The sequence below is a fragment of the Malaya genurostris genome, chromosome 3, assembly GCF_030247185.1.
Source record: "Malaya genurostris strain Urasoe2022 chromosome 3, Malgen_1.1, whole genome shotgun sequence".
Classification (NCBI taxonomy): Eukaryota; Metazoa; Arthropoda; class Insecta; order Diptera; family Culicidae; genus Malaya; species Malaya genurostris.
The window spans coordinates 66,510,322-67,471,286 of record NC_080572.1 but is presented as its reverse complement, the minus strand read 5'-3'; the positions used below and the strand labels follow the sequence as shown (position 1 = coordinate 67,471,286).

General features: G+C 37.4%; 17 protein-coding genes and 1 pseudogene across 29 annotated transcripts; 7 read left to right on the top strand and 11 right to left on the bottom strand.

Annotated features, from left to right (window-relative positions):
* Positions 1-97,955: 97,955 nt before the first annotated feature.
* On the top strand, positions 97,956-702,490 carry LOC131438639 (matrix metalloproteinase-2). 7 transcript variants are annotated; one of them, XM_058608783.1, is made up of 8 exons: positions 98,918-99,053; positions 194,819-195,039; positions 277,026-277,059; positions 352,665-352,767; positions 699,800-700,089; positions 700,151-700,954; positions 701,026-701,185; positions 701,254-702,489. In XM_058608783.1, the coding sequence occupies exons 2-8, from the start codon at positions 195,025-195,027 to the stop codon at positions 701,615-701,617; spliced, it is 1,770 nt and encodes a 589-aa protein (XP_058464766.1). In that variant the 5' UTR covers positions 98,918-99,053; positions 194,819-195,024; the 3' UTR covers positions 701,618-702,489. The 7 variants fall into 7 exon arrangements, with proteins under 7 accessions (XP_058464765.1, XP_058464766.1, XP_058464767.1 ...); XM_058608782.1 differs by lacking the exon at positions 194,819-195,039 and having other exon boundaries at positions 97,956-99,053; positions 701,254-702,490; XM_058608784.1 differs by lacking the exon at positions 277,026-277,059 and having other exon boundaries at positions 701,254-702,488.
* On the bottom strand, positions 438,845-439,009 carry LOC131439705 (U4 spliceosomal RNA; annotated as a pseudogene).
* An 11,580-nt stretch (positions 702,491-714,070) lies between the features above and the next one.
* LOC131438642 (E3 ubiquitin-protein ligase sina-like) lies at positions 714,071-761,583 on the bottom strand. 3 transcript variants are annotated; one of them, XM_058608793.1, is made up of 6 exons: positions 761,155-761,581; positions 753,005-753,106; positions 752,510-752,891; positions 735,584-735,771; positions 734,726-735,530; positions 714,074-714,773 (listed from the first exon to the last, which is right to left on the bottom strand). In XM_058608793.1, exons 3-6 carry the CDS (start codon positions 752,633-752,635, stop codon positions 714,582-714,584), a joined length of 1,311 nt encoding a protein of 436 aa, XP_058464776.1. In that variant the 5' UTR covers positions 752,636-752,891; positions 753,005-753,106; positions 761,155-761,581; the 3' UTR covers positions 714,074-714,581. The 3 variants fall into 3 exon arrangements, with proteins under 3 accessions (XP_058464777.1, XP_058464776.1, XP_058464775.1); XM_058608792.1 differs by lacking the exon at positions 761,155-761,581 and having other exon boundaries at positions 752,510-752,920; positions 753,005-753,507; XM_058608794.1 differs by lacking the exons at positions 752,510-752,891; positions 753,005-753,106 and having other exon boundaries at positions 714,071-714,773; positions 761,155-761,583.
* A 5,760-nt stretch (positions 761,584-767,343) lies between these two features.
* Positions 767,344-769,509, bottom strand: LOC131438641 (E3 ubiquitin-protein ligase TRIM37-like). Its single transcript, XM_058608791.1, has 3 exons — positions 768,559-769,509; positions 768,404-768,505; positions 767,344-768,314 (listed from the first exon to the last, which is right to left on the bottom strand). Exons 1-3 carry the CDS (start codon positions 769,344-769,346, stop codon positions 767,867-767,869), a joined length of 1,338 nt encoding a protein of 445 aa, XP_058464774.1. The 5' UTR covers positions 769,347-769,509; the 3' UTR covers positions 767,344-767,866.
* Positions 769,510-775,245: 5,736 nt separating this feature from the next.
* LOC131438638 (ubiquitin-like modifier-activating enzyme 1) lies at positions 775,246-789,130 on the bottom strand. The gene is made up of 6 exons (XM_058608781.1): positions 788,041-789,130; positions 786,311-787,360; positions 785,838-786,089; positions 785,463-785,771; positions 777,113-777,483; positions 775,246-777,043 (listed from the first exon to the last, which is right to left on the bottom strand). Exons 1-6 carry the CDS (start codon positions 788,896-788,898, stop codon positions 776,629-776,631), a joined length of 3,255 nt encoding a protein of 1,084 aa, XP_058464764.1. The 5' UTR covers positions 788,899-789,130; the 3' UTR covers positions 775,246-776,628.
* Positions 789,131-793,891: 4,761 nt separating this feature from the next.
* LOC131438643 (putative zinc finger protein 840) lies at positions 793,892-795,578 on the top strand. Its single transcript, XM_058608795.1, has 4 exons — positions 793,892-794,121; positions 794,245-794,834; positions 794,904-795,194; positions 795,305-795,578. Exons 1-4 carry the CDS (start codon positions 793,984-793,986, stop codon positions 795,483-795,485), a joined length of 1,200 nt encoding a protein of 399 aa, XP_058464778.1. The 5' UTR covers positions 793,892-793,983; the 3' UTR covers positions 795,486-795,578.
* An 11,433-nt stretch (positions 795,579-807,011) lies between these two features.
* LOC131438645 (sphingolipid delta(4)-desaturase DES1) lies at positions 807,012-811,877 on the bottom strand. The gene is made up of 2 exons (XM_058608798.1): positions 810,664-811,877; positions 807,012-807,733 (listed from the first exon to the last, which is right to left on the bottom strand). The coding sequence occupies exon 1, from the start codon at positions 811,643-811,645 to the stop codon at positions 810,680-810,682; it is 966 nt and encodes a 321-aa protein (XP_058464781.1). The 5' UTR covers positions 811,646-811,877; the 3' UTR covers positions 807,012-807,733; positions 810,664-810,679.
* Positions 811,878-822,056: 10,179 nt separating this feature from the next.
* On the top strand, positions 822,057-823,817 carry LOC131438640 (glucose dehydrogenase [FAD, quinone]-like). Its single transcript, XM_058608790.1, has 2 exons — positions 822,057-823,625; positions 823,684-823,817. The coding sequence occupies exons 1-2, from the start codon at positions 822,234-822,236 to the stop codon at positions 823,732-823,734; spliced, it is 1,443 nt and encodes a 480-aa protein (XP_058464773.1). The 5' UTR covers positions 822,057-822,233; the 3' UTR covers positions 823,735-823,817.
* Positions 823,818-831,552: 7,735 nt separating this feature from the next.
* Positions 831,553-832,857, bottom strand: LOC131438647 (sphingolipid delta(4)-desaturase DES1-like). Its single transcript, XM_058608800.1, has one exon. The coding sequence runs from the start codon at positions 832,855-832,857 to the stop codon at positions 831,892-831,894; it is 966 nt and encodes a 321-aa protein (XP_058464783.1). The 3' UTR covers positions 831,553-831,891.
* A 5,477-nt stretch (positions 832,858-838,334) lies between these two features.
* On the bottom strand, positions 838,335-845,653 carry LOC131438646 (sphingolipid delta(4)-desaturase DES1-like). Its single transcript, XM_058608799.1, has 2 exons — positions 844,622-845,653; positions 838,335-838,459 (listed from the first exon to the last, which is right to left on the bottom strand). The coding sequence occupies exon 1, from the start codon at positions 845,596-845,598 to the stop codon at positions 844,633-844,635; it is 966 nt and encodes a 321-aa protein (XP_058464782.1). The 5' UTR covers positions 845,599-845,653; the 3' UTR covers positions 838,335-838,459; positions 844,622-844,632.
* Positions 845,654-850,775: 5,122 nt separating this feature from the next.
* On the top strand, positions 850,776-852,194 carry LOC131438649 (uncharacterized). Its single transcript, XM_058608802.1, has 2 exons — positions 850,776-851,018; positions 851,755-852,194. The coding sequence occupies exons 1-2, from the start codon at positions 850,991-850,993 to the stop codon at positions 852,171-852,173; spliced, it is 447 nt and encodes a 148-aa protein (XP_058464785.1). The 5' UTR covers positions 850,776-850,990; the 3' UTR covers positions 852,174-852,194.
* Positions 852,195-853,691: 1,497 nt separating this feature from the next.
* On the top strand, positions 853,692-854,761 carry LOC131438648 (ubiquitin carboxyl-terminal hydrolase). The gene is made up of 3 exons (XM_058608801.1): positions 853,692-853,842; positions 853,895-854,035; positions 854,087-854,761. The coding sequence occupies exons 1-3, from the start codon at positions 853,807-853,809 to the stop codon at positions 854,594-854,596; spliced, it is 687 nt and encodes a 228-aa protein (XP_058464784.1). The 5' UTR covers positions 853,692-853,806; the 3' UTR covers positions 854,597-854,761.
* A 13,753-nt stretch (positions 854,762-868,514) lies between these two features.
* On the top strand, positions 868,515-895,023 carry LOC131438644 (CCR4-NOT transcription complex subunit 7). The gene is made up of 4 exons (XM_058608797.1): positions 868,515-868,881; positions 869,460-869,791; positions 890,048-890,857; positions 893,627-895,023. The coding sequence occupies exons 3-4, from the start codon at positions 890,051-890,053 to the stop codon at positions 893,936-893,938; spliced, it is 1,119 nt and encodes a 372-aa protein (XP_058464780.1). The 5' UTR covers positions 868,515-868,881; positions 869,460-869,791; positions 890,048-890,050; the 3' UTR covers positions 893,939-895,023.
* A 6,451-nt stretch (positions 895,024-901,474) lies between these two features.
* LOC131433822 (uncharacterized) lies at positions 901,475-904,398 on the bottom strand. The gene is made up of 2 exons (XM_058600428.1): positions 901,544-904,398; positions 901,475-901,478 (listed from the first exon to the last, which is right to left on the bottom strand). Exons 1-2 carry the CDS (start codon positions 904,396-904,398, stop codon positions 901,475-901,477), a joined length of 2,859 nt encoding a protein of 952 aa, XP_058456411.1.
* Positions 904,399-907,399: 3,001 nt separating this feature from the next.
* On the bottom strand, positions 907,400-912,078 carry LOC131437385 (uncharacterized). Its single transcript, XM_058606688.1, has 4 exons — positions 910,262-912,078; positions 909,890-910,191; positions 909,183-909,769; positions 907,400-909,119 (listed from the first exon to the last, which is right to left on the bottom strand). The coding sequence occupies exons 1-4, from the start codon at positions 910,263-910,265 to the stop codon at positions 907,745-907,747; spliced, it is 2,268 nt and encodes a 755-aa protein (XP_058462671.1). The 5' UTR covers positions 910,266-912,078; the 3' UTR covers positions 907,400-907,744.
* A 3,106-nt stretch (positions 912,079-915,184) lies between these two features.
* Positions 915,185-939,788, bottom strand: LOC131433818 (uncharacterized). Of its 4 annotated transcripts, none has more exons than XM_058600422.1 (5): positions 939,056-939,788; positions 938,873-938,990; positions 932,800-933,693; positions 924,575-927,282; positions 915,185-920,496 (listed from the first exon to the last, which is right to left on the bottom strand). In XM_058600422.1, the coding sequence occupies exons 3-5, from the start codon at positions 933,680-933,682 to the stop codon at positions 916,513-916,515; spliced, it is 7,575 nt and encodes a 2,524-aa protein (XP_058456405.1). In that variant the 5' UTR covers positions 933,683-933,693; positions 938,873-938,990; positions 939,056-939,788; the 3' UTR covers positions 915,185-916,512. The 4 variants fall into 4 exon arrangements, with proteins under 4 accessions (XP_058456405.1, XP_058456406.1, XP_058456407.1 ...); XM_058600423.1 differs by having other exon boundaries at positions 939,347-939,788; XM_058600424.1 differs by having other exon boundaries at positions 939,684-939,783.
* A 14,626-nt stretch (positions 939,789-954,414) lies between these two features.
* On the top strand, positions 954,415-955,049 carry LOC131437710 (GSK3-beta interaction protein). Of its 2 annotated transcripts, none has more exons than XM_058607228.1 (2): positions 954,415-954,459; positions 954,519-955,049. In XM_058607228.1, exon 2 carries the CDS (start codon positions 954,542-954,544, stop codon positions 954,974-954,976), a length of 435 nt encoding a protein of 144 aa, XP_058463211.1. In that variant the 5' UTR covers positions 954,415-954,459; positions 954,519-954,541; the 3' UTR covers positions 954,977-955,049. The 2 variants fall into 2 exon arrangements, with proteins under 2 accessions (XP_058463211.1, XP_058463212.1); XM_058607229.1 differs by having other exon boundaries at positions 954,421-954,459; positions 954,530-955,049.
* On the bottom strand, positions 955,031-956,602 carry LOC131437709 (zinc finger protein 277). The gene has a single exon (XM_058607227.1). The coding sequence runs from the start codon at positions 956,496-956,498 to the stop codon at positions 955,149-955,151; it is 1,350 nt and encodes a 449-aa protein (XP_058463210.1). The 5' UTR covers positions 956,499-956,602; the 3' UTR covers positions 955,031-955,148.
* Positions 956,603-960,965: the final 4,363 nt, after the last annotated feature.

Here is a 960,965-nt window from a genome sequence, read left to right as displayed (position 1 = left end):
GTTGCAGGTAGTTAAAACTGCTGGTGCTAATAGCCAAGGCAATATTCGGGGCGTTTCCCGACTGGAAAGCTAGCAACGGAGGCCATCCCTGAAAGCATACACACTTAGTTTCCTTTACCGACTTCAGCAATATTTTACCGACTTTTACACAGCTGAACGTACGGTAATCTGTTCAGTAATTTATTAATTGACGAACGTTCAGTAAAACTGAAAATGGTTCGAATTGTCATTTTTAACTGTAGGTCAGCACATGTTGATGAGGATTCAGTAAATATTGCAGTTTAGTCAGCATTTGTTTTACGTTGAAAAGTTACCGAACCAGCGGTTAAACAAACTGATTGAATCAGTAATTTTTACAGTTCAGTGCAGCAGAAAATTAATTATTAAATTATTTCATTTGAAATTTCGGAAAAAATTATCTTGAACAACTGATTGCTCTACGTTCGTTTTATTTTTGATTCAAAAAACATTAATTTTCTTACATTTCATAGCTTCGGCGAAAGTTTTCACCCGTTGTAGTAAGAGTTCCAATGCCATATAAAGTGTTCATAATGAACAAATGAAACAGTTTATCTGCAGGATGGCTTTTACAGTTGAATACTTCAACCTGGAATAACACATATAAATTGCACAGACTAAATCTAATTCTAAATTAACTCTACTCCTATTCGTCTTTTGAAAGTGTCCTTACTAATATTAAAATCAAAGTGGTTGTAAACGCTATTGAAATGACGACAGCAAACATCTATCGGATTGTTTTGTCCATACTGCGTTCGATGAGCCACAGGTCGGAAAAATTCAGTTCTCCTCAGTGATCTACCAGGAACGTTGATATCTAATTCGGCCAACAGCACAGGGCAGTCCATGTTGTGCGATATCAAATCGAATATAAACAGTCGCTGCAAGTATATTCGCCTATTTCGTAGAGTGGGAAGATTGATGAGAGCGCAGCAATGATCATAGGGAGGAAATTGTGAACGATTTTGCCAAGGAAGTTGCCGAAGGGCAAATCTGATGAAGCTCTTTTGTACTCGTTCGATACGATTTATGTGGATAGCGTGGTACGGCGACCACACAGTAACTCCATATTCGAGAATGCTACGAACCAGAGAGATGTACAGTGACTTCAGACAATAGATATCCGTAAAGTTGCGAGTATTGCGTTTGATGAGCCCTAATACTGCATATGCCTTTGCTGTCATGGTTGAGTATTGTTCTGTGAATCGAAGTTTACTGTCGAGAATAATACCAAGATCCTTGACCGATGTTACTCTTTTTATAGGGACAGCGTTCATAATATATTCGAACACAATTGGTGATCGTACTCGTGCAAAAGTAATGATGCTAGATTTTTCAATATTCACTCTCATACCGTTTTGATGGCACCATGTTAGAATTCTCTCGATATCCATCTGCAGAGCACAACAGTCCACCAGAGTTGTTATGATGCGATAAACCTTTAAATCATCCGCATATACGACTTTACACGATGTAAGTCTGTCACAGAGGTCGTTGATGAAAAGTACAAACAGTAGAGGCCCGAGATGACTTCCTTGAGGAACTCGCGTAATTAATTAATACTAATATTATATTCGTTCTTTGTGATGGTATTAAGACAAGACGGAATATAAAACACAAAAATACAGTTATTTACCTTTAACCACTGAATTATACCGTTTAACGGGTTTATTTTTTCTGTATCTGCATCCTTTGTTCTTTTAGCGCCACGAGAATTTTTAATTTCATCCGTTTCGGTATGTTTAGTGTCTTCGTTAATTGAATCTACTGACTCATTATCCGCTAGTTCCGCATATTCAAATGCAGATTGAAATGACGGAGAATTCACGAGAAATTGCGGTTCTCGGGGATGTTTATCCAAAAATATGTCTTTTTAATGACCAGAACCGACTATAACGTATATTACATTTCGAAAATATACAGTCGTAATGTACAGCGTCAGGAAGAAAATCGCGATTTCGGATATGTAAAGAGACATGGCGTCCAAGGTCTTCTACATAACCGGAAACTGCCGTTCGACAGAAAAAAACAAGTGATTGCATCCATTCATTGTAAAACTGAAATGTTAGAAGGTAAATCATATTACTTACTGAATAGTTCGAATAACGATACATCCACAGATTGGATTTATATATATATTTCATTATTTCATGTTAACTCACTTCGAACACAGTATACAAAAAGCAATATGACGTGCTATGTGCTTGCGTTTTACAAATTGATTCGGTACTCTTTACCGAACAATTCGCTAAAAATCGATAAATTACTGATCGATCAGCACTATTTCTATCAAATTTACCGAAAAATTTCAAAGTGAAGACAGTTCGGTAGATAATTGCCAAATTTTCAGTACATGTTTTTGAAGAGCTGAATCTCGGTAACAAAATATGCTGAATACGTAAATTTTTATAAGAACAGCAGACTAATCGGTAATTTTGATAAAAATAACGAATTTTCCAGTGAAAATATTACCGAACTGAAAATCCGAAAATAAGTGTGTATACACGGAAATATCTCTCAACGAGAACTTGAAATTTCGAATATATCTGTAACTTGTTTTAGCTGTAACTTCTTCATTTCGGGGTTAGCCAAACTTTGTGCTAGGGCACATAACCGTTTTCATTATTTTTACGTTTCGTCAGAAAAGACATTGCACTTCGTTGCAAAACAAAAAGTGTTCTGTAAGTAGCAGAAACTTTACGTCTGCTTAACGGTTCAAATTGAACTGCCGAGTTTAGCACTAAGCAGTTCAATTTGAACTGCTCTGCACTGATGAGTCAAAGACGAAACGTAAAAATAATGTAACTTCTTCATTTTTCAAAAGGCACGGATAGGTTTTAATAAGAGCTTTAAAATAAAAATTATCAAAAAAATCGAAACCCTGATTTTTTTTAATTTAATTTTTTTGGTTCATTTTGAAATTATTGAGAAAAAATATCAATTTTTTTCAGTGTATATTTTTTTGCCTTTCTCATATAGAAAGGTTATTCAATCACTGTGAAAACCGACCTTTGAACCAAGGCCCGGAGGGCCGAGTGTCATATACAATTCAACTCAGTTCGTCGAGTACGCAAAATGTCTGTGCGTGTGTGTATGTGTGTATGTAACGTTTTTTGCACTAACTTTTCTCTGGGATGGCTGGACCAATTTTCACAAACTTAGATTCAAATGAAAGGTATTGTGGTCCCATACAAAATTCCTGCATATTATTCGGATCCGACTTCCGGTTCCGGAGCTATGGGGTAAAATGTGCAAAAAAATGAAAATATGTGTTCTAACTTTTCTCATAGATGGCGCAACCGATTTTCACAAACTTAGGTTCAAATGAATGGTCTTGTGGTCCTATGCGTTATTCCTGAATTTCATCCGGATCCGACTTCCGGATCCGGAAATATATGGTAAAGTGTGTTAAAAATTTTATACCATCACTGAGAAGAGCGAAAAACCGTAAAAAGTTTTCTAAATCGACCTCAAATTATTTCCAATTGATAGTTTTTATCAGTAGACGGTCAAACAAATCTATTTCGGTTATTCTTTCAAGAATCGAAGAAAAATAATTTTGAAGAATAGCACAGTATTATATATGATAGTATGATTGATATGAGAAAGGCATCATTACACCACTAGGTGGATTAAAACAGGTTTTTAGAGTGCCCTATTGATTCCCTACAACTTCTTTCTGGACGTCATTTTTGTACGATTAACGGTTCCCGAATTACAACGAGAAGAAGTTGATAATTTGCATGCACCCGTAAACTGTTTTAGCTGTAACTTCTTTATTTTTCAAAAGACACGGATGGGATAGCCATCAATCTGTAGATTTTAATAACAGCTTTAAAATAAAAAATATCAAAAAACAAATTAGAACCCTGATTTTTTTATTTAATTTTTTTCAGTGTATATTTTTTTAGAATGCCCAATCGTTCCCTATAACTTCTTCCTGAACGCCATTTTTGTACAATTTACGGTTTCCGAGTTACAACGATTTGAAAAAGGCAATTTTTGTGAAATGTAAAAATACATACGCCCTTTTTAAAAATCAGTCGTGAGTCGGATTGACCTCTCCATCGGTTCAAAACTTATGGTTTGCCACACTGAAACCATGTGCAAAGTTTCATCCAAATCGGAGAAGGTCGATTCTGATTTTGTCACTTTTTCGTTTACTCATTCCTGGATTTGCTCTTATAACAGTTCAGCTGAAAAGTTCGTATCGTTTAATAGAAACACACATTTTTTGCCAAAATTCGTTTTTATTATTCAACATAATTGCCATTAGAGGCGATACAGCGATTATAGCGATCTTCCAACTTTTCGATACAATTTTGGTAGTACGATTTGTCCTTTGCCTCAAAATAGGCCTCAGTTTCAGCAATTACCTCTTCATTGCTTCTAAATTTTTTACCAGCGAGCATTCTCTAGAGGTCTGAGAACAGGAAAAAGTCACTAGGGGCCAAATCTGGAGAATACGGTGGATGAGGGAGCAATTCGAAGCCCAATTCGTTCAATTTCAGCATGGTTTTCATCGACTTGTGACACGGTGCATTATCTTGATGAAACAAAACTTTGTCTTCTTCAAATGAGGCCGTTTATTTGAAATTTCGTCCTTCAAACGCTCTAATAACGCTATATAATAGTCACTGTTGATGGTTTTTCCCTTTTCAAGGTAGTCGATGAAAATTATACCATGCGAATCCCAAAATACAGACGCCATAACCTTACCGGCCGATTGTTGAGTCTTTCCACGCTTTGGGTTCGGTTCATCGCGTGCAGTCCACTCAGCTGACTGTCGATTGGACTCCGGAGTGAAGTGATGGAGCCATGTTTCGTCCATTGTTATATATCGACGAAAAAAATCGGTTTTATTTCGATATAACAGCTCAAAACACTGCTCAGAATCATTAATTTCGTTATTGTTTTTGATCGATTGTGAGCTCACGCGGCACCCATTTTGCACAAAGCTTTCTCATATCCAAATATTCGTGAATAATATGTCCAACACGTTCTTTTTGTTTCATCAACACACGAAATTCCTTTTTTTCCATTTTTTCACAATAACAAAAGTAGCTTCACTCTAAATGCAATATCTCACAAACTAATAATCAGACAGCTGTCAAATTTATACACGTATCTTTTGAAGGTTGGTACTAACTGAAAATGGTATGGATTTAATTCTAGTGGCGGCCTCTCATAGAAACGATATTTCAGCCGATCTGTTATAAGTTCAACAAACTCTAATTCATTCCTGAATCCTTCAAACTAAAAGTATATGATGAATGCTTACACTTATCACTCAAAAACCTTCTCGCATCCGGGGAAAGGAACTTCATGGCGTTTTCGACAGTTTCTTTCAGTTAATTACTACGGAATCAGTAGACAAAAGAAGTCGCAATTTTTCAAACCTTGGAAATTCGCTGAATTTATTAAATGCACATAAATATTTCAATTTTTTTCACATGATTATATATAAATAAAAATAAAATCATTGACATGTACATTTTTCTGGTCCAAAATATTACCAGAAAAAAATGTATTGATGAACAAAATTATATAATTTTTGAGACTTGAGATTTGGAGTGTTAATTGGTTTGTTAATAAATTAATATCGAATTTGAGGTAGAACCCGTGACATTATCTAGGAAGCCTTTCAAAACGGGTTTCAGTTTTTTTAAAGAACTCCAATCATCCCAAGAGCCGGTACAGCTTTCGGTAATGGAGTCTTGTTACGGCTCTGTCTTTTGAACGAAGATCCATTGTCTGAGGGAGTAAGAAAAATAGACAGAATGAAAATGAGGTCGCCCAGCTTCAAACCATCCCCAATAACAGCAGCACTTCATCAATTAAGATAGAATAACATCGCCCGGTGTTCGGCATTGCTGTATTTCTGTGTGAGTTTGCCCATCCCCATCCAAAAGCCGATGCCTTCGAATTACCATCATGGCATTGTTCTTGCTTTGTTTTCCTGGGTCTCTTTGTTTCGTTCCTGGTACACCGGAAGCCGTTTGGCGGACTACGATTTGGGTTTATTTTTATGGGCCGCCTGTCTCTTGAGAGAATGCAATTAGCAGAAGTGCCTGGCAAATTGACTGCCGGTCCGTTCGGTCTGCTGGTCAGCCGTTGGATCTACAGGAGCAAGAGGAATGACAAACAATTTCGTTAATCTTTGATTTACCCATAAACGAGTACCGTTCAATTTACAATCGAATGCTCGCAGGTTCAACTTTTGCTCAGCGTTGAATACAAATAAACTAGAGTCACAACTCACATATGGCAAATGTTGCCAACAGAACTCCCAGGTCACACAGAAGGTCAGACAAAAAACTTCCTGCTGGTAACTTTTTCTTTGACTTTCGTAACCAGTCGTGAAAACCACTTGTAGAAACAATTTTTGTTGTTCCGTTTTTCTTCCCACATCCTGATGATTTGGAACGGGAAGAAATAAACCCACTCCCCCCATCCCAGGGCAGCAGCAGGGCTCACGTTCCCCGGTCACGTTGCCAGGATGCGAGTTGCCATCGGCAGGTCCTTGTAATTGACGGAATGGGTGCCACTCCGCTTTTTTGTCCAAAGGGGTTTTCCCAATGCACTGCTTCTGTTCGCTGTATTTACTTTTAAATGCTGCCGAGTGCAGTACGGAAAAACCTCCTGTTGCTTCCAGCGGTGACCGGTTTTAAGGCTTAATTTGCATATCAGTTGGTTTGATACGGTCTGAAAGGGGAAACTTTTCCGAAACCGACAGCCCATTGCAATGGTTGCACTCGAGCCAGGAACGTGTTTGGATTGTGTTTCTGCAAAACAGGTTTTTTGTTGTTGTTGTTTTGAAACTTCCCATCACGTTGGATAATCCCTCCGTTGTGTCAATCCTCTGGATTAGTTCTGCCGGAGAACTATCAGGTAGAGTCTAATAAACTAGAACATTCGCCTATTTCAAGTTCACAAATATTATGATTTTTATCCTGATAGTTAGTTAGGATTTCCACTGCACTCACCACGCGTGATCTTTCGCAGTCTGAACCAGCAAGTTCGACGTTATGTCACAACAATTTTCCCAGCATAAAGACCGATTGGAACATCCCATTGAAAATGGGGGGTGCCTCTCATCATCGCAATTTCATAGCACTGAAGCTGTTTCGTAATATTTTTTCCCCTCACGCTGTACGATCCGTGTTACATTCGGATGGGCAGAACTGAAAGATGTTCATCATCATTATCATTATCATTATCATTACCATCCGGGCGGGATGGCGTCAGCGGTGCCGATAGGAACTGCAGAATCACCGACAGAACTGAAAGCAACGTCACTGTGGTGAAGATCCCTACCCAGTCTACTACTACTACTACTACTACAACCAATCTACTCGGGAGAGGTTGGTTCGGTCATCCAGGCATCAGCCTTATCTCGTGGCGATTGTCGCCGGAGTTTTCCACCATATTCCACTGGACCCTTCACGTTGCAAAGAGCATAGTGAATAAGGTTTCGTTCAAACTCGTTAAAGCAGTTGAAATTTACATAAAAATATCATTCTATGGAGCGTTTTTTTCTTCTTCTCGGATGGATCCATTTCTTTTTTGCTTGGCGCCACCCGCTCTAGGCTCATTTAACGCATTAGTTGCAATACGTTTCAAGCGAACAAATGCAAATTTTGTCGGGCGCTCGAAGCTCCGTGACCGTGTGGAACAAGTTCAATGGTGAGTAAGTTATGGACGTGAAAATTCAAATTGTTGCAAATAGATCGTCTTATAAGCAGGGGCGGCAAGTTCCATGAAATATTGGGGGGGCACAAAAAATTATTACTGCAGATCATTGAACTTTGCAATATATAAAGCATTTTTATAAAAGGAAACGGAGTGGTTAGAGCAAATAAAAGGCAATCAAGTAAAAATCCCAAACATTTTCCCTACTATTCCTGTAATAACCAATATTCGAAAGTGGTAAAATATATAACATTTCACATTTTGGCATTCTTTTATTAACTTAGTTAAGAAATATAAAGGATTACGGATATGAACTACGGGAATAATAGAAAAAAGTGTTATATCATAAGTAATTTTAGAAACTTTTCTAATATTTATTTAAAGTTGCCAAAATATGGGGAGGGGCATGGTCACTCCAACAAATCTTTTAGGGGGCAAAAAGTAAAGCCGCCGAGGCGACGCCGGCTGAGTTGGCCGCCGACCCGCCGTCGGAAGCGGCGGCCTCTTGCATACAAACCTGTAACCGCCTCGTTTGCCCGGTCTACTCAAAGCTAGGTTTCTTTGCTTTAGTTAGGTCCGAACGAGCGGTAGCGAGGTCGGACAGCACACGAATCAAATCGATGTGGCGAAGCCGCATTAGATATTTTTTTATTTAGTAAACGGAAAATACCACATACATTTGCTTGGTAGATACCTAAGGAATTGCTTTGATGATTAGTAGTCAACAAGTTTCTTTGGGAACTCCTTTCTGAGGTTCATGAATCAATCTTTATGCAAGAAGTACAATTGTAGGTCAATAAAACGGGCGTTAACGTTATCATCTTTAATTTGTTTTTATTTTAAATCGATTCCCATTACGATTTTAAGACATTTGCAGGAATCGGCGAAATGACCCTTTCGGCGAAATGACATTCGGCGAAGTGGCCCATTTGGCGAAATGATATTCGGCGAAATGACCCTTTCGGCGAAATGACTTTCGGCGAAACGGCTTTCGGCGACATGACCCTGATCCCCGTTTACGAACACTTTTTATACGTTACCTCTATTTATGTAACTCTTTTTACGAACCAAATCCCAAATAACGTTAACTTTTTTTACGAACCTACTTCGTAAAAAGAGGTTTTGAATACATCGAAAGCGATTTCCGACTCCATGGGAACTACTATCAGGTGCACAACTTTGCTTCCGTCGTTTTCCGATTGGTGGCTGTACCGGCTGAGGCTGGCCAAAATACATAGATGATAATGCCTTTAAAGTGAATGTGTACAGTGCCTAACGAATTGTCATCGCCGTTTCAGTAACAGTTGTTCTTGTTTTCGTATTATTCACGCTCGAAAATGTCTGTTTATGTGCCCAATTCTTGCAATTTGCGGGAAGTTTTACTTTTCTGTTACAATTCGACAAAAATACAGCTGAAGCGCTTCGAATGCTCTCAGAAACTTACGGTGATGCAGCTCTGAGTAAAAGAACGTGACGGGAGTGGTTTCAACGTTTTAAAAATGATGATTTCGATGTCCAAGACAAACATGGTGGTGGAAGAGAAAAAACCTTCAAAGATGAACAACTAGAAGCATTGTTTGATTAGAGATTCGTGCCAAACCCAAGAAGAGTTTGCCGAATCGTTGGGAGTGAGTCAGCAAGCCATTTCAAAACGTCTCAAGGCCCTGGGCATGATTCAGAAAGAAGGAAACTGGGTGCCGTACGAGTTGAAACCGAGGGACATCGAGCGCCGTCTATTTGTATGTGAGCAACTGCTTCAATGACAAAATCGTAAGGGGTTTTTACATCGAATCGCAACCAGTGATGAAAAGTGGGTTCGATACGATAATCCTAAACGCAGAAAATCATGGAGAAAGCCCGTGCATGCTACTTCGTCGAAGGCAAAACCGAGTATTCACGGCGCCAAGGTTATGATTTGTATTTGGTGGGATCAGATCGGTGTGATTTACTACGAGCTCTTAAAACCGGGTGAAACCATCACAGGAGATCGCTACCGAACGCAACTGGTGCGCCTTAATCGCGCACTAAAAGAAAAGCGGGAACAATATCAAGAGGGACATGACAAAGTCATCCTCCAACACGACAATGCTCGGCCTCACGTCGCAAAAGTGGTCAAAAAGTACCTGGAAACGCTGAAATGGGAAGTCTTGCCCCACCCGCTGTATTCCCCAGATGTCGCCCCTTCTGACTTCCGCTTATTCCGTTCGATGGCACACGGCCTGACAGATCAACATTTTCAATCCTTCGAAGAGTTGGAAAAATGGATTGCTTCATGGATAGCGTCAAAAGAGGAATCCTTTTTTTTTCGAGCCGGGATCCGAAAATTTCCGGAAAGATGGGAGAAAGTTTTCGCTAGCGACGGACAATACTTTGAATAATACATCTGTAAGCACTTTTTCGCGATAAAGCTTTTAATTTTGGAAAAAAAGTTGTACACCTGATACAATATGGGTATTTTTCGAACGGGTTTAAAGAGTAGATTCCGGAAAATGATGTTTGAGGTATTTTGGAAATCCAAGATGGCGACTTCCGGATGATTGATATTCCTCGAAAACCCTTACAATATGGATATTTTCGAAACGGAATTGATGAGTAGATATCGGAAAATGATGTTTGAGGTGATTCTAAAATACAAGATGGCGACTTCCGGTTTATCGATATTCCTTGAAAACCTTAACAATATGGATATTTTTGGAAAGTATTTAATAAACAGATGCCATAAAACTATCTTTGGTTTCGTCTCGAATTCCAATATAACATCCTCCGGTTTATCGATATGCCTTATAAATCCTTGAACCAAAAAATTTTCCGAAACATATTGGATATCAATAAACGATGTTTGAGCTCGTTTCAAAATTCAATGAGGTGACTTCCGGTATAGTGTTTCAAAGAAAAATGGCAAAAACTTTCAAAAATTGCTAATAAACCGGAAGTCAATGTTTTTCATTTCAAAACCACCTCAAATATCATTTTCCGACGTCTACTTTTCAATCTCTTTCCGAAAGTACCCATATTGTAAGAGGTTTCAAGGATTATAAACAAACCGAAAGTCGCCATCTTGGATTTAAGAACCACTTCAAACATCGTTTTCTGACATCTACTCATCAATTCCGTTTCGAAGATATCCGTATTGTTAGGGGTTTTAGGCAATCTCAATAAACAGGAAGCCGCCATCTTGGATTTTGAAACGAGCCCAATCATCATTTTCTTGCACTTACTCTCCACATCCGTTCCGAAAATAACTATCTGATGCGCGGTTTCCACATTATTTACACAGAACTTTTTTTACGAAGTAAATTTCAAATAACGTAAACTTTTTTTACGAGCCAAATCCCAAATAACGTAAACTTTTTTTACGAAGGTTTCGGTGTGTAGGTATATTTTTGGCATTAAAAATGCCTTACACGCTTCGAAAAAGTTACTCAGAGTTTGAGTACTAGTTACTCATTTTCAAATGATACATGGAAACGTCAAAAATTGAGTAGTTATCATCAATGATATTGATTAAACTCTAAATTTGAGTTTAACGCAAGAACTCGTTTTTTTGTTACTATTCGCAAGATCAGTCTAAAAGTTGTAATAACCATTTGTAGCAACAGGTTTTATTTTTTGTTAGTGAGATCGCGGTGTTGTGTCTGCAAAAACCGGAATAATAAACTCCGTGTTGTGCTTTAGAATGGAAACGAATATGCTTAAATGTCATTTATAAGAAATAAATGTATGATTGGTGCCTGAGCATAACTGACATGTATGTTAATTTGCGATTGACACACTACTCCAAGGGACCACCACTTGATATAGTATTGAGTTCAATTACTTAATATTTTAATACAATACACTCAGAAAAGGAGCAATTTTTTTGCAAATTTGGTATATGTGAAATAAAATTTCACTCAAAATTTGAGTGATAGTACTTTATTTTTGGTACATGTACAAATAAAATATTACTTAGTAGAGAGTAGAGTAGATTTTACCCAAATATCGTTTCCAGTGGAAGAACTCAAATTTGAGTAACTTCGGAGTTACTCTAAATTAGAGTTGTTCCACTTTTTCTGTAGATCTTACTCATTTTTGAGTAACTATTTTTAAGCGTGTACTCTTCACTATAAGGGGCCGGGGGTCAATTAAAAGTTTCAAAAATAGCCGCGTAACCTTTTTGCGTCATAATTTTAAAGGTTAATAACTCAGTCATTTGTTGATGGATTGATATAATTCCACAACCAATCGATTCGGACACATGTATAGAAACGACACATGTATAGAAAAGACTTAAACATGTATAGAAACGTCGTTTCAGTATTTCAATAGCATACTATTACTTAGAATTGACCTATGTTTTCATCCACCAATCCCAGATGACCAAATTGACGTCATTTTCTTGTTCGGCATAGAAGGCTTTGCGTCATGCATAAAAACACCGCATCCCCGCTCGGCCTTTTGGCTGCCTGAGCAGCCATGGCCACCAGACGGCCACCAAAATTGATTCAGTGACGGCAGTGCAGTACAACTTCATACAATTCAATTGAAGCCGAATGTGAAACACACTGACGATCTCTCTACTGCAGTAAACTTCATACTCTGACACACACAACGTTTGCTGACGGTCCGAACCGGCAGCATTCAGTTCTTCAATCGATTCTCTTCAAATCAAAGCTCAGTTTAACCACCGTCAGTTGATCTCTTGAAGTAACAAAATATCTCTTCCAATAGTGTGAGAGCGGCCTTCAAATGAGGTTTATGTAAACATTCGAATTGGCTCAAGATAATAAATGAAAGACAAACCAGATAGCTGAAATATCAATTACAGAATGTATGTATGTATGTATGTATGTATGTGTGAAGCCACCATCAGTTCAAGGCATTACCAGTGGATGCAGGTAGACTTACAGTAGATCCGAATTTGATTATCAGATATCTTTCATATTACTGCTGTTAAGAAGGCCAAAATGGGCTTTGAGGACCCGGCGCCTTCCAGCAATAACATCCGGCCATATAATAAAAGAATTCGCTGTACCAGCTTAAACCTGCCTGATGGTTTGTTTGTTAGAAGGGTGCGTCTTACTCATTTCAGACCTTCTGGGGAAAACACGCAGCTTTCCCCTGTGAATCGGGTTGACATTTCACTCCTTCATCCAGTCATTCACTTGTAAGATACCCTGATGCACTCCCTGCCCCTTCCCGTTGGATTTGTTGAGAAGGTATCAAAATTTCGGTCCTCTGGAAAGAGCTATCCATAATTGTTATCGACTGACTAATAATTGGTATCTTCTGTTCATGGTTTCAAGGATTAGAATTTATTGTAATTGTATATGTTAAGGTTTATAAGTTTGCTTTCTAGATTATGGAACGCTAATGACAATAAATTTCTTGCATTAAAGAATATTGCATTGGGTCGGGCCTTGTACTTCTTCGTTTCTGTTGTTACCTAGAATAAAACTTTTCAAAACATTTAATAAACTAATATTCATAAATGTCTCATGAATAAAGTTTTTTTGCATCTAGTATCCGTAATATTGTCAGTGTCACAAAAATAATAATAATAGTGATTATCACATAAATTATGATGAAAATGATGTAATTATAAATGCTAGCAATAATGCAAATAGTGTAAATAATAATAATAATAATAATAATAATAATAATAATAATAATAATAATAATAATAATAATAATAATAATAATAATAATAATAATAATAATAATAATAATAATAATAATAATAATATTAATACTAATAATATTTATCCTAATTATGTAAAAATGAGAGTAACAATTAAAATATTAATACATTGTCACTACCTCTACCACCATTACCACTAAAACATTCATTATAATATAAAAATTCACGAGATAATGCCGAGCCGTACAATTTCTTTTTTACCGGTCCACTGGAGAGCCCCACGATTCTATTTGATAGACCAAATTAATGATGTTATGTTATGTGAATGTTTATATGAATACCGCACTTTCACTTTCATTACGCGTAACTCGAACCTCGCATTCAAATATTTCTGCTAAAACCCATAAGATTTCTGTTCCATATTCTGGCTCCCCGATTTCATCCGTAGAATATACTCGTCTACCGCTTTAATCTCTGCTTGATGGCTCAATTCAGTTCTCTTCATAATTTCGATTCTATGACTGTCAACAAAATCTTATCTGATCTAGTGCCATTCTGCTTAGGATGAAGTCACTGATCATATTTGGTAATTTTATAGTTATTGCTCCGTTCCGTAATAAAATTTCACAACCTCTCCAACCTGCTTGGTTGTATTTATTTTCCATGTTTCAATTAGTATTTGTTTTCAGACCAAGAGGAGTAACTAAAGTCACTTACCAATACTCGGACGAGCAGCCTAACCTCTTGAGCATCAAACGATTATATCGTTGTCGCTCTCTGTTCCTATGACACTCACCTGTTGCCTATTCACTTCACTGTTGGGCTTTCCAGTGATTCACTTTTGATTTATTTAGCTGAAATATCAATTACAGAATACACATAAATTAATCGTTTCCTCCTTCAGCTTTCATTTTTAATACTTTACTCCATTATAATTCTATTCATTCGAACTTGCTCGCTACCAAGAGCGAAGACAATGAAGGAGATAGACTACTTGGCACTTGAAACTGAGCAAGCAAAACTTCAAATGACTATGTACGACTATTCAACTGACGATGAATTCTGGGAGCTTCACTTGAAAATGGCAGCAAATTCATATGAATTTGTATCGATATGCTGACGGTTAGTGGCCAAAAAATTTCATTTTCATCTGATATCATTAGATTGAAAATGAAATTTTTCCGCACTGAGAGATGGTTGTCAAATGTCAAATCTTAGTTAGCCGAGCGTTTCCATCAATTCACCTTCGCTGAAAAAATTTCGATGTGGAAAAATCGAGGCTGGGTGTCAGTTTAAAAAATACAAAAATCACCGCGTAACCTTTTTCTATCATAATTTTGAACGCTTAGAACTCAGTCATTTGTTGATGAATTTATATAATTCAACTACCAATCGATTCGGAAACATTTAACTTATACTTATGCGGTATCGTGATTTAATTATTTCAATTGCATACCGTTGAAAGATTGGATTGAATTGACTTATGTTTTCACGAGCCAATGACAGTCTCAGTGAATGATGTCAAACTCTCGTCCGATTTGCGTAGTATGAACTATAGCACAAAAGAGAATCTATAAATATATGTCCGAATACATTTCTGCTTTAGTTTACGCATGGCTTATCTTGATTCTCCGGTAACTATCAGGCCAACGTAGAATTATCGACGATAGATTTTTCGAATCTAATTTGAAGCGCTTGTATCTCTGTGATTTATTGATAAATTTTCCTCATTTAACTTGATTCGAAACAGTTTAAAAATGTTTTAATTTGTCAACGGGTAGTTTGCATACTGAAATCTCCATTTATTACATATGAACAACGCGGTGGCGCGCAAATAAATTCAGTATAAAGTTGTGTTATGATGATAATCATAGATAATTCTTTTTCATTAAATGTGGCTAAATACAAAGAACTATCTCTCAGCATAATCCCTCAGACCCTATTATTAAACCATTTAATCGCGTAGCCTAATTGAATAGTTAGAAATTGATTTAGTCGTATAAAGCATAATATTTTGGTCTAATCTACCTTTCAAGAATCTTATAGAAGGGATCCAGACTAAGTGTAGCAAAAATAATGCAATGCAAACCGTTATGCAGTATCGATTTGAACAAGCTGTTGTCCCACCAAGAATAAAACGCTTCAAAAGATTCGGAACTTAGTACTAATAAGTTGCACAGACTCACATATATAGAATTATCAGATGCAATAAAATACAGTATTAGAGATAAACTCAAGACAAGCTGATCTGCGATTTTACATGTATCATTTAAATCCTTACTAAACTCGGGTTACCGCCAGTTGCAGTTAAATTATCATTTACATCAAAACAACAAGTGTCTTATCACTACATGCGTTGTAACAATAATAATGTTCGTTCATGTATTAATAAAATGAAGTTGCAATTTGAACAAAATAGAAGAATTAGATTGCGTATGCATTGGTTCCTTAATATGCAAAAGTGAGAATCAATTAAAGTAACAAATTATGTATTGCGGACTGTGTCACATTTTTTCTTCCTTGTATTGCTGCCATTCTATTTTCAGACACTTTCCGAAGATTATCGACGCTTTTTAACGAAGGATCATTAAAATTACACTATTACTGAGTTTATTGGTTTACGGTTATACAAATTTTTCTCTTTTTCTTCTCTAATCGCTGTTTATAAAATGATTAAGTTTGTGCGTTCTCTGTCTTGAAAATTATTATGATATAAAATGGTTTCATTTGTCTAGATTTATATCTTGAGGTTGTTCGTATCCAAAATTGATCTTTTAAGTAACTTTGAAATCATCATAATTGACTTTCATTTAAGGGATATTTTCCAAAAATTTTCAAATGTAAAAATTTGTTGAAAGCATTAAAATAGAGTAGAATCAATTGTTATGAAAGAATCTAATTGTCATTTTGATCATTCGCCAAAAATGTGAACACTAAAAGTAGAGCAAGTTTGTAATTTGTGACTTTTAGTGCATCCACCGTCATCTTTATTTATGTATTTATTATGGGTACCTTAGAAATATTTCATTTTTAATGTAATCGTGATCGGTCGTGTCTTGCATACAACCTTCTATTTTTTTTTTCTCACGAAAGCTTTCAACTTTTGCTACACTCGCAAATGTGGATGCTTCTAATTTTTTGACACTCATCCACTCGACCGTCTAATCATGATTTCCGCGAGTGCCGGAGTCGAAATAGTCGAGCGAAGTGTTTTTCCTTCGTTCCACTTAACAGTCCCCTACCACAGTGCTTTGTCAAGAGCTAGCCAGCGCAAAGCACAAAGTAATGGGAAAAGAATCACTTGTTCACATATGGTGCCACTCTAAAATGGGATATCCGTTTCTCGACGATGCTTCTTTCGATTGACTCCTGGCATCTTCCTTTCTCCACCCCGCCTCGTAGCGACATTCGTCCATCCGTCGATTGCATTCGACGTCGTGTTTTTCTTCTGTTCTTGAGGGACCACCGTCCGACGCCCTCTTCGCGTCCTGGTTCCTATTTACCCTCCGCAGGACCTGTTGGATGTTGCTTTATTTTTATTAATCTGACAAACGTGATGCCATTATTCGTCCTGCACTCATTTTCCGTTCCATTATCGTCAGAGCCGCCATCGTGCGTCGGTCGTCGGCGTCGACGTGATGTCAGTTTGAAACACAGCAGGATGTCCTACCTTACAGTGGACACGGTGCTCCTCCTTTCGCTTTCGGGCTCGGGCTATTGAGACATAATATTGGCAGTATATCGTGCTGTCCGACGGAATACTATTACTCATGTTATGGCACTTTTACTGTGACAATTTTTGCCATCGTGTATTTTATTTGAAACAACACGATATCATGTTTTGTTGACTGCTTACTCAGCGGTTCGAGTACACTGGTTAAGTTGATGGTGTTTGATGAGTTGTTAGTTTTACATTTTTTTCTTCGATACTGTTTAACACGCATAGATACGAGGACTTGCTATTGTAAATATATAAAGGATGGCTGATGAAAACAGTAAAACTGTAAAACTGTAAAACTGTAAAACTGTAAAACTGTAAAACTGTAAAACTGTAAAACTGTAAAACTGTAAAACTGTAAAACTGTAAAACTGTAAAACTGTAAAACTGTAAAACTGTAAAACTGTAAAACTGTAAAACTGTAAAACTGTAAAACTGTAAAACTGTAAAACTGTAAAACTGTAAAACTGTAAAACTGTAAAACTGTAAAACTGTAAAACTGTAAAACTGTAAAACTGTAAAACTGTAAAACTGTAAAACTGTAAAACTGTAAAACTGTAAAACTGTAAAACTGTAAAACTGTAAAACTGTAAAACTGTAAAACTGTAAAACTGTAAAACTGTAAAACTGTAAAACTGTAAAACTGTAAAACTGTAAAACTGTAAAACTGTAAAACTGTAAAACTGTAAAACTGTAAAACTGTAAAACTGTAAAACTGTAAAACTGTAAAACTGTAAAACTGTAAAACTGTAAAACTGTAAAACTGTAAAACTGTAAAACTGTAAAACTGTAAAACTGTAAAACTGTAAAACTGTAAAACTGTAAAACTGTAAAACTGTAAAACTGTAAAACTGTAAAACTGTAAAACTGTAAAACTGTAAAACTGTAAAACTGTAAAACTGTAAAACTGTAAAACTGTAAAACTGTAAAACTGTAAAACTATAAAACTGTAAAACTGTAAAACTGTAAAACTGTAAAACTGTTAAACTGTAAAACTGTAAAACTGTAAAAAAGGGGTAAAAGGATTTTGCCTTTTTTCAAGTAGTTTAACGTTTCAAAAATATTGTACTTTATGGACCTGGGATAAAAATTCGCACTTCGTTTCGCCATCACTTTTGAAAAAATACTCGTGAATATGACATTTTTTCACTTATTGTGTTGTAATACAGATAAACTTTTCGAGGATTTTTAAAAGAATTTCGAGACCTTTTAAGTGCATCTTAGTTTGTAATAATCAGTTAGGAAATGTCCGAGAAAATTGAGTACGCATTTTTTAATAGATTTGCATATATCACCCCGTAGTTCCGGATCCGGTAGTCAGAATAAAATTCAATATCAGTCTATGGGACTATAAGACCATTCGTTTAAATCTAAGTTTGTGAAAATCGGTTCAGCAATCTCTAACTCTAACTCCAGGAAAATTGAAACCAAATCGTGGAAATAATAAATAGTAGATAAGTACACATTGTAATTTTTCGTCTGTAATCTACATTTGTTTGACGAAAAAATAAATAAATGGAATCAAGTTCGAAGATCTGTTGGCTGTCACTTTCGGTCACATAACCGTCAAAACGCATTTTTTTTCCTTCCGTTAAATTTTTCGGAGATGGCTGATTCGATTTCAACAATCCTAGGCTCGTTTGGACGCTGCTACTGAAACATTAATCAAGTTCAAAGATATGATCGCATAAGTGACGTAACCGTTATCGTGGTCTTTTTCGGCGAATTGCTTCACGCAAACTTCTCATAACGCCCAAATAATACTCCTTGTTAACGGTCTGGAAGGATTTCAACACCCTTGTAATCAATGAAAACTGTCAGCATTACCTACCGATTCTCTCATCATCATTCATAGACTCACGGCCACTTCTGAAACGTTAGTGACACTGATAAACGGTTGTTTTCTTCAGAGTATCGTTGCCGAAACATTCTTCTAATATTTGAAATTTCGTCGCACCATTAAAACCGTTTTAAATGTACAATTTAATGCAAACTCGTTGTTGCAAAGTCAACTCCAATTTGAAAATTGTACAAAATCGACAATACGCACAATCGCAGATGAACTCAATACAGCGTAACTTTTACAAATGTCCAGGTATCAAGCTGAAAAGGTATGATAGAATATCAATGATAGATGTGGCACACGGTGGTGATTCCGGGAACTCAACGGATATCGATATTTAATGGCGTTTTCGTTTTTATTTTGCACTACACCGGTGCAGTGCTACACTGAGGCATAAATAAACGAACAAAAATGACGAAAACATAAACAGTAACCATTGACTACCCTAAACGATTCCATTGCACAGTGCTACACCAAACTTTTGATGAGTGCTACACCAGTGGTATCGGTGCAGAAAAAGTGTAGCACTGGTGTAGTGCAATTGGCAAAAACGAACGGTTTCAGTGCAGCTTTCGCTACACCGGTGTAGTGCAATTTAAAAGCGAAAATGACATAAGCTTCTCCTCGCCAAGCTTGCGTTCAAGTTTTGTATGCAAGCATTTATTTTTATAGCATTTCTCTACCATTACTTTCCTTCTGCGATTTCGGTTGAAGGGATAAACTTTATCTCATCATCATTCGAGTTCATCTTATAAACAATAGAAATCAATCTCAGGCACTCAAAATTTTCAAATCCCAAGAAAACTTGTTGACTATTGGTTACTAAGCATCAAAGCAATTGCATAGGTTAAGTGAAAATGAAAAAAATATCTAATGTGGCTACGCCACATCGTTTTGGTTCATGTGCTGTCCGATCTCGCTACCGCTCGTTCGGACCTAACTAAAGCAAAGAAAACTTGCTTTGAGTAGACCGGGCAAACGAGACGGTTACAGGTTTGTATGCAAGAGGCCGCCGCTTCCGGCGGCCGACTCAGCTGGCGTACACATAACCTGCGCCACATCAGAACATAACATGCATGAGATATGACCCTTTCGGCGAAATGACCCTTTCGGCGAAATGACCCTTTCGGCGAAATGACCTATTCGGCGAAATGACCTATTCGGCGAAACGACTTTCGGCGAAATGGCATTCGGCGAAACGACTTTCGGCGAAATGACCCTTTCGGCGAAATGACCTATTCGGCGAAACGACTTTCGGCGAAATGGCATTCGGCGAAACGACTTACGGCGATATGACCCGCTCCCGGTAGCAACATCAAAATCAGCCAATCAGAATTTGGAACAAAAGCAGTCCCCCAGTTGTCAGGTCTTGTCTTAGGTTTTGCTGTTGGTTAAAATGACAAGTTTATTTTTGTTTTATTCCGATCGAATTCTCGTGTGATTTATGCGACATATCACTTAGGGAAATCGTGTGATAAGTGTTAAAATGGTTGTAGTTGGAATATTTCTATATCAGATAGGAGGATTTTGCTATCGTTCCGGAACGAAGTGGAACGTTTTGAAAGATCGCGGTGAACGGTCGAGTAGGTGGCAGTAGTGTGTCCAACGTATAGCATATTTGCAATTTACAAAGGATTTTGAAAAATTTTGTTCGAGCCTGTATATCTGTTATCTGTGGTTTATGAATCCAGCCCATAATTGGCATAACTAAATACACGATTTCGAAATTCATGTTACCACAGTGTGAAAAAAAGTGTTGTCAGGATCACCGGCATTGGTTTGTTTTGTTCTTAATGTAAGAGAAGATGAATTTTTTCAGTTGATTACTGTTTGCCATAATCTGTAGATGAAGTAAATATAAAGTGCAAAGCCTTTTTTTTTTGCAAGCGAAGCAGCTCGAAGAATGCACAACCAAAGTTCTTCAGTTAGTACTTTCATATGGATTGAAATTCATCTTTTTTCTTCTGTTCTGGTATCATTGGTCGAGAGCCTTTTCAAATTTACATCAGGGATCCACAAAAATAAGAAGATGCTTTTCATATTGGAAAAAGCGGATGGAATCATTTACGAATAAAACTGATATGCCCTTAGGGGCTGTCCATAAAAGACGTCACGCTTTTTTTTTGACGATTTTTGACTCCCCATCCCCCCTTTGTCACAAATTGTCACAGAAGCAAAGACCCCCCACCCCCCTATGTCACATGTCACGAATTTAAAAAAATAGTAAAATTAATCTCAATACATTCTCAATATGTATGACAAACCATACAAATATGAGGGAAAAATCGATTTATTACATGCTGTCATTAGATTAAAAAATATCCCTAAAACTGATTCGATAAGCTTTGATGTTGGTGGAGGAAAATCACATATGATCAAGATAAGACATGACATGATCTACATCTGAAATCGTTGATCTCCCGCCCATTTTCAAATGGAGTACAATTGAATAAACTGCATCAGAATTAGATAAGAGAAATTATTATGATATACTATTATCAATGCTAGAAAATCAAGTTACTGAAAAAATTGTCAGTGCATAACTTAAGTTAAACTGTTTGAAGGCATCTTTTTCTTTTTTACTCATATTAGGCAAAATTTATTAATTTCGCTAATTTACTAGCTGCTCCGTCCACTTTTGCTGATCATAACAGAAATGATTTCCTGCATCATTCATTTCCGAATTTACAAGAAGAAGCTTTTACATCAACAAATACACGTTTTTCTATAGAACGTAAACGTTTATTTTGCAGATTTTTTCAGGAAATAGGGCAAAGCAGTAATATAATCAGGTATTTCAAAAATGCGCTCATTGAAAATATTGGACGTCACATTCCAAAAACCTCCCCCCCTTCCCCCTGTCACAAAAGGTCACGTTTTATGAAACACCCCCCTCCCCCTTGCGGCGTGACGTCTTTTATGGACAGCCCCTTATTACACTTCCGAAAAGCGATAATCGATCGATAATTCGGGAATTGGACTATAGAACTAGAATTCTAGAATTCAGTACATGATTTTAGTTCGAGAATTATGGAACTGAACTGAACCGAAGTTTCTGAATTTTAACTCCGAACCTGAATAAAGGAAATGAATTCAGTTACAATATCTAGTTCCAGAATCCAAGTTCGGAATATGTATAGTTCCGGAAAATGGATTTACCAGAATGATAGAGGTGAAATCCTAAACCAGAATTCTGGACTCAAATTTCAAAATATATTTAGTTCCCAGATTTAGTCAAAAACTCAGTTCCAGATTCCGGAATTATAATTGAAATCCAGAGTCATTTCACGGTTAATTTTAATTTTTATTCAACTCAGATTTTCATATGGCAACTCTGATTCCTAGTATAATTTGATCGATTAATTACATTAATCGATTAGTGCTTAATAGTATGTATTCGATTACACTAATCGACTACTCTTTTATTAATCGAAAACTTAATAATCGATTAATGCGAAAAATCAAACCTCACTAGCCACTAGAGATGGGCAATTCGTTTGCGAACGGTTCAAAAGAACTAGGTACCAAAATAAAAAAGTTTCGTCATGGAACCTTGGTTCTACTTCGAGGGACCTTTTTTCCTCGCTTACGCTTACAAAAGTAAGTTTTTGATTAGTCTTTGAATAAACAAACCAACTATGAATAGAACGAACGGATGGCTCTGGAGAACTAGTTCTTCCAACAGAACTCTGCAAGGGGCAAATCACTCTAAACTCTAGACAATCTCATACTAATAAACTCATTTCATTCCAAAATAATCTTCTCTAATCTCATTTAATCCCAACTAGCCTAGATAAGTTTGGGTAATTTTAAACTAATCCATCCTAGTTCTGCCTAATCTTGATTGAAGTGTATCTGTCATTCGAGCTCGCAAAAAAAAGTGTATGACAAATAAATAAAGAGTTGACCTGTGTCCAGAGATGCCAGATATTTTCATATAAAATCTGTATTACTCTGAATAAAAAATCTGTATTTATCTGTATTCACCAGCTCCCTGCTAGGAAGTCATGTAACTTTGGTCAGCATCCTCTGCAAAGATCAAAACAATGATGTAGAATGACTAACAAAAAAATGGATATTACTACTTTTTCTCAGTACCCTTCATCATACTTCCTCACAAATTATCGATCAGAATATCATCGCTACGATAAGGAAATTAAGACTACTCGATTTGAAATGCTCTATTGTTTGTTTACCATACTCTGAGCGCTCTGATTGCCCACCAATTGCCCCAGATGTCGGCTACGATAGCACTTGCTGGAGCGCCTCAGCCTTATAACCGGGCTGGTATTCACAATCAAATCGAAATCCATCAACAATCGGAATTAACATAACATAATTTCTATTGCATATACTTTCAAAATGTTGACTTCGTAAGCTCACGTGCGATTTCTGCGCTTAACGTTCAACCTTAAGTTATGTCATCCAACTCTTAGTCTAGCAATTATGTTCCGTGATGCTCAATTTAAATTTGTCTAAGTTTAATTGATTTAGCTCCAAGCTGACAGGGTCTGACACAGGCGGAGATGCCATTTATACAGATTTATCTGTATTATACATTTATATTTATATTTTTACATGCGCATGCAGATTTCATACAACATACAGATTTATACAAATTTCACAAAAAATAGTAAAAAATAAATTTTTTTGACTGAGTTCTCTTTGGTAGCAGTGGCGAGATAGAAGTGTCATAGTCAATGGGCAAATCCTAAAGATGATGATCAGATAATATTAAAATTAAATTGGTATTTGATTATCAGCCCTGAAATATGACGATAATAATAATTAATTAATTATTATCGTCATATTTCAGGGCTGATAATCAAATACCAATTTAATTTTAATATTTTCTGATCATCATCTTTAGGATTTGCCCATTATTATCGTCATATTTCAGGGCTGATAATCAAATCCAAATTTAATTTTAATATTTTCTGATCATCATCTTTAGGATTTGCCCATTGACTATGACACTTCTATCTCGCCACTGCTACCAAAGAGAACTCAGTCAAAAAAGTTTAATTTATTTTTTACTATTTTTGGGAAATCTGTATAAATCTGTATTTTGTATGAAATCTGTATGCGCATGTAAAAATCTGTATAATACAGATAAATCTGTATAAATGGCATCTCTGCCTGTGTCAGACCCTGTCAGCTTGGAGCTAAATCAATCTTGAGTGCAGCAACGCCATCGCATGGTATCACATTCAACATATCATGTCAATTGTATGGGTGCGCAGTGCTGCTATTTTGGCGCGAACGACTTTGACATTTCTTCTATGTACGAGATTGGATGCGAACTCGCTTGAGGGCGCCATGCTCGCCAAAAATGATGTTGTCAATGATTTGTTCGGGAAATGTGAGAGCTGGATATCTTGTTAATATGATATTTTTGCTTGCGTTGAGCAGTTGCAAAAAGAGAAAAATAACATAAAAGAAATAAATACTACGTTGACAGCTTCTTATGCCAAATAATGCTTTTCCAGATCTCGGCTTAACTTTTCTTATCCCATTCTAATCCAGCGAGATCCCTGCTAAACTTTTTTACTCCCGGTAAAACTTGTTTGAGTTCAGACAAAGTTTAGAGTGATTTGCCCCCTGGAACTCTGCATCACTGAACGGTTCTTTGAAATGATTTGTTTTGCCCATCTCTACTAGCTACACGCAGGACTGAAACGTTAGCTATAATTTCGCTTCTATTTATAGATTCGCGTGCTTCGAACAGCTTTGCTTTTGCAGCGATTGACCAATCAGAGCGATGCTTTCACTTTGATATATCGCTTACTGCTTCAAAACCGTCGTCTATGGCAGGGAAAGCCGATATGCCGGAGATGTTTAGCAGACAAAATAGGACACTGCTAGCTATTACATTTCAATGATATACAATTAAAAATACGTGGCTTGATACAATCAAATTATGTTTGCCTACTTTATTTTTTCTAAATTAGGATTACAAGAGTGATAAGCTTTTACAAAAAAAAAACGTGGTAATGATGGAGTGTTTGTTAAGGTCTGAGGACAGAGGGTCACGTGTTGAGTTTTAAATCGACCACGTGGTTCGCTCAATTCCCTTAGCGCATCGTATTTCTCTTGTACTCTCTCGTATATGAGCAAACTGTACCGGGTTGCCAGCATACATTTTATTATTTTGATGAGAAGTTTTATCACAGACTAACAGACATGGCAGTATGAGTAATTTCTTTTAAAAATAATTTTTCGTGATGCACTAGTTCCACCTATATTGTACTGCGCGAACTATTTACTATCTGTACACTCCTTGTGTTATGTAAAAGTTTTTTTTACTAGTTAGTTTCCCCTCGTTTGTCAGCTGCTTGCAGGGATGCCTGATTTCATCAAAATATTTGAAAATGAATCGTCACCATAAATTATTGGATTACGTTGATAATATACTTAACTATTTCGCGATGTTGGAAGGTAACCATTTATTTGACTCAACGTTGTTCATCTAGACTATTTTTTATTGTGTTGGTAGTATTCACTTGAATAGTTTTGGCAATATGTATTAAGTCTGTATCCTGCATGAAATTCGCATGACCGTATACAAATCAATACATTACAGGTAATTCTGTATGAATGGCAACTCTGTTGGTAAATGAAAAAAATAAACACAATCTAGATGACAGACAGGATGTTTTTGATAGGGTAACGTGGCGCCATCATGTACATGTGAGTACTGTCCCAAATAAAGGAATATTCGAAATGACCGTTAAAATTGTTGCCGATCAAATCTAATTTGAGTGTCCTGTCTGTTAGTCTGTGGTTTTATCACATTAATCTATCGTATGGGTTGGACATTACATGGATTCCAATGAACAATGAAAAAATATTCAACTTTCACAAAGATTGAATGTCTGTGTGTTTGGCAGCCTTGTCGAGCCAATTTTATTTCTCTCTCCTTTTTCAGAAAGCAACGGAAACCAAAGCGAAAAAAAATGGCGGATGCATTGAAACTGACTTTGTTTCACAAAAAAAGGCAAGACTTTTTTTTTTATCGCGATAACATATATGTTTTTATGTACTAATCGCATCTAAACTAAATTATCTAGACTTTGTCACGGTAGATTTTTGATACAAGCCTTCATAGCCGAGATATTCGATGAACAAGTAGAGGTATGCATTTCCGAGCGTTTCATTTTTCAGCAGTTCTTCGGTCAGAAAAAAATACAACACGACCGCTAAACTCAATGAATAATTCTGAAAATTTCACAGAATATTCTCAACTAAATTTCGAAGACATTGTCAGGTGGGTTTTTCTACATTCTGCACCGTTTCCAAGAAAATTTAATTTGAAACGGGAAAATAGCAAAAAACCTACCACTTTACGCTACTGTCCTCAGCCCTTAAGGTGAAATGTAGCGGAATGCGAAAATCGCGTTTTTGATCAATTATTCAAAAACTAGACCGATTTTAGAAAAACCAAAAACACTTAAGTTTTCGAAATCAAATTTATCATAACTAAGTATTCTTAGAATTTTGAAATTTTGCTTTGCCGATCCGTAATTGGTTTTTGAAATGTATAAACTTTCACTGTTCTGTCCCACGGGGATGATTTTAGAACTGAAAAGTAGTGTTTGTAGCAGAATTTCACATAGAATCTGAAAATGAAAGGTAAAATTAAAAAATTTTAGCCAAAACAACCGAAATTTGAAAAAGTTTCCATAAGCTTTCCCGCAATTTTTTATTGCTTGCGCGGTGCTGCTTCGTATTGAGGTGGTGTGAGAAATACACGGTGGGCACGGTGGCATTATATCGTGAGCAAAAATTACATATCAAATAATGACGCGAATTTATGCAGTATTGGGATTTGTGTTGAAATAAAAACGAGTTGAATACAATAAAATGAGTATTGTAAGAAATCGTTTATTTTCTAAGTAGCTGTCTTTTATAATGCTAATAATGTCCAACTCTGTTGAATTCAATGCATTGATGTTGCTGAAGCAATAATGCTTGGCTGTGTAATATCGTAAAACAGGTATTATTTTAGATTGTAGCAATTTTTATAGAAAAACTAAAACTTCAACATTGATAAACTACTGAATGAAATGAATACAAGCCAAGTATTATCGACCTCTTCTCATCATTCTCATCATCTTCTTCTAATGTCAGTTATGCTGGTATATTGAGTAGAAATCTACCACCTATTTCTTCTAATGTAAATAATCAAAACACAGGACCGCCTTGCAGTTCATCTTCTAACGAAATCATCATCGGATGGAAATTTGCAAACAATATTATAATGAATTTAAAATTTAACAGTGATGTTAAATAATTATTTGAATATTTTAAATTGGAATGCTCGATCTTTGAAATCGAGTGAAGATGAATTTTATAATTTTCTCAAAGTTCACAAAATCCATATTGCCATTGTGACAGAAACTTTTCTTAAACCAAATGTCAAATTGAAAAGTAATCCACATTATGTGGTTCATCGATTTGACAGGTTTACTGGAATGGGTGGTGGAGTTGCCATTTTTGTCCAACGGCAAATTAAACATCGAATTTTACCTTCTTTCAATACTGAAGTTATTGAAAGCTTGGGAATCGAAGTTGAAACTATTCATGGAATTTATTTCATCGCTGGAGCATATTTGCCATTCCAATGCACCGGCGAACAATTAAATTTCTTTAAAGGCGATTTGCAAAAACTCACAAGATATCGACCGAAATTTTTCGCAATAGGGTATTTAAATGCTAAGCATGTCCAGTGGAATTGTAGGCAAAATAACATTAATGGTAAAATACTTCATAATCAACTCTCAGCTGGTTACTTCACAGTTCTTCATCCCAGTAATCCTACTTGTTTCTCTTCCGTGAAAAACCCGTCTACAATTGATCTGGTTCTAACAGATCAAAGTCACATTTGTAGTGAATCGATTACCCATGCTGACTTTGACTCAGATCATCTTCCTGTGACATTCAGACTTTCCAACGAAGCTATAATTAATCCAATTAGTTCTATATTCAACTATCATAGAGCTAATTGGTTGTATTACAGATCTCACATTGAAAATTAAGTGGATCATGAAACTATTTTAGAAAATTCATTATATTATCGAAGCTAGAAATCTTCCAGTTCCCAAAGCTTAAACTATATTAAATTCTCCTATCATCGATGACAATCTTCAACTGCTCATTCGGTTGAAGAATGTTCGTCGACGACAATATCAACGTTCTCGTGATCCTGCTATGAAAAACATAGTTAAGGATTTACAAAAAGAAATTAAACATAGATTTACTCTTTTGCGAAATGAAAATTTCGCTAAAGAAGTTGAACAAATTAAACCATATTCTAAAGCTTTCTGGAAACTTTCTAAGGTTCTTAAGAAACCTCAGAAACCAATTCCTGCTCTCAAGGAAGGAAATCAAATACTTCTTACAAATGGCGAAAAAGCTCAAAAACTTACTCAGCAGTTCGAGAGTGTCCACAATTTTAATTTGAACGTTGTGAGCCCTATTAAAAATGAAGTCTCACTGAAATATGAGCATATTTCAACCCAAGTGTTATCACACGATGACATTATTGACGAAATTAAATCAATTATTAGGAAACTCAAAAACATGAAGGCTCCTGGTAATGATGGAATTTTTAATATTCTTATTAAAAATCTTCCCGATGTTGCCTTGAGACTCCTGGTTAAAATTTTCAACAAGTGTTTTTCGTTAGCTTACTTCCCAAAAAGATGGAAAAACACTAAAGTAATTCCTATCCTCAAATCTGATAAAATCCTAGCAGAAACATCAAGTTATAGACCAATTAGCTTACTTTCTTCTATCAGTAAACTTTTTGAAAAAATTATCTTGTTGAGAATGATGTCTCATATAAATGAGAATTCAATTTTTTTACCAGAACAGTTTGGATTTCGTCATGAACATTCAACTACTCATCAACTTGTCAGAGTAACGAACATGATAAAAGCAAATAAATCTTCTGGGTTATCAGCTGGAGTTGCTCTTCTAGACATAGAAAAAGCATTCGACAGTGTTTGGCACAAAGGATTAATAGCAAAAATGTCTGATTTCCAGTTTCCTATTTATTTGATCGAAATGATTCAAAATTATTTAACTGATCGCACTCTTCAGGTTAGCTATCAGAATTGTAAATCTGAATTGCTACCCGTACGAGCAGGTGTTCCGCAGGGTTCGAGCGTAGCTCCAATCTTGTATAATTTATTCACTTCTGATCTTCCAAATCTACCCGTTGGTTGTCAGAAATCGCTATTCTGTGACGACACAAGTCTGTTAGCCACAGGTAGAAATCTAAGAGTGATCTGCAGTCGCCTACAAAGAAGTTTAAATATTTTCAGTGATTATCTGTCAAAATGGAAAATTAAACCAAATGCAGCAAAAACGCAGTTAATTGTCTTTCCTCATAAGCCAAGAGCTTCTTTTCTTAAACCAAACAATAATCACATTCTCAAATTGAATGGCTTGGAATTGACATGGTCTGATCAAGCTAAATACTTAGGTTTAACGTATGACAAAAAACTCACTTTCAAGGACCACATTGAAGGAATCCAGGCAAAGTGTAATAAATATATTAAATGTTTATATCCTCTTATAAACAGAAATTCTAAGCTCTGTCTAAAAAAAAATTGTTAATTTATAAACACATTTTCAGACCAGCCATGCTTTATGAAGTACCAATTTGGTCAAGTTGTTGTTCCACCAGGAAGAAAACGCTTCAAAGGATTCAGAATAAAATTCTGAAAATGATTTTGAAGCGTCCTCCCTGGTTTAGTACAAATGAGTTACACAGACTCACAAATATAGAACCATTAGATGTAATGTCACATAATATTATAAGCAAATTCCGACAAAAATCGATGCAATCTTCAATTGAATCGGTTCGCTCTCTGTATTAGTTAGTAAGTTAGTATATAAGTTCCCTTTCCCCATTACACAATACAAGTAGGTTTAGAATTTTCCCTACACAAAAATCTCAGAATTGCGGAAGCAAATGATGTCTTCATGGTAATAACCAAATCATATATATATATATATATATATATATATATATATATATATATATATATATATATATATATATATATATATATATATATATATATATATATATATATATATATATATAACAGGGCTGAAAAGTCACCACTTGTGGCTGAACACCCAATTTAAATCTTAATAATTTAATTTTAACTCATATTCCAATAAATAGTTATTTAAAAAAAATCCTATTTTAATCCACCTAGTGGTGTAATGATGCCTTTCTCATATTACGCATTACATCATAAATATAACCGTGAAATTCGCAAAAACAACTGTTTATTGAATAGAAATAGGAAAGTTTGTTCGAACCTAATCTAACAAACTCTATAAAATCTGTTTACCCTGTAGTTCTGGAACCGAAAGTAGTATCCACAACAAATTAAGGAATTCTGTATGAAACTGTAAGACTTTTCTTTTGAACCTATAAGTTTGTGAAAATCGATTTGTCCATCTGCAAAGAAAAGTAAGTGAGATCCTTTTTGCAGGTTTTGATCACTATTTCCAATTCTTCCGAGACCGGATTCAGATAAACGAAATTGCCAAAGTTGGTTCGTTTACTACCAACAAATATGACCTACAAATTGGAACAGTTTTGAACCTATACTTACTATCTCATGCTCTATTTCGATTAAACCAATTAAACGAAATCTAACAAACGAAACGAACCTGTGTTTTTGTTACTTCTGCATATGTAAGTCAAGCTAAACAGCATAAAACATGTAATAGGATTATTATTTTTATTATTATTATTTTATTATTATTATTATTATTATTATTATTATTATTATTATTGTTATTATTATTATTATTATTATTATTATTATTATTATTATTATTATTATTATTATTATTATTATTATTATTATTATTATTATTATTATTATTATTATTATTATTATTATTATTATTATTATTATTATTATTGACATCACTACACAACGTGTACGAAATAGAACAAAGCACGCCTTGTTCGTCTTGTGTTTTCTTCTTCTTTCGGTGTTGTACATATTGTCACTCTATATGGCGATTTGAAAACTTTGACACTCATCGCCCTGTAACTGCGGAACCGGAAGTCGGATCCGGATGAAATTTCACAGTAGGTTTAAAAACAGTATGAACTTTAATTCAAATCAAGATTTGTCCAAATCGTTTTAAGCATAGCAGAGAAATCGAAGTGAATTTAGTTTAAGGAGTTTATCTTCTCCACTTTCGGTGCTCTCGGAACAGGAAAAGAGGAGACCAGTAGTGCCGAATTAAGTTTTCAAGCCCACAAACTAACAAGCTCTGCAAATTAGAAGAATTTATCAGACAGTTTTAAGGGATTTGTACCTGTTTTTAACCATCGTTCGTGGAAAAATACTAATAAAAATGGTAATTTCCCACTTATCACGCTTTAGTTCCGAAACCGGAAGTCGGATCCTGATAAAATGTTCTACTAATTTTTAGGATATTATAAGACCTTTGAATCTTAGTTTGCAAAAATCGGTTAAGTTGTTCCAGAGATAATTGAGTGTAAACTTTTTTTCAAATTGTCACATATTACCATATAACTCCGGAGCCGGAAGTCATATTCAAATGAAATTCAATAGCAAGCTATGGGACCATAATACCTCATATTTGAATCTCAGTTTGTGAAAATCGGTTCAGCCATCTCTGAAAAAAGTGAGTGCATATTTTTTTCACTTTTTTGGTGCATATCATCCTATATCTCCGGAACCGGAAGTCGGATCGGAATGAAATTCAATAGCAGGCTATGGGACTATGAGACCTTTCATTTGAATCTTTGTTTGTGAAAATCGGTTCAGCCATCTCTGAGAAAAGTGAGTGCATATTTTTGTTACATACACACACACACACATTTGCTCAGTTCGTCGATCTGATTCGTATGGTATATAACACTATGGGTCTCCAAGGCTCCGTTCGAAAGTCGATTTTCACAGTGATTGCATAGCCTTTCTATATGAGAAAGGCAAAACCTAATATACAAACAAAGTGATAAACATTGAGGGTCAGTTTCGAGCCAGTCAGCAAGGAAAACTTATTGGAATTCATTGGTTTTTCAATTATTATGGATACAATGAATCAACGCTTGATTTTGCTTTCAAAATCGATTGAATAATAAGGAACTCCGAAATAACTTTATATTCAATTTCGTGCTCCTAATATGTGCTTGAGAAAAGATTCACTAAATAATTTTAACTGCATGGTATGATGAACTATTAGTTATAATTGGAATGTTTTCCAATAATGTAATCTAAGACATTATTAAACTATTGATGATTTCCGGCACCGGAGGCCAGAGGCTGTTTGGTCTTCCGTTCGTAATCGTTGAAACAGACATTTCTAGACTCATCATGCTATATAATTCCGAAAGTCGCTTCCGAAAAAAGGTTATGGTGAATACTTTTACGTAAATTCTATCTCATCGGCGGGAAGGACCTGGTGAACGACTGGCAGAGATATCGAAAATACTTGAATGTTCTCTTGTCTTCAATCGTTCTTTTGAAGAAGAATCCATGCTTGCTACTAAGCTCAGGCATATACATGCCCGGGTAGAAGTGATTTGCAAACCAATACCAAATTCTGTCATTAAAATCAAACATCTCAATGGTATAAATTAACATTATTTTGTTTGAAATAAGAGTTAAAATATCAAAAATCATATCTAAGCTTGCATGAGAAAATAGCAACAAAAGAAAAAATTCTGTCATTGTGATATCAAACCAAGAACAAAATATTTATGGAAGATGAATTTGTTAATTATTTTATAATCTAGCATTTAGAATAGAGTAATATCTTAAGTATTTCTCTTATCTGATTCTGATGCAGTTTATTCAATGGTATTTTATTTGAAGATAAAACTTTTGGATCAATTTACTTGATGAAATTGAAATAGCTCATCAATAACGAAATAAGATATTATAACTAATTTTGATGTTGAACAGATATTGTACAATGTCTTGATCCCTTGATGAAATATCACGAAAATATCAAGTATCGCTCTGACAACACAGAAACATCAAGCCAAGATATGATGGTAAAATTTATTATTATTTTGACCTTTGTTTGCTATTTACACCTACCCGGGTGGTTAGCAAGTTATTCAATACATATACATATAACCTCATGTTAGTCATTCATAATTACTCATGATTTATAGCTCTAGTGTAAGAGTAATCACTAACAATAACGATTGAATTAGCATATATTCAAAGTGTGAAGGATTCAAAAATCCATTACGTCCAGTCTTTTTTACAAGCCAATATAACGAGAGGTAAGCCCACTGCGCTCAATCATTGAAAAAAGTTCTTGTTTCTATGTGTCCGTTTTTCTTGGTATGCTTTGTGCGACGGTTCGTTCAACTGAAGCGGATAAAATTTTGCGCGCATTTTATGACGCTACATTTCACATAAATACATACATTATTTAGGGTAAATTCGCCACTTTCTAAGACCGCAGTGGTGTTTGATTTATTTGATAGTCCTGATTATGACTGGAGATTTTCAACAGATCTATCATATAAAAGAAAAACTCTCCAACAACAAGATGCATTAGTTCGTGAAAAGCGCTTTTGAGGCGTTTAAATGTTTCACTTTTAATTGTGGCCCAAAAGCACTCGAAATATACCAACTTCAGGAAACAGAAATGAATAATATTATTAAGTTGGCACTAAATTTGACTTCTACAGAAACTCAGAGGTTGTTTGGGTCGAATGTCGTTCTAACATTGAAAGATGTCGGTCTTACTTCCTGTGGATGACGGTTTCACCCGCACTGGTTGAAACTTTAAATAAGTTTCATTGAACCACGTTGGTTGATAAAATAACAAACCATTTTGCGTGCTCTTAAAGATGTTGTTGAAATACACTTACATTAGAATACCGGAATCGTAACTCCCAATCTCTGACTTAAAATAAACAACCCAAATGCCTGGTGTGGCGGGCCCCAGACTCCCACTTCCCCTACAAACATATCGCATACAACATGAAACAAACAAAGTCTCATGATTTGTCAAGCAGCAGTCAAGCATGCATGTTACGGAGATATTTATGATTTCCGGTTGTTGGCGTAGCTTCATAGCGGAAATAACTGATGATATGAAAAGAGTGCTCGAGAACTGCTTTCTCGATCACGCATATTCGAGCGATGACTTGTTGCTCCCCCCTCCTGGTATCGAAGTTTTCCGCTCAATTTACAGAGGTAAGCAGCGCGAAAAGCTCTCCGTAACCGTGCAATGAATTTGATAACCATTCCGTGATTGCCCTCATCGGTACTTCTACCGTTCGTGGATGATTGTTTATGAATTTGACTTCTACAGATTCGTAGATCACTGCACTCTCAACGCCGGAACTTAGTTTGGCTTTGGAAACTGCAGTAAAAGTTTTGCTCCTTTCGAAACGAAACAACCCGCAAACCATGATTAAACAAATAAAACATGTTATGCAAAAACGAAAAAAAATTGCACACATAACAACTTTCCTCTGCTCGCACCGTTCAGCACAACTTTGAAAAACTGAAGAAAAACATGGAAAGCTGTTGGTCGGAATAAACTCGTTTTCGATTTGGCTCAGAGGGGGCGGCACGCGCGCCATGACTACAACGTAGTTGGTGAGGGAAATCGAAATAAAATGTTTATGCAATCGATTCTGTTCCTCCTTCATCGGGGGTTCCATTTCATTATTATCCGGATTCACGTTGCTCGTAGAAATCATGTGGATGTGAAATCGATGGACGGACGGACGGGGGAGCATGGGGATCTCTTGGAATGACCTCAACCGGAATCGGTGTCGCTCGTGGCAGAACCGGTGGAAATATTTTGCATACATGGCAATTTCGAACAATCGCTTGGTTGACGAGCGAGGATTCCGAGTGTTACAATGGGAAGAATGCAGGAGGACCACCGAGAGAGGTAGGAGACAGGATGGAAGGCAGCTACCGGTATGCTGATTATGACAATTCAAGTAGAGATATCCGATTGAAATAAATGTCACTGCAAGTGGCTTCCTTCGGTAGTTCGGTGTGCTCGGGTGCGTTGGGGTGTTGGGTGAGGATTAGAGACGGGCACCCGGGAACTATTGTGGCAGTGAGACAAATCTGACCGATCGATTGGTTTGGGAGACCGAGCGAACGGAACCCATTTGAGGCGAACCATCATTCAGAGGTTTGAATGCTTATGGAAATGACAGGTGAATTGACTTCCAATCTTCTCGGGGTTGGCCACTATCATATTTAATGAATACAAAACTTGATCATAGTTTTGTCCCATGTGTAAGAGAACGCGTCAAAGGCTATAGCAGGATAAGCATGCGAAATATGCTCCTAAAGGGAATTCATATTGTTATACCACATTCGAAAGGTCATAGACTGGAAACAATTTTCTCAAAGTTTCAACCCTTTAACTGCCATATTGACGGAACTAGGGTGGTTCTATTGATTTTTATTTTATTTGATTTTTGAAGAAACTGCTTCTCCGAAAAATTTGAAAAAAATCAGGCATGTTTAAGGCATTATGGAGATGCTTTACAATTTTTTTCAAAATTTTTGAATATGTATTTCTTTTATTAAAAAATACTAGAAAATTTTGAAACATATTTTTTCCCTCTTCCAATTTTTGCACCACCCTAGATTTTTTAGTGATAAATAAAGAATTTTTGGACATGTTAAAATGGTATGTTTTCATATTTTTTAAAAATGTGGACGACCAAAATATTAAATTTTTTCTAAAAAATCAATAACAGTCGACCATGCGTCCCCATCGAATTCTGAGAGAAGGAAACGCATGGTGCTTTATCTTAGCAGTTTCTAGTAGTAGTCGACCATGCGTTCCCATAAAGTTCTCTTAAAAGGGAAACGCATGGTGCTTTGTTCTAGTAGTTTATGATGCAACTCAAGCGCAGGGCTTAGATATCAAAGTAACGAAAAGAAGGAAATGAGTATCAACCTTTGCATAATACACACACGATCATACTTCGGGTACAACCTAGAAAGCTACAAAGCGAGAACTTACTGGTATGTGGTTCATATATGAATGGTAGTAATATATGAACGTTGCGAGTATCACACATATGCAGTTCGGTTACGGCAGTCAAGAACTAGAGCGAGTGACTGTATATAATTCGATGATTCGATAGTGTTTCATGAAATGGTCAAATCGTTTTGCACTGTTGGGTCTCGTACAACGCGGTTTTCTTTTTGCCAGCTCTGTACATTTCACTAAATACATAGCGAGTTGAAACAGCAGTGAATTTAATTTTTTCTTTTTTATATTGGTGTCAAACAAAAGTGGCCACTGATGAAGATTGGAATCGATTTCTTAGAATTGTTTTTCCATAAATACGTTTATTTCTTAAGGCAATTTACATAAGTTGTTCTTCGCCGTAGCATCACTTTTACATAGAATTCTTATCCTAATATAATACTAATATAGTCACATCAATTTGTGTTTAATAAAGCATATTCCTTTTTAAATATCATATTATTTAAACCAAACGATGAACTGCTATAAATTTTAAAATAAGCTGAAATTTTTATACATTTTGTGGTTGATTTCATAACCCACTTGGAGTTTTTTTTATCAGCACATCATTTTTAATAAAATTTTGCTATTGGATGAACTAATGGACGCAGTAGGAGTCAGAACTAAGACTCAAAAGGGTCAATTATTAAATTGAAACTTCAATTGTCTTTATGAAATGATTAAGAAGTTTCATGTAAGAAAGGTCACGAAAAAATTTCTGAAAATTATTGACTGTATTTTTCATTTAAATAGGAAATGGGATAAAAATGTTATAAAAATACATTGCTGTTTCAATGCACACATTTTCTCTCTGATTCTTTTCGTTTATTCTATAGAATTATCATCGTCACTTGGTAGCTGTTCTGATTTAAGCATTTCTGACAATATTTTCGCCGGTCTCACAATTCTGGATAAAAACCGAGCATAAGGAAAGGTAGTGAATAATGGCGGCTTCGTGTAAACAGCAACCAACAGTTCTATTGCCAATAACGCATTCACAGCAACGGCGCTGGATTCCCAAATATCCAGTCGAATTTGTAGTGTACTCGATATAGTACTTGTAAGCTTTTAAAAATGAGGCTTATTACCGGCCCGAATAGCTTTTTTGTGATCTGTGTGTCTCAATTGGGTCATCTCGTGATAAAGCTTTAAATCCAAAATTACTTGGCAGAACATCCTTTTCAAAAGCTTCTGTTCCAGAGCTACTATATTCCGATACTTGTTGCACTCGTTCTAATCCAAGGATTGATAATATTATCTTATTAGAACTTCCCGTTCGCAATTTGAACAAAAATACGAATAAATCTTTCTCATTTACACCAGCATATCACGAAGCTCAATGATATTTGACCATAAAAAACCTGTAAAATCCTGGAAGCGTTCCTCTGAGAGTGAAAATCACTTACTGAGTTAATTATGTATTCTCAGATGTTTTCTGGAAAATATGGAGCTTTCTACACAATATACCCAAAAATTAAAGAGATCGATTCAGCGAATCAAGTTTTTTAATAGACATGGTCGATAAATGCTTGATTTGAAATTATGCAAAGGTTATAACTCAAAAATGAAAAATAACGCATCACTATTTTTTTTATATCTGTTGTTGTTTCAAATTTTAGAATAAATAAAAAAAAATTTACAGCGCTCTCAGTCTACAAACCATGAAAACCATCATAAAGATATTCGATTGAAGTTTTCAAACACAAAACTCCAACTTTATCTTTATTATACATTTTTCCAGAAAACTGTACACATCCCTCGATAACATATCTTTATGATAACTTTTGACACTGTAATGAAATTTTCATTCTTTCTTTCATTATTCTTTCTTTACATCCATCAGCAACACGTAAAAAACTGACACTCGCTCTAGTTCTTGACTGCCATAACCAAATTTCATATGTGTGATACTTGCGACGTTCATGTATTACTACCATTCATATATGAACCACATACCAGTAAGTTCTCGCTTTGTAGCTTTCTAGGTTGTACCCGAAGTATGATCGTGTATGTATTATGCAAAGGTTGATACTCATTTCCTTCTTTTCGTTACTTTGATTTCTAAGCCTTGCGCTTGAGTTGCATCATAAACTACTAGAACAAAGCACCATGCGTTTCCCTTTTAAGAGAACTTTATGGGAACGCATGGTCGACTACTACTAGAAACTGCTAAGATAAAGCACCATGCGTTTCCTTCTCTCAGAATTCATGGGGACGCATGGTCGACTGTTATTAATTTTTTAGAAAAAATCAAATATTTTGGTCGTCCACATTTTTAAAAAATATGAAAACATACCACTTTAACATGTCCAAAAATTCTTTATTTATCTCTAAAAAATCCAGGGTGGTGCAAAAATTGGAAGAGGGAAAAAATATGTTTCAAAATTTTCAAGTATTTTTTAATAAAAGAAATACATCTTCAAAAATTTTGAAAAAAATTTTAAAGCATCCCCATAATGCCTTAAACATGCCTGATTTTTTTCAAATTTTTCGGAGAAGCAGTTTCTTCAAAAATCAAATAAAATAAAAATTAATAGAACCACCCTAGTTCCGTCAATATGGCAGTTAAAGGGTTGAAACTTTGAGAAAATAGTTTACAGTCTATGATCTTTCGAATGTGGTATAACAATATGAATTCCCTTTGGGGGCAGATTTTACATGCTTATCCTGCTATAGCCTTTAAATGTGATATTTCTCAGTAACGAAGGATTTTGCTTTTCTTCACAAAATCCACAACTCAACTTGAACTTGTGCGCAGATCAAGCCTCTACCGGTACGTAATTTATCACGTAACACCAAACTGTCGAGCCAAGTTCAACCTCCGCATCCGGTTTACGAGCACAAGTATTTTCGCGCCACGTTGAAGTCATAAACGAGTTGATGATAGTCGAAAGTGTTGATTAAAAAAAATGACAAACATTTCGTAATATGCCGTCGCTTACTTTTCCGACCGACGACTCCGACAAAGATGAACAGCAGCTCCGAAAGGCTGTGTCCCGTTTTTTTTATCTGGGCTGGAGCGCGGTCCTCCCACTGGAAATGTTCGCGCCGCGATGGAAATGCACCGTTTGGTGATGATGTGCTCACCCGCGCTTTTTTACGAGCAGATTATGGTATGATGTTTGCTCCTTTATCATAATCTCTTTCGCGTGTCGTGCGGGTGCAAGCCAATGGGACAAAATAAAAACCGATTCGTCAACATGATGACTTGAACCGAGTGCCACCCTGCCTGGATGAATGTGTTAATTTTCCGTCTTTCTCGATCGAAAAAAAACAAACAATCGCGCGTCTCCGTTGCTGTGAACGATGTCGGATCGTGCATGCAGCCTACTTTAAGGCGATTACCGTTTACTTTTCGGCGTTTGTCTTTCAACCTATCTGATTGTTCGATTTTAAAGCTCTGGACTTTTTCGTGATAAAAAACCCGCTCGTATTTCTACGGTGGCTCATGCAACAAAAGTCATTCCGGACATCAATTTGCTAAATTTAGTAACCATATCTATCGCCGCAATTGGGTGACTGAATCGTATCATGAAGCACAGCTCCTGTCCCTGACTGGACGTTTTCCGCACGGATTCAATTATTTTTATACCAACTCTCGGTTCGTTCTGTTCCATATTGGGACATGTATGATTGGAACTACATACTACCATTCTTTGTCGATAAGTGCCGTGTGTTTTCCCGGTTCACTTCTGAGATGCCATCGCACGCCAACCATCATCAGACAGCCTATCAGTCGCAGCACAAATTTCTCCGATTCTCCGGAAGTCTGATCCTGTGCCGGATGCTTTTTTTCGGATAACCGCATATGATGGCTTTCGAATGTCTTTTTTGTTGTTGTTGTTGATGGTTGTTTCTTTTTGCTCTGTCATTTCACCCAGCTCGGTACGGCTGAAGCAACGGCTGAAAATGTGCCTTGAAAATTTCGTCCAAAGATATAAGCCTCCAGCAGATCGATATACCTGTGCTCGTTCCTACAGCATCTGTAGAGAAAGCGAAATGTTTGTGACATTAGATCTCTTATTTTTTTGCGGACAGTAAAAAAATTTGTTCGATGCAAAGGCTTTTCATGTTGAGGTTGACGTTTGCTAGTTTTGGAATCCGGAAAAAATGTCGCAACCATGATTTGTTAGATCTGTGTTATTTTGAAATATTCGAAGCGGAGTTAAAATACAATTATGAACGATCCAGACAACTATTTTAGACATATTAGAGTGCTTCAAATGTGTCCTACGAGGCTTGTTACTTATGTATTTAGCCTGAACAATGAAAGCAGTATTATAATTGATAGGAAATTTTGTTGTTTTTCAGAATTTTCCCCTAGATGATCAATACACTTTTGCATACCCTTGAATAAATTCTTATAATATGGTTTCCACTCCTCTTGATGTACCTCCAAATCATGGTTTTTAAATGCTTTAACATCTTCTTCAGGAGTATTGAATCGATATTCATTTTTTCACGAAAGGGAACAAATAGAAGTCGTTAGGTGCCAAGTCAGGACTTGTTTTCCTTATTTCACGAAAAACTTCTGGCAAACAAATGGTGGCATACCAATCAGAATTGAATGGTCTTACGATCCTCTGAAGTAACGGTAGCGATATGTCCGTTTATACCGAAAAACGTGCTTAAAGACTGTCCCAGAAAGTATGGACGCACTTTGATTTCGCTGTAAATAATTCACAAGTGTTAGATGTTCAAATTTTTTTCGATATACTGATAATATTAGACTACAACAACAGAATATTATTCTCAACATTTGCTACATCTGTACTTCCATACAGACTTCTTGGCGACAAGTTTTGACACTTTTTTCCAATCTTTTTCGAACTGTTGAATGGTTTCGGCTGCCGAGACATATTTCCTAAGATGTGCCTTCGGTAATGCCAAAATTCCACAATTGGTCGAAGTTGTGGGCACTTTGGTGGATTTATGTATTTTGGGACGAAAGTGACATTTTTGGTAGTATTCTACCGTTGACTTCGAGTAGTGGCAAGAAGCAAGATCTAGCCAGAAGACAACAGGATCCTTGTGGCTTCGAATCATGGGTAGAAGTCGTTTTTGTAAACATTCCTTGATGTATATTTCGCTGTTCATTGAAGCAGTGGTGATGAAGGGTTTCGAAATCTTACCGCACCTATAAATTGCTTGCCAGACCATAGCTTTCTTACCAATTTTTTCGACTTCAATCGATGTCTCGGACTGGTTGAACACTTGTCCTTCTCGCACCGTATAATATTGTGGTCCCGGCAAGGATTTGTAATCGAGTTTCACGTAGGTTTCGTCGTCCATGACTATGCAGTTCAAGGACCTTTTTTTCGACCCGTTTTCGGTCTATCCTCAAAGGTGTTATCCTCACCGAACTTTCTGATTGCATTTTGCGCGGCTTTTCCACTTACTTCTTCAATTTTTGCTATCTTTCTCAGTGACAGTCCACGTTCTGTGCACCATCTGTACACAATTTTTCGACGTTGTTCTGCTGAAAGTCCACGCATTTCGAAACAAACTAATGAAAACGAATAAACAACTGCACAAGTGGTTAGAGAAGAGTGTAAACAACAGGACGCAGCCACAAAAATTGACAGATTCTGAACCATTGCGAAATGGTAGCGGTTTTTGGTTGCGTCCATACTTTCTGGGACAGTCTTTAATCCACCTAGCAGTGAGATTATACCTTTTCTTTTTATCAATCCGCATGTGTTTTTTGCATGAATATTCTTCGGTGTTTTAGTTCCCATGACATTAATTTAATCTGCATAGCGGCAATTTGAGATTTTAATCACTCATTGCTCTGTAATGTCGAAACTGCAAATCGGATCGAATTTGAATCAAAAAGTGTGACAATCGATTGAACATTCCATGAGATGTCGAAGTAAGTTCCACTTTAAAGTTTACGGTAATTTAAGGTACTTCCAGAGCCGGTATTCAGGAACCAGCAAAACCAAACCGATTCGTATGGCCATATGACGAATAAATTACAATAGTTTTGAGTCCAACTTTAAAGCTTTTCGGGATTGTCATCTTCTATATCGGTTTGAATTTTAAAAATTCATTATTCTGCAATTGTGGAGAAGGGAAAAGCCCAGTAGAGCTAGTTTAGTGAAACCTTTCTCTCCAGCAGGCATAAAACCTCCTTATCTTTTGCATCAACAGATTACAATGATCCAAATTATACATAAGACATAATAACTTAAAACTAAAACTTAGAAATTATACAATGATGAGAGAAAACTAATACTAAATATAGTATTCTAGTTACCGGAACCTAACGAGACAGATAACTGATCTGTTTTTTAAAACACTACGAGAATGATGAAGGTCAAATACATTTTAGCAATTATTAAACAGGCGATACATACTAGTCAAAGGTTCGTAATAGAGATGGTACTCGGAAGGCAAAGTATCGATACCTAGGGTATCGGGATACCAAAATTTTGGGTATCGAAACAAGATATCAAAAGGCAATAAAGTATCGATACCTGTAAGTATCAATTGATACTTGCGCAGCAATCATTTTCTAAATAAAATAAAATTGTCGACTGCGGCGTTATTTCATGATGTACAGAAAGGTTCTTCCATAAATTTGTTATGCCAACAGAATACGCATATTTCTTGCCACATAGATTGCACTTCGCCTTTCGCGACTCTTGGTCCACGTTAAAGAATTTACACTTATTTTGCCATGTCAAAGAACCACGTCAAAAACCACTTTGTGTTAGAGCTATCATGATTTCACATTTCACTTTTTTTTTCAAAAATTTTCATGTCATAAGCTTTATGTCGATACACGAATACTACACTAAAAGCCAATACCTATTGAACATTTAGGGGTTCTGTTGGTTTGTGCAGCGAGATGGTAGTTAAATTTGAACTGCTTTAAGCACTGATGAGCCGCAGGCGAAACGCGAAGAAACAGAAACAATTCCTGTTGCTATTACTATTGGACCAGGGACGGACGGAACATTGCACTCTCTTTCAGTGCACTTGTGGGACGAAGCGAGATTGTCGAGAACGAACTTCATCAACGGCTAGTCCACGTCATACCAATTCATGCACGAGCCTGAGACTTCGACGAAGCCAAAAAATAAAGTTCTACTGGGGACTGCTATAACGTGATGGGTTAGCCGATGCCTTTCACGCAACCCACCTGGGTTCGATTCGCAGTGCTTTTGTCGTGAATACGACTTACTTTACTACGGGGTGCCTTTTCAAAATTTACCCTCTGTGAGAGTGATGAGTTTTTGATCGTGAATATCTTTTGTTGTATCTAACGAATCAACATAATTTTTGCTACATGCCATCAGAAATATGATCACAATTTTATGATAATATTTTCAGTTGTGTGACATAATCTCAAATAGTTCAAAATTAAACTTTTCTGAAATGTTTGGTATAAACGAGTATCAAAGAGGATAATTCATAAGGCGCGTTTGCCTTTCTCGTATTTTGAGAGCTCATAGCTCAGTGATCTGTGGAAGGATTTATATAATCTAACTACCAATAGAAACAAAATTTTTCAACTTAAACGTGTATAGCAACAGCATTGAAGTATTTCAATAGTACACTATTGAAAATCCTATCTCATTTGACCCATGTCAATACCAGCCAATCAGAACGCGTTCTGAGGAAGAGAAGAAAATATCTGCTGCTGTACAACAAATCGTTCGAGAAAAATGTTCCGAAAAGTGGTGAATGTCGTAGTGAGTTCCTTAATTTGGTCCTTCTGAATACTAGAAACGAATCCCTACAGCATATTGATAGTATCTTTCAATAAATTATGCAAATCCGAAATGAAATAATCGAAATTAAAATTCTACATGCTGCTATTTTTATAGCCGTTAGGACCGCCCATTAGTGAAAAAGCTACAAACGAAATCACGTAAAAAGAAAGCTCCTAACAAAAATTAAATCAGTTTGGATTCTATCGCCAATGCGAGCAGATGTATTTTGTGCCGTTTGCAAAGCTAGTTTCGCTTCCGACAAGAGCGATTACGTCACAGCTGCCAATCATTTGTATTGGTGAAAAAGCAACGGTGGAGAGCATTACACGAAATCAGCCGTTCTAATGGCTCTAAAAGTTTTCTAAAGAACTATTAGGATTTCTTGCTCGCAAATCGAAGGAAAATATCCTCAGTTTAGTGCAAATCTAGAACTGTTTGATTTGATTTTTGCACTTTTCGCTGTGTGAAATTCACAGTAATCTAGATCAAGTGAACCTTCTTCGTTTTTGCGAAAAATGTGGTAAAGGGGAATGCTTGCATAATTCATACAATTGATCAACTAATTGATATTCGGAAGTGTTAAGGAACATGTCAGTTGTTTTCGTATTCACGACATCCAGTTATGTCTCTGACATTACCCACCCGCCTTTTTTGTGAGTGACGATGAAACACCGAGCATCAGAGCTTAAAATTGTCACGCATTCTCAATGAAAAAAGCCATTCCAACAACCTTATTTCCAATATATTACTGCCCCATGCGTAAATGACCGACAAACGAAAAAAGACGAAGAATTTTCGTTTCTTATTGAAAAAATGAGAGAGTATAATTGTCAATGTCACTCTTTCCTCTATGACAAGACGAATCCAAAATAGCGTCTGCAGGGAGCATCAGAAGAATTTCGATTCTTATTCTTTCATCGATGTATTGAAAATCTGTGACGCTTGGCTATAAAGAATGACTAAAATATGACAAATCGAAGTAATTACATCCCAGAACCTTTTCGGAAACCAAAACTACTACAAATTCGAGCGCCAACAAGTAAAAGTCATTGTGAAACCTTTTTCTGTCGTTTTCGGTTCTCGCAGCTTTGGTTGAATACCGACACTGCCGAAATTCTCACCGAAACGAATGTTGACGATTGGCACTGGGTACCGACAAGGATGAATATCGCCGACGAAGCTACAAAGTGGAATAGTGGTCCTAGCTTCGATCCACTGAGCTGCTGGTATCGCGGTCCCGAGTTCTTGTACTCGCCCGAGCACCTTTGGCCATCAGCTGAGCCCTCATTGAAAGATCCTACTGAAGAACTGCGGACCGCCCTTAGTTATTCATCGAGAAATTCCGTTTGATTTCGCGAAGTGTTCCCGCTTCGATGATCTAATAAAACGGCTCTCGTACCTCCAACATTTTCGCAATCAGTGCTGTTCCAAAAACAGGGTTCTAACAAAGTCCCGTACCGCGTATCTGAATTATGAAGACTACGTTTCGGTGGAAAAGAGTCTGTGGCGAATGGTACAGGCCGGTCCTTACGTGAATGAAATCTCATTATTGAAAGCAAACTCAGAACGACCCATAGCTCAGCGTCAGCGTCTGAGAAAAGCAAGTACTTTGAGAGGTCTATCGCCCTTTCTAGATGAAGATGGTATTATCCTTTCAGAAAGTAGAATCGACCCCAAAGCGGCTTACTATTGTTTCGATTTTCGCAATCCAGTGATTCTACCAAGGGAGAACCACGTGACAGATTTGTTCATACTTCGATTCCATCAGCGGTTTGCACACGCAAATGCAGAAACAGTAATAAATGAGATGCACCAGAAATTTTACATCCCAAAGATGCGTTCAGTAGTGAAAAAGGCGATTAAAAACTGTATGTGGTGTCGCGTGTACCGAGCCAAACCAGGCGAACCAAGAATGGCATCATTACCGCAGGCACGAGTGCAACCATACGTGCGTCCATTTACATTCACAGGTCTTGACTATTTCGGACCGCTGCACAGTGGTCCAAAACTGGAAAAAGACGGTCAAAAGTCTGTACTGACTTTCCCTGATTTTTAAGAGCTAACGCGTCTTCGAAGAAGTTTTACAAGATCATATTACGCTTCTGTTAAAAGTGGCAGCTTAACAGCTTAATAGCTTAATTCGTTGCAATCCAATGACGGCACCGTTGATTCCGTAGTTAGTACGACGTAGAGGCAATCTGAGGAGGTTGTTGTTGCGGAGAGCTCTGGAACGAACGTTGAGGTTGATTTGACTAAGAAGTGCTGGGCAATCGATATTGTTCATCAAGACATCGGCAATCAGCATTGCACGGAACAGGTCACGACGCACTTGCAAAGTATCGAGCCCGATAAGCATTCCACGGCTTTCGTAGCTCGGCAGCTGATGAGGGTTGGTCCACGGCAATTTTCGAAGAGCGAAACTAACGAAATGTCGTTGGATTGACTCAATTCTGAGAACACCATTAACATAGTGAGGGTTCCATATCACCGAGCAGTATTCGAGTGTTGAGCGAACAAGTGAGCAGTAGAGCGACTTTAAACAGTATATATCTGTGAAGCGCTTAGCAATTCTCATAACAGATCCCAAACAACGAGAAGCCTTCGTAACTATGTAACCAATATGCTGCTTGTAATTCATTTGTTCGTCTAGATAAACTCCAAGATCCTTGACACAAGTAACTCTTTCAATCGCAGCATCATGGAGGCAATAATCAAACCGCAATGGGTCTTTCTTACGAGTGAACGTGATAATGTAGCATTTGCTAATGTTCAAAGCCATTCGGTTGATCTCGCACCACCTTGAAAAAATGGTCAGTTGACGCTGAAGGTATGAAGCATCCTCTGCACTCTTGATTATTTGGTATAACTTTAAGTCATCAGCAAAAGATAGTCGTGGGCCTTCTAGTGAGTAATTTACATCGTTGAAATAAAGGAGGAAAATCAGTGGACCGAGATGGCTTCCTTGAGGTATTCCGGAAAAAGCAAAGAACTCCTGCGATAGGCTGTCATTGATTTTGACCGCCAGCCGTCGATTGCAGAGATACGATTGCATCCATCGAAGAATACTGGAACCGAAACCCAGCCTATCCAGTTTGGCGATCGTGATAGCGTGATTGATTTTATCAAAAGCTGCGGAGAGATCCGTGTAAATAGCATCCGTTTGGAAGCCATTAGACATAGCATCCATTATGTACGTCGTAAAAGATAAGAGATTAGTAGCAGTGGAGCGTTTCGGCATGAATCCGTGTTGAGTTTCCGCGATGTATTGTTTACAGTGGTCGAAAATTGGTTTAAGAACTACTAATTCGAACAATTTAGGTATGGCGCTTAGGGTAGTAATTCCACGATAATTGTCAATGTTCTTTTTGTCTCCTTTTTTGTGAGCTGGAAACACGTAGGAAGATTTCCACATAACGGGAAAGACTCCGGTCGTGAGTGATAGTTGAAACAGTTGGCATAAAGGAGTTACTATTGCACTTGAACATCTTTTCAAGACAACTGCCGGAATACCGTCGGGTCCAGGCGAGTGTGAAGGTTTAAGTTTTACGATTGCCGTTAGTACAGTGTCGATGTCGATATTGATTAAATTCAAAGACTGGCTCGATATGGGAACATTAAGAGCCGCCTGAGAGATTTGGTACGGGCTTAAGGTCTCTCTAGAAAAAACGCTGGAAAAAATTTTTTCCTAAACATATCGCTTATCTCTTGCGTGCAGGAACCAGTTTGTTGTTCGTAAAACATTGTCGAGGGTAGATCCGATTCCTTTCTTAGCTCATTTACATGTTTCCAAAATGATTTTGGATCAGACTTTAGCCTCCTTTGCACATTGCGCAAATAGTTAGAGTAGCAACGCTTGGCTGTCTTTTTGTATACTTTATTTATTTGCATGTAATTTTGTCGAAACACTAAGCCGCCATTCTTCGAGTATTCACTTTATTATAAAAACAGTTTTTTTGGATTTATCTACGTAGATCCTACCTCTATTACCTAAGTATCTACTACAAAGTGCGCGTAAACAGACATAAACAAGTAAGCTCATGCTTGCACGCGCAACTTAAGCAAATTGTTGTGATTTTTGTTTTGTTTACTTTTTGACAATAAACAATATTAGATAAAATCTAAGTGGAATTCGATGCAATCTTTTTAGGACTTTTCAAAGTTAGTTTTAAATATTGAAAATCCGAAAAATTATCTTAAGTTCAATAGGGTAAAGTGTTATAATATGCCCCCCTTAAGAAAACATTGAGATATTTCCAAGTGTATTGATATATTTTCCTCGAGAATGTAAGTATTTCATTGCAATACTGATGAGGAACATAATTTTCAATGATTCCAATAGAAAAGATGAGAATTGATTGATATAAACACATTTTCCAAAACGGCCACATTCTTGGTTATTTTCGCTCGCCTCAGACATAATGCCCCAGCAACCGTAAAATATGTCTCACAACAAATCAGTGGCATGACACACAACAAAAGACATTTTATCCCGCAACAACGATGCATTGTGCTTCTTGAAATGTCCATAAAGTTACTGTTTTGAGATAATCAGTATGTCAAAGAAATGGTGGATAAAACATCTATTTAGTCGAAGCAAAACTTTACATCGAAAAGCTGCCAAATGAAATTTTTAGTTTTTTCATACTTTCCTGCAAACGACAACCACCAAACTTGCATAGCAGAAAGATCCTACTAAAAGATAGTGTTAGTGATAAAACTTTGGTTCAGAAAAGTCTTCAATGATTAAGAAAGGGAAGGGGGCATTTTGGCTAGCAGGGGCGCTTTATAAGACTTTCCCCTACATATAAAAAAAGGAAAAATGTTTTCCAAACAAAATATGAAAAAGTATTGTAAAAGTACAAACTTTTACGAAGAGATTTTATTTTTAAAGTGTAAATAAGTTGAGTTATCGCGAAGCAACACGTTTTTTAAGAGGATATGTTGATCGTGCGACGCTTTCTTAGAGATGTGCGAAACAGCTCATACCGGTGAGCAACTCCGAACCGATCAGCTCACTAAAGGGAATCGATTCAATGTATCAGCTCATCAGCTCATTTAGATTGAACTGAAGGTTTGTTTTGAGCGCCGTTTTTTGCGCCGTTTTTTTTTTGCACCGTTTTTCTCACTCTGTTTTTCTTTCATATGCATGATCGAAATCATTGATGCACAAAGAACAATGCTATGCGAACTAACTTGTCTACGAATTATTATTATGTCACATTTGAGAATATCTGCAAAAGTGGCATCCCTTAGCCTACCGAAGAGAGAGGTAAGATTTCTGATTGACAATGGCTCATTCAATCCGTTAAAGAAGGATACATTTTGAAGAACTGACAAGAGCTCATGCACACATTTCTTCTCATTTATAAATCTATCTTCAAGAGCCAAAGATCCGGTCAGCTCGTAGCTTGTTTCCACCTTACCAGCAGAGATGCCAGGTCATTTTTCAAAAATCTGTGATCAAGCCGTTTCCCCGTTTCCATAATAGCTGATCGGAATCATTTCGATAAGCAAAAAAAGGTCTCAATATTTCCTACCGCTCTGTGATTTTTGGTGCTAAACTGTGATCAATTTTCCAGAAATCTGTGAAAATCTGTGCCATTTTTTAAATCTGTGCATAAGGTGTGAAACACAAATTAATCTGTGAACCTGGCATCCCTGCTTACCAGTGCGGTGAACTGATGAGCTGCGGTTCTTTTAAAAATAGCTATGAGCTATCAGTTCACTTTTAAGATTCGATTCACTGGAATAGCTCAGGAGCGAATTGAACATCTCTACGCTCACTGCAAAAGTGAGTTACAGAAATAGCAGACGCGTGACGCCCTCCGTTTCTTAACCATTCATGGTTTCAGCATGGCCATAGTGAAAATGAGTCACACGAATAGTACACAGGATATTTTCATTCGAAAATAAATTGTATTAGGAATATATTTTCCTAAAAGTACTGTAAAAGTTTGCTGCACTAAGTTGCATATTTCGCTTCGGTACAAGGTTTCCTAGGTAAAAATAGGTAAAATGATGTATAACTTTTCCAGAAAAGAATAAACCTATAATTTTGTAGAAGGTAATGCTTTCTACAAAATTATGGGATTTTATATTTTCTACAACTATTCCAAACAAAGTAAGGATTAAAAAATAACTTGAAACATGTTATGATTAGAAAACTTGTTTTAAGGGGGTTGTCATAATTCAATAACTAGAACTAACTTTGAAAAGGCCTAAACAAAATGTTCCATCGAGTTCCACTTAGATTTTTTTTATAGTATTGAGCATATATTTTCCTATAAATTTTGTAAAAATCAGCTGCATAAAGTTGCATATTTCGCTTCGGTGTAAGGTTTTATCATAGGTAAAAAAAGGTAAAATGTTGTATAACTTTGCCAGGAAACAACAAACCTATGCACTACCTTCAACAAAAACATGGGATTTTTCATTTTCTTCAATTATTCCAAAGAAAGTATGCATAAAAAACTAACTCGAAACAAGTTATGAATAAAAAACTGATTTTAAGGGGGTTGTCACAAAAACACTTTGTATATCCGAAACGGTGCGACCTAGACTTTTGATATATTTGACAAATGAAATTATTTTCAATAGTTCTAAAACTTTGTAGAAGAAAAAAAATTTCTATCTCTTCCGAAAAAAAGTTATGGTTACATTTTTTGTCAAAGTAGGCCATGAACAATTAGGGATAGAATCAAATTACGCGGTATATATTTGTAAATAATTTCTTAAAAGCAACTATATGCATTAAAAGAACGGTTTGGCAGCTACTGCTTTTTGTCCACGTTTTTATTGATTCGAACCACTGTGCGCTGGTCGTTTAGCGGGGTCGAAGCAACGTCAAACGCTGGGTGGCACTTTTCACGTGCCTTACAATATGCGCTGTTCGCTATCAAAAGAATCCTGTAGAATGGCCATACGACGCACAGTGATGCCAAGGTGGCAGAAATCCAAAAAAATAAATTTATTTTTTTCCTGCACTGTATTAATTTTTTTGAATTCTCAGATAAGTGAAGGATTACAGTTTAAAGTATAAAAATTTTTGAATAAGAAATAATCTCTCCCTCTCCTCTCAAAGATAGGGTACTGTAAACTTTCTTTTCATCCTTCCATACAAAATATATGGCGCAATGACGATGTTTTGCGATTAGAGTTCTATATAGGTAGGAAAGGGCTGCCACTGTTCTATAGTATTTGATTTTATAGTATTTGTTCTCTACTTTTCAGAAACCACTATACGATCTTGCACATTTCAGCACTTTTGTAGCTGAAGTCGGTGTCAGTAAAATTTAAATAAACGGCTTTATGATAAATAAAATCAGAATATTTATAACATACATAACATAAAATACCTATATAATTGTCGTTATATAAATCTATTTATAATATATCAGGCGATTTAATAAATTATTGAAGTTTCATGATTTTTAGTGAGAGTATCATTGCAGTACCGCTTTTCAATCTATGGTACATCGTTATATACCACCACTAAGACTCGGATACCACATTTGAAAAGTTTCTTTTCCTCAGATTTGACAAATGAATCGATCCAAATTTTGGTGGTGTTGTAGTTTTTGAAACTGACCTGACAAGTTATGCGCCATGGATTGGAGCAAATGACAACCGTATGAAACAATGTCAGGTAAAAATGGCGACTGGGGCAGAACTTTTCATTGCAGCGATTATAAAAAAACTTCTACAACTTTCAAAGCATGGAGTCTTGCATTGTCATGAAGCAAAAATACTATGCCATGAAGATCTTCATATTACGTCCGCTTTTCATGCAATGCTCTGTCCAAACGCATTTGTGTACCTCATAATAAATAGCGCTCAATTGATCCCACCACATGCACTTTTTTCTTGTAGTCCATATAAAAATTCCCAAATTCGAACCACTAAAACCACTTTATGCATCTTTGCTCAGCGTCATTTTTCATTTAACATAATTTAATAAGATACTGTAACATAATAAAAATCCACTATTATTAGTAAAGCGTTAGTATCAACCAAATTTTATTTTGTACTTGTGTTTGTGTTCTTTCATAAAGTCGAAAAACTGGGGGTGGTGATAGGGTCTATACAATGGAAAAAATCGTCATTTTTGCGATTTTTTTTTTCCAGAATTATCGTTCAACAAAATAAATTCAAATGTTTTGCATGATAAAAAGCATCATTCGAACAACATTTTGTCATTTTTTCGTGGAAAAATATTGAAAAATAAGTCGGTGAAGAGGTATTTTCGAGAACGCCTCTTAAAAATCATGATTTGCGGTGTCCACTGTATCTTAGCGCAGACTAATCAGAAGTGAACAAATCAAAGCAGCATAGTTAGAGTAGAAGTTTTTCTAGACTCCAAAGTTTTTGTTTGATTTATTTTAAATTTTTTGACCTTTTGGTGGTTGTTTAAAGTGAAAACTACGATTTTTCACGAAAAAATCCGTTAAACCTACCCAAAGTAACAAAAAGAAAAACGTTGGGGTCTGGTTTTTTATATGTAGAAAGTGTGTGCAAAATTTGAATAAAAAAAATGGTGCAGTAGTTTTTGAATGACGATGGACACGGACTTCCAAAACCTGCTTTAGAGGAAAATGCGTTTAAAGGTTTTTTGTCTATAAAATTAATGAAAACAATTTATGACTCCAGGGAGCCCGTAGGGTCTAACAATTGCAAAAAAATCATATTTTTTCTTTTAAAATTTATCATAACGAAACCAATTTCGCTGAGAACAAACTGGAAACTTATGCAGCATCTTCTGAACCAGTTCTGGAAAAGGTGGATCCAGGCGTATCTTCCGACAATCGCTCGGCGAACCAAATGGTTCTCAGAGTTGCGTCCACTAAAAGAATGCGGTTTAGTTATTGTGGTTGACGAATCTGTGAGAAACAGGTGGCTACGAGGCCGCATCGTCAAGACGTATACAGCTGTGGACGGACAGGTACGCAAAGTTGACGTTCAAACCAATTCGGGAGTACTGCAGAGACCAGCGATCAAGGTAGCCCTTCTGGACGTTCAGGGGGTCGGTAAAACCCAGAAATAATGGGTATTACGGGTCGGGGTGTTATATTATGTATGGAGTAAGTCCCTCGATCGCCGTACGCAGTGATGTCGGAGTAATCGTGTCGGAGAAATCGTGTCACTAGTGGACTGACAGCAGGACGTCCAACGTCATAACCGGAGATAAATTCACGTGCGAATATCGGAGAAGTTAACCTTATTGGATAAGTTAACTCGATTTATCACCGTTGAGATTAATTACCGTTATCATCGTACACAATTCATTTTTCTATTTACAAATTATCGCCACGTTTTCCGTAAAAGTAGGCCTGAGCTAAGTGAACAAACAGGTATGAAGAGAATTGTCATTAGCAATAAACTTAACTTATACAGGTAACCTGAACTATAGCTCGATAGGTATACCAGTAAACGTACAAATTGCCAAGTTGAGAACTCAGTAACCAACGAGCACTCGGTTAGATACTAATTGTAGGTAAGCGAAAATTATGTGAAATCCCGAAATAACATTCCAATAAATTGTAGTTCGAGTTCTGCGAAATTTCTAACACCGATTTTAACCCGTACAGAACGGTTTGTCAGATACGATCTAAACCACTCCACGCTCATCGTTGAGGCACCCAGTAGTTGAAGCTTGGACAGAAGTATTTTGTGATCTAAGGAGTGTATCGAAAATAAGCTATCCACATACATTTGTGTTGTACGCATGTATTTGTGATGGTTTTTTATGCTTAGATCACAGCATGTTGTGCGTTTGGCTGTCAGCTTTCGTTTGTTTACTTGTTTGTGCGGTTGAAATTCTGCGTTTTCAAAATGTCGCGTATTGAAAAGGAAGTGAAAATTTAGGTTCTGGACAATTGGCGAAGCGGTTTAGAATTCACCATGCCAGTGTTAAAACCATCATTAATAAGTTTGGGGAACACTATTCTTAAGATGAGCTACTAGGAAGAGGCAGAAAATCCGGTTCTTCCAACCCGAAACTGGACCAGAAAGTGGTATATCTAATCATGAAGAACAAATCAATGTCAATACGTGATTTGACAAAAAAAACAGGAACGAGTGTCGGAATGATCCAGCGTATCAACAGGTGAAATCACCTGAAGACCTACAAGAAGCTGAAAATCTCGAAACAAAGTGTAGAACAGTAGAAGCGAACAGCAACAAGGGCCCGGAAATTGAATTCGCGTCTTTTGCAGTGTCCAGATGCATGCGTTTTGATGGACGATGAGACTTATGTAAAGGAGGACTCAAAAATCCTTTCAGGTCCACAATACTTTACTGTCGTCGTTGGGGAGGATGTGAGCGATGCGGACAGGTCGATTCAAGTGGAGAAACTCGGTCGAAAGGTACTGGTATGGCAAGCAATATGTTCCTGTGGTTTGAAGTCAACCATTTTTTACACTACCGGAACTATAAATGCAGAAATCTATCGATCTGAGTGTCTCCAGAAGAGATTGCTGCCTTTATATAAGAAGCATAGTACACCTCCACTATTTTGGCCGGATTTAGCGTCGGCTCACTATGGCAAAACCACTCTCAATTGGCTTGCGAAAAGGGTATACATTACGTTGAGAAAAATATCAATCCACCAAATTGCCCTCAACTTCGACCGAAACTTGATGAAGAGCGTTCAATCAAAAGTTCGAAAATTCGTGACTTTAATTTCATCCGGTTTTCATTGTGCTCAAGTTTACCCTCGTACAATAAAGGATTAATTTTTAGTTTGAATAAAATATCGTTTTTTATCATAATTTGAAAGAGAAATTTGTGGATTGCTTATTTTCGATACACTCCTTATATACCGCGTGTTTTGATTCTATCATTAATTGTTCATGGCCTACTTTGACAAAAAATATAACCATAACTTTTTTTTCTGAAGAGTAGAAAATCGCTATTTTCTGCAAAGTTTTAGAACTATTGAAAATAATTTACTTTGTCAAATATACCAAAAATCTAGGTCGCACCGTTTCGGATATACAAAGCGTTTTTTTGGCAAGCCTCTTAAAATCAGTTTTCAACTTGTTTCGAGTTATTTTTTATTTTTTTATGCATACATAATTGAAGAAAATAAAAAATTACATATTTTTGTTGAAGCTAGTGTATAGGTTTTTTGTTTCCAGGCAAAGTTATACAACGTTTTACCTTTTTCTTACCTATGATAAAACCTTACACCGAAGCGAAATATTCAACCTTATGCAGTCGATTTTTGTAAAATTTATAGGAAAAGATATGCCCAACACTATAAAAAAGATCTGAGTGGAACTCGATGGAACATTTTTTTAGGCATTTTCAAAGTTAGTTTTAGTTATTGAATTATGACAACCCCCTTAAAATTAGTTTTCCAATCATAACTTGTTTCAAGTTAGTTTTTTATACATACTTTGTTTGGAATAATTGTAGAAAATATAAAATAAACTTCAAACCGTCTTAGAAAGTGCACCGGTAAGTAAACGCGGTGATACAGAAGAAGAAAACACAAAACCGCCTCTACGAACGAAACACGCTGTGTGTGGTGTTCGATTGCGTACGCGCGATGAGAAAAACGAAATGCAACTTCGATGCTCGACACAAACAAGTCCATCGGCAGAAAACAGAATCACAGCACAGGCACGTATGTCTGTTACCGGTGTGTGATTTTTGTTGAATACGGTGCTAAGATAAAGACAGAATAATGCAAGATAAAAATGTCATCTACAGGTTCCGAATTTAGTTCTTTAGGTTCTGGTGTAGACAAATAGATGGTGGCAAAAAGTACTCATCACTTGTTATTGACATGACTATTGACTATGTTTCGCGTGTTTAGCATCTGAGCACTCTTTGTCCCACCAAGGGTTTGGAGGCCTTCTGTTAGACGATGGACCAAGAAATCGTTTGGTTTGGGCTTGTTCTGCGGCCTCCAGAATCGAACAAACGAGGAAGTCATATTCTTCAAGTGGGGGGATTTCATCAAATTATTATCGTTTGTTTTATAAAAGTCAATTTCAACTTTAAAATTGTATGCTAAATTCTATAAATGGATATGCAATCAGCAGATTTCGGCATACATCTATATGACATCGTTTGGGCATTTACGGAGCTTTGTTTGTCGTCCAATTTGTGACTCATATCGTAGCTATAAAAATTTGCCGACTACTTCTTCTCCTGTTTGATTAGAAATCACGTATCATGTTTCATTCTCTAACGAAAGAACGACTGCATGTTTAACTTCGAACAGGGAACAGAGAATGTTTGGCTTGCAAAAAGTAACCATCCACTTTCTGCCTGTCCTGGAAAAGATCTGTGACAATTCATGTGTCAACATGGAGAATTTGCTGATTTTGATTATACTTGTAACATAAGTGACTGTTTGGCTCTGCGAGGTTAGAAACAACATCGGTGACAATTGCTTTCCATACTGTTGACAATAAAGCAGATAACTCGTTGTACAACTCCAGATGGTTTCGGAAAATGAAATTGAATCAGGTAGAGTATTCTTTCTTAAAATGTCTCATTTTATCACATCACAATTCTTTCACCTCCAGAAAACTCGCTTTCAAGGAAGGTCGATTACGGTTGAAAATCCTTTCGTCATGGCGCATTACCTTAATGATCTTATAACAGGATGTCACTTCAAACCAATTAAAACCTTCAGGAGTTGAGTGTCGCCCAGTTTCCGAAACTAACCGTGCCCAAAAACATCCATATATCTTCATAACACCAAAGAACCGAACGATCCTATTTCTTCTGTGTGGATATTCACGGTTCGAAAAATTATTGGATTTGCAGCCAAACCCCTAACATTAAACATTTACGCCGCGGCCGTCCTGTTTCCCTTCATCCATTCAATCCATTGTGCGTGGAAAATATTACACTCGACATTCGAACCTTGCTGTCACCTTACCAAAATAGTGCAAAAGCCTTTCACTGGAACAATCGCCATTGAGGATGCGGAGGAAACAGAGGAAAGTGGAAAACCAGACACGTGCCCTCACTTCACGCGCATCTGGGGGCGTTTAGTTTGGTTAACCCTCGTCAACCGTTAATACCGCTATCAATGTTCATAATCGTGTTTCCGCAAACGCCTCAAACTATATCTTTGGAAGCACACATATGTACGCACTGACACAGAGCTTGCCTGAGTCAAATTGTCCCAACTAAGACGTGGGCTTACGGAGAAGGCTTTTCATTTCTCTCAAGACTTTCCTCCAACGGCACACGCACGCAAACAAAAACGCACGGCGGTGGTTCCACGGTGGGCTTTTCGGTCGCCATCGTCGTCGTCACACGACGATTTACGACGGAACTCCAGCCACTGCCGTCCGATTGAATAGAGGCAAAAATTTATTGAAAATGAGATACGCTCGCAACCGGAGAAGAAAAGGTTTGCCTGCTGTGGTAGGCAGCTTTTTGAAAATCGGATGTCAACTTTTTTTGCGGGTGGCATTCGAAATTGATGATTATGAGATTGAAATGGGCCCCAAGAGGTGTCAATCCAACCGGATTTATTGCTTCCGTTCACAAGCATTCAATCAAGATGGGTGCTATTTTGGGTTCCTAACGAGTCTAAAATGTAAATGAAAGCTGGACAGGATTTTTGTGGTATTATTGGACGGTCCTTAAGAGTCATCTTTGTGGTTTGGTTGGTTTATTTATAACAATCTTCTGAATAATTTGACATTTACAAAAGCAAAAACTAAAGCCCAAAAATCTAAAACCATAAACATGAAACCTTAAGGGGCGGGTTAGTCTAACACTTTTGAAAAATCATTATTTTTTTTTTCATTTCGATTATAGAGGTTTTAACCGTAAGGTCATTCGCCTCTTCGGACCAGAAAAATTTTCTGACCCTATGTGCGGGGTTGGGAATCGAATCCAGGTGGGCTGAGTGAAAGGCATCGACTAACCCATCACGCTGTACCCGTCCCCTAGTCATTTATTATTTTCTTTGTATTTTCTTATAGTATGTTAAAACATTTCAAGAATATTCTGTGAAATTTTCAAGTTTATCGGAACAAAACTCTGAAAATCATGGGCCTTTACTTCTGCTTATTTCATTCTGCGAGGAAGTAAGAACTCGGCATACAGGACGAAAAATTCCTGTTTCATTTGACTTATAAACTTGACAAAGCATTATTGAAAAGTTTCATTATAACAAAATGCAAAAAACAAAATATGATTTTTTGAAAAAATTAGATCCTACGGGCTCCCTAGAGTAATAAATTGTTTCCATTGATTTTCTAGACAAACAAATTTCAAACGCGTTTTTCTCGAAAGCAAGTTTTGAAAGTCCGTGTCCATCGTCATTCAAAAACTACTGCACCAATTTTTTTCAAACTTTGCACACACTTTCTACATGAAAAAAACCAGACCACAACGATTTTCTTTTCGATGATTGTTACTTTGGGGAGGTTTTACAGCTACAAAATGGCGGATTTTTTCGTGAAAAATCGTAGTTTTCACTTTAAACAACCACCAAAAGGTCAAAAAATTTAAAATAAATCAAACAAAAACTTTGGAGTCTAGAAAAACTTCTACTCTAACTATGCTGCTTTGATTTGTTCACTTCTGATTAGTCTGCGCTAAGATACAGTGGACACCGCAAATCATGATTTTTAAGAAGCGTCAGTCGGTGTTGAACAGTCGTTCGCACCGCACGCGTATAGCTCTTGGCTCCTGGAATTTTTTTCTGGCTACCTAGAGTTTCATTGATTCAAGGCTTCAGTCTTTTTCAAGGCTACCTGAATCACTAACTAAGTGACTAAGTGATACAAAGAGTGATATTAGAGTGACTAAGTGATACAAAGAGTGATATTAGAGTGACTAAGAAATTAATCAGCCTTTTTTAAGGCTAGCTAGGAGTCTAATCGAAGACTAATTTAGCCTAGTTAATTTAATTTAAAATTTCATTAATTTCAAAAATGCCTGCGTCCAACCGGAAAGGCAACAAGCCTAAGGCTAAAAATAATTCAATACGGAATAAATCACAATCCGTTATTCAACATTTTTCTAATAACATTCACGATCTTATAGAATCTGAATGTAAAAATAAAAGACAACGGATGGATTTCCCTTCCGTTGATCCTATGCCGTCTAACAATATTTACGAGATTCTTCCTGAATCCGATTGTAGCGACATAGAAGAAAATTCTTCAAAAATTCCCAAAATGGACGCTTGTCGTTCTGGGAAGAAACAACAATCTATGCCACCAGTGACGGTGATGATTTCCGACTTCAAAGCATTCCGTACTGAGCTTTCTACTTTTCTCCCGGAAGTAAAAGTCTCATTTCAAATCGGACGAAGAGGAGAATGTCGAGTCTTGGTGGATGGATTGGAAGATTACGAACGTCTTATTCGATATTTGTCCGAAAAACTTCATAAATTTTATTCATATGATATAAAATCAGACAGACCCTTCAAGGCTGTCTTGAAAGGATTATCAAATGATCAAAGTATTGATGAAATTAAAAATGAACTAAAAGAATTGCTTGGTTTTGCCCCTTCCCAAGTAATACTCATGAAAAAAAGAGCGAATGGTACTTCTAAACCACGCTCTGGAATTTCCCATGAACTTTACCTAATACACTTCAATCGAAGTGATGTAAACAATTTGAAAACTTTAGAAAAAGTACGTTTCATTTCCCACATTAAAATTCATTGGGAACATTATAAACGGCATAATCGTATTGCTAACTTAACGCAATGTCGTCGTTGCCAAGGCTTCGGTCATGGAACCAAAAATTGTCATATGGATATACGGTGTTTGAATTGTGGTAAATCGCATTCGAAAGACGTTTGTCCAATGAATGAAACCACTGATAAATTTTCATGTTCAAATTGCAATGGAAATCATAAATCCAATTATTTGAAATGTCCTGTCAGGGAAAAAATTTTAAACGCTCGTTCGCTTAGACAACAAGTCAAATCAACGACCTTAAATTTACAGAATATACCTGAAAATTCTTCTAAGGCACCTGCCAATTCGTATTCTAACGAAAACAATTTATTGACAGGTAGATCGACCTCGTCATCATCTTCTTCTAATGTCAGTTATGCTGGTATATTAGGTAGAAATCTATCTCCTATTTCTTCTAATGTAAATAATCAAAACATAGGACCGCCTTGCAGTTCTTCTTCTAACGAAAACAATTTATTAATAGGTAGACCGGCCAAATCATCTTCTTCTAATGGCAGTCTACCTACAAATATTCCTTCAATGCCATTCGCTTCTTTAAATGAAGTCGATTTAGGCGATATAACTGAAAATAAAATGATCTACCTACAAGATCAACTTTTTCAAATGATCATCCAAATGAATTCGACTTCATCACTTTTTGAAGCATTTCAAATCGGATGGAAATTTGCAAATAATATTATAATGAATTTAAAATTTAACAGTGATGTTAAATAATTATTTGAATATTTTAAATTGGAATGCTCGATCTTTGAAATCGAGTGAAGATGAATTTTATAATTTTCTCAAAGTTCACAAAATTCATATTGCCATTGTGACAGAAACTTTTCTTAAACCAAATGTAAAATTGAAAAGTAATCCACATTATGTGGTTCATCGATTTGACAGGTTTACTGGAATTGGTGGTGGAGTTGCCATTTTTGTCCAACGGCAAATTAAACATCGAATTTTACCTTCTTTCAATACTAAAGTTATTGAAAGCTTGGGAATCGAAGTTGAAACCATTCATGGAATTTATTTCATCGCTGGAGCATATTTGCCATTCCAATGCACCGGCGAACAATTAAATTTCTTTAAAGGCGATTTGCAAAAACTTACAAGATATCGATCGAAATTTTTCGTAATAGGGGACTTAAATGCTAAGCATGTCCAGTGGAATTGTAGGCAAAATAACAGTAATGGTAAAATACTTCATAATCAACTCTCAGCTGGTTACTTTACAGTTCTTCATCCCAGTAATCCTACTTGTTTCTCTTCCGTGAAAAACCCGTCTACAATTGATCTGGTTCTAACAGATCAAAGTCACATTTGTAGTGAACCGATTACTCATGCTGATTTTGACTCAGATCATCTTCCTGTAACATTCAGACTTTCCAACGAAGCTATAATTAATCCAATTAGTTCTATTTTCAACTATCATAGAGCTAATTGGTTGGATTACAGATCTCACATTGAAAATCATGTGGATCATGAAACTATTTTAGAAAATTCTGCGGACATCGACACAGCAATTGATAATTTGAATCATTATATTATCGAAGCTAGAAATCTTTCAGTTCCCAAAGCTCAAACTAAATTAAATTCTCCTATCATCGATGACAATCTTCAACTGCTCATTCGGTTGAAGAATGTTCGTCGACGACAATATCAACGTTCTCGTGATCCTGCTATGAAAAACATAGTTAAGGATTTACAAAAAGAAATTAAACATAGATTTACTCTTTTGCGAAATGAAAATTTCGCTAAAGAAGTTGAACAAATTAAACCATATTCTAAACCTTTCTGGAAACTTTCTAAGGTTCTTAAGAAACCTCAGAAACCAATTCCTGCTCTCAAGGAAGGAAATCAAATACTTCTTACAAATGGTGAAAAAGCTCAAAAACTTGCTCAGCAGTTCGAGAGTGTCCACAATTTTAATTTAAACGTTGTGAGTCCTATTGAAAATGAAGTCTCACTGAAGTATGATCATATTTCAACCCAAGTGTTATCACACGATGACATTATTGAGACGAATTTTGATGAAATTAAATCAATTATTAGGAAACTCAAAAACATGAAGGCTCCTGGTAATGATGGAATTTTTAATATTCTTATTAAAAATCTTCCCGATGTTGCCTTGAGACTCCTGGTTAAAATTTTCAACAAGTGTTTTTCATTAGCTTACTTCCCAAAAAGATGGAAAAACGCTAAAGTAATTCCTATCCTAAAACCTGATAAAAACCCAGCAGAAACATCAAGTTATCGCCCAATTAGCTTACTTTCTTCTATCAGTAAACTTTTTGAAAAAATTATCTTGTTAAGAATGATGACTCATATAAATGAGAATTCAATTTTTTTACCAGAGCAGTTTGGATTTCGTCATGAACATTCAACTACTCATCAACTTGTCAGAGTAACGAACATGATAAAATCAAATAAATCTTCTGGGTTATCCACTGGAGTTGCTTTTCTAGACATAGAAAAAGCATTCGACAGTGTTTGGCACAAAGGTTTAATAGCAAAAATGTCTGATTTCCAGTTTCCTATTTATTTGATCAAAATGATTCAAAATTATTTAACTGATCGTACTCTTCAGGTTAGCTATCAGAATTGTAAATCTGAATTGCTACCCGTACGAGCCGGTGTTCCGCAGGGTTCGAGTGTAGCTCCAATCTTGTATAATATTTTCACTTCTGATCTTCCAAATCTACCCGTTGGTTGTCAGAAATCGCTATTCTGTGACGACACAAGTCTGTTAGCCACAGGTAGAAATCTAAGAGTGATCTGCAGTCGCCTACAAAGAAGTTTAAATATTTTCAGTGATTATCTGTCAAAATGGAAAATTAAACCAAATGCAGCAAAAACGCAATTAATTATCTTTCCTCACAAGCCAAGAGCTTCTTTTCTAAAACCAAACAATAATCACATTCTCAAATTGAATGGCTTGGAATTGACATGGTCTGATCAAGCTAAATACTTAGGTTTAACGTATGACAAAAAACTCACTTTCAAGGATCACATTGAAGGAATCCAGGCAAAGTGTAATAAATATATTAAATGTTTATATCCTCTTATAAACAGAAATTCTAAGCTCTGTCTAAAAAACAAATTGTTAATTTATAAACAAATTTTCAGACCAGCCATGCTTTATGCGGTACCAATTTGGTCAAGCTGTTGTTCCACCAGGAAGAAAACGCTTCAAAGGATTCAGAATAAAATTCTGAAAATGATTCTGAAGCGTCCTCCCTGGTTTAGTACAAATGAGTTACACAGATTCACAAATATAGAACCATTAGATGTAATGTCACATAATATTATAAGCAAATTCCGACAAAAATCGATGCAATCTTCAATTGAATCGATTCGCTCTCTGTATTAGTTAGTAAGTTAGTATATAAGTTCCTTTTCCCCATTACACAATACAAGTAGGTTTAGAATTTTCCCTACACAAAAATCTCAGAATTGCGGAAGCAAATGATGTCTTCATGGTAATAACCAAATCATATATATATAACAGGGCTGAAAAGTCACCACTTGTGGCTGAACACCCAATTTAAATCTTAATAATTTAATTTTAACTCATATTCCAATTTTATCTTATATAAAAAAAAAAAAAAAAAAAAAAAAAAAAAGAAGCGTCCATAAAAATACTTCTTCGTCGACTTATTTCTCAATATTTTTCCACGAAAAAATTACAAAATGTTGTTCCAATGATGCTTTTTATCTTGCAAAACATGTGAATTTATTTTGTTGAACGATATACCATTTACCATTTACCATTCACCATTTACTATTTACTATTTACTATTTACTATTTACTATTTACTATTTACTATTTACTATTTACTATTTACTATTTACTATTTACTATTTACTATTTACTATTTACTATTTACTATTTACTATTTACTATTTACTATTTACTATTTACTATTTACTATTTACTATTTACTATTTACTATTTACTATTTACTATTTACTATTTACTATTTACTATTTACTATTTACTATTTACTATTTACTATTTACTATTTACTATTTACTATTTACTATTTACTATTTACTATTTACTATTTACTATTTACTATTTACTATTTACTATTTACTATTTACTATTTACTATTTACTATTTACTATTTACTATTTACTATTTACTATTTACTATTTACTATTTACTATTTACTATTTACTATTTACTATTTACTATTTACTATTTACTATTTACTATTTACTATTTACTATTTACTATTTACTATTTACTATTTACTATTTACTATTTACTATTTACTATTTACTATTTACTATTTACTATTTACTATTTACTATTTACTATTTACTATTTACTATTTACTATTTACTATTTACTATTTACTATTTACTATTTACTATTTACTATTTACTATTTACTATTTACTATTTACTATTTACTATTTACTATTTACTATTTACTATTTACTATTTACTATTTACTATTTACTATTTACTATTTACTATTTACTATTTACTATTTACTATTTACTATTTACTATTTACTATTTACTATTTACTATTTACTATTTACTATTTACTATTTACTATTTACTATTTACTATTTACTATTTACTATTTACTATTTACTATTTACTATTTACTATTTACTATTTACTATTTACTATTTACTATTTACTATTTACTATTTACTATTTACTATTTACTATTTACTATTTACTATTTACTATTTACTATTTACTATTTACTATTTACTATTTACTATTTACTATTTACTATTTACTATTTACTATTTACTATTTACTATTTACTATTTACTATTTACTATTTACTATTTACTATTTACTATTTACTATTTACTATTTACTATTTACTATTTACTATTTACTATTTACTATTTACTATTTACTATTTACTATTTACTATTTACTATTTACTATTTACTATTTACTATTTACTATTTACTATTTACTATTTACTATTTACTATTTACTATTTACTATTTACTATTTACTATTTACTATTTACTATTTACTATTTACTATTTACTATTTACTATTTACTATTTACTATTTACTATTTACTATTTACTATTTACTATTTACTATTTACTATTTACTATTTACTATTTACTATTTACTATTTACTATTTACTATTTACTATTTACTATTTACTATTTACTATTTACTATTTACTATTTACTATTTACTATTTACTATTTACTATTTACTATTTACTATTTACTATTTACTATTTACTATTTACTATTTACTATTTACTATTTACTATTTACTATTTACTATTTACTATTTACTATTTACTATTTACTATTTACTATTTACTATTTACTATTTACTATTTACTATTTACTATTTACTATTTACTATTTACTATTTACTATTTACTATTTACTATTTACTATTTACTATTTACTATTTACTATTTACTATTTACTATTTACTATTTACTATTTACTATTTACTATTTACTATTTACTATTTACTATTTACTATTTACTATTTACTATTTACTATTTACTATTTACTATTTACTATTTACTATTTACTATTTACTATTTACTATTTACTATTTACTATTTACTATTTACTATTTACTATTTACTATTTACTATTTACTATTTACTATTTACTATTTACTATTTACTATTTACTATTTACTATTTACTATTTACTATTTACTATTTACTATTTACTATTTACTATTTACTATTTACTATTTACTATTTACTATTTACTATTTACTATTTACTATTTACTATTTACTATTTACTATTTACTATTTACTATTTACTATTTACTATTTACTATTTACTATTTACTATTTACTATTTACTATTTACTATTTACTATTTACTATTTACTATTTACTATTTACTATTTACTATTTACTATTTACTATTTACTATTTACTATTTACTATTTACTATTTACTATTTACTATTTACTATTTACTATTTACTATTTACTATTTACTATTTACTATTTACTATTTACTATTTACTATTTACTATTTACTATTTACTATTTACTATTTACTATTTACTATTTACTATTTACTATTTACTATTTACTATTTACTATTTACTATTTACTATTTACTATTTACTATTTACTATTTACTCCTTACTGTTACGATTCCTTATTCATAATTTCCAAGCCTCGCTTTTATAGTTTTGCCGGTTTGATGACAGTCCAATGCCAATTTTAAATCCGATTTTGGGATTCCTTGTCTATCTCAACTATCATCCCATTTTACTTCGAAATTTCATTCTTTCGTAGAATCGACATTCAATTATCAGAATGGAATTTTCAACTTTTCTTACTCTCTGCAGTCTAGTGGTCATATTACAATAGATTTATTATTTATAAACTCCTCCCCACCTCCCCTCGGTGAGGCGAGTATCCGAGTAGTTTGCGTCATATCTGCCAAATGCGAACGGAAAACGCTACTGAACGGAATGATTTACGCTGTGACATTTATGCACGCACCAATCAACCCCTTCATGGCCGGATCGCATCATCTCTTCTGCCGAAGTAATTCAGAGCCATTTTTACAACAACCGGTACAACTGCCAACAGTCGCCACAGTAATTGCAACAACAACAAAACCAACCATAACAAAGACAAAGCAGCAAATCGACGGTCCCCGGAACAAACTGATCCGATGGCAAACCGAAAGGATCAACCGATGCAGTGTGTTTGTATGTGTGTGTGTGCCCCGTACCAGCCAACCGACAAGAGTAATAAAATGCGTAACAAGTATTTTGGCGCCGCAATGTCCGGATGTGTTCCTCGGCTGTGCGGCCTGATGCTTCTTTTCCTTTCCCCTCCCCGGCATACTGTCTTTGTGCAGAAAATCAGCATCCGCCGCATGTCATCATCAAATGGCTTCAGTTCATGGCGAACGTCCGAGAATTCCAGCATGACTACGAGCGCTGCAGGACCATCTTAGCGGCACATGCACCCGTGAGCCGTTGCAATTGCCGGTTGCGGTTTCGTATGGGTTTTCGTACTTTAAAGTGTCGCAGCGCAACAGCTTCGGGTCGAACCGTTGCACCGTTGAAGGGAAGGGAACGGTTGATTAGAGACCATGCTTGTAGAAATTGTTAGCTTTCTGATTGAAAGAGATAGCGTTTCAAACAAACGAGTGAGCAATCGGCAATAATTTTGTCGTAAATACTTTACTATGGGGCGCCTTTTGAAAATTTACCCTCTGAGAGAGTGATAAGTTTTTGATCGTGAATATCTTTTGTTGTATCTAACGAATCAACATAATTTTTGCTACATGCCATCGGAAATATGAGCACGATTTTATGGTAAATTTTTCAGTTGTGTGACATAATCTCAAATAATTCGAAATTTAACTTTTCTGAAATGTTTGGTATAAACGAGTATCAAAGAGGATAATTCATAAGGCGCGTTGGCTTTTCTCGTATTTTTAAAGCTCATAGCTCAGTGATCTGTGAAAGGACTTATATAATCTAACTACCAATAGAATCGAAATTTTTCAACTTAAACGCGTATAGCAACAGCATTGAAGTATTTCAATAGTACTCTATTAAAAACCTGTCCCATTTGACCCATGTCAACACCAGCCAATCGGAACGCGTTCTGAGGAAGAGGACAAAATATCTGCTGCTGTACAACAAATCGATCGAGGAAAATGCTCCGAAGAGTGCTTAATATCGTAGTGAGTTCCTTCTGAAAGGCAGGAATGAATCCCGTACAGCATCCTGATAGTTTGCTCCAATGAAATGGAAATCCGAAATGAAATAATCGAAATTAAAATTCTGTATGCGGCTATTTTTATAGCCGTTAGGACCGCCCATTAGTGAAAAAGCTACAAACGAAATCACGTAAAAAGAAACCTCTTAACAAAAATTGGATCAGTTTGGATTCTATCGCCACAGCGAGCGTGGTGAAAAAACAACGAAAAGAGGACAACGGTGGAGAGCATCACGCAAAATCAGCCATTCTAATGGCTCTAAAATGTTTCTAAAGAACTATAAGGATTTCTTGCTCGCATATCGAAGGTAAATATCCTTAGTTTAGTGCAAATCTAGAACAGTTTGATTAGATTTGTGCGCTTTTCGCTGTGTGAAATTCACAGTAATCGAGATCAAGTGAAGCCTTCTCTGTTTTTGCGAAAAATGTGAAAAAGGGGAATGCTTGCATAATTCATACAATTGACCTACCAGCTGATATTCGGAAGTGTTAAGGAACATGTCAGTTGTTTTCGTATTCATGACATCCAGTTAGGGGAAAGTCTTATAAAGCGCCCCTGCTAGCCAAAATGCCCCCTTTCATTTCTTAAGCATTGAAGACTTTTCCGAACCAAAGTTTTATCACTAACACTATCTTTTCGTAGGATCTTTCTGCTATGCAAGTTTGGTGGTTGTCGTTTGCAGGAAAGTATGAAAAAACTAAAAATTTCATTTGGCAGCTTTTCGATGTAAGGTTTTGCTTCGACTAAATAGATGTTTTATCAGCCATTTATTTGACATACTGATTATCTCAAAACAGTAACTTTATGGACATTTCAAGAAGCATAATGCATCATTGTTGTGGGATAAAATGTCTTTTGTTGTGTGTCATACCACTGATTTGTTGTGAGACATATTTTACGGCTGCTGGGGCATTATGTCTGAGGCGAGCGAAAAAAACTAAGAATGTGGCCGCTTTGGAAAATGTGTTTATATCAATCAATTCTCATCTTTTCTATTGGAGTTATTGAAAATTATGTTCCTCAACCGTATTGCAATGAAATACTTACATTCTCGAGGAAAATATATCAATACACTTAGAAATATATCAATGTTTTCTTAAGGGGGGCATATTATAACACTTTACCCTATGTCTCTGACATTACCCACCCGCCTATTTTTCTGTCTAACTCATTTGATAGCTTCGCATGTGGCTGTGTGTGTGTGGCTGTGTATAAAACTGTATGTGCGTGCAGAACAAAGAGGCGTATATCTCAGAGATGGCTGGGTCAATTTGGTCAAAACTAGTTGCAAATGAAAGATCTTCTCGTCAGCCAGAAAGTTATTGTTTTTAATTTGGTCAAAACTTCCATACCTCGTGGTAATACAAATCCAAAAACCAAAGGATTACCAATTATTAATAACGGATGTTGATACTGATGTATTATTTTTGCAAAATCAAGAAGAGATTTAATGCTGTTGTTTGTAATCGTTTCTGAGCACACAAAAGTCGGTGTACAGCACTCTTTTTCGTGTCATTTGTTATGTTTTGATTTCAGCAAAGTGGTACGTTTTTGGTAACTCAATCGTTCGATTGATGAAATTGTAAAGATGACAGTATTTAGAATTAAAAAAAGCCGGCCAAATCGCGTCCAAAGATGACTTTGCCTCTATGTTTGCGGATGAAAGGCTTTTTCAGCACATTACTACTAAAGAACACAACAGATGGAGAGGTCAGAGATATCATGGTACAGGTGGCGTAACCGACAAAACATCACTCATTTTTGTCGTGAATACGATTTACTTTACTATGGGGCGCCTTTTCAAAATTTACCCTCTGGGAGAGTGATAAGTTTTTGATCGTGAATATATCTTGTTATACTTAACGCAACAACATAATTTTTTTCTCCATGCTATCAGAAATATAATCAGGAATTCGTGAATAAATTTTCAACAGTGTAAAATAACCATAAATAATTCAAAAACTATGTTTTCTCAAACTTTTGGAAACAATGAGGAAAACTCACCACGTTTGCTTGCCTTTTTCGCACCAGGACGACGGTTTTGAGGCAGTCAGGCACATATCAGTTCCGACGTTCTACTGGCCGAGTGTAATAGATAAATCGAGAATTGCTATTTTTTTCTAGTAAGTCAGACGGAACTGAATATCGTGCTGAAATTTTTTCACCAACATCAGTAATAATGGGGTGGTAAACCTAGATTCTGGTCCACCTGAATTCTGAAGTTAATTTTAAGTTCAAAATTTAGTTCCAGATTACAGGTTCAGAATTTTAACTATGAATCCTATTTCTGGATTTTGAAATTGGTTTCAAATTTAGTTCCTTATTCAGGGATTCTAAATGTTAGGTCTGAACACCGAACCTTCATTCAAAGAATGAATTCAAAGCCAGAGTTTGATTCCTAAACTAAGTTTCAGAATTTAATTAATCAATTCAGTTTCAGCATTCATTTCCAGAATTCAGAACCTACATGTTGGAATAGTGAATTGTGAACAAGATTTCTAGAACTAGATGCTGGAACGGAATTCAGTTGACTTGGAATTCAAGTTTAGAATTTAGTTCTATAACGCAATTCAGAAAATTCTAAAAATAACTTCAGTTCCTTACTTCTAGAACTAGATTTATGACCTGAGTTTTTGATCTAGATTTGCAGCTGAATTCGGAGCGTGCCCCAGATGTCTATATTAGTTCTTGAATTTTAACAGTTCTAAACATTGGACAAATTACGCAAAGCGGTTTTTTAGAATCACTAAAGTATTTCCAAAAGAATTTGAAGAAGTTTATTTCTACTGAGTATCTAAATCTACAAAACTGTATTTGTTCCGTGTTATTTAATTGTATGGTAGAAAATGTTTGTCGTCAATTAGTCGTACTGTAGTATAGATGCATCGTTAAAATTCTGGAAGTGAAGCAATGAAAGTTGCAAAATATACACAATCTAATACGAATGATTATCTTTATCCGAAAGTGAGGAAGAAACATGTCAGTTTTATTCGTATTCACGTCCTCCAGTTATGTCTGTGACATTACCCACCCGCCTTTTTACCACTCAATTTTCTCGGGAATGGTTCAACCGATGTCCACAAACTTTGGCTTGTTCGAAAATTACTATTGTATTGTTGAGCAAGTTCGAAGATCAAATGGGTATCATTTCTGGCTCCAGAGAAAAGTGGCGTAAACGACAAAACGCGCTGTATTTTTACCACTCAATTTTCTCAGAGATCACTGAATACGATTTTAGGAAGGTTAGGTTCGTTTAGAAGCTACTATTGAGCCATTGAGTTCGATGTTCAATCGATGGCTGCCATTTTTGGTTCCGGAGATAGAATGGTATAAACGACGTAACCGACAAAATGCGTTTTTTCTGCTTTTTCAGAAGATTGCAGAATCGTTTTAATAAGTCTAGTCTCGTTTGAAAGCAACTAATGGACCAAGTTAGAAGATTTAACGGTTTTTTTTCCATAAATACGTTAATTTCTTAAGACAGTTTACATAAGTTTTTCTTCGCCGTAGCATCACTTTTACATAAAATTCTTATCCTAATATAATTCTAAAATAGTCACAACGATTTAAATTTATTAAAACATATTCCTCTTATTACTTAAATATCACCTTAGGTAATTCGCCATTAATTATGAATTCTACTCGGAAATATTATTTGAACCAAACGATTAACTTCTATAAATTATAAAATAAGCTGTTATTTTCAGACATTTTGTTGATAATTTCATAAACTATTTCGAGTTTGTTTGTATCATTACATAATTTCTATTCTAATTTAGCTATTGGTTGAACTCATGGTCGCAGCTGGAATCAGAACTAAGTCTTAAAAGGGTCCTTTATTAAATTGAAACTTCAATTTTCTTTATGAAATGATAAAGAAGTTTCACGTATGGAAGGTCACAACAAGTAAGAATGTCTCGAACTGGGACATTGGATAGTCTACCTTGGATACGCAAAGAATTTATTAGTTGAGATCTGACATCACGATACTCCACGCATGTCCAAGCGACATGATCAATATCCCGATAACCTTCTCCGCAAGCACAATGATTAGTATCGGAGAGCCCAATTCGAAGGAGATGTGCGTCTAACGTGTAGTGATTGGACATGAGTCTGAGCATCACGCGAATGAAATCCCTACTCACATCCAGTCCCCTGAACCATGCCTTTGTCGATATTTTCGGAATAATTGAGTGCATCCACCGACCCAGATCATCTTTATCCCAAGAAGATTGCCAGCTGGCAAGCGTTCTTTGGCGAGTCGCGCTATAGAATTCGTCGAAAGTAATCGGTCTCTCATAAATTTCTCCCTCAATAGCACCACGTTTGGCTAAACTATTGGCTTTTTCATTGCCTGGAATGGAGCAATGAGCCGGGACCCAGATTATAATGATTAGATAATTATTGTTCAATATGTCGTTCAGGCACTGTTTTATTTTGCCCAAGAAAAACGGTCCATTATTGCCAAAAGATTTAACGGTTGTCCGTACCGGTTCCGTAAATATAATATAATAATATATAAGTGACGTAATCGACCAACCGCACATTTTTCATAGACCTAACGTTCTGATGGTGACTCAGCGAGTTTCGTTAAACTTAGGCTTATTCAAAAACTACAGTGTGAACATTGATTTAGTTTGGAAACGGAATGGCGAACAATTCCGGCTCGGCAGATGTAATCTTTTATGTGACTGACTGATCCAATTTTTGTTAAGAGGTTTCTTTTTACGTGATTTCGTTTGTATCTTTTTCACTAATAAGCGGTCCTGACGGCTATAAAAATAGCCGCATACAGAATTTAAATTTCGATTATTTCATTTCGGATTTCCATTTCATTGGAGCAAACTATCAGGATGCTGTACGGGATTCATTCCTGCCTTTCAGAAGGAACTCACTACGATATTAAGCACTCTTCGGAGCATTTTCCTCGATCGATTTGTTGTACAGCAGCAGATATTTTGTCCTCTTCCAGAACGCGTTCCGATTGGCTGGTGTTGACATGGGTCAAATGGGACAGGTTTTTAATAGAGTACTATTGAAATACTTCAATGCTGTTGCTATACGCGTTTAAGTTGAAAAATTTCGTTTCTATTGGTAGTTAGATTATATAAGTCCTTTCACAGATCACTGAGCTATGAGCTTTAAAAATACGAGAAAAGCAAACGCGCCTTATGAATTATCCTCTTTGATACTCGTTTATACCAAACATTTCAGAAAAGTTAAATTTCGAATTATTTGAGATTATGTCACACAACTGAAAAATTTACCATAAAATCGTGATCATATTTCCGATGGCATGTAGCAAAAATTATGTTGATTCGTTAGATACAACAAGAGATATTCACGATCAAAAACTTATCACTCTCTCAGAGGGTAAATTTTCAAAAGGCGCCCCATAGTAAAGTAAGTCGTATTCACGACAAAAAGTTTTCCTTATGTATATGTATTATTGGATATGTATAATATATTGGATAGTTATGAAACGAAAATTATCAGTATTTGCAGGAAAAGGATGTTCTAATCAGCATCAATTTTCAAAATGGCGACTTCCGGTTTATTGATATTCCTTGAAATCCTTTACAATATGGGTATTTTCGGAGCTGGTTTGATGAGTAGATGCCGGAAAACGATGTTTAAGGCGGTTCTGAATCCAAGATGGCGACTTCCGGTTTATCGATTTTCCTTGAAAACCCTTACAATATGGGTATTTTCGGAGCGGGTTTGATGAGTAGATGTCGGAAAACGATGTTTAAGGCGGTTCTGAATCCAAGATGGCGACTTCCGGTTTATCGATTTTCCTTGAAAACCCTTACAATATGGGTATTTTCGGAGCGGGTTTGATGAGTAGACGTCGGAAAACGATGTTTAAGGCGGTTCTGAATCCAAGATGGCGACTTCCGGTTTATCGATATTCCTTGAAAACCCTTACAATATGGGTATTTTCGGAGCGGGTTTGATGAGTAGATGTCGGAAAACGATGTTTAAGGCGGTTCTGAATCCAAGATGGCGACTTCCGGTTTATCGATTTTCCTTGAAAACCCTTACAATATGGGTATTTTCGGAGCGGGTTTGATGAGTAGACGTCGGAAAACGATGTTTAAGGCGGTTCTGAATCCAAGATGGCGACTTCCGGTTTATCGATATTCCTTGAAAACCCTTACAATATGGGTATTTTCGGAGCGGGTTTGATGAGTAGATGTCGGAAAACGATGTTTAAGGTGGTTCTGAATTCAAGATGGTGACTTCCGGTTTATTGATATTTCTTGAAAACCATTAAAATATCGGTATTTTCGGAACGGGTTTGATGAGTAGACGTCGGAAAATGATGGTTAAAGTGGTTCTGAATCCAAGATGGCAACTTCCGGTTTGTTGATATTCCTTGAATACCCATATAATATGGGTATTTTTGGAACGGGTTTGATAAGTAGATGTCGGAAAACGTTGTTTGAGGTGGCTCTGAACTCCAAGATGGTGACTTATAATGGTATAAGTGACGTAACCGACAAAATGGTTTTTTACCACTCAATTTTTTCAGAGACGACCAAGCCGATTTTGACTTCGGTTGAAAGCTTTTATTAGATTTTTGAACATGTTCAATGACCAGACTGGGGTCACTTCTAATTCCAGATATGGAATAGTATAAGTGACATAATCAACAAAACGCTTTGTTTCTCTCCGTTCATTCGTAGTTCGCTGAATGTGTTACTTCAAGAAGGTTAGACTCGTTTGGAAGCTACTATTGGTTCATTAAACAAGTTTGATGTTCAAATGACTATCACTTGTGATTCAGGTGATATAATGATGGTATAAGTGACGTAAACGACAAATGATTTTTTTTCGATTCGCATAATTATTTCAGACAGAATTACCTATGATCACGTTCAAATGTAGTTGGTTTCAGAGATGTTGCCGAATATGTGACGTAAGCGTTGAAGCATGCTTTTGTGAACTACCATTAATCCATCTGAATGAGTTGGTACCAAAAATGAGCCCACATTAGTGTCAGTTATAATAAAAATATGTATATCCTGGAATTGTATCATATTTGATCAATTTTGACCGCTTCATCGTCTTCGGCCGTTCCATACCATATAAAAAGGTACAACAATCTTTTCTGTGTATTAAAAGTTTTGAATAAAGATAACCAAACGTTATTTTAATTGCATCAAACCCATGGCAACAAGCACGCTACCAACTAGGATGACAATCGGTCACCTTCGTCGATAGTAACCAGACTTTGCCCTGCTGACAATTGTCAGCTGAACTCGAAAACTTATTCTATCTAACACATGTTCAGACGCAGTCTTTCGAATGGGACCGCTGTCATTTGTTCGTCGTTAACATGCAAATCCCAAAAGGTAAATAACCCAAACCCTTTCCGCATATTCCTCAGTTAGGGTATGAAAAGCGGTAAACTACTTTCCGGTGTACTTGTTGCACGTTCTGTCAAACCAGCTGCTACCAAACATGAACCTCTGGTAACTTCAGGTTGCTCCCAAAACACAGTCACCTGCGCTGCGATAGTTCCGACTTTGGTGTGTGATAGTCCAAAAGGGGGGGCGGGTGCCCGAAAACTATTCCACGTCACGAAAAGCCATCCCGACTGGTGTGCTGTCCTGGTCTATTCTAAATCAGGCGAGAAATTGTAGTTCCATTTACAGGAACTAATTAATAATTTTGGTTTCTAATCGGAAACCTTCCCGTCGAGTCCTTCTAACCTGGCCAAAAGTTACTGTTTTCTCTCACTGGAAAAGAACAAGAAATACTGTACTCTCACCCAAAATTAGATCGCTCGAACAGGTGCGACTAGTTTCATGATAGTGTGAAAACCGTTATCGCCCAAGGAAAACTGTTGTTCAGGTGCCAACGGAATCACATCTCTAAACGTACTCAGGGCATCAGCATTTCGGAAGAGGTTATCGGCTCGACGGTTGACCTACTTAGAAAAGCGGATCTTTAATACACATCTACAAACAACGATCCGCCTGATTAGAAAATTGAATGTGATAGCTTTATGTGTGAAGATTTTCACCAGGAGGCCAGGTTTTCCCGCAGGTGCCATCCGTCGGTTGCGTAGGGCGACAGTTGACTTTGGCCAGTTGTCTAATGCGAGACTTGTGAAAACTTTGGCGCATGGCTGCTGCGATCTAAACAGCTGATTAGAATCGATGGCAGTCGCTTCGGAAAAGGTGTCGGCATTTCATTTATTTACGAGTTTCTTTATGTGCTAGTGGGAGGAAGCCCAGTGTAGTTTGCCTGGCGAATCCGAGTCTCGGCTTAGCTAATGGATTTATTAAAGTTCTGTTCCGAAACTATACATACACGATACCAACTGAGTTGTGTATGCTGAATTCGTTGCGGGCGGGTAATTGTATTGAAACCGTACAAACGGGCAATTCTATCCGAAAACTATTTCCCTACATCAGATTAGAATTAGTTTCCCACCGGGCAATAGTTACCGATACCAGAGAACCATGATCGCAAGGAGACTAACTGCTTCGTAACATTGTCTCAAGAAAGACTGAGAATGGTTGTAATTGCTGTGAAACCCTCTCTTTTTTCCCTAGACTGAAGCACAGGGGCATAACGATATCATGTTTTGATACAAAGGATTAGAGCATGTGTGTTGAAGTGGAAATGGAAATTATCATGCTTGTTGTGCCGTTTGTCAGTAGAATATTAATGAAGATAGTAAACTCCAACAGCAGTTGTTTTTCGAGCGTCAATATTGACTTGACCGAAATATAACTACCGATAACAGATACTTTCTAGTTAGGTTGTAGTTTGTGAAAGTAAAAACTTAATTTATTGGCTCGATTTTCACGTTCTTCCATTCGTACGAGGGCGGTTCCCCAGATCGTCGACTATCATCTCTAGTGTCTGCGGTTATTATCATCTACGGTTTCAACAATTGCAGGAAAAACCAATCGATCAAACTTCCACAAACAACATGTGAAATCTAATTCCTTTCAATGCGCTCATTTTCAGCACTAATGATAACACAATGGCAATCGCAGACAGCTCCTGGGGCGACTGGAGTAAAACGAAAATGCTTAGTTCTCACCCCGAACCTTGCCCTTCAGGAAAACAGACAGCAAAATGACTGCAAAACTATGACCTTCGGGGGACAACTTGGTGTCCACGTCTGCCACGCGGTGGCAATGTCAGACACGTCAAAAAAAGGGGCCGCTCGGTACGCGACATCCACCGTCACGAGCAAGCAGGAAATCCGATATCAAACCCGAACGGTGCCGGCAGATGTTTGCCACCTACAGATGCCCTGCAGAATTCGTGTACAAATCGGCCCCGTTTGGGGCATCGTCTCGCGTTACAGCATTTAAACAGCAGCAGCGTCCGCAGGAACAAAACCACTTTGTACATTTTTATTGTTAACCACAGATTGGAGCTTATGGTAGCCACATTCACAAACACGCACACGCCCGGACGGTGCGTTTTCCAGATGGCGCTAACCGATGTTTTTTTTTGGGGGGCGTTCGGTGGTGTGTTTTCTCCGATGAAATCTAGACGAACTGTTGTTTGGGTTTCGCTTTGTTGAATGAACTCAGCTGCGCATTTGCTAGCGAATTCGATATGAGTAATCAGCTCTATTCGATTTTTAATCAATTTGTGAAGTATATTTTTACTACTACGGTCCAACTGATGATAAGACTGTTGACTGTGAAATTTGACATTTTGGTGTTCTGTGTGGTGCACTTCGCTAGCGAAACTAGCTTTTTCAGAAAGAAAATTTGAAAGAAAAATTCGTCATTCCACAATGTTGACACTATAAAACAAATTCTGAGAACGAAGTTTTTCGTCGTGAATACGACTTACTTTACTATGGGGCGCCTTTACAAAATTTACCCTCTGAGAGAGTGATAAGTTTTTGATCGTGAATATCTCTGGTTGTATCTAACGAATCAACATAATTTTTGCTGCATGCCATCGGCAATTTGATCACAATTTTATGATAAAATTTTCAGTTGTGCGACATAATCTCAAATAATTCAAAAAGCTCATAGCTCAGTGATCTGTGAAAAGATTTATATAATCTACACAGATAAAAATATTTTGTAAATTTACATTTATTTTCATGCACATATTTGGAGCAGACAATTGAATGGAAAATTACATTACAATACTAAGCGGTTTGTAAATATACAGTCTTGTTAAATGAAAAACTAAATGAATATTAATGTAATTTTACATCAATCATGATTTTAAATCAGATTTTCGTTTCAACTGACGTCTATTTCATAGTACTATCGATTTACATGCCATGTAAGTTTCATCATTTCTTTCTGTGTAATCGAAATTTTTCAACTCAAACGTGTATAGCAACAGCATTGAAGTATTTCAATAGTACAAAAAACCTGTCTCATTTGGCCCATGTCAACACCAGCCAATCGGAACGCGTTCTGAGGAAGAGAACTAAATATCTGCTGCTGTACAACAAATCGTTCAAGGAAAATGTTCCGAACAGCGCTTAATATCGTAGTGAGTTCCACAATATGGTCCTTCTGAAAGGCAGGAATGAATCCCGTACACCATCCTGATAGTTTCTTTCAGTGAAATGCAAATCCGAAATGAAATAATCGAAATTTAAATTCTATATGCTGCTATTTTCATAGACGTTAGGACCGCCCACTAGTGAACAAGCTACAGACGAAATCACGTAAAAAGAAACCTCTTAACAAAAATTTGATCAGTTTGGAATCTATCGCCACTGCGAGCAGATGTATTGTGTGTCGTTTGCAAAGCTAGTTTCGCTTCCGACAAGAGCGATTACGTCACAGCTGCCAGTCGTATGCATTGGTGAAAAAACAACGAAAAGAGGACAACGGTGGAGAGCATCACACAAAATCAGCCGTGCTAATGGCTCTAAAAGTTTTCTAAAGAACTATTAGGATTTCTTGCTCGCATATCGAAGGTAAATATCCTCAGTTTAGTGCAAATCTAGAACAGTTTGATTAGATTTGTGCACTTTTCGCTGTGTGAAATTCACAGTAATCGAGATCAAGTGAAGTCTTCTTTGTTTTTGCGAAAAATGTGAAAAAGGGGAATGCTTGCATAATTCATACAATTGACCTACTAGCTGATATTCGGAAGTGTGAACCCGATCAACCAGGGAGAACAAAATTGTATCTGGGGTTGTTTCGTTTTTTCTATCTAAATTAGTCATAATCTTGGCCTCGTTAAAAGTTAAAATAACAAAAATTATAACTCAATTCAACCTAAGTGATAACAAATAAAAATAAAATAAATGTAAATGATAATTTAACTGAAACTGGCGGTAACCCGAGTTTAGTAAGGATTTAAATGTTACATGTAAAATCGCAGATCAGCTTGTCTTGAGTTTATCTCTAATACTGTATTTTATTGCATCTGATAATTCTATATATGTGAGTCGGTGAAACTTATTTGTACTAAGTTCCGAATCTTTTGAAGCGTTTTATTTCTGGTGGGACAACAGCTTTTTCAAAGCGATACTGCATAACGATTTGCATTGCATTATTTTTGCTACACGTAGTCTGGATCCCTTCTATAAGATTATTGGAAGCAAGATTAGACCAAAAAATTATGCTTTATACGACTAAATCAATTTCTAACTATTCAATTAGGTTACATGATTATTGTTTGGTTTAATAATAGGATCTGAGGGATTATGCTGAGAGATAGTTCTTTGTATTTGGCCACATTCAATGAAAAATAATTATCTATGATTATCATCATAACAGAACTTTATACTGAATTTATTTGCGCGCATTATTCGTATGTAAATGGAGATTTCAGTATGCAAACTACCCGTTGACAAATTAAAACATTTTAAACTTTTTCGAATCAAGTTAAATGAGGAAAATTTATCAATAAATCCCAAGATATAAGCGCTTCAAATTAGGTTCGAAAAATCTATCGCCAATAGTTCTAAGTTGGCCTGCTAGTTACCGGAGAATCAAGATAAGCCATGGGGAAACTAAAGCAGAAATATGTTCGGGCATATATATTTATAGATTCCCTTTTGTGCTATAGTTCATACTGCGCAAATCGGACGAGAGATTGACATCATTCACTGCGACTGTCATTGGCTCGTGAAAACATAGGTCAATTCAATCCAATCTTTCAATGGTATGCAATTGAAATAATTAAATCACGATACCGCATAAGTATAAGTTAAATGTTTTCGAATCGATTGGTAGTTAAATTATATAAATTCATCAACAAATGACTTCTAAGCGTTCATAATAATGATAGAAAAAGGTTACGCGGCTAGTTTTGCATTTTTTTTCAAAATGATACCCAGCCTTGTACAGTGAAGAGTTAGCAAAAGCGTCAATCCAACGAGTGAACGCATATACAATCTAGATCAACTGAAATCAATAAATGATTTTCAGCATATATATATATATATATATATATATATATATATATATATATATATATATATATATATATATATATATATATATATATATATATATATATATATATATATATATATATATATATATATATATATATATATATATATATATATATATATATATATATATATATATATATATATAGATTCCGCTTCGAAATACGCATAATGATACGGTGTTTTTATGCATGACGCAAAGCCTCCTACGCCGAACAATAAAATGACGTCAATTTGGTCAGCTGGAATTGGTGGATGAAAACATAGGTCAATTCTAATCATTTTTTCAATAGTATGCTATTGAAATACTAAAACGACATTGCCATACATGTTTAAGTAAAAAGTTTCCGAATCGATTGGTTGTTAAATTATGTCAATCCATCAACTAATGACTGAGTTATTAACGTTCAAAATTATGACGCAAAAAGGTTACGCGGTTATTTTTGAAGCTTTTATTTGACCCCCGGCCCCGTACAGTGAAGAGTAAGGCATTTTTAATGCCAAACGTAGGGAAGTTTTTATTCGTTACGTTACGATAGTATGTCAAATTTTGCTTCAAGAATAAGAACTGTCAATCTAGACTTTCCGGGACTTCAGTATCGGATATTGTTGAAACGTTCACTCGGGAAGTCAGTGAGTTTAGTGGTGCATCCGAGCATCTTGAAACCGGACAATGCTAGGCAGTGGCGTACCGAGGAAATTTGATGCCCGAGGCAAAATACGAGATTTGCCGCTCCCATCGTGTGTTTAGTAAGCTAAACAAAAATCGGTTGAACTTCATCTCCGGAAAGTACCCCTTTCGCCCCACCTCCCCCCCTCCCCCTGAATTGAACAAGATCGCACGCTAATACTACCATTACTGAAATATATACTAACAAATATCCTTCTCCCGTGACACTTGTGGAGTGCGCAGTAGTATATACGGCCTCTAGTAACAACAAGTGTTGGACTAACATCCCTTCCCATTCCTTAGACGATCTACATTCGGGCCTGGCCGGCGCCGGTACTGGTCAATGAATTCTGGGATTACCAGAAGATGTACATTGAAGGATGGTTTACCAGTCCCAGGTCGAATCATCTAGAAATTCCCTGTACAATTTCAGCTAATCCCGATCAGTAACGGAGTGGCAACGAGGGGTGGTCGCTCAAGCTCAAACGATCGAACAACGCTATATAGTATTCGCTGCTGATTGTTTTTTCTTTCTCAAAATAGTCGATGAAGATTATTCTATGTGCATTCCAAAAAAAAAATCAGGAGCCATAACCTCCCGATTGTGTCTTAGAACGCTTCGGAAGTGATTCAACGATTGATTCCGGAATGAAGTGATGGATCCATGTTTCATCCATTGTCACATATTATCGTAAATAAAATTTGATTTACTGCTTGTAAACTTGGTCAAACACTACTCTGAGCCATCAATACGTTGTTGATTTTAATCGACTGTGAGTGACCACTTTGAAAAGAGCGTTGTCGTTGTTAAATGTTCATGCATAATTGTATGCATACTGCCTGCTGATATCTTTACGGCCACAGGTATCTCTTGCAATTTCAATCAAATATATCCTATTTTTAAAGAATTCTACAAGAAAGGGCGATGACCTTTCTTATTTCGACCGGAAACACTGAGGGCACTACTTGTTTTTAATCATTTTTTTAGCGAAGTGAAATTTTTCGTTTTTGAGTTATACTTTTCTGAAAATTTCATTTCAAGCCTTTCATTTATCGACCAAAACTCGATGTCACTTCTGGTTCCGGAGATATAATGATAGAAGTGACGTAACCGACAAAACTCACTGTTTTCCTGCCACTCATCTTTCTCGATGATGGCTGAGCCGATAATGTTCGGAAAGACTGTAACTTCTGGTGGAGAAGTAATGGTAAAAGTGACAGGTAAACGCACTTGCTTAACAGATATAATTCTTGGACATGACTCATCGAATTTCGATAAACTTTACTTCTAGATAAAGAAGCTACTATTAGGTCGCTGATCAAGTTTGGATGGGTTATGGAGGATATTTTCATTTCGGGAGATATAATGCAACAGGCGATGTAACCGTCAATTCGCAGAATTTCCAATGCACAAAAATTCCTCTGGCACAAATTATGCCAGAATCGATATCAAATTTTGTTAATGCATGTGAATGCGAATAATAGGTGATTTGATAAGCCAACAATACAAATTGGTACAGGGTATTCTTTCAAAGTCTACGTAATCTCATTTTTCATATGTAGCTATGAATCTCAATCAGTTTATCTTGTTAAATATTATGTATCCCGGAGATAAAGCTCGAATGGATAAACATTCTCTAATTAACGAAATAATTCTTCTAAAACTTGACGCTTTTGCTTGACGAAGAGCTTCCAACATTTCAGTTCAGCAATTTGCCAGTGCTCAACGAATGACACACTGGTAAACGACTGATGGGTGAATACGATATCTTGCTGAATCAAATCCCTTGAGGCTAAAACCGCATTCTTTTTCAAACTCGGGAAACCGTGCTACCCCAATTTCAATCTTATAAATGATCTGTTGATGAAAGTAAATGGTTGACCAATTGTCAGTTTGCTTAACGGATATGGTAGCAAACAACTATGAGATCATGTAAACTTCAATATCTATGAGTAGCGCACGTGTTAACGATCGTTCCTAGGATGCTACAAGACGAACAAATCTATGCAGTAGTAGTTGATGTATTAATTATTATTTTCAGCTTCGATCATTTCATGTTAAGCGGCATTAATGTTCATTGACTTCTGGACCTTTTTCGTGTTGTCTTTTGTGACAATTGAGTTTTGATAGTTTAAATTCAGACTTTATTCATTAATGTCGTTTTCGCTTGATTCGAACCTAGTTTCAACGTCATTGAACTGGAGTTCGAGTCATTTTCGAACCTTCATCACATCTCCGTTGCTAACTGCGAACACCGGTAAAACCTGCCAACACCAGTCCAATTGCAAATGGTTTGGCTAGCAGAGCAACTAGGCAGGCAGCCTATGAACTTGGTAATCCCGAGCACAAACCTAGTTCAACGTATTAGCTACTGAACGCTGTATCATCGTTGGAGTGGTGTCCTCTGCATGTCACCTGAAGTTAGCTTCGAACAGAAGTGAATATAATTTATACTTTAACTTCATTTCGCTCCGCTTGGTCGCACCCAAAGTTCACAGGTTCAGAAATTACAAAGAGATTCTTTAATGTGTTAATTTCAGAATGAAACCACAAAATATAGCACAGTTTGCCAACTTTACTACTCATATCGTGAGGGAGCAGTCGGTGTGTAGTTTTCGCTTTAAGCAGAAATAGAATTGGTCCGTACGAGGCGGGATTAAAATTGCTAATTTATTTAGTGAAGGGGGATTTCGAGCTAGAAAATTGATGTATGCTTTCCGGAGCGGATAATTGTAACAGTGAAACATGACGTGCTAACAAGCGAGCTCTGATAATTCAAATTGGTAAGAGCTATGGCTTTCACTGACCCTAAAAAAAAGAACTGTACGACTTTGTTGATTTGTAAATTTGCTCTCCGTCGTGTCGTGAAATCTCTGTTATTTGCATTGACTCAAAGGATAAGATGACAAGTGATGCATTCGTTTTGAGCTTTGGCGTTTCAACAACAGAAACATCACCCGTTTTATACACTTGTAGAGCTATCCACAAAATAATGTAGAAGATTAATATGACTCTTGGTACTGTTTGATTGTTTTTAATTCAATAATTTGTGATGGTTTTAATTTAATAATTTATAATGCCAAGGATCAAGCATTTATAGCACACTGGCTGAATTACCCGGCGTTGCTCGAAAATGATTCGTGAAATTATCCTACACTTTGAATTACTCTAAATGTATAGTGAAACCAAATATACTATATATCAATATGGATCACTCTTGCGATTCACGAGGGACATTACGGTTCCAGTGATATAAATACACAATGTCAGGTAGTTTAATAAATAAACAAATGCTTCAAAACAAAATAATTTAGTATATAAATGAAACGTAACTTGTAATTCGCCTCAACGAGAGCTATCAATTGAAGTAAAAGTGGGAGCGGGTCATTGCGCCGAAAGCCATTTCGCCGAAAGTCGTTTCGCCGAATGCCATTTCGCCGAAAGTCGTTTCGCCGAATAGGTCATTTCGCCGAAAGTCGTTTGGCCGAAAAGGTCATTTCGCCGAAAGGGAAATTTAGAATACATCAAATTATTTTTTATGCCCCCGCAGCCACATAACCGAAGCCAAGAGACGACGCCGGCTGAGTTGGCCGCCGACCCGCCGTCGGAAGCGGCGGCCTCTTGCATACAAACCTGTAACCGCCTCGTTTGCCCGGTCTACTCAAAGCTAGGTTTCTTTGCTTTAGTTAGGTCCGAACGAGCGGTAGCGAGGTCGGACAGCACACGAATCAAATCGATGTGGCGAAGCCGCATTAAATATTTTTTTATTTAGTAAACGGAAAATATCACATATATTTGCTTGGTAGATACCTATGGAATTGATTTGATGATTAGTAGTCAACAAGTTTCTTTGGGAACTCCGTTCTGAGGTTCATGAATCAATCTTTATTCAAGAAATACAATTGTAGGTCAACAAAACGGGCATTAACGTTATTATCTTTAATTTGTCTTTATTTCAAATCGATTCCCATTACGATTTTAAGGTATTTGTAGGAATCGGCGAAATGACCCTTTCGGCGAAATGGCTTTCGGCGAAATGACATTCGGCGAAGTGGCCCATTCGGCGAAATGACTTTCGGGGAAATTACCCTTTCGGCGAAATGGCTTTCGGCGACATGACCCTGATCCGTAAAAGTAATAAGTATAACTTTTTACCTTTTTTTATATATATAAAAAATAGGTATAGAATTCGCTCAAATCGATTCAGCTCGACGAACTGAGCAAATGTCCGTGTGTGTCTGTATGTGTGTTGTCAACTAAGAGGTCGAGATCTCAGAGATGGCTGGACCGATTTTGATCAAACTAGTCGCAAATGAAAGACTTTCCCTTCACCCAGAGCGCTATTGAATGCTTTTGAGATCGGATGTTTACTTTTAGAGTTATACAAAATGTTATGTCAAAATTTTTAGTTTTTTGAAAGTATCTGTCACACTTGACCTTGAGAACAGAATATGTTTCTATATTTAGATTCCACACGGTAATAGCTATCCAACAAGCCATAGATTGTTAAAATCCGTCCATTTTCAACGGAAATATCGACATATCTGTATAAGCGACTTTTCCCCCTACTCCAGCATCAGGAGTTTTGAACGCTGTATGACAAAGCAATAATTGGGAGCAACGTGAAACACGATTTTTTATACTGTTACATACAATTGTTACTAAGTACCAAAAAGACTGTGAACAGCATCCTTTTCTATGTAAATTTGCCTCGGAACGATTTCAGCACGGTTCTTTTTGGCAACATAATCGTTCGAATATGGCATATGCAAACCAGATGATATCAGTATTTTCGAGTTGAAAGTAATTCCATAATTATATTGATTTAAACTACTTACAGGAATAAATGCTGGAAGAACATAACACCCACATACCATTCGACTCAGTTCGTCGAGATCAGCAAATGTGCGAGTGACAAATAATTTCATTCAATTTTATCGGATAAACTATTTCTACAAATATTCATATTCAGATTCATGTGAAAAGTAGTATACTCCCAAACAAGGTTCCTGAATTACGTTTAGATCCAACTTCTGGTTCCGGAACTACAGGATGATATGTGTAACGAAATGAAAATAATGCAACTCATTTCTCTCGTAGATGGCTGAACCGATCTATGATTCAAAAAAAAAGTCTTAAAATCCTATAAAACATCTTACTTTTTAATCAGATCCGACCTCTGGTTTAAGAGATACAGGGTGATTATTATAAAAAAACTCCATTTCACATAAATTATCAGGTTTATCGGGTTTGCAAATTTGGATAGTCGATTACCAAATAAATTTATTTCAGTTTGAGCGGTATTCGTTTTTGGATTCGGAATGTACCCCCAAATTTCAATTCGCAGTAAAATTTCTCAACGATGTCTACACACTCCTCAGGTGAATTTAACTGATTTCGGCTACACCGATTTTCGAATTCCGGTTCCAATATCGAATCGTTTCTCAAAGCTCAATTATTTTCTTAAAAAGCCAAATCGAACTTTAAAAATAAAAATTCAAATTAAAGGACTTGAGGTCCCATACAAAATTGGTGAATTTTATCCGATTCTGGAATTACAGATGATGAGTTTTTAAAATTCATACCGATATAGAAGATGTGAATTGTTTGGCGTATTAATTTATGGCCATTCAAATCATTTTGGGTTATGCTAGTTCCTGAATACCGGCTCTGGAAGTACCATAAATAATGACGAAAAACTCTAAAGTGGAACTTACTTCGACATCTCATGGAACGTTCAATCGATTGTCACACGTTAATATTGAAATTCGATTCGATTTGCAGTTTTGACCGTACACGGTAATGAGTGATTAAAATTTCAATTTGCCGTTTAAAACGACGATAGTTAAAATAATGTCATGAGAACTAAAACACCTAAGAATATCATTTGAGGTTATACTTGATTTCGACTGGGGTGATAATCGTGGAGAACTGTAAAACGGCTGTCTCAGTCTTATAATACAAACGAATGTTGTTTACTGTCCGACGTTTCGGCCTTCGATGTAGGTCTTTTTCAAGGAAAACTGGAAAATTTATAGTCAAAATATGTCGATGTCTGACGCTACGTTGTCTGGTCAATTTTAGAACATGCTTTAAAAAACTACGAGAAAATGGTCATTTACATAAATACTGAATCAAAAACTATTCAATTCAATTATACAATTCTTACTATTGACTGCATAACAAATATTTTGTTTGCATAAATCACGTACAGTGTCACAACTACTTAGTTTAACGACTATTCTGAAGCTTTCATCATGGTGATCAAAAACAATGGGCTTATCAACGTTATTAAATAACGTTATCGTTGAAAAGCTCAGCAAAGTGCTGTGTAGAGGACGGTAGTATTGGTGTTGATCGGAGAGTTGTCGCAGGAGGGAGAGGAAATGGAAGTTGAGAGAGCTTCCATTTCCTCTCCCTCCTGCGAGGATTGAGGGGCACTTGGTTCGTGGCTCGTCTCGTCATCCATTGACGCATCGGTGGTATTGTTGATTTCCGTCTTCTTTTCGTTTTCCTTGTTATTCGCAGTCTTGATCTCGTTGCTTGTTACTTGCTGGTTGGTTAAGGTGTTTTTGAAACAGGAGCACTGCATTCACTAGTTTCCGTTGTTGAGCGGTTGTCCTTGTTTGTTTTCGCAGTTTCAGTGCAAGGTTTGCCGTAGTGTGCAGGTTGTTCACAAAACTGACATGTAACCCGTTGATTTTCATACGTAATCAGCGTTTAACACGGATTTATTCCGTCTTGATCATAAATGATGTAAGATGAAATTGCTTTACGTAGTTGCATACGTACCACTCGCACGCCATTCCGGATACTTGGAAAAAAATTCCGCCATACTTCTCTTTCGATGGAAAGAACTTCGCCGTACTGCGACATACTTTCCCGAACGAACCCATCGCTGGTCTGCGGGGGAAGGTTATGCACGCGTACTTCTATGGCATTGTCCACCATGTACACAGGGATTTTATATTTAACATTGTCATGATCAACACTGTGCACCCCGTTATTAACCGAAACAAATGCAATTGAATCTGTTTCACGTTTGAACATAATGTACACACAGTTAGACGCCTTGTTGAATTGAATCTCATTTACATCATTAACGTTTAGATGCATTCGTTCCTTGAGCAAGATTTGAATTTCGGTTGCTGCTGGTCTAACTTTGCAGCGCTTGAAATTAATACAAATTGAATTTGGTCTTTTTTTTCATAAATACGTTTATTTCTTAAGGCAGTAGCATCACTTTTACATAAAATTCTTATCCTAATTTAATTCTAACATAGTCACAACGATTTGAATTTATTAAAACATATTTCTCTTATTACTGATTGAAATCTACTCGGAAATATTATTTGAACCCAACGATTAACTTCTATAAATTATAAAATAAGCTGTTATTTTCAGACATTTTGTTGATAATTTCATAAACTGTTTCGAGTTTGTTTGTATCATTACATAATTTTTATTCTAATTTAGCTATTGGTTGAACTCATGGACGCAGCTGGGATCAGAACTAAGTCTTGAAAGGGGCCTTTATTAAATTGAAACTCCAGTTTTCTTTATGAAATGATAAATAAGTTTCATGTATGAAAGGTCACGACAAGCAAGAATGTCTCGAACTGGGATATTGGATAGTCTACCTTGGGTACGCAAAGAATTTATTAGTTGAGATCTGACATCACGATACTCCACGCATGTCCAAACGACATGATCAATATCTCGATAACTTTCGCCACAAGCACAATGATTAGTCTCGGAGAGCCCAATTCGAAGGAGATGTGCATCTAACGTGTAGTGATTGGACATGAGTCTGGACATCACACGAATGAAATCCCTACTCACATCCAGTCCCCTGAACCATGCCTTTGTCGATATTTTCGGAATAATTGAGTGCATCCACCGACCCAGATCATCTTTATCCCAAGAAGATTGCCAGCTGGCAAGTGTTCTTTGGCGAGACGAGCTATAGAATTCGTTAAAAGCAATCGGTCTCTCATAAATTTCACCCTCAATAGCACCACGTTTGGTTAAAATATCGGCTCTTTCATTGCCAGGAATGGAGCAATGAGCCGGGACCCAGATTATAGTGATTAGATAATTATTGTTCAATATGTCGTTCAGGCACTGTTTTATTTTGCCGTAGAAAAACGGTTCATTTTTGCCCGCAGCGTTTGAACGAATGGTTTCAATTGCACTCAGACTATCTGTGAAGAGGAAATAATGTGACGATTACACTCAAACTATAATGAACTGCTGCTAGCTCTGCTATATAAACAGATGCAGGTTCTTGAAGCCTAAATGAGGCCGAAACATTATTGTTGAACATACCAAACCCTGTCGCTTCTTCAATTCGCGATCCGTCCTGAATTTGGTCTTGTAGGCCAATTTTCAGTTTTTTTTTAAATCGTATTTGCCCATTTTATACACTCTATTGTTCACTACACTGTATTGTCTTTGTTTCTGTTGTCTCGACCGTAAACGATTTGCGACTGTATCGGATGAGATGCGAGCCCTAACTGAATAAGTATAACTTGTTCTTATGCTTACTGTATTGCACTTATCATACTAAGATATATAACAATTAATATTTTTTTAAAGCTAAACAAACTTTCTATTTGCCGAATTTTTGAATGGTTCGTCTGTTGAGTGAAATTCAACTACTAGTTTGGCTAAAAGTTTAAACTGTTCACAAAACAGTTCACAGCAAGGGGCAGATCGCTTAGTATATGAACTTTTAATTCATAGACAAGTTATAAAAATGACAAATTTCTTTTAAATTTTAACTTTCCCTGAGAAAAAAGGTTAGTGTGCAGTTAATTTGCATTTGCAGTTAATGTCATGAACGCAATAAAAAAATAAATATCGCCATCAAGGAAAATTGCAATACACCGTTCATTTTATCTTCTATCTAATCTATTTCGATTCCGATGAACTTCCTATTCCTGCAATTCGTCATCTTTTTTTTTAATGTCATCCTGACCGACACGGAAACCATAATTGAGTCATAAATCATTATTACTATTTTATGAATATGTATATTGTACACGGTGACAGTGTTGGGCTCGGAACCATCCCCGCCTTTCCTCTAAAATTCACCCGTGCAAAAACAGTATCGATGTGCGGAGTCAATCGCAATAAAATCCAAAGACACTGCAATGTTCGTAAAATATCCGTGACGAGGAAAGTTTGCAGAAAAATAGATATAGATAAACCAAAATAACCAGGCCTGGGGGTAAGGCTTCGAGGGACGTTTCAATGTATGTGTGGCGTGCGTGTGTTTGTCGGAAAAAAAAATGATTGACTCGACTATGGAACAGTAGATGAAAGATAGGACACTGGAAATTGCCGTCGATGGGCGCATATCTGCGAAGGACACACACTCACACAAACTCATGCGTATTTCGGATTCAGTCGTCATAGTTGAAATATGATGATAAATGAGACCTTGGAAGCCGCCGGACAATTGCGATCTAGGCTTGCGATGGCATGTGGGTGAATTGAGTGACAGGCGATGGTTGGGTGGCGGGGAAAAAAAAGGTTGTTCCATCCGAATGACCTAGCTTTGTTTTCGTCCAGCGAGTCTGCTGGAATCATTTAGGCATCATTTATGAAAATTTCTTCGAAATTATGAATTTTGTTTGGATGTAATGTTACTTCTTTCATTGTAGTAAACATCCTAGCCTATCAAACATTTCCTCGTGACGAGGCCAACTGTTTCCACCCTGACCGGGCGATGCACAATTGTTCCGGGACACGGAGCGACCACTCTCCAAAGTTACAACAGAGTGCAAATCGTCCGCTGCCCGCTGAATTGTTGTGAATATTTCAATCGTCGCTCCCGGAGCTTCTCAGTAGCCCACAAGCGCGCTTGACCGTGACAAATCGTGACCACACCGTCAAAAAACCGGACGCATATTGGCCCATTATCCGATTTTCGAACTGGGGATCAAATCCCGTTCAAATTGCTGTGGCCCCCGCGGAGTCATTTTAATGTACGATGAACACCGTCACTGTTGACTTGAGGGAGATTTTCCTGATCCGCTCATCGAGGGCTCGGAAATGTTTTTTTTTTGCACCCTACAAACGGGATGATGGCAAAAATTGCTGGTTTGCATCAGCCATCGGCTGTCCAAATGCAATCGACCGGTCTCGGATTTCATGTACGTTGCTTTTTCCCGACACCGATACGCAAAGTTTACGCTAATATACTTTGTCCGTGGAGCCAATTGACTTACCTGAACGGGTACAGTTTCGATGTTCCGCAGCGAACAAACCACTGTCGGAACTCTCGTCGACAGTAGTGTGTGTGAGCTGTTTATTGTCCGCCGGGGTGTTGAACGGAAAAGTTTTTTTTTTGCTCCTAGTCCTAGAAACAACACCGGGGGTCGTAGCAAGGATTAACGATTGCTAGTGCTTAAAGGTATGCCTACATAAATTGGTGTGGTCTTTGGTGCAGGGAATTTGCGCGGTTCAGAGTGATCCAATTGAATTAGCCTAATATAAGAACTTGTTGAGTGCGACCTGAAAGGGGTGGTCACGATTTTTTTTGCAGAAAAAGAAATACATTTCAAGTTTTGTTGCTAGCAAGTAGTTTTAAATTGTTTTTTTTCTCGCTTTATTTTCGTTTCAGGTAAGTTTCTAATGCTGGATAGCTCTATTTTGGAAGAATAGGTGACACGACTAACAAGAGTTTCGAGCTCAAGGATTAAGTTTCAGGATACCTGAAATATGGAAAATGATTCATTCGTAATCAACTGAGGATAAGACTTTCATGTCAAGAGAAAATGGTGTTCATTTCGAGTCATCAAAGCAGAAAAAAATGCGTGATTGTTTTGGTACTGTTTTATTCTGTTCGTTGTTCCATCAGTAGAAATAATTGATAGGCATTGATTCCATATATCAGCGCCATGTTGATAATAGTACTGTTGTTGTACCGTTTAATTCCACTATGTTACGTCATTACACTCTCACAAAGCCACTATTTCAACAGTCACTATTTTCAGTGTATACTGATACGTATTTCGGAATGTTATTTACATCCTTCTTCAGTGTATCGGTATATAACACCAATACACTAAAGAAGGATGTAAATAACATTCCGAAAAACGTATCTGTATTATAACGTTCGATACACTTTTGTGAAAATAGTGACTGTGAAAATAGTGACTTTGTGAGAGTGTAATGACGTGACATAGTGAAATTAAACGGTACAACAACAGTACTATTAGTGAGAATATTCTACTAACAGCTCAAACAGAAATTTAGTGGCTATGTTGATGATTCGTGTGCTTAATTCAAAGTCGTATTATTTAATAAAGGTCAAAAATCGAGAGAATACTTAATAAATTTTACTACTCTTTACCATACTTCACCTTAGCTTATTATACCTTACCTAATCTTATCTGAACTTATCATATTTTATCCCACCGTACCTTATCTTCTCTTACCTTACTTCACCTTACCATACCTTATCTTATATTATCTTACTTTACTTATTTCCTTATTTTACTCTACCTTACCTTACCTCAACTTATTTCATGTTACTTTATCTTACATACCCATATCTTATCTTACTCACCTCACTTATCTTACCATACCTCATCTTACATTACCATACCTTACCATACCTTACCAACCCTAACCATACCTTACCATACCTTACCATATCTTACCAACCCCAACCATACCTTACCATACCTTACCATATCTTACCAACCCCAACCATACCTTACCATACCTTACCATACCTTACCATACCTTACCATACCTTACCATACCTTACCATACCTTACCATACCTTACCATACCTTACCATACCTTACCATACCTTACCATACCTTACCATACCTTACCATACCTTACCATACCTTACCATACCTTACCATACCTTACCATACCTTACCATACCTTACCATACCTTACCATACCTTACCATACCTTACCATACCTTACCATACCTTACCATACCTTACCATACCTTACCATACCTTACCATACCTTACCATACCTTACCATACCTTACCATACCTTACCATACCTTACCATACCTTACCATACCTTACCATACCTTACCATACCTTACCATACCTTACCATACCTTACCATACCTTACTATACCTTACTATATTTTAACCTAACATACTTCATCGTATCTTACTTTACCTTACTTTCCTTATCTTATTTTAGCATACCTTGCCTCAATTTATTTTACCCTATTTTATCGTATCTTACTTTACCTTACTTCACCTTACTTCACTTTACCTTACCATATCTTATCTTACCTTATCTTATCTTACCTTATTTTATTTTACCTTACTTTATCTTACCTACCTTTATCTAACCTTATCTTACCGTATGTTATCTTACTTTAACTTATCTTAGCTTACTTTATTTTACTTTTCTTTGCCTTACATTAAGGGGCGGGTAGGGTCTAACACTTTTGAAAAATCATTTATTATTTTCTTTATCTTTTCTTATAGTAAAACATTTCAAGAATATTCTGTGAAATTTTCAAGCCTATTGGAACGAAACTCGGGAAGTTATGGACATTTATCTATGGCCATCTCATTTTGCGAAGAAGCACGAGCTCGGCGCATAGGCCCAAGATTTCTACTTCGATTGTCTTCAAAACTTGACAAAACATTCTTGAAGAATTTCATTATAATAAATTGTAAAACAAAAATATGATTTTTTGAAAATGTTAGACCCTACGGGCTCCTTTGAGTAATAAATTGTTTCCATTGATTTTATAGACAAAAAAACTGTAAACGCGTTTTCCTCGAAAGCAGGTTTTGAAAGTCCGTGTCCATCGTCATTCAAAAACTACTGCACCAATTTTTATAAAATTTTGCACACACCTTCTACATATAAAAAACCAGACCTCAACGTTTTCTTTTTTGTTGTTTGTTTCTTTGAGATGGTTTTACCGCTACAAAATGGCAAATTTTTTCGTGAATAATCGTAGTTTTCACTTAGAACAACCACCAAAAATTCAATAAAATAAAAATAAATCAAATAGAAACGTTGGGGTCTCGAAAAATTTCTACTCTAACTATGCTGCGTTCATTTGTTCACTTCTGATTAGTCTGCGCTGGGATACAGGGGACACCGCAAATCACGATTCTTAAGAAGCGTCCTCAAAAATACTTATTCGCCGACTTATTTCTCAATATTTTCCAACGAAAAAATTACAAAATGTTGTTCGAATGTTACCTTTTTTTATGAAAAACATTGGCATTTATTCAAGGGTTAACCTTATTTTGTGCTAGGGCACATAACCAATTTCACTATCTTAACGTTTCGTCTAAGACTCGTCAGTGCAGAGCAGTTCAAATTGAACTGCTTACTGTAAACTTAAACAGTTCAAGTTGAACCGCTAAGCAGACGTAAAGTTATTGCTATTTGCAAAACATTTTTTTCAATTTCAAGTGTTTTGCAAATAGCAATAACTTTACGCCTGCTTAGCGGTTCAAATTGAACTGTTTAATACCGTTTTCGTTTTTGAAGCTACACGCGGGCTACTCTGACTCCGAGTAAAACGAACACGTGGTACGCGCCCTAAACAACAACTCATAAAAATAAGAAAAAATAAACAAACTCACATGGATGCGAGGTGCGACCCGAGAAAATTTTCAGAGCGAAACTACGCGATTGTAGTCCGATCTAGAGCGACCCCAGGTTGCTCAAACAAACATATCACAAGTTGCTTGGGCGACTCTGGGTCAACTCTCGGGTTGCTCTGATCAATAAACGAAAACGGTATAAGTTTGCAGTAAGCAGTTCAATTTGAACTGCTCTGCACTGACGAGTCTAAGACGAAACGTCAATATAGTGATTGGAATTTAATTTGGTGAACGATAATTCTGGAAAAAATTAGCGAAACTTTTTTTTTTCATCGTTTTGACCCTACCCCCCCTTAACTTATCATATTTAACCATACCTTAGTTAACCTTAACTTGTTTTATCTTACCTTTGCGTTTGTAATTGCTCATACGATGACTTCACACAAAGGCCTGTTATTCTTTGAAAACATTCCATGGATGAACTTGGGATCAACCCATATGGGTTGCAAGAAAAATACTATCAAACATGGATCTTCAATTTATTCTGGATGAACATTCGTGTGTTGAATAAGCTAATAAAACGAACAGAGGTATTAGCAAATTACATCTCGAATTAGTTAAGTTGCTAGACGAATACCCTGATCAAGATTATGCTTCATTACTGAATATTAGCAAAGCAAAGCAAAGTCTTGACATTACTTTCCTTTTGTGGAATTCGGCCTTTCTGTTTCAACAGAGTTTGCAGCCGATTCTTAGTGTACAGAATCATTCCATGGCTAATACTTAGAATTCTTCCAGGTCGGGGCTCAAACATGCGACAAATGGCTTTAAGACTAGCGTCCTATGCGTTGAACCGCCAACCCAGGATAAAGTACTGAATATTAATTATACTTAAATTCAGTAGAAATGTGTACCCGAGAAGCTGCTTGGTATTTACTTCATCCAATGCCAGCAGCCAACCGGAAAGTCCAATTTAAAGACTGTCCCAAAAAATATGGACGCACTTTGATTTCGCTGTAAATACTTCACAAGTGTAAGATATTCAAATTTTATTCGATATACTGATAATATTAGACTACAACAACAGAATATTATTCTCAACATTTGCTATTTAGCCATTGTAGACTAGCTGGCGCACCTTCCTGCGCACGTTCCTCGTTAAATTCCGCACAGACTTCTTGGCGACAAGTTTTGACACTTTTTTACAATCTTTTTCGAACTGTTGAATGGTTTCGACTGCCGAGACATGTTTCCTAAGATGTACCTTCGTTAATACCGAAAATTCCTCAATTGGTCGAAGTTGTGGGCAATTTGATGGATTCATATCTTTTGGGACGAAAGTGACATTTTTGATGGTATACCATTCTACCGTTGATTTCGAGTAGTGGCAAGAAGCAAGATCTGGCCAGAAGACAACAGGATCCGTGTGGCTTCGAATCATGGGTAGAAGTCGTTTTTGTAAACATTCCTTGAGGTATATTTCGCTATTCATTGAAGCAGTGGTGATGAAGGGTTTCGAAATCTTACCGCAGCTATAAATTGCTTGCCAGACCATAGCTTTCTTACCAAATTTTTCGACATCAATCGATGTTTCGGACTGGTTTAACACTTGCCCTTCTCGTACCGTATAATATTGTGGTCCCGGCAAGGATTATGCAGTTCAAATTTCCAGCAAGAATCGTATTGTACAGCTTTCGAACCCTTGGGCTGATCGATGCTTCTTGTTTCGGACTACGTTTTGGTTGTTTCTGCTTCTTATAGGTTCGAAGATTCAAACGTTCTTTAGCACGAAGAACATTTGACTTCGAAGTGCCCACTTTTTTGGCCACATCCCGAACTGAAACCTCCTTGTTTTGCTCGAACGCCTTCAGTATACGTTTATCCAACTGAGGATTAGCAGGACCTTTTTTTCGACCCGTTTTCGGTTTATCCTCAAAGGTGTTATCCTCACCGAACTTCCTGATTGCATTTCGCACGGCTTTTTCACTTACTTCTTCCATTTTTGCTATCTTTCTCAGTGAGAGTTCGCGTTCTGTGCACCATTTGTACACAATTTTTCGACGTTGTTCTGCTGAAAGTCCACGCATTTCGAAACAAACTAATGGAAACGAATAAACAACTGCAGAAGTGGTTAGAGAAGAGTGTAAACAACAGGACGCAGCCATGAAAATTGACAGATTCTGAACCATTGCGAAATGGCAGCGGTTTTTGGTTGCGGTGTGGCCACATGAACGCATAAAGTCTAGGAAGCATACTAACCATATGGACGAGGAAGGTATTGATGATGATTCTACCGATGTTTGGACGCTAAACATAGTACAGAACTACGAAAAGCGTGCAGATCCTGATGACATTTGTTTAGCTGACTTCGTAGCTGACTGGCAATCGCCTAATTTCTTTCCATTAGTTCATGTTATGCGACAAGCTGATATGGATTTTTTTTTCCATACTTACTAAAATTGGTAATGCCACTTGGCCACTTACTGATTCTGAAAATGAGCGTATTGAAAGCCGCTTTCAAACCGCTGAGTGGTGTAAACAAAATGGTGTAAATCCGAATGCTATACGTCTGTTCCATCGCAATATGGATGTTGAAAGACATAATACGGAAGCATTGCGTGAACGAACGAGAGGGCTATGATTTTATTGTCAACGATTTTTGTCACAGGTTATCGAAATGCGGAACTACTATCTAGTGCTAGATTAAAGATGCATAAGATGAGCGTAGTGGAAACAGGAGGTCTACCTTATTTATTACGGTTGACGGTTGGAATGCCCTACATAATCTCAACTAACGTCGATGTCGAAGATGGGCTAGTTAACGGTGACATATGAGAGCTCAAATTTATCGATCATGATGATGATAATCCCGATGGACGCATTCTTCGGTTATGGTTAAAATTTGAGAGTAATATTATCGGTACCAGCTTAAAGATCAAATCTAGACCTTTAGTTTTGTTCTAATCCAGGTCAGATGCAATTTGATTGGGTACCTATTTTAAAACGATCGGCCAATACTAAGCTTGGCAACATCAACTGCAAAAGAATTCAATTTCCGATAGTTAGTGCATGTGCACTCACGGTCCGTAAATCGCAGGGAGGTACATTTCCTGAAATTGTACTTGACTACGACAAATCTTTGGAACAAAAACTAATTTATGTTGGATTGTCACGGGTGATAACAATGGATGGACTTTACTTTACTAACCAAAAGAACATCTTCAAATTTTGGCACTCCATAAGGGCAGTGATTCGATATCCACAATCAGTGATGTACTGTTGGATTTTGTCGATATGACGAATCATGGTTTTAGCTTAGTCAGTTTCAATGTTGAAAGCTTAACTGATATTTCTACTGACAATATACTAATCAAATATGTTAATATTTTAGCATTTAGCGAAACTTGGATAGACAATTGTTCTGCAGTCAATATAACAGGTTACAATTGCATCGCCGAATCCAAACGTTCTAATTGTAGAGCTGGTGGTGTTGCAATTTACCTAAAGGAAACTGCGTTTTTGATTGCTACTGTTCATAAACTCGAACAGCTTAGTGAGCAATATGACGGAAATTTGTTGTTGGCTGACAATTTCGGTGACATAAGTGCAATTGATATTACGCTAAATGGCGTAAAAATAATTTCACCAGATACAACCTGACCAGGGCGGAGATGCCGTATCATAATTTGTTACTTGGGCATGCTAACACGCGTATGCTACCATATTAAGAGGTCGTACTGTTTTAATTTAGCCCCCTTTGAACATTTTAAATTGAATTTCGAACCAATATCTAATCTTTCTCGTGAAACTTGATACTCAATTGATTTTGTTTGTACTTTGGACGGGGAACATAGAAAAATTTTCGACAACGCGTACGAAACCTAACAGCAACTTGCCTTTTCGGGACAAATCAGCTGATAAATAGCTACCTACGCCACCAGTCCAGTCCATATTTTGCAGTCTTAGTTTTAGTCACAAAAGCACAATTCACCACATTCCAGTAAACCACCCCTCTCAGTCACTCAGAGCGGCTTTGAAATATATCACGAGTGAACATCCGCTGGAGAAAAGGTGAGAGTGTATCAACGAGAGAGAAAGAGAGAGAGAGAGAGAGAGTGAGTTCTGCGCACATGCCGATTCCTTCCCCTGTCGGGATAAATTTGCCCATTCACTTGTTTTGCTCCATCTGCCCAGTGACCGTACATTGTTCGCCTCCAGGGGGGTGCATTCACTTACCAGGAACCTCCGGCCGATTCAGATCGTTCTGGAGCGTTGAAGCGTGCGGTTGCTTCATTTTCCAGGTTTCGCCAAACAGCGACGAGCGGCGACGATAGAACGGTTCGGATCGGAAGCAGCTGGAAGGAGGAACGTAGGAAGATAGTGCATCACCGGGATGAGAGCAGTCGTTTTTGCCGAGCGTTGTTTCCGGGCTACGGTTATCAACAGCTGTGAGAGTGTCGCACGGCGTCTTCGGCGTCGAGTGGAGAAACACACATCCTCGTGGAGAAGAGCTCCCGTGCGGTGGCTTTGTGCAGGGGCAAGGCAATCATCGTGGCGTGGGAGAGATCAAGTGAGTGAGTGAATCAGAGAGTCGCGATATATTGCATTGTGGACACGGATTTCGCTTCGAAACTGTGCCAGAATGGGTTCGGCAGCAACACCACATTTGTCCGGGACGTTTTCGCTAGAGGGCGTCCGGGTAGTTGCTGCTTTGCGGAGGCAAGGCCGAGTCCAGAAGTTGATTATAAATTTAGTCATCGGCCAGGCCTTGCCAGGACTGGACGCTTCTGGTGGTAAGCTATTTGAGCCCCTTTTCGTTTCCAGTTTTTGGTGGGTTTGTTGGTTGACCAGAGGAACTTCGGCTACAAGTGTTGCATTTGTGCATCCAAGCGCTGCTGGCGATTTGTGTGATCCGTCCGGAAGTATTGAGCTTCGAACAAGTTGTTTCGGAATGGCACAGCGGAGCAACTAACGAAAGAAAAAAAAACATTCGAACTATGTGCGGTAGAGTGAGGTTGGTTGGCTGCATCAATCCACGCCAGCGGTCGGTAGAAGGAAAAAAAAACGAGTGTCGCACAGTGTGCCAGTGAAAATGTTTTTGATGATGACGATGATAGGTACAATAGTAATCCGGGACATGAGCGTTTATCGTTGGAAGCTGAAATTTATGGTCCACCACAGGCCTCCGTAGTCAGAGTCTGGATCTCGGTAGTCCCTGGGCATGGAAGGAGACCCGCACTCTCTCTGCGATACCTCTCGCACTTTTCCGTACGCCGCAATGAAAACGGTTCGCATTCGGATCGGTGTAGGACACTGGCAAGGCTCGAACGTAACGACAGCACAAGTGAGTGGAATGCTTTATTTTTTATTATTAAATTTATTCCAAGAAAATTTACTACTTATTTCATTAGACCGTGGAAGCAATTTCGTTTAAAACTAAAACATTCATTGCAATGCCGCGCGTCGCTCCGGGAAGCAGGAAGGAATGGGAAGTTGGGAACATGTTTAAAGTTTGGAACTTATAATGGGCAGCCGCCGTACGTCGGTGGAATGGAAAAGTCACGCAGAAAGTTTTCGCGGCAAGCGATTCCACGTTCCGTTTGTGCTTTGCCGCAGAAAACCGCGCGGCAAAGTTCTGTCCTTGGTGGCGATCCACCCAGCCATTCATCCCAGATCTGGTGGGCATTGGAAAATGCCTAGCTAGACCATTTATGAACAGCCGACGTCGACTCCCCTCTTCTTCGGTAATCGTCCGCTAGTCTGTCCGCTGGTATGGATGAGCTCCCACATTTATTTGTTGTGATGTGCTTAAGCGGCCCCAACTGGCTGGCTGGCTGGCTGGCTGGCAGTGACGATGTGTGTGTGTTTGTATTTGAGCTGTGGTCGGTGAATAGTTGTGTCAGCGGGTTCTAATTCTGTGTTTTTTTTTGTCTGTTTTCGCAATGTTGAACTATTTGGGTGATTAGGAAACCGAGCACGGAAAATGAATGAACTGCAGAAAATGACACCGTTTTGAGTGGTTGCTTTTTCGTAAACTACCATGCTGCTCCATTAAACAATCTTCTTTTCTTTTCAGAAAACTTAAACGTGCTTTATTTAATTACGCAACGTTTTAGTTTCGTTTTTATGCGCTATTTGATTGGGTAAACTTTATGAAAAAGGATTCGTTTCTGCGGTGTTCTCACCAACCGGAAAGTTTTCATTTTAATAGAAATTTGTTTGAAAACAAATAATGATAGCTTTCAATGATTTCAACGAACTGGTGAAGTGTGCGAATGACGCAGTTTTTAGATTGCCAAATTGCATAACAATCAATTTAGTGTTCCTGTCCGACTACCCCCCATTGTAGAATGAAACACTTATTTCTGCATTTCAACATAGCTCAAAGTAGCGTGAGCTAATTGGGAACAATGTCACTTTTCAGTGAAGCACTTATTTCTTAACCTAACCTATTAAATGTTATATTTTCATACTCTAGTAAGATCGCGATTTTAAATTGAAATCGCGAGCCCTTTCGAAAAAAAAACTACAAGGATCAGCTCCATGGGGTTGTTCGAGCCATTGATGTGGAACAAGGCAACCAAAATTTCTAATGATCTACAATCAAACAGTTCAATCAATCGTCTCACTTTTGATCTTAATTAGGAACCAACACCGAACATTGTTTGTTTTATAGCCGACGAAATTACACCAATATCCCAAATGTGTGCAATTATATCTTTGACCATACTTGCGATATGATTTTGATACTTCTTTTCGTCAACTTGTGTTCAAGTTTTGTATGCAAGCAGTTATTTTTATAGCGTTAAGTTTCTCTACCATTCTGCGATTTCGGTTGAAGCGATAAACTTTTTCTAATTGTCAATCGAGTTCAGCTTATATAAATAAGAAATTAATCTTAAGCACTCAAAATTTACCGTGGGGTAGTTGTCAATTTCTCAGGCGAAACGACATAATATGGAATTTCATCCGAGCTTGCATGACACAAGATCAGAGCATACCAATTAAAGCTTCAAATCGTTTTATAGCACATTTTGTCTTGCTGTCTAGCAACAACCTACCTCTACCATGCTACACGTAGGACTGAAACGTTAGCTATAATTTTGCTTATATTTATAGATTCGCATGCTTCCAACAGCTTCGCTTTTGCATCGATTGACCAATGAGAGCGATGCTTTCACTTTGATATATCGCTTACTGCTTCAAAACCGTCGTCTATGACAGGGAAATCCGATATGCCGGAGATGTTTAGCAGACAAAATACGACACTACTCGCTATTAATCAAAATTTCAATCATTTATAATTGAAAATACGTGGCTTGATACATTCGATTCGAATCTTAGAAATATTTCCAGTCAAATAATGAAATGATATTAATAATTGATACAAAATATACTGAGCTGTAAGTGTTTAAAACCTGACCATATTTCTACGTGTATTTTTCTTTCAGTTTCTGATTTGACCCATCCCCCCCCCCCCCCCAAAATTTGGAAACTAAAAATGTGTTCCACATCAAAAATAGCTGAAAAAAACATATTAACTCATGCTGTGTTTTTTCAAAACGAAATCTATCTCCGAAAACATAAAATATGTTTGAATATAGTATCCAAGACAATGTTATGCTTGGCGTCTAAATAGAAGTTCACTCAGTTTGAGTTTTCATTACTATTTTCGGATAAGACTGTGCTGACACATTTGAACATGAACAAACAATAAATACAGATTGTCTCTATGTTTCTCCAGTATAATGGAATGAGAAGTACAAAAACACTCGAATACTCGCATGTTAGTGTGAAAAGAACACAGCAATGGTAGAATAATAGCGATGAAGTATTATTCTCACTTTGGTTGAAGATTTTGTATCTAACAAACGATATTCACTGATAATTTCAAGTTTGTACGGTTAACAAACAACTTTGGGTACATCAGCCGCAACGAATAAATTCAGCCTAATGTGTTGGCCGGGACATCTCTGAAGAATAACTGAAACTGAGTAAGTTTAATGATCTCCAGTTTGGCATCCTAATGTAATGCTATATTTCGTTCGGTGTTATTTCAACTTGCAGGTGAGAGATTCTAGAAATCGATTTGATAACAATCTCGCACACGTTTTTCATTTGACTCAAAACACCGGATGGCATTCGATAGAGTTTTAAGAACCATAACTTGTGAAAATTGGTCCATCGGTCTCTGTGAAAATCGAGTGCACTTTTATTCATCTTTTGACCCATTTTATCTCGTTACTCCCCAACCAGAAGCTCGATCCGGATAAAATTCAATAGCAGACTATGCGACAAAAAGTTTTTTCATTGGAATTTAAGTTTATGAAAATCGGCCCTACGAGACTCAGTTCAAAAGTCGGTTTTCACGGCTTTTCTGTATGAGAAATCAAATTTCAGTATGTATGTAACATTTTTGTGCACTCAATTTTATCAAAGATGACTTATCCGATTTTAACAAACTCAGCTACAAATGTGATCCCATACAAAAAATCCGAAATTTTATTTGGATCCGACTTCCGGTCCCTGAAATATAGGGTAAAATATGCAAAAAAATGTGAAACGAAATGCGCCAATTTCTCTCGGAGATGACTGGGCCGATTTTCACAAGCATAGATTCAAATAAAAGGTCTTGTGGTCCCATAGAAAAATCCGGTTCCGGAATTATGGGGTGAAATATAGAAAAAAAATGAAAATATGAGTACTAACTTTTCTCGGGAATGGTTGGACCGATTTTTACAAAATCAGATTGAAATGGAAGGTCTTATAGTCTCATAAAAAAAACCCTAATTTCATCTTGGCCCGATTTCCGGTTCCGGAATTACAGGGTGATTAGTGTAAAAATTCCTATTTCAAATCACTTACTCGCTTTTCTCAGAGATGGCGTAACCGATTTGTATAAACGAGGGGTGGAAATAAGAAATTTTTTTGATTCACAGTTAATAACAATAATCAGAATTATCTTTTCATATCACATATTTATTGTACATATTATAATGAATTTCGAAACGAATGATTTTTGATAAGATAAATTTTGATTTAACTTAGAATTTAAAAATGTCTTCATCGTTATCAGTATCACTGTCTGATTCGAAATCATCATTTCAACAAAGTTACGCTCGTTTTAATGCTACTCTGTGTTAATTAAAAAGGTATGAAGTTCAAATGGCTCTCACTTACGGTTCCGGTGATATAATGGTAGAAGGGACGCAAACGTTAAAACTGATTACCGATCAGTTTTTTCAATTGTTGGTATAATATCATCAATAAAAACAACTAATAATATTGATATTAGTTATAGTGATAAGAAAAACATGTCCAATCACAAAGCGTGCTACGCTGCGGATTAATACTAACCCTATTTAGCTTGAATATAATACACAGAAGTAACAGGAGTGCAGGATTTCATCAGCATGTCGAGTCTTTGTCGCTATAATCACTATTTGGTGTGGAATTTTTTTTACTAATTTTGCATTGTGTGTTGGTATTGCGCAGTGAAATCTGTAAAATTTACATTATCAATCTGAAACCCTTTATCTAGCATTCATTTCCCTTCATTTAGTGTTCATTTTATTGCGAATAAAACAACAGGTTGCGAAATCGAACACGGTTTGTATCAAACGAGAACATGTGTTGAAATTTCGTAAACCGGTCCATAACGAAACCGGTATTTTTACCAACTCTGGTGATAAAGAATGTTAAAGGAGCATTCCTGAGAGTTACAAATTGACAATTTTCTCCAATTTGAGCACCCTCATGCAGAGATGTCTATCTCCTCTGTGTGACGAAGAGCAAGCAAAATTTCTCCCCTCGCACTGACAACTTCAACGAGAGCTCTTCTCTTTCACATTTATACACCACTGTTGTGTAAAGTGTACACGCATCATGAGTGCGTTTGTTTATTTCTTTTTACCTCTTCCACTGAATCGCACCAAAGTGCTAGAGCATTAGCTAATAAATTCTCTGAGGTGGATGCAGATACTTTCACAGAGGTGTACACGCCGGTGAGCACTCTGCTGTATGGTTTTCGTGGATGAAGCGTGGACACGCAAAATCAGCAAAATAAAACAATTTATCGTAAAATTTTCGGTTTTCCTTGCAAATTTTTCATAGCAAGGCCAGATCTACTCTCTATTAATTGAAGTTCACATAAGTGTTCGCTCAACATCACGCGCCAGTGGTCACTTGGGTGTATTTAGACGAGAGCGCGTGTGAGCGATTCATGCGAAGAGAATGTGTTTCACTCGCGCCAGCTGCTTTAACCACAAGCTCAAATGCTGTCTATTCGACACTGAGAAGAAGTGCGCTTCCCGCTTTGTGCGGTGCTTCGTTTTTTTCATCCTCGGTGTGGCAAAAATCTGACTCTAGCGTGTATCTCTCTGGTGAAATGCCATCTCTGCCCTCATGCATATAAATTGATGTACATGCTCCTTTTACATTCCATAATCACCCAAAACTAAACTTCTCAAAATTATAAAATTGGCAATTTTCCACGATTTTAAAAGACATATTGATATGCGTTGTCCTTAGTTAAAAATTCCTGTAGGATTACTGTTGTCACTAATTTTTACACCACTCATCGGGATCAACGATTTTAGATGTAAATCAATCGGTACTCATCCTGCTCATATGTGATTTTCTTCCACAATGCTCAAAGCTGATCGAATCGTCCAGTGATTTGATCTTGCAGGAATCGGTAATAATAGTAGCTCAAAATCACTACCAATTTTGCGTGACGGAAGATCAGTATTGATTTTGATCAATGTGATTCAAAAATCACTGATCAACTGATCAAGCGATTATCTTCGCTAGTGATTATGATTGGGTAATTTTTGTGATCATGATTCTTCTAAATCTGATTCACTGATTAACAGTTTCACTGCCTATAAAGTTCGAGAATTCAACTGCAAGATCTTTTACATACAGTTATCGTTTTCTAATTAGATGCGAAAATTTGAAAAAAAATGCTGCCTGAACTCAGTAAAACGTTCTATCAAATGACTATGAAAATCTAACTCGTAATATTTTTTGAATACATTCCTGATTCTGTTTATGTATTCGACATATAAGGTAATTTTAAATGTATGTGTGAGCTCAGTTTTGAAGATTTGTAACCTTTTTGTGTTCATTTATATGCCAGTTTTATTTTTTTTGCTGAAGTTGGAGTTTTATTTTTTTGCGGAAGTTGGATCTGAATACATAGTTCCCACAAATTAAAAATAATCGCAGTTTTGTTTCCCAATTTTTTGCTTCACGGTGTTCGGTTTTTTTTATTCACAATCGGAAATCTTGATTCACATTTTCATGCGCAAAATGGGCTTATTTCCACCTCTCGAAGAAAATTATTGTGAAGAATACCACAGTATTATATATGATAGAATGATTGAAATGAGAAAGGTATCATTACACCACTAGGTGGATTAAAACAGGTTTTTCAAACTGTCATTGAAACCAACACTCGGATGTTAAAATTACAGCTGTATTTTTTATTAGTTGCTTGAAGAATTCAAGTTATTTATGCCAAATAGTCATTTCGGAACAAAAACAATAATATTACTGGTTAAAAGCAATAAATTTGCTCTTGGTAATCTCTCTATTAGAAACAGTTGTTGTTGAGATATGTAGACATGAATTCCAAAACCTAAATTTTGTTTACGTTTCGTCTTAGACTCATCAGTGCAGAGCAGTTCAAGCCGAACAAACAATTTTGTTTTAGCACCAAAATGCCATGTCCAAACTGACGTGCCGAACGAGCTTCATCATTAGCTCCTATATATTACATCAAAACTTATCAAAATATCACAAATTAAACAAGTTTAGACGATATTTCACGTTGCAGCTGAACGCGTGTGAAAATAAAAATGAGCCAGGGAAATTTTAACCAAGTATTGATATACATTTCGCGAACACTCCGAAATAATTTCGCTATAAAACCAAATCGGTCAGTTGTGTAAACTCTTCGTGAACATCTTCGAAACTAATGTCATTTAGCTTTAGAAACAATATGTCGTTTAGCTTAGAATTTTTGGTCAACTGTTAGGTCGCAACCAAAAGTCAGTCAGAATGCTGTCCACGAAACAATCAGCAAGCAGGACCCAGACCTCGTGTTTTCGTTGTCTTGTGCCGCCCGGATGTTCCGGAGAAGTTTCGAAAGAAGGTCGAGTAATTCACAAAATTTTCAGTTTTGGGTGGATCTGGCATCGTGCCATTACACGAAACGGGTGATGGACACCAACGCCAAGGATGGTGTTATTGTACCACAAGAGGCAAATCCGCCAAACTCGACAGAATTTTGAGAAATTATGAAGGGAAAACCTCGGAAAACAGGGAAGGTCTTCAAAACGATTTTAGATTCGATGAAACATTATCTGAAAGTTCGAAAGAAAGATGACGCAAGTATTGCATAGAATTTAAAGGGCTGCGAACTCTGTTGGAATAAAAGGACAAATTCCACGAAATGAATGTAATACATTGCTAAGTCCAAAGTGCGGGAATTCATCCTAGGAGAGAAGGTTGAATAAAATTTATTCGAGGAGGTTGAATACACTTTTTACGAGCTAGACTTCATCGGCAGTGGAGTTGCGGCTCACACAAATCTCCTGAAACCCTATATTTTATGGTGTGATTTGAAGGTGGATCAGCTTAGGATAAAGTTAGCTTTTCCATTTCTCCTGTCCAGTATTATTTTTATCATCTTTTCCATCAGATTTTTTTATTTAGCATCCTATTAAAATGCTTTATGAAAAGAAATTCAAAAAAGTTTTTAGTTTAGTTTATCAAAATTTTGCTTAGTTCTTTACAAGAACGATTCTTGTCTTCTCTTTGTAGACTAATTCGCAGTGAACAGTATGTCATAAATTAAAAGCAAACGGGGATAGAGAGTGTTTCCAAACTACATAGTGTCCAATGCAATCGAATTCTTCAAGAATTAAAAAAATTATCGAATAAACCGAATAAAAAAATATCACTTTGTTTTTTATTATATTGAATTTAAAACTTAAACATCAAAGTGAATTTGATTTGATTTGTGCCGTTCTAACAGAGAAATATATATAGCTTTTTTATATTTATTAGGCATTTTCCCAGTGTTAAGTTTCTGACAGAAAAAAATCATGCACGTAATAGCATATCATTCTACCCATTGAAAACCAATCAATTTAAAGTTCAAAGTAACAGAGGTATTTTGGCCACTTCATATATTTTGGCCCACCTAACAAACTATATGGATTCAATCGATCTTAGGTAACCCATGTTGCATCAGTTTGAAGCTAATCACATTAAATTACCTATTGCGGAAGGATTTTTCAAAGATAATAAAACATTTGGTGGATATTTTTACAAAGTGGGCCAAAATAAAATCGATCCTAAAGCGGGCCAAAATACCTCTGTTACCCTAGCGGCTTTCGAGATGGGTAGACATGAAATCAAAGTACACAAAGGTCTCTTTTTACACGTTTTTTTTCGCACGGTTTTTTTATACACGGCTTTTTTACACGGATTCCGGAATTAACACGGTTTTTATTTACATGGTTTTCGCAGTTAACACGGTTTCTGATGAGAGTTTAAAAAGAACTGTCATTTGTTTTTTTTTTTTGAGAAAAATTTAAAAAAAAGGGAACAGGTTGTCTGTAAGAAAACGATTATGAGAGTTATTTTAAAGTTTGAAAGTTAACTTAAATTATTCATTCAACAAATCACGGGAGTATTGACTGTCGTTCCATAAAATGATTAATCAGTCTTCAGATCTTCAATCACTTGTAAATAACACGACAACGTATCTTCCGTTCAGTTGTGATGTATGATGTCAGCATCGTCATTGATATCATCGAGAATTTCGGAACGTTGAAGAACTAGTCAAATTTACTTCAACTCTTCATCATACCGAGCAGTACAGTATTTCATACCCATTTGAATGATATAGCTCTAGTAGTATTATGATTTACGCCGATGAAATGAGTTGCTTCGCTCGTAACCGTACTGTATTTTACAGTATTGTACTGTATTTTCGACTCAAATACGGTGTACTGTTTTTTGCCCTCAAATATACTGTATTTTAATTTGTACTGTATTTTTGCACTGAAATGTACTGTATTTTTCACACTAAAATTTAATACAGAATTTTAAATCTTCAACGCATCGAATTTCGATCTGTGGCAGTACAAGAACAGTAACAACACGTAGAGAATGTGAATGAGAACACAACAACAACACACACAATTTTTTTCATTAATAATTCTTGTTCAGAGCGCATCACAACAATCAAACGAAACTTGGATGATTAAAAAAAAGGAAAAATGTCTCAACCAAAAAGAAAATATACTCTAAATCAAAATCATTATCAAAAACATCCGCTTCTCAAAAAATGTTATTATTATTTTCGCACATTTTTCAGTTTTTGACGAATTTTAAAATGCCCAAAAAAGGAAATAAAATATAATTGAGGTTATGAACTTGCTTTGAACGATTTGTTTAGTCTTGTTAAGACGTAGAGCCGAATTGAGTAAGTTTTACATGATGTGCGAATACAACTGTGTGATGAAAACCGCGAAAAAGCTACCGCAGAGACGGTACTCGAACCCGAAAATAGTTCGTATCCTCTCAAATCGTTTTGCCAATTAAGCTATCCTGCATGTGAAACATACAAAAAAACGGACTAAATGAGGGCTGAAACACCTTGCGGAGGGATTATTGAGAAATGACTACAAATGAACGCTGTAGGGCCGACCACAGCTGAACTTGCTCGGTTCTTATGGTCAGTTGGTGCTGTTTGTATGTGTGTCTCACGTGCAGTTTAATAGGCAAAACGATTTACCCGTATTTGGCTTGCTACGGGTTCGAGTCCCATCTCTGCGGTGGCTTTTTCACGGTTTTCATTACATAGTTGTATTCGCATGTTATTTTTTCAATCTGTTTTCCTCGTAAGATGCTGATCAAATTTATTTGCTTTTGTTTTTTATTCACTATTATTAGAAAAAAGTGTACTGTAAAATGTACTGTATTTTCAAAGTTGATGTACCATATTTCCTCGATTTTTACGCAAAATGTACTGTTTTTCGTGAAAAAATATACGAGCATTACACATAGTTATACCTTTCCTAATTTGATTTATATTCATCTCTATGAATTCTTCCCCTTTAATTCTGTCTCGGCGTGCATAGATCTTCATCCAATGCCCATGTCTTCCCACTAGTTTAAAATGACTGTTAAGATCGCACCTTCAGAATTGAAAAGAACTGATTCTCAAACTTGATTTGTAGTGAAAGTGTTTATTGGTGGTATTACTAGTACTTCTTTAGTCGAACGTTCTAATTTGAAAGTATTATCGTTTTTTTTTGAAAACTGAATGCATTATACAGAAGGCATGAGCCATTTAGATTAATTTGCTTGTCGTACAGCGCTTTTTCTAAGTGTTCTAATTTTAATTTATGTGTTTTATCAAGTATGACTGGACCCTTCTCGTAACCTCTGGCTGTTTTTTAGATTTCCGTTTTTATTGTGAAACAAAAGTTACATTTTAACAGTTATGTGCACCTTGTATAAATTTGGAAGTTAAAAAATAAGCTTTTTTCCCCTTCAAATTATCAAAAGTTACATTTTATCCAAAACAAAACAAACAAATAATTAAATCTACGGTTTTTGGAATTATTACGTCAAACTTTCCAGGCGGTTTTATTTTGCACGGTTTCCGCAATTAACACGGTTTTCTTTTACACGGATTTTTTCAACATTAACCAACAAATTTGGTTGGCAAAGTAGAAATGAAGATACACAGAAAAAAATGTTAATTTTACAGGTGACATAATTCTACAAACGAGACGATTCATAACAACTTAACTTGTCAAATGACGCAATATTCCATTCGTGCAAAATTTTACTGGTTCATAGTGTAATTTGCACTTCGCTATCAAGTGACGCTCAGTCGATTGACGAAGTGCTTTGCGATCGGATGGTTCTTTGTTCAAGTCGCGCAGTTGCTATCGATCTTTTGTTTTATTTCTTTTCATACCATGTAATTTTCAAATCACACAATTTTACATGTTCTTGCACATAAATTTGTGTGAAACACGACGCTCCATTTATGTGCATCACAGTTCGAAAAATTCTTGTGATTTTACATTTTATCAGATGCGCCACATATAACTGGAGCGTCATATTTTCCACAAATTTATATTCAAGAACATGAAAATTGTGTGATTTGAAAATTACATGGCTTCAGGACGAATGGAATAAAAATCAAAAGATCGACAGCAACAACGCGACTTGAACCGTAAAACATTAGATCACAAAACACACCAGTTAGTTGGCTGAGCCACAGAAGCACATATCTGCTTGGCTGGTAAATCGTGCATATAAATTCATACAGTCTCACTTGCTAGCCGAGTGCAAATTACCTGTAAATATCTGTTCGAATGGAATATTGCGTCATTTGAGAAGTTAAGTAGTTATGAATTGTATCGTTTGTAGAATTATGTCACCTGTAAATTCATAATTTCTTTCTGTGATCTTATAAGATGTAAAATCACAACGCGTAATGCAGATATGCTACATTCTGACGGTGTTTCATTGCGATTTCTGCTCGAAAGTGCAAAACCACACACTAAGAAAAATTTACATCTTTATAGATGCACATAAATGGAGCGTCGCGATTCACTTACATTCACGATTCAAAGCATGTAAAATAAGTCATATCAGTAACTTCACAGTTAATGTAGCTTAAGCTTACATCGATATAGACGCGAAGTTTATCCGTTGTGCACTCGAAAAAAAAAACACCTTTAACCACCCGAATGGGTACCCGGGTACCCATTTTTTTAAATCGCTGTAAGTTGAGCATTTTTCAACCGATTGAAGTAATTTTAGCACTGTTGGATTCAGGAACTTAAGCTCTTTGGGATTGGTACCCATAAAGATGGACATGGTGCTCCTGGTTCCCAGGAACCCGGATATCCTAAATGAGTTCCGACATCGAGGCATTTATACACGGATTTCACGTATTTTTGTAATCTTATCTAAGAATTGCTATATGAAATCAAGTGCTATGCTGAGTTGTTATGTTTATATATTTCAGGGGGCATCCGTTATGTACGTAACATAAAATTTTGAATTTTTCTACCACTCCTTTCCCCCTTTGTCGAGCATTTCTCAATCTTTTCACCATGTATTGTCACGTATTTTTGAAACCTCTCCCCCCTAAACGCGTGACGTACTTTATGTATGTTCCCTTATATACTTCACTTTCTTATCTTCAGTTTGAAAATTATTATGTACTTCAGGCCTATTGCGAGGAGCACGCAATACAATTTTTAATTCTGGCAACAAACATTTCGAAACATCACGAAGTTACTTCCCAAACAGTTTCGTTCTCATTTATATTTCCTTTTTTTCGTTCTATGAGAGTAAGTCCAGAATAGGCCAACTACCCTTTAGATGACGTCATTTTTCTACAAAAGGTTCATTTTGGTACGGCCTTTCTCAAATAGCTGGTTTGGAAAAGTTTCAAATTAGTAAATGACATTTATGGTGGAAAACACAAGTGTCGGAACATTCTACGGAAATCCGGATTAACGGGAACCAGAAGAACCTACTACAGCAATATACACGGCCATCGAAAAGTGGATAAATTTTTGAATTTACCCGTACTGAAAAAAATCAAATCGGATGGAATTTGCCTTAGTTACAAGCATTTTTATTTGTGGGTACCCGGGTACCCATTCGGGTGTTTACGTAATAAAAAAAATTTGAGCCCCCCCATTCGACCCCCCTTACTGTAAAATGAAAAGTCAAAGCATGAGAAGTTATGGTCCAACTAGTTCTTGGAATTGACCGAATTGCAGAATCTTAGTTTAAACCTAACTCAGAAATTTCTTATTTTGAAATTCGAAAAGGTACCCGGGTACCCATTCGAGTGCATAAGGGTTATATTTACATGTTAGTAGATGTAATATTGTGTCATCACCGAAGAAATTATGGGATGCTTATATTTACGTCTAGCGTAAATTTCATTTTTTCTAAGAGTGCAGAGCAATCCACGCCACCAGTGCTTTTCAATGAAAAACGCCAATAGATGTAGGACTAGAATTAAATGCCAAGTAAAGCGAAGCATGCTTGGTTCTTCTAGTCGATTGGGCTGTCTCTTTGTATGTTTTGCATATGTATGGTAGTTTGATTGGTAAAACAATTTCCCCGGTTAGGAGTTAGCTACGGGTTCGAGTCCCGTCTCTGCGGAAACATTTTCGCGCTTTTCATAACATAATTGCATTCGCATGTCATTTTTCCAATTTATTTTCTCCGTTAGGAACTGATCAAATTTAACAAAATTTGGATTTAATGTTGAAATTTAAAACAAATGTTGAAATTTTTTCCATAAATACTTTTCTTTTCACCGTAGCATCCATATTTGAAATAATTATACAACATAATCATTCCTACCATTTTTTTAAATTTGATTTTTTCGCTTTTGAACAATAAAAAAATTATATAATTACAAATAACACTCTGAGTACAATTTCATGTCTGAATATCTCGTAAACGGTACTATCACGGTCTGTGGAAATTGAAACGCGGGGCTGCGGGGGGAATGAAGAACGCTTTAAAAATCTGTCACACGTACCGCCAATTAATAATGAACGGAATTAATTTCGGAATTCGTGCAATCGGAAATTGATTTCATGAACTGCTACCCTTTTGCTGTTGAAATTTCTCACCCCGGGTCCGGTTCATTGCTCTACCGTTGTCAGCTTCCACCGCCGCCGTCAGTTGCACTCAATTCTATTTGCTGCCGAATTTGTTTTTCGCAACGGTTCCCCGATCGGGACGGTATTTTTTTTTTGTTTAATGTGTTTCCCTAGGAAAATCGAATCGAATGCTCCATCGGCACCATGTTGAAGTCATTCCTGTTTTGGGCTTTTAATTAATCTGTTATTTCGACATTTATATGCCAAACCTGCTGTGCACCACACGCATACACAGACACACACGCATCCACACAAACAAATCTCCTTGCAGTTCATTTAACCATTTTCCAGCAGCAGCAGCAGCAGTACCGATGATGGCAGGGATTCGATCAGGCATAAGGCGAAACAGGGAGCATTATTTATGTTTACAGTTTTTTTGCTGTTTTGAGTGTAACCGGTTGCTACGATGTGTGTGTGTGTGCGCCCGCTTGTTTTGGACGAACTTACAGAACCGAGTGAACCGTAGCTCAAATTACTTGCTCGAATATGTAAATTTAATTTCCAATATTGAGTGGCACAAATTTGTACAACCGGACAAAAAAAACTGGAATACTCTCTGCAGTAATGTTCCACAAATCGCAATAATATGAGCGGAAGTAATAGAGTAGCGCAGGGTTACTGCGAAAAAAACTGTGATATTTCATTTGAAATGTGCCCCTTTTTTACCGTCCAACGATTGAGTGTTTTCGCGTTCTATCAAAACTTAATGACTCCGGTAACAGTACTATTGGAAAAAACAGCCTCGCATCGAAAGCATAATTCGCAGCCTACGTGTGTTTCAAAATTTTACAATTTCTATTTCTTTTCCTGTATTTGTTTCTTTACTTTCTGCACTTGTTCATGTAACTCCTGCATTTGTCTCTGTACTTAATGAACCTGTACTGTATGTACTTGTTTCTGTTCCTGTCATAAAATGACAACAGGTTGACGAAAGTGAAAAAGTATCACCAACCGAAAAGTAAAGCTTGCTTCAGATAGAATTGGAACAAAGACAATTGCCTGTATTTCAGTTATTTATTATTGAATCCAAGAACTTTTTTTATACAAATGTAGCGTTTTCTTCATACTTTTAAAAATAAATACGGATAAAATTATTTGTCACGGTTTCGAAGGAATTCTCGAATTTTTCCTGTAACACGGCTCAATCGGCGGCGCACGCCTTCTTCGTCCATCGTTTCAGCTATCTTATTCCACCAGGTCGTCATCTGATTGATGTCTTTGACAACCTTTCCCTTTGCCTTGAGTCTCCTCTTCATGATTGGCCAGTATTTCTCAAGGGGGCGAACTGGGGGCAGTTGGGTGGGTTAAAGTTTTCCGGAACAAACTGGACCTCTTTCTCTGCATACCATTCTTGAACGACTTTGCTGTAATGACAGCTTGCCAAATCTGGCCAAAACATTACGGGGTGGTCGTGAGATCGAATGAACGGCAAAATTCGTTTTTGGAGACACTCGTTTTGGTGTAGTTCCGATGTCATTGTCTTATTTGTAACGAAAACTTTCGTTTTTTTTGCCACAGCTGCAAATTCCCTGCCAAATCATAAATTTCCTTACCGTTGCCAAGTAAAATTTTTGACCTGGGATTTGCCCGATGTCAGCCTTGACGTCCATCAGAACACACCCGTCGAACTTGGTCAGCACCTGGTCATATAGTTTCCGAGCACGAATTTCGGCTACGCTATTCTGTTTTATGGTCCGATCTGACTGCTTGCTAGCTCGATACGACTTGATTCCTTCCCGGAGTCGAGTTCTCCTCACGGTACTATGCGCAGCACCTAATTTTCTGGCCAAACCACGGTCCGACAGATTAGGATTCCTCTTAATCGTCATCAAAATCTTACCACGCAGTTTCCGGTCGACAGTTCCACTCCGACGATTGTCAGGAGGCTTCCGAATCGTCGTCAATCTTTCCTTATACCGTTTGATACCTCGCCATACGGTATTTCTGGGCAATTTCAGCTGTTTAGCTAGCCTAGATACAGACCACAATGGATTTTCCAAATAACTGTGCACAATGAAATAGTTATTCGAAATGTCCTATATGAAATTTGCATCGATTTCTCGTGAAATGTTAATGAGAAAGGTGGAAATAAAATAAATTTTTATCGTAACGACACAGATGAATTCCGGTCCATTCATCATCACAGTTTAGTACGACTGTTTACATAGACTTTGTCTTAACTTTGGCTTATTAGAGTTTTTACCGTTCCGTTAAAAATGAATAAGTGTTCATCCTTGACAGCTCAGCAGTACTGCCCTCATGGATTTTGACCCATGAGTCAAACCAAATTACCTTGCGATCATGTAAACAGTACTGCTGAATTGTCGAACAAGTTGTGGTTAGCAATAACGGTAAAAAACTTATTGTTGAACCGTTTTAGAAAAGAAAAATGAATGTTCTCCTAAATTCCACTATGAAAGTTTTTAACTATTTCGTTATAATACTAACGTAATCGTAACAGACAGATAGCAATATTTCGAATGCTATTAGGTTTTTTACCGTCACTGCTAACCTCAATCGGAAGAACACAGTTTGACAGTTCAGCAGTACTGTTTGCAGAGATGCCAGATCTGCAGATTTGTTTGTAAATCTGCAGATTTTGGGTATAGTGCTGCAGACAGTTTTTGTTGTGCAGACTTTTGAAAATCGAGTTTTTCGCAGACTTTCGTCCAAATTTACAGACTTTTGAAATTGCCGCGACCTTTTTTTTTGCTTCGCCAAGTCAGTTTTGCTTGCTTACTGCAGATTTTTTTTCACATCTACAGACTTTTGAAACCCTGTCTGCAGATATTTGAATTTTTTACCTGGCATCTCTGACTATTTGTAAATAGAGTTTTTTCTGTTTGTTTGTTGACAGACGGATGAGGCCGTTAACGGTTCATCTGGCTTAAATAGAGTTCCAAAACATTTGTTGCTAAAGATTTCTTAAATAAAATTGGATGACTATGAAGTTTAAAGATGATTGTTTGAGATGTGCTCCTCGATTTCTTTAAGCTTGTCTGAAAACAGTACCGCTGAACTGTCAATGATGAATGCTTGTTCATTTGTGACGTCACGATAAAAAAAATAATTTGCATTCATCCTCAGTGTATCAGCTTAGAGGTCAGACTTTCATTTCTCTTTCCCAAAACAGTTTAGTTGCATTCCACTAACCGCTCAAAGCACAAATATTGAACCTAATGTTGAATCAAGTTGCCTCAAGAAGATGTAAACAGACCTACTTAAATGTCAAAAACCTATTTTAATCCACCTAGTGGTGTAATGATGCCTTTCTCATATTACTCATTACATCATAAAATTAACCGTGAAATTCGCAAAAACAACTGTTTATTGAATAGAAATAGGATAATTTGTTCGGATCTAATCTCACAAACTCTATAAAACCTGTTTACCCTGTCGTTCCGGAACCGAAAGTAGTATCCACAACAAATTAAGGAATTCCGTATGAAACTGTAAGACTTTTCTTTTGAACCTATAAGTTTGTGAAAATCGATTTGGCCATCTCCAAGAAAAGTAAATGAGTTTTTGATCACTATTTCCAATTCTTCCGAAACCGGATTCAGATAAACGGAATAGCCGAAGTTGGTTCGTTTGCTACCAACAAATATGACCTACAAATTGAAACAGTTTTGAACGTAGTTAAACCTATACTTACTATCTCATGCTCTATTTCGATTAAACCAATTAAACTAAATCTAACAAACGAAACGAACCTGCGTTTCTGTTACCTCTGCATATGTAAGTCAAGCTAAACGGCATAAAACATGTAATTTCAGAGCCGAAAGTCGGATCCGGATGAAATTTCACAGTAGCTTTAAAGACAGTATGAACTTTAATTTAAATCTAGATTTGTGAAAATCGATTCAAGCATCGCAGAGAAATCGAAGTGAATTTAGTTTTAGGAGTTTTTCTTCTCCACTTTCGGTGCTCTCGGAACAGGAAAAGAGGGGACCAGTAGTGCCGAATTAAGGTTTTATGCCCACAAACTAACAAGCTCTGCAAACTAGAAGAATTTATCGGACAGTTTTATGGGATTTGTACCTGTTTTTAACCATCGTTCGTGGAAAAATACTAATAAAATTGGTAATTTTCCACTTATCACGCTTTAGTTTCGAAACCGGAAGTCGGAAAGAAAAAACAATCAGCAGCGAATACTATATAGCGTTGTTCGATCGTTTGAGCTTGAGCGACCACCCCTCGTTGCCACTCCGTTACTGATCGGGATTAGCTGAAATTGTACAGGGAATTTCTAGATGATCCAACCTGGGACTGGTAAATCATCCTTCAATGTACATCTTATGGTAACCCCAGAATTCATTGATCAGTACCGGCGCCAGCCAAGCCCGAACGTAGATCGTCTAAGGAATGGAAAGGGATGTTAGTCCAACACTTGTTGTTACTAGAGGTCGTATATAGGTACTACTGCGCACTCCACAAGTGTCACGGGAGAAGGATATTTGTTAGTAAAAATTTCAGTACACCGAAACCTCCATTTACGAACTAAACGGGGGTTTGTAAAAAGAGGTAGTTCGTAAAAAAAGTTTCCGTTATTTGGGATTTGGTTCGTAAAAAAATTTACGATATTTAGAATTTACTCAAAAAAAAGTAAAAAAGTTTTGTATAATAAATGTGGAAACCGCCCATCATATTGCTATTTTTGAAACGTATGTGAAGAGTAAGTGCAAGAAAATGAAGTTTGCGCTCGTTTCAAAATCCAAGATGTCGACTTCCGGTTTTTTTGATATTCCTTGAAAACCCTTACAATGTGAGTAATTTCAGAACGGGATTGATGAGTAAATGTCGGAAAACGATGTTTGAGGTGGTTCTGAAATTCATGATGGCGTCTTCCGATTTATTGATATTCCTTGAAAACCCTTACAATATGGGTATTTTCGGAACGAGATTGATGAGCAGATGTTGGAAAACGATGTTTGAGGTGGTTTTGAAATTGAAGATGGCGACTTCCGGTCTTTTGATATTCCTTGAAAACCCAATACGGCAATTCAAACACGTCTTTCAAACGCAGCGCCTGCTGTGTGCAAAAACCCTGGGCTCCTGTTACTTCCATAAGTTAAATTCATGTCAAGAAGCGTTTTATTGAGTTTAAACAAAATAGTGCATCATCATAAACATTATCATCAGCATCAACCAGCTGGAAGTAAAACAAAGTCTTTTGTCGCTCTAATCACTATGTGGTGTGAAATTTTTTTTAAACTAATTTTGCACGGAGCATTACTATAGCGTAGAGAATAATGTCAAATTAACAATATCAATGTGATTTCGATCCAAACTTATTATTTTTATGAAACTTTCATCTAGCACTTATTTCTCTTAATCTAGTATTCATTTTATTGCGAATGAAACAACGGTTGCGAAATCGAACACAGGATGCATCAAACGAGAATATATCATATGTGATTTTCCTTCACCATCAAAGCTGATTGAATCATCCAATGATTGAACTCACATGAATCAAGAATCATTTTAGCTCGAAATCACTACCGATTTTGTGTGACGGAAGATCAGTACCGATTTTGATCGATGTGATCAACTGATCTTCAAAAGATCTGAAGTGATCTTTACTGGTAAAGATCACAAGCGATCTTCTTCGGCAGTAATCTCGAATTGAAGAGGTTTTGCCTTTCTCATATAGAAAGGCTATGCAATCACTGTGAAAATCGACTTTTTAACCGAGACCCGGATGGCCGAATGTCATATACCATTCGACTCAGCTCGACGAACTGAGCAAATTTCTGTGTGTGCATGTGTACGTGTGTGTGTATGTAACAAAAATATACACTCACTTTTCTCATAGATGGCTAAAACGATTTTAACAAACAAAGATTCAAATGAAAGGTCTCATAGTCCCATAGCTTGCTATTGAATTTCATTCCGATCCGACTTCCGGTTCCGGAGTTATAGGATGATATGTACCAAAAAAGTGAAAAAAATATGCATTCACTTTTAATGTGGAACACATTTTTGTTTTCTATATAGCGGTGCAAACTAGAAACTCAAGAAAAATACACGTAGAAATGTGGTCAGGCTTTGAACAATTACAGCTCAGTCAATTTTGTATCAATGATTAATATTATGTCACCATTTGATTGGGAATATTTCTACGTATTGATTTGAATGTTCATAGCCATGTATTTTTAATTTTATATCATTGAAATGTTGATTAATAGCTAGCAGTGTCCTATTTTGGCTGCAAAAAATCTCCGGCATACTGGATTTCTCTGCCATAGTCGTCGGTTTTGAAGGAGTAAGCGATATATCAAAGTGAAAGCATCGCTCTGATTGGTCAATCGATGCAAAAGCGAAGCTGTTGGAAGCACGCGAATCTACAAATAGAAGCGAAATTATAGCTAACGTTTCAGTCTTATGCGTAGCTTGCTAGAGGTAGGTTGTTGCTACACAGCAAGATAAAAAGTGCCATAAACGATTTGAAGCTTTTATTGGTATGCTCTGATCTTGTGTCATGCAAGATTGGATGAAATCCCATGTTATGTCGTTTCGCCTGAGAAATTGACAACTACTCCAGGGTAAATTTTGAGTGCATAAGACCAATTTCTAATTTATATAAGATGAACTCGATTGATAATAAGAAATATTTTATCGCTTCAACCGAAATCGCAAAATGGTAGTAATGGTAGAGAAACGCTATAAAAATAACTGCTTGCATACAAAACTTGAACACAAACTTGGTGAAGAGAAGCTTAAATATCGATATCCGTATCGCAAGCATATACAAACATTTAATTGTATACATTTGGGCTATTGATGTAATTTCGTCGGCTACGAAACAAATACAAATCACGATAAATAGAGTCTATATTCTGGGTTCGTGTGTTCGGTGTTGATTCCTAATAAGGATCTAAGCAGACTCTTGTGCATTTGCGGATTCAAAAGTGTGACGATTAATTGAAAATGTCAATCATTGGAAATTTTGGTTGCCTTGTTCCACATCAACGGCTCGAACAACCCCATGGGGCTGATCCTTGTAGTTTTTTCAGAGATGGCTGAACCGATTTTCACAAACTAAGATTCAAATTAAAGGGTATGTGGTCCCATAGCTTGCTATTGAATTTCATGTGAATGTGACTTCCGGTTCCGGAGTTATATGGTAATATGTGAAAGTTTGAGAAAAAGTTTACACTCAATTATCTCTGGAACAACTCAACCAATTTTTGCAAACTAAGATTCAAAGGAAAGGTCTTTTACTATTCTAAAAAATTGTGGAACATTTTATCAGGATCCGACTTCCGGTTTCGGAACTAAAGCGTGATAAGTGGAAAATTATCAATTTTATTAGTATTTTTCCACGAACGATGGTTAAAAATAGGTACAAATCCCATAAAACTGTCTGATAAATTCTTCTACTTTGCAGAGCTTGTTAGTTTGTGGGCATGAAAACTCAATTCGGCACTACTGGTCCCCTCTTTTCCTGTTCCGAGAGCACCGAAAGTGGAAAAGAAAAACTCCTAAAACTAAATTTACTCCGATTTCTCTGCGATGCTTGAATCGATTTTCACACCTCCTATCGGAATGCGAAAGAAGGTTCACCCAAAAGTACAACTTATAAAATAAGTTCGGGGAAAGTGGGCTAAACGGGCTAGTAACACATGGATCAATGAGTCCCGAGACTAACAATGGAAACAACATTTTTTTTGCAAATTTTTTTTTTGTTCATCAACATAATCACCTTTTAGGGTAATACAATGGTTCCAACGTTTTTCCAATTTTTCAATACCATGTTTATAAAAAAATTATGTTTCGCTTCAAAATAAGCTTCAGTTTCAGCGATGACCTCCTCATTTGAACCAAATCTTTTTCCCTGGAGCATTTTTTTAAGATCAGCAAAGAGCCCGTAGTCACTGAGGGCTAAATCTGGAGAATATGGGGGGTGGGGAAGCAGATCAAAGCCCAATTCGTTCAATTTCGCCATTGTTTTCATTTTTTTTTTGCTGTTTTTGTTCCATCGAAAGCAATCGCAGCACCCACTTGGAAAAAACCGTTTTCATGCTCAATTTTTCATGAAGGATAGTAAATACACTTCCATATGATATCTGTGTCATCTCAGCAATCTCACGGAGCTTCACTTTACGATCTTTCATTAGAATTTTTGTCACTTCACTCACATTTTTCGGTGTAACGGCTTCCACAGGTCTACCCGAGCGTTCCGCGTCATTTGTGTCGGTACGACCACGTTTAAACTTGGCGAACCACCGACAAATCGTTGCTTTTGATGGACAAGAGTCCGGATAACATTTTTCAATCCATTGTTTCGCTTGCACGGTGTTTTTACTCATTAAAAAACAATGTTTTATCAAAACACGAAACTCGGTTTTTCTATTTTGTAAACAAACTACAAAACGACTTTACTTCAACCTCGATAACTCAGCTGTTTCTGGTCGGATCGACTAAAAATTTTGACCCGTTTCAAGCAAAGGTTAGTACTCTAGAAAGACGTGGTTACCGGTTTATTACGAGCGCCATCTCTGCTTCAGTCTCGGGACTTATTGATCCATGTGTTACTATCATTCCAATTATGTGTATTTGAATCACTGAAGTGTTCTACGTAATATGGACCAATATTGATAGGTCATATTGGATCTGTTTCAGGATATTAATCTGAATTCAACAAAAAATTCAACGTTCGTGGAAAACTGGGGTAAAACGATGTGGCACGATTCATTCGATCATGGAAACTATCTGTTAACCAAAAAACGCTCACTGGCAACTCTTCACACGATTGAATCAGTACCATCAAAGAGAGACGGATATCATCGCAACAACAAAAACCCGACATGGCTCATTTAACATAGAATCGACACCAGTGCGAGAGCTAATTTCTCCCGATGACATTTCTGAGAATCAAAGGTTAGCACGCTGCTATGAGGATCCTCTCTGAAGCAAAAAACGGTCGCTTATTCTCGTTTCGCAATCCGATTCTATACAGGCAGTTGATAATTGTGATAGAATCATTTTACTATTGCCGCTTATTCTAACTATGTGCATATAACCTTTGTATAAGTTGTGTCTATGAAAATGTCTGTGAATGCTCCACACAAGGGTTTCGAAATATTGCTACCTAGTATGAGAATCATCAAGTCGAATCATCGATTCGATTTTCTGCGATAATTGTCAACTTGCGATTCTCTCTTGGGAAATTCCACACAGCAATGATCATTATCAGACTGTAATTTTTTTTAAGAGCGTGAAATACTCAGAGTATGAAGTGGAGCGAAGAAATGTAGCAAAATTCTCTCACGGTGCATGCTTGAGAAACTCGAGTTCTGGTAGCATCTTCTACCGGATTGAAAATGTTGTATACGATTTGCCGAGGCCTTCAAAATAGGCTTCCGTTTTTGCAATGACCTCAGTATTCGACTAAAATTTCTTTCCCTGAAGAAACCTTTTCAGGTTTGAAAATAGATAATAGTCGCTTGGGGCTAGCTCTGGAGAAAACGGGGGATGGTGGACCAGCCCGTACTGCAAATCATTCAATTCCACCGGTGCTTCTATGCATGAATGCGCTGGTGCGTCTTTTTCTATAGCTTGATGAAATCTAGAACTCGTATGACATGATTAGCTGTTATTCAAACACTAGTGGATAGATCGTCATGAAATTTGTATACAAAAATTGCATGGTTCAAAACTTTTCACATCTTTTCTGTGAGCGAGCCCACTCCGGAAGCGTGTTTGATCATGTTGATACGGAATCGGGTGAACTTTTGGTGTTATTCAAAATTCTAGCACAGTTACAGATGCATGAAAAGTTGTATGTCAAAACGGTGCAATTCGATTAGAATTTTGTCATTTTTTCTGTTGTTAATTTCTGGAATATCTTATATGCTATCATAACTTACATCTCGAAAACATCGGCCACTCTGTCACGTTAACTACTGTTAAAATTGCAACTACCGATCAGTCTAGTCAATCAACAGAAAAACGTTTGTAGTATATTTCCCTTCAATATGGTAGTAATCTGATGTAAAAAAAAAACGCAAAACTAAATTTACGAACACGATAATCCACGTATCACGAGAATAATCTACAGACTCCGTTTGAATGAAACGAATCCCCGAAAAGCCCGGCTAGTGGCTACACGATTAGATAAATTGGTTCCCAGATAAACACTCAGTTTTCGCCCCGCCTCGCTGTCCCCGAACTAGTAGATAGACAGTCGGTAGAAAATCAAAACAAAAACGATTTACATTTGTATCGAATAAATTTGCGCCTTCGGGCTCTGGGGGTCCGAGTGAGCCATTAATCTTCCCAGTTCGGTTTGCAACTCGCTAGCTTTTCCCCTTGCACACCTCACACCAGTCAACACTCGAATTGGAGTGTTTTTTTTTTCGCAAGCCGCAAAACGAAAAACAAAATAAAAAAGAGGAACAAACAAGAAAAGCTCCTCTCGAACACGTCCAGCACTCTCACGAGATAAATTTACTTTTCCCTGTCAGCTTTACCAGTCGGAATGCCACAAGTGCTGAACCATTTTTCAAAATACGCACTTTATCAACATTATCTGGCACCGGCGACCCACGCACCCCATGTCAAACGAACCAACCAACCCTCAATGGGCTAGGAAAATATATATTCACCAGTGTTCCGCTCGTCACGCTTGGAAATTCGTTCCGATCGTCCGGTGTTCGCCCATCCGTCCCGCCACCTAATCGTAATTTGTTATATTGCCCACCAACGGGCCCCCGGTCCTCGGAATATCGACTTGACCGCCTTCTCGAACCACAAAATACTCTGCCCAATCATGATGGCGATGGGCACAAACACGAATAAAGCAATTCAGCCTTCTTTCAATCATGGTGCTGACGCTTTTCTTTCTCTTCCTTCCCCCGAGAACGGCCATCCTCACCCCTTACCGGTTAAGGATCGGGTAATTTCAGAATTGAAATCCGGCCACCCCGAAGAACACACCAGTGTTCTGTCCGTAAACCCCCAACACTTCCCCCCTCGGACGGAATGCGGTCGCCGGTAAAACCGATGAGATTTATCGGAATCCAGCTAATGATTCGGGGGCTTCTTGAAAGAATTGGCCCCAGTTGCCGGATGGAATGATCGATGAGATTAGGGAGCATTGTTTCGGTTTCCTCGAAGGGTCGAACCGCAGTAGGCTATGATTGTTTGGCTCGATTGTTGGCTTAGATTTGACAGTATTGGGGTAATTCATCAAGTGAGCCAAGGTTTTAGGCAAATTGAATTATTGTTCGGAAGGATTTCGGGCGGTTAAATAGATCGACTAAAGCAAGTCACGCGCGGTGGGGCCTGGGGCCCAAATGTTTTAAATGCTATTGGAAACGTCCTCAGAATCAAAGTTATCATTCCAAGGTACCAAATTTTATTCCAACTGCGAGGAGCGGAATGCACTACAGTGCCACGAAATTATTTTGCAAAACATACCTGCTATCCCGATTTGCACTATGATTTGCGATAAAAATTTACATTGTATCGTTGTTTCGATAATAATAATTATTATTGTTCTGTGAAGCTTGTTCGGCTATCAAATGTAAAAAAACATGCATTCTGTGTACCTTTATAATTTGCAACTATCGCACAATGTATCTGCAATTGAAAATCATATGCAGCAAGCTGCATCGGAAATATTTTTCCTGAATTGATAATTATTATTATCTGTTCAACAAGGCCTGCTCATAATCATGGTCAGTGAATAAACATTACAAACATGCACTGGCTCTTCGGGGAAACTGACCGAACACACCGAACTGTCATTGTACTGCTATTTTGTTTGTTAATTTAATCAAAACAGTTTCCAAATTCTTTGTGGTATTTATTTATGTAAAATTGTGTTACGTCACTCGATTTTCGTGGTCAACTCCAAGGGTATTTCTCTCTATTCCAGTTGTCCTATTTTGGTGATCACTACCAAAAAATTAAAATTACGAAATAAATTTTATATTTACTCCGAAATAACTTGTAGTAGGTAATGTTAGAGACATAACCGACCGAATTTTACAAATCTTGATTTGAATTGAAGCTCATATTGTCGCAAAAGCTACTGCGAAATTTCATCCGGATCCGACTTGCGGTTCCGCAATAACAGGACGATAAGTTTCAAAGCTTGCAAACTGCCATATAAAATGACGATACAAAGTCGGTACGAGCTGGCACGGAAGAAAAACTCACAACTCGCCTTTAGCGTGCTTTGTTCAATTTCGTAGACGCTATAAAGAAAACGAAAACCAAACTCAGATATAGCGTGACCGATTTTCACAAACATAGGTTCAAATTGAAGGTATTATGGTTCCATAGAAAGCTTTAGCTTTGGCGAGGCCAAAAATGGGGAGAAAAATTCTAATCCGAGCTCGAAACTATTCCAACCGTGGACGGCCTATCAAACTAATTTCGGAAGTCCTGGTTCCCGATACCCGATTCTGGAAGCATCGAAAATAGTGTTTAAATACTCCAAAATAAAACTCGGGTTTTTTCCGATTTTCATGAAATTAGGTTTAAGTTGTTGATCATATAGTGCCACATAAAATTCCGGAATTTCATCTGGATGCGACTTCCGGTTCCGGAATTATTGGATTGAGCGTTAAAATTGTTTATAGCTACCTTAAACGACGACGGGAAAAAGTAGTTCTCGAGCAGTTTTCCCGAGCAGTCATTGAAGCAGTTTTCGAGCAATTATTCAAACTGTTTTTAGAGTATTTTTCGTGCAATTTTTCGAACATTTTTAGCAGTTTTTGACACAGTTTTCAAGTCGTTTTTTCGGACAATCTTTAGAGTAGTTTTTGAGTGTTATTTAAACAGTTTTTAGAGCAGTGGAACAGTTTGTGGAGCAATTTTCGAAGCAGTTTGTCGAGCAGATTTCGAGCAGTTATTAAAACAGTTTCTAGAGTAGTTTTCGAGCAGTTTTTTCGAACAGTTTTTGGAGCAGTTATTTTTTTGTTTCAATTATAGAGGTTTTAACATTAATGTCATTCGCCTCTTCGGGCCAGAAAAACTTTCTGACCCTATGTGCGGGGTTGGGAATCGAACCCAGGCGAGCTGCGTGAAAGGCATCGACTTACCCATCACGCTATACCCGTCCCCTGGAGCAGTTATTGAAACAGTTTCTAGAGTAGTTTTTAAACAGTTTTTAAAATAGTTTTCGAGTAGTTTTTTTAACAGTTTTCGAGTAGTTCGTGAAGCAGTCTTACAGTAATTTTTGAGCAGTTCGTCGAGCAGTTTTCGAGTAGTAGAAGTAGTTTTTTCAGCAGTTATTGATACAGTTGCTAGAGTAGTTTTTGAGCAGTTTTTAGCGATTTATGTAGCAGTTTCTGAATAGTTTTTCGAGCAGTTTTCAGCAGTTTATGGAGGTTAACAGTTTTTTGAGAGCTTTTCGAACATATTTTAAACAGCAGTTTTCAAGTAATTTTCGAGCAATCTTTCGACCAATTTTTTATTAGTTTTCAGAAAACCGAGCAGTTTTCGAGTAGTTTTAGAATAGTGTTTTTCTAGCAGTTATTTAAACAGCTTCTTGAGTAGTTTTGAAGCAATAGTTTTTGTAGAAGTTTTCGAGTAGCTACTTAAACAATTTTCTAGAGTAGTTTTAAAGCATTGTTTTGAGCAATTTTTTCTAGCAGATGTTGGAGAAGTTTTCAAGCAGTTATTTATACAGCTTCCAGATTAATTTTCGAGCAATTTTCAAGTCCTTTGTTGGAGTAGTTGTTTTTAGAGAAGTTTTCGAGCAGGTTTTTCGGGCAGCTTTCGGACGAAGAAATTCGAGCAGTTTGTGGAGCAACTTTCGAGGCAGTTTGTCGAGCAGATTTCGAGCAGTTATTAAAACAGTTTCTAGAGTAGTTCTCGAACAGTTTTTGGAGTAGTTATTGAAACAGTTTCTAGAGTAGTTTTTAAACAGCTTTTAAAATATTTTTCGAGTTTTTTTTAACAGTTTTCGAGTAGCTCGTGAAGCAGTTTTACAACAATTGGTTGAGCAGTTCGTCGAGCAGTTTTCGAGTAGTAGAAGTAGTTTTTTGAGCAGTTATTCAAATTGTTCCTAGAGTAGTTTTCGAGAAGTTATCTAACAATGTTCTTAGAGTAGTTTTGGAGCAGTGTTTTTCGAGCAGTTATCTAAACAGATTCTATAGTAGTTTTCGAACAGTTTTCAGCAGTTTATGGAGCAGTTTTTAAACAGTTATAGAGCAGTTAATTTAACAGTTTGTTGAGAGGTTTTCGACCAGTTTTTTAAATAGTTTTCGGAAAACCGAGCAGTTTTTGGAACAGTTTGCGGGCAGTTTTCTGAGCAGTTTTTGAAGCAATTTTAGAACAGTGTTTTTCTAGCAGTTATTTTAACAGTTTCTAGAGTACGTTTCGAGCAGTATTTTCGAATATTTTTTGTAGAAGTTTTAGAGTAATTACTTAAACAGTTTCTAGAGTAGTTTTAAAGCAGTTTTTGAGCAGTTTTTTCGAGCGGATGATGGAGCAGTTTTCAAGCAGTTATTTGTACAGCTTACAGATAAATTTTCGAGCAATTTTCAAGTCCTTTGTTGGAGTAGTTTTAGATCACTATTTCGGGTAGTTTTATCGAATAGTTATGTGAACATTTGCTAGAGAAGTTTTCGAGCTGGTTTTACGGGCAGCTCTTGAGACGAAGAAATTCGAGCAGTTTGTGGAGCAATTTTCGAAGTAGTTTATCAAGCAGATTTCGAGCAGTTATTAAAACAGTCTCTAGAGTAGTTTCTAGAGCAGTTTTTAAACAGCTTTTAAAATAGTTTTCGAGTTCTTTAAACAGTTTTTGAGTAGCTCGTGAAGCAGTTTTACAATAATTGGTTGAGCAGTTCGTCGAGCAGTTTTCGAGTAGTAGAAGTAGTTTTTTGAACAGTTTTATCGAGCAGTTAACGATACAGTTTCTAGAGTAGCTTTCGAGCAGTTTTTATCAATTTATGGAGCAGTTTTTGAACAGTTTTTCGAAATTTTTTTCCTTAGGTTCAAGAAAATCGAGTAGTTTTTCGAGCAGTTATCTAAACATATTCTATAGTAGTTTTCGAACTGTTCTCAGCAGTTTATGGAGCAGTTTTTAAACAGTTATAGAGCAGTTATTTTAACAGTTTGTTGGGAGGTTTTCGAGCATATTTAAAGCAGTTTTCAAGTAATTTTCGAGCAAGTTTTCGACCAGTTTTTTTTTAAATAGTTTTCGGAAAACCGAGCAGTTTTTGGAACACTTTTCGGGCAGTTTTCTGAGCAGTTTTTTGAAGAAATTTTAGAACAGTGTTTTTCTAGCAGTTATTTAAACAGTTTCTAGAGTACTTTTCGAGCAGTATTTTCGAATGGATTTTGTAGAAGTTTTAGAGTAATTACTTAAACAGTTTCTAGAGTAGATTTAAAGCAGTTTTTGAGCAGTTTTTTCGAGCAGATGATGGAGCAGTTTTCAAGCAGTTATTTGTACAGCTTACAGATAAATTTTCGAGAAATTTTCAAGTCGTTTGTTGGAGTAGTTTTAGAACAGTATTTCGAGTAGTTTTATCGAACAGTTATGTGAACAGTTTCTAGGTTCTTAGCCTCTTGTCCAGTAACTCCTATCCCTACCTCCCCGCGGTGCCGGCTGGGGTACGAGCAACCATAGGAAAGATCGGGTAACCAACCCCGGTGGGACCTTGGTCGTATGCTGACAGGGAAGGGGGTCCTCTTTAGAGGATGTCGGAGCGTCTGTACTCCATGTTAGGAGCGGCTTCAAACAGCGTCTGTTCTGGTATCCAGCGGCTGAGTATGAAATGCTGCATCCCGTCCAGCTAAATCCAAGGTGGCAACCCCACCAACGGGATCGTCCTAGTGCTAGTTGGGACGTTAAACAGAGCAAGCACGATGATCCTCCGGCGAGACAGGGGGTTGGCGTAGGCCTAATAAGCCGCCCATAAAACTTTAATTACAAACAATACAGGAGATAATACGACCCGGAACAATCGGCATAGACCCACGCGACGAAATAAGGACTACGATTGGAAACTTGGAACATGGAACTGCAAGTCGCTAGGTTTCGCAGGCTGCGACAGGATAATATACGACGAACTAAATCCTCGCAGCTTCGACGTCGTAGCGCTGCAGGAGCTTTGTTGGATGGGACAGAAGGTGTGGAAAAGCGGACATCGAGCGGCTACCTTCTACCAAAGCTGTGGCACAACAAACGAGCTGGGAACTGGCTTTATAGTGCTGGGCAAGATGCGTCAGCGAGTGATTGGGTGGCAGCCGATCAACGCTAGGATGTGTAAGTTGAGAATTAAAGGCCGTTTTTTTCAATTACAGCATCATCAACGTGCACTGCCCACATGAAGGGAGACCCGATGACGAGAAAGAAGCGTTCTACGTGCAGCTGGAACAAGTCTATGACGGCTGCCCACGCAGAGACGTAAAAATTGTCATCGGTGACATGAATGCCCAGGTAGGAAGGGAGGCAATGTACCGACCGGTAATCGGGCCGAACAGCCTGCATGCCGCATCGAATAACAAAGGCCAACGGTGTGTCAACTTTGCGGCCTCCCGAGGAATGGTAGTCAGAAGCACCTTCTTTCCCCGCAAGGATATCCACAAAGCTACCTGGAGATCACCTGACCAACAGACCGAAAACCAAATCGACCACGTTTTGATCGACGGAAAATTCTTCTCGGACATCAACAATGTTCGCACCTACCGCAGTGCGAATATAGATTCGGACCACTACTTGGTTGCTGTATGCATGCGCTCAAAACTTTCGACGGTGGCTACCCGACGTCGAAACCGATCGTCGCGGTTTAACATTGCGCGGCTCCGGGATGCAGGAGTAGCCCAAGATTACGCGCAGCAGTTGGCAGTGGCACTACCAACGGAAGAGCAGCTTGGTGCAGCTACTCTTGAAGATGGCTGGAGACACATCCGATCTGCCATAGGTAGCACTGCTTCAGCAACGCTAGGTACGGCGGCACCGAACGTAAGGAACGACTGGTTCGACGACGAATGTGAACAGTTAGTGGCCGAGAAGAATGCAGCTTGGGCGAGTAAGCTGCAACACCGGACGAGAGCAAACGAGGAGAGATACAGACAGGCGCGGAACAGACTAAACTCGGTATCCCGTAGAAAAAAGCGCCAACAGGAAGACCGAGATCGCGAATCGATGGAACAGCTGTTCCGTGCTAATGACACAAGGAAGTTCTACGAGAAGGTGAACCGTTCGCGCAGAGGCCATGTGCCACAGGCCGATATGTGCAAGGACACCAACGGGGATCTTCTCACGAACCACTGTGAGGTGATCGAGAGGTGGCGGCAGTATTTCGACGAGCACCTCAATGGCGATGTGGCGGAATACGAAAGTGGCGGCGCGGTAACGAACTTGGGAACGCGTGCGGAGGACGATAGACTGCCGGTCCCAGACCTCCAAGAAGTGGAGGAGGTGGTAAGCCGGTTGAAAAATAATAAGGCTGCTGGTGTTGATCAACTACCAAGCGAGCTACTAAAACACGGTGGTAATGCACTAGTGAAAGCACTGCACTGGGTCGTTACCAAGATCTGGGAGGACGAGATTTTACCGGAGGAATGGATGGAAGGAATCGTGTGTTACATCTACAAAAAGGGCGATAAGCTGGAGTGCTGCAATTACCGCGCGATAACTCTGCTGAACGCCGCCTACAAGGTACTCTCCCAAATCTTATGCCGTCGACTTTCACCGATTGCAAACGAATTCGTGGGACAATATCAGGCAGGATTTATGGGCAAACGCGCTACCACGGACCAAGTGTTCGCCATCCGCCAGGTGTTGCAAAAGTGCCGCGAATACAATGTGCCCACACATCACTTATTCATCGATTTCAAATCAGCCTACGACACAATCGATCGAGAACAGCTATGGAAAATCATGCACGACTACGGATTCCCGGACAAACTGATACGATTGGTCAAGGCTACGATGGATCGAGTGATGTGCGTTGTTCGAGTATCGGGGATAAACTCGAGTCCCTTCGAAACTCGCAGAGGGCTACGGCAAGGTGATGGCCTTTCGTGTCTGCTATTCAACATTGCTTTGGAGGGTGTGATAAGAAGAGCGAGGATAGACACGAGTGGCACGATTTTCAGAAAGTCCGTCCAGCTACTTGGTTTTGCTGATGATATTGATATTATAGCACGCAACTTTGGGAAGATGGAAGATACGTACATCGGACTAAAAGCTGAGGCCAAGCGGATCGGACTAGACATCAATGTGTCAAAGACAAAGTACATGAAATGCAGGGGCTCGAGAGAAGATAACGTCAGCCACCCATTACGAGTTCTGATTGGTGGTGATGAAATCGAAATGGTCGACGAGTTCGTGTACTTGGGCTCACTGGTGACTGCCGATAATGACACCAGCAGAGAAATTCAGAGACGCATATTGTCAGGAAATCGTGCTTACTTTGGACTGCGCAGGACGCTTCGATCGAGCAAAATTCGCCGTCGTACGAAGTTAACTATCTACAAAACGCTGATTAGACCGGTTATCCTCTACAGCATGAGTCCTGGACAATGCTTGCGGAGGACCAACGCGCACTAGCTGTTTTTGAACGGAAGGTGTTGCGAACCATCTTCGGTGGAGTGCGGATAGAAGACGGTACGTGGAGAAGGCGAATGAACCATGAACTGCACCCTCGTCCAAACGACCAAGGTCGGGCGGTTACGGTGGGCCGGGCATGTTGTTAGAATGTCGGAGAACAACCCGGTTAAAATGATTCTCGATAATGATCCGACCGGTATAAGAAGAAGAGGCGCGTAGCGGGCAAGATGGATCGATCAAATTGAGGACGACCTGCGGACCCTTCGCAGCTACCGAGGCTGGCGGCGAACAGCCATGAACCGAGTTGAATGGAGACGCCTCCTGTATACAGCAGAGACCCGCGTGGTCTACGACTGATAGAGTAAGAGTAAGTTCTAGAGAAACTTTAGAGCAGGTTTTTCGGGCAGCTTTTGAGAACAGTTTTAAGAGTAGTTTTCGAGCAGTTATTTAACCAGTTTCTAGAGCAGTTTTGGAGTAGTTTTTCAAGTAGTTTTAGAGTAATTTTTTCTAGCAGTTATTTGAACAGTTTTGAAGTTGTTATAGTTCCACCAGTTTTTTAGCTATTTGTGTAGCGATTTTCGAGCTGTTATTTGAACAGTTTTTGGAGTGGTTTTCGAGTAGATTTAGAGTAGTTTTCAAGCACTTTTTAGCAGTTTAGGGACCAGTTTGTAAAGTAGTCGAGCAGTTTTCTAACTGCTTCCGAGTCGTTATATTAACAGTTTTCTAGAGCAGTTTTCGAGCAATGATTTAAACAGTTTGTAAAGTAGTTTTCGAGCAGTGTTCGAGTAGCACATTTTATAGTAATTTTCAAGCAGTTTTTTGAGCAGATTTTTAACAGTTTTCGAGCAGTTTTTCGATCGGTAAAATATGTTCACGTGTTGACTTGAACACGAACTGAATTGATTCAGCGTCATCCAGCTAAATGAAGTCTGTCACATGAAAGCGCTCTTACAAAACCAATCCATTATTCAAAATATTCAGTTGCGCGTGACATGCTTTGTATTCGAGAATTATTACTGTCTTGTTCACAAACAAACTTCTGAAAACGTGGGCGCTGTTGCCGCGGTTTATTTTACACGTCGTCTTCGATGTATCTTTATACCTGACAGCACTGCCTACGATACCCAGCAGGAGTTATTATTATCCTTGTTGTCCGGACAGTGTTAGAAAAATCTGTCAATCAGCCAATGAGCCCCCCCCCCCCCCACTTTGTTGAGTTTATATATACAACACCAGCCATCTGCCAAAAATGATTTAGGTTAGAAATGCACCCGCTTCCTGTTCGCCTACTCCGACTGTCATTCCAATTTCCAACATATCAATGAAAACATATCGCCGGTAACAAACAAGTAAAATCAAATTTATGTTATTCTTTCAATGTGAAAAATTAAATAATGATACCTGCAGTTCCGAAATTCAATTCCAAAGTACATATCCAATGCAACACTTGCAAAACTTTGCTCGACAACCTTAACTTTATCCACTGCATCTCGGAACTTACTGGCAGTCCACGTTGACTCCGCAGCAGCCCAGTTAACTATTCTGGGAAGCAAAAGTTTTCTCATCTTTCATTACAAGTTTCGTTTCGTCCCGACCCGAAGGCGAAGGGGTTTCCCGGAAGCCGTACCTGTCGGACCGCCACGGCACGAGTCACTTTTCGACCTTCTCTCCGTTTTCACTGTCACCGTATTTTTCTATCCATGTGCTCGCTCACTACAACAGTTAACCCGAGAGATGCTGTGGAAATCCAGACACGCCCGACTTCTTGTCTCTAATTACTTTGGCTGACGGGTGGCGACGGCGAGTTGAAGCTGTCTAGTTCAATTTTTAATTCGATTTCTTCAAATTCTTCTCGCTGTTACTAAAGTTAGAATTTTCGATCGCTCGCCTGTTCCCGCCACAACCCGATAGTGCTGGCTATGAATCTGGTCATCGAACCTTCGGCCTTCGGCCACTCGATTGATGGTAGTAGCAGACACGACAGGCCGAAGGGGACGCACGATCAGTGGTAATTGATTTTCGCGTCCCCGTAAGCCACATCAATTATCCTTTCATTCTTCCATACCCCCCCCCCCCTCTCCGAGGGGTAAAAAGTTTATCCCGATCGAATTGGCAATTATGCCGGTGTTCCGGTGGGGAGTCAGGCAAGCCTCAAATGTGATTAAAGCCCAGGTCAAATGTCGAGCGCATATCAAATCATCGCAGCTGCTGGAATAATTCAGCCCGGTCGGAGTGCTTAATTTGAGTGAGTAACATGTTTTCGAATCCGATCGGGACACAATTTGATTTCAAATTCACTAATTTGAAACCAAATAACTGTGATCGTATCGCAGTCACTCAAAAACATAGGAGGTGCGTTGTAGCCAAAAACTAAAAAAAACTGTACGGCTCGGAAACGAAAAGTTTCATTTTCATGCTTATTTTTATATGTTACATAGAAACACTTAATTTTCCTAATTATTTTTGAACAAAATAGGGTAACTGCTCCAGTAGTTATCTTAGAAAGTCGAGTAATCGGCAAAATAAAGTTTGCCACTCTACTAATGCGAAATCATTATCGGCACAACAGCTCTTGTGCCCCCTATCTTCAACCTTAAACATACACAATGGTAGATAAACGTAGTACTTGAAGTTTTCAAAAATTATAACCTATTATTTCACTTCGCTTATGTTTTGATATTTTATATGAAAAGTATTAAATTTTCAAAAAAATGTAGCGTTTTCCAAAAAGTTATGAAGTTATGCAACTTATTATGGTAAATTTTCTTATTTTTCCTGGCAAGTAAAGTAACACTCAATACTAAAAAATCCCAGAATCGGTCTAGAAGTTAGAAAGTTATGAATTAAAAATTTGGAGTAGGCAGTACCAGAGACCTAACCGCGGGATTGACGTAGGACTGCACTTGAGATGTGTATAGATATTAATTGATTTGATACCGTTTGACCGTTCTAGATTATGTCGTGCAGCAAAGGATCACTTAGTTCCAAAAAATTGCGTTTGTATTCTAGAAAGTAGTTGAAGACAGTTTTCCAAATAAGTTCCTTACGTTACTTTTGGGGAAGGGACCGTTCCAAACCGAACATCTCAATGGTAGAAATTAAAATTATTTCGTTCGAAACAAGAGTTAAAATATCAAACATCATAACAAAGTCTGCATGAGAAAATAGCAATAAAATATAAAATCCTATCATTGTAATATCAAAGCAAGAACAAACTAGCATTCGAAATATAATAATATCATGAACATATGTCTTATCTGATTCTAATGAAGTTTATTCAATAGCATTTTATTCGAAGAAAGAACTACTGGATCAATTCAACCTAATGAAATTGGAATAACTCATCAAAAACGATAGGAGATAAAAAAAATTGGTGCTAAACAGATACAATCAAACCTCCGTTTACGAACACTTTTTATACGTTACCTCTTTTTACGTAACTCTTTTTACGAACCAAATCCCACATAACGTAATCTTTTTTTTCGAACCAAATCTCAAAGAACGTAAACTTTTTTTACGAACCTACTTCGTAAAAAGAGGTTTTGGCATACATCGAAAGCGATTTCCGGCTCATTTATATTCAATGGAAACTACTACAATATGGGTATAATTGGAACTACTCTTTAAGTAGATTCCGGAAAATGATGTTTGAGGTGGTTCTGAAATTCAAGATGGCGACTTCCGGTATCTTGATATTCCTTGAAAACCCTTACAATGTGGTTATTTTTGTAAAGAATTAGATTTCAAAACGATCACAAACATCTTTCTTTTTTGGTACCTATACACCAAATCTATACTAAAAAAATATCCATATTGTGAGTATTTTCAAAGAGTATCAATAGACCGGAAGTGATCATATTGGATTCAGAATGATCACAAACATCAGCATTATGGCACCACATCAAATCCTTTTCGAAAATACCCCAACTGTAGGGCTTTTCAAGGAATATAAAAAAACCGGAAGTCGTCATCTTGAATTTCAGAACCACCTCAAACATCGTTTTTCGACATCTGCTCATCAATCCCGTTCCGAAAATACCCACATTGTGAGGGTTTTCAAGGAATATCAAGAAACCGGAAGTAGCCATCTTGAATTTCAGAACCACCTCAAACATCGTTTTTCGACATCTGCTCATCAATCCCGTTCCGAAAATACCCATATTGTAAGGGTTTTCAACGGATATCAATAAACCGGAAGCCGTCATCTTGGATTTTGAAACGAGCGCAAACTTCAATTTCTTGCACCTACTCTTCACATCCGTTTCAAAAATAGCCATATGATGGGCGGTTTCCACATTCATTACACAAAACTTTTTTTACGAAGTAAATTCCAAATAACGTAAATTTTTTTTGCGAACCAAATCCCAAGTAACGTAAACTTTTTTTACGAACTACCACTTTTTACGAACCCCTGTTTGTTCGTAAATGGAGGTTTCGGTGTATTGTATAATTTCCTATTTCTTATATATTATTATTTCGAACATTGTTTGTTATTTCCATCTACCCGGGTTAGTAGCTTTGGAGTCTTGGAAATGACTATTTGGTAACATCTCAACATTTGAGTGAAAGAAACTATCAAAATTCTATACGGGACTCAATTCTGTCTTTATAGCTCTTCAGATAACATTCAGCCATTAGAACGACTGATTTTGTATAATATTCCCCATCGTTGTCCACTTTTCGTTTTCGCTTTTCTCCAATGCGTTTGCAGTTGGATGACGCAATCGTTCTTGTTTGAAGCGAAACTCACACTGTGAACACCCCACTGCAGATATGCTCACAGGAGAACTAGTTGTAGTGTTTCTATGTTTAGAATTGAGGAACGAAGCCGCAAATTCACCATTGACTATCAGTTGAATAATGCGGGGTGTGGTTACACTTTCTTGACATAGATGGCGGTCTTTGCGCTCGATGTATCATGAATCGTTCATGGATTATCAGAGCCTGAAGCTAGCAAACGTGCAACAGGGTCTATTTATAGATTCGGTGGAATTTGATGTTTCGAGTGTGGACCTATTTTGTCACTGTTCAAACAATGTTTACGTAATGAACTGCTGTTAGCAACAATCTTACAACTTCTTCCATACGTTTCGAAAAAGAACTAAAAACCTATTTTAATCCACCTAGTGGTGTAATGATGCCTTTCTCATATTACTCATTACATCATGTTAAATATAACCGTGAAATTATCAAAAACAACTGTTTATTGAATAGAAATAGGAATGTTTGCTCGGACCTAATCTCACAAACTCTATAAAACCTGTTTACCCTGTCGTTCCGGAACCGAAAGTAGTATCTACAACAAATTAAGGAATTCCGTATGAAACTGTAAGACTTTTCTTTTGAACCTATAAGTTTGTGAAAATCGATCCAAAAAAGTGAGCGAGATCCTTTTTGCAGTTTTTAATCACTATTTCCAATTCTTCCGAAACCGGATTCAGATAAACGGAATAGCCGAAGTTGGTTCGCTTGCTACCAACAAATATGACCTACAAATTGAAACAGTTTTGAACGTAGTTAAACCTATACTTACTATCTCATGCTCTATTTCAATTAAACCAATTAAACGAAATCTAACAAACGAAACGAACCTGCGTTTTTGTTACTTCTGCATGTGTAAGTCAAGCTAAACAGCGTGAATCAGCAGCATAAAACATGTAGTAGGATTATTATTATTATTATTATTATGGATATTATAATTATTATTATTATTATTATTATTATTATTATAATTATTATTATTATTATTATTATTATTATTATTATTATTATTATTATTATTATTATTATTATTATTATTATTGACATCACTACACAACGTGTACGAAATAGAACAAAGCACGCCTTGTTCGTTTTGTGTTTTCTTCTTCTTTCGGTGTTGTACATATTGTCACTCTATATGGCGATTTGAAAACTTTGAAACTCATCGCCCTGTAACTGCGGATTCGGAAGTCGGATCCGGATGAAATTTCACAGTAGGTTTAAAGACAGTATGAACTTTAATTCAAATCAAGATTTGTGAAAATCGGTTCAAGCATCGCAGAGAAATAAAAGTGAATTTAGTTTTAGGAGTTTTTCTTCTCTACTTTCGGTGCTTTCGGGACAGGAAAAAAGGGGACTAGTAGTGCCGAATTAAGTTTTCATGCCTACGAACTAACAAGTTCTGCAAACTAGAAGAATGTATCAGACAATTTTATGGGATTTGTACCTGTTTTTAACCATCGTTCGTGGAAAAATACTAATAAAATTGGTAATTTTCCAGTGAGTGCATATTTTTTTCATTTTTTTGGTACATATCAGCCTATATCTCCGGAACCGGAAGTCAGACAGGAATGAAATTCAATAGCAGGCTATGGAACTATATGACCTTTCATTTGAATCGTTGTTTGTGAAAATCGTTTCAGCCATCTCTGAGAAAAGTGAGTGCATATATTTGTTACATACACACACACACACACACACACACACACACACACACACACACACACACACACACACACACACACACACACACACACACACACACACACACACACACGGACGGACGGACGGACGGCCACACACACACAGACATTTGCTCAGTTCGTCGAGCTGAGTCGAATGGTATATGACATTCGGCCCTCCGGGCCTCGGTTAAAAAGTCGATTTTCACAGTGATTGCATAGCCTTTCTATATGAGAAAGGCAATAAAACACTCAAATAGGAAAAAAGTTATTAAGAAATTTTGAAAATGCACCTAGGTGAGTAAAGTAATAAAGAAAGAATTAGTCCTGCGTCAAAAATACATAGTCAGTTGAGAAAACATCAACTTTAACATGAAAATGGTAATCCCAACAGCCGAATGAGAAATTACGGGTCCTATATATTTCATTGGAACGGATGCCATTTATATAGATTTATCTATATTATAGGAGAGACCGGGGCGACAATGGTCACGGAGCAAAAATGGCCACTCACAATAATTCTAACCCTAAATGTCATTTCCTATCGGCTAAGCCCTCTATACGTGGGCTCGAGCATTAGCTACAATTTACTTATGTTTATTGGCATGCCACTCTACTCAGTAGTAGTCGATGAGTGCAAAGTGTCGATGTCTAAGAAATGCACGAAACGTCGAGATCTGGTGTTATTTCGCATTTTAGAAAAATTTTAGATTTTTTTCAATTTTCTTAGACACCTAGAAAATTTTCGTTTTTCTTTTTAAAAAAAATTTTTTAGGTTGCACCAAATCTCGACGTTTCATGCATTTCTAAGACATACTGTATCGAAAAAAAAATCTTCAGTTTGGTGGTATTTTTCTGTTCGGATTTCCGAAGTAACGCGGTCTCAAGTTCTTCAAGCCTTTAGTACTTTTGTAAAAAAAAAATTGTGATTGCACCATATCTAAAAATTTCACTCATTTCGCATAAAAAATCGATTTCGGAAATCTAAAAAAATTTTCCAAAGTCGATTTATTTCAAAAATTATTTTTTTGAGATTACACAAGATCTGGACGTTTCATGCATTTCTAAGATATTTGGCATCAACAGAAATTTGTTTTGTTGTTGTTTTTTATACGCGGATTTTTACGCGAATTTTCGAAGTTACACATATTTTTTCGCGCGTTTTTTACGCAGTACGTATCCCCTACGTAAAACGAGAACTCAGTGCATGTATAAAAAATGTATTTTTGCATGTATGCATCACTCCGGAATAGCTTAACGGATTGCTATCAAACTTGGTACAGGCACTTTCTGCTCTCCATAGGTGATCATAAGAATATTCAAATAGGGTGCGGATGTAGATACACAGTTCGAAAAATTCTTGTGATTTTACATCTTATCAGATGCACACAAATGGGGCGTCATATTTCACACAATAACATGTAAAATTGTGTGATTTAAAAATTACATCGCTTTAAAACGAATGGAATAAAAATCAAAAGATCGACAGCAACAACGCGACTTGAACCGAAAAAACATTAGATCACAAAGCACACCAGTTAGCCGACTGAGCCACAGAAGCGCATATCTGCTTGGCTGGTAAATCGTGCATATAAGTTCATACAGTCTCACCTGCTAGCCGAGTGCAAATTACACTCGGAGCCAGTAAATTTCTGTACGAATGGAATATTGCATCATTTAAGAAGTTAAGTAGTTATGAATTGTATCGTTTGTAGAATTATGTCAGCTGTAAAACTCATAATTTCTTTCTGTGTAGTGTCCCAAAAAGGGAGATAAACAAAAAAGGTCACTTTGTTCTATTAATCCAATTTAACACAGAAATAACGCAAAAGATTGCCTCCAAACTAGGTAAAAATTTTACTTGCTGTTCATGTGTGTTCCAAATAGCTGTGCAACATAAACTGCAGATGCACTGATGAGTCCAAGACTTCAATGCTAAGAATACGCTTAACATTTCAGTTTAAAATTTTGTTCGAACAAAGCATAAGTAATTTTACCTAGATTAATCGAATATTCGATTGTGAGTATAAGTGGGAATACAAACAACCTAAAGCTTAAGTCAAACGAGTGCAGTTCCCGTGTAGAACGCACTCCGGCTAAATAATGCGTATTTCTTCTGTATAAGGAGCTTCCTTCTGAACAAGCCTGTAGTCGGTCATGCAAAAACACTAAGCATTCGCCCCTTCGGGCCAGAAAAACTTTCTGACCCCATGTGCGGGGTTGGGAATCGAACCCAGGCGGGCTGCATGAAAGGCATCGACTTACCCGTCCCCAAACAAGGTGATTGAGTTTCGAAGTAAAAAACATTTAGCAAAACGGTTTCCGTCGAAATGACTCGACACAGTAAAGAAAGCGATTTTCGATTATCTTTCGGCTGTGAAGGATTACCACCATGTGTTGGAAAATTTTTTGTGGAAGTTTATTATCGTTAGTATGAGGTTAATGCTATACCTTCAAAGCATGTTACGCCTCTTTTGATATGGGATATGGTAAACAACTACATCGCCATGTGTTGCTGTTGGTCTGCCCGATTGAAAAAGTTCCAGATTTTCCCTCGCCATTCGAGAATAATCTCAGCGAAATCAGGAATAATGGTCTGATCCGGGAGGGGAGCCGAGTGCAATCAGCTTACATTCCACAGGAAGTCGTTATCATCGCCGGTGTCTCCGGGCAACCAACAACCAAAAAAAAAAAAACGGTATAAAACGCCACGCACATTGCTCGTCCCCATTTTCGTAGTGCCTTGAGCGAATACCTAATGGAGGCTAGTACCGTGACAAAACACACTCTGCACGAACACCCCTCCTTCCGGTCAGGTCGACTGTATCTAGTCTGCTCGTAAATATGTGCCGTGCGAATTTCGATTCGGTAGGAAGCAATTCACCACTAGAGTCAGAGCGAACAAAAAAAAATTCGGACATAAATATTAGAGAAACATGATCTAATTTTTCACTCAATTTTTCACCGTCAGGTACTGGAAACGTTTTTGGACATAACGCAACTCAAAGATAGATAAAGATTATCGGGTGGGGAAATTACCGGCGCAGACAGTCGCTTCTGAGGGCAGTTTTAATTTAGTGATGGAGGTGAACTCGGAAGCAAATCACGATCGTCCCATCGGAACGAAAAAAAAAAACGAGTGGGAAAAAGTGCATAAATTCAGCAGTGATGGGGGATAGATGGAAGGAAACGAAAACAAACCTTGGGATGGATAACGAAAAGTAAATTATGTTTAAAAATTTATGCAAATTGTAATTTCCCCTTCCAATTCTGGAGCGGATCGGACGGTCCTTCGTGAGTCCTAGAAGCCAAAACGTAGTTGAATCCACGGAAAACAGAAAAAAATTTGGGGGAAATTTTGTGTTTTTGTTTACCCGTGGTGGACTTGTTTCTTGACAGTAATATTGTACTGGAAAAAAGATATTTCAAACGAATGTTTCTCGTTGACTAACTTCTCGTTTCTGTTCAAGAATCAGTTGCTCTGATTATGAATGTTCAGAAATAGTTATCACAAAGGAGGTCTTAGGTCGCTGTTCTCAAGCTCAAAATGTTCATGTAAAAATAACTGATTTTACGGAACTGGACTGAATAGATTTCGACATTTAATTAATAAGCAGTTCAGGCTTGTTTGATGTACACCAGTAACGAGGTTTTCAGCGAGACTTTCTGGAACATGACACCAAGTAAAGCACTTTTTGACCCTACAAAAGATTTATTGAAGCGGCTATTCTCTTCCAATATTTTAGCAACCGGAATAAATATTTGAAAATTTGCCTGAAATCTCTTATGATAGAACACTTTTTTCTGTTATCCCCGTAATTCGTCTCCGTAGTCGTTCATATTTCTTTACTAAGTTACAAAAAATTTTCAAACTTATTCACTGCAATGTGAAATGTGCTATACTTTACCACTTTCGAATATTGGTTATTGGTTTTTTCGGACGAGACACTGAACTTGCTTACTTGGTTGCTTTTTATTTGCTCTAACTCATCCGTTTCCCTTCATGAAAATGTTTAATATATTGCAAAGTTTAATATGATCTGTAGTAATATTTTTTTATGCCCCTCTATATTTCATGAATCTGTTTCCAAACCAGACACGCTTCACTCGATCTCACGTACAAAAAGTTTTTTCATCTTAGGAAATCTCGTACTTATGTTCGTATCGCAGATGATTTTGTATGTTTTACCTATTTTTATATATATAAAAAATAGGTATAGAATTCGCTCAAACTTTCGAAAATTTTTCCGAGGCCCGGAGGGCCGAATGACATATACCAATCGATTCAGCTCGACGAACTGAGCAAATGTCTGTGTGTGTGTGTGTGTATGTGTGTGTGTCCGTATGTGTGTTGTCAACTAAGAGGTCGAGATCTCAGAGATGGCTGGACCGATTTTCATCAAACTAGTCGCAAATGAAAGGACTCCCCGTCACCCAAAACGCTATTGAATGGTTTTGAGATCGGATGTTTACTTTTTGAGTTATACAAAGTTTTATGTCAAAATTTTCAGTTTTTTGACAGTATCTGTCACAATTGACCTTGAAAACTGAATATGTTTTCAGACTTAGATTCCGCACGGTAATACCTATCCAACAAGTTATAGATTGTTAAAATCCTTCCATTTTTAACGGAGATATCGAAATTTTTCTGTAAGCGACTTTTCCCCCTGTTCCAACAGTGGGAATTTTGAGCGCTGTATGACAAAGAAATGCTTGGGAGCAACGGAAAACACGATTTTTATACTGTTACATACAATTGTTTCTAAGAACCAAAAGGATTGTGTACAGCATTCTTTTTCATGACATTTAGCCTCGGACCGATTTTGGCACGGCTCGTTTTTGGCAACATAATCGTTCGAATATGACATATATAAACCAGATGATGGAAGAATTTTTTTTAATTATTTTGTTTTAAACTACTTACAGCAATAAATGCTGGAACAACATAACATCCATATACCATTCGAATCAGTTCGTCGAGATCAGCAAATGCGTGTGTGACAAATAACTTCAATTAATTTTCTCGGAAAATTTCTTTTCTACAAATTCAGATTCATACGAAAAGTCGTATGCTCCCAAACAAAGTTCCTGCATTATGTTTGGTTCCGACCTCTGGTTTCGGAACTACAGGATGATATGTGAAACGAAATCAAAATTGTGTAACTCATTTTTCTTGAAGATGGCTGAACCGATCTAAGATGCAAATGAAATCTAAGAATCATCTAAGATTCAAATGAAAAGTTTCAAAGTTCTATAAAACATCTTGCTTTTCAGTCAGATCCAACTTCCGGTTTCGGGGATTGTATAAAAATGTCTATTCCACATAATTTAATCAGGTTTATCGGGTTAGCAGATTTGGATAGTCGATAAAAAAATTAACTTTTTTCAGTTTTAGTGGTATTCAGTTGTCGATCAGAAGGCACCTAAAAATTTAATTCGTGCTATGATCTCTCAAAGATGTCTTAACTGATTTTCAAATGTTTTGAAACAAATGTAAAGTGTACAGCTACTCAGGTGAATTTATCTGACTTCGGCCATACCGCTTTTAGAATTCCGGTTCCAGTATAAAATCGTTTCTCAAAGCTCAATCGTTTTCTCAAAAAAAGCCTAATCAAATTTCAGAAACAAAAATTTTAATTAAAACAAACTTATATACAAAAATTAATTATTTTATCCAATTATGACTTCCGGTTCTCGAATTACATGATGATGAATTTTTAAAATTCAAACCGATATAGAAGATGACAATTCCGAAAAGCTTCAAAGTTGAACTCAAAACTGTTGTAATTTATTCGTCATATGGCCATACGAATCGGTTTGGGTTATGCTGGTTCCTGAATACCGGCTCTGGAAGTACCTTAAATTACCGTAAACTCTAAAGTGGAACTTACATATCATGGCATGTTTAATCGATTATCACACTTCTAGATTCAAATTCGATCCGATTTGCAGTTTCGACATTACAGAGTAATGAGTGATTAAAATCTCAAATTGTCGCTTAAAACGAGGGTCATTAAAATAATGTCATGAAAACTTAAACACCGAAGAATATTCATGCAAAAAACACATGCGGATTGATAAAAATAGGTATCATCTCACTGCTAGGTGGATTAAACACGTTTTTCAAGAACTTATCACTTAGTAATTCCGAAACCGAAAAATTGGATCCGGACAAAATTTAAATACTTCCGGTGTTTACGAAATTGGAAATTGAGGACCAGTACAGTCTAATGGCATTTTTCATTGAGAAACACTGGTGGCGTGGATTGCTCTGGTTTTGCACTTTCGAGCAGAAATGGCAATGAAACACCGTCAAAATATTGCATTTCTGCTCGAAAGTGCAAAATCAGAGCAATCCACGCCACCAGTGTTTTTCAATGAAAAACGGCATAAGTGAAATTGTTTAGCCATCAATCTACAAGTTCAGCAGAACAGATATAAATACTATTCTGTTTCAAAGGCATTAGCTTCATTTGTACATTGTCAATTTACTGGACCCCCATCATGGAAATGCAGTTTTCACACTCATCAAACTGTAATTCCTTCCCTTCCACGATTGATTCTGGGAGATTTCAATTCGCACGGAATGATGTGGGGTTCCGTTTACAATGATAGCAGATCATATTTAATATATAATATTTGCGGCAATTTTGGCATGACGGTATTAAATATGGGTAGCATGACACGGATTCCAAGACCTGCTGCACGTCCAAGTGCATTATATTTATATCTTTGCTCGACTTCAATTCGACTAGATTGCACCTGGAAAGTATTTCCTGATTTACACGGTAGCGATCATTTACCAATCATCATCTCAATTAGCAGTAACAAAGTTCAGTTAATTTTCCATATGATTCAACAAAAAATGTTCACTTGATTAAAAACCAAAGTAGTATCTCAAGTACCTTGAACTCAATGGAAGAGCTTCCCCCACTTGAAGAATATGACTTCCTCGTTTGTTCGATTCTGGAGGCCGCAGAACAAGCCCAAACCAAACGATTTCTTGGTCCATCGTCTAACAGAAGGCCTCCAAACCCTTGGTGGGACAAAGAGTGCTCAGATGCTAAATACGCGAAACTAAATGCTTTCAAGACATTTTTAAAACGAAGAGGAAGAACTCCTCAGAATTTTAAAAAAATCTTGATTCTAGCAGCATACTTTGGGCCAAGAAATGTAGCTATTGGAGACATTTTGTCGAAGGCTTGTCAAGAGAAACCTCATTGAGCACTCTTTGGAATACGGCCAGACGAATGAGGAATCGTAAAGTAGGAAATGAGAGTGAGGAATACTCGAATCGATGGATACTTGATATTGCGAGGAAAGTTTGTCCAGATTCTGTTCCTACGCATAGCATTATTAGCGAGTCTTCTCCAAATGATGGTTCCATTGATAGCCCCTTTTCAATGTCGGAATTTTCCATAGCACTCATGTCTTGTAACAATAACGCTCCTGGATTGGACAGAATTAAAATCAACTTGGTGAAGAATCTGCCCGACCTTGCAAAAAGATGTTTGTTGGAATTTTTCAACAAGTTTCTTGAGCAAAATATTGTTCCACCTGACTGGAGGCAAGTGAAAGTTATCGTAATTCAAAAGCCTGGGAAACCAGCTTCCATCACAACTCATATAAACCCATTGCAATGTTGTCTTGCATCAGAAAATTGTTCGAAAATATTATTCTACGAGATCTCGACACTTGGGTCGTGACGAACGGTTTGTTGTCAGATACTCAGTTTGGTTTCCGTAGAATTATTGCCTTGCATTACTTTCGTCTGACATCCAAATTGCCTTCGCTCAAAAACAACAAATGGCATCTGTATTTTTAGACATTAAAGGAGCATTTGATTCAGTTTCCATTGATGTTCTTTCAGACGAGCTTCATCTCCAAATATCAAGGGAAACGTGTCATTTGAGCCAATTTGTTGTGATTCCTGACACTAAGACAATCGGCAGATGATGGCGTGGTTTCAGTTACTGGACCCAAAACTATTGATCTGCGAAAACCATTGCAAGATACCTTAGATAACTTATCCGTTTGGGCTGCTCATCTGGGTATCGAATTCTCTGCGGAGAAAACAGAGCTGGTCGTCTTTTCAAGAAAGCATGATCCCGCGCAACTTCAGCTGCATATGATGTGAAGAATAATCCAACAGGTTTTGACTTTCAAATACCTCGGGGTGTGGTTTGATTCCAAATGCACGTGGGGAGGACACATTAGGTATCTGATAACAAAATGCCAACAAAGAGTAAATTTTCTTCGAACGATAACAGGATCATGGTGGGGTGCTCCTCCGGAAGATCTAATAAAATTGTATCAGACAACGATACTTTCAGTGATGGAATATGGATGCGTTTGCTTTCGTTCCGCTGCAAACTCTCATATTATCAAACTGGAGCGAATTCAGTATCGTTGTTTGCGAATTGCTTTAGGCTGTATGCATTCGACACATACAATGAGTCTTGAAGTTCTGGCGGGAGTTCTTTCATTGAAAGATCGTTTTTGGAAGTTTTCATCGCGACTGCTAATAAGATGTGAGGTACTGAATCCCCTGGTTATTGATAACTTCGAAAGGCTAGTTGAGCTTCAATCTCAAAAAAGATTCATGACAGTATATTTTAACCATATGTCACTGGAAATCAACCGTTCAAGATATGTTCCTATCCGTGACAGCCTCCTAAATGTCCCTGACTCAACTTTATTTTTCGACACATCCATGCAGTGCGAAGTGCGTGGAATCCCGAAACACCTACGCTCGAAATATTTACAAGTAAGTTCAGACATATTAACTCTGAGAAAATATTTTACACGGACGGATCACGAATTGAAGAGGCTACTGGGTTTGGTATGTTCAACAATAATGTTTCGGCTTCATTTAGCCTTCAAGAATCTGCATCTGTTTATATAGCAGAGTTAGCAGCAGTTCATTATAGTTTGAATGTAATCGTCACATTATCTCCAAACCATTATTTTCTCTTCACAGATAGTTTGAGTGCAATTGAAACCATTCGCTCATACGCTGCTGACAAAAATGAACCGTTTTTCTTGGGCAAAATAAAACAGTGCCTGAACGACATATTGAATAATAATTATTAAATCACAATAGTTTGGGTCCCGGCTCATTGCTCCATTCCAGGCAATGAAAGAGCCGATATTTTAGCCAAACGGGGTGTTATTGAGGGGGAAATTTATGAGAGACCGATTGCTTTCAACGAATTCTGTAGCTCGTCTCGCCAAAGAACACTTGTAAGCTGGTAAGCTTTTTGGGATAAAGATGATCTGGGTCGGTGGATGTCCAGGCTCACGTCCAATCACTACACGTTAGATGCACATCTCCTTTGAATTGGACTTTCCGAGACTAATCATTGTGCTTGTGGCGAAGGTTATCGCGATACTCATCATGTCGTTTGGACATGCGTGGAGTATCGTGATGTCAGATCTCAACTAATAAATTCCTTGCGTACCCAAGGTAGACTATCCAATGTCCCAGTTCGCGACATTCTTGCTTGTCGTGACCTTCCTTACATGAAACATCTTTATCATATCATTAAGTCCATTGGAGTTCCAATTTAAGTCTTATTTTATGTTAGACTGTTTTCTCTTCCATAAGTTCAACCAATAACCAACTACATGATATTGAATAAAAGTGATGAACTAATACAAACAAACCTGAAATAGTTATAAGGTCATGTACAAAATAAATGTATTTTATTTAATGTAATTTAAAATAGCAACTCGCTTGATAAAACAGTGTTTAGATTAACTAATGAACTAACTATTGCTTATGAAATAAACGTATTTATAAAAAAAACTATAATTTCGATGCTGGAAGTCACATACTTTCATGAATCCTTTCATTTGAATATAGATTTATTGGAGAACAGATTCCCGTTGGCCAATTGTGAGGAAATTATGTGCACGTTTTTTAGTTTTGTTTTTTTATTTTAGTTCTAGACGTTATTCATTTGAATAATTTGCACTTTTCCCACGCAGTTTTGCTCATCATATTTCGTTACACCGGAACCGGGAGTCAGATTTGGATGCTCGGAAATTCCGAAAAAAGGGGTTATAAACCTCAAAATGGGAACCAGCTTCGATTTCTCAGAGGTGATCGAGACAAATCAATAACATTCTATGGTGGTTATCCCATAGAATGTTATTGATTTTTTCAACATCCGACTTCCCGTTCCAGAATCATATTGTAAAATCTCCTAAAAATGGCGATATGAAACACATAATAAATCTTTAAACTGGGATCTAATATGTTACACGGAGCCTCGGAGACCCATAATTTTATACACCATTCGACCAAACTCAACGAGATTGGAAAATGTCTGTGTGTGTATGTATGTGCACTATTCAAACATATTTTTACCGCTCAATTTTCTCAGAGATGGCAGAACCGATTCCATGTTAGGGTGGATAAAAAAATCGACATTTTTCAAAAAACCATAACTTTTGAACCACTTGACCGATCCCGCTAATTTTTGGATATGTTGTCAATAAATGACTGAAGTTTTTATGAAAAATATGCGAATTTTGTAAAGTTGAAGTTTTGTGTTTGAAAAAATCAATTGTATGATTTTTTAACGGTGCTCATGGTTTGCGATCAATGGGCATTCTGTCATTCTTTTTTTTTCCTGAAAGCTTAAATAGTTTTACATAACATCAAATTTCAAAAAAAAAATCAAGTTTTTGTAGTTTCCGTGTTTCTCCAATTTTCTTTAAAAAATACATTTTTGGTAAATTTTTTAACTTCTAAACCCTTTGACCGATTCCGATAATTTAGTTTCTTTATTGTCTTCGATTAGAGTTAACCTTCCGCACAGACTATGGCTATATAACTAAACACTAATGTTAACTTAATAATATTTTGGATTTAAACATGTCTTTGTTAATATTAAAATCAAATAGATGATACACTCTGTTGAAACGATGGCAACAAACATCCATTGGATTATTCTGACCATACTGTGTGCGATGGAATGAGCGTCCGAGAAAATCCGTTCTTCGCAATGATCTTCCTGGAACGTTAGAGTGAATACTTTCGAGTAGCATGGGGCAATCGATGTTATCAGTCAGTAGATCAAAAACGAAGATCCTTTGTAGGTTCATGAGAGCACAGCGATTCTCGTAACGTGGCAATTGAAGATGATTCTGCCAAGGTAGTCGTCGAAGAGCCAATCGGACGAAACACTTTTGGACCCTTTCGATCCGGTCGATGTGAACATTATGATGCGGAGCCCAAATTGTAACTCCATATTCCAAAATACTTCGTACTATGGCGACGTAAATTTTTTTTAGACAATACACATCGTTGAAATCTTGCGTGTTGCGTTTAATGAGTCCCAAAACTGCAAAGGCTTTCGCAGTAACAAAGTCAGACTGTTCGATGAAGCGGAGCTTGCGATCGAGAATGATGCCTAAGTCTTAAGCAGATGAAACTCGCTTAATTGTAGCCGCCATTATTGAGTAATCGAATAAAATCGGTGAATGTGCTCGTGAAGAGGTTATTGAATTACATTTCTTGATGTTCACTGTCATGCCGTTTCTATCACACCAGTCTAAAACCCTCTTAATGCCCATTTGTAGAGCACAACAATCTAAAAGACTTGTGATGATGCGATAGAGTTTGAGATCATCAGCATACATTACTGTAAATGACGACAATACACTACAAAGATCGTTAACGAATAGAACGAAGATGAGTGGGTCGAGATGACTCCCTTGTGGAACATCCGATGTAACATTGAAGGATTCAGAGAGTATAGTTCCGACTCGTACGGTAGCACTTCGATCAGTGAGATACGACATAAACCAATTAGTTATCCAATCAGGGAATCCGTTTCGTCTCAATTTTTCCACTGCGAGCTGATGAGGAAAACGATCGAAAGTATTTGAAAAATCAAAGTAAACCGCGTCGACTTGTTGCCGTTTTTCAAGTTTTTCAATCAATATAGAAACGTAGCTCATTAGGTTTGTAGTAGTAGACCGCTTTCTGACAAACCCGTGCTGATCAGTGGATATGATATGTTTTATGCACTCGAATACTTTAGGTAAGCAGCTCAGAATTGAGATGACTCTGTAGTTTGTGATAGTAATAGTATTTGTGAGTAGAGAGAAATGAAATAATAATATTTGTGTGGTGAAAGGAATACAGGTGCAAGAAAAAATGTAAACATTGAAACTATTCAAACCACCTAGTAGAACAGAGTGGACTTATCTCATCTTCATGTTCATTCTGGAGTTAACAAATTGCAATCATACGACCAAAAGAATTGTGCCAAAGAAGATAGATTACTCTTTGCCCTCGCTTGGTTCTTGGCATTTTTCTTACATTACAAAGTAAAAAGCAAGCTGTTACATTGATGGATTAAGTATAGTAACACGAAACTCTGTTGCAAGCTGAAGCTGAAGCTCCCAAATTCAAAAAATACAAACCAACAAATTCTACATTTTCCATTTTATCGAAAACATCATCGTTTTCGAATAGGATAGAAACCTCAATTAGTCAATTAGTACTTGGCGAGAGGGCTTGATGACAAATCGGCTATTTGCTCTGCAAAGATTTGTCATGCAAATTTGACGATATAATTTCACATATTGACGAAAATATTTTAGAACTTTACCTATTGATACCAAATTATTGGATCCAGCACATTTTCTAAATTCCGTGGTATTGTTTTGAGCCGGCACATCTGGCAGTTCTTCCACTGTTTGAACTGATGAGTCCCGCACATACTCACTACCCAAAACATACTCTATCAACGTATTTTATCTATTTTTCTATTTATTTTTGCGAATGAGCGCTGCTTTCCTCTTCTTAGATGGACGAGGCATGTTGACAAGATTGCAATACTTGAACTATTTGTTTATTTTTTGCATTCCATAGGTAAATAATACAACAGGGTTGCGGATAACTTGGAGGGGAAGCAATGTTTGAAATAGAAATAAGGGAAATGTTATAGTTAAAAAAAAATATTGAAATTTTAGATGGTGACGTACGAAAGTAGTTTTGATTATGTCTGGCATCACTGCCAATATAAAAGGGTGGTATTACCAATACTAAAGCAGGCCGGCAAACAAATTATCGTGGATTTTTGGAAAATTTTCAAAACCAAAACTGTGAGTTATTCAAAGGTTTTATAATAAAATGTTTAGATCAGAGGATAAGTTTACTGGTGAATAACAACTCAAAAGTGTTTCATAAAGCCTACTTATGTCACAGAGCTATAAACAGCAGTTGAAATCTTGAGGTGAGTGAAAAATAATAACATTCTAAAAAGAAACCTTCTAATGAAGGTCCGAAAAAGTTTTGCACAAATCATTCTTCAGAGTTGATAGTTTATCGTAAACATATATCAATACGATGAGTGATTATGTCACCAAATTGCAGTAGCAATTCTACGCAACATATTTACTCCTACGCGTAGAGAAAAAAATGTGTTTCATGGTTTGTTTACATCAAGACCAGGGCAAAATAGCGGAAGGTGGAGTGGGAGGGTAGGTGGTTTCTTGGTTGCCATATGTGGATCGCTTCCATGGTCACCTTAACATACCTTACACTGATAATTTGTGGATATTTTGTCAAGAAATGTTTGCAGTTTTTGGGAAAAATATGTGAAAATGCCAAAGTCAGAGTTATGCTGGCTCTTTTTTAGCAAATAAGATCTAGAGTCGTGTCACTTAATATCAATATTATGTTACACGGCTCTAGATCTTATTTGCTAAAAAGGTGCCGGCTTAACTCTTACTTTGTCGTATTCACATATTTACGAATATTTTTGAATTTTTTTTCTAATAATTTGAACTGATTTGGGGTGGCTTCGAAGCCTCGTGGTCAAAATGATAACCCAGCGGGTGTGATAATTCACATTCACAGTTTTCCATGTAAAATGTAAATTCCCGCCTCGGCAAGGCCCTGTGAGGTGTGCTTCTGCTCTACCTGCGCTGTCGATCTGATTAATGGCGCCGGTCATGAACCTGACAGTTCCGGAGGTCGGAGTGTGAAAAAAATAATACAAAATTAACGAAAACGTTATGTTGTCCAATTAAAATGTAAATCGTCCAATTAATATTTTCATTTGATATATTAAAAATCACTTATCTGTTTGTAAATGCAAATTGATCACATGTGGTCCGTGTTTGTTCAGCAAGCTGAACGCGTGACGCCCACCGCCATTCGGTTTTCCAGTGACTGCCACTGCTGTCAACGGATCCGGTAAGGAAGTGGAGTTGGGGCGGAAATTCAAATTTTATTCCACTTTAGGGAACTTTTAATTAAATCTTTTACAGAGTGGCATCGCAATTTTTGCTGCGATGGAAGAGTACCTATCTAGTGTTTGATAGTTGGCTTGGTTTTTATTAATTTAAAATTCATCAAATTTCCGGGGAGTGGACCAACAAGGATTTAGCAATTCGTCCAAAAAACATTTGCAAATCATAGCTTCCAATTACACAGGATCAAAACGGAAACAATGAGAATATAAGTGACAGATCTAAAAAAAAAGGTAACGCCGAAGGCAGAAGGAATTTAATTAGATGCTTGGCCTGACCGGGACTCTTGACCTCTTTTTGCGATGCAAACAACCACAAACTGTTCCGGCCCGGCCCGCAATGAATGCACTTTCAATTATCACCAATGTAACATTTATTAATTCATTCAATTCATAAAATTAGACTGAATTGGCCTTTCGGTCTGAGCCGAGGGACTCTAATTTGGGGATGGCAATATGAGACAAAATCGGCTGGTGCGGCATCATTGAATGAGGTGCGGTTTTCATTTCCCATTGGCGGATGGGTGCTGTCAAAATTATGCGGTTTTTCTGCAATGTGCAATTGATGTGCCTAAAATTTATTTCACCAAATTATGCTTTTGTTTGTTATGCGAGTCCGTCGCTACTGACCATACGCGGGTTGTTTGTGTGTGTGTGTGTTTGTAATCCAATTTAGATAGTGCTTTTCGGTCGTCCTTGTTTCGACGGCTGATAATTACAGCTGCTGATTGTAATAATTAGAACTGATTACTATTGGGATTGGTTTTTGTTTGATGCTGATTAGATAAAAGCGTTGCAGTGAGATTGATCCTCACCTAAATATACTTTATTGAATTATATTTAATTTATGTTGTAGTTGAGGTATATTATTATAGTAGCCACATATGAGTGATTTTATCCTATTAAGTTCTACGTCTTGTTTACTGGTTCGAATTAATCACTATTGTTTCTTTTCTATTTCAGGTAAGTGCCGGGTTCAAACAGAACGTACATGCGTGAGTTTTTCTTTTTTTCATCATTAATCATCAGCGGAATGCCCTTTCTTAGCGATAGTAAACACTATATCCTTGATATGTGTGACAATTCAGACAACAAGGTACAGCAAAGAATCGTTGGCTGGAAACAAAATGAGTACAATGATTTAAAGAAAACTTTATCTGACAGAACAACTATCACCGCTGCCGGGATGGATGTTGTTACATTCCGTCTTTTACACGGCATCCCTTACAAAACAAAACCCTTATCCTTCCGATCCCAGTGTCGTTCGCAACCGCTGGCGGCATCTTCACCGGCGGGGCAGAAGTGATTTTACCCCGGTTAGTGGTGAAAATCCATTCACAAAGTAACAAATTGTCGACCCGGTGCTGCTTCACCACCATAAACACTTTTGTTCTTTTCCTTTTAAATAGCTCACTGTTTTTTTTTCTTTCTCGCAGTGAGCGAGTCGAGCTTCATTCGAGTTGCGTTTAGTTCTGAACCGCCGTTTCGACTGGGTCGCAAATGGTGTCGTTCGGGGCCGTAGGATTGGCCGGCCGGTGCGAGCCGAGGAAACACGAACACTTGAGAAGTTCAGTTACACATCGGCACGGCCAAGTGAGCAAAGAGTGAAATTATCTCGCTAATTAGATTTATGCCACCAGAGCTTAATTACTGGCTGTGCCGGAGCCGAAGTACTCCGACTGACCCGGAAGAGCCGAAAAGGGTGCGGGAGCGGGGAGATCTCTTTTGTTTTGCTGTTACACCCGTTGGCTGGCCGCACGAATTGAAAGAATACCAACCAGTTTTTGCGGTTTTATCCATTGATTTTCTTCGTGAAAATGGAATTCGTTTGTTTTGTTTTTATCTTCTGTTCATCCTGTGGTTGTAAGGATTCGAAAAGAAACGAATTTAGGTGCGGTTTGGGCTGGCGAAGTTTGGACTTGGCTCTACATTTCAATGCCAAAATTTACCCTGTTTTTCGACAGACTTCGTTGGGGCTACACGGTTCCAAATATAAAAACTGCCCTCAAACAGAACAAAAATTGATATACGCTGTTTGATAGGGTTTATATTGGAGATGATTTTCCCAAAATTCTAACCCTTTAACTGCCATATCTGTGGAGTTAGGGTGGTTCTTCTGATTTTCATTTTATTTAAATTTTTCAAAAGTCTCTTTAGCAAAAAATTTAAACAAAATCAGGAATATTTTAGGAACTATGGGAAACCTTTATGATTTTTTTTCAGAATTTTTAAAAATGCATTTCATGTAAAAATAAATGTTCAAAATGTTCGAATTTTTTTAATCGCACTTACAATTTTGGTACCACTCTAGATTTCACATCAAAAATAAATCATTTATGAGTACATTACGCTGTATTTTGTCAGATTTTTAAAAAGTTCGGACGGGTATAATATCAGACTTTTAAAAAATAAATCATTCGGAAAGGCATGCGTCTCCATCAAATTGTCATCATCCGATGGAGACGCATGGTATTTAGTTCTGAAATCATATATCACATGCCCTCAGAACTAAATACCACGCGTTTCCATCTACAACTTGAGTTCAGGGCTTAAGAAAGAATTTTCATGAGGAAGGATCGGTGAGAGAAATATGAATCAGAACTAATGAATTGACAAATATTTAGGTTTTAATAAACGGTTTAAAGTTTTTATTCATGTACTGATAAGACATTTTACATTTATTTTACTATTATTGTATTCAAATCAAACAATAACTATATTTAGTAAAAATTCAAAAGGACAATTAAATTGTAGTTCTTTTGCAGAAAAAAGTATTCCTATATACCAAGAGGAAAATCAAGGAAATTTCGAAACCAAACGAAATCTATAAAAATCTATCTAGTTTTGAAGGTAAAATGTTCGTCGACGTTCTGTATCACATGGTAAGAATAGCCAAGTTGCCTGAAATTGCTCAACAAGTCGGATCTGCATGAAATTGCGCAGTATCTTCTATAACAATGAGAGCTCTAATTTGAATCAAAATTTGTGAAAATTGGTGCAACCGTTGCAGTGAAAGCGAAGTGAGTTCCGTTTCTTGGATTTTTTCTTTTTTAATATAGGTGCTTTCGAGACCGGAAACCGGTAACTAGTAGCTCAAAAGTAAGATTACATATCCACCAACTAACAAGATCTGTACACTAGAAATATTTACTAGGTGGTTTTATAATTATTTGCACTTCGTTCCGTCATCTCTTCGAGCCCCGACCTGGAAGGATTCTTAGTGTCAGTAGGATCCATAGTACTAGCCATGCAATTATTCTGTACACTAAGAATCGGCTGCGAAGTCTGTTGAAACAGAAAGGCCAAATTCCACAAAAGGAATGTAATGCCAGGACTTTGCTTTTTCCGTCATCTCTTGTGAAAAAATACTCATAAAATTGAAAATTTTCCACCTATCGCGTTGTAATACCGGAACCGGTAGCCGGATCCGAATCAACTTTTCGGGGACCTTTTTAAAAAATTTCAAGACCTCTTATTGTGAAAAACGGTTAAGAAATTTCCGAGAAAATTGAGTGCGAATTTCGGTTTAGCTATTTTGAAAGTGAATGACAATTTTTTCCAGGTTCTTGGTGCATATGCATAATTCACTGTAACATAACCGTTCTATGTAGTAACATCCTAATTTACTTTGTCCCAGTATCTTCAATTCTCTTAATTACAAATGATTTGTGTTCAGTAGTATCAGGTTATTAGTTATTCACTATGTATTCGCTATTTTCATCAGAATCAAATTCCTCTGGCTCTAGAATTGAATAAACATTTTCTGTTTCGAGAGCGAACAGCAATGACAGTTCAGCATTTCTGCATACAGTCTGTTACATAAGAGCATGATCACTGTTGTGAGAAAATGAAAAGACTCAACACGAAAATCTTTTTGAATAGTGTATTATTAGATTAAAAACCTACATGCAAATACTATCCATGGACCGGAAGTACCCTCTGGATAATGCTTTGTTCTGGGAGTACTAAAGCTCTTGTTATTATCCGGAATCGGATTCGGATGATTCCACGCGGCCATTCATTGTTTTAGTTATTGTAAAAAAATTAAAAAAAAATAAATTAAATCTACCTTGCTACTGTTGTCTCTGTTTCTCTGCCGTGATGAAAACCGACTAACTGAGAGTATGCTCCGGATGTACCTGTTATTTCCAATTTACCGTTTTGCGAATGGCACCAACAGGTTTTTTACTTATAGCTAGAGCTGTTTTCGTCTCGATAGCAGCCCGTTAACTCACGAGCCAGTAATTACGGAGCACTACATCTACTTGAACGCTTTTTACTGAACGAGTAATTGGAACACATATTTTGCGTCAAGTAGGTAGTAAATTAACATAAATATTTGCAGTTTGCCCTGAAAATAAAGGAATAAACCATCATAACGTTTGCCGTAAACGTGAAATAAATATTTAAAGGCAATAAATGACCAAAAAAGCCATCTTTTAAAATAATCCAGAAAAGTGGTCGTTCCCGTTCTCAGTAAAGTCGAAAATAATTGAAGAGAGCTACAGTTGTAACTACTTATTTTTTCAAAATACACGAATTGCATCGGGAGCGGGTCATTTCGCCGAAAGTCGCTTCGCCGAATAGGTCATTTCGCCGAAAGGGTCATTTCGCCGAAAGGGTTATTTCGCCGAAACAGTCATTTAGTCGAAATGGTCATTTTTTTGAAAGGGTCATGTCTCCTGTAAGTTATGTCTCCTGTATAACTGACGTGGCGCTGCCACATAACCGAAGCCAAGAGCCGAGCCGGTCGCCGACCCACCGTCGGAAGCGGCGGCCTTTTGTATACAAACCTGTAACCGCCTCGTTTGCCCGGTCTACTCAAAGCTAGGTTTCTTTGCATTAGTTAGGTCCGAACGAGCGGTAGCACACGAATCAAATCGATGTGTCGAAGCCGCATTCGATATTTTTTTAAATTTTCACTTAATAAACGGAAAATACCACATACATTTGCCTGGTAGATACAACTATGCAATTGCTTTGCTGCTTAGTAGCTAATAGTCAACAAGTTTTCTAGGGAACTCCGTTCTGACGTTCATGAATCAATATTTATTCAAAAGTACAAGAATCAATCTTTATTCAAGAAGCACAATTGTAGGTCAACAAAACGGGCGTTAACGCTATCATCTTTCATGTGTCTTTATTTTAACTCAATTCTAATTACGATTTTAAGACGATTTCAGGACTCGGCGAAATGGCTTTCGGCGAAATGGCTTCCGGCGTAATGGCATTTAGCGAATTGGCATTCGGCGAAATGGCATTCGGCGAAATGGCATTCGGCGAAATGGCATTCGGCGAAATGTCATTCGGCGAAATGTCATTCGGCGAAATGGCATTCGGCGAAATATCATTCGGCGAAATAACCCTTTCGGCGAAATGGCTTTCGGCGAAACGGCTTTCGGCGAAATGGGTTTCGGCGAAATTACTCTGATCCAATTGCATCAACGTCAACGTGTTCTTTTAATAACAAGTTCAAAAAGCCTTCTTAATCCACCTAGCGGTGAGATAATGCACCATTTGTAAGATACTATCTTCGGCCATTAGTATTTCGAGGTTATCAAATAACCTAAAAGTAGCTTTCAAACGAGTCTAAGACTTTCGAAATCGATTCCTTTATTTTCGACAGAAATGTCCGTCCTCGCTGTGTGACAAAGAGCAAGCGCAATTTCTTCCCTCGCACTGACAACTTCAACGAGAGCTTTTCTCTTTTACATATATACACCACTGTTGTAGAAAATGTGGACGCATCATGAGTGCGCGTGTTTATTTTCTAGTACCTCTAGCACTGAATCGCACCAAAGTGCTAGAGCAAAGCTCTCAAATTCTCTAAGGTGGACGCAGATATTTTCACAGAGGTGTACGCACTGGTGAGTACTCTGGTGTATGGTTTGCATAAAACAAGCGTGGAAAACGCAACATGATGATGATGGTCCCACCTCATACCTCTACAAAGGTGTGAGCAGAACGATCTGATAATTCTAGCAGGTATAGATTCTGCTTCAAAAGAACGACTGACCACAAAATAACATTCAAATATTTCGGATTTATTATCCAGGGTTATTCAAGAAAATTTCCAACCCGGGAAGATCCTTGATCACATCAGGAATCGAACCCGATATCTTTACCAGTATGAGACAGTAATTGACCTGGCATCAGCAATAAAAAATCATTGCAAGGCCAGATCTACTCTCCATTAATTGAAGTTCACAGAAGTGTTGGCTCACCATTACGCGCCAGTGATCACTTGGGTCTGCTTAGGCGAGAGCACATGAGAGCGATTCATGCGAAGAGAATGTGGCTCTCTCGCACCAGTTTCTTTCAACACAAAGTCTTTCTAATGAGCACTGTTCCGGAAGCACCGAAAGCGGTGCAGAAAAACTTAAAAAATAGTAAACTTCGATTTCTCTGCGATGCTTGAACCTATTTTCACATATCGGTGTGTTTTGATTCGAATATGATTTTTATACTTATAATATGATGAAAAGTCTGAGAAATTATCTTCATTGGCGTTCCAGTTAGGCGATAAGTGCTTCTGCTTTCAATGATACTCGAACGAAATTTTGAAACGCAAAGCTTTTTTGTCAACTCAGGTTGAAAATCCTTTATAAACCATTTTCCTCGTCCACACTCGGTAAGCCCTACTGTGTGAGTGTGTAATCTACAAAATTTATACAGTATAATATTCGTAGCCTGTTTCAACCTGTATAAACAACTGCTGTCAGGCACCCGGAAAAACCGAATGAACCACTGGGGGGAGGTGTCAAATGCACTAAAAACACCCAATAATGAAATACTAAATAACTTGACAAACTTCCCGGTGCTGTTATGTGCATAACCAACCCCCTTTTTCACCCGGTTCTCGATGCACTTCCCGATCGATTGCTGTTTGGTCGGCGTGCCACCGTTTGCACCAGCATTCACACCTTCCCGGGCCACATGCAACCAAACATGGAACATCAATTTCCCGTGTCTCGTTGATGAGCGGGGAAAAAGTCGTCCCAGTACCATCGTGTTTTTCCGAAACCCAACCATCGCCGTCCCTCCCGAACCGCTGCTCTGCCAAAGTCGGACATAGCCAAGTGGCAATCGAACAATTTGCTCTATTTTGTTTCAATTCCCACTCCGTTTCCCCCGGCCCGTGACACTGAGAACCGGATTCGGCCGAACACCACTGACTGGGGTACTGATCGGCTGACAATAATTCGCAAACTCCAAGGCCAATCAAGCCGTAGTTTGCGGGCTGAATATTTCATTTCCTTCTCTGCTTTGGCCATTTCCTGCGAATGTATTTTTTTTGTCATGTTTTACTGGACCCAGCTGGATTCAGCGCAAAACTGGAATATCACGTACTTTAATTGAAGCATAAGTCTACCGAGAAGAGTGGACTTTCTTGACTGGCCGTTTCGAAATTAAGTTTTTTTTATCGAAACACAGGCGATGATTAAAATTTTACAATTTCTGCTGTTGCCGAGATTGCTGAAGCACGGAAACGTGGAAAACTTTTGGTAAACAATTGAAAAACTTTACCAATTTATTTTAGTGCATTGACGTACTCAACCCGGTTTGCATACCAAACTCAACATTTCTTGATAATTGAAAGTAACAGAATCGATAGGATGATCGGAATGGGACTTGCAGGGCATAGCCGAGTATTGGTATTGATTTTCCCAAGCCTGGCACAACTGAGCAAACGATAGCGTACGAGTATTATTGTGATCTAGTTGAGCAGATTGACTAACTAGGTTTCCGCACCTAGTCCAAGCATCTGGCGGATGGTTTTTTAATAGAACAAAAAATGACTTTTTCATGTTCATATTAAATTGAAATCCGTTGAAATAATTCGTTCACCGAGCTGATCTTCTGACGTGACCATTCAGCCCCGCCTTAATGTTATGTTCATATCCAATGGATTCGAACAGAAATTGCATGCCGATGGGAAGTAAAATAAAAGGCGGATTCATTTTTCCATGTTTTTTTCGTTTTTGGCCTAGGTTATGCCTAGAAATACATAAATGGTCTGGATTGGAAAATCATAAGTGACGTAAATCCACGTGTAACTCTATTAACTAGAATGTAATTCGTTAAATGTCTGGATTTTACAAAAATGATTTAAATAGGTATTACTCATACACAGCGTTTCACTCAGGAATTTTACGTTACATATTTCAAAACGTGAAAATAGATAAAACCACGTATAAATAAAACCACATAACTCTCAATCTTCGTATTAAAAAACCGTATGAAATGACTTGATTTCATCTCGGTATCAATTACTCCTAGGAAAAATGGCACTAAGAACCAATGTATTGTTCTTAAGCTAGGGTAACGGCTCCCTATTTCATCTGAGCTCCATTTTCAACGTATTATAACTAAAGTGGGAAACATTTTAAAATGTTTATTTAAGTTTTTGTCACCATTTCCCAAAAAAAAATGGTTTAAAATCCTTCAGTGATTGTTTATTCCATTGAAAAATAAATTCACTTTTCAATTTAGGAAAAATTTTCGTCTCAATTTTTACGGTTCGTCATGTTTCTGAATGTTAACTAATTGAATAATCATCGTTTTGAATTTCGAGATATTTACGATCATTGTAAAAAGTCTCATCTTTTCTTAAGTCATCTATCTACAGTTTTCATTATAACTTTGGGTAGACAACTCTATTTTTCGTTTTTTTTCCAATGCGTTTTGTTTCTGGAAGTAGTATCTTTCCAATGGTGAACAAATTTCGAAAATCGGTTGACTAATAACAGAGTTATGACTCGATAAAGTTGAAGTTCTCAATATCCTATTCACGGTGCAGGTGCCGCAGATAGGGCATATTTCGAACTTGAAAAAAAAAACTTGGAACGGGAAAAATCAGATTTTCATTAGCTTTTCCTAAACGATCGTCAATAATGATATACCTTAAATAATCTACAAACTTTACAAAATTCGAGGGTGTAAAATTTATCGAAACTGGTCAAGCATTAACTGAGCGTTAATAGCTCAAAATTACCGTTCCAACTTTTTTTCAGGCTTGGTGCTCCGCGTAATTTTTTTAGGCTTGGTAGTAGGAGTGTTAACTAGTATAACCTACAGAATGAAACAGTACTTTGTTTGCGTAGGTCATCCTTAAGAAAACGAAGTGGGCTCACTATTATATGTAATTCCAGCACCGGAACTCGAGAACCGTTATAATCTTAGTGGGTTGGTACGGCCACCAACTAACATGACGTACACACTTTACGTTTTTATACGATTTTGCCATCGTACTCTAAACGACGCACAGTGGTTCGAATCAATAAAAAAGTGGACATAAATCAGTAGCTGCCAAACCGTTCTTTTAATGCATATAGTTGCTTTGAAGAAATTATTTACAAATATATACCGCGTAATTTGATCCTATCATTAATTGTTCATGGCCTACTTTGACAAAAAATGTAACCATAACTTTTTTTTCTGAAGAGATAGAAATTTGTTTTCTTCTACAAAGTTTTAGAACTATTAAAAATAATTTACTTTGTCAAATATACCAAAAGTCTAGGTCGCACCGTTTCGGATATACAAAGCGTTTTTATGGCAACCCCCTTAAAATCAGTTTTTTATTAATAAATTGTTTCGAGTTATTTTGTTTTGCATACTTTGTTTGGAATAATTGTATAATTTATAAAATCGCATATTTTTGTTGAAGATAGCGCATAGGTTTGTTCTTTCCTGGCAAAGTTATGCAACATTTTACCTTTTTTTTACCTAGGATAAAACCTTGCACCGAAGCGAAATATGCAACTTTCTGCAGCTGATTTTTACAAAATTTGTAGGCAAAGATGTGCCCAATATCATGAAAAAATATCTAAGTGGAACTCGGTGGAACTTTTTTTTTAGGTCTTTTCAAAGTTAGTTTTAATTACTGAATTATGGCAACCCCCTTAAAACTAGTTTTCTAGTCATAACTTGTTTCGTGTTATTTTTTTATGCATACTTCGTTAGGAATAATTGTAGAAAATATAGAATTTCATAATTTTGTAGAAGCTAATGCATAAGTTTATTCTTTTCTGGAAAATTTATGCATAATTTCACCTTTTTTTACTTAGGAAACCTCGTATCGAAGCGAAATATGCAACTTAATGCAGCAAACTTTAATAATACTTATAGGAGAACATGTAGCTTATCCAATTTATTTTCCAATGAGTATATCTTGAGTACTCTTCGTGTGACTCATTTTCACTATGGCCATGCTGAAACCATGAATGGTTAAGAAACAGAGGGCGTCACGCGTCTGCTATTTCTGTACCTCTTAAAAATCGTGTTGCTTCGCGATAAGTCAATTTATTTACACGTTTAAACATGAAATCTCTTCGTAAAGGTTTGTACTTTAACAATACTTTATCATATTTTGTCTAGAAAACAGTTTTCCATTTTTGAAATATGTGTTGAAGTTTTGATATTTTTCGGATTTTCAATAATTAAAACTAAATTTGAAAAGGCCTAAAATTGCATCTAGTTCCACTTAGATTTATTCTAATATTGTCATTTGTAAAAAGTAACAAAATAAAAATCGCAACAATTTGCTTAAGTTGCGCGTGCAAGCATGAACTTGTTTATGCGTGTTTACGCGCGTCCAGACTGGTAGTCGGAAATAGGATAGAAATATCTTTCATATATTTGCATACGTGCGTAGCATATATAGTAAAAATCCATGGGGTATTTCTCACAAAGCCTTTTTTCAACAGCCTGTAATATATAACAAAGATACAAAAATTCGTCCAAGGCATGAATGTACGGTTTTTTCTTAGGTTTCAAATAAGCGATTTCATAAAACAACCTTTATAGTTTATTGAATGAAAAAAGTTAAAAATTAATAAACAAATAAAAAAAATCCAAACTTGGGCACGAGGAAAAACAGCCGTGAAAAAACGATGACAGATGTTTTTTGTAGACTCCTAGTGCCGTCTGACCCACTGATTTCGAATATTTGTTACAAACCTATCAAAACTGGAAAGAAATTGTCACTGGAAGCAATTGATATGCTAGAACTTACAGCAGAACAAGAAATTAGCGATACGGAAAACTCGGACGATAGCGTGACTGATACTGATTGATCGAATGCAATGCGACTAAGTGACATATTGTAATGATTTATTAGGTAACATTAACTACCTAGTTAATTGATTAGGTTGTGGAATAATTTTGTAAAACTTCTTCGAAGACACGTTAGCTCTTAAAAATCAGTGAAAGTCTGTACAGACTTGTGACCGTCTTTTTCCAGTTTTGGACTATTGTGCGCCCTCTGTTTCTTAACCATTCATGGTTAAGGTGAAAATGAGTCACACGAATATTACTCAAGATATTCTCATTGGAAAATAAATTTGATAAGGTACATGTTCTCCTATAAGTATTGTAAAAGTTTGCTGCATTAAGTTGCATATTTCGCTTTGGTACAAGGTTTCCTAGGTAAAAAAGGTGAAATTATGCATAAATTTTCCAGAAAAGAATAAACTTATGCATTAGCTTCTACAAAATTATGAAATTCTATATTTTATACAATTATTCCAAACGAAGTATGCATAAAAAAATAACACGAAACAAGTTATGACTAGAAAACTAGTTTTAAGGGGGTTGCCATAATTCAGTAATTAAAACTAACTTTGAAAAGACCTAAAAAAAAAGTTCCACCGAGTTCCACTTAGATTTTTTTTCATGATATTGGGCACAACTTTGCCTACAAATTTTGTAAAAATCAGCTGCATAAAGTTGCATATTTCGCTTCGGTGCAAGGTTTTATCCTAGGTAAAAAAAAAAGGTAAAATGTTGCATAACTTTGCCAGGAAAGAACAAACCTATGCACTATCTTCAACAAAAATATGCGATTTTATAAATTCTACAATTATTCCAAACAAAGTATGCATAACAAAATAACTCGAAACAATTTATGAATAAAAAACTGATTTTAAGGGGGTTGCCATAAAAACGCTCTGTATATCCGAAACGGTGCGACCTAGACTTTTGGTATATTTGACAAAGTAAATTATTTTTAATAGTTCTAAAACTTTGTAGAAGAAAACAAATTTCTATCTCTTCAGAAAAAAAAGTTATGGTTACATTTTTTGTCAAAGTAGGCCATGAACAATTAATGATAGGATCAAATTACGCGGTATATATTTGCAAATAATTTCTTCAAAGCAACTATATGCATTAAAAGAACGGTTTGGCAGCTACTGATTTATGTCCACGTTTTTATTGATTCGAACCACTGTGCGACGGTTTAAATTTCTGTTGAATCCGAAAATATGCAGTAATTTTTGGTAGGACCATAAGACCTTTCATTTGATCATAAGATTGGAAATATCGGTTCTGCAGAACTCTGAGAAAAGTGAGTGAGAATCACTTTCGAGCATATGACAATTATCTCTCGTCTTTAATCGAAAACCGAGAACCAGGATAGTCGGAATCGGTTTGTTTAGTTGCCTATTGATAATGGCTATCGGTTTGTGGAGTTTTGAGTCCAATTTAGAAGAACTTTTTACGGTTTTTGTTTCGCCGGTTTGAGTGAAGGTGTACAATATTTACCACAATTTATCCTATAACTCCGGAACCGGAAGTCACATCCGGATGAAATTACGGAATTCCGCGGTCGGAAGAGTGGTCGCAGAGAAAATCGATCGCACGTTTTTAGTTCATTTTGTACATTTGAATACATTCGATATGAAATTCAATAGCAACCTATGAGACTACAAGGCCTTCAATTTAGGTCTTAGAAAATCGAGTGCACTTTTTCTTCATTTTTATGTACATTTTACCCGACATTTTTTTTATGTTACTCCCGAACCGAAAGTCCGATCCGGGTAAAATTCAATAGCACTCTATGGGACCAAGAGACCTTTCATTTGAATCTAAGTTTGTGAAAATCGGTCCTGCCTTCTCCGAAAAAATCGAGTGCACATTTTTTGTTACATCCACGCATATACACACACCACATTTGCTCAGTTCGTCGAGCTAAGTCGAATGGTTTATGACATTCGGTTCTCCGGGACTCGGTTAAAAAGTCTGTTGTCACAGTGATTGCATAACCTTTCTATATGAGAAATGCAAAAACCATGTTGCATATCAGTGATTCTATTTTTAACTTTATAAACCATTTTTTCATTAACGACCACGATTTTCAGTTTTTGTAATGACAAATAATTTGCAAATAGTGTACAATTATCTTCCGAGTTGTCAGCAGGCTTACCCTTGAACAACATTTTTGAGGGAAAATTATTAGATTTCAGTTTATGTTAAACGTAATTGAAGAAATTCTTCGGGCAAGATTTGATTTCACTCTCCGTTTTTTGAATAGTACTCCTCAGAAGCAATTTCAATTGCCAGATTCAATTGATTGCAAGTTTGTAAGAGAGTTTCTAAGTTGACGCTACGCCTGTCTCTTTTCTATTTTTTATGGGCCTTTTGTTTTCGATTTTTCAGGTTTTTAATGTTAGTATACTAAATTGGATATTCAGAGTTACGTCGTTATTTGATCCTCTTAAACGATACCTGATCATTAATAGTATCAAATAAAATCTAATAAAACATTTCAACATTAGACTCCCTCAAAATGGTTTGCCAATCAAAGTTTGAAAAGGCACAGTGATTGCATAGCCTTTCTGGAAAAGGTAAGCAAACAGCAAAGAAATGATTTTGATCGATTTAATTTATTCTAGTAATATTAAGCGTGTAATCGTTTGGGAAATCCAACATTTTTTCCCTCCTCGTCTAGATACGGACTGCTCTGCTCTGGGACCTGTCACAGTACTAGTTAGGTTAGTGAATTCTTTGCCATACTAGCACTACCGAAGTTCGTTTAAACATTAATCTGCAGTCATCAACGATCTATTTTTTCTCTTAGCTGTTCTCGTTTTGCGCCATTCTTGTTGTTATCGACCTGTACTCAGTTCTGATGTTTTCCAGCACGACCGACGGCTTTAGTCAAGTCTAATAGCCTAAAACAGCCTACCAAAAACTCAATCAATTCGGAATGGTTCCGCACCCAAACAAATTCCCACCCGAGATCCGTTCGTTCCACCCAGTTAGAAGTACGGATTTTCTCGAACTGACAAATTGTCCGTAATTTATTCATCCGCTGAATTCGGAATGCATAATAAAGAATACTTTGTTCTCGGATGGATCCCCTCTAGAAGAGCAGTCACTTTCGTGCCGACTGCGGGTCCTGTTGCCACCGTCGCAGCGAGCTTCTGCTTCCGAACGCTTTTTCTCCGGCTATTCCCACCTCGGCGACCCGTGGCTGTGCACGAAATTGAATAGCAAAACGATTCGGCTTTGCTACCAGTCTTTGTTCCACCCACCACGTCCTCCGCCGCTACCTTCCATAGGCTGATCAATTTCCAAATCAGCAGCGGAGCCGTCATCGTCGTCGTCGTCAGCGTCGTTGTCTGTGAGGAAAGAAAAAGCAAATTTTGGATTGGCAATTTAAGTGAAAGTAGAGAAAAAAAACTTACAACAATAAAACTCAAACTCCTGCCGAAAATTCTACATTCGGAATGGAGATGGGTTTTCTTTTGTTTTTTTTTTGAGGTTATGCTACCGTGCTGTAAAAGACGAAAGCCAAGCAAAGCGGCAGGCCAATCCGGGTTTAGTGCTCTGTCGGGTCGCGGAGGCTAGGTTACTCAAGGTAGCTCGGAAAAAAAATGTGAAAATAGAAATTTCAACCGAATCGAATCTATTTCCAACGATTTCCATCGTTTGAATGAAGTGAAAACCGGATTCTCCGGGGTTCATTCCGAGCCGAGCTAGACTAACTTTGTGATGAATGTGCTTAAATATTTAGCAGGGTTTTTCGGTGCTTGGCTGCGTCATGAATGGGGAATAAATAATACACACTGCAAAGGATGGAATCCATTCCGGTATGATATATTCGGAAACCGATTGAAAAAAGATTTAGAAGTAATTCTGCACACAAGTTTGCAGTGCCATAAGAAAACAACAATATAATCGAGAGAACAGAAGTTTTCAATGAGTTCGAATTTTCCGTTTTATTGCTTTGTTTATGTGTTTTTTATGACGATCGGATTGTGGACATGTACTCCATAAAGCATTTTACGACATGGGTTTGAACTCAAAGTGAAGCACTTTGAAAAAATTCTGGAATAAAACTAAGGTTATCATGAGTGCTATCGAATGAAATAGCTTCGAGTCTTTGCAAGTGCTTCTAAATGCACTTTATACGGTAATATCAATAACCGTTCCGTGTCGTGTCATGTGATGATCACCAGAGCCTCAAATTGTCACACAATTTCAATGAAAGAATTCAATATAACAGCCTCATATTCATTTTTTTACTATCTCATTTGTGAATGATCGCATCCAAAACAAACGAAGGAAGGTACACACACTTTCGTCTCGTCTCGAATCGGTCGAATTTCAATTCGTATTGTTTTATCGATTTAATGAAAATCTGTAACGTTTGGCTATGAAAAGTGACTAAAATATGATAAAACGAAATAATCACACCCCAGAAAGTCTTTTGTAACCAAAACTACTATAAATTCTAGCACCAACAGAAAAAAATCATTGTGAATCGTTTTCTGTCATTATCGATTCTCGAGGGTTCGATTAAGTATCGATGCTGCACAGTATACGATTTTCATTGAAAACTAGAAAATAACTGAAAGGGTAAGTGAAAGAAAGAACACAACTCTAAAACTGCTGTTCCGCTTGTGTCGTTCAATGGACATGGATCTCGTTCCCATAATTTGCAAACGAAGCTGAGAGTGACATTTATTTCTCATCATTTGCGTCTAATTTGTGTCTAATGAAAATGACTTTTTCATATTATCTCTGCTAAACACGCAAGCCAAATTTTGAGAAGAAAACTATGAAACTATGGACCAGAAGCACGAACACGAGCGCACTTCGGAAGCGTGTTTGGTCATGTAGTGGCGGAATCGTGTGGAGAATTTATTCAAAATAGCTCACAATGCATTCAGTAATGCTTCTGTATCTGATGGCAAAGAAACTGAAGGGATTGTTCAATGTACATATACTGCGTGTCGCTTACAAAATCGTCTATATACTATTTTCGCATTTTCATTAGTTTCCATTTGGAAACCGTCGTAGTGTGATGGGGGTCAGGACTATTTCGTCGAAGAGATCATTTCGCTCAAAGAGCCATTTCGCCGAATGACATTTCACCGAATCATACAATCGTCTTAGTATCGTAATTGGAATCGATTTGAAATAAACTCGATCAATAAACTACAAATTCAAAAAAAAGTTTGGAACCAAGTCTTGAAGGCTTCTTTTGCATATTACTTAAACATTTAAATACTACATTTGAATTTAAGTTAGTAAAAATCGATTCAACTTGATTTGCGAAAATGAAGTGAGATCCATTCTAAAGATTTTCACCAATCCGGAATTTCCGATACCGATATCGGATCTATTAAAACCGAAATCGGTTTGTCCGGCCTGACAAAAACTATCAATTGAAGAAGATTTGAGGTCGATTTAGATAATTATTTACATTTTTTTGCCCTTTTTAATGATGGTATAAAATTTTTAACAGACTTTACCCTATATTTCCGGATCTTGGGTTCAGATCCGGATAAAATTCAGGAATTCAGTATGGGACCTAAAGACCTTTCATTTGAATCTAAGTTGTGAATCTATGAGAAAAGTTAGAACACATATTTTAATTTTTTTGCTCATTTCACCCCATGACTCTGAAACCGGAAGTTAAATCCAAATGAAATTCAGGAATTTAGTAGGGGACTTAAAGAGCTTTCGTTTGAATCTAAGTTTATAAAAATCGGTTTAGCTATCTGCAAAATAAGTTGGTGCACTTATTTTCACAATTTTTGCACATTTTACCAAATAATATTCAGGAATTTTGTATGAGATCACAAGACCGTTTTATTTGAAGCTAAGTTTGTAAAAATCGGTTCAGCCATCTCTGAAAAAATTTTGTGTACTTATTTTCATAATGTTTGGTGTACTTATTTTCATAATTCCGGAACCGGAATTCGGATCCAAATAATATTCAGGAATTTTGTGTGGGACCATAAGACCTTTCATTTGTGAAAATTGGTTCAGCCTCCGAGAAAAGTCAGTGCAAAAAAACGTTACATACACACATACGCACATACACACACATACACACACTGTGGTAAATGACACTTGGCCCTCCCGGCCACGGTTCAAAAGTCGCAGTGATTGTATAACCATTCTATATGAGAAAGGCAGAAAACTCCCAAGATTGACATGTTTATTCTAAGCACTCCATCTCCGAAGCCGGAAGTTGGATCTGAATAATAATCGAGATCTGAAGGCGTCTCAGTTGAATCTAAGATGGTGAAAATCGGTTGAGCCCTATTCGAAAAAAGTTGCTGACATTATTTTCACCTTTCGGTGAAGATAAAACCCTGTCATTCCGGAACCAGAAGTCGGATCTAAATGAAATTCAGGAACTTTCTTTTGAATCTAACCTCTGACCCTCCGGGCCTCGGTTAAAAGGTCGATTTTCACAGTGATTGCATTTGCCGACCATACTTTCACTCGTTCGGACCTATCGAAAGCAAAGAAACCTAGTTTTGAGTAGACCGGGCAACCGATGCGGCTACAAGTTTGTATGCGATAGACCGTCGCTTCCACTGTGATGTGCTCGAAATTATCGTTTCGGCGAAATGGCTTTCAGAGAAATGACCCGTTTCCGTGTGATAGGTTAGCCGATTGCCTAACACGCAATCTTCCTGGGTTTGATTGGTTAACCCGGATTTTCTGAACCGAAGTACCATACGATCAAGTTTTCTTAATCCATATAACACATGGATCAATAAGTCCCGAGACTAAAGCAGAGATGGCGCTCGTAGTAAACCAGTAACCACGTTTTTCTAGAGTACTAACCTTTGCTTGAAACGGGTCAAAATTTTAAGTCGATCCGACCAGAAACAGCTGAGTTATCGAGGTTTGAGTAAAGTCGTTTTGTAGTTTGTTTAAAAAATGGAAAAAAAACCGAGTTTCGTGTTTTGATAAATCATTGCTTTTTAATGGGTAAAAACACCGTGCAAGCGAAACAATGGATTGAAAAATGTTATCCGGACTCTTGTCCATCAAAAGCAACGATTTGTCGGTGGTTCGCCGAATTTAAACGTGGTCATACCGACACAAATGACGCGGAACGCTCGGGTAGACCTGTGGAAGCCATTACACCGGAAAATGTGAGTGAAGTGACAAAAATTATAATGAAAGATCGTTAAGTGAAGCTCCGTGAGATTGCTGAGATGACACAGATATCATATGGAAGTGTATTTACTATCCTTCATGAAAAATTGAGCATGAAAAAGGTTTTTTCCAAGTGGGTGCCGCGATTGCTTTCGATGGAACAAAAACAGCTTGCCACAAGTCGATGAAAACAATAGCGAAATTGAACGAATTGGGCTTTGATCTGCTTTCCCACCCCCATACTCGCCAGATTTAGCCCCCAGTGACTACTGGCTTTTTGCTGATCTTAAAAAAATGCTCCAGGGAAAAAGATTTGGTTCAAATGAGGAGGTCATCGCTGAAACTGAAGCTTATTTTGAAGCGAAAGATAATTTTTTTTATAAACATGGTATTGAAAAATTGGAAAAACGTTGGAAACATTGTATCATCCTAAAAGGTGATTATGTTGATGAATAAAAAAAATTGCAAAAAAAATGTTGTTTCCATTGTTAGTCTCGAGACTTATTGATCCATGTGTTAAGAGACAAGTTTCCTTGCACCCGGCGAAAGATCACGATTAGGTTAAAACCGGGTGTAAATAAACGTTCATAAAAAAAGGTTTCCTTTCCCCAGTGCAGAGGTTTATATTGCGTGATGAAAACAATATTTAACAAACTCGAGGTTTGATGCGGATAAATATTCAAATTAGCAAAGTGGTATTAATTTTTTTTGTTCAAATTTCCAGGCAAAATATTAAAAAAACGTTTAAATTTGTAACGCATTCAGGTAGTATATAGTTGAACAAATTGTATTTTACCCAATTCTAGTAAATAAATAGAAGATCATTAAATACATCAGCTTTACTGAACACAACCAAACCTCCACACGGAAAGACCGAAATCAGCATTTTGGCGAAAAAAATAAATGATTTTCTGATTTTGGTTAGTTGTTTTCTGTGACAACTAAAATATCTTACTTTTGCTAATATAGATTTTTTAATTCTCATTCCCTTAATAATGATAAAATATTAGTTGAAATGGGTATTTTTTTAGTTGAATTCACCAAATTAACGTACTGTCATTTCTTAGCTAAAGCACACTCCATTTCCCTTCAACTAATTTTTCCGTTGAATTAGAAATATAAAATGTTATTTTCAACCAACATGAATGGTTAAATTGGCTTCTGTAATCTGCAGCTGTATGGTGCACTGAAAAAAAAACAACAATCAGTAGCAATATAGGTTGAAAGATACAACGAACTTTGCTGACATACAATTAGAGTGCAACATTCGAAACTCACTTCACTGTTCCACGTAAAAACATTATTACGCACAATCGCATCAAATGCGCACAAATTCTCAATAAATACACTTTCCACTAAGAGTTTACGACATTTTTACATATCGGTATAGAAATTTAAATATGGATATATCGCAACACATGCGAAAAACATCAAAACAATTTTGCAAGCAGTTTCAACAAGACTATACTTTTTAGCTCTTTAATGGATTTGACACTTCTCATGAGTTTCTGGCTAATAAACTTGTTAATAAACCCAATTGCATTTTTGTTTTCTTTGTGCTGTTTTTCAGCAGTAATGGTGACAAATAGATAGAGTCAAATTTTCTGATTTTAATTGATTTTAATTAGTTGTCAATGAGAATTTCTTGTCGGATTGAAATTTTGTTGGATTGTGTCCAGGATATTTGCCAACGAAACACAATAGTTTTTTTTTCAGCAAAGTATGTTCTGAATTTGAACTAATTTAATAGTTAACAGTTCGGCTGAAAAGTTCGTATCGTTTAATAGAAACACACATTTTTTTGTCAAAATTCGTTTTAATTATTCAACATAATTGCCATCAGAGGCGATACAGCGATTATAGCGATCTTCCAACTTTTCGATACCATTTTTGTAGTACGATTTGTCCTTTGCCTCAAAATAGGCCTCAGTTTCAGCGATTACCTATTCGTTGCTTCTAAATTTTTTACCAGCGAGCATTCTCTTGAGGTCTGAGAACAGGAAAAAGTCACTGGGGGCCAAATCTGGAGAATACGGTGGATGAGGGAGCAATTCGAAGCCCAATTCGTTCAATTTCAGCATGGTTTTCATCGACTTGTGACACGGTGCATTGTCTTGATGAAACAAAACTTTTTTCTTCTTCAAATGAGGCCGTTTTTTTTAAATTTCGTCCTTCAAACGCTCTAATAACGCTATATAATAGTCACTGTTGATGGTTTTTCCCTTTTCAAGGTAGTCGATGAAAATTATACCATGCGAATCCCAAAATACAGACGCCATAACCTTACCGGCCGATTGTTGAGTCTTTCCACGCTTTGGGTTCGGTTCATCGCGTGCAGTCCACTCAGCTGACTGTCGATTGGACTCCGGAGTGAAGTGATGGAGCCATGTTTCGTCCATTGTTATATATCGACGAAGAAAATCGGTTTTATTTCGATATAACAGCTCCGAACACTGCTCAGAATCATCAATTCGTTGTTGTTTTTGATCGATTGTGAGCTCACGCGGCACCCATTTTGCACAAAGCTTTCTCATATCCAAATATTCGTGAATAATATGTCCAACACGTTCCTTTGATATCTTTAGGGTGTCAGCTATCTTTATCAACTTCACTTTACGGTCATTGAAAATCATTTTGTGGATTTTTTTCACGTTTTTATCGGTAACAGCCTCTTTTGGACGTCCACTGCGTTCATCGTCTTCGGTGCTCATATGACCAGTACGAAATTTTGCAAACCACTTACGAATTGTTGCTTCGCCCGATGCAGAGTCTGGATAACACTCATCAAGCCATTTTTTGGTATCGGCGGCACTTTTTTTCATCAAAAAGTAGTGTTTCATCAACACACGAAAGTCCTTTTTTTCCATTTTTTTCACAATAACAAAAGTAGCTTCACTCAAAATGCAATATCTCACAAACTAATAATCAGACAGCTGTCTAATTTATACACGTATCTTTCGAAGTTTGGTACTAACTGAAAATGGTATGGATTCAATTCTAGTGGCGCCCTCTCATAGAAGCGATACGAACTTTTCAGCCGATATGTTATGTTGGAAATTTTGTTGTTAACAACGACTAATTCAAAAACAATAATACGAATTAGGCGCAGAGCTAATTTCGGTCGTTCAGTGCATTTACGTAATAATCGGGGGTTCGTGAATCGAATCATGACGTAAAAATAGTTTACGTTATTTGGAATTTGCAACGTAAAAAAAGTTTCCCTTATGTTCATGTATTATTGGATATGTATAATGCTATGGATAATTTTGGAACAAAACTTATCAGTATTCGCAGGAAAATGAAGTTCTAAGTCGTTTCAATCTCCAAGATGGCGACTTCCGGTTCATCGATATTCGTTACAAATCATCAGAATATGTCTATTTTCGGAACGGATTTGATGAATAGACGTCGGAAAGCGATGTTTGAAGTGACTCTGAATGCCAAGATGGTGATTTCCGGTTTATTTATAATTCTTGAAATCCATTACAATATGGGTATTTTCGGAACATCAACGATTTGTTTTAGTCTTTGTTAAGACGTAGAGCCGTCTTGCGCTAGTTTTAATATGATCAGTTTGTTTCCGTAGATACGGGGCTGTGAGTGAATACCGTGGTGGCTAAGAACAGCGTGATGTAAAAGCTTCTTCTTGTAAATTCGGAAATGAATGATGCAGGAAATCATTTTTGTTGTGATCAGCAAAAGTGCACGGAGGTGTGAGTAAATTAGCGAAATTAATAAATGTTGCCTAATATGAGTAAAAAAAAAGATGCCTTTGAACGGTTTAACCGACGACACGACCAGGCACTCTGAAGAAAAGTCGTAATAAAAAGTGATCGCGTGCGATTTACTTCCAGTTACCATACATTAAGTGACCCCTTGTTAATTTTAAAAATAATTTTTGTGAACAACACTGTTCTGGTTGCTACAGACTATAAAACCACAGTGACATAAACAAACAAAGTGTTTTTCGTTCAAAGTTTGCCAAAAAAAAAAATAAAACCTATTTTAATGGTATTATTTTTAGATATTCACGAGAGCGAACGATATTATAGTGAAATTAGCGTTATTAGATGATGCCCAATCCATGAATTAAACGCACATTATCTACGTTGGACTTGAAATAAACTTGGCTTTTGCAGTAGTGGAGCTTGCTTTATATTTTGATTTGTTCCAGCAGAGGAGAAAACAAAGCCATATATTTGACCGAGGCGCTCTTTTCGTCTTTTAAAGTAGCAAATATTTGCACATCTGGGATATTTTTTGTACGTGATATATATCCAAAATAATCACCTCGATTCGACAAAATCCGATTCAATCAAAATACAGAACAGGGGTAAATAATTTGGTTCAATAGGATTCGTCGTTAGAATCTAGTTTTAACAGTGGGAATAGCAGTTTATTATTACATGTTATTTATTTTTTGCAAATAAAAAATATTAATGTCCCAATAGGAAATTTCAATAGCACGATTTTTTATTTGCCGTATAATTCGAAAGAAGTAAGCGTACTCTCCGCTGTTGGTCTATTTTTTCCTAATTTGTTTATTACAGATTGTTTATTATTTGCAACACGGTATCGACAATACATCAGATTCCGACACCTCCCAGCGCCAGTAGATTCCCTACGGCTGCTCCGCCTTGAAGCCCAACAGAATGCTTTACAACAGCTTCATCACTAAGTGATGATCTGTGTACTTAACATCCGTTCCCTAGTTTCTTTTTGTTACCTATGCGATTGGCGGATTCATCGCACTCCATAAACTCGAGCGGCAGGGAGAAATACTTAACGAGCGATTCCATTTGTTTGGAATTTGACTGATAAATCGATGGATTATCCCAAACGATTTGAGTGGTCTCTACTCTGCTCGTGATCTAAAACAGAAAAATGCAGTTTTTAGTATTTAAATATAATTTTCCAGTACAAGAAGCATTTTTTCGCAGAGAATAGAAAATCGTTTGGTTCGATTATTTATAGTTATCAACTGACCGAAAACGTAACCAAGGTTACTGATAACTGTTGTTCTAAGAACAACAATTTACCAATCTGTGTTGCTAGTTTCAACATTTTTCAAAGGATTTCGTTTTGACATTATCAGTAACTGAGGGGTAGTTAAATTTGCGGAACAGTTTTGATAGTCGAGTGGCAGGTCGTGTCGTCGGTTTAACTTAAGTTATGCACTGACAATTTTTTCAGTAATTTGATTTTCTAGCATTGATAGTATATCATAAGAATTTCTCTTATCTGATTCTGATGCCGTTTATTCAATTGTACTCCATTTGAAAAGGGAACGTGTGACGGAAGATCTGTACCGATAATGATCGATGTGATTTAAAATTCACTAACCAACTGATCATGAAAAGATTCTCCGGCAGTGATCTCGTTTTGATGAGGTTTTGGTCTCTATTTTCTCAGCCCTGTATGCTACACTAAGAAAATATTATTCTTTACCTAAAACAATAATATATCTGTGTACCCCTAGGAGGAATGAAACATATGATTTAAATGTTTCATCAATTCTAACCAAATACTTTTGTTAATTTATATAATTGATATTAATAAAATAATTCCGATGATTTTGTGTTTTAGGGATATTTTTTAATCTAATGACAGCATGTAATAAATCGATTTTCCCCTCATATTTGTATGATTTGTCATACATATTGAGAATGTATTGTAGATGAATTTTATTTATTTTAAATTCGTGACATGTGACATAAGGGGGGTGGGGGGTCTTTGCTTCTGTGACAATTTGTTACAAAGGGGGGATGGGGAGTCAAAAATCGTCAAAAAAGCGTGACGTCTTTTATGGACAGCCCCTTAGTCGAATTGCTCGAATCACAATATGGATATTTCCGGAACGGTTTTCATGAGTAGGCGCTTATATTCAGTTTCAAATTACCAAATCGTTACAATCAGATACAAATTACCAAAATATACTAAACTAGACAAAGGGTGAGGGCCAATTGTCAAAACTCGTCATTATTTTGCAAATTTGAAACATTGATCAGCGCCCTAAATAAAGCGAAATTCAGAATATAAAGAACTGATGCAAATGTTGAGCAAGTTTGGATCGCTCTCGCTCTGTGAGCTCAGCATGTGACAAGTTAAAACTCCTTACGTTCAGGAACTTTTCCTGAAATATGGAAGAAATCCTATGTGTTTCCTGTTTATAAAAAAAGAAAACAAGTGTACAGTATCCAACTACCGCGGAATAGCAGCTTTGTGCGCCGTATCTAAGCTGTTTGAAATTATAGCTCTGGATTTTATAACACATAATTGCTCTAACTACATATCGTTACAATCACGACTACAGATAGATTCTATCTAAACCGATTTCAACGCTGCGTTCGACAAGAATAATCATCAAATAACAATCTCAAGGTTAAATAGACTAGGATTTAACGGGTCATTTCTGAATTGGCTTCACTCACCTCTGGAGTTTCTCAAGGAAGTCACCTTGGACCGTTTATGTTTTTACTTTATCTCAACGATCTAAATTTTTCGATCAAGTGCATGAAACTATCGTTCGCCGATGACTTCAAATTATTGCACGCCATCAAATCCACAGCTGACGCAGAGTTCCTACAAGAGCAGTTGAATAATTTGACTAACTGGTGTAATATCAACAGAATGGTTTTGAACGCCTCCAAATGCTCCGTCATCTCTCTTAGTCGCAAACAGTCTATAGTCAGTTTCGACTATAATATTTCACAAATTGTTCTGGAACGTACATCGTCTGCGAAGGACCTTGGTGTCCTCCAAAGCCTCCAAGCTGCTAGGATTCATTTTCCGCGTTACTAAAGAATTCGATGATGTATATTGCTTGAAAGCATTATATTGTGCCTTAGTTCGCTCTACGCTCGAATACGCCTCGGTTGTCTGGTCACCGTACTACCAAAACGATATCCAATGCATTGAAGCAATTCAACGTAAATTTGTTCGATTTGCTTTGAGTCGTCTTCCTTGAAGAAACCCTTGGAACCTCCCAAATTACCATGCCAGATGCAAACTGATTGACCTCGATTTGTTATCTGTCCGTCGCGACGTCAGCAAGGCTACTTTTGTGGCTGAAATCCTCCAATCAAGAATAGACTGCTTCGAGCTCTTACAGCTTTTACAAATAGATATCCATCGCCGTAATCTTAGAAACTATTCTTTTTTTTTAGGATTCTCTATGCTAGAACTAATTATGGGTATAACGAGCCTTTTACCAGCATGTGCCGAATATTCAACCACTGTTCCGATTCATTCGACTTTAATCTATCACGAAACGTTATCAAGAAATTGTTCCTAGGGTTACTATCTAATTAGTTTTAGTTAGTTTGCAAATGTATGTTTAAGTGAAATGTATCATTTGGATGATTGTAACTTGTTGATGCTAAAGATGAGGAGGTTTTATGCCTGTTGGAGAGCAAGTTTGATAGAAACTAACTCCACCGGGCTTTTCCCTGCTCCAAATAAACAAATAAACTGTAACAGAGGACTATGTCATCTTGGAATTCAGAACCACCTAAAACTTCGTTTTTCTACATCTACTTATCTAATCTGTTCCGAAAATTCTAATGTTGTAAGGGTTTGTAAAGAATATTAAAAAACCGTAAGCCGCCATCTTGGAATTCAGAATAACCACAAACATCGTCTGCCGACATCTACTCACTAAACCCGTTCCAAAAATAGCCATATTGTAGTAGTTTACATGGAATATAAATGAATCGGAAGTGTAAAAACGGATCTCGTCCTCCTTTACACAAACAACGTCTCTCTCTTCTTCTCTTTTTCTTTTATTATAGTCATGCAATTAGTATCTTTTCAAAAATAAAAAAAAAGTTACAGCTAAACAAACTGCAAGCCCTCAAGTTCGTGAAGAATATGCATATAGTAGAACAGTTATTCTGATTGTAAATCATAATTACCTACAGCTTTACTTTACCAATTAAAAATGTTTTTTATAGATTGCGAGAAATTGGAATCAAATTCTTAGAATAAATTGAATTGTGTTCTTTTAACAATAAGCATTTATCTCACTTTTGCCAAGAAACAGAGTATCGAGAGCATGCATAAATTACACGTGACCGTCTGTATGATTTTGAATAATTAACTCTAAAAGTCTCAACTCACCGTCGTAACATCGCAATTCGTCTGTTCGTTTACTCAATCAACTTTTCCTAGAAGTATCTAAAACCATTAAAAATTCATTGTGTAGGAACAAAACCGATCTATCAACCAGTTCGCTTCCCCGGTAATTAAGCTCGGTGATGCATCCGTGAATAATTCCGGCTAGTCTACCCTTTAAACCTTAAACCCGGGCATCGGAGCCGGTTTCCCCAGTGGCCGCTCTGCTTTTGGGTTTTCGGCTTCCGATGCAGCGCCATCCGGATTTCGGTTCGACGTTGAAAACTGCCGACTATCAGTCAGTGTCAACGGCTGACGTAAGTCGAAAATCGTGCCATAAACTCCGACGGGGCTGAATGAATAATGCATGAGAGGACCTGGCACTACAATGTAGCTGCATACAAGCATACATACAGAAGATCAACGAAACTTCTTTGTTGGTAGTTCTTGAAGAAAACAACAAAAAAAACTTCGCCGGAAGCAATCGTTTCACACCTTGAATCAGGATTGGATTGACTGCGGAGTCGTAGGCTAACCGAAATCAACTGGCAACTGGATTTTTTTCCGAAACTAATTTGTCACTTTCCAACTGAACAAATGAAACTTTGCCCCAGACCTGATTGCATCACTTCATCAAACCGTTGCAGTTTTCCCCGTCCGTACGGATTATACTTTGAAAGTAATTGTTCACGTCAGCCTTCATAAAGCCACCGGCCGAGTGTCGAAACCGATCAAGCATAACTAGGAACTCTAAACGCAATGACGGAACCGAAAGGGGAGGCGAGGGGAGACAGTGGACCGTGAATACTGCTCCGAGCTATCGTTAATCTCTCGGCTGACAGAGTAGCCGTGGAAAAACTCTCAGCCCCGGCACAAGTCGGAAGTGTCGAGATTATAATTGAATTAACATAATCGAAAAGCTGTCGGAAGCACTAAAAACGGCTGTTTGCTATCGTCGGGATGAACGCTTCCTAGCCCGAACTGGTGAAATTGAATATCGACAGGATTTTCAACGAGAGCAAAAAAAAAAAATGATTTAAAATGAATGCCCAAATTTGATTGACAGGAAAGCGAGAACCGGGCCGAAATGGAGGTGGTGCTGCTCCGACGGGGTTGGTAATACATCGGACCTGGCCCCGTGAAGACTCACGGGCATTCGTGCATCGCTACTGATAAGCGGACTTTCGGACTGCTGGCTGACGAATAGGAAATCAAACAAATGCTATGGCACTGTTTGAAGTAGGAAATCCACTGGGTGTCCCGGTTCGAATCCATTGCTTTTTTAGCCGACGTGGTGTTCTTCGAGTGGCGCACGATAGTTGGTAGTATGCAGTAATCCTCCGGGAATTGGTGTTCTATTTTTAAATTGAAACTTGAACGAAATTTTCAACTGAAAGTTCAAGTGATTTCCAAAGCGCGAAACCAGTCGGGATGAATTCTAAACTAACACAGAGACGTTATGAACACTGGTTATGACTTCGCCAGTATCAACGCTAAAGGCCTTCAAAATAGCCTTCTGTTTCTTCAATGACTTCAACATTCGACGAAAATTTCTTTCCCTGAAGAAACCTTTTCAGGTTTGGAAATATAGATAATAGTCACTGGGGGCCAGGTCTGGAGAATACGGGGGACGGTGGACCAATCCGTTCCGCAAATCATTCAATTCCACCGGTGCTTCCATGCATGAACGCGCTGGTGCGTCTTTTTGTATAGCTTGATGAAAACTAGGAATCGTCAGACACGATCAGCTGTTATTCAAACACTAGTGGATAGATTGTCATGAAATTTGGTATTGGGCCATCTAGAGGCTTGTTCTGAACAAAAATATACACGGTTCGAAACTATTCTCGTCTTCTGTGAGAGGCCCGGAACTTTGCGTTCCATGTAGTAGCCGGAATATTTTTCTGACATTGAAGATTTTCCAACTGATTCTCTTTAATTAAACACTTTTTTAGGACTGGATTTTTTGTTTTGTAATAAAAGAATAATTTTTGGGCACATTCAAGTGCTTCAATTTCATATATTTTAAAAATATGGAAAAGCTCAATATGTGATCAACCATGCGTCTCCAGTAATGTTCTATTAGAGGGAAACGCGTGGTGCATGACCAATGAGGTAGAAACAGGTGAGGCAAAGCCAAGACTTTTGTGTTAGTGAAAATAACTTTGCTTCAGTAAACTAAGTAAAATTCAAAACCACGTGTTTGCTTTCGTCACACCGTTCGAACTAGTTGGCATTGAACCAAAGTATGTTTATTTTTCATGTACATCGTCATTCCGAACTATTTTCAAAGTTTTGGTTACAAACGCAAGCAATCCACGTGATCTGCACCACCTGTTTATATCACATTGGTGCATGGCTACTAGAACTATGCACCAAACGTTTCCGTTACATACGGAAACGCATGGTTGATTGTGATTGTTTTTTTTAATAAAAAATCAATTATCGTTGATGACCACATGAACTCGAAGCACTTTGAAGGGTTCAAAAATCTATGTACACCCAAACCTCCGTTTACGAGCACTTTTTATACGTTACCTCTTTTTACATAACTCTTTTTACGAACAAAATCCCAAATAACGTAAACTTTTTTTACGAACCTACTACGTAAAAAGAGGTTTTGGCATACATCGAAAGCGATTTCCGACTCGTTTATATTCCATGGAAACTACTACAATATGGGTATTTTTGGAACGGATTTAAAGAGTAGATTCTGGAAAATTATGTTTGAGGTGGTTTTGAAATTCAAGATGGCGACTTCCGGTTTTTTGATATTCCTTGAAAACCCTTACAATGTGGGTATTTCGGAACGGGACTGATGAGTAGATGTCGAAAAACGATTGTTAGGGTGGATCTGAAATTCAAGATGGCGACTTCCGGTTTCTTGATATTCTTTGAAAACTCTTACAATGTGGGTATTTTCGGAAAGAATTAGATTTCAAAACGATCACACACATCTTCCTTTTTTAGTACCTACACACCAAATCTGTTCTGAAAATATTCATATTGTGAGTATTTTTAAAGAATATCAATAGAGCGGAAGTGATCATCTTGGATTCAGAACGATCACAAACATCGTTTTTATGGCATCACATCGAATTCTTTTCGAAAATACCCATACTGTAAGGGGTTTCAAGGAATATCAAGAGACCGGAAGTCGCCATTATGAATTCCAGAACCACTTCAAACATCGTTTTTCGACATCTACTCATCAATCCCGTTCCGAAAATACCTACATTGTAAGGGTTTTCAAGAAATATCAAGAACTTTCAGAACTACCTTAAACATCGTTTTCCGACATCTGCTTATCAATCCCGTTCCGAAAATACCTACATTGTAAGGGTTTGCTAGGAATATAAAGAAACCGGAAGTCGCCATCTTGAATTTCAGAACTACCTCATACATCGTTTTTCGACATCCACTCATCAATCCCGTTCCGGAAATACCCATATTTTAAGGGTTTTCAAGGTATATCAAAACCGGAAGTCGCCATCTTGAATTTCAGAACTACCTTAAATATCGTTTTCCGACATCTGCTTATCAATCCCGTTCCGAAAATACCTACATTGTAAGGGTTTGCTAGGGATATCAGGAAACCGGAAGTCGCCATCTTGAATTTCAGAACCTCCTCATTCATCGTTTTTCGACATCCACTCATCAATCCCGTTCCGAAAATACCCATACTGTTAGAAGTTGTAAGCAATATCAATAAACCGGAAGCCGCCATCTTGGATTGGTCAAAATGGTATTTTTATAGATGAGGGAGCCGTGCAAGTGTAATTAACATGGGGTCATAAAAAAATGGCGTAATTTGACAAGAATCGATACTTTTTGAAGACACATTCTGCATACCTTATATGATTATACGGAGGGTTGATGTAGCAAGTGCCTTTAAAAGGGGGAGTGTAATGTTTGTAACGGCATAACTCCGAAACTACTGTACGGATTACTATCAAACTTGGCACAGATACTTTTTGCTGTTCAGAGATGGTCATAAGGGTATTTTTATGAGGGAGGGAGCGTAGCAAGTGTCTTTAAGTATGGGAAAGTCATGACAAAATGTATCTAATTTGACGAGAATCGATACCTTTTGATAGATACTTTTTGCACAAATAAGAAATGATTGTAAGGAGGGTGGGTGTAGCAAGGCCTTCTAACAAGGGGGTGTAATGTTTGTAACGGCATAACTCCGGAACTACTGAACGAACCGCTATCAAACTTGGCACCGGTACATTGGTAAGAATATTTTTAGGGGGGAGAGTGTGTAGCAACTGTCATTAAGGAGGGGGTAGGGTCTAAACGACGAAAAAAATCATAATTTTTGCTGTTTTTTCAAATGTTTTGCATCATAAAAAGCATCATTCGAATAACATTTTGTAATTTTTTCATGGAAAAATATTGAGAAATAATCACCGACCGAGGTATTTTCGAGGACGCTTCTTAAAAATCGTGATCGCAGCATAGTTACAGTAGAAGATTTTCTAGACCCCAACGTTTCTGTTTGATTTTTTAAATTTTTTTAAATTTTTGGTAATTGTTCCAAGTGAAAACTTCGATTTTTCACGAAAAAATCCGCCATTTTGTAGCTATAAAACCTCCTCAAGGTAACAAACAACGAAAAGGAAAACGTTGGGGTCTGATTTTTTGTATACAGAAAGTGTGTGCAAATTATAAAAAACATTGGTGCAGTAGTTTTTGAATGACGATGGGCACGGACTTTCAAAACCTGCTTTCGAGAAAAACGCGATTTTTGTCTGTAAAATCTATGGAAACAATTAAGTACTCCAGGGAGCCCGTAGGGTCTAACATTTTCAGAAAATCATATTTTTTCTTTCATAATTTATTATAATGAAACATTTCAAGAATGTTTTGTCAAGTTGTGAAGTCAATCGAAGTAGAAATCTTGGGCCTGTGCGCCGAGCTCTTGCTTCTTCGCAGAATGAGATAGCCATATTCTTGAAATGTTTTACTATAAGAAAATATAAAGAAAATAGTTAATTATTTTTCAAAAGTGTTAGACCCTACCCGTCCCTTAACAAGGAAGGGGGCATTACAAAATTTATTTAACTTGCGAGAATCGATTTTTTTTAAGACCATGGGTTTTTGGGAAAGGGGGAGGGGGGGGGGAAGTTATAGTATACTGATTGCCTGAGAGGAGGTTTAATGTGAAATTTATGGGCGGGGGGTTCAAACTACGGAACAACTCAGTAGATTACCTAACTTGGCACAAGTAATTCTACACAGGTTGCTATAAAGGATATTTTATGGAGAAGGACGGAGGTTGTAGTAAGTGTTTAACAGGGGGAATTAGAGGCAAAATGTTTCGAAATCGACATTTTTGGACAGGCACCGGTATTTAATAAAACTAAGAGATGATCGTAAAGATATTTTTACGCGTGAAAAGACAACAAGTGTCTCTATTGAAGAAGCTCTCAGTCAAACTTGGCATGGACACTTTTTGCAATTCAGAGGTAATAAGGGTATTTTTTATTTCTCTTGGCGAGATCAGAAATTAATTTCACGGGTAAACAAAAGAGTGGAGTGCAAGTGCCTCTAAAAAGGGGTGTTTATTGTAAAATTTATCTTATTTGTCGACAAACAATGGGGGCCCGAGACACGACTCTTTTTTTTTAATTATAGAGATTTTAACCTTAAGGTCATTCACGTCGTACCCGTCCCCAGAAGCGATACTTCTTGACTAATACAGATACTACTTTCACATTTATATAGATTATAAGGTTATTTTAAGGAGAGGGAGTCTAGCAAGTGGAAAGTATAAAGTAGAATTGATCGGATTTTACGAGAAAATGGTACTTTTTGACCTTCACTGCATATTTCTAGCAACTAAGTGAGGTCCATAAAAGTATTCACAAGAGGGAGGTCAAAATGAGGTAACATCTGAATTTACAAAACAATCAATGAGCATTTTTTAAGTAAATTGATGGAAATAAGTTTGCGACAACATTTGTATTGACTGAATTGTTATAGTACGAATGTAGTTATGATGATAAACAGACTTTTGTTATAAAATAACAATTTTGAGCGCCTACGTGGAAATAATGATGTCGTACGAATTTTTATAACGAGGAGAGTAGTAGCAAATGCTCATAACAATGGATGTCTAAAGCATTATAGATCGGATGTGACGAGAAAGTTAATTCAAATACGTTTCAAACACAAGGAATTCAGAGAATACAGTGAAGGTATTTCTAGAGAGAAAAATGTTTTAAATGTTTCTAACAAAGAGAATCAGGCCCTTATTAACGTTTAGAGTAAGGCCTGTTGAGACAAGTAAAAACGATATCCACTTTGAGCCATTTAAAGTTAATTAATTGTTTAAAAAAAATGTTTAAATTTTGTTCATTGTTGTTAGGAAAACATTTTGTGGATTTTTAAAAAGTTTGTGTCCATTGCATCTTGGGCTCTTTCGACCCAAAAGGTTTCCGAAATTTGACAGAAATAGGTGATAAAAGGAGAAGAAAACAAAATGTGCAAAGTGGCTTTTGGGGACAAAGTCTACATGTCCAGAAAGTTTCATTCAAACCAGAGAGGGCTCAGACTACTTCCAATACGATTTGGCACAAAATTCGTCTAATCGAATCGTGCACTGAAAAAAACAAACCCTACTTTTAATATGAATGATAGGTGATTGTGTTCTTTTCCATCCTTTCGAGTACTGCAAGATGGACACAAAAAAACAAGTACGGCAAATATCGGGCAATTAGAGAAGAAGTATTCTGGGAAATCTTTTCCATAATTGAACATCATTGGATTTTTGATTGATTATGATTTAAGTTTAGTTTAGTTCTCGATAAATAAACACTGGAAAATTCAACTTGGACAAGAAAAAGTTTTTTTTTCCAAAGTGCCTATATCGTTAGTTGGGGACATAATCACCTATCTTGGCACAAAGTTTCATCAAAATCAAAAAAAACTGGCGTTTTTTTTTGCATGTCGAATTTAAAATTTTAAATAAATACACTGATGACTGATTAGGATTTTACGCAAAATTTATATTCATTCAACATGTTTGCTGATTTTATGACGATCACTAGAACAACTCATTTTAGCAGGATTTGCTATTTTTCGACAGTAAATATTTGACAAAAACCTGTATTAATCCAACTAGTGGTCTAATGATGCCTTTCTCATATTACTTATATTTTCAAAAATACCACCAGAAGATTTTGTGAAGAAATTTTTTTTCCAATCTTGAATAAAATAAGAAACTTTCTTTGGGTATAAACTAACATAACATTTTCAAATTCTAAACAGTTATGTCAAGTTGATAAGAATTTTTCTTTATTTTGCATCGTCGCACTAAATGATTAAACATTCTTTAGCCTAGAGTTCTGGAACCGGAAATCGGGCCCGGATTTTCAAACAGCAACCTATAAGACTGTAGGAACTTTTATTTGAGCCTGTTTGTGTGAATCGATCAAATCATCTCTGAGAAAATTGACTGAGTCTCGTTTTAAACTTTTTGACCACTACTTTTGGTATTTCTGGAACCACGAACTTGGAACCAGTATAGCCAAAGTCGGTTCGCTTAGTAAGTAACTAATATAGCCTACGAATTGAATCAGTTTTGAGCCAAATTTAGAAAAATTTTACCCTTCGTCGCTCTAAATGACGGTGTGAACTTCAATAGACTTTTTTTATGAGTGACATTATTTGACACAATTCAATAGATTTTTTTTATGAGTGACATTATTTCACACATACTCACACACAGACACATACATTGCTCAGCTCGATGAACTGTGTCGAATTATATAGAACATATTGTATAAACTTTCTATATGAGAAAGGCAATAAGTGCACTTTCGATTGAAAAGCATCGTTTTATTTATTTATTTATTTATTTATTTATTTATTTGTGAGCAGGGAAAAACCCGGTTGAGATGAAATTTGGCAATCTCTCTCTCCAGCAGGCATAAAACCTTCTCATTATTTATATCAACAGATTACAATGATCCAACAGATATATTAAGACATAACACTAGAATTAAAACTAACAGTTAACATAAAATTTATAACACTATAACTACTAGAGAGAGGAGGAAAGTGGATAGATAAATGGTATACAAGGGTTGACGGAGGGGATGCTAAACGAGCGCAAACGAACAACGGGGTTAGAATCAGCATGTAGATCTAATTAGTTATCAAAAAGATGTTGGATGACAGAAAAAACGATCGGGTTGAAAACAGCATGTAGATCTAATTAGTTATCAAAAATATGTAAGATGACAGAAAAAACGACCGGGTTAGAATCGGCATGTAGATCTAATTAATAATAAAACAAAATGGATGGTGGAAGACAGAAAAAAGAGGAAAGAACGACCGGGTTAATTTAGGCGAGCGAATCAGTTAGTTTACATGTGGTACAATATAAGACTTCGATTTAACTGAATTACATTACAAATAGCTGTATAGTATTTGCTTGTAAAATTGCCCTAGATCTACAACTAGATAGATAAGGAATCACGGAACAATCGCTTTATTGCATTTCGGGATAGATGAACATCAAAACCATCGGAGCAACTATTAAATAAACGACACATACTAGAAAAAGGCTCATTATACCCGTAGTTGGTTCTAGCAGCGGGAATTCTAAGAAATGGGTGTGAACGAAGACTGCGAAGATGAATGTCGCAATTGACCAACCGTAAGAGATCAGCACAATCGATACGCGATTGTATTAAGTCCGCTATGAAAACGGCCTTGTGAACATTCCTTCGAACAGACAGCAGATCCAAGTCAATAAGGCGGCAGCGATCCACGTAGCTTGGAAGGTTAAATGGATCACTCCATGGTAGATTGCGAAGAGCGAATCTAATGAATTTACGTTGAATAGCTTCGACACGATCGATGTCAGTTTTGTAATGAGGGACCAAACAATAGCTGCATATTCGAGGATTGACCGGACCAGTGCACAATAGAGAGCTTTTAAGTAGTCTATGATACGAAAACTTTTAGCAATTCGAAACATAAAACCTAAGAGTTTGAAAGCCTTTGAAATTACGTAATCGACGTGGTTCTTGACATCAAGTTTACTGTCTAAGATTACTCCTAAGTCTTTCACAAACGATTCACGTTTGAGAACGCTTTGCGAGAGGTTGTAGTCATACAAAATTACTGAGCGCTTTCGGGAGAAGGATATAACGGAACATTTGGAGACATTCAGCACCATCCTGTTGACATGACACCATTTAGCAAAAGCATCAAGTTGAGCTTGTAGAAAGCGTGCGTCATCCAGACCATTTATCAGATGATAGAGTTTGAATTCATCAGCGAATGATAGCTTGGAATATTTTACAGTTAAGTTGAGATCCTAAATGACTTCCTTGAGGAACTCCAGAACTAACAGCAAATGGTGTTGTTATCCTGTTACCTAGATTACGACCAGTTAGATATGACTGCATCCATTCCAGTAGAGCACCATTAGGGCCAAGTCTGTCAAGTTTGGCTATTGCTATTTGATGATGTATTTTATCAAACGCTGCCGTGAAATCAGTGTAAATTGCGTCGACCTGTTTGCGTGATATTTTACGGCTGCTCGGCCATCCATGAAAGTTGACCATCAATGTCAACTTCCCTCTCTGAGCAGCCTAGATAGCCGTGTAGTGTCGGTAGCGGTTTCCCAACTGGCTAAGAATAACGCTACGGTCCACCTGTACCGGTGGTATAAGTCCACCAAACAGGTGAGCCGTGTGGCATCCGGCGGAATTATTTTTTTCCAAGAATTGATCCACTGGTTTCCTGTTCCATGTCGTAAAAGGCCACAAAAATAGGAACTCCTAAGTCAAGGTGTATTTCCGTGCCGATGGCTGAATGGCTGCAGGAGGTTAAACAATGCAGTCGTGAACGGAATATCTTGGGATTTTCCCTTACTGTGTTAAGCGAAGCTCTGGCACAGTGGACGACTTCTTTCTTCGCAACTCGTGGGATTTAAATGATTAAAACATTTAAAAAAATCCTTACATGGTTCGCTATAGGCGATTATAAGCCAATATATTTGGTTTCTTGTAGTTGCTGTAGGATAAGTGCTGGAGGTGGAATGTTCGTTACTCTAATTGATAATGGTTAGAGTGGCACAAATCAATCTTCAGCATAAACGTACAGCAACTATGAATCTATCCAGACTTCTGCAAGAAGGTAAAGCTTCTATAGCTTTGGTTCAAGAACCATATTTCCAAAAGGGAAACTTCTACGTTGGAAAATTGTTAAACCCAGTCTTTGTTGCCTTCAACAAGAGCGGTATGACTAATCCACGTGAAATGCCTCGAGCATGCATACTTGCAAATAGTGCTCTCGATGTTTCTCTCATATCGGAGCTCACAACTCGGGATATTTGTGCGTTCACAGTTGGTATGACTGTTGATGGCATAGACAGGAAATATGTCTATTGTTCGGCATATTTACCGCATAACCCACCTTCGCCAAGCGATGACTTCAAAAAGGTTGTATCATACTGCTGCAAGAGTGATTTACCGCTTGTAATCGGCAGTGACATAAATGCTCACCATATCATTTGGGGCAGCACAGATATAAATTCGAGAGGCTCTGATATGATGGAATTTGTGAGCAGTACAAACCTGCACATAGTCAATGCAGGAAACCGTCCAACTTTTACGAGATCTGGAAGAGAGGAGGTTTTGGACGTAACTCTCTGCTCTGATAGAATTGCGCATGACTTGGTGAATTGGCTCGTCTCCGATGAGCTCGAACCTTCGTTGTCTGATCATAAGTACATATTCTTTGATCATTCAAACGTTAAATTTGATATTATCACATATCGTAATCCCAAATCAACAAACTGGGACCTCTATGAAGAAGGCTTGGCGACTAGATTTTACGGGTACCAACCAACAATTGAAACCCCAATTGATTTGGAAAATGTTGTCGACGAGACAAACTCACTCATAGTTGCAGCATATGAAGAGGCTTGTCCACTTCGGATTGTGCGAGCTACTAGAGGAGCTCCTTGGTGGAATGCTGAACTTGCTAGACTAAGGAAACTATGCAGAAGAGCTTGGAACCACCGACGCAGAGATGGGTCGGGGGCATTCGTGTCGGCTCGAAGGGCTTACAAAAATGCTCTTCGATCGTCTGAGCGAAGTGGTTGGAAAAGCCTCTGCACAAATGTCTCTAGTCTCAACGAGGCTAGCAGATTAAATAAGTTACTTTCGAAGTCTAAGGACTTTAATGTCAGTTTCTTAAGAACTTCAGATGGTGAACACTTGTCTGATGAAAGTGATGTACTTCACTGCCTTTTTAACACTCACTTTCCAGGATGTATGGATCCATCACCGACAGCTCTTCCCGAGACTTTTTCAGGTAGTTCCGATTCTTGGGCCCTTGCTCGAAGCGTTGTGACGATTGAATCGGTCAAATGGGCAGTTGAGAGTTTTGTTCCGTACAAGTCTCCTGGAACGGAAGGAGTTTTCCCAGTGTTACTGCAGAAAAGGTATGAAAAGGTATTTTCCTAGATATTGAAGGTGCCTTTGATAACGTGTCTTTCAATTCAATTCTGGAAGCAGCCCGTGGTCATGGCATACCTTCAAGTATCACAAATTGGATACACGCAAGCTTAGCAATCGACTTCTTTGTTCATCGCTTCGGCAAGCAGAGATTAGAAAACTGAGTGTCTGTGGGTGTCCTCAAGGTGGTGTACTATCCCCACTTTTATGGAACCTAGTAGCTGATGGTTTGTTAAGGAAACTTAATAGCCTTGGATTTCCGACTTATGGTTTTGCCGACGATTATCATATATTGATGACCGGTATAAGCATTAACACTCTCTTCGATTTAATGCAGCAAGCCCTGCGATCTGTTGAACAATGGTGTTGTCAGGTTGGATTATCTGTAAATCCGGGCAAAACATCAATGGTGCTTTTCACTCATCGTAGGATAATCACAGGAGCTCGTCCGTTGCAGTTCTTTGGTTCAGAGGTGACTGTGGTCGAACAAGTTAAATACGTCGGGGTTATTCTTGACTCAAAACTGAATTGGTCTGCTCACATTGACTTCAGAATTAAAAGAGCTTGCATGGCTTTCGGCCAATGTAGACGAGCTTTTGGAAAATCATGGGGACTCAAACCCAGATATATTCATTGGATCTACACAACTATTGTTAGACCAATTTTAGCATATGGATGTCTTGTATGGTGGCAGAAAGGAGAAGTCGCGACAGTTCAGTCAAAGCTAAATCATCTCCAAAGGATGGTCCTAATGGCGATGACAGGAGCATTCACGACAACTCCTACTGCTGCTCTAGAGGCGCTACTGCATTAAACCACTACATGTGTTCCTAAAACAAGAAGCATTATCTTGCGCATACCGTCTTAAGGTTACAGGGCTTTGGAACAGTAACCCATTAGATTATGCTACTAGCCACACTCGCTTGTGGTCTCAAATGGTTACGTGGGATGAGTATTTACTCGCTCCTAGTGACCTAACTCTCACATGCAGTTTTCCTTTTAAAACATTCAATGTGAGCTATCCTCTTCGTGAGGAATGGTTGTCTGGTTGTCTGGAACGACAACTTGATGAACACATAGTTTGTTATACGGACGGTTCTCTGTTGAATGGTCGTGCTGGTGCTGGTGTCTACAGTCGTGAAATGAGGCTGGAGCAGTCTCATTCACTTGGTAGATACTGTACTGTGTTCCAAGCAGAAATCTACGCGATTCTGTGTGGAGTACAATCGGCACTTTAGCAGAGGATCTGTGGTAAACGAATTTATTTTTGTTCCGACAGTCAGGCAGCCTTAAAAGCACTCAGTTCGAATGACTCACGGTCGAATCTAGTGATCGCATGTCGAACTCAAATTGAAGACCTCAGCATTTCAAATGCTGTTTACTTCTTTTGGGTACCCGGCCATTCTGGTATTACTGGAAATGAATGGGCTGATGAGTTGGCTAGAGCTGGTGCAACGAATGATTTCGTTGGACCTGAACCAGCTTTACCACTTTCAACTAGTTGGATAAAGCACAAGATTCGTTCTTGGGCTGCATCCAAACATGCCAGCTACTGGCGCAGCTTGCAAACTTGCGCTCAGACAAAAGCAATTCTACCAGATTTAAATCTGAAAATGTCAAAGTGTCTACTGCATTTCTCCAAGCATCATTGCAGTATTCTGGTCAGAGCTCTGACTGGACATTGCAAACTCAATTATCACATGGCTACTATTCAACGTGCTGAGTATTATTCGTGTGATTTGTGTGAATGCGATTACGGTACTTCATATCATCTGATATGTAACTGCCCCGCATTGACGCAGCTTCGTATCCGGGTTTTTGGTTCTCCATACATGGTTGAGTCTGTGTATGCGGAGTTAAAATTGAAGGATATTCTCTCGTTTCTCACCCAATGTGGTAAGGAGCTATAGTCAGAAGGGTTCATCGTTCTTCATGGAGTGAATGAATCCTTTCTGTATTCACCTTAAATAGGGTTTAGCAGATTGTTTGGCATCCTTTAGGGGGTACCGAATTTACTTCTGCTCGTACATACTGCGAATCGTTCTGCATTCTTCCGGGAGTGCAGAATGGTGTCGCTTTTGTAAGATCTCTAAATCCTCTCGGGGGTTGGAGGTTTTATTAATAGCAGACTGTTCGGGACCTCTTAGAGGTGCAGAATTTACTTCTGCTTCCACCAGATGTGATCCCCAGCAGATTGTTCGGCATCCCTTAGGGGTGCAGAATTTACTTCTGCTTTTATGTGTTTTTGTGTCGTCATTTTTTCCCATCCTCCTAGTCCAAGCCTTAGTATTCCTTTCAATCCTTCCCTCTTATATATCGGGAAAATGATGCTAAAAACAAATTGATGGCAAGGAACAAATCTCCAAATATCAAGGGGAACGTGCCATTTGAGCCAATTTGTTCTGATTCCTGATTCCTGAAATTGCGTCGACCTGTTTGCGTGATTGTAAGGATCGGATAATAAATGAAGTGAAGGATACTAAATTTGTAGATGTTGATCGTTTAGGCATAAATCCGTGTTGCGTTTCAGATATGTAGTCGTTGCAATTGTGGGTTAAAAAGTCAAGAATATTTTTTTTCAATAAACTTTGGGACAGCGCAAAGTGAAGCAATTCCGCGATAGTTAGTTATGTCGGATTTGTTGCCTTTTTTAAACACTGGGAAGATATATGACTTCTTCCAGGAATCGGGGAATACTCCCGACTCGAGAGATCCTCGAAACTCTAAAAGTATTGTCAGTGGTGTTAGGAGGCTGTTCAGGCATCTTTTCAATACTATTGAAGGAATACCATCTGGTCCAGCGATAGTAGAACATTTCAACCTGGAACAAGCCGTTTTAATCATGGTCGTTGTGATACGAGGGAGAGGTCCAATAGGGAAACGACGAGGATCGTTATCATGGTCTTGTAATAACACTAACAAGTAGGTACCAATTGAAAAAAAGGATTAGAAATATGCATAGTTTTCACCTGAAAAATATAAATTTTAATGTGGCAACTCTGCAAATGAACAAAGCACGCTGTGAATGGAGCAAAGCCGCACGTACCGTCGCGTACCAGTTTTGCATCGTCATTTTTTTCGATTATAGCGGTTTTAACATTGTTGTCATTCACCTCTTCGGGTCAGAAAAGTTTTCTGACCCTATGTATAAAAATGTGCACCTCGTTTCGCCATCGCTTGTGAAAAAATACTCATGAAATTGAAAATTTTCACTAATCGCACTGTAATACCGGAACCGGAAGTCGGATCTGGATAAACTTTTCGGGTTTTTTTTAAATTTCAAGACCTTTTATTTGCTTCTTAGTTTGTGAAAATCGGTTAAGAAATTTCCGAGAAAATTGAATGCATATTTTGTCATAAATTTTCACATATTTCTTTGTAATTCCGGAACCGGAAGTCGGATCCAAATGAAACTCAGGAAAATTGTATAAGGTCATAAAACCTTTCATTTGAATTTGATCTAAGTTTGTGAAAATCGGTTTAGCCATCTTTGAGAAACATGTGTGACTATTTTTTTTTTCCTTTTTTTGGTGCATATCACCATGTAGTCCCGAAACCGAAAGTGGGATCCATATGAGACTCAGGAACTTTGTATGGGACCTCAAGACCTTTCATTTGAATACATGTTTGCGAAAATCGGTTCAGCCATCTCTGAGAAAATTGAGTGATATTATTTGTCACATACACACACACACACATACACACACATACATTTTGAGATCTCGACGAACTGAGTGACCTCGGTTCTCACAGTGATTGCATAACCTTTCTATATGAGAAAGGCAATAAAAAATAAATAATGTTTGGCCCTTTTCAAAAGTCATTTTAGATCAATTTTGAAAAATTTAGTTTGTTCCTTTTCCTAAAAACGAGCACTTTCCCTCCAACATTGCGTAGTAATTAAGTTGTGGGTTTCTTAAAGAGAAATTCTTTTTCACTAGAACTCCACTTGTTTGGAAATAATTAAAAAAATGAATTTATTTTAAATATTTCTACTATATCTAAATTTTTTTCGTAAATTTACATTTTACATCTTACAAGGTTTGCGACTTGAACCGAGAAACATTAGATTGCAAAGCACCACGTGCTGAGCCACAGAAGCACATATCTGTTTGATAAATAATTGATACATATAAACCCATATAGCGGCACTTGGAAAATGAGTGCAGATTGCACTCGGAGCCTGCGAAATTGTTTACGAATGGAATATTGCATCATTTGACAAGTTAAGTGGTTATGAATTATACTGTTTGTAGAATTACGTCTCATGTAAAATTAATAAATTTCTTCTGTGGTGTTTTGTTTTTCGCCACTGTATTTGCTGTTTCATATATCACAAGCTATTCACTATCCTCACACTCTTTACAAAGCTCCCATGGCGAAATAATGCTGTAACACATTGTTAGCTAAATGACACTCAATAGTAGGGGTAAGAAATTACCTCAAGCTATACTTCGTCACCATTCGTTGTCATTTGCGGAATACCACAAGGAAGTCACCATGGGTCGTTCATATTTTTACTCTATCTCAACGATTTGGATTTCCCCTGTTTCAAAACTAACCATAGGTCCCAATATATATTGCTATGACGACCATCACAGTTAATTTCATTTCAATCATGTTTCGCAATCGTGAAATTATCGTTTCTGCACTAATTTCCTTTCCCGGGGTATTCAAATATTTGATAAAAGCAGTAATCATAATGTTGCCACTTTTCATACTGCCTGCTAGATAACAGCGGAAATACAAATATTTCTTGAAAACATAAAAAAAAAACAAATTCAGCCCCGAAAAATCTTACTCAGTGTGGGCTGTGAGAAACGACCAACAACCCACGCATTAATCAAAATAAACGTGTCCCAGTTTTCTCCACCCACAAACCACTTTTCCTGCCCGTCCGGCAACATCCCGCAACATCTGATTGTACCAGCCGTAGCTGCCGTGATATCATGATTCTTGATCGAGTCACTGCAGCGCTCAAATTTTCGGACTCAACTTCTACCGTGCGCTGGACGAGGATGGACAGGCCGGAGATAAAGAAAATCAACGAAAGCAAACATTTATCCACCCTCCTCCTGGTTCCTCCTGTCGGTCGTCTTCCGCAAACGTAAATTACGTTACTGTCTATAGCCCGGGGCTACGCGCCACCACCCACACTTCGGAAACATTTTCATATTTTGCTTTAATTCCCCCACTCACGCCTCCATCCTCCTTCTCCTGCCCGATGTTTTGTCCCGGTTAATGGGCTGCAATTCATTAAAAAACTTTACCTCGTCGTTTCCATCAGCTCTGCGAATTTCGCCATTTCACTCATCTCCCGTTTTACTTCTCTAACTTCGTTTTTTTTTTCAGGTAAGAGGAAAAATACTGATCGCTTAATTTGCGCTCGTGCTGCTCGTCCGGCCGATAAGCATACGAGTCACGTTCCGATGCTGAGCCAAGTTTCGCGGCATCTAGAGAGAAAAACTTTACCGTGGAAGGGATGATTATTTTTTTGTTGTTGTTGTTTGGACTTGCTGAAATTTGCCTCCTATCCTGCGCGTTGGATTGTCGTTAAAATGCAAACTAGTGAGGTAAGTGCCTAACGAGTGATGCCAAATGAACGGAGGTGGGAGGGATTGTATTCCGCGTTTGGGCGTGCTTAGAATTTTGCGGGTCGGGATACGATTTATCACGGCTGATCACGGTGCGGTGATTAGTGCCGAGGGGCTCAGCTGTCAGATATGTTTAACTGGATTTTCGGAAAATGTTTCGCGGGTTGATTTCCGATAGTAGACCCTGCCGGACGGAAATCATTTTTCATTTTACCTGCTATCATGTTGTTACCATCTTTTGCTAGCGGGATTCTAATTTCTTTTTACTGGTTTGCTATCTTATCTGGTTGAGTAATGAAAGCTCCGACAAGGAATGCCAAGTAGGGAGCCAAAAGAAGTGTACAATCATAATGAAAAACATTCTTTCCCGCTTGATTTCGGTGGGGAGATAAAAAAAAATGGTCACTCTGGAATGTTTTGAATGAATAATGCGAACTGTATTTGTTTCATTTGTTGCAGTAGTGAATACATTTCTTTTTTCTTTTGTACCAAATTATCCCTTCTTCGGAAAATTTTGATTTTTATTACGTACAACTTGAGCTTGAGATCTAAATGGACTACGAAACAGTTTTTTAGTCACAAATCGCATTGTAAATCCATCTGCAAACGACATTGACCAGAAAATATAAACGTTGAATTTCATATTTGATAGTACACAAACTAGAAATTGAATTAAAAATCTTTTTCGTTCCATGACTCAGATTCCACTATGCTGATTCCTCCATTTATGTGCAGTTGTTTGCCGTTTCAATTCAAAATATCAGTACACTGTATACAGGCCCGTACCCAGGATTTCGTTTCGGGAGGGGCCCAAAGATAAAAAAAAATGTAACTGAAGATTGCTTATATACTTAATTCTCGGTGTGCCTTTTACGGGTGTTTTTAACAGACACTTAAAACTTTTCCACTGAAACTGTTATTGTATTAAATTTCTTCACGTTTACTGTCTTGTTATTCTGTAAACCGTCTAAATAATTATATATCTGTTTTTTATTTCGGGAGGGGCACGGGCCCCCCAACCCCCCCCCCCCTCCCCTCTGGGTACGTGACTGGCTGTATAGCATCTCAAAAAGTCACCGTTCGTTGGATGTCTTCTATAGGAATTAAGGATGTTTTTACTCTAATCTTCTGAAGTCGAATTTCGTGCCAAATCGTATTTGGAGTTGGCAGCACCCTTTCAGATTTGAATGAATTTTTCTGGACATGTAGACTTTTTCACTGAAAGCCATCTGATATTGATGCAAAAATAGTGCTCGCTTTTTGGTGCAAACGTTGCACGCTAAACGGAAAGGTTTGCTTTAAATACTCGCGCCATTACCCATTTCCAGGCATTAAGGCGGGGCTGAAGGAAGTAACAAAATTTGCTTTGTCGCAGAATTGCACACGGGGTGAAATATATCAATAGTGATCAACAATAGCATTTCAATGAAAGAAAATATCACAAATAGTTATTTTCGGAAGAACCGAATTGTTAAGGTGCTAAACAAAAGATTTGTATCGTTTATTTATCCCCGGCTTTAATAAGGTGCTAAATAAATGCGAACTCAATTTTCTTGAATGCGAAGCTGAATGTTGTAGAATGCGCATAAAATTTGTTCATAAAATTCAACTGGTGCAATTAAAATTGAGCAACGAACGGCGCACGAGACGGATTAGTCAATTAGTTACTATGTTTTGAAGAATACTGGACAGTATTCAGTCACTTGATATGGATGGCAGTTTTCAGAGACCACAACATTTTACTTCCAGTACGACTGTCCCTGGATGATACCAATACTATAAGCGTGATGAATTTTCCTTCTCGATTCTGTATGATTCCAAAAGACAAACAAGATAGTTCGTAATATTTACCGATAGAATGAACTTACAAAAATATACCGACTATTTTTAATATTAGTCTTGAGTCGAACTGGTTTCTACATCTGTACAAAATTTATGGTTTACCCTTTCTGCTGTTAATGTTTGAACGAGTTGTAATTTTTTTTGAATATTTAGTTGATTGGTATTGAAATATCTTCGAAATTTTAAACACATTAAAAACATTAATATTTATTAGACAAAAAATGTAATGAAAGATTTTTTCAACTTTCGATTTTTTTCTGTTCAATGTTTTCTAAAAATTCTTTTCTCTGAAACCACCTGTGCTATAATTTGGCAAACATCAAAAACTTCTAGAATAATAAAAACTCAATCGGGTAAAAAAAATCGTTTTAATCTTCTGTAATTACACAGAAAAAAATAATGAATTTTACAGGTGACAGAATTCTACAAACGGTGCAATTCACAACTTCACTCCAAAAAAAAAATAGAATTTTACAGGTGACTTAATCCCTCATACACACTAAAAAAAATCCCTGTGATTTTACATTTTATTAGATGCACATAAATGGAGCGTTGCAGCTCACGTAAATTCACGTGGAAGAACATTTACTATTGTGTCTAAAACTCCACGATATGAAATTCATTGAAATCAAAAAGGAATGCTGAGCAACCGCCGCGACTTGAACCGAGAATCATTGGATCGCAAGTACGTCTGTTAATTGACTGAGCCACAGAAGCATACATCTGCTCGGTTGGTAAAAAGTGCATTTAAATTCATACAGTCGCACCTGCTAGCAGAACGCAAGTTACAGTCGAAACCAGTAAAATTCAAACTCATCTAACATTAAGTCATTACAAATAAAATTTTCCGTCACTTGCACATATATAAGCTCTGCGGTCCAATCGAGTAACCGATGTGCTGATGTTTCTCGGTTCAAGTCGCGCCTGCTATCGATGTTTTGTTTTTTATTTCATTCGAATTCAAGACATGTAATTTTCAAATAACACAATTTTACATGTTCTTGAATATAAATTTGTATGAAATACGACGCTCCATTTATGTGCATTTTATAAGATGTAAATTCACAAGATTTTTTCGAACTGTGAGATTTTATGAGCTCACATAATCTAAATGTGTATAAAATCGGGTACAGTTGTTTGCAGTTCTTAAAAATTTTCTAATATAAACTATGAATTAAGTATTCCGCTGAAATTTATTTCAATTTCTTATATTGTTGTTGTTAATTTTGTCATGTAATTTTGTCATTTTGGTCTATGCCTTTCAGTTAGTGTCAATTAATTTTCTTTTCACTCATTTTGTTTTTATCTGGTTCTGGTTCTGTTTTGTTTGTATTTTCATTTACTTTTTCTTTTCTTTTTTCTTGGCTTTTAAATGCATTTTACTTTCTGTTTTTATTACAATTTTTTCATTTATTTTTACATTTTTATTCTGTATCATCTTCTAACTTTTTTTTCCTTCTTATTTCTGAAGCCTATCGAATCCTTAAAAAATGTTCCTAATAGATATAAATTTTCAAAAATTATCAACTTTTTCATAGAACGAACGGCTGATATCGATCAATATTTTTTCGAAATTTTTAGAAAGTAACATTTTGAAACTTATGAAATCCTTTCAAAAGTCATTGCTCTTATGCAAATTCCTGCAACGAACTGAAATTTTTTGAATTTTCATAACTCTCCTTAACTTCGGTCAACAATTTTTAATTATATATCCGTTTGAGGTCTTTTAGTTTCGAAAGAATTTAGAAGATTTTGAAATATTTTGAAAACATTCGAAATTTTCTGCTATTTTCAAAACTTTCTCAAATTCTCAGAAATCTTCAAATACTTTTGAAACCATTTAAATACTTCTGAAATCTTTTCAAATTTTCTGACGTTTTCTGAAGTTTTCTGAAATTTTCTGCAATTTTCTGCAATTTTCTGGAATTTTCTGAAATTTTCTGAAATTTTCTGAAATTTCCTGAAATTTTCTGAAATTTTCTGAAATTTTCTGAAATTTTCTGAAATTTTCTGAAATTTTCTGAAATTTTCTGATATTTTCTGAAATCTTCTGAAATTTTCTGAAATCTTCCGAAGTCTTCTGAAACCTTCTGAAATCTTCTGAAATCTTCTGAAATCTTCTGAAATCTTCTGAAATCTTCTGAAATCTTCTGAAATCTTCTGAAATCTTCTGAAATCTTCTGAAATCTTCTGAAATCTTCTGAAATCTTCTGAAATGTTCTGAAATCTTCTGAAATCTTCTGAAGTTTTCTGAAATCTTCTGAAATCTTCTGAAATCATCTGAAATCTGCGGAAATTTTTTGAAATCTTCTGAAATCTTCTGAAATCTTCTGAAATCTTCTGAAATCTTCTGAAATCTTCTGAAATCTTCTGAAATCTTCTGAAATCTTCTGAAATCTTCTGAAATCTTCTGAAATCTTCTGAAATCTTCTGAAATCTTCTGAAATCTTCTGAAATCTTCTGAAATCTTCTGAAATCTTCTGAAATCTTCTGAAATCTTCTGAAATCTTCTGAAATCTTCTGAAATCTTCTGAAATCTTCTGAAATCTTCTGAAATCTTCTGAAATCTTCTGAAATCTTCTGAAATCTTTTGAAATCTTCTGAAATCTTCTGAAATCTTCTGAAATCTTCCCAAATCTTCCGAAATCTTCTGAAATCTTTTGAAATCTTCTGAAATCTTCTGAAATCTTCTGAAATCTTCTGAAATCTTCTGAAATCTTCTGAAATCTTCTTAAATCTTCTGAAATCTTCTGAAATGTTCTGAAATCTTCTGAAATCTTCTGATATCTTCTGAAATATTCTGAAATCTTCTGAAATCTTCTGAAATCTTCTGAAATCTTCTGAAATCTTCTGAAATCTTCTGAAATCTTCTGAAATCTTCTGAAATTTTCTGAAATCTTCTGAAATCTTCATAAATCTTCCGAAATCTTCTGAAATCTTTTGAAATCTTTTGAAATCTTCTGAAATCTTCTGAAATCTTCTGAAATCTTCTGAAATCTTCTGAAATCTTCTGAAATCTTCTGAAATCTTCTGAAATCTTCTGAAATCTTCTGAAATCTTCTGAAATCTTCTGAAATCTTCTGAAATCTTCTGAAATCTTCTTAAATCTTCTGAAATCTTCTGAAATGTTTTGAAATCTTCTGAAATCTTCTGATATCTTCTGATATCTTCTGAAATCTTCTGAAATCTTCTGAAATCTTCTGAAATTTTCTGAAATCTTCTGAAATCTTCACAAATCTTCCGAAATCTTCTGAAATCTTCTGAAATCTTTTGAAATCTTCTGAAATCTTCTGAAATCTTCTGAAATCGTCTGAAATCTTCTGAAATCTTCTGAAATCTTCTGAAATCTTCTGAAATCTTCTGAAATCTTCTGAAATCTTCCCAAATCTTCCGAAATCTTCTGAAATAATTTGAAATCTTTTGAAATCTTCTGAAATCTTCTGAAATCTTCTGAAATCTTCTGAAATCTTCTGAAATCTTCTGAAATCTTCTGAAATCTTCTGAAATCTTCTGAAATCTTCTGAAAACTTCTGAAATCTTCAGAAATCTTCTGAAATCTTCTGAAATCTTCTGAAATCTTCTGAAATCTTCTGAAATCTTCCGAAATCTTCTGAAATCTTCTGAAATCTTCTGAAATCTTCTGAAATTTTCTGAAATCTTCTGAAATCTTCTGAAATCTTCTGAAATCTTCTGAAATCTTCTGAAATCTTCTGAAATCTTCTGAAATCTTCTGGAATTTTCTAAAACTTTCTGATATTTTCTGAAATTTTCTGAAATCTTCTGAAATCTTCTGAAATCTTCTGAAATCTTCCGAAATCTTCTGAATTCTTCTGAAATCTTCTGAAATCTTCTGAAATCTTCTGAAATCTTCTGAAATCTTCTGAAATCTTCTGAAATCTTCTGAAATCTTCTGAAATCTTCTGAAATCTTCTGAAATCTTCTGAAATCTTCTGAAATCTTCTGAAATCTTCTGAAATCTTCTGAAATCTTCTGAAATCTTCTGAAATCTTCTGAAATCTTCTGAAATCTTCTGAAATCTTCTGAAATCTTCTGAAATCTTCTGAAATCTTCTGAAATCTTCTGAAATCTTCTGAAATCTTCTGAAATTTTCTGAAATCTTCTGAAATCTTCTGAAATCTGCTGAAATCTTCTGAAATCTTCTGAAATCTTCTGAAATCTTCTGAAATCTACTGGAATCTTCTGAAATTTTCTGAAATCTTCTGAAATCTTCTGAAATCTTCTGAAATCTTCTGAAATCTTCTGAAATCTTCTGAAATCTTCTGAAATCTTCTGAAATCTTCTGAAATCTTCTGAAATCTTCTGAAATCTTCTGAAATCTTCTGAAATCTTCTGAAATCTTCTGAAATCTTCTGAAATCTTCTGAAATCTTCTGAAATCTTCTGAAATCTTCTGAAATCTTCTGAAATCTTCTGAAATCTTCTGAAATCTTCTGAAATCTTCTGAAATCTTCTGAAATCTTCTGAAATCTTCTGAAATCTTCTGAAATCTTCTGAAATCTTCTGAAATCTTCTGAAATCTTCTGAAATCTTCTGAAATCTTCTGAAATCTTCTGAAATCTTCTGAAATCTTCTGAAATCTTTTGAAATCTTCTGAAAACTCCTGAAATCTTCTGAAATCTTCTGAAATCTTCTGAAATCTTTTGAAATGAATTGAAATTTTCTGAAATCTTCTGAAATCTTCTGAAATCTTTTGGAATTTTCTGAAATTTTCTGATATTTTCTGAAATTTTCTGAAATTTTCTGAAATCTTCTGAAATTTTCTGAAATCTTCTGAAATCTTCTGAAATCTTTTGAAATCTATTGAAATTTTCTGAAATCTTCTGAAATCTTCTGAAATCTTCTGAAATCTTTTGAAATCTTCTGAAATCTTCTGAAATCTTCTGAAATCTTCTGAAATCTTCTGAAATCTTCTGAAATCTTCTGAAATCTTCTGAAATAATCTGAAATCTTCTGAAATCTTCTGAAATCTTCTGAAATCTTCTGAAATCTTCTGAAATCTTCTGAAATCTTCTGAAATAATCTGAAATCTTCTGAAATCTTCTGAAATCTTCTGAAATCTTCTGAAATCTTCTGAAATCTTCTGAAATCTTCTGAAATCTTCTGAAATCTTCTGAAATCTTCTGAAATCTTCTGAAATCTTCTGAAATCTTCTGAAATCTTCTGAAATCTTCTGAAATCTTCTGAAATCTTCTGAAATCTTCTGAAATCTTCTGAAATCTTCTGAAATCTTCTGAAATCTTCTGATATCTTCTGAAATCTTCTGAAATCTTCTGAAATCTTCTGAAATCTTCTGAAATCTTCTGAAATCTTCTGAAATCTTCTGAAATCTTCTGAAATCTTCTGAAATTTTCTGAAATCTTCTGAAATCTTCTGAAATCTTCTGAAATCTTCTGAAATCTTCTGAAATCTTCTGAAATCTTCTGAAATCTTCTGAAATCTTCTGAAATCTTCTGAAATCTTCTGAAATCTTCTGAAATCTTCTGAAATCTTCTGAAATCTTCTGAAATCTTCTGAAATCTTCTGAAATCTTCTGAAATCTTCTGAAATTTTCTGAAATCTTCTGAAATCTTCTGAAATCTTCTGAAATCTTCTGAAATCTTCTGAAATCTTCTGAAATCTTCTGAAATCTTCTGAAATCTTCTGAAATCTTCTGAAATCTTCTGAAATCTTCTGAAATCTTCTGAAATCTTCTGAAATCTTCTGAAATCTTCTGAAATCTTCTGAAATCTTCTGAAATCTTCTGAAATCTTCTGAAATCTTCTGAAATCTTTTGAAATTTTCTGAAATCTTCTGAAATCTTCTGAAATCTTCTGAAATCTTTTGAAATTTTCTGAAATCTTCTGAAATCTTCTGAAATCTTCTGAAATCTTTTGAAATCTTCTGAAATCTTCTGAAATCTTCTGAAATCTTCTGAAATCTTCTGAAATCTTCTGAAATAATCTGAAATCTTCTGAAATCTTCTGAAATCTTCTGAAATCTTCTGAAATCTTCTGAAATCTTCTGAAATCTTCTGAAATAATCTGAAATCTTCTGATATCTTCTGAAATCTTCTGAAATCTTCTGAAATCTTCTGAAATCTTCTGAAATCTTCTGAAATCTTCTGAAATCTTCTGAAATCTTCTGAAATCTTCTGAAATCTTCTGAAATCTTCTGAAATCTTCTGAAATCTTCTGAAATCTTCTGAAATCTTCTGAAATCTTCTGAAATCTTCTGAAATCTTCTGAAATCTTCTGAAATCTTCTGAAATAATCTGAAATCTTCTGAAATCTTCTGAAATCTTCTGAAATCTTCTGAAATCTTCTGAAATCTTCTGAAATAATCTGAAATCTTCTGAAATCTTCTGAAATCTTCTGAAATCTTCTGAAATCTTCTGAAATCTTCTGAAATCTTCTGAAATCTTCTGAAATCTTCTGAAATCTTCTTAAATCTTCTGAAATCTTCTGAAATGTTTTGAAATCTTCTGAAATCTTCTGATATCTCCTGATATCTTCTGAAATCTTCTGAAATCTTCTGAAATCTTCTGAAATTTTCTGAAATCTTCTGAAATCTTCACAAATCTTCCGAAATCTTCTGAAATCTTCTGAAATCTTTTGAAATCTTCTGAAATCTTCTGAAATCTTCTGAAATCGTCTGAAATCTTCTGAAATCTTCTGAAATCTTCTGAAATCTTCTGAAATCTTCTGAAATCTTCCCAAATCTTCCGAAATCTTCTGAAATAATTTGAAATCTTTTGAAATCTTCTGAAATCTTCTGAAATCTTCTGAAATCTTCTGAAATCTTCTGAAATCTTCTGAAATCTTCTGAAATCTTCTGAAATCTTCTGAAATCTTCTGAAAACTTCTGAAATCTTCAGAAATCTTCTGAAATCTTCTGAAATCTTCTGAAATCTTCTGAAATCTTCTGAAATCTTCCGAAATCTTCTGAAATCTTCTGAAATCTTCTGAAATCTTCTGAAATTTTCTGAAATCTTCTGAAATCTTCTGAAATCTTCTGAAATCTTCTGAAATCTTCTGAAATCTTCTGAAATCTTCTGAAATCTTCTGGAATTTTCTAAAACTTTCTGATATTTTCTGAAATTTTCTGAAATCTTCTGAAATCTTCTGAAATCTTCTGAAATCTTCCGAAATCTTCTGAATTCTTCTGAAATCTTCTGAAATCTTCTGAAATCTTCTGAAATCTTCTGAAATCTTCTGAAATCTTCTGAAATCTTCTGAAATCGTCTGAAATCTTCTGAAATCTTCTGAAATCTTCTGAAATCTTCTGAAATCTTCTGAAATCTTCTGAAATCTTCTGAAATCTTCTGAAATCTTCTGAAATCTTCTGAAATCTTCTGAAATCTTCTGAAATCTTCTGAAATCTTCTGAAATCTTCTGAAATCTTCTGAAATCTTCTGAAATCTTCTGAAATCTTCTGAAATCTTCTGAAATCTTCTGAAATCTTCTGAAATCTTCTGAAATTTTCTGAAATCTTCTGAAATCTTCTGAAATCTGCTGAAATCTTCTGAAATCTTCTGAAATCTTCTGAAATCTTCTGAAATCTTCTGAAATCTACTGGAATCTTCTGAAATTTTCTGAAATCTTCTGAAATCTTCTGAAATCTTCTGAAATCTTCTGAAATCTTCTGAAATCTTCTGAAATCTTCTGAAATCTTCTGAAATCTTCTGAAATCTTCTGAAATCTTCTGAAATCTTCTGAAATCTTCTGAAATCTTCTGAAATCTTCTGAAATCTTCTGAAATCTTCTGAAATCTTCTGAAATCTTCTGAAATCTTCTGAAATCTTCTGAAATCTTCTGAAATCTTCTGAAATCTTCTGAAATCTTCTGAAATCTTCTGAAATCTTCTGAAATCTTCTGAAATCTTCTGAAATCTTCTGAAATCTTCTGAAATCTTCTGAAATCTTCTGAAATCTTCTGAAATCTTCTGAAATCTTCTGAAATCTTCTGAAATCTTCTGAAATCTTTTGAAATCTTCTGAAAACTCCTGAAATCTTCTGAAATCTTCTGAAATCTTCTGAAATCTTTTGAAATGAATTGAAATTTTCTGAAATCTTCTGAAATCTTCTGAAATCTTTTGGAATTTTCTGAAATTTTCTGATATTTTCTGAAATTTTCTGAAATTTTCTGAAATCTTCTGAAATTTTCTGAAATCTTCTGAAATCTTCTGAAATCTTTTGAAATCTATTGAAATTTTCTGAAATCTTCTGAAATCTTCTGAAATCTTCTGAAATCTTTTGAAATCTTCTGAAATCTTCTGAAATCTTCTGAAATCTTCTGAAATCTTCTGAAATCTTCTGAAATAATCTGAAATCTTCTGAAATCTTCTGAAATCTTCTGAAATCTTCTGAAATCTTCTGAAATCTTCTGAAATCTTCTGAAATAATCTGAAATCTTCTGAAATCTTCTGAAATCTTCTGAAATCTTCTGAAATCTTCTGAAATCTTCTGAAATCTTCTGAAATCTTCTGAAATCTTCTGAAATCTTCTGAAATCTTCTGAAATCTTCTGAAATCTTCTGAAATCTTCTGAAATCTTCTGAAATCTTCTGAAATCTTCTGAAATCTTCTGAAATCTTCTGAAATCTTCTGAAATCTTCTGATATCTTCTGAAATCTTCTGAAATCTTCTGATATCTTCTGAAATCTTCTGAAATCTTCTGAAATCTTCAGAAATCTTCTGAAATCTTCTGAAATCTTCTGAAATCTTCTGAAATCTTCTGAAATTTTCTGAAATCTTCTGAAATCTTCTGAAATCTTCTGAAATCTTCTGAAATCTTCTGAAATCTTCTGAAATCTTCTGAAATCTTCTGAAATCTTCTGAAATCTTCTGAAATCTTCTGAAATCTTCTGAAATCTTCTGAAATCTTCTGAAATCTTCTGAAATCTTCTGAAATCTTCTGAAATCTTCTGAAATTTTCTGAAATCTTCTGAAATCTTCTGAAATCTTCTGAAATCTTCTGAAATCTTCTGAAATCTTCTGAAATCTTCTGAAATCTTCTGAAATCTTCTGAAATCTTCTGAAATCTTCTGAAATCTTCTGAAATCTTCTGAAATCTTCTGAAATCTTCTGAAATCTTCTGAAATCTTCTGAAATCTTCTGAAATCTTCTGAAATCTTCTGAAATCTTCTGAAATCTTCTGAAATCTTCTGAAATCTTCTGAAATCTTCTGAAATCTTCTGAAATCTATTGAAATTTTCTGAAATCTTGAATTTCAGAAAATTGGATCTATCTCAACTGGTAATATTTAGGACATGAAAGCTAAAACCAGTGTGTTTATCTGAACAAAACAAAATATATCCAATTCTGTGAGTCTTGCTCTATTTTATTTAGGAACTCATTTTTCCTTGTAGAAAAGATAACACAGGTGCGTTTAAGGTGAATCATTTTTTTTCAATTGCATGTATTTCTCTGAATCTTATGACTGCATCAATCTCTCATTCCAAAAATCGCATCTTTCTAATGCAATAACGAAAATAGACCCATCCTTCGAGTCGATTGGGAGGTAAACCTGTGTTCTGGGCTATTAATCTGCCACCATCCAGAGCTCGTTTTATGATTCCTATTTCGGCATGTGCAAGATATTGGCTGTTAATTAAAACTAGACTCTTTATGTTGTGTCCAGTCTTCTTAGGCGCCGATTCGGTTTATACTCAGTTACGCCCACACAAACACACCCTCATCCCAACGAGGGAAACTCAATAACTGCGTTTGCTGGCTCCAATGGGTTTATTGGTTCCGAGAAATCGACTCCGGTCCGAGCAGAACCGGATCGGAAAAGCTAATAATAAATTTACGACCACGAATGGATTTTGATTGATTTTAATTGCATTAGAGCACTGTCGGGCACTGTTGGTCGAGGAAGTGGGAGAACGGACTTTTGGTCAATGTTATAGCATTTTACGATATCTGCGAGAAGGATGGGCACCGGCCGGAGTCCCTGGAAAGCTATTATCCGAATCGTATCGATTCGAACCACTTTGCTGCTAAATGTTCGGTTCGGAACGGATATATTTTTTGCGACTGTTGGGAAAAAAGAAGCAGTCAATGTTACTGGCACTGACAGAGGATGCTATGCTTTCTAACCGGTAAAATTTCAAACGGATCAGTTATCCTTCATTCGAACACGAGCTGATTGGTTGGCCAATTTGCTTAGAGAAATTGGCCAGAAATGATCCGCAGCCGAGGTGTCATACATAGTCCGAAGTACACACATTCAAACACATCCTGCATCGCCGCCCAGATAACCGGCTGGAGGATAATGCAATTAAATATAAAGTTTACGACTAATTTAGCTGATTGAAATTGCTTTAATTGGTTCCGTATTGTTTGTCGTAATTGTTCGTAGTCCATTTTTTTTTTTTTTTTTATTCAATAATATAATATAATATTAAGGCACACTGCTTAAGCTCTAAGATGCCAAGGGTAATCGTAGTCCATTTGCTGGGGAGGTGTAAAAGGGTGGAGTATCCAGATCGGGTTTAAATTGGTTGCCACATCGGTTATCCTGATGCTCATTAAGGATATAGGAATACAATACGGTGATGGGAAGGCAGAATTTCTCTCGTTTCGTTTGTGTGTGTGTGTGTGTGTGTGTAACGCCCGGAATCGAACACTCTACGAAGTGAAGGCATTTATCAATTTGATGAATGTTGTTTTAATTACAATTGCACAACTGCATCCTTGAGTAGGTTGGTAGCTATGTATTTTGAAATGCGAACGTCGTTGTGTTCGACGATCGACGCTTTCCCGCAGTGCAGTTCGTGGTTTTGGTTGCCAGTGCAATCGCCATGGTAATAAGGAAAGCTAAATTAATTTTACTCAATTAAGACAACGATTTCGGAGCTCTCGGATTGAGTGATTTATGCTAATAGCGGTAGTCGTGGTCTTCACTGTACTGATTTAGTGTTAAACTATTGCAAAGGTTGAATGCGGCAGCAATTAGGATGAAATTTATCACCACAATTGAGAGTGACGGACGTTTGCAGGTTGATTTTGACACATTGCTTATGAGACAGGCTCTAATGGACAATTATTGTGCCCCAATCCTTGTAACGCAGACATTCAGTTCCGTTAGCCTTTGATGATTGGTTCATAAATTAGTGTATTACATTTGATTTGTTGAACGTTCTGTTCCTTCAACTATTCTCAGTTTAGATCGTGATCATCTTCTGCAACATTGCATAGAGTGCTCATACTGTAAGCGACTAAATCAGATTCTCGTAGGACTACGTCTTCTTATGAAACAAATCCTAAATTAGGTAAGCTTTTTTTATGAACAGCAGAAAGAGATTTTTGCATAAAATTAAAACCATTTTCGGGTAACTGAAATTCCTTAGAAGCCACTGCAATATGGGTAATTTTGGAGCAGGTTTGAAGCGTAGAAACCGGAAATCGATGTTTGTGGTCGTTTCGAAATCTAAGATGACGACTTCCAGTTTATTGATATTCCTCAGAATATGAGTCTATTTGGAATGGATATGTTCATTAAATATCAGAAAAAGATATTTGATGTGAAGATATTTGTGATCCGAAAACCAATATGACGTCTTTCGGTTTATCGAGATTCCTCGAAAATCTTTAAGTGCAGGTACACGGAAAGACAACTTCTATACTTTGATTGGTACTGGAGTGCGAACTTGCGTTCAAAAAAAAAAAACGAACCAATGTTTTTGTCAATTTTCTCAGTGTGTCGTTCTTCACTTGGCACAACTAAAGATAATTATGTTTATCAGTATTCAGCGTAACAGTCACATTCTGCATTCAACATTGGTTAATATTAAAGAAATTTTAAAGGAAGCGTGCCAGTCTCTGACGGATGGCTTCATGCACAAATTTTGGACATTTTAAATTTAATCAATTTTGTTATGATTTGCGATATTACATCACCTGTTACTGGATAGAAAGAATTTTATTTTACCAAAATCCATTTCAATGAAGGTCATTTTGTCGAATGCAATTTCGCCGAATCGTGTTACACCCAAACCTCCGTTTACGCAAACTTTTTTTATGTTACCTCTTTTTACGTAACTCTTTTTTCGAACAAAATTCCAAAATAACGTAAACTTTTTTTTATGAACCTACTTCGTAAAAAGAGCTTTTTGCATACAATGAAAATCATTTCCCGCTCATTTACACAGATAAAAATATTTTGTGAATTTATTTTCATGCACATATTTGGAGCAGGTAATTGAATGGAATGTAACATTACAAAACTAAGCGATTTGAAAATATACAGCCTTGTTCGATGAAAAAGTAAATACATTTCAATGTAATTTTACATCAATCGTGGTTTTAAATCAGCTTTTCGATTCAACTGATGTCTGTTTTATAGTACGATTGGTTTACATGTCGTGTAAGTTTCATCTTTTCTTTCTGTGTATATTCCATGGAAATTACAACAATATGGATATTTTCGGAATGGATTTGATGAGTAGATGTCGGAAAACGATGTTCGTGGTGGTTCTGAATTCCATGATGGCGACTTCCGGTTCATTGATATTCCTTGAAAACCCTTATAATATGGATATTTTTGGAACTGGTTTGATGAGTACATGTCAGAGAACGATGTTTGAGGTGATTTTAAATTACAAGATGGCGATATTGATTGATTGATATTCCTTGAAAACCCTTATAGTAAAGGTAGTATTGGAACGGGTTTGATGAGTACATGTCAGAGAACGATGCTTGAGGTGATTCGAAATTCCATGATGGCGACTTCCGGTTTTTTTATATTTCTTGAAAACCCTTATAATATGGGTATTTTTGGAACTGGTTTGATGAGTAGATGTCGGAAAACGATGTTTGAGGTGGTTCTGAATTCAAAGATGGCGACTTCCGGTTCTTCGATATTCTCTGAAACCCCTTATAATACGGGTATTTTTGGAACGAGTTTGATGAGTACATGTCGAAAAACTATTTTTGAGGTGGTTCTGAATTGTGAAATAACGACTGTTGTCACAATAATCGCTCTTGGTCACCCGAGAAATAAAGTAGCGCCAAAAGGTTGTGAACAGTGACAGTTCATATTATACGAATCACACTAGCAAATATTTCTCATTATACTTTCTTCTTTGATTGAATCAGGAACATATCGTTAGAAACAATACCAGCGAATTGAGTTTGAGAGTGTTTATATTATCGGTTTGAAACCAAAGCGCCAAGGCAAGATAAAATACTCAAAATTGTAGGTACAATGATGTAGCATTGATTTCGAATAATAAAATAAAATTATACAGTTGAAGCTGATCAACACCCAACTGAAACATCGAGTATAGATCTGCTATCAAAATTCAATACGTGTCCCGCCCTGGTCGCAACAACGACTTCCGGTTTATTGACAATCCTTGAAAATCCTCTCACTGTATAGGTATTTTCGGAACGGGTTTGATTAATGAATGTTGGAAAACGTTGTTTGAGGTGGCCCTGAATTCCAAGATGGCATAACCATCTGCTCTAGTATTTTATATCCAGAAATTCACTTTGATATGATACTTGTTCAGCAGTTTCAACAGTCCTGGTAATCTGAAACTGATTTGTCTGGTATTTCATTATTTTTTCTACTTGATTCGACTATAATTTAGATCTCCCGCAGATATTAGGCTACTGCTCCAAAAATTTAAGCTCTTACTAATGAAAACCGTTCCGAAAGTATGCATATTGTGAAAGTATTCAAGTAATTCGAGAAATATTGATACAAATTGTAAGGATTTTCTGGGACTAACCGAAAACCGCCATTTTGGATTTCAGAACCACCTCAAACATCGTTTTCTGACATCTTCTCATAAAACCCGTTCCAAAAATATCTATATTGTGAAGTCATTTAGGGGTTAGCCAAAATTTTGTGCTAGGTCACATAACCGTTTTTATTATTTTTACGTTTCGTCTTTGACTCATCAGTGCAGAGTAGTTCAAATTGAACTGCTTAGTGCTAAACTCGGCAGTTCAATTTGAACCGCTAAGCAGACGTAAAGTTTCTGCTATTTACAGAACACTTTTTGGTTTGCAACGGAGTGCAATGTCTTTTCTGACGTGCCGAACTCCGTTGCAAACCACAAAAGTTTTCTGTAAATAGCAGAAACTTTACGTCTGCTTAGCGGTTCAAATTGAACTGCCGAGTTTAGCACTAAGCAGTTCAATTTGAACTGCTCTGCACTGATGAGTCAAAGACGAAACGTAAAAATAATAATATTGTAAAGGTTTTCAAGGAATATCAATAAACCGGAAGTCGCCATCTTGGAAATTGATGCGACCTAGAACATCCTTTTCCTGCAAATACTAATAATTTTTGTTCCATAGTTATCCATTATATTATACATATCCAATAATATACATACCTAGGGAAATTTTTTTTTACTTTGCAAATTCCAAAAAACGTCCAACTTTTGTTACGTTATAGCTCGATTTACGAATTCCCGATTATTACGTAAATGGAGGTTTGGGTTTACTGTATTTATATCGTAATTAGATTTGATTTAAAATAAAGTCAAATGAAAAATACTTCTACTCATATTTAAAATAAAAGATAAATCCTTTTCTCTGCTTTTAATCCAGAAAGACTAGTCTCTTGATGAAACTTTTCATATTGAATCATGATACTCATAACGAAATTTCCAAGAAAACTTGTTGAACTACAATTGGCGGCCCTTTCGGCGAAATGACCCGAACCTACTGGAAATGCAACATTTATTTATTGCGGAAACGTACATATTTGTTGTCAAGCCTTCATATTTGTTTACATCTAACATGTATTAGAAAATCGTTCCTAAGAGTTTTACTCAGGTCTAGCCGATATTAGCGGAAAGAATGTTTATAGTAATGATATGTTAGGAAAATATTGTTTACATTGCAAACTTTGTTTGTCATGGATGTGATGGTAAAATTCTCATTTTCTACTGACAAATTTCATATTCCAGTAAACTTTAGGTTCTAGTGTTTAGTATTTACAGATCAGTCACATTCTTCGAATAAAACGTAACACATAATATTGTTTTCGACTGTTATGAGTATTTCTAGGTTATGTAACGACTTATCAGTCTTATGGCAAAATCGAAAATTATTATGTTCTTTTGTCTGTCGGTCTGTCTGTCGCCGATCGTATATTGGTCGTAATTTATTTAAAGAGTAATTTGTTAACTTGAAATCGGCTTATCACACTTCTAACATTTGTTTAAAACGACGATAAAACAGGCTGATAAACATTCAGCTAGAACTAATAAACAAAACTACACCGTAGTTGTCGATTCCTTGTAAATGGTTTAATTAGGTTCTAAACGTTGGAAAAACGAAAAAAAGGAGTTTTTGATTTTTTTCTACAAGACTGAAAAACCTTTACATAAATCTTGTTTAATTTCAGTTTCTAGAAACTATCTGAAATGAGATATACTACGTAAAAGTGAATCGAAGGTAACGAGTAAATGGTAATTAATTTTGAGAATGTCTCGATTGCAACAGTAATAAGTATAAATAACCTACAATATTGATACCTTTTAATCCAAAATTAAAAATAATTCAGTTTAAAATGCGAAAACACTGACTCATCAATTTATTACATTCTGGCATAAATTATTATCTCGCGATTAATTTATTTCTGATAATCGATAAATCCGATTAGTATTCGTGCTGCTAATCAATTTAAAGTATTCGATTATTTTTAGCATTTACTCGAATAATTTGCTATTATTCGGGGTTTGTGTTAAAAAAAGTTTTGCACTCAATTTTATGCTCATCACTGCCGAAGCGCAAAAGACGGAGAGAAAAGATTAAATGACAATGCGGCTGGTGAGCTATGGGCAAACAATGGAAGAGTAAAAATTGGGTTACCCGAGTGATAGTTTTTGAAAAGAGGTCAGCCAGCAGCTAGGGCACTAGTTGAATCTCACTCGGCTGGTGTGCATGGAGTGCTAGATGAACGTGAGCAGCACCCTTGATCGTCAACATCAACTAAGTCAACGGTCATTTTCGGGGCATCCAAAATAAATTATCTTCGATTTTTTTCACTAAAACGCAACTATAGTTAATAAAAAAAACTGCTATCTAGCACATGGATCAATAAGTCCCGAGACTAAAGCAGAGATGGCGCTCGTAGTAAACCAGTAACAACGTCTTTCTAGAGTACTAACCTTTGCTTGAAACGGGTCAAAATTTTAAGTCGATCCGACCAGAAACAGCTGAGTTATCGAGGTTGGAGTAAAGTCGTTTTGTAGTTAGTTTAAAAAATGGAAAAAAACCGAGTTTCGTGTTTTGATAAAACATTGTTTTTCAATGGGTAAAAACACCGTGCAAGCGAAACAATGGATTGAAGAATGTTATCCGGACTCTTGTCCATCAAAAGCAACGATTTGTCGGTGGTTCGCCGAGTTTAAACGTGGTCGTACCGACACAAATGACGCGGAACGCTCGGGTAGACCTGTGGAAGCCGTTACACCGGAAAATGTGAGTAAAGTGACAAAAAATAGAATGAAAAATCGTAAAGTGAAGCTCCGTGAGATTGCTGAGATGACACAGATATCATATGGAAGTGTATTTACTATCCTTCATGAAAAATTGAGCATGAAAAAGGTTTTTTCCAAGTGGGTGCCGCGATTGCTTTCGATGGAACAAAACAAGTCGATGAAAACAATGGCGAAATTGAACGAATTGGGCTTTGATCTGCTTCCCCATCCTCCCATACTCACCAGATTTAGCCCCCAGTGACTACTGGCTCTTTGCTGATCTTAAAAATAATGCTCCAGGGAAAAAAATTTGGGTCAAATGAGGAGGTCATCGCTGAAACTAAAGCTTATTTTGAAGCGAAAGATAAATTTTTTTATAAACATGATATTGAAAAATTGGAAAAACGTTGGAACCATTGTATCACCCTAAAAGGTGATTATGTTGATGAATAAAAAAAAATGCAAAAAAAATGTTGTTTCCATTGTTAGTCTCGGAACTTATTGATCCATGTGTTAAATATTCAAAACCAATGTTACGAGTGATTTTGACAATAGATGTTTAGTCCCACGTCAACTGTTCTAACAAACCCAAAGGGCAGTCTCTTGTAGTGTTTGTGGCACTCCGACAACATTTTGAACATGCGAAATCACCGTATGCCAACCTTCTTTTTGGATTATTTCCTAAGATTCGGAAAGCTTCTTGTATTCAACGTCCAAATTTCCACTGCATATGTTTCTAAGAAAACATAGTGACCGCATCCGCACTTTTCTTCATATTATTGAATAGAAACTTTGCTTTCCGTAAATGACACTTATTGGACTCCAAACATGTCACGATTTTGATTGAAAAATGCGCTGATAGATGAACAATTCCTGAAATGGTTTGCAAGCCATCATCATCGTCAAAGACTCCACATAAGTTTTTATATTCACACCACCATAACTGCGGCGATTCTCGCTAAAACGTCATAAAATTGACTCGATATCGAAATTTCACATCAATAGTTCATAACAAGATAAAAATTACTTAAAGAAAAGAAAAACAAAAAAAAAACGCAAGTCTGTACGGTTGACTACATAATAAGTTAAGTTTGTGTAGAAAATCATAACACTACTTTGCAACCTCAAAAAAATGGGCACCTTTGAGCTAAGGTAGATGGCCGAATAGTTTGAACGTCCGCTAATGTTGTCGCCATATGTGTGAATCTCTTTCTTCTCTTGACTGTAGAACTGCTCTGTCATTGAGCTACCCGTAGCAATGGAAAGATAACTCCGTGACATAGCGCATCGCACATGTACATCGTGTTTAAGTAGGTTTTGCTACTTTACAAGCACACGTACTGTTTACAACTAGCTTTCTTCCTATTTAGTTTTATCCTTCCTTATCGCCTAGACAAACAGCTGATGTGTAATTGAGTTACTTTCTGGAATAGTCTCCCACAATCCACAGACGACTTGGAATCAGTAATTGTTTGGGGATCATTTTTGTTAAGGCATAAGTTGAAGGCTGACTGGTACGCACAAAAAACTTGTAATTCGAATACAATACTTTTATAAAACCTTACAAGGGACAGCAATAGACGGTTACATTTCTCCAGTTCGTAGGAAATCTCGAACCTTCCTCTTGATAGAGTCCTTAATCAGCGTTCGCATGGTGAAAACGGACACACACACTTCTTCCATTTTGTCTGAATTTGCTGAAAGTCGTTGACTGTCCGACCGATTGACTGAATTCCGGGCAATTCAGGGGATTCTTTTTCTTGGGAACGAAATCGTTCTTGTTCGGTATCATACTATTCCAGAAACACTTTGGAATAGTGGCAGCAGGTTAAATCGCACCAAAAATTTACTTTGCTCTTACAGCTTACGGATGAATGTTACTCTGATCTAAGGTGTTCAAGTGTTGAGCTATAAGCTTCCTTCAAGGCGAGTTCAGTGGAGGCGCTTAGTTTTTTGTTTTTTTTTTTTGGAATATTTCGCAGACAGAGGGATTTTTAATTTTGCCCTGATGACTTACTCTTATTTCCGAAACCATTTTGTTTGGTTCACCAATGGTTACAATTTCCAAGCGAACTGAAATCAAACTCCATCGATTTTTTTGCAATTTGAAACTCGTCACACTCGTCTCTTCTGAGGGTGAAAGTAAATCTATGCGGTACCGCAATACCCGTTCATCGTCGAAGGAAAAAGACTGCCTACGCAAAAATTCTCAATGCTTCAGATTTCGGGTAACTGATATGAAACGCGCAATTACAACCCGCTATACCACGGCCGTCGCCATTTGTCTCTGGAGCTAAACCCAGCGCCATTCAATTCACCCAAAATGAGCGAAAAGGAAATTAAATTACAGGTTTTCAATATCGCATTACTAATTTTATTAAAAGAATTACTCCGCTAGAGTGCTTTTTTCAAATGCTTGAGCCGAAAATGGGCGTCGCTCATTTTCCCATTTGTCTTCATGTTTAGCCAACAGCCGAAAGAGCGGACGAGCGGATTGATGGACGGACGTTCGAACGGACGGAATGGATGGCGTATCGTCACGAGGATCGGTTCGAACGAAATTTGAGTCGAGCAATCAACGGCTCGAAAGGAAGGAACAAGTTTTAGCACGGGAAAACGTAGAGGGTGGTTAAATTGTTTGCCGCCGGTTTGTGGGTGCAACGATTCTTCTCACTCTACTTCCTCTCTCCCTGTCGTTCCAGCGGGAGGAAATTCGAGCCAAGGTTTTTGTTAAAAATACATATCGGATAGAGCTGTGGGAAAATGCTATTCAAGTGATAGCGCTTGTACCGGCGGAGTGGTGGGCGGAGTTCTTCCCCTTCCCCAACGCAGCAATAGGTATCATTTTTCATTCATTATTTGGCAATTATGTTCAGATTTGTTCTTCTCGATTTCGGAAACCGGAGGGGGTACTGACAGTAGATTTGGCGGTACATTGATTCGCCCATCTTGGATTGCGTAGGCACAGGGCTCAAACAAAAAATGATTGACTAGTTTGTTAAAATGAATTTTCTTCGGATCAAACTAAATGAAAAGTTTCCGATTGATCGGTTTTGTAATATAAAAAATCAAAGGAATTCGGGAAATGTTTAATCGATGAATTTAAATTTTACAATAAATAAAGGTTTATTTTTTTCTGGTTAATCGCAAAGTTTAAACATTCAAAACCCTTCTAATTTCTGTAGATGACATTTCTGAGATCATGCTCAACGTACGTGAATATTGGTTAAACTGCGACGAATATCCAATTGAAATATTATTACGTTAGGAAATGGAAATCGACATAACTTCGTAAGGAGTGTATCGAAAATAAGCTATCCACATACATTTGTGTTGTACGCATGTATTTGTGATGGTTTTTTATGCGCAGATCGCAGCATGCTGTGCGTTTGGCTGTCAGCTTTCGATTCTTTACTATGTTTGTGCGGTTGAAATTCTGCGTTTTCAAAATGTCGCGTATTGAAAAGGAAGTGGAAATTAAAGTTCTGGACATATGGCTAAGTGAGAAGGGTATTAATATGCGAAAATTGGCGAAGCGGTTTGGAATTCATCATGCCAGTGTCAAAAACATAAATAATAAGTTTGGGGAACATTATTCTCAGGATGAGATACCAGGACGAGGCAGAAAATCCGGTTCTTCCAACCCGTAACTGGACCAGAAAGTTGTATCTCTAATCATGAAGAACAAATCAATGTCAATGCGTGATTTTGCCAAAACAGCAGGAACGAGTGTCGGAATGGTCCAGCGAATCAAGAGGCGAAATCACCTAAAGACCTACAAGAAGCAGAAAATCTCGGAACAAAGTGTAAAACAGAAAAAGCGAGCAGCAACAAGGGCCCGGAAATTGTATTCGCGTCTTTTGCAGTGTCCGGATGCATGTGTTTTAATGGACGATGAGACTTATGTAAAGAAGGACTCAAAAACCCTTCCAGATCCACAATACTTTACTGTCGTCGTTGGGGAGGATGTGAGCGATGCGGACAGGTCGATTCAAGTGGAGAAATTCGGTCGAAAGGTACTGGCATGGCAAGCAATATGTTCCTGTGGTTTGAAGTCAACCATTTTGTACACTACCGGAACTATAAATGCAGAAATCTATCGATCTGAGTGTCTCCAGAAGAGGTTGCTGCCTTTATATAAGAAGCATAGTACACCTCCACTATTTTGGCCGGATTTAGCGTCGTCTCACTATACCAAATCCACTCTCAATTGGCTTGCGGATAAGGGTATAAATATCGTGGAGAAAAATATCAATCCACCAAATTGCCCTCAGACTCGACCCGTCGAACGTTACTGGGGGTCTTCAAGAAGACTGGTAAGGCAGCTGGGAATATGCAGGAGTTCAAAAAAATTTGGGCTCAAGCGTCCAAAAAAGGCGAACACTTGTCTGGAACTTGATGAAGAGCGTTCAATCAAAAGTTCAAAAATTCGTTAAGGAAAAACTTAAATTTCATCCGGTTTTCATTGTGCCCAAGTTTAACCTCGTACAATAGAGGATCAATTTTTAGTTTGAATAAAATATCGTTTTTTTATCATAATTTGAAAGGAAAATGTGTGGATAGCTTATTTTCGATACACTTGTTGTTTGATTGATGGTAATCGGGTGATATTTTGCTAGACGCTTAGAATTTTTGTTGTAAATTTACGTCTCTAAAAATGTATGTATGTATGTATGAATGTGTGAAGCCACCATCAGTTCAAGGCATTACCAGTGCATTCGGGTACACACAAAAAAAAATTGATTTTTTACAAGTGACTTAATCCCTCATACGATGTAATTCATAAAGACCTATGTTTTTCAAATGACGTGAAATTTCATTTGTAATGTAAGATTAGGTTGAATTTTAACGGTTTCGACTGTAATATGTGATCGGTTAGCGGGTGAGGCTTATGAATTTTAATGCACCTTTTACCAACCAAGCAGATGTGTGCTTCTGTGGCTCAATCAATTAACAGACGTATTTTGCGATCCAATGATTCTCGGTTCAATTCGCGGTGGTCGCTTTTAGTATTCGTCTTTTTTTTCAATGAATTTCGTGTCATGGATTTTTAGACACAATATTTAAATGTTCTTCCGCGTAAATTTGCGTGAACTGCGTCGCTCCAGTTATGTGCATTTATTAAGATGTATAATCACAGGAATTTTCCGAAGTGTGTAGACTTACAGTGGATCCGAAATAGATTATCAGATAGCTTTCATATAACTGCCTGTTAAAAAGGCCAGAATGAGTTTTAAGGACCCGGCACCTTCCAGTAAGAACATCCGATCATATAACTAAGAATTTCGCTATGCCAGCTTAAACTCGCCTGATGGTTTGTTTGTTAAAAGGGTGCGTCTTACTCATTTCAGACCTTCAGGTAAGATACCCTGATGCACTCCCTGCCCTTCCTGGGCAATGATTTGCGGTGTCTACTGTATCTCAACGCAGACTAATCAGAAGTGAACAAATCAAAGTAGCATAGTTACAGCAGAAGTTTTTTCTAGACCCCAACGTTTCTGTTTGATTTTTTTTCGATTTTTTGAATTTTTGGTGGTGGTTTAAATTCAAAAGTACGATTTTTCACGAAAAAATCCGCCATTTTGTAGCTGTAAAACGTCCCCACAGTAACAAACAACGAAAAGGAAAACGTTGCGGTCTGGTTTTTTATATGTAGAAAGTGTGTGCAAGATTTGAAAATAATTGGTGCAGTAGTTTTTGAATTACGATGGACACGGACATTCAAAACCTGCTTTCGAGAAAAACGCGTTTATAGTTTATTGTCTATAAAATCGAAGGAAACAATTTATTACTCAAGGGAGCATGTAGGCTCTAACATTCTCAAAAAGCCATATTTTTTCTTTTGTATTTTGTTATAATGAAACATTTCAAGAATGTTTTTTCATGTTCTTAAGTCAATAGAAGCAGAAATTTTGGGCCTGTGTGCGCCGCTATTATTTTTTCGTAGTATGAAATCGTCTCCAGTTTGGATTTCAAATCGAACTCAAACGGACTCGATTGTTCAGTCGGTTAAAAGGTTCTTAATAAAAATAAATATATATCGACCTCAAACATCGTTCTGTTTTGTACCACACATCAAATCCGTTTCGAAAATGCCCATATTGTAAGGGTTTTCATAGAATAGCATTCAACTGGAAGCAGCCACCTTGGATTTCGAAAGAATTTCTAAGATCGTTTTCCGGTACCTACGCATCAAATCCATTCCGAAAATTTTCATATAATTAGGTTTTAAACCATTCACTGTACCAACTTTTCTACGAAGTGAATTCCAAGTAATGTGAACTTTGTTACGTAAGGTTACAATTTAGCTTACTGAGGGTCGAATACTGCTCTTTCTGAAGCCAATATCAATTGACCTTGGTTGTGCAACCAAGGCACTGCCGGTGCTTTTTGTTCTTTAGTTTTGCTCATCTCACAATCGTCCTATTGTTCACAAACATTGTACACCCAAACCTCCATTTACGTAATAATCGGGAGTACGTAAATTGAATTATGACGTCAAAAAAAGTTTACGTTATTTGGAATTTTCAACGTAAAAAAAGTTTTCCTTATGTATATGTATTATTAGATATGTATAATATATTGGATAGTTATGGAACGAAAATTATGAGTATTTTCATGAAAAAGATGTTCTAAGCAACATCAATTTCCACGATGGCGACTACCGGCTTATTGATATTCCTTGAAAACCCTTACAATATGGGTATTTTCGGAACGGATTTGATGAGAAATTGTCGGAAAAAGATTTTTAAAGTCATTTCAAAATCCAAGAAGATGTTTCTCGTAACCCGTAGTAAAACGAATGTTTTCGGAACGGGTTTAAACAACAGTTCTTAGTAAACGTTGTTTGAGTAATTATGACTTACTGTCAAATACTTTATAATATTGTTACTTTTGGAATGGATTTTACGAGTCAATATTAGGAAGAAAGTTGTTTGAAATTAACTTCAAGCATTTTATTCCAAATTCAACATAATATTAGCTTAACACTCACAATCGAATTGTCAAATCAATACATAAATTGATGAAAATGTTTCGATGTAAATATTTTAAGGTTCATTTTTTAATGAAAGAAATGTTAATATTTAATTTTCAGTATTGTAGTAAATATGCTTTATTTGAATAGATTCAAGATTTGAACTGTTTCAACAACTGTTATTTTCATTTTCGTTGACTGATTTCAATCCCTGAACTGTTGATTAGTTTCCCCATAATTTCTTTCCGATAAATCATAAAAGAACTAATGAGTCGAACAATTAGATTTTTAAATGATTTTGGTGACTTTTTCACAGACCTGAATTAGCAACTAACAGTTCCTCTTCATATCGTTACACTCAAACATCGTTTTCCGACATCTACTCATCAAACCCGTTCCGAAAATACCCATATTGTAGTAATTTCCATGGAATATAAATGAGCCGGAAACGATTTTCATTGTGTGCAAAAACTTCTTTTTACGAATTAGGTTCGTAAAAAAAAGTTTCGTTATTTTGAATTTTCAACGTCAAAAAAGATTACGTTATTTGGAATTTTGTCGTAAAAAGAGTTACGTAAAAAGAGGTAACGTAAAAAAAGTTTGGATGGGGTGTATTTTACTTTGTTTCTATCGCTGACACTATTAGCGAACCGAGAATTGTCCAGCTTTTATCTAGATAGCTCTTACCATGCTCCAGCTCGCTTACTATGAAAAACCCGTTTAATCCACCTAGTGGTGTAATGATTCCTTTCTCATATCAATCATACTACCATATAAAATACTGTGGTATTCTTCAAAATAATTTTCTTCGATTCTCGAGAAAATAATCGAAATCGGTTTGTTTGGCCACCTGCTGTAAAAAACTATCAATTAGAGAAGAATTGAGGTCGATTTAGATATTTTTTCACAGCTTTTCACCGATGGTATAAAATTTTTAACACACTTTACCGGAATGTAATTCAGCAATTACGTATGGGACCAGAGGACCTTTCATTTGAACCTAAGTTTGTTAAAATCATTCGCGCCATCTATGAGAAAAGTTGGAACACATATTTTCATTTTTTTGCAAATTTTTCCCCATAACTCAGGAACCAGAAGTCGGATCCAAATAATATTCAGCAATTTTGTATGGGACCACAAGGCTTTTCATTTGAATCTAAGTTTGTGAAAATCGGTTCTGTAATCTCCGAGAAAAGTTAGTGCAGAAACATACACACACATACACACACAGACATTTTGCGTACTCGACGAACTGAGTCGAATGGTCGAGGTCCTCCAGACCTCTGTTCACAGTGATTGCATTCTCTATGAGAAAGGCAAAAATACGCAATTTACCTCCGACGAAAATGGTATCACCGCTTCGATATTCACTTTGGTTTGTCAGTTATTTATACATGAATGCCTTTTATTTTTTTTTTATTAAGCTGCTTCGTTTGCGAAATGAGGTTATATTTGTGCTTCTCATTGTTCAGCTACCACATGAGACAGTTCATTTGGCTTCCATTCGAGAAGCCTATTGAGCAAGAATGCGTCAACCGAATCTCGATGGGCGGAGATTGAAGTGGCATCGTGCTCCTTTGTGCAAATTTTTCCTCACATTCATAGAAAAAAACCGCCTTCCGAGAAAACATACAGTGAAAGGCGAAAATCTTCCAAATAATCAATTAAAATAATTGGATTTATGTCATTCTACAGGAACGGAAGTTTGCGTAGCTGGAAACGATCATTTATTCTATAAATGATTGGTTTTTTCAGCACCCGGCAATCTTTCTACAAAATCTCCTAAAAAATCCGACAGTGAAACTTTTTGGTATATTTGTACTATATTCGACCTTAGTCCATTCCGTTTATTTACCTATTCCAGAGTCCAATATTAAATGTAGTTTTCAACAAGATTCAAGCACCTCTGCTCTATCCTAAACAACTCACCTAAGTTCATCCTATAAATAATTAATATTCAAGCCAAAACAAATGCAACAACAAAAAAAAAAACAAAAAGATTCATTATCAGCCATCAACCCCGGGTATGAACTGAAACCAGTACCCCTCTCTTGCGGAGTGGAAATTATTTTAATTTAATGGAAGGCTGTCTCAAATTACGTCGTCTTCTTGCTCCCTTTTCCTTCCCAACACCCCTTCTACTTGGCGTCTTGGCGAGCGGCCTGCCAAAGCACACAAAAAAAAACCAGGATTGCCACGAGTATAAATCCGACACAATCAATTACCGTCGTAACGTGGGTGAGCGCGGGAGCTAACCGCAGAATTGAACCGTGGTGGTCGACGGGATCCACCCGAAAACAAAAACGGAAGGGGAAATGCCATGTCTAAGCACCTTCTGGGAGAGTGGGGCGGATTGGAAAGAAAATTGCTTCGTAATTTTGACAGTTTACCCTGTGGATGACGGCATGGTAAAAACCTATTTTTGAGACAAGGAATGGCGCGTTTCTCGGGCCTTATCTCGCCAGGGGAGATGTTTTGGAGTTGTAAAGTGTGTCGTATTTCAGAAAACCAAACAAAAAAAAATTATGAAACAGCGATAATTGGAGAAGGTTTTTCCTCACCGCGCTCGAATGATGAAGATTGGCATGTTGCGGGTACCCTTTCAAAGGCACTTGATTTATGTGCAAAGTTGCTAAAGAATTGATCACTTCGCCGAACACGTTGTCCAGTGGCTACGCGGGGAAGGCGAAACAATGTCCCCGATGTTCTTTGTTCAGTTCCTGACGACGGCAGTGGTTCCGCGTGGGGTGCGACGAGTATGACCTCTGGAGACGATCGGCACTTCTTCGCTGTCGGTCACAGAGTCGTAAAGTTCGTCGCCTCTCGTGCGCGCACACACACACACAGCATCGTAACAAAGAGCCATAAAAGTAGATAAAAAAATATCTTTCAATTCTGCCGTGTCAGCGAAAAAGGACAACCGACGATGGCGAATGTGCGGAAGACGCCGTGTTGCTACCTAGCCTAGAATCGATTCCCAGTAACCGGATGGTCAGTCGACGTTGGGTTGTTAGGTTTTTGTGTGAAATCCACCCCACCGGGAGAAGTATCGATGTAACACATCGTAAAAGTAGGGTTATTGTTCTTTTTTTTGTGTGTGTTTCCTCTCGCACACTTTGAGTCCTGTTCGTTTGCACGTCTGGCTCGCACTCACAATTCCCAATAGACGATCCACATGTGACTCGGGTAAATGAATTTACATGTAATCGATGAATGAGCCAAGTCAAATCCATTTCGGACGTACGGTTGGATGAATGTTTGAGGGGATCTACACATCATTAAATTTAAATTTAAATATTTTCCGTCATTAAAACTCAATACGGAACAGGGCAACGGCAGCCAGTAAAATTAATCGGCGCTACGTGAACCTCAATGATTGCCCCTCATTTACGTCCCGACGGGTGCGTTTTCCGACTCAGACAGCGCCTTTGGAAGGCGGTCGTCTCTGACTTGTCGGGAGTCATAATTCTTCCAGCGTCCCCTCGGTGCCCACGTTGAACTGGTGTGTTGCACTAACTTCATTAGTGAGAAAATTATCACCCCGCCCGTAATTATCTTCTACTCGCATTTGTTCATTAGATGCCGGTAATTGTGAATGTATATTCAAGTGTGAATATAGTAATGAGAGCTGGTCGTCCTTGTTTGACATGAATTTAAACGCACGAGTTGCTCATGAGAAAAACTTTACTGAGTTAATCGTGATTAATTATACATTTGAAAACTGTTTCAAGGATTATAGGATTATTCCGTCCGGCATCCTCGATTGCGTAACAGTTACTGGTTTTCACAGAACCTGTATCTGTATCGTTCAATTTGAACGATATTTTGAGCCTAATGAAACAATTGCAACGAAGTGAAATTCGAACAATTTCGTCAATCCTCTTTTCGGCATCGGTATTAACAGTTCGGCTGAAAAGTTCGTATCGTTTAATAGAAACACACATTTTTTGCCAAAATTCGTTTTTATTATTCAACATAATTGCCATCAGAGGCGATACAGCGATTATAGCGATCGTCCAACTTTTCGATACCATTTTTGTAGTACGATTTATCCTTTGCCTCAAAATAGGCCTCAGTTTCAGCGATTACCTCTTCATTGCTTCTAAATTTTTTACCAGCGAGCATTCTCTTGAGGTCTGAGAACAGGAAAAAGTCCCTGGGGGCCAAATCTGAAGAATACGGTGGATGAGGGAGCAATTCGAAGCCCAATTGGTTCAATTTCAGCTTGGTTTTCATCGACTTGTGACACGGTGCATTGTCTTGATGAAACAAAACTTTTTTCTTCCTCAAATGAGGCCGTTTTTTTTTAAATTTCGTCCTTCTAACGCTCTAATAACGCTATATAATAGTCACTGTTGATGGTTTTTCCCTTTTCAAGGTAGTCGATGAAAATTATACCATGCGAATCCCAAAATACAGACGCCATAACCTTACCGGCCGATTGTTGAGTCTTTTCACGCTTTGGGTTCGGTTCATCGCGTGCAGTCCACTCAGCTGACTGTCGATTGGACTCCGGAGTGAAGTGATGGAGCCATGTTTCGTCCATTGTTATATATCGACGAAGAAAATCGGTTTTATTTCGATATAACAGCTCCGAACACTGCTCAGAATCATCAATTCGTTGTTGTTTTTGATCGATTGTGAGCTCACGCGGCACCCATTTTGCACAAAGCTTTCTCATATCCAAATATTCGTGAATAATATGTCCAACACGTTCCTTTGATATCTTTAGGGTGTCAGCTATCTTTATCAACTTCACTTTACGGTCATTGAAAATCATTTTGTGGATTTTTTTCACGTTTTTATCGGTAACAGCCTTTTTTGGACGTCCACTGCGTTCATCGTCTTCGGTGCTCATATGACCAGTACGAAATTTTGCAAACCACTTACGAATTGTTGCTTCGCCCGATGCAGAGTCTGGATAACACTCATCAAGCCATTTTTTGGTATCGGCGGCACTTTTTTTCATCAAAAAGTAGTGTTTCATCAACACACGAAATTCCTTTTTTTCCATTTTTTTCACAATAACAAAAGTAGCTTCACTCAAAATGCAATATCTCACAAACTAATAATCAGACAGCTGTCAAATTTATACACGTATCTTTTGAAGGTTGGTACTAACTGAAAATGGTATGGATTTAGTTCTAGTGGCGCCCTCTCATAGAAACGATACGAACTTTTCAGCCGAACTGTTACTGTGCGAAATTGGAAGAGTTTCAAGAAAAAATCTCTAACAGTTTGATGGTAAAGTTGGTAGTGAAACGTAGAATAAAGACTGTTTTAAGGTTGCTGTCAGAGTGAAAGCGTCACGCGAAGCGTCTTGACGCGCGTGTGAGCTAGTTGCATTTGATCAAAGCAAACCTGTCAGAGTGAATGCGATGCGGAAACAGTACATCGCATTGAATCGCTTCGCTTCGGTCCGCGTTCCGCGCTTACTCTGACATCAACCTAAGGGAAGCTTCTCCTGTAAATGAAGTTTTTCGCCTCCTAATTTCTAGCGTGGATTTCAAAAATCTCTGGGTTGTCTAGTCTAGAAATTCCATTTTGGTATTATTCTTCATTAGAGACTGTTACACCCAAATGTATGTATGTATGTATGTATGTGTGAAGCCACCATCACACAGTGGTTTGAATCGACAAAAACGTGAACTTAATTCTCTAGCTGCTAAACCGTTGATCCGATATACATAGTTTCTTTGGAGAACTCATTCACAAAAATATACCTCGTGATTTGATCACAATAAAACATGTGCAAAGCCTACTACGATAAAAGTTCATTTCGACAACTTTTTTCCCTGAAGAAATAGAAAAACGATGATTTCTACAAAGTTTCAGAACTTCTAACCAGAAAAAACTTTGCCGAAGAAGCTATAGGTCTAGCGCAAAAAGTTTCGGATATATGAAGCGATCTCGTTTGAAACCACTTAAAATCAATTTTTTGTACATAACTTTTTTCGCAATTATTTTCAGTGTCTACTATGTTCGAGACAATTACTAAAAACGTAAAATTACACATTTTTGTTGAGGACTGTGCACGGTTTGGCCTTTTTCTTAAAAAGTTATTTAACATTTAAACTTTCATATACACTAACTTTAACTACTAATAGGAAGCAGGGTCGCAGACCAAAAGGCACATACATATACTTTTTGGAAAGCTTAAATCAAGTGATATAAAGTTACGAAGTGTGTAGCGTGGCCCTTTTAAATTATGTAAATGAGACAACAAAATTCAGAGTGCTTTTTTTACCATTTTCTTAGCAGATAATAGATTTTTTGTAAGTCAAAGCACATCCTGAAACCCATGAAAATCATTAGTTTGCTAAAATGAGTAGAATGTATTTATTCGAACCAAAACTCATTGTGCGTCGTTTTCCGGCTTTTCGGTACAAAAGTGGATGAGAAAGAAGGGCCAGTGTCATAGGCGTCTTGGCATGATGTGGTTAAAAATATTTGCATTTTATTAACTTACACCAACTTGTTGGAATGGTTTATCATGGCCAACTAGTTCGGAAAAACCATATTACAAAGTATCTCTAATCCTCAGTTGCTCGAACTCAATTGAAGTGGTTATTTTGGTAATAAATGAATTAAAATTGTTCTGCAATCTATTTTCGGCTGTAGTTTTTGTGTGTCTAATTTCTCGAAAGAACAATGTATGGAACATTTGTAGAACTAATTTGATACAATTATTTTGCTTAAGGAAGTATGTTGATATGTTAACACGTTTATGAGTTATGCAATGTTTTTGAGTTTTTTGAAGGTATTTTTAAAACTAATTTAAATAAGTTAAAAAAATATCACCCTTCCAATTCTCTCTTAAATTTTTACTTATATTATGACCTTTCAGGAACCGCATAGGATACATTTTCATCGATCTGGCGACTAATGAATATTGATATTTGAAGGTGGACTATTTTTTTACACAAAAACAATCATAACTTTTCACTGGTAGCTCATATGAAAAAGCTTGGCTCAGCAAAATTATACGCAATAATTAGTGCAACAACTCTTCTGAAAACAACTTTTCCATAGAACGTTTCACAGAAAAGTTAGAACAAAAAAAAAAGATTTTTAAGGAGCCACCCTACTTTTACTCGGAAAAACTGATGTAGCTCGATCAAATAAAAAGCTAGAGAGGTGCTTTTTTCAGCAAAGTAGCTTAAAATAAAATTTCCTACAACTTTATTGTACACCGATATCATTTTTGAGTTCAATTAAGAAAGTAAGATTTCAGATTTTATTCTAAATAAGGACCACCCTAGTAACGTTTTCAATCGAAAAAAATTTTGTAAAGACACCAACTACAAAAAATATAATATAATATAATATTTAATAGTGAAAATATTTTTGTCACGCTAATTTCTCGTTTCGGACCATAGTGCATTGTATTGATCACCTATCTTTCTTTTATAATTCGTTCAATTTATTTACTTCACCCGTCGTCAAGTTCGGACGTGTTTTTCATTCGCTCCCAGTGCCGCGCGCGATATATTTTTTTCTTTTTTTATAAAAGTTTTTTTATTCAGGCCATTTTGCGTACAAGCTTTACGTGATCGATTGAGCCATGTTTTTATTATATAAAATAAATTTTTTTTACCATTGGATGTCGTTGTCACCCTTTTTCTAGGGGGAGAGAAGCTTCCATTTTTATCTTACGATGATGGAGGGGCACTTTGTTCGAGGCTAGTCTCGGCTTCCTTCGCCGCATCGATGGTATCGTTGTTGGTTCCCGTTTTTTCTTCGTTTTCCTTGGAATTGGCAGTCTTGGGCTCGTTGTTAGTTGCTGTAGACGCGCCTTGTTGTACATTAGTTGCAGTTGCTGGTTGGTTTGATGGTGAAACAGGAGTACTGCGCTGTTTTTGTTCGAAGATGTCCTTTTCGTACACACTCAAAAAAACCCTGTGATTTTACATCTTATTAGATGCACATAAATGAAGCGTCGCAGTTCACGCAAATTTAAGTCGAAGAACATTTAATATTGTGTCTAAGACTCCATGACATGAAATTCATTGAAATAAAAAAAGAATACTGATAGCAACCCACCGCGACTTGAACCGAGAATCATTGGTTCGCAAGTACGTCTGTTAATCGACTGAGCCACAGAAGCATGCATCTGCTTGGCTGGTAAAAGGTGCATTCAAATTTATACAGTCGAACCTGCTGGCAGAATGAAAGTTACAGTCGAAACCAGTAAAATTCAAGCTCATCTAACATTAAGTCATTACAAATAAAATTTTCCGTAATTTGACAAATTAGGTCTTTATGAATTACATCGTATGAGGGATTAAGTCACCTGTAAAATTCAATTTTTTTTAGAGTGTAGTTTCAGTGCAAGGTTTGTCGTAGTGTGCAGGTTGTTCATAAAACTGACATGTAACCAGTTGATTTTCATACGTATTCAGCGTTTTACACGGATATATATCGTCATGATCACAAATTACGTAAGATGGAAAAAAATTCCTAAATTTCTGTTTGAGCTGTTAGTAGAATGTTCTCACTAATAGTACTGTTGTTGTACCGTTGAATTCCACTATGTTATATCACGTCATTACACTCTCACAAAGTCACTATTTTCACAGTCACTATTTTTCCGAAAGTGTATCAAACGTTATAATACAGATACGTATTTCGGAATGCTATTTGCATCCTTCTTCAGTGTATCGGTTTTATAAGTTTATTCAATAAACTTATAAAACCGATACACTGAGGAAGGATGCAAATAGCATTCCGAAATACGTATCTGTATTATAACGTTTGATACACTAATCTGTATTATAACGTTTGATACACTTTCGGAAAAATAGTGACTGTGAAAATAGTGACTTTGTGAGAGTGTAATGACGTAATATAACATAGTGAAAAAAATTCCGCCATACTTCTCTTTCGATGGAAAGAACTTCACCGTACTGCGGCATACTTTCCCGGACGAACCCATCGCTGATCTGCGGGGAAAGGTCATGCACGCGTACTTCTATGGCATTGTCCACCATGTACACAGGGATTTTTTAGTTAACATTGGCATGATCAACACTGTTTACCCCGTTATTAACCGAAGCGAATGCGATTGCATCTCTTTCACGTTTGAACATAATGTACACACAGTTAGACGCCTTGTTGAATTGAATCTCATTTACATCATTAACGTTTAGATGCATTCGTTCCTTGAGCAAGATTTCAATGTCGGTTGCTGCTGGTCTAACTTTGCAGTGCTTGAAATCAATACAAATTGAATTTGGTCTTGTAGGTCAAGTTTCAGGCTTTGTTAAATCGTATTTCCCCGTTTCGTACACTCTATTGTTCACTACACTGTATTGTCTTTGTTTCTATCGTCTCGACCGTAAGCAATTTTCGACTGTGTCGGATGAGATGCAAGCACGAACTGATATTTTTTCTATTTATTTTAACTGTTTTTGTTTGTTTGTGTAATCAGTATGAGTTGCGAAATTTGTGCACTGGATACCTCTGTCGATACAATCGTGTGGACATGCGTTGGCTGCCCTCGAAAATTTCACGTGGCTTGCATTGGCGCGGTTCTCTCAGGAAGAGAGACCACAAAGCAGATATTAATTCTAATGTGTTGCAATGTTGCGAGGCATGTCAAGAATCACTACAAGTAAAGATGCATTACAGTAGCCTTGTTGAGAAACAAAAACTGCTGGAGAAGCAACTTCAGACCAATACGGAAGTACTGCATCAGTTTGCATTTCAAGAGGAGAAGCCAATTGTAATCCATGAAGCGATTGACGGACTAGAAGTCTTGCTGACTACCATAAAAATGAGCTGAATATTCTAGAGGAGTTGAAGTCTTTATCAACAAATATTGCTGAAATTCAAATTGCTGCGTATTATCATCATCGATGCCTGACTCATGCCCCAGTTTGCATGACGAATCGAACTATAAAAAACGATTATTCTGGGTGGCGTTAATAAGGTACCAAAAAGGTATGGAAAGCTGATTGGAATGACTACGACGCACACCAATCTAGGTTCCGAAGTCAGCAAAATGAGGCTGATAAGTCAAGATGGCGCAAAAAGCGAAATTCAAGAAAAAATTACAATAACAGATCGAATATTCTTTCAACGCATCATTCATCTACAAAACGACATCATAATAACATTATTAGTCACAACATGAATAATAATTACAATAACTATAATAACAACAACAGCCCTGGTTAGCAGTTCAAAATGATCTTCCACCTGATAGAATACTTCTTGCTGCAGCTAAGGATCGATTTTCGGGACCACCAACAAATTACAGACCTACAATTTATTTTCGAAGAGGGAACGCAGCTTAGATCAAGTTGCCCTTAACAAACAAGCAAACCATGCGACAGTCGGTAAAAACTTTGAATGCAGAAACCGGATAAATACATTTGTTTTGTAAGACCGGTTAAGTTTTTGTCCGGTTTTTGCATTCAAAGTTATTTTGTCCTGTTCTTGCAGAAAAAATGTTTTTAAACAATTCTTGCATTGCAAAATCCATGTCCGGTGTTTGCTCTCAATGTTTTTATCCGTTTTACCTTTTTTTTATATATATAAAAAATAGGTATAGAATTCGCTCAAACTTTCGAAAAATTTTCCGAGGCCCGGAGGGCCTAATGTCATATACCAATCGATTCAGCTCGACGAACTGAGCAAATGTCTGTATGTGTGTGTATGTGTGTGTGTGTCTGTATGTGTGTTGTCAACTAAGAGGTCGAGATCTCAGAAATGGCTGGACCGATTTTGATCAAACTAGTCGCAAATGAAAGGTCTCCTCGTCACCCAAAACGCTATTGAATGGTTTTGAGATCGGATGTTTACTTTTTGAGTAATTCGAAGTTTTATGTCAAAATTTTCAGTTTTTTGACAGTATCTGTCACAATTGACCTTGAAAACAGAATATGTTTTCAGACTTAGATTCCGCACGATAATACCTATTCAACAAGCCATAGATTGTTAAAATCCGTCCATTTTTAACGGAGATATCGAAATTTTTGTGTAAACGACTTTTCCCCCTATTCCAGCAGTAGGAGTTTTGAGCGCTGTATGACAAAGCAATGCTTGGGAGCAACGGAAAACACGATTTTTTATTCTGTTACATACAATTGTACCAAAAAGACTGTGTACAGCATCCTTTTTCATGACAATTTGCCTCGGACCGATTTTAGCACGGCTCGTTTTTGGCAACATAATCGTTCGAATATGACATATATAAACTAGATGATGGCAGATTTATTTTTAAGTATATTGTTTTAAACTACTTACAGCAATAAATGCTGGAAGAACATAACATCCATATACCATTCGAATCAGTTCGTCGAGATCAGCAAATGCGTGTGTGACAAATAATTTCACTCAATTTTCTCTGAAAATTTCTTTTCTACAAATTCAGATTCATACGAAAATTTGTATGCTCCCAAACAAAGTTCCTGAATTATGTTTGGTTCCGACCTCTGGTTCCGGAACTACAGGATGATATATGAAACGAAATCAAAATTGTGTAACTCATTCTTCTCGTAGATGGCTGAACCGATCTAAGATGCAAATGAAAAGTTTCAAGATTCTTTAAAACATCTTGCTCTTCAGTCAGATCCAACTTCCGGTTTCGGGGATACAGGGTGATTGGTATAAAAATGTCTATTCCACATAAATTAATCAGGTTTATCGGGTTAGCAGATTTGGATAGTCGATAAAAAAATTAACTTTTTTCAGTTTTAGTGGTATTCAGTTGTCGATTCAGAGCTCACCTAAAAATTTAATTCGTGCTATGATTTCTCAAAGATGTCTTCACTGATTTTCAAATATTTTGAAACAAATGTAAACTATACAGCTACTCAGGTGAATTTATCTGGCTTCGGCCATACTGATTTTAGAATTCCGGTTCCAGTATAAAATCGTTTCTCAAAGCTCAATCGTTTTCTCAAAAAAAGCCTAATCAAATTTCTGAAACAAAAATTCAAATTAAAACAAACTAATATACAAAATTAAGTAATTTTATCCAATTATGACTTCCGGTTCTCGAATTACATGATGATGAATTTTCAAAATTCAAGCCGATCTAGAAGATGACAATCCCGAAAAGCTTCAAAGTTGGACTCAAAACTGTTGTAATTTATTCGTCATATGGACATACGAATCGGTTTGGGTTATGCTGGTTCCTGAATACCGGCTCTGGAAGTACCTTGAATTACCGTAAACTTTAAAGTGGAACTAACAAATCATGGCATGTTTAATCGATTATCACACTTCTAGATTTAAATTCGATTGTATTTGCAGTTTCGACATTACAGAGTAATGAGTGATTACAATCTCAAATTGTCGCTTAAAACGACGGTCATTAAAATAATGTAATGAAAACTTAAACACCGAAGAATATTCATGCAAAAAACACATGCGGATTGATAAAAAAAGGTATCATCTCACTGCTAGGTGGATTAATCACGTTTTTAGCATTCAAAAATACTTAACCGGGTTTTCCAACCTAAGTTGCACTTATCCGATTTTTGCTTTCAGCCGTTCAACTGATACTGCATTCAAAGAGTATAACTCAAACACTGAACAGGAAATAAAGTCTTGCCTAAAAAAAATACTTTAGTTATGTTAGGTACAAATTGAAATCAGAAAAATTTCCGTCATGGATGTATCTACAGGAAAACATTGGTGATAACTCACAAGAAATTTGTAATCTTTTCGCTAATTTTTTTCAACAAATCTACACGAAGTTTTCTGAAGACGACCGCGATCGTGAATATTTTAATTTCTTTCCAGAGTTTACTGAAGATATTAATGTAAATCAAATCGAAGTGCTAGACATAATAGATGCCCTAAACAAATTGGATGTCTCTAAAATTGCCGGTCCTGATCGGATTCAACCCATATTTATGAAAAATTTAGCATTAGATCTTGCAACCCCTTTGTTCTGGCTTTGTAATAATTCGCTTCAGTAGAGGTTTTTTTCAGTTACTATTGCCTTATACCAATTTTCAAAATGGGAAAAAAGCAGATATATGCAACTATCGGGGGTTTGCCATTCTTTATTGCATTCCGAAGCTCTGTGAAGCGATAGTTAATGACAAATTGTTTAGTCAAATAAAAAATAGAATTACTTACATGCAACATGGCTTTTTCAAAGGACGTTCCAGTAATACTAATTTACTTGAATTCGTCCACTATACCCTGACCGCTATGGACAAGGGAAATTACATTGAAGTTCATTATACAGATTTCAGCAAAGCATTCGATCGTGTTGACGTACCCATGCTTATGTTCAAATTACAAAAATTGGGAATCTTACCAGGTCTTCTTGAATGGTTCTAATCTTATCTAACAAATCGTCAACAAATTGTAAAATTTAAGGGTAAAAAGTCACACTTTTAGCTATATTTTTTTCAAACCTATTGAACATTGCACTTCGGGCTTCGTAACCTTTGAGAAGCACACCGCTTGACCGAATATAGGAAACCGGACTGTTCATTGTCTAGTCTAACATAAATTCAACCCTGGGGCTTAAGACAAAACATGCGTGCCTGTTCGCCATGCGGTTTCCTGGCACCAAGCAAAGAGTTATAACCAAAGCTCCTATCCGGACGAAGGAGTTTTAACCATTATTGTTAAGCGGGCTGGAATTGCACTAGCAAATTTATAGCCAAATATAATTGATTATATTTTCGCCAGAAGCTCCTTGCGGCAAGAAAGGATAATTTCCGGTCTGTCTGTATTCACTCGTGCGGAGCTCGGTTATCGGGTTGGGTTTTGATTTTGCCGGAGGCAGAGTTATGTGTCCCCGTGGTTTAAATCCGGCCAGTTCCACAAAACAAAAACAAAATCGATTGTTTTGAAGTGTTATTAAATGAGGTTTCTCTTCTCGTTTCCTTGCAGGTACGTAGAACCGTGATTATTTCGCAGCGCAACTCTCCACAAGCAACCGTTTGACGGTATGTTCTAATTGCAAAGATAAAAATTCTAAACATGTACGAAATATGTGCCATAAATCAAGCTAGCCGGAATCCGTTTTCGCCCGAGGCTAGATTGCCGGGCGTAAGACACGTCCTCCGAAAAATCTTTTTTTATTGCCTCTATGAAGCAGGAAAAATGAACGTTGATATTAGAAAGCACACACATACACACACTCACCGTCTCGTCTCTCCCCCAACCGGAAAAAAGTTACTTCCCTAATACGTAATAAGTGGAACAGCTATCCATAAATTATATTACACTCCACGACGGCACCTCATTTGGCCCCTCGAGGAGCAAATCCCTGCGATATTATAATAAAACGTTTATCGCTCATTTCGGAGATCCTCGACACTTAAGCATCCTGTTAATATTGTTTTTGATACGGTACGCTTCCCATCCCCGGATCCCACGTATCTTTCGGGCTCGGTTTCCCATCAACAGCTGCATTAACAACGAGAGGAAGAACCAGATGTTCCACCCCGTTTTCAACTATTTTTAGGACCGGTCAAGCAAGCGAACCGTATGTCATCTCACTCGAGCACGCACCCGAATTACATTAACAGGCACAAGACCGACCGGAATTAATTATTATCTCTCCGACCGTTTTCTGAACTTAATTTTGGCGAAGGATTGGTTGGAGCAATCCTTCCTCTACGCCCACTACCGGTTCGGTTACACATGAGCTAATTCACATTCGCTAAATGCTACCTACTAGAGCCATTTGCTTCGTACGCCTACCTGAGAAAAAGGATGTTTTTTCCGGATTCCATTCTGTTACTGGAAACAGCTACTCCCCCCCCCCCCCCCCCACCCACACAAACGGGATTGCAGGATTTCCACGATTCATGCTCAGTTATTTTGTGATCAATAGTCTGTACTTTACTGGAAGTAGTTGTCATTTTTTGTCGCACACATCCCACAAGCTACCAATCGTAGTCAATAGTTCACCGGCAGGGCTACTTTCGAACCAGAACGTTTTGACATCGCCGGGTCTCTCTCTAGTTTCTGTAACTAACTTTACAAGCAAGCGGGTGAAAGCAGCTTCCCGGTAACGTTATCCGAGTACCGAAAAGAGGGCCAAACGAAATCGTGAACGATGTACGTGCGCACTGTGCCAGGAATATTTTTACTCAACCCAGTTAAGGTTGGCGCGTGGAGGCGCTACTATCCTTTGGTATCATGTTAAGCTCAAAAGCGAAGCTGCAAGATGGATGAAGAAACGCTCGAGTCCTTTTCGGGACCGACGGTGCGGAAGAAATAGACCATGAGCTCATTATAACCCGCATGTAAACACGAACGGGATACTTCATTTCACTCTCTCGGATTATCTTATTTCGGTTCCTGGCAGGAGAAGTCGCGCGGTAGTCGACCAGAAACTGTAAAACACGACCCAACTATAATTGTGTTATTTATCTTCATTTCGGGGAGGTGTCACTACGGTGCTTGTATTGCTGCAGTGCTACACCAGACCGACCGACCGACCGACCGACCGACCGACCGACCGACCGACCGACCGACCGACCGACCGACCGACCGACCGACCGACCGGCGGACGTGGAAAGCCGTGCTCTTTGTGCTGCCGAATGTTGGTGGACTCCCTCGGTGTTGTTAATTGACACTTTTCGCTAGCGACGGAAAGCAGCGAACGGGGCTGGCAGCTGAACGTGTTTTGAGTAGAAAGATTAGGAGTGCTTCGCCGAAACACCCCCAAGTGTGAATTAGCAACCTTAACCGGAACTGCTGCGCTATGTTTGATTAGATTAGTTTAGAAGCAATTTGGTTGATGGTGGGAACCGCCTTCACACAGTTTAGCTCCAAAAACAGCGACTTTCCGTGGAACCGTTGAATCTGTGCGCTTTAGACAACTTTCGACTAAGACTTTCTGGTTTGGAGATTTATCTGGAACACCTGGAGATTTACATAATGATAGGTGATAGATTTGGGTTTGAACTTCAGTGTCCTCATTTAACTTTTCATCACAATCGAGTCCAGTTTTACTGAATTTTTTGTTCGTTTTGTTCCAATGAACAAGCAAAGGGCCACTGAGCAATTCCAGGAATGAGTAGACGAAAAAGTGACAAAATTAGAATCGACCTTCTCCGATTTGGATGTAACTTTGCACATGGCTTCAGTATGACAAACCATAAGTTTTGAACCGATTGAGAGGTCAATCCGACTCACGACTGATTTTTGAAAAGGGCGTATGTATTTTTGCATCTCACAAAGATTGCCTTTTTCAAATCGTTGTAATTTGGAAACCGTTAATTGTACAAAAATGGCGTTCAGGAAGAAGTTGTAGGGAATCAATAGGGCACTCTAAAAAATATATGCACGGAAAAAAATTTGATTTTTTGTCTTTCTCATATAGAAAGGTTATGCAATCACTGTGAAAACCGACTGTTGAACCGAGGCCCGGAGGGCCGAGTGTCACATACCATTCGACTCAGTTCGTCGAGTACGCAAAACGTCTATGTGTGTGTGTGTGTTCTCGGAGATGGCTGAACCGATTTTCACAAACTTTGATTCAAATGAAAGGCCTTGTGGTCCCAAATTCCTGAATATTATTTGGATCCGAATTCCGGTTCCGGAGTTATGGGGTAAAATGTGCGAAATAATGAATATATGTGTTCCTCATAGATGGCGCAACCGATTTTCACAAACTCAGGTTCAAATGAAAGGTCCGTTGGTCCAATACGTAATTCCTGAATTTCATTCGGATCCGAAAATATAGGGTAAAGTGTGTTAAAAATTTTATACCATCACTGAAAAGTGCGAAAACCCGTGAAAAATTTTCTAAATCGACCTCAAATCTTCTCCATTTGATAATTTTTATCAGTATTCGATCAAACCGATTTCGGTTATTCTTTTAAGAATCGAAGAAAATTGTTTTGAGGAATACCACAGTATTATATATGAGAATATAATTGATATGAGAAAGGAATCATTACACCTCTAAGTGTATTAAACAGGTTTTTCTCAATAATTTCAAAATGAACCAAAAAAAGTTAAATTAAAAAAAATCAGGGTTTTGATTTTTTTTGATAATTTTTATTTTAAAAGCTCTTATTAAAACCTAAAAATTGATGGCTATCCCATCCGTACCTTTTGAAAAATGAAGAGGTTACAGCTAGAACAATTTACAGATATATTCGAAATTTCAAGTTCTCGTTGAAAGATAATCATTTAAACAGTAGAATTTGTTCATGATATCCTTTCTTCTAAAAGTAGCTGTTTTTTGATATACTTAGATATTTAATTCTAACACCATTTTTTATATTTCCATGAATTGTTTATTTACTTGCGATATCTACAATTATTACATGTACATGAATAATTCTTAATTATATTTAAGGTTTCAAGTTTTTGAAAATTGTATGAGTACTACGTGCTTCGTAATTCGAATACAGTCTTGTGACGATTGTGGTTTCTGAAATCGGAACGAAAGAATGGTATTTCTGCTAGAGATGGTCGGGTATCGGGTATTTTACCCGAAACCCGACCCGTACCCGTACCCGACGGGTTTTTGGTCGGGTACGGGTAAAAATTTTTATTTTCAATCGGGTACGGGTCGGGTACGGGTAAAAAAATTTACTGCTCACTCGGGTACGGGTCGGGTACGGGTAAAAAAATTTACCGCTCACTCGGGTACGGGTCGGGTACGGGTAAATTTTTTTTTTCGGATCGATTACCCGACCATTTGTACTTCACATAAATATGTTTACACGTTGACGAGATTTTTTCATTGCAAAACAGTTCTTCCGAAAAATAATCAATTTGATTCAAGGGGTTTTGACATTCGCGCCTAGGACCAGACCTGTCAACTGGCATCTTTTTCCAGAAAAAAACATTTTTTTCTTCATTTAAAAAAAAAGATCAATCATAGTTACGTGAAAAGTTATGTGAATATTTCCCGCCCTACTTTGTTTATAACATATTCAATTAGACACACTGCCTTAGCTCTATGATGTTGCGGTCGGAATCTACTTTTCACGTAGGTTTTAATGGACTGCCATTTTAAAGCTGTTTAATGCACAATCCAGTAAAAATTATTTGATTCATATACTGCCCATACTCGCATATCAGTCTCATATCGATTTTCGCCAATTTTGAGTTAGCTTGAGGAATGGAGTCTTTCCTCAATATACTCTCAGAAATTGCAATGAAAGTTGAGGGTTTGTTCAGTAAAATATAAAAAAATATCAACCGATTTCTGTGTCCCATATGCTAAAGTACTCGCATATCAGTCCCATTCCGTGCAAAATTTCAATAATTTCATTTGTTGCAATATTGGAACAGCAAAGGTGTATTACCGATATTTCATGTAATAATACCAAGATTTAGCATTAGGGAGCAAAGCAAAGTCTTGGCATTACATTCCTTTCGTGGAATTTGGCCTTTCTGTTTCAACAGACTTCGCAGCCGATTCTTAGCGTACAGAATCATTGCAGGTCGGGGCTCGAACATACGACAGCTGGCTCGTAAGACCAGCGACCTATGCATTGAACCGCCAACCCGGGACCAGCATTAGGGAGCACAATAAATAAAAAATTATGAAATAAACTTTTGATCGTCTTTTTCACAACATGCCGATTTCCCATGTGGGACTGATATGCAAGTATGGGCAGTATATAAAATGTAGTGTAGTACTCATATCACATTCAGATACCCGAAAACTGTTATTTTAAATATTGGTTGGAGATTTTCAAAATTTTCATAAAAATCATTAGGATTCTTACCATAAAAACATGAACATTTATTTCAGAAAATCTAGAGAAGTTCTTCTTATCCTGCACTTCTGGGTGGTGTCACCTCACTTGAAATGACACCGATTGATGGCACAGCAAGTTGGGCTATATTGCTAGTTAATTTTCGTTTCTTTTCACTGGACTACAAGTGAAAATCTCGATGCGTGACAACGTGGAGTCGCAAAAGTAAGTGTGAAAATCTTTTTTTCGCGAAATACTCAAATTTTCATCGTGTTCACTCGTTGAGGGTTCCACCGGTTCAATGGCTGTAAAAACCACCAGCTACTGATAACATCGTGGGTGTGGGTTTATGAGGCTTACAAAACGGGCATAGTTGACAGATTAATTTAAATCAAAATCATAATTCATTTTGCTTTGTAGTAAAAAATTGTAACCAAAAAAATTTCCTACGAATGTTCAAACTACTTACACTTGAAGGACTCACTGTTCACCATGTTCAAAATTGAATTTTTCACACCAGGAATACACGTACATTGTTTGATTCTTTCGTCAATTTACGTAAACGAACTGATAACACACTATTCATTTTAGGGGATGTTCGCATAACATTCATTTTCGTCACGTATAATATTCAATTTGACATTTGGAACTATTTTACGTAATTTTTCAAGTGATTGGAATGTGAATTTTTATTTGTATGTCAAGATAATGAGCACGCTTACTTGTGGTTCTAAAGAATTGGATCAAAAGTCGCACTGTTTCGTAAAAACCATATCTACCAAATATTGAATACAACGGGTATTACGACATTTTGGGTAAATATGCTTCTCGAAAAATTTGAGTTGATATTACTCCCTTTTGTTGACATTTGTAAATGAGTATAAAGTACCAAAGACATTGAAAATCTACAGGGTCCGCCATCTAACATTTATTTTTGAACTAGCGGTTATTTCGACATTGGTAACCTAAATGTCACTTCTGATTTGACAGAAACTTAGTTGTATCCTTCCGCTGAACGAAAATGGTTGTGTATACGCTTGAGGATCGCGTGAAAATAGTGCAGTTTTACTTTCAAAATCATGGTAATGTTGCGGAATGTGTGCAAAAAAATCATCTTCTCGGATGAGGCACATTTTCATCTCGGCGGGTATGTTAATAAGCAAAATTGTCGCATCTGGGGACGGAAAACCCGCACGTCATCATGGAGAAGCCGATCTCAGAGAGTAACGGTTTGGTGCGGATTTTTGTCTGGTGGCATCATTGGGCCTTTTTTCTTAGAAAATGAGGCAGGAGCCGCCGCCACGGTCAATATCGAGCGGTACCGCGTCATCATTAGCGATTGGTACTTCCCGTTACTTGAAGAGGAAGACTTGGACACCTTTTGGTTCCAACAAGACGGCGCTCCGTGCCACACAGCCAACGCTACGATCGATCATCTGTGCACAGTCTTCGAAGATCGAATTATCAGTCGAAATTCGGATGTCGTTTGGCCGCCTCGGAGCTGTGATTTGCCACCGTTAGACTATTATCTTTGAGCGGCTGTCAAAGATAAGTGTTATGTGGACAATCCAGAGACAATTCAAGCCTTGAAGGATAACATTCGTGCATCCATAGCTGAAATAAAGCTGCAAACAATCGAAAATGTATTAAAAAGCTAGACCGACCGTATGGCGTACTGCAAGGCCAGCCGAGGCAGCCATTTGAATGAAATTATATTCCACAATTACCCGGAAGGATTGTACTTTAATATGAAAAAATAAATTTTGAATTCGGATGAACCGTTTGATTTTTTTGGAAGTTTAAAAAAAAGTTACATTACATTATTCATGCTTCACAGTGTATTTATATGTTTAAAAGTAAACAAGCATTTTAATGTATTTTTCTTACCAACTAGAGCCTGATACGGCTCGATATCTAAAACACTTTTTTTTCCATACTGAATTTTGGTAAAATTTTTACTACTCATTCGGGTCGGGTACGGGTACAGGTAATTTTTAATCGGGTACGGGTCGGGTACGGGTAATTTTTTTTATTTTTTTTCGGGTACGGGTCGGGTACGGGTAATTATTTTTTATTATTGATCGGGTACGGGTCGGGTACGGGTAATTTTTTCAATTTTTAATCGGGTACGGGTCGGGTACGGGTAAATTTTTTTGCTAATCACTCGGGTACGGGTCGGGTTCGGGTATAAGAATTTCTATACCCGACCATCTCTAATTTCTGTGTGCCTGGAATCATTTTGGTATCCTTATAAACACTAGTCTATTCGGTCACACCCCGTTCATATTCTTCTTGTGACACGTAACAAAAAGACATGATCGTGAATGCATCTCGACGTCTCTGCTCTGCCCATTCATATAATTGTTTTGCAGTTGTGATTGGGTGTTCATGTAGTTTAGCCAATCTTTCACGTCGGGCCATTCGCATTAAATTACCCCCGAGTGCATCACATGGTCCTTTACCATGAGAAGTTGCAAAAAAATGCCACTCAGCATCAATGTTATACATTGATTTAAATTTACAGAGACGTGCAAATTGCTTTCTGTTTTTGTACTGCGAGGCAGCTCCGTCAGACATAAATATTGCTTTTTTAATTTGAATTTTGTCTTTCAAGAATGACATTAAGTGTGAAATGAACACTTGAACCGCGATGGTATCGTGTTTAAGCACTTCTGGAATCACAATGAAACTTAAATGTTTAAGCTCTTCTGATTCTCTATAATAAATTTCAAACGAATGAACGGTTGCTTGATCATTGCTCCAATAGTGTCTTTGAACAGCAGCCTGAAACACAAATGAAAAATTTTCTCAAAAATCACAGATATTTACACGGAAAGACCGATATCAGCATTTTTGCAAAAAAATTAGATTAGATTTTCTGATTTTAGTTAGTTATTTTTTGAGATAACTAAAAAAATCTTACTTTTGCTAATTTAGATTTTTTAATTCTAGTTCCCTTGATAATAATAAAATATTTGTTGAAATGGCTATTTTTTGGTTGAATTCACCAATTAAACGTGCTGTCATTTTTTAGCTACGGCACACTTCATATCCATTCAACTAATTTTTTAGTTGAATTAGAGAAATAAAACGTTGTTTTCAACCAACATAAATGGTTGAATTGGTTTCTGCCATTTGCAGCTATATGGCGCTCTGTCCCCGAGACAATGTTAACACCGTCATGACTACTAGCCACTAGATGGCACACGACTACCGAAAAAAATTTCAGACGCGGTTGTCTTTTCTATATTGGCAGGTATAAATGCGATGTTGTATTGGAGAAAAAGCCATAAACGAGACATAAACTTCTTTTTGAAAATTTTTCTCCTAAATCGCTGTTTTCTTCATTCCACTTCGCGAAATCGACTGTCTCACTGAAAACTTTGAGCACTCGGAAAACAAAACTGAATATAAGTAACCCGGAAGGTTAGAAAATACAAAAAAACATCATTTGACAAATACAATTACAGTGACACATTCGAAACTCACTTCACTGTTCCGCGTAAAAACATTATTTCGCACAATCGCTCCAAATGCGCACAAATTCTGAATAAATACACTTTCCACTAAGAGTTTACGTCATTTTTACATACCGGTTTAGTAATTTATATATAGATATATCGTAACACATGCGAAAAACATCTTTGCAAGCTGTTTCAACGAAACTGTCCTTTTTAGCTTTTTAATGGATTGTTTTGTTTTGACACTTCTCATGAGTTTTTGGCTAATAAACTTGTTAATAAAACCAATTTCATTTTTGTTTTCTTTGTGCTGTCCTTCAGTAATGATGGTGATAGATAAATAGAAACAAATTTTCTGATTTTAATCACAAAATTAGTTGTCAATGAGAATTTCGTGTTGGATCGAAATATTGCTGGTATGTATCCAGAATATTCGCCAACTAAACAAATTCTTTAAAAATAAGAGTTTTTTTCAGCAAAGTAAATTCTTAATTTTAACTATTTTATAGTTATTTTGGAAATTTTGTTGTTAAAATCAACTAATTCAAAAACAGTAATACGAATTAGGCGCAGAGCTAATTTCGGTCGTTCCGTGTACAATTTCTCCTGTCTTCAAATTAGATTTTGCCTTTTTAAGACACAAAGATTGCAGGTTTGCAACAAAATTATGAGTCACAAGTTTTTCTAATTGTTCGCAAAAATATACTGCAAATTCTGCTACTGGTTTGACAAATTTCACTAGATCACATCTGTCAGTCGAAACCCATTGTTCAAATCTTATCTCCGTCAAATCACGTCCCTCGAAATTTTTAAAACGCTTCTCTCCAGATCTTGTGTCGCTGGACAACTTTTGTATTCACGGAGGTAGCAGGATCTTTTTGATGAATTACATAATAGCTTTTTTAAATAATAATTCTTATCATCATACTTGAAATATTTTCCAACAGCATGAATCATTAATGAAACATTCTCATGGATTGTGCAAACACATATGTTTTGTGAACCAGAACTTCCAAGCAACTTGCAGTGTTTTGGTCTTAATGCTGCAAATGTACTAAATCCAATATTTCGATCTGGAAATTCCTCCTTATAACCCAAATAAATTTCTTTCAATGATGAATAAAGGAATGGTTTTTGCTTGCGTTCACACTTACCATTCATTTTGACTGTGACGCAATCTCTCGATCCCGGCATTACTCTGCTGACGTCATCGCTATTGAAATATTGATGCACCTCGTTTTCTATCGTTTCGTTCCTGCTGCGTCCCGTTTGTTTCTTGGCTTTTTTTTTCGTCCGTTGATTCTCTTGCCTCCGACACAATGTATTTGTTCGCCTTGACCACGAGTTTGGCAAGACTGACAACAAACGCACTTTTTCATTCCTAGTGCAATCAGGTTTAGCAAACTGCTCTATCATTTTAGTAATCACTTCATCCAACTCTGCTGCTTTCGTTTTGAGTAATTCTGGATCTTCTTCATCCGCCGGGAATCCAAATATTTGCTTTTTTATACCTTATTTTCCAATTATGGTTTCTGTTAATTGGAAAATTTTTCCGGAACACACAAAACCAGGAAAAGGTTTACAACACTTTGAGAAACCCATATTGTAGTATTGTAACTGTTTCGAGAGAGATTTGTTATAAAACTGATATCTGTTCTACGATGCATAGCTATTTATAAGTGAAACAGGCAGAATTTAGGTAAGCAATTCGCCGGTACGTACGTTGGTTGTAAACAGTAGGTAGTCAACTGGCACACCTCTTTGATTCTACATGTGTGTATTCATTTTGACGTAGTTACGTTAGTTCTGAAGCTTGCTTCAGATAGAATTGGAACAAAGACAATTGCCTGTATTTCAGTTATTTATTATTGAATTCAAAATCTTTTTTTATACAAATGTAGCGTTTTCTTCATACTTTTAAGAAAAAATACAGATAAAATTATTCGTCACGGTTTCGAAGGAATTCTCGAATTTTTCCTGTAACACGGCTCATTAGGCAGCGCACACCTTCTTCGTCCACCGTCTTAGCTATCTTATTCCACCAAGTCGTCATCTGATTGATGTCTTTGACAACCTTTCCCTTTGCCTTGAGTCTCCTCTTCATGATTGCCCAGTATTTCTCAATATGGCGGAACTGGGGGCAGTTGGGTGGGTTAAGGTTTTTCGGAACAAACTGGACCCCTTTCTCTGCATACCATTATTGAACGACTTTGCTGTAATGACAGCTTTCCAAATCTGGCCAAAACATTACGGGATGGTCGTGGGATCGAATGAACAACAAAATTCGTTTTTGGAGATACTCTTTTTGGTATAGTTCCGATGTCATTGTCTTATTTGTAACGAAAACTTTCGTTTTTTGCCATAGCTGCAAATGCCCTTCCAAATCATAAATTTTCTTGCAAATTTGTCGGCAAAAACAAATTTAAATTTGGCTGGAACATCCCCCCGAGCCGTTGCCAAGTAAAATTTTGACCTGGGATTTGCCCGAAGTCAGCCTTGACATAGGTTTCATCGTCCATCAGAAGACACCTGTCGAACTTGGTCAGCACATGGTCATAACGTTTCCGAGCACTAATTTTGACCACATTATTCTGTTTTATGGTCCGATTTGGCTGTTCGCTAGCTCGATACGACTTGATTCCTTCCCGAAGTCGAGTTCTCCTCACGGTACTATCGGCAGCACCGATTTTTAACCAAATCTCGGTCCGACAGATTAGGATTCTTCCTAATCGTCTTCAAAATCTTACCACACAATTTCCGTTCGACAGTTCCACTCCGACGATTGGATTGAGGCTTCCGAATCGTCGTCAATGTTTCCTTATACCGTTTTATAACGCGCTATACGGTATTTCTGGGCAATTTCAGCTGTTTAACTAGCCTAGATGCAGGCCACAATGGATTTTCCAAATAACTGTGCACATTTTTTTCCCTTCTTTCGGCTTCCATGTTGATTGTTTACAAAGTACAGTCGATTTGCCGAATGTCAAAAATCATACGTACAGCTGACAAAATTCCCGACACATGGGTGCCAAGAACTTCCAAATCCGTCCACCAGGAGCGGTACGATACGAGCAAAAGTTTGTTCCAATTCTAAATGTAGCAAGCTTTACTGTTTAAATGATTATCTTTCAACGAGAACTTGAAACTTAGAATGTATCTGTAAATTGTTTTAGCTGTAACTTCTTCATTTTTCAAAAGGCACTGATGGGATAGCCATCAGCCTGTAGGTTTTAAAAAAAGCTTTAAAATAAAGCTTATCAAAATAATTAAAACCCTGATTTTTTTTATTTAACTTATTCGAATTATTTTCTAATTATTGAGAAAAAACTAAAAAAAAATTTCAGTGTATATATTTTTTAGAGTGCCCAATCGATTCCCCACAACTTCTTCCTGAACGCCATTTTTGTACAATAAACGGTTTCCGAGTTACTACGATTTGAAAAAGGCAATTTTTGTGAAATGCAAAAATACATACGCCCTTTTTAAAAATCAGTCATGAGTAGGATTGACCTCTCCATCGGTTTAAAACTTATGGTTTGCCATACTGAAGCCATGTGCAAAGTTGCATCCAAATCGGAGAAGGTCGAGTCTGATGATCTGCTATGCATTTCTGGAATTGCTCCACTATTAAAAATCGTAGAATCGCTGCAGGCTGGCAATATGGAACACAATAAAGATATTTTGAACGTTTCGTCTTCGACTTATTAGTGCATTAGCAGATTATGTTGAACTGCTGACACACTGAGGAGTGGAAGACGAAGCGTAGAAAATTGAAATAAGTTATGTGCACTGATGTTAAACGGAAGTGTTGTTTATAAATTTTACAGAAAAAAATTATGAATTTTACAAGTAAGGTGATACACGGGCTGAAAAGTTCCGAGCCTAACACATAGATGGCGCTAGTTTTATTGCAGTCACCTTTTTTCAGTTAATACCAACCTTGAAAAGACAGCTGTACAGGTTATCGAGAGAAAATCCCTCTCGCACTGGTGTCTATTATACGTGAAATGAACTGTGCCGTTTTTTTTTGCTGCGATGATATCCGTTTCTCTTTGATGGCACTGATTGAATCGTGTGAAGAGTTACTAGTGAGCGTTCTTTGGTACGATTAAAGCCATCCTTGGCTCAAAATTGTTTCAATTTTTAGGATATGCTGGTTTTCAGCCGAATAAGCTTTCCTGTTTTTATTCTAGATTCAATGAAATATTCAAGTTTAAGAATACCACAGTTAATGAAATGTTTAAGTTTAAGAATACCACAGTTATATTCATGAGAATATGAGTAACATAAGATTGGCATCATCACACCACAAGGTGCATTAAAATAAAGTTTTACTCGTACGGTTCAAAAGCCACAGAAGAGTTTTACTGTTCCGTTTTCATCGCATACACACTTCGTTAAAATAATTAGGTGCCTTAAAAAAATCAGGCATAATCGCAAATTTCATTGCTGAATATAAAATATTCTGTGAAATTGATTCCTAGCGCCAAAGCCACCATGCCCACTGTGCATTTCTCACACCAGCTCAATACGAAACAGCAGTGCGCAAGCAATAAAAAAATGAGAAAAAGTTTATGTAAACTTTTTCAAATTTTGGTTGTTTTGGCTGAAGTTTTATAATTTTTAGTTGTATTTTCAGATTCTTTGTAAAATTCTGCTACAAACACTACTTTTCGGTTCTGAAACCATCCCCGTGGAACGAAACAGTAACAGTAACAGTTATACATTTCAAAAACCAATTACGGCTCGGCAAAGCATAATTCCAAAACCCTAAGAGCAAATTCAGTTTAAAGTTTGATATGGAAGAGCTATAATATAACTGAAACTGAAACAAACGTATCCCCAGTAATCCGTTCTAGTTTTATTTATTCGAACAGTTCTGTTTTTTTCTATGTTTAAGGATCAAGAGTAAACCAAGTTAACTTGTGTTGGTAATTTGTGTATTACGTACATTTTATCTGGTACGTATTCCATTCATATATGCAGTGCACCGAGTTGATCAAAGTGGCTTGCACGATTGAGTTTCAAACAATCTTTTTTAACAATAATTTATTTTCAAATGAATGTTAAGCCGGACATCTTGGATGAAATATCAGTTTTGATCAATTTTTCACTAACGTTTGATGGAAAATTGCTTACATTTTATGAATGTAGATTTTAATTCCTTAATAAAAAAGTTAGCAACACTGCTTCAATGCATTTGTATTAGATTGCGCTACACAAAATAAACAGAACTAAATATTTTCTGTTACAAAAGCAGTTTGGCAGCAAAATAAATAGTTTTACGACAACATTCCATATCCATTGCCTTTCACGTGTTAAATTAACGGTTCCTTTTTTGCGGGTTTACTTATAAAAAGTACGTAAATCTTATAGGAATGTGTTTGTTGCTAATCAAATTTGTTAGTGGAAGTAAGCTGAAACTGAAATAGCTTTTCGAGCAGTTTTAAGGAAAATGGAAGAGGTTTAGACTAAGATTTTCGCTTTTCTTGAATTGCAATTTTAAGCAGTATGAACCGATTGGTTCATTTTTCAACCATATGAAAGATTTATTGAGTAAAATCAGGAAAAGAAACGCTGGAATTTGTTTTTTTGTTTTTTTTTTTTGCATTACTCATACGCTTGCAAAGAGTCTTGCTCCTTAAAACACGAGTAAAACACTACTGGGGCTGCCAGTTTTTCATGTTAGAAAATCCAGATTTAAATTTTTAAACTAAGATAAATTATGCATCTTGAACTACTGCACTACTGAATAAACCCTAAGAGTACTTAGTTGTGAGCAATTGAAATGCGAAAACTTAAGTGATTTTAGTTTTTCGAAAATCGGTCTAGTTTTTGAAAATTGATCAAAAAAAGCGACGCACGCATTCCGCTGAAGCACTCCAAAAAAAGTTCCTGTGCAAAATGCAAATTCGATCTTGAAAAATCAGGGGGTTACATGAAATTTCCGAAATCGAAATTTTTTTATGTCAAAAGTCTCAGAATTGCATCTAACTAGTATGTGGAGCAAAATTAAAGCATAGGTAGGGAAAGATGTTCGGTTGCCGGTACCCTACCGTAACTTTTGACAGAAAGCAGATAGCATCATTCCGACAAATGTCATGTGTGTGTAATAGCAGCACGTTTATTTTTGTGCCGGATACCAATGCTTGTACTTGTTGATGCGCTTAAAACAATTTTTTTTTAGCGTGAAAATCAACACAAAAGTTTTTTATGACTTTTTTTTATAGTATCATAAATTGAAAAGCATTCATCGAAAAGGTGAGTGGATTGAATTTTTATAAGGTGAAATTGATCTATTTCGCGATTTAATACCGGATGTTTTAAAAATTTTCGCAACCAAAGTTTTATTGGTCATTTATAAAATGTATACCGATTTCGGTTACCGGCACCCCAAGGTGTTCAGTTGTTAGCTAGTGCCTTCAGATATATGTCTGCATAATGTGCACTTGGTCAGAAGTTATAAGCTTAAAAGAAAAGGGGTCCGGTAACCAAACACTCTCCTCTACATTTTCTAATATTGTCACAAGTTTATGACACAAAGTTTTCAGATTATTCCATAGCAACAAATGTTGATTCGTCGTAGATGTCAGCAAGGATGGCTTTTATCGTATCAAAGAACGCTCACCAGTAACTCTTCACACGATTGAATCAGTGCCATCAAAGAGAGACGGATATCATTGCAGCAACAAAAAACCGGCATAGTTCATTTCACGTAGAATAGACACCAGAGCGAGAGCGAATTTCTCTCGATAACTTGTCTGAGAATCAAAGGTTAGCTGATTCTCTCTGAAGCAACAAACGGTCGGTTATTCTCGTTTCGCGATCCGATTCTGTATGGGCAGTGAATAATTGCGATAGAATTATTTTACTGCTTATTCTAACTATGTGCATATAACCTTTGTATAAGTTGTGTCTATGAAAATGTATGTGAATGCTCCACACAAGGGTTTTGAAATAATGTAACGTAGTATGAGAATCATTAAGTTGAATCATCGATTCGATTTTCTGCGCTAATTGTCAACTTGCGTCTTGGGAAATTCCACACAGCAACGATCATTATCAGACGGTAAATTTTGTAAGGGCCGTGAAATACTCAGAGTATGAAGTGGAGCGAAGAAATGTAGAAAAAATCTCTCGCGGTTCATGCATTGAGAGACTCGAGTTCTTGTAGCATCTTCTACCGGATTGAAAATGTTGTATACAATATTGATAAATATCGAGCAGCTTCTGTTAAATTTTCGGCAATCACCAACACTGGATGTCAGTATCAGTATACTAAAATGAACTGGAACAAACTTGCTAAAATTAGATATTCGACTATTTTATAAAACTTGATCAGTGAAATCGCTTTGTATTCCCCACCAGAAAAAGCACTACCGTGAAGATCCACCAGTAGCATCTTTGTTACTAAATAGTGAAAGTGCAAAAAGGCTCACCAGAAAAGTCACTCACGTGAAACTTGAGCCACACCACATTCACGCCTTCAGTTGACTGTTTTTCGCCTTCTGCTGGTGGAAAGTAGTTCCAATGGTAGGTAATATTCCTGTCTCTACGAACGGGATCCCGCATGGGATGAGTCGAAAAAGTGAAACAAAAGATTCACCAGCAAGCAACAAGGGAAAGGCACCGAACACACAGAATGAATATGTAAACAAGGGCAATTATTCACAAGTGTTTCGCATCGGTCTTGTTGACGGCGCCGTCGTCGTCGTCGTTGGAGTCTTCCTTGGTGCCGTCACCACCACCGCCACTACGTATCGTGCCGAAGTGAGTTGGAAAAGCAGAACGATGTCGCAGGCACTTGTTCTCATCCTGTCGCCATTCAGCTTGCATTTGGTCCTTGCATGCTCTGTCACAGCGGGTTTACCTAGCCTGCACACCCACCGACAGCCAGAACATCTTTCACCGCTCGTGCCCTTGTTAATATCTTACTTTTATCGTGATTTCCATTGTTCTGTTTGGTTGCTTTGTGTGACTGCTTCCATTGTAGGCTTCGTTGATAGACACACTCACTAATCAACACACACACACAAACTACTACATTCAGGTTACTTGCCTCTGGATGATGGATGATGGTGGTAAAAAATCTGGCCGACAGTGGCGGCGGTGGTTGTGGGAACGAGTAGGGGTACATTCTTTCTGTCACAACCAACGCACAAAGTTTGTCATTGAAGTTTCTCGGGTGAAAAATCTTATCAAAAACGTGACCACACAATGGCTGAAGAGATAATGCAGAATGTTTGGCTGGGATACAGTTTGTTACAGTTAATGAGGCTCATTTTTGTTGTAGAGATATTGCGGATAACACAACTTTTACGTTTGCCAATTTGTGTCCTTCGACCATTTTCGGGCACGAATTCTCCTCTAATTGTAATAAAGTTGTTCGGAACACAAATGGGTTATATTTCCCAGTTGATTAGAGAATTGAGAGTACACAGAAACCCATGAACCATCTACTGAATGGTGACGAAACATGAAGTTTTTTTATTTCAATTATAGAGGTTTTAACACCTTAAGGTCATCCGCCTCTTCGGACCAGACAAAATTCACTGATCCTACTATACCCGTCCCAAGCTGATGAAACAATATGCTGTTGAATATGTCGTAATATAATCACTAATATCGCTTATAACTTCTAACTAATACACTGAGGTCTTTTCATACGCGGTTTTTTTGCGGTTCTGAATATGCCATTTGAATTTCGGTTGAGAGCAACGCAAGACAATTGTTCGTTCCTTTGCCCCTGCGGAAGCCGAATTGTGTATTTGAAAGTAAGCCATTAGTCTCGACCCAGTTGTCTAGACGAAACAGAATCATTTTTTCGAACAATTTCCGGATACAGGAAAGCAGAGCAATCGGCCGATACGAATTGTGATCGGAGGCTGGTTTCCTTGGTTTTTGAATGGCAATATCTCCAGTCATGTGAGACAAAGCTAATTAAATAAATTCAATAAACGTCTTTTGGCTGAGTCAGGCAATTTTTTCAACAAGTTCAATTTGATTTTGTCTAACCCCGGAGCTTTATTGTTACACGATAAGAGCGCAAGTGAGAACTCTACCATCGAAAACGGTGTTTCGTTTGTGTTTGACGTCACGGCGCGGGAGATCCTCTGGTTCGGAGTAGAGTTTGGGCATACTTTTTTAGCGAAATCGAATATCCAGCCTTTAGAATATTCCTCGCTTTCGTTTGTGGTGTTTTTGTTGCACATTCGTCGGGCTGTGCTGTGTCCAAAGAGTGCTCATTGATGTTTCTCTCAATAATCCATCTACGAATCGACGCCAATAACCGCTTTTCTTCGCTTTAATCAAGCTTTTCATTTTAGCGTCCAATGCCGCGTAGTTTCTAAAGTTATCAGGTGTTCCGTTTTTCCTATACTCGATAAATGATGAAGCACTCTCCGCGTTTAATTTTGAGCACTCTATGTCCCACCGCGGGTTGGGAGGACGGATGTTAGTTTTCGCGCCGGGTACACGTTTCGTCTGAGCTTGAGTCGCGGTGTCGAGAATCAAGCCAGCCAAAAACGAGTACTCTTCCTCCGGAGGAAGTTCTTGTGTTGTTTCTAGTTTCTCAGATATCGAATTTGCGTAGCATTTCCAATCAATAGTTCATGTGAGGTCATACGAAACATTGATTGTCTCCGATGGTCCCAATCCGCAGGTGATTGAAATTGCGATAGGTAGATGATCGCTACCGTGGGGATCGGGAATCACCTTCAACTTGCAACCCAACCGTAGCGATGCCGAGCAAAGGGATAAATCCAGCGCACTTGGTCTTGCTGGTGGTGCAGGGATCCGTGTCTATTCTCCCTGTTTAAGAATGTCATATTGAAGTTGTCGCAAATACCATGGATCATAGCTCCCCATCCCGTACCGTGTGAGTTAAAGTCTCCTAAAACCAACGTCGTTGCAGGAAGGAGCTCAATGATATCACTGAGCCGCTGATATCCAACCGAGGCTCTTGGGGGAATGTAGATGGAAGCAATGCAAAGGTCCTTGCCTTTGATTGTAACATGACATGCGACAACTTCAATACCTGGTATCGAGGGGAGGTTAATGCGATAGAAAGAATAGCACTTTTTGATCCCCAAAAGTACTCCTCCATAGGAATCATCTCGATCCAGACGAATAATGTTAAAATCGTGAAAGTTTAAGGGTATTTCAGAAGTTAGCCAAGTTTCGCACAATGCAAATGCGTCACATTTCAGATTATTTACTAGAAATTTGAAAGGATCTATTTTTGGGATGATATTTCTACAATTCCACTGTATAACAGTGATTGTATCCGTGACCTCGGGGGATGACTTAGCCATCGAAGGATACGATCGCTGAAAGAAGGGGCCATTTTGCAGTCAATTGCTTTAAAAATGTTTTAACTGTAGGAATGAAACCCATTAATAGACTTTTAAGAGCTTCTGAAATATTGAAGGCAGTCATGATCCAGTCCACGATATCAGAGAATTTAATAAACCCACTATTTGATAAATTTTCTGATTGATTTTTAGGGACTTTAGGGGGTTTTGAAGTCCCAGGAAGGGGTGGAAATTTTTGCACGGAATTTAATTTTCCAAGACCTGGAGCTTTTTTCTCCGGTCTTTCGGCACCACTTCCTGTTGTAGTTTTAGGAGCCCCCTCTGAAGACATCTTCGAACCCTTACTAGGGAGCTTTTGAGAAGATTTATTTCTTCTCTTTCTAATTGATGAGCTATGAGGGACAGCCGAAGATGTACCTTCGAGGGGGTCATCATATTCGCTCTCGTCAGTTGACAAGTAAACGTAAGGATTTTCGGTAGGTGGCGCAGCACATTTCAACATTTCCGCAAATGAGCGTTTGGAATGTTGCTTGAGTGAACGCTTCATTTTATCCTTACGCAATTTGTACACGGGACAAGAACTTAAGAACGTCCTCGGAAGTCAGACTCGGATCGGTGATCACGCCGTCTATCTCGACTTCGCGAGCTGTTACGTATACGTGATACTCCCACGTGAAATGCTCACTTTGAACGATCTCATTAGCCTGTTTTGCACTGGCTAACAAGACCCTAAGCTTGTCCGGGCGTACTTTTTAAATTTTTTGTACAGTATTGTATCGCGAGGACAGGTTTTTTGAAAGTCTTAGAAGGTTCAATTTTTTTCCATTGGCTTTGGTCCGGATGTAAACCACATACGGTCCGGCCGGGAGTGCAAGCCCATCGGGATAGCTTCTAATGCGAGCTTTATTGCCATCAGAAGCATCCATTCGATCATCTTGGGGAAGGTCAGGCAATTCTATATCGCTTGTCATATCACGGACTTGTGTCCGTGCGGTCAAAATCGGGGTGCAAATAAAGTGGTATTAATCAACAGAAAGAAAGAAACTTTTACCGTTTTCGTTTTTGAACCTAGACGCGGGCGACTCTGACTCCGAGTAAAACGAACACGTGGTACGCGCTCTAACTCATGAAAAAAAGCAAAAATAAACAAACTCGCATGGATGCGTGATGCAACCCGAGAAAATTTTCAGAGCGAAACTACGCGATTGGAGTCCGATCTAGAGCGACCTCAGGTTGCTAAAACAAACATATCAAACGTTGTTTGGGCGACTCTGGGTCAGCTTTCGGGCTGCTCTGATCAATAAACGAAAACGGTATTAGCTTAAGCTCCAAAAACGGTGAGCGACTGCCAAGACTCGATCCGAGGCAATCGGTAAATATTCCTTCCAGTAGAGTGCAAAAAACCTCTTGGAGGAAAAAGCACTTTTTTCTCAGTCTCTCACTACACTGTTCAATGAAACGTTTCTCTTTTTATCACTATATATATTTGTCACTTTTTCTAATATATACGCAGCTAATGGTACCACATGCAGTGTTGCCAAAGATAAATAATAAAGACATGTATGTTAGAGATGGTCGGGTTTCGAGTATTTTACCCGAAACCCGACCCGTACCCGTACCCGACGGGTTTTTGGTCGGGTACGGGTAAAAATTTTTATTTTCTATCGGGTACGGGTAAAAAAATTTACCGCTCACTCGGGTACGGGTCGGGTACGGGTAAAATTTTTTTTCGGATCGATTACCCGACCATTTGTACTTCACATAAATATGTTTACACGTTGACGAGATTTTTTCATTGCAAAACAGTTCTTCCGAAAAATAATCAATTTGATTCAAGGGGTTTTGACATTCGCGCCTAGGACCAGACCTGTCAACTGGCATCTTTTTCCAGAAAAAAACAATTTTTTTTTCATGAAAAGTTATGTGAATATTTCCTGCCCTACTTTGTTTATAACATATTTAATAAGACACACTGCCTTAGCTCTATGATGTTGCGGTCGGAATCTACTTTTCACGTAGGTTTTAATGGACTGCCATTTTAAAGCTGTTTAATGCACAATCCAGTAAAAATTATTTGATTCATATACTGCCCATACTCGCATATCAGTCTCATATCGATTTTCGCCAATTTTGAGTTAGCTTGAGGAATGGAGTCTTTCCTCAATATACTCTCAGAAATTGCAATGAAAGTTGAGGGTTTGTTCAGTAAAATATAAAAAATATCAACTCATTTCTGTGTCCCATATGCTAAAGTACCCGCATATCAGTCCCATTCAGTGCAAAATTTCAATAATTTCATTTGTTGCAATATTGGAACAGCAAAGGTGTATTACCGATATTTCATGTAATAATACCAAGATTTAGCATTAGGGAGCAAAGCAAAGTCTTGGCATTACATTCCTTTCGTGGAATTTGGCCTTTCTGTTTCAACAGACTTCGCAGCCGATTCTTAGCGTACAGAATCATTGCATGGCTAGTACTATGAATGACACTAAGAATCCTTCCAGGTCGGGGCTCGAACATACAACAGCTGGCTTGTAAGACCAGCGTCCTATGCATTGAACCGCCAACCCGGGACCAGCAATAGGGAGCACAATAAATAAAAATATTCGGAAATAAACTTTTGATCGTCTTTTTCTCAACATGCCGATTTCCCATATGGGACTGATATGCAAGTATGGGCAGTATATAAAATGTAGTGTAGTACTCATATCACATTCAGATACCAGAAAACTGTTATTTTAAATATTGGTTAGAGATTTTCAAAATTTTCATAAAAATCATTGGGATTCTTACCATAGAAGTTCTTATTATTCTGCACTACTGGGTGGTGTCACCTCACTTTAAATGTTACCGATTGATGGCACAGCAAGTTGGGCTATATTGCTAGTTAATTTTCGTTTCTTTTCACTGGACTACAAGTGAAAATCTCGATGCGTGACAACGTGGAGTCGCAAAAGTAAGGGCGAAAATCTTTTCTCGTGAGATACTCAAATTTTCACCGTGTTCACTCGTTGAGGGTTCCACCGGTTCAATGGCTGTAAAAACCACCAGCTACCGATAACATCGTGGATGTGGGTTTGTGAGGCTTATAAAACGGGCATAGTTGACAGATTAATTTAAATCAAAATCATAATTCATTTTGCTTTGTAGTAAAAAATTGTAGCCAAAAAAATTTCCTTCGAATGTTCAAACTACTTACACTTGAAGGACTCACTGTTCACCATGTTCAAAATTGAATTTTTCACACCAGGAATACACGTACGTTGTTTGATTCTTTGGTCAATTCACGTAAACGAACTGATAACACACTATTTATTTTAGGGGATGTTCGCATAACATTCATTTTCGTCACGTATAATATTCAATTTGACATTTGGAACTATTTTACGTGATTTTTCCAGTGATTCGAATGTGAATTTTTATTTGTGTGTCAAGATAATGAGCACGCTTACTTATAGTTCTAAAGAATTGGATCAAAAGTCGCACTGTTTCGTAAAATCCATACCTACCCAAAATTGAGTACAACGGGTATTACGACATATTGGGTAAATATGCTTCTCGAAAAATTTGAGTAGATATTACTCGCTTTTGTTGATATTTGTAAATGAAAATAAAGTACCAAAGACATTGAAAATCTGCAGGGTCCGCCATCTAACATTTATTTTTGAACTAGCGGTTATTTCGACATTGGTAACCTAAATGTCACTTCTGATTTGACAGAAACTTAGTTGTATCCTTCCGCTGAACGAAAATGGTTGTGTGTACGCTTGAGGACCGCGTGAAAATAGTGCAGTTTTACTTCCAAAATTATGGTAATGTTGCGGAATATGTGCAAAAAATCATCTTCTCGGATGAGGCACATTTTCATCTCGGCGGGTATGTTAATAAGCAAAATTTTCGCATCTGGTGACGGAAAACCCGCACGTCATCATGGAGAAGCCGATCTCAGAGAGTGACGGTTTGGTGCGGATTTTTGTCTGGCGGCATCATTGGGCCTTTTTTCTTAGAAAATGAGGCAGGAGCCGCCGCAACGGTCAATGACGAGCGGTACCGCGTCATCATTAGCGATTGGTTCTTCCCGTTACTTGAAGAGGAAGACTTGGACACCTTTTGATTCCAACAAGACGGCGCCCCGTGCCACACAGCCAACGCTACGATCGATCATCTGTGCACAGTCTTCGAAGATCGAATTATCAGTCGAAATTCGGATGTCGTTTGGCCGCCTCGGAGCTATGATTTGAACCGTTAGACTATTATCTTTGAGCGGCTGTCAAAGATAAGTGTTATGTGGACAAGCCAGAGACAATTCAAGCCTTGAAGGATAACATTCGTGCATCCATAGCTGAAATAAAGCTGCATACAATCGAAAATGTATTAAAAAGCTGGACCGAGGCAGCCATTTGAATGAAATTATATTCCACAATTACCCGGAAGGATTGTAATTTAATATGAAAAAATAAATTTTGAATTCGGATGAACCGTTTGTTTTTTTATGCATGTTTAAAAAAAGGTTACATTACATTATTCATGCTTCACAGTGCATTTATATGTTTAAAAGTAAACAAGCATTTTAATGTATTTTTCTTACCAACTAGAGCCTGATACGGCTCGATATCTAAAACACTTTATTTTTTCCATACTGAATTTTGGTAAAATTTTTACTACTCATTCGGGTCGGGTACGGGTACAGGTAATTTTTAATCGGGTACGGGTCGGGTACGGGTAAAATTTTTTGTTTTCGGGTACGGGTCGGGTACGGGTAATTTTTATTTATTATTGATCGGGTACGGGTCGGGTACGGGTAATTTTTTTAATTTTCAATCGGGTACGGGTCGGGCACGGGTAATTTTTTTTGCTGATCACTCGGGTACGGGTCGGGTTCGGGTATAAGAATTTCTATACCCGACCATCTCTAATGTATGTGCTTAGATTAATTGCATTGTTATCATTTCAACCAAAGTGTGCCATAATATCTCAACATCTACAAATGAGCTAACGAATTGAAAGGGTTCTCACGGTTTGACATTTGCATTATGAATATGATGATGGGAACTCAGCAGTGCAACCAATTTATCACCATTGGTGCCAGTTTCACGGAGGACCGTAGATGTGCGCAAAAAAAAGAACGTGACAGTCATGTCTGGAAATTCGTTTGTGGTGTTGCTTTACACAAGCTCACAGTCGGCCTTGATAACGGATTCATTAGAACTATCACTCGACCGCACCAATGCAAACACAATTGAATATGGAATGACCTTGATAACGGAATAAATCAACTCAACACACGATTGGAGAAAGTCGAATTTACGTCCGATCGATCCGATAGTCACGGCACGAATGGTTTTGACGGATGTTTACTTTTTGAGTTATACGAAGCTTTTTGTCAAAATTTTCAGTTTTTTGAAAATATCTGTCTCGTGTGACCTTGAAAATAGAATATGGTTTTAGACTTAGATTTCGCACGATAATAGCTATCCAACATGCCATTGATGATCAAGCGATGATAAAGTGATGTTTCGGAGCAAAGTGAAACACGATTTTCAATATTGCTTTATGCAATTGTTTCTTAGCACCTGAAGGACCATTCACAGCGCCCTTTCTTATGACGTTTCGATTTTAGCACGGTTTGTTTTTGGCAACATAATCGTTCGAACATTGCACATGTATCGGACAGATGGCAGTATTTCCAAATTCAAAACAATTTCATATTTATATTGATTTTCATTAATTTCATTAATTTTCCTCAGAGATGGCTTAACTGATTTCTACAAACTTAGACTCATATGAACAGTCCTATACTCCCATATAAAGTTTCTGGATTTCACTTGGAGCCGACTTCTGGTTCCGAAACTACAGGATGATATGTGTAATAAAATTAAAATAATGTCACTCATTTTGCTAATAGATGACTGAACCGATTTCGTTCATCTAACATTGAAATTAAAGGTCTCAAGGTCGCATAAAAGCTGCTTGTTTTTTAATCAGATTCGACTTTCACAATTTCACAAAAAATTATCGGGTTTATCGGGTTAACAGATTTTTTTTTTATTTAAAAGATATTTTTATTCAGGCCTATTTGCGTACAAGCTTTACGTGGCCGATTGAGCCGATTTTTTAAATAATTTTTTTTGAGTTGGATCTCGTTGTCACCCTTTTTCTAGGGGGAGAGGAGCTTCCATTTCCCTCCAACGAGGATTGAGGGGCACTTCGTTCGTGGTTTGTCTCGTCATCCATTGCCGCATCGATGGTATTGTTGTCGATTTTTGTCTTCTTTTCGTTGCTAGTTGCTGTAGATGCACCTTGTTGTACATTGATTGCAGTTTCTGGTTGGTTGGAGGGTAAGTTGTTAACTGCAGCTGGTGTACTTTGTTCTATAGGGGATGATAATGGAGTCGTTGAAGGGGATGCTTCATTGTTGTTGGTGGCTGTAACAGGTGTACTGGGGTTGCTTGGGGTTGGTGTGAAGGAAGCACCGTTGTCCTTTGGTGTAGTTGTCTTCTTGTCCAGTTTATCACATGGCTTACCGTAGTGAACAGCTTTTTGGCAATATTGACATGTGGCCATCTGATTGTCATAGGTAACAAGTGATTTGCACGGAATTCTTGTATCCTGACCGAAAGTCACATAAGAAGGTATAAGCTGCTTCAAGTGTTTGCGTAATAAACGTACGCCATTTTGAATACCGGGGAAAAATTCTTCCACTTTTCTTTTTCGATAGAGAGAATCTCTCCGTATTGGGACATAGTTTTGCGAATATAAGAATCGGTGACGCTTGAGTGAAGATCATGCACACGCACTTCTATAGCACTATCTTCCATATATACTGGAATGTTGTATTTAATATTCTCGTGCTCCACATAGTGCACATTGTCATTGTCTTTTGCGAATTGAATTGCATCCAACTCTTTTTAAAACTGGATTTAAACAATATTATTTGTCTTTTTGCATTGAAGTAAATGCACACGTTTAATGTCAAGATGCATTTGCTCCTTAAGCAAACCTTCAAGTTCCCGTATCGAAGGTCGAATTTTGCACTGCCTGAAGTCAACAACAATTGTATTCTTTCGTGTCGGCGGTAGCTTTTGTTCGTTTGGCTCACTCATTTCGAGGACGTTCTATTGTTCACTACACAATACTGTACTTGGTTTCTTATGTCCCGAACGTAAGCGGTTTTGTTTTATCGACTGACTTGGATGAGATGTGAAAGCGAACTGGAGTTCACAGATTTTGATTTGAAGGACTACACCGACTTTCGAGAATAGAGAAGCTAACAGAAGGCCAAAACGAATTTAATAAACAAAAATTAAAATTAAAATAGACTTATGGTCCCATACAAAATCGATGAGTTTTATCTGATTTCCAACTTCCATTATTGAAATTACAGGGTGCTGAGTTTTTAATATTCAAACCGTCATAGAAGGTTCTACAAAGTTTCAATTTATTCGACATACTAATTCAGGGCCATATGAACTAATTTTGGTTATGCTGGTCTCTGAATACCGTTTCTGGAAGTACCATAAATAATGACACAAATTTTAAAAAACCTAAACTTCTGCATCTCATGGAATGCTTAATCGATTGTGACACGTTTAGATAAAAAGGCATAACTTTAAGATTTCATACAATTCCTGTCTTCGATTCGTCTTGCATGTCCATTACTAATAGTTTTTGCAAACAACGGGCAATCAGTATTCTGTGAAATCTCCTCTCAAATTGAGATTCATTGAATTCTTGGACGATGATGACGTTCAGTTTAGTTTAGTTTTCGATTGTTGTAAATTGATTTCAAAAAGTCAATTCGATCAAAAACTTCTAAGTTTTTCAGTATTTTTATTAGAAAATTTGACTGATTTTGTTAAAATCACTAGTGTAATACTTTTTTGTAGGCTTTATCATTTTTCGTCAACTATTTGAAAAAAAAAATAATGAAAAAGTTTTACCCTTTGTAGAAGGCAGTCTAGATCAATTTTGAAAAAAAAATCAAAGTATACAATACGACATTTCAGGACAAAGCGTATATGCCCAGAAAGTTTCATTCAAATCTGAGTGAATTCTGCCAACTGCGAATATGACTTGGCGCAAAATTTTTCATATTAAAGCCAATTATAAAATGAATAATTTTCATCAAACGACTTTATCTAAAACAGTTTCGATTAACTATACACGGTGAAGAATTTTACTTCTGGCAACAGTTTTCTCCTCTTATTTCACGTACGCTTAGTTGTTTCAAATTTCAAACTCCATTGTATCGGACGTTTTCACTAGACTTACTTGAATTTGATTGCTTACTTTTACAAGATTTCGAACTCTATTCGATGTTTGATCCTCAGAAGACCCTGAATTGGATGTTTTTCCTGTATAATAAATCTGCAGATCTCGAAGCTTCCAAAGTAAAATATTCCACTGAGTTTTCATTGAATTACTATTAAGCAAAGCTATAAAAGTTTGGATGAAAATCACACTCTAAGTCCAGGACGAGCAGAAAACAATGTACTTAGCCAATGGCAAACCGAGTTAAAACCCCCGAAACGTCCCTCGAACCTTCTTCAACGTGAGTTTGCAACAATCAATTCTCATAAATCATTTCCCGTCCAGTGTTTATCGCTTTTCATCGGCCGAATTGTGTGCAACTACGTTGTGTCTATTCCAAATGAAGGAGGCACAAATTCGAAACAAGTTTCATTCGTGGAAAACTTTCCATTTTCAAACGAATTGCTGCTGCCAGTGCTGACAAAGTAACATTTCCCAAACTAATTGCATAAAACGCTGAGCGGCAGGCACTTTAACTGAAGCGAGCCGAAAATTCCTGCCAACGAAATGAAAACATTCTATTAATTTATAATTTCCCCGCACGGTAAGGCGGGGGACCGCCTCCCATTCCGCGCGGTTCCATTCCGTTCGGCGGGAAACGGCACGGATTATTTGCAATCCAATTGAAAAGTTCCTGCCGTCTTTTGTTATTATAGCTTAATAAACATTTGAGTGAGCAAGAATTTTCCTCATTAGGATTCTTTTTCCCCCGAAACACATTGTTTTTCTTTCCCACATTGCTAAGTTGAAAGCGAATGCCATTCGTCTCCATTACCTTCGAGTTTAATGTGTTTTTGTTGCAGGAATCGTCGGGATCGCAAGCACGAGTTACACAAGTCCTTACCGTAGGAAATGAATAAATTGTGAATGATTCCTAAATTATTCACCACATTATATTACCGGAGCCTGACTTTTAACCATAAGAAATAAACGTGTTTTTTTTTGTGGCAAGGCCACAGCCGGCACGTCCGGCGATGGCTAAGTAAATCGATGGACGCCTCACTCGCTACTGATTGTTGCTTTTTATTCCTTTTGAATACAAAGCCATATAATTCTCAAATCGCGCTTGAAATCCTGTTATATTCTGGATGTCTTTTCTTTAAGGTGCAAGATGCCAAAACCCACCAAAACAGAACGGTGCTATTGGGTTACTTGAAGAAAAGCAATACACGTTCTCCCAAGCAATCCCGTACATAAATTTCCTTCATTGATAAATGTGGCTCTTCTATCCACAGGCACAAAAGGCTTGTAGCAGGAAATATTTAGTTTCGAGTTTCAACACTTTCAGTGGTCTGCCATATTTCCATCTAGTAAACCGTCTAAAGTTTAAAATTTCATTGTCCTGTACCACGTTATCAAGCTTCGTCACCATTTAAATGTTTAGCCTCGGCGATCGTACTTCTGTCAAATTGTTGCCTTGCTCATATAGTTACAGACATAGATACTAGTATGTATTTCGGTGTGCTATTTGGAACCTTTATCAGTGTATCAGTTCTAAGTATAAACAACTGAGACATTAGTAGTGAAATAGTAGGAATTTTGCAACTATTGATAAATTGTTCCAACTGTAACTGCTTCTTCGATTTCCTATGACTTCTTTTAGGGCATCATAATGGTATAATTTACAGTTCTCGAGTTACCACGATTTGAAGAAAGTCCTTGCAAAAATATATCATCTCCATCCGTTAAAAACAAATGTTTTGTCATGCAAAAATTTTTAAAAAGCTTTATCCGAATCAAAATGTGAGAAATCTGCTGATTTACTAATCATTTCTGGAATTACTCACATGCAAAAGTTTTCGAGTAGAGTGCTTATAAAAAATGCTTTCGCCCTTTCTAAAAATAAGACCAGCACAGAAACAAAAAATGAATTTTACAGGCGATGTAATTCTACACTCAGGCAAAATGAGTAGTGAAAATCATAAGTCAAATCATATGAAGTATCAATCAATCACCAAAATCACCATCAAAAGATTCATATGAAAAATATGCCTCTATCTTAATGTTTATGACTTTGCATATACATCTCATCTATCACTATTATAGTTTTTATACGAATAACTTATGAATTCCACAGTATATAAGAGAAGTTATTTTTGTCATATAAATTTCACACAATGTTCCTAAAAATATCGTATGAATTTCATAAGGCTTTTTATTGGAAGTCAAATTTTCGTAAATTAATAGGGCGGTCTCATGATTCGCATATGGTATTCTTGTGGCTAAAAAATCATACGGTATCATTATGAAATTCCATATATTTTTTGCCTGAGTGTACTGAACTTTTTAAATGATGTAATATACCACTCGTACAGAATTTTTTCCAAGCTCCGAATGTAATTTTCACTCGGCTACCAACTACTGTTGTATGGATTTATATGTATCATTTATTCAACAAGCATATATTCTATGGCTTGGTCGATTAACTGGCGTGCTTTGTGATCTTTTTTTTTATTCAATAACATATATTAAGGCACACTGCGTTAAGCTATAAGATGCCGAGGGCATTTTTCAACTACTTAAAATTAGAGTAAATTAGTATCTTCAATTTCATGATCTGATTTTCCAACTAGTCATCGGTAGTGAATTGGTGACGTTGGTGCCTGGTGACGTTGGTACCCATTGATGGTGGTCGCATTCTTCGTGTGGGTCCGCGGGAAACACCCCCGGGCAACACCCCCGGGCAACGAGAACTCGGCGGGTGGCCCGCATGTTGATCGTCGACTGGGCGGCACTCCGTGGTGATGAATTTTGCGGAAAAGAAGGAGTGAAACAGAGAGAAATAAATGTTGTTGAAAAAAGGGGTTAGAAAGCGAAATTACTTAAGTCAGCGAAAAGATCTACTTGGTTCACGTCGAGATAGTAAAGAGACGAACTCGTACTGGAACCCCGGGTGATATACCTCGGGCGCGAAGGGAGTCTATTAGCTGCGATCTGGTGCCACAATACTCGGTTCATGCCCAGACAATATGTTCAATGTCATGATAATCCTTACCGCAAGTGCAGAGACCGCTCTCCACGAGACCTATACGCCGGAGGTGTGCATTCAAAATGTGGTGATTAGGCATAAGCCGAAACATCTCGACCCACATTCATCCCTCTGAACCAAGGTTTCGTCGATACCTTCGGGATAATGGTGTGTAACCATCGTCCCAGCTCCCTATCACTCCATGAAGTTTGCCAACTTTCGAGAGTCCTTTGACGAGATATACTGAAAAATTCGTTGAAGCAAATTGGTCTATCGTAAATTTCACCATCTAATGCGCCCGCCTTAGCCTTTTCGTTGTCCGGAATAGAGCAATGCGAAGGGACCCAGACTAAGGAAATTTGATAAGACCGTCGAGATAAAGTTCTCAAGTGTTCCCGTATTTTCCCCAGGAAATATGGGGGATGCTTTTCTGGCTTCATTGCCCGGAGAGCCTCTATTGAACTTAGACTATCCGTGACAATGAAGTAATGGTCTTCGGGCGAGATTTCAATGATCCCAAGCGTATACTGAATAGCAGCTAATTCTGCCACGTAAAGTGAAGCCGGATCATTGAGTTTGTATGAAGCGGTGATGTTCTTATTGAAGAAACCGAAGCCCGTAGAACCGTTAAGATTTGATCCGTCAGTGTAGAACATCGTTCGTTCCTTTGCCCTTGCGGAAACCAAATTGTATATCTGAAAGCAAGCCATTGGTCTCGACCCAATTGTCTAGACGAAAGAGAATCATTTTTTCAAACAACTTCCGAATACAGAAAAGCATAGCAATCGGCCGATACGAATTGTGATCGGAGGCTGGTTTCCCAGGTTTTAAAATGGCGATAACTCTCACTTGTCTCCAGTCGTGTGGAATAATATTACCCTCGAGGAACCTGTTGAATAAATTCCACAAGCGCCTTCTGGCAGAGTCAGGAAGATTTTTCAACAAGTTAAATTTAATTCTGTCTAGCCCCGGGGCTTTATTGTTACACGACAGGAGCGCAAGTGAGAGCTCTACCATCGAAAACGGTGTCTCGTTTGTATTCGATGTCGCGACGCGGGAGATCTTCTGTTCCGGAACAGAATCGGGGCTTACTTTTTTCCGAAATCGAATATCCAGCTGTTAGAATATTCCCCGCTTTCGTTCGACTTGTTTTGGCTGCGCATCCGTCGAGCAGTGTTCTAAAGAGTGCTCATCGATGTTTCTTTTATTAATCCGTCAACAATCCGTTGCCAGTAACCTAGTTTCTTTGCTTTAACTAAGTTCTTCATTTGCTTGTCTAGCGCTGCGTAATTCCGACAATTATCAGATGTTCCATTTTTTCTGAACTTTTTAAATGCTAAAAATTTTTCTACTCTTTGTCCCACCCCGGGTTGGGAGGACGGATGTTAGTTTTCGCGCCGGGTACACGTTTCGTCTGAGCTTGTACTCTTCCTCCGGGAGAAGTTATTGTGTTGTTTCTAGTTCCTCAGATATAAAGATTGCGTAGCATTTCCAATCAATATTTCGTGTGAAGTCATACGAAACATTGATTGTCTCTGATGGTCTTAATCCCCTGGCGACTGAAATTACGATAGGTAGATGATCGCTACCGTGAGGACCAGGGATTGCCTCCCACTTGCAATCTAGCCGTAACGAGGTCTTGCTGGTAGTGGGGGAATCCGTGTCATTTCTTTCGTGTTCAGAATAGTCATATTGAAGCTATCGCAAATATCATAGATCGCGGTTGATCTGTTGTCATCATGAAGACAACCCCATCCCGTAACGTGAGAGCTGAAGTCTCCTAAAACTAACGTCGGCGCTGGAAGGAGTTGCATGTTATCGCTGAGCCATTGGAACTCAACCGAGGCTCTTGGGGGAATGTAGATAGACGTAATGTAAAGGTCCTTGCCTTTCATTGTGATATGACATGCGACCACATCAATACCTGGTATCGAGGTTAATTCGATAGAAAGAATAGCACTTTTTGATCCCCAAAAGTACTAATGTTAAAATCGTGGAAGTTGAGGGAAAAAATTGAAGTCAACCAGGTTTAACATAATGCAAACGCATCACATTTTACACTATTTATTAAATTTTTGGGATAATACTTCAGCAATTCCACTGTAAGACAGTGGTTGAATCCTCAACCCCGTTCGATGAGTTAGCCATCGAAGGATACAATTACTGAGAGGAAGGGCCATGTTGCAGTCAACTGCTTCTGAAATGTTCTAACTGTTGGGATAAATGTCATCATCATACTTTTAAGAGGATCAGTGATATTGAAAGTTCCAAATATCCAGTCCACAACATCAGAGAATTTTAGTAGTCCAGCACTTGATTGATTCTCTAGTTGAATTTTGGGGGTACTACGGGTTTTTGATGCACCAGGAAGCGATGGAAATTCTTGGTCTGATCTTAAGTTTGCCAGACCAGGAGCATTTCGCTTCGGTTTTTGTGATCGCCGGCAAAGGACACCCTTGGGCCTTTACGAGGCAGTTTTGGAGATGAGGTTGGCTTTCTTTTCCTAGAACCGCTAGGCATAGCAAATAAAGGTCCCTCTTGAGGGTCATCGAAGTCTGCCTTGTCAGAAGGCAAACAATCGTAAAGGTTTACCGATTCGACAGGTGGCATGACGTTCTTTAGCATCTCTGCGAAAGTGTGCTTGGAACGTTCCTTAAGAGATCGCTCAAATTTTTCCCCGCGCAGTTTGTATGTGGGGCATGAACTCAATTCATGTGGATTTTCCCCACTGTAAAGGCACTTTTCAGCATTTTTACCGCAGGAATCATCCGCATGGTCTCCCCCACATTTGATGCATCTCTGTTTGTTGCCGCAATAGGTGGCTGTATGGCCCAACTGCTTGCAGTTAGTGCAATTCATCACCCGCGGCACAAAAAGTCGAACCGTCGAACTCTGTCCAGAAGAATGAAGCTAGGAAGAACAGATCCAGCAAAAGTCACCCGAAACGAGCCTGATGGAGAATATTTTTTGTATTATCCTCTGCAACTTTCATTGAACTCGATTGCTTGCAGTGTAATATTTTTACCTTCTGAAGTGTAGGGTCCCTGAAACTTCTCGCACTGGTATGTAGCGTCCGGGAGGCAGAGCTCGACCTTGGCAGCCAATAGGGAGATTCGTTGCTGTAAGCACGTGTTATCACAACGATTTTTGTGATATCGAAAAATGCACTTTCGATCCGTACAACGGATCGAATTGCACTAGATCGGGATGGATTAGGTTCGATCCTACACAGAAAGAAATTATGAGTTTTACAGGTGACATAATTCTACAAACGATACAATTCGAAACTACTTAACTTCTCAAATGACGCAATATTCCATTCGTACAGAAATTTACTGGATCCGAGTGTAATTTGCACTCGGCTAGCAAGTGAGACTGTATGAATTTATATGCACGATTTACCAGCCAAGCAGATATGTGCTTCTGTGGCTCAGTCGACTAACAGGTGTGCTTTGTGATCTAATGTTTTTCGGTTCAAGTCGCGTTGTTGCTGTCGATCTTTTGATTTTTATTCCATTCATTTTAAAACCATGTAATTTTCAAATCACACAATTTTACATATTCTTGAATATAAATTTGTGTGAAATATGACGCTCCATTTATGTGCATCTGATAAGATGTAAAATCACAAGAATTTTTCTTACTGTGTATTCACTGGTACTGAAATTAACCGTAACAAAAGGGTTGCAATTCACAAATTGGCACTCTACAGAAAACGCTGGGGAAGATTCTAACGAAGCGACCGATTTCAACGATTGTCCGATACGAAGTGATGTGATCTTATGTTTCCCGGTTCAAGTCACGCAGTTGCTTTCGATCTTTTGTTTTTTATTGCTTTTGATTTCAAGCTATGTAATTTTCAAATCGCACAACTTTACATGTTTTGAATATAAATTTGTGTGACAAGGCTCCATTTATGTGCACATTATAAGAAGTAAAATCACAAGACTTTTTCGAACTGTGTTTTGTACAAGTGTTTCATGATTATCTCATAATATTTCTATAGAAATTTGAAAACTAGTCACAAAGCTCAATAAGAACTACTCAGAAGCTATATGAGCGTTACGGGCAAAAACAATATTAGTATCGGAAAACAAATCGTGCCGATGAAGGATCATCTCGCATATAATATTATCTCTCAAACATTCATTCTACACACAAAAAAAAATTGAGTCTGCGCGTCACCCCAGCTTGGCTTCCTATCGCTTTCTTTTCGACGTATGTCTGTTCTTTTCCACACCTCACCACTAGCTTGCTTGCTGAGCCCGTAGAAAGTAAATTTTTGTTTGCGGATCCAATCCGGACGCGAAAAAAAAGCACCAACCTTCAATCATTCAATGCCAAACTCCCTACGGGGAAGCGCCCTTTCCGAGACATGGACGGAAGTTTGTTTGCCTATGCGCTTAGTTCGTCTTATTCCTTCCGCTTCACGGATTTGGCTTTTCACTGTTCCGAATTTGGTTGGCACATCGCATCTCGTCGATGTGAGAAAACGGACGGGACGGACGATTTGTTACTTTTCCTGCAGAGTAAACAATGCTTGCACTCAATCAACTTCCAGTCGATCCGGCGATTGGTTGTTCCGGGTGTCAAAGGTTGAGCATTTTCTGCAGAGATTGTCATATTTTCCAAAGGGGAAAGGATCCAACGTTTCGCTTCCGAAAGGTTGCCAGTTTCACACACCGTCGAACCGATCGATCCGTTTTCTTTTTTCGTCATAAATTTGGATTGCTTTATTCTTCCATCACATCCTCGCCTCCCAGTATGACTTGTGTTCGACTCGCTTCGGTCAGTGGCAAGTCCTGATTTACGTGCAGCGGGTTTCAGATTAAAGTTAAACCAAAGAAGTGAAAAATCGGCTTAATTGTTGCTGATCAGTTTTCTCTCAACCCAGCTCGGGCAGTTCGTTAGCTTGCTCGTTGTGAGAAAAATTTCCTAGAAGCATCCGATAGAATGCCTACAAACATCCGGCCGTCGGTGGACAGTTCGAAATTGAAGTATCGAATAACTTTCCATCATTTATTCAGATCTAATTGATTGCAGTTATCTCTTGTTTTTCGTAAAGCGAGAAAGTCTAACATGGACCAGCAGCGGCATGTCTCCGACGATGAGCTGACCATTCCTTATGGGGGCAAATCAATTTCGAGGGGGTGGAAATGGAAGTAGGAGGATTGCTGTTGCCAATGATCAATGATAAATGGGTTCGCTTTGGACAAATAGATAGTCGGCCGGGTTGGTTTTGCCTGGTGGTGTGGCAGACGTGCGATCGACGGTTGGGATGCAGGGGTGTGTAAAGAGGAGCGATGAGGTGTGTTTGTTCGATTCAGTCAGCTTGAGATGGAAAGAACGAACGTTTGATTGATTAAATTGAACTTCACCCAATTCCACTCCGAGATTGTGTACTCTGGTCGAACAAGTAAGGTTGTCTGTTGCCTCTAGTAAATGATTGTAATTGAAAGGCCTTTCAAATCAGAACCTCAGAAGCTCAGGCGAGGTCACATCGACAATCGTTAATATTTTTGCTTTGTTACTCTTACAACTCGATCACAATTTTGATTTAGGGTGCGAAAGAGACACTTCGGTATTGGAATTTGAAGCAAGCGTAGATGACAATTAGGTTTGAGCTAACTTACTTCACTGCAGTCAAGAGAACAATCTGGGAAATTCCTTCCTGGTATCCGAAATGACGTGCTTGTGATACGTATGCTTTTACTTAAGGCTATTTCTTCTTACGTGACTTTTGGTCACGATACGCGGTGCCCTCGTGAACCACTGGTACCTTACGAGAATCTGATCTGATTGCACGTCAATTCAGTAAACAACCTGTTTACTACGGTAAACCCTGCCCAGCAACTGCAAGGAAAGTCATCATCAACCATAGACAAGGACGTGACGAGCGAACATGAACAGTCTCCATTTACAAAAGCATCAACCTAAACCATTTTCGAACATGGCAAACCCACTAGTACCAACACCGATTTAACCTTTCCAGGCAGCACTAAAGAAACAAAAAAAACTATTACATAGTAGATAATGCTATGTCGTTTTCGCTTGATGCCAAAACTAACACGGTTTTTCACACTAACTGCTTGTTTGAAGCTAGTTTTGAACGTAGTTTCAACGTTGTTGAACTTAAAATCAGCTAAGTGCGAAACTAACACAGTTTCATGAAAAGTGTTTATTTGATGAAACTAACCAAGGTCAGTTTCAGTTTTCTCAAACGAAAACAACATTGAAGACAGTGTTGGTGATTGCCGAAAATTTGACAGAAACTGCTATATTGCTATCTATATTGTATACAACATTTTAAATCCGGTAGAAGATGCTACACGAACTCGAATCTCTCAATGCATGAACCGTGAGAGAATTTTGCTACATTTCTTCGCTCCACTTCATACTCTCAGTATTTCACGCCCTTAAAAAAATACAGTCTGATAATGATCGTTGCTGTGTGGAATTCCCGAGAGAATCGCAAGTTGACAATTATCGTAGAAAATCGAATCGATGATTCAACTTGATGATTCTCATACTAGGTTGCAATATTTCAAAACCCTTGTGTGGAGCATCACATACATTTTCATAGACACAACTTATACAAAGTTCATATGCACATTGTTAGAATAAGCGGCAATAGTAAAATGATTCTATCGCAGTTATCCACTGAGCTATGCCGGGTTTTTGTTGTTGCGATGATATCCGTCTCTCTTTGATGGCACTGATTCAATCGTGTGAGGAGTTGTCAGTGAGCGTTCTTTGATACGATAAAAGCCATCCTTGATTGGAGACATAACCGCGAGATTGACGTAGGATTGCTGTCGACAAGGGGTAGATCACTTTCAAAATGCACATTTATTTTGGTACATTGTTCTACTAATAAATCATCAATTTCAAGTAAAATCTCATTAGTTCTTTGTAAAATGCATTGGATTCAGAAAGGAATTGAAGGTTACCAATTCTCCAAATTTCAACACAGTTGAACAATATTTCCACGAGCAAAATTCCAAACGAATCGGTTGCCTCTAGTTTGACGAACGGCATAGCAAAGCCTTGATATTGCATTCCTGTTGTGGAATTTGACAGACTTCGCAGCCGATTCAGAGTGTACAGAACCATTGTATGGCTGGTGCTACGATTCTACTGACACTACGAATCCTTCCAGGTCGAAGCTCGAACATACGACAACTGGTTTGTAATAAGACCAGTGCCTTATGCATTGAACCGCCAAACCGGGACAACGGCGCACATCGTAAATCTGCCACTTGCTTGTGTGCTCTTCCCTGTAGCGTTAACGTTCCGCACCGAGAGTCGCGGTACCCATGAAGTTGGAAGTTGTATGTATTAGTGACGACACTTATTCAGATTGAAAACCGATTTTTATAAAATCAAATTAATTTATATGAGATTATCAATTTTAATTTTGACGGCCCGATTAAATGTATTTTTTTATGTTACTCGCACGCAAACGACCAGCAGCTGAATGATGTAATCGCGGGATTACTTTCGGGCTTTTAGAAGGTAGTATTTTCTACGATATTGAACGCTGTTCGAAGCACGTTTCTGCGAAGCATTATTTGCACTCCTTTGGTGCGAATTGCGCACTGCGAAAAGTGCACAAAGCTAATCAAATTATTATAGATTTGCACTAAACTGATGATTTTTACGTTCGGCCTGCAAAGAAGTAGTCTTAATAGTTCTTTAGATAACATTTAGAGCCATTAGAACGGTTGATTTTGTATAATGCTCCCCATCGCTGTCCACTTTTCGTTTTCTTTTTCTCCAATGCAAACGACCACCAGCAGACTGACGCAATGGGTCGAACTGCTCACAGTGCCGGTTGATTCCAAAATGAATCAATTTTGGTTAGGAGCTTTCTTTTTACGTGATTTCGTTTGTAGCTTTTTCCCCTCCTGATCAAACAAAAAAAAAAGAATCACGTTAATCCGTCCATCCGTTCTCAAGTGATGCGATCACAAATCATGGCCTCTGCTTTTTTATCTATAGGGGAGAGTCGGCAGCCTTGGGCCATTTTTTACAGGACATTTTTTTAACACTGTAGCTGAAAGGTGGTTAAAAATTTCACACTCTGGCATTACCTTACCTTCGTTGTGTAACTTTTTGTAAAACGATTCTTTTGTAATTTATACATATAAATTGAACTTGGAAAGTGTGCCTTGGGTCATATGTCAACGAATTGTCAAGTTCACAACTATCATCATAATTGAATTTATAACTGTTTCATTAGCTAAAACTTTGAATAGTACTGTTTCTTGTGAAGACAAAAATTATTAAGGTTGCATTTGTTAATTAATGTATATTTTTAGTAGAAGTAGGGGAAAGCGGGATTTTCTTGATATCTCCTCTGTTTTACGGTAGTAAAACATTTATGACACTAGTCTTTTATTTCGCTGCGTCTGTATAATCGTTAGGAATTTTCAATCGCACATGATATCTTAATCCATATTGTAAAAAAATTGTCCATTTTACATTTGAAACTAAGTGAAAATACAAGTCAATAATTATTCGTTAGAAATTGGTAAATTTAAAGATCAATCTGCAAATGTGGCTCACTGGTGCTAATTTGCTATGCTTATTTGTATATGTGTACTGAGGAAAATGGACTTGTGCACATAACTTTTCCGCAGAAGTCTAATCAAGTATAAACAGCGCAATAAATAGTAAACATAATCATAAAACCAAAATGTTCCCGCTTTGCCCCCATTCCCCTAATATCATAAACTAAGATGTGTAATGTCATGCAAGTAAAAATGAAAAACCTTCTTTAATCCACCTAGTGGTGTAATGCTGCTTTTCTTATATTACTTATATCTCCAAAAATATCACAAGAAGATTCTGTCAAGATTTTGTTTTTATAAATCTTGAAGAAAAATAAGAAACTTGCTTTGGGTATGAGCTTAAAAAAACCTTTTCAATTTGTGAACAGTTATGTCAAGTTAATACAAATTTTTCATTATTTTGCATCATCGCACTGAATGATTAAACACACTTTACCCTATAGTTCTGAAACCGGAAGTCGGATCCGGATGAAATTAAACAGCAACTTATGAGACTAGAGGAACTTTCATTTGAGCTTGAGTTTGTAAAATATCAATCAAATCATCTCTGAGAAAATCGAGTGATTCTCGTTTTAGAGTTTTTGACCACTATTTCCGGTACTTCTGGAACAGGAAACTTGGAACCAATATAGCCGAAGTCGGTTTGTTTAGTAAGTAACTAATATAACCTACAAATTGAATCAGTTTTGAATCAAATCTATAAGAATTTGACCCTTTTTGCGTCGTCGCTCTAAATGACGGTGTGCAATTTTGAACACACTTTACTCTATGAAAGCATGATGGAATTTAATAGCTACCTATGAAATTATGAGTTGTTTTGTTTTATGAGTGACATTTTTTGACACATACTCACACACACATACATACACAGACATTGCTTAATTCGATCGAATGATATAGAACATTTAGCCCTTCCGGCCATTTTTCACTAGTTAATTTTTCAAGTGATTTCATAAACTATATATATGAGAAAGGCAATAAGTGTACTTTTATAGAACAACATCTTTATCATGACTTTAAAAAAACTACTACTGTAGCTTCCCACTAGACAAATTGAATGAAAGATTTACAAACTTACATAATTTTCACCTGAAAAACATAGATTTAAATGTGGCAACCCTGCACGCTACACGAAATTGAACAAAGTGTACTGCGAACGCAGCAAAGCCGGAAATGTTTTTTTTTTCGTACCGCACGTACCGATGCGTACCGGTTTTGCTTCATCATTTTAAATGACGATTTGAATGTTTCGATACTCATCGTTTCGGAATAGTTTCGGAACTGGAAGTCTGAATGAAATGGCACAGTATATTTAAAGACAATGAGAGCTTTAATTTGATTCTCATGGTTCATAAAAATCGGTTTAACCGTTGCTGAGAAATCGATGTGAGTTCCGTTTTGGAGCTTTTTTTCCACTATTATCGGTGCTTTTGGAAGCAGAATCCGGGATCAGTGGTCCCAAAGTAGTTTTGTATATTCACTAACTAACCAGATCTGCCAACTAGGTGAATTTAGCAGTAAGTATTATAGAAATGTGCACCTCGTTTCGCCATCGCTATTGGAAAAATAATGAAATTGAAAATTTTCATTAATCGCCCTGTAATGCCGGAACCGGAAGTCGGATTTTTACAAAAAAATTTAAGACCTTTTATTTCCTTCTTATTTTGTGGAAATCGGTTAAGACATTTCCGATGTGCATTTTTTCATACATTTGCACATATTCCCTTGTAATTCCGGAACCGGAATTCGGATTCAAATTAAATTCTGGAAAATTAAATGGAACCACACTCGACACTCGATGCAATACACTCACTTAAAGTTTATTTTTTACTGATTTTCTTGGTGTTAAGGATCTCTTACGTTTTTGTTTTGCTCGAAACGGCTATTATTGATATTTTCCCCTTTTTGCCTTTCTCATATATAAAAAATACAATCACTGCAAAAACCGACTTTTGAACCGAGGCCCGAAGGGCCTAATGTCAGATATCATTCGACTCAGCTCGACGTGTGTACGTGTATTGTCACTCACTTTTATCGGAGATGGCTGAACCGATTTTCACAAACTTAGATTCAAATGAAAGGTCTCATACAAAGTTCCTGAATTTGATTCGGATCCGACGTCCGGTTTCGGAGTTACAGGGTGATATGCACCAAAAATGTGAAAATAATGTCACTCATTTTTCTCAGAGATGGATGAATCGATTTTCACAAACTTAGATTCAAAAGAAAGGTCTCACAGTCCTATACAAAGTTGCTGAATTTTATGCTGAATTTTATACAAAGTTGCTGAATTTTATTATACAGGGTGATATCCACCAAAAATGTGAAAATAATGTCACTCACTTTTCTCATATATGGCTGAACCGATATTCAAAAACTTAGATTCAAATTAAAGGTATCATAGTCCCATACAAAGTCCCTGGATTTCATTTGGATTCGACTTCCGGTTTCGGAGTTTCACAAAAAATGTGAAAATAATGTCACAAAAAAATGTGAAAATAATGTCACTCACTTTTCTCAGAGATGGCTGAATCGATTTTCACAAATTAGGATTCAAATGAAAGGTCTGATAGTTCCATATGAAGTTCCTGAATATCATTTAGATCCGACTTCAGCTTCCGGAATTACAGAGTTAGATGCACCAAAAATGTGAAAATAATGCATTAAAAATGTGAAAATAAAGTCACTCACTTTTCTCAGATATGGCAAAACCGATTTTAACAAACTTAAATTCAAATGAAAGGTCTCACAGTCTCATACAAATTGGATTTCGTTTGGATTAGACTTCCGGTTCCGGAATTACAGTGTGATATGAACCAAAAATGTGAAATTAATATCACTCAATTTCCTCGAAGATGGTAGAACCGAGTTTCACAAACTTAGATTCAAATTGAAGGTCTCATGGTTCCGTCCCGGGTTGGCGGTTCAATGCATAGGGCGCTGGTCTTACAAACCAGTTGTGGTATGTTCGAGCCTCGACCTGGAAGGATTCGTAGTGTTAGAACCATGCAATGGTTCTGTACACTCTGAATCGGCTGCGAAGTCTGCTGAAACAGAAGGTCAAATTTTACTACAGAAATGTAATACCAAGGCTTTGTTTTGTCTCATGGCTCCAAACAAAGTTCCGAAATTTCATATGTATCCAACTTGATAGAAAATATGAAAATAGTGCATTAAAAATGTGAATATTATGTCACTCACTTTGCTCGGAGATGGCTGAAACGATTTTCACAAACTTAGATTCTTATAAAAGGTCTTATGGTCTCGGACAAAGTTCTGGAATTTCATTTTTATCCAACTTACGGTTCCAGAATTACAGGGTGATATGCATAAGAATGTGAAAATAATGCACAAAACATGTGAAAATAATGTCACTCACATTTTTCAAAAATGGAAGCTCTTAAGATGTCATAAGAATATCCTAATTTTTATTCGGATCAAACCCCTGGTTGCGGAGATAGGGTGCTCAGTATGAAAACGTCAATTTCAGAAGTACTTTATTCATAAGCAACCTTTTTATATTGGCTAGTGATTTTCTCTTGTTTGCAGATCATGAGACTCTGAAACCATATAAACTATTGATAGTCCACTAAATGATTTACTAAATTTTATCCAATTCCGACTACCGGTACATTTTTTCCCACATTCAAAACGTCATAGGGAACCGTAAATAAATTTGTAGTTCATGTTAGTGTATGGTTGAATGAACCGAATGTCACTATGCCGATATCCAGCTTTCGGTTCCGGAAGTACCGGCAATAATAATCAAATATAATAAAATGGAGCTCACTTCACTTTCTCACATATGATTGAATAGATTTTTACCAACTTAAAATGTAGTGTATCAATGTAGTAGTATTATGAAACAGAAATCTTCAAAAATATTTTGTGAATATTTCAAATTGTAGTATGTCGGGGAATTTCTGCTGTAATATACAGGTAAAAATGGGAAAATGAGAAAGGCATCATTACATCACTAGGTGGATTAAAACAAGTTTTTCTGTTCTATGACCCATACAATTTTTGCAACACTCGATTTGTAATGAAATCTATGTATGATTTCATAGATTTCATTACAAACCGAGTGTTGCAAGAATTGTTTTATACTCAATTATATTATTTTCTGCTAAACTGTAGAAAAAATTTACATTATATCAACTTAATGATAAATAATCTTCAAACCAAAAATTTACTTTGCCGTCGCAAAAAAGGGTTATTTTTTTTGGTTCAAAGTAATCAATTATTTTCGAAAAAGATGCAGATGCAGGATGCAGATCACTGCAACTACTCACTTTATTTGTAATAAAAAATTCCTTCAATACTTTTCGATAAGATACGAGTGGCCCAAGGCTGCCGACTCTCCCCTATAGATAACTACATCTATTTCTTTCTCGAATCTAACATATTGTCTTTCTTTTATATTTACAGGTATGGAATGCTGATCGTATAATATCAATATACGGTAAGCAATTTACCCACCATTTTTGACGTAGGACTTGTTTTATATTTATGTATTTATTTATTCAATACTGCTCACCTGACAATAAGTCTTAATGAACTACTAAAAGCTACCTAACAAGTTATCTTAACGGAATAAACATAATTATGAACAACTTAGTGCCATAGTAACCGGTGACGAAACTGAGATGACGTTGTGACGAAGTCAAACAAATCGCTGAACTCGTTGACGCGGCGAATCATTGCCAAAATCGGGCTGTTTGTAGCGTAGCCGGTATTGCGTAGATCAGTATGTAGTAAAGGTCGCGGTCAAAGAATACGTGTAGGAACATACAAGCTCACTTGGGATAAAAGATTAGGAGCATCATATTCAGCCAGTAGTAGCTTTGATGTGAAAATCGCTTGAGATGCATGTCGTCGATCGGCTAAAGATTTAAGTCCTAATAGTTGATGAAGATCCTTGTACGGCGGTAAACTCAACGGGTTGCTCCAGGGCAGTTCACGTAATGCATAACGTACAAATTTTCGTTGAACAGCTTTAAGTCTTTTTAGTTGCGATCGTACCAAGGAACAATATAGCGCCTTTAAACAGAGTGGATCACGAAATGATATTGTGAATATAAATCCGAGTAACCGATTTGCTTTGTCAATCGTAGCCGCAAGATGACGGGTGTATGTTAGTTTCTCATCCAGAATAACACCTAAATCCTTGACGTGGCCCACACGTTGCAGTTCAGTGCCAGCCACAATATAATTGAAACTAAGTTTGTTTCTTGTACGATAATAGCTGATAACATAACTTTTTGTAACACAGAGAACCATCATGTTTCGTACACATCATTCATAAAACATATCAACGAGATGCTGCAATTCTTGGCAATCAGCTTCTATGCGAATAACGAGGAATATTTTTAAATCGTCGGCGAATAATAGCTTTCCTCCATGCCTTAAGACAAAGACAACATCGTTAATAAATAGCGATAAAAGAAGTGGTCCAAGTGTGCTTCTTTGAGGAACTACGGAACTGTTAGTAAATGAATTAGATACAGTGCTTCCAATTTGTACTACAACTTAAAGGTTGACGAGATATGATCGAAGCCATTGACAAAATCGAATCGAGCAACCTAGCTTAATAAGCTTAGTAAGTAAAATTTCGTGGTTAACTGTGTCATAAGCAGCCTTAAGGTCTGTGTAAATCACATCAATCTGCTATTTTTTAGACATTTGCTCGGTGCAATAATACGTGAAACTAACTAGATTAGTCTAAATCGATCGACCGGGAAAGAATCCATGCTGGCATTTGCTTATATAATGACGACATGTTGACAAAAGATTAGCATTGATGAGTGAATCAAAGATCTTAGACACGACATACAGCGACGTGATTCCTCGGTAATTGACAACGTTACACTTGTCACCTTTCTTATAAGCCGGGAGCATAACAGATTTTTTTCCAATCAGTAGGGAATGTTTGTTGCTGGAGCGACAAATTGAAGATGTATGTTAGTGGGACTGCTAAAAGATCCGAACATTTTTTCAAAATAGCAGAAGGCATTGCGCCTTGGTGCAAATACGGATTTCACATTCCGGATGGCAGAAAGTACCATTTGTTCTTAGATAACAAAAACATCCATATCGATGACATCAGCAGGAATATCACGGACAGCGTCTTCAAGCTCAATAGCAGATGATGAGTGAGATGAAAAGGCACTGGAAAAATATCTAGCAAACAGTCCACAGTCGTAGCTTCTTCGCCGTTGTAAAAAATCGTAGATGGGAGACCAGATTTATTTTTATTTATTTATTTTATTTTTATTTCTGGAGCAGGGAAAAGCCCACTGGAGATAAGTTATTATCAATCTAACACTATGTCTCCAGTAGGCATAAAACCTCCTCATCCTTTGTACCAACAGATTACAGAATATCCAAATGATACATTTCATATTAATAACTATTATAACATATTGCATATCATTAACTATTATAACTACATAGCTAAGTACTTAGAACAAACGATAAACTTCTAAAGAGATAGTGTTCGGCTAAACAATTTCCTGATAGTATCACGAGTTAGATGAAAGTCGAACTGACTTGAACAGCTATTGAACACTCGGCACATACTGACAAATGACTCGTTGTGGCCATAGTTGGTTCTGGCGGCAGGAATGCGTAGGAAAGGATGACTTCAAAGACAACGACGACGAATATCAAAATCTAGCAAACGTAACAGCTCCGAGCAATCAATTCGTGACTGGAGAAGATCAGCAATGAAAACAGCCTTGAACACATTTCTGCGAATGGACAATAGATCGAGATCTATGAGCTTGCAGCGATCTTGGTAACTCGGAAGATTTAGGGGGTCTCTCCATGGTAGTAGGCGAAGCGCAAAACGAATAAATTTATGTTGAATATTTTCTATGCGTTGAATGTCGTTTTGATAGTAGGGTGACCAAACCACAGCTGCATATTCTAGTGTAGAACGGACCAAAGAACAATATAATGTTTTGAGGCAATATATGTTTTTGAAGTCTTTCGTCACACGGAAGACGAACCCTAACAGTTTCGAGGCTTTATTGATGGTATATTCAATGTGCTGTTTGTAATTCATTTTCTAATCCAAAATAACTCCCAAGTCTTTAATACACGATTCTCGTCTAAGAACAGTTTGTAAGATCGTGTAGTCGAATTCAATCATATAATGTTTGCGAGTGAATGAAATAACAGAACATTTTGAAGCATTAACGGTCATTCGGTTTACTCTACACCAATTTGTAAAAATGTCCAGTTGTGACTGCAAGAATCTGGCGTCTTCGACGGTTTTGATAAGGTGAAAGAGTTTGAAATCATCAGCATACGATAACTTCATGCATTTTAGCAAAATATTTAAATCATTTAGGTAGAGTAGGAATATGAACGGTCCAAGATGACTGCCTTGAGGAACTCCGGAACTGACCGTAAATGGAGACGTAGTGCAATCTCCTATTTTCACTGACATGTCGCGATCGGTTAAATATGAGCACAGCCAATTAAGAAAACGTCCGTTGAATCCAAGTCTACTCAATTTCGAAATTGTGATCCGGTGATTGATCTTGTCGAAAGCAGCAGAGAAATCGGTATATATAGCATCTACTTGCAGTCGGGCTTGCAGGGATTTTATGATAAATGATGTGTAAGATACGAGATTTGTAGTAGTAGATCGTTTCGGCATAAAACCGTGTTGACTTTCAGATATATAGTTTGAGCAATTATGTATGATGAAGTCCAAGACGATTAGTTCGAATAATTTGGATACTGCGCATAACGCCGCTATTCCACGATAATTTGATATCTCGTTTTTACTGCCTTTCTTAAAGACGGGAAAAATGTATGATTTTTTCCATATGGCCGGAAAATGTCCTGCTTTCAAAGAACTATTAAACAGTATCGATAGTGGAATCGAAATACCATTTGAACATCTTTTTAGTAATATAGATGGGATCCCATCAGGACCAGCACTGAATGATGACTTAAGCTTGGAGCACGCTTTGCTAACTTCAGTGGTCGTAATAATTGGATGAGAGCCGAAGGGAGTACGCAGAGGAACGTTACCGGTCGCTTCATGAATTTGATCATCAGTTAAAATTTCGTCCGAAAAAACACTGCTAAAATGCTTACGAAACAGATCACAGATTTCAGGAGATGTTGATGCTTGAACTCCATCAAGTGACATTTGAGTTCGAAAGCCCGTTTCTTTACGTTGTTCGTTGACGTAACTCCAGAAGCTTTTCGGGTTCGTTCTAAGACTTCTCTGGATCCGCTGTTGGTAGTTATGGTAGAGAGTCTTATTTAGACGTTTATAACGGTAGTTTCAACGCAATAAGCAATCTGAGATGTAGCGAAGGATATTTGGACAACTTCTTCAAGGCAGATCGCTTAGCACTTTTATATTTTTTCAAGGTGGAATTAGACCATGGTGGGTGGATGGCTTTACGAGGTGTCTTTTTTGGTACGAACTGATCCATGGCGTATAACACAACATGAGTCCAAGTTACTGCAGCTGAGTTGCATTCATTGGATAATATAGAGTTCCAATCTAAAGATGAGAAAAATTACTCATAGCAGTGAAGTCTCCTTTTTTAAAGTTGTAGTATGTTGATTCAGCGATGTTCTTGAATCTGATAGATGGTTGGTCACGGATATATATTCGAAGCGGTGGGTGATGGTTACAAATTTTAACAAGGGTTGCTGGAGCTTCCGTTAGTGTAATCGAGGCAGAAAGTTCTTGACTGACGAAGCAAAGATCCAGCAGGCGTCCATTGCTATTATAAACGTCATTTAATTGGACTAAACCGGCTGTGTTGTAGTCATCCAATAATTTTAAAGCTGTAGAAGATAACGACGAGCTTGTAGAATCAGAGTACAAATATCTAGAACAACAGCGGGTCCACTTGATACGAGGAATGTTGAAATCACCGATCACAATAATCCTATCGCTCAAGGATACTTGTGCCGTTATAAACGAGAGAGACTTTAAGTGTTGATCGATTAGAACAGAATCATTGACACGATCAGGCGGCAAGTACAGCACGCAGAGGTAAAGTGTGTAATTCTTGAAACTGATAGCAACCCAAATTTGCTCAACACAGTTGCAGTTCGGTATAAATAGCTGGCGTGATTTGAATTCTGACCGGCAGGCGACTAGGACTCCACCTCCAGTTTTTTAACGCTGTTATGTGAGTTTCTATCCTGTCGGAAAACTGTATACACATTACCAAAAATCTGTTTCGATAATGTTTGGTAATTGAGCCATGTTTCAGTGAATATATATAGATTGTAAACACAATCAGAGCAAGCAAGGTTATAGTCAATAAGAGAGCTATTAATCCCCCCTTAGTTTCGTTCCTCTTCGTATTGACAAATGACCAGAAGCTCTTCGGATTTCGACTTAAGTTATGTTGCATGCGGTTAAGATAACGTTTGTACAAGAACTTATTGTAGTTGCGGTATTCGTTGCTGGCTATTGTAAAGTGACGTTTAGAAATAGGACATCGCCTATATGTATAACTACGTAGGGCTTTACCACGAATACGCTTCAGATTCCGTAGGAAAGCGTTAGTCAATGGCGGTTTCCTCGGTGGTTGACACTTAGGGACTGAGTTCTCGACACAATTATATAACAAACGATTTGTAGTATAAAACAGTAGCATCAATATCGTCGTATTCATGTAACGTTCTCCAATCGATTTGCAGCAACAAGTCACGCAATGTAGATAAATTTGTTTTGCGAAAATTTAAGCGATCAAATGAAATCGATTCATCGTACAGCATCGAGCCTTTGATCAAAATCAGTGTTGGTGATTGCCGAGAATTTGACAGAAGCTGCTATATTGCTATCTATGTTGTATACAACATTTTCAATCCGGTAGAAGATGCTACAAGTACTCGAGTCTCTCAATGCATGAACCGCGAGAGAATTTTTCTACATTTCTTCGCTCCTACTCCTACACTCATACTCTGAGTGTTTCACGGCCCATACAAAAATTTACAGTCTGATAATGATCGTTGCTGTGTGGAATTTTCCAAGAGAGAATCGCAAGTTGACAATTATCGCATAAAATCGAATCGATGATTCAACTTGATGATTCTCGTACTAGGTTGCAATATTTCAAAACCCTTGTGTGGAGCATTCAAAGACATTTTCATAGACACAACTTATACAAAGGTTATATGCACATAGTTAGAATAAGTGGCAATAGTAAAATGATTCTATCGCAATTATCAACTGCCTGTATAGAATCGGATCGCGAGACGAGAATAAGTGACCTTTTATTGCTTCAGAGAGGATCCCCACAGCAGCGTGCTAACCTTTGATTCTCAGAAATGTCATCGAGAGAAATTCGCTCTCGCACTGGTGTCGATTCTATGTTAAATGAGCCATGCCGGGTGTTTGTTGTTGCGATGATTTCCGTTTCTCTTTGATGGCACTGATTCAATCGTGTGAAGAGTTGCCAGTGAACGTTCTTTGATACGATAAAAGCCATCCTTGAGTAAAATATCGATATCTAACGCCGGATGATTGGCATCACACGGAACCATTCGAAAGCATTCAAAGCTTCTGAAACAGTGCATTCGGATAAACCATTGTCGTTAACAAACACCAGATCAAGAAATCGTGATTGGTGATTCGAAACCGTACTAATTTGATGAAGTCTATTAAAGGCAAGTCAATCTAAGAGAATTCAGTTGGCGGTGGTCGTTGTCGAGGCCATAGGGTCAGGGTAAGCGTAACCATAATCCGACGATTTCCATCTGAGACCGGGTTGATTGAAATCCCCAAGAACAGTAATCACATCATTACCATTTGACTGTGATGAAACACGTTCGATATCATCGAGAAGTTGTTGCATAATACCACAATCATGACGCTTTTCCGGAGGGACGTAAACAACTCCAATGAAGTAATTTTTTGGTGATTATTTGCAGATATCTTAGTCCAGACAGACTCAAACGTCAAGCAATTGATTCTAGGTCAAGGTTGTCTATTGAAGCATTCCTGTACTTAGAGATGAGGTATCCGTCCGTTTTCGATATTTTGAGATAGAGTATTCAAGTATGTAGAAGAGCTAATTAAAACTGTACAACTAGTGGTCTGGGTTTGAACATCTACAGTTCGACTAATTTTAAACAGATTTTCGATATCATTACAACTATTACTTGGATTTATTTCTACGCATCATTTCGAGTAAATAATTGTACTGGCTACCCGAGTGCTACGTACATTCTCACGTTGAAATTAAGGTATCGATTCCAGAAACATTGGATTTTGGATTGATAACTTCTGAGCGACTTAGTACTGAAACTGATGCATATTTTTCCTAATCACAAATTGGGAATTTTAGCTGAAGGTTGAATTTATGTACACACCGGTAGAGATAACTTGAGTAAAAACCTTGTTGTAATGGATGTTTTCTTTAATTTCGAAAAAGTGTCCGGTTTAGCCCCGGTCTCCCCTATATATATATAGAATTCTTTTCTTCAGATATTTAAGACTATTACAAAATAATTAATTTCCAAAAAATTACTTTTTAACCAAAAATTTTTCAAGTAATTATATACATATTTCTATACGTATGAAAATTAATAAACATACGAGGTCTGTTCAAAAAGTTCCCGGAATTTTTTAATTGCGCGCGTCTGGAGAGTCCGGTGGTCAAAATTTTTTTTTATTGTGTTGGTACATATGTCCCTAATGTATGGTGAAATTTTCAGCTGTATTCATTGTTTACATTCTGTCTTGTAGCGGCTGGTGTAGACGTGTTTTTTTGAGCTTGGCGATTTTTGTCAGTTTAAACAATGGAAGAATTGAAGAGTCAAAGAATTTGTATTAAATTTTGCGTGAAAAATGAAATAAAGTGTAACCAAGTGTGCGAAATGTTACAGAGAGCCTACGGTGAGTCTGCTATGAAAAAAACAAGTGTTTACGAGTGGTATAAGCGTTTCCAAGATGGCCGCGAAGACGTTGAAGACGACGAACGCTCCGGTCGACCCAGCACGTCAATAATCGATGAAAATGTGGGAAAAGTGGAAAAAATGATTATGGATGATCGCCGAATCACTATTAGAGAAGTTGCTAATGAAGTTGGCATATCAGTTGGCTCATGCCATCATATTTTTTCAAATTGATAACGCACCTGCTCATTCATCGTTGCTTATTCGTGATTTTTTGGCTAAAAACAAGACTTTAATCATGCCCCAACCTCCTTATTCACCAGATATCGCTCCGTGTGATTTTTTCCTGTTCCCAAAGTTGAAGAGACCCATGAAAGGACAGCGTTTTTCATCGATTGAAGAGATAAAGGCAGAATCGCTGAGAGTGCTACAGAGCATTACAAAAAGTGACTATCAGGGGTGTTTCGAAGACTGGAAAAAACGCTGGCATAAGTGTATTATATCTAGGGGGGATTACTTTGAAGGGGACCATATAGATGTAGACGAATAAATAAATATTTTTTTAGAAAAATGAGAATTCCGGGTACATTTTGAACAGACCTCGTACTCTGAACCACCCCTCCCCAACTAAAAAAATTTCTGGTCACGTACCTAATAACAAACAATAACAAAATCGACTAAGCAACGCCATGTTGGAAAACATTCGCTCGGAAAATTATGAGCAATTTTAATCAATTTCCGCCGATAATCGCGATTAATGCATCAAACGGAAATGTGACACATTTAGGCGGAGGACTGTGCTAGGCTAGTAGTTGACCGGTCGCTGATGGCATTTCCGGCTGAAGCATCTGAATCGACGAGTCGGAACGGTGTGATTCATGAGCCCACCATTCCGGTACCACCAGAGCACCAGAGTCTCATTATGCACCGACAGTGTTGTCCCACTTCTCCAACCTAGACCTGTCCGTGGAACGGTGATCGAATATTAATATGACAATGAATGTCCGATCACATCGTAAACCGCTCAAAACACATCCCGCCGTACGTTCGACAGGGCAAAATACCCGACTGTGGAACGGCAATCGAATTCCGTGGTTTCACCCGGATTCAGTTTCTGGTTGCTCAGATGTGGCTTTTCCGTATACAGAAAATTGAAAACCAATCAGCAAGGATTACCGCTCATGCGAGTGGTGATGCAACCAAAAATAAAACAATGCTACATCATCCCCTCGTTGGCTCTTCGCCGGGGTTGGAAAATCCAATCCTGGCGGTAATATCCATTCGTCGGTAAATTGAACGATAAAATTTTTATGAACAAAATATGCTCAATTTGGGCACATATACAAACGCAAGCATAAGCACAGACAAACACACACACACACACACAGGCACTTGAATTTTACTATATCCAGATCATTTGGTTACTGAATGCAATTGTTTGATTTGTTTTGTAAAGCATGAAAAAATGGTGTAATTTGTTCAGGTCAAACGGCGAACGTATATAAATACCTGAAAAAAACGTCCACCACAAAAGTGGGTGCAACTTAAATCGATTGAAACAACCCTGCGTTTCCACGAACCGTTATAACCCCGATGGAGACGCGTGCCGGCTTACGTCTACGGTAACTCAAGTTTGTTACATCCCATCGTCAATAAATTATCTATGAACAAGAGCAATTGTTTCATTCGAGTCGACTGAGTACTCACCGACCGGAATCACGAGAGCTTTGTTCGGTGGGTGTAGAAGGTGCTGGCTTATGGGCGGGAGGGAGGTGCGGCACAACATATGTATGTCACTAAATCAACCGTACATAAAAAGTTTATATGCGCACAGAAAAACAGCAACCGGCTTCAACTGGCCTCGCGGGAAGGATTTGTATAATAATTGGTGGTATTTTTGTGCTTTTGTTTGAAGGCCTACGTAACGATTTCAGCGGAACAATGGCAAATAAATTTTGGGACAGCGACAACAGAAGTAAAGCAAATATATGTGGTGGTGTGCGGTGCGAGTACGATTGACGATTCGGGTTTCAATGTTTTTTTTTTGTGTGAAATCATCAAAACGGTCGGTAGGTTCTCCGGGGAAACAACGAATCAAGTGAGATCGATTGGATACAGTTTCTTAGAATGATGTTCCACTGAATGACATTTTTTCGTTAAACTTAAATCATCCAACACTCAAATTTCATGGAATTTCCCAAAACAACTTTGATATTTCTTAATATCTAAATATAAAATCTTAAAAATTTCACATAGAATTTTTTTCCACGCCATTCCACTAAGTGACTCGAAAAGTTTAAAATTCGTACAAAATCTTCTAATCACGAGGCGTAAATTCGGATTAAACCAGCTATGTTAAATGTTACCTAATACCTAACAGTTATAGTCCTGGGGACGGGTATAGCGTGATGGGATAGTCGATGCCTTTCACGCAGCCCGCCTGGGTTCGATTCCCAACCCCGCACATAGGGTCAGAAAGATTTTCTGGTCCGAAGAGGCGAATGACCTAAGATGTTAAAGCCTCTATAATTGAAACAAAAAAAAAAAGTTATAGTCCTGGGGTGTTCTTTGCTGTATCAAGAATACGTCTCCATATAACTCGGTCCATGGCTGCTCGTCGCCAACCACTCAAGACACGGATGCTTCGGAGATCACCCTCCACTTGATCGATCCACCGAAGTACGCACGATTTCCTGCCAAAATACGTGTCAAAATTTCTCTGCTGGTGTCATTATCGGCGATCACCAGTGAGCCCAAATACACGAACTCGCCAACCACCTCGATATCGTCACCGTCTATCAATAATCCTGGTGGGAGGCGTAGTGTTTCTTCTCTAAAGCCTCTTTCTCTCGTGTATTTTGTTTTCGACGCATTTATAGACAGTCCGATACGCCTAGCTTCAGCTTTCAGTTCGATGTATGTTTCCATCATCTTCTCAAGGGGTTGTTCGAGCCGTTGATGTGGAACAAGGCAACCAAAATTTCCAATGATTGAAATTTTCAATTAATCGTCACACTTTTGAATCCGCAAATGCACAAGAGTCTGCTTAGATTGATCCTTATTAGGAATCAACACCGAACACGCGAACCCAGAATATAGACTCTATCGTAATTTGTATTTGCTCGTAGCCGACGAAATTACATCAATAGCCCAAATGTATACAATTAAATGTTTGTACATGCTTGCGATACGGATATCGATATTTAAGCTTCTCTTCACCAAGCTTGTGTTCAAGTTTTGTATGCAAGCAGTTATTTTTAAAGCGTTTCTCTACCATTACTACCATTTTGCGATTTTGGTTGAAGCGATAAAATATTTCTCATTATCAATCGAGTTCATCTTATATAAATTAGAAATTTGTCTTAAGCACTCAAAATTTACCATGGGGTAGTTGTCAATTTCTCAGGCAAAACGACATAACATGGGATTTCATCCAATCTTGCATGTCACAAGATCAGAGCATACCAATAAAAGCTTCAAATCGTTTATGGCACTTTTTGCCTTGCTGTATAGCAACAACCTACCTCTAGCAAGCTACGCATAAGACTGAAACGTTAGTTATAATTTCGCTTCTATTTGTAGATTCGCGTGCTTCCAACAGCTTTGCTTTTGCTTCGATTGACCAATCAGAGCGCTGCTTTCCCTTTGATATATCGCTTACTCCTTCAAAACCGTCGACTATGGCAGGGAAATCCGGTATGCCGGAGATTTTATGCAGCCAAAATAGGACACTGCTAGCTGTTAATCAACATTTCAATGATATAAAATTCAAAATACATGCCCATGAACATTCAAATCAATACGTAGAAATATTTCCAATCAAATGGTGACATAATATTAATAATTGATACAAAATTGACTGAGCTGTAATTGTTCAAAACCTGACCACATTTCTACGTGTATTTTTCTTGAGTTTCTAGTTTGCACCGCTATACAGAAAACAAAAATGTGTTCCACATTAAAAACAGGTTACAAATCACATTTTCGTCTTTTTCCGACAATACACCGACAGAACCGCGATTTGGAAAGTCGTCGACATTTTTCACCTCCTTAAACCGATTCACCTACTTACTCACAAACTGTTTCGCATGTATTTCGACGCGACAGCTTGGGCCTTTTTGGGACCTTTCGGGTACGAGCACAAAAAAAAAGTGCTTCGAAACGTGAAGCATACGCGGTACTCATTTTAGAAAAAATGCTGGGATCGAATTATCAGCTGATTTATTTTCGCATTGCATCAAATACACTACTGCTCTCTGTGTTATAAAAAGGCGGGTGGGTAATGTCAGAGACATAACCGGATGTCGTGAATACGAAAACAACTGATATGTCCCTAACACTTCCGAATATCAATTAGGTGATCAATTGTATAAATTATGCAAGCATTCCTCTTATTCACTACTAGAATTTGAAACGATGCACCTAAACTAAAACATTCTGAAACACAAATATTATGAAATAACCAGTATAGTTCTTTATAATAAAAAATAGCCGCATACAGAATTTTAATGTCGATTATTTCATTTCGGATTTGCATAATTTATTGAAAGAAACTATCAACATGCTGTAGGGATTCATTTCTAGCATTCAGAAGGGTCAAATTGCGTAATTCTCTACGACATAAAACTCTGGAACATTTTTCGCAAAAACAAATAAGGCTTCACTTGATCTCGATTACTGTGAATTTCACACAGCGAAAAGTGCACAAATCTAACCAAACTGTTCTAGATTTGCACTCAACTGAGGATGTTTACCTTCGATTTGCAAACAACAAATCCTAATAGTTCTTTAGAAAACTTTTAGAGCCGTTAGGACGGCTGATTTTGTGCGATGCTACTCACCGTTGTCCACTTTTCGTTGTTTTTTTCACCAATACAAACGACTGGCAGCAGTTACGTAATCGCTCTTCTCAATAGCAAAACTAGCTTTGCAAACGACACACAATACATCTGCTCGCAGTGGTGATAGAATCCAAACTTTTTGTTAAGAGATTTCTTTTCACGTGATTTCGTTTGTAGCTTTATCACTAATGGGCAGTCCTAACGGCTATAAAAATAGCAGCATATAGAATTTTAATTTCGATTATTTCATTTCGGATTTGCATTTCATTGAATGAAACTATTAGGATGCTGTACGAGATTCAATCCTGCCTTTCAGAAGGACCAAATTGTGGAACTCACTACGATATTAAGCACTGTTCGGAACATTTTTCTCGAACGATTTGTTGTACCGCAGCATATATTTTGTTCTCTTCCTCAGAACGCGTTCTGATTGGTTGGTGTTGACATGGGTCAAATGAGACAGGTTTTTCAATAGTGTACTATTGAAATATTCCAATGCTTTTGCTATACACGTTTAAGTTGAAAAATTTCGATTCTATTGGCAGTTAGATTATATAAATCCTTTCACAGATCACTGAGCTATGAGCTTTAAAAATACGAGAAAAGCAAACGCAATATGATTCGTTGATTCGTTAGATACAACAAGAGATATTCACGATCAAAAACTTATCACTCTCTCAGAGGGTAAATTTTGAAAAGGCACCCCATAGTAAAGTAAGTCGTATTCAGGACAAAATGCTTATGAAAAATTTGAGTCAAATCAAAATACCACAAAAGTGTGCAGTACGAAATCGGTACTCGGTTCCCTGTCAGAAACGCTTCACCGGAGCAAACAGCAGTGTCATTCGAGGAAATTGCTTTATATCCGAGTATCTGTGACACTCTTGAGTCCTTTCGAATCAAGGAAACGGTTACTCCACGGAACTCTAATGTCTTTCGTTCAATATTGCTTTGAAAAACGGAAGGAACGTGCCTCTTGAGCCAATCAGTTCTGATTCCTGATTTTGCCTTTCTCATATAGAAAGGTTATGCAAACACTGTGAAAACCGAGATGCGGAAGGCCGAATATCATACGCCATTCGACTCAGCTCGACGAACTAAGCAAACGTATGTGTGTGTGTATGTAACAAAAATGTACACTCGATTTTCTCGATGATGGCTGAACCGATTTTCACAAACTTAAATTCAAATTGAAGATCTCTTGGGCCCATAAGTTGCTATTAAATTTTACTAAGATAGGACTTTCGGTTCTGGAGTAACGGTTAACCCGTGCAAAAAAAAAATGAAGAAAAAGTGCACTCGACTTTCTCAGAGACCGCTCAGCCGATTCTTTTCAACAAAGATGCAAATTAAAGGTCTTATGGTTCCATAGGTTGCTATTAAATTTCATCTGGATCCGACTTCCGGTTCGGGAGTTACGGGGTGAAATGTGCAAAATTAACTAGAAACATTTCATCGATTTTTATTTCAGAGACCGCTCATTCAATTTTTGAAATGAAAGGTCTTACAACCTCATATAATCCTATCAAATTTCATCCGAATACGACAGCCAGTTCCGGAATTACAAACTGATAGGTATACAAATTTCATTGTCAGGGGCGTGTTTTTATACATGACACGGAAAAATTCCATCAAATACATTACAATTGCTGTGCAATTCTTGAATTGAACAGATTTGGTTAGTTGATGACCAAATACATTGCTTTTGGGTATACCGGATCTTCGTTTCAGATTTCGGAAGCATAAAAAAAAGTGATCGTGTACTCCAAACCGGAGATCACACAAATTTCTTAGAAGCAGATAAACCGATTATCACAAACTGAGATTCAAATGGGAATATGAGGTAAATTATATGTATGAATGTGTATGTATGTAGACACAGTAGATCCGAATTTGATTGTCAGATAGCTTTCATATAATTGCTGTTTAGAAGGCCAAAATGGATTTGAGGACCCAGCCTTGTTGGAAGGCAAGAACATCCGGCCATATAATAAAGAATTTCGCTATACCAGCTTAAACTCGCCTGATGGTTTGTTTGTTAGCTAAGGGTGCGCCTTACTCATTTCAGACCTTCAGGGAGAAACACAAAGCTTCCCCCGCGTGACTCAGGTTGACAATCCACTCCATCATCCAGTCATTCACTTGTAAGATACCCTGATGCACTCCCTGTCACTCCCCGTTGCCGATATACTTGAGCATAATACAATATAATATAATATAATATAAATTAATATAAAAAATACAATACAATATAATATAATACAACACAATATAACATAATATAATGCAATACAGTATACTACAATACAATATAATACAATATAATATAATATAATTCAATATAACAAGACATAATGTAATATAACTACAGAGAACAGACATGTCTGTTGGATATCTGTTCTCTGTGATATAACACAATATAAAATAATATAATATAACATAGCACAATATCATATAACATTACACAACACACAACATAACAGTTGATGTCACTAAGTTATGTAGTGTAAGTTATGCTCTTCTTTCGTCGTAGTACTGCAGGAAATATAATATTGCTTTTTTATTAATAATAATAATTATAAAAATAGTGATAATAACAACAAAAATAATAATAATAATAATAATAATAATAATAATAATAATAATAATAATAATAATAATAATAATAATAATAATAATAATAATAATAATAATAATAATACCAATAATACATAATACGATGTAACATAATTCAATTCAATATATAACATATTTGCACCCTCTCATTCTGCTACTAACACAGAAGGCGATAGCACCCAGTCGAAGCCGTTCTATTGACCAAATATCATCATAGACGCTCGGAGAGGTACGAGATATGAACTTGTGAGGACTTAGTAATCTCACCATTTGACGACCAAATGGGAATAGGGGGTAAAATGTGCAAAAATTTTTTGAAAAAATGCACCAATTTTCCTCAGAGATTGCTGATCTGATTTTCACAAGCTTAGATTCAAATGAAAGGTTTTATGATCTCATACAAAATTCCTGAAATTGACTTCCGGTTCCGGAGTTATGTGGTAAAATGTTCTAAAAATGGAAATAAGCGTACTAATTTTTCTCAAAGAAGGCCGATTTTTACAAACTAAAATTCAAATAAATGGTCTTATGATTCTATACAAAACTTCTGAATTTCATCTGGATCCGACTGTCGGAATTATAGGGTAATAAAATGAGTTAAAAATTGTATACCATCACTTAAAGGGGCGAATCAAATTATTTAAAAAAATCTAAATCAACATCAAAACTGTTCCAATCGGTAGTCATTATCAGTAGACGGCCAAACATAGCGATTTCGGTTATTCCTTCGAGAATCGAATAAAATTATTTTGAAGTATACCACAGTGTTATACATATATGATAGAATGATTGATATGAGAAAGGCATAATTGTACCACTAGGTGGATCAAAACAGTTTTTTAGCCACTACTTCTTTTAGAGTGCTCATAGGATTTCCAACAACTGCAATAAAATATTCGATGTTTTGAAAAATCAGTTCTAAGATTCATTTTGATAATAGACCCAATATTTCATTGTCAGTGTTCGAGTGGGCAGCGTAGCAAACATTTGTCTGGTATGGGATATAGTAATCGCAAGCCTTAACTATACCCAATAACCATAATATTTATTCACTAATCAAGTATTTTCTAGAGATGGTCGGGTATAGAAATTCTTATACCCGAACCCGACCCGTACCCGAGTGATCAGCAAAAAAATTTACCCGTACCCGACCCGTACCCGATTAAAAATTTAAAAAAATACCCGTACCCGACCCGTACCCGATCAATAATAAAAAAAAATTACCCGTACCCGACCCGTACCCGATAAAAAATAAAAAAATTTACCCGTACCCGACCCGTACCCGATAAAAAATTACCTGTACCCGTACCCGACCCGAATGAGTAGTAAAAATTTTACCAAAATTCAGTATGGAAAATATAAAGTGTTTTAGATATCGAGCCGTATCAGGTTGGTAAGAAAAATACATTAAAATGCTTGTTTACTTTTAAACATATAAATACAATGTGAAGCATGAATAATGTAATGTAACTTTTTTTTAAACATGCAAAAAAAAACAAACGGTTCATCCGAATTCAAAATTTATTTTTTCATATTAAAGTACAATCCTTCCGGGTAATTGTTGAATATAATTTCATTCAAATGGCTGCCTCGGCTGGCCTTGCAGTACGCCATACGGTCGGTCCAGCTTTTTAATACATTTTCGATTGTATGCAGCTTTATTTCAGCTATGGATGCACGAATGTTATCCTTCAAGGCTTGAATTGTCTCTGGCTTGTCCACATAACACTTATCTTTGACAGCCGCTCAAAGATAATAGTCTAACGGTGTCAAATCACAGCTCCGAGGCGGCCAAACGACAGCCGAATTTCGACTGATAATTCGATCTTCGAAGACTGTGCACAGGTGATCGATCGTAGCGTTGGCTGTGTGGCACGGAGCGCCGTCTTGTTGGTACCAAAAGGTGTCCAAGTCTTCCTCTTCAAGTAACGGGAAGAACCAATCGCTAATGATGACGCGGTACCGCTCGCCATTGACCGTGGCGGCGGCTCCTGCCTCATTTTCTAAGAAAAAAGGCCCAATGATGCCGCCAGTCAAAAATCCGCACCAAACCGTCACTCTCTGAGATCGGCTTCTCCATGATGACGTGCGGGTTTTCCGTCCCCAGATGCGACAATTTTGCTTATTAACATACCCGCCGAGATGAAAACGTGCCTCATCCGAGAAGATGATTTTTTTGCACACATTCCGCAACATTACCATGATTTTGAAAGTAAAACTGCACTATTTTCACGCGGTCCTCAAGCGTATACACAACCATTTTCGTTCAGCGGAAGGATACAACTAAGTTTCTGTCAAATCAGAAGTGACATTGAGGTTACCAATGTCGAAATAACCGCTAGTTCAAAAATAAATGTTAGATGGCGGACCCTGTAGATTTTCAATGTCCTTGGTACTTTATAATCATTTACAAATGTCAACAAAAGGGAGTAATATGAACTCAAATTTTTCGAGAAGCATATTTACCCAAAATGTCGTAATACCCGTTGTATTCAATTTTGGGTAGGTATGGTTTTTACGAAACAGTGCGACTTTTGACCCAATTCTTTAGAACCACAAGTAAGCGTGCTCATTATCTTGACACACAAATAAAAATTCACATTCGAATCACTGGAAAAATCACGTAAAATAGTTCCAAATGTCAAATTGAATATTATACGTGACGAAAATGAATGTTATGCGAACATCCCCTAAAATAAATAGTGTGTTATCAGTTCGTTTACGTGAATTGACCAAAGAATCAAACAACGTACGTGTATTCCCGGTGTGAAAAATTCAATTTTGAACATGGTGAACAGTGAGTCCTTCAAGTGTAAGTAGTTTGAACATTCGAAGGAAATTTTTTTGGCTACAATTTTTTACTACAAAGCAAAATGAATTATGATTTTGATTTAAATTAATCTGTCAACTATGCCCGTTTTATAAGCCTCACAAACCCACATCCACGATGTTATCGGTAGCTGGTGGTTTTTACAGCCATTGAACCGGTGGAACCCTCAACGAGTGAACACGGTGAAAATTTGAGTATTTCACGAGAAAAGATTTTCGCCCTTACTTTTGCGACTCCACGTTGTCACGCATCGAGATTTTCACTTGTAGTCCAGTGAAAAGAAACGAAAATTAACTAGCAATATAGCCCAACTTGCTGTGCCATCAATCGGTAACATTTAAAGTGAGGTGACACCACCCAGTAGTGCAGAATAATAAGAACTTCTATGGTAAGAATCCCAATGATTTTTATGAAAATTTTGAAAATCTCTAACCAATATTTAAAATAACAGTTTTCTGGTATCTGAATGTGATATGAGTACTACACTACATTTTATATACTTCCAATACTTGCATATCAGTCCCATATGGGAAATCGGCATGTTGAGAAAAAGACGATCAAAAGTTTATTTCCGATTTTTTTATTTATTGTGCTCCCTAATGCTGGTCCCGGGTTGGCGGTTCAATACATAGGACGCTGGTCTTACAAGTCAGCTGTCGTATGTTCGAGCTCCGACCTGGAAGGATTCTTAGTGTCAGTAGGATTCATAGTACTAGCCATGCAATGATTCTGTACACTAAGAATCGGCTGCGAAGTCTGTTGAAACAGAAAGGCCAAACTCCACGAAAGGAGAGTAATGCCAAGTCTTTGCTTTGCTCCCTAATGCTAAATCTTGGTATTATTACATGAAATATCGGTAATACACCTTTGCTGTTCCAATATTGCAACAAATGAAATTATTGAAATTTTGCACTGAATGGGACTGATATGCGGGTACTTTAGCATATGGTACACAGAAATGAGTTGATATTTTTTTATATTTTACTGAACAAACCCTCAACTTTCATTGCAATTTCTGAGAGTATATTAAGGAAAGACTCCATTCCTCAAGCTAACTCAAAATTGGCGAAAATCGATATGAGACTGATATGCGAGTATGGGCAGTATATGAATCAAATAATTTTTACTGAATTGTGCATTAAACAGTTTTAAAATGGCAGTCCATTAAAACCTACGTGAAAAGTAGATTCCGACCGCAACATCATAGAGCTAAGGCAGTGTGTCTTATTAAATATGTTATAAACAAAGTAGGGCGGGAAATATTCACATAACTTTTCACGTAACTATGATTGATATTTTTTTAAATGAAGAAAGAAATGTTTTTTTTTCTGGAAAAAGATGCCAGTTGACAGGTCTGGTCCTTATCGCGAATGTCAAAACCCATTGAATCAAATTGATTATTTTCCGGAAGAACTGTTTCGCAATGAAAAAATCTCGTCAACGTGTAAACATATTTATGTGAAGTACAAATGGTCGGGTAATCGATCCGAAAAAAAAAATTACCCGTACCCGACCCGTACCCGAGTGAGCGTTAAATTTTTTTACCCGTACCCGACCCGTACCCGAGTGAGCAGTAAAATTTTTTACCCGTACCCGACCCGTACCCGATTGAAAATAAAAATTTTTACCCGTACCCGACCAAAAACCCGTCGGGTACGGGTACGGGTCGGGTTTCGGGTAAAATACCCGATACCCGACCATCTCTAGTATTTTCCTTCAGAGGTCCAGAAATCGCTCGAAATCAGAATCGAAAAAATGCATTTAAAATCAATAGTACTTCACATAATCACAGCAGAAATTACTAATATCGTTTTCACTTCCCAATTAATTTGAATTCAGGTTGGAACTTTGGGTTCAACAGATAGCAGGTGTGAATCCAGTAAAGACTGTACCAGAAAGTATGGATGCACTTTGATTTCGCTGTAAATAATCCACAAGTGTTAGACATTCAAATTTTATTCGATATACTGATAATATTAGACTACAACAATTGTAGACTAGCTGGCGCACCGCCTTGCGAATGTTCCTCATTAAATTCCGTACAGACTTCTTGGCGACAAGTTTTGACACTTTTTTCCAATCTTTTTCGAACTTTTGAATGGTTTTTGCTGCCGAGACATATTTCCTAAGATGTGCCTTTGTTAATGCCCAAAATTCCTCAATTGGTCGAAGTTGTGGGTAATTTGGTGGATTCATGTTTTTTGGGACGAAAGTGACATTTTTGGTAGTATACCATTCTACCGTTGATTTCGAGTAGTGGCAAGAAGCAAGATCTGGCCAGAAAACAACAGGATCCTTGTGGCTTCGAATCATGGGTAGAAGTCGTTTTTGTAAACATTCCTTGATGTATATTTCGCTGTTTATTGAAGCAGTGGTGATGAAGGGTTTTTTCGACTTCAATCGATGTCTCAGACTGGTTGAACACTTGCCCTTCTCGCACCGTATAATATTGTGGTCCCGGCAAGGATTTGTAATCGAGTTTCACGTAGGTTTCGTCGTCCCGCTTTGGTTTATCCTCAAAGGTGTTATCCTCACCGAACTTCCTAATTGCATTTCGCACGGCTTTTTCACTTACTCCTTCCATTTTTGCTATCTTTCTCAGTAACAGTCCGCGTTCTGTGCACCATTTGTACACAATTTTTCGACGTTGTTCTGCTGAAAGTCCACGCATTTCGAAACAAACTAATGAAAACGAATAAACAACTGCACAAGTGGTTAGGGAAGAGTGTAAACAACAGGACACAGCCATAAAAATTTACAGATTCAGAACCATTGCGAAATTGCAGCGGTTTTTGGTTGCGTCCATACTTTCTGGGACAATCTTTACAGTCAAGTGAAAATGGTTAGTTGGTATCCTTTAACTTGGTTCGTAAAATCAGATTTTTCCAGCAAAAGCGGTTGCAATACACGAACGTTTTGTAATCATATTTTCCCAAGTAACTCGTTATACTCTTTCCATTAATCAAAGCATCGACATCAAAAAAACACCTCTTTGAAGAAGACAGCTTCTTAGTGATAAAAAAGAAGCAATCTTACTAATGAAAAATTGTTCTGATTGAAGAAAGAACTTTTTTTTTCCAATCGGAAGGTCCTTCGCTTTTTCAGCGTCATCGACTGCAATGTAGTGAAATACTAATGAACCATCAGCAGCACGTTTTCGGTATGCAAAGATGACAATCTAGGGCCTCGGGTGGCTCATAGATTCCGAGAAAATTTTCTTGCACTCAACCGAGATGTTCGGATTCCTTCGCACCGTGAGACCCGCCAGGACGGTCGGATTGAAAAATTAAAATTTAATCAATTTCCCAAAGCTTCTGCCATCCACGGTTCGTCTGTCGCATGAAACATCTGGAACCCCGAGTAAGAGAGGTAAGGTGATGCAAGACTAATTCACTTGTGGGTGGCCAGACAGGACGTGAACTAAGTGGAAAAAATTGTAACCTTGACTGGGTAATGAAAAATAAACGTTAATTAATTAGCATTTACATGGAAAAGTGAATGTACCATCTGCCCTGCAACTTCCAACAGTTCCTCTTCGCTAGACCTCTCTAGTCCTTCCCAGACACTGCAAAAAAACCTGGTGCATCATCGTTCAGTGGCGTAAAACATCCACAGTCTCTACTGCGACGCCTTAATCATTCAGCATGAGCAGTAGCTACTCACATTCCCCACTCTGCCTCTCGTCTGTCATTCTTGGCACGTTGCGTTGTCAACTCGAAGTTCTGGGTTGAAGTGAGTGCAAAGCGACATCATTAAAGCTCCCACGTTGAAGTGGGTCCCGGGCCGCACCAGTCAAACCGGCAGTTCCCTCAAGGGAATGCGGGACGTGACAAGCTTGGCATGCAGGCGAAAAAAAAGATCTGAAGATGAAGACAAGGACAGGCACTTATCGTCATGTTCAATTATAAATTTAATTTCAAGAGACTCTCAAGATACGGCTTTTTGGCAGAATGTGTTACTCACGCTCCAAAGGGGAGTCTGGTCTTCTGCCGGTTGGTTCTCGCGAGGGCACAAATCCGGAACCATTATTGCATTATAACTTAATGGGTTGCTGCCAATTTTCGGCACGGAAAGGCGGGATTTTCGACTCATACAAGCCTAATGTGCAGTTTTGACTGACACCTCTTCCCGGTGTGACATTGCTGTGCACTCAAACGTTGAAATTTTTCCTCTTTCGAATTGTTTTATTTTGCTCTGTTTCCTCACACGTTACTTAGCAGTCCACATCAACACGCACAAGAAATCCACATCAACACGCAGTGGGACATCAACACGCACAAGAAATCACTTTTCCCTGTGCACTTTCATGCTATAACTCAATCACTGCTGTCGGGTTGTTGTCACGGGAGGCAACATCCCAGTTCTGATCGCTGTTTCGACTCAGCTTTTTCAGATATTTTTACTGGGTGGCAACCGCATTCCAAATAATTTTACACGAAAAAGCTTCAACACTACCAATCTTACTGATTCAGTGTTCAGTCACGTGGAATTACACTAGTCAACATTTAAAAATACGTGGTCGTGTGCCGAATATTCAACTAATAGCATTCTGCTAGCAGCTGAGCCTTTACGAATTTAAATGGAACCATGAAAATGTGTGCTTCTGTGGCTCAGTCGATTGACAGACATACTTTGCGATCCAATGATTCTCGGTTCAAGTCGCGCGGCGGTTGCTATCAGTTAGGGTAAAGTGTTATAATTATGCCCCTCTTAAGAAAACTTTGGGATATTTCTAAATGTACTGATATATTTTTTTCGAGAATGTATGTATTTCTCTGAGAAACATAATTTTCAATGATTTTGGTAGAAGTGATGAGAACTTATTGATACAAACACATTTTCAAAAACGACCGAATTCTCAGTTGTTTCGCTTGGCTTAGGCATAATGTCCTAGCAATCGTATAATATGCTTCTCAACAAATCATTGGTATGCCCCACACCAATGATGCATAAGGCCCATTGAAATGTCGATATAGAAGAAAAGTAGATAAAAAAGTTATTTTTTTGCATCAGAAATCAATTGCATAATCAATTAATTACAATTGGAAACCAACATTTTTTTTATCCTCCTAACGCTACTTTTTGTTTCTATAACCATTATAAATCTTCGAAACAATATACAGCATACTGTTTAGTCGGAGGTGGGGCCTAATGCCCGTAGAGTGACTGTTATGAGAAAATTCGTATATCAAAGAAATGGCTTTGTTTCTCTAGATTTTTATACTGTAAATAGAGATATTACCACTGCTAAAAGTTGATAACTAAATAGCAACTGACCATTAGACGTTGGACACGGTTAAAATGCTTGTTTAGTCGAAGCAAAACCTTACATCGAAAAGCTGCCTAATGATATTTTAAGTTTTTTCATATTTTCCTGCAAACGACAACTGCCAAACTTTTGCATAGCAGAAAGATCTTAGGAAAAGATATTGTTAGTGATGAAACTTTTGTGTACAAACCCGATCAAATGCACATAACAAAATTATTTTAACAGTTGTTATTTTTATCAAAATGTGATATGTTTAGTTATCTATACAGTGTATTTGTCTGTTTATAATAACGCACAATATCAATATTATAACACAGTCTGTTACAATTACTTTCAACGTATACTATTAACGTAAAATATTTATTATTGTTTATCGTCTTGACATCTAACATGAAAAGATGGGATAAAACGCGCCTTGAGGCAAACAAACGTATCGCTTTATTTAAAAAAAAATACGACAAAATCATTCAAAATATTGACGCTAATTGCTGAATACTGAAGTTATGTTAGGAAACAGCTGATTCCACAAAAAATTTCTTGAAAATAATTTTGTTGCAATATAGGTCAGATATTTGGAATACAATTAGTTACTCTACACTTATGCCAACTGAGCAAAATTATATAAAATTCGAGAAGAACAACACTCCGCCATTGGTTCCTAGGATTTAAGTATGAATTATCGAATTAAAGAATAATCGAATGTTCATCTATCTTTAATATAAAAACAACATATTTTAGTAACAAGTTTATGTGTGTCGTTCGTTTTTTCATTTTATTGCATTATTATAGTGCAATTAGTAGTCTTTTTACAATTTCCGGAACCCGGGATCGGTTAGAACGAAGCAAATTTATTTGGTCATCAACATTAATTGACCTATTACACCCAAACCTCCATTTACGTTATAATCGGAAGTCAGTAAATCGAATAATGACGTATAAAAAATTTACGTTACTTGAAATTTTCAACGTAAAAAAAGTTTTTCTTTTGTAAATGTATTATTGGGTATATATAATATAATGAATAATTTTGGAACGAAAATCATCAGTATTTGCAGGAAAAGGATGTTCTAAATAGCTTCGAAATTCAAGATGACGACTTCCGATTCATTGAAATGTCATAAAAATTCTTACAATATGGTTGTTTTTGGAACAGGATTGATGAGAAGATGTCAACTTTTTGCCTAAGTCAGGTTGTTTAACTAACTCTTACCACTTCATCGAAATTTTCCGACACTTATCCATAACACCCGATATGAAAAAATAAAAATTGTTACGGTTTTTAAAAGATATCAATAAACCGGAAGTCACCATCTTGGAATTTGGAACCATTTTAAACATCCTTTCTCGACATCTACATATCCAATGCGTTCCGAGAATACCCATACTGTAAGAGTTTTCAATGAATATCAAAGAGGCCATCGTAGATTTTAGAACCTCTTTAAACCACATTTGAGGACGTCTTCTCATCAAATCTGTTCCAAAAACAGCCATATTTTAAGGGGTTTCATGAAATATCAATGAGCCGGAAGTCGTCATCTATGGTTTCAGAACCACTCCTTACATCATTTTCAGACATCTACTCGTCAAACCCTTTCCAAAAATACTTATATTGAATTGTAGTTTCCGTGGAATATAAATGAGCCGGAAATCCTTTTCCTTGTATGCAAAAACCTCTTTTTACGAAGTAGGTTCGTAAAAAAAGTTTACCTTATTTGGAATTTGCTTCTTAAAAAAAGTTAACGTTATTTGGGATTTACTTCGTGAAAAAAGTTACGTAGAAAGAGGTAACGTAAAAAAAAGTTTACCTAAACGAAGGTTTGGGTGTAATCGAAAACAATAAGACCAATATTGCAAATTACACGTTCGTCACTGTAGGACAATTTTGTAGTCATCACTCATCGCAAGCCTCGAATTTGAAAATAAACTGGAAACTTGCAAACTTTACAAATCCGTTATTTCGTAACCGGAAATCGAAACCGTATAACATCCAGTAGCTGCTAATCATGGTCTATGAAACAGTTCATATTTCGTATATGTCGATTTAGTTAACTACGTAAAAATTATGTGCACATTCTTGTCTCATTCACTTAATTTATGTATCGAATGTTAGGTTGGTTTTCGTGCTTTTTGCCTTTCTCTATAGAAAGGTATGTGTGTGTGTATGTGTGTGTATGTGTGTGTATGTGTGTGTGTATGTGTGTGTGTATGTGTATGTGTATGTGTGTGCACTTTTCGAAACTATTTTCAACGCTCAATTTTCTCAGATATGGATGAACCGATTTTAACAAACTTAGGCTCGTTTGAAAGCTACTGTCGGGCCATTGATCTAGTTTGAAGATCAAATGGCTATGACTTTTGGTTCCGGAGATATGATGGTATAAATGATGTAACCGACAAACCACGTTGATTTTTACCGCTTTTATATATATATATATATATATATATATATATATATATATATATATATATATATATATATATATATATATATATATATATACATATATATATATATATATATATATATATATATATATATATATATATATATATATAATTTGTTTTGATGCCAAAAGTCTCAAAACTGCATGAAACGTCGAGATTTAGTGTCATCTAAAAAAATTTTTTTTTTTGAAAAAATCAACTTTCTGGGACTTCGATATTTTTCCTAAGTCCCAAAAAGTCGATTTTTTTTCAAAAACAAATCTCAACGTTTCATGCAATTCTAAGCCATTAGGCATCAAAAATTTATTTTCGATTTCGAAAATTTCATGTACTCCCCCCTATAGTGATTTTTCAAGATATATGAAAATTCCACTAAGTGGACTGAGAAGGGTTTTTTAGATTAGCATCACTGTTCTCATACAAATAGGCAATGCAAATGTCAAGCACTAGTTTGGAAAAATGATGCTGACTGTGTGACATAAACACTGAAGCATGCTTTTGTGAACTACTCGAATCAATCTGAATCAATTGGTGTCAAAATTAGTATCCGAACATATTTAATAAAAGTAATAAAATATAGTAATATAGTAATAGTAATACAATATAATAAAAGTATATATAATATATTTTCATGAGACTGTTATGAAAGAAGAGAAAGGCATTATTACACCACTATGTGGATTAAGAAGGGGTTTTTGTATAAGAAAGGTAGTGCTAATCTAAAACAATATAATCAAACTAATCCCATATGAATCTAAAGTGTATTGTATTCAAAATAATTTCCGTTGGTTTCAACTGATTTAAAGCCATATAAAATTTTCACTAAGCCAAACATCAAACCTATGTACATCCCGTTTCACATCTATAAAATACTCACATTGATAAAATATGCACGAACATGTTATTAGTGGTTTCAGTGGCATGTAATCTACCCTGTAAGAAACAATTGCAATTACATTTCATTTAATCTCTTCCGTCGCTAAAAGATCCTCCTCCAGTTTTGAACTGCCACTTTTATATTTAGTAGAGTAAATGTCATCATTATCGTAAGGGACTGTATAATTACTTTCACTGCTACGAGTGCAAAGAAGAACAAAAATTGAAATGAATTCTAAGTTCCAGGAATAGCTTGTAAGAAATATTCAGCCCTCAATTTAGACAAAGTAGCTATTTTAGGCAATCTGCGATCATGCTTTATCACGTATGCCTTTATTTACAGGAATACACAGTTTAAAAAAAAAAAACAAACCAACTTTCAATCTGTAGCGTATAATCATTTAAACATTTCAGGTTTACATACTCCACGCAAAAACCCACTTACATGATCACTCACTGATTAAAAAGAAGTGACGTAAGAAGTGTGCGACGATGGAAACCATCTACATTCAGTTTTATTATTAAACACCGCTTATCATGTATTGGTGATATTTCCATCCACTCATAGGTAACCTTCACAGTCTCGTGTATTCGAAGTGTGTCTTGGCAATCGCAATCTTCCCGGTTGAAATTTGGTTCCGATTGCCGAATGCTTTTTTTATTTCAAGCAAAATCACCTAAAGGTATGCAATTGTACGGCGCACAAAAATCTATTTTTAGAATTGCACGGTGAAATCTTACGCACCATAAAATTGGTAATAATAGTTGGAAAACCTACAGGATTCATAACAAATGTGGATATAATATTGATATTAACATATTAAGTTTTGCTACAATTTAGTTCTCATCTACGCCAATTTTAGATATAATTTTTGTTATTTTAACAGCTAACCAGCCAAATTTAAAACCAATTTTGTTATGTGAAATAAATATCCCAATTTGTTATAAACTTGTTTCGACCATCTGATCGGGAATGTCTTGAATACTTAAAAAAAGCAAGGAGGGTGTTTGGGCCAGCAGGGACGCTTTATAACACTTTCCCCTATTCATTTTTTTATTTCAATGAATTTCATGTTATGGAATTTTGGACGCAATATTAAATGTTCTTCCACGTAAATTTGCATGAACTGCGACGCTCCATTTATGAACATCTAATAAGATGTAAAATCACAGGACATTTTCGAAGTGTATACTTTACGTGTCAAATGACCTAATGTTCCATTCGCACAGAATTTTGGATTTATATGTACATACACAGTTCGAAAAAATCTTGTTATTTTATATCTTCTCAGATACACATAACTGGAGCGTCGTACAATTTCACACAAATGTATATTCAAGAACATGTAAAACTGTGTGATTTGAAAACAACATGGCTTGAGCTCGACTGAAATAAAAAACAAAAAAATCGATAGCAACAGCGGGACTTGAACCGAGAAACATTAGATCACAAAGCACATCCATTAATCGACTGTTGCTGTTGCTTTCGATCTTTTGTTTTTTTTTTTGTTCTATTCGATTCCAAGCCATATAGTTTTCAAATCACACAATTTAACATTTGCTTGAATATAAATTTGAGTTAAATACGACACTCCACATATTTACATCTTATAAGATGTAAAATCACAAGTTTTTTTGCCTTTCTCATATAGAAAGGTTATGCAATCACTTGAAAAACCGACTAGTTAAAATTGGCCCAGTGTCATATACCATTCGACTCAGTTCACCGAGCTGAGCAATGTCTGTGTGAGTGTCTGTTTGTGTGTGTGTGTGTGTGTGTGTGTGTGTGTGTGTGTGTGTGTGTGTGTGTGTGTGTGTGTGTGTGTGTGTGTGTGTGTGTGTGTGTGTGTGTGTGTGTGTGTGTGTGTGTGTGTGTGTGTGTGTGTGTGTGTGTGTGTGTGTGTGTGTGTGTGTGTGTGTGTGTGTGTGTGTGTGTGCGTGCGTGTGTGTGTGTGTGTCCGGCGAAACAAAAAACGTATTTTTTCTAAACTGGTCTCAAAGCTACACAAATCGATAGTCATTATCAGTAGGCAACTAAACAAACCAATTCCGGCTATCCTGGTTTCGGAAGTGATCATATATATGTCAAACGAAAGGTCTTATGTTCCTACCAAAAATTACTGCATATTTTCGGATAGAACAAACATTTAAATCGTCATTTAGAATGCGATGGAAAAATTGTATAAAATCTTCAAAATTTGAATAAAAACTAGTAGAGACCGACTTCGGTTATACCGGTTCTCGGGTTCCGGTGCCGGAAGTGCAAATAATAGTGAACCCACTTCGTTTTCTTAAGGATGACCTACACGAGCAAAGCACTGTTTCATTCTGTATGTTATACTAGTTAATGCACAAACAATCTCTTGGTTTCTTTCAAAAATCGAAGAGAGAGATTTTGAAGATTTTGAGATATCAGAGATGCATTATTCAAAATATTGTTCGTCGCTAGCTTACTCCCATCTTTCCGGCAATTTTCGAATCCCGTCTCGAGTCCTCTTTTGACGCTATCCATGAAGCAATCCATTTTTCCAACTCTTCGAAGGATTGAAAATGTTGATCTGACAGGCCGTGTGCCATCGAACGGAATAGGTGGAAGTCAGAAGGGGCGACATTTGGGGAATAAAGCGGGTGGGGCAAGACTTCCCATTTCAGCGTTTCCAAGTACTTTTTGATCACTTTTGCGACGTGAGGCCGTGTTGGAGGATAACTTTGTCATTTCGCTCATGATATTGTGGCCACTTTTCTTTTAGTGCGCGACAAAGGCGCATCAGTTGCGTTCGGTAGCGATCTCCTGTGATGGTTTCACCCGGTTTTAAGAACTCGTAGTAAATCACACCGTGCTGATCCCACCAAATACAAATCATAACCTTAGCGCTGGGAATGTTCGGTTTTGCCTTCGACGAAGTAGCATGCCCGAGCTTTCCCAATGATTTTCTGCGTTTAGGATTATCGTATCGAACCCACTTTTCATCACCGGTTACGATTCGATGTAAAAACCCCTTACTATTTTGTCTATGAAGCAGTTGTTCACATACAAATAGACGGCGCTCGATGTCCCTCGGTTTCAACTCGTACGGCACTCAGTTTCCTTCTTTCTGAATCATGTCCAGAGCCTTGAGACGTTTTGATATGGTTTGCTGACTCACTCCCAACGATTCGGCAAGCTCTTTCTGGGTTTGGCACGAATCTTCATCAAGCAATGCTTCTAGTTGTTCATCTTTAAAGGTTTTTTCTCTTCCACCACCATGTTTGTCTTCCACATCGAAATCACCATCTTTGAAACGTTGAAACCACTCCCGACACGTTCTATTACTTAGAGCAGCATCACCGTAAGTTTCTGAGAGCATTCGATGCGCTTCAGCTGCATTTGTTGTTCGAATTGTAACAGAAAAGTAAAACTTCCCGCAAATGGCGAGAATTGGGCACATAAACAGACATTTTCGAGCGTGAATAATACGAAAACAAGAACAACTGTCACTGAAACGGCGATGACAATTCGTTAGGCACTGTACACCCTTACTTTAAAGGCATTATCATCTATGTATTTTAACCAGCCTCAGCCGGTACAGCCACCTATCGGAAAAAGGTGGAAGCAAAGTTGTACACTGATAGTATACCACAATATAATGCATGAGAAAGGCATCATTACACCACTAGGTGGAATAAAACAGGTTTTTAACTGTATGGTGGTACTACGAAATATCTACTACACCGAAACCTCCATTTACGAACTAAACGGGGGTTCGTAAAAAGAGGTAGTTCGTAAAAAAAGTTTACGTTATTCGGGATTTGGTTCGTAAAAAAAGTTTACGTTATTTGGGATTTGGTTCGTAAAAAAAGTTTACGTTATTTGGAATTTACTTCGTAAAAAAAGTTTTGTGTGATTATTGTGGAAACCCCGCATCATATGTTTATTTTCGGAACGGATGTGAAGAGTAAGTGCAAGAAAATGATGTTTGGGCTCGTTTCAAAATCCAAGATGGCGGCTTCCGGTTTATTGAGATTGCCTAAGACTCCTAACAATATGGGTATCTTCGGAACGGAATTGATGAGTAGATGTCGGAAAACGATGTTTGAAGTGGTTCTGAAAACCAAGATGGCGACTTCCGGTTTGTTGATATTCTTTGAAAACCCTTACAATATGGATATTTTCGGAACGGGGTTAATGATTAGATGTCAGAAAACGATGTTTGAGGTAGTTTTTAAATTCAAGATGGCGACTTCCGGTTTGTTGATATTCCTTGAAAACCCTTACAATATGGGTATTTTCGGAACGGGGTTAATGAGTACATATCAGAAAACGATGTTTGAAGTAGTTCTGAAATCCAAGATGGCGACTTCCGGTTTCTTGATATTTCTTGAAAGCCTTTACAATGTGGGTATTTTCGGAACGGGATTGATGAGTAGATGTCAGAAAACGATGTTTGAGATAGTTTTAAGTTCAAGATGGCTACTTCCGGTTGGTTGATATTCCTTGAAATCCCTTACAATATGGATATTTTTGGAACGGGATTGATGAGTAAATATCAGAAAACGATGTTTGAGGTGGTTCTTAGATCCAAGATGGCAACTTCCGGTTTCTTGATATTCCTTGAAAACCCTTAGAATATGGGTATTTTCGGAACAGTTCGGAACCCATATTGCAAGGGTTTTCAAGGAATTTCAATCAACCTGTAGTCGCCATCTTGGATTTAGGAACCACCTCAAATATCTTTTTCCGACATCTACTCATTAACCCCGTTCCGAAAATATCCATATTGTAAGGGTTTTCAAGGAATATCAACAAACCGGAATTCGCCATCTTGGATTTCAGAACCACTTCAAACATCCTTTTCCGATATCTACTCGTCATTTCCGTTCCGAAAATACCCATAATGCAAGAGTTTTCGAGGAATATCAACAAACCGGAAGTAGCCATCTTGGATTTCCAAAATACCTCAAACATAATTTTCCAGAATCTACTCTTTAAACCCGTTCCAAAAATACCCATATTGTAGTAGTTTCCATGGAGACGGAAATCGCTTTCGATGAATGACAAAACCTCTTTTTACGAAGTAGGTTCGTAAAAAAAGTTTACGTTATTTGGGATTTAGTTCGTAAAAAAAGATTACGTTATTTGGGATTTGGTTCGTAAAAAGAGGTACGTAAAAAGAGGTAACGTATAAAAAGTGTTCGTAAATGGAGGTTTGGGTGTATAACATTATAAAATAATTGATAAACGTAGTTTAAGATCAATGTACATACTTATTTCGAATTCTAGTACCGAAAATTCATTACAGAACCTCTGTGATTACTTTATACAATGTAAGCTTCTTTCGTATTTAGGAAAATAATCCTAATAATCCTATTGATTCGTAGTACAGTTACAGGTTTGTAAAATTCTATGACTAGAAAAATTGAGAACTCACTTAATGAAAGGTTATTTTTGATGTTTGAATATGTCAATCTGAGATGATTTTAATTTACACGATTCTTTCTAAGTGTGTAATTTCAGCAATTTTCCATCCTGTGTTTTCGATTCTCAGTCTGAAACTGCTAAAAGATTGTTAGTGTGGTTGGTTATTGAAAATAGAAATTCCAAGGTCACCGATATTCTGAGTGCATTACATACTCAACATGTAAATAAAAACCTGTTTTAATCCACCTTGAGGTGTAATGTTGCATTTCTTATACCGCTCATAAACTCAAACAAAATACTGTAGTATCCTCCAGAAAAGTTTGTTTGAATACCAATTAGCATGACCTACAAATTGAAACAGTTCATCAATCGGTTAAGCCAGGGAAAGTTAAAGCCGAAGATGGATCAAATGACCAACAACTAGAATGATTTTTCTATTGATTCATAATTCTGTATGATCCTTATAAAATTTGGCAATCTTGTATCGGACCATAATGCTGTTCATATAAATTTAAGTTCATGGAAATCGGCTCAACCATCTTTGGGAAATCGAAATGAGTTTCTATTTGGACAACTATTTTCGGTACTTCCAGAACCGGAAACTGAGGTCCAGTATAGTAAAGTCGATTCGATTGATCATCAACTAATAAGTCCTTCGAATTGGAATAGTTTCTGCCGTGAATACGACTTACTTTACTATGAGACGCCTTTTCAGAATTGACTCTGTACAAGAATGGGAAGAACTCGATCGAGAATATCACTTGTTGTATTTAAGGCAGCAACATAATTTGTTTTTCCATACCATAAAAATAGGTTCAGCAATGCATGATGAAGTTTTCAGTTTTCTTAAATGTTTGATATGAACAAGAATAAGGGTGAAATTCAGCGACAAAATAAGCCGTGCAAATTCGAAAACGCATGATTTGAATCTCACAAAGCGTGCTGTGCAAAACCGATACATAGAAATACGGAACATTTTCAGTGGTTGAATACAGCGGGTTTACATTTTGTTTTGTTTGCTAGTAAAACAGACACTAACTATCAGTATTTTCAATTGACTAATATGAGGGAAACACAGTTATGCAAGTTGTTTAATGCGGTTGATTTAGTAATTCAGCTCACAGCCAAGATGTCCTTTTAATTGATATTCTCGCTTATAGCGAAATTAGTCATCTTGGGCATGATGACAACTCATCTAAAAACCTGTACTGTGATATTCTTCAAAACAATTTTCTTCGATTGTTGAAAGAATAACTGGAATCGGTTTGTTTGATCATCTACTGATAAAAACTATCAGTTTGAGAAAATTTGAGGTCGACTTGGAAAATTTATTAGGGGTTTTCGCCCTTTTCAGTGATGGTATACAATTTTTGACACATTTTACCCTATATTTCCGGATCCGGAAGTCGGATCCGGATAGAATTCAGGAATTCCGTATGGGACCGCGGGACCTTTCCTTTGAACCTAAGTTTGTGAAAATCGATCGAGCCATCTGTGAGAAAAGTTAGAAAACATATGTTCATTGTTTTGCACATTTTTCCCCATAACTCCGGAACCGAAAATCATGTCTAAATGAAATTCAGGAATTTTGTATGGGACCACGAGACCTTTCATTTGATTTTCTAAGTTTGTGAAAATCGGTTCAGCCATCTCTGAGAAAATTTAGTGCATAAAAACGTTACATTCACACATACGCACATACACACACACAGACATTTTGCGTATTCGACGAGCTGAGTCGAATGGTATATGACACTCGGCCCGCCGGGCCTCGGTTCAAAAGTCGGTTTTCACAGTGATTGCAAAACCTTTCTATGTGAGAAAGGCAAAAAATTCCAACTAACTTCACTAAAAATATTTAGTTTGTGAAGTGCATATCATATCAGTATATAAGTGAATATTATGTTACCATTTCTCATGAACTTTTTGTCCACGCTTTGAGTTGAGTAAATATCAATAATTTCAAGTTTAAGAAGTCGTAAAATCGAAGAAAAACGGCAATGTTGCACTTGCTATTTCATGTGACAATAAATCAATTCGAATAATCGAACGATTTCTGACTTTGCAAATAAAAACTTGTGATGCTTGAAAATTTGAAAAAAATTTCAAAATTTTGGAAAGTGTGTCATTGATCAGTTGCAGCGTTATATTACACGTTTGTATCGTCGTCTGTCGATTGATGTGTGTGTGTGTCATGCATGGCTGAGATTCAATCTATTACTTGCAACAAATTTAAACCAATCAAATTGAGAAAGTTGCTTGCAAACGTGGATTTTTCCGTGTATTCACCCATTGAAAGTGGTGGAAAAATTCTTCCCATGAAACAATTTTAATTTTATTTACCGCTTTTCTATCTTGTAAACCTTGCACAAAAGTCTCACTTTTCTTCACCCGACGAAGGATAGAATGAAAATTAGACTGGTACACCCAAACCTCCACTTACGTAATAATCGGGACTTCCTAAATCGAGTTATGACGTAAAAAATTGAATTATTTGGAATTTTCAACGTAAAAAAAGTTTACGGTATTTGAAATTTCCACCTAAAAAAGTTTTCCCTATGTATGTATATTATTGGATATGTATAATATAATGAATAACTATGCTTAACTAGGTTGCTTCAATTTCCAAGATGGCAACTTCTGGTTTATTGATATTTCTTGAAAACCCTTCTAATGTGGGTATTTTTGAAACGGGTTTGATGAGTACTTGTCAGAAAACGATGTTTGACGTAGTTCTGAATTCCAAGATGGCGACTTCCGGTTTATTGATATTCCTTGAAAAATCTTATTATATGAGTATTTTTAGAACGGTTTTGATGAGTACATGTCAGAAAACGATGTTTGAAGTGATTTATAATTCCAAGATGACTGGTTCTGAATTCCAAGATGGCGACTTCCGGTTTATTGATGTTCCTTGAGAACTCTTATGATATGAGTATTTTTGGAACGGGTTTGATGAGTAGATGTCGGAACACGATGTTTGAGGTCGTTCTGAAATCCAAAATGGCGGCTTTCGGTTAGTCCCAGAAAACCCTTACAATTGGTGTCGATGTTTCTCGAATTACTTGATTACTTTCACAATATGCATATTTTCGGAACGGTTTTCATTAGTAAGAGCTTACATTTTTGGAGCAGTAGCCTAATATCTGCGGGAGATCTAAATTATAACCGGATTAAGCAGAAAAAAAAATAAAAATACCAGACAAATCAGTTTCAGATTATCAAGACTGTTGAAACTGCTGAACAAGTACCATAATAAAGTGAAATTCTGGATATAAAATACTAGAGCAGATGGGTATGCCATCTTGGAATTCAGGACCACCTCAAACATCGTTTTCCAACATTCATTCATCAAATCCGTTCCGAAAATACTTATACTGTGAGGGTTTTCAAGGAATATCAATAAACCGAAAGTCGCCATCTTGGAATTTTGAATCAACTCAAACATCGTTTTCTGACATGTACTCATCAAACCAGTTCCAAAAATACGTATATTATGAGGGTTTTCAAGGAATATCAATAAACCGGAAGTCGCCATTTTTGAATTCAGAACCACCTCAAACATCGATTTCCGACTTCTACTCATCAAACCCATTCCGAAAATATCCATATTGTAGTAATTTCCATGGAGTATAAATGAGCGGGAAATGATTTTCATTGTATGCAAAAACCTCTTTTTACGAAGTAGGTTCGTAAAAAAAGTTTACATTATTTGGGATTTTGTTCGTAAAAAGAGTTACGTAAAAAGAGGTAACGTAAACAAAGTTTACATAAACGGATTTTTGGGTATAGTTGGTTATGGTTTGTTCGTGTTTGCTTGAAATATCCGGCCAGAGAGGTGAGATTTAAAGCAGAAATGCACCAATTTTTTTAAATCAGAATGCCTTCCGAGATATGGTTTTCTTCCATTGTCATTTGTATTTTTTTCACTGTACTTTTCGTTACAGATGACTAAATTTGCAATGCAATGCTTTTCCTAATACAAAATCTGATTATTTGGTTCTATCCGTAGCTATCAGATGCAATAAAACCGCGGAACTGGTTTCTAAACGATGCTGGCCAGAGAACCGATTTCCAAATCTCGTTCACACTCAAGTAACCAGCGGATGCTATGAGATTTTGCGTAAATATTGACCGAGTGTATTCAGAGCTCAAGGCTGTATTGGTAATTCTTTTTTTCTATTTTGCTCATACTAACCACGCATACCATAGAAATGTGTGAATAGTTCCAGACCCATTGGAATACCCACAAATGAGTCTGCTTTGCAAAAACCCGTTCATGTCTACTTGTCTAGCTTTATGCGGTACTTTGCGATAATTTCACCCACGCCCAAACTGAAACCCGACGGAAAGCCGCCGCCAGTGCCAGCAACGCCTAGTGGAGGAGATAGTGGAAGATGAAAGTAGCGTCGGCGACGGCGACGCCGATCCTGACACCGACGACCGTTTGCCAAGTGCAAACAAAACGTGCCTCCTTTTTTTTTCTTTGCTTCTACGCTTCAAATCCCAACCCGTTCTAATCCTGGCACCGAATGAACTTACCGAACCGAACGACCGGGCAGAGGCAGTACATTTGGCGAACTTGGGATAAACGTGATTCAATGAATAAGCAGGGCAATAAGGAGTCAGCAAAAAATCTAGCAATATAGATAACTCGGGAAAATGAAAAGATCACAGTGGAAACTACTTCAGATGAGAGCGCTCGATGCCGATGCTTTGGAAAAGAAACTGTGTCTCCATAAAATGCAACGTGCACTTGACAAGTCCAAGATAGCTGAGGTTAAAGCCGGCAGTGTCTTGAACTCTTTGTTGATGTCGTTTAAGTTTAGTAACTGGATTTAATGGATCAGACAATTTTCTTCAATAACTCGCACTACTACTACGGGACGATCTGCGCGTGAATGTGTTTAACCAACAGGTTGACTCGTTGCTGTTCCTGTCGGATAATTGGACTTACATGGTGAAGCCGCTGTTCCACGAATTCACATCGCGTGGCTCCGTCAATGGTTGAGTAACTTTTCGACGATAATACTAAAGCCGATTGTCTCTGCGTCTCGCAGTCACTCGGAGATGGCTTCCCATCAATTGCACATTGAGATAATCGTACGTGAAAGTTGGCCAAAAGACTAATGATTTTGACGTACTGCATTTTTAATTATCAGTTAAAGCCATGGTAAAAAAGAACCATTTTATCCGCAACCGTTTTCGACTGTGCAAACGCGACGGGAAAAGCGCTCGGAGTCCCAACAATTCATTGTGGTTTTTCGCTACGTTCGTCGTACCTTCAGGATCCGATTCGCCCAGAACAATCCCAGTTAGTTTTGAATACTGCCGAATGGGTTGCCTTTCTCGGCTCCGCTTTTCGGCGCACAATGGTAAAAAACCACTCGCACACCCCCGCCCGTTACTGTTATGTATGAGACCCTCATTATTGGTTCCTAGCTGTAGCAGGATCCTGACTGAAGCAGCAGGTGCGCTGCGTTTCTGCTGGATGGAATGGCTTTGCAACGGGATACACACTCACACACATGGCGAACAGCGCGGAACACACCCGAACCGCATTATTCATGGGGCGATGCCGGCTGTCCTATTATTATTTCTTCGCTTTACGACTTCGGCTTTCTGTTCATGTTGGCCTGCTAAAATATTCCAAACTCTCCTCCCTCCGGCTGTCGGAGGGAGGTGGGTCGGGATTACGGAGCGGGAACATAAAATATTCAATAACAGTGAAATCATTGAATCATAGACGCTATATGCTTTCGGAGTCTATGGGATTCGATGTGCACATGAAACAGAACAAACCAGCCGGTGTTGGCGCGGTTAATTGAATTTGGATTCGGTGAATTCGAACGGTATGGGAGTTTGCTGGAAGACATATCGGGAGTTTAAATCTCGGTGACTATTTTGAGATTTGTATATATTTTAACTGAAATAATGTCGATCAACCTTCCATACGACAAGCAAACCATTTCCTTTTTTTATGAATTCTAATTCATGAACAAAATCTTCTCATCTCCTGTTGTTATGATTGCGATCAGAGCCGTAGTGAGCAATTCTGGCGCCCGAGGCGAACACGAAAATAGGCGCCCCGCAAAATTTTAACAAGCTTTCTGAGAACTATTATAAGATCATATTGCAGCCAAGTGGACAGTTCTTCATAAGGGTTATAAAGCAAAATGAAGGACCAGCATACCCCTGCGTTAAATCTATTTCGAAATGATTCAAAATTCAAGAAAGTTTTAAAGCCTTTTTTACCATCAACATTAAAATTTAGTTCGTGCTCGCATCTCATCCAACACAGTCGAAAATTGCTTACGGTCGAGACGATCGAAACAAAGAAGACAATACAGTGTAGTGAACAATAGACTGTACGAAATGGACAAATACGATTTAACAAAGCCTGAAACTTGGCCTACAAGACCAAATTCAATTTGTATTGATTTCAAGCGCTGCAAAGTTAGACCAGCAACAACCGAAATTGAAATCTTGCTCAAGGAACGTATGCATCTAAACATTAATGATGTAAATGAGATTCAATTCAACAAAGCGTCTAACTGTGTATACATTATGTTCAAACGTGAAAGAGATGCAATCGCATTTGCTTCGGTTAATAACGGGGTGCACAGTGTTGATCATGGCAATGTTAAATATAAAATCCCTGTGTACTTGGTGGACAATGCCATAGAGGTACGCGTGCATGACCTTCCCCCTCAGACCAGCGATCAGTTCGTTCGGGGAAGTATGTCGCAGTACGGTGAGGTTCTTTCCATCGAAAGGGAAGTATGGCGGAATTTTTTCCGAGTATCCGGAATGGTGTGCGAGTGGTACGTATGCAACTACGTAAAGCAATTCCATCTTACATGATTTGTGATCAAGACGGGATACATCCGTGTAAAACACTGATTACGTATGAAAATCAACTGGTTACATGTCAGTTTTGTGAACACACTACGGCAAACCTTGCACTGAAACTACGAAAAGGACATTTTCGAACAAAAACAAGGACAACCGCCCAACAACGGAAACTAGTAAGCGCAGTACTCGTGTTGCACCATCAAACCAACCAGCAACTGCAATTAATGCACAACAAAGCGCGTCTACAGCAACTAACAACGAGCCCAAGACTGCGAATTACAAGAAAAACGAAGAAAAAACGGAAACCAACAACGATACCATCGATGCGGCAATGGAGGCCGAGACGAACCATGGACAAAGTGCCCTCAATCATCGCAAGATAAAAATGGAAGCTCCCCCTAGAAAAAGGGTGACAACGATATCCTATGATAAAAAAATTATTTTATCTAATAAAAACATGGCTCATTCGGTCACGTAAAGCTTGTACGCGAATTGGCCTGAATAAAAAAAAAATATAAAAACAAAATACCCTAAAATTATTCGGAATCATTAATTTTGCGATTTTTTCCAGATTTTTTTCAAATATTTTGCATGATAAAAAGCATAATTCGAACAACATTTTGTAATTTTTTCGTGGAAAAAATATCGAGAAATAAGTCGGTGAAGAGATTTTGAAATTTATTTGATGTCAATAAACTAATCAAAACAATGAAAAAATCATCAATTTTGCTATTTTTTCCAGATTTTTTTCAAATATTTTGCATGATAAAAAGCATAATTCGAACAACATTTTGTAATTTTTTCGTGGAAAAAATATCGAGAAATAAGTCGGTGAAGAGATTTTGAAATTTATTTGATGTCAATAAACTAATCAAAACAATGAAAAAATCATCAATTTTGCTATTTTTTCCAGATTTTTTTCAAATATTTTGCATGCTAAAAAGCATAATTCGAACAACATTTTGTAAATTTTTCGTGGAAAAAATATCGAGAAATAAGTCGGTGAAGAGATTTTAAAATTTATTTGATGTCAATAAACTAATCAAAACAATGAAAAAATCATCAATTTTGCGATTTTTTCCAGATTTTTTTCAAATATTTTGCATGATAAAAAGCATAATTCGAACAACATTTCGTAATTTTTTCGTGGAAAAAATATCGAGAAATAAGTCGGTGAAGAGATATTTTTGAGGACGCTTCTTAAAAATCATGATTTGCGGTGTCCACTGTATCTCAGCGCAAACTAATCAGAAGTCAACAAATGAACGCAGCGTAGTTAGAGAAGAAGTTTTTCTAGAACCCAACGTTTCTGTTTGATTTCTTTTTATTATTTTAAATTTTTGGTGGTTTTTTACCATTTTTTATAAATATAAAAATAGGTATAGATTTCGCTCAAACTTTACAAATTTTTTCCGAGGCTCGGAGGGTCGAATGTCATATACCAATCGATTCAGCTCGACGAACTGAGAAAATTTCCGTGTGTGTGTGTGTGTGTGTGTGTTGTCAACTAAGAGGTCGAGATCTCAGAGATTGTTGGACCGATTTTGATCAAACTAGTCGCAAATGAAAGGTCTCCCCGTCACCCAAAACACTATTGAATGGTTTTGAGATCGAATGTTTACTTTTTGAGTTATACGGAGTTTTATGTCAAAATTTTCAGTTTTTTGACAATATCTGTCACAATTGACCTTGGAAACAGAATATGTTTTCAGACCGCACGGTAATAGCTATCCAACAAGCCATAGATTGTTAAAATCCGTCCATTTTTAACGGAAATGTCGATATTTTTGTGTAAGCAACTTTTCCCCCTGTTCCAGCAGTAAGAGTTTTGAGCATTGTATGACAAAGCAATGCTTGGGAGCAACGTGAAACACGATTTTTTATAATGTAACATACAATTGTTTCTAAGTACCAAAAACACTGTGAACAGCATCTTTTTTCATTACTCGGACCGATTTTAGCATGGTTCATTTTTGGCAACATAATCGTTCAAATGTGACATGTAAACAATAATGTAAATATGACAAGATGATGGCAGCATTTTCACGTTGAAAGTAATTCCATAATTATATTTATTTCAACTACTTACAGCAATCAATGCTGGAAGAACATAACACCTATATACCATTCGAATCAGTTCGTCGAGATCAGCAAATGCGTGTGTGACAAATACTTTCACTCAATTTTTTTCGGAGATGACTCAACCGTTTTCTCCAAACTCAGATTCATATGAAAATTCGTATACTCCCAAACAAGATTCCTGAATTACGTTTGGATCCGACTTCTGATAGCGGAACCACAGGATGATATGTGAAACGAAATTAAAATAATGCAACTCATTTTTCTCGTAGATGGCTGAACCGATCTAAGATTCAAATGAAAAGTCTCAAGTTCCTATAAGACATCTTGTTTTTCAATCAGCTCCAACTCCCGGTTTAGAGGATACAGGGTGATTAGTATAAAAATGTCTATTTCACATAAATTGATCAGGTTTATCGGGTTGGCAGATTTGGATAGTGGATTATTAAATAAATTTATTTCTAAACTGTTTGGCGTATTAATGTATGGGCATACGAATCATTTTCGGTTATGCTAGTTCCTGAATACCGGCTCTGGGAGTACCGTAAAAAATGGCGAAAAACTATAAAGTGGAACTTACTTCAACATCTCATGGAATGTTCAATCGGTTGTCACACGCTTAGAACCAATCAAATTTGATCCGATTTACGACTTAAATCTCAAATTGCCGCTTAAAACGATGTAATGAGAACTAAAACACCGAAGAATATCCATGCAAAAAAGCACATGCGGATTGATAAAAAAAAGGTATCATCTCACTGCTAGGTGGATTAATCACGTTTTTTCCATAAATACGTTCATTTCTTAAGGCAAATTACATAAGTTTTTCTTCGCCGTAGCATCACTTTTGCATAAAATTCTTATCCCAATATAATTCTAAAATAGTCACAACGATTTAAATTTAATTTAAAACAAATTCCTCTTATGACTAAAATATCATCTTAGGTAATTCGTCATTAATTATGAAATCTACTCGGAAATATTATTTGAACCAAATGATTAACTTCTATAAATTATAAAATAAGCTGTTATTTTCAGACATTTTGTTGATAATTTCATAAACTATTTCGAGTTTGTTTGTATCATTACATAATTTCTATTCTAATTTAGCTATTGGTTGAACTCATGGTCGCAGCTGGAATCAGAACTAAGTCTTAAAAGGGTCCTTTATTAAATTGAAACTCCAATTTTGTTTATGAAATGATAAAGAAGTTTCATGTATGGAAGGTCACGACAAGCAAGAATGTCTCGAACTGGAACATTGAATAGTCTACCTTGAATACGCAAGGAATTTATTAGTTGAGATCTGACATCACGATACTCCACGCATGTCCAAACGACATGATCAATATCCCGATAACCTTCTCCACAAGCACAATGATTAGTCTCGGAGAGCCCAATTCGAAGGAGATGTGCGTCTAACGTGTAGTGATTGGACATGAGTCTGAGCATCACGCGAATGAAATCCCTACTCACATCCAGTCCCCTGAACCATGCCTTTGTCGATATTTTCGGAATAATTGAGTGCATCCACCGACCCAGATCATCTTTATCCCAAGAAGATTGCCAGCTGGCAAGTGTTCTTTGGCGAGTCGCGCTATAGAATTCGTTGGAAGCAATCGGTCTCTCATAAATTTCTACCTCAATAGCACCCCGTTTGGCTAAACTATCGGCTTTTTCATTGCCTGGAATGGGGCAATGAGCCGGGACCCAGACTATAGTGATTAGATAATTATTGTTCAATATGTCGTTCAGGCAAAATTTTTGGTGGTTGTTCAAAGTAAAAACTACGAATTTTTATCAAAAAAAATCTGGCATTTTGTAGCTGTTAAACCTCCTCAAAGTAACAAACATCAAAAAGGAAAACTTTGGGGTTAGGCTTTTTATTAGAAAAAGTGTGTGCAAAATTTAAAAAAAAATGGTACAGTAGTTTTCGAATGACGATGGACACGGACTTTCAAAACCGGCTTTCGAGGAAAACGCGTTTAAAGGTTTTTGTCTATAGAATCAATGGCAACAATTTATTACTCAAGGGAGCCCGTAGGGTCTAACATTTTCCAAAAATCATATTTTTTCTTTTATAATTTATTATCATGAAACATTTCAAGAATGTTTTGTCAAGTTTTGAAGTCGATCGAAGTAGAAATCTTGGGCCTGTGCGCCGAGCTCTTGCTTCTTCGTAGAATGAGATAGCCATAGATGAAGGTCCATAACTTCCAGAGTTTCGTTTCAACAGGCATGAAAATTTCACAGAAAATTCTTCAAATGTTTTACTATAAGAAAACACGAAGAAAATAATAAATGATTTTTCAAAAGTGTTAGACCCTACCCGCTTCTTAAAACTGATAGTTTTTGACTTTCTCTATAGAAAGGTATTAGAATTGCTGGAAAAATCGACTTTCGAACGGAGCATCGGAGACCCATAGTGTTATATACCATTCGACTCAGTTCGACGAGATCGGAAAATGTCTGTCTGTGTGTGTGTGTGCACTTTTAGAAGATATTTGAACGCGCTCAATTTTCTCAGAGATGGCTGAACCGATTTTAACAAACATAGGCTCGTTTGAAAGCTACTGTCGGGCCATTGATCAAGTTCGAAGATCAAATGGTTGTGACTTTTGGTTCCAGATATATGGTAACCGACAAAACACGTTGATTTTTACCGCTCTTATACATATAAGGGTGCCAATATTTTGGGATCACCTCTAATTTTGTTAAGCTCTAGTGCTCAAAAGTTTAAGCACCTCGGAAAAAGCCTTCATGCAAAATTTGTGCTAAATCGGTCATGCGTAAGGGGTGCTACCCGGTGGTAAAGGTTTGACAATTTTCGATCTTGAAAAATCACCATAGGGGGGAGTACATGAAATTTCCAAAATCGAAAATTTTTTTTGATGCCGAAACTCTTAAAACTGCATGAAACATCGAAATTCAGTGTCATCTCAAAAAAAAATTTTTTTTGGGAAAATCAACTTTCTGGGACTTTTGATATTTTTTCCCAAAAGTCCCAAAAAGTCAAATTTTTCAAAATAATTTTTTTTTCGAGATGACACTAAATCTCGACGTTTATGCAATTCTAAGCCTTTTGGCATCAAAAATTTTTTTTCCATTTCGAAAATTTCATGTACTCCCCCCTATGGTGATTTTTCATGATATATGAAAAATTCCACTAAGTGGACTGAGAAGGGTTTTTTTTAGATTAGCGTCACTGTTCTCATACAGATAGGCAACGCAAATGTCAAACACTAGTTTGAAAAAATTATCAATCTGAATCAATTGGTGTCAAAATTAGTATCCAAAATTATTCAATGAAGGTATTAAATATATTTTCATGAGACTGTTATGAAAGAAGAGAAAGCCTTTATCACACCACTAGGTGGATTAAGAAGGGTTTTTAGATTTCGCTCGGTTTCGAATTTTCCTTGATTTTGCGCTTGGTATCTAAGAATACTTTTTTCTACAAAAGATCTATAATGTAACTGTCCTTCAAAATTTTTACTTAACATAGTTATTATTTGAAAACGTAATATAAATGTGAAATAATTTATCAGATCATGAATAAAAACTTTAAACCGTATATTAAAACCTAAATATTTGTCAATTCATTAGTTCTGATTCATGTTTCTCTCACCGGTCCTTCCTTATGAAAATTCTTTCTTAAACCCTGAGCTCAAGTTGTAGATGGAAACGCATGGTATTTAGTTCTAAGGGTATATGATCTTAGAACTAAATACCATGCGTCTCCATCGGATGATGACAATTTGATGAAGACGCATGCTTTTCCGAATGATTTATTTTTTTTTAAGTCTGATACTATACCCGTCCACATTTTTTAAAAATCTGGAAAAATACAGCGTAATGTACTCATAAATGATTAATTTTTGATGTAAAATTTAGAGTGGTACCAAAATTGCAAGAGCGATTAAAAAAAATTCGAACATTTTACAAATTTTTACCTTTTTTATATATATAAAAAATAGGTATAGAATTCGCTCAAACTTTCGAAAATTTTTCCGAGGCCCGGAGGGCCGAATGACATATACCAATCGATTCAGCTCGACGAACTGAGCAAATGTCTGTGTGTGTGTGTGTGTGTGTGTGTGTGTGTTGTCAACTAAGAGGTCGAGATCTCAGAGATGGCTGAACCGATTTTGATCAAACTAGTCGCAAATGAAAGGTCTCCCCGTCACCCAAAACGCTATTGAATGGTTTTGAGATCGGATGTTTACTTTTTGAGTTATTCGAAGTTTTATGTCAAAATTTTCAGTTTTTTGACAGTATCTGTCACAATTGACTTTGAAAACAGAATATGTTTTCAGACTTAGATTCCGCACGATAATACCTATTCAACAAGCCATAGATTGTTAAAATCCGTCCATTTTTAACGGACATGTCGAAATTTTTGTGTAAACGACTTTTCCCCCTATTCCAGCAGTAGGAGTTTTGAGCGCTGTATGACAAAGCAATGCTTGGGAGCAACGGAAAACACGATTTTTTATTCTGTTACATACAATTGTTTCTAAGTACCAAAAAGACTGTGTACAGCATCCTTTTTCATGACATTTAGCCTCGGACCGATTTTAGCACGGCTCGTTTTTTGGCAACATAATCGTTCGAATATGACATATATAAACCAGATGATGGCAGATTTTTTTTAATTATATTGTTTCAAACTACTTACAGCAATAAATGCTGGAAGAACATAACATCCATATACCATTCGAATCAGTTCGTCGAGATCAGCAAATGCGTGTGTGACAAATAATTTCACTCAATTTTCTCTGAAAATTTCTTTTCTACAAATTCAGATTCATACGAAAATTCGATGACTCCCAAACAAAGTTCCTGAATTATGTTTGGTTCCGACCTCTGATTCCGGAACTACAGGATGATATGTAAAAACGAAATCAAAATTTTGTAACTCATTCTTCTCGTAGATGGCTGAACCGATCTAAGATTCAAATGAAATCTAAGAATCATCTAAGATTCAAATAAAAAGTTTCAAGATTCTTTAAAACATCTTGCTCTTCAGTCAGATCCAACTTCCGGTTTCGGGTATACAGGGTGATTAGTATAAAAATGTCTATTCCACATAAATTAATCAGGTTCATCGGGTTAGCAGATATAGATAGTCGATAAAAAAAATTAACTTTTTTCAGTTTTAGTGGTATTCAGTTGTCGATTCAGAAGGCACCTAAAAATTTAATTCATGCTATGATTTGTCAAAGATGTCTTCACTGATTTTCAAATATTTTGAAACAAATGTAAACTATACAGCTATTCAGGTGAATTTATCTGACTTCGGCCATACCGATTTTAGAATTCCGGTTCCAGTATAAAATCGTTTCTCAAAGCTCAATCGTTTTCTCAAAAAAGCCTAATCAAATTTCAGAAACAAAAATTCAAATTGAATTAAACTTATATACAAAATTATTAGTTTTATACATACATACAAAAAATAATGAATTTTATCCAATTAAGCTTCAAAGTTGTACTCAAAACTGTAATTTATTCGTCATATGGCCATACGAATCGGTTTGGGTTATGCTGGTTCCTGAATACCGGCTCTGGAAGTTCCTTAAATTACCGTAAACTCTAAAGTGGAACTTACATATTATGGCATGTTTAATCGATTATCACACTTCTAGATTTAAATTCGATTGTATTTGCAGTTTCGACATTACAGAGTAATGAGTGATTACAATCTCAAATTGTCGCTTAAAACGACGGTCATTAAAATAATGTAATGAAAACTTAAACACCGAAGAATATTCATGTAAAAAACACATGCGGATTGATAAAAAAAGGTATCATCTCACTGCTAGGTGGATTAATCACGTTTTTTCAACATGAAATACATTTTGAAAAATTCAGATAAAAATCAGATATATAATTCCTAAAAGATACCTGATTTTTTTCCAATTTTTTTGCTAAAGAGGTTTTTGAAACCCTAACTCCGCCAATATGGCAGTTAAGGCCATCGTCCAAGTACCATGCGCGCGGATGGGTTTAGGAAATTTTCGATGGAAATTTTGAAAAATTTGACAAAACCAAAAACATACAGACCTTTGAAATACTTTTATCTATCTACAGGGTGGAAATGGATGGAAAATTCGGAGGATTTTCCGAGTCTTATCGAAAATAGCTCAGAAAAATGAGTGTTTTTGTGATCTTTCACAATTATCTGGAAAAATAATGCACTTATACCATCATATCTCCGGAAGTGGAAGTCACAGCCATTTGATCGTCGAACTTAATCAACAGCCCAATAGTTGCTTTCAAACGAGCCCCTGGACTAGGCGAACGTTTTTCTTTCCGCATTCGATTGTGGTTGTTGTTTTTTGATTTACTAGGAAATATTTTGTTACATGCTTAAGACGTTGAAAACCAATTTGAGTGTTTTTTTTCCATTACCATTTATGATGTTTAAGTGTTTCTAGCAATCAAAGGAATCGGTTTTGGGAGTCCGGGGGACCACTTTAAAAACAGTGTCGAACGAAATAGCACGCAACAATGATACCACATGTTTGTTTTATCCACTTTGACTGATAAAGTATGACACCATCAATTATTTTCTACTCCTGCGGTAATCCATCTCTCAATCCATCACACTTTGAATGTTCGTTATTTTTCCAACAATGATGTATGGCCATTGTAGAAATCCATTTATTCCATGTTTTTTTATTTGCTTTACTTCTATCCGGCTCGATATCACCGCCAGCTCTGGAGTTGATTATTTTTCCACTAACGAAAGTACACTACTGGTATCGTGTCCTCCACTGTGCAGTATTAAATTAATTTTTCAAACCATCCCACTTTCCGCTCCTATCGCAAATATTCTCACATTTGACGAATGGCTGCCATCCCATGATTTCTTCCATTTTGGTTGGCCGACATCCTCGAACCGACCCAGCCTGTCGGGGATAAAAAAAAACCACTCGACCGGCTGTGAATTCGAGCCCCAGCCGGACTCCGACCGATAGGCTGGAAGAGCCTTCTTTTGTTATAGTATCCATTATAATTCCTGTGGTGACCAAAAGCTACATACACTTGTTCATACATACAAACACACACACACACGCACGTCCATATCCATCTCGTCAGCTCGGACTGTAGAACAAGCATAAACCACAACTCTTGTGGAAGCTACCACAGGCAATCCAAGAGGCAAACGGTTTATGTAGCCATCTTCGGAACCTCGTCGTTGGTGTTCTTTTTGTCCTTCACATCCCCATCATCATCATCATCATCATCATCATCAGCAGCAGCAGCAGCAGTAGCACCGTGAACTCGGGGGTAGTGTGGGGGCCACTTGAACCAATTTCCTGTGTATTCTGTGGGCAATCGGTTCCCAACTAACCACTTCCCGCTCATCCTCTAGAAGCAATGGTAAGGCACTCGACAAACTCTTGGCTTTTTGAAATGTCTTGTTAAACACATATATACAATAGTGTTTTTTTTCTATGTCTGTCTCTCTCTCTCTCTTTCTCTCGCTATTCGAAAGAAGAGCTCCTCAGAAAATATGAAACCGAAGAAAGAAATCCCATCAGTCGCTGGACAAATGGGAAAGGACAATTTTTTCGAGTGCTATTCCGGTGCAGCAAGGTTCCCTCCAGCTGTGCGTGGGGAAGGGTGGGGGGGGGTGAACGAGCGGTTGGTGAATATCCCACTTGAATCGCATATGCGAAACATCCTTCGTCGGTTATAGTTGGCTTTCGGTTTCATATGTGTATCCTTATGGATTTCTTCGATGTCACTCAAGTGTTATGACGGGTTGGGAAAAAGGAATATTAAGACCAAAAGAAGGGATAAATTATGTGCACACACACACAAACAACCCTTCGTTTGTCAGCCCAAATGTTCACTTAGTAGCGGACGATGAAACACATGATTCAACCGCAACTGCGATGATGATGGCCCAGATAGCGCCCTGGCCTCGGATCTCGATTTAGGTGGGTGGCTGGTCGATCCGTTCTCTAGTGTCATTCGCCTTTGGAAACCATAAGTGTAGCGGAACAAGGACATCTGCGAGTAACGATGGTGTGTCTGCCGGGAGAACACAGACAGCAGAATGAACTGTGGTCTCTCGGTTCGGAATCCTCTCGTTATTTCCGTACGTTCCTGTAATAATAAACTTCTTCTTTTTCGTTGAGTCCATTTGTGGCGACGTATTTTGCATCGTCCCGTGCTGGATGTAGTCTCGTTTGCTGGTTTCTTCATAACATTTTGGTTTTCTACTCTCGGCCAAAACTGTGAGGTAACTTTGCGTATCTTGCCACTCGATCACAAAAAAAAAGAAAGTGACAAAGAGGACAGGACATCACCCAAAAAAAAAACACTCACACATACGTGTCCCAACATGGAAACCGGAAGAGCAAACTCAAGTAAAAGCTCCGCGTTCGAGAGTAATGAGCTTGTGAACATCGTCATAAGGCGACATTTTGAAAGTGGGCTTGAAGCGGATGCAGATAAAACGAAATTGTCTGTCTATCTTGACTGCACAAGGATTTAATTTTCGCTTTACTCACAATTTCTGAGTCGCCTCATTATAACCGAGCTCTCAGGACAGCTTGACGCTTGACTATAAGCGTATTCATTAAAGTCTGTTTAACAACTAGCCTTCGGTGGCAGAATAATTTTTTCGATAAGGATTGTTTCTATATAGTGGATACTTTTGAATTGACATCCGCGATCCAAAACTACCACGATGGACCAAAAAAAGTCGATAACTTTTTTTTTCTAATCCCGAATTGAAATGCTCGCAGAATTTAGTTCTGATTTTATGCTTCGTCTTCAATACATCAGTGCGTTAGCAGATTATTTAGAGCTGGTAGTACGACTTAGCATTGGCAATTCACCAAAAAAATCTCTAAGCAGACCTAAAGTTTGAGCTATTTGCTAAGCTCTATTGGTATAGCACCGAAGTGCAGTGTCGTATCTGACGTCTGCGGCAAATCTCGGACTGCACTCAGAATGGTTTTCTCAATGAATAAAACCTATTTTTCGCCATTCGCTTATATGGAAATACAATCACTGTGCTATTGCATACAATCCTGATTCGACTACCGACTCCGAAACTACGGAATCAGATTTATATACCAATCGACTCAGCTCGACAAGATCGGAAAATGTCTGTGTGTGTGTGTGCACTTTTCGAAGTATTTTTTACCGCGCAAATTTCTCAGAAATGTCTGAACCGATTTTAACAAACTAAGGTTCGTTTGAAAGCTACTATTAGGTCATTGATCGTGTTCAAAGATCAAATGACTGCGATTTCTAGATGATATAAGATGATATAAGAAATAGTTCGAACTATTTCTTGAAAATTTCTACAATATGGGTATTTTTTTGGCACAGATTTGATGAATAGGGGCCGGAAAACGATGTTTGAGGTCGCTCCGAAATCCAAAATGACGACTTTCGGTTTATTAATATTCCGTTTTGGTTGAATGTTGATTAAAATATGGGAAACAAGGTAACGTCTTCAATAACCATCTCAGCTCCAGTAGTCTTATCTCATATACGAAAACCATTTCTGCGATGCAAAGCAAAGTCCTGGCATTACATTCCTTTTGTGGAATTTGGCCTTTCAATCAGAATCAGAATCATTGCATGGCTAGTACTATGGATCCTACTGACACTAAGAATCCTTCCAGGTCGGGGCTCGAACATACGACAAATGGTTGGTAAGACCAGCGCCCTATGCATTGAACTACCAGACCGGGCCTGCGATGCTTGAACCGATATTCACAAATCTTGATTTGAATTAAAGCTCATATTATGTTTAAAGTTACTGTGAAATTTCATCCGGATCCGACTATGTATGTATGCTACTAGTATGTGATATTGGTAAAAGGTTATGCTGCGTTTGATAAAAATTTTTGCTATTTCAAGATAAGTGCGACCTAGAGAATATAAGAATGTAAAGCCGGGGTAAAATCAATGATATAAAAACAATAAAAGAATGTCAATGAAGTGAGGTTTGTTTTAAAAAATACAATTTTTATAGCCGGTAGTGCAGTAATGCAGTAATGGTGTAGTGCTATCAATAATGATAATAATAATAATAATAATAATAATAATAATAATAATAATAATAATAATAATAATAATAATAATAATAATAATAATAATAATAATAATAATAATAATAATAATAATAATAATAATAATAATAAAAATAATTCTACTACATGTTTTATACTACTGATTCATGCTGTTTAACTTGACTTACATATGCACAGGTAACAGAAAATTTCGCTGGCAAACGAATAAACTTCGGCTATTCCGGTCATCTGACTCCAGTTTCGGAAAAATTAGAAATAGTGATTAAAAACAACAAAAATGATCTCACTCACTCACACTCACTATTGCTCAGTAAAATTTATGATGTTCTGAGTTATATGAGAAAGGCGTCATTGCACCACTAGGTGGATTAAAACAGGATTTTTTAATCCGAACCCGACCTGTACCCGTTCAAAATAAAAAAAAATCGTCACCCGTACCCGCACCATGCGTTTCCTTCTAACAGATTTCACATGCTTCTCCTGCTGTAGCCTGATGGTATACCGTCACTAGTGTTGAAAAAATGCTCTAGAAGCCTTCTTGTACCACTGACGATGATGTTTAATATCTCTCTTCAACGCGGAGTTTTTCCAGAGTCATAGAAGATTTCTTATGTTATTCCTGTTTACAAAAAAGGCGACAAATTCCACATTTCAAACTATCGAGCAATTGCCGCTTTATGTGCCGTATCAAAACTATTCCAAATAATAGTACTGGATTTTATAGTTCACACCTGCTCCAATTATATATGTGATACTCAACATGGGTTTATGCCAAAACGATCTACGTCCACAAATCTCGTTTCATATACGTCTTATATCATTCGTTCATTGCAAGCACAACATCAAGTAGACGCTATTTATACGGATTTCTACGATTAATCACCAGATAGCAGTTGCCAAGATCAATAGTCTAGGATTCAGAGGATCATTCCTTAATTGGCTTGAATCATACCTGACGGGTCGCAGTATGTCAGTGAAAATAGGTGACTGTGTCACTTCATCATTCATCGCAAGCTCAGGAGTCCCCCAAGGAAGCCATCTGGGGCCGTTCATATTGCTTATATATCTCAACGATTTGAATTTTTCGTAGAAGTGCATGAAGCTATCTTTTGCCGATAATTTTAAGCTATTTCATCTCATCAAGAATCCTGATGACACCGGTTTCTTGCAGTCTCAATTGAATGTATTTCTAAATTGGTGCAACGTTACCAGGATGGTGCTGAATGCATCAAAATGTTCCGTCATTTCTTTCTCTAGCAAAAGAACAACGATCACGTATGAATGTACTATTTTGCAAACCGTCCTAAAACGGGAGTCAACAATCAAGGATTTAGGAGTGTTACTGGATTCTAAACTTAATTTCAAAAGTCATGTAGTATATTGTTTGAAATCGTTATATAGAGCATTAGTTCGTTCGACCCTCGAGTACGCTGTCGTTGTTTGGGCACCATATTACCAAACTGATAAGCTGCGAATTGAAGCTGTTCAGCGGAAATATGTTCGTTTCGCTTTACGCCGTCTGCCATGGAGAGATGCATCAAATCTTCCAAGCCACGAAAATCATAAATCTCGGTTTGCTATCTGTTCGCCGGTATACCATCAACGCTGTTTTCGTAGCGGATTTAATCCAATCCCGGATTGTTTGCGCAGATCTCCTACAACTGCTGAATTTTGACATCCATTGTCGTAATTTTCGATTCAATCCTTTTCTCCGAATTCCTCGCGCTAGAACTAACTACGATTTCAATGAACCAGTCTCCAGTATGTGCCGCTTATTTAACAGTTGTTCTAACGAGTTCGATCTTCATTTACCTCGAAATACTGTCAAAAACCTATTTATTGGGTTCTTTTCCTGCTAACTTTATTAGTTTTACTATTCGAATACCGTTTAAACATACATGACTAACGTTAGCGTTGAAGTTTTAGATTAGGTTAGTGATAGGATAAGATAAGATAAGATAATTGGTTTGTATCATTTGGATGTATGTAATCTGCTCATACAAAAGATGAGGTTTTATGCCTGTTGGAGAAGGAGAATGACAGAATCTTAGCTCCAGTGGGCTTTTCCCTTACTCTCAAATAAATAAATACTTGGCATTTATGCTTTGCAGACTTGGCATTTATGCTTATCATTGACAATTTTTCGCGATTTGTCGAAAAAATGGGGTACCGGTAACCGAAATCGGTAGACATTTTAAAAATGACAAAAAAAAACTTTGGTTGCGAAAATTTTGTTAGCATCCGGTATTAAATCACGAAATAGATCGATTTCACCTCATAAATATTCAAATCGCTCACTTTTCCGAATGATACTTTTCAATTTATAATACTATAAAAAAGTCATAAGTCACTGCCGGCAACCGGACATCTTCCCCTACATGGAAACTAGAAGCTTTGCATTATATGTATAAGGACCGGTCGATGACAAATTGTTGGTCGAATACTGCTCTTTTACAAATACATATTGTAAGTTTGATATCTACAAATTGGTTTATCTGGAAAATGTTATGTGAAACATAACTTGTGTGAAACATTTAATTACAAAAAATCATTTTCCTATGCTTGCATAACCCAAAATATGCAATATGTTCTGAACTGATCTTTCGAATTGTAAAAAAAAACCGAAACTTGACCAAGAACCAACCAAGTAACGAACATGGCATTTCGCTCGTTTTAAGAAAATTGGATTCGGCCAATCGCACAGTGGTTCGAATCAATTAAAACGTGGACATAAATCAATAGCTGCCAAAACGTTCTTTTAATTGACCAAAAATGTAACCATAACTTTTTTTTCTGAAGAGATAGAAATTTTTTTTCTTCCGCAAAGTTTTAGAACTATTGAAAATAATTTACTTTGTCAAATATACCAAAAGTGTAGGTCGCACCGTTTCGGATATACGAAGCGTTTTTGTGGCAACCCCCTTAAAATCAGTTTTTTATTCATAACTTGTTTCGAGTTATTTTTTTATGAATACTTTTTTTGAAATAATTGAAGAAAATAAAAAATCCCATATTTTTGTTGCAGGTAGTGCATAGGTTTGTTGTTTCCTGGCAAAGTTATACAACATTTTACCCTTTTTTACCTATGAACCTTACACCGGAGCGAAATATGCAACTTAATGCAGCAAACTTGTACAATACTTATAGGAAAATTATATTGCGAATCCAATTCGTTTTCCAATGAGAGTACTATTCGTGTGATTCATTTTCACTATGGCCGTGCTGAAACCATGAATGGTTAAGAAACGGAGGGCGTCACTCGTCTGCTATTTCTGTAACTCACTTTTGCAGTGAGCGTAGAGAAGGGGGCAATTCGCTCCTGAGCTTTTCCTGTGAATCGAATCTTTAAAGTGAGCTGATAGCTCACAGCTCTTTTCAAAAGATCCGCAGCTCATCAGTTCACCGCACTGGTAAGCAGGGATGCCAGGTTCACAGATTAATTTGTGTTTCACAGATTTTCAACCTTTTGCACAGATTTAAAAAATGGCACAGATTTTCACTGATTTACACAGGTTCTGAAATCGATCACAAATTTTTGAAATTGATCACAGTTTAGCACCAAAAATTACAGAGCGTTAGCGTTTTACCTTTTTTACCTTTTTATATATATATATAAAAAATAAGTATAGAACTTTCGAAAAAATTTTCGAGGCCCGGAGGGCCGAATGTCATATAGCAATCGATTCAGCTCGACGAACTGAGCAAATGTCTGTGTGTGTGTATGTGTGTTGTCAACTAAGAGGTCGAGATCTCAGAGATGGCTGGACCGATTTTGATCAAACTAGTCGCAAATGAAAGGTCTCCCCGTCACCCAGAACGCTATTGAATGGTTTTGAGATAGGATGTTTACTTTTTGAGTTATACGAAGTTTTATGTCAAAATTTTCAGTTTTTTGACAGTATCTGTCACATTTGACCTTGAAAACAGAATATGTTTCCAGACTTAGATTTCGCTCGGTAATAACTATCCAACAAGCCATAGATTGTTAAAATCCGTCCATTTTTAACGGAGATATCGATATTTTTGTGTAAGCCTTATTCCAGTAGAAGGAATTTTGAGCGCTGTATGAAAAAGCAATGCTTGGGAGCAACATGAAACACGATTTTTTATACTGTTACATATAATTGTTTCTAAGTACCAAAAAGACTGTGTACAGCATCCTTTTTTATGACAATTTGCCTCGGACCAATTTTAGCACGGTTCATTTTTGGCAACATAATCTTTCGAATATGGCATATGTAAACCAGATGATACCAGCATTATCGAGTTGGAAGTAATTTCATAATTATATTGATTTAAACTATTTACAGCAATAAATGCTGGAAGAACATGACTTCCATATACCATACGACTCAGTTCGTCGAGATCAGCAAATGCGTGTGTGACAAATAATTTCACTCAATTTTCTCGGAGATTGTTAAACCGTTTTCTACAAACTCAGATTCATATGAAAAGTCGTATACTCCCAAACAAGGTTTATGAATTACGTTTGGATCCGACTTCTGATTGCGGAACCACAGGATGATATGTGAAACGAAATTAAAATAATGCAATTAATTTTTCTCGTCGATGGCTGAACCGATCTAAGATTCAAATGAAATCTAAGAATCATCTATGATTCAAATGAGAGGTCTTAAAATCCTATAAAACCTCTTACTTTTTAGTCAGATCCGACTTCTGGTTTAGAAAATGCAGGGTGATTAGTATAAAAATGTCCATTTCACATAAATTAATCAGGTTTATCGGGTTTGCAGATTTGGATAGTCGATTACCAAATAAATTTATTTCAGTTTGAGCGGTATTCGTTTTTGGATTCGGAATGTACCCCCAAATTTTAATTCGCACTACAATTTCTCAAAGATGTCTACACACTGCTCAGGTGAATTTAACTGATTTCGGCTACACCGATTTTAGAATTCCGGTTCCAGTATCGAATCGATTCTCAAAGCTCAATCATTTTCTCAAAAAAGACCAAATCGAACTTCAAAAACAAATATTACAGGACTTAAGGTACCATACAAAATTGGTGAATTTTATCCGATTCTGGAATTACAGGTGGCCATTCGAATCATTTTGGGCTATGCTAATTCCTGAATACCGGCTCTGGAAGTACCATAAATAATGACGAAAAACTCTAAAGTGGAACTTACTTCGACATCTCATGGAATGTTCATTCGATTGTCGCACGCTAAGATTGAAATTCGATATGTTTTACAGTTTCGGCATTACAGGGTAATGAGTGATTAAAATCTCAATTTGCCGTTTAAAACGACGATAATTAAAATAATGTCATGAGAACTAAAACACCTAAGAATATCCATGCAAAAACACATGCGTATTGATAAAAAAAGGTATCATCTCACTGCTAGGTGGATTAATCACGTTGTTGCTTACCAAAATGATTCCGATTAGTTATTATGGAAACGGGGAAACGTGCACAGATTTTGCACAGACAGGTTTTTGGCTTGATCACAGATTTATTTAAAAATGACCTCGCATCTCTGCTGGTAAGGTGGAAACAAGCTACAAGCTGAACGGATTTTCGGCTCTTGAAGAGCGAGTTGTAAATGAAATGTGTGCATGAGCTTTTGTTCGTTTTTTCAAATGTGTATTTATCCTTCTTTAACAGATTGAATGAGCCATTGTCAATAAGAAATCTTACCTCTCACTCAGTAGACTAAGGTACATTCAGGGATGCCACTTTTGCAGATATTCTCAAAAATGACATAATAATAATAATTCGCAGACAAGTTAGTTCGCATAGCATTGTTCTTTGTGCATCAATGATTTCGATCATGCATATGAAAGAAAAACGGAGTAAGAAAAACGGCGCAAAATAAACACGGCGCTCAAAACAAACCTTCAGTTCAATCTAAATGAGCTGATGAGCTGATACATTGAATCGATTCCCTTTAGTGAGCTGATCGGTTCGGAGCTGCTCACCGGTATGAGCTGCTTCGCACATCTCTAGGTGAGCGTCGCACGACCAACATATCGTCTTAAAAAACGTGTTGCTCCGCGATAACTCAATTTATTTACACGTTTAAAAATGAAATCTCTTCGTAAAGGTTTGTACTTTTGCAATACTTTTTCATATTTTGATTGGAAAACATTTTTCCATTTTTTTAATATATGTTAAACTTTTGATAATTTTTCGGTTTTTTAATATTTAAAATCCACTTTGAAAAGGCCTAAAAAAATTGCATCGAGTTCAACTAAGATTTTTTATAATATTGTTAATTGTCAAAAAGTAAACAAAATAGAAAATTCCTACAATTTGCTTAAGTTGCGCGTGCAAGCATAAGCATGTTTATGCGTGTTTACGCGCACTTTGTAGTAGATACCTAGGTAATAGAGGTAGATTTTACGTAGATAAATCCAAAAAAAATGTTTTTAAAATAAAGTGAATATATCTCAATAAATAATTTTTTTACACTATTTATATCTTCAGCAAAAATACTTCAAATGTTTTTTTCTTCAAAAATGAGATAGAAAAAAATTTTTTTTTGAGAAAATAATTTTTTTTCGAAATTGGTGCTACCCCCTTAACAAAAATTAAGGTACCACTTCCAAAAGAAGCGTTATATAATCTTGTAAAACTTCTTCGAAGACACGTTAGTTCTTAAAAATCAGTGAAAGTCAGTACAGACTTTTGACCGTCTTTTTCCAGTTTTGGACCACTATGAATCGGTGCAGATACCAAGCAGGATTCACCCGAGGAATATGGTGACGAATGGGTACAGTCTACTGCGAGGAAGAGGACATCTATTTTCGAACCGTTTCTCCTACCCACCGACACTTTCGGGCCAGCAAGATAGATTACAATCGTGCGGGTGTGGTGAGTACAGTTGCAGAGGATCTGGAGTTTGGTTCGTTACCAGCTTTGAATTACATCAGCTGTTGCCGGAATAGAATAGGTACTCAAGAGCTGAGCGCCGTTCGAGTTTTCCATGGAACACACTTGTGCACTGAATGCATATTTATTTTAGATATTTTTTTTCGAGTTTAGAATTATCAAACAAAACCTCCAATTCATTATGAAGGATCCATTGAAACCACAAAATGCACAAGTGGTGGTTCTGCAAAATATGTTGTACGTCACGCCTGTGCTCTGATTCGCCTGATTCGATGACTGAGTACCAATCTCGTCAATTGATTGATTGTTTGTAATTGTCATTGACGAAGCATTTATGCAATCAGAATGTTTACTATAATTAGACTTCTGAGGGGAACCTAAAATAAATGTGACCGTTCTCGAATTGATCATATTTATGATGTTCGAACCTCGACATTAACGAGTCGATGCTACGTCAAACTATTCTAAGGGAACGAAAATAATTTATCATAATTGCGAACCAGTCCGGTTCGAAATTACAACGGATGCTGGCACCATCGAAAAACACATCCAGGCTAAACGAAACAAATCCCAGTCGATCCACTCTCGAATGTTATCGATTGCGACACGAGGCTAGAAACCGGAGAAAAATACCCACTTCGAAAGGTCCTTTTGCCATCGTTATATCATCTCAGCATCCGGAACGGGGACCGAACGGAACGAATGACGATGGTGCTCCCCTTTTCCATTTGTATCCGGTCGAGCATATATCCATAACCTGTCCGTTATTATTATTATTGTTTGATACGTTCGCATATCCTTCGTGCCTGGAGCCTCGAGGAAAACGATTGAATTTTGTTTATTTTTTTTTTGTTCTCATTCTTTCGGATTGTGGCGCTAGTGGACAAAATGCCAATAGTTTCTTTTATTTTTTATTTATTCGGTATTTGTGCGTTCGGCCAAAACTTTCTGGTACGTTTCCTTTTCGATAAGGTTCAGTTTGATTGACTGTGAGAAGTTGGACGAGATCGTATCGTGCGGTTTGTTAACAAAACAAGGTCTATCAGGGGCACCAAGTCGGTCCATCGGTTAATCGTGCTGGAAAAATACTGACGATTACTGTTGAACTACAGCTTTCATTTGTAGATTTGAAAAAAATAGTAATATGAATTTATATCTCGGAATAATTTGTTTTCAGGAAAGATACCTATGATAAAAAAAATCTTTTCAAAATTCACTTTGTTCAAGAATGAGCAGAACTTAATCGTGAATATCTCTTGTTGTATTTAACACATTTTTTTTCCATGTCATCTGAAATATATGCAGCAATTTATGATAAAGTTTTCAGTAGTGTGAGATAGCCACATAAGGAGTGTATCGAAAAGTAGTTAGCAACATTGATTATTGAACAAAAAAAGCGAAAAAAAAACATATTTTGACATCAGTTTGCGATATATTGTACAAAAATTACATTTTTATGCATTTCACTGATTATATTGAAGAAAATCCTAGTTTCTGTGAAACGCTCGCTCTTTGGACTTGACATTCTTCATTAAATTCTGCACAGTTACTTTTGTGACTTTCCTGGTGGCAGCTGTCCAGTTTTTTTGAACTCCTACATGTTTTGGGACACTGTACCTTCCTTCCGAAAGTGCCGCTTGACAATTGCCCAATACTTTTCCATTGGCCGAAGATCTAGGTAGTTCGGTCGGTTGATGTTCTTTTCCACGAATTGTACATTATTTTTTGACAACCACTGTAGAACGGAGTTGGCGTAGTGGGCTGAAGCCAAATCCGGCCAGAAGAGAGGAGGAGCCTTATGCTGTCTGTACAGTGGCAACATTCTCTTCTTCAAACATTCTTCCTCGTACACCTTGGCGTTAATTGTGCCCTTCGTGAAGAAAATCAACGGCCGCAAACCACAGGTACGAATTGCTTGCCAGACCAACACCTTCTGCCCAAAGTTTTCCATCGCCACCGTGGTGTCAGCGTCGTCCAGGTCCTGGTACACAGATTTCGTATAATATTGCGGTCCGGGCAGCGCTCGAGAGTCTTCCTTGGCGTAGGTTTCGTAGTCGATCAGGATGCATCTGTCTTTATTCTGTAGAATCCGGTTATACAGTTATACGGTTCGTGCTCTTGTTTTGGCCTGAACTTGCTGTACTAAGGACTTTTTCGGCACCTTCTGGTTCTTGTACGTTTTTAGGGAGTTCCGAACTTTGATCCGTTGAATCATCCCGATGCTGGTGTTGAACTGCTTGACCAAATCCCGCGTCGACGCCGATGGGTTTTTCCTGATGTACTCAATCACTTTTAAGTCTCGGCCGGGCTAGCTGGGTCCCATTTTCCTACCGGATCGGAGCAAATGCTTCATGGAAAGGGTCTTAGCGAACTTCTCGATAATATTTTTGACACTGGTTTGGTGCACTTTCACCCGTTTTGCAATTTCGTTGTACGTGACAACACTTTCTGAGCAACAAGTGTGCAGAATTTTCTTTCGCGTTTCCGGATCAATTCGACTCATCATTGAAACGTTAAACCGTACCGAAACCAATCGATTGCGAAACAAGTCACCGCAAAACACGCTGCAATAAATTAAGCCATTTCAGAGTGATAACTGTTTGAATGTTGCTAACTACTTATCGATACACTCCTTAATAACTTAAAATTGAAGTTTTCTAAAATGTTTGGTATGAACAAACATTAAGATGAAATTCAGTGCCGTACTAAGGCGTGCAAAATTTCAATTGCTTGAATTAAACGAATCATTTATTTGTTCAGCCCAGGCTTTAGCCTTATTGTGGTCGTTCAACGGGGGAGGCATTCTAAAGTGGAGTTCACAGCCTGGATTCTGGTTCACCCGAATACTGAACTTAATTTCAGGTTCAGAATTAGGTTGCAGAATGCAGTTCATTCTGGCACTAAATTTTTGAAACTTATAACTTGATGAGATTTTTTAACTGAATTTAACTCTATAAATTATGTACAGAATTTGAATCTAGAACTCTGATACAGGATTTCAACATCCGAATTCTGAAATAACATTTAGGATATGAGTTTTAGATTCTGGAACTAAATGTTATCTTTGAGCTCCGAACCTGAATTCTTTTGAACCAGAATTTAATTCCTGAACTCAGTTCAATAATTTAATTATTTAATTTAAAATCAGTTTCAGAATTCTGTTCCAGAATTCAAGTTTAGAATTCAGACCTGCCGCATGCTCTGGAACTAAATTCGGAACTTGGATTTTGAAACTAGAACTTGACACTGAGTTGCGTTTATTCAGTCAAGTTTGAAGTTTAAGTTCACATTTCAGTTCCAGAACTAAACTCGAAACCTGTCAATTGGATGCTGAAAATGAGTCCTTTTCCGGAATTCTAGAATTAAACTCATGAATTGAATTCCTTATTTGAATTTCAGTTTCCAAAACTGCATTTTGCACCTGATTCTGAGCCTGTCCTAGGTTCCGAACTTAGTTCTTAAATTAAGTCCAGTGTTTCTGAATCCTGGTGCAGAATTAAGGCTCTGGCGTAGATAAATAAGTGATAGCAAAAGCAGCCGCACTGAACGGTTGTAAACATCGGATAAATTCCGCAAATCGGTTCGTTTTAGATTCAATCAAATATTCCCAAAGAATTATGCGAAGTTTTCCTTCACTGAGTAAGGAAATCTAGGTGAAAACTACTAAAACCGTTCCGTTTGAGAAGTTTTCATTTTTATTAAATTTTCACGATTTAATTAAATTTGAATTAAATAAATCGTACTCAAACATAATTTTTTCCGTGTTTTTTAATTGATTAATTGGATGTGTCGTCAATAAGTCGTACTTTAGTATAGACGAAACTTTACAATTCTGGAAGCGAAGCAGTAAAAGTTGCAACATTCACACAATTGACAACTAATACGAACGGTTTTTTTTATAATTTTTTTTTATTCAGGCCAATTTGCGTACAAGCTTTACGTGGCCGACCGAGTCATGTTTTTATTAGATAAAATAATTTTTTACCGTTGGATCTCGTTGTCACCCTTTTACTAGGGGGAGAGGAGCTTCCATTTTTATCTTGCGATGATTGAGGGGCACTTTGTTCGAGGCTCGTCTCGTCATCCATTGCCGCATCGGTGGTATCGTTGTCGGTTCCCGTTTTTTCTTCGTTGTAATTCACATTATTGGGTTGGTTGTTAGTTGCTGTAGACGCGCCTTGTTGTGCATTAATTTCCGTTGCTGGTTGGTTTGACGGTACAACAGGAGTACTGCGCTCACTAGTTTCCGTTGTTGAGCGGTTGTCCTTGTTTTTGTTTGAAGATGCCCTTTTCGCAGTTCAGTGCAAGGTTTGCCGTAGTGTGTAGGTTGTTCACAAAACTGACTTGTAACCAGTTGATTTTCATACGTAATCAGCGTTTTACACGGATGTATCCCGTCATGATCACAAATGATGTAAGATGGAATTGCTTTACGTAGTTGCATACGTACCACTCGCACGCCATTCCGGATACCCGGATAAAAAATTCCGCCACACTTTCCTTTCGATGAAAAGAACTTCACCGTACTGCGACACACTTTCCTGAACGAACTGATCGCTGGTCTGCGGGGGAAGGTCATGCACGCGTACTTCTATGACATTGTCCACCATGTACACAGGGATTTTATATTTAACATTATCATGATCAACACTGTGCACACCGTTATTAACCGACCACCGTTATTAACCGAATTGCATCTCTTTCACGTTTGAACATAATGTACACACAGTTAGACGTCTTGTTGAATTGAATCTCACTTACATCATTAACGTTTAGATGCATTCGTTCTTATAGCAAGATTTCAATTTCGGTTGCTGTTAGAGCTTTGCAGCGCTTGAAATCAATACAAATTGAATTTGGTTTTGTAGGCCAAGTTTCAGGCTTTGTTAAATCGTATTTGCCCATTTCGTACAGTCTATTGTTCACTACACTGTATTGTATTTTTTGTTTCTATCGTCTCGACCGTAAGCAATTGTCGACTGTGTCGGATGAGATGCGAGCGCGAACTGAGTACGAACGGTTATCGGAGATACAGGGTGATATGCACAAAAAAATGGAAAAAATATGCTCTCACTTTTTTTTTTTGAAAGGTCTTATGGTCCCATAACCTGCAATTGATTTTCATTTGGATTCGATTTCCGGTTCCGGAGATACAGCGAAATATGTGAAAATTAAAGAAAAAACTTGCCCTTATTTTTTTCGGAAACGGCTTAACCGTTTTTCACAAACTAAGATTCAAAAGGTCTCTTAGTTACAGCACATTTTATTCAGATCCGACTTCCGGTTCCGGAGCAAAAGCGTGATAACGATGGTCAAAAAGAGATACAAATCCCACAAAACTGTCTGATAATTTCTTCTAGTTTGCAGTAGTTTATTGGCTTATAAACTTAATTCGGCACTACTGGTCCCCCCTTTTCCTGTTCTTTTCGGTTTCTCAATGATACCTGAGCCGATTTTCATTAAGGTCATATTGTCTCAAACGCTACTGTGAAATTTCATTCGGATCTGACTTTCGGTTCCGCAGTTACAAGACGATGAGTCAGAGGTGGAAATAGGCCCATTTTGCGCACGAGAATGTGAATCAAGATTTCTGCTTGTGAATCAAAAAACCGAACACCGTGATTTTAAAAAAATTGATAACAAACTAAGATTGAGATTATTTTTTTAAATTGTGGGAATTGTATATTACACAGAGTAGCAACAGACCTTATGCGCTCTTTTTATTGCACTGAGACAAAGTTGTTCTCATTCTCAGAAGACAACCATGCGCAGGCGAAGAGCTGCTCCCACAAAAACTCGTTCGCGCATTTGTGTACCACGGCAGAAATGAATGTACAACGTTTCGTGCGCTCTCGGCGCATTTATCCATGAACAAGGTACGAGTGCTCCAGTTTAATAACATTTATACAATTTGTAAGAATATTAAACCCTACATTTTGGGAAGTGTTTTCTGAGACTTGTTTAATTACTTTCCTTTGCGGGCGGCACAATTGTTAATAGTAAAGTTTTCAAAAGCGGGAAAAACTATCTGTGACTATTCAATCATTCTAAAGCTACTTCTTGAAAATTCTTCGCGTGGTCATACATAAATACTACTCAAATACGATCTTGAATAAAATATAGGTATCTCGTTAGTAATTTTAATTATATTAAACTACTTTTCGAACCTGATAATATCGAAAATTGGTGTAATTTTTTACACTTGAATGAATTTTTATTACGAAATATCGACAGACGTATATTATCGAACTTAATTCGTCAAGATAAAAATATTTAATTTCTATACAATTAGATTAAAATGGAAGGTTCGTCGTCAATATCCAGTATTCAAAAAATTTTTAGATCTCAAACACCTCGTAGGTTAAATAGTGGGTTGCAATCTGTTAGATAAAATACAAAACATTCAAAATGTGGAATGAATCCCGCAGCCGAGGGAAACACGTAGAAAGTTTTCATGCAAAAATCAACACATTTGCTCTGAAAGTACCGGTTAAGATTTTATCCGGTTATCCCAAGCAAAGTTTTTTCCCGGTTGTTGCACTAAAAATGACTTCAAACGTTTTCTGCTCTGGAAAGTTCTAGTCCGTTTTTGGCACCCAAAATATAAATTCGGTTTTCATATTCAAAAATACTTAAAGAGGCCGATCCGGCGAACGACCAAAATAAACGGGGTAAATAAACGATAAAATAAACTTGAAGGGCTTCAACGATAACTTGCACTTATTAGCTATTCATATAACGCTCAATCACTTTTTGAAATTTGCTTTGTTTCAAACAGTCTAACACACATGGTTTTTTTTGAAAAAAGCTTTAAAATTAAATGTTTCATTCATGTATATTCATGTTAACTTGAATATGTGTATTGGGCCGCAGAAAACTGTTTTTGTTGTTGTCGCTCACAATGTAAAAAATTAAAATTATAGTGGTCTATACCTCCAAAATGGAACTGGTATCGATCGATTTTCACGAACTTGAATTCAAAGTTTGAATGGTGGGTTTGAATTGGTGTAGCAAAATCCTGCACTCCTGTTACTTCTGTGTATGATATTCAAGCTAAATAGGGTAATATTAATCAGCTGCATAGCACGCACAAAGATTGTTATTATAATTATTATTCATCGCAGCATGTATTAGCTGTTTTTATTGATGATATTACTCCACTACGACGATATTGCTGAATAAATTTCAAATACATCACGACGCATAGAATTTCGATGCGACCGACGAAATATACTCACCAAACGAGCTAAAAATATTGATATCGGATAATGTATGTCCGACAAAATTGAGTGATAATCAACTTTGACGTTTACGTCACTTATACCGTTATATCACCGGAGTGACAGCCATTAGAACTTCAAACCTGTTTAATGAACACAGAGTAGCATTAAAACGAGCCTAACTTTGTTGAAATGTTGATTCCTAATTAGATAGAGATACTGATAATGATGAAGACATATTTAAATTCTATGTAAAACTAAAGTTAATCTTATCAAAAATAATTTGTTTCAAAATTCATTATAATATCTACAATAAACATATGATATGAAAAGATAATACTGACTATTTTTATTTACTGTGAATCAAAAAATTTGCTTATTTCCACCCCTGCGATGAGTGTCAAAGTTTTCAAACCGCCATATAGAATGACAATAGGTACAAACCGATACGTGCAACGTGGAAGCAGAAAAATACAACACGAACGATGCGTGCATTGTTCTATTTCGTACACACTATAAAGAAAACGAAACGGCTACGGATGGCTGCAAGTGGTGTGCGATGTTGGTACAAGACGGCGCTGTGGGTGAAATTTTTCTGTAGCGATTTTATGATAAGTGAGACCGAAAGAATAAAATAATGTAAATGCATTGGAATTTATTTGAAAAAATAAACAAATGTACATCGGAATTTGTGGGATCAGGAAATAGGAACTTATAAACTAACTTACAAACTAATACAGAGAGAAAGCTTATTTTCTTAAACCAAACAATAATCACATTATCAAATTGAATGGCTTGGAATTGACATGGCCTGATCAAGCCAAATAGTCAGGTTTAACGTATGACAAGAAACTCACTTTCAAGGATAACATTGAAGGAATCCAGGCGAAGTGTAATAAATATATTAAATGTTTATATCTTCTTATAAACAGACATTCTAAGCTCTGTCTAAAGAACAAATTATCAATTTATAAACAAAATTTCAGACCAATCATGCTTTATTCAGTATCAATTTGGTCAAGTTGCTGTTCCACCAGGAAGAAAACGCTTCAAAGGATTCAGAATAAAATTCTGAAAATGATTTTGAAGCGTCATCTCTGGTTTGGTACAAATGAGTTACACAGACTCACAAATATAGAATCATTAGAAAATATTATAAGCAAATTCCGATAAAAATCGATGCAATCTTCAATTGAATCGATTCATTCTCTTTAATAGTTAGTAAGTTAGTATATAAGTTCATTTTCCCCATTAAACAATACAAGTAGGTTTACAATTTCCCTACACAAAAATCACAGAATTGCGGAAGCCCATGATGTCTTAATGGTAACAATCAAATCATGTATATAACAGGGTTGAAAAGTCACCACTTGTGACTGAGCACCCATCTTAAATCCTAACTAATTCAAAGGAAATATTTTGTAATCGGTTTAATATTTCTTTTCCCTTCAAGAACTAAAAATTGATCCTATGAAACTGCTTTCGATATTTTCCGCTGTAATATTTTTACATTTACAGAAATAAAATGAATGAAAAAAAATTCGTTTTATTTTTCATGTTTAATCACTTTATTCAGGCCTTTTTGTAGGCCCTGTGATGCCAATATATTAAATCAGAATCGTTTCCGTAGCCAGCATCAGTATTGAATTAATTCGCACGATGTGCGGTTCAACGGAGAGGAAAAGTCGATTCTTTGCTTGGTACTAGAAGCAAGTTTTGTCGATTGGGATTATGTTATTCAGCGAAACAATCACATTCTGATGGAATTCACTCAAGGTTGTTCAGTATCCAAGAAAGTTTGAAAGAACCGTATCAGTTACTGCTTAAAACTTACTGGCTATATCTCTGACATTAGCCACCCACTTTTTTCGATTGGAATTTATTTTGTAGACGTAAAAAATTCTGTTTCGAAAACCGCAACAAAATCATTCTAAATTATTATCACAATTTTCAAAGTCTTGTAGTTTGTTTTTAATTTTCATTTTTTTTTATAATGAAAGTAAGTTGAAACAGGAGATGAATCTTAAATGTAGTATGTAGTATAATAAGGAGTGTATCGAAAATAAGCTATCCACAAATTTTTCTTTCAAATCATGATAAAAAACGATATTTTCTTCAAACTAAAAATTGATCCTTTATTGTACGAGGTTAAACTTGAGCATAAAGAAAACCAAATGAAATTTAAATTATTCCTTCACGAGTTTTCGAACTTTTGATCGAACGCTCTTCATCAAGTTCCGGACAAGTGTTGCATCGCATTTTTTGGACGCTTGAGCCCAAATTTTTTTGAACTCCTGCATGTTCCCAGCTGCCTTACCAGTCTTCTTGAAGACCCTCTTCACGATTACCCAGTAATGTTCGATGGGTCGAAGCTGAGGCCAATTTGGTGAATTGATATTTTTCTCAATGAAATGTGTACCCTTTTCCGCAAGCCAATTGAGAGTGGTTTTGGCATAGTAAGCCGACGCTAAATTCGGCCAAAACAGTGGAGATGTACTATGCTTCTTGTTTAAAGGTAGCAATCTCTTCTGGAAACACTCAGATCGATAGATTTCTGCATTTATAGTTCCGATAGTGTAAAAAATGGTTGACTTCAAACCACAGGAACATATTGCTTGCCATACCAGTACCTTTCGATCGAGTTTCTCCACTTAAATCGACCTGTCCGCATCGCTCACATCCTCTCCAACGACGGCAATAAGGTATTGTGGACCTGGAAGGGTTTTTGAGTCCTCCTTTACATAAGTCTCATCGTCCATCAAAACGCATGCATCCGGACACTGCAAAAGACGCGAGTACAATTTCCAGGCCCTTGTTGCTGCTCGCTTCTTCTGTTCTACACTTTGTTTCGAGATTTTCTGCTTCTTGTAGGTCTTCAGGTGATTTTGACTATTGATACGCTGGATCAATCCGACACTCGTTCCTGCTTATTTGGCCAAATCACGTATTGACATTGATTTGTTCTTCATGATTGGAGTTACCACTTTCTGGTCCAGTTTCGGGTTGGAAGAACCGGGTTTTCTGCCTCTTCCTGGTAGCTAATCCTAAGAATAGTGTTCCCCGAACTTAATAATTATGTTTTTAATACTGGCATGATGAATTCCAGACCGCTTCGCCAATTTTCGCATAGCAATACCCTTCTCACTTAGCCATGTGTCCAGAACTTTAATTTTCACTTCCTTTTCAATACGCGACATTTTGAAAACGCACGAACAAGTAAAGAATCGAAAGCTGACAACCAAACGCACAGTATGCTGCGATCTGAACATAGAAACCATCACAAATACATGCGTGCAACACAAATGTATGTGGATAGCTAATTTTCGATACACTCCTTATTCAGGTAGAATTAACTTATATATCTGCTTAGCGATTCAAGTTGACTTATACAATGATACAGTTTGAATGTATTCATATCCAGAACAATAATTCTTAATCGTACTCAGGGTGACTTAATGGGACCTCTATCTTTTACATTACTATCTATGTATTTGATTGAAACAACATTTGCCGATGCGCTTCCAACCGATGGTCTGAAATTATTTCACAAAACCAACGAGGAAAAACAATAGCAATGAGGATTCGATCGAAGCAAACATTCAATTCCACAACCGCACATGCATCCTCTCACGGTACTTGGTGCATCCAATGCCTGCAGTTGAATTTCCGCGGTGACTTCGCCTCATACAAACAAGGGATCGGCCGCCAAATGGTAACCCAAACCGATATTCGGTTGTCCGAAATTTCGTAATATTTGACGCAGATTTGTCCCTCATCCTGTCCGCCGTCGCTCCGATTACGCTTCGAATGGGTTCGATCTGGTGGTCCAAATGGTAAAACATCAATCACGATGCTAGCGGCAGAATGTGGCGAAATGTGGCCGACAACGACAACGACGACGTCCACGTCGGAGAATTGGGTTTCAATCAGTTTCATTTCGATGCAGTTTCTTGCGAGTCGCTGAACTCGGATAGGTCCCGGGTGAATCAAATCACCGAATCGGAAGCGGATCGCATTGGACGTCCGTGTGCGGAATGGAATTTTTTGGCCAAATTTAGAACATGGAGCTTACTGCCGATGCCGCCGGACGGACTGACCGACCGAAACCCGGTGCGCATCCAAAGACAATCAATCAGTCCGGGTGTCACACGTCTGTTGAGGTTAACCGGAACTTTGTCACGGAGATGATTCAAATTATAACTACGAATTCAAGAAGAGTGATATGCCGTTCATATGTTCATATGCAGAATTTATTGCCACAGAGAAAAATGTGTTATTCAAATGGGATACTTCAGAAGAAAAAAAGATTTAATTTTAAAACTGTTAGAATTCGAAGGTATCCTAAGTATATTGGATCGTAGTATTTGAAGTTCCTGAAATGAATTAAATTTTCATCATTACATGAATTTTTAACCTATCTCTGTTCTTATTTTGGCATATTTACGTTCACTGGAAATTTAAACTGTGAAACTGAAATTAGTCTTTTCATTATACTGTTATTAACCGTGATATTCCCCTTTTCTTCTCACTCAGATCTTACTCCAAATAGAAAAATAAAAATCTCTTTGCCTCATCGTTCATCTAAATCAGTGGTTCCCGAACTTTTTCGGTCGAATGCACATTTTAAATATATTATTCGTTCTACTGCCCACCAAGAAGAGAAAAAAAATATTAAAATTCTGCGACAATCTACATTTTTGCAGTTAACTCGAAATTTCAATATGCAATATATAGAAATGATACAAAAAATAATTTGGTTCCCAATCCCTACGCCGTAGAAATTAATTGTTAATTTCAAACAACAAAACCTCACATATCATTCATTTCTCAACCGGAGAAATAAAATGAGATTGACTGGTAGAGGAATGAAGTTTTCGAGTGCGAAATTCGACCGACCGTGCACAGTCAAATCAAACGCCAAGTTCTTTTCTAGCGGGAAGTCTTCTGAGCTGCGTATCATAACATCCACAGTAGTTCAGTTGGCAGAGCGATTTTCCCGGATTGAAGAAAGTTGCGGACGGATTCATAACTGTCTCTGAAAGATTATGACGCCAGTTTTTCGATTTCATTATTTTCATTTTATCAGTCATAATTTCAGACCGCCCTTTCGTTGGGGAATGAAGAAAAGTTATGCAAAAGGCATGTTTTATTTAAAGCCAAACAGTTTATTTGCGTCTCTCAAGGGAAAAATTACGACAAAAATTAAGTTCTGCTGATAAAGATATGTGTACTTACATTTGTTAGTATTTGTTTCTATGAATGATATCTAGATCCGAATTTTGGTCCTGAACACTGAATTAGAATACTGAACTGTCGAACAAGGTTTCTGAATCAGAACAATGAATCTGAACTTGGATTCTTGACAGAGACTCTTTATCCGAATATGAATTCGAAACTTGTAGCAAAATTCAGTACTTATATTCGGAACATGTATCTGTAAAGACTGTCTCAGAAAGTATGGACGCACTTTGATTTCGCTGTAAATAATTCACAAGTGTTACAAATTCAAATTTTATTCGATAAACTGATAATATTAGACTACAACAAAGGAATATTATTCTCAACATTTGCGCACCTTCTTGCGAACGTTCCTCATTAAATTACGTACAAATATTTCCTAAAATGTGCCTTCGTCAATGCCGAAAATTTCTCAATTGGTTAAAGTTGTGGGCAATTTGGTGGATTCATGTCTTTTGGGACGAAAGTGACATTTTTGGTAGTATACCATTCAACCGTTGATTTCGAGTAGTGGCAAGTAGCAAGATCTGCCCAGAAGACAACAGGATCCTTGTGGCTTCGAATCATGGGTAGAAGTCGTTTTTGTAAACATTCCTTGATGTATATTTCGCTGTTCATTGAAGCAGTGGTGATGAAGGGTTTCGAAATTTTACCGCAGCTACAAATTGCTTACCAGATCATAGCTTTCTTACCAAATTTTTCGACTTCAATCGATGTCTCGGAATGGTTGACCACTTGCCCTTCTCGCACCGTATAATATTGTGGTCTCGGCAAGGATTTGTAATCGAGTTTCACGTAGGTTTCGTCGTCCATGAGTATGCAGCTCAAATTTCCAACAAGAATCGTATTGTACAGCTTTCGAACCCTCGGCCTGATCGACGCTTCTTGTTTCGGACTACGTTTTGGTTGTTTCTGCTTCTTATAGGTTCGAAGATTCAAACGTTCTTTCGCACGAAGAACATTTGACTTCGAAGTGTCCACTTTTTTGGCCACATCCCGAACTGAAACCTTCTTCTTTTGCTCGAACACCTTCAGTATACGTTTATCCAACTGAGGGTTAGCAGGACCTTTTTTTCGACTCGTTTTCGGTTTATCCTTAAAAGTGTTATCCTCACTGAATTTCCTGATTGCATTTCGCACGGCTTTTTCACTTAATTCTTCAATTTTTGCTTTCTTTCTCAGTGACAGTCCGCGTTCTGTGCACCATTTGTACACAATTTTTCGACGTTGTTCTGCTGAAAGTCCACGCATTTCGAAACAAACTAATTAAAACGAATAAACAACTGCACAAGTGGTTAGAGAAGAGTGTAAACAACAGGACGCACCCATAAAAAATGACAGATTCTGAACCATTGCGAAATGGCAGCGGTTTTTGGTTGCGTCCATACTTTCTGGGATAGTCTTTATTAAAAGATAAGTGGAGTATAAATTTTTTAATTGCATCTGCGAGTAATGTTCATGTCAATGTAATTAAAAAATCCTAACGCTTACAAACTGCTAATGTAAAGTGATAGTGGGTATTTTCATTTTCTTGAAAGTGCATCTGTAGCATTAGGTTTATCAGCTACATTTTTGAAAACGGAATAAAAAAGCTCTTCCAGCGAGCCAAGAGCAGCAAGAGCAGGAAAAAATTCTTAATGCACTGTTAACATTTTGCTGGTAAATTGCCTTTTGGGAATTGAAATCTTTTGTTGCATTTCTATACCATTTGTGAGTCTAGTAATAAAGTTATAAGCAGCTACTTAGGTCAAATTTCGGTGTTCGATCGGTGAACGATTAGCTGCCCCCCGAAAAAAAAGCAGTAAAAAATTTTTATTGCAATAGGTGTCTTAAGTTCAAATAATTGAATAATTGGTTAAAACAACTGAGACATTTTTTGCTTTCATGCTTACAGGTAACTTTGCTGGGATGGTGCCGTTGCTCAGTTTGCACGAGTGACATTTTCCGCTAAGGGTGTATGTCGTTGCTCAACTGTAACGTTTCATTACTCGTTTGTGGTGCGTGTCTTTGCTGAGTGTCATTGCTAAACTACCAGCACGATAAATCAAAAATGACAGTTTAGTTAAAACAACAATCGATTACCGATTTTCGATGTAAGGTATCGGTCGGGTGACGGCCAGGACGTAGACCATGTTCGATGTACGTTCTACTATGTCTGTCTGGCGTTTTAGAGTAACTAAAACAAGATTCAGAGTGGTGAAATGATGGCGCGTATGCACGGAGTGCATAAGAACGCAGGTTCGAGTCCTGTCTCTGAGCGTATCTTTTTCCAAAAAATCATCTTTTCTGTTAGTTTTTCATTCATTGGGCTTCTCCAATATATGTTTCCGCTCAGCCATTGCAAAAACTGAACAATCGATTAGTTGTAGCACAGATAACAGTCGTCTTCCAAAATCTGTGTAAATTTCAGATTTGCTATACGTTGGAAACACTACTGCCACCTACTCAACTATTCGCCGCGACCTTTCAAAACGTTCCACTACGTTCCGGAACGATAACAAAATCCTCCTGTTTGTTATAAAGATATTCGAACTACAGCGAATTTAACACTTATCACACGATTTCCCTAAGTGCCAAAGACAACTATTTTTTCCATGTCGCATAAATCACACGAGAATTTGATCGGAATAAAACAAAAATAAACCTGTAATTTTAACCAACAGCAAAACAAAATTCTGGCGTGAAGTGAATGTTGCGCCCAAAATTGTGGCTCATGTGAAAGCGACACCTATATCGTGGTGGCACCCCGGGTCGATCGTGATGACATCTACAAGTGTTCACCACGCTGAGCCACATAAATATTTTAACAAGTGTTTATCCTTACATGTGTACATATTAGTCGGTTGTTTTTGTCTGTCCTACATGACAGCTTTTATAAAACCATGTAAGAAAAACGCACAGTTTTGTTTAGCTATGCCACAAGAAAACACACCTGATGCAGACCTTTCTCTATTACCTAACTAAAAGACAGATTAAAAATATGACTGGTAGATTAAAAATAGTAAAATCCAAAAACTTGCGATACAAGTTTTCCGAGACAGTTATAAATTCGTCACACTCTCCAATCCGGCAAATCATTCTGCCAATTGAACTACTGTGGATGTGATGATAGACAACTCAGAAGCCCGATGGAAAAGAACTTGGTAGGGTAACGGTTCTTTATTTCATCTGAGCTCCTATTTTCATCTCATCCCTTCACCTCATCACTTTGAACATGAATAATATTCTACAACCTACCTGAACCAAACTGTTATATGTTTTAAAATAATTATAAAAGCTATAGACACACTTTCCCATTGGAAGAAATGGTTATAAATTCTTCGGTGATCGTTTTTTTTATCATTTAAAGTAAACTCACTTTTCCATTTAGGACACATTTTCGTCTCAAGATTTACAGTTCGTCATGTTTCTGAATATCTACTAATCGATTCATCTCATAACATGATCACTATTTCGCACAATTACGCTACCATTGAATGCTGGATGACTTCATAATTAGTAATGTTCACTTGCCACTTGTTTAATTAACGATTAAAAACTTAAAAAATTACCCGACAAGCAATAAAAGTCTTCAAAAATATGAGATGAAAGTTTTTCACTTAGTTCACTTGATTGCGCTTTGTTTTCATCTCATTGGGTTCGCAAAGTTGCCAAGTTATCTCATAATGTTACAAAGCAAAAATTATTTTTCTTCATAGTTGGCATTAGGCCGTTTTTAAAAAGAATTCTGGCAATTTGAACCTGAGAGTGTAGTAGTGAAATAGTTTGTTTTGATTGCTGTCGCCATTGCTAATTTATAGGATGAATAAAGGACGAACTATAGGATGGATAAAAATCCATTAAGATGAAATTAGGAGCAGAGTAGTGAACACATCATAAGTGTTTTTAGCTGTTTTATGAATATTAGTGAATTTTCAAGAAATGTGAATCAATTCTCAACGTGGAGCGAGGTGGATTAAGCAGTAATATGGAATAATTATAGTGATTTTAGTGGCTAAATCGGGGTTTTAAGGCGACGTCCCTAAAAATAAGATGAAATTGGGAACCGTTACCCTAGATGATCTGACTGCAGTTAGAATACTTTGACTTTGACAAAATCGCACTCAGAAAAATGATCAAACATTTGAAATTTGATATTTGAAATATTGCTGTGTCTCTTTTGGCGTCTATTTTGCTTACCCAATGTTTGCTCGAAAGGATGTTGATTTAAAATTTTATTTCTACCGTGTTTGATTGGGAAGAAAGTTATTTTTTTGTACCATTTCTCTCAATTTTATAGTTGAATCTCAAGTTAACTGCGAAAAGGCGAAATCGATTACCACTTATTTTACTTTACTTGGTGGGTAGTAAGAAGAATAGTGTATCCTAAATGGGCACTCGACTAAAACAGTTTGGGAACCACTGGTCTAAGCGTTGAAATTTTTTTCTACCCCTGAGATTAAACATTCTCGTAAATATATTCACTAGCAAGTCCTGAGATCCACTAGAATAATAACTCAACAACATTTCATTCAACCGCAAACACATCCATAACTTAACACACACACACACACCCACATCAACATACATCGCCCCACTACCGGTGAACATCGGCATTGTTGAAAGGTTGGACAGGACATTTAAAACATGCTTCTTGCAACTGCTTCGCTCGTTCTCGTGAGTGTTTCCAACCTTAACTTCACATATTCGCCGACATACACCGTTCGAATACATACACCTTTGGCAGCAGGCACACATACAAGATGCAAGTACCAAGTAGAAGTCACCACTCATTCCAACCAACCGAGTCAGTGAGCTTCATGAAAAGGGCTGCCCTGGACTCGTCGTGTTAAATGACGAACGATGGCACCGGTCGTGTTGTGGAAACTCACAGCAAAACCGACAGCTCTTCTGCAGTACACTCTTTCTCGCTCTATTTCTCCCTCTCTCTCTCGCGAAGGTAATGCCTACGGACGGCTTTTATTAGAAGAACCCCGTCCAAGTATAGGCTTCCGGTTGGATGGTCCTCAGCGCGAACTGCGCTGATTGTGAAGACCAAGAACTGCCTGCAGCAGAAACGGCAGCAACCCCAGCGTCGTCATCGGCGTCGCGGAGATGGCTTCCGCATACACTCCTATTTTGTCACAAACCCCGAACCGGGCTGTTGCGAATATAAATTTTATATCTGAAATTAATTGAAGTGGCTGCTTCTGCTGCTGTTTGCCGTTGATGTTGCTACTGTCGAGGTGACTCTTGGAACAAGGACCCAAAATGCGACAGGATGCACCAGCTGCTACCACGCCACTACCGATGAGAGAACGACAGTGTCTTTCGCCGTACCGAAAACTTACCGTAGCACAGTTTCAAATTCAGAACCCTTCCGAATTTGAAAACGATTGCAGGACAGGACCGAACATGTGCTACACGCTTCGAATGAAAATCAATCATTTCGGAAGTGATCTTCACTTTTGCTTCGCTCTGTTTACAGTCTATCTTATCTGACAGCAAAGAACAATTTCAACAACTTCTCAGTAGGCGATTTATAACCTTTGAACATCCGTTGTTTCACGTAGTCTAACATTTTTTCTTTTTTTTTTCTTTCCTTTTCTTTCCAGGTGAGACACGCTATTTGCATTTATTGCTCCATAAGAACATATTCAAATATATGCACATAACGAGACGGAATATTTACCTAGGGAACAGCACACACAGTGGAAGGTAATTTCCAGCTATTTTCCGCTGAAGGCATCACAAATTCTCGCGTGGGTGAATCAAAGCCTGTCAGTTTTTTTTTCTTCTCTACATACCCACATGATATGCCACAGGAGGCGGCACTTTCGCATACCGCATTATACCGGTATGCTAATGTTACATGATTGGACTGATCCCGGGGAGAGCGTCCGGAATATTGCATGTGCTTTGATCTGCCACCGAATCCGTTAGTGATTCCATCGTTTCTTCCGCTATCCTTCGAGTTCGCCATCGGAAGATCGGGGTTTTGAAAACCCACCGTTTTGTGCCGATGTTGTCTGTAACTGTTCGCGATTATGTACGAATAATAAAACGGAACAATCGAAAACCCGTGACTGTACGCACATAAAGATGATATAATATCAAATGGAAATGATTTAGTTATATTTTAAGCAAGTTACCCATTACCATAACCCAAAAAAAACTGTTTTAATCCACCTAGTGGTGTAATGATGCCTTTCTCATATTACTCATAACATCATGAATATTACTGTGGAATTCGCAAAAAACCCCAATAAATCTAACAATCCCTACAAATCCTGTTTAGCCTGTAGTTCCGAAACCGGAAGTTGTATCCACAACAAGTTGAGGAATTCCGTATGATACTGTAAAACTTTTCCTTTGAACCTATCAGTTTGTGAAAATCGACTTTTCCATCTACAAGAGAAGTGAGTTTTGCAGTTTTTAATCACCATTTCCAATTCTTCCGAAACCTATTTTCATTATTAGTATTATTATTATTCGGTCGCACTTATCACATAATAGCTAAAATTTTTATCAACCGCTGCACCGTCTTTTACCAATATCACACACCAGTAGCAGATGTCCGTAACCGTTTTGATTTCTTCATAGCGTGTACGAAATAGAATAAAGCACGCATCGTTTGTTTTGTGTTTTCTTCTTCTTTCGGTGTGGTACGTATTGTCGTTCTATATGGCGATTTGAAAACTTTGACACTCAGCGTCCTGTAACTGCGGAACCGGAAGTCGGATCCGGATGAAATTTCACAGTAGCTTTCAAGATAATATGAGCTTTAATTCAAATCAAGATTTGTAAAAATCGGTTCAAGCATCGCAGAGAAATCGAAGTGAGTTCTATTTTTGGAGTTTTTCTTCACCACTTTCGGTGCTTCCGGAACAGGAAAAGGGGGAACCTGTAGTGCCGAATCAAGTTCTTATGCCCACAAACTAACAAGCTTTTCAAGCTAGAAGTATTTATCAGAAAGTCTTATGGATTTTGCAACCTGTTGTTGACCATCATTCTTGAAAAAATACTAATGAAACTAGTAATTTTCCACTTATCACGCTTTAGTTCTGGAACCGGAAATCGGATCCGGATAAAATGTTCAAGCAATTTTTAAATAAACTATAAGATCTTTCATTTAAATATCAGTTTGTGAAAATCGGTTGAGCTGTTTCAAAGAAAATGCAGTGCACATTTTTTCTCTAATTTTCACATTTAACCATGTAACTCCGAACCCGGAAGTCGGATCGGGATGAAATTCAATAGCATACTATGGGACCATGAGACTTTTCATTTGAACCTTAGTTTGTGAAAATCGGTTTAACCATCTCCGAGAAAAATGAGTGCATATTTTTGTTACATACATACACACATACACACACACAGACATTTGCTTAGTTCGTCGAGCTGAGTCGAATGGTATATGACGGTAAAAAGTCGGTTTTCACTGTGATTGCATAGCCTTTCTATATGAGAAAGGCAAAAACAGACGTATCCTAGAGGGTGCAGCTTTAACAGTCAATCGAAGTTCGCATCCACTTTAAGAACATCGATTTTGATGTGAAAGTATTAAGGTTCTACTCATAGTCCTAGGAAAATAGCCATTGTTGGAAAATTCAAAATCGAATAATTTGCCATCCAACTTAAAATGCTTCAAAAAGTGATGAAGTCGAATTCATTCGGATGATCATTTGAAAAAGTTGGTCTTGTAGATAGATCATTTTATTTTCCGTTATATCGTCTAAATCGACTTCGTTTAACGAAGCGAATGGCATTGAAGAAATACTGGTAGGTAGATGTCTACCTGTTACGCTAGTGTAACTGTCATTAGAAGAAGGTGATGACGTGGCCGATCTATCTGTTTTGCCTTTCTCTATAGAAAGGTATTTTGTTTTACATTCGAAGAAATCAGTACCGTAGAAGACTTAGGCGTGGCATTTGTATCGTTTTTTTTCTTGATTTTCAGGTATATTCTGTAAATTTAAGGTCGTTGATTTGACTTGGTGTCTAAGCGAACGAGCGTTTAAAATTTCTTCCCTGACAGGACATTTCAAATAATTGGATTTATGATTTCCATCACAATTAGAACATGAAACTTTATCAGTGGTTTCGTTCATTGGACAGACGTCTTTCGAATACGATTTATCATAATTCAAACACCGTTTGTCCATATGACAGTCCGAAACCTTGGTATCGACGACACTGTGTTAAGTTTGCTATACCATTATGCCATTTATAATGTTCCCAATGAATTTTAATATGGAAAATGCAACGTACTTTTTCTAAAGTTTTCAAATTGTTTACATCACTTTGATTGAAGTGTATTAAGTAAAGTTCATGGGAAATTCCAGAGCGTGGTTTAAAAGTATCATTCGCTCTTTTTTCATAAGTATTACTTGGGAAGGGGTAAAAGTGGTGTAATGATGCCTTTCTCATATCAATCATATTCTCACATGCAATACTGTAGTATGCAATGCAAAATATTTCTTTTCGATTTTTGAAAGAAACCAAAGAGATTGCTTGTGCAATAACTACTATAACCTACCGAATGAAACACTTCTCTGAACGGTTAAACTATCCACGAGAATACGAAGTCAGTTCCACTGTTGTAGGTACTTCCGGCACCGGTACCAGAAAACCGGTATAGTCGATGTTGGTTCGTATGGCCATCAATTGACATGACACACAAACTCTACTAGTTTTTATTTAGATTTTAAAGATTTTTTATACGATTTTGACATCGTACTCTAAATGACGGTGTAAATTTTTGTTGAATCCGAAAATATGCAGTCATTTTTGGTAGGAATTGTCACGCTATCGTGATGACGTCGACTTGGTAATGCCTTGTTTGGTTTCTCTTTTGCGAGTGTAAAGCTTTTTCAGGTACGCGGTTGATGGATATTAGCAAACGTCCACAAATGGCCAAATTTCTGGCACGACACTCTTTAATTTGCAATAAATAAAGTATTTTTCACTAATCAAGACATTATTTTCAAACAATTATAACTCGAATCCTATAGCTTTGAAGAAAAACTTTTTCAAAAAATCAAAAATAAAATTATTTTTTAAAACTCTTAATTATTTCAGCCTAAGATTTTTTATATCATACCACGAAAAGCGTTAAATTACAAGGAAATAGTTGGAGAGGTGATCTATAAAAAAAAATTCACAGACATTTTTATGCTGATTTTCGAAAAACGATGTTTTATAGGAATAAATGTGTCCGAGCAATCGAATATCATTCTTCAAGCCACGCTCAGTGAAAAAGGTAATAGAGAACTACTTCCTAAATGCAGCCATTTTCGAGATATATGAGAAACAAACGCCCTTTTCATAAGTTAGTCTGGGTTCTCCATCACCGAATTGATTATCTATGAAGATATCGGGTTCGATTCCTGATTTGTTCAAGGATCCTTCCGGGTAGGAAATTTTCTTGAATAACCCTGGATAGAAAACCGAAATTTTTTGAATGTTTCCTTGTTCTCAGATGTACTATATAAAGTAAATCTATACCTGCTGGATTAACTAGATAGTTTTATATTTAGTTAACTGGTTAAAATATGTGATGTGATGCAATATTTATTATCATGTAGATAAATCGTCTAGCTCACACCTTTGTAAGGGTATGAGGCGAGACCATCATCATCATTTCAATTTGACTTCAAGTCAATTGGAGCAGTTGTTTTCGAGATATTTTGCGAATTTTGGTCAATTGCCGTTTTGCAAACTAACCAACTTTATTATTTCTTTTCGGCACCGATACTCATTATATATGTACATTTTCATGTTTTGATTATCTGTATTGACTGTATATTTCGATTTTAAACTTTTACCAACTTTTAAGCTTTTGGCAGATTTATGTACAATATAATAACTCAATTCTGTGGTGGTTGAAAAGAATTTCGCAGCAATTTTTTTCTGTAATTGGAATGAAGCAATGATATTTTTATGCACCCTTAAATATTTGTGTGTTTGTTGATCAATATCTTTCCATTCTACAGCATCATCGACATATTCCTCCTCTTGATCGCTGTGAAATTATCGTGATTCTGTTTAGAAGCCCAATCGCATAAAGCCATCAGCCATTGTTACCATTACAGAGGCTCGTGAATTTTTTTTTCTATTTTTTATATTGAGAAGTTGTCCCGTTCGATATAAAAATTGCTTTTTTTATATATTCATTCGTTGTTTAAAAAACGTTATCAATTTGGACATGAAAACTTGCGCAACAATTGTGTCATACTTCAATACATCTGATATTATAAAGAAACTCAAGTTTTTAATCTGTTTCTTTATGATATATTACAAATGGATGAATTATGGCTTGATCAGACACGTAATGCAAACGAAAAGAAAGTTCAATGAATTTCATAGGGCTGTTGATCCCACAAATTACTATTTAAGACTCCACTACCACTGACAATGTCAAAACTACACATTTAACTCCACTACCACTGACAATGTCAAAACTACACAAAATGAAGGTTAAAACCGAGGCAAAAAACGACAATGATAATAATACATAAAATTGTACTGGATGATTGGAAAGGTTCTGCAAATCTATTTGAAACCAAAAAGAAGAATGCCAGCCCACTTCGAATACATGTTTGGCTGGAACCATTGTTATACACCAGAGAAATGAATGACTACCTGACAATGGACTGAAGTCGCGGCACGAGTGCATTAAGGAAGACTCAATGGGTCGGCAAGATCCACCTTGTTCACCTGATTAGGCTTCCTCGAACTATTATCTGTTCCCATACCTCAAATCATCTCTGAGAAGTTGGTGTGAGACCGCTACTTCCGAAACTTAAAACCGGAACCTGTATAGCCAAAGTAAGATTGTATGGTCAGGAACTAATATAAACAACAAATTTAGAAGATTTTTCTCGTTCTCCACGAATCGGAGTAAGGGAGCTATCCCGGATCACCTTGCAAAATCTATCGCATCTATATGAAGTCTTCTGGATTGTACAAGCTCATAAACGTATATAACAGTTTGAGATTTTGAGCACTTAAATTTCTGTACTTCTGGAACCAGAAGCCGGATTCGGATGAAACCATTCATTTGAATGCATTCTCTATCTTTATGAACATCGGATATCCTTTAAACTTACCGAGTTGCCATGACCGCTGCAAACTGATTTGTCTCGATTTATTGTCTATCCGTCGGGATGTTTGTTAGGCTAGTTTTGTGGCAGACCTACTTTAGTCGCGAATCGATTGCTTCGAGCTATTACAATTGTTACAATTAGACATTCGATGCCGTAATCTTCGAAAGTATTTTTTTCTTCGGATTCCCTATGTTTGGATATAACGAACCCATTGCTAGCACGTGCCGCATATTTAACAAATGTTTCAATTCTTTTGACTTTCATTTATCACGTAACGTTATCAAGAAATCGGTCCTCATGATATTGTCTCATTAAATTTATTTACTATAGAAGCACCAGATTTAAGAAAATGTGTCATTTGGATGATTGTAATCTTGTTGTTTATTCGCACTATTCCGCACACTCGCCGAGATTTTCGTACCGTCGCACAGTGGCTCGAATCAATAAAAACGTGGACATAAATCAGTAGCTGCCAAACCGTTCTTTTAATGCATATAGTTGCTTTTAAGAAATTATTTACAAATATATACCGCATAATTTGATTCTATCCCTAATTGTTCATGACCTACTTTGACAAAAAATGTAACCATAACTTTTTTTCTGAAGAGGCAGAAATTTTTTTTTCGTCTACAAAGTTTTAGAACTATTGAATATAATTCACTTTGTCAAATATACCAAAAGTCTAGGTAGCAACGTTTCGGATATACAAAGCGTTTTTATGGCAACCCCCTTAAATTCAGTTTTTTATTCATAACTTGTTTCGAGTTTTTTTAATGCATACTTTGTTTGAAATAATTGAAGAAAATAAAAAATCCCATATTTTTGTTGAAGGTAATGCATATGTTTGTTGTTTCCTGGCGAAGTTATACAACATTTTACCTTTTTTTTTACCTATGGTAAAACCTTACACCGAAGCGAAATATGCAACTTTATGCATCTGATTTTTACAAAACTTATAGTAAAAGATATGCTCAATACAATGAAAAAAATCTAAGTTGAATTCGATGGAATTTTTTAGGCCCTTTCAAAGTTAGTTTTAGTTTTAGTTTCAAGTTAATTTTTTATACATCCTTTATTTGGAATGGTAATGCATAGGTAATGCATAGGTTTATTCATTTCTGGAAAAGTTATACATCATTTTACCTATTTTTACCTAGGAAACCTTGTACTGAAGCGAAATATGCAACTTAATGCAGCAAACTTTTACAATACTTATAGAAAAATATATTCCTAATCCATTTTCACTATGGCCACGTTGAAGCCATGAATGGTTAAGAAACGGAGGGCGTCCCGCGTCTGCTATTTCTGTAACTCACTTTTGCAGTGAGCGAAGAGATGTGCAATGCTCTCCTGAGCTATTCCAGTGAATCGAATCTTTAAAGTGAGCTGATAGTTCATAGCTCTTTTTAAAAGAACCGCAGCTCACCAGTTCACCGCACTGGTAAGCAGGGATGCCAGGTTCACAGATTTTCAACGTTTTGCACAGAATTAAAAAATGGCACAGATTTTCACAGATTTCTGAAAAATGGTCACAGATTTACACAGATTCAGAAATCGATCACAGATTTTTGAAATTGATTACAGTTTAGCATCAAAGATTACAGAGCGGTAGGAAATAGTGAGACCTTTATTTTTGCTTACCAAATGATTCCGATCAGCTATTATGGAAACGTGCAGAGACAGGTTTTTGGCTTGATCACAGATTTTTCAAAAAAAAATGACCTGGCATCCCTGCTGGTAAGGTGAAAACAAGCTACGAGCTTAACGGATCTTCGGCTCTTGAAGAGTGAGTGTATCTATCCTTCCTTCTTTAACAGATTGAATGAGCCATTGTCAATAAGAAATCTTACCTCTCACTCAGTAGGCTTACATTCAGGGATGCCACTTTTGCAGATATTCTCAAATATGTCATAATAATAATTCACAGAAAAGTTCGCATAGCATTGTTCTTTGTGCATCAATGATTTCGATCATGCATATGAAAGAAAAATGGAGTAAGAAAAACGGCGCTCAAAACAAACCTTCAGTTCAATCTAAATGAGCTGATGAGCTGATACATTGAATCGATTCCCTTTAGTGAGCTGATCGGTTCGGAGCTGCTTCGCACATCTCTAGGTGAGCGTAGCACGACCAACATATCGTCTTAAAAAACATGTTGCTTCGCGATAACTCAATTTATTTACACGTTTAAAATGAAATCTCTTCGTGAAGGTTTGTACTTTTACAATACTTTTTCATATATTGTTTGGAAAACATTTTACCATTTCTTTAATATGTGTTGAACTTTTGAGAATTTTCCGGATTTTCAATATTTAAAATTAACTCTAAAAAGGCCCAAAAATATTGCGTCGAGTTCCACTTAGATTTTTTCTAATATTGTCAAAAAGTAAACAAAATAAAAATCAAAACACTTTGCTTAAGTTACGCATGCAAACATTAGCTTGTTTATGCGTGTTTAAAACTTATTCGAAGACACGTTAACTCTTAAAAATCAGTGAAAGTCAGTACAGACTTTCGACCGTCTTTTTCCAGTTTTGCGACGCACAGTGGAAAAAAACCAGGAAACCCGCAAAGAAATCGGAAACCATGGGAAAAGGCAACAAACAAGAGTGTTTCATATACAAAAACCTGTTTTAATCCACCTAGTTGTGTAATGATGCCTTTCTCATATCAATAATACCATCATATATATTACTGTGGTATTCTTCACAATAATTTTTTTCGAATCCTAAAAAGAATAACCGAAATTGGTTTGTTTGACCGTCTACTGATAAAAACTATTAATTGGAGAAGATTTGAGGTCGATTTAGAAAACTTTTTACGGTTTTCGCCCTTTTCAGTGATGGTATACAATTTTTAACACACTTTACCTTATATTTCCCTATCCGGAAGTCGAATCCAGATGAAATTCAGGAATTACGTATGGAATCGCAAGACCTATCATTTGAACCTAAGTTTATGAAAATCGGTCGCACCATCTATGAGAAAAGCTAGAAAACATATTTTCATTTTTTTGCACATTTTACCCCATAGCTCCGGAACCGGAAGTCGGATTCAAATAATATTCAGGAATTTTATATGAAACCACAAGACCTTTCAAGTTAGTGCAAAAAAACGTTACATACACACATACGCACACACACACACATACACACACACACACACACACTCAGACAGACATTTTGCGTACTCGACGAACTGAGTCGAATGGTATATGACACTCGGCCCTCCGGGCCTCGGTTCAAAAGCCGGTTTTCACAGTGATTGCATAACCTTTCTATATGAGAAAGGCAAAAAATCCAAGAAATGCAATGGAATGGTTTTGAATTGCCGCACGAATCGCCATCCTGCTCGTTTTACCTCAAATGCCCAGCAGTTTAAGGGTTTTCTGTAGTATTTGTTCTGTAACTTGAAAAGAGATCGAGTGCGGTCTACTGAAATAGCTTGATTTTATGTAAAAATGTCTGAAGAATCGAATGAAAGAGTGTACACTGGCCGCACGAAGCGTTTTGGTGGCTATTTTACCCCATTTCCTCCATTTCATGATATCTTATTGTAAATGGTCCTTAAATCAAAGTAAAACTTATCGGAAATTGACTAAATCTAGCTTACACACTTAGAAAATTTTGCAGACTTCGGGAATTTTTTACCGAATTTTCAATAGCTGAACGTTCGGTAATCAGTTCGGTAGTTAAATTCATCACCGATCGTTCGGTAATTGCTGAACTGTCAAACAACTACCGTAAACTGTGAACCAAATGGATCTAACTGATTGTTCGGTAATTTTTTGTTTTCCTTTGGTTAAAATTCTGGATTTTTGGAATTCAAAAAACAACACAAATTCACAAAAACGAACGAAGAAAATTACAACCTGTTGTGGCTATGGTTTTATTCCACGAAAAAAAGGGTCAAATGTTCCGGCTAACCGGAATTATGAGTGCCTTAAAAAACACTGTACAATCCGTCGAGTCCACTAGAAATTATCCTCGAACGACTTGTGTAGGCAGCAAGTGGACGAGTGATACAAAATTTTTTTTCCCACCTATAAGTAAACAAAAAGCTTTTAGTGGTTCAAATGTTTTAAAAATTTTGGCACCTGTATCTGAATCCATTCGATGAACTCTTCAAGAATTTTTTTTCGTTTGGTTAATAAAAAGACACTTACAGAAAATTTTAATAACTGTTTGACAGTTAGTTTCACGACAATCAGTTTTCACAAAAGTTCGGTTATTGGAAGTTAATTTTACCATACGGACAGTATGATTTTTACCGTACTCGGTGGTTATTCAGATTTACCATATGAATTGTATATCTATTTATAAAATTCTGTAATGAAAATTTACGTAAAACTGATCGTCCGGTAAAAATTTGTATAATTATTGTAAAATAAAACTGATGTACTGAAATATCGGTCATATCTATAGATTATCGAAATTTCTCGTTAAAAATATTACTGAACAAAGGAATTAAATCTTGGAGTGTATCTTATGTAAAAAAGTCTGTAAAATCGAATGCCAGAACTTATACTGGCCGCACGAAACGTTTTGGTGGCTATTTTACCCCAATTCCTCCAATATATTAAATTTTCATCTAAATCACTTTTAAGTCTTAAGCGAACCACGTTGAAAGCATACGAAAACTATCTTATATGATGTAAAAAAGTCTGGAGAATCGAATGGAATGGCCGCACGAAACGTATGGATGACTATTTTATCCCATTTCCGCCAATTTCATGATATCTTATTGTAAATCGTCCTTAAATCTCGGTAAAATAGTCATCAAAACGTTTCGTGCGGCCAGTGTGGGTTCTTGTAATCGATTCTCCAGACTTTTTTACATGAAAGCCGGCTATTCCAGAATACCCCACTCAACTTCTTTTCAAGGTACAGTGCAAAACGAGCAGGAATGCGATTCGTGTGGCCATTGTAAACTATTCCATTGAATTCCTTGGACATTTTTACATAAGAAACGCTTTAGTTTGTTGACCTATCTCAATTAGTTCATGAGCTACAGAATTCTTTGCGGGTTTTCATAGAAATTTTCGCTCTGTGCGTCGGCGCCGGGAAAAACACAGCGAGGGATATCGGTGGCAACCAAATGGATTTTATATCGGATCCGGCATTCCAATACATGCACACGCCGGCAGCTCAGTCATGAGTCAGTCGATGAGGAAAACAAACGTCCCGGATCGTCCCGGAGTGGTGCGAATAGACTTTAAAAGACATTTTAATGCCAAAACCACAGTACAGGAAAAAAACTGCAGCCAAACCAATGGCATTCATTCAGTAAAAACCATTCAAGCGAGGAGGTTGTGTTTCGATTGTACTGGCTCGTGAGTTAACGGCTGCTACCGAGACAATTCTAAGCTTCAGGTAGTTAAACTGCCCATAGCAAACGCAATATTCGGGGCGTTTCCCGACTGGAAAGCTAGCAACGAAGGCCATCCCGTTCATACGCACAGAGGTGTAGAAACACAGAGGTGCGAGAGCATAGAAGTGACGAGTCACAGAGGTGCCATCGCATAAAGGTGCGAAGACGAAGGGGTGCAAAGGCACAAAGGTGCTAAAGCAACCCAGTGCTGATCTACCAAGTACCAGAATTTGTACGCTGCGTAGGATCAAAAGAGACGGCATATATCGCGAGGTGCTACACTGCAAGCATCGCATTTGATCGCCACCAAGAGCAAAAGCACTGTACCTGGGGTCAGGTACAGGCAGCACAGCAAGTGCAGTGGTGTTCACAACGACGGCAGAGCAACTGAGATAGCAGTAAACGACAGAAGACTGCCAATTGGAAACAGCAGAAGACTCCCAATTGGAAATCGTTGGAAGAGCTTCACGTCGTTCTTCACGATAAAGGAACAGAGACATCAGCTACAAGGTAGATTTAATTTAATTTATTTTTTATTTCTTATATCTGAAATTTAACTAAATATAAGTTTTTATTCTGGTATTATCAATTTACAAAAAAATTTAATGTAATGGATGATCTCATGGAAGATCATCCGAATCCGATTCCGGATACTAGTAAGAGTTTAAATACTCCGAGGGCTAAACATTATCCACAGGGTACCACTGGGGCATGGATAGTCTATCTTCGAAAAAAAGAAAAGATTTTAAATTTGATGCAAATTACCAAGGATTTGACATCACATTTCTCTGAAGTTAAAGAAATATGTAAAGTTAATAGAGATAAAATTCGAGTTGTTGTCAATGACTTGAAACAGGCGAACGAAATTGTAACCTGTAAATTATTTTCTGTTGAATATCGAGTTTACATTCCATCGAAGGAGGTGGAAATTGACGGTGTTGTGACTGAAGCAAGTCTGACAGCAGATGATTTACTTAAAAATGGAGTTGGCCGTTTTAAAAACTCCATGCTTGAGGGAGTTAAGATACTCGAGTGCAAGCAATTGTACTCAGCATCTATTGTCGATGGAAAAAAGTCGTATCGTCCCTCAGATTCGTTTCGTGTAACATTTGCCGGATCTGCGTTGCCTAGCCATGTCTATATCGATAAAATTCGTCTTCCTGTTCGGCTTTTCGTACCGCATGTTATGAATTGCACGAACTGTAAAAAATTCGGGCATACAGCTACTTACTGTAGTAATAAGTCCAAATGTATCAAATGTCAAGGGCCTCATAAGGATAATCTTTGCGATCAAGATGTTGAAAAATGTCTTTATTGTGGGGAGAGAACTCATGATGATCTTTCAGTATGCGCTGCATTTAAGTTGCGTAAAGACTAAATGAAGCTTTCTTTAAAAGCACGGTCTAAGCGCACATATGCAGAAATGCTTAAAACGGTCATACATGTCTCCCCCTTGGAAACCGAAAACGGTTTTTCAAATCTTATGGAGCCAGAGGAATCTGACTCCGACGGAAATAGTGAAGATACCTCGTTTGTCACTCCTCAAGGGTCTGTTAAGAGGAGATTAACAAACCACAAAATACCTAAAAAGACACCTAAAATTACATCTTCAAAAAAAGATCCCCGTGTTAAAGCTAAAAAGCCAAATTTAAAACAAAAAACTGTGCCTCCTGGTTTGTCAAATTCACAAACCAATCCAGAAACTAGCTCAAGAAAAGACAATAATCCAGTGGGCTCCGTTTCACATTCACCAACAGGATTACTTAAGTTTTCGGAAATTGTAGAATGGATTTTCGCAGCATTCAATATTTCTGAACCTCTAAAGACTATCATAACGGCATTCCTTCCAATAGCTAGAACTTTTTTGAAACAGTTATCAGCTCAATGGCCAGTTCTATCAGGTTTTGTATCATTTGATGGATAATTTATCATCCGCCGCAAATGATTCAATCACTGTTCTGCAGTGGAATTGTCGAAGCATCATGCCAAAACTTGATTCATTTAAAGTTTTGTTGCATAGTCAAAAATGTGATGTATTTACTTTGTGCGAAACATGACTTACATCAAACATAGCCTTAAATTTTAATGACTTTAACATTATACGTCTCGATAGAGACTCTCCGTATGGTGGAGTGCTTTTAGGAATTAAGAAATGTTATTCCTTTTATAGATTAAATATTCCTTCGACTTCTAGTATAGAAGTTGTTGCTTGTCAAATAAACATTAAAGGAAAGGACATTTGCATTGCTTCGGTATATATTCCTCCAAGAGCTTAAGTTGGACAACGACAGCTTAATGAAATGGTCGAAGCCCTTCCTGCTCCACGTTTGATTTTAGGAGATTTCAATTCGCACGGAATGATGTGGGGTTCCGTTTACAATGATAGCAGATCATCCTTAATATATAATATTTGCGACAATTTTAGCATGACGGTACTAAATATGGGTAGCATGACACGGATCCCAAGACCTCCTGCACGTCCAATGCATTAGATTTATCTCTTTGTTCGACTTCAATTCGACTAGATTGCACCTGGAAAGTATTTCCTGATTTACACGGTAGCGATCATTTACCAATCATCATCTCAATTAGCAGTAACAAAGGTATTGCTAATTCAGTTAATATTCCATATGATTTGACAAAAAATATTGACTGGATTAAATACCAAAGTAATATTTCAAGTGTCTTAACTTCAATGGAAGAGCTCCCCCCACTTGAAGAATATGACTTCCTCGTTTGTTCGATTCTGGAGGCCGCAGAACAAGCCCAAACCAAACGATTTCTTGGTCCATCGTCTAACAGAAGGCCTCCAAACCCTTGGTGGGACAAAGAGTGCTCAGATGCTAAGCACGCGAAACAAAATGCCTTCAAGACGTTTTTAAAACGAGGAGGAGGAACTCCTCAGAATTTTGAAAAATTCTTGACTTTAGAAACCAAGTACAAGAGCATACTTCGGGCCAAGAAATGTAGCTATTGGAGACATTTTGTCGAAGGTTTGTCAAGAGAAACCTCAATGAGCACTCTTTGGAATACGGCCAGACGAATGAGGAATCGTAACGTAGGAAATGAGAGTGAGGAATACTCGAACCGATGGATATTTGATTTTGCGAGGAAAGTTTGTCCAGATTCTGTTCCTACGCATAGCATTATTAGGGAATCTTTTTCAAATAATGGTTCCATTGATAGCCCCTTTTCAATGATGGAATTTTCCATAGCACTCATGTCTTGTAACAATAACGCTCCTGGGTTGGACAGAATTAAATTCAACTTGGTGAAGAATCTGCCCGACCTCGCAAAAAGACGTTTGTTGGAATTGTTCAACAAGCTTCTTGAGCAAAATATTGTTCCACCTGACTGGAGGCAAGTGAAAGTTATCGCCATTCAAAAGCCGGGGAAACCAGCTCCAATCACAACTCATATAGACCCATCGCGATGTTGTCCTGCATCAGAAAATTGTTCGAAAAAATTATTCTACGACGTCTCGACACTTGGGTCGAGACGAACGGTTTGTTGTCAGATACTCAGTTTGGCTTCCGTAGAAATAAAGAGACGAATGACTGCCTTGCATTACTTTCGTCTGACATCCAAATTGCCTTCGCTCAAAAGCAACAAATGGCATCTGTATTTCTAGACATTAAAGGAGCATTTGATTCAGTTTCCATTGATGTTCTTTCAGACAAGCTTCACCAACATGGACTCCCAGCGGTTATAAATAATTATTTGCACAACCTTTTGTCAGAGAAACGCATGCATTTTTCACATGGTGATTTGGTAACATTCAGAATTAGCTACATGGGTCTACCGCAAGGCTCTTGCCTCAGTCCGCTCCTCTATAATTGTTACGTGAATAACATTGACAGCTGTCTAGTAACCCCATGTACACTAAGACAATTGGCAGATGATGGCGTGGTTTCAGTTACTGGACCCAAAGCTATTGATCTGCAAAAACCATTGCAAGATACCTTAGATAACTTGTCCGTTTGGGCTGTTCATCTGGGTATCGAATTCTCTGCGGAGAAAACAGAGCTGGTCGTCTTTTCAAGAAAGCATGATCCCGCGCAGCTTCAGCTTCATATGATGGGAAGAATGATCCAACATGTTTTGACTTTCAAATACCTCGGGGTGTGGTTTGATTCCAAATGCACGTGGGGAGGACACATTAGGTTTCTGATAACAAAATGCCAACAAAGAGTAAATTTTCTTCGAACAACAACCGGATCTTGGTGGGGTGCTCATCCGGAAGATCTAATAAAATTGTATCAGACAACGATACTTTCAGTGATGGAATATGGATGCGTTTGCTTTCGTTCCGCTGCAAACTCTCATATTATCAAACTGGAGCGAATTCAGTATCGTTGTTTGCGAATTGCTTTAGGGTGCATGCATTCGACACATACAATGAGTCTTGAAGTTCTGGCGGGAGTTCTTCCATTGAAAGATCGTTTTTGGGAGCTTTCATCGCGACTGCTAATAAGATGTGAGGTACTGAATCCCCTAGTTATTAATAACTTCGAAAGGCTAGTTGAGCTTCAATCTCAAACAAGATTCATGACAGTATATTTTAACCATATGTCACAGGAAATCAACCCTTCAAGATATATTCCTATCCGTGTCAGCCTCCTAAATGTCCCTGACTCAACTTTATTTTTCGACACATCCATGCAGCGCGAAGTGCGTGGAATCCCGGAACACCTACGCTCGATGGAAATCCCAAAAATATTTACAAGTAAGTTCAGGCATATTGACTCTGAGAAAATATTTTACACGGACGGATCACGAATTGAAGAGGCTACTGGGTTTGGTATATTCAACAATAATGTTTCGGTCTCATTTAGGCTTCAAGAACCTGCATCTGTATATATAGCAGAGTTAGCAGCAGTTCATTATAGCTTGAGTGTAATCGTCACATTATCTCCAAACCATTATTTTCTTTTCACAGATAGTCTAAGTGCAATTGAAGCTATTCGCTCTAACGCCGCTTGCAAAAATGAACCTTTTTTCTTGGCCAAAATAAAACAGTGCCTGAACGTCATATTGAATAATAATTATCAAATCACAATAGTTTGGGTCCCGACTCATTGCTCCATTCCAGGCAATGAAAGAGCCGATATTTTAGCCAAACGTGGTGCTATTGAGGGTGAAATTTATGAGAGACCAATTGCTTTCAATGAATTCTATAGCGCGTCTCGCCAAAGAACACTTGCCAGCTGGCAAGCTTCTTGGGATAAAGATGATCTGGGTCGGTGGATGCACTCAATTATTCCTAAAATATCGACAAAGGCATGGTTCAGGGGATTGGATGTGAGTAGAGATTTCATTCGTGTGATGTCCAGACTCATGTCCAATCACTACACGTTAGATGCACATCTCCTTCGAATTGGACTTTCCGAGACTAATCATTGTGCTTGTGGCGAAGGTTACCGCGATATTGACCATGTTGTTTGGACATGCGTGGAGTATCGTGATGTCAGATCTCAACTAATAAATTCCTTGCGTACCCAAGGTAGACTATCCAATGTCCCAGTTCGCGACATTCTTGCTTGTCGTGACGTTCCTTACATGAAACTTCTTTATTATTTCATTAAGTCCATTGGAGTTCCAATTTAAATTTTATTTTATGTTAGATTGTTTTCTCTTCCATGAGTTCAACCAATAGCCAGCTATCTTATATTAAATAAAAGAGATGAACTGATACAAACAAACCTGAAATAGTTATAAGATCATGTACAAAATAAATGTATTTCATTTAATGTAATTTATAATAGCAACTCGCTTGATAAAAACAGTGTTTAGATTAACTAATGAATACCAACATACTAATAGGATATTCGAAATGTATTAGGTTTAAAGTATTATGTATTGTAGATGCCACGGCGAAGAAAAACTTATGTATATTGCCTATGAAATAAACGTATTTATGAAAAAAAAATGGCATTCGCAGCGTTCCAGATGCGACAAATTATCCATAAATTAAATCATTAATTTCGATTGAGTCGAAAACACTAATCACGTGAAGCTGCCGGTGATCATTGTGGGTTATCTGTTGCTGATGATGTGAAAATGTATTCCGCGAGGGAGTGGATTAAACGGTAATGGCCCACGACTGGCCGTCAGCCGGCAGCAATAGACTGTCAAAAGAACAGACGTTACAGTGTGAACGGGGTCATGATAATCCCCAACAATTACTCGGTAAACTGCGCAATAATCACCTGTGCAATATTCAAATTGCAATACATGCTCATCGCCATCTGTTTGGACTATTTTGATCGTTGGCTACCGCAGTAATGTCATATTCACACACACAAACGTTTGCATAACTGCGGTCTGGTGAAAATTTCACTTTGTTTGTCCAGCTAGCACAGTAAATTCCGGAAGCAACAGCGCCACATCCTGCCGGCGCATTTAGTTGTTGAGGTTGTCTACTATTGTCACGAAACGCCTTCCCGTATGTGATACCCGAACTCCGAAATCGGTGATTATACACGTTCTAGTTGTCAATACCCGCGATTCGATCTGTGTCTGCACACCACGGACCACTAACTGGTGCCGTTGCCATCACATCCACTACTACTACTAACTAACTAACTAACTCTGTAGCCGGCGATGTGTGTGTGTGTGTGTGTGTGTGTGTTTGTGTATGCACAGCCAGAACCACACAAAATAAACAAACCAGCCACCAGTTATTGAAATGCGAAACCGCACATCATGGACTGAAAGTGGTTATTTCGGCTGCATTCCAAAATGAAAAGTTGCTCCAATATGACATCACAGACCCGAAAAATGTGCATTTCCGGGTGCTGGTCGACCACCACCAGGTGGGAAAGTGTCCTCCGAATACGAATGACCACAGCGGGATTTTTTGTTTTACATTCAATCTGAACCCAACGGTGTTGAGGTGGAATCTGATAGCAATGTAGCAGTTCGATGCACTCGGATAGCTTTCCTCTCGCCAGAAATTCGAACTGTGTCGTTACCAAACTTTGCATTCCGACAGTTGCTGCAAGATAAAACATCCGAATGCGAGCCGCGTATTTCGCTTTGAAGATTAAGTTCGTCGTATCTGATTCAATAATGTTTTCTCATTACTCCTCCGGTACGCTTCAATAAATACAAAACGAATTCTACTTCTGCTATCTCAGCTTTCATTGTCTCGCCAAATGTGTGTCATGTTTCTCCGCCAAGCAAGCACACCTCATCTTGAGAAACTCTTGCGCAATCATCCCGATTCGTACGTGACCTACTTTCTGTCGCCATTCAGCCAACTTCATCTATACTCACCAAATTATACCGAAAGATTATCTATGAATAAATAATATCATGCCGTGCCGTGCCGCGCCGTTCCATGCTGGAAGGTGAATTCATCTCTGTACTCTGCACAATCCAGGTGACATCACGTTCGACGGCAGCACGAGTACACATTCTTCTTCCGTGAGCTTTTTCACAGTAGCTAGAGATCATAGCAATTCACATTCTCGTCGAATTCCGCTTACCGAGAGAATCCACCCCCGAAATTCCACTGCCAACTGCCGGCAGTCAACGGCTTAGCTTTCATCTAACCGGAACCGGGAACCGATAAAGAAGTTTCGTGAAGCCGCACCCCTCAGGCAGCAAAAGTAGCACATCCGTCGTCGTCGTCGGTGGCGTTCGATGAAACATTGTCAACGGCGACCACGCGATAACCTGGCGGCCCCACCGCAACCTCATCCGGAGCAGGAATGTTTTTCAACAGACAACATTGTTTCGATACAGATTTCCAAGCATGATAAGCCAATATCGTAGCACAGTTTTGTTCCCGAACTCGCTATCTCCGATATTCGCCGTCAGCGAATTTGCGGCACTTCTAGGGTGTCCCAAAAGTTGAACCTAATCTCGAACAAGTAGGAAATTTCCTGCAAAGTCACCCTAACCAACAACAATGGAACACGCTTTGATTTAGCACCGTTCGTGGGATGCCCGGCACGTGACTTTCGTCGGTAAAAGTAAATTGTCAACGATGCAAAACGGTGAAGGGTAACGAAACCTTGTTCACGGCAGTAACACACGATTAAACAAATGTCGTCGATCTCGAGCAGGTTTTAGGCTTTCATGTTAGCTTTTGACTGGCACAGTTGGTTGTACACAAACTGCTCTCCTGGAGGAATACAACATCATTAGTGGATTGAAAATGTACAGCGGCGTTGGTGCGATTGACATTTTGACAACTTTTTCTTGTGCTCGTAGAACTCCTGGAACATTCTGTTCCGAATGTTTGATCAATGAATCGAGCGACCACGCTTCAAGAATAACTTTCTGGAGTTTCATGACATCGGGTGTAGCACAAGTCTCAGTTTGCAGGTTGTACAATTATTGACTTTGGAGCTTTTCTGTATCGTTAACTACTTCTGCGATGGAAATTATTTGACATTCAGTATAAAAATCGAGAGACGGTTGGTTTCGCATCTCAGTCTTGTCGTAGGGATGTTCATTGCAGTCGTAGGTTGGTTGGCTTATTTCATAGGGTGCTCCTTTTTTGGCATTAAAAATGCCTTACTTTTCACTATACGGGGCCAGGGATCAATGAAAAGTTTTAAAAAAAAAAGCCGCGTAACCTTTTTTCGTCATAATTTTGAACGCTTATAACTCAGTCATTTGTTGATGAATTTATATAATTTAACTACCAATCGATTCGAAAACATTTAACTTAAACTTATGCGGTAACGTCATTTAAATATTTCAATTGCATTGGATTGAATTGACCTATGTTTTAACGAGCCAACGACAGTCTTAGTAAATGATGTCAAACTCTCGTCCGATTTGCGCAGTATGAACTATAGCACAAAAGGGAATCTATATATATAGGCCCGAATACATTTCTGCTTTAGTTTACCCATGGATTATCTTCATTCTCCGGTAACTAGCGGGCCAACTTAGAATTATCGGCGATAGATTTTTCGAACCTAATTTGAAGCGCTTGTGTCTCTGTGATTTGTTGATGGATTTTTCTCATTCAACTTGATTTGAAAAAGTTGAAAAACGTTTTAATTTGTCAACGGTAGTTTGCATACTGAAATCTCCATTTACATACGAACAACGCGGTGGCGCGCAAATAGATTCAGTATAAAGTTGTGTTATGATGATAATCATAGGTACTTGTTTTTCATTAAATGTCTCTAAATACAAGGAACTATCTCTCAGCATAATTCCTTAAGCCCTATTATTGAACTAAAGAATAATCGTGTAATAGAGGAGAGTTGGGTTAGTTGAGCCACGCGGATACATGAACCATTAGGGATATTTCTTCGCTGACTGAAAACTTTTCAAAGATCATAAGGTGTACCGGTAACCCTATCGGTAACCTAACCTCACACATATTTGTGCACGCTTCTGACGCGTGTTGTTACTGTTATTAATTATAAAAGATATTCTCTGCATGAAACTGCACGAATCGCGACCTCACTTCATTCTGGAAAATGTTTATTGTGTTCCATCTGTGGTACATAACTGCATAACATTAATTGTTATCGTAAATACATACAAATTCATTCATTTTCACAAAAAGTTTGAAAAGATAAAAAATTTCTTTGCCGTCTTGAAAACACTTCCAATCTGTTAATGATTTGTGGGGTTACATGAACCACTTTCGTCAATGCTGCTGGAGGTTTTCTACCACATGCGATGGTATTTCCACAGGATAACTTCATTCCTAAAATGTTGAAAAACAGTGTACCGAATTCACTCGACCTTGCAAATAAAACAGGATGCATGAATGCAGAATAGTTTTTAGAGATGTTGAATCATTTTATTAAATTTTCGAACGCGTTGAAAACAAATCTGAAATCATTAAATTTCGAAAATCACGAAGGCCACTTGTACATTGGGATTTTTGGATTTAGCAAAGAAAAATGCCATTACAATTTTAACTTTACCACCATACAATAAGATGCAACCATTAGACAGAACCTTATTTACAGTTCATTTAAAACAGATTACGACCATTCTCTGCATGCAGATCTTTGCAGCACCTATTTACAATTTACGAGGTTTTACATTTTCTGTATCAGACTTTCTAGGAAGTAAGTTTACACACAGAAACTTTAACACCTCATGCTCTCTAACATTGACAATATTCCGTTGGGAGTGCCAAAATAGGCAATAGAATGCTAAATAAATGTGAATTTCTACAAGGACAATCTCCAGAAAACATACGAGGGTTTCCAATGGCTAAACCAAGAAAGTATAAAACTCGAGAAAAAAGTATTCTCAAACAAAAGCAGACAAAGTCATTTCATACGTAATACTAAATAAATCTGATATTTATTTTTTATTTTTTCAAAAAAGAGACATGTTCAAAAATATAAGAAAAAATTTTTCATGCAGTTCTATATATTCTTTCCTTAAAGGTGAAACATATTTTACCCCAAATAGTTTATAAGATATATCAATTAACAAAAAACGTGGTTCAAGTAGCCCCACTCTCCCCTATTGCATAGTTAGAAATTGATTTAGAATCTTATAGAAGGGATCCAGACTAAGTGTAACAAAAACAATGCAATGCAAATCGTTATGCAGTAACGATTTGAACAAGTTGTTGTCCCACCAGGAAACGCTTTAGAAGATTCGGAGCTTAGTACAAATAAGTTGCACCGACTCACATATAAAAAATTATCAGATGCAAAAAGGAAATTAGCATTAGCATTAGAAACCGCCCGTGTGTTGCTACTCCGTTATTGATCTGGACCAATTGAGATTGCAAAATGATTTTTTGAAGTAACATGTTTGGGAATAACACATTGTTTCACACTGTGCAATCTGTATTGAACCATGCATGCTGATCAATACCGACGCCGGCCACGTCCGAATGCAGATCTACTTGGGAGGGAAAGGATTGTTAGTTCGATGCATGTTACTACTAAGAACCGAGGAATCCTCTGCATTCCCACATGCATCACAGGAGAGGATACTTTGTTAGTAAATGTTTTAATAATGTTATCATGTGTTTATTGCTCTGGGTAGCCGGCTACCAAGAATATTCTAAAGTATTATCGTTTCATGTGTTACTTTGTGCTGGCAATATAATGCACGAAACAGTCAATCTCCGAAATTGACAAAACTCCGGACAGCCGGCTGTCGAGTATGCAGTCACTCGTTTATGCATCTACCTTTCGCGTTTTTTTTAGTCATGCAAAAAAAAAATACATGCGGATTGATAAAAAAAAAAAGGTATCATCTCACTGCTAGGTGGATTAAGCACGTAACTACGTAATGCAAAATAAACGAGCGAATAGGATTTAGACAAAAAAGTTGATTCATTGCATTGAAATATTCTAAACAGTTATTATAAAATCATTTTAAATCACCAAACAAAGGTCAACAGACTTCACACGCGTCTTGATTCTTTATTATTTCCGCTTTATTATTTGAATTATTTATTGAAATTATTAATTGGTTATATTAGTTGATCTGGGCAGCCGGCTACCGAGAAAAATATTAATTTACTGTTTGAAATATTAATGTCAAGTGTTTTTTACTATGTATTCAATATACCGATATATGTTATCTCTGTTATTAACTTTGTAATATAAACGGATTTGCGCAATGGTTGATTTTTATCATTCATTTTATAATCCTGAAAGACAATCAATAACATGGAAGAAGAAATCATTCCTAATAAAACTTTTCTCCGAAGCTAGACGGAAAATGATAGGTTGAATAAAGAGATGATTTAGTAAAATAGAGTTATCAGAAGTAAAACATTGAAAATATCTGATAACTGAAAGGAAAAAGAAACTCCTGCAATTGTCGCCTTTTACGACATGGAAGCAGGATCCCAGTGGATCTATTCTTGGTTCATTTTTTTCCGCCGGATTCCACACGGAATCTAGGCTGGTACAGTCCGGAGAGAGCTAATAGGTACTATCAATCTCCTAGTGGACCCCAGCCCCTCTATCAATCTCCTAGTGGACCCCACCCCCCCTATCAGATGCAAAAAGGAAATTAGAGATAAACTCAAGATAAGCTGATCTGCGATTTTACATGTATCATTTAAATCCTCACTAAACTCGGGTCACCGCCAGTTTCAGTTGAATTATCATTTACATCAAAACAACAAGTGTCTTAACATAAAATATATAAAATCTTCTCTAATCGCTGTTTATAAAATGAATAAGTTTGTACGTTCTCTGTCTTGAAAATTATTCTGATATAAAATCGTTTCTTCTGTCCAGATTTATATCTTGAGTTGTTCGTATCCAAAATTGGTCTTTCAAGTAACTGTGAAATCATCATAATTGACTTTCATTTAAAGGATATTTTCAAAGATTTTGAAATGAAAAATTTGAGTAAGTTTGTAATTTGTCGCTGTTTAGTGCATCCACCATCATCTTTATTTTTGTATTTATTATGGATACCTTAGAATTATTTCATTATTAATGTACTCGTGCTCGGTCGTGTCTTGCATACAACCCTTTAATTTTTTTACAAACCGGGTGTCGTATGTTCCAACGCCGACCTAAAAGGGTTCTTAGTGTCTATAAATAGGATCGTAGCACTAGCCATGCAGCGATCCTTCCTATACGTTAAGAATCGATCTCCACAAAAGGAATACTTTACTTTTACATACTTGAACTGTTTCAGTTTCAGCAGTTCTTGGCCTATCTCTGCGTACAGCGAACAATGTCCTTGCTTCCGCCAGCTGTTAAGTTAACTCTGAAATAACACTTCGTTAGCCTATTAGTACAGGATTGACGAATAGAAGAAGAGAAATGAAAAATTACTGTGCATACCGTGCAGTCACCAAAACCATTGAAAATCGCCGGACAATTTCCAGAGACGTCTGCTTCAAATTGTAAACCGACATTCCTACAAAAGTATACTCATAAAAGACATTTTCTATATGGATTGCGTCGAAAGATTGGAAAAGTCAGTCCGAAGGTGACGATTCCATTTTCCTGCTTTCCAGTGAGACAGCGGAGTACCGAATGCTTTGATCCATTATCCTGTTGAAGGACCCAATTTCTTTTGTCAGTTCATATCATTTTCTCAGTATACTTCACGAGACTTCGTTTGTAAACTTCGGGCATTCTCAATTCTGCGTGAAAAGCACTTTTTTGGGACGATTGACAAAGTGCGGAACGAAATCGGTGCCGTTTCCTAATCAGGCACGCGTGAATTTTCGTGAATTTTATAAATTTACTGCAGCTTATCTTGTTGGGAGAGTTGGTATCACTGAGAGAACGATGCGTTGCCCAAGTATTGCTCTCATACAAGTCTAATGTCAATGTGTATCAAAAAATTATAGTGAAACAATTAGTAGAAACAACTATCTTGAGTGATAATGCAGCTATGACAAGTGTATGTTGATTAGTCAAAAGTGCTAAAAGCGTTTACTTGCATAATGCTGATTCGCGATATAAAAAAATTCTCAAGTGACGGACACTGATAATTTACCACCCAAAATTAAAGGATTTTAACCAATCAAAACGCCATCTGCATATGACTGTCGGCGTTATCAAAGTCAAACGGTGTCTAATGGTGAGGGTAATTATTACAGCTTATTTGGTAAACGTTGTCTGATCGCGATAAAGTTAACATGAATTTCCTTTAATACTTTTATTTAGAGCGGTTGGAGGAATGAACTACATCGCGTTTCATATTTCCGTTCTGGCAAGCGTAATCCTGGCTGCACACAAAGTAAGGTTATTCTAAAATATATGTCCTTGTTTCCACACTTTCAGGAAAGTCATCGAACACCGTCTTTGTTTTCTATATGAGAAAACGAGTTCAAATTCATTTTTCGATACATTTTCTGCGTTACAGATGGATTTTCAGATTTTTCATTTCAAAGCACAGATTTTTATTCGGGAGCTCTGGCACCAGTATCGAACCGACTTGCACTCTGTGCGATTTGTCAAAGCCGTAGAAAAGCTTTATATGCACATCAGCAAGTCGACCATTTCTGAATTTGTTTTGTGCGCCGTTCGCTTCACACAAGAGACATTTTCATCCAAATTCGTCTGTTTCTCCACGATCAAAGAAAAAGTAGGATGACCTCGATCAAGGAGTGCGGAATCATCGTGATCTTTTCAGAGCATCTAAAATTCTCAATGAAATATTACCGAATGTATATATCACTCAGATACAAATCAGTATATGAAAATTCACAAAATGTAAGTGTGTATGGTACAAAAATATGCATTCGATTTTCGCTTAAACTCGACTCCTCTGGTACACGGTAAACGTTAAGTTATTATAATATTTCTGCTTGCTTAAATGACCCTCGTCTCACTTTTCCGTTCTATATCTTTACATCCTCACTTTCCCTTAAGTACTATCATTCTAAATTTTATTTACTGTTTCTACCAAATGTTCTTTGGTCAGCGAAATGTCACAAAAAGAAAAAAGAAATATCGACTATTATACTTAGACGTTGAAAAAGAGAAAATGATGTTCACAAAATTACATGACATGCTGAATTTTATCCGAATTGTTCTCCCGGTTCCAGAATAACGAGGTAAAATATACGAAAAAAAAACTCAATTTTCTAAACGACCACGTTATCGAGCACGAGCAGATTCAAATGATAGGCCCTACTGTCCCATAGCCTACTCTTGAATTTCACTCTAATCTGGTTCCGGAGTAAAAGGTTGAAATGTGCAAACATTAAAAAAGTGCACTCGATTTTTTTTCAGAAATCATTGGGCCAATTTGCACAATTTTAATTTCGAATGAAAGGTTATCCCATTGATCCCATTATTCGCTATCGAATATTATCGCTTACCAGTTCCGAAACAACAGGTTGATGAGTAAAAAAAGTTCTATTTCAAGATCGTGTTTCTACACACGACTCTGTAAAAACAGCTAACTCTTTCAAATAGCTATATAATTTTTGAATATCGCAGGTATATTTTGTTGATGAAATATTCTCATATATTTTTCAATGTGTGGTATTTTCAAATACTACCTTGATCAAAAAGTTCCAGAAATTTAATCAGAAAATTAAAAATACAAGACTATTCATCAAAATCGATATTGTTCCCTTCAAAGTACTCCCCATCGACTGCAACACACTTATGTCAGCGCTTGATCCAATCCTCGACAATTTTTTTTATATTCAGGTTTCGGTATGACCATCACAGCTATCTACGAATTTTCCATGATCTCATCTCGGAAGCTAAAAATGCGTTCCACGGAGCAGTTTCTTGAGTCGATCGAATAGGAAGAAATCGCAGGGAGCCAAATCAGGTGAATTCGGTGGTTGCTGAATGGTATATGTTTGGTTTTTAGGCATATGTTCACGGATAACGGTGACATTGTGTGACGATGCGTTATCGTGGTCTTTTTCGGCTAATTGCATCACACAAACATCTCATAACGCCCAAATAATACCTCTGGGTGATACACCCGTATAATCAAAGAAAACTGTGAGCATTGCCTACCGTTTCTCTCAACATCATTCACAGACTCACGGTCACTTCTGAAACGATCGTGCCACTGATAAACGACTGTTTCTTCAGAGTATCGTTGCCGAAACATTCTTCTAACATTTGCAATGTCGTCGCACCATTGTAACCGTTTTTAGAGCAAAATTACTTACAAACTCGTTGTTGCAAAATCAAATCCATTTTGAAAACTTTACAAAATCGAGGACATGCACAATCGCAGATGTACTCAGTACAGCATAACTTTTACAAATGTCCCGGTATCAAGCTGATATTTGGATAGAATATCGATGACAGATGTGGTAACCTGTAAAAAATCTAATCGGGGACCAGATTCCGGGAATCGGTATAATCGAAGTAGTTTCGTACTATGTGAGTGAGATACATTTTTGAGTATGTGACTACAATCTGCGGCCGATAATCGGAAACCGAGAATCAGGAAAGCCGAAATTAGTTTGTTAGACCATTCACTGACAATGACTACCAATTGGAGTATCAGTTTGAGGGAAGTCTAGATTTCCTTACGTTTTTTGCTTTGCCGCTTCATGACACACACAGACATTGCTCAGCATAGGACAGTTTTTACTAGCCGATTTTTCAAGTGATTGCATAAAATTTTCATATGAGAAAGGCAAAAATATTCCATTCTGAATATTGATTATAGAGACAATGATCCTGCGCTCATGTTGCTTTTGTATATGAAATTTATACTATATAAGGTAATATTTTTGAGCCTGCAACAACAAATATGCATTGTGATTGGATTTTTATTATTAATATTATTATTATAACGATTTGTTCGAGTCTTGTTTAGACGTAGAGCCGCTGCGAAAATGTTACCGCATAGACGGGACTCGAACCCGTAGCTAGCTTCAAACCGGGTAAATTGTTTTGCCAATTAAACTACCCTGCATTTGAAAATACATGAAGAGGGACCGTTCATAAACCACGTCGACTCACTTGGGGGGAAAGGAGGGGAGGGGGTTGGTTTCTGACAAAAGTCTACGTTTGTCTACGAGGGGGGAGAGGGGGTTTTGCCTAAAGTCTACGTAGTCTCATAATTTTTTTTAAATTTTTCGGGCGATTTACTTAGTTTAATTAGCCGGCCGCGCGTTTCCTTCGATTGATCAAAAAGACAGTTGAAATTGCGTATTCAACCAAATGCATGATGCTTAAGAGCAGAATAGCAATTTGTCACGTCGAATAACCTTGACAGACTGACTAAAACCATCGTCGACTGTAATCTGTACTGTGAAAGTGATAATCAAATGAGATACTTCGTAGTTCTATGCCCAAGTAAAAGTATACTCGTAAACAGGCGACTCTATTGTATTTTATTTCATTCTTCTATTCCCTATCGAAGTGAAAATATAAAAGAAAGTACTAACATAAACATAAATTGAAAATGCTAATTTATTTTTGCAAAAAGTCATCGGACATTAAGTTTATTGGAGTAAATGAATAAATTTAAATTTTTCTGCCGATTATTATTTAGTCACATCGTAATCAAGCAGTGAAAGGAGAAATGAAGATAATGTCAATTGCTTCTGCAATCCATGAGCGTTCGGACGAGTGAAATGTCCAGAGAATTTTAGAAATCGGTAAAGGACCGATGTTAGTAGAGTGACACAATGATCAAAATTTATCACTTATCCATAGCCGATCACGAATAAGAAAAAGGAATTAATTATGAAAATACCAAATCGCGAGGAAGTCTAAAAAGTTATTCATATTTTTGTTCTGACGTGAAGCAGTTGTCAGTGTGGTTTCTTCTAACCAAAAACAGATTAGAAAAATCAAAATATTTGGAATTGCGAAAGTAAACATTTGCCTAAAAATACATCCCAGAGGTTGAAATAGAACCAACAAACTATTTCCACCCTCAAAATTGTTGATTTTAATTTGCAATAATTGTGGTTTCGGCTTTACCGGTCTGTTAAATAAGAACGGCTGTTATATACTGCCCAACGTTTCGACCACTGGTTATGGTCTTTTTCAAGGAAAACGGTTAGTTTATTGGTTATGAAAGATATTACAAAAACATTAAAACTGTGTTTTAACTCACTATTTTATCATTACTCATCTAAAAATCGTATGCTTACGTACTTTATGACAATGGTACTAGATAAGATTATATGTAATCTTATTACAGAATGTAAACTATAAAAATTTATCAGTGATTGAAGACTTAGTAACCTTTCACTGAAAAATGATTAAAAAAATTGTTTTGTGACAAAGAAAAGTCTACGTAGATTTTCTAGGAGAGGAGGGGGGAGGGTTAATCGGAAAGTCTACCAAAGTCTAGGACCGGAAGGGGGGGGGGGTTAAGAATACCAGATTTTGGTCTAAGTGGTTTATGAACGGTCACAGAGAAAACCCAACAATCAACGGTTTGTTTTAGTCTTGTTAAGCCGTAGAGCCGAGTTCGAGTCCCGTCTCTGCTGTAACATTTTCGCGGTCTTCATGCACATCTTATTTTTTCAATCTGTTTTCCCGTTAGATACTGATCGAATTTATTATCATTATAATTAGAAAAGTGAGTTCGATTTTAGAGTTTGTGAACAATATTCCCGGTGCTCCCGGGAAGCCGAAAGCTGCAGACTGGTACAGCCGAAGTTGTAGAAGTTACGAGATTAAATTTGATAGTTTGTTTACAAGAAACTAAAACTTGATTTTAAACAATTGTCTTGAGATTTGCTTTAGAAAGGAAGATAAATATTTAGTCTAGACTTACAAGATAATGTCCGTTAGCTAGATCGCCTTCATGTCGAAATTAGGGTCATAAAAAAAGGCCAGCCTTATCTTCATCCAGGATGTATATGTTTTAGTGTTTATCCTCTTTATCGCGCAGGCTTGTTATGTCTGTCCGCTTTGGTACAATAAAGGATCTAAGCTGAATTATATTATATAGCCTTGGTTCTCAATCGAGTGGTGAGAAGAGAATTGCACATCACTCCCCGTTTTCTTTCTTCTTTACTCTCGTTTCATCTCCATCTCTCTTGATCCGCCTTGGTAAATTCTCGATACTCTTTCCTATCTGAAGACTCTCCAATAAGGGAAAAATGTATACATAAAACTTTAAAAATTTGTAAATAAATCAGTAGTATTTTAGACACCAAATTGGACGGTTAGTCCATCAGTTTTATTTCTTGAAAGAAATAAGTTTTTGCCTTTCTCATATAGAAAGGTTATGCAATCACTGTGAAAACCGACTTTTGAACCGAGACCCGGAGGGCCGAGTGTCATATACCATTCGACTCAGTTCGTCGAGTACGCAAAATGTCTGTGTATGTGTGTGTGTGCATGTGTGTGTAACGTTTTACTATTTTTTATATATAATAAAAAATAGGTATAGAATTCGCTCAAACTTTAGAAAATTGTTCCGGAGGGCCGAATGACGTATACCAATCGATTCAGCTCGACGAACTGAGCAAATGTGTGTGTGTGTCTGTATGTGTGTTGTCAACTAAAAGGTCGAGATCTCAGAGATGGCTGGACCGATTTTGATCAAACTAGTCGCAAATGTAAGGTCTCCCCGTCACCCAAAACGCTATTGAATGGTTTTGAGATCGGATGTTTACTTTTTGAGTTATACGAAGTTTTATGTCAAAATTTTCAGTTTTTTGACAGTATCTGCAACAATTGACCTTGAAAACAGAAAATGTTTTCAGACTTAGATTCCGCACGGTAATACCTATCCAACAAGTTATAGATTGTTAAAATCCTTCCATTTTTAACGGAGATATCGAAATTTTTCTGTAAGCGACTTTTCCCCCTGTTCCAACAGTGGGAATTGTATGACAAAGAAATGCTTAGGAGCAACGGAAAACACGATTTTTATACTGTTACATACAATTGTTTCTAAGTACCAAAAAGACTGTGTAGCATCCTTTTTCATGACATTTAGCCTCGGACCGATTTTAGCACGGCTCATTTTTGGCAACATAATCGTTCGAATATGACATATTGGAAAGATGGCAGTACTTCCGAATTCAGAACAATTTTATAATTATACTAGCTGACCCATCGAACTTCGTTTCGTCCAAAAATGAATTCTTCGAATTTATGGTTTTGGATAGCAGAATTGTCAACCTATGACTATGTGGTTAACGTTTTTCTCCATTATTTTTCTAATTACTTAACCTACTATCAACGAAATTCGGCACACATTCATTTTAGCCCAAAACAGGAAATATCACAAAAAATTAGAGTGAAATTCTTCTGTTAAGCAAAAATTGAACAATTCTCAGATTTCTTTTCTGAACAGTCCGTTTTTTGAGAAACAGATACTCATACGTGAATAAAACCCGACAGAACAACAAACTTTGAAGCAGTTTCTTATACACAAAAAATTTCTATTTTTGTGTTCGGTAATAATTTTTGCGGCAACGATCTGTCAAATATTATTTTTACAGAAAGATACGTAAAATTTATCCAACTTACGGTCATCTATATACGGAACTACTGAATATAGGAAAATCTTATGTAAAAGCTACGATACATTTACTGACACTGTGTGAAACGTCAATTCTCTTGGCAAACTCAGTTGACGATGTTTTACCAATATTCGGAAAATTAATTTAAAAAAATGAAGGAATTCAGTAATCATCACTGAAATATTAAGCAGAAATACAGATTTGTCAAATGACATCATTTTCGGACGTAAATATGTGAACATTTCTAGATTTGTAGAGAAAAAAAGGTGCAAATTGATTGCTGTGCACAAAATAGATAATACTGATTCCTGGTGGTAAGTTTTCATTGAGTGAATATATTCAAAAAGCCTTCTTCAACTGTTTTATTTCCGGATTCTAAAAATAGTATGGGAGATCCTACTTCTACATGCATTGAGAATCCGAAAGATATTAGATTCGTTTTATTTGTATAAATTATTTCTGGAGAGCAAATGTAATTCAATTCATTCATCACACGCGAATAAATTAATTAATCGGATGAAAATATGTTTTGAAAAAAAAATTGCTCCTTCCTTTCACCGATCTACAAAACTAAATTTACCAAAAAACAGTAATACTTTACCGGTCAAGACGTTTACATAAAAGTTAGGATTGTTTTGTAAATTTCGCCGAACATCGGTATTGAATGATGAAGAAGTCAGTAGAATTATGACAGATCGAAGTTCAGTGGAACTCTACTATCTCATTCAGCAAATAAAACTTTTAATGAACGGATTACCGAATGTGTTCAGCTGTTTGAAAGTCAGTAAAACTGTACCGACATCCGTAAAAAAATAATTCGGTGTGTACAGTTTTTAAGCAGCGATTAAGTTTTCTCAGAATCTGTTCTGTACGTTCAAGTTATCAAAAAGCTTACCATGCGTACTTTAGAGCTCTAATATTTAGTGGATATTTTCAGGTACTGCGGAACTTTTGATTGCTTGGAAATGACGCTTAAATTTTAATTTCATATTGATCTTACCAGCTCGATCATTCTTCACAGAATATGCAATATGAAATGACAGTCTCAATATTCTTTATGGTAATCATCTTGAACATTGATATCTAATAGTCACTTACTGTGTTCGCATAGTCTAATCTAGATCATTAAAAAGAAAAAAGGCAAGGAAAATCTTTTAGTTTGACCTTAGCGCTTCTACAGTACAATCTTTTCATTGATTCATTAAAAAAATTTCTGATTTGTTAACCTTGCTCCCGCGATGACCAATACTATTCATCTGACTCCATTGAACACCCAATTCATCAACTGGTAAATGATATAGACCTTTTTCTCCTGCCCACAGTGGTTTTCTAGAGCATATGACATAGCATTCCGTCATTAAGTCATTTGGCAAGCAACAATTTTGATACCCAATTAAGCACGTGGTTCGACGTAATGACGAATCACATTACATCAAGTAGGCATGTGAAATCTTCACACAAAACTATTCGTTGCGCGCCAAACGATTTTTTTCTACGATCTAGTATTCTTTCCTTCGACGGTCAAGCACTTATGCAACTCGTTGCACGCCAAACATCAATCGTAGATCTAGCAATCATTGGCGACTTTTTCAGTGGAAAATTCCATTGTCCATACAAAATAACTTTATTGGTTTTTCCCACTTTTCCGGTAAGTTTTCCAAATTTTTTTGATGTACGAACCCGGTGGGGGTAAAAACTGATCAAACAAAAAAAAAGCATCTCAATCCGTCCATCCGTTCTTTCGTGATGCGATTACAAAGAATGGTCTCTGCATTTTTATATATATAGATAGATTGATAGATTGATTTAAACTGCTTACAGCAATAAATGCTGGAAGAACATAACATCCATATACCATTCGAATCAGTTTGTCGAGATCAGCAAATGCGTGTGTGACAAATAATTTCACTCCATTTTCTCGGAAAATTTCTTTTCTATAAATTCAGATTCATACGAAAAGTCGTATGCTCCCAAACAAAGTTCGTTCCTGCATTATGTTTCGTTCCGACCTCTGGTTTCGGAACTACAGGATGATATGTGAAACGAAATCAAAATTGTGTAACTCATTCTTCTCGTAGATGGCTGAACCGATCTAAGATTCAAATGAAAAGTTGCAAGATTCTATAAAACATCTTGCTCTTCAGTCAGATCCAACTTCCGGTTTTGGAGATACAGGGTGATTGGTATAAAAATGTCTATTCCACATAAATTAATCAGGTTTATCGGGTCAGCAGATTTGGATAGTCGATAAAAAAATTAACTTTTTGCAGTTTTAGTGGTATTCAGTTGTCGATTCAGAACTTACCAAAAAATTTAATTCGTGCTATGATTTCTCAAAGATGTCTTCACTGATTTTCAAATATTTTGAAACAAATGTAAACTATACAGCTACTCAGGTGAATTTATCTGGCTTCGGCCATACCGATTTTAGAATTCCGGTTCTAGTATAAAATCGTTTCTCAAAGCTCAATCGTTTTCTCAAAAAAAGCCTAATCAAATTTCTGAAACAAAAATTCAAATTAAAACAAACTAATATACAAAATTAAGTAATTTTATCCAATTATGACTTCCGGTTCTCGAATTACATGATGATGAATTTTCAAAATTCAAGCCGATCTAGAAGATGACAATCCCGAAAAGCTTCAAAGTTGGACTCAAAACTGTTGTAATTTATTCGTCATATGGCCATACGAATCGGTTTGGGTTATGCTGGTTCCTGAATACCGGCTCTGGAAGTACCTTAAATTACCGTAAACTCTAAAGTGGAACTTACAAATCATGGCATGTTTAATCGATTATCACACTTCTAGATTCAAATTCGATCCGAATTGCAGTTTCGACATTACAGAATAATGAGTGATTACAATCTCAAATTGTCGCTTAAAACGACGGTCATTAAAATAATGTCATGAAAACTTAAACACCGAAGAATATTCATGCAAAAACACATGCGGATTGATAAAAAAAAGGTATCATCTCACTGCTAGGTAGACTTCCGGATCTGGAAATATAGGGTAAAGTGTGTTAAAAATTTTATGCCATCACTAAAAAGAGCGAAAAACCGTAAAAAGTTTTCTAAATCGACCTCAAATCTTTTCCAATTGATAGTTTTTATCAGTAGACGGTCAAACAAACCAATTTCGGTTATCCTTTTAAGAATCAAAGAAAATTATTTTGAAGAATACCACAGTATTATATATGATATTATGTTTTATCGGAAAAATGCGGCTTTCTCAGTCAAATGGATATAGGCAAACGATTTGTTTATAAAATTGCCCGACGTTTCGGCCGTTTTTGATGGCCTTTTTCAAGGGAAACTAAAAATATGCATTTATTATACAACATTGAATGGACTTTTATGGTATATGGATTATTCTAATGTACTTTGTGAACTCACTTTGGTCTAATCGTTATTGTCAGTCTCGTTGATTTCCAACGGTGGGATGTCTGTTGTCTATTTCCGGTAACATATATAAAATAAACTAAGTTCGTTGAAGAACTTTTCATCGGATAGCACTATTGCCACAGAGTTTGGTGTATGCAGTGAATCTGACAATTATTAGTTTATTGGTTTGTGTCTCCAATTCGGCTGTTTTTGTGCATTTCTTTCTTCCACACTTCGATGCCTTGATGGTGTGAAGAATGCCGGAGTAAGTTGTATTGAGACCATCTACGTCAGTGCGATGGTTAACGTTGTTGTTCGTATTGGTGATGTGACACATTTCTAAAATCGGTAGAGCGGTGGAGCGATACGTTCGGTCTATGATTTTAACACTCTTGAGATCAAAGGTATGATTATGAGTGACCATATGTTTAATGAGCGCAGTTTTTTCACCTAGAGCGATCATCCGTTCGTCGGTGTTGACTGCACCATCACTTTTTAGTTTATCGTACCGATTGATATTTGATTTGTGACCGTATAATCTTGTTTTTAGATGATTACGAGTCATGCCGATGTAATTCATCTTGCAGTTTTCACATGGAAGACTATATATAACATTAAACTGTGATAGCAGATCAATTGGTTGTTTCATATTTGGTAAAATTCTGGCTATCGTGTTAATAGGTTTAGTTGAAATTGTAATGTTATCATAATTAGTTTTGAGGGTGTTTATCATGGCTGATGAGAGTGATGTTATGTATGGAAGTGATCTGTATATCGGTGGGTCGGTGCGTATGGTGATTTGGTCTGTGCTATTGGTTGTAATTGAATTTTGCTCGGTACTATTTAGTGAGTAAATAGACAACAGACATCTCACCGGTGGAAATCAACGAGACTGACAATAACGATTAGACCAAAGTGAGCTCACAAAGTACATTAGAATAATCCATATACCATAAAAGTCCATTCAATGTTGTATAATAAATGCATATTTTTAGTTTCCCTTGAAAAAGGCCACCAAAAACGGCCGAAACGTCGGGCAATTTTATAAACAAATCGTTTGCCTATATCCATTTGACTGAGAAAGCCGCATTTTCCGATAAAACTCCAAAACAGTCGATATATACAAACTTATGATATTATGATTGGTATGAGAAAGGCATCATTACACCACTAGGTGGATTAAAACAGGTTTTTCAGAAGTCAAATTGCTTGGCCGTCAACTGACAAGACACATCGATTAGAATTGATTTGAACCCAGTTTTGAAATATATTTCTATATTCTGCATTTAAATTTTTAACGCTCTTGATTCCCTAATTCCGGAACTGGAAGTCGGATTTGGATGAAATTCAAGTGTTTTGTATGGGACCATGGGACCTTTCATTTGAGACTCAGTTTGTTAAAATCGGTCATGCCATTTCTGAGCAAAGTTGAGTGCACTAATTCAATTTTTTTGGTTCATATCACTCTATAATGTCGGATCCGGAAGTCGGATTCGAATAAAATTCAGGAACTTAGTTTCATTAGAATCTACGTTCATGAAAATCGTTTCAGCCATCTCCGAGAAAAGTGAGTGCAAAAACTGAACTATTCATTTTTCTCTACGACCGTGAGCATGAACAGCTAGGCCCATTTGAATTATTGATGTCCTGTTGTTTCGCCATCGACTAGGATTTGAATCCTCAAAACGATCCGCAGTAAAGCTGCTAAACGAGAAACTTAAAAGCAAAGTTTCGATTTGGCAGGGATTTGCAGTCGTACTCAAACAAATGCTTTGATGTTTCCTGTTTGATGATAACTTTTTCCATGCTGCAGAACAATGCCGGTCATCATTCGAGACAATCAAAGTCGAAACGCCTGTTAAAACTCTTCAATTGTGCTACTTACACTCACAATACCGTGCTATTATCGCCAACTTGAACGCGTTAACAGCGAGCATTACAAAGTTACATTCATTTATTAGCCTCACCTCTTCCACCTGGCGAGATGGTTGCCCATTCGTCGTCGGATAGGAACGAGGGGAGAGACTCAGCAGAAACCACATTTTCCTAACAATAGTATTCCGAAAGTTACGGTCGCTGCAGCGCCACTTCAAGCCTCATCCCCTACGACGCAGGGCTCGGCTTCGCACCGGGTCGAATGTCGAAACCAACCGAGGTGAGGTGAACCAAGATGAAATGAATCCCCCTGCTGGTTGGTTCCTAATGATTATGATTACTATTGTTATTATAATAATTGTGACTGCTGCTAGCTCTGCTGGTTCTGCTAGTGCTGCTAGAAGGACCAGATAACTTCCAACAGCAAGGTGCCCGGTATTAGTTTTCATTTGTTCTGGTTGCTCCTCCTGCTGCTGATGCTGTTGCTACCGTCGTATGGCTTTTCGATGTTAATATGCAGGTAACATGCCGTCAAATGAGGAAATCATCGACCCGAGGGAGTCTGGTTTCGGTTTGATAATATGGATGGATGGTTCATTTGTTGCTTCGCAATGCGTGGTTTCTCTTTTCCTATAGTTCTGAGGTATGATATCGCACCCGTAGCAAGTGGAAGCCAAATTAATTTCTAAAGAAACTTCGTTTGAAAAGCTTCATCATTGAAACAATTGAAAAGATTCTAATTTCATTACGATGAGAGGGAAGCTGTGTGAGCAAATCACTCGGAAACTGTATTGAGTAGAGACATAGCCGTAGTGAACATTTCTGGCACCCGAGGCGAACTCAAAAATAATCGCCCCCTACAATTGTTTGACAAACACAATGAAGACGAACACACATTTTTTCATTTTCCTGTCAGTTTATCTCAAATAACCTTTTTCAACTTTAGTAAATACTTGTAGCTCTTTTGAGTGTTACATCATAAATCCCGCATTGAAACTGTAATCGCCACAACATCATTTTGAAAACCATTTTAAGATCATATTGCAGCCAAGTGGACAGTTCCCAAAGGAACAAAAGAATACGGTCACCATCGACAAGTACCCATGTCATCTTAACAATCCCTATTTAAGATTCATCCCATCAGCCACTGCCGACTAAAACTGAAGACTGGATCCCTCAGAGTTGCGGTCATCAGCATACGACAATGTGAACCAAAAAAACAACGATTCAATTCATGAAAGTCTTAAGTACAGTTAAGAAATACTCCTGGCATCTTAGAGCTAAGGCAGTGTGCTTTATTTTTATTATACTGTTAAATAAAAAAGTGGCATGTTCTTCATAAGGTTTAAAATATAAAGCAAAAAAAAAAATTAAATTAAATTAAATCTATTTCTAAATGGTTCAAAATTCAAAGTTTCACAACCTGTTTTACGATCAACATTAAAATTCCATAGTTATAATATATAAGATTTTTTTTACGACTTTTAAGGCTTTTCCAGAATTAAGAAAATGCACGTTCATTCTTATTGTGAATGCATAGATAAAAATAAATATTATAAATAATGAATTTTTTTTTGATGATTCGTCATCATTTTGGAATAAATAAGTTACGTTGCTTCAGAACTAGTGCGAGAGCTCTGAAAGTGAAAATATTCTGAAATTTATTTGATGTAAATAAATGCAACATCTAAATGGCGGACATTATTACACCTAACCTAAAATGTTATAAATTCAATAGCCCACAACACATGTGTCATAGATATATTTTAAACCACACATTGACACGAAAGTAGTTTTGTGAAAAAATTAAATTAACAATGTTTAATTCTCGCCCTAGTCATTTTACTTTTGATGAGTTTTGTTTGCTAGGTTGTTTTACCATGCTTGGCTGGATTCTGGAAATAAATTTTGGAACTAAATCCTGGATTCTACACATGAGTTCTGGATCTAGAAATAAATTCTGGATCTGGACTCTGGACCGGTTTTATTGAACTGAATTCTGAACCTGAGTTCTGGAACTGGATTTTGGACACGAATTCTGAATTTGGATTCAGGACCTGGATTCTGAAAATTAATTCTAGATCTGAATTCAGGAGCTGAACCTGGATCCTGAAAATGAATTTTGGAATTGAATTGTCGGCCTGAATTTTGGAAGCTGAATTCTGAAAATGAATTATGAACCCGAGCCCTAATATTAAACTCTCGACTTACTCCTGGATTCTGGACTTAGATTTTGGGCTTGGATTCTGGACCTGAATTTTAAACTGAACTTCGAAGTCCTAAATCCTGAATCTTAATTCTGTATGCTGGAGATGTATTCTGGTTCTGGAAATGAATTCTGGACCTTAGTTCTGAGCTTTTATTCAGGACCTGGATTCTACATCTGATTTCTGAACTTGAATTATGAACCTGGAATTGGAAGGCTGGATTCTGGACCAGATTTCTTGGACTGTATTCTGCATCTGATTTCTTGACATGAATTGTAGTTCTGTATCCTGGAGTAGGATTCTGTAAATGAATTCTGGATCAGGAACTGAGTTTAGGACTTGGGTTCTAGCTCTAGCGTCTGGGAATGAATTCTGGACATGGATTCAGAACTTTAATGCAGAACCTAGATTCTGCATCTGATTTCTGGACCTGTAATTGAGACCTGGGTTTTGGGAAGGTATTCTGAACATGAACTCAAAAGCTGAATTTTGAACACGAATTTTAGATTCTGCACCAGTACTTGGATTCTGGAAAAGTATTTTGAACTGGATTCTGGAACTAAATTTCGGACATGAATTATGAAATTGAACTCTGCACTTGGATTTTGGAAATGAATTCTGGATCTCAATTCTGAACATTAACATTGAATTTTGGGTCTGAATTCTACACGTACACTTTGGACCTGTTTCCTGGGCTTATATTCTTAACTAAACTTCGAAGTAGAACTCTGATTCTAGATCCTGAATCTTGATTCTGCACACTTAAATTTTCTATCTGAATCTCGACAAAAAAATGTCGAGATTTGCACAACCGAGTGCTCGGTAATCGTCTCGGAAAAATGTATCATGACTGAGAATCTCGGCAAACCAAAATTTGTAAACTGTCAATTATTGCCGAACTTGTCAGCAGAAATTTTGCTGTCAGCTCGGCAAAAGTTATCAAGATGGAATCATGAATTACAGAGTCATCAGTAATCGAAAAAAGGAAAGATTTTTCTTTATTATTGTTTGAAATTAATATCACAAAAGCTAATGTTGGTGAAAGGGGTGTTTTTTTGACGCAAACAAACACCAAAAGAAACCATAACGGCTAAAGTTAATTGTTCCTAGTGCTCCTTAACGCCTATACCTGGAAATAAGCGGATATTTATAAATTTATATGCAAAGTAGATACTTATCTTATCTCATCTGTTCATAAAATATACAAATCTTCCTTCATCCAATTTACATGTTTTCCAGTTCCACGAGCAATGGCGAGGTGATGTGACGTGAATTGAAAAGAGACATTAGATGATAAGTGTCTCACCGAGTTTCCGTAAAAGCAGACCCTGTCAGCTTGGAGTGAAATCAATTTTCAGTTCAGCAACGCCATCGCACGGCATCACATTCAACATATCATGTCAATTTTGTATGGGTGCGCGGTGCTGCTGTTTTGGTGCGCACGTATTTGACATTTCTCTCCCCTACTTCTGTGTACGAGATTCGATGCGGACTCGCCTGAGGGCGCCATGCTCGCATAAAAGGATGTTACCAATGATTTGTTCGGGAAGTGTGAGAGCTGGATATCTTGTTAATATGATGTCTTTGGTAAAAACTCTTCGTTCGAAATCTCGGCAAACGGTTTTTCTGATCGCGGTATATTTGTTGTTTACTGACCAGTTCAACGATTTTCGGAAAAGAGCATGTGGGTTACTGAATGATCAGTAAAATGTTGTGTTGTCGATCTAGTTCGGCATTTCATTATGCCGAGCTCGAGAAACGGTTTAAGTGTGTACCTCAATTCTGGACCAGAATTCTACAACTGGATTCGGTATCTGAACTATGGACATGAATTCTAAATCTGTTCTGGAGTTGAATTGTGTAAATAAATTTTGGACCTGGATTCTAAATTAGGACTCCAGAACTTTAATTCAGAACCTGTATTCGTCAGCTGAGTTCTGGACTTGGATTTTTAACCTGAAATCTGAACCAGCACTCGGGACCTGGGCTCTGGATCTGAATAATAGAGCTGGATTTTGGACATGAATTCTAGATTTTCGCCCAGTACTGTGATTATTGAATTTTGTTTGCTGAACCTGAACATAGGTTCTGGGAATGAAATCTGGAACCTAGATTCTAAACCCGAATTCTGGAACTGGATTCTGAACCTGAGTTCCAGAGCTAAAATCTGAACCAGGATCAAAAGTTGCGTTATTTACGATTCTCATACTACTGAAAATTTGATCGTAAATTGCTGAACAACATTAGATTATTTAAAGCAATTTTGACTCACTTTTGAAAGACGCTCGCGCTGCCGAAATATGAAAGTCGTGCGATGTTGATAAGGATTAAACATTGCAAGTTCGACGAAACCCTTCGATTGTTTTTTTTATGTGTGTAAAATCAATTGAGCCCAGTGAACATGTACTGAGTGTGGTTTAATTGCTTCCTTGACTGTTCACCAAAATTTTTACGAATTTTACGGTTTGAAGAAGCTTAGGTAAAATCGTGTTCATTTATTAGGAAACGCTCTTTCGAAAATTTACATTTGCATTCGATTAACCTTTTCAATTATGTTTCTCGTGTCGTTATACAAGTACCCCAAAATCATAATCTTTTTACCTAATTCATCGTTCATGCTATGATCAAGCATGCTATGATTCTGGATGAAACGTTGCGTTATCTTAGAAGAGTATGGTATTTTTTATGCCAAATGTCTTAGAATTTCAAACTTCGGGAACTAAAATTCTAAAAACAATTTTTTTCCTAAATCGAAAATTTCAAAATTTATCTTTAAAAAAATTGACTCTAAAAAATTTTGAGCTTGAAGTAGTTACTTAGTTAGTTTTCTCTATTAAAGAGACTTTCAGCTGGTGGCTGGTTGAAGTGGAAGTAATTATTTTCATGCCAAATGTAATAAAATTGCATGAATCATCGAGATCTACTGTCAAATCGAAAATAATTTTAAGAAATTGACAATGGATGTTTTGACTTTTCAGAAATCTGATTTTTTTATGCCAAATGTCTTAGAATTACATGAAACGTCGAGATCTGGTGTCATATAAAATAAACTTATTTTTAGAATCGATTTCCTAGAAATTGATAAAATTTTGAGAATTCCTAAATCGAAAATTATCTTTTTTGATGGCAATGTCTTTAAAATATAATAAACTTCGAGATCTAGCGTTATCGGAAAAAATCGGAAATCGGCTCTGGAACTCCGCAATCGAATTTTTTGAAAGCGAAAGACGAACAGCGCATTAAAACCCACAAAAACCCACAGTCGATTTAATACTAATTTCGATTGTGGGAAGAGACTCAGTTTAATTGATTGCGTCCATTTTATGCGACATTGTCGTCTTATTTAGGGGAAGCTATGAGTACGGCTTGGTAAAGATGGAGAGAAACCTCATGAAATTATTTTTTCATAAAATAATTGAACATTTTTTCCCAATTCCATCATGTTTTGGCGCCCCCCGGCTTTTGGCGCCCGAGGCGGTTGCCTCACTCGCCTCACCCTCAATACGGTACTGAGTAGAGATTTTTTCTCGAAAATCCCAATAGTTGAACTAACTAACGTTTTTACATTTTTTATAACTGTAAAAAAGCTATAGAATTAACTCAAACTTTAGAAAAATTATCGGAGAACCGAGTCTCATATACCAATCTATTCTTTCACGGGTTAGCCATATTTTATGTTAGGGCATATAACTGTTTTTTTTTCACAGTAACGACACAAACGAACTGTCGATAGGGGCCCTTACACGATCATTAAAAATGTCATTACTGAAAAGTAATGTCACTTCTAATGATCGTGTAAGGTGTGCGTGTTTAGTAATAACACAAGTAATGATAGAATTCTAGATTTCCCATCATTACGAACTTTTTTCCATCCTCTTTTTTTTGCTATATAGATCCTGCGTATGGTGTACTGTGATACAAAATTAGATTTTTTTCCAAATCTGGGCAGTTGGAAAACATTAAATTTTCGGATATTCCTAATCTGTTCGGTTTCAGTTCAGCCGGAGAGCAAAATGTGTCAGGTTCCTTTGCGCAACCCTGTATCAAACATCAAATCCAACGAACTAGTATGAAGCGATCATCGCAGGAACTATTGGGACCATGGAAAATGCGCGAAATTTTTAATCACGACAACGACAAAGAAAAGAAATATTAATTTTCCGTTAAAAGCCAACATTTCGAAGGAATGCCCGGAAGATGAATGGATATTTCTTTGACCAAAAAGCCACCTTTCAAAATAAATTACAAAATTTCTTACAAAGAATTAACTTAACGATTGCTCAACGGTTTATGTTAAACCACGAACATAAACTGCTAATGCACTGATGAGTCGAAGGCGAAACGTAAAAATTAGTGCCAAAAGTCATGTTCGTGGACATGTTAAAAAATCGATTACTCTGCAATTGACTAAAGTCTCCAGCGATTCGGATAAGCATTTCTTCCTGTAAAACAATTCAACAAACGTATTGTCTTGATTATAACCTACTTGCTATTAAAGAAACCATTTTCAAGTGAATAATGCATATTTGGGACTCAATAGTGCTCGGTACTGAATGTTACAATGCTAAAAGAAAATCTATTACAATGTGAATTTCATATAAAATAGCATATTGAAGTCTACAAAACATTAGTGTTCCAGGAAGTACGCTGAAGAAATCTAACACAATAACTTACCTTGCGCTTCCTTCATTGAAAATAAAGTGGAGGCGCATTGTTGATCATCCAACGTCACATTGAAAGTAGATCATGTAAAATGGCAACCGTTTTTAGGGTGCAGCAAAAGTGTGCCTATGATATTTTTCAACAGGTGGTACAATCAAGCCAGAGTGAATGCAATTTGTGAAGCGTTTTATTGCGACGCACACTACAAACGTATCGCATTTGCTCTGGTATATTCAACGGGCGGAGCTTGCACGTTCGCGTGCTGTCGCTTCGAAAGCCGGTAACGTTTGCTTTCAAAAAATGGTCAAAAATTGCTGATTTTTCATGGGTTTACCTTCACCCGCACTGATGAAACTACCCATGCAGCATCAATCAAAGTAACCCACGAGTCAACAGACAAAATGGGACATCTACGTCTAGTGAACTCTAACCGTGATGATAAAAACAGTGAAGCAATTCCGTTCAGAAGGGCGAAATTACGCTGTGTTCTGGCCGGATCTGGCATCGGCCCACTACTGGAAGCGATCGTTGAGGGAGATGGAGCGGCTGAAGGAGATGGAGGGTTGGAGAAGATGAAGGTAACCAAACCGGGGAACCCGTCCAACTTCCCCGAACTACGTTCCATCGAGAATTTCTGGACCAATGTGAAGCGTAGGATCTACTTCAACAAGTTGGCCACGGAAACTGAGGAGAAATTGATAAATAAAACCTCAACATGCGTGAGAGCGTAGAATTTTTTTGCAAGTAGCTTGAATTATTACCTTCCATGGGAAATTTATCAAAAGTAATTTTCTGGTCTTACCATTTTTGGATCACCATGCCAGAAAATTCAATTCATTACTTTATAATGAAAAAAAAACTACAAGGATCAGCCCCATGGGGTTGTTCGAGCCATTGATGTGGAACAAGGCAACTAAAATTTCTAATGATCTACAATCAAAAAGTTGAATCAATCCGAACCAACACCGAACATCATTTGTCTTGATTTGCATTTGTTTTATAACCAACGAAATTACACCATTATCCCAAATGCATGCAATTATATCTTTGTACATACTTGCGATTTCGATAATAAAGCTTCTCTTCGCCAAGCTGGTGTTCAAGTTTTTTATGCAAGCAGTTTTTTTTAGCGTTAAGTTTCTCTACCATTCTGCGATTTCGGTTGAAGTGATAAACTATTTCTCATTATCAATCGAGTTCATCTAATATAAATTAGAAATTAATCTTAAACACTCACAATTTATCCAGAGGTAGTTGTCAATTTCTCATGGGGAAACGACATAACATAGAATTCCGAGCTCACATGACACAAGATCAGAGTATACCAATTAAGGGCTGAGGCCAGTGTGTTTTAGAGCGTTTTAAAGGGCTATTTTCACGCTTCAAATCTGATTTTGTCAGATACGGTCACGAATATCAACAAACCCAACTGACAGTCTCTTAGAAAATTAGTTTAGATTATTCTGTGAAAATTTCAGAATGATTATTTGACTTTAGCGGTCGGGAAAGTCTTTTTTCTGATTGAAGAATTACATAGCTGAAAACGGCAACTTTCAACTTGTTCATTGAATATCTCGCCTTCAAAAGCATGGATCAAAAATCTATCCTGACAATGTCTAGATTATTTTATTTAGCTGCGATTAGTGCATAAAAACATATATGTTGTCGCGATAAAAATTAAGTGAATGTTATTTTTGTAATGGTAAGTCCATTTCTATGACGACACCATTTTTTCTGCTCTTGTATCCTGGTAACGTAACGAAACATGAGAGAGAAATAAAATCGGCTCATCAAGACTGCCAAACAAGCAGCTCTATTGGATTTTATATGGTGTAGTCTAACTTGTAACCGAAAATATCAAAACTTTCTTGGCCACCCGGCCACATCGAGAGTCATTTTACACATTTACGGGAGAGCACGGAGAGAAATGTAATACACACAGCGAGCAACACGGTTTTACGCTAACAACTGGCCTCAGCCCTTAAAGCTTCAAATCGTTTTATGGCACTTTTTGTCTTGCTGTCTAGCAACAACCTACCTCTAGCATGCTGCGAGTAGGACTGAAACGTTAGCTTTAATTTCGCTTCTATTCAAGGATTCGCGTGCTTCCAACAGCTTCGCTTTTGCATCGATTGACCAAACAGAGCGATGCTCTCTCTTTGATACATCGCTTACTCCTTCAAAACCGTCGTCTATGGCAGGGAAATCCGGTATGCCAAAGATTTTTAGCAGCCAAATAGGACACTGCTCGGTACTAATCAAAATTTCAATCATATAAAATTGAAAATACGTGGCTTGATACATTCAAATCGAAACATAGAAATATTTCCCATCAAATGATGAAATAATATTAATAATTTATACAAAATAGACTGAGCTGTAAGTGTTTGAAACCTGACCACATTTCTACGTGTAGTTTTTCTTGAGTTTCTGATTTGCACCCCTATATAGAAAATAAAGATGTGTTCCACATCAAAAAGCCGAGTAGAATTACGTATTCCCAGTCCGTCACATTAAAGCTCCAAAAAAGCAAAATCTTGACATTACATTCCTTTTGTGGAATTTCTAATTCAACAAACTTCGCAGTCGATTCATAGCGTTCAGAATTATTGCATGGCAATAGTGCTGCAATCCTACTGATATTCAAAAACCTCCCAGGTTGGAGCTCGAACATATGACAACTGATGTGTAAGACCAGCGCCCTTTGCATTGAACTACCAACCCAGTTCAAAAATAAGATTTTTTCCAGACTATTGAACACGTGATATATTTTCAAGTGTAGAAACTGGGCTGACTACATTTCCAAAAGAATTTGAATTTTACAAGCGTTTTAATCCCTCATACGATGTAATTCATAAAGAGCTAATTTGTCAAATGACGGAAAATTTTATTTCTAATGACTTAATGTTAGATGAGCTCGAATTTCACTGGTTTCGACTGTAACTTGCGTTCTACTAGCAAGTGTGAATGTATGAATTTAAATGCTCCTTTTACCTGCCAAGCAGATGCATGCTTCTGTGGCTTAGTCGATTAACAGACGTACATTGCGATCCAATGTTTCTCGGTTCAAGTCGCGGCGGTTACTATCAGTATTCTTTTTTTTTATTTCAATAAATTTCATGGAGTTTTAGATACAATATTAAATGTTCTTCCACGTAAATTTGCGTGAACTGCGAAACTCCGCTTATGTGCATCTAATAAGATAATAAAATTATAAAATCACAGGGTTTTTTAAAGTATGTATGATTGCCATCGATTTGAGTTATTCTTGTTGAATCCAATCATTTAGGGAATAAAACTTTTATGAATTGTTTCACTAGTGCATTTGCGTCGCCTGTTGACTTCTTGATTTTTTATGTGTATTCGTGAGCTAAACTTTCGTTACGAATAACAATAACAACAAATTTATAACTAAACATTTCAAAGTTGAATTAATTGAACAAAGTTATTGCAAAATACTATAGAGTAGGTGGTAAAGAAGAATTAAAAAGTACTGAGTAGACTACACAGTTAAAAATAATAAAACTTACACTTGATGAAAATTTAACTAAAGACTGTCCCAGAAAGTATGGACGCTGTCTGAATTTTATGGCTACGTCCTGTTGTTTACGCTCTTCTCTAACCACTTGTGCAGTTGTTTATTCGTTTTCATTAGTTTGTTTCGAAATGCGTGGACTTTCAGCAGAACAACGTCGAAAAATTGTTTACAAATGGTGCACAGAACGCGGACTGTCAGTGAGAAAGATAGCAAAAATGAAAGGAGTAAGTGAAAAAGCCGTGCGAAATGCAATCAGGAAGTTCGGTGAGGGTAACACCTTTGAGGATAAACCGAAAACGGGTCGAAAAAAAGGTCCTGCTAACCCTCAGTTGGATACACGTATACTGAAGGCGTTCGAGCAACGAAGGAGGTTTCAGTTCGGGTTGTGGCCAAAAAAGTGGGCACTTCGAAGTCAAATGTTCTTCGTGCTAAAGAACGTTTGAATCTTCGAACCTATTAGAAGCAGAAACAACCAAAACGTAGTCCGAAACAAGAAGCATCGATCAGGCCGAGGGTTCGAAAGCGATTCTTGCTGGAAATTTGAACTGCATAATCATGGACGACGAAACCTACGTGAAACTCGATTACAAATCCTTGCCGGGACCACAATATTATACGGTGCGAGAAGAGCAAGTGTTAAACCAGTCCGAGACATCGATTGAAGTCGAAACATTTGGTAAGAAAGCTATGGTCTGGCAAGCAGTTTGTAGCTGCGGTAAGATTTCGAAACCCTTCTTCACCACTGCTTCAATGAACAGCGAAATATACATCAAGGAATGTTTACAAAAACGACTTCTACCCATGATTCGAAGCCACAAGGATCCTGTTGTCTTCTGGCCAGATCTTGCTTTTTGCCACTACTGGAAATCAACGGTAGAATGGTATACTACCAAAAACATGAATCCACCAAATTGCCCACAACTTCGACCAATCGAGGAATTTTGAGCATTGTGCCTTCGTTCATCCTAGGAAACATGTCTCGGCAGCCGAAACCATTCAACAGTTCGAAAAAGATTGGCAAAAGTGTCAATACTTGTCACCAAGAAGTCTACCACTTGTGAATTATTTACAGCGAAATCAAAGTGCGTCTATACTTTCTGGGACAGTATTTATGACGTAATTTGTTCGGTGATGATAATATATTAAAAATAAATTCTATGTCTGTTTCGATTTCAATTTCGGCTAAATTAGCTGTGAAGTTGATGATATGATTCATTTTCCCATGATCTTAAAGATAAATTTAAGTGAATAACGACGCTCTTTTTGTGTACATTTATAGAGATTTAAAATTAGACGATTTTTTTTTTAATGTGTAAGTAGACAAATCTCTCAACGGTTGTGGCGCTCATTTGAAGATTGATATTCTATGATTTTCAAAACGTTAAAACAACATTTCAGGTTCAATTGAGAAAAATATGGAAATACTGCTAATATTGTAATTTACGTAGATAATTTCGTATACGCACTGCAAAAAATTATAAAATTTACAGGTGATGCAAATCCACATATGACACAATTCAGAAGAACGAAAAAAAAACGAATTTGACAAGAATGATACAAACATACATCAAACATACCCCAAACGTGTAAATTAACGTTTTTAAGCATTTCAAAATATGTCGGAATTCATTAAATATAAGTTGGGTTTATTGTAAAATTGAATCATTTCTGACGCTCATATGTGTCGGTCTCAGAAGATGTAAATTTACATGATTTTTTCTAGGTGTGCGGTTTTGGAAAGTGTAATAGTAATTTTCTATACGAATGTCTGCCTGGCCCGTAGGAGCACGGAATGCGTCGTTAAAGTGACATAAATTTCGGCTGGTAATTGCTGTACACTACCATTATTCGTGCACTAGAAAATGTTCTGCCACTTAATTTCTCTATAAAAGTCAAAAATTAATAAGCACACTAAACGGCATGGCGAACAAGGAACCTTCAATAAGTAATGAGTTCCAGTTTCGTGCAATTTATCGGACAAGAATCTTAGTTTCGGTTGGAAAATTATAATAAATTGGTTTTTTAATGAGCTGAAAGCGTAACATCCATTTACTGGAAATATGTTTCTGTCACCCAACCAACCTTCGTGAGGCTCACTGTTCTAAAACTGGGAACTTGGTTACGGAAGGACGGTACTATGATTGATGAAGTTAATGTAAAATAATTAAATTATATTGTCATGCTAAAATCGTGCACCACCGACTTTAATTACGTTCGCTTATAATTCCTGCTGACAGTGCCAGACAAAGCGCCTCCTCATAATAACACATTTTATACACAATTAGCCTGAGGTTTGCTGTAAAAAGCCCTATTAAACAGACACGACCATGTTCTTCGCGGCTCTACAAGTGATTATGTGAATTATTGATATCAATTATTCAAGCGCCCGAGCTTAGTACCGACTGAGTTCAAAGCCGCTGTCATCGGAAGCGAATGTTTGTCATAATGAACGATTAATGAGCTGTTTCGTTTTTTTTAGTTTTGAAAATCAATCCTGCGTTGATTTTGCCCAGTTGCTATTAAAAATCTGATTCACGCATAACAAATAAAAAACATACTGTCAGAATTAATTTATATAATAACCAGCAAACAACTCTCAGTGTATTCTCTCGATCGGTCCAAACTGAACAAATATATGGTACAGAACTCGAACTAGACAAATTGCGAGCAAAAATCATTCCCAAATTCACCACAAAAGCTACCAGGCGTTTCCGCCCCGGGGGAGATTTCTGTGTCCACCAATCAGCTAACCGCAACGTAATTCCTACCGGGTAGCCCGGTTTTACCTCAACCAACCGCAGCAAAGCCACAACAATGGAGAGTACACTGCAAACGTCAAATGTCATGCATACGACCGACTTCCCGGCGAGTCTTAGTTTGGCAATTTAGTCACGTGTGTCAGTGCTACTGTGCGGGAGTGATTGCGGACTGAGTGAGTTCGGGGCTCGGATTCCCGGTTACGCCAGCGCCCGGCTTCAGCTATCAAATATAGAACAGAAACACAGTGGCGACACAGGGGCTTAGAATGGAAGTAATCATCCTGTTGTTTCCTTACCGTAACCCCGCCGGATCACCGCAATCGATTCGAAACTCTCGTTCGATTCGGGATTGCAAAATATACGTATGCATACGTGATAGTGTACAAAATCATATGCAAATCCGTCGGAAAGTTGATTTGCGAGGCGATTGATGAAAGTATGGGATGATGGCGAACCGTACGGACTCGAAGGAGAGTGATTCGATGCATTTTCATGCAAACTTTGTTTGCATTCAAATTTCATCGGTTCTGGTAAGATTGGTATGCATGAATCTACGGTCTGTAATTTAAATTGTTAGTGCGTGATCTACTGTGAGGGAGTAGACGCATATTCTTGAAATATGAAGTAGTTTACTTGAACAAAAATGCATTCGATCAAAGCCGAAATCGAGACAATTGCAGAAAAAGTACTCCGAAGGGCAAGACTCTAAAATACACTAAGGTTTCTTTTTACACGGGGGTTATTAAGCTTGAGAATCAGTTCTCTTCAATTCCGAAGGTGCGATGTGTAGTTAACACTAACGATCTTAACAGTCATTTTAAACTAAACTGAGTGGGAAGACATGGGTATTGGATGAAGATCTATGCACGCAGAGCCATAATTAAAGGGGAAGAATTCATAGAGATGAATATAAATCAAATTCGAAAAGGTATTACTATGTGTAACGCTCGTATATTTTTTTTACGAAAAACAGTTCATTTGGCGTAAAAATCAAGGAAATACAGTACATATACTTTGAAAATACAGTACATTTTACAGTACGCTTTTCTTTTTTCTAAAAATAGTGAATGAAAAACGAAAGCAAATAAATTTGATCAGCATCTTACGAGGAAAACAGATTGAAAAAATGACATGCGAATACAACTATGTAATGAAAACCGCGAAAAAGCCACCGCAGAGATGGGACTCGAACCCGTAGCAAGCCAAATACGAGTAAATCGTTTTGCCTACTAAACTATCCTGCATGTGAGACACACATACAAACAGCCTAACTGAACATAAGAACCGAGCATGTTCAGCTGTGCTCGGGCCCTAAGGCGTTCATTTGTAGTCATTTCTCCATGACAATCCCTCCGCAAGGTGTTTCAGCACTTAAGCCCCCTTTTATACAATTTTTACGTAAAAGATATCGATGAATATATCAACACATCTTGCACGCTAAGACAACTTGCCGACGACAGCGTTGTGTCCATTATAGGATCCAAAACTGCCGATCTGCAAGGACCATTACAAGATACACTCCACAACTTGTCCACGTGGGCTCTTCAACTTGGTATCGACTTCTCTACGGAGAAAACTGAGCTGGTTGTATTTTCAAGGAAGCGAGAACCAGCACAACTACAGCTTCAACTAAGGGGTGAAACCATAGCTCAGGTCTTCACATTCAAATATCTCGGGGTCTGGTTCGACTCCAAAGGCACCTGGGGATGTCATATTAGGTATCTGAAACAAAAATGCCAACAGAGAATTAACTTTCTTCGTACAATAACCGGATCATGGTGGGGTGCCCACCCAGGAGACCTGATCAGGCTGTACCAAACAACGATATTGTCCGTAATGGAATATGGATGCTTCTGCTTCCGATCCGCCGCGAACACCCATTTCATTAAACTGGAAAGAATTCAGTATCGTTGTTTGCGTATTGCCTTAGGTTGCATGCAGTCGACTCATACGATGAGTCTCGAAGTGCTTGCGGGCGTCTTACCGTTGAAAAATCGATTCTGGGATCTCTCATATCGATTGCTAATCCGATGCGATATCTTAAATCCGATGGTGATTGAAAACTTCGAAAGGCTTGTCGAGCTCAATTCTCAGACCCGTTTTATGTCCTTGTATTTTGATTACATGGCTCAGAATATTAATCCTTCTTCGTTTGTTTCCAACCGTGCTCATTTGTTGGATACTTCTGATTCTACTGTGTTTTTCGACACATCCATGAGAGAAGAGATTCGTGGAATTCCGGAACACGTGCGCCCTCAAGTGGCCCCAAATATTTTTTATAATAAATTTAGAACAGTCAACTGTGAAAAGATGTTTTACACTGACGGATCAAACATCAACGAGTCCACAGGCTTCGGCATCTTCAATCAGAACATCACCGCTTCGTACAAACTCAGTGATCCGGCTTCAGTTTACGTCGCAGAATTAGCTGCTATTCAGTACACCCTCGAGATCATTGAAACGTTGCCCAAAGACCATTACTTCATTGTCACGGACAGTCTAAGCTCAATAGAAGCTCTCCGGGCAATGAAGCCAGGAAAGTATCCCCCATATTTCCTGGGGAAAATACGGGAACACTTGCGAACTTTATCTGAACGGTCTTATTCAATATCGTTAGTCTGGGTCCCTTCACATTGTTCCATTCCGGGAAATGAAAAGGCAGACTCATTGGCTAAAGTGGGCGCATTAGAAGGTGATATTTATGAAAGACCAATCTGCTTCAATGAATTTTTCAGTATCTCTCGTCAGAAAACTCTCGAAAGTTGGCAAACTTCATGGAGCAATGGCGAACTGGGACGATGGCTACATTCCATTATCCCTAGGGTATCGACGAAACCTTGGTTCAGGGGGATGAACGTGAGTCGCGATTTCATTCGTGTTATGTCGCGGCTCATGTCAAATCACTACACCTTCAACGCACATCTTCGGCGTATTGGGGTCATGGAGAGCGGTCTCTGCACCTGTGGCAACGGTTATCAGGACATCGAGCATGTCGTATGGTCATGTGTGGGGTATTGTGACGCCAGGTCTGTTTTAAAGGACTCCCTCAGGGCCCGAGGTAGACCACCTGATGTTCCGGTTCGAGATGTGTTGGCGAGTCGGGATATTTCATATATGTTGCTCATATATAAATTCCTTAAACACATTAATATACAAGTGTAATCTGCGTTAGTTACCCCTGTTCCTCGACTGATGCTAAGAAGAAACTCCACCCACAGGTTCGACACTAACATCCGCCCGAATCTCCCCATCCCTCGTCTGTCCACCATCTTCATTGGAACTAACAAGATCTTCCTGCTGTCACTAAATTTTCTGCTTCCCCCTCCCACGTTTTTTCACCATCTCGATGTCAACTAATTAGATCTTTGTCGTTCTTAGTCATTTTGTTCCCATATCCCCTTTTTACTCTGTTCTCCGTAATATTTACTTCTCTGTATATATTTCTTTTTTTTCATTTTCCTCCGTAACATCATCATCATTGCCCACGGACGGCCGCTGTAGTCTATGAGATGAATATGGGCCACCCGCCTGGTATTCGTAGCCTGGGGGTGTTCTCCGCGAACCCACACGGACAGAAAAAAGCGGCTAATACCAAGATACTTACCAACGTGTTACATTCAGTACGCCGGCCGGTGCCGATTGCCAGCTGAAGGCGGGATCTGCCAAAGTCATTACATTATCTTAATATACTATCCTAGTTTTAAGTTATTTGTTAATTAAAATTAGAAAAAGCCCTTGGCATCTTAGAGCTTAAGCAGTGTGCCTTAATAAATTATATAATTGAAAAAAAAAAAAAAAAGGTGTTTCAGCCCTCAATTAGTCCGTTTTTTCGTATGTTTCACATGCAGAATAGCTTAATTGGTAAAACGATTTAGGAGGATAGGAACCATTTTCGGGTTTGGGTACCGTCTCTGTGGTAGCTTTTTCGCGGTTTTCATCACACAATTGTATTCGCATATCCTGTAAAACTTACTCAATACGGCTCTACGTCTTAACAAGACTAAACAAATCGTTCAAAGCAAGTTCATAAACTCAATTATTTTTTATTTCCTTTTTTTGGGCATTTTGAAATTCGTCAAAAACTGAAAAATTTGCGAAAGTAATAATAACATTTTTTGAGAAGCGGATGTTTTTGATAATGATTTTGATTTAGAGTATATTTTCTTTTTGGTTGAGACATTTTTCTTTTTTTTAATCATCAAAGTTTCGCTTGATTGTTGTGACGCGAAGAATTATTAATGAAAAAAATTGTGTGTGTTGTTGTTGTGTTCTCATTCACATTCTCTACGTGTTGTTACTGTTCTCGTACTGCCACAGATCGAAATTCGATGCGTTGAAGATTTAAAATTCTGTATTAAATTTTAGTGTGAAAAATACAGTACATTTCAGTGCAAAAATGCAGTACAAATTAAAATACAGTATATTTGAGGGCAAAAAACAGTACACCGTATTTGAGTCGAAAATACAGTACAATACTGTAAAATACAGTACGGTTACGAGCGAAGCAACTCATTTCATCGGCGTAAATCATAATACTACTAGAGCTATATCATTCAAATGGGTATGAAATACTGTACTGCTCGGTATGATGAAGAGTTGAAATAAATTTGACTAGTTCTTCAACGCCCCGAAATTCTCGATGATATCAATGACGATGCTGACATCATACACCACAACTGAGCGGAAGAGACGTTGTCGTGTAATTTACAACAGTGGTCCAAGATCTGAAGACTGATTAATCATTTTATGGAACGACAGTCAATACTCTCGTGATTTGTTGAATGAATAATTTTAGTTAACTTTCAAACTTTAAATTAACTCTCATAATCGTTTTCTTACAGACAACCTGTTCCCTTTTTTAAAATTTTTCTCAAAAAAACAAATGACAAATCTTTTTAAACTCTCTTCAGAAACCGTGTTAATTGCGAAAACCGTGTTAATTCCGGAATCCGGGTGAAAAAAGCCGTGTATTAAATAACCGTGCGTAAAAAATCCGTGTAAAAAGAGACCTTAGTGTACAAATATTTACGCCTTTGTACCTAAATCTATTTAAGCGCAATCTCGATTTGAGATTACTTACCCAGTGTGGCACAATATTGTCTGACAAAATTGCTGTAGAATTTAATTTTTGTTAGAAATTATTTGATGAAAATTAAATTTGTGGCCTTCCACTGTCAGTGTATTCAAGCTCATCCAATTCTCTCTTGTTACCATGCTCAAATAAGACTTTACAAGATGGCATGGCGAATGTGTTTAAATTCAAGTTCGACGAAAATGACATAACCTCACTAAATGAGCTGGATGAATATCGCTTGACAGCTATCAGTGGTTTGTTTCCATGTTTATCCCGTATAATTCCATTGTGTTCCTCGTCATTGAGCAATATGACGTCTCTGTTACGTACACTGATGCAGTGTATACGGATGCTGCGGAGCTTAATCATTCCACCGTTGATTTCGAGTAGTGGCAAGGTGCAAAATCAGTCCAGAAGACAACAGGATCCTTGTGGCTTCGAATCATGGGTAGAAGTCGTTTTTGTAAACATTCTTTGATGTATATTTCGCTGTTCATTGAAGCAGTGGTGATTGAAATCTTACCGCAGCTACAAATTGCTTGCCAGACCATAGCTTTCTTACCAAATTTTTCGACTTCAATCGATTTCTCGGACTGGTTTAACACTTGCCCTTCTCGCACCGTATAATATTGTGGTCCCGGCAAGGATTTGTAATCGAGTTTCACGTAGGTTTCGTCGTCCATGATTATGCAGTTCAAATTTCCAGCAAGAATCGTGTTGTACAGCTTTCGAAACCTCGGCCTGATCGATGCTTCATGTTTCGGACTACGTTTTGGTTGTTTCTGCTTCTTATAGGTTCGAAGATTCAAATGTTCTTTATCTCGAAGAACATTTGACTTCGAAGTGCCCACTTTTTTGGCCACATCCCGAACTGAAACCTCCTTCTTTTGCTCGAACGCTTTCAGTATACGTTTATCCAACTGAGGGTTAGCAGGACCTTTTTTTTTTGACCCGTATTCGGTTCATCCTCAAAGGTGTTATACTCACCGAACCTCCTGCTTGCATTTCGGACGGCTTTTTCACTTACTCCTTCCATTTTTGCTATCTTTCTTAGTGACAGTCCGCGTTCTGTGCACCATTTGTACACAATTTTTCGACGTTGTTCTGCTGAAAGTCCATGCATTTCGAAACAAACTAATGAAAACGAATAAACAACTGCACAAGTGGTTAGAGAAGAGTTTAAACAACAGGACGCAGCCATAAAAATTGACAGATTCTAAAACATTGCGAAATGGCAGCGGTTTTTGGTTGCGTCCATACTTTCTGGGACATTCTTTATGGGACCGTAAAACCTTTCATTTGGTTTGAATACAGATCTCACATTGAAAATCATGTGGATCATGAAATCATTTTAGATAATTCTGCAGACATCGACACAGCAATAGATAATTTGAATCATTACATTATCTAGCTAGAAAGCAAGAGTTCAGTTCCCAAAGCTTAAACTAAATTAAATTCTCCTATCATCGATGACATACTTCAACTGCTTATTCGGTTGAAGAATGTTCGTCGACGACAATATCAACGTTCTCGTGATCCTACTATTAAAAACATAGCTAAGGATTTACCAAAAGAAATTAAACATAGACTTACTCTTTTGCGAAATGAAAATTTCTCTAAAGAAGTTGAACAAATTAAACCATATTCTAAATCTTTATGGAAACTTTCTAAGGTTCTTAAGAAACCTCAGAAACCAATTCCTGCTCTCAAGGAAGGAAGTCAAATACTTCTTACAACTGGCGAAAAAGCTCAAAAACTTGCTCATCAGTTCGAGAGTGTCCACAATTTTATTTTGAACGTTGTGAGTCCTATTGAAAATGAAGTCTCACTGAAATATGATCATATTTCAACTCAAGTGTTACAAGATGACATTATTGAGACGAATTTTGATGAATTAAGTCAATTATTAAGAAACTTAAAAACATTAAGGCTCCTGGTAATGATGGTATTTTTAATATTCTTATTAAAAATCTACCGATGTTGCCTTGGGACTCTTGGTTAAAATTTTCAAGTGTTTTTCATTAGCTTACTTCCGAAAAAGATGGAAAAACGCTCAAGTAATTCCTATCCTCAAACCTGATAAAAATCCAGCAGAAACATCAAGTTATCGACCAATTAGTTTACTTTCCTTTATCAGTAAACTTTTAGAAAAAATTATCTTGTTGAGAATGATGTCTCATATGAACGAGAATTAATTTTTTTTACCAGAGCAGTTTAGATTTCGTCATGAACATTCAACTACACATCAACTTGTCAGAGTAACGAACATGATATAAGTAAATAAATCTTCTGGGTTTTCCACTGGAGTTGCTCTTCTAGACATAGAAAAAGCATTAGACAGTGTTTGGCACAAAGGTTTAATAGCAAAAATGTCTGATTTCCAGTTTTCTATTTATTTGATCAAAATGATTCAAAATTATTTAACTGATCGTACTCTTCAGGTTAGCTATTAGAATTGTAAATCTGAATTGCTACCCGTGCGAGCAGGTGTTCCGCAGGGTTCGAGCGTAGCTCCAATCTTGTATGATATTTTCACTTCTGATCTTCCAAATCTACCCGTTGGTTGTCAGAAATCGCTATTCTGTGACGACACAAGTCTGTTAGCCACAGGTAGAAATCTAAGAGTGATCTGCAGTCGCCTACAAAGAAGTTTAAATATTTTCAGTGATTATCTGTCAAAATGGAAAATTAAACCAAATGCAGCAAAAACGCAGTTAATTGTCTTTCCTCATAAGCCAAGAGCTTCTTTTCTTAAACCAAACAATAATCACATTCTCAAATTGAATGGCTTGGAATTGACATGGTCTGATCAAGCTAAATACTTAGGTTTAACGTATAACAAAAAACTCACTTTCAAGGATCACATTGAAGGAATCCAGGCGAAGTGTAATAAATATATTAAATGTTTATATCCTCTTATAAACAGAAATTCTAAGCTCTGTCTAAAAAACAAATTGTTAATTTATAAACAAATTTTCAGACCAGCCATGCTTTATGCAGTACCAATTTGGTCAAGTTGTTGTTCCACCAGGAAGAAAACGCTTCAAAGGATTCAGAATAAAATTCTGAAAATGATTTTGAAGCGTCCTCCCTGGTTTTGTACAAATGAGTTACACAGACTCACAAATATAGAACCATTAGATGTAATGTCACATAATATTATAAGCAAATTCTGACAAAATTCGATGCAATTTTCAATTGAATCGATTCGCTCTCTGTATTAGTTAGTAAGTTAGTATATAAGTTCTTTTTCCCCATTACACAATACAAGTAGGTTTAGAATTTTCCCTACACAAAAATCTCAGAATTGCGGAAGCAAATGATGTCCTCATGGTAACAACCAAATCCTATATATAATAGGGCTGAAAAGTCACCACTTGTGGCTGAACACCCAATTTAAATCGTAATAATTTAATTTAAACTCATATTCCAATACATAGATATTAAAAAAAACTGTAAGATGTGTGACAAATAAAGTCAAGCCTCAAACGTGGAACCAATATTGCTAAAACGAATATATCAGCACGTCGCTATAAAAAGTAAACAGATTGAAACAATAAGCACAAAATTTTGTAGTGTGTTGACATTATAAAAACCTGTTTTAATCCACCTAGTGGTGTAATGATGCTTTTCTCATATCAATCAAACTATCATATATAATACTGTGGTATTCTTTAAAATTATTTTTCTTCGATTCTTAAAAGAATAATCGAAATAGATTTGTTTGACCGTCTACTGATAAAAACTATCAATTGGAAAAGATTTGAGGTCGATTTAGAATTTTTTTTTAGGTTTTTCCCCATTTTCAGTGATAGTGTACAATTTTTAACACACTTTACCCCTATCCTGAAGTCGGATCCGGATAAAATTCAGGAATTACGTATGGGACCACAGGACCTTCATTTGAACCTAAGTTTGTGAAAATCGGTCGCGCCATCTATGAGGAAAGTTAGAAAAAATATTTTCATTTTTTTGCACATTTTACCCCATAAAGTTAGTGCAATAAACGTTACATACACAAATACGCACATACACACACACAGACATTTTGCGTACTCGACGAACTGAGTCGAATGGTATATGACACTCGGCCCTCCGGTCCTCGGTTCAAACGTCGGTTTTCACAGTGATTGCATAACCTTTCTATATGAGAAAGGCAAAAAAAATTTTTTTTCTTCGATTCTTAAAAGAATAACCGATATTGGTTTGTTTGACCGTCTACTGATAAAAACCATCAAATTGAAAAAGATTTGAGGTCGATTTAGAAATTTTATTAAGGTTTTTCCCCATTTTCAGTGATAGTGTACAATTTTTAACACACTTTACCCAATATTTCCGGATCCGGAAGTCGGATCTGCATGAAATTCAGGAATAACGCATGGGACTACAGGACCTTTCATTTGAACCTAAGTTTGCGAAAATCGGTCGCGCCATCTATGAGAAAAGTTAAAACACATATTTTCTTTTTTTTGCACATTTTACCCCATAACTCTCGAACCGGAAGTCGGATCCAAATAATATTTAGGAATTTTGTATGGGACCTCAAGACCTTTCATTTGAATCTAAGTTTGTTAAAATCGGATCAGCCATCTCTGAGAAAAGTTAGTGCACTTATTTTCACAATTTTTTGTACATTTTACCCCATAATTCCGGAACCGGAAGTCGGATCCAAATAATATTCAGGAATTTTGTATGGGACCACGAGACCTTTCATTTGAATCTAAGTTTGTGAAAATCGGTTCAGCCATCTCCCAGAAAAGTTAGTGCAAAAAAACGTTACATACACACATACGCACATACACACACATACACACACACACACACACACACACACACACACACACACACACACACACACACACACACATACACACACAGACATTTTGCGTACTCGACGAACTGAGTCGAATGGTATATGACACTCGGCCCTCCGGGCCTCGGTTCAAAAGTCGGTTTTCACAGTGATTGCATAACCTTTCTATATGAGAAAGGCAAAAATAAAACGCTCAATTTAACGTTAACATAATACTTCCAATTTTTCTAAGTTCTACCGTTTTCATAATTATCCAAACAATCGTCGTTTCTGTTAACAAAAATGTATAATTTGATGAGAAAAAAATTAAATTTTGAAAGCATGACTACATTCGCTCAACTTGAATAACACCGCCTACTGCCTGCTACAGTAATCTTTTTTCCCCGCACACGAATGCTGGATCCAATGACGCGCGTGAAAACACGCATCACTAATTAAAAACGTGCTTTAAAACGTTACGACACTTACGCGGCAAACGACCAAACCCATTCGAACCCCATAATCCAGCAAAAAGGTATGAGCCAGTCATTAAGGGCTGGAATACGATGTACTCGCCACCCATCCACCCACATCCAGACACCGAAAGCGTAGGCACTTTTCATCCCGACAAACCTTCCCCCCGCCCAAAATAAATGGGATATTAATACGACAATCAAAGTCGGATTTAATATGTGAAATGGATGCCACTGCACACATACACCTACGTAAACAGATCCTGCTAATAATGCTTGCTTGCGGTACATGGCACTGTCTGACCATCCACCATCCATACTCGACGGAACTAGCCGAGACCAACAGTTCCATCTTTCCTCTGTTGTCACTAGAGTGCTAGATGCAATTTGTGACAATGATGGTGAAAATGTGACAACTAAAATGTTGGGACGGCCCAATCCACTCCTTTTCCATGTGAAAGTTTACTTCGGCAAGGGAACCGGCCTCCTCGATGTTCGCCATTAGCCTTTAAAGAGTTTCATTCGTACTGGAAATCAGTGGCCATATACGTTAGTACTAGTAGCCTACCGGGGGTATACCGGGTTGAACCTGCAGTGGGTGCAGTTGGTCTCAGTGCCGCCTGATTCCATCCGAGCACAATACCAGCGCCGGAGGAGAGAAACAATTTGTCATTCGACGCTTAGGGGACACATTTCACACGCACACGGTCCCAGCGGAAATGATCTTCTCCTCCCCGCGGTGCTCCGCTTGACGGCAGATGAAGCTCACTCTGCCAGCGTCATCTGGGAACTGGGACAGAACAGAGAAACAAAACTTTCTCAATTATTTCATTCGGCAAAGGATAACTTTACTCGGCGGTAGCGTATCCGGTGGGAGATACGGATCCGGTTGGTGAGTTCTATTGAATATTCCTGCAGTCCTCTCTCTCTCTCTCTCTTTCTCTCTGCCTGGTTACGCCCCTGGTCTATGGCTGGAACACTCGAACGGCACGCGACCGACCGAACCACCTCCGCCTCGTAATGTCTATGAGCTGTTTGCAGATAAATTAATCAACTTAATTTGTATATCTGGTTCTGCACTGAGAATGGGAGTCTTGTGGGAACGAGTGAGCTTATGTAGAGTGGAGCGATTAATTCGAAACGACTTAATGGGAAATGGTGGGGATGCGTCGTTTGCGTTCCAAGTAAGCGAGACCGTGTAAATACACCGTAATGAACCGTGACGTGACTGGATTGCGACACGAGTTTCCAGGTAATTGATGAGTGCTTTCGCCTCTCGACGAACGGAACCTCGTTGCATTAGGTCGAAAGGGCAATAGTGGCTCTCCGTTTGGCACTCAATTTTCGGCATAATCCGCAAGCTCGAATAAATCTCCTACATAATCAACCGGATTGAGTTTCTGGTGGCAATTTTTCCTCTGTCATTTGGTGGAGCTGAGCGCAGCACCAGAGGGATAATCTAGCTTCTACCAGAAAAAAAACACTCCGTTGGAATAGTTGACCTAACCTGATCTTCGAGTGAAGAAGGAAGCCGAATGGGAAATATGCTGCCCCTTCTAGAATCGCTTCGGAAAATGCTGAAAGAATTGCCGCAAACCGAATAGACAGGGCGATTTTATCTCCCTCCCGTGGCTTATGATCCTAGGGATCGCTAGGGCACATATAAATCGAAATTTATGTTGATTTATATATAATTTTAGCATTTTCTTGATTGCGTTAGCCAGCCATTTGTCGCTCTTCGGGCTGGATGCGGTCGAATTGCAAGGTTCACCACACGAATGATCTTGTTTTCCACAGAAATTGACACCACTTTCTGAGCTGGTCGTGACTTTTGGTACTGGTGCTGTTTTGCTGCCGGAAACTTTTATAACGAAAAATCTTTAGTAACAGAGAACGAGTGTTCGTGAGTAAAGGATAATCTATGAGTATACAGATTCCAGTGAAACGGCGAAGTCCTGCCAAATTGAACGATGGTGGCAACGTGACCCAACGGACGATTTTCAACCAGCTTTAATTTGGTACCGAATCTGGAGGACAGGTTTTAAAATTTAACGACTGTTCGATAGGTTAAATGAGTTACCGTTTTCGATTCCATGCTCCGGAGTAAATTTACAGGTATCAATTATTCTTCAAACAAATAGGTGTTTCTATGGTTCAGTCGATTAACTGGCGTGTTTTGTGATCTAATGTTTTTCTAGGTTCAAGTCGCACGATGTTGCTGTCGATCACGCAATTTTCAAATCGAACAATTGTTCATGAATATGAATTTGAGTGAAATGCGACGCTCCATTTATGAGCATCTAATAAAATGTAAAATAACAAGATTTGTTCGAACTGTGTGTGAATGCCTGTGTTCAAGACTTAGAAGAGTCCCCATAAGCTTGCTGTACCATTTCGACTTAATTTTCCATAGTGAAAATCGCCAAATGCACTTGAGGTAGTCTCACAAACGAACTAATTGACAGTCGGTGTTGAACAGTCGTTCGCACCGCACGCGTATAGCTCTTGGCTCCTGGAATTTTTTTCTGGCTACCTAGAGTTTCATTGATTCAAGGCTTCAGTCTTTTTCAAGGCTACCTGAATCACTAACTAAGTGACTAAGTGATACAAAGAGTGATATTAGAGTGACTAAGTGATACAAAGAGTGATATTAGAGTGACTAAGAAATTAATCAGCCTTTTTTAAGGCTAGCTAGGAGTCTAATCGAAGACTAATTTAGCCTAGTTAATTTAATTTAAAATTTCATTAATTTCAAAAATGCCTGCGTCCAACCGGAAAGGCAACAAGCCTAAGGCTAAAAATAATTCAATACGGAATAAATCACAATCCGTTATTCAACATTTTTCTAATAACATTCACGATCTTATAGAATCTGAATGTAAAAATAAAAGACAACGGACGGATTTCCCTTCCGTTGATCCTATGCCGTCTAACAATATTTACGAGATTCTTCCTGAATCCGATTGTAGCGACATAGAAGAAAATTCTTCAAAAATTCCCAAAATGGACGCTTGTCGTTCTGGGAAGAAACATCAATCTATGCCACCAGTGACGGTGATGATTTCCGACTTCAAAGCATTCCGTACTGAGCTTTCTACTTTTCTCCCGGAAGTAAAAGTCTCATTTCAAATCGGACGAAGAGGAGAATGTCGAGTCTTGGTGGATGGATTGGAAGATTACGAACGTCTTATTCGATATTTGTCCGAAAAACTTCATAAATTTTATTCATATGATATAAAATCAGACAGACCCTTCAAGGCTGTCTTGAAAGGATTATCAAATGATCAAAGTATTGATGAAATTAAAAATGAACTAAAAGAATTGCTTGGTTTTGCCCCTTCCCAAGTAATACTTATGAAAAAAAGAGCGAATGGTACTTCTAAACCACGCTCTGGAATTTCCCATGAACTTTACCTAATACACTTCAATCGAAGTGATGTAAACAATTTGAAAACTTTAGAAAAAGTACGTTTCATTTCCCACATTAAAATTCATTGGGAACATTATAAACGGCATAATCGTATTGCTAACTTAACGCAATGTCGTCGTTGCCAAGGCTTCGGTCATGGAACCAAAAATTGTCATATGGATATACGGTGTTTGAATTGTGGTAAATCGCATTCGAAAGACGTTTGTCCGATGAATGAAACCACTGATAAATTTTCATGTTCAAATTGCAATGGAAATCATAAATCCAATTATTTGAAATGTCCTGTCAGGGAAAAAATTTTAAACGCTCGTTCGCTTAGACAACAAGTCAAATCAACGACCTTAAATTTACAGAATATACCTGAAAATTCTTCTAAGGCACCTGTCAATTCGTCTTCTAACGAAAACAATTTATTGACAGGTAGATCGACCTCGTCATCATCTTCTTCTAATGTCAGTTATGCTGGTATATTAGGTAGAAATCTATCTCCTATTTCTTCTAATGTAAATAATCAAAACACAGGACCGCCTTGCAGTTCTTCTTCTAACGAAAACAATTTATTAATAGGTAGACCGGCCAAATCATCTTCTTCTAATGGCAGTCTACCTACAAATATTCCTTCAATGCCATTCGCTTCTTTAAATGAAGTCGATTTAGGCGATATAACTGAAAATAAAATGATCTACCTACAAGATCAACTTTTTCAAATGATCATCCAAATGAATTCGACTTCATCACTTTTTGAAGCATTTCAAATCGGATGGAAATTTGCAAATAATATTATAATGAATTTAAAATTTAACAGTGATGTTAAATAATTATTTGAATATTTTAAATTGGAATGCTCGATCTTTGAAATCGAGTGAAGATGAATTTTATAATTTTCTCAAAGTTCACAAAATTCATATTGCCATTGTGACAGAAACTTTTCTTAAACCAAATGTAAAATTGAAAAGTAATCCACATTATGTGGTTCATCGATTTGACAGGTTTACTGGAATTGGTGGTGGAGTTGCCATTTTTGTCCAACGGCAAATTAAACATCGAATTTTACCTTCTTTCAATACTAAAGTTATTGAAAGCTTGGGAATCGAAGTTGAAACCATTCATGGAATTTATTTCATCGCTGGAGCATATTTGCCATTCCAATGCACCGGCGAACAATTAAATTTCTTTAAAGGCGATTTGCAAAAACTTACAAGATATCGATCGAAATTTTTCGTAATAGGGGACTTAAATGCTAAGCATGTCCAGTGGAATTGTAGGCAAAATAACAGTAATGGTAAAATACTTCATAATCAACTCTCAGCTGGTTACTTTACAGTTCTTCATCCCAGTAATCCTACTTGTTTCTCTTCCGTGAAAAACCCGTCTACAATTGATCTGGTTCTAACAGATCAAAGTCACATTTGTAGTGAACCGATTACTCATGCTGATTTTGACTCAGATCATCTTCCTGTAACATTCAGACTTTCCAACGAAGCTATAATTAATCCAATTAGTTCTATTTTCAACTATCATAGAGCTAATTGGTTGGATTACAGATCTCACATTGAAAATCATGTGGATCATGAAACTATTTTAGAAAATTCTGCGGACATCGACACAGCAATTGATAATTTGAATCATTATATTATCGAAGCTAGAAATCTTTCAGTTCCCAAAGCTCAAACTAAATTAAATTCTCCTATCATCGATGACAATCTTCAACTGCTCATCCGGTTGAAGAATGTTCGTCGACGACAATATCAACGTTCTCGTGATCCTGCTATGAAAAACATAGTTAAGGATTTACAAAAAGAAATTAAACATAGATTTACTCTTTTGCGAAATGAAAATTTCGCTAAAGAAGTTGAACAAATTAAACCATATTCTAAACCTTTCTGGAAACTTTCTAAGGTTCTTAAGAAACCTCAGAAACCAATTCCTGCTCTCAAGGAAGGAAATCAAATACTTCTTACAAATGGTGAAAAAGCTCAAAAACTTGCTCAGCAGTTCGAGAGTGTCCACAATTTTAATTTAAACGTTGTGAGTCCTATTGAAAATGAAGTCTCACTGAAGTATGATCATATTTCAACCCAAGTGTTATCACACGATGACATTATTGAGACGAATTTTGATGAAATTAAATCAATTATTAGGAAACTCAAAAACATGAAGGCTCCTGGTAATGATGGAATTTTTAATATTCTTATTAAAAATCTTCCCGATGTTGCCTTGAGACTCCTGGTTAAAATTTTCAACAAGTGTTTTTCATTAGCTTACTTCCCAAAAAGATGGAAAAACGCTCAAGTAATTCCTATCCTGAAACCTGATAAAAATCCAGCAGAAACATCAAGTTATCGACCAATTTGCTTACTTTCTTCTATCAGTAAACTTTTTGAAAAAATTATCTTGTTGAGAATGATGTCTCATATAAATGAGAATTCAATTTTTTTACCAGAGCAGTTTGGATTTCGTCATGAACATTCAACTACTCATCAACTTGTCAGAGTAACGAACATGATAAAATCAAATAAATCTTCTGGGTTATCCACTGGAGTTGCTCTTCTAGACATAGAAAAAGCATTCGACAGTGTTTGGCACAAAGGTTTAATAGCAAAAATGTCTGATTTCCAGTTTCCTATTTATTTGATCAAAATGATTCAAAATTATTTAACTGATCGTACTCTTCAGGTTAGCTATCAGAATTGTAAATCTGAATTGCTACCCGTACGAGCCGGTGTACCGCAGGGTTCGAGTGTAGCTCCAATCTTGTATAATATTTTCACTTCTGATCTTCCAAATCTACCCGTTGGTTGTCAGAAATCGCTATTCTGTGACGACACAAGTCTAATAGCCACAGGTAGAAATCTAAGAGTGATCTGCAGTCGCCTACAAAGAAGTTTAAATATTTTCAGTGATTATCTGTCAAAATGGAAAATTAAACCAAATGCAGCAAAAACGCAATTAATTATCTTTCCTCACAAGCCAAGAGCTTCTTTTCTAAAACCAAACAATAATCACATTCTCAAATTGAATGGCTTGGAATTGACATGGTCTGATCAAGCTAAATACTTAGGTTTAACGTATGACAAAAAACTCACTTTCAAGGATCACATTGAAGGAATCCAGGCAAAGTGTAATAAATATATTAAATGTTTATATCCTCTTATAAACAGAAATTCTAAGCTCTGTCTAAAAAACAAATTGTTAATTTATAAACAAATTTTCAGACCAGCCATGCTTTATGCGGTACCAATTTGGTCAAGCTGTTGTTCCACCAGGAAGAAAACGCTTCAAAGGATTCAGAATAAAATTCTGAAAATGATTTTGAACCGTCCTCCCCGGGTTTAGTACAAATGAGTTACACAGACTCACAAATATAGAACCATTAGATGTAATGTCACATAATATTATAAGCAAATTCCGACAAAAATCGATGCAATCTTCAATTGAATCGATTCGCTCTCTGTATTAGTTAGTAAGTTAGTATATAAGTTCTTTTTCCCCATTACTCAATACAAGTAGGTTTAGAATTTTCCCTACACAAAAATCTCAGAATTGCGGAAGCAAATGATGTCTTCATGGTAATAACCAAATCATATATATATATATATATATATATATATATATATATATATATATATATATATATATATATATATATATATATATATATATATATATATATATATATATATATATATATATATATATATATATATATATATATATAACAGGGCTGAAAAGTCACCACTTGTGGCTGAACACCCAATTTAAATCTTAATAATTTAATTTTAACTCATATTCCAATAAATAGTTATTAAAAAAAAAAAAAAAAAAAAAAAAAAAAAAAAAAAAAAAAAAAAAAAAAAAAAACGAACTAATTGACAGATTGCGCTCAAATTTCCTGCCATATGTCAAGGAAGGATGTAGCAACGTAACAATAGAAGCCCTATTACTTAAGGAGTAGTTTACAAATCCGGATCCTAATAAGTAAAAGGTATAGCATATAAACTAACGAATGAAATACACACTTTGAAAAAACCCTGTAATTATACATCTTATTAGATGCACACGGAACCACCCGCGATCCCATTTCAACCAGAATATTAGTTGATTTTCTGAATTCGATTGGTTAAAATTTGGTACAACTAATCGATTGTTGTTTTAACTAAACTGTCATTTTTGTTTTTCGATTAAGCAGAAAGAATGGTTGAAACAACAAATTTAACTGATTGAAAAAAAAATGCTGTCAATTAGTGAGGACACATACCTTTCAATTTCAACAAATATTTTAGTTGAAATAACTTATGTTGTTATTGAAACAAAATTCTGTTAGTTGAAAAATAAATCGGTTTTATTTGTTTTAGACATTGCAAATAGTTGGAATAAATTATCATTACGAAATCAGAACTGATCTGATCTCTAAGTGATTTTGATTTTTGTATGATCATGATCATGTCAAGTCGAGATCAGTAAATATCTAAATTAAAAAAAAAATACTTCTGATTCGATCGGAAATGATTGATGTAGAAAAACGTTTTTAATCTGCTAAAGTGCCCGGAGGGGCGAGTGCGAAATTATTAAATTTACCTAAAATGAGTATTGGAAGATGATGCCTTCAAACGGTTGAACTAAAGTTATGCACTGATAATTTTAGTCAATTTATATGAGCTTAAGTGCATCAACCGCTGGGAATTGGAATTTTGCGACGGCAATTCAAACGCGCCATTCAATCGCAGCGCGTTTTATGTGTTTGAAACCCTTCGCTCCTGTTACTTTTATAAATTAAATTCATGTCAAAAAGCGTTTTATTGCTAATGCATGAACATCATCATCGGTATCAAACAGCTGGAAATAAAACAGTCTGCTGGAAGTAAATCAATGATCGATCGAATTTGAAGCATAAAATTTTGCGCATACCTGAAAGATTACGAGATGATCATTCATTTACATTTTATAATTTGTCACCAAATCTTTTTCATCTTAAACAAGGTTAACTTTATCACAACACTGCTGTTAGATAAACACTTGTTGTCAGAAAATTCTCAAATCGAATGAACGCAATTTCACCAAACGCTTTAACCATCCATGTTGTTTCCATTGACATTTTGAAGCGACGCGAACAGATTTCAACTAAAAAAGTTGTTAATTTTGCATTGCGATTATTGTTTGGCTTTCAACTGTCTCCAGCATTTGACAGCATTCAAGACAACATATTTTTTAACTACTTGAATATATGCAAATCAAAAACCATATTGGCTGAATCAAAAAGAAATTAGTTAAATCAACTGTCGCGAAAATCAAAAACTGCGATATCGCAATTTTATGATCGAAGGGTTCTCCGTGCACATATATGGATCGTCGTAGCTTACGACAATTTACGTGCAGGAACATATAATATTGTGTCTTAAACTTTATAACATGGAATTCATTGAATAAAAAAAATATAATTAGAGCGTCCAGTCGCGATTTCAACCGAGAATCATTGGATCACAAAGTACGCCCGTTAATCGACCAAACCACAGAAACACACATCTGCTTGGCTGGAAAAAGGTACATTTAAATTCATAAGGGCACACCTGCTAGTCGGAGTCATTACAAATGAAATTTTACGTCATTTGAAAAGTGAGGTCTTTATGAATTACATCGTATGAGGGATTAAGTCACTTGTAAAATTCTTTTTTTTGTGTGTGTGTGTGAATCGCTCAACGGACATTATGCCCCACCTTCGATTCAATAGTATGCTTCGAGCTATTATATTTTTCTAAAGATTTATAATGATTTAAAAAATACGTTGGGAGGATAAAAAATGTTGGTTTTCAATTGTAATTAATGATTATGCACACAAAAAAGGCGGGTGGGTAATGTCAGAGACATAACTGGAAGTCGTGAATACGAAAAGCGATGCACCTACATTAAAGTACAGATTAGTTACATTGAACAGCTACTATTCTACAACTATGTGTTCCAAACTTGACAAAAATTCCTTTTTAATTTGCTGATAAAGGCTAGGTACGATAAATTTATAGTTTATTTTTATTGAAGCTATCAAGTGCGAAGATTTATTATTCTTCTCGAAAAATCAGTGAGAGACTGTTGCAATGGCCTGGACTGAAATCTATCGACGATCTTGGGTAAGCAAGAAAAATTTTAATAATTATAATGATAATAATAATAATAATAATAATAATAATAATAATAATAATAATAATAATAATAATAATAATAATAATAATAATAATAATAATAATAATAATAATAATAATAATAATAATAATAATAATAATAATAATAATAATAATAATAATAATAATAATAATAATAATAATAATAATAATAATAATAATAATAATAATAATAATAATAATCAAGGATGGCTTTTACGTATCAAAGAATGCTCACTCGCAACTCTTCCACGATGAAATCGGTGCCATCAAAGAGAATCGGAAATCATCGCAACAACAAAAAACCGGCATGGTACATTGAACATAGAATAGACACTAGTGCGAGAGCGAATTTCTCTCGGTGAACCGTCTGAGAATCAACGGCTATCACGCTGCTGTGGGGATTCTCTCTGAAGCAACAAACGGTCGCTTATTCTTGTCTCGCGATCCGATTCTGTATGGGCAGTGGATAATTGCGGTAGAATCATTTTACTATTACCGCTTATTCTAACTATGTGCATATAACCTTTGTATAAGTTGTGTCTATGAAAATGTATGTGAATGCTCCACACAAGGGTTTTTAAATATTGCAACCTAGTATGAGAATCATCAAGTCGAATCATCGACTCGATTTTCTGCGATAATTGTCAACTTGCGATTCTCTCTTGGTAAATTCCACACAGCGGCGATCATTATCAGACTGAAATTTTTTTAAGGGCCATGAAATACTCAGAGTATGAAGTGGAGCGAAGAAATGTTGAAAAATTCTCTCGAGGTTCATGCATTGAGAGACTCGAATTCTTGTAGCATTGAAACCGGATTGAAAATGTTGTATACAATATAGATAAAAATCGAGCAGCTTCTGTCAAATTTTCAGCAATCACAAACACTGATAATAATAATAATAATAATAATAATAATAATAATAATAATAATAATAATAATAATAATAATAATAATAATAATAATAATAATAATAATAATAATAATAATAATAATAATAATAATAGTAATAATAATAATCAAAAAAATAATACTAATAATAAAGGACTAATGGCCAAGTTTCATAAAGAAATTTGAAATAATAAAATCAATCATACGAAATATTGATTATTTAGCTCGGATTCAAACTAATGAACAAGATGGAAAATTATTGGAATATATCCAGAACTTTAACTCCGCTATCCGTAATATTATCACTAGCACTTCATAATTAAAATTGAAAAATCTGGCGCGAATTCATAATATAGAAAAACCAACAATGATAATATTATAATTATAATTGTTATTATTATTTCATTGTTATAAATTTCTTGAAAAACAAAACAACAGATGTATGTTCAAGATAATTAAGCAAACCGTTACAATCAATAACTATATTAAAAAATGATGCCAAACATTATAGAAAAATTTACCTTAAACATACCATATCGGATTTTGAATTCCGCTCGCTCACAACACTTTCTAAACAAGTATGGATTTTTAGCGGTATTTCCTTTCGCAACATTTGAATCTGTATTTTTCAGGATAAATAAAACACAGAATAATCTGTACATATGGCAACCCTGTTTCGCATGGCATATTTTCACACGACCCCATACTAGTATAAAGCTGTGTTCAACATCATCACTTTCGCTTTCGCATTGCCGTTCGTAATTGAATGTGTTAGTGACGGTGCAAATGTTTTTAAGATCCATCTTAATGTATCTTTTGGTAGAAAATATCGAAAGTTTAATTAACTCTTAATGATGATCTGTGGCACTAAAAAGCGCTTTGAATTGTCACGATCAACAAGATCTGAGATGGTTCTCGTGTGTGTCTTGTTTCGGCAACAGTTGCTCAGAAAATGGTAGGAAAGCGACAAAATTCAACTAGTTATTTATGATTATCTTTAGCACTGAAAAGTGCTTTGAATGGGCCTTGCTGGACTTTTTGGCTGCCTTTCTACCGGTTTTCGGTGCCATCGTGCTGACGATGTCTCGTGCGTTCAGAGTAGCTGCTTTAACTTAAATGCCGCTATTTCTCACATCAAATTCCATTTTATACCTGCTACTGGCAGCGGTGTACGGACAGCCCCTTTGCCAAAATTCCTTTTCTTGTTCGCAGAACGGGAAACAGTGAGACGACAGGTCCTCGATGTTGCTCTCGTGTGTCTTGTTTCGGAAACAGTTGCTCAGCAAATGGTAGGAAAAATGAACCACTCAACTTTTATATGGATGATCTTGTATAGATGCAGATATCTCGCGTTCTGATTGGCTGGTGCTGTCATAGGTTAAATCAAAAAGGGTTTTCAATAGTGTACTATTGAAAAACATCAATGTTGTTGCAACACACGTTCAAGTTAAAAAATTTCGATTCTATTGATAGTTAGATTATATAAATTCTTCCACAGATCACTGAGCTATGAACTTTTAAAATACGAGAAAGGCAAACGCGCCTTATGAATTATCCTCTTTGATACTTACTTTGATACCAAACATACCAGAAAAGTTTAATTTTGAACTATTTGAGATTATGTCACACAACTGAAAATTTTATCATAAAATTGTTATCATATTTTCGATGGCATGTAGCAAGAATTATGTTGATTCATTAGATACAACAGGAGATATTCAAGATCAAAAACTAATCACTCTCTGAGAGGGTAAATTTTGAAAAGGCGCCCCATAGTAAAGTAATACCGTTTTCGTTTAGTGATCAGAGCAGCCCAAAAGCTGATCCAGAGTCGCCAAACAACGTTTGATATGTTTGTTTTAGCAACCTGAGGTCGCTGTAGATCGGACTCCAATCGCCGAATTTCGCTCTGGAAATTTTCTCGGGTCGCACCACGCATCCATGCGATTTTGTTTATTTTTTCTTTTTTCATGAGTTGTTTAGGACGCGTACCACGTGTTCGTTTTATTCGGAGTCAGAGTCGCCCGCGTCTAGGTTCAAAATCGAAAACGGTATAAGTCGTATTCACGACAAAAGGATAATCGATTGCTTCGATTAGTAGGTCTTGACGATAGATGATTGTCTGAAGCTTTGTTGACCCCATTGGTTTCCAGTTACTTGTTCCAGAAGATAAAAAATTCAAGTTAATTTTCATTCATTTTCTCTGTGGCTCAATATAAAAATTTCAGTTCAACAGTCAAATGCATATTCTACTTTGAATCTTATAGTAATATACATAATTTTGTTAAATACTTTAGAACTTCATAGTCTTGTAAATAGCCCGGTTCGCTCTCCGTCGTTTTTCATGGAGATATCCTATATACTTACCGAGTTACCATGACCGCGGCAAACGGATTGGTCTACATTTATTATCTGTTCATCGCGATATTTGTACGGCTACACTGATCAAAATTTGTACGATCGATTCACATGTAAACAGCACTGCAATTTAGTGTTCTTTTTCATTTCAATGCATAACTAAAGCGATTGGTTTTAAGATTTTATGTGCAAATTCACTGAGATGCAAGATGCGATTAGCTTTGATGTGTTTTTCTTTTGGATGTGATGTGTTTTGCTATTGAATTGAACTACATGTGTTAAACACTTCATTTTCAAGTGAAAATAACATAATAGTAGCTTTCAAACGAGTCTAAGTCTTTCGAAGTCTCAAGAAAAGTTCCGGTGGAATGATACTAATTGAACCTTAAACTCCCAACACTTTAATTTAATTAGGTTCGGTTCTAATCTTTTGACATAGAACAGTGGAGTTTGCGTTGAATTACCAACCCATAGTAAATTAAGGCCACAATCCGCCAACTACGAGTGATAATTAATGTAAATTTGTGCTAAGTGATTATGTGCCCAAAACACAAACAAGGAAAACCCCTCAAATAAAAACAATCCTTTAAATCTAATATTTTGCGGTAGCCAAAAGTCAGGAAATTCAAAAGATAACGCAACCGATATCTAACACAATATTGGAAAAGCATAATCCCTTCTTGCATACTCTAATCTACAAAACTGTGCCGATCAAACGCTACAAGCATTGAAACGGGTATCCCGTCGAATCTTAGTTGATCAAACAAAGTTAAATTATCCCTTTTCCTCCATCCCACAATCGATTGGAAGCGTGGGAAAAACGAAGCATGGAGTAAATAAACCTAGTCTAGGTTTTACCTTGCGAGTCGAACCCGATGGTTCGCTTTTTACCTCTTCTAACCCATGAAAGCTCTTTGCATTCTGGAAATATGGAAAGGTTCTGTACCACTGGCATGGCTTTGGTTTGGTATTAATATAGTAGACAGCAGGTCAGGGGTGCGAACGTCGAATGACGATCTCCGGGCTGAGCAGAATAATTAAATCCGAGAATTAAATCGATCTATTCTGATCTGAACCCCGCCGTCGATTCGTGTTGATTTTGTTGGAAGCGCATTTAAGATGCAAATGCTGTTTTGTGGTTCGCTGGGCTCCCGTTGGCTCCCCTTGCAGCGCTTGCTGGGATGAGACGACGAGTTGAAAGTTTATACTTTGTTGTTCGTTTGCTGCGTTGTTTGTATTTTTTTTGTGCAGGCCATTATTTTCTACGGCTAGTAGCAGGATGCGATAGAAGTTAGATTGAATTTTGCCAAATCAGTGAATGCGAGAGGGCTTGGATGAGAGAAATGAAGAGATAGAGCTTTCTACTATCAGAATTTTTTTTACGACATATTCTTTGTTTGTGAGTAAAAATTTCTGAAGTGCCCCCCCCCCCCCCCCCCCCCCCCCAGTTTTCACGAGGTAACCGATTTTACAATAAGTGTTATTGTTTTGTAGTGTTAGTATCTACGAATATGTTCGTGAAATATTTCGTCGATATTCGAATTTTTTATACTATTTTTAGTTACATTAACATTTGTATACCTTTTCATTGTAATGCTTCCTGAAACTCAAGTTCTCTTTCGAATTATACTAACCTTTGCAAATGCATAAACAACTATTTTTGTCATAGAATGAAGAAAAAATTATTTAAAAATGTTCAATTTTACTAAAATTTCTGCTTAGATTTTCCAAAGAAATCGATATTAAAGTACCTTCTTCACGCGATTTTTGTTTCTGTTAAATGCTAAAATGTTGCATATTTTATTGGTTTTCATAATCAACAAAAAAATTTTTGTGCTCAAATAGGGTTTTTGAAATATTTGATTTTTTTGTATACGCGCGCTGTTTGCAAAGGGAGGGGCACTTCAGAAATTTTTACTCTTGTTAAACATATGTGTTGTGAACTTACAAAGTCATTGAGTCTGCCGTGAAATTTACCGACAATACCAAAATAAACTACCATGTAAACTTTTCATAGCTTTGTGCACAATTAATGCATCATTTTAACAAGTCATTTATTTATTTATTTATTTATTTGTTTATTTATTTATTTATCATGGATAACTACGCTCGACCTGAACGTGCTAAAATTGTTCAGCTACACATTCGAAAAAAAAATGTCTCAATTAGAAGAACTAGAAGCAAGCATCAAATCAACGTCCGTTTTGCACAGTTACAGTCCCTGGCCGTATTACTAAACCCATGCATACAAATTTAAGTTTCTGTGAAATAATATTAATTCCAACGATGAAGAATCGTTCGAAACTTGCGGTTCTCCATATCAACGTCTAAAACGTTTATCAATGTATTCAAAATCCAGACACGAATACTTCAGAGAGACTTTATGAAATGTGAAGTTTCTAAGCATAATCCTACATCCAAGAAGGATCTGATTCGTGTACCTAATGACACATGAAAAAAACTCGCTAAAAAAGAGGGTTTTTCAGCATAGGTTTACTAATATGACCAGGGGTTGTAACCATCCCAAGATCCACTCACTTATGCATAATCCAAGACAATTCAAACTTATTCCCATAACAATAAAATACATCTGAAGAATAAAATCCAGCCACAGGACAAATCACGTCGCATTGCATACGGGCAGTTTCCTGACAACATGACCGAAAATGACATTTAGGATGCTGACACGGATACGGATATATCTGAATCACATTTAAGATAGCACATAATCAACAATAGTACGCCACAATACTCGGTTTGTGGCTGCCTCTCTCCATCCTCAATCACGCCCAATACTCGCAAGATCACGTTCTACCTGGTCCACCCATCTTGCCGGCTGCGCTCCCCGCATTCTTGTTCCAAACGGATTCGTGGCAAACACCACTTTAGCAGGGTTGTTGTCCGGCATTCTTGCAACATGCCCTGCCCATAACATTCTTCCGGCTTTGGCCATCTTCTGGGATGCTGGGTTCACCGTAGAGTGAAGCGAGCTCGTTGTTCATTCTTCGCCGCCACACGCCGTTCTCCTGCACACCGCTGAAGATCGTCCTTAGCACGCGTCGCTCGAAAACTCCAAGTGCTTGCAGGTCCTCCTCGAACATGATCCATGCTTCGTGCCCGTAGAGGATCACCGGTCTTATAGGCGTTTTGTACATGGTACATTTCGTGCGGGAGTGAATAGTTTTTGAACGCAGATTCTTTTGGAGCCCGTAGTAGGCACGACTTCCACTGAAGATGCGTCTTCTTATTTCACGACTCACATTGTTCTCAGCCGTTAGTAAGGATCCGAGGTAAACAAATTCTTCCACTACCTCGAAGGTACCCCCGTCTATCGTGACATTACTTCCTAGACGAATCCTGTTGTGCTCGGTTCCGCCTACTAGCATGTACTTTGTTTTCGACGCACCAGTCCAACCTTTGCTGCTTCGCGTTTCAGGCGTGTGTACAACTCTGCCACCATTCCAAAGTTTCTCGCGATAATGTCCATGTCATCCGCAAATCACACAAATTGACTGGATTTCGTGAAAATCGTACCCCGGCTCGTCGCATTACTCCTTCCAAGGCGATGGGGAATAGTAGACATAAGAGTCCGTCACCTTGTTGTAGTCCCCGGCGAGATCCGAATGGACTGGAAAGTGCACTCGAGACCCTTACGCAGTTTTGTGTACCGTCCACCGTCGCTTTGATCATTCTAGTCAACTTCCCAGAAAAGCTGTTCTCGTCCACAATTTTCCATAGTTCTATGCGTTCGATAGTATCGTATGCTGCCTTGAAGTCGATGAACAGGTGATGCGTTGGGACCGTATTCATGGCATTTTTGGAGGATTTGCCGCATGGTGAAGATCTGGTCCGTTGTCGGTCGGCCATCGATGAAGCCGGCGTGATAATTTCCCACGAACTCATTCGTATTAGGTGATAGATGACGGAAGATGATCTGGGGCAACACTTTGTAGGCGGCATTCAGAATTGTGATCGCTCGGAAGTTCTCGCACTCCAAATGGTCGCCTTTATTGTGAATGGAGCAAATTACCCCTTCCTTCCACTCCTCCGGTAGCTGTTCGGTTTCCCAGATCCTGACTATTAATCGATGCAAACACGTAGCCAACTTTTCTGGGCCCATCTTGATGAGTTCAGCTTTGTACTTTGTTGGTTTTGAGCTGGTGCACGGCATCCTTAACTTCCCTCAATGTGGGAGCTGGATCATTTCCGTCTTCTGCTGCACTGACGTAGTCGTTTCCTCCGTCATCTTGAACCCCCATGCCTATGTTCTCCGCGCCGTTCAGGTGCTCATCGAAATGCTGCTTCCACCTTTAAATCACCTCACGTCCATCCGTTAAGAGGCTCCCGCCCTTATCCCTGCACATTTCGGCTCGCAGCACAGGGCCGTTGCAGGATTTGTTGAGCTTATTGTAGAATTCCCGTGTTTCTTGAGAGCGGTACAGTAGTTCCATTTCCTCGCACTCCGCTTCTTCCAGGTGGCGTTTTTTCGCCTGAAAGATGCGGGTCTGCTGTTTCCGCTTCTGTTTGTATCCTTCCACGTTCTGCCGGGTTCCATGCTGCAGTATTACCGCCTGCGCTGCGTTATTCTCCTCCAAAATCATTCTGCACTCTTCGTCGAACCATTCGTTCCGCCGACTCCGTTCCACGTACCCGACGGTGCACTCGGCTGCGTTGTTTATGGCTGCTTTTACTGTACTCCAGCAGTCTTCTAGGGGAACCACATCGAGATCGCCTTCGTTTGGCAACGCTGCCTCGAGATTCTGCGCGTATGCTGAGGCGACATCCGGTTGCTTCAATCACTCTATGTTGTACCGTGGCGGTAGTTGGTACCGTGCATTGTTGATGACGGAGAGTTTTGGGCGCAGTTTCACCATTACCAGATAGTGGTCATAGTCGACGTTAACGCCACGTTAGGTCCTGACGTCGATAATGTCGGAGAAGTGCCTTCCATCAATCAAAACGTGGTCGATTTGCTATTCCGTCTGCTGTGGTCCTCCTCCTCCTGGTCTACCTGAGCGTTTAGATCTCCTATGATGATCTTGACGCCGTGGCTTGGGCAACAGTCGTCTCACGTTCGAGCTGCGCGTAAAATGCGTCCTTGTCACCATCGGTGCTTCCGGAGTGGAGTGAGGGCTGTGCACGTTGATTATGCTCAAGTTGAACAAACGGCCGTTGATCCTCAACCTGCACATTCTTTCGTCGATCGGCCACCAACCGATCACGCGCCTCTGCATATCACCCATCACGATGAAAGCTGTTCCCAGCTTGCGTGTATTGCCGCAGCTCTGGTAGATGGTATGATCACCTTTAAACGTTCGCAGCGCTACGATGCCGAACCCGCGGTCCTTCAGTAGATCGGCGAGTATGCGGGTGCTCCCGATGAAGTTGAGAGATCGGCAGTTCCACGTACCGTGTTTCCAATCGCAAGTCCTTTTTCGTCGCAGGGGTCGTTGCCATTGGTCTCGATTCGTATTACTCTCTTGCTGATTTTCCGTTGCAATAGTTTTACGGCTGGCTTGCCGGAGGACCATAGTGCACAGTTGAGCTTAGAGTCTTTTACTGGCACTCGGACGTCGCTCAGCCGCCCCTAACATGGGGAACAGACGCTGTTGTGAGCCGCTCCTAACCTGGAGAACAGACGCTCAGGCTTGCAGAAGCAAATCCCCCCTTCCCTGTCGGCCTACGACAAAAGTTCCCACCGGGGTTGGTTACCGGATCTTCCCTAAGGTTGCTCGCAGCCCAGCCGATTCCGCGGGGAGGTAGGGATACGAGTTACTGGGAAGAGTCTGATGACCTCAATGGGGTCAGTGTTGCGCGTTACCCACCTTTACCAACCGAGCGCGATCATAATTCCTTTAAAAATGCTAACTCCGTAGAATAGCTAGAGCCCAAATGGACAAATTATCCAAGGTATCTGTATTTTTGTAAATTGTTGGCTTGTAAAGGAAAACACATCATCTTCTGACAGTTGTCTTAACGTTCGTGAGATGCCAAAATAACTGCTCATATTCTATTTTCGTGGAGTATTTATCTTACAGAACATCATTGGAAACTTAATCGAAAACCCCTTTTAGATATACCGTCCGACTCGATCCAAGAGTCGAGACGCCGAAGAATATGCAAATTTAAAAATTTTCGAATTCCGGATATACGACTGGAATTCCGGATAATATATTGAACAATTTCAACAAACGTCTTTTACAAGGCTAGGCAGATTCTTCCAGTGAGTTGAATTCCTACCCAAGTAGCAAATGTAACTTATTGAACTTTCAAGATGTTTTACAAATGATTTGGAAATGTTATTTATGTTAGATATATTTAGAAATATATATTAGAATTGGTTTTGTAACTTATCACTGTTAAGTTTCACAATACTACCGAAAAAATCACTGTAGAACAACTTTAAGCACATCTAAAACAATAGTGCAGTAAATCACCAACTTGTTAATGTTTTACTAGAAGCTCTACAAAAAAATTTACATCGTCATGTCCCAAGTAGCACGTTAAGTTTCTGTCCTGTATTTTTCTACTGATTGTGCAATTTATCAATTTAGTTTATATTACTATTCTGGTGACTGTTGTGTTATGGAAAAAAGCGCAATTATTCTTTGTTGTACAACATATCTTTAAGTACTTCCGTTGTTACGTACATTTATTCAAAATTATTGTGCAACTAATACAAAAACTCATGCATCGATCCCATTACAAATGCAGCAATTAAATCAGCGCAAAAACAACTGTGAAACTCATGGAAACTACTTCGTAATGTAAACAAGAATTGAATTGATGTTTACAAAAACATAGCAAACATAATTTCTAATGAATAAGTTTCACATTTGATTTTCAATACAACTGCCCGTAAAACAAACATGGAACTTCAAAAATATTCTGCACATAAATAAATGGTGATACTACATATTGTAGAATTGATCTTTTATGTTTTAGTAAATAGAAAATCAACAACGAACTGCATTTTCATGGTGAAACATGTCTTTGTACGCCTGAAATTTTCAAGCGCCTTTGAATGTACGTTTTTTGATGATTGAACAAAAATTTCTATGAAAATAACAATCTATTCTTTTCAATGAATATGATCGAGATAGTGTTTGAAATATGTATAAGAAAGCTGTCAAATATTCATACACCTTTTCAGAGGATTTTAATCATATTGATGATTCAATTATTATGAAAAATCTTGAAATGAATTCTTCCTCAATATTTTCCATTATGGCATCGAGGGTAACAGTGTGTTGAAAAGAAAATGGTTCACCCAACGTAATGATTTATTTTACCTAAATATATGGAAATATAAACGTGTAAATATTGAAAAGAGAAATTTTTGTTTTTATTTTCATCAAAATAGTTGTTTTTATTTTTATCAAACTAGTTGACTTAACAACAACAATACAGTTTAGTCATTCATCTTAGTGAACCCGACATTTGTGATACGCACTGTAGGTATTATTTTGGTGAGCCCATGGGCTTTAGTTGCAAAAACAAGTTGCTCAAGCGGTAATATATAACTATGAGAGTAACTATGATTAACTTAACTTTTCGTTCAATATCTTTGAAAAGTGATGTCAGGTCTGTTCATTTTTTCGCGAGATGAAAACCGAATACAAATTATCTGATTTGATTTTTGTTTTCATTGCGTATGTAATGCTGTATTTCTGAAACTTTTATGATAATATTCTCATGTCGGCAAGTTTTGCGTTCATTTCAAGCAGATAAATCTGGTACAACTTATTTGCAAGTTTCGAATTGTTTTTCTTAAATAGAAGAAAACTACACACACTTACCTAAAATTTCATGAGGCAGCCGAGACTATGCGGACTCGGCAGCAAAATAGTTTTTAGTGTGAGGTTTTCAATTCGGCTTATCATTTGTTGCCTTGCGGAGAGCATAAATTCACTAATTTTTTTCTTCACTCGAGATATAGATTCATTTCGGCACATATTGTACCCAATGCCAATTATGACAGCCATTTGGATTTTTTTTGATAAGTTGAACAATTGTTTTAGTTACTTCGTTTTTACATGACGATATGAAAATTTTTGCTGAGCTTCTATAACTGCTAGTGCAACGTGGGCAAGTTGGTGATTTGCTGCACAATTGTTTTAGATGTACCTTAAATTGTTCTGTAGTGATTTTTTCGGTAGTATTGTAAAACTTAACAGTGATAAGTTGCACAACCGATTTTGATATATTTAAAAATCTTCCTGAGCTCATCTAACATTAAAAAAACAATTCTGAAACAATTGTAGAACCTCTTGAAATTTCAATACGTTACATTTGCTACTTGGGGTAAAACGGGAGTAACTATAACAATTGTGCAACTTATCAAAAACTTTCCAAAAGGCTGTCATAATTGCACCGGACACAATATACGTAGAAATTGCTATAAATCTCTTGTGGAAGAGAAATTAGGGAAATGATTGATGCTCTCCGCAAGGTAAAAAAGGCTAAGCCGAATTGATAACGTTTTTGTAAAAAATATATTTCTGCAGAGTCCGCATTGTTTTTGCTACCTCATAGCACACGGACTTACCAAAATAAATACAGTGGGTATCACAAAAGTCGGACCCGCTAAGATGAATGACTATGTTGTATTGTTGTTTAATTCAACTAGAAGATTGAAACTGATAAAAAACAAAACGTAGAGCATTTCTTTTCGAAATTATCACATGTTAATGTTTACTGTTATTTAGATAATATATGTCATTACGTTGGGTGAACCATTTTCTATTCAACTCACTGTTACCATCGATGCCATATTGGAAAATATTCAAGCAAAATTAATTTCAAGATTTTTCAGATTTAATTACACATTAGTTTGATTAAAATCGACTGAAAATTTGAAGAATGTTTGAATACATGTAGTTTAAACACCATTCCGATGATTCTCATTAAAAATAATAGACTGTTATTTTCACAGTAATTGGTGCACAATCAGTAAAACACGTTAATTCAAAGGCGCTTGAAAATTTCGGCCGTACGAATACATGTTTCACCATAAAAATGCAGTTCGTTGTCGACTTTTCAGTTACAAAAACACAAAAGATCAATTCTTCAATATGTAGGATTATCATTTTTCATGTGCAGATTATTTTACAAAATCCAAGTTTGTGTTAAGAGCCGTTGTATTGAAAATCAAATGTGAAACTTATTCATTCGAAATTAAGTTTGCTTGTTTTTGTAAACGTCATTCCATTTCTTGTTTACATTACGTAGTAGTTCGCACGAGTTTCACAATTGTTTTTTCGCTGATTTTATTACTGCCTTTGTGATGGAATCGAGGCCTGAGTTTTTGTATCAGTTGCATAATCGTTGTGGATTAATATTCGTAATAACGGATGGACTTCAAAATATGTTGCACAACACAGAAAAATTGCGCTTTTTCCATAACACAACAGTTACTAGAATAGTGATATAAACTAGCTTGATAAATTGCACAATCAGTAGAAAAATACAGGACAGCAACTTAACATACTACTTGGGTATCTATGCCCAACCTAGGAGCGTTATTATTACAAGATAAGAGTCCTAATAAACCAATTTATTGAATGTGATACCACAAGTGTGGAGCACAAACAAAAAATTCGCTCATGTCATCGGTTACGTTGGTAGACCTTAAGGCCTATGTTCCAAAGAGATTTTGGATGAGCAAGAATTCCTACAGATCCTATCACAGTAGGTCCATGTGCTGTATATCTACGAGTACAAACCACACTCAAGAGTAATGCAAAATTCGCCAGTTATATGTTTATATATTTGCTTTCTTTTTCCAAAGAACTCTTGGATGTCAACGACTTTAACTAGATTTTACGGAACTAAACAATGCAGTATTGTAACACATCACTCGATAATTCTACGGAGAAAACTTCGCATAGTTCTTTGGAAATAAAATTCCGAAGCTGAATTCAGGAAGTAAATTTCAATTTCAAAAATCAAAATACCTAATAGTAGTTTTTAAACGAGTCTATATCTTTCGTGTCCGAGAGATTTTGGTGCATTACAAAACACTGGAATTTCACGGTTACATCATTTATACGATTACATATCTCGAACCGGAAATGTTAGTCATTACACTTCCAAATTTGATTGACATTCTTAGATTTCAAAAAAGACTAAATTTGTTGAGCTTCATTCAATAGTAGCTTTCAAACGAGCCTAGCCTCAGCTAAAGCGTCCTCTGAAAAAATGGACCGATAGAAAAACAACTCGTTTTGTCGCTTACGTCTTTTATATCATTATCGGTTAGTCGGTCGGTTAGTTAGTCAGTCTCAGAGTGTGCGCGGAAAATATCCGTTAGTCTCGGGCGTCGGCTCGTAGACAAGTCAGTTAGTCGGACTGTCACTTCACGTGAGTTCAAGTGCAATCAGTTTTTCAGAAAAGTCGCAAGTCGCGATTGCCGTAGTTTAGAGCGTAGTCAGTAAAATTTTTGAGGACGAGATGAAAATCTTAGTCATTGTGCGGTGAACACGAAAAGGAAGAAGATCGTACACGTGTTAATAGTCCGGAACCAAACCGGAAGTGACAACCATTTGATCTTGGAACTTCCACAACCTAATAGTAGCTTTCAAATGCGTCTAAGATTTTTGAAATCGGTTCAACCGAGAAAATTGAGTGGTAAAAAAACCTCTGAAAAGCAATTATATATAGCTTTCTATGGAGAAAAGCAAAACAAATTCTGCGATGGAAAATTGATTGAAGTACTGCATCACCTAACTTTTGTCAATCCAAAATCACAAATACATCGGATTCATAACATATATATATATATTGATGCTTGATTTCGATCAATTGAGCGTCTCGCGAATCAGTGAAGTGAAAGTTTACTTATTGAAACACACCAATAGGGTTTGCGTAACAATGGTCCGTTCGGGTTATTTTCATCATTCTGCTACCCGATTGATAAGCTCGTTGTGATCAATCCTACATCCTACAAATCCTGCCTAGCGTAACAGGCGAATTTGCTCATGATTCTATAATAACTCCCAGTAAATTAACTCGCCCGATCCGTGCCACCAGGATTGAATTTAGTTTATACACACAAATGTACACATAACAACAGCTAACTCGCTAATCAGCATGTTTCATGCTTGTTTGACTGCCAATTAGCTTTCCACGCGGGCCCAAGGCCGTCAATATTAATCACGCGCTCGCCCGGTGTTTAGGGGCGGGATTCGTGGTACGGAGGAGGGGGTTGACAGATTCGTTTGCAGTTTTCCCGTAGTCCTTCGTAGTCGTTATGCAGTGCTATATTTTATTCGGTTGCCTTATTGCCATCGGATCCACTGAAACTCATCACATGTGACATCTCTCTGTTTGTATACAAAATTCGCTACGCAGTGCACTGATTATTCGAAGTGCACTCCCGGGCCGGTCGCCTGTGCATTCCAATTAGGCTGATATCCTAGATTTAATACTACCTACATTCGGATTCGACCGGTAAAACCGGTGTGGTGCAAGTGTTGCTGAGGAAATGGAAACTTTTTAATGAGCTTGGCTGAGACAATCGTTTGTATTTATGTTATATTTGAGTCATTTGGGGGTTATCCTATGTTTGTGCGTTGAGCACACAACCGTTTCTGCTGCATTTCTTAGTTCAAATTATACTGCTAACTGCTAATTTGGACGAGTCTAGCACAAAAGCTGAAGAAAAATATATTTGAGTGTTTTATACACTCAACATTTGTTGTATTTGGAATGTTGTACTCTATCTGTTCTTCCTTCACAGAACTCTTTCGACGTAAGACGTCGTCTTTGTTTTCAGTAAGAAAAAAAGGAAATGTGTTTTTTCAGTCTTGGTTTCGATTTGGAATTCGAAAATTTTACTGATTTTGGTAAAATCACTTGTAAAATTCTGATAGGACTTGTCATTTCTCGACTATAAGGCTATGCAATAAGTGGTAAAAAAGTTTAGTTCTTTTCAAGCGACAGTCCAGATCAATTTTGTAATAACAATTACATACTTTGTAACAAAGTCCAAATGTCTGGAATGTTTCATTAAAATCTAAGAGGGTGCTACCAACTCCGAATACGATTTGATGCGAAAATCGTCATATTCAAAAGTGAGTTATTTATATTTAGGATTGTTAGTGATGTATTGTGTTGAAGTTACCCAAATTTGTTAAAAGTTCCTTTGAGACAGTGGCAGGTAAAATACCTACAATTGCATGCTACTAACAGAATATACATTTATCACGTTTTAATAGCTCTCCCAGTGAAATTATTCAACATTTTGATATAAATACGAACAGAGCGAATCATCGAAACTAACATAATATTTACTGAGCTGCTAAAAGTCTGTATTACGTCATTTCAGATAAAATTTGCCATCATGCGTGAAAAAAAATTTAATTACATTTCAATTTCATCGTAACAATTCAAGTCGATAAAACTACGTATTTTAGATAATCAACAACTACAAAGTCTTTTTCAGTACTTCGAGGAAAAAAAAATTCGCCTAAATAAATAGTATGTTTATGTGGAACACAAAAACCTGAAGCTCAATTGATTTGCACAATATTTGTGTAGTCCTACGTCAACAGTTCAAGTAACGCGATGTGGCCCTTCTAATTTTTGCCTTTCTCTATAGAAAGATATTAGAATTGCTGGAAAAAGCGACTTTCAAATGGAGCCTCGGAGACACATAGTGTTATATATCCAATTCGACTCAGTTCGACAAGATTGGAAAATGTCTGTGTGTGTATGTGTGTGTGCACTTTTCGATGATATTTTCACCGCACAAGATTTCTCAGAGATGGCTGATCCAATGTCAACAAATTTAGGCTCGTTTAAAAGCTACTGTCGGGTCATTGATTAAGTTAGAAAATCAAATGGCTGTGACCTTTTGTTCCGGAGATATGATGATATAAATGAAACTCACCAGAGTACGTGAAATTTCCGAAATCGAAAATTTTTTTCAAGCCAAAAGTCTTAAAATTGTATGAAACATCGAGATTTAGTGTAATCTTGAAAAAAATTTTTTTTGAAAGTCCCAGAAAATGGAATCAAAATTTTTTTTCCTATTTCGGAAATTTCATGTACCATCACCCCACCCCCCACAAGGTGGTTTGAGAAGGATTTTTTTTGCAATGAGCCCGTTTGGTAGCGAATTCGATCTTCAATCAGAGAATCAGAGCATTTATTCTGTTCTCTGGCGTTGAAAAGTGAATCTAAAGCCGTCATAAGAAGTTTCCAATCGTCACCCAAAAGTTCACCCGACTTCGCATGGCCAAACACGCCTCCGAAGCGGGCTTGCGCTCGTTTTTTTAGTGCGGAGTCAACAGGATGGTTTTCCATCAGCCGAATCTCTTCCAAATCATAGCGTGGGAATTCAGAATCAACGGCCTTTGATAGTTCAAGGTTGGCTATCGCCATGTATTTTGATGTAAGTCTTTTTTAACACAACCAGACATTTCGCAAATTTCACACGTCGTGAGCTTTTTTCGAATTATTGCCTGTCTTCTTTTTGGTCAATATTCTGTCATCTTTCGCATACAAGTAAATTTTTTCGATTCATCGCAGCAAAACTAAAAGGTTTGCGTTGTGAAGCTCATATATAAGTATATTTTTAAGTAATTAAGTATTACGACCAACGATTGAACTGTTTGATAGTAAATATCTCAACGTTTCGAGCGTTTCTAATGTCACATAAAGACCGCTTATAAAACTGAATAAAAAGAGGGTGTAGCTCGACAAAGCTTCTACTTATCCACCTAGTTTAAATGATTAATTTCTGACACGAATTTTGGCTGATTTTAAACACAAATTCATTCACATTGTTTCGGTTAGCTCAGCCAAGCGTGACTAATCGCTTACGTCGCATATTCGACAACATTCTCAAAACCAAAAGTATCAGTAATAATACAACTTAAACTTGATCATTGGTTACTTACTGGAAAAAAAGTGCGGAGAAAAAAATGCGTTTTGTCGGTTACGTCACTTACACCATTAGTTTTCAACTAGCAATAATCGCACCTCGGTTGTACCTCATAGGTTACGATATCGCCACTGCGAAAAGCTATAAAGACTGTCCCTGAAAGTATGGACGCAACCAAAAACCGCTGCCTTGCGCAATCTTCTCTAACCACTTGTGCAGTTGTTTATTCGTTTTCATTAGTTTGTTTCGAAATGCGTGGACTTTCAGCAAAACAATGTCGAAAAATTGTGTACAAATGGTGCACAGAACGCGGACTGCCACTGAGAAAGATAGCAAAAATGGAAGGAGTAAGTGAAAAAGCCGTGCGAAATGCAATCAGGAAGTTCGGTGAGGATAACACCTTTGAGGATGAACCGAAAACGGGTCGAAAAAAAGGTCCTGCTAACCCTCAGTTGGATAAACGTATACTGAAGGCGTTCGAGCAAAAGAAGGAGGTTTCAGTTCGGGATGTGCCCAAAAAAGTGGGCACTTCGAAGTCAAATGTTCTTCGTGCTAAAGAACATTTGAATCTTCGAACCTATATAAAGAAGAAACAACCAAAACGTAGTCCGAAACAAGAAGCATAGATCAGGCCGAGGGTTCGAAACCTGTACAATACGATTCTTGCTGGAAATTTGAACTGCACAATCATGGACGACGAAACCTACGTGAAACTCGATTACAAATCCTTGCCGGGACCACAATATTATAGGGTGCGAGAAGGGCAAGTATTAAACCAGTCCGAGACATCGATTAAAGTAGAAAAATTTGGTAAGAAAGTTATGGTCTGGCAAGCAATTTGTAGCTGCGGTATGATTTCGAAACCCTTCATCACCACTGCTTCAATGAACAGCGAAATATACATCAAGGAATGTTTACAAAAACGACTTCTACCCATGATTCGAAGCCACGAGGATCCTGTTGTCTTCTGGCCAGATCTTGTTTCTTGCCACTACTCGAAATCAACGGTAGAATGGTATACTTCCAAAAATGTCACTTTCGTCCCAAAAGACATGAATCCACCAAATTGCCCACAACTTTGACCAATTGAGGAATTTTGGGCATTAACGAAGGCAAATCTTAGGAAACATGTCTCGGCAGCAAAAACCATTCAAAAGTTCGAAAAAGATTGGAAAAAAGTGTCAAAACTTGTCGCCAAGAAGTCTGTACGGAATTTAATGAGGAACGGTCGCAAGGCGGTGCGCCAGCTAGTCTACAATTGTTGTAGTCTAATATTATCAGTATATCGAATAAAATTTGAATATCTAACACTTGTGAACTATTTACATCGAAATCAAAGTGCGTCCATTCTTGCTGGGACAGTCTTTACTGATTGGAAATATTTCTACGCATCGATTCGTGTAGTTGAATGTATATATTTTGATTAATTGTACACGGTTGAAGTACACGTCAGCACTTGAACTATTTGTGGATTTGCCCTTCTCTCTTTTTGAAACTATTCTGACCTTTGCACTGATGAATGACAGATATCAAGCTGATAAGGTTTCAAAATGAAACAATTATTTCCACTAGTTCGCTCACCACCTACCATATTTTTAATCGGTGCTGTACACGACACACCTTGCGATGGAAAAATTTCTAACCTGCGAAGGTTGTATTGTTGCAATTGCATTTCGAGCAAAGCATAGAAAAAATCCGTGCTCCAGCTTATAATACTATCACGTTCGTCGTCTGCCAACGGTCTCATTTATCGGCACCCTTTCGGAATCAAAAGTGTCTAGTTCTGTGACCTCCAACATAAGCTCGGGTGTTCTCGGGAAACCAGGAAACGGCGGCGGCGGCGATGGTAGGAGTCTAAATGTGTTAGTTCGCTAAACGAACCAGATATCTCAAAGTCAAATTGGATAACATAGAAATGCAAATGATTCCTTTTTTTTTGCTCGTTCGACCTTCCCCAAGAAGAGCCAAGCTTTGCCGCGGTAAGTTAACAAAGCAAGGGTTTCATGCATCGTTGTGCAGTTTGTTGAGTGCACATTCGAACCACCGGACGGATAGTGCAGAAAAGCTCCCACATCGCACAAGCACCGACGGGAACCGACCGTGGATTGTTATGAAATTGGAGCTTTTCACGGAAGGTTCTGGCTCGTTAGTTTAATGGTGAAATCCGTTTAGTTAGAGAAATCTGAACGGTCTGGTCTGGTCTGGTCTTTCCTAGTTTGTTAGAGTAACAGCCACGGCAGCGAAAACAGGTTGAGAGACTTCTTGAAGATAACAACAGACGTGTTTGAAGCTTTGGCAGGCAGCAGGCGCAGAGGACGTATGCTCCATGCTCTTTATTTATTGTCTTTGAAAAGGTCTTCCTCTTGGATACGGTACCGTTTTGGGTCGATTTTCACACCTTATTTGAGAATATAACTTGGTCTATGCAGCAAAATCAAGCCTGCCAGGGGGGTTTAGAACATGGTGATAAATCAACACATGTACAATTTATATCACAATGTTTCCCATGGGTTATAATTTTTGATGTGGAACACATCTTTATTTTCTATATAGGGGTGCAAATCAGAGACTGAAAAAAAAAACAACACGTAGAAATGTGGTCAGGTTTTAAACACTTACAGCTCAGTCTATTTTGTATCAATTATGATTATTATTTCATCATTTGATAGGAAATATTTCTACGTTTCGATTTGAATGTATCAAGCCACGTATTTTAAATTATACATGATTGAAATTTTGATTAGTAGCGAGCAGTGTTCTATTTGGCTGCTAAAAATCTTTGGCATACCGGATTTCCCTGCCATAGACGACGGTTTTGAAGGAGTAAGCGATGTGTCAAAGAGAGAGCATCGCTCTGATTAGTCAATCGCTGCAAAAGCGAAGCTGCTGGAAGCACGCAAATCTATAAATAGAAGCGCAATTAAAGCTAACGTTTCAGTCCTTCTCGTAGCAAGCTAGAGGTAGGTTGCTGCTAGACAGCAAGAGAGAAACGCCATAAAACGATTTGAAGCTTTAAAAGCTCGCTGTGCGTATTACATTTCTCTCCATAATGCTCTCTCGTAAATGTGTAAAATGACTCTCGATGTGGCCGGGTGGCCAAGAAAGTTTTGATATTTTCGGTTACAAGTTTGATTACATCACATAAAATCCAATAAAGCTACCGCTTGTTTGGCAGCCTTGCTGAGCCGATTTTATTCCTCTCTCATGTTTCGTTACGTTACCAAGCAGAAATGGTGCCGTCATAGAAACGTACTTACCATTACAAAAATAACATTCCTTAATTTTTATCGCGACAACGTATATGTTTTTATGCACTAATCGCATCTAAACTAATCTACCTAAACATTGTCAGGATAGATTTTTGATCCATGCTTTTGAAGGCGAGATATTCAATGAACAAGTGGAAAGTTGCCGTTTTCAGCTATGCAATTCTTCATTCAGAAAAAAGACTTTCCCGACCGCTAAAGTCAAACAATCATTCTGAAATTTTTACAGAATAATCTAAACTAATCTTCTAAGAGACTGTCAGTTGGGTTTGTTGATATTCGTGACCGTTTCTGAGAAAATCAGATTTGAAGCGTGCAAATAGCCCTTTAAAACGCTCTAAAACACACTGGCTTTAGCCCTTAATTGGTATGCTCTGATCTTGTGTCATGCAAGCTCGAAATTCCATGTTATGTCGTTTTCCCATGAGAAATTGACAACTACCTCTGGATAAATTTTGAGTGCTTAAGATTAATTTCTAATTTATATTAGATGAACTCGATTGATAATGAGAAATAGTTTATCGCTTCAACCGAAATCGCAGAATGGTTGAGAAACTTAACGCTAAAAAAACTGCTTGCATAAAAAACTTGAACACAAGCTTGGCGAAGAGAGACTTAATTATCGAAATCGCAAGTATGTACAAAGCTATAATTGCATACATTTGGGATAATGGTGGAATTTCGTCGGTTATAAAACAAATGGAAATCAAGACAAATGATGTTCGGTGTTGGTTCGGATTAATTGAACTTTTTGATTGTAGATCAAATTTAGGTTGCCTTGTTCCGCATCAATGGTTCGAACAACCCCATAAGGCTGATCCTTGTAGTTTTTGTTTCGGGGGGGGGGGGGGGGGTTTGAACCCCTAAACCCCCCCCCCCCCTGTGTACGCGCCTGCATTTGACCCATGTCAGCACCAGCCAATCAGAACGCGTTCTGAGGAAGTGAACAAAATATCTGCTGCTGTACAACAAATCGGTCGAGAAAAATGTTCCGAACAGTGCTTAATATCGTAGTGATTTCCACAATTTGGTCCTTCTGAAAGGCAGAAATGAATTCCGTACAGCATCCTGATAGTTTCTTTCAATGAAACTCAAATCCGAAATGAAATAATCGAAATTAAAATTCTATATGCTGCTATTTTTATAGCCGTTAGGACCGCCCACTAGTGAACAAGCTACAGACGAAATCACGTAAAAAGAAACCTCTTAACAAAAATTGGATCAGTTTGGAATCTATCGCCACTGCGAGCAAATGTATTGTGTGTCGTTTGCAAAGCAAGTTTCGCTTCCGACAAGAGCGATTACGTCACAGCTGCCAGTCGTTTGCATTGGTGAAAAAACAACGAAAAGAGGCCAACGGTGGAGAGCAACACACAAAATCAGCCGTTCTAATGGCTATAAAAGTTTTCTAAAGAACTATTAGGATTTCTTGCTCGCATATCGATATAACGCGGTTCACCGGGAGCGTGAAAAGCGAATCCGCTATAAACGGGACCCAGAGCATATGGGAATGGCGACTGATTGGGGCTGTGAACGATTATCTCGCTTCGGTCGACAGATAGAGCTATACAATCTTCGGCAAACTTGTTGTAGATACTTAGACCAACAATTTAGTGTAGTTTGACCGGCAATATGTTACGAACTGCTCCGCCAGGGGTGCCTTGAAAAGAGCATGAAATAATTGATATGTTCACAATGAAAAAACAGTTTGAACATGAAATATCGCGAATATTTTACTTTCGGTGGTGTCGGTGTTTTCGGAAAGAATGTTCCGGAGGTCAAAACAGATCAAAGAGTGTAAACAGTAATTGAAATTTCTCGCATGACTGACTCTAGTGTGCAATTCAGCGTTCGAAGTTCCTGCAACTCAAAATCATGTTGTCTTATTAAGATGGTTTCTTCGAGAAGGTGTTTTAAGGTTCCAATACCTATTGAATGATTGATGAAACAGTTCTTATTGTATCTACAATGTGATCTTCCGTAACTGAATACCATACATGTTTATGAGAGTGATCTTATCGATTAGTTCTTGAATAAGTTGATGAAGGAGAGACAGATTTTAAACTGTTTTTCTAGAAGGTGTTAGTAAGTTACTAAAGTATTAAGATGAATTAGCTATCGACATCTGGAATCTGAGGAACTTGATAGAGTGAAAACTCGAATACTTAATGTTTTAATTATTTATACAATTGTATATAATGTTAAGTACATAAAATGTGATATATATTGCTCATATAGTTCAATTTAATTTTTTATTTGAATTAAACCTTTTTTATTAAACAGGAGAAAGCCCAAAGGAGCGAAAATTTCATAGTCACACTCTTCATCAGGCAGTAAATCTCTAAATTCAGTTTTTGTAACAAGTGCGGATAACCAATTCGAGATTGTAACAAAAGCTGCTACGTAAACGTAAACACATTTCGGTGAATAAATACTGATAAAAATTGATAAATTTATAACATTACTGATAGCTGGAAAGTTTGTATGGATCACTACAAGGGAAACTACGAAAAGCAAACCGAAGAAGTTTTTTTCTGAATGGCTTCGACGCGGTGGATGTCGAGTTAACAATAAAGAGCCAAAAAGACAGTACCATTTTCAAGAATCGCAAATATAGTGCCTTTAGACAATACATGGTTTTAAAGGTCTTTGTGATACTAAATGTAAACCCTAGTATTTCGAAAATTATGTATTTGATGTTATACTCAAAATTAGGTTTTGTTTACAACCGGACTCTCAAATCCTCTACGGTCGAATTCCGTTTGAAAACATTTCGGGAAACGATATGGTCGAATAGGACTGTTGAGCATTTCCGATTTACGAATTATTTTGATGCATTCAAAACCATTCTATTGAGACCGCATCAATTGGAGAAAAAATCGAACTGTTTCTGTGGGAATTTGGTATTACCCAGACCTTTGAAAGGATTAATTAATTTAAATCATTGGCTAATGTTAGTTTTAGGAATTGTTGTGGAAGGTTGAATTTATTTAAATAACAAATAGTATCAAAAAAAGTCGAAAATGAAGATATTATTGAAAATTATTAATCGAACAGTAAGTTATACTTGTGGTTAGTTTTGTGCACTCTGATCGTTCTTCCATTCAATCAATAAGTTCTTCAGTTGTGTTTTAGATTGTCTAAGGATGTGTTGCATTTGTTCTCGTCGTTCGATGTTGTTATCCAAAGAACAAAATTTCTCCAATTCTTTGAGTAGCAAAATTTTTGAGTTGATTTCTTCAGCGCTTGGTTGTGGAATAATAATATAGTCTATATCATCTGTATCTGGATCAACATCAGTGACAATTTCTTCTGCCGTAATCAATTTATCAGTGATTATAAATGAGTCATCAATTTCCTCACGAGAAAGATGTTCAGCACCCACCTTTTCCTCACAATCCTTAATTTCTGAAATTATTCTTTCGTTCTCAATATCATCGATTTGTGTACCAGGCTGAAAAAAAAAACGATGGAAGTAGTTTTTTCCAGCAATTTTTCAACGTTGATGCCTTAATTTGAACTAAAACTGATTGAATGCAATCAAAGCAATTCCGATGTTGCGATTTAAGCAAAATTGTTCTAACTCGGGAATGGAACAGTTTTGTACACAATCTAGGAAAATTTTTCGAGTCATCCAGCCTTTTTTATTGCTCCGGTAGTGTACTGGGAGATTCGAACGTTGCAAATTTTTTAAAGTACGTGAGTTAGCTACATTATTAACATACCAAATATCTAGACTGAAAAAAAGTTGGAACGGTAACTTCGAGCTGTCATAGCTCAGCTGTTTTTCAACGAATCTCAATAAATTTTACACCCTCGAATTTTGTGAAGTTCGTAAATTGATTCAAAAATTTTATAGCAGACGATTGGTAAAGAAAAACCAATGAATATTTTTCCCGTTCCAGGTTTTTTTTTCACGCAGGTTTTTCTTCTTGATTTCTACTGGATGATCAGAAACTTAGCTACAACGTATATATAGGAAAAAATTACATATTCACGTCTCTAACACAACCAAATGAAACGACAGAAAGAATCTATGATCGTTCTCTCTGTTGCACTGTAGTTGTTTTTATATTCTAGCTTTCAACGCGACTCAACTAGTATATAGTTGTGTATGTATATGTATGCGAGAAAGTAATTCTGCAGAAACACACTAACACAATTACGATAGCGTCGCGTAGGATGTATGCTTAGTGGATTCGCATGACACAAAATCATTTTATGACGGAGGGAAGCACATGAGTTCGCATCATTTTGCGAATCCTCCGGAATAACAGCTATTTTAGCAAACCGAAAAATTCAGAAAACTATATAGAAACCGCATATTTCGAAACTTGAGAAATCCCATAAAAGTAATCATATTTCTTTTCAAGTTTGTCCGAGACCAGACAACTAGTATAAATCACGAAACAAACAAATATAATTTTCCCAAAAATAGCTTTCTAATGATCGCAATAGCGCAACCTTTTTTTCGAATACTGAACTACTGTTCATATTATTGAATAGTTTTTGATATCCCAACCAATGTTGAGGAAGATACACTGCTCTTAAATTATCACACACAAGCTTTTTTCAATCTTCTAACCAGTTTGTAAACCCTCGAAAAAAGATCTTAATTAATCCAAATAAATCAAAATAAATCAAGATTACAGGAATTTCCAACCTAGAATTGCACACCAGCGTGAGTGAGAAAAATTTTCATAACTGTTCACACTATTTAATCTGTTTTTACCTCCTCTACTTTCTTTCCAAAAACACCGCCAATCTATATCATCAGGTTTTAGAGATATCACATAATAAATTTTGTATTGTAAGATTGTGATCACACTAGAGCCATTCTGTGGGTAAGTTCTCAACTAACATAGTTTTCATAATGTAAACTATAACATTCCTAACAACTTTACAACAAACAAAACCGCTCTGTATCTTTTAGTTTTTTTATAAGAACATAATTCTGATAATTGATATTTGTATTCAAGCACACTAACTACATCTGATGGAATAAGTCCGAGTTAATACTTTTGCTGTTTGACAAACTCCCGAATTCCCGCATTCTTCAATATACTATAATTTGCGAGTTACTTGAAGCTCAAATCGTTTTGTCTGCACAGAAAAAAATTATGAATTTTACAGGTGATTCATAACAATTTAACTTGTCAAAAGACTAAATATTCCATTCCCACAGAATTTCACAGGCTCCGAGTGTAATTTGAATTCGGCTACTGTTAGTCGCTATGTGGATTTATATGCATCAATAATCCATTGACCAGATATGTGCTTCTATGGCACAGTCGATAACTGCCGTGCTTAGCGAGTTAATGTTTCTCGGTTCAAGTCGCGCTGTTTCTACCGATCTTTTGTTTTTTATTTCATTCGATTTCAAGCCATGTGATTTTCAAATCACAGAATTTTACATGTTCTTGAATATAAATTTGAGTGAAATACGACGCTCCATTTATGTGCATGTTATAAGATGTAAAATCACTAGATTTTTTCGAACTGTGTGTGTTAAGCAAATGATTTATATCATGCATCTTTCAAAGCGTTACTAGCTGAGCAGTTCTCAACTAATTTTCTGTCAAACTACACCAAATTGTTGGTCTAAGTATCTACAACAAGCTTGCCAAAGATTGTGTGGATCTATCTGTCGACCGAAGCGAGATAACCGTTCACAGCCCCAATCAGTCGAAATCCCATATGCTCTGGATCCCGTCTATCGCGGTTATCCGGCAACAACGAATAACGGCAAAAACGAATCCGCGTTGTACGAGACCCCACTGTAATCGGATTTTGATCCAATAATATTATATAGTATTTCAAAGTGTTCATAATAAGTTCGTTTTACACGTTTTTTTACGCGTATTCCCGAAGCTACACATTGTTTGTTGATACGTTTCCCCCGTGTCAAAAAGAACTCAGTGTAATAATAATAGTGTAATGTGTAATAAATCTACGCCACCAAAAATGGTCTAGCGCCACCGATTTGGATATTTTGGAGCGGTGAATAGATCTAATTGCCACCCGGCGGACGACCACAATTAGGTTAAAGCCGGGGTTAAATAAACGACAATAGGATCTAATTGGTAGCATCAGATAAGGTAATGTACGGCATCGTCCCGGAAGATTCCTTTCCGCGTATGGGATTTGTGTCCCCAGACCAATTTTTATGGTAGACCATACGGAATAATGAAATAAATCTGATGATTTATAACAGTTTTACTAGTCGATACTGAAAAGAAGGATCCACTATGGAACGAGTACATAATTGAAAAACCAACTTTTCGAATCCTCTAAAAAAAAGGCGGGTGGGTAATGTCAGAGACATAACTGGATGTCGTGAATACGAAAACAACTGACATGCTCCTTAACACTTCCGAATACCAATTGTATGAATTATGCACGCATTCCCCTTTTTTCACATTTTTCGCAAAAACAAAGAAAGCTTCACTTGATCTCGATTACTGTGAATTTCACACAGCGAAAAGTGCACAAATCTAAGCAAACTATTCTTGATTTGCAGTAAACTGAGGATATTTCCCTACGATTTGCAAACAACAAATCCTAATAGTTCTTTAGAAAACTTTTAGAGCCATTAGAACGGCTGATATTGTGCAATGCTCTCCACCGATGTTTTTTTTCCCAATGCAAATGACTGGCAGCTGTGACGTAATCGCTCTTGTCGAAAGCGTGCAGACGACACAAAACACATCTGCTCGCAGTGGCGATACAATCCAAACTGATTCAAGTTTTGTTGAGAGGCTTGTTTCTACCTGATTTCGTTTGTAGCTTTTTCACTAATGGGCGGTCCTAACGGCTATAAAAATAGCCGCATACAGAATTTTAATGTCGATTATTTCATTTCGGATTTGCATATTTTATTGAAAGAAACTATCAATATGCTGTAGGGATTCGTTTCCAGCATTCAGAAGAGTCAAATTGCGTAATTCTCTACGACATTAAACTCTGGAACATTTTTCGCAAAAAAAGGCTTCACTTGATCTCGATTACTATGAATTTCACACAGCGAAAAGTGCACAAATCTAAGCAAACTGTTCTTGATTTGCAGTAAACTGAGGATATTTCCCTACGATTTGCGAACAACAAATCCTAATAGTTCTTTAGAAAACTTTTAGAGCCATTAGAACGGCTGATATTGTGCAATGCTCTCCACCGTTGTTTTTTCCCAATGCTAATGACTGGCAGCTGTGACGTAATCGCTCTTGTCGAAAGCGTGCAGACGACACAAAACACCTCTGCTCGCAGTGGCGATTGAATCCAAACTGATTGCATTTTTGTTAAGAGATTTCCTTTTATGTGATTTCGTTTGTAGCTTTTTCTAGCATTCACAAGGACCAAATTGAGGAACTCAATTTGGTCCGTCGCTGCTGGTTGATGATTCCACTCCCACGACGTCTGCTTCCATCGAACGCACGAAAAGAAATGATCGATTTTTGACCACGGTTCCCCTTTTATACGCATTCAGTTGAAGATATGTGCCTGACTACCTCAAAATCGTCGTCCTTGCGCGAAAAACCCAAGCGAAAGTAAGGTGTTTTCCGCGTTGTTTTCAAATTTTAAGAAAACTTAATTTTTGAGTTGTTTGTGGTTATCGCACACTGTTCAAAACATTATCCTGAATTCCTGATCATATTTTTGATGAAATGGTGAAAGAATTATGTTGCTACCATTAATACAAGTCGAGATATTCACGATTAAGTTCTGCCCATTCTTCCATATGGCTAATTTTGAAAAGGCGCCCCATAGTAAACTAAGTCGTATTCACGACAAAACGTCTCTTGATCTCTAATGTTTTCGGACACTCCACTTCGTTACCGTTATGTACTTTGCTCAATCCCGACGGTCATCGATCCCGAAACGACGAAAACAAATGTCCCAATCCATAGTTCGCAAAATTTTCCGATTCCATTTCAGTCACTTTAAAAGCTCCCAGAACTTAAAAACCGAACAGAACATAATTTAAACAGAATACAGCTGGCGAAATCAACTAATTTTCTTCTTTCTTCCGTTTTTTTTTTCGTTGCAGGTAGGTAAGCAAAAACAATCAGTCCTAAGTTGGGAAATCCAGCGTCGTTCCTGAATCCTCAGCGATGATGGCACCGCGCGATCGAGATTTGTTACTATTTCCGCAGGCTGTGTGATGGATTTTTTTCGTTTATTTCTCTTCTTCTTCTTCTTTTTCGCCAATGGTAAGCCACTCACTTTCAGTACACAAATCGTTCCCCTAAGGCAATAAAAGCAGCATCAGAAAAACAATCAAATCGAAATGAATTCCAAGGAGGGACGGGAAAACCACAGACCACTGTTTCTGCCAGCCCGGATGATTGTGCGACGGGGCTAGTCCGCTCGCTCGGTCCAAAAACGGATATCAATAGCTCGGATGCACTTGAGTGCATCCATCGGTGGTGCACTTTACCATGCAGAAGCAGATTTCGGATTGGTTGGGAAATTGGAAATTGCGTTCCCGTTGCTCTGTGTTGGTTGTTGTCGTTATTGGGTCAGTGGGAGTTTTCGCTTTAGCAGGGTCATTTTCATGAAGAAACTTTTGAGCGCCAGCTAGGCTATTGCGTTCAGGATTGTGTTTCCTGCGGTTTAGTCAAAGTATGAACAATAATTGAATTCATGTGAAATGTTTCTTATTGATTGGTTGGTTGTGCTGAAGGAAACATGCTTCGAATATGATATTGAACTCGTTGCTAGCAATAAAGGGACAATCGGATCGGATTAGCCATAACCTCAAACCGCAAAAATGTAGTGTTCCTTATCAGCAAGCGAACGTTGAATCATATTTATTTAATCTTGAATGACACGGTTACTAGAAGACATGCATGGTTTCGGACTACCAGTTGAGATCTCGTATTTAATGGTTTTATGTTCAACACTAGGCAATCTGGAGTGTTTTTCTTTAACTGGCTTATTTGGAAATTAAATCAACAAAACATTAGTTTCATTTATTGTAGACCGAATTCGGCAACGCTTGAAATCTTTTTGATTATAATTTGTTCCCGGAAACTCCACTGTTGATGCCGCAATTTTCGTTATGGCTGAAAGGAGACTATACTAGGTGGGGTTGTTCACTTCTCTGAAAAGAACCGAATAGTTAACTCACTTCGATGCTCCACAATATTGATGTCATTTCTCTAGAATGTACAATGCAAGAAATTGACAAATTTTCCTCCTCCATTTGAAACAGGAATCTTGAACTGAATGCTTGTTTCTGGAACCTGTTTCTACAGGGTCCAGCACTCGAAGTGTAACCAATTAAAAAGGCCATAAATTCAGTTTGGAAAATTACTTTTACTTAATTCAAAGTACAAAATGTGTAAAAATAATACAAAATTCAGAATCAATTCACTTTTGCTCGATATGACCACCTTTTGCCTTGACCAGTGCGGTGAAATTTCATTTTCAATCGAATAAAATACGATGAAAATGATATTTATGGCCGCTGACAGTCAGCATATCCCTACTAATTCATTTGACTTTTGCTGCCATATTCAAGTGAAGCTCCCGGAATTCATCGTCAGTTGAATAATCGTATCTAGTCATTTAAAGTTTTGCTTGCTCAGTTTCGAGTGCCAAGTAGTCTACCTGCTTCAATGCCTTCGCTCTTGGTAGTAAGCAAATTCGAACGAATAGAATTATAAATGGAGTAAAGTATTAAAAATGAAAATTGAAGGAGGAAACAATTAATTTATGTGTATTCTGTGATTGATATTTCAGCTGCCTGGTTTGTCTTTCATCTATTATCTTGAACCAATTCGAATGTTTACATGAACCTCATTTGAAGGCCGCTCTCACACTATTGAAAAAGATATTTTGTTACTTCAAGAGATCAACTGACGGTGGTTAAACTGAGCCTCGATTGAAGAGAAACGAGTGATGAATTGAATGCTGCCCGTTCGGGCCGTCAGCAAACATTGTGTGTGTCAGAGAGTGAAGTTTACTGCATTAGAGAGATCGTCAATGTGTTCCACATTCAGTTTCAATTGAATTGAATGGAGTTTTACTGCACTGGCCTTGACTATGGCCTTGAGACGGTCAAAAAACGAATCGCAAGCTGCCCGAATGTGACTTGCAGGTGTATTTTGGCCCACTCGCGGACAATAACTTTTTTCAGCGCCTCGAGACTGGTGTATCTTTTAGTTCGGACTTTGCTCTCCAAAATAGCCCAAAGAGAATAATCCATTGGATTCGCATCTGGTGAATTCGAGAGCCATTGTGTGGACGTGATGAAGTTCGGAACGTTGTTTTTCAGCCATTCTTGGTTCACTCGAGCTTTGTGAGACGGTGCCGAGTCATGCTGAAACGTCCATGGTCTGCCACCGAAATGTTTGTCTGCCCACGGTTTGTCCAGAATACTTTCCCGATAATATGTCGCATTTACCTTGACGCCAGGCTCGATGAAAACGATTGGAGAGCGCCCATCTGCGGTTACAGTGGCCCAAACCATTATCTGTTGCGGGTGCTGCCTCCTGGTGGCCAATCGATGACTCAAATTCTCGTATGAACGGTCGGTCAAGTAAACCCTATCGTTTTGAGAGTTTACGAATTGCTCAATTGGAAAAATTTTCCCGTCAGAAAATACAATGTTCGGAAATTGACCGCTTTCGGCCAAACGAAGCAACTCCTTCGCTCTCTCAAGTCAAGATTTTTTTTTCGCGTTCACTTTTGGCAAAATGCTTTCTTGCGCTTGTAAACAATACAACTCCGAACTGTTATTTAGCAAATTTCTAGAGAGCTGATGCCCGTGCGTCAGCTGCGCGAGCGGTCTGAAGTTGGTTACACTTCGAGTGCCGGACCCTGTATATTTGGAACTGAATTCTGGACTTGGGACGGTAACTATGTACATTTAGGAACTAAATTCCTGATACTAAAACTGAGCTCTGCATCTGAATCAACCGAGATGAAGTGCTTAAGGTGCTCTTGCTTTACATCATGCCCAGAATTTTTTTTTTAAATTACTGTGTGATTTACAATTTAAGTGATTCAAATGGTACATTTTTGCATCTTTCTTACGAAATATGAAATGTACCAAGTGTTAATCTTTTATAGCTACCCAGTAGGTAACGCAGATATAAAATATCGCTTACTAACTACCTCAAAACCGTCGTCACGGGTACGAAAAAGGAAAACACCGGTCATGAATTTTCCTCTTTGATATTCGTTGATACCATGCATTAAGGGAAATTTTAAGTTTGAATTAGTTATGGTTATGAAATACAACTGATAATCTTATCATAAATTGCTGATCATATTTCCGATGGCATGTAGCAAATATAAGGTTGATACGTTAGGCACAACAGGTGATATGCACGATCAGAAACTAATCACTCTCCCAGAAGGTAAATATCGAAATGGCGCCCCATAGTAAAGTAAGTCGTATTTACGTCAAAATAAAATTTTATAAAACAATACTTTTTGAGGCAGAAAACGGTGCAAGGAATCCTAAAAAAAAGTAGAATAAATACGATGAAACCAGTACATCAGATTACACCGTGAAATATTAGTTTTGAGAGTTTCGTTGTTGTGGGAATTCGACTGCTAACAAAGTTCGTTCAGTCGGTGTTGAACAGTCGTTCGCACCGCACGCGTATAGCTCTTGGCTCCTGGAATTTTTTTCTGGCTACCTAGAGTTTCATTGATTCAAGGCTTCAGTCTTTTTCAAGGCTACCTGAATCACTAACTAAGTGACTAAGTGATACAAAGAGTGATATTAGAGTGACTAAGAAATTAATCAGCCTTTTTTAAGGCTAGCTAGGAGTCTAATCGAAGACTAATTTAGCCTAGTTAATTTAATTTAAAATTTCATTAATTTCAAAAATGCCTGCGTCCAACCGGAAAGGCAACAAGCCTAAGGCTAAAAATAATTCAATACGGAATAAATCAAAATCCGTTATTCAACATTTTTCTAATAACATTCACGATCTTATAGAATCTGAATGTAAAAATAAAAGACAACGGACGGATTTCCCTTCCGTTGATCCTATGCCGTCTAACAATATTTACGAGATTCTTCCTGAATCCGATTGTAGCGACATAGAAGAAAATTCTTCAAAAATTCCCAAAATGGACGCTTGTCGTTCTGGGAAGAAACATCAATCTATGCCACCAGTGACGGTGATGATTTCCGACTTCAAAGCATTCCGTACTGAGCTTTCTACTTTTCTCCCGGAAGTAAAAGTCTCATTTCAAATCGGACGAAGAGGAGAATGTCGAGTCTTGGTGGATGGATTGGAAGATTACGAACGTCTTATTCGATATTTGTCCGAAAAACTTCATAAATTTTATTCATATGATATAAAATCAGACAGACCCTTCAAGGCTGTCTTGAAAGGATTATCAAATGATCAAAGTATTGATGAAATTAAAAATGAACTAAAAGAATTGCTTGGTTTTGCCCCTTCCCAAGTAATACTTATGAAAAAAAGAGCGAATGGTACTTCTAAACCACGCTCTGGAATTTCCCATGAACTTTACCTAATACACTTCAATCGAAGTGATGTAAACAATTTGAAAACTTTAGAAAAAGTACGTTTCATTTCCCACATTAAAATTCATTGGGAACATTATAAACGGCATAATCGTATTGAATGAAACCACTGACCGGCCAAATCATCTTCTTCTAATGGCAGTCTACCTACAAATATTCCTTCAATGCCATTCGCTTCTTTAAATGAAGTCGATTTAGGCGATATAACTGAAAATAAAATGATCTACCTACAAGATCAACTTTTTCAAATGATCATCCAAATGAATTCGACTTCATCACTTTTTGAAGCATTTCAAATCGGATGGAAATTTGCAAATAATATTATAATGAATTTAAAATTTAACAGTGATGTTAAATAATTATTTGAATATTTTAAATTGGAATGCTCGATCTTTGAAATCGAGTGAAGATGAATTTTATAATTTTCTCAAAGTTCACAAAATTCATATTGCCATTGTGACAGAAACTTTTCTTAAACCAAATGTAAAATTGAAAAGTAATCCACATTATGTGGTTCATCGATTTGACAGGTTTACTGGAATTGGTGGTGGAGTTGCCATTTTTGTCCAACGGCAAATTAAACATCGAATTTTACCTTCTTTTAATACTAAAGTTATTGAAAGCTTGGGAATCGAAGTTGAAACCATTCATGGAATTTATTTCATCGCTGGAGCATATTTGCCCTTCCAATGCACCGGCGAACAATTAAATTTCTTTAAAGGCGATTTGCAAAAACTTACAAGATATCGATCGAAATTTTTCGTAATAGGGGACTTAAATGCTAAGCATGTCCAGTGGAATTGTAGGCAAAATAACAGTAATGGTAAAATACTTCATAATCAACTCTCAGCTGGTTACTTTACAGTTCTTCATCCCAGTAATCCTACTTGTTTCTCTTCCGTGAAAAACCCGTCTACAATTGATCTGGTTCTAACAGATCAAAGTCACATTTGTAGTGAACCGATTACTCATGCTGATTTTGACTCAGATCATCTTCCTGTAACATTCAGACTTTCCAACGAAGCTATAATTAATCCAATTAGTTCTATTTTCAACTATCATAGAGCTAATTGGTTGGATTACAGATCTCACATTGAAAATCATGTGGATCATGAAACTATTTTAGAAAATTCTGCGGACATCGACACAGCAATTGATAATTTGAATCATTATATTATCGAAGCTAGAAATCTTTCAGTTCCCAAAGCTCAAACTAAATTAAATTCTCCTATCATCGATGACAATCTTCAACTGCTCATCCGGTTGAAGAATGTTCGTCGACGACAATATCAACGTTCTCGTGATCCTGCTATGAAAAACATAGTTAAGGATTTACAAAAAGAAATTAAACATAGATTTACTCTTTTGCGAAATGAAAATTTCGCTAAAGAAGTTGAACAAATTAAACCATATTCTAAACCTTTCTGGAAACTTTCTAAGGTTCTTAAGAAACCTCAGAAACCAATTCCTGCTCTCAAGGAAGGAAATCAAATACTTCTTACAAATGGTGAAAAAGCTCAAAAACTTGCTCAGCAGTTCGAGAGTGTCCACAATTTTAATTTAAACGTTGTGAGTCCTATTGAAAATGAAGTCTCACTGAAGTATGATCATATTTCAACCCAAGTGTTATCACACGATGACATTATTGAGACGAATTTTGATGAAATTAAATCAATTATTAGGAAACTCAAAAACATGAAGGCTCCTGGTAATGATGGAATTTTTAATATTCTTATTAAAAATCTTCCCGATGTTGCCTTGGGACTCTTGGTTAAAACTTTCAACAAGCTTTTTTTCTTTAGCTTACTTCCCAAAAGATGGAAAAACGCTCAAGTAATTCCTATCCTGAAACCTGATAAAAATCCAGCAGAAACATCAAGTTATCGACCAATTTGCTTACTTTCTTCTATCAATAAACTTTTTGAAAAAATTATCTTGTTGAGAATGATGTCTCATATAAATGAGAATTCAATTTTTTTACCAGAGCAGTTTGGATTTCGTCATGAACATTCAACTACTCATCAACTTGTCAGAGTAACGAACATGATAAAATCAAATAAATCTTCTGGGTTATCCACTGGAGTTGCTTTTCTAGACATAGAAAAAGCATTCGACAGTGTTTGGCACAAAGGTTTAATAGCAAAAATGTCTGATTTTCAGTTTCCTATTTATTTGATCAAAATGATTCAAAATTATTTAACTGATCGTACTCTTCAGGTTAGCTATCAGAATTGTAAATCTGAATTGCTACCCGTACGAGCCGGTGTTCCGCAGGGTTCGAGTGTAGCTCCAATCTTGTATAATATTTTCACTTCTGATCTTCCAAATCTACCCGTTGGTTGTCAGAAATCGCTATTCTGTGACGACACAAGTCTGTTAGCCACAGGTAGAAATCTAAGAGTGATCTGCAGTCGCCTACAAAGAAGTTTAAATATTTTCAGTGATTATCTGTCAAAATGGAAAATTAAACCAAATGCAGCAAAAACGCAATTAATTATCTTTCCTCACAAGCCAAGAGCTTCTTTTCTAAAACCAAACAATAATCACATTCTCAAATTGAATGGCTTGGAATTGACATGGTCTGATCAAGCTAAATACTTAGGTTTAACGTATGACAAAAAACTCACTTTCAAGGATCACATTGAAGGAATCCAGGCAAAGTGTAATAAATATATTAAATATTTATATCCTCTCATAAACAGAAATTCTAAGCTCTGTCTAGAAAACAAATTGTTAATTTATAAACAAATTTTCAGACCAGCCATGCTTTATGCGGTACCAATTTGGTCAAGCTGTTGTTCCACCAGGAAGAAAACGCTTCAAAGGATTCAGAATAAAATTCTGAAAATGATTCTGAAGCGTCCTCCCTGGTTTAGTACAAATGAGTTACACAGACTCACAAATATAGAACCATTAGATGTAATGTCACATAATATTATAAGCAAATTCCGACAAAAATCGATGCAATCTTCAATTGAATCGATTCGCTCTCTGTATTAGTTAGTAAGTTAGTATATAAGTTCCTTTTCCCCATTACACAATACAAGTAGGTTTAGAATTTTCCCTACACAAAAATCTCAGAATTGCGGAAGCAAATGATGTCTTCATGGTAATAACCAAATCATATATATATATATATATATATATATATATATATATATATATATATATATATATATATATATATATATATATAACAGGGCTGAAAAGTCACCACTTGTGGCTGAACACCCAATTTAAATCTTAATAATTTAATTTTAACTCATATTCCAATAAATTGTTATTAAAAAAAAAAAACAAAGTTCGTAGTGCCTGGCCCTCCAACGCTGTTTTTAATAACCCGATCCACTAATCAGAAACTGTTTCGCCTTTTGATGCACAGATCGAAAAAGTTTTGTGATTTTACATTTTATAAGATGAACATAAATGAAGCGTCGTATTTCACACAAATTTATATTCAAGAACATGTGAAATTAATTGTGTGATTTGAAAATTACATGACTAGAAATCGAATGAAATAAAAAATAAATGACCGTTAGCACTTATGCTAACCTATATTTGTATCGTAAATTGCTTTCTTTTATAAACTTTTTGCTAGTTGCTAATCAGGAAGACAATGACAAAAAAAACCTGTTCTAAACCACCTAGTGGTGTAATGATGCCTTTCTCATATATCTCATATTCTCATATATAAATGTGTGGATTATCACAAAAAAATTTTTTTTTTATTCTTGAAAAACAAAACGGTTTATCCATCAACCAGTATAACCTACAGACTTGTAGGCACTTCCGAAATCGGAATCCGGGAACCGGCACAATCAAAGTCGGTTCGATTTGTGAGTCCAATATTCGGTCGTTAATCAAAAACCGAGAATCAAAAAAGCCGACATCAATTTGTTTGGCCGTCTACCGACAATGACTATCGATTGGAATAGTTTTGAGGAAAGTTTAGAAATTAGTTCACGTGTTTTACTTACCACTTTTAGTAACGGTATAATTTTTATTAACTATCGATTGGAATATGAGTTAAAATTAAATTAGGACAGGACCGTAAATTGTAAGGTTTTTTGCAATTTTCCCGTTTCAAATTAAATTTTCTTGGAAACGGTGCAGAATGTAGAAAAACCCACCTGACTTTGTCTTCGAAATTTAGTTGAGAATATTCTGTGAAAATTTTAGAATGATTCATTGAGTTTAGCGGTCGTGTTGTATTTTTTTCTGACTGAAGAACTGCTGAAAATTGGAACGCTCGGAAATGCATATCTCTACTTGTTCATCGAATATCTCGACTTTGAAGGCTTGTATCATAAATCTACCGTGACAAAGTCTAGATAATTTAGTTTAGATGCGATTAGTACATAAAAACATATATGTAATCGCGATAAAAATAAAGTCTTGTATTTTTCTGTGAAACAAAGTCAGTTTGAATGCATCCACCATTTTTTTTCTCTTTGGTTTCCTGATAGCATTCTGAAAAAGGAGAGAGAAATAAAATTGGCTCGACAAGACTGCCAAACACACATACATTCAATCTTTGTGAAAGTTGAATATTTTTTCATTGTTCATTGGAATCTAAAATGTCCAACCCATACGATAGATTAATGTGCTAAAACTTCTCATCAAAATAATAAAATTTATGCTGGCAACCCGTTTGCTCATATACAAGAGAGTACAAGAGAAATACGACGCACAAAGGGAATTGAGCGAGCCACGTGGTCGATTTTAAACTCAACACGCGACCCTCTGTCCTCAGACCTTAAGTTTGAAATTGGGTGTTCAGCCACAAGTGGTGACTTTTCAGCCCTTTTTATATACATGATTTGGTTATTACCATGAAGACATCATTTGCTTCCGCAATTCTGTGATTTTTGTGTAGGGAAAATTCTAAACCTACTTGCATTGTATAATGGGGAAAAGGAACTTATATACTAACTTACTAACTAATGCAGAGAGCGAATCGATTCAATTGAAGATTGCATCGATTTTTGTCGGAATTTGCTTATAATATTATGTGACATTATATCTAATGGTTCTATATTTGTGAGTCTGTGTAACTCATTTGTACTAAACCCGGGGAGGACGGTTCAAAATCATTTTCAGAATTTTATTCTGAATACTTTGAAGCGTTTTCTTCCTGGTGGAACAACAACTTGACCAAATTGGTACTTCATAAAGCATGACTGGTCTGAAAATTTGTTTATAAATTAACAATTTGTTTTCTAGACAGAGCTTAGAATTTCTGTTTATGAGAGGATATAAATATTTAATATATTTATTACACTTTGCCTGGATTCCTTCAATATGATCCTTGAAAGTGAGTTTTTGTCATACGTTAAACTTAAGTATTTTGCTTGATCAGACCATGTCAATTCCAAGCCATTCAATTTGAGAATGTGATTATTGTTTGGTTTAAGAAAAGAAGCTCTCGACTTATGAGGAAAGATAATTAATTGCATTTTTGCTGCATTTGGTTTAATTTTCCATTTTGACAGATAATCACTGAAAATATTTTAGCTTCTTTGTAGCCAACTGCAGATCACCTGTGGCTAACAGACTTGTGTCGTCGCAGAATAGCGATTTCTGACAACCAACGGGTAGATTTGGATGATCAGAAGTGAAAATATTATACAAGGTTGGAGCTACGCTCGAACCCTGCGAAACACCGGCTCGTACGGGTAGCAATTCAGATTTATAATTCTGATAGCTAACCTGAAGAGTACGATCAGCTAAATAATTTTGAATCATTTTGATCAAATAAATAGGAAACTGGAAATCAGACATTTTTGCTATTAAACCTTTGTGCCAAACACTGTCGAATGCTTTTTCTATGTCTAGAAGAGCAACTCCAGTGGATAACCCAGAAGATTTATTTGCTTTTATCATGTTCGTTACTCTGACAAGTTGATGAGTAGTTGAATGTTCATGACGAAATCCAAACTGCTCTGGTAAAAAAATTGAATTCTCATTTATATGAGACATCATTCTCAACAAGATAATTTTTTCAAAAAGTTTACTGATAGAAGAAAGTAAGCAAATTGGTCGATAACTTGATGTTTCTGCTGGATTTTTATCAGGTTTCAGGATAGGAATTACTTGAGCGTTTTTCCATCTTTTGGGAAGTAAGCTAAAGAAAAAAAGCTTGTTGAAAGTTTTAACCAAGAGTCTCAAGGCAACATCGGGAAGATTTTTAATAAGAATATTAAAAATTCCATCATTACCAGGAGCCTTCATGTTTTTAAGTTTCCTAATGATTGACTTAATTTCATCAATATTCGTCTCCGTAATGTCGTCTTGTAATAACACTTGAGTTGAAATATGATCATATTTCAGTGAGACTTCATTTTCAATAGGACTCACAACGTTCAAATTAAAATTGTGTACACTCTCGAACTGCTGAGCAAATTTTTGAGCTTTTTCGCCATTTGTAAGAAGTATTTGATTTCCTTCCTTGAGAACAGGAATTGGTTTCTGAGGTTTCTTAAGAACCTTAGAAAGTTTCCAGAAAGGTTTAGAATATGGTTTAATTTGTTCAATTTCTTTAGCGAAATTTTCATTTCGCAAAAGAGTAAATCTATGTTTAATTTCTTTTTGTAAATCCTTAACTATGTTTTTCATAGCAGGATCACGAGAACGTTGAAATTGTCGTCGACGAACATTCTTCAACCGAATGAGCAGTTGAAGATTGTCATCGATGATAGGAGAATTTAATTTAGTTTGAGCTTTGGGAACTGAAAGATTTCTAGCTTCGATAATGTAATGATTCAAATTATCTATTGCTGTGTCGATGTCCGCAGAATTATCTAAAATAGTTTCATGATCCACATGATTTTCAATGTGAGATCTGTAATCCAACCAATTAGCTCTAGTTAGATAGTTGAATATAGAACTTATTGGATTAATTATAGCTTCGTTGGAAAGTTTGAATGTTACAGGAAGACGATCTGAGTCAAAGTCAGAATGTGTAATCGGTTCACTACAAATGTGACTTTGATCTGTTAGAGCCAGATCAATTGTAGAGGGGTTTTTCACGGAAGAGAAACAAGTCGGATTACTGGGATGAAGAACTGTGAAGTAACCAGCAGAAAGTTGTTTATGAAGTATTTTACCATTACTGTTATTTTGCCTACAATTCCACTGGACATGCTTAGCATTTAAGTCCCCTATTACGAAAAATTTCGGTCGATATCTTGTGAGTTTTTACAAATCGCCTTTGTAGAAATTTAATTGTTCGCCGGTGCATTGGAATGGCAAATATGCTCCAGCGATGAAATAAATTCCATGAATGGTTTCAACTTCGATTCCCAAGCTTTCAGTAACATTAGTATTGAAAGAAGGTAAAATTCGATGTTTAATTTGCCGTTGGACAAAAATGGCAACTCCACCACCCAATCCAGTAAACCTGTCAAATCGATGAACCACATAATGTCGATTACTTTTCAATTTGACCTTTGGTTTAAGAAAAGTTTCTGTCACAATGGCAGTATGAATTTTGTGAACTTTGAGAAAATTATAAAATTCATCTTCACTCGATTTTAAAGATCGTGCATTCTAATTTAAAATATTCAAGTAATTATTTAACATCACTGTTAAATTTTAAATTCATCATAATATTATTTGCAAATTGCCATCCGATTTGAAATGCTTCATAAAGTGATGAAGTCGAATCCATTCGGATGATTATTTGAAAAAGTTGATCATGTAGGTAGGTCATTTTATTTTCCGTTATATCGCCTAAATCGACTTCGTTTAAAGAAGCGAATGGCATTGAAGGAATATTGGTAGGTAGATGTCTACCTGTTACACTAGTGTAACTGCCATTAGAAGAAGATAATTTGGCCGATCTACCTATTAATAAATTGGTTTCGTTAGAAGATGAACTGGAAGGCGTTCCTGTGTTTTGATTATTTACATTAGATGAATTAAGAGCTAGTTGTCTACCTGTTACCAAAGCGTCACGGTCATTAGAAGAAGATGATGACGAGGTCGATCTATTTTTCAATAAATTGTTTTCGTTAGAAGACGAATTGGCAGGCGTACCTGTGTTTTGTTTTAAATTCGAAGAAATAAGTGCCTTAGAAGAATTAGGCGTGGCATTTGTAACGGTTTTTGATTTTCAGGTATGTTCTGTAAATTTAAGGTCGTTGTTTTGACTTGTTGTCTAAGCGAACGAGCGTTTAAAATTTATCAGTGGTTTCATTCATTGGAAAAACGCCTTTCGATTGCGATTTACCACAATTCAAACACCGTATATCCATATGACAATTTTTGATTCCATGGCCGAAGCCTTGGCAACGACGACATTGCGTTTAGTTTGCAATACGATTATGCCGTTTATAATGTTCCCAATGAATTTTAATGTGGGGAATGAAACGTACTTTTTCTAAAGTTTTCAAATTGTTTACATCACTTCGATTGAAGTGTATTAAGTAGAGTTCATGGGAAATTCCGGTTTGCCTTTCTCATATAGAAAGATTATGCAATCACTGTGAAAACCGAATTCTGAACCGAGGCCTGGAGGGCCGTGTGTCATATACCATTCGACTCAGTTAGTCGAGTACGCAAAATGTCTGTGTGTGTATGTGTGAGTGTGTGTGCGTATGTGTGTATGTAACGTTTTTTGCACTAACTTTTCTCGGAGATGGCTGAACCGATTTTCACAAACTTAGATTCAAATGAAAGGTCTTAAGGTCCCATAAAAATTCCTGAATATTATTTGGATCCGACATCTGGTTCAGGAGTTATGGGGTAAAATGTGCAAAAAAAAGAAAATATGTGTTCTAACTTTTCTCATAGATGGCGTGACCAATTTTCACAAACTTAGGTTCAAATTAAAGGTCCTGTGGTCCCATGCGTTATTCCTGAATTTCATGCGGATCCGGAAATATAGGGTAAAGTGTGTTAAAAATTGTATACTATCACTGAAAATGGGAAAAAACCGTAAAAAACCTGTTTTAATCCACCTAGTGGTGTAATGATGCCTTTCTCATATCAATGAAACTATCATATAAAAGGTGATTTTTTTGAGGTTAGGATTTTCATGCATTAGTATTTGCTCAGATTTTTTGAGGTTATGATTTTCATGCATTATTATTTGCTCAGTATGCTCTGACATTTCATCATGAATAGACTTACTAACGAGCAACGCTTGCAAATCAGTGAATGGGCCCTAGAAAAGTTGGCAGAAAATCCGCTTTTTTATCGACAAATTTTGTTCAGCGATGAGGCTCATTTCTGGTTGAATGGCTACGTAAATAAGCAAATAACGTACTGTGGTATTCTTCAAAATATTTTTCTTCGATTCTCAAAAGAATAATCGAAATAGATTTGTTTGACCGTCAACTGATCAAAAATGTCAATTGGAAAAGATTTGAGGTCGATTTAGAAAACTTTTTATGGTTTGTCGCTCTTTTCAGTGATGGTATAAAATTTTTAACACAATTTACCCCATATTTCCGGATCCGGAAGTCGGATCCTGATGGAATTCAGGAATTACGTATGGGACCACAGGACCTTTCATTTGAGCCTAAGTTTGTGAAAATCGGTCGCGCCATCTATGAGAAAAGTTAGAACACTTTTTTTCATTTTTTTGCACATTTTACCCCATAAAGTTAGTGCAATAAACGTTACATACACACATACGCACATACACACACACACACACACACAAACACACACACACACACACAGACATTTTGCGTACTCGACGAACTGAGTCGAATGGTATATGACACTCGGCCCTCCGGGCCTCGGTTCAATCGTCGGTTTTCACAGTGATTGCATAACCTTTCTATATGAGAAAGGCAAAAATTTTTAAATCGACCTCAAATCTTTTCCAATTTGATGGTTTTTATCAGTAGACGGTCAAACAAACCGATTTCGGTTTTTCTTTTAAGAATCGAAGAAAAATAATTTTGAAGAATTCCACAGTATGTTATTATATATGATAGTATGATTGATATGAGAAAGGCAGCATTACACCACTAGGTGGATTAAAACAGGTTTTTTCATAAGTATCACTTGGTAAGGAGCAAAACCAATTTTAATTTCATCAGTACTTTGATCATTTGATAAGCCTTTCACGACAGCCTTGAAGGGTCTGTCTGATGGTTGACTAATTGTCAGTCTTTAAAAAGACTGTTAGTGATTCAGGAAGCCTTGAAAAAGACTGAAGCCTTTTTTTTTTTTTTTTTTTTTTTTTTTTTTTTTTTTTTAATAACTATTTATTGGAATATGAGTTAAAATTAAATTATTAAGATTTAAATTGGGTGTTCAGCCACAAGTGGTGACTTTTCAGCCCTGTTATATATATATATATGATTTGGTTATTACCATGAAGACATCATTTGCTTCCGCAATTCTGAGATTTTTGTGTAGGGAAAATTCTAAACCTACTTGTATTGTGTAATGGGGAAAAGGAACTTATATACTAACTTACTAACTAATACAGAGAGCGAATCGATTCAATTGAAGATTGCATCGATTTTTGTCGGAATTTGCTTATAATATTATGTGACATTACATCTAATGGTTCTATATTTGTGAGTCTGTGTAACTCATTTGTACTAAACCAGGGAGGACGCTTCAGAATCATTTTCAGAATTTTATTCTGAATCCTTTGAAGCGTTTTCTTCCTGGTGGAACAACAGCTTGACCAAATTGGTACCGCATAAAGCATGGCTGGTCTGAAAATTTGTTTATAAATTAACAATTTGTTTTTTAGACAGAGCTTAGAATTTCTGTTTATAAGAGGATATAAACATTTAATATATTTATTACACTTTGCCTGGATTCCTTCAATGTGATCCTTGAAAGTGAGTTTTTTGTCATACGTTAAACCTAAGTATTTAGCTTGATCAGACCATGTCAATTCCAAGCCATTCAATTTGAGAATGTGATTATTGTTTGGTTTAAGAAAAGAAGCTCTTGGCTTGTGAGGAAAGATAATTAATTGCGTTTTTGCTGCATTTGGTTTAATTTTCCATTTTGACAGATAATCACTGAAAATATTTAAACTTCTTTGTAGGCGACTGCAGATCACTCTTAGATTTCTACCTGTGGCTAACAGACTTGTGTCGTCACAGAATAGCGATTTCTGACAACCAACGGGTAGATTTGGAAGATCAGAAGTGAAAATATTATACAAGATTGGAGCTACACTCGAACCCTGCGGAACACCGGCTCGTACGGGTAGCAATTCAGATTTACAATTCTGATAGCTAACCTGAAGAGTACGATCAGTTAAATAATTTTGAATCATTTTGATCAAATAAATAGGAAACTGGAAATCAGACATTTTTGCTATTAAACCTTTGTGCCAAACACTGTCGAATGCTTTTTCTATGTCTAGAAGAGCAACTCCAGTGGATAACCCAGAAGATTTATTTGATTTTATCATGTTCGTTACTCTGACAAGTTGATGAGTAGTTGAATGTTCATGACGAAATCCAAACTGCTCTGGTAAAAAAATTGAATTCTCATTTATATGAGACATCATTCTCAACAAGATAATTTTTTCAAAAAGTTTACTGATAGAAGAAAGTAAGCAAATTGGTCGATAACTTGATGTTTCTGCTGGATTTTTATCAGGTTTCAGGATAGGAATTACTTGAGCGTTTTTCCATCTTTTTGGGAAGTAAGCTAATGAAAAACACTTGTTGAAAATTTTAACCAGGAGTCTCAAGGCAACATCGGGAAGATTTTTAATAAGAATATTAAAAATTCCATCATTACCAGGAGCCTTCATGTTTTTGAGTTTCCTAATAATTGATTTAATTTCATCAAAATTCGTCTCAATAATGTCATCGTGTGATAACACTTGGGTTGAAATATGATCATACTTCAGTGAGACTTCATTTTCAATAGGACTCACAACGTTTAAATTAAAATTGTGGACACTCTCGAACTGCTGAGCTAGCTTTTGAGCTTTTTCACCATTTGTAAGAAGTATTTGATTTCCTTCCTTGAGAGCAGGAATTGGTTTCTGAGGTTTCTTAAGAACCTTAGAAAGTTTCCAGAAAGGTTTAGAATATGGTTTAATTTGTTCAACTTCTTTAGCGAAATTTTCATTTCGCAAAAGAGTAAATCTATGTTTAATTTCTTTTTGTAAATCCTTAACTATGTTTTTCATAGCAGGATCACGAGAACGTTGATATTGTCGTCGACGAACATTCTTCAACCGAATGAGCAGTTGAAGATTGTCATCGATGATAGGAGAATTTAATTTAGTTTGAGCTTTGGGAACTGAAAGATTTCTAGCTTCGATAATATAATGATTCAAATTATCAATTGCTGTGTCGATGTCCACAGAATTTTCTAAAATAGTTTCATGATTCACATGATTTTCAATGTGAGATCTGTAATCCAACCAATTAGCTCTATGATAGTTGAAAATAGAACTAATTGGATTAATTATAGCTTCGTTGGAAAGTCTGAATGTTACAGGAAGATGATCTGAGTCAAAATCAGCATGAGTAATCGGTTCACTACAAATGTGACTTTGATCTGTTAGAACCAGATCAATTGTAGACGGGTTTTTCACGGAAGAGAAACAAGTAGGATTACTGGGATGAAGAACTGTAAAGTAACCAGCTGAGAGTTGATTATGAAGTATTTTACCATTACTGTTATTTTGCCTACAATTCCACTGGACATGCTTAGCATTTAAGTCCCCTATTACGAAAAATTTCGATCGATATCTTGTAAGTTTTTGCAAATCGCCTTTAAAGAAATTTAATTGTTCGCCGGTGCATTGGAATGGCAAATATGCTCCAGCGATTAAATAAATTCCATGAATGGTTTCAACTTCGATTCCCAAGCTTTCAATAACTTTAGTATTGAAAGAAGGTAAAATTCGATGTTTAATTTGCCGTTGGACAAAAATGGCAACTCCACCACCAATTCCAGTAAACCTGTCAAATCGATGAACCACATAATGTGGATTACTTTTCAATTTTACATTTGGTTTAAGAAAAGTTTCTGTCACAATGGCAATATGAATTTTGTGAACTTTGAGAAAATTATAAAATTCATCTTCACTCGATTTCAAAGATCGAGCATTCCAATTTAAAATATTCAAATAATTATTTAACATCACTGTTAAATTTCAAATTCATTATAATATTATTTGCAAATTTCCATCCGATTTGAAATGCTTCAAAAAGTGATGAAGTCGAATTCATTTGGATGATCATTTGAAAAAGTTGATCTTGTAGGTAGATCATTTTATTTTCAGTTATATCGCCTAAATCGACTTCATTTAAAGAAGCGAATGGCATTGAAGGAATATTTGTAGGTAGACTGCCATTAGAAGAAGATGATTTGGCCGGTCTACCTATTAATAAATTGTTTTCGTTAGAAGAAGAACTGCAAGGCGGTCCTGTGTTTTGATTATTTACATTAGAAGAAATAGGAGATAGATTTCTACCTAATATACCAGCATAACTGACATTAGAAGAAGATGATGACGAGGTCGATCTACCTGTCAATAAATTGTTTTCGTTAGAAGACGAATTGGCAGGTGCCTTAGAAGAATTTTCAGGTATGTTCTGTAAATTTAAGGTCGTTGATTTGACTTGTTGTCTAAGCGAACGAGCGTTTAAAATTTTTTCCCTGACAGGACATTTCAAATAATTGGATTTATGATTTCCATTGCAATTTGAACATGAAAATTTATCAGTGGTTTCATTCATTGGACAAACGTCTTTCGAATGCGATTTACCACAATTCAAACACCGTATATCCATATGACAATTTTTGGTTCCATGGCCGAAGCCTTGGCAACGACGACATTGCGTTAAGTTTGCAATACGATTATGCCGTTTATAATGTTCCCAATGAATTTTAATGTGGGAAATGAAACGTACTTTTTCTAAAGTTTTCAAATTGTTTACATCACTTCGATTGAAGTGTATTAGGTAAAGTTCATGGGAAATTCCAGAGCGTGGTTTAGAAGTACCATTCGCTCTTTTTTTCATAAGTATTACTTGGGAAGGGGCAAAACCAAGCAATTCTTTTAGTTCATTTTTAATTTCATCAATACTTTGATCATTTGATAATCCTTTCAAGACAGCCTTGAAGGGTCTGTCTGATTTTATATCATATGAATAAAATTTATGAAGTTTTTCGGACAAATATCGAATAAGACGTTCGTAATCTTCCAATCCATCCACCAAGACTCGACATTCTCCTCTTCGTCCGATTTGAAATGAGACTTTTACTTCCGGGAGAAAAGTAGAAAGCTCAGTACGGAATGCTTTGAAGTCGGAAATCATCACCGTCACTGGTGGCATAGATTGATGTTTCTTCCCAGAACGACAAGCGTCCATTTTGGGAATTTTTGAAGAATTTTCTTCTATGTCGCTACAATCGGATTCAGGAAGAATCTCGTAAATATTGTTAGACGGCATAGGATCAACGGAAGGGAAATCCGTCCGTTGTCTTTTATTTTTACATTCAGATTCTATAAGATCGTGAATGTTATTAGAAAAATGTTGAATAACGGATTGTGATTTATTCCGTATTGAATTATTTTTAGCCTTAGGCTTGTTGCCTTTCCGGTTGGACGCAGGCATTTTTGAAATTAATGAAATTTTAAATTAAATTAACTAGGCTAAATTAGTCTTCGATTAGACTCCTAGCTAGCCTTAAAAAAGGCTGATTAATTTCTTAGTCACTCTAATATCACTCTTTGTATCACTTAGTCACTCTAATATCACTCTTTGTATCACTTAGTCACTTAGTTAGTGATTCAGGTAGCCTTGAAAAAGACTGAAGCCTTGAATCAATGAAACTCTAGGTAGCCAGAAAAAAATTCCAGGAGCCAAGAGCTATACGCGTGCGGTGCGAACGACTGTTCAACACCGACTGAAGACTGAAGCCTTGAATCAATGAAACTCTAGGTAGCCAGAAAAAATTTCCTGGAGCCAAGAGCTATACGCGTGCGGTGCGAACGACTGTTCAACACCGACTTGAACCATACAGTGTTAGTGCCTGTTTTACTAGCGAACAAAAAGTGTCGTTAGCCAACCGCACTCAACCCCTGAAAATATTCCGTTATTCCTTTGTGTCTGTTTTGCATTATACGCTTTATGCGGTGATACGTTCAATTCTTGTGTTTGGAATCTTGCACGCCTTATTTTGGTACTGAATTTCAACGTAATGCTCTCAAACCAATTTATACCAAACATTTTCGAAAATTTAAATTCTGAATTATTTGTGGTTATCTCATAGTATTGAAATTTTTATCAAAAATTACTGAGCATATTTCCAATGATATGGAGAAAAAAATATTATATTTTATTAGGTTCTTGTGTTATGTTGTAAATAACATCCGAGTGAAAAATCTGGACAAACGGGTAGAATACACGATTGAAAGAAAATTTTTCGCACTGAAAATGCCTCTGTTGGAAAGAAATTAGAATCTTATTTATCATGTACAATCCAAACTTTGTTTGTTGAACCGAAAACTAACGGCAGCAATAGTTTGTTTCACACACAACGAAGTAATGTTTCTACTTGATTAAATAAATATTACATTGCATATTGGATTAGCCACAGATGAGAACATTCTCAATTAAAGCAAAGTGGCAAGCTCTGAATGTGTGTGAGACGTTTGAAATATCTTTAAATTAATTTCTTCCCGGAACCGATCCTCCCAGCAGTAGAATAATAATTAAACACTGCTCCGACCGGATCCGATCGTCATAAAAACGTCCCGTACCGCCTTTAATCTACCCGCCCGTATCGATCCTGCCTCCAGCCATCCACACCCACCCACCGGGAAAATCATTGAAAAGTTTCATTTTAATTATATGATTCTCCATTCTGAGACTCCCATCGGACTTCATTCGGTCTGTACAGCAGACGCCCGATGGACGGTTCCGATATACCGATACCCCGTATAACAAAGGCAGAGCAGTTGCACGGAAATATAGGTAATCTCTCAGCAGCCCGGGCAAGCTGGAATCCGTTCCGGAGCCGCCCGAAGAGACGGGAATCGAGTGTAACCATTCCGAACGTATTGGCACATTGTAGTCGTCATTATCATCGGTATTACACGGAATTGGTTTTATCGTAATCGGCTCACTGTGGTCCACCGCAGGAAGTCCCCGTTTAGGTGGGAGCGGAGGAGTGAAATGGTTCACGTGGGGAGGTCCAACCCTCACGCCGTGAGAGTTTTAATTTTACTCGTTCGTTATCGGTACGCGTCGGTGCCTCAACACTCACAGCCCGGTCGCCCGTTTGGCAAGCGGAAGACCGTGAACGATCCTTCACGGAATAATAGGAAGGAGGAAATACAATTTTCCGCTACCATTTGAACTTGTTTCACACAGCAGGAAATCGATTCCGTGCTTCGGGGCGTTATTGTGCTGCGTTTGAGAAGATTTGTGGATAATCTCGTTTGAATCGAGACAAAGTGCCGGAATAGTGTTGTTTAATCTTTTTCTTTTTTGGTTCGGTGCCGCGATCCACGCGAGAATTATAGTGGCTTGAGTAAATAGCTTATGGCCCCAGACAAACCAAACGATACAGGAAAATGAATTGAATTTAATGTTGGATTTTGGAATTGAGATTGAAAATGGTTCACCCAAACATTGAATCATGGTGATTCTACTCGTAAATAATCTCATTGATCTATCAGCGAAATAGAATCAAACATAAAAGAAATTATGGTCTCATTTTAGCTTGCCTAAAACAGACCTCTAATAAAAAAGTGGTGATCCATTAAATTTGACGTCTATAAAACAAACAAGAAAAAAAAAACTTCATTTTCTTCGTTCAGGGTTCGAACAAAAAAACTCATCGCCGGCGCCATCGCATCCATTGTCGGGCGTGATAAAAACGCACCTGTCCTGACGTCACCAGTGCTGGCTAATGAAAACTGACATCCACTGCGCGTTTACTCAGCGACAAAAGAAATCCAAAAATAAACCACCGGTCCGAACCCAAGCAGGATTGAAAAACGAAACGATTTTTCCCGAATCGGGTGTACAAAGAGGAAAATATCTTCTTCTATTTACTGCTTATATAAAACCCCGGGGTCTCACACCAAGGTAGCCAACAGCATCTTCAATTTCCTGCGCTTTAGAAGATTATTCAAATTTAGCACACCAAATTTTCCTCTCTCTCTCTTTCTTCTTTGGATCGTCGTCGCCGTCGTCGAGACTGTGTCGTCGGTTTTGGTTTTGCGCTTTTCATTCAACCTGCCTTATGCCTGACAGGAGCAATACGATGGGAATTATTTAGCATCGGCCTATCGTCTAGTCATCGACCTATAAACGTTTATTGGACCTTTTAAGTCAAGGTAGGCAAGTGTTTGATAAATACGGCCCAGAGGGAGCCAGGGAAACGGCAAGTGGAGATTTATCGACTTACCTCAGTTTACGAAACGGCTCCGTTGGTTTAGCTTTCTGTCGTGACTGTGTTTGGATTCCGATGTTTCACAAAAGTACGTGGGTGATCTTACCGATGTTTAGGTGTTTGCCCTTCCCATGTGAGGCAGAAGAAAGGGGCATCTTCTTTCAATGTGATGACGAAGCAGACAACGGCCTTCGGCTATGATTTTTTTTTCTCTGCTCAGCAGGAGAAATATTTAACTAGCTGGAGTCTTGGAAATTCCTGAAGTGGCTACTGCGTAGTCGAAAGACGACCGTTAGGTGAATTAAAGAGCGATGGAATGTTTGCTGCCGGGATTCTTCCGGTCCCACAATTGAGATGATTACGTTGCGGACACCGTGACAACATCAATTTAGTTGATGACCAATGCAACGGCTGACGGTGACGGCGTCGGTGTCGATGCCGACCGTGGCCACGTTGATAAATTAACTGTCTCCCGATGTCATATGCTCGTGATGAAAAGTGGCAGTGATGTGACAGTTGGGAATTGATTCTCATTAAGGGTTGGACGGCTGATGGCTTCCGGGTTGGGTTTTAATCATGCTGAGTGGGCATTCCGAAATTAGGTTACCACTTGAGGTGGTATGGGACCCGATATAATGGCTACATTCGGCTCTCGCATCATCAGATGAGAATTTGCATTTATTATAGCGAGATGTTCGGACAACGATTTAGGAATGAAATAGTGCTTTGTTAAAGTTGGGTAAAGAGTTGATTTAGAGACTGAGCTTAGAAAACCATACACTACTTGTAATTGATTCAAGCCAATAAAAATTATTTATCATAAATGAAGATAAACTCATAGGTGCAGCTTTTTTCATAATTAAATCCGTTTTATGAATGAAATAGGTTTGATTGGCACGTTTAGTTTCCTGAAAAACCCACCCACCTGAAAGCTGAACTCAGATCGGCTTGCATACCGGACCTACTACTGTTGTGTACTGTACGCACCGATAGGCAAATGAATGCTGTATCGAAAACCTGTTTTAATCCACCTAGTGGCCTAATGATACCCCGCCCTACACGGAACAACCCGCGACCCCATTTCAACCAGAATATAAGTTGATTTTCTGAATTCCGTTGGTTGAAATTTGGTACAACTAATCGATTGTTGTTGTAACTAAACTGTCATTTTTGTTTTTCGATTAGCAGAAACAACAAACTTAATTGGTTGAAAAAAATTGCTGTTAATTAGTGAGGACATATACCTTTTAATTTCAACAAATATTTTAGTAGAAATAACTGGTGTTGTTATTGAAAATAAATTCTGTTAGTTAAAAAATAAATCGGTTTTGTATTTGTTTTAGACATGCAATTAGTTGAATCAAGTCGAACAGTGCTATTGATTTGCGATAATAATCAAAATATACTTACTGATTTACATCATGATCTATATGAAAATAGTTCGGTATGTTGAGATACATGAAATGAATATTTTTGTTCCAATATAAACAGTATTTTATATTAACATGTAAGGGCATATTCAGGAGTGTTCTAGTTCTAGATGCATAATTATGTCAGTTTTAAAATTTAAATCTAGAAATTATAACAAAATAAACTGGCAGCCCCAGCAGCGTTTTATCTGTGTTTCAAATATAGAAAAAATAGAACGGCAGTGTATACCAGTTTTAAATTTGACAGTAGAACTGGTCGAATAAATAAAACTAAAACGGAGTGCTGGGGATACGTTTGTTTCAGTTTCATTTACATTATAGACCACTTATATGAATCTTGCAGCTGCTGAATTTGCTCTAAAATCATTAGTTATTAATAGGGCTGGGAAAGCCCCTGATCACTGCTGATCTTAAGATCACTGATCTCGTATATAAAAAAGTACGGGTGTGTAATGTCACATAACTGGATGTCGTGAATACGAATAAAACTGACACGATTTCTTTACACTTTCGAATTCGAATTGATAGTAGATCGATTGTGTGGATTGCGAAACTTTCCCCCTTTTCACTACTAAAATTTTAAACGATTTATGACGTCGATTATCTCATTTCGGATTTGCATATTTCATTGAAAGAAACTATCAAGATGCCGTACAGGATTCATTTCTGTCTTTTAGAAGGACCAAATTGTGGAATTCTCTACACGGGCAAAATTCCGATTCTAGAAATGAGCAAAACGAGTCATAATTTGGAGAAAATAATATATTTTCATGTTATGATAATACACCATGATTGAAATTTCTCGGATCATGATCCATTCGGACTGATTTCGATGAAATTTAAACGTAACGCACTTGACGTTGTTGGGTATAACTTCAGGCTTGTTTCTGCTACGATGGTAATTTTTGCAACATAAATTCAGGCGTTATGTGTGATTTTTGCAACGATGGTTATTTTTGTAATATAAATTCAGTGAAAAGCACGACGAACTTCTTTTAAAACTTTTTTCTTTTTTTTTCGTTAGATGGTGTTCCAAATTCACAATCGAATTAAACGCTTGCTCTCGGAATATTATTCTAGCAACAACGATCACATAAATATCTAAGAATACATTCGAACAAAATGTAACATTGATGTTTGTCAAATAAAAAGCGTAGCCGGGCTTAGTTTCTTATGATGCCAATTTTCGGTTCATTATCTTTATTTTTATGTTATGTTTAATTCTCTATCAGCCGGTAGGTAAAACAACACGATTATTAAATAACATGCTTCAGGGTCAAGTAAACATTCTCAGTAGGTCTTGCTTTTCAATGTCTGCTTTTTGCTTTACCATTAATCTTTCAATCTATCACATCACTTGAGGCAGAGGGTTCAAAGTGATATCCAGGTAGAAAATTAAAGTTACGAGCTTTAAAAGAAATGCATTCTTCAAATAACGCATTTTCGAACCATGATTAGTTTTCATGGGAGAAGAGTTATTGCTCATGATTGGTTTCATGATTTTCTAATCATAACAGCAGTAACGGATTTCTTCCCGTGTACGATATTTAGCACAGTTCGGAACATTTATCTCGAACGATTTTCGCACAGTGAAAAGTGCACGAAGCAAATCAAATTATTTTGGATTTTCACTAAACTGATGATTTTTACCTTCGATTTGCAAAGAAGTAATCTTAATAGTTCTTTAGATAACATTTAGAGCCATTACAACGGCTGATTTTAAAGACTGTCCCAGAAAGTATGGACGCACTTTGATTTCGCTGTAAAAATCACAAGTGTTAGATATTCAAATTTTATTCGATATACTGATAATATTAGACTACAACAACCGAATATTATTCTCAACATTTGCTCTTTAGCCATTGTACACTACCTGGCGCGCCTTCTTGCTAACGTTCATCATTAAATTCCGTACAGGCTTCTTGGTGACAAGTTTTGATACTTTTTTCCAATCTTTTTCGAACTGTTGAATGGTTTCGGCTGCCGAGACATGTTTCCTAAGATGTGCCTTCGTTAATGCTCAAAATTCCTCAATTGGTCGAAGTTGTGGGCAATTTGGTGGATTCATGTCTTTTGAGACGAAAGTGATATTTTGGGTAGTATACCATTCTACGAGAGTTGATTTCGAGTAGTGGCAAGAAGCAAGATCTGGCCAGAAGGCAACAGGATCCTTGTGGCTTCGAATCATGGGTAGAATTCGTTTTTGTAAACATTCCTTGATGTATATTTCGCTGTTCATTGAAGCAGTGGTGATGAAGGGTTTCGAAATCTTACCGCAGCTACAAATTGCTTGCCAGACCATAGCTTTCTTACCAAATTTTTCGACTTCAATCGATGTCTCGGACGGGTTTAACACTTGCCCTTTTCGCACCGTATAATATTGTGGTCCCGGCAAGGATGTGTAATCGAGTTTCACGTAGGTTTCGTCGTCCATGATTATGCAGTTCAAATTTCCAGCAAGAATCGTATTGTACAGCTTTCGAACCTTTTCAGGCCGATCGATGCTTCTTGTTTCGGACTACGTTTTGGTTGTTTCTGCTTCTTATAGGTTCGAAGATTCAAACGTTCTTTAGCACGAACAACATTTGACTTCGAAGTGCCCACTTTTTTGGCCACATCTCGAACTGAAACCTCCTTCTTTTGCTCGAACGCCTTCAGTATACGTTTATCCAACTGAGGGTTAGCAGGACCTTTTTTTCGACCCGTTTTCGGTTTATCCTCAAAGGTGTTATCCTCACCGAACTTCCTGGTTGCATTTCGCACGGCTTATTCACTTACTCCTTCCATTTTTGCTATCGTTCTCACTGACAGTCCACGTTCTGTGTACCATTTGTACACAATTTTTCGACGTTGTTCTGCTGAAAGTCCACGCATTTCGAAACAAACTAATGAAAACGAATAAACAACTGCACAAGTGGTTAGAGAAGAGTGTAAACAACAGGACGCAGCCATAAAAATTGACAGATTCTGAACCATTGCGAAATGACAGCGGTTTTTGATTGCGTCCATACTTTCTGGGACATTCTTTAGGTGGTAAGCAGAGGTGGATTATAATTCACACCGGTACGTACATGTGTTGATAAAGTTAAGGAAAGCGATTTCGTACACACGGTAATGAAAAAGATAGCCGATACCGAAGGTTGCTTTTGAAAACACGAGTTTTCAACCGTATTGAAAAAAAACAGAATTGCGTTGCTGCTACGATTAAGAAAAATCATAACCTCTGTACTAGAAGGAATACAGCTAATAACATATATGCCGTGATTAATAATAATTAACAATAACAATCATTTTACATCCCGTTTGTGAAATTTGACCGTTTCTGTTTCAACAGACTTCGCAGCCGATTCTCAGTGTGCAGAATCATTGCATGGCTAGTACTATGGATCCTACTGACACTAAGAATCCTTCCAGGTCGGGGCTATCAACAACTGGCTTGTAAGACCTGCGTCCTATGCATTGAACCGCCAACCCGGGACGAATGATGTTGTTCTGCTGATTAATTTACTTTATTATTTGCATATCATACACAGAAGTAACAGGAGTGCAGGTTTTGTTACGGCAATTCAAACGCAGCGCGTGCTATGCGTTTGAAACACTTCGCTCCTGTTACTTCTATAAATTAACTTCATGTCAAAAAGTGTTTTATTGCTAGTGGATGAGCATCATCATTATCAGCATCAGCACAGCTGGAAGTAAAACAGTCTTTTGTCGCTCTAATCACTACATATACGTGGGGTGAAATATTTTTTTACCAATTGTTCATTGGGTATTGCTATTGCGAAGTGAATACAGCCGAATTACCAATATCAATGTGATTACGATCCAAAGATATTATTTTCATGAAAACTTCATATAATATCCATTTCTCTGAATCTAGCATTCTTTTCATTGTGAATCAAACAATCGGTTGTGAATTCGAACACGGGGTGTACTTTTCCCAACTCTGGTGATGAAGAGTGTTAGAGAAGCATTTTCCAAAGATACAAAATTGACAGTTTTCCATGATTTGGAAAATCTCATTGACACGCGTTACCCTTGGTTATTCATTCCTGTAGGATTACTGGTATCACTAATAGTCCTCATAGCCATAAACTCTTGCTTTACTTCTGAAGAAATTATTACTCCTAAATATAAAGAATTTGAGCATGTATGGGCCAAAGTCTCAATATTGGGAGAAGAACATATTTACTGCTCTGTCTACTTCCCACCCGAAAATGCGAACAAATTCTCTTTTGAATTATTCTTTCAATCTTTAGACACAATTATTTCGAATATGGAACCCGAAGTAAAGCTACATATTTTTGGCGACTTCAATCAACGTAATGCGGACTTCATTTCTGACATTGAAAATGAATCAATCTTACTCCCAGTCGTTGGAGAAAACGAAACATTGCACTACTTTTTCGACAAAATTTCTAATTTTGGCCTACATCAAGTAAACTCCGTAAAAAATCAACAAAATGCATATTTAGACCTTCTTTTCACAAATTGCACAGAAGACTTTTGTGTGAATGCATCAAACCTGCCATTATGGAAAAATGAAGCATTTCACACCGCAATTGAATATTCATTATTTACACACAATGCATCCCTTCCCTACGACTTGGAATATGAGGAAGTGCCGGAATACAATAAAATTGACTTTGAAGAAGTCAAGTGTAGACTAAGTATAATAAATTGGCGGAACATACTGAGTACAGAAGGAAATGTCGACGTCGAAGTAAACAAATTCTATCACATTATAAACAAAATATTATCCGAAACTTTGCCCATGAGAAGAAGAAGAAAAAATCATAACAGCAAGTTACCTGTATGGTTCAATTCACAACTAAAACATTTGAAAAATAGGAAACAAAAAGCACACAAAACTTACAAACAAGAAAAAAGTGACGCTCATCTTCAAAATTACTTAAATCTATGCAATCAACTCAAAATAGCCATTAACACAGCACACGAAGAATACAACCACAAAATTGAAAACGAAATAAAGACTTGCCCTAAGAACTTTTTTAACTACACAAAAACTAAACTAAAAAGCAACAATTTTCCATCTCAAATGCACCTCGACGAACATGTAGGGAAAAATAGTACAGAAATCTGCAATCAATTTGCAAATTTTTTCCAAGAAGTATATACATCTTATTCAGAAACTGACCGTGACCGTGAATACTTCTCTTTCATACCTGCATTTTCTAGCTCCATCTCTGTAAACTATCTATCAGAACATGACATTTCGACAGCACTGAAAAACTTAGACGCCTCAAAAGGGCCTGGACCTGACAGTATACCACCAATATTTTTAAAAAATCTTGCTGAAGAACTTACACTACCACTACAACTACTTTTTAACTTATCGCTTAATAAATGTACTTTTCCCAAAGCATGGAAATCTTCCTTTCTTGTACCAATATTTAAATCTGGTGCAAAATCTAACATTCGGAACTACCGTGGAATAGCCATTATCTCATGCATTCCAAAATTATTTGAAAAAATTGTAAACGAAAAACTTTTTCATCAACTTAAAAATGTAATAACAAACAAACAACATGGCTTTTTTTCAAGGCCGCTCAACTACAACAAATCTCTTAGAATTTATGACATTCACACTGAATGCAATGGACGCCGGCAACTACGTAGAAACTCTTTACACTGACTTTAGCAAAGCCTTCGACCGTATTGACATACCTTTACTTCTACACAAACTACAAAAATATGGCATAAAACATACTCTTCTTGAATGGCTCAAATCATACTTAACGAATCGTGTACAGGTAGTCCGCTTCCAAAACATTCTGTCTGAACCAATTAATGTAACATCTGGCGTACCTCAGGGTTCTCACTTAGGGCCTCTCCTTTTCATTTTACATATAAACGACATTTCCTTCATACTCAAAAATTTGAAAGTGCTTATATATGCAGACGACATGAAACTCTTCATGGAAATAAAAAATATCAACGACGCTGTAATATTCAAGAACGAAATCAATCTATTCTACATTTGGTGCTGCAAAAGTCTACTCCAACTTAATGTAAAAAAATGTAACTCAATAACTTTCAGTAGGAAAAATGAAACTATACCCACAAACATACATCTAGGAAATCAACTTGTAGAAAAATGTAAAATTGTAAGAGATTTAGGCGTAATCTTAGACTCCAAGCTCACTTTTGTGGAACACTACAATACCATAATCAATAAAGCAAATAGCATGCTGGGCTTTATTAAACGCTTCAGTCATAACTTTCAGGACCCATACACAATAAAATTATTATACACTACATATGTCAGACCTATTTTGGAATATTGCAGCCTAGTATGGAATCCATATAATATTATTCACGAAGAACGCATCGAATCTATTCAAAAACAATTTCTTTTATATGCACTTCGTAAATTAAACTGGACAGCATTTCCTCTACCATCATATGAAGCACGCTGCATGCTCATCAATATTCAAACACTTAAAGAACGCCGTGACCTTGCAATGCTGTATTTTATCAGCGACATTATTTTTATACACCTAGCCGTCAATTGCGAACCAGGAAATTATTTTTAGAAAGAAACACTAGAACAAATTATGCAAAATATAGCCCAATCAATCGTATAATGCGCCACTACAATCAATACTGCGAACATCTTGACCTTACTATGTCAAAAAATCAAATCAAATCTCAGCTTTGTCGTAGAAATAATGCGTAGTATGTAAGTGAACATTGTAAACAATTCATATGTAGTCTACATTTGCTTGACGAAATAAAATAAATAAACAAATAAATTTTCACACCCCTCAGCGGGAGATCGACGATTTCAGACGTAGATCAATCGGCACTCATGTCTGAACTTGATCATATGTGGTTCTCTTCCACAAATATCAAAGCTGATAGAATCATCCAATGATTGATCTTTCATGAATCAATAATGATTTTAGCTCAAAATCACTGCCGATTTTGATCGATGTAATTTGAAGATCACTGATCTACTGATCTTAAAATGATCAGGTCAGTAGTGATTTTTATTGGAAAAAATCACAAGTGACCTCTTCAGTATTCTCGATTGGACGATTTTTTAATCTTGCTTTTCCAGCCCATGTTATTGATAAATGTGTTCTTAACTGTTATCGAATATATGTTAACTTTTGCTTATGTCTAATTCTACGCTTATAACTTCTACGCATTGGGATATTTGTTTTCATTTTTTGGGCCAAAGCAACTGTTTTACCTTTTTTTATATATATAAAAAATAGGTATAGAATTCGCTCAAACTTTCGAAAAATTTTCCGAGGCCCGGAGGGCCGAATGTCATATACCAATCGATTCAGCTCGAAGAACTGAGAAAATGTCTGTGTGTGTGTGTGTGTGTGTGTGTGTGTGTGTGTGTGTGTATGTGTGTGTGTCTGTATGTGTGTTGTCAACTAAGAGGTCGAGATCTCAGAGATGGCTGGACCGATTTTGATCAAACTAGTCGCAAATGAAAGGTCTCCCCGTCACCCAGAACGCTATTGAATGGTTTTGAGATCGGATGTTTACTTTTTGAGTTATACGAAGCTTTATGTCAAAATTTTCAGTTTTTTGACAGTATCTGTCACAATTGACCGTGAAAACAGAATATGTTTTCAGACTTAGATTCCGCACGGTAATAGCTATCCAACAAGCCATAGATTGTTAAAATCCGTCCATTTTTAACGGAGATATCGAATTTTTTTTGTAAGCGACTTTTCCCCCATATTCCAGCAGTAGAAGTTCTGAGCGCTGTATGACAAAGAAAGTTTCTTGGGAGCAACGGAAAACACGATTTTTTATACTGTTACATACAATTGTTTCTAAGTACCAAAAAGACTGTGTACAGCATCCTTTTTCATGAAACCTTGGCCTTGGACCGATTTTAGCACGGTTCGTTTTTGGCAACATAATCGTTCGAATATGACATATTGGAAAGATGGCAGTACTTCCGAATTCTGAACAATTTCATAATTATATTGTGTTGATGCCAATTTACATATCTGCAGACAAATTAACCGAGCTCTACTGCACATTCGGCAGAAACAGATCAGTATTATCGTTCGAGCAGTTATGATAGTGGTAGACAGAGTTTGCGATCATATTCTCATGCGATATAGGCTTTCCGGCATATTCTACGTAATATGCTTTCCGGTAGAGACAAACTTTGTTCATATAATAATGTACGCAGACTATATAAGGGCCGTGTAGATCAGATCAGGCACGATACCTATTACGGTATTACGATACCTATTACGGTATTACGGTACTACAGTACTACGGTACTTCGATAGTATATTAAGTTTTTATATTTGTCGTGATTGTCGTAGTCATAGTAATTGTTTGTCATAGTCATTTTAATATACTAGTCAGTTAATCAGGAATAAACGCGTACCAGTTTATTACATCACATCCGAAGTGTCCGCGGTGTCCCCACCCGTGCGAAAGCCGTACCATGGCTTAATGTATTCGAAGTGTCCGCAGTGTCCCAATCTGCACGAAAGCCGTCCCAGGCTTAAGTTGGAAGCCGTCCCAGACTTCATATTCCGTACAATTTAAACACAACAACCCGTTAGTTGCATTGCTGTTCGCTATCGGTTTACTGCAGTGCGAATGCAAGTAAGATCGACCGACAAATTGCTGCCGTCGCTTCGCGGAAATATCCTGGTGAGGATTTAATTAAACACAACGTAGGGTCCCGGCTAGCGCCAACATATTGATTTAAACTGCTTACAGCAATAAATGCTGGAAGAACAAAACACCCATATACCATTTGAATCAGTTCGTCGAGATCAGCAAATGCGTATGTGACAAATAATTTCACTCAATTTTTTACCTTATTTTCGAAGATGACTCAACCGTTTTCTACAAACTCAGATTCATATGAAAATTCGTATGCTCCTAAACAAGGTTCCTGAATTATGTTTGGATCCGACTTCTGGTTCCGGAACTACAGGATGATATGTGAAACGAAATTAAAATTGTGTAACTTATTTTCCTCGTAGATGGCTGAACCGATCTAAGATTCAAAGTATATCTAAGAATCATCTATGATTTGCTGATTTGAATAGTCGACAACCAAATAAACTTATTTCAGTTTTAGTGCTATTAAGTTTTCGATTCGGAAGGCACCCAACAATTTAACTCGTACTACGATTTCTCAAAGATGTCTGTACTGATTTTTAAACATATTGAAACAAATGTAAACTAATCAGGTGAATTTGTCTGACTTCGGCTACACCGATTTTCGAATTCCGGCTCCAGTATCGAATCGTTTCTCAAAGCTCAATCGTTTTCTCAAATAAAGCCAAATCGAATTTCAGAAAAAAAAATTCAAATTAAAATAAACTTATAGTCCCACACAAAATTAATTAATTGTATTCAATGCTGACTTCCGATTCTGGAATTACAGGAGGATGAATTTTTAAAATTCAAACCGATATAGAAGATGATAATCCCGAAAAGCTTGAAAGTTGGACTCAAAACTATTGCAATTTATTCGTCATATGGCCATACGAATCGGTTTGGTTTATGCTGGTTCCTGAATACCGGCTCTGGAAGTACCTTAAATTACCGTAAATCCTAAAGTGGAACTCACTTCGACATATCATGAAAAGTTTAATCGATTATAACCTTTTTAGATAGAGTAATGAGTGATTAAAATGTCAAATTGCAGCTTAAAACGACGGTCATTAAAATAATGTCATTAACCGAAGAATATTCATGAAAAAAACACATGCGGATTGATAAAAAAAGGTATCATCTCACTGATAGGTGGATTAAGCACGTTTTTATTTATAAATCATGAAAGAAGATGGACATTTTTCTTTTAACATTAAACCAATCGCTTTTGCGCATACCTGAAAGATCACGAGATGATCATTCATTAACATTGATTTAACGAAAACGATTAAGTATAGACGAACGCATATACATTTGATTGAGGATATTTCAATATTAGCAATCTTTTTAATTTCAATATCTTCGTACAGGAGTACAAATGTGTGGGAATTATTTGATTTTGTAACACCAAATCAGTAAACGTTTTCTAATTTGTCACCAAATCTGTTTTCATTTTAAACAGGGTTAACTTTATCACAACACCGCTGTTCGATAAACACTTGCTATGGAATCATAAATTTCTTCAAATCGAATGAACACAATTTTCCCAAACGCTTTAAATATCGATGTTGTTTTCACTGACATTTTGAAGCGACACGAACAGATTTCAACTAAAAAAATTGTTGATTTTCCAATGCGATCATTGTTTTGCTTTCAGCTTTTGCAAATCAAAAACTATATTGGTTGAATCAAAAAGGAATTAATTGAATTAATCGCAAAAATTATAAATTGCGATATCGCATTTTTATGATCGGAGGGCTCTCCGTGTGGAAGGATTCATAGCAGGGGCGGCAAGTTCCAAAACATATCGAGGGGGCAAAAAAATTATCATGAATGAATGAATGAATAAAAACAAATTCGATCTTGTAGTAAACGCTACTTTTGAATTTGAGCAGTAATGCATGACGTATCTGCACATGATGGTATATAAACAGGAATTACAGAATATACAAAAATTTATCATGCAAAATATTTTAAATATTCCAATAGCCAAAATATTGGGGGGGCGTGGCCCTGCGATAAAATTTTTGGAGGTGCAAATAGTAAATTTCTGACATAGCAGAGACTCGGATGTTTCGCATCGCTAAGTTCGACTCCTCTGGTAGAAGGTAAAAGTTTAGATGCGAGAAACCTTCTTCTTACTTAAGTGAACCTTGGTACAGCGAATTTTTCCGCACTTTATCTTCAAATCCTTCCTCTTTGTTGAGTACTATGGCTCTACATTTATCATATTTTTTCTTCTCTCACAATCTCTAGTTAGTTTGATATTGTTAAAAAAACGAAAGATAAAATGAGTGACATTCGAAAGTTCAAGTTACCATTCTTCTAAATATTGTGTCCATTAACATTTACATGAACACTGCATTCGTTTAATAGTTGTATCAATAGTCGTCTCATTAGTCGTCACATCATTTTGTTTAGTACCCCAGCTACAATTAATGGTGGAGTTCGGTACTGAGAATCTATATCAGAAAGTTTTATATGAAAATAATGTGCAATTCTTCTGTTATAGCGGAGTGAACATGAGGAGTGATTGTACCAGTATTTAGCATATCGTTCGAGTCATTGCATAAAATCTCACAACTAATGGTTTTCAATCCACCAGAATTTACCCGACGCGAACGAACTTCAGCATGCTAAATGGAAGGCTAATCTCTTTGTTTGATCTCATTATTTAAACAGCAGAATCCTATCATTGATTGGTACAAAAATCGTTCTACAATGTGATTCGTTCAACTCACGCCTACGATGGCCAACAACAATCATCTAACTGATTACATTGCACACAGTGCATCTTCTGGTAAACAATATCAGAACTTTTGATCCTGTTTACGGTATAGCTAGAACACTCATATGCGTTCCAATCAATAAATCATTTGGCAAGCAATAATGTTGATACCCAATTAAGCACGTGGCTCGAAATGAAGAATCACATCAATCAAGTACGCATGTGAAATCCCCACAGAAAAAAATGCGTTTGCTCGCCAAAAGATTTTCTAACAATCTAGTATTCTTTCCTTCGACTGTCAAACACTTAGGTTTTTCATATTCAGGCCTATTTGCGTACAAGTTTTACGTGGCCGATTAAGCTTTTTAGCTAAAATATTTTTTGTATTGTATCTCGTTGTCACCCTTTTTCTAGGGGTAGAGGAGCTTCCATTTCCCTCCTGCGTGGATTGAGGGGCAGTTTGTTCGTGGTTCGTCATCCATTGTTAACTGCAGCTGGTGTAGTTTGTTCTATAGGGGATACGTTGGATGGTTTCGTTGAAGGGGATACTTCACTGGTTGGTGATTGTCACAGGTGTACTGGGGTTGCTTGGGGTTGGTATGAGGGAAGCACCGTTGTCCTTTGGTGAGGTTGTCTCCTTGTCCAGTTTATCACATGGCTTACCGTAGTGAACAGCTTTTTAGCAATATTAACATGTGGCCATCTGATTGTCATAGGTAACAAGTGATTTGCACGGGATTCTTGTATCCTGATAGAAAGTTACATAAGAAGGTATTGGCCTCTTCAAACGCATGCAATTTAGAATACTGGGGAAAAAGTTCTTCCACTTTTCTTTTTCGATAGAGAGAATCTCTCCTTATTGGGACATAAATTTTTATGAATATAAGGATCGATGACGCTTGAGGGAAGATTATGCACAAGCACTTCCATAGCACTATCTTCCGTATATACTGGAATGTTGTACTTAATGTTTTCGTGCTCCAAAACAAATAGGTTTATGTCAGTGTGAGCGCGGAACGCGATGCGAAGCGAAGCGATTCAATGCAATGTACTGTTATCGCTTCGCGTTCACTCTGACAGGTTTGCTTTGATCAAATGCAACTAGCTCGCACGCGTACCTCGACGCTTTACGTTACGCTTCCACTCTGACAGCAACCTTATGCAACTCGTTATGCGCCAAACACCTATCGATGATCTAGCAATCATTGGAAAATTCTATTGTCCATACAAAACAACTTCATGTATTTTCTTACTTTTCCTGCAAGTTTTCGTTTTTTTTAAAATGTACGAACCCGGTAGGGGTAAAAGCTGATCAAACAAAAAAGAATCATGTAAATTCGTCCATCCGTTCTTAAGTGATGCGATTACAAAGAATGAATAATGAATAATAATGAATTCAGAATAAGGGTGAAAATTTAGAGGCCAAATAGTGCCTTTTTATCATATCAAAATCCCAGGTGTTACTAAGTTTCATTTTCCGACCATCGAGTTCCAATAGAACAAAATGACCAAAAACGTTATCCTAAAGAAATCAAACAGCTCATTAGACACTGGTAAATTGATTCGCAACAACTCGATACCACAAATGACGGCCTTAAGCATTTGTTCCTTCCACTTGTAGTGAGATGTATGACCAAAGCCTCCGGCCAATTGCTTCTTATCCCATTTACCTATATACGTATATTCCAGTATGTAGGTCTAGACGAATGTATCCTGTCTAGCTTGTGCGAACTACGCGTGGTGCGTGACTACGGACTCAACCGACGAGCACACATACGTTCATTATTCATCCAGCAGTACTGGATTGGTTTGATCCCATCGCCAGTACTACCACCACCAATACCACCGATCGCCACAATGGAAATTAGTTGCCTATGGGCTACCGACAATCAATGATTCAAGTGGAAACGTATGCATAATCACACATTCGCCTCCGGCACAGCAGAAGAATGTGCAATTGCATGTTCCAGATGGGAACCAGGCTCTCTACTCTTACTTGGTCACGACAGACCACAATCTGCTATTCCGTTGTGAGTGCCTCGGCTCAAACCGAGCTCAAGTATGTTATCCCATAGACTTTAGAAGAGCTCCAAACCCCTTTCGTGTCCTGATCTAATGCTAATAACATCCTTCATTTCAAAATTCAATTTAAACTTCCTGTTGTACCCTTTCAACGCTTGTGAATCCGCTTGGTTTGGGAAGACGCTGCGAGACTAATGCAAAGGTCAAGGGGAAAAATGTTCGTAAGGAAACTTATTGATCAATGTGAGAGGTCGGATTTAAGATTTAGGTAGTTGAATTACTCCGATACAATTAATAACAATGCGGAGAAATCAGGCGGATCTCGCCTCTAATTGCTGAAATACCATCTTTCATTACTGAGAACACCGGTTATCAAAGACTAACGAGATGCCATTCACCAAACGAGACTTTAAACAATCATCTTGTTTCAACAACGAATGAAACTAATTTCTTTTTTTTTTCTCTACTTTTGCTGCAGCTAAATTCAAAACATTTAGCTTTTCCACTCACGTGCTCATTGCATTTTCATAGCATCATCACCATAATCACGAGTGGCCGGGAACTTACTGTCAACTCGGCGAAAAAGGATTGTATCCCATTTTGTAAAATAGACCAAGATATACCCTCTCATCAACAGTTCAAGCATCGGAAGCAGCAGCAGCAGCTGCTGGGGTTATCCGGAGATGAGATTTTGCTTTCGCTTCGGTACCAACGTAAGCCAAAAGTAAAGCGCATTACTGCTGCGGGAACTGTCAACCGTGGCCTGAGGGCGGCAACAATCACTTGGACACATTTTTAAGCGGTATATGAGAGCGAAGCTGTCACTTTAAGCCTGTACCTAGCATGTGTCGGGGCGGTTTTAAGCTTCTTTTCCTCTCCGATGACAAGGTTGACGACGACGACGACACGACGATGACGACGACTACGGCGACATACTGCGACAGTTGCTGTGGAAAAAAAAAGTTCATTCATCGAGTTTTAGCTCGTTGGAAGTTGCGAAGCGGAACGGGGCTCGTTGAAAGTGCATAATGCATACCGTGTACGCGGGATATGCTCCGATGCTGCCCTTAGCTGCTGCCAAATAGCAGGAGATGCACATGCCTGCAAGATATGCTACGTATGCTACACGTAAGAAAGCTCACTCCGCTTCTTCACTCTGACTGTAAGGATCCTCTGTGCATAGCTAATGGTCATGACCAGGATGGGGTTTCGTTGTCGAGGCCAAGTGGCAGGGAAGAGTGATCTTCCTTTTTTTTTCTCGTAACTTTCCATCTTCTTTGCTGGTCCTGTCTACCAAACGAAGCGACAAAATACACCCCAAACCACGACCACCGGAGAAATATGGGCTGAAGAGACACTGTTCGGGACGGAAATTGTGTCTCATCATCATCAACATTATCATTCAGTCCCGGTCATCGTTTCCTGTCTGTCGCAGGGAAGCACATAAAAGATGATTTTACCCATCTGGTTTTTAGCCACCAATGCGAAAAGAAACATCTCCAAAACACAAACCATTTTTTCTTCGTTTTTTTTTCGTTGCTCATCGTGACCCGAGAATGAAGCTGCAACTCCGTGGAAATGCGGTGGAAAAAGTTTTTCAATTTTCGCTAAGCTTTGTTTACAAGCAACGCGCTGCTGTCGGTTAGCCGTACAATCGTCGCATTGTTGAATATGTCACGCTGCAATGGTCCTTTTCACATTTTAACGAAATGACGGAATGATACTGTGCTCGAAACAACTGCCAACCGTTTTTTATTGCGCATTTTTCACTCACTTGCCGCCTCATTGGCACTGTTAATGTTTCCGAAACTAACTGCCGTGGGCTCCTTGGTTTGCCTTTGGCTGCACATATTTTCCGGGGATGTTGTCAAGAAGGAGGTCGCAATTTAAGTTCCGTTTAGATGATGCTTTATATTCAAGTTGCACGCTGATTCACTGTAACCTAGGCTCGAAACGGGATTTTACTTTGGCATATCTTCCTACCACGAAACGAGTTTTCATCAGTGGCTTGCGTGCTGTCTACTTGAAGTTTAGTTACACTTCAGCGACTGAGGCAATGCACAAATGGAAAAAAAAGGTCTAAGAACGCGACCTTCATATAAATTCAGAAAATAAGCAGAAAACAAGTTTTTCTCACTTTTGACTTTACTTCAGCTCGGGTATTCCTGACATGCAAATAACTCTAATTAATCCATGAACTTCTGTACACGAGAGTATAAAAACAACCAATTGTTAAACTTCTTTTTTTCTAAATTTTGAGTTGTTCTGAATGCTTTCTTTTATTTTATTTTTATTCTCCGTTGTTGTCAGACCACAACGAACAAAACCATTTGTTTTACTGAATTTGATTGGTAAAAATTTGGTACAATTCAACGATTGTTGTTTTAACAACGATCAAAACCGGCATTTTTGGTTTATCGTACTGGCAGTTTAGCAATGACATAAACCCTAGACTGAAAATTTCAATGAGGTGTCATTCGTGCAACTGAACAATGACACACTCCCAGCAAAGTTGCCTGAATGCATCATCAATGACCGAAATATTTCGCGAGCTGATGAAATATTTCATGAGATATACGTATTGAGGGGCATCCAGATTTTACCGCGAACAAGCCTTGTGATGGCGTCGGATATAAATCAGAAAACGTGCTTAATCCACCTAGCAGTGAGATAATGCCTTTTTTATCAATGCGCATGTGTTTTTTGCATGAATATTCGTCGGTGTTTCAGTTTTCATGACATTATTTAAATGACCGTCGTTTTAGGCGGCAGTTTGAGATTTTAATCACTCATTACTCAGTAATGTCGAAACTGCAAATCGGATAGATTTTCAATCTAAAAGTGTGACAATCCATTAAACATTTCATGTTATGCACGGAAAAGCCAGCGATCTCCAAACAACTAAAATATTAGTTGTTTTTCTGATTTTGATTGGTTAAAATTTGGTACAACTAATCGACTGTTGTTTTTTATTTATCGTGCTGGCAGCTTAGCAACGACACTCAACAAAGACACGACAAGTAATGAAACGTTTCAGTTGAGCAATACCAAACACACTGAGCGAACAATGAAACGATTCAATGAGGTATCACTCGTGCAATTGAGCAAAGACACAATCCCAGCAAAGTTACTTGTATGCATGAAAGCAAAAAAATATCTCAGTTGTTTTAACCAATTATTCAGTTATTTTGTTCACTGCTTGAACAACGAAATTTTACCTAATTAACTGCTTATATCTTTATCACTAAACTCACAAAGGATATAGAAATGAACCAAAAGATTACAATTTTCAAAACGGAACTCACCAGAAAAATGGTCACAGGGAATTAGGAAATTTTTCCTTCACTTGCAGAATGGCTCGCTGGTAAACCTAATGCTACAGATACACTTTCAAAAAAATACAAATAGTACCACTTCACTTAAGGCCATCGTCCAAGTACTATGCGCGCGGGTGGTTTTAGGAAATTTTCGATGGAAATTTTGAAAAATTTGACAAAACCAAAAACATACAGACCTTTGAAACACTTTTATCTATCTACAGGGTGAAAACAGCTGGAAAATTCGGAGGATTTTCCGAGTCTTATCAAAAATAGCACTGAAAAAATGAGCTTTTTTTGGAATTTTTCACAATTATTTGAAAAAATAATTCGATGGAATGAAATTTTTTTTTTTCAGAAAAACCTTATGCTGGCAACAAGGATCACATTCGGAAACATTTTTGGAAAACCTTTTCACGCTTTTCATGGAAAATCAACGAATTTCATATAACCGATTTCGTGGAAATTTTCGAAATTCGTGGATTTTCTATGAAAAGCGTGAAAAGGTTTTCCAAAAATGTGTTCGAATGTAATATTTGTATCCATCATAAGGTTTATTTGAAAACAAAAATTATGTCATCGCATTATTTTTCCAGATAATTGTGAAAGATCACAAAAACACTCATTTTTCAGAGCTATATTTGATAAGACTCGGAAAATCCTCCGAATTTTCCAGCTGTTTTCACCCTGTAGATAGATAAAAGTGTTTCAAAGGTCTGTATGTTTTTGGTTTTGTCAATTTTTTCAAAATTTCCTAAAACCACCCGCGCGCATAGTACTGGGACGATGGCCTTAAGCAGCAAATTTTTAAGCGTTAAGCGGTTTTAATAACATTGGCATGAACTGTCCTAGAATACATTACTCTCAGATGAAATTAAAACATTTATACTGTAGGAATATCTATTAAACACATGGAAAACTTATTTTACAATTACCTGTTATATTATTCTGCATACTTTCACTTACATAACTAACATAAATGACGTTCATTTACCATTGGAAATTTTCAATATGAAACGCTTTTGGTGAAATGAAGAGGTTTTTTGTTCTGCGTTTTGCTGTCTTCGTTCTCCGCCAAGTGACAGCATTTGAATACAACAATTTCGGTTACCTGAATGGTTATGACAAAATCAGATATGTTAGTTAAATCAACAACATTTTAGTTGAAACAACCAGGGCGTGAAACAACAATTGCAATATTGTAATTTTATGATCTGCGGGTTCTCCGTGTGTCGAAATATGGTCCAATGTAAAGTTTACGGTAATTTAAGGTACTTCCAGAGCCGGTATTCAGGAACCAGCCTAACCCAAACCGATTCGTATGGCCATATGACGAATAAATTGCAATAATTTTGAGTCCAACTTTAAAGCTTTTTCGGGATTATCATCTTCTATATCGGTTTGAATTTAAAAAATTCATCATCCTGTAATTCCAGTATCGGAAGTCAGAATTGAATAAAATTAACTAATTTTGTCTTTGTCGATCTGGCTTTTTGTTGAGAAAACGATTAAACTTTGAGAATCGATTCGATACTGGAACCGGAATTCGAAAATCGGTGTAGCCGAATTCAGATGAATTCACCTGAATAGCTGTATAGTTTACATTTGTTTCAAAATGTTTGAACATCAGTATAAACATTTTTGAGAATTCGTAGTACGAATTAAATCCGAGTCGAAAACTGAATACCACTAAAACTGAAATAAGTTTATTTGGTTATCGACTATCCAAATCTGCTAACCCAATAAATTTGAAGAATTTATGTGAAATAGACATTTCTATACTAATCACCCTGTATTCCCGAAACCGGAAGTTGGATCAGACTGAAAAGAAAGATGTTTTATAGGATCCTAAAACTTTTCATTTAAATCTTTGATGATTCTTAGATTTCATTTGAATCTTAGATTTGTTCAGCCATCTACGAGAAAAATGAGTTACACAGTTTTAATTTCGTTTCACACATCATCCTATAGTTCCGGAACCATACACACACGGACATTTGCTCATTTCGTCGAGCTGAATCGATTGGTATATGACATTCGGCCTCGGCAAATTTTTCTAAAGTTTGAGAGAATTCCATACCAATTTTTTTTTATTTATAAAAAAAGGTAAAAAGGTTTTGAATTCACGCTGGAGTTTGTGCTAAGACGTAAACCAATCTAGAACTCAATTTTATACATATCACTACTAAACAAATGAAACAACGAAAAATGAAAATTTTACGAAAAAGTATCATACAGAGGAAGGACTCAAACCTTCCTCCTTCTTCATTCCGAGGAGACTACTCGTTACTAGTGATAAGTGTGTATAAAATTAAGTGTATGGATTAATTCGAATTGTCACTCGACCGCGCTGATGCAGACAATAGAATACGGAATGACCTTGATAACGGAATAAAACAATTCACCGCACGATTGCAGAAACATGAATTCACGTCCGATCAGCCCGATAGTTACAGTGGTACTGTTTTTCGCTTATTGTTTACTTTGTCTAAAGATTACGATTTTGCAGCTTATTTGCAAGCATATACAGGGTCCGCCATCTAATTTTTTTTTTTTTTTGAACTAGCGATTATTACGACATTGGTATCCTTAATGTCACTTCTGATTTGACAGAAACTTAGTTTTATCCTTCCGCTGAACGAAAATGGTTGTGTATACGCTTGAGGAACGCGTGAAAATAGTGCAGCTTTACTTTGAAAATCATGGTAATGTTGCGGAATGTGTGCGAAAATTACGTATGAAAATGGTGAGGCACATTTTCATCTCGGCGGGTATGTTAATAAGCAAAATTGTCGCATCTGGGGGACGGAAAACCCGCACGGCAGGAGCTGCCGCCACGGTCAATGACGAGCGCTACCGCGCCATGATTGGTGATTGGTTCTTCCCATTACTTGAAGAGAAAGACTTGGACACCATTTGGTTCCAACAAGACGGCGCTCCGTGCCACGCAGCCAACGCTACGATCGATCTTCTGCGCACAGTCTTCGAAGATCGAATGATCAGTCGAAACTCGGATGTCGTTTGGCCGTCTCGGAGCTGTGATTAGACTATTATCTTTGGGGAGCTGTCAAAGATAAGTATTATGTGGGCAAGCCAGAGACAATTCAAGCCTTGAAGGACCACATTCGTGCAGCCATAGCTGAAATAAAGCTGCACACAATCGAAAATGTACTAAAAAACTGGACCGACCGTATGGCCAGCCGAGGCAGCCATTTGAATGAAATTATATTCCACAATTAACCGGAAGGATTGTACTTTAATATGAAAAAATAAATTCCGACTACCTCTGGTCGGACTCCGCATGGCTTTTCACGTAGCACTATCTCCGATGGAAACGATCGCAGGTGAGAAGACTCACTTTAGCGCGGGTTTCACTATTAGCCCGGATTATAGATATCGGTTTTCCGTACTTTAACTCCGTACTTAGTAGGTTTTTTCCCGGCGTTAACAAAGGCACTTTTACCGCGTGTTTTATCGGTTAGCGTTTCCAGGGGTGACGCTTCTGTACACCCACTCCTATTCCGCACTTAAGAGCTTTTTCCACCGGACAGAACAATGGAACTTAGGAGTTTTATTTTTGAGACCACACACTTATTATTTCAAATTAACGACGTCTTCAGCAGTTCGAGTTTTGGGATTTCACTTAATTGGATCACTTTTCAATTGGTATCCTGGAAAAAAACAAGACGCGAATTAGGCAGAACAGCGCTTTTATGGTCAGTGAGTTTGTTAAAAAGTTAAAAGTTAACCGTGAAATGGTTCACAGCCCTAGTAGATGACGTTTAGCCTCAGAGATGTCCATCTCCTCTGTGTGACGAAGAGCAAGCAGAATTTCTCTCCACGCACTGACAACTTCAACGAGAGCTCTTCTCTTTCACATATATACACCACTGTTGTATAAAGTGTGCACGCATCATGAGTGCGTTTGTTTATTTCCCTTCCACTGAATCGCACCAAAGTGTTAGAGCATTAGCTAATCAATTCTCTGAGGTAGATGCAGATACTTTCACAGAGGTGTACACGCCGGTGAGCACTCTGATGTATGGTTTGCGTAGAAGAAGCGTAGGGCACGCAAAATCAGCAAAATAAAACAATTCATCGTTAAATTTTCAGTTTTCATTGCGAACTTTTCATAGCAAGACCAGATCTACTCTCTATTAATTAAAGTTCACAGAAGTGTTCGCTCACCATCACGCGTCACTTGGGTGTATTTAGGCGAGAGCACATGAGAGTGATTCGTGCGAAGAGAATGTTATTCTCTCGCACCAGCTTCTTTCAACACAAGCACGCACTCAACTTCTGTCTGTCTGGACACTGAGGAGAAGTGCGCTTTCCTCTTTGTGTGGAGCGGAGCAAATGTATCCGCAGTGTTTAATTGAAACCTACCTGTTTAGCCTTACACACTTAGAAAATTTCGCAGATTTCGATCATTTTTTACCGAATTTTCAACTGTCAAACAACTACCGTAAACTGAAAACCAATTGGATCTAACTGATTATTCGGTAATATATTATTTGTTTGTTTTCCTTTGGCTAAAATTCTGGATTTTCGGATTTCAAAACACAACACAAATTCACAAAAACGAATGAAGGAAATTATTCCACAAAAAAATCAAATCAAATGTTCCGGCTGACCGGAATTATGAACGCCTTCCAAAACACTGCACAATCCGTCGACTCCACCAGAAATTACCCTCGAACGTTTTGTGTAGGCAGCAAGTGGACAAGTGATACAAAATTATTTTCTGCCTATAAGTAAAGAAAAAGATTTTAGTGGTTCTATTGTTTTAAAAACTTTTGCACCTGTACCTCAATCCATTCGATGAACTCTTCAAGATTTTTTTCGTTTGCTTAATAAAAAGACACTTACTAAAAACTGTTTGACAGTTAGTTTCATGACAATCAGTTTTCAAAGAAGTTCGGTTATTTCAAGATAATTTTACCATACGGACAGTATGGTTTTTACCGTACTTAGCGACTGTTCAGATTCACCGTATGAATTGTATATCTATCAAGGATGGCTTTTATCGTATCAAATAACGCTCACTCTTCACTCTTCACATGATTGAATCAGTGCCATCAAAGAGAGACGGATATCATCGCAACAACAAACACCCGGCATGGCTCATTTAACATAGAATAGACACCAGTGCGAGAGCGAATTTCTTTCGATGACATTTCTGAGAATCAAAGGTTAGCACGCTGCTGTGGGGATCCTCTCTGAAGCAACAAATGGTCGCTTATTCTCGTTTCGCGATCCGATTCTGCATGGGCAGTGGATAATTGCGATAGAATCGTTTTACTATTACCGCTTATTCTAACTATGTGCATATAACCTTTGTATAAGTTGTGTCTATGAAAATGTATGTGAATGGTTTTGAAATATTGCAACCTAGTATGAGAAACATCAAGTTGAACCATCGATTCGATTTTCTGCGATAATTGTCAACTTGCGATCCTCTCTTGGGAAATTCCACACAGCAACGATCATTATCAGACTGTATATTTTTTCAAGGGCCGTGAAATACTCAGAGTATGAAATGGAGCGAAGAAATGTAGAAAAATTCTCTCGTGGTTCATGCATTGAATGACTCGAGTTCTGGTAGCATCTTCTAACGGATTGAAAATGTTGTATACAATATAGAGAGCAATATAGCAGCTTCTGTCAAATTTTCAGTAATCACCAACACTGATATCTATTTAGAATATTCTGTAATGAAAATTTACGTAAGACTGATCGTCCGGTAAAAATTTGCATAATTATTGTAAATCAAAACTCATGTACCGAAATATCGGACATTTCTATAGATTACCGAAATTTCTCATCAAAAATATTATCGAACAAAGGAATTAAATCTTAGTGTGTAGGCTGCAGACATAGTGGGCGCGAGAAGCGAAGCCGAGCTGATAAGTAACATTGGCAAATCAAAAGCGAGAATGCTACTAGTAGTTAATCAAAAGGACTACAAGTACAAGTACTACAACTACAAGTACAAGTACAAGTGAAAAATCGGCTCAACTTTCACTCTGACAGGCTCCCTCTGTTTTGCTGTAAGTACGTTTCCTGCTTTGGTCAGCACCAAGCTCGGCTCAGCCTCTCGCGCTCACTCTGTCTGCAGCCTACACACTAAGATTTAATTCCTTTGTTCAGTAATATTTTTGATGAGAAATTTCGGTAAGCTATAGAAATGACCGATATTTCGGTACATGAGTTTTCTTTTACAATAATTATGCAAATTTTTACCGTACGAACAGTCTTGCGTAAATTTTCATTACAGAATTTTGTAAATAGATATACAATTCATACGATAAATCTGTTTAGAATAATATGATCGATTAATTGCATTAATCGATTAATGCTTAATAGTAATCGATTCCTCTTTTATTAATCGAACACCTAATAATCGATTAATTCGAAAAATCAGACATCATTACCCCTACCGTGTTTAATCTTACAGCTTCGAAATTCGAAGTTAGTTACTCACCTAACTAGCTCCTGATTGGCTGTTGGTATTAGTGAATGGTCACACTTGATCACACATGGAATATTTTTGCCGCACTGCTTGCGTTCAAGATTGTTCTCTTTTTCTCGAACTAGCATGATCGATTATCGATCTCTCATTCACTCACTTGCTTACGAACTACTTTGACTTCCTCGTGTATAGCGCAGCTGCTGCTTGCGCTGGTTTGAGTCCTTTCTTCAGGTGGATATCTAAAAAAATGCCTTGATGGGTGAGGCGGTAGTAACACGAATTTCGGAAAAGCACTCAAAGAGCGACAGAACTCGACTGACCACTGATTCCTTCCTTAAAATAAGAAGGATTAAACATCTCTCATTAGTTTGAGACACACTGCTCATTATTTAAATAAATCGTTCTCGAAAACTTTTGAATACTTTCAAAACCGGCAGCTATACAATATATCCGTATAGACAATGATATGCTGGTACAGACTGGTCATTTAATCAATTTTGTTTTGAATTTCCAAAATCGAAATATATTCCATGATGCGAGTTGCCTTAAAAATGCATGAATCGTGATGACTTGATATTATCACAAAAAAAAATTCTTTGAGCTAAATGATCAATTTTAATCTAATTCCTAAATGATCGTACTGTTGAAGACAGCCGATCTTAAAATGCCTAATAAATATTAAAAGAGAACTACTCTGATGTACTAATGGGTCATGTTCTGTTTCAATTGAAAAAAAATAAAACCAGAACCAACTTGCTACGAGAGAACTCTGAACATGAAAACTTTTCCATTGATCGAAAAACTGTGCCAACATGGTTTCCCCCGAGTTTATCCTCGTCCTAAATTACGCGAATCCAAACTCGAGTTTAGCAACGACGGATGATTCCGAAATAAACATTTTCTCTCGATTGAAACAATCTTTCTCCAAACATACAATGGAAAGACCGAACAAAATGTGACAGCAAACATGCAATTTCGCTCAGTTCCAGCTTCCGTCCATTCGGGTTGGTGTAGATTTTTGCGGAAGACAAAATACCATTTAGATTGCTATCGGAGATTTGTAACCGTTTGTATCTCAGCTCTTCGCTCTGCTAAGCTCGTATCGTTCCCAGAAGCCAACGGGAATTTGGGGTGGAATGAAAATCGTTCTCCCTTAATGTTTTGGTTATCCACGAGGCCCCCAATCGTCTGGCGAGTGCAGTTCTGTACTTTACGGATGGGATCGTATTTCACAGCATTTTTTATTCTCGCAGCAAACAACCGAACGTCTCCATTGAAAAGCTTTTACCACGGCGTGTCTTCATTCGAACTGCAACCAGAATAACGATTGTAAGCATCATGATTCCAAGATTCCGATCGTTCCGAAAAGATTTCCTTCCCTTCCACCAAACCGAACGGCAACCCATTATTCCTTCGAGAGGAAAAGTTTTCCCCCGTTCACTTATGCTGCAAACGTGACAAGTGTTATTCGATGTAACTTTCGCTGCTTCCGGTAAGGGTATTTCAATTACATCCGAAGCAAACGTCGTCAGCACCAATCACGTCCGCACGTTCGCCCGGCTCCAAACACGGGAAAATACTTTTCTTTCTTCCCTTATTTCTGCTACACCTGCCGGAAGTATGTATGACTTTTTCCACACTTTCCGGTGGCTTCCTCTTCCGGCTCCACTCGTCATTGGGTGGAGATTTTTTTTTTTCTGTGTGAACACGATATTTTCCCATGGCTCCGGGACAAAAATCCTCCAACGCTTTGCTCTGCTGAAAGTTAAATAGAAAGCGAAGTTTTTCTCCCGGTGTCGTCTTCGGAAGTTGGATTTCGGTGCGTTGTTTGTTTGGATGTTTCGTTGGAATTTTCGCCTGGAATGGGCAGGCGATTTTTTCCTATCACCTTCTAAATTTTCAACAAACTATTTCATCGATTGCCGCTGGAGAAATGTCCTTTTATTGCTTCGGTTCGGAGTTCGGAGAAGTGCCCGTGCTGCTCGGGACGACATCACTTCCGGGTAATCACGGGCTCTGGTGGAAATGTTGTTTACCGCGTTGAACCGAAATTGTAACTTCATTCAACCGAAATGTGCGGAACGTGAGAGCGGTGGAACTGAAGCTTAGTTTGAATCGATGAAAGAATCCTAACAGCTGTTTTCCCGAGAGCAATGTCAACCGAGAAAAACAAAGTGGTTGGATTGATGAAGTCGGTTGTTTTTTTTTTACTACCACCGAAAACAATATCTTTCTTGCTGGACTAACGTTCGAAGTGATTGTCAAGTCAATTGAAATTTTAGTATCGCATATCGACGAATGAATTGTGAAATACAGAAGATAATTTCACTGAAAGTAGATTCTTCGAATGTGTTGCCTTTCTCATATAGAAAGGTTATGCAATCACTTGAAAAACCAACTAGTAAAAGTGTCATATACCATTCGACTCAGTTCATCGAGCTGAGCTATATATCTGTGTGTGTGTGTGTGTGTGTGTGTGTGTGTGTGTGTGTGTGTGTGAATTCCTTATTTCATCCGGATTCGACTTCCGGTTCCGGAGTTATAGGTTAAAGTGTGTTCAATATTGTACACCGTCACTTAAACCGGCGAAACAAAAAACGTACAAAATTTACTAAGCTGGTCTAGAACTACGCAACTAAACCAACCGATTCCGGCTATCCTGGTTCCCGGTCTCCGATTCCGGAAGTACCGAAAATAATGGTCATATATTCCAAAATGGATTTCACTCACTTTTCTCAGCGATGGCTTGACCAATTTTCACAAACTCTCTCTCTCGGCGATAAAAAAAACCGTTAAAAAAAATCTAAACTGAACTCAAAACCGTTATTCCCAATCTTAGACTGAAATGGAAGGTCTTATGGTCCTACCAAAAATTACTGCATATTTTCGGATACAACAAAAATTTAAATCGTCATTTAGAGTACGATGGAAAAATCGTATAAAATCTTCAACATTTGAATAAAAACAAGTAGAGTTTGTACCAGTGTTGGTGATTGCCGAAAATTTGACAGAAGCTGCTATATTGCTATCTATATTTTATACAACATTTTCAATCCGGTAGAAGATCATACAAGAACTCGAGTCTCTCAATGCATGAACCGCGAGAGAATTTTTCTACATTTCTGAGTATTTCACGGCCCTTAAAAATTTACAGTCTCATAATGATTGGTGCTGTGTGGAATTTCCCAAGAGAGAATCGCAAGTTGACAATTATCGCAGAAAATCGAATCGATGATTCAACTTGATGATTCTCATACTAGGTTGCAATATTTCAAAACCCTTGTGTGAAGCATTCACCGACATTTTCATAGACACAACTTATACAAAGGTTATATGCACATAGTTAGAATAAGCGGCAATAGTAAAATGATTCTATCGCAATTATTAACTGCCTGTATAGAATCAAATCGCGAAATGAGAATGAGCGACCGTTTGTTCTTCAGAGAGGATCCCCACAGCAGCGTGCTAACCTTTGATTCTCAGAAATGTCATCGAGAGAAATTCGTTCTCGCACTAGTGTCGATTCTATGTTAAATGAGCCATGCCGGGTTTTTGTTGTTGCGATGATTTTCGTTTCTCTTTGATGGCACTGATTCAATCATGTGAAGAGTTGCCAGTGAACGTTCTTTGATACAATAAAAGCCATCCATGGTTTGTACGTCATGTTAGTTGGTGGCCGTACAAACCGACTAACCCAATTTTATATATTTCTGAAGATGTTCAATCGTAGTTTACACTGGAAAAAGTAGTACTAATCACTTTCAAAACAATTTTCTAACTATTCAAGTTGATTTGTAATTCTGATATATAAATATTTGTATTACTGAATTATCGAAAAAATCGTTTCAGATCACTTCTGCTGATATGATAAATTTAGAAGAATAATCCTTTAATTAATTTCATGTTTCATAAGTAGATGTCGCTACCGATAAATGAGTTTTGCGGCTATATACCAATCGAATTCGTTCACTAAATGAACAATTTTAGAAAATAACAGCAGCAGGTGGTCAACTAGCTCCAATCTACATGAAACTTTGCACACGTCTTGAGCATGACAAACCTTTTGTTTTTCACGGATTGAGAGCAAAGCAAGTCAAAGCCTTGGTATAACATTTCTTTTGTGTATTCGACCTTCTGTTTCAAAAGACTTCGCAGCCGATTTATAGCGTACAGAACCAGAGCTTAAAATTGTCACGCATTCTCAATGAAAGAATCCAATCCAACAGCCTCATTTTCAATATTTTACTGTCTCATTCGTAAATGACCGACACCAGAACAAACGTAAAAAAGAAAAAGCATTTTCGTTTCTCATTGAAAAACGTGTTTAATCCACCTAGCAGTGAGATGATACCTATTTTTATCAATCCGCATGTGTTTTTTGCATGAATATTCTTCGGTGTTTAAGTTTTCATGACATTATTTTAATGACCCTCGTTTTAAGCGACAATTTGAGATTTTAATCACTCATTACTCTGTAATGTCGAAACTGCAAATCGGATCGAATTTGAATCTAGAAGTGTGATAATCGATTAAACATGCCATGATATGTAAGTTCCACTCTAGAGTTTACGGTAATTTAAGGTACTTCCAGAGCCTATATTCAGGAACCAGCATAACCCAAACCGATTCGTATGGCCATATGACGAATAAATTACAACAGTTTTGAGTTCAACTTTGAAGCTTTTCGGGATTGTCATCTTCTATATCGGTTTGAATTTTAAAAATTCATCATCATGTAATTCGAGAACCGGAAGTCATAATTGGATAAAATAATTAATTTTTGTATATAAGTTTGTTTTAATTAAAATTTTTGTTTCTGAAATTTGATTAGGCTTTTTTTGAGAAAACGATTGAGCTTTGAGAAACGATTTTATACTGGAACCGGAATTCTAAAAGCGGTATGGCCGAAGTCAGATAAATTCACCTGAGTAGCTGTACACTTTACATTTGTTTCAAAACATTTGAAAATCAGTTAAGACATCTTTGAGAGATCATAGCACGAATTAAATTTTTAGGTGCCTTCTGATCGACAACTGAATACCACTAAAACTGAAAAAAGTTAATTTTTTTATCGACTATCCAAATCTGCTAACCCGATAAACCTGATTAAATTATGTGGAATAGACATTTTTATACAATCCCCGAAACCGGAAGTTGGATCTGACTGAAAAGCAAGATGTTTTATAGAACTTTGAAACTTTTCATTTGAATCTTAGATGATTCTTAGATTTCATTTGCATCTTAGATCGGTTCAGCCATCTTCAAGAAAAATGAGTTACACAATTTTGATTTCGTTTCACATATCATCCTGTAGTTCCGAAACCAGAGGTCGGAACCAAACATAATGCAGGAACTTTGTTTGGGAGCATACGACTTTTCGTATGAATCTGAATTTGTAGAAAAGAAATTTTCCGAGAAAATTAATTGAAGTTATTTGTCACACACGCATTTGCTGATCTCGACGAACTGATTCGAATGGTATATGGATGTTATGTTGTTCCAGCATTTATTGCTGTAAGTAGTTTAAAACAAAATAATTAAAAAAAATTCTGCCATCATCTGGTTTATATATGTCATATTCGAACGATTATGTTGCCAAAAACGAGCCGTGCCAAAATCGGTCCGAGGCTAAATGTCATGAAAAAGAATGCTGTACACAATCCTTTTGGTTCTTAGAAACAATTGTATGTAACAGTATAAAAAATCGTGTTTTCCGTTGCTCCCAAGCATTTCTTTGTCATACAGCGCTCAAAACTCCTACTGCTGGAATAGGGGGAAAAGTCGCTTACAGAAAAATTTCGATATCTCCGTTAAAAATGGACGGATTTTAACAATCTATGGCTTGTTGGATAGGTATTACCGTGCGGAATCTAAGTCTGAAAACATATTCTGTTTTCAAGGTCAATTGTGACAGATACTGTCAAAAAACTGAAAATTTTGACATAAAACTTTGTATAACTCAAAAAGTAAACATCCGATCTCAAAACCATTCAATAGCGTTTTGGGTGACGGGGAGACCTTTCATTTGCGACTAGTTTGATGAAAATCGGTCCAGCCATCTCTGAGATCTCGACCTCTTAGTTGACAACACACATACGGACACACACATACACACACACACACACACACACACACACACACACACACACACACACAGACATTTGCTCAGTTCGTCGAGCTGAATCGATTGGTATATGTCATTCGGCCCTCCGGGCCTCGGAAAAATTTTCGAAAGTTTGAGCGAATTCTATACCTATTTTTTATATATATATAAAAATAGGTAAAAATGAGAGAGAATAATTGTCAACGTCACTCTTTCCTCTATGACAAGACGAAACCAAACTAACGTCTTCAGGGAGCATCAGCAGAATTTTAATTCTCATTCTTTCATCGATGTATTGAAAATCTGTGACGCTTGGCTATAAAGAGTTACTAAAATATGACGAAACGAAGTAATTACATCCCAGAACCTCATTGAAAATTAAAAGTACTACAAAATCGAGCACCAACAGATAAAAGTCATTGTCAATGAAAATGACTTTTATTAGCTCTGTGCAGAACCATTGTATGGCTGGTGCTACGATCCCACCAGGACACCTGGAATTCTTCCAGGTCGAGGCTCGAACATACGACAACTGGCTTGTAAGACAAGCGCCCTATGCATTGATCTGTCAACCCGGAACGAAATAAGGCGTATATTTTTTATGCAATTTTTGGTTTGTAACTGCGATAGTATTTGGCGTATTAAAATGGTGTTCAAGAAAAGTTTTTGGAAACCGATTCGGCACTCAGGAACAAAAGTTATGTGCTTTTTCTAAAGATATAAAATTTAAGCAAAATAAAAAAAAGTTTTTTTATTGGTTCATTTTTTTTCTTAGTTGGTTTAACGTAACTCCATGACGTGGACATAACTCGGTGAAAACTTTCAAGAACAAGATCGATTGAAGGCAGATTGATTCACTCAATCATACATTCAAATGCAAATATGTGAAAAAAAAACATATTCAGAATTGATTAAAGTGACAAAAAACTTAGTTTTAATTTCAGAATTGATTTGCTCATATGGTCTAATAAGATTAAATCCAATTAAACGCTATTTAGCATGAATTTGATTTATAGAAGTCACAGGAGTGCAGGGTTTTGCGCAGCATTTGAATCAGCTCTCTGCTGAGAAGCTGACTATGTTGACCACGATAGCACTTTTTTTGTGCTTTTTTGTGCACTCCTGAGCTCCCGTTGCTTCTCTGTATGTAATTCAAGTAAATAGTGTTGATATTTTTAAAACTCAAACATTAAAATTAAAATTAGTGTGAAATTGAATTCCAATACATCACCCGTCATATCAAGTATCACCACAGTTTAGCACAAACCCGTAATACCCAGGATCAATTTACCTATATTTTTTTGTTCAACGTTCGATCGGAGCTTATAAATCAACTGTCACCAGCAGTCTTTCACTCCAATTGGCGTGAGTTGAAAACAAAAACCTTGACTACAAAGGATATTTTTTCCCACGCGCAGTTTCATTGACACCCAAGAAATGAAAAATTAGGGAAGCGAAATCTGGCTATTGAAATATCTCCGTACTGGGCAACGATGGAGTGGGATGGAAAAGTTTCGAATAGTGGTTCTAGCAAATATGTGATTCCTAGTTGCAAAAACTTGCTAAGATGGAGTGGTTATATTTATGAGCTGTCACATACTGAGGAACTGTTGCCCCTAAGAGTGAAAAAGCCAAACGTGTTTCACTAATATCATTAACGTTATGTCTACTTAGCGGTTCGTATGGAACCGTTAGGTGGCGTTAGCAATTCAACATAAACTGATAATGTATTGATGAGTCGCAGACAAAACGTAAAAATAATAAAATAGTTAAGTGCACTTAGCACAAACCGGTACCCATGCGGTACCAATATTCCCAAGTAACTTGATCGGTAAAATGTGGACAATAATGGGAAAAGAATACTTTTCTTTTCAGTCAAATGTTTGTCATTTGTTTGCTGTAGTACCATTATAAGTTTGATCACGTACACTTTAATCTTTCGGTAAATAAAAACTTACTAAGATAACTTCGTTTATCTTCGAAAACAAAACCGAATCTTTCGAATCCGGCAACGATCAATGATTCCCATTGTGTCCAGCTGATCCACAATACTTACAGTCCTTCTCGAACCGGAAACGCGCCAATACTGCAGCATGACTATCATAAAGTCAAATCCCCCATCGCTGTCGGATACATAAATGCACATATTCATATATTCCTGCAGCTGCCAAAAAATAACAACCAACCGTCAGACGACGGACCATTGGTGTGTGTGTGTGTGTGTGTGTTTGTGACTTTTGCCGGTAACCTGAGCCGTTTCTTTTTGTTTTTTTCACCAGCGAGTATGTGATTTTTCTCGGTCGCAATATGTGACCAATTTCTTCCTTCCTCTCTCTATTTATCTCTCTCATGGCCGATCCATGGACAGAAAGAGCTTCTTGAAAGTTCTATCACGTCGTTGTTATTTTTCGCCGATCAAGTTTTGTGGGATTTGCCACTTTCGGCATGCTAGCTGCCACTATCATAATCATATATTTAGATTCAGTTCCCCGGAAATCCAACCGCATGCCACGGATCGCATGGTTCAGAGCTACTGAGATGGGTACCGCAGAGTTGTAATATTCAGAGCGCATATAAATGTATGTGGAATTTCCAGTCAATGAAGAAGAATTTTATTAAAATAGAGTGAAGTATCTCACCGAATTCTCGGTTATAACATTATGGAGATGCATGATTTCTTGATTATAATAATCGTTATAGCTTATGGTTTAAAATTGATCAATCGGTAGGGTCTAAATGATGAAAAAAAAATCATCTTTGCGAATTTTTTTTCAGAATTATCGTTCAACAAACAAATTTCAAATGTTTTGCATGATAAAAAGCATCATTCGAACAGCGTTTTGTAAATTTTTATGGAAAAATATTGAGAAAAAAGTCGGCGAAGAGGTCTTTTTGAGGACACATCATGGTTTGCGGTGTCCTCTGTATCTCAACGCAGACTAATCAAAAGTGAACAAATCAAAGTAGCATAGTTTAAGTAGAAATTTTTTCTAGACCTAACGTTTCAGTTCGATTTTTTCAATTTTTTTGAATTTTTGGTTGTTGTTCAAAGTAAATCAACAACTTGCATTAGTGTGTCTCCTTCATATTAGTCAATTAAAAATACTGATAGTTAGTGTCTGTTTTACTAGCAAACAAAAAAATTCAAATCTTTCTATGTATCGGTTTTACACAACACGCTTTGTGATATTCAAATCATTCGTTTTCGAATTTGCACGGGTTATTTTGGCACTGAATTTCACCCTAATTCCTGTTCATATCAAACATTTAAGAAAAATGAAAATTTATTCATAAATTGCTGAACATATTTTTATGGTATGGAAAAACAAATTACGTTGCTACCTTAAATACAACAAGAGATGTTCTCGATTGAGTTCTTCCTGATGATCAATCAAATCGATTTTACTATACTGGTTCCGGAAGTACCGGGAATAGTTGTCCAAATAGAAACTCATTTTGATTTCCCAAAGATGGCTGATGGGATTTTCATAAACTTAAATTCAAATGAATAGCATTATGGTCCAATACAAAACTCCCAAATTTATAAGGATCATACAGAATTATGAATCAATATAAAAATCACTCTAATTGTTGGTCATTTGATCCATCTTCGGCTTAACCGATTGATGAACTGTTTCAATTTGTAGGTCAAGCTAATGTATTCAAATAAGCTTTTCTGGAGAATACTACAGTATTTTATTTGAGTTGAGTGGTATAAGAAATGCAACATTACACCTTAAGGTGGATTAAAACTGGTTTTTATTTACATGTTGAGTATGTAATGCACTCAGAATATCGGTGACCTTAATAGCCAACCACACTAACAATCTTTTAGCAATCCCAGACTGAGAATCAAAAATCCAGGATGTAAAATTGCTGAAATTACACACTTAGAAAAAATCATGTAAATTAAAATCATCTCAGATTGACATATTCAAACATAAAAAATAACCTTTCATTAAGTGAGTTCTCAATTTTTCTAGTCATAGAATTTTACAAGCCTATAATTGATTTTCGTAGCGTGACAATCATAGGAACAATTTTTGTTAACAATTTAGCGATAAACTTTTTTTTTTACTTTTAATTTATGACTTCTGGTCAGTCATTAATTATTTTGTAAATTACTAACATATCAGAGACTCGGATGATTTGCATCGCTTAGTTCGACTCCTCTGGTAGAAGGTAAAAGTTTAGATGCAAGAAACCTTTTGCTCACTTAAATGAACCTTATTACGACGAACTTCTCCTCACTTTATCTTCAAATCCTTACTCTTCCTTGAGTACTATAGCTCTAAATTTTTCACATTCTTTCTCCTCTCACAGTCTCTAGTTAGTTTGATTTTGGTAAAAAACCGAAAGATAAAATAAGTAATTCGTGGACATTCGAAAGTTCAAGTTAACATTCCTTCAAATATTGTGTCCATTAACTTTTACATGATTCGTTTGATAGTTGTATCAATAGTCGTCGCATTAGTCGACACCACATCATTTTGTTTAGTACCCTACCTAAGATTAACGAATGGTGGAGTTAGGCACTGAGAATCTATATCAAAAATATTTGTATGAAAATAATGTGCAATTCTTCTGTTATAGCGGAGTGAACATGAAGAGGTGATTGTACCAGTATTGGCGACTTTTTCAGTGGAAAATTTCATTGTCCATACAAAACAACTTTATGGTTTTTTCCACTTTTCCGGCAAATTTTTCAAATTTTTTTAATGTATGAACCGAAGGGGGTAGAAACTAATCAAACAAAAAAAGAATCATGTAAATCCGTCCATCCGTTCTTAAGTGATGCGATTACAAAGAATGATCTCTGCATTTTAATATGTATAGATAGATAGATAGTAGATATTCCGTGGTACCATCATACAGTTAAAAACCTGTTTTAATCCAACTAGTGGTGTAATGATGCCTTTTTTTAATAAAATGCTTTTATTTGACTCATTGCGGTTAGCTTAACGTGGCCGTTGGTCTTGTTGTTAGAAAGAGATGAAAGGGAAGCCATATTAATGGGTGGCCTACTTCCCTAGGCTTAGTAAAGGAGTATCGGGAGGGTGGGACCTGATGAACAATAAATCTTGTAATTAACAATTCATATTTATGCACAGCTTGTTTTGGCGTTTTCCGGTTGGGTTTTTCAATTTTTCTTTCGGTTGTGGTGTAGTACTGGTTGACCAGCACTGTAGGACATTTTTGGCGTTTTCTCCAGTCCGAGGAATCGTTCATCGTATACCATACCGTTCCATAGAAGAGAAGGATGAGTTGGGCTGTAGAATGAAGTGAAAAAGAGGGCACTAGATTTGCACGTCTATGGCTTTTAAGAAGTTATAGAGGTAGGTCATGTAAAGAGGATCTCGGGTCGCCAGAACGTCACGGACTGGAACATACCTCGTGGTCTACCTCGGGCCCGAAGGGAATCGATTAGCTGGAGTCTGGCGTCACAATACTCGGAGCACACCCAAACAACATGTTCGATGTCGTCGTAACCGTCACCGCAAGCGCTGTGATTACTCTCAGTAAGGCCCACACGATAAAGATGCGCTTTGAGCAAGTAGTGGTTGGACATAAGCCTTGATATTGTCCGAATAAAGTCTCGGTTCACATTCAACCCTCGGAACCAAGCTTTCGTCGATACCTGCGGTATAAAGGAATGTAACCACCTTCCTAGACTTCCGTCATTCCAGGAGGTTTGCCAGCTGACGAGTGCCTCTTGACGAGAACGACTGAAAAATTCATTGAAGCAGATTGGTCTCTCATAGGTTTCACCATGTAATGCGCCCACCTTGGCCAGTGAGTCTGCCATCTCATTGCCCCTTACGGATCAATGGGATGGGACCCAAGCCAAGGTAATCCAGTATGATTTTTCAGATAAAGCACTCAGTTGTTCCCGTATTTTCCCCAGGAAATACGGTGAGTACTTTCCAGGCTTCACTGAGCGAAGAGCCTCGATAGAGCTGAGACTGTCCGATACAATGAAGTAATGGTCTCTGGGCAAAGTTTCAATGATCTCAAGAGTATACTAAATTGCAGCTAGTTCTGCGACGTAAACTGAAGCTGGATCACTGAGTTTATCACCCATCTGCCACCGGTATGTGAGCACCAGCCATTTGAAAGTATACCGATTACGTTGAGCCCCTCGCGTTTCGAGCCCCAAACACTGCTATGTTTTGATACTCATCGCGACTCTCAAATTGTGAAAATTATCTCCACTTGATGTCCCAAAACATTGTCTGCTGTATTTTAGGTAAACCGACAAGTTATTGTGAGAGAGTCGACCCAAAATTCAGTAATTTTCGTGCACTGAACAAGGTAAACGCGTGCTTGTTAGTTTAAATTGCAATCAGCTGATTTTGAAGTTCCGATTTTGATCTCATCAGGATGGCGTCGTGACAGGAGGCCGGAGTTTATAGGAGGCGGTGAAATTTTCATTAAAAATACCGAAGCCAGTGGACCCGTCGAGATGTGATCCGTCAGTGTAAAACATTTTATTACAGTCGACTTCTTTAAATTTGTCATTAAAAATATTTGGGATCACTTGAGGGCGTACGGGATCCGGAATTCCACAAATATCTTCTTTCATGGATGTGTCGAAAAACACAGTAGAATTAGAAGTATCAAAGAAATGAACACTGTGAGGATTGTATGAAGAAGAATTATTGTTATGTAACATGAAATCAAAGTACAATGTCATAAATCGGGTCTGAGAATTAAGCTCGACTAGCCGTTCAAAGTTATCGATAACCAACGGATTTAAGACACTACATCGAATGAGTTGTCGATATGAGAGATCCCAAAAACGGTTTTTCAACGGAAGGATTCCCGCCAGCACCTCGAGACTCCTCGTATGAGTCGATTGCATACAACCTAAGGCTATACGCAAACAACGATACTGGACTCTCTCCAGCTTGATGAAATGTATTTTCGCGGCGGAACGGAAACAGAAACATCCATACTCCATCACTGATAATATTGTTGTTTGGTACAGCCTTATTAGATCTGTTGGATGAGCTCCCCACCAAGTTCCGGTTACTGTACGCAGAAAGTTGATTCTTTTTTGGCATTTTCGTTTCAGATACCTAATGTGACATCCCCAGGTACCTTTGGAATCGAACCAGACTCCGAGATACTTGAATGTGAAAACCTGAGCTATGGTTTGACCCATTAGATGAAGCTGTAGTTGTGCAGGTTCATGCTTCCTTGAAAATACTACCAGCTCAGTTTTCTCCGTGGAGAATTCAATACCCAGCTGTAGAGCCCATGTAGACAAAGTGTCCAAGGTAGTTTGTAATGGTCTTTGCAGATCTGTAGACTTGGCTCCTGTAATAGATACCACGCCATCATCTGCGAGTTGATTATCGTGCAAGAGTTTTCAAGACATTCATCGATGTCATTAACATAAAAGTTGTAATAATGATGCCTTTCTCATGTATAATATTGTGGTATTCTATCAGTGTACAACTTTGCTTCCGCCGTTTTCCGATAGGTGGCTGTACCGGCTGAGGCTGAGTCATCGCCGTTTCAGTGACAGTTGTTCTTGTTTTCGTATTATTCACGCTCGAAAATGTCTGTTTATGTGCCAAATTCTCGCCATTTGCGGGAAGTTTTACTTTTCTGTTACAACTCCAAAAATACTGCAGCTGAAGCGCATCGAATGCTCTCAGAAACTTACGGTGATGCTGCTCTGAGTAAAAAACGTGTCGGGAGTGGTTTCAACGGGAAAAGAAAAAACCTTCAAAAATGAACTTGCCGAATCGTTTAGAGTGAGTCAGCAAGCCATTTCAAAACGTCTCAAGGCCCTGGGCATGATTCAGAAAGAAGGAAACTGGGTGCCGTACGAGTTGAAACCGAGGGACATCGAGCGCCGTCTATTTGTATGTGAGCAACTGCTTCAAAGACAAAGCGTAAGGGGTTTCTAAATCGAATCGTAACCGGTGATGAAAAGTGGGTTCGATACGATAATCCTAAACGCAGAAAATCATGGGGAAAGCCCGGGTATGCTACTTCGTCGAAGGCAAAACCGAATATTCACGGCGCCAAGGTTATGATTTGTATTTGGTGGGATCAGCTCGGTGTGATTTACTACGAGCTCTTAAAACCGGGTGAAACCATCACAGGAGATCGCTATCGAACGCAACTGATGCGCCTTAGTAGCGCGCTAAAAGAAAAGCGGCCACAACATCAAGAGCGACATGACAAAGTCATCCTCCAACACGACAATGCTCGGCCTCACGTCGCAAAAGTCCTGGAAACGCTGATAAGTACCTGGAAACGCTGAAATGGAAGTCATGCCCCACCCGCCGTATTCCCCAGATGTCGTCCCTTCTGACTTCCACCTATTCCGTTCGATGGCACACGGCCTGGCAGATCAACATTTTCAATCCTTTGAAGAGTTGGAAAAATGGATTGCTTCATGGATAGCGTTAAAAGAGAACTCCTTTTTTCGAGCCGGGATCCGAAAATTGCCGGAAAGATGGGAGAAAGTTGTCGCTAGCGACGGACAATATTTTGAATAATACATCTCTGATATCTCAAAATTTTTCTCTTCGATTTTTGAAAGAATCCAAGAGATTGTTTGTGCATTTACTAGTATTACACACAGAATGAGACAGTGCTTTGCTTGCGTAGGTCATCATTAAGAAAACAAAGTGGGTTCACTATTATATGTACTTCCAGCATCGAAACCCGAGAACCGGTATAATCTAAGTCGGTTCGTACGGCCAAAAACTAACATGACGTACAAACTCTACTAGTTTTTATTCAAATTTTGAAGATTTTATACAATTTTGCATCACACTCTAAATGACGATTTGAATGTTTGTTGTGTTCGAAAATATGCAGTAATTTTTTATAGGACCATAAGACCTTTCGTTTGACCCTAAGATTGAGAATAACGGTTTTGAGTCCAGTTTACAACATTTTTTACGGTTTTTGTTCCGCCAGTTTAAGTGACGGTGTACAATATTTAACACACTTTACCCTATAACTCAAGTTCTTCCTGAACCGGAGACCGGAAACCAGGATAGCCGGAATCAGCTTTTTTAGTTGCCTACTGATAATGACTATGGTTCTTGAATCTAATCCGACTGGTACAAGAAGAAGAGGAGCGCAGTGAGCAAGGTGGAGGGTGATATCAGAAGCATCAGTGCCTTGAGTGGCTGGCGACGAGCAGCCATGGACCGAGTTATGTGGAGACGTATGCTTGATACAGCAAAGGACACCCCAGGCCTATAGCTGTTAGGTAAGGTAAGGTGATAATGACAATCGATTTGTGTAGTTTTGAGACCAGTTAAGAAATTTTTTTACGTGTTTTGTTTCGCCGGTTTAAGTGACGGTGTACAATATTGAACACACTTTACCCTATAACTCCGGAACCAGAAGTCGGATTTGGATGAAATTCAGGAATTCCGTATGGGACCATGAAACCTTTCATTTGAATCTAAAATCGGTGCAGCCATCTCCGAGAAAACCTAGTGACACACACACACACACACACACACACACACACACACACACACACACACACACACACACACACACACACACACACAGAGAGAGAGAGAGAGAGAGAGAGAGAGAGAGAGAGAGAGAGAGAGAGAGAGAGAGAGAGAGAGAGAGAGAGAGAGAGAGAGACAATTTGATCACAGGCGCTTTGTATTGATAAACTTTGCTACTGTCGTCCCAATTGAACTGCTCATGACCGCTCATCGAACGGAACACAAAAGCAAACTGTGTTTGACACATGTACCTCATCGTGCTATACCAGCAATTAGAACACGCTGTCTGTAAAGTGACCTTCTAGAATGCTACCACATAACAAACCCTGCTGGCTTTCGATTGTATCGTACCCGGCAGCCAGCAAACTTTTGTCTGTCCCCAGCTGACTACAATATTACCGTTACACATCTGTTCGTTGCCCCGAAGTATCGGTAGAAATAAAAAGGGCCCACAATTTTCGATCCAATCAAAAGCAAAATAAAAACTCATTCCCGTTGCGTCGTCGGAGTTGGCTGTATGTTTTCGTTATGAAGGAAAAAAATAGAAAAATTTAATTTTCCACCTCGTTAAGTCAGCAGTAGAAATTCATTTTCCATCAGCACACAATAGCAATAGTGTGGCAGCACTAGTCAACTCTCAACAAAAATATCGCTCGAGAGGAAATCCAGAACAAAATATACTACATCCTGGCTTTCGCCAGTGCCAAAAAAGTGGTGGGCGTCGGAAGTAGAGCAGCATAGAACAGGCAGAATGCGTTGGAGGTGGCGAACGCAGAGTAGGGTAAACATACTTGCAATCACTGCTCCACCACGGCACCTTTCGTATTGCACCCCCGAAGCAAGGAAGAACTCGCTTAGCCATGCAGCGAATATGTTTATGCTTGTACACTCGTAAACCCGCATCAGGGTGAACAAACAAAAAAACGTGAAACTCGCGGAAAACGAAAATGCGCGCGGTTGGGTAGAGAGATTTTTTTCTAACTATTTGCACGAGCGGGTGGCAAATTGGGGAAGAATTTCAATTTTGTTTTGTCTCCCGTTGCTCACTGTTCATACAACAACAAGGCATCCATCCCGGCTGTAACGGCCGAGCACCGGTAATAATTCTTTCCGCATTCGAATGTTGGGTCGGTTGAGGTCGGGGCTAAAGTGAGAGGAAAAATTCAAAACATTTTTCACACCATTGACAAGTTTACACTGCAGCTGTTCGGGCGTGACAAGCTTCGTACGGGATGAAGTGGAATAAATTGGAAAGTTTTCGACAACTGGAGACAACGAATCTATCCGGGTTGGAACTAAAAAATATGGAAAACCAAGCTGGATGATTTTTAGCAGCATGGAGTGCCATTTGTTATCTTCTGCTGTGTCGGATATCCTTCGACAGCAGATATGCAGCGGTTGTAGAACAATTATCGGTGAACCTTAATTAGTGAAATGAATCAATCAAATCATACTTCCTCAACTGCGATAGACATATAAAACCAAATGTAACATTGCGAAAAACAAACCTAATAGTTTCAATTATTAAAAAGGGCAAAAATAAAAATCATCGAACAGTAAAACGATATTTATAACGAAGACATGAAAATTATCAAAAAATGAAAAAAAAATCCAAAATATATAAAGTAACCGAAACAAAAAAATTCAAAATTGCCAAATAGTACTAATAGTAAATAAGGCAAAAGTAGAAAAAATGAAAAGAGCAAAACTTGCTAAAGCCTGTCAAAAGCGAGAAATAGCAACAATCGCATGTATAGAAACATATAACGTAACTAATAATAGTAACAAAAAACTATCAAAAACAGTGTTTAATAAAGTAGCTGCACTAACAAAAATGACTACGTTTGGAAAAATAGCATAGGACAACAAAAATATAAGCCACGAAATAGATCAAAACACCAAAACTACACCAAAAAATCTAAAATTATCAAAGTTCGAGAAAATCCAACACAAAACACAAAATAAAATAAACAAGTGGAGTGGATAGTAAAATGAACAAGTGGAGCTTTGAAAATAATTTAACGAATAGCATAGATAGTAAAAATGGCACAACTAGCAAAACTAAAAAAAAAATTGTAAGTACATCGAAACAGTGCAGTACGAGAAAAATAAATAATAGCAAAAATAGAACACTCGAACTATCAGGTGTACAACTTTTCTTCCGCCGTTTTCCGATAGGTGGCTGTAACGGCTGAGGCTGGTCAAAATACATAGGTGATAATGCCTTTAAAGTGAGTGTGTACAGTGCCTAACGAATTGTCATCGCCGTTTCAGTGACAGTTGTTCTTGTTTTCTTATTATGTGCCCAATTCTCGCCATTTGCGGGAAGTTTTACTTGTCTGTTACAGTTCGAAAAAAATGCAGCTGAAGCACATCGAACGCTCTCAGAAACTTACGGTGATGCTGCTCTGAGTAAAAGAACGTGTCGGGAGTAGTTTCAACGTTTCAAAGATGGTGATTTCGATGTGGAAGACAAACATGGTGGTGGAAGAGAAAAAAAACCTTCAAATATGAACAACTAGAAGCATTGCTTGATGAAGATTCGTGCCAAACCCAAGAATAGCCTGCCGAATCGTTGGAAGTGAGTCAGCAAGCCATTTCAAAACGTCTCAAGGTCCTGGGCATGATTCAGAAAGAAGGAAACTGGGTGCCGTACGAGTTGAAACCGAGGGACATCGAGCCCCGTCTATTTGTATGTGAGCAACTGCTTCATAGACAAAATCGTAAGTGGTTTTTACATCGAATCAAAACCGGTGATGAAAAGTGAGTTCGATACGATAATCCTAAACGCAGATAATCATGGGGAAAACCCGGGCATGCTACTTCGTCGAAGGCAAAACCGAATATTCACGACGCCAAGGTTATGATTTGTATTTGGTGGGATCAGCTCTAAAAGAAAAGCGGCCACAATATCAAGAGCGACATGACAGAATCATCCTCCAAAACGACAATGCTCGGCCTCACCACACACGCCGTATTCCCCAGGCCTGGTCGATCAACATTTTCAATCCTTCGAAGAGTTGGAAAAATGGATTACTTCATGGATAGCGTCAAAAGAGGACTCCTTTTTTCGAGCCGGGATCCGAAAATTGCCGACGAACAATACTTTGAAAAATACATCTGTAAGCACTTTTTAGCAAAAAAACTTTTAATTTGAAAAAAAAACGGCGGAAAACTTTGCTTCCGCCGGTTTTTTCCAAAATTAAAAGCACACCAAAAAATTTACCATATATTTCGATGTTCCAGAAGCAGCGCAATTATCTACAAAGAAAAGAAAGCACACTAACGAACTATGCCGAAGTTGCACAAATGCCGAAAAAATAGTGCATCTAGCAACATTTCTGAATCATCAAATGGAAAAGAGCAACTAAATATAACAACAATATCGTACTAAAGAGTAATTTTAATGCTAGTACATTTTTGGCAACACTGCTTTTGACAGATCACACGTGAATCGTGTCTTGTGTCATTGTTATTGTAGCTTATTTAGCTTGGTCTATAACCTAATCATCAATCGTCGTTTGGTCTATAATTAAATCATGAATGGGCGCTGATAATGTTGGAGGTAGATCCACTTTTTATCGAAAAATTTTGTTCAGCGACAAAGCTCATTTCTGGTTGAATGGATACGCCAATAAGTAGAAATTATCGCATCTGAAATTGAGACCAATCAGAAGCATTGCAAGAGCTACCAATGCATTCCAAATTACCCTTCAACTAGCTAATATAACAAAAGTGTTCAAAATAGCAAAATCTTGTAACAATACCACACTTAAAATAAGTGATATTCAAATACCATCAATTCCATACACATCAGTATAACTAGAATTAAGCAAAAATACACAAAAAATAAAATATAAAAAAAAACAAATACATCAAAATTTAGGGAGCGGGTCATTTCACCGAAAGCCATTTCGCCGAAAGTCGTTTCGCCGAATGCCATTTCATCGAAAGTCGTTTCGCCGAAAGGGTCATTTCGCCGAAAGGGTCATGTCACATAACCGTAGCCAAGATGGCACGGCGGCACAAAGCCGACGCGCCGCCGGAAGCGGTGGTCTCTTGCATACAAACCTGTAACTGCCTCGTTTGCCCGGTCTACTCAAAGCTAGGTTTCTTTGCTTTAGTTAGGTTTTGCCTGGTAGATCGTTCTAAGGTTCATGAATCAATCTTTATTCAAGAGTACAAGAATCAACTTTCATACAATTGTAGGTCAACAAAACGAGCGTTAACGTTATCATCTTTCATTTGTCTTTATGTTAAATTAATTCCAATTACGATTTTTAGACGGTTTCAGGATTCGGCGAAATGACTCTTTCGGTGAAATGTCATTCGGCGAAATGGCTTTTGGTGAAATGACCCTGATCTAAAATTTACAAATATACTATAAATAGAATAAAATACAAAATTTTCAAAATATTTATTTTTTCAATTATATAGGTTTTAACCTTAAGGTCATTCAGAACTAAAAACAACGGAAAAAACTGTTTAATCCACCTAGTGCTGTGATATTACTCATATTTTCATAAATATGATTACAAATATTAAAAAAAACTTTTCAAGGAATCTAGAATAAAAACAAGAATGAAAACAGTTCCATTTTCTGATTTTTCGATCACTATTTCCGGTACTTCCGGAACCGGGAACAGGAAACCGATATTTCCGTTCGTTTGACTAACAACTGAAATAAATTTCAATTTGTTTTTGTCGTTTTTGAGCCAAATTTAGATCAATGTTTCCATATTGTGAATTGTCACTCTAAATGATTTTGTAATTCCGAAACTGGAAGTCGGATTCGGCTTATTCAATATTCAATAGTAATCAATGATACCGTAAAACCTTCCAATTGTAAAAAAGTTTGTGAGAACCGGTATGGTCGAAATCGGTTCGTTTGGGCAGCAACTAATATGACCCACAAATTGGAACTGTGTTGAGCCATAGAAGAATGTTTTCTGTTTTTCTTTTGCATCGTAGCTCTGAATGACGGTTAGTAATTTTAAACACACTTAACCCAGCATCTCTGGAACTGGGAGTCGGATGTGAATCGAATTCAATAGCAGCCTCGGTTCAAAATTCGGGTTTCACGGTGATTGCATAGCCTTTCTATATACATACCAAAAAAAATTAAATTTTACAGGTGACCTTATTTATCAAATGACAGAGAATATCGTTTGTAATAACTCAATGTTAGATTAGCATGAATTTTGCCGGTTTCGATTGTACCTTGCATTCTTCTCGCAGGTGCGACTGTGTGCATTTAATTGCCCTCTTTACCAGCCAAGCAGATATGAGCTTCTATGGCTCAAACGATTAACAGGCGTACATTGTGATGCAACGATTCTCGGTTCAAGTCGCGACGGTCGCTGCCAGAATATCATCAGTGTATTTTTTTCATTTCATGTCATGGAATTTAAGACACAATATTGAATATTCCGACGGTCTATTTATGTGCATCTAGTAAGATGTAAAATTACAGGATTTTTTCGAAGTGTGTAGTAAATTTCAGAAATAAAAAATAAACTAGCAAAAACTGCAAAATTGACAAGCAAAGCCTTGGTATTACATTCCTGTAGTGGAATTTGACAGACTTCGCAGCCGATTCAGAGTGTACAGAACCATTGCACAGTGGGGAAAAATGGACCAAAAAACGCGACGATTTTTTTGGAGGCATGATACAGCTGACCACAAAGCAATTTTTTGGTGTAAAATGGTCAGTAAAATCGATTTCATGTATTTAGCAGGACCGCACGAAACGCTATCATGTTCATTTTACCCCAAGTACCCTTTTTTTACTGCATTGTATTCAAGCTTAACTATATAACATTAAATCGAAGAGCTTGCAGAAGAGCGAATAGAATGTTTCCGATGTAAAAAAAAAGTCTAACACATCGATTGCATGTTTACCCCATTTCTTTTCTAGTTATAATATTCAGTTGAAATATGATCTACAATCCAAAAGCAGATCCAATGCAATCTATCAATATTGGTTCATAATACGTGCAAAACATCTGTGATCCAATTAAACACAATGGGAATGACAGTACTAGCCTGTTTAACCCGTTTTACCCCACTTTATTTCATAAGTCGTATTTCTGGTTGAACTTTCTTTCGCATACCGAAAGCAAGCTGATTGCGGTTGATGAAAATCGATTGATATTACGAAGAAATATTGATATTACGATTGATATTACGAAGAATACAAATGAATTCAATGATCGCACGAAGCTTGTTATATCGTTTTACCCCAATTTATCCTTTAACTGAGTCTTAAGATTTTGCTCCCCATTGAATTCATTGGTAATCCAATTATCTTTCTTCGTAATATCAATCGATTTTCATCAACCGCAATCAGCTTGCTTTCGGTATGTGAAAGAAAGTTTAACCAGGAATACGACTTATGAATTGAATTGGGGTAAAACGGGTTAAACAGGCTAGTACTGTCGTTCTCATTGTGTTTAATTGGATCATAGATGTTTTGCCCGTAATATGAACCAATATTGGTAGGCCATATTGGATCTGCTGCGGGATTGTAAATCTGAATTCAACATAAAATTATATTTGTCAGAAAATTGGGGTAAAACGATGTAGCACGAAGCATGCGATCATGAACACTATCTGTAAAATATTATTTGAGGTTATATGCGAAACATAGAACTGTCTTGTTTAACCAAAATTGGTCCAAACACCGATCAGTAGAACTTTTTTTTCTGTAAATTCACGGAAAAAGATGACTGGGGAATACAGTTGTTTGCGGCCAATCTTATTAAAAACAATCCATTTGTCTAACTTACGAGCATGTCAGGAATACCTTCCGATTGGTTGAATTGAATTTTTCCCTGAGTTTCACAGTTAGTTTTCAAAGTAAAGTCAGAAAAAAGAGGAATTGGAGCTAAACGGGCATGATAGTGAATTTTGCGGATCTTCTAACTATCATAAATCAATTCGACAGAAAAATTTGCATAAGAAATAGTAATTTTGAAAATATTTGCTCATGTTTTTATCAAATTATTGAGCAAAGTCGCGTTTTTGATCGTTTTTTCCCCACTGTGCATTGCATGGCTGGTGCTACAATCCTACTGACACTACGAATCCTTCCAGGTCGGGGCTCGAACAAAATTGACAAAAAATGGTAAAAAAAAATTCTAGAACTATAAACTATTGATATCCACTCGCTAAGCGTGGGAGGAAAGTATCTATAATTCCTCAAAAAAATCATGAAAAATAGTCAAATATTATTCATATTAGCTCGAATGATATATAACATTATGGGCCGTCGAGACTCTGTTCGTAAATCGGGGTTTTCAGCAATTCAACTACCTTTCTATAGGGAAAAAACAAACCAAATTACCAGAAATCTGAAAAATATTCAAAAACACTAAACTAATTAATGTCCTTGGACGGGTTGATCGATTGGTAGCAGCTTGCAAAAAAAAACAAAAGTTAATCAAATTGATTCCTAAAATAGTACCGGTTGCATTTTTCAAACAGTGTTTACCTACGTCGAAAAAAGCCAATTGGCGTACGGTTCAAACCAATCCAAACAACATTTTTCATCGATCCGGTAGGTTGGCTCAACTTTTCTAACCCAATTATGCCAGGCACAATATTGTTCATGCCAAACTAGCATCCGAAAAGCTTTAACTTTCAACCTAATTAATTAAAGCAGCGGCGGACGCTGGCGTTCAAAATTGCATTACCCTAACAAAACCTTCGGCCCGGCTGGGAAAGTTCCCAAAATGGTTCACTCGCTTTCACTGTGACAATTTTCCCCAGCCACTATCTCTATCAATTGACCGGCGAGCTTCAAAGGGCTGGAAAACATAATTTTCCTTCCGGTTCCGGGTCGCACCCATCCGACCATGGTTGGCCGAAAATTGAACTGAAATTAGGCGGGTATCCATTTACCGATTACAGGGGTTGGCTGCCCCATCGGATCGCAAATATTGGATTCAGTTCGCACTCACCGAGCCCGTACGGAATTCGATCCGTGCCGCGCTAATGGCGCTTTAACATGCACCAGCTCTTCCAAATATTAGTGTCGGTTTTCCGATAATGTCAACCTTTTAGTGAAAACCCGTTGGAAGTGATACAAAAAAAAACAGAGCTGTGAACATCCGTACGAAGGATGCACATTTAGCCGGCAGGACGGAACGGGGAGCCGGAGCTAACCTAATTGAACCCTTTTCGATGGGGATGAAAAACGGCTTATAGCCTTCATAAAACCGTTCGTTCATTCGCTCGGAAATGGCCCGTTCAACTGGGTTGCATGGTTGTATGCTTGAATGGAAATTCCATTCCACTCCTTTGCCCTTTACCCTACCTTTAGAAGAACGATGTGTCAGTTTTGGTGGTGATGGCTAATCGCATGAGTGCTGATCAGTTTACTCGATTTGAAATCATACCATCTAAAGCCGAAAAATTGTTTACCAAGCTTTTCGATCCTGATCGGAACGTGCCGGAATACCAAAAAGACAAAACCCCCATTAGTTGGAATCATTGTACCACATTTAAAGGATTTATCGGACGAGAATGTGTGCACTGTTGATGGGAAACCGAGAACGGTGTAACGTTCTGGGAAGGTTTCATTTGTTTACTGCGGCTGAAATTTCGGATTTCTATGATTAGGTCTAATCAGGCTGATAATCGGTACCTTAGCCTTAACTTTGCTTATATTTATAGAATCACGTGCTTTCGCCGCTTCGAATCTGATATGTCAAAGCCAGTGAGCCGTCCTAGTGTCTGAGATTTTTAGCAGACAAGACGAGACACTGCTCACTGTTAATAAAAAAACTCGATTATATATAATTGAAAATAGGTGGTGCGTGGCAAAATTACAAAGCAATAGATGGAATAATATTAGGGATTGAAACAAAATTAATCTGATCACACTTCTTTCCTTGAATTTCTAGCTTGCACTCCTATACAGAAAACCAGGCCCGTGCGCAGGAATCATCCATGGGGGGGGTTTCAAGGGGAGAGGGGGGTGTCCAAAAGGCGAAAAGGGGCCTCACCCACTATATTGACAATGTAAAACGAATTCTGACAGGCTCGTGCGCAGAAATCATTAAAGAGGGGGGGGTCTCTTATTTGCACTTTAATATAATAAGTACTCCATTGTTCATGAAACTTAATTTTAAAAAAATTCTTCATAGGGGGGGTTAAAACCCCCAAAACCCCCCCCTGCGCACGGGCCTGCAGAAAACAAACAAGTGTCTCACATCAAAACATTATCAATCCGGGTTAAGCGATTTAATTGACATTTAATGGCACGATCAATTTAAAATGCAAAATTTTCCAACAAATTAATGTCGCAGCGCTATTGTGCATTTTATACTTGATTAAACTCCCGCGGGAAAATTATTTGCAAAGTCCGTTTCCCTCAGTGCACATATTCGAATTAGCTCTGTATATGAAAACCAATGATACAACATTTGCAGATTCATTATCTAAATTTACAGATTTCTAATGAACGCTGCAGCTGCATTTCATTGACAGGCAGTGTATTTTATTCACAAATGTTAAATGAACATTTTTGAAACTTCCTACACTTGACTTTCAGTTTTGCAAGCTAAAAACAAATTTTTTTCACTGTCATTGAAGCAATTTGAATGCACAAACTATTTAAAATCTGCTTAAGAATTGATTCTGGCATCGCTGATGTGAACGACATGTGGTTTTCGTACTTTCGTACTAATATTAGTGTGCGCAAAAAAAATTCTGTCAAAATTTTAAGCGCTAGAGTCTAAAAATTCATAGCACACGCAATAATATTTCATTGAAACTTCAATAATCAATGATTATCAGTGTGCAGAGCGATTGTAGAGTGTTTAACAATCCAAGTAGTCATCGTTCTGTTCCGCAAAAAATAAGGTTTTTTTTCAAATGTGTTGATGTTTTTGAAGGGTGGCCGCTTTATACTTTTTTCACTAGAACATCTAAACATTTATACAAACAGAATTAAATTTGCAAAGAAAAAAAGTGTTAAATTCTCTGATAATTAATTATTTACTGCTACTGTAACATGATCTCATTGCAATTTAAAAGGGACACGTTACGCACTACGTAACTTTATATTATTTGATTTAGGCTTTCTAAAAAGTGCATGGGGCATTCCACGCAAAATCAGCCACCCAAAATTGTAAAATAAGAGAATATCACCATAGCATAAATAAAGAGTTGGGTTTATTATATCGTAGTTTAATTTATTGCTTTGATTGCTTTAATTATCAGAATAGTAAAATATATAGTTAGTTATGGTATTCCACAAAATGATTTCGTGTACGTGTTTAGCACAAGTGGACGTTACACATAAGACATTTATTATGTGTTCTATTTTCTGTACGTCATTTTGCACAAACTTTTTTAGTGCAATAAAAATTGACAGTTTTTTATTCGTTCAGAAACATTTAGTAAAAAAAATAACATCGAAAGTATTTCCCTTGAGCGTTAAGCGGTTAACTTTGCGACACATGTCGCGCCACTTATCGAATCCTAACATTGACAGTTTATTTCCAGTAACGTTGCAGTCAAAATCGCGGTGTGAAAATGAATTCAAAAATCAAAAACATTCGTTGCGTCGAGTTTCTTCTTCCCTTCTGAGAAATTCGTTTTTTTGCACACCCACAATAGCAAAAATGTTGTGTTGTACTAACATATTTCGTGTTGCACATCTTATGGTCATGAAAGGGTTAAGCTCGTATCCGAGTGAGTTGCACTGCGGCACGCTCCGCGCGTGCGAGTCGTGATTGAAAACTTTACTGCTCCGAAAGTATTAATTTTTCCACTCTGAAACCTTACCAAGATTGAGTTAACCCCTTCACGACCATAAGATGTACAGGACGAAATATGTCAGTACAACACAATATTTTAGCTATTATGGGTGTGAAGTGTAAAAAATCGAATTTCGCAATAAGGGAAGAAGAAACAGAAGAAGTTTCCTATAATTTCACGAGAAATATTTTTTCCTATGATCCTCAGAAATAAAATTGGTTTATTATATCGTAATTTAATTTATTGCTTTATTTGCTTCAATTATCAGAATTGTAAAATAAATAGTTAGTTATGGTATCTACGAAATGGTTTATGTGTAAAAATATCAAAATCAAGTCCCAGAAAGTCGATTTTTCCAAAAAAAATTTTTTTTTCAGATAACACTAAATCTCGACGTTTCATGCAATATTAAGATTTTTGGCATCAAAAAAAATTTTCGATTTCGGACATTTTATGCACTCCCTCCTATGGTGCTTTTTCAAGATCGTTAAAGTTTTACCCATGTCCGATTTAGCTCAAATTTTGCATGAGGACTTTTTTCGAGATGCTTAAACTTCTGAACAATAGCGCTTTACGAAATTAGAGGTGATCCCAAAATATTGGCATTCTTATATATATATATATATATATATATATATATATATATATATATATATATATATATATATATATATATATATATATATATATATATATATATATATATATATATATATATATATATATATATATATATATAAGAGCGATAAAAATCAACGTGTTTTGTCAGTTACGTCACTTATACCATTATATCTCCGGAACCAAAAGTCACAGCCATTTGGTCTTCGAACTTGATCAATAGTCCGATAGTAGCTTTCAAACGAGCATAAATTTGTTAAAGTCGATTCAGCCATCTCTGAGAAAATTGAGCGCGTATAAATATCTTCGAAAAGTGCACACACACATACACCCACACAGACATTTTCCGATCTCGTCGAACTGAGTCGAATGGTATATAACACTATGGGTCTCCGAGGCTCCGTTTAAAAGTCGGGTTTTCCAGCAATTCTAATACCTTTCTATAGAGAGAGGCAAAAAGTAGGCCCAATTTTAAATTTTTTATTTGTTCATTAATTTTAATCTTTTTTCATTAAATTAACTTTAAATGTTGTTTCATGGAATCACTAATTTGAAAGCTAAGGAAAATACGCACATTTTACATTTTTGACGAATTGTTGTATCTTTATTGAATTTTACAGCATAGGCTGGTGAAAATGGCTCTTTTTTGTAAACGCGAATCATAAAAAAATCATATCTCGAAAATACCACGTTCTATGTTGGAATGAAAAGATGTCGAATATTTTCGATTTTTTTGCCGAAAAAAATATTTCGATGAAAAAAAAATTTTGGATGGCTGATTTTGCGTAGAATGCCCCATATGTATGTGTGTTTTGGTGTGCGACCCTGTTTCATATTAGTAGTTGAAGTTAATGTATAAAGACTGTCCCCGAAAGTATGGACGCACTTTGATTTCGCTGTAAATAATTCACATGTGTTAGATATTCAAATTTTATTCGATATACTGATAATATTAGACTACAACCACAGAATATTATTCTCAACATTTGTTACTTAGCCATTGTAGACTAGCTGGCGCACCTTCTTGCGAACGTTCCTCATTAAATTTTTACAGACTTTTTGGCGACAAGTTTTGACACTTTTTTCCAATCTTTTTCGAACTGTTGAATGGTTTCGGCTGCCGAGACATGTTTCCTAAGATGTGCCTTCGTTAATGCCCAAAATTCCTCAATTGGTCGAAGTTGTGGGCAATTTGGTGGATTCATGTCGTTTGGGACGAAAGTGACATTTTTGGTAGTATACCATTCTACCGTTGATTTCGAGTAGTGGCAAGAAGCAAGATCTAGGCAGACGGCAACAGGATCCTTGTGGCTTCGAATCATGGGTAGAAGTCGTTTTTGTAAACATTCCTTGATGTATATTTCGCTGTTCATTGAAGCAGTGGTGATGAAGGGTTTCGAAATCTAATTGCAGCTACAAATTGCTTGCCAGACCATAGCTTTCTTACCAAATTCGACTTTAATCGATGTCTCGGACTGGTTTAACACTCCCCAGCATCCCCAGCAAGCTGTCTTAGTTTTATTTATTCGACCAGTTCTTCTGTTTAATTTAAAACTAGTCTACGAAGCCGTTCTATTTTTTGTATATTTGAAACACGAGTAAAACACTGCTGGGGCAGCCATTTTTGCTGGTTATAAAATTCAGATTTAAATTTTGTAACTGACATAAATTATGCATCTAGAACTAGAATACTACTGAATATGCCCTTAAGGTGACCATGGAAGCGAGCCACAAATGGCAGCCAAGAAACAACCTACCCTCCCACTCCACCTTCCGCTATTTTGCCCTGCTCTAGATGTAAACAAACCATGAAACCCATTTTTCCTATCAACTCTGAAGAATGATTTGTGCAAAACTTTTTCGGACCTTCATTAGAAGGTTTCTTCTTAGAATGTTATTATTTTTCACTCACCTCAAGATTTCAACTGCTGTTTATAGCTCTGTGTCATAAGTAAGCTTCATGAAACATTTTAGAGTTGTTCTTCACCGGTAAACTTATCCTCTGATCTAAACATTTTATTATAAAACCTTTGAATAACTCACAGTTCTGGTTTTGAAAATTTTCCAAAAATCCACGATAAAAAGTTTGCCGGCCTGCTTTAGTATTGGTAATACCACCCTTTTATATTGGCAGTGATGCCATACATAATTAGAGAAAAAAGCTTGCAATGCACCAAAACTGACATTATTTACAATTAGTCGCACATTGATATAGTTAAAATTACGGATCAAAACTACTTTCGTACGTCACCATCTAAAATTTCAATATTTTTTTTAAACTATAACATTTCCCTTATTTCCATTTCAAACATTGATTCCCATCCAAGTTATCCGCAACCCTGTTGTCTTATTTACCGTCGCTATGGAATGAAAAAAGTAAACAAACAGCTAAAGGATTGCAATCTTTTCAAAATGCCTCACCCATCTAAGAAGAGGTAAGCAGCGCTTATTCGAGAAAATCAATAGAAAAATAGATGGAATACGTTGTTAGAGTGTGTTTTGGGCAGTGAGTGCCGGTTCAAAACAATACCACGGAATTTAGAAACTTTACAGGATCCAATAATTTGGTATCAATAGGGAAAGTTCTAAAATATTTTCGTCAATCTATGAAATTATATCATCAAATTTGCATGAGAAATCTTTTCAGAGCAAATAGCCGATTTGTCATCAAGCCCTCTCGTTAAGTGCCACTTGACTGTTCTGTGGGTGAGGTTGCTTTCCTATCCGAAATCGATAAAAACTTTACGTCTGCTTAGCGGTTCAAATTGAACTGCCGAGTTTAGCACTAAGCAGTTCAATTTGAACTGCTCTGCACTGATGAGTCAAAGACGAAACGTAAAACTAATAAAATCGATGATGTTGTCGACAAAATTGAAAATGTAGAATTTGTTGGTTTGTATTTTTTAAATATGGGAGCTTCATATTCAAAGATTAAAAATAATATAAAAAGCCAATGCAACAGAGTTTGTTTTGATTTTGTGTTACTATATTTAATCCATCAATGTAACAGCTTCCTTTTCACTTTGTAATGTAAGAAAAATGCCAAGAACCAAGCGAGGGCAAATAGTAAACTATCTTCTTTGGCACAATCTATATGTTCTTTTGGTCGCATGATTGCAATTTGTTAACTTCAGAATGAGCATGAGGATGAGATAAGTCCACTCTGTTCTGCTAGGTGATTTAGTTTCAATGTTTACATTTTGTTCTTGCACCTGTATTCCTTTCAGCGCACAAATATTATTTCATTCCTCTCTACTCACAAATACTATTACTATATGAAAAAGTATTGTTTCACCAATACTTTTACATTTATTTTCCTTGGCTTCTGTCCACGGTCACCGTAAGGGAAGAAAGTTGTTGAAATAAACATTCTAATCGTAGTAGGCTTTGCACATTTTTTATTGTGATCAAATCACTAGGTATATTTTTGGGAATGAGTTCACCAAAAGGAGTTCTCTCTTTGTACAAAATAGACGATTTTCTGGAATATCAGCTGTTTTTACCTTGGTTCGAATTTACCATCACTTTTGTATACATATTAAATTTTTGCAACTTGTTCAGTGTTAGAAACTGATTATGGAAGTTTCAGTTTACAAAACGCCAATCAATGTCAATGTTATAAAAGCACACTTAAATTTCAACCAAACAAAATTTCAAAGATTATGAACCCTAACTCCCACAGATAAAAGCATTTAACTAAGATAACTTCTTGTTTTCTTTTACTTCCAGGTAAGACCATTAATCACAGGCGCGAATCTGTAGAGTAAGTCATTGGCAAAGATACGACAAGACACAACATCATCGAAGCCATTAACCAACCTGCCACCAACACAATCGGCAATAACTCACCGGTATGAAATATAGAACCACCCATTAACGCTCAGCTCCACGTTCATTAGCGTGTTTTCGATTAATAATTCACTTTTCCTCCCTTCCAACGCCTCGATGGTTTGCGGGTTCCAATCAGTAACAGCAAAAGTGATTCCGGAACCCGTCGTGTGATCATCAGGCAACAGCATATACTCATTCTATTTTTGAGGAAATCTGGTTACAGGATACAACACCGTCGAAAGGCAACATCATCATTTTGTTGGTTTTTTTTTTCCTTTACAACCGAAGCCAATCGTACCCATAAGAACTCAATTGAATGTTCCGAATGTTGGAGCCTCCGCTTTCCTCGGGGACGACATGGCAGGATATGTTTTTATTTATTTATTTATCTCAAAAAAGGCTACACCGAATAGCGCTCTCGGATGTGTTGACAGTTCCTTGAAGTACCGTGCCTTCAGCTCGCCTGGTTTATGTTCATGTCTTGCGTTAGGAAGGATTTCCAATAAATAAATTAAAATAAATTGAGCTCACACTTACGAACAGACAGGCGGCTGAACGAGAGGCGATGAAAAATCCCGACCACCCGCTAGGTGCCGTGTGTTTGTGATGTCTCGTATATGATGATCGATCAGCCAAGGAAATGGAGGATGGGGTTCATATTTACAGGTAGCGTTTCCAACGGCGGGGATGAAGAGTGACTGATGTCGCACATGAATCTCTAGTGAAGGTAGCCCATATTGAATCACATGATACGCATCATAAGAAGGAAGACAGGCAAGTGAACTGACTCACTCGATTACGTTGTCATCGGTAGATTGCGAGAAAATTGCCGTTGTAGCGAATTGATTGCTTTTCTTTTCATCGATTATTCTGATCGTGCAGTATGTGGAATGTGTAAATAATGACGAACGGCTCCATAGACTGGCTTATTTGATAACAATTATAAAACTGAAAAGTTTATTTGATACAGAGAGTTTAACTTCATCTTACTCGACATAGAACTCCAAACATTAAGGGCACATATAACACAAAGAAACATAAAGGGCAGGTATAACACAAAGAACACATATGACTGCATTGCTGTGAAACGCTGGGTTGGATATTGGCCTTTCACATTCACTTCACTTACATGTCACTTCACTTGATTTTACCTATTACCAGTATCACGCATAGTGAAGTGATCATTGTAGTGGAAAGTGGAAACTCATTGGCCCTTATTACGGGTATCACTACACGGTGAAAACCAAGTGAAGTGATTGTGACCCTTATTGTCGGTATCACTTCACGGTGAAAATCGAGTAAAGTGAATTTAGGTCCTTAGCACGGAAGTCGCTTCGAAGACAAAAGTAATTATTTGGATGAACTTGATGTCATTATGAGTATCACGCCACCAACATTTCGTTGAAAAAATGAGTTTTTTCCACTACAGTGATCACTTCGCTATGCGTGATACTGGTAATAGGGAAAATCAAGTGAAGTGACATGTAAGTGAAGTGAATGTGAAAGTGGAAGTGAGAACGGTAATAAGGGCCGGTGAAAACCAAGTGAAGTGATTTTTACCTTATTATCGGTATCACTTCACGGTGAAAACTAAGTGAAGTGAATGAAGGTTATCATCGAAAGTCACTTCAGAGAAAAAAGTTGTTATTACGAACATCAAATCACTAAAATTTTGTTGGAAAAATTATTTTTTTCACTACAGTGACTATTTTATTGACCGTGACACTGGTAATAGGTAAAATCAAGTGAAGTGATATGTGAGCGAAGTGAAAGTGGAAGTGGAAGTGAGAACGGTAATAAGGGCCATTTTTTCAACAAAATGTTGGTGGCGTGATGTTCATAATGACATCAAGTTCATCCAAATAATCGCCTTTATTCTGAATAACGTCGTATCGTTTTTTCGCTCGTATTTCATTTGTATTCTCCATAACGCTAGCAAAATCAAAGGTAGCTATGATTCGATCGAACCACATTTGATCGAAAAATCAATACGTCGTTATTCAGAATAAGGGCGAATTGCTTTTGCCTTTGAAGCGACTTCCGTACTGAGGACCTACATTCACTTCACTTGATTTCCACCGTGAAGTGATACCCATAATAAGGGTCACAGTCATTTCACTCGGTGTAGTGACACCGGTAATAAGGGCCATTTTTTGCAATTTGTTTCTCGTCTTGTCGAACATAATCTCAAAACTGCAGTATCAAAGACATTCGCATCATGTTTAACATCGCTTCAGTGACACACCTTTCGTCTTCGACTCATCCGTGCGTTAGCTGGTTATGTAGAACTGCTACTACCCCGTCGTGATTCTACGTAAAATGCTAAGCAAACGTAAAGTTAAAGATACTGAGTATTGAAATTATTATTCCAAAGATAGTCTTTGAGCGGAGTGAAGTACACCGGGACAACTACGGACAGAGCTGCAAATTGTCAGTCATATCAAATGACATCGTCAACTGTAATCGGTACGGTCAAAGTGTCTGTCAAATGAGATACACGATAGTTCTATGACCAATTAGAAGTATATTCAATCAAAGACAAACGACTATTTTGTTTTCTCTCTCATTGTCCTATTTCCTGCTGAAATAAAAGAAAATTCCATGAGAGTACTAACATAAATATAAATTGATAAAGTTCAATGTTCTTCGCAAAAAGTCATCGGACCTCGGAGTTTATTGGTGTAAATGAATTTAATTCAATGTTTATGCTGCTTGATTAATATTTAGTCACATCGCAATCAAGCAGTGACAGGAGAAATGAATATAATATCAATCGCATCGGCAATCAATGAGCGTCCTGGTGAGTGTAGTAATATCAAGAGAATTTAAGTTATGACAGAACTACTCTCAGACACTTACTATAGAGAGATGGGCAATTCGCTCCTGAGCTGTTCCAGTGAAACGAATCATTGAAGTGAGCTGACAGCTCACAGCTCTTTTCAAAAGATCCGCAGCTCATCAGCTCACTCATTTGCTACCCAGTTCACTGCGTTATGACGAAGGGAACACGCTACGAGCTGATCGGATCTTCGGCTCTTTAAGAGATTCAATTTAGTCGACATCAGTCAAAAATAAATTAATTTGCATTGCACTTATTGCATCATTGCAAATCAATGATTCAATTTCGATCATGCATATGAAAGAAAACCGGCGCATAAGAAAAACGGCGCACAAAATGAACCTTAAGTTCAAACTAAAAGAGCTGATGAGCTGATACATCGAATCGATTCCCTTTGGTGAGCTGATCGGTTCGGAGCTGTTCACCAAAATGAGCTGTTATGCGCACCTCTATTACTATATGAGGATTGGTAGAGCCTGGTTGGCAGCAGTGACATAAGCTTTCCAATCTTCGTCGTGCAACGTTGCTAGTTGATAGTGACATTTAGCAGCCCTGTTTGAAACTGGGATAGAAAACACAACAGGTGCGTGACATCATGGATCATGGTACTGCTAACTATTGAGGTTTACCCAGTGAAAAATGAACGGCGACCCTACACTGAAATGAAAATCTTATTTATAATCATTAGATTTGTCATATGAATCATACTCAGAATATAATTAATACAAGATATATGGAAACTTATAATCTTTATTCAAAGTGTACGTTAAATCTAAATAGACGTTACCATAATGAAAGTTATAAGAATATCCCATATAATATATATGGAAATCCGATGAAACCTAACTCGTTACATAATTTATATTCATTGGATATGTCTTATGAATCGTACGCAGATGGTATTTCACAAAAGACATATGACAACTTATGACCTTTAATGGAACTCTACATAAAATCTAAATGATGTTCAATAAATTTTATATCTTCATAATCTTTATGATATTGATAAAAATACCATATACAAGTTATGCGAAAAGTCGATAAAACTTAAGCCAATATAATTTTAATATTCATTACATTTTTCTATTAATCGCATGCTGATTATGTTTAATAAAAATCATGTGAAAACTTATAATTTTCATTGGAAGCGTACATCATATCTGCAACAAGGAAGAAAACGAGACATTGTTTTCTTAAGCTGAAGAAAATAACAAGAAATACTTTTTTAACTTAGACATATAATGGAGTTTGCTTTTACGAAAGAATAGTTGTGAATCGTACTGCTTGAAGCTGAAGAAGGAGTTGTGTCCTCGACATTCAACAACTGCTCCAGACAGTTTTTTAGGAAGCTCCGATATTTTAAATCACTGACAAGACAGCTCATTCAATTTAGTTCAAGGATATGCCCTAACGGATTATGAAATAAATACCCGGTACGTCACATCACTCTGTCTGTCTAATAAGAGGATTTAAATTTTTTATTCATAGTTTCGGGATCCTACTTCTTCTTCGTAAATATCAGAAGGTGCTCCCTTACAAAACTAACGACTAGTATAGCTCAAATCCTCGATAAAAGAAGTAGCTTCCGATTCGTTGTACATCTGATTCGTCTGGTAACAGTAAATATCCGATGAAATCAGCCAGTTCCAAAGAAGTAAGTGTAGTTGAAATATTAAAATAAATTTTCATTATGAAACTCTTTACATACGAAAAATATAACAAGTTTTTGATAAGAAAATTATTTTTGATTGGTTTTGATTCCCTTAAGAACCATTATCCCAGTAATTTAATTCATTTGAATCTTATATGTATCACTTATTCAATCAAATAGCAATCATTTGATCTATATTTAACTGCTATATAGAACTGGGATGACTTTCATCAAAAGTTATATATAAATTTTATGAAACTAGTCATATGGTATAGAAAAACCTATCTATATTAATTCGAAGTGAATATAATATGCGCTTCATAAATTGCTTCAATGTATGTTATGTGGATATCTAGTAATGGTTAAAGGGCGCGCCAATACGTTTGACGTAGACTGGAAACTTCATTCATTATATAAAAATTTTGTAAAAATAACCTTACGAAGAGTTTTATGTTTCATAAGATTGTCTTATATATTTGACATGATGTTGAATACACTTTGTAGCTATCAATAGAAATACTAATAGTGAAAAATCATTAGAATATCATATAATGTGAAAATGAGAATTTAGCACAGTGTAGTGCATAATGGGTGGCCAATACGTTTCCTGATGAAAACAAAACAATATGTAAGAGCGATTCACACGGGGCATCAGGCGACTATCAGCGGCATGGAACCGTTCCGGAACAATAACTTTACACCCAAACCTCCGTTTATGAACACATTTTATACGTAACCTCTTTTTACGTAACTCTTTTTACGAACTAAATCCCAAATAACGTAATCTATTTTTACGAACCAAATCCCACACAGAAAGAAATAATGAAATTTACACGCGATGTAAATCAATAGTAACATGGAATAGACATGAGTTGAATCGAAATTTTGATTGAAAACCTTCATCGATGCAAAACTAAATTGAATTGCATTGAATTTTCAATGAATATAACTGTATCTTTCAATTAACGCTTGTTTTGCGATTAAATTATATTGAAACGTACAGAATTGTAAAGTATTTTTATGTTTAATTACCTGCTCCAAATATGTGCATGAAAATAGATGTAAATTCACAAAATATTTTTATCTGTGCAAATAACGTAAACTTTTTTTACGAACCTACTTCGTAAAACGAGGTTTGGGCATACATCGAAAGCGATTTCCGGCTCATTTATATTCTATGAAAACAACTACAATGGGTCTTTTTGGAACGGGTTTAAAGAGTAGACTCCGGAAAATGATGTTTGAGGTGGTTCTGAAATTCAAGATGGCGACTTCCGGTCTTTTGATATTCCTTGAAAACCCTTACAGTATGGGTATTTTCGAAAAGGATTTGATGTGGTGCCATAAAAACGATGTTTGTGATAGTTCTGAATCCAAGATGATCACTTCCGGTCTATTGATATTATTTGAAAATACTCACATTACGGATATTTTCAGAATAGATTTGGTGTGTAGGTACCAAAAAAGAAAGATGTTTGTGATCGTTTTGAAATCTAATTCTTTCCGAAAATACTCATATTGTAAGGGTTCTCAAGAAATATCAAGAAACCGGATGTCGCCATTTTGAATTTCAGGACCACATCAAACATCGTTTTTCGACATCTACTCATCAATCCCGTTCTGAAAATACCCACATTGTAAGCGTTTTCAAGGAATATCAAGATACCGGAAGTCGCCATCTTGGATTTCAGAACCACCTCAAACATCGTTTTCTGACATCTACTCATCAATTCCGTTCTGAAAACATCTCAAACATCGTTTTCTGACATCTACTCATCAATCCTGTTCCGAAAATACCCATAATCTTAAGAGTTTAAACAATATCAATAAACCGGAAGTCGCCATCTTGGATTTTGAAACGAGCGCAAACTTCATTTTGTTGCACTTACTCTTCACATCTGTTTCGGAAATAGCCATAAAATGGGTGGTTTCCTCTTTCATTACACAAAACTTTTTTTACGAAGTAAATTCCAAATAACGTAAATTTTTTTTTACGAACTACCTCTTTTTACGAACCCCCGTTTAGTTCGTAAATGAAGGTTTCGGTGTAATTGTGAGCGATTCTTATGGAGACACACAACGTCAAGTTCATGGAACATTTTGACGTCCAGTACTTGATTAGAATCCGGCTAAACAAATTATTAGAATAATGTTGACGTCGACCGAAGCTGATTGATCGTCTGAATCGTGTTTAATGCTGGCGTTTCTTGATTGTAAGTGAGCTGTCAGAAAGCTTCATTTCGAAATCGAATTCGATCGAAAGACACGATCCGACAGCCATCTGAGATGTGACTAAAATGAGAAAAATGAAACCACTTCGAACACGAAAGCGCGGAAACTGTAGGATAAATTGCCAACACTGCGATAATACAAATGTCAAAATAGATTTCTAGCAGCTATAACGTGTCAAATAGATGAATGGATAAAAGGATAAATGGACTGGAAGCACTGGAAGGACTAGAAAAGACTGGAAGGATTAGAAAGGACTGGAAGGACTAGAAAGGACTAGAAAGGACTGGAAGGACTAGAAAGGACTGGAAGGACTAGAAAGGACTGGAAGGACTAGAAAGGACTAGAAAGGACTGGAAAGGACTGGAAAGGACTAGAAAGGACTAAAAAGGACTAGAAAGGACTTGAAGGACTAGAAAGGACTGGAAGGACTAGAAAGGACTGGAAGGACTAGAAAGGACTAGAAAGGACTAGAAAGGACTAGAAAGGACTAGAAAGGACTAGAAAGGACTAGAAAGCACTAGACAGGACTAGAAAGGACTAGAAAGGACTAGAAAGGACTAAAAAGGACTAGAAGGACTAGAAAGGACTAGAAAGGACTAGAAGGACTAGAAAGGACTGGAAGTACTGAAATAACTGAAATAACTGGAAGGACTGGAAAGACTGGATGAATGGATAAGTGGATGAATTAGGTTTTGCGCAAACATGACGTATCCTCACAAAATGAGCTGAATGAACATCTTTTGACAGCTATCAGTGGTTTGTTTACATGTTCATTCCGTCTTATTTCATTGTGTTCCTCTTTATTTCAGTGTAAACTAATAACCGATTACTGTCAGCAGGTCACTTATGTCGTCATCGTGCAAAACCTAATGGATGAATAAACGATATAATGAAAATCTGTAACGTTTGGCTTTAAATAGTGTCTAAAATATGATAAATCAAAGTAATTGCACCCCAGAACAAACGCTTTGGAAACAAAAACTGCTAAACTCAAAATTATTCTCGCGGTGAAATTTTTTGAGATTATGAAAATCAATTTTAATCATTTCTTAGAATGCCGTAAAGGGTATTACTATCAATAATTGCTTAGCTCAACCTCGATGCATTTTTTTTTTCAATCAATTGGATTATTTGCTCTTGAGTTGTTAGAATGGGCATCTACTCGCACGTCAAGATGAAGAAGTTGTGGCCCAATAAACTGTCACTAACATAATAAAAGTGTTCAGAGAACGTTTACCGACGGCTAGGGCGGCAGGATTGAGGATAAATTGAAAGCTGAAGATCGCCAAATCATCGAAAAGAGTGACGAGCTGTTCCCTCTTCAAATATGTCTCAATGATTCGATGGATGCAAAGTGTTCACATTCCTTTTGCATTCGACGTTTCGTGCGAACGTGTCATCTTCAGGGTAATTTTTCCAATTATATAATTTAACTTAATTATTGTGAAACATCGATTAGTATCACATAACCAAAATTCGTTAGAGATTGAAGCGACAGCCCGAATTAGGTCCACAAAACTATTTAAATAATGCATTCCTAAATTGATCTCTGAAACACTTGTTTCTAAAATAAATTAAGCCATCAATGAAAAAATAAGTTCCGCTGTCCTCTATTTGATGTTCATGTGATTAGACGTATTCTTGGATATTGGGCAACATATCCGATCATAGCTATTTCTATTTTTATTATTTTGCTTGTTAGAAAGTGGTGTTATTTCAATTACTAATTTGGCAAAACCCATATCAGCTCTTGTCATGAAAACGGCTTTTGTAATTAACTTGTTACTGCTTGATGAGCGAGATAATACCGGTTCGGCTTCAACTGCAAAAGATCAATGGAAAAGATCTCATCTTCACACCATACAATAAATCTTCCATCAAATAACTACTTATTCATATAGTTGGAAAAGCGATCACAGACACGACGGAACGCCACGCCACGTCCACGGCCCTCAGAAGAAACAGTGCAAACCCAGCATTAGCATCATGTGATGAAATTTACCGCAACTCAACTGAATAACAAACAGTTTTCCTCGAGTTTTGCATGCTGCAGCCTACCGAACTGAGTTCATCTATCACATTTACGTTGTTGTGCACGGAGCCGCTCCGATGGAACACTTGTTATTCCGCTTCACTTGTCGGACTCAAAGGATTGATCGAACAACAAATAGGCATCACACACAGCTTAGCATATGTGTTCTATTAGTAAGCATTTCATGTCTACTGTCTTATCTTGCTTTCGCCGTTTTCTCGTTCAAAGAGACGGAGAAGATTTGCAATTGGTATTTCCAGCTTGTCTACATAAAAGCTAATATTAACCTATCTCAGATAGTTTATTGCCACAATCTGATGCTTGTTTGCTAACTGGAGCGATAATCAAACTAAGCATTATGTGTTGCCAGCAGTGCCCGATATTTTTCTATGGAAAAGCTCCTCTGAAAACCATCGTGTAAAAAAAAATTTCCTCATACCCAAACACTCATTTATCATTCTTCAAGTACAAACACGAATTAAATTCATATATGGTAAACTAATTCTTCAATAAACATTAGTGCTAGCTGCCAACACTCCTCCCGCATGCACGAAAACATACCTCTAATGCCACCAAATGAGCCAAACGCGATGGTGTTTGCCGAATTGGAGCAGCCAGCTTTTCCGCAAATGGCAACATAAATCATCCCGGTATAACACGTCCTACTTTTGGCGCTTTCATGATCCCTATTCCGACGTCCGTTCCGGATAGGCCACCCGCTCCAAGAGGGATTCCACTTTGCTGCACACACCGGGGTCGTCTAGACGTGGTCCAGTCCGTGACAGTCACGACTAGTCATCATGACACACGTACAGACCGGCATTGCATACCAATCTCGCAAGTTAAGCCTCGGCGAGTGCGAAGCGAAACACTCCTTTCTTTCATCTATAATTGCATGTTTTGTTTGCTCATCCCAGACAGGTTGTTTGGTTGTGGATATGAACAGGTTGCTCGGTCATTCCACGGTATCCTGATCCGTGCTAAATAGGGCGGCAAACCCTTTCGGGTTCTCTTCATCCCAGTCTATACCGGTTGGCACTGCTAAAAGCCGATGTTAATTGCCCAACTTGTCTTCTTCGGGTGTGTCCCAAGCCATGCACACACTTCGACGTCGTAGTCTACCTCGGATGCTTATCCTCGGACTGAAGTTGCTCGAGTAAACACCAGGAGTGTTGCCGTCACGTGCTCAACAGGTTATTGGGCTGGTGCCTCTGGTAAAACTTTCCATACTAAAATAATACTTACGGAATGGTAGACCATTTTTTTCTCCTGGCGCCCTTTCATGTGGATTAGTGTTGGATCCAGGTACAGCTGGGATTTGTTTGAGAAAATGAGAACCGTATGAATGTTTCATGGTTCACATTCGTAGATTTAAGAGTAGTTGTAAAGGAAACGAATCTTCGTATGACTGTTTCCATCAAAAAATTTATTGTCATTGATTCCTAGAACGAGAAGCGAGAGCGGAAACTTCTTACGCTAATTTTTAGTTCGGAGAAGTTTTGTTTTAATTTACTTTTATTACACATGTTTTACTTACGCACGTCATTGTAAAATCATGAATTTACGAGTGTTGCAATTTTGCACTTTTTTAAGGTACAAGCTACACTTTTCGAATTATAAGGATTAGAATAAAAACGGATCAATCCAATAAAACCATTTTTTTAAAATTTCAGATCTAAATATCTTGAAAACGACTTTTTCTAATGTAAAAAATTCCTCAGAGAAAATTCATTTTGATTTGTAGACTTATATTGTATATGTATAGATAACCATTTTTTGCAAGTTTTCGTAGGTGACCAACGATTTATATCAGCACTGCACATCGTCACATGAAAAGGGATTGGTTTCATAAAATAAAATTTAAATTAGAACTCCAATGGACTTAATGAAATAATAAAGAAGTTTCATGTAAGAAAGGTCACGACAAGGAAGAATGTCTCGAACTGGGACATTGGATAGTCTACCTTGGGTACGCAAGGAATTTATTAGTTGAGATCTGACATCACGATACTCCACGCATGTCCAAACGACATGATCAATATCGCGGTAACTTTCGCCACAAGCACAATGATTAGTTTCGGAAAGTCCAATTCGAAGAAGGTGTGCATCTAACGTGTAGTGATTGGACATGAGTCTGGACATCACACGAATGAAATCCCTACTCACATCCAGTCCCTTGAACCATGCCTTTGTCGATATTTTAGGAATAATTGAGTGCATCCACCGTCCCAGATCATCTCTATATCAAGAAGCTTGCCAGCTGACAAGGGTTCTTTGGCGGGACGCGCTATAGAATTCGTTGCGTCTCTCATAAATTTCACCTTCAATAGCACCACTTTTGGCTAAACTATTGGCTCTTTCATTGCCTGGAATAGAGCAATGAGCCGGGACCCAAACTATTGTGATTTGATAATTATTATTCAATATGTCGTTCAGGCACTGTTCTATTTTGCCAAGAAAAACGGTTGATTCTTGCCAGCAGTGTATGAGCGAATGGCTTCAATTGCACTCAGACTATCTGTGAAGAGAAAAAAATGGTTTGGAGATAATGTGACAATTACATTCAAACTATAATAAACTGCTGCTAACTCTGCTATATAAACAGATGCAAATTCTTGAAGTCTAAATGAAGCCGAAACAACCGAATCTTTTTTGAGATTGAAGCTCAACTAGCCTTTCGAAGTTATCAATAACCAGGGGATTCAGTACCTCACATCTTATTAGCAGTCGCGATGAAAACTTCCAAAAACGATCTTTCAATGAAAGAACTCCCGCCAGAACTTCAAGACTCATTGTATGTGTCGAATGCATGCAACCTAAAGCAATTCGCAAACAACGATAGTGAATTCGCTCCAGTTTCATAATATGAGAGTTTGCAGCGGAACGAAAGCAAACGCATCCATATTCCATCACTGAAGGTATCGTTGTCTGATACAATTTTATTAGATCTTCCGGATGAGCACCCCACCAAGATCCTGTTATTGTTCGAAGAAAGTTAACTCTTTGTTGGCATTTTGTTATCAGATACCTATTGTGTTCTCCCCACGTGCATTTGGAATCAAACCACACCCCGAGGTATTTGAAAGTCAAACCCTGTTGGATCATTCTTCCCATCATATGAAGCTGAAGCTGCGCAGGACCATGCTTGCTTGAAAAGACGACCAGCTCTGTTTTCTCCGCAGAGAATTCGATACCTAGATGAACAGCCCAAACGGACAAGTTATCTAAGGTATCTTGCAATGGTTTTTGCAGGTCAATAGCTTTGGGTCCAGTAACTGAAATTACGCCATTATCTGCCAATTGTCTTAGTGTACATGGGGTTACTAGACAGCTGTCAATGTCGTTTACATAGAAATTATACAGGAGCGGACTGAGGCATGAGCCTTGCGGGAGACCCATGTAGCTAATTCTGAATGTTGCCAAGTCGCCATGTGAAAAGTACATGCATTTCTCTGACAAAAGGTTGTGCCAATAATTATTTATAACCGCTGAAAGTCCATGCTGATGGAGCTTGTCTGAAAGAACATCCATGGAAACTGAATCAAATGCTCCTTTAATGTCTAAAAATACAGATGCCATTTTTTGTTTTTGAGCGAAGGCAATTTGGATGTCAGACGAAAGTAATGCAAGGCAATCATTCGTCCCTTTATCTCTACAGAAGCCAAACTGAGTATCTGACAACAAACCGTTCGTCTATATGAGTTGTGATTGGAAGCTAGTTCCCCGGCTTTTGAATGGCGATAACTTTCACTCGCCTCCAGTCAGGTGGAACAATATTTTGCTCAAGAAACTTGTTGAACAATTCTAACAAACGGCTTTTTGCAAGGTCGGGCAGATTCTTCACCAAGTTGAATTTAATTCTATCCAACCCAGGAGCTTTATTGTTACAAGACATGAGTGCTATGGAAAATTCCATCATTGAAAAGGGGCTATCAATGGAACCATTAACCATTACTCCCTAATTATGCTCTGCGTTAGAACAGAATATGGACAAACTTTCTTCGCAAAGTCAAGTATCCATCGGTTCGAGTATTCCTCACTCTCATTTCCTACGTTACGATTCCTCAATCGTCTGGCCGTATTCCAAAGATTGCTCATTGAGGTTTCTGTTGACAAACCTTCGACAAAATGTCTCCAATAGCTACATTTCTTGGCCCAAAGTATACTCTTGTACTTGGTTTCTAAAGTCAAGAAGTTTTCAAAATTCTGAGAAGTTCCTCCTCCTCGTTTTAAAAACGTCTTGAAAGCATTTTGTTTCGCGTGTTTAGCATCTGAGCACTCTTTGTCCCTCCAAGGGTTTGGAGGGCTTCTGTGAGACGATGGACCAAAAAATCGTTTGGTTTGTGCTTGTTCTGCGGCATAGACTCTCATTACTATCCGGTGAGGATTAGGAAAAATGGTTCACTAATCGCATTTTCGTCCATTGATTCGTCGTCGCAGATTTCGGCTTCATCGGAAGTATTGTTGTCGGAGAGTGATCGGAGTTAGTCCAGCAACCATGACTCATTTTATCCATCGGAATTCTGTCCGAATATCCAATAATATATAATATTTTCCAAAATTGGTTGGTGCTTGACTCGAAATTCATGACATCAAAATTGGTCGCTCGGCAAACCATTTACTCTTCACCGGAGAGCCATGGTAAAAGTTCAAGAGGTTGGTAAATGGGTTTCACACAAACTTAACGAACGACTGATGGAAAAGTGACACGAAGAAAAGATTTTTTTTGCATCGAATTTCAGCTGACAACAAAAATGGAGCTTTTACGTCGAGGCACAACTTTTAACATCGAGTGCTAGAGCCAATCATTTTGATGGATAAACAGTTCATATCGTTCGCTGACGCATTATTCGAAAAAGGCCAGATTAGGCTCTGAAACACTCCATAGTCATTCTGCTGCATGACAATGCTCGTAAGTGGCCAAAGAAACAATTTCCACGCTTGATTAAGAACTTCTACTGCACCCGCTATATTCATTAGAGCTGGAACATTCTAGTTAGAACCTCTTTTTATCGATGGGAAACGCACTTGCTAAGTATAACTTACGAAACCATCGAAGGTGTACTAAAATGGTTCGAATTTATTATTAAAACCAAATATAATGACAAAACTTAACTTTTTTTTAATATTGGGAGTACAAATTAATTCGATCCATTGTTTTGAGGTAAAAAATTCCAAATTTCAAAATAAACAGAACTTAAAGATTAATCAAAGTATCGTCCATCGCTAATTACTACCTTGTTTCACCTTTTAGGCAATTTTTGAATTCCATCTCAATAAAATGTCTCGTCTTTTGAGGTGATGCAAGTTTGAAGTCAATTTTCAATTTCTCGTAAGAAGTAAACCTAAGACCTGTCAGATCGTGCTGCTAATGTCAGGAGAACACGGCGTGTGCGACAAAATGTCTCACTTGAGCGTTTCCAAAAATGTTTCACTACTTTTGCGACATGAGGCCGAGCGTTGCCATGCATGAGAATAACTTTATCATGTCTTTGCTTGTATTTCCGCCGTTCTTCTCGTAATGCACGGCTCAAACGCATCAATTGGCCTATACCGATCGCCTGGTTGTAGCAGCTCATAGTACACACCATGCTTTTGGTTTCACCAGATACACATCATGACCATCGAACCATGAATACCCGGCTTTGGTGTTGATGTTGAAGTCGATGGCAACAATTAACCGGGCATACTGTGGTATTTTTTCTTCTTGGGGTTATCATCCCCAGTAAGAACTCGATGCATAAAAAACCCTTTCTTTGTTGCCTTTGAATCAGCTTCTCGCAAGTGAAAAATTGCCTTCCAATGTCTCTCGGTTTCAGAGCATAAGGCACTCAACTGCTTTCTGTTGAATCATTCCCATGGATTTAAATCGTACAGAAATTGCTTGTTAATTTAGCAAGCTCATCTGCGTTTGACTCGGATCTTCATCGAGTAATGCCTCCAACAGTTTTCATTTGAATGACTTCAGTTGTCCAGAGCGAGGCCTGTCTTCAACGCTGAAATCTTCGTTCTTGAAAAGTTGATACCATGCCCTACATGATTTATCAGTTGCAACATTATTACCATAAACATCCACAAGCTTTTGATGCGCTTCAGCTGCACTTTTCTTCCAATTAAATCAGAAAACTAAAACATTTCACAAATGCTGCTTAGCTAACACAAAATTGCTCATAATTACCAGAGTAAAAAACAAGGTTTTTTTTTAAAAAAATTCGAAACAATATGAACTGAATATTAATAATAGATGTCTAACCTCTTGAAACTATCGACATCAGCTGTTACTGTTCAATATCCATAACAGTCAGAGCCATAATTTGAAAACTGACCGAACTAATTTGAACTCCCGATAAGAAATAATATATCGATAATAAAAACTAATTCCGCAAGAGAGAATAACAAACAAAATATCAAATCAAAAGAAAAATTTATAATAGAATAATATCATGAACATTATCTGATTGCGATGCAGACAGTTCCTTAACACTTCCGAATATCAATTAGTTGATCAATTGTATGAATTATGCAAGCATTCCCCTTTTCCAAATTTTTCGCAAAAACAAAGAAGGCTTCCCTTGATCTAGATTACTGTGAATTTCACACAGCGAAAAGTGCAAAAATCAAATCAAACAGTTCTAGATTTGCACTAAACTGAGGATATTTTAGGACAGCGTTGCTTCTTCACCAATGCAAATGACTGGCAGCTGTGACGTAATCGCACTTGTCGGAAGCGAAACTAGCTTTGCAAACGACACGAAAATACATCTGCTCGCAGTGGCGATAGAATCCAAACTGATCCATTTTTTGTTGAGAGGCTTGTTTTTACCTGATTTCGTTTGTAGCTTTTTCACTAATGGGCGGTCCTAACGGCTATAAAAAAAACCGCATACAGAATTTTATTGTCGATTATTTCATTTCGGATTTGCATTTCATTGAAAGAAACTATCAGGGTGCTGTACGGGATTCATTCCTGCCTTTCAGAGGACCAAATTGTGGAACTCACTACAATATTAAACGCTGTTCGGAACATTTTCCTCGAACGATTTGTTGTACAGCAGCAGATATTTTGTTATCTTCCTCAGAACGCGTTCTGATTGGCTGGTGTTGACATGGGTCAAATGAGACAGGTTTTTCAATAGTGTACTATTGAAATACTTCAATGCTTTTTCTTTACACGCTTAAGTTGAAAAATTTCGATTCTATTGGTAGTTAGATTATATAAATCCTTTCACAGATCACTGAGCTATGAGCTTTAAAAATACGAGAAAGGCAAACGCGCCTTATGAATTATCCTCTTTGATACTCGTTTATACCAAACATTTCAGAAAAGTTTAATTTTGAATTATTTGAGATTATGTCACACAACTGAATATTTTATCATAAAATTGTGATCATATTTCCGATGGCATGTAGCAAAAATTATGTTGATTCGTTAGATACAATAAGAGATATTCACGATCAAAAACTTATCACTCTCTCAGAGGGTAAATTTTGAAAAGGCACCCCATAGTAAAGTAAGTCGTATTCACGACAAAACTTTACAATCCGGTTTTTATTTTTTGGGTTTTAACCTGATTTTTTCCCGAAGTGCTTGAAAAAGCCCAAAATTTTAGTTTTATTTTTTATTTTTTCGTTCCAAATTATAAACTTCCATAATTTTATTTTAAAATTCCACTTCTCTACGTATTTTATACTGTTCAAATTTCATCACATGAAGTTAGTTTGTATGAGAAACTATGTAAACGTTGGACATTTTGCCGCTTTTGATTCGACACATCAATGGCAAGTGTAAAGCATTTCAAACCTTTTCCAAATCAAATCACAATATATTCTATGGACACTTATACACTTTCCATACGCTCCAAAAACCGGATTATCTCAAGTTGGCATTCGAATTCTTCCATCACCAACGACATCAGCAGCGACGGAGAGATCCTTTGGATGCATAAGAGGCGCAATCGCCTAACCACCGAACGAGCGGGAAAATTATCTTACCTTTCTTATAAATACAAATTGTGCAAAGAAATGTGGGTTCAACCCGATATTGCGAATAATTTAAGCGATGATGACTCAACAGATTTTTCAGATATTTTGGAAAATCAATATGTGCTTCCAGAATTGATTTATTAGTGCTTTATATAGAGAAATACCCAAAAAAGAAAAAACCCAATTTTCCCATGAAAAGTTAAAAAGTTTTTATACTATTCCTTAACATTAAATTGCCCTAAGAATTCAGTTTGACTTCTTTTCGATTCCAATTAGAAAAACAATATATATACAATGGTACAATTGCTTAAAATTTTGTGGCTTTTTGCAGAATATAAATTATCATATGACTGTAAATCATATAAAAACCATGGAAATTTGTTTCAATAAATTTCTTTACATATTGGTTAATTTATCACAGTTTTATTAACTTTCTCACTTCCAGTCATTATGACTGTTTATGGGCATTTTAGGTATATACTAAACTCCGGGCTTTCTAGTGTTAAAATTTTTCTGTCGATTTCGGATGTTTTCTGAGTTAATTCGAACAAGGAGCTTATTTTTTTCTTCATCAAAAATGCTTTACTTTTCACTACTCGGTGCCGGGTGTCAATAAAAAAATTTAAAAGCCGCGTAACCTTTTTCTGTCATAATTTTGAACGATAATAACTCATGCCATTTGTTGATGGATTGATATAATTTAACATCCAATCGATTCGAAAATGTTTAACATAAACATGTATGGCAACGTCGTTCCAGTATTTCAATAGCATATCATTAAAAAATTTATTTGAATTGACCTATGTTTTCAAGAACCAATCACAGCATGCCATAATTATGTCACCCTTTCGATTTCTCTCACACGGTGGACGGCTTGTGTTTTCTCCCAAGTAGCAATTAGAACTTGTTTAAATTGGCATGTTTAACAATTGCTACAGAACGGTTATTTTTGTTGGATATGCTAGACAAGTGATTTCAAGTGTTTTTGTAACAAATGTGAAAATCATTCATATTACCGTTTGTGAAATCAACCTTAAAAACGGTTTTATTAACTGACTGTTCATTTGAACAGTTTTATATTCAGTTTTCTTTTCACAAATATTACTGCTGTGAGACATATTAAACAAGAAACTTGTTGCACATCATACAAGCGAAGTGCGCTTTTCCAATCACACAATCATTGCGGTTATAGTTAAGAAATACAATACCAGAACAATGTTTGCTACTTGGGCTTCTCCACACGTCGCATTTCATTGAGTAGCAGTTCTTCTTCGATCGGTGTAGGGAGGATTATGCACGAAAAAGTATCAATCCGTTCTGCATAGTGCATATCAACCTTGGCACAAAACAAAATCTATAAATCTATGCACTGTCACACTTTCTTCTTCAGTCGGTGACTGCCTGCGAACGAAACCAGTAGCTTGTCTAGTAGAGGAATTACAAAATTGAATATTCCATCCGTTCGCTTGTTGGATAGTCGTTTTTGCACTGAGTGCGGTGTGTGGATGTTATTTGATTGGATTAGGAAACACTATTTCAATAGTTTTTTTAAAAATAGACTCATATATCGACGGGATCATGCACACTGAAATCAAGAGTTCAAGATTGCGTTATAAAAATAATTAGAGCTACATCTTTTTCATCAAATCAATTATCTTTCAGCATAAGCCCATTGCTACTATTATTAAACTAACCTATAATCATGTAACCTAATTGACATGGTCTGATCAAGCAAAAATTTGTCGATAATCAATTTGTCAAAAGTCACTAGAAAAAACTTTCAACAAAAACAAACAAAACTTTCAACTAAGAGGCGAAAAACATAGGAAAAATTAAAATAAAGATCCTACTAGACCGGTTTGCTCCCAGCAGTATTTCCCATCGGATCACACGAAAACTTAACGAGTTCCATCACGTGCAGGATTCAGTCACTGCACCAGCTCCCCTTGCCGCTGGTATCACGGTAATCCAGTAGCTTTCTACAATCGAACCAACCGCTACCTGCTACTTTCGGAAATGCCCGTGGCTCAACCGCTTTTTGAAAGTTTCAATCCGGTTCCCTTTTCGGTCTGATTTATTGCATATCGTATCGCTCGCTTTGTTCGTCCCGATGCCGACCGATGCCAGAGAACATATCGCTCTGGTTTCCGTTCCGTTCCGTTCCGATGCCGTGCAACAGCTAGTGCAGCTCATCACCGATTCACGTTCTGAAACATGAGTGCAACTTTCCTGGAGGGCCGTGCCCGCCTTGAACCGACTCACCTTTTGCTGTTCACAACGGTGACTGGCACCAGACCGGATATTACCAGAAGACAAAGTTTTTCAGCCTTAAGGTCAAACGAATTTCATGTACCGGGTGATGTACGGCGGTGGGTGGTCCGGTAACGAGCATAATCTAGCAACGGTGCAACAATACTGAGGAACAGCATTTTCGGAGGAAAAACGACACCGTTGCAAATATTACTGTAAATGTTATATTAACTCTGCCGGCACGTCTAGAGAAGAAGAATGGGTAGTCATGAATGAAATAGTTGAAAAACTATACGATGAAACATTGGCAAACTAATTATGATATTCAAAACAATTGCCATCTCGTTCATCCGTCCGTCCGTCCGTCCTGCAGGTCCCGTCAAAACTTATGATGTACCATCAATAATTCCGGATCTTACCACTCGTAGGAGTCAGTTGGAATTGACATCGGAAAATTTGAGTAACATCAACTGTCTAAACTGCACTTGTATCTTCTTCCCACTACCGACTGTGCTGCTCGAAGCTAGTCGAGTATGAGATAACACCAATATCACTTTTCTCTTTGACCCTGCAGCCTCGACCAGGCTGCAGCTGCTGTAGAACGATTCCAGGATGTCAACGCCAACGGACGGACTGTGGCACCCGATGTTCAACAAAATTTCTGCTGTTGAGCGTCACATAATTGAATTGAGTTATGAAGTGAAGCTCAGAGTCACCGGCACTGAATCTACTTCTTGTCCTGAAACCCGATGCAATGTTTTGTCGGAGGAAATATTCAATTTGGAAAATTAACAAGACATGCCTGCATCACTGGCACCAGCACCGGCAAATGGCACCCATGTGGAACTGACGCGTGCGGGTAATTAGTTCAGAGTCAGATTGCTCGGTCGGGTGCTAGCACATGGAAGGACACTGTCACAAATTTATGATTCTCCTACGTGACAAAAGGATCACGCAGAGGAAAAAGGTACCGTTCTATGGAAATAAAAATTAATAACCGACGAAGGTCGAGCGGAAAGTAGAAACCAAAGCATGATGATGTGGGGACGCTTTTTTTTTGAGGAAAAATTTTACCAGAGAAAATTAAACTTCCTCATCGGATGAAAACAGAAGGGAAAGGCAGGCAATTAAAAATTAAATCTGTTATACAATTTCGGTTTTCTCGGGAAGACACAAGGAAAATCCGGAAAAAAGGACGATATGAAAACAAAAACAAGAAAATGCAACTAGTCTAATTGCTTTGATGTCGTTTTCTATCCCCGTGGGAATACTTTGTATGACACAAAAAGGTAGATTTGAGCTTTCCTCGATATTCGCTCAATTAAATTCTGTTAAGTATTCGAAGGCAGGCTTGTTTGTGGTGGCAAGTTGAGCGTCTTTCACGTAGCTCACCTATCTGCGTTCGCTCTCCAACAAACGTAGATAGAATTGAAAAGAATTTTTTTTTTTTTGGCCTGTGAGTGTCTAAAATCTCCACAAGTGAATCAAACAGCAATTTTTTTTAAAAGGACTGTCGTAAATTAAAAAAAAAATATTTTATTTCACACATATTTGAATCGTTTCCAGAGTCTTAGTCCCAATTGACAAAATTGTCAAAAAAAATCACCGAATCGACCTAAATAAAACTCTGATCCTCGAAGTTCACAAGTGTTTTTTTTGTGGCAGCGAAACTTGATGACGATTTTTCATCCCCAGAAATAACGCTATAGAAGTAATAGTAAGGGAGAAGAGTTTCCGATGATGTTTCGATGCTGAATTTCCACTACGCTTCAATTCAACATCGAAGTGATTCGGGCAAGATTTAATTATTATATTTCCATCAATTTAAAAAAATGTGTACTGAATAAATTCGCAACTGAGAAATAATCACTGCCATATTTTCGATACATGTAGGGTGATCAATATGAACAACGATTTTTTTTTCTACATTCCAAATAGTGATTACACCGAAACCTCCTTTTACGAACTAAACGGGGGTTCGTAAAAAAAGTTTACGTTATTTGGGATTTGGTTCGTAAAAAAAGTTTTGTGTAATGAATGTGGAAACCGCCCATCATTTGGCTATTTTCGAAACGGATGTGAAGAGTAAGTGCAAGAAAATGAAGTTTGCGCTCGTTTCAAAATTCAAGATGGCGGCTTCCGGTTTTTGATATTGTTCAAAACTCCTAACAATATGGGTATTTTCGGAACAGGATTGATGAGTAGATGTCAGAAAACGATGTTTGAGGTGGTTCTGAAATTCAAGATGGCGACTTCCGGTATCTTGATATTCCTTGAAAACCCTTACAATGTGGGTATTTTCGGAACGGGAATGATGAGTAGATGTCGGAAAACGATGTTTGAGGTGGTCCTGTACTGTAAGGGTTTTCAAGGGATATCAGGAAACCGGAAGTCGCCATCTTGAATTTCAGAACCACCTCAAACATCGTTTTCCGACATCTAATCATCAAACCCGTTCCGAAAATACCTATATTGTAAGGGTTTCCAAGAAATATCAAAAGACCGGAAGTCGCCATCTTGAATTTAAGAACCACCTCCTACATCGTTTTCCGACATCTGCTTATCTATCCCGTTCCGAAAATACCTATTTTGTAAGGGTTTTCAAAAATATCAAGAAACCGGAAGTCGCCATCTTGAATTCCAAACCAACCTCAAACATCGTTGTACGAAACTACTCATCAAATCTGTTCCCAAAATATCCAAAAATATGGTGAGAGTTTTCTTGAAATATCGAATTACCGGAAGTCGCCATCTTGAATTTCCAAACTACCTCGAACATCGCTTCAAACTGTTATTCAAAGAACATCAATAAATTGGAAGTCGCCATGTTGGATTCTGAACCGAATTAGAACATCGTTTTCCGGCATCTACTTCGGATAGCGGAATCGAATAGAGATATGAATGACTATGGATTAAAATCTACATAATCAAATTTTGATTATTGTCATTTAATAATAAATTATAGACTTGTCAGCCAATGATTTTTATAAATACTGGGTTGGAGCTAGCGATAAAGCAGTTCAGTTGTCCTTGAATATAGATGTCCTTTTGTCGGTTTTCTCACAAAGCTAAGTATAGTGAATAGTTTACTGCCAGTATTGGCTTTCGTAAGTGACCAGCAATCTACATCAGAGGCGAATTGAATGTAGACTGCACTATTACTTTTGTTCAGTTGTATCTCAACGATTTTCTAAGGGCGATGTACATTCGTTTCATAAGCGAGTTCAATCCGACACAGTCCAAAGTCAATAACAATTGACCGGACGCGCAATCACTCTTCCCCGTTATTCGTTGGGTTTGCTCATTTCGAGATAGCCCTGTTGTACAAAACACTATATTGCCCTTTGTTTCTGTCGTCCCACCAGTCTTTGCTTACTGTGTCGACTGTCTCGGATGAGGTATTAAAGCAAACCCAAGTAGCAAATATTGTTCTAGTATTGAATTTATCAACTCTTCTTGCAACAATTATGAGATTGGAAAAGTGCACTTTTCTTGTATGATGTGAAACAAGTTTCTTGTTGCATATGTTTCACAACAGTAATATTTGCTAAGTGGAAACCTGAATTGAAACTGCTCAAATGATCTTGTCGTACGGTCAGTAGAAAAACCGGATGTGGAACCTTATCAATTCAGATTTTTTGAGTTGGTTTCACAAGCAGTAATATGAATGAATTTTACATCCCCTACAAAAACATGTTGAATCAATTGTCTAACATATCTAACAAAAATAACCGATCTGGAACAATTGAGAAACATGCCAATTATAATAAGTTTTTATTGCTACTTGGGAACTTACGATTGTTGACTGAAGTTCAACTTGATTTGCAATAGCTGGTTCCAAATGTCGGCAACCCAAAGAGTGAGAAGTAGGAGACTCTTGGATTTCTCCTAAACTAAAACTGAACTTTATCTCGATCCATCATCCGATTCCGTAATTGCTGATTGTTGAGTGCGATTGGCTAGGAAAATCCTATTTGAGACATAACGCAAAAAATGGGAAAATCAGAAGATATGGGAAGTTTTCGTTCTGTTGGCGACTGTCCAAAGCGCCATTGGTCACTGGGTTTTCGATACCCGATACCGACGGAAGATATATGTTCGTAAATTGCGGTTAATTTTCATTCCAGTAGCTTGTAGCTTGAAAAATTTGAAACATAGATGTAAAATGTGTGGGTAGCAAGGAGATCTAATTGTGACATGGTGGAAAAAAGAATTTTTGGTTTTAGATAATTATTTTAGATTCATACTATTTAGACTAATAACATTAATATTTTGTGTTCCCATTTCACAATTGTCACTACCATTGCTGCACTTTTAAGTGCAATCATCAGTGCTATAGAAAGGTGTCACGAACAAGTGGTTTTCGGTAATTTCATGCATTGTCGTTTATTCCGACTTGGGACATTTGACAGTCAAAATGGATAAAAACAACAAATTAAAACTCCATAACCGAAATGAAAACTTATATCAGAGTTTTGTTTTACCCTCTTGTCATACAATAATACTGCTCCGGGAATTCATCAAAAGAAATAATGTATTATTTTATATTATAGGCTAAAAAGTTACCACTTGTGATTGAACACTCAACATAAGCTTAGGTTGCCATGAATAATAAATATAACTGGTAGCTCTATCTATGAATTTTATTCAATGTTGCAATTGTTGTCTTTGGATTCAAAGAAAGTGCACTGAACCTTGTTTAATATCGAAGAAATTTAACTATCAGGTTCTTTTAAAGACCCATAAATCAATCCCGAAGAACTATGTGATATGTTCTTTAACTTAGATTGGCGACTATACAATTAGCTTCTTGTTTGATGTGAACGTGTAATGACACCAATATTGAAAGAGATACTTTTCTAACGATATGAATTAGTTCAATTCGCATCGTATCGGGCAATTTTATTGTCTTGCATTTACCAGACACCAGCAAGATGATTGATTGGAGGATTGAAGGACTCGATTCTTTCTCTCACTGAAGTACCCTAAGATGTCTTTTGGCGCGTTTTTTTACATGAATTTTTCACTCGGCTTCTGTTTGTTATGTTTGCATGGTTTCCGCAATTGGCCAAGGAGTGGTCGCCAAGAGCAGTGTGTCAAATCACACCTTAACACTTATATCAGTAGTGCATTTTTGGTGTTGAGTAACTTACCCTTGGTAATTACAAATACAAATTATAATACGGAATGCTTTGACAAATTTTCAAGGACACATTCTACTGTTTATTTATTTTGATAATTGCGATTTCATCAGAAAAATTGTGGTATTTGAAACTACGTGTAAAATAAATTACAGTATTTTATGTATAAAATTAAATATATTTCGATATATATTGCAGTTATAATGCCTTGCTCTCAGAAGGAATCGTTGTGAAGGGTGCTGGTTAGGTATATTAAGACGTATCCGTGGAGGATGGCAAAATAAATTTACTTTCCAGATGATTACTTTATCGGTAGAAAACTACAATGTACTTCACCAACTTTTCGTGGAAAGATTTAGTAACTATTAAATCCAACCTATAGGCGATCCAAATAATGTCTTAAACAAAATTAGAAGAAATGAAACATGAATAAATTCTGGATTCTGGAGGAAAACAGGAGGGAAATTTTCTTTATTGAATCTGATCAGTATATGAAGTATACAGTAAATGATGATAATGTGCTCTACGATCAATATTTATGCAGCAAATCCTTAGTTCACTTAAATGAGTGCCATTCGATGTAGTACCATCGCTAAACCGAACCGAAACTCCGAATAAGAAAAAATGAAGGTGGTTTTTATTAGAAGATCGTTGGTAAATTTCAAAGTTTTTTTTGGATTTATTCGAATGTTGGTTCATGGGTACAAATCCATTGCCGGTACCATGATCGAGAAATTATGAAAATCATGACACATGTCTTCTTATGAGATCATGCCTATTACTGATGATTCTATGAGCAAACTGATGAGTTATTGCTCATGATATGCATCAGTTTTCGCAGAAATTTTAAAATTTTATTTCCATAACAGAAAAAAGCTTTTATTTTGAACGATGCTGTTTTCAATATTTATTAATTAGCATTGCAATATTCTCTTTTTGAAATAAAATTAAAAAAAAATGTTGGCCCACTGATCTTAAGACTGTTATCCTAGCTCGCTGATGGTCTTCACGTCCATTATCATTCGTCTACCAATTTCTGAGTTGGAATTTCAGCTTGTCTGCATAAATTAAACAAATATCGAAATATAGTTGAACAGGTATCAAGCTCTACTACAATTGGTAAAAAAAACTCACAGAATACTTCCAGATGAACTTCTTCACCTAAACGTCCTCAACTCAATGTTCCTATTACGTACGTAAACAAGATCTATTGAGTAGGACACTTTTCGATTCGGTGGAAGTCAATATTAATTATTTTTCGATAGCATAGATTTCATCGCTCTTTAGAAATGGCAGCCGTTAGACAGTGGTCAGTGGTTTGCCGAGCGGTTTTCACTTTTTTCGCTCGTTCTGTCGCTGCGATAAGGACGGGAAACAGCTTTGACTAGTAATTTCATAGAATAACAATGTCGATCTTAATTTTGCGGAGTATAAATACAAAAAAACTGAAAAAATTACGTCTATTGAAAAAAAATTGAACTTTTAATATAAGTAAATCAAACTTAGAACTGATTTATCTCTTACTTCTGTCATTTAACATTTCAATTTGATGCTTTCGGTTAGACCGACGACACGACCTGCCACTCGCTTTTAAAACTGTATCGCAAATCGAGCTACCCCTCAGTAACTGGTAATGTCAAAATGATATCTTATGAAAAATGTTTGAAATTGGCAACGCGGTCGGAGAAATTGTTGTTTTCGAAATAACAGTTAGTAACCCTAGTTACCATTGTTTATCTTTTCACAGCTAGCGGACTACCAGCTTTTTTGCTTAAGTTTAAGCTCTTGGTCAAGACATAGTGCATAAAGTAATCGTTCTCGGTTTCTTTTTTGCACCAGCTCAATCTAGAGCAACTCGAAAGCTCTCAACGTCGACTGCAGATCTTTTTAGGAATTAAGAGTTTTTATGGCTTGTTTTAATTATATATTCTGTTCATTAATAGTATGTATTCTCCTTAGCATCTCGTCAAAGTTCGTACAAATCCGAAACTCAATACCAATCGCTTTGGCGGTTATGTACGGCGTTATACTCAGAGAATGAAGAAAATTTCATCGTGAGACCAGAATGATCTGCAACCTATTGAGGCACTCAGATGAACGTGTATGATCCCGAATGTTGGTGAAGTGCTGCAATTTTGAAATCCGGTGCAAAGTCCCGATCGTGATTGCCGTTATTTATTTACTTTTAATGCAAATGTACTAGAACCGCTTAAATTATTTATATTTCGAATGTTTTTTCGATCCAAATTTCTGTACATTTTTAATCAGCTTTCACAAATTTCAAATGACTTCACCAATATTTAAATAATATAAAAATCCAACAATGAATAAATGATTAAGGTACCGGTGAAACATGCTGTGATTACAATTACAATCAACTGTAATCTGTGTTAACATTTACCGGTTTATTGGTAAATCATATTTCAAACATCCGGAAAAAATAAAAATGTAGATTGATGAAATCTATATTCGTTGTGCTCGTATTACTGCAAGCAGTTTTCTAAGTAAATAGTTCTTGAGCGTGCTTTGTTGGTCGTGAGATAATTTGTTTTGCTGACCGATTATCATTAGGCAGATGATGGTTTCCGTGGAATGATTCTTATAATAAAACTCTTTTTAAACGCCAAATCCGAGACAATCAGTGGGAACGGCTTGACAGGGTATTTTTATTATAAGATTGAAATGCAAAATCGAGATTCTGCACGTTAAGGAAAAACCCTAAATCCCAAAACTCTTGACATTATCCTATCATACAAATATTGTTGATAGATACGTAGAAAGGAAGCGAAAAATTCAGTGGTAAATATAGGCGGATATGTTCCATTTTGCTTGATAACCATCACATCCTCATATTGTTATCTCCATGATAACTGGCACATTCCTACAATGAATATAATTTAGCCTAACTTGATATATGTTAAACTATTTTACTTCTAATACAAGTATTACCAACCACAGCAGTGATGCTTGTGAAATATATTTTCATTATTACCTAGGGGTTTTTACAATACTTTGATAACTGGCGGTAAATCGCTCACGAACACTTTTTATTCCGATTTTGCTTCGGAGTGTCTGGTCGTGTCGTCGGTTAGACATTAAAAGTATCATTAAATACTCCTGCATGTTCTTTGGTCACACGATTTCAAAACATAGGCACATAGTGAAAAAAAACAACAAACAAACTAATCTCGTATCGTAGCAACTTCGATGTTGCGTTGCCAGATATGCTTTCTATCAACCGTTGTAAATTGTCAGTTTGAAACTGAAGAATAGGCCAGGCCAACTTGTTGCTTTGACGAACCAAAAATATTTGATGCATTTGTTTGTATTTGGTAATGACCTTGCCTGTACGGAGAAAAATTTGCATGTTGAGCTATAGAGAATTTTATACTTTTTTAAGTTTGTGGAAATAAATTGCATCACAAAAATATTCGGCTAATTTCACCCATTTAACCGATTATCTTCAAACTTTCAAGGAATCAAATCAAAGATATTATTTAACTTTTCCGATGTTCGCTTTATTCAATTTCAATGCCAAATCAAAGTGCAAGTTTACTTCCTCAGAATGTTTCGGATGTGCCTGCTTCATGATGGTGCAGTCCTTGAAGTCCTTCGGCACGAAGCTGACCTCATTAGTCCTGTTCTAATTTAAAACATCTTTCGAGTAATAGCACGAGGCTAAATCCGACCAGAAAAGCGTAGGACATGCGTGATCTTATAAGCGGAAGTAAATGCTCTTGCAGGCATTCCTTTATGTATACCAGCCAATTGGTTGCCCCGGTTGTCACAAATAGATTGATCCGCTTCTTACATGAGCAAATTGAAAGAGATCCGGATTTTCCAGGTGCGTGGGAAAAATTATTTTTCGCCACTGCTGTTTTTTCGACTCGATCTTCACAACAACTACTACTGTCACTTACACAATTTAAACAACACATTGAACTAGATTCACTCACAATTTTATTTTAAAATACTCGATGGATAAAAAATTACATACATTTGAAAATGATGCAATTTGATTCCGCACACTCTTTTGGACTAATAGTCGATGAAGCAAACTGCTCCAGCATTGCACTTAACAACACCGTTTATAATTTAATTTGCATAGATCTCTTTTATTTCTTTCTTTTCAATGTCGTCTCAGACATATCGACTGCTTCCAACACAGTTACAATCGTTACCGTTTACTGCCGTTTACCAGTGGATTTAAAAAGAATTCCTTTTCAAACTTCATTTACAACGAAAGTGCTTAGGGATTGTATTGTCAGACCAGCTTAGCTTTACTATGTCCTAATGTATGAAATTCCGGGTGACTCGAACTCCCGGATCGTTTAATATAGATCTCATAACTTTCCAGCAGTGTCGAGCATGTGTGGGTAGTAATTAAATTGACTGGATATAAGCTATTTCTCTGTGTGATCTACCTGCCACCGAATCGGACACGCGACTTGAATACTTGATCTTTGTTTTTCGAGTATTTCCGACAAGGCTCCCATGATTGTACTAGCTCCTAGCAATACTCTTAACATGCAGGATTTGTCTTACGCAATATTATGTGCAGATAAACCAAACGTACATAAGGGCCGTGAAGCGTTGCCTCGATTATTATTTGCGGAACGTACAACGTAAACTAAAGTCGGATCCCAAAAAATTCTGGAGCTATGTCAACGAGCAAAGGAAAGAATCTGAGCTACCTTCGTCAATGCGTTACGGAGAATTCACAGATTCAAGTCCGCGGGAGATTTGTCAGTTATTTTCCCAGCAGTTTGCTATTGTTTTTTCTGATGAAAAATTGTTACCGCATCAAGTATCGCTTGCGGTTCAAAATGTGCCATTTCTATATCAGTCCTAAAATGCGATCAATTTGGACGAAAACACTGTAAAATAAAGACTAGCACCTCTTTAGGGCCAGATAGTATACCGGCGATTGTTCTGCGAAAATGCTCTGCTAGTTCAGCAGCACCTCTTAAGTTTTTGTTCCTCAAATCGCTAACTGCCGGAATATTTCCCGATCTGTGGAAGTCCTCTTTTATGTTTTCAGTTCATAAAAAAGGGAATAAAAACTTTTTGACAACTACCGTGGGATTGCATTTCTCAGCGCCATTCCAACGCTTTTTGAAATGATAGTTCTTGAGCCAATTTTCAACCATTGTAAGCAGTATATTGTACAGACTCAACATGGATTTATGCCAAAACGTTCCACTGCTACAAATCTGCTTTCGCTTACGAACTATGTTACAAATTCTATGTCCGTTGGTTATCCAACAGACGTCATTGACACGGATAAAATAAATCACGCTATCGCCATTGCTAAACTAGACAAACTCGGTTTTGGCTCGAACGCAACTCCGCTGGATTGAGTCATACCTAAGCGATCGACGTCTTGCCGTAAGAATCGGTGATTGTGTATCTGATGAGTTTTGCGCTTCTTCCGGAATTCCACAAGGCAGTCATCTAGGACCACTGATATTCTTGCTGTACTTTAACGATGTAAATTTTGTCCTGAAAGGTCGGCGGCTTTCATTTGCCGATGATCTAAAAATGTATAACATAATCCGGAAAATAGATGATGCTGTATTCCTGTAACGCCAACTGTTAATTTTTGCTGATTGGTGTGAGATCAATCGAATGATTCTAAATCCCCAGAATTGTCGAACATAACATTCACATGAATACTGCATTGGTGACACTTCAATTGAAAGGACGACATGTATCAGAGATCTTGGCATTTTCCTCGATGAACAATTTATTCGCTTTGCAGTGCGCCGGTTGCCTTGGAATAATCCACAACAGCTTCCGAGTTATGAAAGTCGAGCGATGTTAATTGGAATTGACACACTGCATGTTCGACGTGATTTATCACGAGTAATGACAATATCTGATATTTTAACTGATAGGATCGATTGCCCCGCACTTCTAGGCGAAATCACCTTAAACGTTCGATCACGTGTTCTTCGTAACAGTTTGTTCTTTCGCTTGCCATTTCGTCGCACTAATTACAGGAATGCAGCGGTTCTTTAACAGAGTTTTATCGGGATTTGATTTCCATCTGCCACGCCGTGCCATACGATCTAATTTTTTAAATATACTAAGAAATAATCATTTTTACTAAATTATGTCTGTTGATTCAAATAAATAAATAAATATTATTGTTCAGAGCAAGTTTAAGAGCAACGTTAGTAATTTTTAGTCGAAATTTACAAAACAAAAATCACAGTTGTCAACGGAACAAATCTCTGATCCTGTTGATCCCATGAAACGAAAATATTCTTAGCTTCATTCATGCCCTTTGAATAAATTACCTAATGTGTCAGTTGAACAAACATAACACGTCGTACCGGATAACCGAAATAATAAACATTGTTCTCAAGCACACTTTTAACATGTCATACACAACAATTTATGCTCCTCCATCGAACATCTGCCACATCTTTAACTTACATTTGTCTTTCTTTTTCTCTTTCAGGTGAGTTTAAAACACCACGCTTCGAGCTACTGGAAAGCTTGCTAAAAAATCGACCAAATTTCAACCAATCGGAAAAAGTGCGGGCCCTCGCAACCTGCAACGGGTAATTTTCGGCTCCCACTGAATATCACGTATGTACGTAAATCGAAACAACGACGTCGCGACAAACCAAACATAAGCACAGCAAATAGCATCATCATGTTCGCACAGGAAGCACCAATGCCACCATCATCGCGTTATCAAGCGCGATGAAAATAAATTGCCGGGGATATTTCCACTGTCCTCCTTCTCCTCCAGAACGGACCTACTTTTGGCTGTACAGCTTCCGAAACCGAAGTCGTCGCATCGTAACCAAACTTGAACATAGTATATCCTTCTCTAAGGACACACAAAGGCTTTACGTCTCCTGCAGAAAAAAAAATCCTCTCCACCGCCACCACCGGATGGCAGGTCTTTCGAACGTGTCGAGAATGTTGTCTTTAACGAGCGTATTTTACGGCCTGTGTGTGCCGTAACATATTTCCAATAAAGCATAAAAACCACTTAGTATCCATAGCGCACTTCCAATAAAAGCTCCACGAGCATTGTTAACGGGGAATTCAATGGAGCTGCTATGCATGTTATTTTGTTTGCCGTCGGTAGGGCGTCGTTGTGTGTCGCTGGGATGTTCTAACTAATAAAATTTGATTTCGGAGCTTGCCGTATTTCGCGTATATTCGTTCTCCTCTAATCATAACCATTTCCCTGTGATCATTTCTCTTTTTTTTTCACGATTAAACTAATTTCTCGATCGTGAATTGCTCCTGGACGAATTTTCATTGTTTTATTCCTGTACAATTTCCTGTAAACTGCACTTGGATTTAGATCCGGTTCTAAGATCAGTTGGCTGACGCTTCCGGTTCCGGAGATATAATGGTATAAGTGGCGCAACCGACAAAACGCAAGGAAAACTTCCGTTGCACGAGTGACACCTCATCGAAACGTTGCATTTTCCGATTGGAATGCATGTCATTACTCAACTGTTCCATTACTCGCTTGTGGTGCGTGCCTTTGCTGGTTGTCATTGCTAAACTGCCAGCACGATAAATCAAAAATGACAGTTTAGTTAAAACAACAATCGTTTAGTTGTCCCAAATTTTAACCAATCAAATTCAGAAAAACAACTAACACGCATAACTCTGAAAATTCGCATAAAAAAACCGCATAATTCTGAAACTTAGCATAAAAAAACCGCATAACTCTGTAAATTCGCCTAAAAAAGTCGCATAAAAAAACAGTATAAAAAATAGCGCATAATACTATGTTCACACTATGAGTAAAAAGGAGTTTTAACTCTGATTTCATGTTTTAAGCGAAATAACCTGTTTTACTTTTGCGTTATTTCATATTCAGAAACGTCACATTAAAACATGTTTTCCCGAAATAACATGACATAATTGTCAGTAAAGCACAACCCTGCTAGCATTTTCCGTTACTTTCGACTATGTCAATTGACAAGCTGTTGTCGAATCTGTTTTCCATCAAAGTAACCGTGTAATCACAATGAAAAAAAAATGGAAACTGGTACAACCGTTTAGTTTTTTGTATTATGACTTTTGGTCATTTGTTGTTTAACAATATTTATTTCACCTAAATAATTAACGTTTAGATGCAATAAATCTTCGAAACGTTGGCAATTAACGTGAAACAAATATTTAAAACCAACATATGACCAAAAAAGACTTTTTTATACACAGAAGAAAGCGATTTACTTAATAGTAAAAACAATTCATCCGAGATATTGTGGTAAACCACGCCAGAAATGCAATCTTTATTTCTTTCTCTTGTAAATATTCCTATTCCGAAGTATTACAAACTATATTACGAAATTTCCGAAACCCAAAAAAGTAAAGATCAACCGGAACTCTCTCTTGAAGAGGGATGAAAATTCAACACAAGTGCTTGATTTCTGCGTAGTAGACATTTTTGCAGTTTGTTTCTAAACAAGCTCAATAACAAACAATATGTTAAGCGTATAACGTAATCCAAGTGTGAACAGTTCGGTTTTAACTTTATTTTATTTACGCTAAAATATATTATTTTCTGCAAGTGTGAACATAGTATAATACTATGTTCACACTATGAGTTAAAACAAGTTTTAGCTCTGATTTCATGTTTTAAGCGAAATAAAATGTTTTACTTTTGCGTTATTTCATATTCATAAACGTCACATTAAAACATGTATTCCCGAAATAACATGATATAATTGTCAGTAAAGCACAACCCTGCTAGCATTTTCCTTCACTTTTCGACTATGTCAATAACTGACAAGCTGTTCAACAACAGCAGTTTCCCATCAAAGTAGCCATGTAATCATAATAAAACAAAACTGAAAACTGGTACCAACGTTGCCAGGTATACCGATTTATCAGTATTTATACAGATTTTTGACCTCTATACCGCAATACAGATATGTACTCCCAAAAAAACCAATAATTCACGGATCATACAGATGAGTACCGATTTTGATTTTTAACTTGAATAGACATGAGAACAGATTGTCGTGGGACCTTTTTTTTGCTCATCTCTTGGTGACATTGACATTGACTACTTTTGTAAAAGAGATTCTGATACCGATATGGTACAGATAGATTTTTGCGTCGAATAAAGGTTTTGGAAAAATGGCCTGGCAACGCAGACTGGTACAACCATTTTTGTTTTTGAATTAAAAGATGATTTTTTTGGTCATTTGCTACTCAATAAATAAACCTTCAAAACGTTGGCAATGAGCGTGAAACGGTAATATCCTTCATAGCTCATAGGAGAAGTATCGGGCTTATTGTTTATTTTCAGGATGTTGTCAAAATACTTTTTTCTTTCCTACCTGCGACGTAGGCATTTTTTCAGTTTGTTTATAAACAAACTCAATACCAAGTAATATGTCATGCGTATAACATAATCTTGGTGAGAACAGTGCGGTTTTAACTTTATATTACTATCGTTAAAACATGTTATAGTATAAAAAAGACATTAGTGTATATGCAAATAGCATTAACTTTACGCCTGCTCAGCGGTCAATGGTATCCTTTAGGTTGCGTTAGAAGTTCAACATAAACTACTGACGCACAGATTTTTTTCTCGATTATTCAAGGAAAACCCGAAATCGGATTAGTTGGCTGTCTATTGATGCCTTCCGATTGGAGTAGTTTTAAGGCCGATTTAGAATTTTTTCAAGTTTTCTGTTTCGTCCCTCTAAGTCAAGGAATAAAACTTTTAACACACTTCATCCTAGAATTCCGGAACCGGAATACGGGTAGAAATGAAATACAGAAGCTTTGTATAGAACCATTAGATCATTCATTTGAGTCTAAGTTTGTACAAATCGGTCACGCCATCTTTGAGAAAAGCGAGTAATTTTGAATTGAAATTTTTACACTAATCATCGGAACCAGAAATCGAATTCAGATGAAATTTAGAAGTTTAATGAAGGATCATAAGACAATCCATTTGAATCTAAGTTTGTAAAAATCAGTCACGCCAGATATCCACTTATATTCTGTACACGTTCGCGGCCTTTGACTCAACGCATGCCACCGTCATTCCGCACTCCCCCCAACTGCTACACACTAACCCAATCATGATCAATGAGGATATCACATAATGCAGGATACCACAGTTAGTACACATAATTTGATTTTTTTACACATTTCATCCCGTAACTCCGAAACCGGAAGTCAGATCCACTTAATATTCAAGAATTTTGTATGGAACCACAAAAATCCACAATTTATGAAAATCGGTATAGCCATCTCTTCAAGAAAAGTTAGTGCAAAAAACGTTATATACACACATACGCACATACACATACAGACGTTTTGCGTACTAGACGAACTGAGTCGAATGGTATATGTCACTCGACCCTCTGGGTTGATTCCGGAATTATAGGGTGAAGTTTAAAATAACGATGCAAAATACGTACAAAATCTTTAAACCTGGTCCAATACATAAGTCTTGTTAGTTTATGGTCATTCCAATTTACTCGACTGTTCCAATACTGAAAATAGTGCTGAAAATTACCGGCGTAAATGAACAATATTCCGAGTTCTTCTTCTTGCATGTCTAAAATATCTTAAGAACGGCTGCTTCTAGTTGAAAGGTCGTTATAAGTAAATTTATTGCCTTTCTCATAAAGAAAAGTTATGCAATCACTGTGAAAACCGACTTTTGAACCGAGGCCCGGAAGGCCGAATGTCATGTACCATTCGACTCAGCTCGACAAACTGAGCAAAAGTCTGTGTTTGTATGTGTGTGTATGCATGTATGTATGTGACAAACAATGTCACTCGATTTTCTCAGAGATGGCTGAACCGATTTTCACAAACATAGATTCAAACGAAAGGTCTTATAGTCCCATTGATCGCTATTGAATTTTATCTTGATCCGACTTCCGGTTCCGGAATTACATGACAATATGAGCAAATCTATGAGAAAATGCGCATTCAAGTTTTTCGGAAATTTCTCAACCTTTTTTTACAAACTAAGACGCAATAGGAAGGTCTTGAAGTTCTTTAAAAAGTCCCCGAAAAGTTGATCCAGATCAGACTTCCGGTTCCGGTATTACACTCAGAAAAATCTATGGCATATTCAAAAAAATTTCATGTAAAACCAAACATATTTCTATATTGTTTCATTGCTTACGATACTTACTGATCGATTCGACCAAATAACATGGTTGAATCTAACAAAGATGACTGATTGATACTACAATGAATATCAATGTTGAAACAACCAACGAATCGTTAATACAATCATAATTTAATTTGATAAAATAATTTTCAAAAATATTATATAGTTGATTTGAAAATATGCTTGCAAAATCAAATGGTAATCGATTATTGAATGAAACAGCTATTTAGTTGGGAATAAATTTTAGTCAAAGTGGGTTTCTTTTTTTTGAGAAACAAGCTCCATTTTTTTGAAAAATTTATTCGATAGGTAAACTTAAAACCACATTCATGTTAACAGCTTATTTCCCTAATATAGTTCCTGCAATAATATCGTTACATTTAATGTAATTACACATTCTCAAAAACAGTGTTCCTTCAATAGAATGGAGATTGATTGGTTTTGATTCGAAATCTAACAGGTTGATAACAACTTTCATGTTTTCTCCCTGAGTAAAAGAGATGTCCATACACATTTATCTACTTAATTCAGTGGTTGTTTTAATTTTAGCACAGCAGACCCCGATTGTGCAACTTCATCAATTCCTGTCACACTCACAGGAGGCAAATTTTGAAATTTGGAAATTTTTCTCGTTTAAACAAAAAATAAAAGATTTCAGGTAACTTACCAAGTAGTCCCGCCACTTGTTAAGTCCATAGATAGCCTTAGTACGATCAGCCAGCAATGGAGCTGGTAAGAGAGCTTCTATTTCCTGTCTCTCTTTTATTTTGAGTGATTCAATATCGTAATTATTCGCTAAAAAAAATAAGAATTATTCAATGTTTTGATATTTATATGAAAAGACCCACTAACAAACTTATTAACTGCACTAGTGGATAACTGGAAAGACTCCGGTAAAAAATCCTCCAGGTACTCCACTCGAATGTACTCGATGTCAGACGCCATAATGAAACACTAGTACACACAAAAATAAAACAGAGTATAGTACACACGAAAAATTTTAAGAGCAAATCGAAGACTATTAAAAACCGACATTCATAGTTGAATTAACCATATGTATGTTTGTTTTAATCAGAAAGTTGTTTGGTTTCAAACCTGTAGTTAAATTAACTATGATCAAGTAACTTTGATAAAATATTTGTTTATATTTAATATCACAACTGGACAATAATAAAGGGTGATTTTTTAAGAGCTTGAGAACTTTTTTAAACAATAAAACGCATAAAATTTGCAAAATCTCATCGGTTCTTTATTTTAAACGTTAGATTGGTACATGACATTTACTTTTTGAAGATAATTTCATTTAAATGTTGACCGCGGCTGCGTCTTAGGTGGTCCATTCGGAAAGTCCAATTTTGGGCAACTTTTTCGAGCATTTCGGCCGGAATAGCCCGAATTTCTTCGGAAATGTTGTCTTCCAAAGCTGGAATAGTTACTGGCTTATTTCTGTAGACTTTAGACTTGACGTAGCCCCACAAAAAATAGTCTAAAGGCGTCAAATCGCATGATCTTGGTGGCCAACTTACCGGTCCATTTCTTGAGATGAATTGTTCTCCGAAGTTTTCCCTCAAAATGGCCATAGAATCGCGAGCTGTGTGGCATGTAGCGCCATCTTGTTGAAACCACATGTCAACCAAGTTCAGTTCTTCCATTTTTGGCAACAAAAAGTTTGTTAGCATCGAACGATAGCGATCGCCATTCACTGTAACGTTGCGTCCAACAGCATCTTTGAAAAAATACGGTCCAATGATTCCACCAGCGTACAAACCACACCAAACAGTGCATTTTTCGGGATGCATGGGCAGTTCTTGAACGGCTTCTGGTTGCTCTTCACTCCAAATGCGGCAATTTTGCTTATTTACGTAGCCATTCAACCAGAAATGAGCCTCATCGCTGAACAAAATTTGTCGATAAAAAAGCGGATTTTCCGAATGGACCACCTAAGACGCAGCCGCGGTCAACATTCAAATGAAATTATCTTCAAAAAGTAAATGTCATGTACCAATCTAACGTTTAAAATAAAGAACCGATGAGATTTTGCAAATTTTATGCGTTTTATTGTTTAAAAAAGTTCTCAAGCTCTTAAAAAATCACCCTTTACTATATGGTAATTTCAATCATGTGTTTTGGATAATTTTAAAAATAAATGTGATCCGATCGAACAAAATGATTAGTTGACTTCCAACTGAACATATAGTTAAATCAACTCCCACATTTTCCTCTCCGTGTACAGTGTGATTAGTGGAAAATTTCAATTTCATGAGTATTTTTTCATAAGCAATGACGAAACGAGGTGCACATTTTTATAAAATGTACTGGTAAATTCATCTAGTTGCAGATTTTGTTAGTTGGTGCATAAATAAATCTACTTTGGAACTACACGGAAAGACCAAAATCAGTATTTTGACGAAAATATTAGTTGATTTTCTGATTTTAGTTAGTTATTTTTTGAGACAACTTAAAAAATCTTACTTTCGCTAATTTAGATTTTTTAATTCTCATTCCCTTAATAATAATAAAATATTTATTGAAATGGCTATTTTTTTAGTTGAATTCACCGATTGCTGTCATTTATTAGCTAAGGCACACTTCATTTCCATTCAACTAATTTTTTAGTTGAATTAGAGAAATAAAACGTTGTTTTTAACCAACATAAATGGTTGAATTGGTTTCTGCGTAAAAACATTATTATGCACAATCGCTTCAAATTCTGAATAAATACACTTTCCACTAAGAGTTTACGTCATTTTTACATATCGGTTTAGAAATGCATATATGGATATATCTTCACACATGCGAAAAACATCAAAACAATTTGTAAGCAGTTTCAACAAGACTGTCCTTTTCAACTTTTTAATTGATTGTTTTGCTTTGACACTTCTCATGAGTTTTTGGTTAATAAACTTGTTAATAAAACCAATGTTTTTTTTGTTTTCTTAATGCTGTCCTTCAGCAATGATGGTGATAGATAAATAGAAACAAATTTTCTGATTTTAATAACAAAATTAGTTGTCAATAAGAATTTCGTGTTGGATTGATATATTAATGGTTTGTGTCCATGATATTCGCCAACTAAACACATTCTCGAAAAATAAGAGTTTTTCCGGCAAAGTAAATTCTCAATTTTTACTATTTTCGTAGTTATTTTGGAAATTTTGTTGTTAAAATCAACTAATTCAAAAACAGTAATACGAATTAGGCGTAAAGCTAATTTCGGTCGTTCCGTGTACTAGTGTCCGGTTTCCGTTTCCGAATGCACCGGTAATTGTGATGAAAAGCTCCGAAAACGGAACACACTTCGATTACTTAGCAACGGTTGAACCGATTTTCACAAATCATGATTCATATAGAAGCTCTCAAAAAAAAAAAAGATACTGTGCAATTTCATCCAAATCCGATCTCCGGTTCCGAAATTATAGGGCAATGGGTATTCAAACTGTCTTACAAAATGATGCAAAATTCGTGCGCATCAGTACGTGCTGGTACGGAAAAAGAAGAAAACTCACCCGCCTAGCACATAGCGTGCTTTGTTCAAGTTTGTATAGGGGCGCAGGGTTGCCACATTTAAATCAATATTAACTTGTCATAACTGTTTACAAATTGAAAAGGTGATGGTAGTTTATACAAAAGCACGTTTTTGATTTTACTCAAGTTTGAAAAAAAAATCTTGACAGAATCTTCTAGTGATGTTTTTGAAAACATAAGTACTATGAGAAAGGTATCATTACACCACTAGGTAGATAAAAAAAATGGTAATGGAAGAATAGTGAGCAAAACAATAGACTGAACTCCATCTCCGGATCTCAAAATTCTAAAAACAAAAAACAGTTTGTAAGTAAACTCCATTCATGGGTGCAGAAATTTTTGTCCAAGAAACACATCTTCTGGAACACCGTCGAAACAGTGCTGCCACATATAAGTTACTTTTATTTATTAAACCCACACAAACGCACGACATTCACGTTACACGCCGAGCACCGATCAAGCAAGCAAAAGGCTACATCGTTCCGCACCGAGTGAATAATGGTCCATCGTTGCTCGTTCCGCCTTGAGTTGATTTCTGCGAAAATGGCGAGGCATAAGTAGTACCAACATGTGCCAAACGGAAGTAGCAATCGACAGGAAGTCACTATCCTTTTGGTACAACAACGCCGCCTTGACTATCGGCGCTAGGGTATGATTCTCTCCTTTCATGACCAGCGCCAGCGAAAGGAGGAAACCCTATGAGTATAGCACACAAAAAAAACTGTTCCACTTCCAAACGCCGTGCTTTCTCAATATGTTTTCACATTTTCAAAAAAAATATATTTTTTTTTGCTCAGCCTAGCTATTCACAAACGATAAGCAAATGTTGGCTTCTCTCGAGACGGCGTCAGAAACGACGACGCCACGACAAAAGCCTGCAGCAACGCAAATATTGTTGAATTTTCCACCTTTTTCGGGGTTGCTCCAGTTTCCAGTGAATCGAAAGAACTCGTCTTATGAAACTCTAGACATTTGCATAGGACCTTGTTATCGTAAGCGAAGAAAAGGTTTGAAAAGTGGGATGTTTTCGTTTTTTTTTTGTCGCACTTTTATCGACGAATAAAGCAGATGTCGCGCGGGCTGCAGAATTGGATGATGGAAACCTGTTGACTGTCTAGCTTCAAGCGGGCGAGATGACATATTCAAGTGACATAATGTTAACAACAATTTCATTACACTTGCTAGCAAAACTCAAGTCCATTAAAATCATGAACAAAACTCTCCCGTTTGCTAGCAACGGTCACTTAACGACGTCGTAAAAGTTGTTCTCATAACGTAGGATGTTCGAAAAATTAATTCGTCCTCCAGAGAGCCCCATTCGCTGCTGTGAGGTTGTGAGGCACGAGCTAGAGTCAAGAAGGCGGAGACCTCATCAGAAGGAAGCACATAAAAAGTCCCATAAAAACGAGATGATTTCGAAACAATCAAAACTTTCGGGCCGAATCGCGCGAAACTTATTATCGTCGCTCGTTATCGTGAAGCACCTTTTTTTCGCTTACTTGATGAGGCTGCTATCACAATAGAACTCCGATAACACACACCGTACTCACATTTTAGTAGGTATCCTGATATCCTATCCGTTTCTCTTATCACAGGTGATGAGAGGTTTATTCAGAATTGTAACAAAGCCTAGCAGCAACGAACAAAGACTGTTCCGCAACAGAGATGATAACGAAGCATTGTTTGGCGGTTTTGGCTGGGTTTTGGCTCGGCAGTTTGAAGAATTTAAATTCTCCGTAAAATAGGTCACACTATCAAATTGTCATGATCAGTTTTGTTCTCGAATTTGGAATTAATAATGACCCAAAACTGTGCCAGGGTATCTGTATCTTTCCTGGATAAAAAATAGTCTGAACCATTTTACAGAAATGTATTCACCTTTAGTGGCAGAAATTATGAATTTTACAGGTGACATAATTCTACAAACGATACAATTCATAACTACTTAACTTCTCAAATAATAATTAAATTTGTGTGAAATATGACGCTCCATTTATGTGCATAGGATAAGATGTAAAAGCACAAGAATTTTTCGAACTGTGCTGTATTTGCCATTCTCATATAGAAATGCTGGGCAATGAAGATGTCAATCGACATTTCAATCAAGGCCCGAAATGTCGATTGTCTTAAGGAACGGCAGAAAAAACAAAAGAAAACTGGTCGCAAATCTTCCCACGGTTCGTATTATAATAATACTGACACTAGCAATTCGGTGAAAGAGAATATTAAACAGATCTTTGGGAATGATTACGGGTTCTTACAAGAATTGTTGAATTTTTTTCATGTTTAAAAATTTTGAGTTCATCTTCTGTTGATGAATACTGTTGAACGTAATTTCCTCTGGTGTGTGTGAACGACGCACAAAGCAAGTCTTCGTCCCGCTGAAAATGCAAGGAAATATAACTGCTGGGCCGCAGAATTACACACGGTATGTACTAAGTCAGTATACTGACGCTAACTGAACATTTTTTTTTTGCATAAATATCTGTTTATTATTCTTATTTTTGTGTATTACATCAACATTTTACAGTACAAGTGTTTTGACCCTTTGGCCTTTCATCTTTGTTGTTCATACGATTCGTTATTAATATTAGGTGTTTTAGTAACTCTTGTTTTACATACTAATGTTTAATCATAATATTTATTTTAATTATTTATAAATTGTCTACCTACTTATAACTATCCCTAACCTAATACGTACAAATTTTGAATTATTTGTACTTCAGAGATTGAGCACCTCTCTTCAAATTTCGTGCAGTATTGTTCGAATTTTTGTTCTAGTATATCCAGTGAGGCCATCTCATGTACTTCACTAGTCCTTGTCCAAGGGGGTAGATTTAGAATCATCTTTAAGATCTTACTTTGAATGCGCTGAAGCCTAAGTTTGTGTGTTCGTGCACAGCCCCGCCAAACAGGGACTGCGTATTCAATTGCGGGGTAGATGATTTGTTTATAGACAGCCATCTGATTCTTCAGGCATAGTTTAGATGTTCTACAAATCAGCGGATACAGAGACCTAATGAGTATGCTGCATTTTTGAACGATTTTGTCAACATGTGACCTGAATATCAGATGTCTGTCAAAGGTGAGTCCTAGATAGATAACTTCGTCGGACCATTGGATGATCTCATCACCGAATCGTATTCTGCATTCGTCTGATGGAACAAGTTTTGGAGATCTTGAATGTGGAAACAAGATGACCTGAGTTTTTGCTGCATTGATCACAATTTTCCAGGTTGTAAAATATTCCGTTAAAGCGTCCAGACCTGTCTGTAGTTTATTCTTCAGAGCATTAATGACACGACCTTTGTAAAGAATGGCAGTATCATCAGCAAATTGTGACAGAACACCACCACCTGGAAGAGGTGGGATGTCTGATGTGAAAATGTTGTATAGAATGGGACCTAGGATACTTCCCTGGGGTACACCAGCAGGAATAGTAAATCTTTCTGAAAGTGCATTATTCAGAGAAACCTGAAATGCTCTATTTGCAAGATAATTTTTGATAATTTTAATAAGATACATGGGAAAATTATACCGATGCAGTTTGAACACCAGTCCATCGTGCCACACATTATCGAATGCCTTTTCAATATCCAATATTGCCATGGCAGTCGTTTTGGACACTGATTTGTTTTGCTGGATGACGTTGTTAACCCTTGTGAGCTGGTGGATGGTGGATCTTCCTTTCCGGAACCCAAACTGTTCTTCCAGAAATATATCCTGTTCATCTGCAAAAGCAAGAATTCGCCTTTGTATTGACTTTTCAAACAGCTTGGATAGGGCAGAGAGTAAGCTGATGGGCCGATAGCTCTTGGAAAAGGAAGGATCTTTCCCCGGTTTCAAAACTGGGATAACTTTAGCTAACTTCCACATTGAAGGGAAGTAACCAAGCTCCCAGCACCTGTTAAAAATTTTAGCTAAGAAGACAAATGAGCGAATACTCAAATGTTTCAGCTCAATGTTGAATGTGTTGTCGAAACCGGGGGCCTTCATATTTTTGGATTTTTTCACAAAAGCCATCAGCTCATTCGCAGTGACTCTACTTTCCTCAGGAACCAAGCTGTCTGATTGGTCAACCTCAGCTATGCTCTCAGCAACGGCTCTTTCATATGGACTAACAATGTTGAGTCCTAAATTGTGAGAACACACAAACTGCTGGCCTAGCGCATTTACCTTCTCTACTGGTGTGATTAAAGGTATTCCTTCAGCTGCGTCCTGGGGTGACATCAGAGGAGGAATAGGCTTCGGTTTTTTCTTAAGCACCTTCGTTAAGGACCAGAAGGGCTTTGAATGTGGGAGAATTTCTCGAAGCTTTTGCTGGAAGTTCCTGTTGCGAAGCTCAGATATCCTTTCCTGGATTATCCTAGTTAAGTTGTTATAAGTAGTCTTCCTATCTAGAATGCCAGTTCGTTGATACTGCCTCCGGTAGATATTCCGAAGTCGGATGAGTTTCTTGGTGACACTGTCGATTTGAAGAGAGGAACTCGGCATATGTTGTACTGGAACCGTCCTATCACGAGCGACTGTGATTGAATGCTGGAAGGAAGATAGGGCTGCATCGATTTCCATCGGGGAATCAAGTGGCAAATCAATATTAATAAGTTGGTCGGCGATATGTTGAAATTGGACCCAATCGGTGCGATAATAGTTCCTCCGAGGTTGAATAGGCACTGTTTCTGGTGAAGATCCCAACGTCAATATTACTGGAAAGTGGTCGGAAGAGAGCTCGTTGAAAACAACCGGAGAGCTGTCTATGGCGATGTTGCTGATGAATATATCCAAAATGGAATGAACTCCCGATCTGGAAGGTCGCGTTGGTTGATCCGGAGCGAGGATGTTGTATTGTCCAGCTTCGTAATCTTCGGCAAGTACGAATCCGTTTCGATTCTGTCTTCTGTTTCTCCACAGCTCATGCCGTGCGTTCAGGTCCCCAGCAATGATGAATTTGTTCTGTCGTCGAGTGAGCATAGCTAGATCTCGCTTCAATGATGCACACGTACCATCTCGAAGATTGGTTTGTTTGGGGCAGTACGCTGCAATGATGATGATGTGTCCCATCGTCGTTGTAATCTCAATTCCGATGGCTTCTATGAGTTGCAATTTAAAGGCTGACCGAAGCCTGTGCTGAATGGATCGTTTAATGGCAATGGCAACTCCCCCTCCTCTGGTAGTTGCCCTGTCGAGCCTGTGAATCTTGTAATTGGAAATAAAAATAGAAATTTCAGGTTTAAGATGAGTTTCAGTTAAAATAGCAATATCGGCATTCTTCTCTTGAAGAAAGTCGGACAATTCAGCAGTTTTGCTCCTGAGTGAGCAAGCATTCCAATTTACTATAACCAACTCATTATATTGCATATTCGATGATGAATTTGCCCAAGGCGTTGATTTGATCTAACCGCGTTCTGCAGTTTCGTAGTTTTGTTGTCATTGTTTCAAAAATGACGATCAGTTGTTCAGCAGAAAATAAATCACCAGAGTCATCCTTTGCTTGTGGTTGATTATTGCCCCATCCAGGAGGGATTTTTGAGGAAGATTCTTTTTGTGATCCAGCGGCTGAATCTTTTGGATTGCTGCGAGGAAGTGGCGGCAAATTCGGAATATCCCTCTTCGGTGGGAGCCGTGGGAAATTAACTTCATCCTTCTGTGGAACATTCTTGCGCGTTGATTGTTTGCGGGACGCCTGTTGTCGAATTTTTGTGAACTCAGCACGTTTGAGACACGATTTGCTAGTAGATGGATGGTCGCCATCACAGTTCACACATTTTACAGCGATGTCATCTAGAAGGCAATCATTGGTATTGTGTGGTTCGGCACATTTCCCGCACCGACTTTTCATGTGGCAATTCCTCGCTCCATGGCCGTAGTTCAAACAGTTCGTGCACTGTGTGACATCCCGATGTACCGGTTTATACTTTTGCCATTCGATGATTATGTGAAATAACGATTTAATCGTTTTCAGTTGACTCATGGTGATGGAACCCTTCTCCAGATGAATCAGGTACAGTTGATCTCTAAACTTTTTGTCCGTATTATGTCGCTTCATTTTAAACACCATCAAAGGCTTTAGTCCAGCCTCCGACAGTGCCTGCTTTAGTTCGGCTTCCATCATGTCGGGTAGTCCTCGAAGTACAACCTTCATAGGTTTGTTGGCGGCAATATCGTGTGTGAAGTATTCCGCTTTTGTCTGCTTCACATAACATTCCACTCCTTTGTAGTGGTTCAAAGCCGGAACAGTTATTTTGTAGCCTTCAGTACATAAACGGATTGTTGCCTGTAGTCCTTTGCTGATCAGTGTGTTGAAATCCGAGCGTAGAGTTGGTGGGAAGCCCTTCAGGTAGAAAGGCGGCATTTTTTCCTTCTTCTGCAGTTCCTCTTCGACATCTACTGGCAGATCAGCATATTGGTTTTTACTCAGCAAACGGTCGTTTACCTGTACATCACTTGGCTTCAGACGCTTAGCATCCTTTGGATCCTTCTCGGATCTATGGCGTTTTTTACCCATAGCTTGGGTAGGTAGACAACTGCGAATAAAACATAAAACAAAATCGAAATTAGTCGTAGTAGGTTATTCGTCTATCCACATCGAGTGTTAGATGACGAATACGCTAACTGAACAAAAGCGATCTCTTTAAATACTGTGGCATTACACGCCAACAGACAATAAGGCGAAACAAACGAGAACAAGAAATTTCCTGGTCGCAATACTGCGAACGCTTCGAATTACAATAATATTAACAAAAAAATTACAATGGAATAAAATAACAATTCTTCAATACTTATTTCTCTGATGCTTGAAGGAACAGATTAATCAATGTTGAAATACATTTTCTTAGTAGTGTTGGCAAAATAATAAGGAAGTTACACCGCATTAGATACTGCCACAAAATGTCAGTTTGTCAATTGCATTGAATGAAAATATCACAGTTAGTTCTTTCGAATAAGTTGGTTGGTTCTAAAATGAACCGAATAATTGAAATTACTTCGGTATTTCACAATACTGATGGATTTTTCCACGAATGTAGATTCCAGCATTCTGGAACTAAAACCCTAAAATTTAACCGCTTGAACGTTCTTCAAAAGTTTTGCGTGTTTCTGCGAAAACCATACGAAATCAAATAATTATATTGCACACTTTTCAATAGTGCATGTAGTGACTTCTTTGCATGTACTTAAAGTAGTAGTCATGCAGTATGCATTTTTTCATATATCGCTAAATATATACAATTTCAACTGCATTCTTAAAAACTACGACCGTTTCCAAACATACAATTATAAGTACACTTTCTTATAGAATTCAAAAACAATTTTGTTTTTTTTTAACATTAAAGAACTATCGTTCTTTAACAAAGAAGTTTTGTTCACCCCAGCGCCGCTTTTACGCTTTTACGGCTAGAAAAACGAACATTAAATCATTTTTGTGTGCATGTCATTTTTCAAAACGATTCAAAGCTGATGCCGATACTTATTCGCTCGAAAACCAAGCAATAAAAAGCAACTAGATATGTACAAAGATGGACCACTTCCAGTCTTGAATAAAAAGAAAACAAAATACCTGGAATATCTTCTCCCGAAAGTGATATCCTTCCCCACCCACCCTCGAACTTGCTAATAATCTAGAACAAAATATAGTGGTCGACTCCTGCACCTTCAGCCAACGCTTTATTGGGTTCGGATTCCTGTCATTGTTCGCAGTAGTGGAAGAACGAGAAAACTTCTGTTCGTGTCTATTTTTTGTTGCTGTTGTTCTTCGTCCATCCAACGTTGTGCAACTTGGCCACGTTCGCTCTGGATCCGTTCCCAAATGACCCGATCGAACTGAACTGATTCACTCCAGGCGGCAGCAATCAGTTTCGTTTTTCCTTGAGATCAGTCACTCACTTGAAAAGTTTTCCAGCTCGCTTACCAAACTAACCGGATCGAGTATACACTTACAGCGCACATGTGCTAGCGAGCAATAAAGAATATTGAACACGGTCTCGCCTTTCGTAGCTCGGCTGTCTGTCCGTCCAATGAAGGTTTCCTCTTGTTGTTGGTTGATGAAGCAGCAAGCTAGTAGAGATTGTATGAAGTACCACCGTGGCATTGCCGTTTCAACCTTCCGAGCGAACGGACGTGCTTTGTGTTTACTGCGAAAAAAACCAGTGCCGTGTGTGATAACGTGACCGGACGATCGCTATTGTGTAATAGACAATAGTGGTTTTTTTCTGTGAGAGGTTTTTTGTACATTATACACTGAAGCAGTGCATTGTTGTGAGCGGACGATCGAAACAGTACCGTTAGCCGGTGATTGTTTGATCGATCAAGGCCAGATTTCAGTGGCCATTGTGATTATACTGTGCGGATTATAAGTGAGTGTGCTTTTTCCTCTCGGAGGTTTTTTGCACACCCTCGAAGCGGCGATACGCCGATCGACGAGGGCTTGGCCTTGGTGGCCCCCGTTGGATTAAAAGTTAAGTACTATTATTTTGTATATTTTTTTTTCTTCTTCATTCGACCGTTCATTCCCCCCCCCCCCCCCCCCCCCCCGAATCATTTATTTCTGCGCGGAGGTAGCTCCGCGACATGTCAAATTCGAATCCCGACCCCTCCGTTCTCGATGATCAGATGGAGACTTCTGTTGGCAGCAGTAAGTCTCGCATAAAGAGTTATCCCGATGGGCTTGCACTCTCGGCCGGGCCTTACTCGGTTTATTTCCGGACCAAGGCTAAAGAAAAAAAATTGAATGTTTTGAAAATATCGCGGGATCTGTCCTCGCGATACAATACTATAAAAAGTATTGATAAAATACGCCCAGATAAGCTCAGGGTTCTGTTCACCAGCTCAAAGCAGGCTAATGAGCTCGTTCAAAATGATCATTTTACGCGGGAGTACCGCGTCTACGTGCCAGCTCGCGAAGTAGAAATCGACGGTGTGGTCACCGATTCGAGTTTGACTTGCGAGGACGTTCTTAAGTACGGAGAGGGCTGTTTTAAGGACCCCTCACTTAAGAACCTCAAGATACTGGACTGCAAGCGATTGCATTCAGTATCGATCGCCGGGGATGGAACAAAGTCTTATCCCCAATCTGACTCTTATCGTGTGACCTTCGCCGGCTCTGCTTTGCCCAACTACATCCTCTTGGACCGGGTTCGTCTGCCTGTTCGTCTTTTTGTACCTCGAGTAATGAACTGTACCAATTGCAAACAATTGGGGCATACAGCTTCTCATTGCTGCAATAAGCCCCGGTGTGCTAACTGTGGGGAGGCTCATGCGGATGGCTCTTGCGGTAAGAATGCTGAAAAGTGTCTCTACTGCAAGGAGGGTCCGCATGACCTAATGGCATGTCCTGCGTATAAGCTGCGAGGAGATCGGATGAAGCGTTCCCTGAAGGAACACTCCAAGCGTTCCTTTGCCGAGATGCTTAAGAGTGCCACCCCTCCTAAACTGACAACGAACCCATATGCCTGCTTGTCAACTGACGAGAGCGATTCTGACGACCCTTTGGAAGGTCCATCATCGGCGGTCCCTCATAGCTGTAGGAAAAGAATGAATAAATCCTCTCATAAGCTACCTAGTAAGGGTTCGAAGGTGTCTTCCGAAGGGCTTCGAAAAGTTACAGCTAATGGGAATCGGGAAAAATCACCGAAGCAAAAAGCTCCTGGTCTCGGAAAACTCAATTCCGAGATGGAATTCCCACCGCTTCCAGGGACTAAAAAATCCCCAAGCGTCCCTGAAAATCCACCAGAGAACCAACTAGGTGCTGGACTTATAAAGTTCGCTGATGTTGTGGACTGGATTTTTACAACTTTTAATATTTCTGACCCTCTTAGAAACATTTTAATTGCTTTCATGCCAACAGTAAAAACATATTTAAAGCAGTTGACTGCAAATTGGCCCCTTCTCTCAGCGATTGTATCCTTCGATGGCTAAATCATCCATCGAGGTCACGGATCTAATCACTGTTTTACAGTGGAATTGCAGAAGTATCATTCCAAAAATAGATTCTTTTAAATTTTTAGTAAATAATCTGAAATGTGACGCATTTGCATTGTGCGAAACTTGGCTAACTTCTGAAATATCCTTAAACTTCCACGATTTTAACATTATTCGCCTGGATCGAGATGATCCCTACGGAGGAGTACTTTTGGGGATCAAAAAGTGCTATTCTTTTTATCGAATTAACCTCCCCTCGATATCAGGTATTGAAACTGTCGCATGTCATGTTACAATCAAAGGCAAGGATCTTTGCATTGCTTCAATCTATATTCCCCCAAGAGCCTCGGTTGGGCATCGGTGGCTCAGTGATATCATTGAGCTCCTTCCCGCACCGACGTTGGTTTTAGGAGACTTTAACTCACACGGTACGGGATGGGGCTGTCTTCACGACGATAACAGATCAGCTATGATCCATGATATCTGCGACAACTTCAATATGACAATCTTGAATACGGGAGAAATGACACGGATTCCTGCACCACCAGCAAGACCAAGTGCGCTGGATTTATCACTTTGCTCGACATCGCTACGGTTGGATTGCACGTGGGAGGTAATTCCTGATCCCCACGGTAGCGATCATCTACCGATCGTAATATCAATCACCACCGGCTCAAAACCATCGAAGACAATCAATGTTTCGTATGACCTCACACGAAATATTGATTGGAATAGCTATGCGACCGCGATATCTGAGAAACTTGAAAGAACTCAACAACTTCCTCCGGAGGAAGAGTACACGTTTTTGACTGGCTTGATTCTCGACACCGCGACTCAAGCTCAGACGAAACGTGTACCCGGCGCGAAAACTAACATCCGTCCTCCCAACCCGTGGTGGGACAAAGAGTGCACAAATTTAAACGCGGAGAGAGCCTCCGCGTATAAAATATTCAGAAAAAATGGAACACCTGATAATTACCGGAATTACGCGGCGTTAGACGTTAAAATTAAGAACTTGATTAGAGCTAAGAAACGCGGTTACTGGCGTCGGTTCGTAGACGGCCTAACAAAAGAAACATCTATGAGCACTCTTTGGAACACAGCCCGGCGAATGCGCAATCATAACACAACGAATGAAAGCGAAGAATATTCTAACCGCTGGATATTCGATTTCGCTAAAAAAGTATGTCCAGACTCTGTTCCGGAACAGAAGATCACCCGCGCCGCGACACCAAATACAAACGAAACACCGTTTTCGATGGTAGAGCTCTCACTTGCGCTCTTGTCATGTAACAATAAAGCCCCAGGATTAGACAGAATAAAATTCAACTTGTTGAAAAATCTGCCTGACCCTGCCAAAAGACGCTTGCTGAGTTTATTCAATAAGTTCCTTGAGGACAACATTGTTCCACATGACTGGAGACAAGTGAAAGTGATATCCATTCAAAAACCAGGAAAACCAGCCTCAGATCACAATTCGTATCGGCCGATTGCTATGCTTTCCTGTATCCGGAAATTGTTCGAAAAAATGATTCTGTTTCGTCTAGACAATTGGGTCGAGACTAATGGCTTACTTTCAGATACACAATTTGGTTTCCGCAGGGGCAAAGGAACGAACGATTGTCTTGCGTTGCTCTCAACCGAAATTCAAATGGCATTTGCTCGTAAGGAACAAATGGCGTCAGTTTTCCTAGACATCAAGGGGGCTTTTGACTCAGTTTCTATAAATATCCTATCTGAGAAGTTGCATCAGCATGGTCTTTCACCAATTTTGAATAACTTTTTGTACAATCTATTGTCCGAGAAATACATGTATTTCGCGCATGGTGATTTGTCGACAATACGATTCAGTTACATGGGTCTTCCTCAGGGCTCATGCTTAAGCCCCCTTTTATACAATTTTTACGTAAACGACATCGATAAATGTATCAACACATCTTGCACGCTGAGACAACTTGCCGACGACAGCGTTGTGTCCATTATAGGACCCAAAGCTGGCGATCTGCAAGGGCCGTTACAAGATACTCTTGCCAACTTATCCACATGGGCTCTTCAAATGGGTATCGAGTTCTCTACGGAGAAAACTGAGCTGGTTGTATTTTCAAGGAAGCGAGAACCAGCACAACTACAGCTTCAACTAGGGGGTGAAAACATAGCTCAGGTCTTCACATTCAAATATCTCGGGGTCTGGTTCGACTCCAAAGGCACCTGGGGATGTCACATTAGGTATCTGAAACAAAAATGCCAGCAGAGAATCAATTTTCTTCGTACAATAACCGGAACTTGGTGGGGTGCCCACCCAGGAGACCTGATCAGGTTGTACCAAACAACGATATTGTCCGTTATGGAATATGGATGCTTCTGCTTCCGATCCGCCGCGAACACCCATTTCATTAAACTGGAAAGAATTCAGTATCGTTGTTTGCGTATTGCCTTGGGTTGCATGCAATCAACTCATACGATGAGTCTTGAAGTGTTGGCGGGCGTCTTACCGTTGAAAAACCGGTTCTGGGATCTCTCATATCGTTTGCTCATTCGATGCGACATTTTGAATCCTCTGGTGATTGAAAACTTCGAAAGGTTAGTTGAGCTTAATTCTCAAACCCGTTTTATGTCCTTGTATTTTGATTACATGGCTCAGAATATTAATCCTTCTTCGTTTGCTTCCAACCGTGCTCATTTCTTGGATACTTCTGATTCTACTGTGTTTTTCGACACATCCATGAGAGAAGAGATTCGTGGAATTCCGGAACACGTACGCCCTCGAGTGGCCCCTAATATATTTTATAATAAATTTAGAACAGTCAACTGTGAAAAGGTGTTTTACACTGATGGATCAAACATCGACAGGTCCACAGGCTTCGGCATCTTCAATCAAAACATCACCGCTTCTTACAAACTCAGTGATCCGGCTTCAGTTTACGTCGCAGAATTAGCTGCTATTCAGTACACCCTCGAGATCATTGAAACCTTGCCCAAAGACCATTACTTCATTGTCACGGACAGTCTAAGTTCAATAGAAGCTCTCCGGGCAATGAAGCCAGGAAAGTATCCCCCATATTTCCTGGGGAAAATACGGGAACACTTGCGAACTTTATCTGAACGGTCTTATTTAATATCGTTAGTCTGGGTCCCTTCGCATTGTTCCATTCCGGGCAATGAAAAGGCAGACTCATTGGCTAAGGTGGGCGCATTACAAGGTGACATTTATGAAAGACCAATCTGCTTCAATGAATTTTTCAGTATTTCTCGTCAGAAAACTCTCGAAAGTTGGCAAACTTCATGGACGAATGACGAACTGGGACGATGGCTACACTCCATTATCCCTAAGGTATCGACGAAACCTTGGTTCAAGGGGATGAACGTGAGTCGTGATTTCATTCGCGTTATGTCACGACTCATGTCAAATCACTATACATTTAACGCACATCTCCGGCGTATCGGGATCGTGGAGAACGGGCTCTGCACCTGTGGCGACGGTTATCAGGACATCGAGCATATCGTGTGGTCGTGCGTAGAGTATCGCGACGCCAGATCGGAGCTATTGGAATCCCTCAGGGCCCGAGGTAGACCGACTGAGGTTCCGGTTCGGGATGTGTTGGCGAGTCGGGATAGTTCATATATGCTTCTGATATACCAGTTCCTCAAACACATTAATATACAAGTGTAATCTGTTACATCTTGCTTAGAAAGTTCCTCCTATTTATCGACGTTATTTCAACTGTGGCTAATATTATTTTCACCTGCAGGTTCGACACTAACTTCCGCCGATTATCCCGATTCCTCATCTGTCCACCATCTTCATCGGAACTAACAAGATCTTTTTGCTGTCACTAACCTTCTCGCTTCCCCCCTCCCCGTCTCTTCTCCATCTCGATGTCAACTAATTAGATCTCTGTCGTTCTTAGTCATTTCGTTCCCATATCCCCATTTTACTTCGTTTTCCGCAATATTTACTTCTCTATATTTTTTCGTTATATTTACATCACCATCATCGCCCACGGAAGGTCGCTCTAGTCATGCGGGCCACCCGCCGGGTATTCGTAGCCTGGGGGTGTTTCCCGCGGACCCACACGGACCGAGGGATGCGGCCAACGTCATCTGGAAGACTCATGATATATTCCATCCACCGGCCGGTGCCGATCGCCAGCTGAAGGTTGGATCTGCCAAAGTCGACCACTGCGACCCCAATACAACATTATCCAATCATACTATCCTAGTTTTAAGTTAGTCGTTAATAAAATTAGAAAAAGTCCTTGGCACCTTAGAGCTAAAGCAGTGCGCCTAAAAAAAATAATTATATTATTGAATAAAAAAAAAAAAGTACCACCGAAGTAAATGAATCGATTTATTCCACCGCGAAAAGCTTTTGCTGTTTTCAAACAAAAGGAATATTTTTTTCCTAAGTATTTTCTTTTTCAACATATATCAGGTGATACAAGTTCAGAACTTAAAAAGTTAAAAATTCAGAAGTCGGATAATAAACCGTAAGGTGCTGGGTCGGTCAGTGCCGGAATGTCGTCTCCGATTCTCCCGGAGTTCATGCTGTATCGAAGCAAATAAAAGTCAAAGCTAATAAAAATCCGAATGCACTAGGCGATACTAAACCGGTCCAACTAAATCACCCTGTGGCCAAGGAAACGATGTCTGACAACAGTCACGGGGTTGTAAAACCGATGGAATAGTTTCGCACCACTCAATTCGCTTTTATGAACGGAAAGAAAATCACACAAGGAACGGTAGCTGAATGGATACAATGTAACCGCTCGAAGGACTCGATATCGCTAAGAAGCATCCGGTCCGGAAAACCCGTCGCTGTCACTCCCGAAGGTGTTACAGCTCGTTAAAAGTGTGCGGTCTGTGATTTTACGAGTGCTAGCGCACCGGAAAAGTGCATCAGGTTGTAAAAATAGTGAGCTACCCCGTACTTCACCCGGTAAGCGTCACGATTTAGTCTTCCTTCGATACGGTGCTTATGTTTTAACAGTGGTTTGATTGGAACCGGAACCATGGCGGCCACATAAACTGAGGGTAGGTTTTTCTCTTCGTCAATCGCCTTTTTCAATCGGTCGCATTTCGTTTCCTAAATATTTCTAACGGGTGTTTTTTGGATGTTTGTTTTTCAACAGTAATTACTCTGTTGTTTAAAAGTTGTTCTGACACTGTAAAGTGACGTCTCTACTCAGTATTGTTTGGCAAATAATCATGAAACAACGCTTCAAAATCGTTGAAATTTATTTTCAAAATCAGTGTTCAATTAAAATTGTTTACAGAACAAAACTCTCTTCAGCATCGAGGCGCTTTTCTGGTTGAATGGATATGTTTACAAGCAAATTTGTCGTTTTTGGAACAAAGATAATCCACACGCTGTTCAAGAATTACCGATGCATCCCGATAAATGTACTGTTTGGTGCGGTCTGTGGGCTGGTGTTTTCATCGGTCCTTATTTCTTTAAAAATGAGGAAGAACGACGCGTTACCGTCAATGCAAATCGATATAGAACCATGATCAATGAATTTTTGTTGCCAAATCTTCAAGAAATGGATGTGGCCGAAACAGAATGGTGCCACTTGTCATACTGCGGCCGAAACAATCGACTTATTGGAAGAACATTTCAACCGGTGAGTTGGCCTTCGCATTCGTGTGATTTGGAGGAACTCGATTTTTTTTTGAGGGAATACGTGAAATCATTGATTTATGTGGGTAAACTAGCATCGATTGATGCTTTAGAAACCCATATTTAACGTGTCATTACTGAAATACGCCCTCAAATGCTTAAAAAAGTTATCAAAAATTGGAATTCCAGAATGCCGTTTTTGATCAATAGACGGCTATATGTCTGAAATCATATTTAAATCATTTAGAGTTTTGTCTTTGACTCATCAGGGCAGAGTAGTTCAAATTGAATTGTTTTCGTTCGGCACGTCAGTAAAGTCATTGCACTTCGTTGCAAAATATAAGTATTCTTCAAATAGCAGAAACCTTACGTCTGCTTAGCGGTTGAAATAGTGTAGGTTCTTCCACTCGATTCTCCAGACTTTTTTACATAATATAAGATAGTTTTCGTATGCTTTCAACGTGGTTCGTATATGACTTAAGGGTGATTTAGATGAAAATTTCACATATTGGAGGAATTGGGGTAAAATAGCCACCAAAACGTTTCATGCGGCCAGTATAAGTTCTGGTATTTGATAGTACTGACGTTTTTACATAGGATAAGCTAGATTTAGTGAACTTCCAATAAGTTTTACCATGATTTAAAACCGATTTACAATAAAATACCATAAAATATAGTAAATGGGGTAAAATAGTCATCAAAACGTTTTGTGCGGCCAGTGTAGGTTCTTCCATTTGATTCTCCAGACTTTTTTATCTAAGATAAGCTAGATATAGCAAACTTGCAAAAGTTTTACCATGATTTAAGGACGATTTAAAATAAGGATCTCATGAAATGGAGGAATTGGGGTAAAATAGCCACCAAAACGTTTCGTGCGGCCAATGTGGGTTCTTCTAATCGATTCTCCAGACTTTTTACATGAAAGTAGGCTATTCCAGAATACCGCACTCGACTTCTTTTCAAGTTAAAGAGCGAATGTTATAGGAAACCCCAAAACTGCTGTACATTTGGGGTAAAACGAGCAGGATTGCGATTTGTGCGGCCATTGTAAACCATTCCATTGAATTCCTTGGACACTTTTACATTAGAAACGCTTTAGGTTGCTGACCTATCTCAATTAGTTCATGAATTAAAGAATTCTTTGTGGGTTTTCATAGATGTGCGATGGTCGTCATCTTGGAATTCGAAACGACATCAAACATCGTTCTCCGGCATCTATTCACCAAACCCTTCCGAAATTTTTCAATAACTATCGATAAACCAGAAGCCGCCATATTTAATTTCGAATCGAGCTCAAGCATTGTTTTCCGGCATCTGCTCTTCAAATCTGTTCCGATTCCCATATTATGAGGGTATTATTATTATTTCAATCAAAAACCTCTTTTTACAAAGTAAAAAAAAGTTTACATATTTTAGGATTTTATTCACAAAAAGAGTGAGATAGATAGAGGTGACGTAAAAAAAGTCTATGTAAACGGAGGTTTGGGTGTAATTTAACGAAATGACCGCGGAAATTTTGTTTTGCTATTTTCTATTGAACTGCAATTGAATGACCTCCATTTTGGATACTTAACATTGCTATTTAATTAAATGGTTTCGAAATCAGTTTTTTTATATTGATTGAAGATAGATTCTAGAGAATTGTGTTGATTTGAACTCCCAATACATTTCTCAAATATGAGAAGAACGTTTTCCACAGGGTCTAGGTTTAAAATTGCTGAGCTCTGGTCTGTATGATTTATGCACTTTGTTAAAGTAGAGTTGAATTTTGCGTCTGTTTTCTTCGTGTAAGATATTTTTCATGTGATCGTGTGATTTTTATAATTTAATAAATACACTTTTTTTAATTTACATTTCAACCATGTGTTTGGTTTCCCTCGCTGATTGAGCCCAGAAAATATTACTGATTTACATAAAGTTATACACTTTTATCAAGTAAAATTCTCGATTTATCAAAATGTACAAAATATACCTGTATTAGACAAAATATCTTCACAAACTATGTTTCATTGAAATGATTATAAATTTCACTGGTTTTGTTTTGCGATGAAACTGGAAAAAATCAATTACGTCAGGAAAAAGTTTTTGATAGAACCTAATAATTTAACGTTGAGGAGTTATTTTGTAAATCGAGTATAGAACTCAAGTTGAAATTTTTCAATATTTTTATTAGAAAATCACACCAAATTTGTGAAATTCATTCATACAACACATTGCTGTCTAATTGGTCATACTTCGAAAATCTATATATACAAAAAAGGATTTGAGTTTGTATGTTTGTAGCGGCATAACTCCGGAACTACTGAACGGGTTACCACCAAATTTGGCACAGATACTACTTGCTTTTCATAGATGATCATTCGGACATTTTCAGGGGGGGGGCGATATTTTCAACAACTAAAAGATTCGTAAGTATCATATATTTATACGCGTGAAAGGATAGCAAGTATCGCTAATAATGAAGCTGGAAGTCAGCAAGTATTGTGAAATTTATTTGTCGACAAACAAAGGAAATGGGGATTTAGACTAGAAGGAAAGGTTTTGAAAATCAATATTCATCGCTGATTTTTTGTAAAACAAGAGAGGGGCGAGAATATCATTGTCGTACTAGATATTATTTCAATTCAGTTTTGGCAATGACTGTGCGGAAACATATATTGGAGAAGCCAAATGAATGAGAAACTTACAGAGAAGATGATTTTTTGGAAAAAAGATACGCTCAGAGAAAGAACTCGGACCTGTGTTTTTATTCATTCCGTGCATACGCGCTACCATTTCGCCACCCTAAGCCTTGTGATAGACACAGCTCTAACACACGACTGGGTATGATAAAGCGTACATCGAACATGGTCTAAATCTTAGCCGCCTCCCGACCATGTTCATCCCATATCCAAACATCTTCTCTGTTCATCAGACAACAAACAACAAACACTAGTCTTCTCGCTCTATACCTATTCTTTCACTCAAGCACTGGGGAGGACAGTATGTTTATAATCACTCGCTGTCTGCCTATTGTGCCAGTCGCTATGAACGCGAGTGTATGTTAGTTAGTTAGAAACAACTAAACAAATTGCCACCAAATTTAGCACTTGTACTGAAGGTGGGAATCGATATTTTTGAAGGGCATATATACTTTCTTCACTACTCCGAGGCAAGGCTTGCAAATTGAAGCAACGAATATTAACAAAAGAGTTTCACAGTAGAGTAGAATTCACAGCGCAACCCAAGCAAAGAGAGCTGCTTCGTTCGTTTATTAGTTCATAACGATCTGCGCCAGCTGATGAGTATGCTTCATGAGGTTAGCCTTCGATGAGTGGTTCTCATATCGAAGATGCTTATGAGAACACAAGATTTATAACTTTTATTTCCGATGAATAAAAATGTAAAGAACATTGCTTTTAGTATTTGTAGGGTATATACACAGTGTAAACTCCCACGAAACAAATTGATCGCTTTGAAAATGAGTTCAAATGCAAAATTTATGCTATACAATGTTTGAAATATTTTTGAAATGTAATCAAATTTGGTCTTGTAGTAGAAACATTAGGTTCAAAAATGATAAAAATGTGAAACAGTGAACATTGCCTGTATGACCTTGCTTCGCGTCTTGTAGCAAGTCGTGAAGCAAAGTTCTTCATTCTCGTTCAGTACTAACAAGAATGACCCCTTCATTTCATTGCATTGCCATGGATTGCTTAGTTCATGTGTTAACTGATACCGTTTTCGTTTATTGGTCAGAGCAGCCCGAAAGCTGACCCAGAGTCGCCCAAACAACGTTTGATATGTTTGTTTTAGCAACTTGAGGTCCACAGATAAAAATATTTTGTGAATTTACATTTATTTTCATGCACATATTTGGAGCAGGTAATTGAATGGAAAGTTACATTACAAAAGCGATTTATAAATATACAGCCTTGTTCAATGAAAAAGTAAAGGCATATCAATGTAATTTTACATCAATCTTGGTTTTAAATCAGATTTTCGTTTCAACTGGTGTCTGTTCAATAGTACTATTGATTTACATGTCGTGTAAGTTTCATCTTTTCTTTCAGTGTCGCTCTAGATTGGACTCCAATCGCGTAGTTTCGCTCTGAAAATTTTCTAGGGTCGCACCGCGCATCCATGCGAGTTTGTTTATTTTTTCTTTTTTTATGAGTTGTTGTTTAGGGCGCGTACCACGTGTTCTTTTTACTCGGAGTCCGAGTCCGGAGGGGAATAAATATTCTTAAATAAGGGAAATAACATTGATCTGAATTGCGAAGAAATCAAACAATCAATGTGCGTTTTGTGATGTAAATTGATGAAGACTGTCGATTTGAGGTAATTAAAATAAATTTACGACAATATTTGTATCAACTGAATCGTTATTTTATAGTACGAATGTAATTATCAAATAATCATTATCAGATGGAAAATCTTGAGCAATTACGTGAAATAATGATTGGAATAATTATGTCATAAGAATTTTCGCGAAAAACCTTGGCCCTTTTCAAATGACAATCTAGATCAATTTTGAATGAAAAAAAAACAGCGTGTGCAAAGTGGCTTTTCGAAACAAAATCTACAAATCCGGAAAGATTCATTGATATCTGATCGGGTTCTGACGACATTTGTTCGAGATCATCTATTACGTATTTCTATCGAAACATAATACAAATAAACTTCGCGTCCTGGGTGTAATAGTCATGGAATAGAGCTATCAGTGCCGTCGGATGAGAAATGGATGCGGAAATGCTCCTAAAAGATATGTAACAGATCGGCTGAAAAGTTCGTATCGTTTCTATGAGAGGGCGCCACTAGAGTTAAATCCATACCATTTTCAGTTAGTACCAACCTTCAAAAGATACGTGTATAAATTTGACAGCTGTCTGATTATTAGTTTGTGAGATATTGCATTTTTAGTGAAGCTACTTTTGTTATTGTGAAAAAATGGAAAAAAAGGAATTTCGTGTGTTGATGAAACACTACTTTTTGATGAAAAAAAGTGCCGCCGATGGCCAAAAAATGGCTTGATGAGTGTTATCCAGACTCTGCACCGGGCGAAGCAACAATTCGTAAGTGGTTTGCGAAATTTCGTACTGGTCATATGAGCACCGAAGACGATGAACGCAGTGGACGTCCAAAAGAGGCTGTTACCGATGAAAACGTGAAAAAAATCCACACAATGATTTTCAATGACCGTAAAGTGAAGTTGATCGAGATAGCTGACACCCTAAAGATATCAAAGGAACGTGTTGAACATATTATTCATGAATATTTGGATATGAGAAAGCTTTGTGCAAAATGGGTGCCGCGTGAGCTCACAATCGATCAAAAACAACAACGAATTGATGATTCTGAGCAGTGTTTGGAGTTGTTATATCGAAAGAAAACCGATTTTTTTCGTCGATATATAACAATGGACGAAACATGGCTCCATCACTTCACTCCGGAGTCCAATCGACAGTCAGCTGAGTGGACTGCACGCGATTAACCGAACCCAAAGCGGTAAGGTTATGGCGTCTGTATTTTGGGATTCGCATGGTATAATTTTCATTGACTACCTTGAAAAGGGAAAAACCATCAACAGTGACTATTATATAGCGTTATTAGAGCGTTTGAAAGACGAAATTTCAAAAAAACGGCCTCATTTGAAGAAGAAAAAAGTTTTGTTTCATCAAGACAATGCACCGTGTCACAAGTCGATGAAAACCATGCTGAAATTGAACGAATTGGGCTTCGATTTGCTCCCTCATCCACCGTATTCTCCAGATTTGGCCCCCAGTGACTTTTTCCTGTTCTCAGACTTCAAGAGAATGCTCGCTGGTAAAAAATTTAGAAGCAATGAAGAGCTAATCGCTGGAACTGAGGCCTATTTTGAGGAAAAGGACAAATCGTACTACAAAAATGGTATCGAAAAGTTGGAAGATCGCTATAATCGCTGAATCGCCTCTGATGGCAATTATGTTGAATAATAAAAACGAATTTTGGCAAAAAAATGTGTGTTTCTATTAAACGATACGAACTTTTCAGCCGAACTGTTATAAAGTTACCAGCGCATTTCACACAACCACAGCATGCACTGAAATTCGATTTTTTCAAAGGAAAAATTGATCATTGTCGAGCTTTTCTATGAGCTATCCAAAATTAGGCGAGAAAAAAATTGTGGGCACCACCGATTACTTTTTTTGAATTCAAAATGGATAGTAACTGAATCACTGAATCTACGCAAACTTTGACTTAATCGTACAAATAGATAGCGAGCATTGTCAAAGTTACCATGACAACCCTTTGGGCCATCTTCTATTTACCTAAATATTGATGTCATCACTCGTTAGTTGGTTTATGTAGTACGCTAACTGCCTAAAAATGCGAAGATCACTTTAGCTGATTTTGTGTAGGTTCATACCAAAAATTAGGTAACGGCTGATGAGAGTGTAGATTTACTTCATTTTTGGCCGAAGCAGACATCGCGGCAATGGCTACATTGCAAACCGATGATAGTAGGCCGTGTCTCCAACAAAAAGAAAATTACACCTCAACCATTAAGGCCTGAGGACAGTGGTTCGCGTATAGATTTTGAATCTTCCTCTCTGACTCCCTAAATTTCCTTTGCTTCTGTGTGTTTAGGAACCTTGTTGAGTAGATTTAATTTCTCTCCTTTCCTATTCTTTTCCCGGACACCACTAGACTAGAGCGAATAAAATGGTGGATGCATTGAAACTGACTTTGTTTCACAGAAAAATACAAGACTTTATTTTTATCGCGATAACATATATGTTTTTATGCACTAATCGCGTCTAAACTAAATTATCTAGACTTTGTCACGGTAGATTTATGATATAAGTCTTCAAAGCCGAGATATTCGATGAACAAGTAGAGGTATGTATTTCCGAGCGTTCCAATTCTCAGTAGTTCTTCAGTCAGAAAAAAATACAACACGAGCGGTAAACTCTATGAATCATTCTGAAAATTTCACAGAATATTCTCAACTAAATTTCGAAGACATTGTCAGGTGGGTTTTTCTATATTCTGCACCGTTTCCAAGAAAAATTAATTTGAAACGGGAAAATAGCAAAAAACCTACCACTTTACGGTACTGTCCTCAGCCCTTAAGGGTGCTATCAAAGTGAGCGCGGAAAGCGGAGCAAAGCGAAGCGATTAAATGCGAAGTACTGAAAACGCATCGCATTCACCGTGACAGGTTTGCTTTGATCAAATGTAACTAGCTCGCATCCATGTCATGACGCTTCGTGTGACGCTTTCACTGAGCGGAACGCGATGCGAAGCTAAGCGGTTCTATGCGATGTACTGTTATCGCATCGCGTTCACTCGGACAGGTTTGCTTTTATCAAATGCAACTAGCTCGCACGCGTACCTAGACGCTTCGCGTTACGCTTTCATTCTGACAGCAACCTAAGAATGCAGTTACTACAAATGCCTTATGAATATAAACAGAATTTGACAGAATTTAACATAACTTGTCTAGAAGAATTTAATCTACTGTCAATGGAAAAACAATTATCTCTACATCCACCAGAATCTGAAAGCTGCTTATTAAGTAATAATGATAATCTCACAGTCATGTCCTACCACACACTTCATCTCATTAGCAGTTCTGTTCGGCAAAGTTTTTTCTCGTTATCATTTCATTCGTTTTTTTTTTTTGTTCTACCACACTTCAGTTTCCACACTAAGCCGCCCTCATCGATTATTACACAATCCCGTTTCATCCCTTCACACATACAAACATGCACCCATAAGCGATTATACCATCGTACGTTGGGCACAGTCGAAACCAAAACGCAAACTTCCTGTCCTCCATCCGGGGGCTCAACGTTAGAAATCCACGGCAGTGAAGCGGTCGGGAAAAAAAGCACGATCAACGGATGTGCGATAACAAATGGCGATGTATTTTTAATTGAAAAATGTGTTTGCTGATTCACACAGCACGATGTGGAATCCGATGAAAGCCACGTGACGTCCCGGGAACTGGTCAGCCCGTAGTCTGAGGTAACAGAATTAATCCCAATACAATCACGATACAACCCACCCCCGCAACATCAGCACCGGAGGGGGGAAGGGCAAAAAAATTCAATTCCCTTAGAAAGAGGATTAAGTCGTTCCATTCCTGCCGCCCATCTCGGTGAGGCATTGTGAGTTTGAGTCTTTAACCCTCGTCCGAAACCGCCGTTTTAGACAGGGCAAACTTTTTGCTGCCGCCATAGGGAATCGATCGTTGCCGATTGAAATGTAAACGTTCGATGCCTAGTAATCTACTACTCCTTCAATCTCTCGCTTGTCTCATTCCTGCCTCCGAATTCGTTGTCAATATTTTCTTTTTTTCTTTTTTTGTTTACTAGCGGTGTTGAAATTTGCTCTCCATCAAAGCTTCATTCATTTCGTTCCCTTGATCACCACCGGAAGTCCGTCGACAATTGCCAATCATCCGAAAGGCAAACCGTGTGATGATCGGTGAAGTGCGGGGAGTTGCCACAGTGAAAGCTTGGTTGCTAATTTCGAATTCATTACCGGTTTGGAATTTTTTTTCAACATTCGATTTCGAGCTTCAATAGCTTTGGTTGCCTCGCTACGCGTGTGATCGAAATCAAGCTGAAACACACGTTTTTTAAGTTGAAAATATATTAAGCAGAAGCAATTTTTGATGCAGTTTTTACTAAGGTACTTTTGGGTAAGCTCCATCAAAATGAACTTCCAGTAATTATACACTATTCTACCGCAAAAAACACTTTTAGTAAAAATAGGTATACACATAGTATACCTATTTCTACTAAAAGGGGTTTTTTGACACCTACATACAAGACAAAGTAAATTAAGGCTAGCATGCGATAAAACTGGACACCTCTAAATACGTACACCCGAACAAAAGGGTAGAGCAAACTAGCATTGTAAAAATAGTTTATTTTGTTATCATAGCTGATTTAGCTATCGTAAAAAATTGCAAATGAACCAAATATAACATTGTTATAATACAAGAAATTATCGTAGTCTTAAGTCTTATTAAATATATCGTTTAGAAAATGAGTTGCAAAATGTTGCAAGAATTCCTGATAAGAGTAAAATAAGTAATACAGACAATAAGTAATTTTTTCTAATCTTAGTGCTGCACTGGTGTAGCAGCGACTATATTTGCTCCAATTTGGGAGTAATCAAGGCATCCATTTCTACTCTAAAGTCTGTCCCAGAAAGTATGGACGCACTTTGATTTCGCTGTAAATAATTCACAAGTGTTAGATATTAAAATTTTATTCGATATACTGATAATATTAGACGACAACAACTGAATATTATTCTCAACATTTGCTACTTAGTCATTGTAGACTAGCTGGCGCACCTTCTTGCGAACGTTCCTCATTAAATTCCGTACAGGCTTCTTGGCGACAAGTTTTGACTCTTTTTTCCAAACTTTTTCGAACTGTTGAATGGTTTCGGCTGCCGAGACATGTTTCCTAAGATGTGCCTTCGTTAATGCCTAAAATTCCTCAATTGGTCGAAGTTGTGGGCAATTTGGTGGATTCATGTCTTTTGGGACGAAAGTGACATTTTTGGAAGTATACCATTCTACCGTTGATTTCGAGTAGTGGCAAGAAACAAGATCTGGCCAGAAGACAACAGGATCCTTGTGGCTTCGAATCATGGGTAGAAGTCGTTTTTGTAAACATTCCTTGATGTATGTTTCGCTGTTCATTGAAGCAGTGGTGATGAAGGGTTTCGAAATCTTACCGCAGCTACAAATTGCTTGCCAGACCATAGCTTTCTTACCAAATTTTTCGACTTCATTCGAAGTCTCGGACTGGTTTAACACTTGCCCTTCTCGCGCCGTATAATATTGTGGTCCCGGCAAGGATTTGTAATCGAGTTTCACGTAGGTTTCGTCGTCCATGATTGTGCAGTTCAAATTTCCAGCAAGAATCGTATTGTACAGCTTTCGAACCCTCGGCCTGATCAATGCTTCTTGTTTCGGACTACGGTTTGGTTGTTTCTGCTTCTTATAGGTTCGAAGATTCAAACGTTCTTTAGCACGAAGAACATTTGACTTCGAAGTGCCCACTTTTTTGGCCACATCCCGAACTGAAACCTCCTTCTTTTGATCGAACGCCTTCAGTATACGTTTATCCAACTGAGGGTTAGCCGGACCTTTTTTTCGACCCGTTTTCGGTTTATCCTCAAAGGTGTTATCCTCACCGAACCTCCTGATTGCATTCCGCACGGCTTTTGCACTTACTCCTTTCATTTTTGCTATCTTTCTCAGTGACAGTTCGCGTTCTGTGCACCATTTGTACACAAATTTTCGACGTTGTTCTGCTGAAAGTCCACGCATTTCGAAACAAACTAATGAAAACGAATAAACAACTGCACAGGTGGTTAGAGATTACTAGAGCTTGATTTTCCGGTAATCACTGTCCATAAAGTTCCTGAATCTTTCGTTTAAGACATCACTTCGCCGAATGCCATTTCGCCGAATGCCATTTCGCCGAAAGCCATTTCGCCGAAAGGGTCATTTCGCCGAATCCTGGAATCGTCTTGAAATCGTTTGATGGCACTGATTCAATCGTGTGAAGAGTTGCCAGTGAGCGTTCTTTGATACGATAAAAGCCATCCTTGACAGCATATGATGGCTAAATCCCGGGTTCGCAAGTTGTATCGCGAATATTTGACGCAGTTTTCCTGCGTTATAATGATGGACAGTGAAATTTATGTGCTACACTTTAGGGAGTTTCCCGAGATGTCATTTTATCCTGCCATACAACAAAACAGCGTAAAGAAGCATTTCAGGACAAATGAAATGGCCTAGTTTCCCAAATAATTTAGGTTTGGCAGGCAATACGCAGCTGTGGTGGAGCAAGACAAAGCTTCATCACTATCGGAACGATAAACAAGGAAATATACCGTGAAGAAAGCCTAACGAAGCGATTGTTACCATTCCTATGCAGTCATGACACTTCCTTGCTAGTCTGGTCTGCATTGGCATCTTGTCACTACGCCAAATATGTTTTGTAATGGTATGAAACGAATGGAGTCTAGGTTGTATCGGATCAGGGTCATTTCGCCGAAAGCCATTTCACCGAAAGGGTTATTTCGTTGAATGACATTTCGCCGAATGGGTCACTTCGCCGAATGCCATTTCGCCGAATGCCATTTCGCCGAATGCCATTTCGCCGAAAGGATTATTTCGCCGAAAGGCATTTCGCCGAATGGGTCACTTCGCCGAATGCCATTTCGCCGAAAGCCATTTCGCCGAAAGGGTCATTTCGCCGAATCCTGGAATCGTCTTGAAATCGTAATTAGAATTGATTTAAATTATAGACAAACGAAAGATGGTAGCGTTAACGCCCGTTTTGTTTACCTACCATTGTACTTCTTTAATAATGATTGATTGTTGTACTCTTGAATAAAGATTGATTCATGAACCTCAGAAAGTAGTTCCCAAGAAAACTTGTTGACTATTAGCTAGTAAGCATCAAAGCAATTACATAAGTTTATCTACCAGGCAAATGTAGGTGGTATTTTCCGTTTATTAAGTGAAAATGAAAAAATATCTAATGCGGCTACGCAAATGCCCCTTTCGGCGAAACGACTTTCGGCGAAATGATCTATTCGGCGAAATGGCTTTCGGCGATATGACCCGCTCCCGTTGTACCGACACAGGAAAATCCACCCAACTATCCGGAATTGTGACCTATCCAGCGGTATTGGGTTCTCGTGAAGAAAGAACTCTAAGCTATAACTATGAATAAAAATCGAAAGCAGCAGATTCGGTTGCGAAGAAGTCTGCATAGACCCTAATGGCTGGAGTAAACTCAAAAGTTCGGAGTTTTCTCATGCAGCCTAATTAAATAACTGTGATTGATTTGAGGATCACTACAAAAGGTATCTTTAATCGAACTAATAGAAAATTTGTTTTATTTCAACTTTAATCTGTCCAAATTTTGTTGCGAACAAATGATTTTTTAACAAATTGCACTTGATTCTAACTAGCCCTGGGGCTTTATAATTAAAGGACAAACGCGGAAGAGAGAATTCCTCCATCAAAAACGACATTTCGTTCGTATTCGTTATCGCGACGCGAAAATTTCCCAGTTGCTGACCAGAGACAGAGAATATTTTTTTGAAGAATTCGAATATCCAGTGGTGTAAATATTTCTCACTCTCATTCATATTGTTTCTGTTGCGCATTCGTTGGGTCGTGTCCCAAAGAGCTTTCATCGAGGTTTCTTTTGTCGATCCGTCTACGAGTCGCGGTGTTTAATTTGTCGTGTGACGCCAAGTAGATTTTATAATTGTCGGGAGCTCCGTTATTTTCTGAATTCGGTAAATGCTACAACACTTTTCTTTCTTCTTAGGATAATACTACTCAAGCAGAAATTGTGAAAGAAAAAATCTTAAACTTGATTGTGTCGCAAACGAAGTATTAGACAAAAACCACTAAACCATGACAATGGAGATACGTGGTATTTAGTATCTGTAGTCGAAAAACAGTTAGTCACAATCAAGCTCTAGTAATTGACGCAAACCATGAATTGACCTCCCTTTAGTGTATCAAGGAGTCCATCACACGACACCGTACCCGAAATTGTAATCAATCAACGTCGTATTGCCAGCGTAATCACTCTTCTAATCGACTTTATTAGCGAGACCCAGGCCATCAGTTGACACATTCTTCAGTTCGCCTCAAAAGAAAACGATGTGAGAAGGTCAGCGCAGGAAAAATTCTCGGGCGATTGTGTTTTTCCTTTTGTCTTTACCCCTACGCGAAATACCAATCTGTCGGGATAGAGGTTAACATCTACCTCTTTGTTTACATTGATGAAGGTTGGCTGACTGATGGTTAGTAAAACTTCCAGGAAGGGATGTTGATCGATTGCTTCGGTTGGTTGAAAAAGCACACAAAGCACTTCAAAACCGGCAGGATTAGAAGAAGTTTCATCAACCCTCCGAAAGAAGGTTTTAACTCGCTGGATGCCTCGTTGAGTTCATCAAACAAGCTAAAGCTTACGGTGACAAACGAAGCCACCAAGAAAACTAGTTAGCAATCACGATATCAACAGACGTCGACATTTTGGTTACATTTGCTGACACCACTTGAGTTAGCGTTCGAACCATTGTTCATTCCAATCGAATTAAGGTACAGACTTTATCTATCGTCAATACAATTCTAGTTAATCTGCATAACTCAGCGATCCCCGGACTAAGAAATAAAGAAAATATTTTCATGAAATCCGCCAACATCACGACCCGACAAATAGCTTACCGTAAAAATGGAATTTCCGGAAAAAAGTGTGACACAAACTGCCCCACACGCAAACCACTGTCATTCCATCGAGGCGCAACAGTGCGACACGGAAAACGGGAGAAATAATAATCCCATAAATCAACATCAGAAAAATTCGCTAGACTATTTTCACTTTCTTTGCCCGTTGCTTGTCCGTATCCTCTCTCTCTCTCTCTTTCTGTCACCAGTACTGCTGCTGGACGTCGTTTACAATCCACCATCCCAGACAGCTGTGTGAACGGCAATACTTTGAGACCTGAGGGTGCCAGCAAGCTATTCCCATTGCACCATCGGACGCATTTCACCACAACGACCAGCCGGCCGATCAACACGTACAGCTGCTCGAAGCCGGAGGAGGATTCTTCTTCGTGCAATGGAAACTCGACAACGTTTCGTTAATTTTTTTTTTTTGCTCGAGCAACTCCCAGTCCACTCAAGACCCTGTTGATTTTCCATATCCCATCTGAGCTGTGGGCAGAGAAACCAACTGGAAAATTGCTACCGACGAAAAATCTCCGTTAACTTTGAAATGGCGCATCTCCATACTGTGGTGGGAACAGTTTAAAATCGTTGGTTGGAGGTTTTATGAAACAATTAAGTGTGATATCAGCATTATGATGCATGGACACCTGTAACACAAACACACAAGCGGATAAGAAAACAAAAACAAAATCTAACAATAATACAAGAACACAAGAACACAAGATCACAATAATAACAGAAAACAAAGGAAGGAAATCAAATACTTCTTACAAATGGTGAAAAAGTTCAAAAACTTGCTCAGCAGTTCGAACTCAAGAACATTAGAACATTGAAAAAACAACCTGTTATGTCTTATAAATTACATCAAGAATAGTCGGGATTTTTTGTGGTACCTGAAGGCCTCTCAGTTGCATCTAAGATGGTAAAAATCGGTCGAGCCATCCTCGAAAAAAGTTACTGACACTATTTTCACCTTTTTGGAGCATCGAATCACTCTGTCATTCCGGAACCGGAAATTGGATCCAAATGAAATTTAGGAACTTTGTATGGAACCACAAGACCTTTCATTTGAATCTAAGTCGGTACCGGAAACCGAGAACCGGTATAACCGAAGTCATTTCGTATGACCATCAACTAACATGACGTACAAACTCTACTAGTTTTTAATCAAATTTTTACGATTGTATACGATTTTGATATGGTACTTGAAAAGAAGGTGTAAATTTTTGTTGAATCCGAAAAATATGCATAATTATTGGTAGGAACATAAAATCTTTCATTGAACCTAAGATTGTGAATATCTATTTAATACCTGTTTTAATCCACCTAGTGGTGTAATGATACCTTTCTCATATCAATCATACTATCACATATAATACTGCAATGGTATACAATTTTTAACACATTTTACCCTATATTTGCGGATCCGGAAGTCGGATCCGCATGAAATTCAGGAATTACGCATGGGGCCACAGGACCTTTCATTTGAACCTAAGTTTGTGAAAATCGGTCGCGCTATCTATGAGAAAGGTTAGAAAACATATTTTCTTTTTTTTTGCACATTTTACCCCGGAGGTCGGATCCAAATAACTTTCAGGAATTTTTATGGGACCTCAAGACATTTCATTTGAATCTAAGTTCGTGAAAATTGGTTCAGCCATGTCTGAGAAAAGTTAGTGTACTTATTTTCACATTTTTTTGCACATTTTACCCCATAATTCCGGAACCGGAAGTCGGATCCAAATAATATTCAGGAATTTTGTATGAGACCACAAGACCTTTAATTTGAATCTAAGTTTGTTAAAATCGGTAAGTTTGTTAAAATCTCCGAGAAAAGTTAGTGAAAAAACGTTACATACGCACATACACACACAGACATTTTGCGTACTCGACGAACTGAGTCGAATGGTATATGACACTCGGCCCTCCGGGCCTCGGTTCAAAAGTCTGTTTTCACAGTGATTGCATAACCTTTCTATATGAGAAAGGCAAAAATCATTCGAAAAAGCATGCGTCTCCATCAAATTGTCATCATCCGATGGAGACGCATGGTATTTAGTTCTGAAATCATATATCACATGCCTTTAGAACTAAATACCATGCGTTTCCATCTACAACTTGAGCTCAGGGCTTCAGTATTGATGTAAAAAATAATGAAAAAAAAATTAATTCCTTATGTTATTTACACACGCCCGCATGCCTGGCTCGATTTACCAAGCAATGATGTAGGGAATGCATTAGAGAACATGTGTGCCAGTGGACGATTGTAATTCATTCAACATCTTGCGGGATAGTCTGTAGGTTTCGAGGTTACCTATTAGCAGTCCTAAGAAATACTATAAACCAGATAGAAATCAAGCCGAAGCGCCTGCAGCAAGTCCCGAAGACCCAAAAATAACGTATAAATTCGCATCGTCGATTTTCTATACAAACAAAATGTTCTTTTAAACCTAATATTTTCAGTTTTTTGCTATTTCCTGTAGAGGAAGCCCGTTTGTTATGTACCAAGAAGTCGTCTCCATACAGCTTAGACTATAACCACTCTTTGCCTCCATTTGATCGATCCACCTTGCTCGCTATGCTTCTCCTTTTCTTGAGCCTTCCGAATCACATTCAAGAACCATTATCAAATGTTACTGTCAGTCCGATCTCAGTTTGATTAATCCGTCTTTATGAGCTTAAGCCGTTTGACTTTAGCTGTATTGTTGAGCAGTTTCAGGCAACTTGGCTATTCATACCATGTGATACAGAACGTCGACGAACATTTTACCTTAAAACTGATAGTTTTTTAGATTTCGCTTGGTTCCGAATTTTCCTTGATTTTGCGCTTGGTGTCTAGGAGTACTTTTCCCTGCAAAAGAACTATAATTTAATTGTCCTTTAGAATTTGTACAAAATATAGTTATTATTTGATTCGAATACAATAATTGTAAAATAAATGTAAAATTACTTATCAGTTCATGAATAAAAACTTTAAACCGTATATCAAAACCTAAATATTTGTCAATTCATTAGTTCTGATTTATGTTTCTCTCACCGATCCTTCCTTATGAAAATTCTTTCTTGAGCGCTGAACACAAGTTGTAGATGGAAACGCATGGTATTTAGTTCTAAGGGTATATGATCTTAGAACTAAATACCATGCGTCTCTATCGGATGATGACAATTTGATGGAGACGCATGCTTTTCCGAATGTTTTTTTAAGTCTGATAATCTACCCGTCCACATTTTTTTAAAAATCTGAAAAAAATACAGCGTAATGTACTCATAAATGATTAATTTTTGATGTAAAATCTAAAGTGGTACCAAAATTGTAAGGGCGATTAAAAAAACCTGTTTTAATCCACCTGATGGTGTAATGTGGTATTCTTCAAAATAATTTTCTTCGATTCTTAAAAGAATAACCGAAATCGGTTTGTTTGACCGTCTACTGATAAAAACTATCATTTGGAAAAGATTTGAGGTCGATTTAGAAAATTTGTTAAGGTTTTTCCCCGTTTTCAGTGATTGTATACAATTTTTAACCCACTTTACCCTATATTTCCGGAACCGGAAGTCGGATTCGCATGAAATTCAGTAATTACGCATTGGACCACAGGACCTTTCATTTGAACCTAAGTTTGTGAAAATCGGCTCATCCATCTCCGAGAAAAGTTAGTGCAAAAAACGTTACATACACACATGCACACACACACACACACACACACACACACACACACACACACACACACACACACACACACACACACACACACACACACACACACACACACACACACACACACACACACACACACACACACACACACACACACACACACACACACACACACACACACACACACACACACACACACACACACACACACACACACACACACACACACACATTTTGCGTACTCGACGAACTGAGTCGAATGGTATATGACACTCGGCCCTCCGAGCCTCGGTTCAAAAGTCGGTTTTCACAGTGCATAACCTTTCTATATGAGAAAGGCAAAATTTCGAAAATTTTGAAAATTGTTTTTCACATGAATATATTTAGAAAAATTCTGAAAAAACTCAGAAAGGTTCCCCATAATTCCTAAAATATTCTTGATTTTTTTTTTGGCCAAATAGGTTTGTGAAAAAATTAAATGAAATGAAAATCAGAAGAACCACCCTAACTCCACCAATATGGCAGTTGAAGGGTTAAAATTTTGGGAAAATCATTTCAAACAGCGTATATCAATTTTTGTACTGTTTGGGGGCAGTTTTTATATGATACCCCGGCTACACCAATTGAAAAAAATTGGTGCGGTATTTTTTGAATGACGATGGACACGGACTTTCAAAAGCTGCTTTCAAGAAAAACGCGTTTGAAGTTTTTTGTTTTTAAAATCGAAGGAAACAATTTATTACTCAAGGGAGCACGTAGGCCCCAACATTCTCAAAAAGCCATTGAAACATTTCGAGAATGTTTTGTCAAGTTTTTAAGTCAATCGAAGCAGAAATCTTGGGCCTATTCGCGCAGCTCTTACTTCCTTGTAGTATGAGATCAGCAAAGATAAAGGCCTATAACTTCCGGTAGGCTTCAAAATTTCACAGAATATTATTGAAATGTTTTATTATCAGAAAATAGAAAGAAAATAATAAATGATTTTTCGAAAGTGTTAGACCCTACCCGCCCCATAAACATTGAACAACTTAAATTAAAGCAATATGTTCTACAATTTGACTCCTCTCGATTTATACTAACTGAAGAAAATAAAGCAACGGTCGTTATTTGTGCGGATGGATAAGACCAACAAAAATTTTCAATTGTACTTCAAAAACAGTTGACGCTAGAAAATGCAAAAATTGTTCGCCTTCAGACCTCTATTCAATGTGCACTCTACAGCGTTAATATGTTGAATATTCATTGTGCGCTTACTACGAGGAGACCGCTCGAAATACGAAAGCTAAATATACTCAACATGTTTTCATGCCACAGTAACGGGAAGCGTTCTCCCCAAGGCAAACCATCGGAGGTAACTTGCATTTCCAATCAATGCGGTCTAGATTCAACAGTCTGAGAAGACTGCTCTCCGCGAGTGGTACGATAAAACAAACCCGACGGTTCCGACGAGAAGAGCACCGTTCGCCAAGAGCTTGCCACTCAAGCATTCAATCGACAATCTTCTTATCAGTTGATTCTTGTTGTTGCCTCCATCTTCGACCGAACGTACGATGAGATATACATTTGCTATTGTTCTTGGGATGACATGCCCCGCCGACCGTCACCCCCTGAACCGCAACTATGCCAGCCTCAGACGAACAATGCCACAATCACTGTTCCAGCCCCACCCCCCGACTATCTATGCAATCACTTGATGAAAGCGGTCCATGTCTTGAGAAAAGCAAATTCCTAACGATGTGGAACCAAGATGCCTTCATCGTTCGCTCATCGTTTTCAAAAGCCCCTTCCCGATTGTCTGCATGAAATCTGGAAATGCCAAAGCTAGTTGGCTGGTTGGTTGACTGACTTACTGACTGGCTGGCAGTTGGCTGAACTAACCCGCATCTGGAGCACGACCGTAGCTAACCACAGCGAATTGACCTCGGACAACTGGTTCCAGGTAAACCTTCGGTTTGATTGTCTATGTGCATTCCGGTTGACTTCACACGAATCCGAGATTCCGGAAGATCAATCTTTCCTTGCAGTCGGAAACCGCTGTCTAGTTGGAAACAGACACTCAAAATTTGCTACCTATTCATATTAATTATCATCAACGACTCGAGGAACTCCGATTAATTCTTAGGGCAATGTGATAAATGAAGTAATATACAACTTAGTTAACTTTGAGAACAGAGCTGTTCATACTTTTCAGTGCTTATTTTCCATGAACTATCGAGGATCCAACTGCAATTTAATCCCAAGAGCAAACAACGAAGCTTGCTTTGCATGGACAGGATCACAATCAAACCTCCTAACGATGGGCTACATTAGGCAAACAACAATAAATAAGTAAATAAAGGAAAGACAAACACAAACAGCAAACCTAACCCTATGCACACAATCACACATACAATCAAACATCAACTCTAGCACTTGGCTGAAACTAGCGCAAACTGTGTGCAACGAGAACGCGACGGATTAAAGTTGGAAAATGTTTGTATTCACATTAACGCTCTTCACTCCCACCCCCCCGAGTACCCTTTGAGTAGTACTCGAACTCGAAGAAGAACGGCGAGATGTGTGGTGGAAGGTTGCAATGTTGTGGGTGTTGGAGCGTGTTAATTTCCACACAAAGAGCACACAAACCTTTGTACATATGCACAACCGACTCAGTTTAAACTGATTTAAACAATGTATCAGCAGTTGAGCGTAGAAGCATGCAGCCACCAACCCAACATTCATGGCTTGCTGACGTTGAGTACGAGTGTGTTATGTATATTTTTGTAGGATATGCCACAGTCAAATATGGTGTAGTACTTAGATATTTATTTGAAGTTTTGAAGCTTGTTAGAGCAAATTCAACAGCTGGAAGTTTTATGTGGGCGATTTATAATAGAACTAAAACTGGAAAAAAACGTATCTCTAGCAAACCGTTCTAGTTTTATTCATTCGAACAGTTCTACTGTCACATTTAACACTGGCATACGCTACTGTCTCATTTTTTTTTGTATTATTAAAACTGATATCAATTATGCATCTACTAGAACTGGAACACTCCTGAACATGCCCTTAGCTAAATTTACCACTCAGTCGTCAAACTTTTGGGCCTAATCCAAAATTATAAATGGAAATTTATTTGTCCACTTAATAGACCCAGATTTCCGCACAAACTCATCTTCAAACACAAACAGTTTACCGCAACTAATTCCGTTTCTCTCTTTATTTTTTGTTTTCCAGGTAAGACTTTTTCGAGGCGCAGTGAGTTTCGGAAAATTTGCGCCTTCACCAACTTCCGTCGCTGAAAATTCTCCGAGTGGCACAATGCAAACAATATCCCGAAGAAACAGCTATCTCAGAGGGGCAAAGCTGAATCCGTACAAAATCGCTGGAAACCATGGCCGCCTCCCGGTAAAATCACCCCCCGAACACCAAAGCGGTGCAACCGAGCAGTCCATTTCATCGCATTTAACCACCTGATAACGTCATAATCACCGCGAAAGTATTCCTCATTAAATCAAACGTCTCCGCGTTCCCATTTTCCGTATGGAAAGGTTGCGGCATTGCCAAGCCGAGCATTGTGCGCTAAGTTCTTCGTAATAATTAAAAGTTAAATCCTTTTCAATATTTCACAACTTCACCACCGTTGATGAAATAGACCCACCCCGGTACACCTAAATAATAAGAGCGAACCACAGAGTCAAAAGTCAAGCGAAGGGTGGCACGGCATTGTGGACGAGGGGGATGAATGAAAGTTTTCCAACCGGTCGGTACACCTACTCGACGCGTCATCACCGGGTCGGTTCACGGATATACGTGCAATCGAGCCGATCATTGTGGAAACTTATTCCACTGAAAGAAAAGTTTTTGCGAAAATGAAAAATGTCTAGGTATTCATCGACATTATCGTTGGGTTTCGTATAATGCTGGTAGTGTCTGTGCAGGAGAACTTTTACTGATAAAAATAAGCGGAATTTTCCCGGTAAAAATAGTGGTCCTCAAAGTCGTTCCGCTGAGTATAGCTTTTGGAGCAACCAACCCGAATGACAAGCTCAAATTCGTAATTGAAAGTCTCAAGTGAAAAATGAATTAGAGATCTTCTCAGATATTACGAAATAAGACAACCCACAATTTTAGCCTTGAAAAACGACAGTAATTCGCACTTGTTTTCTAAACAAATTCTTTACAATAGTTTCGCACATCAAACATAAGAGGCTGCATGCACGATGTATTACACGTGGTGTTGAAAACAGTAAAAACAGGACACAGCTTTAAACAAAATCTGAGCTCCCTGTTATATTTTGATACCGGAGATTTATTTGTTATTTTTACGTTTCGTCTTTGACTCATCAGTGCAGAGCAGTTCAAATTGAAATCCGCTAAGCAGACGTAAAGTTTCTGCTACTTACAGAACACTTTTTGTTTTGCAACGAAGTGCAATGTCTTTTCTGACGTGCCGAACGAAAACGTGTTTTCGACTATTTCTGGCCGATGCAGGTTTGGTCATTTAGGGTTTTGCCAAATTTTGTGCTAGGGCACATAACCGTTTTTATTATTTTTACGTTTCGTCTTTGACTCATCAGTGCAGAGCAGTTCAAATTGAACTGCTTAGTGCTAAACTTGGCAGTTCAATTTGAACCGCTAAGCAGACGTAAAGTTTCTGCTACTTACAGAACACTTTTTGTTTTGCAACGAAGTGCAATGTCTTTTCTGACGTGCCGAACGAAAACGTGTTTTCGACTATTTCTGGCCGATGCAGGTTTGGTCATTTAGGGTTTTGCCAAATTTTGTGCTAGGGCACATAACCGTTTTTATTATTTTTACGTTTCGTCTTTGAATCATCAGTGCAGAGCAGTTCATTTATTTGTGTTACTCTAATCTTCAAAGTATTATACATTTCATCTCCAGCCCAAGTGATAATTATTTTCGATTTTGGGGCCTGTTGACAGGATTTTTTGGAACTTTTTTTTTGTGATAATCGCCTTTTCTGTCACTAACGGAATAGATCGAATATTTTTGTTCAACAATTCTGAAGTTTCACTATAAAGACTGTCCCAGAAAGTATGGACGCACTTTGATTTCGCTGTAAATAATTCAAAAGTGTTAGATATACAAATACTATTCGATATACTGATAATATTAGACTACAACAACAGAATATTACTCTCAACATTTGCTACTTAGCCATTGTAGACTAGCTGGCGCACCTTCTTGCAAACGGTCCTCATTAAATTCCGTACAGACTTCTTGGCGACAAGTTTTGACACTTTTTTCCAATCTTTTTCGAACTGTTGAATGGTTTCGGCTGCCGAGACATATTTCCTAAGATGTGCCTTTGTTAATGCCCAAAATTCCTCAATTGGTCGAAGTTGTGGGCAATTTGGTGGATTCATGTCTTTTGGGACGAAAGTGACATTTTTGGTAGGATACCCTTCTACCGTTGATTTCGAGTAGTGGCAAGAAGTAAGAACTGGCCAGAAAACAACAGGATGCTTGTGACTTCGAATCATGGGTAGAAGTCGTTTTTGTAAACATTCCTTGTTGTATATTTCGCTGTTCATTGAAGCAGTGGTGATGAAGGGTTTCGAAATTTTACAGCAGCTACGAATTGCTTGCCAGACCACAGCTTTCTTACCAAATTTTTCGACTTCAATCGATGTCCCGGACTGGTTTAACACTTGCCCTTCTCGCACCGTATAATATTGTGGTCCCGGCAAGGATTTGTTATCGAGTTTCACGTAGGTTTCGTCGTTCATGATTGTGCAGTTCAAATTTCCAGCAAGAATCATATTGTACTGCTTTCGAACCCCCGGCCTAATCGATGCTTCTTGTTTCGGACTACGTTTCAGTTGTTTCTGCTTCTTATAGGTTCGAAGATTCAAACGTTTTTTAGCACGAAGAACATTTGACTTCAAAGTGCCCACTTTTTGGCCACATCCCGAACTGAAACATCCTTCTTTTGCTCGAACGCCTTCAGTATACGTTTATCCAACTGAGGGTTAGCAGGACCTTTTTTTCGACCCGTTTTTGGTTTATCCTCAATGGTGTTATCCTCACCGAACTTCCTGATTGCATTTCGCACGCTTACTCCTTTCATTTTTGCTATCTTTCTCAGTGACAGTCCACGTTATTTTGCCCCATTTGTTCAAAATTTTTCGACGTTGTTCTGCTGAAAGTCCACGCATTTCGGAACAAACTAATGAAAACGAATAAACAACTGCACAAGTGATTAGAGAAGAGTGTAAACAACAGGACGCAGCCATAAAAATTGACAGATTCTGAGCCATTGCGAAATGGCAGCGGTGTTTGGTTTCGTCCATACTTTCTGGGACAGTCTTTAATTTAAACGCAAAACTAAGCGTTAACTGAAAGTTTTATTCATGGAAAATTCAATGCAATCAGATTTAGTTTTACATCGATGATAATTTTCAATCAATCTTTCGACTCAACCTGTTTCTATTTCATATTACTATTAATTTACATGTTATGTAAATCTCATTAATTCTTTCTGTGAAGCTGAGGTTTTTACTATTAATTACTTATTCACCTATTGAACCTGGCAAAAATCCCGTTGAGATGACTGTAACATAGCACTCATTTAAAAGGACAAAAAAAGTTACTACGAACGAATGATTGAATGATTGAATAAGTGAATTTTTTTTATATCGTTTATTTATACCCGGCTTTAACCTAATTTTGGTCGTTTGCCGGCATAAGTGAATGAATGAAGGTATTATTGAACAAACAATAGAATAATAGTTCAACTAATTGACATATTTTCACTAACCCACTAATTCTATACCTCTGAAACCGGAAGTCGGATCTGATTAAGCGACAAGAAGTTTTATGTGTCGTAAGACCTGTATCTTATGTCGTTTTTCATTGAGAACACTCGTGGAGTGTTTTGCTCGATTCGTGCACTTTTCGTGCAGTTGGGCAATCAAAACAGGTGCACTGTGTTTCATTGATTGGCACCGCACGAAAAAATGCACTTTCGGGGCAAGACCTGTATCTTATGTCGTTTTTCATTGAGAACACTCGTGGAGTGTTTTGCTCGATTCGTGCACTTTTCGTGCAGTCGGGCAATCAAAACAGGTGCACTGTGTTTCATTGATTGGCACCGCACGAAAAAATGCACTTTCGGGGCAATTCGCGGGCAACTATTTTGCACCCGTTTTCTTTTCCGAGCAGCATGCGTGCAAACCAAACTTCACAAAACCGTTTCATTGATCGGCTGTCCGGGAAAACACTGGCACCGAGCGAGTGGAATCAATGGAAAACGACATTAGATAGAGGAAATCGGTTCAGCTATCTGCGAGAAAAATGAGTGACATTGTTTTAATTTTTCCTCATTTCCAGAACCAAAAATTGGATCTAGACAAAATTCAGGAACTTTGTATGGGAACATACACCCATCCATATGAATTTAAGTTTGAAGAAATCGGTTGAATGTGGTGAAATTATTTGTCAAACACTCGCGCACATACTTGCTGATTTCGATGAACTTGAACTGATTCGAATGGTATATGGATGTAAGAAGTTATATTCTTCCAGCAATTATAATTAAAATAATGATTTTTTTTTTAATCTGAATAGCTATTACCGTGTGAAATCTAAGTCTTAAAGCATATTTTGTTTACAAGGTCAATTGTAACTTATTGTAACTGTAATTGTAAACCGAAAATTTTGACATAAAAAATCGAACAGTAAACATCCGATCTCGAAAACATTCAATAGCGTTTGGGCCGACGAGGAGACCTTTCATTTGTAACTAATTTGATCAAAACCGAACCAATCTTCTCAGAGATCTCGAACTCTTTGTTAACAACACACGCACACACTCACACACACACACACACACACACACACACACACACACACACTCTCACACACACACGGACATTTGCTCAATTCGTCGAGCTGAATCGATTGGGCAAATTCTATACCTATTTTTTTTCTTTGAAAATTCCCATCTTGAAACTGCACGACTGGTGGGGAAAATAATTGCCTATCTTGGGACAAAAATTCATCAAAATCTTCAAAATATCGAAATCGGTGTTTAGTCGTGAATACTTTACTCTCTACACCTTTTCAAAATTTACCATGTACTATAATGGGTAGAACTTAATCGTGAATATCTCTTGTTGTATGAAACACAGCAACATAATTTCTTCTCCATACCATTGGAAATATGATCAGCAAAATATGATAAAATTTCAGTAGTATGAGACATCCACAAGTAACTCAAGGTGAAGTTTTCCAAAATGTTTGGTATGAACGAGCATTAAGTTAAAATTCAGTGCCAAAACAAGGCGCATAAAACTCCAAATTGAACGAATCGTCGCACAAAGCGTGTCATGCAAAACCGACACATGGAAATACGGGATATTTTCAGTAATTCAGAGCAGTGGGCTTATGACACGTTTTGTACGTTAGTAAAATAGGCACTACTAATTTATGGCTCCAAACCATGAGTATTTTTAATTTGCTAATATGAGGAAGACACCTTTGTGCATGTTAGTCATTCAATTTTTTAACCAAAATTATGTTATAATTTATTTTCTAATCTATAGCGTGTACCCCTCATTCGGTTCATAAGCGAGAGATGTGAATGCTGATTGTATAATTGCTGTGATTTTGGTAAAAACTTTTTAATACTCAGATACATGGTAGCTCCCACAGACAATAGGAGTAGCGAAAATTTGGCTATTCATAACAGTACACTACAAATTTTTTAATTGAATAATCCGATCAGTTACCGATTAGTTAAGGAGGTCCACTAGGAGATTGATAGTACCAATTAGCTCTCTCCGGACAGTACCAGCCTAGATGCCGTGTGGAATCCGACGGAAAAAAAATGAACCAAGAATAGATCCACTGGGTTCCTGCTTCCATGTCGTAAAAGGCGACAATTGCAGGAGTTTCTTTTTCTTTCAGTTATTTGATATTTTCAATGTTTCACTTCTGATTACTCTATTTTACTAAATTATCTCTTCATTCAACCTATCAATTTTCGTATAGCTTCGGACAAAAGTTTTATTAGGAATATTTCCTTTTTCGGTGTTATTGATTGTCTTTCAGGATTATAAATTGAATGATAAAAATCAACCATTGCGTAAATCCGTTGATATTACAAAGTTAATAACAGAGATAATATATATCGGTATATTGAATACATAGTAAAAAACACTTGATAATAATATTTCAAACAATAAATTTGAATAATTTTTTTAAGCTGTTTCTCCGTAAAAATTACAAAAAAAGTGTTATTATCCCTTACTCCCCCCTCAATCCAAAAAATGCTTTTTTAATATGCCTATTAACCTCGAGTTTCGAGATTCAAACAACCAAAACCAAGCATATTCTAAGATATTTTTTTACAGTACCCTCTTATTTTTAACTTATGACTTATACTTTGCTATACAATTTACCAAAAATATTTTGAAACTTCTCAAAAAGTACCCCTGACAATACGAATATTTTTCGTTATAAATTGAAAGTATTTGGTTTCTTTAGATTTTTTCACATGTTATACGTCAGTCGTCGCCATCATTTTACTTACAGTATCATGAAAGAGGTAATTATTCCAAATTTTTGATGAGATTCGACATAAAGGCATTTTATGTTTATTGACCTTTTTTATAATAATAAGAATAATAAGAAGAATTCGCTCATATGAAAGAAAAATTCTTCGAAGTGTGGAAAAACATGTCAGTTTTATTAGCTTTCACGCCATTTAGTTATGTCGCTGACATTGCCCACCCGTCTTTTTATTGTAGAACTAAATTTAGAATTTTTATTCGGAAGTTTGACTGATTTTGAGAAAACGGAACAACACATTTTTGTAGAATTTGTCATTGTTCGACTACAATCATTTGAACAAAATTACTAGGACAAGTTTGACCCTTTCCACTAGACAGTGTAAATCAATTTTAGAAAAACAAAGTAAAGACTGTCCCAGAAAGTATGGACGCAACCAAAAACCGCTGCCATTTCACAATGGTTCAGAATCGGTCAATTTTCATGGCTGCGTCCTGTTGTTTACACTCTTCTCTAACCACTTGTGCAGTTGTTTATTCGTTTTCATTAGTTTGTTTCGAAATGCGTGGACTTTCAGCAGAACAACGTCGAAAAATTGTGTACAAATGGTGCACAAAACGCGGACTGTCACTGAGAAAGATAGCAAAAATGGAAGGAGTAAGTGAAAAAGCCGTGCGAAATGCAATCAGGAAGTTCGGTGAGGATAACACCGTTGAGGATAAACCGAAAACGGGCCGAAAAAAGGTCCTGCTAACCCTCAGTTGGATAAACGTATACTGAAGGCGTTCGAGCAAAAGAAGGAGGTTTCAGTTCGGGATGTGGCAAAAAAAGTGGGCACTTCGAAGTCAAATGTTCTTCGTGCTAAAGAACGTTTGAATCTTCGAACCTATATGAAGCAGAAACAACCAAAGCGTAGTCCGAAAAAGGAGCATCGATCAGGCCGAGGGTTCGAAAGCTGTACAATACGATTCTTGCTGGAAATTTGAACTGCATAATCATGGACGACGAAACCTACGTGAAACTCGATTACAAATACTTGCCGGGACCACAATATTATACGGTGCAAGGAAGGCAAGTATTAAACCAGTCCGAGACATCGATTGAAGTCGAAAAATTTTGTAAGAAAGCTATGGTCTGGCAAGCAATTTGTAGCTGCGGTAAGATTTTGAAACCCTTCATCACCACTGCTTCAATGAACAGCGAAATATACATCAAGGAATGTTTACAAAAACGACTTCTACCCATGATTCGAAGCCACAATGATCCTGTTGTCTTCTGGCCAAATCTTGCTTCTTGCCACTACTCGAAATCAAAGGTAGAATGGTATACTACCAAAAGAGTTACTTTTGTCCCAAAAGACATGAATCCACCAAATCGCCCACAACTTCGACCAATTGAGGAATTTTTTGCATTAACGCAGGCACATCTTAGGAAACTTGTCTCGGCAGCCGAAACCATTCAACAGTTCGAAAAAGATTGGAAAAAAGTTTCAAAACTTGTCGCCAAGAAGTCTGTACGGAATTTAATGAGGAACGTTTGCAAGAAGGTGCGCCAGCTAGTCTACAATGGCTAAGTAGAAAATGTTGAAAATAATATTCTGTTGTTGTAGTCTAATGTTATCAGTATATCGAATAAAATTTGAATATCTAACACTTGTGAACTATTTACAGCGAAATAAAAGTGCGTTCATACTTTCTTGGCCAGTCTTTATGCAAAGTGACTCTTTGTGACAAATTCTGCAGGAAGTTTCATTAAAATCATGCCAACTACGGAAACGAATTTACGCGAAATCCGTCATAAGATCTTCCAAAACCTGTATTTCTGTGCCGAAAAATTTTCCTAGAGGTCACCGAAATCTTCTTACTATTTTCAAAATAGTCAAAAGAATCAGTTTTTTCAGTCTGTCTCCCGGATTGAACTGTTCCTGTTGCTGCAGCAAGGATGAAATAATCGCTTTGGATTTAGGAAACGTTCATTACTTTACCGTGCATATTCTCGAAATGCAATTAAAGTTTTCGATCAATAGAAAATATTCAATTATATCGTGCCAATCAGTCTTTTTTCTGTATTCCACTTTCATTTCAACGTAATCGTTTTCAATTATCTGTCCAATATGCCAGCGGACATGAGTTTCACACTCCACTCAGTATGGCACAATGCAAAACAGAGCAACCTGGTGACCTGAATAAGCTCGGGAAAATTGTATGTGGGAGAACACGGCAAACATTTTCTTTATTTTTCATTCCGCTCGTGGTGGTCGACAATCTACATAACTTCGGCTCGTACCTGATATAAGTTGAAGAAACGTGCTCCGATTCATTCACCCGCAGTTGCTTGCTTGGCAGTTAAAACAACCATCGCACCAAGGACCCGAAAATATGCCAGACTTTTCGAAATCATGAACACTTGAGTGGGTGAACTCAAAGTCGAAATTGTTAGCGTTTTCTTTATTTTCTTGTGTGGAGTGTCGTGCTTAGCTCTTGTTATATTTTTTTTGTGGGGGAGTCAGGTACATTTTGGAATAACTTTCCCATCAAAAATTTGTCGGAAAGTTTGCTAAATACGAAGCCCTAATGAAAATTCTACATTTAGAGCTTAATTCTCATGTCACCACAACGGTTCCTAAAATGAGTAGTCCCGTCGCTACCCTTACTTCCCCTGAAACCGAAATCTGATGCTTTCAACAGTTTAAACAATAATTAAATGCACACAGCTTTGGACCGCCTTCTATTCAGCTTGTTGTTATCCAGAAGTTGTTTAATTGTTCTTTGAAAAAGTCGAGCTTAAATTTCATGAACTGAGTTTTGCAACACGGATTCTTGCAAAATCATGAATACTCTTAACAAGTAGGCTGATCTTATGTAACCATTTATCCGATCTAGCAGAAAACTTGAATCCATGAACCGACTGCTCTCCTAATGACATTCAAATTTGTTCTTGTCCTTATTTATAATTAATGACGAAAACAAAGTTGACTTCCTCATTCAATTATGAATCTCTAGCGTCTCCCCGTCCGAACCCACGGATCCTCGGGAAAGCTCATTAATATTTGTTTAACTGTACGATTCAATCTCCGTTGCTGCAAATAAATTCACGCCTTCCCTTCCCGTCAACCGTTCTGATTCGCCAACCGACCATCGACCATCCGTCGGCCGTCATCCAGCTGTCCGTCGATCACTCACTCAACCTGGGTGTGATGCTTATTCGAATCATCACAACCTCCTTGAGTGAGCGACCGGCTCACAGAAGCTCAACTTCGAGTGGGGGAATACGCGCCCTCTGTGTGTTAGTGAAAAGTGAAGGATAACTTAATTAGAATAGCGATAAGCATGAATTACAAACCAATTCCAGTTGAAGGTGTCAGATGAACTCTGGCGGAACGAGACCGCCGCTGTCTGTCAACTTCCTCCTGCCATCGAGAATCAGGCAGCCTCCATCGCGCGCACGTAACGAGTCCAGTTTATCTACGCTCCTGCAGGACCGGGCTGACCGTGGGGCCTGTATCTAACATCATTTCGTGTAATTAACTTTGCAACTTGGCCACACTTCTGAAAGCAACATCAGAACGAGCGAATGATGGCAGAGCGGATAACAGAGAAACATGGTTTGTGAAGCAGAAAACGAACAAATCTATTTCCGGTGTTTGCGAGCAGCAAACGGTGAACGGTGGTGATTATTCAGTCAAGGTGAGATAGATGATTTAACAGATTGATTATGCGGGATTGCTGTCTATTCACTTTCTTAGCATCAGGTGGTTGTTGCGTCGTGTCTCCGGAGGAATTGTGCTCGAGCCATTTTTTCTTTGTTCTGATTTCGCAGCGTAGGCGGAGAGTTACCCGGACTGTTTACATCATCACCATCTGATTTTTTTTTCATTCTGTTTCTGATCATCTGACGTAATGTTTTATTTCTTGTTTAGAGTTATTATTTTATATTACTTTCTGTTGATAATAAGCAATTTATGCTCACATTTATATAGATTCCAGAGGAAAAGCATCTCTTTATTCCTCTTCTACATAGCAATAAAAAAATCACGTTTCGCTTTGCTCATGCAGAATGGAGTTGCAATTATTGTAAACACTGACATTTTAACCAAGGCTCGGAGGGCCGAATGTCATAGGGTAAGGGTTCCCTTGTTCATCTCATTTGTAAGGACGTTACCTTAAAAAACTGATTTAGCTACTAAAATCACTACGACTCTTTCATACTTCTACTTAATTCGCCTTGCTCCACATTGGGAATTGATTCACATTCCTTGGAAATTAAAATAATATTTAAAAAATCAGCTAAAAACACTTATGAAGGGTTCACTACTCTGCTCCTAATTTCATCTCAACGGATTTTTATCCATCCTATCGTTGGTCCTTTATTCGTCCTATAAATTAGTAATGGCGATAGCAATCAAAACAAAACATTCCACTATTACACTCTCAGGTTCAAAATGTCAGAATTTTCCTTAAAAAGGCCCTAATGCCAACTATGAGGCAACACACGATAATTTCAGAAACAGATTTTTAGATCGTTTTCGTTACCTTTCGTTTTAAATTTAAAATTTTACTGTGCAGTTAATTTGGTAAACTTAACAACAAAACAAAAAAGGAATTGTTTTTATTTTGGAATTAGCCCTTCTAAAAACAAAATGCAGAACCAGAGATGCCATTTATACAGATTTATCTGTATTGTATAGATTTTTGAGTTCGCCTACTGATATAAATCAGATTACAGATTTTATACAGATTTTCTAAATTTAATACAGATTTGTAAAAATTCATAAAAAGTAAGAAGTAAAAAGTTAGACTTTTCGCTCTGAGTATCTGATAATATTTGATTGCAGTGCTTCTTTAAAAATTTATTAACCAAAGGACAAATCACATGTTAAAATAGAAATCTTTTGTGCAAATATTTGATGATGAACACTGATAAACATTTATATTAAAATTTTAAACCGATTTGAACTGATTCATTTTATTAGTGGAAACAGATAGAGCAGATACATATTTCCTATGAAAATATCTGGCATCTCTGTGCACAGCCGATGAAACACACACTTAACAATGTTATGGTGGCGTATAGCGGAAAGAAACCAGTGCTGCTGGATTTGCCACCATGGTTATTATATTAGTATTTAACTCGCTCTCTCTGCTAATATTCGAAGCCGAAACAGTTTTATTGAAATATAAATATCAACAATATAGTTAAACTAATGTCACGGATATCAAAAAAATACTTGTTGATGATGATTTGTAGAAGGAAAACAATTTTGTTTTGTAACATTGTGAGAAAACTTGGCAACTTTGCGAAACCAAATGAGATGAAAACAAAGCGCAATCTAGTGAACTAAATGAAAAACTTTCATCTCATATTTTTGAAGACTTTCATTGCTTGTCGGATAATTTTTGAAGTTTTTAATCGTTAATTAAACAAATGGCAAGTGAACATTACTAATTATGAAGTCATCCAGCATTCAATAGTAGTGTAATTGTGCGAAATAGTGATCATGTTTTGAGACGAATCGATTAGTAAATATTCAGAAACATGACGAACTGTAAATCTTGAGTGTCCTGAAATGAAAAGTGAATTTGTTTTAAATGAAAAAAACGATCACCGAAGAATTTGAAACCATTTCTTCCAATGATAAAGTGAGACAATAGCTTGAATAATCATTTTAAAACATTCTACAGTTTGGTACAGGTACGCTGTAAGATATTATTCATGTTCAAAGTAATGAGGTGAGAGGATGAGATGGAAATAGGAGCTCAGATGAAATAAGGAGCCGTTACCCTATACAATTCGAATTAGTTCGTCGCGATATCAATCTTTTTGTCTTGCTCTCTCTGCATGTCAGTGTGCATTTTTCCAAAATGAGTACCGCGTACGCTTCGCGCTTTGAAGCAGTTTTTTGTGCTCGCACCCGAAAGGTCCCAAAATGATGAAGCTTGGGAAGAACCGAACACACAATTTGAAGCAGCTTGTTCGCCGAATTCACAAAATTTGGAGGTCGTTTCAATACGCGCAAGCCATTAGTGACAAGCCATTAAAAACTGTCCCAGAGAGTATGGACGTAACCAAAATCCGCTGCCATTTCACAATGGTTCAGAATCTGTCAATTTTTATGGCTGCGTCCTGTTGTTTACACTCTTCTCTAACCACTTGTGCAGTTGTTTATGCGTTTTCATTAGTTTGTTTCGAAATGCGTGGACTTTCAGCAGAACAACGTCGAAAAATTGTGTACAAATGGTGCACAGAACGCGGACTGTCACTGAGAAAAATAGCAAAAATGGAAGGAGTAAGTGAAAAAGCCGTGCGAAATGCAATCAGGAAGTTCGATGAGGATAACACCTTTGAGGATAAACCGAATACGGGTCGAAAAAAGGTCCTACTAACCCTCAGTTGGATAAACGTATACTGAAGGCGTTCGAGCAAAAGAAGAAGGTTTCAGTTCGGGATGTAGCCAAAAAAGTGGACACTTCGAAGTCAAATGTTCTTCGTGCTAAAGAACGTTTGAATCTTCGAACCTATAAGAAGCAGAAAGAACCAAAACGTAGTCCGAAACAAGAAGCATCGATCAGGCCGAGGGTTCGAAAGCTGTACAATACGATTCTTGCTGGAAATTTGAACTGCATAATCATGGACGACGAAACCTACGTGAAACTCGATTACAAATCCTTGCCGGAACCACAATATTATACGGTGCGAGAAGGGCAAGTGTTAAACCAGTCCGAGATTGAAGTCGCAAAATTTGGTAAGAAAGCTATGGTCTGGCAAGCAATTTGTAGCTGTGGTGAGATTTCGAAACCCTGCTTCAATGAACAGCGAAAATATACATCAAGAAATGTTTACCAAAACGACTTCTACCCATGATTCGAAGCCACAAGGATCCTGTTGTCTACTGGCCAGATCTTGCTTCTTGCTACTACTCGAAATCAACGGTAGAATGATATACTACCAAAAATGTCACTTTCGTCCCAAAAGACATGAATCCACCAAATTGCCCACAACTTCGACCAGTTGAGGAATTTTGGGCATTAACGAAGGCACATCTTAGGAAACATGTCTCGGCAGCCGAAACCATTCAACAGTTCGAAAAAGATTGGAAAAAAAGTGTCAAAACTTGTCGCCAAGAAGTCTTTACGGAATTTAATGAGGAACGTTCGCAAGAAGGTGCGCCAGCTAGTCTACAATGGCTAAGTAGCAAATGTTGAGAATAATATTCTGTTGTTGTAGTTTAATATTATCAGTATATCGAATTAAACTATAGAAAGGTAATAGAATTGCTGGAGAAACCGAGTTCCAGGAACTCCTAGTGACCATTCGACTCAGCTCGACTAGTTCGGAAAATGTCTGCGAGTATTCGTGTGAACCAATTTCTACAAGCTTCCACCCGTTTGAAAGCTACTAATCGGTTGTGAATCTTGTTCGAAGATCTATTGGCTGCCACTTCCGGTTCGGGAGATATACTGGTATGAATGACGTAAACGACAAAACGCATTTTCTTTTTACTGCACGATATTCTCAGAGATGCTTGAATCTACTTCTGAAAGCCTAAGCTTGTTTGAAAGTTACTATTAGGTACATGTTTGTTACTAGTTACTATTAGGTAACATGTTTGAAGATCAATTAGCTGTCATTTCCGATTCCGGAGGTATAATGGTATTAGTGACGTAAACAACAAAAGCAATTTTTTTCTTACCGCTCAATTCCCTCGAAGATAGCTGAACCGATTTCAACAAGCTTCTGGTTCCGGAGATACAGTTGTAAAATTGAATTAAACGACAAAACTCATTAGCGCGCAATTTGCTCGAAAATGGATAAACCGATTTCAATAATGTTAGGCTTGCTCGAGACTACCAGTAAAAAAATAAACCATTGATTTTACAGCATAAACAATTGATTCACAATTAAGGAGTGTATCAATAAGTAGTTAGCAACATTCAAACAGTTATTACTCTGAAATGGCTTAATTTTTTGCAGCGTGTTTTGCGGTGACGTGTTTGTTCACATGCCAATAACAGCTGCAGCAATCGATTGGTTTCGGTACGGTTTATCGTATCAATGATGAGTCGATTTGATCCGGAAACGCGAAAGAAAATTCTGCACACTTGGTGCTCAGAAAGTGGTGTCACGTACAACGAAATTGCAAAACGGGCGAAAGTGCACCACACCAGTGTCAAAAATATTATCGAGAAGTTCGGTAAGACCCTTTCCATGAAGGATTTGCCCCGATCCGGTAGGAAAACGGGTCCCAGCCAGCCCGGCTGGGACTTAAAAGTGGTTGAGTACATCAGGAAAAACCCATCGGCGTCGACGCGGGATTTGGCCAAGCAGTTCAACACCAGCATCGGGATGATTCAACGGATCAAAGTTCGAAACTCCCTGAAAACGTACAAGAAACAGAAGGTGCCGAAAAAGTCCCTGGTACAGTAAGTTCAGGCCAAAACAAGAGCGCGAAAACTGTATAACCGGATTCGACAGAATTAAGACGGATGCACCCTGATCGACGACGAAACCTACGCCAAGGAAGACTCTCGAGCGCTGCCCGGACCACAATATTATACGAAATCGATGTACCAGAACCTGAACGACGCTGACACCACGGTGGCGATGGAAAAGTTTGGGCAGAAGGTGTTGGTCTGGCAAGCAATTTGTACCTGTGGTTTGCGGTCGTCGATTTTCTTCACGAAGGGCACAATTAACGCCAAGGTGTACGAGGAAGAATATTTGAAGAAGAGAATGCTGCCACTGTACAGAAAGCATAAGGCTCCTCCTCTCTTCTGGCCGGATTTGGCTTCAGCCCTCTACGCCAACTCCGTTCTACAGTGATTGTCAAAAAATAATGTACAATTCGTGGAAAAGGATCTTCGGTCAATTGCCCGGATCTTCGGTCAATTGAAAGGTATTGGGCAATTGTCAAGCGGCACTTTCGGAAGGAAGGTACAGTGTCCCAAAACATGCAAGAGTTCAAAAAAACTGGACAGCTGCCTCTAGGAAAGTCACAAAAGTAACTGTGCAGAATTTAATGAAGAATGTCAAGTCCAAAGTGCGACCGTTTCACAGAAACTTGGATTTTCTTCAATATAATCAGTGAAATGCATAAAAATGTAATTTTTCTACAATATATCGAAAACTGATGTCAAAATATGTTTTTTGTCGCTTTTTTATTCAATAATCAATGTTGCTAACTACTTTTCGATACACTCCTTATATCTGTGGGATACAATACTTTTTATTGTATCTTGACAAGATTTTTTTCATTGCCAACGATTCAATATATTGTTACGATACACAATTGAATTTATTGTACACGTGGTGATTCAAACAATATGAAAACTGTACATTCGATTGTTTTCCAAGAAAACATGTATGAGAAAATTTTATGACTTGAATTGATATGATACTTAAAAACCTATACATTCTATTGTAAAAAAAAACATTTTCACAATTAATTGAATAGTGTATGACAATACACTAAAATATTTTTCAATGGTCAAAGCAAAATTGAGGAAGGTTTTGTAACAACAAATCGTATTGTTTCTCTACAATATTTTTTATTCGGATAATATTGTGTATAAATGTATTATTGCTGATAGTTTTGGTCTGAGGAATGTTGCCGAATATGTGAACTCTGGAGCATGGTTTTGTGAACAACTGAAATCATTCTGAATGAATTTGTACAAAAAATGAGCCCGAATTCGCGTAAGAAATTATTTTAACAAAAAAAAAGCCAAACACGTTTTGTTGAAACTGTGTCAATGAGAGAAAAAAGGATTACCACTCCACTAAATGAATAAAGAATAGTGTTTCATGTGGTATGTACTCCCTGCTTGATAAACTAGCTAACCTCGCACCACATTCCGCGGATCTTTGAAATTGAATGTAGAAAACAATACAAATTATAATACCCAAGGTGCCACACAAACAGATCGCTATACTCTGGATCACCGACCGATTAATTTGCCCTAGTCCATTCTCCTTTTTTGGCATTGACATGTGGAATTAAACAGGCATCTTTATGTGAAATTACTGTGGTAACATTAGTTTTTTTTTTTTTTTTTTCATTCAATATTATAATACAATTTTAAGGCACACTGCTTAAGCTCTAAGATGCCAAGGGTATTTACTAATCTTAATTACGACTATATTAAAACTAGAATAGTATCATTATGTAATGCCGGTGAATTGGATATTGCATGAGGGTCTCCCATATGGCGTTTGCAAATGTCCATGTTGGCCGCATCCTTCGGTCCGTGTGGGTCCGCGGGAAACACCCCCAGGCTACGAAGGCCCGGCGGGTGGCCCGCATGCTGGTCATCGTCTGGAGCGTAGGACCGTAGGCGGTGATGGTGATGTTACGAAGAGATGAGAAAATAAAAAAGTAAATATTGTGAAAACCGAGGTAAATAGGGGGTATGGAAACAAAATGTCTGAAAACTACAGAGATCTAATTAGTTGCCATCGAGATGGTGAAGAGACATGGAAGGGGGGAACGAAAAGTTAGTGACAAAAAAAGATCTTGTTAGTTCCAATGAAGATGGTGGACAGGGACGGTGATCGAGAGAATCGGGCGGATGTTAGTGTCGAACCTGTAGGTGGAGATTATACTTTCTGAGCGAGGTATAACAGATTACACTTGGATATTAATGTGTTTGAGGTACTGGTATATAAGAAGCATATAAGAGATATCCCGACTAGCCAACACATCTCGGACCGGAACTTCAGGTGGTCTACCTCGGGCCCTTAGGGAGTCCTTTAATAAAGACCTGGCGTCACGATACTCCGTACACGTCCATACGACATGCTCGATGTCCTGATAACCGTCACCACAAGCGCAGAGACCGCTCTCCACGATTCCAATACGCCGGAGATGCGCGTTGAAGGTGTAATGGTTTGACATGAGCCGAGACATTACAAGAATGAAGTCACGACTCACGTTCATCCCCCTGAACCAAGGTTTCGTCGATACCCTAGGGATAATGGAATGCAGCCATCGTCCCAGTTCGCCATTGCTCCATGAAGTTTGCCAACTTTCGAGAGTTTTCTGACGAGAGATACTGAAAAATTCATTGAAGCAGATTGGTCTTTCATAAATATCACCTTCTAATGCGCCCACCTTAGCCAATGAGTCTGCCTTTTCATTGCCTGGAATGGAACAATGCGAAGGGACCCAGACTAACGATATTAAATAAGACCGTTCAGATAAAGTTCTCAAATGTTCCCGTATTTTCCCCAGGAAATATGGGGGATACTTTCCTGGCTTCACTGCGCGGAGAGCTTCTATTGAACTTAGACTGTCCGTGACAATGAAGTAATGGTCTTTGGGCAAGGTTTCAATGATCTCGAGGGTGTACTGAATAGCAGCTAATTCTGCGACGTAGACTGAAGCCGGATCACTGAGTTTGTACGAAGCGGTGATGTTCTGATTGAAGATTCCGAAGCCTGTGGACCTGTTGATGTTTGATCCGTCAGTGTAAAACATCTTTTCACAGTTGACTGTTCTAAATTTATTATAAAAAATATTTGGGGCCACTTGAGGGCGCACGTGATCCGGAATTCCACGAATTTCTTCTCTCATGGATGTGTCGAAAAACACAGTAGAATTAGTAGTATCCAAGAAATGAGCACGGTTGGAAACAAACGAAGAAGGATTAATATTCTGAGCCATGTAATCAAAATACAAGGACATAAACCGGGTCTGAGAATTGAGTTCGACAAGCCTTTCGAAGTTTTCAATCACCATCGGATTCAAGATATCGCATCGGATTAGCAATCGATATGAGAGATCCCAGAATCGGTTTTTCAACGGTAAGACGCCCGCGAGCACTTCGAGACTCATCGTATGAGTCGACTGCATGCAACCTAAGGCAATACGCAAACAACGATACTGAATTCTTTCCAGTTTAATGAAATGGGTGTTCGCGGCGGATCGGAAGCAGAAGCATCCATATTCCATTACGGACAATATCGTTGTTTGGTACAGCCTGATCAGGTCTCCTGGGTTTGCACCCCACCAAGTTCCGGTTATTGTGCGAAGAAAATTGATTCTCTGCTGGCATTTTTGTTTCAGATACCTAATGTGACATCCCCAGGTGCCTTTGGAGTCGAACCAGACCCCGAGATATTTAAATGTGAAGGCCTGAGCTATGGTTTCACCCCCTAGTTGAAGCTGTAATTGTGCTGGTTCTCGCTTTCTTGAAAATACGACCAGCTCAGTTTTCTCCGTAGAGAACTCGATACCCATTTGAAGAGCCCATGTCGACAAGTTGTCGAGGGTATCTTGTAATGGTCCTTGGAGATCGGTAGCTTTGGGTCCTATAATAGACACAACGCTGTCGTCGGCAAGTTGTCTTAGCGTGCAAGATGTGTTGATACATTCATCAATGTTGTTTACGTAAAAGTTGTATAAAAGGGGGCTTAAGCATGAGCCCTGAGGAAGACCCATGTAACTGAATCGTATTGTCGACAAATCACCATGTGCAAAATACATGTGTTTCTCGGACAATAGATTATGTAAAAAGGTGTTCAAAACCGGCGAAAGACCATGCTGGTGCAGCTTCTTAGATAGGATATTTATAGAAACTGAATCAAAAGCCCCCTTGATATCTAGAAATACTGATGCCATTTGTTCTTTACGAGCAAATGCCATTTGAATTTCGGTTGAGAGCAACGCAAGACAATCGTTCGTTCCTTTACCCCTGCGGAAGCCGAATTGTGTATCTGAAAGTAACCCATTAGTCTCGACCCAATTATCTAGACGGAAGAGAATCATTTTTTCGAACAACTTCCGGATACAGGAAAGCATAGCAATCGGCCGATACGAATTGTGATCGGAGGCTGGTTTCCCAGGTTTTTGAATGGCGATAACTCTCACTTGTCTCCAGTCGTGTGGAACAATATTACACTCGAGGAGCTTGTTAAACAAATTCAGCAAGCGCCTTTTGGCAGAGTCAGGAAGATTTTTCAACAAGTTGAATTTAATTCTGTCTAACCCCGGGGCCTTATTGTTACACGACAAGAGCGCAAGTGAGAACTCTACCATCGAAAACGGTGTTTCGTTTGTATTCGAAGTCGCGGCGCGGGATATCTTCTGTTCCGGAACAGAATCAGGACATACTTTTTTAGCGAAATCGAATATCCAGCGGTTAGAATATTCCTCGCTTTCGTTCGTTGTGTTTTGGTTGCGCATTCGTCGGGCTGTGTTCCAAAGAGTGCTCATCGATGTTTCTTTTGTTAATCCGTCAACAAACCGTCGCCAGTAACCTAGTTTCTTTGCTTTAACTAAGTTCTTCATTTGCTTATCTAGCGCTGCGTAATTTCTATAATTATCAGGTGTTCCATATTTTCTGAACTTTTTGAATGCTAAAGATCTTTCCGCATTCAGTGATGAGCACTCTTTGTCCCACCACGGGTTGGGAGGACGAATGTTAGTATTCGCGCCGGGTATACGTTTCGTCTGAGCTTGAATCGCAGTGTCGAGAATCAAGCCAGCCATAAACGTATACTCTTCCTCCGGAGGAAGTTCTTGTGTTGTTTCTAGTTTCTCAGATATCGATATTGCGTAGCATTTCCAATCAATATTTCGTGTGAGGTCATACAAAACATTAATTGTTTCCGATGGTCTTAATCCGCTGGCGATTGAAATTACGATAGGCAGATGATCGCTACCGTGGGGATCAGGGATTACCTTCCACGTGCAATCCAACCGTAGCGATGTCGAGCAGAGGGATAAGTCCAGCGCACTTGGTCTTGCTGGTGGTGCGGGAATTCGTGTCATTTCTCCCGTATTCAAGATTGTCATATTGAAGTTGTCGCAAATATCATGGATCATAGTTGATCTGTTATCATCATGAAGACAACCCCATCCCGTACCGTGAGAGTTAAAGTCTCCTAAAACTAACGTCGGTGCGGGAAGAAGTTGCATGATACTGCTGAGCCAGTGGTACCCAACTGAGGCTCTAGGGGGAATATAGATGGAAGCAATACAAAGGTCCTTGCCTTTAATTGTGACATGACATGCGACAACTTCAATACCTGATATCGAGGGGAGGTTAATTCGAAAGAAGGAATAGCACTTTTTGATCCCCAAAAGTACTCCTCCGTAGGGATTATCTCGATCCAGGCGAATAATGTTAAAATCGTGGAAGTTTAGTGATACATCAGAAGTTAACCAAGTTTCGCACAATGCAAATGCGTCACATTTCAGATTATTTACTAAGTATTTAAAAGGATCTATTTTCGGGATGATACTTCTACAGTTCCACTGTAAAACAGTGATCGAATCCTTGACCTCGTTCGAAAAATTAGCCATCGAAGGAAACGATTGCTGAGAGGAGGGGCCATTTTGCAGTCAGCTGCATCAAAAACATTTTAACTTTTGGCAGGAAAGTCATCAAAATACCTTTTAGGGGGTCAGAAATGTTGAAGACGGAAAATATAAAGTCCACAATGTCACTGAATTTTACAAGTCCAGCACTTGATGTGTTTTCTGGTTCCTTGGGGACTTTCGGGGTTTTGGGTGTCCCCGGAAGTGTTGGATATTCTTTCTCCGATTTCAAGTCTTCGGAACTAGGAGCTTTTGGCTTCTTCTTTTCGTTTTTTTTACCAACACTTCCTTCTGCTGTTACTTTTGGAGGGCCTTCAAGAGATATCTTCGAACCCTTTCTAGGGAGTTTAGGAGATGATATATTTTTCCTCTTCCTAAAACTACGAGGGACAGTTGAAGATGTACCTTCTTGAGGATCGTCAGAGTCGCAATCGTCCGTAGACAAACAGGTGTAGGGGTTCTGTTCAGGTGGTGTGGCGATTTTCAGCATTTCTGCGAACGAGCGGTTTGATCGTTGCTTGAGAGATCGTTTCAAATGATCTCCACGCAATTTATACGCAGAACATGCTGTGAGGTCATGCGGGGCCGCCCCACAATAAAGACACTTTTCAATGTTTCTGTCGCAAGCGCCATCCGCATGACTCTCTCCACACTTCGAGCAGCGGGGTCGATTTCCACAATGGGAAGCTGTGTGTCCTAGTTGTTGACAACTAGTGCAATTCATTACCCGTGGTACGAAAAGTCGTACAGGTAGACGAACCCTGGCCAGGAGAACGAATTTCGGCAAAGCCGAGCCGGAGAAGGTCACCCGATACGAGTCCGAGTGGGGATAAGACTTTGTCCCATCCGCGGCGATCGATACTGAATGCAAACGTTTGCAGTCCAGTATCTTGACATTCTTAAGCAAGGGATCTTTAAAACATCCGACCCCATGTTTGAGAATGTCCTCGCATGTCAGACTTGGATCCGTGATCACTCCGTCTATCTCGACTTCGCGAGCTGGTATGTAGACGCGGTAGTCCCGCGTAAAGTGGTCGTTTCGAGCGATCTCATTAGCATGTTTCAGACTGGTCAACGAGACCCTGAGCTTATCGGGACGGATTTTTGAAATAGATTTCAATGTTGCATATTTCGACTCCAAGTCTTTAGATATTTTCAAAATATTAAGCGGTTTATTCTTCTCTTTGGTCCGAAAATAAACCACATAAAGGCCGGCCGAGGGTGAAGGCTCTTCGGGATACTGTTTAACCCGGTGAGTTTTACTATTTGGGGCAGATTTAAAATCTGTTTCCATTTTATCTTCGGGGGACAGGGGAGAATTTAATGGACTTGCCATAGCGCGGTTGAGGTTCCGCGCAAATTATAGGGGGAGTCAAAATATAAGACGATAAAGGGACACGAAGGAAAAAAAAATATAATACTTAGCTAATGATCCGTAGCAACTCGGCCGCTGAGGCCAAGCGTTAGTTACAACGACCTCCGAGAATAAATATGCACACAGCACCGGTTCACGGCACCACACTAAACGTCGATTCACTGTTCTTATTGTTTTAACACAATAGCACCCGGCACTGTCTAACGGTATTTATTGTTTATACTGTATTGATCTACCGCACAAGCTCACGACAAAAGATCTGATATTAAATGACCTTGAAACGGATTAGAATGGATTAACGCACAGCTGCTCTAATGCAAACTACCATCCGATCGATACGACGGTCACGAAAGGAATGATAACATTAGTTTTGTTTTTTTTCATTTTGTTTACATATACTAACTAATATCCACCTCCCGTGACACGTATGGGCTGAGATAGAAATCCATTCCCGGTACCATGATTAAAAAATCATGCAATCATGAAACAAGTCATCTCATGAAATCATGCCCATTATTCATGATTTCATGAGTAAAATGATTTATATCATGAAAATGTTCATGTGATATCAGTTATTGTTCATGATGTGAATAATTTTTCTCATGAAATCAAAAATGACGGACATGATGTCATGTTTCATGTTTTTTAATCGTGGTACCGGCAATGGATTTTTAGCCGTGTGTCCACCCTGTATATGTATAACATATAATATATATGTTATATAATGTATGACTACAAAAATGAAATCAGCCATAACAATACTAGTTCACATTCATAACATACATCCACTTCGTTTTCCATAATAAAACCAGCCCGTGCCGATGACAGCCGTCTTAACCACAACATTCTCACTTCCGGTGAAACTCTCAACGGGTGAGCACGTTGCATCGTGTTAGTCCGGGGAAAATTCGAGTATTTCGCAAGAAAGAAAGGATTTTCAGCCGTACTTTGACGATTCGACGCAGCCACACAGCGAGATTTTCGCTTGTAGTCAAGTGAAAAGAAAGTCCACTGGACTATAAACGAAAATTAACTGGCATTATAGCCTTAGTTGCTGTGCCATCAATTCGGCGTCATCTCAAGTGAGGTGACGCCAACCAGAAAGGAAGAAGAAGAAGAAGAACCACAACATTCTACTTCCCGCACGATGACGTCTAGACCAGGAAACAAAATTAGAAACGATGATGAAAATTTAACGTAGAACAAAATTACATTTTGATACAGTTGTTTACCTCCTCGTGCGATAGTCTGTGGCAACATCGAAGCCAAATAAGCCATAGAACCGGGCGTTGCTTGATCTATAAAATGGGAATTTTGCGACCATGTCTGCTTCGATGCCAACTCATAAAGGGAAGTGAAAAGTGATTCCCGAATGGGTACCAACTACAGAATTTGCATAGACTTGACGAAGCTATAAACCCGAAGATTCCGTGCGGATAAATCCAAATCTGTGCAGTCTGGCGGTTTTACGGAACGTAATTTATAATTTTATTACCACCAACTCTTGATCATTTTTTCTGTTCATAATCTCGCCTCATTTTGTTGCCCTGTGCCTGTATCGCATCGTGCCCATATCTTGTCCGGTTCGTATATAAACGCGATGTAGGTTCCAATGAAACAACAAAACATCCCAGGATCCGAGTTTACTAGAAGAGATCAAGAGTGATTTAAGGTGCTGCATGTAGTTATAGTAGGATAGCATACTGTAACATGCTGATCCTGATGGTTCGACATGACTTCGACACCGGCTGGCATCGTGTTAGCACTTTACAGCTTAAGGAGCTACCGGTTCTTATCCCTATATTCAGTTTTGTACTGCTAGATAGGTGTTTACCCGAATATAAAGCGATAGCAAAGCAATAGTTCATTTTACTATCATTGCTTATTTGGGCATTATTTTATTTTTGAAACGGCAGAATAATACTTCAATTTGGTATAGTGGCTTGTTTTGCTAGTATTTCGTAATTTAGGGATAATATAGTTTATAAAGGTATAAGACCAACATATTCAATAAATTGTTAGAAAACTTTGATAACTTCAAGAGAAGGTTCGGAAATTTTTGGTGAATTTTGTAAGAATACAAGACAAATTTATACTTGTGTGTGGAATACATTAAAATTTTGGGTTATAAAATGTACAAACATAGTACAAATAGAAATATACTTTTCGAAACCTTCAATCTTGTTCGCTCAAAGATCATTCCAATGCATTTTAAGTTTGATCACTGTATTCTACATTTCATTGTTACTGTGCTATTGTTTTGGTATTGAAAAAACCTCAATTAGATAATACTCTGCTCATACGGGTGACAATTTTAAGTATTCTGTTCAGCTATTGTAGTTCTTAGTTCAACCTCTCGAATATCACTTTTTTGCTAGTAGGAGATAAGGGCATAATAAGGCATGCTTTAACTATTTTCTTCTGATCGGGTAATGCTCTTAAAATCACTACGAGCCATGTTGTATGATATCGATTTGCAAACTGCGTCGATGTACTGCTACGTAATTTATTTCCTCCTACACCTTTTCCATAAAATCGATTATAAAATTATACATCTATTCAAACAACTCTACACAATGTTCAACTATATTTCCATAATCATAAGACTTAAACGCTGCAGTTTCAACAATTTTCACACTTGTCGTACACCCATTTAATAATTTGATATCCCTTCTGTCTTACTTCAACGAAAACTAAAATAAATTTACTGGTTTGAAACCCACAGTTTCAACGCAATAAGTGTTACGATCTGAAATTGATCAAACAAGAATGTGTTTCAATCAGTCAAACTTGAACAAATATTTTTCCAGATCAATTCGGGGAAAGCAAAGGAGAATAATATTCACCATATTCGTTTATAGAAAGGCAACTTACCGGATTCGTTAATTTTAGTTTGTTTGACGTAAAGCCGCCATAACTAAGTTCAGTTTTTGCAACGACTGAGTGGAAACATATCTTGGAGAAGCCAAATGAATGAAAAACTAACACAAAAAATGATTTATTGGAAAAAGATACGCTCAGAGACAGGACTCGAACCTGCGTTCTTATGCATTCCATGCATACGCGCTGCCATTTAGCCACTCTGAATCTTGTTTTAGTCACTCTAAAACGCCAGTCAGACACAGTAGAACGTACATCGAACACGGAATGCATAAAAACGCAGGTTCGAGTCCTGTCTCTGAGCGTATCTTTTTTGAATAAATCATCATTTCTGTTAGTTTTTCATTCATTTGGCTTCTCCAATATATGTTTCCGCTCAGTCATTGCAAAAACTGAACTTACCGGATCTTCCTTTGTCATGGAATACAACTCGCTGACAACTGTTTTTCGCGATTTCTTCATCTTCCGCTTGACGATGGCCTAATATTTGCGAAACACTGGCGTGTTTGGAGAGGTCATGTTTTTGGGTACCACATGAATACCATTCCGTGATACTTTTTCTGTTATGGCAATATGTCAAATCTTCCTAAATCAGAATGAAACAATTGTGTTGAGTGAGGAAAGGCCACAGATGTTTTCCGAAACATTCCTGCACAAAAACGTCCTGGTTGACGGTCTTGATTGCGATAAAACTGTTGCTTTTCAAGTCCCAGGAACACGAGACATGTTTTCTCGAACTTCGACAGCTTAATCTCTGATATTATATTTCAGTCCAGGAAACTTTTGAAACTCTGACGTGGGTTTCATCATCCTGTACCACGCATCATAATCCTATACATAAATAGCATCCGGAATAGTACTCTGGCTGACTCGTTTTGCTTATAAACACGGTTTGGAAAACTTTTCGTAACTCGATAGTCAGGTTCGAGTGTTTGCATGTGGTATCTTGAACAAAGCAGTTGGACACTCTTGTCGACGTATTTGCAGCTACCGGTCAGTTTTCCTGAATGTCGAAAAACATTTTTCGTTCAATTTTTTCACATTGGTGACATTTGTTTTCCCACATTTCACAATTTCACCTAGCGAGTAGTTCGGATTTTCGCAATACTCAAGCAAAATTTTGAAGCGTTGTTACTCTTGCTGCGTTTTCATTTTTTATGTCGTCCAAGAATTGCCTGAACGTTTAATGCAATTCTGAGACAATTGACTTAAAAAACTGAACTTTTTTGAATGTTTGGTATGCATTGAGACGTGTCCAGAAGTTTTCTAAATGAAGATTAGGAGAGAAAGCAATAATTTTGAAAACATTCTGTGATCGACATTTCAGCTATCAATACTGGTTTACTGTTCATTTATTAACTTGAACAAAATGAATAGTCACTAGCAAGCCCGTACCCAGGATTTCGTTTCGGGAAGGGCCCTCAGATAAAAAAAAAACCTGTTTTAATCCACCTAGTGGTGTAATGATGCCTTTCTCATATATATAATACTGTGGTAATATTTTCAAAAAAATTCTCTTCGATTTTTGAAAGAAACCAAGGATTGTTTTTCTGCATTATCTAGTATAACCTACAGAATGAAACAGTGCTTTGTTCGCGAAGGTTATCCCTAAGAAAACTAAGTGGGTTCACTATTATATGATATGTAATTCCAGCACCGGAATCCGAGAACCGGTATAATCGAAGTGGGTTCGTACGACCACCAACTAACATGACGTACAAACTCTACTAGTTCTTATTCAAATTTTGAAGTTTTTATACGATTTTGCCATCGTACTCTTAACGACGGTTTAAATTTATGTTGAATCCGAAAATATGCAGTAATTTTTGGTAGGACCATAAGACCTAACCCTTCATTTTACCCTAAGATTGGAAATGTCGGTTCTGCAAACTCTGAGAAAAGTGAGTGAGATCCTCTTTTGACCTATGACATATGACTATTTTCTCCCGTTGTTAATCGAAAGCCGGAAATCAGGATAATTTGTTTAGTTTTGAGACTAGTTTAGATTTTTTGCGTATTTTGATTCGCCGCTTCAAGTGACGGTGTACAATATTTAACACACTTTACCCTGTAACTCCGGAACCGGAAGTCGAATCCGGATGAAATTCAGGAATTCCGTGTGGGACCATGAGACTTTTTGTTTGAATCCAGGATAGCCAGAATCGGTTTGTTTAGTTGCCTACTGATAATGGCTATCGATTTAAAATTTGAAATTGTCACGTACTCTCAATGAAAAAACCATTCCATTTTATGATGTTTCTCGGACAAATATCGGATAAAACGTTCGTAATCTTCCAATCCATCAACCAAGACTCGACATTCTCCTCTACGTCCGATTTGAAATGATACTTTTACTTCCGGGAGAAAAGTAGAAAGCTCAGTACGGAATGCTTTGAAGTCGGAAATCATCACCATTACTGGAGGCATAGATTGTTGTTTCTTCCCAGCAAGGATGGCTTTTATCGTATCGAAGAACGTTCACTAGCAACTCTTCACACGATTGAATCAGTGGCATCAAAGAGAGACGGAGATCATCGCAACAACAAAAACCCGGTATGACTCACTTAACATAGAATAGACACCAGTGCGAGAGCGAATTTCTCTCGATGACATTTCTGAGAATCAAATGTTAGCACACTGCCGTGGGGATCCTCTCTGAAGCAACAAACGGTCGCTTATTCTCGTTTCGCGATCCGAATCTATACGGGCAGTTGATATTTGCGATGGAATCATTTTACTATTGCCGCTTATTTTAACTATGTGCATATAATATTTGTATAAGTTGTGTCTATGAAAATGTCGGTGAATGCTTCACACAAGGGTTTTGAAATATTGCAACCTAGTATGAGAATCATCAAGTTGAATCATCGACTCGATTTTCTGCGATAATTGTCAACTTGCGATTCTCTCTTGGGAAATACCACACAGCAACGATCATTATCAGACTGTAATTTTTTTTAAGGGCCGAGAAATACTTAGAGTATGAAGTGGAACGAAGGAATGTAGAAAAATTCTCTCGCGGTTCATGCATTGAGAGACTCGAGTTCTTGTAGCATCTTCTACCGGATTGAAAATGTTGTATACAATATAGATAGCAATATAGCAGCTTCTGTGAAATTTTCGGCAATCACCAACACTGCTTTCCAGAACAACAAGCGTCCTTTTTGGGAATTTTCGAAAAAAATTCTTCTATGTCGCTACAATCAGAAGATTTATTCTCGTGCGGTGCGAACGTCTGTTCAACACCGACTGATCAAAATAACACTTATTTTTACTCAAAATATAATAAAAAATGAACGAAAAAAAAACTGTCAAGTAATTTTCTATACATTTTCCTACTCTAAATCAACATATTTTAATCTGTTCAATTTTTTTGGTCCTACAAGTCAGTTGTGTGTTGATGCCCCAACCTAGGAAGGATTCTTAGTGTTAGTAGAATCGTAGCACCAGTCATGCAATGATTTTGTATGCTAGGAACCTGTCAAAATACTTTGTGAGTTTAGTTTCTTTACTAAACTGTTCCTTGTATTGTACCAACAAGCAATTACTACAAATATATTGGTGAATTGCGAATTCCGGCCTGACTACCTATTAGATCCTAATCGAAATTTGTAAAAAAAAATGTAAAAATTCTATCACCGATTAAACATTGTTACCAGAGTCCTTATTGTGATCGCGATTGTTTTTCGCGTTTTGGTTGTCATCAAATGTTGTTTGTTCGAAGACCACACACCAAAAAAATTTGGATTTTACAGGTGACTCAATCTCTCATACGATGTAATTCATAAAGACCTAATCTGTCAAATGACGGAAAATCTCATTTGTAATGACTTAATGTTGGATGAGCTTGAATTTTACTGGTTTCGACTGTAACTTTCGTTCTGCTAGCAGGTGCGACTATATGAATTTAAATGCACCTTTTACCAGCCAAGCAGATGCATGTTTCTGTGGCTCGGTCGAATAACAGACGTACTTGCGATCCAATGATTCTCGGCTCAAGTCGCGACGGTTGCTCTCAGTATTCTTTTTTTATTCCAATGAATTTCATGTCATGGAGTTTTAGACACAATATTAAATGTTCTTCCCCATAAATTTGCGTGAACTGCGGCGCTCCATTTATGTGCATCTAACAAGATGTAAAATCAGAGGGTTTTTTTAGGTGTGCAGTAGAAATGGTCGGATCTCGGGTATTTTAACCGAAATCCGACCCGTACCCGTAACCGACGGGTTTTTTGTCGGGTACGGGTAAAAATTTTTATTTTCAATCGGGTACGGGTCGGGTACGGGTAAAACAATTTACTGCTCACTCGGGTACGGGTAATTTTTTTTTGTCTGATCGATTACCCGATCATTTGTACTTCACATAAATATGTTTACACGTTGACGAGAATTTTTTATTGCAAAACAGTTCTTCCGAAAAATAAACAATTTGATCCAAGGGGTTTTGACATTCGCGCCTAGGACCAGACCTGACAACTGACATCTTTTTCCAGAAAAAAAACTTTTCCTTTCTTCATTTGAAAAAAAACCGATCAATCATAGTTACGTGAAAAGTTATGAGAATATTTTCCACCCTACTTTTTTGTAACATATTTAATAAGACACTGCCTTAGCTCTAAGATGTTGCGGTGAGGTATTCACGTTGGTTTTAATGGACTGCCATTTCAAATCTGTTTAATGCACAATCCAGTTATTTGATTATTTGTTTCATATTTAAAATTTAGTGTAGTACTCATATTACATTCAGATATCAGAAAACTGTTATTTTAAATATTGGTTGGAGATTTTCAAAATTTTCATATAAATCATTAGGATTCTAACCATAAAAACATAAACATTTATTTCAGAAAATCTGCATAGAACTTCTTCTTATTCTTCACTTCTGGGTGGTGTCACCTCACTTGAAATGACACCGATTGATGGTACAGCAAGTTGGACTATTCTGCCAGTTAATTTTCGTTTCTTTTCACTGAAAATCTCGACGCGTGACAACGTGGAGTCGCAAAAGTACGGGTGAAATTTTTTTTCCGCGAAATACTCAAATTTTCACCGTGTTCACTCGTTGACGGTTCCACCGGAGGTGGCACAGAAGTTCGATGGCTGTAAAAACCACCAGCTACCGTTAATATCGTAGGTGTGGGTTTGTGAGGCTTACAAAACGGGCATATTTGACAGATTAATTTAAATCAAAATCATAATTCATATTGCTTTGTAGTAAAAAATTGTAACCAAAAATAATTTCTCACGAATGTTCAAACTACTTACTCTTGAAGGACTCAGTGTTCACCATTTTCAAAATTGAATTTTTCACACCGGGAATACACGTACATTATTTGATGTTTGGTCAGTTCACGTAAACAAACTGATGATACTCTACAGTGTCCGCCATGTAACTTTTTTTTTTAAACATGCAATAAAACACAAACGGTTCATCCGATTTCAAAATTTATTTTTTCATATTAAAGTACAATCCTTCCGGTTAATTGTGGAATATAATTTCATTCAAATGGCTACCTCGGCTGGCCTTGCAGTACGCCATACGGTCGGTCCAGTTCTTTAGTACATTTTCGATTGTATGCAGCTTTATTTCAGCTATGGCTGCACGAATTTTGTCCTTCAAGGCTTGAATTGTCTCTGGCTTGTCCACATAACACTTATCTTTGACAGCCCTCCAAAGATAATAGTCTAACGGCGTCAAATCACAGCTCCGAGGCGGCCAAACGACATCCGAATTTCAACTGATAATTCGATCTTCGATGACTGTGCGCAGAAGATCGATCGTAGCGTTGGCTGTGTGGCACGGAGCGCCGTTTTGTTAAGACCAAATGGTGTCCAAGTCTTCCTCTTCAAGTAACAGGAAGAACCAATCGCTAATCATGGCGCGGTAGCGCTCGCCATTGACCGTGGCCATTGAAAATGGCCCAAAGATGCCGCCAGACCAAAATCCGCACCAAACCGCCACTCTCTGAGGATGCATCGGCTTCTCCATGATAACGTGCGGGTTTTCCGTCCCCCAGATGCGACAATTTTGCTTATTAACATACCCGCCGAGATGAAAATGTGCCTCATCCGAGAAGATGATTTTTTGGAAAAAATCGGCGTCTTCTTCAAGCTAATTTTCAAAGTAAAACTATTTTCACGCGTTCCTCAAGCGTATACACAACCATTTTAGTTCAGCGGAAAGATAAAACTAAGTTTCTGTCAAATCAGAAGTCACATTAAGGTTACCAATGTCGAAATAACCGCTAGATAAAAACAAATGTTAGATGGCGGACCCTGTATTCATTTTAGGGGATGTTCGCATAACATCCATTTTCGTCACGTATAATATTCAATTTGACATTTGGAACCATTTTACGTGATTTTTCAAGTGATTCGAATGTGAATTTTTATTTGTGTGTCAAGATAATGAGCACGCTTACTTGTAGTTCTAAAGAATAGAATCAAGAGTAGGACTGTTTCGTAAAAACCATACCTACCTAAAATTGAATACAACGGGTATTACGACATTTTGGGTAAATATGCTTCTCGAAAAATTTGAGTAGATATTACTCCCTTTTGTTGACATTTGTTAATGAGTATAAAGTACCAAAGACATTGGAAATCTATTTCTGCTTCGCAGTGTATTTATATGTTTAAATGTAAACAATAATTTTAATGTTTTTTACTTACCAACTAGAGCCTGATACGGCTCGCTATCTAAAACACTTTATGTTTTCCATCCTGAATTTTGGTAAAATTTTTACTACTCATTCGGGTCGGGTACGGGTACAGGTAATTTTTAACCGGGTACGGGTAAATTTTTTTATTTTTTATCGGGTACGGGTAGTTTTTTTAATTTTTTATCGGGTACGGGTAAATTTTTTTGCTGATCACTCGGGTACGGGTCGGGTTCGGGTATAAGAATTTCTATACCCGATCATCTCTAGTGTGCAGCAATAGAAATTTGACGTTTCATGACGCATCCTCGAAAGGCGGGCTGCGAAAGAAATTGTTGGCCTTGTACGGATCAGAGCTCAAAATTGTCACGCATTCTCAATGAAAAAAAAACATTCCAACAACCTCATTTTCAATATTTTACTGTCGCATTCGTGAATGAGCGACACCAGAACAAAAGAAAAGAGACGATGCATTTTCGTTTCTCATTAATTATAATTGGTAGTATAATTGCCAACGTCACTCTTTCCTCGATGACAAGACGAAACCAAACTAACATCTGCAGGGAGAATAATCTGTGACGCCTGGTTATAAAGAGTGACTAAAATATGACAAATCGAAGTAATTACATCCCAGAACCTCTTTGGAAACCAAAACTACTACAAATTCAAGCACCAACAGGTAAAAGTCATTGTGAAACCTTGGTCTTTCATTTTCGATTTTCAAAGCTTCGGTTGAATACCGACACTGCATTCTATGGGATTTTCACTGGAAACAGGAAATTACTGAAAGGGCAAATGAAAGAAAGAACACAATTTTGAGACCACTGTTCCGTTTATGTCATTGACTGGACATGAGTTTCGTTCTCATAGTTTGCTAGCGAAGCTGAGAGTGACATTAATTTCTCTTCATTTCCGTCTATTTTGAGTCGATGAAAATGACTTCTATTAGCTCTGGTACGGATTAAAAGAAATGGATGGATTCCAAACAGGATAGGAAAGATTTTCACTGAAACTGAAAATAATACTGGTAAATGATAATTCTCTGTGATCGTCACACACCGGAATGAATTGACTAACTATCCGTCGGCCATAATCCGAGGAAGACTTTCAATGAGACACTTAATTCAAATAATTAATTAATTTAGCAGACACAAATTGTGCTAATTAAAGTTTGATCACTTTCCTCTGACTTTGGTTTGCGGTCGCGGTATTAGTAGCAGCGCAGCATAAATTTCAAGACTTTGCAGCAACCGACCGACGTCGACCCCGTCATCACCGGAATCGTCATCGTCTCACCAACACGAATTCACTGCAAATCTGCGAAAGCTCAGCACCAGAAACTTGTCTCACGAACTGACATTCGCTTGGTTCCGGGTAGGTTTGTTGTTTCGAGTTATCTGGCGCCCATGATTTTACACCCCACTGGTGGCTTTAACCGAAAGAGAAGGGGGAAGTACTCCGATATGACGTTGGGTGTTTTAATTAAATGGCATCATCGCGAAGAACCGAGGTTGACTGTCTTGAAGGAAGTCGAGAGCACTGCATTTGGCGGAAAATAAACAAAGAAAGAAGAGAAACAATTTCGTCGTTTATTATTTCCGGCGATGGCTTTTTATTGGTCTCTTGTACCAATTTATGGTCGTCCCGTTGCCACTAATGGATACGGTTCACCCGGCTTTGATGGCGAGACAATGTTTACGAACTATTAAAATGGTGACAAATTGAGCAAAGAAAAATAAAATTGTCTTGATTCGTGTGTCTCGAACCACCAACAATGAAAGCTCAAAATGATGAAATGGCAACGAATATCATAATATCAATGTAATGCTTGCAGTCCCAAACGATACCAGCAGGATGAAGCTCGTTTCCTTAATTCAAAGTACCACGGATCTTCTTTAAAATATCATCAATTTTCGAATCGATTTATTTACCTTACCGTTTTTCGGTACCTGCTAGAAGCATCAACAGTTTCTTTCTATGACCAACACGTTCATTCTCCTTTAACCGAAGTTTACTGTCCCAAAATCCTGAATAAGTAGCAACTTTTGCCACATTTACCAAAACAGCTGCGAAGCATCTCAACCGGCAAAAATATTTATCAAGAAAAAAGGACGAAACATGCAATCCGCTTAGAAGAATAAATATATAGGCATAGCCAAAACCGAAACCAAAATTTTTTATGAAGCTCTAGTTTTCTATGATACTAGAGAAACAAATTGACAGAAGTTCTCGATGAAACAAGCTTCCTGTCGTATGTAACGAGATTGTAGCGATGCGTTATGACAATGTTCTTGATTATTTATACAAGAATTCTACCATGAGTAGCAAACATTTGAAAAACAGAATCGATGCTTTGGATTTTGAAATAATCCAAACAACCAATTCTTTAACAACACTAAATGAACTATTACGATTACTTTTCTGTTACTAAAGAACTATTAGGATTGCTTGTATGTTGAATTAGGATAACTTCTAAACGAAAACTTAACAGTTTAGTCCAAATTTGTAATAAATTGATCAGCAAAGTAACAGTTTTGTGTATCAACTAGTATCTGTTACTATTTCTAGACATTAGTTACGAAATAGTTAAGAAATTACAGTGTAGTGGAATTCAAACGAATTTATTGTCTAGAAAAAATATCATTCCGTCGATTTAGATTTTTTATTTAGTGTAATACAGATTTTCTATGAAAATATCTAACATCTCTGCCTGCTATTTTGCGCGTATCACACTGATAACTGTCACATATGGCACTCATGGCCAAGCGCTGAATGAATGTTTCGGCAACTGTCATGCTCGTTTTGGGCGATTAATGTATCGCAAGAATGATCGTCATCAGTATGGGATGGGCTGCATTTTGTTTTCGAAGCGAATTTCATTGCTGGTAATAAACTTTCATGAAGAAATTCATAACGACGTCATTAGTGATCGTTTCCCTATCGATACCGTTCTATGAAATAGTACCATTATGTCAATAAAAAAAATCCTAGATTTAAACATTCTTAGGGGTGCACAGAGCAGAGAATGAACAAAAACCAACTATGCACATAGAATGTCAAATATTGTTTGTAATAAGATGATCGAAAATTACAACATTTAAGACGTTTCAAGATGCATAGGGTAGTCAACCACCAAAAATTGTCAATCTTTGAAAAAATATCAAACATTCATTGAATGAAAAGGGAAGTCAATAGAGGTCCAAAATTGTAGGATTGGTGTAGGTTCAATATGCAGAGGGTTGTCAACCAATGAAAAATGACAAATGATAAAAGATTACTAGAATTCAGCGATAAAAAATTACAACATTTAAGACGTTTCAACAAAGATAAACTCAAGATTACGAAAAATCATAAAAGCCAATTAAGCATGTTGGGTCATGGTTCGTGAACCGATGAACTGTTTCAGAAAATCTGTTGATTGACCCCCCAGTCTTTAAGGTTTAATGATAATGCTGGTATCCATGATAACCCATTTAGGGTAAGGGCTTCCTATTTCATCTCATTTGTAAGAACGTTACTTTAAAAACATTATTTAGCCCCTAAAATCACTATACTTTTTTCATATTTCTGCTTAATTCATCTTGCTCCACATGGAGAATTGATTCACATTCCTTGGAAATTAAAATAATGTTCAAAAAATCAGCTAAAAACACTTCTGATATGTTCACTACTCTGCTCCTAATTCCATCACAAAGGATATTTATACATCCTATCATTGGTTCTTTATTCATCCTATTGATTAGTAATGGCGTCAGCAATCAAAACAAAACATTGCACTGTTACACTATCAGGCTCGAAATGTCCGAATTTTTCCTAAAAATGGCCTAATGCCAACTTTAAGACAACACACGATATTTTTTGAACCAGTTTTGAATCATTTCGACGTTGAATAATTGTTGGGTCGTTTTCGTTACCTTTCGTTTTAAATCTAAAATTTTACAGTACAGTTAATTTGGTAAACTTAACAACAAAACAAAAAAGGAATTGTTTTTATTTTGGCATTAGCCCTTCTAAAAACAAAATGCAGAACCAGAGAGGCTATTTATACAGATTTATCTGTATTGTATAGATTTTTGAGTTCGCCTACTGATATAAATCAGATTACAGATTTCATACAGATTTTCTAAATTTAATACAGTTTTGTAAAAATTCATAAAAAGTAAGAAGTAAAAAGTTAGACTTTTCGCTCTTAGTATCTTATAATATTTGATTGCAGTGCTTCTTTAAAAATTTATTAACCAACGGACAAATCACATGTTAAAATAGAAATCTTTTGTGCAAATATTTGATGATGAACACTGATAAACATTTATATTAAAATTTTAAACCGATTTGAACTGATTCATTTTATTAGTGGAAACAGATAGAGCAGATACATATTGCCTATGAAAATATCTGGCATCTCTGTGCACAGCCGATGAAACACACACACTTAACAGTGTTATGGTGACGTATAGCGGAAAGAAACCAGTGCTGCTGGATTTGCCACAATGGTTATTATATTAGTATTTAACACGCTCTTTCTGGTAATATTCGAAGCCGAAGTAGTTTTTTTTTAAATAATAATATCAATAATATAATTAAACTAATATCACGGATACAAAAAAAAATACTTGTTGATGATAATTTGAAGAAGAAAAACAATTTTGTTTTGTAACATTATGAGAAAACCTGGCAACTTTGCGAAACCAAATGAGATGAAAACAAAAAACAAAAAAACAAGTGAACTAAGTGAAAAACTTTCATCTCATATTTTTGAAGACTTTTATTGCTTGTCGGGTAGTTTTTGAAGTTTTTACTCGTTAAATAAACAAGTGGCATCCAGCGTTCAATAGTAGTGGAATTGTGCGCAACAGTGATCATGTTTTGAGACGAATGGTTTAGTAGATATTCAGAAACAAGACGAACTGTAAATCTTGAGACGAAAATGTGTCCTAAATTGAAAAGTGAGTTTGTTTTACATGAAAAAAAAAACGATCACCGAAGAATTTAAAATCATTTCTTCCAATGGAAAAGTGTGACAATAAAATAAATATTCATTTTTAGACATTTCACAGTTTGGTTCAGGTACGTTGTAAGATATTATTCATGTTCAAAGTAATGAGGTGAAGGGATGAGATGGAAATAGGAGCTCAGATGAAATAGGGAGCACTTACCCTATTATTTACAAATAAATCTAACTTAAAATGGTACCATTTTTAAAATTTCCTGACAATTCAAATCTCTAAGTAATCATGCAATATCAATTATTACTTATCTATGCCACTTTCCATAAGAATTTAATGCGCTGATATATGGACCACATTTCGTAACTCGCCTGAGTTACTTTCTACAGCAAGTAACTACAAAAAGATTTGTTCAAGACATTTCCCGATATCCAGTTTCAAGAATCCCAATGATCCTTCCAAAGGGTGGGTAAAGAATGCACTCAAATATGCTAATTCGAAGCATTCTCTAACATAATCAAGTCATATAAGAAGGTTTTCATTTCATTACAGACAAGGATGGCTTTTATCCACCCCCTACTATTTTGGTGGCGTTGTTGTCAACAATACGTTAAGCTACGTTCATACCATACAATCAAACCATACTGGTGTCAAAAGTTAATTTCTTCATACCCAATATAAATATAACTCTTGTCTAGTATTCTCTGCAAAACAAGTAATTTGACCTCTTTTTGAATAAGAAAAAAAAAGTGGTTTGTTATAGTTTGATTATATTCCATCGAAATCATTTCCTTATGTTGGTGCAACCGCATGAAGAAAGATGTGAACACTGCTTAAACACAGCATTTGAGCATTCGACAGCGAACTAGAACCAAAAGAACCAAAAATTTCAGCTTCATGCCAGTTGTATGCCGATGACAATCGCACCACCGGGGTGCTTTTATCGTATCAAAGAACGTTCACTGGCAACTCTTCAACGATTGAATCAGTGCCATCAAAGAGAAACGGAAATCATCGCAACAACAAAAAACTGGCATGGCTCATTTAACATAGAATCGACACCAGTGCGAGAGCGAATTTCTCTCGATGACATTTCTGAGAATCAAAGGTTAGCACGCTGCTGTGGGAATCCTCTCCGAAGCAACAAACGGTCGCTTATTCTCGTTTCGTGAGCCGATTCTATACAGGCAGTTGACAATTGCGATAGAATCATTTTGCTATTGCCGCTTACTCTAACTATGTGCATATAATCTTTGTATAAGTTGTGTTTATGAAAATGTCTGTGAATGCTCCACACAAGGGAATTGCAATATTGCAACCTAGTATGAGAATCATCAAGTTGAATCATCGATTCGATTTTCTGCGATAATTGTCAACTTGCGATTCTCTCTTGGGAAATTCCACACAGCAACGATCATTATCAGACTGTAAATTTTTTTAAGGGCGTGAAATACTCGAGTATGAAGTGGAGCGAAGAAATGTAGCAAAATTCTCCCAAGGTTCATGCATTGAGAGACTCGAGTTCTTGTAGCATCTTCTACCGGATTGAAAATGTTGTATACAATATAGATAGCAATATAGCAGCTTCTGTCAAATTTTCGGCAATCACCAACACTGATTACAGACTTAAAACAAATTCCGTATCAACGGTATCTATCAGTGATTGCGATAATTCAGTGAACGGCACGCAAGAAATTGAATTTCTAGATAGTGACGAAAATGAAGTTCGCCTTTGTCTTGTATTGAATGTTACGTTTGTCATCTCAGTTACGGTAGTGAAAAGTTCTAAACCCTAGAAAGAAACACTTATTGGACGAATTTCAACCAAATAGTGAACGTGATACCACACAAGATGATCACAAAATTTTGGTCACCAACAGTAAGAAGTTCTATATTAATTATATTTGAATGAAATGCAATCTTGTGCTGTTTACATTTTGTAGAACTAAATTGCAATTAGAAAAACAAAAACCTTTTTTAATTCACCTAGTGGTGTAATGATCCCTTTCTCATATTACTTATATTTTCAAAAATATCATCAAAAGATTTTGTGAAGAAATTTTGTTTTCAATCTTGAATAAAATAAGAAACTTCTTTGGGTATCAACTAACATAACCTTTTCAAATTGTAAACAGTTTTGTCAAGTTAATAATATTTTTTCTTTATTTTGCATCGTCGCACTAAATGATTAAACACACTTTACCCTATAGTTCTGGAATCGGAAATCGGACCCGGATGAAATTAAACAGCAACCTATGGTTCTATAGGAACTTTTATTTGAGCCTGTTTACACACACGCACACACATACACACACACACACACACACACAGATATTTTGTGATCTCGACGAACTGAGTCGAATGGTATATGACACTCGGCCCTCCTCGGTTGTAAAATCGGTTTTCAAAGCGATTGTATAGCCTCACGATAACCTTCAAGAGGAAGTACAGATTTAGAGATAGGACAAACGAAGACTGCATCATATAAGTAATCGACAGTTAAAATGTAACTAAAAAAATACCTGGAACTAAAAATTAAAAGTATACTCACTACGAACTAAAAAAAAATTAACTGCGAACAATTAATCAAAAATTAAAGAAAATAACATCTTCCTTATTTTAAAACGATCAAATCATCGAAGCTATTTGAAACAATCCGTTATTGAAGAAATCTTTGGAAAAATTTACTTGTCAAATTTTCAAGCCAATCGGAACAAAATTTTTTTGGTTATGGGCCTTTATTTTTCCTTATCTCATTCTGCAAAGAAGCAAGAGTTCGGTGACAGGCCGAATTCTGCTCCGATTGACTGGAAAATTTGACAAAGTATTCTATGATAACTTGAATGTAGCACACACTGACGATCACTCTACTGCAGTAAGTTTCACACTCTACCACACACAACATTCGCTTACGAACCACAGTTTAACCACCGAAACTCAGTTTAACAATCGTCAGTTCACCTCTTGAAATAGAAAAATATCTTTTGCAATTCCTTCGAATGAAGTTTATGTAAACATTCTAATTGGCTCAAAATAATAGATGAAAGATGAACCAGTCATGATAGCTGAAATATCAATAACAGAATAAACCTAAAATAATTGTTTCCTCTTTCAGTTTTCATTTTTAATTCTTTGGAACACATCTCATTACATTTGAAACAGTCGAAAATTATCAAATAAGAACCGTCACCCTCTCTATATATAATTCTGACCGGAGAGAATTTTGGCTATAAAGTGGATGTTCATGCCTATTCATTCGAACTTGCTCACTACCAACAGCGAAGACAATGAAACAGATAGACTACTTGGCACTTGAAACTGAGCAAAGAAAACTTCAAATGACTCGGTACGATCATTTAATTGACGGTAAATTCTGGGAGCTTCATTCGAGTATGGCAACAAAAGTCAAATGAATGATAGGTATGCTGACATTCAATGGCCATGAATTTCATTGTTGATGTTCCAGCACGAAAATCCGGCCATATAATAAAGAATTTCGCAGTGCCAGCTTAAACCCACCTGATGGTTTGTTTGTTAGAAGGGTGCGTCTTTCTCATTTCAGACCTTCAGAGAGAAACACAAAGCTTCCCCCACGTGACTCAGGTTGGCAATCCACTTCACCATCCAGTCATTCACTTGTAAGATACCCTGATGCACTCCCTTGCCCCTCTCCTTTGTCGATAATTGAGCATAATACATTATAATATATCACATCCAAATCCAATACAAAACAATATATGATATAATTCAATAAACATAATAGAATATAATATAATACAATACAGTATACTACAATATAATATAATATAATTCAATATAACAGCTTTAGCACAAACTTTTTTAAAAAGCTGTGTAAAGCATACAAGTGAAAATCCGTTAAAAATCACCGTTGCACACGACTTTGCACGTATAAATGTCTGTTGGATATCTGTTCTCAGTGGTATAACATAATATAAAATAATATAATATAATATAATATAATATTATATAATATAATATTATATAATATAATATAATATAATACAATATGATATAGTGCAATGCAGTATAATACCATACAACATAATATAACATAACAAAATATAATATTTCTTCTATAATAATAATAATAATAATAATAACAGTGTATAACACAATTTAATATAATTCAATTCAATATATAACAAATAATGCAACAAACAACAGAACCACATGTTGCAATATACTATGATAGATATTACACTTTAGGATGGACTTCAAACTAAAAGCCATTTCGCATCCTCTCATTCTGCTACTAACGCAGAAGGCGAAAGCACTCAGTCGACGCCGTTCTATTGACCAAATGTCATCATAGACGCTCGGGGAGACATGAGATAGGAACTCGGGAGGCATGAGGACTTAGTTATCTCATCATTTGAGGACCAAGTATAGATGAAAACATTTATTTGGAGTATAAATTAGTTCGGTCCGTTTTCAAAAGATGACGGTGGCTGTTATGAATATTGAACAACAACAGCTGAAAAACCTTGTTTTTCACTGTATTATTTATGTTCAATTTTATATTAACTAAGCAAGTTAACGGGAAGTTTAAGTTTTCTGTTTTAATTGGAAGAAAGGTGCAGCTGCAGCGCATCAAATGCTTGTGGATGTTTATGGTGATAATGTTCCAACTGATAAACAGGGTTACCACCTCGGATACATTTCTCGCCTGGCAGTGATTTTATTTACCTCTCCGGCTTATCATGCAATAGTTGCGCTGTAATACCTGTTAATGGAGAGATAACTGTGTGCAAATTATAACTGACTATGGATCTAATTACTATAAATTTAACAATGCGTGGGAGATGCGCATTGTTTCGTCCAAGTGAACTGACAAAATTCAGCAAAAGACTTGTTTTCAAGTCCTTCAGCATGAATCGTCTTAAAAATCTCAGTAAATCTTCGTCGTTCTGTGAAAAGTAGTAGTGAAATGTGAATGTTGGTTTTAATTAGATTTTATCGCTTTCCGCTAGTTTCCGAGCCCCTTGAGATTTTACTACAACATTAATAGGAAATGGAGTTGATTTTACACCACCCGATGGCGTTTTTATCTTCAGCCATTTCATTTTTATTATTAGTGAAAATGTGAAAGCTTACGAAGGAAGAGTAACAAAATTTCTTCCCTGACCGGTTCCCAAAAATTCAACCAGATGTAAAATTATAGGCTAAAAAGAAACCATTCGGCAAGATCCTGGGCATAATATTATTACCGACTCATAAAAGTGTACAAAGAGCTCCGGTGTAATAAAACACTGCACAGAAAAAAATTATTGAAATTTACACGATATGTAAATCAACAGTACTATGAAATAGGTTTGAACTGAATCGAAAATTTTGCATTTATTAGGATAAAAGGAACTGTAAAGTAACTTTGAATTCAATTTCTTACTTCAAATATGCGCATGAAAAAAGATGTAAATTCACAAAATATTTTTATCTGTGTACATACATTGACATGGCATAAAATCACGCGAATTTACATTGCTTCTTCAGTGTAGTAAAGTAGAGGAAATAATCATATACATGTAAACAGGACGTATTAGATTTTTGAAATTTAAATAGGATGCAACATATAAATAAAGTTTCAAATCGAGAAGAATGGCCGGAATGCAAGGAAAGACATGATAAAGTTATTCTCCTGTATGACAACGCTCGGCCTCATGTCGCAAAAGTTGTGAAAAAAATTGGAAACACTCAAGTGGGACATTTTGTCGCACCCGCCGTATTCTTCTGACATTGCTCCTTTTGACTAATAGTTGTGACGACGAATGCATCACGATTTGGCAGGTGACTGGTAGGTTTACTTCTTTCGCAGAAATCAAAAATTGGCTTAAAACTTGAATCACCTCAAAAGAGAAAACATTTTTACGAGAAGGAATTCGAAAGTTGCCCGAGAGGTGGGAAAAAGTAGTAACTAGCAATACTTTGATTATTTTTAATTTCTTTTATTTAAAAAAAATACATGTTCGACTCCACAGAAACGGACCGAACAAATTTGTACTCTCGATAAATGTTGGTTTTAATGGGCAGAGTATTTCACGTATTGCATAAATCATTCGCTTCTACAGCTTATAAAAGCCCTCGTTTTTAGGTCATAGATGCTCTGGGTAACCAGCTACCGAGAATACGTTGAAATTTTATCGCGTTTTGTATTAATATGTGCTTCCTACTAGAATAAAAAATTTCTTCCGAAACTTGCAAAACTCCGGACAGCCGGCTGTCGGGAGGTTCGCTATCAATTCATATATATGATTTATTGTGTTCATCAATCTACGTCTTACGCGATATAGTATCGAAGTAATGTCGATATCTACTCTCTAATCAAAAAAATATTTTAAAAAACAAAAACCAAATGGATCCTCCTCGCAGTCTAACATATATTTACATCCGCAAAAAAATATCTGCACGGTTATAAACTTCACGAGCGCATCTTAAACTTAGCGTTAGCATTTAATTCGAAGAAAAATAGATCAAACGTTTCCCGAATAATTGAAGGAGTTTAGTCTAGTCCGACTTTTAGTAAGAAGAAATTTAATATGATTGTAAATTTCTAAGGATCGATCTCACCCGTATCCTGCTTCTCCGATTCGCATTGATGTAAACAACGCGAGATGACACACAACTACTGAAAAAAATAAAATAAAATAAAATAAACACTCGCGGATGGGTTTGCTGCAGACCAATTTTTGATTTACAGTCTGAATCACACGATTTACTTGTAAATTTTCACACATTCCACATTCCACACATTCTAAATCTGATAACACCGACAATGATATGCAGGTGGTGCTTCGATCGATTGACGTCGTTTAATTTTGGCCGGTAAATTCGCAGTTTCCGTCGTTTGAGCATTTTTTAGTTTTGCGAATTAGCAATATTCTATAAATAACACTTTTCACTTATCAACACATACTTGTCACAGCGGCACTCAAAATAACTGTTTCGATCAATCAATTCACAATAAGTTGTTTGATACACATTGTAATTAGACTTTTTCTAGGGCAACACTTAGGCACCGCATCGTACTCCCAGTGATGCCAACTCTCTTTGCATGTTCTTCTCTTGTCATTTAAATAACACAATTATAATATTTGAAACAATTTTAGATAGATTCAATGATATCCAGATTGATTCGTAGCGAGCGACTTTTCGCTTTCGTTGATGTGCTAATTGTGTTACGTATTATTTTCCCTATGAAGCAAATCTTTATACACTCCGATTGACTCTTATTTTGGTTATAAAATCAATTTCAAGCTTCTTCCATCCCTTTCATTTAACATCTTGGATTTTCGTTTTCTAACAGCAAGAAAATTAAAGCTGCATAAACAAATAATAACCAAATCACGTGAACAATAGAGTAGAGAAGTCTCATCAATTGTTATTCCAAATACTTTTAAGTTTAAGAACCATTCGAATCTTTTTTGTCACGGTGTCTTCAACCTCTTGATTCCAGCCGGTATTAGTGAGCTCCGAACGAATTGCTTATCGTTTGAGTAGATAATATTTTTCAATCCTCCTTCGCAAAACATCCAATCCTCCTATTTGCCATGGGAACAATCAACTTCCGGTAACGCAAAATTTTCGTAAAATGAGGAAATCGTTTACTCCTGGCTTCTCCGGATTGCTATTTGAAAATCGGGATATCCCGAGCTTCCAATGAACCAGAATGGATCCAGGCAGCTTCCAGTTTGCTTCGTAGTCACTTCACTTCGTAGCCGTCTTGTCTTTGTAAAGTGGTTGAATTTCAAGCAGCACTTTTTGATATCGAACACCCGGTATCGGTTTGATGTTCCGTTCTTCCGGTTATAAAGCAGTAACCTTTTCCAATCGGGCGGCAAGAAAATCCTCTTTCACGTTCAAACCATATCAACTACCAGCGGACAGCACTTGAGCCATGAAACAGAGAGACAGAGGGTGAGGTGGGAAAAATAGCATCTACCACCAGGTAGACGTGTTAATAATATCTTTTAATCCGAGCTATGATTACACTTTTGCTCTCTTGCTTGCTTGTTTCCTGAGCTGGTAGTATTGTTTTGTGCTATGTTGAGCTAGACTTTCTAGAAATTTAAAATACCAAACTGTTTGCTACTAGCACCGTCTTCGTCTGATATTTCAACTAGCCCCTGCTCTTCTTCGGTTATGCTTGCTGATAGTCCCCAGCCGTTAAAGTACCGGTTTTTTGCTAGAAGGAAGTGTACCGATAAAAGAAAGTGTGCAAGCAAATTATCTTACAAGCTTGCAAACACTTTTCCGACCCGAGGCGGTATGGAAAAAGCGGAACCATTTTCTAAGCAGACAGGAGCCAGTAACGATTCTAGGAAGTATACGATACAAGTACTGGTGCGGTGGTTCGGTATTGAAACACTTTGCCCAATGCTTGACACATGGTTTATAACCGCAGTGAGAGCCTGCAGGGAAATTCCATTGTACTTGAAATTACAAGCAAGAATATCTTAGCAGTTTGAGTGACATCCAAGCGATTGTTTGTATGTGTCTTTCTGGCGATAGTGGATACATGTTTGTTCGACATTAAACTTATGTTACAGTGAAACCGAAAACCGGCACTGTACGAGACCAAACTAGTTTCCTAGTTCGAGAATCTACTACAAACAGAAGATGAAGTATGCGGTGATTTGAGACAGGTGAACCGTTGGCTTTCATTCGAGTTTGGGTGTACGGATAAAAGTATGTATTCGAAAAAAATGGCACACACAATTTACTCATTAAAATGATTCGAATATCGGATTTTCTCGTAATTAGCTCGGAATTTAAAACTAGGGGGTGGTGGTCCTAAACCGCCATATGTCTTAGGAAAAATAATGAAAAGTATCACGTTAGAAAATCCCTTGCCTATTCGGAGCGTTTAGAGTGTTTTTTAACAATCGCTTTGCAGCATATATCAAAACAGTAGAATCAGTTCGCTCGTACATCTCATCCAAGTCAGTCGATATAACAAAAGCGCTTACGTTCGGGACAGAAGATACCAAGTACAGTATTGTGTAGTGAACAATAGAACGACCTCGACATGAGTGAACCAAACGAACAAAAGCTACCGCCGACACGAAAGAATACAACAGTCCAATCCACGTGCGAATGTGTTGGTGTGGCTATTCTCATCAGTTAAAAGGTTAATGCTAGTGTGAGTATGACGAAATAACCCAGTGAATTTTGTCGAGCCGTATCGTGCCAATTATTGAAGACATATATGCAATGCCAAGAGAACAGTTGAGAAAGACCTAAAATCGTTCATGAAACTCTATATCACGTAATGGACTGTCTTCTACTTGGTTCATTAGTTCATAGCTTACGAAATTCTATATGCATTTTTCGCAGTGTATGATGTCAAAAATGTTTTACCTCAGTGTAAAATTGAACCCACAACAAACTTTGACTTCGGCTCGCACACATTCTAATTTCGTATATGAATAGATCTGCGCACTCTGCATCGGTGTGAGTAACTGAGACGTCAAATTGATCAATTGTTGTTGACTTCAGGCAGTGCGAATTCGACCTTCGATACGAGAACTTGAAGGTTTGCTTAAGGAGCAAATGCATCTTGACATTAAACGTGTGCATTTACTTCAATGTAATAAGACGAATAATGTTGTTTACATCCAGTTCTATTAAGAGTTGGATGCAATTCAATTCGCAAAAGACAATAACAATGTGCACTATGTGGAGCACGAGAACATTAAGTACAACATTTCAGTATATATGGAAGATAGTGCTATAGAAGTGCGTGTGCATGATCTTCCCTCAAGCGTCACCGATTCATATATTCGCAAACTATGTCCCAATACGGAGAGATTCTCTCTATGGAAAAAGAAAAGTGGAAGAATTTTTTCCCCGGTATTCTAAATGGCGTACGTTTATTACGCATACACTTGAAGAAGTCTATACCTTCTTATGAGATTTTCGGTCAAGATACAAAAATTCCGTGCAAATCACTTGTTACCTATGACAATCAGATGGCCACATGTCAATATTGCCAAAAAGCTGTTCACTACGGTAAGCCATGTGATAAACTGGACAAGGAGACAACTACACCAAAGGACAACGGTGCTTCCTTCACACCAACCGCAACCAACCCCAGTACACCTGTAACAGCCACCAACAACAATGAAGCATCCCCTTCAACGAAACCATAAGTATCCTCATTAGAAAGTACACCAGCTGCAGTTTGTTAACTTACCCTCCAACCAACCAGCAACTGCAACCAATGTACAACAAGGCGCATCTACAGCAACTCTCAACGAGCCCAAGACTACGATCAACAAGGAAAACGAAAATAAAACGGAAATCACACACAACACCGACGATGAAGCAATGGATGATGAGATAAGCCGCGGACGAAGTGACCCCCGATCCTCGTTGGATGGAAATGGAAACTCATCTCCCCATAGAAAAAGGGTGACAACGAGATTCAATAGCAAAAAAAAATTTAAGTAACAAAAATGTAAGCCAATCGGCCACGTGAAGCTTTTACGCAAAAAAGCCAGAATAAAAATTTTATTATAAAAAAAACAGTAGAATTCTTGTATCTCTGAATAGTGGCCAACCCCCTGGTCCTTAGTTGCCACCAAACTGTTTTACCCTTTATTTCAAGAAAATAGTTCGAACGACCGTAACTAGGTTAAAGTTGGGAATAAATAAACGATATAAAAAAAGAAAATGGTAATTTGAGTATGACTAGAAAGGAAACATATACATTGACAATATTTTTATCGAAAAACAATGTGTAGAATGATGATTATATGCTAATAGAGCGTTATTAATTATACTTTACTTGTACTACCGTAAATCATGAGTTTTTCATTATTATTGTACATTTATGTTAATTTTCCAGAGGTGTCGTATTCAAAAAAGAAAAACTGGGTGGGTAATGTCAGAGACATAACTGGATGTCGTGAATACGAATAAAACTGGCACGCTGTCAGTTGATCGATTGTGTGAATTGTATAAGCATTCCCTTTTTTCACTACTAGAATTTGAAACAATGCACCTACACTGAAGTACGGATAAGTTACATCAAACATTCTGCCACACAATTAAATATTATGAAGTAATTATCATAATCTTAACAGAAGACGTTCGTGTTGGGGAGTGACGAGTTGAATTCGAATTCCGATGGATACCCGATCAACAAGGGAGAACAAAATTGTACCTGGGGTTATTTCGTTTTTTCTATCTAAATTAGTCCTAATCTTGTCCTCGTTAATAGTTGAAATAACAAAAACTATAACTCAATTCAACCTAGGTGATAACAAAGTCATGCACAATCAAGCGACTGGTTTCGAGCCGGGAAGTTTTGAATTGCCAACATACGCTACGATTGCATAGGGGCATGAGAACCAACTGAGGTTGGAAGGATATATTGACATCAAATAATAACTATTGTAAGTCCATATTGCTACAAAAATAATCTATCGCTCTCCATCTCTTTCGTCTTCTCCTTTCAGCCGGCATATGAGTGACAAAGGGGCTACTTTAGAACTATGAGCAAGCTTTTTTTTTGGTACTGAAGAATAGTTGATTGGAATGAAAATTCGAATTTAGATTGGAATAAAAATTCGTTTGAAAGACAGTGAAAATTCAGAAGAAGTGTATATAACATCGATTCGAATATCAAGTTTTTATGTTTGATGATCAACCAATTGCCTATTAGTCACATAAGTTTGCGATATCCGCAGCCAGAAGCCCCGCAAGTAATGTTTAAAAACTATCAAGATTGAACATTTATTCCGGTTTGATTGTTTGATATCTACCTAGATTGACTCAGAAAAATGATTCAAATGGAAAGTCTCATAATGCGGGTCGGTTGCTTTCAACTCTACATTGCAAATTTCGAATCACAACTCATGGTTCCGGATTGGAAGTAATCAAAAAACTACGAAATGAGACTATCATAAATTTATCAGATATGGATAGATTGAACTTTTCAAATCGAATCAAATCGTTTTTGTCTAATTCATGAATGTAAAAATGTTCATGCAATGATATAGATGACAAAGGCAAAATGCGATATCTGCAATGCAAATTGTAGATCTTATTAATTGATTACTTAACCAGCTCATTTCGATTTTACTGATTTTGGATCCAAAAATTGTGAAAATGATTCGATTAGTTTGCTTTAGGCCATGATGATATCATCAGCGTCACCAGTGAACATTTTTCAATGTATTATTAACAAAGATTTTTATTTAGAACTACGTAAAAAATCATCAGATCATCATAGTATAAAGTACAGCAAGAACTAAAGATAAATCGATACGAATTTTTTTCACTATTTTCAGTACATCCGGGGTCCGGTAAAACTAAAGTCACTTTTGAAATTTTTAACACATATCACTTTGTGTTTTCGGAATACCCCTTTTTTTAGCTTTTTCACAAATGGGTGGTTCTAACGGCCACACATATAGGCACTTATAGAATTTTGATGTTGATTATTTAATTTCGGATTTGAAAGAAACTATCAAAATGCTGTACAGGATTCATTTCTGCCTTTCAGAAAGACCAAATTGTGGAATTCTCTACGATATTTAGCACAGTTCGGAACATTTTTCTCGAACGATTTTTGCACAGCGAAAAGTGCGCGAAGCAAATCAAACTATTTTGGATTTTCACTCAACTATGGTTTTTATCTTCGATTTGCGAAAAAATAATCTTAATAGTTCTTTAGATAACATTTAGAGCAACTAGAACGGCTGATTTTATATAATGTTGTCCACTTCTTGTTTTTCGTTTTTTTTTCTCTCCAATGCAAACGACCTGCAGCTCTGCTGTATGACGCAATCGGTCTTGTTTGAATTGAAACTGGCTCGCAGTGCCAAATGATGCGAAACTGGTTTAATGCGTCTTCTCAGTCTTCTCACCTTGACGACCGGAAGGCAAATGAGAACTATTATCGGAGCGTTTGAGGTTTTTAACCACGCAGAAGGTGCGATCTCCGATGCCGCTGTTTGAATGCGCCTTCTCGCTCCGACGTCTGCTTCCATCCAACGCACAAGAAGAAATGATCGATTTTCGACCACGATGTACCTGACTATTTCAAAATCGTCGCCTTTGTGCGAAAAACTCCAAGCGAAAGTAAAGAGTTTTCCGCGTTGTTTTTAAAGTTAGAGAAAATTTAATTTTTGAGTTGTTTGTGGTTATCTCACACTGTTCAAAATATTATCCTAAATTCCTGAGCATATTTCTGATGAAATAGTGAAAGAATTATGTTCCTGTCGTTAATACAAGTCGAGATATTCACGATTAAGTTCTGCCCATTCTTTCACAAGCCTAATTGTGAAAAGGCGCCCCATAGTAAAGTAAGTCAAAAAAATGTTGCGACTCAGGGCCACTACGATTTTCTACACTTTTTATGCTGTTACGCCCGACACACAAATCTGAATCAAAACTCGTTTATAAAGCCAAACCACCGTTTATGTACACTTTTTTACGTTGCCTCCTTTCACGTACCTCTTTTTACGAACCAAACCCGTAACTTAATCTTTGTTAACAAACATACTTCGGAATAGAAGGGTTTGCATCCTGACAATTGATATTCGATGGAAATCGGGTTTAAAAAGTAGATTCTGGAAAACGTTGTTTGGGGTCCCGAAATCCCGGATGGCGACTTCCGGTTCATTGATATTCCTTGAAAACCCTTACAACATAGATATTTTCGGAACGGATTTGATGAACAGGTGCCGGAAAACAATGCCGTTGACACACCGAAACCTCCATTTACGAACCAAACGGGGGTTCGAAAATCGAGGTAGTTCGTAAAAAAAATTTAGGTTATTTGAGATTTGGCTCGTAAAAAAAGTTTACGTTATTTGGAATTTACTTCATAAAAAAACTATTTTAAGAACGGATGTGAGAAGTAAGTGCAAAAAAATGATGTTTTGAATCGTTTCAAAATCAAGGATGGCGACTTCCGGTTCATTGATATTTCCTGTAAACACCTACAATTTGGGTATTTTCGGAACGGGTTTGATGCGTAGATGTTGGAAAGCGTTATTTGGTTCTGGAATGCAAGATGGCGATTTCCGGGTAAATATTCTTTAAAACAATTTAAAATTTGGGTACTTTCGGAACGAATTTTATAAGTAGATTTCGGAAAGCGATGTTTGAGGCGGTTCTGAATTCTAAGATGGCGACTTCCGATTTATTTATAATCCTTGAAATCTCCCAGGTACACGCACAGTCCGCAGCTACAAATTCCTTGTTAGATCCTTAATTGTCGGAAGAAATTCATTATCGCAAAACTTGATCTTGAATTTGCTGGAGACATAATTACTCCGTTTTGTGAATAAGTTATGTAATGAAAAAGTATGTTTCATATTTTAGTTTTCGGACGTAACAATGTTACAACATGCGTACTTCCGATTTTCTGACTGTCGTCCGGTTCGACTGTTCGGAGATACGGGTTGTCTTGCAACCTATTCGCAGCCACTAACACCGTTTTTTATGTCCTTATTCGATACAACACAGAAAACAAAATTATGAAGATTGATGGGGACCTCATTACAGAAACGTCACAATTCATACAAGCCTATCCTGTCAAATAACTGGATTCTACAAGAATTACTCCAATCTGAGGCGAAAGACGAATTGATTTGTGTCGAACTTGTATAATTTTTACTAGTGTCATTTGTAATTTGCACTCTGCTAGTGCATTGGGGGTTGGACACATTTATGACTATCGTATAGAAAATCTATTTTCGTTCTCGGGGACAAATATTAATAATAATGATAATGATAATAATCATATAAACAATAATAATGATAACTGTTTCTCTTTGTCTATTTCAGGTGAGTTGACTGCTTGTTCAATCCATGCACCAGGTATTTATTCGTAATCTAAGGAAACATAATACATTGTTTTATTTTTGCCTTCCTAGTACAGGAAGACTTTTAAATTACGCTGAAAACTGGGACGACTGTCATATAAAGCAAAGCTTTGGTATTACATTCCTGTAGTGGAATTTGAACTTCTATTTCAACAGACTTCGCAGCCGATTCAATGTGCACATAACCATTGCATGGCTGGTGCTACGATTCTACTGACACTACGAATCCTTCCAGGCCGGAGCTCGAACATACGACAACTGGTTTATAAGACCAGTGCCCTGTGCATTGAACCGCCAACCCGGGACTGTCATATACCATTCGATAATGCCTCGATCATCACAGAACTAAAGCATGGGCAATCCTTACAGTGAAACCAAAGGATGGGTTTAAGAATTTCGAAAGTCGCGACCGAGATTTTTTGCAAGTGATTTTCAGACAAAAACAATCTTCAATCAGACATCTCACTAAAGAACATTTCGCTGTTGATTTTTTGCAAACGCGATTCTCACTGAAACTGATCTCAACGATATTCAAGAAAAAAGTTCGCACATTGAATATATATGACATGATTCTCGAACAGAAGATTTATGGGAAATGAATTCGAATCGCCGTTATATCTCAACCATTTGCAGAAACATGATGGATAAATTCGCCGACGGACAAAAACCGAACTTTTCTTAAAATGTTTAGTGCGCGTAGGGTGGTTGACACGAAAAAACAGGTACTAAGGTAATATCACAGTCATTGTTTCTCAGTTGCGAATTTATTCAATGGAGATTTTTTATTGGTGAAAATATAATGATTAAATCTAACACGAATCACTTCGGTGTCGAACTAAAGCGTAGTGGAATCTCAGCATCGAAATATCTTCTCTCTACCGGGTATCTCTTTAACGATATTTTTGTACGGGTAAAATTTCGTCATCAAGTTTCGCTGACACAAAAAAAATCAGTTGTAATTTTCGAGGTTCAAAGTTTTGTGTATGTTTGTTCCACAGATGACAATCTCGAAAGTAATTTTTTAGTCACTGATTTTTTTTAGAAAATCTCTTGAGATTTTTTCACGAGTGATAATGAAATGAACATTTTCTATTCATGATTGTTCAAACACAAAATTTTGATTAGCCAGCTGCCAGGTTACCAGCTATTTATATATGAACTACAAACCAAAATGAAATACGGAAGACTTTTAAAGAAAACTACTTGTAATTTGAATAAGGAGTGTATCGAAAATAAGCTATCCACATTTTTTTCTTTCAAATTATGATAAAAAACGATATTTTATTCAAACTAAAATTCATCCTTTACTGCACGAGGTTAAACTTGAGCATAATGAAAACCGGATAAAATTTAAATTATTCTTTCACGAATTTTCGAACTTTTCATCGAACGCTCTTCATCAAGTTCCGGACAAGTGTTGCATCGCATTTTTTGGACGCTTGAGCCCAAATTTTTTGAACTCCTGCATGTTCCCAGCTGCCTTAACAGTCTTCTTGAAGACCCTCTTCACGGTCTGGTCGAAGCTGAGGGCAAGCCAATCGAGAGTGGTTTTGGCATAGTGAGCCGACGTTAAATCCGGCCAAAACAGTGGAGGTGTACTATGCTTCTTATATAAAGGCAGCAATCTCTTCTGGAGACACTCAGATCGATAGATTTCTGCATTTATAGTTCCGGTAGTGTAAAAAATGGTTGACTTCAAACCACCGGAAAATATGGCTTGCTATACCAGTACTTTTCGACTAACTTTCTCCACTTGAATCGAAGTCTCATTGTCCATCAAAGCGCATGCATCCGGACACTGCAAAAGACGCGAATGCAATTTCCGGGCCCTTGTTGCTGATCGCTTCTTCTTGTAGGTCTTCGGGTGATTTCGCCCCTTGATACGCTGGATCATTCCGACACTCGTTCCTGCTTTTTGGCCAAATCACGTATTTTTTTCACAATTTATTTTTTTTACTCAGGCCAATTTGCGTAGAAGCTTTACGTGGCCGAATGAGCCATGTTTTTATAAGATAAAATATTTTTTTTACCGTTGGATCACCCTTTTTCTAGGGGGAGAGGAGCTTCCATTTTTATCTTGCGATGAGTGAGGGGCACTTTGTTCGTGGCTCGTCTCGTCCTCCATTGCCGCATCGGTGGTATCGTTGTTGGTTTCCGTTTTTTCTTCGTTTTCCTTGTAATTCGCATTCTTGGGTTGGTTGTTAGTTGCTGTAGACGCGCCTTGTTGTGCATTAATTGCAGTTGCTGGTTGGTTTGATGGTACAACAGGAGTACTGCGCTCACTAGTTTCCGTTGTTGGGCGGTTGTCCTTATTTTTGTTTGAAGATGTCCTTTTCGCAGTTTCAGTGCAAGGTTTGCCGTAGTGTGCAGGTTGTTCACAAAACTGTCATGTAACCAGTTGATTTTCATACGCAATCAGCGTTTTACACGGATGTATCCCGTCTTGATCACAAATGATGTAAGATGGAATTGCTTTACGTAGTTGCATACGTACCACTCGCACGCCATTCCGGATACCCGGAAAAAAATTCCGCCATACTTCCCTTTCAATGGAAAGAACTTCACCGTACTGCGACATACTTTCCCGAACATACCCACCGTTGGTCTGCGGGGGGAGGTCATGCACGCGTACTTCTATGGCATTGTCCACCATGTGCACAGGGAATTTGTATTTAACATTATCATGATCAACACTGTGCACCCCGTTATTAACCGAAGCAAATGCAATTGCATCTCTTTCACGTTTGAACATAATGTACACACAGTTAGACGCCTTGTTGAATTTAATCTCACTTACATCATTAACGTTTAGATGCACGGAAAAGCCAGCAATCGCAAAACAACTAAAATATTAGCGACTGGCACCATTAAGAAGGTGACAAGCGATTATAAATACACTCTCCTACTCAATGCTTGATCGGAGAAATAGGTATAAAGCGAGAGGACTAGTGTTTGATGGACAGAGAAGATGTTTGGATGTGAGGTATCGGTCGGGTGACGGCCAGGATGTAGACCATGTTCGATGTACGTTGCTACTATGTCTGTTTCGAGTTTTGGAGTGGCTAAAAACAAGATCAGAGTGGCGAAATGGTAGCGCGTATGCACGGAATGCATAAGAACGCAGGTTCGAGTCCTGTCTCTGAGCGTATCTTTTTCCAAAAATTCATCTTTTCTGTTAGTTTTTCTTTCACTTGGCTTCTCCAATATATATTTCCGCTCAGTCATTGAAAAAACCAAAATATTAGTTGTTTTTCTGATTTTGATTGGTTAAAATTTGGTACAACTAATCGACTATTGTTTTAACTAATCTGTCATTTTTGATATATCGTGCTTGCAGCTTAGCAACGACACCCAACGAAGAATCGCACCACAAACAAGTAATGAAACGTTTCAGTTGAGCAATGCCAAACACCCTGAGCGAACAATGAAACGTTTCAATGAGGTGTCACTCGTGAAATTGAGCAAAGACACAATCCCAGCAAAGTTACTTGTATGCATGAAAGCAAAAAAAAATGTCTCAGTTGTTTTAACCAATTATTCAGTTATTTGAATTTAAGACGCCAATTGCAATAAATATTTTTTACTGTTAGCCTCTTCGGGGGACAGCTAATCGTTCACTGCTTGAACAACGAAATTTTACCTAATTAACTGCTTATATCTTTATCACTAAACTCACAAAGGATATAGAAATGCACCAAAAGATTACAATTCTCAAATACTCACCAGAAAAATGGTCACAGGGAATTAGGATTTTTTCCTTCACTAGCAGAATGGCTCGCTGATAAACCTTAGGCTACAGATACACTTTCAAGAAAATACAAATAGTACCACTTCACTTTAACAGCAATTTTTTAAGCGGTTTTAATAACATTGACATGAACTGTCCAAGAATACATTACTCTCAGATGAAATAAAATCATTTATACTGTAGGAATATCTATTTAACACATAGAAAACTTGTTTTATAATTAACTGATGTATTCTTCTGCATACTTTCACTTACATAAAACGACCACTACGTAACTAACATAAATGACGTTCATTTACCTTTGAAAATTTTCAATAACGCTTCTGGTGAAATGAAGAGGTTTTTTGTTCTGCGTTTTGCTGTCTTCGTTCTCCGCCAAGTGACAGCATTTGAATACAACAATTTCGGTTACCTGAATGGTTATGACAAAATCAACAGATATGTTAGTTAAATTAACCAGGGCGTGAAACAACAATTGCAATATTGTAATTTTGTGATCTGCGGGTTCTCCGTGTGCATTCGTTCCTTATGCAAGATTTCAATTTCGGTTGCTGCTGGTCTAACGTTGCAGCGCTTGAAATCAATACAAATTGAATTTGGTTTTGTAGGCCAAGTTTCAGGCTTTGTTAAATCGTATTTGCCCATTTCGTACACTCTTTTGTTCACTACACTGTATTGTCTTTGTTTCTATCGTCTCGACCGTAAGCTATCTATGAATTCATTTCAACCGAATATTGCTATCTCTACAAGTTTGCCAAGTTTTGAAATAGCATTGAGGAACAAAGAACTGAAAAGCACAACCAACTGGGATAGTGAAACTCTAGCAGTACCCGAAATGTATCTTCCCAAGTAAAAATGATAAATGGTTTTCACCACAACAAACTCGTTTCTCATCTTTAACTTCTCATCCTAAATAAACGAATAAATTGAATTAAATTTCTATAAATGTAACTGTTCCGGTAGTGGGTATCAAATTATAAGAAGGTCCTCGGTGGAATTTTAGATCGGAAGCTCCGTTATTCATCCGGTACAGATGACGACCTTGGTTAGAGTTTGTGTGTCTAATGACCGTCTTTGCAAAGAGGTCCCATCAAACAAACACTGGAAAACCTGTTCCGAAAATTGTACTAATGGTTCGGAAAAGATGAACACTTTTCCAACTTTCCCTCGCTCTCATACCACTAGAGTTTATGACTCACGTTTGAAACACGTCATGCAAACAAACAATCAACGTCAAACTCAAACAATCACTTCTCCGTCATGTTTCTATACTACCATCAGCAACGTACATCTACATCTACGAAGATAAGCCAATTACCTTTTCTCTCGCAGGCATCCGTGAGGGTGGTATCCGTTCCTTTTTGCCTATATCTATATCCGGGCGTAAATGACAGACCAGAGCTCTGTTAAATGGACTTGTAATGAAAGCTGCGCATACAACCGGACCCGCTTCACTACGATCCGTGCCCATACATTGTCTGTCGTCTCATTCAACGGGCGAGAGAATCGAAGCGAACTTTTCCTGCTTTTCCTACTTTGTCTGATCTGCGGGAAAGCAGACGGACCACTAAACGAGACTTTTCCTTCCATTTAACGGGTGGCACAATGAATTTCAGTGCGAAATTTAATCACGTTGCTAGTCTGGTTCAATCGAAAATTAGCCACCCATACAGCAGCTATGTAATACAGTATCCGCTGCAGAGTCTTAATATGTGCAATCTTCCGCTGTAGCATCGGGAACGATGCGACCAACCTGACCACCATTTCTCTTCGCTTTTGTATTGGTCTTTCCGGAATTAACTCCTTCAGTGCAGCACCGTCGACTGGGCTTCATTCAGTCGACTACCAATCACGTGTAGTTAGTCATATAAGTCTTTCAGATGGGTCCTGCTGTCACACGGCCGCGCACTGAATGGAATCGTACGGAAAACGGATCAAGCACTGTCCTGGTGCTTCTATGATACGTGTGTTTAAATTTGTAAATTATAATTACATTCATTCATAATTCAGTACACACTTCTCGCACATTCTAATGATTCAGATTCCAGTGAAAATTGAGTGCTATTTTGGAAGAGCGCATCTCTGATACAATTAAAAAGAGCTTGTTTGCTTACGTAGGACCTACGTAGTAGAACAAACAGGTAGCGTCACGAACAATATATAAAAGCGAATCCATTTTTGTTATTTTGTTATGAATGTTGATTTATTCAACAACTTTCCAGTAGAATGGATAATTCTGTTTCAATGCCCATTACTTCGACACTAATGGAATGCGTTTTCTGCATGGAACAAACTAATTTCTAACACGAGCAATTGCACCGCAAATGACAGTTTTTTTTTGAAATTTTATTTTTGTATTTTTTGATTTGGCTCAAAATTTGCATAAGCGTTATTTATGTCCAAACGAAACAATTTGCATAAAGAAGAAGAAGAAAAAGAAAAAAAGTATTAACCACTCTGAAGTAGAAAATGAAGAATGGGTGCCAAAAGTACACTTAGTTGACAAATTTTACAGAACTCGGCAAATATTTACTGAATTTTCAATAGTTTACCGTTCGTTCATGAGTTAGATAATTGAATTAATTATAAAGTGTTTGGTAATTAAACGTTTGTCTATCTGTCAAAATCAACCAAGCAGTTCTGTAAACGCTGTGTGTTTATTTAATCGAAACTTCAAATAATGCTCGATTTTTTTTATCAATGCCATCTCACTTTCTCCACTTCAGTGCCAAAAATTGAAATAATAATATGTGAAATGAAAACCAGTTTAAAGGACTTTAATGTCATAAGCTTTTCCCGGGTATGTGTCTAGATTTATTTTACAACTTTCATAAAATAAATCTAGACACATACCCGGGAAAAGCTTATGACATTAAAGTCCTTTAAACTGGTTTTCTCAAATTTCACGCTTTTCGAAGCTTTTTTCATTTTTTTTGTTGGTATCACTCTGGATTAGAAAATAGGGAAAAATTAAATGCATGAGATTTTCTAAAAAAATATTACAGTCAACAATGCGTCTCAATTAAAGTTCTATTAAAAGGAAACGCATGGTGCATAGCAGGCGCGTAGCCAGAGAAAATTTTCGGGGGGGGGGGTTTAGAACATGGTGATAAATCAACACATGTACAATTTATATCACAATGTTTCCCATGGGTTATAATTTTTTGTTTCGGGGGGGGGGGGGGGGTTTGAACCCCTAAACCCCCCCCCCCCCTGTGTACGCGCCTGGTGCATAGCTATTAGAACTAAGCACCATTTGCTTTCTTCTAATAAAGCTTCAACGGAAACGCATGGTTGATTGTTATTTTTTTTAGAAAATTTTTGTTGTTGTCATTAACATTTCTAAAAAAACCTTTTTTAATCCAGTTTTAATCTAGTGGTGTAATGATGCCTTTCTCATATTACTAATATTTTAAAAAACGTCACTAGAGATTTTATCCAGTTTTTTTTTAAGCTTGAATAAAATTAAAAACTTTCTTCGGTATAAACTACTATCAAAGATAAATAATAAATACATGTACGTGCTTAGAAATATTTTTTAAAAATGTGGTTCGTTCCCGGTACCTTCTGAAATGACCGCACTCACCGCTTGGTGGAGCGCGAGATTAATTGCATTGTTATCATTTCAATCAAAGTGTGCCATAAAATCTCAATATATACAAATGAGCTACCGATTCGAAAAGGTTCTCACTGCTTGACATTTGCATTATGGATGTATGATGGGAACTCAGCAGCGCAACCAATTTATCACCATTGGTGCCAGTTTCACGGAGGACCGTAGATGTGAGCCAAAAAAAGATCGTGACTGTCATGTCTGGAAATTCGTCTGTGCTACCATCACCTTTTCAATTTGAAAACAGTTATGTCAAGTTAATATAGATTCAAATGTGGCAACCCTACACGCTACACAAAATTGAACATAGCATGCTGTGTGCTAGGCGCGTGCGTTTTCTTCTTCTTCCGTACCAGCACGTACCGATGCGTGCCTATTTTGCATCATTTTGTATGACAGTTTGAAAGTTTTGATACTCATTGCCCTATAATTTCGGAACCGGAAGTCGGATCTGGATGAAATTGCACAGTACCTTTTAAGACAATGAGAGCTTTAATTTGAATCATGATTTGTGAAAATCGGTTTAACCGTTGCTGGGAAATCGTAGTGAGATCCGTTTTTGGAGCTTTGCTTCACTATTACCGGTGCGTTCGGAAGCGGAAACCGGGCACTAGTAGACCCAAAGTAGTTTTGTATATCCACCAACTAACAAGGTCTGCCAACTAGATGAATTTACCAGTAAATTTTATAAAAATGTGCACCTCGTTTTCGGCTTGTAAAAAAATACTCATGAAATTGAAAATTTTCACTAATCGCACTGTACACGGAAAGAAATCCGTTAATGCTGTTATGATTGAATAATCATGACATTAATCATTCTAACTTGTCATGAAACCATGAGCAATAAGTCTTTTCCCATGAAAATTAATCATGGTCCGAAAATGCGTTACTTGAGAAATGTATTTCTTTCAGAGTTCGTAACTCCGATTTTCTACCCGGATATCACTTTGAACCCTCTTTCTCAAGTGATGTGATAGATTGCTTAATAGGGTAATCCTAAGGCAAGAAGCTAATGCATTGGAAAACAAGAGCTACTGAAAATATTTATTTCATACAGTGGTATATTCCTTTCATAATTGTGTTGTTTCATCCAACAACTGATAGAGACTTGACAACATAAAAATTTTAAATAAATATTTTAAATAAGACGATTTGGCAAACGATTTTTACCGCGGTATTTGCAAAAATTCGACATAGAGTTTGTTTTAAGAGGTTTGATTCACACGTGTTTTTTTCATGCAGTTTGTTATAGTGTTTGAATTCTGAAAAACAAAATCAAAACTGGAGCAAAGAACACAAGTAAACACGTTTTTTAGGTGTCGTCGTTTTTCAAGATTTAATTTGTAATGATTCGGATTAAAAGAAATTCGTCGTGCTTTTCACTGTTTTGCAATTCAAATGTATATCATTTGAGACATTAGTTAAAATCGCGTAAAAAATACGTTCATCACATCATTTGATTTAATTCATATTTGAAACCTTCATATTTTAAAACATAACGCCTGAATTTATGTTGCACGACTACCATCGTAGCTGAAACACGCCTGAAGTTATACCCAACAACGTCAAGTGCGTTACGCTTAAATTTCAGCGAAATCAGTTCTAATGGATCATGATCCCAGAACTTTTAATCATGATGTATTATCATAACATGAAAATATACTATTTTCTCCAAATCATGACTTGTTTTGCTTATATCTAGAATCGTAATTTTGCCCGTGTAATACCGGAACCGGAGGTCGGATCTAAATCAACTCTTCAGAGACTTTTTTAAAGAATTTTAAGACCTTTCATTTGCTTCTTAGTTTGTGAAAATCGGTTGAAAAATTTCCGAGAAAATTGAATGCGCATTTTCTGATATGATTGCACATATTGCGTTATAATTCAGGAACCGGAAGTCGGATAAATATAAAATTCAATAACGATCTATGGGACTATAAGACCTTTCATTTGAATCTAAGTTTGTGAAAATCGATCACGCCATCTCTGAGAAAAGTGTGTAACATTATTTAAAATTTTTTTTTGCATATCACCCTGTAATTCCGGAACCGAAAGTCGGATCGGGAAAGAATTTAACAGCGATCTATGGGACCGTAAGACCTTTCATTTGAATCTGAGTTTGTGAAAATCGGTTTATACATACGTATGGCTCAGTTCGTCGAGCTGAGTCGAATGGTATATAACATTTGACCCTCCGGGCCTCGGTTCAAAAGTCGGTTTCCACAGTGATTGTATAGCCTTTCTATATGAGAAAGGCAAAAATATAAAACCTAAACACTCTACCGCGTTCAAAAGTTAATTATATAAAACTAAAAAATACGAATGGCGGTATCAAAATGGGATGTGTGAGAAAATATGTTTAAAAACATTGAAGTGATTTTAATTTTAATTTTTTTTATGCAAGTAATATATCTCCAACAAATTTGAAAAAATTAAAACCTTCCCGAAAATTCCCAGAGCATCCCTGATTTTTTTTTTACTAATTTTTCGGTGCAGCAGTTGTTTAAAACATCAAATAAGAAATACATCTCCAAAAATTCGGTGTAGTAATTGTTTAAAAAATCCAATAAAATGAAAATCAATAGAATCAGGAATAGAACGTCAGATGGCAGATAAGGGATTAACTTGACTACAGTCCAAGCTCTTTCAAATGTGGTATAACAATATGAATTCTCTTTGGGACAGATTCCACATGATTACCCGGCTATAGCACAGAGTGGTCGTAGTTTGACAGTTAATTGTCATTGATTATGAAATTAACAGAAGTTCGGTAAATCAAATTGAATTATACACGTCATGTTGTATTTTTGCCGTATTCGCTGATTATTCAGATTTACCGTACAACTTGAAAATTACTTGAAAAAATTCTTTAAAACAACGTATGATCAATTGATCGGTCTGCAAAAACTCATATAACAAATAGAAATAGAACATAATATTTTTTTTCTTATATTTACCAATAGTTTTCGTCAAAAAATTACCGAACAACCAAAATAAATCAAAGTGAGACAGATTTAATTTAATGAATTGAATCGAACATCGTTTATGCTTGAAGATATCTAAAACTAACCCAAATGGAATCAGCACAAATTGGCTCATGTGGCACGAAGATTTGTGACATACATTTGACAGCAGTACCACTCAGAGCTGAGATGCGTTTTGCTTCAAGTGAAAATGCAATAAACCTGTAAGAACTGAAAGCCCAGCCTACGGTTTGCCATAAGAATTAGTTTCCTTCGAAGAAAAAGCAAACATTTTCCGCTCCTAGTCCGGACTTTGCTTTTTTAAATCTTTGTAGCTAGAACTATTACTTGTTCGAAAACGGGGCCCGAAAAAATGTTTTAGAAAGCAAAATGAACACTCAACAAAATATAAAATGGGAAAAGAAATTGAATACTTTCACAAGAATCTGATAATGGAACGAAAAAAATTAATTTCAAAACAACGCCCCCGTGGTATCCTGAGTTTATTTATTTATTTATTTATTTATTTATTTATTTATTTATTTATTTATTTATTTATTTATTTATTAATTTATTTATTTATTTATTTATTCATTTATTTATTTATTTATTTATTTATTTATTTATTTATTTATTTATTTATTTATTTATTTATTTATTTATTTATTTATTAAACAAAATCCATCGGACTGATGTCTAAATGGACTAACAGAGTGGGAAAAAGCCCATCTGAGTTGAAAAATGTATATCATTCTCAGATAGGCATAAAAACCACTATCTTTTAAAACAATCACAAAAAATACATGATAACTACACAACTACTTAAAAGCTATTACAAACAATTTATAACAAATTAAATTATCCATAGTCAGATTATTTCAGAACGCTTGATTTTTTCAACGAAGCGGCGGGAAGGTTCTCCAAACTAAAACAACTCTTCTACTGTAGTGAATGTTCTTATGCATGCAGTAATTGGCTCGTTGTATCCGAATACAGTCCTATGGAATCTGTTCTGAAGCAGGTTTGTGTTACGCAGTGAACTATTCGGTATTCGAAAATTAAGGTCATAAAGCAGTTCAGGAGCATCAATCTCTCCGTTGATCAACTTAGCCATTATCAACGCCTTTCGAGTTTTTCTACGTCGCTGTAACGAGTCGATTCCTAACAATTGGCATCTGTCTGAATATGGTGGCAAGTTTACTGAATCTCTCCACGGTAAATTTCGTAATGCCATACGAACAAATGCACTCGTTCAATTCTAAGGCTCCACGATACTTGATGCAGAGTCCAGATTACCGACGCGTTTTAGAGAATTGGGCGAACGAGTGAGCAATACAAAGCCTTAAGGCAATGCGGGTCTTTAAAGTCCTTTGCAATCTTATCGATGAAACCCAATTGACGCGTTGCTTTCGAAACGATTTGTGAACGATGAACATCGAACGTCAGTTTAGCATCCAACTGTACACCAAGATCACACACTTGATCTACTCTAGAGATAATTGTACCATCAATGTTATAGTCAAATATGACTGGAGATGAAATCCTATGAAATGTGATGACTTGGCACTTGGCTACACTTATCATGAGTTTGTTTTTCCTGCACCAATCGGTGAACAATGTAAGCAGACATTGTAGTCGCTGGCAATCATCTAAGTGTTAGCTAAAATGAGTTCGAGTATGATCAGGTTAGCGTGTATACTGAGGGACAGAGTGCTCGAGAAGATAGAGTGCAGTGTGTTGAGGCATAGAACGGTTGTTTACATTTGGATTGATATGTACAACTACAAATATCACTGCCCCCATAATTTTTCCCAATATTCTATGTAAAACTAGTTATGAAATCTATTTAACGTTAGTAAGATTTGAATATCTTTTAAAAATTAGAGAAGTTACAGCTGAAACAGTTTGAAATCATATATCACTTGTGCAATAACAGTCTGACTGATTCCCATAGTAATATATGTGAGAATTAGAACAAGGTTTATTTTATACACTTACGTTACTTCTTAATCATTCTAATTAAATAACGTGTTCTGAGATTGAAGTTGAAATAGTTTTGCAAAGAGCGAAGATCAAACCCATTACTCAACTGTTCGCATCAATGGGCACACTAGGTTTGCGCACGAGTTCAAAGCGATGGTCAAACTTGTACCCTGCGCTAGAGTACAAACTTGAGTATGATTCAACGTGCACAAGCTTAAACATGGGAGGCGATGCTCAACACTTTCGAGCGCATCATGCACATATGTACATGCTGCACCTTGATTTTTGAATTTCTGACACTAATTTTTGCTCATTTTTGAGCACCAATTTATTTAGAATGATTCAGGTACTTCACAAAAGCCTGCTTCAGCGTTTATGTCTCATATTCGGCCACATTTCTCGATTACGGCACTTGTACGATTATATCTTCGATTCATATGATGTTCGAAATCGACCCACAACGCAATTTTAGTCTCAAACGAGCCTAAAATTATTGATGTCGGTAATCCATGTACAGAAAAAATTAAGGGTAATGAGCTTTGATGTTTACGTCACTTATGATATTATTTTATCTCCGGAACCAGAAATCACAGCCACGATCTTTGAAGATTTGTGCCTTGCCGTGGCTTTTCGTTTTTTTTTTCTGAGGAAAAGAGAATAGGAAGGATTTGTGAGGTGGGAAAACAGTATAAAACAAAAAAAACGTACCTAATCCACCTAGCAGTGAGATGATACCTTTTTTTTTTATCAAACCGCATGTGTTTTTGTATGAATATTCTTCGGTGTTTCAGTTCTCATTTCTGAAACTGCAAATCGGATCGAATTTGAATCTAAAAGTGTGACAACCGGTTTACGGTACAATGAGTTTACGATTATTTAAGGTACTTCCAGAGCCGGTATTCAGGAACCAGTCTAACCCAAACCGATTCGTATGGCCATATGACGAATAAATTGCAATAGTTTCGAGTCCAACTTTAAAGCTTTTCGGGATTGTCATCTTCTATATCCGTTTGAATTTTAAAAATTAATCATTCGGTAATTGTGGAGCAGGGAAAAGTGGAGCTAGTTTAGTTGAAACTTTCTCTCCAACTGGCATAAAACCTCCTCATCTTTTGCATCAACAGATTAGAATAATCCAAATAATACATAATACATAATAACTTAAAACTAAAACTTAGGAATTATACAATCATGAGATAAAACTAATACTAAATATAGTATTCTAGTGACTAGAACCTATCGAGACAGATAACTAAGAAACAGCTTTTTTAGAGCATTACGAGAATGATGAAGGTCAAATATATTGGAGCAATTATTAAAGGTTCGTAATAACCGTAGTTAGTTCTTAATGAAAGTGTTCTAAGAAATGGTTGGAAACGAAGAGTACGGCGATGACTATCTAAGTGTAACAATTGTAGAAGATCTGAACAGTCTATACGAAATCAGTGACCAAAATGACCTTACAGACGTCACGTCGAACAGAGAGCAAATCTAGGTCAATCAGCTTGCAACGATCTTCGTAGCTCGGAAGGTCCACGAAAGATGACGAAGTTCAAAACGGACGAATTTGCGTTGGAATGGCTCGAAGGTAAAATGATGCATACTCTAGAGTTGAGCGTATCAAGCTACAATTAATAATTTTGTCTTTGTCGATTTGGCTTTTTTGAGAAAACGATTGAGCTTTGAGAAACGATTCGATACTGGTACCAGAATTCGAAAATCGGTGTAGTCGAAGTCAGATCAGATAATAATTTTATAGTAATCACCTCGAGTACCCTAAACCGGAAAATCTGACTGAAAAGCAAGATGTGTAATAGGATCATAAAACTTTTTCTTTGAATCTTAGATGATTCTTAGATTTACATATCATCCTGTAGTTCCGGAACCAGAAGTCGGATCCAAACATAATTCTGAAACCCTGTTTGGGAGCATACGACTTTTCATATGAATCTGAGTTTGTAGAAAACATTTGAGTCATCTCCGAGAAAATTGAGTGAAATTATTTGTCACGCATGCATTTGCTGATCTCGACGAACTGATTCGAATGGTATATGGGTGTTATGTTCTTCCAGCATTTATTGCTGTAAGTAGTTTAAATCAATATAATTATGGAATTACTTTCAACTCGAAAATGCTGATATCATCTGGTTTACATATGCCATATTTGAACGATTATGTTGCCAAAAACGAACCGTGCTAAAATCGGTCCGAGACAAAATGTCATGAAAAAGCATGCTTAACACAGTCTTTTTGGTACTTAGAAACAATTGGATGTAACAGTATAACAAATCATGTTTCACGTAGCTCCCAAGCATTGCTTTGTCATACAGCGCTCAAAAATCCTACTGCTGGAATAGAGGGAAAAGCCGCTTACACAAAAATGTCGATATCTCCGTTACAACTAGACCGATGTTAACAATCTATGGCTTGTTGGAAAGCTATTTTCTAGCGAAATTTAAGTCAAAAAGCATATCCTGTTTTCAATGTCAATTGTGACAGTAATTGTCAAAAAACTGAAAATTTTGACATAAAACTATAACTCAAAAATTAAGCATCCGATCTCAAAACCATTCAATAGCGTTCTGGGTGACGGGGGACCTTTCATTTGCGACTAGTTTGATCAAAATCGGTTCAGCCATCTCTGAGATCTCCCGACCTCTTTGTTGACAACACACATACAGACACACACGGACATTTGCTCAGTTCGTCGAGCTGAATCGATTGGTATATGACATTCGGCCCTCCGGGCCTCGGAAAATTTTTCTAAGGTTTGAGCGAATTCTATACCTGTTTTTTATATATTTAAAAAAAAGGTAAAATCAAATCGTTCTGCAAATTCATCCTCGAAAGGATGCTGAATTTAGTTGAAATTGATTGATAGTGGTAAAACTGGTTCAGGACCAATCTCTTGTTCAATAACTCCCTGATTTTGTTCTTTCAAAATTGCAGTCCTGTGAAAAAACGCTAAATATAGCAGTTTCGTTTCACTACTAATCGTTTAGGTGAAATTGATTTATCGATCTTAATGATGGAGTTGTGTTCGAACCACGAACGTCACTCAGATTTGAGGGTCGTCTCTGGTAAGGTATTTCAAAACCTGACCACTTTTCGTACAGAAACCAGAGATGTGTCACATCGTAAATTTGTGTGGATCAAATCAGCATCCGTTCGGAAGAGATCCACCGTGCATCGGTTCTGCTGCTGCACTATTCACTTCAGCACGCCACCGGATGCGAATAAAATTGTCTAGAGAAAATGGCGATGGGGATGCCATCGTAAAAGAAGCATCTTGGCTCTAATTGAAAATTAACTAAATTATTACGCTCGTTTGTCAGTGTGTTTCAGTACGGTGCGTTCTTCTGGGATGTGGAAAATTTGATATTGGCCCCCCAGTTGGAGATGGAGTGTCGGTAGTTAGTTTGTCAATTTATTTTAATTAAAGAGGAAGTGATTAAAATTTCCGCCTTTTCTTGAGTAAATAAATTTTGTAGCTATTAAAATAAACAACTTCTGCAATATGAAATTCACAAACAGTTCGATTTAAAATCATATGGAAAAAACTATTCAATTTTCCACGTTCCCTGGAGCCAAATCTCAAAGCGATCGACAGTGATTCTGTTTAGAGATTCTTCAAGCTACTCGCTGTATCGACAAGTACTCTGTACCGGAATCTGTCCTCCGGCAATCACTGAATCACGGGCTACAACTCTCTCACCCTGCTGAACTCCCGCTGGAGTGTGTAATGTTTGAACGGAACGCTGCTATGTGGTTGTACTGATGCGGTTTTCTCGTAAATTCTACCCTCGTTATACCAAACGTTTGTCGGCTTATCTTCCATGACAGAAAGTTTTTCTGGCGAAGTAGAAGTCCCTATCGGGAGGTGGCCCGTTTAACCACTTTGCAAATCGTTTGCGGGGGCAGAAATACAAAGCAAAACTGCAGTAATTATGTAAACTAGTTCTTACTTTCTAATTGCTTTCCATTTTGCACTTTATTCCAAGACCGCCATTGGAATGATTGCCGATGCTTCATCGCACTGATGACTCCTGATACGTTCCGGGGTTATTTGATTTCCCTTAAGACTCGAAGGGTCCTCCTTTCTGTTTTTTTTTGTCGGTTGCTCTAGGATGGAGATGCGACCCGGCTCAGACAGATGACAGGAGGAAGGCAGCAATAAAATTTGTTCATTTCGCACTCAGTCCGTCGAGCACATGTATGATGATGGGAAATATTCTCGGTTCACTTAAATTTATTTGAATACTCCTCTCGCTATGAAACAGGACTGGGCGGTGTTTGGTCGCTTGCTGCATGAATTCCAGGCACTCTGTACGCTTTTTATAGCTGGGATGACAATCATAAAACGAAGTAGACGAGGGAACCCATTGAGAGCATATTTTACTACGAACATTAACATTATTACAATAAATTGCTTCCAAATGTGTTTCGTCATTCTTTTGCAAGCTCACTGGGAGTTATCGGCTATCGTAAAAAAGGAAAATGAACGACATTGTTCCCTAGGAAAACCACAAGCTGATGAGTTCTAATATTTTATACTCCAAGGCGATTACACGTCCGTGCACTTGTTGGATGCAGGAATGAGATGAGCATCGGAATGATTCAATAATTCCAAAGTATGTCAAAGCCAGCCTTGCTCAAAGGTTATTCTAATGCATAATTTAGTCGAGATGTTTCCCATGCTTTTGAAAGATGATGATAGTCAGTTTTTCGCTGTGTTGTGATCATCAACCGGGACAGAGCGGTCTAATCCAGTAATATGTGCCCAATGTAGACGATAAAACCAGAATATTACAGATTATTAATGATCACAAAACATATCTGTGTTTTTATAAATTCAATAAGGATTTAATTTATATAGGTTTTACGTGAAGTGGCCATAGTTATTTGCTAACTTAAAGAAAAAACCTGTTCTAACACCGGACAAAGGTGTTTCTCATATAACAAAATTAATCCAGATAACTTTTTCCCTGTTTGAGTATTTTCCTTCATGAAACGAACGGAAAAAGGTGTAAGATTGTGGTTGATACCATCTTTATTACGTAAACATTGTTTGAATAAAACCTGTCCCAGAAAGTATGGACACACTTTGATTTCGCTGTAAATAATTCACAAGTGTTAGATATTCAAATTTTATTCGATATACTGATAATATTAGACTACAACAACTGCATATTATTCTCTACATTTGCTACTTAGCCATTGTAGACTAGCTGGCGCACCTTCTTGCGAACGTTCCTCATTGAATTCCGTACAGACTTCTTGGCGACAAGTTCTGACACTTTTTTCCAATCTTTTTCGAACTGTTGAATGGTTTCGGCTGCCGAGACATGTTTCCTAAGATGTGCCTTCATTAATGGCCAAAATTCCTCAATTGGTCGAAGTTGTGGGCAATTTGGTGGATTCATGTCTTTTGGGACGAAAGTGATATTTTTGGTAGTATACCATTCTACGAGAGTTGATTTCGAGTAGTGGCAAGAAGCAAGATCTGGCCAGAAAACAACAGGATCCTTGTGACTTCGAATCATGGGTAGAAGTCGTTTTTGTAAACATTCCTTGATGTACAGGGTGATTTTTTAAAAGCTTGAGAACTTTTTTAAACAATAAAACGCATAAAATTTGCAAAATCTCATCGGTTCTTTATTTTAAACGTTAGATTGGTACATGACATTTACTTTTTGAAGATAATTTCATTTAAATGTTGACCGCGGCTGCGTCTTAGGTGGTCCATTCGGAAAATCCGCTTTTTTATCGACAAATTTTGTTCAGCGATGAGGCTCATTTCTGGTTGAATGGCTACGTAAATAAGCAAAATTGCCGCATTTGGAGTGAAGAGCAACCAGAAGCCGTTCAAGAACTGCCCATGCATCCCGAAAAATGCACTGTTTGGTGTGGTTTGTACGCTGGTGGAATCATTGGACCGTATTTTTTCAAAGATGCTGTTGGACGCAACGTTACAGTGAATGGCGATCGCTATCGTTCGATGCTAACAAACTTTTTGTTGCCAAAAATGGAAGAACTTAACTTGGTTGACATGTGGTTTCAACAAGATGGCGCTACATGCCACACAGCTCGCGATTCTATGGCCATTTTGAGGGAAAACTTCGGAGAACAATTCATCTCAAGAAATGGACCGGTAAGTTGGCCACCAAGATCATGCGATTTGACGCCTTTAGACTATTTTTTGTGGGGCTACGTCAAGTCTAAAGTCTACAGAAATAAGCCAGTAACTATTCCAGCTTTGGAAGACAACAAGACAACAGAAATTCGGGCTATTCCGGCCGAAATGCTCGAAAAAGTTGCCCAAAATTGGACTTTCCGAATGGACCACCTAAGACGCAGCCGCGGTCAACATTTAAATGAAATTATCTTCAAAAAGTAAATGTCATGTACCAATCTAACGTTTAAAATAAAGAACCGATGAGATTTTGCAAATTTTATGCGTTTTATTGTTTAAAAAAGTTCTCAAGCTCTTAAAAAATCACCCTTTATATTTCACTGTTCATTGAAGCAGTGGTGATGAAAGGTTTCGTAATCTTACCACAGCTACAAATTGCTTGCCAGACCATAGCTTTCTTACCAAATTTTTCGACTTCAATCGATGTCTCGGACTGGTTTAACACTTGCCCTTCTCGCACCGTATAATATTGTGGTCCCGACAAGGATTTGTAATCGAGTTTCACGTAGGTTTCGTCGTCCATGATTATGCAGTTCAAATTTCCAGCAAGAATCGTATTTCACAGCTTTCGAACCCTCGGCCTGATCGATGCTTCTTGTTTCGGACTACGTTTTGGTTGTTTCTGCTTCTTATAGGTTCGAAGATTCAAACGTTCTTTAGCACGAAGAACATTTGACTTCGATGTGCCCACTTTTTTTGGCCACATCACGAACTGAAACCTCCTTCTTTTGCTCGAACGCCTTCAGTTTACGTTTATCCAACTAAGGGTTAGCAGGACCTTTTTTTCGACCCGTTTTTGGTTCATCCTCAAAGGTGTTATCCTCACCGAACTTCCTGATTTTATTTCGCACGGCTTTTTCACTTACTCCTTCCATTTTTGCTAACTTTCACAGTGACAGTTCGCGTTCTGTGCACCATTTGTACACAATTGTTCGACGTTGTTCTGCTGAAAGTCCACGTATTTCGAAACAAACTAATGAAAACGAATAAACAACTGCACAAGTGGTTAGAGAAGAGTGTAAACAACAGGCCGCAGCCATAAAAATTGACAGATTCTGAACCATTGCGAAATGGCAGCGGGTTTTGGTTGCGTCCATACTTTCTGGGACAGTCTTTAGAGAAAAACCTTTTTTAACCCACCTGATGCCTTTCTCTAGAAGATTGCTGGAAGATTCTATCAAGAAATTTTTTTTTCAATCTTGAATAAAACAAGAAACTTTCTTTGGGTATAAACTAACATAAAAATTTCAATTTGTGAACAATTATGTCAAGTTAGTAAGAGTTTTTCTTAATTTTACATCGTCGCACTAAATGATTAAACACACTTTACCCTATAGTTCTGGAACCGGAGGTCGGACTTGGATGAAATTAAACATTAACCTATGAGACTATAGGAACTTTTATTTGAGCCTGTTTGTGGAAATCGATCAAATCATCTCTGAGAAAATTGGGTGAGTCTCGTTTTAAAGTTTTTAATCACTATTTTCGGTACTTCTGGAACCGGAAACTTGCAACCAAAGTCCGAACCGAGGTCGGTTTGTTTAGTAAGTAATTAATATAGCCTACAAATAGAATCAGTTCTAAGCCAAATCTAGAAGAATTGTACCCTTTTTTGCATCGTCGCTCTGAATGACGGTGTGCAACTTTAAACACATTTTACCCTATGAAAACATGATGAAATTCAATAGCATCCTATGGGACTATGAGATTTTTCATTAGTCAATTTTTCAAGTGATTACATAAACTTTCTATGTGAAAAAGGCAATAAGTGTGCTTTCATAGAAAATCATCGTTATCATGATCTTGTAATAATACTAACAAACTAACTAACACTAACTCACCTGAAAAATATAAATTTTAATGTGACAACCTTGCACGCTATACGAAATTGAACAAAGCACGCTGCGAACCATGCAAAGCCGCACAAACCGTCGCGTACTGGTTTTGAATCGTAAATTTGAATGACGATTTGAATGTTTTGACTCTTATCGTCCTCTAATTTCAGAACTGGAAGTCGGATCTGGATGAAATTACACAGTATCGCTCAAGACAATAAGAGATTTAATTTGAATCATGATTCGTGAGAACCTGTTTAACCGTTGCTGAGAAATCGAAGTGAGTTCCGTTTTAGATGATATTTTTCACTATTTTCTGTGCTTTCGGAAGCGGAAACAGGGCACTAGTAGTCCCAAAGCAGTTTTATATATTCACTAACTAACAAGATCTGTCAACTAGATGAATTTAGCAGTAAGTTGTATAAAAATGTGCACCTCGTTTCGCCATCGCTTGTGAAAAAATACTCATGAAATTGAAAGTTTTCACTAATCGCACTGTAATATCGGAACTGGAAGTCGGTTCTGGATCAACTCTTCGGAGACTTTTCAAACAATTTTAACACCTTTTATTTCATTATTTTTACGTTTCGTCTTTGACTCATCAGTGCAGAGCAGTTCAAATTGAACTGCTTAGTGCTAAACTCGGCAGTTCAATTTGAACCGCTAAGCAGACGTAAAGTTACTGCTACTTACAGAACACTTTTTGTTTTGCAACGAAGTGCAATGTCTTTTCTGACGTGCCGAACGAAAACGTGTTTTCGACTATTTCTGGCCGATGCAGGTATGGTCATTTGGGGGTTAGCCAAATTTTGTGCTAGGGCACATAACCGTTTTCATTATTTTTACGTTTCGTCTTTGACTCATCAGTGCAGAGCAGTTCAAATTGAACTGCTTAATGCTAAACTCGGCAGTGCAATTTGAACCGCTAAGCAGACGTAAAGTTGCTGCTACTTACAGAACACTTTTGGTTATGTGCCCTAGCACAAAATTTGGCTAACCCCTAAATGACCATACCTGCATCGGCCAGAAATAGTCGAAAACACGTTTTCGTTCGGCACGTCAGAAAAGACATTGCACTTCGTTGCAAAACAAAAAGTGTTCTGTAAGTAGCAGAAACTTTACGTCTGCTTAGCGGTTCAAATTGAACTGCCGAGTTTAGCACTAAGCAGTTCAATTTGAACTGCTCTGCACTGATGAGTCAAAGACGAAACGTAAAAATAATTAAAACGGTTATGTGCCCTAGCACAAAATTTGGCTAACCCCTAAATGACCTTTCATTTGCTTCTTAGTTTACGAAAATCGGTTGAAAAATTTCAGTGCGGATTTTTTAATAAATGTGCATATAAAGCTTGCTTCATATAGAATTGGAACAAAGACAATTGCCTGTATTTCAGTTATTTATTATTGGATTCAAGATCTTTTTTTATACAAATGTAGCGTTTTCTTCATACTTTTAAGAAAAAATACGGATAAAATTATTCGTCACGGTTTCGAAGGAATTCTCGAATTTTTCCTGTAACACGGCTCATTAGGCGGCGCACACCTTCTTCGTCCATCGTTTTAGCTATCTTATTCCACCAGGTCGTCATCTGATTGATGTCTTTGACAACCTTTCCCTTGAGTCTCCTCTTCATGATTGCCCAGTATTTCTCAATAGGGCGGAACTGGGGGCAGTTGGGTGGGTTAAGGTTTTTCAGAACAACCCTTTCTCTGCATACCATTCTTGAACGACTTTGCTGTAATGACAGCTTGCCAAATCTGACCAAAACATTACGGGATGGTTGAAGGATCGAATGAACGGCAAAAATTCGTTTTTGGAGACACTCTTTTTGGTATAGTTCCGATGTCATTGTCTTATTTGTAACAAAAACTTTCGTTTTTTGCCACAGCTGAAAATGCCCTACCAAATCAAAAATTTTCTTGCAAATTTGTCGGCAAAATCAAATTTAAATGTGGCTGGAACATCCCCCCGAGCCGTTGCCAAGTGAAATTTTTGGCTTGGGATTTGCCCGAAGTCAGCCTTGACATAAGTTTCATCGTCCATCAGAAGACACCCGTCGAACTTGGTCAGAACCTAGTCATATAGTTTCCGAGCACGAATTTCGGCTACGCTATTCTGTTTTATGGTACGATTTGGCTGTTTGCTAGCTCGATACGACTTGATTCCTTCCCGGAGTCGAGTTCTCCTCACGGTACTATGGGCAGCACCGAATTTTCTGGCCAAATCACGGTCCGACAGATTAGGATTACTCTTAATCGTCTTAAAAATCTTACCACGCAGTTTCCGGTCGACAGTTCCACTCCGATGATTGGCTTGAGGCTTCCGAATCGTCGTCAATGTTTCCTTATACCGTTTGATAACGCGCCATACGGTATTTCTGGGCAATTTCAGCTGTTTAGCTAGCCTAGATGAAGACCACAATGGATTTTCCAAATAACTGTGCACAATTTTTTCCCTTCTTTCGGCTTCCATGTTGATTGTTTACAAAGTACAGTCGATTTGCTGAATGTCAAAAATCATAGCTGACAAAATTCCCGACACGTGGGCGCCAAGAACTTCCAAATCCGTCCACCAGGAGCGCCACAAAAGTTTGTTCCAATTCTAAATTAAGCAAGCTTTATTTCCTTATAATTCCGGAACCGAAAGTCGAATCGCAATGAATCTCAGGAACTTTGTATGGGACCTTAGGTTCTTTTGTTTGAATCTAAGTTTGCGAAAATCGGTTCAGCCATCTCTGAGAAAATTAAGTGACATTATTTATCACATGTGATCTCGACGAACTGAGTCGAATGGTATATGACTCTCAGCCCTCCGGGCCTCGGATGTAAAATCGGGTTTCACAGCGATTGCATAGCCTTTCTATATGAGAAAAAGAACAGGTGTGTAATGTCAGAGACGTAACTGAATGTCGTGAGTACGAATAAAACTGACACTCTTTCTTTATACTTCCGAATATCACTTGTTTCCCCTTTTACACTACTAGAATTTAAAACGACACACTTGAACTAAACTACAGATTAGTTATATTAAACATTCTAACATACCAATATTACGAAATAACCAGTATAGTTCTTTATTTATTTATTGATTTACTTAATGATAAAATAATGGTGGTTCTGAAAAGAACCTTTTATGAAGGCGTTCGTGATGTAGAGTGACGAGTTGAGTTAGAATTCCAATGGATACCATTGACTTCCGATGGATACCGCTGACTTCCGTCATCTTTTTTTTCCATTCTGACCTGTTGCTCGTCGGTGCGATACTGATATGTGTTCCGTTCGAGCTTCTTCCGCTTGCGGTAGCAAGCTTTGTATTTCGCTTGGAGATGACTCGATCACGCCATAATCAACACGTTGAAGCTATATTTTAAATCAATGGCTTCTGAGTCGGTAAATCAACAGAAAATTCTAATACAAACTACAACTAATTGAGAAATTGGCCGTATACAGTATAGTGAAGTGAAATTTTACATAATTCTTTAGCAACATACAGAATTTTGTGTCGATGTGATGAGAAATGAACGATTTCCATTTTTTTGAATAAATATCTGTTTAATGTTTTACAGTTCTACCTTGATGAGTTTTCCTCATTATTTCCAAAAGTAAGTAAGTAAGGAGTGTATCGAATAAGCTATCCACAAATTTTTCTTTCAAATAAGGATAAAAACCGTTTTTTTATTAAACTAAAAATTGATTCTTTATTGTAAGAGGTTAAACTTGAGAATAATGAAAACCGGATGAAATTTAAGTTATACCTTCACGAATTTTCCAACTTTTGATCGAACGCTCTTCATCAAGTTCCGGAGTTTCATCACATTTTTTGGACGCTTGAGCCTAAATTTTTTTTAACTCTCGCATGTTCCCAGCTGCCTTATTAGTCTTCTTGAAGAGCCTCTTCACGATTGCCCAGTAACGTTCGATGGGTCGAGGCTGTGGGCAATTTGGTGAATTGATATTTTTCCCAACGAAATCTATACCTTTTTTCTTTTTGCGATATTCTCCTAACCAGAGATCATTTTTTTTTGTAGAAACAGACAATGAAAATTATAGAATGATAGTACTCAAGGGAGAGCAAGGATGTGAGAATATAGAACGGAAAAATGAGACGTGACAGAGGGTCATTTAAGCAAGCAGAAATCTTCTAGTAACTTAACTATTACCTTCTACCAGAGGAGTTGGGCTTAGGCATCTGAACAATGCGAATCACCCAAGTCTCTGGTATGTCGGAAAGTAGTGATAAAGGTCTTTTACCATTTACTATCCGAACCGGTAAAAGAAAAGTTACCAGAAGTTGTCACTTTCTACTTGCGACGGCATTCTCACACACAATGAGTTCTTCACTGCATGGATGTTTTTTCTTTATCTCTATACGGCTAGTTGAATATCGGAATGGAAGGTTTGTGCGAACTATTGCTTATGTGCCCAGAGTCACAGCGTGTTGGCTGTTTAGCCTAGGTTGTAAGCGGCGTTCAGTAGCGCTCCATTCATCGCTACCCCGATGGAAACCCATCATGTTAATTTTTACTCTTTTTCTTTTTTAACGACTAAGTTTAGTAGTCAATATTTCTTTTTTCTTTTTGCGATATTCTCCTTAAGTTAAGTAAAAGTTAAGTTACTAGAAGATTTCTGCTTGCTTAAATGACCCTCTGTCACGTCTCATTTTTCCGTTCTATATTTTCACATCCTTGCTCTCCCTTGAGTACTATCATTCTATAATTTTCATTGTCTGTTTCTACAAAAAAAATGATCTCTGGTTACGAGAATATCGCAAAAAGAAAAAAGAAATATTGACTACTAAACTTAGTCGTTAAAAAAGAAAAAGAGTAGAAATCTATACCCTTTTCCACAAGCCAATTGGGAGTGGTTTTTGCATAGTGAGCCGACGCTAAATCCAGCCAAAACAGTGGAGGTGTACTATGCTTCTTATGTAAAGGCAAAAATCTCTTCTGGAGGCACTCAGATCGATAGATTTCTGCATTTATAGTTCTGGTAGTGTAAAAAATGGTTGACTTCAAACCACAGGAACATATTGCTTTCTATACCAGTACCTCTCGACCGAATTTCTTCATTTGAATCGACCTGTCCGCATCGTTTACATCCTCCCCAACGACGACAGTAAAGTATTGTGGTCCAGGAAGGGTTATGAGTCCTGCTTTACATAAGTTTCATCGTCCATCAAAACGTATGCATCCAGACACTGCAAAAGACGCGAAGACAATTTCCGGGCCCTTGTTGCTAAAAAAAAGGAAATAAACCTCAAAATTCTATATGCTGTTATTTTTATAGCCGTTAGAACCGTTTTGTTTTTTTTTTTTATGAGGAAAACTTCACAAGAATTACTTTTGTATTAAATTGATCCGCACTGTGCAGTTCTGCTGCAGGGCGGACGGAAAAGGTGAAGCCTTCTGTGCCAGGATAAAAGGAACGATTTTGATCTTTCGATCTACTCGTTCGCTCCGTTCGCCATGCGGCTTTCGCTTCAAACAAGTGCGGAAAATTCATCGAAGTATGAGCACAATTGAGAGAATATTTATGCAAATCGACAGTTCTAAGGGCCATAAATAGTGATAGTGATAGTGTTATAATCTGCAATTACGGTCAAATCATTTCGTTCATAACCATTTTCAGTGTCTCTACGTAGAACCAAGCATGAAGTTAATTGGATTTCCTCATATACATTAATTTGATTCTATAAAATCGATTTACAATCAGAATAAGTGTCGTTACCAATACATGGGTACCGCGTCTCGGTGCGGAACGTTAGCGCTGGAAGGAAGGGCACACAAATAAGTGACAGATTTACTTTCTGCGCCGTGCACCAAACGAGAGGCAACCGATTTGTTCGGAATTTTTACTCGTGGAAATAATTGTGGAAAGAATTGGCAACCTTCAGTTCTTTTCAGAATCCAAATCATTTTACAAAGAACTAATGAGATTTTACTTGAATTGGATGATTTATTAGTAGAACAAAGTACCAAAATAAATGTGTAGTTTTAAAGTGATCTACCCATTGCCGACAGCAGTCCTACGTCAATCACGTGAGTATGTCTCTAGCACTACAAATTTTTACATTACCTCTCTGAACGACGCTTCATAATTTTAAATACTTTTCTCTCATTAGTTCCGGAGCTGGATGTTGGATCCGAACGAAAGTCAATAGCAGTCTAGAAGACCGTAAAACCTTAGTTTGTTAAAACCTACTCAGAAATGAAAAAAAATCTGTTTTTGAGTTTTTGACCACTATTTTCGGTGCATCCGGAACCGGGAACTGGTAATCGATTTAGCTGAAATCGGTTCATATTACCAGCAACTAGTATAACCCATAAACTGAAACAATTTTGAGCCTATTTGCTATGCATTTCCGGAAAAATGACGGGTTGTAATTTTATACACACTTCATCCTGTATTTCCGAAACCATAAAACTTTTGTGAAACTAGGTCCTTCCATCTCACAGTGGCTCAAAAACCCAACTGGTTTTGGGAGACCATTCTCAGAGAATACTTTATATCATGAATTCTACTTAAGTTACGAAAACAGTTGTTTTCGAAAATTTGTATAAAATGACTTTCTGCACAACTTTGTCGAAGATACTTAGCCCCTATGTTGACTCTGAGCTAAAATAATAATGAGCTAAAATAATAATAATCTTACTTCTTATCATTCTGAGCAGTTTTGTTGAAAATACTGTACCTCGAAACCACGTTTTTAACGCGTTTTGAACCACTGTGCATCTCCGAAAAAAACGAGTGAATATTATTGTTACATATACATATACCGAGAGAGAGAGAGAGAGAGAGAGAGAGAGAATATCGGTCGTTAATCGGAAACCGGGAGCCAGGATAACCTAAAACGGTTTGTTTGGCTGTCTACTGATAATGACGACCGATTGGAATAATTTTTAGACCAGTTTAGAAAAGAATACTTTTTTTGTTTCACCGCTTTAAGGGCTGAGGACAGTACCGTAAAGTGGTAGGTTTTTTTCTATTTTCCCGTTTCAAATTAAATTTTCTTGGAAACGGTGCAGAATATAGAAAAACCCACCTGACAATGTCTTCGAAATTTAGTTGAGAATATTCTGTGAAAATTTTAGAATGATTCATTGAGTTTACCGCTCGTGTTGTATTTTTTTCTGACTGAAGAACTGCTAAAAATTGGAACGCTCGGAAATGCATACCTCTACTTGATCATCGAATATCTCGGCTTTGAAGGCTTGTATCATAAATTTACCGTGACAAAGTCTAGATAATTTAGTTTAGATGCGATTAGTACATAAAAACATATATGTAATCGCGATAAAAATAAAGTCTTGTATTTTTCTGTGAAACAAAGTCAGTTTCAATGCATCCACCATTTTTTTCGCTTTGGTTTCCTGATAGCTTTCTGAAAAAGGAGAGAGAAATAAAATTGGCTCGACAAGGCTGCCAAACACACATACATTCAATCTTTGTGAAAGTTGAATATTTTTTCATTGTTCATTGGAATCATGTAATGTCCAACCCATACGATAGATTAATGTGATAAAACTTCTCATCAAAATAATCAAATGTATGCTGGCAACCCGGTACAGTTTGCTCATATAGGAGAGAGTACAAGAGAAATACGATGCGCAAAGGGAATTGAGCGAGTCACGTGGTCGATTTAAAACTCAACACGTGGCCCTCTGTCCTCAGACCTTAAGTGACGGTAAAATATTTTTAACACTCTATACCCTATGATTCCGGAACCAGAATTCGGATCCAGATGAAATTCCGCATGGGACCAGAAGATCTTTTATTTGAACCTAAATTTGTCAAAATCGGATCAGCCATCTCAGAGAAAACCTAGTAAGATTATTCGACTCATAAATTGCTCAGCTCGATGAACTGAATCGAATGGTATACAACACTAGTCGATTTTTCAAGTTATTGCATAACCTTTCTATATAAGAAAGGCAAAAATATACAATTCTGAATATTAATCATACAGACAATGACTTTGTTTTAATTCAAGCTGGTTGATTTAAATCTCATGCACAATTTCGATTCAACAAAATTCAAGCGAAATCCTGCGTTCATGTTACTCTGTATTCTAAATTCATACTATAAAAAGTAATACGTTTCAACCAGCAACATGAATAGGTTTTGTGATTGGATTTTTGTATTACTATTATCATTATAATTATACCGGTGGCAAAAATTTCCTTCCATTTTGACGCATCCGAAAATCCGCTGCGCAGCCACACTGGTGCTGTAAAGTGGCTATGATTTGTCTTAATCGCAGTACCGTGTTCACACAGTAACAAACATTTACCTGCTCCGTGATTCTGGTTTGTTCAACATGTTCGAAAACTTGTGCTCATGTGTGTTCGGTGCAGATGGACTCGCTTGTGTTTTCAACATCGAGCTTCGGTGTCGGTTTTTGTTTTCTTTGCCGCGTGTACGAAATTCGTTCGTAGAGGCGGTGATGTGTTTGCTTCTTCCGTATCAGCGCATATACGTAACGGTTCGCTTTATATGGAACCCCGTAATTTCGGAACCGGAAGTCGGATCGAAATGAAATTCAGAAATTCTGCATGGAATCAAAACATTTTTCATTTGAAACTAATTTTGCGAAAATAGGCCAATCTATCGTTGAGAAGGTGAGTTCGATTTTTGGAACCGGAAACCGGGACTGGTATAGCCTAAATCGGTTAGCTTGGCCGTCAACTGACAAGCTCTATCGAATGGAATTGATTTGAGCCCTGTTTAAAAATATATGTTCATGTTTTGCATTACCGCTGTGATTCTGGAACCGGAAATCGGATCCGGAAGAAATTCGGGACGTGTGTATATAAATGTATATAAATCTATTTCTCCCCAATTTTAACCATTATGCATTTCGCCGAGAGCATAGAAAAGATCTTCTGTGAAAAACGGCAGGTGGGTAATCTTAGAGACATAACCGGATTGACGGAAATACGAATAACATTAGCTCGCTGAAACTCAAACTGTGCCCTTATAAAGCAAGATACCTATTCCGGCAAACGACAAATATAGGTTAAAATTGAACTTAACAAAAGATGTATAATAATGACAATCCAATTTGACAAAACAAAGTCACCTGTATCTAAGTTAGCCGAGCGTTTTCATCTTCTCACCTTCGCTGAAAATGTCAAAGATTTCAATGTGGAAAAATCCCGGTGAATACGGTTGTATCGACGACACGACCTGCCACTCGCCTATCAAAACTGTATCGTAAATCTAAGCACCCCTCAGTAACTCGTAATGTCAAAACGAGTTCACTTAAAATTTTCTGAAACTGGCAACTTGGGCCGATAAATTGTTATTTTTCGAATAATAGTTACCATAACCTTAGTTACGTATAAGATATAATTGAAAATATCAACAAAACGAGCCGAAGTGTCAAATACACATAGGAATTAATTCTGAAATAATACTACAAGTATAAAGACGTAGATTCGTGAAATTCGGTTCACCAATGTCCGAAAAATCTTACTCCAGTTGAAAGATTATGTTTTTGAATGCTAGTGTGTAATCTAAAAATATATATGGATGAAAAAAGGAAAACTGAGGGCAAACATTATTATTACCTGCAAAACCATTAACTATTACGATGTTGTTTTGTTGTACTTTCATAGTTTTTCCGAAATATTGATCCTTATTATCGTTCTCACTTCCACTTCCACTTCACTTGATTATACCTATTACCAGTATCACGCATAGTTAAGTGATCATTGTAGTGGAAAAAAACTCATTTTTTCAACAATATATTGATGACGTGATTATTATAACATCAAGTGCATTCAAGTAATTACTTTTGTCTCTGAAGCGACTTCCGTTATATAGATTTACATTCACTTCACTCGATTTTCACCGTGTAGTGATACCGGTAATAAGGGCCATTCTTACGTAAGCTAGGTTTTGTTTGCAGCTTACGTACGAAAACTATAGATCAGGTCATGAAAGGGCCACGAAGGATTAAAAAAGTTTTTGAGTAGTACGATAGAAGAAAAATTAATTTAACATAAGAATATTATGCATTTAATGTTATAGATATTTATTTCAAGAACATGTCATACTTCCTAGTACGGTTTGGGGTGAGTGTGATGTAAAAATAACATATGAAATTGATGAAAATAATTTTTTATTCTCCGCTATCTTAAGCCTGTTTTGTTGTACCAGGAATTGCGTAGTTGTTCATTGTGCATTCTATTGACGAGACACTCGCGTTATCTCCAGTTTCCATTTTTCTGTAGCGATCAATAACTTTGGTAGAATTATTGACGACAGTTCAATTGAAATGTTACTTACAGCGATATTTTTCCGAATTATAAATCTCTCACTTCCATTTAACTTTTTGCACTAATCTTGTGATTCTTTTTATCAAGCGTTAGGTAATCATAGAACGTCTGCCGTACATACTCGATGAAGAACTGTGTTAAAAATATGTTTAATATTGCTGTTAAGAAAATGATATAAGATACTAACCTTTTTTCGGAATTTACGGGCCAACATTACATTCAAAAAAAGAATTAGCAGAATTTGCCATGTTGGTTGTTCTTGTGGGCCTTGACTTAAACTTTATAAAACATAGAGATCTTGATTTTTTTAATTCCACTAAGTTCTCGTTAGCTTTCAAATTTTCACGCTCCACTTTTATTGTCTAGAATATTATTGTTGTTTTCCGTATTTTCTTTAAATCGTTTGTTTATTTATGTTGGGGTTCCTTAGAAACGAGTTCATGGTAACTAAACAGTGTTGCTAGAGAACATTATTTTTGTCATAAACAAGGGGTCACTAGAATTGTGGTAACTGGCGGTAAATCGTTAACGATCACTTTTATTTTCGATTTTTTTTTGGAGTGTCTGGTCGTGTCGTCGGTTGTATCGTTTGAGTTGTATATCTGGCAGCGGTGACGCTGTCGGTCACCAGAATGTCTGCCAGCCATATATTTCCAGCTGGCAACGTTTAGTCAGCCATCTGGCAGCCATGCGTATGCGGAAAAGCCAGCGATCGCAAAAGAACTAAAATTATAGTTGTTTTTTCTGATTTTGATTGGTTAAAATTTGGTACAACTAATCGACTATTGTTTTAACTAATCTGTCATTTTTTATTTATCGTGCTGGCAGCTTAGCAACGACACCCAACAAGTAACAAACAAGTAATGAAACGTTTCAGTTGAGCAAGGCCAAACACCCTGAGCAAACAATGAAACGTTTCAATGAGATGTCACTCGTGCAATTGAGCAAAGACACAATCCCAGCAAAGTTATGCTTATGACAGACATGTGATATCGGTATCACTGTACACCATGAAATCACATGTCTGTCACCCTGAATCACGGTGGTATCACGCGAGCATCATGATACAACGGTGATTTCCGTACTACGGTCATTCATCGTTGTACAGCGCAAAATCACATCACTGTTTACTGCTACCAGCGCCATTGGCGAGCGATGGTGAACTCATGAAACAGTATTTCCTTCTTCTGAGCATCAAATAATAAACAATCATCGTCATATTTTGAAAAAAAAAATCTCGGTAAAATGCTAAAAAGCAGCATAAAACTTATATACTTTGTAGCATATTTTCAAAAAGCAGTCAAGCCAAGAAATATTCATTAATTAGGTGAAGTTTTGAAATACAAATAGAGAAAACAATTTATTCATATTTGTACAAAAAATCAGCACTATTGAGTAATTGTTTTCTATTCAATAACAAGTAAGATTATTGTTGAAATGGGCTTAAAAACATAATGATTCATATGTTGAATGCACATGTGGTAATAATAAACGATAAATATCCAATACATGAATAAACCAATTGTGTAATCATCCTGTTTCTTGATGACCTATCGAAATTCCATTTATAACATTGGTCCCCTATATTCACTTCTGGAAACTCTAGATCTTCTTATTACTTCGTCTTGTGTCATCGGGTTGAATGCCGTTCGATGGAAAGAAAACTTGTTTTTAAATTGTTTAGAAAGAGTCTTATTTTGGGGTATGAATAGAGAGAACATCGAATCATGTTTTTCAGTGTGAGTAATTTGAAGCAGAAAACATACCAAGTTACATATTCAATTTAAGAAATACTTGTAATAGTTTTCAGTGTTACTTCATAAATATAGCATAACAACTTTAAACTTCTCAAAATCCTAATAAAACCATTATCAGATTATATTTCAGTGTAGTAGACCGTTTTTCATAAGATTTCTGTAGCACTTTGCTGTTATATAATAGCATCAAACCTATGTCAAATCTATTTCGGAATGATTTAAAATTCGAGAAGGTTTTAAATTCAGTTTTATGATGAACATAATCCTTTTTATGAAAATTTCGTGATGAATAAACTGTTACGTTGACAGAATTTTTCTGAAATATGTGTGTGCCATGCCGTTTCTGATGGTTACATAATATCTTAGATTTATTTACTATTTTGAGACTCAATCTTAATAGTTTATGCGCTCTTATTTTTATCCTGAATATGCGGGTGAAAAAGGAATTATGACTGAACACCTTGAAATTCATTCGGATTTGGCAAAAGTCGGTAAGATTTACAAACAAAATTTAGTGATTCATCACCATTTTGGTAGAAATCAGCGTCGTTGCAAAAAAATAGTGCTCGTGTACCGTAAATTAGTTCTAAAAGCCTTTCATATTTCCTCCATTCTATATTTATATTTGTTTTTTATTTTTATCAGTGAATGTTACGGTAGAACATCAAAATTATGAACATCTAATTTTCTCTAATACTAATTACATTTAAACAATGATATGAGTGATACTGTCATCCAATGAACACTTACACACAAATAGTTTAATAGCTAAGACAGAGCGACAAGATTATATCTGTCATAAATTAGTTGCTAGTAATAATCTTAAAACCACAAAAATTTTTGGTTTCAATATTATCGATCATCGGAGCTGGGAAATTAAGCTAAATTTTGAGTTTTTTCGTTTCACACTACATTCATTCTGTGCGCAAAACATGTCTGTCACCTCATCGTTGTACGCGTACAACGTTGTACAGAAATCATTGTACGGAAATCACATGTCTGTCAGCGGTATTACTCGTATGCATGAAAGCAAAAAAATGTCTCAGTTGTTTCAACCAATTATTCAGTTATTTGAACTTAAAACGCCAATTGCAATAAATATTTTTTACTGTTAGCCTCTTCGGGGGCAGCTAATCGTTCACTGCTTGAACAACGAAATTTTACCTAATTAACTGCTTATATCTTCATCACTAAACTCACAAAGGATATGGAAATGAACCAAAAGATTACAATTCTCAAAAGGGAACTCACCAGAAAAATGGTCACAGGGAATTATGAAATTTTTCCTTCACTAGCAGAATGGCTCGCTGATAATCCTAATGCTACAGATACACTTTCAAGAAAATACAAATAGTACCACTTCACTTTAACAGCAAATTTTTAAGCGTTAAGCGGTTTTAATAACATTGACATGAACTGTCCAAGAATACATTACTCTCAGATGAAATAAAAACATTTATACTGTAGGAATATCTATTTAACACATGGAAAACTTGTTTTACAATTAACTGTTATATTCTTCTGCATACTTTTACTTACATAAAACGACCACTACGTAACTAACATAAATGACGTTCATTTACCATTGAAAATTTTCAATATGAAACGCTTCTGGTGAAATGAAGAGGTTTTTTGTTCTGCGTTTTGCTGTCTTCGTTCTCCGCCAAGTGACAGCATTTGAATACAACAATTTCGGTTACCTGAATGGTTATGACAAAATCAACAGATATGTTAGTTAAATCAACAACATTTTAGTTGAAACAACCAGTGCGCGAAACAACAATTGCAATATTGTAATTTTGTGATCTGCGGGTTCTCCGTGTAGAATCGTGCCCGCTACCATTAATATAATTTCGTTAATGTTTCAACTACTGCATTTTTATTGTTATCGCAATGGTAATACTTTATCATAGAAGCACCGTTACAATTCTAGAAATAAAGAAATGAAACCTTGCACATTTCACACAATATATCAACTTAGGAGAACGATTTTTAAAGTTCAGAAGTTTAAAGGTGTGTGTTAGTTTGATTCGCGTTCACGTCATCCCATCATCATTACCCACCCACTTTTGTGTTTCGTTTATAGTTTTAACCCTAAGGTCATTCACATTTTCAAAAATTTTATCGTTGATTGATTTCGCAATTTTCAGGAATCTCAGTAGCTTATGAATTATCTTGAACAACACAATATTTCATTAACTAGCGGAGTTCAGCCGGAGAGCAAGAGCCGAGTGTCTGCATCCATTAGGAAATTCTCTCCCTTTTCGTGCGGCAGTTTTTGAAACGACACCCATACTAGCATAAAGATGTGTTCCACATCAGTGAAAATTTTCGCCCGGGACAAAACTGATTTGCCGTCCCATCGTTGGTTTAGTGAGCAAAAACAAAGGCTGGATTTATTGAGCAAACAAAATAATTTTATTTCTACATTACGTGCTAGTGCTGCCAGTCATTGAATGTGTTGGAGACGATAGTTTGTATCTTATTTGCACTCGTTTGATGCCGCACTACAAATGGGCCACTAATATGTATATTTTCACTTTCGATTCGCATGGCAGCTGGATGCCGCATTCGCTCTTGGTTGAAGCGAAACTCGCACTGCGAACGTTTCATTGCAGAACTGTTCACAGTGCGGATTGATTCAATACAGAAGAAATGTTTGTGAAGGGTTTTATATTAGCGTGATTGCAGCTTTTTAGCTAATGGGAGTCCTAACAGCTGGAAAAATTGCAACACAGAAAAAATTGACGTCGACTACAAGGGTGGCTTTTATCGTATCAAAGAACGCTCACAACTCTTCACACGATTGAATCAGTGCCATCAAAGAGAGACGGATATCATCGCAGTAACAAAAACCCGGCATGGCTCATTTAACATAGAATAGACACCAGTGCGAGAGCGAATTTCTCTCGATGACATTTCTGAGAATCAAAGGTTAGCACGCTGCTGTGGGGATCCTCCCTGAAGCAAGAAACGATCGCTTATTCTCATTTCGCGATTCGATTCTATACAGGCAGTTTATAATTGCGATAGAATCATTTCACTATTGCCGCTTATTCTAACTATGTGCATATAAACTTTGTATAAGTTGTGTCTGTGAATGCTCCACACAAGGGTTTTGAAATATTGCAACCTAGTATGAGAATCATCAAGTTGAATCATCGATTCGATTTTCTGCGATAATTGTCAACTTGCGATTCTCTCTTGGTAAATTCCACAGAGCAACGATCATTATCGGACTGTAAATTTTTTAAGGGCCGTGAAATACTCAGAGTATGAAGTGGAGCGAAGAAATGTAGCGAAATTCTCTCACGGTTCATGCATTGAGAGACTCGAGTTCTTGTAGCATCTTCTACCGGATTGAAAATGTTGTATACAATATAGATAGCAATATAGCAGCTTCTGTCAAATGTTCGGCAATCATCAACATTGGTCGACTATATAATTTCGGATTTGACTATTTCAACGAAAGGAACTGTCAAGAAGGTCCGAATTATGGAATTTTCTCCGATATTCAACACTGTTCGGTGCATTTTTCCTGAGTAGGTACCTGAATTGGATAGTCGATGTATTTTTTCATACAAGTTGATGCCAAACGCGTAAACAAGAATCGACTGTCAAAACCGAACAAATAGTTGTATCGCACTGAAATTCGACATGACTTCCGGTGAAACTCTCAACGGGTGAGCACGTTGCATCGTGTTAGTCCGGGGAAAATTCGAGTATTTCGCAAGAAAGAAAGGATTTTCAGCCGTACTTTGACGATTCGACGCAGCCACACAGCGAGATTTTCGCTTGTAGTCAAGTGAAAAGAAAGTCCACTGGACTATAAACGAAAATTAACTGGCAATATAGCCTTAGTTGCTGTGCCATCAATTCGGCGTCATCTCAAGTGAGGTGACGCCAACCAGAAAGGAAGAAGAAGAAGAAGAAATTCGACATGTCAATCAAAATATAAATGGACTTAGGTGTACTATAATCTCTTTTCGATTGCGGTGCACTTTCAATTCGACCTAGAATATTATCACAAATTTTGGTTAAGGTGAATCAATTTCAATCTGGCTCTCTTTACATAAATCACCCCAAGATGAGACTAACGACAAAACTGACGGTGACGAAGAAGTAAAATAAAATAAAACCAGTTCTTTGAGTTGGGTATACGTCAATAGACTGCGAAAGTAATTTATCATTTTTTCTCTGCTTCAGAGAGACTCTAATGAATTTTGATCCAAGTTGTGTTACGAAATCTTTACACTCTTTCTCCGCGATACTCGCGCAAAAGTTTCCCTAAATTGGATCAAATCTGTGCTGTCGGTGTATAACTTTTTCGACCTTCTGTCGTGTCAAATAACTTCACGGAATATTCAACCCGATATCCAGCTCGGACACCAAATGGAACGGCTAACTTGCCAGGACATGCCAACAAAATGCAAAATTCCTTCCTGGAAATATCCACCTGTGCCGCAAATAGCAGCTGTATGGGACAGGATTTACTTCCGTCGCATTCCTGGCACGAATTTACGAACTTTCTGTGATCCAGACATTGAGCTCTCAAACACGCCGACTCATCTTTGTTGAAAAAAAAGAAGTCATAACGGCCCTTTTCACCCATTTCACTCCAGTATCCGTTATCCCATAATATTCAGTGATCTTTGTCACACTGTGCTACAGTGTTTGGAATAAACATTTCTTTGAATGCTATGACTGCTGAAACATTTTATTGCTGAGATTGCAGCCGCATCGAGGGCGAAGATTTCTCTAATGGCATTTTAGTATTTACAAGTCAAATGTCAATGGGATGAAGGGACATGAAACTATATTGCCTGGAACAGAGATTTTCGAATGCGTTTATCGTCTGTACTCGATGTTCTCAGGTTGAAGTTTTTGCGGTAATATGTATGGCTAGGAAATTTAGTCTCAGTTTGGAATATTATTTATTTATTTTTTTCTTTATTTCGTCAAGCAAATGTAGACTACATATAAATAATTTACATACGCATTATTTCTACGATAATGTAGGGGATTGTAAAGATGATTACCAAATTGATTGTGGTATCGCATTATTCGATTGGATGGACTGTTTTTTGCATAATTTGTTCTATAGTATCTTTCCTAAAAAAAAGGGCAGAGGAGATGCTATACAGTGCATATAAAAAATTGTTTCTGGATCGATTCAATGCGTTCTTCGTGAATTCCATACTAGGATAAGACTACGTTACTAAATCTCGTATAATTTTACATTTTTCTACACGTTGGTTTCGTAGTTGTATGTCTATAGATACACTCTTAGAAAAAATGAAATTAACGCTTCACGCAAATTCAAGTATGCCGTTATTTCTTCGGTGATGACACAATATTACATCAACTAACATGTAAATATAAATGTTGCGTCTGTATCGATGTAAACTTCAGTAAAATTAACTGTGAAGTTAATGATATGACTTATCTTTACATGCTATGTATTGTGAGTGTAAGTGAATGGCGACGCTCCTTTTATGTGCATCTAAGAAGATGCAACATTTTTTAAGCATGTAGAGTTACATTTTTCCTACTGAATATGTATTATTGAGTTACGTTTTTTACATTGAGCCTGAGTAGACTTTTGCTGCACCAAACGTGGTATGGATTGATTTCGTTCTGGAATAATGCGGCGTCGTTGGTTTTTCTAATTTCCATATATAAGCACTTTTTGATATTTAAGTATGAAGGAAATGTCGTTTACATGTGGTATGAAAAGAAGAGGTCCTAGATGAGAGCCCTGAGATACGCCAGATGTTACTTTAATTGCTTCAGATAGAATGTTATGAAATCAAGCTTTCATTAAATATGATTCGAGCCGCTGTAGTAGATTATCGAACACAATCTACCCACATTTCTGCAGTTTGTATAATAGTAATGGTATGTCGATACGAGCGAAAGCTTTACTAAAGTCGGTTTATGAAGTTTCTACATGGTTGCCAGCGTTCATGGCATTCAGAGTGAAGGTGATAAATTCCAGAAGATTTGTTGTGGTTGAACGATTTTTTGGTTACTGGAAAAGTTTTTCGTTCACAATTTTTTTTTTCAATAATTTTGGAATGCTTAAAATAATGGCTATTCTACGGTAGTTTCTGATATCAGATTTCGAGCCGGATTTGAATATTGGTACAAGAAAGCACGATTTCCATGTTTTAGGAGAGATTCATTTTTAGTGGTAAATTGAAAAGTTGTAAAATCGGTTGTGAAATTTTTTTTGCAAGATATTTTAGGAATATAGGTGGTATTTCATCAGGTCCAGGTCCTTTTGAATAGTCAAGGTTTTTCAGTGCGGCCAACATGTCATGTTCTGACATACAGTATACAGAGATGTGCTTTGAAATAAACTTGAAGTAGGTAATGTCAGAGACATAACTGTGAAATTGACGTAGGACTGCATTCGCGATGTGTATATATATTAACTGATTTGATACCATTTAACCAATTAAGATTTTGTAGTCCTGGAAAGGACCATTTGGTTTCGTTTGTATTCTAGTAGGGCTGCAGTTTAAGACAGCTTTCTAAATAAGTTCATTACGTTACTTTTGGGTCCTGGAAAGAAATGTTTTGTTACGGATGATTACGTTTGTATTCCAGAAAGAAGTCATTTTTAAGATTGAGCATTAATCTAGAAGAAATCAATTCATAAATATAATCGTAATACACACACAAGTCGTACATTCACTCATATATTTCAATTTTTTATACATCTCGATGTGAATTGTGAAACTTTCCCCCTTTTCACTACTAGAATTTTAAACGATTTTTGACGTCGATTGTCTCATTTCGGATTTACATATTTCATTGAAAGAAACTATCAAGACTAGAACTATGCTGTTCAGGATTCATGTCTGCCATTTAGAAGGATCAAATTGTGGAATTCTCTACGATATTTAGCACAGTCCGGAACATTTATACCGAACGATTTTCGCAAGGCGAAAAGTGCACGATCAAATCAAATTATTTTGAATTTTCACTAAACTGATGATTTTTACCTTGTCCATTTTTCGTTTCTCGTTTTATTTCTCTCCAATGCAAACGACCAGCATCTCTGTTGTCTGATGCAATCGTTCATGATCAGGGTTGACACATATACAGATTAATCTGCATTTTACAGATTTTTCAGACAAATTTGTGACCAAGCTTCTGTATATGCAGATTACAGATTTTTGGCAAAAAATACAGATTTGTACAGATTTTTGATAGCGTGGATAGGCTTCAATGCAAAAACAATTTCCAGCGTTTTTTTTTCAACTACAAAATCATAAAATTCGAAAAGTTTTGGTTTCTTTAAGTTTGGGTTCTGAAGACTTTTTCATTCCGTTGTGCTTCGATTTCTTATCACTTCTTTATACAGATTTTCAATACAGGTTTTTGAGCTCTCGATACAGATTTAAAGATTTTTTTCTGAAAAATGCAGAATTAAATGTGGCAATTCTGTTCATGATTGAATTGAAACTAGCTTTGCGAACAAACCGACACATCCTCTCGCAGTGCCAAATGATGCGAAACTGGTTTAATGCGTCTTCTCGCCTCGACGATCGGAAGGCAAATAGGGATGTCGTAATATCGATCGATTAATCGAGTAATCGATTAATAATCCTGATAATCGAGTAATATTTAATCGAATAGCTTAAAACTAATATTCGATTATTGAGCTAATCGAATAATTAAAAAAATCCCATAGAAATAATCGAATGAATAATCGAATAATCGATTAATAATTCAGATAATCGAATAAATTTTAATCGATTAGTTTCAAAATTATACTCGATTATTGAATAATCGAGTAATTCGAAATTTCCGACATCCCTAAAGGCAAATGAGAACTACGACCTGAGCGTTTGAGGTTTTTAACCACGCAGAAGGTGCACATTCCGATGGCGCTGTTTGAATGCATCTTCTCACCCCGATGTCTGCTTCCATCCAACGCACAAGAAGAAATGATCGATTTTTGACCACGGTTCCCCTTTTATAACGTTCAGTTGATGATATGTGCCTGACTACCTCAAAATCGTCGTCCTTGCGCGACAAACCCAAGCGAATGTAAAGAGTTTTCCGCGTTGTTTTCAAATGTTGAGAAAACTTAATTTTTGAGTTGTTTGTGGTTATCTCACACTGTTCAAAATATTATCCTAAATTCCTGATAATATTTTTAATGAAATATTGAAAGAATTTTGTTGCTGCCAGTAATACAAGTCGAGATATTCACGATTAAGTTCTGCCCATTCTTCCATATGGCTAATTTTAAAAAGGCCCCCCATAGTAAAGTAAGTCGTATTCACGACAAAACATTCCTCAGTGTATTAAGAACACGCGAACCCAGACTCTGTTTGCTTTGATTCGTATTTGTCTTGCATCCGACGAAATTACATCAATAGCCCAAATATATGCAATTATACCTACGTGCACACTAGCGCAACAAATTTTGATATTCAAACTCCTCTTCGCCAAGCTTGTAGTCAAGTTTTGCATTCATGCAGTTATTTTTATAGCGTTATACTATGTTCACACTCTGATTTCATGTTTTAAGCGGAATAACATGTTTTACTTTTGCGTTATTTCATATTCAGAAACGTCACATTAAAACATGTTTTCCCGAAACAACATGATATAATTGTCAGTAAAGCACGACTATGTCAATTGACAATCTGTTCAACAACTGCAGTTTTCCATCAAAGTAGCCATGTAATCATAATAAAAGAAAACTGGAAACTGGTACCAACGTTGCCAGGTATACCGATTTCGATATTTTTCGGATGTTGTCAAGATACTTTTTTCTTTGCTACCTGCTACGTAGGCATTTTTGCAGTTTGTTTAAAAACAAACTCAATATCAAGTAATATGTCATGCGTATAACATAATCTTAGTGTGAACAGTGCGGTTTTAACTTTATATTACTATGATGTTATTACCTGCAGGTGTGAACATAGTATTATGTTTTCTACCATTACTACCCTTCTGAGACTTCGATAATTAATCGAGTTCATCCGAATTAAATTAGAAATTAGATATTAGTATTAAACACTTAAAAATTACTTGCAAATTTCTCATAACAAAGCATTTCATCCAAACTCGCATGGTACAAGATCAAAGCGAACCAATTGAAGCTTCAAATCGTTTTATTGCACTTTGTGTCTTGTTGTCTAGCAAATACCTTACACGTGATACTGAAACATTGGTTATAATTTCGCTTATACTTATATGTTTATGTTTTCGCTTGATGCCGAATCTAACCCAGTTTCCACTCTAACTGCTGTCAAACCGTTTGATTGAAGCCAATTTCGAACCTAGTTTCTACGTCGTTGAACTGAAAATCGAGTCAGCTTCGAACCAGTTGGTTTTCGTATCAGGTTTGCTCAAACCCCCGTTGCTAGGTGCGAAATCAACACAGTTTCGTAAGAAGTGTTTTTTTGATGAAACTACCCTGGGTCAGTTTCAGTTTTCTCAAGCGAAAACGACAATAGATTCGCGTGCTTCCCTACAACTTTGCGTTTGCATCAATTGACCAATCAGAGCGATGCTTCCCAGCTGATAGATCGCTTACTCCTTCAAAACCATCGTCTCCGTTAGAGAAATCCAGTAAGCCTATGCTGGCTGAGATTTTCAGCTGATAAAATAGGACACTGTTCGCTATTAAACAAAATTTCAATCATGTATAATTGAAAATACGTGGCTTGATATATTCCGATCGAAACTTAAAAATATTGGTAATTAAATGGTGAAATAATATTAATAATTGATACAAAATTGACAGAGCTATAAGTTTTTAAAACCATATTAAATAAACCATACCATAAACGTGTATTTTTCATTGAGATTCTAATTTGCACCCCTATATAGAAAAAAGAGACCAGAACCAATATTCTGGCAACAATTTTTCGTTACTACCAAAATTGTTAAAAAATTACATCGAATAGAAAATTAACTTTTGCATACCATTCTATCGAAAAATAAATAATTTAAAAAATCGATGTAAACTGTTTTAGCTGTAACTTCTTCATTTTTCAAAAGGCACGGATGGGATAGCCATCAATCTGTAGGTTTTAATAATAGCTTTAAAATAAAAATTATCAAAAAAAATTAAAACCCTGATTTTTTTATTTAACTGTTTCGGATTATGAGTCGGATTGACCTCTCCATCAGTTCAAAACTTATGGTTTGCCATACTGAAGCCATGTGCAAAGTTCCATCCAAATCGGAGAATGTCGAGTCTGCTGATCTGCTAAGCATTTCTGGAATTGCTCTATTTAAGCGCAAAAGTACTATGAAGTACTATGCAACTTTTTTCAATAATGAAATTTCAAACGATTATAACGACGCACCAAAATAAAAGACTAGTGTCATAAATATAAAACTTCTACAAGAAAATTAACGAAAACGCATGGTAAAGTACGAGGGTGATTCAAAACGAATTTCCAATTTTTCGGTAGAAGAGATATCAAGAAAACCCCGTTTTACCCCTGTCCCCGCTTTCCCCCTCTCGCCTAACTCTAAATCAAAGTTTTATAAAATATTTAGTATGAACGAGCATTGGGGTAAAATTCAATACTAAAATAAGGCCCGTACAATTTCAACCACAGGAATCGAACAAATCATCGTACAGAGCGTGCAGAAGTGTAGAACCAACACAAAGAAATACGGAATATTTTTAGTGACTGATTAACTTTGTATGCTTATAAACCATAAGTATTTTTAATTGACTAATATGAGGAAGATGCATTTGTGTGTGTTATTTAAGACTATCAATTTAGTCATTCAATTCAGAATTCAAATGCTCTTATAATTGATTTTCTTGGATATTGCGAAATTGTTCATTCTTTGTTACACATCAAAATCTTTGGCATGATCCTAGAAATCCTAGATGGCTAGAAACGATCTGTTGTGGATTTTTTAAATTTTTTATATGAATTTGATCATTGTAATTTTGAATTTATTCGGCCTTGTTCCCGAGAAAACGGAAGTGACGGACTGAATTGAACGCAAAACCTTCATGTATGAAAAATTCAAAAGGTATTTAAATGCAAAAAGTATCTAATGAAAATCTACAGAATTGACACGGCTATAAATCCCGTATCATTGGTTCGAAATCCGAAACACAACGAAACCATCCACCATTAGTGCTGGATCAGCATTTGATGAACCAATAACCAATAGCCAATAACAACCAGTCCCATTTTTCTCCATTTTGATACACCTTTGCCCACTTCAGAGGATGATACACATTCATCTGCTTAGTTCGTTAGTTCGTGTGCCCAGAACGATGTTTGCCGCCTGGTACTGGAAACTAAATTGATTCATTTCGATTTTTATTGGTACCAATAAACACCCGATAGAGCGCTGTATGTGCTTTGGTCACGAAACGAGGCGATCCCTCCCGCATCAGTTCGAATGTAGAATATGAATGTGGGTGTCATTGTCCACACTTTCAGGCGAGTGACATCGATTCCAGAACTCCATTCGGAATTCAGCATGGATTCATATTCAGAATCGGATTGATGTTTACTTTTACGTTCTGTAGCTAATATACATTAGTTTAGCTGATCCGTACCAAATCACATCGAAGCACTTTATGATGGTGATGATTTGTTTAGAATGCTCCGCTTTGTTGTACGTATATGAATTGCCAATAATTTGTTTGGTTGATTTTTCATTTTACTGGTCATACATTTATTAGGTCTGCTGTGCATTCGGTGCGAGAGTCAAAAGCTATGATTGGAAGGTTTTCCCAATTTGACAGCTCTATCAATCGAACTCTTACCGTGATGGCAAAAACCAGTGAAGCAACTCCATTCATAAGTGTGGGCCTTCCACGTTGAAAACGGTCATCGTGCGGCACTTTAGGGACGCACCTAAGAAAACATTGAGATATTTCTAAATGTACTGATATATTTTCTTCGAGAATGTGGGAATTTCATTGCAATAGGCCTGAGGAACATAATTTTCAATGATTCCGATAGAAGTGATAAGAATTGATTGATACAAACACATATTTCAAAACGACCACATTCTTGGTTTCTTCGCCTGCCATAGACATAATGTCCCAGCAATCGTATAATACTTTCCCCTACACCAAGTTTCCCAAGAAGGCACCGAAAATCAGCGAAAAGGGAATATCTAAGCCGCTCTTCTTTCGCTCCGGACTAGCCGTGAACGGGGAAATTCATAGTACGAAATGCCTGCCGGAAGTTGCGTCGTTCATCAAGAAATACCATAAGGGCTAAGACGTGGTGTTCTGGTCGGATCTGGCGTCGGCCCACTACTCGAAGTCATCGTTAGAGCAGCTCCATCTTCTGAATATCGATGTGGTACCGAAGCCGGCGAACACTTCCAACGTCCCCCAGCTGCGTCCCATCGAGAATTTCTGGACCAACCTTAAGCGTATGATTTACTCTCACAATTCTGTCGCAAAATCTGGGGAGAAATTGATAAATAAAACAAAGAAAGAACTCCAAACTATGCCTACAAGCATGGCGAATGTTCCGATTAATTGCCGGAAGGCCGCTTGCAATGGCGTAGAATTTTTTGCAAACAAGCATAAATAATGGCCATGGGAAATTTCTCAAAAACAATTATCTGTCCCATTTTGTTTTATGCAAACGTTTAAGACTGTCCCAGAAAGTATGGACGCACTTCGATTTCGCTGTAAATAATTCACAAGTGTTAGATATTCAATTTTTTTTTTCGATATACTGATAATATTAGACTACAACAACAGAATATTATTCTCAACATTTGCTACTTAGCCATTGTAGACTAGCTGGCGCACCGTCTTGCGAACGTTCCTCATTAAATTACAGACTTCTTGGCGACAAGTTTTGACACTTTTTTCCAATCTTTTTCGAATTGTTGAATGGTTTCGGCTGCCGAGACATGTTTCCTAAGATGTGCCTTCGTAAATGTCCAAAATTCCTCAATTGGTCGAAGTTGTGGGCAATTTGGTGGATTCATGTCTTTTGGGACGAAAGTGACCTTTTTTGGTAGTATACCATTCTACCGTTGATTTCGAGTAGTGGCAAGAAGCAAGATCTTGCCAGAACACAACAGGATCCTTGTGGCTTCGAATCATGGGTAGAAGTCGTTTTTGTAAACATTCCTTGATGTATATTTCGCTGTTCATTGAAGCAGTGGTGATGAAGGGTTTCGAAATCTTACCGCAGCTACAAATTGCTTGCTAGACCATAGCTTTCTTACCAAATTTTGCGACTTCAATCGATGTCTTGGACTGGTTTCACACTTGCCCCTCTCGCACCGTATAATCATAAATCAAATAAACATAGATTTCCCAGTGTAATAGTAATGTAGTTGAGCAACCCGTGACACCAAAAGCACCGTCTGGTGGAGAATGGGTGCGTAAATGCTCCTAAAATGCATGCAAAAAGTTGCCTGCGCATTTAACACAACCACAGTAGCTAATGGAAAAAAGTACACCCGTTTGTCACTAGAGGTGCTGTTAGTGTCACCGTACAGTGAGAAATCTATGTTTATTTGATTTATGGTATAATATTGTGGTCTCGACAAGGATTTATAATCGAGTTTCACGTAGGTTTCGTCGTCCATGATTATGCAGTTCAAATATCCAGCAAGAATCGTATTGTACAGCTTTCGAACCCTCGGCCTGATCGATGCTTCTTGTTTCGGACTACGTTTTGGTTGTTTCTGCTTCTTATAGGTTCGAAGATTCAAACTTACTTCAGCACGAAGAACATTTGACTTCGAAGTGCCCACTTTTTTGACCACATCACGAACTGAAACTTCCTTCTTTTGCCCGAACGCCTTCAGTATACGTTTATCCAACTGAGGGTTAGCAGGACCTTTTTTCGACCCGTTTTCGGTTTATTCTCAAAGGTGTTATCCTCACCAAACTTCCTGATTGCATTTCGCACGGCTTTTTAACTTACTCTATCCATTTTTGCTATCTTTCTCAGTGACAGTCCGCGTTCTGTGCACCATTTGTACACTATTTTTCGAAGTTGTTCTGCTGAAAATCCACGCATTTCGAAACAAACTAATGAAAACGAATGAACAACTGCACAAGTGGTTAGAGAAGAGTGTAAACAACAGAACACAGCCATAAAAATTGACAGATTCTGAACCATTGTGAAATGGCAGCGGTTTTTGGTTGCGTCCATACTTTCTGGGACAGTCTTTAAATGCAAAATCATTCCATCATTCCAATAAACATACGGTTATAATAACGTAATTCCATCTTTTTTCCTCACAATTCTAGCCTGGTGAACCAGTCAATGGTCCAGTTGGACGCCGGACAGGTCCGACGAGTTCTACACGAAGCACTGGATCTGTGGGCTCAGAATGCAAATCTCACGTTTCGCGAGGTGTACAGCAATGAAGCCGACATTCAGGTGCTTTTCGCTCGACAGTTTCACGGAGATGGCTATCGGTTCGATGGGCCCGGTAAAATTCTTGCACACGCTTTCTATCCCGGAACCGGTATCGGTGGTGATGCTCATTTTGATGAGGAAGAAACCTGGCTGCTCAATGAGCCTCTGGGAACCGACGGTGAGTTGGATTGTATTGAGTTGTGCAGCATGAATCATCCTCCCAACTTTTCTTACATCAGGTACTCGTCTATTCGATGTGGCCGTTCACGAGTTTGGTCACTCGCTGGGCTTGGGACATTCATCAGTGAAGGAAGCCATCATGTTTCCCTGGCATCATGTGTCATACCGTGGCAAGGATACAATTCCCGAAGACGATAGACTGGGGATCCAAGGTATCTACGGTCCAAAAAAGAAAACCTACGGTCGTAATCCTGAACGAAATACTCCTTCAACGAGCACAACCACGACTACTACTACATTGGCTCCCCCTCGTCGGCCATCCACCAAACGGTATTATCCCCGAAAGGATCACAATGGCCATCCATGGGAAGATCTACCGGCCAACAATCCAGTACAGCCGTGGAAAACTAAAACAACAACAACAACCACCACCGAAATTCCCCGACGTCGCATTTACTATGCGGATAAGCCTCGAGGTGTCGGAACGGATTATCCAACTCGACGAGTGTACCATGAAGACCGACCGTACCCCAGAGAACCCGAGGAAGAAACCCCACGACACGTTCCGACGCCTACCAAGATCCACCATCATCATCACCACCATCATCGAACGCATCATCCGGCCACACGACCGCCACTGCCACGCATTCCGGATCCCTGCGATACTAGCTACGACGCTGTCACTCTTATCCGAAACGAACTCTTTATCTTTAAGGATCGCTACCTGTGGCGAATTTTCGAAAATGACGTTCAAAACCGACCGCCGATCGAGATCGATCGAATGTTCTTCGGACTGCCGCGAAATTTTGCACGGATCGACAGTGTATACGAAAATAAACATCAGAAGATTGTATTCTTCATAGGTAATAGCGATCATTTCAGCTGTAGATCTGTTTGAACACTCAATGTTTTTGTGTTATTTTTGATTCAACAGGAAAACAGTATTACGTTTTCAACTCGCAACACCTTGAACCGGGATATCCGAAACCGTTGACGCATCTTGGACTACCGGAAAGCATCGATAGAATCGATGCATCCCTCGTTTGGAGCTACAATAACCGGACATATCTCTACAGTAATCGTCTTTATTGGAGGTATTTTAACCCAATTGGAACCAGTTCTCGAGCCGAATGAATAATTTTCACCGTTTTTTTTTTGTCAGATTCGACGAAGATGCGAACCACGTCGAGCTGGACTACCCGAGGGACATGTCGATGTGGAAAGGTGTCGGGTACAATATCGACTCGGCGTTCCAGAATCGTGACGGTAAGACCTACTTCTTCAAAGGTACAGGGTACTGGCGGTTCAACGATCTACGCATGAGTGTCGATCATGAAGAACCGCTTCCGTCCGCACACGAGTGGATGAAGTGTCAACAACGGGAACCGATGGTTGACACTACGACCGAGGGTCAACAACAAGAAGTCAGTGGTTCCACGCCGATTACGAGGAGTACTTTTGGGAATACCGTCGTGCTACTCCTGTTACTGCTTGTCTCTGTCAGCTTCAATCGAACGCGACCGTAGGCATTCACTAGTAGCAAAATTAAATAAAACCACATCGGATCAATCGGAATGGATTCAACTAGCTTAGAGATAAGATTATCTCGTAGACTAGACATGAAGTAAATCACTGCCGAAATGTGGGTGCTTATTAATGCAATCTCAAGCTATTAGAATTTGTGCAATACCGTATGAGCATCATAAGATTTTGATTCCAGTAAGCTTTGAATCCAAGGGACAATCCGAAGTCCACAGACTACATCTAGCGTATATTCCAATAATTTTATTAGGTTAAGAATGAATTGTGTAAAAACATTTTATTATAAGTTAGTGTGAAAAATGTGAAAATTTTACAGTCGTACGAGATAGCATTAATGTAGACAAACTATCAACTGAATCAACTATACTGACTACGACAAGGTGAATTTGAACAAGTTATGTTCGTTGTGATATGCGGCTAAGAATTTAGTACGATAATTTATGCAACGTTTCGGCTCATTCCGGTTCTGAGCAATTCCATACGAAATCGAAGGTCGATTTTTACTTGTATTGTTTGATTTGGCTCAAGTGTTGCATATGCATTTTTTATGATCGAAAGAGACGATTTGCATCAAAAGTTTGCCATTTTTACTCTAGCCTTACTTTTGAGAAGGGACTAAGCAAAAATCCCTTAAAAATTTTCAATAATATGCGTTTCAGAAACGGTTAGTCAGATCGATTTGGTGTCTTTTGCAATGTTTTAGGTAGTTTTAAGGACTATGTAAAAAAATTAGATACTGTTGAAAAAAATTTTTGTTTGATTTTCATTTAAAAAAAACCTTCAAATTCAAATATCTGAAAAATGTATTTCTTTTTTTGTTGTTTTTTTATATGTTGTGGCTGAAGTCCGAAGAAAAATACTGTCAAATTTTTAGAATGGAGAAATCAAATTTGAGAAAGCTACATATTTTAAAAATATTGTAAATTATTGAAAATAATGGAAGAATTTTTTTATTTATTTTTTAACAAAATTTTCTATCAAAGAACGCTAAAATTCCAATTAAAACGATGTCAATCAAAATTTTACTATATATATGCTACGGTTCTCGAGATACAGCGGTTTGAAAAAAAAATCGGAAAATGTTAATTTTTATAACGATTTTCAGATGGTTATTTGAGTATATACAAAAATATATTTTTTCAGAAAGAGTCGCATTTATTAAAGATTTCTTATTGTTATATTATAATCAACCATTCTTATACTAGCATTATAGCCCTTGTAACCATGGGTTTTATTGTTCCTCCTACGGCATCCATGGTCCCTTATCATGTGATGTTGCGAAAAAAATGCCATTCAACATCTATGTCATAGTTATTCTTATATTGGTAAACATTGGAAAATTTCTTTCTATTATTATATTGTGATGCAGCTCCATCGGACATGAAATAAATTCCAGTGGTGACTTTGAACTTCATCATGCAGTACAAAAGTGTAATTTTCGGAAAAATCACATCTAGCTCAAAATTCTCCTTCCTGCAAGTTGTTTTTTTTGTATTTTTCAAAACAAGTAGACCACTCTCTTTTCATTAAACTATGTGGTTCAATTTCTCTAACTTTTGAACAAAATAGGAAACAAACTCTTCCTTCTGATTTACAAACGTTTCTATATTGCATCTGTCAGTTGTGATCCATTGTTCCAAAATAATTTCAAAAATACAATTTCCATCCATTTCTTTTAATAAAATTTTGGTCCAATGAATCTATGCAATTTTCGCATTCACGTAAAAAACATTCTACTGTTACATTTTCACAAGTCAAACTATTTGTATCAGGCCCGTACCCAGGATTTCGTTTCGGGAGGGGCCCAAAGATAAAAAAATAATGTTACTGAAGATTGCTTTTCGGTGTGCCTTTTACGGGTGTTTTTAACAGTAACTTTAAACTTTTCCACTGGAACTGTTACTGTATTACATTTCTTTACGTTTACTGTCTTATTATTTCTGTAACACATGTCTGAGATCTTCTAAATAATTATATATCTGTTTTTGATTTCGGGAGAGGCCAGGGTCCCTCGCCCCCCTTAATTGATAGAACTTCTCATCAAAATAATCAATTATATGCTGGCAACCCGGTACAGTTTGCTCATATACGAGAGAGTACAAGAGAAATACAATGCGCAACGGGAATTGAGCGAGCCACGTGGTCGATTTAAAACTCAACACGTGGCCCTCCGTCCTCAGACCTTAAGAACCGCGGCAGAAATGGATGTACAACGCTTCGCTCGTTCTCAGCGCCAATTCGCATGAGAACAGGTGTAGCAACTTGTGCAAATTAACTCTCCGACAAGTCCCCGATCACAATATAATATTCATATAATTTTGTAGTAAAATTAAACCCCTCATTTTTGGCAGTTGTGTTTTCTAAGACTTGTTTAATTATTTTCCTTGGCGTACGGCACAATTGTTAATAATTACGTTTTCAGAAGCGGGGAAAAATATCTGTAACTATTCAATCATTCTAATTTTTTTAACTGCTTCTTGAAAATCCTGATGCGATTTTGATCAACACCACCTTAACATTTATTTAAAATAGTTTGCATGGTACATAAAAATAATTCAGATATGATCTAGAATTAAATATAGTAATCACGTTAGTAATTTTAATTATATTAAACTACTTTTTAAACCTAAAAATATCGATAATTAAAAAAAATTTGAGACTTTTATGAATTTTGATTCCGAAAAATATTTGAATAGGCATATGTTATCGAACTTAATTCGACCAGATAAAAATATCTTAATTCTATACAATTATATTAAAATGAAAGGTTCGTCATCAATATCCAGTACACAGAAAAATCTATTAGATCTCAAACAACACTTTTGGTTTCGATACTTACAGTATCGCAACAGATTAAAGTCAATTTCCATTACGACGGAATATTTTTTGTTTGTTTCAATTATAGAGGCATTAACCAGAAAAATTTCATAAGCCTGTGTGCGGAGGTTGGGAATCGAACCCAGGTGGGCTGCGTGAAAAGTATCGACTATACCTGTGTGAAAGGTATAGACACAGATAACAGATATACAGGCTCACATATGAACTGTGTGTAAAATTTGCTCAATCAGCGTGCGAACACTGGCAGATGTCACCACGATCGACACGAGCTGCCACCACGATTTGGGTGCTGCTTTCACATGAGCCACAATTTTGGGTGCAACATTTACTACACGCTAGATTTTTGTTTTGCTGTTGGTTAAAATGGCAAGTGTATTTTTGTCTTATTTCTATCGAATTCTCGTGTTATTTATGCGACATGGAAATAAAGTTGTCTTTAACATTTAGGGAAATGGTGTGATAAGTGTTAAAATTGTTGCAGTTGGAATATTAATATAATAGGCAGGAGGATTTAGTTATCGTTCCAGAACGTAGTGGAACATTTTGAAAGATCGCGGCGAACAGTCGAGTAGGTGGCAGTAGTGTTTCCAACGTATAGCAAATTTAAAATTTACACAGGATTTTGAAAAATTTTGTTCGACCCTGTATATCTGTTATCTGTGGTATAGATTATACCCGTCCCCAAAGGAACATTTGGTTTTCTCCGGCTTCGACAAAGCGCCAGGCTCGTGTATGGATTGGTATGACGTGTACCAGCCGTCGTTGAGACTCGTTCTCGACAATCTCCCTACTCCTCACGAGTGCACTGAAAGAGAATACAATGAGAGCACTTTCTCTCAGTGCGCCTGTGGGACGACGCGAGATTGTCGAGAACGAATATCAACGACGGCTAGTCCATGTCATACCAATACATGCGCGAGCATGGTGCTTCCGTTCCATCCGTCCCCGGTACCGTCGTAATAACAACAGGAATTGTTTCTATTTCTTCGCGTTTCGCCTTCGACTCATCAGTGCTTAAAGCAGTTTAAATTGAACTGCCATCTCGCGTCTAGCAGTTCAATTTGAACCGCTAGCTTAGCACTGATTATCCGAAAGCGAAACACGAAGAAATAGAAAAAATATGTGCTTTTGCACAAACCAACAAAACCCCTAAATATTCAATAGGAATTGGCTTTTATTGTAGTATCCGTGTATCGAAATAAAGGTTATCACAAGAAAATTTTTGAAAAAATAGGTAAAATGTAAAACCATCATGTTTCCCACATAAAGCGGCTTGCGGAAATTCTTTGACGTGGACCAAAAGTCGTGAAAGGCGAAGTGCAATCTATGTGGCCAGAAATATACGTATGCTGGTGATACAATAAATTTATGGAAAAACTTTTCTGTACATAAGAAAATAACGCCACAGTCGACAATTGATACTTACAGGTATCGATACTTTATTGCCTTTTGATACCTTGTATCGATACCCAAAATTTCGGTATCGATACTTTGCCTTCCGAGTACCATCCCTAGTAGTGGACTGCAAGCGCATACGAAATATTTATAAAGCAAACTACTTTGAAACTGTTAGATAAAATACATAACATTCAATATGTGGAACACGCAGAAAGTTTCCATGCAAAAATCAACACATTTTCAGAGCAAATGCTCCGGCTAAGATTTTATCCGGTTATCCAATTCAAAGTGGAAAAATCAAGATCAAGCAATCATTAAATCGTAATCACTAACAAAGATGATCGATTGTGATCTTTCCCAATAAAGATCACTACAGATCTAATCTTTTTAAGATCAGTTGATCAGTGATCTTTGAATCACATCGATCAAAATCAATACTGATCGGTGGATTCCTGTAAGATCAAATTACTGGATTACATCTAAAATCGTTGATCCCAATGAGGGGCGTGAAAATTAGTTACAACAGTAATCCTACAGTAATTTTTAACTAAGGATAACGCGTGTCAAATGGACCTTTTTAAAAGCGTGGAAAATTGCAAATTGTGCATCTTTGGAAAGTTCAGTGATGGGAATATTAAAGGAGTTTGAACATCAATGATTTTTATCAATTTATATGCATGAAAGTGCCCAAATTGGGGAAAATTGTCAATTTGTAATTTTCAAGAATGCTCCTTTAACAGTATTTATCACCAGAGTTGGGAAACATATCGGTTTCGTTACGACACGGTTTACAAAGTTTCAACACATGTTCTCCTTTGATACAAACCGTATTCGATTTCGCAATCTGTTGTTTAATTGCAATAAAATGAATACTAGATGAAAGGATATGAATGCTAGATGAATGTTAATTTTACAGTTTACGCTGCCAATATCAATACGCAATTCAAAATTAGTAAAATCTAACCACCAAATATTGATTATAGCGACAGAAGACTTCGTTTTACTTCCAGCTGGTTGATGCTGATGATGTTCATGCATTATCTAGATTAAACCCAATGAAACGTTATTTGACATGAATTTAATTTAATGAAGTAACTGGAGCGCAGCATTTCAATGGTGCGTTTGAATTGGCATAGTAATATCAAAATATATCTTATCAAAAATCATTCGTAGCAGAATTCATTATAATATCTACAATAAATATGTTATATGAAAAGATAATACTAACTATGTACTGTGAATCAAAAACTTTGCTTAGTTCCACCCCTGGTTTGGACAATACATGGAATAGGTTGTTAGGCATCCTAAATCGTTATAAAAAAAATTCCCGATTTTTGTTCAAACCGCTGTATCTCGCGAACCGCAGCATATAGCAAATTTTAATTAACATCTTTTTGATTGGAAAGTTAGTGTTCTTTCATAAAATTTTGTTGAAAAATATAATTTTTTTTTTTTGACTATTTGACAGTATTTTACTTTGAACTTTAGCTATAACATATCAAAAAATAAAAAAATTAAAAAATACATTTTTTGAGATATTTGAATTTTAAGTGTTTTTTTAAATAAAAATCAAAAGAAAATTTTCTTTTTCAACACTACTAAACTTTTTTACATAGTCTTTATAATTACCTAATTTTTTTTTTTACATAGTCCTTTTAATTACCTAAAACATTGCAAAAGACACCAATTCGATCGGGCACAGGGGCAAAATTTGAGCCAAATCGAAAAATACAGAAACAAAATTTCAAACAAAAAATCTGTTATTTGCGGTGGAATAGCTCTCTGTTTCACAAATACTACAAGCTGGATTCAGTCTTTTCGAAGCATCAAGAGACAAAATTGTGCATTACTTAGATTATACTACTTGTAGTACTATCTCCGATGATAAAAAATAAAAACAAAAGAATATATTACAATATACAACACAAAGCTAAATTATTTCATTCAACGATGAGAAACCTGTTTTGATTACTTTTACTACTACTAGTGAAATCTATTTTAGTTTTGATCCCCGCTTTCTTGTTACTGTAGCTCCATCAGTTCTCGTCGCAGGAAGCCAAGGACAGCGATTTGATACGAAATCTTGGTAAATCTTGGCTCAAAACGCAGGCCAAATGAGCAAGTAAAAATTTCTCTATATTTCTCTTTCTATATTTTCTCTTTCGTTTATTGTGATTTAAGTTATTCAGTTCCAATCTTTCTTTCCTACTTTGTATGACGACAATTCAGTGCATATAGTAGCACAGCTGATTCGCGAAGAACGGAAAACATTTTCTGAATTTATAGGTCATATTAGTAGATGGTCATACAAATTTATTTTGGCTCTACTGGTTTCAGATTCAAGTTCCGGAAGTAGTGGTCTGAAATTTCTCAGAGATGAATTAACGTTTGAGCACAGATAATAGTACGAGAAAACCAAATCAGGTGAACGAGGGTGACGCCCAAGTAATTGTAACCTAAACTGTTGATTTTAACCACGGTTGCGATGCCCATGTTCTTCATGTAAGGCCATTTCACATCGAATTCTTTAATCATTTATGCACGCTAATACTGCCTTTCTTCTGATTTGAGGGAGTCCTAAAAAAGTATGTATACTATGCCGATCCCAGAAAACCGACATTGTGATTTTTCCATCCCATTGAGACGCCCTTGGAGGCATTTGTGTCGCTTTGAAACACTAGTGCTGACTTCAGTCCATTACCGGGCAATCATTCTGTTCTCTGGCGTATAATAATGGATTCAGCCAAACCTGTACTCGAAGTGCGTTTGCGTTCGTCTTTCTAGCCTATAAGTATGTGCGGGATCCAGCTGCAGGATGTTATTCTCATCTGCAGAATCTTGCTTAACTAAGGCATGGTCGCGCACTTTCTCTTTCCGGTCGTTCAGTACAATTTTCTGTATTATTTTTATTATTGTCATTTATTTTACCCCGGTATCATCCTCCATTTTATGTGGTTTTGACTCTGTTATGCTTCATAAGAGGTGTATCGAAAATAAGCTATCCACAAATTTTTCTTTCAAATTATGATAAAAACTACAAGGATCAGCCCCATCGGGTTGTTCGAGCCGTTGATGTGGAACAAGGCAATACAAATTTCTAATGATCGACATTTTCAATTAATCGTCACACTTTTGAACGCAAATGCACGAGAGTCTGCTTAGTTTGATCTTTATTAGGAACCAAAACTGAACACACGAACCCAGAATATAGACTCTATTTGTCGTGATTTGTATTTGTTTTGTAGCCGACGAAATTACATCAATAGCCCAAATGTATGCAATTATATGTTTGTATATGCTTGCGATACGGATATCGATATTTAAGCTTCTCTTCGCTAAGCTTGTGTTCAAGTTTTGTACGCAAGCATTTATTTTTATAGCATTTCTGTACCATTACTACCATTCTGCAATTTCGGTTGAAGCGATAAACTATTTCTCATTATCAATCGAGTTCATCTTATATAAATTAGAAATTAATCTTATGCACTCAAAATTTACCCTGGGGTAGTTGTCAATTTCTCAGGCGAAACGACAAAACATGGGATTTCATCCAATCTTGCATGACACAAGATCAGAGCATACCAATTAAAGCTTTAAATCGTTTTATGGCACTTTCTGTCTTGCTGTCTAGCAACAACCTACCTCTAGCATGATACGCGTGGGACTGAAACGTTAGCTATAATTTTACTTATATTTATAGATTCGCGTGCTTGCAGCAGCTGCGCTTTAGCATCGATTGACCAATCAGAGCAATGCTTACCCTTTGATATATCGCTTACTCCTTCAAACCCGTCTACTATGGCAGGGAAATCCGGTATACCGGAGATTTTTTGCAGACAAAATAGGACACTGCTAGCTATTAATCAACATTTAAATGATACACAATTAAAAGTACATGGCTATGAACATTCAAATCAATACGTAGAAATATTACCTATCAAATGGTGACATAATATTAATAATTGATACAAAACTGACTGAGCTGTAATTGTACAAAACATGACCACATTTCTACGTATGTTTTTCTAAAGTTTCTAATTTGCACCCCTAAATAGAAAACAAAAATGTGTTCCACATTAAAAACGATATTTGATTCAAACTAAAAATTCATCCTTTATTGTACGAGGTTAAACTTGAGCATAATGAAAACCGGATGAAATTTAAGTTATTCCTTCACGAATTTTTGAACTTTTGATCGAACGCTCTTCATCAAGTTCCGGACAAGTGTTGCATCGCATTTTTCGGATGCTTGAGTCCAAATTTTTTTGAACTTCTGCAATTTGGTGGATTGATATATTTCTCAACGAAATTTATATTCTTTTCCGCAAGCCAAATGAGAGTGGTTTTAGCATAGTGAGCAGACGCTAAATCCGGCCAAAACAATTGAGGTGTACTATGCTTCTTATACAAAGGCAGCAAACTCTTCTGGAGACACTTAGATCAATAGATTTCTACATTTATAGTTCCGGTAGTGTAAAAATGGTTGTCTTCAAACCACAGAAACATATTGCTTGCCATACCAGTACCTTTCGACCGAATTTCTCCACTTGAATCGACCTGTCCGCATCGCTCACATCGTCCCCAACGACGACAGGAAAGTATTGTGGAAGGGTTTTTGAGTCCTCCTTTAGATAAGTCTCATAGTCCATCAAAACGCATGCATCCGGACACTGCAAAAGACGCGAATATAATTTCCGGGCCCTTATTGCTGCTCGCTTCTTCTGTTCTACACTTTGTTTCGAGATTTTCTGCTTCTTTTAGGTCTTCAGGTGATTTCGCCTCTTGATACGCTGGATCATTCCGACACTCGTTCCAGCTTTTTTGGCCAAATCACGTACTGAAATTGATATGTTCTTCATGATTAGAGATACCATTTTCTGGTCCTTTTTCGGGTTGGAAGAATCGGGTTTTTTGCCTCTTCCTTGTACCTCATCCAAAGAATAGTGTTCCTCAAACTTATTAATGATGGTTTTAACACTGACATGATGAATTCCAAACCGCTTCGCCAATTTTCGCATAGTAATACCCTTCTCACTTAGCCATGTGTCCAGAACCTTAATTTTCACTTCCTTTCCAATACGCGACATTTTGAAATGGCAGAATTTCAACCGAACAAACAAGTAAAAAAATGAAAGCTGACAGCCAAACGCATAGCATGCTGTGATCTGAGCATAAAAACCATCACAAATACATGCGTACAACACAAATGTACGTGGATAGCTTATTTTCGATACACTCCTTAGCACCAAACGCTGCATGCTTTATCGGTAGTGAAGTTTTGATCATCACGTAACTTTCATAACCTCTATCTCACGGTGTACATAATCTACAGGATCAACAGTAGTATTTCTCAAACCCCATAGTATTTCTCAAACTGTTTTTTCGATTCTGGCTCTGATTTCGGGACGGGTCAAAGGTCCTCACACTCCCCTCCCTCCTCTGGGTACGTGACTGTCGGTAACATTTAAAATATTGAAACCGTTGAATCTTGTGAAATAACATTTCAATTTACTGAATATTCTCATATCAAGAAAAGAACTAATGATTTCTTCATGGATAGAATAGAACAATTAGTTCATTTGAATGATATTTATGCTCATTTTCCTTCAAATTTGGAATGTTCATTTTCCTCCAAATTTTGAAGGAAAATGAGCATAAATATTATTCAAATGAACTAAGTGTTCTATTCTATCTATGAAGAAATCATTAGTTCTTTTCTTGATATGATATTCTGAAACTCTTGTAACGCTTTTCAACACCTATAACATACAAAAAAATCACAAACATTACGCTTCGTGACACACGAGTTACGAATGTAACGCATCTAACGTTTGTAACATCTAAACTTACAAAAGAGTAATGCATGTAAAGCTTCATAATGCCTAAAGCATATTTAAAATGTCGAACTTAGTAACGCCTCCAACTTACAAAAGAGTAACGCACGTAATGCTTACAACTCACAAAAAACTAACGAATGTAACGCTTCGTAACACCAAAAAGCGTGACACATACCACGTTTCGTAACGCCTGTAACTTACAAAAGGTAACGCCAGCAAAAGGTACATAGCTCACAAAAATGTAACGCTCTGAAACGCCTATAACTTACTAAAAGGTAACACATGTAACACTTAGTAGCGCCTAAGATTTACAAAGTAGTAACGCATGTAACTAATTAAAAAAATAACGCATGTAACGTTTATGTTTCACAAAAAAGTAACGCATGTAACGTTTCGTGACTATAACATACAAAACAGTAACGTTCGTAACTCCTGTAACTTACTAAAAAGTAACGCATATAATGCTTCGTAACGTTTATATCTTACAAAAAAGTAACGCATGTAACGCTTCATAACACTTATAACTTACACAAGAGCGACGTATGTGACACTTCGTAACACCTATAACTTCCTTAAAAGTAACGCATCGTAACTCGATTACCGCAAGAATCTAACCCTTATAACGGTTTTTAACATTCATAATGTCATTAATTTTACCCCGGTTTCATCCTCCATTTTATGTGGTTTTAACTCTGTTCTGCTTCGTAGGGCCTACCGCTGCGTGCTTTATCGGTAGTGGAGTTTTGACCATCACGTAACTCTCAAAACCTTTGTCTCACGATGTAATCTACAGGATCAACAGCCCCATAATATTTCTCAAACTTTTTTTTTCGTTTCTGTTTCTGATTTCGGAATGGCCCCTCTGGGTACGTGACTGATTCGTGAAATACCTTGCGACCTTGCGCATGGGCCATCTAAACCAAAGCTGCGGCCAAGATTTACATGAAATCATCTTCAAACAATAAATTATATTGATCGTTCTAAGCAAAGCAAAGCCTTGGTATTACATTCCTGTGGAGGAATTTGACCTTCTGTAAGGTCGTTACGCGCAAAATCTCACTCAAAATTTGCCTCGAAGGTGTCAAGCCATTATCAATGCTGAAGGAAATTAGACTTGCTATTAATGTATTTGCATGTAAGTTTTTGATCTAATAAAACAATATTCAAAAGAAGAGCGAGTCATTTCGCCGAAGGCCATTTTGCCAAAAATCATTTCGCCGTATAGGTCATCTCGCCGAAAGAGTCGGCGGCTTCTTGCATACAAACCTGTAACCGCCTCGTTAGCCCGGTCTACTCAAAGCTTTAGTTAGGTCCGAACGAGCAGCAGCGAGGTCGGACAGCACACGAATCAAATCGATGTGTCGAAGATGCTTTAGATATTTTTTACTTAGTAAACAGATGCACGGCTTGGTAGATACACCTATGCAATTGCTTTGATGCTTATTGGCTAATAGTCAACAAGTTTTCTTGGGAACTCCGTTCTGAGGTTCATAAATCAATCTTTATTCAAGAAGTACAATTGTAGGTCAGTAAAATGGGCGTTAACGTATTATCATAATTTGTGGTAAAAATGACCCTTTCGGCGAAATAACCCTGATCCATTCAAAAGTATTTTCGTGTTGAGTCTTTTCATTTTCTCACAACTATGACCACGCTCATATTTAACAGTACCAAAAAAAAATTTTTGGTTCTTGTTGCTGCTTTAAATTTGAAAATTCGGCCGGTTCGCCCATTTTTGACCTCCCGAAAAACTAGCCGCAGCAACTTGGTCATGAAGAGCCTATTTTTTATTGGAATTATGTAACAATTTTTTTTTTGTACGTTGAAGTACACTTGATTAAACACTGTAAAATAAAATTCGATAGCTTTCACTATATTTCCGGAAAACGTTTCTGAAATTGTCCTATTTTTCTTACGCACAAGGTTGCCTTACCCCTTAAGTAATGTGACCATACAAAAATACACTTTGAGCAGCCCAGCAATCGCTTCCAGGCTCTTGCGTTCGAGCTTGCATACAATGGTGATTTAGGCGAATTCGTAGCCAATACTTATTCTTAATGAATTTTCACTTGTATTCTCTACACGGGTATTTTTTTTTAAGTTTGTATGAGCTTGGATGTCTGTTCGCTGTGATGTGAATGCAGCACCCAAAATAGATTGCGGTGACATCGTTGCTCATTCCTTTCATATGCAAGCCTATATATATATCTGTTTCGGTAGAAAAGTGTAGGAGATTATGGAAGTAAAATATTTGCACTGGAATGAAAAACAAAAATCTTTTTGTTGACAAACATATTTTATATCATTACCTAATTCAAACCAATTCTAAAACATTTTCTGCGTAACAACCTATGGAAAATTTTCAACATCTATATGTTACAAAAAATCAAATTTCTAGTAGTGTAGTAGTAATGAAATTGGGCAACCTGTGACACCAAAAGCACCACTGGTGAGAAATGGGCTCGTAAATGTTAAAAGTTCCATGCACATTTAACAAATCCACAGTATGTATTGGAAGAAAGTACACCCACTTCTCACTAGAAGCGCTGTCAGTGTCTCCAGTACAGTGAGGAGTCTAGGTTTTCTTCATTTATGATGTTACAAAGACAGTGGTCAAAAAAATAAAATACTCCTTATCATTAGTTTTTCCATTTCTCGCAAACACATTTAGCAATAAGTACTGTGGTTTCACTTCGGCCTGGTCCGACTAAATCCTTGCTTCGTATCTTTCATGTTAAGATGTTTTCTCTGATTCGGGTGAGCAGTGCGCCACATGTGTCGGGTTAACACACAACCATAATTTGGTAACAGGGAAAGAGTCGAATTCTCTATCCATATAATAATCTGCTGATAGCTTCATAATGCTTGGCTAGCGTTACTGCTTGAAGGCAGGTTTGGTCAGGTAGTACCGCCAATCGTCGGTCAACTTGTGCGGTTGGATATACATCCGGTTCAAACAAGCCATCGTTTTGCACTCTCCAGGAGGGGTCAATTTGTTTAGTCTACAGTACTCACCCAGCGTCGAATAATGGTAGTTTGTGCCGATCAAAACACCGTACGCAGGAGGCTGTCGTTGTTCCGTTCGAGAGGGATAGAAGTAAATTTCGTTGTACTATTTGACTGTCATGAGAACATGGCTGGCTTATGAGGCGATGATGAGGAAGATGCCATTCGTGAAAAACAGAACAAAAATATATACGATGGAAAGTATAATCCAGTTATGAACACAAACCAAACGTATTGCACACAATGAAACGAATGACTAGTTGCATAGCATGAACGGAAAACAGTTTAGTTCATAATTTAAAAAATCTGATAGAATTTTTGTGCACTATTCATAAATCGCGTAGATCAAAACTCGGTACCTATGACGTGAATACGACTTACTTGATCACCTCTTCCAAAATTCCTGAAACCTTTTTATGTTTATAAAAGATGCTATGTCTAAAGGTCATCAAACGGACGTTGTCTACACGGATCTCTCTGCTGCTTTTGATAAAATTAATCACGCTATCACAATTGCCAAATTGGACAGACTGTGCTTCGGTTCCAACATTCTTCGGTGGATTCAATCGTATCTTTGCAATCGACGGCTGGCGGTTAAGATCAATGAAAATGTTTCCAAGAAGTTTTTTGCTTTTTTTTCTGGTATTCCACAAGGCAGTCATCTCGGACCACTGATATTTCTACTGTATTTCAACGACGTGAACTATTCATTGAGAGGTTCACGATTATCTTTCGGGGACGACCTAAAGTTATTCCAAATTATCAAGACTCTTGAAGATGCCTATTTCCTTCAGAGTGAGCTTGAAATTTTCTCCGAGGGGTGTGAAATTAATAAAATGATGCTAAATATCAGCATATGCTCGATTATCACCTTCACACGAAAAAAAACACCTATTCGTTTTAATTATTGTCTTCGAGGATCAGTGATTGATAGAGTCAATTGTGTCAAAGATCTTGGCGTTCTTCTCGACGAACAAATGAATTACAAGCAGCATATTTCGTACATCGTCATGTCATGAGAACCGCTAAGCACTTCTCAGATATATACTGTTTGAAATCTCGCTACTGCTCGCTTGTTCGGTCAACACTTGAATATTGTTCGTCAAGTATGGAACCGTTCGATTCGCTCTTCGTCGTTTGCCCTGGAATAACCCTCACCAGCTGCCTAGTTATGATGGCCGTGGGATGCTTATCGGACTCGATACTCTGCAAGTATGCCGAGATCTGTTCCGTGCAATGCTAATTGCCGATATTTTGACGAACAATATTGATTGCCCTGCACTACTTAGTCAAATCAACATCAATGTTCGTTCTAGAGCTCTTCGCAACAACAACCTCCTCAGAATGCCTCTACGTCGTACTAACTACGGGATCAACGGTGCCGTTATTGGATTGCAGCGAACCTTCAATGGCGTATCTATGGGATTCGATTTCCATTTTCTTCGTAGCAGAATAAAAGCGATTTTTTTAATATTCTTAGTAATAATCATTAGGACTTTAGTTTGTCTGTTGATTAAAATATATATAAATAAATTAATGTCATTTTCGATTGTCAAAGCCTCGGTTGAATGCCGACACTACATACTATGGTATTTCCACTGAAAACCGCAAATGACTGAAAGGGCAAATGAACGAAAGTACACGATTTTGAAACTACTGTTCCGCTTATGTCAATGACTGGACATGAGTTTCGTTCTCATAGTTTGCAAGCGAAGCTGAGAGTGACATTGATTTCTTGTCATTTTCGTCAATTTTGAGTCAATGAAAATGACTTTCATTAGCGCTGCTAAATATAACAAAAATGACCGAAGTGCACTCGCCGCCGGAGTCACGGTAAAGCTACCGGACTTCTGGAGACACGATCCCGCGATGTGGTTCGCCCAAGCGGAAGCACAGTTCGCCCTCGCTAATGTTGTCCGCGATCATACCAAGTTTTACCACATCATCACGAAAATCGATCAAACCGTTATATGCCACGTAGCGGATTTGATCACAAATCCCCCCATCGAAAACAAATACGAAGCGGTCAAAGCGAGATTAATATCTCGCTTTCAAATTTTGACACAGGCATGTTTGGAACGCCTTCTTGGAGCCTGCGAATTAGGTGATATGCGACCGACACATCTCTTAGCAAACATGCAGGAACTGGCTGCCGGATTGAACGTCACGGACGATCTGCTGAAAATGTTTTTCCTGCAACGAATGCCTTCGCACGTAAAAGCAATTCTCGCCATTAGCGATGGAACGATGGGGAAGCTCGCTGAAATGGCCGACAAAATGTTAGAAAACCAATTCACAGTGTTACAGTTGTCGCATCAGATCATCCTTTTCGCGAGCTACTTTCGGAATTCAGAGAAGTCACGCTACCAACATCAATCCAAACAACGGTTCAAAACGACGTCACCCACCATATTCAAACGAAAGGTCCACCGGTAGCAACCAAGTGTCGGCGAATGGCACCTGATAAGGTGGATGCGGCTAAATCAGAGTTTCAGGTAATGATGAATCTGGGTATTTGTCGGCCCTCCAGCAGCTGTTGGGCAAGTCCCTTGCATTGCATTCCCAAGAAAAAGGAAATGGAGATTTGTAGGGGATTACCGGGCCTTAAATAAAATCACCGTACCAGACCGTTACCCCGTCCCTCACATCCACGATTTGTTAAACGATTTTCAGGGAAAATGCGTATTCACTACCATCGATCTCGAGCGAGCATATCATCAAATTCCGGTGGAGGAGGAAGACGTACCCAAAACCGCCGTCATAACACCCTTCGGATTGTACGAATTCACTCGTAAGCAGTTCGGGCTCTGCAATGCGAGCCAGACGTTTCAGCGATTCATGCATAAGGTATTCGGTGACATGAATTTCGTGATAGTGTTCGTAGATGACATCTGTATAGCATCACGGTCATTGGAGGAACCCTACATGCATGTACGAGCGGTATTTGAAAGATTAAAATGCTTCGGTCTGGTTATAAATGTGGAGAAATGTAAGTTCGCTGAAAAATGCGTTGACTTCCTTGGTTATGCGATAAGTGCTGAAGACATTTCACCACTGGCAGAACGCGTAAAAGCGGTCACTCAGTTTGCAACACCTTCCACCGTGAAAGAACTACGCAGATTTCTTGCACTCATTAATTGCTACAAGAGATTTATTCCGCGTGCCACGGATGTACAGCTAGAGCTGCGTCAGTTGATTCCTGACAATAAAAAGAACGACAACCGGAAGCTGAGTGCAAGCAAGCTCTAGCAGATGCGACTCTCCTACACTACCCGGACACATCGAAGCAAATGAGCTTGATGGTAGATGTATCCAATTCGGCAGCAGGAGCAGTACTTCAACAGTTCGACAAAAAACAAGTTGGTTCCGCTCGGTTTCTATTCGGAAAAGTTTTCACCAGCACAGATGAAGTACTCAACGTTCGGGCGAGAACTAACCGCGATGAACCAGGTAGTACAGTACTTTCGTCACATGTTGGAAGCTCGAAAATTCGTCATCTATACCGACCACAAACCGCTAACCCACGCTCTGTCGTCCAGCCCGAACAGTCGTCTCCCGCACGAAGATCGATAATTGCGATTCATATCACAGTTTACTAGTGACATTCGTCACATCAGTGGACAATCAAATACCGTAGCAGACGTTCTTTCTCGAACAGAGGCTATCTCTACACCGATGCCGATTGACTACGAAGGATTAGCGGTCGCCCAGGAAACTGATGTTGAACTTAAAAGTCTACTACATTCTTCGACAGCGTTAAAGTTGATGCTACGCAAAACACCGCTAGCTACACGTTCTCTGTACTGCGATACGTCGTACAGCAAAGTAAGACCATACATACCACCTTAGTACAGACAATCAGTACTGCAGTACGTTCATGGAATAGCTCATCCCGGACTGCGACTTTTGTGTGGAAAAATATGCATAAGGACATAAAGCTTTACGTCCAAACGTGCATACATTGTCAACGTTCTAAAGTTCAACGCCACACTAAAGCTCCCTTGGCAAATTCCCCCTTACCAGATAGTCGCTTTCGGCACGTTCATGTAGACATCGTTGGCCCGCTTCCACCATCCAATGGTTATCGTTATTTGCTGACGATGGTTGACCGTTTCTCTCGTTGGCCTGAGGTGGATCCTATGCATGACATGTTGGCCGAAACCGTTGCACGCGCTTTGTGTTCGATGTGGATATCACGATTCGGCGTACCCGAGACCATCACTACCGACCAAGGTAGGCAATTCGAGTCCGAACTCTTCAGAGAATTATCAAAAACAATGGGCGCACAGCGTATCACCCACAAGCGAATGGCTTAGTTGAACAATTTCACCGTACCCTTAAAGCTGCAATTATGGCCGTCGATGCAAAGCATTGGAACGATCAACTTCCTATGATAACGTTAGGATTGCGCGCAGCCTTTCGAACGGATTTCGGCTGCTCAGTATCAGAACTCGTCTATGGACAAGCATTGCGGCTACCCGGCGATTACTTCGAGGCGACAAGCCAACAGACTAACAGGAGTGAGTTTGCGGAAAAATTGCGAAATACAATGGGTAAGCTGAAACCAGCACCTCCAAACTAGAGATGGTCGGGTATCGGGTATTTTACCCCTAACCCGACCCGTACCCGTACCCGACGGGTTTTTGGTCGGGTACGGGTAAAAATTTTTATTTTCAATCGGGTACGGGTCGGGTACGGGTCGGGTACGGGTAAAAAATTTTACTGTTCACTCGCCTCATTTGAAGAAGAAAAAAGTTTTGTTTCATCAAGACAATGCACCGTGTCACAAGTCGATGAAAACCATGCTGAAATTGAACGAATTGGGCTTCGAATTGCTCCCTCATCCACCGTATTCTCCAGATTTGGCCCCCAGTGACTTTTTCCTGTTCTCAGCCCTCAATAGAATGCTCACTGGTAAAAAATTTAGAAGCAATGAAGAGGTAATCGCTGAAACTGAGGCCTATTTTGAGGCAAAGGACAAATCGTACTACAAAAATGGTATCGAAAAGTTGGAAGATCGCTATAATCGCTGTATTCCCTCTGATGGCAATTATGTTGAATAATAAAAACGAATTTTGGCAAAAAAATGTGTGTTTCTATTAAACGATACGAACTTTTCAGCCAAACTGTTATTTCCCGCCCTACTTTGTTTATAACATATATAATAAGACACACTGCCTTAGCTCTATGATGTTGCGGTCGGAATCTACTTTTCACGTAGGTTTTAATGGACTGCCATTTTAAAACTGTTTAATGCACAATTCAGTAAAAATTATTTGATTCATATACTGCCCATACTCGCATATCAGTCTCATATCGATTTTCGCCAATTTTGAGTTAGCTTGAGGAATGGAGTCTTTCCTCAATATACTCTCAGAAATTGCAATGAAAGTTGAGGGTTTGTTCAGTAAAATATAAAAAAATATCAACTCATTTCTGTGTCCCATATGCTAAAGTACCCGCATATCAGTCCCATTCAGTGCAAAATTTCAATAATTTCATTTGTTGCAATATTGGAACAGCAAAGGTGTATTACCGATATTTCATGTAATAATACATTCAGCATTAGGGAGCAAAGCAAAGTCTTGGCATTACATTCCTTCCGTGGAATTTGGCCTTTCTGTTTCAACAGACTTCGCAGCCGATTCTTAGCGTACAGAATCATTGCATGGCTAGTACTATGGATCCTACTGACACTAAAAATCCTTCCAGATCGGGGCTCGAACATACGACAGCTGGCTTGTAAGACCAGCGTCCTATGCATTGAACCGCCAACCCGGGACCAGCATTAGGGAGCACAATAAATAAAAAAATTCGGAAATAAACTTTTGATCGTCTTTTTCTCAACATGCCGATTTCCCATATGGGACTGATATGCAAGGATGGATAGTATATAAAATGTAGTGTAGTACTCATATCACATTCAGATACCAGAAAACTGTTTTTTTAATATTGGTTGGAGATTTTCAAAATTTTCATAAAAATCATTAGGATTCTTACTAGAGATGGTCGGGTATAGAAATTCTTATACCCGAACCCGACCCGTACCCGAGTGATCAGCAAAAAAATTTACCCGTACCCGACCCGTACCCGATTAAAAATTTAAAAAAATACCCGTACCCGACCCGTACCCGATCAATAATAAAAAAAAAATTACCCGTACCCGACCCGTACCCGATAAAAAATAAAAAAAATTACCCGTACCCGACCCGTACCCGATAAAAAATTACCTGTACCCGTACCCGACCCGAATGAGTAGTAAAAATTTTACCAAAATTCAGTATGGAAAATATAAAGTGTTTTAGATATCGAGCCGTATCAGGTTGGTAAGAAAAATACATTAAAATGCTTGTTTACTTTTAAACATATAAATACAATGTGAAGCATGAATAATGTAATGTAACTTTTTTTTAAACATGCAAAAAAAAAACAAACGGTTCATCCGAATTCAAAATTTATTTTTTCATATTAAAGTACAATCCTTCCGGGTAATTGTTGAATATAATTTCATTCAAATGGCTGCCTCGGCTGGCCTTGCAGTACGCCATACGGTCGGTCCAGCTTTTTAATACATTTTCGATTGTATGCAGCTTTATTTCAGCTATGGATGCACGAATGTTATCCTTCAAGGCTTAAATTGTCTCTGGCTTGTCCACATAACACTTATCTTTGACAGCCGCTCAAAGATAATAGTCTAACGGTGTCAAATCACAGCTCCGAGGCGGCCAAACGACAGCCGAATTTCGACTGATAATTCGATCTTCGAAGACTGTGCACAGGTGATCGATCGTAGCGTTGGCTGTGTGGCACGGAGCGCCGTCTTGTTGGTACCAAAAGGTGTCCAAGTCTTCCTCTTCAAGTAACGGGAAGAACCAATCGCTAATGATGACGCGGTACCGCTCGCCATTGACCGTGGCGGCGGCTCCTGCCTCATTTTCTAAGAAAAAAGGCCCAATGATGCCGCCAGTCAAAAATCCGCACCAAACCGTCACTCTCTGAGATCGGCTTCTTCATGATGACGTGCGGGTTTTCCGTCCCCAGATGCGACAATTTTGCTTATTAACATACCCGCCGAGATGAAAATGTGCCTCATCAGAGAAGATGATTTTTTTGCACACATTCCGCAACATTACCATGATTTTGAAAGTAAAACTGCACTATTTTCACGCGGTCCTCAAGCGTATACACAACCATTTTCGTTCAGCGGAAGGATACAACTAAGTTTCTGTCAAATCAGAAGTGACATTGAGGTTACCAATGTCGAAATAACCGCTAGTTCAAAAATAAATGTTAGATGGCGGACCCTGTAGATTTTCAATGTCCTTGGTACTTTATAATCATTTACAAATGTCAACAAAAGGGAGTAATATGAACTCAAATTTTTCGAGAAGCATATTTACCCAAAATGTCGTAATACCCGTTGTATTCAATTTTGGGTAGGTATGGTTTTTACGAAACAGTGCGACTTTTGATCCAATTCTTTAGAACCACAAGTAAGCGTGCTCATTATCTTGACACACAAATAAAAATTCACATTCGAATCACTGGAAAAATCACGTAAAATAGTTCCAAATGTCAAATTGAATATAATACGTGATGAAAATGAATGTTATGCGAACATCCCCTAAAATAAATAGTGTGTTATCAGTTCGTTTACGTGAATTGACCAAAGAATCAAACAACGTACGTGTATTCCCGGTGTGAAAAATTCAATTTTGAACATGGTGAACAGTGAGTCCTTCAAGTGTAAGTAGTTTGAACATTCGTGGGAAATTTTTTTGGTTACAATTTTTTACTACAAAGCAAAATGAATTATGATTTTGATTTAAATTTATCTGTCAACTATGCCCGTTTTGTAAGCCTCACAAACCCACACCCACGATGTTATCGGTAGCTGGTGGTTTTTACAGCCACTGAACCGGTGAAACCCTCAACGAGTGAACACGGTGAAAATTTGAGTATTTCACGAGAAAAGATTTTCACCCTTACTTTTGCGACTCCACGTTGTCACGCATCGAGATTTTCACTTGTAGTCCAGTGGAAAGAAACGAAAATTAACTAGCAATATAGCCCAACTTGCTGTGCCATCAATCGGTGTCATTTCAAGTGAGGTGACACCACCCAGAAGTGCAGAATAAGAAGAACTTCTGTGCAGATTTTCTGAAATAAATGTTCATGTTTTTATGGTAAAAATCCTAATGATTTTTATGAAAGTTTTGAAAATCTCCAACCAATATTTAAAATAACAGTTTTCTGGTATCTGAATGTGATATGAGTACTACACTACATTTTATATACTTCCAATACTTGCATATCAGTCCCATATGGGAAATCGGCATGTTGAGAAAAAGACGATCAAAAGTTTATTTCCGATTTTTTTATTTATTGTGCTCCCTAATGCTGGTCCCGGGTTGGCGGTTCAATACATAGGACGCTGGTCTTACAAGTCAGCTGTCGTATGTTCGAGCTCCGACCTGGAAGGATTCTTAGTGTCAGTAGGATTCATAGTACTAGCCATGCAATGATTCTGTACACTAAGAATCGGCTGCGAAGTCTGTTGAAACAGAAAGGCCAAACTCCACGAAAGGAGAGTAATGCCAAGTCTTTGCTTTGCTCCCTAATGCTAAATCTTGGTATTATTACATGAAATATCGGTAATACACCTTTGCTGTTCCAATATTGCAACAAATGAAATTATTGAAATTTTGCACTGAATGGGACTGATATGCGGGTACTTTAGCATATGGTACACAGAAATGAGTTGATATTTTTTTATATTTTACTGAACAAACCCTCAACTTTCATTGCAATTTCTGAGAGTATATTAAGGAAAGACTCCATTCCTCAAGCTAACTCAAAATTGGCGAAAATCGATATGAGACTGATATGCGAGTATGGGCAGTATATGAATCAAATAATTTTTACTGAATTGTGCATTAAACAGTTTTAAAATGGCAGTCCATTAAAACCTACGTGAAAAGTAGATTCCGACCGCAACATCATAGAGCTAAGGCAGTGTGTCTTATTAAATAAGTTATAAACAAAGTAGGGCGGGAAATATTCACATAACTTTTCACGTAACTATGATTGATATTTTTTTAAATGAAGAAAGAAATGTTTTTTTTTCTGGAAAAAGATGCCAGTTGACAGGTCTGGTCCTTATCGCGAATGTCAAAACCCATTGAATCAAATTGATTATTTTCCGGAAGAACTGTTTCGCAATGAAAAAATCTCGTCAACGTGTAAACATATTTATGTGAAGTACAAATGGTCGGGTAATCGATCCGAAAAAAAAAATTACCCGTACCCGACCCGTACCCGAGTGAGCGTTAAATTTTTTTACCCGTACCCGACCCGTACCCGAGTGAGCAGTAAAATTTTTTACCCGTACCCGACCCGTACCCGATTGAAAATAAAAATTTTTACCCGTACCCGACCAAAAACCCGTCGGGTACGGGTACGGGTCGGGTTTCGGGTAAAATACCCGATACCCGACCATCTCTAATTCTTACCATAAAAACATGAACATTTAATTCAGAAAATCTGCATAGAAGTTCTTCTTATTCTACACTTTTGAGTGGTGTCACCTCACTTGAAATGACACCGATTGATGGCACAGCAAGTTGGGCTATATTGCTAGTTAATTTTCGTTTCTTTTCACTGGACAACAAGTGAAAATCTCGATGCGTGACAACGTGGAGTCGCAAAAGTACGGGTGAAAATCTTTTCTCGCGAAATGCTCAAATTTTCACCGTGTTCACTCGTAGAGGGTTCCACCGGTTCAATGGCTGTAAAAACCACCAGCTACCGATAACATCGTGGGTGTGGGTTTGTGAGGCTTACAAAACGGGCATAGTTGAAAAATTAATTTAAATCAAAATCATAATTCATTTTACTTTGTAGTAAAAAATTGTAACCAAAAAAATTTCCTACGAATGTTCAAACTACTTACACTTGAAGGACTCACTGTTCATCATTTTCAAAATTGAATTTTTCACACCGGGAATACACGTACATTGTTTGATTCTTTGGTCAATTCACGTAAACGAACTGATAACACACTATTCATTTTAGGGGATGTTCGCATAACATTCATTTTCGTCACGTATAATATTCAATTTGACATTTGGAACTATTTTACGTGATTTTTCAAGTGATTCGAATGTGAATTTTTATTTGTGTGTCAAGATAATGAGTACGCTTACTTGTGGTTCTAAAGAATTGGGTCAAAAGTCGCACTGTTTCGTAAAAACCATACCTACCCAAAATTGAATACAACGGGTATTACGACATTTTGGGTAAATATGCTTCTCGAAATATTTGACTACTATTACTCCCTTTTGTTGACATTTGTAAATGAGTATAAAATACCAAAGACATTGAAAATCTGCAGGGTCCGCCATCTAACATTTATTTTTGAACTAGCGGTTATTTCGACATTGGTAACCTCAATGTCACTTCTGATTTGACAGAAACTTAGTTGTATCCTTCCGCTGAACGAAAATGGTTTGCATGTTTAAAAAAAAGTTACATTACATTATTCATGCTTCACATTGTATTTATTTATAACAAGCATTTTATTGTATTTTTCTTACCAACTAGAGCCTGATACGGCTCGATATCTAAAACACTTTATTTTTTTCATACTGAATTTTGGTAAAATTTTTACTACTCATTCGGGTCGGGTACGAGTACAGGTTATTTTTAATCGGGTACGGGTCGGGCACGGGTAAATTTTTTTATTTTTTTTCGGGTACGGGTCGGGTACGGGTAATTTTTTTTTATTATTGATCGGGTACGGGTCGGGTACGGGTAATTTTTTTAATTTTTATACGGGTACGGGTAAATTTTTTTGCTGATCACTCGGGTACGGGTCGGGTTCGGGTATAAGAATTTCTATACCCGACCATCTCTACTCCAAACCACCACGTTAAACCAACCATTTTTATGAGCCCTGATTCTACGACATGCAAAGTATATGGATGTTTTCATCAACTCTAAAGTTCAGCGAATCTCGATCGACCGAATCAAACCAGCGTTCATCTGCGACGAATAAATTTCAAAACCAGCTCCGAAGACCAAAGTTACACAATCAGGACACAGGGTCAGGTTCCTGGTGTAACTGGGGGGGATTATGTGGTGACGCTCTTAATGATTACACAGTAAAACGCATTCGAGCACCCCTTGCCGTTTTGCAATGAATAAGAAGAAGAACTGGAATTGCGCAGTTATAAATGAGAACACGAATAAACAAGTTAGAGAGTACGCCGCGCTCGTCTTTCATTTCTCGTCTCGCGGAACATTCCCACAAACTAAATACTATGCGTCTCCATCTGATGATAATTTAATGGTTTTCCGACGACACGACCTGCCACTCGCTTTTAAAACTGTATCGCAAATCGAGCTACCCCTCAGTAACTGGTAATGTCAAAATGATATCTTATGAAAAAAGTTTAAAATTGGGAACGCGGTCAGCGAAATTGTTGTTTTCGAAATAACAGTTACAGTAACCCTAGTTACCATTGTTTATCTTTTCAAGGTAATCGTTCTCGGTTTCATTATTGCACATGCCCAATCTAGAGCATCTCAAAAGTTCTCATCATCGACTGCAGATCTAAATCGGAATTGAGAGTTTTTATGGCTTGCTAATTTTGTATTTAATTATATATTCTGTTCACTAATAATATGTATTCTTGTAGCCTCTCTTCAAAGTGCGTAAAGACCCGAAACTAACCGCTTTTGCGTTTATCTACAGCGTGATACTTAGAGGGTGAAGAAAATCTCACCGTGAGACCAGAATTATCTTCAACCCATTGCCAAAAATTGGTCAAATAAAGCGCTATTCACACTAGGCCGTGACGTGTCCGGAACGGGACAGCAACGTGCCGGGATTTATTTGTAAAATATTCTCATCAGACCGTGCACTTTCCGTGTCGCTGCCGTTGCTATTAGCAATACCTACACAATCGTTGCAATTAATGTTTTTCTGTTCTTCACGAAAATGGCACATTTTTTCAACGAAGAATTGGCCATAATTGTAATTGAATGACGAAGATAATCAGCAGTTTAAAAACAAAAAAATGACAGAAGATTTGGATGCACGAATTTTGGCGAAAAAGAGCAGTTGAGGGTGAATTCACCTTATATAAGTAGCTTGTGAATGACGAGATCAAGGAATATTTCCGAATGACAGAAGCCTGTTGCAACTCGCTGTTGAGTAAAATTCAGCCGTGTCTTAAAAAGCATGACACTACATTCCGATTGGCAGTGACTCCCCGAGAGAGACTGGCAGTTTGTTTAACTTCAACCAAAAATTGTATTACGATCATTGAGATGGCTTATAGTTTGTGTTCGTCTCATGATTTCTGATATTTAGCAACAGGGGACACTAAAAAAACCATAGCATTTAGTTACATACTTGAGATATGTCGTGTAATTATCGAAAAATTAATCGACGATGCAATGCCGAAACCAACAGGAGATATGTGGAAGAAGATTGCTAACGATTTTTGTGGAATTTCCCGCTGTGTCTTGGAGCATTGGATGGAAAGCATGTAACAATTCAAGTACCTGCCAATAGTAACTTTGAGTCAACGCATGCTTTGACCGTGCTTCGGACGTGTGTCGATACAGACACGGGTACGACACGGTCTAGTGAGAATATTCAAATGGAGCTGCATTAAATAAATTTGAAGCGTAACCCGGATGGAATCCGGTCCAGTCTCGTTCCGGATACGTCACGGCCTAGTGTGAATAGCGCCTAAGAATGAGTGTAAATAGTTTAAACGTTTCATTAGAGATTCCAATCGGATCAGGATCATTTCGCCGAAAGCCGTTTCGCCGAAAGTCATTTCGCCGAAAGGGTCGTTTCGGTAAATTACATTTCGCCACATCGCAGAATATCATTTCGCGGAAAGCCATTTCGCAGAAAGGGTCATTTCGCCGATTCCTGCAATTGTCTTAATATTATAATTGGAATTAATTTAAAATAAACACAAAAGAATGATAATACGTTAACGCCCGTTTTTTTACCTACAATTGAACTTCTTGAATAAAGATTGATTCTTGTACTCTAATATTATTCATATTTTCAAAAATATCACTAAAAGATTCTGTCAAGAAATTTATTTTCCAATCTTGAATAAAATAAATTTTCTTTGGGTATGAACTAACATAATTTTTTCAATTTGTGAACAGTTATGTCAAGTTAATAAGAATTTTTCTTTATTTTGCATCCTCGCACTAAATGATTATATACACTTTACCCTATAGATCTGGAACCGGAAGACAAACCCGGATGAAATTAAACAGCAACCTATGAGACTATAGGAACTTTTATTTGAGCCAAAGTTTGGTGAAATCGATCAAATCATCTCTGAGAAAATTGAGTGAGTCTCGTTCAAACGTTTCTGCCAAATATTTCCGGTACTTCTTGAACCGGGAACTTGAAACCAGTCGGGCCGAAGTCGGTTCGTTTGGTAAGTAACTAATATAGCATACGAGGTCTGTTCAAAAAGTTCCCGGAATTTTTTAATTGCGCGCGTCTGGAGAGTCCGGTGGTCAAAATTTTTCTTATTGTGTTGGTATATATGTCCCTAATGTATGGTGAAATTTTCAGCTGTATTCATTGTTTACATTCTGTCTTGTAGCGGCTGGTGTAGACGTGTTTTTTTAGCTCGGCGATTTTTGTTAGTTTAAACAATGGAAGAATTGAAGAGTCACAGAATTTGTATTAATTTTTGCGTGAAAAATGAAATAAAGTGTAACCAAGTGTGCGAAATACGGTGAGTCTGCTATGAAAAAAAAACAAGTGTTTACGAGTGGTATAAGCGTTTCCAAGATGGCCGCGAAGACGTTGAAGACGACGAACGCTCCGGTCGACCCAGCACGTCAATAATCGATGAAAATGTGGGAAAAGTGGAAAAAATGATTATGGATGATAGCCGAATCAGAGAAGTTGCTGATGAAGTTCAAATGTTTTGGGCATGAAACGAGTAGCAGCAAAATTCATCGTTGCTTATTCGTGATTTTTTGGCTAAAAACAAGACTTTAATCACCTCCTTATTCACCAGATATCGCTCCGTGTGATTTTTTCCTGTTCCCAAAGCTGAAGAGACCCATGAAAGGACAGCGTTTTTCATCGATTGAAGAGATAAAGGCAGAATCGCTGAGAGTGCTACAGAGCATTACAAAAAGTGACTATCAGGGGTGTTTCGAAGACTGGAAAAAACGCTGGCATAAGTGTATTATATCTAGGGGGGATTACTTTGAAGGGGACCATATATATGTAGACGAATAAATATTTTTTTAGAAAAATGAGAATTCCGGGTACTTTTTGAACAGACCTCGTACAAATTAAATCAGTTTTGATTCTACTTCATATTAATTTTACCCTCTTTTGCATCGTCGTGCCAAATGCCGGTGTGCAATTTTGAACACACTTTAGCCTATGAAAGCATGATGAAATTCAATAGTAACCTATGGCACTATGAATTTTTTTCTTTTGTGAGGGACATTATTTGACACATACTCACACATACTCACATACCACACTTAGCCTTTCGGGCCAATTTTCACTGGTCAAGCGATTGCATAAACTTTTTATATGTAAATTGCACACTAAACGAAATTGAACAAAGCAAGCTGCGAACGGAACCCTTCGTTCCAAAGCGTTCCAGTTTTGCATCGTTATTTTGAATGATGATTTAAATGTTTTGATACTCATCGCCTTATAATTTCGGAAGCGAAAGACGAGACAGTTAGAGTTTTAATTTGAATCACGATTCGTGAAAATCAGTTTAACCGTTGCTGAGAAATCGAAGTGAGTTTCGTTTTTGAAGCTTTTTTTCAATTTTTTTTTGAAAGGCATCGACTTACCCATAACGCTATACCCGTTTCCCTGCATCGTCATTTTGAATTTGAATATTATGACACTCCTCGCCCTATAACATCGGAACCGGAAGTCGGATCGGGATGAGATTGCACAGTATGTTTAAAGGCAATGAGAGCCTTAATTTGCTGAGAAATCGACGGGAGTTCCGTTTTTGGAGATTTTCTTCACTATAATCGGTGCTTTCGGAAGCGGAAACCGGGGACTAGTAGTTTCAAAGTAGTTTGATAAATTCACTAACTAATAAGATCCGACAACTAGATCAATTTAGCAGTAAGTTTTATAAAAATGTGCACCTCGTTTCGCCATCGCTAGTGGAAAAATACTCATGAAATTGAAAATTTTCACTAATTGCACTGTAATACCGGGACCGGATGTCGGATCTGGATCAACTTTTCGGGGACTTTTTAAAGAATTTCAAGACCTTTTATTTGCTTCTGAGTTTGTGAAAATTGGTCAAGAAATTTCCGAGAAAATTGATTGCATATTTTTTCATAAATTTTCACATATTTCCTTTTAATTCCGGAACCAGAAGTCGGATCCAAATGAAACTCAGGAAAATAGAATTAGGTCATAAAACCTTTTTTTGAATCTAAGTTTGGGAAAATCGGTTCAACCATCTCTGAGAAAATTGAGTGACATTATTTATCACACACACACACACACAGACATTTTGTGATCTCGACGAACTCAGTCGAATGGTATATGACATTCGGCTCTCCGGGCCTCGGTTCAAAAGTCGATTTTCACAGTGATTGCATAACCTTTCTATATGAGAAAGGCAAAAACCCTGAAAACAGTAAAAAAAACTAAAAATCCAGGCACAAACCTTTCAGTAACTAGGGAAACGTGCCGTTTGAACCAATTAGTTCTGGTTCCTGAAAAGTCTTGGGATTGGCCACATAATCAATGTAAGATGATAACCAAACCCAGTGAAAACTGATCATTTGAGCCCCACCCATAACTCCTTTCTAATGATCCGTCCCTACCTCGACTGTGTTGTATGTCGTTGCATGAAATACGGACATAAAAAGTTCGATTTATCTTTCGATAAACTACGATACAACAAACCGGACGAATGAATGTGGAGCGTCTTGCTTGTTTTGCCGTGGCAAGTAATCATAAGTAAATGTATCTGATCCTCGTTCGTTGGGCCGTGCGCCACACGACTGTGACTTGCTAATTGTAGCTAGTCACCGCTGGAAAAAGTTGTTACCGTAATGCAAATTTACGTCATTAAATATTAATTTACAGCTTCTGTTCGTGACGGTTTCATAATGTTCATTCTGGGAATTCGCACATACCTACATGACCATCTGGTGGCAAGCCTGTCTTGTCGTATCTTGTCACCTATCGTTATCTGGGAAAAGTTGCCCCCCCCCCCCCCCCCCCCGGCAGCATAAATATTCGATAATCTCCCGTCACCGTCGTAGACTGCTCGAGTTCGCACCAGAGGCAGGCCCACTTGACACTGACAGTGAGAGTGCCCGGCTGTGTTGGGCTACTGGACAAGTCCTTTTAGGACTGGCAGTTCCATTGAATAATGTAAACTTTCCTTATAAAGCAACGCGCGAATTTAGTTACCGGTGAAATATGCTGCGATAACAATTTCAATCAACTGTGATCTGCGCTTCGCTGACATGGATTGCATTTAATGATATATGCACGTAGCTACATGCCGTTGTGTGAAAGAACCAAAAGAAGTGGACGAAACCGTAGGTCGAGTGGCCTACGCTAAAATGCGGAAACGGAGTGTCCCTTTTTAATTCTTTCCTTATATCGAATTCATATAATGAGGCCCTTATTACCGGTATCACTTCACGGTGAAAATCAAGTGAAGTGAATGTAGGTATTTATCACGAAAGTCGCTTCAGAGGAAAAAGTAATTACTTTTATGAGCTTGTGGTTTTACGAACATCACATCATTTTTTTTTGCAAAAATGATTTTTTTCACTACGTGACTACTTCAGTGTGCGTGATACTGGTAACAGGGAAAATCAAGTGAAGTGATATAAGTGTGAAGTGAAAGTGAAAGTGGCAGTGAGAACGGTTATTAGGACCTGAAATTCTTTTTAAACACCAGTAGAAGACAAGACAATCCGTGGGAACGACTTGACAGGGTATTTTGATTATTAGAATGAAATGCAAAATCGCGATTCTGAACATTAAGTAAAAAAATCAAAATCCCGAAACGACATTATCATTCCTGTTGTCATTCAAATATTTTTGATAGATACATAGATTGCAAACGAAAAATTCAGTGGCAAATATATACGGATATGTTCCATTTTGCTCGATCATCATTACATCGCTTTATTGTTAGCGCCATGAAAACTGGTTTATTCCTGCAATCATTATAATTAGCCTAACTTGAAATAAACTGTTTTACTTATAATACATCTTTTAAAGTATTACCTGTTTGTTTATTATGCTGTGCATGGTGACTATTTCGTAGCAACCACAGCAGTGATGCTTGTAAAATATATTTTTATTATTACCTAGGGGTCTTTCAATACTTCGGTAACTGATAGTGATCGCGCATGAGCACTTTTTATTGCGATTTTTCTTCGAAGTGCCTGGTCGTGTCGTCGGTTTTTCGATTGATTTTGTTTTAAAGTCCATTATGCCCATCCACATTTTATAAAAATCTGATAATAATACAGCGTAATGTACTCATCAATGATTAATATTTGATGTAAAATCTAGAGTGGTGCCAAAATTGTAAGTGCGAATAAAAAAAAACGAGAATTTTGATCATTTTTCTATACATGAAACAAATTTTGAAGAATTCTGAAAAAATCGGAAAAGTTTCCCATAATGCCTGAAATAATACTGATTTTTTCATTTTTTTTGCTAAAAAGGTTTTTGAATAATGTAAATAAAATGAAAATTAGAAGAACCACCCTAACTCCACGAATATGACAGTTGAAGGGTTAAAATTTTGGGAAAATCATCTCCAATGCAAACCCTTTCAAACAGCTTATATCAATTTAATTTCTGTTTGGGGGAAGTTTTTATATGCTACACCTTTTAATTTATGCGAGATTTGATTAACTCGCGAATGAGTTCTCATTAATTCAAAAGATAGCCAAGCGGCAAAAGTAAATAATGAATATCCTACATCTTTACCAGACGCATAATTGGAAAGAAAATGTGTTTCATCTTAGAGTAGTTCAAAAGAACAGTTCCACGTAGTGGAAAAAGTTTACAGGCTCAATTTCTGCCTCTGGGGTATATTTTTCGCATGTTTTTACTATTTGCAATTTCAATTATCTAACGTTTTCGAATCTATCTTTCGTTGGGTGTTGATACATATGTCGTTTGCCATTGATTTCACTCATTCGGTGCCAGTGTTTTGCCCTGAAAGTCAATCAATGAAAAAGTTTTGTGAGGTTTTGTTCGCACGCTTGCTGTTCGGAAAAGGAAACGGATGCAAAGTAGTTGCCCGCGAATTACCCCGAAAGTGCATTTTTGTCGTGAATACGACTTACTTTACTATGGGGTGCCTTTTCAAAGTTAGCCATATGGAAGAATGGGCAGAACTTAATCGTGAATATCTCGACTTGTATTAATGGTAGCAACATAATTCTTTCACCATTTCATCAAAAATATGATCAGGAATTTAGGATAATATTTTGATCAGTGTGAGATAACCACAAACAACTCAAAAATTAAGTTTTCTCAATATTTCAAAATAATGCGGAAAACTCTTTACTTTCGCTTGGGTTTTTCGCGCAAGGACGACGATTTTGAGGTAGTCAGGCACATATCTTCAACTGAATGCGTATAAAAGGGGAACCGTGGTGAAAATCGATCATTTCTTTTCGTGCGTTCGATGGGAGCAGACGTCGTGGGAGTTAAACCTTCAACCAGCAGCGACGGAGAGAGCGCCTTTTGCGTGGTTAAAACCTCAAACGCTCAGGTAGCAACTTTCATTCGCTTGCTGGCCTTCAAGGCGAGCAGACTGCCATCACGAGAGTTAAACCTTCAACCAGCAGCGACGGAGAGAGCGCCTTTTGCGTGGTTAAAACCTCAAACGCTCAGGTAGCAACTTTCATTCGCTTGCTGGGCTTCAAGGCGAGCTGACTGCCATCGCGAGAGTTAAACCAGCAGCGACGGAGAAAGCACCTGCCATCATTTGGTTTTCGGTAGTCATAACGAGAAGTTCAATTTTCAGATTGTAGTTCCGCAATATAGGTTTAGAATTCAGAGCCTGCGTGCTGAAACTGGATTCTGGAACTGTATTCCGGAACTAATTTGAGTTTCGAAATTGCAATTCTAGAATTGAAACTGGATTCTGAGTCTGTTTTTGATTCTAAATTTAGTTCTTGAACTCAGGATCCAGTTCTTTATTCCAGACTTCTTCTATTCGGTTCTTTTTAGAACCATAATAATACTCCTAAAGAATTATGCGGAAATTTACTTTACTGTACTCTATAAAACCCATTCTGGTAGTCATGGCGAAAAATCGTCTTCATGTTTTAGAGCTTAGTTCTGGAATATGGGTTTAGAATTCAGAGTCTGCGTGCTGAACTAACTCAAATCGTCACCATTTTTTTTATTATAAAGAACTATACTGCTTATTTCATAGTATTTAAGTGCGTTTCAGAATGTTTAATGTAACTAATCTGTAATTTAGTCTAGGCGCATCGTTTAAATTTCTAGTAATGAAAGAGGGGAAAGTTGCACAATTCAAACAATCGATGAACTACCAAATCGAATTCGGAAGCATAAATAAAGCGTGTCATATTCGTATTCACGACATCCAGTTATGTCTCTGACATTACACACCCGTACTTTTTTTCGTGCGGTGCAAATCAATGAAACAATTACTACTCGAAAAGTGCACGAGTCGAGCAAAACACTTCACGAGTGTTTTCAATGAAAAACGACAATAGTAAACCTAAGTTGATAATAGCTTCATGATTACAGATAAACAAGCACAAAAAAGTTTCGGGCGTTTCGGACTCAACAAAAAACACAACCACCAATTAAAATCAGGAATTCAAGTTCGTATATATGCAGAATAAGAAGCATTTCGTTTGGAAAACATAGACATACGCACAAATCAACAGACAAAAGCTTCAAAAGAAAGCACGAGGATCGATTTCTCTCTTACTCACCGCATCGTTTCTTTGAATCGGTGGGTCTCGATGAAGAAACGGCGAATCCGGGTCGCATGTCCTTCCTCGGTTCACAGCAGAAAACTCGGCTCTCTGCTCGGGATACGCATCAGCCGGTTTATTCTTCGTTCCGTTGGAGGGAACCGCAGATTTTCGTAATGGTGGTTTCGGAGGTTGCTTGGAGGAATTCTTGCTTCCACCGCTCGCACCGGCACCAGCGACAGTTCCTACCGATGAGCTTCGAGTTAAATTAGTGTGCATTTTTCCTTTCTGATTAAAATGATTTGGTTTAGAATTCACCGGTTTAGAATTACTTTCCGAAACACGGCGCTCGACGCGGGCTGGTTCCACATCTTTTGTTAACTTTTTCAATATGAAACGAAACGGAATCGAGTCTTCATGCAGAAAATGCTTAATCGTTTTGAACGAAGCCACTACACATTTTTCTTCTTCAATAAATCGCTTCAAATCTTCGCAATCTGATACACATTGTTCCGTGAACTTGATCTTCCGAATATTCTGTTCATTTCGGGATCGAATTTCAAACTCGTAGTAGTACTGCTGCGCTTCCTCACGGCGCCCAAAGTAAACAATCATGAAGTACACTATCTTTGTGGTGGCGTTCGAAAAGAAATATAGCATAAATTGTTTACTGAAGCCATCCACCAATTTAATACTGCCCATTGATTTAACCTCTGAGAACGGGATTTCCGATTCCTGAAAATAGCTGAACGGCTGACCGAGCACGCTATGATCCTGCAGGAGATGTTGTTCAATTTCATGCTGGACTCCAGTCCAGTTACATCTGAAATCAAATATTTTAACCCAAAACCAGGCATCTGAACTTATAAAACCTACCCAAGAATATTAAGTTTTGAAGCGATGCACCGATACGGGCGAAATTTGCACTCTTCCAGATGATGGCGCATTTCGGTTACACTGAATGTCCACGTACATCCCGCTTTGCTGTATGGACATTCTCTTTTTTTCGATTCCAGCAGTTGTTTGATGGGATTACATTTTTTTTCTTCGAAATCTGAAGAGCACTGTAACGAAATTTCATGTTCGATTATTCATTCGCTCGAGAGCAATATAATTTACGACAAATTTTGTGTGTAAAAAGAAAACGAAGAAAAAATGTTGGTGGTTTTGGGCACTTGGCCCATACGATCTAAGGCTGCGGAATCTTCTTCCAATGACTAAATCTTATGTGACATTCGCTACGGAGATTAATCCTACCAGAAGAACCGAGAAGCCTGTGCTTTGTTACTGGGAATAAGCTGGCATTTCCAATCTCCCTACCCTACGTTTCAAATGGGTCTGATCTGATTCTGTTTCCCTAATTGTAAAAGTAAAAAACCTGTTTTGATCCACCTAGTGGTGTAATGATGCCTTTCTCATATATAATGCTGTGGTATTCTATTCAAAATGTTTTTCTTCGATTTTTGAAAGAAACCAACGGATTATTTGTGCATTAACTAGTATAACATACAGAATGAAGCAGAGCTTTGCTCGCGTAGGTCATCTTTAAGAAAACGAAGTGGGTTCACTATTAGATGTACTTCCAGCCCCTGAACCCGAGAACCGGTATAATCGAAGTCGGTTCGTACGGACACCAACTAACATGACGTACAAACTCTACTAGTTTTTATTCAAATTTTGAAGATTATTTTACGATTTTTCCATCGTACTCTAATCAACGGTTTAAGTTTTTGTTAAATCCAAAAATATGCAAAGTATTTTTTGGTAGAACCATAAGACCTTTCATTTGACCCTAAGAATGGGAATATCGATTCTGCAATCTCTGAAAAAAATGAGTAAGATCCATTTCTGAGCATATGACTATTATCTCCCGTCATTAATCGAAAACCGGGAACCAGGATAGCCGGAATCGGCTTGTTTAGCTGTTTACTGATAATGGCTATCGCTTTGTGTAGTTTTGAGTCCAGTTTAGAAAAATGTTCACGGTTTTTGTTTCGCCGGTTTGAGGTGAAATGTAACGTCATAAAATGCGCGCAAAATTTTATCCACTTCAGTTGAACGAAGCGTCGCACAAAGCATAACAAGAAAAACCGACAAATAGAAACCAGAACTTTTTTCAGTGATTGAGCGCAGTGGGATTACCTCTCGTTATTTTGGCTTGTAAATAAGACTGGACGTAATGGATTTTTGGATCCGCCACACTTTGAATATATGCTAATTAAATCGTTTTTGTTAGTGATTACTATTTTACTAGAGCTATGAATCACGAGTAATTATGAATGACTAACTTGCTAACCATGTATATACCAGAGTTTAGTAGCAAGCATAGATTCTTCTTCAAAAGAACGATTGAAAACAAGAGAACATACAAGTATTTTCGATATCTTTGCCAGTAGTTCACCAGGCCACATTGTTTGTATCACAGGTTATATAAAAGTTATATTTTCAAATATTTTACATGAACGATACTACTTGGTTTGTATTCATTGCATTCAGTAGCCTGTCAAGGTTGAAGTTTTAGTATTTGTATAAAAATTGCTACAGTCTAAATTAATACCTATTATATGATATTACACAGGCAAGCATTATTGCTTCAGCAACATCAGTGCATTGAGCTCAATAGAGTTGGGCATTTTCAGCATTATAAATGACAGTTACTTAGAAAATAGATGACTTCTTACAATACCCATTTAATTGTATTCAACTTGTTTTCATTTCAACACAAAACCCAATACTGCATAAATTCACGTCATTATTTGATATGTAATTTTTGCTCACGATATAATGCCACCGAGTCCACCGTGGATTTCTAACACCACCTCAATACAAAACAGCAGCGCGCGGATTGCGGAAAAGATTATGGAAACTTTTTCAAATTTCGGTTGTTTTGGCTAAAATTTTATAATTTTGAGTTGCATTTTCAGATTCTATGTGAAATTCTGCTACAAACACTACGTTTCAGCACTAAAACCATCCCCGTGGAACAGAACAGTAACCGTTTATACATTTCAAAAACCAATTACAACTCGGCAAGGCAAAATTTCAAAATTCTAAGAATACTTAGTTGTGATAAATTTGATTTCGAAAACTTAAGTGTTTTTGGTTTTTCGAAAATCAGTCTAGTTTTTGAATAATTGATCAAAAACGCGATTCACGCACGCCGCTACATTTCACCTTAAATGACGATTTACAATATTTAGCACACTTTACCCTATAACTCCGAAACCGGAGGTCGGATCCGGATGAATATATCAAATATATGACAAAGAGAAATGAATACGGCAAGATGAAAAGGGTAAAAAATCTAAAAATCCGACAGAGTCAGAACGGTAAAAATGAATAGTTTAGTGTTCTCATCCTTTATGAACAAGATCTGCTATGAAGGATATCCATCATTACAATGGCTTGCATAAATACTGACTCTTAGGAAATCTATTGTCTTCTAGTCACATCTCGTTTTGGCCCTGTATACAATGATATGCAGATCATAGTCAGGAGCAGAGCTGATATCCGCCACTATCATTTAGCAACATTGTACAATAAAGATTGAATAACTTAATAAAGAAAACTAAAAAAAAGTCGCCTGTATTTGACTGAGTATCACAGTATCTCATTTGATCTCATATGACAAATTGCAACTCTGGTCAGAAGGTTAGGCAAGAACAAATTGGGATGGAAGGACGACCCAGTGCTATAGATGGTAGTCCTGCTACAATAGGTGGGAAATAAATACATACATAAAATATAGGAGCATTTTAGCTACAAATTGAATGACTAAAATTACCATCTTAAACAACTTGCTGCAATGTGTCTCCCTTATATTAGTCAATTCAAAATACTCATGGTTTATAACCATACATAGTTTGTGCCTGTTTCACTAACAAACAAAACGTATCGTAAGCCCACTGCATTCAATTAATGGAATTATACCGTATTTCTATGTGTTGATTTTGCGATGATTCGTTCAATTCATACGGTTGAATTTCTGTTCGCGTCATTTTGAACTGAATGCGTTCTGAGATTCTGAGATATTTGTGGTTTTCTCATATTACTGAAAATTTTATCATAAATTGTCGTACTGGCCGATGGTGGCAGTTACAAGGCTCCACACTTTCCATACCGGACGAACTATGAATAATGAAAACTAGTAACGAAGGGCGAAACCCTCCAGCAAATAACTCAGGCGACAGATTCCTATACGGTTACTAGTTTGCTACGAAAGATACGAGTATCATCTATTACAAATCCACCATAGAATTTGACACTTGGGCAGGAAATGTGCTTCACCCGGTAACCAGTCAATCATTGGGCCGTGCGTCTGTCTCGTGTCGGTATTTTGTAATGTAACTGCTTCTGTGTTTTCAATGTCTTCGTTAATGAATTAGCATTAGTGAAGAACTGAGTGAAAATAACGAATGTCAGTGAAAGTAGCAAACATTCTACAATGCACACTAAGAGAGAGCTACATTTAACATGCAATCAAACTACTAGGTGTGCAGACATTAAAAGATGTTGTTCAGTGGTGACAAAGAGGACATGATAATCCATGATCCAATAAACTTATAAAACCGATACACTGAAGAAGGATGCAAATAACATTCCGAAATACGTATCTGTATTATATCGTTTGATACACTTTTGTGAAAATAGTGACTGTGAAAATAGTGACGTTGTGAGAGCGTAATGACATGACATAGTGGAATTAAACGGTACAACAACAGTACTATTAGTGAGAAATATTGAATTAATACACATTGCAATCTATGCACACATACATACCACCAATCATGGAAGATTTGATTAACATATTTCATTTCTTCCACACTGGTAAAGTTGGAAAAATTTAGGTCAATGCAAACCTTCCCCGATCTGAGAGTGTATTTACATTTGATCGAATCAGTTTCTTCGTCATTGCCATGTGCATAACATCGGTGCCGGTACCGAACCGGATCGGAAAGGTTTAAAAACGATCAATCTCGGTATGGTTCGACTGTGTCCAACTTCCTTACCTTATAAGAAGTGCAAATTGACTCCCACCTCCAAGCGGGGGTACGCGCCCTGTAGCTCATCATTCAAAAACTAGAGTCAAAATGTCTATAGATATAAATCTGATGGTTAGGTTTTTTTTTTCAAACAAACCCAATTCCTGTTCGAACGATATCGTCCGAAGTTGAACTCTGATCAATACAATCTTGTCTGAACTGAATCAACCATTCATTTGAATCTAAGTTTATCAAAATAGGTTCAGCAATCTCCGGAACCGGAAACAGGGGAACGATATAACTGAAGTAAAATTATTTGGGCAATTTCAATTTTATTCCGGTACCGGAAGTCGTATTCGACAGACATTTTTGGATCTCGCCGAGCTAAGGCTTTGGACCATCTCGCGAATTGTTTGAACTTTTAGCTAAAATTTAACGGTCAACAGTTATTTTGTCATTACCAAAAATATCCCTGTTCGGAAGCATGGTTATTTTTGACAGTTCGATAGTTGTTTCTCGATACTGAAAAAAAAACTCTATCAGATCTTTAATGAAAATTTCTTCTGAGATTGTAGGACGGAAATGATGAAAAACCATCACGTTTTTCACGTTAAAACCAGATTTAATTTCATTACATTGTTGATCAATTCTAGACTTTCCTGGAGAACACTTCGCTTGGATCATCTATTCATACATTGTAGCACGTTTGTTTTTATGTTTTGGTGCATCGGCACTTCACAAATCATAACATATAAATATTTTATGAGCGAAAACGATATGAGCGCAATTATTCTCGGTTCTGAAACAGACCATCGCTATCCAACTATTGGAAATTCCTCAACGCGGATTTGTGGAATAAGCAAAGAAAGTAAACAAATCAACTTGTGCTATCGGTGATGGCTTTTTATCGCTCGCTACGAAAACAAATAACTTCAATTGTTCTTTCAGTCGCCACAGTCGAATGTCTTCTCCAAACAATTTTACGTACTTGCAAATTTAACCATGTGTCAAGACATCTAGAAATTTTACAATTTTTCATGAAATCAAATGAATCGAAAAACATAGACATATCCAGCCGAACCACAGCGTAGTTTCCTTCGTCCAAAAATATCACACTACGGTTCTATAGAAAATTTTGGAATTTCATCTGGATCCGACTTCCGATTTCGTAATTTAAAAACCTGTTTTAATCCACCTAGTGGAGTAATGATGCCTTTCTCGTTTTCATTGCCTCCTGTATATCACAGCAGAAATTCCCCAAAATACTACAATTTGAAAAAGTTCAGAAAATAGTTTTGAAGATTTCTGTTGCATAATGCTACGTTCGTACACTACATTTGAATTCAAGTTGGTGAAAAACTGTTTAATCATATTTGAGAAAGTGAAGTGAGCTACATTTTAGGGTAACAGAGGTATTTTGCTCCACTTTGAGATTGATTTTATTTCTGCCCACTTTGTAAAAATATCCATTAAATGTTGTAATAAAGAGGTAAGAAAGAGGTTTTTTCGCAATAGATAATTTAATGTGATTAGCTTCAAATTGATGCAACATGGGTTACTTAAAAGCGATTAAATCCATAAAGTTTGTTAGTTGGACCAAAATATATGAAGTGGCCAAAATATCTGTTACCCTATTACATTTGATTACTATTGTTGGTACTTCCGCAACCAAAAGCTAGATATCGGCATAGTGACATTCGGTTCATTCAACCATACACTAATATGACCTACAAATTTATTTACGATTCTCTATGAAGATTTGAATTTTGGAAAAAAACGTACCGGTAATCGGATTTGAATAATATTCAGCAGATCTTTTATGGGATTTTCAATGGTTGGTTTATTTGGTTACAGATTGTCATGGTCATCAAACCAGGGATATTAACTAGCAAATATAAAGAGGTGAAAAACAAAACTCTTGGAACTGTCATTTTTACACTAAGTACCCTACCTCCGGAAGCAGGGGTTTAAGCCGAATGAAAATTGAAAGTTTGTGGAAATCAGTTCAGCCATCTCCGAGAAAAGTGAGTGACATTATTTTCACATTTTTGGTGGGTAACACCCTGTAATTCCGTATCCGGGGACCGGATCCAAACGAAATTTATCAAGGGGAACGTGCCATTTGAGCCAATTTGTTCTGATTCTGAGTGACATTATTTTCATAATTTTGATACATATCACCCTGTAGCTCCGGAATCGGAAGTCGGATCCAAATGAAATTCAGGAACTTTGTATGGGGCTATGAGACCTTTCACTTGAATCTAAGTTTGTGAAAATCGGTTGAGCCATCTCCGGGAAAAAGGAGTGACATTTTTTTTACATTTTTAATGCATTATTTCCAAATTTTTGGTGCTTATCATCCTGTAATTCCGGAACCGAAGGTCGGATCCAAATGAAATTCAGGAACTTTGTATGGGACCAGCTCCGGAACCGGAAGTCGGATCCAAATGAAATTCAGGAACTTTGTATGGGACCATGAGACTTTTCATTTGAATCAAAGATTGTGAAAATCGGTTGAGCCATCTCTGAGAAAAGTGACATTTTTTTCACGTTTTTAATGCATTATTTCCAAATTTTTGGTGTAGATCACCCTGTAACTCCGGAACAGGAAGTCAGATCCAAATGAAATTCAGGAACTTTGTATGGGACCATGAGACTTTTCATTTGAATCAAAGATTGTGAAAATCGGTTGAGCCATCTCTGAGAAAAGTGACATTTTTTTCACATTTTTAATGCATTATTTCCAAATTTTTGGTGCATATCACCCTGTAACTCCGGAACAGGAAGTCAGATCCAAATGAAATTCAGGAACTTTGTATGGGACCAGCTCCGGAACCGGAAGTCGGATCCAAATGAAATTCAGGAACTTTGTATGGGACCATGAGACCTTTCATTTGAATCAAAGATTGTGAAAATCGGTTGAGCCATCTCTGAGAAAAGTGAGTGACATTTTTTTTCACATTTTTAATGCATTATTTCCAAATTTTTGGTGCATATCACCCTGTAACTCCGGAACAGGAAGTCAGATCCAAATGAAATTCAGGAACTTTGTATGGGACCAGCTCCGGAACCGGAAGTCGGATCCAAATGAAATTCAGGAACTTTGTATGGGACCATGAGACTTTTCATTTGAATCAAAGATTGTGAAAATCGGTTGAGCCATCTCTGAGAAAAGTGACATTTTTTTCACGTTTTTAATGCATTATTTCCAAATTTTTGGTGTAGATCACCCTGTAACTCCGGAACAGGAAGTCTGATCCAAATGAAATTCAGGAACTTTGTATGGGACCAAAACAACGATTTTTCACATAAAAATTCAACATTTTGTAGCTGTAAAACCTCCCCAAAGTAACAACAAACGAACATGTAGAAAGTGTGTGCAATATTTGAAAATAATTGGTGAAGTAGTTTTCGAATGACGATGGACACGGACACTCAAAACCTGATTTTGAGAAAAACGCGTTCAACTGTCTATAAAATCGAAGGAAAAAATTGTTCTAGCGGGTCTGCAGGGTCTAACACTTACGAAAAATCATATTTTTTCTTTTGTATTTTGTAATAATGAAACATTTCAAGAATGTTTTGTAAGGTTTTAATGTCAATCGACGTAGAAATATTAATCCTGTGCGCCGAACTTATGCTTCTTCGCAGAATGGGATAAGCACAGACCAAGGCCCATAACTTTCAGAGTTTCGTTCCAATAGGTTTCAAAATTTCACTGAATATGCTTGAAATGTTTTACTATAAGAAAATATAAAGAAAAAAAAAGTTTTTTAAAAAATGTTTGACCCTACCCGCCCCTCTAATCTAATACCGTTTTCGTTAATTGATCAGAGCAGCCCGAAAGCTGACCCAGAGTCGCCCAAACAACGTTTGATATGTTTGTTTTAGCAACCTGAGGTCGCTCTAGATCGGACTCCAATCGCGTAGTTTCGCTCTGAAAAATTTCTCGGGTCGCACCACGCATCCAGCCAAGTTTGTTTATTTTATCTTTTTTTCATGAGTTGTTGTTTTGGGCGCGTACCACGTGTTCGTTTTACTCGGAGTCCGAGTAGCCCGCGTCTAGGTTCAAAAACGAAAACGGTATAAGTTTGTAGAAATCGGCTCAGTCATCTCCGAGAAAATAGAGTGACACTTACACACACACACACACACACACACACACACACACACACACACACACACACACACACACACACACACACACACACACACACACACACACACACACACACAGTCCAAGGGCTTAACGACCCCTCCCCATGGCCACTGCGAGTTCGGGGGCCTGCCTAGGATGTGGTGGGGTTCGGCAGTGGGCTCTGTTGAACTTCTATAAAAAGCTGCATGTATCCGCAAGTAGGCCCTAGCAAAGCGACTGTGTACCGCTCAAAGCACACAAGCCCAGCAGGAGTGCCAACCGGCACATCAGGTTCGATACCAGTAAGACCCTGATTATTATATACTGGCCACGGCGAACAACAACGGACATGATGCGGATAACGGATCGGATGACGATGATGGGCTGACATTCGTGCTGTTCTGTTCCCTGAGTAAGGAAGGGTGATACCGACTTGAAACGGCGAGCGGGCCAACAGTACGTCTGCCTCCGTCCCGTTAAAACCTTGGCAGGCCTCCGGGTACGTTCAATACTCGCACCAATTAAGGTGGGTAGTAGGCCCAGTTGAGAGCACTCCTGGCTTACGCTGATCCGGCTCTGGACACGAACCCTATGAAGGTACGTGTTCAACCCTCGCTAGGCCTCCCTGCTCGCAAAGATAACCTAGGGATCATAAGCGACTACTACAACGAGTGGAGATAGCGGCCCGGAGTGGGGACCCTAAAGAATGGAAGTAATCGAAATCGAAGTTGAGAAAGAAGTGACAAATCCGTTTGTCAAGAGTGGCTTGGTGAGGACACCGCCGCCGCAAACCCAGCAGGTGCAAAAGCAACACACGAACGAGCAGCAGGCTCAGCAGCAGGGTCAGCAGCAGTATAGCGCGTGGACGAAACCACCACAACCACCGAGGGTAGAGGCAGCGAAAAAGTTGGTGGACGAGCTGCACGAATATGTGGATAAGAGAAGTAACGTGCACAAAGACATCAAGGCGTTGGTGATTAAGCTCCAAGGCGCTCTTGGCTCTGCTGTAAAGGAGTGGAAAAACGTAGTGCAGAGAGCAGAAGCTGGGGAGAAGGAGTTGTTAGCGGCGAAAACTGCTTTAGAGGCACGTCGCGCAGCGCAAATGCAAAGGGCAGAAGCCGACACAGTTACGAGGGAGGTCAACACGGCGAGTAGTGTTCCCCCTGGGGTGCAGTCCACGCCCTTCTTCACACCAAAGAGGCCAAGGGCATCGCCTGGAGATGTTAGACCAGGTGGTCCCAAGAGACACAAGGATGCCCGTGTCACTGGAGCTAAACTACCACCAGAAGCAACCGACGCGGTAAACAGCCGCACTGAATGGCAGGTCGTCGGCAAAAAAAAGGAGAAAGCGAGCAAAAAAAAACCCGCCCAAAAAACGTAAGGTCGTCAGGACGAGGAATAAGAGCGAGGCTCTCATCGTCAAAGCGAGCGACGACTCGTACGCCGAAGTCCTACGCGCTATGCGGATGAACCCGGATCTTAAGGAGCTAGGGGAAGACGTGCAAAAGGTCAGGCGCACTCGTAATGGTGAGATGCTTCTCGAGCTGAAAAGAAACCCCAAAGCAGGCAGCATCTCGTACAAGGAGCTTACCGAGAAAGCCCTCGGAAACAAGGTGGAAGTAAGAGCCTTGTGCCCGGAAGCGACTCTCCGGTGTAAAGATCTGGACGAGATTACTACGGAGGAGGAGGTAAAATTAGCCCTGAAGGAGCAATGCGAGCTAGGAGAGGTCCAGATGACCATCCGTATCAGGAATGGACCTGACGGCACCAAGGTAGCCTTAATTAAGCTGCCAGTAGATGCAGCTAATAAAGCGTTGAAAGTGGAGAAAATATGTGTGGGTTGGTCTGTGTGTCCACTGAGCGTTTCCCAGCCACCGGACGTGTGCTTCAAGTGTCTGGGTTTTGGTCACTTCGCACGGAACTGGCAAGGGCCGGATAGGAGCAAACTATGCAGAAGGTGTGGCGAGGAAGGTCACAAGGCAAAGGATTGCACGAAGCCTCCGAAATGCCTAATTTGCGCTGCCACGGGGGATAACAAACATCCTACAGGCGGTAGCAGATGCCCGGCCTTCAAACGAGCGAGTGCAACGAAGTCCCAGTGGAGGTAGTGCAAATTAACCTCAACCACTGTGATACGGCACAACATCTTCTGCGGCAATCTGTTGCGGAACATAGATGCGATGTTGCGATAATTTCGGAGCCATACCAAATTCCACCCGGAGATGGAAACTGGACATCAGACGGAGCCAAAACAGCAGCGATATGGGCAGTGGGAAAATACCCCATTCAAGAAGTGGTGCACTGCGCAGATGAAGGGTTTGTTATAGCCAAAATCAACGGAGTCTTTATATGTAGTTGTTATGCACCTCCACGATGGACGATCGAACAGTTCAACCGGATGTTGGACAAACTAACGGAAGAGCTAACCGACCGAAGACCAGTAGTAGTAGCTGGTGACTTCAATGCCTGGGCGGTCGAATGGGGCAGCCGCCTCACGAACTCAAGGGGAAGCAGTCTTCTGGAGGCCCTAGCTAAGCTGAACGTAGATCTTGCCAACGACGGTACCACTACCACCTACCGTAAGGATGGTAGAGAGTCCATCATAGATGTCACTTTCTGCAGCCCGGGTATGATAAGGAGCATGCACTGGAGAGTGTGCGAAGAATACACCCACAGCGATCACCAAGCGATCCGGTATTGTGTTGGACGCGACTCGCAGGTGGAATCAAGCAGAACGCAGTTTGGTGAGCGAAAGTGGAAAACAGCGAACTTTAACAAGGACGTATTTGTGGAAGCACTGAGGCTCGAGCGCAACACAATAAACCTCAGCGCGGAAGAGCTGACTGCAACACTATCACGTGCGTGTGACGCAACCATGCCTAGAATGGGAAAACCCAGAAATGGGCGACGTCCGGCGTACTGGTGGAATTCGACGATCGCTGACCTGCGGACACGTTGTCTACATGCCAGGAGAAGGATGCAGAGAGCTAGAAACAGCGGCGAAAGGGAGGAAAGAAGGTTGCCCTATAGAATAGCAAGAGCCGCACTCAACAAGGCAATCAGGCTCAGCAAGAAAGAGTGTTTAGAAGAGCTGAACAACAACGCCAACGAGAATCCGTGGGGTAATGCCTATAAGATGGCCATGGCAAAGATGAAAGGTCCAGCAGTTCCACCGGATAGGTGCCCGGAAAGGATGAAAACTATTATCGAGACCCTGTTCCCGAAGCATGAGCCTACGATATGGCCGCCAGTACTGTACGACGTACAGGATGTCCGCGGCGACGAAATCCGAGTATCAAACGAGGAGCTGATTGCTGTAGCGAAAGCCTTACCGGTGAGGAAGGCTCCAGGCCCGGACGGGGTTCCAAATGTGGCCCTTAAAGCTGCGATTCTGGAGAATCCAGACATGTTCAGGACTACATTCCAAAAATGCATGGAGGATGGTAGTTTCCCTGACATCTGGAAGCGGCAGAAGCTGGTGCTGCTACCAAAGCCAGGCAAACCACCCGGCGATCCGTCAGCATATAGGCCTATATGCTTGTTGGACACAGTCGGAAAACTGCTGGAGAGAGTGATCCTTAACAGGCTCACGAAGTACACTGAGAGCGAGAACGGTCTGTCGAACATGCAGTTCGGATTCCGGAAAGGCAGGTCCACTGTAGAAGCCATACGAGTGGTCATGGAAACCATGGAAAAGGCCCAGAAGCAGCAGAAAAGGGGAAACCGCTACTGTGCGGTGGTCACATTGGACGTGAAAAACGCTTTCAACAGTGCCAGCTGGGTAGAAATAGCCGACTCTCTGCACAGGTTGAGGATACCAGAGTACCTATGTCAGATTCTGAAAAGTTATTTTCAGAACCGGACGCTGATATACGAGACAGACGCCGGATACGTAAATATGTCTGTCACGGCTGGCGTTCCACAGGGATCCATACTGGGTCCCACGTTGTGGAACATTATGTACGACGAAGTGCTGAAGCTAAATCTGCCCAGGGGAGTTAGGATTGTCGGCTTTGCGGATGATGTGGCGCTCCTAGTAATCGGCGAGTCTCGAGAAGAGGTGGAGGTTCTCGCCATGGAGGCAGTAGACGTCGTTGAGAATTGGATGCGGGAAAAGAAGCTTGTGCTGGCACATGAAAAGACTGAAATGGTCATCATCAGCAACCGAAAGGCGGTGCAACATGCGAGCATCTCGGTCGGTGAATGCATCATCAATTCGAAGCGTGAGGTCAAGCATCTGGGCGCTATACTGGACGATCGACTGAACTTTAATAGTCACGTTGACTACATATGCAAGAAGGCAATGAAGGTGATATTGGCGTTATCTCGGATTATGCCCAATCATTCCGCGATTGTCAGTAGCAAGAGGAGGTTACTGGCGAGCGTGTCATCATCGATCGTACGATACGCAGCTCCAGCGTGGTCGATGGCATTGACAACAGCAAGGAACCGAGCCCAGTTGAACCGCACTTTCAGACTGATGGCAATGCGCGTGACAAGTTCGTACCGAACAATATCGTCAGACGCTGTGCACGTGATAGCCGGAATGATCCCCATCTGTCTGCTACTGGAAGAGGATAGCCTATGCTACAGGGATCAAGGCACAGGAAGAGCCCGGAGCAGAGAGAGAGCCAATACGCTCACTAAATGGCAACAGCAGTGGGACAACGCGGAGAAGGGAAGGTGGACGCATCGATTAATTCCTAACCTGTCGGTTTGGACAACCCGAGTGCACGGCGAGGTAAACTTTCAACTGACGCAATTCCTGTCTGGACATGGCTGTTTTAAGCAATATTTGCACAGATTTGGCCACGCAAGGTCGCCGTTGTGTGTTGAGTGCCAGGAAACAGAAGAAACGCCGGAGCACGTAATATTCAGCTGTCCACGGTTTATCCAACCGCGTAGCGAAATGACTGCCATCGTTGGCGCCGATGTCAGTGTGGAGAACATCGTTCAAAGGATGTGCAGTGACGAAGGAAAATGGAACGCGGTGAACCGGACAGTTGTTCAGATTATGTCCACACTGCAGAGGAGTTGGCGAGAAGAGCAGCGTCAAATGACCTAGGTCCAAAGACGAAAAATGCCGGACTGTTTTCGGCACCCTAAGAAGACGGACGAAGCGTGTGGAATGTGGCTCGGTTTTCTGGACAGGTTTCTTCGCCGGGAAACTCTCCGTCGGGTAGGCTAGACCTACCACCGTGGGCTAGTTGAGTAGGCTCGTCGTAAACCGATTTCGGAACGTCGGTTTCGAGAGAACTTCCAGCGTCGGGAAACTCTCTGTCGCGGTAGGCTAGATCCTTCGGCGGGGACTAGTCGAGTAGCCACCACAACACCGACTTGTGTCGTCGGGGCGCCAGCCAACCAGAAGCTATGCTCCAACTGGAATCGCTGGACCGACCTCGGCACTCTCTCGTGTGTCCCGAGCGGTGCAACAGGGTACTCGGTGTCGGGAGAGCCTCTTTCGCCGGGGAACTCTCCGTCGGTGTAGTCTAGATCTTTCATCGGGGACTAGACGAGTAGATCGTGGCGTAGCACCGTTAAGATAGTCGGGGCACCAGTGAACCGGAAGCCATCCTCCAACCGGCATCACTGGATCGACCCAGGCATCCTTACGGTCGGGCCGTAGACGGGTATCGAAAACGTCGGTTTCGGGAGAACTTCCATCGTCGGGGAACTCTCTGTCGGTGTAGGCTAGATCCATCACCGGGGACTAGTCGAGCAGACGCCACAACACCGATTCGAGTCGTCGGGGCATCAGCGAACCGGACGCCATGCTCCAACCGGAATCGCAGAGCAGACCTCGGCACTCCTTCGGGTGTCCCGCGTGGCGTAAAAGGGGAAACTCTCAGTCGGTGTAGGCTAGATCCATCGTCGGGGATCAGTTGAGTAGTGCGGTGCGACGTAGGGATAAAGATAGAAACTCAGGAGCTCATTTTCTCCCAAACGAAGAAGTGCATGAGCACAGCCGAGATGTATATAGAGAGCAGGAGCTCATTTTCTCCCAAACGAAGAAGTGCATGAGCACAGCCTCCCCCGAAGTATTGAGCTTAGCTTAGTTCCGGGGGGATCAAGGCAAGATGTCCAAGGTGTTTTAGTGGGTAAGGTTCAGCCAGTCCCACTCGCTGGTTCACAATAGCGGTAGCTTGACAACTACTGAGCGCGTGAACTGGGAAAGTACATAAGTAGGTATTTCACCTTGTAAAAAAAAAAAAAAAAAAAAAAAAAACACACACACACACACACACACACACTAAGTGCCCACAGGTTCATATCTCATGCCTTCCCGTGTGTTTATGATGATATTTTGTATGTAATAACTTATTTGTCATTTTGAAATGAAACAGATCAATTATTCCGGTTTGACGACCTATTGTTTAAGTTTATTTAAACCATTTAGTATGCTACATCATTCATCAATCAACATTTTTCATATCATCTGAATACATTTTTTCTCTGTTCCCGAGTACGCCATATGATACCACAAAATACATATTAGTAACTATTTGGGTATAAATAATCTTTCTATTCTTATTATTCATGTTTTATGTAGGGGCGTCAATAGAAAAAATAATCAGTTTTCTGCAAATCATACTGTGACTGATTCTGCCGACTAGGATTGGATACGATTGATAAGGAAAAGAACATTAGATGCGAACTAAAATGATGGTAAGATCGGAGTACGTTAATTGTGTATACAAAACTGTACAACGTAACCTGAATTCGTGTCGATTGCTGGCCATATACATAGAATCGAGTCTTTCTGTAATTCTTGAATTCATTTACTGTAAACAGTGCATAGAGACGGGAGTGGTTAATGGAACAGTGATCTCAGAACACGATTTGCTTTGTACATGGAAAGAGTCATCGGAAATCAATTGAGCTAACACCTTCCAGTTCCAGTCCTGGACTACAGTTATTTGTTTGTATCAGTAAATACATGGGAACATCTTTTTTCCTGTAAACCGTTGAAAGGTAGTGTTGCTTTAGATAGGTGATACACACAAAACATACAAGCAGTCAACGGTTAAAATTTCAAACTACATTAAATCCATAAATCTCGGTTAATTTTTCCAAAGGGCGTATAAGCAAGTGACAGTTTCTCTTTGTTTACTTTCTCTTCTATTAATTACCAAGCGGTTTCCACGTTTATCACTCAACTCTTTGCATGAAATAATACCCGAAACTTTAGACTTTCAAACAGAACAGTGATACCAAAGAAAATCTTTTTAATCACATCATTATAATCGAAAGAGAGAGTGATTAAAGAGAAACTGTCACTTGCTTATACGCCCTTCTGAAAAATTAACCGAGAAATATCCTTTGTTTATTCACTACTGCACTCTACAATAAATGTTTCTGAGCTCCAAATTTGTTTCTGTATCGTAAAATTATTCTTCCAAGTCTGGGAATGTCCCGATATAACTTTATATTTGCTTATAAAAATAGATAAAAATATCCGAACTCAATATGTGTCAAAAATGCATCCAATCCAAAGAATAGAACATATATATCTAATTAATAACCAGTTCGGTAACAATTTATTTTCATCGTCGCAAAAACATAGTTACCAAATCAAACACGTAATTTATTTTATTTTTCATTTTGATAAAGACAGCTACGTACAACTTGAGCTGGCTATTAGTAATTCCTTATACAAATTTCTCTTTTGATCCATCTATCAATAATGCACTTCTCAAACGTTCGAGCATTCGCCAAACAACTCCATAAACAGCTACTTAAAATCAAGACATGGTACCGGAGCAACTTTCGATGATGATAGTTCTGAACTAGTAAATGAACACAATTTGAATGACATTTAGAAATTTTCATATGAGATGCATTCATCAATTTGTGATACTGAGAGACTGAATGCAATCAAATTCAAATACAACTTATGAATATATTGCATCATCCATTTGAATCGGAGTTAGGAATGTCGGATAATCGATCGATTAACCGAATAATCGAAAAATAATAATAACAATCACCTAAAATTACAACGAATAACTTGAAAAAAAACATTTTCGGTTATTGAAGAATCGAAAAATTCAAAAAATATGACATCCAATACTCGGAGTTCGATTACATACTAAAACACTTTTTATTCGGGAGAGACTGAAAACCAACGTGAATAAAAATAAAGGTTTATTTCGTTTATTTAGATAATGCCCTACTTCTCGTTTTCAAATAAATATTTATTCCGCTCTTCAAATTGCAGTAATACTCTAGTGCGGGTGGGTCAGTAATCATCACTTATTCGGATTAACTTTTCACCACTAACAATCCGTTTTCCTCCGTGGATTTAGTTATTGACAATATGAAAAGTAAAATAAAGTCATTTCTTTAACACAACACATTTTATTTTAACTAAATTATCCGTGATGTCTTAGCCAGACGAAAACTTACAAAATAATTTCAAATTCTTCGCATTTCCAGATCGTTTAATCCAAACATTGTAAAAGTCATGCAATAGCTACCGCATATGATCAGAACAACAACATGATTCCTTTGTTTTCAAACGAATTTTCTTAAGCGCGCTTGCATTGGTCATTTATGTATATATTGTAGTTTCGTCAGTCTTATCATAAAGCTTATCAATACTTCGAACGCAAAGCAAAAATGTTTGCACAGAAACTGCATTCGGTGCGTTTTGCCTTTCTCTATATTTACTTTTACACTTACCTTGCAAATCCGGACATTCAATTTGTTTACACAGGACTCGCATCCCAAATGCTTGGCGCTGCATTCGTAGACCTCCTCGTCCGGAATCTTTCGGCACAGAATACACTTGAGTTTGTCCAGATCCATTCTAATTCCTGATCACGACTGTCCATACACTTCTAAAAGTTGCGCGCACTCAACGGTTTCAAATCACGCCTTTACTGCACTACTCATGCTTGAGTCGCAAAACGATAATGAATGAACTCTCTTAGCCTGTCACGTTAGTGACACAGCAAAGAAAAAAAATGAATGAACTCCCGCTTCCTTTTCAGATGTTTATTTTGTTCGTCTGTCAATATCTCACCCACACACTGAAGGATCCTTTGGAAATTGTTTTGAGGGGCTAGTTGATGGAAAACGAATGAATGGAAACTTTTCATGAATCACGAGCGAGTCGATCGCGTATTGAAATATATAAGTTACTAATTATAAATTGTGGCAATACTAGCTTAGTACCTGGATTGGTTGAAACTATCCTGCAGAAGGAATGAGTTGATTGAAAACTTTGTTATATGGGTGCTGGTATCAGGTTCCGTTTTATGATTCTTGCATTGTGAGCTATTGAAATAGGTAAATATCAATATTTGTACATGAAAGATTTTTCGTTACCATCAAATCCGCGTGAAGAGAGAAGTTACATTCTTATCACTACACGGTGAAAATCAAGTGAAGTAAATGTAGGTCTTTATCACGAAAGTCGCTTCAGAGAAAAAAGTGCTTAGGGCATATTCAGTAGTGTTTTAGTTCTAGATGCATAATTTATACCAGTTACAAAATTGAAATCTGGATTTTATAACAAGAAAAACTGGCAGCCCCAGCAGTGTTTTACTCGTGTTTCAAATATACAAAAAATAGAACGGCATCGTAGACCAGTTTTAAATTTGACAGAAGAACTAGTCGAATAAATAAAACTAGAACGGCCTGCTGAGGACACGATTGTTCCAGTATCTGTTCTATTATAGATCTTCCATATAGAACTTTTAACTGCTGAATTTGCTCTTGGATGAGCTCATTGTTGTTATGAACATCACTTCACGAAATTTTTATGGAAAAAGATTTTTTTTCAATTTTGATGATGATTCGTGATTCTGATAATAGGTAGAATCAAGTGAAGTGATATGTGAGTGAAGTGAAAAAAGAAAGCAAATACAAATTATAACACGAAATACTTCGACAAAATTTTCGAGGACACATATTTCAATACTATTTATATTTGATAAAAGTTGAAGTGAGGTCGAACCCCGACCTGGTAGGATTCTTAGTGTCAGTAGGATCCATAGTACTAGCCATGCAATGATTCTGTACACTAAGAATCGACTGCGAAGTCTGTTGAAACAGAAAGGCCAAATTCCACGAAAAGAATGTAATGCCAAGTCTTTGCTTTGCTTGAAGTGAGACGGTAATAAAGGCAAAGATTGCATGAATAAATTCACTTAAGACGTTATAGAACTTCCGGTGCAAAAAAAGAAACCCGAAATGTCTCTCGAATAATATAGAAGATCGAACTGATTTTATTTCGATGAATAAAAATCCATCAAATAGGGCATGCTTTGTTATGGTTGGTAATGGTTGTGAATATATTTCTCCATATGTGCGCAATATGTGCGAAATTGTAGATTGTACGGTTCACGACTTTTTTGTAGTCATTTGCGGTTACCAGTGTACCACAAAAACCAATGAATCGGTTAATGTCAAGTCAAACGAATTCTACGTGATTGGCAATGATTTTTCCGCAAAATTCCAATTGCAAAAACAAGACAAGAAACACAAGAAAAAAAATTGTTAGAAAATGAACTCTTTTTTGTTGCACTAGCTATGCCAACTGGGAACATCTCCTTGAAATTTGGATCTAATCGATTCATTGATTTGGTTTCTATTCAGGTTTCACTGAACTGAGATATGTTTCATATAACAGTTTTAATATAACATAACTTCAGTTTAGAAATTGAAGCTTCAAACGGGTACTTCCCACTCAGCATATGGTCATTTTTATTGGTCGTTGAACGTGTGTTGAACGGCATATTGCACGAAATAATCGTTCAGTTTGCTGGAATGGTTTGTTGTTGTTTTTTCTCTTACAAAAATAGTGTGAAAATTAGGTGTTACCTTAACATAGAAAGAAAGTTTGTTGTTATTCTACGTGAAGTAGAAGTATTGTTGAACGAAAAAAATGGTACTCGGTTCAACGGTCTGTTTCAAAATCGGCAAACAAAGGTCCCTTGTTGGACTCCCGTTGAACGATTGATTGGACGTTCATTGGAGCAACGATCCAACGTATTGCACTAACGGCCCGCCGCATACAAGTTGATGGTTAAAAAATCTCTTTTACATTTAGAGAAATCGCGTAAGAAGTGTTCATATTTCCACATTATTGTCGGAATTATCCAATCCACGGGTGTTTAGTGTGGTTAATACTGGTGTGAGTGAGCCGGAGATACCCAGTGAATTTGATCGAGCCGCTTATAATTATTGAAGAAATATTTGAAACGAAAAATTATACAATGCCTGGAGAACAGTTAAGATAATCATAAAACTGTTCACGAAAATCTTCAACATATAATAAAACTGATTCTTGCATGTTTCATAAGTTCTAAAGTAATGAAATTCAAAGTGCTTTTTCCGCAGTGTATAATTATGAAATTCATAAATGTTTTTTCGTCAGCGAATCTTTCGCCTGGACTATTTTGACAGCCGGAATTAGGTTTTTTACCGTCACTGCTAACCTCAATCGGATGAACGCATTTTGACAGTTCAGCAGTACTGTTTGTAAACAGAAATTTCTTTTGTTTGTTTATTGACAAATTGGATCAGACCATTTACGGTCCGTATCGCCTAAATAAAGTTTTAAAACATTTGTTCACGATTGAATACGGTTCGTTTTTGATATTTATTAAATAAAAGTGACTAGTTGCAAAGTGTAAAGATGATTGTTTTAGATGTGTTCTTCAAATTTTTGTTTAATCTTGTTTGTAAACAGTACCGCTGAACTGTCAAGGATGAATACTTGTTCATTTGTGTCGTCACGATAAAAAACCTAATGCAGCCAGCCTTCCTTCTGACGAATCTTGAGACGAGGTAAATGAGATTGAAATATGGGTATGTTTAGTAGTGAGAAAACAATGTTATTGGCAATAACATTTTCCATAATTAGTATAAATGAAGGGCAATAACTTATTGTCTTTCATATGTACTTTCCATCGAAAAAATAAAATCAAGACGTTAAAAATGTAGAACCGATTCAAAACGGTTCTGCCAAATGCAGTGACATACCGACTTCAGTGAAAATAAAAAAAATATCGGTGACGACGAATTTGTGTTTGTGTTTGACGTCCGCTACACTGACGGCGAGCTGCACTGAAACGGTACGGTGCCGGATAGGCGTGAATGCGCGCATAGAAAACGAATGAAATAATATCAGTATCCGTGCACGGTGTCGTGCCGGCACTGAACCGGACCGGATATATGTGAATAGTCCTTAAATAACCGCTAGGCGAAATTCTCTGCCGGAAACGGTTGTTGCATTGTTGCCAGACTTTCTTCCAGAATTCCGGCAAAAATGACTGGCAGACATAGCCAGCCGTCTGAAAGGAAATCTGTCCGCCGCGTACAAATGGGCAATTGCTCAATGAGCTCACTTATTTTATGAATGTGTTAAGAGTTAAGCGATTTCAGCTAGAGGAATGGATGATGCTGACTAAGCTAAGTTTTTTAGTAATTTTCCAACGAGTTTCAACTGTTTATGCTGGAATTCTAAGGTTGTGAACCATTTAGCGGTTAATTTTAACTTTTGGTTGAAATCTGATACTCGAGCGGTTATTTTGATGTTGTCAAATTAACCCTGCTCGAGAGCATGGTTAATTTTGACAGATCGATGGTTATTTTCCGACATTGGAAAAAATCTTGCAACAAAAATTCTAATATTAATTCTTTAGTTGAAATTATTTCCAATGGAAAAAAAAACCCAAATACCCACTTGCACGCGGCGGGCAGATTTCCCTTCAGACGGCTGGCTATGTCTGCCAGCCCTTTCTGCCGGAATTCTGCCAGAATTCCGGCAAGAGTCTGGCAACAATGCAACAACCTTTTCCGGCAGAGAATCTCGCCTAGCGGTTATTCACGGTTCTTTTTCTGTCGGATTTTTGCCATACAAGATAGGCAGAACCGTTTTGAATCGGTTCTACATTTTTAGCGTCTTGGTTCTATTTTTTCAATAAAAAGTACATATGAAAGGCAATAAGTTATTGCCCTTCATATATACTAATTATGGAAAATGTTATTGTCAATAACATTGCTTTCTCACTACCAAACATATCCATAATTTAATCTCATTTACCTCGTCGTTTCTTGTATGTACATGCGAGATTAACGAATAATCAAATGAAGTCGAATAAAAAAAAATAAAAAAGAAGGAGGAGGGAAATAAACAAGACACCAGAATTCCTCACAAGCGGGTAACTTCCGTCCGTCGAACTTTGAAATGGGCCACAGTTTTAGTTAAATTTAACTACTTCACACAAAATAACCGCTCAAGTGTCAGATTTCAACCAAAAGATAAAATTAATCGCGAAATAGTTCACAGCCAAAGAAGAACTAGTTATATAGTAGTTCTGTACATCCAAAAAAATTGAAGATTCAAACTTATAGGGTAACAGAGGTATTTTGGCCCGCTTTAGGATCGATTTTATTTTGGCCCACTTTGTAAAAATATCCACCAAATGTTTTAATATCTTTGAAAAATCCTTCCGCAATAGGTAATTTAATGTGATTAGCTTCAAACTGATCCAACATGGGTTACCTAAGATCGATTGAATCCATATAGTTTGTTAGGTGGGCCAAAATATATGAAGTGGCCAAAATACCTCAGTTATAGGGTAACATTCAGTTACATAATTTTGTTTATTTAGGAATAAACTGAAAATCAGCACGAAAAAGTGCAAAATCTGGAAAGAATAAGAAGAAAACAAATTGAGAACTCAGCCCGCATCGTCTCATTCAATTCCGATTGATTTCTGAATCAACCGGTTGTAGGCGAAATTCATTCGGAATCGGTTGTTGCACATTGAATTCCGAATAAAAATTTATCGCCGATTCGGATATGATAAACCCACATTATCATATCCTAATCGACGTTGCAGTGAAAATATTTTTACAAGCAAAAGAACATTGTTATCGTTCATGAACGCAGCGGAACGCTTTGAAAGATTGAAATTTGAAATATGCAAAGGATTTTGAAAAAAAAGCTCGATCCTATATATCTGCTATCTGTGATTCAGTCAAGCAGTATATTATTAAAAATCCGAAACTTTCATTCCTTAAATTTATTCCGTGCGCATAATTCGAAAGTAGGAAAATGCTCGTACGTTTGAAAGATGAACCAACAATTCATCGAACAAGAATTTTGACAATTCGATATGATATCATTCAAGATATTACGGATATCAGAAGCAGAAATTATGATATGCGTTGACATCAAATTGTATGGAATATCAAGTGATATGGAACTTGATTTCATCGTATATCAATTATATCCGCATATAATTTGATATCAGCGCTAATGTGAACATACTATTATTTTAATTCCCAAGGAGTATGAATTAAATTCCAATTTGGAGTAAGGCGAATTAAGCAGAAATATGAAATCAGTGGGTAAATCAGGTTTTTAAGGTAACGGCCTTATAAATGAGATGAAATAGAGAGCCTTATCGACGACACGACCAGGCACTTCGAAGAAAAATCAGCATTAAAACTGTTCGCTAACGATTCACCGCCAGTTACCACAAATCTAGCGACCCCTTGTAAATGATAAAAATAATCTTCTCGAGCAACACTGTTTAAGTTGCTATGGACTAGTTACCAAGGAACCCCAAAACAAATAAACATGTTTAGAAAGCGGTGGAATAGTTCTATTAGTGTTAAACTTTGTCCAAATTATGCAGAAATGCATTTAAATGAACTCGATTTTCGGAATTTAATCGAAACTAAGGATGGAACCAACGAACGAGGACAATGATCTGCTTCCAGCGATTCATCCGTACACTTCAACTGCTAGCTTTTCTGGGCAGTAGGATTTGGTGTAATATACCGGTGTCAAAATTGTTTTGTGTCGGTTGATTGCGCAGAAGTGGAAACAGTATTTCACCTTGTTGGCCACTATTCGAGGATTACTAGTGGAATTCCACAAAGAAATCATTTTACCGTACGTTATACAGGTACCGCAGAGCACTAGCTTCGCTCAGCTCGTTGTCGGTCATTTCCATGTCTTCCTTCTCACACAACGGTTTCAAGTCAAGACCTGAATTTTGAACTTGGCTTTATAGAAGACATAACTCATACTCCTCATTTTTTACATTCCTCTCGAGTCAGGTAAATCCATTAAAATGTTCCGTAATATAATAACCGATCTGAAATTTATTTTGTTTACATTCATCTTGCCTTCGATATGCAGTAACCAAGGATATGGTGACTGTTATTCAAAATCAATAAATATATCAACTTGTGCTGCCAGTTTAAAAAAATTCACTAGCGTTTTGGATTTGACATTTTCAGTTACTGAGGGGTAGTTAAATTTACGATACAGTTTTGATAGACGAGTGGCAGGTCGTGTCGTCGGCCTTATCCTATTTAAATAGTTCCCTCTTAGAAAAAACGTTCAACGGTGGTCCTTCATTGGTCCAATACGTTGGATCATTGATCCAATGAAAGTCCAATCAATCGTTCAACGGGAGGCCAACACGGGGCCTTCGTTTGCCGATTTTGAAACAGACCGTTGTACCAAATGCCTTTTTTTCGTTCAACAAACCCGGCAGACAGAGGTCCATTGTTGATCCATTTTTAATATGAGGAGTTGAAGCCCCGTTGGACTAGTTTTACTGCAGAATTTCTGAAGTTTTTTCCACTTATTTGTTTAAACTAACTCTACATACCTGCACAATACTTCTACTTCACGCACACTCAAAAAATAAATCACTTGAGTTTCATGGGATTATTCACGTGAATGCATTGTTTACCTTATTTTTGCTACTTTACGTGATTCCTATATATAACAAATGGGATTCCTGTGCAAGTTATATGATTTGCCCATAATTTTTATGTGGTGAAACACATGCTGGGAAGTTAAGTGAATTTCCTGTATGAAAAAAATCAAAATCAAAATGGCTGACAATCTGCTTGCCGAATTGGATATTCTGCTTCTCTTGTTGGAAGATTTTGAACGAAAGTAGAACATTTAAATATATTTGTAATGTTTACAATTTAGGTTTCTCTTTTTAGCGATAGAACATTAGCTAATTTAAACTCCTAGTGTTTGCTACAGGATATTTTCTGGACAAGTCAGAGTACTTTCATGAAATAAATAAATGAAAAAAAAGCAGAAGATGGCATGGACGAGGACTACCATTAATCAAACATCGAGCTCAGCGAATCGACCAAGGCTAAGAAAAATTTTATGATTTTCAAAAGGATTCCCATTCAAACGTTATTAGGAATGGCCAACCAGAAATATCGACCTTATATTATGTTCAATTATGGTGGGAGACTGTCTAAGTAAATAAATTACCAATGCATAGCTCTTTTTGATTATATTAGTTTGAAAGGTTTACGATTAATGTGTCATTTTCATGTGAATATTATGTGAATTTCCTGTGCTCAAAATAGATATTCGTCTCATGTAATCATTACGTGAGAATCAGTTGAAAATTACATGAAAGCACATAACCTCTACCTTACAAGTAATATATTATTTACGTGTTGAATAAGAAGCATGATATATGAATAGTCCGGTTCATTCTATCTACCTACCCAATAGAATGTACGTGAAAAGTTCTGTGGATGAGAATCATATATGTTTTCAGGTAGAAGTAACGTGAATTATTTTCTGAGTGTAGAATAACAACAAATTTTCTTTCTATGTAAAGGTAACACTTAATTTTCACACTATTTCTGCAAGAGAAAAAACAACAACAAACCGTTCCAGCAAACTGAACGAATATTTCGTACAATATGTCGTTCAACAAGCGCTCAAAGACCAACAAAATAGAACGGCCTGCTGAGAGGGTTGTCAGATTGCTCGAAAGGATCGAGAATTCGAGAATGGATTGAAAATTTTAGATTTGATTGATTTTTACAGGACTGTTCAAGAATATTTACAAGCTTACAAAAGTCGAGCTGAATTTGGCGCAACGAGAAAATAAATCGCTTTTAAAGATAATAAATGTCATTTTCCACTCCATTAAAAAAAATTTCCTATCACTTCGGTATGCCTTCTGCAAACTTCAACTGTGTATCAGTTTTAAGCCAGTTGTTAGGGGTTGTTATAGTTTAAATATTGCAAATGCTTTGTGGTGTCACAACAAGTATATAGAACATGAATAAAACAAGAATATTAAGCACATCAATGCACTACCATAATCACGGAAAAAATTCATAGGCGGAAAAAACTCTAGTCGAAATAAACTAATAAATAATAAAGACGCACGATTCAAGGGGTGAACTGATAATAAATAAGTTGCATGGTGCATTATTGGTGATTGAGCTAGGATTTAATGGGAATATACGAATCCGAATAATTTACTATTAGTATCGTATCGATTTGTCTGTGATTTACTTACCCACTTTCCCTCTAAGGAAAATGCTAAATAAGTTTAACTCAAACGAAACACGCTATCGTTTGTCATGTTTTTCAAACATAGTTATTTAGTCGAACATGCATCCAACACAAACTTAGAAGGTTATAACATATTTGAACTGTTCTGCAGAAACGAAATCTGTTGGATTAATACATCAAAATAATAATGTTGAATTAATCCTTTGTAAACGAAACAATGATGTAATAAGGACATTGGAATTATGTTGCCAAATATCAATGTTTCAATAATTTTGCACTACTAATCATTCCACAAGTTATGTGTAATGAAACAATATGTCAAACCATAACTGATTACCATAACAATACCAAATTAATACTGGTCAAAGCAAACTTTTCCGCATAATGCACAGCACCTCACTTATCACTGATTGCAGATTTGTCAAGTTTTAGCAAAATATTTTCTTATCGAAAATAAATAGGCGTATTGGTAACTAAATCATACACTCTATGTACTTTACAATGTAACATACATCCAAAGCATTATTCTGGAAACCTTATCACCATAGAAGGTGACTAACCACAAAAACAAGCAAGAACATTTTGTTTCGTGTGGACAAGTCCGATAAAATTATATTGTGATAATGAAACATACTGTAACAAATTACCGGAAAACATGCAGTGCAACCTACAGTAGTAATTGACTTTTAATCGCATTTGAAAGATATCGAACTACAAACTTCGGTTGCTGCTTCCTACTATATTTACGATACTGATAGCGCAATTTAAAGTATTTGTGACACTATGTTGACACTTCATACATGTCAATTTGTATCACATATTTCGAATGCGTTTACAACGAACGATTTTATCAATCAAACCCGAACGGCGAACGTTGAATTATAGTATAGTGGGAAGACAAAAGTAATAGAAATGAATCATTATGCATTCTCAAACAGATGCTGAACGATTCGCAAATACTAAAGCACACATTTAACAAAAGCTCCAACCACAGACTAACAGACATGACAGTATGAGTAAATTCTTATAAAAATAATTTGTCGTGATGCACCAGTTCCACCTATATTGTACTGCGCGAGCTATTTACTATCTGTAAAAGTTTTTTTACTAGTTGGTTTCCCCTCGTTTGGCAACACCGATCAGCTGCTTGCAGAGATGCCTGATTTTATCAAAATATTTGAAAATGAATCGTCACAATAAATTATTGGATTACGTTGATAATATATCCAACTTTTTCGCGATGTTAGAAGGTAACCATTTATTTGACTCAACGTTGTTAATCTAGACTATTTTTTATTGTGTTGATAGTTTTCACCCGAAATTGAGTGGCGGAAGATTAGAAGCTAGTAAATATTATAACAAAACGGGTTCGATTTTGTATTGCGTTGGAGGATGAGAAGTAGGCACAATTATGTATGTAGTTTTGGCAATATGTATTAAATCTGTATCCTGCATGAAATTCGCATGGACGTATACAAATCAATACATTACAGGTAATTCTGTATGAATGGCAACTCTGTTGGTAAATGAAAAAAATAAACACAGTCTAGATGACAGACAGGATGTTTTTGATAGGGTAACGTGGCGCCATCATGACACATGTGAGTACTGTCCCAAATAAATGAATATTCGAAATGACCGTTAAAATGATTGAAGAATCTAATTTGAGTGTCCTGTCTGTTAGTCTGTGCTCCAACCTCCTAGAGGATTCAAAAGTTTCACAAGAGCGACACCATTCTACAGTTCTGTAGTGTAGAACAATTCGCGATATTTGAGAGCAGAAGTAAATTTGGATCTTCAGGAGGGATGTCAAACAATTTGCTTAAACATTTTAAAATTTAATACGAATAATATAAATAATTCATTCTCTCCATGCAAAATGACGGGGTGCAATCTAACGCAAAGCTACTGACGCGCTATCTAAGTTTCATTATTTGAATCTTTCTTAGGATGACGATTGAACGGGCTCTAATGGGGAATAATTTCAATTATATTGTAGAATTTTAGGATCTGTAACAAAGAAAATGTAAGAAAATAATTTTCTTTTTTTTCGTGTAATCATTTTTCATTTTTCAATGAAAAAATGAAACCAAGACGCTAAAAATGTAGAACCGATTCAAAACGATTCTGCCAATCTTGTTTGGCAAGAATCTGGCAGAAACAGAACCGTTAATAACCGCTAGGCGAAATTCTCTGCCGGAAACGGTTATTGCATTGTTGCCAGACTTTTGTCGGAATTCTGGCAGAATTCCGGCAAAAATGGCTGGCAGACATAGCCAACCGTCTGGGGGGAAATCTGCCTGCCGAGTACAAGTGGGTAGGAGTAGGAGAGCGAAATTTCAAATTCGTGCGCGCCAAAATAGCAGCACGGCGCACCCATACAATCGACATGATACACGCAGAGAAATGGAGCTTGTTTAAAATAACAAATCGGTTAGTAGATTTTCAAATCCGATTCATGTTAATTTCAATCTAGAATATGATTGTTTTAAACCATTTTCTCCCTTCAACATCAACAAAGATCTCTGTTCAATGTGAATAAATATTTTGGTCTTGTCAAACGAAAAAAATAATTGTTCCAGCTGATTTTATTGTTGAAATAATTCATCAATGTATTGCGTATCAACAAAAGCAGAGTTGATTTTATTCGCAATATCTATGTTGATTCAAGTCTGCTTTATCTTTATGTTAAGAACAAAATTTATTCATTTTATCTGTTGTCTTATTTGTGTAATGATACAACAAAGTTTATTGTTCAAAAGAACCATATCAGTCCTATTTCTTATAAACCAGAGTCGTTTTTTCAATCGTGAATGAACAGAAAAGTTTTTTACGCGTTTCAAAAGTAAAATTTTACCTGCTTACATATTTTTCATCGGGCTTTTCACCAATCCAAGCGTAAGTATTGATAGTTAATAATATTAGAAACTACAATAACACGCTTTCTTAACAACATATATTTGATGCAGGTTATCTCTATCTTCACCAGAAGGGCACCGGGAAAGGGTACCGAATCATTGAATACTATAAAAAGTAATATTGGATTGATTGTGGTATGTAGATAAATATTATAAATGTATGGAATATAAATGTAATTGAAATTCCTTACAAATATATAAATTGAAGAAAAATGTACCAACAACAAGCCTTCAAATTATTTCGAAAGAAATCATTTTACTTGTAAAAACAAAACAAAATGAATATTTTTTACAAACAAAAGCGTAAGTTGAAATACTAATCATTTCAAGTTGATATCTTATCATTTATTTCAACTGCCAAGTTTATAAATTCAAAACACTATAAATATTACCTTTATCCAAAATTGGTTCATTTTAAACTGATTTTGCAAGTTGACTTTACTATGAAATTGTTTGTCAACAAATTGACAGGAACGCACAAGTAAAATATTTGTTGGTATTAACAAAATATTTATAGAAACAAACTAATCCACTGAGCAAAATCAAATACCTAGTTTTGTTGTTTCAAGCAACAATATTTGCTATATTAAACCAATTTTTCTTTTGTCACTATTTCAACAAAATAAATCGTTACGTGAAACCCAGATTTAGTTACATTTACAATATTTTTCTCTGCGTGTATGTTGAATGTGCCGTGCGATGGCGTAGCAGAACTGAAGATTGATTTCGCTTCAAGCTGACAAGATCTGGTTGAGGTTATTTCGAACGCTAGAGGAATAAACCAAAAGGTATTAAAACACTATATCTCATCATAGTATTGCATATTTGGTTCGTTTTGCGCGATCCTTCAAGTAACATTTCATGATGTACGTGATCAACATAACATTTTCTCCCATGCTAAAATTGAAAATTTTCATCGCTTAAAACAGAATCTTGGGTGTTGCAAAAATAACAGAGGTGGAAATTGATTTTTCTCACGCCAAAATTAACTTTTCGCTTTCGAACAAATGACGTTGTAAATAAGTTATAAATGATTTTACAAGAGGAAATTGGATTTCCCTTGTTTTTTGACAGATAAACTTGCAATCATCATCCTCGCATACGCACACCTCTAGCTGTGAAACACAACGTTAGATTGCCCATTGCTTCTTACAACCAGGGATGCAAAGTGTGAAGATATAAAATCTGATTCTTTCACCCCGGTGGCACGATTGTCATCTGCATACAATTAGGTTTTGCACGATGACCACTCGAATGAACTACCAATGAATCAAGTTCACCTTTTGACAGCTATCAGTGGTTTGTTTACATATCTATTAACACGTATTCAAATTAGAATGAACGCAATGAACACATAAACAAACCACTGATAGCTGTCAAAATTGATTCATTTCGTTCATTTTTGTAAGGTTATGTCATGTTCGTGCAAAACCTGATTGGCTTGAAACCGTAACCGTAATTTTGGGTTCTTCGGTGCTCGATGATATGAAATAGACAGATCATTTCCTCGAATTCGACTATTGAAACATCCCGGAACAAAAAACCGTATTTTACTGTCGATATTTTCGCAAGCAGAATCAACTCTAAATATGTTCATAAATCCAAATCCCACGACGTAACTTGTTTATGTTTTTTTGCCTTTCTCATATAGAAAGGTTATGCAATCACTGTGAAAACCGACTTTTGAACCGAGGCCCGGAGGGCCGAGTGTCATATATCATTCGACTCAGTTCGTCGAGTACGCAAAATGACTGTGTGTGTGTATGTGTATGTGTGTGTGTATGTGCGTATGTGTGTATGTAACGTTTTTTTGCACTAACTTTTCTCGGAGATGGCTGAACCGATTTTCACAAACTTAGTCAAATGAAAGGCCTTGTGGTCCCATGCGTTATTCCTGAATTTCATGCGGATCCGACTTCCGGATCCGGAAATATAGGGTAAAGTGTGTTAAAAATTGTATGCCATAACTGAAAATGGGGAAAAACCTTTAAAAAAATCTAAATCGACCTCAAATCTTTTCCAATTTGATGGTTTTTATCAGAAGACGGTCAAACAAACTGAATCCGGTTATTCTTTTAAGAATCGAAGAAACATAATTTTGAAGAATACCACAGTATTATATATGATAGTATGATTGAAATGAGAAAGGCATCATTACACCACTAGGTGGATTAAAACAGGTTTTTTTTCACGTCTCTCCGTTATTGGTTATTCCAAAATAAAATGACAACCGCACTAACACATAGAACAACGTGATCACCAGTGTATTTTACATCGTGGTTGGTATTAATACTCTTATTTGACTTTTGGGACTTCTGGTTCAATGAGATACGCACCCCGATTCTGTATTTCGTTCGAATTGGATTGTTTCGATCGAATACGAAATTTTGCATTCTGTAGCTCGATCGAGTACGAGATTTCCATTCATTGAGAATATGATTGATATGAACAAAATATGGATTGAAACAGGTCCACTAATATGAACCACAAATTGATAGAACAGTTTTGAGTCCAGTCCACACGAGTTTTTAAACTTTCTGCTTCAAACTCATTTTCCTGTAATTCCAGAACTGAAAGTCGAACCGGATAAAATTCAACAAATTTGAATGGAATTTTAAGTTGTTTTGTTTGAATCTTTCGTTTTAAATTTGCACTACACCGGTGCAGTGCTACACTGAGGCATGAATAAACGAACAAAAATGACGAAAACATAAACAGTAACCATTGACTACAATAATGCCCCGTTTACTCTTCTGCTGGCTGCCAGCGTGCTGGTGTCAGTGTACTGTCCTCTTAGGAAAAAACGTTCAACTGTGGTCCAATGATCCAAAGTATTAGACCAACGAAGGACCACCGTTGAACGTTTTTTTCCTAAGAGGGCAGTACACTGACACCAGCATGCTGGCAGCCAGCAGAAGTGTAAATGGGGCATAAACGATTCCATTGCACAGAGTTGCACCAAACTTTTGGTGAGTGTTACACCAGTGGTATCGGTGCAGAAAAAGTGTAGCACTGGTGTATTGCAATTGGCCAAAACGAACGGTTTCAGTGCAACCTTACCTACACCGGTGTAGTGCAATTTAAAAACGTAAACGACAGTTTATAGAAATCGGTTTTCCCTTTCATGAGCAATAGATGTAAACTTCATTTTAGATTTTTCAACACTATTCACGGTATTTCCAGAACCAGTTCGAAAACTGTGTAGTCGAAGTCAGCTGAAATTTAACAGTCACTTATGGGGTTGTAAGACCTTTCAGTTTATTCTAAATTATGAATTTCTATACTTATTTGAGAAGTCGTAGTGTATTCCAATCGAAAGTATGATCACTATTTCCGGTACTACCGGCACCGAAAACCGGATATCGATACAACTGATATGAATGTGTTTGGTCATCGACTAATATAATTTACAAACTAAAGATTGATGAGCCAGCGATAATGATCGTGTTACCAATGTCCGATATGATGCTGGAGAAGCCTAATTTTTTTCTTTATCGCTTGTTAAGTCAGGTTTATATGATAATTCAATGTACATCAAATACTCATCAAGCCGGGCGATGGAAATGGAAGCCCAAGAAAAATTGAAATCAAGTTATACTCTAAAAATACTGCTTCTAGAAAGGAGCTACTTCCGAATAGTCAAGTCACCCATAAACACTTCCACAAAAATGACAAATATACATATTTAGTTCACTGAAAATGTGTAAATAAAAAATTGACAGTCATTAAAACGCACTGCAATATTCAGCAACAGCATTTCTCGCTCAGTCGTCCAGCGATGCATTTCCGCACGAGTTTCTACTTCCGACTCGTAAGTTTTGCTATGTACCAGTCCTTATGCGCACATTTATCGTAGTACGTAGACCAAAGACGAAATTTCATACGAAGATGCAACTCATCACTACTTTCCTCCAGAAATCCTTCCATTGCCTGGAAATTACCAAACTCCAACACCGTATTGCTCTCATGCGTCTTTAAATCCATACGCCGAGCCAACGGTTCTACCGATGTTCTTTTCACCGGATAGCAAATCACTTTGACATCGTGCACATCGTATCCATCTAGCACCATCAAGGACAGCTTGATAACATCATTTCCGTTGTCATCTTGCTCTTGGTGACCCTTTAGCTGCACTACGAATCCATCGATAGATTTTTTTCCCGAAGTAATATTGTTTTCAAGAAATATAGTTTTCGAAAAATTTCGCATAAAAAATTGCAATTCAACCATTGGCGGTGTGATTGGGCTGAAATCGAACATAATATGATTATTTCAAGCTGATGTCAAAAATAGTTATAATTTTAGAAAAATAAAAAGATGGAATCATTGACTCACTTTATGAAGTTCGTGCCTGGTAATTGCAGCATTGGCAATGGTTCTTTGTGCATTTTTTTAATAACATCCGCCATATGAAACGTTTCCATCATGATTTCGGGACTAGTTTGAAAATAAAAATTTAGTGACTGCTGTTTAATAGCGAAATATAATACCTAGTTGTTTCGTTGGCTAACTCATTCACTTTCTCGATTACACTCTCCACTTCATTTTGCTGCTGTTTGGTAACACTTTTGACCGGTTCAACATACTGCCGAAATCGTTCGTTCATTTCCTCTCGTAGTTTATCTATAATCCGTTCTGTGGCATGATTCAGTTCATCTACAATGTGCTCATTAGCATCCATCATGTCGCACTCATTGGACTCAATCTGGTCGCTTGCTTTTTTCAACGCCTTTAGTCTACCGCTCAGAAACGATGCATCCTTTTGGATGATTGATTTGAATTTTTCGCGAGCATGGTCCAAATCTAGTATTTTTTCTTTGTGATTCCGGTGCTGATCACTGAATAGGCATTTAATGCACATACAGCCCTTACAAGTTTCGCAGAATAGCAGCAATTCTTTTCCATGTTCTACGCAAAGCGTAACGGTTTTACTAACCAACTGAAGCATCTCATCGAGATTTTCTCTCAGGCGATCGATCATTTCATCAACTTCTTGGTAAACGCGACAGCACACAAAATTTTTTGGCTCCACCTGCGCTTGGCAGCAAGGACATCGCTTCACAATAGCCTGAATTGAACGGCTGATCAACCACTGATCGATGCATTCCCCACAAAACATCTTCGAACAGTGAGGGCAATGCATTGGATGTTGAACGTCGATCGTGCCGTGGCAGATGGCACAGATGAATAACTCCTCCATATTAAGAATTCTATCAATCCACTCTTTGGCTAGGGACAAACGGTCCTCCATACTAGAATTAATCTCTTTGGAAGTCATTCTATTTTCGTGTATCCTACATAAACTAAGTCTTTCAATGTACAACTGATTTACGAAGATATGAGAACTAAACTTTGAATAACACAGATCTGTTCATTGAAAGATGTTTCAAGATCTATTATATCTATCTAAAATTAAAACACAGTACCTGACCTCGTCTGCCTATCATTGTTGAACATCCATTGTTGCAGAGATGCCAGGTCATTTCTGTATAAAATGTTAAAAACGACGTATGTAACAATGAGAGATTCTCTTTGTTTACTTTTTCTTTCGATTATTGCGAAATATTCCTGCTTTTTTCGGTAATTTCTCCAGAGCAGATTAAAAGATGATAGCTTTAGTTATTATTATCGGTAAATGATTGGAGAGAAGGATTGCTAAGAGTTCCGTAATAATCAAAAGAGAAAGTAAACTAAGAGAATCTCTCATTGTTACATATGTCGTTTTGAATATTTTATACAGATTTGTTCAAAAATCTGTGTAAAGGACTATTCACACATATCCGGTCCGGTTCAGTGCCGGCACGACACCGGTGCACGGATACTGATATTATTTCAGCTGTTTTTCAAAGAAGGACGTATCTTACAAAAGTAAACAAATCGAGGTTCTCTCTCCTACCAATAAATGCTTCAAAATCCTACAATTTTGTCTAAAAATTCGTATTCTACAAAAATCCCAATCTTAGTAACACAAAGAACTATAAAAGGCGAAACTGTCATTCCATCTGTTTACGCAAGTTTCGCCCTCCGTGTTCCATGCCAACAAACAGGGCGATACTTCAATTGCTAGTAAGGAAGGGCGAAACTATTTATTTTCTTTATTTTAGATGGTTACCGAACCTTTTATTACTGGAAATAGTAAAAGAGACAATAAAACTACTCACAGATTTGTCTTAGTAGCGAAAACCAGCCAATTTCATGAAAAATGCGCAAGGGCGTATCTTTATAATTCACACAGCAAGTATAAAAGTAAACAAATCGAAAAAGGGCGAAACTCTTTTTATGTTGATTTATTCAGTGGATATAGAAGGAAAGTGGTAACATTTGCGTGCCTTTTGAAGATAAACTAACAATTCATCGACTAATCATAAATTGATCAGAGAATATACGATAATTTATAAACACGATTTGAAACCAAAGTCGAAACATTCATCGATGATTTTCTCCATTTGCTGTCAATGTTAGATTCGCCGTTCTTTGAAAAACAGCTGATTTCATTCGTTTTCTATGCGCGCATCTACACCTATCCGGCACCGTGCCGTTTCAGTGCAGCTCACCGTCAGTGTAGCGTCCGTCTGGCAAACTCGAATTCGTCGTCACCGATATTTTTTTATTTTCACTGAAGTCGGTATGTCATTCCATTGGCTGTGCCGGAACGGAAACAGCACGGAAACGGAACGGAAGGGTTCCGATATAAAAAGAACACTGACGGCGCACCTCAAAGCACTTCCACTGAACCGTCACGGAACTGAAATGTGTGAATAGTCTTTAATAGTCCTTTACACGATCATTAAAAGTGTCATTACTAAAAAAGTAATGTCATTAACGTGTGAATTCTCCATACAAATTTGGAATGTCATACAAATTAGAAATAAGTGAATGGCAAATTTGGACAATCATTATTAGCGGCCCTTACACGTGACAATATTATTGTCAATCCAAAGTATTGTCAATACCGTCAATCCAATTGGCTTGGTAACTGCAGTCCGCGTTTTTCGAACAAATCAAGCGTTTGGAGCTTCAAATATTGCAACTGAACATTGAAACATTGAGAGATTAGTTCATTGCATATTTTTGACAGTTTCCTCTCTGGAGAGAAAGTATTGTCGTATTGATGAGCAGTTTTGATTTTTTGACAATATTTTCGTCAATCCAATGAAGTTTCCATTACACGATCAAAAGTATTGTCAATACTCCTTGTATTGACAATAATATTGTCTCGTGTAAGGGCTGCTTAAGGGTCGCTACCCTCTCAGCAGGCCGTTCAATTTTGTTGGTCTTTGAGCGCTTGTTGAACGACATATTGCACGAAATATTCGTTCAATTTGCTGGAACGGTTTGTTGTTGTTTTTTCTCTTGCAAAAATAGTGTGAAAATTAAGTGTTACCTTTACATAGAAAGAAAATGTGTTGTTATTCTACGTGAAGTAAAAGTATTGTGCAGGTATGTATTGTTAGTTTAAACAAATAAGTAGAAAAAACTTCAGAAATTCTGCAGTAAAACTAGTCCGACGGGGCTCCAACTCCTCATGTTACAAACAGAGATGGCATTTCACCAGAGAGATACACGCTAGAGTCAGATTTTTGCCACACCGAGGATGAAAAAAACGAAGCACCGCACAAAGAGGAAAGCGCATTTCTCAGTGTCGAATAGACAGCATTTGAGTGTGTGCTTGTGGTTAAAGCAGCTGGCGCGAGTGAAACACATTCTCTTCGCATGAATCGTTCACACGCGCTCTCGTCTAAATACACCCAAGTGACCACTGGTGCGTGATGGAGAGCGAAGACTTCTGTGAACTTCAATTAATAGAGAGTAGATCTGGCCTTGCTATGAAAAATTTGCAAGGAAAACCGAAAATTTTACGATAAATTGTTTTATTTTGCTGATTTTGCGTGTCCACGCTTCATCCACGAAAACCATACAGCAGAGTGCTCACCGGCGTGTACACCTCTGTGAAAGTATCTGCATCCACCTCAGAGTTATTAGCTAATGCTCTAGCACTTTGGTGCGATTCAGTGGAAGAGGTAAAAGGAAATAAACAAACGCACTCATGATGCGTGTACACTTTACACAACAGTGGTGTATAAATGTGAAAGAGAAGAGCTCTCGTTGAAGTTGTCAGTGCGAGGGGAGAAATTTTGCTTGCTCTTCGTCACACAGAGGACATAGACATCTCTGGTTACAAATGGCTCAACAGTGGACCTTTTTTCCACTTATTATTAACACTACATACCTGCATAATACTTCTACTTCACGTAGAATAACAACACATTTTCTTTCTATGTAAAGGTAACACCAAATACAAATTATAATACGGAGTACTCCGACAAATTTTCAAGGACACATTTTGCATCGTGCGGTACATTGTCATGATACACTGTCAGAGTGACAATGTACTTTAACGAATTTCCTATAAAACTAGCAACACTGAAGGGTAAGAACAAGTTCACTATAGTTACTGTTTATTATAGTGAAAAATATGTAAACATATTACTTACATATTTTGATCCTTAGGAAAACTATGGAGCGAAATTTCGGACGACCTTATTCGTGTGTCACATCCCTCTACTAAGCAACTTCTCACCATTTCGGAAGCTTCTCGGTTTATTAGCCGGTGATATTTAGCCTGATTGTTGCTGTTTAATACAGCAACGATAAACAAACAAGTTTGTTTTGCACCGTAGCAACTAGCATAAAGCGTTGCCAGAAACGATCTCCTTTCACATTTTCAGACTATCGCAACGAAAGGGAGATATTTGCTAGGCTTACTTGTTCATGCTGTGAACCAAACATTGGCGATTCGTTCATATGGGACTTAGGGGTATTATTATTTGTATTTGGTAACACTTAATTTTCACACTATTTTTGCAAGAGAAAAACCAACAACAAACCGTTCCAGCAAATTGAACGAATATTTCGTGCAATATGTCGTTCAACAAGCGCTCAAAGACCAACAAAATAGAACGGCCTGCTGAGAGGGACGTGGAATATATCGATTGTCCCACGACAAAAGGGCCTAACTGCAAATGAGAGCCTCTCTTTGTTTACTTTCTCTCTTGATTATTACGAAGCCATTACTGCAATTTCTCGGAAGTTTTCAATATAAATCGAAGGCTTGTTATTTTACCTTGAAAATTTTGCGAAGAGTAAGGCGTCAAATATTAAATCAGTGCGGTTAATCGTGAAAGGAAAAGTAAACAAAGAGAAACTGTCATTTGCAGTTAGGTCCTTTTGTTGTGGGACTATCGATATATTTCACGTCGAACGTGATAATATATAGCGCAGCGAGCAAGGTTGATCGATATATAGAGTCAGGCGCGGCAACTAACGGCCATGCCCCCCCAATATTTTGGCAACTGGAATCATTATTAGAAAATTTGCTAGAAATATCTTATGATATAAAACTTTTTTCTGTTATCCCCGTAGTTCGTCTCCGAAATCTTTCACATTTCTTAGCTAAGTTACTAAAAATTTTAAACGAATTTACTATAATGTGAAATGTGCTATACTGTATCACTTTCGAATATTGGTTATTACTGGAATAGTAGGGAACTTGTTTGTGATTTTTACTTGGTTGCTTTTTATTTGCTCTAACCTTTCCGATTCCTTTATAAAAATGCTTTATATATTGAAAAGTTTAATGATCTGTAGTAATAATTTTTTATGCCCCCCAATATTTCATCGAACTTGCCGCCCCTGTGTAGAGTATAGATGGGCAATTCGTTCGCGAACGGTTCAAAAGAACTAGTTCTTTTGAAAGAATGAACGAGCTATAGTTCTTTTTCCGAGAACGGTAGTTCCTCAGTTCAAAGTCGAGGGATCTTTTTTTGTTTTTTGAGCTCGCTCAACCTTTTTTCAAAAACGGTACTAATAAGAAAGTTTCATCACGAAACCTCAGTTCTACTTTGAGGGACCTTTTTTCCTCGCTTAAGCTTACAAAAGTTAGTTCTTGTTTAGGCTTTGAACTAACAAACCAACTATGAATAAAACGAACGAACGGCTCTGGAGAACTAGTTCTTTCAACAGAACTCTGCATCACTGAACGGTTCTTTTAAATGAACTGTTTTGCCCATCTCTAGTGTAGAGTACTACAGCCAAACACAAATTATTTGTATTTGCTACAGCATTCGGTTCGAATGTTCGGTTAAGATGCTGTTTAGATTGTTGTCATTGTGCCAGTAGTGAGCTCAACATATTTTTGGAATGATCGATACGTTGATTATGAGCGTCACTTTCGGTGAAAACCTCAACGAGTAAACATGTGTCGTGTTAGTGCGGTGAAAATTTGAGTATTTCGCGAGATAGAAAGGATTTTCATCCGTACTTTGGCGACATGTGTACTGGGCTTACGAGAGCCATGGCCGATTGGATTTTAGATACACCGGCGCTTTTGTTTTAATGTGCTGATTGCTTGGAAGGTGCCGCGATGTCTAATATGACATCGAAGGATGATGACTCTGACTCCGAGTAAAACGAAAAACGTGGTACGCGCCCCAAACAATAACTCATAAAAAAGCAAAAATAAACAAACTCGCATGGAAGCGTAGTGCGACCCGAGAAAATTTTCAGAGCGAAACTGCGCGATTTTGCAGTTGTTCAAAATAGTACTCAGATGATTTTCTCAAAAATGGTTAAACCGATTTTCACAAACTGAGATTGGAACGAAACGGTTTGGTCATGGTTTGAAATGCTGGAGAATTGTGTTTCAAATTTCAAACCGTTTCGATTTATAGCTTATGCTAGTTGATGACCAAATAAAATTTTTGGTTTTCTTCCAAGTGTCATAGAAAAGTATTTCGTATAACACGTTATATATGAATGATGTTAAAAAGCCATCATTGAACCAATAGGTGGATTAGAACAGATTTTGTTGTTTAGCTGTGCACACAACTTGGGCTTGGGAGAAGAGCGTCTTTGTCGTTTTCGCTTGATGCCAAATCTAACGCAGTTTCCACCCCTAACTGCTGTCAAACCGTATGTTTGAAGCTAGTTTCTAACCTAGTTTCAACTTTGTCAAACTGAAAATAGAGTCAGTTTTAAACCTAATTTGTTGCGCCCAAAGCAGTTCCATGAAAAATGTTTGTTTAGTGAAACTAGGACTAGTTTAGTTTTCTGAAAAGTAAGTAAAATCTGGTTGTTTGGGCTATTGAGTTAAACATACACTATGATAGACAAAACAGTTTTGAAAATTTTCTGATCATAATTTATTTTCAAATACAATACATTTGCTTTGCTTTTGCCTGTTTTTATCTCATGGATGAAATGTGACCGTAGATTGTTTTAGTTTAAAGTACTGCTCACCATTCAGTAAAAATTATTTATTTCTTATAATCCTTTGCATCCTCGTTTGCTCACATTATTCTTATAGTTTGCATACTGTTTCTATTTTGTCCAATCTTCTTTTCCCACAAATGAATGTAAATTGCCTACACTGGGAGGTTGCACGACAGTTTCCATTACTTCCTTACGTGTATTTATTTTATTTAATCATCTCATGTTTTACAGACCTTACTGTCGCAGCAGCACAGAACCCTGGTATTTTCAGTAACAGGATATCAGTTTCAAGGACATGTTGGAAATCAAGAAATAACTATATAATTTTACTGATTATTTTTGAATAATAAATAAGAACTGAAAAGTATGTTAGAAATTGAAGTAGATACTTTGCCCCTGAACAAGTAAGGTCTGTTACATATTTTTTTCTGTGCGTCACAACTGTTTAGTTCCCCCATAGAACGCTATGTTGTTTAGTATAATCGATCCTTTTTGGCGTAAGCAATACATCCAAAATGCGTTCATTAAGTCATAGTCATTGTTTCAATGCGTAAGATTTTTTAATAACCTGGATTACTTGAAACGATTCTAAATCTAATCATCTGCTACATCTCCGGTCAACTGCCTGGATCTTCCGGTCGAATCTACTAGTTTAATTGTTGTACAATCACACGCTCATTTTTCGCATTCATATCTAACAAGGTGGATACCTATCACCATTCTTTTGCAAGCTAGTGGGAGTTATTAGAAATAATTTCCACTTCTGCAGGTGTAATGTGAGGGAAAACCTGATCTGTTGAACCATAAGTTACAAAAAAAGAAATAAACAGACAACAAACTTTACTACTTGGTTCAGATTCAATGTTAGTACATACGATTAAAATGCAACGCACTGCAAATCGAACTATGAATGAATGAAAAACAGAAACTTCGGATGACGATTTAAAAGAAAAAAGTGCGTTTCAATCAACAGATTCGAACTGCAAAATAAAGAAAACAAGAAATATTAAAAATATGCTGTATTTTACAGTAACTCGATTTTTTTCCAAGACGGTAAAAAATACTACGGCAAGATGTTGAAAAGCAGAACCATGGCTGGTAGTATGGCATTGAATTTCAATTCGACTGCTGCCATATAATAGAATCCGATCACTTTCATTAATCAAATGGTTATAATAAATGGTTCAATTTCGTTCTCTGATCTGTATTTGCGTTGGTGTGTTAGTGTTTAAAACAACTCCTTAGGATACGTGTGAGTATGTGTGTATTTGGGTCCTTGAAATCACATTTCACGGCAAGGAATAACGCACATAGGGTATTTCCACATCACTACCTTCATCATCATTGCAGCAAATCTCAAAAACAAGTGCACGGATGTGAGGTTCAATGCTTTTCTTCGAGACACGCCTTACCACCTCCGACATGGTCAGACTGAGCCGTTCTGCCTTTTTGTCCTTGGCCATGAAAAATGCATAAAGCATACAGACACCCTGCGACAGCATCGTAATGTGCAGCTTATGTTCACGCTCGAAGTAATCCAGAAACTCTTTCAAAGTAAGCTCGCCTTGAACTTCGAAACGATCCCAGAGGGTCCACTCCTTGTCGTAGTAAGTCTGTTTCTTTGCTGCAATCGGTTCCGAGAAAGTGATGAATGGCAATGCCAAATTCAGGAACCCATTCTTGAAGCGATCCAGCGTGTTGAAGCTGTGAATAGAAAATTTACCCAAAAAAAATGTTTAATTTTAGTCTAGCGCAATGTCAAAAATAAATTACCCTTGAGCAAGCTTGTACAGTTCGAGCGAAACGCAACCGGCTACGAGCGATGTCGTAGTGGCGATCGCCGGAATAATCTTGCCCGCGATCAACTTGGACTTGTGTCGGTCAGCGGGCGGAATTTTATAATTGGCCGCACGTAAATTCGATGCCGCCACAATGAAGTCCATGTGAAGATTGTTGTCGTCGTCCTTTTCGAATTCGAGCGGCGTAATGCTGAAATCAAGGCGACCGAGCGAAGCAAGTTCATTTTGCAGGCGGGTAATGCGATCCTGATCGAGCTCCTCGCCGGAAGCTCCATTAGCCTCAGCCTGCATCGCCGCATCGGTGATGGCAATTTTGACGCCCGATCTCGGTGTGAACACGGGGACCTGGAAGACGAGAAATTCATGGATTAAAAAAACTGGATCAACAATGATTTTGTCAATATGTGAAATGGGTTTCTCAATGAACTAGTTCTATTATATTTTTTCAGGTAAGATCGAGTGTTGAAAACTTCATTATCCCGAGAATTTGAATTGAATACTTATTTTTCAGTTCTATTTGCAAACAGTCCAACGTATTTCGCTTCTGTGAGAAACCCTTCTAAAATTGAGGTGATTCTAACTGACCAAAATAACATTTCTAGTGAACTCTGATCACTTTCCAGTTATATTCGAAATTTCAAAGAAAGCCATAATCAAGCCATTTAGTTCTATTTTCAACTATCATAGAAATACTAATGCTGTTCGAAAAAATAGCTGCGCTGATGTATTTTCTAGCAAAGTGTCATGTGTGCTTGTATTCGGTTTGCTTTCATTAACACAACAAACTAAAAATTGATAAGGTTCATCAGTTTACAGCATTCATCACACTTCCAGAACAGGCTGCAATTCTTACCCAAAACCTACAAAAACCCACAGTTTTGCGCATTTCATATTTACTATGTGATGACAAAAATCCAACTATTTATTGCGTGGGTAAAAATTATTGAAATTTTGTAAAAAAATAGTTTAAAGTGTAATGTTTACATGTGCAAAATTTCGTCGAAATCTGCCAAGTAGTAGTTCGAAATAGCTTCCAAGTAAGAAGTACTTCGACAAAAAAAAAACTATGGGCGCGGTCAATGTCATTGACAAGTCCTGTCTAAATATTCCGGAAGAAGAAAATCGACAAGTTTGCTAAAAAGACTGGCAGGTGATCTGTTACGGGTTGGCGGCAGAGTTATTTTTCTGTAAAACCACAGATTTTGTTGCCTATTTTGTCATATAGATTCTGTGTCACAGAACACAGATTTTATCAAAATTCACAGATTTCTACAGATTTTTGAGAATATTTTATAAAAATGGCAGATTTTTACAATGTTTTTCACAGATTATGATCGAAAATATGTAACACAGATTTTTCAAGATAAAACACAGATTTTAAAATGGCAACTCTGGTTGGCGGTTCAATGCATAAGACTTACAAGCCAGCTATCGTATGATTCACGACCTGCAAAGATTTTGAGTATCAGTAGGATCGTTCTGTAGGCTATGAATTGAATGGTTCTGTGGGAACCGATAGCGGATTTCGAATAAATCAATTACAAACCTTTACTAATAATCACGTGTAATTTATTTGTTTCTTCTTCTTCTTCTTCTTTGTCCACCCAGACTCTGTATTTTCAGGGGTGTGTTTAGAGGTGCGCTGTAAACCAGTGTTGGCAGTTAGCACCACATAGCGCTACATGCCACACAGCTCGCGATTCTATGGCCATTTTGAGGGAAAACTTCGGAGAACAATTCATCTCAAGAAATGGACCGGTAAGTTGGCCACCAAGATCATGCGATTTGACGCCTTTAGACTATTTTTTGTGGGGCTACGTCAAGTCTAAAGTCTACAGAAATAAGCCAGTAACTATTCCAGCTTTGGAAGACAACATTTCCGAAGAAATTCGGGCTATTCCGGCCGAAATGCTCGAAAAAGTTGCCCAAAATTGGACTTTCCGAATGGACCACCTAAGACGCAGCCGCGGTCAACATTTAAATGAAATTATCTTCAAAAAGTAAATGTCATGTACCAATCTAACGTTTAAAATAAAGAACCGATGAGATTTTGCAAATTTTATGCGTTTTATTGTTTAAAAAAGTTCTCAAGCTCTTAAAAAATCACCCTTTAGAATGCAGCAGAGTTTCTAATTCATTATCATTTTTCTGATCGTCAGCAAAAGCGTTAAAGTTTATCGGTGTCGGCACTGATATTGTCTTGGTCCGTGAAAGGGCGTCAGCCACTGCGTTGAGATTCCCGCTGATATGACGTATATCGTTTGTAAATTCGGCGATGAAACGCAAATACCTGTCTTCGTGTGGCAGTCGGCTACTCGGGTTTGACGTCATTGCATGCGTTAGCGGCATGTGATCAGTGTAGATGGTAAACCTCTTAACCTCCAACATATGGCGAAAGTACTGCACGGACATCTTCATCGCTGTTAACACTCGACCGAACGTCGAGTACTTCAATTGGAACGGTGAAAATTTTTCGGAGTAGGAGCCTAATGGAACCCAGCTTCGTACCTTCGTACTACACAGCCCCGCAGCAGTTTTTGATGCGTCGATATACAAGCTTAATGGTTTTGTTGAATCTGGATAATGTAAAAGTGTTGAGTCAGCTAATAACTTTTTACACCGCTTGAAAGCTGATCGTCCTTTCTCACACCAAACGATTTTTCGGGAATCGTTCTTTTTGTTTCCGTGGAATTAGACTCTCAAGGTCTGCCTGTAAATCAAACGCGTGCGAAATAAACTCTTATAGGAGTTCAGCAATGCACGAAATCGCCTTAATTCCTTAACGGTATCAGGTATCGGGAAATTTGTCCCAGCCTTAATCCTGTCAGGTAATGGAAGGATTCCATCTTTATTTATGACGTATCCCAGCAAATTAACGTGGACCTTTGCAAAGCACCTTTTTGCGGCGTTGATGACAAGGCCGTACAATTTCAATCGTTCGAATACGGCACGAACATGCTCGTAATGTTCTTCAGGCGTCCGCGATGCAATTCAAATGTCATCGACGAAAACGACAACGAAATCCATATCTTTGAATACTCTGTGCATAAACCTCTGGAACGTTTGACTGGCATTACACAATCCGAATTGCATCCGGGTGAACTCATATAGGCCGACCGGGGTAATTACCGCAGTCTTGGGTACATCCGCCATCTCTACCGGTATTTGATGATAGGCTCTTTGTAGGTCCAAGGTTGTAAAAATAGTTTTGCCCTGGAAAGTGTTAAGTAAGTCGTGAATGTGGGGAACGGGGTAACGATGTGGTACGGTCACATTATTTAATGCTCTATAATCCCCTACAAATCTCCATTCTCCGCTCGGGTGATCTGAAGCTATCAGTGTTACGTTGAAAATAGAGGCCTCAGCCGTGCCGCCGGTCGATGATAGCTTGATTAATTCGTCCACCAATCGTCGGTATTTTAAATCCACCAGTATACCGAAAGAAGCAAGAAAGTCAGCAGCGATAATAGCCACCCCCACGTCAGCGACTAGGAACGACCATGTGAATCGTCGACGCAAACTCAAATCTGTTGTGACGTATCGTTTGTCGTATACTTTTATTGCTGTACCGTTTGCTGCATGTACGACGAATGACGTAGCGCCTTTACTTCGGTCTTTATTTGTTGCTGGAATGATCGACACATCCGAGCCCGTATTGACCAAAAATTTCGTCTTGGACGAACGGTCGTATAACATAATACGGCGACTTTTTGAGAATGCGTTTGCTTCCGATGTTTCAAGCGAACAAGATTTAAGTTTTTTTGGTTGTATTTGCAGGATTCGCGACATTTCAGCGCACGTCAGGCAAACTTCCGATGGAACCAAAAGATTTCTTGATCCTGATCGCGACTGGATCTTGACGTGGATCGGCTTCTGGACGAACCTCTTGCGAATTTGATACGGTGAATTTCCATTGTGAGCGCGGCAATCTGATTTTGCAATTCGGACACCGCAACTGATTCGGTGCCATTTACTGATGCGGCAGCAACGTGCGAGGATGGATGCTCAGCCATCTTGTCTGCCATTTCGGCAAGCTTTCCTATAGTCCCATCGCTGATTGATAACACCGCCTTAGTATTTGCAGGCATTCGCTGTAGAAACAGCATCTTCATTAGATCGTCCGTCACATTTAATGCGGTTGCGATTTCTTGCATTTTTACGAGGAGATGAGTAGGGCGCATGTCTCCAAGGTCGCAAACACTCAAAAGTCGTTGCAGTCGTCCCTGTGCCAACACTTGGAATCGAGAAATTAATCGTTGCTTGACTGTTTCGTATTTATTCACATCTGGTAGAGCTGTGACTAAATCCGCTACATGGCAGATGACAGATTGGTCAATTTTTGCAATGATGTGATAGAATTTGGTATGATCGCTTGCAACGTTTGCCAAAGCAAATTGTGCCTCGGCTTGAGCGAACCACATCACCGGATCATTTTTCCAAAAATCAGGAAGCTCGACCGACACTCCCGCGGCGACTGCAGCATTTTCTTGCTCGACTCGATTTGCCATTTTCACTTCTGATTTCAGCTATCACGTCGGGGTCACCAAAATGTAGGAACCGATAGCGGATTTCGAATAAATCAATTACAAACGTTCACTAATAATCACGAGACTCTTATTATCGGTATCACTTCACGGTGAAAATCGAGTGAAGTGAAGTGAATTTAGGTCCTTACTAAGGAAGTCGCTTCAGAGACAAAAGTAATTACTTGGATGAACTTGTTGTCATTATTAACATCACGCCACAAACGTTTTGTTGAAAAAATAGAGTTTCTTCTACTACAGTGATCATTTCACTATGCGTGATACTGGTAATAGGTAAAATCAAGTGAAGTGATATGTGAGTGATGTGAAAGTGGAAGTGAGAACGGTAATAAGGGCCACTATAATAAAATTACTAATCCCTTTTAAACGAACTATCTTACTCATCGAGTACTCATTTATTGGTATCTATTTGTATTATGGAATAGTAGAAATGAAATGAGTTTTGCGGCAATATGCCAATCGGGAATCCTTTCATAAAGTACTTCCTTATTCCTTATAGTTTCCTTATATTACATTTTGGTGGGGAAAGGGTTCCAATCAGCTTTTTACAGCCCTGTCCAAAATGTATTGCCCTCCCCGTTAATTTGTATCAGGCCGAATTAGCGCATGCGCGCCATATAAACGCCTCTTTCAATATGAGGAAATTATATTATTACCCATCAGTTTCTATTATTTATTCATGTTGGCTTACCTTTGGTCATAGTTTATGTTCTGTTTTACCTTAATTCCAGTGTTCTATTCAATTGTGTTTCGTAAGTGTCTTTTGTTGTCCTTCTATTTTATTTCCATTCCGTACTTTTGCTGATGTTATTTTATTCCCTGAAATGTAAAAGTTAGTTGTATGCAATGGTGTTTATATTCTTACCGATGTTCCATTTTGTATCTAAGATTTCCTAAGAGTGTTAATTAAATTATTTTCCAATTTTTCAGCTCCACATTTATCACATTTGTTCCTGCTTTTCTTGAGTATCTTATTCTTTATTCCGGATTTCTAGTTCATGCTCAGTCATCCATTTCCGAAAAAAAAGAGAGACAAAAAAGGATTAGTGTTTTTTTAATGACATCTTTGTACGGCCGGTCATGATGGTTTGACGGGAAAAAAACTGAGAACATGTATTTTTATTTGAATTATATTGACCCTTGGGTCCCATAAGTATTGCTACAGCATGTTCACATTTAGTTGTCTTCAGTTGATCCTTGACAGTGTTACCATCCGCTCAGGCACTTTTGAGCATCTGACTCACAATCGAAATGCATCACTACCAATTTGATACAACGCACCCAAAGGCACGGTAAAATGTATATTATACATACACACAAAAACACATACATACACACACAGGCACACACATACACACATGCATACATACCCACATGTATTCCACACGCAAGCATTACAACATTGAGTTAATATTTTTACTCTGATAGATCCTAACTAAAACTAGTGTGCCAATAGTCATCTCATTAGTAGAGTTACCATGTTATTTTAGCGATCACTCGACTTTTAATAAATGAATTGTGATAAATACAAAGTCTTTGCCTCGTCCCTAAGAAGCAAAAACGCATAGCAGTAGTTCGGAAGTGGTTCAATACTGCTGTTTTAGCGAAGCAAAATGCTCCAAATTTCATGTTTCTTCTGAAATTAATCTACCAAACAGAGATAACAGAGCTCACTATAACTAATGGTTCTCGCATATGGAATGACTAATGGATTTGAGATGAATGGGGGTACCTACCAGATACAAACTGGATGAACATCGTTTGACAGCTATCAGTGGTTTGCCCATTGGTTAAGTCATTATTATTCAGTTCTATTTTACAATATTCTATCTCATTCCACAGCAATCCATTGTACACAAACCACCAATAAACGTCAAATATGGACTCGATTCACCGTTCACCTGTTGTCACCGTGTGAAACCCAATTGGGATACGTTCACTCCACTTAACTTCCACTTCACACTGGTAATAGGGACCGGTAGTATGAAAATAAAACATAAAAAGAGCTCAGTTAAGCCCTACCGGCCTCTCCAACCCCGGATGTTGGAGCGTAATGCAATAAACATCTTATTCACTCACAATCGAAAGGTATCACCATATACGGTTTGATACAACGCATACATACATACATGTATAAATATATACAGGCACCAAGGTATAATGACGTACACACATATATACATACATATACACACATGTGTACATACATATACAAATATGTATTTCACACGCAAATATTGTAACATTGATTAAATAGTAAATTCTAATAGATAATAATTCTAATAGATAAATTCTAATAGATTTTAACTAAATTCATTGTGCCAATAGTCATTTCATTAATAGAGTCACCATATTATTCTACCGATTACTCGACTTTCAATAAATGAATTGTGATGAAATCAAATACAAAATCTTTGCTTCATCTCTGATAAGCAATACCGCATAAAAGTAGTTCAGAAAATGTACGATTTCGCTGTTATAGCGACGCGAAATACTCCTAACCTCATCTCACTCTCGAAGTCAATCTATCGAACAGAAACAACAGATCTCGCTCTAACCAATGGTTTTCATATATGAAATGACTAATGGATTTGAGATGAATGGAGGTGCCGTCACCCATTTTCTATCTCTTTATTGGTCGATCGTTAGTCCTGAGCTGAAACGGTGGCCTTTATTACCGTTCTTGCATTCCACTTCACTTATACTTCACTCACATATCACCTCATCCATCAGATCCCACACGAGCACACTCAACCTCACAGAATAAACGTCAAAGATGAACTTAATTCACCATTCAACTATTCCGTTATCGTGTGAAACCTGACTGGGGTACGTTCATTTCGCTTAATTTCCACTTCACACCGGTAATAAGGGCCGGTAGTATGAAAATGAAACATAAAAAAGAGCTCAGTTAAGCCCTACCGGCCTCTCCAACCCCGGATGTTGGAGCGTATTGCAATCAACATCTTATTCAAATCGTTTCATGCCTCACTCAATAAACTCAATAATAAAACTAAAAGTTATAACACATATTTATATTAAATTGTAACAATAATTAATCGTATCTGATGATGTTTGCAATACCGTCAAGCCCATCAACCACGGGAGGGAGTTTTGCGGCAATATGCCAATCGGGAATCCTTTCATAAAGTACTTGAAATGAAATGGTTCCTTTTTCTTCGCGAGTGTAATGGTCCACACCATCCGTCGAAGCCCTGTAACTGCCGCTTTCATGGCTTCGGATGTAACAATAGATCGCAAAGTCATCAGCAAACGATAGACGGGGACCCTCCAGAGAAAAGTTAGTAGTGCTGAAGTACAGCAGTAAGGATAAGAAATGCCCCAGATGACTACCCTACGGGATTCCGGACGAAGCGATAAACTTGCATTGTATATCGTTTATTTATACTCGACTTTAACCTACCATGGTCGGTAAAATATCTTCGGAATAGCGAGTTATAGGAAAAGATAAATAGCCCTTTATCAAAATGTTTCTGGTCTAGAGAGCCAAAACTTATCCCTCCAGGTCACTGTGATCGTTGGTTAAACGATCAGACTGTTTAGTCCCAGAGGCTGATTAGAAACCAACACCAATTATCTGTTTCGTAAGTTGATTGCTACCAAAGCTATCGTAAAAAGACGATGGTAAAAATGCTTCACGAACGTTACTATTCCTACTTAAATAATAGACGACGGATTGTCAAAGTTGATCCGCGTCCCATGGAAAGTAGGGTACATTGGCTTAAATGTAATACATGAAAGCAATTCAATTACACTCACCTGGATCTTGTTCACCAGTTCTGCAATTTGGGACCGATCGCGCAACTGTGGGATACCGTAGACTTCCGCGCGCAAATTGGCCGTCGCGAAAACGTAATCCAGATGAAGCGGTTCATTTACGTTAAACGTGATCGCTTCCGGACAACGTTTCGGTCCCGACCAAAACGGTTGACCGGTCGTAGTCTGCTGATCGGGAGGAAAGTTAAACAAGAGCTGCCGTATCTGGTTAGAATATTGCTCCTGGAAATGGATTCTAGCCCATTTGACACAATCTTCAATGTTCTTCGGTCTCTCGTCGATTAGGGCAGTCTACAACGAAAACAAAAAATCGTTTCGAAAACAGTTCGGAAAATGCAGTTCAAGCTGATTTCCAACCTTAACGGATTCAAGTGCTTCCAACGGCTGTACGCCTGGCAGCTTAAGCGTTCTATCGATGAAAGTTGGATCGGATATGTACTGAGCAGCGTTTGCCGCCGACTGCTTGAAGATGCCTTCGAACATATCGCGAGCCCACTGCAGTGTGTGTTCGATCGCGTTTGGAAAGTTTTTCAGAGTGCAAATTGGGATCGATTTTTCTGGCGGATCCTGCGATGAACTGTACGATTCAGTGAGGAACGGTACAACAACCTGGAAGTACAAATAAACATGAGATTGCTATTTCATTGCTTTTTGAAACCGTATACTGTGCTATATTATGACGTTCCAATAAATGAATTAAGTAGAAAATAATCGTCAATATTATAGAGTTGTTATGCCTGCCAAAATAGTAGACAATGATGCTAGCGGAATGCCCAATGTCCCATGGATAAGCAGGTAGCGCCAAAATAGACCGTATAAGAAATACTAACCTGAATGTTTCCCAAAGTACCGAGTGTTCCCGACTCTAGCAGCGGTTTTCTGTAGTAAACACATCGACGATCCATGTATATACGTGCGTCAATGTTGTCCAAAGCGTTGGCCACACCATCCAACCTTTCGAAGAAAGTGTCATCGTAAACCTTCTCCGTTTCAACGCCGACTCTGTTTTCGTGAGAGATCACATTGATCTCTCCGTTCATACGCTTGACGGCCTGAGCAGCGACACGAGATTTTGGCTGTTGGACGTCGTGAGGTCGAAACAGGAACTGTCGATTCAAGTTACTTTTCTCGATCAGGTCCATATCGGTAACAATGATTTCTCCCTCATTACTGGAGGCAACTCCAATCATTGCAAAGTTTTTCAACAACTCGCACCCGATCGCACCGGCGCCAACAATAAAATACTTTAATTTACTCAAAACCTCTTGGAACTTGCGTCCGAAAACAGCAATCTGAGCATCATACCGAGATCCAATAGGCTGACACTCTTCTTCGGTTAATTCAGCTTCGGGTAGACACTCAACCGCATCCAAACAAAGGTACTGGAATAGCGGTGTAAATTTCCCGGTGCATGCTTTCATAACTTCTTGTGCTGTTATGCCACCAATTGTTCCGTTCATCGGGCATAGATCTCCGGCACACACTTTAGAAAATGTCGTCAGCATTCGATCGTTTATCTCGTCCAGTTTGAGTTCCTTGGCGCGTTCCTTGCACATCTCGACGAACTCAACGGCATCTTGGACATTCCATGGACGTGGCAAACGATTATACTTTTCCTGGTATCTTCCTAAAACCGTGAATGCAAGTTGCGTGTTCTGTGGATGGTCCCATTTAGAGAAATCTGAACAGATAAATTCGGGGGCATTTTCAGCTTCGATAAGTGACTTGAAAGTCATCTGTTTTGGCATCTTGACCTGGGTGACGATTCCACCACGAACATATCTGTTCAACTTAGTCGTGTCACCGATGCTAAATGTGTACGGTCCCAAAACCTTAATTTTAATGGGATCACATCCGTTCAGCTCAACCATACCTTCAACCTACGGTACACAAAAGAGGACAGTAAACAAAACTATCAGTAAATAGTATGCTGCATAAAATAATAATTTGAAGGACAGACAGATTAGTCACGAATTTATGTTTCCAAACAACGTGACATGCGATTGAATGCGGAACAGTATTGATTTTCTGTTGTATAAGAACAGATTGCTAGTTTACGTACAGGGTGAATAAAATATTATAAGGCACATCCAGCCCTGATCGATACAATTTGATCTCATCAAAGTTGATGATAGATATTTGTAAATTGAAGTTAAATTTGGTTGAATGTTTTTTTACTAAAAAGAATCATGAGAAATGAGGATACTCAACACAATATTCAATTGCATCATAATGAGTAAACAAAGAAAACCAAAATATGAGTATGGTGTTTTTAAACATATTAATCAAAATCAAGCTCATATAAAGAAATAAATGAAGCAGATTGATCAAATCGAAATGGTTTCTTTTCCGTTCAACACGAAACATCAACACCCATTATTCAATTTTCCCTCCTGACGTCACAACTAGCTCCGTAGAAAATCGTGTTTCACCACTCGTCAGTGCTCGCGCAAATCAGCTTTTTTCTTTTCCTCTTTCATCACACCACCGTCATCAATCGTAATTAGTATGAGTCATAAAGCGGAAAAATGCATATTTTCCTAAGTAAAAATTAATTTACCTCGGTGAAAGTAACGTAATTCCCATCCTCGAAACCATGTCGGTTTTCGTCCAAACAGGTCACAATACTGTCTACGTCGCTGGTAATGCTAGCTACCATTGCCGAACCCGGATTGGCTCCGGTTGTGTCATACACGGTGAAATCGGTGCCAAAGTCACAGAAAATTTGCGCAAACAGACCCCGGGTGTCAGCCGTAATGAGAGCAATGTTGTGCCGATGGGTTAACTCCGCGATCCGACGCTGTTCCGCTGGTGTCGTTAGAGTGAGCACCACAACCCGAAACTTGCGGAGAAACTCCTCGGTGAGTTCTCCTGTGTACGCGGTGGTAGGCACATAGTTGTTTAATTCTGCCAGCTGGCGGCAGCTGACTTCGGCACGGTTTTTTCCAACATCGCCATCCGTGAGATAGAACTGTGATGACAGATCCGCCAGCGAACAAAGCGCTTTGTCATGCAAAGTGACAGACTTCACACCACCGAGGATAACATTTTTCGCTATTTCCACACCCAAACCACCGAGTCCGGAGATTAACACATCGGAACGGGCCATCCGACGCATCGCATCGTGACCAAGAACATAGAGCTGCCGCGAGTAGAGTCCCTCATCGATTTCCTGACCATCAATACCCTCGAACGGTGTCGATCCATTGTTGTTTGCCGTCGCCATTACAACTGCTACTGAATCTTCTTCTACTTGATGTTGTTGTTGCTGCTGCTGTCCGGCTACTACTGCTGCTGTTGCTGCAGTGGAGGAAGTCGACAACGACGACGACGAAGACGTGGGCGATGAAGGCAGCTTCCGCTTTTTGGCGGCTGGGGGATCGACGGCGGAACTGTCACAAAATTCACCACTAGACATTAAGCCGTACTAAGGGAACCGGTGCGCCTCCGTGATGAGACACTAGAGCACCCGCCAGATGAAACAAATATCGCAAAATGTAACACGAAACTGCTCTTCGAAAAATCCCTAAATACCGTCACAAATTGTAGGAAATTGCACTGCAAAAACGCAAAAAGTATGCCCGGCTTGAAACAAGACTGCTACCACGAAGCGGCTGGCTTTTGTACGATTGTTTGACTGCTGAACGAATGTCGACTGCGATGAAACTACTGGAAAAGCCAATGAACTGGAACATGACAGCAGTGCGTTTGTGCAAGAAAATGTTCAATGTTCAAGCAAACAATCAGAGTTGCCAGAATTAGAGTTACTATAATCAGAGTGACTAATGATTTATTGCAAATCAGCTGTTTTTCAAAGAAGGACGTATCTTACAAAAATAAACAAATCGAGGTTCTCTCTCCTATCAATAAATGCTTCAAAATCCTACAATTTTGTCTAAAAATTCGTATTCTACAAAAATTTCAATCTTGGTAATACCAACAACTATAAAAGGCGAAACTGTCATTCCATTTGTTTACGCAAGTTTCGCCCTCCGTGTTCCATGCCAACAAACAGGGCGATACTTCAATTGCTGGTAAGGAAGGGCGAAACTATTTATTTTCTTTATTTTAGATAGTTACCGAACCTTTTATTACTGGAAATAGTAAAAGAGACAATAAAACTACTCACAGATTTGTCTTAGTAGCGAAAACCAGTCAATTTCATGAAAAATGCGCAAGGGCGTATCTTTATAATTCACACAGGAAGTATAAAAGTAAACAAATCGAATGTTGATTTATTCAATGGATATAGAAGGAAAGTGGTAACATTTGCGTGCCTTTTGAAAATAAACTAACAATTCATCGACTAATCATAAATTGATCAGAGAATATACGATAATTTCTAAACACGATTTGAAACCGAAGTCGAAACATTCATCGATGATTTTCTCCATTTGCTGCCAATGTTAGATTCGCCGTTCTTTGAAAAACAGCTGAAATGATATCTATTAGAGTGCCTATAACCAGAGTGGCGACTTCTCATCCGTAATGTCGGCAACAATTCAAAACATTCCATTAGCTTTACATTGAATTGACAGGTCGTTTGCTCGTTTGGAACTGGTAGCTGTCATTCCAAACGAACAGCTGTCGCCACTCTGATTATAGTCACTCTAATATCTATGATCCCCCAAAATATATATTAGAATCGAAGTGTATCCCTATACCGACTACACGACCTGCGACTCGACTATCAAAACTGTATCGCAAATTTAACTACCCCTCAGTAACTGGCAATGTCAAAACGGAATCGCTTGAAAAAATGTTGGAACTGACAACACAACTTGGTAAATTATAAGGTTTGATAAATTACCAGTAGCCTTGGTAACCACATATGTAATGTAAACAAAAATAAGAGATTCTCACTTAAAACGAAACCACTGAGTGTAGTTGGCCCGCTGGCAGGTATTAAATTTATTCTTTCAGAGATCTGCCATAGCTGCATAATCTGCCATAGCGATTGTGTCGTATGCCGCTTTGAAGTCAATGGCGCGTTGTATTCTCGACACTTCTGGAGTACTTGTCTCATAACGAATATGTAATTCGTAGTGGAGTACCATACCGGCAACGCAAATTATTCACTACCAAAAATTTTATTTCAGTTGTTTAAGGCAATAAAAAATTTCTCGTGTGTTATCTTCAGAGGGAATATATTCATATAACTAAGCATTTATCACTTTCATAACGTTCCCAGAAATACTTACATTCCTGATTTAAAGTTTCAACTTTTTTATGTCGTTTATTTTGAAGTCCAACCTGCAGATTTAATAAAAAATGTATCTGTACTAGAACATTTTCGTTTTTGCGTTGGGGATCTAAATGACCTGTAAATGCTTACCAAGAATTGTCCGGACTTCGCTAGGTGTCAGACGCCATGTTGTTGAAGACGAATCCCAATACTCAGGTAATTCTGAAACGCTCTCTAGATTCAGAATTGTCGCTATTTGTTACAATCTGGCAAGCTTATCGCGAAAGGACCAGGATGTAGCTACCGTAAGGAATAAAGCCTATGCTCGAGCTAAAAACTGGTCTAAAACTAGTCCACCAAGCCGATTGAATGTAGACTTTTTGATAACCCGCTCCAGGCGACTTGTAACTTCACTTCACTTCACTTGTAATGATACTAACCAATCCATTATAATTTTATGGTGTGAGGGCAGTTTTCAACGCCGTAAACAAGGCGTCGACTTAAACTATCAGGAATTGTATAAATGTTTCCCTAGCTTCATACAATGCCAACTCTTCCTCAGTGAGGTTGTGATTGATAAATTGGTCAACCCACGGATGGAAACGAGGTTTAAAAAAATTTTGCTCGTGCCTGTTCAACGTCACTAGTTTGTAATTGCCTTTTCTGGATTTAACTATGAAGTGCCGATTAGGCTAGATCTATGTAACCGGTAGGGTAACCAGATTTCAGAAGTGATTTCAAACCATTTATGAAGTCTTGTTCCAAGCAACTAGCTGCGTTATTAACAACAGCACACACTCCGTTTAGTGATTGCGTTCCATTCGAACGTCGAATGCACTTCCGAATAAACATCATTTTGTAAAAGATTTTTAATAATCGTGAAATGTGGATTTATTCTACAACTATTTCAGACTGTTTATTTATTCTGGTGCTCCTTGGTAACTAGTTTATAGCAACTTAAACTATGTTGCTCGAATAGTTAGTTTTTGCCATTTTCAAGGGGTAGCTATATTTATGGTAATTGATGGTAAATCGCTCACGAACACTTTTTATTCCGATTTTTGCTCGAAGTGTCTGGTCATGTCGTCGCCTATACCAAAGGTAAACTCAAGATTACAATGTCCATACGATCCATCGAAAAATATCGGATCAGCAATCGTGAACCAATGAAATTAGTAATAGTGTAATTTTGTTGACCCTTCGTTAATAAGCGTCGATAAACATTTGAAAACGATGGTAAAATACCATAGCAACAATACAAGTTTGGAAGGAAGTAAACCTATGTAAACATATCCCATGTTACTTTAATTCACTTCAATACCTTGAAAATCATATATCATATGAATTTGAAAATCATATCTCCAAAAGAGCGTTTTTTAGTTTTGGAAAATAAATTTTGATCAGTTTTGCGTGTTTGCAGTTATTGGTTTCGTATTGATTATTGAATATCTACCATCGGACCAATACTCAAATTCGGTCAGATTGTAGTTCAAAGTATGCTAAATGAGAAAATCATATCATCAAAAGAGCGTTTTTTAGTTTTGGAAAATAAATTTTGATCAAAGATTTCATGTTTTCCTTGATGAACTATTGATTTCGTATTGATTATCGAATATCTGCTGTCGGACCCATTTTCCAATACTCAAATTTGGCCAGAATGTAGTTTAAAATATGCTGAACGAGAATATCTTATCACCAAAAGAGCGTTTTAAGTTTTCCTTGATAAATTATTGATTTTGTAATGATTATCGAATATCTGCCGTCGGACCCATTTCCCAATACCTAAATTCGGCCAGAATGTAGTTCAAAGTATGCTGAATTTGAAAATCATATCTCCAAAAGAGCGTTTTTTAGTTTTGGAAAATAAATTTTGATCCAAAATTTCATGATTTTGTATTGATTAGCACCAGAGCTTCTCTGCACTGCCGATGGTCGGAAAAACCCAGAAAACCATCTAGAATCGGACGGACCCAGTCTGCGGCCATCCGCCGGGGGCTGGACCCCCCTAGGATGTTCCTCGCGCCTATCAGAACTCTAGAACCTCTGATAAAGATTAAATGTAAGATAACAGATTGAAATTTACAAATACCTCCCCCTCTCCACATAATATTGGTAATTTTTGGTGAATACCTCCGTGAGCTGGTGGAGAAATTCTTTTTTTTCATTTTTCACGAGTAGGTGGCGCTGCGATAGCTCTTTATTACATATTCTTCTGAAAAGGTTCTTGTCTCGTACTGGTGGCTCAGCCAACCAGAGTTGCCATTTTAAAATCTGTGTTTCAACTTAAAAAATCTGTGTACCATCTGTGTTGCATATTTTCGATCATAATCTGTGAAAATCTGTGAAAAACATTTTGAAAACCTGCCATTTTTACAAAATATTCATAAAAATCTGTGAAATTTGATAAAATCTGTGTTCTGTGACACAGAATCTGTGTGGCAAAATTGGCAAAAAATTGGCATATTGTCGCAAAACTGAAATGTAGAGGCGCTGCTTGTTTAGAGATGATACTTTCAGCAAGTGCTGTCAAATCGGTAGGAAAATTTCTAATTACTACACCTTTTCAACGATTTCTTATGAATACGGGCAAATTCATTTGAAAAATCATAGTAGAAGTTGAAGAAAAAGTTTTTACTCTGAGGTGGTAATGTTGATCTTAGTTCATTTTGCGAAATCTACCATTTATTCAGAATAGAGCATTAATTTTGGTTTGATACCATTTTCCAAATGCCTGGAAATAATAAATAAAGTATCCAAACTAGATGGTACTCGATCGCTATACATTCTAGTACTCGAGAAATCAACATTACACTGGTTTCTGCTTAAAAAAATGTTGATCCGAAAAAACCTAACCTTTCCCAATTTCACACATTTCTGAAGATTTTTCATGTTTAATCGTAGTTTACACTAAAAAAAGTAGAAGTAATTATTTTGAAATCGATTTTCTTCTACTCCGAGTGTACTTTTATTGCTAATATCTATTTGTACTCTTGAATAAACGATAAAAATGTTGCAAATCACTACTGCCGATGTGAAGATTTCCGAAAGAATCCTCCTTTTCTTGGTTCCATTTTTCATTGGCAGGTGTCGCTACCGGTAAATCAGCTTTGCGACAATTTGCCAATATGTGGGTTTACAGAAAAATCTGTGAATATGGTAACTCTGCGGCCAACAGGTGAACCGTTTCACGGTAGTTTTGTATGTGTGCTTTATTTACAAACTTTCATTGACAGATATTTTCATTCATTAGTTTTGGCTTCCACAAGGGAATCAACTGGATTGTTGACCGTTTAAACAGATAAACCACAAGAAATTTATATGGAGAAAATTTGCAGACTGTGTCTACAAAACGGGCCAAACTTGAAACCCGTCGAAGATCATTCCTCCTATACCCAGCAGGATCAAGTTCCTTCGGAAAATATCTTGCAGCTTATTTTCCGATATTTGTCAATACAAGTAAGTTTAACTTTGAAATACAAAAGGTGAAACTGTTTCGTGTTGCGTTATTATGAAACGAGCATAAGTATTCCGTTTTTATTGACACGAAGCTATTGGAATTATACCTAATTTTGTTCACAGATAGTTAAGCATGAACCTCCAGACGATATGGCAGTTTGCAGTAGTTGCCGATCAGCGATACTGGAGTGGCACAGGTTTCGAGAATGCTGTATTCGAAATGATGAAATCTATCAAAAACTAGCACTTCAGGTTATTACACAAAATCTAACACAAACAGTAGACCTACCTACAGATTACGACATCGAACGACCGAAGCAAGAATACGCCGAAAATGATGTTGAACAAATGGATAACACCGATGATCCACACTTTTCGGAAGAATGTTTGTACGATATGCAGTACGAAGATTCCACAAGCGCTACAATTATTGATTTGCCAGACCATTCTGAAACGGAATCTATATGCGAAGACAAACTGTCAGTACTTTCCAAGATTCCATTGAAAAAACGTGGACGACCTAAGAATACGAAACATGGTAATCAAGAGGCTGCATGCGAACGTGATAATTCCGATTTTAGCACATCTAGTAAAAAGCGGGGAAGACCCAAACTAACTGTGAAAACAGAGAGAAGGGTGGAAGTTTGTACAATTTGTGGAAAGTTCATCAAGAACATTTCGGAACACATGCGAATTCACAACAACGAAAAGCGGTAATTTGAAAAAAAGATCATTCACTAAAACCAGATTGTAAATTTTATTTTTCAATTTGAACATTTTAGGCATCAGTGTCCGTTTTGTCCGAAAGCTTTCGTGAGTGCTTCGAACTACAACTCGCACGTGAACATTCACACACGCGCCAAAATGTACAAATGCGACCTATGCGAGAAGCAGTATCCAATGCTGAACGGACTAAAACAGCACCGGAAAACGCATTTCAAGGAACGTGTTTATTTATGTCCGGTGTGTGGAAAAGCCTACTACCAACCGACCGGACTGGCCAGACACAAGCGGACCCATTTCGAGGAACCAAAAATCAAATGCTCCGAATGCGATAAATTGTTCCTCACGAAGTAAGTTCGATTATAATGATGAGAAAAAAAACGCATTGTAAAAATTGTTAACGTTCTCAAATCGATCTGATTTATTTACCCTTAGTTTATACCTTCTTTTTACTTCACAGTGCAGACCTGCGGAAACATTTCACCAAGCATCTGGATGAAAAACCGTTCGCTTGTGACATTTGCGGACGGGCGTTTAGAAGGAAAGATAATTTGGTTACGCACACTAAAACTCATCGGGCGATGATTCAACCTGCAGCTAGTAAAAATAGCCCTCCTCAAGTGCCACTAGCGGCAGAGTGAACTTTTAGGAAACAACTTAAAAGCAGTCAACGATATGATCAGTGTTATGTGTAACAAGTATCAGCAATAAAGTATTTCCCTTTGCGTTTTTTAATAGTAACAATATCATTAGTTAACTGAAATGATTCACCATACCATAAAAGGTTCGTTTTTTTTAAATATCGTCTTCGATTCATCAGTGCATTACCAGTTTATTTTGAACTACTAGTGCAACTTAGCCGTTCAACATAAAACCGCTAAGCAGACAGAGTTAACCCTACCACGAATATTGATAGACGGTGAGGATATCGAGGAGGTGACCAGTTGTAATTGGGCTCACGGGACCGCCTAGAATTTTTTGCAGCAGGGAAATTCAGTGGCGTATTTTAATCTTGTGTACTTTGGACTCAAGACCCCCCTTCGATTGAGTAAAGCTTTTACTTACCTTACCTAACAGCTATAGTCCTTTGCTGTATCAAGAATACGTCTCCACAAAACGCACGTGGCCATGGTGCGGTCCATGGCTGCTCGTCGCCAGCCACTCAAGGCACGGATGCTTCGGAGATCACCCTCCACTTGATGGATCCAACTTGCTCGCTGCGCTCCTTTTCGTCTTATACCAGTCGAATTGGATTCAAGAACCATTTTAACTGGGCCGTCGTCTTATGACATGCCCAGCCATCGTAGACGTCCGATTTTAGCTGTCCGTACGATGAGTGGTTCTCATAATAGCTGTTGCAATTCGTGATTCATACGTCGTCTCCACGTTTCGTCTTCCATTTGCACTCCGTCATAGATGGTCCTCAGTACCTTTCTTTCGAAAATACTAAGGGCGCGTTGGTCCTATGCCAACATAGTCCAGGTCTCGTGGTCATAGAGAACAACCGGTCTAATGAGCGTTTTGTAGATGGTCAATTTCGTGTGGTGGCGTAGTGTTTTTCTGAGTCCAAAGTACGCACGATTTCCTGCCAAAATATGTGTCTAAACTTCTCCGCTGGTGTCATTATCGGCGGTCACCAGTGAGCCCAAATACATGAACTCGTCAACCACCTCGATATCGTCACCGTCTATCAATATTCGTAGTTTTTTTTCTCTAGAGCCTCTTCCTCTCATGTATTTTGTTTTTGTCGCACTTATGACCAGTCCGATACGCCTAGCTTTAGCTTCAGTTCGATGTATTTTCCTATCGTATTCTCAAGATTACATGTCCAATATCAATATCGTCAGAAAAGCCAAAAAGTTGTACAGACATTCGGAAGATCATGCCAATCGTGTCGATCCTCGCTCTTTGAATCACACCTTTCAAAGCAATATTGAACAAGATACAAGAGAGCCCATCACCTTGCCGTAGCGCTCTCCGAGTTTCTGAGGGGTTAGAGAGCGTCCCAGATACTCGGACGTAGCACGTATCCACTACTTTTTGATGAAAAAAAGTGCCGCCGATACCAAAAAATGGCTTGATGGTGTTATCCAGACTCTGTACCGGGCGAAGCAACAATTCGTAAGTGGTTTGCAAAATTTCGTACTGGTCATATGAGCACCGAAGACGATGAACGCAGTGGACGTCCAAAAGAGGCTGTTACCGATGAAAACGTGAAAAAAATCCACAAAATGATTTTCAATGACCGTAAAGTGAAGTTGATCGAGATAGTTGACACCCTAAAGATATCAAAGGAACGTGTTGGACATATTATTCACGAATATTTGGATATGAGAAAGCTTTGTGCAAAATGATTGCCGCGTGAGCTCACAATCGATCAAAAACAACAACGAATTGATGATTCTGAGCAGTGTTTTGAGCTGTTATATCGAAAAAAACCGATTTTTTTCGTCGATATATAACAATGGGCGAAACATGGCTCCATCACTTCACTCCGGAGTCCAATCGACAGTCAGCTGAGTGGACTGCACGCGATGAACCGAACCCAAAGCGTGGAAAGACTCAATAATCGGCCGGTAAGGTTATGGCGTCTGTATTTTGGGATTCGCATGATATAATTTTCATCGACTACCTTGAAAAGGGAAAAACCATCAACAGTGACTATTATATAGCGTTATTAGAGCGTTTGAAAGACGAAATTTAAAAAAAAAACGGCCTCATTTGAAGAAGAAAAAAGTTTTGTTTCATCAAGACAATGCACCGTGTCACAAGTCGATGAAAACCATGCTGAAATTGAACGAATTGGGCTTCGAATTGCTCCCTCATCCACCGTATTCTCCAGATTTGGCCTCCAGTGACTTTTTCCTGTTCTCAGACCTCAAGAGAATGCTCGCTGGTAAAAAATTTAGAAGCAATGAAGAGGTAGTCGCTGAAACTGAGGCCTATTTTGAGGCAAAGGACAAATCGTACTACAAAAATGGTATCGAAAAGTTGGAAGATCGCTATAATCGCTGTATCGCCTTTGATGGCAATTATGTTGGATAATAAAAACGAATTTCGGCAAAAAAATGTGTGTTTCTATTAAACGATACGAACTTTTCAGCCGAACTGTTATATTAGCTATTGGTGATAGACGACGACAAAGGATTTGGAGGAGTACCTTGTAGGCGGCATTCAGCAATTGTGATTGTGCGGTAATTGCAACACTCTTGCTTATAACTATTTTCGTAGACGGGACATACCACTCCTTCCATCCATTCCTGCGGTAAAATATCCTCCTCCCAAATCTTAGAAATCATCCAGTGCAGTGCTCTAGGCAGTGGCTTTCGTCCATGTTTGAGCAGCTTGCCTGGTAACTGGTCATTGTCCCCATTCGTTGTTCCTCAGCTTGCCGATCTCCTCACTAATCTCCGACATATCAGGTGCTGGGAACTGTCGTCGGCTGAGCGTGCACCCAGGTTGATTCCTGGGTCGTTCTCTGTATCTTGCGCTTCGCCATTCAGATACTCGTCATGGTACTGCTTCCACCTGTCGATCACCTCACGTTCGTTCGTGAGAAGGTTACCACTGGTATCTCTGCACATTTCGGCCTGCGTCGTGTAGCCTCTACGTGAGCGGTTCACCTTCTAATAGAACTTCCGTGTGTCATTTGCGCGGTACAACTGTTTCATCGCTTCGCCTTCATAGTGGCGCGTTTTTCCTCCGGAAAATCGTGTTCTGTCTATTCTGCGCCTGTCCGTTTCGTTCCTCGTAAGCTCTCGTGCGGTGTTGCAGTATCCTCGCCCTTGATGCATTCTTCTCTTCGAACACCTGCTGACATTCGCCGTCAAACTAGTCATTTCCTCGATTCAAAAACCTCGTGCCTAGTACGGTTGCAGCAGTGTTACTAACGGCGGACCTTATATTCCCCCGCCGTCTTCAATAGCACTTGGTAGCACTAGCTCCAGTTGTTGCGTGTATTCCTCTGCAGTACGAACGCTACGCAGCTGCTCGAGATTGAGTCCCGGCGTTCCTGTGCGACGAGTGTTGTGCACCGTCGATAGTTTTGAGCGCATACAAACCGCGACAAGGTAGTGGTCAGAATCCATGCTGGCACTGCGGTAAGTGCGGACAATGATGACGTCGGAGAAGAATCACCCGTCGATGAAAACGTGGTCGATTTGATTTTACAGGTGGCTTTGTGGATATCTTTGCGGGGGAAGAAGGTGCTGCGAACTACCGCATCGTTGACCGTTGTCGTTTGTTGCCGTGTGCAGGCTCTCCAGCCCGATCACAGGCCTATACATTACCTCCCGGCCTACCTGAGCATTCATGTCGACGATGACAAGTTTTACATCCCGCCGTGGACAGCTGTCGCAGATATGTTCCAGTTGCGTGTAAAATGCTTCCTTCTCGTCTCATGTGAGCACGTTGATGATGCTGTAATTGAAGAAACGGCCTTTGATCTTCAATACGCACATCTTATCACTGCTTGGCTGCCACCCATTCACACGCTGGTGCATCTTGCCCAACACTATAAATCCCGTTCCTAGAACGCTGGTTGTGCCACAGCTCTGGTAGAAGGTAGCCGCACGATGCCCACTTTTCCACACCTTCTGTCCCGTTCAACAAAGTTCCTGCAGTGCTACGTTATCGAAGCCGCCGATTTGAAGCTTATCATGAAGCATTCGGTCGTAACCTGGCAAGCCAAGCGATTTGCAGTTCCATGTGCCAAGCTTCCAATCGTAGCCTTTGTTCGTCGCCTAGGTCTTTGCCGATTATTCCGAGTCGTATTTATATCCTGATTGTACGTAACGTGTTTTCCGTGCGGCTTGTTAGGCCTGCACCAACCTCCTGTCTTGCCGGAGAGCCATCGTGTCAGCACTGTTTAGGGTCCCATACTGACACAAGGACGGTAATCAGCCGATCCTAACATGGAGAACAGACGCTGTTTCGAGCCGCCCCAACATGGGGAACAGACGCTCGGGTAGGCTCGCTATTTGTAAAGAGAAGGCAAACCCCTCCTTCCCTGTCAGCATACGACCAAGGTCCCACCGGGGTTGGTTACCCGATCTTTCCCATGGTTACTCGTACCCCAGCCGGCACCGCGGGGAGGTAGGGATAGAAGTTACTGTACAAGAACCACATTGTCCAGTCGTTAACCAACCAAAAAGTTTTTAGGTTGTTGTTAGTGATCCTACAACCAGAGCTAAACGTCGAGAAAAATCGTAGATCTGGCTACGAGATAATCATTACAAAAACTTTAGCACCGCTTGCATTTGTATTTGGATGCGAGTGACTTTTTGATTATTCGCATTTGTTTGCTTGAAATATATCACACTTGTAGCAAAAAATTAAGTGTGTCTATCCATCAGTTTCGCTCAAATTCAGTACAAATGTAAAGAAACATAATAATGTCTTCACTGATCTCTGATTGTAGTTTTTCTCTATTACCATTAGACATGGACTATGTTGGTAGAGGACCAACGTGCCCTCAGCGTTTTCAAAAGAAAGGTACTGCGGACTAGAAATGGTCGGATAAGCAATTTCTTGAACCCGAACCTGACCCGAACATATCTTGGTCGTCATGATGCCTTTCACATATAACTCATAACATCATAAATGTTACTGTGGAATTCTCCAAAACAACTGTTCATTGAATAGAAATAGGAAAGTTTGTCCGGACCTAACCTAACAAATTCTACAAATCCTGTTTATCCAGTAGTTCCGGAACCGAAAGTAGTATCCACAATTAGGCTTTAGTAAGACTTTTCCTTTGAACCTATCAGTTTGTGAAAATCGATTTGGCCATCTTGAAGAAAAGTGAGTGAGATCCTTTTTGCAGTTTTTAATCACCATTTCCAATTCTTCCGAAACCGGATTCAGATGACCGGAATAGCTAAAGTTGATTCGTTTGCCAGCAAAAAATATGACCTCCACATTGGAACAGTTTTGAACATAGTTAAACCACAGACATGACAGTATGAGTAAATTCTTATACAAATATTTTTTTGTGAAATCACTAGTTTTACCTTTTTTATATATATAAAAAATAGGTATAGAATTCGCTCAAACTTTAGAAAATTTTTCCGAGGCCCAGAGGGCCGAATGTCATATACCAATCAATTCAGCTCGACGAACTGAGCAAATGTCCGTGTGTGTGTATGTGTGTGTGTCTGTATGTGTGTTGTCAACTAAAAGGTCGAGATCTCAGAGATGGCTGGACCGATTTTGATCAAACTAGTCGCAAATGTAAGGTCTCCTCGTCACCCAAAACGCTATTGAATGGTTTTGAGATCGGATGTTTACTTTTTGAGTTATACAGAGTTTTATGTCAAAATTTTCAGTTTTTTGACAGTATCTGTCACAATTGACCTTGAAAACAGAATATGTTTTCAAACTTAGACTCGGCACGGCAATAGCTATCCAACAAGTCATAGATTGTTAAAATCCGTTCATTTTTAACGGAGATATCGAAATTTTTGTGTAAACGACTTTTTCCCCTATTCCAGCAGTAGGAGTTTTGAGCGCTGTATGACAAAGCAATGCTAGGGAGCAACGAAAAACACGATTTTTATACTGTTACATACAATTGTTTCTAAGTACCAAAAAGGCTGTGTACAGCATCCTTTTTCATGACATTTAGCCTCGGACCGATTTTAGCACGGCTCGTTTTTGGCAACATAGTCGATCGAATATGACATATATAAACCAGATGATGGCAGATTTTGTTTTAATTATATTGATTTAAACTGCTTACAGCAATAAATGCTGAAAGAACATAACATCCATATACCATTCGAATCAGTTTGTCGAGATCAGCAAATGCGTGTATGACAAATAATTTCACTCCATTTTCTCGGAAAATTTCTTTTCTATAAATTCAGATTCATAGGAAAAGTCGTATGCTCCCAAACAAAGTTCCTGAATTATCTTTGGTTCCGACCTCTGGTTCCGGAACTACAGGATGATATGTGAAACGAAATCAAAAATGTGTAACTCATTCTTCTCGTAGATGGCTGAACCGATCTAAGATTCAAATGAAATCTAAGAATCATCTAAGATTCAAATGGAAAGTTTCAAGATTCTATAAAACATATTGCTCTTCAGTCAGATCCAACTTCCGGTTTCGGGGATACAGGGTGATTGGTATAAAAATGTCTATTCCACATAAATTAATCAGGTTTATCGGGTTAGCAGATTTGGATAGTCGATAAAAAATTAACTTTTTTCAGTTTTAGTGGTATTCAGTTTTCGATTCAGAAGGCACCTAAAAAATTAATTCGTGCTATGATTTCTCAAAGATGTCTTCACTGATTTTCAAATATTTTGAAACAAATGTAAACTATACAGCTACTATTCAAATTTCAGAAACAAAAATTCAAACTAAAATAAACTTATATACAAAATTAATGAATTTTATCCACTTCCGATTCTCGAATTACATGATGATGAATTTTTAAAATTCAAACCGATATAGAAGATGACAATCCCGAAAAGCTTCAAAGTTGGACTCAAAACTGTTGTAATTTATTCGTCATATGGCCATACGAATCGGTTTGGGTTATGCTGGTTCCTGAATACCGGCTCTGGAAGTACCTTAAATTACCGTAAACTCTAAAGTGGAACTTACATCACAGACTAACAGACAGGACACTCAAATTAGATTCTTCAATCATTTTAACGGTCATTTCGAATATTCCTTTATTTGGGACAGTACTCACATGTGTCATGATGGCGCCACGTTACCCTATCAAAAACATCCTGTCTGTCATCTATACTGTGTTTATTTTTTTCATTTACCAACAGAGTTGCCATTCATGCAGAATTACCTGTAATGTATTGATTTGTATACGTCCATGCGAATTTCATGCAGGATACAAATTTAATACATATTGCCAAAACTATATACAGAATTATGCCTACTTCTCATCCTCCAACGCAATACAAAATCGAACCCGTTTTGTTACAATATTTACTTGCTTCTGGTTTGCCGCCACTTAATTTTGGGTGAAAACTACCAACACAATAAAAAATAGTCTAGATGAACTACGTTGAGTCAAATAAAGGGTTACCTTCCAACATCGCGAAAAAGTTAAATATATTATTAACGTAATCCAAAAATTTATTGTGACGATTCATTTTCAAAAATTTTGATGAAATCAGGCATCCCTGCAAGCAGCTGATCGGTGTTGACAAAAGAGGGGAAACCAACTAGTAAAAAAAAACTTTTACGTCACACAAGGGGTGTACCCGACTTCCGGTGAAACTCTCAACGGGTGAGCACGTTGCATCGTGTTAGTCCGGGGAAAATTCGAGTATTTCGCAAGAAAGAAAGGATTTTCAGCCGTACTTTGACGATTCGACGCAGCCACACAGCGAGATTTTCGCTTGTAGTCAAGTGAAAAGAAAGTCCACTGGACTATAAACGAAAATTAACTGGCAATATAGCCTTAGTTGCTGTGCCATCAATTCGGCGTCATCTCAAGTGAGGTGACGCCAACCAGAAAGGAAGAAGAAAAAGAAGAAGGGGTGTACCGATAGTAAATAGTTCGCGCAGTACAATATAGGTGGAACTAGTGCATCACGAAAAATTATTTTTATAAGAATTTACTCATACTGTCATGTCTGTTAGTCTGTGCTTACATATCATGGTAAACTCTAAAGTGGAACTTACATCACAGACTAACAGACAGGACACTCAAATTAGATTCTTCAATCATTTTAACGGTCATTTCGAATATTCCTTTATTTGGGACAGTACTCACATGTGTCATGATGGCGCCACGTTACCCTATCAAAAACATCCTGTCTGTCATCTATACTGTGTTTATTTTTTTCATTTACCAACAGAGTTGCCATTCATGCAGAATTACCTGTAATGTATTGATTTGTATACGTCCATGCGAATTTCATGCAGGATACAAATTTAATACATATTGCCAAAACTATATACAGAATTATGCCTACTTCTCATCCTCCAACGCAATACAAAATCGAACCCGTTTTGTTACAATATTTACTTGCTTCTGGTTTGCCGCCACTTAATTTTGGGTGAAAACTACCAACACAATAAAAAATAGTCTAGATGAACTACGTTGAGTCAAATAAAGGGTTACCTTCCAACATCGCGAAAAAGTTAAATATATTATCAACGTAATCCAAAAATTTATTGTGACGATTCATTTTCAAAAATTTTGATGAAATCAGGCATCCCTGCAAGCAGCTGATCGGTGTTGACAAAAGAGGGGAAACCAACTAGTAAAAAAACTTTTACGTCACACAAGGGGTGTACCGATAGTAAATAGTTCGCGCAGTACAATATAGGTGGAACTAGTGCATCACGAAAAATTATTTTTATAAGAATTTACTCATACTGTCATGTCTGTTAGTCTGTGCTTACATATCATGGCATGTTTAATCGATTATCACACTTTTAGATTCAAATTCGATCCGATTTGCAGTTTCGACATTACAGAGTAATGAGTGATTAAAATCTCAAATTGTCGCTTAAAACGACGGTCATTAAAATAATGTCATGAAAACTTAAACACCGAAGAATATTCATGCAAAAAACACATGCGGATTGATAAAAGAAGGTATCATCTCACTGCTAGGTGGATTAAACACGTTTTTACTATACTATTTACTATCGGTACACCCCTTGAGTTATGTAAAAGTTTTTTTTTTACCTCCTCGTTTTGCCAACACCGATCAGCTGCTTGCAGGGATGCCTGATTTCATCATAATATTTAGAAATGAATCGTCACAATAAATTATTAGATAACGTTGATAATATATTTCACTTTTTAGCGATGTTGGAAGGTAACCATTTATTTTTCCTCAACGTTGTTCATCTACACTATTTTTGATTGTGTTGGTATTTTTCACCCGAAATTAAGTGGCGGCAGATTAGAAGCAAGTAAATATTGTAACAAAACGGGTTCGATTTTGTATTTTGTTGGAGGATGAGAAGTAGGTACAATTCTGTATATAGTTTTGGCAATATGTATTAAATCTGTACCCTGCAGGAAATTAGCATGGACGTATACAAATCAATACATTACAGGTAATTCTGTATGAATGGCAACTCTGTTGGTAAATGAAAAAAATGAACACAGTCTAGATGACAGACAGGATGTTTTTGATAGGGTAACGTGGCGCCACCATGCCATATGCGAGTACTGTCCCAACTAAAGCAATATTCGAAATGACCGTTAAAATGATTGAATAATCTAATTTGAGTGTCCTGTCTGTGGTTAAACCTAGACTTACTATATCATGCTCTATTTCGATTAAACCAATTAAACGAACTCTAACGAACGAAGCGAACCTGCGTTTCTGTTACTTCTGCATGTGTAAGTCAAGCTAAATAGCATGAATCAGCAGTATAAAATATGTAGTAGGAATATTATTGATATTATTATTATTACTATTATTATGGTGATTATTATCATTATTATTACTATTATACAACGGCACGGTATTGTTGCACTACCGGCTGTGCAAATTGCTTTTTTTTTCAAATAAATTTCAATTTATTATCACGCACTTATCACGGAATTCAGATCCGCATGAAATTCACAGTAACTTTAAAGATAATATGAGCTTTAATTCAAATCAAGATTTGAGAAAATCGGTTCAACCATCGCAGAGAAATCGTAGTGAATTCTGTTTTCGGAGTTGTTCTTCACCACTTTCGGTGCTTCCGGATCAGGAAAAGGGGGTATGCCGAATTAAGTATTTATGCCCACAAACTAAAAAGCTCTACAAATTGGAAGAATTCATCAGATAGTTTTATGCGATTTGTACTTGTTTTTGACTACCGTTTGTGAAAAAAACTAATGAAGTTGGCAATTATCCACTCATCACGCTTTTTAGGAAACAATAAGACCTTTTATTTGAATCTTAGTTTGTAAAAATCGGTTGAATCATTTCAGAGAAAATTGAGTCCACACTTTTTCTCTAATTTTCACATATTATCATGTAACTCCGGAACCAAAAGTCGGATCCAAATGAAATTCGATAGCAGGCTATGGGAACCCTTTTATTTGAATCTTAATTTGTGAAAATCGGTTCAGCCATCTCCAAGAAAAGTTAGTACACTTCCTACAAGCACAGCTACAAGTTGATTCTATACACCGCAGGTCTACAAGTTGATTCTATACACCGATTTCGCTGCTGCGTTCGACAAAATCAATCATCACATAACGATCTCCAAGTTGAATAGACTGGGAATTAACTGATCATTTTTGAATTGGCTTCGATCATATCTAACTGGTCATGAAATAATCGGTCATCGTTGAACGGTGTGTGGATTATCTGTAATTTTGCTTGTTAAAATATTCATTCAACCAAAAATGCGCCTCATCACTGAAGAGAATTTTCTTTATAAACAGCTAACTGAACACTGATTTTGAAAATAAATTTTCACGATTTGGAAGTATTGTTCTGGAGTTAACCTATTCATGATGATTTACTAAACAATACTGAGTAGAGACGTCATTTTACACTTTCAAAATAACTTTCAGACAATAGAGTAATCCTTACTAAAAAACAAACTCCCAATAAAAACCGTTACTTTGGATAAACTGTTGGCTAATCTAAACGGCCATTGCTATACCATCTCTTCCTCCGTGTCGCAAGTCAAGTCACCTTTCCACTTTTCTTTTATTTCTGTTTGGCCAAATTGTCCAATATTTCTCAACTGGGGAGAATTGAGGGTAGCAGAGAGAATTTCAACGTCATTTTCGACGAAATGTAGTGACAGCAAAATTGTTCAGGTTCATTGGCAGCTTTAGGAAAACATTTGGGAATCCATGGTCTTGTTTGTTACGAAAATCTGGTATTTTAAAATTCAGCTGCGAATGCTTTGCCAGATCATAAACTTTCTTGCGAATTTATCGACAAAACTGAATTTGAACTTGCGAGGGACAATGCCATTTGGCCATTGGATTCTGTTTCAGAGTCCTGCTTGTTTGCTTACTGACTCGAAGTGTGAAATCCTTCTAGTAGATGAAGCATTCTGCCAGTGTTTTGGCTGGCATTGACTGTTTTGGCCTAATCGAAGTAGATGTCTGAAATAAAGTAGCAGTTCGCGGCTCGACTAGGAATTCCCTTTGAAGTAATCCAAACAGCCAGGGATTTCTTTTTCGTTCATGTTCGAATACCATTGCATTGCATCGCTCTTCATAGACTAGATTCTAGTCCACACATATATTCCAGTACATCTGCACATTTGGTTAGAAATATAGTATCTATTAAGCAACTGGTTTGTTAGGTATCCTTCTTACACTCTTGACATTCATAGATCATCAGTTTCAGTTCTAGTTCGGTTAACGATTAGATTACTCTCTATTAGGACTCAATATTTAGTGACGTCTAAACCTTCTGTAGAAAGCGAAATCTACCCGTCAGTTTCAATTCAATTAGTTCTTCTAACTATAAATCCGAGCGTGCTTCGTTATTTAGGTTAACTAGTTTTATTAGTTTTCCAATAACTAAAGAAAGAATGAAGCACACACAAAATATTAGCAGACCGGTGCTGCAACTGGTTTAAACAATTCGATTAAATTCTAGATCCGAGTAATAAATACATGAAATAATATCCTGATATTAGACTATCGACTGATGTAAATGAATTCATTTCATCCATTAACATTATTTCATTCGCAAAGATGGGCATTGAAAAGGTTTGCGAACACTAAGCAAATAAAAAACAACAAACAATGGCCATCAAGTTTGTACAACCAACGTAGATAAAAATTACACTTCTAGAGTTTGTATATACTCAATACCTATATAAATCGTAGCATTTGTTTTTGTTTTCCTAGGTCAATTTTGAGGAATCCGGAAAAAATAGTCATACTTTATAATAATATATATATCGTGGACGATAGTGTTGAGATTTCTGAAAAATAGGAAATAGTTTTAGGTTAATAAAATGGAAAACGCGTGATAAGAAACAAAATTGAAGTACTGCTAGATTCTTATAATTATACACAGATATCTTATGCCCTTAGCTTAGTATGTTATTTTATGATACGAGTTATCTGTGCTCAATTGTCAAACGACTGTATTTTAATGAGCTATGAAATTTTAAGATTAGATAAAATTGTGTCTCTGCGAACGTATTGTGTGTCTTGAATCTTATTTATTTCACCCAATGATGAGATCATACCTCCTTTCAACTGACAGATTTTGTTAATAGTTAGTGTTAAAGTTACTATGGCATGGCGAATAAGCGTGAATAAGAATAAAACTGACATGATTTTCTGGCTATCCTGGTTCCCGATTTCCAATACCAGAAGCCCCGAGAATATTGTTCAATTTCGCCCAAATGGAACTCAATCGTTTTCTCAGAGATGGTTTTAACGATTATCACGAACTTTGGTAGAAGGTCTTTTTTTTGTATGGGTACAAACGAATTCATAATAATCAATGAATTCAATTCAATCAATGAAAAGTGTACCGTTCTGGGTGATTCCATTTTCGATTAATAGTTGTAAAATTCACAGTCTTATGGTTCGATAAAAACTTTCTGAATTTCATCTGAATCCGACTTCCATATTCTATCTTATTATTTCGTCATGACATTAATAAATTATTTATTTTCACACATTTTATTATTCCAGTATTGAAACCAACTGTGAAAATTAACTTTGGGCGGGTTTTTTGGAAAACCGTTATGCATCAAGAATGTATCATAAAGAAAAGAAAATCAATTTTTTTTTGTTTCAGGCGAAAACAAGTTGTTAAAATCGCTAAAATAAGTGTTGTGGCTAGCTTTTGGTATGGATCGGTTCAGAGTGAAAATTTCTTCAAAATGGTTTTCAACAGTTGATTTAAAAAACAAGTTCAAAAATTGTTGTGTATTTCATAAGACTATCTTATGAATATCGGAAGTGAAATATTGAAAAATACTACCTTGATCAAAAAGTTCCCAGAATTTATTCAGAAAAATTAAAATACAAGATTGTTCATCAAAATCGATATTGTCCCCTTCAAAGTACTCCCCATTGACTGCAGCACACTTATGCCAGCGCTTGATTCAATCCTCGAAGCATTTTTTATATTAAGTTTTCGGTATGGCCATCAGAGCCATAAGCAATTTTTCTATAATCTCATCCCGGGTGCTGCTGAAACGCGTTTTACGGAGCGGTTTCTTGAGTCGACCAAATAGGAAAAAGTCGCAGGGAGACAAATCAGATGAATTCTGTGGTTGCTGGATGGTATTCGTTTCGTTTTTAGCCAAAATAACGATGGTATTGTGTGACGGTGCGTTATGTTGATGCAAATTGCACCACACAAACGTCTCATAACGCAAAAAACACATTTTTGACGGTCTAAGCTTGCGAAAGGAATCCATGATACACAACAACCTTGTAATCAATGAAAACTGTGAGCATCGCTTTCTTTTTCGATTGAAAACAACTCACAGATTCACGGCCACTTCTGAAACGTTCGTGCCATTAATAAACGACTGTTTGCTTCAGAGTATCGTTGCTGAAACACACTTCTAACACTTGCAACGTCGTCGCACCATTAAAGCCATTTTTAACTCAAAATTTAATGCAAACTCGTTGTTGCAAATTCAATTCCGTTTTGAAAATTGTACTAAATCGAGGACACGCACAATCGCAGATGTACTCAATACAGCGTAACTTTTACAAATGTCCAGGTATCAAACTGGAAATTTGTTAGAATATCAATGACAGATGTAGCAACATAAAAAAACCTAATTGGGCGACCGAGAGCGCCATACAGTGGTGATTCCGGGAACTTTTTGATCAAAGTAGTATATCATACGACAAAGTTAAGAATTTTGTTTATGTCCAAAGGTCACAATCCGTTCAGACTTCCGCAGACCACTTTGGTGGTCGATTATAGAGGTAATTTTTCTCGAGATGTTCTGGCATGTTATTCATAGAATTCATTAATAGTTCATACGTTTTCTAAATGATTGAACGGAGAGACTATATTCAACTCTAACTGATCGGATGAGTGGAGGACTGTAGGAGAATATGTGTACAGTTACCCTAGATGTCTAGGCAAAACACCTGCAACTTGAAAATATAAACCCTGCATATACGCGCTGTGTCACTACAAATAGTAGATAAGACATCCATTGAAATAAATACCCAGTAAGCCTTTATGATTCAAATTAATTAGCAGTTGAAATACGTCAGTTAAGATAACAATCAAACGGATGTTGCTTAACCGTCTAATCATCATCACAATAACAGAACATACGTTGAATAATAAATTAAAAATCAAAAATATTGTACAATTTCTGTTCATTGTCTCGTTGGTAAGGCAGCGTATCTCAATTCTATATTAACAGTGGCGTCTCGCTCACTTCATTAAACAATCAACGCAAATCGATAGTTTAACTAGTGACTCATACTTATCATGAGTAACTGTAACAAGTTGGACGTTAACTATATATATAATTTGATGAGGATACATTCATGCCACACTCGAATACTTGGGCAAACAAGAACAAAATAAACGTTGACATACAGCACGTAGCCACACCGGGTAGAGTACACAGAACATACAATAAAAACGTATAATAATGTGTTTCAAACTGCTTTCACCTACACAAGTATAAATGAGCTCCTAGTCAAATTGTATACCACATGACAATCGCACAATTTTGAAAAACCGGATGACACTAGTTATCATTCGCAAATAGCGTTATCTGATTTTTATTTATACCAGGTCTTAATTCTAATAGTTTGAATTGACTCGTTTGTCGAACAGGCGCACACAATACATTGCGATATTTCGTAAAATTTTCGATACACCGATAAGATAAGAATATAGTAGTCGACTTACCCTCAGTTTTAGGTGTTTAGGAATCCAGACCCCTCGCCTTCCGTTTGATTCTAGCATACGGCCCTATCGCGGGATCGGTGATGAAATCATAAAGAACTGCCGTCCAAGATGTGTGCTGTGGAATTGTGTCATAGAATTCCGGCGCAATCTTTTTTACCTCAGGAAGGTACCGGCCCGGCACGGCTGGGAAATCGTGATGTTCATTATGATATCCTACATTGAAAGTAATCCAATTGAGCGGCCCGTAGTAAGAGTAAGTCTCGAAACCCTTGGCAAACATGTAATGCTCCGAAATGAAATGACCGGCAACTGGATGAAGCCCCATTGCCAAAAGAGATCCAATCACAAGATAAAACATCACTTTCCAGCCGAAAAAGTATACAACGATAGCGTTGAACACCAACTGAATAACACCATTTATGATTTCTAGCCTCTGGGGTGGTTTAGGATTTACGACTAGCGGCCGGAAAATGTAAAACAATGGTTGCAAGCAGACCCACAGGAACTTTCCAAAAGTATTGCAAAACAGCTTCGCTTCGAGTAGTGTCGGTAAATCTGTATCAATCACTTCATCTCCTTGGTATCGATGATGTTCCAAGTGATATTTTTTGAAGCTCACAGACATTGGCAAACCGATGGGTAGGTTGCAGAAAAATCCAAACAGTCTGTTAGCCATCGGTCTTGAGTGCCCGAAAGCTAGATTGTGAGCAATTTCGTGGCAGGCCAACATAAGAGAGTGGTTAATGACACCTCCAAAACAATAAGCAAGAAGAAAAATCATTTTCCACGATTGATCTTTCATCACGAAAAGCATAGCAAACTGTGCCAACACCATACCAGTGGCCACCCACTTGAACTGAGGATCATATCCAAATAGCTTCTTTATTTGAGGATATTTTTGAAGGATTAATTTCCTACGGCTAGCGTGCGGTTCTTCCGTGTATGTCCACTCGAAATCGGTTCTGGAAACGTGCTGTCCCATTTTGATGCGTGATAAAGGATCCAAAAATATGTTGAAAATAAAAACACAATATCTCCACAATCGAGAGCCCGAAAAAAAACTGTTTTCTATAGCTACATTGAAGAAATCGGCTATTCAAGTGGATGATGAACGGATTTTTTTCCACTGTTAAACTTTTACCGGACGGCTCGATATTGCGATAGAAAGAACTACACAACGTAAGTATATATACACAATACTAACTCACACGGCAGTCATACTCATGATCAGAGATGCCAGATATTTTCATAGAAAATCTGTATTGATTCGTATAAAATATCTGTATTTATCTGTATTCGCTAATAAAATGAAATTTCTTTAATACAATTATGTTAAAAATTGTTATTCCAATAGATTATGGTTATAGAATGGTAGATTAAATTTCATATCTTATATTATATTCATCGACGAAATTTTATAGTTTTTTCCTATCAACAACAATTGAATTATTGTCCCATATACTTGTCTAATTTGAAAATGTTCACTTCATAAGTTGAGATGGATTTCCAAAACCCAATATGCAACGTCAAGTCAGGTAATACAACTGTCAGTCTGGCAATAGTTTTTCATGATGCCAAGACTTGTCTATCTTTTAAGTTCAATTTAGTTACAAATTTTAATATAAATGGATTTCAGTGTTCTTCATTCAATATCTGCACAAAAAATATTTATTTTAAAAAGTGATTTGTACGTTGATTCCTAAACGTTTATCTCGTCATTGCAATCAAGTACTAATAGATAGCTCCAATACTAATAGATAGTTTAATTTTTTCCTTAATATATTTGGTGAAATCTGTATAAATCTGTATTAAATTTAAGAAATCTGTAATAAATCTGTACTCTGTATTAAATCTGTATGCGCATGTAAAAATCTGTATAATACAGATAAATCTGTATAAATGGCATCTCTGCTCATGATCGACCTGATGATGAGATTGTCGACGGCAGTGATGTCAACCCTTCGGATTCATCCACAAATTTACGGATTTCTGTCTTTTCTGAGGATGAATCATATGAAATCTACGGATTTAGCATTATTTTATCAGAAATTCTCTGATCTAGCATTATATCTTTTGGTATAAAAGGAAAATAATTAAATATTGTTATATCGTCTGCGTATTCTCTGCTTGTCCAATTAAAATTGTAACCATGCATGTATTAGCTATCGATCTGTCATTATTGGAAGCCTGCCTTTGTGGATTAGAGCTTAAAGCTGTTAAGTTTATATAAATGTACTAGTATAAGTACAATTTGACTTCAACGAAAAGTAGCATCACTGGTCGACGGTCATGTATAGAACCGACAAAACTAGTTTCCATAGTTCTCCGTTGATAAATTTTGATTTCCGTAGAAAAAAAATCCAATTTTCGTAGATTTTGTCTACGGATCCGTATATCCGTAGTACTAGAGTGACTATAATCAGAGTGGCGACAGCTGTTCGTTTGGAATGACAGCTCCCAGTTCCAAACGAGCAAACGACCTGTCAATTCAATGTAAAGCTAATGGAATGTTTTGAATTGTTGCCAAAATTACGGATGAGATGTCGTCACTCTGGTTATAGGCACTCTACGTAGTACATGTTCGAATCCGTAGATCTGCGGAGATTTCCGTAGATCTGACATCGCTGTATAGAACACCGACAACCAGAGGTGCCAGATAAAAATTTAAAATGTCGTCAGACAGGTTTGCCAAAGTCTGTATATCCGAAAAGCTGCCCTTACACGAGACAATATTATTGTCAATACAAGGAGTATTGACAATACTTTTGATCGTGTAATGGAAACTTCATTGGATTGACGAAAATATTGTCAAAAAATCAAAACTGCTCATCAATCCGACAAAACTTTCTCTACAGAGAGGAAACTGCCAAATATGTGCAATGAACTCATCTCTCAATATTTCAATGTTCATTTGCAATATTTGAAGCTCCAAACGCTTGATTTTCTCGAAAAATGCGGACTCAAGTTACCAAGTCAATTGGATTGACGGTATTGACAATACTTTGTATTGACAATAATATTGTCACGTGTAAGGGCTGCTAAAAAAATCTGTAGTCAGCAATTTCTCTATAAAGTGTGATACGCAAAACTGATTTGGCGAGCAAAAAAAAGGTCGCGTCTATTTCAAAAGTCTGCGAAAGTCTGCACAACAAAAAATGTCTGCAGCACTAAATACGAAATCTGCAGGTTGACAGACAAATCTGCAGATCTGGCATCTCTGTCGACAACACCAAAATACAAGGGTGGCCACTTTCGAAAAGTCACTCCGTTTCGTTTTGGAACGATATATTTAATTTTCTGAATCGTTCCGCTTAGAGTTCCTGTAACCCTCTCAGCAGGCGGCTGTATTTTGTTGGTCGTTGAGCGCTTGTTGAACGACATACTGCACGAAATATTTGTTCAGTTCGCTGGAACGGTTTGTTGTTGCTTTTTCTCTTGCAAATATATTGTTAAAATTAAGTATTACCTTCATATAGAAAGAAGATTTGTTGTTATTCTACTTAAAGTAGAAGTATTGTACAGGTACGTAGTGTTAATTTAAAAAAATAAGTGGAAAAAACTTCGGAAATTGTCCAGTTAAACTAATCCAACGGGGCTCCAACTCCTCATATTAAAAATGTCTGAACATTGGACCTCTGTCTGCGGTGTTTGTTGAACGAAAAAAATAGCATTCTGTTCAACGGTCTGTTTCAAAATCGGCAAACGAAGGTCCCCGTTGAACTTTCATTGAACCAATGATCCAACGTATTGGACCAATGAAGGACCACCGTTGAACGTTTTTTTTTTAAGAAGGTAGCCATGCGAAGAAAAAAAAATGCGTTGCGACCACAGCACAATCTTTTCGGAACGATAAGAAAGTTCTCTTGCCTCCCGCTGAGAAAGCGGGTAGATCTTGTTAGGCGTGGAGCGTTTACTGAACAAAATACACGTTCAGTTTTTTTTGGAATGGTTTGTTGTTTTCTTTCCTACAAATCACGCGTTTTTTATAACGGCCTATAAGCCATCTATCAACATTCACTTTGAAGAATAATTTCGAATGACTCGGCGCTCGCTGAGAGTAAGTCATAATAGTAAACGGCAGACAAAAGTTTTCTCTTTCGTCTGGTGTTAAATTTAATACTCTATTTTTCATAACTCGCTTGCATTTTCTTTCGAAAGTGGAAGTTGACAGGTGGTTTATTGGCCGTTATTAAAAATAACGCGTGAAATATAATGTATTCTTTCGAAAGTGGAAGTTGACAGGTGGTTTATTGGCCGTTATTAAAAATAATGCGTAAAATATAATGTAATTGAGTGTTTTCTTTATATAAAAAGAAAATGTGTTGTTATTCTACGCGAAGTAGAAGGAGTCTACATGTAATTTGTGTTTATTTTAATAACTAGATTATTAGAAACTCCCAAAATTCTCTAGTAAAACAAATCCAACGGGGCTCCAACTCCTCATATTGAAAATGGCTCAACAATGGACCTCTGTCTGCCGGGTTTGTTGTACGGAAAAATGGCGCCCAGTTCAAAAGTCTGTTTCAATGTTTCAAAATAGGCAAACGAAATTTCCGTGTCAGCCTCCCGTTGAGCGATGCGTATTAAACATTCATCAGACCAACGGTTCAACGTACTGGACCAACGGAGAATTTCCGTTGAACGTTTTTTTTTCGTAGAGGGCTATCAAACAAATTTTCCATTTGTAACACTTCTCACACGATTTCCAGGAGTCGGCACTAACTCGTGATTTTTATCTACAGTAAAAATAGATTGGCGCAATGTGAACTAATTTTTTTCAAACAAACACGACGCGTATCCGAATAAAAATAATGTAAAGATGTTCAAATATTCGAAATCCGACTATCTCTACATGTAAATTCTTCTGGTTCTACTTACAATCTTAGGAAAACAGTCTTTATTGAAACCAAGGAAAAGGTTCAACTTTGAAAAACTTTATGTTTCGTGTGGAGACGAGTATAGCATAATAGGTAAGTCGATGCCTTTTACGAAACCCACTTGGGTTCGATTTCCAACACCGCACATACGGTCAGAAAGTTTTTCTGGTTCGAAGAGGCGAATGACCTCTATAATTAAAAAAAAACACGAACTGGTATGCACTGACGAGTCGAATACTATACATAAAATATACTAAACGATTATGGCACAAAAAGGGTAAAACCTATGTGACCAATATCTGATTCGACCAGTATATGCCGAAACTCATGTTAGTTAGTTAAGACATTGCACTTCGGTGCAAACTAACGATATGTTTTACAAGTAGCAGAAACTTTGTGTCTGCCTAGCGGCTTTGATGAGCAACTGGGTAACATAACAATTCAACATAAACTGTTTTGCCGGCGACACGACGTGCCCCTCAATAACTCGAAATGTCAAAATGAAATCTTCTGAAAAACGGTTTAAACTAGCAACGCAGTCTGAGAAATTATTGTTTTCGGAACAGCCGTTCCGTAACCCTAGTAACCTTTATTTATCCCGTTACGATGAAAAAAAGTGCGTTCTAGGTTCTGCTCAAGCCATGGCGACCATCTAAAGTAAACGTTTGCGGTCTCTTTAATTGTATCAACACAATTTAGAAAAAAACTCTCAGGATCTTTGGTAATTATTGCTTTGATGTACGTTACGTTGTTCTCCAACCGGCCAAACTATCTCCAGATCGCGTACGTCCTCGAAAATTGAATACGGATCTCATTAGCGGTCATATACGGTGTGATGCACAGCCCAAGTAACAATTTTTGTTACGCTAGCTTGTTTGTGACTAGTTTGCAACCAGATATTTGAGTGATTGTTACTAACATCTAACCACTTGCATGACTCAAAAAGCGCAGTTTCTACTAGTTGTTAAATCGGCCAAAAATATGTTGTCGTTACGTTATAATGCCATACTGAAATAACTTATCTTTTCATAACTTGAAAATAACTTGTTTCCAAGTAGTACTTAGTCACCATCGACATTATAAACATTGAAAGAATCCAGAATACTTTTCTATCATCAATAAAAAAGCAGAAGAGTACTTTAAGTCACAAACTTGATACAAGGTACAAATTTCACAACGATCCAAAAACTGTCGAGCGGAATTCAATTTTACTCCACTGTTTTTTATGCGCCTTCAATCCAAATCTGTTTATAAAGATATAAAAATTAAACAACAAAATAACCCTATGTTCAGAATGCTCAAAATTATTCCAAGTAGAGTGATTTCTCATCATTTTAAATTCATATATCATGAGAACTATAATATTATCACAATGCATAGAACAAAAATGACTTTTCTGCCTTTCACTATTTTCGGCAAAAAGTAGTTTCGAAAAAAGTAATATCCTGGTTTTATTTACGTTTCATACACTTCTTGAGACTCCATATTGTGTTCGCCATATTCAAGCCAACAAAGGTTGTTTTGTTTGCATTTTAGTTATCATAACGTTGGGAAAACTTACCGATATCTATCTGAAGTAATGAAGAAATTATATGTTATAATCTTATAATATCTAAGTTATTGCTATATCAATTCACAGTAACGATTCACATATACGTACCCGTATTTATAATGGTTTCGCAACGGAAAATAAACTTTTTTTCAACTAGTAACTAAAAACATAGTTGTGATTAAAGATATGTTAGAATCAAGTAACGATAACTTACAAATGATAGTCAGTTTAATGTTTACGTTATAAAGAAACACTGCTGTCACTTTTTTTAACCAGTATAACATAAAAAACATGTTCGTGCTCTTGTTGCAACACAGTTGGGTTAGGTGGTATCAAAACTAGTTACGGGTTGCTACTATTGAAGTCAAATAAACTTATTTTTAACTAGTGGCTAGAAGCATTGTTGTGATTAAAAATATGTTTGGATTAAGTAAAGATAGCTTATAAAATATATTTAATTCAATATGACACAAAGATGTTATGATTGGAAATCTAAATAACTATTTCGTAACTAGTTATGTTATGATGAAACATTGCTGTCACCATATTTTAACCAGTATAACATAAAACACATATTCGTGCTCTTGTTGCAACGTAGTTTGGACCTTGTCGTATCGGAACTAGTCGCGGATTGCTACTTGGGAGGCGAACAAATCTCGTAACACGGAATGCTTCCGATCTCGAATGATTATGATGTTATTATTTTTAAAGTGTATGGGATTCCCACAATATTTAATCCGTTACTGCTTCAGAAAGGAGATGAACTCAAAATTATTAATAAAAAACTAATAAGATAAGATAGATGAAAAAATCATATCTAAATAAACTTCTTATTATCAACATATTTGAACTAATAGAACATTTCCGGGGGAGTTATTTTAACAAGCAATAGTATTTTTAAGTTTAATTCCAATTATTGTATATAGATTTAAAAAAAACTTTCGTTGTACTTGTACTGGTGCAGATGGTTTTAATAAGAAAATAGTTCATGAGCGCTGTTTGTTGAACGTTGAAATTGAGAGGAAATGAAATTTTGAGGGTTAGAATGAGTTATTTTGGACAGCGGTTCATAAAATGCTTCCAGAGTAGTTTGTCTGTGGTAATAAAATCATGTATTAAAGCCAGTAACAATCAGCTATTATAGGTTATTTAAGATTATTGAGATTATTGGTTTGTACTATATATCTGTAATATATATTTTTTCAGTTAATTTTACGTACGGTATGTTTGAAAAGTTCATTATCTGGCCCGATTAAAAATGTACTTGTAGTCATCTAGGCTATTTTTTCATTTCTTGTTTTTACTTATTGTTTGGGTAATTTTCACCCGAAATTATTGTTTGGATAATTTTCACCCGAAATGAAGTGGCGACAGGCCAGAAGCAAGTAAATATCGTAGCAAAGCATGGATTCGAGTTTGTATTGCGTTGCGGGATGAGAAGTAGGCACAACTCTGTATTTATTTTTGGTAGAGTGCCTATAACCAGAGTGACGACATCTCATCCGTAATTTTGGCAACAATTCAAAACATTCCATTAGCTTTACATTGAATTGACAGGTCGTTTGCTCGTTTGGAACTGGGAGCTGTCATTCCAAACGAACAGCTGTCGCCACTCTGATTATAGTCACTCTAATTTTTGGCAATATGTGTTTAGTCTGTATCCGCCTGAAATCCGCTTGGACGTATACAAATCAGTAAATTATAGATAATTCTTTATCAATGGTAACTCTTTTGATAAATGAAAAAAACCTGTTTTAATCCACCTAGTGGTGTAATGATGCCTTTCTCATATATAGTATTCTATTTAAAAAATTTCTCTTTGATATTTGAAAGAAACCAAGTGATTGTTTGTGCATTAACTACTATAACATACAGAATTAAACAGTGCTTTGCTCGCGTATGTCATTCTTAAGAAAACGAAGTGGGTTCACTATTATATGTACTTCCGGCACCGGAACCCGAAAATCGGTATAATCGAAGTCGGTTCGTACTGCCACCAACTAACATGACGTACAAACTCTACTAGTTTTCGTACAAACGACGATTTAAATTTATGTTGTCAGTGTACAATATTCCACACACTTTATCCTATAACTCCGAAACCGGAAGTCTGATCCGGATGAAATTCAGGAATTCCCTGTGGGACCATGAGACCTTTCATTTGAATCTAAGTTTGTGGAAATCGGTCAAACCATCGCTAAGAAAAGTGAGTGAGATCCACTTGGAATATATGACCACTATTTCCGGTGCTTCCGGAACCGGAGACCGGAAATCAGAATAGCCGGAATCGGTTTGTTTAGTTGCCTACTGATAATGGCTATCGATTTGTGTAGTTTTGAGATCAGTTTAGAATTTTTTTACGTATCTTGTTTCGCCGGTTGACGGTATACAATATTAAACACACTTGAAAATGAAATGAAAATGACAAAAACTAATTATTTGAGCAACACTGTTTAAGTTGCTATGAACTAGTTACCAAGGAGCACCAGAATAAATAAACAAACAGTTTGAAATAGTTATGGAATAATTCCACATTTCATTATTAAAAATTTTTTACAAAAAATTACTGATGACGTGTCTGGATCGATAGCTTCCGTTCGAAAAGCTGTTTCTACACTAGAACAAGAAACGACACAGATCCGCGACGTCGTTTGTCAAAAGTTTGATGATGCAATCAAAAAAGATAATTTGACATCGGTAGAACGATTCTTCAAATTTTTTTCTTTACTTGGAATGCACGATCAGGGAACACATCTGGTGGTGGATCGGTTGATAAACTGAATGCGAAAGACATTGATGCCCTCATTGGTGGAATAACAATAATTCATTCGAGAGCTGAGTGGTTTATCTTCGTATAAATGGATTTATAATCGCTTTGTGTTTTTTAGTTCGATCTCGAAAAAAGTTCTATGGAACCAAATACTTTAAATGAGTTGCAATCACTAGACGGAGTGTGTGCTATTGTTAATAACGCTGCTAGTTGCTTGGAACAAGACTTCATAAATGCTTTGAAATCACCTCTGAAATCTGGTTACTGGTTACATAGATCTAGCCCAATCGTCACTTCGAAGTTCAATCCAGCAAGGCAATTACAAACTAGTGACGTTGAACAGGCACGTTCAAAATATTTGACAACCTTAAACAATGCTGATATGTCCACCAAGTTTATAGAAACACTGTGGTCGCCTGGAGTTATCAAAAAATCTACATTCAATCGGCTTGGTGGACTAGTTTTAAACCAGGAAGCTCGAACAAAACTTTAAACGCCCGATGGATGGATAGAGTAATGTTGATAGTCGAGTGGCAGGTCGTGTCGTCGGTTTCTCTTTAATCACTCTCTCTTTCGATTATTGTGATGTGATTAAAAAGATTCGTTCTTTTTGAAAGTCGAAAGTTTCGGGTATCATTTCATGCAAAGAGTTGAGTGATGAACGTGGAAACCGCTTGGTAAATAATGGAAGAGAAAGTAAACAAAGAGAAACTGTCACTTGCTTATACGCCCTTTTGAAAAATTAGCCGAGAAATGAGATTAATATTAGACTTCCAACCAACATCAGGTATCAGAATAAATTGGCTCATAACGGCACGTTTCCAACCAACATGATTAAACACCGCGTCTGTGTGCGTTATAGATACGTCTCAACACAAAATACGGTTATGTGTCCTATGCACAAAAAAAGTTAAAAATGTGACTTACTTTTAAGTTATTTCGTAAGAGCATGTATATTGCTGACAGGTACTACTAATCAGAGATGCCAGATTTGCAGATTTGTCTGTAAATCTGCAGATTTCGTACATCTGTATAAAATGTTCATTACGACCTTAGTAACAAAGGTAAACAAACCGAGATTTTTATTGCATTTTGTTAGGAATGTTCTAATACATGCACTACCCGAACACCGTTTCTCGATTCACTATAGATTCACTAAAAAATCTGTCAACACATTTGACGTATGTCGAAATCAATGAAAAATAATCATTAATGCTACTTTCGTCAATTGACAATGTTTTGACTAATGTACCAAAGAATAAACAAAAGTGTATGCGCGGACTTACGACAATATAGTTTTCCACGAAAAAGCAGATCTAGTGTGATATTATGAAAGTGAGACTTGCTGTAGAGTTGGACATATTTGATGGGATCGAGTTGCTATTAAGCTTGTTGAAAAATACGCTGATTAATTTGGAAAGAAACTGTTTTGTTTCCAATCGTAGAAACCGTTATGAATCCTTCGTCAAACAAAAGCGAAAATTATCAAAACACACTAAAACGAGTCGACTGTCATTTTTTTCCACTTGATATGCAAAACTAGCTCTTACTAATGTTTTCGAGCAAAACTGGCTTTCACACAAGTGCGAGTAACAAAACGACGAATGAACACTGTGACTTTTGCAAAACGACGTCATTAACAGAAGCAAAACGACTTTTGTGTCAAGTCAACCAGGAAAAACCGACCTATCATACTGTCCAATGTACATGACCAAATTACAAAACGACGTAAGTGTCGTTTTTGCCTAAAAGTTATCTCTGTAGTTGAAAATTGTGAATAAGTCACTGTTCTACGTTGCACGCATACAAATTAGACGATTTAGTAAAGAGATGAAGTTGTTTCAATTACTCATTTTTAAATAGGATTTGAAATTGCACGATTATTTTTCAACATCGCTTTTCTCGATTTAGCAGAAATGTTACATACGTCGTTTTGAACATTTTATGCAGACATAGTGCTGCAAACATTTTTTGTTGTGCAGACTTTTCCAGACTTTCAAACATCGAGGTTTCCGCAGACTTTCGTGAAAATTTGCATCGAAATGAAATCATCGCAAATTTTTTTTTCTCGTCAAGTCTTTTTAGCGTATCATACTTTAGAGAGAGAATTTTTCGGAAATACAGACTTTTGCAACCCTGTCTGAGAATATTTGAATTTTTTACCTGGCATCTCTGCTACTAATACTACGAATAATAGTCGTCATTGCGATAAGCTATACATTATAAAATGATACAAAACAACAATCATTGATAAAATAAGTGACACGTAATGGTATTCCGGATAGTCAATTTTCTTCATCTAGTATTATCCTTCATATCAGGAACATCTTCATAATACGGAAAATATTCAATAACAGCATTTAATTCTAACATGATCGGACTGAAAGTCTACATCTGCACAACTTACACTTTCTATTTGTTGGGATCAACGATCTTGTGGATAGTACTGAATAGTTCATATCATTTTTATCGGATATATTACAGCGACACACCAAACAAGCGTCAATATGAGTACATTATAGTAGGCACCGGAACAGCTGGTTCTATAATCGCGGCAGGGATACCATCCAATGATGTACTAGTCCTGGAAGCGGGTTCAATGCGGTCTAGTCTGATGGATGTTCCACTTTTACAACCGCTTCTACAAGGAACTGACTACGATTGGAAATACCGAACAGAACCGCAAAAATATGCCTGTGCTGCACTAAATGAAAACCGAAGTGCATGGCCAATGGGTAAGGTTTTTGGCGGAACACATATGCTCAACAATATGATACATTACAAAGCGGAAACCAAAGATTTTGATGGGTGGTTTGATCATGAAGATGAACTGCATAGCTTTTTGGAATATTTCGACCGATGGGGTGAAGATGAAATGATTCCAATTGAACTACCAACATTTGAGACTGGTCTAGGTACATCATTTGTTAAAGCTGCCGTTCAGGCAGGTCTAGAGAAGAATTTGTTTTATAAGCCGAACGTAACTACTAGGTATGGCCGACGTTCAACGGCAAGCCATTATTGTTGGGAATATTTGCAACAAAAGCATGAAATTACTTTAAATGCTCAAGTAACCCGAGTGATCGTTCAAAATCATAAAGCAACTGGATTAATTTTGGACAAAGCTGGTAAAACATATCATATAAAAGCTTCAAAAGGAATAATTCTAGCTGCTGGAACAATTGGTAGTTCCAAAATACTTCTTCAAAGTGGAATAGGTCCCAAAGAACATTTGAAAGCCGCTGGTATTGAGACAATAGTAAATCTCCCGGTAGGCGAGAATCTCCAAGACCACATAACTACCGGCATGGATTTAGTTCTTATAAGCAAACAAATGCCAATCCAACCAATAGATCTAATCCATCCTTCAAATATATGGAACTATGTCATAAACGATGGAATGAATTCGTCCTTATCTTTTGGAGGTTGCGAATGTCTTGGATTTGTAAATCTAGAGTCTAAATTCAGTCACAAGCTTGGTTTCATGGTGCTTCCAGTAGGAATTACAATTGATGCAGGATTGCATTTGCGAAATGTGATTAATCTACGTGAGGATATTTGGCAAAACTATTTCAAAACATTGGTGGACCAAGGATTACAATCCGTTACTATCCTTCCCATTCTACTTCATCCTAAGAGCAAAGGCTACGTTCGAATAGAGAACGCAAACTTACATTCCAATATAATTATAGACCCGAATTACCTACGAGAAAAAGAAGATATTGAAATTCTTATAACAGGACTAAAAATACTTCAGAATATTGTAAATCAACCAGCGATGCAAGAATTAGGAGCGGAAATTAATCCAAAACCATTTCCAGGATGCGAAAGTCTTTTTTTCGGAAGTGATTCGTACTGGGAGTGCTACATAAGGGCATTGACACTCACATTATACCATTCGATTGGAACTTGTCGAATGGGAGCTAAGCATGATCCAGAAGCTGTTGTTTCGAACAGGGATTTCAAAGTGCATAATTTAGATAATCTGTATGTAATTGATGGATCCGTTATGCCTAATTTGCCCAGCGGAAATCCGAATTCCGTTATAGCAGCACTAGCGAACTATTTCTTGAAGGTGAACTTTCTCAACGAAGAAAACCATGCTCGATGAACTATATCTATTGATGTTTGTGATTCTTATTGGTAATATAAGCATACACAAGTTTGCCAAATAAATTGAAACACAAAATTACCAGTAAGTAGATTTTTTAATCGTTGGTCTGGTTGATAGAATATGGTTTCTGCAGAAGTCGCAATGATTGAATGATTGTTGATATATAATTTCTTATTCGATCGAAGGACCATTCCTAACAATCAATATCATTTCTTGCTTCATTCTTCAAAAAGCATAGTAATATTGCCAATAGACAAGGATCACATCAACGTAAACTGCTAATGCGCTGATGAGTCGAAGACGGAACGTAGTACAAATAAATTAGTCCCGATGAAAACTACCAGAAAGGTTAATCATGAATGCTTATGAAACCCTTCTTACAAAGATCGAAATTTCATTTAGGTTAATCTATTTCATTGTTGAAAAGTAAGTTCTTAATCGTGTAATAAAAATTACTTATTGGACGAAAATACTTTGTTAATCTTTTTTTAATTTATGTGTTCCGATAATTTCACGGGTTTCAATGAAATTTACGATCATTTATTTACGGATTATTTTTAAACAATTAACAATTCTGTATAATTATGACAGAAAGATGAAAATTTGCGTTAAAAAACCGCGTAACTTCAGAGATTCGCGTAAAGACACCTCAGTGTAGTTAGATCATAACAAGATTTAAAAAAATGGAGTCACTTATATTTTGAACTGTTGTAATAGTATTATTATAAATTATAATTATAATAAATAAATTAACATCCAGTATTGAGCGCGATTTAAAGGTTAATTCTGTGTATTTTGATGCGTCCCTCTCATAGTCCGGAAAATAGTTTCTTCATTACACGCTCATTCGTTGATTTTAACAGACGTATGATATATGCTCGGTTTATATAATATCGACAAGGGGAATTTGGAATATCTCAATGATTTTTTTCTCATAACATACTAATAAAAAACTATTTTTCGGATTATAAGAGTAACGTATCAAGAAACATAGAATTTATAATTATTATTACAATGATTTAATCTTACTGATTTCTTCAAATGTCAGATGAAGTTGAAATTGGTCGTGAATTTATGGAAAGAGCTATCATGTATTTATGTAGCAGGCGAATGCGATTAACCCTTAAATGCATTTCTTTAATTTTCTCATGAATAAAAATATTTTAAGTTATTCCAGATCCATACAAGCAGAACCGAGGAGCTGGGATTTAATAGGAGATTGTTAGTACCTACAGGACCAGCTAAGAGGCCGTGTGAATTCATGCGGCAAAAAAAGTGAACCCAAGCGTAGATCCACTGGGTTCCTGCTTCCATATCGTGAAAGGTCACGATATTTTATACTCTTACATACAATTGTTTCTAAGTTCCAAAAATACTGTGTACAGCATCTTCATGGCATTTTGCCTCGGGCCGATTTTAGCACGGTTCGTTTTTGGCAACATAATCGTTCGAGTGTGACATGTAAACTAGATAATTATAGCATTTTCGAGTTGAAAGTAATTCCATAATTATATTGATTTGACCTACTTACAGTAGTAAATGCTGGAAGAACATAACTCCCATATACCATTCGACTCACTTCGTCGAGATCAGTAAATGCGCGTGTGACAAATAATATCACTCAATTTTCTCGGAGATAGCTAAGCCATTTTCTACACACTCAGATTCATATGAAAAGTAGTATACTCCCAAACAAAGTTCCTGAATTACGTTTGGATCCGACTTCAGATTGCGGAACCACATGATGATATGTGAAACGAAATTAAAATAATGCAACTAATTTTTCTAGTGGATGGCTGAACTGATCTAAGATTCAAATGAAATATAAGAATCATCTATGATTCAAATGAGAGGTCTTAAAATTCTATTAAACATTTTACTTTTCAGTCAAATTCGACTTCCGGTTTAGATTTTCGACTCGGAAGGTACCCAAAAATTTAATTCGCACTACAATTTCTCAAAGATGTCTACACACTCCTCAGGTGAATTTAACTGATTTCGGCTACACCGATTTTAGAATTCCGGTTCCCATGCAAAAAACACATTGGTATCATCTCACTGCTAGGTGGATTATTTACGTTTTTACTTGTCTATCACTTCGTTCAACAAAGTGCGTTTATTTCTTCTACATTACTATTGATCTTATTGACCTAGCACACATATCTTCTTACTAGATATGCTGTTTTAATACTTTGTTCAATGTTTGTATGACCAACTAGAAATCTAGCGAATATCTGTATTACTATAGTGAGTGGATCTTGGATCATTCGAATGGCTAAGTCTAAATTCTTCTTAGTTGTAACGTTTTCTTTTATTGATCAGAGCAGCCCGAGAGCTGATTCAGAGTCGCCTAAAGAATTTTTGATATGTTTGTTCTAGCAACCTGGGGTCGCTCTAGATCGGACTCCAATCGCGTAGTTCCGCTCTGAAAATTTTCTCGGGTCGCACCACAACATCCATGCGAGTTTATTTTTTCTTTTTTCTATGAGTTTATTTTTTCTGTTTTTCTATCAGTAGTTTATGGCGCGTACCAAGAGTTCGTTTTATTCAGAGTCAGAGTCGCCCGCGTGTAGGTTCAAAAACGAAAACAGTGCATAATAAAATGCAAAAATGATCTAATGTAAATTAGTTGTCTAAGACAACTATTATGAATAAGTAGTCTTTTCCATTTTTGGTAGATTATTATAGAATAATTGGACTTAGTATCGCGTTTCGAGGTACGATTGGTCATTCGGATGGTTTAAAATCGATTGACTACCGTCCTGAGAACTTGAACTGTACCTGACGTACGTCACTTCTAAATAGAAATATTACAGCATTGAAATATCGCGAAGTTAGGCGTCGTGAATATATAATTTTTATTCGTTTTGAGGTCGGTACACATAAGCAACAATGATTAAAATACTTCAATTATTGCAGTTTACTTCATATTTCTATAAAATCGGTTTATTTTCGATTGGCAACATTGTGCGTTTACACTCAAAATAAAATCATTACGATGTATTGCATGCTGTAAAATAACATAATTCGATGTCAACATTTCAAAAGGGTCTAAAACAGTTGACAGATTCTCTTTGTTGACTTTCTCTTTCGACTATATCTGCGTTATTACACAAACGTTCGTTATTTCCAAAAGAGAAAGTAAACGAAGAGAAACTCTCATTGGTTTATGTGAGCTTATGAAATGTTGACGTCGAATTTGGTTGGAGAACACACTTTCATTGTAAGCATAATATTTTTATTTCAATATACTTTACGATTACTTTACTCAAAATTCGAAAAATTAGGTTTCACTCGATGAAACAATAAAACGCTTGCTCAAAATATCAAAAGAATTTTTCATCGACCGGAACGATGATAATACCAAGAACTAAAATGTTGTTGGAATAATTTGTTTGTTGATGTTTTATCACAGAGAACAGACATCCAAGTAGTGATTTCAATGTGCACACTAAGATTTAATTCCTTTGTTCGGTAATATTTTTGACGAGATCTTTCGGTAATCTATAGAAATAACCGATATTTCGGTACATGGGTTTTATTTTACAACAATTATGCAAATTTTCACCGAACGATCAGTTTAACGTAAATTTTCATTACAGAATTCTGTATTAGATATACAATTGATACGGTAAACCTAAATAGTCGCCGAAGACGGTAAAAATCATACTGTCCGTTTAGTAAAGTTATCTTCCAATAACCGAACTTCTGTGAAAACTGATTGTCATGAAACTAACTGTCAAACAGTTATTAAAATATTCAGTGAGTGTCTATTTATTAACCAAACGAAAAAAAATGTTGAAGGGTTCAGCGAATGGATTGAGGTACATGTGATAAAAGTTTTTAAGATATTAGAGCCACTAACAGCATTTTGTTTACTTATAGGCAGAAAATAATTTTGTATCACTTGTCCACTTGACACCAACACAAATCGTTCAAGGGTAATTTTTGTTGAACTCGACCGATTGCGCAGTGTTTTGGAAGGCGCTCATAATTCCGGTCAGTCGGAACATCTGACACTTTTTAAATTTCTCGTGGAATAAAACCATTTTGTCCATTCGTTTTTGTGAATATGTGTTATGTGAATATGTTTTTTTTTTATATCCGAAAATCCAGAATTTTAACCAAAGGAAAACAAACAAACAAAAATTACTGAACAATCTGTTAGATTCATTTGGTTTACAGTTTACGGTAGTTCAGTTCAGCAATTACCGAACGATCGGTAATCAATTCAATTACCGAACTGATTACCGAACGTTCAGCTGTTGAAAATTCGGTAAAAAAATTACCGAATACTACGAAATTTTCTAAGTGTGTGTGTAAGAAATTTAAGGGTTTTTGGTAAAGTGATCACTAATTAGCAATCCGCCTATAGCGGCGCTTTGAGCAGCCCAGCAGTGGCTAATGGACTCTTGCGTTCGAGCTTCCATACTGATATGTTGTCTAAAAGCAACAGTATACATTTGGAGGTTAATAGTATGTTCACATTAGCGCTGATATCAAGTGATATTGGGATATACTTGATATCCGATGATGTCATGTGCGATATCACTTGATATCCCATACAATTTGATGTCAACACGTGTCACCATTTTAGCATGATATCCGGGATATCATGTACGATATCATGTCGAGTTGTCAAAAATCGCAACTAACAACACGGATAATGGCATTGAACGCACTCATTTATGAATGTCACTTTGAGAGTGACAATAAACAATCATTATAATTTTGATTTTATCAACGAATACTGGCGTTTGGAGACCGATAAATGCAAGACTTCAATTAGTGATTGAATTTTAGAAGAGAAAAGCAATATTATTTATCTTACTTCTAATGGGAACATTCTATATGACAACTTGATTGTCAAACGATATCATTTCGATCATATGTGAACACTTCGACATGATATGCATATCATCTCGGTATATCAAGTGATATCAGCGCTAATGTGAACATGGTATAAAGAAGGCTATACCAAATACAAATTATAATACGGAGTACTCCGACAAATTTTCAAGGACACATTTTGCATCGTGCGGTACATTGTCATGATACACTGTCAGAGAGACAATGTACTTTAACGAATTTCCTATAAAACTAGCAACACTGAAGGGTAAGAACAAGTTCACTATAGTTACTGTTTATTATAGTGAAAAATATGTAAACATATTACTTACATATTTTGATCCTCAGGAAAACTATGGAGCAAAATTTCGGACGACCCTGTTCGTGTGTCACATCCCTCTACTAAGCAACTTCTCACGATTTCGAAAGCTTCTCGGTTTATTAGCCGGCGATATTTAGACTGATTGTTGCAGTTTAATACAGCAACGATAAACAAACAAGTTTGTTTTCCACCGTAGCAACTAGCATATAGCGTTGCCAGAAACGAACTCCTTTCACATTCTCACACTATCGCAACGAAAGGGAGATATTCGCTAGGCTTACTAGAGTGCCTATAACCAGAGTGACGACATCTCATCCGTAATTTTGGCAACAATTCAAAACATTCCATTAGCTTTACATTGAATTGACAGGTCGTTTGCTCGTTTGGAACTGGGAGCTGTCATTCCAAACGAACAGCTGTCACCACTCTGATTATAGTCACTCTAAGGCTTACTTGTTCATGCTGTGAACCAAACATTGGCGATTCGTTTATATGGGACTTAGGGGTATTATTATTTGTATTTGGCTATACCTTCTTAGGTGACTTTTGGTCAGAGCACAAAGAATCACTGTGAATCGCTGGTTGCATACGATAATCAGTTGGCTGTATGTCATTATAGTGAAAAAAAATTGTGCATTACGATAATCCCTTCAATAATGCATCTACATCCAAGGAGAATTCACATTCATTTACACCAATATTCTGCAAACACAGCTAGATAACATAACATAAAGATAAAAGGGACTTATTAGGCTTTTTGTAAGTAATTATCCACACTTGAAAGTTTTTGCTACGCAACCGAGCAAACTATTAAGCAGCTTCTAGAATACATTATTCAGCTTCTATACAGCGAGAAAGTTAATGAAAAACTTGTTCTGTACTTTCAAGATGCCCAAAGTTCCACGCGTACTTTTAGGCAGCGAAAAAATTTACGCAGTACTTGTTCTATATTTTCAAGTTCTCAAAAGTTCCGAGTGTTCTTATAAGCAGCGAGAAAATGGATGTTTGAAATAATTGTGGAACTTTTAGTTGCTTGTGTACTGTTGTTATAGCCATGTAAAAATTCGAAGCGAATGCCAGTGCATGGAACAGAGATAGCAGATCTTTGATGAATCGGTGTACCGTTATCCTCTTAAAAAAAAACGATCAGATTTGTAGTTCTCTCGTCAATAAAGAAAGTTAATGTGAATTGTTAAGATAGCTAGATCTACACGACATCACTATTATTAGATGCTCTACATAACAATACTATTATTGAATAGTGCTTTCAATTTTCAATAACAGTGAGGTCGGATTTACTATCACTGTCGGCTTTACCCCACCTTACCCTATATTAAACCTGAGATCTAGATTTTATAATGACTGGTGATCACATAATTTACAGCAACCGGACAAACACCGGAGAAAAAATATTATGATTTCTTTTAACTCATATGCTTTCTTCATTTTTCAGATCTCCATATATTCACGGATTATTTGCAAATCGGTCGGTCGGATGTCGGCAATAAATGGGGAACATGTCTTAATTATGTTTAAAAATGAATGTTTGTTCAATTGCGACTGTAACCTCCCAAAGTAACTAAAACATTAGAGTATCTAGTTATTTAAGGGTTTGGTACCGCATGGGTACCGATTTTGTGCAAAGTACACATAACCATTCTCATTTTTTACGTTTCGCTTTCAGCTCATCAGTGCGTCAGCAGTTTATGTTGAACTGCTAACGCCGCCTAACGGTCCAACATAATACGCTGAGCAGACGTAATGTTAATGCTATTTTCATATACACTTATTACACCGAAGTGCTATTTCTTTACTAACGTGCCGAAAGAAACGAAACTAAGTGACGACGTTCTGGCCGTCAACAGATAGTAGTTATTTAGGGGTTGACGGCCAGAACGTCGTCACTTAGTTTCGTTTCTTTCGGCACGTTAGTAAGGACAGCACTTCGGTGTGATAAGTGTATATGTAAAAGCATTAGGTAAAATTTTTCGCGTCTGCATACTAGAAATGCTTCAATCCAAGGGTCAAATTGACAAGAAAAAACACAAACAAAAAGCCCATCGTAATTTTTATAGACTTCGAGAATCTGCTAAAAGTCTTCAAAACTGCAAAGTCTGCTTACAAAAGAAATATGCAAATTTACATACAAATCTGCAAACCTGTGGTTCTGACGCTCGTTATTTCACTATTCTGTGGCGATTCCGTCGCATGCTTATTCAACTTTTAACTTTGTAAGTTGCTTAAGTAAAAATATTTTCCATTTATCAGACCTTTTGATTGCTTGGGTAGTTGCGTTATTGAATAAGGTTTACTCATGACGGCATGAAATAAAATAGTTTTTTAGTTTGTTAGTACTTATATATTTCACTACCTATAGTTTTACATGTATTAAATTTCTTCTTCCACTCCGTATTTTTCTACTCCATACTATTGTTGGTGGTTAACTCTTCCCTAATTATAACTCTCATGCTGAAATCAATAATTCTTCGCTCAAAGATTCTGCGGAACTAAGGATGATAACAATAATTATGTGTCAAAATTCGACGAGCGTTCTCATATTAACGAAGGACAAATGTTATTCACAATTCAATTCCTAATTATGTCTGAAAATGGAATAACAACCACAATGCTGCTAATTCTTTACTTCGTATATAACCGTTACAAAATTGTAGTTCGTTTATCACCATGTCTACGATTAATCATTTGATTTGGCATCATATATTATTACTATTTAATGAATACACTCTAGTCAGCTTTTTTCAATGGTATTCGTTTAATCCTGGCATAAAGGCCAACGGTAGGGTCTCGTACAAAGTCATACATTACTCTAATGTACGACGTGTGATACGGAATCGTTTCATAGAACTCAGGTGCTAATTTTTTCACTTCTGGTAGCCTTCTTCCAGCGATGGCAGGAAAATCGTGGTGTTCATTGTGATATCCAACATTGAAATGGATTTTGTTAAGAGGCCCGTAGTAGGAGTAAGTCTCAAAGCCCTTTTTAAACATGTAGTGATCAGCAATGAGGTGTCCAGATATAGGATGAAGGCTCAACGCAAAAAATGAACAAATGAGCAAATAAAAGAGCATCTTCCAGCCAAATACTGTTGTAACTAATACATCGAATGTAACTTGCACTACAGCATTAATTATTTCTAACTTCTGAATTGGCATCGGATTGACAAAAAATGGTCTTAGTACAAAAAATATTGGTTGTAGTATGAGAAACGCAAACTTTCCAAATGTCGTAGAGAACATTTTCGCTTCGAAAACCGTTGGAATATCGTGATCTAGGGATCCCTCTGCTAAATATTTGTGGTGAAGAGTGTGATACTTTTTGTAGGTTACTGAAAATGGTACTCCAATTGGTATATTACACCACATTCCAAAATAACGATTGGCTAGGGGTCTAGAATGTCCGAATGCCATGTTGTGCACTATCTCGTGGCTGGCAACCATTAATGAGTGGTTAATCACACTACCGAAAATGTACGCAACCAAGAGAATAATTTTCCACGACTGATGCTGCATCACGTGCAGCATGATCAACTGAGTAACAACTAATGCCGAAACAGTTAATTTAAGAGATTGATCCGGACCGAACAATCGTTTGATCTCCGGGTACTTCTTTAACATGGCATCACGTCGTCCAATATGCGGCTGTTCATTCTGAACCCATTCAAAATCAGTTCGCGAAACACGTTGTCCCATTTTATTTGTACAATAATATGCAGGCACAACCAAATGTCTACACTTTATTTGCTTATAAACGACTGACCGCACCAAAAATTGACGGTGCTTTAAATAAACTTCTCAGCTCTACCTATTTGTTCATCATTATCAAAAAATCTCACATCATCTAGCATTATTCTTGTACAAGACAAGTAAAAAAGAGCATGCATTAAAGTAATATTCAAACCGCGACAGCAATCTAAAGCGAAACTAATGCATTTCATGGAAAAATGCGTCGCTAAAAATTGCGGGTATCATGAGTAAATAGTCATTAAAAATGTGCTATACCGTCGTTTCTGATATCGAAGTGACCCTTCTAGAAAATCATTGTTTTAAGCAGTTTATGCTTAATTGGTTTATTTAAATAGCACCAATATGACGATGCTTACGGATTGTACCTCACATTTCTTGAGCAAGACTGATCGAATTTCAGATATGCTGGTCAGTTGCCCACAGTCCGTTAATCTCCAGTATTCCAATCGTATGCACATCCTCAGTAGCAATTGTTACATGATGATTTTTTGTGTTCAAATTTTTTTTTAGAGAATGGTTATTCTTGTTGGATATGTAAGATAAGTAATTTCACGCGTATTTGTAAGGAATACGAAACTCACTATTTTTCAGTTGTAGAATTACTGTACCTCCATTCATCTCAGCTCCACTATTCATATCATTTCACTTCAAACTAAAACCATACGTTAAATTGAAATCTGCTGTCTCCGTTCGATCCATTAACCCTAAGAAGGCTAAGAAAAAGATGAAAATATGTGCTTTCGCTTCGAGTTTTCGCACAATCATCGAGCTTTTCTGCGGTATTGCTCCTTAAAACCGAAGCGAAGATATTGTATTCCATTTTATCACAATTTGTTGATTGAAAATTGAGTAATCTGCTAAGTGTCTGTATATTTGAATGCGAAAATCAGCTTAAAACACTCTAACATCTCTATCTAGTTTTTGTCCGGTTCTTTCAACAAAGATGTTTTCAAGCGACTTTTACGATGCAAAATCCAAGTCCGGTTTTGTATTCAGTGTTTTTATTTGGTTTTTGCATTCAAATATCCTCGGCCGGTTTTTCCAAATTAAGCTGTCTGACTTCTTGCCTTTCTCATATAGAAAGGCTATACAATCACTGCAAAAAACGACTTTTGAACCGAGTCCCGGAGGGCCGAATGTTATATACTGTTCGACTCAGCTCGACGAACTGAGCAAATGCCTGTGTGTGTATGTGTGTGTGACAAATATTGTCACTCACTTTTCTCGGAGATGGCTTAACCGATTTTCACAAACTTAGATTCAAATGAAAGGTCTCATAGCCCCATATAAAGTTCCTGAATTTCATTTGGATCCAACTTCCGGTTCCGGAGCTACAGGGTGATATGCACAAAAATTGTAAAAATAATGTCACTCACTTTTCTTCGAGATGGCTGAATCGATTTTCACAAACTTAGATTCAAATGAAAGGTCTCATGGTCCCATACAAAGTTCCTGAATTTCATTAGCATCCGACTTCCGGTTCCGGAATTACCGGGTGATATGCACCAAAAAGGGGGAAATAATGCATTAAAAATGTGAAAAAAATGTCACTCACTCTTCTCGGAGATGGCTTAACCGATTTTCACAAACTTAGATTCAAATGAAAGGTCCCACGGTCCCATACAAAGTTCCTGAATTTCATTTGGATCCGACTTCCGGTTCCGGAGCTACAGGGTGATATGTACCAAAAATGTGAAAATAATGTCACTCACTTTTCTCGTAGATGGCTGAACCGATTTTCACAAACTTAGATTCAAATGAAAGGCCCTACGGTCCCATACAAAGTTCCAGAATTCTATTTGGATCCGACTTCCGGTTCCGGAATTAAAGGGTGATATGCATAAAAAATGTGAAAATAATGCAATAAAAATGTGAAAATAATGTCACTCACTTTTCTCGGAGATGGCTGAACCGATTTTCTCAAACTCAGATTTAAATGAAAGGTCTCACGGTCCTATACGAAGTTCTTGAATATCATTTAGATCCAAATTCTGATTCCGGAAATACAGAGTGATATGCATAAAAAATGTGAAAGTAATACATCAAAAATGTGATAATAATGTCACTCACATTACTCTGGGATGGTTAAACAGATTTTAACAAACTTAGATTCAAATGAAAGGTCTTATGGTCCCATACAAAGTTCCGAAATATCATGCGGATCCGACTTCCGGTTCAGTTATTACAGGGTGATATATACCAGAAATGTGAAAATAATGTCACTCGTTTTGCCTTTCTCTATAGAAAGGTATTAGAATTGCTGGAAAAACCGACTTTCGAACGGAGCCTCGGAGACCCATAGTGTTATATACCATTCGACTCAGCTCGACGAGATCGGAAAATGTCTGTGTGTGTGTGTGTGTGTGTATGTATGTGTGTATGTGTGTGTGTGTATGTATGTGCACTTTTCGAAGATATTTGAACGCGCTCCATTTTCTCAGAGATGGCTCAACCGATTTTAACAAACTTGGGCTCGTTTGAAAGCTACAGTCGGGCCATTGATCAAGTTCGAAGATAAAATGGCTGTGACTTTTAGTTCCGGAGATATGATTGTATAAGTGACGTAACCGACAAAAAGCGTTGTATTTGAACGCGCTCAATTTTCTCAGAGATGGCTGAACCGATTTTAACAAACTTGGGCTCGTTTGAAAGCTACTGTCGGGCCATTGATCAAGTTCGAAGATCAAATGGCTGTGACTTTTAGTTCCGGAGATATGATTGTATAAGTGACGTAACCGACAAAAAGCGTTGTATTTGAACGCGCTCAATTTTCTCAGAGATGGCTGAACTGATTTTAACAAACTTGGGCTCGTTTGAAAGCTACAGTCGGGCCATTGATCAAGTTCGAAGATAAAATGGCTGTGACTTTTAGTTCCGGAGATATGATTGTATAAGTGACGTAACCGACAAAAAGCGTTGTATTTGAACGCGCCCAATTTTCTCAGAGATGGCTGAACCGATTTTAACAAACTTGGGCTCGTTTGAAAGCTACAGTCGGGCCATTGATCAAGTTCGAAGATAAAATGGCTGTGACTTTTAGTTCCGGAGATATGATTGTATAAGTGACGTAACCGACAAAAAGCGTTGTATTTGAACGCGCTCAATTTTCTCAGAGATGGCTGAACCGATTTTAACAAACTTGGGCTCGTTTGAAAGCTACAGTCGGGCCATTGATCAAGTTCGAAGATCAAATGACTGTGACTTTTAGTTCCGGAGATATGATTGTATAAGTGACGTAACCGACAAAAAGCGTTGATTTTTACCGCTCTTATATATATAAGGGTGCCAAAATTTTGGGATCAACTCTATTTTCGTAAAGTTCTAGTGCTCAAAAGTTTAAGCACCTCGAAAAAAGCCTTCATGCAAAATTTGACCTAAATCGGACATGCTTAAGGGGTGCTGCCCGGTGGTAAAGGTTTGGCAATTTTCGATCTTGAAAAAGCACCATAGGGAGTACATGAAATTTCCAAAATCGAAAATTTTTTTTGATGCCAAAACTCTTAAAACTGCATAAAACATCGAAATTTAGTGCCATCTCAAAAAAAATTTTTTTTTGAAAAAATCAACTTTCTGGGACTTATAAAAATTTTCATATTTTTTCTAAGTCCCAAAAAGTCGATTTTTTCAAAAAAATTTTTTTTCGAGATGACACTAAATCTCGACGCTTCATGCAATTCTAAGCCTTTTGGCATCAAAAATTTTTTTTCGATTTCGAAAATTTCATGTACTCCCCCCTATGGTGATTTTTCAAGATATATGAAAACATCACTAAGTGGACTAAGAAGGCTTTTTTTTAGATTAGCATCACTTTCAAAATAGGCAACGCAAATGTCAAGCACTAGTTTGGAAAAATGATGCTGACTGTGTGACATAAACACTGAAGCATGCTTTTGTGAACTACTCGAATCAATCTGAATCAATTGGTTTCAAAATTAGTATCCGAAATTATTTAATAAAAGTATGAAATATATTTTTATGAGACTATTATGAAAGAAGAGAAGGGCATTATCACACCACTAGGTGGATTAAGAAAGGTTTTTCCATTCAAAATTATCAAAAGACTTGCCTCAAGTGCATGAACCTTGAAAAAACTATACAAATTTTGAAAAATTTAACAGTATATAATCAAGAAAAACAGGATCATCACTTCTTTGTTCAACATCATACAAAATCAAAAAAGGTTCGTGTCGATTTTAAGAGGTAAAAGATTTATTAACTAAAACAACAAAAAATCGATTTCTCATGATTTCTGTTAATTTCAAGCTAGAATATGATTGTTTTAAACCAAATTCTCCGCGTTGATTTTCTACATCAACAATTAAAAACATTTTTTTTTGCTCAATTTTCTTAAAGATGGCTGAACCGATTTTAACAAGCTTAGACTCGTTTGAAAGCTACTATTAGGCCATCGATCAACTTCGAATATCAAATGGCTGTGACTTTTGGTTCCGGAGATATACGCTCTTATTCTGAATAACGACGTATTGATTTTTCGATCGAATGTGGCCTACCTTTGATTTTGTTAGCGTTATGGGGAATACAAATGAAATACGAGGGAAAAAACGATACGACGTTATTCAGAATAAGGGCGATAATGGTATAAGTGACGTAACCGACAAAACACGTTGTTTTTTATCGCTCTAATGTATATAAGAGTGCCAATATGTTGGGATCACCTCTAATTTCGTTAAGCGCTATTGCTCAAAAGTTTAAGTACCTCGAAATAAGTCCCCATGCCAAATTTGAGCTAAATCGGACATACGTAAGGGGTGCTATCCGGCGGTTAAGATTTGAAAATTTTCGATTTCAAAAAGTTACCATAGGGGGGAGTACATGAGATTTTCGAAATTGAAAATTTTTTTGTTATGTCAAACGTCTTAGAATTCCATGAAACGTCGAGATTTAGTGTCAACTCAAAAAAAATTTTTTTGAAAATATCGACTTTCAGGAGCTTAGAAAGATTTTGAGATTCCAGAAAGTCGATTTTTCGAAAAAAAAATTTTCAAGATGACATTAAATCTCGACGTTTCATGCAATTCTGAGACTTTTGGCATCAAAAAAATATTTTCGATTTCGGAATTTTCATGTATGATCATTAAAAATGTCATTACTGAAAAATTTAGCACAGCATTTTAATGAACGGTACCATGATAAAAAATCATGAAATCATGAAACATGTCTTCTCATGAAATTACATGAGCAAAATAATCGATATCAAATAAATTTTCATGGGAGATGTCTTATTGTTCATGATATCAATCATTTTGCTCATGAAATCATGAATAATAAGACATGATGGACATGTTTCACGATTTTATGATTTTTAGTAATGCTTCCGGCAATGGATTTTTGTCCGTGTACTATCGATAGTGGAATGAAAACTGACAGCGTAAATGCAAGTTTTATTTATTTTCATTTGATTGTCACCTTTTGAGACATTAATAACTTCCATGTGGTTTCTATGAAACTTCTTATTCTATTTGAAAGATGGACGAACAATATTTCACGAGATCATCGATGTTAATGGAAACAATCCTCTGTTCAATCTCTGAAAAGAAAAAGTTCATCTATTAGTTAGTATAATTATGAGCAAAATGTAACTTTATGATAATTCTCGTGATAAATAAATCCAATACTCGTGTAGGTATTGCAGCTGCAAAGCATGGTTTGTATTGGCTTTAGAAATTATACACAATTGGCGTTTTTCATTGAAAAACACTGGTGGCGTAGATTGCTCTGGTTTTGCACTTTCGAGCAGAAATGACATTAAAACACCGTCAAATATTTGCACTTCCCGAATATATATTTTTTTCTGATGAAAATACCTTCGAAACGACACCTTAAAATTTTGAATTAATCGGTTCATAGAATTTTGTGATATCATGGTCATCGCAAATGACTACAAAAAGGATCAGTGGTCAATTTTCCTTACCTTGAAATAAACAAATCAAGCCATCTCCGGATCAGCATTAACATAAGAGATCAACTATGATTCCAGAATTGATCACGGCCAATAGGTTGCAAATTGTTCTCTTTGGAATCAACATGCTTGGGAATACCACGTTGTTTTACATGGTGCAAGCTGCATTGATACCTAAATGCTGATTAATACCTACGACGGCCACGTCCGAATGCAGATATACTTGGAAAGGGAAAGATTGTAAGTTCGATGCATGTTACATTTCCACATGCATAACAGCAAAAGATAGTCTGTTAGTAAATGTGCTACTAATATTGTCATGTGATTGTTGCTCTGCGTAGCTAGCTACCAAAAAAGTTTTGAAGTTTTATCGTGTTATTTATTAACATGTACTTTCCACTGAATATACAGTGTATGACTGTCGTACAACGAACAATGCTTACCATAAACTTTTTTAATTGAAAATGGTGTCAACAGAAGCAACGAGTGAATATGATTCAAGCAAATTGTACTCTTGAGAGACGAGAAATATCACAAAATGAGAAAAGGACATTTGCAGGATGAAACAATCTGAAATAAATAGATAAGAAAGAATTCTTTCGAACAATTTTTTTATGCGAAGTTTCAGAGTTATGCGATTTTTTTATGCGAATTTTCAGAGTTATGCGGTTTTTTATGCGTTTTTTTTGCGGTACGTAAATTCGCATAAAAAATGACTTCAGTGTATATAATCAACGTTATCTCAAAATTTATTGCGACGATTCATTTCCATCCATCTCAGCCAGCAGCTGATCTGTGTTGACAAACGGGGGGAAACCAACTAGTAGAAAACCTGTTTTAATCCACCTAGTGGTGTAATGATGTCTTTCTCATATATATATATACCACAGTATTAGTATTCTATTCAAAATGTTTCTCTTCGATTTTTGAAATAAACCAAGGGATTGTTTGTGCATTAACTAGTATAACATACAGTATGAAACAGTGCTTTACTCGCGCAAGTTATTCTTAAGAAAACTAAGTGAGTTCACTATTGTATGTACTTCCAGCAATGGAACTTGAGAATCGCTATAATCGAAATCGGTTCGTACGGTCACCAACTAACAAACAAGATTTTATTCAAATTTTGAATATTTTATACGATGTTACCATCGTACTCTAAACGACGGTTTAAACTTTTGTTGAGTCCGAACTTATGCTCGAAATCGGTTCGTACGGTCACCAACTAACAAACAAGATTTTATTCAAATTTTGAATATTTTATACGATGTTACCATCGTACTCTAAACGACGGTTTAAACTTTTGTTGAGTCCGAACTTATGCTCGTTTAAAAGCTACTATCGGGCCATTGATTAAGTTCGAAGATCAAATGACTGTGACTTTTGGTTCCAGAGATATGATGATATAAGTGACGTAACCGAAAAATCGCGTTGTTTTTTTTTACCGCGCAAGTTTCTCGGAGATGGCTGAACCGATTTTAACAAGCTTAGGCTCGTTTGAAAGCTACTATTGGACCATTGATCAAATTCGAAGTTCGAATGACTGCGACTACTGGTTCCTGCGATATGATGATATAAGTAAGGAGTGTATCGAAAATAAGCTATCCACAATTTTTTCTTTCAAATTCTGATAAAAAACGATATTTTATTCAAACTAAAAATTGATCCTTTATTGTACGAGGGTAAACTTCAGCATAAAGAAAACCGGATGAAATTTAAGTTATTCCTTCACGAGTTTTCGAACTTTTGATCGAACGCTCTTCATCAAGCTCCGGAAAAGTATTGCATCGCATTTTTTAACGCTTGAGCCCAAATTTTTTTAAGCTCCTGCATGTTCCTAGCTGTCTTACCAGTCTTCTTGGATACCCTCTTCACGATTACCCAGTAACGTTCGATGGTTCGAAGCTGAGGGCAATTTGGTGGATTGATATTTTCCTCAACAAAATTTATACCCTTTTCCGCAAGCCAATTGAGAGTGGTTTTGGCATAGTGAGTCGACGCTAAATCCGGCCAAAACAGTGGAGGTGTGCTATGCTTCTTATGTAAAGGCAGCAATCTCTTCTAAAGACACTCAGATGGATAGATTTCTGCCTTTATAGTTCCGGTAGTGTAAAAATTGCTTGTCATACCAGTACTTTCCGACCGAATTTCTCCACTTGAATCGACCTGTCCGCATCGCTCACATCCTCCCCAACGACGACAATAAAGTATTGTTGACCTGGAAGGGTTTTTGAGTCCTCCTTTACATAAGTCTCATCGTTCATCAAAACGCATGCATCCGGACACTGCAAAAGACGCGAATACAATTCCCGGGCCTTTGTTACTATTCGCTTCTTCCGTTCTACACTTTTTTTTCGAGATTTTCTGCTTCTTGTAGGTCTTCAGGTGATTTCGCCTCTTGACACGCTGGATCATTCCGACACTCGTTCTTGCTTTTTTTGGCCAAATCACGTATTGACCTTGATTTGTTCTTCATGATTAAAGATACCACTTTCTTGTCCAGTTTCGGGTTGGAAGAACCGGATTTTCTGCCTCTTTCTGGTAGCTCATCCAAAGAATATTGTTCCCCAAACTTATTAATGATGGTTTTAACACTGACATGATGAATTCCAAACCGCTTCGCCAATGTTCGCCTAGTAATACCCTTCTCACTGCGCCATGTGTCCGAAACCTTAATTTTCACTGCCTTCTCAATAGGCGACATTTTGAAAACGCAGAATTTCAACCGCACAAACAAGTAAACAAACGAAAGCTGACAGCCAAACGCATAGCATGCTGTGATCTGAGCAATAATAACCATCACAAATACATGCGTACAACACAAATATATGTGGATAGCTTATTTTCGATACACTCCTGAACGTAACCGACAAAACACGCTGTTTTTACTACTCTCATATATAAGGGTGCCAATATTTTGGGATCATCTCTAATTTCGTAAAGCGCTAGTTCTCAAAAGTTTAAGCACCTCGGAAAAAGTCTCCATACAACATTTGTGCTTAAATCGGAATTTTTTCGAATTTTTTTTCATATCGACTTTCTGGGACTGGGACTGAGATAATTGCAAAGTCCCAAAAAGTCATACATACACACACATACACACAGACATTTGCTCAGTTAATTGAACTGAGTCGAATGGTATATGACATTCGGCAATCCGGGCCTCAGTTGAAAAATCGGTTTTCACAGTGATTGCATAACCTTTCTGTATGAGAAAGGTAAAAACTTTCACTTAACACAAGGGGTCTACCGATAGTATATAGTTCGCGCAGTTCAATATAGGTGGAACTAGTGACCCACGAAAATTTATTTTAGAAGAATTTACTCGTAGTGTCATATCTGTTAATCTGCGGTGATAGTTTAGTGAAGAGAGTCTCCAGATTTGAAACAATGAAAGAATCTGGTAATCGAAAGTAGGAAAATAGAAACTCCTGCAATTGTCACGACATGGAAGAAGGAGCTCAGTACATGTCTTCTTGGATATTTTTTCCGACGGATTCCATAAGGCCTTGAAGTTGATTCAGTTCGGAGAAAGATAATAGGGCTATCATCCTCTTAGGAGACCCAAGCCCCTCAGTTTGCCATTGTTGTTTATACAATAGACAAACTTATATTCTCAAGACATCGTCCGATTGAACAATCAATTGAACGCCTAATGCAACCATTATTTACGACATAAATGCCGAGTCTATGGATCTATGCTTGGCTAACTTTTTTTTGCCACCGAATTCAATAAGGTCTCTAGACACATTCTGTCTGGAGAAGGATAATAGATACAATCAATCTCCCAGCTGACTACAGTCCTAACCGAGGTGCTGTTGCTATGTCACAGAAGGAAGAAACTAATCGCCTCAATCATATTGGTATCACGTTTTATTTTATCCGAGAACCTGTTGCAAAAGGAAAGGTTCAAATCAAATTACACAGAATGAATGTGTGCTGAAGTCAATTTGTGATCCTAAGTGTAACTGCTCTGATCTGACAGAACTCTGACATCTATGAACGGCAACACAATCATACGGTTCAGTTTTTTTTACTTTGTTTCATTTCTAGTCGTAAAATTGTAAGCAGGATTACGTTGGACCGCAACTACAGATCGATCGAACCCTAAGAACACAGAAAACAGACATCCATTTTTAATTATCACCATTTAGCAACTCGCCTATAAAAGCCATTTAAGTAGACCTGCAATCGTTTATGGGCACTTTCCTTTGAATTGTAGTTCATTTACAAAACGGTGTATGCAATGAATCATCCACTTGTATGATTCACACAGTTTCTTGAAAAAATTCCCAATCAATTCGTCTGGAATTTGATTCGAATTTCATTATGATTTCTAAATGGATTCCGAAACAGATGCAACAACCGATTCGACTCGGATAGGTTCAGAATCGGTTTTTGCATCTGATTCGGAATTCATTTTGAAATCATACTGAATTCCGAATCGAATTCTTGACTAGTTAAGGAGCAAGACTCTTTGCAAACGTATGAGTAATGTCAACAATGTGTGCGTAATAACAAATTCCGGCGCTTATTTTCCTGATTTTAATCAATAAATCTTCCATATGGTTGAAAAATATACCAATCAGTTGATTCTGCTTAAAATTGCAATTCAAGAAAAGCGAAAATCTTAGTCTAAAACTGTTCCGTTTTCCTTTAAACTGCTCGAGAAAAATTACTTTAATTCCAGTTTACTTCTACAAACACATTTGATTAGCGACAAACACATTCCTATATGGATTTCCTCTTGCAGAAATTATTGCGATATATAGGTTTACGTACCTTCTATAAATAAACCCGCAAAAAGGAACCTTTAATTTAACACGCGAAAGGCAATGGATATGAAATGTTATCGTACAACTATTTATTATTTCCGGAAAACTGCTTTTGTAACAGAAATATTTAGTTTTGTTTATTTTGTGTAGCGCAATCTAATACAAATGCATTGAAGCAGAGTTACTACCTTTTTTATTAGGGAATTAAAATCTTCATTCATAAAATATAAGCAATTTTCCATCAAACGTTGGCGAAAAATTAATCAAAACTGATATTTCATCCAGAAAGTCAGGCTTAACATTCATTTGACAATAAATTTTTGCTAAAGAAGATTGTTTGAAACTCAATCGTGCAAGCCACTTTGATAAACTGGTTTCACTGCATTTATGAATACATAGATCTATGACATACGTACCAAATAAAATGTACGTAATACACAAATTACCAAAACAAGTTAACTTGGTTTACTCTTGATCCTTAACTGGATTAGATTAGTTGGATGTATGATTGGATGTTTCGTATAACCATTCAACATTGGTTGAACCTTCATCGAACTTAAAATCTGTTTCATTTGTAGATGTAAAACCTGTTCGTAGAGTTCAAATATAAGCAGGAACAACTTAGGTCATTTTTTGGAATTTAATGTAACATTTAACACTCTTATAATTATATAAATACACTGGTGCGTTTCTTCTTTTTCTATTTTTTCTGATAATAACCATGTTCATGTATCGGGCACATTCGAAATGCGTAGGCATTTTACAGTATTTCCTCATAAGAATTTTATTTTTATTTGGACAATAGATGGATTGCGCTGTATACGATATAGATGATATTTAGTAAGTACACACTACTACCCCATCTTCAATGTAACATTCTTCAGGATTATCTCAACGTACATGTTTCACATCACACCAAAGCTTATCAACATGATTTTATCATTTCTATCTGCTCGCGTAAAATCAATCATCCACTTATCAATAGTTCGTGTTCATACTTTTGGTGATGACTCACCTTCACGTTTTCTAGTTGGCTTCTTGCAAGGCCTTACGTTTTATCCGTGCATATGGACCGACCGCTGGGTCCATCACAAAATCGTACATTACTCGAACCCAGGATGTGTGCTGCGGTATAGTGTCGTAAAACTCCGGAGCTATTCTTTTCACTTCAGGTAGTCTACTGCCAGGAATCGCAGGAAAGTCATGATGCTCATTATGATATCCAACATTAAACGTGATCCAGTTCAATGATCCATAGTATGAGTATGTTTCGAAACCTTTTGCAAACATGTAATGTTCGGCGATGAAATGACCAGCTACCGGATGAATGCTCATAGCTAAGAATGTACCGATCAACAAATATGCTAGCATTCTCCAGCCAAATATCAACACCACGAGACCATCGAACGTAATTTGAATCACTGCGTTGATAACTTCCAGTTTTTCCACCGGAAGTGGATTCACAAACAAAGGCCTCAAAGAATAGAACAATGGCTGTAGAATTAGCCATATGAATTTACCAAATGCATTGCAGAATAGTTTCGCTTCCAGAATACTTGGTACATCTGGATCCAGTTTTTCGTTGGCCAGGTATCTATGGTGCAGTATGTGATATTTTTTAAACGATACCGATATAGGAATTCCGATCGGTAAGTTGCACCACATTCCAAAGTAGCGATTTGCCAAAGGTCTACCATAACCGAATGCCATGTTATGTGATATCTCATGATTCGCTAGTGTTAAAGAATGGTTGATTACTCCTCCGAAGCAGTACGCCACCAACGTGATTATTTTCCAGGATTGATTCTGCAACAAATACATCATAAACACTTGCGTCAGAACCATCGCGGAAACGATATATTTGAACGTTGGGTCCGGTCCGTATAGATTCTTGATCTGTGGATATTTCTTCAGCATGGCGTTGCGCCTTCCAATATGTGGCTGTTCGTCGTAAACCCACTCGAAATCGTTTCGCGATACGTGTTGTCCCATTTTGATTCAATGAAATATAAATTCAAGGATGAGAAATGTTGGTGTTTTCAGTTTATTTATTTATGTACAACTGGAACGTATTAGAAATTTTAGCAACACTTAGGTTACCCGACGGAAAGATATTGATAACGATATAGCTTATCTTTTTATTCGGGGGCCGATATTCGTGCTGATGAGTACTTTTTGTGCACTAGTATGGCGATAGTAGATGTTATGTAATTCATAAATTATAACAATAAATACAGCCTGTGCGGAAATTCGACCTCAATCAGATAAGTCTACTACTAATGAGCCAGTTTAGTCATAGCTTGAGAAGAAAAAATGGAGATTTTGGTAAGTTACTTACTTCGATATTCGTGCTGGTGGGTACTTTAAATTTTTAAATAAGTTCTTTGTAATAACTCTACGTGAGAGATACTTCGGATTACGTTTTTATGCGACGGCTTTGCTGTAGAATTCTCCAATCAGCCTGACCACAGAAAACAGATATACAGGCTCGCATACGGACTGTGTGTAAATTTTGCTCATTCAGCGTTGCAAATGTCACCGCGATAGACACTATTTTGGGGGAGTATTTACATCACGACACTATTTGGATGCTACATTCACTTCACACAAAGTTTCAGTTTATTTTTGTGAAAATAACCAGTTTCTTTCTCAACTATTTGTGCTTTAATCTTTGTTAGAACCTAGACCCGTCTTGAACTAGTTTGATTATGGGGAAAACAGATTGGAAATTTGACATGCGAATGAAATTATGTAATGAAAACTGCGAAAATGTTACCGCAGAGACGGGACTCGAACCCGTAGCTAACTCCTAACTGGGGAAATTGTTTTACCAACTAAACTCCCTGTATATGAAAACACATGGAGAGATAGCCCAGTTGATTAGAAGAACCAAGCATGCTTTGCTGTACTTGGTCACCACGGCATACCCAAGTAGCAATTAGAACTTGTTAAAATTGGCATGTTTCACAATTGCTACAAAACGGTTATTTTTGTTGGATATGTTAGACAAATGAATTCACGTGTTTTTGTAACAAATGTGAAAATCATTCATATTACTGCTTGTGAAACCAACTCAAAAACCTGATAGGATTATGTTCCAGATCGGGTTTACTACCTGACTGTACAATATGTTCATTTGAACAGTTTCATATCCAGTTTTCTCTTAACATTATTACTGCTGTGAAGCATATTAAACAAGAAACTTGTTTAACATCATACAAGCAATGTGCGCCTTTTCAATCATACAATCGTTGCGGGAATAGTTAAGAAATAGAATACAAGAAAAATATTTGCTACTTGGGTTCACTAGCAGCCCTATATATACGGAAAAAAATTCAACAAAACACACACCGATCACAAGTCTTTTTTTTTTCGTTAGATACTAATCATGTTTAAGTTTTTTTTTGTTTTATTCCGATTAAGTGTACGTAATCTCATAATTTTTTTCTAATTTTTCAAGCAATTTACTTAGTTCAATTAGCCGGCAGCGCGTTTCCTTCGATTGATCAAAAAGACAGTTGAAATTGCGTATTCATCCAAATGCATGATGCTTGAGAGCAGAATTGCAATTTGTCACGTCGAATGACTTTTTTTTTATTCAATAATATAATGTTTAAGGCACACTGCTTATGTTCTAAGATGCCAAGGGTCGTCGAATGACATTGACAGACTGATTAAACACATCGTCGACTGTAATCTGTACTGTGAATATGATTATCAAATGAGATACTCCGTTGGTCTATGACCAAGTAAAAGTATACTCAAAGACAGGCGACTCTATTTTTTTTCTTTCATTCTTCTATTTCCTATCGAAGTGAAAAAATAAAAGAGAGTACTAACATAAACACAAATTGATAAAGCTCACTATTCTTTGCAAAAAGTCATCGGACTTTAGGTTAATTGGAGTAAATTAATAAATTTAAATATTTCTGCTTTCCGATTATTATTTAGTCACATCGTAATCAAGCAATGAAAGGAGAAATGAAGATAACGTCAATTGCTTCTGCAATCCATGAGCGTTCTGACGAGTGAAATATCCAGAGAATTTTAGAAATCGGTGAAGGACCGATGTTAGTAGTGTGACAAAATGATCAAAATTTATCACTCATCTATATCCGATCACGAATAAATACACGAAAATAACAAATCGCGAGGAAGTCATTTATATTTGTGTTCTGATGTGAAGTAGTTGTCAGTGTGGCTTCTTCTAACCAAAACAGGATTTCAAAAATCAAAATGATTGAAATTGCGAAAGTAAACATTTGCCTAAAAATACATCCCAGGGGTTGAAATCGAACCAAGCAACTATTTCCACCCATAAAATTGTTGATTTCAATTCTGCAATAATTCAGCTGTTTTTCAAAGAACGGCGAATCTAACATTGACAGCAAATGGAGAAAATCATCGATGAATGTTTCGACTTTGGTTTCAAATCGTGTTTAGAAATTATCGTATATTCTCTGATCAATTTATGATTAGTCGATAAATTGTTAGTTTATTTTCAAAAGGCACGCAAATGTTACCACTTTCCTTCTGTATCCATTGAATAAATCAACATAAAAAGAGTTTCGCCCTTTTTCGATTTGTTTACTTTTATACTTCCTGTGTGAATTATAAAGATACGCCCTTGCGCATTTTTCATGAAATTGACTGGTTTTCGCTACTAAGACAAATCTGTGAGTAGTTTTATTGTCTCTTTTACTATTTCCAGTAATAAAAGGTTCGGTAACTATTTAAAATAAAGAAAATAAATAGTTTCGCCCTTCCTTACCAGCAATTGAAGTATCGCCCTGTTTGTTGGCATGGAACACGGAGGGCGAAACTTGCGTAAACAAATGGAATGACAGTTTCGCCTTTTATAGTTCTTGGTATTACCAAGATTGAGATTTTTGTAGAATACGAATTTTTAGACAAAATTGTAGGATTTTGAAGCATTTATTGGTAGGAGAGAGAACCTCGATTTGTTTACTTTTGTAAGATACGTCCTTCTTTGAAAAACAGCTGAATTATGGTTTCGGCTTTACCGGGTTGTTAAATAAGAACAGTTGTTATATCACAGACTAACAGACAGGACACTCAAATTAGATTTTTCAATCATTTTAACGGTCATTTCGAATATTCCTTTAGTTGGGACAGTACACGCATATGTCATGATGTCGCCACGTTACCCTATCAAAAACATCCTGTCTGTCATATAGACTGTGTTTATTGTTTTCATTTACCAACAGAGTTGCCATTTATACAGAATTACCTGTAATGTATTGATTGGTATACGTCCATGCGAATTTCATGCAGGATACAGTTTTAATACATATTGCCAAAACTATATACATAATTGTGCTACTTCTCATCCTTCAACGCAATACAAAATCGAACTCGTTTTGTTACAATATTTACTTGCTTCTGGTCTACCGCCACTTAATATCGGATGAAAATTACCAACACAATAAAAAATAATCTAGATGAGCAACGTTGAGAAAAATAAATGGTTACCTTCCAACATCGCTAAAAAAGTTAAATATTATGATGAAATCGGGTATCACTGCAAGCAGCTGATCGGTGTTGACAAAGGAGGGAAAACCAACTAGTAAAAAAACTTTCACATTACACAAGGGGTGTACCGATAGTAAATAGTTCGCGCAGTACAATATAGGTGGAACTAGTGCATCACGAAAAATGATTTTTATAAGAATTTACTCATACTGTCATGTCTGTTAGTCTGTGGTGATATACTGCCCGACGTTTCGATCACTGGTAAGGGTCTTTTTCAAGGGAAACTGTAAGTTTATTGGTTATGAAAGATATTACAAAAACATTAGAACTGTGTGTTAACTCACTGTTTTATCGTTACTCATCTAAAAATCGTTTGCACACGAACGGTTGTTTACATAATGTGTGAGTTTAATCACATTTGCTTTCTTATCTTTCATCCAGTGAAGCTGTTTGAGCTTTATTGTATATCTTTACTTCTTGAATAACTTGAATAACTAAGACTTTATGACAACGGTTATTACAGAATGTAAATAATGAATGAATGAGGTGGGGTTATTGGAAAATCTACGAAAGTCTACGAGGTGAGAGGGGAAGGGGGACGTAATTTATGAGCGGTCCTCAAGTAATATTCTTTCAAACGTTTTTATGTGTGTATTCACACTTGTCTGGCACCGTTTCGTGTAGATACCGGCACTGAACAAGACCGAGAGTATTGTCTAGCGACCCTTACACGAAACAATACTATATTGTCAGTCCTTTATGAATACGTCAAAACTATTTCAATGCATACCCACTCAGCAAGTGATTATATATTGTTGGTCGTTGAGCGTTTGTTGAACGACATATTGCACGATATAATCGTTCAGTTTGCTGGAACGATTTGTTATTGTTTTTCTCTTACAAAAATAGTGTGAAAATTAGGTGTCACCTTCATATAGAAAAAAAAATTTCTGTATAAAATGTACAAAACGACGTATGTAACATTGAGAGATTCTCTTTGTTTACTTTCTCTTTTGATTATTGCGGCACTCTTAGCAATCCTTTTCTCCAATCATTTACCGATAATAAAAACTAAAGCTATCATCTTTTAATCTGCAGGAATATTTTGCAATAATCGAAAGAAAAAGTAAACAAAGAGAATCTCTCATTGTTACATACGTCGTTTTGTTGTTATTTTTAATGTCGTTTCCGCTTGAGAAAACTGAAACTGACCCAGGGTAGTTTCGTCAAACAAACACTTTTCACGAAACTGTGTTTATTTCGCACTTAGCAACGGCGGTTTGTGCAAACCTGATATGAAAACCAGGTTCGATTTTCAGTTCAACAACGTTGAAACTAGGTTCAAAACTGGCTTCAAATAAACGGTTTGACAGCAGTTAGAGTGGAAACTGGGTTAGGTTTGGCATCTAGCGAAAACGACATAAATGAAGTACAAGTATTGTACTGGTATGTAGTGTTAGTTTAAAAAAATTAAGAGGAAAAAACTTCGGAAATTCTCCAGTAAAACTAGTCCAACGGAGCTCCAACACCTCATATTAAAAATTGCTCAACAATGGACCTCTGTCTGCCGGGTTTGTTGAACGAAAATAAAAAGGGATTCTGTTCAACCGACGACACGACCAGACACTCCGAAGAAAAATCGGAATAAAAAGTGTTCGTGAGCGATTTACCACCAGTTACCATAAATATAGCGACCCCTTGAAAATGACAAAAACTAACTATTCGAGCAACACTGTTTAAGTTGCTATGCTCTAGTTACCAAGGAGCAACACAATAAATAAACAAACAGTTTGAAATAGTTGTGGAATAATTCCACCGTTTTGAATTTTTGTGTCTTTTCCTCTAATTAAGTGAATTCCGGAGAGATATTAAATAATGTGGATCATCATCAATGAAAATTATGATAAAGTTGAGTGCAGGTGAGTGCTTGAATTTGATTATTAAATATTATTTTTCTATTATTTGCAGTTAACACTCTTTCGCCGCCTTCGAAAATGCTTCTGAAGAAGGAGATACCAAAGATAAACTCAAGATGGAATACTCTATGATTTTTCATATACCATTCAAATAGGACCCCTCGATGAAATCGGTTCACCGTCAGTTGCAGTATACAATTCTCATTTAAAACAAAACAACAAGCGTCGAACCGCTACATGCGTCGTAACTATGACAATTTTTGTTTATGTAGAGTTAATCTTAAATTGCAATGTGATAGAAATCGTAGTTTTTTGCTGCATATCGAGTGGTTTTTGAAACAGGAAAACAAAAATTAATAAGAATTATTGCTAAGATTGCTGTTCAATTTGAAATATTCTTATCTTACGATGCATTAAAGTGAATGGATGTTACAACATATTTTGTGCGGTATGTTTACATATGTTTACTTCTTTCCAAACTTTTATTGTTGCTATGGAATTTTACCGTCACTTTCAAATGCTTATCGACGCTTATTTACGAAGGGTCAACAAAATTACACTATTACTAAGTTCACTGGTTCACGATTACTGGTCCGATATTTTTCGATGGATCGTATGGGACATTGTAATCTTGAGTTTATCTTTGGAGATACAACATCTTTCTAATCATTTCCTAAGAACAGTTATTTGTAAATTTAAACCAGATGGTAGATAAATAGTTTAGATATACATAATTTAGGTTACCAATGCACGGCCACGGCCTCACTGCCCGCCGGTCTTCGTTTCATCGGACCTCGCGGCAGCCGCCTCACCACCAGCAGAACGATGTTATCGTCCCGCGAGCACCCGCGGCTCTTCACCAACAACCACAGCACTGACAGCCACAATCGCCCGAGATTCAGCGCATCACTGTGTGCCATCCGCGGGGGAGGACCCCCCGGGATGTTGACCACGGCACCACCCTCCAACAATACAGCCTCGCCAACCGGAACCCGGCGACCGATCTACACCCATCCGATACAGGACACCACCCTTACGAACCATCCGTCAGCTGATGTCCCACTGGAATGCCGACCAGGACCTCCCCGCGGCCGAAGCGGAAACCGACCAGGACCGAACTACAAGAATACCCCTCATGAAATGTATACAAAATTGTAAATTGTAATGTACCACTGTAAACACCCTACTCCCCCAACATAGCCTTTGCACCCCCCCTCCCCCCCTAAACCTACCCCCCCCCCCCTTCCCAAACTCGATACAAACCCTGTGAACGACCGTAACTAGGTTAAAACCGAGTATGATTAAACGATATAATAATAATAAAATACATAATTTAGTTAATTTCAGATTAATTCAATTCTTTTTTGTGCGATCACTGAACCTCATACCAAACGGATTTGTTCACCTCATTTCTGCCGGAATTACTTTAGGGATCCATTAAACACTTCTAAAGGGCGAGAAACTGGAAAATCTTGAAACAAATCATACACTCTTGCTCATGTGCATTATTAAATAAAACAGTTAGCATTAACTGTATCATCCGAACGGAAAATACGATCGCTCCGTTTATTGTGTAGAATTTTATAAGCTATCACATTTAACCTTTATATACTCAATTTTATATAATACATTCAACCGGTTGCGCAGTTGATTATATCGGTTAAATCGTAGTCTACAGTAAAAGATTTATTCAATACTTTTATTTTAATTTTTTTTTTCAACTGAACTGTTACAGTCATCATATTTAATTAATATAATTATGATGGAATAATTAAAGTCGAAAATTGTACTTGAACATTTTTTCTGTCATCTATTTATTCATAAACTTTATTCACACATTCGATAAACTGTTCAATCTGTTGAATATGTATATGAAAATTATGTGTTAAAATATTACATGCAAAGCATAACACCATCAATCTTCATAAACAGCCACGCGCCACCTTCATTTTGAGTACTGTAGAGGCACCAAACAGCTTTGAATGATTGCCAATATCTAGGTCAATGTCATTTTCTGTTTTAATGTATATAACAAACTGTCCTTTATCACATCCAAATACAGATGACACCAACAAGTTAATCAGTGGGTTAATCACAGTTGATTACAAACCTTATGGAGAAAACTAGAAACGAAGAAAACAAACTAAATCAAAATTGTGCAAAAATGACTCAAAACTCTGAAAGAATAAATTTAATACCTGCCAGCGGGCCAACTACATTCAGTGGTTTGGTTTTAAGTGAGAATCTTTTGTTTTTGTTTACATTCCATATGTAGTTACCAAGGCTACTGGTAACTGTTTTTCAAAATCAATAATTTTCCAACTTGTGTTGCCAGTTCCAACATTTTTTCAAGCGATTTCGTTTTGACATTACCAGTTACTGAGGGGTAGTTAGATTTGCGATACAGTTTTGATAGTCGAGTGGCAGGTCGTGTCGTCGGTTCAACGGTCTGTTTCAAAATCGACAAACGAATGTACCGTGTTGGCCTCCAGTTGAATGATTGATTGGACGTTCATTGGACCAACGATCCAACGTATTGGACCAACGAAGGGCCACCGTTGAACGTTTTTTCTAAGGGGGTATGGTCGCAGTATGAATAGATTGAGTTGAATATTTTCAGTGTTAATGTGCTAATCAAAAAACGATAAGTTAGTTGTCATTGTGTTCTCAATTTAAAAACAAAACAAAAAGTATCAAGCATTTACCGGCTATTTTCTTACAATACTGTTTAAAACATAGAAGTAATCTTGACTATAATTTTTTTTTTCAATCGGCCAAACAAAATCTTAACATGACTACCTGGTTACCATTGGAATCTAATCCGGAGGTGATTTGAGCAAATTGTAGACATTTGAAATCGAATAAAAATTTTCTTTAAGGTATTGAACAATTATCTGGGAAAACTGGGTGTGTCGCCGTTGTGGAATATCGTAGACATCTACGGTGTGGATGACGAGCTCTTAGCATTCGTTCCTTCTCCGCTAAAATCGTTAATTTTTTTGTTCCCATGCTCTGATGTCGTGAGTAAATGTTAAATGCTATATAAAGATGTAAAAAAATATTATTTTTAGTACGAGGAATTCCGTGCGAAAGAAGACGAAGAATTGAAAGCGAAAAACATCGAACATCCAAAAAAGTTATTTTACACTCGTCAATATGTGCATAATGCATGTGGAACTATTGCTCTAGTGCATGCTATACTGAACAATCCTGATATTGAGCTAGAGGAGGGTGGTGTGCTTAAGAAGTATTACGATGCTACTAAAGACAAAACTCCCGAAGAGCGAGGAAAGGTACTAGAGCATGATGCTGGGTTTATCGAATCACACGAAAGTGTTGCGAACGAAGGCCAAACACCGGCTCCTGATATTAACATTAAAGTTTTTCATCACTTCGTTGCATTTGTTCATTTTGATGGAAAACTATACGAATTAGATGGAAGGAAAAATTTTCCCGTCATTCACGGTGAAACCAATCCAGAGAATTTGTTGCAAGATGCTATCGCAGTATGCAAAAAGTACATTGCTCGTGATCCAAACGAAGTACGTTTTTCATTGTTGGGGTTAGTACCTACTCAATAAAGGAATCGACATTTATTATCATCTATGTGAAATAGTGACCTCAGGAGAGATTTCTGATATGAATTTAATCACTATCCATAACAATTGAGCATATGTGATCAATACCGAAACAATAAGTCTGCTTTGGAGCGATGTGTTTACGAATAAACTCAAATTTGAATTGAAGCGTTTTTTTCTAACTGGTTCAAATTTTAAAGAAATGATCATAAACATTCGAAAAAACTGATCATAAACATTCGAAAAATCTTTAATAATCCAATCGGTGCGATATTTTTTTTATCGATACACATGTTTTCTGCTTTAATAATTGTGTTTCTCTCAAAATTTGTGAAGTCGTGCTAAAAAATAATCGAGCGAACTAACTATGCTGAAGAGTACTTGAATCTTTCAATCACTCAGAGGTTTCTATGCCCGGTGAAAAATGAACGGTGGCCCTACTGAAAAATGGGTGGCCAACACGTTTCCTGATGAAAACAAAACAATATGTAAAAGCGATTCACACGCAGCATCAAGCGGCTATCACCTTATTGGAACGATTACGGAACAACGACATTAATTGTAAGCAATTCATATGAAAGGACACTACGTCAAGTTCACGGAACTTTTTAACGTCGGATACGTGAGCAATATTCGGCTAAATAAAATTAATAAACCAATCTGGACGTCGACCGAAGTTGATTGATCGTCTGAACTGTGTTTAATGCATTCGTTTCCTGATGAAAACAAACCAATCTCATTTGCATTTGTGGTTGTAAGTGAGCTGTCAGAGAGCCTAATTGGGATATGGCGAAAAACTCGACATCTCCGTGAATAGTTGACGGATGCTTACAATCTACGAATCATTTGATTCGTATCACAATAAGGTATCTAAATTTTTTACAAATTTTATTTTTCAAGGTTAACTGTGACAAATATCGTCAAAAAAACCAAATTTTGAGAAAAAAAATGGTATAACTCGGAAAGTAATTATCAGATAAAAAAAACAATACTGTACATACCACAGATTAACAGATAGGACACTCAAATTTAATAGGGACAGTACTCGCATATGTCATGATGGCACCTCGCTACCCTATTAAAAACATCCTGTCTGTCATCTAGACTGTGTTTATTTCATCATTCACCAACAGAGTTGCCATTCATACAGAATTACCTGCAAGGTATTGATCTGTATATTTTCAGGCGAATTTAATGCAGGATACAGATTTAATACATATTGCCAAAACTATATACAGAATTGTGCCTACTTCTCATCCGCAATACAAAATCGAACCCGTTGTGATACAATATTTACTTGCTTCTGGTCTACCGCCACTTAATCACAGACTAACAGACAGGACACTCAAATTAGATTCTTCAATCATTTTAACGGTCATTTCGAATATTCCTTTATTTGGGACAGTACTCACATGTGTCATGATGGCGCCACGTTACCCTATTAAAAACATCCTGTCTGTCATCTAGACTGTGTTTTTTTTCATTTATCAACAGAGTTGCCATTCATACAGAATTACCTGTAATGTATTGAGTTGTATACGTCCATGCGAATTTCATGCAGGATACAGATTAAATACGTATTGTCAAAACTATATACATAATTGTGCCTACTTCTCATCCTCCAACGCAATACAAAATCGAACACGTTTTGTTACAATATTTACTAGCTTCTGGTCTGCCGACACTTAATTTCGGGTGAAAACTACCAACACAATAAAAAATAGTCTATAGATGAACAACGTTGAGTCAAATAAATGCTTGCCTTCCAACATATCGAAAAAGTTAAATATATTATCAACGTAATCCAATAATTTATGATGACGATTCATTTTCAAATAGTTTGATGAAATCCGGCATCCCTGCAAGCAGCTGATCGGTGTTGACAAACGAGGGGAAACTAACTAGTAAAAAAACTTTTACATAACACAAGGGCTGTACAGATAGTAAATAGTTCGCGCAGTACAATATAGGTGGAACTAGTGCATCACGAAAAATTATTTTTATAAGAATTTACTCATACTGTCATGTCTGTTAGTCTGTGCTTTGATTGCTGATATCTATTTGTACTATTGAATAAATGATAAAAATGTTGCAAATCACTACTGCCGATATGAAAATTTCCGAAAGAATCCTCCTTGTCTTGGTTCCATTTTTCATTGGCAGGTGTCGCTATCGGTAAATCAGCTTCGCGACAATGTGCCAATTGGCGCATTGTCGCAAAGCTGAATTACCGGTAGTGACACCCTCAAATGAAATATGGAACCAAGAAAAGACTATTTTTTTATGTAAACTACGATTAAACATGAAAAATCCTCAGAAAAGTGTGAAATTAGGTAAGGTTAGTTTTTTTCGGATCAATATTTTTTTAAACAGAAAACAGTGCAGTGTTGATTTTTCGAGTACTAGCATGTTTAGCGATCGTGTATCATTTATCTTGAATACTTTATTGGGTATATCCGGCCATTTGAAAAATGGTATTGAACCAAATATAAGCTTAATTCTAAATAAACGTTAGTTTTCGCACAAAAATTAAAATCAACATTACCATCAGAGTAAAAACTTTTTCTTCAACTTCTACTATGGTATTTCAAATGAATTTGCCCGTTTTTATAAGAAATCGTTTAAAAGGTGGAGTAATTAAAAATTTTACTGCCGAGCTCTTGCTGAAAGTATCATCTCTAAACAAGCAGCGTCTCTACATTTCATTTTTGCGTTATTGTGCCATTCATCCGCCGAATCACGATCAGTTGCTGTAACCGAGAATAAAGCTTTATTTCATATTTACCAAGACGGGAATTCTCAATAGCTACATATCCGAAAACACCACATATTAGCTGTGAAATAGAATTTTGAGCCATGTTTTGTTTCGATGTTTACTTGTGTTGATTTCGGCGTCATACTTAGGCTGTGAACCATACTTAGGCTGTGAAATGGTTCACAGCCTTAATTTCGTGAGAAAATTACACGGACGCAAAAAAGCTATTGAAATCCATTAGAAACACTTATGATATTTCGCTGCAATGTTCCCATATGGAAATCATAAGTCAATCCAATTCCAAACAATTTCTGAAAGAACTGGATATTTTGAATCTAACGAATTTCTTCATCTCCACAGGCAATCAACTCTATCAATTGTAATTTCGAATTATGAAAAAGTGTTTCGCACGCTTCACATGATGCTCTTTGCACAAAGTTTCGAAACAAAACAACGGTGTCTTCATTTCCCATTTTTATGGTTTGACTGTTCTTATAAGAAATGACATTTTCACAAGGTAGACTGTTATAAAAATCATAAATTGTGTTTTAAGTAATGCATATGTCATTGATATGAATTTTATAAGTCATGCTTATAAAGTTCATATGTGTGCTTACTGAATGCATTAGTCTTCAATGAAATCGAAATTGTGCTGGTTCATAAGTCACAACTTATGAAATTATTAAGTTTATTTTCTTCGGTGTACAAGTACAGCCAAAACCGCCCTATCTCGCTACCAGTGTTAATTCTACATCGTGATTTGATGTCAGCGCTGCCAACTATACCGATTTATCGGTATTTATACCGATATTTGGACTCGATATAGGTAGAGTGACTATTGTGCATGCAGATAAAAATCGGAAGCGACGTCTCTCTCGCCTGATTATGTTACTCCAGCGAAGTTCACCGTGCCCCAATGGTATGTAGACTGCCATGCGATATATTAATCATTCATAATTGCACGAAAATTCACTCCCTTGTAACGTTCAGTGTCAAACCCATTGATTCCCAAACATACATTATCAACTTTAAGCGCATACAGAAAGTAATATTCCATCGTTATGTGCTTCGGTAGTGGAGGCAAGACAATGTATTCATTTATGTCGAAGCACGTGGTTCATAAACAAGACAACAAAATATGTATAAAGTAACATGATTCTATCAGTTGATGTATAGGAAATGATGGCAGTTCAATTGACGTCGCTCGGCAACGTCGCTGCGCTGGACTGTCCAGCGAATTGCAGATTAGTGCTGCAGCGACAATATAATCAGAGTGGCGACAGCTGTTCGTTTGGAATGATAACTACCAGTTCCAAACGAGCAAACGACCTGTCAAATCAATGTAAAGCTAATGGAATGTTTTTAATTGTTGCCAGCATTACGGATGAGATGTCGTCACTCTGGTTATAGGCACTCTAGATATAGGTAGTGTGACTATAATCAGAGTGGCGACAGCTGTTCGTTTGGAATGACAGCTACCAGTTCCAAACGAGCAAACGACCTGTCAATTCAATGTAAAGCTAATGGAATGTTTTTAATTGTTGCCGGATGAGATGTCGTCACTCTGGTTATAGGCACTCTAGATATAGGAATACAGATATGCTCTCTCAAAATACCGATATTTCAATTTTCATACAGATAAATACCAATTTTCAGCTTTTGTGTTCGGTTCCATAGGGTAAACAACCGGGTTGAGTGACTTTTTTTTACTCGCAAAATCAGTTTCCTCATTAAATCGATGTTTGATTTTTCGAGATAGATTTATTGTACTGATACATTTTTCCGCTAAAACGAAACTTGAGACGAGTTAAATGAGATTGAAATATGGGTTTTTTTGGTAGTGAGAAAGCAATGTTACTGGCAATAACATTTTCTATTATTAGTATTATTAGTATGAATAATATATACTTATTGCCTTTCATGTGTTCTTTCAATTGAAAAAAATAAAACCATGATGCTAAAAATGTACAACACCGGTACTGCCAATCTTGTATGGCAAGAATCGGACAGAAACGGGTTGTTGCATTGTTGCAAGACTTTTGTCGGAACTCTGGCAGAATTCCGGCAAAAATGGCTGACAGACATAGCCAGCCTGGAGGGAAATCTGCCCGCCGCGTATAAGTGGGAAAATTTCTCGACAAGCACGCAGAGAAAAAAATTGTAAAAATAACCAAATTTGGGTTTCACCCAATGAATATTTTTGTTGAAATAGTGACAAAAGAAAATCTGTATTGATATTGTAAATATTGCTACTTGAAACTACAAAACATGATCGTCGGTGGATTTGTTTTTTTCAATCAATAGTTTGATAAAAAAATAACAAATCTTTTACTTGTGCGTTCCTGTCAATCTCTTGACAAACAATTTCATAGTGAATTCAATTAAAAAATAGTTTAAAATGAAACGAACTCTAGTCAAAATCAATAATTGTAACGCTTTAAAATAACAAAACCATTTTGTTGAAATAAATTTCCTTGAAATTTGTTATTTCAACTAACGCTTTTGATTGTTGAAACCATATATTTTTGTTTGATTTCAGGAATAGATTGATTTCTTTCAAACTAATTTACAAAGTAATCTTTGATGCTATTTTTAATTATTGTTTTAAATTTCCTAATATATACTTACTCTTACTCTTTCAGTCGTAGACCACGCGGGTCTCTGCTGTATACAGGAGGCGTCTCCATTCAACTCGGTTCATTGCTGTTCGCCGCCAGCCTCGGTAGCTGCGAAGGGTCCGCAGGTCGTCCTCAATTTGATCGATCCATCTTGCCCGCTGTGCGCCTCTTCTTCTTATACCGGTCGGATCATTGTCGAGGATCATTTTAACCGGGTTGTTCTCCGACATTCTAACAACATGCCCGGCCCACCGTAACCGCCCGACCTTGGCCGTTTGGACGAGGGTTGGTCCTCCCAGCAACTGGTGCAGTTCATGGTTCATTCGCCTTCTCCACGTACCGTCTTCCATCCGCACTCCGCCGAAGATGGTTCGCAACACCTTCCGTTCAAAAACACCTAGTGCGCGTTGATCCTCCGCAAGCATTGTCCAGGACTCGTGCCCGTAGAGGATAACCGGTCTAATCAGCGCTTGTAGATAGTTAACTTCGTACGACGGCGAATTTTGCTCGATCGAAGCGTCCTGCGCAGTCCAAAGTAAGCACGATTTCCTGACAATATGCGTCTCTGAATTTCTCTGCTGGTGTCATTATCGGCAGTCACCAGTGAGCCCAAGTACACGAGCTCGTCGACCATTTCGATTTCATAACCACCAATCAGAACTCGTAATGGGTGGCTGACGTTATCTTCTCTCGAGCCCCTGCCTTTCATGTACTTTGTCTTTGACACATTGATGTCTAATCCGATCCGCTTGGCCTCAGCTTTTAGTCCGATGTACGTATCTTCCATCTTCTCAAAGTTGCGTGCTATAATATCAATATCATCAGCGAAACCAAGTAGCTGGACGGACTTTCTGAAAATCGTGCCACTCGTGTCTATCCTCGCTCTTCTTATCACACCCTCCAAAGCAATGTTGAATAGCAGACACGAAAGGCCATCACCTTGCCGTAGCCCTCTGCGAGTTTCGAAGGAACTCGAGTTTATCCCCGATACTCGAACAACGCACATCACTCGATCCATCGTAGCCTTGACCAATCGTATCAGTTTGTCCGGGAATCCGTAGTCGTGCATGATTTTCCATAGCTGTTCTCGATCGATTGTGTCGTAGGCTGATTTGAAATCGATGAATAAGTGATGTGTGGGCACATTGTATTCGCGGCACTTTTGCAACACCTGGCGGATGGCGAACACTTGGTTCGTGGTAGCGCGTTTGCCCATAAATCCTGCCTGATATTGTCCCACGAATTCGTTTGCAATCGGTGAAAGTCGACGGCATAAGATTTGGGAGAGTACCTTGTAGGCGGCGTTCAGCAGAGTTATCGCGCGGTAATTGCAGCAATCCAGCTTATCGCCCTTTTTGTAGATGGGACACACGATTCCTTCCATCCATTCCTCCGGTAAAATCTCGTCCTCCCAGATCTTGGTAACGACCCAGTGCAGTGCTTTCACTAGTGCATTACCACCGTGTTTTAGTAGCTCGCTTGGTAGTTGGTCAACGCCAGCGGCCTTATTATTTTTCAACCGGCTTACCACCTTCTCCACTTCTTGGAGGTCTGGGACCGGCAGTCTATCGTCCTCCGCACGCGTTCCCAAGTTCGTTACCGCGCCGCTACTTTCGTATTCCGCCACACCGCCATTGAGGTGCTCGTCGAAATACTGCCGCCACCTCTCGATCACCTCACAGTCGTTCGTGAGAAGATCCCCGTTGGTGTCCTTGCACATATCGGCCTGTGGCACATGGCCTCTGCGCGAACGGTTCACCTTCTCGTAGAACTTCCTTGTGTCATTAGCACGGAACAGCTGTTCCATCGCTTCGCGATCTCGGTCTTCCTGTTGGCGCTTTTTTCTACGGGATACCGAGTTTAGTCTGTTCCGCGCCTGTCTGTATCGCTCCTCGTTTGCTCTCGTCCGGTGTTGCAGCTTGCTCGCCCAAGCTGCATTCTTCTCGGCCACTAACTGTTCACATTCGTCGTCGAACCAGTCGTTCCTCACGTTCGGAGCCGCCGTACCTAGCATTGCTGATGCAGTGCTACCTATGGCAGAACGGATGTCTCTCCAGCCATCTTCAAGAGTAGCTGCACCAAGCTGCTCTTCCGTTGGTAGTGCCACTGCCAACTGCTGCGCGTAATCTTGAGCTACTCCGGAGCTGCGCGGTGTTAAACCGCGACGTTCGGTTTCGACGTTTAGTAGCCACCGTGGAAAGTTTTGAGCGCATGCTTACAGCAACCAAGTAGTGGTCCGAATCTATATTCGCACTGCGGTAGGTGCGAACATTGTTGATGTCCGAGAAAAATTTTCCGTCGATCAAAACGTGGTCGATTTGGTTTTCGGTCTGTTGGTCAGGTGATCTCCAGGTGGCTTTGTGGATATCCTTGCGGGGAAAGAAGGTGCTTCTGACTACCATTCCTCGGGAGGCCGCAAAGTTGACACACCGTTGGCCGTTGTTATTCGATGCGGCATGCAGGCTGTTCGGCCCGATTACCGGTCGGTACATTGCCTCCCTTCCTACCTGGGCATTCATGTCCCCGATGACAGTTTTTACGTCTCTGCGTGGGTAGCCATCATAGGCTTGTTCCAGCTGCACGTAGAACGCTTCTTTCTCGTCCTCGGGTCTCCCTTCATGTGGGCAGTGCACGTTGATGATGCTGTAATTGAAAAAACGGCCTTTAATTCTCAACTTACACATCCTAGCGTTGATCGGCTGCCACCCAATCACTCGCTGACGCATCTTGCCCAGCACTATAAAGCCAGTTCCCAGCTCGTTCGTTGTGCCACAGCTTTGGTAGAAGGTAGCCGCTCGATGCCCGCTTTTCCACACCTTCTGTCCCATCCAACAAAGCTCCTGCAGCGCTACGACGTCGAAGCTGCGAGGATTTAGTTCGTCGTTTATTATCCTGTCGCAGCCTGCGAAACCTAGCGACTTGCAGTTCCATGTTCCAAGTTTCCAATCGTAGTCCTTTTTTCGTTGAGTGGGTCTATGCCGATTATTCCGGGTCGTATTCTCTCCTGTATCATTCGTAATAGGTGTTTTACGGGCGGCTTATTAGGCCTGCGCCAACCCCCTGTCTCGCCGGAGGATCATCGTGCTTGTCCTGTTTAACGTCCCAACTAGCACTAGGACGATCCCGTTGGTGGGGTTGCCACCTTGGATTTAGCTGGACGGGATACAACATTTCATACTCAGCCGCTGGATACCAGAACAGACGCTGTTTGAAGCCGCTCCTAACATGGAGTACAGACGCTCCGACATCCTCTAAAGATATATATATATATATATATATATATATATATATATATATATATATATATATATATATATATATATATATATATATATATATATATATATATATATATATATATATATATATATATATATATATATATATATATATATATATATATATATATATGTATTAAATTTTGCATTTTTTTCAAAACTTCTAGCCGTTTTGTCGCTAGACGATCGAATTATTTACATACCACAATTAAGCCCTGATTTTGTAATTTTTATAGCATCCAACGGTGTTCCATCAGTCAAAATAGAGATCCTGCATGAAATATTTTTTCTAAAAAATATTCTTTTGTTACACAATGTTATGCAATTTTCAAAATATTCCCAGTTATCGACACATACGCTTGAATGATTGAAAACCCCCAGGAAATTAAAGAAGCAGATAATCGTTACTTATAAAACTTGTAAAAAACTTTATCCGCGGGAGATAAAAAAAATGCCCTAGATAATTCTCGCGGGACAAAAAATGCTCTTGTTTATTAGAAATAAGACTGCTACGGTTCATTTAAACAGTAAACTTAGTTCTATCAGTACAAAAATAAGATCATAGATAAATTGAACCTATTTATTTCTTAAAATAAATATACAACAGGATTGTGTCAACACGGATATATCGATAACGTCAATTCAACTTTGGTTGACATGTAATGAATAGTTAGTTTATTTCAACAACAAAAATCATCAGGAGCAAATAAATGTTTGGTTTGGTTAAACCAAAGTTTAGATTCAAACCAAGCAGTAAACATTTTTTATATTTAAGAGAGAATTGGTTCAAAACAATCATATTCTAGCTTGAAATGAACATAAATCATATTAAAAATAGTGCTAACTGTTTTGTTATTTTAAACATGCTCCATTTCTCTGCGTGAGGTATGCTTATCGGTTGCACGCTCGTTAAAAATCTTTGTGAACGAAGTAGTTGGATACTCAAAAGGTTTGCTCTATACATTCCGATATAATATATCCAAGCCAAAAAAATAAAAGTTGCAAGTTTGAATTTCGGTATGATTTGATCACAGACTAACAGACATGACAGTATGAGTAAATTCTTATAAAAATAATGTTTTCGTGATGCACTAGTTCCATCTATATTGTACTGCGCGAACTATTTACTATCGGTACACCCCTTCTGGTATGTGAAAGTTTTTTCACTAGTTGGTTTCCCCTCGTTTGTCAACACCGATCAGCTGCTTGCAGGGAATCCATGATTTCATCAAAATATTTGAAAATGAATCGTCACAATAAATTATTGGATTACGTTGATAATATATTTAACCTTTTCGCGATGTTGGAAGGTAACCATCTTCAACCGTTATTCATATAGACTATTTTTTATTGTGTTGGTAGTTTTCACCCGAAATTAAGTGGCGTCAGACCAGAAGCAAGTAAATATTGTAACAAAACGGGTTCGATTTTGTATTGCGTTGGAGGATGAAAAGTAGGCACAATTATGTATATAGTTTTGGCAATATGTATTAAATCTGTATCCTGCATGAAATTCGCATGGACGTATAAAATCAATACATTACTGGTAATTCTGTATGAATGGCAACTCTGTTGATAAATAAAAAAAAATAAAAATTTGATAGGGTAGCGTGGCGCCATCATGACACATGTGAGTACTGTCCCAAATAAAGGAATATTCGAAATGACCGTTAAAATGATTGAAGAATCTAATTTGAAAGTCCTGTCTGTTAGTCTGTGATCAAAGTGCACTCAGAGTCAGGGCTTGTATTGTGAATCCTCAAACGAACGAAGCAACAAAAAATATCTGCTGTGAACACTTTGCTTGACATAGCTGAATGAGAGACCTATATTAGAGAGAAACTGGATGCGTGAGAGTATATGCTACTGAGCAGACCAATTCCCCTTGCCAAGTAAATTGTCTGTGCTCTCATTCTCAGTTAACACATGAACTAAGCAATCCATGACAATGTAATGAAATGAAGGGTTCACTCTCGTTTGTATTGTACGAGAAAGAAGACCATGCCTCACGGTGTGCTACAAGACGCGAAGCAACGTCATATAGGCAATGTTTACGGTTTATTTTTAAAAAGTAGGTTTACAGAAATCATTTTTAACATAATGTTCGCATTCCAAGACCAAATTTGATCACATTTCAAACAGACTTTAAACATTTTATAGCAGAAATTTTGCATTTGAGCCCATTTCAAAACGATCCATTTGTTTCTTGGCAGTTTACACTGTGTACATATCCTAGAAACACTAAAAGCAATGTTCTTTAAATTAATATTCATCGGAACTAAAAGTTATGAAACTAGTTTCCTCATAGGCATCTACAATATGAGAACCATTCATCAAATGCTAACCTCATGAAGCATAGGTCTCAGCAAGCGGGCATATTCATGAACTAATAAACGAACGAAGCAGCTCTCCTGGCTTGGGTTGCGCTGTGAATTCTACCTGACATACGAATGTGTGTGAATAGCACAGATAGTGAAACCCTTTCGTTCATATTCGTTGCTTCAATATGCAAGCCCTGCTCAGAGTAGAAGAAAATCGATTTCAAAGTGATTACTACTACTTTTTTTAGTGTAAACTACGATTAAACATGGAAAATCTTCAGAAATGTGTGAAATTGGGTAAGGTTAGGTTGTTTCGGATCAACATTTTTTTAAACAGAAACCAGTGTCATGTTGATTTCTCGAGTACTAGAATGTATAGCGATAGAGTACTATTTAATTTTGGATACTTTATTTGTTATTTCCAGGCATTTGAAAAATGGCATCAAACTAAGTTTAATGCTCTATTCTGAATGAACGGTAGTTTTTACACAATGAACGTTTTCATAGAAAAAAATTAGAGGGTTGTATTCAAGACACGACCGAGCACAATAACATTAAAAATGAAACGTTTCTAGGGTCTTCATAATTAATACAAAAATAAAGATGATAATGATGATGATACACTAGACTAAAAACATATTCAATTGACTAATTACAAACTTGCTCTAGTTTAAGCGCTGAGATTGTTAGCGAATGATAAAATTGACAATTAGAATCTTTCTTGATTATTGATTCTATTCAATTTTGATCCCTTTCCACAAATTTTTACACTGTTAAGTTTTTGAATAACGTCCTTTAACTAGAAGTCAATTATGATGAATTCAAAGTTACTCGAAAGCTCAATTTTAGATACAAACAACCTAAACATTTAAACCTGAACAAATAAAACTTTTATTTTATGATAATAATTTTCGAGAAACGTACAAACTTATTAATTTTATAAACAGTTAATCGATCCAAGAAAAGATTTTATTTGTTTTAACGAAAGATGTTGTACCGGTACACTCAGTAATAGCGTAATTTTATTAATCCTTCTTCAAAATCGTCAATAATCTTCGGAAAATGTCGGTAAATAATATGGCAACAATACGAGGAAGAAAGCATGTGAAACAGTCCGCATAAAATATTTAGTTACTTACATTGATTTTCGCTTTGGCATATTAGGAATATACGGAATGGATACGCAACAAAATTCCGAAATTTTGTTAATATTGTAACTTGATGTTATTAACATATGAATGAACATTGTTATAGTTACAACGCGTGTAGTCATCAGACGTTTATTGTTTTGCAGCAAATAATAATTAAACTGAAACTGGCGGTTAACCAAATTCTACGAGGGTTCCTATTCAAAGGATACATGTAAAACCGCAGGTAAACTTACTTTGAGTTTATCTTTGATAGTATATGATATTGCATCTAATTGAACTGTATATGTGAGCCTGTGGAACTCATTTATACTACTAAACCGAGGAGGCCGCTTTTAGATAAGTTTCAGAATTTAATTTTGAATCTTTCGAAGCGTTCAATTCCTGGTGGGACAACAACTTCTGCAGTAACATTGTCACGTTTTGTTCGTATGGGAATTGAAAACACCGATCCATCAACAAATTAAAACATTTTTAGACAAATTAAAATATTTTTAAGCTTACAATATTGAAGCTTTGGAATAATTTAAATTAGGAAAATCCATTAACAAATCATCGAGCAACAAGCGCTGCAAATTAGATCCGCAAAAAATCTATCGCCGATAATTCTAAATTGGCCTGATAGTTACCAGAGAATTAAAATGAAATACTCAATTCAAACCAATTTTTCAATGGTATGCAATTGAAATATTCAAATAACGTCATCTCATAAGTTTAAGTTAAATGTTTCCGAATCGATTGGTTGTTGAATTATATAAACCCATCAACAAATGACTGAGTTATAAGCGTTCAAAATTATGACAGAAAAATGTTACGCGATTAGTTTTGCATGTTTTAAATTGACACCCAGCCTCGGGAAGCGAAGTGTAAGGCATTTTTAATGGCAAAATCGACCAAAAATTTGCTAAATACAAGGGATATTTCAAAAGAATCGGTAATCACGCTGATTCGGTTCTTCAATAACTAGATGATATATAAGATATTCAAGCGAACACGGTGTTGCGCAGACAACAGGAAATTTCACCAACACATAATGCAAAAGCGACAATCCAGCGAGCGAACGCATACACAATCCAGTAATCAGCTCACTGGACGAGCTACTTGTTTCATTCGCAGTCAAGCATCGACTAGGCAAAGAAATATTGTGCAGCCTATATTTATAGATTTCTCTTCATACTACGCATAACGTTGCGGTGTTTTTTTATGCATGACGCAAAGCCTCCTATGCCGAACAAGAAGTTGACGTCATTTTGCACAACGGGGATTGGTGGATGAAAACATAGGTCGATTCTAACCATTTTTTCAATAGTATGCTATTGAAATACTGAAACGACGTCGTCATACATGTTTAAGTTAAAAGTTTCCGAATCGATTGGTTGTTAAATTATAACAATCCATCAACAAATGACCGAGTTATTAACGTTCAAAATTATGACACAAAAAGGTTACGCGACTATTTTTGAAACTTTTAATTGACACCCGGCCCCATATAGTGAAGAGTAAGGCATTTTTAATGCCAAAATCGTTGAAAAAGTAAAAGGCTCTTGCTGAAAGTATCATCTCTAAACAAGCAGCGCCTCTACATTTCAGTTTTGCGACAATATGCCAATCCTGAAACGCTTGATGTTTACACCTTTCTTTCCCGTTCTTCTTGTTTTTTTTTCAAAAACAATGACCACCTTACTGACGAATAGAAAAATCTCGCCACCTGTCCATTTACCATCGTACTGTCAAATAGACTGCCATGACACTTTTCAATTCTTACTCTATGTTTCACTAACACTACATTAGAACTATTCGCGATTTAATGATAGGCACAAACGAACGAGACGAACGCGGACGCGAATCATTTTCTCGCAGTGGTGCGCTGCAGCCAAAGCAGGAGAAAAAACGAGAGAAAAAGCCTTGCGGATAAAACAGCAGTAGCAGATAGGAGTATCAAACGGACCTCCTGGAAATTACTGTCCTTCAGAAACAGAGGGAAGAGACACTTCCGGCGGATATCCGTGCGTTCGTGTGGATTTGCTGAATAGTGTTTTATGTTTGCACCAAAGCCGAGATCCTTTCCGTGCTTCTCTGTGCAAGAAAACGGCAAAAAAACGCGAAATTGTTAGCGCCTTAGTGCCGATTGCCCAAACTTTAGCAAATTCAACCACTTCCGTGATTCGGTAAGTTATCAATTTAGGGTTCTTCGAGAACCTTAAGGTTTTACGAGACTTTTAGGCCAATATTGTTTTCGTTTTCCGTCCAATTATGTCAAGTGAATCGTGCGTAATGTTGCAAAGGGCGTAAAATTGGTCAATGGGCAAGATGGGTCATCACTGGTCTTAGTCTGTCACGTTAGTTACAGCAAAGAAAAAAAAATTGGTCAATATTTTGGAGGTAATGACAAGTGAAAAAGTTTAGAAGATAACTATAATAGGACACTGTTTTCTTTTTTTTTATTGAAGTGTTTGATAAGAAGATAAAATTTTCCATAAACAAAACAGTTTGTGAGTTACGAACAACCCTAAGCCACTTTATTGTTTGTCTTTGATCTGCATACTGTTATCCAAAATACCACCACTTCTTGCATATGAGGTTAACGATTATGGCGTCTTTAATAGTTGAAATTGGATTGCGGAACACTTTCAATTTTGTCTCGTACCATTTCCCTCTCTTTCTCGGTATGCTGACACTATGCAATGTAAAATATTCACCGTTCATCAACGATGATATGCTGTGACATCCTAATTTGTTCTGCAAGTGGAAAAACAACAATTCCTACCGAATCTGTATCCAGCGCTGGATCAAAAAGTGCACATCGCTAGTAGCGAATAAATCACTAGATCCGGAAGCTTTTGTGGCTCTGTGGTAATTGTGGCTGACGACACGGCGGCCGCCGACGCAAACCAACAGCCGGACGCTGGAGAAGACGAAGATAGACAATTGCAGACGGATGAAAACAAGAAAGCTACTACCAATAGTCCAACGTTAAGTGATTCTAAATCGGAAGAAGACAAAACTTTGGCACTACATAAGCAACAGCAACAGTTGACCCAACAACAGCACAGACAGAGGCCCCAAAGTGAGGCACAGGTGAGTTGATATGATGTTCAAAAGTACTAACTTGGTGTCGTCTGACCTTGTGAGGCATGCTATGCCGATGATGATTGATGGAAAAGATGTTAATTGAGATCCAAATGCATTCCATAAATTCATGACAATCGATTTTCTTCGTGTGACTCATTGAGATCTATAAACATTAGTCAATTGTTTATGGCAGTCTATGGAACAGTCTTATTTGTTTATTTATTTCATTGCAATCGACAGACGCAATTCTTATGATAACTCTTGATAATATATAGAAGTTAAACCCAAGCACAGATGATGGGGAGGAAAACATTTCAAATGGACCTAAAAGCTACAGATGATAGATTCTTTTATTTACTTTTTCGTTGGATTATCTCTGCGTTTTTATACAAATGTTCGTTAACAGTTATTATCTAGTATTAATTGCAAAATGAACATTTTCGGTGTCATAGTTAGGAAGTAAACGTACAATTTGATGAGCTATTTGCCTTTAGGTCCTTGACAACGTTTACTTCTATCACTTGTTTGAATAATCTCTGCAAACCAATAACAAATGCTTTTGCACCTTAGTTGAACCGAAAGGCATGTATGTATTTATCGAATAAAAATACTATATAAATATAAACTTGCGAGCTTTTTACTACTTGAAGCTCAGTTTTCAAACATTAAAAATTAATTATCACTGTCGAGTTGAGTTCCTGTTTTATCATGCGCCAGTAAATTTTAATTGGACGTAGTTCAAAGCATTTAAGTAGATTCATGTCCTTGGGAACAAAATGCTTCGAACTAGTCTAATGCCATTTAATCACGCTTTTAGGATAGTGTCATGAAACTAAACTAAACCCTTCAAAAGGTTTCTCGTTATGCTTCACTAAAAAAAGCAAACCCTATGCGGAAAACTAGGGAATTTGATTTTTTTGATTTACTGTGCTACCTAATGCTAAATCATGGTATTATTATATGTAATATCGGTAATACACATTTGCTATTCAAATATTGCAACAAATGAAACTATTGAAATTTGCACTGCATGGGACTAACATGCGGGTACTTGGCATATGGGCCAGACATGGGTTGGTATTTTTTCACATTTTACTAAACAAACCCTTAAATTTTATTGCAATTTCTGAGAGTATATTGAGGATAGATTTTATTCCTCAAGCTAACTCAAAATTGGCGAAAATCGATATGGGACTGATATGCGAGTATGGGTAGTGCGACCCATTTCAAAATTTGACTGACGGAAAGTTATTTGGGTTTATTTTTCACTGGAAATGATTTCAACAAAAGAATTTTATTAGAATTTTCATTACAAGATTTTTTTCAGAGTCGGAAAATAACCATCGATCTGTCAAAAATAACAATGCTTTCGAGTTTTTGACAACATCAAATTAACCGCTCAAGTGTCAGATTTTAACCAAAAGTTAAAACTAACCGCGAAATGGTTCACAGCCTAAGAATCCTGCCAGGTCGGGGTAAAATCAATCAATCATAAAGCATCAGAGCCTTCTTAGTTGTTTTCAATAATAGCACAATGAAAATCATAATGTAAAATGAGGATAGTTTGGATGCTTCTGTTGGATTTTTATTAAATTTGAAAATAAGTAAATAAAACACTTGCAAAATTATTAGCAAAAGTCGGAAATTTTTTTAATGAAATTATTAAAAATTTCTAAAAGCCTTGATGTTTTTGAGTTTGCTAATGATTGTAATAGTAATGTCGCCTTGAGATAACATTTGTGTTATGTTTATATTTGTGTGAGATATTGATTCCAATAGGACTTACCAAATTGAAAAAGTTGTCAACTTTGATCTTATCCACCGTTTACAGGAAGTATTTGATTTCCTTCTTTGAGAGCTGAAACTGGTTTCTAAGGACTAGCATAGAATCTTGACAAGGTTTAGAATATGATAGAATTTTTTCAGTGAATCGATGACTAATTTTCTTTTGATAGTTCTCAACTATGGATTCCATAATAGAATCACAAGAATGTTGATGTTGGTCTTTTAGAAAAGCCTGGCGTGGCAGTAGAAACGATTTTGCTCAATTTCAAGTATATGTACATCTAATGATTTTAATTTGGATTTTATTAGATAACAATATAAATTCAATTTATAAAACAACTGAACGAGCACTAATCGTTATCTTCATTCTGTATGAATATTTCGATAGCCACCCATGGTCGTGTTACCATTTAACTGGAAAATATTATTTTTATGTAATTTTACATTAAAGTACATAATTACTCTCCCGGCTTCAGTTGGGACTGTTCTAATACCAAAGAACATTGTTTGCACTGAACACAGAAATGTGAATAATTTAGGATTATCGAAATCTTAGTTTTAGATATACAGTGCTGTTCGAAATCATAGCGGGAATTTTTCCTTATGTTTAATACATTGGTCGGTAATTGTTTTTACAGTTATTCATTGTTTGAGATGCACTTTTTTAAACAATGACGATATTTTATGAGCAAAAGCAACAAATTAATAAATTACAAATGGAGTGATCGAAATAATAGCAAAGTTATCTGTAACGAAAAAATTATTACCTTTTCTATTTGAAGTAACAGCAGTACCTTGCCGAAGCATTAGTGGCCCTTACACGATCATTAAAAGTGTCATTACTAAGTAATGACACTTCTGCTCAAACGCTCGTCATTACTGCATTACTGTACATCATTACTTTTTAGCATTACACGTTCATTATTAATGATGAGTATTTGTCACTACTCCAGCAATAGCAATATTTTTATTTTCGTTTAGCTGAAAATAAATTTGATTTGCCATTGAAACGTTAAGGTTAATGAAATATTAACAATTTAAATCTACACTTTGTCATTTTTTCGCGTATAGTTCTAAAGATATTCATCACTTCCACAAAAAAAATAAGAAGAAGAAATAATGTTGGTAATGATGGAAAATCCACAATTCCATCATTACTGAACTCGTAGACCTTACACGATCATTAAAAGTGCCATTCCTTTTTAGTAATGACACTTTTAATGATCGTGTAAGGGCCGCTACTGACATTTAGTTGCAGACCAAGTGCGGCGAAAAATAGCCAATAGTTGCTTCTCAATGTATAGGGAGCTGGTCTTACAAGCAAGTTGTCGTATGTTTGAGTCCCGATCTGGAAGGAATCTTAATGTCAGTAGGATCGTAATGCTAGTCATGCAATTATTATATACGCTAAGAATCGGCTGCAAAGCCTGTTGAAACATGTTGACTTGCAATCTTTCCCGTTTGTCTTTGTCTGTAGTTGACTTTCCCGTTTGTAAGAAATTCTGGCAGCAGGCAAAAGCCTCAATCCCAATCTTTTTTGGCAAAATGCCTTACTACGTTTTTTAAAAATGCCTTACTCTTCGATATACGGGGCGGGCAAAAGTTGCCGCGTAACCTTTTTCTCACTAATAGTACTGTTGTTGTACCGTTTAATTCCACTATGTCACGTCATTACACTCTCACAAAGTCACTATTTTCACGAAAGTGTATTAAACGTTATAATACAGTTACGTATTTCGGAATGTTATTTACATCCTTCTTCAGTGTTTCGGTTTGATGAGTTTATTGAAAGAATGCCGCAGTGAAGTTTTTTTTTTTTTTTTTTTTATTAACTGTTTATTGGAATATGAGTTAAAATTAAATTATTAAGATTTAAATTGGGTGTTCAGCCACAAGTGGTGACTTTTCAGCCCTGTTATATATATATATATATATATATATATATATATATATATATATATATATATATATATATATATATATATATATATATATATATATATATATATATATATATATATATATATATATATATATATGTATATATATATATATATATATATATATATATATATATATATATATATATATATATATATATATATATATATATATATATATATATATATATATATATATATGATTTGGTTATTACCATGAAGACATCATTTGCTTCCGCAATTCTGAGATTTTTGTGTAGGGAAAATTCTAAACCTACTTGTATTGTGTAATGGGGAAAAGGAACTTATATACTAACTTACTAACTAATACAGAGAACGAATCGATTCAATTGAAGATTGCATCGATTTTTGTCGGAATTTGCTTATAATATTATGTGACATTACATCTAATGGTTCTATATTTGTGAGTCTGTGTAACTCATTTGTACTAAACCAGGGAGGACGCTTCAGAATCATTTTCAGAATTTTATTCTGAATCCTTTGAAGCGTTTACTTCCTGGTGGAACAACAGCTTGACCAAATTGGTACCGCATAAAGCATGGCTGGTCTGAAAATTTGTTTATAAATTAACAATTTGTTTTTTAGACAGAGCTTAGAATTTCTGTTTATAAGAGGATATAAACATTTAATATATTTATTACACTTTGCCTGCATTCCTTCAATGTGATCCTTGAAAGTGAGTTTTTTGTCATACGTTAAACCTAAGTATTTAGCTTGATCAGACCATGTCAATTCCAAGCCATTCAATTTGAGAATGTGATTATTGTTTGGTTTAAGAAACGAAGCTCTTGGCTTGTGAGGAAAGATAATTAATTGCGTTTTTGCTGCATTTGGTTTAATTTTCCATTTTGACAGATAATCACTGAAAATATTTAAACTTCTTTGTAGGCGACTGCAGATCACTCTTAGATTTCTACCTGTGGCTAACAGACTTGTGTCGTCACAGAATAACGATTTCTGACAACCAACGGGTAGATTTGGAAGATCAGAAGTGAAAATATTATACAAGATTGGAGCTACACTCGAACCCTGCGGAACACCGGCTCGTACGGGTAGCAATTCAGATTTACAATTCTGATAGCTAACCTGAAGAGTACGATCAGTTAAATAATTTTGAATCATTTTGATCAAATAAATAGGAAACTGGAAATCAGACATTTTTGCTATTAAACCTTTGTGCCAAACACTGTCGAATGCTTTTTCTATGTCTAGAAGAGCAACTCCAGTGGATAACCCAGAAGATTTATTTGATTTTATCATGTTCGTTACTCTGACAAGTTGATGAGTAGTTGAATGTTCATGACGAAATCCAAACTGCTCTGGTAAAAAAATTGAATTCTCATTTATATGAGTCATCATTCTTAACAAGATAATTTTTTCAAAAAGTTTACTGATAGAAGAAAGTAAACTAATTGGGCGATAACTTGATGTTTCTGCTGGGTTTTTATTAGGTTTTAGGATAGGAATTACTTTAGCGTTTTTCCATCTTTTTGGGAAGTAAGCTAATGAAAAACACTTGTTGAAAATTTTAACCAGGAGTCTCAAGGCAACATCGGGAAGATTTTTAATAAGAATATTAAAAATTCCATCATTACCAGGAGCCTTCATGTTTTTGAGTTTCCTAATAATTGATTTAATTTCATCAAAATTCGTCTCAATAATGTCATCGTGTGATAACACTTGGGTTGAAATATGATCATATTTCAGTGAGACTTCATTTTCAATAGGACTCATAACGTTTAAATTAAAATTGTGGACACTCTCGAACTGCTGAGCTAGTTTTTGAGCTTTTTCACCATTTGTAAGAAGTATTTGATTTCCTTCCTTGAGCGCAGGAATTGGTTTCTGAGGTTTCTTAAGAACCTTAGAAAGTTTCCAGAAAGGTTTAGAATATGGTTTAATTTGTTCAACTTCTTTAGCGAAATTTTCATTTCGCAAAAGAGTAAATCTATGTTTAATTTCTTTTTGTAAATCCTTAACTATGTTTTTCATAGCAGGATCACGAGAACGTTGATATTGTCGTCGACGAACATTCTTCAACCGAATGAGCAGTTGAAGATTGTCATCGATGATAGGAGAATTTAATTTAGTTTGAGCTTTGGGAACTGAAAGATTTCTAGCTTCGATAATATAATGATTCAAATTATCAATTGCTGTGTCGATGTCCGCAGAATTTTCTAAAATAGTTTCATGATCCACATGATTTTCAATGTGAGATCTGTAATCCAACCAATTAGCTCTATGATAGTTGAAAATAGAACTAATTGGATTAATTATAGCTTCGTTGGAAAGTCTGAATGTTACAGGAAGATGATCTGAGTCAAAGTCAGCATGTGTAATCGGTTCACTACAAATGTGACTTTGATCTGTTAGAACCAGATCAATTGTAGACGGGTTTTTCACGGAAGAGAAACAAGTAGGATTACTGGGATGAAGAACTGTGAAGTAACCAGCTGAGAGTTGATTATGAAGTATTTTACCATTACTGTTATTTTGCCTACAATTCCACTGGACATGCTTAGCATTTAAGTCCCCTATTACGAAAAATTTCGATCGATATCTTGTAAGTTTTTGCAAATCGCCTTTAAAGAAATTTAATTGTTCGCCGGTGCATTGGAATGGCAAATATGCTCCAGCGATGAAATAAATTCCATGAATGGTTTCAACTTCGATTCCCAAGCTTTCAATAACTTTAGTATTGAAAGAAGGTAAAATTCGATGTTTAATTTGCCGTTGGACAAAAATGGCAACTCCACCACCCATTCCAGTAAACCTGTCAAATCGATGAACCACATAATGTGGATTACTTTTCAATTTTACATTTGGTTTAAGAAAAGTTTCTGTCACAATGGCAATATGAATTTTGTGAACTTTGAGAAAATTATAAAATTCATCTTCACTCGATTTCAAAGATCGAGCGTTCCAATTTAAAATATTCAAATAATTATTTAACATCACTGTTAAATTTTAAATTCATTATAATATTATTTGCAAATTTCCATCCGATTTGAAATGCTTCAAAAAGTGATGAAGTCGAATTCATTTGGATGATCATTTGAAAAAGTTGATCTTGTAGGTAGATCATTTTATTTTCAGTTATATCGCCTAAATCGACTTCATTTAAAGAAGCGAATGGCATTGAAGGAATATTTGTAGGTAGACTGCCATTAGAAGAAGATGATTTGGCCGGTCTACCTATTAATAAATTGTTTTCGTTAAAAGAAGAACTGCAAGGCGGTCCTGTGTTTTGATTATTTACATTAGAAGAAATAGGTGATAGATTTCTACCTAATATACCAGCATAACTGACATTAGAAGAAGATGATGACGAGGTCGACCTACCTGTCAATAAATTGTTTTCGTTAGAAGACGAATTGACAGGCGTACCTGTTTTTTGTTTCGAAGAAATCAGTGCCTTAAAAGAATTAGGCGTGGCATTTGTAACGGTTTTTTGATTATCAGGTATGTTCTGTAAATTTAAGGTCGTTGATTTGACTTGTTGTCGAAGCGAACGAGCGTTTAAAATTTTTTCCCTGACAGGACATTTCAAATAATTGGATTTATGATTTCCATTGCAATTTGAACATGAAAATTTATCAGTGGTTTCATTCATTGGACAAACGTCTTTCGAATGCGATTTACCACAATTCAAACACCGTATATCCATATGACAATTTTTGGTTCCATGACCGAAGCCTTGGCAACGACGACATTGCGTTAAGTTTGCAATACGATTATGCCGTTTATAATGTTCCCAATGAATTTTAATGTGGGAAATGAAACGTACTTTTTCTAAAGTTTTCAAATTGTTTACATCACTTCGATTGAAGTGTATTAGGTAAAGTTCATGGGAAGCGTGGTTTAGAAGTACCATTCGCTCTTTTTTTCATAAGTATTACTTGGGAAGGGGCAAAACCAAGCAATTCTTTTAATTCATTTTTAATTTCTGATTTTTTTTTCTGATTTTTTAATTTATTTATTTATTTACATGTAATCAACAGACAATGTGTAGTCCCAATGATTAAAAACTATTCCTATTTCTAAGTATGTTTAAAAAATTTGTTTGAATTCTGCTACGCGTAATGTGAAAATCGAATCCGGCAGATACTCCATTGAAAGTTCGCTGTAGACCAATAATAGCACCGTTATATCCATAATTCGTACGGCTAAGAGGCAATCGAAGAAAGACGTTATTCCGAAGAGCTCTACTGCGTACATTTAAAGAAATTTCGCTGAGGAGTGCAGGGCAGTCTATTTTGTTGTTCAACATGTCGGCGATCAACATAGCACGGGACAAATTACGTCGAATGCCAAGGGTGTCGAGTCCAATCAATAATCCACGGCTTTCGTAGCTAGGCAACTCGTTGGGGTTATTCCAAGGTAGCTGTCGAAGAGCAAAACGGACGAATCTGCGCTGTATTGATTCTATTCGGTAGGAGCCGTTAAGGTAATATGGGTTCCATATCGTAGAGCAGTACTCGAGCGTTGTACGAATGAGTGAGCAATATAGAGACTTTAAACAGTAAATGTCTGTGAAATGTTTTGCTATTCTCATTACAAATCCTAAACTACGAGATGCCTTTGCTACAATAAAGTTGATATGCTGCTTGAAAGACAATTGCTCGTCTAGAATTACACCAAGATCCTTAACACACGTGGTTCTGTTGATCACTACTTCATCAAGGCAGTAGTTGTATCTTATAGGATTTTTTTTGCGTGTGAACGTGATGATTGAGCATTTATCAATGTTCAAAGCGATTCGATTTACCTCACACCACTTTGAAAAAATTTCAAGTTGGTGTTGGAGGAAAACAGCATCCTCGTTACTTCGAACTATTTGGAATAGCTTGAGATCATCAGCGAAAGATAAACGTGGACAATTTAGAGAAAGATTCACATCGTTAAAATACAGGAGGAAGATCAGAGGTCCGAGATGGCTGCCTTGTGGAATCCCAGAAGAAGCGATGAACTCTTTGGATACAGCGTCATTTATCTTGATTGCTAATCGGCGATTATTAAGGTATGAGGAAAACCAACGCAGCATGTTAGAACCAAATCCCAATCTGTCTAACTTAGCAACAGTAATGGCGTGGTTAATTTTGTCAAAGGCAGCGGAAAGGTCCGTGTAGATAACATCAGTTTGTAAACCGCAGGATATAGCATTCGTCACAAACGTCGTGAAAGTCAAGAGATTGGTAGCCGTGGACCGTTTCGGCATAAACCCATGTTGTGTTTCTGCAATAAACCATTTACAATGGTTGAATATAGAATCAAGTACCACCATTTCGAAAAGCTTTGGAATAGCACTGAGCGACGTAATTCCACGGTAGTTGTCGATGTCTTTTTTGTCTCCTTTTTTATGAACTGGAAACATGTATGAAAACTTCCAGGAATCAGGGAAGATCCCAGATGTTAGCGATAAACGAAAAATTTGGCAGATAGGTGAAATTAAACCGATGGAGCTATTTTTCACAAAGATTGCAGGAATACCATCGGGTCCGGAAGAGCTCGAAGATTTCATTTTGGCGATAGTCATTTTTACTGAATCTTCGTCAACACTGATAGTATCCAACAACTGATGTGATACTGGAACGTTCATTGCTGCTTGGGCGATTTGGTTCGGTGACAACACTTCATTGGAGAAAACGCTGGAAAACTTTTCGGAAAACAGTAGACAAATTTCATCTAGATTAGTTCCAACACTTATCCCATATACCATCGACGAAGGCAAATTCGATTCTTTTCGTTGGTCGTTTACGTATTTCCAAAAAGATTTAGGATCGGACTTCAATTTGTTCTGAACATTCCGAAGGTAACGTGCGTAGCAACGTTTTGCTGTCCTTTTATATAAAGAGTTGATGTGTACGTAGTTTGCACGCAGTGCATACCCGCCATGCTTGGAATATTTTTTTAACGCAGATCTTTTAGATGATTTTAATCGTTTCAATTCAGTAGTTTGCCATGAAGCTTTCATCAATACTTTGATCATTTGATAATCCTTTCAAGACAGCCTTGAAGGGTCTGTCTGATTTTATATCATATGAATAAAATTTATGAAGTTTCTCGGACAAATATCGAATAAGACGTTCGTAATCTTCCAATCCATCCACCAAGACTCGACATTCTCCTCTTCGTCCGATTTGAAATGAGACTTTTACTTCCGGGAGAAAAGTAGAAAGCTCAGTACGGAATGCTTTGAAGTCGGAAATCATCACCGTCACTGGTGGCATAGATTGTTGTTTCTTCCCAGAACGACAAGCGTCCATTTTGGGAATTTTTGAAGAATTTTCTTCTATGTCGCTACAATCGGATTCAGGAAGAATATCGTAAATATTGTTAGACGGCATAGGATCAACGGAAGGGAAATCCGTCCGTTGTCTTTTATTTTTACATTCAGATTCTATAAGATCGTGAATGTTATTAGAAAAATGTTGAATAACGGATTGTGATTTATTCCGTATTGAATTATTTTTAGCCTTAGGCTTGTTGCCTTTCCGGTTGGACGCAGGCATTTTTGAAATTAATGCAATTTTAAATTAAATTAACTAGGCTAAATTAGTCTTCGATTAGACTCCTAGCTAGCCTTAAAAAAGGCTGATTAATTTCTTAGTCACTCTAATATCACTCTTTGTATCACTTAGTCACTCTAATATCACTCTTTGTATCACTTAGTTAGTGATTCAGGTAGCCTTGAAAAAGACTGAAGCCTTGAATCAATGAAACTCTAGGTAGCCAGAAAAAAAATTCCAGGAGCCAAGAGCTATACGCGTGCGGTGCGAACGACTGTTCAACACCGACTGTCGCAGTGAAGTTCCTTTCATACAAACGTAAGTAGGTAAACCACAAAGGAACAAAAAAAAAATTGAAAAGGAAAAAACAGGTAACAGAAAACTGGAAGAGTTAAGTGTTTTCTATGTTTGTTTTTATCTTGAATATGGGTAGTAAAACTGGAAAAGCCAAGAAGATCTATTCCCTTGGTCTCGGTTTAATAAAGAGATAAAGTTTATGATTTCATGATCTTCAAAAACGGCATGTTCTGCTACTTTTGACTTGAAGTGATGTGGTAGTCCCTTTTCCAATTCTTTGGATGCTTTCGCTATTTCTGAGATATGTTTCTTGAAACGAATGTCTAGTGTTCTCTTTGTTTTTCCGATGTATATTTTATCGCAATGAGGACACGAGATTTTGTATACCCCAGACTTTTTCAAATTCTCTGTTGGATCTTTTGTAGAACCTAGTAAAGTTTTCAATTGGTAGTTCATACTGCTGAACACTAAATCTAAACCAATTTTTTTAGTTCTGATTTTAATGGGTGTGAAATATTTCGATTGAAGTCCACCGATATTCTTTTAAAATTTTCAGAAGAGGGGGTCAAAGTTGTGAGTGATTGTTTTTTCAACAGTCTTAATTTTTTATCGAAGATGGTTTGAATTGTATGCTCTGGATATCCATTGAACTTTCCAATTTCGAAAATAAAGCTTTTATCGCAGCATCTTTTCTAAGGGGTAAGGATAGCATTCTGTGAATCATATGGTGGAATGCTGCCATTTTGTGTTGATAGGAATGATTAGAAGTATTTGGTATGTATATATTTCGAAAGTTAAGGATTTTGCCTCCCGGACAAAAAGAATGTCCAAGAAAGGTAAACTGTTGTCTTTCTCTTCCTCATAGGTGAATTTAATATTTTTATGTAAATTATTAATTATTTCTAAGAAGTTCGATAAATCGTTGCGTTTGATGATGCAAAATATATCATCTACGTATCTCCACCAGCGATTAGGTAATAATCCCTGCTTATTTAAAAGTTCGTCAAGGTTTGCCATGAATAATTCACATAAAAACGGGGAGAGTGGTGCCCCTTGTAATTGTTTATAAAATTCCCCTCTGAATTTGAAATAATTTACATCCATGCAAAGCAGGGTTAGAGTAAGATAAGACTGTACTTTGCATTTCCATGAACTACTACTATTAACCAATCTTCCAACAGATTGATTGAGTCCTTCACTGGGACACTTGGGAATAAGGCGGTTACATCGAAAGATACCATCATTTCGTCATCTTCGATTTCACCTGAATTCTGAAGTTGGGTAGGTACTGATTTACTGAAAAATTTTTTTGGCATAGATTGGAATTCTTTTACTAGCCATTTGGAGATTTGTTGAGTTGGGGCCCCTACTGAAGAAATGATTTCCTTTATTTCGTTACCAGGTTTATGAACATTTGGTAGTCCTTTTATTTTGGATAAAGAGGGGTTAGAAACTTTGAGACTACTGAGATTGATATCGAAGTTTGGGTTGCATTTATGGAGAGTTTTTTCTACTTTTTTAATAATATCTGGAAGGGAGTCGGCTCTTTGTTTCCTATAAGGGCCGTCATTGATTTTTTAGGTTATCAGATAGTCATAATCTTCTTTGTCCATAATTACCACTTTGTTTCCCTTATCAGCCTTGACATAAAATACAGGCTTTTCCCGCAATTGTTTCACTAGTTCTTTATAACCCATATTTTGTTGATTTTTCAATGAAGTATTTTTAATGATATTAGCTACAATAGTTCTGGCATCATTAATTCGAGAAAAAGAAAGATTACTGTTATTTAGGCCTGTTTCTACGTCTATAATAACTTGTTCGAGGTTTACTTTAGAAGAAATTGCATAATTTAACCCAAGATTGAGAAGTTTTGATTGTTCGCTGGTAAAATTCTAAGTTGAACGATTGATTAGGAAGTCTTCTGGAAACTGTACCGGTGGGTTTGGGGGTCGGCGTGTGGAATTTTTGAAGCGTAAATTTTCGAATTTCTTGTGAAGAAGAATTGCGCTCAGATTCGCAATGTTCTGCAAATTTAACTTTGCTTAAAAAAATTTCGAAACCTTGAGGATATTGTTTCGCTAATTTTAAATGAAGATTATAACATTCCAAAGTTTTCACGTTCCGAATGCTAAACAATTTTTTAGTTTTCTCTTTCAGAATTTCGTGTTGAATTTTATTTTGAATATTTTTAGAGAAAGATCTCCCACCCTTTACCTTGCAGCATGTGGAAGTTAATACCAATCCACTGCATTTTTTCAAAAATGCAATGTCTCTCGATATTCCCACAATTTTTATTCTTAACATAATAACCCTTTGCTAAAATTAACTTAGGCCTCAGACCCCCATTAACAAATTCCTTTAAAAATTCAATTTCTTGCTTTAATATTAATGTAAAATACTTGCGAATTTCTGCGGATGGTCAAATATACACAAATTTTTTAGCATGAATATTTCAAATAACAACTTATATCAAACTAATGGGGTTTGGTTTCTAGACCTCGTCGAACCTCATAGTCAGTTTTCGTTTACGTCGATCCCACCAAAAGGATATCGACCCCAAGGGGTCTATATCGACTACTTTGGTAACCCCTGCACTAAACTAAAAACTTATTCAAGTGACTAATTACAAACTTGCTCTAGTTTATGCGCTTAGATTGTTAGCTAATGATACAATTGACTATTAGATTCATTTATGATAATTGATACTATCAAAGACATCATATTAACAAGAGATCTCACATTTCCCGAACAAATCATTGGCAACATCCTTTCATGCGAGCATGGCGCCCTCAGGCGAGTCTGCTTCGAATCTCGTTCATAGAAGAAGGGGAGAGAAATGTCAAATTCGTGCGCACCAAAATAGCAGCACTGTGCACACATGATATGTTTTTTTTTTCAAGTAAAATTTTTTATTGGGCTCATTTGCGTTAGCTTAACATGGCCGATTGTCTTGTTGTTAGGTGGATAAGAGTGAAAGCCGTATCATGGGGCGACCTGTGTCAGGAGGGTGGGACCTATACTGTATTGATTTTGAACATATTTTGATATTACAAATCATTCATTAATACTTAGCATTTCCGGGTTCTCGACGTTCTCCAGATTGTAACGAGGAAGAGACTATACTAAACTCGGATGCTTTGTTTGTGTACTTTGATGTTGGTTTGTCATTTATGGATGGTTTCCAGCAATTCAGCTTGACCAGTGTTTAGTTCGTTTGGGGTAGGACCAAAGTCTTCGTTCCTTGTTTGTTGTCGTTTTACAAAACTGTCTAAAATCATATTCAATTTGTTTAGAATTTCCTATTGGGTCCTTCAATGAACCAGCAAATTGTTTGATCGTTTCAATGCACACTTCGCATTCTTCTTTCCGAAAAGCTTCCAACGACGTCGACAAGAGCAAGAAACAAATAAAAATAAAACAGTCTCACAAAATGACAAAACGAACTGACACATGATATGTTGAATGTGATGCCGTGCGATCAAAGATAAACTCAAGATTACAATGTCCCATACAATTTATCAAAATAAGTTGGATCAGTAATCGTGAACCAGTGAACTTAGCAGGGTGGCAAGTGACCGGGAAAATCGGGAAAGCCGGGAAAAAGTCGGGAATCTGATTTTACCGGGAAACAATCGGGAATTTTAGTGCAAATCCGGGAAAAAATTTCCTAGTCCTAATCTTAGTAACGATTTTCAGCGTCATGATTTTCCTGATACAACAAATGAAAAGATGAAGGCCATTTTGTATTTGAACTAGAATCACAGACTAACAGACAGGACACTCGAATTATATTCTTCAATCATTTTAACGGTCATTTTGAATATTCCTTTATTTGGGACAGTACTCACATATGTCATGATGGCGCCACGTTACCCTATCAAAAACATCCTGTCTGTCATCTAGACTGTGTTTATTTTTTTCATTTACCAACAGAGTTGCCATTCATACAGAATTACCTGTAATGTATTGAGTTGTATACCTCCATGCGAATTTCACGCAGGATACAGATTTAATTCATATTGCCAAAACTATATACATAATTGTGCCTACTTCTCATCCTCCAACGCAATACAAAATCGAACCAATATTTACTTGCTTCTGGTCTGCCGCCACTTAATTTCGGGTGAAAACTTCCAACACAATAAAAAATAGTCTAGATGAACAACGTTGAGTCAAATAATTGGTTACCTTCCAACATCGCGAAAAAGTTAAATATATTATCAACGTAATCCAATAATTTATTGTGACGATTCATTTTCAAATATTTTGATGAAATCAGGCATCCCTGCAAGCAGCTGATCGGTGTTGACAAACGAGGGGAAACCAACTAGTAAAAAAACTTGTACATATCACAAGGGGTGTACAGATAGTAAATAGTTCGCGCAGTACAATATAGGTGGAACTAGTGCATCACGAAAAATTATTTTTATAAGAATTTACTCATACTGTCATGTCTGTTAGTCTGTGCTAGAATTTCAGTACAAGTTTTGAAACTTCTTATTGTCATTCACAGGTTCAATGGTACACAATCCATTGAAAATGGAACCAACACCTCAGCAATTCTAATTCAATATGAGCTTTCTTAGTTGTCATCAATAACAGCATAATCAATGCTCATAATGAAAAATAAGGATAATTTGGATGCTTCTGCTGGATTTTTATTAAATCTCGACAAATATTTGAAAAGATTCCAAGTGCAAAGGATAGTTTCTCTTTGTTTATTTTCTCTTTAAATTATAATGTTTAACAGCAGATCGAAAGTTGATAGTTTCAGTCGTTATTCTATACAAGGTTTAAGATAGAAGGAATGCCTATAGGACCGTAATAATCGAAATAAAGAGTAAAGAAAGAGGAACTGTCATTTGCACTTAGGACCTTTTCTAGTGTTTTTCTTCAAATTTCAGAATAAGTATGCATAATGGTAAAAACTAATTCTTTCGGTACAACTATCAAATTTTCAAAAGTTTTTTAAATGAACGGTTTTGCCCATTTCTAGAATACTAACTCTTAACTTGCATAAGTTTTAAGAAAGACTGATTCAGTGGTAGTCTTGAAAAAGATTGAATAGCTCGAAGAATAATTATTTTATTTTAATTGTAAGACTTTAAATTTAATTATTCATCATTAGACTTTCAAATAACTGATGATATTTCTGGAAAACTACAAAACACCACCAATAATCGTCGAATATGATGTGAAAGCTGCGCTCAAGAGCATTATTGGAAAAAGCAAGAAGTTTAAATAAATTGTGTTGATTCTTCAAGAAAATTGCAATAATTTTGATGCTTCATTCCTTCGTGAAATGAAAGACTGATCACTTTCATCACCGTTGGAGAGATATGTTTCTTGTTTTAATCCTATTGTTACATCGAAGTTACTCACTAAGTAAAATACAAAATAAAGATGGAATACATTGGGCTGGATGATACTGTTAGTTCAGAAGATAAACGTTTGGATAAAGTGTGGATGAAAGTTTTATTCGTAGTTCCAAGGAGATACCCGAAAAATACTTATTTCTCAACTCTCGATGTTATTTTGGACATGTAAAAAAAACCGGGAATTTTTAGTCTCGCGCACCGGGAAAAACGGGAAAAAAACGGGAAATTGAAATCGCTAATTCACTTGCCACCCTGACTTAGTAATAATTCAATGTTGTTGACCCTTCGCTAATAAGCGTCGATAAACATTGGAAAAGGACGGTAAAATACCATAGCAACAATACAAGTTTGGAAGGAAGTAAACATATGTAAACATATTGCACACAATATTTTCCATTTACTTTAATGCTTCGTAAGATAAGAATTTAACAAACTTTACAGATTCTTAATAATAATTCTAATTGTGTCTTGCTTTCCTGTATCAAGATCCACTCGATGTGCAGCAAAATACCGCGATTTCTTTCATATTGCAACTTAAAATTACTTCTACATAAACAAACATTGTCATAGTTATGACGCATGTGGCGATTCGACGCTTGTTGTTTTGTTTCAAATAATAATTGTACTGCAACTGACGGTGAACCAATTTCATCGAGGGGTCCTATTTGAATGGTATATGAAAAATCATAGAGTATTCCATCTTGAGTTTATCTTTGGTGCGATGGCGTTGCTGGACTGTAGTTTGATTTTGCTCCAAGCTGACATGGTCTGATTCTATTCAATTTTGAATAGACCTGAGTGCCGATCAAAATTGTCATCGGCGGCGGCGGAGAAATCGGCTTGACGCCACCTCCTGAAAATATCGGCAGCAGAGGCGGCGCGATTCGGCGTACTCAATTATAAACATATTATTAATTCTAATATTGGTTCACACAGGATACCTAACCTTAAACCTTACCCAATACCACACATTTCTGAAGATTTTTCATGTTTAAACGTAGTTTACACAAAAAAATTAGAGGGTTGTATTCAAGACACGACCGAGCACAATAACATTAAAAATGGAACGTTTCTAGGGTCTTCATAATATATACAAAAATAAAGAGATGATGATACACTAAACTAAAAACTTTTTCAATTGACTAATTACAAACTTGCTCTAGTTTAAGCGCTTAGATTGTTGGCGAATGATAAAATTGACAATTAGATTCTTTCTTGATAATTAATTATATTCAATTTTGATCCCTTTCCACAATTTTTTACATTGTTAAGATTTTGAATAACGTCCTTTAACTAGAACTCAAAGTTACTTGAAAGCTCAATTTTAGATACAAACAACCTAAAGATTTAATCCTGAACAAATAAAACTGTTTTATTTTATGACAATAATCTTCGAGAAACGTACAAACTTATTAATTTTATAAACAGTAAATAGATCCAAGAGAAGATTTTATTTATTTTAACGAAAAATGTTGTACCAGTAAGCTCAGTAATAGTGTAATTTTATTAATCCTTCTTCAAAATCGTCGATAATCTTCGGAAAGTGTCAGTAAATAATATGGCAACAATACGAGGAAGAAAAATGTGAAACAGTCCGCATAAAATATTTAGTTACTTACATTGATTTTCGCTTTGGCATATTAGGAATATACGAAATGGATACGCAACAAAATTCAGAAATTTTGTTCATATTGTAACTTGATGTTATTAACACATGAATTAACATTGTCATAGTTACAACGCGTGTTTTGAAGCAAATAATAATTGAACTGAAACTGGCGGTTAACCAAATTCTACGAGAATTGCTATTCAAACGATACATGTAAAATCGCAAGTAAACTTACCTTTAGTTTATCTTTGATACTCTATGATATTGCATCTAATTGTACTGTATATGTGAGCCTGTGGAACTCATTTATACTACCAAACCGAGGAGGCCGCTTTTAGAAGTTTCAGAATTTAATTTTGAATCTTTTGAAGCGTTTAATACCTGGTGGGACAACAACTTGTTCAGTCACATATAATTAAGAAGAAGTTTCTATGATTATCATAATAACACAACTTTATACTGAATCCATTTCCGCGCCACCGTTTTGTTTGTATGGGAATGGAGATTTAAGTATGCAAACCGATCCGTTGACAAATTTAAACATTTTTAAGCTTACAATATTGAAGCTTTGGAATCATTTAAATGAGGAAAATCCATTAACAAATCATCGAGGAACAAGCACTGCAAATTAGATCCGAATTAGATCTATTGCCGATAATACTAAATTAGCCTGATAGTTACCAGAGAACCAAAATAAAATACTCAATTCAAATGAATTTTTCAATGGAATGCAATTGAAATATTCAAATGACGTTTTCTCATAAGTTTAAGTTAAATGTTTCCGAATCGATTGGTTGTTGAATTATATAAATCCATCAACAAATGACTGAGGTATGAGCGTTCAAAATTATGGCAGAAAAAGGTTACGCGATTAGTTTTGCATGTTTTAATTTGACACCCAGCCTCGGGAAGCGAAGTGTAAGGCATTTTTAATGGCAAAATCGACCAACAATTTGCTAAATACATGGGATGTTTCAAAAGAACCGATAACCACGCTGATTCGGTTCTTCAATAGCTAGATGATATATAAGATATTCAAGCGAACACGAAGCGGTGTTGTGCAGACAGCAGAAAGTTTCACCAACGCATAATACAAAAGCGACAATCCAGCAAGTGAACGCATATACAATTAAATCATCAGCTCACTGGACGCGCTACTTGTTTCATTCACAGTCAAACATCAACTAGGCAAAGAAATATTGTGCAGCCTATATTTATAGATTTCTCTTCATACTACCATAAATCAAATAAACATAGATTTCCCAGTGTAATAGTAATGTAGTTGAGAAACCCGTGACACCAAAAGCACCGTCTGGTGGAGAATGGGTGCGTAAATGCTCCTAAAATGCATGCAAAAAGTTGCCTGCGCATTTAACACAACCACAGTAGCTAATGGAAAAAAGTACACCCGTTTGTCACTAGAGGTGCTGTTAGTGTCACCGTACTGTGAGAAATCTATGTTTATTTGATTTATGATACTACGCAGAACGATGCGGTGTTTTTTATGCATGACGCAAAGCCTCCTATGCCGAACAAGAAGTTGACGTCATTTTGTAAAGCAGGGATTGGTGGATGAAAACATAGGTCGATTCCAACCATTTTTTCAATAGTATGCTATTAAAATACTGAAACGACGTCGTCATACATGTTTAAGTTAAAAGTTTCCGAATCGATTGGTTGTTAAATTATAACAATCCATCAACAAATGACAGAGTTATTAACGTTCAAAATTATGACACAAAAAGGTTACGCGGCTATTTTTGAAACTTTTAATTGACACCCGGCCCCGTATAGTGAAGAGTAAGGCATTTTTAATGCCAAAAGTAATAGTAATTATCATGAAATCGATTTTCTTCTACTCCGAGTTTGTTTTCATTGCTGATATCTCTTAGTACTATTGAATAAACAAAAAAATCGTTGCAAATCACTACTGCCGATATGAAAATTTTCTTGGTTACATTTTTCATTGGCAGGTGTCGCTACCGGTAATTCAGCTTTGCGACAATGTGCCAATAGCTCAAAACCTTTTAAATAAAGATAAAAAATAGACTTTAAATCCAATGGCATTCGGTTGATGTAAATAATATGGCAACAATACGAGGAACAAAACATGTGAAACAGTCCGCACAAAATATTTAGTTACTTACATTTATTTTTGCTTAGGCATATTAGGTATATACGGAATGTATACGCAACAAAATACCGAAATTTTGTTCATATTGTAACTTGATGTTATTAACACATGAATGAACATTGTCATAGTTACAACGCGTGTAGCCATCACTAAACCAAGGAGGCCGCTTTAAGATAAGTTTAAGAATTTAATTTTGAATCTGTTGAAGCGTTTTATTCCTGGTGGGACAACAACTTCTTCAAATTGATACAGCATAACGATTCGCATTGCATTGCATTGTTTTTGTTACACGTAGTCTGGATTTTGTCTACGTCGTTCTTAGAAGCATTATTAGACCAGAATATTATGCTTCGTGAGACTATAACATTTTCTAACTATTCAATTAAGTTACACGATTATTGTTTGATTCAATAATAGTGTCTGAGGGCTTATGCTTATGCCGTTCACAAGTAATTTCAAATAAAGACCTATGAAACTAATTTCTTTATGTATAGATAAGGCATAATACATACTCGATTTTCTCATTTTGCAGCAAATATTCAATCACCATACTGGCATTATCTAAACAAGGCTTCCTTTCTTACAGGCAATGCCATCGGCGGTTGGCGGTGGCGGCGGTGGAAATCATACTGGAGGAGGAACAGGCGGAGGCGGAGGAAATGGCAATAACATGAATACACAATCGAACGAAGAATGTGGCATACGGGACGTTTGGCGGCACAATCTGGACGAAGAGTTCCGCACGATTCGGCATATCGTACAGAAGTATCACTACGTGGCGATGGATACCGAGTTCCCGGGCGTGGTAGCTCGGCCGGTGGGTGAATTTCGCTCCTCGGCAGACTATCAGTATCAGTTTTTGCGCTGCAATGTCGATCTTCTGAGAATCATCCAGTTGGGACTGACGTTCATGGACGAGGAAGGTCGTACGCCGCCAGGGTTTTCAACTTGGCAGTTTAATTTCAAGTTCAATCTAAACGAGGACATGTATGCCCAGGATTCTATCGACCTACTGCAAAATTCTGGCATACAGTTTAAAAAACACGAGGAAGACGGGATCGACCCGTTAGATTTTGCCGAACTCTTGATGACCTCCGGTATCGTACTGATGGATAACATCAAGTGGCTCAGCTTTCACTCTGGGTACGATTTTGGGTATCTGCTGAAACTTTTAACAGACCAGAATCTGCCTGCGGAAGAAAGTGATTTTTTCGAACTACTGCGAATCTACTTCCCGACGATCTATGACGTTAAATATCTGATGAAGAGTTGCAAGAATCTGAAGGGTGGCTTGCAGGAGGTCGCCGATCAGCTGGAACTAAGACGCGTGGGACCGCAACATCAGGCCGGGTCGGATTCACTTCTCACCGGGATGGCGTTCTTCAAGATGCGAGAGGTACATGGTTTCAGTTTCCTAAACAGTAGCAGTAGTAGTAGAAACGATAGTAGCGGGTCCGATTGTTGCAACGCCAGCCGAGGGGGAGGTAGCACTGGCGGAATCAGTAGCGTCAACAATACGAGCGGGTTTGTCAGTTTCGAGTGCAATTGTAGTGAGAGTTTTGAAAATGCCCTAAATCAGTCATTGAATCACATCGACACCAAACTGAAGATGCATGTCAGGCGGAGCTCGAGTGATTAGTCATCGACTGCAAGTTTATTGAGATTTGATATATTTGAAACAAAAGTTCCTATGTAAGCATTGGCATTGAATAGCCATTGAATAGATTGTTGCCTTTCACTTCGGTTTGTTGCATAGGTTTAGGATACAGCAAATAAGATTACTTATCTCATCAGTGAAGCGATTGTTATTGTTCGAAAAGTTAGTTTATGAAATGTTAATTTGTGAATTTTCCTTGAAGGATGCAAAATATATTTGAATTGGCAAAACCGGAGTAAAAGGCTTTTTCGTTTTTTTCATTTACAACGAAACACTAACAGAAACAATGACAAACACCGAATCGAACCATCCTTATTTGCTGTACACTATCCTCTGGTTGTCTTACAGATATCAGTAAAAATTTCCGAAGTGGTCCCGAGGTAACCGATTTTGCCATAACTGGTTTTGATTTATAGTTCTAGTAAATGCAAACATGTTCGTAAAACATCCCGCCAATTTTCGTGTGATTTTTAGCACTTTTCGTCGCATAAGCACCTATTTATTGTAATGCATTCTGAAGCTTAAAATGTTTCTCGTTTACTACAAAACTTTGCAAATAGATAAAGAACTGTTTTTTTTAAACGTAAGCAAAATTTTTCTAAAAATGTCAAATTTTATTAAGCTTTTCATTTACATTTTTCGAACAAATTTAATTGAACGATAGCAGTAGGCGTACGCGTTGGACGTGCAAAAAATTCACCCTCGTTAACTGTTTTCTAAAATTAACTTTTTTCATTTTAATAGAAAATGTAACGAAGTCTTTGTGATTGTGATTCTATGTCAAGTAGAAGTGAATTTCAGTTTGTTTTTTCGTGTGGAGACGTGTGATTCGAATTACGAAACTTTTGTGTCTTCATATACACTGGCTCATGACGTCTATTTATCATTACCGATCCTTTGTTGGAGTAGTCGGAGAGATTTTTTTAATTTTCATTTATGTTTTTGCACTTCAAAACTTTTTTTTTCCTTCTTATATCATGGTCATATCGCTAGCTTAGAGCAAATAGTTTGAAAGAGAATGATGAGTCGTCGTTTGTCTGGGGAATAGGTAAAGCATCAGCATTTCTTCTCCATATCCGTTATCAATACCTGTGAGCGATGGAGGCTTGGGATGAAATGCTATCAATTCCCAATACTATTTCCTAAGCAACTCTTATTTGTCAATCAGCAGAAAACATGACGATAACAGTGTGCAATGCGCCAAGACCATCGTCACAAAGCAACATTTTCCAAACAAAATCTAGTATACTGTATGACTGATTATTGTAAAAATTCAATGCCTACTTGTCCAATCGTGTAGCAGTGCGCAACGGCCTTACACTAAAGATTCGCTCGCGCAGTGTACGTTTTAACATCGCGCGTACGCCAAATATCAAATACTGCGAAAGCTCTATTTTTGCTCAATTTTTTGCAGATTATGAAAGCTTATAACATTTGCAATATTTTACTACCTGAACAACTCGAAATCGCTTGAATAAGACACTTTAAATTTAATTTGTTTGGAAAATGTAAATAGAAAGTGTAGTTTAAGTTTGATTCTTTTATGTTTCGTCTTCGACTCGTCAGTACATAACAGTTTATGTTGAACTGTTATGTAGCCCAGCAGTTCAACATAAACCGCTAGACAGACATAAAGTTTCTGCTACTTGCAGAACACTTATATTTGCACCGAAGTGCAACGTCTTACCTGACGTGTCGATCGTAAACTATTTTCGGCATATACTATAGAGACAGTCCGGGTTGACAGTTCAATGCATAGGGCACACATCTTACAAGCCAGTAGTCGTATGTTCGAGCCCCGATCTTGAAAAATTTTTGGGATTTGGACCATCTCGCGAATTATTTGACTTTTGATAAAAATTCTAATTTCATATTTTCAGGAAATATTTCTTATGTGTAATATATTTTAAAACTCTTAATAAAATAAAATACCCCAATAAAAATTCACTTTCCATCCGTCGAACTTTAAATTGGGCCGCAGTTTTAGTTAAATTAACTTACTCGAAAAAATACTCCTCTACTGCCAAGTTTAAATAAATGGTAAAATAATTCGCGAATGGTTCACAGCCTTAGTAGTGTCAGTGGGATCGTATCGCCAGCCATGCAATGGTTCTGTACGCTATTAATCGGCTGCGAAGTCTGCGAAACAGAAGGTCAAATTACACCAAAGGAATGTAATACCAAAGCTTTGCTGTTGTAAAAAAAAAAACAATTATGGTAAAATCGGTTACTTGGGGAAAAAGAGGGAGAGCGGGCATTCAGATGTTTTACTCATATCTTAGTTTCACTACTTGCATTTTGTCAGTGAGTATTGTGTTTCTCAATCTGACAGGATAGCGGTAATATTAACAATGTTTAGAGTAGTTGAATAGACGTTCAACGCTTCAAACTGTCATCGAATTGAAAATTTGCTTGGCATTAGAAAAACTCTTGATAATAATGCAGTTAGTATGACTGTTACTGTGCGACTAACAGATTTTGTCTTGTTTCTTTACCTGGTACCATCAGATGTTCTTCGAAGATAACATTGACAACGCCAAGTATTGTGGCCACCTCTACGGTCTCGGTACGTCTTTCATCGTAAATGGTAGCAGCAACACGATCAACAGCAGCACCAACAACAGCTCCAGTACAACGCTGGGAACAAACGTTAACACTAATGTGACTTCCGGTACCGGAACCGGTGGTAACAGCAACAGTGGCAGTACTAATTCCACTGTCAACAACAACAACAATGCAAACAATAACAACAACAGCAACACGAACAGCGGTAGCAACACTAACTATCATGATAACGGCGAAACGAACACGACTTCATGATTCCGTCTGTTGATTCGCTAGTAAACTGAAAAAAATTTCGACACTTTCACTGAACGAAACCAGCAAATTAAAACAAAACAGAAAAACAGTTTAGAACGAAAGCAACACATAACGAAAAAAGTACTCTTCTCTTTAAAGGATAAAATATTTATTACAGCTTTATTACTACCTATCTATCGTAAAAAATGCGAAAGCGGGAGGCAAAAGATCACTGTAAGTCATTTTGGAACGACCAAGACAGATCATTTACCTAATTTTAAGACAAGTAAAAGAATAAACATTTTAATCAACTTCTTCCTCGATTTTTTGTAAGTTGATTCAATTTTGGACGACATGAAAATTTTGCTTTTTTTATCATTCTTGACGATTACTGGAAAGCAGTACTCATTTTTTGTTTTGTTTTAGTTAACAAACGAAAAGAAAATCGATCGAACTAAAATAATAATCGAGAAACATAACGCTGAACTCACTAGTTTGATCGAAGAAAAATATGTAATGAATTTTTTTTCCAATATGTTACTATCTGTATACTATCAAAAGCAGTTGAATAAAAGGTGGCTAACAAAAAATATTTGCGAACTAACATCTATCAGGATCATGTATTTATAGCAGATATATCGTTCTTTAACATTTTTCGTAGCAAACCGCAAGTTGTAAAGAGCACTCTGTAAACTATTATATTAAACCGAACAGAAAGCTGTCAGTTTCACAATACACGTTAAGAGCCAGGGTGGCAGAAGTGGCTCTTGCTCCCAACGGACTGGGCAACAAGTGTTCAAGTCGAACATATTGAAGATAAACTGCGAAGTACCATGGAATATTCCATTTGGACACTCTGAGATCTGCAATGTATATTCAAAATACATACTGGGACTCGCACTAGTTGAAAGTGCATGCTTTACCCAAAAGCGTACCTCAGTACAGTAACATTGTTGTTGAAAGCAAACAAGACACGAAAGAAAAAAAAATTGCGTGCTTCGTGATAAAGTGTCACAAAAGGAAAATAAAACAACAGCAAATAATTGATTAATGATCAGTAAAGAAAATATATATTCAAATAAAATGTTTTATTGATTCAAACCAAATACTGCTCAATACCAATGTCACAATCCTGAGTCCAAACACAATGTTTGCAAACATAATCGAATGTGGTTCGATCGAATCATAGCTACCTTTGATTTTGCTAGCGTTATGGGGAATACAAATGAAATACGAGCGATAAAACGATACGACGTTATTAAGAATAAGGGCGAATATTTGCATTCTTAGTCGAAACCATTATTATTACCATCACCCCGATTCTGCAATCAGACGGATTTGTGATACGAATGAATCTTCACTTTCGTTCGAGTTCGAATTTTGCATTCTTTATTCCGTTCGACTTGTATGATTCGATCGACTCTTGTTCGGGAACACTTGAAATTTCGAACACTAACCATCAAAGCTGTCAACACTACTTACACGTTGGGATCATCTACCGATCGTAATATCAATCACCAGCGGCTTAAAACCATCGAAGACAATCAATGTTTCGTATGACCTCACACGAAATATTTATTGGAATAGCTATGCGACCTCGATATCTGAGAAACTTGAAAGAACTCAACAACTTCCTCCGGAGGAAGAGTACACGTTTTTGGCTGGCTTGATTCTCGATACTGCGATTCAAGCTCAGACGAAACGTGTACCCGGCGCAAAAACTAACATCCGTCCTCCCAACCCGTGGTGGGACAAAGAGTGCACAAATTTAAACGCGGAGAGAGCCTCCGCGTTAAAAAAATTCAGAAAAAATGGAACACCTGATAATTACCGGAATTACGCGGCGTTAGACGTTAAAACTAAGAACTTGATTAGAGCCAAGAAACGCGGTTACTGGCGTCGGTTTATAGACGGCTTAACGAAAGAAACATCTATGAGCACTCTTTGGAACACAGCCCGACGAATGCGCAATCATAACACCACGAATGAAAGCGAGGAATACTCCAACCGCTGGATATTCGATTTCGCTAAAAAAGTATGCCCAGACTCTGTTCCGGAACAGAAGATCACCCGCGCCGCGACACCAAATACAAACGAATCACCGTTTTCGATGGTAGAGCCGACGACACGACCAGGCACTCCGAAGAAAAATCAGCATTAAAACTGTTCGCTAACGATTCACCGTCAGTTACCACTTGTGCTGCCAGTTTAAAAAAATTCACTAGCGTTTTCGATTTGACATTTCCAGTTACTGAGGGGTAGTTAAATTTACGATACAGTTTTGATAGACGAGTGGCAGGTCGTGTCGTCGGTAGAGCTTTCACTTGCACTTTTGTCATGTAACAATAAAGCCCCGGGATTAGACAGAATAAAATTCAACTTGTTGAAAAATCTGCCTGACCCCGCCAAAAGGCGCTTGCTGAATTTATTCAACAAGTTCCTCACGGGTAATATTGTCCCACACGACTGGAGACAAGTCAGAGTTATCGCCATTCAAAAACCAGGGAAACCAGCCTCCGATCACAATTCGTATCGGCCGATTGCTATGCTTTCCTGTATCCGGAAATTGTTCGAAAAAATGATTCTGTTTCGTCTAGACAATTGGGTCGAAACTAATGGTTTACTTTCAGATACACAATTTGGTTTCCGCAGGGGCAAAGGAACGAACGATTGTCTTGCGTTGCTCTCAACAGAAATTCAAATGGCATTTGCTCGTAAAGAACAAATGGCGTCAGTTTTCCTAGACATTAAGGGGGCTTTTGACTCAGTTTCTATAAATATCCTATCTGAGAAGTTGCATCAGCATGGTCTTTCGCCAGTTTTGAACAACTTTTTACATAATCTATTGTCTGAGAAACACATGTACTTTGCGCATGGTGATTTGTCGACAATACGATTCAGCTACATGGGTCTTCCTCAGGGCTCATGCTTAAGCCCCCTTTTATACAATTTTTACGTAAGTAATATCGATGAACGTATCAACACATCTTGCACGCTAAGACAACTTGCCGACGACAGCGTTGTGTCTATTATAGGACCCAAAGCTGCCGATCTCCAAGGACCATTACAAGATACTCTCTACAACTTATCATCATGGGCTCTTCAAATGGGTATCGAGTTCTCTACGGAGAAAACTGAGCTGGTTGTATTTTCGAGGAAGCGAGAACCAGCACAATTACAGCTTCAACTAGGGGGTGAAACCATAGCTCAGGCCTTCACATTTAAATATCTCGGGGTCTGGTTCGACTCCAAAGGCACCTGGGGATGTCACATTAGGTATCTGAAACAAAAATGCCAGCAGAGAATCAACTTTCTTCGTACAATAACCGGATCATGGTGGGGTGCCCACCCAGGAGACCTGATCAGGTTGTATCAAACAACGATATTGTCCGTGATGGAATACGGATGCTTCTGCTTCCGATCAGTGGCGAACACTCATTTCATCAAGCTGGAAAGAATTCAGTATCGTTGTTTGCGTATTGCCTTGGGTTGCATGCAATCGACTCATACGATGAGCCTCGAAGTGCTGGCGGGCGTTCTTCCACTGAAAAACCGGTTCTGGGATCTCTCATATCGTTTGCTCATTCGATGCGACATTTTGAATCCTCTGGTGATTGAAAACTTCGAAAGGTTAGTTGAGCTTAACTCTCAAACCCGTTTTATGTCCTTGTATTTTGATTACATGGCTCAGAATATTAATCCTTCTTCGTTTGTTTCCAACCGTGCTCATTTCTTGGATACTTCTGATTCTACTGTTTTTTTCGACACATCCATGAGAGAAGAAATTCGTGGAATTCCGGATCACGTGCCCCCTCAAGTGGCCCCAAATATTTTTTATAATAAATTTAGAACAGTCAACTGTGAAAAGGTGTTTTACACTGACGGATCAAACATCAACGAGTCCACAGGCTTCGGCATCTTCAATCAAAACATCACCGCTTCTTACAAACTCAGTGATCCGGCTTCAGTTTACGTCGCAGAATTAGCTGCTATTCAGTACACCCTTGAGATCATTGAAACCATGCCCAAAGACCATTACTTCATTGTCACGGACAGTCTAAGTTCAATAGAAGCTCTCCGGGCAATGAAGCCAGGAAAGTATCCCCCATATTTCCTGGGGAAAATACGGGAACATTTGAGAACTTTATCTGAACGGTCTTATTTAATATCGTTAGTCTGGGTCCCTTCGCATTGTTCCATTCCGGGCAATGAAAAGGCAGACTTATTGGCTAAAGTGGGCGCATTGGAAGGTGATATTTATGAAAGACCAATCTGCTTCAATGAATTTTTCAGTATTTCTCGTCAGAAAACTCTCGAAGTTGGCAAACTTCATGGACGAATGACGAACTGGGACGATGGCTACACTCCATTATCCCTAAGGTATCGACGAAACCTTGGTTCAAGGGGATGAACATGAGTCGTGATTTCATTCGCGTTATGTCACGGCTCATGTCAAATCACTATACATTCAACGCACATCTCCGGCGTATCGGGATCGTGGAGTACGGGCTCTGCACCTGTGGCGACGGTTATCAGGACATCGAGCATGTCGTGTGGTCGTGCGTAGAGTATCGTGACGCCAGGTCGAAGCTACTGGAATCCCTCAGGGCCCGAGGTAGACCGCCTGAGGTGCCGGTTCGGGATGTGTTGGCGAGTCGGGATAGTTCATATATGCTTCTCATATACCAGTACCTTAAACACATTGATATACAAGTGTAATGTGTTATTCCTCGCTCAGAAAATATAATCTCCACCTACAGGTTCGACACTAACATCCGCCCGATTCTCTCGATCCCCGTCCCTGTTCACCTTCTTCATTGGAATTAACAAGATCTTTTTTTTTGTCACTAACTTTTTCGTTCCCTGTTCCCTATTTCGATCAGTGGACTGTATTTTCAACTATATTTCAAGACAAACATTGCATCTGAAAAAAAACACAAGTGTTCACTTTTACTCAAGCTTTATTAATAACAAAGGAATGAAAAAATGCGCATTGCGCGAAGACGGAAACAGAAAGAATTCATCCATAGTTAATTCAAGTATATGCTGTCGGCCTTTAATAATGAAATATTTCGTCCAAACATTCACCCCAGCGTTGGAATCTAGGATTTCGAATTTTCCTCACGATCCGGGGAGAGATCCTCGTCCAATGGTAAAAGACAAATTTCGGTTACAGCACGTTTAAATTCTCCCTTGCTGGTCCTGACTGTTACAACTCGGGTGACATTGTCCTGTCCAGGGTGCATTAAAGTGATTCGTCCTAGTAGCCATTGCGCAGGAGGAGCATTTCTGTCAACCAATAGAACTAATGCTCCTGGTTTAATTCTAGTTAAACTATTCCACTTCTGTCGATTCTGCAATTCGGGGAGGTATTCAGCCGTCCATCTTTGCCAAAACTGCTGTTGCATACATTGCACTAATTGCCACCTCGACAAAGTTGATTCCTTCAGGTTCATATATGACGGTTCTGGAATAGCATGCATTTCTCGTCCGATTAAAAAATGTGCGGGGGTAATTGCGGTTAGATCATTCGGATCGTCTGAGGCTTGAGTTAGGGGTCTTGAATTGAGTACTGCTTCGATTTGAGTTAATGTTGTATACAGTTCCTCAAATGAAAGACAGCGTGTACCAACGATACGTTTTAAATGATGCTTTATCGATTTTACTCCCGCCTCCCAAATTCCACCAAAGTGTGGACTGCGAGGTGGTATAAAAAACCATTCAATGCCCTTGGTGGCGCAGAACAAGTTCAGCTGTCGTTTATGCTGCTCATTCTCAAAAAGTTGTCTCAGTTTCTCTAGCTCACTATTAGCCCCAACGAAATTTGTGGCGTTATCCGAAAGAATCATAGATGTTAGTCCTCGTCGACTAACAAAACGTCTCAATGCGGCCAAAAACGCATCTGATGAAAGATCAGATACCAATTCCACGTGGATTGCTCTCGTGGTCATGCAGACAAAAAGGCATACGTAACCCTTCGTGGTCGTTGGTCTTCTTGCTTGTGTAGTTGACTTGATCGAAAATGGACCAGCGAAATCGATTCCTGTTCGAGCGAACGTTGGTGATGGTTGTACACGATACGATGGTAAGTTACCCATCAGCTGAGTAGTTTTAACCGGGCATGCACGGAAACAAGTAATGCAGGATCGGATTACCTTTCTAATCGTAGACTTAGCCCTTAAGGGCCAATATCGTTGTCTCACTATCGCGAGAAGTCCCCGTTGCCCAATATGCAAATTTTCTAGGTGTAAGTGACGAATAAGTTTTTCAGTTACTGGATGCTTCGCGGGCAACAGCATTTGATGGCGACTGTCGTACGGAATGAACGCGTGTTTAATGCGTCCACCAACTCGTAAAATCCCATCCTCAGAGTCAATGAACGGAAGAAAGTTCCGTAATTGAAGCTTCTCGTTTTTACCTTGTTTCAAAAATGTGATTTCCTTCGAAAACGATTCAGCTTGCACCAAACGAACAACCACCCTTAGAGCGCATGTCAATTCCCTTGCTTGTATGGGACCAAGTATCACCGTTTGTTTTCTAGAAGCAATAAACAATGCAAAGCGTATCAAGTAGGCCATGCATCGCAGTATTTTGCCAAAATCACTAACGTCATCAAAAAATTTCATCCGTAGACTTGTGGTGACAGCGAGTACTGCTGTTTTCTTCAAATCGGGTAATAATTCATCCGAAAGCGTTGGAACTGTTTCAAAATTTACCGTGGTTGGTCCATTCCACCAAAGTTGTTTACTTGTCAATACCTCGGGCTGTTCACCTCTAGAGATAATGTCCGCAGGATTAGAGTGTGTTTCGATATAGTGCCACCGAAAGTCTTTTGTTAGTTTTTGAACTTCTTGCACGCGGTTCGACACGAAAAGTTGTAGTTCACCGGGAGATTTTTTTATCCAGCTCAGTACTATTTGTGAATCACTCCATAAGTTCACTGTAGCAAATTTCATTTCAGTAGAGGAGATAAACTTGTCAGTCAAACGGGATAATAACACTGCAGCAAGCAGTTCTGATCGTGGGGTGGTTATAGGTTTCAATTTCTTAGACGGTTTCGGAATAATTCTTGATTTGCTACATATAAGTTTCATAGCGACAGTGCCATCCGAATGCAGCACATTTGTATATAAACAAGCACCGTATGCCTTGTTCGAAGAATCGGCAAACCCATGAAGATCAATTCTGATAGCCGCGGTAGAAAGGATCCAACGTGGAATTTTCAAATCATTTAATTTCAACAAGTTTTCGCGGAATGATTTCCAACGTTTTTCAATTAATTCAGGTAAAGGAGCATCCCAATCAGTTGTAATAGCTGCGATTTCACGAAGAAACAACTTAGCAGTTGTTAAGACCGGGCCGATTAATCCTAACGGATCATAGATTCGTGCCACCTCACTCAGAATGCTTCGACGCGTAATAGGTTGTTGTAGAACAGCATTATAAGATGGTACGCAAAACGAAAAACAATCTTCCTTTGGGTTCCAAGCTACTCCTAACGTCTTCACAATTGTCCTTTCATCGATGTTAGAAACATCCACTCTATCTCCTTTAAGTTCATCTGGTACATTTTCGATAATAAGATCTGAATTGGAACACCATTTATGTGCTTCAAAACAGCCACACCGCAATAGCTCCATAATTTCTTGTTGTAACTGACAGGCTTCGTTCAATGTTTGTGCTCCGGCCAGGGCGTCATCAATGTAGAAGCACCTTTCGACTGCAGCTGCTGCGAGTGGATAATCTTCAGCGTGTTCGGAAGCCAACTGTTTGAGTGCCATAGTAGCAAGAAATGGCGATGACGTCAGTCCATACGTTACAGTCTGAAGTTCAAACAGCTTCAGGGGTTGATTCGAATTCTCCCTCCATACGATGCGTTGAAATTTCCTATCTGGATACTGTATACCGACCTGCCGAAACATTTTTAATACATCAGCCGTAACGACATAGCGAAAGCAACGAAAATTCAGTAATATCGCCACCAAATCATTTTGCACTATGGGTCCCGGTAACAGTGCGTCGTTTATAGAAATTCCACTAGAAGATTTAGCCGACCCATCAAACACAACTCTTAATTTTGTTGTTGTGCTTGACGGTTTGAGTACGCAGTGGTGCGGGAGATAGAAACCACTATCATCGTCATTCGTTGGATCAATTTCCAGCATATGTCCTAATTGCTGATACTCACGAATGAATCGTACGTATTGTTGCTTCAGTGTAGGATCGCTATTTAATTTTCGTTCAAGATTCAGGAATCTTCTGATAGCAGCATTTTTTGATTCACCGATTTCCGACTTACGTTCATTGAAGGGAAGTCGGACATGAAATCGTCCATCATCGTCTCGTCGGAATGTACGCTTGAAAAACTCGACACACTCTTTGTCTGATGCTGTGGTGTCTTGTTGAAGATCCGCAAGTCCTTCTATCTTCCAGAATTTATTGAGAATATCACTTAAATTTTCATTCTCGATCACCGTACATAAGGTTCGTTGAAACTTCCTTTCGGGGGCTGGGAATGATCCTCCGACAATCCAACCGAATTCAGTTTCCGTTAAAGTAGGAAGATTTGGAGCCAATTTTAACTTGTTCGGTTTTATCAAATCCCAAAATATATCAGCTCCAATCAAAATGTCAATATGATTTTTCTTGAAGAACTTTGGATCTGCAAGTTCAATACTAGTTGGTAATGGCCATGAGCGTATGTCTGGACACAGCGTCGGTAGGTCGCCAACGATTTTTGGTGTAATAAGACAGTCAAGCATGACACTGTGATTAGATACCCGGGATGAAACCTTCAGATGAATTTTAAATTTAACTCGCGTGTTTTTTCCATCCAAACCACTGACAATGTAATCCGCAGCTTCCTTTTGCAACGCCAATAAGTTAGCAAATTGTTCTGTAACAAAATTTGTCTGAGAAGCTGAGTCCAGAATGGCTCTGCAAGGAAACGGTAATCCTGTTCTGCCATAGGCTGTTACCACAGCTGTCGAAAGTAGGCAGTGTACCTTCAAATTTTCATCACTGGAACACAGCGTAGACGTTGTTTCACCTTTATCTTTTTCATCGTGATTGTTAGTCGCTGGAACGGATTGCATCAGCACACTATCGACACATTTGCTGATCGCCGTATCTCCATCCGACTTTTTCGTTATCTGTTTACGTTCTTCAGTGTGCAGCAAGGTATGATGGCGCTTGCTACACTTCTTGCATGAACTCGACGATGAGCACTCATTCGTACGATGACCTCTTTGTAGACAATTGAAGCAGGAACCACTCTTTTTCAAAATGTCGTATTTGTCACTAACACTGTAGTTCTTAAAATCATCACATTTCCACAATTCATGTTCGTTCTTACACACAGGACATTTTTGTGCAGCCGTCGTTGTAAGCGTGTTGCTTTTTGTCACCGATCGTGGAATTTTTACTAAATCCGTACTGGTTTTTGTGTTCATGTTGATCTTCTCCAAAACTTTGCAACGTTCCTTTAGAAAGTTCATGGTTGCACCGTATTCAGGAAATTCACCTGGGACTTGGATCATTTCCCAATCCTTTCGTGTTGCAGTATCCATTTTCGAAGAAATTAAGTTAATTAGCATCGCTTCACCCAATCCTTCGACAGGAAGTTCCAAATTTTTCAAGGCATCTACATTCTTTGAGCAGTTGTCCACCAGTTTTCGCAAATCTATCGCACTCTCTTTTGTTAATTTTGGTAATTTATTCAACGCATCAATATGTCGATCGATGATAAGTCTCAGGTCTTCATATCGTTCTGTAAGCATTTCCCAAGCAGCATCATAATCGTTGTTATTAATGATGTCTTGGTCTATGATGCCTGTAGCTTTTCCAGTCAGTGAATTTCGCAGATGATACAATTTAATTGCCGGAGATTCGTTTTTGTATCGTGCCATGATTGTCTGGAACATACATTTAAATGATAGCCAATTCTCATAAGAGCCATCAAACTGCGGCAGCGGAACTTTTAGTGGCGGAAACTGGGATGAATCAGAACCAGCGGAGACCACCGGAGGGGCAACCGTTACAACACGTGATGTAGCTATGGATTCTTGCTTTACAACCGCTGCGATCAAAGTATTCAGTTTAATTACAAGTTCGTTGTAAGCCGTCTCAAAGGCGATAATTTCTTCTTCTTGTTCATCGCAGGTTTCTTCAGAAAGCGGCATCGCGTACATCTTTTTTTGCAATTCATTGACTTCATGATAACAACTCTCGACAGTCTTCAAATGAAGCTGCAGAAAATGAATATTTGTAAGGTTTGAATTATCTTCAGTGTCAGATAGTGCACGCTGTACTCGTAAAAGTCTAGATTTGATTGCCTTTTTCTGACGCACTAGTACATCGTATTCTTCTTCCATTATTTTAGAATCTTCCTTCTTCTTCTGTTCCGCGAGTTGTTGTCTGATCGGTGTGTACTCGTTTCCTTTTTGCTGCTTCGTTCCTTTGGGTGTCTTTGCTGGAGACATCGCGTTCCATCGGTGTGGTTCGAGTGAAAGCCAAACCAGCGTAGTAATGGCCGCTCACTACATTTAATTGACGCTTCAATTAAATGCTCAATTCTCTTTTTTTCAATGTGAATTCGTATTTTCCAATGAGTTTTTACTTCACTATCCGGCCATGAAGGACCAAATGTTCCCTATTTCGATCAGTGGACTGTATTTTCAACTATATTTCAAGACAAACATTGCATCTGAAAAAAAACACAAGTGTTCACTTTTACTCAAGCTTTATTAATAACAAAGGAATGAAAAAATGCGCATTGCGCGAAGACGGAAACAGAAAGAATTCATCCATAGTTAATTCAAGTATATGCTGTCGGCCTTTAATAATGAAATATTTCGTCCAAACATTCCCCTTTCCCTGTTTTTTCACCATCTCGATGGCAACTAATTAGTTCTCTGTCGTTTTCAAACATTTTGTTCCCACACCCCTTTTTTACCCCGTTTCCCACAATATTTACTTCTTTTTTTCATTCTCTTCCGTAACATCACAATCACCGGAAGACCGCTCCAGTCAATGACCAGCATGCGGGCCACCCGCCGGGCCTTCGTAGCCTGGGGGTGTTTCCCGCGGACCCTCACGGACCGAAGAATGCGGCCAACATAGAAAATTACCATCGCCATCTGGAATCATCTCATCCTAAATTCAATTGACCGGCCACTACCGATCGCCAGATACTATATTACATAATGATACTACTCTAGTTTTAAGTTAGACGATAATTAAGATTAGTAAATACCCTTGGCATCTTAGAGCTTAAGCAGTGTGCCTTAATATTATATTATATTATTGAATAAAAAAAAAAACTACTTACACGTTCTATATTATTTATATTATTCATTTCTCCGTCGAAACCGCCACACTTGTATAAACAAATTAAAACGATTCTAAACCGAACATAAGTAATACGTACGCAAGTCGATCGAGTAATGTTCGAGTAATGTTCGAACGAATGACATTCGAGTTCATACCCAACTCAAATGGAATGCAGAATGAAAATTGCACATTAAATCGGAATATTTCGAATCGATCGACTCAACAGCAGAGATTATATCAGAACCAAAACAACCCAACATGCTGAGATCCAGAAGGACAGTGATGGTACCTATCATCTTTCTGTGAACAGAATCAGTCTAGATTTCGTGTGCCATTTGACGGCAAAAAACATTAAATCATAAATACACTGGGTTGTTGCCTCCACTTCTTCGAGTATCTCGCCTAGCACCGTTAAGGCTACGTCATCAGTAAAACACACGATTTTCACTTTCCTGGGTAGCTGCAGTGTCGAGACGCCATCGTACTTACCGTTCCAAAGAACTTTACCGAAAATGAACCCTTGAGGAACGCCCGCAGTGACTTCTGCCCTTCGTTCGTCTCGTACACCAAGATCCTATTCTGGAAATAGCTCTTCAGAATCTGACACAGGTAGTCGGGGACACGCATTCTGTGCAGCGCTGCGGCGATGGCTTCCCAGCTGGCGCTATTGAACGCGTTCTTCACGTCTATCGTGACCACGGCACAGTATCGATCTCCTCTTCACTTTTGTTTGGATGCCGTTTCAGCACTCTCAAGCACTGTACAAATCGCGTCCACCGTCGATACTCTTTTGAGGAATCCGAACTGCATCATCGACAGTCCGCGCTCGCCCTCCGTACATTTCGTCAACCTGTTGAGGATGATTCCTTCCTGGAGTTTTCCGAGTGTATCCAGCAGGCGAAGAGACCTTCCACGATTACCTTCAGCTTGTCCGGACACATTTCAGCAGGCATCGACGCCCCTTGATCTTTGCCATCACGACTCGGTACGCATCCCTCCAGGGATTAGCATCTACTTCTCGGAACAGCTCCTTGTAGCAATTCGATATGATATGCTTGATCCCGCGCCTAAAAGCAGCCCTAGCTTTCCGAAACGCCCCTAAACGGTCCTCTCTGTCTGCTCTCATTCTTGCTCTCTGAAACCGCCTCCTAGTTCTGAGACAAGCAGCGCGTCCACCACTCACCAGTAAGCTGGACGTCGTCGTCTATTCTGTTCTATGCAATATCTAATCGCCTGATGATCACTATGAGTATAATCCTCGCAAACTCGCCAGTTCATGTTCGCCGTCAGTGAAGGACTACAGAACGTGACGTCGATAACAGACTCCCTCCCATCTTTCCGAAATGTGCTAACGGAGCCTTCGTTACACGAACGTACATCTAGCTTCGCTAGGGTTTCCTGCAAAATATATCCTCTTTTGTTGGTGAATCTACTGCCCCACTCTACAGCTCAGGCATTGAAGTCACCTCCGATGGTTACCGGCTTTCGTCCGATCAAACTGTCGGTTAACCACTGTCCACCTTGGGGGTGTGTAACAACTGCATACGAAGACGCCGTTGATTTTTGCGACACTTGGTTTCCGTCGTTGACTACCACAACAGTTGTTGTGCGATGTCGCAATGATTCAGGTTTATCTGGGTAATCTCCATTGTTATACGCCGCTTGAAGCCACCCTTCTGGTGGTCGTTCCCGTCCTTCGGAGTGCAAAGCATTCTCTTTGGAGCTGTCCGGGCCTCTATAAGCCCCTGCCCGATGGTCAAAGGCCAAACATTTGAAGCATCTCTCCGCTTGTCTATTTATTTGCGTAGCGGCTTTCAATGTGCATTTTGACCATCTAGTCGTTACTTCGCCAACCTCCAGTGCCTTGTTAGCAGCCCTAATTGGCATGCGAATCATCGCTGTCTGTGTGCCTCCGAACGACTTCCTCAACCGGATCACCATTTCAAGTGTGTGTGTGTGCGAGCGTGTGTGTGCATGTTGTCAACAAAGAGGTCAAGTTCTCAGAGATGACTAGACCGATTTTGACTGTTTACTTTTTGAGTTATACGAAGTTTTATGTCAAAATTTTCAGTTTTTTAACAATATCTGTCACAATTGACCTTGAAAACAGAATATGTTTTTAGACTTAGATTCCGCACCGTAATAGCAGGGTTGTTACGAAAAATTTCAAAATCAAAACGCGCGAAATCCGCGCGAAGTCGAACACTAAAACGCGCGAAATCCGCGCCAAGTTGAAAATAAAAACGCGCGATATTCGAGCGAAGCGTTTGTACCACAATTTTTATGCGCATGATACTTACCGCAGAACTTGCAAATCTACTTGAATATAATTTAAAAATGTCCATTAGTTTATCATATAAACACAATAAATAAATCAACATACAAAATCCCATGAAAATGATTTCGTTTTTATTCTATATCTTTTTAGATGTTCTTAGTTAGATGAATTGTAACAGTGAAAATTAAATTGCTTACAATTCTGTAATTTTGAAAAAGCTAAACAGACTTCAGAGAAACTAATTTTTTTGCTTCAATATCTTCTTGCTCGGCAAGCTTTTCCTTCTCGGAAAGAAGAATTTTAAGGTAGGCCACATCCGGATGATCTGATTTAATCTTTTTAATTTCTCTTTCAATTAAATTCATCGCCTCCTGCTTAGCTTTTGCTTTCTGAGACAGCGCCTTCTCTTGTTGTCGGATTTTACTCTGAATGTCTTTCTTTTCCTCTTCATCTTGTTTCCTTTGAGCATTTTCTTCTTCATTTCTTTTCTTGTCCATCTTCGCTTCGTAAGCCTGTCGTGCAAATTTTGCTTTAAGAATGAGATTTTTATCACAAACAAAATTAGTGACCATATTGTCGAAGAATAGCATTCCATTTATTATGTTCTTTGCATTATTGAATGTGTTTTCACCGAGACGGGATCTTCCATCAGACATCAATATTTTTGAGTGTGAAAATCTTCTTTCGATTTCCGCGTTAGAATGCGAAACGCAAGAACATATATCGAAAAGTTTTTGTAATTCCTGGCAACAGCTCTGCTGAAATAGCAATTTGTAGAACTCGAGGTCGGAGAGCATACAATCGAAGTTTTGTCCACTGAAGAAAACACTTGCCAGAACCACCTCCTCGTAAATTTTGGTTTTGTCAAGGTGGAAATTCACCAATTCGGCCAGCTCGACCAATTGCTGAAACGATTGCCCATCTTTAATTTTTTGGGGTTTCATAAAACTAACAAGCTTCAAAAAATTGCAAAGAATTTTTTTTTCGAACAAATAATTTACAAATGTGAAATAATGTTTCTTGACGCGTTGTTTGAATGTAGGCCACTGTACGGTATTTCCAGCACCATCACAAACCGATTTGTAAATAATAACATCTTCGTCGCTCAAGAGATCATCCTCCTGTAACCTTTTTTCATCCAGCGCAATTGCTATTTTTTCGGGATCGTAGAATCTCGTCAAAAACATTGCGATAAACTTATTAATCTTATCGTAAACATCAAACAATATAAAATCATTTGTTTCCAAAAATTTTATCAATGATTCTGCTTCTTGCGTTATTTCAATAATGAACATTATCTGTTCTTTTATATCAGGAAGGGTAAGTAATTTCAAAATTTCTTTCTCATAGAAACTGTGCTTATTCATTTTTTGAATATTTAGCTTGAGTTGTTTAAGTTGATCAAAATTTGCAAGTATAGTCGACGCAGCTGCTCCAAGAGATGCCCATCGCGTCTCGATGTGTTTTTGAAAACGTTTAGGTTTCTTGTTGCAATTTTTATGAAAGTTTTCCCATTTTGCAGGAACCTCGAAGTAATAAAATAAGTATTTTGCAAGATCCGAGACATCATATCCGAACTTCTTAACCGAATAGCTACAAGAATCGAAGAAATAAATTAATAGGGTAACAATCAAACTAAATGTTCTCTAATATTACCGGAAAGCATTGTGTATGGTATGTATTATGCAAGAATTGTTATAGATTAATCCGTACCCACGTTCTCTGATTAACTCGTTGTTCAACTTTCTTGAAAAAGATTTATTTACATTTGGTCCATCATGCCCAACCATAACTAAGAAGTCTGTACTCATATTATTGTTACGTAGAGCATCATTTACGTGCAACAGTAATACTTCCGCTGTAGCTTTACCTATGAATTTGCTTTCGAGATGGAAACTAATAAGCCTTTCGAGCTTCGGTGAATGGTACTTTATCAATATTCCAAGCTCCTTTAACTTATTGCTGGCTTCACATTCATCGAACAGAAGCGAAAAGTATTTCCCTTTGACATCATTTAAGAAAAGGTCTTTGAAATATGGTCCTATAGCTTCATTAACAAAATGAGTCATCTTCTGCCGATTCAGATTGAACCCTTTAAGGTCGTTTGGTGCGATGAGTCGCAAGATCTTATCGTCCTTTCCGGCGGAATTGAAGGACTCGTTTTTCAAAACAGCGTGTATCGTCCAAATCAATTCCTTCTCCAATATTTGCTCGTTAGTAGCATAGAGCCGAATTGTATTTGCCTGAATGAAATAATACATAGAAATTATAATTATTTCCAAAATTTCCTATTCAAAATATTTCTATAATTTTCTAGAGACGAGAATCATACTAGAATTTTCGTTCAATTAACATGTATATACCTCTTTAGCAGGTTTAGTGCCAGGTTCATTTTGTTTAACAGAAGCTTCTCTTGTTGCTTTCAACCGTAACTGCTGAGGCATCGAGTTTATATTGGCTAATCCTTTATGTTTAGCACTTCGAGCATGATCTTTCAAAGCAGAGATTCCTCGATTATCGAACGTGATTTTCTTACGGTTGCAAATACGACAGTACACTTTAAAAAGTGTACTTTGGTTTTCTTCGTCGTATATGATGTAATCGGAGAAAAGTTGTCCGTTGGGATCCACCAACGTCATCCAGTTCCGATCAAATTTAGTTTTCCCTGAGAATGTAGATTAGTAAACATTGTTAATCATATGTACATATTTTTAAACGTTACAAATTATATTTACCCATTATATGATATCGATTGGAGAAAAAATACTTAAGTTGCGCTCTTTATTCGAATGACTAGAAAATAGCAGCTAAACTAATGAAAAATTTTTCACGCACATACTTCGCAGGGGTGCCAGGTCATTGCGTTAAAAAATCTGTGATAGACAAAATTTTATTAAATTTGAAGCTCAAGATGAGTTGGTGATCAAAAACAAAAGTTTTGTAAAATTGCGAAATCTTTGAAAATCTGTGGAAATATGTGTAATATAGCAGAAATCTGTGTTCTTAGCCTAATTTGTGCAGGACTTTTGAAATCTACTAAACACAGATTTATCTGTAGACCTGGCATCTCTGGTTTTAAATCGCTTCAGAGTTGCCAACTGTTTTTTTTTTCTTCAAAAATCTGTATTTGACGGAAAAATCTTTCTGTACAATATCTATCTCGAAAAATCAAAAATCGACTCAGTTAGGATACTGGTTTTGTGAGCAAAGAAAAAGGTCGCTCAACCTAGTTTACCCCTATAAAACAAAACACAAAAACTGATAATCGGTATTCATCAGTATGAAAATTGAATCATCGGTATTTTAAGAGAGCATATCTATATTCCTGAATCGAGTACGAAAATCGGTATAGTTGGCAGCGCTGCATCGTTTACTTATTCAGCAATTTTTCAAAGCAGGGCTAATCTAACATTGATAGCGAATGAACATCGATGAATATTTCAATTTATATTTAGAAATTATCATATATTTTCAAGATAAATTTTTGATAAGTCGATAAACTGACTATTATGTTAAAAGTAGGTAATTTTTCCATCATTTTAAACCCAGCTTATATGCATACTTTTCAATGTTTTTTTTTGCTGTTTCTGTAAAACCTTGTCATAAACGTGATTCCGCTGGAATTTTTCATGTCTTGGACTTTACATAAGCTACATCCATGACAAGATTTAACTGTTGTTGGCTCTAACTTACACGTCTAGTTTTCTTTCGAGTTCCGTGGTATCCGTTGAAAGGCACCAATAAGAACTCAATCATTAATACGTTTTTATTGAAACTTCCCTTTTTGGAATCCTAGTATCGGAAAATAGTATAGGCAGATATTTCAGATGGCTTGAAATTAGATTAAGTTATTATTTTAGTGCTATACACTTGAACATTTACGCACAATTGACATTTGAAAGTTTGCAGTAGGTCAATGTGTTTCAAAGAGCCGGAAATCAGAAGTACTGGGATAATATGTGTTGTAAATATATTAGAAAAAGATTATTTAGTTAAGAACAAAGTGCGTTGGCAGTGGCGTACCTGTCCAACGATTTACAAATTTCGGTAATTTATTGTTTTACACAGTAATTTGTAGAGATCATATTGTTTACCAAAGCATAACCGGCTCTACTCACTTCCTCGTGAAACTCGTAGATTCCGAACAACTCGCAGTCTCTAGAAACAAAGTGTTCAGAACTAACATTCCTTTCATACATCAGTAGTACAGCCTTTGGTCATGAACGACGTTATTTTCGACGTATGATGAATGATTTGCTTCTCCCAAGTATCGTTTGTTGGTTCACAGTACATTTTAACTTTTGCGATCGATCACGAAATGCAACTACGGGTAGTATATTTCAGCTCTGCTCAATAAGAACCGGAAACCGAAACTTGTTCATTTTTTTATATTCTTGTAAAAATATTGGACTTCTTTTTCCCGAACCTGATGAAAAACAATCCGCGCGAGATCCGCGCCACCCCATCAAAACTAGATCAGAAAACGCGCCAAATCCGCGAAAATCGCGAAATCCGCGAAAATCGCGAAATTCGCGCCACCGTAACAACCCTGGTAATAGCCATCAAACAAGCCATAGATTGGTTGGTAAACGACTGGACAATGCACAATTCAGGCCCCAATGTGATTCTTAGCCTCTTGTCCAGTAACTCCTATCCCTACCTCCCCGCGATGCCGGCTGGGGTACGAGTAACCATAGGAAAGATCGGGTAACCAACCCCGGTGGGACCTTGGTCGTATGCTGACAGGGAAGGGGGGCTTGCGAGCCTACCCGAGCGTCTGTTCCCCACGTTGGGGCGGCTCGAAACAGCGCCTGTTCTCCATTTTAGGAGCGGCTGATTACCGTCCTTGTGTCAGTGTGGGACTCTAAACAGTGCTGACACGATGGCCCTCCGGCGAGACAAGAGGTTGGTGCAGGCCTAACAAGCCGCCCGGAAAGCACATGTTACGTACGATTCAAATCCGCGGCTTCGATGTCGTAGCACTGCAGGAACTTTGTTGGACGGGACAGAAGGTGTGGAAAAGTGGGCATCGAGCTGGAGAGCCTGCATACGGTAACAAACGACAACGGTCAACGATGCGTAAACTTTGCAGCCTCCCGAGGAATGGTAGTTCGAAGCACCTTCTTTCCCCGTGAAGATATCCACAAAGCCACCTGGAGATCATCTGATCAACATACGGAAAATCAAATCGACCACGTTCTCATCAACGGGCGATTCTTTTTCGACGTCATCAATGTCCGCACTTACCGCAGTGCCAACAATGATTCTGACCACTACCTTGTCGCGGTTTGTATGCGCTCAAAACTATCGACGGTGTACAATACTCGTCGCACAGGAACGTCGGGACTCAATCTCGAGGAGCTACGTAGCATTCGTACTGCAGAGGAATATGCGCAACAACTGGAGCTAGTGCTACCAACGGAAGAGCAGCTTGGCGCGGCGACTCTTGAAGACGGATGGAGGAACATATGGTCCGCCGTGAGTAGCACTGCTGCAATCGAATCGAGGAAATGACTAGTTTGACGGCGAATGTCAGCAGTTGGTCGAAGAGAAGAATGAAGCAAGGGCGAGGATGCTACAACACCACACTAGAGCGAACGAGGAACGATACAGACAGAACACGTGTTTCCGGAAGAAAAAGCGCCACCATGAAGCGATGGAACAGCTGTACCGCGCAAATGACACACGGAGGTTCTATGAAAAGGTGAACCGCTCACGTGGAGGCTACACGCCACAGGCCGAAATGTGCAGAGATACCAGTGGTAACCTTCTCACGAACGAACGTGAGGTGATTGACAGGTGGAAGCAGTACTGTGACGAACATAAGATACAGAGAACGGTACAGGAATCAATCTGGGTGCACGCTCAGCCGACGACAGATTCCCAGCCCCTGATCCCACGCATCACCTATTCATTGACTTCAAAGCGGCATACGACACAATCGTTCGAGAACAGCTTTGGCAGATAATGCACGAATACGGTTTCCCGGATAAACTGACGCGATTGGTCAAAGCAACGATGGATAGTGATGTGCTACGTCCGAGTATCTGGGGCGCTCTCGAGTCCCTTCGAATCTCTGAGAGGGCTACGGCTAGGTGATGGACTGTCTTGTATCTTGTTCAATATTGCCCTGGAAGGTGTGATTCGAAGAGCGAGGATCGACACGAGTGACACGATCTTCCGAAAGTCCGTACAACTTTTTGGCTTCGCTGACGATATTGATATTGTGACACGCAACCTTGAGAAGATGACGGAAACCTACATCGGACTGAAAGCTGAAGGTAGGCGTATCGGAATGGCCATAAATGCGTCAAAAACAAAATACATGAGAAGAAGAGGGTCTAGAGAAGAAACATTACGCCTCCCACCACGAATATTGATAGATGGTGACGATATCGAGGTGGTTGACGAGTTCGTGTATTTGGGCTCACTGGTGACCGCCGATAATGACACCAGCAAAGAAATTCATAGACGTATTTTAGCAGGGAATCGTGCGTACTTTGGACTCAGAAAAACCTTTCGATAAGTACGCCAACGCACGAAATTGACCATCTGCAAAACGCCCATTAGACAGGTTGTTCTCTATGGCCACGAGACCTGGACTATGCTGGCAGAGAACCAACGCGCCCTCAGTGTTTTCGAAAGAAAGGTACTGAGGACCATCTATGGCGGAGTGCAGATGGAAGACGGAACGTGGAGACGGCGTATGAATCACGAATTGCAACAGCTGCAAGGAGAACCACCTATCGTACGGACAGCTAAAATCGGACGTCTACGATGGGCTGGGCATGTCATAAGGATGTCGGACGACAGCCCAGTAATAATGGTTCTTGAATCCAATCCAACTGGTACAAGAAGAAGAGGAGCGCAGCGAGCAAGGTGGATCGATCAAGTGGAGGGTGATCTGAGAAGCATCCGTCCCTTGAGTGGCTGGCGACGAGCAGCCAAGGACCAAGTTATGTGGAGACGTATGCTTGATACAGCAAAGGACACCCCAGGCCTATAGATGTTAGGTTAGGTTAGGTTACAAGCTACAGATTGTTAAAATCCGTCGATTTTTAACGGAAACATCGATATTTTTTGTGTAAGTGACTTTTCGCCTTATTTCAGTAGTAGGAGTTTTATACGATTCTATAACATTTCCCTGAAAACCATTTCGTCGGAAAATTTCTAGCAGAATGAAAAACACTTCCTCAAACGTTGGTGAAAAATTTATCAAAACTGACATTTCATCCAAAATATCAGGCTTAACATTCATTTGAGAATAAATTATTGTTAAAAATGATTGTTTGATACTCAATCGTGCAAGCCACTTTGATAAACTCGTTTCACTGCATATATGATACATAGATCTATGACATACGTACCAAATAAAATGTACGTACCCCGGCGAATGACCATTTGCTTAAAACCGGGGCTAAATAAACCAATAAAAACAAATGTGCGTAATACACAAATTACCAACACAAGTTAACTTGGTTTACTCTTGATCTTTCATGCCAATTATCCGTATAGTTTTCGTTATGGATAAGCCAACTGGTTATCGCCTCGTTTCAGTATTTCGATTGAGTTCGAGAACATCAACCGGGAAATCCTCAGGGGTTTTGTTCTTAACGAAAATTGATAATCAGGGGATTTGGATTTTCTTTCATGTGGTGAAGAATGCCATAGTCATTATTTTCTCAGTATCAACATTAATCAGTGTTGGTATATTGTTGCAGAATTTGCAGTAATGTTTACATTATCATACTGAGTGCCGTGTGAGATCGACACTGTTTCCTCAATAATTTTACATACGTTCTAGTATTTATTTATTTATTTTTACAGTCAGCAGTTCATTTGCCTTAACATACTTTTGTTGTTTACATTTTCAATAACATTTTATATCACCTGTCTCAGGTATCTGCCAGAATAGCCGAAGTTCTGTTTTTTTTATATATGCCAAAGAAAACTTCCAATGATAGGTTCCACCGATTCAACACCTAATTGTTCTCGTTCGATAATGACTGATATGAACTTCGTTGGGCGGACTCCCAGTAATTTTCCATTTCCACAAAATTCTGGTATCTGCGTTATAATAATTTTCGTAAAATAATGTTGACGAGAAAAAAGTTTCATAAACTTTTCATCTCAAGCGTGTGTAGTTTGCATTCATTGGTTCACTATGTAAATGTTGAGAGCTGTATGCTCGTGTTGCTCAAATGAACAATATTTCATGTGTCCTGGCAATCAAAAAAACCCTACGAAAATTATTTGTAAAAACTCTACAAATATACGAAACTTGGATTATATCATTTATGTAAAGTTGCCCGTAGGGCAATGACTAATTCTATTTTTTACACTTCTATCTATCTTGTGAAAAATAGGATGACAAACTATCTACCGCGTTGTTGTAAAATAAGCGTTTTCAAACTAAGGTTTAGATTTATCTTTCTACAGCCCAGATAATCTTTCGATTCGCAATATTTATATGTTATATTTTAACATATTCTGTTCATATTTATGTTCGCATATCATTACTACTGGGTCATAAGGATATTGTTTTGTAGTTCTCCTGTCCAGCTCGAACAAATTAAAATTTGTCTGCCTTTGCTTTGCATTTGCTCAATGGTGACTGACTCGACTTAGGTAACACAATTGTGTTATCAGAATATATATCAATTTTATTGTATTCATTATAAAACACCAGCAGAACATCAACCCACATAATGAGCTCGAATCGACAAGAACAGCTACCTTCGAAGTAAAAGTATATCCATTTCAAGAAAGGTTCTTATAATTTTGCACACAACACAAATCTTCCGGTTTTCTTACGCAGTATTTCCCCCGCATCGAATTACAGTGTTTAAAACAATCGACCAGGGCATCTAAGTCAAATGGTACATTATATCCGAAAAAAATTAAACGTTTCTTCGACTTGAAGCAAGCTCCACTGCGTACACATTTCGTAACATTTGTTTTAACTATGGTGAAAATGAAACCTTTTTCATTGCATCATGCGAGTGGAACCACCGCCGAGGGTAGCGGCCGCTGGTATAATCGCAGCCGTTGATGATCCCGTCCCAATGGAGAAGGGCGTTGGTTCGGTACCGCTTCCTTGCTGTTTCATTTTACACTCCGGACAAAACCATTTGCCTTTCGGGGGCATTATTATCCCGACGCACTCAAAGTGGAACCATTCGATGCGGCAATTGTCCCCGTCGCAGGCGATCATTTCTGACACCTCATCATACGGGCAGCGACAGTAGCAGTAGACGGATTCACCTTCGCGTGGAGGACGCCATCCGGCAGGTATGCGAATCTGGTTGGGTGGGAAGAACTCTGTGGTAATACTAGGGAACGATCCCAGCGGTGGGACCTTCGGTATTCTCGTGTCCACAATTGGTGGCTCGAAAGGCGGAGCGGTGACTATTGCTGGTTTGGCTAAATCCGAAGTAAGCGCCCGAGCGGTGACTGCTGGCATAGTTGGCGGCGCTGATTTAGGGGTTTTCGATTTGGTAGCCGCTCGTTTTCGTGATCCTGGTGTTTTTTTCTGGGTCCCTCGAGCGGGTGTTTTCTTGGAAATGGACAGTTTCAACTTTGGTAGCGGTGGCAACGGCCGGTGTGGGGTAGTAGCATTTAACGATTTCTGGCTTATTTGTAGAACGCCTTCCTGACTGGAATCACTGTCGGCGTCGGCTTGATGTGGAGTACCTATCGGACTCGCATGTATGTGGTGCACAGGAGCTTGAGGGATGCGTGTGGTTACAACTTGGGGAGGCTGTTGAACTGGAGTGATTACAGGAGGCAGTACACGACTGGTAACCGGGGTATGATGTTCTGATTGCTTGAGCTTGGGAGTTCTACTTTTCACTATCGGCGGAGACGGTAGATCATCTTTGCTCCAAACTAAATTGGGAGGAGGTGTTGGTTTCATAACGGAAAGGATTGACTTTTCGGGATTCTTTGAAGACAGCGGCGTTTGTGCAGATGGTAGTTCGTCGTCACTGGTATAACCGTAAAATTTGTTCGGTTTACGACTTCGTTGAGATCGTTTCAGTGGAGCGTCCGACTCCGAACTGTGTCCTGTGCTGAGGCGTGGAGATAAAATCTTGGAAGAAGACTTTAAGCCTGAAACAACTGACGGTGTGCTGGGAGCAGAATGGTCCGATGATGTAATTTTAGGACTTTCCAACGGATGGAACATAGGCGGTGCGCTCAGTGGCGGTGCTTGATGCATTGGACGAGATGGAAACTGATCGACTTGATTTAAATTCAGCTGAGGAGGAATGTTCACCTGGGATTTCGGAGCCATCTGCGGTGACGTTTTTTTGGAGATCTTCCGTTCGCGCTTTCTCTTCTTTAGCTTTACTTTTTTCTTCACATCCAATTCTTCCGGTGGCAGAGACGGTGTGGATGGCCGACTATTCTCAACTATGCCGTAACTGTTCATTGGACTCATACAAGTCTGTTGTAGAAGCTGTCTTCTCTTTTCGGCAAGCATTTGATTAGCTAGTTTCTGTGGGTGATCATCGTAAAACTCCTCATCCGTATCTGACTCATCTGTCTCTAAATCGGATTCATGTATGATAGTATCAGGATCTATGGGTTCAGTTGGTTTCACGGTTTCATCCGGTGGTTCCTCTGCTTTCTGTTGTTCTTCCTTCACTTCTCCAAGCCTATCCGCAACTTCTTTAATTTTATTTTTGGCAGCATTTTCATCCGACGTGTCTGAATCATTCGAAGACGAGCTACTGCTTCCAGAACTACTTGAACTACAGCTACAGTTGGAACCACATTCGCAGCTGGAGTCCGAATCACTTCCACTGCCACTGGAAGATGAATCCGAACCACTTTTAGATGGCTTTCGTTTCCGCGGAGATTTCTGTTTCTTCGAATGACCGCCCTGAACAGAAGTTTTCAGAAGCGACTCCTGTTTTTTCACACTTTCCAAGTTCCCATCGTCATCGATGACAATTGTTTCGCAGGCCGCTTCCGCTTTTACCTGGGGGTAAACTTTTTTCATCATGCGACAGTAGTCGTGATCCGATTGGGAAACGTGTAAGATTTTTGTTTTAAGTAATTTCTCAATGAACTGTTCCTCGCCTATGTCTTCAACCAGTGACGACCTCCTACTAGTTATGCTGGCTTGACTATTTTTCAAATTATTCCAAATAACTAAAACCTGATCCGTACCAGACTGTGTTTGATTTTCAGTAGCTTCCGCCGCTTTCGATTCTTCCTTTTTCAAAGTCAAAATACCTTCATCGTCCGAAGTCTCACTGAGAGTTGCTAACGCTGATGTGAATTTCTTACTGCTCGAGTTAGAATTTTCTGCATCCGAGTTGTCGCTACTATCGCTTTCCGAGAGATTCAAAGCTGGCAGATTAATCAAATCAGTTAACGGTTTTTCGTTATCGTCTTTGGACCGCTTCTTCTTTTTTTTCCTTGGAGTAATTGCAGATTCCTTCAGTTCCGCATCATTCTTTTCTTCTTTAACTTCCATTTTCACCCTGCCACTGCTAGGTTCATCGTTCAACGGTGTAGTGTCTGCGACAGGATTTTCCTGTACTTCAATCTTCGGTTTTGGAACTGATTCCGGTTCCGGTGTTGGATCACTAACTTTAGGCGACAAAAGTGGCGGTGGTACTGGTTCGTAATGTCGCTGCACATGTTTCAATAGTAACTTTTTAGAAATAAACTTCTTTTCACACCCATCTTCAGTGCACGGATATTTTTCCTCTCCATTGTGTAACCTCTGATGCACCTTCAGGGCCAGCGATTTTCGGAAACCCATTTGACATACATCGCATATAAACTGTGCCGGTGGTACACAGAAATGATAGACATGGGGCCATTTCTTTTGCAAACATCGTTTACACATAACTCCCTCGGTTCCATGCTTCCAGAATAGGTGTTTGAGAATGTCTGCTTTGTTCCGGTACGCGATTCCGCATCGGTAGCAAAGATGATGCAACTTATGTTTCCACACGTGATTCGACAACGCACCCTGCTCTGCGCATTGTTCCAAACATACATCGCACGCGAAATGTCGTTTTCTCAAATGTACCATCAATCGGAAAGCGGACGGAATTCCGTCAATACTACACAGACTGCAACGGAACGTGTAATCGAGAATACCCAACTGATTCGGTGCTCCCGGACACATATGACAGAGTAGCTCACTGTAACTGAAGAAATTAGCGCGACACATCAAACAAATTAGCACTGACTTCTGATGCATTTTCCGATTGTGCAGGTACAGTTCCTTGTGAATTGTTGTTATGAAACGACACTGGAAACACTCGAATTGCTTTGCGTATGTCACTGCTTTCTGTTCCGCTGTCCAACTGCTATCGAACGTTTCCAAGTTGAAGAACAACGATTCCAACTCTTCCAAACTGGATTTAAATCGCAATACTATCGTTGCCGGCAATAATTCCTCGGCCGTTATACTGTTCACGGTCGCTTGAAAACGGTGAGTTGCTATCAAATGCAAGGCAAGATATTTTCCATTGACAGCAATCCGCCTCGCGTGATTGCAGTATAAACAGAAAGGAATAGTAGATCGAAGACATATTTTAACAAAGTCTCGTATATGAATCTTATCTAACGGTTCGTCCAGCGTTAGTTCAAACAACTGGGAATCTTCATCTGCTATAACGATGCCATCCGAAGGAGATTCATGTTTCACTGCCGATTCAGAATCCGTTGGTTCTGCTAAACTTAAATGATTTTGAACAGATGACGCGGATTGCTGAATTTCATCCACGGTCTTCGATTGCGACAAGTCGAAATTGTCGCTCTCCGTTCGATGTTGCAGTGGCATCGGAGCAGGACCCATTTCCGGTGGCAAATTTACAGGCTGTCTTTCACCTTCTTCCTCAATGTCCATTTCGACAGGATCTAGTTTAACGTCATCTTCCACACGGCGGTTTGTTGAAGTTCCTGCGTCCTTAGGATGTTCTACCGGTGCTTGCTGCAACGAATTCTGGAAACAGAACAAAAAAATAATTGTGACTGTTAAAACTGTGTGGAAACAGTTACATACATTATTATGTAGAATAGAATTTGTTTAAACTACGTTGAAATGCACCGAATTCTTATGTTTGTCGTATATGTCTGTTTTTCAGCGGCTTAAAGTTGGGAGTTTCAATGGTAAATATTAAACAATTACTTTCTCGTAGATCAATTATTCAGCCGTTCTAACGTAAAACTTTCAACTCATTGTATGAAATGATGTTGAAAACTTTAAGTATTAAGTCCTCCTTTAAAAAAAACCTGTTTTAATCCACCTAGTGGTGTAATGATGCTATTCTCATATCAATCATACTATCATATATAATACTGTAGTATTCTTCAAAATAATTTTCTTCGATTCTTAAAAGAATAACCGAAATCGGTTTGTTTGATCGTTTACTGATAAAAACTATCAATTGGAAAAGATTTGAGGTCGATTTAAAAGTTTGTTCAAGGTTTTTCCCCACTTTAAGTGATGGTATACAATTTTTAACACACTTTACCCTATATTTCCGGATCCGGAAGTCGGATCCGCATGAAATTCAGGAATTACGCATGGGGCCACAGGACCTTTCATTTGAACCTAAGTTTTCTTTTATTTGCACATTTTACCCCATAACTCCCGAACCGGAAGTCGGATCAAAATAATATTCAGGAATTTTTTATGGGACCTCAAGACCTTTCATTTGAATCTAAGTTTGTGAAAATCGGTTTAGTCATCTCCGAGAAAAGTTAGTGCAAGAAACCGTTACATACACACATACGCACATACACACACAGACATTTTGCGTTCTCGATAAGAACTGAGTCGAATGGTATATGACACTCGGCCCTCCGGGCCTCGGTTCAAAAGTCGGTTTTCACAATGATTGCATAACCTTTCTATATGAGAAAGGCAAAAATAAACATGTTCAAAAGCGAAATTTCAGATACGAGATTGCGGTTCGAGGATAGCTTCGAGTAGAACTGAGCATCCAGTAAGAAATTTTAGTTTTAGTAAAGAACATTCGATATGCTAAGACCGGATTTGGATGAAATACTGGAAGCTTTGCTGAAACAAATCTGAAAGTGACCCAGGTTGTTGAAATAGTATACGAAATTAATTTTTAATGATCTTAGTTTATGATACAATCTAGACACTTAGAAAATTTTCGCAGAATTCGGTAATTTTTATCGAACTTTTAACAGCTGAACGATCGGTAATCAGTTCGGTTTGAATTGATTACTTGAATGGTTCGGTTAAATGGTTGAAATTATGAATTTGAATAGATTTACAAATATCATAAAACAACACATATTTTAAACTTACGATTAGGTTTTTCGGATTAGGATATTTTTCTCAGAAACGAGTGAAGAAAATTCAAACCAGTCGTGACTACGGCGCACTATATATCCACAAAAAATATAAAAAATGTCTACAAAATATGTAACTTCACTTCCCGGTTGACCGGAATTATGAGCGCCTTCCGGAGCATTGCACAACCCGTCAAGTCCACCAGAAATAACTCTCGAACGAAATGTATTGGCAGCAAGTGTACATAGTGATATGAAATTATTTTCTGCCTATCAGTAAACAAAAAGCTTTGAGTAGTTTTAATGTTAATTTGTGCACTTGTACCTCATTCCATTCGACGAACCCTTCCAGATATCTTATCGTTTGGTTTATAAAACGACACTTACTGAAAATTTTAATAACTATTTGATAGTTAGTTTTCACGACAAACTCTATTTACAGAAGTTCAGTTATAGGAAGATTATTTTACCATTCGGACAATACCGAACAACGGAATCGAATCTTAGTGTGTATGATGAAAGTACCGAAAATCGTCTACGCACACATACTTAGTATCTTCTATGACAATACAGTCACGAATGGCGATTCTAGAGAATTATAGAAAACTGGTGGGAGAATTTCGTCGATTTTGGTAAAATAAATTTTATTACTGGAACTTTTAATATTGATTAGCTCAGTGATCAAGGTTCGAATCAATTGAAACAGTTACCAGAATTCTTCAATTTGAAGCAAACTGTGAATGAATTTACAAGAATTTCGAGATACAGTAAAACATTGATAGATCACGTGTATTCCAAATTCGACGGTGTTTCTTCAAATGTGGAATCCGATTGCAAGATTTCAGATCATGAAACAATTGCAATTTCCGTAACGAGCAGCTCTAGAAAAGAGGAAAATACGGTGAAAATCAAGTGTTGGAAAAACTATTCAAAGCAAACCCTATCTCGACTTGTATCAAGAAGCTTGGGTTGTACACAGTTGACTGGAAATTTGGATCACAGGGCATCTATTCATACTGACATATTGGAAAAGTGTACTAATGAATTAGTAACTGAAAAGTATGTTAGTTTGAACAGCTCGAGTTGTTGGTACTCATAGACCTCTTACGGTTAAAACGGAAGAGAGATAAACAGTACAAGAGATTCTGTAGAACTAACAATGATAGTCACTGGAGTAGAATATTAGTTCACGGGTCCTGAAGAAGACTAGATACGAATACATACAGAGGAAGATCGATCAAAATCAACAAAACAGCAGAGAGTTATGCAAAATTATCAAACAGTTGATCAAGGCTACACATAGTGCATCGAAAACCCTAACTTTTAACGGTATAGAAGAGTACACAGAACAAATTATATCTGAAAAGTTCAACAGTTATTTCATAAATAGTTGATTTTACAATAAATAAATAAATAAATAAATAGTGTTCAACAGATCAACAGTATTGAATTGGTAGATGAACCTGTTGAAATAACACAGCCGATGAATAACTATTGTAGATTTGATGAATTTCAACCAATCACTTTTGAACAATTGAAAAATATTTGTTTTAATTTGGAAAAATCGACTGGTATTGACAATGTAAACTCAAAAGTGACACAGGATTGCTTTTATGTTATCGGTCACGATCTACTGGATTTGGTAAATGAATCGTTGTACACGAGGCACGTGCCAAAAGTTTGGAAAGAATCTCTGGTGGTTCCTATCCCCAAGGTTACTGGAACGGATACAGCCGAGGAGTACCGTCCTATTAACATGTTGCACACGCTGGAAGAAATTCTGGAACTTGTTGTTAAAGATCAGCTGATTAACTATTTGAACTTCAACAGTTTGCTAATACCGGAACAATCGGTATATCGTAAGGGTCACTCCTGTGACACCGCTTTGAACCTAGTATTGACAAAATGGAAGGAGAAAATCGAAGCCAAAGCCAAAGTATTTTCGCTGTGTTCTTGAATCTGAAGAGAGCCTTTGGTACATGAATGGTTTGAAAACTATTTATGTGGTAGATCTCAAAAGACTGTTTTTAACGATGTAGTGTCTAGTTCTCTCGGTAACTCACTTGGTGTGCCTCAGGGAAATGTGTTAGGTCCTATTCTATTTATTATGTATATTAATGATATGAAGCGAGTCTTACGTTTCTGTTATATAAATTTGTTTGCTGATGATACTGTTCTGTTCATTACGGCTAAAAATTTCAATAAAGCTGTTGCACATTTAAACGAGGATCTAAGTTCGCTGGTTCGATGGGTAAAATTTAAGCAACTAAAACTAAACGTCGCGAAAACTAAATATATGGTTATTTCTTCTGTTAGGACCGGTCATGACGCCAGTGTGGAAATTGATGGTGAAACTATTGATCGCGTTAGAGAAATTCATAATTGATGAAAAGTTAACATTCAAATCTCATATCAATAACGTCATCAAGAATATTGCCAAAAAGTACGGTATATTGTGTCGTTTGAGAAATGACCTATCGATCCATAGTAATCCATAGTCATTTCACCACATTGACTTTTACCCATCTATTCTGTTTCTTGCTAATAACACACAAATCTTGAGATGACAGCGACTGCAAAATAAAATCTTTCGATTAATTCTAAAATGTAGTATATATACCTCCTCGGATTTTCTACTGAACGCATTACAATGGCTTTCAGTGAAACAGAGAATTTACTACTTAACCATGGTATTTATTTTCAAGATCTTAAATGGCATGCTGCCTCGATATTTGAATGAAAATACAATTACTAACCTCTGCCAGAATCGGAGTCTGTTCCACTTCGGTCTCTCCACTATCCTCTTCTTCGTTGACTTCGTCGTCGTCGTCGTCGTCGTCATCGTCCACCTCGTTGCCATCGCTCTCCGTGGTGGAGTCTTCGCTTTCAATGGGGGTACAGAACTGCTTCGGAATCTTTACTTTGAGCTTCGGCACCAAAGGGGGTCGCGAAACTATTTCATCATGGGGCGGCAACTCCGGTACTGGTGGGAGCTCCGTAGGGGTTTCGGTCACGTTCAGTAAACTAGCGGGTATGGTGGAAATCGTCGTGGTTTGATTGAAACTAAGCTTAGGAATTTTTGTTTTGTCTTGCCACTGCTTCGACGGATGGTGATCCAGTGATTTTTGTAAACTGGATTGCGGTTGAAACAGTTCGGTTGGACAAGAAAGCGTAGTGATCGAATCGAGAGGTTTCATCAATCTAGACTGAAGAATGGGACTGATAAAGTTCCGGTCCATGAGTTCCATTCCATGAGTTGGTTCTGCTTGCTGATCACTGGATGGATGCAAAAGTTTTGCATTTAAATCTACCAGTGGTTGCTTCTGGTTGATTCTTGCTTTCTTGCTAGGAGGTTTCCGATTACTCTGATGCGTCGGGTGACCGGTAAACACATTCATCTGATTCTGCTTATTGTGGTTAGCGTTACTATTCGGTTGATTATCATAATTAAACATCACAGCCGTCGAACTACCACTAGTTCTATTATCGTAGTTGTTAATGTTAAGTTTAACGCTACTATTCATATTGCCAACCGAACTAATATTGTTGCCGGCGTTATGAGTACTTGCCAGCAGGTTCACCTTCTTTTCACACTTATGTTTGGATTGTTTCAGGCCGCCGCAGTTGTTACATTTGTCTAAATAATTAGCACAATCGTGTTGCACAATAGACTGTTCATCACCTGGTGAGGTCTTCTCGAATATGTGCTCACATCGAGCGCACATAAGATAGAGTGCTTTACCAATGTCCATGGTTTGCTGCTGCTGGTACTCATGAATAGTAGCAAAATGCTTCCTTCGCACCTGATGTTTAGCATCCAGATGTGTGACCAGTCTCTCGGCGGATTGGAATATCCCCAAACAGTACAAGCAGATGTATTTCTTGTGCACTTCACGCATGTGCTTGAACAAGTTCCAATTTTCGAAATGGATCCCGCAGGGTGAGCATAGAAAAACCTTTTTCTTGTCTTTTTTCTTCTCCGGTTGATGAGGAGCAACTGGCTGCTGTAGTGGAGTTTGCTGGTCGGACACTGTTTGTGGGGGAAGTGCAGGAGGTATAGGTAAATGCGGTTGTGAAATTTTACTGCTTGCGAGCATCGTTTTCATAAGCGATTGTTGCGGCCGTTGTTGATATGATCGTTTAGCAGTACTTTTAGTTGCCGTTCCAGGTCGTATCACTGGCAGTTGATAACCGATCGGATTCCAGGGCTCCTGTAACTGCATATGTGGCTGCTTGGTGGGAGAATTGTCTTTTTTCTTTCCTCGTCGTTGCTTCTCAGCAATCACCAGCCTATTGTCTTCATCTAATGTATCTGACGATTCGTCTCCTACGAAATCCGCGGAATTGATACCAACGTAGTTGGTTTTAAGTTGGTTACCCAGTAAACTGTAGCTTGCAGCTGGAATGGTTTCCGCGGTATGTATATTTGTTTCCATTTCTTGTACCTGATCGCTAATGTTGTGCACTGGAGGTTTACTATTGTAATCGATTTTTATAAGCTCTGATCGCTCACCGAATATCTTATCTAAATTTAAAAAGTTACTAAAATCCACTGGCATAGGTACAACGACTGGTGGCAAGCGTTCATCCATCAAAGGGGTAGAATTGCCTTCCACTACGGGCCGTTTTAGCGAAATCGACAGTTTCAGCCCTTCGCTTTTTGTAATTTTTGCACCGTTTTCATTTTCAGCAGCTTCTTCCAGTTCATCTTCCGGTTCCTCGTATTCTCCAGAACTAAGGGAACACGATTCGTCCAAGTTCAATCGAGACCGACTTCTATCGTCATCTGGCTCAGCTTCCGTTGATGCAATATTATTACAATCACTCTCTTGCGGAGCCAGTGGTATTTGTTCGGAAGTAGTTTGCTCCAGTTCCTCCAGCGGTAACTTGTTCTGTACTTGAATGTCCGATTTATCCTCTCCAGCTTCGCCTCCCTCATCTTCCTTGACTTCATCATCGGAGCTATCGGAATCCGAACTAGAACTTGATGAACTAGATGAACTCGAAGTGCTCGATTTGTCATCATCCAAATCATCGTCCTCAATTGTACTTTCTATCGCCGATGGTAAATCGGGTTGTGATTTCACTTGTGACAACACACTTTCCGTACTGGGCGAAGGAGCCGCTTCTTCCTCCGGTTCATTGCTGTCTTCTAAAGAAGATTTTCCCGAATCAATCGATTGGTTTAAACGTTCATTGCTTTCGATCAACTCTGTACTGCACCGAATTTGCTGAACAGTTTCCGGATCTGTGCGATGCACTACATCAGAAGTTTCCGTACCGAGGAGTGACGTCTCATCTGTCTTCTTCAGTAGCTTATTGGAAGGTTCCTGAATATCACTCTTGTTCGAGTACGCAGGGCTCACAGAGCGCGGTCGTTTGAGTGACATTGTATTGATATCTTCCATGATTTCATCGGATGTGTGCCCCGCGTCGTTTGAAACTTCTCCATTTACGTGTAGTTCTGTGGATAGAAAATATAAATGAATGTTTCTACTAGATATCATTATTATTATTTTGATTATAAATACAATGATCTGAAAGAAGCCTAACTCGAATCTAACTCGTCGCAGCCGGAACTTCTGATAATCTTCAGCCTTGATTTTACAATTTGAAAACAACGGCACTTCCGATTTCATGATCAAGGTCAATTATTACGGACTTCGGAAAGAGTAGTAGTCGACCTTCAACAAGCGAAATTGAAACCCACCCATCAAAAAGGTACATGAGCTGCAGTTGAACAAATAGGATAACACAATATACGTAAAATTCTTTATTAAATATTTAAAAACAAATGGTGCAGTACGGTGAGGCGCTTTTCGTCGAGGATTTTTTTAGTGTATGAAACGGTTTTCGTGTATTACGTATGCGATTGGAGAGATCTATTCCTTCTTGCGCATTCAAATCGCGGACCACATACGAGAAGAAACTGTCCACATGACAGTACTGTCAATAATGAAAGCACGCAAAGCTAGGAATCACGCTAACAAATGTTTAGTAATTAACGAATATACACCTTCTCATCTATGAATGACGTTGAAATACACCGACAAGTATTCCTTACTTTTACGACTTATACCAAATATGTATTTCTAGTGGTTTTTATGTCAAATGGCGCTATCCAAACGACCATAGTACCATCAAAAAGTATGTAATTTTTTTCCAAACGAAAATAACTCAAAATTTACCAAGTACCTAATCGTTACACCGGATAACCTTTAGCCAAATGACATTATGCAAAAACGTGTAATGCTAAACAGGACTTCACAGAGATCGACTAGTGAACCAATAATCTCCCAAGCCTCACTGGATGGCAAGGAGACTACCACTTCCTAAATTTTTATTACTTGTTCAACTTCGAAACCCAATCAATTTATGTTGTGAAATCACGTATTCACTTTCACTCTTTTTAATTTGAGAAATAGTTCGACTAAAACTACTTCGGAGTTGAGGACATAATGATTTTAACCATTCCATTGGTTTTATCTTTGCGGCAAAAAATTGCAAGATATACATCTGATTTAAGGTAATTTATATTTCTTCTGTTTAATGCATAGTCACCAAGAGATCTGAGTGCTTAATTAGCTTCATTGGCATCCAACGACTTAAGGTTCAAAATAACAAAAATAAAAACCTTAAAAAAACTACTTTTTTGAAACAGAAACCAGAACATCAGTTCGTTTACACTTCACTTTTCCTATTTTCGATTCCCAGATTCTTTCAATTTTTTTAAATCTTTTTATTAAATTCAAATAAAAAAATTGTTTTTATATTTTAATGTTTTTGCTAATTTTTTGAAACAGTTCTTTCTCTATTGTTTGATCTTACCCAATTATTTTACTCACTTTATGTTATTTCTCGTCTTTCAAGACAAGAATTTGCATAAATCATATTCACTCTTCTCTCTAGAAGATACGTAGATTGTCACTTATGTATTTAGCCTTGACAACACTGAGTGCCCGGTGGATTTGTCGTTTCCATAATAGTTTGACATTTTTAACCATTACCATCTTAAGAACATTCTATCATTAGAGCGCTTTTAGTTTTGTTTAGTGAGTTTACCTCAGCAACAAAATGGAATTGAACATTTTCGTTTTTCACAATTTCATTGTGGATAGATAGAGTGCTTCAATCAACTTAATTCGACTTTTGGCAGTGTAGCACCATCCTATGCGACTGTAAAAAATTGGTATAACGAATTCGATCGTGGTCGTAGTTCGCTTGCCGGTGAAATCACAGAAATCACACATCCAAAATCAGTTATTTTGCCAGATAACATCGATGCTGTGAAAAATCTGGTAATGGAAGATCGCCATGTCGTCACACCGTGAATTGGAGGCAGCCTTGGGTATTCAGTCGTGAAAGAAATTTGTTCATGCTGGATCCCACATAATTTGACAATCGCTAAAAACACGACTGTGTATAGCATCTGCACAGGTAACGTAACATGGATTTCCTCATATGAACCCGAAACTAACCAGCAGTCGACTGTATGGGTGTTCGATAATGCAAGCTCTCAAACAACTGAATATTTGAGCACCCCAATCATCGAATTGATTGGCCACCCACCGTATAGTCCTGACTTGGAACCTAACGACTTCTATTTGTTCCTTTCCGTGAAAAAATTAACTGGGTGGAGAGCGATTCAATAGTCCTGAAAATGCTGAAGCGTTTAAAAACCAAAAAACTGTTTTCATTTTTAGACTAAATAGAATTTCAATTAGAAGATTTATTGGCAGTCCTTGCTCGTTTTACGATAGCATTTTACAAGTACCTTTCAGCCTACCTATAGTACCTGTGAATTCAGTTCCTATAAATAAATATTTTTAGTATGGAGCATACTAAGTCATGACACTTGTTGAAATTGCAGTAGTATTTACGGCGTTTTGTAACAACAATCTCTTCTATTCCCTACCTACATTCGGACCTGACTGGCGCCGGTACGTATCCTTCTGTTCAGGGGTTACCAGAAGATGTACATTAATGGATGATTGGTCAATCTCAGGACTGATCGTCCATAACTTCTCTCTGTACAATTTCAACTGAACCCGTTCAGTAACGGAGTGGTAACCAGTGGGTTGTCGGTCAAGCTCAAGCTGAAGAGAACACGAGCAAAATGAGGATTAAGGATGATAGACAAACTGTTGATTCACTCACACTGATCAATGACCTACAATTGGAATAGACGGAATCCCGACCAAAATACTCACAATCACAAATAAATAGTTGTACTACACATCCATCCAAGTGGTCGGAATGATCTGGGAAGGAATTTGCAAAACGAATTGAGGCTAATTATGCTAGAACATCGTTTCCCAATAGAACTGATAAGTTTGATTAGTGCGACGCTCCATGGTTCGAAGATCAAGCGTCTGACGTGTAGAGAAACGGAACTATCATAAATAGTTTTCACATTGTTATTATAGGCGACATTGATATTATTGGCGTTGATCGCAGAGCTGTGAAACAGGCGTTTGTTTCTTAAAAGAAAAACTTAGGGTTGATCATCAGTTCGGTTTTACATCTCATCCAAGTCAGTCGATAAAACAAAACCGCTTACGTTCGGGACAGAAGAAACCAAGTACAGTATTGTGTAGTGAACAATAGACCTCGAAATGAGTGAACCAAACGAACAAAAGCTACCGCCGACACGGAAGAATACAATTGTTGTTGACTTCATGCAGTGCAAAATTCGACCTTCGATACGAGAACTTGAAGGTTTGCTTAAGGAGCAAATGCATCTTGACATTGAACGTGTGCATTTACTTCAATGCAATAAGACGAAAAATGTTGTTTACATCCAGTTTTATAAAGAGTTGGATCTAATTCAATTCGCAAAAGACAATAACAATGTGCATTATGTGGAGCACGAGAACATTAAGTACAACATTCCAGTATATATGGATGATAGTGCTATAGAAGTGCGTGTGCACGATCTTCACTCAAGCGTCACCGATTCATATATTCGCAAAACTATGTCCCAATACGGAGAGATTCTCTCTTTCGAAAAAGAAAAGTGGAAGAATTTTTTCCCCGGTATTCTAAATGGCGTATGTTTATTACGCATACATTTGAAGAGGCCTAAACATTCTTATGTGATTTTCGGTCAAGATACAAAAATTCCGTGCAAATCACTTGTTACCTGTGACAATCAGATGGCCACATGTCAATATTGCCAAAAAGCTGTTCACTATGGTAAGCCATGTGATAAACCGTACAAGGAGACAACTATACCAAAGGACAACGGTGCTTCCTTCACACCAACCCCAAGCAACCCCAGTACACCTGTGACAGTCACCAACAACAGTGAAGCATCCTCTTCAACGAAACCATCCAACGTATCCCCTATAGAACAAAGTATACCAGCTGCAATTAACAGCTTACCATCTAACCAACCAGCAACTGCAAACAATGTACAACAAGGCGCATCTACAGCAACTATCAACGAAATCAACAACAATACCACGGCAATGGATGAGGAGACGAACCACGAACAAACTGTCCCTCAATCCTCGCAGGAGGAAAATGGAAGCTCCTCTCCCCCTAGAAAAAGGGTGACAACGAGATCCAATAAAAAAAATTAATATTCTCTGTCACCTCAAACAGTCATGAGGTACCAGGTGTGGAGTTTTTTTTTTCTTGAATGAAAATACATGTTCATTGTAGGTAATTTTCTATCTTCCTACCAACTCGCAAACCACTATGCATTTTTTGAAAAGATACATTCGTCAAACCATTTTCCCACATCTCATAACTAGTAAAGCACTACAAGTGAGTGAGGCATTGATGAAACCATATAATAGTCAGAAGGGGTCAAGTCTGGAGATTATGGTATGTGGGACAAAAGTTCCCATCTGAAATCAGAAATGATGTTTTTGGCCAGTCAATGTTTTCTTTCTTGAGCGCTTAAGTTTTGTTTTCTGCGCTTGGGATTATTAAAATATATCATATTCTCATCTCTCTTTTTCGTCTTCTGTTCTCTATCATTTAGCTCATGATGAATCCAATTTCCCACCTTCTGAAACCCCATGACGGTAGACAATCAGGAATGGCTTGGCAACTAACATTTAACCTTTTTGTTTTTGAGCAAAAAACTAACGCTTTAGTTTCGACGGTGAATTAATTTATTTACAGTCTCATCTTCATGTGCACCTCGTGCACTGCACATGATGTCGAATTCAAGGAACTACCCCAACCCCATTCAAATTCAACTATTTTTTCAAATCTTTACTTTTTCGATGAAAGCAGATTGGATCGCACCGAAATTGCGTGTATTTAAACGCATCTCATATACATCACACATAAAATTTCAAGTATCTGTTGTCGCTGTTTTAGTGTCTCTTCCGTGCACATGAGTTACTGCACAGTTTCAAGAAGAGAAAGAATTACTCAGATCAGCTCAGAGATTTGTTTGTGTTATAAAAATCCCATCCGAAAGTATAACGTTATCTCATTGTATTGAAAAACACAAGCGAATCTCAATTCCTCAATCTTTAGTTTCCACTTTCAACGAACTGTTACATCTGCTATCATACCACATAAGCAGTGCACAACTAGTCAATTTTGTCACGAGACGCCACTGACTATTTGCAGATATATCTCTTGAAAAAGTCCCGTATTATTGACTGACCCACCTGATATAGTTAATATTTTCGAAAATTCTGCCCTAAATACTAGGCGGTAAAGAAGTGAATGGACAGACTGTAGTGAGCGGTAAAATAGAAAATCGACTGACTGTAGTGGGCTGCACATGTAGCAAGAATGACAAAAAAGACTGCGTGACTTTCAGTTTAAGAACCTGAAACAGGTCATCGACAAGGGAGCATACTTCGCAATCACTACAGTACAGCAGGACTGGGAAACGATGACTCAAAATCAAGTATAAATAAAATTTATAATTCGTTCGGCCATGCTACCTGGATGTGCTTGATCATAGTATACTGAAATAAGTGAAAGGAACTCCAGAAAACAATTGGCTTACCCGTTGTTGTGCAATTATTCTTGATTTCGAATGTGTCCGGTTGCTTGTTGTCACTGTGCTTCTCGTCGCTAGAGTAATCCAACATTGTATCTTGTTTTCCTATGTGACATTCTGTCTCATTCGCCGAATTTTCATCGAACTGATGTTCACCCTCACCAATGTGCTCTCTTTCTTCGTCCATCATGTTGTGGTGCTTCTCACTGAACGGTACTTCCATTTCAGAATCATGTTTATCGTCATCGTAATCGTTTGTTCGCGGTGAATCAACTTCATTACTTTCTTGAGATAAATCCTGTGTACTACCTTCCAGGCTTTTGTCAAGACAACTTACAGAATTGCTGTTCCCTGTTTTAATTCGTTCCGCTGATAAATTTCCATTTGATTTATGTTTTATCGTCTGCTCTTTACTCTCCTCTTCATTACTCTTACTTATTTCTAGTAGTAGAGAATTATCTCCAGAAGTACCTGTGTCCTGCACTGGTAACAGTTCCTGCTCGGGAACCAATTCATCGCATTTTGTCGTTTCTTCATCTGTATTTGTAGTGCTATCCGCTAGTTCATCCTTTTGTTCTAGCGGTCGTTTTTCGGGGTGTGTATCTACAGTAGCCTCAATGACATTTTCCTCCCTCGCTAGGGACTTTCGATCAAACTGGGGACTTCTGTTGCTATCAGTAGGTTGAATGTGTAGAGGAGATACATTCTTTTCAGGTTCGTTACTAGTTTGGTTAGGGTTTATTGTAGCAGGGTCTACTTCATTACAATTTTCGCTTACATTGATTTCGGTTGAACATGATGACTGTGAGGAAGATGTCGAAACCGGCTTCGTAATGTTTTCATCTGAGCTGATTGTTGGAGTCGCTGTCGGATCTTCTTCATCGTCCATAGTTGGGATCTCTGTAACGGAAACAACAATATTTGGTTAGGTAAATGTGTACACTTCGTAGGATGCGACGAAGAACATTAAAGCAGAGCACATCATTGTATAATTGCGTATAATCATTGTATTGTCTTATAGTTCCGAATCGAGGAAACTAAATCGTCTGAGTATTTTGCTAAATATATATATATAGCTAACACACTGAAGAAGAATATAAATTGTATTCGAAACACGTATATGTGATGTGACGTTAATTATACATGATTTATAGTGAGATACATAGTGAATTTGTATAGTGACGTAATATACTTATAACAGAATTAAATGGTAATATTAAAAAATTTATCCTTGTATAATAGGACCGCTAGTTGAGGATTGAAGTACTGTTTGGTTATTTAAGTAGGATATATTCATTATTAAAGGTGCATACAAGAAAAGACAAGAGCCTTTTCTTAGTCATCTAGAAATTTTGGTTATATGTAACCGGTTTGTACTCAGTATGCATGTTTTTTTTTTCTTCTTTTTTTTTTTGTAAACCTAACATTGAAAATGAATGAAAAAGAAACAACTCTACTCCCACAAAACAGATTTCAGCAAACAACATGTACGATATTCTTTCAGAATCGAATTTTAGTGACACAAAACATTTTTTTCTCGAACGCTTGTCGTTCTGAAAAACTAATTATGCCTGCAATTTCAAAATTTTGCGTTTCATCCGGAAGTGAAAATGGAAATTTCAGTTCAATGGGAAAATTATAAAAAGCATGATGGCACTGCGAACCTATCATAATACCGTCATTGTCAGGGCTTCGACTATTGTTCAACAAATTGTCATATGTTCATACCCTGTTAAAATTGTGGTATGAGATGTATCAGATGAATTTTCAGGCTCTGATCAGAGTTGATATTTGGCACCATCAACTAGTACGATTAAGATTGGATAGCTTATGTCACTGGACAACTGCCTACCAGGCTGTACAAATCACCATGTATTGAGTGTCTGAGAGCCGGTATGTCAAATCTAAAATTCTCTTGATATTTCACTCGTAAGGATACTCATTGATTGCCGATGCGATTGATATTATCTTCATTTCTCCTGTCTCTGCTTGATTACGATGTGACTAAACAATAATCGAATAGCATAAATATTGAAATGACATTTTTACAACGAATAATGAACTTTCTCGATGATTTATGTTTATGTTAGTACGCTGTTTGTTTTTTCACCTCAACAGGGAATAGATGAAGGAGAGAGAAAACAAAAAGAGTTGCCTGTCTTTGACTGAGTATACTTCTACTCAGTCATAGAACTATCGAGTCTCTTGTTTGACAGTTACTTTCAGAGTACAGATTACAGCTGACGATGATTTTAGTCAGTATGTCTAAGTCATTCGACGTGACTGACAAATTGCAACTCTTGTTCTGATTGTGATGGAAGAAACCATTAATCCAATTATTCACAATGTCCTGTCAGAAATGCTCATAAAAAAATGCTATTTAAAATCTGATCATTAGATGAACACAAACTCTTCTGAAGCATTATTTTTTCCAATGTACTTGTTAGCCAATTAACGATAGGTACGTCCGTCATGTCTTCCCATTTCTAAAATGCTGCTGATGAGCAAATAAATCTCTTCAAAAGTAATTCGCAAAAACGCACAAGATAGCGATCTATTTTTATTAGAGTTCTAAAAGCTAAGCATCCCTCATGAAATAATCAGAAAAATAGCTGAAAAGCACAAGTTCTTCGCTAGTTTCTATTTCGTTTTTATTTCCAAATAGCCCAAGTAGTTTATCTTTTATGAGAAATCCTTCTACATTTGATCTGTTTCTAGCAGATCAATGTCACATTTTAAGTGAAACTGATTACTCAAGCATACATTGATTAAGATCATTTACCAATAACATTCAGGGTTTAAAATAAAGCAATGCCACCTCGGCCGAAAGCAATGTGAACCATGAAATTGTTTTGATAAATTTAGCTGACATCGATACAGCAATAGATGATGTAAATCATTACATGATTGAAGTTAGGTGTATATCAGTTCCAAAAGCTGAAACAAAATTTGATTCTTTCATCATCGACAATCTTCAACTGCTCCTTCGTATACATCAATATCAACATTCTTGTGATCCTACTATGGAATCCATAGTTGAGGATCACCAAAAGAAAATTTAACATAAATTCACTGTACAAGTCGTGTGATCGGTCCAGAGCTTATAAAAATTTTCATTTTTTATTTGCATTTACAAGAGAACGATCGATCTCGGTATGGTCCGACTGTGTCCAACTTCTTCACCTTGTAAGAAGTGTAAATTGACTCCCACCCCCATCTGCCAAGCGAAGGTACGCGCGTACCAGTAAGTATAAGCAAGTGACAGTTTCTCTTTAATCACTCTCTCTTTCGATTATTGTGATGTGACTAAAAAGATTTTCCTTGATATCACTATTCTGTTTGAAAGTCGGAAGTTTCGGGTATCATTTCATGCAAAGGGTTGAGTGATAAACGTGCAAACCGCTTGTTAATTATAAGAAGAGAACGTAAACAAAGAGAAACTGTCATTTGCTTATACGCCCTTTTGAAAAATTAACCGAGAATTCTGAATCATCGTGACAATCATCCCGATTCTTCAATCCGGCGGATTTGTGATACGAACGAATCTACACTTTCGTTCGAGTTCGAATTTTGCATTCTTTATTCCGTTCGACTTGTATGATTCGATCGATTCTCGTTCGAGAACACTTGAAATTTCGAACACTAACCATCAAAGCTGTCAACACTACTTACACGTTCTATATTATTTATATTATTAATTTCTTAGTAAACGAAACCGTCACACTTGTATAAACAAATTAGAAAGATTTTAAACCGAACATAAGTAATACGTACGCAAGTCGATCGAGTAATATTCGAAAATATAATCACCCCGATTCTGCAATCCGACGGATTTGTGATACGAACGATTCTATTCTTTCGTTCGAGTTCGAATTTTGCATTCTTTATTCCGTTCGATTTGTATGATTCGTTCGGAACACTTGAAATTTCGAACACTAACTGTCAAAGCTATCAACATTACTTACACGTTTTTTTTCTTTTTATATTCATTTCTTGGTAAAAGAAAACGATCACACTTGTACAAACAAATTAGAACGATTCTAAACCGAACAGAAGTAATACGAACGCAAGTCGATCGAGTAATGTTCGAGAATTTAACAACTCGAACGAATGATATTCGAGTTCATACCCAACTCGAACGGAATGCAGAATGGAAATTGCACATTCGATCGGAATATTTCGAATCGATCGACGTACAGAATAAGGGTGAATATCACCCTCATTCTTGTTTACGGGCGTATGTGATACGTTCGAAAGTATGTCAAATTGGTATTACCGTTTACGTTCGAATCAATCACATTTTCAAACATCGTAACATGCATAAGAACAACTTCAATCCAACTTTAAACCATGTTGGAAAAAAAATGTTTCATATCATTTCTCGATTAACATTAGAAAAGATCCCAAGTGCAAATGACAGTTCCTCTGGGTTGACTTTTTCTTTCAATTATTACGGCAAATTCCAGTAATTTCCAACAAATTCAACAGTGCATATCGAAAGTTGGTGGTTTTTGCTATTATCCTATGTGAAGTATTAGATGGAAAGATTACTGATTGGACCGTAATACTCGAAAGAGAAAGTAAACAGAGAGAAACTGTCATTTGCACTGAGGACCTTTTCTCGTGTTTGTCTTCATTTGTCATTTGACTTGTTTTTTCGCTGATTTTGTATCATCATGCTTGTTTACGTCCGCATCGACTATTCGACGAACACATACTTTCGAACGAATACGAACAAGCCATTCTTGTTTTCACTCGAATGTGTACGAACGCGAACCTGTGTAAAAGAAGAATCGGCATCACAGGTAGTTTTAGGAAGATTCCAAGGAGCAAAGAAGTCACGAATGCTACATAATAAATAAATATCGTACTCAAGATCAATTTTATTTAGGTCAGTAAAATTAAATTTTGAAATTAAACTTCGTGCAAAGTAAAAGCATTGAAAGTGGCAGTCCGATCAGTAGTATCTGCTTAAAATATGTTGCATTTTTGCTGCAATTTTATCATGTTTTCGATAGTCTGGGGACTTTTCGCTTGCACGAATGATGTTCGAATACACGTATCGTTCGAAACTAAACTGGCTTACATTCTAGCGTTTCGCATACGGTTAATCACAAGAATTGGAGTGATTTCATTAAGGCTTATCATTTATTTGAATAAGTGACAAACGAATCGCGTTAGAATTCATTCGAGAGAAAACAAGAATGGCTCATTCGTATTCGTTCGAAAGTATCCGTTTGTCATATGATCGATACGGACGTAAACAAGAATGAGGGTGTATAACTTTGAAATGGGATGTTTCTGTAGTTGGACCATTGTATCAAGTACTGTCAAAACTCCAGTCGATAAATCGCTAAATCATATAACAGCTTTACGGTGTAAATTACACACCAAATTCGCACGAACTGTGTAAGTAGATTTTTAAAATTGATGGGAGAAGTGGAACGGACGGTCTACCAAAAGATAGAAAAGCTGAACTGTTCCAACTACCGCGAGATCACACGTCGGATTTTTTTTCTTCCTCTATACTTTTTGTTTGTTTCAATTATAAAGGTTTTAACTTCAAGGTCAATCACCTCTTCGGGTCAGGAAAATTTACTGACCCTATGTGTGGGGTTGGGAATCGAACCCAGGTGGATTGCATGAAAGGCATCGATTTACCCATCATGCAATATACGTCCCCATTCCGAACATCTTTGTCGTTGTCTATCACCATTAGCTAATGAGTTCAAACGGTAGGAGTTTTCTGCGATTCAGGTCAGTCTTTGCTATTTCTGTTTACTTTCAATATAATACAATATAACTGTATATATCAATTATTTCTACATTATTTATATGTAAGTGAATAGCACTTACATAGTTGGGATATCTTGAATACTGTGATCAAGTAATTCGATGTTTAAATAAAAAATGTATATTCTCAGGTCGCATTTTGTTTGCATTTGATGGTAGTGCAAATGAGGACCCCTCAATACATTAAAATATAGAACAACAAGATTAGGGAAAACGAAAAATGCGTAGTGCGTAGAATGTAATTAAATATATATACCAAAAACATCGATATAGCAATACTTCTTACCTCACTTTATCTCCAGTTCTACTCCAAAACTTGCAGCTTTTGAGAGTAAGATATACTCTCTAAGAACTATCGGATTTCTTTACGGTTTTCGTGCATGCGGAGTGCAGGACTAAAACGACTATCAACAAAAGAATCACACTTGAAACATTCCCTGAAAAACTTTTTTATTTTCGTACCACTTACAGTATAGTTAAATTTTGTTTACAATATTGTGAATTTACACAATCAATATGAGCTGTTTTTTTTTTGTTCTTTTGTTTTGCTCGGTTTGCAGAAACGTCGAGTATTATGATGAAATCCTGGATGATTCTGCAGAAACAACGCAATGCTACTTGTATACTTGTTCACGTAGCGCTAGCGCTTCAATTTATCGCCTCTATTCTGGGGACGCAGAATCACATTCACACACACACCAACAAAAACAGCCAACTCAAAATCCAATATTTTCAGCTGCTGTTTCCGTTTCGCTATTACCTTCTAGACACAGTACTTTTTTAGATCTTTCTATTTCCGACACCGTAAATTAGAAGCAGAAGCTCTGTTCCTCAGTTCTTTTTCCAATCGGAAAAAAACCGTGACCGTACGTAACTATTCTTCTCCCCGCAAATGCCTTCCACAACCTACTGTTCTTCACAAACACCGCTGTCGGGTGGAAAAGGCCTGCTGAAAACCGCACCGACGAGCTAAGCAAAATTTCCGAACACCTTATCAAACATTCACTTTATACTCAACGGAACGGAGAGCATTCCGATAAAATTCACTAGCACAAGTTGTATCAAAGATTCCGCAACCAAAGGTTACTATTTCTGACCTGGTCCAGATGGGTGCGGGTTAAAATTTTTCGATTTTTCGTCACAAGCAAACACACACGTTTTGGCTCCGGAGCTGCAAACGCGAAAACGTAATGGCGATCCATTCGAGCTGAGCGAGCAATACCACGAGAGGTACAGGAATAAACGAGAAAGATATAGAAACTGTCGCGCATCATCGAAGTAGCTGATGGTGTCTCGATGTTCAAGCATGTGTACAATGTGAAGCTTGGTATGAAGGATCATCCACAGGAACAAAACGCCGTCTTTTTGTGCATACGACTTCCCACAAAATTTGTTGTTATTCTAAGTGAAGTAAAAGCAAATACAAATTATAATGCGGAATGCTCCGATCAGAGATGCCATTTATACAGATTTATCTGTATTATACAGATTTTTAAATGCTCATACAGATTTAATACAGAGTACAGATTTTTTAAACTTAATACAGATTTCTCAAAAAAAAAAAAGAAAATAATAAAATGATGTTGCTCGTCTGAGCTCTCTTTGGTGGTAGTGACGAGATGAGAGTTTTGTAATCAATCGACGAATCACAAATTGATCTAAAAATCTTTAAATGGTGTTGGTAGTTTAAGTTGAGCGCTGAGATCCTACATCAACTCACCAAGCCAACATTTTGAAAGTATATGACATTGAAATTAAGGTTTGTTGATTCCGATTGGTGATGATAATTTGAAAGAATTTAATGTCGTCGTTGTAGAATGATATGAATATTAAGCACTCATTCAAATTTTCATTATAAAACCATAAATTTTTGGAATAACATTACCTCAACAAATTTTCATTATAAATATCTCGATTTTATAGTGGATACAGACAAATACAGATTTTTCACTCTGGGTAATACAGATTTTCTATGAAAATATCTGGCATCTCTGGCTCCGATGAATTTTCGTGGACACATTTTTCGCTATCAGGTACATTGTCAGTGTACACTGGCAGAGTGACGGTTTGAATTTTATATAAAGCTGGCAATTCTGATGGCTGAAAAATGATTCACCATAGAGACTGTTTATTATGTTCATAAACAACGGTTTATAACTTTTCAAGATCGTGGATAAATTTTTCGATAAAATTCCCTAAAGCTAGATGGGAAAAAGTTATAAAGTTTTATAAATTGGTTACATGTTTAGTGTTATAGATGTTCCTTTTTGTTTGAACACATTTTTGAGTTCATCGATCGACACTAGGGTAACAGAGGTATTTTGGCCAACCTAACAAACTTTATGGATTTAACCGATTTTAAGTAACCCATGTTACATCAATTTGAAGCTAATCACATTAAATTACCTATTGCGGACGGGGTTTTCAAAGATATTACAACATTTGGTGGAAATTTTTAGTAAGTGAGCCAAAATAAAATCAATCCTAAAGTGGGCCAAAATACCTCTGTTACCCTATACCAGACCATTTATGATCGCAGTATAATTTTCCGGGTTAGCAGATCGAATGCGAAATTCAACAAACAGCACTCCCATTCGGGAAACGTCGCACCAGGCGTCCTATTAAAACGATTTCTCTAAAGCATACATTGGTTGAGAAGTTTGATCGACGGATTTCCGAGACATTTATGTGGAATACTGTGATAACTTAAATTCATAATCCAAAAAACCAGAAAATAAACAATACGAAAATAACAAAACTAATAAAACTATAGCAACTTCAAGTAAGGTTGGCAATTGAAAATATTTTTGCGTTCTCTATTTTGTCAACGCTGAACAAAACAACAGGCTAGGCTAACTTCATTATTTTTACGTTTCGTCTTTGACTCATCAGTGCAGAGCAGTTCAAATTGAACTTCTTAGTGCTAAACTCGGCAGTTCAATTTGAACCGCTAAGCAGACGTAAAGTTTCTGCTACATACAGAACACTTTTTGTTTTGCAACGAAGTGCAATGTCTTTTCTGACGTGCCGAACGAAAACGTGTTTTCGACTATTTCTGGCCGATGCAGGTATGGTCATTTAGGGGTTAGCCAAATTTTGTGCTAGGGCACATAACCGTTTTCATTATTTTTACGTTTCGTCTTTGACTCATCAGTGCAGAGCAGTTCAAATTGAACTGCTTAGTGCTAAACTCGGCAGTTCAATTTGAACCGCTAAGCAGACGTAAAGTTTCTGCTACTTACAGAACACTTTTTGTTTTGCAACGAAGCGCAATGTCTTTTGTGACGTGCCGAACGAAAACGTGTTTTCGACTTTTTCTGGCCGATGCAGGTATGGTCATTTAGGGGTTAGCCAAATTTTGTGCTAGGGCACATAACCGTTTTCATTATTTTTACGTTTCGTCTTTGACTCATCAGTGCAGAGCAGTTCAAATTGAACTGCTTAGTGCTAAACTCGGCAGTTCAATTTGAACCGCTAAGCAGACGTAAAGTTTCTGCTACTTACAGAACACTTTTTGTTTTGCAACGGAGTGCAATGTCTTTTCTGACGTTTGAACTGCTCTGCACTGATGAGTCAAAGACGAAACGTAAAAATAATGAAACCGTTATGTGCCCTAGCACAAAATTTGGCTAACCCCTAAATGTAGGCTAACTTGTTTATTTGTTGAACCAAACATTGGCGATGCGTTTGTATGGGACTTAGTTTTGAGAAGTTTGATCGACGGATTTCCGAGACATTTATGTGGAATACTGTGATAACTTAAATTCATAATCCAAAAAACCAGAAAATAAACAATACGAAAATAACAAAACTAATAAAACTATAGCAACTTCAAGTAAGGTTGGCAATTGAAAATATTTTTGCGTTCTCTATTTTGTCAACGCTGAACAAAACAACAGGCTAGGCTAACTTCATTATTTTTACGTTTCGTCTTTGACTCATCAGTGCAGAGCAGTTCAAATTGAACTGCTTAGTGCTAAACTCGGCAGTTCAATTTGAACCGCTAAGCAGACGTAAAGTTTCTGCTACTTACAGAACACTTTTTGTTTTGCAACGAAGTGCAATGTCTTTTCTGACGTGCCGAACGAAAATGTGTTTTCGACTATTTCTGGCCGATGCAGGTATGGTCATTTAGGGGTTAGCCAAATTTTGTGCTAGGGCACCTAACCGTTTTCATTATTTTTACGTTTCGTCTTTGACTCATCAGTACAGAGCAGTTCAAATTGAACTGCTTAGTGCTAAACTCGGCAGTTCAATTTGAACCGCTAAGCAGACGTAAAGTTTCTGCTACTTACAGAACACTTTTTGTTTTGCAACGAAGTGCAATGTCTTTTCTGACGTTTGAACTGCTCTGCACTGATGAGTCAAAGACGAAACGTAAAAATAATGAAAACCGTTATGTGCCCTAGCACAAAATTTGGCTAACCCCTAAATGTAGGCTAACTTGTTTATTTGTTGAACCAAACATTGGCGATGCGTTTGTATGGGACCTAGGGGTATTATTATTTGTATTTGGTAGAAGTATTGTACATGTATGTAGTTTTAGTGTAATAAATAAGTGAAAATAATAATAATAAGTCATATAAAAAATGGCTTTACAATGGACCTCTATATGCTGGGTTTGTTGAACGAAAAAAATAGCATTCGGCAAACGAAGGTCCCGTGTTTGCCTCCCGTTGAACGATAGATTGGACGTTCATTGGACCAACGGTCCAACGTATTGAACCAAAGAAGGACCACCGTTGAGCGTTTGTTTCTAAGAGGAATGCTTTAAAGGCTATCCGCATTAGGCCGATCCGACCGACCCGAGGCTTCCGGCGTCGACTTTTTTTGCTTCGGCTATGGCTCGAATCGGTCTGCTCGGCCAAATGCGTATAGCCTTTTACTATGGTACGCCTTTTAAAAATTTACCCATTGCGAGAGTGATAAGTTTTTGATCGTGAAAATCTCTTGTTGTATATAAAGCGGCTTAATAATTCCCGTGTAAGGCTTTTCGTATCAACATAATTTTTGCTACATGCTATCGGAAATATGATCATCAATTTATGACAACATTTTCAGATGTATAATATAATTACAAATAATAAACACAAAATTCAAGTTTTCAGGAATGTTTGGTATCAACGAGTATCAAAGAAGAAATCTCACAACGCCTTTATCGTACCTGCGTAGATATAAAAGGTTAACTCTTGATACATTTCGTTCATTCTAGCCCACAAAAACAAGCTCCAAGTGATTCAAACCACATTTTTAAAAATAATTCTGAATCTACCTCCATGGACTAGAACTTCTTATGTACATACAATTGCTGAACAAGAAACAATCGAGCAGAAATTTGAAAACACACACAATAAGTTCAAAACTAAATGTTCATCTTCTGATATGCCATTATTAGAGCGATTTACAGCTAGAGTTTAGGCTTAGGTTAGTTTAGGTCAAGTACACACAAAAAATAGCGTGGATTAATCTAAGAAGATCGTTAGTACATTTGAGAGCTTTCGTTGTTAAGCTGATTAATTTAAGAGCTGGAAAATTTTTATTTCGAAAGTTGTTCTGCATTGAGTATAAAAAGCTATTCTTTTCAATTTTGATCATGTTAGAATTGTTAGAATGTTAGAATAAAATACTTATATGCGCATATGTATATAAATATATATATATATATATATATATATATATATATATATATATATATATATATATATATATATATATATATATATATATATATATATATATATATATATATATATATATATATATATTTGAATATCTGCGTGTGTGTCGATGTTGTTCATATTGCAAATGCGCCACAAATTGCCAACCATTCTGGTAGTTGCCAACCATTCTGGTAGTATAAATTGAGTTTGATGAGAAGCTAAAAATAATAACGTATCAACTATTTTTAAACTTCAAGAAATCACAAAGCACTCACCGAGCGATAAATCGATAAATCCCATCAATCATTTTCCGAGAAGCGTTATCACCGTGGTGAAATGAAACGCTGGAATGCATTCAGTCACTTTAAAATACACTGTGCCGATTCAGTGTTACTTTTGGTTGTTCAAAAGTATTATCGCTGTTATTTCAAAAGTTTATACTCTTAAATTCAATTGTTTCGAAATCAATAAAACTTTCAACTATAAATTTTTACCCTGATTTTTGAAGATTTTCTGGTTGAAATTATTATTTTTTTATGCCTTTTAAAAGCAAAGTTGGACGTTTTCATTGGTACAATTAGGGTGCCTATAACCAGAGTGACGACATCTCATCCGTAATTTTGGCAACAATTCAAAACATTCCATTAGCTTTACATTGAATTGACAGGTCGTTTGCTCGTTTGGAACTGGAAGCTGTCATTCCAAACGAACAGCTGTCGCCACTCTGATTATAGTCACTCTAGGTACAATAATATTTCTTTGTAGTTTAATAATAGTTGATACGTTATTATTTTTAGCTTCTTATCAAACTCAATTCATACTACCAGAATGGTTGGCAATTTGTGGCACAATGGCAACGTTGACACACACGTAGATATTCAATAAATATATATTAACATTTGTATTATAAGCATTTTTTTTTTATTTTGGTAGAAAAAACTGTAAATAACCACTAATAATATAATTTATCCAACTAAATATAATGCACTTCCACCTGATATACAAGGAATAAACAACCGTGCCACATTTGCAGCTAGACTACAGTACTATTTTAAGCACATACTGAACGAGATATTTAGCTAATGCAGTTTTGTGTTTTATAATGTATTTTTTGGCACAGACCGAGTCGAATGTATTTAGCGTTAACAGTATTTCATATTAATAATTTCCTAATATATTTGTACTTTCTTTTCTACATAGCGTAGTAATTAAATTATGAATCCCTTAAAAAGAATTCAAAGCATGAATAAATAGAATCTCAGTTGACCTTGTATCAAAATTAAATTTGTGTTTCATGTGTTATATTTACCAGTGTACTTGTCTTTTCGTTCTCCGCTGAGAGGAGTAGCGTCGACTACCAGGGGGCTCCAAATTGAAGCTTTTAGGTGGTGGGCATAAAAAAACATGTTGAAGGCTAGGTAAATTTTGATGCAGTGAAATTCCTGCATGCAGACGGAAAATTGAAAACCCGAAAACATGGGAACTCATGCAAAATAGTATCAATTTGTAAATTAACGAAAATGAAACAAAAAACCAGCTGTTCATTTGGAATGACAGCTTTGGGTCAGTGGCCAAGACCACGATGAACCGTGGTGACCACACTCACAAAAGAAAAAAAAGCTGCTACCTGTGCATTTACCATCGTGACCAGAGTGGCAGATTCCCACATTATCGAAATGACGGAATGCGTAATGAATTCTTACTCGACTGCATGATTTTTCAGTGCTCGATCGGTTCAGTGCTAGAATTTTCGCCTGAGTTGGCTGCTCGATCAACCTGATTGACAGTGACATTATAAATGTAATTGAATATTCGCTCATTTTATGAATGTGTTGTGTAAAATTTAGGCGACATAAGCCATTTCGTTACACTCCAGCTAGAGGAATGGATGATGCTGACTAAGGTAGGTCGTTTTGTTAATTTCCAGCGAATTTCAACAGTTTATGTTGGAATTCTAAGAAAAACTGGTTATTTACTAGTTCTGTATATCCGAAAAACATGAAGATTTCAATGTGTATAATCAGTTATGTAATGTTTTCATTTAAAAATAAACAAAGTCAGCACGAAAACGTGCAAAATCGGGAAAGAAGAAGAAGACAAATTGACAATTCATGCGGATGCGGATCTTCTTACTCAATTCCTACTGATTTCCGAATCAACCGGTTGTAGGCGAAATTCATTCGGAATCGGTTGTTGCACTGAAGTTGGAATTGATTCGAAATTCATTATGATTTCCACATGAAATTCCGAATTTTCTTTCTATGTAAAGATAACACTGAAGTTTCACACTATTTTTCAAAGAGAAAAAACAACAACAAACCGTTCCAGCAAATTGAACGAATATTTCGTGCAATATGTCGTTCAACAAGCGCTCAAAGACCAACAAAAATGAACGGCCTGCTGAAAAGGCGACTACTATGGGGCGCCTTTTCAGGCTGTGAACCATTTCGCAGTTAATTTTAACTTTTGGTTAAAATATGACACTTGTGTGGTTATTTTGTGTCGAGTAGTTAAATTTAACCAAAACTGCGGCCCATTTCAAAGTTTGACGGATGGAATGTTATTTCAGCTGTTTTTCAAAGAACGGCGAATCTAACATTAACAGCAAATGGAGAAAATCATCGATGAATGTTTCGACTTCGGTTTCAAATCGTGTTTAGAAATTATCGTATATTCTCTGATCAATTTATGATTAGTCGATGAATTGTTAGTTTATTTTCAAAAGGCACGCAAATGTTACCACTTTCCTTCTATATCCACTGAATAAATCAACATAAAAAGAGTTTGGCCCTTTTTCGATTTGTTTACTTTTATACTTCCTGTGTGAATTATAAAGATACGCCCTTGCGCATTTTTCATGAAATTGACTGGTTTTCGCTACTAAGACAAATCTGTGAGTAGTTTTATTGTCTCTTTTACTGTTTCCAGTAATAAAAGGTTCGGTAACCATCTAAAATAAAGAACATAAATAGTTTCGCCCTTCCTTACCAGCAATTGAAGTATCGCCCTGTTTGTTGGCATGGAACACGGAGGGCGAAACTTGCGTAAACAAATGGAATGACAGTTTCGCCTTTTATAGTTCTTTGTATTACTAAGATTGAGATTTTTGTAGAATACGAATTTTTAGACAAAATTGTAGGATTTTGAAGCATTTACTGGTAGGAGAGAGAACCTCGATTTGTTTACTTTTGTAAGATACGTCCTTCTTTGAAAAACAGCTGATTTGGGTTTATTTTGCACTGGAAATAATTTTGACTAAATAATTTATATTAGAGAAAATAGAATTTTCTTTGCAAGACTTTTTTCAGTGTCGGAAAATAACGATCGATCTGCCAAAAATAATCAACACGCTTAAAAATAGTTACTCAAAATTGAGTAAGATCTCACTCATCTACAGAAAAAGTGGAACAACTCTAATTTAGAGTAACTCCGAAGTTACTCAAATTTGAGTTCTTCCACTGGAAACGATATTTGGGTAAAATCTACTCATTTACTGAGTAATACTTTATTTGTACATGTACCAAAACTAAAGTAACTATCACTCAAATTTTGAGTGAAATTTTATTTCCCATATACGAAATTTGCAAAAAAATGCTCCTTTTCTGAGTGTATTGTATTAAAATATTAAGTAATTGAACTCAATACTATATCAAGTGGTGGTTGCTTGGAGTAGTGTGTCAATCGCAAATTAACATACATGTCAGTTAAGCTCAGGTACCAATCATACACTTATTCCTCATAAATGACATTTGAGCATATTCGGTTTCATTCTAAAGCACAACACGGAGTTTATCGTTCCGGTTTTTGCAGACACAACACCGTTTGTGTTGAGCGACTCACCCTCGAAATACGCGATCTCACTAACAAAATATACAACCTGTTGCTACAAATGGTTATTACAACTTTTAGACTGATCTTGCGAATAGTAACAAAAAAAACGAGCTCTTGCGTTAAACTCAAATTTAGAGTAGGAGTTACTCAATATCATTGATGATAACTACTCAATTTTTGACGTTTCCATGTATCATTTGAAAATGAGTAACTAGTACTCAAACTTTGAGTAACTTTTTCTAAGCGTGAACACTCAAAATAATAATCATGTTATAGTTACGTGGAAAGTTATGTGAATATTTTCCACCCCACTTTTCACGTAGAGTTTAATGGACTGGCAATTAAAAACTGTTTAATGAATAATCCAGCAAAAGCTACGTGTTTCATAGATGAAATATAATGTACTGCTCATATCACATTTACCTATCAGTTCATGTAAAATTTAGATACCAGAGAATTACTATTTTATATGCTGGTTGAAGTCAAAAGGAAGATAGATATTTATATAAATCTAGGAAATGAAAAATGCCATGAAAAATAAAACATTTATTTCAGAAAATTAGCATAGATTTTTAACGGCTGAAAATAAAAAGCAACTAATAACGTCGTAGGATCTCGAATCGACAAGCCTCCAGAAATCGTTTTGTTGTCACTGCTATCCAACCGAAGCCGAAGTCGAGATCCGAGAACTCCCACAACACTACCGATGCAGGTTGAGTTCGCATTACATGGGCCCAATGTCTCTAGCTTCATACCGATTCTGAACTCGTTTTTCGGTGGACCAACGGCCTGTTTGAAGCATTCGACAGGAGCGGGCACACTTCCGGACTCTCGCAGACACTCGGTCCAGTCGAACACATGGAAACTTTCATACTGGAATGGTCCGGTCGATGTAGTAAAAAATTGTGATTAAATAACATTTCTCGCACTTTGAGGGCCACTGTTCGCCATTTTCAAAATCGAGTTTTTCACACTAGAAATTCACGTAGATTGTTTGACGTTTGGTCGATTCACGTAAATCTTATGTGATGACTCTATTCATTTTAGGAGATGTTCGTGTAACATTCATTTTCGTCACGTAAAACATTCAATTTGACATTTGAAACCAGTTTACGTGATTTTTCAAGTGAATCGAACGTGAATTTTTATTTGAGTGAAGCTTTCGAGCAGGGTTATTTTTGACAACATCAAAATACACGCTTAAAAATAGTTACTCAAAAATGAGTAAGATCTCACTCATCTACAGAAAAAGTGGAATAACTCTACTCCGTAACTCCGACGTTACTCAAATTTGAGTTCTTCCACTGGAAACGATATTTGGGTAAAATCTACTCATTTACTGAGTAATACTTTATTCGTACATGTACAAAAATAGAGTAACTATCACTCAAATTTTGTGTGAAATTTTATTTCACATATACCAAATTTGCAAAAAAATTGCTCCTTTTCTGAGTGTATTGTATTAAAATGTTAAATAATTGAACTCAATACTATATCAAGTGGTGGTCACTTGGAGTAGTGTGTTATGCTCAGGCACCAATCATACACTTATTCCTCATAAATGACATTTGAGCATATTCGTTTCCATTCTAAAGCACAACACGAAGCTGATCATTCCGGTTTTTGCAGACACAACACCGTTTGTGTTGATCGACCCACCCTCGAAATACGCGTCTCACTAACAAAAAATACAACCTGTTGCTACAAATGGTTATTACAACTTTTAGACTTATCGCGAATGCGAATAGTAACTATAAAACGAGATTTTGCGTTAAACTCAAATTTAGAGTAGGAGTTACTCAATATCATTGATGATAACTACTCAATTTTTGACGTTTCCATGTATCATTTGAAAATGAGTAACTAGTACTCAAACTTTGAGTAACTTTTTCTACGCGTGTAACCCTCGAGTGTCAAATTTCAACTAAAAGTTAGAATTAATCGCGAAATGGTTCACAGCCTCAGAATTTACCCTGTACAAGAATGGGCAGAACTTTATTGCGAATATCTCTTGATGGACTTAACCCAACAACATAATTTTTTTATACAAACTATCTGGAATATGATCAGGAATTTGTGATTAAATTTTTAACAGTGTGAGATAACCATAAATGACTGAAAAACAAAGTTTTCTAAAACTTTGGGAAATAATGAGGAAAATTCATCACGTTTGCTTGCCTTTTTCGCACCCGGACGACGGTTTTGAGGTAGTCAGGAACATATCAGTTCCGATTATCTACTGGACGAGTATGAAGGGTAAACTTTTATTGAAAATCGTCCATTTCTTCTAATGAGGTTCTCCCACCAACATCAGTAAGACCAAATTAAGTATAAAGTCTCAAACACTCAGGTCATGCTTTCATTTGTACGTGTTCATTTTCACGCATGATCAACTAATGGCACTAATTGAAAATCTGGACATTTTTTCTTCAAGGGCTTGCAAGATAACGTCGAAATATAGAAAATTGTACACGCATCCGGTTCTGTTCATTTCGTTGGAGAAATGATTTGGCGGATTGCACTGTGGAATCTATTACAGTTATCGTGGATAATGGAGTGATTGTGCTGTGGCTGGCATTTCAAATGCAGGTGATGCTCTAGATGATTCCGAATTGGATGAGTAAAATGTTGCACATATCGATAATTTTAATTAATAAACAATGGAGACCACACCAAATACAAATTATAATACGGAGTACTCCGACAAATTTTCAAGGACACATTTTGCATCGTGCGGTACATTGTCATGATACACTGTCAGAGAGACAATGTACACGCAGAGAAATTGAGCTTGTTTAAAATAACAAAACAGTCAGTAGATTTTAAAATATGATTTCTGTTGATTTCAAGCTAGAATATGATTGTTTGGAACCAATTTCTCCCTTCTACATTAACAATTATTTCTATTTGATTTGAAGACAAATTCTCATCCTGGCTCTCGAAAAACTGGTTTGTTTCGGCAGATTTTATCGTTGAAATAAATCAGCCATTTATTACATGTCAACAAAAGTTAAGTTGAAGTTATTGGCAACGTATTTGTTGATTCAATCGAGTTCTACATTTACATCAAGAAAAAAATTGGTTCATTTTATCTATGATCTTATTTGTGTAATGGCAACTAAGTTTAATGTTTGCATTAACCGTATCAGTTTTGTTTCTTATAAGTCAATCAATTTCGCTCCCGTGGATGATCAAAAAAGTTTGCACGTGTTCTAGAAGGAAAATTTAAGTGTTTCTTTCGTTTCCTCGGGGTCTTTTAACAGTTGAAGTGTATGTATGGTTAATTCAAAATATTACTAAACTTGCATTACTTTACATAACACGTTTTTTACAGAAAATATTTGATGCAGGAATTCTACCTTGACCAGATTAATGGAGCACCGAATCATTAATTGTTACATGTGAAAAATTTCATCGTCATACGACAAAAGGGCCCAACAGCTATTGAAAGCAATTAACAAGTTGAAAATTGATAAAAATCGAAATAAAATTAGTTAAAAAAATTACCTTGAAAATTATTTTGAAAGAAATCTCTATTAGGCTCTCTGACAGCTCACTTACAACCACAAATGCAAATGAGATTGGTTTGTTTTCATCAGGAAACGCATGCATTAAACACGATTCAGACGATCAATCAACTTCGGTCGACGTTCAGAATAATTTATTAATTTTTTTAGCCGAACATTGCTCACGTATCCGTAGTTAAAATATTCCGTGAGCTCGACGTAGTGTCCTTTCATATAAATTGCTTACAATTAATGTTGTTGTTCCGTAATCGTTCCATTCAGGTGATAGTCGTTTAATGCTGCGTGTGAATCACTTTTACATATTGTTTTGTTTTCATCAGGAAACGTGTTGGCCACCCATTTTTCAGTAGGACCGCCGCTCATTCTTCACCGGGCATAGAAACCTCAATTTAAGAATAATGACAAACAAAAATGTATAATTTTAACAAACAAAAGCGTTTGTTGAAATACTAATTATTTTAGGTTTGAATCTTATCGTTCATTTCATCTGCCAAGTTTATAAATTCAAAGAACTAATTTTGTTATCTTTATCTAAAGCTAGTTCATTTTAAACTTATTTTGAAAGTTAAATTTACCATGAAATTTTTTGTCAAGAAATTGACAGGAATGCGCAAGTAAAATATTTCTTATTTTTAACAAAATATTTCTTGAAACAAACTAATGCACTGAGCAAAATCAAATATTTTATTTTGTAGCTTCAAACAACAATTTTTGCAATTTCAAACCAGATTTTTTTTTGTCACTATTTCAACAAAATAATTCGTTGCGTGAAACCAAAATTTAGTTATTTTTACAATATTTTTCTCTGCGTGTACTTTAACGAATTTCCTATAAAACTAGCAACACTGAAGGGTAAGAACAAGTTCACTATAGTTACTGTTTATTATAGTGAAAAATATGTAAACATATTACTTACATATTTTGATCCTTAGGAAAACTATGGAGCAAAATTTCGGACGACCCTGTTCGTGTGTCACATCCCTCTACTAAGCAACTTCTCACCATTTCGAAAGCTTCTCGGTTTATTAGCCGGCGATATTTAGACTGATTGTTGCAGTTTAATACAGCAACGATAAACAAACAAGTTTGTTTTCCACCGTAGCAACTAGCATATAGCGTTGCCAGAAACGAACTCCTTTCACATTTTCACACTATCACAACGAAAGGGAGATATTCGCTAGGCTTACTTGTTCATGCTGTGAACCAAACATTGGCGATTCGTTTATATGGGACTTAGGGATATTATTATTTGTATTTGACCACACGTTGATTGTCGCTTAACCGAAAATGAATACATCTTGGTTTTCCGATTTGATCAAACAATATCTGCCTGTAGCTTTTCAGACTCTTAAGTATGGTTTTATTTGACTTATATATATTTTCTGACACAAGTTATTGTCATCGGTTCAGCGTTCTCACTATATAAGTATTTGGCGAAAATTATGTTTTGTCAACACTACAAGGAAACATCAATCCATCGTGAAACACCAAAGATGATCAAATGAAATCATTCCAGACTACCAATGTTCATATGGACGTCGAGCGAATCGATCCATTTGTTCGCTCGAATTACACTGAAATCCATCGGTGGAGAATGTTACCAGCCAAAGTTTGAGATTCCGAATGTTTACTGGGTACATCCGTTCGAGATTAACTACGAGCGAGTTGGTCATCCGTTGCTCTACTCTACGGTTCATTTCAAGTTTCTATCCGTAGTACATAAGTACTTTTTTAATGATGGTCGACGTGTTTCTGATATTGTTGGTTTTTTTTACAAAAGTAAGGTACAGATCACTAAGTCTGACTAGATGGCATTGACATTTGCTTCTACCGAATCCGTTTCGGAAAATTTGTCCTGGATTTACAGCGAATCGAAGGTTGAGCTAAACTCAGTGTTCTCATTATCTGTGATGATTGAAAATATTGAACTTACCACCCAAATAAAAAATATTGTAGAAAAACAATACGATTTGCTGTTACAAAACTGACACAATTTTGCTTTGTTCATTAGCGGCCCTTACACGATCATTAAAAGTGTCATTACTAAAAAGTAATGACACTTTTAATGATCGTGTAAGGTCTACGAGTTCAGTAATGACACGAGTAATGATGGAATTCCGGATTTTCAATCATTACCAACATTATTTCTTCTTCTTCTTTTTTGTGGAAGTGCTGAATATCTTTAGAACTATACGCGAAAAAATGACAAAGTGTAGATTTAAATTGTTAATATTTCATTAACCTTAACGTGGCAAATCAAATTTATTTTCAGCTAAACGAAAATAAATATATTGCTATTGCTGGAGTAGTTACAAATACTCATCATTAATAATGAACGTGTAATGCTAAAAAGTAATGATGTACAGTAATGCAGTAATGACGAGCGTTTGAGCAGAAGTGTCATTACTTAGTAATGACACTTTTAATGATCGTGTAAGGGCCGCTATTGAACAATATTTTAACCTGTTGTTGTAATTGTTACCTATTCAATTAATTGTAAACATGTTTTTTACAATAGAATGTATAGGCTGTTAAGTATCGTAACAATTCAAATCATAGTTTTCTCATACATGTTTTCTTGGAAAACAATAAAATGTACAGTTTGCATATTGTTTGAAACGCCACGTTTAAAATTAATTCAATTGTAGAATCGTAGAAACAATATATTGAATCGTTGGAAATGAAAAAACTACAAGGATCAGCCCCATGGGGTTGTTCGAGCCATTGATGTGGAACAAGGCAACCAAAATTTCTAATGATCGACACGTGATCACCAGTGTATTTTACATCGTGGGTTGGAGTATTTACTCTTTGCGTGACTTATATATCATAGACTCTGCAAATTGTAAAAAAATGTGGGTAGAAATGTAGAATAGTGACGGTAAAAATCTTTATAATATTGATGTAAACGTAGGTTGTTTTTAGGACGTTTTGACCATGGGAGATAATCCAGGTTCATATGAAAAGTATTATTTGGAAACTGACGAAATCATTGACTGGAAAAAAGAAGCCAATGCTGTCATCCATGATATTTTTAATCATGTTAAGGAAATAACACTCTCGGAACGGTTGACGCCGACAGACAGCGCTGCGTTTATAAATATAAGAACATTGGAAGGAACTACTGTTTGTGTTCTGATAAATGGTGAAGGTCTCCGGATTGTTAGTGATCGATTTGACTCAATAGAGCATGAACATCCTGACAATATTGTATTTGAAACTCCCTATTCATTACTTTCACACATAAGCCCGGAGTATATCAACTCTTTTGGAAACAGTCTAGCGGAAGCACTTAGCAAACAGTTGCAGGAAAATATATTGAATGATGATACAAAACTTGAAAACAGCGAAACTAATTGTGAAGATAAGTAGTTTTTCTTTATTATATACAATATTTTCTCATCGTTAAATACCAAAGAAAAGGAGTTTTATTTACTTTTAATTTTTATTTTATGGACTAATTAGAAATATCACAAGTCAAAACAATGCCTTTAAACAAATCTAATCAATATACAATATAGCAACATTCATTGCTTATAAATGTTTATTCTAATCTGAAACCCTCCAATGACAGCGATTCGGCTTCCGTGCTTACATTAGCGTTGACATTCTCTGAAACGACCATTGAACTGTCGTCTGATTGATCTGGACTATCGTCTTCTAGATGACATAAAAATTGGTCATCTTCATAAGTGGGGAAAAAGAACTCAGGTTGATCCCAATATTGTTGTTCTCCGATACTAAAATGTCCAGCTTCTTTAAGATGAATCTCGAGATGCTCTCGGGTGTGGAACACTTCACGACAGAGTACACATTTCAGTACATGCATTTGTCGTCGAATATAGTTCACTACTTTCACTCGTTGATAAAAGCTAAAACCAACTACGTTAGTGTCGAAATCGAAGTCGTGATGTAATTTCATATGATCTTTAAGACTTTCGATTTTCGGTTCAGAATTTGAACAGAAAAGACAAGTTGTTGGCTGTTCTTCGCCATACCAGTCCGACCAGTTTGAGTCCGAGTCCTCTGAATGGAAAGGAGAGTTCTCTTCTTTGCCTAAGTTTGCCTTATGTGGTTGTTTTATTGTAGTTCCTTTCAACCGATCATTCTTGTAGTTGACCAAGAAAAAGCGATCATATGATTTCAGATCCGGATTTATTCGCTTGTGTCCTTTTTTCCTCATATGTTCTTTAAGGGTAGGTCTATCCTTGAATGTTTTTTCACAATAGATACATATTAACTTGTTCATCTTTTCCTGTACAATATCAACGAGTTCATCCACGAACACTAAATTCTCCGCTTTACCTAGCAGCAGAAAATGCTTTTTATACAGGTGTTCTAAAAATTCCGATCTGGTTTCGGCTTGGACATCTCTACAATATAAACAGCCTCTGTTAAAGTTTCGATCTGTTCGTTCGAACTGATGTCGTGTCAACACTAATTCCATCATATCTTGTTTTAATCGCAGCCTTAGTTCATAATCAGTAGGTTCGATGTTGCTTAACAAAAAATATTTTTCATCGATTGCTGGAGTACCATCGGGTAACTGGTTCATGAGCATAGCAGAACAAAATTTCTCTAGCGGGTGCTCTTGGAACTTTTCCTTCCAAAAATGGCAATAGCTGACTAAACAATCGATTTCGTGAACGTCTGCTATCACGAGTCGATGGATCATATATAGGTGAGCTAGATATTGGTCCCTAGAGTCTCCTATCCGGAAGTTATACACATTATCGCACAACATGCATGGCACAGATGTATCATTCGCCAGCTTTGTAGGAGGTGGATTTTCGTAGTCATTTTTTGAAAAGATTAGCGGACCAATTACCGATGACTGTATTGCTTCCTTGGAAACGTTCTTCGGAATAGTAGATGCACCAGTAGAGGAAATCATGACATTTACTATCAATTTAAAAACTCATAAATATTGCGATTAGTGAAAAATCAAATAAGCTTAGAAAAACGAATATAGTAATTTATAAGCGTGTATGAAAAACAATCTTGTAAAGACAGCTGGGATGTCAGGATAAGGCACGACGTAAAATACACTGGTGGCGTGCTAAGACAGTTTTGGTTGTGTTGGTAATTTTCTCACGAAACTAAGTATGGCGCGTCGGGATTCAAGCATGTAAACATAAACAAACGACCATTTCAGATCGGGATTTCACTTCTAAGTTATTCTAGTTGTCGCGCAGCCTGGCGAATCTTTGGCACTAATTGAAAATCTGGACATTTTTTCTTCAAGGGCTTGCAAGGTAACGTCGAAATATAGAAAATTTTACACACATCCGGTTCTGATCATTTCGTTCGAGGAAGGATTTGGCGGATCGCACTGTGGTATCTATTACAGCTATTATGGATAATGGAGTGATTGTGCTGTGGGTGGCATTTCAAATGCAGATGATGAAAACGATTGAAACATCCCGGAACAAAACACCGCATTTCACTGTCAATATTTTCGCAAACAGAACCAACTCTAAATATTTTCATAAAAGCAACTCCCGGAACGTCATTTGTTTATGTTTTTTCTTCTTCACGTCTCTCTGTTATTCCAAAATAAAATGACAACCGCACTAACACATAGAAAAACTAGATCACCAGGGTATTTTACATCGTGAGGATAAGGGATGTCGAAATATCGATTAATCGATTAATAACTCATCATCGAAAAAATTTAATCGATTAATTTGAAACCAATATTCGATTCTTAGGGCATTTTCAATTCAGTAGTGTTTTAGTTCTGATGCATAATTCATGCCAGTTACAAAATTTAAATCTGGATTTCATAACAAGAAAAACTGGCAGCCCCAGAAGTGTTTTACTCGTGTTTCAAATATACAAAAATTAGAACGACATCGTAGACCAGTTTTAAATTTGACAGAAGAACTGGTCGAATAAATAAAACTAGAACGGCTTGTTGGGGATACGTTTGTTCCAGTTTCTGTTATATTATAGATCTTCCATATAGAACTTCTAGCTGCTGAATTTGCTCTTAAGCTAATCGAATAGTTTGAAAAGTTCAATTGAGCAATTCGACGTCTATAGCGGCCCTTACACGAGCATTAAAAATGTCATTTTAAATGATGACTAACTAATGATGTAATTCAAATTTGTTTGAAATTTCGTCATTAGTGCACCATTACACGTTCATTAAAATGATATTATTTTTTATTAATGACATTTTTAATGACTCGTGTAAAGGCCGCTTATGTTACGCACCCCGATGCAGCGTATACGGATATTGCGGGGTTCGATTTTACACTGACGTAAAAACATTTATGAATTTTATCATTATACACTGCGGAAAAAGTGCTTAGAGTTTCATTAGTTTAGAACTTATGAAACAAGCAAGAATCAGTTCTATTTCGTATTGAAGATTTTTGTGAACAGTTTTATCGACGACACGACCAGGTACTCTGAATAAAAATCGGAACAAATGGCGTTCATGAGCGATTCACTGTCAGTTACCACAAATATAGTGACCCCTTGATAATGATAAAAATAATCTTCTAGAGCAATACTGTTTAAGTTGCTACGAACTAGTTACTAAGAAACCCCTTATAAATAAACAAACCATTCGAGAAAGTTTTCAAACAGTTCTATGAAATTATTCTGAAGAAATCTAGAGATAAATGCAAAATTTGAGGACAAAAAATATGCTTTTGGCGAGCAGAGAAAAAATATTGCTGCCAAAAAAACGAAATCAAATGAGAAGATGGATTGATAACCAAGATCGCTTGATTGTGGAGGCCGTACAAGGCACCGCAAGCTATCCGTCGGGGGGCTGGTCGTGACTGGTGAATTTTATTATTGCACATTTTATAAAACGGTGAAGATGTTTGGTGATATTGACCGTCGAAAGATATTGATTTAGAAACTTTTTCAACCTATGAATATAACTGCCCGGCCCTCGTTCAACGACTAGTTTCAAACTACAAATAGATGCCCAAGTTTGCAACGCTAGGCGGAAATGATATTATTGAATACGACGAAGGAAGATGCTTTCAAAATACGCTTGGTACACAATTTGGCTACTTTTGTACGAAACATTCCAATCAGTGATCGTCTCCAGAACGTGCTGTAAGCAGTTTGAAAGTAACCTTTAAGATTGTATTAAACATTTTTATTTACTCCGAATTACAGAATTATCCTCCACCAGAACCAGGTTCAACAGTTGATCATGAACTGGAATAAATTTTAAATTTGATAGATACATTCATCTATCAAGTAAATGTTACAAAGTTCTTTTTTGTTTTTGCGCCGACCGGAATTGGGTTCTGTATATAAGTGTATTCGTACCTGCATGTCAAGTACGACTTTGAAATGGATTAAAAATAAAGTTCATATATTTAAATATCGTTGCACGGCTGAAAACGAATTTCTTGCTCCTTGTAGAATAGTACTGATATACCGGTTTGACTCAGCTTTATCATTTATATTTCAATACTGTATTTTGATGATTTAACTGATAAAATGTTTCGCACAGACGAATTTAATGACTGGAAACTTCGCTACTTTTTTAAAACTTATTTACCCAATACAAAAGATTTTGATTACATGCGGCTGGCCTTATATGCAATTTTTCGTATGTTTGACTCCCAGCCAGCATTAACGAAAGCCTCTATCTGATTGAACCAATCGATCCACTACTCTGACACGTGATGATGCTGGAGAACTTACATCTTTTCGTGGAATAAGGATCTTCCAATCGAGGCTGTTTGTTTTGTTTATATTCCTCAAGTCTTCTACATGCTGTATCCAAGGTTATGGTAACTATTATTCAAAATCGATAATTCATCAACTTGTGTTGCCAGTTTCAATAGTTTTTCAGACGATTTCGTTTTGACATTACCAGTTACTGAGGGGTAGTTAAATTTTCGATACAGTTTCGATAGACGAGTGGCAGGTCGTGTCGTCAGTTTTATGGTTATCTTAACTGTTTTCTAAGCATTGCACAATTTTTCGTTCCAAATATTCCTCCAATTGGGGCATCTTTGGCACACTCACACTAGTATTAACCACACTAACACATTCACGCGTGGACCCAGATAATCGATTAAAATTTAATCAAATAGTTTAAAATTATACTAGATTATTGAATAATCGAGTAAATAAAAAAATCCGACATTCCTAGTCAGGATAAATGATCAGAGATGCCAGGTCATTTTTTTCAAAAATCTGTGATCGAGTTGAAAACCTGTCTGTGAAAATCTGTGCACGTTTCCCGTACCCCCCAATTGTACGCGGCGGGCAGATTTCCCCCCAGACGGCTGGCTATGTGTGCCAGCCATTTTGGTGGAGTTCTGCCAGAATTCCGGCAAAAGTCTGGCCACAATGCAACAACCGCTTCCGGCAGAGAATTTCGCCTAGCGGTCAACGGTATCAGCATCCAACAAAAGACACAATAGCGGCCCTTACACGATCATTGAAAGTGTCATTACTAAGTAATGACACTTCTGCTCAAACGCTCGTCATTACTGTACATCATTACTTTTTAGCATTACACGTTCATTATTAATGATGAGTATTTGTAACTACTCCAGCAATAGCAATAGCAATATTTTTATTTTCGTTTAGTTGAAAATAAATTTGATTTGCCATTGAAACGTTAAGGTTAATGAAATATTAACAATTTAAATCTACACTGTCATTTCTTCGCGTATAGCATAGTTCTAAAGATATTCAGCACTTCCACAAAAAATAAGAAAAAGAAATAATGTTGCTAATGATGGAATATTCGGAATTCCATCATTACTCGTGTCATTACTGAACTCGTAGACCTTACACGATCATTAAAAGTGTCATTACTTTTTAGTAATGCCACTTTTAATGATCTAGTAAGGGCCGCTAATTATTCAGCTGCATACTTTTGAGAAATTTCCAACATTTGCCATATTTTTCTAAGTTTACCTTCGTTACATATAGAAGTGACAGTGCATATTCATAACCGATGCCAGTGTGGCATCCGTATGGGCCGCAAGTGTTCGACAAATAACACATGGATCAATAAGTCCCGAGACTAAAGCAGAGATGGCGCTCGTAGTAAACCAGTAACCACGTCTTTCTAGAGTACTAACCTTTGCTTGAAACGGGTCAAAATTTTAAGTCGATCCGACCAGAAACAGCTGAGTTATCGAGGTTGGAGTAAAGTCGTTTTGAAATTTGTTTAAAAAATGGAAAAAACCGGGTCCGGCGTACCTATACATGCGCACGCTGGTAGCTCAGCCATAGCCGAAGTCAACACCGGAGAGCTCGGATCGGTTGGCTCGGCCGAATGCGGAGTGCCCTTAACTCTCGCGATGGCAGTCTGCTCGCCTTGAAGGCCAGCAAGCGAATGAAAGTTGCTACCTGAGCGTTTGAG

Bases quoted from the DNA above. Each gene is read 5' to 3' on its own strand.
- LOC131438639 (XM_058608782.1), top strand. From the start codon at position 98,931: ATGGAAGGAGACCCGCACTCTCTCTGCGATACCTCTCGCACTTTTCCG. The intron at 277,060-352,664 runs GTAAGCAATTTA...TTTTCTTTCCAG, and splicing joins TCGTATAATATCAATATACG to GTGAGACACGCTATTTGCAT. The intron at 700,955-701,025 runs GTAATAGCGATC...TTGATTCAACAG, and splicing joins GAAGATTGTATTCTTCATAG to GAAAACAGTATTACGTTTTC.
- LOC131438642 (XM_058608793.1), bottom strand. From the start codon at position 752,635: ATGGATCTGGACAAACTCAAGTGTATTCTGTGCCGAAAGATTCCGGAC. The intron at 735,772-752,509 runs GTAAGTGTAAAA...ATTTCGTTACAG, and splicing joins TGAATGTCCGGATTTGCAAG to TGCTCTTCAGATTTCGAAGA. The intron at 714,774-734,725 runs GTGAGTAAGAGA...GAACAACGACAG, and splicing joins CGATTCAAAGAAACGATGCG to CCTCCTGCGTACGGTGTTTT.
- LOC131438641 (XM_058608791.1), bottom strand. From the start codon at position 769,346: ATGACTTCCAAAGAGATTAATTCTAGTATGGAGGACCGTTTGTCCCTA. The intron at 768,506-768,558 runs GTATTATATTTC...TTTTCAAACTAG, and splicing joins TTAGCCAACGAAACAACTAG to TCCCGAAATCATGATGGAAA. The intron at 768,315-768,403 runs GTGAGTCAATGA...GTTCGATTTCAG, and splicing joins CCAGGCACGAACTTCATAAA to CCCAATCACACCGCCAATGG.
- LOC131438638 (XM_058608781.1), bottom strand. From the start codon at position 788,898: ATGTCTAGTGGTGAATTTTGTGACAGTTCCGCCGTCGATCCCCCAGCC. The intron at 787,361-788,040 runs GTAAATTAATTT...TGTGTACCGTAG, and splicing joins ATTACGTTACTTTCACCGAG to GTTGAAGGTATGGTTGAGCT. The intron at 786,090-786,310 runs GTTAGTATTTCT...TTGTACTTCCAG, and splicing joins GTACTTTGGGAAACATTCAG to GTTGTTGTACCGTTCCTCAC.
- LOC131438643 (XM_058608795.1), top strand. From the start codon at position 793,984: ATGGAGAAAATTTGCAGACTGTGTCTACAAAACGGGCCAAACTTGAAA. The intron at 794,122-794,244 runs GTAAGTTTAACT...TTTTGTTCACAG, and splicing joins TCCGATATTTGTCAATACAA to ATAGTTAAGCATGAACCTCC. The intron at 794,835-794,903 runs GTAATTTGAAAA...TGAACATTTTAG, and splicing joins ATTCACAACAACGAAAAGCG to GCATCAGTGTCCGTTTTGTC.
- LOC131438645 (XM_058608798.1), bottom strand. From the start codon at position 811,645: ATGGGACAGCACGTTTCCAGAACCGATTTCGAGTGGACATACACGGAA.
- LOC131438640 (XM_058608790.1), top strand. From the start codon at position 822,234: ATGATCGGACTGAAAGTCTACATCTGCACAACTTACACTTTCTATTTG. The intron at 823,626-823,683 runs GTAAATCAACCA...AACCATTTCCAG, and splicing joins TAAAAATACTTCAGAATATT to GATGCGAAAGTCTTTTTTTC.
- LOC131438647 (XM_058608800.1), bottom strand. From the start codon at position 832,857: ATGGGACAACGTGTTTCGCGAACTGATTTTGAATGGGTTCAGAATGAA.
- LOC131438646 (XM_058608799.1), bottom strand. From the start codon at position 845,598: ATGGGACAACACGTATCGCGAAACGATTTCGAGTGGGTTTACGACGAA.
- LOC131438649 (XM_058608802.1), top strand. From the start codon at position 850,991: ATGAAAATTATGATAAAGTTGAGTGCAG. The intron at 851,019-851,754 runs GTGAGTGCTTGA...TACATAATTTAG, and splicing joins TATGATAAAGTTGAGTGCAG to GTTACCAATGCACGGCCACG.
- LOC131438648 (XM_058608801.1), top strand. From the start codon at position 853,807: ATGACTACCTGGTTACCATTGGAATCTAATCCGGAG. The intron at 853,843-853,894 runs GTGATTTGAGCA...ATTTTCTTTAAG, and splicing joins CATTGGAATCTAATCCGGAG to GTATTGAACAATTATCTGGG. The intron at 854,036-854,086 runs GTGAGTAAATGT...TATTATTTTTAG, and splicing joins TGTTCCCATGCTCTGATGTC to TACGAGGAATTCCGTGCGAA.
- LOC131438644 (XM_058608797.1), top strand. From the start codon at position 890,051: ATGCCATCGGCGGTTGGCGGTGGCGGCGGTGGAAATCATACTGGAGGA. The intron at 890,858-893,626 runs GTACATGGTTTC...TGGTACCATCAG, and splicing joins CGTTCTTCAAGATGCGAGAG to ATGTTCTTCGAAGATAACAT.
- LOC131433822 (XM_058600428.1), bottom strand. From the start codon at position 904,398: ATGTCTCCAGCAAAGACACCCAAAGGAACGAAGCAGCAAAAAGGAAAC.
- LOC131437385 (XM_058606688.1), bottom strand. The intron at 909,770-909,889 runs GTATATACATGT...TATTTCATTCAG, and splicing joins GCACTAAACCTGCTAAAGAG to GCAAATACAATTCGGCTCTA. The intron at 909,120-909,182 runs GTAATATTAGAG...CGATTCTTGTAG, and splicing joins ACCATACACAATGCTTTCCG to CTATTCGGTTAAGAAGTTCG.
- LOC131433818 (XM_058600421.1), bottom strand. From the start codon at position 933,682: ATGGACGATGAAGAAGATCCGACAGCGACTCCAACAATCAGCTCAGAT. The intron at 927,283-932,799 runs GTAAGCCAATTG...TTCTATCCACAG, and splicing joins GAATAATTGCACAACAACGG to AACTACACGTAAATGGAGAA. The intron at 920,497-924,574 runs GTTAGTAATTGT...TTCTGTTTCCAG, and splicing joins AGACTCCGATTCTGGCAGAG to AATTCGTTGCAGCAAGCACC.
- LOC131437710 (XM_058607228.1), top strand. From the start codon at position 954,542: ATGGGAGATAATCCAGGTTCATATGAAAAGTATTATTTGGAAACTGAC.
- LOC131437709 (XM_058607227.1), bottom strand. From the start codon at position 956,498: ATGATTTCCTCTACTGGTGCATCTACTATTCCGAAGAACGTTTCCAAG.